This window comes from Ischnura elegans, chromosome 6, assembly GCF_921293095.1.
Source record: "Ischnura elegans chromosome 6, ioIscEleg1.1, whole genome shotgun sequence".
NCBI classification, from domain to species: domain Eukaryota; kingdom Metazoa; phylum Arthropoda; class Insecta; order Odonata; family Coenagrionidae; genus Ischnura; species Ischnura elegans.
The window spans coordinates 122,731,400-123,822,165 of NC_060251.1; the positions used below are offsets into that span (position 1 = coordinate 122,731,400).

Here is a 1,090,766-nt window from a genome sequence, read left to right on the forward strand (position 1 = left end):
TGGTATTTTTAACAAGCGTCATATAATCCCAAAATAACTCGGTGCCAAGGTGTCAGAGTGGTATGGCATTTTGTATTTGTTTTGTGTTCTTATTTATTACATCTGCATGCACATTGCTGCTCGATGCTTGCCTTTATGGCATGTGCTCTCGCAAGAAAAGGTTTTTGTTTTTAATTTGGAAGTTGATCAGTATAAGTAATGCAAAAAATTAACATTTTTATGCACACCAACCCTTGCTAGTGTAGTCGTCATTTCTCCGTGTCCGAAATGACACACCTTCAATACCTAAAGGCCGTTATAGTGATAAAAATTTTTTCTCATGCCTATGCTTTCTGCAACTAAAATTAGTGAAATGCTTGTCGCCGCATGATCAAAACGAAGACCACAAAATATACTGCCGTGACGAAGCCTCAAACCCTAGCCCCCTGGGTGGGATGCAAAGGCGCTCACCACTACACCAACCGATCCATCTCTTGGGCGCCTTGTTATTTTGGGATTATATAACGCTTGGTAAAAATACCACTTGAAAATTAATTAATTACAGCCAAATTAAGGCCCATTAAATGGAACCACTATCAGTTCAGAGATGTGTTCGCCATTCCAAATACATACCATTGAAAATACGGCATTGTAAAAGGTGGAGTAAGGTGCGTGGTCTCCCCTTGTAAGTGTAAGTCTTTTAATTAGGAACATAAAGTAATTCATAAATTTAATATCATTTAAAAGTATTGAAGTAATTTTCGGTGTTTGGAAATTCCTTTATATTGCAGTAAGATTATCCCAAAGGGAATTTTGCATGAATTTTTCTGCTTTGATTGGCGTGGGGCGAAAGCTTCATGAAGGAGCACCAAGGACTCACTAACGGCAATGTTTTATTTTCACTAAATTGTGCGTTTTTCTTTTATTTCTTATGTTTATTCATCATTTATTGGACCATTGAAATACCATTTTTTCCTTGCAAGTTTTACATCCTCTGTGATACCTATAAACTAGGACGGCTGCTGCAAAGAAGCAGGCTGCGGGTGGGTCTCTGTGAGTCCATTCCTCCAGTAGTAGTGTCACACGGCCCACTGCTATTATGACTTTCGAGCTTTGTTTATGCCGTTTTGAGCTTAACCTTTGGCCAGAGTGTGAGGTGTAATGATGCATAAGTGAGGATTTTGATGTGTACTCTTGAGAGATGGATTCTGTTTGACATTCATCTGAGACAGCAGGTTTGCTATTATATTGATACGTACAGTAGACTCCCGATTATCCGGCTGCGGTTTATCCGGGTTGCGGATTATCCGTGCATGATTTTCACTCTCGCTCAATTTTTTCCGCGATCTTTGTTTTTAAAAATCCTACGCAAAATCACCAGAATTACTGCATCAATGCTAGGACATACGGGGCTTATCATTTCCGTTAGAATCCCCTTCGTAAAACGGAAGCGATCGCGCTCTAGTTGCATTCACGGGAGCACCGTGTTCCTGTTTTCCAAGCCTCGCAGTGCGCGACCGCGCTCCTTGATCACGGATATAAGTCCCGCAGCAGTTTCAACCCGGGCAACTTGTGCGAGACGCGAGTACGTGGCGTAGTGCCTGACAGTGTAGTTTGCGACGTGAAGCAGTGGTTTTGAAGCATTCGTGCAAACCTTTTTCCTGTATCCGTTATCACACAGCCACGGATGCGTGGTTTTCGAAACCAGGCCATACGCAAAGCATTAATAATACGAGTACATCCACGCTATCGTCGCTAAAAAAAGATCGCGAACTGGCGAAGAAAGCTCTCAAGGAGTCCTGGAAGCACTCTAAAGCAACACAATAACTGCATAAATAATAATATATTGTTTGTTTTAAGTAAATTATGAACATTAAAAGACATTTAACTGAAAGTTTGGATTATCCGTGTTTTCCGATTATTCGTGCCATCTCTCTCTCCCCATCATTACCCCGGATAATCGGGAATGTACTGTATTATAAAAACCGTGCCTTTTTACGCGTTCTGTCGTTGCTCATTAGAGTTTTCATGATTTTTGTTAGGATATAAATATAACTTTGCATTAGAATCACCCATATTTTGATCTAAAAACCTTATCAAAATTCATTGCTTCATTATGAGCTACTGCTGAAGTTAATGGACTTCTCTCAAATGATTATTTTGCACCGTACATAAAATAGCTAAAAATAAATCACACAACAACATTTCCAGCAATTTGATTTTCACACAATATGTTTCATTACTACAACAATTTCAAGTGCAGCATTTTTAGTTTCCATTTGTGGTAACATCAAAACCTGTTGTGTAAAAATGAATTCAGTTCCAATTTTGCAATTTCTTATTTAAATGATACTAGCTGACCTGGCGAATGTTGTACCACCTAATTATCAATGAACAAAGATAAGTGAAAAAACTTTGTATGTCCACAGTTTTTATTAGCCTGGGACGCCTTTCAGGGAATCAGCAGGAGGGAGAGATTAATAGACTTGTGAACATTCCTCTTTCACAGGAGTCCTTTGTTAACCCTTAGGTGCTCGCTAACCAGGGATTTTGCCACATTTTCCAAATATTCAAAATAGCACGCTTATTGCATATGGATCACTTGTGGCACACTCCGGTTTTCCATTTCTGAACTTTGTGTCTTACAAAGAACAAATGTTTGAGTCAGTGTGACGAGCAGCTAGTGCGTTACAGTCTTGCAAAGTGAGAACAGTGTCCTTGCAGGTGATTTGCCGATAGCGTGCATTAACGCTCCACCATAGAACTTCTGATAATCTGTTGCTTTTGTGGAACCATGTAAGTATAATTCCTTTTTCATTTGTATTTTATGTAAAGCTGCTCTTTATTATTTTCTTTTGTTAGTATTTGCACTTTTATTTCGTTAGATAGTACTACTTGATTACTACTATTATCATTATTGTGATTATTTTGTTATTATTATTATTATTATTCTTTTTGGATAGTGTATCTCACTTTCAACGACATTTTTTTCACCTCATCATTACAAATTGATTCGTTCTTACCTTTACAGTTTATTTTTAAATGATTTCATTTCAAAGTAAGGATATATTGGTGGAAATATCCCATATAGGGTGTAATCGATGTCTCAAACTATGGCAGTAGTTGCACACTTTCCCTTAGTATGTCCTAATATCTAGGTATTATATTTTGAACTTAGTAAGACTGTTTCGTCCCTAGTATTTTATTTTTGTATAAAATGATTGTGATAATGAGAACCTTAAACTCTTCTATCTTCATACTCAAAGATGCATTACATTGTTATAAAAATCAGTAACTTAGACTTGAGTGGTGGCCGTAAAAAATATGCATGTTAATTACAAAGTATTACACATTTGAGTTTGAAGGCAAAGAGTCATCACTTGATGTATCTACTTGCGGGAGTAGAATGTTAGGTGCAGGTAAGCAGTGGAATAAAATGGGTGAGAGATTGCGTAATCAGCTAAATATATTTTGGGACTTCACCTCATTACATCACGCAACAATCACACAACGTCAACTGACAACAACAATTGTAGTGCGGGAAAAAGCGTTAGAAGAAACGTCAACAAAAAAACAACTGCCAACACAACACTTATGACATATGTAAACCCTTTCATTGCGTAGCATTTTCTCAGAGTTGTTTCACATTGGCGGAGAATTTTTTTTCACTGCATTCACTTTTTTTTCGAAAATATGAAAACAATTTCAATAAAAAAAGGATTTTTATATTAATTTGACTATTTATGAAACAATTTGTTAATGGCATCACAGTGATGCCATCCGCACCCATGTGATATATGCTCCGGATATTTATGCAACCCGTTACACAAACATAAGGAACGACGGACAGCATATTTTTACGTAGCAACTAAGAAGCTTGAAATAATTTCTGAAATGATGGTGGAATTGAATTCTAAAAAAAGATAAACATTTTTTCAGATGTCATCCACTAACCCTGCATTATTTTTTGGGTAAATAAAAGTTTTCGAATTTTATTTTTTACATTTCTAAATTTTTAAACTTACTTGTAACTTAGATTTGCATGCAAACATATGAAAGTTATTTTATCTTTTTGACATTTTCTTTCGCGTTAATGCTGCAAAAATTGACTAATAATTCTAAAAGGGTTCAAAAACAGCCCTGAAACTTCTACACATCGTACACCATCAGAGGTATACTGGTTCGCCACTTTTTAGTCGTTCTTAGGACGTGAGGAGGATTATATCTTCTGTTTTTCCTTAGATTTTCAGTGGTGTGCTTTTTTGAGTAACTCAATAGATATTTGAACAGATTATTATAATTTCCATGCATAAACTCAGTAGGGTAGTCACGGGAGGGGGGTTATGGGTTACAACCCCCGTTGAGGCGCCAAAAACGGGTAATTGGCCCCCGCACCCTCCGGAAGGGCACCAAAATCGTGGCTACATGACTGTATAAACTGTGCCCACAGAGAAGAAATCTATCGATTAATTTTCGCACAACTTTGTTTGCATGTCCCCTGCCTCCAACATCAGGATCCTTCGCCCCACTGTAAATTATAGAATCTTGCACGAGGCCATTAGGCTCAGAAAGCATATACAGTGCAACCTCGATATAACGACACCCCACGGTGTACTAATAAACACTCGCTATAGCGAATTGTCGCTTTACCGGAGGTGGAGCCAATAATAGCCTATATACCTGTTGCGAACAGATATACAGGAACGGAAGTGGTGCGGCGACAGATAAACATCTATCCGATAAACGTAAGCATAAATCCAGACGAAAGGCGATGTTTTTTTGCATCACTAAATTTCCTTACTTAAACAATGACTAACTATTCAAACAATTTATAAGCGCCGCATTGAATAAAAATCATGGAAAGCATTGTTTCGTTAATCATTATGCCAATGCACAACCGACGTAGCCATTTTTCTATGCACTTAATTAGTTCATTTACGTGATCATTCTATTATTTTGGTATTTTCCACTGAAAATTCAAAAATTAATTGATAAAACAGTATCGCGGTTATTTAATGCCTCAAATGTTTCCATTGGTGTATGTTTATTGTTTCTGTACGTTATGCGGCAGTGAAGTGAAATAACGCATTGCATTTGTTTCTACAGGCGAAAACGGTGGAAGGTTGTATAACGTTCCCGCCTTGGAAGACTTTTTCTATCAAATAATGTAATACCTACATAATCTACGGTAAAAAGTTTGCTAAGCCTGAAAAATGATGTGATTAAAATTGCCGTTGTTGAAAAAAAGTTTCTTTTTGAGTGTTACGCTCGCGACGTATTTGAAGTAATACACCGAGTTTACCACGGCACTGCAAACGAGAGTTAGTTGTTCTGCGAGTTCTTCCAGCGGCCACCAGGGGATGCTCGGCTACCCACGTGACAAAAGAGAGCGCCAGTACGACTCCGACCACTGACGCGAATAGTTCACCCTTGTAAATCCGCAACGGAGAATAAATACGTCCATCCGGGCAATTCACGCTGAGTATCATTGCTTCGTACATCCTACATCATCGCTAAGGCGCACTACCTACCTTTAGGGGCATCATTGCAAGAAATACCTCATACTGCAAGGGTTTTGTCGAGGAGTTGTATGTAAAAAAGTTCCGTTTCGTCTATGTTATATGACGCGGGGAATACTTCTAAAGATACTTGCGATCGGAGTCCTTTCTTCCACGACTTCGGGTTTACACCGCAGGCATCACCAGCAATTATGAGGGGAGATAACGCTTTGGTGCTTCGCATTAGTATAATCAACCTTCCGCACTCTTGAAATTCTCGATTCGCAATTTATCCCTGAAATAATCCGCTTTAGGCTTAGGCGTAGCCCCTTTCTCAGAAGTTCCCGCAGATTTGAGTGGGCAAAACTATCCGAACAAAGCTCCTTATAACTCTTCATCGTCTGCATTCCTTGGGCGCTTTTGTTTTTTTAATTTTGGAGAGCAAATAGGAAGAAAAATTAATTTCGACACTCTCATATTACTCCTTTATTTTTATTTTCTCACTTAGACGTGTTTGGTGTTTTTTTGGCCATGGTGACTGCCATCAAATGCTTTCTATTCACGCAACTCACGGACGTGCGGGTATGCTGCCGACTGCTTTCTGCCGCCCGAGGAACATAAGAAGATTAAGCATTCGCGAATGCTAATGCCACAATATTTTCACCAAAATTAACTACTTATTTATCGAACGACAGTTTACCACATAAATTTGAGTCTGAGCACTCCATTAACTTCATATCTAACAGATCGCTAGAAAATACAGAGATTAAGGAGTCTTGATGAAAGTCTTCCGGCGGTGAAACCCTCGCTATGGCGAGAGGCAGCACCAAAAGGGTGTCATAAAAACGAATTTTTTAACACGCTTATTATAGGGTCAATTGACGGTGCATCGGCTATCTCTCGTTATAGCGAGAGTGTCGCTATAGCCCGTACTCGCTTTAACGAGGTTCCACTGTATAATGTTATACAGTGTTTGTGACGCCAAAGCAACATGGACTCATGAAGCAGAGTTTGTTACCCGGATAGTTAATTTCTTTCATTCTTTGAGTGAAGAAATTCAAAAGGTGTCGAATTTTATGCAAGGGGTCTCTTGTATCGGATCATCTACTCCAGGGTTCCAGCCAAAATGCATGCAACGGAAAATTAGTTGAAATCGGTCTCTGGGAAAATTGCTGTGAAGGCAAGAAAAATCGAAAATATTTTCCTACCTTTTCCAATAATCTGGAATGGATGACCATCTTACAATACTTCATACAATCATACATTAGGTATATCTGACCAAAAATGTCTCCCATTCCCCACGAGTAAGATTCCTATGCTCGGTTATCCTTGAAGAATTGCATGTTGAGACGCATAGGCAATATGGACCAAAGCCTTTCAGACGACAATATTTCCTCCAGCTCCCGCATACTTGCATCCTCAACGTAAACCTCAGTTAACAACTATAACATATACATACTTCAATAAAATACATTACACCTACAAAATACACAAGACTGATGAGGTTGCTCTTTTGCAGTCAGAAAGAGATGTGAGCATCAACATTTACAACCGACGTACAAGGAATTTGTATCTGTCTAAACGTGTATGCTCCAGATAAAACAGCAACGTATAATAATCCAAAAATAATTGTTTCTTTGCGCATAGAAATTTTGCTGACTTTCTTTTCTGATTATAATAGCTCTTATTTGGTCGAAGTAAAATATTTAAATTGCTTCAAAGTTAAAAAAAACGTTCGCGGAGAAGACCCAATGCAGTGTTCCAGGTATACACTTGAGTAAATTGTGCCAGAGGTAGTTTTATTGCGAGGAGATATTCTGAGCCTAGTTCACCAAAGGCTGATACATAAACGGTCCTTGGGGTTTGAAAATAGGAATAAAATTAAAAATAAAGGTTTCTTCCATATTCCACTAAGTGGCTAAATGTATGTAAAATACTGAAATTTCTAATAGAAAAAGGCCGTACGGTAATATCAGAAAAAATAATATCTCTATAGAGGAGTGAAAATGTACGCAATCGAAAGATGTCCGAAAGAGAGACTGTACTAATGGCGAGAGTCGCAAAAACTGAGAAGGAAGAGCTGGCCTTCTCTACGACATGCACATAACAGAATAGTTGCATGCATTTCTAATAAGAATGGAAAAAACACTTCTAAAAATAGAGATAACAGGCGACACAGAGCGACTTGTAGTCCATTCTGCGGTGACGTAAAACGACTCTTTTATTTGAGCCCCGAAATTCGATAATTTTTTCCCCGAGGATTTCCCCAATTCTAATTTCTCGTTCAAAATGAAAAAAATATAAAAGTTTTCCTAGAACCCTCATTATTTCCCGTGAATAACGAATTGGTGGTCGTAATAATTCCCACCTAGTAACTTTAACAAACTCATACAAAATAAATGAGAAAAAGTCGAAAAAATCTATTTCTTTTTCCGTAACCAATGTAAAGAAACCCCTATTGAAAGGATCGTTCAGAAAATGAGTTGCAAATATGTTATGGAAGAATGTTATGAGTTATAACGGCATTATATAAATATTAAGTTTAAACATTAATAGAAACAGCTACAGATTATTCAACTGTATTTAGCGTGTGTAAAGTGACCGTATTTTGAAATACAAAAATATTTTTCGTCGATGAGATGGAAGGAAGATTATGTCTAAATATTGTTTACAAAAATTTTAATAGGACTAAAACGAGAATAATAGCCTTCAAATGTGGCTACATTAAGTACAAATATTCAGAAGTGTAAAGAAAATATCACATTTAAATTTTTTTGTAATGGCGGAAAATCTTAGAAATTAAAAATTAATCCATAAATGTTTTAAAAATTACTCAACAAATATGAACTTTTTTCAAAAACGGAAGGCATACCCAGGTGGCCTAATGCATTGCGTGTGTGGGAAACCATTATGAGAGTAGACAGAACAGAGCGGAGGAGCATAGGGAGCGATTGAAGGACATGGGCCGGCGTGGCATCAATGTGATCCCACCCGCCCGTTGGCAGGACCAAAGCTGGGCATCAATGCTATGCCATCTGCACTCAAAGGGTTAATCATGTTAACATAAAATACAATATTTCAAAGATATTACCAAAATCATGAATCGTAATCTCCTAGTGGACGTAAATTTTATGATGATTTTAATGCATTTATTTTACATTTTCCTAATAACTCATTATGTTGCATTACATTGTTATAAAAATCAGTGACTTAGACTTGAGTGGTGACCGGAAAAAAATGCACGTTAATTAATACAACGTATTACACATTTGATGTTTGAAGGCAAAGAGTCATCACTTGATGTATCTACCTGCGGGAATAGAACACAATGTTTCAAAGATATTACCAAAATCATGAATCGTAATCTCCTAGTGGACATAAGTTGTATGATGATTTTAACGCATTTATTTATTTTACGTTTTGCCAATAACCCAAGGGAAAACAGAAAAAAAAATTATTACAAAAACACTTAACAAAAGATGTACCAAAAAACATAAAAAGAAGTTATAAACACACTCTTATATTAAATTATTACAATAATCTTCAAATAAAATATTAAATAAAAGTCAAGAATGAATACTTTGCAGGTTACAATGGCACATTATTCTTAATTATGATAGTTTTCTGAGATATAAATGCATTTTTATCCCATGATAAATCTAACTGTTTACACACAGTGTTGTAATCCCTACACATTCTTATTAGGGGAGAGTTGCCACAATGTTTTGATTTTGCAAATGGAATGAGGAAGGTTTGCTTGTATCTTTGGTTATATTGCGGAACATAAAAATTTAATTTAGATAGAAATAGTAAAAAAAAAGAAAAGATGGAGAATAGCTCCGTCTTTTCATAGTAATAATAATAATAATAAGTTTATTAGTCCAGCGATCAAGTACATGATAAACGACAGGTCAGACATGTTACAGGTTAATTAACAAAATTACAAGAATGAGAAGAAAAAACACTAAAACAATATTATAATCAGTCATTAATGAGATCATCAACTGTGTAGTACATTTTATGTAGTAAAGTTTCCTTGATTCTGGTCTTAAATATAGAAGAACTGTTGATGCATTTCAATTCATTGGGCAATGCATTGTACAGTTTAAGACCCATTAAGTTAGGGCCATATGATGCAGTTGCAGTGCGTACATATGGTACATGTAGGTCATTGGAGCTTCTGGTAAAATGATTGTGTACAGCACTGTTTTTATTAAATTGGTTCAAATTATTATGAGTGTACAATAACACATGTAAAATATATACACAAGGAAAAGGTAGAAGGCCCAGATTTCTAAAAATTGGTTTGCTAGGGGCAAGATAATGAGAATATGCTATTAGTCTAACAGCTCTTTTTTGCATTTTAAAGATTTTGGATGCATGGGGTGAGGAACCCCAGAATAAAATGCCATATGTTAAACGGGAGTGAATCTATCCATAGTACAAGGCCATCAGCACGTCTTGGGAGACAGTGGATTTTATGGATCGTATTAGAAAACATTTGGAACTTAACTTCTTGGTCAGTATATTAATATGAGATTCCCAAGTAAGTGAAGCATCAAGCTGTAGCCCAAGAAATTTCACACATTCCACCTGGGGAATTGGTTATTGATTAACCCATTATTCCCCAGACTGCACATAGGGCTTTTAACTCCGGTTATTTCGTATTTTACGGTTTATTATGGCCTAATTAAGATTAATTTTCGGACAAAATTATTATATTCAGCATAATATATGATTTGCATAATGTTGCGTTTACGCAACGCTGGGAAAACTCCGGTAAATAAAAGCAAAAAAAAAATTTTGAAAACTTAGGTTGCATATTTTATTTTTCATCGTCTTTTCTGATGTAATGTTCAATAATATGCTGCTCGGAATTAAACGTAGCGCTTTGAACAACATAATTATCCTTGATTTGCAAATTTGACATCTTTGCCGGGAATTATATGTAGCCTGCGGAAGAAATGCCGTATTCTCCCTTGACGGGCATGCTGCGGTTAACCCCACATACATGTTATTTTTCCTAAGGTGTCCCGCATGTGGACACCGATTTTAATGCCAAATGTCATCAGCCATTGTATTGGAAACGATTTCTAGTCTCAGTAAAGTTTTACGATCTCGGACCGAAATTCTAACTGAGGAATTGCTTTGCCCGTGACTTTGGCGTAAAATCACCACGGATTCACCACTGCACTGTCAACCCCTTTTTGGAATAGAGGCCACCTCCATTTTTTGCTCATAAAGTGGATACGGTAACATACAATATAATTATCGAGAAAATCTACCCCTCCCATTCCCTGATTGTAATCGTTGATGATATTTCGATTTTCTACGGGAATCTCCGGGAATATCTTTTCGTCCTTACTATGGGTGCCATATTCCCATAATTTAAAGCAACAGTGATGACAGAGTTATCGTGCCATCGCACTAAGAGAATATTTTTTGACCTGTCAAACGAATAGTAGAAATCCCCGTTAGGTTTTTTTGTCAAATCTCTCGAAGACATGAGTGCGCAGTTTTCCCTTCGATTTCCTCTTGCTTTCCCGTTGAAAAATAACAATTAGCTCTTAAGAGTTACTAATAGATTGTAACTGATGAAGAAATTATCAAAATACTTGGCAAGAATTTTCGGAGACTAACAAATAAAAATTAAGTAAATTTATTACAACCATTTCTTCTAGTGAACTTACAAATCCTAGGCATATCACTTTCAAGTTCCACCTCTCCATATGGCAAAAATTCATATAGATAGCCTGTAGATGAGGCCAGACACCACAATGTATAAACTACTCTAAATTGTTCCCCACGAATGAACACTTTAGCTGTGTGCCACCTGAAATATGGGACCATTTGTTAGGAAAATTCCTAACTGAATGGAATTTTGGTTAAGTCTATTGAGAAAAAGTCCAACTTTCAAAAATGTATCACTTTGTGTAGTTGAGAATTATCGGAGAGGTGTCGATATTTATTTAATTCTTCAAACCAAATCCTCGTCATAAATTGCCTCACAATTGCGACAGACATCTCCTCTTGGCTCGTCCAGTACAACTTGGTGCGTGGTAATATATAATACCCCGACAACATTACCATTCCAATTATTTTTTTATATCTGCCTTACTCTGAGTAAATGAATGGTTATTTATCTTCTCAGCGTAATTATTGAGTAGCTCAAAATTAATTCAATTAATTTTCCACTGAGAAATAAGTGACGGAGCTCAATTGGTGAGTGGCCTCCATACTGAGTAATAAGTGTTTCTATTCCGTTTTTCACACAGAAACTCGGGACTCCTACGGAGGTAGATTCTATTTTTTCACATTTAGATGAACCGCTGTTTGTTCTCTGCATCTTTTACCTGGGCGTGCGCGTTTACTGGACTTCTTTCGATACTGCTTGAGTAAAATATGATTTACCTTGCAGCACCTCCTGCAATATTCGAAATACTGAGAAGATGTAATCCCCATTGTAGTTTCAAAGTTAAGAAAATATTATAAATCGCCTCTCCTGTCAATTTATATTCTTCAGTCACCTTCTTGACGATTCTTATAAAGTATACGTCTCAGGCGTAGAAATAACGAATAAAATTTTCTTCAATTTTAAATCTGAAGGAAACCCCTGAATAAATTATTTAGCAAAAAGCCGAGCAAAAACTACCGCGGTATGATTGATATAATTACTAGATGAGAATTAAAGATGCATTTCAGTGGACAATTTTACTGATACGAACCCAACTGAAGCTAGATAGAAGCCTTACATCACCAAAGCGATAGAAGAAAAAATAGGTAACTCAGGATTGCACGGAGAAAATTCCAATGAGTGACTAGACGAACGCTCCACCTTCCATCACAATCCTGCTTCAACTAATACGTTTCTCACCCTCTCATTCTCACCTCTAAAGCTGAATTTAACGTCTACTAAGTAATCCTTCCACTCAACGACATGGGAATGACATTGCCCTGTATCGGTTCCACGAGTGCGCGCAACAGTTTGACTCCACGAAGTACCAGAGTGTTCCATGTAAAATTCGTACCGATGGCCATGTTGGAATTCAAGATACCATTCACCCTTTACTATGAAAACTCACAACCTGTGAGTGCCAAAAATGCATCTAAAATGCCTCCAAAAGACTATGTTGTCGATTAAAAGCCATATGGACGATTTTCGTTATGCTTTGAGACAAGCCCTCTGGTCTACCAGAGAATTCCCATCGTTGCGTAAACGCAACATTATTTACAACAACCATATTTATACCAGTAGCGATGAAAGTTCGTGACAAAAATAAACATGATGAATAAGGAAGCTTAGAACTAAGAGAAAACATTACCTCTAGCAAGATCGCCCAATAAATCTTTGTAAAAAAATATTTACAGTTTGTAGTACTTCAGCGCTTCGAAATAGGCAAATTTCGAAGTAAAATAAAAATTATTATTTTAATGAATATTTTTCCAAAAATAACTGAAAAAGAGCGAATGGTATTTCAGGAATTCAGAAACCCTGAGAAAAAATTATCCTAAAGCAAAGGTTTTCTATAATAATTTAAATTCAATAATGTTGCGTTTACGCAACGCTGGGGATTAATGGGTTAATGTGAACACTAATAGAACAGTTTTTTTTTTCTTATTTTTAAAATAGACAATTTGGGACTTATCAACATTAAGATCAAGGAGGTTGTTTGAGCACCAGTTCCTTAGATTATCAGATACTAATTTACATTAATCGGACACAGTGTCTAAGTCAGATGATGAAACAAGAACATTATAGTATCATCCGCATACAGAATAGGATGAGCACCCAGAATGTTTGAGAGAGTGTAGGATAAATCATTAACATAGGTTAGAAACAAAATAGGCCCCAAAATGGAACCCTGTGGGACGCCCTGAGTAACCTGTTTTTTATGTGAGGTGTAACAACCACCATTCACTTTGATAACAACTTGCTGGGATCTATTGCTCAGATAGGATTCAATCCAATTATTAGCAATACCACGAATACCAAGACCATAAAGTTTTCTTAAGAGTAGTGGGTGATTCACACTATCAAAAGCCTTGCTGAGGTCAAAGAACATAGCAGCAATTTCTAACTTACTGTCCAATGCGAACAGAATATGATTAATAACATCACAGACAGCAGAGATTGTGGATTTACCTCGGCGGAAACCATGCTGTTCAGAAGACAAAAGCCTATTGCACTCCAAGAATGATATGAGTCTATTAAAATATACCTTCTCAAATATTTTAGAAAATACAGATTGGATTGAAATTGGTCGGTAAGAATTTAATCGGAGGTATTACCTTTTGACTTATAGAGAGGAATTACTCTTGATGTTTTTAAACGTTCAGGAAATGAACCTAGTCTTAATGACTCATTAATGAGGAATAGAAGTACCGTATATCTCAGAATATAGTCCCCCCTTTTTTTCCAAAAATGGCCGCGGAAAAGTAAGGGGGGGGGGGACTATAATCGAGTGTAATCCAATTTAGCATACTAAAGGTGACCATAAAGTAATAAATAACGGCATAATGGCTAATGTTCTCGTAGTCTTTCTATTTGAGTATATTTATGAGGATTATAATCGGAGATATTAGTAAATACTGCCACGTTTTACCGGAAATTAAGACAATTTTTACCACAAATGTTGTACAGATACGATTATTCCGATTCAAATAGCATATCGAATATGCGTTTTCACGGAATCCATCGGGTAGCCGCTAATTTTTCTTGGAAAAGTATTGTTAGAATAATTCAATCGACACTGATCACTTAATGACGCAAAACAGTAAATAATTAAAATGAAAACTAAACACACACTATCATTACATTAATCGAACACTAGAATTGAATCAATAGTATATGTACCCGTCGCTCATTTAATAACTACACGATTTAAATAATTGCGAAAAATAAACAGATAAAGTGAACCTTTCGTGACGATTTAGCATTTCATTGCGTCCGTAGCTACTATACGTCCGTGCGGTTCGTGTTTACAACCACTGCTTTTACCGCCTTCACAGAACAAGAATGCGCAATAGGTGATGCATTTGTTTCTGAAAAGGCGCAATAATCGACGACTTTAAACCAGAAGCGCCGGCATTACTGCATTTGATCGAAATACAGCGACTCAGCATCGAAAGTGTAATCAATTTATTGAGGAATATCTTCAATTCGTCAGGGTAAATAGGATCGATAAATTACGTCGCATAACGTTTCGCAATTATTTCCGCGATATTTTCTTTATTAAAAATAATTTTACGTTCAACAGTGAGGTGATGGATCAAGTAGAAAGATGAGGATCAATCCTGCCGCAGATTAGAGGCCTTCAAAGACGGAGTTTCGATGCCAATTTAAAAATAGCCGTTGCAGAATACGCCGTAAATCATAGTATTTACAGCGCTAGCAAAGCGCTAATACATCGCGGAAGTCATTTCGGGGGTCTCGATGCGGCAGATTCAAAGAATTAGAGGAAAATATCGTCGAATTTGTGCGCAAATGCAGAGCAGAAGCTCTTTGTGTAACTTATGCAATGATTCGCGACGAGGCATTGAAAATTGATATAATTTTTTTTCAGTTTTAATGTTTGTTGGAAAAAGTTTATTTCTTAATTTTATTACTTTGATATTTGTAAGTCCTGTAGTTTAATTGTTTTGCTTAGCAGGCATTTGATAGCAATATTTTTATAATATTCATAATTTATTTAACACAATTTTATTTAGATTTCCTAAATTCTTCAGGTCACTTGGATTTGTGATGACTTGATGGGTGTGTTACACTGGATCTAAGGAAGTTTCAGGGCCAAATGCAATACTGTTTATGGGCTTTAAGTTAAAGCTTACATATTGACATTGTCTGTAGTCATTTGGAAATCAAAAATATTAATAATTTGTGAAGGTTTAAAAAATACAATAGCCTTGGATACTTAAAAAAATTTCTCATTTCTTCATTACATCTGGTTAAGGAACTATAAATTACTGATACATGCAATGGATCACAACATGTTTTAGGTATAGTTATTTTGTTGTGATGGAAAATATGTGAACAGATTTGTTCTTAATCTTCACAGAAAATAATAGTTTTTATCGAATCTAGAATCTTAACTTGCTAACCACAGAAAAATTGCCTTCCTTTACATTTTAAAATTTTTCCCAAAACTGAGGTCTCAAAATTGGGGGGGGGACTATATTCGGGGGGGGACTATATTCGGAGATATACGGTATATCTTTAATTACATTGAAACAGTACGTAACCAAGAAATTAGGAATATCATCAATTCCTGAACTCATCTTAGAGCCTAGTTGATTTACAATGGACATAAGTTCTTTTTCTGTACATGGGGAGAGAAAAAGGGAATTACGTGAAGAAACAAAGGGGTAAGAAGTACTGGTGGAAGTATTTTTACCGCTTAGATCATTGGCAAAGTGATCATTGAATTTAGATGCTAACGTGGCCATGTCTGTAATTACTTTACCAGACCCTTCCACAGATGTAAAAGATGAGTTGAAATAGGTATTACTTTTGTAGCTATTAATAATCTTCCAAATTTCACGTGACTTATTGTTGCTATTAAGAACTCTAGAGTCATTGTAGGTGCGTTTAGCTGAATTGATAGTCTTACGATAATAAGCCTTCAAAGCATTGTATCTGAGCTTCAGTTCAGGATTTTGATTGTACTTGCAAGACACAGCTAAGTCTCTAAGTCTAATTGAAAGTTCACGAATTTCATTAGTAATCCAAGTACATATTGCCTATCTTCTTAGGAGACAGTTTCTTAGACATTACGGGAAAAGAAATATCAAAATAATACACAAATTTATCATGAAAAATATTGAATTTTTCATTAAAATCAGATGCACAAAGAACATCCGTCCACAACTCAACTCTGAGAGAACTGAGAAAATTAGCTTTATTGGATTCAGTAAAATAACGATTGGTGCAAACCTTAACAGAGGTATTCTGAATTATAGAAAATTTTGACAGGACTGGATAGTGATCAGATATATCAGAGGAGATAACTGAAGTGGTAATTAAGTTTGTATCCACATTAGAAATAATATCATCTAAAAGGGTATTGGTGTGATTAGTGCACCGTGTTGGTGAGGATACATTATTAGAAAGATTAAAAGATCTCAAAAGGTTAACAAAGTCCTTTCTATTGCGGGAATAGATAGCATATCACAATTGAAGTCACCTGTAAGAATAATCTGTGAAGATTCACAAGAGCCAACAAGTATGTCCAACATACTACCCAATTTGTTTAGGAACAGCTGAAAATTACCTATGGGAGAACGATAAACAGTAACAAGAAAGAGAGAGACATCACCAATAATAACCTTAGCAACTGCTGACTCAAATTCACACTCGGTGTTGACATGGTCAAGAGACACATGAGAGCTGTGATCAGCCAGTATGTAAGCAACTTCATCTCGAGCCAAAATTAATACACCACCATTCTTATGCACAGAGCGACAAAAAGAACTAACTACATGAAAACCTGGTATACTGAGAGAAGAAATTTCTTCCTTTGACATCCAATGTTCACAAAGACAAACAACGTCTGGGTTATGACTATTTAAAAACACTTCTAGTTCCAGAACTTTGTTACGTAAACATTGAATGTTTAGGTGCAACACAACCAAATCAGGAAGAACATTATACCCAATTGATGAGCCGGATGTTGGCTGCCGTATACACTTAGCACTATCTTTCATAACATTATCAATATCTACATTGGGGACGACAACACTCAATTTGTCAGGTTTCACCATTAAATCACCGGCCAGCACACTGTTTGCTAGTTTCCCTGTTTCATCACTTTGGTTAGCATATCACCATGTAAAAAAGAGCCTTCACGATTAAGATGAAGACCATCCCTACCAAGGCACTTATCATTCAGAGCATCGTTTGCGTTACAGTAAGAAACACCCAGAGTTTCACATGCCCATTTAATATTTTCGTTTATATCACGAATGTAGTTGAAATGCACATCTCTTCTATGTAACACTGAATTGAAAAGAAGACGAGATTTTGGAATAAGTTTTTTAAATTCACGCATCAGGCAGTAGATTTCACCCATCACTTCTTCAGGACACTTTGATTTCTTTACATTATTCGTGCTGACGTGGACAGCAATCACATCAGGTTGGATAGGACATTTCTTCTTTATCTCATCAAGTTTCCATTTTAGTTGATCCGCCCTTATTCCTGGAAAAACTGTCTTAGAGGCGAATATTTACGTGTTTAATTATAGAATCCCCAATCAGCAACACTTTTCCATCACAATTTTCCCTTTTACTATTCATATAAAAACTTAAGTCCTATACTCTTCCTTCTTGCATCAAGTGACATAAGTCCATAAAAATTTAGCAAATTTTTATATGATATACTATGATTTTTGTATGTTAGGTTTTCATACTTATTACTCCCTGAAGAAAATATCTCTAAAATCTCTTTTGTATCCGTTCCATCAAGTCCATGTATTTCTTTACAAAAGGTGCCCACACAATAACCTCATATTGTGTTCCTCAAGTTGTGATCTTATTAGGGTAATATATAATATTAACATTGCTTTACTATTCTGAAAACCAATTGCACTTCTTATGATAAAGCCCAATGTCCTATATATAGATTTCAATAAGTTTTCAACTTGCGGCATGAAAGTGAATTTTCATCAAAAGTTACTCCTAAGTCTTTATACTTTCTTTCTTTAACATAGTTCCACCCATAGTGTAGCAATAATCGTAATGTATTTTCTTCCTTGTACACATCATCTTATAGCACTTATCCACATTAAATGTTAAGCCATTCATTTTGCTCCATGGATTCAAATTATCAATGTCTTTCTGTAGGAGAGTACAGTCCTGTATTTGGTTTATCTTCATGAATATCTTTACATCATCAGCGTACATTAAATAGTTGGCATGGATTATATATTCAGGTAAATCATTTATAAAAAATAGGAACAACAATGGTCCTAGATTTGATCCTTGTGGTACACCTTAAGTGGCCTCATAGATTTTAGATCTACTCCCTTTAAAGACAACATAATGTTTTCTATTTTGTAGGTATGAATGCATAAATATCATCATGTCACTCGAAAAGCCAATAGAGTAAAACCTCTCTGTAGTGAACGTCTTTACATCATAAACCTCCATACTTCATACCACCCCTACGGTCCCATCAAATTTACATGTATATTTATTGGCAAACCTCTTTATAGTGAACCTATTTATATCGTAAAACCTCCACTTATCATACCAAGGAGACACCCCCAAGACTGCCTAACTACCTCTGCAAATTGTACCAAGACAACCAGAGACCATTAATGCAGCCGCGATTACGTACACGGAATGACATTTTCAGCGATAAATGTTTCACGCTTATTTTTTTTTTCTTTTACACCTTTCATATTCTGTAATTTTCACGTTAACCATTAGTTATGGCCATTTTGTTCCGTATGAGAGTATACCTAACGGTAAATAAAAAAAGATATCCAACTATCCTAATCATTTAAAGTGACTGTTGAATAAAGACATAACATCATTTTCTCTTGAATCATGGTAAAAATCACACGATAGCGCTCACTTAATTTGTGTTGTCATTAAATAATAAATATATGTTCACTAATGCATAAATGTTTATTTAAATGCATAAATATAATGGTTTAAAAGACAGTAGTGCCTTTCATTTCCAAAGGATATGAAAAATTGGTGCATATCACTAAAACCTCTCTATAGTGAACCTCCATACATCAAATTGCCCAAATTTTGGTCCCTCCATTACGATGTAAAGAGGTTTTACTGTATTATCTAATTTTTTCAGTAGAATGCTATGGTTAACCTTATCAAAAGCCTCTTGGGAAGGGGAAATTTAATTGTCCGTTCGTTGGCTAAACGGTGGAAATGGTACATAGTGGCATCGAGACGCGCTCATCCTGCAGCGTATGCAAATTTCAAATACATTGGCGGCTCGCGGGCTGCATACTACGAGTGGATGCTTATCTTTCGGACATTAGAGAAAATTAAAATTGAGTGAAAATCTACCCGCATGAGTTACGAAGGCTGCCGATTACGTCAAAATTGAAAAAGAATAGCAAATGAAATAAGGGCGACTTAAGGGTTTTCTTTCTTTGGAGATGGTCAGATATCCTCATCAAAGAAGAGATTGGTGCAGATACATAGTTAAAAATGTAACTGGAGATTTAGGACATTTGATGGCATGCTAGTTGAACGCCGTAAAAATTTAATTTATATTATTTAATGGACCAGGGGCTTTCTTCTCTCACTCGAAACTCCCGTTCTGGTAGCTTCGAACTAGCTACCAGAATTGGCTACCAACCGTATTCCCTAACTGGAAGTAGCTACCTCAGACCAAGAATTTCTGGTTGCTTTCTCAGACCGGATATGGGGTATGAGAAATCTTTCATGCGAATTCAATTTTTACTTTTAGAATAAATGAAATCGTTCGTTTCATAGTGTTACCTGTAGGAAAATCATAATGAAGTCGTTCTCGGCTGACCTTTTCTTCTAGTTCACCATCTTCAAATTCTCTTGCCTACTGCAGGCATGAAGCGATCTAACGTTCCATGTTCCTATTCTTAACATTCTATCTCATTTGACCGATGTACCCTCTCGAGTAGTCCCCGCCCAGAGATCCGATTTTACCTCCAGAATATTTTACTCGAGAGAATTCCATCGTGTCATTATATAAATTGAGTGGAGTAGCTGCCACTCCTCGGGATGATAATGTGGTGTTTGCCTTCCTTATCGCGGTATTACAGCCTTTAAAGTAAATGTTACCATACCCATAGTGAAATGTGTGTCGCTGTACTGACCAATATGGTCTCCACCTTTGCACATATGAAGAAGAGCTGCTGTCTTTTCCCCGGGGTGATGGGAGCCATAATTGTTGGCGGCCCCCAGTCGGCATCTTCATTGGTTTTGGTGCCATTCAAATGGCCTCCTTTACCCAAGGATAGACCATCACCCCCTCGGAATATCGTCGCTTTTTGTCCGCGACTGCTTCATCGGCAAGAGAAGTCGCTTGGAATTAGAATTTTAGAATAGGTACAAAATGTATATAATACCTACGAATACAATGTTTTAAGACATTACCTGATGGAACTCCTTCATGACTGTCAGGAAAGAATAAAAATGTTACAACAATTTATCATGTGAATACTTCTGCCATGTATTATTTGTATGTCAAATTTGTAAATCAGTCTAAGCCGTTGAGAGAAATAAAATTTTAAAAATAAAAAGCTTTTCTCTACTAACTTTTTTGTACGTTAATGACTGAATTGGCTGAATAGAAGTTCATTTTTAATTAGCTTCGGGTGTTGGAAATGCTCTTAGATGTTTCCAGCGAAGTAAATATTCAAAATATGATATTTTTACGTTATTTTATAACTGCATGCATCTCAGAATTTGCCCATTTGACACAGGGATCTTAAACAAAGTGTAATAACATAAAAAAATAGGATTCAAGCTAAAAACAACACTTTGCTGGCGGGTGTATGCTTCTTTTTCAGTTTTATGAATTTGAAAGTCACTAGATCAGCAGGGTCCGTCGAGGGGTCATCAGAGAACAATAGGGTAGTTTCCTTCATCAAAGAAAACGAAAGGCATTGATTGCGATTCATTACCCACTGAAGGGGTTAGGGATATGTAGGTGATTAACCTCACTTCAATAAATTAAACGGAAGTAAATCCGACCACGTTTATTTGGATGGTTAGCGATACAGTTCGTCTATGTCTCAAGTCCTTCTCCCTTGCCGTTCCGTGAGCGTCTCTATCTCGCTGCGCCTTGCTGGCGCTATGTCCCGCGTACCCTGGCGGCAGCGACAGGGACCTCAGGGTCCCAGGGCAACGATCTCAGCCAGGTGGCTGACCTTGGTGACGGCGCTCGAAACGAAGGGCTCCGCCACATCAACCCCCTGGCAGTGAGATACCCTAGAGTGGAGAAGAATTAAAAAAAAAGAGAAAAGAAAGAAAAAAGGCATAAAATTGGCAAATGTTTGGAGGGGGAAAAGAAATGGAGTAGGTTAGAGATGATAGTCCAGCAGATGCTGTGGGAAACGGACATGCCTCTTATGGCGGCCACTGGGCAGCGTATATTCTGCCCCTGGGAACTTTATGGTTGTCCCTCGTTGAAAAGATTAACTACAAATGAGGGATGTTTAATTGAAATACATATGGATGGAAATCAGCAATGTGCTAGAAAGAATTGTTTTAAGCTGGCTGATTGGTGTGAAAAAAAAGTATGTTACATTTAATAGTAAATTGTATTATCCTGTTTCTTTATATGGTCATGTTTTCTTTAATCATTTACAATGCTGTGCAAATGAGAAGGTACGATTGTATTATGGGATATTTACTAGAGTATGATTACTTAAACGAGAGTGCTGGAGGATTGTCAGCGCTCAGACATGCTGTTCAACTATTTCAAGAACAATATAACATTAGTGGAGGTGGAGATATGAACTATGAAACTGTGAATATGGTGAATAATTTAACCAACTCATCCGTGTGTGGATGATTATGTAAAATTTATTGTAATAAATATCTATTTATTTTTACCTTGGTCTTTTATTTATTTTTTTTTTTTTTGAAGGCTAAATCATAACAACAATTTCAATAGTAAGTTTTTTTTTATTTAATAAATATCCACATCTTCCTCAAGTTTAAGTACAAACTTGATAACACGCAGACGGGTACCTATGATAGCGTTCGTGGTACCGTATCTCACTTTTGATCGCCTATGGTCCGTGTAACATACAGGTTTTGCACCATCAACACAATCACTTTTAATTCCTCCTCCTCCCTTTGCCATTGAGTATAATTGAGGCTGGGAGCACTCGTACACATCCAATCAGATGATGGGTTGCTGCTTGTCCGCCAGACGTCGTTTCTCCGGATCGGTAATGTCATCCTGGTTAGTTATGTTAAATCTCTCCACCGTCCCTTCTTCATTCTTGAAGCCGGAGAACGTCGCATTCTGACCGACCACTCCAAATTCCTTTTTCTGGTATCGGAATACGAAGTAGTAAACCGTGTTAAAAAATACTGAGAGCACAAAATCTGTGCCCCGATGAGGGATGTAGATGATGTAAGTATCCGAATCTGACTGCTTCTCCACCCGGAGATTGGTGTCCTCCAGGGAGGCTTTGGGTTTTCCTTGCAGAGCGGCTGTTGTGGTGTTCATGGTGACGTTGAATGAGCTTGCATCCTCCTGTACCCGCTTATATATGGTAGGTTCCCCACACCACTTGAACCTTGACTGGTTCGTCGACATTTTTTTAGGGGAGACGTCTAGACTTACAAGGCTATGGGGGAGGGATTGTCAACGCCTCCAGACAGCCTTGGAACTAATTTGGTCCGCAAGGAACGTCGTTTAAGCTGGTGAGTACTTAGTAAAAAATAAATTGGCCCAGATGTCCCAAATGTACTCTACTGGTACAAACTCCCCGCCGAGATACAGCGTAAGACTCCCCGTGTCTATTCCCTCCAAGAGGCTTCCTCCCGTGTCGCGTCCGTCTCGCGACCCTCTCGGCGTCTTCCTTTTGGCCGGAAAAGGCCGCATGATAATGCATTTCATACGCCTTCCCACGCCAAGATACTGCAACGTGTTACTGCATAAAGTGTTGGAGAAATACGCGGAGACCAATTCCCACGAGAGAGCAAGTTGCAAGTTGTTAATCGGAGTAGGGTGTCAGAGTCATGCACGAGGATGGATCCCACGCGAGAGGTTGCAACGTGTTATGAGTTTCAGATACTGGACCCATCACTCGAACGTGACTCTGCGATTCTTCCATTACCCCGAGAGCGAAACCAACCGAGCTGACGCGAGACGGCGAGCGACACCCTTACAATATGTTTGAGAGGGTCAGAAAGAAAAAACGTTTTCTGGAGGTGTTTTTTAATACCTTTCGGCTGGCGTGTTGAAAAAATAACCTTTAGGTGGTGGAACACCGCGAAAAAATGCGATTAAAAATATGCGATTTTGGCCATTTGGCTCTATGCTCCGGCCCTCCATAACACCCCTTCTTATTTATTATAGTATTCTACCGATTAAGGCGCCCACCGCAGGAACAGAATTGTATTACATCCAAATAATTACAGCGAGAAAGAGTACATACCTCACAGTTTTTCGTAGGGGTGAAATGTTTTCTTCTTATCGCCCAAATGCACTTCCTCTTCAACTCAGGATCTTTTGGAAAGCTAAAAACTTGAACCATGTCCCGGAGTTTCCATTACATCCCGGCAATACACACACGAAAGGCATTTTTAACAAAAATATCTCACAAACACGTTTCTGAACCCCAGTGAATGAAATTAAAGAATAAGGGAAACTTCACCATTACCAGACACTCTATTTTTCACAAACTTAACCACAAAAATCCCTGAAATGTGGTGAGACGTGACGTAAACGATGCCATCTCCAACGGCTTGTGAAGGCATGTGATCTTTCTAGGAGGATATGGCACGATGGCACCACCCGCGAAAGAAAATAGTCCCAGACCGAATACAGTTTTATCGATGAGATACTATTTTATCGATGCATATGAATTTGCCAGTCCTCTTGCATCTTTTTTCGTCATTAAAGGAAATAAAGAAACAAAACCTTTTTAGTAACTTCCTAAGCGCGATTTTTGTATCTTGATGGTCCACCCTCGTATTCAGGTACGAAAACTTCCTGTGCCGTCTGGGAGACTTAATTAGGCCCCTGAAATATATGCAAGTTCCCTGTTCTTGAAAACAATTGAAAATCTGCTCCATTAAATAAGGTTTAAAATGCCGCATAAACCGCATTTAAAAACATGCCTTCTTGACCGAGATTAAAAAAGAGTGAAAATCGTATTTTCGATCTAGCCGGCCCTGGTGGGCCTCTAGCGGGCTGAAAATGTGGGGAGGTTTGTCCAATTTGATCCCAAATCGCATACCCCAAGTACAGGAAAAATCCCGGCTCTTTATCCGGCTATGCCATTTTCTCTCTCTACTTCAAATGATGCATCAATGACATATATGTGAATATCCCCATTAAGTATCGATACTCGGGGTAAGATATTCACATCTGTTGAGGCATCATTTGGAGGCGCCATGGATCCATTCACGAATTTTTGTAGTAAAAAAATTCAAGAAGTCTGTGATGCTGTGTTAAGAAAATTTCATAACAATGCTACATCCTCGAGAAAATATTGTTTTTCTGCAGATAATATGACAATTAAGGAATTGTTTTACTTTATTAATTATTGCCCTTCATGATGAAATCCATATCGTTATAGCTGTAGACATTCAAATGCGTAGTCGAAAAACGAAACAAAAACAGCTAGTTTCAAAATAACAGAAACAGGAAAATATTTAACGTTATATGGAGGCATGTGGAAAGAGCTACTACATTATTAAATCATGGAATGAAAACGTTAAAAATCCAATGCAACGAATGGAACTAGCAGTAGGCTGGTCACACGAAATGACAATCAAGTCTTTGCTTTCCGGACCATTTCCGCCGAAATAAACAGCTATCGCCGCTAAAACCGCTATCATTTCAAGTATCTTTAAGGTAGATTCTAGCATATAAACTCATGAATAACCTAAGAACTTAATCATTAACTCGTATTAAATATTGTTGTCTTCGAGGGACAATATTACATTAAAGTAGGCGGAGAATTATAGACCTAGTTATTTTTAATATGTGAGTCGTAATCACCATGCAGACCACGGTCTTGAAGAGACCGCGAACAGCGAATCGGGAAATTAACAAGTTGGCATCCCTGACCATGGTTTAACTTGCAACGCTTGCAGGCCATGCAGCGATGCAGCTCAGGGCTCAGGCACGATCGGCACTACGCTGTAGATATCTTATAGGAATCTACCACCACACGTGGTTCGCTTGTATCTTGTCAAACGTATTGATTCATGAAATGCGTGTGGCATCATTGTCAGATTCTACTCGATGAAAAACGAACGAGGAGTGTCACAGTTATACCTTAAATAGAATAGCATGGGAAACGCATGAAAATCAGTCAGGAGTAATGGCTGAAGGTATATTAGTACACGCCCATTCCGGATTGACATCCGAAATTAGTTGTAATTTCATGTGCTAATAATGACTTGTGTCTTCTAGAGGAAATAACAGAGAAAATAGATTTATCCGGAAAGGGACTGAAAAAGTTGGACAAGGCCGTTGGCAGCCAGACCCAAGCTACTGTTTTGATCTTAGATGACAATGAATTACAAAGATTGGATAACGTTGGAACTTATTCTAGCTTACAGAAGGTAGGATACTTCTTAATCGGACTACATTTTTTTTTCAATGAAAAATTTGTACAGCTTGTATTAGTTAATAGAGGCTATTGGTTATTATTATTTATATCAAAGCTTGGTTGCGAGTTAATCCTTTGTTCCCACCACACCATAGTTGTCTGCTGTTCGTAACCAGCTGATTCGAATGTATGGTGTTTCGAAACTTCTGAACTTAACATCTTTGAATCTAGCTCACAATAACTTAGTGGGTATCGAAGGACTTAAGGAGTTACTGAATCTACGTTGGCTTTGTCTCGCCGGGAATAACGTGAAGGTATTTTTAAATTTCAGTGCACTATGTTGGTTATTTTAATTATAGTGTTTAATTAATGGGTAGTAAATCATGATTTTGGGCCGTCGTAAGTGTCTCATTTCTATTACAAACATTTCAGGCTATCGACCACCTGAATACAAATATTAATTTAGAGCATTTAGATCTGTCAGAGAACAACATTGGCTCTATATCCGATCTCTCACATCTACAAAACCTGAAGGTATAGTCATCATGTCTCGGTATTTATGAATATGTAATCAGAAATTTTGCACTAAATTCATCTTCTATTTTTAAGCTGCTTTCCATTTCTTAAAAAATTATTTTTCGTTCTTAACATCAGGAGCTGTTGCTACACGGCAATCGAATATCTGGCTTGCAGTTCTGCCAACGCTATTTGCCTTTGTCTTTGGAATCTCTTAGCTTGGCGGACAACCGTATCGCGGATCTAAATGAAGTGTGTCATGTTTCCCACTTGCCTGTACTCCGTGAGTTCACGATCGCCGGCAACCCTTGCGTCGCAGCCGCCGCGGCCGTCGCGTCCCATCCTCACACTCCAGGGCAGTGTGTGTATCCTTATACTTAGAGCACACCATTTACATACTTAAGTAAGAAATTATGACAGAAAATACCGTCCTAAAAATGTACTCTAATTTGAGTGGGAAGTTTTTTACTGTAATCTATTACACCCTCATGTATGTTACTGCATTCTACTGTCATGAGTGCAATAGCTTAACTGACTTCTACTGGTTTCAGTACACTAACTGCCCATTTAGCATAGGCCGTTGGGCCATTGTTGGGGAATGGTTATGTGCAAGAGATGGTCAACCTTTATTCATGTTCGTTTTGCCCATCATTATCCAGATGTAATGGCCCAACTATTGGCCCCACCTTCCTCCTACTGCTGCGCAACTATCCCTCTAATTAATACATGCAGTGTTACTAGGCATAGCAGCAGTTGGTGTACACCAGTGCTAAACCTATTACCTCTCCTGTTTTCTACCCACCTGCTTTGTGATCTATGTATAGAAAGTCCAGGATTTATAATCCACTGAAGTTGGAGTATTAGGTAAAATCTCATTAGGTCCATGAAAAACAAAAAAATGGGGGAACAGCAATACAAAACGTGGGATATGGTGAGATAGACAGTGTTAAATTAAACAATCTCATGCATAAGGAACTCCTTTTATAGAAAGGTTGACATCTTTATATTTGAATACACAGTAGTTATGGGTCGTTCGTGATCAATTTGTTCAAAATGATTGAATCACCTAGTAATTCTAATGACTCATGATTCATTGCGCAAAATAAAATCAATCAGCCCGGAGGCTTCATGGTCTATCATCAATCAGTCCGACTTCCGGTTTGTTCGGTGTTTGGATGATTAATCATCAATCAGCCAGACTTCCTGTTTAATCAGTGATTGATTCTAAGTTCTTACTTTTGGCGTGAAAATGTCCGGCGTTGTGCTTTTGTGAAACCAATTAAACTCCACGCTTAATTAATGATCTAAATGAACTATATTGTCATTCTGCTAAGGAGACGAGATACATTACTTCGGTAGGCTGACTATCTGGACCCAATGACAAGTAATGCTTTGGGCCATTGCACGGCAATAGATTTCGATTAATACATTCAAGACCACCGCTATGTTATGGTATTAATATTAAAGATTAGGATAAGATATTTTAAAGATACGGATATAGTTGAGTATAGGTTTATGGAGCCATGGGGGCGGTGGCTCGAAAAAGTTTGGTAAACACTGCATTAATGCATCAGAGGCAGTTTCGAATAAAATATTTGAGAAGGATTATCAGCAAAGTAAAATCAAAGATTTTTTCATACATAACGAGTGATTGCAAAAAAAAGAAATTGTTTGTGTATATCTCCATAATTCAGAGCTTTACAAAATTGTTTGACTAAGTGTCCTAATAATAAAGGGCAATTTTTATCCTGAGAACTATACTCCACCTCAACACGAACCCTTGATTTTACTCACTTTGAATTCACACAGTGCCCATATTTTGGACCCTCCAACTGAGTAAATCAAAGTTTTACTGTATTCTCATACATGCAGGCTGATTAATGATGTGCACCACGGGAATCAATGATTGCAGATGAGGAGGTAGGTAATGCAATAAGGCGACTGATGTCAAATTACAATAACAAATGTGAGTTTTCAAGTATGGAAGATTTTCAATTAAGAAGTACATATTGAGATTTTCATGTCTAACTTTCAAAATACAGTCGGATCCAGATTTAACGTCTTCGCATTTAATTTTTTTCCGCATTTAGCGTTTATTTTTTGGGGTCCCAATTCATTCCCCATTAGGACAATGCAAAAATTATCCGTATTTAGTGTTTCCGCATTTTGCGTTTTTCCGCATTTATGGTCGTAAAAATTTTTCCCGCACAAGATTTTTTTGCCCAATTTAACGTTTTTTTCATGATGGCTCAAGCAAATGATTATCCAAATGTTCGAATTTCTGCTCATCAACAGGAAGAGTCTCATGAAAGTACCAAGAGTCGATAGAATCTACCGGGGAACGCTTCTTCAACTGCTTTCTTACGCGAATGCAGCGCTGGGACCTTCAACTCGCAAGCTGGGTGATTTGTCTTCTTGTAATGTTTTGCTCCCTTTCTGATCCAAACACCAGACAACCTTTTGTATCATATCCGATCTAATGGAGCTAAGTCATCCCTTGATAACCTCTAACTACTTTATCCTTCACTTTTTGAACTTCGATGATATGTGACAACTGATGACACGAGTTATCCTCCGAGGGCTGCTACAATGATGGTTTCCTCGTAATGTTTTCAATTGACGGCTTATGCCCCTTTCAACTCTACTCTCTACGGGCAGTCCATTGTTAGCCCAATATTTTTCCATTGGGTTACTTTCTCTTTTCAAAAGAGGCCCAATATCATTTGCGCAGTTCATTAGAAGATTCTTTTTATAATCCATTCCAAGGTCAGTTTCCACGGAGGAACAGCAAAACAACTGAGGAAGTGTTTCCCCTGTCATGATCGTGAGTGAAAGCATTCTTTCCTAGCTCGTACAACATCATTTTACATCGTAATTTAGATATCCTGGAGCCCATATACCGACATGCGGCTGGTTGATATCGCTGTTGATTCAAAGATATTTATCTGGTGCTACTTTATGTCAAAAGAGAATGACAATCTGTGAGTTTGGACGAACTATCATGGTCCGTGACTCTAAATAAATCGCTCATTCTGGGAAAACAAAATCACCGCATAATCATGGTAAAATAGATGAGCGCGGAAAAATACGAAAATTCCAGCAGGAATCCCTTGGTGGTTGACTGCGACATCATAACTCAGACGAAATTGCCAAACTCCAGAGGCACTGACAATTTTTCAGATGAAATCCAGTTCTGTTGAAGATTAAACCTTTTCACTTAACAGAGTTTAGCTAATCGTTATTCAAGGTACAACCAAATTTTATTAAAAGCTGCCGAGAAACATGGTGAGTCGGAGTCAAGGTGATCAGCACGCCGTGTAAGCAACTTCTCCGGGCTCCATTCGACATGCATGAGGCCGCGGATATATGACAACGAATCTGGTGTTATCATCGAGTTGAATCACCATCAACTTGTATGCATACTAGAAAAAAGATTCTCCTTTTTTGGATGACCTCGAAATCCAAAATGTGCACACAGGAGGCTCGTAAATCGCCGAGGCAACAGAAAACGTTAAATTGGCAAAATTCTATAGAGCGTTCCACATTTAGTTGACATTACGGGCCTTATGGATAACAGTGTTGCCAAGCTTCCGCTCCGCCGGCAGGCATCCTAACAGCGTATGCAACCACACATAATATGGCGCCAAAACGGTTTAGTTCAAAAAGGAGTTAGGGATCGCACGAAAGACTGCGTAAATTAAGGAATGTTTTAGCGTATATTACAATACCTTTGCGGCAGTATAAAAGGAAAAGTCTTTTGTTTTTTTATGTATGTACTTATTCAATGCACAAGCTAAATAATGAATAATCTGTAATGTAAAAAATAACAATAAATTGAAGGATAATAAAAATTAGCGCCACTCCAGAATGAGACAAAATTTCTATTCCTTCCATATTATGCAATATTTTTTTGCTCTGGCTAGTATTACATGAAACGCCATATTGTATAAGACATCAGTCTTCCATTTTTCAAAATTTTCCCGTACTTGATTTATTGTAAATTAAAGATCTCTTTTAAAGCTGACATCTTCAAAGCTAATTTCCTTAATGTTCTTTTTTCCTCCACCTTGTAGTAGGCAAGGATTCCAATTTCCTTGAGTATTAAGAGGCATTATCAACCACTATAATTGTTCCTTCGGGTAAGTTTGCAAGAAGTGAGTGCTCAAACTATCTCTCGTAACACTTGCCACCCACTTCTTCATGCTCATCCATTGAGTTCTTTTTATACAGAAACACCTACGATGCTCCTTTTATGAACCCATTTTCCGTTTCTGTGTGTATAATTGCAAATCGACATCCTCGGGAAGTGGGGGCCAAGCCCAGTATTTAGTCCAGCAAGGAAAGCTTGACGCGGATTTTCTAATTGTTTGTTTCGCAAACTAATGTTCACTATTTGTCCAACATTAATCCAACTTTCGCCTGTGAATACACTCGTCCTGTGTTCGATACCTTTTTTTAGCTGTCTTAAATAATTAATTGTGCCACCAACGAATAATATCATCCCTTTCGGTAAGGATGATTCTTTTCCCCCTGTGTTAGTACACGAAGACTATGTCCAAAATAAGATGATATAGTGTTGTCATTCTGTAATCTGGGAGAATACTATCCATATTTACCGAGTTTAAGATGGATTTTAAAGTCTGAGGAATATTTTTCACGAAGGATTCATGTACCTTCCTTCTAATTCCCGATCTCACAAAATTGTCGAAAATCACTGCTCACGAATTTTTGTAAGGCTGTCTAATTTCTTTAGTTTTTGAAGGTGTTAACAATGGACGACGGGATCTTTCCTTTCTCACTCTGTAAACATTGACAATCCAAGCACCTAGTGGCCTTCAAAGTTTCTCGGCAGGCCTCACTAATGCTGGGAGATTTCCTGAAGTACGAGAAGACTTTTAGCACCAACTGTCTTTCGTGGCTTCTCTGCTTCTGAGCTTCTCACCTTATCTCCTCTTCTTTGCATCAGACATAGTGATTGGGCGCATCACAGCAGAGATAAGTGTAAAACACAGTTCACGATTCTCAAATTCAGCAGACCACACAACACTTGTTCACTCCAAAAAATGCAACGACAAACTGAACGCCTTCGTAAATTCTTCCCACGGCCCATTCGGCTAGGGTCGATTCTGGTGCAGGTTTTATGGTACCCTATGAAAGGAATTCAGAAAAAACCCAAGCCCCCTTTTGTAAAAGGCATGCGCTGGATGGGGTAGTGTTTCGCACAGATTATGAGATATATTCTGTTTCTTGGTTTCCGCGATGGGACCGAAACATCCAAGGCGAAAGCGTCTCATTTCCAAGCCGCTTGCGTACTTTCGTGTATCAATGTATTCAGATAAAAACACTGCTGTTCATAGGCGGATCCAGGGGGGGGGCACGGGGGCACGTGCCCCCCCCGGACCCTCAAAAATATGCAAGGTTTTTAATACGGTCCCATTATGATTGCGTTCGTTTTGTATTACGAGGTATCGTTGTGCCCCACCCAGAACAAATTCCTGGATACGGCCTTGCTTGTGCCCCTCCCAGAAAAAAATCCTGGATCCGCCCCTGCTGCTGTTACGACGTATGAGTATTCTCTGTTTAGGATATCAAACGAATAGATAAATATATTTCATAGTATGCATTGACAAAAAATACCTTTTCCGCCCAAGAATTTTCCCTCTGCGCGCAAGAAAAAGCAAGGAGCCCGGCCCAGCGGCGCCGTAATATTTTTTTTTAAGATCAAAATATTGTAACTCGCTTCAGAATTGATGTAAGTTAATACTTCTTTCACCAAAAATAACTTTTTAGTTTTCTTCACATTTGATACGCAGCATATAGGGACCTATGACGTAAGAAACGTAAGTTAGTAAGCGACTACTTTTTACCTAGCAAAAATCAAAATTTTCTTGTCCTAGAGGGTGTTACGTCGGCATAACAGCATTTTAACTCAATATTTGTACAATTGGTGAAGACCTTCAAAGAGAAAATAGTGTGAAGAATGTTGTGCAGAAGAATCAATTCAATACAGACAACGGTCAGGTAGAAACTGCGAGAAGAAGATAAAGTAAAAAAATACACGTTTCTGACGGAAATTTAAGGAAATGTTTTTTATAGCTTTTGTTATAATTTTTATCGAAAAACTATTGGCACCAATGAATGCAGCATCTATTTCTACATTAGAATGCAATTTTTAATCAGTGCTTAGCGCAACATTAATTTTCGTGTTGTTATTGACAACACCGCGCTCCTGGCCTTATGGAGATTAACATGGGAAACGATTCTCCATAAGAGCCCATACTGTCAACTAAATGTGGAACGCTCTATAGAAAACCTCCCTTTTACTAGATATTCAGGATTAGCGATCTTCTGCTAACCCTTTATTTCACTCATCTTTATTGACGCAATGACGATTTTTTGAGTACCTACTTAACACCGTTTTTATTATATTAGAAATGCAATAGTCACCTACATGTCACTTTTACAGAAAAAATTATAAAATTTCATCGAGACCACTGAAATATGCATAAAAATGGAATCACTAATGTCCATAATAATAATCTGTGTGGGAATGCTTTTAAGTTGATGTTTATTAGAATTTTCTTAAAATATTTCATTAAAACAATTGTCATCCTCTCATAACTTATTTTTACTACCAATTTTTTTAGCTGATTCCTGAAAAGTATTACCCAACCTTCATTGGGCAGAGAACACTTAATAAAGGAATTTTTGCTGCATGCAGCACCTTTTAGTTCCTTAAAATAATTTTTTTATTCATAAAAAGCTATCTCAATCATTACAGACCCTAAAACCTGAAAAAAATGGCAGGTCCTCATTTAATGTTTTTCTGCATTTAGTGTTTTAAATTTTGTCCCCGCTGAAAAACCTTAAATCAGGATTCTACTGTACCTCCACAGATGAAGGGGTTGGTATTTCCTACTGGCAATTTTTTTCTCTTGCAGCATGTGATGCATATCTACTTATGCGCTTACAATGGTTAAAAGTTGGAAGATAGGCATCCAGAGTTCTCTTCTTACTCTTTCTACCTGCCCATCTTAACGCACTGCACCACTGCAATGAAAATGAACTGCTCTAATAGAATCTCATTGCATATCTTGTACATGATAAAACACCCAGTCAGCTGTTGCTCTAAGCAAGGGACTTGCATTCTGCAGCCAATATTACTGTGGTGCAGATGTTCTTTATAATCAAAAGGGAGATAAAAGGGTCCACTTCAAAACTTGACAATCTATATGAGAGACTGTTGAGGAGAGGTAGCAAATTTTCTACTCAACCTTAGTTTATAATGTATTGTTTCTTATCATGGTTTTTTTAAAGGGATAAAGATGATATGAGTATATTTTATTTTCAGTTTATTAGATGTAGATTTTTTTATATTATCAATGAAGTCTGAAAACTAATCAAAATGGTTTGTACTGTCCGACTCTAAATCGAATATCATGTATTATCCCTTTAAAAATGCTCTTCATTTTTTTTTGGAAATGTACCCGTTTCCATCTCCTTGACAGCGAGAATGTGTGTAATTTTTAGGTGTCCTCTAGTGTAAACATCAAATGCCACTTGCTGAAGTCAGAAAAGAAAACATTCAGAAAATAGAATTTAGTCCTCTAGAATCCTGTTTTGCGTCAATGTGGTGTAACCAAGGCGACAGGTGTGCGTAGTGGATGAGCATGGATTGGTGGATTTGTTGTGGCCAACCCTGCATCAAATTTCAACCTCTCTCCGGCTGTGGTGCCATGCACACCTTTTGGACTGCTTGTGGCATCATATGCTCAGCAGTCCAGCAACACCTTGCCCGATTGTGTCCACAAATATCCACAGGGAAGATTGACGCCTCGGTGGCTTAACTGGCTAAAGCACTTGACTGGAAATCGGGGGATCCGGGTTCGAATCCCGGTCAAGGCGAATGATTTTTTTCTCTGTGGATTTTTCGCACAAGCAAGGTAGTAAGCATGTGGGTGAGCACATCGTGGAGAGCACCGATTTATTTGTAATCTTAACTCTAACAGGCCTCAAAATTATTGCAGATTTAGAGGCTCCCACCTTAATTTCTGATATGGGGTACTTGGTGTGAAGAGGTAGATATATATCTGTTAAAAGTCTGTAAAATATTTTCAATCATTCTCACATGAGTTGTGAAATTATACTACATACTTAATATTCTAATTACCAGGCAAACTCCCATGATTTCTTGTTAAAATTTTAACATTCATATGTGGGCGACAATGACTATGAAACAATGTGTGGTATAAGTATTTCAATCAAAGAGATGTCTTATGAGACATGCACTATTATGTTGGCCATGTAATTTTGTACTAGCAATTATTATTGCTTCTAGGGATTGATTTAACCTGTTGTGTTGTTGGGTGTGGTGATGCCCAAAGGCAATGGTTGAGTGAAGTTTTGCCGTTGAGGAAATAGAGTTTCTGCTTGTGGCTCTCGTAGTGTTGGATTGCATTTCTATCCATTGCTTTTCAGGTTAGCTGTGTCCAAGTAGTCATCAGAACTGAACTTAGATGCAGCTAACCAGAAAAGCAATGGAGAGAGGAGATAGGGTTCTTCTAGCTCTTCTCCTTATAGCCAAATGATTTCTAGCGGCATACAGTTTTCTTCCTGGGATGCAGGATTTCTGACCTGAAGCTGCATTTTTGGTGCTCTCTAGGAATTTTTTTTTTACGATTTTCGACCATTTGTCACCATTTTTCAGTTTCATTTGTATTCTTTGATTTGTGTGGTAAAACTTCTTTGACTCTTACTTCGTTTCATCATGCCTGTATTGTTACCTGGAGTTTTGAAATGTTACTTTTTATGGAAGAAGAAATGCAGCTCTGCATACTTATGTATTGGAAATAGTTTCAAAATTCAAATTCTTTTAGTTTCCCTACTGTCCAAGGCAGTGGTGGGGGGGGGGGGGGAGATTTTGGGGGATAGAAGCTCCCCAGAGCATAGATAAATTTTTAAGTTTTATCCATTTTACTTAGTTGTAATAATATTGCTTATAGAATAATGTAAGGATGAATAAAATATCCCTCAGAAAGCGTTAAAACTCACCATTTTGAACCATTTGGCCGCTGCACCTCCCGCTTACCCTAGCTGGTATTCTATACCCCCAAACCCCCCCCTAGTAGTATTAATTGAACATAAAACCCCCCCTAGCCTCAATTCTTAGCTGCACCCCTGGTGCAAGGTGTGTGGCATTTGGGTGGAGAAATACATGCTATACTCTGCAATTGATTCCTTATGGTATCAATTTCATCTTCATTCGATGACAGAGTGTTTCAGGGGGGGGCTGTCATGGTGATATGATCTCTTCATTGCCATGGAGAGCTTGGATCATTCTATCATATTTTATATCCGAATTGTATCTTGAAGTTAATGGCCTTTAATTGTTGTGTATTGCACCTGCTTTGAAATGCAGAACAGATCAGAAAAACAGAGATCACCTGGATATGATATCTGATTGAGCCCAAACTTCTGTGCTCTAATTAGAAACAGATTTGAACCAATGTCACATAAAGACCAATAAATTTTCAAAGGTGTGGTTTTTAAATCATCTTAATTTGGAGGAGGATGAAACAGGAGAAGAAGTGGTCATTCTCTGGGGAAGATAAAGTAGACTTAGACTCTGAGCAGCCTGTCCCTGCTGCAGCATTTGCGCACAATGTTGACATCCAGGTCCTGTTGACCACCCGAATGTGTTCTTGCCTGCCTAAGGATGTGAGCACAGGGAGCAAGCCCATTGATTGATTCAATCTAGAATTCAAACATCCGTGGGAGAACATGCCATAGTTTCCTTAGGTGCTCACAATACATGTCCTTAGTTGTGCTTTTTGTGTGAATTAGGTGACTGACTCGCTTAGATGTAGCCCGATTCGTAATGACTGCTCATTATTAAAGTTCTCTAGGTACCTTCGTTTCTTTCCCCTACTTTCATATGCTTTCTAATGTGTACTTGTGATAACATTTTGATTCACCCCTTAACATTCATTCTCCTAGTGGGTTTGATTACCGCCCATTTGTCATTAACTGGTGCATGAACCTTAGAGTGCTGGACGGCTATCTTGTGGATGCCAAGGAAAGGTAAGAAGTTAGTTGTTGTGCACGTCCTTCTATCTAGAGAAGCCCTCTCATATCCTTCAAAAGGATTTCACGACAAGGAAACATCTCAAGATTGATTATTCCATTGTTGGAAAAAAACTGCATTCACAGATACATAGTACCCGGGTGGCAAACAAGTAAGGTTCTAGGGAAGTCAGGTTTGTGCATAAATCAGATTCTAATCAACATCATGCAGAAATAATGGTCATATTAGTAATATTTTATCAAAAATCTCTTTCGTTTGATGTAAACAATTAACATAATATATACTTGATGTAATTGGGTTATAAATGAAGTTGCGTGATGATGTGTCCACTGTGAGGGAAATTTTTTTATGCCTGGGAAGCAGATTTTGTGAACGAGTAGGAGGTGATTGGCATCTCAAGGGAAAACCACTAATGGCTTCATTAATCTTTAAAAAGTACAATCTTGTGAAATGAAAATATTTTTAAATCTCATTGAGGAGCTCTTTCCTTTAGCATGGAAGGTCATAAAGGCAATCCATTACTCAGAGATTGCTGTACTTCACACCTCATCGGTATTTGTGAGTCCTTCGCTGTGAATGGCTGAGCTTACACATTTGGTAAAAGCTCAACAGGAACAACTGGTGATATGCGAGGGACACTTGCTCGTTGAAAATAACTTTTACTATTTAGCAGAATCATTGTAGTATTCCCCATCTGCCTCATTTATGCACAGCAAATACATTGTGTCCGGCAAATTTTATAGTTGTAAAGCTATTTTTTGTGGCACATTATCGGTTTCAGTTCCCAGCCTTAAAAGTGACTTCGTATACAAAAGAGCTACGTACAAATTTTTATATGGATGACCTTAGGACTTATTTTTTGAATGAATGGGCTGTATTCATTGTTGTGACTTTCCTGAATCATTGCTATCTGTTAAGTGGTGCACATGCTAAGAACTTGTCAGAAATAACTGTTGACAACATTGTGATTAAAATTCACATTGTGAGTGAAAGCAATGAGGTGGTAATGGCCATCTAAAGTTGGCCACTTCTTTCATGCTCTATGCATCACAAAGGATTTTTATGGAGAAAAATGTTTCTAGTCAATTCATGTGAGTGGGAGGAATAATGAACCTTTTCTTCATTCTGTCTGGGTTTTCTTGAAAAATAATTGTTCTGTGAGAATCTTTGCTATCAACTTGTTGATATTTCCTTGTCCGTGGAGTCAATCATGAACTAAATGTTTTGTTTGTACAGTCTGTGGAGAGTTCACTCAACTGCTCATTGACTTCTTCTTTCTGAGTTTGCATGGTGCTTCCTCTGTGCTTAGTTTAGACACCAGCTCAGTGTAGACACTGACTTGTGGCTCTAGCATGCATGCTTTACCAACACAATGGTATTTAAGTCTTCAAGGAAGGAAGGTTTTTAAAAATGTGTGAAAAAACAGTAATATTGTTTTTGAATTGCTAATTTCTTACTATTTTCATCTATGTCTTGATTAATGCTCTTAATCCATGCTAGAAAATTCAAATTATTATTAAATCAGCACTATTTGCAGTGTTTAACTGTGTAAGAAATAATTTGTTTACTAATTCAGTTGAATCATTTGAAGCTGAGTGAGTACTGTGGAGTGCCAATGTTAAAAGTGACAAAATAATCTGTGGGTGCGATATCAGTGCATATAGCCTCTCTCTCAGTTGTACACACTATCTTTTCTCCTCCACAGTTCTCCTAGTACGTATCCCTATTGTATGTGTATTGCATCTCTCTCTTGCATCCCAAACTTCGCCTAACTCAGCAAAATACACTCACAAGGGCAATGACCAAGTCCAAATCTTGGTTTTCAATCAAATTTTGCATGTTAGTAGTTCTCTGGATGCCAATTGCAAATTGTACATGGGGTTATCTAACCATTAGGCTAGTCAAAGAGAGGCTTTCATTTAGAGTAGAGCTGTGTCATTCATGAATGAATCGTTCAAAATGAACAATTCAATGGCATGATCTACATTACACAACATTTTCCTCTTGAATCGTTCAAAATGAATAATTTGTATGGAAGATTCAAATCCGCCAAATTCAAATTGTTCAATGGGAATGATTTGAATGTGAATTGTCTGCGTTGTTGCACACCAGGGATTGTGAACAGCCGTGTTAAGAGGAGGTAGTTCACCTCTCCAGTTTTTCCTTAGTCAACGTAGTTTACTAATATTTTTCACAGAGGGCAGCACGAAAAAGTGTAGGTAGTAAGCACTAGCAATGAGTGGCAGAAATGGACATTTGAATATGTCATCGTGTATGCAGTAATGATATTACTCGCATATCCTGAAATACAAAACTTGGCGTTTATTTTAAATAAAAACTAACAGTTACTAACTTTTAAGTAATTTTTATTGATTGAAAATAGTTATACACTTACCAGGGTTCCCACTCAACCGTGAAAACCTTAAAACCGTGAATAAGCCGTGAATTTCGTCTACCGTGAAAAAACCTGGAAATAGCCGTGAATTTTGCCATGAAACCTTAGAAATCTCTCAAACCTATTTGTAGAGCTACGATTGGCGGATTAAAAGAAAAATCTATCTTTCGACCATGTTTCAAAGCGGAGTCACGTGCAGATACAGTCCACACACATTTTTCTGCACACTAGTATTCGAAGCACAATTATTAATTGGTCCGTGTGCCATGACAGCACATTTAAGCCTGCGATTGGAAGACATTAACCCTGGCAACAAAATCAGGCACTTCTTCTTCACTTCCCTGCTCCCTCCATTTTCCCACTCACACCCTTTAGCCGGACCTGAATTGTGCTAACGATAGGTGACATCATAAGAGATAGCACTTTCATTGCTGCATTCAAGGCATCAGTTGCGTTTGTTACATTTTTAGTTAGCGGGTGGCCGATGATTGTTACGCGATCAATATTTCTGCCTAAAATGCCTGATCTACTAACCGTGAATTTGATGACATTTAGACCGTGAAAACCTGGAAAAAACCGTGAATTTTGTGATGTAATTGGAGTGGGAACCCTGCTTACATAACAAGGCAACATTAACATTTTAAAAAGTATGAAAAAGAGCACTGACAAGCAATAGATCACTACTTCAATGTCTAATGTTAGGTGCAATTGTAGTAAAATTTGCAATCAATGCAGGCAATTAAACCAATGGACATAGAAATATTGCTTAATCGAACACATTGAGCAAAAGACAGATGTGAATGCAACGCATTATTAGGTGCGAGAGCACTAGGGCTATGACTTTTTGTTAAAAATTTGATTTCCTGTTCCGCAAAACTTTCGCCCAAGAATGATGTCAGAAGTCTTAGTTTTGTTCTAATTTAAAAAAAGTCACCCCAACAAGAAATAGCTAATTAGAATTTCAGGCATATACAGGGGTACATCCCTGTTCTTTCAATAGCCTTGTCAAACGTTTTTCAAAGATCTCAATCTGTTTGATGGAACTCTATAGAGTAGTCTGGATGTTTGTAAGACTCTCTGAAGTCTTCCATGACAGTATTGAAGTTTATATTACTTAAAATAGAAGTGTTCAGAGAGTTCTAGAACATTCTCCAATTTTTAAATATGTACTGTATAAGTTTGTGCTCTTCTTATTAATTCTTATTCTTAATTTCTTATTAATTTGTTCTAAGACTCCAACTGCAATTTGAAATTATGTCGTCTCATAAGATAAGTGCAACTACTATTGAAAGGAAAGAGAAGATCTGGGAGAAGAATCTTCCTCAATTTCAAGATTCACATAGGAAAAGAAGAGCTGTTCCACCAGAAGAACAGTCCCTGGAAAAGAACAGCAGGGTACCACTGAAAATCCCAAGTTTTTGGCCGCTATCTAATCCTTGGAACATCTATCAAAGGAAGGAAGGAACGAGTGAAAGAGGTTACAGAAGTTACAAGTTTGTGGCAAAAGAAATGAAATTTCTTAACTTTATCAAATCAAGTAGTACAATCAAAACTAGAACCTGTGCTAAAACCTATGATGAATGTGTAAATTGAGGAAAATGCTATTCTTTGAGTGAAGTATTTGACATAGCAAAAGATAATGCGGAATGGCTGTGCAGTGAGGATAGAAAGTTATATCATCCACAGATTGAGAGTAAAGGAAAATTTGGGTATTCTACTAAAAAGGCAAGTAATGAATTTATCCATCCATCCCAAAGAAAAAAAAATGACTTTGGCATCTACTTCGTCAACAGCAACTGCAACAATAATGTCAAATTGTGTATCAGAGACTGAGAGTGAATATCCAGAGTCTGAAGAAGAAGAACCCATGCAAGAAGTACAGTAAAACCAAAACTGCAACAAAATTAGTAACATCTTTAAATTTATCAACCAGCAAAGCATCCGCAGTTTGTCAACAGCTATTTCAAGTCGGAATTAATGTGGATATGCCTTCACAATAGGGTATTTACAGATCCACTATTTAAGAAGCCATTACAATCAAAGAAGAAATGAAGAAAACACAACAATTAGAAAAAATTTTAACTAAAAAAATATTATAGTCTGAGGTTTCAGGCGAGATGGAGTGGAAACGTGACATAATGAAAATGAAAAAGCAGGAGCAATTTCCACAATTTTACATTTATTAATACGACCGGTTTCGCTTTTCAGCATCATCAGGTACAAAAATATCAAGTGCGCTGTGCTTAAATAGGAAGGTAGGAGGGGGTGGTGGGCGGTAAGGCGGGGGAAGGGGATGGAGGGAGGGTGTACAGTCACGGGGCTTGGGAAAACTGAGGATGGGGTTAGAGAGGAGTATGACAAATACACTAATTGTCCTTAATGTCTTCCTCCAAGGGGAAGGTGGGAAGGCCCCTGGTACCCTCTCCGCTGGGTTCCAACGCTCCAGTCGCTCGGTCCGGTCAGCTACCCCTGGATGCCTCATGGTGTCGGCCGTCGAGGAGGATGAGGGGGGGGGGAGGGGGAATGGCTAATGGAAGTCAATGGATAGGAGGGGTGAGCTGGTGTAATACAGAAGTTCGTTGAGGAGGGGCTTATTATTATTGATATTTTTGTACCTGATGATGCTGAAAAGCGAAACCGGTCGTATTAATAAATGTAAAATTGTGGAAATTGCTCCTGCTTTTTCATTTTCATTAAAAAAATAATGGAAATTAGAATCCAAACAAATGGAAGCGTGTAAAGATGATTTTTGCTAACACTACAAAAGTGAATACTGGAAGGAAAAATGGAGTAGTTATTCAGAGTTTGCTATAAAGAAACTGGAAAAACCACAATTCATTGCCTGTCAGCATCATGTTCTTGATCGAGTACTTCGCTTAGTAATGGATAATGAAATTGGAGAAAAAGAGACATCTCCCAACTTTGAATATCCATTTATTCCGGAACTTGTAAATAATAACGAGCAGCTAAAATGAATTTCAACAATTATTAAGAAGAGATTACTGAATCAGCAGGGTGACGTGATGATATGAAATTTCTATTTCATTTAACTTGGGTTTTCCATTTTTTAAGGAACTAGCAGATTTCCTAAAGTAAAGTTTCAGAAAATACCTAATTTAAGTAATGCCAGGTGGAATTCCCGAGCAATACTAGCTCTTTTGTCATTTATTCTTTTACCAGAAAAAAGACCTCGCTACTCAAAACTTGTAGATTGATCTCCGACAGTTGGGCAGTACCAGTGGGGTAGCCATGAATAACGTTTGTGATTTTTTAACCTCATTTTTTTTTCTTTGGGATGGATGGATAAATTCATTTAAGTTTTTTAAAAACGGTGTAGTGAGCAGAGGGTTTTAAACTCCTTGTAACACTTTTTATAATCGAAATAACTTCATTTGTCAAAGAAATCTTTTGTAAATTCATGATTTTTCAATATTTTTTTAATGCAGATAAGTAATTGTGTTCTATATTTCGGTGGTGGGGGTTGGTCCCGACCCCCGGACTTCCCACCCCCTTGCTACGCTATTTCACAGATGTGTGTCACTACATTAGTGTTATAAAATTGCATCATTATAATTTAATTTTTAATCTAAATTTAAAAAAACTGCTATAAAATGACTTTTTCACCTTATACGTTAAAATGGTAAAAGTAGTTTTTTGGGTTGGGGGTGACCTTTTTCAAAAACAAAATAGAAATAATGTCTTTTTCTTTACTTTTGAACATAAGTTCATCAATTTATAGCACAGGAACATGGGGTTACAAAAAAGTCATAACCTTAGTGAGCACTGAATAGCAATCCAACTACTAGCTCAAACACTGGCATATGAATTAAAAGGCAGTACACTACAACATAACCATGCAAGACAATTAAACCATCAGGCAGTCGGGGGCACAAAAAAACAATCAACAAAACAAGATGCATCACATGGATCACGAGAATGCCTGACTTGCCAAGAGAACAGAGTCAACATGTGGTTTTTCCGGCATGGGCAAGTTCCACAGAAATAAAAACACGGTTTGAATTCTTGGAAATATACCCTCCCGTACATCCCCCTCCCTAACTCCACCACCTCTCCTACTTAGTTTACAATGCTTTACCTAGTTGGCATGACAGTGCCCCAAGTTACGTGGAAGCCCCGTGGTAGGTGTGCTTCAGCAGGGTCTGATGCTCACCTACCACGAAAGACTGTGAATTATCTTTAGATTCTAACTAATTGTAGTACAGGTTGGTAATAAGAACAAACTTGTCACCGTCATTGCTATTGATATGACTCTTACTATGTGTGGTATGTATTTTAGTATGATGGAAGAAAATATATACACCGATTTCATTTATGATAAAATCTTTTTCACACAGTAATCAGTATTCTGACAATGTCAATGAAATGAAAATTCTTGAGGCACAGGAATTTTAAAGATGGAATTTAAATGCAGTCTTCATTCTCACTTTTAAAGTTTTTAATTATTAAGAAAGGAATAGATACATGCAATGGAACACTTAAGAAAATGTCTGCAATTTGACGGATTGAACTTGGTAAGAGTTATTTACGTTAAGTCTCTAACCTTTCACAATAAATTAATTGTACGCGACAAATTTTGCATAGCATAATATTCAGACAAATCGAATATGTTTTAAAATCAGAAAACCATTAATTAAAAATTATTTAAAATGAAAAATAATCTCTGAATTGCAATTCATCATAATATTTTGAATGCAGTAAGTTGGCAGATTCACACGGATTTGAGATTCAGATGGATTCGATATTCAAAATATCGGATTGGAATAATTCGATATTCGATATATTGGATCGGAGATTCCCTCGGTTCATTTGGTTCATTATAAACAATTTAAAGAACTGATTCAGTGCCACGAATCAAATCCCATTAACTGAATCTACAAAATGAACCGAAATTCCCACCTCTAATAATAAAATTTATCGGAAAAATACATGGAAGCTAGATTCTCTAATAGTGAGAAGGGTGATAGGGATGAAGTTTTTAAAGGTGATGATTTTGGTGCATACTATTAAATTTTGGTGTTTTTCTGGCGTATATGAAGTGTGAAGTTCTCTCAGGAACTCTATCAGATGACTTGTTTTCCCTAAAGCCACCGGTTTTTTTCGGACTCGAGACTAACATTAGAACGTCTTCTGCCGAGAACTTAAAATGAAAAGTCTTCTTATTCACAGAACTTACGTTGTCAGTCTGAGATTACCTAGAAAAAGCTCCACTTATGTTAAGACATTTAATTTTATGATTTTACGCAGCAAGAATCGGTGTTAGTTATGGCTAAAATACTGCAATTGAATAAAATTTGACTTGTAGGTTGCTGTTCCATTTATTTCAGAGAAAGAAATACATAGGTGGAGTTCGATAGCTTTGACTTTTCTTGCCTTATTTGAGTAAATAAATATGTTCTATATCAATAATGATAACACTTGTCTCGAACTCACAGTTTTGTAAAAGTACTGTTAAATGATGAGAAAACAAGAAAGAAACTAAGGAAGGAGGACACATCTTAATAATTAAGGAGCAAAATTAATTTGTCTTCTTTTGGTGGTGCAATTCATTGGTTGTAAGTAAAAAAAACGAGAAACGGATGAACATTGTTGATACATTAAAAAAGATGATGACTATTAATAATAATAATAATCTTTATTGTCCAGAGACCATATACATGCTATAGGATTCGTCAATTTACAATATAATACATTTTTACCATTATGATTATCTTTACTAAATGTTTACACAAAATGATTTACAATAAAAAAAGTCATTTCAAGTCGGATTAAAGTCATTTTGACATGTCTTGAAAATATTCCTCAGTTGAATACCGTATAAGCTTGTGTAAGAGGCGCACCCCTATTTTGAGCATCGAAGCTATGAAGAAAAAAAATTTTGTGACATTTTTTTTATCCTATCGTGCGGTGTTGCAGACATATGCCTGGAATTTCGACAGTTATCGAAATGTCCTCTTTCAGTACTATTTGAAAGAGGAAATTTTGATAACTGCGGCGGCATAAGAGGGAGTAGAAAGAGTTCCGATCCTCTCTTTGCATACGCCAACGCTCTACGTTGCTTGTCCTACTCACGAACAATTTTGTTTAAAAGCTCTCGCAGGAGTATTGCAATAGAATTGCAGCCGTGGAAAATTTTAAGGCAAAACACGACAGGCAAATGGCATGAGCTTTCCCAAGAGATTGCACAACAATTGGGGCAATCTCAGCGCCGTAGGATAATAACCATGTCGTAGATTTAAGGCCCCTTGCACACGCACCGATTTTGGACGGCCGGTAAAATATCGGCCGTCCACATTCCAATAGTGAACAATGGGAGAGCATTGGAGCTTGCACACGTACCGACCACACGCCGGCACCGGCAAAATGCCGGTTAGCTGCCGGCTATTGTCACTGTGGATCGCCGACGCCGGCTCAAAAACTTAGCAACGTATCGTTTGACCGGTAAAAATCCGGCGTGTGTGCAAGCATCGCTTCGCTGGTAAAATATCGGCCAATATTTTACCGGCCGTCCAAAATCGGTGTGTGTGCAAGGGGCCTAACAGAACTACACTCGGCTCTCCATCAGCTAATGCCTCTGCCGTTTTTTTCCTTTCTGAGACTCCACAGGAAAATATCAAGTTACAGGGGAACAATGGAAACGTGTATCATCCCTACCCCATTCCACCAACTGACGTTTTTCGGTCTACCAGGTTCAATTCCCCGAGTTTCTGGAGGTCAAATGCTACGTGAGTCACCTTCTGAGCTCGAAGATATATCGATATCTTTCAGCAATTGTATGACACGCACGAGGTTCTAAAAAGAATTAGACCTAACGCGACGTATATCTTACAGCATTTAAGTTTTTTGAGCTCTAATTGATTGACACAAAGATTTATAGCTAAAATAAGGCTACTTATATTCAACATAGTCCAAACAGCACAATTTCGGAAGAAACAAGCGTAGCATAAGCGCATTCAAACAAGACGAGACGGACTGGAAACTCAGGCAACGCAAACTGCGTATATCACATTGCTGCGCCTTCGCCCCTTCGCTTTAAAGGCAACGACGTCACATGCAAGATCGGACGTGTTCTTCCCTTGCTCCTTCGCTCGTAGCTTTAAATACGGAGGGGAGGGAGCCCTCTTCCCCTCGACCTCTCCTTCAGCGCTCTTCACTTATAAGCATTTCCGATTTCTTCTATCCACTATTAAGTCCAACAATGAGCACACTCGTTCAAAATTTTTCAACCGCAGGTTTTGACACTAATATTACTATATGCAGTATAAATGCCGCGGGATGCCCACTCGTGGCAATAAATTTAGCGCGCGCTCAGGAGCGAATCACCCCGCGCGATCTTTTCAATGTTCACCTCTGGGGTACCGACGTGACGGCGCGATGCTTGCAAGAAATTCAAACAGGAGCATTTTAAAAATGCGTCACTAAGGGAGAAACTCCCCTGCCTGCCGCTTGATTTTGACCCAGGGTTTCAGATGACTGACTCACACTGAAAACCAAGGCCACTCAGTTCCCCTTGAACTTGCAACCGGTGAAGGGGAGGGGGGAGAAGATAAGTTTGTGTAAGAGGCGCACCCCCATTTTCGGCTACAATGTCTGGGAAAAAAGGTGCGCCTCTTACACGCGCTTATACGGTATTACAATTTTTTATGCAACATGTTTTGAACTCTATGTTTGAAACAGTTAATGCTATTTATGTGTCTTGTCTCTTTGGGCAATTTATTATATATTCGCGGACCTATAGCTTTAGGCCCCTGAGTGGTTGCTTTAATGCGGGTATAGTTCAGGTGAAGTGCATCATGGTTTCTGGTGTAATGATGGTGAAAGTCAGAATTCCTCAGGAACTGCCTGCCGTAAGTTTGCTTTAATAAATAACAAAGTTACGAGTATGCATACATATGGGAGTGGGAGGATATTAAAGCTCTCAAATAAGGGGCGACATGGTGTACTTTGAGGTGCAAATGCCATAAGCCGGATCACTTTTTTCTGCAATTTGAAGACTTTTACTGCTGAAGCAGTTGATCCCCAAAAAATGATGGTATTAATAATTTGCGAATAGAATTGACAATATTATAGGGTACGCAATATCTCACTGTTGACAGTATATCTAATTGACCGCACAAGGAAGTAAGTAGAACTAAGTTTAGTGGTGAGATATTGTATATGTTCAGCCCATGATAAGTTAGCTGTTAATTGGATGCCTAGGAATTTAGTACTTTGCACCTGGGATAGTTGTTGTCCATTTAGGTTAAGCATGAGGTCATTCTGGTATCTGTGCATGTTGGAGAAGTAAATTACCAAGGATTTATCAAGGTTTAACTCCAGACTGTTATTTTTGCACCAAGAGCTTAATTTCTTTAGTATTTCCTGACTGTTAGCAACCATGTTAGGATAGGATGGTAATAATAATAATAATAATAATAATAATATTTTATTGGTCACAGAAAAGATATGAATATACATATATAGGACCCGTCAGGAAAACATAAAAATCAAATCAAAAATACAAAGTAACTCACAATATATATATATATACATATGTTACATTAGTTGCGAGGCATCCTCAAAGAATTCATCAATTGAATAGTAGCAATGATCTAAAAGATATTTTTTTAATTTTGCTTTGAAAAGGCCAGGTCTGATTTCGTCTTTGATTGATTTAGGTAATTTATTATAAATTTTAATACTCATATTGATAGGCCCTCTACTGAAGAGAGAAAGATTTTGTTGCCTCACTGCGAGCTCATTTCTACTTCTTGTATGATAATCATGAATATCGTTATTCAAGGTAAGGCACAACTTTTGTTTAAATTCTCTAATTAACATCACAGCATAATAAATATATATACAAGGAAGGGGAAGGATCTGTAACCTTTTGAAAAGATTACGGCAGCTAGCTTGTTTTTTAGCTTTGCATAATATTCTTACCGACCATTTTTGTAGTTTAAAAAGACGGACTGACTTAGGGGAGTGACCCCAGGCTAAAATACCATATTTTAATCTACTATAAATATGTGCATAGTAAATTGATTTAGCTGTTTCTGTATTTGTGAGCTGAATCACCCGTCTAATTAAGTAGCAGCCTGAAGCCACCGAGGATGAAATGCAATTTATATGGGTATCCCAGTTTAGATTTTCATTGATGGAGATGCCTAGAAATTTGGTATCAGTAACCCGCTTAACAGTACAATCCGAAAATTTAATATAAGGGCTGTAATCAATTTTTTTTTGAGTAGGATGGAAAAATATAAAGGAAGACTTGGATTTATTTATAGCCACTTTGTTAGATGAACACCATGTTTCCATTTTGATGACAGCATTTTGAGTGGGAGCAACAATATTGCCATCATGTTTCAGTAGATGATTTGTATCATCAGCATACATAAAAATATTTCCTTTTAATTGTGAGGGTAGATCATTGATATATAACAAAAAATGCAGGGGCCCAAGAATGGAGCCTTGAGGAACACCCCTCAATATCTCCTGGTGAGGTGAGGTATGTTTAACCATGTTATCGGTTATAATGGTTACTGCCTGGGTTCTTTTTTCAAGAAATGACCTGATTAGATTGTTTGCAATTCCTCTCATACCATATATATGGATTTTCTTCAAGAGAGTCTCATGGTCAACAGAATCAAAAGCCTTAGACAAATCATAAAAAATACCAACGGTATTGAGGTGATGACCTTCAAGACCTTCAAGAACAGAGTCAATAAATTTATAAATGGCAAGTTCTGCCGAAAGACCACCTATGAAACCAAACTGAGATTTGGATAAGATGTTGTTTTTTATCAGGAATGACATTATTCTTTTTGAAATGACACTTTCTAATATTTTAGAGAAAACTGAAAGTTTTGATATGGGTCGATAGTTTTCAATTGATTGAATATCACCCTTTTTGTGTAGAGGAGTTACAACTGCCATTTTTAGTTTGTCAGGGAAAATACCCGAGGAGAGAGAGGCATTGACCAAATGAGTGATAGGAGTAAGAAGATATCTTATGCAATTACCCTTTAGGAGGGAGCAGGGAACCCCATCCCACCCTGCTGAGTGTTTTGTATTAATTTTATTAATGATTGATTCTATTTCTTTCTCATTAGTAGGGTAAAGGTACATGTTATTTAGAACAGAGTTATTTTGAGGACAATTTTCTGTATTGACTTGTAACATAGATGATGTTTTCAAGGGATTGAGAAAATGCGTATTGAAATTAACTGCAATCATGTCTGGGTCTGAAACAAGAATATCATTGTGTAAGATTTCTTTGGGTGATTTATTCTTTCTCAATTTTCCAGTGGTGTTATTTATTATATTCCAAGCTGTTTTTGATTTATTATCAGAAGAATAGATGGAATTGATATTACAAGTCCTTTTAGTAGTGGTGATTAAACTTGAGTAGTACTTTTTGAAAGCAATATATTGTTCCTTAATAACATTGTCATTGGTAGCTTTGTAAGCTGACCACAGAGCTTTTAGAATTTGTGAGTTTTGTATTACTTCAGGAGTAACCCAGGTTTTATTTTGCGGTCTATTTGAACTAGCTTTTACAAGAGGAAAGCAACCATTGAAGAGCGTAAGGAAAATATCCAGGAAATTATTAAATTTATCATTCACTGATTTTGCACTATATACAGGATCCCAAGTAGTAAGTTGCAGATTATTGCAGAAATCTTCAATGTTTTCCAAGGTGAAAATTCTTTTTTTAGAGAAGAATGATTTGGTAGACGAGAGTGAGGATATTGGTACATCTATGGTTGTAACTATGGCCTTATGATCAGAAAGATGGGACTCAATGGCTTGACCTATACAGAATTGTAGATTGCAGAATATATTATCTATAATAGAGGCAGACTGAACTGTTTCTCTAGTGGGGACAAATATAGTTTGCTTAATATCATAAACTGAGAAAAGGTCCCACAAGCAAGTAGTCATATTGTTGACCTGATCAAAATTAACATTGAAATCTCCACAAATAATGATATAATTTAGTTTATGAAAGCATTTCTCCAAGAGCATACCCAAATTCTCTAAAAATAAAGAAAAATTTCCAGAAGGTGATCTATAGACTCCAACAACAAATAAATGATACTTTTCAATCACCAGGTCCAATACACAGCACTCAAAATCCATGTCACAACACAGGTCCAAAGCAATTTTAGAAATGGAGGCATTTAATCCATTTTTAATATACACCAACACACCACCACATTTCATGTTCACTCGGCAGTAAGAGGCAGCAATAAAATAGCCGTCAATGCCAGCACTTTGCACTTCGTCACACACCAACCAATGCTCTACTACACATACAATATCAGCATCTTGCTCTTTCAAAAATAACTCTAAGGTTTCATATTTGTTTCTTATACATTGAACATTCAAGGATAAGACTTTAACATGACGCACTAGTCAGGATTTTTGGACATCAGTAACAGTGACATCGTTTTCAGCACCTGTGTGCTTATTGATCGAATGATTTTTACCAAATTTAAATTCCTGAATCCCTGTATTCTCTGGCCATAAACTTAGATCATACAGTTTATTTGCAAGTTTGAGATCAACAGATATTTTGAATGATGCATACGGACCTTTAGCATTAAGAGGTTCCACTTCTACAGAAGACATAAGCTTAGCATCCAAATAATTTTTTAATGTGAGCGAGTCTGTCTCAGGAGCCAGCCGCCAAACATGAACGTAAGCTTTTCGAGGCAATGCTTTTATAGGGCAAGAAATATCACAACTGGCCGTGCCGTATAAGCCCGTTCGACGCCGTTGCTTCCGACTTATTACGTCAATGTAGCCGGCGTTTGAAGCGTCATGATCCACATGTTGACTCAGTTGGCTAGATGTACTTGTGAACTGCATACCTTGAGAACTCATACTCGGTGGATTGTTGTTGGAGGGTTGCACTGGTGCTTTCAATGTCGGCATTTCACGAGGGGCCCGCTCCGACGGTTCGCTCGAAGGTGCCGTACGAAGTTTATTAAAAGGCACCGGTTTATCCTCAGAAACACTTCTCGAGGGCACAGGAGCCTTCTTTATGGCATTTGCAAAGGTCACACATTTCGTTTGAGTCGGGATAGATTTTAAATCAGATTTCAAGGTCACCAATTCTTCCTTTAAAGACTGAATATCGGCCGCCATGCTAGAAACTTTGAAAGTCGAAGCACGGCAGGAAAAACACTTCCAAAATATTTCGCGGCACTCAAATAATGCCTTCAAAACTATGTCATTCAATCCCGTGCATTTATGGTGAAAGATATTCGGACATTGATCACAAACGATTACTTTATCCTTAAAATTTACGAAATCATTGCACGAGGCACACACTGGTCTTTTATCAACGGACGCCATAATTAAGTCGATGGACATGGACATACATCCATTCCCAAGATGGGAGAAAATCCTCCTAGGTGCAGAGATTATGATGTTAGCATCATCTGCATGGAGGATAACCTTTTCAGTTTCCGTGCAATTTAAGTAGCAAGGAAAGTCATTTATATTATTATTATTATTATTATTAAATAATTGGTTACAAGTCGACCATGTAGTCGGGTGGTAACATAAAGTTATTACACAATAATATACATAAAACCAAAATGCAAAACAAAATACTTAGTACCACAAATTTTTTAAAAAGCCCTCAACAAAACCATTTTTACACAATACATGTCCCCGTATACCTAGCACCAAATCAGCAAAAATACATTACATATCTACATTTACATTGCCCTCAAAATCCATTTTTACACAATAATATACTAAGACCAAAAAAAAAAAACAAGAAACACAAAATTTTAAAAATATACAATTACAAAGCCCTCAAAATTCAATTTTATCTACCATTTTGGTAAATATAGAGGCGTGAGTTGGAAATGGCTCAGAAAAAATTTCTTCGGGTAAGCCATTCCAATCCTCTATCCCCCCGATGTAGGAAGGAAAATTTTAGTCTATCTGTCAGCTGCCTTGGGGCCTTAATCTTATAATTATGATCCCTCCTCCCTAGATAACTTGGTCCTTTTAACCGATTCGTTAGCTCCCTCCACGCAGGATCACCACTGTAAGTTTTAAATACACACTTCAAGCGTGCTTTCTTCCTCCTTGATTCTAAAGAATTCCATCCCAGCGTTTTTAACATTTCCGTGACGCTTGCCTTCCTTCTGAAATTTCCCAAAACAAATCTAGCTGCTAATCGCTGAACTTTTGCTAATTGCTTGATCTCACGATTCAAATGAGGATCCCATACTGATGCCCCGTATTCTAGAATGGGCCTAACAAACGTTTTATACGCGAATTCCTTTGTTTTTTTACAGCTTTTTCCAAGGGTCCTCATCAAAAAATGTAACGCCCTGAAAGCTTTGGTCGCAGTTTTTTCGATATGAGTTCCCCATTGCAAATCCCAGCTTAATGTCACTCCTAGGTAATTACAACATTTGGTTTCTGACAGTAAGTCACTTATAATATGGTAATTATTTTGTACACAACTCCTACCTTTCCGAAATCTAATTAGATTAGTTTTGCTGGCATTGATGATCATTTTATTTTCTTTAGACCATTTATCCAAATTATTTAGGTCATTTTGTAAGATGATACAATCATCTACTTTGTCTATGACTCTATAAATAATGCAATCATCTGCAAACATTCTAATTGTGCTCTTTATATTCCCACTAATATCATTTACGTAGATAATAAATAGCAAAGGACCTAGCACACTTCCTTGCGGTACCCCTGAAGTGGCATTGAATTCATCGGAAAAAATATCGCCGACTCTTAACACGTTGTGACCTACCTACAGTAAATGAATTTATCCATTTTACGACCCTACCATCCAAGCCGAGTGCGTTTATTTTTTAAAATAGAATCTCATGATCTACCCTATCAAAAGCTTTTGAGAAATCAATCAGAACCCCATCGATTTGCTTCCCGTTGTCAAGCCCCTCCACCAAATCCTGATAAAGAGATGCTAATTGACTTTCACAGGAGTAACCCTTACGGAAACCATGTTGTCCTTCCCAAAACCAGTTCTTTTTTCTTAATACCTCCTTGATGTAGTCCGCGATCAGATGCTCCATTAATTTACACACGATGCAAGTTAGACTAACCGGCCGATAGGAATTAACACTATCTCGAGGCCCTTTTTTGTAGATGGGAGCTATGTATGACTGTTTCCAGTCATTAGGTAAATCACCATTGTTAATTATTTCCGTGAACAAGTGTTTCAGAAAAGGAACTATAAAATTACCCAACCTTTTAATTAGTTCCCCCGGAAGACCGTCAGGTCCACAGGACGCGTGACTTTTTATTTTTTTCAATCTATTTCTTATATCACTGCCTTTGATTTCAAAAGAGTCAAACGAATGATCTTCCCCAACTATTGGTGATAATACTTCATCTTCACTGTACACTTTGGAAAAAAAGTTCTTAAAAGCTGTGGCTTTTGAATAATTATCGTTTACAATACGGTCTTCACACTTGAGAGAAATATTTTCTAGAGCATTATACCCTTTTCGTCTCCTTCGAATATATTTGTAAAGCCCACTCCAGCCCTGGTCTTTTAGTGAGTTCTTCAAAAATGTATCCTTGGCCTTTAATTTTTCGGCGTTTAGTTTCTTATAGGCATCCTTATAATCACTTAAATATACGCCCCCTCGATGTCTTATCTTATGAAGCCTTCTCACTCGGCGCTTTAGCCTTCTGATTTTTGCGTTATAATATTCGGGATCGGAGTTTGCTTTTAATATTTTGGAGGGAACGTATCGATCTGATCCTTCGATTAGTAGACTTTTGAAATTTTCCCATACTTTATTTACACAATTCCCATTCCCTACCCATCCCAAGAATCTTTCCGCTAGAAAATCACTAAAACCAACCATATCCATCCTACTATATTGCTTGCACAGTTTTCCTTTTAAGGGTTTATTGGACTTTCTACACTTAACAGACAAGGAAACCGCCTTATGGTCGCTTATGCCATCAAGAACATCGGAAGAGATAAACATATCAATAGGCCTCACTAAAAACACATCCAAAATATTTTCCCCACGGGTAGGTCGCGTGAGCGTCACCGACCCGATCGCTACAGCGAGATATACATTTCCGTCTTAAAATTCGTCACCAAGTATCACATCCTCGGTAGTATAGTGGTCAGTATCCCCGCCTGCCATGCGGGAGACTGGGGTTCGATTCCCTGCCGGGGAGGATTTTTTCTCAATCTCATACAATTTAAAAAATTTTACAATGGATATTTCAACTACGCAGGCTGATTAGGTATGGTAAATAAACTTTGTTAATATATAGACTGTTAAAGTCTTTTTGTTTTAAAAATATTAAAATTGAAAATAAAAATCTATATAGCCCGGTCAAATTAGACATTGACCCTTGCATAAATTGCCAACAAGCTGAAAATTTGCATGAACCTCAAGGATACCACTAATGAAATCCAGAAAAGTCCCCATTGATCCCGTGTGTGCAAAAATTTTTTTTCCAGGTCAAAGGTCACAAAACTGAGGTTTTTGCATTTTTTGGCCAAATGGTTACTTTTATGATAAAAATTACTCAAACCAAAATTGTAGTAATTACTAAATTACTCAGAAAATTATCTACAAAATTGTCTTATCACTTTTTTCTCTCAGATTTACCATTTCTGAGAAATAGCCATCAGAATGTAGGCTGGAGCAATATTCTCCGTACTATTTTGTTGCGCTCTCCGAACATTATTGGACGCGTAACTCGCATATTGGTTACTAGCTCTCAACTGTCCATTCGCCAACAATCGGGACAAAAGGTTTAGTTTTAAATATTCCCTCTTAGTGAAAACATGTGGTCATTGCTAGAATTATAAGTTAAAGTTTGTGCTATATTTAGTACTTGGCAACTTTCGGTCATGGCTAAGAAGTAAACAGTACACTAATACCTTGATCAGTACACTGACTAACAGACAACAAAGTAGCACTCAAACCTGGAACATGTAAAACATTACTCATTTTATTTATGGCATTATCAGATTTCAGAGTTATATCACCAGTGCCAGCAACCTTTAATCTCCCATTATCACCAACCATCACTCCCTGATCACATACACTGTCTCAGTAGTTTTCAAGATTCTTCTTGTCAGATGACATATGACCATTACAACCTGAATGTACCACTATAACGCTATCATCTCGCAGAGCTCTTAATGCACACAGAAAAGTATTTTTATCTTTGGCCACAGTTGATTTCTTTGGTTTCTTGTCTTCACTTTTGTTGGCAGGTAATTTCTTCTGTTTCTCTTCCGAATCCTTCGGTTTCATCGGACAGTCTTTCAATATATGACCAATGTCACGACAGCGCCAGCAACAAACCTTGGACTTCTCTTGCTTGTTACTCTTCTTCGAAGATACTTTCTTCTTAGAGTACAAGGCTGAACGATCATCGGACTCCTCATTCGTGACACCTCTGTGTTGACTATCATCCAAAAGTTTGGTTATAACCGTTTCCAAGTTCATCTCAGCCTCCCTGGCACACAGAGTCATGACAATACTGTCAAACTCAGCAGGCAGCCCTTGAAATATCATGGCTGTCAGGTACTTGTCCTTCACTTCCTCTCCCAGGCTCTTCATCTCCTGCCCCAAAGAGATTATATGGGCAATGTACGATTCCATGTCGGAGAAGTCTTGATATTTGGCTTGACACATGGCACGTACCAGATAAACATACCGCCAATGTCCTTTGGTTTCAAAAGTCTTTCGCAACTTTTCCCAAACTTCTTTTGATGTCTTGCAGTCCTGCACATACTGGTAGTTTTGAGGTTCTACCATGAGTCCGCGAGAGCACGCTCCTCACGTCTCTCTTTACCTTCAGCAACATCCTTCCCATTTACTGCACTCCATAGGCCTTGACATCGTAGATAGTTCGTCATCGAGAGACTCCAGTTCTTGTAGTCATCTCTTCGTTTGAGTTTAGAAATCCCAAAATCACATGGTCCACTCGCAGAAACAAAATCAGCCATCGTGAGCAAATGACAACAGGTGTCCAGTTTTAACTTTCACAAGTCTTTCACCACAAATCCAATTCACTCACGTTTCTTCCAGCATCTGGGCATGCGTAAATTGCAGGATCACCGTGAAAGTCGAAAGAAAAACACACCACTCTGGCTCGGCTGTTTTTAATGAAAGCTGCCGGAAAAACAGATTACCAGACATAAAACAGAAATACCCCAAAAGACAAAAAAGGATCAACAAATTAGAAACGATTACTCTCAACGATGGCACCACTTACAACAAGCGTCACCGACCTGACACCGCGATCGCTACAGCAAGATGGTGTCATCATGTATGGTGTTTATTGTGTATACAATGGTATAGGTTGCGTCACCACTATACTTTTACATACTGAATACTGGCATCTGTCTGCTTCTAGTTCTATACTGTACATATGTACTTTTTCTATACAGTGCGTATTATTTTGTAGACTGTTAATAGAGATTAATATATACACTTTGTTAATATGTTGTTAATATATAGACTGTTAAAGTCTTTTTGTTTAAAAAATATTAAAATTGAAAATAAAAATCTATAGTGTATATTGTATAAGTTCATTAAATATAAAGAGCTCGTGCATGAACGTGCAGAAGAGTGTACACGCTATAAAAATACAGGTCAGTACAATTTAAGGCAGTTTCTTTTATGTGCATAGTGACAGGGTTCCCACTCTACCGTGAAAACCTTAAAACCGTGAATTAGCCGTGAATTTCGTCTACCGTGAAAAAACCTGGAAAAAGCCGTGAATTTCGCTATGAAACCTTAAAAACATCTCAATCTCGGTAATAGTACTACGATTGACCAATCAAATTCGATATGTTAATCATGTTTCATGGTCAGGCACGCGCAGACTCTTAGTCTACGCGTTTCTCTGCACACGAATATTCGAAGTGTAGTAATTGTTCCGTAATGATGTCTCCATGTTCCTGGGCTTCACCGCGTGGATTTTTCTTTATCCTTCGGTCGATGACCTGAAGACGCCGGTTGGAATACCGGAGAAACTGTCGTCATAAAGAAAAATCCACGCGGTGAAGCCCAGGAACATGGAGACATCATCTAGACAATGCCGCGGAAAACTACGCATCATTGTTCCGTAATATATGACGACACATTGACCGATATTTTCCATTTTAATGGCGGAAGTCTGCTATTTTGTCTAAGCGTTTCAATTTCAGTAATAGCTTGGGATGGACTTGTATTCGAAAAAGGACGAATGAAATGACTTGCATTTCTAATGGACCCAGAATGAACCATTTACGAAAATTATCTGATTTGTAACTCGAGGTTCGGTTCTCACACAAAATTAGGGCACATGCCATATGCTTCAAAATATGAGTTTGCCGTTAAAATTTTTCTTTAGGAAACATTTCCACGGTAAATAGGCTTTCAATTTATGGCAATAGCTCTCAATAGACTACGCTCACCTCGTTTGAATCTATGTGAATAATGAAGTAAAAGTGAAAATAACGTGTTTCAGTAGGTATTTATTTTGTCTTTAAGTATTTAAATCCAAGTGCATTATGCAGTGGAACCCCGATCTATCGTTCCCACATTCATTGTTTGCCATTCCTGGTCCCAAATAAAGTTCCGTAAAGGCAATGTAATTTATTCCCGCATCCATCGTTCTCCGAAGTATAGTTTTCCCTCATTGATTGTTTGAAGATCGCGGTCCCGTCGGATAATTTTCCCACGTCCATCGTTTGACGAAAATGAGAGGAAGTGTTTATAAAGTGTTTTTTGTGGCTTATAACGACAGACACCCCCAGGAGATTGAATTACAATAGGGAGAAGCTAAGTGCCGTGGGATAGTTACATTAGCGCATTTCCCAAGATCCGCTATCCCCCTCCACTCAGAACTTGCCTCCCCCCTCTGAAGCTTTCCTCCTCTCCGAAAAAAAAAAGGTCTCAGCTCGCGGTCCCGTCGGATAATTTTCCCACGTCCATCGTTTGACGAAAATGAGAGGAAGTGTTTATAAAGTGTTTTTTGTGGCTTATAACGACAGACACCCCCAGGAGATTGAATTACAATAGGGAGAAGCTAAGTGCCGTGGGATAGTTACATTAGCGCATTTCCCAAGATCCGCTATCCCCCTCCACTCAGAACTTGCCTCCCCCCTCTGAAGCTTTCCTCCTCTCCGAAAAAAAAAGGTCTCAGCTCGCGCAGGGATCGTATTACGAAGACCTTAGCTTTGAAAAAAATATCAAGTTACATGAGAACAAAAGAATCGTGTATCACGCCCTCCCCCCCTTTTCTCACCCACTGACCTTTTTCAGCCTAACTGCTTCAAAGTTCTCAGTTTCTGGAGGTCAACTGCTGCGTGAATCACCTTTTAGCCCAAAAGGTGTCTTACAATGAATTTCGGCAATAGGCATTATACTTTTATTAGACTGAAATATTTGTAAAGTGCACGTAATGCAAAAAAGAATGAGACCAAACTTGAGGTATTTCTAACGTTATTTAAGCATTTAAAACAAGAAAATAGTTGGAAAAATACAATGATGATTTCTGGCAAAACTATATCCTCGTAGCTGAACTTCTCGGCAGTTAATGTGGCATTTTTCTGAGAACAGGATATCTGGTTATCATCAGATATCAATTTACGAGTTATACTATAAGTTTCAGTTGTAAGAGTTACTGAGGAAGGGATATCTTCTCAAGATATTATGTTTCTCCCTACTAACAATCCGAATTCATCTACTCATCTGGCGCTACCATAATTAGAAAACAATGTGTAAGTTGCCTTCTCTTTTGAACAAAAAAATTCATGGCGCAGTCATATGTTTATGCTTCACCCTGTGCAGTATGTTCTGCGTAAGACGTACGCGATAGCATCAGTTCCGAACTTCACCTTGCACTAGTGGTTCTGTGCTTTCCAATGTGGGTTCACTTCAAACTAGCGAGTGTTTTCAGTGAGGGTTTAATAAAGTAAGGTTTCATTTTTTTAGTTTTATTTTCATCCATCTTCGGACCAATGCCCTTCTGAAAAAAAGTGAGTACTTTAAAAGATGGACTTAAAATAATTGAATATGAAGAAAAGCATCCGGGATAGAAGCGCGTGAATATTGGAGAACGCCTCGGGCTGTCCGCTAGCACATGACGGTAGGGGGTAGAGCGAGCTACCAGTGAAAACAAGAAGTGGATGAAGCCGAGGCTCAGGCGGGTGTGCCGCTGACGATTAACGCAACATTGTTCACGCTTTACACTTTGCCTAAATTACATGAAAAATATATTTATTAGACAGGAACATTACAAATAATTGACTTTTTTGGCCTCTATGATCCATCTCACAACCAATCACTGCGCCGGCGAATACGTTTACTGGAAATGGCGTTTCATGGATTGTTACATCGGAGAGAAATCCATAATAGCAAGGTAAATGCCGAGCGGTGAGCAAACATTTTTAGTGAGGTGGCGTGTTCCTTTAGGATATTTGAAAGAGATATTATTCGAATCAACAATATGGCCTAAGCGTCTCGATAGAGTAGTAGTATTCCTGTAATTGGCTAAAATCTTCTTTGAATCCTTTAACAAATATCATAGTTTCGCGCTAAAATCCTGCGTTTCCTGGTACTTAGGCAACCTACCCTAACATTCCCGCATCGATCGTTTTCCCGCATTCATCATTTTTTTCGCCCATCCCCCTGAAAAACGATAGATCGAGGTTCCACTGTAATTATATGAAATTGATTTATTACATTCTATAAACATTTTTAATAAATATTTTCCGCGATCTCAGAAAGATTGGGTAAGGGAAATTTGGTTACTGTGCGGTATTAAGAACGTGCGCAAAAAACAATCTCTCGGCGAGGAATTTAAAAAGGACTTCTGGTGTTGAGATGGAAGAAGGTCCTAAGGGCATTCGCATATTAAAGGAGGCCATGGTATTTGGCGTCCGGGCAAGAGCGCGGTTGGGTTGGGCCTTTAGTTGTCCCTGAATTTTCCAAACGTTGACGTCATAACAGTTAACACTTTTCATTGCTGCATTTACATTCACGGCGTATGTCGCGTATGTTAATTTTAAGTTAATATACTGCCGGTGATTGTCCAATTGTTGACTTATAAACGGACCATGAATTTGACATTGAGACCGTGAAAACCTGAAAAAAGCGTGAAAACTTGGAAAATAAATCTTGAAAACCTGGAAAAAACCGTGAATTTCATTATTTAGGTAGAGTGGGAACCCTGAGTGAACAATAATAGGTTTAAAGCATATTAAATAAAAGAAAGAAAAGCATATTATATTTTAATATATAAATGATGTTACTTTCTATTCATGCACATCGTATTTTTAATATATATTTAATAATAAACAGTTTGCTGAAAAAAATAGTTTCAATTTTTGTTGAAAAATGAGTATTACTGGAAAAATTAGTTCTTTAATAATATTAAATCTGTATAAAAAATAAATGGATAATACAGTAAAACTTCGATTTTACGCACTTTGATTTTGCATCAAGTCTCGTTTTTACGCAGCGACACTCAAGTCCGGCCGGAAAGCATAGGGAATTCCAATGGTGAAACTTCGATTTTACATCTTCTCTTGATTTTACGCAGTTTTTTCGATTTTGCGCAGCATAACCCCAGCCCCAAAGAGGCCGCGAATCTTGATTTTACGCAGTTGTCTTTCGACACGTTTTGAAAATCCCGACTGGAGCAATATGAAGTTAGGTTATTTATTCGTCTACATGAGTTACAAAAATGAATACAAGAACGGTTGAAATGACGTCGCGCTGTTGATCGTGAAACTAAAAACATCGCGAATCTAATTATTGCTTCCCCCTACGACCTCTCAGTAATATTTCAGGCTCCTTTACGAACGCGAATATCGCTCTTAGTTAAAATTTGCCGTAGAAGGATATCGAAACCTAAAATATATGGCAATCGCCGTGTATGCGTGATTAAGACAAATGATCGCCGGAGATATTAACATTATCACCTTTCGTTTATTATTCGACTTATTGATCGACGCTTTTTATAACATATATATTGTAATTACAGTAGATGGTCGTTAATCCGGAATTATGAACTATGGAATATCTATCCCTAACGGAAGGTTTTCTAGAATTTTGCGAACGCTATGTTTTCCTTCGCCCCAGCGAAATATGACGGCGAAATGAGTCGTTAAAAATCCTCCCGTGCCAACATTTTGGCTTCCAAGGTGATCCAAAAAAGATAGTCGTACTTCTAGTTTGGACGTAAGTCGATGGTGATTCAACACGATGGTAAAAGCATATGTTGTCTCATTCCGCAGGCTAACCCCACATCTGCGGGACGAATGGAGGCGAGGGAAAGTTGATTGCACGGCGCGCTTATTGGAGCTGATTCAACTTGTATCTCATTTTCAGTGGGTTTAAATGAAACATGGTTGGAACTTCAATAGCTATTAGCTTAACTCCGCTAGGTGGCAAGCGTTTATTTTTAACGGAACGGGAGTTAATGCCCTCGGGAATAACTCGCGTCGTCAATCGTCATGCAATCATTGAAGTCAAATCAAGACGTGAGTGATAAGGCAGTCCCTTTAAACTCAGGAATGGCTTAGTACCATTAAATCGAAATACAAAAAGTGTCCGGTGTCGTTATCAGACAAGGGGAAGCAAAATATTACGTTAAGATGAGTCACACGGCTTGTGAGCCGAAGGTCCCGGCACTGAATTCGCGAAAGAATGCCGACAGAGAAGCTATACCCGGTAGATTCTATCTACTTATGCTAAATTTTCATGGGAAAATGGTTTTTTAATACGTAACAATTATAAAGAAGGAAGATTGTTCCGGACTATTAATAATTTTTGACGGTAGTTGCGCGGTTATTTAAATAGCTCAATTTAAAAAAGTGATCTAAACACCGGAAAAATCTGATTTTCCGAATATCCCGGGTCCTATGTGCTCCGTATTATTCTTGGTATGCTATTTGGAAGGAGGATACTGATAGCTGGGGTCATTAGTGCCATGAAGTACGGGCTGGGGGGATAGGAACCCTATATTGGCATTAGCCAGGTTGTAATGATAGGCCTTAAAGGGCTTAACGTCCCATCTGCTAGACAGAGTGGTGCACTGGAAGTGTCCTCCACATTACTCTCAAGTAGGGATAGGGCCATCTCTGATAACAATTTCTCCATGTTTCCGGTGCAACCGCGTAGGTTTGTTGGTGATGACAACAGTTTCGCTGGCACTGTTGCCAGCGTCTTCAGGTCGAAGATGAAGATGCCATCTCTGGTAAGTTTCTGCTACTGCCAGGACTTGAACCCAGGCCCACAGGGTGTTAAGCCTTTGTGATGTATTAGCAAAATTTTGCTCCCTGTTAATGGGATTAATTTGGATGACTATCCTCAGATATCTCATTTCTTCAATCCCCAATCTTTGTTTGTTCGCAGGTGGTTAAACGGATTTCCTGAAAACTGCTTTTAATGAGAATATTTTCGAAAATTAGCTTCTCTGCGAGCATTTAGTATCACCATTGCAACATTTCTCCTGGGTAACAGAAGTAATCTTAGCACCAGAAATGCTAGCAATTCTACCATGTTATTCAACCATGGGAAACATTGTTCAGGAATGCAACGTTGTTTTTCTCAAGGTAACACGTCACCTGTGGTGTTGCTTGTGAGTAAATAAGATTTTTAGGCTTCATTTTCTTGCCCCCAAATGAGCAATTGAATCCAGGAAACATATATCTGATACGACTGAAAAGGATTTCATGCTCTTTTACCGTAAAGGCACACATATGAGACTTTTTCTGGATCCGGTTCTGGTTCAAATCAGAACTATACAAGTGTATGACTAAGGGTTTTAAAAATAATGAGCAAGAGTTATCCTGAAAACTATACTTCTCCTCAATACCAACTCTTGATTTTACACACTTTGATTTTACACAGTGCCCATATTTCGGTCCTTCCAACTGCGTAAAATCAAAGTTTTACTGTAATTATTTCAGTTTTCACTTCTGTTGGCCAGTCCCACGACTGCCCCTTTTTTTTAATTGTACAAGTTCAGCTTTTAAAACTTCAATGTCGGCAGCCATATTGGCAATGTTAGCCCCGAGGGCCCGGCATTTTAAACATTTCCAATATAGATCGCGGCACTTAGATAATGTTTTCAATGCAATTTCGTTCAAGTTTTTTTACATTTGTGGTCTATTTGTGTGTGTCTATGTGGTCTTTTGGACTGTTGTAAACAAGCTTAGCCTATGACATGATAGCATCACTATTTTTCAGTCTCTTCCTACTTTGATCAACTGTATCAGTGCTTATACCATCAGCTTAAATTAAAATAAACAGGTGGTATTATTTTTAGTGTGCTTAAATAGCGCATTTATTGCATAAGTCAGCATCTACTTTTTCTTGTCTTTTGTTATGATTTCTTGAGAAATATCCTTGGCATTAATTAAATAAACACTTCTTGATGAAAGCCATTGTGGATTGGTGTTTATTTCTTGGAAATGGCCAAGGAAGTTGTTAATACATAGTATATTTACAACTTCCTTGGAAATGGCCTACTTCGCTTAATACATTATTAACACATAAGATGGCAGCGCCGTTGAAGTACCTGTATTTCTAGTATCGATACTCTGGTAGTACCACTATAAGAATACTGGCCGGTACTACCTAAGTAGGAAAATAATAGTACCCGGTACTACCGAATACCAGTATTTTTTGCCCATGCCTATACTCGACTCGACATTTGTAATACTACTCTAAACACTCGAGTCGAGTACCGAAGACTCTACTCGAATTTTTGAGTACTCGCACATCCCTACTTCGAAGACAGTGACTTATGGTCTGTGTGATCTCAGAAAGGAAAAAAAAACATGAGAGGTACGAGATGATATAGGGCCAAGGGTGGTTTTCTGAAATCTGCGACGTAGTTACTTTTAATGTCGTTATTATCCTATGACACTGAGATTCCCCCGATGATTGTTCGATTTCTTGGGAAGAGTCACACTATGTGCCCATCGTACTTTGCCTTTTTTATTTTCCACGGCTAAAATTCTGGTATGTAACCCCTGCAAGAGCTGTTAAACAAAATGGTTCATGATAATGGACAAGCATCGTAGAGCGACGGTGCATTCGAAGAGAGAATAGGACCTCTTTCCACCCTTACGGGGAGTTGCATTCCCTGAAGCTATAATTTAAAATTTTGGACCCAGATCCGATGTCTTCCGCGACTTTGGATCTGATGAAAGGCAATATCCGAGGATACTATTTGGATCAGAAGTATCCAATCTGACCATCCCTATTTATAAGGGTATTTATTGTTCCAGGACTTATGTCCTCTAAGAGCAAAAAACAATGTACTTGTACCATATCATATAGTAAGTACAAACATAGAAGAAAGAAAAAACACATCATACAATGTTATTAATTTATTTCTCTTTCCATATATATATATATATATATTATACATACATAACTCTCACAAAAGATTATAATTAGTTCCAGCAAAATAACTTTGCATAGCATTACAGCCCATCAATTACCCTGTGATAAATCAAAGAGAGCATAAACATTGTGGAAGAAGGACAATTATAAGCGTTTCTGATATCTTATATCCGCCATTTTGTCCAAAAATGTACACTCATTTGAATTTTTGATACCGCAAGTTTTATTGACAATATAGTTTTCAAATGCAATAATCCTTATAATAGCACCTGAAGATGCCTTTTGAGAAATCATGCCAAGGATGCAATGGAAATTACTTGGCAAGACAGATGTTGACTATAAACCAGACATCCTTCAATTCTAAAAGTTTTCCCTAATTTAGATATGCAATTGCTATTTGCAGTTTTAAATGCCCACTAGCATGCTCACCAGAGGGTTAATAAAAAACCCAGGGTTCCTACTCGACCGTGAAAACCTTAAAACGGTGAATAAGCCGTGACCATGATAAAAACCTGGAAAAAGCCGTGAATTTCGTCTTAAAACTTTAAAAAATCTCTCAAAATTGATTTTATAACTACGATTGATGGATGGAAAGAAAAATGGATCTGTCGATCATATTTCAAGGTCACACGCATACACTGTTCACGTGTTTACCTGCACATGTATATTTGAAATGCAATTATTGGTCCGTGTGCGATGATGACACATTGACCTTAAGCCTGTATCAAAGCTGGAAGTCTGGTAACCAAAGTTCATTAACGCTTGCGAAAATTCAGACACGAATTGCATTTGTTAAATTTTTAGTTGATGTTCGGCGGCTGATTGCTACGTGATCAATATTTCTGCCTAAATTGGCTAATCAACAAAGCGTGAATTTGACGACATTTAGACCCTGAAAGCCTGGAAAAAACCGTGAATTTTATAATTTACTTTGAGTGGGAATCCTGAAACCCCACACCATGTTCACCTCCGAGTTATCGACGCGACGGCACGATGCTTACAAGTATAATTGTGAGTAAGAAAAGCAAACAGGAGCATTCTAAAAATGTGTCAATAAGAGAGAAACTCTCCTGCCTCCTGCTTGTTTTTGACCTTGGTTTGTAGGCGACTGAGCCTCGCTGAAAACCAAGGCCACTCAGTTCCCCTTGGATTTGCGACAGGGGAAGGGGGAAGATAAGAGACGCACTCCCATTTTCGGCTGCAATTTCTGGGAATAAACGTGCATCTTTCACTCATGCTTATGTGGTACATCATTGTGAAAATAGTCCGGAATATTTTGGTGAAGTCTGTTTTGAATTTCAGTTCAATAAAACTATTTTGATGGCCTACCGGATTTTGTCCAATCAGATGATAGATTTCCTTTCATGTAGCTATCCAACCACTCACTCCATGACTCCAATGAATAGAATTTGGATTGGAGGGATTTTGCTATCCCAGTGCAGGAACTTTGAATGGTTTCTTGGAAAAATTAAAAAAATCTGGAAATAGCTATTTCTTATTGTTAGATAAATATGTGTTAGGTGTGTGTATGAATCTGATTCAATGATAATACTTAAAAATTCTATCTTTAAATGTACTCATGTGAACTTATAATTTAGTCTTGCTCTGTTCTCTGAATTGTTTTTGTGATTAGTCATCCCGCCCTCGGCTCATAGTTTTAAGGCTCGCAAATGAAATCAAAGCCAATCAGATGCATTGGGGTAGGAGTTTATGACAATACTCCGGTATAAATGCTGGTATTTGTGAACCTCAGCATCAACCTGTACTTCTTGCAAAGTCCATGACATGATGCAGTTTTCACATGTGTTTTAAGATTCAAGCATGATCACCTTTTAACCTGTGCTCTCGACTTAAGTGAAGGAGAAGCTAGTAATTGATGGTTCGCTGTGCAACCCATCACTCGGCGTGTTCGTTCAGCTCATACTTGGTGCATTTTGACCCCAATACACCCTTGAACGTCGTCATGTGGAGCAGACAGTCCTTGCCTTTAAACTTGTGTGATTCGTGGTGGTAAAATTGGTTGAAAGGAGGTACATACGTAATTAATTAGGTCATCAGTGACCTTGACCCCTTTTCTCATGCTGGTTGTTCCTAAGTACACTTGTCTTTGTGGGACTTATCAGGCGGTCTTAAGATCAGAACTGTTTCATTTGGGGTTTACAATGCTAGTCAGTGCTCTATAACAATAGAAAATAAACCTTATTGGCCATCTTGATTATCATGCATACATAAGGCAGGTCAAGAAATAGAAAATTCTTAAGCACACAAACATAACATGCAAGGCATGCACTCTATTACTTACTACCTATGTAGTTAACATGATGGGCATTAGTTATATCGGTAAGTTTGCCACAATACAGTCTTAGCAGTTACAAATATGTATAACAATATAAGATGAATTATCCAATGAAAATTTTATTCCTACGTATATTTCACTCTGGTACATATATGGAGTGAATTGAGTTGTTCATAAGATGGGTTCTTAATATTGTTTTGAAAGTACTCTGTTTTGTGGTTGTTTGAAGGTGAGTAGCTTATTGAATTTATTTAGTTTGAGTAGCTTATTGCTGATTTGTGCAATGCTAAGTTAAGGACTATTGTTTGTGAGGGATAATTCTTTACTACTGAAATGGGTGTTGATGTCCATAGTGCTTGTATTCTTGGTGGTTGAGGCGGAATGCTTTAGGACTCCTTCTGACAAATACCACAGTCTCTTGGATTAAGGTGCATGGAAAAAAGATAGAACCTTTTTCTAGGCATTTCAAAAATTTCTCCTAAATCATTCAGGTGTCAGTATCAGAGTATGTGGTCACCAATGACACATGAATAATGGGACACACTACATTCCCATTATTTGTATTCTCAAATTTGCTGGCAGTTTTTGTGAAAAGCAATGTCTGGAGGTGGAATGGACAACTAGGTCGGTGTATGTCTTTCCTAAGTGTTAAAAATAAAAAGTGCTCTTTTTTTAAATATTTTGAAAGAGGGTTACTCATTTGCAAAGATTAATGAGCTGTCAATTTTTTTAAATTATATTTTTTCTCTCTCTTCCTTGTGCAATACAATTATTAAAAATTTTCCAGGTTATCGAACAGAATTTTTTCCCTTCTATCAGTTCTGTGCTCTTCCATGCCTGTTCCCAACTGTGCAATTTCAGAACAATGGAATGTTGTGTTACAGATTTGAATATTTCAGATCAGAAGTTTTTTAATTGGGTCAAGGCTGCTAATCATAATGGGATTATGGTTGCACTATTCACCAAGATTGTGGGAAAAGTAGTTATCTTCAGGACTGTTAAGATCAAGTCATAATTTGGTATTCCGAATGAACATCGGGCAATTGATAGCGTCCGGCTGGGTTCATAATTAATCGCATGATCTCAGAAGTGGGCAATGTGTATTGCAACCCATGATAACGTGTACATAGCGACAGTTGATTATTACATATGTACTTGAAAAAAGAAATAATTGCTAAAAATGAAATGAAGTCGATGTTTTAAGTATTTAGAATCGAAGCAGATGTGCTAAATGTTTTACTTGCTTGGCAATTTTTTTAAAATTTGCATTAAAGCCTAATAAGGGGAGTGCAAGAAAATTTCTTACTTGCTGGAAAATTTCTATTTTGGAAGTTTCTGACTAAAATGGCATTTAGTTTGTATTCTCATTAGGACTCAAGACGAGCAGGGAAGCCTACTTTGATATAATTCGTTTGGCTCACATTCAAAACTTATGGATATAACAGACACAACTTACGGATATAACTCAGAAAATCCATTGTCTCCTTAAAAATTACTGTATGTATCGCATTTTTTCAAGTAGAAGCTACATGAGAATGAATAAAAATACAACTTGGGAATTTTGAAAACCTTAGCCTTAAAAACATGCTATTATTCTTAGCTATTAATTACTCTGCTTTTTTTGCGAGTGACGCTCATGTTTGATCCAATTTTAATGCAACTAATTCAATTCTGTGTTTACTGTGCACGTCAAAGCTTAGCATGGTTTGGTAATGCATTGTGGGAATGGGAATGATTTGATGTGTATCCCTTTCTTGTTCTTGCACACCCCGATGCAGCCTACGAGCTGAGTGGCTATACTCTCAGGGGAAGGGCAGGTCATTCCGAGTGGGTGAGCAGGAGGCCCTGATTGTTTACCTGTCGTCTGTGTGCCCACCCCTGCCCTCTGGAGGGGGCCCCAGTGTCCTCTCGGGCCCCAGGAGTGGCAATCGTCCTCTCTCTGCCCCTGGGGGAAGTCAGGGAGGAGTGGAGGCGGCGGCGACACCCCCTGCAGTGTCTGTGGCTTCGGACAACAGCTTCCCTTCCTCGCAGCCCTCAGCCACGCTCTCCGACGAGGACAGGAAACTGCTGCTCATCCTCTCCAAGGCGCAACTTCACCAAAGGGAACTGCGGGAACAGCAGAAGGCAGATAAAGTTCGTATCAACTCCCTTGTCTCCTAAATTGTTTCAAATCAAGCATATATATTTTGTGAGCAAGAGAAAATATACTAAGCAATTCCTCTGAGATAAACCTTTTTAGTTGAGATTGGTCGCATAACAGATTTCTCGAACTCTAATATCCAATTCAAATATTAAATCATTGCTCGAATATTGGAATACTAGAATTGCACAAAGCATATTAAACGTACGTTTTTTCTTCTATTTCACTTGATGAATGTATAAATAAAAAGGTATATATCAAATACATTTTTAAAATCGACCTTTTTATTTTGAATAAATTCCCCACATTGATTGTTGTTGCTTTACATCAGCTATTTTCGGTTGCACTTTTCCTAAGGTATCTGTTTTTGTTGGGTGACTTTGTTTTGAAATTCTAGTCACCTCCAAAGCTGACTTTTTATCATCTCAACTTTATTTGAATAGAATGAGAAGTGGTAAAAAAATTTTTGAATATTTATTTAGTTGAATATTTCCTACTTACTAGTATCAAAAGGAGTTTGTAAGGCGTGTGAAAACCTTTCATCATTGGAGTTGAAGAGATCGAAATAGAGGTAATTTAGGATTCCTCTCTGCGGCAATGTAATTATACTGTCGTTGCCATGTTAGGAAAACTTTAGGAATGAAGTGCGCAATAATACGTATTAATGAAGTAATGTAAGGGTGGATTTTGCGATGGATTGCTACAACAAACAGTAGAGAGAAAAAGAAAACTGCAATTTACGAAAGTTACACAGGATTTCTCATGTTCTCGTTACGATCTATTATGTTGTGCAGTATTGCTTACCGATGTGGAATAAGTCTCGTCATGCATCCTAATTTGATAATTGTATAATGCATTTTTTTATTTACGATACACCTATGCTTTCACCGAAGTGCAGAATGAAGAAGGACCTTGGGACCCTGAAGGAAGCAAGAGGAATTCAATGCAGGAAATACCCAAAACAAAAGATACTGACCGAGGGGATGATCACCCAATGCAACATATTTTTGTTACAAAAAAACTCTTAAGGCCTCCCAAGGCCATCCGAGATCCCGACCGCCTGCGGACCGAAATCTAACACTGCAGAAGAAGGAGCTTATTGTTAGTCCTCCTCCCCTACCATACTTTTCTTCCCTCCCGATGCCCCCCTTCCACTCAAACAACTTCCCCTCGAATTCAAACTACAGCAGTCGCTTTCGGAACTAAATGCCAGCGACCGGTATCGAGGAGTTCTCCCAAAGTATTCTTTCCCCTTAATGAATACTCGCCATATCCAGTGTTTCCTGGGACATGGGCAACCAAGCCAAACATTCCCAAATTGATTGTTTTCCTGCATTCATCGTGTTTTTCATCCATCCCCCTGAAAAACGATAGATCGAGGTTCCACTGTAATAAAGGAGTACATCTTATTTAAAAAATACTTAATGAAAATTTGAGTAAATATGTAAAAATAAAAAGTGAAATTCCATAGAATCATAAGGGAAAAACATTTTGAAGACTAAAATATATGTGAACGTTTTTACTTCTTGGCATAAAGTCATGGATGGTAGTTGTATTTGTTCAATTTATAACATGTAATACTGTTTTGTCTTTTAGAACTTCAATGGCTGTGTAGGTGAAAAAAATCATTTGATATGGTGTTGTAGCTGTGAAAATCCGTTTTATTTTCTAATTAGGTTTTCTTTTTTTGCATGCGTGTTTCCATGCTGTGAATGGTGTTCTGCTCTTGTTAGATTGGCTTGGTGATGCTTTCTCTCTCTCTCTCTCCCTGCATCTAGGGTGGCAGTGTGGCCAGCAGCAGCGCACACCCTGGCTTTGGTATGTCGTCCTCTTACTCGTCTGCCCTCTCGTCAACCACCGAGTGTGCAGAGGAATCCGCTTTGGACGCAGCTGCTGCCAGTGAATCCACCAATGGGAGGAACTCGGAGAGGAGCAGGCCCTCATCGTCCTTTGCGTCGCCCTACGTGCGCAGGAGGGTCAAGGAGCCTCCCAGTCGAGGGTCGCCAAAGCGTTGCGGTGAGTAGTCATGTGTTGTGCTTGAGCTGTGGGGGTCACAAGTAGCCTTATTTGGCTTTGGCATTAGGTTGCAAGGGGTAAAATTTCTCTTGCAGTCCTAGTGGCTTTCTCTTGCTAGCCCATTGACCACATCTATCCCTCCTGTTGATGAGGACACAAACGAAATAGTTAATGAAACAATTAAGTATGAGTTGGATCTTAAATTTTTTCAGTTCTCGGTACCACTTATAAGTTCCTGTTCATAAGGAAGAAAATGCATAAAATCTTGATCGTCACATGAATTTCAATTCCGTTTACAATTACACAGAATAAGACACTACAATAACCACACTATACTTGAAAGCAAAAGGTCATGCCGCATGATCCATGCAAGAGATGCAATGACCCACCCCAATGCAGCTGACTGACAGACGGCACTCAAGCCGTGTGGCACCACTCTGCACAGCCCACCTACACCTTTGCCCTCTTGGGTGGAAAGGAAACATGCATCAAACAAATGAATGGCTACATAAAACCCAAAAATAGCATTCTGAGCACTACACAATGTTTTTGTGAGAAATTGAAATTCATTGTTGATTTGCACACATTTCATAGAAACTAGGCAGGAATAGTTCAGATTCATCATCATTACAGGTCAACAATCTTATTATTGGTTTGACGCAGCTCACTACTCAATTCTCCTATCAGCTAATCTTTTCACATTTACATATTTCTTCTCCTTCACATCCCTCTTTACCTGCTCCATAAATTTTATTCAAGGTCTTTCTTTCCCTTTCTTGCTATCTACTTGTCCCTTGTCTATTGTCTTCATTAGGCCTCCATAACTCTAGATTAAGTCGATTAGGTTGTCAAACCTTCTTATCAAGGATTTCATGTGGCATTCCTTCTCTCCTACTCTTCTTAGGACTTCCTCATTACTCTCTCTCATCCATAGTTATGGCCCAAATAGCTAAGAGAAACTTCTTGATATGGCCAATACACCAATCTGTGCAAAGATTTTCTTTGCAGGGTCTTGGTCAATTTAATTAACTCATGTCACTTATATGCTCTGGCAAAGCAGTCATTGTTTTTGGTATCAGCAATGGCTGTAAACTGTTTTCACTCACACTTGCATTTCTGATGCAAATACTTTACATAGGTGCTCGTACGTTATTTATGGGAAATGCTACCTGAATATACAACATATTCGCTGATAAAGTTTCATTTGTGTGAATGAGTACATTTCAAAACATTGATATAAGCAGCTGGTTCCTGAACTGGCTTCAGAATTGCCGAGTTTTTGGCCAGCAGCACTAGTGAAGCAGGCATTGTGCAAAAGCTTCCATTTGATCAGAGTGCCTTCGTGCATGGAAGGAAGGCACAGTCGTTATCTGCAATAAAAATTGGAGTTGTGGTTGGTGAGAAGGCGGTGGACGGAGAGAGTGGGCAAGAGCAAGTGGGAATAATGATGCATTTTGTTGACAGGTAGCAGAACCAGTTCAAGGCAAGATCAGCACCACTTGCGTCGGTACTCGAGCACTGGGGGGGAAATGGTGTTGAGCAGCAGCTCGTACAATGTGGAGCTGCCTGTGACGCTGTACGGGGACGAGTCAAACGCAATGGTGGCGAGCATGGATGAGGAACGAGTGTCGTGGGCAGGGTTGCGCCGCAAGGAGAGCCACAAGGAGAAGGAAAACTTGATGACTCGCAGCCTCGACCCCAGCCTCCTGAGCTGCGCAACAGAGGACACGGGCCTCGAGTGTGCGGATCCACAGGAGAGAGGTACGTATGATTCCCTCGTTTAATTTTCCCACACACATCTTGTTGTTCGGAATGTTTGTGCACAATACATTTGTGAGGGCATTGACATACATTTCTCCACCCACCCATCAAGCAATGCAATCCACTATTTGTAGATGCCTGTGAAATTCAGGAGACGTGATTTTGCGAAATAACATGAAATAAAAATGAAATTTCACATTTTTGCGATTTTAGGTGATTTAGCAAAAAAATCACATCTGATGAGTCATAATCTTTCAAAGCCTAAGCCTTCTTTGTTAAACGCTGCCGACGTTCGTTTGCTCTATCGTTCTTACGATTCCATGGTCAATTGGCTTGTTTAGTCTTGCCCATAATGCATCTGCATAATATCGAGCACTGTAGTGATTTCTCCACCAGAATTTGCCACTAAATTTATCACAGCCTCTCTCTTTGATTCCCATGTATCAATCCTGAAATATTTAGAATGAGACACTTTCACACCTGAAGAATTAGATATTATGAATTAAAAATGTGTGGAAAGAAATTTAACGCGGCCGCGGAAGAGTGGAAATTCCTGCCTGGCACGCATCAATGCAGAGCAGTAATTCCGGTGACTCACCACGATGCATTATTGGATGATGCATCATGGTGAGTGCTTATGGCGTGGTGAATGCATAATGCATACGATGCATTATAGACAGCATTATTGGATAACTTGTTGCAGGAAAACCTTGACTGTGGATCTAATGTAACAATTCTGTTGACAACACGGCTGCTGGCTGGGAACGGGCTGCTGTTCACGGCACGGCCCACAGCATGGCAGAGAGTCTTCTTATCTTAAAGTGGTTGTGACATTAATGGCGGCTGGCTAAAAGTCGTTTCATCAGAATGCAGCCTCAATGAAGCACTGCGTGTATTTCATGCCGTAGACGGCACACCGCCAGGCCTGATTAAAATGAGCACCATGGTGACCATGGCGGCCATCAACGGTGCCATGCCGTCAACTGTGCAATTCGATTCATTTGAAGACATTGATAGACACGTATGGTAATTTGAAAGCCTGAAACGCTAGCAGTTGAGGGAAGGGAAGGAAGAAACAGAAAGAATAGGAGGAGAGGGGGTTCTCCTTATTAATGGACTGAGCGTCGGATATTCGGTTCTCCACTGACCATCAATGCAAAAAAAAATCATTTTGACATTGGCCAAATCTAATATCTAATTCTTCAGGTGACAAAACGTCTCATTCTAGATCAGTGTTCTAGAAAATCAGTGTTTGATTATATTTTAGGGGACCTTGAAGTTTTAAATTGTCTAAAAATTATATTGGCAAAGTTTCGATTCAACATGATAAAGTTAATACCTGTCTCTGTGATGGTAAAGTATGGAAAATTTACGATTTTTACAGACATTACATTAGACATTACAGTTTTTCCACTATAAATAAAAACCGTGCTTCATTGAAACTTAAGTCTTATCTCATAAATTTTATTGCCTTTAGGTTTTGACCGATGCACATTTTTGATATATGTATGCAGAGATGGGCAGTATCGAAAATACTTGTATTTGAAATGCGTATTTTCGATACTTTTGTAGTTTGTAATTTATATCGGAAATACATTTTCTGAGAGTATTTTGTAACAAAAATACATGTAAAGAGTAGTTTGTATTTTTAAAATACATACAAAATCAAAATATATGTAATGTTTTTGTGCATAAGAAGAAAGAGCGTGCAATGAGATGGTAGAGATCCCAAATGAGTCGGTATTAGCCTGCCATCTATGGGACAATAAAGTGCCCCTTAATTTACTTCTGTAGCACCCGCAGGCGCTTGTATACTTGCAAAACGTAGTCGTGTGTGGAGTAGTTTGCGACATGTAGTTGTGCATTGCAGGGGCGCAGCTAGGAATTAAGGCTGTGGGGGGTTTAGGTGCAACTGATACTGGGGTGTGTGGGGGTATGGAATACCCACCAGGATAAGAAGTAGGTGCGAGATTAATAAATTACGGAACTTTAAGATTAATAGTTCAAAATGGTGAGTTTTACTTCTTTCTGAGGGATATTTTATTAATCCTTACACTATTCTATTAGTTATATCAATCCAATTAAGTAAACTGCATTAAACTTAAAAAATTCTCAGAGCTCTGGGGGAGGGGGGGGTTTATCCCCCAAAGCCCCCCCCCCCCCCTCGCCACTGGTGTATTGAGTAATTTTTGGAGGGGACTTGTAAAGTCTGATGCTGTTCCAAAAGGTCCCGAAAACATTTTTCTCCATTTTATTTAAGACATTTTGCCATGAATAATGGTCTAATTGCCAGTTTCCTATAAATACGTTGTAAGAATGTTTGATCCTCTCATTCTAAAAGTAGTTCATGTTTGAATTGATTTTAATTTTTTACTAGGTAAGAACTTCGGTGAAGGCATGTGCATATTTTGTATTTTAATAGAGTATTTTGAAATTACATTTGTATTTGGCATTGAAAATACAATTTTTAGAAGTTATTTGTATTTTGTATTTGAAATACAGATTTTAAAAGTAATTTGTAATTTGTATCTTAAATACATTTGACATGTATTTTGCCCATCTCTGTATGTATGTATGTATCTGGTGGATTTGGCTGTGGGTGGCTTCTTTCATGATAGGCTGTTTTGAATGTGGGGCATTGGCCCTTTAGGGTAACATAAGCACTGGGAACAAAAACATCAAAACTGAATTATTACTGCTTTCCAAAATTATTTTCCATTTAAAAGCTGCAGGGCTGCACAAGAGCTGCAGGGCTGACAATTTTGGTGGACGCGAGGGATCAAAAAAAAAATCATGTGGAGGGAATTCCAAATACCATGCCTCCGCCAAATCCTCTTTTAGGGGGGTCTCCTATCAGAAAAAATGAAAAAAAATCCCATGTACCTTGTGACTCAAATGAAATGTATGGAACAGGTAAAGAAGGATGTGAAAGAGAAAAAATACATAGGTGTGGAAATATAAGCTTATATTGAGAATTGAGAATTGAGTGGAGAGATGCGTCAAATCAATTTTAGGATTGACCAGTGATGATGGTACCTTGTAACCACCATACTCCTTATTAATTGTCCTTATTATTTAATTAATCTCTGAAGTAAGTAGTTCACGACTGTTAGGGTCTGCAGTCCATTTCAAATTAGCCAACACCAGAATTATGTATCTTCTCTAGGGTTATGCAGAATACGAGGAACATGTAATCATATGTTCTTCATTCCAATTGACTTTATTTTAGATGTCGTCTTCTAATCGTATCCTTTCATTCTGAAAGCTGTGTAATCTTTAGGGAGGTCAGAGGAAAATATCTCATTATCCTCTTGAGGTCAATTAGCATTAACCCATGGAAAATAGCTAATATGTACTAATTTCTTTTAGATTTCCTCAGCGTTTAGATGCACTAGTACAATCCATTTTCAGGTTAAGTGCTGCACTGCAATGGAGTTTTGTTTCATAATGTTGATCTCACAGTTAGGGCTACCGCATGAAAATGTTTCATTTTGACCTAGAAGTGGTAGTGTGACGTCTCCTCTCATTTTCATTGTGCCATGAAATTATATTCACTTGGGAGTTAAGTGTTTGTACTCAGGGCAAAAAAGTACTTAGTGGAACAAAGCTAATACATATTCCTCTGAAAAGAGAATGCAATAAGAACAGTAGATGGGAAAGATATTTTTTGGCCCTGCATGACAATCATCGAAACAGAAAACCAAAATCAATCACCAGCACACTTTCTACAATAGTTAATGGATTTAGGTTGAAAATAGACCGCTTGAAGAATATGGTCACAGTAGTGAAAAAAGGAAACCAATTATACCATATGTGTCTGAATATAGTCCCCCCTTTTTTTCCAAAAATGCCCAAGGGGGGGGACTATATTCAAATGCATTTTTTTTTTTTTAACTTTTCCCGAAACTGAAGCCTCAAAATTAGGGGGGGGGGACTATATTTGTAGAAATACAGTAGTTTTGTTTATCTCAGCTCATTGGGTTTACTTCTATTTGTTTTGTATCTACATTTTCCTTCTGGGAACAAAGAATTTAGTGATCACTAACCTTGAATTTGGCATTGTTTTGATTGCCATCCCTGGTGTCCTTAACTTGCTTGGTTGTTGGTGTGCACCCTGCAAGCAATTCCACCTTCAGGATTTCTAGTGGTCTTAGCTGAGCTCTGAATCTGCAACACTTGGCTGAGTGTGAGGGAGGGAGTTGTCACGTGTGTCTGTGGCTGTTTCAGGCTCGGTGGTCTCAGTGGACGTATTTGCCCTAAGCGAGCCCTCGAGCCACAAGACCTCTTCTGAAATTAAGTGTGCGTGGAGTACGACTATGGCTGCATCGTCAAGGACCCTCTCAGGTGCCCCTGCAAGCACTCTAAATCAAGCCTCCCATCCATTAATCAGTTTTTCTAGTTTGCATTTCTGCTGCCTGAAACACGCCTTGCTCATCATTCTCATGCTTCCATGGCACTAGCAAGGCTCTCTTCGCAAAGTACGCTTATTTTTTGCTAAAGCGTTAATCTCATCCCTCATTGGGTACTTGATTTTCATTCGAGTAGTTTGATTTACTTGTTGATAAAGTTAGTGCCTTTTGCACTTGAAGTGGTCTTCACAAAGACTTGCTCCTGATTAGCTGCCAAAACGCAGTCATCCTCTCTATTGATGCGTTGCAGTGTACAGGCCTTCTCCAATGCCTCTCGAATCAACCTCAGAAGGCTGTGCCGTGATTTAGGGCAAGTTGATGCAGTTGGCACCTTACCTGAGTGCATGGCACTGCTTCATTTGAGAACGATGCCAGAGGCATTGGAGCATCAGTAGAGATGATGGTCTCCCGTCTTTGAATAGTCTGTTGATGTGAACTGTATCAGTGAGCATCATGACTGGAAGAAGAAAGCTGGAACTCTTGCTAAACTTTTGTCAGTCACCTGACAATAATGGGAAGGTTCCCGAAAGCACTTCAATGGTTGTTGGTGGCATTCAAGAGGATGGTGATGGTTGAATGCATTTGTAGTGGCTTGTACAGTAATTGGTGGCCACACATCACCAAATTATTTTTGCTGCCTGCTGATATTAATTCTCCATGTTCTCTACAAATGGATGAAAACTGGTTGTTGCCTATTCGATGAGATTTCAGAGAGATGGTCTTAAAGTATCGATTAGCAACCGAGTTCTTTGGCTTTTAGTTTAGGGCAAAGAGAATCAATCCTAGTGGGATCATTTGAATCCAACTGATAGAATCATTCTCTTTCATTTATTTGTCCAGTGTATGCATCTTCATGTAGCAATTTCTTTTCATTTTTTGTAAATGGCGAGCAAAACATTTTTAATTGAATGGAAAGTTTAATATAATTACCCAATTGTTTAAAAATCACAAATGCGTGCTAACATTTTGTGGCAGTCATTTAAAGTGCTATATGAGCAAACATTAGCTCTCTATGTAGTGGTTATGAGTTTTAGTGGCAATGTAGTTATGTATACCTACAAAAACCTTTCAGGGTATTCCAGTCAATCAGCAGCGTGTGACTACGTATTCTAGTAGTCTGAGCTGTGGTTCAGAAAGCCGAATTCCGTGGTTCAATTTCTTATTCACAAGAATCTTTTCCCTAGGCAATTGTGTATTTTGTGGCCGGTCACGCACTAAGCTTGAGATATTCTAACTTGAGCTTGCATGGATGGCTTTATTGCTAGTCATTACTTGTAGTGGTCTCCTGGAAGTCCATATTCCTTTGCTTTATGGGCCTCAATGGCCTAGCACCATGTGCCTCGGTGAAACTTCCATATGGGAACTGAGGAATCCATATAGTTAGTGTAGTGGTCTGAACAATGCCCCAGTGGAAAGCCAAAGGTCTGTGGTTTGCTTCCTGGTTGAAAGGAATTTTTTCTGTGAATGTGCGATTAGTAGTCGCGAATACTCAAATACCTCGAATACTGGAAAGTATTCGATATTCGAGATCTCGAATAATTATGCTAAAGGTATAACCTCGAGTACTTAGAATTTCGCGCCGCACACTGTCGCACGCACGTCATTGGTAGTTGACTCGGAAAAATGTAGAGAACTCTATTCGTTTAGTGCATACAGTGCTGTTTTAGGCAAGTTGACGAACTACATCACATTTGTGGATTAGAGCGGTGAAAGAGTTCGACGTGGGAACCGAAAATGATTGGGTGAAAAAATCCGAAAATCCCCGGTTTCCCCCACCAGGAGAACCTCATTGCCGTGGGATAGTAACTACGTAGCACAACTCCCAATATCACCTACCCCCTCCATCCATCAGCCCTCGGCCCCTCCTCTGACACTTTACTATTCTCTGAAATCAAACAAAAGGCCCCAGCTCGCACAGGGTTCGTATTACGAAGACCATAAATGAAAAGCATCAAAATAAAATATCAAGTTACAGGAGAGTAATAAAATTGTGTTTCACCCTTCCCTCTTTCTCCCCCACTGACCTTTTTCTGCCTACCTGTAACGAAGTTCCCCATTTCTGGAGGTCAACTGCTGCATGAGTCATCTATTAGCCCAAAAGATGTCTAACAATGACTTCCGGCAATTGATATTACACCTTTATTGGATTGAAATATTAGTAATGTGCGCGTAAATTAAAAAAGAATAAGACCAAACACGACGTATTTCTGACTTTATTTAAGCATTTTATGCAAAGAAATAAATGTCAAAATACGACGGAGACTTAGAATTCTGGCAAAACTCGATATCCTCGCAGCTGAGCTTCTCGGAAGTTGATGCTGATGCGGTATTTTTTTCTGAAAACATATATCAAGTTACAATTTATTAGTTATCAAGTTACAATTATTTAGTCATATGCTATAAATCTCTATTGTCACAGTCACAGACGAAGGGATATTTTCTCAGGATATTTGGTTTCTCACTGCTAGCAATTCAAATTCATCTGCTTATCTCTTGAGAACTTCCAAAGATGGACTGAAAATAATTGAAGAAGAAGAAAATCCGTAGGAGAACTGCGTGTAATTTGCAAAACGCCTCAGATTGTCCGCTAGCACTTGACAGTAGGAGTGGGGGTAAAGCGAGCTACCTGATGAAAATAAGAAGTTGGATGAAGCCGAATATCAGATGGGCGTGCCGCTGAAATGGCGCTTGGTAGATAAGAATGTATACATCAGACAGATATCCATCAGTAGCAGTGTAAATGCTGAGGTGGCATGCAATCATTTTTGCGAGGTGTTGTGTCCCCTTAGGATACTTGAAAGAGATGTTAGTTGAATCAAGTATATGCCCAAATTGTTACCATGAAATAAAATATTCCATTTATCAGCTAAATTTCTGTTTGAATCCTTTAAAGGAAATCACAGTTACTCGCAAAAATCCTGGGTTTCCTGGTGCATGGGCAACTTAGTCAAACATTCCTGCATTCATCGTTTTTTTTCGTCCATCCCATTGAAAAACGATAGACTGAGGTTCCACTGTAAACCTTTTTATTTATACATTCATCACATGAAATAGAAGAAGAAACGTACGTATAATATGCTTTGTGCAATTCTAGTATTCGAGGTATTCGAATATTTGAGCAATGATTTAATATTCAAATTCTATAATAGAGTTCAAGAAATCTGCTGTTCGACCCATCTCTAATTTTTCCCCATCACAGTTAATCTGAATCAAGTTTTACAAGTTTATGAAATGCTCCTTGGGCATGTTTTTCTGATTTTTCTACTTTCCAAGTTGCAAATGTTATTGAGCTGTTGTTACATTGATCGTAACATGTAATGCGTGGTGCTAAATGTTCTAGGCATTCATGTAACTTTTTTATATGACTCATTGTGAACACTTGGGCCCCTTAGGGTACGATACGAGCGGCGTGAGCGGCGCCGCTCTGATATCGGTCCTCATTTAGTTGCGTGTAAATCCATTGAGGGTGGGTGCGATAAGTTTGAGCGGCGAGCGGCAGTGAGCGGCGCCGCCCAGTGCCGCTCATGGTTCCAAGTCCAGACCGATTTCTTTTCCACTGCCGCTCGCCGCTCAGTAGATTCATCCTTCAGTGTAGTTGAAAATGTGTTCGGAGAAACATCAAAGTAGTGAGAATACGGCCAAACAAAGGGAGACTGAAGTTAGAAAAGGTGAGAAACCTGAGCGGTTAGAAAATTGCCACTCGTATTGTAGCCACCGCTGCCGCTCACGTGCCGCTCAGGTTGCCGCTTGCCGCTCGCCGCCCACCGCTCGTATCGTACCCGAGGCCTTACACTTTTAATTAAATATGTACAAATAGTATCTGCGAGTAGTCGAATAATTGAATACTAGAAAGTATTTGATATGCAAGATCTTGAATAATTATGCTCAAAGTACGATCTCGAATACCTCGTATACTTGAATTTCGTGCCATACACTATCGCACGCACGTCGTTTGTAGTTAACTAGGAAACCACGTAGAGGACTATTGTCGTTTATTGCATGCAGTGCTGTGTAAGGCAAGTTGACGAACTACATCAAATTCGTGGATAAGAGAACATGGTGAATAGATATCTTTCAACGTGGGGAAAGGAAAATGATCAGGAGAAAACTGTAAAAAACCCTGATTTCCCCCTTTAAACCCATCAATAAAATGAAAAAGGAGGGTAAAAGAAATCGACTTTTGGGGTACCTTCTGTCACGCATTCAGCTAATGCTCCCAAACCATTCCACTCATCAGAAAGATCATCACGGATTTGAAGACTACACTGATATGGGCTTCCCCTGACGTCAGTTTTGTTTTTCTTGGCCAAACAACGTCTCCGCAGTGATGCGTCAAAGTTGAAAAAAATTTCGTTATAACAATAGTTAAAAAAAATAGTGGGACTCGTCAGTGATCTTAATGCCCACATATGGGGGCCCCTAGCTGAATGCATACTATCAATACACCAACATTCAAAAAATTATTTTCACCACTTATCATTCTAAGCTCATCCAGGATGAGCCCACAAGATGGAACTCCCTTTTGCAAATGATGAGGTGTATTCTGGAACAGAAGCAAGCCATAACATTGGCTGCCTCTAACATGAGTTTTAATGTAGATATAACTCAACCACAGTAGGATGCTATCAAGCAATTGATTGATGTTCTGGATGTTTTTGAAGGAGCAACTTTTCTTGCTTGTGGAAGTGCAGTTACTGTTTCTTAAGTTATCCCCCTTGTGAATAGCATTATTAATTTCCTAGAAACTAAGAAGTTTTCACATAGTCATCTTCAAGGTTTTGCCAATGATTTGCTGTTTTCCATTTAAAGTTGGTATGAATTTCTGGAAAAAGAACAATTTTTCACTTTTGCCACAATTCTTGATCCACAATTAAATCACTGTATTTCAAGATTCAAATAAAGTTGAGATGATAAAAAATTAATTGGCTTTAGAGATGTCTGTCTGAACTAAGTTACCCTTCAAAAACAGATACCTAAGGAAAAGTGCAACCGAAAATAGCTGATGTAAAGCCACAACAATCAGTGTGGGGAATTTATTCAAAATAAACAAGTTGATTTTTAACATGTATACACCTTTTTATTTATGCATTCATCAAGTGAAATAGAAGAAAAAGCACACGTTTCACATGCTTTGCGCAGTTCTAGTATTGAAGGCATTCGAAATTTGAGATATTCGAATATTAGAGAAACGATTGAATATTCAAAATTGATATTAGAGTTCAAGAAATCTGCTATCAACCCATCTCTAATTTATGCAATCATCAAGTGGAATAGAAGGATAGCATTCACTACGCTATGTTCAATTCTAGTGTTCGAGGTATTTGAAGTTTGAGATATTCGAATATTCAAGTTATGATATAATATGATATGTTCGAATTCGAGAAAACAGCTATTCGACCCAAATCTACTTTTAATGTACATTGTTTTTCTGATAGAATTATTCCTTGCTTGTAGAAACACAGATTTTTACATCTTTTTATTTTTTTTCTACATTAATTGCCATATGCATTTAAAAATTTCTTATTTATTGTGCTTATTGTTGAGACAACCTTAAGTTGAGTTAATCTCATAAAATGCATATTTCATTGCATTAAATGGTTATTGATTCTATGTATAATACAGTGGAACTTGGTTAGTACGTTTCTGAAGGGACCACGAAAAATGAACGTACTAACCAGGAAAACGTACTAACGAGGAAAGTAAATAATAGCAGTCGGGGTTATTGCAATCAGTGAAAAAGTCGTCATAATTACAATTACTATCGGTAGTTCTCATAGGATCGCCTTCCTGAACTCTTTTCACATTTAAAATCAAGAAAATGAGCGCTACCATGAAAAACAATACCATATGAATAAAAATCGCAATTTTTCATGGACATCCGGAGACGATTTCATGATTACGGCGTCTATCTCCCGTGATTTATCCTATATATATTTACAGAACGAGGACGAGTGAAGCTCAGACAAGTCATTTTTCTTTCTCACAGCGTACTCGGAGAATATAACAACAACCCGGAGTAAGTCAACTGGTTTTTTAAACATCATAAAAATTGGGCAAAATTATATTGACTTTCAAATTACGGCAACAGCCATAGACATTCGCTTCTGGAATGATACCATTTCGATTGTAAAATCGATCGATATATCGACTGAAGACACGCAAGATTATTAGATTACGACGTAATTACAAGAAAATTTTATATTAAACAGTTGAAATTTACTTTCAAAATTTGTCTAATGTCTTCTGCTTTCGTTCCGAGATCAAGTATTTTTAAGCTAAGCTTCGCGTGGAGATCCAGAGGATCGTCTGCTCCCGCAACAGTAGTCAAGTAAATACGCACGACGTCGAGTTTATGGAGCAGTACTGCTTTAGATAATGAGGGAATTGTCTAATACCGTTAAGACTCATTTCTTCATCATGATAACTCGTGCAATAGCAACAATTGCCCACTCACGAACTTTGTGCGCAGCAGTGGGCACTCCCAAGCGCTCCAAAGGCAACAGAAGGTGAGGAGCTCGGGGTGGGGAAAATTGGGGCTTCTTATTGGCTGTAGTTTTTCATAGTCAGACATTCCCGAAAAATGGCCGCATTTTATTTTTCATCACGTCACAAGAATTCAGAAATGCATTTGGATAAATTACGGTAGAAGAAAGAGATGTGGAATGAATGGAAGAATGTTAATGGCTAATACTAATAAATTAAATCATGAATTCAGACGTTTGCGACCCTTAAGAAGACACTAGAGAACGAATTGCGGGTTGCGTCACGGCAAGCAATTGAGCGTACTAACCAGGAAAGCGCAATTTTTTCAAACGTACTAACCAAATTCTTTTACCTGTATTTTGTTCGGATGGTACCGGGACCGAGGGAAATCGCCGTACTAAGGAGGAAAACGTACTAAGGAGGAACGTACTAACCAAGTTCCACTGTATTGGGATGGTGGTTGAAGTCAGCTAACATGAGGGAAATTTAGGCACCATGTGTTGCATTTGAGATCCACTCTCTTCCGAGGCCACTCTCTGTTGCTTTTCCTCTGGATACCTAAATCTCATTAGATGCATGCTGGGTTTTTGCTCAACTTTAACTTGGAAATAAAATAATAAATAAAATTCAGAGTGTCAAGCCTGAAGTTATCAGTTACAACTTTAACTTGTTCAGTAAAGTATGTGTTGTGTTTACCGGTGATTCTTTTTTAACGCTTTTAATATTATGTGATGGAATATTTTCACTATACAGTCATCCCCCGAGTTACGTAAGAGATGCGTTCCGGCAGACTCTGCGTAAGTCGAAATTTACGTAAGTCAAACCTTTGCGTTAATGCCTCAGAGATTTCCATCGGCGCGGTGAAATTCTCAGCGGAGAAATGCGCGGTAAATTCTCGGTGAAGTTTCATTCAATTCACTGCTATATTCATGAACTCTACCGAGTTTTCTTAAGTTATTAGATACAAAATCGATAAACATTAATATAGTCTGAGAGTTGCATCTCGAGCATTGCCAATCAAAATGCGTAGGATTCGGGAAAGTACGGTATCTCAGCGCTACATTACTAAACTGAAACTTAAATTGATTCATTATGCTATACTGCGATCTAAGGGCCCAAAGAATGCATTGTCTACCTACCTATAATCATTATATCTTCTACCTTTTATATATTACGTTGATCGATGAATCTGGTGGTTTCACTGTCACAGTTAATACACGTAGGAGGAGTGTCTAGGATTACGAGCAAATAACACACAAAAAAATACCAGTAAATTACTATATTCTTAGATACATTCACACACACATACACTCAATCTTTCACGCATGGAAACATACTTTCATTCTCTCATATCTCAATAAAATAATGTGAAAATATCATCATTTGAATATTTAATTCGCTGGAAACATCGAGGAGTATTTCCAAAGCACGAAGCTATTTAAAAGTGAGCTTTTATTCAGCCAACTCCGTCATTAACGTACAACAAAGTTGGTGGGGAAAAGCTTTCAATGACGCAATATTCATTTATAGTTGCAAACAATATGAGAGAACGAGAAAATTCAGCTAAATAAAATCTTCTGCCAGAAACATGTAAATAATTGTGCAATTAATATCGTGTGTCAACTTTTTCGTGGCGTTCATTGCCAACACTCAAAATTTATATATATATTTTTATATATATATTATTTATATATAAATTTATATGCCGTCACGTGGGTACTAAACAATTCTTTTCCACAGTAAAGATTTCTGCTTGAACTTCATTTTCTTTTAATTCCACAGATGGAAATGTCCAAAGTTAGGATACAATTTTTAAATAGTTGAAAGTCGAAGCTCGGGTGTGCATGCTGTATGAAAAGTTGTATCGTACAGGAATGAGCGCAACCACATCCATTGCTGGAACTGCAAATTTTCACATTGTTTGCTGACTTGGGATTTATAAGCGATTTTTCTACAGAAATTAATGAAAATTCCTTCGAGGAATGACAAATATGGGTCACTTAGTAATTTTTAGCAAGTAAAATAATTGATAACTATTCGATATATTTTCTACCATAGGTTGTACGAGCGAATATCTACTTCTTCGCGCTCGCATTCGAGTAATAACGTAATAATTTGAAATATGGTTATCACTTACGTAAGTACGGATTTACGTAAGTCGAGACATACGTAACTCGGGGGATGCCTGTATGTGTGCTTCATGCAAATGGTTCTTGGCTTTTGTACTAAATACTTCCTCGAAAATGTGTAAAAGCCAAATTCTGTGGATGTCGATTTGCTGAATTACATGTAATTTTGATGGTTATATTCCAAGGAAGGAAAATGCATATAGTCTAACTAGCATATAGTGTAGTCAAAGTGCATATATTCCCTATTTATGTGACTATGTATTATAAAATTCCCATGTGTGCCCACATTGTGCATAAATGGTAATCCAATTACTCCCTTGTAAGGACATACATTTCTCTGTGATTTGCATTGATAACTAACTTCATCCAAATTATCCCAATGCATGTGTGTAACAGTCAATTCTAAATCAGTGGGAAAGAAAATTGAAGAGAAGTCTTTAGGCATATTAGTCATTGCTCCTGCAAATGTCGCTTACCATGCAAAACTTCCACAGGGAAAATCATTTACTTCAGGTTTTCTACTTTCATCCCAGATGAGCCCACAAGATGGAACTCCCTTTTGCAAATGATGAGATGTATTCTGGAACAGAAGCAAGCCATAACATTGGCTGCCTCTAACATGAGTTTTAATGTAGACATAACTCAACCACAGTAGGATACTATCAAGCAATTGATTGATGTTCTGGATGTTTTTGAAGGAGCAACTTTTCTTGCTTGTGGAAGTGCAGTTACTGTTTCTTAAGTTATCCCCCTTGTGAATAGCATTATTAATTTCCTAGAAACTAAGAAGTTTTCACATAGTCATCTTCAAGGTTTTGTCAATGATTTGCTGTTTTCCATTTAAAGTTGGTATGAATTTCTGGAAAAAGAACAATTTTTCACTTTTGCCACAATTCTTGATCCACAATTCAAAATCACTGTAGACACACGCCCGGGGTCGACGGAAAAATATCTTCCCCACTCGTGTCCCATACACAGTGACAGCAAAATTTTGATGCACCCGCAGCTAAAGGGTTAAGTGTATTGTGCTGTCTGTGCAAAGGCTTAAACCAGAACTCAATAATGCACAAGTGTCTATTTTATGCATATGTGTAAAAATACTGCCTTTAACCCTCATATGGATTTACAAAATTAGTTACGTCGTTGTATTTACTGCGCCGCAGCGGCGCCGCGTCATTTTTTGCTATTATCTTTCAAAGTTAGTATGAATTTACATATTTTCTGATTGATAATGGTTAATACATCTATTATCTTTATTTCTTACCGTGTTTTGCTAGATTTAAACCCTTATTGTTGAAGTTATAACAAAAAATCTTGAACGCTGCATTCTTTTCCATTTCTTGCCGTAATGCTCTTTATTTCAGTTCCCTTTGTTCGTTATTTTCGAGTGAAAGTTTTAATTTCGTGTGTAATTGTTGTTTGAAATATTTTTCTGACATGTATAGCTCTAGAAACTCCGCTTTTTAATGTTTACATTGTTTAAAATTTTATGTATCTTAATACTAAAAATGATGACCGAATAATATTCGTTTATGCCCATATGACATAATTTTTCTTCACTGCGTCCACCCATATGTTATATCTTTGCTGTGTACGTAGAAGGATAAGGTATTAAACGTTAATAATGGAACAGCTGTAGGTTAAGTGAGAAGAGACGAGTGTAACTTTCGTGATTTTTACAAGATTCTGGCGATCAAGACAAAACTTAGGAATATTCTGGGAGCTTATGTCCTGCAATTAAAAGAATCAAGTCTTACGGGTTTTGAAATATAAATAATATGGGATGATAAGCGACGTGTCAAAGAACCTAACGCTTCTTTGGAGTTGGAGCTAGAAGAGTCGGTACTCTTTTCCTACCACGGAGCCCTATTCCCCCACTGGGACGTGTAGCCCAAGGGAAAGGTTTCCTTAGATATGGACGGGTAAATGTTTTGCGTCGGAGTGCATCATATTAGGTTTTACTCCTAGATTGGTGGGAAATACAAAAAAAATAAATTCTTAGAAGTATGTGTTATTAGTGGTAGGGGAGAAGAGGCAGCTGCCTTTTTTTCTTTCGTCCAGCTCTGCGTGAGAAACTGATGAAAGAATGCTCTGGGGTGACAAAAATACCCTCACTTTGGAAAGACTTCCCTTACATTTTCTTTCCGTTTCCTTTCTTAGCGTTTCACTGACCCAAACATTGAGACTGTCCATACCTTCCCACTAAGCTCCCTTATTCGTCATTCACCACCTTCTTCCCTCCTCCCACAAAACTTGATTGAACTTCTCTCCACCCTAATGACCCACCCGAGCTGGACCTTCTTGGAATGAAGGGAGGGCCACCGCGGAGCGTTTTGACAATGCTTTTGTTCCCTGTCCCTCATGCTGCGTTGGAAGGATGAAGAAAAAGCAGGCTTTTATATCTACTTGCCTCCTTGCACTCCCAACCTTTTTCGCGATAAGGATTTTCTACTCCTACCTGTCCTAACGATCTGGGTATTCCCCGATCCTTGGCAGTCCACACACTACCACCCCTTCACCTCAAAACAACCTCCTGGCATTCCTTCTTATTTCCCCTCCTCACTCACTCCTTTACGTTAGTAACACCCCAAATGCATAAAACATCTGTGCATTTCAGAACACAAAGAAACGAGAAATATGCTCACAAATGTTCACCTCATGGTAAATTGTCTTCTCACCTATTCATAATGAAACGATTTTACCATGTAAAGTCTAAACTCATCGTCAGGAAAAAGAAATTATTTTCTATCACACAATTAGTTGGGTAGTTATCTTGATTTCACCCTAATGGTAAACTGTCACGTCATCAGTAGTTATGTAAACGCCAGCAATTTTGTATAGACTATCGTGGCCGCAAAGGGATTTTTTTCGAATGAAAGGTACAAGACATATAACAATAACTGTGCGATGTGTTCTTCACGGTAGTCGGTGAAACTTCTGAATCTCCTGGCAAGTTACAGTTACTCATTCAGCGAGAAATATTCACACAACGGTGAGGAAGCATTATTCTACGAATTCGGATAATGCATTGTGCAAAATTTTTCTTAGAATTGCTGCTTGGAGTAATTCTAAACAGAGTCACCCTAGGATTATCCAAAGGTGGCTATCCCCACGGTAGGTACGTGGACGCGGATCGGAGAAGGTGCCCAAGCAAAACTAAGTCGGAAGCCACGGAAAAAACAAGTAAAGCTTGGCTAGCCATGAGTTTCTATGAATAATTCTTGCGAAAAGATGATGTTTTTTCAATGAACATTATAACGATGCAAACATAATGATTCTAAGCTAAAAGTGAGAGCACAATTGGTATTGTAATATTTTCCTTTTGTTAAACAATTTTACTTGGATTATAAGTTTTAAAAATTGAATAATAGTATTATAAATAGATTATATCATTTCACATGAAACATAATTGCTTTGACATTAGCGTTGAGAGTGCAGACCCTGACGTAGCGATGAGGAAATTCTCGGCCCAAGCAAAACTAAGCCCATGAAAAAACAACTTTGACTAGCCATGAGTTTTTATGAATAATTGTTGTAAAAAGATGAAGTTTTGTCAATGAGCATCATAACGAGGTAAATATTTTGATTCTTAGCTAAAATAGAAAGCAAAATTGGTATGGTAGTATTTTCCTTTTGTTTAACAATTTCATTTTGTTTATAATGTTTAGAAATATAAATAATATGATTATAAATATATTATAGCATTTCATACGAGCCATAAATGCTTTGACATTAACATTGAGAGTGCAGTCAACGACGTAGCGACGAGGAAATACTGAGCGCCGCAGCGGCGCCGAAAATCCAACGACGTAACTTTTTCCATTAGAGGCCAATGAAATGTAACCTATCGACACTATGCTAACAAAATTTTAAATGTAGACGAAGAAAGAAGAAAAAATAGACTACTGAAAATTTCAAAATGATTCATTGGAATGGAAAAATTTTACACCACTTAAAAAACCACAAGCGCCGCTAAGGCGCAGCAAATCCATATGAGGGTTAAACTATACTGTAAACAGTAGCAGTATAAACCTCCTTTTCTTCTAAAGACAACCAAACTGCACAGACGGAGAAGATGCCTTTGTAGTGGCTCAAGGCATAGTTCAATGCCTGGCGTTAATTTGAGAGATCTGAGTTTGTATCCCAGTCAAAGCATAAAATTTTCCTCTTTTGTGGAGCACTTAAAGAGTAGTTGCGCATTTGACACACGCCACTGACTAGCCCACGGACATTCCCTTTATGTCACTCATGAAGTGTTGATTTTCGGGCAATAACTCCATTAACTATTCCATTTCTTCTGTTGCAGCACCAATAACTGACTATAGCTGATGAAATATTCCAGCATTTTGGATTGAGTGTGATGATTGCCCTGTTGCAGTAATTCCACCAATCAGCATGCACTCCTTGATAGTTAATTTTAGTGAATTGTTATTATTGTATGAAACACATTCTTATTTTAATTGGACCAGACTGTACTCTTTCAATTACTTTTGTCACTCCTTTTATCAGTTGAAATCACAAAAGTAAATGGTTCATAATTTCCTTGCTGTAAACACACAGTATGATGGTCATGGTCACTTGAAAATTCCGAGTGCACTTATGAGAAAGGTGCATGAAAAGGTTGGAAGCCAAGATGTCCTATTGTTAAAGCTCATTACCATTGAATGTGAAAAGTCTGGATTTTGTGTACACAAGTAAGAGGTGTCAAATAGGACGGTACATAGTAAGTGCCGAAGACAATGACTGCCTGTACTCAAGGAACGTATGCATTTTGAATGCCCGAGAAACTTTCTGCTTGAGACTGTAACCAATAAATAACGTAAAAAGAAGCATCATGTAGTGTGGTGTGGTCACTATGTAGTGTTGAAGTGAAGGATCCTTCCAAGGAAGGATTGCTGATGGAATTATTACTCCTCATTTCACTTGAAGCTTACACATCTATTAAATATGAATTGTCCCTCGACACACTGTTTCTTCTCTTGTTTGTGCCTGGGCTGAGTGATGGTATGTTTTCTTGTAGGAGAAGATTTGACGTCAAATCACCGTCCAAAGAAATTATTCTCTCAAGGCCGAGTTGGCGAGGATGGGGCTGGGATGTCAGTGGAGACAACAACAGAGCTGAAGGAAGAAGCACTCCAGGAAGCACTTACTGACGGTAATCACTCCTTCTACTCTATCTCACCTTGTTCCATCATTGTTTATTAACTTCATTATTCACTTTAGCTGAATAGTTAGCTCTTTGGACAATATTGTCACCATGTATCTGTTTTTATAAGAATTAGATCATTTGGCTGTTAAAAAATTAGCCACCCGGTTAAGACTTCAGATGGCGGTTGGATAGAGTGAGTTGTGGTACTGCACAAACCCCTCACAAAACGAAAATGGCTGTTTAATTTACGTCAGATGTTCGGGTCAACATTGTTAAGTTTTCTTTGATTTATTGAGATTGCAAGAAGATTTTGTTTATATTTTGTTGATACATTCATTAAATTGCAGAGGAAATTAACTGTGCACACTTCCAGTATGTTTTCATGACTGCTTTTACATTCTGATTAACATCTATTGCAGGCATCAGACTTAGGAATGGGATATCTATTTGCTTATATGTACCATTACAAAACATGATTTTTTCTTTTTATCCACCATGGTTGTCCATGTATTGTATTTCATAGGTTTAGTGTGAACATTCATTGAACACAGATTTTCTTCTTTATATTGTTTTAAGTATTAATCCACTGACTTCCGATAGATTGGTTATCGTCATTGGAATTCTAACTGATTACAGTGGAACCTCGTTAAAGCGAGTACGGGCTATAGCGACACCCCCGCTATTACGAGAGATAGCCGATGCACCGTCAATTGACCCTATAATAAGCGTGTTAAAAAATTCATTTTTACGAGACCCTTTTGGTGTTGGCTCTCGCTATAGCGAGGGTTTCACCGCCGGAAGAATTTCATCAAGATTCCTTAACCTCTGTAATTGCTAGCGATCTGTTAGAAATGAAGCTAATGGAGTGCTCAGTCTCAAATTTATGTGGTTAACTGTCGTTCGATAAATGTAATGATTGACGAAACTGCTTTGCATGATTTTTATTCAGTGTGGCGCTTATAAATTGTTTGAATAGTTAGTCGTTATTTGAGTAAGGAAATTTTGTGATGCAAAAAAACATCGCCTTTCGTCTGGATTTACGCTTACGTTTATCGGATAGATGTTTATCTGTGCCGCACCACTCCTGTTCCTGTATATCTGTTCGCAACAGGTATATTGGCTATTATTTGCTCCACCTCCGGTAAAGCGACAATTCGCTATAGCGAGTGTTTATTCGTGCACCGTGGGGTGTCGTTATATCGAGGTTGCACTGTATTATTAAATCTTGCATTGTTCACGCGTTGCACATTGCCTCAATTTTATTAAAAATATGTTTATTTGACAGGAACATTTCAAATAATAGATTATTTTTGGCCTTTGTGATCCATCTCACGACCAATTACTGCACTGGCGAAAGCGGTTGTTTTTGGCATAAGATGCGCAGTAATAAATAAGGGTCCACAAGACTCCCTATTATCCGGCTGCGGTTTATCCATGTTGCGGCTTATCCGTGCATGAGTTTTACACTTCTTCAACGTTTTCCGCAATATTTATTTAAAAAATAAAATAGGACCAAAATGCAGCAGGAAATTTACATTTTAATGCAAGGCTACACCGGCCTTATTTCTTTCATTTGGATCTTCTTCGTAAAAGGTAATTATTTTATTCGCATTTGACAAGGAAGGTTTAAGTTTACTTGGACATCTGCTCTAACACCCTGACAAAAATAAACTCCACCATGGTGGGTACAGGAAGGGTGGCATCCTTCATGGTGGGTAGTTACCCTTGCACAACCCACGCCCTACCCACCATTAAGGGTAAGGGAAGGAGAGAAAAATCCTTCGTGTACCCTTCCTTGGAACTCCTTCCCTTACCATCCGTCAACCCTTCCTCTACCCACCATTAAGGGTAAGGGAAGGAGAGAAAAATCCTTCGTTTACCCTTCCTTGGGACTTAGCATTTATAACTGAAGAAAACATCCTGAAAGAGTCTCCGTAGCTACTTTCACCTGCTAAAGAGTATTGAGTTCCGTACAAGAATGTAAGCAGTCTTTGAAAGCAAAGATAGACGGGCTACACAACTAATCTTTAAAATTTCCTTAAGGAAAACAATAATATACATATTCAGTGGCGTATCCAGAGGTGGGGTCCGGAGGGTTCGGTCACCCTCCGCTCCCCCGAAGTATAAAAACACAATCATTTTCCTTCATAATAGAAATCAAAATATTGAAAAATAATTAATTTAAAAAATATTCCTTTGACTGTTGAAGTTTTTTCGATTATGAAAAGTATTTGAATAAGTTGAATTCCAATACTTACTATCCTGTTTTTCAAAACTTTTCCCACCTGGTTTTGGACCCCCCCCGAACGAAATTCCTGACTACGCCACTGTACACAATAGTTTCTGTAATTGTGTGAAAAAAGCTCATTTAGAAGTTCTTCCATTCGCGTTTTAGGATGTAAGGTGAGGTGGGGTAAGTGCGACTGCGGGGTAAGTGCGACCCCCCTTCAGGAAAATCGTATTTCCGTTCTCGAAGCAGGTGGCGGTCGTGCAACATATTCTACACATAGTAATGAAACCAGAGCCAACGACTTTGTAATACTTATCCCTTAATTTCTCGTTCCACATGCTTAGGAAATATAACCGTCCGTTCATCTCGTAGTCTTAGTTGGTTGTGAGGAGAGGCTATACCGCAGTTCCCTCTGAATCAACGTATCGGAGGTGTTAGGTAAGAACTATATCTTGTTTTCTCTTCTTCATGGATTGGTTTTCCTTGCTTTACTTTAAATTTAGGAACTCGGGTCGTTATATTTAGTTTAGATGGGGGGTCGCACTTTCCCCGTCGTAATCATCCATTCCTACCTTCCGGGGCAAGTGCGACCCCGTTGCCTGGGGTAAGTGCGACCCCCTGTCGGACTTACCCCAGACTACGAGGTTGAAGTATGGATTTAATTTTTAGTTTCTGACTAACAGTTCTTGCGTTAAACTTTTAGTTTCTTTCTTGCAGTTCTTGCGTTAAACTTTCTTAAATAAATGTTGCAAAACACCGAAGTTTATAAAACTAGGTCTTTTAATTAGAGTCCTCTCATCAACTTTTATTTTGAAGGTTTATCTGATAAAGATAGCTTACTTCAGTTTGTTGATTGATTATGATAGGGCATTGGATATCATGTCTTTTGACGAGGAGGATGTAGACGACATGGTATTAATGCCAGAAACAAGATAGCATGAGTCGAAAAGCTTAACAAATTCGGTGACTAACATTCAAAGTGGAGATTGGATTCTGGATAGATTCAGCAGCAAAAAGTCAGTTGCTCACTATGTAGGGAAAATTCTGGAGATTAATGAATAAGGTGATGCCGTGGTTTTCTTTTTGAGGATATTTTTTGGAACTGAATTAAGTTTCACCTGTCCACGGAATGAGGATTCCAGCGAAATACCTAGGGAAGATCTCTTCTTCTTCTTCATCCTAGCGTTTGTCACGCGCTATTGCAGGGTCCGCTGTTCTGCAAAGTCTTCTCCACTTGGCTCGATCCAGGGCGTCTACTGGCGTGGCGTTGATGGTCTTCATGTCCGCCTTAATTTTGTCGAGCCAGCGCATCTTTGGTCGTCCTCGTGGTCGGCGTCCTTCAATACTCAGCTACATTACTGTTTTGGCCACGGAGTTCTCATCACTACGCACCACATGCCCATACCACCGCAGTCGAGCCTCCCGCATCTTGTCTGTGATCGGTGAAACTCCCATTCTTTTCCGAATGTCTTCATTCCTGATGTGATCCAGGCGGGAGATGCCTAGGATCCATCGCAGCATCCTCGTTTCCATGACTTGCATGGCCTGTTCTTGATTTTCTGTGGCTGGCCAACATTCTGCTCCATATAGGGCCACTGGGCGGACAACGGTCTTGTATACTTTGGCCCTGAATCGTTATGGCATTCGACGGTCGCACAATACGCCAGTCACTTGGCGCCATTTCAGCCATGTTGCATTAATTCGAGCTTGTGTGTTGGCGGTTGTGCTTCCATCGTTGCTAATGACAGAGCCCAAATATTTCAACTTCTCGATCTTTTCAAGGTCCTCGCCGTCGATGCTTATCGTTCCATCAGATTGAGGTCCACACTCCATGTACTCAGTCTTCTTGGTGTTTAATCGCAACCCATAGTTGTAGAGTCGTACCTTCCATAGTTGAGTTCGCTGCTGTAATTCGGGTCTGGTGGTGCTGGCAAGGAAGACATCATCGGCGAACAGTAGTGACCAAGGATGTGATTCTTGGAGACAGGCCGTAAGTAAGTCCATGCACAGGATGAAAAGGAGCGGAGAGAGGGCCGATCCTTGGTGGACGCCAATAGTGATTGGGAAAGGCGGTGATATTCCTGATGGGCAACGGACCGCACTGGTGACGTTGGTGTAGAGAAGCTTCACCAATGGCACGTAGACTTCAGGGACGTCGTGAGATCCGAGGGCATGCCAGATAACGTCGTGTGGCACGCGATCGAAGGCCTTCTCCAGATCAAGGAAAGTCATATGCACTGGCTTGTTCTTCTCTCGGTGCCTCTCCAAGAGCAGCCTAGCTGCGTGTATTGCGTCTGTTGTGCCACTCCCCTTTACAAATCCACACTGGTTGGGTGTGATGTGAACAATGTGTCTGAGCCTAGCATCAATCACTCTTTCGAATATTTTCATGGCGTGGCAGAAAAGCCGGATCGGGCGGTAGTTGGAGTATTCTGCGACGTCGTCTTTACCCTTCCAGATGGGCACAGACACAGAGAAGATGTTGTAAAAATATAACCGAAGCCCTCTGTCGGCCGTCGAGGAAAGTTAACGTTTTGCCTATCTTTCTCGGGGTAAAACTTAAAATAAACAAATAAATATTCAATGTTCAATTGGTTGAAGACCATAAGTTTTTCTTCATTTTGCTTTTTTATATTAATAACGTAAATTACATTAGAGAAGAAATTCTTTGTTCATTACAATCTAGTTTGTATTCAGATTTGTTGTCATATGCAAGATTTATAATTTTTTAAATTTTTTTTATTTATTCGGCTTTTATGAACACTAGATATTTTAAATACACTTTTGAATTAATGTTTAACAGTTGAATACTGTTACTATCATTAAAAACACACCTTGAACAACAATTCCTTACTGTGCCATAATTAACCAAAAAACGCGAAAAAAAATCTACTTACTTTACCTAAGATAAAAGTTGATTTCTCAAGAATGGTTAAACATAATTTGGTACTTTAAAAAGCAATGTACAGCTAAATTTCTGGGCAAATCGCACTTACCCCATGCGCCGCGTAATGTATAAATATATTGCACAACAGCCATGGGACGCACTTGCCCCATGTACGGGGTAAGTGCGATCCCTCTACAAGAATGTAAGTAAAAATTTATAAAAATTACCACTTTACAGAGAGAGGATTTTTAATCTAGTTATCATTTTCAGTGATTCACATACCTATTAGACATTGAATCTCCTGTTTTTAGCTATCCTAGAAAATTTTCCTAAGCTAGTTAAAGTTGATGTATGCTATTTAGGGGTCGCACTTACCCCACCTTACCTTAACCTATTTGTGTGGCTGACAATGAGACATCGCTAGAGTGATGTTCAGTATTAGAATGCCGATCTTATTTTCTGAAACGAAATAGGTGTGGCAGAGAAAAGTCACAGCTTTCTTCCACATAGGCCTGGGTGCGATTCTCATCTTAAGATTTTGTAGTATAAGTTCCGTTGAGAAACCACTCCTGTTAAGTACCTCGATAGCCGAGGTTGTTAAATCTCTAGTTCATGATCCTGTAACATGTAGGTCCTGGGTTCAAGACCATGTGAAGGCTAATTTTTTTTATGCCCTATAACTAGGGACATGCAAAAGGTGGGGTTATTTTTCTACAAAAGCGATGTTATTTTGCCCTGAAATCGGTGATATTTTAACAGCAAAGTAATTATGTTGATTGAGAGCCATCCTTCCAGTGGCCCACCCATTGCCCTAAATTTAGGATATTACTGATCGAGAATAATTAAAGCAATAATGTACATGGAGTATTGACTGAATTAACCTATTTTACATATTTATCCTTCACGTATACATGTATCTAGCTTACATAGAGAGAAATTACTTTTATATGTCTGTAATTTCAAATGAAATATTGCTATTGTGATCAAGTTGTCATCTTTTACATTTGTTCTCTTATCTGTTAACACAGTGCTATAGCAGGAAAGAAATCTTTCTCAGTCCATGTTTGCAGAAGGGATCCAAATTTGCTTAAAGGCACTTAGATGCAAACGATGTCTCAGACATTTGAGCTCCTGGATTGCTTTAATTACATCCACTGAACCGTGGGAATTTTGCTTTTGTAGTAGTTTCTGTAATTCTCCCAACCCCAACATCAACTTCTCTGTCTCCATTGATTCTAGGCCATGAATTTTTTGTTTTAAAGTCAGGGTTCATGTCTGTAGACGGAACTTCTTGGGGATCAAAAACTGAGATCTTTTCAAATACCAATTTTTCTGCTTAGGTCTTCTACCATAAGAGAACTAAGTTTGGTTGACGCTTTTTCAGCCATCTGCATAGGTATTGACTTTACAGCAGCTGCTTTAGAGGTTTTCATGTTTTGCAGATGTAATAAGTGGTTTTATCTAAAAAAAAAGTACTCTTTATGAATTTTCTCGAGGCTCATTTTTAACTTCCTTAACTCTTTCTAAATGGTGGAGTACTCTCCTTAACATGAATGCGGGACTGCGCTCCATGAGACTCTTCGGTCCCCTCTGTATGGAGCATTTATGTTGGACATCTGTTAAGAAAGGTCTTGCAGATAATCAAACACTCTCAACACCAACCTTTTCTGATCCTTCCTAGTGGGCATTTTGCATTATCTTGGACTCTGAGGGTAGTTGGTCTCCCTCCTTTCGTGGTTTACAACCCTACCAGTAGCATTGGTTCGCTGTCAACTCATGCTTTGTTTATGTGGATAGCTATATGGATGATTGTTGCTTGCACGTAAATTGCAGACTTTCAATTGAATTCCTCGATTTATTCTGAGAATTTTAAAATTTTGATAGAAGCTCTACCGTCAGCATTAATGAATGTAATGCCTTACAATTTCCATGTTGATTTTATACTGAAATCGAGATATAAGTTAATATTTATGGTAGAATTTCGTTTAAAAATTTGTAAACGCTGCCAAAAGACAAAGAATTCAATTCTTCGTTTATATTTTTTGAGAAAGAACCATATATTTATTTCGTAAACTAACTGAATGAACAATTGTATGACTGCGGTCCCTTGCCACAAAGAGGGGTAATAAGAGACGAGGGTCTAGGTTCATGCTTCCGGATTTCGGAAGTTACAGATTTTGCCAGTCCATGGTGTTGGCCTGTGTTGGGTCCCGAAACTAAGACTTTGCGAACCCACGAATGTCATTAAAGGAGGAGAGCAAGGAAACGTATTTTCGGCATTAGGCCTGCGTAGGAAAATCTCAGACGAACATTTTCGCCATTTGTCTCCCGGGTCAAGAAACGTCCTGCCGCATATTTTCGTCATTAGTAGCGAAAGGGTTAACTCTTTATAGAATGTGAGTATTTGGATAGTTTGAACCCTCCATTAATTTTATTAAGTCAACCATCAGATTCCCATGGCATTTTTGCTACTTTGTAGACATCGTGAATTCGGTTTAGACATCCTCCGGACAAACAAGTCGCCTTATTTCCTCGAGGGTGTTTCTTTGTGGAAACCATGAATTTTCTCCAATTCATGGGCGATTTTCACCAACTCAGACGCGAATTTCATCGTTTTTTCCTTCTGCTCTGCATGAAATTGTTTTTCGATGCGTAAATTTAAGCCGTAATTTTTTCACGGCATTGGCCGCTCACAGACGCGGCTAATTTCCGCGGGCCGCCGTTCCCGCCACAGCGCCGTGAAATCCAGAGAGTCGTCTTGTCGGAAAGTGGCCTGAATTTTACGGCGCTGTGCAGGGAACGGCGGCCGGCGATAAGTCGTTTTGGCACAAAGCTGCCACAATGTAGCTCCGTGTGTATTTCACGGAATAGACGGCGCACAGCCACTTTTTGCCGCTTTCAGACTTTTGCTTTGCTCCGGCCGTCGTCAACGGCACGGAACTGTGCATTCAAATAACCATTGGTCTCAATGCATGTATTCAAGCGAGTCGAATCGCGCAGTTGACGGCACGGCGTTGTTGACGGTCAGCAAGGCAAGGCTCAATCCGGCCCGGCGGTGCGCCGTTTATGCCGTGAAATACACATCGTGCTACCTTGAGGCTACTTTTAAACGCGACGACTTTTCGCCGGCCGCCGTTCACGGCACGGTTCCGTGAAATTCAGGCCACTTTCAAAGGAGACATCTCACGGCGCTGTGACGTGAACGGCGGCCCGTGGAAATTCGTCGCGTCGGAAAGCGGCCAATGCAGTGAAAAAATTACGGCTTAAATGTACGTCTCGAAAAATAATTTCGTGGGAGGAGCATGAGCAGAAGAAAAAAATGGTGAAAATCGCGTCTGAGTTAGTGAAAATCGCCCATGAATTGGAGAAAATCGCAATTAACACGAAATTCGCGTATTCGCGGGAAAACCCCGGAAATCGCGTATTTCGCGGGAAAATCCCGGAATTCGCGTTGAAATTCGCGTTATCGCATTTGCGACTTTTGCATGTCCCTTCCTATAACTTTAGAAATCACTGTTGCAACTCAGTTGTTGTCACACCTCTTCCTCAACACACTGTTGAGGAAGAGGTGTGCCACGGGGAAAAAATGAGCAAAAAACATTTTATAGTACTCCTATGCACCATTAGTAGAGGTCCGTGAATTTCGCGAGATGCGATATCGCGAAATAAAACGAAATAACGCGAAATCGGTAAATAAAACCGAAATTTCGCGTTTTCTTGCTATTTTCAGTGAATTAGCGAAAATATCACATCTGTAAGGAGGCTCTGTGCTGCACGATGATTCCTCCTCAGCTGTGTCCCACCCGTCGTCGAACCCCACGGCCGGGGCGACCACGCCCACTCCCTCGCACTCCCATTTGGCCTCAGAAGTAACAGCGGCGTCTTCGGGCGGCGATGCCTGCTCCTTCCTCGGCCTGCGATCAGCTGTTCCTAAACTAGGAGTGGGGATGGGGCCAAAATAGGGTTTAACGCGATTCCTGTGTACCAATAGGTTGCGGAATGGGAGCTCCAACATTAGGTTACATGTCGACACCACTTTTAATATGCGGTATGGCCCCTTCCATGGTTTATGAAATTTCTTCACTTGCCCTACCTTCATACAGGGATCACTTAAAAACACGTAATCTCCTTCCTTGTATTGCCAACGCTTACCCTTCCCCTTTACGGCCTCTCTCCGTTTCCTTTCTGCTATGCAATCATTATTCGCACACTTTTCCCACATTTCCTTTAATCTGTCCCTTAATCCAGACACCCCGGGGTGCTCTTTCTCTAATACGCCAAATCCGATGCATTGGAAAGGCGATACTATTTGACGTCCAAATACCAATTCATGAGGGGTGAAACCTGTGCTACGATGATAACTACAGTTGTAGGCCGCGACAGCAAAGTCAATATGGCGCCCCCAATCGTTGTTTCTTAAGTAGGCTGCATTTTCCGGGTTTCACCGCGTAGTGGTTGCGTTGGTGACAACAGTTTCTCCTGCATTCCAGCAGGCATCTTCAGGTCGAAGTGATTATGCTGTGTTTTGGCCGCTGTTATATAGGCAGCCCAGTGGTGTAGGTTCGCCCTGATTGGTCGCCTTGCGGCCAATAGCGTGGGGGTATGCGGCGAAGAGTCACTTCCATGTGCTGTGGAGTGCGTAGCTATCCTCTCGATTGAAATTATGAGGATGTTTGGATATTTCAATCGCCTCTCGGATGATCCTCGGAAAATATCGGGATTCTCTGGCGATAACTTTTGTTTCTTCCCAGTTGATGTCGTGTCCAGGTTCACTGAGAGTGTGCTCGGCCACCGCCGACAGATGAAATTGTTTGTTTTTCACCGCTCTTCTATGTTCTTGAATGCGGCACCTCACAGCTCTCTTAGTCTGTCCGATGTATGACATACCGCAACTGCATTCAATTTCATAAACTCCCTCGTAGGCGTGAGAAGAGATACGGTCCTTAGGAGTCGGAAGAAGTTCTCCAGTCTTCTTAACACAGTTGAAGCGTGTTGTTACGTCGAATTTTTTGAGGAGTCTCGCGATTTTTTCACTGGTGCCAGCCACATAGGGGATTGTCGCATAACCCGCTGCCTTGGGTTTCTCCGTTTTTGGACTTGGTGTCTTATTCTTGAGTTTTCTTTCTATCTTTGCGGTCCTTTTAAGGACCATGTCACTGTGATATCCATTGCTGGCCAGGGCCGTCACCAAATGTCGTTTTTCGGCGGGAAGTGAAAGTTGGTCAGAGATGGAGATATAGCTACGAGCTATATCTCCATATCCTCTCGATATCTATAGCTACGAGCTATAGCAATCGAGAGGATAGCTACGCACTCCACAGCACATGGAAGAGACTCTTCGCCGCATACCCCCACGCTATTGGCCGCAAGGCGACCAATCAGAGCGAACCTACACCACTGGGCTGCCTATATAACAGCAGCCAAAACACGGCATAATCACTTTGACCTGAAGACGCCTGCTGGAATGCAGGAGAAACTGTTGTCACCAACGCAACCACGACGCGGTGAAACCCGGAAAATGCAGCCTACTGTACCAGCGCACCGCGGAAGCCTTCGCACCAACTTCGTTGTTTCTTAAATTGACATAATGACTGAGGATCTGCGCAATAGTTCTGTGAACTCTCTCCACTCGCCCATTGCATTCTGGGTGGAAGGGTGACGTCCTCAACTGATTTATTCGTAACAACTTACAGACCTGTCGAAAAAGTTCTGACATGAAATTAGTTCCCTGATCAGTAAGAAGTGTTTCCGGCACTCCGAACCTCAGTATCCACTGCTTCACTAGTGCCACTGAAACGGATTCAGATTTCTGATCTGTTAATGGTACCATCACTAAATATCTCGAGAAATGATCAAGTATCGACAAGATATACCTATAACCCTCCTCTGTCTTCGGAAGGGGACCCACAATGTCTATTGCAATAAACTCGAAAGGCCTATTCGCTGCTGGCAGTGCTTGTAATGGGGCCTTGCACCTACCATAAGGGCTCCTCTGACTACAGGCAATGCAGCCCTTTACATACTTCTTGACATCTCGCGAATAGGATGGCCACCAAAAGTCCCTTTTAACCCTACTTCCTGTTGCCTGTACACCTAAATGTCCTGACAGTATATGGTCGTGGCACTGACGGAGCACTTTCTCCCGGCAGCTGCGAGGCACTACTACTCTTTTTCCCATTATAGTTTCCTTCCATAGTATACCCCCATCGACCACGAATCCCTCTCTTCCTTTCCATTCAATACACTCGGAATCTTTTTCCTGCTCCTTCCGAAAATCTATAACCTCTTCCACGGATACTTGGTGAATCTTCCTGCTTAAGGCATCCGCATTTGCATGGGTCTTACCAGGTTTATGAATTACTTCGTAATCGTACTCGCTCAATTTCAAAGTCCATCTCATTAACCTGCTACTGGGGTCTTTTAATCCAAAAAGCCAAGTGAGCGCGGCGTGGTCTGTCAAAATGGTAAATTTCCGACCGTAGATGTTACACCGGAAGTGTCCCACCGCCCACGTAATGGCCAAAAGTTCCTTCTCCGTCGTCGTATAATTCACTTCCGGTTTCTTTAATTGCCTCGATGCGAATGCGACCGGGTGCTCCTCATTATTGACCACCTGTGATAGGACGGCACCTATCGCGAAATTACTTGCATCCGTCGCTATGATGAAAGGCAAGGAGAAATCTGGATATATCAACACTGGGCTGCTCGTCAACGCCCGTTTTAGCCCTTCCACTGCTTCGTCGCACTCCGGAGCCCAAACGAATGCAGTTCCCTTTTTCAGTAACATTGTAAGCGGGCGAGCGAGGATGGCATAATCTTTAATAAATCGACGGTAATAATTAGTCATTCCTAAAAACGATTGTGTCTCCTTTACCGTCTTGGGAGTGGGGAAGTCCATTACCGCCGAAATCTTACTTGGGTCCGGTTGAATACCCTTTCCGCTGATAATGTGGCCTAGATAGCTTACTTGAGAAAGGGCAAAGTGACATTTTGTCAATTTCAAGGACAACCTGGCCGACTAGAGCCTCTCAAACACTCGGCCCAACCGCGCTGCATGCTCTTCAATCGACCCGGCAAATACAATAACGTCATCGAGATACACCAAGCACTCTGTGGGGGTCATTCCCCTGAAGACTCCGTCCATCATAGGTTGGAATACACTTGGCGCGTTTCTTAGTCCCATTGGCATACGTTGGTATTCGTATAATCCGCTATTTACAATAAAGGCAGTCTTCTCGCGTGACTCAGGGGCCATGGGAATTTGGTGATAACCCGCCGTTAGATCGAGGGTCGAGAAATACCTGCACCCCCCCAAATAGTCCAAGGTTTCCGTAATGTTTGGAAGTGGGTATACATCCGGTTTAGTAATTGCATTTAAAGCACGGTAGTCTATGCAGAACCGGTACTTAGGCTTTCCGTCCTCAGATTTCTTTGGCACGATCACAACGGGTGAGGCCCAAGGGCTGTGACTAGGCGATATTATTCCCCCTTCCAACTGTTCCTTCACAAAATTTTCCACTAAAGGCTTTAAATGATGCGGAGTGCGATAGGGTCTCCGGTAAATGGGACGGGCGTCACCTGTAGGAATATGGTGCTCTACCGAGTGGGTCGCAGGGGGTGTTCCCGTTAATGAGAACAAATGCCTGTACCTTCCTATTAGGGGACGTATAACAGCTTTTTCCTCCCCATTCAGGTGCGTCAATTTCCCTTCAATGTCACTATCCGAAAGCTCGCACAGACTCGTACTCTCCACAGAGCGCACGTTCCTATCGCATGCACCCTCAATATCATCCCCGCAGAATCTTTCATTTGGAACAAAATCTACATCGCTCACTGTCGCCACCACTGTGCCCTTGCATAGATTTACTGCCGACTCCCCATAATTACTCACGCGCACCTTCGCGCTTCCTTCCCCGTCCACCCGACACAAACACCGGGCAACTAAACACTCCTCCATCTCGAGAGCCGGCTCCAGCACGCACTCTTCTCCCTCCGTCCACTCCCGCCCGGGTAAGGGGAGGGATACGAGCTTCGATGAACGGGCTGGGATTACTTCCGCCGCTGGGAGTCGAACCGGCACATCCACACGTGGCCGGCGGCTCCAAGGTCCCTCATGACCCACGAAATCAGGCCCCTCCAGCCCCTCCGACCCCTCCGCCTGTCCCACCGAAGAGTCCGTCGGCAGGATAGCCATTCCGCCCGCCCTCCGCCGCTTCCTTCCGCGCTGCCGCCTTGCTCTCCTCCTTGGTTTTCCCGCCCCAGGGCTGTCGAAATTTCTCTCGGCGACCTCTGGCTTCCCTTCCGGGCCGGCCGTCGACGCGTCCCTCGGTCGTTCCCATGACATGATTCCGGGCCCGCCCCCTCTGGCGGTGGAAGCCACGCCCCCCGTCGTAAATCCTCTCACAGATGTCACCGCACATCGCGGCCCCTCTCCAAATGCCTCCTCCGACCGCGGTGCGAATTCCCCGGATCTCGCTCTTCCTCTCTCGGTCAAGGGAATTATTGACCCCCCAATTGAGAGTTCCCCCTTTTTCACGTCAATAACGGCCCCCGTTTCACGAAGGAAGTCAATACCAATAAGGCCTTCATACCCGCCCAAGGTGTCCACTACTTGGGCCCGAAGACTATGCACCTCGCTTCCGAACCATACCGGAAGCACTACCTCTCCGTAATTCCAAATACATCTACCCGTCAGACCCTTTATCCTAAAACGAGACCTACGTAGAACTTGCCCCCCACAGCACTCCTTAGTCACTAGGCTCACCTGGGCCCCAGTGTCCACTAACATACGCTGCCTCTTATATTCACACGTGACAATCACCGCTAAGTCCTCCATTCCCCCTTCACAGTGCACACATGGAACCAAAGTCTTTACCGGGGGCCTTGGCGGGCGGCCTGCTCGGCCCCGGAAACGTTTAAAGACGGCTCAACGGGCCCCCCAACGCGCATCCGCCCCCCCACTCGGCAATTCCTCGCCCAATGTCCCTGTCCACCGCAGTTAAAACACCGCATTCCATCCCTGTTTGCACACTCTCTCGCAAAGTGTCCGGGTTGCCCACAAGCATGACAGACTCCCTCACGCATGGTGAAAACGTTTCTCTCTTCCGTCTCCGGATGAGCCCTCCTCTCTGCCTCGCGTATGCGCACGGCCACATTAACGGCTGCGTCGAAGGTTTCAGGCATCGCGAGACGCGTATGTTCCCCCACTCTGCCCGGCAGGCCGTTTAAAAACGCGTCCAAAGCTCTTTCATCCGCTTCAGATTGGCGTATCGCGGCCGCTGCCGCATCTTCCTCCTCCTTCCACGTGTGGCTGTTCAATTCACGAATGCGGTCCGAAAATTCCTCGATCCGCTCCCTGGGTGCCATGCGGACACCTGCAAGCATCTCTCTGTAGAGCCGTCGGTTTTTCACCCCTCGGTACCTTTCTAACAGAGACTTCCGAGCGTCATCGTATATTTTAACAGCCCCTGCTCTCTCCTTCGCCTGCAGGTGCTCTAGTGCCCCCCCGCGGGTGCGTAAGGTGATCACACTTAGCTTGTCGTCGTCGCTCCAACCACTAAGTTTCGCCACCTGCTCCACTTGCGAGAAGAACGTCTCCACGTTCTCCCCCGCGGCGCCAGAGAAATACTCAATGGAGGATACCATTGAGAATGACTTCCCCGTGATTTGTCCTTCCCCCTTTGTGTTATCCGCACGGGCCCGAAAACCTTCGTTCTCTTCCTTGAGAATCCGCAGTTGCGCGGATAGCTCATCCACCACCTGCTGGAGGTCCATCTCGCGGCCCGATAAGCTGATCCGACCCGTCATTCTTAATTGTTCTCCACCGTTATTTGTGACTTGATATGCAGTTGCTTCCCCTAATATTTAGCAAAGATCCCCCACTTCGGACACCAAATGTAAGTCGTCTTCGCTGACAGTAAAGGGGTTCGGGGGAAGCAAAGCAGGGAACAAGTCCAAATTCTCTCACACAAGCAACTTCCTTTATTCAGTCCCAAGCCATACACCTTGTTTCGCTGCACAACACCAACTGCCTCTCCTAGCGGCCACCAGCCCTGTCCAGCCCCACGCCCCTGGGGCCACCGAGAGAGATCATTTCTCAAGCGACTCTCTCGATGACAGCAGGAACGTGCTTAATGGCTGGGTCTCAAAGGAAGTCCGTTCGAGGCGACCCTCGTCGTTTCACAGCTTATAATAATCTAAATGAAACCAGGCTTACACATCTAATGAGTCATAAAAGCCTAAGCCTTCACTGTTTAACGCTGCCGATGTTAATTTGCTCTATCTCATTACGATTCCAAGGTCAATTGGCTCGTTTTTCTCGCGCATAACGCATCAGCGTATTATCGCTCACCATAGTGATTTCTCCACCAGAATTTGCCGTTAAATTTATCACAGTCTCTCTCTTCGATTCCCACCCATCAATCCTTAAATATTTAGAATGAGGTGCTTTCTCACCTGAAGAATTAGATATTATGAATTAAAAATGTGCGGAGAGAAATTTAACGCGGCCACGGAAGAGCGAAAATACAAGCTCACGCGCCCGGCACGCATCAATGCCGAGCAGTAATTACGGTGACTCACCGCGACGCATTAGACAGCGTTATTGGATAACTCGTAGCAGGAAAACCTTAAGTGTGGGTCTAATGTATCAATGTCGTTGACTTAAACACGGCCGCTGGCTGGGACTGGGCCGCCGTTCGCGGCATGACCCACAGCGTGGCAGAGAGTCGTCTCGTCTGAAAGTGGCCTGAATTTTACGGCGTCGTTGAACGGCGGTCGGCGAAAAGTTGTTTCGTCAGAAAGCGGCCTCAATGTAGCACTGCCTGTATTTCACGCCGTAGACAGCGCACCACCAGGCCGGATTGAAATGGGCGCCGTGGTGACCACGGCGGCCGTCAATGGCGCTGTGCGGTCAACTGCGCTGTGCGGTCAAATGCGTGATTCGATTCGTTTGAAGACTTCCATAGACCCGTGTGGTTATTTGGAAGCACGAAGCGCTAGCAGCGGGGGAAGGGAAGGAAGGAACAGAAAGGATAGGAGGAGAGGGGGTTCTCCTTATTAGCAGACGGATTGTCAGATATTAGGCTCTCCACTGAGCTAAAATGCAAAGAAAAAATCATTTCGACATTGGCCAAATCTAATTTCTAATTTTTCAGGTGAGAAAGCGCCTCATTCTAGATGTTTCAGGATCGATAAATGGGAAAGAATTTTCTAAAGGGACCCGCAAAACGACACCTATCATTTGAACACACAGTCACTCAGTCAAAGAAAGCAAATGAGGAGCTTGTTGTTGCTACTACAGAAGCATTTTTAAAGGCTTTATTTAGTGCAAAGAAACTTGACAATCCAGAAATTCTGGAATGGCTCTCAAAGTATACACATAAGAGGTAGTGGGAATTTGCCATTTGCCAATCGTATTCACCAAGACTACATATTTGAACCATTCATATACCTTGAACCAGTATAAGTTGAACCATTTCTTTCATTTAGTTTTTTCATAAATTTTGTACAATCGAAATTGTGTTATATGTTATGTAAAATGCTTAATAAAAGTATAAGTATTCATGAAATGTGTACCATAAAATAATAAAATGCCCATAAACGTGGGAAAATTGTAGCATTATAATAACACCGCCAAGATTTTCTATAACACCGAAATCACATGGTTTTAAAACGAATTTTAGCAAAAAATAAAACCACTTTCACGGACCTCTAACCATTAGTGATGGTTCAAAGAAGTTGCCTCTGTTTTTAGTGGGGAAGTACGTGAAACGGCTCCTTTACGAATGCAAATATCGCTCTTAGTCAGTAATTTTTCTTTGGGCATGAAAGACCAATGGTGTGTTGTAATCGAGGGAGGCACTCGCCTCTATGTTAGATTCAATGACTGATATTTAGGGTAAATGTTCGTCCACAGACAAAACATTGTTGATAATATTGTGGGAGTCATTGAATGAGTTGAGGCTCACTACTGTAATGTTTATGCATGGTAAACATTTTGTGTCTGCGTGCAAGTCACCACATTGCCGCTTCCTTTGGATGACCAGCCACAAAACATGCTGCCATTTTCAGCAGTCCTCCAGGAAGGGGTTTGATTTCCTTTTAAAAAAATGTTCACGATTTAAAGTATTAGTTATCTTAACATGCAAAATACCATCTGTGTGCTTTATTTTGTTCCAATAAATAGAATGATGCTGGAACTACAATTTAATTAATGCTATAGATATGTAGTTAATGGCCCTCATCTTAAGTGGCTTGAGAAATTTTGTGATGTCGTAGATAAAAGAAAAATATTAATTCTGCTCAATGTGAGTGATGGTGGCAGTCCACTGCTCATGGCTCTATGCTTTTGGTCACAATTCAGAGGGGAACGAGAATCCGCTGCAAACGGCTACTAAACTAGTTCCAGTCCCAGAGTCCATTGTGAGCCCCGAGTACCGCCCACAAGCGTCGTACATGCCGTCAGCATCTGTCCCCCCGAGGCAGACGGGGCAGAGGGAGGAGGTGGAGAGGAGGAGAGGGGGCCAGGGGCCATGGGGGTCGTCGTCGTCGAGGTGCTGTCCCACCACCAGCTACTACCACCCCTCCGCCCCCTCGGCCAACGCCAACCATGTCTCCTCAGTGGGGCCAGCCAATGCCGCCCAGTCATCTGTGTCGGTAAGTTTCATTCTTTTTTTATTTTAAGGAAGTACTCAATCCACATAGAAGTGGTAGCAGTGCCACTTTTCTTGGGTCTAATAAGGAGACATGTTCGGGATATGAATGCCGATGCTGTAAAAGTCAGTTAAATTGGTATTTTTTCTACTATCATCTTATTTTATGGACTTTACATGAACCTCCACCTTACGCATTAGGTTTGGATTTTTAAGACCCATGAATACTAAGGGCTTTTGTTTAATTCTTTCGGGTCATGATGTTACTACTATGAAGGAATACTGTAGACTCTTGTTAATACGAACAATGTTATTACGAAGTTCTCGATATTAAAAAGCAAATCTTTGGTCCCGACGAAAAGGCCTATTCAATGTATGGTAAAAGAAACGTTATTACGAAATTTTCGTCGTTACAAAATTACAAACCTCAGTCCCAGTCCTGGCAGTTACAAAATAAACCTTATTGTAAAGTTCCACGTATATAAGCAACAGCATTTAGGTGGCTTTATACTACACTAAGATTTAATAATTGCACCATGTTTAATTTCTCCTTATTCACTATGCTCACGAGCATCAACTATGGTTCTATTTTCAGTATGCACTCAACATCATATAATAAGCTTCATTCCTGTGGAATGATGGTTACCCACTCATAACTGCTCGTAAATTGGACGTACAGTTAGTCTTCTTCTTACGCACATTTGATTTAGGAACTTTCTGAGATGCGAACGTTCAAAAATTTCAAATTTCGAATTTGCGCCTTTCCATTTACCCGTTGTGATGTGGTGTGTCGTAGAGGAACTCGCTCTTCGGGTATAATCTGAACAAAATGTCATTGAATCCAGTGTGAAGTTAGGAACTGTTCAGCATTTTGCCCATTCTTCCTTACTGCAGAGAGCGATTTTTTTCGGATCCGGCTGTGTCGCTTTCATCACAATCATGAGTTGACGCAAACTTGTAATGTAGTGTTGAGTTCTGCAGGATAACAGCACTCCTCGATGACAGCACAAAAGGAGGGGCGGAGAAACCTGCACCTGCAGCCAATAGGGTGGTTTCCTATTATTTTTTTATTGCCTAAATCGAAAGATTATTACTCCTGGAGTACGTATTTCATGCTTTTAGATTTTTAAATGACTAAATCTATTTTTCGCGATTAAATGAAAAGTGAAAATTTACAAGCGCGCGGAAATGCGACGCGTAAGTATGAATGCCGGGAAATCTCTCTGTGTGACGTATTTCTGGTTCCCGCTGCGACCGTGTGAGGTGACCTTGAGGCGAAGCTTAGCGCTGATACGACACAGGCTGCTAGCGGGTAGCCGAGTACCCTGCTGGCTGGTAGTGCTTGGCTTAAATAAGGATTATTAATACCTTATCAAACGAAGAAAACTTTCCGACCTTAGCCAGTTTTAATAAGTGATTATTAAGACATGTTTCCCTGAGCTCTGCGCCTCATGCATGCATTGGTAACCTCAGACGATGTATAACTCCTATCTTCTCCTATAGAAACTAGGTCCCTGTGACGTCACGTGGAGTGGCATCGCATGGGCGCCAATCTGGCCCTTTTCAAATTAGGATAAAAATGGACCATTGTCATTCGTCTAAACCGGTATATCTAATACGAAATAATTTGTATATTATGAATACACTAATGGTGGGTTACGAATCCCAATCAATGCCTTTCGTTTTCTTTGATGAAGGAAACAACCCTATTTCGTTCCCCCAAACGCACCTCACACCCTCCACTAGTCATACAATGTTGTCAGCTGCACATGAAGCACCGAAATTAATCTGGACCACCAAAACAAGCCCTTTCTTTGAATCACCAAAACAATGGGTTCTCCGTTTGGGTCCTTTGTGGTCGTTGTCCCTCCCAGCTCCTTTATTTACACAACCCTTACCCCTATTCACAAGTAAAGTAGGCGTTTCCCTCTCTTACCCGACAACCTTGCACCCGTCCCTCAAATACACCATTCTTCCTGTCATAGGACAACTCTCGGCGGCCGGACTGTAGGTTTATCAACTTACAAACAAGGTCTCAGAATGCATCTAGTTCGTATATCGAGGACTTACAGTATTCGGAAGATAATAACCCTCAATTGCATCATGCCGCATTCTTCTATTGAGGAAATGAAACAAATTCTCTTGTTTTTATGTATTTGTGTGTAATTTAATCGCATATGTTATATACTTTTTTTTTCGAAGATTCTTAAAAGAAACGTTCATACGAACTCCGTTATTACAAACCTCCGGTTTTTCAGTGCCGTGAACTTCGTTTTCACACATCAATTATCATGAGAAAGAGAAAGTATAGGCCTTGAAAGTACACAGTGGGGGAAATAATTTAAATGGCAAATTGGAAAGTGATAAAGGATGTGAGTGCAAAAGGAGAAGAGTTAAATGGGGTTCATTTCTGAGAGCTTCCGAGCATTTGCACTCCAAAAATTAGGATATTGGTTGAATTACACCATAGAGTAAGTGTATAACGAGGGCGCGCCGCACTTTCAAAAATCGTATATATTTTTGATGTAGTTCTGGAAGAAATAAGTACAGTGGAAGCCCGGTGTAGCGAGAACGGCTTTGTACGAGAATTGTGGTTGTCGCAGGATTACTCGGGAACTGGGCCTCGGGAAATTCCAGTGAACACTGTGTCGTATAATACAAGATCGAAATCTAAGTGACTAGGAGAAGATGGAAACTTGCTCAAGATTCTTTATTTAAACATTCGATCTCTCAGAAATAAGGCTACTGATTTAGAGGTCCTTCTTCAAGAAAAGAAGAGCGATGTTTTATTGTTAACTGAACATTGGCTGTTAAGTGACGAAATACAATGCTATGCTATCAATGACATGAAACTTGCAGCTTCGTTTTGTAGACAGGATAACAGAGGGGGAGGTGTTGCAATTTATTGCAAACCTTCCTTGTCTTTTTCATGCAAGAAGACGAAACATAACATTGAAAAAGTCCATGAATGTGCATCAGTAATCTTAAGAGCATATAAACTCAATCTAGGGGTAATTGTGACGTATAGATCTCCAAGTGCCTCTTTCATCTCTTTCTTACAGGAATTCAGTGACACAATTCAATTTGTGCTAAGTTGTAATGTTAACTACCTAATAATCCTTGGTGATTTTAACATTGATTTAAAAAGTCCCTCTATCCAACGTGAAGAACTTGGTGCCCTGTTTCAATCTTTTGGCTTAGCAGTGATTAACGATGTCCCCACGAGGGTAACTTCTCAATCTTCTACTCTTATTGACTTAGTTGTAACTAACTTACCAAATAAGAGGATTTTGTGTAATACCATATTTAGTCATATGTCTGACCATTGTGTCCTTGATATTGAGGTGAAGCTTGATGATTTTAAATCTACTGCACCAATATATATTACTAAACGTTTTTATAATGATAGCAGCGTTGATGAATTTCTTAAGAGTTTGGCATGCGTAATTTGGGAGGACGAGAATTACATTTCTGATGTTGATATTAAATTTAACTCCTTCCTTAACAAATTTTTATTAAATTTTAACCATTCCTTTCCTTTAAAAACAATAAAGTCTACCTGTAAAAGGAAAAATGTCAAATTCACGTCGGAGCTGATGGACATGAGTATTAGAGTAAGAGATTTACATCGTCAATGTAAATTTTCTGATCCATCTCTTTATAATGAGTATAAAGTACTTCTGCACAATTATAAAACTCAAATCAAGGAGCTTAAGAAAAATTATTACAGCCAGTGTATCTCCTTATCTAATAATTCATGCAAAGCAGCATGGAATGTTATTAAGCAGCAGACGAATAATAAACTCACCCAACAGTCGCCACCTTTCATAAAGTTTAAGGATATTGCTGTTTCAAAGCCCGAAAACATAGCAAATTGTTTTAATAAACAGTTCTGTCAAGTTAATGATGATAGCATTCCATCCACTATCAAAGCGATGAGTACTTCTGCCTCAATATTTCTTTTTCCCTCAGATCCTGCCGAGGTTGAAGATGTCATAAAATCTCTCGCTAATAAATGGTCTGTCGGAAGTGATGGGGTACCTATGCCTATTATTAAGCTAGCTGCTAAAATTATTTCTACCCCTCTATCGGATATCTTCAATTTATCAATCTGCAATGGTCATTTTCCGACAAATTAAAAATTTTCTGTGTTATGCCCAATTCATAAAAAGGGATCTTTGAGTGACTCAACTAACTATAGACCCATAGCACTACTTTCTGTTTTCTCGAAAATCTTTGAAAAACTCTTTTACAACCGTATCATTGTCTATCTGTGTAAATTTAATTTATTGAATCTCTCCCAACATGGCTTTATTAAAGGCAAGTCAACTATGTCTGCTGTTTTTCAGCTTGTTAATGACATTATCTTAGGTCTTGCCAACCAGAAAGCAATTATTGGGATTTTTTATGATTTAACAAAGGCATTTGATACTGTCAATCATTGCATATTGTACAGTAAACTTGTCCAAATCGGAATTAATGGCAATGCTTTAGCTTGGATAAAATCCTATTTAACTAATCGTAAGCAGGTAGTGCAATTAAACACTAATTGTAATGGTGATGTTAATCAGAACTACTCAGATGTCCTTATATCAAATTGTGGAGTGCCCCAAGGATCCATTCTAGGGCCACTATTATTCATCATTTTTATTAACGACCTACCATCTCATTTGCATCAGAGTAAAGTCATTTTATATGCTGATGATGCTACTACTCTGAGTTTTGGTAATAAGACAGGGGAGGTGATTGATATGGCACGCTCATCAGTAGCACAGATGATTGACTGGTGTAAAAGTAATAACTTAAAATTGAATGGAAATAAAACATGTTTTTTAAATTTCCATCACAAAATTAGTCCTCCAGAAATGAGTCCTCTACTTAAGACTAATTCATCAACAGCCATTCAGCAGTCTAGCTCTACAAAATTTTTAGGGTTGAAATTAATTGAAAACCTTGATTGGCAATATCATATTGAGGATTTAGTTAGCAAAATGGCAACGGGAATATATATGATTCGCAAATTGGCTCCAACTACTTCATTAGAAATACTGAAATTGATATATTATGCCAAAATTCATTCTCACTTGGCTTATTGTGTAGTTTTATGGGGAAACACAAGTGCTGCTGCTAGAGCATTCTCTATGCAAAAAAGAGCATTGAAAGTTATGGCAAATGTGTCCATCAGGTCTCCTGGAAAGCCATTATTTCTAAAATATAATATAATGACACTACCAAGTATGTACATTTTTTACTGTGCACTATTTGTAAAAAAGAACCCTACCTTATTTTTACCAAACTCCTCGGTTCATGCCTATCTGACCCGTGGGAGTGAAAATATACATATCTTACAACAATTATGTGCCAAAAGAGGTCCACATCACTCTGCCTCGCTTATTTTTAACAAATTGCCTACGAGTATAAAACATATTTCAAATATTAATGTTTTTAAGACAGAATTAAAAAAATTTCTACAGCCTAAGGGTTATTATAATGTAAATGAATTTTTGTGTGATAGTTCATGACAACATGTATGTTTTGATGTTCTCCCTGACAATGTTCTATGTCACATGTTTGACCCATAGAACAATAAAGATATTATTATTATTATTATTAGAAGCAATGCAAAAGCAGTTACAAGAAATAGAAGAATTAAGTGATCAAACAAGTGAAGTAAGAAAATTTTACAAAGCTGTCAAAAGAATGACAAAAGAGGGGTACACCGCGCAATTGGGCATGTATAGGGACAAGGAGGGAAAGATACTGGGAGATGATGACAAAATAGTAGAGAGATGGACAGAACATTTCTGCGACCTGTTGAATGATAAAGGGTTTGAGGAAGAGAGCGAGGTGCATGAATATCAAGAGGGAAATGGTGAGGACGCTATCGAAGAGCCTACGATGGAGGAAGTGGAAGCGGTTGTCGGGAAATTAAAAAATAATCGGTCACCTGGTGAAGATGAAATAGCCCCAGAACTTATTAAGAAAGGCGGAAATACACTCATGAGATGCATGCATGAATTGATCAGAGACATTTGGAGACAGGAAATAATGCCTGTAAAATGGAGAACTGGCATTATATGTCCCATACACAAGAAAGGCGACAAAACGCTCTGCAACAATTACAGAGGAATTACGCTGTTGAACATTGCATATAAAGTGCTCTCAGGAATTATACAAATGAGAGTTAGCGAAAGAGCTGAAAGCATCATTACTGAATATCAGGGTGGATTTCGACGAGATAGGGGGACAACAGACCAAATATTTACTTTGCGTCAAATAATGGAGAAGCACTTCGAGCACAACCAAGATTTACACTTACTGTTTGTAGATTTTAAGCAAGCGTTTGATAGTGTGAAGAGAAGCACACTGTTTGCAGCACTAAACGAATTAGGCTTGCCTAAGAAGTTAATCAGACTGGTAAGAATGACAATGCAGGAAACCATAGCTAAGGTCAAAGTCGGCAATAAAATGGGTAGTGCTTTTCCATTTAATATGGGAGTAAAGCAAGGAGATGGTTTGTCTGCAACATTGTTCATATTGGCCTTGCACTGGGCAGTAAGGGGAGTTGACACTGGTGGAACAATATTCTATCGGAGCAGTCAAATACTAGCGTATGCAGATGATATAGTCATTGTAGCCAGATCTGCAAGGAAGTTGAAAGGAATATTTGGCTCACTAAAGGAAAGCGCAGGAAGAATTGGACTGAAAGTTAACTGTGGCAAAACAAAATACATGTGCTTGTCCACATCTGAAGCTCGCAGACGACCTCAGACATTAGATATCGACGGAGATAAATTTGAGGGTGTCTCATCCTTTAAATATCTTGGGGCATTGGTGACATCGGATAACTCAATAAGTGCTTGCATAAAAGACAGAATCACCGCTGGTAACAGAGCGTACTTCTCAAATCATAAATTGTTGAAAAGTAGACTGATAAGAAGAAATACTAAATATAAAATATATAAAACTTTAATAAGACCTGTTGTCACTTATGGATGTGAATGCTGGACGTTATCAACAGCAGAGGCGCACGCACTTAGATGTTTCGAGAGTAGGATCCTAAGGAAAATTTATGGACCCATACAAGAAAATGGAGTTTTTCGAAGACGATGGAATGAAGAACTTGACAACCTCATAGAGGGCCAAGACATTGTGAGATTTGTCAAGTCACAGAGACTCAGATGGATGGGACATTTGATAAGAATGTCAGAGGAGAGTGTGGCCAAAAGAGTTTGGGAGGGAAAATTATTCAGCGTAAAAAGAAGAGGACGTCCACGCCTAAGATGGCTAGATGGAGTGGAAGCAGACCTGGCTACTTTGGGGATAAGAGGATGGAGAAACAAGGCCATTAAGAGGGAGGAATGGAGGAAGATTATAATGAAGGCCAAAGCTGACAAAAAGCTGTAGCGCCAAGGAAGAAGAAGAAGTAGTTTGTATCAGAATTGTTTTCTGAATCTAACATTAACTTTGTTTCTAGCATGCAATGATCTGATAGACCCTTATCAATTACTGCAGATTTACATTTTGATACATCATAGTTTGTAATAATACTGTCAATTTGAGAACTTGAATTACTGGTAATACGAGTTGGACTATTAATTAAACAATGCAAACCATACGAATGTAGAGTATTCATGAGATCTGCAGCCTGATGCAGATCGGTAAAATCACAATTAAAATCACCAGTCACAACCAATGTTCTATCATGCTTGTACAGTGAATGGAGTAGTTCATCCAATTTTTCTATAAATTGATTTAAATCACTAGTTGGTGAGCGATAGATACAAATTAAGACTAGTTCAATACCATTGGATTTGAATGAGCATGCAGCACTTTCAAATATCTTTTCTTCTGCCATAGGTGTACTTATTACATGAATTTTATTATTTAAATCTTTTAAACGACTATGTGCAAAGATAGCTACCCCTCCATGCTTATGAATAGTGTGCGAGTAATTAGCAATACACTCATAATTGATTACCTTTGTTACCTCCAATTCTTCATTATTTAGCCAATGTTCAGCAATACACACAAAGTCGGGTTCTGGTTCATGCAACGCTACTTCAAGCTGGTCTATCTTATTTCTTAGACACTGAATATTGATGAAATTGACAGATAAAATGTTGTTATGTTTATTCCGTAGAGATTGCACATTCTGGCAACAAACGTTCAATTCAGAAGCAGCATCACACACTAACCTTCCGGCATTGTGAGGCGTGGTTTCCTTAGTTTGCTGGGGACCGATATTCCTATTAAGATCCTCAGTTGCTGAAATCCCCGCTTGTCAGGACCTTATTACATAGCAGGCAGCAGCTTGATTCCTTGTGACATGCCTACTACACACACTAGGAACACTGGGGCTTGCCACTGCAGAGGCATTAAGCGGCGTTTTCAAGGTTGCACTGACGTTTGGAGAGTTGAAAGGAATTTTAGGAGGGTAAAAGTTACCAATAAAACATCTTTGGGCCACACAGCACTGTGTAGTATGTACCTCATTTCGTAGGGTAACTGGAATATTTAATTTGAAAGAACTAAGAACGTCATTCGATTGCAATTGCTCACACGTGAAGTCGTTCACAGGGAATTTTACTGAAAGAAATTTCAGTATGTCATCAGGAGAAGTTCCTGGAGAAACACGTCCGATAAAAATATTCATACGACGAGGAACTCCAGCAAACGGGCAGTTCGAGCCTGCTACAGAGTTGTTGCTGACAACAACGTTCGCCCGCTTTCGCCTTTGTTTCTTGGAAGAAACTATACGAAAACCTTCGTCACTGATATTGTTTGCGTCGCTGTGCAAGGTGTTAGCGTCGTCCCCGGTGTTTTTCGTGACAACTTGGGATGATAATGCATCAAACGACACATTTACAGGCTCAGAAGATTCTCGAGCGTCTGTGGTAGGCAACACAATTACTGGCACAGAAGATTCTTGAGCGTATGCGTTAGATGCGTAGGAGGTAACAGCATTAGCAAAGGTCACCCTTTTACCAACCTTTGCCGCAGTTTTGTGCTCTTTTGATCCAAACACATCTTTCAGAGAAGCCAATTCTGACTTAAGATGTTTAATGTCTCCGGCCATGAAGGCGAGAGAAAACGTGCTTAGGCGGCAACGAAAACATTTCCAAAAGAAGTAGTTAGCTTCATATAAGGCCTTGAAGTAGATTTCACTCAACTTAGAGCACTTAAGGTGGAAAACGATACAGCAAAAACCGCAAGAAATAAAATTTTCGCTCAAATTAATTGAAGTTTGGCAGGAGCCACAGTTAGGCGAGTATGACAAGGACGCCATCTTGTCTATCATCTTATCTCATCGTATATCATAATGGTCATAGCCTCTTTACCACAGTTGGTAACCATAGCAGTAAAAGTATTTGGTAATCAATTCTTAAGTGCGTCGCTGCAAAGGAACACGAGAGGTATTCATCAGCAAGAGGATTATATTTTTGGGAATAAGGGTGGTGATAACCTTGATTTGTTTGCATTATAGCGTGATGAGTAATAGCCCATTCCGTTATAATGTCCATTGGCTTCCTCAGAATGAGCATAATGCCTTGTGATCATCATCATCACTGGTCAACAATTCTAGGATTGGTTTGACGCAGCTCTCCACTCAGTTCTCCTATCAGCTAATCTTTTCACTCCTACGTATTTCTTCTCTTTCACATCTCTCTTTACTTGTTCCATATATTTTGTTCGGAGTCTTCCTTTTCCATTCTTGCCTTCCACCTGTCCTTCGACGATTGTCTTCATCAGGCCATCATGTCTCAAGATGTGGCCTATAAGGTTGTTCCGTCTTCTTATTAAGGTTTTCATGAGGCTTCTCTTCTCTCCTACCCTTCTTAGGACTTCCTCGTTACTAACTCGGTCGATCCATTTGATTTTCATCATTCTTCTGTAGCACCACATTTCAAAGGCTTCTTTCCTTATCCTTGCTTTCTCCGCTGCGGTCATTGTCCATGCCTCACTTCCGTATAGGAGCATACTCCAGATGTAGGTTCTTATGAATTGTTTCTTTACTTTCATATTTAAGTTTCCTGCTGTAAGCAGGTCTCTCTTTTGGTGGAATGCTCTCTTCGCCTGGGCTATTCTGCTGATAATTTCTTTCTTGCTTCTCCCATCACTAGTTATCTTGCTTCCCAAATAACAGAATTCATCCACCTCTATCAGTTTTTGCCTCCCTATTTTAATGTTGGTCTTGACTTCTTCTCTTCTGCTGCATACTAAGATCTTGGTTTTCTTCGTGCTTATTTTCAGTTGATATCTACTCATTACCCTACCCATATTAACCAGAATATTTTTCAAATCCTTCTCTGTTTCTGCTATAACGGCTTTGTCATCGGCAAATCTTAGCATGCTAATTTTTTCTCCATGGATATTCACTCCCAATTCCTTTTCTTTGATTTCATTAATGGCTTTTTCAATGTAAACGTTGAAAATTACGGGTGACAATGTACAGCCTTGTCGCACTCCTTTCTTAATTCTTGCTTCTTCACAGCTGGGCCCTGATTTTATCACGGCTACTTGGTTTTTGTATAAACTGTGGATGATTCTTCTGTCATTATAAAGAACCCCAATTTCCTTTAGGATTCCAAGCATTGTGCTCCAATCCATGTTGTCAAATGCTTTCTCTAAGTCCACAAACGCAACGAATGTTGGCTTGTTCTTTTCCATTCTCTTTTCTATGAGCAGTCTTAGGGCCAATATTGCTTCCCTTGTGCCTTTGTTTTTTCTGAATCCAAATTGGTCCTCATCCAAGTACTCTTCTGCTTTTCGTTCTATTCTTCTATAGACGATCCTTGTCAGTATCTTTGATGCATGCGTAGTAAGGCTTATGGTCCTAAAATCTTCGCACTTCTCCGCTCTTTTCTTCTTAGGAATAGGGATTGTAATGTTCTTCTCGAAATCCTTTGGTATCTCATCTGTCGTATACATTTCACTAATGATTATGTATAGCTGGTTCAATGTCTTCTCTCCTGAATTTTTAATTAGCTCTGCAGGAATGTCATCAATGCCAGACGCTTTATGTATCCTGAGGTCTCTTACAGCCGCATCAAATTCCGATCTTAAAATTGGGGCTCCCATGTCATCCGCATCCACTTCCCTCGATGACATGGGAGACCAAGATCAAGTTGTTAATCAAGAATGTTAATCACTTACTGCTAGGCTAGAACATAAGAAGGTGTATACAAAAGCGACTCAGTGCACCTCTAGGAATAAGATAACATTCGTTAGTATTATATGCGATACTAACGATGCGAAAAAGTTACGCCATCACGTTATCACGGATTTTGAGTTATCCATTCATTAATGGTTACAAAATATTTGATGTTATGTGTATTAGATATTTATTGCTTCTCTAACAGAATGTAACAGTCCAAAACCAACTTTTTGTCTTGGATAACACATTATTCATTACAGTATTGCTTTTCAACAATAATACAGGATTTGTTTCAAGTATGCAACATAAAGTTTTAAGTCAAAACTTTGAACCTCAACCAACCCGTTGACGAGCCTTTCCGGAGATACTTCTTGTGATTGGCTGAAATGTCATCTATTGATGGTGTGCCTGAGTCAAAGCCCTCATTTCCCCCATTGTTGGGGACTTGGGGACATTGTCCAGACAAGTGAAACTAGTGATATGCTTTCAAAAGGTAAAAAATTTCCATGAAAGGTAAAACATTTACATTTGTACGAGTGGTCTGAAAAACTCGGTCGATTACTTTAGGAATGGCACGAGAATACCCTATTTTCGGGGTTTATCAAATACAGTATGCGGGAGAATGTTTGTGTTAATCAAATCGATTGAGATGGTGAATTTATTTCTATAATTTTTTTGCATGTTGTTGTTCACAAACATTTACATTTTATATGCTCTTCATTTCTGAAATTCCTACTACCATAAATATATGCCTTTTGTTTTCTTTGATGAAGGAAACTACCCTATTACCAAATTACAATACAAAAAAATACCAATGCAAAACCAATATTCAGGTTGAATCGCTGAGTGAATGTAATCATTATTAAGTTTTTAGTTGGTTAGTGTATTTATATGAGTCTTTTTATATATTGTATTTGACTTTATAAATGTCAACACTTGGAGAGGCTCTTGAAAAAATATAATATAAATTGGAGCTACAGTTTGCGAGTGTTAACCTGGATCCGCCCAATGTAACAAAAATGTCACACCCTGTATCGCTCCACTGTAATGGCTCTTGCATCGCTCAGGCACGGTACTTTGTTGTGTTATATACTTCATTAGAAAGAGGAAGCTATGTGCTTCAATTTAGGGTAAGAATTGTCAAGTGAGAGTGAAGACCTATCCTTTAAGTACCCCTGTACATAGGCGCCTTCCCTAGACACTAAAGATGGACGTTCGCTTTGTGTAAGTATTTAATTTTTTCGTCAATTATATGCGCTGCGGCGACAATTTTTGGTATATATCAACATAATGATGCAAAATTATTAATAATACTTTAAAATGTTTGGTATTGCTTTCCATTTCTGTAATATTCTCTGATAAATGGTACTGTGACATAAATGTCACATTGGGCGGATCCCTATACAAATCTTCAAAGTTGCAAATTATATGCTCTAGTCAGAATTTATTGCAATTTCAATGTGTTTTCCTTCACATTCTCGCCAAAAGATTTATATTTATCAATTAATCGATAAATTTGCATTTATTAACTTTTATTCTGATGATTGCGTTTGATTAAAGTTTTTATTCTAAGTGATATTGATAGCTCGGACATATTGCACTGCGTGAAGCCAAAGAGCTCCCGGAAAATGAAGACTTTCATGAAGTGTACCCAATACACCTTGAGCCGCCAGAAGCAGCAGTAGTCTCTGATGAGGACATTGCAGATGACCAGGCTGGTGGACTTCTGGAAAATTGAACGGGAAGACCACCTCTGGCAAGAGTGGAGCTTGTTTTGCGGCTTGATAATGATAATTCTTAAGAATTTCAAGAGAAGTCTGGAAGAATTTCGGTACCAGTTACACATAAGGAAAAGGATTCCAAGTCAACGAAGCCTAAATCACGTCTCCAACGGAAAAAAGTAAAAAGCAGCCAATTTGCGACGGGAAGGTCATTTTGTAAGAAATAGGTTATTCCCCTAAATAGATCTTCCTGAATAGAGGGATAAATCAAGTGTAGAAATTTTTGAAATAGTTTTTTCGGATGACATTCTTTTTTTCTAATGGAATAATCAGATAATTATGCTACGTCTATTGTTTTTTCATCTCCTAGCATCAGTAAATAGGAGATGAAAATTTTCATTGGAATTTAACTGTTATGAGGTAGTAACAGGTGTCCATCCAAGCGATGCTCTTGGGAAGATTCAGGGGATGTTCACAACTCAATGGTTACCGTAGCCTAGCGTAGGAATAGGTCCCTTGTGATAGTAGATACCTTCACTGTGCAGACAATACAATGCCTGACATGAAAGACAAATTGTGGGAAGTCAATCCGTTTTGGTGGTGGTGGTGGACTATTTTTTCTTGGCTTATGGGTGTAGCTGTTCACAAGCGGAAATCTGGGCATTGCATGTCACAATTAGAGTTCAGGCGTGTAATAGTGCAAACGTAACTCGCCATATATGTGAAGGAAAACACGTTGAAATTGCTACGCTGAAACGCAAGCTGTTATCTTTTCAGCTGAGAGCAACAGACATGTGAATCACTCCCAGCTTTTTATAAATAATTGCTTCAATGTGGTAGAAGAGTTAAAATTCCTAGGAATTCATGTGGATCAGCATCTGAAATGGGATGCACATGTCACAAAATTGTCCAAAAAGTTGAACTCAATGTTTTATCTTGTATCTGTTTTGAAGCATACTGTCAGCCTAAATGTGCCCAAAACTCTGTACTACGGTATCTTCTATTCCCAATCTCTTATGGCGTCATACTATGGGGAAATTCCTCTAGAGCAAAGAATATATTCTTAATTCAAAAAAAGTTAACTAGGTCCATGTGTAACAAGTCTTATAGGGCACATTGTAAACCTCTTTTTCAGAGACTGGGAATTCTAACTTTTCATTCTGTGTATATTTATATGGCTGTGCTGTATACTAGGAAACACCTTACTGATTTTAAAACTAATACATTTTATCATTCATATAAGACAAGAAGTTGTGATGATGTGCATGTTTTAATGTCAAACCTAAGTGCAACTTCGAAAGGGCCCCATGCAATGTGTATTAAGTTATATAACAATCTGCCACTAAATATTAAAAAGGAAGAAAGGTTTTCAGTGTTCAAACAAAAAGTTAGCTCTTATCTTCTAGATAAATGCTTTTACTCAGTAAAAGACTATCTGGCATCTACACATTGATTGTATTTATGTATATATATATATTTTTTTTTTGACATGCCCTATGTACAGTAAACTCTCGATTATAAGAAGCAGGATTTTGCCAAGTTTTTTATTATACGAAGTGATATTGCGGTCCTGGCGAAAAGCCTATGCTAAATACATGGCACTATTCGATTATACGAAGTTTCGATAATACAAAATGTTTTGAAATTACAAACCTCAGCTCGGTCCCCAGGAGCAAATGGCATTCGTTTATACGAACTACGGCGAAATATTTGTCAACAAAACTAGTTACGCCGGCGTAGTTAGCTAAAGAAAATCAGTGCTTCCGACTGTGGTCCGTCAAAAGTGTGAAATCGTAAATGATAGTGCAACTTTGGACAGAAAGGGTTCGCCTAAAACCTCATGGAGGGAATTTAAGGGAAGTAGGAGTTCAGTAAAAATATCGCGACTGCCATAATACCCCTATTTACGTGCCTATTCGCAAACATCGCATCGACAATACTTCGTAGTTTAACGTGTCAGGAAGGTCGTGCGGGGTATTTCGTACACTCCTACTTAACCCTTTGCACTGCTGTGAACGTACCTGGTACGTTCGCAAGGCAGGCTGCTGTGAACATACTTCGAAGACTACTTGACTACTTTTCGCCGAAGCACTTTGAAGGGTCCCTAATCTGGGACCCTTTCCTCGACGAGCTCACCCTTGCTGGCCCCTCGCCTCGACCCTCTGAGCGGGGGCCTCTCTCCCCAAAAGTGACCGCTCTGACTGCATTTTGAAAATCTATCAATCAATGCCATCATCAAAAAATAATTGTTTGCATCTCACTCCTGCCAATCAGGCAATCAAGTACGTCTCTGAACCGTGTTTCTGCGATGAGAAATAACGATTTTGTTAACATTGATAAAATGGCCAAGTTAATAAAATTGTTATTTTTCATCGCAGAAACACGGTTCAAAGACGTACTTGATTTCCTCCACTACATTGCAAATTGCTGGAAATCGGCCGAATTCCCTTTGATAGCGCATCATGAAAATGTTCTCGAGGTTGGTAATTGATACAACTAGCATACTAGAAATTCTACTGCTACGATATCACGGCTATGGTTGATTCGTTACGTTATACCTTCAGGAAGCTGCAGCGGATGAAAAATGAACTTTCCTCTCGCGTGCCTCCCCGTTCTCTCATGCCGAGAGATCTTTCTTTCCAAAGTCTTTGTTTACTCCCTCCCGCAGCCTTCTGCTGATCTTGCTGACACCCACCTTACGCATCCCAAACCCCTCCTTCCTCAGCATTTCCCATTCACTCCCTCCCTAAGGTGACTGAGCTTGAGTGCGTCGTAAAAAAATACGCCACCCAAACGTAGACTGAGGCAGAGCTGAAGGCCCTTTCCCCACCCTTCTTTCTCCTGCCCCTTCACCCCTCGTTATGCTGACCACACTTCTTTCCTCATTCCAACCCCCCCCCCCCACTGGGAACGTTCTCCGACTGTGGAGAAGGGCATGGTTCATATTTACCTGCAACGGGGGTAAGTTTTTAACCGGAGAGAGGCTGAAGAAGTATCTTCCACTATCGGGGAAATGGTGCCGTGCATATAATTCTCTCTCTTCTTCTCTGCTGAATTTTCAATTGAAATTATTTTCTTTGCTCTTTCCACACTATATTTATTTACGATTATGGCACGACTATTTTTAGTTCTAAAACTAAGAAAATCTTTTCTCTATGTCAATGATCCTTTGCATAACTTTCAATACGGCGGAGAAAAGAACACGAAAACTAAATGAGGTCAAGGTACAGGTTTTTGCATGTCATTTTTGGGAATTCACGCAAGTGAACCAATACTTCACACACATTGAGAAATGTTGAAACGTCTCTTGTAGGAAAACAATCAATGTTGATAATAAGGTTTCTCTCTTTACTTCTCCAATAATGGAAGATGTTTCTCCTGTTGTTTTCCGGTTGGAACCTTGCTCCTGTCGGCATAAAAGAAGAGAGACATACTATCAGGGCTATTCTGTAACAGATAGCGGCTCCGCTATCACGACGAAGATGCTATTTCTGGCGCAATATTACGCCCCCCCGATTCACTATCTCAAAATAGCGGCCCCTAAGCGGAATTTGGGGTCGCTTTATAGCATCGACAATAATGCCAGCATTTGGCTGGCGTTATTCCGATAGTGGCCCATACCAGGGGTGGAGTTTTGTACACGTCCAATCATATTTCTCGATTCTTTGCAATAAACAAATGAGACACTCCGAAAACGCAGCAGGATACTCGGCAACCCGGGAAGAAGTTAAAAATACGATGTGGCTTGTGTTTGGAGATTTTGCTCTTTTTCTATCGGATATTTTCTAGCCTAAGTAAATAAGCGTCTATATTCAAGGGTTCAACAGTCGACGACGGAAGAATATCGCCAATTTTTGAGCTTAATATATCGGAATTTACAAGTATAATTGTCTTGAAGAGGACTTCGTCCGCTACGCACTATTCGTTCACCTACACCTATAATGATTATACTCTTATGATTAGTGGTGACGAAATTATTTTTACTAGTATGTTCATCTTCAGCCACGGCTTGTTTACATCGTTTGTCTCATTGCTCACCGTAATTCTACGATGTCCACAGTTAATCCACAGTTGTCCACATGGGTAATTATTTAATTATAAAACATTTTTGTCACTTGAAATCACATTTTAGGCCATTTAAAATACATCCGTTGAGGAAAACAGCTGTTTTCTAGATTATGCGGATGTCATGGAAGGAATCATCGCGAGTGTTGTGATTGTGAACTCGTGTGACATACTTTATGGTTTCTAATACCAATTCCTCGAGCAATAATTATGGAAGTGTTATCATGTTTGCATTTTGATACCATTTCCATGTTACTACAAACAACTATTGGCGTTGATATGACTCGGACTAAATATACTAGTACAGTGTAAATTTGTGATATGCCGCAAGAGGAATGATGTTGAAATGAAATGTATGCAGTTTTATGATGAATAATTCATTAAATGTTTCCTTGTTTCGAGCAATCATTCTGTTCATTTGCCCCTTTCTTCCGTTGGAAATCACGGTACGTACTTATTTGTATATATTAGTATGCATTGTCAATTGCAGCGGTGCTGTGTGATAGAATGCTCGCAAGGGCATTTATTAAGGTAGGAGAGATATTTTCATGTTAAATCCCATTCTCTGCTGATGAGCTTGATCATAAATACTGTAAGAAATTTTCGTCGTCTGCAATGCACGGAACTGTTTTCGACCGTCATTTGTATCTTGCTCTCGGAGATCTTGGATTTGCAGGTAATATCATAAAACCTAAAATTGGCTTTCGCTGACCGCTAGATAACGATGGAATAATTAAAAAAAAGATATTTAATCATTATTATGTCTAATAATTAGATATTTATAAATAACTTCATGAGTTACTCGACTTGTATTACTTGCCCTACACTAATTTTCATACCGACTACAGATTTCACGGGGGCGATATATTACGCCCCCCAAAATCGGCGTGAAAACCTTAAAACCGTGAATTAGCCGTGAATTTCGTCTACTGTGAAAAAGCCGTGAATTTTGTCCTAAAACCTTAAAAATCTCTCAATCTTGATAATAATACCTTCCCAGAAATTTTCAACTTCGTTCGTAGCGAGTGCACTTCTATTCATTGTGGCGAGCATCGTCGCATGGGTCAGAAAAGCGTGGGAACGAATGTTGCCTGAAGAAAAAAAAAATCTTTTCCCAGCGCTGGCCTTTTCTCTCCCCCCACCTGAAATATGACTCCACTTCTCATCAGCTTGTTTACTTTCCTCCACTGGCTTGGTTTCCCCTCCCTCGGTCACTGCTTAGTCCCCCTTCCACCCAATTAGGCTTCCCACTGGCTGCAGCGACCACTTTCGAAACTAAATCTAGATGGCATTTGTGTCGAAAAATTTGAACGTATATTCAACACCCTCAAACCTGTGATTGGAAGACCGCTAACCTTGACAACCTGCTATGCGCTGACACTACGCTCCCTGCGTTTGAACCGGGCGACAGCGAGCTTTCGGCGCGACGTTACTAATTCTCGCGCGTTGCGGCCTGAAAACGAGAGAGATTTCCGCTTATGGCTACACAGCATTACACGGTTTTTGCATGCGTCGACCTGGGACTTGCCAGTTTTACGTCGCAACCGGAAAGTTTGTGTGGAAATATTTGACGAGTGATAAAGTAAAGTGAAAGTGAAAATAACATGTTTCAGCAGGTATTTATTATGTCTTTATATATGTATTTCAAACCAAGTGAATTATAATGTACCTATTTGCACCTGTCTAAGACAAGGTTTTTTTTCCTCCTAACTCCTACAGAAAAGACGGTTCCTCTTACAATCGAATGCAAAATTCTCGACGTCAATCGGGTTGTATAATTTTCGTCGGAAAAAATATGGATACCTGAGGTTGCCACCTAATATATATATAGCTATACAACGAAAAATAAACGTCAAAAATACCTGAACAGTAATTTAGCTTATTTAATTTTGTGTTTAAGTGAAAAACTATTGCCATTTTAGGCAGCAGGTAAAGCGTGCGTGCCAATCAATCGCCGGGTGCACTTCTGCCGTGTCCGCGAGATCGCCTGCTTTACCCTGGGTTCGGCTCCATTCAAGTTAGAGCTAGATCAACTAACAAAATTTTTGTGTGGTTGATTACAATTCACCTAAATTTTAACCAGAGGCGGATCCAGGATTTCTTTCTGGGGAGTGGGGAGCACAAGCAAAGCCGTATCCAGGGGGGGGGCACAAGGATACCTCATGATACAAAACGAGCGCAATGATAATGTGACCGTATTCAAAATCTTGCATATTTTTTAAGTGTCTGGGGGGTATGTGCCCCCGTGCCCCTCCCTAGATCCGCCTAGGATTGTAACGTTCAAGGCTCAATGCAGTCGCGATATAAACTGCTACAAAGTCGTTCCATTTTTCCCAGAGCAACAGTATGAAGGGAACATGATTTGCCTCTGATTAGAGGGATCGATTCAGTTTTGGTTTCAGAGTATTACGATAGCAGAGAAAAGAAGTCATTACACTGCCGCTTTCAAAAGAAAAGTTATACGATGGAACCTCGATCTATCGTTCCCGCATTTATCGTTCGCCGTTTCTGGTCCCAAATAAAGTTCCTTATAGACAATGTAATTTTTCCCCGCATGTATCGTTCCCCGAAGTATCGTTTCTCGCATTGATCGTTTGAAGATTGCGGTTCCGACGCATAATTTTCCCGCATCCATCGTTAGATGAAATAAATACAATGTGTCATTTATGGCTAATAACGAATAGCACATAGTTGGAATCTCCCCAAGAGATGGAAATACCATTGGGAGAAGCTCAGTGCCGTGGGAAATTAACACTAGCGCATTTCCCAAGATCCATTCAGCATTCGCCTCCCCTCTTCCGACGCTTTCATCCTCTACAAAATAAAAAAAAAGGTCCCAGCTCGCGCAGGGATTGTATTACGAAGACCTTAGCTTCGAAAAAAATATCGAGTTACACGAGATCAATAGAAACGTATTTCGCGCTCCCCCCTCTTCTCACATTTTTCAGCCTAACTCCTTCAATGTTCCCAGTTCCTGGAGGTCAACTGCTGCATGAGTCACCTATTAGCCCAAAAGGTATCTAACAATGATATTCAGCAATTGCTATTATGCTTTTATTAGATTGAAATGTTAGTAATTTGCGCGTAATTAAAAAAAAACTAGACCAAACACGACGTATTTTAAGCAAGGAAATAGATGGAAAAATACGATGGTGATTTTTGGCGAAATGCGATATCCTCGTAGCTGAGCTTCTCGGCAGTTAATTCGGAATTTTGTTCCGAAAATATGATATCAGGTTGTTATCAGTTATCAATTTACGAGCTATACTATAAGTCTCACTTGTCAGAGTTACTGACGAAGGGATATCTTCTCAGGATTTTTGTTTCCCCCTACTAACAATTCGAATTCATCTGCTCATCTGGCGCTATGATAGTTAGAAAAGAATGGGTATCTTAAGGGTAAAAAATTTCATGGCGCAGTCATATGGCCACGCTTCGCCCTCTTCAGTATGCTCTGCGTACCCCCGTACGCGATAGCATCAGTTCCGAACTTCACCTCGTACGAGTGGTTCCCTACTTTCCAGGGTGGCTGGACTTCAAACCACCGAGTGTTTTCCATGTGGGTTTAATAAAGTCAGGTTTCATTTTCACTAGTTTAATTTTATTCGTCTTCGGACCATGGCCCCTCCGAAGAAACTATTGAGAACTTTAAGAGATGGACTGAAAATAATTGAACATGAAGAAAAGAATCAGGGCTAGATGCGCGTGAATATTGCAGAGCGCCTGGGGTTGTCCGCTAGCACATGATGGTAGGGGTGGGGGTAGAGTGAGCTACCTGGAGAAAACAAGTAGAGATATGAAGGCGAAGATCCAGATGGGCGTGCCACTGACGATTAACGCAACATTGTTCACGCTTTACATACTACCTCAATTATATTAAAAATATATTCATTGGAAAGGAACAATTCAAGTAATTGACTATTTTTGGCGTTCGTCATCCATCTCACAACCAGTCACTGTGCCGGCGAACGCGGTTGTTTTAGGCACAACATGCACATTGCTCTCGTGAATACGTGTACTGGAAATGGTGTTTGATGGATAAGAATTTTTACATCAGACTGAAATCCATAATAGCAGTGTAAATGCCGAGTGGAGAGCAAACATTTTTTTAGTGAGGTGGCGTTTTCCTTCAGAATTTTGAAAGAGATATGGGTCAAATCAACAATATGACCTATGTTTCTTGATAAAGTACTACTATTCCTGTTATTATCTAAAATATTGTTTGAAACCTTTAATGAATATCTTAATCTGGTGCTTTACTCAAAGTGAGAAACCAAACTTTTGCAATTTTATCCATTTATCGGCCTCCTGGAGGAAATTTTAGCATTTTGTTAAATACTATAAATGATGTTCTTGTGACGTACCAGTTACATTTGGTATCTTATTATTGTTTAGTGAGAAGTCTATCGCAATACATAATTGCAATAATCTGTATTATTCATTTTAATAACAGTCCAGCTACTAGCTATGTGATCACTTTTAGGTGTACATAATTATTTCCAGGCCTAACTCGAATCAACTCATACTAGCATTACAAAGGTCCTAGCATCAAAAAATTCCAACAGCAATTTTTTCTTTTTATTTTATTCACTCGTATTTTAAAATGATAACATGTGAGGATTATAGACCAAATGAAGAAAGAGATTGCTCCATTTTCATGCTTTGATTTTAAAAGATAATCCTTAACTTAATTTATGAATATGTATACAGAGGATGGTTATGATAGAATGATAACAATAATGACACAACAAAATAAACTAATCGAGTATATTTTATTGTACTAACAAAGCTGCAGTATATATCAAGCTATAATTAATGTGTGAACAATGTAGCGTGTTAAACTTAATACTTCCCATATCTAAATTATTGTGAACCATCACATGCTACAGTTAAACAACAGTTTTATATTAACACAACTCATGAATTTGCGCCCACGATCTTACCTCACATCACATACTGACATCTATTTATCACTTCCTTATATTAGGAGCGACAAACTCATCATGCCCAAGAACTCATGTAAAATAAATTGTGACATACATCCAACAGCAGTATAAGACATTACTCAAAAACAATTTAATGTCGTTGATACATAATATACTTCATTGAAGATTATGGTTAAAAATCTCTAATTTGCATTCCAATATCTTATTAATACCACAGCTGTAAATGTAATGTATGCAATTAAATTGTCGATGCCATGATTTTACACCTTAATGTATTTATTACTATGCTGAGTATTCAATAGGTAGTTCAGAAAATTAATAGGATTCTTTCACTGGTTTATGATTGGCCATTTATCTAACTTTTACATAACATTGTGGGTTATGTGATCCCCTCACCAACATCACCTTCATGAAGTAAGATATTTTAAAGTGCATTACTATACATTAATAATCTTTAGGATACAACTAAAAAAACAATATTACCAGTTTTCTCCAAATCCTGTGCAGCAGTGTTATCTAAGTACATCACATAGATGAATACTACTAACACCTGAGCGTGTATAATGAATAATACTACATCGTTCATTACTTCTTATCTCTTGACCATTAATTAATAAAATCTACCCAGAATTTGTAGTACCACAATATAGTATAAACATACCGCAATACCATTATCTTCGGTTACCTTTAAAAATCATGAACTATTTTCATGTTTGCCACTGTTAAAATAATCAGTAAAGGTTATATTTAGTTCACTAATTAAATTTCTAATTACCGTATTTCCCGGCCTATAAGACGCTCCGGCGCATAAGACGCACCTCGATTTATCAGGTTAGAATTTACGAAAAAAACTAAAATACTTGGATAATACAAAAAAGAATTTTAATGATAAAATTTTACATAATAACGGAACTTTAATATTAAAAAATTTTAAAATTATTAATGAGCAAATATATCAGAGTTTATTCATCATAGAACCCCAGAAATTCCTCATCACTGCTGCTAAAATCATTCGCGTACATATTTTCTCGGTAGTCGTCACTTTCCTCATACAAAATGTCATCTTCACTTCCATCCAGCGCATTGCTGATTCCACACTTTTTGAAAGACTTTATGATAGTCTCAGTTTTTACTTTCTGCGAGGACTTTTTCACCCACTCACAAACGGTAGAAATTGACGGCCGTTTCATTCTTCCGGTCGGTGTGAAATCGTGAGTTGGTGCCTCAATCCACTTTATCCATTCTTCACGCATAAATCCCTTGAATGGTTTATTGATTGAAACATCCAAAGGCTGCAGTTGAGAAGTCAATCCACCAGGAATCACAGCAAGATGCGTCTTCAGTTCTGTAGCAAGGATTTTTGCGGAGTCCGTTATATGGGCCTTAAACTGATCGCACACTAACAAAGACGATTTCTTCAGAAGTCCACCTGGATGCCGGGACCGCACCCTCTGCAACCACAGTTTCATACCCTCTCCATCCATCCATCCCTTAGGATGAACATGAATATAAATTCCATGTGGAATTGTACACTTAGGCAGCGTTTTTCGTTTAAAGATCAACAAAGGAGGGAGTTTTGAACCATCAGCACAACACGCAAGGACAACAGTATAGCGTGTTTTTTCGTTGCCGGAAGTCTTTATCGTAACTGTCTTTGCACCTTTAACGTCCACAGTTCTATTTGATGGCACATCAAATGTCAAGGGAACCTCATCCATTTTTCCTATCTGTCCTATTTCAAAACACTTCATTTTTCTCAGGTTAAGTACGTATTTATGGAATTCGATAATTTTTCTTTCGTATTCGGGTGGCAGTTTTTGTGCTATTGTGGTTTTAGTACGCATGCACAGACCATTTCTCTTCATAAATCTTTCACACCACGACGTTGTCCCAGAAAAATCGGCAATAGACATATCTATCGCCAACTTTCTCGCTTCCATTAAAATCATTTTTGTTGAAACAGTGATCCCGTTCTACCTGTGATTTATTATCCAGGTCTTAACGTGCTCCTCAATAAGCTTTGGCCATTTCGGAGAACATGAACGTAAAGTTTTCTTACTCTTCTTCTTCTTCTTCTTACTTCTCGGTTGGAGGTGGGCCGAAACGCCTTGCAGCTGCCCGGTTGCCGTGTTCCGAAGCATATTTCACGACTTCAAGTTTAAACGCAATACTGTACGACAATCTTCTCTCTTTGGATCCCATTAGGTTATTCCAATTTTGACTTTTTATACAGAAATTACCAAGTTTCTGTGCTTAGAAGCACATGTGCAGACTAAATAGAAAGATGCGTATTACGCCTGAACTGACTGAACACCGAGCTCATACTTTGTTACCTAAGGTTGAGTGCCGGTGGTGCCGGTAGACTCGTGAGTTTATCGTGAGAGATACAATGTATTAGCATATAGATGACATCTCCTTCGGCTCAATGTATGTAAGTTTTGCAGCAGCACCCATTGCAAGATTAAACTAAACATGCTACATTGTATGCATTTCTGATTTATCCGGGAATTTTTTTAAGAGAGTTAGACATCGACGTATTAAAGATTTATTTGTAACAACCTGCTCAAAAGAGTTCTATTATTAAAATTTTTAATGAATTGAACTATTTTCAATGCCTGACACACTAAAAAATACTTAATGGTAATTATTTATCCTGTCAAAACGGTTGCTTACTGTAGGACGAAGTTATACCCGTGATATCCGTATACCATCGGCGCATAAGACGCAGGCAAATTTTACAGCACATTTAGGAGAAAAAAAGTGCGTCTTATCGGCCGGGAAATACGGTAACATGTGTCATCTCCAACATCACCGAAAGGCCAACATCGATCAAGCGAAGGTAAGGGACACATAATTTTGAAATTACTTTTTCAATGGTTTTGATTTGTATGGCCATTACACTTGATTTACATACATGAAACTAAAATGTAAAAGTGTACTCCTTATGTAAGCTGAGGTACCAAAATGCTTATCTTGATATCGAGGTTAACTTATGTACTGACATCGAAACTTGATGCGATATTATCATACAAACAATATAATTCTACATGCTATTTACTCTAACAGCAGCACTGATATTAATACTAGCTAATATAGTAAATTTCTTTCCTCAAGATAATATCCTTCAAACAAACAACTTGAAATTTAACGTTACAAACCTTCGCAACGACTGACCGATTGAACTACCATTTGATTCCATGCAAGTATACTTTATATTACATACTATTACCGCACACATAGCAGTTATAATAACACGTATGATGTAAATACAAAACCATCAACGAAACAAGAACAACAGTAGGAATATCTTCCAACAACATACCGGTGTCTTCATAAACAACATCAATCTCAGCGTTTCGATATTCGTTACTCTCATGTTGAAAACCCACTAAATTTAAATACCGTGTGTTCAAGCCACTCAATTTAACTGCAGGCTTTCCGTTACGTAGAATCTCGGAGCTATTAAAAGCTGTTCCACGGGTGATATGGGTGATTCCTTCTGTTTCCTCTGTCCTGTTATGAATACGCTCTAGTACGAAATCAACGGCAAGTTTGGATAATCTAAATTTCATTTTTAAACTCCTTATTCTTCGTATATATCATACGCATTTACTTCCAAGGACCCGTGGTGTGCACGTACGTTGAAATAATCTATAATTATGTCCAACTCCTCGCCAGATGATGATAATACGTCGGCCATCTTGGTTGATCATGGCTTGATCAGAGAAAATCCATGATCAACTTGATCAAGGATTTTGATCCCCGATTAGCGCTGATTGTCGTTGGTGAAACTCGATCAGTGTGATTTGAGATTATTTGTACAGTTGATCCAAGATCAAGCGTTGATCGGCGTTGGTGAAATCGGCCCTAAGTGTCACTACTTTTAAGACCAACCTACTAAAATATTTGAAATTAAGAATGTATTATTCTGTAGATGAATTCTTAAACAAAGTTTGACATATCCTGCATCATTGTATATTTGTATTTATGTATTGTATATATATTTTTTAACCTGACGTGTCGTATATCAGTGTACCCCTTGTACTTCTAGATCTCTGGACATATAAACATTATTATTATTAATTACTCGCCAAAATCCTGCGTTTCCTGGGACATAGGCAACCTAGCAAAAAATAAAGCATTGATTGTTTTTCCGCATTCATTTTATAATCGTATCGTTATTAGGAAAAAAAAATTTCCCCTAGTGGAGTTCCAAAAAAGGATGGTAGTCTTAGAATCGTGTTCGTCTTAGATTTGTGCGAAATTGTTTTGTATGTAATTGTATGAAATTGTTTTTCGATTTATTATGTTCTATAAACAATTTTCATAAAATATTTCCCGTTAAATAAGAGAAAATCAATTTATTTTATTCTGTAAACAATTTAAATAAAATATTTTCCGTTTAATAAGAAAGATTGGGGTGGGGGAAATTCGGTTACTGTGCAGTAATAACAACGTGCGCAAAAAACAGTCTCTCGGCGAGGAATTAAAAAAGGACCTCGGGTGTCCGGACAGAAGAAGGTCCAAAGGGTATTCGGCGTCCAGGCAAGAGCGCGGTTGGGCTGGTCCTTTAGTCGGCCCTGAATTTTGCAAACGATAGATCACGTCATAACAGATATCACTTTTCATTGCGGCGTTAACATTCACGGCGTTTGCCGCGTACGTTAATTTTCTGTTGATATACGGCCAGTGATTTTCTTATTGTTGGCTTATTAACGGACAGTGAATTTAGCGAAATATTGACCGTGAAAACCTGAAAAACACCGTGAAAACGTGAAAAATAACCGTGAAAACCTGGAAAAAGCCGTGAATTTCATTATTCAGGTAGAGTGGGAACCCTGGCCTCTTACACAAATTTCTTATCTTCCCCCCCTCCCCTTCCCCGGTCACAAGTCCAAGGGAAACTGAGTGACCTTGGTTTTCAGCGTGAGTCAGTCATATGAAATCCTGGGTCAAAAACAAGTGGCAGGCAGGGTAGTTTCTCCCTTGGTAACGTATTTTTAAAATGCTCCTGTTTGCTTTTCTTGTAAGCAACGTGCCGTCACGTCGGTACCCGAGAGGTGAACATGGAAAAGATCGCGCGGGGTTTTTTGCTCCGGAGGGCGCGCTAAATTTACTGCCATGAGTGGGCATCCCGCGGCATTTATACTGCATTTAGTAATCGCTTATCAAATGTAGAGAAACGCATAGTTTTGAAGGACATACCTGGTTAATAGTCAACATCTGTCTTGCCGAGCAATTTCCATTACTCTGACGACCTGATTTTTCAAAAATCATCTTCAGAAGCTAATATGAGGATTTTTGCAACTGAAAATTATATTGGTATCTAAACCTCCAGTTTAAAAAAAATGAACGAGTGTGTTCTTTGTTGGACTAAATGGTGGATAGAAGAAATCGGAATTGCTTATAAGTGAAGGGAGCTGAAGGAGTGGTCGAGGGGAAGGAGCGCACTCCCTCCATTTTTCACACAACGAGGCTGAGGGTGAAGGAGTAAGGGAAGAACACATCCGATCTTGCATGTGACGTCGTTGCCTACAAAGCGAAGGGGCGAAGGCGCAGCAATGTGATATATGCAGTTTGCGTTGCCTGAAGTTCCCAGTCTGTCTCATCATGTTTGAATGCGCTTATGCTACGCTCTTCCGAAATTATGCTGTTTGGACTTTGTTGAATATTAGTAGTCTTGTTTTAACTATAAACCTTTGTGTCATTCAATGAGAGCTTAAAAAAGCTTAAATGATGTCAGATATATGTCACGTTAGGTCTCATTCTTTTTAGAACCTCGTGCGTGTTATACAATTGCTGAAAGATATCTAGATATCTTCGAGCTCAGCAGGTTAGTCACGTAGCATTTGGCCTCCAAAAACTAGGAGAATTGAACCTGAGACCGAAAAAGGTCAGTTGGTGAGACGGGGTAGGGATGAAACACGTTTCCATTGTTCCCCTGTAACTTGATATTTTCCTATTTTCGTGTGGGGTCTCGGAAAGGGAAAAAACGGCAGAGGCATTGGCTTATAGAGGGCCGAGTGTGGCTCCGTTAAATCTACGACGTGGTTATTATCCTACGGCGCTGAGATTGCCCCGATTGTTGTCCAAGCTCTTGGGAAGGTTCATGCTATGTGCCTGTCGTGTTTTGCCTTAAAATTTTCCACGGCTGCATTCTATTGCAATACTCCTGCGAGAGCTTTTAAACAAAATTGTTCGTGAGTTGGACTAGCATCTTAGAGCAACGGCGCATGCGAAGAGAGGATCGGAACGCTTTTTACTCCCTCTTATGCCGCTATTACCGCCGCAGTTATCAAAAATTCTTCTTTCAATTAGCATTGGAAGAGGAAATTTCGATAACTGTCGAAATTCCAGGCATACGTCTGCAACACAGCACAATAAGATTAAAAAATGCCGCAAAATATTTTTCTTTATAGCTTCGATGCTCAAAATAGGGGTGCGCCTCTTACACACGCTTATACGGTATGTATTTATTCGATATATTTTCCAAAATTTGGGAAGTGCATTTTCAACTTTCTTACTTATTTGCCATGTAAAAAAAATTATTTAAATGTACCCTCAACAAATTCATTGATTGTGTCAATTCAAGATTCTGTAATTTCATAACACTCTTGACGAAAACTTTACATAAATTTATAATAATTTTTCTTCGTATGTATTTGAAAAGTTTATAATAAAAACATGATAAGGTAAGGTGGGGTAAGTGCGACCCCTAAATAGCATACATCAACTTTAACTAGCTTAGGAAAATTTTCTAGGCTAGCTAAAAATAGGAGATTCAATGTCTAATATGTATGTGAACCACTGAAAATGATAATTAGATTAAAAATCCTCTCTCTGTAAAGTGGTAATTTTTATAAATTTTTACTTACAATCTTGTAGAGGGATCGCACTTACCCCGTACATGGGGCAAGTGCGTCCCACGGCTGATGTGCAATATATTTATACATTACGCGGCACATGGGGTAAGTGCGATTTGCCCAGAAATTTAGCTGTACATTGCTTTTTAAAGTACCAAATTATGTTTAACCATTCTTGAGAAATCAACTTTTATCTTAGGTAAAGTAAGTAGATTTTTTTTCGCGTTTTTTGGTTAATTATGGCACAGTAAGGAATTGTTGTTCAAGGTGTGTTTTTAATGATAGTAACAGTATTCAACTGTTAAACATTAATTCAAAAGTGTATTTAAAATATCTAGTGTGCATAAAAGCTGAATAAATAATAAAAAATAAAAAATTATAAATCTTGCACATGACAACAAATCTGAATACAAACTAGATTGTAATGAACAAAGAATTTCTTCTCTAATGTAATTTACGTTATTAATATAAAAAAGCAAAATGAAGAAAAACTCATGGTCTTCAACCAATTGAACATTGAATATTTATTTGTTTATTTTAAGTTTTACCCCGAGAAAGATAGGCAAAACGTTAACTTTCCTCGACGGCCGACAGAGGGCTTCGGTAATATTTTTACAACATCTTCCCTGTGTCTGTGCCCATCTGGAAGGGTAAAGGCGACGTCGCAGAGTGCTCCAACTACCGCCCGATCCGGCTTTTCTGCCACGCCATGAAAATATTCGAAAGAGTGATTGATGCTAGGCTCAGACACATTGTTCACATCACACCCAACCAGTGTGGATTTGTGTAGGGGAGTGGCTCAACAGACGCAATACACGCAGCTAGGCTGATCTTGGAGAGGCACCGAGAGAAGAACAAGCCATTGCATATGTCTTTCCTTGATCTGGAGAAGGCCTTCGATCGCGTGCCACACGACCTTATCTGGCATGCCCTCAGATCTCACGACGTCCCTGAAGTCTACGTGTCATGGGTGAAGCTTCTCTACACCAACGTCACCAGCTCCGTCCGTTGCCCATCAGGAATGTCACCGCCTTTCCCAATCACTGTTGGCGTCCACCAAGGATCGGCCCTCTCTCCGCTCCTTTTCATCCTGTGCATGGACTTACTTACGGCCTGTCTCCAAGAATCACATCCTTGGTCACTACTGTTCGCCGATGATGTCTTCCTTGCCAGCACCACCAGACCCGAATTACAGCAGCGAACTCGACTATGGAAGGTACGACTCGACAACTATGGGTTGCGATTAAACACCAAGAAGACTGAGTACATGGAGTGTGGACCTCAAACCGATGGCACGATAAGCATCGACGGCGAGGACATTGAAAAGGTCGAGAAGTTTAAATATTTGGGCTCTGTCATCAGCAACGATGGAAGCACAACCGCCAACACACGAGCTCGAATTAATGCAACATGGCTGAAATGGCGCCAAGTGACTGGCGTATTGTGCGACCGTCGAATGCCATAACGATTCAGGGCCAAAGTATACAAGACCGTTGTCCGCCCAGTGGCCCTATATGGAGCAGAATGTTGGCCAGCCACAGAAAATCAAGAACAGGCCATGCAAGTCATGGAAACGAGGATGCTGCGATGGATCCTAGGCATCTCCCGCCTGGATCACATCAGGAATGAAGACATTCGGAAAAGAATGGGAGTTTCACCGATCACAGACAAGATGCGGGAGGCTCGACTGCAGTGGTATGGGCATGTGGTGCGTAGTGATGAGAACTCCGTGGCCAAAACAGTAATGTAGCTGAGTATTGAAGGACGCCGACCACGAGGACGACCAAAGATGCGCTGGCTCGACAAAATTAAGGCGGACATGAAGACCATCAACGCCACGCCAGTAGAAGCCCTGGATCGAGCCAAGTGGAGAAGACTTTGCAGAACAGCAGACCCTGCAATAGCGCGGGACAAACGCTAGGAAGAAGAATAAGAAGAGATCTTCCCTAGATATTTCGCTGGTATCCTCATTCCGGGGACAGGTGAAACTTAATTCAGTTCCAAAAAATATCCTCAAAAAGAAAACCACGGCATCACCTTATTCATTAATCTCCAGAATTTTCCCTACATAGTGAGCAACTGACTTTTTGCTGCTGAATCTAGCCAGAATCCAATCTTCACTGTGAATGTTAGTCACCGAATTTGTTAAGCTTTTTCGACTCATGCTATCTTGTTTCAGGCATTAATACCATGTCGTCTACATCCTCCTCGTCAGAAGACATGATATCCAATGCCCTATCATAATCAATCAACAAATAGAAGTAAGCTATCTTTATCAAATAAACCTTCAAAATAAAAGTTGATGAGAGGACTCTAATTAAAAGACCTAGTTTTATAAACTTCGGTGTTTTGCAACATTTATTTAAGAAAGTTTAACGCAAGAACTGCCAGACAGAAACTAAAAGTTTAACGCAAGAACTGTTAGTCAGAAACTAAAAATTCAATCCATACTTCAACCTCGTAGCCTGGGGTAAGTCCGACAGGGGGTCGCACTTACCCCAGGCAACGGGGTCGCACTTGCCCTGGAAGGTAGGAATGGATGGTTACGACGGGGAAAGTGCGACCCCCCATCTAAACTAAATATAATGACTTGAGTTCCAAAATTTAAAGTAAAGCAAGGAAAACCAATCCATGAAGAAGAGAAAACAAGATATAGTTCTTACCTAACACCTCCGATGCATTGATTCAGAGGGAACTACGGTATAGCGTCTCCTCACCACCAACTAAGACTACGAGATGAACGGACGGGTATATTTCCTAAGCATGTGGAATGAGAAATTAAGGGATAAGTATTACAAAGTCGTTGGCTCTGGTTTCATTACTATGTGTAGAATATGTTGCACGACCGCCTCCTGCTTCAAGAACGGAAATACGATTTTCCTGAAGGGGGGTCGCACTTACTCCGCAGTCGCACTTACCCCACCTCACCTTACATTTGAATATGCCGCACATTTTGAAATAAGATTGAAAAAAATCAAGAAAATTTAATCACTTTTAAAACATTACACTTCACATCGAAAAATGTATGAATTGCACACAATGAAACTGAAAATTATTGCTAAATATTCAATAATTTACTTTAAATGTAAACAAAAGCTTGACAGTAGTGCACATAAATAATAATATGTGCGAAATAAATGTTTTATTAATGTTTTTTATCATTTAAATGAACTCTGCGGCAAAAATACGAAAAATATTTGCTTTATCTGGGGAAATACATATTACCTTGCACGAAAAGACAACAGATCCGCCCAATGTGACATTTGTGTCACAGCCTGTATCTCGGAAACTACACAACCGATCAATGTAATATTTTCAGAATATAGTGAAAATGAGACCCTTGGCATTTCCCTAGAAAATCAATTATTAATCTCAAAAAAAATATTCTGGGCAAATCCAGGTTAAGGGTGTTCTATACCTCCGCGAAAAACGGGTCTGCAGACTTCAGTTTGCTTGCCATTTGCTCGCTTATTACACACTCTGGAGAGAACTTCTTTTGGATATGGTTTAAGCTAAGATTATTTTTATGGGTAAGTGAAAAAAATTATTTGAAAATCATCATTTAATTAGTTATTGGCGCTGAAAAACACAAGAAAACGCCTGTTTTCTCGTTGTAATTCTACCACGTAGAAAACGCGATTTGAATTTTTTTTTCAGGAAATGAGGAAACATTCATCCTTCTTCTTGGAAATAAGATACGTTTCATGAATGTCATCTTTGTAATAACCACGCTGTGGCTCAAATTCCCGAGCGTGTTTCCTCAACTTCAAGCGCTTACGATCTTTTCTTCCATGGCGCTGCTGTATGATCCCCCACTCTCGGCGAAAGAGCTTCTCACCCCACAGCAGTCTCTCTCACTACCTCCCCTCCATCGTCTCTTGTGTCCTCTCCATCTGTTTTTTCTCCTCTGTGCTTTCCTCAAAGAAGCCCGTCTGACCCGTGGTCGGGCCCCAGCGAGCCAACAGTTTTTTTTTTTTTTCGTTATTATCCGAAGCCCTGAGCTCTTGTGTTGTTTGCGGCAAGTTTGAAACGGAGCTAGCACGAGTTTTCAAGTTTTCTGTTCTTATGCATGGAAAGTGAAAGGAAACCAAAGAGGTAGTATATCTTTTGTGGGAAGGTGGAAAAGAAGTACTAGGAATAATGGTGAATATATAAATCCTTTTTAAGTGTCCTACATTATTAACAGTTTGTGTATCTTTAGACACGTATTTTCATCCACGTAAAATCTGTAAAAACGTGATGCAGCTAATAAATAGACTATCAAATCATTTTAACCATTTTAGTCATTCCAAACCTGCAACAAAATATGTTATTTACACTGCAGAAGGAGAAACTGCTTTAAAATAAGTATCTCTCAATAATGTATTGGCTATGACTATAATATATTAATTTTTTGTAGCCAAGCATTGAAAATAAGATGAATATAGAGAATATACTGCACATTATCAATTAGATTTTAGGTTACACCATTGCCTTTTGTTCTTGCAGACGCTAACCAAAAATAAATATTTCACCGAGTAGTTAATATAACGTGTGTATCTTCATTTCGTGTCTAAATATTTTCAAAAGTAACCGTTATGTCATCAAAACACGATATGAAAAGTATCACGTTGGTTTATTTGTCTCGCATTTCCGACATATGTTTCTCGATAACTTGCAACCGAGGGAGAAAACTTCGAAAAGTTACTTTCTTATAAAAATATTCTTATTATTAAAATTACTATTATTAATTATTACGTGATTCACACAAAAGAAAGAATTTGAACTTGAACCAGCGTATCACTAAGCAGGGGTTGATGTTTTGTCGATTTAATACAGCGATGACGTCTAGATGACCGAATTTAATCGTTAACTATCTCCTATTTGCGTAAATATGCTTGTTGTATGCAAAAAATAGATACACGAGATCCTATGAACCTGCGAACCAGATTTACAAGTATAAGACAAGAATTTTACTTTTGTAGCAGTAGTGACGAGAAAACAAACAATACACACGGATAAGACTCGAATGTGGGATATTTATTTCGCTCGAGTGTAGTTATGCAAACTAACTTCGCGTTATATCTCTCGCCAACAACCTGTCTCTCGTGCTGCTTACACTCTTCTAAGCGATTGATTCTCTCAATGAATGGTTCTCACTACAGGTCGTAATGAACCGAAACTCTGATGATGAATGCAACTTTTCTCAGAAGTGGGCGGCAACTTCCGCGATTTTTCAATTCTAATTTTTGTGAGAATGACTGAACGAGGTTGTTAGTTTTTTTACCCATCCATTGACCGAATTATTAACTAAAATTACGATTTCGTGCCAGAGTAAACGACCACATTGCGATATAAATATGCGACACTTCATGTAAAATACTAGTGCGCAGGATCAGACGTAGACTCATTATATTTAACTGTTGAAATTCTTCGGCACAATAATGCGTCTAGAAATTTATGACAAATAAATGTAATTTCATTAAAAATTCTTGCGACTAAGTTATGTCTGATTCCGAACTAATGGATTCGACTTTGCCAATATTTGGCCCGCTTTAATTTCGTAGGGGATAAATTATTTCTAATGCCTTTACTAATTTACTTCGAAAAATTGCGAGAAATATTCCTCCTTCCGTTAATTATGTAAAAGATAAGGAGCATACAATCGAATTTCAGGGAAAAAGGTTCCGCCCTAAATAAAAGGATAATTATGGTAAAGCTAGAGACTAAGCCGGTAGATACCGTAGTGGTACAAGTTAACATACCTACGACGGACTACTAGGATGAAGAAGTTTAAGGCGTCTATGAAAATAACACGGCAGTAATCAAACAGGTAAGAGGTGAAGAAAACCTTATAATTTTAGGTGATTGGAAGGAGAAGGCTTTGGGTGTCAATATTAACTTAGAAAAAACAGTATGCAATTATTCGCTGACGACATAGCAGTTATAGCCGAGACGGAGAAGAATTTTAAGAAGACTTTGACAAATATAGAAAGGAATATGGCAAGATATCACTTGAAAATCAACAAAAGGAAGACTTAGATATTAGTATGCAGCAAAAGAGAGGAGGCTAGGACAAACATTAAGCTAAGAAATCAAAAGCTAGAAGAGATCTTCTTACCTGGGAAGCCGAATTACCAACAATGGACGAAGCAAGAAATAAATAGTCAGTAGCATAGCGCTTGCGAAGAGGGCTAACTACAAATAGATGAATCTTCTTTCATCTGAGAATACAAGCATAGAAGTAAGGAAGCAATTCATCATACGCTACATATGAAGTGTGATTCTCTAAGGAAGTGAGGCTTGGACGTTGATAGCAGCAGAGAAGCCAATGATTGGAAGCATTCGAAATGTGTTGCTACCGAAGAATGATGAAGATAAAATTGATCGAATGAATAAGCAATGATTGAGTGCTAAGAAAGTGGGAGAAAAAATAAGTCTAAAAATCTTAGACAGAAGACGGGGCAACGACATTGTTAGCCACGATGGCCTGATGAAAACAATCATAGAAGGACAGGTGGAAGGGAAGAATGGCAAGGGACGGTCCCGAATGAGTTACATTGGACAGTTTATAAAGGATGATAAAGGGAAGAATTATGTCGCTATGAAGAGGCTAGCTGATAGGAGAGAAGAATGGAGAGCTTGCGCCCTCAATACCACACACGCATCAACAAAGAGAAAAATAAAAAATGTGAAGAACGATGAATAACATAAGTAATTTGGTATTTGATTTCCTTTTATACACTGAGGTAGAAGTTTTCATACAAAAACCAGCAGTAGGCCTAATGTACATACCAACATGCCCGCATTCAACTTCTCTGAAAATCTGCTCTCCTTTGGTGATATCTTCATGGAACCGTTCCCAATGTTAATTTTAAACTTCTCCAAAATATTCTATGAAAAAGTCCAGGTGTGAATGTAGGAAATGCATTTTTAGTGATATGTTACACCCCATGGCCTAATACGCTGGCAGCAATTCCTCGACATGGACGACATAATCATCACTTCTTTGTCACCCATACATTTCTAAAACTTTTCAGAATCAAGCCAAGCTCGACTTTCTTTATGATTCAGGTGTTTCGTAAACGTTGAATCTTGGAAAAGTTTCCTAATATTAGGGCCCACAAATTTTTTCCTTGGTTTTAGCCTCACTAAGGCAAGGAAATTTTTTTAAATTGAAATTCAGCTCCTGTCTTGTCGATTGCTTTCACAAAGTATTTCATTTGTCCTAGTTTGATGTGCAATGGTGGCAAGTGAATATATTCTGTCGGAACCAGGGAAACATGAGCAACATTTTTAAAACCATGGGTGAAGCTTTCTCGCAGAGGCCATTTCCGTAAGATGTAATGTTTTTACCAACACCACCAACAACATACCAACATGCCCGCATTCAACTTCTCTGAAAATCTGCTCTCCTTTGGTGATATCTTCATGGAACCGTTCCCAATGTTAATTTTAAACTTCTCCAAAATATTCTATGAAAAAGTCCAGGTGTGAATGTAGGAAATGCATTTTTAGTGATATGTTACACCCCATGGCCTAATACGCTGGCAGCAATTCCTCGACATGGACGACATAATCATCACTTCTTTGTCACCCATACATTTCTAAAACTTTTCAGAATCAAGCCACGCTCGACTTTCTTTATGATTCAGGTGTTTCGTAAACGTTGAATCTTGGAAAAGTTTCCTAATATTAGGGCCCACAAATTTTTTCCTTGGTTTTAGCCTCACTAAGGCAAGGAAATTTTTTTAAATTGAAATTCAGCTCCTGTCTTGTCGATTGCTTTCACAAAGTATTTCATTTGTCCTAGTTTGATGTGCAATGGTGGCAAGTGAATATATTCTGTCGGAACCAGGGAAACATGAGCAACATTTTTAAAACCATGGGTGAAGCTTTCTCGCAGAGGCCATTTCCGTAAGATGTAATGTTTTTCTCAGGCGCGACTGTTGTATTCACTAAGGGAGCAGCAGTATTTCGTGAAGCCTGATTGCAGTCCCGTGAGTAGAGCGACAATTTTCAGATTAGCGCAAACTTGCCAATTATAATCACGATAATTAGTATTTTCAAGCATTCGGCTGATATTTCCGGACTTATCCTTCATAAAAGCTGAGTATGCAGATAGGACAGAAGGTAACTCATTCCCATTGGCCAACAAGACCACTTCATACGTTGTCTTTGACGAATCCATAAACGGTCTCCATTTTTCTGGGTCACATGTCATCATCATTTCTATGAACAATGCATTTAATTACAGTAAAAAAAACAAGCCTTCATCTTACGTAAAAAGTAATTTCAGTGTTGGCGCTCTTGTCCTACAGGAAAAGATTTTTATGTCCTTTTGTAAGAGATTGGCATCCATATAGGCGCAACTTCGTGCCATATGTTACATTGGTTTGACCAAGTATTTGGTCAAATTACTGTAACAAGTGGTGCAGCAAACACTTGGAGCTTAATCCTAGCCCTGACCGCCAATTTGGCAGCCAGAGTAAAATTTATAAGCAGTTTAAAGAATTAAAGAAAGAGATTATCGTTGCGATGTTTAAGTCAATTCACCGCAAACATAGCAATACTTTTTTAATCCAATGAAAATATAAAAGCTCAGTTTTATATTCTTCGTGGAACTAGAAAGTATTACTTTTCTTTTTTTTAGCTGCGAAATCAAGAGAATTGCCGTCAAAGCCTGAGCGGGAGAGGCACTGCGAGGGCCAGAGTAGTAAAGTGAATCTTCCGAGCTATTGCTATATATTTTAATTATTGCTGCTATGCTAAACAGCAAAATATTTTTATTAATACTGCTGTTTCTTGCTGCTTTGTATTATTATCTTTCGGGGAGGATGATGTGAAATAGAAGCTGGAATTTTTTTTAAATACGTGAAAATTTGCAAAAAAATGACAAAATTGGTCATTTTTAATGCGTTTTTACACAATTGATGGAGACTAATTCCCCTCAAATTTACATCTTTACCATTAATATTATTTTTTCAGAATTTTGCACCCCTCAAAACCCCTAGAAAAAATTAAAATGCTAAAATAATCCTTTTAATTTCTCCAAATGACCGAAAAGTGGTAAAAATTGGAGGCTCTTCCGAAAATGGTGGGTGATGGAGAAAAACAAGTTCATATTCGGATTTAGGAGGTCATTTTACAAACGAAATAGCAGGAATGGTGTCAGGGCCGATTTTCATGCCATCCAGTGATAATTTAAGCAAAGCTGATCATTTGAATCCACACCCCCTTGATAGTATTGTAAAATGATATAATGCCAGGAAGCATTTTGTTACCACTTGAGGCAGTAATACTTGCGTCATGGATAATGGCAGAAATAAATACTACATGGATTTTATTGAAACGTAGGTATTAGAACGCGGAAATGTCGGGAGTAAGCAAAAAGGAAGGATGTAAGGCAAGGGCATACCCAGGGTCATAACTAGGGGGGGCAAGCCATAGTCTAGAAGGGGGCGCAAGCCAAGTTGTGACATTTTAGCATGGAAAAGGTGAATGAAAAAAATATTTTAAGAAAATTATAACAGCGCATTATTAGTTTATGATATCATTTCATAGGAAAAATATTTTTATTTTAGTTAAGTACATATCTTATGCCTACTAATGCATACCATTTTTCGTGGGATTAAAGGAAATTTGTTGAATACTTTCGTTTCAATTCAGTACTGATTTTGCTTAAGGACTTCTGCGATTTTTACTTCTGGAGGGGGTGCAGCTGCCCCCCCCTTCCCCTCGCCTATGATGTAAGGTTCTATTTTTTCTTGGGGGAAATTCAGGAGGAACGTCTGCTTTGTTCTTACTCATCGTCCTTACCATAGCCAATCTTTTTTGATAAAGTTCTACTGTTAAAGGCATGCTGGTACACCAACTGTCACTGGTAATATTTCTTCCTCTGCATTCAATGTGCTCTGCTAAGCGTTTGACAATTTCATGAGGTGAATTGGATTCTTTGAAAGGGCATCTGGCTGCGTGCCCATATAAATTTCAATTTTTAGGTAAAATTTCCTATCATCCACCACAGCAATGCCTTCAATACCATATTTCTTTGGCTTTTGGATAGATACTGCGTTAAAGGACATCGGCCTCGAAATGGTATAAGTTGCTCAAGGATCGTGATGTACTCTGATGGTGTATTTGCAAATTCAAATTTGTTGGATATTTTATTAATGAAGTCAGTAACTGCGGCTTACTAGTCACTTTTCTTACTTTCTAGTCTAGTGCTGAGCTCATAAAAACTAATGCACCGTAGAAAAAAAAATCCGATAGTTCAGTGTACGGAAAAAAATTTGATAGCTCCAAATCTCCCTACTATCAACATGGGAAATTTTATACGCACCTGAGAGAAAAAGGAGACTAATAAGAGCCAGTTATTCATCTTCACTCAACTGCTTGTATCACGATCTCATGCATAATTTCCAGAAACAGCATTAAAGTAGAGATTTGTAATTTTCACAATTATATCTAACAATTCTGCGCAAAAAGAGGCGAAATGCTGATGATTCATTACACACACTTTGCACATGGGTGTATTCCAGGAAGATGAGTCATCGGCAATGAGTCAATGAATTTTAATCGTCTCCACGATGGATCGGTAGCGAGAATAAATTGTAACACTCTCGGTCGCATCGGTTCAAAACGTCGGTCGCAGCAGAACTAGGGAGCACTTTGAATATTAAACGTTACTTCAGTCAGAATTACAAGAAATTTGAGACCAGAAAAACTCTAGTTCGAACGGCATCATTTTGTTAAAAAAACATCGAAGAAAAAGTCAATATGACCCGATGCGATATATTCAGGGTTATTGGCTTTATTAAAGCTGTATGTGATGTCTGATGCAATATGCAATTTATGATGTTCTTACCATATACATCAATAAATATTAAAGATGATTGAAAATCAGTTTTCATTCATTCATTATTTGTCATATTTCTCATTAGTGTTCTCCCTGTAGCACTATGATTACTGAATAAACATGTTTCGGAAAGTAACTGTATTGAATACACGTTTTCAAATGGACGTGGGTGGTTATTATTTCATTCATACTGAGGAATAACGTAAAAATGTAAAGTTGTACGTTAAAAAAAAGTTTCACGTAGTACACGCATTTTGATTTGCGTAATTGACTTTTACGATGCTTTGAAGAACACTTAACAATTTTGAGATGAGAACGTTGACCAGCTCTCCCCTTCGAGGAGAGTGCATAAGGAGAGATCAATGCAAGTAATCGCCTTTCTTCATAGAAGCAGGCCTTACTTCCCAGCCTCGTCGAGAGCGTGCGTATTTGGATTCTTCCAAGAAACGTCAACCGAGTGGCTGAGATGGGACTAATGCCACCAGAGAGCAAAAATCAACCTCCGAATCCCGACCACTCTCAATATCGCACCTCCGCAGTGAAATTTGATACAGCGCCGGGTGTTTTTTTCGGTCGGAGCGAAGCTCGACCCCTCGTCCTTTCCTTTTTTTCCTTCGGTCAGCGACTACTCCCCTCCACCCAAGGAGGCTTCCCATTCCACTGGCCGTTGCGGCCGACTTCACAACTAAAATCCGGCGACGGTTGAATTTGGATTTTTGAATTAGGATAGAACACCCTTAATATGTAACCATATATATTTTTGTACAAAAGCAAATAAAAAAATTGTTAATCTGCAGGTGGGTTTATATCAATATTGGGGAAATAAAGAAGTATTGATTAAATGCCTTTCATTTCCAGTTTATCTCATTACAACCCATTTCATAGTGGCTTGGATACAACAGGTCAAACGACATTATGTTGACCTTTTGTACTGCATTGCTATCGTGTTAGTAGTAGGCCAGGAGAGGAATATGGCAGTCGTGTGCCCATCTAGTTGGCATTTGGTTGGATGTCAACCAACGACTCTGGTTTCCATTGCAGAGTCCTGGGACGAGGCGCGCCAACGTGGGGCACCACCATTCGTCGGGAGCGTACGTCCACCACCATCACTATCACCATGCGCCCACTCCCCCTCTCACTGAGCGCTGCGCCAGCCGCCACTCCAATAGCTCTGGAGCCATGGTGCATGGCAGCAGTGCGGTAGTTCCATCGGCTGCCAGTGCACCAGCTGCAGCAGCCGGCGCCAGAGGACCCCCTCCCATTCCATCCTACTACCCGACGTCCATTCCAAACAGCAGTGGGAGTCCTTTGAGCACGAGGCATGCGTGCCACGTCAGCTCCTTCCACCACAACCCAGTGCAGGTGAGCCTCTTAATGAAATAAATGTCACAGGATAGTTTATGTGGTTAATTGTTTATATTGTGGATGTTTACATTTCTATAATTACGTGGAGATAAGTGCGATGGTGGTTGGCGTAACATGGTGAAACTCCTTCATGATGCACAAAGGTTAAGAAAAGACTTAGCTGTTTCACAAAATAAAATATATTTGCGACCGGTTTCGATACAGCGTATCATCATCTGGCAATTACAAGTATCAGTACATAGAATTTATACCCTTGTGCCCACCCCTCTAACACCTTCAAGGGTATAAATTCTATGTACTGATACTTGTAATTGCCAGATGATGATACGCTGTATCGAAATCGGTCGCAAATATATTTTATTTTGTGAAACAGCTAAGTCTTTTCTTAACCTTTGTGCATCGTGGAGATAAGTATTGTTGTTTTGTTGATCTTTCCAAGAAATTCAATAGTATTAAATGCTGATTAGGGTGGTCCTTAATTTTAAAGTTTTCGAATTTCTTTTGGGACACCGCCCCAGATTTGTTCTATTTGGTGAGAAAATAAATGATGAAAATAATTTTTGTAGTTGGATATTGGGAAAGCGTGTCGTGTCCCACTTAAAGTTTTGATATTTTGGTATTTTTGGGTGTTTTTCGAACATAACTGAAGATGATGTCACACTCAGATTACCGTATAAGGGCATGCAAGAAACGCACCTTTTTTCCCAGAATTTGCAGGCGAAAATGGGGGTGTGCCTCTTAAAGAAACTTCTTATCTTCCCCTCCTCCCTTTCCCCGGTCGCAAGCCCAAGAGGAACTGAGTGGCCTTGGTTTTCTGCAAGAGTCAGTCATCTAGGTCCAAACAAAACCAAGGTCATAAACAAGCGGCAGGCAGGGGAGTTTCTCCCTTAATGACGTATTTTTACAATGCTTCTGTTTTGTTTCTTACTCGTAAGGATGGCGCTGTCACGTCAGTACCTCAGATGTGAACATGGAAAAGATCGCGCAGGGTATTTCGCCCTGGAGGGCACGCTAAATTTACTGCGGGGTCATTCCATGTCAAATCAACCAATATTTTGACCAAATGACACCCACCGACTCGGATTTTCATGAAACTTACCATGGTCATACATTTTGGTATGATTAGAAATTGTGTTCAATTTTATCCTCCAATTGTCATTTGTTAATGCAATATGAGCAATTGAAATTTGGGCGTGACCCCTAAAGTGCCGCAACGTGCAACACATGGTGATTTTTATTTTCATCCATAACTCCATTCCTGTGAGATGAAAAGCCATGATTTTTTTTCCTAATGCTAAGTGGTCCACAATGATCCCACTATTATCATTAAATATTCACTGCATGAAGTAATTCAGCTGCAAAAAAATAAAGTTTACAAAAAAATCTCCCTTGCACTATTTTTCATTATCAGCATCCACAGGGAAAGGCCATGCGAATACAGACTCATGGTTTAGTTTAAAGTAATCACTAATGTATGAGCAAAGATCCTGATGAAAAAAAATCGTGAGTCCGGCGTTCCTTTTAGTAAAAAAAAATACTCGTTCATGTTCACGGGAAAAAAATGGCTCTTTTCCAAGGCACCTAGAAATTACACAATTTAGAGGACATATAAGCTAGTACTCATGATTAACCCTTTCGCGGCCGCAGGCGACATATGTTGCCATGCGCGCCTTGTGCTTATAGACCGCAGGCGATCTGTGTTGCCCAGCGACAAGCGTCTTTTTGATTGTTAGTTACTCGGTCATCCGTGGAGCTAGTAACCTGCGGCAAACACTACTTCGTTGAGAAAAATATGATCTACATGTTAGTGGCTTAACACGTGGCTGTCGCGACTTTCCCGGGCACTGGGAGAGGTGGGGAAAGAGTGAGGAGCATACTTAGAAGTCAGTTGCCCACCGAGCTTTTTGGAAGGAGGAACGTACGCGCTTGCCTATACTGTGCCTCTTTGTGCTTCTAGTGACTTTATTACCTAAGTGTGTTGATTTGCGTGGTTATTCTTGTTATTTTCGACGATGGCGCTCTCTCCGAGGGAGATTGAAAGACTTGTAAACGATGGTAGTTTCGTTCTGGAAGGGGATTCCGAAAGTGAATTGGAATTAGATGATGACGAATCTTCGGATAGGGATTTTGAACAGAACGAAGATGATGAAGTGGATGAAAGTGATCAAGAGGATGAAGACAACCCACAACCAATTGCAGCCGGTACGTGGAGGGGCATCCTCAATACAAATGAGGAACCGGACAAAATTCCCTTTCAACCTCAACGTGTTGGGTTTACTGCGCGTGTTGGAGCATGTAAAGAGGCGAAGGACTTTTTTGAACTTTTTTTTGATAACAGTTTATTAGTTACAATAGTGGAAGAAACAAATCGCTATGCCAACGAAATAATTCAAAAGGCAGCTCCAATCGGTAGGCATTCGCAGTGGTACGGGTGGATTGACGTAACAATCCAAGAGCTGAAAGTATTTTTTGCGGTCATTATGAACATGTCCCTGAACGAAAAACCTACCATCGATCACTACCTCAACCAGGAGGGTCTGTACAAACAGGACTTTTTCACGGCCATGTTTACCCGACGCAGGTTTTATCAGATTTATCGCTCTTTTCACTTGGCACCACCCCTTCCTCCCCGTGACCGTTCTTTGAAAACGAGAGGACATAAGGTCCAGAATATAGTGGATCATGTTGACCGGAAATTTCGGGAAATGTTCTCACCCAAAGAGGACATTTCCATAGACGAATCTACTATCGGCTTCAAGGGAAGGATTATATTCAAGATGTATAACCCTCAGAAGCCAACAAAGTGGGGGATCCGCGTCCATACTGTCGCAGATTCTGCAACGGGATACATCGTGGGGTTCGTGCCGTACTTTGGCAAACCGACAACTGATAGCCTGGTTCGACCAGAATTGCCTTTTACCTCCCGGATTGTTCTACATTTGATGCAAAAACTTCAGTCTGATTGCGGGGCGAAGGGGCGCCACGTCTTCACTGATCGCTTTTACACAAGTCCGAACCTCGCTAGCGAATTGCTGCTAATATCAACGCACACTACGGGAACTGTGATGGCTAACCGACAAAATCTTCCTCCTGAGGTAAGCTTACTTTTGCAAATTATTGTCAATTTTTATTGGACATATATAATGAAAAGAATCCTTTTCTATCAGGTGAAAGGAAAGCAAACCAAGAAACTCAAGAAGGGTGAAATCCTGGCTTTCAAGAAAAACAACACCGTTGTCATTGCCTGGAAAGACAAACGGGTGGTTCTACTTCTCAGCACGTATCACGGCGCCGCTACAGCGCAATCGATGCGCTATAAAGCAGATGGCTCGACCGAAGAAGTCACTAAGCCGGTTGCTGTGCTAAACTACACGGCAAAAATGGGGGGAGTCGATCGCGCTGATCATTACTGCGCTTCATATAATTTTTCGCGCAAGTCAAAGAAATGGTGGCATAAGGTATTCTTCTGGATCCTGGAAGTCAGTATTGTAAACGCATACCTACTCTTCAATCTCGTCCAGGAGAAAAAAATGGCGACCCCGGTAAACGATATTTTTTCAAATTATTGAAATAGTTATTTCATGTGTAAGCTATAAAGCAAATTTTACTAATAAATAAATATTTATTTCTGTGCAGATATCGCACCTCAAATTTCGAGAACAGCTGATGAAGCAGCTGATCGGTGATTGGCGGACTCCGGTCACTAAGAAACGCCCCAGGTCCTCAGAAGGGGACATTAACAGAATGGATGGGCTTTTCCATAAACTAGGAAAAGGAAAACCCCGGGATTGCGCTGTTTGCAGCGATAGAAATAAGCCAGGAGGCAGGAAGCAGTCAGGCATCTTCTGCGCGACGTGCCCGTCAAATCCAGTGCTCTGTCCTGGAGATTGTTATAATGTATATCACACACTATCAAAATACCGTAAAAATATATAAAATCAAGGTTTCGAAAAAAATTTGTTCCGTGTAGTATTTTATTTAATATAAAAGGCCATTTGTACGTTTTTAGTCCCTTAGATCAATGGACACACATGCAAAAGTAGGTGTGCCAAATTGTTTCCAAATGTGCCATTGTCATTAAAAGTCTCATTATGCCTTGTTTTGGTTTTATTGCTCTAAAATAAACCTCTTGCTACAGAACAAAATCGAGCATACCATTTGAAAGGTAATACATAGCCAAATAAAACTGTAGATACGATAGTTTATTTCCGTAAACTTTGTAGAGACAAAAATGCGCATGAATCACAAAAAAACTAAAAAGCTAAAAAATATTTTTCTTTGACCCGAAAAAAAAATATTTTAACTAATAACATACAACGATTATTATATCAGGGCAAAAGCCCTGAGTCAAAGGATTATTGTGATACATAAATCATTATTCTAAGTTTTAATTTAGCTGAGCTAGCTACGAAAAAGTGAGCGCAAGTACCTCACCACTGAGCTAACCCACATCAGCTATGCGCCACTACTGCAGAGAAAAGCGCGTCAGGCGCGGATGCGAAAGGGTTAAACAATATCAGATCATGCATTATCTCATTATAGTGTATGCTACTGGTTCTTAGAGTAGGAAACACAAAGGCAATCATGTGAATGTACTCCCCCACTTACTGCTAATTTCGTGCTATCAGAACTATTCGAGCAGAGGGAGTTAAAAAAAAAAAACTGCATGATCCATTGTACACTACTACATTCTACATATCTTTTAATCTGAGTCCAAAGACCAAATACATTTCATATCCAGATGTATTGACATCACAGGAATGTACATTATCAAATGTCAAAGTGAACCGTCATCAAATCATTTGAATTGAGAAATTTCTCAGGTACTTCATCCTAATGCTTATTTTCAATGTTTCATTTAGTCATTCTATATCATTGGAAATTTAGGCAAAAACAGTAAAATTAAATTAACGACCTTACAATTGATTTGAAAGTGAGCCTTCTTTTTTAACTGGCTGACCACATGCTAAGATGTCTCATTGTTTTTCACGAAGTTTAAATATTTTTTTTAAATATTGTTCACTTCCTCCCTCAAGAAGTAGTATGACCTCCTAGAGCTTGTGGTTGCATGAGAATTAAGCACACACAATAAGTGTCCTTGTGGCACTTAGCAAGCATAATATCTCTCTGGCCAAGGGAATGAAGGTGAGGGCCCTTTAGGTGTCATGAATTTAACTGAAATATCACCATCTTCATGGTTGAGAGCTTTCATTGCTGCAATGTACCACTTCCTGCTATAAATACACACTGCATATGAACCAACAGCCAAATTATCTGGGAAATCCACTGTTTCAGAACAAAAATCAAATATAATGCTGTACTCATCATCCAGGCCAGTGAACTTCGCAGCGACTTTTTTATCTGATAAAAGCACAAAATGATGGAAATTTCTTGTTCCTGGAATTGTTTTTGCCTTGGTGGATCTTTCAAGAAGTTTTCTACGTGACCAAGCCACATCACTAAACTTAATGTAATGGATTTTGATGTTTTTCATATTATCTCTACAGAATTCATGCATCCCGGTGCTGTTTGTTATTTGCTGTGCCATTCGTTTAATGGTACCACCTATACCATCACAAGAGGACTCTCCATGGCTTCTGGAAAAATAGACCGGGTTGCATTCATTCCATAGTCATTACAATAATGGCACAAATTTATAAAAGACTTGCAGTTTTTATATTGCCCAGCACATCCATCTGTGAAGTACTGAACCTCTTGGATCATAGGCGAATTTCTCTTTAAAAATTTTACTAGGTGACGTTGCACTTCCATAACCAAGGCCACATTATAGTTAAGGTCATCAAATATGAAACAATGAGATGAGGTAGTGAGTGCACCATCTTTCTTCTGGTAAATCAAGCAAGGGTGTATGATGCATGAGAGATTGGTCCATTGATATTTTTGAACTTCATCCTGAATTAAAAATGAAAATTTTTCTCTAAAATCCATTACGATAGCTGCCTTTTCATGACTGAGGGTTTCTTTTCTTATTTTAAAAAACTAGGATTGTTCTTAGGTGACGTAATAATGTGGTATCAGTTTATTCATTTTGAGGCATAGAATGTCCAAGAGTTCATCAATGGATGATGTAAACAACTGAAGTTCTGTTCTATCAGTGGAAACCCACTGCCTGTATTTCACTTTATCAGAAGGGTCATATTCACAAAATTTATAAATGATGATACCCTTTAGCCTGGAAGGATCTGGATAGTAAAAACATTTTCTTAGCATACAATCTGTATTGTTTTTGTCACAGATGATGATAGCGATCAACTTCTTATGTTTCCTTCAATTGCAAGGCACTAATTAGCAGTTTCACATTTTGATGTATGACACAAACACAAAGTGAATGAGTCCTAGAAGCACCATCCATCACATACCATTTTGGCTGAAGTGAACAAAATTTGGAGAACCCAATTTTTTCTTGTGGATATTGCTCTTTGAAGAGCAAATAAAGTTTCTTGAGGTTATATAAAATCAACCTCTTCTCCATATACCTACTCATTCTTACTCACATTGACTTTATCTTTGACTCCAGGAATCTGTCTAGGATTCTTGTCAAGCTGGTAAAAATTTTTCTCCAGCTCTTCTGTGGAGTTTAGACGTGGTTTCCCAGTACATGGCGATGGCATAGCAGGAATTCCCTTCTCATCAAGTAACTTTTTTGACTGTCTCACAGTGTGGTCTGATATACAAAATTCACTAATAATCCTTTTCCTAGACTAAGATAAAGGGGCCAGGGTCAGCATTTGAATTTTACCCTGCCAACTAACTGTTGGCAATTACACCCATGTCTCGTATAGCGCAAGGGATGCGTTCCTTGGGGTCTTTGCGCTATACGAATTTGCGTTATACGAGAGCGTTTTAACATTGGGAAGATAGGGATATCAATCAATCAATTAGTTCTTAAAAAAAACTTAAATTGTGTCAGATATGCGTCGCGTTAGATCTTTCTTTTTTTGAACCTCGTGTGTGTCATACAATTATTGAAAGATATCGAGATATCTTTGGGCTCAGTAGGTGACTCACCTAGCATTTGGCCCTCAGAAACTGGGAGATTGATCAAGGTCAGTTGGTGAGAGGGGAAGGGACGGAACAAGTTTCGATTGTTCCTGTGTAACGTAATATTTTCCTTTGAGGCAAGTAATTTATGGCCCGTGGGGTCTCAGAAAGGAAAAAAAAATGTCATAGGCATGGGCTGATGGAGGACCGGGGTTGATTTTGTGAAATCTACGCCATGGTTATTTTCTAACGGAGCTGGGATTTCCCCGATTGTTGTCCAATCTCTTGGGAAGATTCACGCTATGTGCCTGTTGTGTTTAGATTTAAAATGTTTCACCGCTGAAATTCTATTGCAATATTCCTACGAGAGCTTTAAAAAACATTGCACTTGAGTAGGACAAGCATTATAGCACAACGGCATATGCGAAGAGAGGATCGAAACTCTTTCTATTCCCTCTTATGGGATGTTGCATTCACGAAAGCAATGATTGAAAATTTCAGATGCAGATTCAATTTCTTCGACGAATTTGGATCCGAAGTACATTAAGGTGAAGGGCATTATTCGTGGATATTTGGATCTAAGTTATCCGATCCGACCGTCCCTAGTACGCATCATAAGGTTAAGACTACAAGAGAATCTACCTACTCATCTCCGAGCACCATACATATCGTGTAAATTTAGCTGAAAAATGCCGTGTGAATTATTAACATTGAAAGTGGAAATTGTGATGACTGTCGAAAGTCCAGGCATAAGTCTGCAACACCGCGCGATAGGATAAAAAGTTATTTTTCTTTAGCTCCGATGCGCAAAATAGGGGTGCGCATGCTCTTACACATGCTTGTACGGTATTCTGTCACTTTTTTGTCCTCTACAGTGACTCATTGGACATTTTCAGAGTATCACCTCAAATTTTTTCATTTTTGCCGTTTGGTTCTCGATATATCGCACTAAGAGTGAGCGTGCACCTCCCCAGTCTGACAATTTTGGTGGCACGCGGGTTGCATTCTCTCAGTATTTGTTGATCACTTTCTCAGCATCACTCAACAGCCGCATCTATCAATCTCGGATTTTGTTGCATCGCTGAAGGGAAATTTGAAAGACTGTGATTTCTACACTACTTGTCCTGATACCACGTGCAAAAATAAGTTTTCAATAGCTGATATATACCTCGGTGCTCAGTTTATCAGAGGCCTGAAGGACAGCTGGGTACGAGAAGCGATGCTGCGAGAGACAAACCTCAAGGATTTTGACGGAATTCTGACGAAAGCGACAGCACTAGAAGCATCTTGATTCGAATCGGGACAGTTGAGTAAATTGCCAGAGAAGACACCGGATCAAGCCGCAGATATGTACAAATAAGATTTATCGTTGTCAAGAAGGAAAACGTCGCCGTCACCTGAGTTCCAAGTCTCAAGATGATCACCGTGAGTCCAGGTCTGATCCACGTCATTTTTCCCATTCCCACAATTCTAGGGGGCATGTGGACTATTGGTCATTAGGTCTCGATGGTATTTGCCTCAAGTGTGGTCGCTCAAACCATAAATCTCATAATTGCAGAACAATTTGCGAATCTCTAAAGTGCATTTCTGTGGGAAAATCGGTCACATTTCTAAAGCCTGCATCTCCACCCTGCTCCGTAAATCGAAGACCAACACTCCACGTCTCAACGCTCTCAAGAACAGGAAGAAGATTGCTACTCAAATAACAAATATGGTATCACTCGCATCGAAGGCACCAAGGATTTGTACGAAGTTGTACGAGGCACCAATAAATACATCGTAACCGTCACTCTCAACAACAAGCCGCAGTCTTAGGAAGTGGATTCAGGTGCACGTTACTCTTTGCTCTCAGAAACCGCTTTCAACAAACTTGGACTCAATGTACCTCTTCAACTGACATCAGTCTCTTTCCGCTCTTACTGAGACCACATCATTAAGCCCAAAGGCAAAGTCACTGTCTCAGTTGCCTACAAAAGGGATTCAATGGATGCTGATGTATTTATAGTGCCAGCAGGGCATGACACTTTGCTCAGACACATGTATATTCGTGGACTTGGCTTTAGCGTAATCAAAATAGATAGCCATGAAAAATCATTTCTTAGCACAGTCAACGTGAAAGTAGTCACATCACTTGAAGACATCGACAAGAAATATGAGCACATTTTGGAAAAAAGAATCGGATGTGTTCCGAACATCAAAGTACATCATCAACTTAGAGAAGGTATAAAACCCATTTTTACCCGTGAACAAGATGTTCTTTTTTCATTGAGAGAGAGCGAGAGAGAGTTGAAAAAGAGAGGGATCCACATAGGAAACATAAGGAGTCATCTCTCTCTCATTTGAGTATCAAGTGACTAGGGATCGCCACTCGTCTTAATACCTAAGCACTACGGAGAAGTGAGGCTATGTGTAGATTATAAATGTGGGGTGAATTCTAGACTCGTTGCCTCATATTATCCCATCCGCAGAATAGACTACGTTCTCCACAGTCTCAGACGTTCCAAGTGCTTTTGCAAATTGGACTCATACGAGGCTTACCTGCATTTAAGTGTCAATTAAGAAGGGAGCAAGATTCAAACAATTTTAATTCATAAAGGCACATTCGGAATGAACTGCCTCAGCTTCAGGATTAACCCATTTATGCTGAAGGTTTGAAAAATGCGAATTTTACCCTGGTTTTTACATATTATAGATAAAAATACGTATGAAAACAATATCTGATAGAAAAATCAATGTATCTCTTGCCAATTATTAATTACGAGGTGTTCCAAAAATGGAACACTAGGCAAATCCACTACTATGACGTACTTAATGATAACATGCAAATCATTTGATTCAGTCATTTATTAACTCACGATTAAGAGTGATTCTCAGGTGAACACCTAACATGAAAGGATGCATTGCATTTTTTACATTGTTAAGTGATATTTTTGTGACAGTGGACACAACAAGTTTGCTTTTCTTGCTTTACAATCGTATGATTCATGCCTTCTTGACGTGAGTCAAGGTTATATGGATGGTCTTCATGAATGGTCTCCTTTTCCTACCAGGCTCTGCAGTATTAACATATGTCTACATAGTGAATATGTAGCAACACGGCGATGAAATTAAAGTAGATAAATTGGCTTCCCATCGCTTATTTTATGCAATTGCCAAGCATTTTGTAAAGCCAGCTCAAAGCAGAATAACAGAGGGCACTAGTACCATTTCTTTCCACAGATACTTGTCAATATTTTCATCAGCTCTGTCCACTCCTCCCATACACTGATTATAGACCTTGATTAAATTTGACTGAGTAACTTTTATCTTTTTTTCTGATTTTGAGAATAACGACTGACCCGTTGCAAAGGATTGATACCGTCACCAGAAGATGCATTAGTCACATAACTGTTATCATTCCATCTGCAAACAATATTGCCTTTACTATCGATTCGGTAATCAAATGTGCCCTCATCTTTTTTTTCCTTTAGGGTAGCATTCGGTATTAAAGGAGGTTTGTCAATGTGATCTTTTCTTGCTGTACTTGTTTCTTGATGGCCCATTGAATGAAGTTTAGCAAGGAGTGAAATTTTTGTGAAAAAGTTGTCAAACAAAAAATGGTATTTACCAGGATGCTGCGTTGTGAGTGCCTCAGTAAATTTCAAAACAATTGAAGCACCTACACCATATTCTTGGTATTGAGTGTCCGGGTTTTTTCCTTGATAAGGCTGAAACCAGCAAATATTCAGTTGCTCTATGAGAGGTCACAGCTTGGAAAACTTGTCCATATGGTTCAAGTTAGAATTGTCAGCAACATGCAAATTTAAAAATATGGTTTGAAATCGGTAACGTCTCATTGCATCAGTAGCTAGAGAATTATGCGAATCTGGTCTTTGCTTCAAAAACATACGCCGTCTTGGAGCAGAGACGTAGCCACTCAGGAAAATCATTCCCGAAAATCACTGACAGTCAGTTCAAGGTTTACGCCCTTACTTGCAGCATATAAATTGGAATATTTGATAATCATATCAATCACTTCAGTTCCCTAAAGGAGTCCTAAATATTCTGTAGGGGTTTTCATTTTTGTGATTTGTTCTTCTGAAACTCTACCTCCTACTGACTGGGCAGTCATATCGCTTTTCTTCCATTTGCGCACAACTAAAAGGCTAAAATTCCCATTGCTAAGACGGCTATACATGGTGAATGAACATGCTAATGATCGTATTGAGTGATCAAGAGATCTATGATATAGGATGATGCGAGTAAAATAGAACATGTTCTAGTATTCACTGAATGATCATGCGCATGGCGGTTCATTCGCGAATTTTTCCGCTATACACGGCGAATGATTTCATTCCCGTGTGTAACGGAGAAGTCATCATCATTCAGCATGATCATTCACTGTGTATAGTCATCATCATCATCAGCCTTCAGACACGGAGAGGGAAAGGAATATAAGCATTACTCTAATGGCCGATACGGCAGAAGGGGGGGGGGGGGGGGGGGGGGGCAGGACAAGTGCGTATCCCAAACACTTACGATAAACTTTCTGCTAAAAAGAAAAGGAGATGCATATTGGGTGCAAGCAGCCGCGCTTCGCTCACTGATTAATGCTCACGATGCCAATATGACCCAGGGGGCTTGGTCCCGAATGGAAGAGTGCACAGGGTGACTCATATGTTTTCATCTCTCTGTTCATAATTGATCAGATATCGATGTATTTTTTCTTTCACTGAAATGGAATTTGATTATAGCCAAGACATATCATAGTTTCCCTCTGTCGCATAAAATCTAATTGCTGACTTTTTTTTAAATTAAAGTGAATATTTCAGTGCGCCTGAATGCACACATGATAGTAGTGGATTTGCCTAGTGTTCCAAAAATGGAACACTGTTAAATAAAAGCTTATAACTAAAACAAAATACATTGTTTCAAAATTTTCTTCCTATAACACTATAGGTTATCTATTACTGAACATGCAGGGAACAATTTACAAAATTTGGACATAATGGCAAATAGTTATTAATATAACATTTGAGATGGTCTCAGAGAAACTGCCTTGAAAAAAAAAGACCAATATTTATCAACACAATGACCGCGATGGGTTGGCAAAACTGACTAATTCTTTGCGCCCCGTAATAAAATGTATCTTTATAAAGAGGGTCAGAAAGAAAAACCGTGGCATATTGCTGTATAATGAGTCGTAGTAATTAAATTAGAAAGTCGCGTCAGGTGTTCCAAAAATGGAACACTAGGCATAAATGGGTTAAGACCGCTCTAGTGGAGTTCAATCGCATCCTAGGTCAATTGTTGAATGGCTTATCAATGGTTGAGGCACACTTCGACGACATTCTCTGTCATGGCTCAGATATTGAAGAATGTACCAGAAATCTAATTGCATGTTTGGAACGCCTCAAAGAAAATGATCTTCACCTCAACGGTGCCAAATGTTCATTCTTCAAGGAAAGCATCAGTTATCTTGATCAATGTAGTGCTGCACAATCAGATTCAAAAGTGCCCAGCTAAAATTCAAGCAGTTTCTCAAAAGCCACGACCAAAGGATGTGGGTGATTTGAGGAGCTTAGTCACATATTATTTCAGATTTCTCTTCAAAGTCCTATCCGCTACGCTGCTTGCTAAGAATGGGTGAACGCTTTGTTTAGTCTATTGCTGAAGAAGCTGCCTTTGTAAATCTCAAATCAGAGTTGTGCTCGGATAGGCTACTCATTCCGTTTGATCCATTAAAGCAAGTCATACTCACAACTGATGCCTTGCCAACTGGATAGCTACATTGCTCAGCCACGAAATTGATGGTCATGAGCACCCAATCGCTCATGCCTCACGAGCTCTGACGCAGGCGGAGTCTAATTATAGTCAGCTAGATAGAGAGGCATTGCCCATCGTATATGCAACAACTCACTTCTTCAACTACGTTTTTGGAAAGCATTTCATTCTCATCACAGATAATCAGCCACTTTCGAGGATTTTTCACCCACATCGTCCACTACCACAGATGAACTCTTTGCGTTTTTACTGAGGTATGCATCTTTTCTCAGTGGTCTTCATTACACAGTTGGATTCAAGAAGGGGAGAGAGAATGAGAATGTAGACTGTTTATATCCCACCCCAGCCTCTTCATCTAGTCATTCTCTAGAGATCTCAGTCGATCAAGAAATCAACGCTCTGCATGCTGAAACCCTGCTCCAAAACTCCAGCTCATCAATCACTGCAGATATTGTTGCTGAGGAAACCTCAAAGGATCCAGAGTTGCAAGCGCTTCTACAGGAGCTCAAGACAAGCCGCAAGGTTAGCCCATGCACTATCTCTGGCTACATGCTCTTCCGCTCTGATCGTGCAGTAATTCCATAGTCTCTTCAATTCTCACAAATTCTTAAAGAGCTTCATATGTCACATTTGGGAGTCACGCAGATGAAGCAGCTTGCCAGTAGATATGTGTATTGGGAAGGCTTCGACAAAGACATAGAGCGTCTTGTGAAGGGTTGTGAGCCCTGTGCAGAGGTCCACCACAGTCCTCAGAAAGTGCAGATTCATCCCTGGGATCAGACTGATGAGAATCAGGAGAGGGTGCATATCAACTTTGCAGGGCCATTTGTGAGCCATTTTTTCCAGGTGTGGGTCCATTTTTTCCAGGCAAGGTCGAGGTGGGCAGAAGTCCGCATGATTTGTGACGCTTCATCCTCTGCTGCCACAATTGTTACACTGGAAGGAATCTTTTCGGTACATGGCTACCCTTCCGTAATGGTTACGGACAATGCTAGCATCTTCAGGAGTGAAGAGTTCTTAAAATATTGCCATGACCGTGGGATATTTCACAAGTTCAGTGCACCTAATCACCCAGAACCACAAATGGAATGCAGATGCTGAAGAGGAGACTCAAGGCTGCCACTGATGATCCCACTCCACCCACCACCAAGTACGGGGCATTATGTTCCGCTATAGGGCATCACCTCTGGCCTCTGGGGGTCTATTCTGGTTCTTTCTGGCTATAGCAACCGTGATTTGTCGAAAAAATTGGAGAACTGTGACTGAATTCGTATTCTCGTTTTCATTCGTTAGCTATTTTGCCAGATACGCTTCGCTTCGTTCCTCTGGCGACGAAAAAGTTATTCTCGTTCTGTCTGGCGAGCAATTATCGAATGTAAACATTTGCCAAGAGCGAATTTTGCTAGCGACGACAGTGAAGTCGCTCTAGCGACTTGGCGAAAGAATTGGTGAGAGAACGACTCGTGTTTTAATTACAGCCATACACCATTATTATGTAATATTTTTGATCCCAATTAGTTTAATTGTTATTCAAATGCTCAGCATACAACCTGTGTGTTGTTTAACCCGTCTTGTCGTTCTACGTAATTCAATAGATGGGATCTTAAGTGGGTTATACCGTATCGGTGGCTACGGTTATACGCTACTAGATCCTTACAAGCCTCTCAACTTTGATAATAATCACCATCCAATAAATGATTGTCTATTTGGTGGACTGCAGTCGGAGATCGTGTGCTCAACCCCTGAAAATGTTGAAGTTTTGCAATATTTGTGCCGAAGGAGGCGTTTGTTATGATTTGTGCCAGCCGAGAGGAAAGATAGGAGGTGAAACAGGAGTGTAGGTTTAGAAATCCATTATTAGTTGGTTTTGCTGACTTCATCAACGAATTCAAAATGTGACTGTGTTTACGAAGACATCTTGAATTAGAAGAACAGCCAAGTTTCGAATTGGCAATCGAAAGTGAGAAAAAGATCGTACCTACTATTTGCATTCTGATTTACTAGCATGAGATGTAACTATAGAATTCATAATTAATTGTGAGGATATATGTTATGAAGTGAAAGGGGGTAAGCTGTAAAAATGTTTTCGTAATGCCTTTTCCCAAGGATATGTTTGTCAAAGTGCTAAAATATAAATTGCAGGTAAATCCAATAACTATATGTGGCATACGGCTTGGTATTTATTGGTGATAAATATATGGGAATGAGTGGGGCTAGTGAAAGATTGCTTGAAAAAGAAAGGAATTAGCACATTTCGTACGTAGTTTATAGTAGATGCTGTTTGAGTTTCCCTTGGAAGTTGAGAAATGCAAATTGATGCAGTCAATACAGCTCGTGTGGGTAAAAAAAGTAAGAATGACTGATTTCCTCATAAGATGGTTGGACATATTAATTATAAATGAACTCGTTTGGCAAATGAGCATTTAGAGTGTTGAAGTTTACTAATTATTGTACCTTTTGTGACTAAAGTAATGACCTCTCATCCTTTTGATGGAAAAAGACTTAGAAAGGCACTTTAAGCAAGAGAAGTCTTCCCTTCTGTGAAAATTTTCTGTTATAATATATTGCCTTCAACGGAAAAAATAGTAACTTCATAACCTTAGTGTTGTTCGTAGCCAAACACAGGTTATGTACTACTGTTAAAACCTCCTAGAAAATTTTCTTCCATCAAAAGTAGCTTCAGAGTCATAGAATCAGTGGTGCCTATCTAGATACCTCAGATTAATATATAAGAATGCCAGTTTGGTTACCAATACTTAGTTATCTTATTTCAGGTTTGAATATTTTAATATAGTGAAAGTAAACAAATTGATACTTTATCCTGAAAAGGTTTGATTTTATTCCACACAGTTGAGCCTTAATTCAAGGAGAGAATTTGGACCCTTACACCTGAAGAATCATAGAACATCAAAGCCAGATTAATCAAAGAAATATTATATTAAGGTTCTCAATCCTTGTCTGCTAATGGAATGTTCGAAACAATCAGGGTCAGTTGTATTTCTTATAATATTGAGCCAGCTGGGCTACTCTGGCAATTGGGGGAAGCTGTTGTCCGTGTACCTATGTATTTGCTAATGAGGCTGAATTTACAGGAAATGACTGCATTCACCACCCATTATTTTCCATGCTCATCAGTGACCACTGAAAATTTTTCATCAATAAGCTCTTTCAAAGTATGTCGTATGATGTTGGGCAAGATATGGTGGAAGTTCTTCATATTAGTAAAATTAGACTTTGCAATATTTCTACTGAGTTTTATCGTAATAAACTCAGTGGAAATATTGGAATATCTAATTTTACTAATAACTCTTTCAAAGTCTTGAATGGAATTCTTGGCGTGGTTTCTTCCTAAAATATTAACCTTTACTACTACTTGTCGACATTTAACTAACTAATATGTTTAATAAGTTTCAAAAGGATAAGTGAAGACATATTCCTATAACAGTCATTTTACATCACGTATCTGGTACACATGTTAGTTTCTTGGGATTTCAATCCCATACATAGCTTTTATTAATTTTTTCATTTTCCATCCATTGGACTATCACTAATGAGTGCAAAAGTTCAAAAATCCATTAGCTATAATATCTTCAACACTTATAACAATGTATGACTAGATATCTCATTCCATTACATACTGTTAAAGTGATCTACTCATTAAGGTTGACATAGTTCTTTGTAACATACATAGTTCTTCCATTAATTCCAGAACCATTGTCTCCCTGCCCTTGCTTGTTACTCAAAATCCTTACCTTAATCACTGTTGTCAGCATTTCAAGCTTGATGCACACTTCATCTTCATCATTTATATCTAATTTATCTCCTGCAATAATTCCCTTGCCTCATTATCAGGTCTAGCACTCCCTACTTTCTTTTCCTATGTCAATCTTATCTATACATTCCTCTTTACCTCTATTCTTATCCTTCTTCTGGGTCAAAAATACCAGTTTCATACTAAACCTTACTCCATATCTCTTAATCAGACTTCTATTTGCACTTTGGTGCTGTGATTTTCCCTGTGATTCTCCTCTTTTTATTTATTCCCTATCTGTCTCGCTCTGATCTGCATTGCTAGAGATATATTTTAACATGCATAGCTGCAATGCATGTAATGAGAATCAGTCTATGATCATTGTCACTAAAGGCAAATTTTCTTAATAGATTTATGAAAGTGGAGTGGATGTGAGGGAAATTGCTTCTATAATCACTTCATAAATAGAACATGGTGCGATAAAATTGTTTGAGGAATTCATATTATCGCATTTATGATAATAATAATAATAATAATCTTTATTGGTCAATAGTATTCATTAGATACACAGACCTCGTCACAGATGAAATTCAATTGCACATACATATAGAATGTACAAGAAAAGATAGTCGCAGTTCATAGGCAGTGTACAATTAATAAAAATAATAAAAATAAATGAAATATAATAGAAAGTATATGAATATATTAGAATACAATATCACATGTGTTAAGAGTAAAATATTCACTGACAGAATACAATGGCTGTGAGGCTAGCCATGAGTGAATCACACTCTTGAATTTGGTCAAGCTAGCCATTCTGGCTGAGATAGGGAGATGGTAAATAGCTTGATACCTAAATTATGTATGGAGAATTGGGTTTTGGTTAATCTGCACTGATTTAGTGATAAGGAATTCTTATTTCTTAGGCTATGGTTATGAGTTGTACTTCTTATAGGGAAAATATCAAGGTTTTCTTTCATATATAGTAAAACTCTGTACACGTACATACTGTAAATAGTTAAAATGTTCAATCTAATAAATAGTGGGCGACAGTGTTCACGAGATGGAGAATTAGTTAGTATTCTAACTGCCTTTTTTTGCAAAAGAAACACTGATTTTATATCAGGGGCACTACCCCATATATTTCTAGGCCGTAATCTATGTGGCTGTTAAAAAAAGCATAATATGATGATAGGTAGATTGCATATAATCAGAAGGGACTATCGGACTTAGCTTTCTTAAAATAAAGAGAGCTTTGGAAAGCTTTTTATTAACCTCAGTGGTGTGATAGCTCCAACTGAGTTTAGAGTCCAGATAAAACCCAAGTAACTTTGTTGGCTTGACTTTGTTGGCAGGCTTCAGGTTACAGATAAGCTTTTGAGTTTTTTCTATGTTAAGTATAAAGCCATTGAATCTAAACCAATCATTGGCCAATACTAGATGATTGTCTGCACTTTGAGCAGCATAGGTAGTAGTTTTGCAGACATCTATTAAGGTCGTATCATCAGCATAAAGAATGGATTTTGAAGGTATACTGCATGGTAGATCATTGATCATTACTAAGAATAAAATGGGTCCCAGGACAGACCCCTGGGGAACACCGTATTGGGTAGGGAGGGAGGAGGACTGCACTCCCTCCATTTCAACAAATTGTTGACGATTAACTAGATATGATCGGAAAAGAGACAACTCAACTCCTGAGATACCATAGTATTTTAATTTTTCAAGTAATATGGAGTGAGAGACACAATCAAAAGCCTTGGTGAGATCACATAGGGTTAAAGCCACTGATGATTGATCTTCAAAAGAGTTGTGGATAATATTGGTGATAAATTGTAGAGCTTTTGTGGTGGTTTTACCTTTACGGAAACCATACTGAGATGAACTGAAGAAACCATTACTTTCTAAATAGTCATATAGCTGAGATTTAATAATTACCTCAAAGACTTTACCAATGATTGGTATGACAGAAATAGGGCGATATGAGTTAGGATCTTCTTTAGGGCCTTTTTTGTATACAGGAGTTACTTTGGAGTATTTAAGATGATGCGGAAAGACACCAGATTGAAGACAAGTATTGATTATTATACTGAGAGGCTCAATGAGAGATTCATTTAAGGTCTTTAAGAGGTTATTTGAGAGGCCATAAATGTCTTTGCTGCTTGAGTTTTTAAGAGATTTTATTACAGTGGAAGCCCCTTATAACGACAGCTGTTGGGAACAGAGAAATCTGTCGCTATAGTGAGTTGTCGTTGTTACCGAATGCAATTACATCGTCACAAAAAAATCACTCATCAGGCGTCACCACAGCTGTTTCTGCCGAGAGGCGAAAATTGCAGCATGATAGCCGTTTTAAATCATTATTTTGAACATTTAATTCACTAATGATCATATTCACTTGCAATCTATGATCAAATCATATGTAATTATGCAGGATGCTATATGCCGAGGCATTAAGAAGTCGATTTTAAAAGTGCCAGCTTCAGACTCACTCGTTACTGAACTGTGCATTATGAGCTGTTATTATCCTTATTACTTGGATGCTCCAAATATACATGACATAACTACCAGTTATGGCGGTGCATCAGACTATTAAATGCTAAAACTTCGGAATCTGTTCAAAAATTCATACCTTCTATCTTTCCGAGTAGTAATGAAAATGATGGGTGGCTGCTGCCCTCTGGACACCTATCAAGGTAAAGACCTTTCTGAAAAGTACGTGTAAATATTAACCTAAGTGGTATAACACTTTGGCCGTATAATCTTGCATTTTTTTATTTCGAGCATTTAAAATAGCTGTCACTTGCCATGCAAGAAGAACGTAATTCGCACCACTGCCATCTTGAATGACGTCAGCTCATGCAATAGTGTTGTTCGCGTTCGTGCGCATTACTGTAGAGGAGGTAAATAATTAGTGATATTGTGGATATTACGCCGTTTTTGTTGTCGTACGTATTTCGTCGATTTGTCGAAGCGCAGCTATAAGTACTGCATTGTGCCTATGTGCAGTAATACTAGTGGAAATGCCTCAAATAAGTATTTTCACACGGTCCCCCAAGACGGTGAACGACGAACTGTTCGGATGTAAAAGTGCCGACGAATTTCAGTTTCTTGATTTATTGGTACTTACTAAGAAAACTCTAATATCATTAACTGAAGTAATTCTCTCTTGAAACTAGGGAAAGACTGGAGTTAACAATGTCAGAGTAACTCGAATATATGATTTCAAAACCAAATTAATAAGTGCCGTAGAACCCTATAGCTCTTTGATAGGTAACAAATGTAATAATAATAAGCGGATAGTTTTATCTCCTATATTTTTGCTGCAGGTAAAGAATGTAAGGAACAGCAACAGAAAAAGGGATATTGTTTATCCGATTATGAAATTTTGAGCAAGTGGGCTACTTCGAAGAAGTTCCATATTTTATTTTCCACACTTCAGGAAATACTAATTGCTAGGTCTATTAAATCGGAGATTTCACCGCTTAAAAATTTCATCAGGTTGTTCTACACAAATAAATAACGGGAAAATTTGTTTACCTTAAAATGCCAAATAAAAAAGATACAATACCACTTAAGAGTAAAGTCTTCCGTACCCAAACTGGCTATGCAATCCTTACACGAAAGAGTCACAACTTCGCTTTCGCCGCTCTCCTCCAAAAGACGGGCTTCAACAACATAGGCCTTCAATCGAACCTACGAATACGAGCACGGACGTTGCATTAATTTTTATCACGCTTAACTTGCACATAACCTATAGCATCATCGCCGTATTCTTCTCGTCCGACTCTATGTGAAAAAAGGATTTAGAAACGTTAACATCAACTAATACCCTAAGAAAATCAATTTCCAATCGTGGCGATATACTCACCTAGCCATCTTCACTCCCCGGGTCTCAGAATTTATGTAGTTACTATTTCTACTTATGAATGTAAACATTGAGGCAATTGAAATTTTAGGCAAGTTTCTCGCGTCTCCCTTATCGAAACCAGGATCCATGATGCCCACAGAAGCAAAATAATATCCCTAGTAACTTTTTCACTCTTCGGAAAAGCACGTCACGGCGATAATATGTACACTTCGCAAAGAGAAACGCTAACGAAGTGCCGATCCGTGCTGAAGACCTTGCAAATACGCCGAACCCCCATGAATTTCATGGGACCGCCGCATGGTTGCATGAGCTGACGTCATATTTCCGTCAGCCAATGGAAATACGTATTGAGGTGGGAGTGTCTGCTGATGAAAAAAGCTTCCTTTTCTTGCGATTAAAAAACATTCCATGGAAAATTATTACATATAATAAACGTTTTACGTATATATTTATCCTTATTGATTTTTTAGAACATATTTGAAGGCAAATTAAAATTTTGTCCAGAGGTCTATTGGGTGACGAAAGGAGCGTGATAAAATTTTAGGGTTCCACACGAGCATTGCAATTCTATCTTTTTCAGGTTAACGGCGGAATGAAGGTGGAAGTAATCTTCTTATGCTTCAAGTCTGCCTGTATGAATGGTTTACTATCGTGTTTCAAAACAGCCGACTCAAATGCTATCGGAATCATGAAACCGAACAGCAATACGGCATCTAAAAGCATATTAGTCATATCAATTATCTTCGGTGGAAAGGGTGAAAAACTGTTTCAAATAAATAGAAGGACAAATTATAAATGAAGTCCACTCTTTGTCTGTCTGTTAGCAATATTTATGTTTCGTAGAGATTCACGCAATCAGACGCAATATCAGCGGACGTAGAGACCTCTAGCGGCAGTAGCGCACACGTTTTGATAGGAATGCTGACTGGAACTGAAGAACGCTCGTAGTGTTAGGCGGCAATAACACAATTTTAACGTTTCTTAGTTCTATTGGTGGGTGGGCTGGGCAATTGTCAATGAATAATAGTACTTTTTTATTCCTTCCACCAATCCTGGCATCAAACGCTCGTAACCACTGCGTGAAGACAGCAGCCGTCATCCAAACATTTTAATTTGCTTCGTAAGTGCAAGGGAGAGTATTAACTCCCTTAAAACATCGGGGATGGGCGGATTTCCCCACCACGAACGGTTTTAACTTATCTGAACCATCCATATTGGCGCATAAAAGAACAGTTACGCGGTCTTTACTTTTCTTCCCTCCTTTGCAGGGGTCCGTTCGAGTGGCGAGAGTTTTGTACGGGAGAAGGTTAAAATATATGCCCGTCTCATCCGCGTTGTAAATATCGCAGGGGCTTTAATTGTCCAAATAGTCTTTAAGGACCGGAGCCCAGCCTTCCACAGCATTAACGTCAACACTTGATGATTCACCGGATTGTTTGTGAAGGGATATCCCCTTCCTATTTTTAAATCGTGCAAACCATCCATCCGAGCACTTAAAATTGTCTTCACCAAGCCTCTCACACAAATACTCAGCTTTAGCCTTCATCATTGGGCCGGTGATAGGAATCCCTGCGGCTCTTTGCTGGCAAAACCACGTGAAAAGAGCAGTTTCTAGCTGCGGATGCTCTCCGGGCCGCAGGTGTTTTTGAGTGCTTGGACGCACTTCTTTAAGCACTCTCGAACGAATTTGTTCTTTTTTCATTAAAATAGTGAACAATGTCGATGTATTAATTCCAAATCGCCTCGCTATTTCACTCTTTGAACACTCTCCACTTTCACGATCTGCAATAATTCTCATTTTGGTTTTTAAATCCAAGGACTTGCGTTTACCAGCCATGGTGCCAGCAGACGGGCGGAATAATTTTTAACCTCACTGCGGAGGCGCGGGAGGGAGATGACAAAAGAGCAATGAAATGTGTACTCGAGAAATTTATTAAGGAAAGAAGAATAGGAGAATACGGAACATGTAGACGTCGACGTTGGCGGAAAAAATGCCGTTTTAAAAGCATTGAATTCCAGAGATGAGGCACGTGGTCAAAAAGTCAACCTGTCGTAATTACGAATGGCGCAAGAGAGGAATCGAGCCATTATCGCTAATACGAATTTATTTTACATTTAAATTATAGGGTTTAAAATGGTTCCTTGGGTAGCTGTCGCTAATTCGAGCTTGTCGCTATATCCCGTACTCGTTATAAGGGGCTTCCACTGTACTTTAAAGATCTCATATGGTGTTACCCATTTCCACTTAAAGTACCTTTTATCAATTGTGTGTTTGCTTAACAGAGACATAGCTTTAATGTTATCAGAGGGTGTGGTTGAAGTAATGTTCTCAACTGTTTCAATAAAGAATTTGTTGAGGTCATCTGGAGAGATTGAGAGATGAGGAGAAGTTTTTGTTATACCAGCCTCTTTTTTAATGACCGTCCATGCTGCCTTAAGTTTATTGCCAGAATTGGAAATGTATTCAAGGTTTGCTGCTCTTTTGGCTTGGGTTACAAGCATATTATATTCATTCTGTGCTTTGGTAAGGAGTTCTTTATTAAGTTTGTTACGATTCAAACTATATGACTTATGGACCAAGACAAGTTTCTCCTTCATTTGGAGGATGGCAGGAGTGAAACAGGCCCTCTTAGGTGTTCTTGCACAAGTATTAATAAACTTCTTTGGGAAACACAGCTTGAAAAGACCCATAAATTCAGAGAAGAAGAGTTTAAAATTTTCCTCCCCATTATGTTTTAGAAGAGAGAACCAGCTGACATTAGATAGAAGACTTTTAAGATTTAGAACACCAGCAGGTGTGATGGGTCTGACTAAAGTACAGTGAGAGCCTTTTATAGAGGTGCTGTCAGATGAGGAAACGTGCAACTCAAATGCCAGAGCTAAATGGTCTGAGAAAATTGGATCAATTGTCTTTAAATCATATTTCCCAACATCCAGATCAGTCATAATGTTGTCTAGGCATGCAGCAAGTCTGGTAGGTTTATTGTTAGAGCAGTGAAGGTTGAATGAGCTAAGAAGATTAGACAATGTACCGGCACTATTGGAGGCTAGAGACATGTCAACATTGAGATCACCACATAAAATTATGTTAACATTCTTCCCTTTACACAGAAATAATTCTAGAGCTTGATACAGTTTATCACAAAAAACTTGGAAGTCTCCATTGGGAGAGCGGTACAATGAAGCTACAATTACTCTATATTTTTTAACGTAGATTGCAACCATCTCAAAGTCAAGCTCCATACAGTAGCTAGATACATCGATTACAGAGAAACAAAGGCTGCTTTTCACATATATTGCCACACCACCATTCTTGTTAACTTCCCTGCAGAATACACTTGCTATTTGGTAGCCAGAAATAGTGTATACGTTGACTTCAGGAGATTTAAGCCAATGCTCATTAAGACAAAGGATGTCATATTTATTATTTAAGCAAAGAGAGTCAAGTAAATGTACTTTGTTTCGTAAGCACTGCACATTATGGCTGTATACAGTTAGTGAATTAACACTCGATCCTCTGGGATGACTACCATGTAGTCATTTTTGTTTCCCTTTCATTATACCGTTTCTAGCCCTCGTTAGTATAGGGGATGCACATACATTAATTATAAGTGAGTGATGTCAATGTGGTGCATTCAGAGATTACTTGGTGCAGTATTTGGAAGAATGACTCCAGAAGTGGGTAGTAAAAAAAAAATTATTTACTGTAACACCAGGTAACAACATAATTCCTTTGAAAACCCACATCCCAAAAAGACAGGTGCAATGAAGGAGTCATCATGATGGAATCCTTATGCTTTACATTTGATACAAATAAATTCTTCAAATGCTATATAAATAAGTGTATCTTTGTACAGAGGCGGATCTATGGGGGGAGGGGGGCTATCCAATTTACTCCACTTGGGTATCCAATTTGCACTAGAGGGAATGGTGATTTTTTTCTGACCCCCGCTACAGCTGGATTTTAACCTCACCTAGACCCTCCACCTGTTGTCCCTATCCTGGATCCACTACTGTCTTTGTATAATTTAGTACTCAGCTAAATATTTCAAACATGCTCAATGAAAGCTTCATATATATGGGCTGAGAATAAAAGAAAATATGGATCACATGTATAGTATAGTATCCATAAACACCACTGAGAGTTGAAATTTCATGCTTTCATTCTGATTAGATATGTTTTTCAACAGATTTTTTAATAAATTGAACCCAGCAACTTTAATATCTTATAGAATAAATTAAATAACTTTGTTTTATTCCACACTTTATTTTAAATAGCATGACCCGGGTTCCAGCATCTCATGCTATCATAAGGTGAAAGCAGGTGCTTTCACCTGATGATAACGTTAGATGCTGGAACCGGGGTCATGCTATTTAAAATTAAGTGTGGAATAAAACAAAGTTATTTAATTTATTCTGCAATGAAGCAATTCCACAAAATAACGCCAGAGACCGTGTCTTATATTTAATATCTTTGCACCCCATCTCTTTTCCTTAAATCTTTAATAGAATACAAGCCTGTTGATAAGATATGAAGTCTAGTTACGATAGCACTTAAAACATATTCTAACACAAGGTTTGCAAAAATAGTCTTTACATAAACAATAGATCCCCCATCCCAAGCTATGAGCCAAAAAGAGTAGCAATATTTTGTTACAGAAGCATATTGTTGTGACAACATGCAGCCTACTTGTAATGTATGAAAGGTTTGCTGCAAAATTTTCATTTATTTAATAATTGGATGGCAAGTTTACTAGGCCATGAGCCCTTGAAGTAACTGCTGTAGGTTTATGCATAAGTATTCAAACTTTACTCAATCTTCTCTAATTTTAATTTTAGACTGTGAAGTTACCCAGACGGCACAGAACCCTCCGTATCTAATTCGTATGTACCCATTGACTAAGGGGATACTATGCCGCTCCGTCGCTTTTCGTCAATGGATACATTCCATTCGCGGCCTGTCGACGAAGCGCGTACGCAGCATGTGAATGTCCGCTACTAAGCACGTACGATTGGATACAAAGCGCGCAGGAACACGGCACTCAGGCTAATCTCAATCGATTAGGTCGAAATTAGTTATATCGTAACTCGCACGATCGAAAAATGTATCGAACGCAACACAATCGATAACTACCGACCGTAGCGAGAACCTTGATACGAATCATTATGAATTGTAAGTTCTCAATAGGTAAATAACACCATATCATGAATTCTAATTACCATGAAAGACTCACGACCGACAAAGTTTTTGTCGGTTGTGAGTTTTTCATGGTAATTAGAATTCATGATATAGTATTATTTACCCATTGAGAACTTACAAAACTTACTCGGCCACTTAAATAACTCTGCGAAAAATGAGATTCTCACGGCTAATTCACGCATCCCCAGCATCCAGAATTCTTAAGTGGCTCGTACTTACATGGAAACCTTGAGATGTTAATGAGAGTAAATTCTTATTAATTTTGACACTAAATAAGACATCACATAACCCACGAGCATTAAAAAGCTTACCCTAAAGCCTGACGAAATAAAAGTTTTAAATAAAAATTGCCGATGAAACAGGATTGCTGACACATCTGCTATTAGTATGATCGAATTCATCAAAATGCAAGCAAAAATTAATGTAAAGTTCAGTCTCAGCTACTAAAACTTACCCATATCAGGCGCTAAAGTATTTGAAAAATTATTTGGGATGAGTAAAAGTCTCTAGGTCACTGCAGTAAATGTATCAACCTATTAAAAATATGAAAGTCCTGCCAAATCACCAGCATAAACACTTGTAAAATAAAACATGTTATCTCTTAGATCACACCTCCGATTTTATACTTACTTTGCATGAAGTCACCACCGCAAGAAATTTTAAAGAGGCAGGAAAGAAAAAACCCACAGAAATACAATACATATATTATGTATTTTCTATTGTCAACCACAATAATATTTCCAATTTTCTCTTCTATCCCACATCTAATTTAGCGAAACAATTACTCTTATTCTCTTTCGAATAGAAAATTATTTAAAAGAGGACTGGTCGATACATACAAACTATCGTCAATACTTTCTCCGATAAACATCCACTATCACTGCACCAACTTGCACAAATCAAATCCACATCCACAAATATGTCACTTCTGCCACAATGTCTGTCTTCTTGGCGACAGGTAACAGTGAAGCAATGGCACCTTCCTCCAATCTGGGTAACTTCAATTCAGCAAGAATTTTCTCCTCGTCTTCTCGTCCAAGGCCACAGATTATTTTCTGATATCACAAGGTGCGATGTGAATCTCACACACCTAAAATTAATAAATAATAAAATACCATGTAACTTATTAGGTCAAATCATTTCCAATTTTTGGTATTTCTGCATGAGAAATCAAATTACTATAGGCTCGTAAATATTTGTATGCCTGATATTTTTATTGTTTTAAACTATTGCATAAGATAATTTGAAATGATGAAAGCCGACGTGTAATACACCATAGGGCAAGCTAAGAAGCAATATTCGATCCTATAAACTTGGCAGCTTATTCCTAGTTTCTCCTTTAACCACACGTTTACCGAATGAATTAATACAAAAAAGACAACTAAAATGCAAGAATTTTCAAAAGAATTGCTGCTACAATATTTTGAATCACCATTTTTAGTACTGAATAGTACTATAGTACTTCAGTACTGAATAGTTCGGGATGTTGATGCATCAACATCCCGAAGCCACTTCTAACTTAAAATTACATCCAAATAATTACAGTGAGAAAGAGTACATACCTCACAGTTTTTCGTGGGGGTGAAATGTTTTCTTCTTATCGCCCAAATGCACTTCTTCTTCAACTCAGGATCTTTTGGAAAGCTAAAAACTTGAGCCATGTCCCGGAGTTTCCATTACATCCCGACATTACACACACGGAAGGCATTTTTAACAAAAATATCTCACAAACACGTTTCTGAAGCCCAGAGAATGAAATTAAAGAATAAGGGAAACTTCACCATTACCAGACACTATTTTTCACAAACTTAACCACAAAAATCCCTGAAATGTGGTGAGACGTGACGTTAACCATGTCATCTCCAACGGCTTGTGAAGGCATGTGATCTTTCTTGGAGGATATGGCACGATGGCACCAGATGGCACCACCCGCGAAAGAAAATAGTCCCAGACCGAATACAGTTTTATCGATGAGATACAATTTTATCGATGCATATGAATTTGCCAGTCCTCTTGCATCTTTTTTCGTCATTAAAGGAAATAAAGAAACAAAACCTTCTAAGTAACTTCCTAAGCGCGATTTTTGTATCTTGATTGTCCACCCTCGTATTTAGGTACGAAAACTTCCTGTGCCGTCTGGGTATGTTCATAATAAGTGATTTCTGAACATCAATTCAATTTTATGATGGAAATGAATACATTCTCAATGGCATTACCTTTAAGACTCACAGTCCTCCCTATTACAATATCAACTACACTATTGACAGCCAGTATCAAAATATGTTTCACCTTATATTTCGATGGTAAGGGCTAATTGGTGTCATGCAAGAGGTTTTTGTATCTCTAATGAATAAATTCAAACTTAGTTCTGTCCCTTATTGAAATTTTATTTGCCAGAGATTATGGATTTCATGAAACATATTGCTTCTCAACAGTATATCAATAGTCATAAATAAGATGAGATAATTTAAAGTTATGAAATATCTGCTGCTAGCTGACAATTATATGGCTCAATTCTTTTTGTGTCTGTTACATGAGTGGCATATGGCTGAAGATACCTCCTTATTGTGAATATTTTAATAAAAATGGAAATACTTCTATAAAAACACAAAAATCATCAAAGGAATTACCATGAATTATTTATGAATTAATTGATCAATAACAATGACATCTTCAGTGTGACAGAAGTCATTCTGCACGTTATCGTTTATAATGAACACAGATTAATTTTTCTATTAGACGGTGGTTGGTTATAAATTCTGTTATTGAAATAATGGCCATGGTGAGTACTTTGAAAACAGGAAAGGCTTTGACTATTCACAACTTGCAAGGTGTTCTTAATTCCGTAAGGAACGCAGAGATGATGATATGATAGCGTAGGGGCCAAACTAACGCTAAGAAGATATATCTTACTGCAAAAGTATGATTAAAATTTATCGTCATTATGATTACATTGTAGCCTCAAAATGTTCCTAAAATCGCTCTGGTGGTCTACTAAATAGAAAGCCATTTCAATTGGTTTCACAATACAAATGAGAATCTTCGTTCCCGTGTAATAAGCACAAACAGGGTTCATTTACCACTATTTATTGCAAAGGGACTCCACTTTGATTCAATCCATTCACAAATGGTCAATCATTATCTCTGTGTAATTTATGGTTTACTCGTATCGCAGCACTCATTCAATTAACACTTGTACTTGCCAAATATTCACAAATCGACGCGAGTACTTTTATTTTAACGACACACAGATGATTGACCATATTAATCGTCAACGATTAAAACCAAAAGTATTGGCTTCATCTACGCTTTCAAGGCTAACCATCACTTCAAAACTAACGTAAACAAACCTTTAACCATACTCCACACTCGATTTTCCAATTTCGACTTTTGTTTGTTTCACTTTTCGCGTTCAATTGTTGGTATGAGAATTATTGACTTACGGGTGTTCTTTATTACCTACGTCACAGTATTTCGCTAAGAGAACGAAGTCACCCAAACTGAAGCGATAGGCGGAGCGAAAAGAACGAGAATAATCGCGGAAAAATTTTTCGCTTCGCTTCGAGTTGCCATAGCGAAGCGAGGACCCGAGCGAAAGAAGAACGAGAATCACCGCCCAGGTCAGACTCCTGCAGAGCTGTACTTGAAGAGGAGAATCCGCACTCGTCTCAACACTCTGCTTCCCAACTGACAAGCTCTTGCCCCAACAAAGCCTACTGACTCGCATATTCGAAGTCTCCAAGTGAAGGAGAGAGTGCAGGCAAAGATGTATGCAGGAAATCATCTCAGTTGGCAGTTTGGTTCCATCTTGAAGAAGCTTGGCAATTGCCATTACATCGTTGAGATGGATAACAATTGCATCATAAAATGCCACATCAATCAGCTGATTGCCACATTGGTTTGGAAGAAACAAGTCACATTCTCTCCTCCGTTTCCACAGCACATAATGGGTGTGCCATCCTCAGCAGGAGCTGCAGGGTTGCCTCCTGATTGTCAATTGCTGCCAACCCACCAATCGCTACTGGCGCCTTCTCCTTTGCAAGTGGTTCGACCCACACCCTGCTGGGAACCAGCAGAAGCCGGCCTATCTTGAAGACTATGTTGTCTTCAAATAATGTGATTAAATGTTTATGTTATGGATGTTTACATTTCTATATGTATTTACATGGAGATAAGTACTGTTGTGGTGTTGAATTTTCTAAGAAATTCAATAGTATTAAATTGTGATCAATGCAAGTGCAATATCTTCTTATTTACTGGCCATTAGTCGCAACAATAGTAGATTTTGGACAAGTCAAAGGAAATTTTTGGGCATGGGATTTCTGGAGACAGACAAAGAGTGCTTGAATCAGTCCTTGCTTGAATTGCACTATACGTACTTGGGCTGATATTCCTGGTTTGTTTGGATTTGCTAGTATGCTACCATGGTAAGCTTTGTTTTTTGGAGGACAGCGAGGAAATACTTAAACTGTAAGGAATGTAACATAATATAATGGGAATAGAAACAAGATTAATAAAAAATAAAATTAAAACACTCTAAGTTCCAAAAATCTTTATGCTATTGTATGTACCCTGACAGATGTACACAATTGACGTCACCATGCAAATGTAACAAAGAGCAAACTCGATTGGACGAGGGCTCCCAGGTCTTGTTGGAAATAAAATGCAATAATGATGAATACTAGCATGCCCTGTTAGTCACCATCATGCCAGCTATGTTGCAGCATTTCTAGTCTACCAGCTTTGAATAACCCATTGATTGAGCTTTCATAAGTCTATGACTACTCGCAAGTATATTTGTACTTGTCCAGTAATTTAGTGTGTGAATGAAATTAGATGTAGTTGGTGAAGCGTTCTGATGCATGCATTTCTCTTGGCGTGCAGCAGCAGTCTGTGGGCACAGGGCAGGGGTCTCTGAGCAGGAGTGGTAGTGGGCGCAGGGGCAGCGCACGCAGTGACGCACCCCACTCCCCTGCCATGAGCCGTGTGTCCAGAGCCCCGAGCCGAGGAGCCAAGATTCGCAAGGCGCCCACCCCAGCTGAGGCGGTGGGGGGAGGGGGGAAGGGCGGGAGGGCAACGAGGGGCGGAGGGGCGAGGGCAAAGGTGGCAGGGGCGGCGGACGAGGACGACAGCAGCGGGGATAACTCGGACAGTGAGATGTCCATCTCAAAGCTGGAGGCAATTAAATGCGTGGCAGTGGGACGTCGGCAGAAGGAGGAGGAGGGGGGGGGTGCGGAGGAGAAAGAGGGGGGGGGTGGTGGAGGAACAGCAGATGAGGAGGAGGAGAGGAAGAAGGCCAAGGCGCAGGAGAGGGCCGTCCTCAAGATTCAGAGCCTGTGGCGTGGATACCGGTGTCGCAGCCTTGAGCCCAAGACGTCCAAGAAGGGAGGTGGAGAGGACACGTTTGATGCCAAGGAGTTGAAGGAAGACATCCGAGCAATGAGGATGGAAGATCACATCCGGTATGTTGTCTTTGTAGGTGGTGCACTTATCGTTTTGCCAATATTTATGCCTCAGCACAAATGTTAATTCAGTGGAAGTGCGGCTCTTCACGAGAATCGCGTTTTTGGAAGTGATAGTCTATGTGCTGCCAATTGGCCTATGTTTTGCATGTAAAATAAATCGGATAAAGCGAGGTCAAAAAATTCCTTCCACTGTGTACGGTATTATGACAGATATTTCACGAGGGCGATGCACCACTCAGCAAGCATTAACTATTTTGTTTTGTATTACCTTTTTATTAATTTAAAAATACAAGATCAGTGTCCAATCTACAACACTTGCAGCCAGTTATGTCTAAGCATTTATGGGATTTACGGCCTTGAGTACACTCTGGGCACTCTCATTGTTTGATCTTATTTTGTTAGGCCCAGTTATTAGGGGAAGGGGAATGGAAGGAAGATTACAGTGGGAGAGGGAGTTAGTTCCCACCCCATCCTCTTTGGCTGGCTTCGTCGCTTTATTAATACGTTAGGCTCCGTATTAAGCGCAGGAACTTACATTGTAGTGAAAATCCCTCCCCAATCTTTTCCCGTTTTAGGCATTGAAGTTGAAAGTGCAACATAGTCGTAGTTAGATCCGTGCCCTTACATTGACTTTTGACTTATGGAAAGTTAGAGCAATGTTACCTGTTGCTGCATGCTATCCAGTGATGTATATTTCGATATTTCATTTATGCTTAGGATTGTAGTTCGATCAAGACATCGTCACCTATTGCCATGTAGGAAAATCGCAGTTATTACCAAGATGGTACAATAACAATCAACCTTAGGTTTGAAAGCAGGGATGCAGCACCACCAAGTAAACAACTAAAAAAAATTTGTGAAAGCTGATAGCAGAAATCATCTGTTAAGCGACCAATTGTAGTGAATATTCATTATTTCTTCCTTATACTCTCCAAAATTCTGTATGATTCAAAGTTTCACATGATATAACATGCAAAACTGTGACGTACTTCTGCACAATCCCTTAAATTTGTTTAAATGAATGGCCAACTTTGAAGGGGGTTATCATCAAGGGCTATGTACTATGCGAGCAGGATTAAGAAATGCTGATTTCTACACCAGGACCTTTCAATCTCTTGATGGCAATGATTGAAAGTTCCTATACACAGATTCCTATGTCAAAAGTTATAATCAGGTTCGAATTTTGCGATGCATCATATGCATCCTCGCTAATCTGTTCCCTAGCAGTGCTTTTACTATAGGTATGTAAATCACTCAGGGTTATTTTTTTTTCAGAGGAACAGATTTTGTATGTCAAGTAAAATATTTATATCATCGCAATCGCTCCCCAAAATACTCTCAGACGATAGAGGGGTGAACTAAATGCACAACGTGAATTACGCCAGCCAAATGCTGGTGTTATTGTCAATGCTATAAAGCAACCCCAAATTCCACTTGGGGCAGCTATTTTGAGATAGAGAATCATAGGGGCGTAACATTGCGCCACAAATAGCATCTTCATCATAATAGCTCAGCCGCTATCTTTTACAGGAACGGGCCACCTCGCTAAGAAATGCTTGCTCTCCACTCCGCATTTACACTGCTATTATGGATTTCTCTCAGATGTAAAAATCCTTATCCATCAAACGCCATTTCCAATACACATATTCACAAGAGCGATGTGCTTGTTATGCCAAATACAACCGCTTTCGCCGGTGTAGTGATTGGTAGTGAGATGGATCACAAAGGCCAAAAATAGTCAATTATTTGTAATGTTCCTGTCTAATAAATATATTTTTCATGTAATTTGGGCAATGTGTAAATCGTGAACCGAATAGGGTTAATCATCAGCAGCACGCCCACCTGATCCTTGTCTTCATCTCTTTACTTGTTTTCATGCGGTATCTCGCTCTACCCCCACCCCTGCTGTCATGAGCTAGCGGACAACCCAAGGCGTTCTCCAGTATTCATGTGCTTCTATCCCGGATTGTTTTCTTCATCTTCAATTATTTTCAGTCCATCTTTTAAAGTTCTCGCATGTTTCTTCGGAATGGCCTTGGTCCGAAGACGGATAAAAATAAAACTAATAAAAACGAAACCTGATTTTATTAAACTCACACGGAAAACACTCGCTAGTTTGAAGTCAACCCACCCTGGAAAGTACAGAACCACTCGTACGAGGTGAAGTTCGGAAGTGATGCTATCATGTATGGCGTACTCAGAGCATACTGCAGAGGGTGAAGCATTACCAAATGACTGCGCCATGAAATTTTTACTCTAAACATACCCGTTCTTTTCTAATTAGCGTAGCGCCAGATGAGGAGTTGAATTCGGATTGTTAGTAGGGAGAAACTAAATATCCTGAGAAAATATCCCTTCCTCAGTAACTCTGACAAGTGAGACTTATAGTATAACTTGTAAATTGATAACTGATAATAACCTGATATCCTGTTTTCGGAGAAAATGCCACATAAACTGCCAAGAAGCTCTGCTACGAGGATGTGGAGTTGCAGTTGTGCATGGCATCTACTGCCCACTTTCCCACATTTGCTAATATAATTCTTGCATGTTTCAGATGTGGGACATTTCGCATTTACCACATATTCAGAACTAATCAGGCGATGCCACAAATTCAGGGAGTTCAGCCTTCAATAAAAGTCCTGTATTTTCAAAACTAACACCCAACTCTCGTCTTAATGTCTTAATTACATCACCTTCTAGGTCTTTCCCCCTCTTCATTGGCCCTGTGATTTCAAAGGGTCGAGCACCCAACAACTGCTCTGCCAGAGCACCACCACCATCCATCTTACAGTTGGCCACTGCATAAATCATTGAGGCACCCACTCGTGCATACCTCAACTTATGCCACAGGTGACATGATGCCTGCCCAACAGTCAATGATGATGCTTGTAAACAAAGGGGCAGGGTCAATTTTGACTTAGAAAATTGAATCAAGTCCTCATAGAGCTCCTTGTGTAGGCTTTTGCGGTGTTGTGAGGATTCAGCAGACAGGTTTTCGGAGTTACTACCGCATAGATTCATCTCTGCAGACGACAGTTTCGCCGGCATTGCAGCATGCTTCTTGCACCGGCCTCCGACGGGGTGTTTAAGAGACGGGCGATACCACGGATCTCCACTTCATTGACCTGAAGAAGCCTGCTGTAATGCCGGTGAAACTGTCGTCTGCTGAGATGAATCTGCGTGGCAATAACTCCGAAAACCTGTCTGCTGAATCCTCATAGAGCTTATTGGTCAAATTTTGAGTTTTAAATAAAATGCCAAAATGAAATAAGTCCAACTGCTCAAGGGAGTGAGAGGGAGAGTTGTAAGCCAACACAACACATTGATCGTTATTTTCCCTGCAGTCCATCTATACCCAGTCCTTGAAATCATCAATTACAAGACTTGGGTACTCAGGCTTCAAATTTCATAGATCAGTGGCCTTCAGGAGTTGGTTTCTCATACCAGACAAAGGTGGTTTGCGCCAATAGCACTCAACTTCAGTTGGGGAAGGCTCTAAGCTCTTATTTTGGAGTCACACAAGGAAAGCCAAGGCATGCTTGCATCCCCCTTAAACATGAAGTGGTAAACATTGCATCATTAGTCATCTTCCAGAAAAATAATTTACATTTTATTTTTTACAAATTATTATTTTACATATTACCATCGATTCTACTTGCATATTTCGTCAATGAAAAACGTCGGTATACATCTAAACTTTGATGAAATTACAATAAATTTAAGAGTTACTTGAAACCATTACAAATAAACATCATAACATATAGGTACTTATAAAGCCATTAACTGTAGACTCAGCTACTAATAAAGATATGCATGAATTAGTTAATAACTAGTATTAATGAATCATTATGCCGAAGCATTATAATTACTTGACGATGCTGTGCAATCGTGACAGTCAAGGCTCAAAATCGTCTTCGATTCTTCGTCGAACACCATGGTGGCATTATAATTTTTGGCTGTAACTTTACGTTCCAGAAAAACACTTCTCCCGGCATAAATTATTAGATCTTTGTAATCGCACACGTCAAATCGCCCTCTCAATATATTCTTTTCTCATAGATCTGAAATAGAGATTCATAATGTAAACATTGCGAAAAGGTGTATTGTCACAACTTTGCTAATAATGACGACCTATTGCAACAGAATTCACATGAAAACAATTAATATATTCATTTATCTTGTAAATAACATAAAATACTTACCGCAAAGCCTTTACATTTCGTATTTCAGCAGATGTTTACTTGTCACAGCTCATTAAGTACTCCATCATTTTGGAAGAATCGACTTCGGGCAGATTTCCGGACTCCGCACGAATATATCCAGCTTCCATGCCGATAATTCTCTTAAGTGTGAAATAAAAACAGCTAGCGTACTTCTTTAAACTTGTACTACAGCGTAGGAGATTTATATCTCAAGTTAAATCCACTTTCCAGCGTCTCGAACTGATAAACACTTTGTTATGCCTGGTTACCATGCCACGGAACGGCATATATGACGTCACGCGTCATAAATGCCGTAAAACGATATCATTATTTTCTGGGAGCTATTGTTCAATTAATATGCATCACTCAGGTGAAAGAGAAGTATACATATTAAAGATTTTTTGATTTTCTATACCATGCATGAGTTAAATTGCTTGTACAAAATCCTTGCAAGTTCTCCATTTTGTCCGTGACAACTGAGGGTCTGCCTCTTCCACTTTTGTCCTCAAGTGAATGTCCTCCCACCTTAAATTCATGAACCCAGCTCCTCACCATTGACTCACTCATTACATTATCTTCATGCACAGAAACAAGCCGTTGATGAATTTCAGCCGATTTTAAACCACAGGCATGAAGAAATTGAATCACTCCGTGCACAACAACTTATGGAACAGGCACGGAGGTGGCGGGACACGACATTGAGGGCTCCCTTTTCAACGACTTGCTGTGACTATGTCTTCAAGGCTACTGAGCCCATCTCCATCTCATTCTATTCAGAAGAATATCCTCTTTTGTCCAATGTTGCCACATTTGTCAAAAAGCACCGCTAGCGACTTACTAACCAAAATGGAATTTATTTTATGGATGACCATATCACTGTCAACTCTTGCTTCCATGAGAGGCACACCTTTGATTTTGTGGCATTGCTGTTGATGGATTGTTGCCACAAGGAGAATTGAACAAGGAAGAGCAATACATGTGCACAATTGCTGGCACCCAATTTGTTGGCTCCCCCTCACATGACAGCAGAGCAAAACGATCAATGGCCAAGGAGCTCTAAGCTTTGAAGTGTGCCCAATCGTTTCAAAATACTCATTTTTGGTTTTCACAACCATATAATGCTCTTTATACTCGCACCAAGAGGTAAGATAATTTGGATAGATTATTGTGAACTGCATTTAATGGATTAGTTATCATGTTAGCCCAAGGCTAAGATCCTCCAATCTAGTTGTGAATAATCCTGTAATAGTGGCACAGTTTGATCTGAAACTTAAAGTATGATTTTGTTTCAGGAAATAGTGTGCTTTTTCAAGTTAATTGGTTGCATTCATTCCTTTTCCCACCAGATGGGGTTTTGCACCTTTGATTCTGCCTCAACATTTCGAACCTTATTGGTTGTGACCCTGGGATCCTAAGCCTTTAAATATTGCACGTTTTCTTGCCTTCTATATACTAGGTAACATCTGCATTTCTGTGGGCTGTTGTAAAACCAATGTACATGTGAGATCTGTTTGAAAAAAATGAATTCAAGAATGGCCTTTGGTGGGTCACAGAAGTTGCTTGTGAATGGTGAGCAAGGAAACGTCTGGGGAAATTCAAAGTATGAGGGGAGTATTGGCGAGTGAGTTCAATGGTCAATAGATTTGTCTGTATCCAACATACCCCAACTTCATCATTGAAAAGATAGATTTCTGCTCATATTACATTCCTACTCTTTCAATGGGTAAAAGTTACCTTGGTGAGATTTCTCATGAGTGTATTCATTTGCATTTTTGATTTGTGCTGCTGTCTGGATGTCAATCTGCTTTGGAATGATGAAATTTTTGTGAGGGAATTCCTCGTCCGCTGTGAGAGTGAGTGGCGTTGTGCTTGAGCAGTCTTCTCTCCTCTATATCACAGGGTGCTGTCCAAGGAGTTGGAGGTGACAAGGGGTGAGCTGGGAAAGGAGCGTAAGCTGCGTCTGCAGCAGATGGAGGCCATAAAGTCCCTGTGGAAGGAGGTGAGTGGGATGGAAGTAAATGCTTCATGCCACACGTTTTGTATTTAATTCCCATCTCTTTGGGTGGGCCTTTAACCTAAATGACGTTGATACATGATAATTGATTTAGCATGTTTGATTTTTAACATATTTTAATAGAATTTGAAGTGTTTTACTTACTGGAGATTTTAGGTACATTGTTTTTGTTTAGTATTTGATGAAACATGGCCCTTGGTGCAGGGGAACCTTGCAGGATCCGCAGAGATACCGTATTCCCTTCCTAAGATTATTTGCTGGACAAATTTGTTATGGATATTTCTTCTTGCCACATCCCATTGCCCCCCTCCAAGCTCTGGGTTTCAACTTAGGAGATTTTATTTATTTGCATCAGGAAAAGGTGGAGTTAGTCGAGAGTTAATAGATAGATGGGGACGGAGCAGCCTTAGGTTGGGTGGATTTCTCAGTTTTGATGCATCTTTGACCAGCAGAGGGAGAAGTAGGTGAGTAACCGAGGGGCTAATGAGGGTAGGAGTGCAGGAGGAGAAAGGAAGGATTGCCGAGGACACAGAGCACAACAGTAAATGGCACTTCAGGGGTCTGGGCGTTGACTATTCGGCCATAGGATAATGAATTCCCAGAAATGAATCCCCCCTCTTTTACAACCACATAAAGCAACTTTTACAGTGATATATATTTCCCAGTAACCATCCACCTGTGAGCATTAATATATTCCTGGAATTTGTTCAATTCAGTGCCACTTGAGAGAAAATTCCCCTGTGATCCATGTGCAAATTATACCAATGTAATTCCTGTGATGAATATGATAAACCACGGATTGTTGACAAACCAACAATAGAATTTTTCTCTTCTTAATTATGGGGCGATCTATGGAGACTGGGATGTCTTGATCCTGTCTAGAACCTTTATTCTCAAAGGGCCTTTCACAGTTCATGTAGTTTTCTGCATCCTCTTTCAGCTGTAAGGCATTTGTGAAAAATGTACTGAAGCACAAATCAATACCTAAATGATAATGATCAGAGAGAGTGAATTGATGGCTATGTTTTGAACAGCTTTTTAATTACTATTAATTTTTGAACAGCTTTTTAATTACTATTAATTTTTAACAGCTTTTTAATTACTATAATTCTTCGACGAATTCCCAATGGTTATTCATTTTCAAGAAAAACCCTTCATATGCGAGTTAATTGAGATTGAGACTGATACTTTTATGCCATAAAGAACTGCTAACAAAGTGAATTCTTCTGCAAGAACCCTGATATTTCAACTTAATCGGTCTGCATGGATTATATTTTTAATAATACTGCAAAAGCAAAGATTCTATTTGCGAACTTTCAGTGATACGAACGTTCAAAAATTTCTCACGGAACTTGCTTAAAACTCGCATTTCGGAAGCTAAATGCCAGTATTTTAGCTCAAAATTTTCGCAAGTTAGAAATCAACAGACTGCATGGCGTGAACTAAGGAATCTGGGGCTGGTACGAAAGCGTTCAAATGTACTGCCTAACCATATTTCTATGGATCAAATAAACCAATTTTTCAATTCCTTGCCCACCAGTGGAAGCACCGAGACAATATCTGCCTTAAATTCTGTCGATTTTTCTCTCCCATTCGATGATAAAATTTTCTTCTTTCAATACATCACCCCAGAATGTGCTTTGAAGCACCTGAAGCTCACCAAATCGAACTCCCTAGGGTACGACCAAATTTCAATGATGTTCGTTCACAAGGCCACACATGTTCTACTGCCATCTATTCTCGAAATTTTCAACCATTCTTTATCTTACTCTCAGTTTCCAGCTGTGTGGAAAAAGGGCCTTATTTCACATATACGCAAGGTCAGTAAACCCGTAAATCCCTCAGATTTTCGACCTATCTCAATTCTTTGCGGCCTATCAAAAACACTGGAGAGAATTGTTCATACTCAAGTTTTTGAATATCTCAAACTGCACGGTAAACTTGATTCTTATCAGTCGGGCTTCCGTAAAGGCTTTAGTACTCAGACTGCCTTGCTCAAAGTCACACTCGACATTCGTCTCGCCACCGACAAGAAACTGATCACACTTATGATATTATTTGATTTCAGCAAGGCATTCGATCGAGTGAACCATTCTCTGCTCTTACGTAAACTGAAATCCCTCAGTTTCTCTAGTTCCGCCCTGAACTGGTTCCATTCCTAATTGACAGGCAGAACTCAAGCAGTCAAGGACCAGGGTAGTGACATATCTTCTTGGCTCCCAGTCTCATGCGGTGTCCCACAAGGCTCCGTCCTCGGACCTCTCTTGTTCACTCTGTATACTCTTGACTAAGAGCATCACTCACTGTAAATATATACTCTACGCAGATGACTTACAAATATATGTTCATTCTACCGTAGAAGAGCTTTCATACAAAATCCATATGATTAACTCAGAAATTCGCTCAAAAGCAGCTGGGCTGAATTGAACTGCCTTCAGTTAAACCCAAACAAAACCCAAGCTATAATTTTTGGTAATAAAAGACTTCTAAACACAATTGCTTATGACAGCCTCCCAAATTTAAGTGTCGCTTCCACCACTGTTCCGGTTACCAAGACTGTAAGATATCTTGGACTCACGCTCACCTGCAATCTATCATGGGATCAGCATGTGCTTGAAGTATGTAATAAAGGGAATAAGGCTCTTTATTTATTGAAACTACAAAAGAAAAATCTCCCTATTTCCACGAGAATTATGCTTGTCACATGTGTTATCTTCCCCCTTGATTATTGTATACTAGTCTATAATGACTTACCTATTGTACTTGAAATGTGTTTGCAACGGTTAATTAACTCCTGTGTTAGATTTATATTTGATTTACGTAGAGATGAACATTTTTCCAAATTCTACACTGATCTGAATTGGTTACCTCTTCACAGCCGAAGGGTATATATCATGGGATCTTTTCTGTTCTCCTTATTCCAAAAACAGACTCCTGCATACCCGTACGAATTATTCATCCCCCGCAAAAAAGTTACTGGAATTTCCACCCGCCATGTTTCTGACCTTCAAATTCCCCAAGCCTGCACCAATATATATTTCAAATCTTTTCATCCAACTGCGTCTAGATTCTGGAATTCTCTTCCGCCAAATGTAAAGTCGTCACAATCACTTCAGTCGTTTAAAAGAAGCCTGTACTCGTATTTGAAGTCTGGGCTAAATTCATTCTCCTAAACTCATTAAAGTTATTATCTTTAAGTTGTAATGTTAACAAAAATTTCTACATAAATATGTATATGTATGTGTGTGTTTATTACTGTCTAAGTTAAAACATATACTTCCGTGTTATTAGTATTGAATATTTTACATCTTTAGTATAAATATCAACTACTTGTCAAAATGCCTTTTTTAAGATTTAGAACATCTCTAAAATATGTGGCATGGGGTGGTTCATTGACTCCAAATTTGTATTCTAAATGATAAATTAATGTTTTAGTGAACTGTGATATTTTAATTTTTCACCTGTGCAATATGCACACGAAAACCACTCCCCTTTACGACAACCCTTCATTTCGAATAATCTTAAATATGAACTCACATTTTTGTCAGTGTGCTGTTACCGTTACGATGTTAGGATTATGATGTATGCGTTTCTATTCTTCCATGCAGGTATATTCCATGCAAAACAAAGGTGCCCCCAACTGCATACAGTCTCCAGTCGAAGGCGTCAAGGCATCGTCTTCCGAGGTTGTGGCATCACAGTCCACACCTGCAGCTGTGGTTGACGCCAATGTTGTTGCAGAGCTGAGCAGGACATGCGCCTCCCTTCAAGGCCAGGTATGCATGCAGTGTTTGCACTGGTTCTCCTGTTGAACACCAGAGGATGTATGCTTGTATTGTTTTAGGTCACCTCCGATGAGTAAACAAGGCCTTGCCCAGTGGCCTTGACACAGCCACAGTGATGGTGGGTGAGTGGACACCCTCCCTCTGTTGCCCTTCTACAGTGAAACTTTGATTTTACGCAGTTGGAGGGACCGAAGGGACATGGGCACTGTGAAAAATGAAAGTGTGTAAAATCAAGAGTTGGTATTGAGGAGGAGTATAGTTTTCAGGATAACACTTGCTCATTATTTTTAGAAGGCTTAGTCATACACTTTTGTATAGTTCTGATTTAAGCCAGAACCGGAACCAGAAAAAGTCTCGTATGCGAGTTTTCATGGTAATAAAGTGTGAAATCCTTTTCAATCGCATCAGATATATGTTTCCCGGATTCAATTACTCATTTGGAGGCAAGAAAATGAAGCCTAATAATCTTATTTACTCACAAGCAACACCACAGATGACGTGTTACCTAAAGAGAAACAACATTGCATTCCTGAACAATGTTTCCCATGGTTGAACAACATGGTTGAATTTGCTAGCATTTCTGGCACTAAGATATATGACTTCTGTTACCCAGGAGAAATTTTGGAATGGTGATACTAAATGCTCGCAGAGAAGCTAATTTTTGAAAATATTCTCATTAAAAGCAGTTTTCAGGAACTCCGTTTAACCACCTGCAGACAAACAAAGATTGGAGATTTAAGAAATGAGATATCTGAGGATAGTCATCCAAATTAACCCCATTAACAGGGAGCAAAATTTTGCTAATATATCACAAAGGCTTCACACCCTGTGGGCCTAGGTTCAAGTTCTGGCAGTAGCAGAAACTTATCGGAGATGGCCCTATCCCTACTTGAGAGTAATGTGGAGGGCACTTCCAGTGCACCACTCTGTCCAGCAGATGGGACGTTAAGTCCTGGTCCCTTTGGAGCCTATCATTACAACCTGTCTAATAGGGTGGTGCGAAAAAACTCAAGTTCCAAATTTCGTGTCGTAATAGTGCGGAAAAGTTGCGATGCGTTAATACAAGAAGAACAAAAAAAGAATTATTAAAATCGGACGTCATCTTCCGATCCCGCAAAGCACCTGAAAAAATGACAAAAATGAAAAAAATTGTTTTTTTTTTCGTTGTAAAAAAATTAAATTAAATTAATATCATTTAACGCTGTAGCAAAAAATGATTACAAACAGCATAGGTTATTATTTATATATGCATATTTATGACTTTTAACTGTTATTACCGATCACACAAGATCATTAAAAATGTATAAATTTTGCAGTTTCGCCTATTTTTCAGAGTTTTGTAATAATTACTTGAGGATAATTTTTGAGAAGTTTTAATTAGCCATTTAGATCAAAAATGACTATAAAACTGGCCACTAGAATTGAAAGGCAAAATTGCACTTTAAAAAGTCAGCATGTTAACCCTATTGAAACCGAAAGTGAAGATGTTGAGGTTTTAAATGACGCAACGCGAAGTTCAACAATCAAGGAGAAATTTGTTGACTAGGAAGATTACATGCCTAGTACATCCAAAAATATATAAATCATAATGGCAAATGACGGTAAAATTCCAAAGTACAACTTTTCATTGTGATCAATACGATGATAAGGGTGTCTCACCGTACAGCTGCTGCCATAGCATCAAGTGCACTTGTAGACATTGGAGTTATAACTGAAGAATATACTTCTAAGTTCATTGACCGATGTAGAATTAAAAGGGAAAATAAAAATATTATAAGCGATTTACAGCAAATCCATCTTGATTTAGGTGAGCTACTCGGTTGTACTTTGACGGAAGGGTAGACAATACCATAGTCATAGAAATGATTGAATCGAAGGAGTACTGTCGGACAGTTATAGTGGAACACCATTCTCTAATAAAAGAACCGGATTTTGTGTATTTGAGTTATGTTTCTCCAAGCTCCGGGTCTGCTAAAGATATAGTGGTCTCCATACTATCTTATCTCTCTGATCAAGGAGTATCATTAGAGTTCTTAGAGTTAGTTTGCTGTGATGGCACGAGCATCAACATTAGATGGAAAGGTTGCACTATTAGAAAGCTCGTAAAACACCAATGACACCCGCTGCAGTGGGCAGTTGGGTTACTTCATTTCATTGAATTACTTTTGTCATATTTTTCAGTATTTAGATGGTGAAACAAGTGGCCAAAAATCATTTATTGGGCCAATTGGACTAATATGAATGGTTATGGAAAGCTTCCAAACTGCATTTCCAAACAATTGAATGTGAAATTCTACAAGTTGATAGATAAATTTTGAGCAAGGACCAAAGATACCTTATTGACATCAGTCAAGCAATCACAAGTGGCGACTTTCCAAATGACTTAGCAAACCGGGATACTGGACCATTTTCACATGCTAGGTGGCCCGTGTGAACAGAGCAAAGGAAACCTCTCGATACATGCCTGGATATTAAAAGAAAGTAGTTTTCCCTGTTATTGAACGGAACTCTAACTTTGATCACGAAGAGAATGTATTGATGGCGATGGTTTTTGATTACAGAAGGCACATTAGAGAGCTAGGGCTAAAAAGAGTATTTAAAGCCCGACAGACTTAACCAAAAGGCAAACCTATCGTAAACTTCATTACTCCTACCACGAACTTCTAAATAACTGACCATATAGAATTGATTGACTGGAATGTAGTCAAACTATCTACTCCACCTCTTCCTATGAGAATAATTACTAATGAAAAAATAGCTTCTTTCATTGAATCTGGCGATAAACAAGATTGGGACATTATAACTTCCCATATCAAACGCAAGTAATGGAGCCGTGTGTGAAATTGGTAACGGAGGCATCCCTTAAGCTTTGTGGCTATCGATTCTAGGGCTAGGGCTAATTCAAATCAAGGTCCATTATGCCAGACCTTACCACTAAATCGTAGTACAAAGTAGTTTTCAAAAGTTAAAATTTAAAAGAAGGACAAAAAATTTAAATATCGTAGAAGCAGTAACCCTCATTGGTTGGATGAATGGAGGGTGTGGGTAGAACTCAAAGTGCAGCCACCTCTCCGCGGTGAGTTCTGGGTTGTTTAAATATTATTAAATAATATATAAACAAAGGAAGAGCTGCATAATCAAACATCTATTTTGGACTAAAATATTACCTTAAGTTATTATGACACAACTCTGAAAAACCGGCTAAATTGCAAAATTTATACATTTTTAATCTTGTGCGATCGGTAATAACAGTTAAAAGTCATAAATATGCATATATAAATAATAACCTATGCTATTTGTAATCATTTTTTGCTACAGCGTTAAAAGATATTAATTTAATTTAATTTTTTTACAACGAAAAAAAAACAATTTTTTTCATTTTTGTTATTTTTTCAGGTGCTTTGCGGGATCGGAAGATGACGTCCGATTTTAATAATTCTTTTTTTGTTTTTCTTGTACTAACGTATCGCAACTTTTCCGCACTATTACGACACGAAATTTGGAACTTGAGTTTTTTCGCACCACCCTACTGACTAATGCCAGCATAGGGTTCCTATCCCCCCAGCCCTTACTTCATGGTGCTAATGACCCCAGCTGTTGGTTACCTCCTTCCAAATAGCATACCAAAGATAATATGGAGCACACACAGGACCCGAGATATTCAGAAATTCAGATTTTTCCGGTGTTAAGATCACTCTTTTTAAGTGAGCTATTAAATAACCGCGCAACTGCTGTCATGCCGCCAGTGATGAATAAAAAATGATTAATAGTCCGGAACAATTTTCCCTCTTTATAATTTTTACGCATTAAAAAAGCATTTCCACATGAAATTTTAGCATTAGTAGATTGAATCTACGGGGAATAGCTTCTCTGTCGGCATTCTTCCGTGAATTCAGCTCCGGGACCTTCGACTCACAAGCCGTGCGACTCGTCTTCACGTAATATTTTGCTTCCTCATATCTAATAACAACACCGGACACTTTTTGTATTTTGATTTAATGGTGCTATGCAATTCCTGAGTTTAAAGGGACTGCCTTATCATTCAGGTCTTGGATTTGACTTCAATGATTACATGGCGATTGACGACGCGAGTTATTCTCCGAGGGCATTAACTCCCGTTCCGTTAAAAATAAACGCTTAGCCCATGGCTGTGGCTTAATTAGAATCTGTAAAATAAGACGAGGGTGATAATCACTCTGTGACATTTAGTGGAAGCTTCAGTTGGTTCCAAAATTTTAAATGGTGAGCAGGTAATTTCAGTGCGGCGATATCAGCTGATCTGCAAGTGCTGATAGCGCAGCATTTTCTGATGAACTCCAAGCTGTGATTAAATTTCCTCTCAATTAGTTTTTAATGTTGTTGTTGATTGTGGGCAGGGGTTCAAGTCCTGGTAGTGGCAGAACTTTTCAGAGATGGCCCTATCCCTGCATGAGTGTCGCGCGAAGGGCACTTCAAGTGCGATGCTCAGTCCAGCAGAAGGGACGCTGAGACGTGGTCCCCTTGGTGCCTTTCGTTACGAGCTGGCTAATGCCTACGCAGGGTTTCTATCAACCATTCCCACCCTATCCTTACCTCATGGTGCAAATGACTTTAACAGTCAGTTACCTCCTCAAAATACCATACCATAGATAATTCAGAACTCACCGGACCCTGGATATCACGAAATTAAGATTTTTTGGTGTTTACATCACTTTTCCTTCGTGAGAAATTTAATAAATCATATAACCTCCGTTACTGCTGCGAGTGATGAATTTTCAAAAATATCTTAAGAGCCCAGAAAAATCTCCCCACTTTGAATGTCTGCTCATTAGCCGGGTAGTGCCTCTCTTTCGGCATCCTTCCACGAATACAGCGCCGGGACCCTCGACTCACAAGCTGCACCATCTTTCTTCACGTAATATTTTTCTTTCCCATTCCTCATAACAACACCAGAAAATTTTTTTATTAAAACCCTAGATAGAATAGTAATAAAAAAATTACCATTCTAACTTCTATTTAGGGTAAATTGGATTCCCAAAGGGTGGGGAGGGGGCTATAGCCCCTTAGGACTCCCCCCATAGATCCGCCACTGTCTCCGTGTAACGTGTGCACAGCACGCCTGCTTATGTGACTAAAACCGGGTGCCTGTGATGCGATCGTCTGGTATAACAGTTCTCTGAAAAGTCGAACAAGTGAGGTATTTCACTCAATAGGACTGGAAAAGTAGGTTTCATAACCGACATTGTCGTATAAATGAAAAGTTTCATGACTGAGGTTGGAAATACCTGGGTTCATATGCGGTTATTCATGGGACCAAAAAAATCAGTGTATAAGTGAGGTCATCATATAAGTGAGGGTTGTATATCCGAGGTTCTACTGTATCACTGAAATACTCCGCTTTAGGCATAAGAGTATCCCCTTTCTCAGTTTAGTTCCAGCAGACTTAAGTTGGCAAAACCACCTGGAATAATTGCTATGCTAAGCTTCTCGCTTAACTGTTCATTTTCTGCATTCCTTGGGTGCTTTTGCTGTGATAGTTTGCCCTCCCACACCAAGGTAGACCTAACCTTCTCTTTGTTGGTTGCATTGTTAAGAGCGAATTGGTAGGTATTAATTACACCACTCTTGTATTTCCCTATTATTTTTATTTCCTCACTTAGGAATGTTTTGCATATTTTGGCCGTGGTGCCTACCTTCAAATGCTCTCTTTTCATGTAACTCACGGGTAAGCTGTCGACTGCTTTCTGCTGCCCAAGGAACAAAAGAAGATCGAGCACTCGTGAATGTTAATGCTGCAATATTTTCACAAAAATGAACTACTTGCTTATCGAATAACAGTTTACCACATGAATTTGAAATTAGGCACTCTTGGTGAAGGTTTTTCCAGAGATGGAAACTCTCGCTATGGTGAGTGCCACAAGTGCCTTGTAAAAACAAATTTTTTTACATGCTAAGCAAATAACGGTGCCGCGGCTATCTCTCGTAATGGTGGGGGTCTCGTAGTAGCCTGTACTCGGTTTAATACGGTTCCACTGGTTTATGCTTCCCCCTCAAATCTCTTTGACTATATAACACAATTTAACCCTCTTAGTGCTATCCTTCTTCCTGGGTTACTGGCGAGAAATGCGGAGGGTATTTTCATAAAATGTAGCAACTTGGAAAAAAAAACAATACAAAGCTATTTTATTATATATCCATAAGCAGTTTTTTTTAATTATTGAGGTTAAACTGGTTAATCAAAAAAAATATTTTTCCGTTTACTGAAAAAAAATATATCAATGTTATAAGATATAGCAAATTAATTAATGTACTATGTAAGAGCCGATATATCGGCCCGCCGCACTTTTCGCCCAACCAGCAAAAGCCGATATATCGGCCCGCCGCACTAAAAGGGTTAAACTTAACCTACCCTAAACTTCTTTTTAACTCAAATAACTGAATCATTACCCAAGTCATCAGTCTTCGCACAAATTACGTACATTTGAACTTTATTATTGATGTAGAATATCTGGGTGGGTCATGACATGTAATTTTAAAATTCCCTGAAAATTCACCGAAAGTTCACTTATTAATGGAATATTTTATTACTCTGTAATAAAATTTTCATACGACTCAGAAAATGTTGAAGGCTGAAACCGGTGAATTAAAAAGTACAGGAACATCCAAATGAAAACAAATGGTAAACAGAAGAGTATCAAATCACAAATACATACTATACATTTTTACCCTCAGCTATGTTGTGTTGGGCAGCAAAGTATTTATAGTGACAATACATATATGTATCATAAAAATATAAAAAATTGTGAATAGAAGTAGCTTTTTAATCGCCCAAAAATAAATGACAAGACTTCTATAAATAACTGGATAAATAACCTGTGAATTGTCACGTGCTAAAAAAATGGAAAGACCTGAAAGACAAAGAAGTTAAACACCAATTCTCAGTCCTTAGGAAGAAGCCCTCTTTCCCTCGTCCTCTCCCCTCCCACCACTGCCTCATAAATAGAATAGAATAATTTATTAGTCCAAAAGACACTGTACAAAATAAAAGTATAGAGTAAGTGTATAGGACACGTCAAAAAAAAGAGTGAGGAAATCACAAAAGATATTCTTCACACTGTAAAAACACCTCGTGACAAGGAAGTTAAATAACTTTCTCGTAAACACATTGTATCTGTCCTCTTGTTTTATATCGGCTGGTAATTTGTATTGTGCACATGTTTCTCGGACTCCTTAGATGTTTAGTGGAGCAGGATGACATCACATGCATATCATATTTTAGCCTAGTGTCGTAGGAATGGATTTCATTATTCTTTACAAAATCTGATGTGTGCTTTTTATCGTAAATTACAGAGTGATAAACATAAATAGAAGGTACTGTTATTAGATTTAATCTCAGAAACAGTGGTCTGCAGCGAGCTCTATAGTGTACTTTACATAGCCATTTAACGGTTCACAAAATTGTAACATTCGCTTAAACACAAGGCTTTCCTATAGCAGGTTCTTAAATCACGCATATTACAGTGAAGCATTGTGGTGATTCTCCAGAACAATTACATGGAAGGGGCGAGGAAGCTTTTAATTCTTCCACAGTTAGGTATCAAATTTCTTATTCCAAGGAAGAGGTGTTGGGCTAGTGCTTGATATAGTGAAGCATTGACGAAAAGGGATTGAACTACAAGTTGATTAACAAGTCTTAAAGCGTACATAAGGAAAAGGTCAAAAATAGAAAAGTAATGCAATTTCACTCATCTGTAAGTATGTATTTTATTGTTACGGCTCACGGAGTGGTCATCTGGTTCAAGACATCACGTGTGATGTTTTTGGTGTGACGATATTTGCAGGTTCAGCACCTGCAGGACTTCCTGAAGCAGGTGATGCAGTACATGTCGAGTGGGGTGGCAGGGGGCCAGGGAGCGAGTCGTGGGGAGGTGGCCATCCAGACGTACATCTCGGCTGTGATGACTCCGCAGGGCCTGCCCCCCGGGGGCGCCTTCCCCTTTGTGGTGCCGCCCAAGGGAGGGGGGGACGGGGATGCCAGACCCTCATACCTGCCCATATTTGGTGGGGAGGCGGCCACCATGCCGGCGGCGGAGTCGTCTCCCCCTCCCCCCAAGGATGACGAGGATGAAGAGGACGTGTCGCGTGAGATGCAGCACTATGTGGACGGACTGGTGGACGGCGTGCTCAAGGCAGTCGTCCCCGAGGAGGAGGGGCCTGAGGGAAGTGTGTGATCCAACCGCACGGAGCGGTCCAGCATTGAGGCTCTCTTCTTCTGTTGGTAGGGTGCATTTCTGGGCCACCATTAACATTCTCTCATTCTGAAAATGGGAAGACTTAGCTACCGAGGAATTAGCCCCAGTGGATGATGTTTAGAATGAAGTTTTGAGAAACCGCAAAATCCATCAAAAGCCTGGATCCTATCCTGAGATTATTTTGATGTGTATTTTATTCAGATGTAATGTTGCTGTTGGCTAAGTATTTTGGACACACTCTTGTCCAATTGTTGTCCTTGTCAAATTTTGGATTTAATGGATTGTGTGGTGGCATGTGTGGTATTTTTTGTGACTTTTGCCTGAGAGGGAAGCTGTATCCCCCTGTTTGGAAGTTTACCTGTGTAATTGACTTCATTGTTAGAGATTGGCATTGTCTATAGTATTTCCTTTGTTAAGTTATATGAGTCCATTTCAGTAGCAAATGTCATTTTACAAACACCAGACTGAATTCCAATGTCAGGTGAGTTATTTCTTCTAGTGAAATAATGAAATATGAATGGTATATTACCTAGAAGAGAACAAAAGATCTGGCTTTATTTATAGCTCTATTTTCCTAGAGGTATATTTGTATTTTTATGATTTTGCCCTCTTTGAGTACTGTATTGATGTCAGTGCACACTCATGCATTTTTTTCTAGTCATCAACTCTTTACCTCAATCGTATGCCGGATGTTACTTTTTGTGGGCACAAATTTTTATGCACTTGTGTAACTTTTAACTATTTATTTACAATACATTGCTTTTCCATAGTTTTGAGTTATTTATTTATCAATGACTGCTAATATGATGTAACAACTATTAACTCTGCGGAACTTGTGCTAGGCTCACATTGTTAATATTTTCATTATAGTATTCCGACCAATTCTCAACGATGCACTCAGATTTTCTCTACCTTTTCCTTACTCTTTTAGTAACATTTTAGATGCGCGGTTTGTCCTGATCAATCTATCATAAGGCTGAAGTAGGATACTTTTGCTTCATATGCACACATTCTGAGTTCGTCAGACTCTTCAGGAGCACTCATGTTACATTTTTGATTCTCACTCTTAGGCCCGTATCATAAAAGTCCCCTCGAAGTTTGAGCTGAGGAGGGCCTCGTTTGAAGCCGGCCTAGCTCGACGAGGAGATCCCTCGATCGCATCATATCATAAAACCCTCCTCCAGCTCGGTTCATAGGAGGAGGGGTTTGAGCCAGCGGAAATGACGCATTGTTGTCGACGATGTTTCGGGTTTCAGAGTTGACAGTCTTCCAGTATTGTTCCACGTTAAATTTTTCGAATCGTAATTTCGCAGACATGCGCAGTAGCGATACACCGAATGCGACCGGGGATATACCCGCCAATATCAACAATATAAACAGAAATGGCTAAGTCGGAGCGGATGGCCAGGCAGGAGCAGGAAACTTTGTGCAATTTGGTGGTCAAGTACAAGGACGTAATTGAGTGCAAGCGCACGGATGCGGAGTCCGTTTTGAGCAAGGCAAGATGTTGGCAGAAATTAACTGAAGAATTTAATAATCACGGATGTGTAAGACAGGTAAGTCGACATCATATAGAATGATCTAATAATCAAATAGTTTTTGATATATAACGCTTTCGAGATCGGTTCTGGAATATATATGTAAATCAGTTCAACTGTGCTTATCTTATGATGTATTTCGGTTTTATTTTATTCGTGTAACTTATAATTTGTTATTACTTAGCCGTTATATCTTTCACGAAATGTTTCTTTGTTTTCCATTTATTTAGCGAAACTGTAGACAATTGAGGAAGGCGTGGGATAATATAAAAATGAGGAGGAAAAGGGTGCTAGCAGAGGAAGCACGACGTCGGATGGGTACAGGCGGAGGACCTTGCCCATCCACGTCGAAAGACAGCACCATCCCAGAGTTGGAAGTGGCAATTCCATCGATCGATCACCATCTGTTGTCAGTTGGGGATAGTGATCGATTGATGGAAGCACCCAGCGGCCCTGAAGACTTTGTTATCATTGATGGAGACCTCGGAGGAGAAGGTAAGTTCAACGGGTCATTGAAATGTATTCATTAATAATGTTGATTACTTATTTAATATTCATGGTTAAATAAAAAACACAGTACTATTCCACAACCTTATATTTTTGTAGTCTACTAGTTAACTGTGTTTTTTATTTAACCATGAATATTTCATCGTTCCACCAAGTAACGCCTAAATCTGTTGATTATATTATTTAATATTTTTGTCGAACAAAATTCTGTCAACTGTACACCTCAAAGTTTATCAAGACATAATTAGATTGCACTAATGAGTGGAATGTTCAAGGATACCTAAATACCCATGCACTATTTTTCTTATCCCTGGCAAAAATATACAGTGACTTTTCAGTGATGTACACAGTGAATTCAGTGACTACTCAGTGAGACCGTGATTTGCCCAGTGACATTGGGCCAGTGGGCTTGACAGTGATCAATATGTAATTGATATTTTAAGTTAAAACATAGATATATTAAGTCAAAAATTGAACAAATCAGTCAATTTAAGAATAGTTTATCTCGCCATATTTCAACATGACCAGTGATTTGTTTTAAAATCAAGAATCACTGGCTAAGTCACAGGCTGCCACTGCCTAGGTCAATGGATATTTTTGCCGGGGATCTTGGGTGTTGTGCTGTGCAATGGCCTTTAAAATAATCAGTTATTGATTTTCAAAGATTTTCCATGATACTATGAAACTTGTAACATAACTTTCATAAGTAATAATTCCATGTAGTCATATCTGAAAGTATCCATTTTATGACAATTATTTCTCATGTTTGCAACCAGGTTAAAGCTTTTATGCAAGCCAACGTTTCGGAAGACTATTTGTCTCCCATCCTCAAGGCTGTGTTATTTAATGGAAGTCCAATTTCAAGATTTAACCTGGTTGCAAGCCCAAGAAATATTCATCAGAAGTATTCACCACGAAAAATTAAATTCGTTTATCCATTTTATTTTTCAAAATGAAGATGCCGCTGGGTCATGGAGTGAACCCCACCAGTTGGAGGAGACACCCATAGTGGAAGCTGTGGGATCCACAGCTGTTGTCTCTGGCTCTGCTTCGGAGCCAAGGCAGGCTGTGGATACCCTACAGTCCCCTATGGGACCTGGTCCCTCTCCACAGCAGCCAACAGACTGTGTGGGGGGAACCAGAAACACCACAGCACCAAGGGCTCTCACAAGAGCTGAAGCTCATCGAAGGGAGTTGGATGCAAGGTTAGCCAGAATCCAGACTGCCTCGGATGATGAAGCGAAGATGAGGCAGGCTGCCGCAGAGGATGAAGCTCTTCTGCGGCAGATAAGGATTCAGGCAGCACTCGAGGAATTGGAGCATCAAAGAACATTGCTTGCAATGGAAGTAGAACATAAGCGGGTATGGTATCTCTGTTTGTAGATCCTTATATAACTTAGTCACTTTAGGAACTCTTATGTTAATGTATGCTTATTGTTTTTATATCTTACTTGCATCATTTAAATAATAGTATGTTTTTTATCTCTCCTGTCTTCCATGTGGATTTGACTGATTCCTGAGTAACTTATAATTCATAAAATGGCATTCATGTACCTACACAAATTCATGATAATACTTGAATAATATAAATAACAGGAGCTGCATTTTTAGTTACATTTAATAATGACAATTTGTACTTGCAGGGGCATAGTGGAAGAGTGCCTTGGAATTTTAGATGATTAATTGTTAATTTTCTTTTCTTTCTAGCAACAATATAGTAAGTGAAAGGTGCTGCTTATATTCTACTTGCAATTCCTCGAGTGCTACAACCTTGCATCCATCTCTCCTGAGTGCCCTTGGTGCTGTTGGTTTACCTCCACTGCTGTGATTCACTCCATGTGCCTATAGCTCTGGGTGGTGCTTGTCGCTTGCTTTCGCTCCAAGCACCCTTTTCCTCACTCCAACGCCTTCCTCAATTGCTGCATGTCCATGATTATTTCTGCCAACATCTTGCATTGCTTATGACGGACTGCATACACTCAATTATGTCCTTGTACTACCAAATTGCACAAAATAATCTGCTTCTGCCTGCATGGCCTGAAATATATTTATCTGATATGGCATGAAATTGTTTTCTTTACAATGCCTGTTTATCCCTTAATATGCATGCTGGTCAATTGGTGTTGCTTCTTTTAACTGTATTTATTTAAGAAAGTTATTAATTTCGGGGGTATGGAATTTGCAGAATTTTCCTCTGGGTCATTCAATCAATTGATTTGTCATTAGTTGGTAAAAACCACAATAAACATTGTCAAGTAGTGACCTTGGAAAAAATATACATTTTCATGCAAAGCTAAATAGGAAATTTTGAATCATTATCTAACTAAATCATTGCTTGCATCACTATCTGCACTCTTTGATTTTTACAATATAGTTAGTAATAAAATTATTTTTTGGTTAGAATTTAAATTTATCTGGAAAGTAATCACCTAAGATTTTATTCAATAATATATTAGAAAAAAAAAGGCATCAGTTGCTTGATATTTTTTTAATAATTGCAAGAGCAGGGATAAAATACATAAATTTTGGCAGAAACCTCAGTAATCATATACTTTAGCAGGTATAACAAGTTAACAATAACATATTATCTGGAAAAGAAAATAATGTAATATGATGTAATACACAGTTACAGGTAGTAGGAAAGCATATGATTTTAGAGAATTTTCATTTGTTAAAATAATTACATAATCTAATCAGTTAATATCCAGTGATAATTATTATGAGCCAAGGAGCAGACGGTGCAGCATGTCCACTAATGTCAAAGGCAGCATCACCTAGTTATAATAAGAAAAGCTGTAATTAGTCACAACATTTATTTAAACAAACACTGTACTTGGGAGTATTTTAAGTAAAAACCAATTTCCAATCCAAGGGTGGGTGGTGATATTGGTGGGTGGTGGAGGTGTTTGACAGCTGAAACATAATCACTGATACACTATTTCATGTTCCACAAAACCTTTTAATAATCTGACCTAGGTTTCGACTTGGTACAATACGTCATTCTCAAAAGTTAAAATACATGTTTGGTGATCTTATACTGTTTTCTTATACCTTATACTGTTTGATCTTATACCTTCAAATGACTTGTCTTTACCCCCCTTCACCTTTCCAAAACAGTATAAGAACATAAAACATGTATTTTATCTTTTGAGAATGACATATTGTACCAAGTCGAAACCTAGGTCAGACTATTATAAGGTTTTGTGGAACATGATATAGTATATCAGGGATTATGCTACCAAAAGCCAATTTAATTTGAAACTGGATCTCAAAAGTTTACATGCACCACAATATAGACATGCTAATATTGTTTAACCCCTCAAAAATATCATTTACCACTATCAGCAGCCAACCATTATTTGTCATAATTTAAAACCTGATTTATCTCTGTTTTCATGTATGTATGTAACAAAATGATCATGGCGTGACATTGTGCACTCTATGCTATGCTTTTGCGGTCTCTTGATGTCTTGCATACATTGCATTGCTTCATTACCCTCCTGACAATTTCATTTCCTATTCAGAGCCCATTCATCCCATTCTCCTATTTTCAATCATGTTGTGAGAAGTTTCCCCACCTCCCTCTTTCACCTTACAGCATGCAGTTATCCTTGGATGAAGGTAAAGTAGCGATTAGTGAAAGCCCTTCTTTCAACTATGGCACTGAGATTTCTATTTTGCACGGCAGGTATTGGAACATCAGCATGGGGATCTTGCAATTGTATGTGCTCTGGAACTGGCTCCCTCTGGCTGATGGCCACATTGTGGAGCACAGCTCAAGCCAGTATTATTTTAGCTGATGTTTGAGTGGCTGTTCTCATTTTCATTGAGAGGCAGGGAAATCGCCTCTTCCATATCCCAAATGCCCTCTCCACTGCAGATCTGGTTGCAATGTGTGATGCATTGTACCTGAAAAAAATAAATAATATGTATACAACCGCTATCATTTCCATGAAATCATTTTGTCACTGCACATCACCCTTTTCAATAAAAGTTAGACAATTTATTTTTTCCTCTAACCAACCTATGCTCAGCTGGTGTGGCTGGGTTGCGCACTGGTGTGTAAAGGTATCTTAGCTATGCTATCTCCCAGCAATAAGCCATTGACTTCATCTCTGTCGAAGCGGAGACACAGTCAGCTGTTGTGGAAGATCCCAGCATCGTGTGTAGACCCAGGCCATTGACAAACAATATCCAAAATCTCCAGCCTGGGACCAGCAACCACCTGTTACATGCGGAGCAAAGCAAATATCACTTGTATTTGTTCTAATACTAAGGTAAATAATCATATCAAATCAACCCCAGGAAAGTGTGCCACTCGATACAAAAGTCTTCTTGCAGTGGCTAATTCCTCGTGTGATTGAAGAATCTTCACTACCTTTGGCAGCTTCCCTGTAATTTCTGTACTAATAACCTGCAATTTAATTGGGTCAAATCATCAAACCAATGTATTGTATATTTTTAAAGAAGTATTAATCATTACATTTACGACGTAGTAACACAAGTTAAATTTAATTAGGTTTCCAACTCTATTGTTCTCTTTGACCAAGGCAAAAGATAAATGTAGAGAGATGATTCAGATTTGTGCACAAGGGCGTACCCAGGATAATGACTAGGGGGGCAAGCCATGGTCTAAATGGGGGGGAACCAAGATGTAATATTAGTGTATGAGATTATTTCCATGAAAAAATAGTTTTACTTTAGTTACATGTATTGTGCGTATAATTTTTCACCGGTTTAAATAAAATTTGTTGAATGCTTTCGTTTAAATTCAGAATAGATTTTGTTTAAAGACTTGCGATTTTTTCTTCTGGGGGGGGGAGGGAAGCTGCCCCCCGCTGGGTACGCCCATGATTGAGCTTAAATAAACAAAACCGCATGCCTTAATTAACTTCGACATTGTCGACTGAGCCAGTTCGTGGAAATCGCCAGAGACTATCTACAACAATGACAGAAACACATGATAATTATCTATGGCGTTTCGAAGAATATAAATGATATACTATGTAAACATTTATCTGAAATTCGTAGAGAGTTGCACGTATGTAACACCTTTAGCTTATAATAAGTTAATATATAAATGCTTTCGTCAACTAATATAATTTGCGCCTGGTACGTGTTTCATGATTATTAGTTATACAGTGACCGCGAGAAGAATAAAAGCAATGATGTACGTAACAAAAAATATCAATGCACAACTACACCACTACAAATATGTTAGGAAAAGTATTTAAATCACTCACCTGAAAACTGTCCGTGGAATAAAACCTTAGGAAAGCAAGCAATTATAATAACCTTGGGTCAGGAACGCCTCTCAAGTCGGCGTTATCCCGGCCGTAGCATCGGAAGTAACACGTCGGTTATATTTACTTTTTGAAACCTGTACCTGACGAAGAATTCCTCGTTCGTGTACCAATCTAGTGGATTGTCTCCATCCGCTAGACGGATTCTGGGTGCATATACGAAGGCATCTTCCTCAATATGACCCAAAAACTCTTCCAGATCGTATTAATCCTTCACATTCGGGAAAGCATCCATCTTCTCACAATGGCGGAAGACACCTCAAACGCTTTGAGCCGACAACAATCTAACCTCAAAGTTTGAGTCGAGGCTGGCTTCAAAATTCGACGTTTTTGAGGTTGAGGTCGGTTTTATGATATCGCATCTCCTCCTTCTGACGACAATGAGGTGGAGGCCGGCTTCGAGGGGACTTTTATGATACGGGCCTTAGTCTTTTAGTAGGAGTATGTTTGAGAAGTCATTGTTACTCTTCCTGCTATAATTTCAACGGTGCTTGAGTTGACACATTATAAGCTAAGCTACATGTTATGGTTTGACACAATGTTAGCAGTGATGTCTTGTATAAATAGACCTCTTCTTGAAAAGTGTATTCACTTCGCAACTCACCAGCAAGAAATCGCTTCGTAACCTGGAGGCTCTAAGGAGTAAGGACGCGGTCATTCCGACTAGTGTGTGTGCAGGAATTTGAGGTGCTTTCCTGGCTGAAGTTGCAACTGTGCCAGAGTTTCCACCACAAAACCATGAGTATCCTTTCATCTAAAAATTGATTGATGAATCATAATTGAAATTAGAAAATTTTTATGGCAAAAACTTACCATGTCATACTTTTTCAATGCCATTTATTTACATGTACAATAATAATTCTTTACTTTCAAGGCACAACTATATTCACTTTGGTATTTTTTTTCATATTTCAGTAATGGGAAAGGAAATGAAGTACGATCATAATAAGCCATCAGACATACAAGAAATCATGCGGTTGCTTACTCAGTGTCTTGACTCATCTGCACCAGAGTCGTCGTAGGAGAGTCGGAAGAGGACAACATGAAGGTAAGGGAAGGTGCTCACAAACTGAACGGGAAATGGACAGCAGTGAGGAGAACTAGAGTGACAGTGGCTCTGAGAATAGTGCTTCAGCTCAACTACTCGGTAAAGACAGTAAGATATTGGGTTACAGATTCACCACCTAAAAACGTTTGAACAAGAGCGCATAACATATTTTTGCAACTTCCTGGGGTAAAAGGTCAGGCTAAAAATGGTGATTCTGTTTTAGCTTGCTGGTAGTGTTTTTATGATAATGAAATGCTTGAAACAATTACAGAAAATACAAATATCCAAATTCAATCGGTTGGAGTTCATTATACCTGAGATTGAGGCACTAAGGAGACAGATGCTAATGAAATTAGGGCATCATTTGGCCTTCTTTATTTGTCTGGTGTCTGCAAAATGAATCGCCTAAACTCTGCTATACACAACTATTGATGGGAAACTTGAGGGTTTTCGCGTTTGTTGCGCATTATGGCAACATCTCAAGAGAGCGTAGAAATACGGGATAAAAATTTTAGCTTTGGTAGATGCTCGAGTTTTTTATACTTACAACTCAGAAGTTTATGCTGAAAAAAAAACTGATACATAGTATTCAGTCAGCAACAGTCCTGATAATGTGAAGAGGTTATGCTCCCCTAACAGCAGTACTGGTAGAAATATTTCAATTGACTATTGGTTCACCAGACTTGGTTTGTCAAATGATGCCTTAAATGCCAACTTACCATGGTTGGAACTATTTGCAAAAATAAGAGGGAAGTGACTCCTAGTTTCGTTAAAACAAAAAAATCCAGTTTATTTGCTTTCCATAAGGATTGCTCTTGGTGTCAAACATTCCAAGAAAGAATAAGAATATGATTTCTTCCATGCATGATGACAATAAAATTGACGATTGTACTAGCAGCAAAAGAAAGCAAGAAATGATAACTTTTTATAACATGGCAAAATCAGGTGTTAGTTACACCAGATTAGTTATTCAAGGCATAAAATGTGTCTAGACAAGTTGGCCTGACAGTTCTTTACACAATGTTAAATATTGCTGGGGTAAATTCCTATATTGTTTACCTCGAAAACAAAAACTTGGAAGTAAAATCTCGGAGAGGGTATCGACGGCCATTGTCTGTTGAACTCTAGATGGACATGTGAAAAGTAGGGGGACTATTAAAAAAAATTCCCTACAGAGTTAGGGGAAAATATTGGATGAGCCTATCAAGACTAACAGAATAGACGAACAATAGAAAAACTATAAAAATATAGAGAACCCAAAGTGCACTGGAATTAGAAAAAGGTGTGCGGACTGTGGGTACAGGAAAAATAGATTAACCAGATACATACATCTGCGAAAATTGTGGAAAGTGTATTGTCTCGAGCATGCACATTTGTCATGTAGTGTGTGCTTGCATTATAATGTTCATTGCTAATTTTTCTTATAATGTTCTTTCTACTCTAATGTTCACACTGTGTACTAGTTTTCGAGTCAATAAATCAATATCAAGTATTGGCAATGTATTTTGTATCCCAACTGAAATGAAGTAATAATCAAATATTTCATCGGACGCAAAATGGCTTGGTTTTAATGAAATGGAGCATTTAAGTATTACATATTAATTTTACAATTACATATTTAAGTTGGTGAGGACTTTTATTAGAATTTACTGGCTTTCATTTAATTGCTATAATTTTTATCAGTTGTGGTGTTACGTATTTAAATCTTCCAGATTCTGAACGAAGCCCCAGATATAGGGAACTCTGATCATCTGTCACTAGCTGGATGAGGGAAAGACTCCACAAACAAGAATAATTAGCACTCAAAGAAACAATTTTCACATAATGACGAGCCATTTTTAATCAATATCTACTACAAGTAGAAAAATTCAAAATCAAAATTAATTACGGAAAACAACAATGTTACCTTATAATCTCATAAGAAACATTACAAAAAACTGAGTATAAGCTGTATTTGCCTGCCAGCACCAAAAATGATTGTTAAGAAATCACTCATCACTCTCTCAGTCGACCAAAGTGCTCAAACCCAAAACTGCCAATGAGCAAGAGAGCTGGCCGAGCCCCTAACAGTGGCAGAGTGGAGGGGGGGAATTTTGCAAAGGAGTGGGGGGAATACAGCCATGTCCAAGTTAGCTGCGTCGGTGTAAAACTCCCGGTAGGCACCCGCGTTGACTGGAACCTCTGGAAAACGTCTTGTCATCCAATGTGGGGTTGGGGGAGAACAGTGTACCGCCGGGTTTCCTCTCCTCTATCTCCTGGGTTGGAGACATAGCCAAGTAGTGTGATAGCTAGTAGAGGCAAGCCATTGGAAGTCAAGGAGGGGAATGACATGGTAGGGTGAGGTGTTGGAAGGAGAGAGAGTTGTGATAGACATGTGGAGTACTTCTCACTCCAAACTGCATTCTCATTCCTCTGCCGTGCTACATATATAAGTCTTGATCTCCAGGTGGACTTGCTTGGAGGGCTGGCATCGAAGGGCTGCGTCAGAGGGCATTGTTTGAAGGACAGAGTTCAGAGACCTGGAGTTCTGAGTCTCCAAGTCGAAGGGCCTTTGGAAAAAATTCTTTGCGGGAAAAGTTCTGCGAAAGGAATTTCTGGGGAGGTACCAGAAATTTTTGGGGGGTACACAAAAAAATGCCACACAGTCTACAGGATAAGACCATGTACATATATTTATTTGAGTGTAGTGTGGGAACAGAGCATAGGTTGCAAACTGGAAAGTGTGTGCATGCCGGAGTCCCAGGTGTGGAAACTCATTGGCGCAAAGTGTGTGAGCAAGCGAGCGATCGCATGTTATCCTCTTGTTTTTTGTTAATTTTGTAGAAATATGTATTTACATCACAGAATTAACTTGTGATGGGATTCAAGCGATTTCAACTATAAATGTCACACCCAAGTTATTCTGCACATTCTTTTTTGTACAGCATTAAGCTTTTTAGGGGGCATTTTGATCCCTCATTATTTTTACAACTTATTTCGCAGGTTGTTTTCATTATTCTTTTGAAAAATTGTTACATTTTGGTCTTACTTTACTTTTATTTTTTTTTAACCTGGCCACAATGGCTCTTAGTGGCTACAGTTGCTTTATTTAAATACACATTGTAGGTCATCAAAATTGGCAATATTTACTGAGGAGTACTGTCCCTTGTATGACCTTTATTCTCTGCTTTCGTGAATTGAAGAGGACAGTGCTGAAAGGAAAGGGAGGCTCCCAGGTTAAAAATACTACAGTAGTGAATAGCCAACCCTGTGAACCTCAACGAGTTTTAATCACAAGTCCTTCAGATGAAAAAGCTGACCGTTAGCACCTTGAATCACCAGTTTGAATATGGATACAGTGATTTGAAAGGCTCAAAGCACATAATCCTTTGTTTTCGGATTTGTCTGATGAATGTGAGATGGCTTTATATTCATTCTAATAACTCTGGGCAATACGTTAACAGGGTTCCCACTCTAACTACATCACAAAATTCACGGTTTTTTCCAGGTTTTCACGGTCTAAATGTCATCAAATTCACGGTTAGTAGATCAGGCATTTTAGGCAGAAATATTGATCGCGTAACAATCATCGGCCACCCGCTAACTAAAAATGTAACAAACGCAACTGATGCCTTGAATGCAGCAATGAAAGTGCTATCTCTTATGATGTCACCTATCGTTAGCACAATTCAGGTCCGGCTAAAGGGTGTGAGTGGGAAAATGGAGGGAGCAGGGAAGTGAAGAAGAAGTGCCTGATTTTGTTGCCAGGGTTAATGTCTTCCAATCGCAGGCTTAAATGTGCTGTCATGGCACACGGACCAATTAATAATTGTGCTTCGAATACTAGTGTGCAGAAAAATGTGTGTGGACTGTATCTGCACGTGACTCCGCTTTGAAACATGGTCGAAAGATAGATTTTTCTTTTAATCCGCCAATCGTAGCTCTACAAATAGGTTTGAGAGATTTCTAAGGTTTCATGGCAAAATTCACGGCTTTTTCCAGGTTTTTTCACGGTAGACGAAATTCACGGCTTATTCACGGTTTTAAGGTTTTCACGGTTGAGTGGGAACCCTGGTTAACCTCTGTGGTCAAGAGGCTTTTCTGCTGAATTGAATTTAGTAAATAGGTAATAAATGAAATGAAAGGATTTGAGGAAAGCACAATTGCCACGTTATTAAATTATCAATAATATTTCGCCCCACGGTCTAAGTTCTGTAGTACATGATGGATTCTTAACATTTCAGCACATTTTTTTTAACTGCCAGTCACATATAGAACCACCTACTTTCAGTGTTACAGAGTTAAGAAGATGAGTGCCTGAAATATGTGCCTCAAGAAATCAACCTAACTTTGTTGACTCACTGTCCATTTATCACCCTGCACGTAGGGTTATACAACCAGAGTATGATGGATTATATGTTAACATGAAAATGTCATCCCACATATCTACTATGGTAAAATAAAATCTTCCAGCTGAATTAAAAAATAAGCTACGCATTCCAACTTTTATTTTCCATTTCTATAATAACCACTGTCATACAATGAATTAACAATGGAAATTCCTTTACAGAAGTTAAGGATAGATCAATTTCGTATTTGTGCATATGAATTTAATAATGATAATGGCACTAATTACTATGAAATTCATAATGAAGATCCATTGCACACATACTCCAATGACAAGAAAACAACTTCCTAACCATTAAGCATGAAGTACCAAAGACATAGTTGAAACATTGAAGCAAATGAATGAGAAATAAGGGAATAAACCGAATTCTAAAGCTGGTATTCAAATAGTAAATATGGAAAGGCAGGGTGATTTCAGTACAAAACAATTGGCCAGGAGTTAATGGATGGATTAGAGTAGAGCTTTGCACAAGTAATTTCACTGCACGGCGACTGAAGCAGTGAAAATTCACACACAAAAGGGAGGTTTTCCAACACATCACGCACTTCTTGCACTTGTAGCCTCTGAATGTCCTGATGAACTAATGCAGTACAATAAATATGAGAATGAGTACACTCGAATTTCACAAATAAATTTTATTCGATATCCAATTTATTGTACTATTTAATTTCTTAAGTCCATTTAAAACCAGAACCGAAATGAGAATAAAAAAAACGATCTTCACAAAATAATTCAAAGTTCTTAGCTGTCCTGTTTCACAATTCTCGTTGGAAAATATCCACCGGAAAATTCAAGTGGAAAAAACCAAGTAACAATCAAGACAACGTAACTGAATACTCTACAGCTTAACTCCCAAGCTAGGAGCTAAATGGATCATCAGATCTGAAAAAGGGAGAGAATTGATGAGAAAATTAGTCGTCCTTGACGTATACGGCTTTCATCGACAGGGAAACAAAGTCTCAAAGGCTAACAAATTTGTGAGAGCGAGATGCAAGACTAAAGAGGGTCATTCAGAAAGGAAAATTCTGATGCCAAAAACATATATAAAATCTAATACTTGTGTCGTGGCCATTGATTAATGAGTGCGACATATAATCATTATTACGGTCGAAAATGACACACTGACCACATTTTAAATCCCCAGTAGGTCAAGTAGATCCCAAGTAGCGTGACCACGAATACTTACATTTTCAACAATATCCGATTCTTCCCCGTCGTTGACATCATCGCCGAACTCGATATCCTCATCGAAACCATCCTCAACGAAAGTAACGGTGTCGTTTATCCTCACTGGAATGCAAAATTATTTATTAAGAAACGATCGCAGGGCAAAAAATAACATGACAAGTACACCAACGAGCTAACAACACACCTGTTTCTGGGAATTCACCATATGTCTTCAGGTTTCTGGCCTCATCCGCGGTATACTTGAGGATAACATCGGCTTTAGCGTCCTGATAATCTCGCAAACCGATTAGAATTATATCACCCTGGTTTATCCATACCTAATGAGGAAGGATTTAAAAATCTCGTAAAAACAAATATTCCCAGCAATTACAAGAGGCTATACTGAAAAGCAACGTCGACATACCTTTTTTCTTAATTTCCCTCTAATGTGACACAATCGTTTCACACCATCGAAACACATAGCTTCCAGTCTCCCATTGCCCAGCATTTTCGTGACTTGGGCATACTCTGAAAAATAAATTTACAGCGTAAACTCCCGCTAAAATGGGACCAAACAACTGATGTGTAATACTTTAAATTAAATACCTTGACCATCTTCTTTAAATACCAACTCTCGCTTCTCTGTTTCATTCTCGTTCTTTCCTCTCCTCCTGTTCTTACCTCCCTTTCCTGAAATTACAATAGGTAAACAGCCACTTCAGAACTTATGTTCCACATAGCATGCATAACTTTTACGGACGGCCATGAAATCATATCCTCAATACTCAAGGAAAGGCGGAATTTAGGTAAAACAACTACAATCTGTCATGGGGAGACATGGCCGTCTGGTATGCCTACCTGCAGCAAACACAAAGGAATGACGAAGAAAAGACAGGAAAGTTTTTTGAGTGGAAAACACCTACCCTTATTCTTCGGCATAACTTCTCAGATGATGATTACAATGGGAGTATAAATTATCTGCAAATATTCACTTTCTCTAAAAGTTGATGACATAAACTTCGATGCATGCCAGACGTCGAAACCACCATCGATGAAGGATTATGGGTACCAAATCGATTGGTGTTCTTTGCGACGTTTGCGACTCTCGATTATTTACACGGTATTGTTGTAATTCACGTCTTCCAGAAACTTGATTTCCTTTTATTATACACTCGTAAATGATAAAAAATTAACTTTATAGTTTTAAACATTTATGTATGATAATATCGATTTCATTACGTCACATAATTACGATGTTGTGTTGTTTGTGAAATATTTCGTTGCTCAACTTTTACAGAAGACGCATTTGAACCAAGGAGCTTGGAAGAATTCCTATAGCTTATTCTTCTAAGCTTAGAAGAAGCTTATTCTTCTAAGATCCTTGATTTGAACATAGAGCTTCTAGCTCTATGCATTTGAATGTTGCTCAGGTTGTTGACCAGCATCGATTTGTGCTTTCAGGAGCATTTAGAATTTTATCTGTTGGTGGCTAGTTAAAATGGATCGGTCTTTCTTTAACCCGGTGGATGAGGACGATCTTTATTCTGGCTTCAATGAGTATCCTTCAGTTTTCAGTACGAACGATTTGCAAGAGGATGAGGAATTTCTTCATGCTCTCCGCACTAGTTATGAAAAGCGTCCAACGGTATTACTTTTATCATTATATATTTTATGCCTGAATTTAATATCGGCGTTGAAATATGATTATCGCATACTACATAACCTCTTGCATTAAGTTTTGAATTTAATTTACTGTTACCTCATTTACAGTTATTGGCGAGACCTGGAATTGCTACAAGACTTGGCACTCCGTCAGGGGTACTTAATTTTATTTCATTCATATACGCTTTGAGGATAGTTTTTTCAAAAGCATTTTGGTAATTATGCATTTTCCGGGCTCCCGACTTTTTGTGTTTTTTTTTCGTCCAATACATTCATAACAGTGTCCTGATTACGAAAATGATAATTTTTTGTGGCGGAAAAGCCGGGAAATTACCTAAAAAGCGAAAAAATCGGAGAGAAAAAATTCCAAATAAAGTGGTCATTTGAGTACTCAAAATGTTTGTAATATTATAGCAAACACATTCGTGCAAATATTTTTAAAATCGAATGTAAAATAAGCTCATTATTACGAATTACAAGCTGGAACTACTTTCTGGTACTGCACCGCGCGCAGCGATTCCTCGCGTACACCGCGAAATGCGAATAAGCCGAGGTGGGTTTGGGTTGGATCAGGGCAAGGTTTTCACGTAGAAATCACCGTATTTCGGACTTGTATCACTTTCCGGGCACATTAACGGGCTGGTCAACTAGAAAAAAAATCCCTCGAGCTGGTCCAATACATAACAAAGTGGGAGGTAGAAGTGGGTAAATCACTTTCCGGGCACATTTACGGGCTGGTCAACTAGAAAAAAATATCCCTCGAGCTGGTCCAATACATAACAAAGCGGGAGGTAGAAGTGGGTAAATCACTTTCCGGGCACATGTACGGGCTGGTCAACTAGAAAAAAATATCCCTCGAGCTGGTCCAATACATAACAAAGTGGGAGGTAGAAGTGGGTAAATCACTTTCCGGGCACATGTACGGGCTGGTCAACTAGAAAAAAATATCCCTCGAGCTGGTCCAATACATAACAAAGTGGGAGGTAGAAGTGGGTAAATCACTTTCCGGGCACATGTACGGGCTGGTCAACTAGAAAAAAATATCCCTCGAGCTGGTCCAATACATAACAAAGTGGGTGGTAGAAGTGGGTAAATCACTTTCCGGGCACATGTACGGGCTGGTCAACTAGAAAAAAATATCCCTCGAGCTGGTCCAATACATAACAAAGCGGGAGGTAGAAGTGGGTAAATCACTTTCCGGGCACATGTACGGGCTGGTCAACTAGAAAAAAATATCCCTCGAGCTGGTCCAATACATAACAAAGTGGGAGGTAGAAGTGGGTAAATCACTTTCCGGGCACATGTACGGGCTGGTCAACTAGAAAAAAATATCCCTCGAGCTGGTCCAATACATAACAAAGTGGGAGGTAGAAGTGGGTATCGTATTTCGCGGTGTAATAGAGGAATCGCTGCGCGCGGTACGTTACCAAAAAATAGTTCCGGCTTGTAAAACGTGGTAATGAGCTTATTTTACATTCGATTTTAAAAATATTTGCACGAATGTGTTTGCTATAATATTACAAACATTTTGAGTACTCAAATGACCACTTTATTTGGAATTTTTCTCTCCAATTTTTTCGCTTTTTAGGTAATTTCCCGGCTTTTCCGCCACAAAAAATTATCATTTTCGTAATCTGGACACTGTTATGAATGTATTGGACGAAAAAAAATTGCAAAAAGTCGGGAGCCCGGAAAATGCATAAATACCAGCATTTTAAACGTTTTATAATCTCAGTGGTCTTTAGTAGTGAAGTATTCAATTGTTATTTTACTGAATTAAAGTAATATCACCACCATGGCCCTTATATACGCCCTTATATAGCTCGTATATAAGGGCCATGATCACCACTATTTATTGATTGAATTCAAGCAGGCCTCAGTGAAGTTTTCGAAGTTCGTTTGGCTCTTTAAGCCTAGAAAAGGTGGTTATAATTTTCTCTTTGGTGCTGTACCATATGCTTTTTATTAGTTGGATGCTGTTCATCCAACGTTCATTTATATTCAATAATGGGCGATTTGTTGGGGAAATAGCTGATTGTAATTTCAATAAAAATTCTACCAGTATCGTCAAGGAACCAGCTTGGTTTCATCCAGAGGACACACCAGACATTCTCGTGGTGGTGATGGAGGCACTCGTCCGATGACTGCAGTGCACGGAGCTGGATATACTTCAAGTGCATCAATGTTTGACCCTTCGAGTCATGCTACCAAAGGTGCTTCATCGGTTGATTCAAAACTTGAAGACTCGTAAGTTTCATTAATGTTAACCTTCCAATATTTTTTCCATTCAGTATAATGGAGGACATTTTACGTTTCTATGTTTTTCTTAATGTTTCTTTTCTCTCAGTACTTCATTCTCAGAGTAACATGTAGTGCAGACCTAAAGCGAACCCAGATGGCACAGAAACCTCCTTATCTAATTCGTATGTGCATAGTACCCATTGACTACGGTGTTACTATGCCGCTCCGTCGCTTTTCGTCATGGATAATTTCCGTTCACGGCCTGTCGACGAAGCGCGTACGGAGCATGTGAATGTCCGCTACGAAGTGCTTTCGAAAGGATACGAAGTAGCGATAAGCGATATATCGCTAACTGTGATTGAATCACCGTTACTGAAAAGTAGCAGTCACTGTCGGTGATTCAATATTCGAAATCACTGTGATCGGTGATTGTATCACTGGATTCGGTGAAGATAGCTCTGGCTGCTACCAAGTGATATGCGATATATCGCAACCTGTGATTGAAGAGAAGTAGCCGATCACTGCCGGTGACTAAATCACCAAATACTCTAAATCACTGCGACTGTGAATACGGTGAAGTTAGCTTCGGCAGCTTCCATGATGCTACCAATAGTAAAATAAGGATGTCTTATTCATCTTGTATGATAAATAAGACATTCTGTGCGAAATATACAGCTAAAGCTTTGAATTGTGATGGTTTGATTATAAATATGTATAAAAAAATGATTGCCCCTTATCAATTCTTTTACCACTTCAAACTTCCTTAATTATTGTAATATAAACTCGGAATTAGAACTATTCCCTCAAAAAAAATATTTTGCCTAATTTTACAATTTTCTATAAGTTTATTTTTTCCTATTGAGGAGAGCTCATTCCTTGGAATTGGACAAAGTAGCAGGAATAGCAGCGCCACAAATCACCGATGACTTTAAAGAGTGATTCACCTCGGTGATCGCAATCACAGTTAAGAATCACCGTTACTGATGAGTAGCAGTCACAGGTAACGAAGTGATCCGAAAATCACAGTTCCGCTCATCACTAATACGAAGCACGCAGGAACACAGCGCTTAGGCTAATCTCAATCGTTCAAGTCGAAAATTAGATATATCGTAACTGGCACGATCGAAAAATGTATCGAACGTAGCACAATCGATAACTACCTACCATGGCCCTTATCACGATAGCCCTTATATACCCTTGGCCCTTTTACGAGGCAGGAAAGAAAGAAAACACAGAAATACATTACAGATATTATTTATTTTCTTTAGTCAATCACAATAATATTTCCAATTTTCTCTTCTAACCCACATCTAATTTGATGAAACAATTACCTACTCTTATTCTCTTCGAAATGAAAATTATTTAAAAGAGGACCGGCCGATACATAATAACTATCTTCAGTGCTTCCTCTGATGAACGTTCAGTATCACAGCATCCATTTGCACAAAACAAACCCACATCCACTTTAGATCTACATGTCACTACTGCCACGACGTCTTTCTTCTTGACGACAGGTTACAGCGAAGCAATGGCACCTTCCTCCAATCTGGGCGCCTTCAATTCAACAAGAATTTTCTCCCCGTCTTCTTGTCCAAGACCACAGATTATTTTCTGATATCACAAGGTGTGATGTGAAGCTCGCACACCTGAAACTAATAAATAATAAAATACAATGTAATTTACTAGGTCACATCTGTCGTATTATTGATAATTGTCACAGTTATTGTATAAAGGTAGGGCAATAATCACAACACACTTATAGAGAGCAACTCACTAGTGTACTTCCTTTATTTGAAAACACGCACTGATAAACATTGTAAAACAAAACACACACTAAAATAGTGCTACCAACCCTACTTATACAAAATTATCCACTGAGGTTATTGCCAACCTAAAATACATTCCAAAAACATCATTTCCAATTTTTGGTATTTCTGCATGAGAAATCAAATTACTAGGCTCGTAAATATAGTAAATAGTTGTATACCTGAATATTTTTTAAACTATAGCATAAGATAATTTGAAATGATGAAAGCCGACGTATAACAAACCATTGGTCTAAGAAACAATTTTCGATTCTATAAACTCGGCTGCTAATTCCTTTTTTCTCCTTTAGCCACACGTTCACCGAATGAATTAATGCAAAAAAGACAACTAAAATGCAAGAATTTTCAAATGAATTGCTGCTATAAAATTTTGAATCACCATTTTAAATACTGAAGTTATGCATCAACATCCCGAAGCCACTAACTTAAAATTACATCCAAATAATTACAGCGAGAAAGAGTACATACGTTACTGTTTTTCTTAGGGGTGAAATGTTTTCTTCTTATTGCCCGAATACACTTCTTCAATTCAGAATCTTTTGGAAAGCTAAAACTTGAACCATGTCCCGGAGTTGATCCTTTACACCCCGACAATACCACAGCCACCTAGAGAAACTGTCACGCACGAAAGGCATTTTAAACAAAAATACCGCACAAACACGTTTCTGAAGCCCAGTGAATGAAATTAAAAAATAAGGGAACTTCACCATTACCAGACACACTATTATTCACCAACTTAACCGCAAAAATCCCTGAAATGTGGTGAGACGTAACGTAAACCATGCGATCTCCAAAGCCTTGTGCTGGCTTGTGATCGGGCCTTCTTTAGGGGAATATGGCACCACCCACGAAAGAAAATAGTCCCAGGCCGAATACAGTTTTATTGATGAGATACACTTTTATAGGCGCAAATGAATTTGCCAGTCCTCTTGTATCTTTTTTCTTCATTAAAGGAAATAAGAAAGAAAACTTTTTTAGTAACTTCCTAATCGCGATTTCTTGTATCCACTTATATCTTGATGGCCCACCTTCGTATTCAGATACGTAAAATTCCTGTGCCGTCTGGGAAATATCTCTGGCTATATCCCAGACGGCACAGAACCCTCCGTATCTAATTCGTATGTAGATAGTATCCATTGACTACGGGGATACTATGCAGCTCAGTCGCTTTTTGTCAATGGATAATATCCATTCACGGCCTGTCGACTTAGCACATACGAAGCATGTCAATGTCCGCTACGAAGCGCGTACGCAAGGATACGAAGCACGCAGGAACATACAGCACTCAGGCTAATCTCAATCGATTGGGTCAAAAGTTAGATATATCGTAACTGGCACGATCGAAATATGTATCGAACGCAACACAATCAATAGCTACCGACTGTAGCGAGAACGTTATGAATTGTAAGTTCTCAAAAGGTAAATAATACTATATCATGAATTCAAATTACCATGAAAAACTCACGACCAACAAAGTTTTTGTCGCTCGTGAGTTTTTCATGGCAATTAGAATTCATGATATAGTATTATTTACCTATTGAGAACTTACAAAACTTACTCGGCCACTTAAATAACTCAGCGAAAAATGAGATTCTTACGGCTAATTCACGCATCCCCAGGATGCAGCATTCATAAGTGGCTTGTACTTACTTGGAAACTTTGAGATGTTAATGAGAGTAAATTCTTAATAATTTTGACACTAAATGAGACATCATATAGCCCATGAGCATTGAAAAGCTTACCCTATAGCCTGACGAAATAAGATTTTTTTCAATAAAAATTGCAGATGAAACAGGATTGCTGACACATCTGCTATTGTTATGATCGAATTCATCAATATGCAAGCAAAAATTAACGAATAGTTCAGTCTCAGCTACTAAAACATACCTGTACCAGGCGCTTAAGTATTTGAAAAATAATTTGGGATGAGTAAAAGTCTCTATGTCACTGCGGTAAATGTATCAACCTATTAAAAATATGAAAATCCTGCCAAATCACCAGCATAAACATTTGTAAAGTAAAACATGATATCTCTAAGAATACACCTCCGATTATATAGTTACTTTGCATGAAGTTATCACCACAAGAAATTTTAAGAGGCAGGAAAGAAAAAAACCACAGAAATACAATACAGATATTATGTATTTTCTTTAGTCAATCACAATAATATTTCCAATTTTCTCTTCTAACCCACATCTACTTTGGCGAAGCAATTACTTTTATTCTCTTTCGAATAGAAAATTATTTAAAAGAGGACTGGCCGATACATACTAACTACCTTCATTACTTTCTCAGATGAATGTCCACTATCACAGCATCCACTTGCTCAAAACAAATCCACATCCACTATAGATCTGTATGTCACTTCTGCCATAATGATCTGTATGTCTTCTTGACCACAGGTAACAGTGTGATGTGAACCTCACACACCTAAAATTAATACATAATAAAATACCATGTCACTTACTAGGTCACATCATTTCCAATTTTTGGTATTTCTGCATGAGAAATTAAATTACTGGGCTCGTAAATATAGTAAATAATTGTATACCTGAAATTTTTTTATTTTAAATTATAGCCTAAGATAATTTGAAATGATGAAAGACGACATATAACACACCATAGGGCAAGCTAAGAAACAATATTCGATTCTATAAACTTGGCTGCTTATTCCTAGTTTCTCCTTTAACCACACGAATTTACCAAATGAATTAATACAAAAAAGACAACTAAAATGCAAGAATTTTCAAATTAATTGCTGCTACAATATTTTGAATCACCATTTCAGTACTGAAGTGATGCATCAATATCCCAAAGCCACTTAAAATTACATCCAAATAATTACAGCGAGAAAGAGTACATACCTTACTGTTTTTCGTAGGGGTGAAATGTTTTCTTCTTATCGCCCAAATGCACTTCTTCTTCAACTCAGGATCTTTTGGAAAGGTAAAAACTTGAACCATATCCCGGAGTTCCCTTTACAGCCCGACAATACACACACGAAAGGCATTTTTTACAAAAATAACTCACAAACACGTTTCTGAAGCCCAGTGAATGAAATTAAAGAATAAGGGAAACTTCACCATTACCAGACACTCTATTTCTCACCAACTTAACCACAAAAATCCCTGAAATGTGGTGAGATGAAATGTAAACAACGTGATCTCCAAAGTTTTGCGCATGCTTGTGATCGGGCCTTCTTTAGGAGGATATGGCACCACTCGCAAAAGAAAATAGTCCTAGACCGAATACAGTTTTATCGATGCATATGAATTTGCCAGTCCTCTTGTATCTTTTTTCTTCATTAAAGGAAATAAGGAACAAAACTTTTTTAGTAACTTCCTAAGCACGATTTATTGTATCCACTTATATCTTGATGGTCTACCCTCGTATTCAGATACGTAAAATTCCTGTGCTGCCTGGGATGTTTTATTAATTTTACCCTTTAAGGGGGTGCCCTAGCACTGTCGCGGAAGGCTATGCAGACCCTCTCTATTAACCAGTTTGTGCTTCGCTCGTTATAGGTACATAGCGGTTTCTTGACTCAGAATATTTATAAAGCTTAAATCTGTGCCTTGAGTCAAAGACGGGTCTTTTACCAGGTTTCCTACAGGAGATCCTTGATACTAAATTTCACGAATTTCGATTTTTTCAATGACTATCACCACGGCGCAAAATCACGTAAAGAAAATCCAATCAGCCAAAGCATAATATAATCCTTCAACTACAAGCAAAGGCTGCACGTATGCCACATGTCGTAAATCAAAGCTACAATTTGGGAAATTGTGAGACCTTGCAGCCGGTTTTTCGATAACGTGCAGTCGTTTCGAGTCATCCTAAAGACCTTTCCTCCTTCCGTGAGTCATCCTTCACTTCTTTGCCTCCCCTCCTGGCCCTCCCCTCAAAGGCTCACCGCTCTCTGGCCGGGCCGGCCTGTCGCACGCTTACTTCGCTGGATCACGACCCGCTTGATTTAGAGGTCTCGTCGTCGTTCTTTCTTTCTGCGTTTTTTTACTGGTGCGATGAAAGAGTCTAGCAAGCCCTACAGGAAATGGCGCTATCGAAAAGGATACAAGCCCAAGAAAAGGAAGACGTATAACAAAAAGAACTTACTGCAATGGAAAAAATCCGAAGAAGGTCAGAACATATTTAGTGATATATGTATGAATACTTTTACAAACTTGATTGCTTTTTACGCTGGCTAGCGATTAATGAAATTAAAATTGAAAATAATATTAGACACTCTTAGTTTCAGGTGTTTTCGAATCGGAAACTGAAAGGGTCGCCACAACCTTGCATGCTGAAGAGTGGAAAAGTGAAAAACAAAGGTAAGAATAGGTGCGATTCATTTATATAGGGAATGGGATTAGTAACCTCTCTTCATTTTCCTCAATTATTTGGTTCTGCTTTGCTAATTACATCCCTTAGTGTTTTCCTATCTAATTAGGTGCTTTTTTGTACTACAGAGTGGATTCCTCTGAGTTCTAAGGAATTGGCCCGATAAATCATCTGAGGTCGACGCAAAGTCCCAAATCAGGCACCAAGTCCCTGGTGACGATATGGGAAAGCCTGAAGAGTGTGCGGGTCGTCCTTTTTCCTACGAAAGCCACAAAAGCGTATCTCCAGAGCCAGGATGTAGCTACCGGCCTACGGAAACACCAAATGAGTGCATGGAATCATATGTGGTCCATCACGTCGCACATGAAGTGTGCAGAAGAGATGATTCTACTAACAATGAGTGAGTATAATAGACACTGCCTTGTAACTTGTACATTATTATCATGAAATCAATTGCAAAGATAAATATAGGATTAAGGTCTTTTAACAATTGTACAAACTAAATATAATATGAGTAATCATTTATAATTCACGTGTCTGCTTCTGAAATAGATTATGATCAGGTGTAGAATGACACAAAATTTGAAAGTCAAAGTTGGAAAACTTTCATTTCCCCTGTCAAATCGGAGATTTCTAAAGATTTTACAACCTCTTCACCTCAAAGCTTTCTCCCTTCCCGAAAATAATATTTCCGTTTAGAGATTAGATATGGCACGCTGACGATTTCACCGAGTAAATAGTGACTACTCTTTTGCGAGAATGAACCAGCCAAGAGTGGCTGAAGGAGAGAGGTGATCAGGTACGTGTCACTACTAAAAATCCCTGCGAAGTCAGTCATAGCAGTTTTCCTCTCCCACATCATACCCCTCATTAGAAGATACTACAAAGTTGTATCAATATGCATAGCCTGCGATTTAAAACCCCTGAGTGGCAACGTATGAGTGGCAACTGGCTGGAATGAGATACATTCCAGCCAGTAGCGGATACAGAAAAAAAACTCAAGGGCTCAATATCTTGAGCCACCTTTACTTTGTTAGTAATGACAAATAATTAATTCACATGCAAAGTTTAAGGCAGTTTTACTTAAACTGATGATACGCATGTACAAGACAATGCCATCTTATGGTATAAAACAGTTACAATTATGGTTCTGCAATGTTCGGTAATGCGGGCGGCCCCGCAAGGGGGGTGCGTGCCCCATGCGCCCGCCGCAATATGTATCCGCCACTGATTCCAGCTGTTTCTTTTACACAGAAAATCCACCTGATTCAGTGATATGCCATTCGGTTTTTCAAACCCTACTCCACTGAATAAGAGGACCTCCAATTGCTTGGTTTACATGATAGCTGCAAAATTATGATAGTAATAAAATACAAAAACATCATGACGACCAAAAAAGTGACCGACGTAGTGCAGGATGAGCGATGCTGCTAAAAGCAGCAGCGCCTCGCCGCGTCGATCATTATGACTGAAAGCTATTCACTAATAATTTTTAGATCAGCAGACTTCTTCTCATTCATTCTTTTTAAAAGGATCCAAGTATTAAAAAAAGGATAAACACTTGGGCGCAGTGGGTGAATTCGTCTAAAATCAATGGTAGGGAACGTGCTATTTTCATTTCATCTCTACCTACCATGCTATTTTACCTTTATTTGTTTTATTTTGCCTTTTATTATTATGATTTACCATTACCCTTGATTTTCTTGCTGTAGAAGCTTAACAAAACCACTTAACTATTTTATAACTACAAAAAAATTAATACGTATCCCCTAAAATATATCAATGCTCTGTTTGCCTTACCCTTCTAGGTCATACGAAATTGGTTTTGACTTTCATTTATATGTTTATTTTCTATACAGTCTAACGAATATAATAAATATGACAGCAGCCGAGATCCCTAAAACTGTTGAAAATATAGTTATCCACAAAATGTTTGATTCGATTGTTTGCGTTTTTGGCGGGGTCGATAACTTATATATACGAGAAGTATAGGGCCAAGGACATATGTCATACATCGGATGACAGGCGTCAGTCAGTACAGGACTTACCTCAAAAATCAACTCAACTTATTATCTGGTGAACTTACTTTCCGTCTTTCAAGTAATGAGGAAATCGTGTAAGAGGCTTACGATTTCACTTGATTTCACGCGATAAAACATTCTATAACCGTTTTGCCCTTTCACATCCCTTCCATCTCTGCTAAATTTCTCTAAATTTAATTCTACGATCGTGTTCCATAACTTTATATTTGATGCATGGCAATGTAACAAGCATATTGAAATTATCCTTGGAAGACGAACCGAATCAATTTTTAATGTAAAATATAAAATGACACGGAGAGATTATTCATCCCCCAATAGTGGTCAGCACTCAAAACAATGAAGTATTCATTCATAATTATCCTGAAAATTCTCTCCTGCTCCATGTAGTGATAATTATGATTTCTGTTTCAGAGCTTCTTCAACTCACTCTCCAGCGTTTGTCACTGACAATGAGATCAAATCGCCGAGAGGCAGAAGATATTTTGATGTGGAATACCTCTTCCGCTCACTCAAGGAATTAGGAAGCCATAGACCTTTTGGGTGTGGTATCTCTGACATGGATGTGGTAAAGGAAAATTGAAAAGGATTTTTCAGCACTTTTATCTTAAAATGTAGTGCATGTGGAATAATATCGAAGTTGCACACAGAGTGTCCCTCCAAAGAAGACATGGACATAAATACCGCAATGGTAAGTGGACGACAAAGAAGATGATATCACCATTCTTCGCTGGAAACAAAACCTGCCTTATTTTACTACTTTATATTAAATTTATTTGCCGGGAAATACATTCAGTTTTTTACTCTGTTTTCGGCCACGGTCATACCTTCGTTACCATCTTTTGTTTTAAAAATAATTTGGTCATCACTTCATCGTTCTCAGATGTAATTGCTTTCCGATCTCAATTACAGGTCTCCAGCATGATATGTACTGGACAAGGTTACGCTCAACTGGCGGAAATGAGTGCTATTTTAAACATACCGCCTATGGCCAACCAAACATTTTTAAACACGCAAGCCAACCTCGCTTCTGCCATACACGATGTTGCATGGGAAGAGATGAAAAAAGCGGCTATGGAAGAAAGTGAGCTTGCGATAAAAGCAAATGAAGTGGATAAAGACGGTATACCTCTTATAACAGTAGTGTGTGATGGATCATGGGCAAAAAGATCGTACTGCACAAATTATAACTCTTTATCAGGAGTGGTAGGTTCTTTTTCATAGAGGCAAAATTGGCCACTATCATGGCACTAAAAAACTTCACATGAAATTTTCCGCAGAATGTCTCTAACTATCAGAACCTCATTTTCAGGCTTGTATTGTTGGATTTAGATCCAAAAAAGTTATATTTATTGGAGTGCGAAATAAATACTGCTGTATATGTTCACAAGCTATTTCAAAAGACCCCACAACTGAAGCGAGGCCTCATATCTGTTTTAAGAACTGGAATTCTTCTTCGACGGCTATGGAAGCAGATATCATTGCCGAAGGATTCAAAAACAGCGTTACAATGTATAATTTAAAGTACAACAGACTCTTAGGTAAGGATAAATCTACTGTGTGTCATTTTCTCAAGTGAGAGAGCATTCGCAATTGTTCGCCATTGGATTTCATTCTTCACTTGGAATTCCCAACTCTCCAGCCGTTAGATAATTTGTGGCATGAAGTTAGAAAATAGAATTTGGTACTCTCCGTACTAATCGCATAGTTATTCCTCATTTCCCCTAAGTTTTGCTACTCATGCCTAACGCAACAGATTTCTTCTACATACCCATTCAGAAACTTTGGCTCTAAATATCCCAAAAATTCTATTCCCTTAAAATATTCAAATCCACGGTCGGTAATCAACCTCCCTTGACCTGTTGTCTGCACCTAGTCTGGCTTTTAAATCCTCTTTCGTAAATAATGCATACTAATACCCTCTTTACCCACTGTAAATACCTAATTCAAAGCGAATCCGTTATTTCTATTATTTTTTTAAATGTTTTCACGCTTCGTTATTTCCTATAACTTATTTGTATGTTGGTCTAACCAAAGTAATAAGCCGTTGTGCCATAATGAGAACTATTAAGATAAAGTATTCCAAATAAGTAATACATTTTTACCAATAGTCCCGCTAAATTTCATGATTATTTCAGGTGATGGAGACAGCAGCATCATGCAAAGGCTCGGGAGAGTAATACCATATGGAATCGACCTTCCTGTTCAAAAGGTTGAATGCTCGAACCATTTGCTGCGGAATTATTGTAACCGCATTAGAGAAGTTGTGAAGAAGCCGAATAACTGGAAAGGCCATGTACCTGCAACTATTAGGAAGAATGTTGGAGATAATTTACCCCCATTGAGAAATGTGGTATCTTCGGCCATAAAATTCCAAAAAAATGCCCCAACTCCTGACTCCGCAAGTCTGCAGTATTAATGGTCCATGGCATGTTTTCGGAGACCATTCTAAATGTGCTGAGTACTTTTGTCATGGGCCAAAGGCTGGTGAGGAGAACCGAGTCCCTTTGTTGATTAATTTTGGTATATGGGATGATATAATGGCTGCGAATAAATTGTTGGCCATTCACTCGTCCAGCTTGATCTTGAATGTTACCAACAATCAAGCAGAGTCGTTTAATTCTCACGTGGCAAAGTACGTGGGAGGCAAAAGGGTAAATAACGCATCGAGAGGGTCATACCAAGCAAGATGTGAAGTGGCCGCTTCTGCCTTCAATGCCGGACCAGATGTACATGCCCTCATACATAAGAGCATCACCAACAAGAGCCCAGGATTCTATACAAAAAAGTTTAAACTGGCTTCGACAAAAAAGAAAACTATGCGAGCCAAGCGGCGACTTGCATACAAAGGTCCCACAAAATGCAAGCGAAGATGTGTCTCTGGTCCTGACCAGCATTATGGACAGCGTGAAGCTGAAAATTCCGAAAAGAGGATAGAAATTGACCCCACCGTGCGAGAGGCTTTCTTTATTTCGTTGAGTTTAGATGAAGTACAGAGGCGTAAGTTGGAAAATGCACTAGGGTACAACGCCTCTGTCAAACGTGGCACGTTGAGCGACGAAAAAGGCTCACTGCCCTTTGTTCGCACGCATTTGTAAACTAAGAGCCGGAACTTCTCGGTAGAAGGTAGTTCAGTCTTTGCTCTACCCATCATTCCGTGGAAACAAAGCCACGGAATATGGGATAGCGAGTGAAGCATTGGCCATAACTGAGTATGAGAGAGTCAGCGGAAACAAAGTAAACCCGTCAGGGCTTTTTGTTGGCAGGAGGATTCCCTACCTCGCAGCATCACCAGATGGTGTCTTGTCAGATGGTGATGGTATAGTGGAAGTGAAGTGTCCATACACATGCAGGGAAATGCACCCAAAGGATGCTGTATCTCAGAAGAGAGTAGAGTCATGTGAGATAAAGGAGGATCATGTGGCTCTTAATTTAAAGGGCAATTACTATTATCAAATACAGGGGCAGCTGCACATCACAGAAATGAAATACTGTGATTTTATTTTATGGAGTCCGTTGGGCATAGAAACTGTGCGAATTGTCAAAGATGACGAGTTTTGGGAACAATGCATGGAGGATAAATTAACAAATTTTTATATGGAGTCACTTTTGCCAGAAATTTTGCTACACATTTGAAAGCTTCCTCGTGAATGGTAGAAAATGACGTGAGAAAGATTAGGCGGTCACCTAATTAGCGCTAAATAATGATTTTTTACGCACATTTACATTTTGGCAGCCGCACCTCTGAGTGAGAAGGGTTCTAAGTTCTCTTTAAGTGTTTCTATTTTTTCCATAACTTTGTTTATTTATTTATTATTTTTTGGAAACGCAAGTCTCAGTTCTCCCACAGTATTTTTTCATCGCGTTCTGTTACTGTGCTTCTTTTGATGGAGGTAAATAAAAAAATATTTCTGACTGAAATTTGAAAACCATTGTTTTTCTCATCCAAATGCGATTTTCAAGCATTCTATGTAACATTTATTGTAACATTTTATTGATGATTTATTATGTTATTTGAATATATTTCGCACGTATATATCTTATGATAAACTTGTTCATTTTTTGTACGCCACCAGTTTCTCCTCCCGTTTCGAAAACTGCGAGCGGTGGTATCTTCATTGCGTAAGCAGACCCTACATGACGTTAAAATAATGTCATCAACCACAATTCAATACTGAAGTTGTTTTTGATGTTGTGATTTCTACGTAGTGCCTGCTTACGTAATGAAGATACCATCGCTGGATCTTTTTCAGAAAAGGTGCTTGCTCAAACGGACTCTCGAATTCAGAGGCTTATTTTTTCAGAGCATGGCAGTGAAACTAGACCCCAATTAGTTTTTACTATCTCGCCACCTGCTAGGTATCACGTATCAACTCCCTCTGCGACCTCTGTATCAAATTTCTCCTCGGAGTTGTCGCGGGCGAAGTTGGGAGAGGAGGTGTTTTTTTTCTCCCCCTCCCCCTTTATCTCTCTCGCGGTGCTTCGACTTCGGTCTGAATGTCCCGGCGCTGCGGCTAGAGGGTTTCGTGAGCCGTTAAATTGGGAAATTCAAATGCTAGGGCACCCCCTTAACTGTAATTACTATTAATATTGTTTATTTTCCGTTACATTTATATTCATCCATATATATTAGTATCATTCTTGTTAGTTGCTTAGATGTCAGGTTGTTTGGTATCCTTTCTGTTGATGACATGATATAGTGGATATTTCCATTATATTTTCATGAATCCTTAGTTATTTAATTGTTTTTATCAGAGGTATGCAAGCACTCATGGCAAGAAGAATTTTTGTATGCATCTCAACTGAATTAATGAGTTTAATTTTTGATGAAGATAAGTGATATGCAAAAATTTTTTAATATTTTGTGGGTTTTAATATTATAGGGATGTAATCATACCCTTCGCATTATGACAAGGCTCAAAAGATCCAGCTACGAATTCTTCGCCATATTCTCACCCATTTTGCATAGCCGTTTGGGCAGTTGACTGTGGAGTGAATTTTGACTACCATTTCCGCGTCGTCCAGCACCGCTTCAAGGCCCCTAACCATTAGCTGCATGTGCGATGTGTCACGGCCTACGCTTCATCTCCCCTTCAAGGGAAAACTCCTATAGAGTTCCTCAAAGCAGAATGTGAGCTACTTTTTTGAGCCACCTCCGAGAAATCAGTTGTTTGTTTTTGGTTCAGTATTGCAATGCTTTGCTCAATATTCTACGCCCAATAATAGTTTCCCGAGGATTTTATTGGAACAACTTGTAACATACTGCAATTGAAAAGAAATGCAAAGCCGATTTAGGTAACGGAATATGCTATGGCCATTTTAAGGTTCAATAATTTCTTCCATGTAGTTATCCGAAGAAATTGATTAATATGGTCAGTAAACTATTTCTTTCATACTGAAATGAGATAAGTAAATAGAGGTTTTTGAACTTCATAATATCTTTAAAACTTGATTTTTAATCACAAAGATGATCCATATGAACGCATATTTGATTAACAACATCAATTAAAAATTTGATCTTTACTAAAACAGATGTATCTAAACTAAGCATTAAATTTTTTTTCAATTTTATAAACTGACATAAATTGAGAATCAGAACAGTATTATAATTTTCACTTATTGAAAAGTTATTTAGGAAACTGGAAAGATTACGGAAATTTGAATGGATCGAATTATTATGGATATTTCCTTGCTACAAGTTGATAAATTTCACGGACTGATATATTTTTCCTTGTGCATTTCTTGTTCAGGCATAATCAATCAATTGATTCTCGAATTTATTTCTTCTAATTCTAGTGAATATTTCTTTTCTTCAAATCCGATCATTGATGCTAGCTTTCTTTATCAATTCCTGCATAATTCTCCTCTTCTCTGAAACACACATGCTGTACCTTGCAGTCATTTACCTGTCTACTCCGTTTTTGTGTCCGAATCGTTTTCCGCAAAATATTTAATGTCCACAATTAATGATGCACAAAGGTTAAGAAAAGACTTCGCTGTTTCACAAAATAAAATATATTTGCGAACGGTTTCGATACAGCGTATCATCATCTGCCAGATGATGATACGCTATATCGAAACCGGTCGCAAATATATATTATTTTGTGAAACAGCGAAGTCTTTTCTTAACCTTTGTGCATCATGAAGGAGTTTCACCATGTTATGCCAACCACCATCGCAACGTCCACAATTAAACTCATTTACTTTTCTTTTGCTACATAGACTCCTTCAGAAGTCCATCTTTGTACATTTCAATTATGCAACAGTCATGGGAGTAAATCCTTCGTAAGAAAGTGAAAAGAAAATGTCTGCTGCATATGAGGTAAATTTTTTGTAAGCATTACATGGCTTACTGGAAATATATTTTTTGCTAAGACAATGGGAAAATTCGACCACACACTATAATTCACGGGATGGTCAAAAAAACTCCATCGCTCCTCTTCGATGAATAGAGAATACTGGAAATTCGGCCAAAAAATGAAGATGTCGCAATGAATGATAATTCATGTAATTACAAGAATAAAATTTCTTCATTGATTTGTAAAGGTAATGAGAAATCATTCATATTTTTTAAAAAATTAGTTTGTAAATTAACATAAATGTCTTACAACTGCATTTCTGACGCAAAATTACCTCGAATAATTGATTGTGAGATTTATTCTATTCCTTAACCCTTTCAATGCGGCAACGTGAGATGATAATTTTGCCGGTAGCGGAAAGTTTTTTTTTTGTACAATACGATTATTTCTGCATTATTTTGGCTTAATATGTTACTTTTATTCTTATTGTACACTTTTTTGCTGAAAAATAAATATTTTTTATTTTGACATTTATGGATGTCACCCGCGTCGTAGGATGACTTCTGTGGTATGCAACCCGCATTGCCAAACCCGCTTTTCTATCTCTTGATGGAATTTTTTGTGTAAACTCTAGTTGTTCGACACATTCATCTGCATTATTTATTCGGAATCAAAAGATATTAAGTCCATTTATTTTAAGAGCTTTAAAGCCAAGTAATTTTGTTGGTTTTTATCCACAAATCAATTAGAGTGCTTTTATAAGGGTTTCTCTACGTACTACATACGTTTATGAATATTTTTTCGTATTTAATACGCAATAATACAAAAGGAATTGAAAACTTAGTATTAGTCATCGTAACAGAAAAATTTGCTCCCTTACTGTAATCTTTTGGCGCTTTGGGTATAAACAATGGTTTGGTTAAAAAATTTTGAAATCTAAGAAATTCTGTGGTAAAAAGTATTTTATTTTTACAAAAATATCATTAGCAAAAATTTGGCATTTGAAATTTTGAAATCAATTGAAAAAAGTCATAATTATATGCACAGTGAAAATGAAAAACAATAAAAATCTCGAAATATATATTTCTAATTAGTAATCATTAACCCATTAATGCCCAATGAAAATTTTTTTTTACAATTTTCACTAAATTTTAGTATTTGTCTCTCCATAGGTACCTTGTTTAGGGAAAAATAATTAAAAAAATCATATGCTTGTGGAACACTGTTTTTTATGCTGGCAACTGAAGTTGCCACTGGGCAGTGGCCGTGTATTTCCGTTTACCCTGAGACATCATGCTATAATACATAAATAATGGAAAATTATAGGTGAAAAGTTTTAAAATAGGGTGATTAATGAATATTTAATGAAAATTAGACAGTACCTACTGAGTTTCATACAAAGTATTTTATTTTTACTTCAAGTCACAGGAATTATTACATTGTTTTTATTGGCCAATCTCATCAATGAAATGCCTCGAAACACTCCGGATGGAGGGCACTCTGGCATTTTTTACACATATATATTGTACGGTTACCACACACCTTGCACCTTCTATACTTTGTTTCACCTCGAACAATGATGTGGTCAGTTTTGTCACTGCGAAGGTCTTCCATTGGACCACGTGAATGCGACTGTCTTTCCTTGCCGCCATAATGCCCCAATATGTATGTAACTATTTCCCTTCGAAACTGTAGAAGGGGTATATTGTGCCCCAGTTTTCTGTATAGCAGCCATCCCTGAGTGCACGATGCATCAAGTCCCCAAGCAAAAAATGCCCACCACCACTTTTTGGTCCTTATATTTGTGCGATACTTCGCAACAAATTGATCGTGCAAGTCCACGCCACCCATATTCTCATTATACTCGGAGATAATGGTTGGCATTGGAAGAGATATTCTCTTCTTTTCAATGGAAGAATATCTTTTCACCTGCTTTGTGCCTATTTCAGAAATGCAGTTAGTCATTGCAGTGACCACAGCATTGTCATTCCACCTTGCTATTAGCAATGTACCATTCGATGTACATTCAAAATCACCCCTCTTCTTTTTACTGAAAAGATTTTTTTCAGTCAGTTGATATATTTTTTTCACCCTATTTTCTCGAAGAGTTCCTGTTCCTCCTAAGCCTTTTTCTGATAAGCATGTAAGGAGCTTTTCGGAAGTGAAAAAATTATCAAAATACAGTTTTGTGCCCTGCCGTAAAGCAATTTTTTCGCACAAGCCCAGGACAACATCCGCTCCCTGACCTAGGTTCGTTTTCGGAAGGCGTGTATGAGATCCAGCATAAGGCTCTGCATGAAAAACATATCCAGAGGGATCAGCTATAGTCCATAATTTGAATCCGAACCGAATAGGTTTTCCACGGATGAACTGTTTGGATCCGTGCCTGCCGTAATAAGGTATCATAGTCTCATCAACAGAGCATCTGTCTCCTGGAAGTATTGCTTTGAAGTTTTTGTTTAGAAGTTCAAAATAAGGCCGAATTTTGAACAGACGGTCGGACCCATCTATCATGCTATTGTCAGCTAGGTGTAGGAACTTGAGAATCATTTCAAATCTATTTCTGGCCATGGCATTTTGAACAATTTCTACCCCACAATCACTGTCTTTACTCCAATATAGTCTTTTATTGGGTAACGTATGATAACCCGACAAAAGCAAAATACCCACTACGCAGTACATCTCCTCTCGACTGACATCATAATTATGCAAACCCTTCGAACCTGCATAAATACAAGATTGTTGTAACAACAGGTCGAAAATATCAGGGCTAAAGAACACGGAAAAGCAATCAAAAGCACTCTTCACTGACTGACCGAAGAAGTCTTCTGAAGTGGGCCCCAGCATTGGGAGAAGAGGAGGGAAATGAAAGTGTACCTTCTTTGGATTGTACTTCCAAGGGCTCTCTTCAAAGACTGTGCGATCAGTTTTCCTACGTCGTTTAGGGCACTTGGGCGTATCGAATGAAGTAGATGGGTCATTGTCTTTTTCGTCTAGATCATTTGAATCTTCCGTGACCGCCGCATTAGCCAAAATCACCCGTGGAAGATGCGTTGGATCGCCTGTCACCTCCCCATCTGACACATCGGAATCTTCATCGGTGACGACATCAGGTCCTTCCATAGGTGGCATAAATAAAATTGTCTTTTGCCCCAAATCTTTGTCCGAGGATTCCAGCAAGTCAATGAGCTCATTCACCGAATACGTCTGAGAAGACCTGGTGTGGTAATTAGAAAAAAATTAAAAATGACCGTATAAAGTAATATTATCCCATTAATAGTCATCATGATACATTGTGGTACTTACATTTCAATATTTGTCGACAGAAAAAAATCTCACCGGCGAAATCACGCTACCCACCAAGAGACACGACGAATGCCCAGTGGCAACTTCAGTTGCCAGCAAAGTTCCACAGTGTATAAATCACAAGCGCAATACCCAAACACCGATATTTTTTCACAGTGGCATCACACATATATTACGCATGCGCAAACCATACAGCGTTGAGAAATATGCACAATGTATCACGAGAAGCACGTGTGAACACTACAATGTCAACCTCCGAAATGACCACTTGTGTACCCTTCGCAGTCTCTCCCTCATAGATACCGTAAGCTTTTATGGCAGGGTAAAAGTTTGACCTTGCTCAACAAAAAAGAGGGTAGAGAGCATAGAGAAGAAAGAATTGGGAACGTGCGACGAATATTGCTGGAGAAAATAATTTTCAAAAACGAGCAAAAATTTTGGCAACTCAGGTTGCCAATGGGCACTAATGGGTTAAAAACGTTTATACCCTTTCATGAAATTCTTGGAAGCAAGGGTACAAGCAAAGTCCAGGCTCACCTTCACAGTCAGGACAGATGTAAATTACTGCTTTTCGCACTCCCTTTGCATAGCACACTCTACATCTTTTTTGAGGTTTTTTACCCTTCGTCCCGTCACCAGCTATCGCCGAAAAGTGGGAGAGACCCTTTTTTGGTTGAGGGGATGGGGGCAAGGCACTTATTTTTGAGGACAATAGGGACTCTATTACCTCCATTCTATACTCATATAAGCTCTTTTTGTTGCCACTGAATTTATTGTAGACTATGTAGCTATTTACCTACATTATTTGGAATAAATGAATGGCAAGTTTTTTGTACCACTTGAGGGACTAGTGCTGGCAGGTGTAGTACGACAGCAACTGGTCGCAGTGATCGACACCACCCATAAACTTATTATACTCCACCACTGCTTCGGGTTTACCTCTCCCCGACCTTTCAGTGGGTACGAGGTTACACCCAAACTCAGAGGATATCAGAGACACATCCCTTTTATCCCTCCAGCGGAAGACGCAAATCCCCTCCTCACTCCAACAAGCAACAATCTGGTTTTTTGCCAGTTTGTGCCCAAAAACCTCTCTCGGGTTCTCTTTTCTTGCCGCACGGAGGGTCCCTGTGCAGTAAGTTTTGCATTTAATTAGATTCCTAGATAGTGGAACGTTATTATAATAATTATTTAAAAATACACTATGCCCCTTATTTTTAAAGTCTTCCAAAAGTTTGTGCACCACTTTGTCCCCATGTCCACGTCCACCCACATCGCTATCCCCAGAGCCCGCATAAACGATCATACGATGCACCAACCCCGCTGGCTCACAGAGCATGTACATTTTTATGCCATGTTTGTGCCTTTTCCCCTGCATATACTGCCGGAAATTCAATCGCCCTCGCCAAAGCAGCATTGATTCGTCTATGCATAGTTCTCTTCCAGGGGAAACACAGGAAGCCATTGTTCTATGAAAGCAATTCATTAGTGGCCTAACTTTATGTAGCCGATCAGATGGAACAGGTTCATTTTCATCTGCATTTTTTGCAAAATGAAGGGCTTGCAATATTCCAAGAAAGCGATCCCTTGCCATGGATTGGCGAAATAACCGAAAGCTGAAAAATATCGACTTTTTCCAATAGTCCGATATTCTATTTGTGCGGACCGTCCCCATGTGAAAAAGCAGGCCCAACCAAACCTCGAACTCCTCTCTGGTCAGTGGCCGCCAGTCTGTTATCCTTGCACGGGGCGATGGATTTCCCAGAAATATGCACTCTGCATTCCTTTCTGTTTCCCTTATGACTAGGTCAAAAAACTCGTCGGTAAACACGAGGGAAAAGTAGTCTTTGGCGGTCGAGCCACTTGGAAGTTTCTTTAGACCAGGGGATCCAACAAAGGAAAGGGTATTCCTATTCACTGGGGGATTAGCAGCCCAAACAGCTTCAGATGTAACGGTACCCCTAGCCGTTTCGGTACCCCTTGCCGCCTCGGTCGTACAAGATTCACCACCACTTTCTGAGTCACTTTCTCCTGAGTTAGAACCGTCAGAGTCGATAACAAATGAAGACCCGCTAGAAAAATTGTCATCCGAAGAGTCCATGGCGAGAGCACGAATTTCATCCTCCCTTAGCGTTTTCCTCGGTTGTTTTTTCTTCGAGGCTATTAAATAAAAAGAAAAACATTTTAATCATTTTTTTATCCTGCGAATAACTCACTCTATATTAATTTGCAAGTGTATATAAATGCAGCCACTTACCAGAAAGACCAGAGGGACCGGGTGTTTCATCGTCAACTGGGTTCATCGTAGGGTTATTTTCTCTTCGGCTCGTACCCTGCGAGACTCTTCTCTTCATCTTCAGTGAGGAGGTAAATACACTGAAGAAAAATTTAATAAAAGCCTCAGTTCCGAATACAAGTAAGATGGAACGGGAAGAAATGAAAGCAAAAAACTAATAATATTAGGCAGTGTATAACTAAGTATTATGGATATTTGAAATTTTAATTTCAGAAGAAAATGACCTTTCGAGGTCAATCATTTTATAACCAATAAGAAAACTAAATTTGATACCTCATAAAATCATTGCAACACAAAAATAAAATGTATGAATATTTTTTTCTAACGATGGAAAAACGTGCTAATAAAAGATACTTTCGCTTACCTCTTGAGATACAAAGGTGAATCCGTTGAGAAAAAGTTGTCTTCGGAAGTTCAGGTGACAGCAATATAAGCACTATAAAAATATCCGGAAATGTCACAGAAAAATTTTGGCGAGCACAAACACTATATAATAATATTTTTAAATATAATCCGATATTTCAGGGGTCCAAATAGCACAAAAACAACTGTCTAACAACGACCCAAGGTGATTATCACTTGGAAAATCTTGAAAAAAAAACACCGATTTTCCAAAACTCGCAAAAAAATCAGTTTTCGACGGAAACGGAAACGGAGCGCACTACACGACGGCTAGAAACCAACTGCAGAGCGGAGAAAAGGAAGCAAGTCAGAAGAGAGGCGCGTAGTCCCGTTACGCCCATTCATCTGAGACCCAAGGCCGTGACAGCCCTCGGCTGTCATCCGCGCCAGTGGCTGGGAGCGGATGACAGCCCTGGGCTGTCATCCGCACTGAATGGGTTAACCTATCTTGAGAGCTAAAAGTAATCCAAAGTTCGACATAGGGATTAAATAAATTGCAGAAAACGTGAACAGTCCAATATTTCTATGACTTCGAAATAACATAAGTTCCATAATAATGATGAAATATTTTTAAAATGTATGCATAATGCTCATTTTGTTCGAAAATTTAAGTGTAAGTCTAACCACTGTAAACTTAACCATTTGCTCTGATGAAATACATAAGCAGACGCCCAAATTTACCCGATTGAGAACTACTGAGTTTGGGCGGCCTGATGTTCTGCCTTCGCTCAGCTCTGCAGAACTACTGAGGAATTTTCCCTTGAAATGAGGGAGGAGAAGTAGGCCGTGACACATCGCACATACAGCTAATGTTAGGGGCCTTGAAGCTGGGTTGGACGACGCGGAAATGGTAGTCAAAATTCACTCCTCAGTCAACTGCCCAAATGGCTATGCAAAATGGTGGTTGAATTTCAACAAATAAATAAGCGCGTAAGAATTCAATAGCCATGCAACATCCTATGGACCTATTGATAGCTACTGCAAAGTTTTAAGATCAGAAAATATTTACAGTGTATGTGTGTGTGCAGCATCAAGTCATCCGTCACTGGGACTTGATCCGTGGAACCTCTGATTCGTAGCATGATACTTTACCCACTACACCACCGGAACGATTGGGTTCTAAGTCAGTCTCAATGCCCAATATGTCGGCTGTGTCCACTGACGTCCCGACGAGAGTAGATTCCATTCTAGGTGAATCGAGGGCGAAGCATGCTTCGGAGAATATGGCGAAGAATTCGTAGCTGGATCTTTTGAGCCTTGTCATAATGCGACGGGTATGATTACTTCCCCGGTATAAGGGATATATTGCTTTTAAAACTCCCGGTTGTATGAGAGCATTACGAGGGCAAAATTTTGGAAGACAAGTAGTTCCTGAACTGGCCGCTCTCAGACGCCAACGAGCTTTGCGTTAATTTTTTCCGCCACTGTACAATCAAACTTTCTTGCCTGGCAACCTTACCCCCTACCCCAAACTAGGCCCTTCTGGCTGTCTACCGACTATTCTTGGCGGCCAGACTATATAGAGGGGTGAACTCAATGCATGCAATCCTTTGAGCACGATTCAAGGCAGAGGTACTTGATACTTGTACTTAATAATGACCTAACGGTTAAAACGCGTTGTACTCTCAATATACCTGTGGAAAAGTGGCATCCCTGTATTCTTTTAATACTTATTTCATTTGCATGGGAATGTAGTTTGATCAAGGCATTGTCAGCTATTGCCATGTAGGAAAATCACAGTTGTTACCAAGTTGGTAAAATAAAAATCAATCTTAGGTTAGCGAGTGAGGACTCAGCACCGCTGAGTGAACAACTGTAAAAAAGATGATCTCTGCATTCTCTTCCGGTTTTCACTGCGTCTGTCGGGTTTTGGCGACAACAGTTTGGCTGACATTGCAGTCAGCGTCTTCAGGTCGAAGATCAAGTAACTCGGAAAATTTCCGCCTTATATAGGCCTCTTCATCCCGCTGCTGCTCTCTCATTGGTCGGTGGTTGTCCACCTCTCATTGCTGGTCTCCCATTGGTTGGTGGTTGAAGAATCCTTTTACATGCGTTATGCAGGTGGTAGCCTTGATCCCTGTTAAAATTCGCCGGCATTTTTGCTATTTCAATAGCTTCTTTGATAAGGTGAGGGAAGTATTTATTTTCTTTTGCTATTATTTTGGTGTCTTCAAAGAGTATGTTGTGTCCAGGTACATTCCAAGCACGCTCAGATATTGCTGAGAGTTGCTGTTTGTTTTTAGTAGCCCTTCGATGTTCCTGCAATCGGATTTTCATCAATCCGCAAGTCTCGCTGATGTATTATTTTCCACTTGAGCAAAGCACTCGATATATTCACTTGTAAAGGTCCATTGGGATTTTGTCCTTTGCTCCGGGTAGTTTGTCTGATATTTTTGTCACTCAATTGAAACGTGTTTTGACGTTGTGCTTTCTGAGCACTCTGGCAATCTTTTCTGATGTACCCGCCACGAAGGGAATTGTGGCGTACGCTTCTGACTCCGGCCGGTTCTCTTCCTCACAGGTCCTTTACCTCTTTACGGATTGCAGCCAATCACTGCCCCCAGAATGCACCTCACACCCTCACCTAGTCCTACAACAGTTGTCGCATACATATGAAGCAAAGAAACAAGCCTGAAAACCCAAAACAAGCCCTTCCTTGGAATCACCAAAACAAGGTCATCGTCCCTTCCACCTCTTTTCTTCACGGAAGCATTTTGTTTACAAGCAACATGGGCATTTCCCTTTCTTACCTGGCAACATTACCCCTCACTCAGACTAGGCCCTTCTGGCTGTCTTCTGACTATTTTTGGCGGACGGACTATTTAAAGGGGTGAACTCAATGCACCCAATCCTTTGAGCACGATCCAACGCAGAGGGCTGATGGGGCCTCAGCATTCAGCAGAAGAGAGCAAATGAAAAACTTCTGCCATCCCGTCGACTGGATGCACCCTTTCACACGACAAAGAAGAAGTAACACCTTTGGATGCAATGAGAGCTTGGTTTTGCGAGTGATTTCTGAGGGATTATTATCACTTGTAAAACCAGGCTTCTTCTGTAGTTTTAGCCCCACTTGACAATAGTTAAGAATTTGGTGTTTGCACTTATCTGTACAAATCCATCAGCTCCTGTTCAAGCCCTTGAGCAATTCCCATTATTATGGTTCCTAGAAAATCTTTTGATGGAATTCCCTTGTACTGTTTCTGCACAGATTTTAGAGTACTCAATGCAGTTACGATATTCTAGATATCCACCAATATCCAAACACAGAGGAGATATTGGATTATTTTCTTTCTTTAGAGCAGTATCTTTTGTTTCTCCATCACTCAACTGAATGTTGAATCTTATACATATGTATCCTCTGTTGTGTTGAGAAGGGAATCTTGGATTTCGAAACATGTATGCTTTTCCCGTCCAGGTGTCCTGGAGTTTAGCCCACAGAGTAAGTGTTGGTTGAGTGTGGGCGAGTGATTGTGTGTGTGATTACTAGAGATCCGTGAAATTCACAAGATGTGATATCGCAACAAAACATGAAATGACGTGAAATCATTAAATGAAAACAAAATCTCACCTATTTTTGTAATTTTAGGTGAATTAGCAAAAAATCACTTCTACTGATTCATAATCTATGTAAGCCTAAGCCTCTATTGTTTAACCCTGCTGACGTTCATGCGATCTATCTCATTACGATTCCAAGGTCAGTTGGCTTGTTTTGCCTCGTGCATATTGAATTCGCGTTCTATTGCGCACTGTAGTGATGTCTCCATCTGAATTTGCCATTAAATTAATAACAGCCTCTCTCTTCGCTTCACATTAATCAATCGTGAAATTATTCGGAATTGTCTAAAATGAAGCGCTTTCTCTCAAATGAAGAATTAGACACAGCACACTCTCTCCCGATTATCCGGACCAATGATTGGGAGAGGCACTACGAATAATCGGAAAACACAAATAATCCAAACTTTCACTTGAACATCATTTAATTTTCATAATTCATATAAATTAAATGAATAAATACTATCAATGCACATTGCCTATTATTTTATATTGCTTTCCGGAATCATAATGAGTTTTATTTTCCCGACCGCAATCTTTTTAGCAGCGAAAATGTTATTCCACTCGCATTCCTACTGCTTCGTGTCACGCCTGGTTTCCGATAACCTGGCATCCATGGCTGCAAGATCACGGATTCAGGAAAGTGGTTTCCATGAATGCATCAAAACCACTGTGTGACGTCGGAAACTACACTGTCAGACATGACGCCATGTAGTTGCGTCTCACACAAGTTGTCTGTGATGTAACTGCTGCAGGATGTGGATCCATAATCTACCACATGTGAGGCAACGGCAATAATTTCAAATTTGCAAAGTGAAATATGCAATTAGAGATCGTTAATAACAGTTTTCCTACTTTATGGTTGATTAAGCATTGAAGAATCTTTAAAAATTAATCAAGAATTTTTTTTCCCACCGCTGATCATCGTCAGCACTGCTAGGGCAGACGTCCAAGTAGACTTGAAACATTCCTACTCAGCAAGTAAATAAAATAATTCCATTTTACAAAGGGTATTGTAATAAAAATAATGAGTCTGGTGTAGCCCAGCATTAAAATGCAAATGTCTTGGTGCTTTTGCGTCATTTTTATTTTTTTAAAGTTCCCGGAAACATCGAAAAAGTTTAAAACTCATGCACGGATAAACCGCAGCCAGATAATCGGGAGTCTGCTGTATCCCGAATCAATAAGAACCTGAAATTCTGAAATGAACCTGAACCTGAGAACTAGAAAGAAATGCAACACGGCCGGGACATGGAACATAAATATAAGCTCACACACCCGGCATGCGTCAATGTGTAATTCCGGTGACTCAGCATGACACAGTGAACAGCGTTATTTGATAACTTGTTGCAGGAAAAACTTAAGTGTCTCAAAGCGACCTGAATTTCACGCCGTCGTGCCGTGAACGGCGGCTGGCTAAAAGCAGTTTTGTCAGAAAGCGGCCTCAACAGCGCCTTGCCGTCAACGGCGCGATTCGTCTCATTTGAAGACATCCATAAAGACCTATTGTTATTTGAAAGCAAGAAGCGTTAGCAGTTGGGAAAGGGAAGGAAGGAACAGAAAGGATAGGAGGAGAGGGGGTGCTAATTATTAGCGGACGAATCTTCGGTGCTCCACTGAGCTTCAATGCAAAAAATAAAAACCATTTCAACACACCTTCGGCTCAAGTTTATTTGTATCTGATTGTGTCTTCCTCACAAAGACAATTAATCAAGTGAAGTATTCATGGTGCACCTTTTCTTGCTCACTCTATAATATTAATGCTTGAACCATTGATATACATATGTACCTTGAACCATTTCCATCATTTGGTTTTATCAGAAATTTTGTATTGTTGAAATTGTATTTAATGTTAATTAAAATGCTTAAAAAAGTGTAAGTACAGTCGGGTCCAGATTTAACGTCTTCGCATTTAACGTTTTTCCGCATTTAGCGTTTATTTTTTTGGGTCCCGATTCATTCCCTATTAGGGCAATGTAAAAATTATCCGTATATAGTGTTTCCGCATTTTGCGTTTTTCCGCATTTATGGTCGTAAAAATTTGTCCCGCTCAAGATTTTTTTGCCCGATTTAACGTTTTTTCATGACGGTTCATCCAAATCTTCGAATTTATGGTCATCAACAAGAACAGTCTCATGAAAGTTTACCAAGAGTCGATAGAATCTACCGGGCAACGCTTCTTCAACTGCTTTCTTCCGCGAGCGCAGCGCTGCGACCTTCGACTTGCAAGCTGGATGATTTGTCTTCTCGTAATGTTTCGCTCCCCTTCTGATCCAAACACCAGGCACTTTTTGTATCAGATCCGATCTAATGGAGCAAAGTCATCCCTTAATAACCTCGAACTACCTTATCCTTCACTTCTTGAACTTGACTTCGATGATACGTGACGACTGATGACACGAGTTATCCTCCAAGGGCCGCTACAATAATGGTTTTTTCGTTATGTTTTCAATTGATGGCTTATGCCCCTTTCAACTCTACTACCTACGGGCAGTCGATTATTAGCCCAACATTTTTTCAGTCAGCTACTTTCTCTTTTCAAAAGAGGAGGCCCAATATCAATTGTGCAGTTAACTAGAAGATTCTTTCTATAATCCATTCCAAGGTCAGTTTCCACGGAGGAACAGCGAAAGAACAGAGGAAGTGTTTCCCCTGTCATGAGCGTGAGTGAGAGCATTCTTTCCCTACGGAACAACATTATTTTACATCGTAATTTAGATATCCCGGAGCCAATTTATCGACATGCGGCTGGTTGATATAGCTGTCGATTCAAAAATATTTATCTGGTGCTAATTAATGTCAAAAGAGAATGACAATCGGAGTTTTGACGAACTATCACGGCCCATGACTCTAAATAAATCGCTCATGCTGGAAAAATAATCACCGCATACTCACGGTAGAATAGATGAGCGCGGAAAAATACGAAAATCCGGAAGGTATCCCTTGGTGGTTGACTTCGACATCATAACCCTGACGAAATTGCCAAACTCCAGAAGCACTGACAATTTTTCGGATGAAATCCAGTTCTGTTGAAGATTAAACCTTTTCACTTAACAGAGTTTAGCTAATCGTTATTCAAGGTCCAACCAAAATTTATTAAAAGCTGCCGAGAAACAAGGCGAGTCGGAGTCAAGGTGATCAGCGCGCCGCGTAAGCAACTTCTCCCGGCTCCATTCGACCTGCATAAGGCCGCGGATATATGACAACGAATCTGGTGTTACCATCGAGTTGAATCACCATCGACTTGTACGCATACTAGAAATAAGATTCTACTTTTTTGGATGACCTCGAAATCCAAAATGTGCGCATAGGAGGCTTTTTAAAGGCTCATAAATCCCTTGTTTCGCCGAGGCAACAGAAAACGTTAAGTTGGCAAAATTCCAGAAAACCTCCCTTATACTAGATATTCGGTAGTTGAGAATTCGGGATTAGCGATCTTCTGCTGTTCCTTTATTTCACTCATTCCTCATGATTTTTTGAGTACCTACTTTTCTTATTATATTAGAAATGCTATAGTCACCTACATGTCACTTTTACAGAATAAATTCTAAATTTCATCGAGACCACTGAAATATGCATAAAAATGGAATCACTAATGTCCATGATAATAATCCGTGTGGGAATGCTTTTAAGTTGATGTTTATCAGAATTTTCTTAAAATATTTCATTAAAACAATTGTCATCCACTCATTACTTATTTTTACTACCCATTTTTTTAGCTGATTCCTGAAAAGTATTATCCAACATTCATAGGGCAGAGAACATTTCATTAAAGAATTTTTTGCTGCATTCAGCACCTTTTAGTTACTTAAAATAATATTTTTTATTCATGAAAAGCCATTCCAATCATTACAGACCCTAAAACCTGAAAAAAATGGCAGGTCCTCATTTAGTGTTTTTCCGCATTTAGTGTTTTAAATTTTGTCCCCCCTGAAAAACCTTAAATCAGGATTCTACTGTAGTTGTAAAGTGTGCACCAAAAAATAATAAAACACCTAGAAATGTACAAAAATTTTAACATTATATTAACACTGCCAGGATTTTCTATAACACTGAAATCACATAGTTTTAAAATGAATTTTAGCAAAAAATAAAACCACTTTCACGGATCTCTAGTGATTACTCAACGGAAGCAGCCTTAGTGAGGCCTCCAAACCCTCGCAAAGGTTCCCCTTAGAGTTGAGCGAGTGATTGTGAAGGGTTTCCGGTGGAGAGGCTGGGATTGGTCACTGCTTAGAATCTTCCCATTCCAGCAAACCAACACAATGTTTTGTTTGTACCTGCGACGAGGTCCCCATATTTGGCCATTGGAGTTGTTTCCTCTTCCAGTTCAATGATAGCTTTCTCAGTGTGACAGTACACTTTCAAGTTGGATGTGACCTGAATTCCTACTGTTTTGAGCTGTCAGGCGAGCACACAAGTGATAATTTGGCTGCTGAAATTACATATAAGAATGGCTGCAGAGTGGGAAGTAGTTGAGAAAATACCTGTGGTAGTGAGTGACAATGCGGCAAATGTAAAGGCTGCCATTAAAAAGTGTCACTGGAAGCTCATGCCTTTCTTTGCTCTCACCAATAATTTAATTGTTTAACCAGGGGTGCAGGAAATTTCTGCACTACAAATTAAGGTGAAGCAGATATGTAGTTGAATTTTTTAAGCGTCGGCCAGATGCTTCTGCTAAGTTTAGATCTCTCCAGAAGCAATCTGGGTGATTGAATAAAAATTAAAACAGGAGGTCCCTACAAGGTGGAACTCAACATATGATATGTTCCTGAGATTAATTGCACTGATGGGACCTGTGCTATCCACATTTGGCCTTGTTCACTACAGACACATAACCAGTGAGTGAGGAAGAGTGGGTTGTACTCACTGTATCCTGTGGGCTGTTAAGGCTGTTCTATGAAGTGACAGTGGAATTGGGTAGTGAGACTAAAGTGACAATATTAAAAGTGATGCTAGTGAGTAAAGCTCTGCAAAAGCATGTAGAGAGTGTAAATAGTGAGACAAACTTGCCTGAAGGCATAAAAAAATGTCAACAAAAATAACTGATCAAATGAAAATAAGATTTGCAGAAATAGAGGCAAACCCAAAATACACACTTTTTTCAATATGTAGCAAATTTTACTCTCCTACCTTCAATTTCAAAGATAATTCACATGCAACAAACTTTGAGATTATCGCTTTGATTACACCCACATAACAATAAGTTATACAAGTTGATTTTGAGATTTTAAGCAGGACGCAAATGGAAACTGAATCAAAACACCAATGTAGTTCTGCAAAAACCAAATGGAAACTGAATCAAAACACCAATATAGTTCTACAAAAACTTTAAATAATACCTTTATGGTATTTGTGTGCATGAGCATATTTCCAAATCAAATTGATTTATTTTTGACAAAGTGGCTGCCACTACAGCTTACAACTACGCTGGGAAGTGGGTGAAAAAAGCAATCATCTGCAATTATGTATTTGGATGGACACAACCAATTTCATAAACGCACAACAGCATACCTATTCACACAATAAGTAAATACTCAGAATGGATCACTGAATAAACCAGGACTAATTAATGATCAACTTTATTTTGCACAATAAATCATGAGTCATTTGAGTCAGTTGGTGATTCAATCATTTTGAACAAATCAATCACGAACGATCCATCACTAGTGCCTAAGCATATGAATACATATAAAATGATCTCCCAGTGTCTGTCCTTCATCCCCATGTCCATCCAAAAATGTTGAAATTTATATGTATCCTTTTCAGATCCTACATTTTCTTTTATATCAGAATAGTTGTCCAAATCCGGTTGAGTGCTTTAGCCAGTTAAGTTACCGAGGCGTCATTTTCGATGGGGGAGATGCACAATGCTGGTTTTAACACCAATATTATTTTCAATTGCAGTAATCCTCATAATAGTGTCTGAAGATGATTTTTGAAAAATCAGGCCCTTAGCGTAATGAAAATTACTATTTTTTCATGTGTAATTTTTTTTCTCCTTCACAGTTATGATTGTAAATTGAATGTATGTATCGTGTATTATATGAATTTTGCTGTTATCTTAGCAGCTGAGTAGATTTTATAATTTTACAAAATGGAATATGAATCCATGAATTGTTTCCATGTTGAAAGAACACAAGTAGTAATTTCCACACTTTTTAATTCCAAAACTCAACAACCGACCGAATACATTGAGACAGCTATGAGTCAATCTCTGAGCTACAGTAATGCGTATGTATGTATTATGTATGAGATGCGTGGATAAGTGTGTGCCTTTGACCAGTGCACTTGTTTGTTGATAACTTTCTAGATTGCAGTTTACACTGGTGTGGACACTAGGTTAGGAAGCGTTTTTATGAAGGGCACTGGTTATTAATTGGTCCAATTTGGATATCTTAAATCAAACCAACTCAGGAGTGTAAGTAGATTTTAAGTTTAAGCTTAAATTGTCATTGATTACCTTGACATTTTGTAATCTATGCATTTTTAAAGAGACAATATATTGACATTTTTTCAATAACAATTCTTTTAATGAATTGTGCATAGCTCTACAACATTTTCATATTTGTACAAATTGTTCTTGAAGGTATAGCAATAAATGTGCAGCCCCTAGACACCCCTTTGAGTTAAATTAAAATTTCAGTAATGTCTAACAACTACAGCTGCTATGGGTCACAATGCCAACCAATATTCTCATTCATGAAAAATGTATGATATTTCTTTACCTTGTCATGTAAATAAATATTTTAGTTTGCTGCCATCCACTTTTCTAGTATCGTCACATGTAATGGTTGATTTTATCCGCAGGTCATACTTATACACACCAGAAGTGATAGGAAAAAACAGTGAGAAAGGTGTCTTAATGGTGTAGTATACAATTTACCTGGCATACAGAGGAGATATTGAGATGCAGATTTGCAATATCTGCCTCAAGAAAATTGTTAAGCTTTTCAAGGAGCAAGAATGTGTTGTTCGAATGGAGTGAAATGGAGAGATGATCAAATTTTGCAATGGCAAGGGCAAAACGTAATTGGCCAAATAAAAGGCCAGGGCAGGAACAGAGTTAATTGACTATTTCATACTTTAAAATCTATTACAGTGGAAAAATTCATCTAAAACATGAGTTTATCCATATTTTATGCCCAGAAATAGGAATTTTGTTGAAGAAAAAAGTTGATAATGTTAATTCTAAGGGCCGCATTAATTTTCTCTTCTTTCTGTCTTTGGGGCTCACACGTCTTGAGATTTTATCTAGTACCCAAAAGTTATGGAACCAAGCAAATAAAGAAATCTGCGGAATATTGGAGCTAGCCATATCCAAAAAAAATTTATACTAGTACATACTCTCAGCAACAGAAAGCATGCATCCAAACACTCATGTCATCATAGTAGGCAAAATGAAAACCCTCCCACCCACTTCGTGCCTGATCAGCCCCTGGGGAATATGAAGATAATCAAGTATCGACATGGCACTCACCTCTGTCTTAAGGACAACAATCAACTAGAGTATTTAAACATCAGCAGAATGGATACTGTGGCCCAGTATACCCACTGTGGGTACGCACTCTGGGTATACACTGTGATACGATGAACCCAAGAACCTGCGGACACAAATCCACGAAAACCTTCGTTGGAATCCATTCATGATTGATTTGATATGAGCTACAGATATATGTAATGTTTCAGGTGTATTAATATCTAAAGCAGTGATTTCATATTAATTATACATTTTAACGTTCATTATTTTTACCGTTATCCTTGAGGCTGCTCTGTAACCGCACCTTGACCGACGAAATGGATGCACTTAGTTTCCAGGACCAAGGACTAAAAATCAATTTACCAACAGTCCCACCTCCAATGGTGAGGAAATGGTGTAATCTTCAATTTTGTATGCTAGATTAAATTAGAAATACACGGGGGTCCATGTCAGATGACTTGATACTTACTTCCATCCTAAAATTCAAAGGCCGAAAGGTCCAGGTGAGAGAAAATTTAAGCTGCACTTAGAAATAGCAATATTGAGTTTTTACTTCAATCAAAAATCCATTTTCACTCAATGGTATTAGGCTCATCTATGTGGAAGTTAATATTCGAAAATGAAAAGGAGACTTCGTTGATTTCCACTGATTTATTTCGTCCATATTTCGAACCATAGAGGTCATTATCAAGTACTTGATAATGTCATAGTTGATAATACTATACTCTTCAAGTACTTGATGATGACCTCTATGGTTTGAAATATGGACGAAATAAATCAGTGGAAGTCAATGAAGTCTCCTTCTTTTCATATTCGAATTCATTTTCTAGTCATTTTCTCGTGTATGTAAGTACCTACTGCATTTACTCACATGGGAGCCACTGAATCTGAATCATCTGAATTCGAATCATCTGAATCCTCCCCTCCCCACAATTATAGGGCTGTCTTCATTGGGGAACTGTGCCGTGAGTTTGTCAGGTGTCTGTAGGGAGAAGGTTAGCACATCATAGAACCAAGGTCCAGTTCTTTAAATTTCATATGGTTCCATATATTGTGACTCTAGCATTGGAACATGGAGCACTGCACAATTCTATATGCAGTCATGCATGGATCATGTGCATCCCCTCTCCTTCCCATGTTTTCTTTATCACTTCTGGAAGTTTCTGTGGCCACTGAGGATTTATTTGGTCTGTAGGATGTGGTGAGTTTTAAAATTTTCCCTTATTTCCATAGTGGTGAGTGAGAGAGGAAAGTGTGCCATCCTTTTTCTGTAATCCATTATTCCTGGCTCCATTTTCCCTTTGATTCCTTTCATAAATTCGTCCACTCCCAAATCTGTGGGTATGATTTGGGAGTCAAATTTGATGTCTAAGCACGCCTACTCCTTGTAGGATTTCCATTTGTTTAATGTCATAAATCTGGTGTAATACAGTTATTTGTATTCTCCTAGCTGAATCAATTTGTATGTATATAATCAACAGAAAATGGCTTGGCCGTCCACAGAAATGCATATGATATGATAGTTGGAGCTTTATACGGGCTCTGGCATCATTTATTTCAATTGTGAGAAGTGTGAAACTTAACACTGAGCCTTAAGGTACTCTCTTTTCTTGCGTATTAGTAAAATGTTTGTCCTTCCTAACGCTAAAAACTCAATCTCATAAAAAATGTCAATGGGCTAATTGCCTTCCAGTCCCCACTTCTGCTCTCATGAAAATGTTTTGTCACCATACCTAGTCATGTGCCTTCTCCAATTGAAAGCAAAATACTGCAGCTAAATATTGGCAGAGAAGGAAAGCATTATGGATGTAGTTGTTTTCTGTGACCTAGTGATTAAGAGCATTGGCCTCATTCTGTGAGAAGAAGGGTGATTCCATAGCACACACTGTCAAGGGGTGGTTGGAGGTGAAGCTCCATCAGTGCAGCCTTTGGATTATTCCAGAGGAAAAGTTTTTTACCTCATTCTTTCCATAAGACGTGTCTGCGATGGCAGACTCATGTTCTGCCTTTGGGTACCGTAATCTGTTTCTACCTGAAATACAGAAAAATTGGAGGATGAGTTGAAGTGCCTTTTTTATTGACAGAAATTTTGCATCATAATTTTCATCTCCACCAAATGTATCTCTTTAGAGAGGTCATCTTACATATAGCAGCAGGTAGAGATAATAGAATTATGTATTAGATATTAGTACAAAAGCTCAACATACTGTTTTATGGAAGTGAAATCACTTTCTGAAATTCCTCAGAAAATTATTTTACTGACGTGGCATTAGTGATTGTTGCTCTGCAGCTAATGCTAAATAAATATTTCATGGCTTTCTGTACCACCTTAACAACTACGAGGGCTTAAGCATACAGACAGTATAGTATTCATCAAATATTCTCAAAGCCTTCTGGCGTTGTTAGATTACCTTTGAGCATTTTTTCGTTCCACTGTATAACTGTTGGTCCTTATATGATATCCATTGACCTTGGCACACTGCAATTGGTCTTTGATTCAATGTGCAAGCATTTCAGTGTTTTGCATGCAGTCACAATTTATAGAGAATGCATGTTGAAATTTGTGCTTAAAAAGGGGCCAATAGGGTCGTTTCCTATTTTTTTTATTGCCTAAATCGAAAGATTATTACTCCTGGAGTACGTATCTCACGCTTTTAGATTTTTAAATGACGATATCTATTTTTCCTAATTAAATGAAAAGTGAAAATTTTTAAGCTCGTGAAAACGTGACGGGTAAGTATTAATGCCAGGTAATCTCCGTGTGATGTCATTCTGGTTCCCACTGCTGCAAGTGAGGTGACCTTGGGGTGAGGCTCTGAGCACTGATATGACACAGGATGCTAGCAGGTAGCTGAGTACCATGCTAGCAGGTAGCTGAGTACCATGCTAGCTGGTAGCACTTGGCTTGAATAAGGATTATTAATAACTTATCAAACGAAGAAAACTTTCCAACCTTAGCCAGTTTTAATAGGTGATTATTAAGATGTTTCCCTGTGCTCCGTGCCTCATGCATGCATTGGTAACCTCGGACGATGTATAACTCCTATCTACTTGTATAGAAACTAGGTCCCTGTGATGTCACGTGGAGTGGCATCGCATGGGCGCCAATCTGGCCTTTTTCAAATGAGGATAAAATTGACCCTTGCCATTTGTCTAAACGGGTATTTCTAAAACCAAATAATTTGTATATTATGAATACACTAATGGTGGATAAAGAATCGCAATCAATACCTTTCGTTTTCTTTGATGAAGGAAACTACCCTATTGGCTACACAGATTGTCCATTTACCTGGAGAGATACATTTGAGGTTTAAAGACTCACTTTTCTTTGAGTACCATGGCTTCCATGCTCATCTGCTGACATAACTGTGATTCAATCTTTAAATTGAGCAAATGCATGTCCTTTCGTCATCTGTGTAAATCTTTCTAATCTTGCCAATCTAGGCCTCAGTTAAGAGTCAAGCAATTGGAGAAACAGATTCGTATGCTCTTGGATGAGTCGTATGTGGCTAAGAGCATTGGTAATCTGAAGATAGCATTGGAGAAAGCCAAGGATGCTTGCCACAAGGAAAGGAGTATGGTCCGCTTTCAGGAGCAAGCTGGACTTGTCAGTGCACGCAATGAGGACCTTTGTTTCTCTGTAACTATTTTTATAACTAATCTAATAATCTTAATGCCTGAAAGTTGTGGTATGCAAACAGTCACAGTAGTAATTTTTAACCTGGTCTCCAGTCATCAGGAGGAGCCGCTCACCTTGCACAATAATTTGTTAACCTTATGATTTTGATTAATAGCTGCCCTGATGCTGACACTTTTAAGGCACTTCTCATGTTCATTGGAAGGATACTGATACTTCCATGGCCTTAGGTTATTTGAGATTATTTAAACCATAGGTATTGAAAACTTCTCGCTGGAAACTAGAGTAATAATCGCATTCACATCTTTCTTTCATGTTACAAATTGCTTCGGGGTAGTCAGATGAAAGCTGTGAGGAAATATGAATGTAATACATATGTATTACATAAGTAGTGTGTGCAACATTCATTAATAGTTAATAAAGCATCTTCTCTCTGCATTCACCTTTGCCCTCTGCAGTCTGAAGTAGTTGTTCTAAGTCTCAAATGCATCAGTTGTTAGCTGTCGTTGATCTCCTCTGTAGACCTAAAGTATATGTTGCCTGAATGTTCACTAACCCAAGATTGAAACCTTAAATTTTTTCTTTGAATTATTTCCTCTTGAATTTTCAGATTCAAATAATTTATGTGAATTATTGGTTTGAAATGGAGAATTTCAATACAGTGGAACCTCAATCTATCGTTTTTCAAGGGCATGGACGAAAAAAAAAATGATGAATGTGGGAAAACAATAAATCCAGGAATATTTTACTGGGTTGCCTATGTATCAGGAATCGCAGGATTTTTGCGAGTAATAGTGATATTCTTAAAAAGATTCTTACATCAATTAGTTGTTTACAGGAATATTTGAATTTAATGGAAACCCTTTAGGCATATTGTTGATTTGAAAAACACCTTCAAATTCCCTAGGGGTATACGATGCCTCGCAAAAAATACAGGCAGTCTTGGCATTTTCAATGCTATGATGGATTTCTGTATGATGTAAAAATTCTTATCTATCAAATGCCATTTCAAGTAGATATATTTGTGAGAGCAATATGGATGTTATGTCCAAAATAACTGTTTTCGCCGGCACGGTGATTGGTTTTGAGATGGATCATATGGGCCAAAATTAGTCTGCTATCTGAAATGTTGCCTTCTAATAGGTATTTATTTAATATATGTAATTGAGGCTATCCTGTAGAGCATGATCAATTTGCGTTAATTGGCAGCGGCATGCCCACCTGATCCTCGGCTTTAACCAACGTCTTGTTTTCACCAGGTAGCTTGCTCTACCTCTACCTCCACCTCTAACATGATGTGCTGGCGGCATTTTGTTGTACTCAGGCGCTTCTCCCCCAGATTCATTTGTCTTCTTCAATTATTTATTGTTTTAAAGTTCCAGCTTCTTCAGTAGGGCTATGAGTCAAAATCAAAAATAGAACTAATATAAATGAAACCTGACTTTATTAAACCAACACTAAAACACTGCTGGTTTGAAGTCAACTCAAGAGTATGGAATGTTTCTATCTTGTAGATTTCCGAGGCTTCTCCAATGTGCGTTGGACAGAAGCAGCTCTCCTTTACCAAATTTTTGCCCTTTCAAAATCAATTGTATGATCTGCCTTTGTGCTCTGCATTGGTAAATAAAGCTCCAGAAAAAGAACTTCGAACAAGGTAGACTGAAAAAGTTCAGTGGGCGAGAAAGGGGAAGATGAGACATGTTTCTATAATTCTCTAGTAACTTGATATTTTCTTTCAAAGCCAATGATTTGTGGTCTTTGTAACGTGAACCCTGCGTGAGCCATGATCTTGGGGGTCTTTTGGTTGGTTTTGGAGAGAAGGAAAGCATCAGAGGGGGGCGGAAGGCTGATGGGAGAGGGGGGATGGTGGATTTTGGGAAATTCGCAATGTAGTAATGGTGTGGGAAATTATCGCAGTATTGAAGAAAAGAGAGTGGAAGAGGGAAAGTGATGTGTCAACTCCACACCTGTGGCACTTTTTTTCACTGAGAATGACGTGAAATCCTAAGCTTTCCTCTAATTTACTCATCCTTCAACTACATCAACAAATTATTGCAATTATTAAATTATTACAAATATCAATGACTTATTCTAGTGAATCTACTGATTCTGTTGATTTTTCTTGCCACTTATGTCTTTCCAATTATCGACTTCTTGTATCTTTAATATTTCATCACTTCTCTAAAAGTTGGTAACATCGATTTGTTTAATGCAGACGAGGCACCAAATAAAGGACAAGTCGTCTCACTACGCATCCTTTTTTACCTTCTACCATCTTCCGATTTATATTATCAAATATGAACTCTCTCCTAGCAGAACAAGCGGGATGAATTTTGCTGTATTCGAGGCGTGTGAGGGGGAGAAGCAAGAGGGGAGGGGATCGGCCTGCCGCTCTTATATCCGTGACGCTGTGTGGGCGTTAGAATATTTTCTTCGCGGACACAGACTCAAATAAGTCATTTTGTGGCTAAACAACGGCAGATACGTCAAAATGCACGAAATCTTTGAATGGAAAGGAGAGTAACTCGGCAAAATTTATAGGGAATGACCATAAAATATTACATTTTTAGAATTTCGATCATCCTCCCCTAAATTGCATTTGAGCGAGGGTCAGGGGTTCACGTAGAGGTCTCAAATTTTTCAGGCCTTACTTTTGTTCGGTCCCACAAATTTTTTTCACTGGGCCAGATGGAATTGAAAAAAATCGATTTTTCTAATCTGCCCTACTATACAAGGCATCGAAAAGTGTGGCTATCCTGCAGAATGCAACACTGCGTAACCATTTGCGTTAGCTCATGGCCGCTCTGTTTATCATGCTGGCATGTTGGGCAGATTATTGTTGAGGCTATAAGAACTGTGACAGTGAAGCATGCCAATAAGTTGTCAATAAAAATAAAAATATAAGTTACCTACATCTAAGAATGCAGAATATATTTTGGAATGACTCACAAATTACAACACATTAACAGATAATGACGCCAGATGTTGGAGGGTTTCACTATTGATCCTGATACTATACTAACCACCTATGCAGTATGTAAACTGTGCTCCAAGCATATTTCGCGCGGCTCTTCAAAATCAACATCCACCTCTACTGGTATTAGTGAACACCCGTTCAGTAATGCAGGCAATATTTCTGCCAAAAAAAGAATAGATAGCGTAAAAATGTTAAATTTTTGAAATCAAAATGTGGAGAAAGAATGTGGCTGCCTGATGTAATGTGACATATTGGTCACTGATGCATTCTTTGACAGCATTTTATGTAAACTTTTTTACTTGCCAAATAAAATTATGGAGACGATCTTAAGATTTTTTTACAGAGCTTTCCTGCTAATTTATATCTTTAGTGAAATTATTTTCATTAAATTCTTGTGGTTGTTCATTTAAATTTGCTATTAATTCAGATACAAGTAAGAGTTCATCTTTAGAACCGAGTATTGAGAACCGAGAACCGATGGGGGAGAACCAGACAAGTCTGAGAACTGAAAAAATTTAAGAATGGACTTATCCTTAATTAGAATGCTTAATCGTGTGCAGCAGACTCCCGATTATCCGGCTGCATTATATACGTGCATTGCGGATTATCCGTGCATCATTTTCACTCTCACTGAATATTTTCTGCAATCGTTATAAAAAAGTAAAATCGGGTGCAAAATCATTGGAATTAGTGGTACATACATGTGTAGGTGAAGGTGTGGACGTGCATTTATGAAAAGTACCAGCAAGTAAATGAGATTTCCTTCTTGGACTCTTATGCACACTGACTGTTGCAAGCTTAGTTTGTTCTGTTTAAAGCCTGATGAATTTGTCCTTGAGCATTGATTTTCCTTTGCTGAGGTGGATTCTTTTTCCTTGAGATAAAGTCACGAGATGTGCAAGTGTGAGGGTATTATATTTGTATGTGTGGGCGTTTCATCCTTATTTGGCTCAAGAACTGAAAGTGGCTCCCTGTGTCTGCATGTAAAGTACTCTTATAGTATTGCATAGCACTGCACACCCATTGAAGATCAACTTGTCTTTTTGGCACGGCTGTGTTGTCATGAAACACCCTTACAACTTAGCCTGTCTCTTTGTGATGTCCTTGTGATTGTGCCATGCATTTCAGATATTCAATGTGCTGAAGTGGTTGTTGTAGGCTCAACTGGTGATCCATCTTGGCAAATTGAGTGTTACCTACGTTAGTTTAGAAAACAATTTTATTGTTTTTGGGACAAGGTCCCTTTGGACACCACATTAAAAATACATGCCGTAGTAGGAATAAATAGAAATGTGCTACAGTATGTAACAACTTGGAAAAAATGGAAAAGAATAGATAAAAACTATTCCAAAAATATCAGGCAAACAGTCAAATATAATCATGTTAGTTAAAGCAATAAGTGAAGGTGGTAAAAAAATCCCTTAATAATACAATACATGTAAATGTATGGTCTACATACCGTATTTATCCGAAAATAGTCCCCCTCTGAATTAAGTCCCTCCCCCCCTAATTTTGAGACTTCAGTTTCGTGAAAAGTTAAAAAAATGCATTTGAACATAGTCCCCCCCTTCACTTTTACCGTAGGCATTTTTGGAAAAAAAAGGGGGACTATATTCAGACATATGTGGTATTTATCTCGTGGATCTGCATTACATATTATAAATTGATAATAAAATGGCCACATTAAAATGCTGGTATTTAAAGTATCTTTTGCTCTGCAAGAAAATGCTGTTTGAGATATCTTCGTGTACTGTTCTCTGTTCATACCCTGAAATTTGAGTGATAGATATCCCTTTCAATTTTCTTTTTACCACAAAATATATTGAAGGAGTTGATTGTGCAGGGCCAATGCAGTTGGTGTATACTTCATAGAAATGAAAAATCAGTTTATTGAATCTTAGCTAAAGCAAATTCAAACCAATATGACAACCTTGCTGGGAAAAGTATTTCTTTTATTGAAGAGCTGGAGACTGATGGTAATTGCTTAAAAAAATGTAGTCAAAGTCCCTGGTGATGTAGTGACAGCTTGCAGGAAAACGTGTGGTGATCCATTGGTGGGTCATTGCATAGGGAACAAACATCTGATGGAGGCAGAAGTACTAAGGCAGACCAGTAGTGGAAGGAAGGTTAGAGTTTCATCGTGAAATGCTTGAATAAGTCATATCCTGCAGCCATCATTGGCCAAAGGAACTTCTTATTGTCAGTTGTGGAATGACTGTTCTACGAGCTTTGGAAAGATTTGCCTGTGTATGAAAAAGTCATCTTGACAGGAGCCCAGTCAAAGAAATGGTGATTAAAAGTGTAAAAAATTATTTTAATGCTTATTGCATCAGATGTGATAATACATATTGAAGTTAGGAAAAATGTGTACAGCTCTTTCGAAATTTGTTTGGGAAACTGCGACTTCATCTAATTAGTAATCCTTTGTTATAGTGGTAATGGAAGATTTTCTATATCCAGGCAATTTATATATTTTTGCCTGTGAATTCGTATGCACATAAAGTATATTTCCCTGGTGAGATGCAAGATGGCAAAAATGGCCCTAAATGCGAGAGAGGCTATCGATCGACCTGTGTCCCTTCCCTCCTGTGAGTTGTGTTGTCTCCTCCAGGTTCTGGAAACTCCCTTTGGCTGGGTGCTGGCCCTGGCTGTGACCTGGAGTGAGCTCCTGTCCTCCATAGCCCTTATGGGACTAGGGTTTATCCCATTCCAGATCTGGCCACTAAGGTGGCCGGGTGCTTGAGAGGAATTGAAAGAGTCATTGAATTGAATCCCTCCTTGTTAACACTGGGAGATGTATTGCCATCACAGTCCAAAGCATATGAACTTCTCATCTTCATTTCTGTACATTGTCACCTTCTGCCTCACTATCACACCGTGAAATGTGTCTCTATGTACTCTGTTAATTAATAATGCACATCATCTTGATCATCTTAGAACATTTTTCAGAGCTTCCACTGACAAGCTTTTCTCACTCTCATGTCACATGCATTTAATAACTGGGTGACTTTTTTTTATGCTTTTAAAACATGATCACTTTTCTTGATATTTTGATGGCATGCCACTGCAGCCCATAGTTTGTTTTATCTAGAGATGGTGCTATGCCTATGTAAACCTGAGGTGCTGGTGCACCCACTACAGTTTTCCTTATTTGTCAGTGTTTCTTTATGCGTTTTATGTCACATTGTACGGTTTAGTTTAAACAACCTCTGAATGTTTCTGCGTACAGGACCACGCTCTACGTGACAAAGAGGAAATGGAATGATTAACCAAGGGAAGGAAAAAGAATTGGGAATGAGATAATGCTCACCTTATATTGCCACACCTCCAGCAAACTATCATCGGAGAACACACACTTCTCAAATGCCCACACTCTCACACAATGTCAATGCTGTCCCAGGGCGATCAAGTCTCTCTCTGCCCTCAGGTACATACGTAATGCCCTCCTGGTTGCTAATGCCTGGTTCAGACTATTATCAGACAAGCAATCGTACGAATTTGCGTGCATTCACACTACGACGGCGAAAACTGTGGAAATCTAAAGTGAGCTAGAGACTGACGGTTAGCAAAGCTGTTGAGGTAAGTAGGGTTAAGATATTACTGTGTTCAACATGCATTTCATGTATACTTCTTCTTCTGCCCAGATTCTTCCTTACTTGGAAAACTCCATGATTCAAAATGCAAGCTTCACAAACTTTTCGTCTTTCTCTTGTCGCTCCCTCTTCCAGTTGCACAGCACCTAGCCATTGTAAAGTGGCAATGTTCGGAACTATGTGCTCTACTGTCTGGACTTGCATTCACACACAAGTTCCACCAACTATTGTTCGGACGGTCACTGGCATGATAGTAGTCTGAATGAGGCATAATCTTCTTGATCGCCCTCTTAAGTACAGCAGTAGAGGGACAAAGTAAGGAGAACAAGGGAAAGATGATGTTGGGAAGTTTAACGCTAATGCAGGCAAGATTTTTATGACTTAATTGGGTAAGGTGAGTCTATTGGGCTCTGTTAACTGTTTTCTTTTCATTTCAACAAATTAGCAGTGAAAAATGTTGGTTTTCACATCACCTAATATTTATTGTACATTAAAGAATCGTTTGCATAAAAATTATTAATTTCACTCAAAAAAAGTTTTACATTGCATATTAATTTCCTGTATTGTTGAAAATCGAGTCCAGACTGTTTTAACTTACATTCTTTTTGTTTACACAACATAAAAATATAAAATGTTTGTCTTCATACGTTCTTTGTGTTTGTTTTTTAATGACAATATAATCCAAATATTTGTTAGTTGCACAAACTTTACTTTTACATTTACAGCATACAAGAAACAAGTACATCTCTTCCTTTTCTTTAGTATTCTGTGTTTGAATTGTTTTCTGCAACAGCATGAAAAATTGCAATTGCTGCGTGTGTCCATTGCCAGAAACCTTGTAACGTGCAAGAATTAATTGTGCTTTTTATGTGCCTTCCTACAAGGCAAAGGGTTAATACATATTTGCCTCCTATTGAGCTAATTTTTATCCCAATCCGGATTGAGCACCCACAAGGTTGCATTTGCCATAACTCCACAAATATCTATTCATTAGTCATGCGATTGGTCAGCTATTTGTTTTTCTTTTGCATGTATATTCGCGAACAAATTGGTCTAAGGAATCTACTCCTCCCTTTGTTTCATTGTAGTAAGAGATTATTTCTGGTTTCCCATCCTGACTAATTTCACCAGAATACTGCATTGTGGAAAGAAGTATTAAAATATTTTTTTTTTTTCAGAACAAAAGAAACTAATGTGGCGTTCTCCCTAAAACCAAAGAGTGCTTAACCTTCTAGTTTAGACCTATTTGAAATAAACGCAGATGGAAGAAATGTCTTATTCATTCAAAATGTTCCAACTAAAGTAAATCTATTTGAAAAGAGTGTCTGTGCCAGTTCAAGGTCTGGCAAATAGTTGTCACAAGTAACATTATGATTACTCCTGATGTAATTTCCTGTGAGTGGTAGTACTACAGACGAGGCTAAATTATGATCATCAGTGCCTGTACCTTCCTGACAGGTGGTTTGTGTTCTGATGCCTCACTTTCATGGTCACTTTTAGAGTCTGAAGAGGCAATGAACGTACAAGGGGCACTTCTGCATCTGAAGAATTTTCTAAAATCTTTCTTGTTTCTTGTTAGCTAATGTGCAACATCCTATTAAAAAAACACGCAAATATTTTATGAATGGTCATGTCTCCGGTTTTATAAACTACAAATGGAGTATCTTCCTCATGAGAAGAAAAAGAAGTATCTTCCCCAAAGAAAATGCCTTCTCATCCAGCCACGTTTGTTTGAAATGCCGTAAGCTAAAGCTCAAGCAGTTGCTGAATGAGCGGAAACTACTGCAGCAATCTTCTTACTTTATAACTGAAAGCACAAGAAGAAATAAAGCGAATTAATAAGCACTCAAAATTTAAGTATAAAACCATAATGGTAAAATGCAGTAGAAATCGCAACTTTCCGCATCAAATGCAGTCTTTAATTCTTGGCAGGAGTGATTTCTTCACGTCTTGATCACATTCCAGGAGACATGCAAAGAGCACAATACCAAAATGGATAAACTATGTAACATGGAGGACTATATTGTAGATGTTTGAAGAATGGACGAAGGAATGACAGGCGAAAGATAAAAATTAACTCACTGTGGTAACAAAATTACATTATTCATAGAGACAATGTTAGCAGTCTGCTCACAGGAAATGTAAATGAGAAGAAATATAAAAAATTACACATGCTCCCGTGAAATCAGGCTGTTTAGCACCCCCTTCCAACTCGCTCAAGCATACGTAATGATGACAATCCTCGATAATCCCCATGTGATCCCAAATACTTTCGCCATGATATGAAGTATTTGCCAGTTATTGAGCTAAAAATTGCAAAATATAAACTTTTTACGCCAGTGTTTTATTCTCTCTTGGAGTTGCAAAATTTGCATTGCACGTCAAATTTACAAAAGAATAAACACAACGCAAATCAGACATCACCTAAACAAATTATTGTTTGCTGTGGGCTTGTAAAAATAACGATCAAGTATAATTTGTGTAAAATATTTGCCATGATTTGGGTACATTGTAGTAAAACAATGATTCCTCAAATGTAGTCGCGGAGAAAAGGCAAAGGAAATATAAGTGCTGAAGAAAGTAAGAGGCATCATGAGTCGCATTGCCGGAATTTGATGCAATCAAGAAAAAAAGTTTCTAAGCTACTTTTGTCTGATTTGACTTCTAAGTTACTCTGTATTTTATAGGAAATTTATAATAAGAGGAAGTCAGAACTTTGCACCACACTGACATTTCAATTACAAAATAAAATGGAAAAATTTCATGCGATGAGTTTGAGAGACTCACCTGCCTGTACATATTAGGGTTAAAAGGAACAAGAATAGGGACTCACCAACACCAACAACCTCATTCTTATCTATATGAATGGAATGTTCACCTTGAGAGTTTCCTTCATTTGTTGCTTATATTTTTTTTGTGTAGGATCTGAAATATTTCTTATGTCCAATTATTTGTTCATTTCCGCTTTGAAAACAGGTTTCAACCTAAAGTGTGTGAATGCGTGTGATGATAGTCATTGCCTCAAGTCGGGGGGTGTATTTGTATACGTCCTCTCTCTTTGCGCACATTCACTCCTTTTGGTCATACTCCTCAGTCACTCAGCTGTTGCAAAAAGTGTGCATCTTAGTTAGTCAGTATGGAGTGCTTGATGAGGAAATTCTTCTTCCTCACCTCATCTCTCTCAATGCTCTCTCTATTCTAGACTCTGTTCAATCTCGCCAACCAGTATGAAGTGAATGAGATGTATAGCGAGGCCCTGAATACTTACCAGTCGATTACTCGCAACAAGCTGCTTCCAAATGTCAAAAGACTGCTGGTCAACATGGCCAACATCTACTTGAAGATGGGACAGTACATGAAGACTTTGAAGTTTTACCAAATGGCTCTGGATCACGTGCCTGAAATATACAAGAATCTTCGGTTTGTATCCTATATACCTTGGTGAAATTTTTTTGTTTTCTTTTTTGTCCATAATGAGTGTGAAGCTATAGAAATAAGATTTTGAGTAATTTTAAATCAAGATTTTTAATATAATAGAGTCAACCATGGGAAATCTTATAAGGGGAGACCACGCATCTTGCTCAACCTTTTTCAATGCTGTATATTTTATAGCATTCGGAATGGCGAACACATCTCTGAACTGATAGTGGTTCCATTGAATGGGCCTTAGTTTGGCTATAATTAATTAATTTCCAAGCAGTATTTTTAACAAGTTTTATATAATCCGAAAATAGCGCCATCCCTCCAACAGCATCAGTTTGTCTGGCTCTCACCCGAGGGGCTCAGGTTCGATGCTTTGTCACGGCAGTATATTTTGTAGTTTTCATTTGGATCATACAGTTTTTCACTAATGTTAATTGCAGCAAGCATAGGCATGAGAAAAAATTTTTATCGTCACTACGGCGTTTAGGTATTTAAAGTATAGTGTCATAAAGGAGCAAGGTACGTGGTCTCCCCTTGTTAGTTATTATTGTTTTACTGAGTATTGTTCTCTTTGATTCATCTATGTACATCTTGACGAACAATGCTTATTTGCTGCTATGGTAACTTGATGAATACATCCTTTTCTAACCAACTTCATGATTGAACTTCCTCATGGTCTGTGTACCATTGATCAGTAATTCTATGAAAGTAGACTAAACCTGTTTCAGTGCCCACCAGAGGGGAAAAATTGGGATTTGTTGAATATCAAAGGTTTTTGCTTTACAGGAATGAGGTAAATGTAATAAGATAAGGCATCAATATACACCCATGTCTCGTATAGCGCAATTTCGATATAGCGCAAATTCGTTCCTCGGGGAAACATTGCAACGCAGTGTAGCCTAATCAAAAATCTTAAACGCTCTCGTGATAAAACGTGAACTTGCGCTAAGTACACACGAAATTTCTATCATTTTACGCATATTAATATTATTGCTTGCCTCAAATTTTCTTTTTTGTTTATATATATTAATCGAAATCCATTGCTGTGCAATGGCCAAAAGTATTACTCGTCATTGGGTCCAGATAGCCGGCCTACCGAAGTAATTTATCTCGTCTCCTTAACAGAATGAGTTAATTTAGATCATTAATTAAGCGTGGGGCTAGTGGAAATGAGTTTTTTTTAAGCAATACTGGTTGAGACGTATTTTTTGCCGTCGTAGGTTATCGGGTGATTGACTTCCAGGTAGAGGGTCTACGCTAAAGCCTTCAAGGTCATCGGTATTCACGGGGGAGAAATGGAGCAGTGCCCGAGTTGCGCATGAATAGCATCAACATATAAGAGGGTCCGCTATAGAGTCTCAAACACAATAGCTTCCTTTCCTCCCCGCAGTCGTAGGCCCTCTGCGTCTCAAGAATACAGTTCAGCAGTAGAAGGTGATTCGATAGAGCCATGCAGAGTAAAAACCAAGAGAAAATGGCAAAAAATAGGAGTGCGGGTAGAAAAATCAAGAATTTATCAAGAAAAACCATTAACCTAGAAGAGAAATTGATAAAGGTCAATTGCTTTGAAAATGGAGAACGTCAAAGCGATATTGCGCGGAAGTTTAAACTCACGATGCCTTATTCTGAATAAAGACGAAGTTTAAACATCAGTGACCTCAGCCGCACCAACTTCAACCAAGCGGTCTACACATACGGAAAGTTCATAGTGAATCAGTACAAAAAGACGAGTGGTAATCGCTCCGAGACATTTAGTGAAAGCTCCGGTTGGTTCCAGAATTTAAACGGCAAGCTGGTATTTTCAATGCGGCGATATCAGGTGAATCTGCAAGTGTTGATAGCGCGGTCACCACAACATTTTCTTATGAACTCCAAGCTGTGATTGAAAGTGGCTCCTTTCCCCCTCAACTAGTTTTTAGTGTTGACGAGACGATATTCTTTTGGAAAAGAATGCATTCTCGTTCATTCATTTTCAGGGAAGGAAAACCTGGGTCAGGTTTCAAGGCATTTAAAGACTGTTTCACGTAGCTGCTAAAGACTCGGAGGACTTCAAATTAAAATGATTTATCATTCATAAACTCCGCTAGCTATGAAATGGCATTCAAAGTAGCATTTGCCTGTCATTTCAATGAGCGACAAAAGGGCCTGGGTGACACAATAGTTGTTTTTCGACTGGTTTGAAAAATCGTCAACTGCCGGCAATGCATTACAAACCCCTGAGATAGCAGATGTTAGCCCACCCGCACGACAGGACGGAATTTTAAAAGCACGTAAGAATTTTTTTTAACGTGAATAAAAGTCTTCAAATGCGTGCATACTATCTTTAAAGATGTTTTAAACTATAAAAATTTACATAAACAATGTTTTCTAAGGCTATTTATGGGAATATATATGTTATAGAGGAAATTCAATACCGAAGACCTATGCTACCAGGAACGCATCCCTATCTTCCCAATGTTAAAACGCTCTCGTATAACGCTAATTCGTATAGCGCAAAGACCCCAAGGAATGTATCCCTTGCGCTATACGAGACATGGGTGTACATATTTTCATTGCCATTAGAATTGTTCAGTTGAAAGGAGGGGATGAGGGCAGGTGAACTCCAAGGTTGGAAAAAATAAACGATTATTGCTGGAGGTTGCCTCTATTCACTGGCCTTAATGTTCTTTGAATATTATGTGGATAAACTAAAAAAGTTTTTTTAGTAAAAAATGTGGTAAAATGTTTTATTTGAAAGATCCGTTTGATTATTTAAAAAACAGTTTATAAAGTAGAACAGAATGAAATCAACTGATTTTGGCATGACTTGATGAAACGAGGAGATATTCATGGTGGAACAAAAAACACAGAACAGTTCCACAAACTTTATGTTGCCGTGGCAGCCATAGCATCTTCTCAAGGCCAACAGAAAGATCGAGCCTTATATGTCCAACAAGAGGAGGAGGGGGAAGACGGGATGAGGGAAGGGAGGTAGGGGGAGGGTCAAAGCATAAAAGTGCAACAGCGTAGAGGGAAGAGCGGAGAGAAGGTGTCAGGTGGTGATGAGGTTAATGGGTGGGGGGAGGGGAGGATTGGCAAGGAAGAAGCCCAATTTTAAAACAGTTGAAAAGAATGGGAAACATTTACATTCAGTCATGTCATTTATAATTGTGATAGTAGGTGCAAGAGAGCAGTTACATACTTAGTTATTTCAAGAATTTCTAAAACATCCAGTTTAACATTTTTTTCTAATATGTACATGTAAAAATTCAATGTTAAAATCACACTTATGCCAGGATTCAATGAGGTGTTTGGAAAAATATGACTTAGTCTTTCAATCTTGCACTCGTTTTATATTCATCCACTTGAGTTTTTTGAGTAGAGATGGTTTGACTCTGCGGGGATAAGTAATTCCGTTTAGGTAGTTTTTCAGTAAATTGTGAAGCCATCTCTACCTTCTTTAAGGGAAATTGTTTGGTCTTGGAAGTGGATCGAATCACCTTCGAGTGCCAAAGTAAAATTGATTGGTGGAGAGCATTGAGTAGCTCAAGAAAAGAGGTCAGTTGTCTCTTGCTACCAGTCCACAAAATGATGTCGTTAATACATCTAAAGTAATAGCTTACACTTTTTGGAAGGGGCTGACAGGAGTTTAAAAGTTCTTGCTCCAAATGATCCATGAAGACCTCAGTTGGGATAGGCGAGAGAGGAAGTGACTTCAAAAAACTATTATGTGTGTATGGAACAGAATTACTTTCAATTTAATCACCAGTTCTACGAACAAAATCATGGCCTTTCCATGGGCTCCCCACAGTGAACAAATAAATGATAACTAGACCATGTAAAAAAAATCCATTTGTGCTGTTTCAACCATTGAGGTTGAGAAAGTCAAACATGTTCGGCCAAACATGTGGAAGCACACATTTGTTATTTTTGTAGCAATAATTTGTTTTTAATAAAGCATTGTCATTAGTCAACAATCCAAAGATTGGTTTGACACAGCTCTCCATTCCTCTCTCCTATCCGATTGCCTTTTCATAGTGACATACACATTTCTTCTCTTTTATATCCTTTACAAGAGGTGACCCAAAAATAACCGGATGGAAATCACTGCACACGCAACTTTGATATTTTGGGCTTCTCCCACTAGACGGGTGTTATTTCATCATTTCTGAGTCAGTAAGTGAAACTGCATGGCTTTAGACGGTTTAAGGGAGCCCCTATGACCATTTACTTTCGAATACATAGTTTTTTTTTTTTTATCTCTTTGATATTGAAATGGTTGATATTCGAGAACAGCGTGCAGCGTTGAAAATTTGTTCTCTGCTTGGTAAAATTTAGTTGGGCACGGTTAATCTTTTGTCTAGAGCTTATAAAGAACACGCCTCCCGGTGAAATTGTTCGCCGGAAGAACTGAAGTGCACAATTAATATTCAGAATTCAAATGCGGCAACTTGTCGATCGAAGACATTAAACTCCTGGGCCACCTTTCCAGGTCCAGAATTGATGAAAATGTGGAAAAAGTATCATGCCCTTGTGCACGAGGATAAGAGGCATACGAACTTCACACGAATCATTGATTTGGGGCACCAAATTTTTGCGAAACGCAAAATATAACACGAAATTTCCAAGGTTGCGCGAAATTCACTTGGTTCCACGAAATTTCGCGTTTAAGCACTTTTTCTGCGAATTTGGTGCGATATTTTCCACCGTTGTCGGTAAAAAATACCCCGTTACATTATGTTTTCTTAAAAAACCGGTATCAAGAACCGATCACATAAAGTCAGTGCATTGGAACCGGCTCGGTACTGTTGCGAGGATTTGAATTTGGCGCCCAAATCCGAAATGGTTCGCTGCGTATTCAAGGCCAAAAAGTGAAAAAAAAAGATTAGAAAACATATGTATTACTTTCCGATTGCATGGCGTCAATGTTTTTTTTCTTTTGAGAGTTGCTCCCTAGCACGCGCATTTAAGGGGTCATCAATTTGTCGCTCTAGCCAACATCGTAACATTCTGTAGCCGCTGCCACATAGGCCGCTTTCAAACAAGCTGACTTTTCCCAAGGTGCGTATAATAGGAGGTGGTCTCAGCTGAAAGTGGGGGAGGAAGTGCGTGACGTCACAAGGTTCCACATTTCCTTTCCGTGCGTTAGTGTTCCTAGCAACTGGCAAAGTATCAGCGTGGCATTTGAAGAAATTCACCCCAAAGATTCTATAATTGTGCTAAAATGCCTGGAAAAAGGTGTTCCGTTGCTGTGTGCACGAACAGCTTCTACAAAAACTCGGGATCTTAGTGGGGAGAAGCACGTAGGATATTTTAGTTTCCCGAAAGATCCTCGACTAAGAATACAGTGGGTGGAAGCCTGCAAGATGAAGGATATATGGAATCCTGAAAACGGCCACGTGTGCTCCGTGCATTTCAAAGATGGGGATTTCGAGCGAAATCTCATGGCTGAGATGAATTTTTCGAGGCAAAAGAAGATTTTGAAACCTGGGAACGTGCCTTCGCTGTATTTGTTGCCTCCAAAAGCGTGTAGCGCGAAATCGCCGAGCACTCGAGAATTTCGCCACAGAAGGAAAGAGAACAAGGCTATCATCGAGGAAGTACTAATGCTTGAAGAAGCAAGTGGAATTACTCGGGAGCATCTTACTGAACCTTCTCGAGGACCATACAAAGTTACTCGAGGAATTCAAGGTATTTCATATAATGATTAGTTTTAGGAGATGTTTATTACCTTTTTGATGGCTTGTGTGTTACACTTATATTATTGAGAATTAATCGAATTATGCTATCTACTATCACGGCAGGCCTTGAAGCTGGAACACAAAGCCTGCATTGAAGCTCATCAGAGGGAGGTTGATGAGAGAGAGGCATTGGTGGAGTCCAGAGTGATGGAAGTCCTTTCGAAAATTTTCACTGAAGGTCTTACTCTCTCCCTCTTACTCTCTCCCTCTTACTCTCGGACAAGAAGCAAGTGAAATGCTGGACCTCGGAAGAGATTGGAAGGGCATTTTCAATTCGATATTTGAGTAAGAGATGCTACATTCACTTAAGGAACCAGATGAAGTTTCCTCTTCCAGGTTAGTGTAGGATAATTTTTTATGTTATGGTACTGGAAATATCGGTGCTACACAATGTGAGTTTTTTTGGGTCATTCCATGTTAGTTCATTCAGGCATGGCACCCACCGAACGGATTTGGATACAACTTCATGATTTTCATCCTTCCATTTAGGGATGTAACTATGTAAAATATTTTTAAGATAAGTGAGTATTGTTTTGATATAGGAATATTCACTGCCCTTATGAAGGTCCATTTTAATGGTTCCTTTCTTTTCCAGTTTTAACTGCATCCTGTTTTGTATTGCACTCAGTTGACTGTAGTGCATAAGGAATGTGTACAACACATTCCAAACTTGTGCTGAATGAGACGAAAAGGTGGTTATCATCGTGGAGATGAGTGTCTGCAATGTAACGCTACCATATACTTTGACGGAAATCTGAAAATGTAACATTTGAATGGTGTGGACATTATATAAGCTGAAAAATGTGAATTGTTTTCCTTTTTTAATACCTATCTCAGTGATTTCATTTGATGCAGCTGTTATCCATGCTGCAACTTTCATGATAAGCACATGCAGTGCATGTTAGGTTGTGGTGTCTGTTATTGTTCTTGTCTTTTTCTGGGAATGATAACATATCTGATTAGTCAGCCCTTAAAATTGACCAGTTTCGTCCTCTATTCTGTTCATTGTACTGCCTTAACCCTAGAGTGGTGACGCCCGGTCTCACAGACCGAAGATTAATTCTCATCGGTGTCTCAAGCGAAGTATATAATGTTACAGTTAATGCTTTTCAGTAGCTTCCTATTTCACGCTGCTCTTCCGATACATGACCGAAAAAATCACTTCGTCAGAGTAATTTGATACTTATTGATACTTTCGGTCTGCGAGACCGCACGTCACCACTCATGCTCTGAAATTTTACTTTGTTGCCGGAGTGGTGACGCCCGGTCTCACAGACCGAAAGTGTAACATTGATGTATCATGAGAATAGATTACAATGATGACGCTTTCACCATCACTTGGATTCAAATTTCAAGTCTTGGAAGTTACATGTACCCTATATAAGGCCAAGGAATCCTTTTTCCACGAGTCAGTCACTGTGTGCGCGCAGTTGTTAGACCTGCTTGTGGAACGACGCCGCTGTCCAGGAAAAACATCCAAGCACAACGACACTAACAGGTACGTTATATATTTTGAAGTGCATTCATTGGAAATTGCTTATTATCTCCACGCAAATAATTTATTTATTTTGGTTAGTACTTTTCTCTGGTTCATAATAAATGAACGAGATGAATGGCATTATATGTAATAACTTATAATTTTATCATTATCTCGACAGGGTAAAATCTGCCCATCTACTCTTTTCTGTGAATCTCCTTTTGCAACTCTTGCGACAGCTCAGACTGCACTTATCTAACTTGGTGAGTACGCTACGCAGCTATTTTACCTTTGAATTTTTATACCTCATGCTGTATATTACTCTTCCATATGTTGCATCCAATTTTCCTCTAAATATGTTTTTATTACTGAAATTAGTTGGAGTGATGAGTTATGAAGAGGAACAACAGCGGGTGTCACGGTTGCTGTCCGAAGTAGAGAGAGAACCACAAGAGTCCCTGCATTTTGATGACGACGACGACGATGACGAAGAAGATCTTTTGGAGGTGCGAGAAGAGAGCAGTGACTCGGAGCAAGACTGGGACATGGACGACGGAGAAGCAATGAAAGAGGATGATATCTTCACCGGGAAAGATGGGACCACCATATGGAGAAAGAAGGCACCAAAACAAAGCGTAAGAACGCGTTCAAAAAATATAATTACACAATTACCTGGGCCTAGAGGGAAAACGAAAGGAATAACAAGTGCTATAGAATCATGGCGATGTTTCTTTGATAGTTCAATAATAAATATGATTACCGATTGTACTAACAAAGTCATTGATAAGGTCTCTCCTAATTACGGGCGTAGCACGTACGCAAGACCTACTAATGTTCATGAAATTGAAGCACTAATGGGATTGCTGCTGCTTTGTGGTATCAATAAAAGTAATCACCAAAACGCCGAAGACCTCTTCAGTACCAAAGGCAATTCAATGGAAATATTTCGTCTTGTCATGTCACTTCAGCATTTCCGATTTCTTTTGCGTCATCTAACTTTTGATGACAAAGAAACTAGAAATGAAAGACGTAAAGTTGATAAGCTTGCCCCCGTGCGAGAGATATTTGATTTGTTTGTTGAAAACTGCAAAAATAATTTCAGCTTATCTGCCCAGGTTACCATAGACGAGAAGTTGGAGGCATTTAGAGGTGGCTGTGGGTTTCGTCAGTATATACCAAATAAACCCGCCAAATATGGAATAAAAATATTTGCTCTCTGCGATGCAAAAATGCATTACACGTCCAACTTAGAGGTTTACGATGGAAAACAACCCGAAGGACCGTATTCAATGGACAATAGAGCATTTGCCGTGGTTGAACGCTTGTGTAAGCCAATTTATTACACTAACCGTAATGTTACCATGGACAACTGGTTCACTAGCATTGAGCTTCTTGAGAGACTGCTGAATGTCTATCAGCTGACTTCAGTGGGCACAATCAGAAAAAATAAACGCGGCTTACCACCAGAATTCGTTCAAGAAAAGGGACGTAAAGTGAAATCATGTCTGTTTGGTTTTAGGAAAAATTGTACATTAGTTTCGTATGTCCCCAGAAAAGGAAAAAATGTTCTTTTGATTTCAAGCATGCACGACTATGACCAAGTGGATGCAATAACTAAAAAACCTGATATCATTTTGACCTATGACAGCACAAAAGGTGGAGTAGATGTAGTGGATAGGTTATGTGCTAACTACAATTGCGCTAGACCAACAAGGCGTTGGCAAATGGTCGTGTTTTATTCATTATTAAATATATCAACAATAAACTCTCAAGTAATATACACTATAAACAATAAGAAAGAAAGCCTTGTATGGCGTAAATTTATTGAAGGAATTGCATTTTCCCTGATTGAAAAACATCTTAGGAATCGTGCATCTATGGAAAACATACCACGAATCACTCGTTTACGGGTAAATGAACTACTAACCATTAAGCCATCAGAATTACCTCCTAATCCTACTGAAGGGCAGATTGGGCGCTGCAAATATTGTGACAGTAAGAGGAATCGTAAAACACGATACTCTTGTAAAATTTGCAACTCATTTCTCTGCCTTGAACACGTAACCTTGCTATGTGAAAGGTGTTATGCCAAAAATTCAGATTCCTGATTATGTATGATTGAATATGTTTTTGATGTATGGCATGTAATTAAAATTAACCCTATTGTTTATTAATGCTGTGTGTCAGTTTTTTTGTGCACTTCTGAAAAGATGCCGATGTATAAATATTTCTTCCTGTTCTTCAACATAAAAATGAATAAAAGTTGAAAAAAATTGTGTATGTAATGAAAATGTTAAATAAATATTTAAAATTAGCAATACAATATCGTGTTATGAAGCCAATTCAAGGTAATTTAACTCAATTAATCTTCCAAACAGCATAAGAGACCACATCGGTCCAGGAGACCGACGTCACCACTCGTGAACCAAAAATTCACGTCACCACTCTAGGGTTAATGGAAATTTTTGGAATCCCTTCGATCTTGTTTCACAGCCTATATTTTACTCTTCTAAAGATCAAATTATTCCATAGTAACTATTGATTCTTTGTGGGCACGGGGTTCATTTTAGAACTTTTAAATTTCAGATATGATTTTCTATGTAACTATGTAAGTTACATACCCCGAAAAACGTTCTGTAAAAACGTCAAAACTTGACTGAAGCACGCTTATTGTTTTCCCTTCATTCCTTTTTTTTGGCGAAATAACTACTGCTGGTGCTCATTCATCTCAGATTACGGTCATCAATTAACAGAGGATATTTATTTTTAGCCAAAATAATAGTCGTGATACATTAGATGAAAATCTTTTTTCTCGATTGCAATAGAATTCCGTTTGCAATTTTGAATTGGCCATGAATCTGCAGTTGCCGTTTTAAGTTAAAATTTTAAAGCTGGAAATACTTAAATAAAATAGACGTGTTTACCCATTTTTTGCGGTTGCTAATTCCTCTCATGAATTTCGAATTTCAAATATGATGATGCACAACGATATTTTACGAATGAAACTATAGGATGTAGGAAACGATAATTCTGCTTACTTTGCTAGTCTTACGATGCGATTGAAAAGGAAACAGGGTCATTCCGGAAGAGTATACAACGTAATCTGATGGCTAATAACGATATTTTTGTTGTAACTCATAAGAATTTGATGCGGAAAGGAGATATCACGACCTGGTTCCTGCTTGTTATTCCCTGGCATACGTCTACGTTGGGAACTTCGTGACGTCACGCCCGCACGGAGTTTCAGCTGAGACCACCTCCTATTATATGCACCTTGGACTTTTCGCCTGCCGCCGGCCACGGCGCGGTGACGCTCTTTCAACTTACTATAGGTCTATGGATGTCTTAAAACGAGTCAAATCACACCGTTGCGTTGACGGCAAGGCGCCCATTTCAATCCGGCCCGGCGATGCTCCGTCTACGGCATGAAATATAGGCTATGCTACATTGAGGCTGCTTTCAGACGAAACGGCTTTTCACCGGCCGCAATTCACGTGAAATTCGGGCGGCTTTCTGACGAAACGACTTTCTGCAACACCGTGTGCTGTGCCGTGAACGGCACCAGCGGAAAATCGTTTCGTCTGAGAGTGGTGTTAAGTTTGATTCATGTGAATATACAGCAATTCTGCGATATACGAGCAAGATGCGTTTCGAGAGCCTATTCGTAAATTGATAAACCTAAGCAAGGCGTCGAGAAATGTGGTTATCCTGCAGAATGCAACACCGCATTACAATTTTGTGTTTATTCATGGCCGCTCTCTGTACCGGCGTGTTGAGCAGTTTATTGTTGAGGTTATAAGAACTGTGACAGTGAAGTATGCAAATCAGTTGTCAATTAAAGTAACAATTTAAGCTAGTTACATCACAGAACGTATTTTAATCTGACTTAGAAGTTACAAAAAAAACCTGGAGAAAGAACCAATGGCTGCCTGATGTAATGAGACATATTGGTCGATCATGCATTCTTAACAATGTGTTATTTAACTTTTTTACTTGGCAATATTTGCAAAATCTTTAAAGTTGGGGCCTTGACTGCAATGATTAATAATAACCATTTTTGAAAAATTTTGGATCTGATCCCTGTTGTAAGTTTACAACTTTCTCGAGTATGGCATATTTGATCACAAAAAAGGCAATTTTTCGACCCACCCTAGGCTATAAGGGCACAACCTTCATTTCTTCTAAAAGTCCAGCCACAAATAAGTATGGCTGTCCACTCCACCCAAACTACTCTTTTCAAAAGTTATTTATTTAACTATGCTTTTTTTTCTATAGGATAAAAATCACCCATAACATTGGTCTTCTGTTTGTGCGCATGGGGCAGTATGAAGATGCTTGCACTAGTTTTGAGTACATCATGCAAGAGAAACCCAATTTCAAGACGGGACTTCATCTTGTGTTGTGCCATTATGCTCTCGGTGATCCTGAGAGCATGAGGAAGGCATTTATGCTCATGCTGGACATTGCATTGGATCTTGATGAGGAGGAAAAGTACTCAACCAACTCTGTAAGCTATTAGACCTTGATTCTTTCCCTCACTTCTCTCACTGTTCTAACGAAATGGTCATTTCTCTGACAAATATTCAAATATGTGAGAATTATCTATTCTCTCCTTGTGAAAATGGGTCATATTTGTGTTTTGAGGCAGGATTGATTGGCACACCATGAGTGGCTGACCTATTTCACTGGGTCTCTGCTTTCTCTGGTCTCTCCTTTTACATTTGATCTCCTTATGTCCAATGTGCTATGTTACTCATTCTTTTATATTGTGCATTCTTCATTTCTATTATACTGGTCCGGGTTTTTAGCTATTTATTGGCGATTTCTATAATTTGGAACTTTTCTTTCCATTGCGTAGTTCTTTACATTTTAATTTTTTACCTCCGTTGCAACTTCTTTAAAAACCAGTTCCAGCTTAAAATATTGAAAAAAATGGAGTAATGTAAGTGCACCCGTTGACTTGGCACCTTTTGCCGTCTCCTTTCCCATTCTTTGCCTGTCCCACACTGCTTTATCAGCTCTTCCCCACTCTCCTGCCATCCACCAAGTCCTACCAGTGCATGATCGGCTGAGGAGCTCAGGTCGCCTATGCATGAGGAGATGGCGAATAGGCGACCGCCAACGGGGAGGTCACGTGGTGACACCGAAACTGTTTTAAAAACAGTTTTTGGGACTTTAGATGCTGGTGATTTGGAGACAATCACTAAAAGAATTGAAAACGTAGAATCAGCTGTTGATAAGGGACGAGCGGAGGCTCAAAACGGAGGTATCATCATGGAGGAGTTGGAGAGTATGATGGTGAATAATACGAAATTCATTCGGGGAATGTTAAACGAGCTGGTGAATCTTAGCGGTGATGTTAATATGAAAGTTAAGAATTTCTTGGAATTGAGCGATGCTTTGATGGATTTTAACTGGGGGAAGGGCATTTGAGGCAAATAGGCCATGCATTAGTTAGCGCTAGAATAGATTTGGTGAATTTCAGGTCAGCGATCGAAAACAGAGTGCACAGTAAGCTCAGCAGTGTGCCGGTGCCTCCGGCTATGTTAGAGACCGAGTTGAAAAGAGTACGTAGCCGTTTTAGATTGCCTCTTTACTTCCTAATTCCTCATTAAATTAAAAAGGAGAACTTTGTGCTTTTACATTAATATTTATTCACGACCATGGCTTCAACGTTAGACGTCTTCATCAGGTGAACTCTACAGAGGTCCATCACATCCTTTTATACCAGGCTAGGAGGGGTAGGGAGGAAGGTAATTAGGTTGAACGGATTGGTCAACAGAGAAGAGGGAGGGGGAAGGAACTTGGTCATATGGTATGAAAGAAGTTAGGGGGAGGAGGCTCCCTTAGGGGGGGCATGGCAAGTGGAGGGGGGATGGTTCAGGTGAGAGAGAGGCCGAAGAGTTCGTCATGTCATTAGCCCAGGAATTTAGGAGTGGGAGGCTTAAAAGAGGGGAGTGGGAGTCATACAAAAATTTTTTTCTATGATGTCATTGGAACGTACGTGCTGCAAAATTTCCATCTGTTCCGAAGCGTCTAATCTAGGTCCTTTAGGTTCATAATGAAGCACTTCAAAAACAAACTCACTTTGATGATTGTTATCTAACAAATGTATAGCAAATTGTGAAGTTGTCTTTTTCTTTCTCAGACAGGCTTGGTGTTCTTTCACCCATTCTTGAAATTGTCGTCCCATTTGCCCAACATACACCGCGTTGCATTCGCATAAAATACAATAAATAAAAAGACTACTTCACTTCGTATGTTTTAGTTATGAGAAAAATGGATGATAACGTTGCTGCTCATACAAATAGTACATCTAAAATTCATCTACATCTACATAATAGACCGCAAGCCGCCAAAAAGGCATGTGGCATGGGGTGTTAGGACACCAAAAATTGATGCCACGACCCCCATAGAATTTGTTATGACAAATCATTGCTATATGTCAGTGGCAAATCGAGATGTAAAAGAAACTTGAAATCCTGGAGGATAACGATCGTCAGCTTACGAGCTGTGCTGTTGAATTTGTTAGCCGAGAAGGTAGTCCTATCCGTCCTACAGTACGAATTCACAGCAAAACAGTCTGCACCCAATCCACATGTGAGATTGCGAATCGGTTCCGCTGCCAACACACACACACAAGCTACAAACTCTTTCAACTATATAGGTAAATACTAGTGATGGGTCGGTTGGATTCTTCGATTCCTCGATTCTCGACCAAGAACCGGAATCAAAAACGAGTACTTGCCTAGGTGAAAAATCGATTCCGATTCCAATAGCACTTCAAACATTAAAATATACGACCGCGTTTCCAACAGTCAATTGAATTTTCGCACCACGTAATCATAATGACAAAACACATATCTCCTAGGGATGTGCGAGTACTTGAAAGTTCGAGTCGAGTCGACTCGAAACGCTCGAATCGAGTGGTACTCGATTCGAGCGTTTCGAGTAGCATTACGAATGTCGAGTCGAGTAGTTAAGGTTACAGAGCTTTCGAGGCTAGTAGGTCCAGCAATCTGCCGACAGGAAGCACTATCACGAAACTCATGTAATAATGCAGTTTTTAAAGCCGATAAGTCATTCTAATGCCTTGGCCAGGTAGTTTCTGCTTGCCGAATACACTATAGTTGTCGACGTGGGCGCCGAATACCTTTACGCCAGCCGCGGCGGCCGATTGTCTCTCTACCCGGCACACACTGGTCCGAAATCGGAAAAAGCTGGAATTAAGTCAAAAATGACCTTTTTGGGGATAGAGACTTGAAACTTAGCGTGAATAATCATAGATCATTGCCAGATATAGATTTATATGCCATTTTACATATATACAAACCTTTAGTGAGATACAGAGGCCCAAACATGACCAATTTTTCAATGCCACGCGAGATATCGTTTTTCCTCAAAAAATCTTTGAATTTATCCAAGTGGTTTTGCGTTGGTATGAGTTTTATGGAATAAAAAACGCAATATTCCTTGATCTGGTATTTGCCTATACTTTCAATGACTTTTGAAGATTTTGGCTCTCATTTCTCTGGTTTTACGACGCAAAATGGCCGACCCGTTTTTCACGTGAAATTTGACATATCACAGCCAGCACATTATAAGTCATTGAGATAAGGTGAAAGGAAGTAATAAGGTAGTCGCTTCTCAAGTAAGCTTGTTATGGGTTTCTTAGGGTCAGGGCGACAAACATCCAGAGTAATGGCAAAATAGATGCCAAACTTTCAGCACTTCCGTAGATGCTGTTATTTATCCCAGCATTTCAGTGTTTATTAAGGTCTTTATGTATTAAAATAATGTTTTTATTATTGGCGCTTCTATATTATGAGGAGAAATAACATCATACCGCCATAATTTGAAAATCATTCACATATATGAACTGACAGCGAAACGAAGGTCGTAAGAAAAACACACAATTTCACAAGAATAGCAACATAGAATAATATAAAAATGCCGGAAGGAACATCTATTATACGTATAGTACGGTATAAGCTTGTGTAAGAGGCGCACCCCTATTTTGAGCATCGAAGCTATGAAGAAAAAAATTTTTGCGACTTTTTTTGTTCTATCATGCGGTGTTGCAGACGTATGCCTGGAATTTCGACAGTTATCGAAATGTCCTCTTTCAGTACTATTTGAAAAAGGAAATTTTGATAACTGCGGCGGCATAAGAGGGAGTAGAAAGAGTTCCGATCCTCTCTTTGCATACGCCAACGCTCTACGTTGCTTGTCCTACTCACGAACAATTTTGTTTAAAAGCTCTCGCAGGAGTATTGCAATAGAATTGCAGCCATGGAAAATTTTAAGGCAAAACACGACAGGCAAATGGCATGAGCTTTCCCAAGAGATTGAACAACAATCGGGGCAATCTCAGCGCTGTAGGATAATAACCACGTCGTAGATTTAAGGCCCCTTGCACACGCACCGATTTTGGACGGCCGGTAAAATATCGGCCGTCCACATTCCAATGGGAGAGCATTGGAGCTTGCACACGTACCGACCACACGCCGGCACCGGCAAAATGCCGGTTAGCTGCCGGCTATTGTGACTGTGGATCGCCGACGCCGGCTCAAAAACTTAGCAACGTATCATTTGACCGGTAAAAATCCGGCGTGTGTGCAAGCATCGCTTCGCCGGTAAAATATCGGCCAATATTTTTGGCCAAAATTGGTGTGTGTGCAAGGGGCCTAACGGAACTACACTCGGCTCTCCATCAGCTAATGCCTCTGCCGTTTTTTTCCTTTCCGAGACTCCACAGGAAAATATCAAGTTACAGGGGAACAATGGAAACGTGTTTCATCCCTACCCCATTCCACCAACTGACCTTTTTCGGTCTACCAGGTTCAATTCCCCGAGTTTCTGGAGGTCAAATGCTACGTGAGTCACCTTCTGAGCTCGAAGATATCTCGATATCTTTCAGCAATTGTATGACACGCACGAGGTTCTAAAAAGAATTAGACCTAACGCGACGTATATCTTACAGCATTTAAGTTTTCTGAGCTCTAATTGATTGACACAAAGATTTATAGCTAAAATAAGGCTACTAATATTCAACATAGTCCAAACAGCACAATTTCGGAAGAAACAAGCGTAGCATAAGCGCATTCAAACAAGACGAGACGGACTGGAAACTCAGGCAACGCAAACTGCGTATATCACATTGCTGGGCCTTCGCCCCTTCGCTTTAAAGGCAACGACGTCACATGCAAGATCGGACGTGTTCTTCCCTTGCTCCTTCGCTCGTAGCTTTAAATACGGAGGGGAGGGAGCCCTCTTCCCCTCGACCTCTCCTTCAGCGCTCTTCACTTATAAGCATTTCCGATTTCTTCTATCCACTATTAAGTCCAACAATGAGCACACTCGTTCGAATTTTTTCAACCGCAGGTTTTGACACCAATATTACTATATGCAGTATAAATGCCGCGGGATTCCCACTTTGAAAATATCAGGTGCTCAGCGTAATAGAAATTGCTCAGCAAGACAGATGTTGACTATTAACCAGGTATGTCCTTCAAAACTACGCGTTTATCTACGTGTGATAAGCGATTACTCTATGCAGTATAAATGCGGCAGGATGCCCACTCGTGGCATTAAATTTAGCACGCTCCGGAGCGAATCACCCCGCGCGATCTTTTCAATGTTCACCTCTGGGGTACCAAGGTGATGGCGCGATGCTTGCAAGAAATTCAAACAGGAGCATTTTAAAAATACATCACTAAGGGAGAAACTCCCCTGCCTGCCGCTTGATTTTGACCCAGGGTTTCAGATGACTGACTCACGCTGAAAACCAAGGCCACTCAGTTCCCCTTAGACTTGTAACCGGTGAAGGGGAGGGGGGAAGATAAGAAGTTTGTGTAAGAGGCGAACCCCCATTTTCGGCTGCAATATCTGGGAAAAAAGTTGCGCCTCTTACACGCGCTTATACGGTAGTCATCGGGTTATCAAGCCATAATTTAAAATTCATGAATGTTAAAATGTATGGACCTTGAATAATTTCAGTTTTTCATGCGCATGCCAAACAAGTTTTTTTACATAATTGGTATTTAATTGGTAACTACGCCTCTCATTTTTAACATCTGCCATGGTGTAGTGGTTAGTGTGCAGGATTTCGGTCACGTAGATTGAACGTTCGGTTCACCTCAATGTTTTTTTTTTCTTTCCGCCGCATGGATAGTGTACTAGTTTTATGCTTTATATTTTCACTAGCCGGTCTCTTGCAGCTATTAATTTTTTTCTATTTACGGGAAAATCTGTTATCAGTTGTTAAGTCCTTATAAAAACTCGCTTAATTTCACCGATAGCCTTAAAATTCATGTTGAGATGAGCCACGTAGCATGTGTAGTATGCTGTTCAGCCGCCTTTGGCGCTCCAACAAAAGTGACTTGCGTTGTCTGAGGATATTTGACAGCATTCCTTATCTAATCTTCCCTAACATCTTACCCTTGCCTTATATAAGTCCCTTAGCTTAGGACAAGCTGCTTATCAATTTTTTCCGTAAGAAAACCATAAGAAACGGTTAACTCTCTTACTTTGTGCTATCTGGGATAGTAGACATTATCTTTCGTTTATGAAAAATATAACTCGGAAAATTTGAACCACAATATAAAGTAGAGATTTCTGAAGAGTACTAATTAGAAATCTTGGAAAAAAAGTCTGCGAAGAGGGAAATAAGAGCAATTTTTCAATCGCACGTCAAGGCTCAGCTACACCACGCTGTACTCTAAGGCTCGGTAACTGAGGCCAATTTTTCGAGTTTTTAAAAACATTAGTCTTGAAAATCGTCATGTAAAGCATGGATAATCATCTTAATTGACTTAAAACAATAAACTGAGGACGTTAAAAAGGATTATGTATAGATCGAGTAGAACATTTAGCGCATTACTCGAGTGAAAATTATAAGGATTGGATATTTTTCGGAACTATCCCACGCATAAGAGATATGCCTCGGGTATTGAAGTAAAGTGAAGAGATTAAGTCAGCATGCTTAAGAGAGAGAAAAATGAACTGTATCCGTGAAAGGCAACAACCGATACCCTCTTTCCCTTGCCACCTTCGCCGAGGTGAGTCGCGCGGAAGGGGGAGTTTTCACACCACAAGCCTCTTTTAGCCTTCTTTATTACTGCGTCCGTCCGATATGATATTCATTTGTAGCGTTTAGTTTCTTTCTTGAACTTAAAAAAAGCAAGAGATTTTAAGGTTGATTAAATGACGTGAGAAGTATAGAATTTTTTTGGCTCTACAGAACTGAAGTTTAGTTCTATAGTTCATTCGCTTCGTCCACTTGAATTCCATGAAGATTCAAGATCCAAAAAAATCGTTGATATAATTATTAATAAAAATTCCAAAGTCTCCATAATCTTGCAATTTTGGTAGGAAAGTACTTGCCCAATCACACAAGTGTGTAGCAAAAGGCAATTTTCTACAGGCAGTAATACTGCAACATGGAGACGTCAAAACCTGCTGGCTGAGCATGTAGAATAATTGGTTTTTCTGCTTGAGAATTTGAAAGGGCCAAATATTACATGATTCATATATTTAGTATGTAATCTTTATTATAGCTATGAAAATTTCTGTACTCAGGGCTCTCCCTTGTAGTTTGGATACATACATATGGTCGACATATTATGAGTGCCAGTATTCTAAAGTAATACCTATCATGTAACACCACTTTTCAGTTATTTGCTTTTTTGAAATATAGCTATTGTATTTTAATTACATAGTGATGATATGAAAGATGCTTTTGTCAACTGACTCTTTTACAGAGTAATATTTTTTAAAGTGGTTTTCTTGTTGCCTGGCATTAAGTCATATTTTTCTTGGAGCCTATGGCATCAGAATCGATGGAATCGGTATCGTTAGAATCGAAATATCGGAATCGGGATCGGAATCGATAAAATTTTGGAATCGACCCATCACTAGTAAATACTTACACATACTAGCATATATCATAAAAATATAGTGGGAAATAGGTAAATGCAATTATCAAAAACTGGAAGTCACTACCATTCTTATATTCATCACGTACAACTTACAATAACAGAGCTCAGTATGATGAAAACAACAATTTATTTATTCACTGATATAAAGCCTTAAATTAGCCCAGGCAAGTGACACAAGTGACTTTTCTCACTACTATTCGTGGAAATAATAGAATAACAAACTTCACACACAGTTTTGATTTTAATAGCTTGATCGTGAAACGTTATATCTACGGTGCATAGCGGAGGTTAACACGCCATGTTTTTACTAGAGATGTGCGAATAGTATCCGCAAATACTCAAATACCTCAAATACTAGGAAGTATTCGATATTCGAGGTCTCGAATAGTTATGCAACAAGTACCGCCTCAAATACTTTGAATTTCGCGTCGTACACTGTCGCACGCACGTCGTTGGTAGTTGACTCGGAAAAATGTTGAGAACTCTAGTCTTGCAGCGCTGTTTTAGGCAAGTTGACGAACTACATCAAATGCGTGGGTTAGAGCAGTGAAAAGAGTTCGACGTGTGGAACCTAAATTGATCCGGGTGAAAAAATCCGAAAATCCCCGGTTTCCTCCACCAGGAAAACCTCGGTGCCTTGGGATAGTAACTACGTAGTACAATTCCCAAAATCCGCTTCCCCCTCCATCCATCAGCCCTCGGCCCCTCCTCCGACGCTTACCTCCTCTTCAAAATCAAACAAAAGACCCCAGCTCGCGCAGGTTTCGTATAAATGAGACGAAGTGTTTATCATGTGTCATTTATGGCTAATAAGCACAGGCACTTAGTTTGAATCTTTTCCAGGAGATGATACTACCTCAGGGAGAAACTCAGTGCCGTGGGATAGTAACATTGGCGCATTTCCCACGATCTGCTCTCCCCCTCCATTCAGCACTCGCCTCACCCACTCTGACGCTTTCCTCTTCTCCGAAATCAAACAAAAAGGTCCTCGCTCGCGCAAGGATCGTATTACGAAGGCCTTAGCTTCGAAAAAAATATCGAGTTACGAGAACAATGAAAACGTGTTTCACGCCCTCCCCCCTTTTCTCACCCACGGACCTTTTTCTGGCTACCTGCTTCGAAGTTCCCCATTTCTGGAGGTCAACTGCCGCATGAGTACCGAGGGATACTTACATTAGCGCATTTCCCAAGATCCGGTAACCCCACCCATTCAGCACTAGCTCTGAGGCTTTCCTCTTCTTCGAAATAAAAAAAAGGTCACAGCTCACGCAGGGATCATATTACGAAGACCTTAGCTTCGAAAAAATACCAAGTTACACGAGAACAATAGAAACGTGTTTCAGGCTCTCCCTTTTCTCCCCCACTGACCTTTTATTTCCTACCAGCTTCGAAGTTCCCCATTTCTTTGGAGGTCAACCACTGCATGAGTCATCTATTAGCACAAAAGGTGTCCAACAATGACTTTCGTCAGTTGATATTATACCTTTGTTGGATTGAAATATTAGTAATGTGCGCGTAATTTAAAAAAGAACAAGACCAAACGCGACGCATTTCTGACTTTATTTAAGCATTTTACGCGAGGAAATAAATGTCAAAATTGGACGGAGACTTGGCATTCTGTCAAGACTCGATATGAGCAGCAGAGCTTCTCAGAAGTTGATGCATTATTTTTTTTCCGAAAACATATATCAAGTTACAATTTATGAGTGGTGCTATAAATCTTTATTGTTACAGTCCCAGATGAAGGGATATTTTCTCAGGATATTTGGTTTCTCCCTGATAGCAATTCCAATTCATCTTCTTATCTCGTGAGAACTCCCAAAGATGGACTGAAAATAATTGAAGAAAATCCGGTGGAGAAGAGCTTGTATTTTGCAAAATGCCTCAGATTGTCAGCTAGCACTTGGCAGCAGTAGTGGGGGTAAAGCGATGTTAGTTGAATTAATTATATGCCCAATTGTTTCCATAAAATTAAAATATTCCATTAATCAGCTAAATTCCTGTTCGAATCCCTTAAAGGAAATCAAAATTACTCCCCAAAATCTTGTGTTGCCTTCTGCATATGCAACCGAGTCAAACATTCCAGCTTCCATCGTTTAGTATTGGAGGTATTCGAAATTCGAGGTATTCGAATATTTGAGCAATGATTTAATATTCGAATTCGATATTCGAATTCGAGAAATCTGCTATTCGACCCATCTCTAGTTTTTACACTACTGTTAGACATTTATCAAAAGCGTAATAGCACTTTTTACAATTCAATCACGATGGAACACTAATAACTCTTGGCCGATATTTTTCAACCTTGTCAAACTTTCTGCATTACAACCACTGGCACTGTGATTATAAGCGGTAGCTTAGCAGGAGATGTCACGTTGAAAATAACACTATTTTGGCACAAAAAAAATGTTCCTAGATGGCTCCAATCAGCGAGCAAAAGTTGCATTGACTGGAATTCACCTCTTAAAACAAGCACAGGCAGTCCTAAATGACGAATTCTCCAGTACCTACGAATAAATGGATGAAGCTATTGTATATAAAAGCATAGCGGACATTGGTAAGCATAAAAATTGTTCTAATTACATACTTCAATGAATGCTATGCCGTCGATAACATCAACTTACAATTAACGTATCCCCCTTTCAACGGCCGTGGCTCAGATCCTACAACGATGTTATTTAGGTATTATAAAATTTTTGGTTTACCTGCTCCAGTTTTATATTTTATGCCCTTACTCAAATAGGTATTAATATTATATATAATACAAAATATGAGGGGTTCCGAGCCTCTATAGTCGGATATTTATCTTTAAATAGAAAATAATCCACACGTCTCACAAACGAAGCTCTCACAACTGCTGGCAACTATTACAAACAATCACAACAATTGCTTCGTGTGATGTTTAGGCACCTTTGATGTCATCGAGGCTTAGTGGGCAGTGGTTTGGATGGGTGAGGGATTTATTGGTGCGCTTTAAAATTCGTTACATTAATCATTGAATATCTCGCGAAGGAGAACTCAGATCTACATGCAGTTTTCTTTGTTGTATTCAGAAAATAATTTTCTGTCTGCCTGTCAAATAAAAAAAATCATTCAAGGACCCCATTTTGAGTGTCATGTCATAGTATAAGCAAAATTGGACATTGCAATATTTCCACTGAGTTTCATTTTGACACTACACATTTCGTTGCTACAAACAGCATTATCAAGTGTAACATAAATCTTTTTTCTTTTTTCCTTATACTGGTCTTGGTGCTTGAAGGGGAGGGGTGAGGTGGAGGGATGGGGTGTGGGTGTCGAGAAGTGGGGATATTGAGGGATGTGGGAGAAAGGGTCGTTTTTTTAGGATTTCAGAAGAGGAGCAGGGTGGGGGAGGGGGGAAGGGAAAGGTTCCAGGGTGGGTGAGGGTTCCACGCATGCCTTCTCTGTCTTCTTTTGTGTTGTGGTCGTCCAGATGATCTTCTTCCCCTGGGGGGTGGTTGACCCTGTGTCCTCCTCCTATTGCTCTTCTATGGTGTGCAGGGGGAGTAGTGAAACAGCATTTTGGTGAGCTTGTGTTTAAAGGGTTGGTACAAGTATATAAGAAAGAACTCTTAAGACTTATGTTACACTTGAAAATGTTGTTTGTTGCAACAAAATGTATATATTGTCAAAATAAAACTCAGTGGAAATATTACAATGTCCAATTTTAAGAACTTCCACCACATCGTGCCTAACATCATACAAGATGCCTGAGGGCAAATCTTTCCTAAGTAGGCTCTTTCTCTCTCTCTCGCAGGAGGCGGCGCCCAGTTGGGTCCTTCTCATGGAAGCCATTCGCACAGATGCACTGAGTGCATTGGAGGCAAGGCTGAAGCAGGAGGCGGGGGTTTGCATCCTCACTGCTGCACGCATAATTGCGCCCGCCATTGCGGACACGCCTAGTGAGGGCTATGACTGGTGCATTCAAGTGCTGCGCACAGTTGCACCGCAGCATACCGGCTGGAGTAACTCGGGGAGTGGGTCGTCGGTTGTGCGCAGTGGCTTCCACTCGATGCTGGCTGACGAGCTAGAGGTGCACAAGGTGGTGGTGTGTCTGAAGGGGGAGGGTGGCTCCCTACAGGTGCCTGTCGCCACCCTCCAGGCGTTTGTCAAGAGGGGAGAAGCAGGTCGCATCACCAGCATTGCCTGCACCAACCTGGCCTTCATCCACTTCCTGGTTTGTACTGGTCTCTGTCGCATCCCTTCTGCCAATGCAACACAGTATATACAGCTTTGGTTCTCATGCCTGGCACTTGCCTTTGAATGATGCTAGTCTGGCCACACAGTTTGGTGTACATCTTAGGGACAATTTTTAACTCTCTCTTTAAATTTATCATTTCCTATGTCTAGAATGTCCAAGCCTAATTTTAAAAATTCAAATTTGAGCTTTTAGGGGGAATAATAATAATATTTTTTATTTGTCCAGAGATCTGTAGGCTGTGCACAAAATACAAATTTAGGACACGTCAATTTAGATACATAATCAATAAAATTAAATTGGAGAATATAAATATGTGTTAGAAATGCAGAAGATCATTAACCAAGTAACATAATTTTTATTCTGAAACTTCAGTAATTTCTTCTGAAAGACCAAAGTCCTCGTCTCATTTTTCACCTCTAGAGGCAACCCATTAAAAATCTTCAGTCCCATAGGTATAGGACCTAGGGCAGTATTTTGAGTCCTGATAAAGTTTTGTTGCAGGTCTTTACAAGTTCTAGTGTTGTGGCCGTGGTATAGGTCATTTGATGTATACTGAAGAATGTTATTTTTTGCATGCATACTAATGACATAAATATTGTGACGGAATGACGTGCACAAGTAACTTTTTGTTTTTGTTATTCTATCTTTCGCTCCACACGTTCCCTGTCTCGAGCTTTTGCTAGCTCATAATATGCGGGCACAGCATTAGCCAAGCGGCCTTACTCTCAACTACACCAGGGTTTCACATGTCATTTGTCTATTGTGTCACGTGAACGACAGAATAAAATGGTCCCGGCGCAAGGCGTCGAGGTGATAGGCACCCAAAAGCCCGTGGGTTGATGACGTGCCCAGTGGTGGTTTCGACGAGGAGCCAGATCTCGACACATAAGTACTCTTCAAATCCCCTTCTCCCTGGATAGTGAATTATCCACTCTCCCTGCTGCAACCAGCATTTCTTCTGCGACACCTCGTGTGGAGGTGATCGCTTGTAATAGTGACTCAAGAACAATTTCACTTAACGTCAAAAAGCTTGTCACAAAGCAAAAATCTGTATAATTATTCTCCCGTCCTTGCGATTTATGCTTTAAATTCCAATAATGCTGGACACTTTAGTACAAGTGGACTTGGAGCATGTAAAATTCAAGGTGGGCAATCAAACCGTCATTCATAATTGTAGTAGAGATTCCTACAGAGGCCATTATGAATTTTGTTATGCATTAGTATTATTTTTTTTTTTGTGGGTATTGAATTTTTGTGTTCTCTTTCCATCAGTGTGTCATCCAAACAGATAATCATTACATCCCTCATTAGAGTTAAGAAGGAAGTTGCTTTTGCTTATTTAATTTTTTTTGCCAATAAATGTCTAAAACCATTCACAATCTGAACAAGGTCATTTCGTTTTTGCTGTGCTTTGCATTGAGGTTCAAAATTCCCATATTTTCCTTTTCTTTCACTATCGAAAGCCATAGAACCCATGTGGTTTTCCTTTTAAATAAGATCCGTCCACCATCAGTGGACTCTGTGAAGGTATGCACTATCGCCGCTGGTTTCCAGCCAGTGTGGCCGGGGATCGAAATCGTCCAACATTGGCGAGCTGGCGAATTCGTCTGATAGTACGCATCGTCACAATATATGTGCACGAAAGTGGCAGGATGCACAGTTTTTTAAGAAGTGGAAGACAAGGTGCATCATAGGGGGCATTGCACATCAGCCTGATAATGCACTTCTGAATTTTGAAGATTTCAGGAGCATGGGCAGAGGAACCCCAAAACAGGATACTGAAAATAATGTGAGAATAAAATTCACTGTAGTAAATAGACAATAAGACATCATCATTTACGGTGTTCCTGATGCTTCTTATGAGAAAGCATGTTGAACTAAGCTTGTTGCGCAATTTACTGATGTGCTCGACCCATGTTATATTTTTGTTCAAGGTAACTCCTAGGAACTCTGGACTGGAAATTTGTGGGAGTTGTTTTCCCTCTACAACAATTCGTATTACTTCAGGTGCTTTATTTTTGTTACAAAAATAAATAAGGCCAGACCTGTCAAGGTTCAGTTTAACCCATTTATGCCGAAGGTTTGAAAAATGCGAATTTTACCCTGATTTTTACATATTGTCGATAAAAATATGTATGAAAACAATATCTGAAAGAAAAAACAATGTATCTCTTGCCAATTATTAATTACGAGGTGTTCCAAAAATGGAACACTAGGCAAATCCACTACTAAGACGTACTCATTGATAGCATGCAAAAAATTTGATTCAGACTTTTATTAACTCACTATTAAGAATGATATCCAGGTTAACACTTAACATGGAAGGATACATTGCAGTTTTTACATTGAAAAGTGGTATTTTTTAGGCTTTGGACACAGCGAGTTTGCTTTCCCTGTGTTACATTCTCATGATTCATGAGGTCATGACGTGAGTCAAGTTTACGAATCATAGATTTCATGATTTCAAGGTCTCCCTCTCCCACCAGGCTCAATAGAATTACCGTATGTCTCTATAGGTATATTGACAGGTCAAACGGTGACGAAATTCAAGAAGATGCATTGGCTTCACATCGTTTATTTTATGCAATTGCCAAGCATTTTGTAAAGCCAGCTCAAAGCAGAATAACCGGAGGGCTCGAGTACCATTTCTTTCCATGGTTTGATGCTTGAAACTTGTCAATATTTTCATCAGCTCGGCCCACTCCTACCATTTACTGATTATAGACCTTGATTGAATTTGGATGAGTAACTTGTATCTTTCTTCTTCTTTCTGCTTTTGAGAATAACGACTGACTGTTACAAAGGATTGACACCGGCTCCAGAAGATGCAGCAGTTACAACACTTTTATCATTTCATCTACAAACAATATTGTCTTTCCCATCAATTTGGTAATCGAATGTGCCCCAATATTTTTTATTTAGGGTAGCATCAGATAGTAAAGGAGGTTTGTCTATGCGATCTTTTCTCGCTATGCCAGTTGCTTGGTGGACCATTGAATGAAGTTTATCAAGGAGTGCAATGTTTGTAAACAAGTTGTCGAACACAAAATGGTATTTATCGGGATGCTGCGTTGTGAGTACCTCAGTGAATTGCAAAACAATTGAAGCACTTACACCATATTATTGGTATTGAGTGTTCGGTTTTTTCCTTGATAAGGCTGAAACCAGCAAATGTAGCCTAGACGCACCAGAATTTATACCCAAACCGAATAGGCTTACCCGGAATGAACTGTTTGCACCCATCACGACCGAAATAGGGAATCATGGCCTCATCAAATCTGATGAAGTATATTTCATTTGGCACAAATTTCATACATCTGTCATTCAGACGCTCAGTTAGAGGCCGCAACTTGGAAAACTTGTCCGTGTGGTTCAAGTTAGAGTTGTCAGCAAAATGAAAATTTGAAAATATTGTTTCAAATCGGTCACGTCTCATTGCACCACTAACTAGAGAATTACGCGAGTCTGGTCTTTGCTCCCAAAGCATACTTCTTCTCGGAACAGAGACATAACCACTCAGGAAAATTATTCCCAAAAAACACTGACAGCCAGTTCAAGGTTCCCTTCAATGTCCAGAAAGAGTTCTAAATATTCTGTAGGGGTTTTCATTTTCGTGATTTGTTCTTCTGAAACTCTACCTTCTAGTGGCTGGGCAGCCAGATAGGCTTTCTTTCATTTGCGCACAACTTTGGTTACGTTTTTTCTTTGAGTAATAAGAGGTTGAGGCAAAGCTGAAGCCGATGCACCGCAATTTGCAATAGTATTACCATACGACAGTGGCGGCGCGTGCGTATACGCATGTTAGCAAGTGCACACCCAAAGATGAATAAATTATAAAAGTAAACTATTACTTTGCAACGAGAAGGATAAAATATACTGTCTGCAAATGCAAGAAACATGAGCCTCCGAACGCTACAGCTATCTCCCTTTCGAATTCACCGCTCTACAAGTGTGCGATCCTGTGGCATCATGCCGGGCACATTTTCGGTCTGTGCGATCGCTTGAGGGTGCTCTGGCGGGACGAGGTAAGCGGGGGGGTATGTGCTGTTCAAATGGGTGATGGGAGCCGACTCAAAACGATGCGCACGCGCATATTTTTGGTGACTGACTAGCAGGTAGTGTAGTGGTGTAGCCGCCACCTACACTACCTGTGCCCAGGATCCTAGTCCGTCTACAGAGCCATCTGTACGGCCGTTTTCTACACTACTTCCTCATAGGGTGTAAGGAAAACAGAATGAATTTCAACTACCGTCACTTGTAAAGGTGTGTTGAGAATAATTATTTTCATGCATGCTAATATTATTTTTGTTCGTGCAATTTTAAGGGTAGAATGTACCAGTGATATGTTTTGCTTGCTATGTATTCTATTACGACGAAATATGATGCTCATGGATTAGGATTAACATAATATAATTGTTACGAAATGAATCCCAGAAACACCTTTTCACCCATTTAATATTCAGACTTCCTTTTTACATCCGTACACCAGCTCACTCTTTCTCTCACTGCCCTTCCCCTCTTCCCGCCCCCCGTCACCGTCATTCCCCTCGTGTCCACAGTCACTCCCCTCCTTCCCCTCCATCACAATCCTTCCCCCTCCAGTCCACTGGTCACTCCCCTCCATCACAGTCTTTCCCCTACAGTCCATTTGTCACTCCCTTCTCTCTCTCCATCACCTTATGGACCATTCCACGGGTCACGCGGCGGCCAACATTTCCGCATAACATAATTAAATCATCCTATATATCTGCTCTAATGCACACCCTAGATAAATTACCACCAGCCGCAACTGCCATCCGGTATCAGAAAATGGTAAAACTTCTCATCAGAAGATCCATGAATGTGATGATCAGAAGCGCGCTGCAATGTACTGGGAAGATAATTAATTGTTACACGCCTAATTACTTACTTGATTTAAAATTAAAGTGAATTTTTCAGTGCGCATGAATGCACGCATAATAGTAGTGGATTTGCCTAGTGTTCCAAAAATGGAACACCGTTAAATAAAAGTTAATAACTAAAACAAAATACGCTGATTCAAACATTTCTTCATTAAGCACTGTAGGTTAACTATTACTGAACATGCAGGGAAAAATGTACAACATTTGCACATAATGGCAAATATTTATTAATATAACATTAGAGATGGTCACAGAAAAACTGCCTTGAAAAAAAAGGCCGATATTTCTCAACACACTGGCTGCGATGGGTTGGAAAACTGACGAAATCTTTCCGCCCCATAATACAATAAATCTTTATAAAGAGGTACAGAAAGAAAAACCGTGGCATATTTGTATATAGTGAGTCGTAGTCATTAAGTTAGAAAGTCACAGCAGGTGTTCCAAAAATGGATCACTAGGCATAAATGGGTTAAGGAAATTATTTAGACACCATTCATGTAGGAGTTTAGTGGCAGTGACTGCTGTAAGGGACAAGCTATTCAATGATGGGGCTGGTACAATAACATTAGTATCATCAGCATAGAGTATAGGTTTGACACCTGTGACCGATTTGAGAGTACCTGGTAGATCATTTATGTACAGCAAAAATAGAACAGGGCCCAAGACAGAGCCCTGTGGCATACCAAGTAGGACTTCTTTACCAGGATATATAAACTAAGTGCCATTTTTGCATAATACAACATGTTGGTGACGTCCACTCAGATATGATTCAATCCACTTATAAGGAGTACCTCGTATACCATAATAACCCAGTTTCAGCAGGAGTAGTTGGTGATCAACAAGATCAAAGGCTTCAGAAAAGTCAAAGAAAAGACCCAGAGTCTCTGTTGTATTGTCCAAATTTTAGAGTATATGGGTCACCACTTCATAGGTGGCTGTGGATGTGGATATGCTGAACCCATTCTGAGAAGGGAACAAGAGACTGAATGACTCAAGGTATGATACCAGACCGTTGTAAAAGACCTTTTCAAAAATTTTACCGAGCTGGTTCAACGGGGAAATTGGACAGTATGAATTTATGTCCTGTTTGCTTCCTTTGCCTTTGTAGAAAGGAACAATTTTGGCAATCTTAAGAGAGTCCGGGAAAACTTCCAGCCTTAGAGATTCAGTAATGAGGAATAGAACGTGATCCTTGATACATTAGTAGTAAATTTAGTGCTTCCTCCAGAGCGAAAAACCCGGCACGATCTTTTCTATGTTCTCCCCTGAGGTACCGACGTGATGGCACGATGCTTACAAGTAAGGAAAGCAAACAGGATTATTTTAAAAATACATCACTAAAAGAGAAACTCCCCTGCCGGCCACTTGATTTTGACCTTGGGATTCAGATGACTGACTCGCGCTGAAAACCAAGGCCACTCAGTTCCTCTTGGACTTGCGGCCAGGGAAGGGGAGTGGGTACTATAAGAAGTTTGTGTAAGAGACGCACCCTCATTTTCGGCTGTAAGTTCTGGGAAAAAAGGTGCGCCTCTTACACGCGCTTATTCATTATTTCATTATGCATTGTACCGTATTAGCGCGTGTAAGAGGCGCACCTTTTTTCCCTGACATTGCGGCCGAAAATGAGGGTCCGCCTCTTACACAAACTTCTTATCTTCCCCCCTCCCCTTCACCGGTCGCAAGTCTAAGGGGAATTGAGTGGCCTTGGTTTTCAGTGTGAGTCAGTCATCTGAAACCCTGAGTCAAAAACAAGCGGCAGGCAGGAGAGTTTCTTCCTTAGTGACGTATTTTTAAAATGCTCCTGTTTGCTTTTCTTGTTAGCATCGCGCCGTCACGTCGGTACCCCAGAGGTGAACATGGAAAACATCGCTCGGGGGTTTTTCGCTCCGGAGGGCACGCTAAATTTACTGCCACGAGTGGGCATCCCGCGGAATTTATACTGCATATAGTAATCGGTTGTCAAACGTAGAGAAACACGTATTTTTAAATGACATACCTTGTCAATTGTCAATATCTGTCTTGCCGAGTAATTTCCATTACGCTGAGTACCTGATTTTCCAAAAATCATCTTCAGACGCTAATATCTGGATTATTGCAACTAAAAATTATATTGGTGTCAAAACCTGCACTTAAAAAAATTCGAACAAGTGTGTTCATTGTTGGACTAAATTGTGGATGGAAGAAATCAGAAATGCTTATAAGTGAAGAGCGCGGAAGGAGAGGTCGAGGGGAAGGAGCGTGATCCCTCCGTCTTCGAAGCAAGCAACGAAATACGGAGGGGAAGGAGTGCGCTCTCTCCCCTCCTTATTTCAAGCTACGAGGCTATGAGCGAAGGAGCACAAGAAGAACACGTCCGATCTTGCATGTGACGTCGTTGCCTTCAAAGCGAAGGGGCGAAGGCGCAGCAAATGTGATATACGCAGTTTGCGTTGCCTTAAGTTTCCAGTCCGTCTCGTCTTGTTTGAATGCGCTTATGCTACGCTTGTTTCTTCCGAAATTGTCCTGTTTGGACTATTTTGAATATTAGTAGCCTTGTTGTAACTATAAATCTTTGTTTCAAACAATTATAGCTTAGAAAACTTAAATTCTGTCAGATATGCGTCGCGTTAGATCTCTTTCTTTTTTTGAGCCTCGTGCGTGTCATACATTTATTGAAAGCTATCGAGATATCTTCGGGTCGAGTAGATGACTCACCTAGCATTTAGCCTCCATAAACTGGGAGATCGATCAAGGTCAGTTGGTGAGACGGGGTAGGGATGAAACACGTTTCCATTGTTCCCCTGTAACTTGAGGTTTTCCTATTTTCCTGTGGGGTCTTGGAAAGGAAAAATAAACGGCAGAGGCATTGGCTGATGGAGGGCCGAGTGTGGTTCCGTTAAATCTACGACGTGGTTATTATCCTACGGCGCTGAGATTGCCCCGATTGTTGCCCAAGGTCTTGGGAAGGTTCATGCTATATGCCTGTCGTGTTTTGCCTTAAAATTTTCCACGGCTGCATTTCTATTGCAATACTCCTGCGAGAACATTTAAACAAAATTGTTCGTGAATAGGACAAGCATCGTTGAGCAACGGCGTATGTGAAGAGAGGATCGGAACTCTTTCTACTCCCTCTTATGCCGCTATTACCGCCGCAGTTATCAAAATTTCCTCTTTCAATTAATATTGAAAGAGGGAAGTTCGATAACTGTCGAAATTCCAGGCGTATGTCTGCAACACCGCGCGATAGTATTAAGAAAAGGCCGCAAAATTTTTTTCTTCATAGCTCCGATGCTCAAAATAGGGGTGCGCCTCTTACACGCGCTTATACGGTAATGAGGAACTTGCATGGGTCGTAGATTGCTCTAAAAACTATTTTGAATAAGTCAAATGGATACATTAGCTTGCAAAAGTACCTTCAGTTTCTCCATTCAACATCTAAAGAAATAAAAAAATTGCATTTAAAATCGAGAAAAATTTCTCTTGAGCCGACCACTGTGCGAAGACACCCGAGCGTTGCCGAGGCCAGGCGTGACGTCATAGGTGCCTAAGCAACCGTAGGGAGTTGGGAAATACGCTGAGCGCATGGTGTAAAATTTGTTTTGAGGGAGTATTTAGCCGCTCATCATCACTTTATTTTGTTCTGTTATTCTTGGGCAAGTTTTCCTATTGCTATTGTGCCATGATTATTACTTGGGATATTAGTAATGCGGCATCGGGATGATGAAGTACAAGCGTTTCACTTCGTATGTTTTAGTTATCAGAAAAATGGATGATAACGTTGCCACTCGTTCGAATAGTACACCTGAAATTCATCTACATCTACATAATACCCCGCAAGCTGCATAAAGGCGTGTGGGTGTTAGGACACCAGCCTTTTCTTAGGACACCAAAAATTGATGCCACGACCCTCATGGAATTTGTTAAGACATATCATTGCTATACGTCGGCGGCAAATGGAGATGTAAAAGAAACTTGTAATACTGGAGGATAACGATTGTAAGCTGTGCCGTTGACATTAGAGTAAGCTGTGCTGTTGAATTTGGCAACGCCGAATTAGCGGAGAAGGTAGTCCTATCCGTCCTACGGTACGAATTCACAGCAAAACAGTCTGCTCACAATCCACATATGAGATCGCGAATCGGTTCCGCTGCCAACACACACACAAGCTACAACCTATTTCAATAATATAGGTAAATCCATAAACAATATACTAGCGTATACCATAAAATATAGTGGGAAATAGGCAAATACTGTTATCAAAAACTGGAAGTCACTGTCACATTCTTATATTCATGACGTACAACTTACAATAACAGAACTCGTTATGATGAAAACAACTATCTATTCACTGATTTAAACCCTTAAATTAGCCAACACAAGTGACACAGGTGACTTTTCTCACTACTATTCGTGGAAATAATGGAACAACAAACTTCACTCACAGTTTTTATTTCAATAGCGTGATCGTGAAATGTCATATCTACGGTGAACAACGGAGATTAGCACGCCACTGACAATTTTTACACTACCGTTAGACATTTATCGATAGCGTAATAGCACTTTTTACAATTCAATCACGATGGAACATTGATAACTCTTCGCCGATATTTTTCAACCTTGTCAACATTTGTGCATTACAACCACTTGCACTGTGATTATTAGCAGCAGCTTAACGGGAGATGTCACGTTGAAAATAATACTATTTTGGCACAAAAATGTTCCTAGATGTCTCCAATCAGCGAGCAAAAGTTGCATTGACTGGAATTCACCCCATAATACAAGCACAGACAGTCCTAAACGACGAATTCTCCGGCACCTACGAATAAACGGATGAAGTTATTGTATATAAAAGCTAAGCGGACATTAGTAAACATCAAAATCGTTCTAATTACATACTTGAATGAATGATATGCCGTCGATAACATCAATTTACAATTAACGTATCCCCCTTCCAATGGCCGTGGCTCAGACTCCTACAACGATGTTATTTAGGTATTATAAAATTTTTGGTTTAACTGCTCCAGTGTAATATTTTATCCCCTGACTCAGATATTAATATTATAAATAATGCAAAATATGAGGGCTTCCAAGCCTCTATCGTTGGATATTTATTTTTAAATATAAAATAATCAACACGTCTAACAAACGAAGCTCTCACAACTGCTGGCAACTATTACAAACAATCACAACAATAGCTTCGCGTGATGTTTAGGCACCTTTGATGTCATCGAGGCTTCGTCGGCAGTGGCTTGGGGGGGTGAGGGAGTTTTTCCCGCGCTTTAAAATTCGTTATATTTATCATTAAATATCTCGCGAAGGAAAACTCAGATATACATGCGGTTTTCTTTGTTGTATTCAGAAAATAATTTTCTGTCCGCCTGTGAAATAAAAAAAATTCATGCAAGTTCCCCATTATTTATATAATGTAAAAAGTTATTGTTGTCTTGGGTGAGTTATTCTTTCAATGGATGCTGAATTCGCATTGTGCTGTCATCCACAAAACCCCTAAAAAAAAAATGGCGGGAAATCGACTTTTGGGGTACCTTCCGCTGCGCATTCTGCTACCGCTCCCGAACCGTTCCACTCATCACCATGACGAATTTGAAGACTGCAAGGAAGGAAGCAGGCTTCCCCTGACGTCAGTTTTGTTTCTTTATGCCCAACGACGGCTCCGCACTGTCACATTAATGTTGAAAAAGGATCAAAATTTTCATCAAAATAATAGTAAAAAATGGCATATGCATGGGCTGAATGCATCAATACGCCAGCATTCAAAAAATTATTTTCACTACATATCATTCTAAGCTCATCCAGGATGAACCCACAAGATGGAACTCCCTTTTGCAAATGATGAGGTGTATTCTGGAACAGAAGCAAGCCATAACATTGGCTGCCTCTAACCTGAGTTTTAATGTTGGCATAACTCCACCACAGTAGGATGCTATCAAGCAATTGATTGATGTTCTGGATGATTTAGAAAGAGCAACATTTCTTGCTAGTGGAAGTGCAATCACAGTTCCTTAATTTATCCCCCTTGTGAATAGCATTACTAATTTCCTAGAAGCTAAGAAGTTTTCGCATAGTCATACAAGATTTTGTTGATGATTTGCAGTTTTCATTAAAAATTGGTATGAATTTATGGAAAAAGAAGAATTTTTCCCTTTTCCCATTATTATTGATCCACAATTCAAAAGCAGTATATTTCCAGATTCAAACAATGTTGAGATGATGAAAAATCAATCTGCTTTGGAGATAATAAGGATAGTCTGCCTAAACAGTCACCCAGCAAAAGCTGATACCTTTGAAAAAGTGCAACCGAAAATAGCTCATGTAAAGCAACAACAATCAATGTGGGGATTTTACTCAAAATAAAAAAGTTGATTTTTAAAATGTATTTGATATATACTTTTTTATTTGTACATTCATCAAGTGAAATAGAAGAATAAAGTTAAAAATGCTTGGTGCAATTCTAGTATTCGAGGTATTCGAAATTGGAGATATTCGAATATTCAAGCTATGATTTAATATTCAAATTCGATATTCAAGTTCAAGAAATCTGGTATTCGACCCATCTATAATTTTTAAGTAAATTGCCTGCGTCAACTTTTTAAGTATTTTTTCAAACTATTTCACATATTTTATCTATGGAGTTGATTTATAAGGTTACAGGTTATACATTTAAGATTTTTTTTTTAGTTTTTAGTGTGGCGTTTTTTAATTTTTTCATGCTTCTATTATGCTTTTTTTCATAATATTTTATACATATGATGATTAATTTTACCAAACTCTGGTGAGATAAAGCAGCTTTAATTTCTCGCTACTTCCTATCCAAAAATATGCGATGTGTCTTAGCAGTGTTTATAAATAAATTATATACATACTTTTGTTCCACTGGAATGGAACTCACTGTGCTCATATCAAGTTAGCAATGTCTCGGATGAGCTGTTTTTCACTTGTGGTGCCACTGATCATGCTATTCATGTGCAAATGGAAAAATTTAGTTAGTTATGAACAACTGCCCCATTTGTACCAACTCCGTGCCTTACAAAGAGAGGACCTAATCCACAAGTGTCTCGAGGCGCACTTGAGAACTTGGCTGCATATGTAAGCCATTCTTTCAAAATTTCAATTCAAAAATCCTTTACTTTCCAAGCGTAAAAAGTCATGGATTACTGATGAAATTAGACGTCTGTCAAGTGAGATGAAGGAGGCTGACGTTCACTACAAACATAAAACTGAAGTGTCAGATCGATTAGAGTACTTGGCGCTTAAGAAAAGATACCGTAAAATTCTTCAAACAGCAAAAAAATCCTTCAACAATCAAAGAATAGTAAATGCTGACAATAAATCAAAAGAAATTTGGAAAATCATCAAAGAATCCAAAGCTCACCACAATCAACATTGCATCCTTCAATTACGAGACTCTAAAGGGGAACTGATCTCTGATTATACTACCATGTCATCCAATCTCAATGATTTTTTCCTGTCTCAGTCAGATCCCACAATCCCATGCAATTCCCCTAACTACTCTGTAACCCAATCGCCAAGCAACTCGTTGTACCTGCTTCCTTCTACTGAATCTGAACTGACCAATATTGTTAACAAATTGCCAAATAAAAATAGTCATGGATTAGATGGTATCCCCGGGAGAGTTGTAAAAAGATCTATCCTTGTCATTAAGGATCAAGTCCTATTCCTCATTAATGAATCTTTAAGGCTGGGAGTTTTCCCTGACTCTCTGAAGACTGCCGAAGTTGTTCCTCTCTACAAAGGCAAAGGAAGCAAACAGGATATGAATTCATACCGTCCGATTTCCTTGTTAAACCAGCTCAGTAAAATTTTTGAGAAGGTCTTTTACAACCGTCTGGTATCATACCTTGAGTCATTTAGTATCTTGTCCCCTTCTCAGAATGGGTTCAGAAAATCTAAATCCACATCCACAGCCATCTATGAAGTGGTGACCCACATACTTTCAAATCTGGACAAAAGAACGGAGACTCTGGGTCTTTTCTTTGACTTTTCTAAAGCCTTTGATCTTGTCAATCACCAACTACTCCTACTAAAACTGGGTTTTTATGGTATACGAGGTACTCCTTATAAGTGGATTGAATCGTATCTGAGTGGACGTCACCAACATGTTGTATTATACAAAAATGGCACTCAGTTTATCTCTCCTGGTAAAGAAGTCCTACTAGGTGTGCCACAGGGCTCTGTCTTGGGTCCTGTTCTGTTTTTGCTGTATATAAATGATCTACCAGGTACTCTCAAATCGGTCACAGGTGTCAAACCTATACTCTATGCTGACGATACTAATGTTATTGTATCTGCCCCATCATTGAATAGCTTGTCCCTTACAGCAGTCACTGCCACTAAACTCTTATATGAATGGTGTCAAAATAATTTTCTTAAACTGAACCTTGAAAAGTCTGGCCTTATTCATTTTTGTAACAAAAATAAAGCATCCGAAGCAATACCAATTGTTGTAGAGGGGAAACAACTCCCACAAATTTCCAGTTCACAGTTCCTCGGAGTTATCCTGAACAAAAATATGACATGGGTAGAGCACATCAGCAAATTGCGCAGCAAGCTCAGTTCAACATGCTTTCTCATAAGAAGCATCAGGAACACTGTAAATTATGATGTCTTATTGTCCATTTACTATAGTGAATTTTACTCGCACATTATTTTCAGTATCCTGTTTTTGGGTTCCTCTCCCCATTCTACTGAAGTCTTTAAAATTCAGAAGCGAATTATAAGGCTGATTTGCAATGCCCCCTATGATTCACCTTGTCGTCCCTTGTTCAAGAAACTGGACATATTACCACTACCATGTGTGTATATTTTTCATTTACTTGCTTACACAAAAAGAAATCTATTTCATTACATTAAGAACCGTGATGTCCACCATCATTCTACCAGGCAAATTGACCAGCTGCATGTTTCGTATGTGCGCACCAAGAATACCAGTGCTGGTACAAATCGTATGGGCCTTCAATTCTACAATAAATTGCCACCTGAACTTAAGGCACCATTAAGTGTCACTACTTTTAAGACCAACCTACTAAAATATTTGAAATTAAGAATGTATTATTCTGTAGATGAATTCTTAAACAAAGTTTGACGTATCCTGCATCATTGTATATTTGTATTTATTGTATATATATTTTTTAACCTGGCGTGTCCTATATCAGTGTACCCCTTGTACTTCTAGATCTCTGGACATATAAACATTATTATTATTATTGAAAACAGCTCTCTTTCTTGTGGAAAAAGGTTGTTGAACTATTGTCAAAAGACTCTGACCCAAGGACAATGTCACGGACTCCTTTGGGGCTTGGAGGGAGTGAACATATTGTTTGCAAAGGAAGTGCAAGGCCATCAAAACCCAACACCCCTTCTTTCCAGCAAGGGGCATTTCCTCCTCCATTCAGGATTGCATTCAGGCATGGCTGACAAAGTGTACCCCAGTAAACAAAAATGTTGAAATACATTTAAATAATTTATAAAACAATTTCTGAAATAGAACAGGAATGCTGTCACTGCTTCAAGACGTAGTTTCTCAATGCTATTGCACATATTCTGGAAAAGTAAATTACTGGGTGCTAGTGTAGCAAGGGAAAAAATTCAGCCAAACATTTTACAGAATATTCAATATGTATTTACTTATATTGTAACACTAGTATGTATAATAGATATTTTCAATATGTATTTTACATAATTTACCACATGATGACTTATAAATTTAATTACAATTATAATTTACCATATGAATGTATCAAATTATTAACTAAATGAAATTAAAATATGAAACGATATACAATATTTATCAAGATTGGATTCTTAAATATTTTCCATTTTTTATTTAAATGTTTAACATTTAAAATAATTTAAATGTTAACAATTGAAATTACAAATTAATAAAAATATAAATGCAACTTTTTTTACAATACATATTGTATAATTTTACGATGACAGTGGATCACCAGTGATGATCTTGGGAGCCAAGGGATCCAAGCTGAGGCCAGAATGTTGAGAACAATCGGGGCAGAATTAGGTGATTACAGGGGTTTTTTTATTCCCAATAGTATTTGAGCAGTCTTTGCGTTGTTTTTGGACTTCCTCTTACTCCTCTTTTCGAAATTCTTCGGAATTGATTATAAGAAAGGTCCCTGTGATAAAGGCTAATTTCTTATGCAATGGGCAATACAGTCGATGCCCTTCATGAATCTATTACATGATGAGAGGGGTTTGTTGCCGTCTTGTAAAATAAGCACTAAGCAAAAAATGTCACTCCTGGCGATACTGTTCCGATTTAATATGCTCTACATAATTAAATATTTGTCTGCTGTCAGTTCAATCAAAAAGTATTTCCGAGACATGATGAGGATGCCTTCCCTTCATCTGCTGCTGAAAGATTGCCACGATGGTTGGAACGCTTCATTCTAAAATTAAACTATCCTGAACTTTAATTGCTTGATATAAAGTTAGTTTTATTTTTAATTAATCAAAATAAGAAAAAATATTAGAGTAAAAAATTTGAGACTAAATGTAATAGAACTACTTACTTGTATTCCATTCCAAGTTTGAAGACCTCAAAAAAAAAATCTGTAAATTTATGCCTATTGAAGTAGAGGATGATTAGAAATGAATTTGAGAAGAAATAGTGAAAATAGAGACTAGAGAAATTATTTACAACACTAACAAAACAATTCAGTGAATATTACCTCCAAAAAAAGTACACGAACTTTCCGAGAGTGCTGGTGACAGAGGAAAGCTCAAAACCAGAACCGACGCAAACTGTAGATGCCTGAGAACCAACTTCCGACGATAGTGAAGATCTGAGACCGCTAAGCAAAGGGAAAGCATAGAATGGAGCTTTTAAGGTTGAGGCTGCCTAACACCGTCTGCCGTGATCTATAGATGACAATCGGATCTGGGCAGAGTCTGACGGGTCATCTATAGATGATGCTCGGTCTCAAAGTGTTGACCCATTTTTACCCAGCAATTAAAAAAATTTTTTTTCAAATGTGATTGGAAAAGTTAAGATATGATGGTTTAATCAAGTTTGAGTGAAATGTCACACTCCATTACCTTGTGCGTGACTATGTCCCCAGGAAAGGGTTTTCAAGTACAAAATATTATTTCAATTAGTTTTTGATACTCCTATTCAGTATTTAGAATACAAATCTTTATACATAACTACATTTCAGCACTACTGTGACAAAATATATGAACATTGCTTGAAGAATACAGCGTAGTACAATAACCTATTTCCCTTTTGAATTGGTGCCAACAATAAATATGATAATTCCAATAAAACTTTTACTGTGAAGCAATTTTTTACTAATAAATAGCAGGTAGAGTAGAAATAAAAGCATTCACAAATGTTCAAAATAATGTACCTCCACAAAAGAAACAATCAACATCTTGGAACAAATTCAAACTCCCTGTTTTATTATATGAATCACAAGCTATGGTACCATGCAAGACAAAAGGGTAGTTTCCTTCATCAAAGAAAACGAAAGGCATTGATTGTGTCTCATTACCCTCCATTAGTGTATTCATGATACAGTAGACTGGATGTGACGAAGTTCACCGGACTGAAAAACCAGAGGTTCGTAATAATGAAGTTCATATGAACGTTTCTTTTAGGAATCATCGAAAGAAAAAAACATTCTTTGTCAAAATTTCTAGTCTCTTCAATCTCCCGCACTTATAATCTACAGAGTCAAGTAGAAAATATACTTGATTAAATTTTTCCCAAGTCCTCGATACGCGAAGGAGATGCATTCCCAGATTTTGCTCGTTAGTTGATAAACCTACACAAGGCATCGAGGGGAGTGGTTATCCTGCAGAATGCAACAATGCATCACAACCTTGCGTTAACTCACGATTGTGAAGAACTGATCTAGCTTGTATCCTAGCCGGGGCCAAAAAAATCGCTGTGTGCAGGAAGAAAGAATTGACAAAATGCTGAACAGTTCCTGACTTCACACCGGATGAAATTACTTTGTTCATATTCTGGCCAAAATGCAAGTTCCTCCACACCATGTCATGTCGCATCGGTAAACTCTGAAGGCGCCAAACTTGAAATTTCCGGCACCCTTGAATTTTTTTAATGTTCGTGCCTTTGAAAAATCGTAAATCCAATGTGCATAGGAAGAGGACTAACTGTACGTCGAATTTACGAGCGTTAATGAGTGGGTCACCATAATTCCACAGGAATGAAGCTTATCACATGATGTTGCGTGCGTATTGAATTATCTCCTACTGGAGAAAGAACCAAAATTGACGCTCTTGGACACAGTACAAGAAGAGAACTTAAACGTAGATCAATGATGATAACATAGCATAATGTATATCCACCTAAATGCCATTGCTTTTTTACGGAACTTTGTAATAAGGTTCATTTTGTTACTACTCGGACTGAGGTTTGTAATTTTGTGATAACCAAAATTTCGTAATAACATTTCTTTTACCATAGATTGAATAGGCCTTTTCGTTGGGACCAACGAATTGCTTTGTAATAACGAGAACTTTGTAATAATGTTGTTTGTATTAATGAGAGTCTACTGTATACAAATTATTTTGTTTTAGAAATCCCAGTTTAGACGAATGTTAATGGTCAATTTTAACCTCATTTGAAAAAGACCAGATTGGTTCCCATGCGATGCCACTCCAGGTGGCATCACAGAGACCTAGATTCTATATGAGTAGTCAGGAGTTTTACGTTGTCTGAGATTACCATGAGGCACAGAGCTCAGGGAAACGTATCTTAATAATCACTTATTTAAATTGCCTATGGTAGGAAAGTTTCCTTCATTTGATTGGGCATTAATAATCCTTATTTAAGCCAAGCGCTACCTGATAGCAGGGTACTCTGCTACCTGCTAGCAGCCTGCGTCGTATCAGCGCTCAAAGCCTCACCCCGAGGTCATCTCGCTCGGCAGCAGCTGGAACCAGAATGACGTCACATGGAGTTTTCCCAGCATTCATACTTAGCTGTTGCATTTTGGTGCATTTCATTTAATCGCAAAAAATAGATATCGTCATTTAAAAATCTAAAAGCTTGAAATACATACTCCAGGAGTTAGAAATCTTTCGATTTAGGCAATAAAAAATAATAGGAAACCACCCTATTGTCATGAAGAGGAACTTTACACCTTTCACGAGACTTAATTGTTTTATTCCAACAAATACAATACCGAAACTTCAATTGTATCGTAATGAGGATGTGACTGCCATAATCTTTTCTTAGATGTTCCACTACAGTATCAAGATAGTGACCAGCTTAGGTGCAGTGCCGTACTACAATAATGTTGCCCTCGCCACTTCACGGGTAAAGTGTGGTGAAGACATATTATCCTGACTTTGAGATTGGTACACGATCCAAGCATTGTTTTGTTGGCTTCAGAGAACGAAGATGCTGCCAGGCATACTTACAATGTCATTAAGGCAGCATGTTTAGTACCTCTGTCCCAAGGCTAAAAACTTACAATGCTTAGGTGTTCACGACAGGCAGATTATTCAAGGAATAACCTCAGACTATTCAGTGCTAAGATGTACATTTATGCTATTGCACTTGGATTGCAAAAATTCCACTTACAGGAAAAATGATTCGCCTTGAATGGGATTTGATCTCCTAGATTTGTGCCACCTTGTGTCCTCTTTAAACCAAATAAGCAGAGGGAGAGGAAGTGTTGGCAATTGTTGAAGTGCGTGCGTTGCAAATTTCAGGAGATCCAAGTTTGAATCCCAGGCATGGCAGATGAATGGAGGCCTCAAGTTTTATTTTCTCTTGTTACAGCAGGGAGATATTGAACAGGCGGAGAAGTATGCGGAGATGGCAAGGCAGGCTGACAGTTACAATGCATCAGCTCTTGTGAACCTGGGCAACTGTGCATTTGCAAGAGGGGATCTTGAGCAAGCGCATACTCTTTACATTTGTGCGATGGAGAGTGATGCATCTTGTGTGGAGGGCCTATATAATCTTGGTAAGTTTAGCTCATCTCTTAGAAGCTGTGGAAATGGAAGGAATGGCTATGCATAATTAGTGTCTGCAAGATGTTTGGAAATGCTTTCACTGCACTACTACTCATTACTAATTCATTCAATAACCAGGTGACTTCTCTCCCTATGTACACATTTTGTAAAAATGCTCCCTTGTCTGGCAAATCCTTCAGCGAAATACCATCTTCTCTGTGGCACTGAGTCACTTTAGTGTTTACCATAGGCACGGCTAACCGATGTTGCACAAGCCTGAAACTTTTCTATAATTTTTTTCTCACCATTTCGCACATTTTGAGACCATGAATTTTAAAACTGGACCATTTTGAAAAAAAAGCGCTGGCCTAATGATACATACTCTTGGCTCTGTACCATTTACCACTCCTATGCCCCTTGCAAATGGATCAGAGCAATTCACTCTCATTTCTGTATCCTCTAACCTAGTCTGAAGTACTGTCACATTATTACTTCTACTCGTGAATTATCTTTCATAATATACTGTATTTTTTCTTCTATTTGTTGAGGATTGTGAGATTGACCCATTATCATTTCTCATCTTTATCATCTCGTCAGCCTTACATCTTGTTCCTCTTTTAAAAGCATTTTTCCCCTGCAGGATCTTTTTTTCTGCTCGTAACTCATTGATGTCAGGGGTCTGGCAGCTGAGCCAAGACTAATATTTGTTTTATGAACTCATATTATTTTCAGGTTGCCTGTTTCTTTGCTGACATCACTTATTTTTTTGCACTTGCAACTCAAGATTCTGCTTCAACATTTTCTGACGGAGATTGATCAATTTCCATTGAACATAAGGAGATGCCATTCTTTTTCTTTGTATTTCATTTCCCTCATGTCTTCAGTTGATACCATTTCTTACTTCCCTATTATTTCTCCTGCTTGTGTTAAATTGGCTTTAGTACATACTTTGATTCTATTCATTTGTATTTGAAAATCCTGAATGAATCAATGTCTTTGAGCAGGACTCGTCAATAAGCATCTGGGGAATCATGAGGAAGCGTTGGACTGTTTCCTGAAGCTGAATTCCATTGTGAAGCATCATCCGGAGATTTTGTACATGCTAGCCCTCCTTCATGAGCTCTTAGGAGACAAGGAGCAAGCCAACGAATGGTATGAATGCTTGCACTAAATTCACCCCTACTGATATGTATTGTGATCGTGTGCATGAAAGTTGTGGGCTTTGGCGATCATCCCAATGCTATTTACCCTCTAGATAGCCACTGTTTGAATTCTTGATATGGCAGTAGTTGTAGGAATACCAGCCACTAACCTGTAGTATAAGTACTTCTAAAGTATTAAAGTTTGCATTGGAGCATTGATTTGACGACAGCCCTGCATTTACTGAAATCCTTTCTTGTTCGGGGAAAAAGAATTCCTAAACCTATCCATTCAACAAAGTCTGTAATTCTCTATTTTATTATTTATGGTGGACCGGGATATATAGTATAGATCTAAGATGATGTTCTCCATGTAATTCTGTTAGATATATCATCTAAGTAGCTCAAGAATTCTAAGCATAGCATGTAGCCTCGGAGTCTCCAGTACCTCACAGTCTAATCCATGCAAAATATGTCAAACTCTCTCTTCACTTAAAGCAGTTTTTGACAGATTTGATAGACACACTTTATAATGGGGAATTTTCACATTTTTTTAAAAACTATGTCAGAATGAAGTAAACCTTTGGGAAAGAATATCTACCAGGGGAAATTTCAATACTAGCGGTAGTTTTCGAGATATTAAAGGTCAAAGTGGAGGAGTGGGGGGTGCGAGCAAAAGTAGTGTGTCCAAGAGGTGTGACGTCATTTCTCCCCAAACAGAGTTGCTAACGTCCGAGGTGTGGAGTTAGGAGATTGTGGCGGTATATGTACGCCAGGAAGACGGTATGTTTACCTACGTAAAGTGCTGTTTATAATGTCAAATAATAAATATTGCGTGGTGCCTATGTGTTCAAATATATCACCAAATTCTAATAAAACATTCGTACTTATGTTGAATAATAAAGCAAGAAGAAAGAAGTGGGTTTAGGCGATGAAGAGGAAGAACGATCTATCGACGAAAACGACTGGGTTTGTTCGTGAAGATCACTTTACCTTAAGTAAATACAACAATTATGCTGAGAAATGACTTGAGCGTGTGGTGCGGAGGACGTGCAGTAGGGTGTTGCTTATTTTTTATTTCATCTTGGATTTTTGAGTCGCTCAAAGAGCATAAATGCAATAACATTCAATTTTCCCAATTTGAGAAAAAAGCATCAAGTTTAGAGGTAACGTACAATTTTAGAACCCTTTAGGACTGAAATTTGCTCCATTTATAAAACCCAAAGTCACCGTAGCAAACATTGTTGAAGCTGAAGTAGAAGCTTATTTATCAGAGATAAATGCACCACCAAATTCCTTCCCTGGGAAATACTGGAGGACTTGCATCTCCTACCCAAGGCTGAAAGTATTAGCAAAAAAGTTTCTTGCCATACCGCCATCCACTGTGTTCAATGAAAGACTTTTTAGTTTGGCAGGAAAAATATGTGATGTAAAACGCAACAGGCTTGATCCTGACAGAGTGATCAATATTCGAGATCTCGAATAATTATGCTAAAAGTACGATCTTGAATACCTCGAATACTTTGAATTTCGTGCCATACACTAACGCATGCACGTAGTTGGTAGTTGACTCGGAAGTAACGTAGAGGACTCTAGCTGATAAGTGCATGCGTTACCGTTTTAGGAAACTTGATGTATACGTATAACATGAATGTATACCATCAATACGCCAGCATTCAAAATATTATTTTCACCACTTATCATTCTAAGCTCATCCAGGATGAACCCACAAGATGGAACTCCCTTTTGCAAAGGATGAGGCGTATTCTGGAGCAGAAGCAAGCAATAACATTGGCTGCCTCTAACCTGAGTTTTAATATGCTTTGTGCAATTCTAGTATTCGAAATATTCGAAATTTGAGATATTTGAATGTTCGAGCCATGATTTAATATTCAAATAGGATATTTGAGTTTGAGTAATCTGCTATTCGATCCATCTCTATTATGACTGTATGAAGCTAAAAATGTTTTCAATTTGGCTATGCTGTCCTTTGCATTTACTGTGCGGTTAAATGTGCAGAATGTTGAGGTTTATTGGCGAATTTATAAAAGCACATTATACAAGCGTGTGCATGAGAGTGAGTGAGGGATGTTTGGGCTGATGGTTTATGTGAATTATGTACTTACAGTCAGTGTGTGTTGTGGCTTTGGGAAAACCCCACAAAGGATCTTGTTGTGTATGTTTGTGTGAGTGATTGTGTGAGTGTGTGTGTGTTTTTTGGGCTTTCCGGTTGAGAGGCTGGTGTTTGGTCCCTGCGGGGAATTTCTCCCCCTTCCCGCACACCAACGCAGTAAAATTTTTTCGACTTGCAAGGTGGACGAGCAGGTAGAATTATACAGCCAATTGAGAAATTCCTTTTCTTCTTTAACTTTTTCATTACACTTAAAAATACATACAGGCATCCCCCGAGTTACGTAAGAGATGCGTTCCGGCAGACTATGCGTAAGTCGAAATTTACGTAAGTCGAACCTTTGCGTTGGCGCTTCAGAGATTGCTGTATAACAAGTTGTATCGTAAAGAAATGAGCGCAACCACATACGCCACCACATCCATCGCTAGAACTGCAAATTTTCACGTTGATTGCTGACCTGGGATTTATAAGCGATTTTTCTTCAGAAATTAATGAAATTTCCTTCGAGGAATGACAAAAATGGGTCACTTCGTTATTTTTAGCACGTAAAAAACTCTATAACTATTCGATATTTTTTCTACCATAGGTTGTACGAGCGAATATCTACTTCTTCGCGCTCGCATTCGAAAATTAACGGAATCATTTGAAATACGGTTATCGCTTACGTAAGTACGGATTTACATAAGTCGAGACATACGTAACTCCGGGGATGCCTGTATTCATTATTTCTCTGGCATCTTCCCATGATATTCAATGAAGCAGGGACGAAGACATAATCCGGGCTCATCCGGACAATCTGGGCAGAAAGTGGTGACGGTCTTCCTGACTCCTTTGGTGTGACAAACGCGGCATCGCTTTTGTTTCCGTCTATTCCCCCCGTTGGCAGGAAAGAAAGCGGGAAAATGAGATTCGGGGGGCTTGGGTGTGGATGGACGTGAGGTAGGGCCTGTTTGTGCTCCTACCAGGGATCGTATTAGCTCTATGCAGAACTCGTACAGTGTTTTTTTGTCCACTGTATTTTTGATACAATAAGTAACTATTTATAATGATCAACTGAAAGATGTGTATTCCTAATTTCTTATACCACTTGACCGATTTATGCTCACAGGGGTAATATGCTAGCATTTGGTCGCCGTGATCAATGCCTCTCATAAATTTGTTATACATAACTATCGCCTCCGGTTTTAATTTCACTATTCCTTTTCTGTTCGGGACCTCAAGCAACTGGCTCCCATACTCGGAGGTGATGACCAAAACGTCCCGTTTGTCCCTCCATTTCAAGACGCAGATGCCATCATGACTCCACTGCTTTACTATTTCACCCTTCTTAATTTTTTGGGACACAATTTCCTTGGGATTCCCTGCTCTGTTTACCCGCAATGTGCCTGTGCAATATATTTCCTTTCCCAGAAGTTCTCTAGACAACTGCACACTGCTGAAGTAATTATCTAAATAAACAGAATGGCCAAAACCCTCTCTGCCCTGAAGTAGTTTATGTACTACATTTCTTACATGCCCCTGCCCTCCTACTTCCTTATCTGCTGACCCAGTGTATACCAGCATTCGAATTACTATTCTGGATGATTCCGTTAACAAATAAATTTTAATGCCATATTTATGACGTTTTCCTTTCATGTACTGTCGAAAAATCAGACGGCCTCTCCATAAAACCATTGATTCATCCAACGATAAATCTTTAGCGGGTGAATAAATGAAATGCATTCTACATTGAAAATGATTAATCAATGGCCTGATTTTGAACAATTTGTCTTCTGGTAGAGGCTCATTTTCCGTAGGATTTGCAGCGAAATGAAGCGTTTGCAAAATGCCAAGAAACCTATCGCGAGGCATGTACTGTGAAAAGCACGTTAAATTGAATAAATCTTCCTTTTTCCAATAATCCTGGATTCTATTAAGCCTAATTGTTCCCATGTGGAACAATAAACCAAGGAACTTTTGAAATTCGTCTCTCGACATATGTTTCCTATCGGCTATTCTGGCATGTGGCGAAACATTTGGCGATTGAAGGGTCTCAGCCTGCATGTTGGTTTCTGAAACTAAGAGGTCGTAAAATGCCTCATTGGCTATGAGGTCAAAATATTCGCGTGGGTGATTGCCAGCAGGGGATTCCTTCTGCCCGGGACAACCAGCAAATGGCATCCGTGTGATAGCAGGCTGCTCATTTTTCCACATTTCACAAAATCTATCGGTACCCGAGGGGTTTGGTGCCATGGTTTCAATGATGGAATCAGTTGCAGAAATATTGGTCCTGTCACGCTCAGAATCTCCAAGGTCCTCGTCCTCGCTCTCATCTTTGCTGCCGCTGATTTCAGAATGGAAGTCTTCTGAGCTTTCCTCCCATAAATCCTCATCTTCTCCCGAAGAATCTGTCTCAGATAGTAGTCTCCTCAAGTCGTCTTCGGTCAATCTCTGTGTTAGGGCTCGCGAAGGATCATTATTTGAACATCCTAGTTATTGATTACAAAAATTATTTAATTATTGCAAAAAATAAAAAGATGTTTAAAATTGAATAAATTTTCCAAACTGCACTCGCAGATACTGAAACTCACCGGAGACAGATGGTCCTGTTTCTGCTTCAGTTTTCTTGCCATTTTCATCTTCTTCCAACTTTCTCTTTCTCCTATTTCCTGCTCCTTATTATACGAATATAAATACATTATTAAGATATTTATCCTACTGAACATGAAAGAATGAGTGTTGAACACTTACCAGAATTGAGCACGGTTGTGGTGGTATCTTCTGAATGGGAGATATATTTCTTCCTATGCATTTTGAACGCCTACAGTCGAAAACACAATATGTCACGGCAGCACGTATGTAAGCTGAACTCTTGAGCTGAGGTGCAGAATCAGAATGCCGTGTGGTAGGACAGAGCACCATTCGCGACTAACATTTGAAGGAAGCATGTGTGGAATGAGGGTAGTAATGAAACAATGTTTCAACCTCCGGGAGTAAGCCCCGTAACAGAGAATTTTCCAGACAATTTGTAAAATGGACTCTTCATTCGAATGGACGGAAGGGGTAAGGTGAGCGAGGTATAAGAAACAGTGTAAGACCTCCTGCGAAGGAAGCTCAAATTATCATGTGCTGCTAACGTTTTATAAACACTGGATCGGTAATTGTGTGCTGCATCGGAGCGGAGGAGCGAGGATATGTAGCAATTTTGGAGCGAGGAAAAAAACTCACCATGAAACTCATATTGACCAGGTGAAACACCTATGAGTTCCTCCCTGCCCGTCGTTACATCAATACACTAATATCACGCAATGATAACAAAGAAATAAGAAAAAAATACATGAGGTGACGAAAAGCATGACCCAAAATATTGAAAAAATTGCGAAAAAAAAAAAACAAAGATAAGAGGATATAAAAGAATTCAGGAACGGATAATACCGTTGTACGAAACGATGTACTACTGATGACATCTTATGATGTCACCCGCCACCAATGGAAGACATTCGTGACATCTTATGATGCCACCCGCCACCAATGGAAGACATTCGTGACATCTTATGATGCCACCCGCCACCAATGGAAGACATTCGTGACATCTTATGATGCCACCCGCCACCAATGGAAGACATTCGTGACATCTTATGATGCCACCCGCCACCAATGGAAGACATTCGTGACATCTTATGATGCCACCCGCCACCAATGGAAGACATTCGTGACATCTTATGATGTCACCCGCCACCAATGGAAGACATTCGTGACATCTTATGATGCCACCCGCCACCAATGGAAGACATTCGTGACATCTTATGATGCCACCCGCCACCAATGGAAGACATTCGTGACATCTTATGATGCCACCCGCCACCAATGGAAGACATTCGTGACATCTTATGATGCCACCCGCCACCAATGGAAGACATTCGTGACATCTTATGATGCCACCCGCCACCAATGGAAGACATTCGTGACATCTTATGATGCCACCCGCCACCAATGGAAGACATTCGTGACATCTTATGATGTCACCCGCCACCAATGGAAGACATTCGTGACATCTTATGATGTCACCCGCCACCAATGGAAGACATTCGTGACATCTTATGATGCCACCCGCCACCAATGGAAGACATTCGTGACATCTTATGATGCCACCCGCCACCAATGGAAGACATTCGTGACATCTTATGATGCCACCCGCCACCAATGGAAGACATTCGTGACATCTTATGATGCCACCCGCCACCAATGGAAGACATTCGTGACATCTTATGATGCCACCCGCCACCAATGGAAGACATTCGTGACATCTTATGATGCCACCCGCCACCAATGGAAGACATTCGTGACATCTTATGATGCCACCCGCCACCAATGGAAGACATTCGTGACATCTTATGATGCCACCCGCCACCAATGGAAGACATTCGTGACATCTTATGATGCCACCCGCCACCAATGGAAGACATTCGTGACATCTTATGATGTCACCCGCCACCAATGGAAGACATTCGTGACATCTTATGATGTCACCCGCCACCAATGGAAGACATTCGTGACATCTTATGATGCCACCCGCCACCAATGGAAGACATTCGTGACATCTTATGATGTCACCCGCCACCAATGGAAGACATTCGTGACATCTTATGATGCCACCCGCCACCAATGGAAGACATTCGTGACATCTTATGATGCCACCCGCCACCAATGGAAGACATTCGTGACATCTTATGATGTCACCCGCCACCAATGGAAGACATTCGTGACATCTTATGATGTCACCCGCCACCAATGGAAGACATTCGTGACATCTTATGATGCCACCCGCCACCAATGGAAGACATTCGTGACATCTTATGATGCCACCCGCCACCAATGGAAGACATTCGTGACATCTTATGATGTCACCCGCCACCAATGGAAGACATTCGTGACATCTTATGATGCCACCCGCCACCAATGGAAGACATTCGTGACATCTTATGATGTCACCCGCCACCAATGGAAGACATTCGTGACATCTTATGATGTCACCCGCCACCAATGGAAGACATTCGTGACATCTTATGATGCCACCCGCCACCAATGGAAGACATTCGTGACATCTTATGATGCCACCCGCCACCAATGGAAGACATTCGTGACATCTTATGATGTCACCCGCCACCAATGGAAGACATTCGTGACATCTTATGATGTCACCCGCCACCAATGGAAGACATTCGTGACATCTTATGATGTCACCCGCCACCAATGGAAGACATTCGTGACATCTTATGATGTCACCCGCCACCAATGGAAGACATTCGTGACATCTTATGATGTCACCCGCCACCAATGGAAGACATTCGTGACATCTTATGATGCCACCCGCCACCAATGGAAGACATTCGTGACATCTTATGATGCCACCCGCCACCAATGGAAGACATTCGTGACATCTTATGATGCCACCCGCCACCAATGGAAGACATTCGTGACATCTTATGATGCCACCCGCCACCAATGGAAGACATTCGTGACATCTTATGATGCCACCCGCCACCAATGGAAGACATTCGTGACATCTTATGATGCCACCCGCCACCAATGGAAGACATTCGTGACATCTTATGATGCCACCCGCCACCAATGGAAGACATTCGTGACATCTTATGATGCCACCCGCCACCAATGGAAGACATTCGTGACATCTTATGATGCCACCCGCCACCAATGGAAGACATTCGTGACATCTTATGATGCCACCCGCCACCAATGGAAGACATTCGTGACATCTTATGATGCCACCCGCCACCAATGGAAGACATTCGTGACATCTTATGATGTCACCCGCCACCAATGGAAGACATTCGTGACATCTTATGATGTCACCCGCCACCAATGGAAGACATTCGTGACATCTTATGATGCCACCCGCCACCAATGGAAGACATTCGTGACATCTTATGATGCCACCCGCCACCAATGGAAGACATTCGTGACATCTTATGATGCCACCCGCCACCAATGGAAGACATTCGTGACATCTTATGATGCCACCCGCCACCAATGGAAGACATTCGTGACATCTTATGATGCCACCCGCCACCAATGGAAGACATTCGTGACATCTTATGATGTCACCCGCCACCAATGGAAGACATTCGTGACATCTTATGATGTCACCCGCCACCAATGGAAGACATTCGTGACATCTTATGATGTCACCCGCCACCAATGGAAGACATTCGTGACATCTTATGATGCCACCCGCCACCAATGGAAGACATTCGTGACATCTTATGATGCCACCCGCCACCAATGGAAGACATTCGTGACATCTTATGATGCCACCCGCCACCAATGGAAGACATTCGTGACATCTTATGATGCCACCCGCCACCAATGGAAGACATTCGTGACATCTTATGATGCCACCCGCCACCAATGGAAGACATTCGTGACATCTTATGATGTCACCCGCCACCAATGGAAGACATTCGTGACATCTTATGATGTCACCCGCCACCAATGGAAGACATTCGTGACATCTTATGATGCCACCCGCCACCAATGGAAGACATTCGTGACATCTTATGATGCCACCCGCCACCAATGGAAGACATTCGTGACATCTTATGATGCCACCCGCCACCAATGGAAGACATTCGTGACATCTTATGATGCCACCCGCCACCAATGGAAGACATTCGTGACATCTTATGATGCCACCCGCCACCAATGGAAGACATTCGTGACATCTTATGATGCCACCCGCCACCAATGGAAGACATTCGTGACATCTTATGATGCCACCCGCCACCAATGGAAGACATTCGTGACATCTTATGATGCCACCCGCCACCAATGGAAGACATTCGTGACATCTTATGATGCCACCCGCCACCAATGGAAGACATTCGTGACATCTTATGATGCCACCCGCCACCAATGGAAGACATTCGTGACATCTTATGATGCCACCCGCCACCAATGGAAGACATTCGTGACATCTTATGATGCCACCCGCCACCAATGGAAGACATTCGTGACATCTTATGATGCCACCCGCCACCAATGGAAGACATTCGTGACATCTTATGATGCCACCCGCCACCAATGGAAGACATTCGTGACATCTTATGATGTCACCCGCCACCAATGGAAGACATTCGTGACATCTTATGATGTCACCCGCCACCAATGGAAGACATTCGTGACATCTTATGATGCCACCCGCCACCAATGGAAGACATTCGTGACATCTTATGATGCCACCCGCCACCAATGGAAGACATTCGTGACATCTTATGATGCCACCCGCCACCAATGGAAGACATTCGTGACATCTTATGATGCCACCCGCCACCAATGGAAGACATTCGTGACATCTTATGATGCCACCCGCCACCAATGGAAGACATTCGTGACATCTTATGATGCCACCCGCCACCAATGGAAGACATTCGTGACATCTTATGATGTCACCCGCCACCAATGGAAGACATTCGTGACATCTTATGATGTCACCCGCCACCAATGGAAGACATTCGTGACATCTTATGATGCCACCCGCCACCAATGGAAGACATTCGTGACATCTTATGATGCCACCCGCCACCAATGGAAGACATTCGTGACATCTTATGATGCCACCCGCCACCAATGGAAGACATTCGTGACATCTTATGATGCCACCCGCCACCAATGGAAGACATTCGTGACATCTTATGATGCCACCCGCCACCAATGGAAGACATTCGTGACATCTTATGATGCCACCCGCCACCAATGGAAGACATTCGTGACATCTTATGATGCCACCCGCCACCAATGGAAGACATTCGTGACATCTTATGATGCCACCCGCCACCAATGGAAGACATTCGTGACATCTTATGATGCCACCCGCCACCAATGGAAGACATTCGTGACATCTTATGATGCCACCCGCCACCAATGGAAGACATTCGTGACATCTTATGATGCCACCCGCCACCAATGGAAGACATTCGTGACATCTTATGATGCCACCCGCCACCAATGGAAGACATTCGTGACATCTTATGATGCCACCCGCCACCAATGGAAGACATTCGTGACATCTTATGATGCCACCCGCCACCAATGGAAGACATTCGTGACATCTTATGATGCCACCCGCCACCAATGGAAGACATTCGTGACATCTTATGATGCCACCCGCCACCAATGGAAGACATTCGTGACATCTTATGATGCCACCCGCCACCAATGGAAGACATTCGTGACATCTTATGATGCCACCCGCCACCAATGGAAGACATTCGTGACATCTTATGATGCCACCCGCCACCAATGGAAGACATTCGTGACATCTTATGATGCCACCCGCATGGAACGTGTTAATGCACTTAAGTGAAGTTTTAAAATGAACATGATTTCTTTTGCTATATTGACTCTTTCCTGGTAGCTTATTTTGATAGGTTTAACCCATTTATGCCTAGTGTTCCATTTTTGGAACACCTGACGCGACTTTCTAATTTAATGACTAGGACTCATTATAAAACAATATACCAAGGTTTTCTTTTTGTACCACTTTATAAAGATATGATGTATTATGGGGCGCAAAGATTTAGTCAGTTTTGCCAACCCATCGCAGCCAGTGTGTTGAGAAATATCGGCCTTTTTTTTCAAGGCAGTTTTTCTGAGACCATCTCTAATGTTATATTAATAACTATTTGCCATTTTACCCAAATTTTATAAATTTTTCCCTGCATGTTCAGTAATAGTTAACCTATAGTGCAAAATTAATAATATTAAGAAAAAATGAATTTTGTTTTAGTTAGAAGCTTTTATTTAACAGTGTTCCATTTTTGGAACACTAGGCAAATCCACTTCTATTATGCGTGCATTCAGGTGCACTGAAATATTCACTTAAATTTTAAATCATGTAAGCCATTAGATGTGGAAAAATTAATAATCTTCCTGGTTCATTTGTTGCGCGCTTCTGCTCATCTAATTCATGGTTCTTCTGACGAGAACTTTGACCATGCTGACCTTTTCCTGATACTGGATGATGATACTAGGTACTGAAAATGACGTATCGGCTTCAGCTTTGCATCGACCTCTTCTTGCTCAAAGAAAAAAGGTAACCAAAGTTTTGCGCAAATGGAAGAAAGCCGATCTGACTGCCAAACCAGTAGGAGGTATAGTTTCAGACGAAAAAATCATGGAAAGGAAAAGTCCTACAGAATATTTAGAACTCTTTCTAGATATTGAAGTGATCCTTGAACTGACTTCCGGTGTTTTTTGGGAATGATTTTCTTGAGTGGTTAATTCTTGGTTCCGGAACGACGTATGTTTTGGGAGCAAAGACCATATTCGAATAATTTTCTAGTTAGTGGTGCAATGAGACGTGACTGATTTGAAACAATATTTTAAAATTTGCATTTTGCTAACAATTCTAACTTAAACCACATGGACAAGTTTTCCTAGCTGCGACCTCTAATTGAGTGTCTTAATGACAGATGTATAAAATGTGTACCAAATGAAATATACTTCAGCTTAGGTGAGGCCTTGATTCCCTATTTTGGCCTTCACGGGTGCAAACAGTTCATTCGGGTAAGCCTATTCGGTTTGGGTATAAACTCTGGTGTGGTCAAACACATCTAGGCTAAATTTGCTGGTTTCAGCCTTATCAAGGAAAAAACCGGACAATCAATACCAATATTATGGTGTAGGTGCTTCAGTTGTTTTGCATTTTACTGAGGCACTCACAATGCAGCACCCTGGTAAATACCATTTTGTGTTCGACAACTTTTTCACAATCATTGCACTCCTTGATAAACTTGATTCAATGGGCCACCAAGCAACAGGCACAGCGAGAAAAGATCACGTAGACAAACCTCCTTTACCATCTGATGCACCCTAAATAAAAAAGCTAGGGGCATATTTGATTACCGAATTGATGGAAAAGGCAATGTTGTTTGTAGATGGAATGATAACAGTGTTGTGACTGTTGCATCTTCTGATGTCGGTGTCAATCCTTTGCAACACTCAGTCGTTATTCTCAATAGCAGAAAAAAAGATACAAGTTACTCTGCCAAATTTAATCAAGGTCTATAATCAGTACATGGGAGGAGTGGACCGAGCTGATGAAAATATTGACAAGTATCAAGCATCAATCTGTGGAAAGAAATGGTAATCGAGCCCCCTGGTTATACTGCTTTGAGCTGGCTTTACAAAATGCTTGGCAATTGCATAAAATAAACGATGTGAAGCCAATGCATCTTCTTGCATTTCGCCACCGTTTTGCCTGTCACTATATAGAGACTTATGGTAATACAGTAAAACCTCTCTATAGTGAACCTCTTTATATCGTAAAACCTCTATATATCATAGCAACGAGAGACCCCGGAGACGGCCTAACTACCTCTGCATTTCCTACCGAGACAACTAGAGACCATTAATGCACCCGCGATAACGAACATGGATTGACATTTTCAGCGATAAATGTTTCACGCTTATTCTTTTCTTTTACACCTTTACTATAATGTAATTTTCATGTTAACCATTAGTTAGGGCCATTTTGTCCCATTCGAGAGCATACCTAACAGTAAATAAGAAAAAGGCAACGAACTATCCTAATCATTTTAAGTGACAGTAAATGAAGACAGAACGCATCGTTTTCTCTCGAATCATGGTAAAAATTGCGCGATAGCACTCGCTTTCTATTACTTATGGCTTTATTTTCTTGTAATTGCTTTCATACTATGTTCAGTTAATAAAAGAGGCGACCAGCGCAGCCTATAATCCCTTGCGGGCGGAAATATTTCAACTAACTTCACTCCCATTTATGGAGACAGAATTACTCAACCGCATTGCTGCTTCCGTTTCTAAAATGAAAATATTTCATGAATTTACTGCGACTCGAAATAAATCAAATACAATTTTGCAATTATTTTATTCCCATATTTTCCAGTGTAGCACTTTCTCACTGCCGCCTTGGTAATTTTTCGATGCTTTCGTGAACGATCGTAGTTTACAATTTATTGCGCTTAGCGACAGTCATCTGTCTTGCGTGCGTATTTATGCCGCGAAATCTGACTCTTCCATCGGGAGTCCGGGACGTCAATTTCTAGCAATACTGAACGAACATCACTCCATGCGCGACAATGTTAGGTGAAGAGACAGCTAATTAGCTGATACGCCGTAGAGCAATGAAATTTTTTACTGTCGCTGCCGCATTCTGAAGTAGTTCGCCCAGCATTCACACTGGGAAATCACGTCATTTCGCAGACCTAGCGTTTCTTTGTGCCCTCGACAGAGTTTTTCTACGGAACTCTACGAGCATTGTATTCTAGAGAAAGGCAATTCGACGAAATTTTCAAAATTACGCTCAATTTCTTGTTTATTTTTTGCAATAGTCACGTGTTTATTTATTTTTTATAATCTTCAACATGTCATACGTTATAAGAATGATAAATCAATTTTCTAAAATATATTATAAGGAGTATTTTCAATTATTTGCCATAAAATATGAAAACATACGAAAATTACTTAATTAATTATAAGTTGATGATGGATTCGACAAATAAAACAAGCCGGCTGCTTGACATTACAACATTCCGAGGATTTTTCCAAGCCATCGACGAGGGCAGGTAGAAGAAAGATGTAGCAGTGACCTTTGGAATACCATCTATTTTAAACAACCGAGGAAAAACAGAAGAAACTCTATATCTAGGCTGCACAAATAAAAAACGCGGGCAGTGAAATAAGAGGATGAAAGAATTATGTTTAGAAATATAAAAGTTGTGTACTTCCCTCCAAACACTACTAGTAAATTACGACCCTTAGACCAGGGAATTATTTCTTTGGTCAAAAGGCATTATCGAAAACAGCTAGTGATTTATTTTTTATGGAGAGTGAATAGTGAAAACGACATTAAAGGTGCTCATGGAACATCCTTCAGACCATGCACAGGCTGTGCCTTTCCTCAATTTTTGAGAAATGCTTCATCAAGGCTGGGATTACGGGTGGTAGCAAACAGGAGGAAAATGAGATGCTTGATAATGAACCTACAGTTCGATAAAATCAACAAAATAGTTAACACAAATTCAACATTTGAAGACTTTGTAAATGTTGATAATGATTTATTCATTTGTTCCCCACATGAGTTGGAAGATAGTGGTGAAGGAGATGTATATATCTTGCAGGATACAGTAAGAGATGAATTTAGAGGAAGATGTTGGTAATGAGGAATCAGTTACAGTTCCCACCAAAACAGAGGTTGAGGATTTATTGAACATAATTAAATGGTTTTTATTAAGCATGGAGGAATGCGATCATAATATGATTGTATTCAATAGAATTAAAAACATTACATCGAAAGAGTTTTAAAAAGGTTAAAGCAAACCCAATAACTAATTTCTTTCTTAAAAAGCCCTCTTGAACAAGTTACTTTTACCTTTGTGTAATCATTAAATTGTAAATATATGTTCACTAATGCATGCATGTATGTTTAAATATATTAATATTCTGGTTTATCAATAAAATGGTACCTATCACTAAAACCTCTCTATAGTGAACCTCCATACATCAAAATGCCCAAATTTTGGTCCCCTCCATTACGATGTAAAGAGGTTTTACTGTACTACTGAGCCTGGTGGGAAAGGGAAACCACCTATGAATCGTAAACTTGAATCATGTCATGACGACATGAATCATTAGAATATAAAGCAGAGAAAGCGAACTCGCTGTGTCCAATGTCACAAAAATATCACTTTTCAATGTAAAATTTGCATTGCATCTTTGCATATTACGTGTTCACCTGGATATCATTCTTAAAAGTGAGTTAATAAAAGTCTGAATCAAATTTTTTGTATGTTAATAATGCGTACGTCATAGTAGTGGATTTGCCTAGTGTTCCATTTTTGGAACACCTCGTAATTAATTATTGGCAAGAGATATATTGTTTTTTCTTTCGGATATTGTTTTGATACGTATTTTTATCGACAATATGTAAAAATCAGGGTAAAATTCGCATTTTTTAAACCTTCGGTATAAATGGGTTAAATTGGAAATCTGAAATAAATGAAAAAAAAATCCACTCTGCCAACATTCTAATGTGAGGTGGCCGTCAAGTGCTCATCTATTGTCAGGAGGGCATCAAAGGCCATTTTTTTTAATAGAATCAATTAGAATTATGGCATGCATGCATAACAATGCAGTTCCTTTCAGGTTCTTGCTGCTGCTGGGCATTGTGCCCTCTGACCCTGGTGTCCTACAAAAAGTGGGCATGCTGTATGATGCGGATGGTGAGAGACAGCTTGCTCATCAGTACCTTACAGACGTGAGTTGACCTAACTTTTAGTAACTGTGAAAATTACACAGTAAAACACATGTAGAGCCATATTCCATATATTCCCCATGCTTTCAAATTACCAAAGGTCTCTATGGATGTCCTCAAATGAGTCGAATTGTGCCATTGACAGCACAGCGCTCATTTCAATCTGGCCCGGGGATGCACCATCTGCATCGTGAAATACACAATGATACGATAACCTTTCTAACAAAATGGATGTTTGCCAGCCACCATTCACGTGAAATTCAGGCAGCGCTCAGATGAGACAACTCTGCAATGTCGTTTGTCATGCCGTGGATGGTGGCCAGTGGAAAATCATTGAGTCTGAAAGTGGTCTTTCATGTGTGAACAGCAGCACCCAGCATATCTACCATCTAGGCTAAGCCATGGACGTGTGACTCTGTACCGGCATGTTGAGCAGTTTAGTGTTGACGTCATAAGAACTGTGGCAGTGAGGCATGCACATAAGTTGTCAATTAATGTAAGAATTTAAGTTACATGGCAGAATACATTATACATACATGTATTTTGAACTGACTTAAAAGTTACAACATATTAACGGATGATGTCATCGGGAGTTTCTCTATTGATCCTGATGCTATGCTAACAATCTACTACGCAGTTTATAAACTGTGCTCTAAGCATATTTCACTTCAAATCTACATCGACCACTGCTGTTTTTAGTGAACACCTGTTCAGTACTGCAGGCAATATTTATGTCAAAAAAGAATAGATTAGACCCAGATAGGGTGAAAATGTTTAATTTTTAAAATCAAAACATTGAGAAAGAACCAGTGGCTGCCCAATGTCATGTGACACATTGGTCAATCATGCATTCTTTAACAACATGTTATTTAAACTTTTTTACTAAATAAAATTATGGAGATGGTCTTAAGTTTTTTACAGTGCTTTCCTGCTTATTTAAATCTTTAGTTTTATTATTTTCATTCACTTCTTGTGGTTCTTCATTTAAATTTGCCATTGATTTAGAAAAGAGAGTTCGTCCTTCAAAGCGAGTGTCGAGAACGGAAAACCAATGGGGGAGAACCATACCAGTGCAGAGAACCAAAAAAATCTATGAACCAACTCATCCTTAATATATAGACACAATAATGTCAAAAAATGATGCGTGTAGCGCATTATAATGGTGCAGGAGCGAGTCACCATCACTGAAACAGAAACACACAAAAAGTAACACCCACACGGGAAATAATTTTTTGGAGCTTTTTGAAGCCAATGGCTTTTTTTCTCAACATCTAACAAGAAACAAATGAATGGGGAGCAGGAAAAGGGAGGAGTGAGGGGGATGGGGGAGAGAGGTGAGAGATGGGGGAGTGGGCTAGGAGGAAGCTTTCAACCCAGGGGAGCAACTCGCTTGTAGGTGTCAAATGCAAATGCTAATTGGAGGGTGTGGGGATTGAGGGTGGATTGGGGGGAAGAGATGCAAGAATTGACACTTTGAAACATTCATCGAAGAGAGAGTAATGGGTCAAAGAATGGTGGGATGCATGGAGTGGGGGATGACGGACTGCAGGAGGCATGGCGATTACTTATTATTTATAGGTGATCTGTGGAGTAGAAGGGAAAATCTGGGAGGTGGAATTGTGGTTAGAAAGAATGGGGTACAAGTCCTTGAGGAGGATATCGTGTGGGGCATGAGCGCAAGGAAGGAAATTAGGTAGTGAGCAGGGAGGGGGAGGAATTTTTATCCTTGCGGAGTTTATTTGGAATGCACAGTTTTTTCTTATTTTATTGTTTTAAAAGTTTTTCAGGGTACCCGTGGTGAAGAAGAGAGGTGTTTAGTTTAGAGAGGAACTTCTGAAGATTGTCAGGGTTATTGCAAATCCTATGCTCTCAGATAGAGAGAGGATAAGGGATGGAACGTTTGGCGTGTGGTGGACGGCAGCTTTTGCATTGGAGGTATTGCTTCTGGTTAGTGGCTTTGATTTGAACCAGTGTCTTAAATTTGTTATTGCAAGAAAGGTGTATGCCCACATCCAAGTAAGTGCTGGAGGTAGAAAGAAACTGAGGCGTAAGAGTTGAGTGAAGAGACAAAGGTGTTGAGATTTGATGTCATGGGACCAGAGAAGAAAAATGTCTTCTGTATGAATCTAAGGTAAAGAAGAGGTTTTAGAGGGTAATTTTTTAGGAATTTTTCCCCGAACAGGCCGAAGAAAAGAATGGCATAACAAGGGCTAAACCTACTTTTCATTGCACAGCCGTACATTTGCAGATAGTAGTTATTGTTAAAAGAGAAGGCATTGTGGGTGAGAATAAAATGAGAAAGATCAAGAAGAAAGCCAGTGCTGGGGTTTTGAGGTGCGGGTGGTAGTGAAAGATAGTGGCGGAGAGCAGCGAGTCCCTCAGAATGAGGGATTGAAGTGTACAGTGAGGTTACATCAATGGTGGCCATGATAATGGGCTGATTGGGGGGGGGGAGGGAAATAGAATTGAGTTTTCGAAAGGAAGTCATGGGAATCTTTGATGGCTGATGGATGGGGCTGAATGAAGGGTTGGAGATAGAAATCAACGAATGCAAAGATGCGCTTCGTAAGAGAATTTTGGGCGGAAACTGTGGGGGAGGCTGGGTTACCGTATAAGCGCGTGTAAGAGGCGCACCTTTTTTCCCGGAAATTGCAGCCGAAAATGAGGGTGCGCCTCTTACACAGACTTCTTATCTTCCCCCCCTCCCCTTCACCGGTCGCAAGTCTAAGGGGAATTGAGTGGCCTTGGTTTTCAGTGTGAGTCAGTCAACTCTAATCCTAGGTTAAAAACAAGCGGCAGGCAGGAGAGTTTCTTCCTTAGTGACGTATTTTTAAAATGCTCCTGTTTGCTTTTCATGTAAGCATCGCGCCATCACGTCGGTACCCCAGAGGTGAACATGGAAAACATCGCTCGGGGGTTTTTCGCTCCGGAGGGCGCGCTAAATTTACTGCCACGAGTGGGCATCCCGCGGAATTTATACTGCTTATAGTAATCGGTTGTCAAACGTAGAGAAACACGTATTTTTAAATGACATACCTTGTCAATAGTCAATATCTGTCTTGCCGAGTAATTTCCATTACGCTGAGTACCTGATTTTCCAAAAATCATCTTCAGACGCTAATATCTGGATTATTGCAACTAAAAATTATATTGGTGTCAAAACCTGCGGTTTAAAAAATTCGAACGAGTGTGTTCATTGTTGGACTAGCCCTGAAGGAGAGGTCGAGGGGAAGGAGCGTGATCCCTCCGTCTTCGAAGCAAGCAACGAAATACGGAGGGGAAGGAGTGCGCTCTCTCCCCTCCGTATTTCAAGCTACGAGGCTATGAGCGAAGGAGCACAAGAAGAACACGTCCGATCTTGCATGTGACGTCGTTGCCTTCAAAGCGAAGGGGCGAAGGCGCAGCAAATGTGATATACGCAGTTTGCGTTGCCTTAAGTTTCTAGTCCGTCTCTTCTTGTTTGAATGCGCTTATGCTACGCTTGTTTCCTCCGAAATTGTCCTGTTTGGACTATTTTGAATATTAGTAGCCTTGTTGTAACTATAAATCTTTGTGTCAAACAATTATAGCTTAAAAAACTTAAATTCTGTCAGATATGCATTGCGCTAGATCTCTTTCTTTTTTTGAGCCTCGTGCGTGTCATACAATTATTGAAAGCTATCGAGATATCTTCGGGTCGAGTAGATGACTCACCTAGCATTTAGCCTCCATAAACTGGGAGATCGATCAAGGTCAGTTGGTGAGACGGGGTAGGGATGAAACACGTTTCCATTGTTCCCCTGTAACTTGAGGTTTTCCTATTTTCCTGTGGGGTCTCGGAAAGGAAAAAAAAACGGCAGAGGCATTGGCTGATGGAGGGCCGAGTGTGGTTCCGTTAAATCTACGACGTGGTTATTATCCTACGGCGCTGAGATTGCCCCGATTGTTGTCCAAGCTTTTGGGAAGGTTCATGCTATGTGCCTGTCGTGTTTTGACTTAAAATTTTCCACGGCTGCAATTCTATTGCAATACTTCTGCGAGAACATTTAAACAAAATTGTTCGTGAATAGGACAAGCATCGTTGAGCAACGGCGTATGTGAAGAGAGGATCGGAACTCTTTCTACTCCCTCTTATGCCGCTTTTACCGCCGCAGTTATCAAAATTTCCTCTTTCAATTAATATTGAAAGAGGGAAGTTCGGTAACTGTCGAAATTCCAGGCGTATGTCTGCAACACCGCGCGATAGTATTAAGAAAATGCCGCAAAATGTTTTTCTTCATAGCTCCGATGCTCAAAATAGGGGTGCGCCTCTTACACGTGTGCACCTCTTACACACGCTTATACGGTATTTGCTTCATGAATTTTTGGAAGGATATGGAAAGATGGTGAAGTGGAGTGATGTGGTAAAATGTCCGACTGGCTTAGACAGTCGGAGGGACCGTTTGTTTTTAGTAGGGCGTTCAATTCCCAGTGGAAATCAGAGTCAGGGTCTGTCGAAGGAGGGGAGTAGGAGGAGGAGGAGTCTCCTATTAGTCTGTTGCACTCCACGGCGTAGTCACAGATGTCGATTACAATGACCATGGAACCTTTATAGGCCATGGTAATCACTATATTTGGGTCTTTTTGGAGTTTCCTGATGGCAGCGGACTCGGAGGGGGTGAGGTGAGGTGGTGCGTTAAGAGAGTGTTGGAAAGAATGGCTCAAGACCCTGGAAAGGGGACAGTTGATAGAAGTTTGAAGCAGGTGGTGGGGTGGAAATGGTTTAGGCTGGTGGGGTGGAAATGGTTTAGGCTGGTGGGGTGGAAAGGGTTTAGGCTGGTGGGGTGGAAAGGGTTTAGGCTGGTGGGAGGAAGGGGTATGGAAGTTGAGGAGAGCATTGTGAATACTATCAGGTGTCTGATGTCTTGTGTGGGAAGTTTAAAAAACCATCCATAGCAGGTCTTGGAAAAAATGCAAAACGTCCATGAGGAGAGTGGTAGGGTTAATCCTAGAGGTTGGAGAAAGGAAAGCCTGTGGTTGAGGACAGAAACTTTGGTGGGGCTGAGCTCAGGGGATGAAAGGTTTACCACTTGCTGATTGGTAGGTTCCCCTGGGTCCTGGTCATTAGGGCCAATTGGCGTAGGAGCACAGGCCGGGTTGAGCACTCGGGGGCTACTCTGGGCCACGGCAGGGTTGGAGGGGGGAGTTTGAAATTGACTCACATGGGCATCATAAAAAATTAAAAGATGTAACTAATGGGGAATAATTAGTTGAATTTTCAGTGGGATGCAGGTGATCTTTCTCAGGAGAGAAGAGGAGAGACTAGGGGAGGGAAGGAAGGGTGTAAAGATGGAGGGAGGAAAAACGGTTGATGGGCCTTGGTGGTGCTTAAGTGGGCAGTTGATTCCTGGTGCAGAAAATGCACGCCTGCTCCAGGGCCTTCAGCTCTTGGGGGGTGGTAGTTGGGGGGAGGGAGGCCAATATTTCAACTTTAAAACTGTTGAAATTATTGACTTCTAGATAGTGGTAACGTTATTTTAATATCAAACACAAATACAATGAGAACTTCTTCTTCACACGAAACAGAATTGACTTCAACTGAGCACATGGTGTGAATCGCACAGCATGCTACAACCAACCATCGATATATCGATAGTGTCTAAGCAAACTATCGAATGTAGTTAATTTGCTTTTCAATACTTCCTCTCAAACTAACTACACACAAGTTAAATTTATTGCATCAACTAGACCCAGCATTTCACACAAAGTCTTAAATCGTGGCCCTGCCAATGGCTTAGTGAGGATGTCAGCCACTTGTTTCAAACCCTCGACATGTCCAATGTTCAATGTTCCATCACTGCACTTTTCCCGTACAAAATGGTATTTAACATCTATATGTTTTGATCTCTTATGAAACTCTGGGTTATTTGCAAGTTTTACAGCGCTCATATTATCAACTAGTAACTTTGGTGAGTCTTTTAAACATGTCACTTCAGAAAATAATCTTTTCATGTTTTTCCAGTCTTTGTTTGAGGGGCTCTCAAGGGATTGGGAGACAATACTCACGGCATAGGCTATATCAGGGCGTGTAGCCACCATTAGGAACATAAGGCTCCCTACAGCCTCACGATATGGTATACTGGCATCCAAGGGTTGATCCTCAGTGCCATCGTCACCACCAGAGGCACCAGGTTCGGCGGGTGTCGAGACAGCATTTGCATCAGCAAACCGAAACCGCTCCAGAACCTTCTTCGTGTATGAACCTTGGCTCACAAAAATTGAACCATTGCTTAGCTGCTGAATTCCCATCCCAAGGAAAGAACTAAGAGGGCCCATAGTGATTTTAAACTCCATCTTTAGATGCTCTAAAAACTCACTCATTTCCCCTTCATCTGTTCCAGCAATCAGCCCATCATCCACATAGATTACAATTAACAGTTTTTTGTCCATCCTATTCCTCACAAATAGGCAATGGTCAGCAGAGCTCCTCTTCATCCCCTGTTTTGCTAAAAATGCAACCAGTCTGTTATTCCAGCAGCGAGGCGCCTGTTTCAGTCCATATATGCTTCGATTTAAGCGACAAACTCGGTTTGTACCATCCTCATACCCCTGTGGTTGCTGTATGTACACTTCTTCTTTAAGTTTTCCATAAAGAAAAGCTGTTTTCACATCAAATTGTTGAAGCTTCAATCTTTCCTCAGCAGCCACACTAAGAACCGATCTTACAGTCTCGAATCTTGCCACTGGACTAAAAGTTTCTTCGTAGTCAATACCTAGGCGTTGAGTACAACCTTTCGCTACCAAACGTGCTTTGTAGCACTGGACTGCCCCATTGGCTGGATGGGTTTTCACACGAAAAACCCACCGATTATTTATGACCTTTTTTCCATTTGGTAAATCAACTAGAGTCCACACTTCATTCTCTTTCAAGGAGTTCATCTCATCTTCCATGGCACTCTTCCACAAGTCTCCATCTTCTGAATTTATCGCTTCACTAAAAGATGATGGAGATGTTGACTCTGCTGCCATGACATAGTCCTTCAGATATGCAGGCTGCTTTACTTGCCTTTTGGGACGCAGCTGGGGCATCTCTTCATCTTCAGATGGTTCTTCCTCTACTTCTGAGTCGTCCACGGATTCAAGATCTCCTACTTCCTGATTATTGTGTGGTTCAGTATTATTCTCATCCACATTTCTCTTCTCAGGATGATTACTGATTCTAAACTCTGACTTATTGGGCAAAACTTCTAGTGGTTTAAACAAAACATCTCGGCTCATTATTACTCTTTTTGAGTTTGGCAGCCAGCACCTATATCCATCCCTTTCATCGCAGTATCCTACAAATCTGGCATATGTTGATTTCTTGTCCCACTTCCTCCGGCGTTGCTTAGGAACATGTACATAGCATTCTGCACCAAACACTTTCAAGTGCTCTACATTAACAGGACCTTTTTTCAGCCATACTTCCAGAGGGGATTTTCCATATACCTTTGACGGACCGGTACGATTCAAGACAAAGCATGCTGTATTCACAGCTTCCGCCCATAGTCCTTTAGGAAGATTTTGTGCATGCAACATAGATCTTGCACTCTCCACTAAAGTTCTATTTTCACGTTCTGCCACTCCATTCTGTTCTGGAGTGTAGGGCATGGACATCCGTATCTTAATACCTTTCTTCGTTCAGGGCAAAATGTCTGTTCCTCTTTTTACCTTGTTCAGGGCACTTGTTTGCTAGATGACCACGCTGATGGCATTTAAAACGTTTTCTAGTCTCTTCTTTACCTTTCTTCGATTCGGCTTTCACAGCAAAAGCAGATGAGTCTATTTCCTTTTCCGGAAGCCTCATCTCAATTAATCGAAGTCTCTCAATCAGAAGATTGATAGAACGATCAGGAATGGGTATACTCTCCCACACACTTTGAATTCAAAGTATTCCCTGGGCAAAGTCGACATAATTCTGCTCATCAAGAGCAATTCAGGGAGCACAGCATCCGTCAATCGCTTCAGCTCGTCATTCAGGTCCGTGAAGTCCTTCTGGAGACGAGCAACGTACGCTGCGATGTCTTCGGATTCCTTTTTCTCCGACGAGAAAAATTTCTCCATCAACCGATCCACTCTTTGGCCCGAACTTTGCTCATATACTGACAGCAGCTTCTTCCAAATTTCTTCAGCAGTGGCACATGTCGCAGTCAATTCAACATCAGCATCATCCATGCTACTCACGAGTATAATTTGTGCCAGAGAGTCGGCTTTTTCATACTCTCGCACAGCAAGTCTATGCGCAGTAATTTCACCTTCAGAAGCAGCCGTGGCAAGCATACTGGGATGTCTTCGTCCGTGAACTACATCGGCCACTTCGTGATGCTTCAAGAATAATTCTATTTGCCGTTTCCATCTACTCCAATTTTCCCCCCCGTTCAGTTTTTCAATATTGGCTCGGAAATCCATTTTATAGTCCGTTTGGAACATAGAACCGAAGAACAAATCGCCAAAACTAAAGTTGCGATTGGAGTTCACAAAAATAACGTTCTCTCACTAAAACTGACCGCACATTTCCGGTGATCAAGCAGACTGGGCCCATAACCTGTTGAAATTATTGACTTCTAGATAGTGGTAACGTTATTTTAATATCAAACACAAATACAATGAGAACTTCTTCTTCACACGAAACAGAATTGACTTCAACTGAGCACATGGTGTGAATCGCACAGCATGCTACAACCAACCATCGATATATCGATAGTGTCTAAGCAAACTATCGAATGTAGTTAATTTGCTTTTCAATAAAAACACTTGTCAAATGGAGCATTGTGGGAAGAGGCATGTATGGCTTCCGGAAGAGAAGCAGAAAGAGAGGAATGAAATTTTTAATGACGCCTTGGTCCCGTAAGCGTGGCTTTCATTAAGTTTATTAAAAGCTGCTAGATGATGGAGAGCCACCTCGAAACGGACTTCATCGGAAACGCAGCCATGAGTACGTTGTCATCGGAAGAGATGCTTGGGAAATGATCTCTCTTGGTGACTCCACGGACGTGGGCTGATGGCAGGTAGGGGAGGTAGTCATAGTTGGGTCGCGGAATAGGAGTGTACTGTTTGGTTGGAATAAAGTTGAGTTGTTTTGTGTGAGCATTTGGACTTGTTCCCTGCTTTTCCTCTTCCATTTATTCATTGGGATTTCGCAACTACTTTGTCACTATCTCTATAGCCATCCATGCCTTTTTATTTGATTTCCACATAATCTTTACTCCCTCCTTTAAGCACCTTGATTTTCGACTTTATCTATCACCAACGATCTCAGAAAATCACCTTCCATGTTTCCCCCTACTAAGATCATCAGTCTATCTGGAGACCCCTTCCCTTCCGAGCATTTTTATGATTTAAGGGCCATGATGTTGTTAGGCAAGGCCCTGAAAAACAATCCTGTTTCATCTGCATTGTAGATGTCCCTGTTGTAGTATTTGAAGTTTTCTATTGAGCGTTCCACATTTAGTTGACAGTACGGGCTCTTATGGAGAATCGTTTTCCATGTTAATCTCCATAAGGCCGGGAGCGCGGTGTTGTCAATAACAGCACGAAAATTAATGTTGCGCTAAACACTGATTGAAAATTGCATTCCTATGTAGAAAGAAATGCTGCATTCATTGGTGCCAATAGTTTTTCGATAAAAATTATAACAAAGGCTATAAAAAACATTTCCTTAAATTTCCATCATAAAAGTGTATTTTTTTACTTTATCTTCTTCTCGTAATTGCTGCCTGACCGTTGTCCGTATTGAAATGAATCTCCTGCACAAAATTCTTCACACTATTTTCTCTTTGAAGGTCTTCACCAATTGTACAATGATTGAGGTAAAATGTTGTTATGCCGAAGTAACACCCTTTAGGACAAGAAAATTTTGATATTTGCAAGGTAAAAAGTAGTCGCTTACTAACTTACGTTTATTAAGTCATAGGTCCCTATATGCTGCGTATCAAATAGGGAGAAAACTTCAAAGTTATTTTTGGTGAAAAAATCACTAGCTTACATCAATTTTGAAGGGAGTTACAAGGTTTTGATCTTAAGAAAAAATATGACGGCGCCGCTGGGCCAGGCTTCTTACTTTCTCTTGCGCGCAGAGGGAAAATTCTCAGGCGGAAAAGGAGTATTTGTCAATGCATACTATGAAATTTATGCATCTATTAGTTTGATATCCTAAACAGAGAATACTTATACGTCGTAACAGCAGTGTTTTCTATCTCAATACATTGATACACGAAAGTAAGCAAGCGGCTTGGAAATGAGACGCTTTCACCTTGGGTGTTTCGGTCCCAACTGCGGAAACCAAGAAAGAGAATATCTCATAATCTGTGCGAAACACTACCCCATCCAGTGCAAGCCATTTATAAAAGGGGGCTTGGGTTTTTCCTGAAGTTCCTTTCGTAGGGTATCATAAAAAAACTGCACCAGAAGCGACCCTAGCCCAAGAGGCCGTGGGAAGAATTTACGAAGGCGTTCAGTTTGTCGTTGCATTTTTTGGAGTGAACAAGTGTTGTGTGGTCTGCTGAATTTGAAAATCGTGAACTGTGTTTTACACTTATCTCTGCTGTGATGCGCCCAATTACTATGTCTGATGCAAAGAAGAGGAGATAAGGTGAGAAGCTCAGAAGCAGAGAAGCCGCGAAAGACAGTTGGTGCTAAAAGTCTTCTCGTACTTCAGGAAATCTCCCAGCATTAGTGAGGCCTGCCGAGAAACTTCGAAGGCCACTGGGTGCTTGGATTGTCAATGTTTACAGAGTGAGAAAGGAAAGATCCCGTCGTCCATTGTTAACACCTTCAAAAACTAAAGAAATTAGACAGCCTTACAAAAATTCGTGAGCAGTGATTTTCGACAATTTTGTGAGATCGGGAATTAGAAGTAAGGTACATGAATCCTTCGTGAAAAATATTCCTCCGACTTTAAAGTCCATCTCAAACTCGGTAAATATGGATAGTATTATCCCAGATTACAAAACGACAACACTATATCGTCTTCTTTTGGACATAGGCTTCGTGTATGAACGCAGGGGGAAAAGAAGCATCCTTATTGAAAGGGATGATATTATTCGTTGGCGGCACAATTAATTATTTAAGGCAGCTAAAAAAATATCGTCGCAAACACAGGACGAGTGTATTCACAGACGAAAGTTGGATTAATGTTGGACAAATAGTGAACATGACTTTGCGAAACAAACAAATAAAAAATCCGCGTCAAGCTTTCCTCGCTGGACTAAGTACTGGGCTTGGCCCCCACTTCCTGAGGAGGACGAGTTGCAATTATGCATGCAGAAACGGAAAAAGTGTTCATTAAAGGATCATCGCATTTGTTTCTGTACAAAAAGAACTCAATGGATGAGCATGAAGAAGTGGATGGCGAGTGTTACGAGAGATGGTTTGAGCACTCACTTCTTGCAAACTTACCCGAAGGATCAATAGGGAAATTGCATACTTTTTATAAACAGTATGCTGATATACTACAGTAAACACTTAGTACCGCAATATACTTTTTTCCGCTTAAAATTCAGTTTATACCCTAGAAAATGACTCCCAAAAGTCGCCCGAGTTTCGCGGGCTAAAAAATACCGCCCCCACTAATCTTTGGCTGTGACGTCATAGTTCAGTACGAGTCCAAGATCCAAGCCCAGTAACTGCACGTTTGGAAGAGCCGCGTTGCGTTTAAAGGAGAACATGGGTGAAATAAGGAAAAATTACAAGTGGTGCATTGTTCCTCTGTGCAATAACACCCCAGAAAAAATTTTCGTCTGCATTCCCACGGAGGAAATTAGAAGAAAAGCCGTCTGTCGGGATGAGCGTTACGGAAAAATAAGAGTATAATAAACGGAATGATAAACCCGTGTGCTATGTGAGCTAAGATAACTTTAATATAAATAATATTTCCATATTTCATTGACTGAATAACTTGAAACTGAGATTTTTCGATAATTCGGCCGCCGTAGAATAAAAACTCAACTTCCGAACAAAAATCGAGATAGGTGTTTCTCGATGGTTACGATCGTTACGATGGACTCAAATTATTAAGGCACTTGTTCAATTTTAGTTACGGAAGGACATAGAAAATTCCATGATGTTTAAAATCAAGGGAGGAAATATGAAAATCCAGCAAAATGAGCAACGTTGATCCTCATGCATTCGAGTGCCAGCCAAGAAGACAGCGTTTTCTTCTACTCTCGGCGTCAAAATGATGTGCCGCTGTACTTTGCAAATTTATATCCTGGCTTCACTGCATGGTATAATAATGAACTATTCGTCATTCTAAAGGAAATTTTATCCTAAATTCTGATTTATTTTATTACAAAAAATTTCAAAAATGTAGACACGGCCAGTGCAATAAATGACTCCGCGCACCGAAAAATTAGCCGTTTTGTCAACTTCATGAACTTTGCAACCCAACGTAGGGAAAACTACTACGTCTACAGCATTCATCTTCCACATTAATTTACACTCATCAGTGCGGATTAATAAAATGACTTTTGGGTATTTTTAGAACTTATATTTTGTAATAAATTAATGAAAATATTTAAACATTATCTTGTCCCATATAGTTTATCCCGAAAGATTGGAAGTTGTAGATGGAAAAAGAATGGAATCCAGAGGTGGTCACAAAAAATGAATCGCAGCATTCTTTGATTTTATTCTACGCCGTTGCTTGCTTTTCAGAAAAAGTTGAGTCACAATAGGAATGTTCCGCGGCCCTTGATTTGGAAACTGTGGAGATAGAGGAAGACGTGTGGATCAGAAATTTCCATTTAGTTGGTTGTCAGGATAAACCAAGGATCCATTTAAAGGTTGTCAGGCCATCGTAAAAAGATAGGACTGATGCACCACAGGGGAAATGGGGTGTTTGAGGGAAAGTCAAACCCAAAGTTGCCCAAAGAATGCGCAGTTCTGTGTTGCTCTTTCCCCAGTTAAAACCAAATAAAAATTGGATTGGGATGATATTTTCACCACGGGTTCCAGTGATAGTGAGAGTGCAGGTGATCATGATCATCGTCGAAGATCATCCCTCTAGGATTTCCGATTCGGAATTTTTAAGTGACAACCGATTGCAATGACAATGAGCTCGCCTTTAGAGTTTCAGATATATCGTGAGAAAAGCTCCCAAAATGTATTAGACTCTGTTTGGAAAACATTCACATTTTAATGCTAAATTAGGAAGTATTTACATTTTACAAAAGTAACTTAATTATTAACACCTAAAGACGTTGTGTTTATTATATTGATCGAAGAGCGATTGACCGATTCTTTCTGCAGAATAGGAAGTGGCTTCGGGGTTTTGAGTCACAAGATGGTAGATTGTGTTGGAAGTTCGTCTATATTATCGCTACTAAATTGAAACATTAATAGTATGGCTTTTTCAGAGCTTCCTGTCGCCCTCCAGGCAAGGTATTTTTAAGTTGAAAGTATCATCGACAGCTTCGAGGTGCAAATATGTTCACCATAAGACTACCGGACTGCCAAAAGAATACACATTTCACATGAGTATACGCTTTCGCCAATATTATACGCAAGTCTCACTTTGTTATGAACTATAAAACATTTCAGATGCACATCAGCTACCTTTTCATTTCTTGGCATCGACTTTCCGCGCCGACGAAGACTACAGTTTCACTAAAATACCCTGTTATCATGATGGAATCAGTAACAGGAAGCTTGCTAGGATCAGCCTAAGAATAACCATATTCCTTCATCTTTACGCAATCTATCGCTTTCAATGAAGAAAAAATAGATCAAATAATATCCCTGAAGTCACAATGAACAACTGCGATACGTCTGCACTTCAATAAATGAATCATAACCACGCCGTCGCATGTATAAGTATGCAACCTCTACTATGCCCGTGCCGCCGTCTCTCCTCGTACTGAACTATGACGTCACTTTTCTATCAGCCAATCATCGGGCGTTTTCGCTTCTCACTTGCTTTTGAAAATTCTCGTGAACTTTGATGCATTAAATATCGTAAATCACGTCATAAAATAATAAAAAAACTTTCACCGAGGTATGCAAACATACCCAAGTAGCAAAAGAATATTGAAAAATGATTTTAAAATTATTTCAAATGATTTTAAAATCAAAATATCATAAAATGGCTAAATTCATGACTTTTTCAAGATTTTAAAATAATGTATTAGGCGTTGCTCTTTTTAAGTCTTGTACCATTTGATCTCACTTTGTTGATAGAATATTCTTGGATATGCAGGAAGTAATGGCTTATTTTTGCCAAAAATGTTCCTTTTTTAATTTCACAGAAAAATAATTATGTGAACATTATTTTAAAACAATTTCAAAATAATTTTACACACATTTTAAAATAATTTTGAAATAATTTGATAATTATTTTCTAATCATTTTAACATAATGGTAAAATCATTTTAACATAATTTTGAAATAATTAGGTCATTATTTTGAAATCATTTTAAAACGCTCATATAAATTTTCATTGGTACATATAATCTTAGTCATACCAGTGTGATAAAGTAAACCAGTATAAAAATTCTAATTCCTTGGAGGTGATTGTGGATAACTGACAAGTAGCTTTACATAAAACAAGTAATACATGGAGACTTTCTACCAAAAATGAATCCCTTTTTTCAAAAGTGAGTTTGAATTTCGCCATCTTGAAATCCACAAAACTGTATTTTTTGGCAGTTTTCCATAATATTTCTAGAAATTTAAAATAATGAATTTCCGGGAAAATTATCCCAATATGAAGGCATATCATCAAAAAATGGACATTGAACGATCCGAGAATGCAATCAAGGAACACCTGAATACACTCTCAATATGTGCTTTATTGCATACTGAAAAGGCATAAGACCTGAGTATATGGACACTTAACATTAATTAGTTTATAATCCAGTCACTGACATATGACTTCCAAGTTGTTAAAGTGTTCATGGTAATGTTGGGATTTCAGTGAAAGCATGTGGATAAGGATAATCTGTGATTCTCACGATTCATGTACCACTTCCTTCAAAACATTAATGTCTGTTGACACTAGGATAATTGTTAGGTGGGAAATTTTATTTTTAACTGTTCCTGGCACAGTTCGAAATTTCAAATGTTTACCTATATCATATTAACATAGCAATTAATCATTTTAAAAAGAGGCTGAATTAGTTACAACATATTTTAAAACTATTTTAAAATCTATATTTCATAGCTCATACAAGAATAGGACATATTTTAAACTTATGTTAAAATCATTTTGAAATGGTGAAAAAAAGATTTGTAACGTCGAAACAGAGAAAGCTAATATGCAGTGGCGGCTTGCCCATAAGGACTCTCGGACGCCGCCCCTCCCAAATATTTTAAAAAGTAAAAAAAATTGATATCCATTAATTTATAATTATACATCTACCTAATCAGAGTGTTTTTTCAGTCGCATACATCGAAAGTGTAGGAAAAACACGAAAAGAAATAGCGCGAGAAGTTCGTATTTGTAGCCGTGGGGCGCTGGCCAGAACGTCCCAATCCATCCCCATGCAGTTATATGGAGAGTTGTAGTGGTGGGGGCCGCTGGTGCTATGACGCGTCTAACGTTGTGCCTTATGGAAGGCTTGGGACGTCGTCCGAGAATGCGCAGAGCGACGAGTGAGTTGACATCGCTGCGCAGGCCGGCGGGCGTATAATCTGGCGTCTACTTGGTGTTGCCACAGATAAGGGACGTACGGGATCAGAATGGTCACTGTACTGGGTGTAGCTATACGATTTTAATTTTTAATTACTGGTAGGTATTGCCACAGAAAATAAATTATCTCATTATGCTTGCATTTTTGGGTGTTTGAATTCCGGAACACATAAAATCCAACCAGTTAAAGGCCGTATTGACGTGGGAAAACTATTCTCGAGTATTTGCCACAGTTCTGTTATGATTACGAATTTCAAGAACCTTGGGGACCAATGTATTCATATCTTCCCGATGATTAGAAATGCGAAACCTATTTTTCAGATGAATTTATCAAAAGGCCTGCAGTATTGGGAAAAATCAGTTAACATTCCCCACTGATTTATAATTTAAGAAATAGGTGCGTGCGTGATAGGGTGAAGGATTGAACATGATTTAACCCGTAAAACGTGACTTTAAATAGAGTCATTCAATGAATGCCAAGAAGTGCCGCGTACAATGCACCTTTTGTGTGTAGATTCATCATTTTTCTAGCCCCTTGTTCAATTAGTTCATGTTCACCTAATTCCTCAGCGGCAGAGCGGTAGCTGTCTGACGGAAAATGTCCACTTGGGTCTGATTTAAGTGGCTTCGAAGAGTTCATATCATGGTGCGGAGGTCCTTACAGCTCCCATCTGTGGCTCAGAGTCGTCTTCTTTTACGATCTAGAATTTATTTTCTATTATATCATGGCAATTATTTCGAAGACATGGTTATTCCAAGTGCGACCCGTTGGCGTTTCGTGTGTTTACCACATATGAATCTTAGACTCAAGGAGATGGTCCGTGACGTCTTCTGTTTGCTTGAATGCCTTTGCTGACCTTAAATTCGTCCCTCAGCTGAATCAGCATTAGTGGACCACGACTTCTATCTCCCTTGAGTCGTCCTTATAGTAACGGCAAGACTCTCGGAAAGAACGGAGTGAAACGAATTCAGACATCATTTTCGAGGAGTTAACTGTGAGTAATTGCCGATTAAGAAGTTTCTTAGTGCTGTGTGTACATTCAAGAAGACAATTTTAATTAATCAAGTGCTCGTTTTTGATTTAGGGAAATATCGGGAAAAATTGTCCCAATTCTGTGTCCAGCCACCTTGTTCTTTTTGATCGTATTTTTCGTCGGCCTATTTTGTGTCGTCCCTTGTTTATTATAGACTAGTGCCCTTGCCATGTGTTCAATCGGAAAGAAATTGTTGTCCAGCGCTGGTTTCAACGAACGTGTAATTGATCACTTTGCTGGACAAAAGGAAAGAAGGATGGACTTCTGCAATACAACTAAAGGAATGTGAGTATTTCAGATTTTGTTAAAATTGTGTGTTTAATTATTGATTTTAAATCATACTATATTCAAGAAGCAACGCGAACACCTCAATCAAAGTTTACATCTGCCATAGCAAAGCGCATGCATTCTAGTAGTGTTTGTTGCCTAGTGGAAGTCAGAGACACTCCCCTCCCTCCTCAGGTGTTACAAGTGTCATTGCTACATAAATCATTGCAAATATTGTATAGATTTGACAAATAACGCATTGTGATTGCAAAACGAACAACAGAAGTGTATTGCGGGCATATTCGCCCAAAGAATGTAGGCGCTAAAACCGAAAGTTACGTATTTTCGTTTGTATTTGCAAAATATCGCAGCAAATATATTTTTATCCTTCAAGATCATTGATCAGTATAATCGAGAGTCCGGACTAAGCCGATCCGTATGACGGAGATTCTTCTGCATTAAGTATTTATTAATCAAGCTTTATTAGGAAAACTAGGTATTTTTGTTGAAAAAAACGGAACATATGGCATCACAAAATTTAATTCCTAGATTGCCGTAAAAACTTAATAAAATACACGAAATATTAAAAAATTATGACCCCCCGCTGGAGTGCGCCCCCCCTAGAATTTGACTCACGCGCCGCCACTGCTAATATGTTTTCAAAATTATGTTAAAATCATTTTAAAATGTTCTCGCAATATATTTTAAAATAATTTTTACACAAGATTTTGCTACTTGGGTATATTTTTATATAATTTTGGGGCTATTGATTATATCTGAAATATATGCAAGTTCCCTATTATAGTGGTAGATAATGCCTCTTATCACTCAAGGAAATTGGAATCCTTGTCTATTACAAGCTGGAGGAAAGAGAACATTAAGGAATGGTTGGGTGGTAAAGAAATTAGCTTTGATGATGTCAGCTTGAAAAGAGATATTTTATTTACAATAAACCAAGTGCGGAAAATTTTTTAAAAATTAAAGATTGACAAATCAGCAAAGGAATACGGCTGTACAGTTCTAAGATTACCACCATATCATTGCGAATAAAATCCAATAGAGATGGTTTGGGCCCAAGTGAAACATTACGTCGGCACGAAGAATTCTCAACATTCAAGAAGACTGAAGTGGAAAACTGAGAGAAGAAAGATTTGATACTATTACTTCGGAGAACTGGAAAAACTATGTTGAGCACGTAAAGAAAGTGGAAGAAGACATGTGGCATGCAGAAAATTTGCAGGATGATTTAGAGGAGTTGATTGTTGGTATGACATCGTCTTCAACCGAGGAGCCAGGACCACAGCCGAGCACATCCCGCTACATGAGGGAGTGGAAAGTCTGTCGGACTCCTAAACGAGATGGTATGGAGGGACTATTACCATTTCTTACCTTTTTTGTTTTTTCTGCCGATTACGACGCCCGTGTACTATTAATCCTCAGGAAAGGAGTATTTATTGAGATTTGAAAGATTATTGCTATTCATAATTTATCTGCGTCACAAATTGCATCATAACGCTGGCCAAAAGTTAGTCAATAAATTGAAGAAGAGCCCTAAGCTTAAAAAACATGAGCACTAGCCCTAATAGGTGCGTATGCGGGCAATGCGCTAAAATACTTGAATTCAATGTTGTCAGCAATGTTCCTTACCTATCTCGTCCTAAAATTTTGCTGGGTGAAAATAATTCTGGTGGTAGTGAATTATTTTACTAACATAATTACGCATACATTCATTGTTTCATTTTCATCGAGGTTATTGCGTTTTATCTACTTGTATGAGTCGATAATGTTTGGATCCACACTGATATGAGAGAAAATTTCCAATAGATTATGGAAGGTTTTTCAAGTTGGACGTTCAGTGGTTGATCTTTGGAGTAAAGGAGAAGAGTAGTAATAAGAATCGGCTAAAACTTATTCCTGACGGTCTATTCGATTTATCCTGGAGTTTTTGTTGATGCTCTCTGCAAAATGAAGGCACGTATGTATGCTTAGAAGCAAGGTATCAATAAGGTCATCTTTCTTACGGTAAACGTCTTACAGCTTACGTTAGTGGAAATAGACGTTTCCCTTACATGATAACATTAAAAACCCAATTATCTGTCTGATATAACCATCGTTGTGTTATACAACATCCCATTTCATGTAATACTAGCCAGAGCCAAAAAATATTGCATAATGTGGAAGGAATAGAAATTTTATCTCATTCAGGGGTGGCGATAAATTTATATCCTTCAATTTCTTGTTATTTTTTACATTACAGATTATTAATTATTCAGCTTGTGCATTGAATAAGTACATACATAAAATAACAAAAGACTTTTTCTTTTATATTGCAGCAAAGGTATTGTAATTTACGCTTGAAAAAATCATTAATTTACGCCGTCTATCGTGCGATCCCTAACTCCTTTTTTGAACTAAACCATTTTGGTGCTCTAATATGTGTGGTTGCATACGCTGTCAGGATGCCTGCCGGCAGAGCGGAAGCTTGGCAACACTGTTCTCCATAAGGCCCGTACTGTCAACTAAATGTGGAACGCTCTATAGCAGCACTAGCATTTGAGGCCTTAAAGTCTTTTGTATCCAGTGCCACTACAACATCAAGCACTTTTTCTGGGAAAAGTATTCCAGTGACTGAATAATTGTATATTTGCCCTCACTTTCTTCATGACCCACTCAAAGAGAACATTGTGTCCAATTTTTTGGTATGGGATCACTTTTTTATGTTTTCATTATGATTTTCTGTCCAAAACTCGATGATGGTCTCCTTTTTCTTCAGTATGTCAGCGGATTGAGTTTTACTCACACCAAAATGAATTGCTAATTTGCGGACACCACTCTTTTCTTTATTCACATGTTCCAACATCTGTACTTTCTCTCGTAAGGAAAGAAGTTTATCGTTTGGCATCGCATAATACAAACCAGGTGGCACCTAGCACCGAAAACAGTATTAACTGTCACAATACACAAGTGATGGGAAGATGGCACAGCTTTGAGAGGTTAGAAAGGTACTGAAAGAGGATCTGTGTACATGAGAAGAGTTCTAAATCCAGCAGAAGATGATGGCTGCCAATTAGATTTATATCAGTCATAGGCAGCCAATTGATCGGGAACAGTGGCCACCCTACACACACCTTATATTGCTGTACGTACGTGCATTGTTGTATTGTCACTGATTTGATCATTTTCAGACTCCTCTCTTCCCCACAGCTATCCATAAACACTATTTGTCGAGGATTTCTATTTTTGAGAGGTCGGTCAGAAAGCCTTTGGCGATGGTGTCCGTTAAGGAATCAAATAGTGCCTAAAAAGTGCCTGAAAGTGGGACTTTCCATATATGTACTAGAGGTTCTATCCAATTACAAATGCTTATCCTATGGACAGGGAATACTGTCCAAGTTACAAGTGTTTATAAGTCAGAGGATTCACTGTATGTGAAGTGTCCCCTTTCTTGGGCAAGAAGAGGTTTCCTGTTCCTCTCATCTTGTGAGACAGATGGGCTGCGTCCCATCGAAAATTGGACCAAACTATTCTCCATCGATGTATTATTTTTTCTATTTAACCATTTAACACGGAGACATCCCGAGAGTGATGTTTGGTATTTGAACGACGATGTTATTTTCTGAAGCTAAACAAGAAATGTAGAAAGAGCGTCATGGCCTTCTTCCCTGTATGCCCGGGTTCGAGAGTTAATCGCAAGTAAAGATTTTGTGTGGCATCACTTCCCCTCTATAAAGTGTTCGTCTTCAGCAACTGCCAAGTGGATTGAGGTGAGCTATCTGTTACCCTAGCCGTGAGTCACCTGGATTACAGTCTCTGTGGAGGTAATTTTTTTTATCATGAAAATTAAGTGATCACTGTCACAATAGTACCCCATTCATTTAAGCCAGTGAATGTAGTATTTTTTCTTTTTTCTAATTTAATGGATTTTCAATGTACCCTCGAATGAGAACCTACGAAGTGATTTTGAGGATAATACTTTCCCATTACTGGCTCAGATGCCACCCTATGCATTAGTTTGGATTTCAAACGTCCATGAATACTAGTATAAATACCAAGGGCTTCCATCATTCACTGGAAATAGTCAGTTGTGTTTATTTAGTGACAAGAAAGAGTTGAAATCTTAAAGATATGAGGGCATTGTGGGAGCAATTTTTGGCGCATATATGTACCTATGAAAGTATTACCAGTGATTTCACGTGCAGTTATAAGAGAATCTCTAAAATACTCTTCAAGTCACCATTCTTTGGGTAATTGAAAATGAATAACATATGCTGAAAATAAAGATACTAATGTAACTGATATGAGTGGGCTGAAAGCCAAGGGGTACAAGTGATTTCTTTTTTCTATACAGAGTTTAGTACAGAAATTAGGAATAGAAAAAAAGAATGACATCAACTAGATATTTAGTAGTGCATTTGATTTTCCACTCGATGTCAGCACAGAACTGAGACTCACTTGTAACCCTTGGCTACCAATTTTTGTGTATTTCTTCTAATAATTAACTTCACCTAACTCTGTTAAGAAAAAATAAGTCACGTGTTCCCCGTGGCTTCTCACATATTAAATGTATGGGATGATGGGCTATGAAACAAAGAGTCCCTCGAAGAAGTAATTTACCTTACCTCAAACATTTTATCAATGCATATGTATGTATATGTAATCAAATGATACATAATTACTTGCCACAAGTGAAAATTTAAAATCATTAAAATTTATCGGGCAGTTCCGAGGAATTTACGAGGGCAACCATCACAGTGTAGTAAACATTCAGTTCATTCTTAACTTTCTTGAGTTACTAGCCATAACCAAAATGAAAAATCCATAAATGCATACCTTAAATTACACCAAAATAATAAAAATTAGCTCAAAATACCTTACCTGATAATGTATTTTAACAGCTGGGATTTCATCAGCAACCATTTAAATGTCGGAAAGGACTCATTGAATTCCACTGAAAAGTCATTATTTATTTTGGACTCACTGTGAGTCTCACGCTGACTTGCATTCCCACCATACTTACCTGTAGAGCAAGCAGATACCTAATGCCTTCCTCCCACCTCTCCCTGCATCCGGTGAGAAGAGCGGTGGGAACTGCAAGCTGGCTGACGGCGTCGGTGGGAAGGAGACACGACGTGTGGAGTTGGTTTGTAGACGCCTTGTGGAATGGTTGTATCTTAACTCGAATAAAGAGGAGTTATGGAAAGGACCGGGAATTGGTTATTAATTCCTTAATTCCCTTCCTCGCGTTCCCTCTGCGACCTCCGGCGGACCCGAGAGACTTTACAGTGGTGTCAGAAGCGCGATCAAACCGGAGATCGTAGATATCGCGAGGAAGCAGCAAGAATGGCGAGTCGCGTGAGTTTTGGGGGGCATGAAATGCCGCTGCAGAGTGTCATTGATGACTTCGGGGAGAAGATCAGCATTCTGGCTAAGGAAAACGAGGAGCTAAAGGAACGACTCTGCAGCGCGACTCAGAGCTCTGCTCCGTCGCGGGGAAACAAATTCTCGCTCATCAGCGGCATCGATGTATTCACTGGCCGCCCCGGGGAGAGTGTTGTAGCTTTCATCGAGCGAGTGGAAAGCGTGGCAGAATTGAGTGGCTGGACCAGCGAAGAGACCCTGAAGGCAGCGAGAGTGCGTTTGGGCGGTGACGCAGCAGAGTTCTGTCGTATCAAGGAGGAGTGCTACCAGGCGGCTGATTTTTCAGTTTTTAAGAAGTACCTCCTTGATCGATATCGCCCGAAATTAACGGCTCGATTCTATCGCGAGCAGTTAGGATCGGTGAGACTAGGGCAGGGAGAGGACTTAGAGTCCTTCGCGGACCGGGTGAGATCGATTAACTCTCACACGTATGAACTTCCGACCCACGCTGACATGGCTGCCGCGATCAAGCATGAAGCCGACCAAAGGGCCCTGGACGCATTCCTTCGTGGTCTTCCCGGTGAGCTCGGTCGTCTGTGCCGCTTGGCCGTGCCGGCGTCGTTCGACGCGGCCCTTGAGACGGCTATTCGGATCCGCGAAGCTGATCGCAGTCCGCGAGCCCCCTCGCCGGTCCGCCGTGTTTTCCGTTCCCCAGCGGAGGCGGGGCGGAGGTGCTATGAGTGCGACTCTCCAGACCATCTCGCGCGAAGGTGCCCCCGCCGGAGGTGTTATGCTTGCGGAGCTTCCGGCCATATCGCTTATCAGTGCCAGCGGAAACCCTCAGAGAAGCCTTTAAATGGCGGCGGGTCCGGAGGCGCCACCCAGGCCGGACCCCTGTAACCCTGTTCCTTCCACGGTTAGAGGCCGCTAAGCGGACAGAGGATTTAGTGGTGGCAGTTAGCGTCGTGGGAAAAGACTGCAGATTTTTGGTGGATACCGGTGCCCAAGTTTCCTTGGTAGCGCGTGGTGTGAACGGGGGTGAACGAATTAGAAGATCCCCATATCGTATAAAGGGCATTTCGGGGGAGACTGTGTATAACCATGGTGTAGAAACGGTGAAATTAGTGCTGGGAAAGTGTTCTTATAGTATAGATATGATAGTGGTAGATTCGGTGGGAGAATATCAGGGGCTTTTAGGGTTAGATTTCTTGGAAAAATACGGTGGACTAATTGATGTGAGTAAAAAGACGATGAAATTGGGTGACGTTTACGTTTCGTTGAGAGGCAAGTGCAGCGCGCCTGAAGGATGCGAGGAGAGGAAAAAAAAGAGTGCAAGGGTCGTTGGAGTGGACGTTGAAGTTCCTATTAAATTAACTGATGAGACAGTGATTCCGCCCAGGAGCGAAAAATTAGTGTGTTGCAGACTGTCAGATGACGCCCCTCTTGAAGGAGAATACATTACAGAGCCAGAGGTGATAACGGACGCACACAGTTGTGCTGTAGCGCGGGGTGTGTGTAAGTTTGAGAGAGGACGGGAGGTTATGGTAAAAGTAGGGAATTTCGGACTGGATGAGGTTGTTTTGAGACGGGGAACAAAAGTGGCAACTCTCCATGAAGTGGAGAAAATTTTTAAAGGTAACTTCACAGGCATAAGGCACGTCCGAGCAACGACTACCGAAGAGCGAAAGATAGATTTCCGGGAGAAGTTAGCGGATCTGGATGAACCGGAAAGGAAGGCGTTGCTACCCCTGTTGAAGGAGTACCAGAGTTTATTCACTGAAGGAAAAATACCTCCGGCCACAACAATTACCTCTCACAGAATCCCCACGGGCAACTCTCCACCCATTTATCGCCGCCCCTATAGAGTGCCATATCACCAGAAGGAAGTGATTCAAACCCTTGTGGACGAGCAGTTACGGGCCGGGATAATTGTCCCTAGCAGTAGCCCCTGGGCTTCACCAGTCGTCATTGTGCCAAAAAAATCAGCTGACGGCACCCCATCTTATAGATTTTGTGTTGACTTCCGTGGCCTTAATGCAGTGACTACCCCAGACGTGTATCCCCTGCCAAATATAACAGAAACGTTAGACTATTTAGGGAGGAGCCGTTACTTTTCCACGTTAGATCTAACGAGTGGTTATTATCAGATCCCTATGCATCCTGACTCCAGAGAGAAGACTGCCTTTAATGTAGAGGGCGGACATTTTGAATACAACCGCATGCCTTTCGGATTACGCAACGCCCCTAGCACGTTTCAACGCATGATGGACGGCGTTTTGAGAGGACTAAAGCCCACACAGTGTCTCGTCTATTTGGATGACGTCATTGTATTTAGTTCCTCCATGGATGAGCATGTTGAAAGGCTGAGAAGCGTGTTCGATCGGCTGCAAGAGTCAGGTTTGTCGTTAAAAATTGAAAAGTGTCACTTTGCTAGAGAAAGGGTAAGGTATTTGGGACATGTGATCGACCGGGAGGGTGTTCGTCCGGACCCTGAGAAAATAAACGCGGTTATGAATTTTCCTTCACCAAGTAATACCAAGGAAGTGCAATCGTTTTTGGGACTCGCCAATTATTATAGGCGCTTCATAAATAATTACGCTGTGGTCGCAAGACCGCTAACGCGGCTCCTCAAGAAGGGAACTAAATTCATATGGACACCTGACTGTGACGCGGCGATGGAATCCTTGAAGGCGGCCTTGGTAAGCACTCCGGTGCTCGCCTATCCTGACTTCGCAAGGCCATTCGTTATCTCCACTGACGCCAGCAACTTTGCGGTGGGCGCGGTGTTGTCGCAAGAGATAGACGGCGAGGAGCATCCCATCGCGTATGCATCGCGGCAACTTCAAGCAGCGGAAATAAACTACACGACCACGGAGAAGGAGCTGTGCGCGGTCGTATTCGCGGTTCAGTATTTTCGCCCTTATGTGTGGGGTCGCCCATTCAAAATAATCACGGATCACGCCGCCCTCCGATGGCTTTTTAGTCTTCGCGATCCCAGTAGTAGATTAACCAGATGGGCGCTGAAATTAGCCGAATATGAGTATGAGGTTATTCACAAGCCAGGAAAACTCCACCTTAACGCCGACGGGTTAAGCCGAAAGATACGAGTGATGGAGGTAATGGATGATGAAGATTGGAAGAAGTACCAAGCCGAGGATATGGAATGCCAGGAGTGGAAGTCGTGCGAGAGTTTTGAAGAGAAAAATGGACTGCTGTTCCGATCGACAAGTGAGGGATTAAAGGTGGTGGTTCCTGTGAGCCGACGGGAAACTGTGTTCCGCCAACATCACGACCATGCTCTGTCAGGACACCTAGGAGTAAAGCCGACTATTAGACGAATACGACAGATGTACTGGTGGCCCTCCCTTGATAAAGATGTGAGAGAGATGATTGCTAGCTGTGTTCCTTGTAATCAACGTAGCCCTTACGGCAAGACGAGGGCACCCTTGAAGAAACTTCCAGTAAGTACCTCCCCATTTTCCTTCATCAGCATAGATATTGTTGGGCCCCTGCCGCGCACCTCGAACGGCAACCGGTTTATACTTACCATTCTCGATCATTTTTCACGATATTTAGAGATGGTGGCCATTCCCTCACAGACAGCGGAAGTGGTGGCCGACGCTCTACTTAGGCGGTGGATTTTGAAATTCGGTGTTCCTGATTATATACTGTCGGATCAGGGCCCTAACTTTGAGTCGGCTTTGTTCCAGAATTTGTGTAAATTTCTAGGGGTATCTAAATTACGTACATCACCCTTTCACCCCAGCTGTAACGGAAGGTGTGAGAGAGTGCATCGAACCATCTCGCAAATGCTAAGCCACTATGTTAATGGAAGAGACAATAGCTGGGATATGTTGTTAGCGTTTTCGGTGGCCGGATATAATTCATCCTATCATAGTAGCACGCGAGTGACTCCGTTCAAGGTGATTTTCGGTCGCGAAATGAAGACGCCCTTCCATTGCTTAGAGACCGTAGAGACTAGTACGAGAGATTCATATGTGGACGAACTGAGTGATCAACTCAAGCAGATTTGGAAAGAATGTTTGGGGAACAGTGAGAGGGCCCTTGAGTCGCAGGCAAGGCAATACAACAAGAGGAGCAGGGATGTGAACTACCAGCCGGGTCAATACGTTTACCTAAACGACCCCTGTATAAAGCCCGGCAGAATCCGCAAGTTCCACAAACCGTTTTCGGGGCCTTATAAAATCCTTGAGGTGCTCAATGACTCTAATCTACGTTTGCAGCTACGTTTTAGGACTATCGTGGTGCATAAAGACCGCGTTAAAGCCCATAGGGGTGTGAGAAATAAGGAACATGAATTCGCAGACGCAATCAGGGGCGAGAAAAGGCGTGGGCGTCCGAGATTACTGATGGCGAGTGGGAAAGGAGTTGAGGAAGCATCAACGTCTCCGGAAATCGTTTCCACCTCCCCTTCTTCCACTCCAAATGCAACAACGAGGAAGAAAGAAATAGTAACAGTTTCCCTCCCTGTCCCTTCTTCGAAAATTGATGCCGTTTCCGATTTGGAGAGCGAGGCATCTTGGTCGGCGGTTTCCGATCATTCGGAGGACGAGCGCGCAGACGAATGGAAAGCCGACCGACCACGCCCACTCCGAGCAGAGCAGCCGTTACCTCAGCGTTCGCCGTACCCGCTGCGAAGTAGGCGGCGAGTTGCTGATAAAGACAAGGAAGACCCCGTGGAGATTGTTGACACGTCGGCGGCGACCTTGCCCGTTATGACCTTGCCTTCCTCCCTGTCCCCACCCCATTTTGAAGATAGCGCGGACCGCGCGAAGATAACGCAGACAGCAGCGGAGACTCCTTCGACCACCATGCCCCCTGAAGCTCTCCCATCCCTCAGTGCAAATTCCCCCCAAGTGTGTCCCGGTGCATATGATGAGCAAAGCAGCGAGAGTAATTGTGAAAGTACGACGCTAGCCGTTTGCCCATATAATTTGAGGCCACGGCCATGTTAAAAAGTGAGTGATGAGGCCATTATGGTGTTGGCCGAGTGTTTGCCCGAGGGGCGTTGAGTGTTTTTGAGTGTAAGTAAGTCTACGAATGTAGCATCTATGTAAGTGCGACGGGACAGAGTGTTTTCCATTTGGATGATGGAGTACTGGTTGAGAAAAATATTTAAAATTGGTGATTCCGTTATGTCTTTTCATGATTCGAACAGTGATTTTGTATGTTCTGGAATTTTGAGTTGGTAATGGTATCATCTTTGCCCAGTTGATTGTATGATAAGTACAGTGTTTGTGTTGATTCAAGGGGGGTTATTGGGTTTACTACGAAGCACGCAAATTGTTCAAATCTCTTTCTAAATGACTTGTGCTGACTTTGAAGGGGTTACCATAATCAATATAGTGTGGGATTGTGATTTTCTTCATAGCGTTATATTGGGTTTTGGGTTCATTGTGGTGTTGTATTCCTGTCTTGTTTTTTCGACATTTTATCCTATTCTCCTATCGGTGGTGACCAATGTCTTATTTTTTATTTTGACTTTTCAGTATAATCGATTGTTTGCAATTTTTATGGAGCTGTTAATGTTAAGTGGTATAAATCTCTATGTGGTGTGGGAATGCAAGTGGTCGGCTGACAGTTAGAAAAATTTCACTATGTTCAATTTTTCTTTTGGAGGGGGGAATGGTGTGAGTCTCACGCTGACTTGCATTCCCACCATACTTACCTGTAGAGCAAGCAGATACCTAATGCCTTCCTCCCACCTCTCCCTGCATCCGGTGAGAAGAGCGGTGGGAACTGCAAGCTGGCTGACGGCGTCGGTGGGAAGGAGACACGACGTGTGGAGTTGGTTTGTAGACGCCTTGTGGAATGGTTGTATCTTAACTCGAATAAAGAGGAGTTATGGAAAGGACCGGGAATTGGTTATTAATTCCTTAATTCCCTTCCTCGCGTTCCCTCTGCGACCTCCGGCGGACCCGAGAGACTTTACATCACTGTGTTTCAAGATGGCTTTGGTCACCAAATAGAAAATTAAGCGTCATTATTTCTTCCAGTGGATTTTACTCAAGTGGAAAGGACTCCTTGGATTTGTTTGCACTGAGAATAATCAATGTTATTGAAAATGAATTAACGCCACTCTTTCTCCCTCCCTCACCACCATTGTCAATGTATGCATGTGGATATAGTTGTGGGTTCCGTGTGAAAAATAACTTAGAATTGTCCAAGGGACAGCTGCAACAAATGTCATGTTTTCCTCATAATATGCAATGATTTGCTCTGTTTTGGCTTGTGCCATCAGGGCTGGCTATTGGTTAAACTGCTTTTCACACATTAAATAGTGTATAATAAATTTGAATTCATCTATTGACGTTTAAGTTTGATATTTAGATTTTTTTCTTTTCGAGGGTTGGTCAATTAAAATGAACATGTAGGACTTCCTCACCAAGGTTTCAGTAATAATTTATGTTCAAACACCAAATATTTGGTTTTTATTCCCAAGAAATTCTGAAATCAATTCCTAGCCCTGAGGATAGTAATAGTAATTTTGAAGGGAGGAATTGGTGTACACTTGTATTGATTCACCCTTGATGAAATTAAAAGAATGGCTCTTACATGATGATTTTAGAAAAAGCAAACGTTTCAGTGTAATGTGTTTCGATGCTTGTTGATCGATGGCAAATCCTCGAAACTGTGAAAAATACCTAAATATTTTACAAGGGGAAACCACATACCTTGCTCCGTCTTTTTCAATGCCGTATTTTTTATGGCCTTCGGAATGGTGAACACATCTCTGAACTAGTAGTGGTTCCGTTGAATGGGCCTTAGTTTGGCTGTAATTAATTAATTTTCATGCGGTATTTTTCACAAGCCGTACATATTTAGTTTCAAAATTTCGCACCTTTCGGTACACTGGTCAGGTGGGGTAGTGGTACCGTACGTGACTCCCACCCAGGGGGCTAGGGTTCGGGGTTTCATCATGGCAGTTTATTTTGTTTGGCAGGGGGGCTATAACAGTGCCTTTTTTTTTTTTTTTCGAAGAAATGATATTTGTTGGTGGGCCTCCTGTTATTATATTGGAAGGGCTGCGGAATTATTGGGAAGCGGCGAGCACAAGACACATTTGGCATGATTGTTGCTTTTAACCCTCTAGCATGCGCGAATGTTATTTTTACACGACCAGGGGAATGGCATACTTTGCCCATGATATGTGCATATATGATAACACTCGATTTAAAAAAAAATGTATCTGTATTTGTAGAAATTAGTTCAATCTTGTACATTTATAGGTGATACAGATATAAAGGTACTGGTGGTACACGGCCGCTCGCACGGCGTAATTTATACACCACGGGTGACGGGTTCCTCTTGCTGATCTAAAAAAATTAGCCACAATACGTCGAATCTTGAGAACTCGCAATATAGATAGTCAGAGTACATTGTAGAGATACACGAGAGCATTCTAGCCCAGAATGTATGTACAGTGATGAAATCCTTGGTTTTCGAAGATTGACGTATTTTATGCGCCAGCGCGCCCGGTCCAGGGTTATCAAATTTTATTTCATTCTATTTGTTAATTGAAATCGTATTTCGGAATAGTTCTTGTAGCACATAGGTACTGTGTAAGTAAACTCCCTTTGGAGTCAAGTGAATTACAAGTGTTCGAGAAATATGGCATTTTATAATCGTTTCGTGTTCTTATTTATTATATCTGTACGCATGTTGTTGATCGCCACAAGCATTGAATGGCATGTGCTCTCGCAAGAGTGGTTTCCAGTTTTAATGTGGAAGTTGATCGGCATAAGAAAAGAAAAAGTTCATATTTTAGCGCACACCAACCCTTGCTAGTGTAGTCGTATCTCCGCATTTGAAATGACCCTGCTTAAATACCTAAATGCCATTATGGTGATAAAAAATTGTCTCATGTGTATGCTTTCTGACAACAATGAAGACAACAAAATAAACGGCCATGACGAAGCCCTGAACCCTAGCCCCCTGGGTGGGAGTCACGTACGGTGCCACTACCCCACCTGACCCGTCTACTGAAAAGTGCAAAATTTTGGAATTAAATACAGCTTGTGAAAAATACCGCTTGAAAATTAATTAATTATAGCCAAACTAAGGCCCATGCAATGGAACCACTATCAGTTCAGAGATGTGTTCACCATTCCGAAGGCCATAAAATATACGGCATTGAAAAAGACGGAGCAACTTTCGTGGTCTCCCCTTGTTAGTGTAAATCTCCTTGTATTGTTTGGCATTGACACGTTAATACCTCTTTGTGACTATATATCCTATCACCAATTGTGTTTACTTTTCCCTGTATAACTTTCAATGGATTAAGCAAAATAATTCATTGTATGCATTCATGATTTTTTTCTTTTACTTTTGTTTCTGAACTTTACCTCATGTCTTGCAGTTGCTAATTTCACATTTTTCCTTCCCTCTGCTACAGTCTTACCGATATTACCCTTCCAATCTGGATGTCATCAATTGGCTGGGCTCATATTACATCAAACTGCAGCTGCCCGAGAAGGCAATCGGCTTCTATGAGAGGGCAGCTATGTTGTGCCCAGACAATGTCCGCTGGCACCTGTCCGTTGCCTCCTGCCACCGCCTGAGCGGTAGCTACCACCAAGCCCTCCAACTCTACCGCAACATCCACCAGAATTTCCCAGAAGACGCAGAGTGTTGGTTGAATTTTTATTTACTTTGTATTCTGAGTAATTCCGTGCCCCTCAAAATGATTCTACAGGTGACTCTGAAATGAATTTTAATGCATGGGAATTAGGAGCACATAAAAATAATGGACTCGTGGTAATGTTGAGTAATTGGAAAATGGGCTTAAAAGGACAATTTAAGTTTTGTCTTCATAATTCTGATCATAAAATATTATTAAATGAAAATCTCAGAGACATGAGATAATAACAGAGTTTTCCAGTGTCAATCATAGTCCTATGTCCTTCAGTAGCACCCTCTGCCCCGATGCTACAATCATTGCTGCTGACCTCTTCCACTCTCAGGTCTGTAACTTATTGCCCACTCACCTAGTCAATCATCTACTTCCAATTTCACATTCTAAACAGTGCATCTTTGTTTTCCTTGTGACCTTCATCTCTCTGAAGATATTGACTGGGCATGTGTTGATGCTGTGACGAAGAGAATTTCATCTGGTATTTTTTTATTAGAAAATTGTCCGAAATAATCATAGAGGCACTTGAGAAGCTTCTCTCCATGCCAAAATACATCCACTGCTTACCTGTGGCATAATCTTCTGTGCTAATGCCACCTGGTGCTCCAAAGCCATCTCAGTGGAGCTGCAAAAGCCATTGCTGATGTACCTGAAAGGTCTCCTGTTATACTATTCTTAAAGGAACGTAAAATCCTACCCCTTTCCTTCTCTGTACATATTTAGCTGTTCAATCTTCATCTAAATAATCCTGAGTATGTACTTCACTAAATACATCAATGTAAGTAGTCACCAAAGCAGAGCGAGTAAAGACATACATTTAAGAGATTTTTGCTGAGTATTTTGTCAATGGGGTGCTTTTTAATCAGCAAGTAAGATATATCACAAACTACCAGCTAACATCAAGTCTCTATTCCCTAATAATTTCAAATGTGCATTGAAAGAGTATTTGCTCTAACGGAACTTTTATTACCTAAATGATTTTCTTGCTTAATTGTTTATATGTACTCTTGTTGTATAAACTGCTTACTTTTTTTACCCATAGTATTTTAAAGATTTTACATATATAAACTGCATTTTTGTAGCATTTGACGTTTTTATATGTCCATTCCATTGGCAACCTCTTGGAACAAAAAAAACATTATTATTATTACATATGGATGGTCGGATCAGATACCTGAAGTCTAAATATCCTTGGATAATGTCCTTACTGGATACTACAGACTGAAATTTGCTGAACGTATCGATCTGAAACTGAAATTTTAAATCAATGCTTTTGTGAATGCAACATCCCTTAAGAGGAAGTAGAAAGAGTTCTAATTCTCTCTTTGCATGTGCCGTTGCACTATGATGCTTGTCCTACTCACGAACAATTTTGTTAAAAGCTCTCGTGGGAGTATTGCTACGGAATTTCAGCCGTGGAAAATTTGAAGGCAAAATGTGACTGGCACATAATACGACTCTTCCCAAGAGATTGAACAACTGGCAGTAGAATCTCAATGCCATAGGATAATAACCACATCAAAAGTGACAACATCGCAGATTTAAAAAAATAGAACCACACTCGGCCCTCCATCAGTCCATGCCTCTGATATTTTTTTCCTCTCCAAGACCACACAGTTCGTAAGTCATTATCTTCGAAGGAAAGTATCAAGTTAAAAGAGAACAATGGAAACATGTTTCGTCCCTTCCCCATCTCACCAACTGACTTTTTTTGTCCTACCTGCTTTAATGCCCAAATGCTTCAAGTTTCTGGTGGCCTAATGCTAGGTGAGCGACTTACTGGTCCTGAAGATGTCTTGATAGCTTTCGGCAATTAGATGACATGCACAAGATTCAAAACAGAATGAGACCAAACACATCACTTTTCTATCCTTATTTCTGTTTTTTTTAAGCTCTAATTGATTGAAACAAAGTTTTTTTAGTTACAACAACATAATACCAATATGTATTCCACATTATCCAAACAGCGTGATTTGCAAGGAAACAAGTGTGGCATCAGCACGGTCAAACAAGAAACTCGAAACAAGGCCTGCAAACGCCTACGGCGTATCACGTAGCTCGCCCGGCATCACTTTAAAGGCAACAAGGTCACAGAATAGCAAGATCTGACATGTTCGTTCTTGACTCCCTCATTGAAAGACAGAGGGAGCGCTCCCCCTCCGAGTCCGTTCCCTTCCACTTCTCCTTAACCTGCTTCTGCTGCCCACCCCTTCCTCTTGCTGAGTGGTCGTCTCGTTCTGTTCCTACAACTCGTTGCATGCAGGGGCGCAGCTAGGAATTAAGGCTGGGGGGGGGGGTTTAGGTGCAACTAATACCGGGGTGTGTGTAGGTATGGAATACCCACCAGGGTAAGTGGTAGGTGCGAGATTAATAAATTGCGGGATTTTAAGATAAACGGTTCAAAATGGTGAGTTTTACGGCTTTGTGAGGGATATATAATTAATCCTTACGCTATTCTATTAGTAATATCAATCCAATTATGTAAAATGGATTAAACTTAAAAATTTCTCTGAGCTCTTGAGGGGGGGGGGGAAGGGTTTAACCCCCAAAATCCCCCATCGCTGCGCCACTGGTTGCATGTAATGCTATTGTAGTTCTAAACATTGTTGTGTGATGCAGATACACAGTTGGGTCGTTCCGTGTCAGTTCACCCAGCCACTGACTTGGATTTCATGAAATTTTTGTCACTATCTACTACTCTAAGTCAGTATGTTAGCTTACCTTCCTTTCCGGAGAGGATCAACTGTAGAAGATACTCGGACAAACAGACAGCAAATTGCGTGGTAGGTGCGTGGTAGATCGACCCTCCAATGTGTAGGAACAGGTATAGCATAGTCCTAAAGCAAAGGCCTTCCCCCCTTTTCCTCCTCTCGGTTTGTTAACTCCATCGTGCGTCCACTAGAACCTTTCTCTCTCTCTTTCTGTGTCACTCTCTGCTTGTGTGTTAGTATCTGCTTCGTCTCCTTTTTCTCCCTTTTTATTCATCACTCACTACCCAACATTCCCCGCATTAACGTCGTCTGCATTGGGCATGAATAGCAACAACGTAGTGGGAACTAGGCGAACTAATTTCCATCACTTTCACTGTTCATTTGTTCACTTATACCCTCATTCAGCAAGATAAAAGAAAAAAAAATGCACGCAATAATAAGTAAAACAACAAAATTAACTAACGCATCGAAATAAGTCTTTTGGCTGTTATTTACAGAGTGCCGTCACAGTATGGAGCATGGATAAGATCTCACAGTTCATCTCCCACAGACATTAATATGTTAAGAAAGTTTGGTGCCAGACTAATAATCATATTTAAAATGTTTCTTGTGCACACGAATACTCATCGTGGGTGTAATTATTTTGTTCTTGTAGGTTTGAGGATATTGGTTCGCCTCTGCAGTGAATTAGGTTTGAAGGAAGCTGTGGAGTATGCCCTGGAGTTGAAGAAAATGGAAAGGGCAAAAGAAGTTCGAGAGAGAATTGGGAGCAGCAGTCGACCAGGTAATTATTGCTCTCCACACAAGCTCTCAAGATCCTTGCATTATTCATTATTGTGACTCCTTCTGCTAGCACTGGCAGAAATTTCAATTGATATGAGGAAAAAATGATGTGTAATACACAGAGATGGGCTGAATGGCAGATTTCTCGAACTCGAATATCGAATTCGAATATTAAATCATAGCTCGAATATTCGAATACCTCGAATTTCGAATAACTCGAATACTAGAATTGGGCAAAGCATATTAAACGTTAGTTTCTTCTGCTATTTCCCTCGATGAATGCTTAAATAAAAAGGTATGCAGTGGAACCTCGATCTATTGTTTTTCAAGGGGATGGACGAAAAAAACGATGAATGCGGGAATGTTTGTCTAGGCTGCCTATGCAGGAGGAAACCCAAAATTATGGCGAGTAATTGTGATTTCCTTTAAAGGATTCAAACAGGAATTTAGCTGATTAATGGAATATTTTAATTTTATGGTAACAATTTGGGCATATAGTTTATTCAACTAACATCTCTTTCAAATATCCTACGGGGACATACCACCTCACAAAAAAATGATTGCATTCTGTCTCGGCATTTACACTGCTACGATGGACTTCTGTCTGATGTATACATTCTTATCTACCAAACGCCATTTCAGCGGCACGCCCATCTGATACTCGGCTTCATCCAACTTCTTATTTTCAACAGGTAGCTCACTTTACCCCCACTCCTACTGTCAAGTGCTAGCGGACAATCCATGGCGTAGACGTGCTTCTCCACCGTATTTTCTTCTTCTTCAATTATTTTCAGTCCATCTTTGGAAGTTCTCAAGAGATAAGCAGATGAATTCGAATTGCAAGCAGGGAGAAATCAAATATCCTGATAAAATATCCCTTTGTCTGTGACTGTGTCAAAAGAGATTTGTAGCATGACTCATAAATTGTAACTTGATATATGTTTTTGGAAAAAAATACCACATCAACTTCCAAGAAGCTCAGCTGGGAGGATATCGAGTTTTGCCAGAATGCTAAGACTCTATCCTATTTTGACCTTTATTTCCTTGCGTAAAATGCTTAAATAAAGTCAGAAATATGCCGTGTTTGGTCTTATTCTTTTTTAAATTATGCGCAAATTACTAATATTTCAATCCAATAAAGGTGTAATATCAATTGCCGAAAGTAACTGTTAGACACCTTTTGGGCTAGTAGATGACTCATGCAGCAGGAAACATAATGAAGATACACTTTTGTATGTTCCACAGGAGTTTTAATAACCGACCCAGGTTTCAACAGTACACTATGTCATTATCAAGGTGTAGTAGGACATAGTGCAATGGTTATAATGTAGCCTAGTGTATATTCACCTAAACTCTGTTCCTTATTCGTGGAACTTCTTAATAAAGTTCTTTTTGTTGCCGGCTGGACCAGGACTGACGTTTGTAATTTCGTAATAACGAAAATTTTGTAATAACATTTCTTGTACTATACATTGGATAGGCCTTTTTCGTCGGGACCAATGATTTGCTTTATAATAACTAGAACTTCGTAATAAGGTTGGTCGTAATAATGAGTCTACTGTACACGAGTATTCCCCAGAAAGAAAAGCACAACTCTTCCTACGACGCATTGTGGTCTAAAAGCCTGCCATTTTACTCAATTCCCATAAATATCTCGCTACTTCTTTCAGAGAAAAATTATTGTTTTAATCTTTTATTGTGGTGTAACACTTATTGCAATACAAAAACTAACTTCAATACACAGTGATCCACACATATATATACTAGTGGCCAACCTTCTAAGTTTCCACACCAAGTTACATGGTGGCCAACCGTGAAGATTCACACAGATTAAAGATCTACAACACCTCCCCTTTTAGGAGTAAAAAGAACATACAAATTGAAAGTTTACAAATCAAGACGCCTTGGAGGTTTAACCATGCGGCCACTCCTTGTAATAGTTATAGGTAGGCCAGCAGGATGTACAATAGGGTTGGGTACACCTGGTTGATTCACATGACCACTCCCAGCGGTAGACATAGGTGGATGAACAGGATATATATCAGATCTTAGTACAACATTTTGATTCTCTGACCCTACAGCATTATGGATTGGTGCATTCACATCTGGTAGTAATGTTGCATAAGATGAGGGACATGCTACCATTCTTTTTTTTAAATGTGTGACATTACGCCTCACTACATTTCCCACTGAATTTCTCACCAAATACGAACGAGGACTTGTATGTCTATTTACAATGACACCAGGCTCCCAATTATCACACTCCTTGTTTTAATGAGTACCTTTTCACCCATCTGAAAAGTAACTTCCTTCCGTCTGGAGGTTTTATCATAGTTGGATTTCATTTGATTCGACTTCGATTGTAATGCTTTTACCACAATCTGTGGTCGGATGACTTTGGGTTTAAGCGTGTTGTACGTCACCGGCATCTTTGTGCATAGTAAACGATTAACCAGCAACTGCGATGGGGACCAGTCTAGTCCAGGCAGAGGAGTGTTTTGATATTCCCGCAAAAGATTTCTGAAATCGGATTTTTCTTCCCGACTCTTTTTTAGAATCATTTTACTAAGCTTCACCCCTATTTCCGCAAGTCCATTAGAGCGTGGATAGTGAGGACTACTTGTTCTCAGCTCTATTTCATTACTTTTATAGTACTGCCTACATTCCCAGGACCCAAATGGCATATTGTCTGCCAGGAGAACTCGAGGAAACCCATGAGTACTGAACACAGTCTGCATAGCATCTATGACAGCTGGTGCTGTTTTGGACTTAAGTTTGCAAAAGTCAACCCACTTAGAATACTTGTCTATGAGGACAAGATAACATTTACCAGAATAGTCAAATATATCTGCACCCACTTTTTCATGTGGCAGATTTGCCATAGAGTGGGGTTGCAATGGTTGCTTAAAATTGGCTGGGCGAAACTTCTCACAATTCCACACGATTTTATGTAATCTATAATGCTAGATGACATGCCTGGCCAATAAAATAACCCTCTACCTCTAGCCTTAGTTTTAGTTTCTCCACAGTGACCCTCATGTAGCAACTTAAGGACCTACGATCTCAAAGCACCTGGAACTACTACTTTTTCCCCTAGAAAAATTAAACCCTCTTCAAAACAAAGATCATTTTTTAGCTTATAATATGGTTTACACTCATCAGATAACTTTTTATAAACTGGCCAGGCTGACTTACAAAATTGACTTATTTTACTCAAGGCCATATCTTTGCTAGTTTCCAATTGAAACTGAGACAGACGCTCTTTTGACATAGGCAGATGCTTGCTAATGGAATGGACTACCTCTAGCATTTGTGGGTCATCAGTGACATGGTCTGTAACATAAGAGCGTGACAAATGGTCGGCAAAATGCATAAGTTTACCCGGTAAATAAGTAACATTTAAATGATACTTCAATAATTTCAACCTTAGTCGCTGCAAACGAACAGCACCAATTTGATGCACTGGTTTAGTCATAACATTGATTAGGGGTTTATGATCACTCTGAACCAGGACTGGTTTGCCATAAATATAGTAATGTAGTTTGGAAGCTGCAAAATAGACTGCTAAAAGCTCTTTTTCTATTTGTGAATAATTGCACTCACTACTGGTGAGTGATCTTGAGGCTATGTGCACTGGTTTAAGACCTTTAGGACCTTCCTGAAACAACGTACACCCTAGCCCACTTTGTGAAGCATCACATTGTGTAACCAATTTAGCACTGGGATCAAAGTTAGCCAGTGCAGGGGCATTGGATACTAGATTTTTAAGCTGAGTAAATGCCACTTCATGGCTCGGAAGCCATTGCCATGCTACATCAGTTTTAAGTAAATCATGGAGAGGAGCACAAATGTTGGACATATTTGGTATGTATGTCCGAACATAATTAAACATTCCTAAGACTCTCTGTAGTTCTTTGCGATCACCTGGTGCGGGCAAGTTTACCAAGGCATGAATACGATCCCAGTCTGGTTTCTTACCTTCTTTAGAAAATATTTGCCCAACATACTTCACCTGAGATACTTTGTACTGGAGTTTGTCTCTATTGAACTTGGCCCCAACTACTTTTGCCCTCTCCATCAGTTGTTTTACATACTCATCATGCTCAGCTTGGGAGCTTCCGGTACATAGAATATCATCAAAAAACAAAACTACACCTGTAATATCTCCAAAATTTTGCTCAATTACTTTTTGAAACATCTCTGGGGCATTGGGCAACCCATATGGCATGCGTAAATATTTATAGCACCCAAATGGGGTAGAGAAACAACACTTGGACGACGAATCATTGTCAAGCCGTAGCTGATGAAACCCTTCTTTTAGATCAAACACTGAATATATGTGCTTATTACTTAATTTTTCAGACAACTGCTCAATTGAGGGAATTTCATGATAATCCCTGAGAATCACTTTGTTTAATTCAGTGGGGTCCAGACACAATCTTAGTTTACCTGAAGGTTTTTCGACAATAACCAAGTTACTAACCCAAGAATTGGCATCAAGGGTATCTACCTTTTTTATAATACCCTTCTTTTCCAGCCTATCCAGCTCTGATTTCAACTGAGGCTTAATGGAACTAGGAACTCTCCTTGGGGGTTTACAAACAGGGCTTGCATTACTTCTAATGACAATTTTACATTTTTGTGGTAAACAGCCTATCCCACTGAAATTTTCCTTATAATGTAACACAAAAGCATCTCTATTACTGCTGGAAATATCGTGAACATGTTTTACCAGATTGAAATCAACACATGATTGTAATCCCAACAGTGGAGTACTCTTAGAATCTATAAGAATCTATATAGAAAAGAAGAGTGATGTTTTATTGGTAACTGAACATTGGCTGTTAAGTGACAAAATACAATGCTATGCTATCAATGACATGAAACTTGCAGCTTCGTTTTGTAGACAGGATAACAGAGGGGGAGGTGTTGCAATTTATTGCAAACCTTCCTTGTCTTTTTCATGCAAGAAGACGAAACATAACATTGAAAAAGTCCATGAATGTGCATCAGTAATCTTAAGAGCATATAAACTCAGTCTAGGGGTAATTGTGACGTATAGATCTCCAAGTGCCTCTTTCATCTCTTTCTTACAGAATTCAGTGACACAATTCAATTTGTGCTAAGTTGTAATGTTAACTACCTAATAATCCTTGGTGATTTTAACATTGATTTAAAAAGTCCCTTTATCCAACGTGAAGAACTTGGTGCCCTGTTTCAATCTTTTGGCTTAGCAGTAATTAACGATGTCCCCACAAGGGTAACTTCTCAATCTTCTACTCTTATCGACTTAGTTGTAACTAACTTACCAAATAAGAGGATTTTGTGTAATACCATATTTAGTCATATGTCTGACCATTGTGTCCTTGATATTGAGGTGAAGCTTGATGATTTTAAATCTACTGCACCAATATATATTACTAAACGTTTTTATAATGATAGCAGCGTTGATGAATTTCTTAAGAGTTTGGCATGCGTAATTTGGGAGGACGAGAATTACATTTCTGATGTTGATATTAAATTTAACTCCTTCCTTAACAAATTTTTATTAAATTTTAACCATTCCTTTCCTTTAAAAACAATAAAGTCTACCTGTAAAAGGAAAAATGTCAAATTCACGTCGGAGCTGATGGACATGAGTATTAGAGTAAGAGATTTACATCGTCAATGTAAATTTTCTGATCCATCTCTTTATAATGAGTATAAAGTACTTCTGCACAATTATAAAACTCAAATCTAGGAGTTTAAGAAAAATTATTACAGCCAGTGTATCTCCTTATCTAATAATTCATGCAAAGCAGCATGGAATGTTATTAAGCAGCAGACGAATAATAAACCCACCCAACAGTCGCCACCTTTCATAAAGTTTAAGGATATTGCTGTTTCAAAGCCCGAAAACATAGCAAATTGTTTTAATAAACAGTTCTGTCAAGTTAATGATGATAGCATTCCATCCACTATCAAAGCGATGAGTACTTCTGCCTCAATATTTCTTTTTCCCTCAGATCCTGCCGAGGTTGAAGATGTCATAAAATCTCTCGCTAATAAATGGTCTGTCGGAAGTGATGGGGTACCTATGCCTATTATTAAGCTAGCTGCTAAAATTATTTCTACCCCTCTATCGGATATCTTCAATTTATCAATCTGCAATGGTCATTTTCCGACAAATTAAAAATTTTCTGTGTTATGCCCAATTCATAAAAAGGGATCTTTGAGTGACTCAACTAACTATAGACCCATAGCACTACTTTCTGTTTTCTCGAAAATCTTTGAAAAACTCTTTTACAACCGTATCATTGTCTATCTGTGTAAATTTAATTTATTGAATCTCTCCCAACATGGCTTTATTAAAGGCAAGTCAACTATGTCTGCTGTTTTTCAGCTTGTTAATGACATTATCTTAGGTCTTGCCAACCAGAAAGCAATAGGGTAGTTTCCTTCATCAAAGAAAACGATAGGCATTGATTGCGATTCGTTACCCACCATTAGTGTATTCATAATACACAAATTATTTTGTTTTAGAAATACCGGTTTAGACGAATGGCAAGGGTCAAATTTTATCCTCATTTGAAAAAGGCCAGATTGGCGCCCATGCGATTCCACTCCGCGTGACGTCACAGGGACCTAGTTTCTACACGAGAGGATAGGAGTTATACATCGTCTGAGGTTACCAATGCATGCATGAGGCACAGAGCTCAGGGAAACATGTCTTAATAATCACCTATTAAAACTGGCTAAGGTCGGAAAGTTTTCTTCGTTTGATAAGGTATTAATAAACCTTTTTTAAGCCAAGCGCTACCATTCAGCAAGGTACTCAGCTATCCGCTAGCATCCTGCGTCCTATCAGCGCTCAGAGCCTCGATCAAGGTCACTACACAAGGAGAGAGGGGGAACCAGAAATGCGTCGCACGGACTTTCATACTTACGCGTCGCGTTTTTGCGCGCTTGAAAATTTTCACTTTTCATTTTATCGCGAAAAATAGATATCGTCATTTAAAAATCTAAAAGCGCGAAATACGTACTCCAGGAGTAATAATCTTTCGATTTAGGCAATAAAAAAATAATAGGAAACCACCCTATTATTGGGATTTTTTATGATTTAACAAAGGCATTTGATACTGTCAATCATTGCATATTGTACAGTAAACTTGTCCAAATCGGAATTAATGGCAATGCTTTAGCTTGGATTAAATCCTATTTAACTAATCGTAAGCAGGTAGTGCAATTAAACACTAATTGTAATGGTGATGTTAATCAGAACTACTCAGATGTCCTTATTTCAAATTGTGGAGTGCCCCAAGGATCTATTCTAGGGCCACTATTATTCATCATTTTTATTAACGACCTACCATCTCATTTGCATCAGAGTAAAGTCATTTTATATGCTGATGATGCTACTACTCTGAGTTTTGGTAATAAGACAGGGGAGGTGATTGATATGGCACACTCATCAGTAGCACAGATGATTGACTGGTGTAAAAGTAATAACTTAAAATTGAATGGAAATAAAACATGTTTTTTAAATTTCCATCACAAAATTAGTCCTCTACTTAAGACTAATTCATCAACAGCCATTCAGCAGTCGTGCTCTACAAAATTTTTAGGGTTGAAATTAACTGAAAACCTTGATTGGCCATATCATATTGAGGATTTAGTTAGCAAAATGGCAACGGGAATATATATGATTCGCAAATTGGCTCCAACTACTTCATTAGAAATACTGAAATTGATATATTATGCCAAAATTCATTCTCACTTGGCTTATTGTGTAGTTTTATGGGGAAACACAAGTGCTGCTGCTAGAGCATTCTCTATGCAAAAAAGAGCCTTGAAAGTTATGGCAAATGTGTCCATCAGGTCTCCTGGAAAGCCATTATTTCTAAAATATAATATAATGACACTACCAAGTATGTACATTTTTTACTGTGCACTATTTGTAAAAAAGAACCCTACCTTATTTTTACCAAACTCCTCGGTTCATGCCTATCTGACCCGTGGGAGTGAAAATATACATATCTTACAACAATTATGTGCCAAAAGAGGTCCACATCACTCTGCCTCGCTTATTTTTAACAAATTGCCTACGAGTATAAAACATATTTCAAATATTAATGTTTTTAAGACAGAATTTAAAAAATTTCTACAGCCTAAGGGTTATTATAATGTAAATGAATTTTTGTGTGATAGTTTATGACAACATGTATGTTTTGATGTTCTCCCTGACAATGTTCTATGTCACATGTTTGACCCATAGAACAATAAAGATATTATTATTATAATAACAAACTGAACATTTTTACATTCATTTCTAACTGCACAACTAAGATTTACAACTCCCACTGCAGGTATAACAGTACCTCCCCAGACTTCAATTTTAATGTTAGTGGGCTCAACTTTACTTAGGTGATTCACTTTTTTAAACAGTTGTAACGGAATTATATTTATCTCCGAGCCTGGATCCAGTTTAATACTTACATGAAGGTTTTCGATTAAAATTAACTGTCTCCATTCTTTTTCTGGTGGATTGAGATTTACTGAGTGAACTTTAACAGAGTCACAAATTATAGATTCATCCGATGATGCCTCAGATTGAAATGTTTTCACCTCTCTGACTTTGCGTACCCTGCACGAAACAGCGAAATGGCCGGAAATTCCGCATTTTTAACAGTTTTTTCCATAGGCAGGGCACGCTCTAGGTTTGTGCGAAGTTTGACACCTACGGCAATTAAATTCTTCATTTCCGGAACTTGCACTCGCCTCATTACGTGAAATACCACCATTACCTGAAAACTTAGGCTTGCTTTTCCTTTTGACATGATCCACACCGGCACTGCTTAGTTCTTGGATTCTAGGTTGGGTAGATTCATTGGCTCCGTTAATTTGTTGAACCTGATGGCGGCTAATCTCAACTGACCGACAGTAGGCCGCTACTTTGGCGAGGGTTCTGTACTCCATTCGCAGCAAAGACTCTTGAACGCCCTTGTCCCGGATGCCTTGAATCACGCGGAAGATCATCATATATTCTTCCTGAGGGGCTGGACTATCATAACCACAATTCTTTATAAGTCGCCGACAATCTGTCAGAAAGTGGTCAAATGTCTCTCCTTCCTGTTGGAACCGTTGATGAAACACGAACTGTTCGTAAATTGGGTCTTGCTTTGGATTTACAAACTTTTCGTAAGCTTCCTTAACTTTGACGTAAGCTAGCTTATCTTCATTAGATAAATCAAAAGTTTCAAATAGAGCTCGACCCTGCGATCCCAACATATTTTTTAGGAGAGCTATTTTCACTTTGTCCGCCGATTCATCTTGTCCCGTGGCGATAAGATAATTTTCAAAATCCCCCACAAATATAAGCCAATCTTTATAGGCGGTAGGGCTCTCTAAATCGACACTATCGGGCAGTTTAACAAGGTGAATACCTGCCATCTCTGCAGTTTCGGCAGTTCGGCAACCACTTGAAGTACACGAAACTGTTACTATTAGTTCCACACGTCAGAAGAGTCGTAGGTCACAGTTAATCAATTCCACAAGACTGCGCCATGTTTTAATCTTTTATTGTGGTGTAACACTTATTGCAATACAAAAACTAACTTCAATACACAGTGATCCACACATATATATACTAGTGGCCAACCTTCTAAGTTTCCACACCAAGTTACAACCCTGAAGATTCACACAGATTAAAGATCTACAACAATTATATTTTATCTTAAAGGCGACTTAAGGCAATGCGATTGCTCATCTTTATTTATTTACATATTTCAAAAGTCTGCATGCAGCAATATTGCCAATCTATAGTGGCCCAATAACAAGAAAACAAAATACATCTAATGTAGTGGGAATCAGATACATAAAATATGCCGAGAATCAAATCCTTGAAATTAAAGAATACAAGTACACTAAAGATAGTGGGAGCAGTGGTAAGAAATGGGAAATGTTGCTATTGATGTTCAGAGAGGTGAGATAGAACGAAGTTGGAAAAGATGTTCGGGGATAGTGAAAAGGGATCAATAGTTGGAGGAAGGGAATTAAGAAGTGAGGGGAGGCAGAAAATAGTGAGTGTTGAATAAGTGATAATCTGGGAACTAGTAGGTGGAGCAGTGATAGTGGGTGCTCACAGGGTGGGAGGGTACTCGGAAATTAAGAAAAGAAAGGAGTTCTGGACAGTCATCTGTGATTGAGTTGAGGATATTGTTAATAAATTTATGGTCACTTTTTATGCATAGAAAAGGAAGGTTGAGAATGGAGAGAGAAGTTGGAATGGTTTTAGTGGGTGTATTTGGCTGTGAGTGAGGGACTCTATATTTTACTATGCATACTTGGGAAGAAGTTAGTAGGATATTTGAAGGCAGAGAGATTTGACAGAGCTGACATTGCCCATATAGAAGAACAATGGGTTATCACAGGAAGGACAGTTGTTGAAAAATAACAACAAAGAACTTGTGGGTCTTTAATTTCTGAGTATTTATATAGTAGGCTTAAAAGGGACATGGCTTTAGATTTGACTGTTTGTATGTGCTTGGAGAAATTTAGTTTAGTATCAGTGAGGCCAGATCCTTTACTGACGACTTGTGATTCACGGGTATTGAGTTTAAAGAGTAATTGAAGCTAAGAGGGACTTTTTTAGGCTGACAGACATGGTATTGCACTTAAGCTCACTGAGCTTTAGTTCCCAGGTAAGACACCATTGTGAAATGGTATTTAAAACATTTTGCAGTTCGTGGCAATCAGAGGGAGAGTGGATGGTTTTGAGAACTTAGCTCCTCCCCCACCCATCTATTTACTATCAACTAACCCCACCTTTTCCTGATGCAAAGAAATAAAATCTCATAAGTTGAAACCCAGAGCTTGTCCAATGGCAAAGAAACACATGCAACAAGAAGCGCATTCACATACCATTGAGGGGGTTAGCTCTCAGAAATGATTCACTGAATTAGACAGAAGCACTTAGTTATAAGATTTAGGTGTGGAGAATAAACCACTGCTACTAAGCCCGTTGTGGCAATAAACAGTGATAAATATAGTATTCAAGGTTATATTGATGCGGTTTAAAGGTTTTCTAAAGAATTTTATGCTTTTACGATGTGTGAGAATGATCAACAAATATTAAGAGTATGCAGCCCACGTGCCACCTAAAGTGTCTGACTGGGGTGGCGCACGCTGACTCTCGGTGCGATATCTCGAGAACCAAAGGGCAGAAGTGAAAGAAATTTGAGGAGATACTCTGCAAAGGTCTAGCAAGTTGTTATAAAAGGCAAAAAAGTTATAGAATAATCCGAGAGTGACATACCGTATATCTCCGAATATAGTCCCCCCTTTTTTTCCAAAAATGGCCACGGAAAAGTAAAGGGGGGGGACTATAATCGAGTGTAATCCAGTTAGTTTAGCATACTAAAGGTGACCATCAAGTTATAAATAACGGCATAATGGCTTATGTTCTCGTAGTCTTTTTATTTGAGTATATGTATGAGGATTATAATCGGAGATATGAGTAACTACTGCCACATTTTACCGGAAATTAAGACAATTTTACCACAAGTGTTGTAAAGATACGATTCTTCCGATTCAAATAGCATATCGAATATGCGTTTTCACGGAATCCATCGGGTAGCCGTTAATTTTTCTTGGAAAAGTATTGTTAGAATAATTCAGTCGACACTGATCACTTAATGACGCAAAACAATAAATAATTAAAATCAAAACTAAACACACACTATCATTACATTAATGGAACACTAGAATTGAATCAATAGTATTTGTACCCGTCGCTCATTTAATAGTTAAATGATTTAAATCATTGCGAAAAATAAACAGATTAAGTGAACCTTTCGTGACGATTTAGCATTTCATTGCGTCCGTAACTACTATACGTCCATGTGCCCGTGCGGTTCGTGTTTACAACCACTGTCTTTACCGCCTTCACAGAACAAGAATGCGCAATCGTTGATGCATTTGTTTCTGAAAAGGCGCAATAATCGACGGCTTTAAACCAGAAGCACCGGCGTTACTGCATTTGATCGAAATCCAGCGACTCAGCATCGAAAGTGCGATCAATTTATGGAGGAATATCTTAAATTCGCCAGGGTAATTAGGATCGATGAATTACGTCACAAAATGTTTCGCAATTATTTCCGCGATATTTTCTTTATTAAAAATAATTTTACGTTCAACAGTGAGGTGATGGATCAAGTAGAAAGATGAGGATCAATCTTGCGGCAGAAGCCATCAAAGACGGAGTTTCGATGCCAATTTAAAAATAGCCGTTGCAGAATACGCCGTAAATCATAGAATTCATATGGCGGCTGAAAAATTTGGCGTGGAAAGAAAGTTGGTGCGACTTTGGAAAGAGTAGTTACCTCGCTTGCAAAGCGCTAATACATCGCGGAAGTCATTTCGGGGGTCTCGATGCGGCAGATTCAAAGAATTAGATGAATATATCGTCGAATTTGTGCGCAAATGCAGAGCAGAAGCTCTTTGTGTAACTTATGCAATGATTCGCGACGAGGCATTGAAAATTGTTATATTTTTTCAGTTTTAATGTTTGTTGGAAAAAGTTTATTTCTTAATTTTATTAATTTGATATTTGTAAGTCCTGTAGTTTAATTATTTTGCTTAGCAGGCATTTGATGGCAATATTTTTATAATATTTATAATTTCTAATCGCTTGGATTTGTGATGACTTGATGGGTGTGTTACACTGGATCTAAGAAAGTTTCAGGGCCAAATGCAATACTGTTTATGGGCTTTAAGTTACAGCTTATATATTGACATTGTCTGTAGTCATTTGGAGATCAAAAATATTAATAATTTGTGAATGTTTAAAAAAAATACAATAGCCTTGGATATTTAAAAATTTTTCTCATTTCTTCATTACATCTGGTTAAGGAACTATAAATTACTGATATATGCAATGGATCACAACATGTTTTAGGTATAGTTATTTTGTTGTGATGGAAAATATGTGAACAGATTTGTTCTTATTCTTCACAGAAAAAAGTAGTTTTTATCGACTCTAGAATTTTAACTTGCTAACCACTGAAAAATTGCCTTCCTTTGCATTTTAAAATTTTTCCCAAAACTGAGGTCTCGAAATTAGGGGGGGGGACTATATTCAGAGGGGGACTATATTCGGAGATATATGGTAATCTTCAGTTATGTTCAGAAAACACCCAAAAATACCAAAATTTCAAAATTTAAGTGCGATGCGGCACGCTTTCCCAGTATCCGATTGCAAAAATAATTTTCATGATTTATTTTCTCACCAAATTGAACAAAACTGGGGGGCATCCCACAAGAAATTCAAAAACTTTAAAAATGAGGACCTCCCTAGGCTACATATGTGATGTACACAGACATGCATATGGTCAGCTTTCATGTGATACATATGTGTATTCAGGCTCTGGGGTTGTGACTGTTATCATCTAAACATGGGATGTCTTCCCTTACATGAACATCTACCTTGAGTGGTCAGTTACTTGTCCTGATAAGGGTGAGAGTATGTGGGGATCAAGGAGACAGTATAAGCAAATAATGCCCTTGGCAGTCTGTAGGGTTCAAAGCTTGAGAATAGATAGCTTGTGGAAGAATAGATAGCTTGTTCACTCGCAGTCCAGCCTTCGAGCAGTGCGGATCGCTGTCTGTCTCTCTTGTTCGTGAAAGCTCTTGCGAAATGCCTAACTGTAGTGCTTGCGTGAAACCCATTAAGCGAGACCAAAAATCGCTCACTTGCGGCGAATGTGGTGACTTCTATCATCCGGTATGTCTCTCAATATACGATGATGACTTCAAGTTACTTAGTGAGAAGTGCCGACAATGGTTCTGTGACGCGTGTCGTACCAAAACGCCGGGTCATCCTATGGTAGCTGCACCGAGACCTGAGTCTTCTGAGGGCACCTCTTCCGATAGTCAACTTGTGCGCACGATGCTGCAAGAAGTCCTCGATCGTATGAACGCTCTGCAGGGCAAGCAAGAGGAATTAATTAATCTGGTGAGTGCTAACAGTGCCTCCTTAAGTGACCAGTCGAAGCGCTTAGAGTCGCTTCAGAAGGAACTATCAGTGATGTGTAATAAACTAGAAACAGTGGAAGCCAAGAATAGACTTCTTCAAAAAAAAATATGTGACCTTGAAGTTAAAATTAACAAAAACGAACAAGACTAAAAGAAACGTTCTTGAAATTCGTGGCGTCCCGGTTAACACCGGTGACAGTTTAACCGGTACAATCCTAAAGCTAGGGTCGGTATTAGGTGTCCAAATGAAACCTGAAGATATCGACCAAATTTTTTTCCGTGCCCCTCTCACAATCCGGAAGGTCTCACCAGAATCCCACCTATTGTTGTTCGTTTCACAAGACAACTTGTTAGAGATGAGTTAATAAACAAGCGACGAACACGCAGGGATCTCAATACCCGAGACCTTGGCATGGACTCCTCCAGCCCAATATACGTAGATGAGTCACTCACAATGGTCAACAAAAAGCTGTTTGCGTTGACGAGAGATTTGAAGAAAGCTGGAAAAATCAAGTTTGCCTGGGTTAGGGGTGGGAATATTCTGGCAAGGAAAGAGAAGGGATCCCCCGCAAAAGTTATTTGAAAAGAGGAAGATGTTGATCATTTTTTTATAGATACTCAAATAAGGGTACCAGTGCAATTACCAGTAACATCCACCTTGCATGAGGAAATGAGAATTTCTCATGTCAAAACCCAGTCATTGATGGCTCACATCAATGATTTCAGACATTACTATTGTACAAACACTTTTCATGTAATCGGTGTGAGTGAAACGTGGTTAAACGAATCAATTGACTCTGTAATGGTTTCCTTACCTGGGTTTGTACTGTACCGAAATGATCGTGAAGGAAAACTAGGAGGAGGGGTCGGTATATATGTACACTCATCATTAAAAGTCAAAGATTTGGGTCGATCTGCTAATATAATTGATAATCAACTGGAGTATATCTCTCTTCAAATTAGCAGTCCATATTCAAAATTATTAGCGACTATTGTATACAGACCACCAAAGACAAACGGGTTGCCCGAACTCGAAAGTTTTCTTGTTAATACTGTTCCTAGTTATGTAAATCGAGTAGTCATGGGTGACTTCAACATCAATCTTTTAAAAGAAACAGCTGATAAAGATGCCCTCCTTAACCTTTTAAAAGTGTGTGGTTTGAATATTGTACCAACTATGCCAACCTGTGATACGAAGAGCTGCAGCTCTCTCCTAGATATTATCTGTGTTGATGACCTTAATAAAATTACGTCCTCTGGTCAAACACTGGATCCGCCACTCTCATGCCACGACCAAGTCTTTGTTACTTACAAAATGTTAATTCCATCATTTACGCCAAAAATTGTTACCTTCAGAGACTTCAAAAATTTTGACGAGGAAAAGTTCATCACCGATCTATGCCAGATTAACTGGTCTTCTATCAGCAGACTGATTTCTGTGAACGACAAAGTTAACGAGTTAAACTCCCTCCTACTCAACACACTGGACTCGCATGCTCCAATCCGAAGTGTAAGTGTCACCCATCCCCCGACACCATGGCTCACACCGGAAATTAAACTGAAGATAAAAGAAAGAAATATTACTCGAGCAATGTTTCGGCGATATAAAGTTCCGGCTACTCTCACTAGATACAAAACCCTACGTAACCAAGTGAAGAGTATGATACGCAATGCAAAAAAAAAATTATTTCGAACGCACTCTAGGAAAAAAGGGCGATCCTAAATCTATGTGGAAATCCATTCGTAATCTTGGAATCTTACCTCCTAAAACCAAAGCAATATCTTAAATATCCATCCAGATGTCCTCAATAATCAGTTTGTCGAAAGTGAACCGCAAATCTCCCTCGAACCTCATATCCCACCTCCAGCGAATCATAATCAGTTCTTCTTCTCACATGTCTCATCGTCCTCAGTTTTTAGCGCGTGCAAAAAAATCACCTTCAATGCCAAAGGACATGATAATATTCCCATTTCTTGCATTAAGAAGGCTCTACCTGTCATTTTGCCCTCGCTCCTAAATATAATAGATGCCTCACTTCAAACGGCACACTATCCTGCGACCTGGAAGCACTCCCTTATACACCCAATTGCTAAATGCCCCCAGCCCTCTACACCTGATGACTTCAGACCGATAGGAATTTTATGTGCTTTTGCCAAGATATTTGAGTGGATTGTAAGTCAGCAATTAAGCTCATATACATTCACTGCTAACTTACTAAACCCCTTGCAGTCTGGCTTCCGTGGTCGACATAGCACTCAAACTGCACTCTTAAAAATTACCGAGGACATTCGTGAGGTAATGGACAAACGCCAGGTGACGATCTTAGTATTATGCGATTTCACCAAGGCTTTCGACTCCGTTTGCCATGAATTGCTCCTCCGCAAGCTGAATACCCTAAATTTCTCAAAGAGTGCTGTCGACTGGTTTAGATCTTACCTCAGCGGTCGCACTCAAGCAGTGGTGGTCAGTAGTAACCTACAGTCAAACTGAATTCCTAATCCCGTGGGGATGGTACAAGGCTCAGCTCTTAGCCCACTTCTTTTTTCTCTCTTTATAAACGACCTCCCTGATATCCTCATGCATTTTGACTACCACCTTTACGCTGACGATTTTCAAATTTATCGTCATTCATCGCCGTCCAATATTACCGTATAAGCTTGTGTAAGAGGCGCACACATGTAAGAGGCGCACCCCTATTTTGAGGATCGAAGCTATAAAGAAAAAAAATTTTGCGACATTTTTTTTATCCTATCGTGCGGTGTTGCAGACGTATGCCTGGAATTTCGACAGTTATCGAAATGTCCTCTTTCAGTACTATTTGAAAGAGGAAATTTTGATAACTGCGGCGGCATAAGAGGGAGTAGAAAGAGTTCCGATCCTCTCTTTGCATACGCCATCGCTCTACGTTGCTTGTCCTACTCACGAACAATTTTGTTTAAAAGCTCTCGCAGGAGTATTGCAATAGAATTGCAGCCGTGGAAAATTTTAAGGCAAAACACGACAGGCAAATGGCATGAGCTTTCCCAAGAGATTGAACAACAATCGGGGCAATCTCAGCGCCGTAGGATAATAACCACGTCGTAGATTTAAGGCCCCTTGCACACGCACCGATTTTGGACGGCCGGTAAAATATCGGCCGTCCACATTCCAATGGGAGAGCATTGGAGCTTGCACACGTACCGACCACACGCCGGCACCGGCAAAATGCCGGTTAGCTGCCGGCTATTGTCACTATGGATCGCCAACGCCGGCTCAAAAACTTAGCAACGTATCATTTGACCGGTAAAAATCCGGCGTGTGTGCAAGCATCGCTTCGCTGGTAAAATATCGGCCAATATTTTACTGGCCGTCCAAAATCGGTGTGTGTGCAAGGGGCCTAATGGAACTACACTCGGCTCTCCATCAGCTAATGCCTCTGCCGTTTTTTTCCTTTCCGAGACTCCACAGGAAAATATCAAGTTACAGGGGAACAATGGAAACGTGTTTCATCCCTACCCCATTCCACCAACTGACCTTTTTCGGTCTACCAGGTTCAATTCCCCGAGTTTCTGGAGGTCAAATGCTACGTGAGTCACCTTCTGAGCTCGAAGATATCTCGATATCTTTCAGCAATTGTATGACACGCACGAGGTTCCAAAAAAGAATTAGACCTAACGCGACGTATATCTTACAGCATTTAAGTTTTTTGAGCTCTAATTGATTGACACAAAGATTTATAGCTAAAATAAGGCTACTAATATTCAACATAGTCCAAACAGCACAATTTCGGAAGAAACAAGCGTAGCATAAGCGCATTCAAACAAGACGAGACGGACTGGAAACTCAGGCAACGCAAACTGCGTATATCACATTGCTGGGCCTTCGCCCCTTCGCTTTAAAGGCAACGACGTCACATGCAAGATCGGACGTGTTCTTCCCTTGCTCCTTCGCTCGTAGCTTTAAATACGGAGGGGAGGGAGCCCTCTTCCCCTCGACCTCTCCTTCAGCGCTCTTCACTTATAAGCATTTCCGATTTCTTCTATCCACCATTAAGTCCAACAATGAGCATACTCGTTCGAATTTTTTCAACCGCAGGTTTTGACACCAATATTACTATATGCAGTATAAATGCCGCGGGATGCCCACTCGTGGCAATAAATTTAGCGCGCGCTCCGGAGCGAATCACCCCGCGCGATCTTTTCAATGTTCACCTCTGGGGTACCGACGTGACGGCGTGATGCTTGCAAGAAATTCAAACAGGAGCATTTTAAAAATACGTCACTAAGGGAGAAACTCCCCTGCCTACCGCTTGATTTTGACCCAGGGTTTCAGATGACTGACTCACGCTGAAAACCAAGGCCACTCAGTTCCCCTTGAACTTGCAACCGGTGAAGGGGAGGGGGGGAAGATAAGAAGTTTGTGTTAGAGGCGCACCCCCATTTTCGGCTGCAATATCTGGGAAAAAAGGTGCGCCTCTTACACGCGCTTATACGGTATTAATTCAATCGCACTTATCAATGAGGACATCGAGAGAATTAACAGTTGGGCGCAGGCCAATCATTTGGTTCTCAATGACAAGAAAACAACAGCAATAATTATAGGGAGCAATTATTTCTTTTCCCAATTAGACCATGAAAATCTACCAAAAATAAGACTCGGTAGCCACAATATACCTTATGAGGAAACGGTAAAAAACCTTGGAGTCATATTCGATCGAACCCTTAGCTGGAAGCCTCAAACAAATTATGCGAGGCGTAAAATTTTGGGATCACAGCATCAACTTGTCAGAGCCAGAGAAATACTTACATCCGACATACGAATTTCATTAGTTAAAACACTAGTCTTCCCTCACTTGGATTATTGTACAGCCTTATTCACTAACCAAGACGACGCAAACAATAATAGACTCCAATTGGCCATGAATTCAGCTGTAAGGTTTATTTACGATTTAAAAAAATGGGACCATATTAGTAACTATTACAACCGCCTTAACTGGCTTAAGTATAAAGAGCGTCGCACCCTTCACATAATAACTCTAGCCTTTAGTGTCTTAATGACCAGTTACCCGCCATACTTGTACGAGAAATTCGTTAGAAAATCTGAGGTTCATAATATACCTACCCGTAATCATAACATTGACCTCCATATTCCAAAACATCACACGCCTCATATGAACAAATTATTCATAGTAACCGCCTCACGAATATGGAACTCTCTCCCAGCCCAAATAAGAAGCAGTACAAATATCAACAGGTTTAAACACAGCACATATGGGTTTCTGAAGGATGCCTCCTTATCCCCAAGTTAAATTTCTTTTGTTTATATTCACTTTCCTATGTTCATATTTCTTGTTTATATTCACTTTCTTATGTTCATATTTATTTGTTTATATTCACTTTCTTATGTTCATATTTATTTGTTTATATTCACTTTCTTATGTTCATATTTCTTGTTTATATTCACTTTCTTATGTTCATATCTCTTGTTCATATTTCTTTTTTTTTGTCACCTTAAATTTTGTAATTACTGTGTTATATCTAAGTGCGATTATTTATTTTTTTTGTTGAAAATATTGTATTGTTTTTTTTTTTCATGCACTAGGCAATATGCACTGTTCACATTTGACTCTATATGTATATATATTTATTTACTTTTTTCTTTTATTTATCTATCTCAATGTGAAATGTAGAAATGTACTTATATTTTCTCATGGGCCCCAGTGCCTACGAAATAAACGACATTATTATTATTATTATTATATTCACGTATTAATTTTTTATCAGTCAGATTTAGTATATGCACATATAGATATGGTATATTTAATTATTCACTCTTGAGAAAAAATCATTTCAGCTGCATGGGTAATAATTAGGGATGGGTCGAATAGTAGATTTCTCGAATTCGAATATTGAATTCGAATATCTAATCTTTGCTCGAATATTCGAATACCTCGAATTTCGAATACCTCGAATTTCGAATACCTCGAATTTCGAATACCTCGAATACTAAATGATGAATGTGAGAATGTTTGACTAGGTCGCCTATGCAGCAGGAAACCCAAGATTTTGGCGAGTAATTGTGATTGCCTTTAAAGGATTCAAACAGGAATTTAGCTGATTAATGGAATATTTTAATTTTATGTAAACAATAGAGTAGTTTCCATCATTAAAGAAAAAGAAAGGCATTAATTATGATTCTTTACCTATCATTGGTGTATTCATAATATACAAATTATTTGGTTCAAGAAATACCGGTTTAGACCAATGGCAATGGTCAATTATATCCTCATTTGAAAAAGGTCAGATTGGCGCCCATGCGATGCCACTCCACGTGACGTCACAGGAACCTATAGTTTCTACACGAGAGGATAGGAGTTTTACATCGTCTGAGGTTACCAATGCATGCATGAGGCACAGAGCTCAGGGAAACATGTCTTAATAATCACTTATTAAAACTGGCTAAGGTCGGAAAGTTGTCTTCGTTTGATAAGGTATTAATAATCCTTATTTAAGCCAAGCGCTACCAGCTAACATGGGCCAGTAGCGCCGACTCCATGGGGCCTGAGGGGGCCCAAGCCCCCCCAAAAATTCGTTACAGATGTGAGGAAAAAATGTGTCAGGCTTGTCGATTTTCCCCGAAGTGTCAAAATATCGAGATTCGAGTGAACAGGGTTCTAATGTTGATCATATGACTCTTCAAAAATGCTTAAAAAAAACTTTAAACTCACTACTTATAAAATTTACCGAGGCAGGGTCCCCGGTTCGGCCCCCCCCAATATTTTTCTAAAGTCGGCACCCCTATACTCGGCTACCTGCTAGCATCCTGCGTCGTATTAGCGCTCAGAGCCTCGCCCCAAAGTCACCTCACTCACGGCAGCGAGAAGCAGAACGAAGTCACGCGGAGTTTTTCCCGGCATTCATACTTAACTGTCGCGTTTTCGCGCGTTTGAAAATTTTCACTTTTAATTTAATCGCGAAAAATAGATATCATCTTATAAAAATCTAAAAGCGTTAAATACGTACTCCAGGAGTATTAATATTTCGATTCTGGCAATAAATAAATAATAGGGAAGCACCCTATTTGAGCATTACGCCAAAATACTAAGCCTCCGTCGTATTTCTTCGTCTTTCCGGCATATTTTCCTGCGTAAAATGCTTAAAAAAAGTCATAAATATGTCGTGTTTGGTCTTATTCTTTCTTAAATTACGCGCATATTACTAATATTTCAATCCAATAAAAGTGTAATATCAATAGCCGAAAGTCATTGTTAGACAACTTTTGGGCTAGTAGATGACTCATGCAGCAGTTGACCTCCAGAAATGGGGAACTTCGAAGCAGGTAAGCAGAAAAAGGCCAGTGGGTGAGTAGAGGGGGGGGCGTGAGACACGTTTTTATTGTTCTCATGTAACTTGATATTTTTTTCGAAGCTAAGGTCTTCGTAATACGATCCCTGTGCGAGCTGGGATCAATTGTTTGATTTCGGAGAAGAGGAAATCGTCAGAGTGGTTGAGGCGAATGCTGAATGGAGGGGTAGATAGCAGATCATGGGAAATGCGTCAATGTCACTATCCCATGGCACTGAGTTCCTCCCTATGGTAGTTTCATCTCCTGGGGAAGATTCAAAATAAGTGCCTGTCGTTTTATTTTTATCAAATGGTGGAGGCGGGAAAATGGTCTGTGGGGGAGAAAGAGTGGAGGGTGGAACGCGATTTTATTATTTTCCGGTAACTTGATATTTTTTCGAAGCTAAAGTTTTCGTAACACAATCCCTGCATGAGCTGGGACTTTTTTTTTGATTTGGGAGAAGAGGAAATCGTCAGATGGGGTGGGTTGAATGCTGAATGGAGGGGATAGCGGATCATGGGAAATGCGCCAATGTTGCTATCCCACGGCACTGAGGTACTTCTGATGGGGGACACCTGGGATTTTCGGAATTTTTCACCCGATCAATTTCGGTTCCCCACGTCGAACTTTTTTCACCGCTCTAACCCGCGAATTTGATGTAGTTCGTCAGCTTGCCTAAAACGGCGCTGCATGCACTTAACGACTAGAGTTCTCATTTTTCCGAGTCAACTACCAATGACGTGCGAGCGACAGTGTATGACGCGAAATAATAATAATAATAATAATTTATTTTGTCTAGAGACCTTACAGCAAAAGATATAAGACACGTCATGAAAGGAAAAAAATGCATATATATATTATATATATATAATAGATTATAAATAATTGTATGTTCAAAGAATATTAATGCTTAATTGGAGGAATCAAATAGGTATTCGTTAACAGAATAATAATTCTTCTCATGAAGGAAAGATTTTAACTTCCTTTTGAATGACTCCATTGACTGAATTGATTTCAAATGCGCAGGAAGTTTATTATAAATTCTGAGGCCCAGCTCGCGTGGGCCCAGCTTTGATCTGTTAGTCCTAATGGAATGATAATGAAGGTTATTACAATTCCTAGTTTCATATTTGTGAACATCACAATTGAGCATAAACAAATCAAGATTATAACGTACAAAAATTAAAATTGATAATAAATATACACACGGGAGTGGAAGAATGTTAAGTGCTTTAAAAATAGGCTTGGAGGGAGCATCAAAAGGTTTTTTTGCAATGATTCTAATTGCACGTTTTTGTAATGTGAACACCTTGGAGGCATGAGGGGATGAGCCCCAAAAAATTATATTGTATGACATTCGAGAATAAAAGATACCGTAATACAATGTAAGAAGAATATTTAAATCAACAGAGTTCCTAAGGTGTCTTAATAGATAGCAGATTGAACTTAGTTTGTTGGCTAAGAAGTCAATATTCATCTCATAGGACATATTACTACATAAGTATGCACCAAGGAATTTTGTGTGGGACACATTCTCAATAGACTTTTTATCCAATCTAATTAGGATGCTCTCGAGAACATTGCTATTGCCACAAAATTGAACAGTGTGTGTCTTTTGTGTGTTTAAAATCAATTTGTTAGCTGTACACCAGCTTAAAATACTATCATTTGCATTTTTAGAGCTCATAATAATGTCATTTTGAGTTGGAGAAGAAAGTAAAATATTCGTATCATCAGCATATAATATGACTTTAGAACCTGGAATATTACTGAGGGAATGAGCTAAATCATTTATGTAGATTAAAAATAAGATTGGGCCTAAGATTGAACCCTGAGGAACTCCTACGGTGGTAGAAGTACTTTTGGAAGAGTATATACTGCCATTTACAGACAGTGAGACAGCCTGTGTCCGATTGCTGAGGTATGACTGAAGCCATTTATTGGCAATGCCTCTCACTCCAAAATAATTACCTAAGTTTACGAAGTAGGCGAGAGTGATCCACAAAATCGAATGCCTTGGAGAAGTCATAAAAGATTCCTACAGTTTTTTGATTGTTGTCAAGTGAGGACAAAATAAAGTCAGTGGCATGGAATAGAGCAGATGTAGTAGAGCGATTTTTACGGAAGCCGTGTTGATTTGAGGAGATTAAGGCATATTTATCCAGGAAAGACATTAATTGGTTGTAGAATACTTTTTCAAATACTTTAGATAAGACATTTTGTTTAGCAATTGGCCTATAGTTATCCAAATTATTGGGGCAGCCTTTATTTTTATATAAAGGGTTAATAATGGAATGCTTGAGAGAAGCTGGGAAAATCCCTTGAGTAAGGGATTCATTAATCAGAAATAGAAGAGGTTCCTTTATGCATCTATAAGAGAGATATAATATTCTCCCTGGGATGTGATCAGGGCCCGAAAAGTTTTTGTTAGCTAGGGTTGAAATTATAGCTTGTAAATCCGATTCCGTACAAGGATGAATAAAAATTGAAAAAGCACTAGACTCTGGACTATGGAGCAAGTTTGCAGAAGAGGTAAGAGAGGTGGGTAACTGTGGTGTAATTGTAAAAAGGTTACTGAATTCATTTGCTAAATTTGTGATATCAATGTGTGCATTATCACTGGATTGAGCTATTCTAGGGTGAATGTGCTGATGCAACTTTCCCGTTGACTCTCGAATAATATCCCAAGATGTTTTGGACTTATTACTTGATGAAATTACCCTCTCATTGTTATAGGATTTTTTGGAAAGTTCCAATAGTCTCCGATAATTCTTTTTTTTGGCCCTATATTCATCATGAAGGAGAGGACAATTTGAGCATTTAACTCTGGCAGAAAGATTTTTGAGCATGACAGAAAAGTGGCGAATTTGGTCAGTAACCCAAGGTTTTTTATGCGATAAAGCAGCTCTTCTCATAGGACGGAGGGGGAAGGCAACATCGAATGAGTGTTGAAGACAGTCATGAAAGTATTGAAAACTTGCTTCAAATGAATGACTATTATATATAACAGACCAGTCAGAGGATTCCAATAGGGATATAAATGTGTCAATGTTTTCTTGCGAATAAACTCTGGTGAGATGTGAATGTTGACAATGTGTACGTGGGTCTACGTTTAAATAAGATAATACGGGAAAGTGATCAGATATGGTGGAGTTGAGAACTTTAGTATTTACATTATTTAAGTGTATATTAGAAACAATATTATCCAACAGTGATTGTGAATTTGGTGTAATTCTGGTGGGTGTAGCTGTAATCGTAGGCATTAAATTATAGGATTTAAGCAATCTCAAGAAATCTTTAGATGAATTATCATCAACTAGTAAATTGCAATTAAAATCACCGGTTAGAATGATGTGGACATTGTTACCAACATTATAAAGTTCATCTAATAAATAGCCAAGTTTATCTAGAAACACTGTGAAGTTACCAAGTGGAGATCTGTACACACTTAATGTATACAGATTCTTATGATTATTTAAAGCTAAACAAGTAACACAGCACTCAAAGTTCGCTCTTCATTTAGTTGCAGACTAGAAAATTGGTTTGACACAATTGTTAGATTAGTTTTGACGAATATGATGACGCCGCCGTTTTTTATGATGAGTACGGGCATACGCATCTGCATATACGCATCTGCATGATATACCCATGAAGTGAGATAGTAGGAAGTTCTTGTAAGGTCAGCCAATGTTCACAAAGACACAGCACATCAGGATGAAAGATATCTAATAAGGCTTCAAGTTCGAGAAGTTTATTTCGTAGGCACTGTATATTTAAATGCAGCACGGAAAGTGATCGTTCTGTCACGAGAGGTAGCGATGTTCCTAGTCAAGAGGTTGTCTCAGCTGCAGATGCAGAAGATTCATCGGTGGAGTTGAGCTCACGGAAGAAATTTCGTTTGAAACGAAATTTGTTGACCACGGCATCAACAGGCCAACATTGCAAATCAAGAATTTTTTCAAGATCAGTGGAATCTACTCCTATTTTAAAAGAGCCAAAAGAGCTTTTTCCCGACACTGTATCAACATAATCACAATCGATACCAATATTTTTGATGACGCGCTGTTTAACCTCATCAATTGTCGTATCCTTACACATTCGACCCACGTAAACGGCAACTGTCCTTTTGGCCGGGCGAAGAGAAAACGATCTCACGGGGACTTTCTGTTCTCCTTCTTTCTTCGTCAACACCGTCCTTTTATTTACAGAAACGTTAGAATTCAGGGATTTGGGCTCAGAAGATGAAGGGGTGGCTGAGTTGTTATTAGGTTTTGCACTTAGGTCGTAAGCTGAATGCTGATTTCGACGATTAACTGTGGCCTTGTGCGAAGATTCAACGGAATTCACCCTTTTGTCACCACTCAGATGGTTTTTTGAAGGCACTGCAGGAGATATGAGTTTAGCGGAGCTAAAGTCACTTTTCAATTTCTGAACCTCTTCTTTGAGAAATTTGATGTCAGCAGTCATTTGCGGTAGATGGATAGCATTCGCTCGGCAAATAACACATTTCCAGAACATACAGTTCGAATCGTTCAAAGCTTTCAAACAATATTCATTCAAACCAGAGCACTTTTTGTGATATACACCAGGACAGGGACCACAAAAAACAGGTTTTTCTTTTGATTCGACAAAATTATCGCAGAGAACACAAATAAGGTTTTTTATCTGAGACGCCATCTTGTCATTTTCACTTTACTGAAATTCAAACTTTCACTTACTTGAAATTCAAAGTATTCGAGGTATTCGAGACGGTACCTTTGGCATAACTATTCGAGATCTCGAATATCGAATGCTTTCTATTATTCGAGGTATTCGAGTATTCGCGGATACTATTCGCACATCTCTAGTAATAATCCCTTCTGTATTAAATTCTGGATCAATTTTTATCTGCCTTTTTCAAGCATAATTTTTGGGAAAAGTAAGCAGCATATGTGACATAATGATGACGAGCGGCTTCACGAATACTGAGTTGAACTTTTGCTTGGGCTTTGCTATTCGATGCCCCTATATTTCAGGTTCTTGGCGGAGCAGTGGTCGATCATCGCGAGTTGGCACGGCTTTGGGCGATGGGGACGTCTCGCATCCAATGAGTAACCTCCACCAAACATCGGCTCGTCATGACCAACCCTCCTCATCCCCCTCCAGCGGTGAGCAGTTACATAATGACTCTGACATTCCAACGCGTTGGTTTCATATTTATGGTCTTATTTCCCCCATCCCCTGCTGAGTGCACTACATTCTGAATGTTTAACGAGGGGAGTATTGGAATCTATTAGAGCTGCAGAAAAGAATGAGTGCTTAAATTTAAAATGCCCGTATAATTCCACTGGAGCTCCATGAAGTCATGTAACATGTTGATTGATTCCGCGTGGTTATGATTAAATAATGCAATGCAGTGTTCCAGTGTAATTTCTTTGGTAAAAGAGGGAGGAAAAAAAATGTGAGAAGAAAGAAAGATGGAGAAACAGTGAAAAGGTTTCCATCTTACCATGACCAAAATCCTTGTTTGCTTTGTCTTGGATTGGAAAAACTGATTTATTTTTTTGAAAAACCTGGCCTGTTGATCCTAAGTAAAAGAGGCCAACTCAGAATAAGGCCCAAAAACTTTGAGATCTCTTGGTCAACCCTAAGGGATTGAAAATGTGAACATTTATGACTTTATGAAGTCATTCCCAATAGATTTTGATTAGTTATAGTTGTTGAGGTTGAAAAATTGTGTTCCTTTTGTGTTGTGTTAGTGACTGTTGAGCCACAAATTGACTCCATTAGGGTGTGGCAGGGTGGGGCGAGTTGGTGATTGCGTGCAGCGTGGCATCATGGTGTGGGGGGAGATGGAAGGTTGTTGGCCGCTCCCACTTCAAATGGGGAAAAATACAATTTTCATGTGTCTTTTTTTTAATTTTACCAATACCCGGTAAATAAATCATTTCAGTATTGAAATTTAAGAATTAAAAGAAGTGGTGAATAAGGGCAAAAGAATATGTAGTGGTGTAAGAATAATATTTAACTCATACAGCACTTTTCCTTAGATGATCCTCCATGGCTACTAAATCAAAGACTGTTTCTGCTTTGTGAAGTCTACAGTTCCCTTTTTAGTTTTTTTTCCTCCATTGTTGTGTTTCTGTAGAACTCAATCCAGCAGCCATTATCTTTTGTTTTGACTGCTTGTCTCTCAAAAATGCTACTTTATTAGGTGGAATTTGATGCTCCTTCTTGCTCCAACATGCACTAATATCGCATTGTGTCAAATGTTCCTTTAAAAATGTAAAAATTTTGTTTGTCAGTGTGGCATGTTTTGTTTTGCAACGACGGAACAACCTTATAGGCCACATCTTGAGACATGATGGCCTCATGAAGATGATGGTCGAGGGACGAGTGGATGGAAAAGGAAGAATGGAAAATGCATTTATGGAACAAGCAAAGAAGGATATGAAAGAGAAGAAATATGTAGGTGTGATAAGATTAGCTGGTGGGAGAATTGAGTGGAGAGCTGTGTCAAACCAATCGTAGGATTGTTAATCAGAGATGATGATGATGATGTAGTATATTCACATTTTTCCATAAGTTATAGTATGTACTTCCTATGGTATCACAAAATCCATTTAATCACCACTCTCTCAGACGTAATTGGAAGATTAGCATGAATCCAAAGTTCGCACACCTTTCTAGCCACTTGAGTGGCCACTTCATAGACCTTAGGCTCCTTGCCTGTGTTCGTGGATCTGGAAATATTGTGAACAATCAAAAACTATTTCATCCCTTCCCTAAAAGTTGGTAAAGCTGACGAGATGCCAAAAATGGGACAAGTCGCCTCACCAGGCATTCTTTTTTACCTTTACCTGTAGCCCGTTTCATGTAATCAAAGGTGAGTGCCCCTATAGGTGCACATGCTGGGTGAACTTGGGTGCAGTAGGGGAGGTGAGTGCGGATAGGATGCTAGTAGCGGCCAGCCGTTCTTCTATCCTGCGCTGTGTGGGCGTTGGAATAATTTTCTTTGCTGGCGCTCACTCACAGTTTGCATTTGCGGCTTAACAGTGGTGGATACGTCCAAATGCACAAATTCTTTGCCTGAAGGGCAGTAACTTGGCAAATCTATGGGGATACTTCAAAAAATGTAGTTTACCTTATTCAATGCAAGCACTGTCCCTCCTTTTATATAGGCAAATCCTCAAATCCCCTTAACCTTAGAATCAATAACCACAGAGCATCTTGCACTTCCTCTGACTTTGCGTCCTTCCCGGTGGCGAAACATGCGGCCACTCATCAGCGTCAATTCAATGATTGCTACAATGTTTCAGTTTTAGCCTCCCTTCCCCCCACAGACCACCCACTCAAACTTAATTCTATTGAATTAAGTTACATTTGGCTATTCAAAGCATTTCTTCCTCCCGGCTTAAACATCCACCACTAATCCCTTAATTGCCTCAACCCACTTCTTTCCCCCCCTCTTTGGACCCTACCTCCCCTCTATTTCCCCTTCCCTCAGCTATCCTTTACCCTCTACCTACAGTCTTTTACCTAACTCCGAGGAAGGTGGTAATGCCACCGAAAATTCAGCTAGTAATGTGAGTTTTTAATCTTTATCTTGTGTGTTCTGTGATACTAGGGTTTTTTATATTAAATTTTTTGATATGTGACTCTCTCCCCCATAAATGGCAAATGAGTGAGGGTCAGGGTCTTGAGGTCTCAAATTTTTTAGGCCTTAAATTTGATCTTTTCCGCATCTTTTTTTCGTTGGACCAGATGGATTTGAAACAAATCCATTATTTCGATCCGCCTCGGTGTGCATTGTGGTGAGTGTTCAGACATGACGGCAGAGAGCACTGGCTGCCTGAATTCCCTAAATACCTATCGTACAGGGCAAATGGAGCTTGTCCCCCAGTTGCTCCAAGGGCACGGCTGGTTTCCCAGGAGAAATATCGCTTGTTTGTGCTCCAACCCCCTGCATTGTGGCCATGCGTCTCTAGTGCCTTCTCTTGATTTAAACATCATAAGCTACCATTGAAGCACTCATGGTCGTCTCTATCTTGACTGACCATTGAGAGCTGCCTTGTGGAGTAGTCCCAGCTGTAGAATGCACTCCCTAACTGCCAAGTGTCTGCTTGTTCACTCGGGTGGCATTTTATGCTGCGGCCACTCAAACCTTCTGCTTTAAGTCGTTGCAATTGCCTCACAATATGGTATGGAAAGTGCAGCTTTTGTGTCTCGCTAGTACATGTTACATAATAAGAGTAGAGCATATTTTGGAAATTCTGTGAAAGTGACATGTCCTTAGTTTCTGAGTAGGGCCTTTTAACTGTGTAATTTGAAAAGTGTTAAATTTCAAGCATCATTTAGTTGTTACATGGCCAAATCATGTTTATCTTGTTGTATCCTTAGTGATGGGTGGGGGGCTCTGCAGTTGATATATTATTTCTGATGTGTGTGTCTCCATCTTCAGATGTATCTGTTGTCCGGCCGCAGTCGAGGGCAGAGCAAGCAAGGGCACTGGCCGGAGTGAGGACACTGCCCACTGATGACGATGAGTTTGGTGACGAAGAGCTCGGTGATGATCTCTTGCCCGAATGAAAACACTTTGAAAGGAAGAATGCACATGTTTGGGCGTTGTGTGTAAGCAACCTCATTGTGATCCTAACAAAAGAAAGAAATTTATCTGTCATGGATATACTTCCAATGTTATATCTACACACTAACCCAATCCTCTGTGTGCTTGTTTCCTCTTTGGGATTCTCTGTGCAGACTCTCAATTTGGCAACACTGGAAGAGTGAGTTGTTTGCTGGAGCTTAAAAACTAGTGTCAATCTTTGTAAGTGGAAGGAATTCATCAGTGGTGAATCTAATTGTTGATGGCGTGTTCAGCATTGTGTCCGTCCAACCAAAACTTCTTTTAGATTTTGAATAGAAAGCCTGAAGTGAATAATAAATAACCTTTCAGGATTAAGATTTTTGAAATTGATTGTGAGACACTAGAAATTTATCATTCCTTGACTGTGCCTTGGAAAATCATTTGTGAGAACGGCTGTGCTGGGTATTTCAGGTACCTACTCCATTTTTACTTTTCAAAAAATTTGAAAAAACTGTGTTAAGGTAATTGTGTGGGCGATATTTTTTAGATAGATTTTTTTTACAAAATTTGGTTACAAACTTGAAGTTTGGATTGGAGATGCATTTGATGGCATCATTTACACAATGGAAGCATTGCCTTGAAATCTCCTTCAAATATCTCAATGAAACAACACGCAACAGAATTTCTTCTCAAAATATCCCATGTAATAACAAAGAAAGTGTTCTACTGAATGTAACAAGACAATCAACTAGTAGATTCGATGTGTATGCATTTGAATACTGTTCAGTTTTGAAGACACATTAGCCCTACTACAAAGACTGACAAGGTCATTGCTCTCTCTATCACTTTTTTAAGATGCTGTTGACTCCAGGCAGGCTTGCTGAGAGGCCATTAACCACTGCCTCGACTCAATACCCTAAGGTGTGGTTTCCTCGTTGTCCCCCGAAGAAGCAGTGGGCCTTCTCTATGCTTTCCTTGATAGCATCACAAAAGAATTTGTCCCAATTTCCAAACTCAAGAGCAAAAAATTGTCTTTCTGGTTGAATTATGAAACAATCCACATCTTAGAAAACAAGAATCGTGCCTTGTATCTTTTCAAGTCATTTCCCAATGCACACACTCCTTTTCTGCCCTACACTGTTACTCCAAAACATTAATCCAGAAAGGTTATGAAGAGCATGCACAAAACCACACCTCATGCATTACAGCCAATCCCAAGAAATTCTGGTCCTTAGTCAATCGTCATCATTATCAGCCTTGCATTCCGGATACCATTTCTTATTTAATGATCCTAGTGCTGTAGATCCAAGCCTAATCTATTTCTTAGATACCTTTCTGAATGCCTTAATCCTCCATCCCTCTCATTAGGGATGGATGGATCCAGGCTCCGGATCTGATCTTTGATTTCAGGTGCCAAATCTTTGGATATTTTCATATCCATGTGCTTTTTTAATTGCCTGCTATAATTAGTTTAAAATGAAGTAATTATTCAAGTTTCTTCAGAGTACTTGCAATGAAAGGGTATTTTGAATAGATTACACAAATTAACATTTTCCTCATACATGTTTCCCCTGAATTTTGACTCTACCTCACTCCCCGAATTTCATCGCTTGTGCTTCCCTGCAATAGTTGCATTCCAGAGTGCACACACATGACATTCATTGAGTTCTCCCTATCCAAATAGATATGTTTCACACTTTGGAAGACCTTTGTGTAAGTATAGGTTATCATTAACTTAAAATGCAACTGCACAATCTGCACCACAATTAAGGGCGATGTAGACATTATCTGTGACGAACTTCAACAGAATGAGATGACTGCTCAGCAAGGGGTTGGGCAGCAGACGCACATAAAGGAGAAGTGGATGGGACGGAACGCACACGCTCAATCTTTGCACACGCAACGAGTGTAAGAACGAGGGAGCCAGGGGACCAACACGTCCAATCAAACAACTTGGTGACATCGTTGGCTTCAAGGTGAAGCTGAGCGAGCTATGTTATGTGCCTATGCAGTTTGAGTTTCCAATCTGTCTTGACTTGTGTGAGTGTGCTCATGCTACGCTTATTTCTCGTGTAGGCTGAAAAAGGTCAGTCGGTGAGATGGGGGAGGGAAGTAAAGTTTCCATTATTCTCATGTAACTTGATATTTTCCTTTAAAGCTAATGATAGCCTGTTCAGCTTCGGATAGGAAAAAATAATGTCAAAGGTATGGGCTGAGGACTGATGGAGGAGGTTAAAGGTTTTGTGATATCTGCGACATAGTTACTTTTGACGTGACGTGAATCATCCTACGGTGCCAAGCCTGCCACTATGGTAGTTCAATCTCTTGACAAGCAAGATTCACTCCACGTGCCTGTTGTATTTTGCTCTAAAATTTTCTATGGCTGAAATTCTGTTACGTAAACCCTGCAAGAGCTTTTGAAACAAAAACGTTCATGATTAGGAGAAGCATTGCAGTGAAGTGGTGCATGTGAAGAGAGCATCGGAACTCTTTCCACTCTTATGGGGCATTGCATTCACGGAAGCTTTAATTTAAAAATTTGGATCCAGATCCTATGCTTTCCACAACTTTGGACCTGATGTATCCAGTGAAGGGCAATATGTATCTGCAGATACTTGGATCCAATGCATCCGATCCGACCATCCCTGCCTCTTACCCATGATCATTACAAACACCAATCATGGCCCATCCCAAATGCAAAGCGATCACAGGGTTCCCACTCTAACTAAATCATAAAACTCACGGTTTTTTTCAAAGTTTTCACAGTCTAAATGTTGTCAAATTCTCGGTCCGTGGATGAGGCATTTAAGGCAGAAATATTGGGTCTTTGGGGTTTCCAAGGAAAAATTTAAGTTTGCTGTTTGAGACATAGCTGGGTTTAACATTGTGTTCGTGGAAAATACATTCAAATTGACTTGAAGTTTTCTCTGTCTCCATTGGTTTTGCATCACTCTATCTGTCATACTCAACGATGCTGTCCATCAAGCAACATTTTCAAATGCGTGTGCCCGCAGGATAAAATCTATGTACAGTAAACTCTCGATTATACGAAGTCAGTGGGACTGGAAAAAAGGCGGCACTTCATAATACAGTAGACTCTCGTTAATACGAACAACGTTATTACAAAGAAAATCATTGGTCTTGACGAAAAGGCCAATCCAAAGAAACGTTATAACGAAATTTTAATTTTCACGAAATTATGAACCTCAGTTTCGGTCTTGGTGGTTAAAAAATGAACTTCATTACAAAGTTCCACGCACAAGCAATGGCATTTAGGTGGATATTCACTCCACTAAGTTTCAATAATCATGCCACGTTTAAGTTCTTTTTGTGTACTGTGCCCGAGAGTGTCAATTATGGTTCTTTATTCAGTTTACACGCAATGTCATACAATAAGCTTCATTCCTGTGGAATTTTGGTGACCCACTCATTAACACTCGTAAATTGGACATACAGTTAGTCCTCTTCCTACGCACATTCGATTTACGAATTTTCAGAGATACGAGCATTCAAAAATTTCAAATTTGGCACCTTTCGATTTGGCCGATGCGACGCGGTGTGGCGTAGAGGAACTCTCACTTTGTGCATAATCTGAACAGATGTCATTGAACCCAGTGTGAAGTGTGACACCCTCTATCGCTTAGTGACAATAAAGAAAAACAAGGGTCATAGCCTGTTTACAAAATAACCTTCGTAGTTTAATACTTGCAGTTCCTTTCGTATTGTCAGGTATAGCAGGCGCATTGCATTGGGTGTATGATCTTTTTAATTAGATATTTTTCCTTATCCCAAGTAGATCAATGCGTAGCTAATTTTGTTCAAGAAAAGATGATACAAAGATTACGGCGCATTGCATTGGGTGTAGTAGATTGGGAGTAGTAGCAGTTTACAGCTCTCACAGGTGAGAAAAATAACTTGTATGGTAGCCAAATGCCGGGATAAAAGTTGAATGCAATAGAATAGAATAGAAATTTTATTCACCTGCTAGGTCTTACATGATGTAGACATAGGCTTTGTCATATTATATCTACTCCTTAAAATACAGAGATTCAATGTTCATATTCCGTAGGATTTGAACTTTTCACGTTGGCAAATACAAACATGCAAAATTGCAAAATTACAACAGTATACAATTTATAAGTAGGTTTTGTGAATGATAATATTTGCAAGTTTTTACTAATTTACAATTTTACAAATTACAATTCCTTTTGGGTTTTTAGAAAAAAAGAGAATTCATCAACAGTATAAAAAACTTCACTGAGTAATAAGGTTTTTACTTTCCTTTTATATTGCCCAAGGGATGTGATATTCCTGATACTCTGGGGTAGAATGTTGTACAATTTTTTTCCATTATGGTACGGACCATCACTGCATAGTTTTGTATTTCTAGTTAAGACATGTAGTTTATCACTAGATCTAGTTTTATAGCTACGGTACTCGTTGTTTTTAACAAAAAAATTTATGTTTCTTTTTATAAATACCAGTACATATATTAAGGATGTATAAAGAGGATAAAGTCAATATTTTTTGATTTTTAAAGTGAATTCTGCATGATTCTCTGTAAGGTAATCGTAACATGGTTCGCAAAATTTTTTTCTGAATCGTAAAGATCTCAGAGCAGTGGTTACTATTCCCCCAGAAAATAATTCCGTAGGAAATAAGAGACTGAAAATTAGCAAAATACAAGCATTTTAGAATATTTAAAGAGGTACTGGCTCTCAGGTATCTAATTTGGAATACAACACGGGATAACTTTAATTTTAGCCCTTCAATATGTGGACTCCATTTCATGGATTTGTCAACAACTACACCAAGAAAACTTACATTATTTACAAAAGAAAGATCCGAGTTCATTATTTTTACATTTGGTTGAAAATGACAATTAAAATTAATACAAACTGACTTCTTTAGGTTAACAGAGAGCATATTCTCTTGAAGCCATTCTTGAAGACCATCAGTCGTTCTAGTTATTTTTTCTTGTAAAGAAAGGTAGTTTTGGGCCTGTATTAATAAACTGGTGTCATCAGCATACAAAGTAGTTTTTACATAAGGAAGATTATCCGGCAAGTCATTTACATACAGATTAAATAGTAAAGGCCCAAGGATTGAGCCTTGAGGGACACCATGTTTCACAATTTTTGAGCTTGAAGAAAACATTTTAATAAAGTTGGAACGGGCATCATAGTAAGAAATTTAAGTCATTTGCTTTCTGTCAGTTAGATATGATTTTATCCCATTGTGTGCAAGTCCAGTTATGCCATATTTTGTTAATCGTTCAAGCAGCAAATCATGTTTTACTGTATCAAAAGCTTTTGTCAGATCTATGTAGAGTCCCAAAGTTTGATTTTTGTCATCAATACTGTTTAAAGTATCATTAAGAAACTCATACAATGCATCAGTGGTTGACTTATTTTGTCTAAAGCCAAACTGAGAAGAAGTGATGGTTGCATTTTTGTCTAGGAAATTGATGAGACGTCTGTGCATAATTTTTTCAAAAATCTTTGATAAGTCTGAGAGAAGAGTAATAGGTCTGTAATTGTCAGGATCATTTTTTCCCTTTTTTAAAAAGTGGATATACTATACTCGTTCTAAGCTGTTGGGGAAAATTACCCTCTGATATAGATAGGTTTCCTAGGTAGGTAAGTACAGAAGTTATAAAAGGAATAGAAAACTTAATTATCTTGTCTGGAATGTCATCAAAGCCAGAGGATAATTTATTTTGGAAAGACATTCCAATTTGCAGGATTTCCTGAGGGGTGACAGGATGGAGAAAATGAGAATTACACTGTTTGAAATTGGTAGATTTGTTAAGATAGGTTGTAGTTTTGTGAGTATTGTTAAAAGACTGTAGGATTTTTTCAGGTATTTCAATGAAGTGGTTGTTCAAAATATTGGATACATTACAAGGGTTAGTTTCCAAGCCACTAGAGTCAATAGGAGGCAACACTCAAAATTAGAAATTGAATTTCGTTATTTTAAACCAAAAAGATATGAATGAAAAACACACACGCCATATTTCAGAGCTCAAATTCGATTTTTAACCGAGATAAGTAGCTTTAAAAGTCCGCTAGGAGCTTTGGCCACGCCCACGACGCGAAACGTATTTCTATTGGCTGACGCCGTGTGACGTGTGAACCTCATGAATGCCGCGGGAGTAACGCTTGAAGAAGCCGTAAAAACATTGGGTTCGTGGAAATAGTGGCCTGAAGTGTATCATCATGGTGAAAAAAACGTTAATTTTGTTCTGGCTGATTATCGAAATGTACTGACATTATCAACTGAGGCTCGATGAACAATTTTTTTGTCTTAAAACGAATCATTTCATTGAAATGAAACTTCTTAAGATGAAATGTTTAAAGTTTTGATAGAGACAGCAATCACGGCAATTATAGTGGATGCTTTAATTTGTGGACATACCATCGTAAATTCCTTTACTTATTAATGGTTTTTAATTTCCGGATGTAAATTATGAAATAAATTAAAAAATGTGCTATAGTTATAGCTGTTTTCTTGCTCTCTGAAGTGAGGGAGTTCGGGGTTCTCTCCGTTTCTTTTAGGATTAGCATTCAAATTTCGTTGGAACAGCATTTTCAAAGCAGAGGCCTCGCTTTGGTCAACTGTGCTCCTGATAATTCTTCAAGTCAGTTTCGTTCTATAAAAATAGTAAGCAGTTGTCATCAAAATAATAGAGTAACTCAGAGATGGGAATTTTTACGCGAAAATATTCGTTAGTTCCCTTATATTTACATCTGAGCAACACGTACAGTCACTTTCAAAAGTTTTAGGACAAAGTTTGTGGCACCACTTCTGCTTCTCAAGAAAATTTAGTATCCTGTACTACTTTCGTAGTTTTCTGCTGTGCTCCACTAACATTCCGCTTGTGAGTGAATATATATTTGCACTCAAAGGGATAAATTATTTTATACTGCAAATTTATCATTCCGCTTCTATTTATGCAGGATGTAATGATTATTTCGTATGCATTTACTGTATACTTGAACCGGTTTTCACCCTTACTTTTTATAATACGTACTTTTTGAGTAATTTTATGTTACCGAGGCGGCCAAGTGTCCATCGATTTGAACTGTGCTAGTAAAGGTTGAGGTATCGGGACTGTCTTTCATAATTTTTTCAGCTTTTTCTCTCGTTTTCTTTCTTATTTTCAGGTTTTATGTATTCGTAATTTCGCTGTCATTGCTAATACGCTTTCATTGAAGCTAATGCAAATTTTATAAATTAGGAAAAAAATTGTGGATAGAATAATGACGTCGGCATTAACGTACAGTTTGAAGTCTAGCGAGAGGAGTCACACATTACATTGTATAATTTGACTATTATTCTTTTTCGATTGATGATAGTTCAAACTATTTGCTAGTATTCATTCAGTGCGCATTTGCCTTTGGTTTCTCGGTTTTGCTGTAAGATTAGAAAAGTTAAAAAAGAAAGAAAAGTTATTATTTACTATTTGTGCTTCTATTTATAAACCAGGCGGCACCGTGACTCAAATGTGCTTATTTCTGCTTGTTGTGAGTAATACGATATCGTAGTATTTCCTGGAGTACAAATTTGTGATTATGATGTATTACTTTGTACTATTTGACACATCACCAGGTGAGCGTCGAAGACACTTTCCGTTACAATAGTTGGCTTTTAATGCGTAAGATAGAAACAAAGAGTGAAAACCAGGGCAAATATGTAGTAGATGCACACGAAATAATCATTAAATCCAACATAAATTTAAACACAAAATTTAAAAACAACATAATGATATATTTGCATTTAAAAAGTAAAATTTCCCGTTGAGCGCGTATGTATTTAAGCACATACGAACTTTTGCGATGTGTGGCCAAAGACAACAAAAGGAGTAATGGAAACTAAATCCCATTGAGAAGCAGAAAAGACTTACATTAAAATGGCCCTCACAAATTCTATAACAGCCCATCTCTGAAGGAATATGCTGTCTCCGTGCAGCGTCGTACCACCGCCTTCCTCGGTCTGGGTTGTTTGGCACAGCAAAAAAATACTTTTCTTGTGTTTAACGAGAGGTAGATTCACATTAGGCACACAACAGTACACGTCAGGTTTCCTCCCACTCATTCAAAATTCTCCGTTTCATCTGCCATTTATTTATACTCGAAATAACGCCTGCGATGATGCACTCCTATGCAAGCAATGCAGACATCATGAGGTTCACACGTCATCAACATGGCGTCGCCTGAGAAATACGTTTTTGGCGCGGAATTCAAGTTGAAACTTCAAACTCTTCTAGGGGCGAAATTATTCAGCGCTCAACGGTAAAATTTGGTGAGAGGCTTTCTTACACCCATTGCTTTATAAATCAAGCATAATATTCAGTAGTGTAATCCCTTCTATTAAAGAGATATTGCTATGTTGGAATGCTGACTTTTTATTGCTTTCCCTGTTTATAATTGACCAATTTTGTTTTCATTTTGTTGGTAGAATTTTCCAGTATCTTATTATTGTATGATAATTTGGAGAACTGAACCCTTTTCCTGACGTATTTGGCAAAGAGTAAGTATTGTGTTCTATTTTCACAATTATTGCACCACTTGTATTTAGAGTATAACTCTCTTTTATCTCTGCTCAGGTGAATTATTTCAGATGTTAGCCAACTATCCTTTTTTGACCTACAATTATTTATTCGACATAATTTCTTCAGGAAAATAGTCTCAAACATATACTGATATTTACTTAGGAAAGCCTCAATTTTGTTTCGAACGAATCTGCATGGTAGATCTCCTCCCAGTTTTCATTTTGCAGCAAAAAACCAAACAGATGCAATTTTTCATCGTTATACCACCGCTTGCATCCAAAAGGCCTGTGGGTGGTTTATTAGATCACAGTTTATTTCTACGTTAATGGCTTTATGATCTGAGAAACCAGGGTCAAAGATGTTAACTGACAAATTACTTATTTCAATGTTGGTTATAATTTGATCCAAGACAGATTCTTTGTATTTTGATATCCTGGTGGGGGACGTGATGCAGTGCGATAAGTTAAAACTGTTCAAAAGGTTTACTACTTTTCTAACCTTGTGACATCCTTCGTTTGAGAAATCGATGTTAAAATCACCACATATAGCCAAGGATTCTTGTTTTTTCAGAAGTGATTCAAGTAGTATCGTCAAATTGTGTACGAAAAGGTTAATATCCCCAGTTGGCGAACGATATATACAAACAAAAACGACATTGAATGACGTCAACTTTACGATCGAGAATTCGAGATGTTTGTCCATAGGAGTCACATTTTTAGTATTAATTGCTTGGGAAGGAATACCATTTCTAATTAATATACACGTTCCACCATTTTTCATATCAGTTCTGCAGGAGTAATTCCCAAAATAAAAACCAGAAACACAAGCAAAGCTAATCTCATCTGGCTTCAACCAATGTTCCGTTAAACATAAAACATTGAAATTGGCGAAATCAGATTCCAACTGGACACAAAGATCATGAAGTTTATTCCGTAGAGATTGCACATTTTGGTAATAAACGTTCAATTTAGAAGCAGCATCATAGTATACACTAGCCTTCCGGCGTTGTGAGGCGTGGTTTCCGAAAAGAATAATTATCAACAACAACATTCTCCAGCCAGAAAGAAGGCTCTATCAGAGTTTCACGAAGTTCACAATTCACAGAAACATGGAAGGATGCATATTTGCCACGAGTAACCTTGAGTTTTTCAATTTCTATGTCCAAGGATGCATTTACGTCCGAAATTTCAGATATCACATACTCCTTGACAGATTCCGCCGAGGTATCTGGTTGGAAGTTCCACACGTGCAAATGAGAAGGTCGCGGAACTCCCTCGAGGGCACATTTTTTATCAGATGTGCCTATGGCTAATGGATTATGACGTTTACGTTTGTTTGAGACACGGATGTACCCGTCTTCAGACACGGTTGAAATCATAGCACCACCATCGGAAACCGGGACAGAAGTAGCATCAGAGCTTACACAATTTCTGTTAACGCTGGAGTCTGAGACCGGTACCGAAAACACTTTATCACAAGGCACTATTCCCGTGGGTTTACCTGGCGTTTGCTCCCCTGTACCATCTTTGGAATGCGTTAGCATTTTAATTAGGTAGCAATAAATTTTATAATGCTCTGAACTCAAAAGTGCCAATATTCTCTATATTGTCACCTTCTGTATTTGTTGTATCACAGTATGTAAATAATAGTACAATTACAATAGCAAAATATGAGAAAATCCTGTTACATATTTCACACAATATCAATGTAAAAACCTAAAAGTAACCCACAGTGTTTAAATAAATTTAACAAAACGAGCTATTATATTACTGACAAATGAGCCATGATGATGAATTAATTAAAAAATTAACTTGATGGGCTGAAATGTAGCTAGAGTTATTCTAAGACATTTTGTTTTTAAATATCAGGTTAAAATCAAAGATAATTTTCCATCACAAAATTCAAAAACTTATGCATTATTTTGTGCTGTAGAGGTATCAATTTTTCGTATCCTAGGACAAGTATATATTTATTACGTCATGAGTCCGTAGAAAGTCCATTTGGCCCCACCCTATACAAGCTGGTAGAGGACAACAGAAAAGTTCGGTGAGAAAACTGGACATAAAGAAATACATGCTGAATTAATACCATTTATTAAAAATTAATGAATGGGATAAAACATACATTATTAATGGCATTAATTGCCACTAAAAATAGCAGATCATTAAAAAAGAGTTAGAGGAAGAAGATGGGATGCAAAATAAGGGCTTCCTCTGCAGAATTCTTTAAAAAATACTGAAGCAGCAAAAACGCCTGCACTTTCATAATAAATACATTAAATATCACTCTTTATTCAGTCCATAGGTAGTCACACAAAAATATGCAGGGAAAATATTCTTGTTGCTATAAGGAAGTTTCTGTTGGCAAAAACCAACAAATGGTGGAGGCACGTACGGTGAAGATGCACACGAGAGAAACTATAGAGAAACACGGAGGTTGTAGTGGGAGAGACAGAACGAGATGAGGAGCCAGAGGGCGGTTGCCCACACGTTCATCGACAGCAGCTCTGCGTGGGAGTTGACCACTGGCTCCCAGAACCACGGGAACATGCCCTTGGTGAGGCAATGGCCGACGTAAAGCAGAAGTGGGTTCAATCCTGAAGCAAAGAACACAGAGTCAGTTTGCTTGACACTTTTCAACCAGTGATTGCTCAGAAATTCTGAGATTCTAGGGCATAGAGCTCAGAGAAAAACTTTGCAGTTTGTAGACATCCCATTCTGAGCATATCTTTGCTTTGCTTTTAACGTTTTTAGGGACTATTGGGACCACAACAACAAAGTGGGTTGAAATCGAAAAAAAAAACCTGGCCAAAAATTGCTACTGTCTACGTAATGCTAAACTAATGAAAATGTTTACAATGAGCGTATTGCAAAGATGCAATGAACCTTATTTAGGGCGATGCAGTCCACGATATTGCTTAGCAGGCCAATATCAATTAAAAATAGTTAAAAGTGATGCGGGAAGCATAGTTTCCAGAGGCAGGTCAGAATATTTTGATATAGGAACAGCAGTGGAAAGATGAAATTTCTTCTAATTATTATGTTTACAGCGTTAAAGGTTTAAAATAGCTCCAAATGCGGTAAATGATTAATAAAAATTGTTATTAGGTATTTAAACTTGAAACTTCGGTCATCGAAGTGTAATAATTAAAAAAACCATTGACAAATATTTTAATTGTCAATTGCTCAAAAACTGAGGCATGCCACTTTAATGCCTATTCTGAGTCAGAAGATAAAGACTCCTCATATTTCATAACATTTCCGTCTTACATCAGAAGATTTTTCACTTCCTCCAGTATTTTTTTTATTTTTTAAGCTGAACCCCCCCCCTGGAACAAGAAATAAATAGATCTGATGTGAGCAGAACCTTGTTGAAAAGGTCATGGGTTGTGGCAATTATAAACACTTGTCTGATATGTTTTTCTAGGAAGGAGACTTTTGGAGTGGAAGCTACAGAATGATACACACGGGATCGCTAAATGGTAATGCTGGAGTAGGCATAATGCTTAGAAAGAGCACCGGGATGCGTGTTAAAAGCTACCTGCAGTTTAATGAAAGGATAGTAATGGTGAAGATAGATACTAAACCCGTAGCTACTGTAGTGGTAAAAGTTTTCATGCCTACATCAGATTATGAAGACGAAGAAGTAGAAGATGTCTACCAAGATATAGCGGAAGTTATCAAGCAGGTAAGAGGGGAAGAAAATCTTATTATTTTAGGTGACTGGAACGCCGTCGTCAGCGAAGGTCAAGACGGAATAATAACTGGGAAATATGGGTTGGGTGACCGAAATGAAAGAGGAGAAAGGCTACTTGAATTCTGCATGGAGCACAGGCTAGTGGTTGCCAACACTTTATTCAAAAATCCCCTGTGAAGAAGATACACGTGGAAGATGCAAGGAGACCGTAGAAGATTCCAAATCGACTACATTCTAGTGAAACAAAGATTCAGGAACCAGGTGAAGGACAGCAAAAGTTATCCAGGGGCAGATATCGATAGTGACCATAACTTAGTTATGATGAAATGCCACCTTAAATTTAAAAAGTTGAAGAAAGCCGTGAAAAACATATGGCAGGTTGAAAAATTGAGGGAGGTTCAGCATCAACTGGCTTTTAAATAGGCTGTAGAAAATAAAATAGGGGAGGATACGACCAATAAATCAGTGAAAGAGAGTTGGAAAACCATTAGAAGTGGTCTGCAGGTAGCAGCGGAGGAAGTTCTTGGTAAAAGAAGAGTCGTTATGAAAAAACCATGGATCACGCAGGAAGTCTTAGATCTCATTGAAGAAAGAAGAAAATACAAGGCTGCGATAACAGAGGAAGGACAGAATCGTTACAAGAGAATAAGGAACGAAATATGTCGTAAAGCGCGGAAGGCTAGAGAAACGTGGATGAAAAGCATTTGCGAAGACGTGCAAAACAATCTTAAACATGGAAAAGTAGAGGCCGCTAATAGGATAGTGAGGAACCACTTTAAGGAAAGATGTAATACCCTTAGGGACAAAAACGGAGAACTATTGATTGAAAACGAAGAAAAAGGGAAGAGATGGAAGGAATATCTGGAAGATTTCTACAAAGGAAGCAGCCTCAGAACGAATGCTATCGAAAACGAGAGGGAAGTGGATGCCAATGACATGGGAGCCCCAATTTTAAGATCGGAATTTGATGCGGCTGTAAGAGACCTCAGTATAAATAAGCGTCTGGCATTGATGACATTCCTGCAGCACTAATGAAAAATTCAGGAGAGAAGACGTTGAACCAGCAATACAAAATCATTAGTGAAATGTATACGACAGGTGAGATACCAAAGGATTTCGAGGGGAACATTATAATTCCTATTCCTAAGAAGAAAAGAGCGGAGAAGTGCGAAGATTTTAGGACCATAAGCCTTACTACACATGCGTCAAAGATACTGACAAGGATCGTTTATAGAAGAATAGAACGAAAAGCAGAAGAGTACTTGGATGAGGACCAATTTGGATTCAGAAAAAACAAAGGCACAAGGGAAGCAATATTGGCCCTAAGACTGCTCATAGAGAAGAGAATGGAAAAGAACAAGCCAACATTTGTTGCGTTTGTGGATTTAGAGAAAGCATTTGACAACGTGGATTGGAGCACAATGCTCGGAATCCTAAAGGATATTGGGGTTCTTTATAATGACAGAAGAATCATCCACAGTTTATACAAAAACCAAGTAGCTGTGATAAAATCAGTTTATGGCAGTAATAAGAGAAAACCATACCATTTACTAAAAGCCCAGTGGATACAGCAAAATTGCTGAGAAGCGGGTAATTACGTCTTCCAGAATTCCTTGAAAAGGATTTTACACTCTAATAGGATTGCCGATTAATAATTGTTAGCCAACTCGAAGATATTTGGGAGATATTTTTACACAGCGGCAGGAAATGTTATTGGCCGTTTTAATCGTAAATAATCGAAAATACGTATTAATGAAAAAACACTTTTCGAACGACTGCTAATTTTCGGGTTCTCCAGCCGCGTCTGTCGTTTATGGTTGACAACAGTTTCGAAAGCCATCCTGCTTTCGTCTTCAGGTCGAAGGTTGAACGAGAACCCGAAAATTAGCAGTCATCGTGAACAACGCAGCGGAAACCTACGCACGAATTACACTTTTCGAATGAAGGATGCAAGCAAAGTTCATAATTTCTTGCTTTCTTTCAAAAACTGTTGTTTTTTGTAAAAACTCTAATGCGAATGATTTCATCTGTTTTTATTTGGCTAGACCTTGTGTAGACCATATCGATGGCTAAGTTCTAACAACACGTATCTCAAAAATAGTAACTTTTCAGGCGAGCAAAAGAAACTATTTATATTTTAATATTACACTGAAATTAAAACCGAAAATTCATAAAACTGAAAAAGAAGCATACATTTGCAAATCAAGAGTTGTTTTTTGCTTGAATTTTATTTTTTTAATGTCATTACTTATTGGGAGGATCGGGAGAAATTTTTTCTTTTATCTTCAGATAAGCCGATTTCCATTCATTTTCCCCCCTGTATTTTATGCTATTATTTTCATTTCTTTCTATTAAAGCGTGAGTATGACAAATTTTATTTGAGTTTTATTTTACAAATCATAAGTATTTACTATCTGGAACTTAATTATGTGTTTTATTAATTTTTTATTCTGTTTTAATAATGTTTATCGAGAATATAGATATTTTCTTCCATCCTTCCTTTTTTTCTTTTTGCGAGCCTAGTATTTTTCGAACCTTTATTGTCTGATGTTAATGAGTTTTATTCAATTGATACATGAAGTACTGTGATTAGTTAAACTTTAATGTAAATTTGAAAATGCCATTACATTTTATTTATGCATCGTAACATATCTCTAACTTTTGCACCCTTCCTTTGTTTGTCAGTGCAACTCCTAAGCAGGGAGGGGATGCAAGCACTCATGGGCGTAGGAAAGAGACCGCAGATATCTAAATTAGCCGCTAGGTCTCCTCTACTCTGTCCCGAGATTTTTTCTTTCTTTCATAAGAAGGCATAAATAGTATTAAATATTTTTGTATCATATACTGCAATAGTATTATAGGTTAAATATATTGTTATAAAATTTGTGAGAGAGGTATTTCCTACATTGGTAAAACATACATGACTGTACGTAGTTGTATGTAATATATAATTTGAAAATGGTCATCATTTCGATTGTATTAAATTTGTTTTGGGTAAATATAATATTTTTTACATGTCATGTGATTCCTTTTTTCAATAGACTAGGGCTCTTACATAAATAAGAAGTAACTAGAGATTTCCAAGCACGATGGAATTAGTCTTTCCCTCGTGTAATTAGAAAGAAAATGCCATTGTTGCTTTCGGTAATTGGGTAAGTAATAAGGGGCAGAGACGCTGCAAATCTATTCCTAATACGTATTATTGAATGGTTTACTCGAATTGACCATTATGCACTAAATGAAAAAATATTATTGCGGTAAAAATTTACATCATTTTCAGATTTTCGCAGAATATTCGTAGTAAGAACCGCGATACGTGGCCTAAATGAAGATTACTTGTAAGATATTTGCTTGCAAATACTATTAGTTCCAGTTTTTATGCATTGATTTCTAACTCTGTAACATCATATTGCAAAAATATATTTTTGGCTTGAGTTCAGAAGATAGTAATGAGGAAGTTATGGGTTGATTATTTCTGTTTCCACATCCATTTTTATTTCGGCAACGGAGTCTATACCCCAACGTCCCAAAAAGGACACATATCAGCAAAATTTTTCCTCATACCTTCCCCATCTTTTTGATGTGCGGATGGAACTTTCAAAAAAGTTATTCCTAGTTCTTACAAGTGGACCGACTAAATCTTACTTTCACCCCTCGCATCATCTCCGTACCCCCTACAACCTTAGTGCAGCCGACAGGAGTGGTGCACGTCAAGAGACACCCTAATACACTGTCGGAAAATAATCTCGAAAGCGGAATGCCACCCATCTCAAGCACCTGCAGTGAAGGGAATACATAATGGTATGTGAAAACCATTTTTGTTAAATATCTAATACTTAAGGGTAGTCGTATGGGAAGAAAGGAATTGGAGCTGAAAACATGAAACGAGTAAAGGAATTTGTGACGAGAATAGTGGCTTCAGAAGAAAATGTAAAAATTATTCAATATTAAAGAACTCTACCCCGATACTTAGGATTACTTGTACAAGGAATAAGCCGAAATATCTTGCCCAGAATTACCATCACAATCAAACAGCTGTTCACGGCGACTCCTTGTACTTATAACTTGCATTACATCCATCTAAGCCAAAAATTTCCCTATGCCAGGGGCAAAATACCAATGGCGATACCAGTTGAACATTACAAATTCATTTTTTTCATATTTTTTTTGGATACATAGCGCAGAAAAAAAAGTTGAAAGAAAACGGTGGTGCGGGGAAAAAGCCGACAGTATGCAACCCGCATCACGTTTCTATCCTGCTGTGCGCGTGACTTGATATCACGTCATAAATAAGAAAATTCATTGCTAACAAATAAGGGCCAAGAAAATTTTTTCATTATTTTTCCCAGCTCTTTTGGCACCCATGCATGCGTTTTGCATTAAAAAACGACAGCCGCACCGGGGGTCAATTTTGAGTTTTACATGGTCAGCATTGAAAGTGTTAAATACCTGTCTCAAACCGGTCAATTTTGAGATACTTGTTGTTAGAACTTAGCCATCGATATGTACACCTTGGCGAGTCACTTTCGTTGTATCCACAACTGGGCAACTGCACTGTGCATGTCCTTCGGCACAAACTTCGACAAGGAATAGACTCAAGGGAGAGTGATGCTGAACATTCGGCTGGAAATGAGCGAGCCAGCAGCTTAGACGGCACATTTTGGGAAAATCCAATTTGTGGAATGGGAACATTTTCACATGTTCAAAGTAAAAGAACAAATCTGGGTCCATTGAGGGGTAGCCGCCGAGGACAAAGATCTTGGGAGGGGGGGCCGTACTGTTAGATTTATTTCCGTCTGAACCTGGCTTCTGCGCGAAGACCCGATGGAAAAACCATCAGAAAAGGGTACATGGCGTACGGGCAAAGCATATTATAAGTAAATATGAGTTAATTTCACTCAAGATTTAGGGAAAATCCAGTCTCTTAAACGGACTGCTTCACATATGTATCACGCTAAGTTCCTGAGAACCTCCCCCGTGTACTGCGGGTCACGGGGAGCGAAACCTCCCGCCTCCAATTTGATTTACCATGAAAAAATAGGAGGGGTACAAGTTGGAGCCAGCATTAGGTAAAAAATTGGCAAAAAACAGTGATACTTTTAACAAAATCATAAATTAATAAAAAAAGATTGATTACAACAAAGTTTGCTCATAATTAACTTGACAGATGACTCCTGCTCAAAAGAAATGATTTAAAAATAATATTATTTCAATAATGTGTTCACACATTATTCAGTAATAATGAAATATAATCCTTTTTTTCCAAAATTAATAGTGAACAAAAATCATTTTATGTCAGCTTTTTTTGATTTCAGCCCATTGTGCAGCTTCGGTTTGTAACTTCGTTATACCAAAAAAATTGCGACATCATTCATTATGTCTTACGTTACCATACCCCTTTGGCCTGGCTTCACAATAATAAAAATTTAGTAATAATGATTGTACAGTAAGGATTCCACTCCCAAGATCTCTGGAAAATCACTAGTTATAGCCAACATGCTTATATAAAAAAAACTTTCTTTTCCCGTTAATGCAGCAGGAAAAGTAAATTATTTGGCTTATTTACACATTTATTTATTTATACAGAAGAAAATGCATCAATATTTTAATATTCACAATTTAAACTAGTGATGGGTCGGTTCGATTCTTCGATTCCTCGATTCTCAGCCAAGAACCGGAATCGAAAATGAGTGCTTGCCAGGGTGAAAAATCGATTCCGATTCCAGTAGTACTTCAAACAACAAATTTATATACGACCGCGTTTCCAACAGTCATTTGAATTTTTGCGCCGCGTAATCGTAATAACAAAACACATTATCTTCCAGGGATGTGCGAGTACTTGAAAGTTCGAGTCGAGTCGGTGGTACTCGACTCCAGCATTTCGAGTAGCTTTACGAATGTCAAGTAAGTTACGGTTACAGAGCTTTCAAGACTAGTAGGTCTAGCAATCTGCCGACAGGAAGCGCTATCATGAAACTCCTGTAGTTATACAGTTTTTAAAGCCGATAAGTCATTCTAATGCCTTAGCCTGGTAGTTTCAGCTTGCTGTATACTCTATAGTTGTCGAAGTGGGCGCCAAATACCTATACGCCAGCCGCGGCGGCCGATCGTTTTCCGACCCGGCGTACACCGGTCCGAAATCGGAGAAAGCTGGAATTCCAGCTTAGTTAATAATTAATTAGTCCAAAATCACCTTTTGGGGATTGAGACTTGAAACTTAGTGTAAATACTCATAAATCATTACCAGATATAGATTTATATGCCATTTTACATAAATACGACCCTTTAGTGATGATACAGTGGCCCAAACATGACCAACTTTTCAAAACCATGTGCGATCTCGTTAATCCTCGAAATTTTTTAAATTTATCCACGTGGTGTTGCGTTGGTATGATTTTTATGGAATAAAAAACGCAGTATTCCTTTCACGTGGTGCTTTGCCAATACTTCTATCGACTTTTGAAGATTTTGGCTTTCATCTCTCTGGTTTTACAACGCAAAATGGTCGACCCGTTTTTCACTAGAAATTTGACATAAAGTAGACATTATCTTTCGTTTACGAAAAATATAACTTGGAAAATTTGAACCACAATATAAAGTAGAGATTTCTAAAGAGTACTAAGTAGAAATCTTGGAAAAAAAACGTTTGTGACGAAGGAAATAAGAGCGATTTTTCAATCGCGCGTCAAGGCTGAGCTACTCACCGCGGAACTCTGGGGCTCGGTAACTGAGGCGATTTTTCTAGTTTTTTTAAAACTTTAGTCTTGAAAATCGTCATTTAAAGCACGGATAATCGTCTTCATTGACTTAAAACTTTAAAATGAGGGTGTTAAAAAGGGTTATGTATAGATCGACTTGACCGACATTACTCGAGTGAAAATACAAAGGATTGGATCCCCTATGAAAAAATTGTATAAAACCTGTATAAAATTTCTATACAGTTTATACAGGTTGTATACAATTTGTATACATTGTATACAAATTGTATAAACTATTAATTCACATGCTGTATACAGCATATACAATTTGTATACAATGTATACAATTTGTATACAATGTATACAATTTGTACACAATGTATACAATTTGTATAACAGCAATTCAAAGTAGGCCTCAAAAACCGAAGTCCAAAAATCAACTTAGTAGGGGACCAAAATAATGTTCCACATTCGAGAGTTCAATTGCTTCTAAAGATCATGAATCGCGTTTTAAACAAGATTCTCGGAGATGCATCAACGCTAGTCATTCAATGCCACTTGGAAATTTTTCAACCCAGGCGCCAAAAACCTAAGTCTGAAAATCAACTGAGTAGGGGACCAAAATAATGTTCCACATTCGAGAGTTCAATTGCTTCTAAAGATCATGAATCGCGTTTTAAACAAGATTCTTGGAGATGCATCAATGTTAGCCATTCAATGCCACTTGGAAGATTCAATGTCACCAGCGGGCGTCCATATCTCCATAGTGTCCCCGTGTCCCGTTTGTACGAAGCGGTACTAAGGTTTTAAACAGTACACTGACAAATTCATATGAAGCGATAAAATTGTATCACATACGCCCAAATTTCCTAAAAACTCGTGATTTAATATATGACACAGTAGTCATTTCGTTTCTGGATACTCTGGATAAAAAAATTCAAATCCGGTGTGGGACTATTTTCTTTTGCCGATGGGGCCATAGCCACCGAGAAAGAGAGCCCGCGGAAGGATCGCCCAGGATCGCCGTTAGAGATTACGTGGTTTATGATGTTTCACCGTATTCCTTGGATTTTTGTGGTTAAGTTGGTGAAAATTAGAGTTTTTGTGAATAGTGAAGTTTCCGTTATTCTTTAATTTCATTCGGTGGGCTTCAGAAACTTGTTTGTGAAGCATTTTTGTTAAATATGCCTTTCTCGTGTGTGATGCCGGTATGTGAAGGAAACTCCTGCAGGACTAGACCCAAAGTTCAAGTTTTTACCTTTCCTATAGATCTTCATGGATTGAAGAAGAGGTGTATTTTGGCGATAAGAAGAGACAATTTCACCCCTACGGAAAACATTAAGGTATGTACCCTTTCTCCCTGAAATTCTTATGACCTGAGATGAAATGAGGAAGAAAATGGGTAGTATTACTCCACCTATTTTGGATGAGGTATTCCTAGGTCTTCTTTCATACAGTTTGTATACAATTCTTATTCAGCCCGTATACAGCCCATGTACAATTCTTATGCTGCCCATGTTTAATTCTTATACAGCCCATGTACAATTCTAATACAGCGTGTATGTAATTTGTGTAAAAATGCATATTTTTATACAAATTGTATATGTACACTCATTTTTGTATATAACTTGTATACAGACTGTATAACATCTGTATAGAGATTTTATACAATCTGTATTGAGACTGTATACAACTTGTATAACATTCTATACAGAATGTATACAAAAATCTTATACAATTTTATACAGGTTTTATACAATTTTTTCATAGGGTAGGTCTTCTTTCATACAATCCGTATGCAATTCTTATTCAGCCCATATACAATTTTATACAGCCCATATACAACTCTTATACAGCCTGTACATAATTTGTATAAAATGTATATTTTTATACAAATTGTATACACTCATTTTTGTATATAACGTATACAGACTGTATAAAATCTGTATAGAGATTTTATACAATCTGTATAGAGACTGTATACAACTTGTATATAATTCTATACAGAATGTATACAAAAATTTTATACAATTTTATACAGGTTTTATACAATTTTTTCATAGGGGATATTTTTCAGAACCATCCCACGCATAAGAAATATGGCTCGGGTATTGAAGTAAAGTGAAGAGATTAAGTCAGCATGCTTAAGAGAGAGAAAAATGAACTGTTTCCGAGAAAGGCAACAACCGATACCCTTTTTCCCTTTCCACCTTCGCCGAGGTGAGTCGCGCGGAAAGGGGGTTTTCACATCACAAGGCATCTTTTAGTCTTTTGTATTACTGCGTCCGTCCGATGTGATATTCATTTGTAGCGTTTAGTTTCTTTCTTGAACTTAAAAGAAAACAAGAGTTTTTAAGGTTGATTAAATGACGCGAGAAGTATAGATTTTTTTGGCTCTACAAAACTAAAGCTAATTGTTCTTTAGTCCATTCGCTTAGTCACTTAGAGTTCCATGAGGACTCAAGATCCATAAAGATCGGTGATATAGTTTTTTATAAAAATTCCAGTTTCCGAAATCTTGCAATTTTGGTAGGAAAGTACTTGCCCAGTCACACAAGTGTGTATCAAAAGGCAATTTTCTGCAGGCAGTAATACTGTAACATGGAGACATCAAAACCTGCTGGCTGAGCATGAGCATGTTGGTTTTTCTGCTTGAGAATTTGAAAAGGCCAAATATTACATGATTCATAAACATAGTATTTAATCTTTATTATAACTGTGAATTCGACTATACTTAGGCCTTTCCCTTGTAGTAATAAGTGATATTTTTCTTGGAGCCAATGGAATGAGAATCGATGGAATCGGTATCGGTAGAATCGGAATCGAAATGTCAGAATCGGGATCGGAATCGATAAAATTTTGGAATCGACCCATCACTAATTTAAACTTTAAACAATTGATACATATTTTAAACACATTAAAATGATGATCAATATGTCTGTGGCTACTGAGAAGAGGTCTTGGAGTAGCAGGTTTTAAATATAGACATTGGCAAATTCCATAATGAAGAAGGCATTGAGAGTGTTAACAAAGCGAATGCAAGCTATTGTGGCGTAACGTCGTTAAATCTCGAAGATTGTGCACGTAAGACCCAGACATAGGGAACTCCAATCGTCGGTCACAAGCTGGTTCAGGGAAAGACTCCACAAACAAGAAATCAGCAAACAAGAAACAATTGTAAAAAAAAATTTACCAGTTATTTTCAATCAATATCTATTTGAAGTAGAAGTATTCAAAATCAGAATTATTACAGAAAACAACGATGATAACTAATGATCCCATAGGAAACATTACCAAACTAAGTACAAGCTGTATAATTTTGCTAAAATCACCCATGTCTGTTGTGACGTTACGTCGTAAAATCTGGTTGATTTTTCACGTAAGTCCAGACAAGGGAAATACTCCAACCGTCGGTCACAATCTGGATCAGGGAAAGACTCCACAAACAAGAAAAACAGCTCACAAGAAAAAGGTAGCAAAAAATAATTTACTAGTTATTACCGTTCGATATCTATTCAAAATAGAGTATTCAAAAATCAGAAGTATTACAGAAAACAATGATAGTAATTCATGATGCCAAAAGAAACATTACCAGCTAAAAACCAGCAGAATAATTGCACAAAATTTGCCATGTCTCACTAGACATGTGACAACGACGACTCCCCGAGCACAAGAGAGCTTGGCTATGCAGGACAAGACAGCATGTGAGGGGAGGGATTCCTCCAGGGAGTGGAGGGGTAGCCAGGCGAATTCAACTACTGCGCCACTGATGCGTCACTGCTCCTGCAGTAACGGCCGCTCCGCAAAACACCATTCCCTGGTTTTGAGACAACAGCATACAGCCAGAATTTTCCCCTCAGCTTCTGGGTTGGAGACATCAGTTGAATCAGAGGGATATTCATTGGAACACATGGAGGGGAAGGAGATACTGGGGTGAGGTGTTGGAGGGAGAGAGAGTTGTGATAGGACAATGGTAAAACTTCTCACTCCAAGTGCAATACTAATGCCTTAGCACCGATTTCCCCTTGCTTGCTAAGGAGTAAGTATTTCTCCGCAGTAGTCCTATATAAGTCTTGCATTGCAGGTAGGTTGGTTCGGGGTTGTTTCGGGGCTGTTTCAGAGGCTGATTCCAGAGGCTGAGTTTCCAGAGGCAGGGTTTTCAGAGACAGGATTTTCCAGAGACAGGATTTTGCAGAGACAGGATTTTGCTACAGGCCTTTTGCGCGAAAAATCCTTTGCGCGAAAAAAACCTTAGCGCGAAAAGTTCTTGGCGGGAGAAGTTCTGCGGATAAGTTCGGAGGAAGTTCGAGGAATTTCTGGGGGGGGAGGGGTACCAGAAATTTTTGGGGAGGGGGGAACACTAAAAAATGCCACACTGTCACACCATCCGTCCACCACGAGCGCCCGAGCAAAAAGAGGCCTTGCGTACTCCGAGACGTATCAGGGTGGAGGGGAGGGATTTTGCCAAGGAGTGGAGGGGTAAAAAGGGCGATGTTCAATCAGCTGCGAATCTGCCCCCTAAAAAATCACCCCTGTTGACTCGCAGCTCCGCCAAGCATCAGTCATCCCAGCCGAGGTAGGAGGGGGGAACAGCGTGCAGGCTGGAATTTTCCCCTCAATCTTCTGGGTTGGAGACATCACTCGGAAATTCATTGGAATTCATGGAGGGGAGAGACATAGTGGGGTGAGGTGTTGGAGGGAGAGAGAGTTGTGATAGGACTATGGTAATACTTCTCACTCCAAACTGCATACTTGTGCCTCAGCACCCATTTCCCCTTGATTGCCAAGGAGTACGTATTCCTCCGCCGTACTACCTATATAAGACTTGCTCTCGACGGAGGCTGATTTTGGAGGCTGAGTTTCGAAGACAAGAGTTTCCGGAACTTAGAGTCTCCGAATCTTTGAGTCGAAGGGCCTTTGCACGAAAATCCTTTGTGCGAAAAATCTTAGCGGGGTACACTAAAAAATGCCACACTATGAACCCAAAAGAGTGGTTTATTTATTTAGTCAGGTGAGATCCAAGATTTCTGTTCTTCTTCCGCCAAACGAAGTATCTACCCTCACTTTTGTGATTTTCACATTCTGATAAACCTACAGCTACCGTTGTTCAAGTTAGTGTGCACACAAAAAATGAGTGAGGATCATACAAACCTGCGTAAGAGAATGGGCGTCCCAGCCACCATTTGCGCACATCCACTGCGTAGAAGAGCAGCATCAGGAGGAGGAAAGCGGTGCTTGCGCTGCAGAGCACATAGGACAGGGACCACAGATTCTTGTTGACGGGAATGAGTCCACCTTCTTTGGAGAAGCTACACAGGAAACCAGCAGCCAGGCCCTGCAAACCAGAGCAATGGGCCACATGTTGCACGAGGGAAACGTTTTTTAAAAAATCTCACTCATGCGAGGGTTTCCAATTCCAAGCAATTACCGCCCTCACTAGAGTACAATTAAAAATGTTGGCAGCAAACATTATACCCACCCATCCCGTGTTAAGCCTGATAAGAGTTCATGTCTGAAATTACAATCATAAATCCACTTTCATTGACTTTCCCACTGTTTTCAGAAAATCAAAAAATAAAACATACAAAGCCACCGAAGTGCGCCATAGACGACCGAGCCCTTCCCCTTCTTTCTCTGCTATTCTCCTCCGTCCACGAAAAATAACAGGATAGCCGCTGAACATTTCGAACCGGTTTTCAAAATATTTGGTTTGTTTTAGCCGTTCTTGTTCCAAGTGCATTCTTTTGAGAAGGCCATTCTTTTCTCGGAGGGCGTTCTTTTTTTGGAGGCCGTTCGTTTCCTCTGGCTGCTCATTTCGGATCTCACATTCATTTTGATTTTGTGTTCATTTAAACATTCGATGTTCGATGAATAGGATGCGATTGTGCAGGTTCGCGTTCAATTTAGGGATCGGTTATCTGTTCGTAATTTGTGTTTTGGTTCAAAGTTAATTTAAACATTAGGTTAAAACTTTATTTTGATTAGTTATGTTAATGCAAAAATCTATTTCAGCAAACAGAAGAGTTAAAAATAAATTGTTTAACTATCTTATATCCACTTAATATTTTACTATCAAATTATTCGTAATGGAATTAAATTTCACTGGGTTAATCTGTATTTCACCGTGTTGCTTTAAGGGGTCTGAACTGATGATTTCGGGAAACAAAAATTTTGCTTCAACTGTCCTCAAATTGCATGTTTGTAGTGTAGTTAGACATCGAAGGGGAAGGACTTGCTGCTCTTCCTGAGTAAGTCTATGGAGGCGTATATCCATCATTTTCGAAGGAATAAAAGCAATACGTTACCTAAGGCGATTTTATTTGATGACATTAGGATTTTCACGTCGCGGCATTTTATGTATTTTATTTTGGCCACTTAGCTTAATTGCACACAAATACAACTCAAAGTGGTAACTCTTTCTTTGCTTTCCATGTTTAATATTTAAATATGTTACAGAATTCCATGAGTGTAACATATTCTGCAATTTTTTACATTCTACCTAAAGTACTAATTTAGCAATGAAACATTATTTCTCACTGTCTTATGCATACCATTGTTGACAGTTAATCGTATCATTAGAGTGGATAGATACCAGACACAGGCTGTAACAGGGAGGAAAAAATCGATATTTTACTAAGGAGTCTAAGAGAGAGATTCACAAATTACGTTTATACTACAAATACTTATAAAGAACAGTTAGCTGTATATGAAAGTCTAATTGCTCATAACAGCAGCACTTAAAAAACTTTTATGGTGCTTAATATGTGAATAACACCAGACGATGGATAAGTTCAACAGATTCAGGCTTCAACTGGTGGAAGTTAGACATACTTAAATAAATAAAATATTGTAGCACTTTTCCACAAAATTTTTACTGCGTACAATGCGTTTTGGCTCACTGACAAGGAACATTCACGAAGTGTCCTCCGCCGATTTCGTTCAAATTTGGTAGGATGGTAGTGTTCCATAATTAATGGGAATTTGCAAAATTTTCCGTGCCCTTAAGCACTGTGAGCCGAGATATCTGCATCCAAAGTTGCGCGCCGGCCAACCTTTTTGAGGCGAGGGACCCTCACTGACGGGCCGGCAGCGCGGCCCGTGAGTGAGGGGCCTGGATTTTACACTCTAGGTGGATTGAAATCCGTTTTCGTGACTGTGACAATGCCGAACAGTGGAAGACCATCGACACTCATTAGCTTGGGTCCGACCAGTAGCGACTGACCCAACGCCGCAGGGCTCTCCCTTCAGTCTTTTTTGCTGTTTGGGACGGGAAACATAAAAATACACAATGAGAAGGCGCCCGTTTCCTTTCAAATGTTTCCCTCACATTCACAGTTTACCGAACCCTCAAGAACTCCCACAAATAATGTCTTGACCTTCGAATATCCCCAGGCCTATAGATAATATTCCTTTTAGCTTGAGGAAAAACCCAATTGTTTACCCTCACCCCGTGAAGGAATAGACAAAAAACCCTACGTTTAGCACGGGCCACTCTTTTTTTCTCTTTCTGGAAGAATTTACCAACATTCCGTTATTTTAACGGTGCCATTAACCAAATGAAGTGAAGATACTCGAATATCCTATGAGTAATTTGATTCAAAGACTTCCGATCACTTTCAAATAATGTATTCCGCCCCCCTCCGTCTTCATCTCTAACTGTTTATCGAGTCCTGAACTATGAACCTCGTGGAAGTCTCTCCCTTGGGCAACTCTTAAATGAACCCCAGCCATCAAAAATCCCTAAGTTTTTCGCTCTAATTTTAAATGCATACTATGCAAGGCAAAAATTCACCCAAAAACTCTCCGCAATAAAAATAATTTAAACAATGGAATCCCATTCAGAAGTAGAAGGCACAAATTTTTCTGATTTTTTTCAGCGAAAAATGGTAAAAACATTGATACTCAAAATAATTATGAATCAATCATCTATTCCATAGATAAAATAATAACAAAAATGGCGCTCTATAGTATTTTATTATTCACAGTTGTGATGTTCATTGAAAAAATGGTGAAAACAGCATTTGTTTGCACAGATAGCGCATCTGATGAATGTCAAATAGTTGCACCCTTATTCTTCAACTATAATTTCACATCTATCCTTAATAATATTACTATCGAAACAATAAGCAACATGTGTAATATGCACTTCTGGTCTTTCATTCGTGTATCCCGCTCGAAACCAGGAATAGCGAATGAAATTTTTGAACAAAGGAGCGGAGAATTGTGAGTGAGTCAGAGATTGAAGTTTCAAAATATTATTTCTTTGAAATAAATTTAAGTCTATTTGGTCCAGCAACACACGGTCGGAGAATTTTCTCACAAAATTCTTCCACATACGGAAAAAATACACATCCAACGGCTGTATGATGCCTGTAGTTTTGGGCGGTATTTGTTGTATTTCAAATTGAAATGATCCTGTCTTCATGAAAAGAATTCCTTCTTTATCATTAAACGCACTCCATGAGTCCACCAAGAGAATTGTGTCCTTTTTTAAATTTGGAAACAGCACTTTACCAAAATACTCCGTTTTCTGTGGTTCTTCCCACGTCTCATTATTTTACAGTTATGACTAGAGTCCCCAGCACTTTACCAAAATACTCTTCAAGCAAAATGGTTTTCGTCAACAAACCGGAATTAGAAGCCACGACGTGAAGATTTGGAGCTTCAAACACAGAAACATTTTTTGGAAAAATTCCACCTTTCTCCTGCAGGCAAATAAATAAAGGAGACAGAAGTTCACCATCCATCGAGATCGTCGGCTGTATCGTATACGAATGGGTCGTCGCTCCGAGGGACTGTACCGTTGACTCCACCGTTTTCACTCCTTGGAAATGCAGGGTTCGTCCCGAGTGTAATTCTTTTTTGAACCCACTCTGGTCAGTATTTAAGAGAAAATAATTTGGCTTTTGGGCCAATAATAGCCGGACATCGTTTACAAAAGAATGTGCCTTTTCGGATGTATTTTGATAGCCAAAGTTCTGTTTCTGAGAAACAACTTTGGTAGCTTTCCTAGACACTATATTATGAGATTTTTTTAAACTTCCACAACCATCCTGTTGAAGCAGAAAAATTTTCTAAGGGATTTGTCATTTTGCCATTATCTTCATACGCCCACCTTCGTAAGTCACTATCGTGCACTATCAGGAAATCTTCTTTCACTCTTCTAAATCTCTCTATTAAACATGAAGAAATTGCGTTCAATTTCTCCCTCCGAGAGCCAGCCTCATTAATCTGCTCCTCAAACCGGACAAGCTGTGTTCTTGAGGTCACGAACCTAAAACGGTGCCTGACAATATCTATCTTCAGTGGCCCAGTTTTTCCGGACCGCCAGTATTCCACTGCTATCTTCTTCTGTGACATACTAATATCACCCTCTTTCTTCCTTTTCAATGGAGACGGCTCGTACGATGTTGAAGAAGAAGGAGAAACATCGTCTCCATTTCCATCTGCACTGTCGCATTCATCTTCGCTTACTACTTCGTCCTCTTCCGTCCTCCCGTCGAAATCAAAAATTAGATCCTCCTCTACCACACAGGATGATTCTTCGCTTTCCACACAGGACTTCAAGGAATCTGATGGGATGCGATTCACTTCACCGTAGTTACAAAAAAATTAATGAAACTTACCAGCTAAAATTTCCGCCAACTCGATTTCGTAATCAGTTGGTTCTTCTGAGGAAATCCATGCAGTAAACCTGCTGTCCAATATTTTTATTACATTCCTAGGATTGATCACCATTTTGATGAAAATAAAAGGAACGGCTTTGCAGCTCACTCATCTACAAAATCTCTTGCTTGTTCGTCCTCGTTCGGAGTTCACTTCGCAAATGGTGTAGAAAAAGCATTTTTGCTGATTTAAACAGAGGTACCGAAGACCCTAGCGTCATTCGCCAGATGGAGAAGCCCTTTTGGTTTTCCCATTCAGCTAACAATAGTTGAGGGTGGAAGGAGTGGGTTTTATGACTCCTCTCAAACCTTTCTGAAAATCTTGACTAGAAGCAGGAGCCGGCAAGGGTATGTGTACAAATTTAAGCTATTCAAAAATTCCTCGAAAACATTGGCCATCGTTTAGTCCTCGGATCACCCACCGCTTCTTTTGTCTGTGGGAAGATAGCAGACCGCTGACGCCCGGACCGCCCGCAGGCCTTCCCCCTAGTGCTTGCCGGCAGGGACGCCTCGCTGCCGGCCCGTGAGTGAGGGGCCCCTTGCTTCAAAAAGGGGTTGGGGAGGATTTCACGTCTTTGAAGAATGGGTGAGAACAGGCGTACAGAGTAGAGACAGTGGGAAAAGATACAACTACGGGATGTAGGGAACTTACGTTGGAAGGAGGACTCTAGTCATAACTGTAAAATAATGAGACGTGGGAAGAACCACAGAAAACGGAGGGGGTTGAGAAGAGTAAAAAAAAGGGGGGTTAGGGTAAAAAGAGAGGCCGCGTGTCTTTAGAAAGGGAGAGGAGTAAGTGACGATGCAGGAAAAGAGTGAGGAGTTCCTTTGGGTGAGCTGAGAAGGAGTGAGAATAAGCGGGGGGAGGGGGGGGGGAGGAAATTGCCAGCAATAGAAAATGGTCAACACAATACGGAGAGAGGGTGGGCGGATGGAAAAATCCTGTGGATGTTGGGGTCGGTTAAGGTGTGGGTGAAGAAAGAATTTGACTATTTATTTTTGGGAAGGGGATCTTAAGGAGAGGAGAGTGGGTGACAAACACTTGTTCATTCATGAGCATATTCATACCACTCCGCACAATTTCAAATTGCTCTAAAACATCAAGTCTTGTGCCCTTACTTTCGAAGTGTAGAATTTCAGGTTGAAAATGACAACAGTGAAAAGTCTGCAGTAAGTGTTTGGTGAGAAGTGACGTTTCATCCCCATTTTTCCAGTACCTTCTATGATCTTACATTCCGGTAATGAAACTTCTGCCTGTTTGACTGATGCTATGCCGAGCACGTCAGTTGACGTGCTCCGCACTGAATTTCTTAAATTACACAACCTATACAAATAAATTGCATGGTACCAATGCAAAATCAAGTACTCAAAGTAGGAATTCATTGTGAATCTGGGCTAGCCATAGATATCTATTAGTAAAATCAAAAACTATGTCAAATGAAGGGGTGGAAAAGTTTTACATAGAATACTCTGACCTTTGAAACTTACAGTGATAACAGACCACAAGAACCACCTTAACATGCGTGAAAGTGAGTTTCCATATGTCATCAGGATCCTGCCTGCTTGGACACCCAAGAAAACAATGAGGACTGTGTTCATAGTTCCCAATATGCCTGCAAGGAATAATAATCCTTTATTGAGAGGCATGGAATTCTCCACCTATGTTAGATGCAAAAAAAGTCATACAAGTTGATAAGCAGAAAAATAAATTATAAAGCACAACGGTGCCGTGAAATAAGAGACAGAACAGAAGCACAACATTGATCATATTACATAAAAACTTCATTGAATCATTTCTTACAAGAGTTCAAAACAAGAAAGTGCTTTGGCAGTATTCAACGCTTGATTTATTTAGGTATGTACAGTCAACTCCAAAAGTAAATGTGGGAAGCTCAGCCGCGCCACTCCTAGGACCCAGCTCGAACCACGTCAAATTCGCATGGCAAACTTTCGGATGTTGGCACTGCATTTGAAAAAAGACGCGGTAAGAGGAGTTGGGGGTGGTTGGGGTGGAAGAGAAGTGGGATGAGGAAGCTACGAACTGCGAGAAGTCCTTTGGTTTGCGCCGTATAGGCGAGTTGAATGGACACTACCTTTCGAGCTATTTTATCGGCGACAAAAATTCTTTCGTGGACTAAAAACATACGAGCGAGATCCCAGGCAGTACGATCGCAGCTGGCACGTGTGACGAAGCAAGGAGCAAGGTAGAGAGCCTTACGACCATGCCTAGGGGCGATCGCAGCGAAACCTCGGCCTCCGTAAGGGGGCAAATGGTTGGAATGATAAACGCTGGATGCTCAACTGCAGAAGTGGCAGCAAATTTTGGAGTCCACCCGAATACAGTCCTCGAGTGGGTTCGACGAGCACGAGAAGATGAGAACCTCCAAGTAGAGAGAGAAGCGGCCGTCCTCGCTGCATCAACATTGAAGATGATGAGAGAATGCACCAGGCTATTCTCAACGAGCCGCTGAGGGCAGGAGGAGCTGCCGCCGATAAGCGAGAGCTAATGTTGGGTTGCAGCAATGAAACAACAAGACGGCGGCTACGAGAAAGGGGAATTTTCCATAGGCAGCCAGTTAGAAAGCCGTTCCTTACGCTGGAGCACAAAGCTCGTAGGGTGCGTTTCTCTGAAACATATGTGGACGTTCCTCAAACGTATTGGGACCTCTGCATATTCTCCGACGAAAAAACATTCTCTTCCGATGCAGATGGAATGGTGAAACTTTGGCGTCCAACCCTCACACGGTGAGTTGCTGCAATATCAATTTTACTTAAGAGTGATAGTGATAAGATATCTCAATTCTGGTATTTGCGAATAGATAAGATTCTGGAAATGTTTATCCTGGCTTATTTAAAAAAAAATGAACATATTGAATTGGAAATAAGCAATTCTATAATATTAAGAGTGTATTTGTATCTTGCAGGTATGAGCCGAAACATATGATTCGAGGACGGAGGTCAGGCAGAATATCTGTCAGTTTTTGGGGGGCTATAACGGCTGCAGGTCCGGGGCCACTAGTGAGGACGGCGACAAGGATGTCCGCGGCACAGTATGGAAATATGCTGGAGGATCACCTACTACCTTATTTGAAAGAGATTGTGCCTGAGGGTGAAACAGTTTCCTTCGTGCACGATAATTCTCCTGTTCACACAGGAGCTTTAGCCCAGCAATTCTTCTATCGGAATGAGAACATTGATGTTCTAGACTGGCCAGCTAGATCCCCAGATATAAATCCAATTGAAACTATATGGGGATTGCTGGCAATGGAACGAGCGTCCGATGATATCAGGACAACAGAAGAGCTGGTGGCACACGTCGTGGAGATGTGGAATTCTTTGGGCCGACGGCCACAGTTATTTGAAAATGTAATTGGCTCGATGAAGACCCGACTCCAAGGCGTTCTAAACACCCAAGGAGACGCTATTAAATATTAAATAAAATGATAAATTAAATTATGAAAATTTTCTCTCATCTTTCAAATTCTCATTTATCTCAATTTTTCCCCTCCGAAGCTTTTGAGCTTTTGTACTCATGTTCTTTGACCTAAACATCGAAGAGGTTCTGCGATCTCATATAATTTTGCGTCCTTTATTAGTAATGTGGATAATTGAAGACGTGATCGGTGACTGAGGCCTTTTGCTTCACTCAGGACAGGTGGGCAGGCAGGAAAGGAGAAAGTTATCAGGAGAAAAGTGTATCCACCGACATGAACCTGGTGTCGGCACCATTGCATTTTTTCCGTAGAGGCGTGTGGGACTCGGAAATAATCTTGCATAAAATTGTATTCACAACAAATTTCTCAATAGCTGTTGGTTAATCAAGAGTATCTTTTAATAAATAACTGCAAATTGTGCATTTCTACCGGCAGATATGTTTGTGACAGCACATAATATCAGTCAAACTACTCCATAGTAAAGTAAAACCGACAACTGATTTCTCAGGGTCGAGATATTAAAACTGAACTGCCGATAGTATTTTTATTAATTAATATCTTTTAAAAAAATAATCAAGCTTTCAATGCATAGCTTGCTTGGAAAGCAATGATAATATTCCCAACACGATCCGCCATTATTATGAATAATTCCAATTTCAAGAAACGTTTAGCAATTAAATACTTTTTTAGGATCCAAGTTCCCTAACCTGACCAAACACTGACAGGATGTTATGATCATAATGTAGCGCCGCGGTGCTAGATTGTCGGTTCGCGGAAGAAGGGTTGGCAAGTGAAATAAAACGCCTTCCAAGCCCAAGCGCCTTTACTCTCTTTCATCATAGGGTTTTTCTCGGACTATGTCCCTATATGACTTATGGAGGATCCCACATCTGTAAACGCGTAAGGTGTCAAGTTAATTCTCCCAGAGGATTATGCCATAAGGATCTCCCCAATCACTCCAATATACTTGGTGTCTGGTCACTAAGATACTAGCACACTTACCGGTGCTGACTTGGCACATAACATCTTGGCCAGTAAAAACTCGCTCCCAATTCCCATCCCACTGACAGAGTGATAGAGCATCGATTCCGATTAAATATTTTTATGGCGCACATCAAGCTGAATAAAATTCCTGAGCGTCTTTTTATTATCATTCTTTTTATTCGAAACCATTGCGCTTCTTACACGTCAAGCACTGTAGTAATCATTTGCATGAAAACGTGAATAATTATAGTTCGCCAAAATAGAAAATAAATGGTTATTAGAAATTGTGAGTTGAGAGTTTTCCGTTTGTTTTGTCGAAATATTTAACCGATGATTTCCACCACAATACTTATCTATCAACGTAAAAACACCTGTCATTATTTAATGCAAAAACAAATTTAAATGTCCAGAAGCGAATTTGTGGCCTAAAACTACTATTTGTTGCTGCATGCAACCTAACAGCTAGATATCGCATCCGAATAGGTATGAGTAATGCACTTAAAAGTTTGAGTCTCCCACCTAAAGGACGGTGAAATGCTGTGCTGGCTGTAAAATTCCTTGCGTTCAATTATCACATCCAAAGAATTAGTTAAGACCTATCACTCTTGATTGCGAATCCAAACCACCACAGCCAAAAGATTTTTTGTTTCACGCCCCCGGCCATCGAATTATTTCTTCTTAGAGTCAGGAACTTTTAGTTGCAGCAAAAAATCCTCAAAATTCTCTCACCATTTCCATGACAATCAAAGCCTACTCAAAACATTTCATATTGAAAACGAAATTCAAAAGTGAATTTTTGCTATGTGCATAACTATGAAAACTAGACAATTGTTTGTGTAAGATTGGAGGGGTGAGATCCCTAATTAGAATTTCACGTTGTCTCTCATAGGGGAGGCGAGAGGTCATGAGGCGTCAAAAATCGTTTTTGCAGTATTTTAATAGCACTCTATCAGAAATATTTTGAGAAATTATCTGGAGCTCGATGCAGGGATAAGTGACGCCTTTCTAAAAATTTTTGAGCTTAAATAGAATTAGTGGACTGAAATTCGAGTGTTGCGATGTTGCCCCGTAACACAACGCATCGGAAAATCGAGGGCCTCTCTAAGGCCTTTCTTCGTCACTCATGCCGGCTAAGATTGTACTGCCTGGGATCTCGCTCGTATGTTTTTAGTCCACGAAAGAATTTTCGTCGCCGATAAAATAGCTCGAAAGGTAGTGTCCATTCAACTCACACTATACGGCGTAAACCAAAGGACTTCTTGCAGTTCGTAGCTTCCTCATCCCACTTCTCTTCCACCCCAACCACCCCCAACTCCTCTTACCGCGTCTTTTTTCAAATGCAGTGCCAACATCCGAAAGTTTGTCATGCGAATTTGACGTGGTTCGAGCTGGGTCCTAGGAGTGGCGCGGCTGAGCTTCCCACATTTAGGTACTTTTGGAGTTGACTGTACGTATGTCAGGCATATGTAGTAAGATTTTTGCCAGTCTGATTTGAGATGCACCACTCTATGTATCGACAAACAAAGTGCATGAGTTATTTTGGATTCTGGTTTGAAGTAAATTACACATAAGACCATCACTTAATTGAAGATTTCATCCTATTGATTTCAATACTTTTCTTACACTAAGAAGATCAGTACATTACAAATGAAAGTGATCAGTAGATGGCAGTAACATAAAAGCAATAGTCGAAGTAAAGTACCTGTGGCTTAAGATAACTTTGAACCTCACGTGGGGGACACACATAAGGAATATTTGTGGCAGAGCCCTGAAAAAGTTAGGATTCGTCAAGCGTATTGTGGGAAGATTTTTGAATGATAAGTAAAAGAAAGTTGCTATTTTGCACTTGTCCAACCGCACCATGAGTAGGTAGTGAGCACATAGGATCCAGCGCAGAAAGATTTAATCCACAAACTGAATAAAATACTAAGGAAGGCTGTGTGTTTCGTCACAAACTGCAAACTGGCAGCATTACCCAAATGTTAAGCAAATTAGGCTGGCAGCTAGAGACTCGGAGGCTGGGTGCCAGGCTTAGATTGCTTGAAGAAATGAGATATGTTACCTTTAAGAGTTACACAGAGAACATCATCTTCAAGCCCCACTACATAATATGGAAATTTGTTTATCCCCTGAACCATAACGGACTTAAATAAGTGCTGGTCATAGTTTTGTTTGAAAATTTGCTTTTCATATGTAAACAGCTAGTGTCCCAAGACGCCGGTGCACACGCTGGTGGCTTGTGGGTTAGTATGTGGATGTGGATAACTATTTCCAAAGATTATTAGAGTCAGATTTTACCACATATAATGAGTGTAAATTTTCTTTGACTGAAAATTTGTCACTGAATCACGAGATTGAATCAGAAGAAGATTCCAATCAGTGCAGAAACCAGAAATCATTAAAAACTCCCCGGTAAGAATAATTTTCCAGATTAGTTCTGCTGATTAGTGATGCTTGTATAGATGCCATCATCACCTACCTATCCTTTCACTTGAACCATCCATTACAAGATGGTCCAAGGCCTGAGGAATCTGACCGCTTCCACCATTATACATATCTAATTTATAGAATACGCAACATAGCAGCAAATCTTATTTTTCGCCATTATCCTTATCAAATGGTGATTACTCTGGTTTTATGATACTGTGATTTCTATACTTAATTCTCACCTATTTTGACAGCCATACGAAACCATGGCAAGGGAAGCACGGAAATAAGACAAGAGGGAAAACATTTTGCCCTCACACTTGCATCCACTCACTGTCCCTCACTGAAGGGTCGGATGGAAATGCCGTATCACGTGTTGAGATGGAGGGTGCAGAGTTGTCACACCCTCTGAGGAACCCTCTTGGGGATGAGTCCTGCCTTTCTCCCCTCAAAAGTGGCTCATTTTTTGTCTGAGACTATACTTTTATTCATTCACTTTCATACTGTCACTCCAAAAGTAGGGGTCAGCATTAAAATATAAAACCATTGACTTAAGCACAATCATAATGGTTTTTAGGTTAAAATCATTCATGCCATGCCTGCTTTTACTAGACTTCATTGCTCTTTGTCTGCAAATGATTGTTACACCATCTATCAGCAGGGGTTGTGGACTGTCATCAGCATCATATATGGAATTCCCATTATCCTCCAGGAGAGTGTACTGTATTTTGAGGGACTCTAAACAGAATTAATTTGAAATTAAATGGTGACTTATATTTTATCTATTGATAGACTTTTGATAGAGACATGATAATTGGAAACTCCCCTATTCTGAGAACAGAGTTGTACCTTGGGGACCACACTTTCTGAAAGAACACAAGCATTGGCTGAAAAAATTAGATAGAAACAAACAAAATAGATGACAACTGTGAATGCCTTGAGAGTCCAAACTGTTTCTCATCATCTGCAGTTTGAGTTTATAAGTATTCTGAGGGAATGCGTGGCAACAGCACACTCCTCTGTTCTCTGTGCATTTGCATCAGGTAAATACAACAAAGGTAGCGTCTCACTTGTAGCTTCCATTTTTGAGCCTTTGATTAGTGAGAAGCGTTTCAATATTCATTAACCTCCTCAGACCCTGATTTTCAACATTTCAAGGAAGCAACATCACAATCCACAATGGCTCTAGCAGTCAGTGCACGTCAATTTCGACTTATCATCAGAAACATCATGAACCAAGCTTAGACATTTGGTAAACAAACTGCTTCACAACAATGGTGATTTTTCGTTGCCGTCAATTCCTTATTGTTGCATGAAAATGTCCGAATTATTGCCCAGTAACCTTCATTTGCGGGAAGAGTTGATTTTCTTCTTTAATTCTAATAAAATGGCAGTCAAAGCGCATCGAGGGCTCCAAAAAGTTTTTGGAGATGCTGCTATAAGTTAAACGACATATGTACTGTGATTGGTTCTTCCGCTCCAAAGACTGTCATTTCAACGTTGACAACCGTCTGCGTGAAGGAAGACCAAAAACCTTCGAAGACACTGAAATGGAGGCATTGCTCTGTGAAGATCCATGCCAAACTCAAGAAGAGCCTGCTTCAGCATTAGGAGTTACTCACCCAGCCATTGCCAAGCAGTTGCATGCGACATGAATGATTCAAAAGTAAGGAACTTGGGTTTCTTATGTTTTGAAGCCAAGGGACGTTGAGCAACGTTTTGTCACGTATGAAAAACAGCTCAACCATCAAAAAAAGAAAGGTTTTCTTCATCGCATCATGACTATTTATGGAAAATGGATTGATTACGGAAACTTAAAGAGAAGAAAGTCTTCGGGACTGTGTGGTCATAGCTCTATGTCATCGGCTAGGCCGCTATTCATGCTGCAAAGGTTATGCTGTGTGTTTAGTGGGACCAGGTCGCTATCCTTTACTATGAACTGTCGAAACCAAACAAAACCATTACTGGGGAATGGTATGGACTCCAATTGTTGCGATTGAGCTGAGTACAGAGTGAAAAACGGCCACAATACGAGCAGAGGCAGGACAAAGTGATTCCACAGCATGACAACACCCGACCTCATGTTGCCAATCCAGTCAACACCTACGTGGAAACCCTCAAATGGGAAGTCCTAACCCACCCTAAGCTATATTCATCAGATTCTCTGCACCATCCGATTATCGCTTGTTTGGTTTGATGGCACATGGACACGCTGATCAGCAGTTTCACTGACATGAAGACCTCAAAAAATGGCTCGATTAGTGGATAGCCTCATAATATGAACACCTTTTCCCGTAATGTTATTCAAGCTCTGCCAGAAAGATGGGAAAAAGTTGTAGCTAGTGATAGAAAATACTTTGAATGATTTATTTGCAACAATTTTTTTACAATAAAGTTGTGATTTCATTAACAAAACAGTGAGAACTTAGTTGCAAACCTAATAATAATAATTTTATCGGACATTAAACAAATTGGTATTTGCCAAAGTCTTCGTCATACACATAGGATATACAAGGCTGAGTGAGTTTAATATTTTACACATTGCTGAAATAAAGCAAGTAAATGATCAAATACACAAAATACGTACGACAAATCATAGGATTATAAATCTACAAAGGACAGCACAATTTAACCTTTTCCCTACTGTACACGTATATATACGTGTGGACGTTTCCTGACCCGGGAGACGACGGGCGTATATATACGTGTGAGATTTTCCCGGCCAAGAGATCGAAAGCCGTATATATACGTTTTCTAGCTCCCCTCCTTTTAGGATGGTAGTGGGTTTACGACGTCTTTGTCTTCGGGGTTTAGGATTAACCCTCGGAATCCGGGAGCAGGTACCCGGACCCTTCGTCTTTTAGAACCCCTCTCAGCGGTTCGGGCCAGCGGTCATTCAATTGTTTATACAGTCAATTTTTGAAATAAATATTTGTTCATTTCTCAAGAAATATACACTAAGAATTGAATTATTTGTCTTTTGAGTAGCGTTTACAATTTTTAAACGAAATTCTACGACAAACATTAACTTTAATCTCGAGTTATGTATAAACATCAACATGGAAATTGTTGCTGCGTTAAATGCTTTGATAATGGCCTTAGAACTTCGTTTAAAATTTGACAATGCTCAGATAAAAATGAGGAATTCAATTCAAAGTCTACAATTTACGTGCAAGCAACAATTATCCATGTGCTAAATACATATGAACAATACATAAGTTGACCGCGAACCAATGCCGCAGGTATGGTTGTAAACCCGGAAAGGAGGGAGCACAACTACTCTCGGAGTCCGAGATAATGCGAAGTCCTTGCGTGGAGGGGTCAAAAAAGGTTCAGCGAGACCCTTCTTAACGAAATGCCCTCCAAAAATGCTCCGTACCACAAGAAAGAAGAGTCTCTTGGGGCTCAGTACAGCAGTCATGCTAAGACGAAAACTCCGCCGTCTCAAAAGGGTTAACAGTTGAAAAACTCATTTACAGAGTAAAAGGCTTTTTTTGTTAGCCAGCTGTGGATAACTTTTTTTAAAATTTGGCACACTCACATATCTTTAGCCTCTGGGGGCAATTGTTAAAAAAATGAATTTTCAACATGTTAAATGAGCTGCTGTTTTTACTTAATCTGCAATAAGGGATATCTAGGATGTCACTGTTCCTCATACCGTGTGCACAACACATGTAACTAAAATCCACAACTGCTGGCCACAATTCTGTTCTATGTGTGTACACTCACCTTCGGGATCGTAGGGGACTTTGGTGTGATATGTCTTGTGGCAAGTGGGATTCTGGTACAAGTGCCTCTGCCCCAACACCACTCGGTCAATGTACCCAGCTGCTCCTCCTGTGCAATTCTCATTCCTTCCAAGATCACTCAAGCCTCCAGGCCCCAAATATCCCCTGTAAAATAAAAAGAATAGCATCAAAATTAAAGAAAGCATGACTACATGTATTCCATGGGAAAAACCAAGCTATTCTCTTACACACAATGATTGCACTGTATTTAAACATTTTCACTAACTCAGCGATTGGACGAATAGGTTGGTTTGGATTGCGGGGGGGTCTCACCCTATACAGACACGCATGCAGGTGGAGGGGCTCCTCTATTCTGCACCACCTCGCAAATCCAGGATTTTAGTTTGCGGGTGTCCAAAGGCTTTACTCAGCTTTTGAGACCATTTGGTCGGAAGTCCAATGCACACACACTAAGCACCCCAGGAGGAATTTAAGGGTTTACATCAGTCCAAAAACTAATTGTCACCAGGAAAACTTTGACTAACTCAAGGAATTAGCCATTAAATACTGAAAGCAACCTCCAATATCAAAGACAGTGCTGTCAACAATGGCTATGTGGAAAAATTAGTTGACACTATTTCCCGGCGGAAAAGGACTCTGATGGCATGGCAACTAATATATAAAACGCAGACTTCCCCAGCGGGATCCCCTAAATGTTGCTGAATCCCTTTCCGTGGGAACTTATCATCAAAAGTACAGAGACTAGTCCCTAAGGAAATTATCAGGCCAGCCTTTTATAACCACTGTATACTACGGAGCATACTCGGATCACCGAAAGACAAGGAAATTCCTGAGGAACGGAGCGGAGTATATCGCCTTAATTGCACCCACAGTGACGCGATTTACATCGGCCAAACAGGGAGGAGTTTTTCCATCAAAGCGGCCGAGCACCAGAAGTGTCATAGATAATTCATATTTGGCAAAACATCTTATAGACATGGGGCACAATAGTGACTTCACCCCAACTTTGCTTCACTTTGAGGAGAAAGGATGGAGATTAGATGCCTTGGAAGAGCTGGAAATATTAAGATACAGGGACTACTACTACCTCGTCAATGACCACCTTTACCCTTCCTCCTCCCTCCACTTACTCATCCGCCCACCCCACCCACGGCGACGCCTTATCCAGCACCTCCACCGCCCCCGAACCAACAACACCCGCAAAATGCACCCCCCCCTTTTTTTGCTATATATACTGGTAAACTTACCTGTAACTCCTCACTTTGATGAAGATACGCCATAGCGAAACCATGGTCGGTCATAATAAAATACCTGCATGTGGAAATAGCCACACTTTAATTTCTTCTATTCCGACGATAAAGGATTTCCACAAAGTGATGCCCGCTACTATTAATTAACCTCCATTTATTTCAATCTTTTGATATTCTATTTTTTTCCAGATGTTGAATTTTTCCTGAGTTCCATTTTTTTAAGTATAACTAGTTTTTCAATGCCACAATTGGTACAGTAGAATTGGCCTCAATGGCAACGGGGTAAAATCCTCGCCTGCCAAACCAAAGGTCGCAGGTTCGAGTCCCTCCTGGGTAAGATGCCCTTCTCCAGGGCATGGACTTTTGTGTGCATTTGATTGTTATATATAATCTAAAAACCCCAATGTAAAGGCCTAATAGTGCTCTATTTGTTGGTGTGGATATATATAAAATTTTAATCTGCTATACATATGCATATAGTATAAGCTAATTACTATGTTCCTAGTTGTTAAATCAATCATCCTTCTGATCAGGTAAAAGTTTCGTTCCTGGTCGAAACTAAGCTTCTTGGTGGTTTTAATTTCATTTGGGAATGATACTAAACCTAGGCCTCGTATTTTTGTTTCTCTCCGGGTCGAAACAAAACATTTTCGTTTTGTTTTAATTGTCATCCCTGGTTTAAATCAGTGAGGGGACTTGGAGAGCATTTGTTAAATGCTCAATGAAATATTTATCATGGGATTATCGTCCACTCAATAATGGGAATTGAGTGGATGGCCATTAAAAGGAGATTCCTTTTGAGTGAATTGAGCAATTGAAGTCACCAACAAGAATCACAGGATTATGGCTTGGACCACTCATTCAAGACAATTTTCCAAACACATTATGTCACTTGCAGGTAAAAACACCCAATGAGTGTTTTAGAGGCCTTCACACGTGGCTTTCACACGAGGTGGGGATATTTCACTCGGCAAATTTCCTGGGATGTGCACCAGTTTATCGGCTGATGACAAGGCATGCATTGGGAGGGCAGTGTTACTCACGTGGGGCAGTGCTACTCACGTGGGGCAGTGCTACTCACGTGGGGCAGTGCTACTCACGTGGGGCAGTGCTACTCACGTGGGGCAGTGTGGCACGTGGAGCAGGAAGGTGAGGCACACGTGACCCACTGCCACGCCAACAATGATCGCCCACTGCTGCCAGCACTCGAGCACGTCCTCAACGCACATCCAAATGCCATTGATTGCCTGAGGGACAATGAGAGGGCACATGTTCCTCAGCACACAACATTGCGAGAGTGATGTTGAAGTGACAATGGGTGGTATGTCATCATTAAGTTTGCAGATACATATGTACTTATTAATGGGCCCCATTAGCACTTGGATTATTTTGACTATGGCACTGGTGGGAGATTAATTTAGGAGAAGTATTTAGCATATGTAGAGACACACAAAGGATTACTATAGGTAATAAGTGCGAGGCTTTCTTAGATTAAGAGGGGAGGGAGGTGCAATATTTACCAATCTCTGGGGCTTCATCAAGGCAGCCTCAATGGATGCGACAGCCAGGTAGGAGAGGCAAAGACGCTGTAATACTCCAGGGATCCTGATGTCATAGACTCCATTGCGGTAACCCCCTATGGTGTTTAAAGCCACACCCAAGAGTAGAAGCAACACAGAGCGCCGTAAAATGCGGACAAACAACCTTTTGCGGCTGGTGGTGTTACGGAGCTGAGATCGTAGAGAGAGTGATGCGCTCACTCCCATTATCCAAGCAAACCTGTCGAAAGGGTAAGAAAAATACGCAATGACTGAGTGATCTTCTGTGTTGTCAGATGCTTCACTATCAATGCCAATGAATGTCAAGAGGTATCAAACCATGGGAATACGAGATCCGCCACTGTCAGGCCGTTCCAGGCAGAGTGCTCGAAAATGCCATAGCCACCTCCTCCATAATTGACAAATATCATCAGTGCAATGGAAATTCTGGAATGTAATCAGGGATATGATAAACTAATCAGGTTGATATTACTTTTTGCCATAATAACAGGCTTTACAAAAAATGGAAGCCATGGATGAAAATAATCAAATTAAAAAGTAGAAGCTGAGAGTACGGGGTGACTGAATCCGAGAAAAAAAGCAACAAGAAGGTGTTCTCATGATGAGTGCTCATACCCTCTGAAAGTGTCCAGTGCGCGCACCCTCTCTCTTTGTCTTGGTCGAGAACTTAGGGGCCCTGTGCCTTCAGTGGGGGATGTGACATTGCCCAAGTCCTGAAAAGCAACAAAGCAAGACTGAAAATGGTAATCTAACAGTGACATGCCACACATTTATCATCTAATCATTGGTTATACTGACATTCTCCAAGTCAGTTCTTGTGGTGTTCCTTTGGTGGCAGGAGCTCATCATGTTAGAATTCCAAGCTTTTTTAAGTAACTTCCAAATAATCAGACTCAAAGCAATGGCAAGTGTAACAAAAATTATGGCTGTAAATGAATGAAAATACATAAACATTAGTGAAAACATTTTCTAGTAGTCAACTATCATCATTAATTTTTGTATTTCACTACCCACGAATGTATTGGCTTTTAGGCTGTATAATAGTCCAAACATTACTGCAAGCATCGTTGGTCACATTCAAACCATAAATTCCTTTTTCTTCAAAGGGAAATGTCAGTCTATGGAAAAAAATATGAGACAGTTAGATCAGCTCATTCAATTGACCAATAAGGTGAACAATTAATAACATTTAAAACTTACACACAAGTATAGTTAACTAAAGAATAGATGTACTCCGCTTGGTTAGAGGTATTCAGAACAAATGAGGAATTGCCTTCAGGAAAAACATCCCAGTCCATCAATGTGCACTGAAAATAAATGTGAAAACAAATCTTGTAATTTAAAGTTGGCTTCAAGGTTGCCATGAAAGAGGCAGACACCATTTGGGGAGAACTGATCTAGAAAATCAACTCAATAATAAATTAACATGTAAGAACTCCCTGTAATGGGTTAATGAGAAAATACTTCCTTGTACGTTTGGTACTTAAAATTATGTCTCAACTGAGAGTACAAGGACTGTACTTTTTGCATTCACCCTTTCACATTGTGGATGGAAATTCTTCCACATTAAGAGTTCCTTGAAAATTTTCTGTACTTCTCAGTGCAAAGCTGTCTCACATCGAAGGAAGGCAGAAGTTCGCACCCGTCCCAAGGTAGGGGCTCAACTCAGCGGGACGCCAATCCTTTTCCTCAGCCACTGTCTGAGACCATAGATGGATTAACCCTTTCCCTACGAAGGCCGTGTTGCCACAGCTTGAATTTTCTGATGCTAAAGGCCAAAGGCCGTGTTTTCACGGCTTTGCAGTCAAGCATGCCAAGTGGGTCCCAAGCGCCATTAGGGTCCCTCAGCGCGAGAGGTCCCACCCTTTCCTATTGTCTGTGTGGGGTTTATCTCGGCCCATTCCGGCAATTAATGTCTCACTCAAGGAAGGTGCTCATGGTCACTTATTAGTTTATAAGTTAGAATAACTAAAAATGTACATGTTGCATTTATTGAAAATCAATGCCAAGAATTACATTCTGGATGTTCTGCTGATCGGTTCCAAATTTTACACGGAACTCAAGCATTCATATGAACGGAGTTCATCATCACCTAGAAAAAATTTTGGAGACACTATGGTTAGATGTTTAATTGCTATTTTTAAATCTTACTAGCAAATTTATAGGAGTCATATTGTTATGATTTACATCTAAAGATATACATTACTCTGTTAGCCATTATTCTAGTAACAGTGTTTTGTATTTTTTCTTATTTCGCGCTTAATAAGAATTTATATTTATCTAAGTGAAATTGCTTTATAAATATGATTTAGCCATTTCAAACAACAAATTTGTAATATTTAAGTAGTTTTATGAGAATTTTTTGGGAAAATATTCTTGAAAAAAATTCTAAATGTTTCATTCTCATGTTTTTAGAATGCTCGCGGAGAGCAGACACGAATGAGGAGTGTGGATTTGGGCATCATGGATCGAAAATATGTTAATATCGTAAATTCCTAGAAGTATGCTAGGTTTATTGAAAGATTTAGTAATTGTTAATTTTAATAATGAAGACAGTAAAGATTCAGATTTGTTGGTCTATGATGTAATGCCCTTTGGCTGAAAACCCTAAAAATAACCGTAGAACTTCATTTAAAAGTTCTAAAGGCATAGCAAAATGAAAGGTATACATTGATGAACTGGCATTTGCTGCAATGATAACAATTGAAAAAAATTAAAATCGCACTAGTAACAATAAACTGACTGCAAAAGTACGCCGTGATGGGCTGCCTTCGGGAAAAGGGTTGAGGATTGCATTTGCCCAATTACCGAGGAAAGGGTCCGGCATCCCACTAGGCAAGGTGAGGAAGTGACTACCTGCACAATTCCTTGCCAAGAAACAACTCCGTACAGGGCAAAAAAGAAATGCTCAAAGCCTTCGTACAGCCAAAAGTAACTTTCCTTGAAGGAGCCCGGTGCGAAAGGGTTAAAAGACTCCTTCACATTGCGAGTCCATGGTCACGTGAGTAAAATAGCCGTCATTTTTATAAACAAATATTTGTTTCTTGATTGAAGCAAATATTTGTTGTTCCCATTGATTTTTTAATTTGTGAAATGAATTCCCTGAGTTTTTCTGAGCATGTAGACATTTTAACGGAAGTTCTAATGTTCATATTAATGGATTTAATATTCATATTTCCACTCCACATCAATTAATTAGGAACTGAACTGAACTCTGTTGATATTAATGCCAGAACTCCATTTTAAATTTCCATGTGATATGCAAAAAAAGAAGAATTCATATCTAACATTACATTTCTGAAGTAAGAAACAAATATGTATTATAAAAAAAAACACTGCAAATAGCTAAAATTGACTGCATGGAGAGGATGAGAAAGGGCACATCTAAGTGGCTGAGGAAGGGCCAGGGCTTGCGATAAGCTGGGCCTTGAGTGGAGACCCTGCACCTGAGTATTGTTTCTACCGTGGTAACTTTATCACACCCTGCACCACACATATGCGGCTGTTGTTTGTTTTAGTCGGAATATTGATGCCGCCTTGGAGCATCTTTCGCTCTTTTGCGAAGAAAATCCTCACCTCAAAAGTGCAGCATTTGGCCTAAAAGGGTTTAAGATAAGCGGAAACACTGCTGAGTACTCTGCGGATGATATAACCTATGGAATAAAGCAGTCTCATTTGTATGTTCATTGATTGCCACTTAAAAACAGACATTCATGTTGAGCATGTGAATGAAAGAGAAGAATTTCATCAGTCTGCATAAATCAACAGGTCGTTTCAGATTGTAACATCAAAACTATTTAAGAAGCAAAATCACTTGATTAGTCCTATCTGCACCTTTAAGTCCAGTTGGCCACGTTGTCAGTAAGTCATCATCTATGAACCTTAACAATCTTCTGTCTCCGTGGAGGATCTCATGGCATCTCCCTTGGGAGAGGAGAACATTGGTTTGTCCCAGGAAGCTTTGACATTAAGCACTATCTTATGTCGCTGACAGAAACTCTTCTTGCAATTTTTCTATCCTTTCAATGCATTTGTACATCTAGCTTACCTGCATCACAATCACTATGGTTTCATCTGTAACACCAATTTCTGACATTCTAAATTTTTCCTTTATGCAAGGGCGTACCCAGGATCAAAACTAGAGGGAGGAAGCCATGGTTGTTCAAGTTGAAGGTAAGGTTTAAGCATGGAAAAGGTGAATGAAATCAACATTTTAAGGAAACTGTAACAGCTCTATATTGGCTTTTAAAATTATTTACTTGAAAAAATATTGTTTTCCTTAAAGACATTTGCAATTTTTGCTTCTGGGGGGGGGGGGGGGAAGGGGGAACAGCTGCCTCCTCCTGCCCCTTGCTGGCTACGCCTATGCCTTTATGTTGCTCAATAGGTTACTACTGTTGCACCTCTTCAAGACTTCTGACATTCCTAACCTTCATGAGCAAAGTATTTGACTTAAGGCAAAATCAGTTCAAGAGGCAGCAATAGTTACAGATATCGCTAATAGTGCCTAGTAACTGAATTAGTGCCTTTAGAATAAATCTTTGCTAGATGACTCTCCAATAACATCTGATATCTTTCAATCCCAACATCTTTTCCCTACAAGGAGGCAAAATATGCTCATATAATCAGAATACTCGCTGGGGGTACAGCAATTTACGTACAGCCCAAGCAAAGAGAGCATTCCACCAAAAGAGAGACCTGCTTACAGCGGAAAACTTAAATATAAGGAAGCAATTTATAAAAGCCTACATTTGGAGTATGCTCCTTTACGGAAGTGAGGCATGGACAATGACCACAGTGGAGAAAGCAAGGATAGAGGTCTCCTAATTGAGGTGCTATAGAAGATTGATGAGGATCAAATGGATCGACCAAGTTAGTAATAAGGAAGTCCTAAGAAGAGTAGGAGAGAAGAGAAGCCTCATGAAAACCTTAACAAGAAGACGGAATAACCTTATAGGCCACATCTTGAGACATGATGGCCTGATGAAGATGATGGTCGAGGGACAAGTGTATTGCAAGAACGGTAAAGGAAGACTTAGAATTAAATAAGGAACAAGGAAAGAAAATAATATTATACGGGGATTCGGCAATATGGCCGCCGGTAGCCAGACGCATGCATCTCTCGCTCGTCTGTCTTTCAGTGTTTTTGTTGTTGCAAGACTACTATGGTTGAATATTTCTGTGCGAGTTTGCGCTCTTTCGTGTTGTGATCACTCCCTGGTTGTTTTTCCTCAAGATCCTCAAGAGATATTCAGTTATCGGAGATATCTTTTTTCCGCCTTCTCATCATGTGGTTTCTCCCGACGTGGCCTTCCTAGCCCGAGAGGCCCTCGGTCCGGGTCCCGGCGCGTGCCTGAGCCCTCCCGGGTAAAACTCTCGTGCTACCCTCACTCTGGAATGGTCATACTCCTCATTGTGCTACTCTCAGGGGATGTCAGTCTTAACCCTGGCCCTTCTCGTGTCCCTCAAGTGCACCTTTATTATCAAAATGTGAGAAGCATCAAGGCCAAACTTGGCGACTGTGACACACACGCCCATGAGCTCTCCCAATTTGATATCATTGCCCTTTCTGAAACCTGGCTAAACCCCTCAGTCCCTGACGCTGAATTATCCTTTGTGAACTCCCACAATATCTATCGCCGAGATCGACCGTCAAGAGGAGGAGGAGTGCTCCTTGCTGTCAACAATCTCTATCCATCAAAACGCCGCCTGGACCTGGAAACAGACTGTGAGATTATATGGAGTGAGGTGTCACTAGTCTCAGGTGAACACTCTAAGGCATGTAAAATCTATGTTGGTTGCTTTTACCGTCCTCCTAACAGTGACATTACTATTCTGGAACATTGTCTAGACTCTGTGTTCAGAGCTATAAACCTAGGTCCTGTAATTCTTGTTGGTGATTTTAATCTTTCAATTCGATGGAACAATCCAACAAGCGTCTGTCCAATCAACGCCCATGACGACTTCTTTCTTCAAAATTTTGTAAATGCTCTTGGCCTTCCTCAATACTGCCTACACGGAACTCGAAATGCGGCAATGCTGGACTTACTTCTTGCGACCATTGCCCCTGAGGCAGTCACCCCCGGGCGAAATATTTTCGACTCCAACCACGACTCCCTCGATGCAGTGTTCCTCGTCCAACGTTCCAAGAAGCACCGCGGGGTTCCTACCCCGCCCCCTAAGCCATTCCCTGCTTGGTTGAAGGCATGTTGGGACGACATAAATCGCTGTCTCGACCTCATACCCTGGGGTATTCTTGCTTCTATGTCTCCGGAAGAGGGTGTGGACTTTCTTTACTCAATCCTTGAGAGTGCGGTCAAAGATTTTGTGCCCATTGTGAAACCTAAGTCAAAAAAATTCCCCTCTTGGTTCAAAGCAGATACCATTCGCTCACTTGGAAACAAGAATCGTGCTTGGTATCTATATAAATCTTTCCCGAACGAGGAAACTCGAACTACATACACTAACCTTCGTCGCTGTTCCAAAACGCTGATTCGCCGTGATCACTAGGAGTATGTTCAGGGCATGTGTTCATCCATTTCCTCCAACCCAAGAAAATTTTGGTCCCTTGTGAATAGTCGCCGAAAGTCTCCACGTATCCCCCTTAACGTGACCTATAACAATCTCGAGGCTGTGGGTCCAGATAGTCCAAACTTATTCAATAAATTCTTTACAGATTGCTTAGCTCCTTCATCTACTCTCTCTAATAAAATTGATAACTTCCCCACGCCAATTCGTGACCATTGTATATCTAACGTTATCACAGATCCCAGAGAAGTATTTGAGTATCTCTCCAAAATCCCTCTCCATCGTGCCCCTGGTCCCGATGGTTTGAGCCCCAAACTAATTAGACATTGCGCCTCCTCCCTCTCTCTTCCATTGAGCCTCCTACTGAACCGTTGCTTTTCCCTCGGCACCTTCCCCTCCCAATGGAAAATTGCCAACATCATTCCCATACATAAAAATGGCCCTAAAGATGAAGTCTCAAACTACCGCCCAATATCGATACTTCCGATACTATCTTCAGTTTGTGAAAGGATTATTCTAAACAGGCTCTACTACTTCACTTCTCCTTTCTTATCAAATAATCAGCATGGTTTCCTTCCGGGACGCTCCTGCCTGACCAACTTAGCTCTTTTTCAGCATCATGCAATCGTTTCCATCTCCAATAAAGCTCAACTAGACGCAATATTCTTAGATTTCTCGAAAGCCTTCGACTCTCTTGACCACTCTCTTCTCCTTCACAAACTCTCTCATCGCTTTAACCTGCATGGAAATTTTCTAAACCTAGTGGACTCTTTCCTCAACAATAGATGGCAGCGTGTAATACTTCCTGGCTGCTCATCCCAATGGTCACCCACAACATCCGGAGTACCACAGGGAAGTGTTCTCGGACCATATTCATTTAATCTTTTCATTGACGATCTGGCCTCCCTTGTACATCCCTCTCAAGCCCATACCCTTTTTTACGCAGATGACTGCAAAATTTTTAAGCAAATTAACAATATCGCAGACTGCCATAACCTACAGGATGCATTGAACAAGGTTTCAGAGTGGTGCAACACCTGGAATCTCCGCCTAAACGCTAATAAATGCAACATAATTTCCATTTCGCTAAAAAAGTCCCCTTATGATTTCAGGTACAGTTTAAACTCCCTTCCCCTCAGATGAGTCTCCACCATCAAAGATTTAGGTGTCTCAATGGATCAAAAATTAAATTACTGTGAGCATATTACAAAAATTAAAAACAAAGCTATGTCTCTCCTTGGCCTCCTCTACCGCTTCTCAGAAATTGCAGACCCGATAGCATTACGCACATATTTTTCAACTATTGTCATTTCCGTTATAATGTATTGCTCCCCCATTTGGACAATCTCAGCCCCATCCAATATTTTGGCTCTTAAAAGTGTGACAAATTTTTTCACTAATATAGTTAAGTGCAGAGCCTCTCATCTTCGTAATATGTCCGCTGATACTGTTTTGCACACTCTCTCTATATCTAATATTCCAAATTTAATCCTAAAATCTGATTTAAAACTAATACATAGCATTCTAAACTCTTCCATAGACTGTCCCGATCTAGTCTCCAATCTAACCTTTAAAGTTCCATGCAGACCCACTCGAACGCATTCGCTCCTCCATGTGCCCATTCCCAGATTGTCACTAACCAAACGTTCCATCCTCTTCCGCCTCTCTTCCCTCATAAATTCCCTTCCAGATCACATTGACCCGTTCTCCTTTCCAAACCACTCCTTTACAAACCGCGCTTTTTCCTACCTTAATAGAAACTCTTAAGGTCAAAGAGCTTACTTCAATGTATTGTTATTTATTTAAATTAATTATGTTTGATTGTGTTTGTGCTTTTTATGTTTGTTATACTGTGCCACTATAAAATGGCAAACTATGCTATATGTGGACAATTTGATAAATAAATAAAGATGTGAAAGAGAAGAAATACATACTTAGGTGTGATATAAGATTAGCTGGTAGGAGAACTGAGTGGAGAGCTGCATCAAACCAATCGAAGGATTGATGACCAGTTATGATGATGATGAAATCGGGCACAAGCGATCACAATGCCGAAGCCAGAAATGGCTAGACGGACTTATTTGTACGCCTATCCACATAGTAATGAATGTCTCAGAGATGTAATCGTGAGACGTTCAGAAAATTATTCATCATATATTAAATTTTGTCATCAATACCTTCCATATCTATTTTTTCGTAGCAATTCTGAAGTTGTGATCATTAAAATTGTGACATTTGACAGGGAAAAGTAAATTTGTTATTTAATTGATAATTGTACATATTACATTTTTTGTAATGATATGTGGGGCTCTTTCCTTTTTAAAAAAACATAAGCAGCTTGGTAGTGAAGAGGGTGGAAGGTTACAAAATTTACAGTAGAACTAAACATTTTTAGGGCTGCTTTAGAAATAGAATTCATTATTATGTTCTGCTGGCTGATTTCACTTACCATATCATAATGTGCCTTATAAGGGTGGCTAAGACACTTGCCTGAGAGAAAGTAAAGAGAGTTTTATTCATACAGGTGAAGGCTAATTAAAATAATTAATTATTATTCATCCAATGTTTTTTATTTGCCAACGTTCTTTTGGCCCACTAGTATGCCATCATCCACCAATTGAGACCAGAGGAGCAACGACGGAAGACCTATAACATACTTTTTATATATCCTGTAGTATATATTTTATTGTTTAAATATATATCTTGAAAATGCAAAATTATTATAATCAGGCCATGAATGAAGACCTCTCAGACAATCCTTGGTCATGACACATCTCAGAGATAATATTATGGGCATATTGACATCTCGGAGAAGTCTCAATGCCCGGTTACATGATACATTAACATGTATGGATTAATGTCTAAATGTATGAATGCCAAAATGCACCGTGTAACCACCCAACTTGTGCGAATGCATGCACAGAAAAAAAGAATCTGTTCTAATTTGGTTCCTGTGTTTGTACATGTTCCGGTCCACAAACAGACATTAACTTGTACATAGGTGTTAATGTACCGTGTAACCAAGCCTTAAGAGATGTCTCAAGAATATCTCCGAGACACCACGTGTGATATTCAAGATGTCTCAGAGATCCATCTCTGCAATGCACATGGGTACAACGTCCATGAAGACGGTGATGGAATTTCGTTTGGGGCTGTGCTCAACGAAGGATATGAAAGGAGAAGTTACCTGATTTCTGTGTTCTGACACAACAGAGCATCTGGTTGTGAATGTGCAGAACTAGAAGAGGAAAACTAATCACAATGATCAAGATTATCACCGTTTATGGAGAACCAATGGTGGCTCATCATAGAGGAAAGATGAGTTTCAACAGTATTGATGGCTGGAGGCTGAGTATATTACATCCATTTTCCTCCTGAACTTAAGTTCAATCTTATGCCTGTTTATAAATTGCAAATTGCTGGACTTAGAAATGAATTCATGAAGGTCTGTGCTACTAGTTTAAAAGGATGCTTAAATAGCACAGCGAAAGGAAAACATGTATGAACTGATGGTATAAGTAGCCAACGAAGAAGACAGCCATATTGGTGCGACAGCCACATTGTGGAATGATATCTAATGAAATATCTCCATGGAATTCATATCTCTAAAAATGCGGAGCACACAGGAATGTGAGATTTAAGCAAAAGGGAAGCAGGCAAAAAAACTACCGCACAAAAAGCACAGACCTAATAACACACGCCCTCTGCAGCTGGTTGTCAATGACATTCTTGGACCAATCGGACCTGAGTCTGATGAAGGAAAGTTTAATATTTTAACATCCATTATTGGCTACATTCATTTTACAACAGTGTATCTCTTATCATCAAAGTCAGAAGTTTTCTCAGCTTTTAAGAAAAATAATGTACTATTAACAGCTCACTTCCACCTGATAATTAATCTTATAATAATAATGAATATTATTATTAGTCAATTTTGGTTTGAAAAAGGTAGGGAATGCATTAACAATGACACAAAGGCTTTTTCTGTGACAGGAATTCAAATGGAATACGCAGTACCATACCCTCCTCAGCAAAACATAGATTCAGAAAGAATGAATACCATTATCTTAGAAGAGGAAAGATGCTTATTACTTAGAGCAAATATGGACCACAGTCTTTGGTTGGAAGGTGTAAGTACTGCAGTAGATTTAATTAACAGAAGTCTAACATCAGTCCTCAAGAGAAAACTACCAGCTGAATCATGGTATGGCAACAGTCAATTTCAAATATATTCTGAAGAGTATTTGTAAGTCTTGCAAGGTTCAACCACAATGTCTCAAAGGAAAAGCTGATAATTCAAGATACGTAAATAAAAATGCTACATAGATGGGTGGCTATGGTTTCGACCAGGCTTTGGGAAAAATGAAGTCGCGGTTGGATGAAATATGGTATAGGATGAAGAAAAGTTTTATCAAAGTAAATTACAGCAAGTTTTCATTAACGTAGGTGGAAGTATGCCAAAATCTTTGGAAAAAGATTATATAGAAACAGCGGAAAGTGCAGTAGCAACTGATTGTAATGGAAATTAAATAGGAAGAGAATTTCAAGAATTCACAAGAAGTCCTGAAAACATGGAGTACAATCAAATGAGCCATGGAAACTCATTGAAGTCTGCCTCCAAAGGGCGGGAGTCTTTCATGGTATCAAGGTCTGCAAGGTCCTCAGGGTCGTTAACATGCAAAATCCTTGCAGAGACTTATCATCATCAACCACACCAATGAAGGAAGAAGAAAAGAAGACCAAGAATATGGAATAGAAGAAGGCAGCAATAAATGTATGTGAGAACAATGAGGGCAGGGAAAAATAAAAAAATATAAAAAGGAAAATGGAGAAAGGGATGACAGATATCTTAAGATTATGCAAATTAAGGTGGAATGATGGCGGAGATGATTGGAGTAATGGTTGTAGGGTTATATATACATATTGGTGGAGAGGAAAGTCAACGAGGGATAGCTTTAGTATTAAACAGGAAGATGGGTAAGCATGTGGTAGGTATAGACCAGGTAAGCAATAGGATTCTGGTGGTATAAACTGAGGTGCAACCCACCAACCTTGAGGTGGTTCAAGTTTACATACCCAACAGCAATAGGGAGGAAGAAGTAGATGATGTATGAACAGCTGGAGGAAATAATTAGACAAACTCCGGGTAAGAAAAATCTGGTAGTGATGGGGGACTGGAACGCTTCAGTGGGGGATGGGAGGGATGGACACGAAATAGGAGATTTTGGACTAGGAATACGGAACGACAGGGGAGAGAAAGCAGCAGAATTTTGCAAGAGAAGCAAATTATTCATCACAAACACGTGATTCAATCATCATAAAGGGCAAAGGTACACATTGAAAGGTCCAGGGGATATTGGGAGATATCAGATAGACAACATAATGGTTAGACAGAGGTTCAGGAATAGTGTGAAAAACTTGCGCAGTTTCTCAGCAGTGAATGCGGATTCAGGCCACAACCTAGTGCTCATGAAATGCAACACGTAAGATTCAAAAGACTAATGAAAGTTGGGAAGGCAAGGAAATGGAATGTAGAAATGCTGAAGGGGACTATGAAGAGAGAATATCAGGAACAAAAGGAAAATAATAACAGGTAGATTGAAAATACACAGACTGTAGAGAAAAGGATAGTCTTAAAACTGGAATAGTCAAAGAGGTTGAGAAGTTGATTGGCTACATTGACAGTAGAAGGATAATGAAGCTGTGGAAAACAGAGGTAATCATAAGAGAAATGGAAGAGGAAGAATGTGGACACAGAGCAGGGTAAAAGGGTGTATAGGGAAATAAATCGATTACAGCATGAAACTAAGAGAGCAAGTGAGGCTTGGTGGAAAAGACGGTATGAGGAAATGGAAAAGTTTCAGAAGGAAGGAGAGATAGGTGCATTGTACACCAAAGTTAAGTCGCTATTGGGTGGTAAAAGAAGACAAAACATGTCAAAAATTTAAACTAAAGAAGGAAGGATGCTAACTGAGCATTAAGAGGTACCTAGAGTAGATGGAAGGAGTAGATCAAGGATCTGTATGATGGAAGGAACAGCCGGCAGAGATTGAAATTAGAGGATGAAAGTTCAGTGGAGGACGATAATCTCAGGCAGGGAATCCTAGACATGGAAAGCAAGAGAGCCCTCAGGGATATAAAGGCTAGGACAGTAGTACGTGCGGACAATATCCTGTGGAGCAATCTAGGGAGGGATGGTAAGAGTAAGTGTCTAGAAATAGAATGCAGGATCTATGAGGAGGGATGTTGGCTGGAGGATTTTGTGAAGACTGTTCTAATTCCCCTACCAAAAAAGAAGAAAGCTGTGGAATGCAGGAATTACAGGACCATTAGCCTTATATTGCACGTGGCAAAAGTGGTACTGAGGATATTGAACAGACGAATGGATGCGAGGGCAAACACGTATTTGGGAGAAGATCAGTTCAGTTCTAGAAAAGCAAAGTCAACTTGTGATGCAACAGCGATGAGGTCCCTGGTGGAGAGGAACCTGGAATACCACCAGGACATGTACGTCTGCTTCATGGATTTTGAAAACGCATTTGATAGAGTAGACGGATGGTAGCGGATGGAGAATCTGAGTGGGCAAGCACTGGGTGGGGAGTGAGCCAAAGTTGTCCTCTATCACTGCTGCATTTTAACATATACGCTGAGGAGATGGTAAGTGAAGCATGGGATGAGTTCGAAGCTAGAATAAAAGTGGGAGGAATGATGTTTAAATCAGTTAGGTTCATGGATGATAAGGCATTGATTAGTCATTCAGCAAGGGGACTACATGCTCTAGTGGATGCGTTAAAGAAGCGTTGCGAGGAGTATGGGATGAGGATCAATCGTAAAAAGACCAAGGTCATGCAGTTTTGAAAAGCATTGCGAGCGAGGAATGTAAGACTGAACATAAAAGTTAGTGGTGAAAAACTTAAGCAAGTAGAGCAATTCAACTACCGTATTTCTCCTAATATAGCCCCCCCCCCCTAATTTTGAGGCTTCAGTTTTGGGAAAAGTTAAAAAAAATGCGTTTGAATAAGGTCCCCCCCTTTACTTTTACCACAGGCATTTTTGGAAAAAAGGGGAGACTATATTCAGACATATAAGTACAGTATTTTGACAGCTCATTTTAGAAAAATGGATATAGTAGTAAGGACATCAGGAAAATTATTGCATTAGCAAAGGAGGCATTCATGAACACGAAGGAGCTTCTGAGAGGATTGCTATGTAAGAGTTGGAAGAAAAGGTTAGTGAAGAGTCTCATCTGGAGTGTAGCTCTTCATGGTGCAGAACCGTGGACACTCAAGGAAGGAGGACGAGAGAAGATTGGAGGCATTCGAGATGTGGGTATGGAGAAGAATGGAGAGGGTGAAATGGACGGAGAGGAAAAGGAACGACCAAGTACTGGACATGGTGGGTGAGGAGAGGCAACTTCTAAATGAGATAGAAAGGAGACATAAAATATGGATGGAGAACTTAGTGGGGAAGGGATGTTAAAAAGTGTTAAGAGGGTGGAATGTTGGGTAAACGAGGGAGAGAGAGGAAGGCATTCGAGATGTGGGTATGGAGAAGAATGGAGAGGGTGAAATGGACGGAGAGGAAAAGGAACGACCAAGTACTGGACATGGTGGGTGAGGAGAGGCAACTTCTAAATGAGATAGAAAGGAGACATAAAATATGGATGGAGAACTTAGTGGGGAAGGGATGTTAAAAAGTGTTAAGAGGGTGGAATGTTGGGTAAACGAGGGAGAGAGAGGAAGGCATTCGAGATGTGGGTATGGAGAAGAATGGAGAGGGTGAAATGGACGGAGAGGAAAAGGAACGACCAAGTACTGGACATGGTGGGTGAGGAGAGGCAACTTCTAAATGAGATAGAAAGGAGACATAAAATATGGATGGAGAACTTAGTGGGGAAGGGATGTTAAAAAGTGTTAAGAGGGTGGAATGTTGGGTAAACGAGGGAGAGAGAGGAAGGCATTCGAGATGTGGGTATGGAGAAGAATGGAGAGGGTGAAATGGACGGAGAGGAAAAGGAACGACCAAGTACTGGACATGGTGGGTGAGGAGAGGCAACTTCTAAATGAGATAGAAAGGAGACATAAAATATGGATGGAGAACTTAGTGGGGAAGGGATGTTAAAAAGTGTTAAGAGGGTGGAATGTTGGGTAAACGAGGGGGAGAGAGAGGAAGAGGAGAGGAAAGTTTCGATGGAATGGAAGGGAGTGAAATATACTTGCAAAATATCTCTATAATGGATGCAACATTATATGTCACTCACTTATTGAATGATAATAATAGTCTTTTAGCAAAGCTACCAAAATACATATTCCATGCCACACATAGAACACACAACGAATGATTATTATTTTGATGAAAGACCGCACTCTAAAATGACATTTATGAATTTTCTACCATGTTAAAAATATTTCCAGACCGACTTTATAGAAAGACTCACATGAAACATTTGGTCACCGGGGTGTAGAAAATAGTCACTTAATTTAGAAATAACATGATGGATTTTTACTGTCTAATTGTAGTCGCTCTTGGAGAAACTTTATGGCAATAAGCGAAAATGGCAACCACCTTGGGCACATCCTAGTACTCACGGACATGCTATACCGACGCAAATTCTACATAAAATTATGCTTTAACGTGAATTCGGATAATCTGTATGTACCATAAAAACAGAGCCACATAATAAAATTTTCAATTTCAAATAAGACGCTTTATAACCGTTTTATTTATTACTCATGGGGCATAGAAAATACGTACTTTAAGACATTCATTAAGCTTGATCCGTACAGGGATTACTGATGTCGCCGTAGAGAACACCTTAAGGCATGCTTCATCATACGACAACGATTCCCGTGATCCACATGTCTCCATCGAATCACTGAATAATTGCGAAATACTAGTTTTTCTCATCTTTCGCAAGAGTTCATGTAAGCGTAACGGATTAAGGAAAATGCACACGTTACAAAGATTTAGAAGTAAATGAATCTCACGAATAATGTATCACCACTATCCAAAGCACCATTTCTTTCGTTGACATAACCGCAATATTAAATCGACCATTAAAACACTAACAATGTTTACCGCCCCTTGTTAGTAATCCGAGCATGAATACGAGCAATACCATAATGGAGTACGAATTACGATCGTCATTTTGAATTGGGTCATATTTGTTTATATGTACAGAAATAAATTTCGATTGAATGAGGATTTTCATTCTTTATAAAAAATATTGCTCTCATGATAATATTTTGCGAATGTATTATCATGATTTTATAAATCATTTGTCAGTTTGCAAATACCAGCAGACGACGTGTTGTTATGCTTGACGTGGGGTGAAAGGAAGTGGTGTGGTCGTTGGTCGCTGTAGCAGATGTAGCAGAATCGCTTATTGTCTCAGCCGCGTCACGTATAGTGAGTGGTCAGTCCTAAGGAAGACGACAGTCTGCAAGTTCTGTGCTGATTCGTGAACGACACACTACTAGAATGTGCGGTATGTGAAATTTTTTTTGTCTATCACTCGCTGTTACACTTGGCAATTGTTATGGATGAGTGTCATCATTATGTTTTATCATTAATGGTTATCGGCGTCGAACAGTTTTACTTCGATATGCATGTAAATAAGAATATCTGACAAGTCCTGTCATCTAAGCGGCCGAATCTGTACGTAATTGAAGTATTTGATTGCTAAATTCATGGCGATTTAATAATGTTTAGCATTAATTTTGATTTATTAGAAATGGTAACAACCTTCTATTTGGAATATGGAGAGCCGATAGTTCGAAATTGTTTACATTTATATGTCAACGAAGTTGTCCTTTGTAGTACTAAGGGGTGTAAAACATTCTCGAGCTAAGCACCTCAGCCTTAGCTATGATTGAGATTGTTGTCTTTTAAAAGTCAAAGCGGACCACGCTGCTCGGAAAAGTTTTCGATTTTTATTATTACCTTGCAATTAGTGTTTATATCCCAGACATAGTTTTCTATTACCTGGTGCTCCTACAATTGGGAGACGTGAAGCGGTGTTAATCGAAACGATGCCTCCCCGTGTGTATTGGGGTCCACTGTTTACCAGTTCCGGAGCAATCTTGTTTCGCCAAGACCTCATTGTGCTTATTGTTCGCAGAAACTTATTGGTGTTTATCGCTGTCATCCATCTCTCGTCTTGCTGTCGTGTGCTCGCTCATTTTTAAGTAATCACTTTAGGAACCTGTTATTAGGTCGAATCTTTCTGGTGCTCACGGTTGGCATAATCCATATTGCTGCGGCGAACAGCGTGAGAGATTAGGGGGCTGTGATGTGCGCTGAATGTTTGTGGGGCCAAAAACGTCGTGCGGACTCGACGTTGGCCCTGCTCCGGAGGGAAGATTTCTCCTCCAGTAGTGCGTGCCACCGGGGCAGGAACTAGGTCTTCTTCGGAAATATTTGGGGGGTTGAAGTCGCTGACATTGAAGGCCGTACGAGATGCGATGCTGTGCGCAGAGATCTACATTCGCATTCCGAGATTTGAATTCTGATCCTGCCGATCCGTAGCTGCGACGGAGGTGCTGATCATTTAGGAAACATTTTCGGCTGTCGACAAATTTTCGTTTCTGTAATCTAGGGAAAATACTCAATACTGATTTTCGGGACAACTATAAATTGTGTATATGCTATTCAGGCTGATGGTCACCTGCGTAGATCATAAATCAGAACGGACCAGTAATCATGACATATGTCTCGTCTGGTAGTAGGAAAGGGATTATTTTGGATATTAACTATTATTGTTAGTGCTTCAATCCGAAGTTCGTGTTGGCTGTGCCCTCCCCAGACTAAGCCACAAGTGATTCATACCCTCAGGATAAAGAAGCCGGTTACTTTCCTCCACTTGGATGATTTTTGTTCAGGGTTGTTCTAAGGCTTTATCCAGGATTAGAACGTCTAAGGACCGCCGCAGTCAAGCGCCAGCCATTGTCCCTGATGAACGCAATTACCCAGCCGGCACAACGTTTTAAATAGAACCAAAATATATGTATAATTTCCGTATAAAACGGAGAAATCATATACGTTAAGAGAAATCATATACGTATATCTTGGAGAAAAGTTAGAGAAAAACTAGAGAAATCCAAGAGAAAGATTTCCTAAATACAAGAGAAATCATTTCTCTAACGGCGAGTAGGGCGCCGCGTAGAGGCCATGCAACGAACTAACGGCGACTAATACTCGATGCTCACTTATTACTACCTTTATTGCTAACTCTAAGCGGGATGAGGTTTCCACACATTTTTACACACAAAAAATCATAAGTCTCTAAAAAAATACCTTTATTTGGGCACATCTACACCTTAATTTAGAAATAATTTTTAGACATCTGCCCGTTCATTCGGTAAATTTAGCACTGCAATAACATCATCCTTTCCCACATTAAGCTCCATTTAGGGCCCACAGTTCCCCGGTTTTCAGCATATCTGCAAAGAAGTATGGTATAGCTGTTAAACGTGATGACGAGAAAAGAATGAAACTCACCTCCAATGTCGAAGAATAGGTAAAAAAATACTCATATCGAAATGATGATTTTCGTCATATCCTCACAACACTTGGGATATACTACTTATTTCACAATCAAAACAAACCTAGGTGACAACAATTAAAATATGACTTATACGGTACTTATCTTGACGTTAGATGGGTAAATTTAGCACTGCAATAACATCATAGACGACATAGGACGATGGAAATGCCGGACTATTAGGATGCAACAACACCAACGAGTTCCACTCACGTTATTCCGCTAAAAAATAATTTGAAATTGCAAAATTCATACATTAATAACGAACATGGAAAGAAATACTGTTATATAATACGTTATTCCAGCAACATTGCATTAGTAAATGCTAGTCAGCATGGAGAACATAAGAGAAATTAATGATACTCACTTCAAACAACATCTTCCATGCTTCAAATACAGATCCTATTGTTTACATACTCGTCTGCGTAAATTCAAGGGCGTGAGACAGTGCAGAGACTACTGCGTTACTCCATTGGTAAAAGATACTTCATTTTCAACCGCTTTCACTCATACAGCACAAGGAATAATAGAGACAACTTTCAAAACATTCGTGATTGCAACCGTTTCAAACCGTAGTTGTTGTTACTCGAGCAGCATGGCAGCATTTCGATTTCAATCATATCGATTGTATGAATCGATAGTCTTCTTTTATGCCTTTCGGTTAGCAGACGAGAAACATCTCAAAGTTGGGTATTAAGGACATCTCGTCCCCTAAAACGTACCTATTACATGCAGATGAATTATTATAAAGTTGTACCAATGTCAACATGAAATGAAATTTATCGTTAGGGCTAAGGGAATTAAGTTATTCTTAAAATCGAAGCATTTGTACTCATCACAATAACAACCTTTCGCGCACAATGGTCCACTTCGAGAATTTAAAATGCTAAATAGTATGTTATAATTGTTTTTTTAATGGTGGAACAAAAATATTAATTAGCTCTCCATCTGCGTCAGCCCTTTGAATCTGATTTACAAGTAATTTCACTGCATTATTAGCGCTAGCGCCGTAAATAATCTTGTGGGCTCTCTGCGAACAGAAAAGATAGGGAAATTCCTACCCTGTGATTTCTCTACAGATATATTTTCTCCATTTTTTCTCTTCCATTTATGTAAAGAATTTCTGCTGTGCCGGCTGGGTAAGAGCATCTAGCGTGCGTGCGTTGCAGATGCCCCACCGAGATACATCTCCGAAAGGGGGCAATACTTATGATGATCCGGCACCACTTGTTTCGCCGGTGGTACGACCGTGTGGTTTCGCCTTGTCGTTGTGTGGAAATTGATTGCTATTATTAGGTGTCGACGCTCAGCACACTGTCTTGTGTATCTGGAATCCGAATGCTTAAGGACTTAACTTTTTCTTTGTTAGCACCTCAAGAGAAAGTATGCTTATATTCTGTGCTTTCAAGAACACTTCAATGCAGTATTTCGAAAAGGAAGGGTTGACGGTTCATTGTCAGTGTATCATTGACGCACCGCCGTAGAGTTATTATATTATCACCATGGCGAGTACGATGTGCCCGGCAGCTGAACTATCGAGGTTCCACTCATTTCGCCACTCGCTTCCGCTAGTAAACCCTTCCCCTTCACCGTTTGTCTGTTCTCTGAGAAAAGATCCCTTTTTCAGTGGCCGCAGAATCGTGCAAATTATTACATATTATTAGTGCTTCAGTTTCACTTCTGAGATTGGCTCATGTTAGGTAGGTGTGTGCTCATTGGTCGACTTGGAACGACTTATCCGATTGAAGACGTTAATGTCATCTGCGCTGTAGTGATCAGAAGTTGTGCGTTTTCGGAATCCTATACTGTAAGCCCTCGTGAGGAACCAGGGTGATCGAAACATTTAATAGAAGATACAGTGGCGCCGACTCCATGGGGCCTGAGGGGGCCCGAGCCCCCTCAAAGATTCGTTTGGGGGGGCGAAGCCCCCTCAATAATTCAAGAAAATAATTAAGTTATATTATGCTTTGTGAAATCACAAAAATATATTGGTAGTTTTTATTTTCCATGTTAGACGATAGTTACCTTTTAAAATTAATTCAACAATGTGTGTTGAAACAAATAATTGTAAGGTTAAGCAGGTTAACTGAATCAAGTGGTGTGAATCATGGTAGTGTTTCGGTGCTGCTACACACTTTGAATTTAACCTCTTCCCGGGTCAAGACCTCCGATATGGGCCCCCCCAATATTTTTTATAAGTCGGCGCCCCTGGATACTCATGTGTCTGATTTAATCGTCAAGTATTTTATGATGGGGATGAAGTGATGGAGAGGATTTTAAATTACTAAATTTCATCAATTATTTACAGAAAAACTCGTCAACGACGTTATTCCACCGCATCCTTCCGTCTTTTCCTCCTCCTACCTCAACACTATATGTATTATGCATTGTCACTCTACTGAGGTATCTATCCATATGCTGCTATATGCCCGTCCGCACTTCACTGGAGCGTTCACAGTGTATGGACACTTTTATCTTTTGGAGATTCATTTCCTCTGTCCATTAGCCGCCGCCGCCCGATAGAATCTTTCAATGCTAAGGGAAACGATGCGTAACTGCACGGAGCATTCTTTACTTAAAGTTTATAATGCAATTAAAAACATATGTTTTTACTCTCCGCTGCGAACGCGGATTTTTATTTATTTTGCCGTCTTCATACGATATTTCTGGCTTCTGTTTCCATAAGTTAATGTCGAAAAATATTGACGCGAAAATTTCTTTCGCTATCTCCGTTTGGAACTACTCAATATTTTATTTAGACGAGTGAAAATGTCGATATATGTAACCGAGTGAATTTTGAACGGCAAATTTGGAATATACGTATTGTAAAACGTAGTAGAATGTTAACTATCCTATTTTTACCATTTAGTACTGTGCTGTATATTTGTGTGTAACTATGATTCAATTTATTTTTAGAATCCATGAATCTATCTCAGTGGCGAATGGAGCCACGAATGATTATCACGCTAAGAAATACGACGGCATCACAGCTCTACGTTTTTCCTTCCGTTCAATGAACCAAGTGGTAGCATGCAGGAGCGTGGCATCAGAAAATCTCACACTATCTATCATTCGTAAAACCCTTAGACGGCCGCTACGAGAGGTCGACCTCTCCGAATGAGATAATTGCAATTATGGAACATTTCTGTTTGGCAGGTGCGCCCTCACATCAACGCAGATCATTATTCGATGTAAGTGCGCTACCTAATTATGTGAAAAGTATTGCCGATTGACCAATTATTTTCATTCACGTCCGGGCGTTTTCATTTTCCGCTCCGCTAACTTGCATTCCAGTCATAATTGAAGCACTGAAGTATTTCCACACGTTGTGCTCCTGTTTTTCGATTGATAATGAACTTGGAACAATACGAGTGGGAAATCAAATCGGGTCATTCGTCTGTAGTATGCACTTAGGATATCGCAAAATAACGTTAACTTCGTCTCCAAATATTTCACCGGACACATATATAAAAGATTAATTATTAAAGACTTAATTAACATGTCAATGGATATTGCCCATGTCTCTAGCTAAGATATGTGGCTTCTTAATGGATAACTGCTGCTGCGCTACATTCTGCATTGTGATTTACTCGATCTTAATTTGGCCGCCGCCGTCATTTCTGGAAAATGTGAAGGGATAGCAGGAACTGTTCATCTCAAATTATGCAAATTCATGCCATGTGACCATCACCTATTTCTCCTAAACTTTTGTACACGAAATAAGTATCTTTGTGATGAGATTTATGATGATGAGTGTATTTAAGATGGGAACCGAAGCCATTGAAAAATATGAACCTTTGGCGTTTAGTTCATCAAGCTTCCGAGCAAATGTGAAAAATTACATGAATGCTAATAACTATGAAACTAAAGCACCAGACCAGCGATTCTTGATTTATTTAGAAGAAAATAGATTTATGCGAAATTTGATGAAATTTCATAGTAGTTTGACGCGTTAATAAACAAATAAGATTTATTTAAACAATGAGAATTGCCACGCATTTACTTTTAATGTGTTAAGAAGGCCACGTTTTATATTATTTTATTTTTTTTGCAAAAGCTAGTCCAAACATGCCGTCGACAAAAAGTAGAAAGATAAGTTTATGTTTAATGCCTTGTCCAAGTTGGGCGTGACCATATGTGTTGAGGCACTCCGTCCCACTCGCTAAAGTCGCATAACTTGAAGGAGGGGAGCTATAGCTATATCGAGTGACGGAATACAAGTTCAATGATGAGTGCTTATCGAATGCATGCAAACGCCCAGAATTCGTCTCTAGCAGTTCTCTGTCTGCTCCTCCCTTTTGTGTCATTGCTCTCTCAAATGTTCAAAGAGACATTTAGTGCAACGTTACTTAATCTCGAAGGTGGTTCTCCAAGGATAATGCAATGTTACACGAGCCTAACATTGCTTAAGCAATGTTTGAAAATAATTGATGACTATAAATATGAGCGTGCACTTGTCTGCGCGTATTGTCGTCAAGAGGCACTGCATGGTATGATGCAGTGACAGTGCATGCAAAGTGAAGCTGAGGCCATGGATTTGTGTGTGTATTCACGGTTCGCTATTCATGGAAAGGCCGAAGTCGAGTGAAATCAAGGCGCAATAATTTATTGGTTACATTTTCGTCGCATTTACCTGCGCTAACGTGACTCTCGCACCGTTAGGTGAAAACCAGGAATGCAACATCTCCTGAATGGAAAGTTAGGCAATGGTCACGTGTTTCCCGGCATGCCGTGTCGTATCTATTCCATAATTTCTAGATAAAATTCAAGTGACTTCAATTCCCGAAGCAGTGCTTCATCTGACTGCCGGCTATTGTTGCATACAACCAAGGCGCTGCGGAACAAGTGGTGAACCCCGGATTTAATGGACATTTTTGTTTATTTCTGTCCACGAGTCGCTTGTTATTTTCAGATTGATTCCGAAGTCTTATAATTGAACGCGAGATGGACACAGCAGCACGGAACGTCGCAGTTCCTTGCTGTGTCTGCGGAACACCAATTGCTTTATTACAGCGTATCTGGAAGATAAAATTTCACTCTTCACACGTCACTTGATTTCAGCGTAATCTACTTAGATAAAGGTGGCGATGTAGCGAAGCCTAGAACGAATACTGTCCGGAGACTGATTCTCATTAGGAAGAAAAGCGCCACTTAAGTGATCGAATGTAGCTCCTCTTTCGCAGTGTTTTGAGTTGCTGACGTCACGTAGCAACGAGACCTTCGGTGGCGATCGGTGGTTTCAATCCCCATTCAATTAGTATTAAGCCTGACTCACACGATCATTTTTTTTCGTCGCGAAAGTGATCACTATCGAGATCACTTTTCCCGTCGCGAAAAGCAATCGCTCTTGTTATCATTTTTCTGAATCACACGGTCACTCCCGCCGTCGCTTTTCGCATCATTTCCAAAATCACAGCTGGTTGTCATAGGACCCACATCACGAAATTATATAGCGTGTTTGTTTATTTATGTCGTTCCCACAATTGTCAAACGTTGCGCTGCAATCGCTCCACACGGGAATGCGTTCCGATTGGCTGATATGGGGTTTTAGTGACGGTTTTAGCGACGGAAAAAGCGACCGGACGAGTGATGAAAAATAGCGATGGGAATCCTCATCGCGATCGCGAAAAACAATTGCCGCCGACGATCATTTTGCGAAGTTATCGCGATAGTGATCACTTTCGCGACGAAAAAAAAATGATCGTGTGATTCACGCTTTAGACTACTTGCGTGCGTGAATTACGTTCAGAAGTGCAATGCATATTCATCCCCTCTCCTCCCCACGTGAGAACATTCTCTGGCCACGTCCTTGCTTATTCTCCCCTTCATTATATTTATACAGAAGAAATGTGTATTTAATTTTTATTACCAAGTAAAATCATTGTTAGCCATAGTTTGAACTTTTTATATTCCTGGGGATTTTGTACCCTTAATTTGTCGACGATATTCACCGCAATAGGGAAGTACACTAGTGTTTCAAATGCACCAAACACATTATTTAAATTAGAATTCAGAATAACATAATGTCGTAAAACCACAGTTTAAATCCTAATAGTGAATACTTGATTCGAGATGACCGACCGAAATATGGAAAAATTCAAAGGCCGCTAAAACGGGTGTCCATGTTGAATATTGGCCGTGACGTCACAAGGCAGTAGCAGAAGGTGGCTTTTACGCCGTTTAGTTCTGCCACTATTATTGCATAGAAAAAATACAGAATTTGAGGGTATCCGTTTTTTGCTGTCATAAAATATCTTCTGAATATATATGTGGCTGCTTCTCTTTTGAGTACATGACTTCATCATTGCGTAATATATTAATATTCATTTACGTGTCAACTTCAAGTTTGGAAAGAGTAGTGCGAATAGCACATTGAATCTTTAATAAATAGATGATGGTATTTATTTTTCGCTGGGTATATTTTGGCACAATGCCGTTTATCATGCCAAAACTTTTTTTTAGAAATGAGTCAAACTAATAAACCTATTTCAGACGTTTGGTGCAAGACTTTCCACTGCCGCTCGCCGCTCAGTAGATTCACCCTTCAGTGTAGTTGAAAATGTAAGCAGAGAAACATCAAAGTAGTGAGAATACGGCCAAACAAAGGGAGACAGAAGTTAGAAGAGGTGAGAAACCTGAGCGGTTAGAAAATTGCCGCTCTTATTGTAGCCACCGTTGCCGCTCACGTGCCGCTCGCCGCTCGTATCGTACCCGAGGCCTTTGTTGCGTATGTATTCACGCCGGCCGGAACGTTCGCCCTTCGCTACTAGAATCATGGGATGTTAGCCTTATTTCCGTGCTGGCTGGTTGTTGCAATGGTTCGCTGTCCAGGATGGGTTCAAGAAAAGATAATCTTGGTTGGGAGAAGGAAAATTCCAACGATTTATAAATGGTATACCAAACTTGATGTATTGATGTTTTTGATGTATTTATGGTCACTGAATTTTTGAAAAAGGAGGACAGGTTCAAAGATCCATAGAAATGCGAGACGTTAAGGCTAACAAGGGGAGACCACGTACCTTGCTGCATCTTTTTCAATTAGGGCGTTAGTTAGGCTGTAATTAATTAATTTTCATGCGTTACTATATATACATCCAAAATATGTACAATCTCATAATGGGTCGCTTGGGGTAGTGGTAGATTGCACGATTTAAGGTTAGACCTTAACCAAAGGACCATGGTTCAAGACTTCGTCATGGCATTATTTTTTGTTGTCTTCATTGTGATCATACGGCGTCAAGTTTATCATTAATTATAATTGCAGCAATCATTGACATGAGACAATTTTTTTATCATCATAATGGCGTTAAGGTATTTTAACAGTGTCATTACAAACGCAGATATACGATGACTACAAGGGTTGGTGTGCGCTAAAATGTTAATTTTTTTCTTTTCTTATACTGACCAACTTTCACATTAAAAATGAAAACCACTCTTGCAAGAGCACATACCATTAAAGGCTCCCGGAAGCAACAATATGCGTACAGGCGTAATTAATGAGAACACAAAGCGAATATAAAATGCCATATATCTCTAACACTTGTAATTCACATTACTCCAAAGGGAGTTTACTTACTCAGTACCTACCTCAGTACCTTGTACTCAGTACCTACCAGTTTACCTCAGTAGCAGTGCTAAAAGAACCATTCCGAAATATAATTTCAATTAACAAATATGATGAAATAAAAGTTGATAACCCTGGACCGGGCGCGCTGGCGTATAAAATACGTCAATCTTTGAAAACCAAGGATTTCAACATTGTACGTACATTCTGGGCTAGAATGGTCTCGTGTATTCCTGCAATGTACTTTGACTGCCTATATTGCGAGTTTTCAAAGTTCGAGGTATTGTAGCTAATTTTTTAGATCAGCAAGATGAACCCTTCACCAGTGGAGTACAAATTACGCCGCGCGACCTGCCATGTACCTTTATATCTGTATCACCTATAAATGTACTAATTTCAACAAATAAAGATTAAATTTAACAAAAATCGTTTGTTATCATATATGCACATATCATGGGCAAAGTACGCTTTTTGCCCGGTCGTGTAAAATAACAGTCGCGCCATAATTATTTAACCAAACTACTTTCAGTTTATAAATTACGTAGGTCTACGCGGAAGATGCTATATTTTGACTCAACACACTTTCTGATGTGATTGAGGTACCTATTAAGTAAATTATTATAATATAAATATCAATTTGATCTTACAATACCTTCAAATGATCTTCAAAACAGAATATCATCGATAGGTAAGAGTCAGGAGCAGCCTTGAACCATTTATTCCGTATAGCTTGTGCTTAAGGCACGGGAATGAATATCTTCTCCAGGCTTTTGTTTCGACGTCGAGATAAAATTTGGAACAAAAAATCATTTATAATTCTATTTTGAATTCATGTTTTCGGTACTAGACGACATTTTTAGGAAGCAAACTCCACCGATTCCCGGAAACTCTCGCCGCGCTAAAGAAGGCGACGGAATACAGCGATACTCCACTGGTGACTACTGCCTCGTGACGTCACATCTCAATCAAGATGGAGGCACTGTGTTTCAGCGCAACATGAAATTTTCCGACTTTCAAAACGTTTTAAAGTGCATACCCCAGATGCAGGAAATAGAAGTGACTATACTAATGTTTCTTTTTTAGGCTAAACTTTCAAATTCAGCAATAAAAAAAATTAGTGCACTTCCCTATTGAAGATACTCTTTTATGCTTGCATCCCTTATATTATTTGAAATTGTTCTGCCGGTTGGATTCGTCGTCGTTTTAGATTCCTAAGTTTTTGGTGTCCACACTTCAAAGGAAGAATGATGTGGTGGTTTCCCGGCGAATGAACTGGATGAAGCGGTCCAGCGTGTCGGGCGAAAGTCCATCATCAGAGAGTGCCTCGGTCTCGGGGCGATCTCAATGGACTGTCGCAGCCGCTTGGAGACCCGAAATCCAGTTCTTCATTGGATTTATGGAATATTGGCGTTAGTCTTTTGCTCTCGTCATTTGAAAATTATCATCTAACTTAACGGCCGGTCCACTTGCGAGCTTTTATGATTTGATGGCCGATTTCTCTTAGCAATTATTCTTTTACCCTGATATCGACCAGTATTGGCTCTAAGGGCCCCCGCGCACTGGCAACTTTTACAAAGCAATCATTTTGTTGCTTTGAGGAAGTCCCAATGAAAAACACACGGCATTGACTGTGGCCTCGCGCAAAGGCGACTTTTTAGTTGCGGCAACTAAATAATTGCGTCCGGGCCTATTCCGAGGGTGATTAAACTGTTGCCGGCAGGAATAGACCACGTGCGTTTTTAGCTACTAAAAAGGTCTTTGAAAAAGTTACCAGTGCGCGGGGGCCCTAAGTGTGTGATGTCACCAGCAATCAGAAATTTTAATCTATTTATTTTAATTTTATTATTTATACTCATTTTATTTATCAAGTTAGTTAACGTGTTAAAATATTGCATGTTTAATATTATTTTTATATCTCCGTATGTTTCCTCTGGTACTTTTGTGTCGAATAGTAGTTATTAGTATTCTTTTAATCATCTATTCTCTAAATGGCTGAAAGTTTCACTACTTTTCATTGTTGTAATTTTTCTTCCCTTTCGTACTTCGCCCTCGCTGCCAATCGAATGGTTGAAGGGAATCCACGACCTCATGAGAAAAATGAGCTCCTAGAAGAGTCATTGTAACTACGCGGGGGGTCACTGTTCACCCGGTCATCCTTGTTAGGCTGTCGCTCTCGCTGCATTTATTCTTCATGCACCCTAATGTTAATGGGTGAAACACAACCCAATGTTGGTTTCCCTCATCCTGGACTTGTGCTGTGGATTATTTCAGCCGACTCCAAACATTCTCTTCACTCAAAATGATTCTCTCTCTTGCCCACTTTCACTCGCGCAGGCCTACCAACCGTTCGCCCCCAATCCAGTCCCTTGTCACTTCTGGGCCCGTGGCCCACTTTTTAGAGGTTGGTCCGATTAACGAAGTGCGTGTGTGGCATTTTCAAGACATTTTGAAATGTATGTGCCCTCGCTCGAATATCTGCGAAGTTTTTGAAAACATCCTTCTTGTTGTTTTCGTAACACCGTTAAAATCACGATGACAGTATAACTGGAGCTCTTGTCTTTGTGTCATCAGCTGTTGAATGCTGTAATTGAAGTCTACTTGCGTTATCCAAGTGAAAATGTTCACATCAGCTCCAACGCGTCCCAGAAATTAAAATAATTCCTCGTCTTGCCTGTGACTATTTTCCCAAAATATTTGCTTGTGCTGCTGGCACTCCGCAGAGGCCGTGAAAATCTTTCGCTCCTTATTGGAAATCGCAGGATTTCGTTTGATGAAAGGTCGTTGAGCGCTATCTTCTCCGGCTATTCGTCCATTCCCCTGGCTTCCATCGGATCTCCTGGCATTGCAGCCACACGGTTGTTGACGGTCAGAATGCATTAATCGTTTTTATAGATTGGGTGAATGTATCCATGATGTTTCCCTGTTGACAAATATTGCCATTTATATTAGATGAAAGCGTGGGTTTGACAATTGCAGTATAGAAAACGGGTCTGCCTCACTTTCACTCAATATCCGTCGACCTATTCATGAAACGGGCGGAGAATCCTCTCTTGTCGTCGCCTCTCTTTCCGCCGCCTCTGAACGATTCTCCGAGTGAGCACTTTCGCCTTCTATGATTATCATCATCACGGCACGTGCACGATCGAGAGGCTGGCTGCTGATCTTCGTGCCTGCGTACTTTCACTCATCCGATGCGAGCGAGCGAATCGGTGCTGCCGTGATTGGGTCCGTGCGAAGGGCGTCGTGGCTGATCTTTAAGTGATCGCATTTCCTCTCGAAATACACCCGTTCCTCACTTCACAAAGCTCCTTGCTGTGCAGTGTATGAAAATTTAAAAACGTCAAGCGTATTTATTGAGGTTGCTATTCCCCCGTGGTATTCGGAACATACTTCATACAAAACGCGATACTTCATTTGTCATAACTGTCATGGTTCCTCTTATTTATGTGAAAAACGTTTGAAAATTTACCCTTAATTTTCCTCGAAGTTAATTACATTGAAAATGTTCAAGGAAGTCTCCTGATATGCTGAGGGGCTAGATTTTTGATCAGTGAATCACGCATTTGCTAGAGTGTTTTTCTTTCTCTTCGGTTATTGAGCGTTAGCATATGGGTAGGTGGGTACGTCCCTTTATACACCGTGCCTTTGAGACAGGTTGCCACAGCGTCAAGCCGAACCAGTGTCTGTCAGTGCCTTAGTGGTCCACCCACGACATTTTTGGGTGCAAGTCGACTCACGGGCCGCCAGTAGCTCCCCAAGTAGGGGGTTTCCAGCGAGACTGCATGTTGTATTGCATTCGTGCCACCGCTGGGTGTGCATTCAGCCTTTGTGCCTTTTATGACAGAAAATGCCGTCATCATCTACGAGTGGCGCTCCTCACTTGTTCCCTCCCCCCTCTCCGTCTACTCCGCCATCGGAAGTGAGCGGAGATTTGCTTCCCTCAGCCGGTTAGCGATCTGCGCCCTGACGTCACTTGGCTCGCTCGTTTTGATTATGATGTCCACAGAGACACTCGCGTGATCGTAGCGGCGGAATGCTGACGACAGCATTCGAAAAGAGTGCCCGCCACAGTGAAGTACAGGCCAAATCTGACCAAATATGCATGGGGAATATTTTGGCGTGAGGTTGCAGTGCTCTTAAGTCCTCTAGCACTCGCACCGATTTTGGACGGCCGGATATTTTACCGTTGAAGCGATCCTTGCACAAACGCCGGAATGTTACAGGCCAAACGGTCACTTGATTGCTGTGCCGGTGCTGGATCCACGGCGGCAATGGCCGGCAGCTAAAGACTCTGAATGACACAAATAGTCGGCGTGACACTAGGCTATCATAATGCTAAACAAATGAAGCTTTTGAATTTGCGAGGAACCTCGCGAGAGAGCAGTGTCGTAGTTTCACACGCATTTATTCCGTGTTTTGTTTACTTATACAGTTACACGTAAGCGAAGACACCTTCGGAATGAGCAATAAGCAAATGGGATTATAGAAATAATGGAAAACGGAGAAAGGAAAGCGAAGCCTTCACTCAATTCTACCGTAGTGCAGCGTATGTTCGGCAGTTTGCCCTTATTAATTCACCCATAGGTTCTCGACGTTTGATTGAAATATCTCTGAATCAATGTGTCGTAAAATTGTTATTGTTAACTGGCTAGTTGGGATGAGCCAAGGCACAGCGCGATGTTCGCGCCTTCGGCGCGGTTATCCTGTGAAAGTGTGAGTGTCGAGGCTTCAAAGGAAATACCACGAATCCGCTCGCAAAAAAGCTTTTTATGGGATTTTTTATTTCCTTCACAATTTTTCCCAAACGCGCGTGCCGATTAAGAAAATACTAAAATATTATCAAACTGTCTTAAAACACGTTATACTACTCATATTAGATTCTTTCAGACTTTTGTTATCAATAGAAATGATTTAATGCCGTTTTCTGTAATTACTACCTTTAAATGCTAAGGAAATTGCTAATCGACTTTTCTCCGAGTACCCAATCCTAGAATCGGCCCAACTTTTTTAAAGTAATGTACCCTACTTAGGGATGTGCCAGTAGCACCTTTTGATCTCGAGTCGAGTTGAAAACTTTTCGCGAGTATAATCGAGTCGAATCGATTATGGTAATTTCGGGACTAGGCAATACAGCAATGCATGCTCAAACATGTTGTCCTTTTTTCAATCCGCCTGTGAATTTTCTATTCTGAATTCTTAGTTTGATGTAAAAAGGAAAAGATAATGAGGAAAGTTGATGTTAATCGTCTCACAATTAGGATTTGAATGAAAATTAATGCGCCCTAAACAGCCCCTTATCCAAGTCAAAATGAATTAATCCCTAATAATATGTCGTCGTTTTAATTAATATATGTATCTTAACTGCTTGGAAGAGCCCTGAGTAAAAGCATTCTTGTTGTGTTGTTTACAGTAAGTTGAAAATTTCATCTCAGTCATACAATGGAATTTTCGTGCGATGATTTACTACGACTTCCGACGTGGATCATCTCATCAACGGTGCATCGATCAACTCACTTCGGCTTTTGGCGGTTGTGCATTATTTAAGACCACTGAATATCACTGGTTTAGTGAATTCAATATGGCCGTTGTTCTCTCAAGGACGAATTTAAAGGAGGTCGTCCAACATCGATCGTATTACCAGAAAACATCGATGCTGAGCATGAAGTGATGAAGCAAGTTCGTCATGTGACGTAATGTGAGATTGAGGAGGGCATTACTTAGTATGACAAGTATGCATAAGATTCTACGCGAACATTTAGCCACGAATTTTTTTTGCATAATTTGAAAGGAGAGTTTCGAGAGGAAACTATGGGGCGGCCTGGATAATTAGCTTTATGAATTTTAGGAAGGATGTCGAAGGAAGGCGTGGTGGTGTGAGATGGTAAGAGAAGGGAAATGTCCGAGGGGCTTAAACCTTCGGGGGGACCTTTTGTTTTTAGAAGTTCGTTCAATTCTGTGAGTGAGTATTGGGACAGAAAAGACTGTTCTAGGCGGCCAAGAAAAAGGTTGGCATAGGACGGACTGAACCGGCTCCCCATAGCACAGCCCCTAGACTGTGTGTAGTGATCGTTATTGAAAGAGAACGAATTGTGTTTCAAGATTATCTCGGAGAAGTCGACGAGAAACTTTGTGCTCGGAATCTGTGGAGTGGAGCGCTGCTCAAGGAAGTGTTCGAGAGCGGAGAGACCTTCTGTGTGCGGTATGGAGGTGTAAAGAGATGTGACGTCGATGGTCGCCATTATGACGTCTTTGTCTCCACGGAGGGTGGTTGAGTGAAGGCGTTGGAGGAAGTGATATGTGTCTTTAATGTATGAAGGAAGAGAGTGCACTATGGGTTGGAGGTAATGGTCAACAAAAGCAGAAATTCGTTCTGTGGGAGATTGAATAGAAGAAACTATCGGACGGCCGGGATTGTTGGCTTTGTGTATTTTCGGTAGTATGTAAAAATGAGGGCTACGGGGGTTGGAAGGTGATAGTAATACGATATCTTGGGCCGTTAATCCTTCCTGTGGTCCGTTTTCCTCGAGGAAAGTAAGAATCTTTTCTCGGTATTGGGGATTAGGATCAGCAGGAATGGGTCGGTACGCCGAAGCGTCCGACAACTGCCTCAGCGCCTCGTTGTTGTAATCAGCAGCATGCATTACGACCACCGTAGAACCTTTGTCTGACGGAGAGATGACGATGTCCGGGTTACGGATGAGTGACCTTAATGCCATCTTTTCTGTTTGCGAAAGGTTGTCTCTAGGTTTTATTGATTTTATGAAAGATCCGTCCGAAAATTTCGAGAGGAGGAGATTACTGAAGATTTCGATAGGATGGTTGGAGGCAAGAGGTTTGGGTTCGTGCGGAGGAGGCTTAAATCTCATCAGTGCACTATGGACGGTAGAAGAATGTTGGGTGGGGTTAGGATGGGTCTCCCAAGACCTTTTCCCCATCCTCTCAGACAACACGACCACTTCCAGATTTTTCCCGCGATGCTCTTCACTCGTTTTTAAAAGACCACCAAATCTGGCCAGCATCTTAAAAACAACCGAACCACTGCCCAAACAAAGTACCTATATTAAACCACAGCCCTCGCCCTGCAACCGTGCAAAATGCAAAACTTGTCACATCCTCATCACCGAACCCCTTCCCGATCAGTTCCTTGCCTTCCCTCTCCCCTCAGTGTCGGACATTTCCTGCACAACAAAAAACATTGTGTATATACTGTTGTGTCAGAAATGCCCCGCTTTTTATATCGGCTTATCCACCACTCCCCTTTGCATCCGAATGAACGGGCATCGCTCTTCGTGCAATAGCGTTTCTTCTGTTTCTGCTTCCCTTCCAGTCGCCGTTCATGCTTCCTCCCACAAAGCTCTGTTTGACCAGTGCTATAAAGTGGGAATATTGGCCTCCCTCCCCCCGTCTACCACCCCCCTAGAGCTGAAGGACTTGGAGCAGGCATGCATATGGGCTTTCCGTGCGTTTTCTGGACCAGGAATCAACCGCGCCCATTAGAAAGAACACAACCAATCCCCGTCCAGCGTTTTTCCTCCCTCCATCTTTGCCCTCTCCTTTGCACCCTTCCCTATTCCTTTTCCTCACTTTCCCTCCTCTTCTCACTTGAGAAAGATGGGCTACGTCCCATCGAAAATTTGAAACAACCTTTCCCCGTAAGTTCCCTACTTTTGTTTTTTATTTTTTCGTTTATCTCCACCACTAAATTTTCCTATGTGCCCACCCTGGGGCAAGAAGAAGTTCACTTATGTTATTTATAATGCTCGTGTGAGTTTATTTCAAACGTTTTTCAAAGATTCTCCAATGATACATATATATATGTATAATTGGAGAATCATCTTCTATGTGGCGAAGCGTCAATAGGGTCGGCCGCTTCTGTCTCTCCTCAGTCGTCTATGCTGGCGGAGTATCTGCGCGCGCCTCTTTTCCGCACTGTGTCTTATCTCGAGAGCAATTACGCCTCTTCAGCGCTCACCCATTCATTATCTCCATCTCGAGTGCAAATTGATGCTGCTTTTATCCCTTTATCCATGTAATGCGAAGCGCCGTGACGCGCTTTCGTGGTTTGACATGCCACTCTTGTCTGAAGAGGCCGGGTCGACTCCCATGTCCTCGCTAAAGGTCAACCGGGCCGTGGGAAAGAGCCAATTGGCCGACTGAGATTGCTGTTGGAAAACTCCGTCGCCGCGGAAGGGCTGGACTCGAAGGCGTCGACATCCATCCCATTGGCATCGGAATCGTCACCTCCTGCGCCCTTGTTGCTTTGATTTCGGCTGGTCCCTCATAGCCAGGGATGTGACGCCCTTTCTAAACGTATTGTTCCGCGACTGGAAAATTAAAAAATAACCCGCTATGGTAAAGTTCCGCTACGAGTTCCGAAATAGATATTTTCAAGTTTCTGACCGAGGCAGGTAAATGTAATGCGTAAAACGTGTCATTCGCTGATATGCTTCATATGCGCTTCGCAATACGGTAGTGATGAGATAAAAATGATTAACGGTATTATTCCTTTTTAGGGTTTTACGATGTATGTAAACAATCTTCAGTTTAACAAGCAATGCTGAAACATGTTAATCAGAGCACATATGACGATATTAAAAACTAAACAATGGATTGACTCCAATCTCCTTTCCTTCCTATATTTAAAATTGCGATTGAAGGAATGGGAGTAAGTAAATATTTTCACTATGAAAATGTTTTTAATTGTGGCAACAGGGAATTGTTTTTGAAAGCGTTTATTTTACAGTGCATAACAGAAGTACATGACAACATCGATATCGTGTAAACGATCAACGGCAGGTGCTTTCGATTTCGTGAATTAGCCCTCGGTCAATCGAGTACCAAATTAGCGGCTTCTCCCACTTAAGTATGGTGGGCTACTTAGAGTGTCACTCACGCCATCTAAGATCGCTTGCGGTATGAGGAGAGGAAAAAGAGAGGAGAGACTGTTATCGTCAGCCTGCTCTAGAAAGGTACCAAGGGGGCCACAGCGTTACGTCCAATCCGACGGGCGGAGTGTTGTCTTTTGGGTGTCCTCCACATGGCAGTCACTTTGGGATCTGTGAAACGGAAATGATTCACAAATTCCAAGTAAATTTCGTTAGACTTTTTAAATTCTGCTTTTGAGGGTAGGTTACAAAATTATTATTGATATACTCGGGGTTTCCCACCGAATTACTGGCTCCGATGACTCGGGAAGCGATTTAAAAGCGTATAATGCGAAAGGGAGCCCCAATAAACTTTCCTTCGACAAAAGAAGGCCGCTAAGAATAGGTCATTTGGGGAAATTTATTTGAGGCATGTTCTTTAAGTTTGATTTTTCGCCGGATTAGATCATGTGACGGTCTACATTTACAAGAATATTATGTGCCTCAATACCTTGTGTACATTATGTTAGTTTTTTTAATGACAGTGCTTGGACGATATTAGAAGTTCTTAGAAGTCACGCTCGAGCTCTCCAATTGAAGGAATGCATTTCAACGTGAACACCCGCTGTTTTCAAATCTATTTATCCTCAATAAATAAAAATATCACACATGCATGGAAGAAATACAGCCTTAGTCGTCCCCTTTCTTCGTTTCTTTTAAGTATTCAGAAGTTCTCTAAATTGAGCTTGATCACGCACATTATGCCTTACTTTCGTTGACGGTATAACTTTTACTATTCATTGTTTTTTACTTGTCACATACGTCGTTATGAAGATTTACTAATGAAACACATAGTTAGCGTAAGGTTAAAATCCTAGTATTATCCTTCTATGCCACTGCATTCCTACCCGAAGCCGTATTTGGTTTGCTTCCGCGTTATACATATTATGCTTTGTTGGGTCGACTGGTATTTTGCATGCACTGATCCTTATCGCCCCATGGAATTTTACTCCTGTTGCCATTTTGAAACTTTTTGGTACTCCGACTGATGTGCAAAACCTTGAAAAATATCGAATTTTTGGTTACTTCTTATGTACAGGGTCAAGTTGCGCCTCAGGGGGGTCGCGTCGCTTGTCTAGGGTCAAGCGTTGTTGGAGGGATGAATGTGTGTATCCTGGAGAAACGCAACCCTGGAGGCTGGGGTGCTGGGCGGAAGTGGCGTCCCAGGCGCCAATCCCTCGGCCAATGGCCAATCGAATCCAAAGTACCTATGTATGTACTACATACCTTAACCGACGTCCGCATGGCAACCCACTTATCGTTAGTGGCTGTTTCTCGCCCGTGGCGGTTTTGAAATGTTTGTTTGGGACGTAAGAATGCGATAGTGATGAGCGTGAGTTGAGTGGACCAGTTTGACTTACTCATGAAAGAGTGCTCTCTTTCTCGCCTTCCTTCCCTCCGCACTTCTCAATTGACCAGGTGGGATGTCCCTAAACATGCAGAATTGCTGACTATCATCTTTACTCCTCCTCCTTTCCTGACTTATTCTTTCACTCGTTGCGTAAACAGCTCTCACCGAAAGCAAAGAGCACCCACCCTCTTTTCAAATCCCTCGAGCGACTAGTTCCTGCTGCTCCTATGGAGTGTATATCTCTATGTCAAATATGCATCAATTAGGCTTCAGGGAACACCGCGCCACAAAATGAGATTTCATTAAAGATGATCAATGCCAATCTGTAGATGAAAAAAGGTGCAATTTGATCTTACGTAGGCTTTCCATGATCATGAAATACTGCTCGGACGTGTGAGCGAATCCATATATTCCCGCATGTCAAAGCGCTGGCAAGTTGCTGAATATGGTTGTGGATGGCTGTTTCAAATGTCTAAACAGCCACAATTGCTCTGCTCACGCCCCCACCCACATTCAGTTGCATTGGCGATCATTTGCGATTAGCTGTCCAGTAATCGATTACGAATCTTATTCCAACTGAACGAAATCAAGAAATAATGTTAGGAGGCTCTCCTGTTTCGCGTATGATTTGTTCGTCTCCAACATTACCCTTTAAAATGTTGAAATAGAGTACTCGAACTCAGCCGAAAGTTTTTTTTTGTGAGATGCCTTGGTTTAACACGAAAAAGTTGTTGCCTTTTCAAATCAAGTTCATCAAACTCTCTACATATTTCCACACCAAATGTTATGAGCTATATTATTTCATTTGACGTAACAAATAAGAAGAAGCAAATTGACATTACTAGGTGATATTTTATACTGAAATCTGCTGTCCTCCTATCCCCCAATTCACTTGCTTCACTAAAAACATGGGGCTTCACTCACAAGTAATGGTGAATTCTTCTTACGTACTCTCTGAAAAAGTTGTTGTCACTTTGCTGTCGGTATGCGGTGAACAAATACTCCGTTAAAATTACGTTATAATTTAAATGGAATATACCCCTACGCGAGGAAAAATACAATGTATTGCCGTACATTAAATAAAGTGATAATGACAATTGTATACACATTCTGACGGCGGGCGGCAATTGTTTCTTTTTTCATGTCAATGTCATTTCCACCTTTGGACGAAAAAAATCGAGCAAATTACGTCGGAAATTTGATAATCCACCATCTTATAGAGTTTTATCTTTACTGGAGTTAATATTTATATTCGAATTAAAAAAAACAAGTGAACAATTGCATCCGAGTGAATTCTTCCGCATCGGGATGAGGGGTAAGCCATGTGTCATCATTGACACCACCCCTCCCTACCGTTCTGGGTTCCTCGCGATGTTTCCCTTTGCTCGATGAGCCCTGGTCAATGTGTGTGTTTCATTCGATCGGAATGTTTATCGTAGGCTTTTCATTTTTGTAGTATTTTTAGGTGCGTCACCGTTGCAATATCTGTGCCGTTATCTTATTAACCATGCCAAAGTCCGCTGACGTTTTTCTATCTGATAATGTAGCTGTTTTTCACTGAATGAACGCAAAAGTCAATTCGAGGCTGTTCGCGTTTATTGTTTACCGGTGGCGTCATGGCGTTGTCACCGGTGAGTGATTGATGGAGATCCCGAATACCCGTGGTGCCCTTCCACGGCGCCCAGAAGTGATTTCAATCGTAGCGTAGTTACTTGATGCTGGGAAATGTAAACGTTGTGCGCGTGCATCAGTGGGATCACTTTTAATTGGTACATCCATTTGTGAGTGGGTGGATGTCCCGACTAATGAGTGCGGGCTTTTTTTCTTCGCACGAATTCGTGGTAATGGGAGATCAATCCTCATATCGACGATTTGGGAGATTAGATACGCGGCTGAATCATTTCGATTATTAGGCAATTACGCTGAATAATGTTATCTTTTTCATTGCCACATATTTTGAAATGTGACAGGTTCAATCATATTCAGTCGCCTTGGAATAGTCAGAAATGGATTTCGAAATGCTCGGCCAATCGACACAAAGCCGCCAAAAGTCACCCAAACTTTTTTTTTGGTTATGCAGTGAAGAGCTCCTCGGGTGGTTCGCCGGGTCGTAGTTTTCTTTGTGGCCTCCGCCCTTTTGCCGTGTTCACGCTGTGCTCGCTCGAGGTCTTTTCGTGCGGAGTCGAGTTGGGGAAAGTCTAAAAATGTATTTTAGTGCACTTGCAGGGAAAATCAGGAAGGAGGTGAGGAGGGTGATTTGATGTGGAAATAAATAATGGCGGCAGAGTGGCGAGAACATGAAATGTCACTGGCGAACATTCAATGGTTGGGGTCATTTCTATTCTCGGCATTGCATTAATTTCACCGGCCCTCTGCTTCGCTACTCCGCCTGGCATCCTATTCCTGCTCCTCGCAGCAGCAAGAGGCTCCAAGGACGGCGTTGATACTTTGAGGGAGATGCAGTGCCTCGTCCGTCCGTCGGATGGGAAGCTAAGCCGTGGTCTCCTTCCTCCATGGGGAGCGAATTCCACATTGCCATGCCACGTTCTCTCCTCGTGTGTGCGATAGCCTCTTCCTCTCGACTCAATGGGGATGCTCGTGGCGTGTGGGTGGCCGTTGCTCTGCTCAACATGAGTACCACAATTTGCCTCCTTTCAGAATATGCGTAATCTGCGCCGATGCGATCGAAACGAAGCGACAATGTCGAGCGAACGTTCGAAGGATGAATGTCGACGTTTAAAAAGCATTCGGAGTTATGCTATTTGTAGTTTTGACTTGACGAAGCAAGAGCAACGCGCCGAGGGCATCAGCAATGCAGCCTACTTGATTGTTTAACTTCTGAGTAAAGCGTCTTTGGTTGCGCGTGGAAACCGAATCATTCCGAGGTTTGAGCTAAACGTCCTTTGTATTTACTCTCGCCAGTTTAGCCTCGACCGGCTGTTTAGTATTGGCGCCTATTTATATGCGCGCCTTCTTTACTTGAGGAATTCTTCTCGGGCTATCCATTGGCCAGTTGTCACATGGTCGTCGTTTCGATGCTCGCCATCCCCATCTGTGCTGTTTACTCATCCGGTGGGGAACCCGAGAAAGCCTAAGACCTTGAGAACTCGCTTTCCCTTAGTCGTTTCATTTCGAGAACGGAACTTCTGCCCTTTCCATCGCCATAACTGTTCTTCTGTCCTCGACTGGATGGAAAGGCGCGCGCGGTTCTCACTTGTTTTTTTTGCATACTTTTCGGTATTTTTGTCGTCCGCTTTCTCTCTCGTCAAGGACGTCGTCAGAAGCAATCTGCCAACAGCGAGCGCTCTTCCGTACTACCCAGCAGCGGGGGCAGTCTGTGTCCCACAGAGTTCATGTTAATATGTGTGAGGCTCCACTAGGGAGCAGTTGCCGTGAAACCGGTCTCCGCGCATTAATTCGCACAGTTCCAACTTTAGTCACCAGTGGCGCAAGGATCGGCAGCCCCCAGTGTTTTTCTCTTTGAATTCCCTTCATAACTCCGCAAGCATTAATAATGTCATGGGCCAGTGGCTAAGGTGTTCGACTCCCACACTGAGGTTCTAAGATCGAGTGTCGTCAGCGATACTTTTTTCAATATTACTCTCAACTTTTTCTTTTACATAAGCCTGCTTTTCGCAATTATTTTCATGTTTTCCACAGAAATTTTCACTTTAATTATGCTAGGATATTTTTGTGTTCATGCGGCATGTGATGTTTCCCCAATTTTTCTCAAATCAATTATTCTCATCAACGTCAAATTCGTGAATTTCTTCGGCTTTTTAATTTTATTTTAATAATTAATTATTAAAACTATTTATTAATTCTCAAATTATGAAATTTTCGCCTGAAGATGATGATAATTCATTGAATCCCGGGTCGCGCTCTGATAAAAAATAAGTGGTATAAGTAATTGTGTGATATGCAGGAAAATTTATAATGGAATACCCCGAAGTTAATCAAGAGTTAGTGAATTTTGTTATTTGAATTATTTAATTACCTTGTCGCAACACGACGCATTTTTAACATACTCATGTACTTGGATTCCTTTCATATTAAATTACGGGTTTATGGACTCTTACAATACGAGGTTAGTTTTCGAATCGTTGGAAAAGAACCGTTGAAAACTAGATAGAGCCAGCCGGGAAGGGAATGGGTTCTTCCTCCAGAGCTGGGGACGGTCAGTCAGACGGACGGGATCTTTTCACTCAGCGAGCTGTCACTCATGTAACAAGAGGCTCCAGAGAAGCGTCTGGTTGGTAAATTTTGCTTTTTCCATCAAGAGAAATATCAATTTTAATCATCAAATAATATAGCTTTTTCGGTTATGTTTTTTCCTACTCGGCAGGCTGTTAAAAGTTCTAATGGCAACGAAATCCGATTCGAAAACTAGGCATAAATGGTGAGAATGAGTTGACAATTTTATTTCTCAACATAAAAGGAAACCAAATAAATACATGTGTATCTTAGTGATGCGTCGTGGTGCGACACGAAGATGCAACTTTTCAAAAGAAGCTTCCGTGTGAAAAAATGGGAAAACATCAGACGTCGCAAGTGTACAAAAACATTTCCACGCGCAGAATTAAAATTATCATTGAACATCATGAATATAATTGTGAATTGCAGCTTTCTGAAAAAGAAAATGGTAAAAGGAAATTATGAAAAGAATGGGGAATTTTCACATTTTTTAAAAACTCTGTCAAAATGTCGTAAACCTCTAGGAAATAATATATACCGGGGGAAATTTCATTACTAGCGGTAGTTTTCGAGATATTAAAGGTCAAAATGGAGGAGTGGGGGGTGCGAGCGAAAGTAGTGTGTCCAAGAGGTGTGACGTCATTTCTCCCCAAACAGAGTTGCTAACGTCCGAGGCGTGGAGTTCGGATATTGTTGCGGTAGACCTATGCCCGGGAGAAGTTGTTTTTACCTACGTGAAGTGCTTTTATGTCGAATTGTAAATATTACGTGGTGCCTATTTGTTCTAATACATCACGAAAATCACTTCATTAGATATATTCGTCGTTGTATTAGATTATATTCGTCGTCATGAATAATGAAGCGAGAAGAATGTAGTGGGTTGAAGCGATAAAGAGGAAGAACGATCTGTCAACGAAAACGACGGAATTTGTTTTTAAAGATCTTTATAAGTAATTACAACAGAATTATGTTGAAAAATGTCTTGAGCGTGTGGTGCGGAGGGCGTGCAGCTGCCCTGTTCGCGCAGTACCCGCCGGTCGCTTGCATGGTGTTTTTGCTGAGCTATCAAAGGTTGAAAAAAACGGCCGTCGTAGTATCCGATGGCTGAAAATTATTGTATTTTTTGAATTTATCAATGATTAATCATGATAAGAATACGTAAAGGGTTCATACAGTAGGCCAAGGGCCCAGCTAGGAATTAAGGCCAGGGGGGGGGGGGGGGTTACAGGCGCAATTGTTACTGGGAAGCCTGGGGGTATGGCTTACCCGCCAGGGTGGGAGCGGGAGATGCGGGGGCCCTCCGCCAGAAAATATTTCAGATAAATGGTTTAAAATGGTGAGTTTTTACGGCCTTCTGAGGGATATTTTATTAATCCTTACACTATTCTACAAGTAATATTAATCCAATTATGCAAAATAGATTAAACTTAAAAATATCTATGAGCTCTGGGGGGGCCTTATCCCCAAACCCCCCTCGCTGTGCCACTGCAGTAGGCTACCTTGCCCCTCTCCGAAATCAATTGATTAACATGCGTAGTATTCCTATCTGAACTCCATAAAAACCATATCGGCTACCTAGGAGCGTAAAATGTGTAAGAAACTCACTGATATATAACCACTAATTCCTCCAATCAACTGACTATGTGCCACAGGAGGAAATACAACCTGAGGAAGTGGTGGAAAGTCGAGGTCAGGAAAAGTACTGCCAATTGAAGCCAAAAACAAAAGCTGTTGGTATTTAAAAAAAAACCTGTTTCTGCCAATGCTGCTAATTCTCCTATGAGGTTCTTCCGCCTGTAAAAGCTAGATGGTATTGCAGCTAGTGAAATTAGCCATTCAACCACAGAAGAAGAGTGTGATAAGTGATTTCTAATTTGGCGGCAGCAGCAGCAGCTCTGACATGGAATCAGACAGGGAGATATGTAACCAAAGGGCCAAGTATACTTTGTTTTTGATGGAAAATAGCCAGTGTTGTATTCAAGATTAGCCAGTGAAAATTATTTTATTGTCAATTTGCTATCACGAAAGACTGGATTACTTCTCATGGTTATGTCAAAGAAAATTAGACTCAACGAATCCTTCAATATTTTAGCCCAGTAGATCTCAATGTATCGCCCTCGACAGAGGCACAATCTTTCTCTGCTTCCATTATTCCAGTGGTTAGTTTTTTGAAAAATCTAGTTTTTTGGTTTGACAAAAAAGATGTTGCTTAATATGCCAATTCCCTTTCCCGCTCGCTATTCGCATGTAGTGTCAATTATTGATTGTTTAGAAATAGAAAAGCCAGGTAACCTAAATTGGCAAAGTTTAACCTGAATAGGAGTATAAAAAATAGATCAGTCCTCACTGCAGTGAGTGACATATAACGCATTTTCTGTTTTATAGATGAGTATATTTTTACTACGATAAGTATATCAAACTGCGCTTAGTTTATTACGCTGCGAAAGGTATAATGCTAAAATTAACCGAAAAAAGTGAATTGCTAAGGTAACTCTAAATCGTTTTATTTACAGCAATCAGTTCATTATACTGCTGATAGTACAGAAAAATAGAAATAATGTTTTTCAAAGGCAATTATTTCAAAGGAATCAGCTTTTAACATGACTGTAAAATTAATGGAATGTTTACAGCTCAAATATTTCTATCTAAACTCAATCAAAAAAATCATATGATTCTTCTTTAGAAAATTTCATTTCGAGGAGTTATGGTGGCCGGGCAATAGATAGTTTTCTCTTCGACTGAATTTCTTGAGCAAATTCCAAAAGGCTGTGGGGTAATGGCAGATCGCGGCTTCAAACAAACTGCTTACTCATTTAGTGGTAAAAATTGAGAGTTAATTAGACCATCAAGTGTTTCCAAGAATGTAAAGATCTCTAAAGATGAAGTTAAGCTAACTAAGCAAATAGAAAGCCTGAGGATACATGTAGAGAGACTAATAAGAAAGGTCAGAGAATATTGTGAGAATAGCTTGTCCTTCATTCCTGCATTGATAACCATTTGGTGAAAAACAGGATTACAGGATACGAGCTTAAGCTCGTAGCTTAAAAAGACAAACAATTCTACCGTAACGATATTCGGATTCTGCCACAATGCTGGGAAAAATTTGAAGGTAACGTCGGAAAACACTTTGAACGATTCATTTAAAACCATTTTTCAAAAAAAAAGTTGTATTTTTCATTTCAAAAATAGCGATATTACCTTAAATATGTGCACAGAAAGCATTTGACAACATACTGAATCAAAAAGCAGATATACTGAAAGCAAAGAATCATAACTCATATCATATAAACTACATTAGCAGTAACTAGATGCAGCAATATTTCATGCAGAAATTTTGAACAGAGGCCAAGTAGTTACTTCTGTATTCGTATAAGCTGGCCCATTAATGGTAAAAAAAAACTAGAAAAACTTACCGCGAAGCCTTCACTTCTCTAAATTATGCAGCCAAAAAGTCCTGGTTATTTTTAAAATATAAAGCCATCATTATGAAATCCACCTTTGGGAGATTATCGCAACAGCTTACACGAAACCGTCTTCCATTTCGCAAATATTCCTTTTCTACGAATATAGAAAATAGATAAAAACTATTTTACGTCACTAAATAACATCATAACATGTCTCAGAGAAAACGCGAATTAAAAAAATACCGAGATATTCACTTACTCAACGAGTGCTTCATTGTAGCTTCTGCGGCCGTGCATGCGAAACGATAACGACGTAGGGAGAAATGACGTCACCAACAATTAGAGCTAACTTCGCGTTTGCAGACGGATTTCACTGTTTTAAATGCATTTTAATGATAAAATCAATGGTTTACGAGAAGTTTGATTGGTGAAAATGTATTCCTGGTGAAAATTGCTATAAGAATCCTGTATTATTTCGATGAAAAAATTTTCATGCAACTTCCCCATTACCGCTGGAGAGAATCGAACAAGAACCTTGAGAATGGTATTCCAGTGCCTTAACCACTGGACCATATTTACAAGTACGTTATGCGGGTTAATACACATGTTTTGAAGGAACTACATAGCACTCATAAATGTTTACCTGCTTCTTTTTAATTATTAGATATGAAATTAAGCTTAATATTAATTAAATGAGCTTGACTTTGAGCAATAAACGGTTACATTCAACGCGTAGTGCATCTCTTGCGGGCTAATACGTATGTTTACCTGGGTCCTACCGACTGGAATGCCTCTATTTATTGCGACTGGAGGGAATCAATGGAAACGTGAGAGTGGAGAATCCTGTGTAGAGTATTTATGCTGTGTCCCATGCAAGAGCGTGGAAGGCATTCATAGCCGCAAGCACGCAAATTCTTTGAAGGCGCGTGAAGGCACTCATGATGGCTGGCAACACGCATGCTACAATGATTCTCCAATCTGCTCTGCCCTAGGGCCCGCCCGCTTTCATGATGTTTTGTTGATGTACCTCTCGTCTAATAACGTGGGCCTCGCGTAACAGTGGGGAGGTTGAGTTTTATGTGAGTTAGCAAATGTTTCCGCAGCCGCAAAGTGGGATCGAGAGGAAATCGCATTTCGGACGCCCTCTGCTTAGTTCAAGTGAGTTCGCAAATGTCACGTCGATGACGGGAGAAAGCGATCCGAATTTCATGAACTACAGTTAGGGCTATGTACTGAAATTAAAATTCGTGAATTTCTTCGGCTTTTTTCTTTTACTTTAATAGGCACCACACATTATTTGCCAGTGCGCGCATTAACATATTTCTAAAACTAATGTAGCCAGTGAGCGTAATTTTGAGCGCCTTGCTATTCTGAAATCAATTTTCATGGATTGAAATGTGTGTGCACGTGTTGTAAGTGGGCCTTTCAAGCTGACAAATAAACACCTAGCATTTTTAGTTTCCACGAGAATCAGGAATCTTTCCTCGGAGAAACCTTGAAAATAATTTCGGACATATCTCTTAGATGTTCAAAGAAAATTAAAAAATTTCAAGGAAAGTAAAAAAATGTCATCAATAATTCTAGGAAATTTCAAAAAACAATTCCTAGAAATATTGATGACTGATTTTCTGGCCCAAGTAGGGACTTAAAGCCTGTTTAGGGCACTTATACACGAATACTGAGTTAACGAAATGGACATAGGAAGGTCAACGAGTTCTGCGAGGGATTTGCATGTAAAACGTGAAGCGTGGCCATGATAGTGCCCTAGTTTTCGACTTAAGGAGATCTCCCGGGAAGGCCGACAAGATTTCTACATCTACGAGGCTCCGTGCACGCCACCACCAGGGTGTCTGACCGCACACCATAGGCATTCAGCACTCACTCATCCTAGCCTGCACCAATCAGACACGCGTTGGCTTGCCGGACGCAGACCAAGCACATATAGGAGAGCCATCAGATAAAACGTCATTGTCATCACATCACCACAGTCATGAAAATAAAACCGTTATTTAGTTTCAGAAAACGCAAAGTTAGTGAAATAACTGATTCATTCACGAGTTATAACGTGCTAATAAATGCATTCAGACAGCTAGTATTGACAATTACGATAAGTTAATAACGATACATGCAGAGCCTGTGTTACCTACTGAGTCAAGCTATCAGAGAGCTAAACTTTCGCAAGTCTTATGCTCCATTATTGCCCACGGAAAAAAAGATATCTTAAATCTTACGGTTCTGCAGTGTATTTCCCTAATCTTATCCCTGTGATCGTTTCTACCATGATTATTAGACTATCGTAGAATAACTTGAAGATCAGGCATAAAGTATTCTACTAGAAATTTCCGCAAAAGATTTTATCCAAAAATTTCCCTTCGACTTCCCGTTAGACTATACCATTCCTAATTAGTTCAGTTACACTACTATTCTAGCAATATTTAACAAATCTTAATGCTCGCCTTTGTATTTTATTTGCATCCGAAATCATTCCTTTTTCATAGCGGCGTACTCCAAATGGGGTAATACAAGACAGTATAATGACATAGTTCTTTTACTTTTCCATTGCATTTTTTGCGAGTAAATCTTTTAATAAATCCTAATTTACAATTTTCCTGCCCTCAAATTTCCTGAATGTGCTTTCCTCAGCGAATAAGTCCGGGGTTATAGTTACTCCTAAATACTTAACTGACTCTACATTTAAAAACTTTGCTTTATTATAATTGAATACGTTACGTTTGGGAATTTATCTTCTCCAAAAATTCGTTTCTAGTCGTTTGTTAAGATTTAACTCTAATTACCCAGTACCACACCTGAAAGCTTTGTGATCTCTCTGAAGAGAGTAGCGCAAATGTGTTGGACTTCTTCTTCATATTCCTGAACAGTACCGCATCGTCAGCGAAAGGTCGTATTTAAATAGATAACAACGCTAGTGATATCATTAATTCACAAAAGGAATCATGAGGGACCGATAACACTTCCCTGGAGGACACCGGATGTAACATTCGCAGTTTTTCTGAGCTATCGTCATCTACGTAGATCTACCCTGAGTTCGAGGTTGTTTAAGAAATCTTAAATCCGACATATGATAACGGAATGTATTCTATGGGTTTCTGGCATAACTAATAATTTCACGTGCGGTACTTAATCGAAAGCTTATTTGAAATCAAACAATATCTGGTCTACTTGAATGTGCCTCTCTCCAGAAGGAAGAATGGCATGTAGAAAGAGGGCCAACTGAGCCTCGCAAGACCTGCCTTTCTGCAATCCATGCTGATTTTGACTTAACAAGTTTTCGCTGTCTAAATACCTCAGTACTGAACTAACGACATTGTGTCGTACCATTTTGCAGAGTTCCTAGCCTTATAGTCAGCCTTTACGATGCAGTGGCCGAATCTCTCAATAAAGGCCTGTTTATAAACAAATATTGAAACTTCATCTACAGCTACATAATACCCCGCGAGCCGCCTAAAAGGCGTGTGGCATGGGGTGTCAGGACACCAGCCGTTTACAACTAAAAAAAAATGAAGTGCTCTAACGAGGTTGGGACTAGCGTTTATTAAAGTCCTTTATGGCTCGGGGAAAAACGAATTCCCATATCTATCCGTTCGACAAAACATCTCTCTTAATTTATCGCTTCTATCGGACCTGGAAATATAGTGTGGCTCTAATATTATGTTCTCCGTGTCGCTCTTAAAGATATCCATTCTCAATTGTTCAAGCAATCCAAGCCTAGCGCGCAGCCTCCTAGTCTCCGGCGGCTCCCAGCCTAATTCGCTTAACATCTGGGTAACACTGTCTGTACGCCCGTAGCAGTTTTTGTAAAAACGCGCCGCCTTCCTTTTTATTTATTCAGTTCGCGGATTATGTCTTTCTGTACCGGATCCCATATGCTCGCTGCATATTCAAGGTGCGGTCGGACGAGAGCGAAATAGGACCTTTCTTTTACTTTCTCATCCCAAAATATTCACACAATACGTTTGACGAATCCTAATTTCTTCAGGATTCGAACGAATCAGGCGATAATCGAACAAATGAGGAGCGACTCGCGCGTTCAAATCACTTCTCCCCAGAGTTAACACTGCACCACACATAGATGCTCACATTCTTTACGTATAGTTGTTGTTTCTAAAAATAAATATCTGAATCTAATACTCGACTCTGCAACTGATTCTATCTCTTTTGAAGGCTTCCGATTAAATAGTGACTGTTACAAAAAGTTATACTTTTTTTACGAAAATTTATGTAATTCGCCTTACGGTAATTTCTGCCAATTATACATGACGAAATGTGGAAGATATAGTAATATTTATAATATTCGTCATGAGTGTACTTTTCTCTATCCTTGAAGCAGTACATATAGACTTTGATGTTCACGGTGATGATCTCTAATCTCGTAATAAAAGAGCGTTGAGTGGGGCGGAGCATTAACCGAGGAGCCCTACGTTCAGTTATACTATAAGGGGGAAATGGAAGAAGCGAGCGCGTTAAATTCTCGTGAATAGATTTAATAAAAGTGCTAGAGTTCTTTGATCATTCGATGTAGGTAATTGATATAATTCTTTAAAGCGAAATAAACTGCGTGTAAACATGCAGTATTGTTAGAACAGAATAGTTACAAGAAAATAAGAAACGAGATATGTCGTAAAGCGAGGAAGGCCAGAGAAGCGTGCGTGAAAAATATCTGTGAATACCTACAGAACAATCTCGTGCATAGAAATGTAGATGCCGCGGCATTATCCTTCAGGTGGCCGACCGCCTGTAGGATAGTGAAAAACCACTTCAAAGAAATGGGCGTAGGATGCATTACTATTAGAAACAAAAATGGAGAACTAATGGTTGAAAACGAAGACAAAGGGAAGAGATGGAAGAAATATCTGGAAGAGTTATACAAAGGAAACAGTCTAAGAGCGAATACCATTGTAAACGAGAGGGAAGTGTATAAATATAATATGGGAGCCCCTATTTTAAGACCAGAATTTGATGGGGCAGTACTAGACCTGCGGATCAATAAGCATCTGGAATTGAGGATATCCCATCGGAGCTAATTATAACGAACCAGCCGCATAAAATTATGAGTGAATTGTAGTCAACATGTGAGATGCCAACGGACATTGTGTGGTTTTCTCCCGATTTTCAAGAGGAAAAAAATTCGGTTCTGTGAAAGTTTTGGGAACATAAACCCGACGACGCACATGGCACTGAAAATTATCATTCACTAGAACTACCGATGGAGTCATTTTGACTCCTCGCGATTTTTATTTCTCCGCCCTGACTAAAATTTTCTGAATTCTGATCTGAAATTCCGTGACTTTTGATCATTTTTGACACAAAATAAGGCTTAGCGATTAAAATAGTTCTAGAAAATAAAATAGTACACGCTTTTCAAACAAATCGCGAGAGTCAAAATGACTCCATTGGTAGTTCTTGTGACAAGGACCGATTCCGAAAAAGTCTAAAAAACCATAGGCCACATCTTGAGACATGATGAAGACAATCGTCGAGGGACAAGCGGAAGGCAAGAACGGAAAAGGAAGACCTCGAACAAAATATATGGAACAAGTAAAGAAGGATCTGAAAGAGAAGAAATACGTAGGTGTGAAAATATTAGCTGATAGGAGAACTGAGTGGAGAGCCATGTGAAACCAATTCTAGGATTGTTGACCAGTGATCATGAGAATCTTGAAATAAATTTGAGTCCGTTGAAGGCTTTTAGGGGATTTAGAGACTGTTCTGGTAAATATGAGTAGGTTAATGGGTAGATATCAGCTGAAAATGAGCACAGAGAAAACTAATATATTAGAACTATTTAGAAGAGAAGATGTGGAGACGAACATCAAATTAAGGAAAAATAAACTGGAAGAGGTGGGAAGAATAGGGTGGTTTCCTTCATCAAAGAAAACGAAAGGCATTGATTGCGATTCGTTACCCACCATTAGTGTATTCATAATATACAAATTATTTTGTTTTAGAAATACCGGGTTAGACGAATGGCAATGGTCCATTTTTATCCTCATTATAAAAGGGCCAGATTGGCGCCCATGCGATGCCACTCCACGTGACGTCACAGGGACCTAGTTTCTATACGAGAAGATAGGAGTTATACGTCGTCTGAGGTTACCATTGCATGCATGAGGCGCAGAGCTCAGGGAAACATGACTTGATAATCACTTATTAAAACTGGCTAAGGTCGGAAAGTTTTCCTCGTTTGATAAGTTATTAATAATCCTTATTTAAGCCAAGCGCTACCAGCCAGCAGGGTACTAGGCTAGCTGCTAGCAGCCTGCGTCGTATCAGAGCTAAGCCTCGCCTCAAGGTCACCTCGCAAGGCGGGAGGGGGAACCAGAAATACGTCACGCGGAGAGACTTCCCGACATTCATACTTAAGCGTCGCGTTTTCGCGCGCTTGAAAATTTTCACTTTTCATTCAATCGCGAAAAATAGATATCGTCATTTAAAAATCTAAAAGCGTGAAATACGTACTCCAGGAGTAATAATCTTTCGATTTAGGCAATAAAAAAATAATAGGAAACCACCCTATTCTGTTATTTGGGAAAAAGAATAACTAGCGAAGGAAGAAAGAAACAATTAGCAGTATATCTCAGTCGAAGAGAAGATTCCGTCAAAAGAAAGATCTGCTTACCGAGGAGAATTAGAAGCAAAGAAAAAGTTAAAGAACTTGTATTTTGAGTATGCTTCTTTACTGCGGAAGTGAGTCATAGAAGACAGCAGCAGAGAAATTAAAAGCCCAGGCTTTCGGAATGTGGTGGTACAGAGAAGGAATAGGATCAAATGGGTCGACCGAGTAAGTAATGATGAAGTCTTAAGAGGAGTATAAGAGAGGAGAAGCCTCGTGCAAGCCTTGATAAGAAGACGAATAAGCCTCATCGACAATATTTGGAGAGATGATGACGAGAGTCGTGGGGGACAAGTGGATGGCAAGAACGGGAAAGGAAGACCTCGAATGAAAAGTATGGAACAGGCGAAGAAGGAGGATGAAAAAGAGAAATACGAGGGTGTGGAAAGATGAGAGAATTGAGTGGAGAACCAATCTTAGGATTGCAATGGACGAGTGATGGGTCTCACTCTCTCGCTGTCGTATTTCGCGTGGTAGAGAGAGGCGGAAGGAGCAAGGCGTGGTTGCTAAGATCACGGTCGTCAAGGACCGTTAGGAGAGACAGCCACGCCCATCGCTCTCTCGGAAGTCCTTGGCGGGCAGCCCACTCCACTTTCCCTCTCGCCGCTCCTCACCTTGACTCGCCCCCCCTTGAAGGCCGCATCCGATGAATTAACCGTTAGCAACTCGGTGCGCCAGCCCAAGGCGATGACTATCAGCGGCGTGAAGTGACGAGCCTACGGTTGGTTTGATGCATTTTCAACTAGATCGATATTTCTAGTGATCGCTGTAGCGCATTTATCCCATTTTTATATTTTGACGCAAGCTGTGCCGCCTCATGCCATATGGGTATTAGGTAGTCGAGGCGGCCAGTCCTCCCGCACCTAAGTGCTTCTTCATTTATTTTTCGCCTTTCAATAATCTCCGCACCGCGGCGATGAGTGCTGATCGATTAATTGAAAAGATTGGAACTCATTCTATCTTGCGGTGGGTGACAACACATCTTTATGTTCGGTGCAAGCCACCACCAGGGTGTGTAGCACGGGGTGATTCCACACCAATTGGCATGCAGCACTCATCGCAGCCACCAATCAGAAACGCTCTCGTTCGCCGGACACTGGCCAAGAACTCAGGAGAACAACACGCGGTCTCACCAGTAATTAGGGGAGTGCTAAGCACACGAAAATACTGCCTTGCAAATGGAACTACTGGTTAGTAATAAATTCAAAAAAATGAAAAACGAAAAGTTAGCCTGTCTGAAAATCCTCCCTTTCCATATTCGTGGAAGAAGACGCCATGGAATGAAATATAGCGTTCGGATATAATAATAATTTATTACTCGTACATTTTGTTTTTACATATTAATAAAAAAAAACAAGAGAAGAAGCTTTAGGTGGTCTCCAAGGTCATAGGACCAGAATTGAGCCACCATCAAATAACAGAAATATATGCCAATAAAAACGTAATAATGCAGTGAATGATACCTGAGTGTTTTAGATAAATAAAATCAAAATAAATTTTCAACTATTTCTTGCGAGAAGAGCCAGTCTTTATCTGGTCTTAGCATTACATTTGAGGTTTTATTTTTTTTTATTTCTAGCGAGCAGTTAATTAAATAACTTCGGCCCCATGTATAGAAAACAGCGTTTATATAAAGTTAACTTGAGTCTGTGTGCTACTATAAATGACTCAGTCCTTAAATCATATTTATAATTGTCACATCCACTCGGCATATTTCCACTTTGGAAAAAAAAATTTAAGCACTTTTAATAAATACAAATGCCTTAGTGGCAACAATTTTAGGGCCACAAACAACGGAAAGAGAAAAATAGTCTCAACATGCTCAGAGGAAACGCCTCGACTCCGTGTGAATACAGTGTGTGTGTGTGCAATTCATAGAAAAGGAAGGGTTCACGGTGCCGGATGATCGCCCCTGAACCCTGAAGCTAATTGTTCCTTTGGTAGTTTAGTTTTTCCTGGCTTTTCCCTCGTCATGGCTATTCCCCTGCAAAGAGCTGAAGGAGGCTCATTTAGAGGAAGCGTTTCCTCGTCGTTTATGGTGAGTGGCAATGCGCTCCGTCCCCTCCCAATAACCTCTAAGATGAAGCGTAGGGGTTGGAACTCAAATCGGCCTCGCGTGACAAACTGAAGGTCGCGGGTTCGTGTCCCGCCCGAGTAAGTCACGTCTATCCCAGGCTGCGTTGGATGTTTGTGGTAGTGCAGTGTTAATTTTTGTAGTCCCCCATGTAAAGGGCCAACAGTACTATTTTCGGGGTGATGAATAAAAATAAATTAACAGAATGGATAAAGCGGAATTGGAGTGATGGCCAAAAATACGAACTTGGAAAAAAGTGGAAAAATTAATAGTATTGAATAATTTGACCTCGCAGTATTGGAAGACGGAAGTGCTGTCGTAATTACGTTCCTTGAATAGGTGCTATCGCAACTGATAAAGGTCCATTCCATGGAAAAATTACTCCATAAATCTTTCAGCCGTCCACTCTGTTTCCTTGCGTCATCGGATTTTGTGATGCAACCCAAGCATTGAAAGAACATTGAAAATGATTTTTCAAGTAAGTATTTCAAATCATTTTAAAATGAAAATATCCAAAGATGGATAAATTCATGACCTTTTAAATATTTTAATAAATATATCAGGTATGTTGCTCTTATAAAGATCAGTATCATGTCGTCTAATTATAGTGATACCATATATACGGATGTGTAGGTTGAATTTTTTTTGCATGAAAAGCTTTTTCTTTAGTTTTATAGAAAAACTGGCTGACCCGGCGAACTTTGTACCGCCTATTAATCATTGAACAGTTTAATTACACCATATATATATCACTGGCTGGTATATGGTGGCTGTACTGATTTTAATGATTTTTGACTTATTGTAATAAATTAAGAAAAAATTCAATTAACCTACAAAAATAAGTATTACGATGGTTTGTTAGAGAGACATTTTTTCTTTATTCGATCTACATAGGATCGACCGGTACATGTATACGCGTGTTTTTTCAACGAATTTTCTTACTTTACTGCTTTAACTTAGGAAATTTTGGACTTTGTGGTCTTATAAAGCAGTTAATAAAGTCAAAATTTTATCCATTCAGTTTTTCGACTTTTTGTTATTAACCGTAAAAAAATCGTTTTAGCCGTTGCGTAAACTTGCCCCGTTATAGGTAGATAATATGCGAATATTACTCTAAAACAACTTCAAAATCATTTTTAATAATTGGAATATTATTTCGAAATAATTTTAAAACTGTCATCAAAGTGTTGAAATAAACCAGTTGAGTTCTAAAGCCGGTGTCCCGCGGTCAAATTTGCATCAAATTTTTGCATCAAAATTTGTGGACCAAAATTTTTTTGTAAAAATGTATGTGCAACTGAATGGGGGTCTCCCACGATCCATCTCGTTTCGACCAAAAGATGGAAAACAAACAAAAGACGATATTTATGTAAACAAATGTGGATGGTTGTTAAGTGGAGAGTTCTGTCTTTTTTAACAGTCGAAATTGTCTGAGCAGGCCTCTTGAAGAGTCGAAAAAAAGAAAACGGAGGGACTTTGTGTTGGACTTTGCCTTGGCCGGAAAGGGGATATGAAAGCATTGGAATAGGTGTGCTAACCATGTCGGAGCATTAGCGGATACAGAAAAAACTCGAGGGGGTCGCAAAAGATATCTTGAGTTGCCTTTACTTTTATCCTAATAAAAAATAATCAAATCACATACTGAGTTTAAGAAAATTTTAATTAAATTTATCACACACTCATACAAGACAAGGCCACCTTATGATGTAAAAAAGTTATAATTTTGGTTCTGCAATGAATGGCAATACGGGCGGGCCCGCAAGGGGGGGGGGGGGCGCGCCCCCTGTGTCCCCCATCTTTATCCGCCACTGAGTTGGATTTGGTAGCCGAAGTTCCAGTAAATTATCGACATTAATCGACGATGAGTGAGGATATTTTCATGACCCCTATCAGCAAGGTTGAGGGCAGAATAAAACGCCAGGATACAAACGTGAGGCAGTTTATTCCCGCAGGGAAAATGTTATTAATAAATGATGGACATTTTTTGTTGAAATGATGTTCTGAATAGTGCTGTAAACATGCATTGAAATAATATTTTTCCTCTCATAATCGAGCAGTTGCTAAAATAAGGTGTTTATCATATAATAATTGTGATCGAAACGGGCAGCTGTAGTGTTTCACTGGTAGTCATTTCTCCTGCTGCTGGCTCCCTCGGAATCGCATGCCCACCACAAAGGTAACTTGCAGAATTCGGCCTCGATACCTTAAGTAAATCATTTATTCTTTCCAAAACAGTATTGTGAGTCCTTGTATTGCGAGTCCAAAAGAACGCTTCCATTTTATTAATCATGAACTCAATGTGACGAATTTCCTAGTATCTAATATTTATATACAAATAAATTCATTGGTAAGGAAAGAAAGGGATAGGAACATGTTATGGAAAAAGGACGAGGACAACGGTGCTGTGGTAGATGGAAAAATGCCAGAAATCAGAGGGTAAAAATGCGGCCTGACTGGGACTCGAACCCAGAACCTCCTGGTTGTCGGCCAGGTGAGCTACCGGGACGCTTAGATTTACCATGATTTTGGCATGAGTTTATACACAGAAAACTATATCTTTATAAATTTGTCTTTTTTTCGTACACGTATGCGGATGCTGTTTGAAATTGAAAGGTGCTACCTAATTAGTAATGATTACTGTTGCAATTTGTTTATCGAAACATGCATAAATGATTTTAACATAATGATTTATTATTTTAAAGGGAGAATGAAGTATTTGCAGCGTATATTAAAATAATAATTTATAGCTTCTTCAAGATCGTCGGACATATTGAAAACTAGAGATGTGCGTGTAGTATCCGCTAATATTCGAATACGGCGAATACTAGGAGGTATTCGATATTCGAGATCTCGAATAATTGTGATTAAAGTACGATCTCGAATATCTATAATACGTTGAATTTCGCGCCATACACTGACGTTGTTGGTAGTTGACCGGAAGCGACGTAGAGGACTCTAGTTGTATAGTGCTTGCAGCGCCGGTTTAGGAAAGTTGACAGACTACATCAATTTTGAGGATAAGAGCGGTGAAAAGATATCGTTCGATGTGGGGGACCGCAAATGATCGTGGGAAAATATCCTAAAACCCCCGGTTTCTCCCTCGACACCCCTAAAAAAATTGAAAATGGGACTTTCCGTCACGTATTTAGCGGCTCCACAATGACGCGTTAAAGTTGAAGAATTATCGAAATTTTCATTTAATTGTAGCGTCTCATCGGTGACTTCAACGACCGCATGTGCAGGCCCGTGACAGAATGCATACCATCAATACACCAGCATTCGAAAAATTATTTTCTTCACTTATCATTCTAAGCTCATCCAGAATGAATCCGCAAGATGGAACTCCCTTTTGCGAATGATGAGGCGTGTTCTGGCGCAGAAGCAAGCAATAACATTAATAATAATAATAATGTTTTATTTGTCCAGAGATCTAGTAGTACAAGGGTTACACTGATATAGGACACGTCAGGTTAAAGAATATATGTACAATAAATACAAATATACAATGATGCAAGATATGTCAAACTTTGTTTAGAAATTCATCTATAGAATAATACATTTTTAGTTTCAGATATTTTAGGAGGCTGGCCTTAAAAGCAGTTACACTTAATGGTGCCTTAAGTTCAGATGGCAATTTATTATAGAATCGAAGGCCCATACAGTTTGGACTAGCACCAGTATTCTTGGTGCGCACATATGAAACATGCAGCTGATCAATTTGTCTGGTAGAATGATGGTGAACATCACGGTTCTTAACATAGTGGGATATATTTCTTTTTGTATACACAAGTAAATGATAAATATATACACATGGCAGTGGTAATATGTCCAGTTTCTTGAACAGGGGACGGCAGGGGGCATTATGTTTGGAAAAAGTCATAAGCCGAATGGCTCTTTTCTGGATTCTGAAAATGGGCAAGGCCCTAGAGGATGAACCCCAAAAAATTATGCTGTAAGCAACGTGTGAATAAAATTCTCCATAATTTAGTCCCTGAAGGACTTCAACGGAAACTGTTGATCTTATGGATCTGATTAAGTAGCAGGCTGAGCTTAACTTACAAGCTCGAGAATTGATGTGCTCATCCCAACAAATTAGAGAATTGAAAATAAAGCCCAGAAATTTGGTATTTTGTACCTGTTGGATCATTGGCTGCCTCTAACCTGAGTTTTAATGTTGGCATAACTCCATCACGGTGGGATGCTATCAAGCAATTGATTGATGTTCTGTATGATTTAGAAAGAGTAACATTTCCTCCTAGTGGAAGTGCAACCACTGTATCCTTAAATTATCCCCCTTGTGAATAGCATTACTAATATCCTAGAAGCTAAGAAGTTTTCACATAATCATCAACAATAATTGTTTCGTCAATGAATTGACGTTTCCCATTAAAAGTAGGTATGAATGCCTGGAAAAAGAAGAATTTTAGAAAGAAGGAAAAAAAAGAAGGTACCATTATTCTTGATCCACAATTCAAAAGCAGTGTATTTCAAGATTCAAATAATGTTGAGATGATAAAAAATCGATTTGCTTTGGAGATAACAAGTCTGTCTAAGCAGTATCACCCAACAAAAACAGACACCTTAGGAATAGTGCTTTTGAAAATTACTGTTTCAACTTGTAGGCCTTTTTATTTATACATTCAAGAATTGAGTGAAACAGAAGAATAACGTTTAATATGCTATGTGCAATTCTAGTATTCGAGCTATGATTGAATATTCGAATTCAATATTCGAGTTTGAGTAATTTGCTATTCGACCCATTTCTATTGGAAACTTATGCAGATATAATTTTGAAATTATGAAAAAAATTAAAGCATAGAATGAGAAAGCTAATATATTTTCAAAATTATTTTTACTTTATTATTAAATTATTAGTAATTTCTACTTTATACATATACCTATTTAAACATTTTTTGTGAGATTTTGCCTCTTTGGAAGCCTATATACGCGATTCTAATTTACACGCGGTGAGTTAATCCACTTGCCAATTAGTAAGCTCTCTCCAAATGGTCAGAATTCTTTATCATGCACAAATAGAATGAGGGATGCAGCACTGAGTGGCAACTACGTATGTCAGAGGGCGTGCATTCCAAAATTTACTGCCAGCACTCACTGTGCTGGTGGAATGGAATGCACTACATACGTATGTACTATTACGGCAGATGCTGAATTTCGGATTGGTTGACAGCGGTCACTCTGGGGATTAATCAGCGGGAATATTGTACCAATGACAAAAATAACCGTAAGATCAGCTCTTTTTAAGTCTGGCGAATGTTTCGGACACAACAGTTTGGGACAAATTACAGAATTGATGTAATTAAGGGTTAAAGTGCGCTTTAATCCAACAAAAGTTAATAAAAGACAAATATCACGAAGATAGTGTGTGACATGCCTTCATCTTGCAAGGGCACGGGGAGAAATCACCAAAAATACTTTTGAGTAAGAGTTTAATGGATTATAAACTAATGAAGAAAAACACGATTTTAGCGGAATTAATTGCTGATGATTTAAACATATTATTATTATTGCCTATTGGAATGAAAAGTTGTAGTTTTCATTCAGTAAAATGTGAATGGTTTTACCAACATTTATAAATGGAAATTCTTATGTGCACCCAGATCTTCTCTAGTCACGTTAAATCAAATATCCTCCCCCAACACGTGAATGGCCACCATGTATGCCATTGCCAGCATACCCAATCGAAGATAAATCACCACGGAATCCCTAATGTTAATAAAATTTCAGTCATTACTTCTGCTCTGGGGCTGCAGCAGTAGAAAATGTCATCCATTGAGCCCCGCCATCGGTAGTTGTTAGATACTGCCATCATCATTACGGAACACTTTGGCAGTGAATTATGCCAGCAGTCACGGCTATGGAGCAAATACTTGTATATCCTCGTCTCCATTTGTCTGTTTAAAATCCTCAGTACCACTTGTGCCAAATGCAATATATAAAGCTATTATTCTTCTCATTGTACAGCTTCCTTCTTGTTTTGGAAACCAAATGAGAGCTATCTTCATGAAATCCTCCTTATACATACATAGATTCTGTGTACTACATAGTTTGAAAAATCTTCTCATACCACCTGCCACTTCACCAGCCTTAATTTCACAAAGGACTCTCTCATTTTCCGCGTCTAAGATCCTCAGCCCAAGATTATCGCCCTCCACTTCATTCCTCCTCTATGTTCTCTCTCTCTCATGCCTTTTCCCGCTGTCGCACAGATCTCCCACATATTCCTTCTACCTAATTTGTACCTCATTTCACTCTGTTGGCATCCTTTCAATCTTAACCTTAACATTTGACGTTGCTTGCTCTCTTTTATGCCTGATAAGGGCTTTACCTTTCTCATGAAAAAATAGTAATTTGGATCTACTCCACATTTTCCAGAAACAATCGAGTTTACTCCACTTATGTTTATTTTATGACCTATGCTTTGGCAATTTAGCTTGTCATTATCAAGATATAGTCCCAAACAGAAAAAAACACTCTGGAGTCTGAACTTGAGATGTTGAATTGGCAATTTCGCTGAACCTCGCGCCCCTGCTGCTAAGAATAGCAAACACTGCCTTTTTTTAGCAGATGAGAGGGAGGCCCTTTTATTTCTTGCCGGTTTAAAAGGGTTAAGAAGCTTATGGAATATGATATTTTGTACCGCAATTTAAATGGTAGCCCAGGATGACGTGGTGACACTGTAATATCAATATATATAACTATTACTTCTGGTAGTGCCAAACTTGATTTGTTTGTGGCCTTAGACACTCTCCTTCCACTTGACATCCAGCGTGTTTGTTGTTCTTTGCAGTAAGGGCATGAGTCAGGAGTATGCCAATTTGGCGTCAATTTGGGACCTTCAAAGAAAATTTTTTCCTCCCGGGCAGTAAAATTTTTATGTCCAGTATTGTGATATTGTTCCCAAAAGTCTGTGAGCACCTATGCTTCACTCACCTGTTGAATTGAAGGGGGCAAATTTTGGAAAAATAACCGTGGAGGGTTGGCACGCAATGCACAAGAACTTTGGCCCTCTCTGGCAGAGTCTTACTTCACTGAGAGCTGATGAGGATGGCTCTAGACAGAGCTGGAATACGTGGAGTCAAGCAGCAAGTCCTTTGGTCCCAGCGCAAGGAATTAAGGAATATAATGAGGAACTTGGTGTCCATGATCACAGTGAAGAAGGAGCAGGTCTTCTGGGGTTCTCTCCTTTTTGGCCAATCTTCTTTTTGATGGCAGTATTTCCAGCTGGAAGTGGACTGAAACCCCAGAAAACCAAATTATCATGATGTAATCTATGTGATACCGCCCAGTTTTTTCACCCCAGAGGAACCCTAGTGGTCATAGGATAGGGTCCCAAAAATTACGCATTTGCCTTTATTCATTATAGTGGATTGTGAAAAAATTATATCAAAAGTTAATCCCATTTTCTGCGTGGAGTTATTTTGAAAAGAATTTCTATGGAATTGCTGTAATTTGTGTGGTAACTACTCAGGAGGATTTGTAGGTTGTAGCTTGTTTTAATGCCTTGTACCAAGAGAAAGCTTTGTGTTATGTCTTAAATGCCTTAACTTAATGCCATCCTTTTTTTACTTCCTTATTATTCAATATTTTCTCAGCCTTTTTTTTAATGCCGCCAATCTCTTCAGTGGGAAGAAGTGTGGTTCTCAAGCGTGTGATGAAACTGTATGTATCTTAGGAATGAGGTCTTATTTTAAGGGGAGAGTGAAGTTCCATAAAGTTTAAATGCTATCAGTGGTGATGGTAAGATTTTAATTTGAGGGGTGGAAAGTATTAGCATATAAGGAGACAGTATCAGGAATCCCCAATCAAAACTATAAAACCTCCAAAAAACCAGATAATATTTAAAACTGTAAGTCGTCTTCGCCGACGGTAAAGGGGTTCGGGGGAAACAAAGCAGGGAACAAGTCCAAATTCTCTCACACAAGCAACTTCCTTTATTCAGTCCCAAGCCATACACCTTGTTTCGCTGCACAACACCAACTGCCGACCCTAGCGGCCACAAGCCCACGCCCTGGAGTCATCGAAAGGACTCAAGTTTGTCAAGCGACTCTTCCGATGACAGCAGGAACGTGCTTAATGGCTGGGTCTCAGAGGAAGTCCGTTCGAGGCGACCCTCGTCGTCTCGCACCTTATAATAATCTAAATGAAACTGCGCTTACATCCACACCCCCCCCCCCCCCCCAAGTGAGTTGCTGACACTCCCGAAGCAACTCACTGAATTTAAAGCATCATAGAACAAAAATAAATAAAAAAAGGCAAGTCCAATATTCAAATGACCCCTTAATACGCCACCGTGACCAGTAATGGGGAAACGACAATACAAGAATTAAAAATAGTGATTACAGATATGTAATTTTTTAACAACATGATGTCCATTATAATTCCGTTATTGTCTTAAGTCTGTTGCACATTCTAATGGAGTCCCATGAGTCGCAAAACCTCAAGGACCGGTTCACGTCACTATTCAGCGCCACTCACAACTCCTGCACCGCGCCCACTGATTTGTGTCAAACCACACGATCCCCTCCAGTGTACTTAATTATACCCAATCACTCTTCATCCGCGCGAGCCTATTGACTCGCCCCTACCTCTAAATCAACATTCACAAAGAGAACTATTAGTATTCAGTGCTCAAAACAAATTAATACAATAAAATACGCATTACCATATCAACCATTGAGATTCCCTAGAAGCAATTAAACCAAAGAAATCAATCCATCCAGGATATAATAAGTACATATCCCAAACCCAAAATAATCCAAATTAAAAGAAATTACAAAAATTAAAACAAATGAGAGACATAAACCAGACACAGCGATAGCTCTCGGATTCTACGTTTCCTCCAGCCACCACCCTCTTCCATCATCACTGCCCAAATTACACCCCCTCCACTGACGGTCGAGGAGGGTCAACACTTGGCTCCGACGATCTGAGGTAGTAGGGAGAACGTTCGGCCGGCAATGGATGCACTTGGGGGGGAGGGATGTAGGGAGGCTCAGTGCTGCACGATGATTCCTCCTCAGCTGTGTCCCACTCGTCGTCGGACCCCACGGCCGGGGCGACCACGCCCACTCCCTCGCTCTCCCATTCGGCCTCAGAAGTAACAACGGCGTCTTCGGGCGGCTGGGAGGGCGGCGATGCCCGCTCCTTCCTCGGCCTGCCTGGCCTGCGATCAGCTGTTCCTAAACTAGGAGGGGGGATGGGGCCAAAATAGGGTTTAACGCGATTCCTGTGTACCAATAGGTTGCGGAATGGGAGCTCCAACATTAGGTTACATGTCGACACCACTTTTAATATGCGGTATGGCCCCTTCCATGGTTTATGAAATTTCTTCACTTGCCCTACCTTCATACAGGGATCACTTTAAAACACGTAATCTCCTTCCTTGTATTGCCAACGCTTACCCTTCCCCTTTACGGCCTCTCTCCGTTTCCTTTCTGCTATGCGATCATTATTCGCACACTTTTCCCACATTTCCTTTAATCTGTCCCTTAATCCAGACACCCCGGGGTGCTCTTTCTCTAACACGCCATCTTCGACGCATTGGAAAGGCGATACCATTTGACGTCCAAATACCAATTCATGAGGGGTGAAACCTGTGCTACGATGATAACTACAGTTGTAGCTCGCGACGGCAAAGTCAATATGGCGCCCCCAATCGTTGTTTCTTACATTGACATAATGACTGAGGATCTGCGCAATAGTTCTATGAACTCTCTCCACTCGCCCGTTGCATTCTGGGTGGAAGGGTGACGTCCTCAACTGATTTATTCGTAACAACTTACAGACCTGTCGAAAAAGTTCTGACATGAAATTAGTTCCCTGATCAGTAAGAAGTGTTTCCGGCACTCCGAACCTCAGTATCCATTGCTTCACTAGTGCCACTGAAACGGATTCAGATTTCTGATCTGTTAATAGTACCATCACTAAATACCTCGAGAAATGATCAAGTATCGACAAGATATACCTATAACCCTCCTCTGTCTTCGGAAGGGGACCCACAATGTCTATTGCAATAAACTCGAAAGGCCTATTCGCTGCTGGTAGTGCTTGTAATGGGGCCTTGCACCTACCATAAGGGCTCCTCTGACTACATGCAATGCAGCCCTTTACATGCTTCTTGACATCTCGCGAATAGGATGGCCACCAAAAGTCCCTTTTAACCCTACTTCCTGTTGCCTGTACACCTAAATGTCCTGACAGTATATGGTCGTGGCACTGACGGAGCACTTTCTCCCGGCAGCTGCGAGGCACTACTACTCTTTTTCCCATTATAGTTTCCTTCCATAGTATACCCCCATCGACCATGAATCCCTCTCTTCCTCTCCATTCTATACTCTCGGGATCTTTTTCCTGCTCCTTCCGAAAATTTAGAACCTCTTCCACGGATACTTGGCGAATCTTCCTGCTTAAGACATCCGCATTTGCATGGGTCTTACCAGGTTTATGAATTACTTCGTAATCGTACTCGCTCAATTTCAAAGTCCATCTCATTAACCTGCTACTGGGGTCTTTTAATCCAAAAAGCCAAGTGAGCGCGGCGTGGTCTGTCAAAATGGTAAATTTCCGACCGTAGATGTTACACCGGAAGTGTCCCACCGCCCACGTAATGGCCAAAAGTTCCTTCACCGTCGTCGTATAATTCACTTCCGGTTTCTTTAATTGCCTCGATGCGAATGCGACCGGGTGCTCCTCATTATTGACCACCTGTGATAGGACGGCACCTATCGCGAAATTACTTGCATCCGTCGCTATGATGAAAGGCAAGGAGAAATCTGGATATATCAACACTGGGCTGCTCGTCAACGCCCGTTTTAGCCCTTCCACTGCTTCGTCGCACTCCGGAGCCCAAACGAATGCAGTTCCCTTTTTCAGTAACATTGTAAGCGGGCGAGCGAGGATGGCATAATCTTTAATAAATCGACGGTAATAATTAGTCATTCCTAAAAACGATTGTGTCTCCTTTACCGTCTTGGGAGTGGGGAAGTCCATTACCGCCGAAATCTTACTTGGGTCCGGTTGAATACCCTTTCCGCTGATAATGTGGCCTAGATAGCTTACTTGAGAAAGGGCAAAGTGACATTTTGTCAATTTCAAGGACAACCTGGCCGACTCGAGCCTCTCAAACACTCGGCCCAACCGCGCTGCATGCTCTTCAATCGACCCGGCAAATACAATAACGTCATCGAGATACACCAAGCACTCTGTGGGGGTCATTCCCCTGAAGACTCCGTCCATCATAGGTTGGAATACACTTGGCGCGTTTCTTAGTCCCATTGGCATACGTTGGTATTCGTATAATCCGCTATTTACAATAAAGGCAGTCTTCTCGCGTGACTCAGGGGCCATGGGAATTTGGTGATAACCCGCCGTTAGATCGAGGGTCGAGAAATACCTGCACCCCCCCAAATAGTCCAAGGTTTCCGTAATGTTTGGAAGTGGGTATACATCCGGTTTAGTAATTGCATTTAAAGCACGGTAGTCTATGCAGAACCGGTACTTAGGCTTTCCGTCCTCAGATTTCTTTGGCACGATCACAACGGGTGAGGCCCAAGGGCTGTGACTAGGCGATATTATTCCCCCTTCCAACTGTTCCTTCACAAAATCCTCCACTAAAGGCTTTAAATGATGCGGAGTGCGATAGGGTCTCCGGTAAATGGGACGGGCGTCACCTGTAGGAATATGGTGCTCTACCAAGTGGGTCGCAGGGGGTGTTCCCGTTAATGAAAACAAATGCCTGTACCTTCCTATTAGGGGACGTATAACAGCTTTTTCCTCCCCATTCAGGTGCGTCAATTTCCCTTCAATGTCACTATCCGAAAGCTCGCACAGACTCGTACTCTCCACAGAGCGCACGTTCCTATCGCATGCACCCTCAATATCATCCCCGCAGAATCTTTCATTTGGAACAAAATCTACATCGCTCACTGTCGCCACCACTGTGCCCTTGCATAGATTTACTGCCGACTCCCCATAATTACTCACGCGCACCTTCGCGCTTCCTTCCCCGTCCACCCGACACAAACACCGGGCAACTAAACACTCCTCCATCTCGAGAGCCGGCTCCAGCACGCACTCTTCTCCCTCCGTCCACTCCCGCCCGGGTAAGGGGAGGGATACGAGCTTCGATGAACGGGCTGGGATTACTTCCGCCGCTGGGAGTCGAACCGGCACATCCACACGTGGCCGGCGGCTCCAAGGTCCCTCTTGACCCACGAAATCAGGCCCCTCCAGCCCCTCCGACCCCTCCGCCTGTCCCACCGAAGAGTCCGTCGGCAGGATAGCCATTCCGCCCGCCCTCCGCCGCTTCCTTCCGCGCTGCCGCCTTGCTCTCCTCCTTGGTTTTCCCGCCCCAGGGCTGTCGAAATTTCTCTCGGCGACCTCTGGCTTCCCTTCCGGGCCGGCCGTCGACGCGTCCCTCGGTCGTTCCCATGACATGATTCCGGGCCCGCCCCCTCTGGCGGTGGAAGCCACGCCCCCCGTCGTAAATCCTCTCACAGATGTCACCGCACATCGCGGCCCCTCTCCAAATGCCTCCTCCGACCGCGGTGCGAATTCCCCGGATCTCGCTCTTCCTCTCTCGGTCAAGGGAATTATTGACCCCCCAATTGAGAGTTCCCCCTTTTTCACGTCAATAACGGCCCCCGTTTCACGAAGGAAGTCAATACCAATAAGGCCTTCATACCCGCCCAAAGTGTCCACTACTTGGGCCCGAAGATTATGCACATCGCTTCCGAACCATACCGGAAGCACTACCTCTCCGTAATTCCAAATACATCTACCCGTCAGACCCTTTATCCTAAAACGAGACTTACGTAGAACTTGCCCCCCACAGCACTCCTTAGGGTGCGATTCATAGACGACACTGAAATTGCTCACTTTACGAAGTCTCTCTTTACGGTAAAGTGAGACTTTAGCTAAAGTTCGTTTCAGAGTCGTCCCAAGGATCTCACTTTATAAAGTGGAACTTTGGCTCCTAAAGTCTCGATCATGCATTGAAATTTTTGAGTGTTGGCAATGAACGCTGCGAAAAAGTGAAGAAAAAGATGATACACGATATTAAATGCGTACTTGTTTACATGTTTCTGGCGACTGGGTTTTCGTGTTTTATTTTGCTAAGATGTATTATGCTGTATTTTCTCGTTTTCTCATATTATGTGCAAATGTAAATGAATACTGCGTCATTGAAAGCTTTTCCCCACTAGCTTTTTTGTACGTTAATGACTGAGTTGGCTGAATAAAAGCTCACTTTTAATTAGCTTCGTGCATGGTAATGCCCTTCGATGTTCCCAGCGAAGTAAATATTCAAATGCTGATATTTTCACGTCATTTTATGATCATTTTCTATGATTAACTGCATACGGTTGTTTGGACTACATGTTAGTCGAAGTTTGATGGTGTACGTGCATTGAAGGTGGGTGAAATTCTCTCGCGTTAACTTGAAACTACCAATTAATTTGAAGATTTACCGATCAGTGGTTGTCTCAGTTGGACGCATATTTTGAATGAGGTATGGGTGTTTGTTGAATTCTTTTGTGCTTACCAATATTTTAATTCTTGGAATGTTGACCTAAGGGGTTATATATTCTAGAGAAATGGACGAGAATGTACAGTCAAGAATATCTATATCATCAAAACCAATGAATGAATGGCCACGCAATGAAACATGTTGAATGTGAGAATGGACTTATATCAATAAATATCTCTTTGTCTACTTTAAAAGATGCCTCGACATATGTGAATACCTAACCCGAGTATCCATTCACGAATTTTGCAGTAAAAATGTCAGTGAAGTCTGTGATGCTGTGTAAATAACATTTCATAACAATCCTACATCCTCGAGAAAACATTGCTTTGCTGCTGATAATATGGCTATGAAGGAAAGTACGTTTTACTTTTTATTGCTGCCTTTCATGACGAGATCTTATATCATCATTGTAAACATGCAAATGCATAGTCGAAAAACGAAACAGAAACTCGACTCTAGTTTCACAATCACAGAAACATGTTAAGCGTGATATGGAGGCATACGGAAAGAGTACATTAAGCAAATATTGAATGAAAACGCTTAAAATGCAATGCAAGGTGTAGAAACTAGTATTTGGCTGGCCAAACGATATGAAAATCAAGTCTTTGTTTACGAAGGCTATTGACGCCAATGTAAACAGAATTTTGCTATCATATTCAAGTGTCTTTAAGGAAAATTCTAGAATATGAACGTATAAATAACCTAAGAACTTAACAATTAACTTGTATATAAAATCAACATAAATTATGCCAACCTGTTCAACCACTTACTGTGTTGTAATTATCACACGACCGATAGAGTTAAACTTCAAAATATAAGAATTGGGTCATCTCCATCAATACCGACTCGATATATATTCAGGGAAAAGACATATATTACTTGTCTGGTTATTTCTTGAAACGCGCCAGTTTGCTGCTGTGTTCTCACCAAAAAATTAGTTCATATTCATTTCCGTAACCCAAATATCTTCATATTTCAACTTCAATAACAGCCGGTGCAGCCATATTTATTCATCCGTAAAGGACACTTTAGCCCTAATGTGAGCTCCGGTTGGGCACTTTACGGTAAAGTGACGATTCGGCCATTTTTCCTCTAAAGTGGCGTTTATGAAACGGAAAAAGCAGACTTTAGCCCGGCTAAAGTATACTTTAGCCTAAAGTGCCGTCTATGAATCGCACCCTTAGTCACTAGGCTCGCCTGGGCCCCAGTGTCCACTAACATACGCCGCCTCTTATATTCACACGTGACAATCACCGCTAAGTCTTCCATTCCCCCTTCACGGTGCACACATGGAACCAAAGTCTTTACCGAGGGCCTTGGCGGGCGGCCTGCTCGGCCCCGGAAACGTTTAAAGACGGCTCAACGCGCCCCCCGACGCGCATCCGCCCCCCCACTCGGCAATTCCTCGCCCAATGTCCCTGTCCACCGCAGTTAAAACACCGCATTCCACCCCTGTTTGCACACTCTCTCGCAAAGTGTCCGGGTTGCCCACAAGCATGACAGACTCCCTCACGCATCGTGAAAACGTTTCTCTCTTCCGTCTCCGGATGAGCCCTCCTCTCTGCCTCGCGTATACGCACGGCCACATTAACGGCTGCGTCGAAGGTTTCCGGCATCGCGAGACGCGTATGTTCCCCCACTCTGCCCGGCAGGCCGTTTAAAAACGCGTCCAAAGCTCTTTCATCCCACTTCTGACACCAAATGTAAGTCGTCTTCGCCGACGGTAAAGGGGTTCGGGGGAAACAAAGCAGGGAACAAGTCCAAATTCTCTCACACAAGCAACTTCCTTTATTCAGTCCCAAGCCATACACCTTGTTTCGCTGCACAACACCAACTGCCGACCCTAGCGGCCACAAGCCCACGCCCTGGAGTCATCGAAAGGACTCAAGTTTGTCAAGCGACTCTTCCGATGACAGCAGGAACGTGCTTAATGGCTGGGTCTCAGAGGAAGTCCGTTCGAGGCGACCCTCGTCGTCTCGCACCTTATAATAATCTAAATGAAACTGCTCTTACAAAACGCTATTTAGTGACTGAATTGTCTTCATAATGTGGTGAAAATTACATAATTTGTGAACAATAGTACTTATAAGAACACAGGTTGTTGTATTTTATAATAAAACTTGTTACAGTAATACACCATATTTATTGTGTTCATGCAGTTCTTTTTCAAATCTTAACTTCATTACAAAATCATTCTTCCTTGTTTTCCTTTAGAAGTCATCGATTGCCTTCTTAACATTAATTTTTCAATGTTTTGACAGCTTCAAAAGCACATTTTATTGTGCCCGTAGCAAATCCATGCATGGCTCTCTTGGCTTTGGTTGTATTGCTTTGTAGGTACTAGTTTTTCTTTTTGAAATCGCTTCATTTGAAAGTCGGTACATATGTATTATGCTCCTCTTGCTGAATTGTACTTCATACATACATATGTATATCAAAAAACTGTAGTGCTTTAAAGGTTTACATTGGAACTAATAATACTTGTGAATATTGTTAGCCATTGGAGGTTATTGATCTCCCCGATTACCATTTACACCACTGCTACTTTTACACCTTGTGAGCTTGAAATAGCCAGGTGGACTAGATACCCTCAACCCTGTCAGTACAGAGAGCAAGCAACTTCATGCATACAAGTACATAATTCCAAAATGGAAAAGACATCTTCTATACATTTAATCAATCCATGCCTGTCACATATTACAATTGGAGGAGATCATTAGTTCAATTTTTGTTTTTTATAAATAGGCCATGCAGTTGCATCCCTGCTTCTTTTATGAAGATATCCCCTGCAGTATTTTTGAAAATAGCTTTCATCTACATACTGACACTTTTTCGTCACATTATTTTATATTAACTATGAAATATTTTAAGGTTACTTGGTAGGGATGGGTCGAATAGCAGATTTCTCGAACTCGAATATCGAATTCGAATATCAAATCATTGCTCGAATATTCGAATACCTCGAATTTCGTATACCTCGAATACTAAACGATGAATGTGGGAATGTTTGACTAGGTCGCCTATGCAGCAGGAAACCCAAGATTTTGGTGAGTAATTGTGATTTCCTTTAAAGGATTCAAACAGGAACTTAGCTGATTAATGGAATATTTTAATGTTATGTAAACAATAGAGTAGTTTCCTTCATTAAAGAAAACGAAAGGCATTGATTGTGATTCGTTACCCACCATAAGTGTATTCATAATATATAAATTATGTGGTTTTAGAAATACCGGTTTATGCGAATGGCAATGGTCAATTTTATCCTCATTTGAAAAAGGCCAGGTTGACGCCCATGCGATGCCACTTCACGTGACATCACAGGCACCTAGTTTCTACACGAGAGGATAGGAGTTTTACATCATCTGAGGTTACCATTGCATGCACGAGGCGCAGAGCTCAGGGAAACATGTCTTCATAATCACTAATTGAAACTGGCTAAGGTCAGAAAGTTTTCTTCGTTTGAAAAGGTATTAATAATCCTTATTCAAGCCAAGCGCTACCAGCGAGCATGATACTCAGCTACCTGCCAGCACCCTGCGTCATATCAGCGCTCAGAGCCTCGCCCCAAGGTCACCTCACTCGCGGCAGCGGTAAGCAGAACGACGTCACGCGGAGTTTTTCCCGGCATTCATACTAACCCGTCGCGTTTTCGCGCGCTTGAAAATTTTCGCTTCTAATTTAATCGCGAAAAATATATATCGTCTTATAAAATTCTAAAAGCGCTAAATATGTACTCCAGGAGTATTAATAATTCTATTTAGGCAATAAAATAATAATAGGATGGCACCCTATTTGAGCATTACGCCAAAATGCTAAGCCTCCGTCGTATTTCTTCGTCTTTCCGGCATTTATTTTCCTGCGTAAAATGCTCAAGTAAAGTCAGAAATACGTCGTGTTTTGTCTCATTCTTTTTTAAATTACACGCACATTACTAATATTTCAATCCTATAAAAGTGTAATATCAATTGCCGAAAGTCATTGTTAGACAACTTTTGGGATAGTAGATGACTCATGCAGCAGTTGACCTCCAGAAATGGAGTAGAGGGGGGGGGGGGGGGCGTGAGACAAGTTTTTATTGTTCTCGTGTAACTTGATATTTTTTTCGAAGCTAAGTTTTTCGTAATACGATCCCTGCGCGAGTTGGGGATCTTTTGTTTGATTTCGTAGAAGAGGAATCGTCGGTGGGGGTGGGCCGAACGCTGAATGGAGGGGGATAGCAGATCGTGGGAAATGCGCCAATGTCACTATCCCAAGGCTCTGAGTTTCTCCCTATGGTAGTTTCATCTCTTAGGGTGAAACGCGATTCTATTATTTTCCGGTAACTTGATATTTTTTTCGAAGCTAAGGTCTTCGTAATACGATCCCTGCACGAGCTGGGACCTTTTGTTGGATTTCGGAGAAGAGGAAATCGTCAGATTGGGTGGGGTGAATGCTGAATGGAGGGGGATAACGGATCGTGGGAAATGCGCAAATGTTGCTATCCCACGGCACTGAAGTTCTCCTGATGGGGGACACCTGGGATTTTCGGATTTTTTTCACCGGATCAATTTCGGTTCCCCACGCCCAACTCTTTTCACTGCTCAAACCCGCGAATTTGATGTAGTTAGTCAGCTTGCCTAAAACGGCGCTGCATGCACTAAACGACTAGAGTTCTCTTCATTTTTCCGAGTCAACTACCAACGACGTGTGTGCGACAGTGTATGACGCGAAATCAAAGTATTCGAGGTATTCGAGACGGTACCTTTGGCATAACTATTCGAGATCTCGAATATCGAATAGTTTCTACTATGAGTTTTACGGCCCTGTGAGGGATATTTTATTAATATTTACACTATTCTGTATGTAATATTAATCTAATTAAGTAAAATGGATTAAACTCCAAAATTTCTCTGAAGGCTGGGTGGGGTTTTTTCCCCCAAATAAACCCCTTGTTGGGCCGCTGTTAAACGTTGCCTATGCCTCTCAAACTCAATTGGCAGGGGTCTTTGCTCTGCTGTGGAGGGAGGTTGGTTGTACATGTTGTGCTGACTGTGCTACAAAAATGAAATATGAACTCTTTTAAAATTTTGTGATTATGTTACTGATTACCAAAGTAGGCTATCATTGAGTGAATTCATGAGTTGCTAATAATCAGAAGTTGGCTCCTTTTGGATTGAATTACCATGCTTGCAATAACCCATTTGGTTAAGGTGATAGCCCAGCAGCAGACTGATTACAGTAATTATTATTGTAATAATACTGATGTGGGCCTTGTTTCTGATCTTAGCCTCCTACCGCATGTCAAATGAGGAGGCTTTTCCAGTAGTGCACAGATATATATATTTAGTTGACAGTGGATTTTTAAGATTAGTTTTCATTATTTTGATCCTATTGTTTCTGCTCATCTTTCCAGGAATTTTTGCTTACCTCAATTACTTGACTCCAAAAACACGGCGGGAGGTTCTTGAGCTGCTAATTAATGGCTTGAAAAGGTTGGAATACCGTGGTTATGACTCTGCAGGTATGTAATTCAGTATTTGCTTAATGGTTCCTTGTTTGATTAGGGAATACATATGTATGAATGTACATGTTAAAAATGACGTGTGGTCTTTATGAGGAATGTTTTGAATTGCCATATTTCATTTGTTTGAATTTTTGGTTATGATTATAATAATTATATCAGCTTCAATAATTGATGAAAGTGAATGATTTCAATGTTTGATGAGAATATTTTTCCAGCCACCTAATTTGTACTTCAGAAACTAACTTCGTGGAGGGTGAATAATTTTCCCAATTGTATTTTTTCCTGAATTTCCTAATTATTTTTCGATTGAGATACACCCATGCAAGTGCATTGGCAGAGTGTAATGAACTCTATGAAGTATCAGTGACATATCATTTTGTAGATATTGGGGGATCTCCTCAGGGTGTTGTGTTTTTGCCCCAATATTATTTCCATCACATTATCCACCTTAAATCTGCTCATACCTGCTCATTTGATCACTACTTTGTGAGCTGCTCATTATATGGGTCCCATCACTCCTGCTTAAGCAGTCTTTCTTTGTGAGATATTGCTTGCTCAACACTAAAGCTATCACCTCGAAATTTTCTCGGCATTTTGAGAGATATCTCACAGCATGCAACTGTAACTTAAATGTACTTGTACCCAACTTGTAGCCGAACATTCTCCGAGAGATAACATTTTTATAATTATGATTTGAGTAAATGTTGGCAATGCCGTGAACATATCAAGATAGCATAAGTTTGAGTGGTCTAGAGGAAAAAGACAGAAAACGAAAGTGGTTGAGCAGGAGTGATAACCATTAATTTTGGTACGGCAGGAGTTTGAAGGCATGAAGGCCCTGGTTACTGGGCCCATTGTGTGAGTTTCCTTTCACCGTGTGTGAGAGTGCTCTTTTCTCAATGGGTGCTCAATGGTGAAAGTGTGCATCTGTGATTGTTGCTCTGTATTTGTTGCCGTCAGGTGTGGCACTGGACTCAGCTGATGGGAAGGACATTGCAGTGGTAAAGAAGAGTGGAAAGGTGCAGGCTCTTCAAGATGAAATCAACTCATGTGAGTATATGTGCTCATTGGAAGGGGGATTTCAACCTCCACTTGGAGATGCCCACTCACACACGTACGTACTTAGCTTATAACAAGTGGCAGCGTGGACTTTCTTTGCTTTCTTTGACCACCCTTCCTTCCTTTGCTCCCACTCTGGTCTCTCCCAAAATCTCCTTTTGCCTTTGAGAGTGGAACTTCTTTTCCCTCCCTCGTGCATTTTCCATCTGTGACCTCTGGTAGTCTAAAGTGGATGAATAAACTTAAATGGTTGAACGTTAATGTTCATATTTCCTTTATTCTTGGAATTGATTCATTGAGAAAATAATGGTAAACTCTAGGGATGGTCGTATCGGAAACCTCGGATCCAAATATCCGCGGATATTGCCTTTCATTGGATACATCGGATCCAAAGTCGCGGAAGACATTGGATCTGGATCCAAAATTTGAAATAATAGCTTCAGTGAATGCCACGTGCAATAAGGGTGGAAAGAGTTCCGATTCTATCTTGGAATGCGCCGTCGCATGCGATTCTTGTCTTACTCATGAACCGTTTTGTTAGAAAGCTCTCACAGAGGTTACGTAGGAGAATTTCAGCCATGGAAAATAAAAAAGGTAAAATACGACCGGCACAGGGTGTGACTCTTCCCAAGAGATTGAACAATCATCGGAGGAATCTCAGCATCGTTGGATACTAGCCACGTTAAAAGTAACTGCGTCGCTGATTTCAGAAAACCACCCTCGGCCGTCCATCAGCCCGTGCCTCTGTTGTTTTTTTTCCAAAGTCACACAGACCGAAAATCATTGTTTTCTAAGGAAAATATCAAATTACACGAGAACAATTGAAGCATGTTTCATCCGGACCCTGTCTCACCAACTGACCTTTTTTGGCCTATCTGCTTCAATTCTCTGTTTCTAGACGACAAATGCTAGGTGAGTACTTTCTGGGCCTGAAGATGTCTCGATAGCTTCGACAATTAGATGACATGCACGAGATTTAAAAAAGGATTAGACAAAACACAATGCATTCCTGACGATATTTCTGTTTATTTTTCAGTTCTAATTGATTGCCACTAAGTTTTCTATTTACAATTAGACTATACTAATGTGCAACATTGCCCAAATAGCACAATTTTTCAAGAAACAAGCGCAGCATTAACCCTTCAAACAAGTAGAGACGAACTGGAAAAGCCAACTGTGTATATCTTGTATGTACTTGTGCATCCGGCTTCGCTTTGAAGCCAACAACGTCACTGAAGCCAGATCTGACTTGTTCGTCCTTGACTCCTTCATTTGTAGCCTCGTTGATTGAAATATGGAGGGAGCGTGCTCCTTCCCCTCCACCTCTCCTTTACGCGCTTCTGCTGTCCACCCCTTCCTCATGCTTAGCAGTCGGGCACCTTGTCGCACGTCACGTTAATGCTGTTTGAAATACTGTTAATTGTGTTGCTGATTGCGCAGGTGCAATTTAATTTAATGATGTACTGATAAAATTGTCTTTCATTGTGTGGAAACATTTCTATTGAGATAAGGAGAACCAATGTATGCCATGTGCATGCACTATGGCGTGGAATTATCGCGAGGAAGTGCTAAATCCACCTCACCATACTGAAGCATTTTCAGGTGAAATGCAAGTTGGTATGCAATGAGAAAGTGACAAAATTTGGGGGAAACGTGCGTGAGGAAAATTTGAATTCAGTCAATGGCATTGGGGTTGCTAGGAATTTCGTTAGGGGGTCCAAATCCAGGGGGGCGGAGGAATTTTCAAACAACAGGGTACAAAGTAGAGGGTTTCAAACTAATTTTAACACCCTTCATAATCAAAAGAAACTTCGTTTTTCAAAGAAATCTGTTGTAAATCATGATTTTTCAATATTTTGTTTCCTTTCATGAAGGAAAGTAATTTTTTATATTTTGGGAGGTCCGGACCCCCGCACTTCCCTCTCTCGCTATGCCATTGGTCAGTGGTTCATCCGAACATTTTTCCTATTTTCATTTCCAAACCCAAGCGAAACAGTTAGGTCCTGAGCATGTAAAGAAGTTTTTAAAAAACAACTCGGCAGCCTATGAAAATGATTTTTAATTTATAGAAATATAAAAATGTGTATGGAATTCTAAAAAGCATTCCTTTGAATGTATGTACCCAGAATAAACTTGAATAATTACATTGTTTTATAGCAGGAATTTGAAAATGCATTTGGATCCGAAAATATCTGATCCAAAAGATCCGGCTCTGAAAATCAAGGAAGGATCCCATCCAAATCCGTATCAGAAAAAAATTGTGGATCCGTCCACCTCCAATAGTGAACTCACAAGCATAGGAATGATTGCCCAGGTATTATCAGAGAGAGTAAGGGTTTGCACATATATGTATCAGTATGATCAGGGGTTTTATAGCTGTTCTTTCATCCCTATGGGTTAGCTATAATCAGCGGCCTTTCCACTGAATATGTGTCTTTCACCTAAAGAAAAAGATATAATCTGAGAATATTCTTAACAGTGATGCTAATGTATGCAATCTCTACTCTGTAACTGAGAATCAACTCATTTTTATCACTTTTTATCACCAAGTAGCAAAAAAGACCTTAAATTCAGGGTAAACAATGAACAAGGGATTGAAATTGAGACTTACATTAAAAATTCTAACTGCATCATAAAGGCCTCTTGAAAAGGCATCAAAGAGAATGCAAAATCTTCCAATGGAACCCTGACCCCCTCTCCGATCTTCTTCAGTGGCACTCCTTGTTTTGATCCATCAATCACTGCAGACAGCTTCAATAAACAATTCTGTTACTCACCCTCAACCCTGAAGTCCATAATTGACATCAAAGTAGTCAACCCCAAACAGAGAGCATTTTTCTCTTCCCAAGCACACAACCTGAAATTATTCACATTGTTTAATCCTTCAAAAATAGTTGGTCAGCAGGTTGTGATGGTATACCTGTAGGAACGGATCAGGATTGGAAATAAATAAGACGGATATTAATTTCACACGTCTATTCGCGATCACGGATGAACAACGACAACCGGGAAATACAAGCAAAACAAAAAACATACAAAGAGGAAGATAGTTCACCTTCATAACACTTGGTGTCTCTGCGTAGATATTACAATTATAAGATTACGAATAACACACCCCTATAATCTAATAATTGTACCAGCTTAATTGTACTACAACCAAGAGTATGTTCAATTTGTCCAAGCACAACAATATTGATTAATTCAAACCAAGACCTTCAACACAAAAAATGTGTTTTGGACTGTGAAGTCCCTTTGTCATAACATCAGCTATCATCTCATTCGTGGGAAGATACAGTAAATTTATCACTTCACTTGATACCACCTCCCTCACTAAATGATGCCTCACATCTATATGCTTTGTTCTATTGTGGAACACAGGACTTGAGGCAATCTTTTGGGCACTTTGGTTGTCATTATATACATTTATGGCCCCACAGTTCCCTAGCAGTTCTCCAACCAATCCCTTTAAGTACACTGCTTCTTTTGCAGCATCTGATATGGCCATATACTCAGCCTCAGTGCTCGAGAGAGCAACAGTCCGCTGCTTCCTACACTCCCACGACACAGCAGCACCAGCGTACATAAACACATACCCGGTATAAGATTTTCTGTCACTCACATCACCTGCCCAGTCTGCATCAACATACCCACTTATGTCACTTCTGTTTAGTCTGTATGTACACAAGTCCAAAATCAATAGTCCCTTTTAAGTAGCGCAACACTCTCTTGGCATACTCCCAGTGTTCTTTACCATGCGAAACATTGAATCTGCTCAAGTAATTCACAGCAAACATTATGTCGGGCCTTGAGCACACAGATATATACAAGAGTGAACCAACAAGGTTCTGATAAGGGAAATTAGTCATGTCAGTGATAACCTTGTGGGGGGATCTGTTCTTTAAATAAACAGCCATGTTAGCAGCTTCTGCCCACATTCTCTTGTCACACTTCGACTCAAAAATCATGCACCTCACCTTTTCCATCACTGTCTTATTGACCCTTTCAGCCAACCCATTTTGTTGCGGATTGTAGGGAATAGTCAGCTGATGCTTGATACCGCTCATTCGAAGGAAGTTTTGAAAATCACCATTTACATACTCCCCCCCATTGTCAGAACGGACACACTTAATTCTCAGGCCAGTCTCATTCTCCACTTGCAATTTGAACTCCTCAAAGGTTTTTCTGACCAAACCTTTAGAATGCAAGAAAAAAGCAAAAATTTTTTGGGTGTAATCATCTACAAATGTGAGCATGTATTTTGCTCCATTCCGTGATGGTACATCCATTGGCCCACATAGATCTGAGTGCAACAATTCCAGTTTTTCCCTGGCCCTCTTATGCTTTGATGGCCTGAAGGGCTTTTTGCACATTTTACCTTGAACACATGGAATACATTGAGCTTTTACATCGTCAACAAAGGAGATACCAGTAGCCATTCCATTTTGCAACAAATCCATACTAATCCTATTTAAGTGACCCAGTCTTTTATGCCACAAGGATTGAGATTCACTTTTAACAGTGACATTAGCCCTTTCCTCTACTACATTGAGGCGATGTATCCCACCAAATTGTGATGCCGTTACAACAACATTACCATGAATTTTACAATCATCATCTAATATTTTGCAACCTTCACGATCAAAAATCACAATGTACCCTTTAGAAACTAATTTGCTTACAGACAACAAATTAATACTCAAATCAGGGACGTAAATAACATCGGAAATTGTTGTAAAATGATCATTACCATGTAGTTTCACTTCCACATCACCAATACCATTGGCAGATACTTTATCGTCATTAGCTACAGTCACTTGCGCATTAACATCCCCTTTAAAATTACACAGCCAATCTTTTCGTGCAGTCATGTGCGCGGTGGCACCAGAATCAACATACCATTCATCCGACTTTGTACTGACCCCAAGAGCAAAGAACAGTGCTTTGTCCTTAGTTTTCCAGCCAGATTTCGATGACCCGGGCGTTGATTTTTCACTGGCGTTAACCCTCTTTGGACACGCCGGCTTGACATGCCCAACTTCACCACAGCCCCAGCACTTCACTATTTTGGGCTTCGATTTTTTGCCAGCCCTGGAAACTAGAGCAGATTGACCACTTAGCTTTTCACTGCCCCACTTGTCGTCTTGTAGCAGCTTCGACTTCACGAAGTCACTCGATATTTCGGCCCCAGAGCTTTCCAGAGCCATCACCATCAGCTCATACTCTTCCGGGAGCCCCTGCAACATAATTGCACCAAGGAACTCGTCGTCCACAGCCTTGTCCACCGCTGCAAGCTTCTGGGATAGGGACATCACCTCGTTCACGTAGTCCTCCATGGAGGAGAAGTTCGTCAACTTCACCGAGCACAAGGACCGCAATAATCGCAAGCGTAGATTAAGGCCCTTGTCTTCAAAGGCTGCTGACAAGCTCTCCCAAGCTTCTAAGGCTGTTTTCGTTGACCTTACATGAGAGAAGGCACACGGCTTGACCATTAAGCAAATTTTAGCGTGGGCCTTCTGATCTCGCCGTGCTCTCATTTGTGGGCTGGTTTTGTCTTCCGCATCGTATCCCTCAATACAAGACCAAAGGTCCTCATGTATAAGATACATTTTCATCGCGAATTTCCAATCACAAAAATTCTCACGCTTTTCAAGCTTTTCAATAGCCGGCAAGCCACCGCTCGCGCCATGTGACTCGGCCATCGCGTACTTTTCACGTAAGAAGAATGATAAACACACAACTGAGGTAGACCGTGCTACAAATACTTAAGCTGTTATTTCGGAATTAATCGTTCTGGGCTCATAACCTGTAGGAACGGATCAGGATTGGAAATAAATAAGACGGATATTAATTTCACACGTCTATTCGCGATCACGGATGAACAACAACAACCGGAAAATACAAGCAAAACAAAAAACATACAAAGAGGAAGATAGTTCACCTTCATAACACTTGGTGTCTCTGCGTAGATATTACAATTATAAGATTACAAATAACAATACCCATGTCTATTATTGAGCATGCCACCAAAGTCTTTGCCTTTGGCCCCCTTTCTGATAAATTTAATGCGTACCTCCATATGCTCTGGAGTCTTCCTGAAGCTTTTCAAATATGCTTCCATTGTGATTGTAACATGTATTCAAGTGAGAAGAAGAGTGGTGGTGGCGTTCTGATAGAGGTGAAATCCAAGTTTGTGTGCAATGTATTAGAATGTGATCCCACTATTGAGTCTGTGTTTGTTTCAATCTGTTCTACTCGATCTAAAGTCCTGATAGCCAACTCTTACTTTCCTCCAAATTCGTTATGTGATAGCTATCAAACATACTGTGAAACGTTAGAAAATATCGCTGATTCTGATAAATATTCTGAAATATTGTTACTGGGTGATTTTAATATATAAAATGATGTTTCCTGGAGTTTAGGTCAATAAATTAAAAGTTAGCAGCCAACGTTTCGTTTTATTTTAAAAACATCTTCAGGGCTATGTTAGAAAAAAATTATGAAACAATATAAAATGCAGAGAATTAGGCAATATACAATATATATACATAAAAAAGGAGCAATCGTGCCTTTTTTTATATAAACAATATAATTAATAGAAATATATATAAACATATATATATGAACAGAATGGATTATACAAAAAATTTTGACATACCTCTAAACTTTGAATACATTTATTGATATTTGGTTTCTACGGTATTGAAACAACCTAGGTTACCATTAATTTTGATGTAAAAATAAGGTCAAGAAAAAGGAGAAAATATAATAATAATTAATCAACCAGGGTGATTTTAATTTACCGCAGATTGTGTCCTGGGATTTTCTGGAATCTAATGATTTAATAACTACAACAATACTAACTCCATCTGTCAGAACCCTATCAAATACCTTACACTATCTACATCTTAAGCAGGTGAATGCCATGCACAACACATATGGTAAACTACTTGATTTAATTTTTACCAACATATGTTCAGTGACAACTTCCCAGGAATACTGCTCTCTTCTTAGTTGTGACCTCTACCATCCTGCACTTAATATTTCCTGTACTCTTAAGAGTCACATGAAGAATATGGACTTTGTTGTGTCTAAGTATAACTTCAAGAAATGTGATTTTGTCTCATTGAACAATTATTTACTGAATGTTAATTGGTGCAGTGAACTTGAAAAGCTCTCTACTAATGAGGCTTTTGATCATTTTTACTCAATTATATATCAAGGTCTACAACAGTTTACCCCAATTACAACTATTAAGTCCGGCAAATATCGCCATTGGTTTAGCTATGAATTAAGAAAAAGGATCTGTTTAAAAAAGTCACTTCATAAACTTTATAAACAAACTGGTTTACATTGTGATTATGTACGATTTTCAGAAATTAGGTCTGAATGTGCGAAATTGATTAAAATCTGTCACAACAGTTATATGTCTCAATTGGAGGCATCAATTCCTGGTAACGATAAGCGCTTTTGGTATCATGTAAATGCAATAAGACGTACTGATAGATTACCAAATGTAATGTGTTTACAAGACCAAATTGCTGATTCGAATGAAGGGATAGCCAATTCATTTGCTAAATATTTTTCATCTGTGTATAGAAAACATGATAATGCTCCTATTCCAGACTACTCATTACATTCTTCTTTTACTATAGCTTCGTTAATGATTTCAGTTAATGAAATTGAACATAAACTTGGTAATCTTGATCTAAACAAAGGATCTGGACCTGATGAGCTTCCTCCCCTATTTTTGAAGATGTGTCAATCCCCATTATTATATCCACTATTCATACTTTTTAACAAACCCCTCAGTAGTGGCATCTTCCCAGACTCCCTAAAGTCAACTTACATAATACCTGTGCATAAAGAGGGTAAAAGAAATGTTATTTCTAATTATCGCCCTATTGCCAAACTATCAGTATTAGCGAAAGTTTTTGAATCTGCATTATCATTCCAGAGCAACATGGTTTCATTAAAGGTCGCTCTACTTTGACTAATCTTCTAACTTTTCAAAACCATTTATTGAAAGCTATGGAAAATGGTACTCAAATAGATGTCATCTATACTGATTTCTCGAAAGCATTTGACTCAGTCAATCATGAAGTTCTCCTTGTGAAATAAAAGTCACTTGGCTTTACAGGCACACTAAATACCTGGCTCGAAAGCTATTTATCTAATAGATCACTTGTGGTTAATATTAACTCCTCAAAATCAAGAATTTTTTATCCTACCTCTGGAGTTCCTCAAGGCTCTCATTTGGGTCTGATGCTTTTCAATGTGTTTATAAATGATATCAAAGATGTTCTTGACCCAGTTTCTTTTCTACTTTATGCAGATGACCTAAAGATTTTCCAAACCATATTTTCTGAAATAGACTTTGTTTCTTTACAAAACAGCCTACAAAGGCTTGAAAAATGGTGTAAAATTAACTATGTACTTGGATTTGAACATTAAAAAGTGCAATACTATCTCCTTCCACAGGAAAAAAAAAGCCATTACAATTTCAATACAAATTAAATGGAATTACTCTGCCACAACTATCCCATGTAAAAGACTTAGGAGTAGAGATGTGCGAATAGTATCCGCGAATACTCGAATACCTCGAATATTAGAAAGTATTCGATATTCGAGGTTTCGAATAGTTATGCGAAAAGTACCGCCTCGAATACCTCGAATACTTTGAATTTCGCGTCATACACTGTCGCACGCACGTCGTTGGTAGTTGACTCGGAAAAATGTAGAGAACTGTAGTTATTTAGCGCCGTTTTACGCAAGTTGACGAATTACATCAAATTCGTGGATTTTAGCGGTGAAAAGAGTTCGACGAGGGGAACCGAAAATGGTTGGGTGAAAAATGCGAAAATCCCCGATTCCCCCCACCAGGAGAACCTCAGTACGGTGGGATAGCAACCTCAGGGCATTTCCCACGATCCGCTATCCCCCTCCATTCAGCACTCGCCTCGCCCACTCTGACGCTTTCCTTTTCTCCGAAATCAAACAAAAGGTCCCAGCTCGCGCAGGGATCGCATTACGGAGACCCCTGCTTCGAAAAAAATATCGAGTTACGAGAACAATAAAAACGTGTTTCACGCCCTCCCCCCTTTTCTCGCCCACTGACCTTTTTCTGGCTACCTGCTTCGAAGTTCCCCATTTCTGGAGGTCAACTGCTGTGTGAGTACCGTGGGATACTTACATTAGCGCATTTCCCAAGATCCGGTATCCCTCTCCATTCAGCACTAGCCCCCCCTCTGAGGCTTTCCTCTTCTTCGAAATAAAAAAAGGTCACAGCTCGCGCAGGGATCATATTACGAAGACCTTAGCTTCGAAAAAATACCAAGTTACACGAGAACAATAGAAACGTGTTTCCGGCCCTCCCTTTTCTTCCCCACTGACCTTTTTTTCCTACCAGCTTCGAAGTTCCCCATTTCTGTGGGAGTCAACCGCTGCATGAGTCATCTATTAGCACAAAAGGTGTCTAAGAATGACTTTCGTCAATTGATGTTACACCTCTATTGAATTGAAATATTAGTAATGTGCGCGTAATTTAAAAAAGAATGAGACCAAACACGACGTATTTCTGAGTTTATTTAAGCATTTTACGCAAAGAAATAAATGTCAAAATACGACGGAGACTTAGCATTCTGGCGAAACTCGATATGAGCAGCAGAGCTTCTCGGAAGTTGATGCGGTATTTTTTTCCGAACGCATATATCAAGTTACAATTAATGAGTGGTGCGATAAATCTTTATTGTTACAGTCCCAGACAAAGGGATATTTTCTCAGAATATTTGGTTTCTCCCTGATAGCAATTCAAATTCATCTTCTTATCTCGTGAGAACTCCCAAAGATGGACTGAAAATAATTGAAGAAAATCCGGTGGAAAAGAGCTTGTATTTTGCAAAATGCCTCAGATTGTCAGCCAGCACTTGGCAGCAGAAGTGGGGGTAAAGCGATGTTAGTTGAATTAATTATATGCCCAATTGTTTCCATAAAATTAAAATATTCATTAATCAGCTAAATTCCTGTTCGAATCATTTAAAGGAAATCAAAATTACTCCCCAAAATCTTGTGTTGCCTGCTGCATAGGCAACCGAGTCAAACATTCCAGCATTCATCATTTAGTATTCGAGGTATTCGAAATTCGAGGTATTCGAATATTCGAGCAATGATTTAATATTCGAATTCGATATTCGAATTCGAGAAATCTGCTATTCGACCCATCTCTACTTAGGAGTAATATTTGATTTCAACCTCAACTTTACACAACATCTCAATTATATACAGGCAAAATCGTTTAGAGGTCTTGGCCTTATTTCAAGATTTGGAAAAAACTTTAATAGTATTGAAATTTATAAAGTGCTTTACACATCTTTAGTTAGATCTAACTGTGATTACTGTTCTGTCGTATGGTCTCCTTACTATGTATCTCACATTAATACTATTGAGTCTATCCAAAGGAAGTTTGTTCGTATGGTTTCGATAAAGTTAAGACTATTTGATAAGGACTATAGCTATTCTGCTATCTTGCCTCTATTTAATCTTCCTTCCATGTTTAAGCGGAGACAGTGCTCTAATATTATTTTCTTGTATAAGCTATTAAATAACCTCGTTGATTCCCCTGTCCTACTAAGAGAAATATTCTTGAAAGTTCCTTCTTATTCCACTAGAGGTGACAACCTTTTTGACAATAGCCATCACTCACGCAACTATACCCATTTTTCCCCATTGCAGCAAATAATGCGTGACGGCAATTTATGTCTCAAAGTGGACCTATTTTTTGATTCCTTACCTTCTGTAATGAGGTACCTGAAAGGATTACCAGATAAGATGTTTACTTAATACTTAATTACCTATTTAATATGTATACTATTGTCATTGTTGTGAAATCTTATAGCATTTTATAAAGAATTTTAAGCTTTGTAATTGGGCTTCAGCCCATTAATTAATAAATTATGAAATTACACCAATCCATAAGAAGGGCTCTCTGAATGACTCAGCGTACTACTGACCTATTCTATTTGTACTGTCTGCTAAGATATTTGAAAAACTCTTTTACCATTGTAATGTGTAATGAGTTACCTCTTAAGTTTCTATGAATGCAGATCTATGAGTACAGCCATGTTTCAGTTATTACACCAGCAATGTGCAGCTTTTCAGGAGCACAAATTAGCCTCTGGTGTTTTATTTGATCTAAGCAAAGGCTTTCATTGAATTAATCATTCAATTCTACTCTCCATACTGAAGTCAGTGGGCATTTTGGAAGAAAAATCTTTCCTGTTTGTCGTCATACCTAACAGAGATTCCAAGGGCTGCTCCAATGTCCCTCACCAGACTGCAGGGGTCCTCCAGTTTGAGAGGAATACCCCGAATTTCGATTGAGTTTCTTAACAGCTTCTGCTCGAGTTGGTTGCAAGAGACCTCAAGGTCACTTACTTTGCATTTATTTACTCCATATTTTCTTCCTTAATGTTTTCAAAGTATAAATTTAACTTATTTATCTCGGCTCCTGCCACTCATTGTTGCACATTGCTCAGACAAAATATCAATGTTACTTTGAAGTGCTGCCATCGGCTCCTTCCCTGAGAGATTGCAACATCTCCTCTTACATATTCTTCAATCCTTGCTGCTTCTCTCCTTAAGGGTTCTTACTAGAGATGGGTCGAATAGCAGATTTCTCGAATTCGAATATTAAATCATTGCTCGAATATTCGAATACCTCGAATACTAAACGATGAATGCTGGAATGTTTGACTCGGTTGCATGTGCAGAAGGCAACACAAGATTTTGGGGAGTAATTTTGATTTCCTTTAAAGGATTCGAACAGGAATTGAGCTGATTAATGGAATATTTTAATTTTATGGAAACAATTGGGCATATAATTAATTCAAATAACATCGCTTTACCCCCACTACTGCTGCCAAGTGCTAGCTGACAATCTGAGGCATTTTGCAAAATACAAGCTCTTCTCCACCGGATTTTCTTCAATTATTTTCAGTCCATTTTCGGAAGTTCTCACGAGATAAGAAGATGAATTGGAATTGCTATCAGGAAGAAACCAAATATCCTGAGAAAATATCCCTTCGTCTGGGACTGTAACAATAAAGATTTATAGCACCACTCATAAATTGTAACTTGATATATGTTTTCGGGAAAAAATACTTTTCTATTGTTCTCGTGTATCTTGGTATTTTTTCGAAGCTAAGGTCTTCGTAATATGATCCCTGCGCGAGCTGTGACCTTTTTTTATTTCGAAGAAGAGGAAAGCCTCAGAGCTAGTGCTGAATGGGTGGGGTTACCGGATCTTGGGAAATGCGCTAATGTAAGTATCCCACGGTACTCATGCTGCAGTTGACCTCCAGAAATGGGGAACTTCGAAGCAGGTAGCCAGAAAAAGGTCCGTGGGTGAGAATAGGGGGGAGGGCGTGAAACACGTTTTCATTGTTCTCGTAACTCGATATTTTTTTCGAAGCTAAGGTCTTCGTAATACGATCCTTGCGCGAGCGAAGACCTTTTTGTTTGATTTCTGAGAAGAGGAAAGCATCAGAGTGGGTGAGGCGACTGCTGAATGGAGGGGGATAGCAGATCGTGGGAAATGCACCAATGTTACTATCCCACGGCACTGAGTTTCTCCCTATGGTAGTTTCATCTCCTGGAAAAGATTCAAACTAAGTGCCTGTCCTTATTAGCCATAAATGACACATGGTAGACACGCGAGCTGGGGCCTTTTGTTTGATTTCGAAGAGGAGGAAAGCGTCGGCGGAGGGGCCGAGGGCTGATGGATGGAGGGGGAAGCGGATTTTGGGAATTGTGCTACGTAGTTACTATCCCACGGCACTGAGGTTTTCCTGGTGGGGGAAACCGGGGATTTTCGGATTTTTTCACCCGGATCAATTTAGGTTCCCCAAGTCGAACTCTTTTCACAGCTCTAACCCGCGCATTTGATGTAGTTCGTCAACTTGCCTAAAACGGCGCTGCATGCACTTAAAGACTAGAGTTCTCAACATTTTTCCGAATCAACTACCAACGACGTGCGTGCGACAGTGTACGACGCGAAATTCAAAGTATTCGAGGTATTCGAGGCGGTACTTTTCGCATAACTATTTGAGACCTCGAATATCGAATACTTCCTATACTATAGTATTCGAGGTATTCGAGTATTCGCGGATACTATTCGCACATCTCTAGTTCATATTACATTCGCACATGTATACATGATGGGCTTACCGGGCGATCTACGAGAGTAGACCATTTCTTGCATTCACAATCCTTATGGGCCCATTTCATTCTGTTCTTTTCCTGGCATTCTAATTCTGCAATGCAATATTTGTTTCTGCTGCCCTTTTTTGACATTACATCTCGTAAAATTACTTTGCTTCCCATATATCCAGTGCTAAAAATTATGTGTATTGAATGTATCTGACACAGGAGTCAAAGTGTACACCAAAGGGTAGCACTCGTGAACCCATTGATCCTGCTCCAATGGTTTTACGTCCTTGTGCTACGGGCTGGATTCTTCGGTCAATGACTTTGATATTCAGACTAGCGAGAGATGCATTTGAAAAACAAGTGAGCTTTGTCAGATACAATTCTGAAGCATTCTAATTCTGCAAAGAACACAATTCACATAAGGCTTCTGACTTTCTTACTTTCAGAGGAATTTTAACATCAGACACAATGAGGATTTTTTGTGGTTAAATTGTTGTTTGTTATGCTTTACAGTGGAGAAGGTGTTGGATGTGGATCAAGAAGTGTTGTGCCATGTGGGCATATCTCACACACGTTGGGCCACTCATGGTGTCCCAAGTGCTGTCAACGCCCATCCACAGCGCTCTGACGCCAAGCACGGCTTTGTTGTTGTGCACAATGGTGAGCTAATACTTTCAATCCAATCCCGCGTCCAGGTGTTGCTGCCTAAGGAGGGAGTGAATGGCCATAGCAATCAATTGTTGGAAGTCGCATCACTAGGGGACAGCAATGTAGGGTCTCCCCTTTGCAGGCTAATCACATACCAGTAAGAGCACGAATACAAGGATCAAGAACTTTGCTATTTCCACATAATATTTTATTAGCACCGACCATGGTTTCGTTACAGAGTAACATTATCAAGGTGAAGATTTAGGTAAATTGACAGTATATATATAGCAGGAGTCGTCATGTCATGAGGTGCATAAGCTAATACAAATGAACCCGAAAGCACCAAAGTTTTACGGACTTACAAAAATTCACAAAGAAGACTGCCCGATAAGACCCATCGTGTCAAGTGTTTGTGCGCCTAACCATTTAATATCCCACAAGATAAACACCCTCTTTAGAAGCTATTCTAAATTTTCCCCTAATTATAGTGTGAAAAATTCATATGAACTGGCAAACCAGCTCTCACAACAAGTGCTACAACATAAGTGTTTATTAGTGTCGTTCGATGCAGTTAATCTATTCCCGAGCATCCCCAGGAAGGAAGCTTTGGAATTAGCAGAACTAACCCTCATCAAGGCAGGAACACCGTACCCAGTGACTAGTGAATTGTGTGACCTTCTGAATTTGTGCACTAATCAAAACAGTTTTTTCTTCAACGGCAAGCACTATAAACAATTAGATGGCCTCGCCATGGGGTCACCTTTGTCCCCCATTCTAGCAGAAATTTATATGGACAATTTCGAGGGAGCCCTGTTCTGTAGTGAAAATCCCCTACTCAAAAACATAGTAAAATGGTACCAATATGTAGATGATGTGTTTTGTGTGTGGCAAGGTACGTTAACACATTCAATGCGGATGATATTTTCACCGAAACCTCCAGTGACGGATGGGTGATTTTCCTTCATAACGGTGGTCTTGGAAGTAATACTACAGAATTTGCAATTTTTTTTGTTTCTATTTCACGCAATTTGTAAAAAACCCTAATGACATACATATATGCCACCCGTCACCAGTAATTGACAATTCATGCAACCCGCATTACACACATGCAATTTTCCTTGTATGAAGGAGTGAACTTTTCATATTTCCGTTTATAATACTTCTTCTACCATTGATTCCTTAGGTTAATGGCGGAAATATCTTGGAATTAGTCTTTACGTGTATTTTTTTTGTTTCAACGGCCGTAGATTTAATTTTTTCAAGTCACAGAAGTAGAACACAATGAACGGCAAGAAAAATATAAATTTATGGGATAAACATTTTTTTAATCTATGTTACCTCAGAGTTATTGCAAAATTGAAACATTTCAATAAAAATTCTCACAAATTTTTATGATATATTTGAAAGCAAGGCCTTAGACAGAGCCCTGGTTGACCTTCACATTCTGGGCAAATTGCAGTCACTGTCCTAATCATTCCTAAAAACCTATCACGGCACATTTTCTCCCGAATATCGGTACTCACACTAATTCTGACCTCCAATCGTTAGAAATCGTGTTAACCCTAATTGCGCCCATGTGGAGAAGAAGGCCCAGCCAAGTTTCCAGTTCTCCCTGTCCAACAGCTTCCAATCCATTATGCCCTTAGTGAAGGCCCTTGGTGAAGGATTTGGGAGGAAAATGCTTTCTGCATTTTTCTCTGTCTATGAGAGGATTATTTCAAAGAAAATATCATTGGCAAGTTGAAATAATCTCTGGGAGTGCCGCTGGTAGGGAGGGACTCCAACCTTGAGCCTTAAAAATTATCCAGCAAAATAGTACAATTTGTGTAATGGAGTGTTGCATATGTGATTAATACCTTAGTTTTTATGAAAATTAAGACTGTATCTGTACCTAACACTAGAATGTATTAATGACCTACAAAATGAAAACACCATAATGATCAGAGGACAAGTAATTGATGCGGAGCAATGACTGAGAAAATATGCCGTAAAATTAGGAAAAAAACCCAAATTATGTAAAAAAACGTAATTTGAAATAATTATTTTAAAATTATTAATAAAGTATAAAATACGACCTTTTGGACCGCATGGAAACATTTTGGAATAAAATAGTAAGTTTTGAGACGGGAATACACGTTATTAATAAAAACTAAGTCTGATAATAATTTTTGTGGTTGAACATAAGATATGAATAAATTAAAAAATAAGATAAAAACACTATTTCAAGGGAATAAATAATGGTTAAATGCTGTAATGCTTAAAATACCTCTGAGTTTATCTATTCTTTTCCGCAATTTTGTTTACAAAGCTAAGGAAACAAATAAACGAGTAAAAAAATACAGACCAATACTGTAGATAATGTAATGCAGTGTTGCATACGCCATTAATATGTTATTTTTTTATGAAAAGGAAGAAAATCTGCAACTAACCCAACACGTATGAATGACTAAGATAATGAAATAAAATCGAAATGAATAGAGAATTGGTAATTGACCTAGGGAAACGAATGGGAAAATATGCCGTAAAAGTAGGAATTAGACCCAAAAAAATCACCCAGGATAAATGTAATTTGCATTAATAAAAAATTTTCCTAGCAAAAGAAATTCAAATATAACATCATTAACTGAAGAACCGCACTAAGATCATTTTTTTATAATGTAGTGCGTACGAAACGGGGATAAATATCTTTAATAAAAAAGTTAGTCTAATCATAATTTTTGTGATAGCACATAAAATATGAATAAATTAAAAATGAAGGTAAAAAAACAAATTAAAAAAAATAATCCATATGTAAGACATGATTATGATATTTACGATAAGAATGATGAAAAAGAGACGAAGGAAATGAAAAGAAAAATCTCAACCTGATAAATTGTTCCAAAAACAGCAGTAAAGTAAACAAAAAAACACTAAAAATGAAGGAACACGTAGAACTAGAAACGGACACTTCCGCAATGGTGTAAGGTCAATCCCGAACTGCGGGAGGGTGAAAAAGTAACGCTACGCGCGCTCGGAGCACCCAAGGGACCAGCGAAAAAATGTACTCCCGAAGACATACATTTATGTCATCCGCCTGAGTGGAAAAGCCCTCATGACATATATATATGTCATCCGCACTGAATGTGTTAAGACAGTTATCACAATTTCTGACAGTGCTCAATTCTCAGGATAAACACATCAAATTCACCATGGAAACTGAGAAGGAAGGCGTATTGAATTACTTGGATCTCTCCATAAGAATCATAAACCATAAGTTCGACCTTTCCATCTACAGGAAAGAATGCTTTTCCGACACTATCATCCTAATCCGTCCTCGAGACAACCTCGTCAAAAAACCCTTCGTACGCTAGGATAGCGTCCAGACAGCATGTGACTCTGCTGTGCTGAGTAGCCGAAACATCTGGCGTCCAGATTCACCCACGTGTTTGCCGTGCGTGGAGACCCGTACAAGGGGGAGAAGGGGATCCTGGTGGGTGAGTTCTCCGGCACCCAGCTGGGCGTCGGAAACCCGGTATGGGCCGGAGTCCAACACCCCACTTCGGCCCTGGATTCCCCGAAAAACGGGCGGCCGAGAAGAGCCCAGCTCGGTCAATCGGCTCCTGGCGGCTGGGGAGCTTGGCGGCTCCTTCCGAGCGAACGCCAGGACGGGTTAGTGCTGGAGATATGGGGGTCTCCGTAGGGCGGCCGAAGGCGTGTGGGTTCGGAGGGCCCCCGCGCTGGAGGTTCTAACCCGAAAGAGACCTCCTATCGAAGGTTCCTATATCCCTTGGGTAGCCCTGGCGACCACACCGGATCTCGGTGTGGCGTCCCGAATGTGTGGCTCCGTGGTGGGTGGGGAGCCCAGGGGATGAATAAAGGGTTAGTCTATGGATCACAATTTATCTCCACCTCCAAAAAGATCCCGTCCGGTAACGGGCGGGGGAGAAATGAAAAACAACAAGTTCTTGGTAATGAAAAGCCAGAAGGAAGGGGAAACGCTGAAAAAAGTGTCCCCCTTCTTAATCCGTAAAGTGTTATCTGCAGCAGTACCGGGAGACATAAAATCTGCAAAGAAGTTACGCGACGGGACCCTATTAATTGAAACATCGAACAAGGCGCAAAGCGAGAAGATCCTTAAAATGAAGCTGTTAAATGATATCCCAGTGACAGTGGAGGTCCACCGAACCCTAAACACTCGTCGGGGCGTAATTAGTCACTACGATCTTTTGTATGTGGAAGTCGACGAAATAAAGCATGAGATGGCATCTCAGGGAGTGAGCGATGTTCGTCGACTAACCACAAAACGGAACGGAGAAGTAACAAATACCACATCCGTAGTGCTTACGTTTTCGTGCGATCGGCTCCCCGACAAGGTGTTCATAGGGTATGAATCAGTTCCCGTGCGGCCATTCATACCAGCCCCGATGCGCTGCTTCCAGTGCCAGCGCTTCGGTCACATCGCAACGCGATGCGAAGGCAAGGCCACCTGCCCACGCTGCGGCCAGGATTCACACGGTGACTCCAGCTGCCCCAAGGGTCCGCAATGTGTGAACTGCGAGGGCACACACCCCGCTTATTCCCGCAAATGCCCAAAAATGTTAGAAGAGCGTAAAATAATGGAGATTAAAACAAAAGAGAAAATTACATATTTCGACGCAAGGAAGAAGTATAGATCAATAATTGCCCCGACCTTCTCGAAATCCTTTGCTAAGGTTGTCGAATCAACGGTCACTAAGGCCTCAATTGGCACACAAACCGACTCTATCCCCAAGAATGATAATAGCACTGTAGAACCTGCCAAACCGGATAAGGCATCTAAACCGGCTGCTAAAAATAATTCCACCGCTGTGGGTTCCCCCAAAAGGAACCCAACCAATCAACCCAGTGGCGTAACGCAAAAGAAGCGTGAGGTTACGCCACCCCCAACTACCTCCGGCGTCACAAAAGGTAAACTGAACCAACCAGAGTCAATGGAGGAAGACGAAAGTCTCTCGGAGACAGAGATCCTCCAAGCCAAGAAAAAGACAAAGAAGAATAGACTTAAGCGCTGAACATACCTCACGCAGTTCAAGTTTTTTTATTTATCTCTAATCATGGCTTTTATTTTACAATGGAATTGTAATGGTTTTTATCGGCACAAGGAGGAGCTGGCCATTTTACTGCGTGATTTCAATCCAATGTGCATTTGCCTGCAAGAAACACATTTTAAAGCAACGGACAAGGGTATTTTAAGTGGTTTTAACGTTTTTAGATATGACGACATAAGTGGCCAACGGGCACACGGTGGTGTTATGATCGCCACTAGGGAGACCCTTCATGTCTCCCGGGTGGCGCTTAACACGCCTTTTCAGGCGGTAGCGGTAACGCTGCACGGCCCCCAGTCGGTGACTCTATGTAACGTATACCTTCCAGAGGGGGCACCGGTGACCCTTTTTTATTTAGACTCCCTTATCTGCCAACTGTCAAAACCCTTTATTATAGTAGGTGATTTTAATGCCCATGATACACTATGGGGTAGCTCCAGGGCACAGTGCAATCAGAGAGGACGCATTTTATCGCAGTTTTTAACAGTCTCTAACCTGGTTTTATTAAACGACGGAAAGAAAACTAGGTTCAATAGTTTTAACGGCAATTATTCGACTATTGACCTTTGTTTTACTTCGAGCACATTAATGGACAAATTTCAAATGAATGTTCACGACGATCTATGTGGGAGTGATCACTTCCCCATTACTATTAATAGAGAGGAATATTTTAACCCCAATATTTTACGTCCTAGCAATTGGAGTATCCGGAGAGCCGACTGGGCTCTTTTTAAAGAATCATTCAATTTTACATTTAACGAAGGCCGCTGTGGTATCCAGAATATTGAATTTTTGACAAACAGTATCGGCGAATGTGCAAATAGTAGTGTGCCAAGGTCAGGACACGCCCGTATGAAGCCTTCCGTTCCATGGTGGAACGACGATTGCGCCAAGGCTATTCAGGCACGCAAGAGAGCGCTAAGAATTTTTAATAAATACCCAACAGCCATAAATTTGGCTTCCTTTCGCCGTCTCCGAGCCAAAGCCCGAAAGGTGGTCAAAGAGGCGAAGAAAGACTCCTGGATGTCATTTGTATCCGGGATAAACTGCCGGACACCAGTGTCGCAGGTGTGGAAAAAGGTGAGGAGTATCTGTGGTGACCCTCGTCAGCATGGAGTCACATACATTAAAAACAATGACAACATCGTAACCTCATCGGCCGCCATCAGCGAGATATTCGGACGGCTGTTAGCTAACATAAGCGGCAACTCCAATTATGAGGACTCCTTCCTATCCTTGAAGAGACGCTGCGAATTGCACACACTTTCTTTCGCTGATAGGGGGACACTGGCGGACTACAATGTCCCATTTTCCCTTTGGGAACTAAAATCAGCAATCGCAGCTTCCCGCGACACGTCCCTGGGGATGGATGAGATCCATAATGCCTTTCTCCGGAATCTTCCAGAGAGAGCTTTATTGGAAGTTCTTTTATGTTTCAATCAACTTTGGGCAGAGAGAAGCTTCCCACCGTCCTGGCGCGAATCTATAGTTATTCCAATTTTAAAACAGGGCAAGGATAAATCTGATCCGAACAACTATCGTCCAATATCCCTCACCAGCTGTCTGTGTAAGGTAATGGAAAGAATGGTGAACCGACGACTTGTTTGGTGGCTGGAGCGTCGAAACCTTCTTTCCACTGTCCAATGTGGCTTCCGACGCGGCCGATCGACAGTTGACCACCTTGTCAGGACAGAGAACTACATCCAGGAGGCCTTTGTCCTTCGTCAGCACGTTGTTGGTATTTTCTTTGATCTAGAGAAGGCTTACGACCGGGTCTGGCGCCGGAAAATACTCTTGACGCTCCACAAATGGGGATTTAGAGGCCATCTGCCAATATTCATTGAAAATTTTTTAAAGAACCGCACTTTTAAGGTCAGAATAGGCCGAGACTTATCGCAATCTTATCCCCTGGAAAATGGGGTACCACAGGGCTCCGTATTGAGCGTGACACTTTTCGCGATAGCCGTAAATGACGTGGCGGATTGTGTCAAAGCCCCAACGATGAGCTCGCTGTTCGTGGATGACCTGGCAATCTTTTGCCGGTCGTCCAAACTTGTATCGGTAGCCAGACAACTACAGTTAGCTTTAAATAACCTAGGCAACTGGTCACGGAAAAATGGTTTTAAATTTTCAGCGGAAAAGACCAAATGCGTGCATTTTCACCGGAAGAGAGGTTACTTTGCCCCTCCAGTTTTAAAACTGGATGGCAGACCCCTTCCGTACGTGGAGTCGGCTCGATTCCTAGGTATGACCCTAGACCACCGATTAAATTGGCGGGAACATATTCAGTTTTTAAGAAATAATTGTCTTAGGACCCTAAATATTTTAAAGTTTTTAACCCACTCCTCATGGGGCGCCGACCGCAGCATGATGCTTTTACTATATCGCGCACTTGTTCGATCCAAGCTGGACTATGGGAGTTTTATTTACTCGTCTGGCCGCGAGTCAATTTTAAGAACCTTGACGACGCTGCACAACACAGGGTTGCGGCTCTCAACTGGTGCCTTCCGCACCAGCCCGGTGCTCAGCATTCATGCAGACGCTGGAGAGCCGCCTTTGCAGAGCCGAAGGAACATCCTGATGTTAAACTACGCGGCGAAAATCCTAGCCTCAAGAGGTCACCCGTGTTTTAACATTGTTTTTAATCCAAAGTTTTTAAGAATTTTTATTATAAGAACGAGAGCCACTAAGCCACTATGTGTACGATTGAAAGAGTTCATCGAAGCATCCGGAATTCAACTCCCGGATGTAGCTCCAATCGTTTACCCCGATATCCCGCCATGGATAATTCCACATCCCAAAATTTATGATGCTTTTAAAGGACTCCAGAAAGAATACTCCACTGCCTCAGAGTATCAGTGTCATTTTAATGAATTCGTCAGTCGCCATAAGGGCAGTCGACTCATGTATACAGACGGATCCAAGTCGGAAGCCGCCTGTGCCTGCGCAGTGTCCTCGGCATACCACGGCATCAAGCAGACGAGACTCAGCCCGTTGTGTAGCATATACACAGCGGAGCTTATCGCCATTAAGATGGCGTTGGGGATGGTCGCCGACGATTGCAACCCTTCCACCATAGTATGCACCGACTCAAAGAGCTCGCTGCAATCTATTGCCGCTATTTTCCCGACGCACCCTATTGTGCAAGATATCCAAATCGCTCTATATTATATCTGTAAACGTGGACGCCAAGTGTCGTTCCTATGGGTTCCCGGGCACATGGGAATAACAGGAAACGAAAAAGCAGATGCAGCTGCAAAGGCGGCGCTCACGCTGCCGGGACAGGCTTCGACTTCTGTAACCTATCAAGACCTGCAGATGGCCATGCGCGGAATAGTTCTACGGCAGTGGAGTGAGGTATGGACGAACGTAACGAATAACAAACTGAGAATTATCAAACCGGTTACGTCAATGTGGCCCTCTTCTGTTGGGAGGAATCGTAGGGAGGAGGTCATTATTACTAGACTGAGAATCGGTCATTGCGCCCTGACACATTCCTATCTCTTCACCCAAGACAAGATCCCACCTCGATGTGGCTATTGTGACTGTCCCCTGACTGTGAGACACCTCTTGACGGAGTGTGATGAGCATCATATTACGCGAAGCCGGACAGGCGTCAGGGGCAACCTAGAATTTATTCTGGGCGATGACCCTGGCCGCCTATGCCGCGTCATAGAATTCGTTAAGAAAACTGGTCTTGTGAATTCGATTTGATAGGCTCGAAGTTTACATCAATATTGTCAACAGTGCCGCACCAAACTGAAATTATAGTATATGCTTATGTCGCAATTTGTTTGCGCGTGGTGCTAATGACCTTAGCTGTCGACGCACCCTTAACCCCAAACCTACTACTACACTATCATCCACGAGAGCTCCAGACACCATATTCAACAGAAGACTGCAGCCCTCAAGTCGCTGATACATAGGTTACTCCACATTCCTATGTCGGAAAGTAACATAGCGAATGAATTCCGTACCATAAAGGACATTGCTGTCAACAATGGCTACAAAGAAAAATTAGTGGATACCATCTTACGACGAAAAAGAACTCAGATGGCAAGACGACTATTATATAAAACGCATAATCCCCCGGAGGGATCTCCTAAATGGTGCCGGATTCCCTTCCTTGGGAATTTGTCATTGAGAGTGCAAAGATTACTTCCCAAAGAAAAAATAAGGCCAGCCTTTTACAACCACAGGACATTAGGGAGCATGCTGGGGTCACCAAAGGATAGGGATATCCCGGAGGAACGGAGCGGAGTATATCGCCTAAATTGCGCCGACTGTGACGCGATTTACATCGGCCAAACAGGGAGGAGTTTTTCCATCCGGGCAGCCGAGCATCAGATGTGTCATAGACAGGGGAAGGATCACTCCCAATTTGCAAAACACCTTAATGACATGGGGCACATTAGTGACTTCATCCCTACCATTCTGCATTTTGAGAAGAAAGGATGGAGATTAGACGCTTTCGAAGAATTGGAAATTTTAAGCCACAGGGACTCATACCTTGTTAACGACCACCTTTACCCTTCTCGCTCCCCCCTCCTCCACTTTCCCCCTTACTCATCCACCCCTCCACCCACCCCACCTACAGTGACGCCAAACCCAGCTCCAACCCCAACCCTTACCTCCCCCTAACCAACGACTCCTGCTATATATATACTGTCAATTTACCTAAATCTTCACCTTGATAATGTTTCTCTGTAACGAAACCATGGTCGGTGCTAATAAAATATTATGTGGAAATAGCAAAGTTCTTGATCCTTGTATTCGTGCTATTATGGATTTCCACCAAGTTACGCCCTCTACGATTAATTATACCAGTAAGACTATTTTGAGGGGAAAAACTGGATGGTGAACTCTCAAATATAAGTGAAAATTGAAGACCTCTCATCAGGTGTCAATTGCAAAATGCAGAAATGCCACAGCATGTAGCAGATGCATTTGTCACCGGGCAACCTTGGTGTTGCAGTGTGGGGGGGGGGGGGGGCAAGAGGTCAACTTTGGTCCTGCACTGCAGAGGACAAAGGAGTGTGCCAAGCAGGGAAACAATTAAGTCTTTGCATGAAAATATTTAAAACTAAGGAAAAGGGTAGCCGTGTTTCAAATATTTCTATTTTGAACTTCATGCGTTTGCTCACTTATTAAGTTTTGTGCAAAAACATCGGCTCAAGGAATGAATCTGTTGCTTTGAGTGAGGTTTCTCATCATCCATCTGGTGAGTATTTTCTGGAAATGCATTACCTATTTGAAACTGTAATCGTGATTGCATGCACTCTACAAGTAGTGGACATCAAAGCAAGTACATACATAGGCCGAGAAGCTTTCATCCATGCTATTCACCTGCGAAAGCTCATATTCTTCAAGTGCATGCATACGTACATACATCCGTCCATATTGCAGCATGGAGGCAGATGTCTGTGTGTGTGCAGGATTTCGTATCCTCGGAGTGCATCCTGCCACAGCAACACTTTGTGCTCTTGTTTGCTCTCTGCGGTGCAAAATCACAGACAGATAATGACAGATGTATCCACTCTCTGGATAGGAGATGCCTGCTGTTGCATTTCACAATTTTGCCATTGATGCTTCAATTGATGAGAACTCTTCAATTTTCACTACTGTTAACAATCTAATTTTTCAACCTTAAATCAATTCAATATCATTCAAGAATTGTGCTTGCCTCCAATGCCATTAGTTTTGTCTTATTGGATCCAATTGTGGCATGTACCTTCTGTAAAAAAAAGCAAGATACTCGAGTTTGAGGAGCTCTAGCGTCTAAATGAAGCAATTGATTTCAATGCAATAAAAAGCATACGAAAGAGAATTTAGTTGCTGAGCTGCTCTGCTGAGTCGGTGGCAACCACGCGCCTCTTTTCGCCTCCACCTCCCAGGACGGAGCTGCCGGTACGCGTATAGAAACATCTAGATAAATAATAAGTGATATTGACGTTATTATTGATATTTAATATACATTTCGTATGTGCTTGCATTACTAACATTCTACGGAAGACAACAGTACCAATCAATTTTCAATTGACTCACTGGTTTCGAAGTTAGCAGAGGTTTGCGTTGTTTACAACAACTCCGTAAATTTTTGTGGCATAAACAATTTGTTTTCGGCAAACTGCTAGTAATAGATGTGGCTTCTTTATATCAAAATTGCAAGTTATAGGAACGAAAACTACGGGAATGCCAAGGGCTCAAAGTTGGGCTCCTTGATTTTACGCGCAAAAAACGGGTACTTTTTTGAGAAAAAATTAAGTACAGGAAATACTATTGAGCCGAAGAATTTTTAAAGTACATGATATAACGTAGAACTAAATTCTCTTTCGTATGCTTTTTATTGCATTGAAATCGATTGCTTCATTTAGACGCTAGAGCTCCTCAAACTCGAGTATCTTGCTTTTTTTTACAGACAGTAGGCAGATTTATAAGCTGGGCAGGAGGCATTTATAAGCTGATGTAACTTAACAAGATTTTATTTTACTATGGCTTGAGTAATCCTTAGATTAAGTTGACCCGTATCCTGTTTCTTCAGGATTTCTCAAACATTATGAAACTTCCCATTTTTCCACAGTATGTCTTTCATTAACCCCTCAAGTGTCACTTTTAATGGCCGTGGTCCTTCTCTCAGGGTGTGCGATGCAGTGTTTGCATCCTCCGAATGCCATGCCTCAAGCTTGTGCAACACACAATAGGTTTCTGAATGTCCTTAGGTATTCCTATCTCTTAAGCTTCCATTTATGTACTTTTAGTGAGTACATATATATGTGAGACACGTCTTCCTGCTTTCTTTCTGTGCCCCTGTGTGGTCTGTGTTTTCGTTCTCGTATTTTTTATTATATTTTTTTCCAGCTGATGTCAGGAAAGTAATGCTTCCTTTAGGGTCAGCCTCTGGTGGATGCTAATGAAAGATGATATCCTTCCACTCAAGCTCTGGTTAATGTGCTTTGTTGGCGATTGTGTGTGACTTGTGGGGATGCTGAATGCTTTCGTCTCTGGTTCATTATCATCTGCTTTTCTGCCTCATCGTTTCCTTTCTCTTTCATCGAGGCAATGATAGGGAAGGCATGGACCATCCAGGCATTGCCACTCAATGCCTCTCCCAGAACCTTGAAGACAGGCCAGCATCCCCACATCTTGGTATCTTTTTTACGATGTTTGAAACTTAGGGTTGGAGTGTTCTCACCCGTACGTTTGCTTTGGTGAATTTTTTCTGCCTTGAGTCCACTCCATATCTGTACCTCTCTTTAGTTGATCATGGCTTCTAGCTCACGTGAGTTGGGCGATGAGCAAGTGCTTGATGCTTTGGAAAAAGAGAGTGCAGAATGCTCAGTAATGCTCATGATACTACTTCGGAAATTCAATTGGATACTCTCTGGATTCCAGTTCTGAAAATAGTGAAGAACCTTCTCATTTTTCTGTGAAATTTCAAGAAAATAATTGGCAAGAGATCGACAGTGCTGACCCTCCTCTACAATTTGCATGTGAATTAGTTGGGAAACAAACAATGCCTGTTTTGTGTATAGATGATCCCTATATATTTTGAGTTACCGTATAAGCACGTGTAAGAGGCGCACACCTATTTTGAGCATCGGAGCTAAAGAAAAAAAACTTTTTATCCTATCGCGCAGTGTTGCAGACTTAAGTCTGGACTTTCGACAGTCATCAAATTTTCCACTTTCAATGCTAATAATTCACACGGCATTTTTCAGCTAAATTTACATGATATGTATGGCAATAGGAGATAAGTACATAGGTATTCACTTGGTGTCTTAACGTTATGATGCTTGTTAGGGACACTCCGATGGGATACCTCAGATGCAAATATCCACGAATAATGCCCTTCACCTTAATGGACTTCGGATCCAAATTTGTCGAAGAAATTGAATCTGAATCCGAAATTTTCAATCAATGCTTTCATGAATGCAACATCCCATAAGAGGGAGTAGAAAGAGTTCCAATCCTCCCTTCTCATACGCCGTTGCACTACGATGCTTGTCCTATTCACGAACAATTTTTTTAAAAAGCTCTCGCAGTAGTATTGCAATTGCGTATCTCCTTCAGCCTCGTTGCGTGTAAGATGGAGGGAGTGCGCTCCCTCCCCTCGACCTCTCCTTCAGCGCTCTTCACTTATAAGCAATTCCGATTTCTTCTATCCATCATTTAGTCCAACAATGCACTCACTTGTTTGAATTTTTTAAACAGCAGATTTTGACACCAACTTAATTTTCAATCGCAATAACCCTTATAATAGCGTCTGAAAAATCAGGCCCTTAGCATAGTGTAATTTACTCGGCAAGACAGATGTTGACTATTGACCAGGTATTGTCCTTCAAAACTGCGCTTTTTTCTACGTTTGATAAGCGATTATAAATGCAGTATAAATGCCGCGGTATGCCTACTTGCAGCGTGCCCTCCAAGGCGAAATACCCTGCGCGATCTTTTCCATGTTCACATCTGAGGTACTGACGTGACGGCGCCATCCTTACAAGTAAGAAACAAAAACAGAAGCATTGTAAAAATACGTCATTAAAGGAGAAACTCCCCTGCCTCCCACTTGTTTTTGACCTTGGTTTTTAGATGATTGACTCGCGCAGAAAACCAAGGCCACTCAGTTCCTCTTGGGCTAGCGACTGGGGAAAGGGAGGAGGGGAAGATAAGAGGTTTCTGTAAGAGGTGCACCCCCATTTTCGGCTGCAATTTCTGGGAAAAAAGGTGCGCTTCTTACACACGTTTATACAGTATTTTTTGATGGTGAAATAATTTCAATTATAGTGACTGAGACAAACCGCTACACAGCTTAGTTTCATTTTGAGTTATTTTTTGATGATGAAATAATTTCAGTTATTGTGACTGAGACAAACTGATACGCAGCACAATTTCTTGTTCGTGAGAAAGAGAAAATTACGTAGAAAAAATAATCGCTCTTCCAAAAGTGGGTTCCCACAATGCTGGTGGAAATAAGGGTTATCTAGTTTTACTGATATTGATGGGAATAATTCAGAAACCAAGCATAAAAACATTCACTAAAGCAAGTATAAACTCAAACAACCCAGGATAGCTGACAATATCTTTCTCTACACACTTGTTGTTCAGGGCTGCAACCATATCCTGTGAATAATTCCCCCTTTTTCCTGTGTGTCCACGGACATTGCTTTTTTCAGTAGGACAAAAGTTTTTTTTATTTTGTAATAAAAATTATGGAATAAAAGCAACCCAAAAAGACTATTTTGGAATGTTTATATTGTTGTAACTTGTTTAATAATAGATTTTACAATAAATTATTTGGTAAAGGTTGTTATACAACAAACACCTCTTCGAAAACCTACGTGAGATTGTCCACAGGCATGACGAATTATAGTCTGTGGACATTAAATTTGGGGAATATTATTTTTTCCTTTTCTAATTTGTCACTAAAATTTGTCACTAAAAAGGGTACATAAAATAATATGCCACTTTATTTTTGATTGAACAGTTTTGGTTTTTTTTATGGCAGTCCATTGACATAATTTTGTAGGATTGTGGGAGAAAGACCCTAGTGTACCAATTGAAGTTGAAAAGATAATTCTCATATTTAGCCTCAAGTTACTGGTGGTACTTAGGAACATTTGCTGTGCATTTGCAGTTGGATTTATTGAGTTTCATATCCTCTAGGAATCATCACCAATTACAAGGACATCAAAGTGTTTCTGCAGGGAAAGGGATACTGCTTTGAGTCGGAAACGGACACAGAAGTCATTGCCAAGTTTGTGGATCACTTGCACAACCAGCACCCTACGTATTCATTCCGAGAGTTAGTGGAGCAAGTCATTGAGCAGCTGGTAAGTGAGCTGCATCTGCAAATGCACTTCCTGCCCCCAAACAATCTATCAACGGGTTTTGCAAGCATGCTCAAAAGCCATCGCACCCATTCTTGTCTCTGTCCACCTTTCTCTGGAGAAGCTGTAGCCGCCATCCATGCCCATCCACCCAGTAAAAAGCTTAAGTATGTATTTGTCTCTCACCTCAAGCAAGGCTTACAAATAGGTTTATCTTAAACCTTGGACATGCTATGCAGCCATTAACAGTTTCTATGCATCTCGCTTCATCCATGTCAATTGCATCAACTTTGTGGATTGGATTTGTGTTCTCAGAGGAACACCTCCAGGTGTGTAGGTGATATGAATTGCAGCTTGATTATTAAGGGTTTCGTACTTGATAGTGATGCTCTGCAATGCGCAAAAAAGTGAGGAACATAAATTAGGCTGTGCACTATTGTGCCCAAAACATTAAACAGAGGCTATTGCACATGATTTGAGTCAAATGTGTTTGTATGTATTTTATTCTGTGAATTCATAATTGAAGAAGTGCATACACAAATATTCATAGACATAAACAATGAGATATGTATTGCATTTCCTTTCCCACTCATTGTGCCTTTTTCTTTCATTGAGGCAGTTAGTTCCCTTAACTTAATGCTGTCATCAAGGCCTTCTCCCCTCCATGTTTACCAGATCTTGTTGGCCTCAACTGTTGCTTCTTTGCCCTTTCTAATGATAATCTGAGTGCTTAGTTTTCTGTGCCCACTGGCATGCACTCTTTGCAGCTATGTATTGCTGTCACGTGTGCCTATTGGTGCTGCAAATCATCTCTCTCTTACTAGGAAGGGGCGTTTGCATTGTGCTTCAAGAGCAAGTACTTCCCAGGACAGTGCGTTGCGGCACGCAGGGGCAGCCCTCTCCTGGTTGGCATCAAGGCCAAGACCAAGTTGGCCACGGACCACATCCCCATCCTCTACAGCAAAGGTATGGCAAGCGCAGTAGCGTGAGTGAGCGCCTCCTTGTAACTGTTCAAGTGGCTCTTCAACGAGGGAGGGGTGGTTACACTCTAGGCCTCCCGTTTGCCTTTAAATTTTTTTACATCAATTATTGTTATGAATTTTTTTCCGTGCTATTGAATTAGCCCAATTCAAAAATGCCTCATTTTGCATTCAATCCTAGATTACCCTTTTTATCAACTTGCTGTTGAATCATTATCTTGGTGATATGTAATGCTTACTAGTTGTAGAGTCACTTTTTTGGGGCGTGTTATTATCCCAGGAGCTTTCATTAACTGATGGTTATTGGTTGCATCTGTCAATTGTTTGATTGACAAATGTCAGTAGCAAATCATGCCCCATGTCCCAGTCCATGGAAATATGCATGGATATTGATTTCTCAAGAAGAGAGGCAAACATCAAAGTCATCCTAACGTTTCCCCCAACCAAATATGTACAACACACATAATTTTCAGCACCTTGCAAAGGTAGTACTCCAATATTTTTTCCTCCATATTGTCTTGTGAAAAATGCAGTAATATAAATGCTGGTGTAAATATATATTGTTTTTCTTGACCTTACCAAACCCATTCATGCTTGCATTTACCAATTTTGATGACAAAGGCTTTTCAACCATTTTTCAATGTCATCAAGGGAGATGTCAGTTGCTCCCTCAGTTTATGTTATTTTCTGAATGTCAGTAATGCTTTTACTTAGGTAATCATCACATATTACCATCCTGGAAATAGAAAATGATATAATGCCGCAGAGGAAGAATTTTGATTTTTAGCCAAGCAAAAACTTCTGGCAGTAAGGAGATGATGTTGTGAGAGAATTTAGAGGAGATAATTGTGATGTACTAGTTTATAGATGAACAGTGATTAAGTAGTACTTTAAAGATGAATATTGTGGACTTCACTGAAAGAAGTTCCACAATATTATTATTATTATTTTATTTGCCCAGCAATCTTGTACATTAAATAATGTCCCAGGTATAAGGCATGTCAAGTTATACAAAATATACATATAGATACCAACATAACAAACAGTATATTACCCTATACACATATTTACATTAAAGTGTTAAAGAGCATCATCTAGCATTTCCTCAACTGAATAATACATTTTCTTAGTAAAAGTTTTTTGGACTTATTTTTAAACAAAGTACCATCATTCACATTTCTAAGATCAGCAGGCAAATTATTAAAAAGTTTTATGCCCATTTCTCTGGCCCCCTTTTAGCAACATTAGTTCGTACAAAATTATGGTGTATATCACTATGAATAATAATGTACATAGTCATTATATAAAATCTCAAAGTATAATAATGAGCAGTAAAGGAAACAACTGGTTTTTAGGCCACATTAAATGTCTTAGTTTCCATCTGTTAATTTTAATTGAATATTCTATAGATATTTTATCAAAACCTGAAAGGTTTGGGCACAAATTAAATGAAGATTTTGAAAGAGGCCTTTCAGGATGGACATTGTTTTTCCCAGCTTGGTGAACTGTGTCAGCTGGCAGTTTTCTGTGCATTTTTTGCTGCTGACATAAAATGCTCAAAAACCGCAGTGCAGATAAAGCACAGTAGCAGTGCAGCCACAGCACAGTTTTTACTATACATAATACTCTTTCCTTGAATCAATGATTGACAGCGTAGATGTGGCTATTGCATTCCCTGTAGGTCTTATTGAAAGCATGGAGCAGAATTAAATCAAGATTGGCCAATTAGCAAAGAAATATAGTTCCCTTTTTAGGCGTTTGTGAAGATTGGTTAACTGATCCAACCTGAAAACAGCATAATCGAGATATTACGGTGACCAAAATGCCTACACTCATTCAAATTTTGACTAGTCAAAGTAAATATAGACTGTTTTTCTAACGGACACTTACTGAATTTGTTGTGTCCCATTTCCTTAATATAAACAAAGTTGATGGTACTCAAAACATTGGTATCAAAGCACTTAGATCCTATGAGAAAAATATACAAATCCTTTTCTGCACATCAACTGACACTTTACATAAAAACCATCTAAATTTACTTTAGTGCTATTGTCACTGTCAAGTTGCCACACAAATGCACACCTCGATAGTTTTTGTTAATGAAGATTAAGTTCTAACTCAGTGGAGCACAATAAATGACAATAAGATATGAAAACTATAGAAATTTATCAAAGACAAATATACTCATGATTATAAACATAAAAATAGAAAGTCTTGCTAAGGTATGGCTGCTCTATTCATTTGCTGTTTGGGTGCCTCATGTTAGTTATATCATTTATAACTCGAGAATGGTTGTACCGAGTTTAATGGTACATATTAGGTTTTTTGGATTCATGTCAGCCTCAAATTTGCGGGAAAAATAAATCACTTGAAATATAAATAGCTGAGCAAAATATAAGAGTCATTTAAAAGGTTTGTTGGAGGTCTCTATTGTTGTGGGTGTGGGATGGAGGGAGAGGGTGTGTTTTCATCAGGAATCTTGGGCATGGATCGCATGAGTAGACAAAAAAAACTGAATTACAAGTAAAATAAGACCATTTATTGAGATTAAAAATTGCAAAAATCATGAATATGTTCTTATTGATAGGTTTTTTGGCTTCAATAAACAGCTCACTTTGAAGATTGAGTATTTAGAAAAACCAGAAGAATAAACAATGAATATTTTCAACAAAAAATGAGTAACTTTGGGGAGATAGCACTGAAAGAATGAGAAAAAAAACTTCCTCTACTAAATGAAAATAAAGATTGTCTTTGTCCCTTCTTGGTAGGAGACAATTACAAGTATGACCCTTCAGAAACTTACAAACAAACAAATGAAATCCACTTCATGAGCATCCATGCACACAACAAAACCAACAGAAAAATAAAATGGGCTATTCTTATGTCCCCTTCCAAAGTTCCTTTTAATACACTGTGCTAATGGGACTTGCAGAATATGTAAATAACACTTCATGAATGCTTGTGGATTGAGTTAGTGATAATGATATGATGAGGACTGATGTATATTAATATTTGATGGCATGTACTTCAGTATTTCTAACAGAGGATGCAGATAGCGTAAGTCTTTGATAACAATAAAAATTCTGTTTGTAGTGTGGGTTGAACATGCTGAAACACCAATGAAATGTTTCACGAAATCCTCAAGGGGTAACAAATTCAAAAGTGGTAGAAAATAGGTCATTGATTTACAGTCGAGCCATTTCCTAGAGAGAGAAGTGAATCCCCTCCCCTGTGTCGCTCTCAGGCTACAAAGGACATTAGCAGCTTGAGCTTTGAAGCAGTGTGAGTGATGAGGGCAGTAGCAATGCACCACATCTTGCGCCAACCGTGAGGCAAGCCTCGTTTTTTCGAAAAACCACTATCCCAGACTAGATCCGAGGCAAAGTATGTAACATATGTTTCTACAAACACCTTTAAAGTTCGTTGTAATCTATTTCCCCTCTGCATGGGAGATGGCATTAATATGCTGAGCATCTGTCTTTCAATTGAATGTCAAGGAGGCAAGTTTTATTCAATTTGTATTTGGTTTTCACATTTGTAAGAGTTTTGAATTCATTTTGTGCATCTTACCTAATATTGTAGGCATTTCTATTACTCTGCAATTAAAAAATATCCAAGTTATAGCCACAATGGTTGGTTTCTATGTAGCACTAATTTTCCTTTCTGTAATTATTAGCTCAAATTCTGCATGATATTTGTCAGTGGCATTTTGGTATTGGCAATGGATTATCTGCTCCTTCTCTTGAACCTCTTGTTGTGCTATTTTTATTATGTACAAAGTTTTCTAAAAGACAAACATGTGGGCCTATTCTTGTTTATAAATCAGTAACATGTATCATGTCAGCAATATAACTGAAGTTTAATCTTGTCCAATTCAAATTAAATTATTTATGAAAGGTTAACATCAGAGATGTGCGAATAGTCCGCGAATGCTCGAATACCTCGAATACTAGAAAGTATTCGATATTCGAGATCTCGAATAATTATGCTACAGGTACAATCTCGAATACCTCAAATACTTTGAATTTCAAGCCATACACTCACACGCACGTCGTTGGTAGTTGGCTCAGAAAAATGTAGAAAACTCTCGTCATTTAGTGCATGCAGAGCCGTTTTAGGCAAGTTGACGAACTACATCAAATTCGCGGATTAGAGCGGTGAAAAGAGTTCGACGTGGGGAACCGAAAATGATCGGGTGAAAAAATCCGAAAATCCTCAGATTCCCCCACCAGGAGAACCTCAGTGCCGTGGGATAGTAGCTATGTCGCACAATTCTCAAAATCCGCTAACCCCTCCATCCGTCAGCCCTCGGCACCTCCTCCGACGCTTTCTTCCTCTCCGAAAGCAAGCAAAAGGCCCCAGCTCGCGCAGGGTTCGTATTACAAAGTCCATAAATTAAAAGCTTCAAAAGAAAATATCAAGTTAGAGGAGAATAATAGAATCGTGTTTCACCCTTCCTTCTTTCTCCCCCACCGACCTTTTTCTGCCTACCTGCTTCGAAGTTCTCCATTTCTAGAGGTCAACAGCTGCATGAGTCATCTATTAGCCCAAAAGATGTCTAACAATGACTTTCAGCAATTGATATTACAACGTTATTAGATTGAAATATTAGTAATGTGCGCATAATTTAAAAAAGAATAAGACCAAACACGACGTATTTCCGACTTTATTTAAGCATTTTACACAGGAAATAAATGTCAAAATACAACGGGGACTTTGCATTCTGGCAAAAATAGATATCCCCACAGCTGAGCTTCTTGGAAGTTGATGTGGTATTTTTTCCCGAAAACATGTATCAAGTTACTATTATTAGTTATGATATAAATCTCTATGGTCACAGTCACGGACGAAGGGATATTTTTGCAGGATATTTGGTTTCTCACTGCTAGCAATTCGAATTCATCTGCTTATCTTATCTCTTATAACTTCCAAAGATGGACTGAAAATAATTGAAGAAGAAAAAAATCCGTAGGAGAACCGCGTGTATTTTGCAAAATGCCTCAGATAGTCCGCTAGCACTTGACAGTAGGAGTGGGGGTAAAGTGAGCTACCTGTTGAAAATAAGAAGTTGGATGAAGCCGAGTATCAGATGGGCGTGCCGCTGAAATGGCGTTTGGTAGATAAGAATGTATACATCAGACAGAAGTCCATCGTAGCAGTGTAAATGCCGAGACAGAATGCAATCATTTTTTTGTGAGGTGGTATGTCCCCGTAGGATATTTGAAAGAGATGTTAGTTGAATAAACTATATGCCCAAATTGTTACCATAAAATTAAAATATTCCATTAATCAGCTAAATTCCTGTTTGAATCCTTTAAAGGAAATCACAATTACTCGCCAAAATCTTGGGTTTCTTGCTGCATAGGCAACCTAGTCAAACATTCCCGCATTCATTGTTTTTTTCATCCATCTCCTTGAAAAATGATAGATTGAGGTTCCATTGTAAACCTTTTTATTTATACATTCATCAAGTGAAATAGAAGAAGAAGCGTACGTTTAATATGCTTAGTGCAATTCTAGTATTCGAGGTATTTGAATATTTGAGCAATAATTTAATATTCGAGTTTGAGAAATCTGCTATTTGACCCATATCTAGTAAACATTAAAATTAAATGAAAAACCTTTCTTAGACATAATAATAATTTATTTGTACAATGGTCTCTTTAAATTTGGGATATAAGATATGTCATATGGACACAACATATTTTGCCAGTACTCAGCATTGCAAAGTGTATACTAACTGAAATATGCATTGATTTTAATTACTTGAATTCAAATTTTTTAAAGAATTGATGCTTTTTGAAATGACAAAACTTTGATGCATTTTTTCTGAGTTAGTACTTCAAGCTTAATTTCAGATTGAAGCTCAGGTGGTCACAATATAGTGATTTAAGGCCATGCACAGTAATCAAGGTCCCCTGGTTAAAATTTTAATGGAGGTCTTCTGGCGTACAAGTTGCAGAATGAGGATAGATTCCCTTGAGATCTCTTGTTCTGCTCATCTCTGGTGAATGCGTGGCCAGGTGAATCTGATGAACATATGGCAAAGCTAAAGGAATCAAGTACATACACCAAAGGATGAAGTTCACCCTGAAAAAGTATTTGCCAGGATTCGAACCCATATCTCCCAATTACCTATCAGCCAGTTACGCCATTTTCTCCGAGTGAACTTTGGTGAACTTTGGAATCATGCAGGGCTATCCATGCACCCATTCTAGCCCACCAATCCATTCTGTATGTATTAACAATGATGGGCTATAATTACTCTGTAATCAGTGATACATTTTCATCAGTGTTGACTAAGCTGCCTCTCTTCATTTATTCGTCTGTGGATCATTCTGTCAAGCCAAGCTGGGAGGGAGAGGGAAGGGAACGAGGGAGACATGCCTCTTCAGTATGCTCCCGCCAAATTAACCCCTTACATACATCCGCAACTCCTCTCCATAAATTCAGCAAATTTCTTTCTTGCCCTCCATTGAGTCTCAGAAGCACCCATTGAAACTAGTCTCTTATCACACACAATAATCTTGTTTTGAGTTGGGCATGAGCACGGATGGGCATGCATAATTTAGAAAGTCGTGTCGGAGTCGTATAAGACTCCCAAGTCGTATAAAACTCCTTAAGAACACTTCAATGCGGCGCAGACATTTAGGTAAAAATTCATTTTCCTCTGCATTCTCAGAAGCTTCAAATTACGCTTGTTATGCAATAAATGTTTTCTTGAAGTCGGTGTGTGTGTTTTCTCAGTCTTTTAGATGAGTCGTTAGCTTTGCCACCAGTATGTTCTTCATAGCCTGTGCCTCCAATGACTATGCTAATGATTGCATAACCAAATGAACATGGCCTCTACTTTTTCTATGTGGCACATGTATGTCTCATTGAAGATACGAGGTTAAAAATAGCTAGCATCTTAGGAGTGCATATTGTATGTGTGCATAGAAATCTACATAATGCCAACATTTTTGTTCTTGCTATGTTTTGAAATGAGCACTGTTAAGGCCTGTTTACATGATACATAAACACATACGAGTTAATATCTGTTTGCATGATTGATTTTTGTGGACTAGAATGGAACATGTGTGAATGCATGAACCAAATTAGAACAGGTTCTATTTTCTATTCATGTATTTGTACAAGTTGGTTGGTTACACGGTGCATTTTCGTGTTCATTCACGTATTCATGCATTTAGATATTATCTTGTACAGATTAATGCACCGTGTAAACAGGCCTTTAGAATTTGCAAGTGGAGCTATCATTTTTAGGCATGCTGAATCATGTAATGATAATAATGCTTTGTAAATTATTGCAGTTGGATTATTTGTGCATTGTTGTCCTGTAGCATGATTGCTGCTCCTGATTGTTTTTTTTATGTCCTCATGGAGATATGTACCACATATGTAGCATGCTCTTAACCACTCAATGAAGCCCTTTATAAAAATGTAGCTACACAGCTCTGGGACATTTCTAACAAGCATTAATAAGTGCAGAACCATATCTGTGTCTCTCCTGAAGGAGCTAAATGTAAACTGCCGCACAAACACTGAGTAATGAAATCCCCTTAGCTATCTTGATCCCACATGCGGAGCTTATTTTTTTAAATCCATGGTATTTTGTGTCTTGAGTCCGCTTTCTCAGGACATTTCACTCTCATTCAAAACCTGTCAAACCTGGATACTTATTTTTTGTTAAGTGATCTCTATGGTTAATTTATCACTAATTTTATCTGTAACCTGGCCAATAATCCTCATTGGACTCCTTAACTGGACAGAAGCATGCAGTTTTAGCATTTAAATTGTGATTGTTTTTCTTTATTTTGTACCTTTTATTTAATGAAATTTTCTTCTGACATTATTACTGCCTAAATATTCAAAAGAATTTCTTTTCTCTTCCTCACCCTGCATGGTTGATTCCACTGGTGTCCCACAGAAGCCGGTAATGAAGGTACACACACACATTCTTTCTTAATTATAATTTTAAGCAGGACTTGAAAAATAAACCTACATCCCATGTTTGCTTGGAACTTTCGTTAACATTTTGCTAACACTATTAGTGTACTCTATGTCTCTGGTCATGTGATTGAGTACTTTATTTTTCAAGGCCTGTTTTCTTTAATTATGTATGTGCATTTCATTAGAAGCTTTGGCTTTTGCCAATTTTAGTTTCCCTTACTCTTTTTTGTTTTCCTTGGTCACTCACAAAAATATTTCGTTTGCACGTGAGGATAAATTGGCTCAGAGGGAGATGTTAGTTGCAAATTGATCATTCTGTTTCGATTTATGTCAGATTTCATGATTATTTCATGTGCATTTACTGTATACTTGCCCCGGTTTCTTTTGGTACATTATAAAACCTCTCATGAAATTAGTTGCAGTGGCATAGTGGAGTACACATGCGATTTTGATGTTGGAGATTATAAGATCAAGTCCTCAGCATGGAAAATATTGTTCTTTTTCAGGTTGTTCTCTCATTTTGTTTTTCAAATCATTTTAAATTCGTAACAACAGCTTAATACACATTTTTAACGAGAGTAAATCCTATAAAAGTTATGAATTGGGTAGGGCTAGATGTAAAAGTTCTATGAATGGCTAATACATTTGGAAGGTCAGGGATTGCAAAAGGGTAACTCTAACCTACCGGTGAAGGGCACATAAAAACCCAGCGTCTATATTAACATAATTGTTTAAGACTGGCCAGAAATGGTCATTCATATCAGTTGATTATGTATTGCAAATTTATCAATTGGTTTCGATTGCTGTGGTTCTTTTAGACATTCTGTAATGAACACCATGCTGATCACCCGCCTTAGTGAGGCGAGTGTTGGAGCACTGAGGGCTAACCCTTGTGGTGAAGATTGGATAATAACCTGGGCTCGGAGTTAATGTGCTCGTGAAAGACCGGCGGGAAAGAGTCACTCTTTCCTTTCATTGTTACCACTCTGTTCTAGGTAACTAAAAAATAATGATAAAGCCTGCATTTATTTTTGTATTTAGCTGTGTCTTGTGAATCAAGTACAATGAGTAACAAAAAAAACAAAACAACAATAATTTAACAGAAAATATAATAACCTAATTTGATAATCTAAAATTCTAAAATCTTCCTTATAATATGCTGCAAAACATTTTTTCATCAGCAAAAATGGTTAAGTTCCAAAAAGCGTATTCACTAACTCAATTGTCCCTGAATAATAACTGCCTCAAATGTTTTTGTCAGTCTGTTAGGAATGGCATGAGGACGGGTTTGTGGAGTTGAGTACTAAGCTCCATGATCAGCCTTCTAACTGTTGCGTAGCTGCATCCTAATTGGGCCTCCCTATTGGATAAGGCAACTACTCTATGGACACAAATGATTATCCTCGTTCAAAAGATGAATCCTGATGTACTCTTAATCGTGGGTGGCTCGAGGTCTGCCGCTCCATCGCCTGTGTATCAGCGACTCGTTGCCTTCCTTGAAACTTCTTTCCCAGTAATGAACAGTATTCTGGGACAAATTCAGCAGCCCAGATATATATGTAGGTAGCTGTTTTGCCACCCTCCACCATTGCCTATTCATGGTTCTTGTTTCCCAGGTCCTTTTTCCAACGGTGATAACTGCTTCAAAACTATACAAATCTTCAATTTTCACACGTTGGTAATTCGTGATATGGGAAAGTGGTAAGAGCGTTAGTTTGCTGTGATGAAGTCTTAGGTTGTTTTGCTAGCTTTTTTGCTCTTGAAAATCCATGATTTCTATGCATTGATTGTCATAATTATTATTCAGTACTTATGCATAGTTTATAAAGAGTTTTAATGTCTTTTTACACCAATGTGTGGATACAAGTTAAAGGAAGACTGGTGAAAATGAATATTTTAATATGCCTTTTCATATATTTTCCTTTGGGCTGTTTTGCCATAGTTTACAGTTCCACAATTCATGTTTCATGGTTATCACTTGAAAATCATTGTCTAATCATGCATTAGCCTTCAGTTGAATTAACGAGGTTACATGATACTCGCATTGATTTGTTACCCGGACATGGGTTCTAATCCCAGGGAACACAATTTTTTTCAAGGAACATTTTCTCAAGCGAGGAAAATTTTGGATTACTGAGGAGAATAATAATGATTGTGCTTATTAATCTGCATATTGAAAAGAAGAATTAAGGTTTTTTTACTAAATTTATGCTGGCAACTATGACTGGAAGCATAATAGGACCTCTATGGGATTTAAATACTTAAAAATGCACTCGACCTAACGCAGTGACAAAATAAAGGTGTGTCACTACAATATGTGGTGGGACCTTGAGGCCGTCTAAATTTTGGATTCGCAATAGGATATAACATCAACAAGTTTTCTTTTTCAGCCCACTGATTCATTGGACGAATCCATCTTGAGAAATTAGTCGGATTATTGCATTAATTGAGATCCAGAGAACACATTCCACACAAAACCCTTGTGAAGTGGTATGTGATGATTATGAAAGCTATTTACAGCTTATTGTGAATGATCATTATGAAGGCTATTTTATGTAACTCAACTAAGACATCATATAATGAAGCACAAAAATGTAAACTAACAAATATCGATGATCACAAAATTCGCACACTCTTTAAAGGATCAAAATTGAAAACCGAGGATAGTGCAAAGTAAATGAATTCTAGCAAATAATTAAGATTGATATTGATTGAAAGAGATTATTAAGTTTCTAGTAAAAAGACAAATTGTGTGACTCCTTGCCCCAGTCTTTGAACTGTTCAATAATGCTTACGCCAGGTTTTTATCTGCCCTTAATCACTGGCTTACACTTTTCCAAATCCCTTGCCTGTTATATGTAGCCACTCTTCAATGGCTTTTATGTGGCTCATTACAGTTTTTAAAAATGATGCTGATGCAGCGAATTTATAGTGACTTTAAAACTATAAAGAAATGCAGAACAAGTGAATAAGTGAAAGAAATTGTAAGCAAAATTTCCACGTTGGGGATTCAAACCAGTAACAAAGACATTCACAATCGCAAGTTCACTCCACTAGACCACCACAACTGCTTACAATTAAAGTTTTATAATAAACAACAAGGAAAACTGGGGAAAGTAGGGAATAAATGCACACAAAATAATCATTAAATCGGACATAAATCAAAAAAGAATTATCAATTTGCAAGTAACATCTTCCTCCGTGTGAATATATCGTCACCCACAAAAGTAATATTTTCGGTGAGTACCCAAGGAAAATTAAAAAGAGTGAGGGAAACTAAAATTTCTCGGGAGGCAGAAGTGGCGCCACAAAATTTGTCCAAAAACTTTTGAAAGTGACGATATGTTTGAGCGAAAGCAGGATCATGAAACGTAGTGCACATACATGCATGTATTCTTCTTTCTCTGTAGTAGGTCCATAATGGGGTACAGTAAAACTTCTCCAACTGCTGGTAGTGGCAATAAAGGCTGCAGATTCTCGTGATGGGATTCAAGTTTGGAGGTGGACATTCATGCCATGTGGCAATGCCACTGGGTCAATTGGTAGTTTTATGGAAAGTCAGTCATCTCTTTTCATTGGCTCATCCAGGTGACGAGATGAGCACCTTAGTTTCCTCTCTCTCTCTCTCTCTCTGGGGCATTTTCTTTCTCTTATTGGGGTGGTGGGCCAGACCACAACAACTTTGCTATGGTCTTGAAGAAAGAAGAGTTGAGTCAACATGTGTGTATCGTACAAATTTGGGAGGCATTTGACTCAGGGGAGGGAGCAAAATCACGTGACGAGGAGTGCCTTTTGGAGGCGTTTTACTGTACTCATTGTGTGTTTTACCTATTTAGTGGGGAATGTTCATGGTAAACTCCTTACTCAGCTGTATGGACTTGTTAGTTGTAATTTGTGTCTGCCAAGTGGCTGCATAGTGGTACGTAATTGGTAAACCCTTTAATCCTCGAATATTCGCGGCAGCCCCTGGTGCGGAGGGAGCGCCAATGAGACCACGTCCCTTGTAAAAATGGCTGCCTGCCATTAAACATGGACAGATTGAAAGAAGGTCTCCCCAAGGATGTTTGGGAAAAAGTGGAAATCATAGATGTGGTTTTTTAAAATCCATGTGCAACAAGAAAGGTAGGGAATGTCCTCAAGATGACAGTATGAATTGATCTGGCTGCTACAAACAGTTTAGAACTCTTTTGTTCCCCTTGGAATCAGGATAGCTGCAATTGTATTGATCCTTGCTGTTGCTGCAAGTACGGATTGTTGGAGAACCAAAACACTTGAAAATTTTCCTTTCTCCTCTCAAGGATGTCAATTGCTCACAGTTTTCAATCTCAATCACTTTCCAGCCATGGGCATTGAAATCAATATCAATCAAAGAGGTACCTAGCAGAAAGATACAAAGGACATCATAATAGAAACCTTACACTTAGTTTTAAGGTTCGATAGAAAAAAATATATAATAATAGAACTGAACAGATAGAGATAGTAATTCTTCTTTCTCTCAAACAGTAGATGATTTTGATAAATGCTAGGCCATAGTCAAATGACAATATGTTGCTGTGGCATATAGTGTGCAGTGATTTAGAACATTAAACAATAGAGACCAGTTTCTCCTCAAGTTGACCTCATGCACGTGTGTACTTGTATTGCACTGACGTGATCACATAAACCTGCCTCTTAAGCTTGCTCTGTCTGACGAATCTTTTGCATGACTATGTGGAATATGTGAGCCGAGGCTTTCGTGATTTGGCAGAGAGAGAGAGCTCTGCTGATTGGTCGCCAAATCTGGTTTCATTTCTTTTTAAGCATTTTGAGACATTTAATCAGTGTTTGAACACTAATATCGGATTTCCACAGTGATAATGTGATTGCAAACTTCGTGAAGATGAGGATGGAGAGTGTTTGTTGCGTGGCATGCTCTTATTGCTCAGCTAATCACATTGGTGTGTTTCTTTCCTTTGCGTCGCCTGCCACCAGATGCCGAGGCAAGCACACTTCAAGGTACTTATCATTTTGTTTTCTTTTCCCTCTTTTCAATAACAATCCATGTTGGATACTCGTCATTTCTTGTGCCTATTGCATAATGCATGCTGTCTCCTATCTGTGTGCTTCTTTCTCTGCCCTCAATAGCTACACATGTGCTGTGCGTATGTCTCTGTTTCATTTTGCTATATCCACTTTCATTAATTCTTTTTTCAAATTTTAATTCTTGCCAGTACCAGTAATTTTTATTAGCAACATAGCATAAATTCTTTGTGGTTGAGTAGCTTCCATTCAGTCCATTATATGTGTCATCTATTGTAATGGTAGGAAATGTTTCACTTTTGACTCCAGGTGCTCATTCGTGACGTTGCAACGTATTGGAGAGGAGTTCTTCGCTGTCTTTTCATTTGGTGGAGGTGCTTCTTGAAAAGATTAATGGCTTATCTTGGATTATGGGGAATAGGTATTTTCTTTTTGTGATGCACCAGCAAAATCTTACTGCTGCAAAATGCCATAAAAATAGTATCTGGGGCAGCATATTACATACCATGGTAGCGTCTCCATGGTGTCAACTATGTAGTTGCTTCCCAAATACCCTTGCAACATGGTATTATGATCATGTATTGTTGATGAGAGGATGCTTTTCTAAAACACGTGAGCAATCAAACGTTGGATGAAGGAATGTCATGATTAGCCTCAGGAAAAATTGATTTCAATTTGCAAGCTCTGTTTACCTTCTCTGTATAGACTCCTCTTCAGCAGAGCTTAGATTCAATACTGATTCAATTCAATGCAGTAAAACTTTGCTGTGCTGTGAGATATGCTCCAGATGTGTAACTACTTTATGCCATTAATGTGCCCACCATTCACAACAGATCACAGGCCTCAAGGTCGGGACCCTCTGCCCACAATGCATCGCTCTGCATCAACTGCCGAGTTCCAACCCATTGAAGACAAGGAAGTGGAGTATTTCTTTGCATCTGATGCCAGCGCAGTCATTGAGCACACCAATAGAGTTATATTTCTGGAGGTAAATAGAGTTCATAGCGTACACGTTTTCAATTCTTCTCCTCTTGAGGGTGCTCTGTTGAGCAAATGGCTCTTGGACATTGTGCCTCGCTCTGCTCCTCCATTGTCAGTGCACACCATGCATTTGGAAAACTGTGTTGCTTGAGCCTTTAGCTCAGCTGTCAACCCATAATTTCAGTCTAGTCTCACTATTAATTTTTGTGAGCTGCTAATTATGCACATTCGTATTATTCAGCGTAAGCTACGCAGTGGCTTCAATTACACCGGGGAACAATTTTTAACTCATTTTCTTTTGACTTCAATTCTGAGCTTCTCTACAGTAAAGTAGACATGCTGATTTCAAACCTGTAGTTAGTTTTGTTGTACTACGTCAGGTTTTTTCACTGCACCTTGCACTGTGATTGTGGCCACTCTCGGGTAGATTGAGCATCGAACACAGGAGGCATCATTGCTCTCCAATTGGCTGACTTTAACCATAGCTGACCTGCACTGAGAGACTGACATCGTTGGAGACTAGTGACACAGGCAGAGTTGTCTAGTTATGCAGGAGATTCTGTATTGAGACGTATGCATGTTGCCCGAAATTTGCTCCTTTGGGGAGCTTTGGTGTTTTGCAGGTTACATATATTTTGTTGTCAAACCACATGCATTGAAAAACTGTGCCTTTCAATAGAACACCTATCAATTTTGTTTAAATAATGCTGAAAGTTTAATTCATCTATGGTTATCGGCAGACGTTATGTAATGTAGCTACAGACAGTTCAGGACTTCAAATCTGGAAAGCTTGGGACCAAAGGGTTTCTGGGGTTTCTGGATTTCTGGTTTTCCTGTTTTTTCTGGTCGTAAGCCAGCACCAAACATGCATCACTCAACGAATGTTGATCACCAATCAACCATTGATTGACACTGCTAAAATAACTAAACGCCATTATGATGATAAAAAATTTCTCTCATGCCTATGCTTGCTGCAATTAAAATTAATGAAAAACTTGATGCCATATGATCAAAATGAAGACTAGAAAATAAAATAGTCGTGACGAAGCCCCGAATCTTGGCCCCCCGGGTTAGAGTCAAGCATTGCACCACCTGACCCAACTGTATGGAATGATGATATTTTATAATTATATAAGGCTTGTTAAAAATACCGCTCGGAAATTAATTTATTACTGCCAAACTAAGGCCCATTCAATGGAACCACTACCGGTTCAGAGATGTGTTCGTCATTCGGAATGCCATAAAAAATACAGCATTGAAAAAGGTGGAGCAAGGTACGTAGTCTCCCCTTGTCAGTGGAGTGCAGAAGATCTGACGATCCATTCGCTAATGATCAGCACCCCCTCTCCTCCAATCCTTTCGGTTCCTTCCATCCCTTCCCCAACTTCCCCCAATGCTTCGTGCTTTCAAATAACGATGGGTTTTTATGGATGTCTTCAAAAGAGACGAATCGCACCGTTGACAGTACGGTGCCATTGTCGGTACGGCACCGTCGATGGTAGCCATGCGGTCCATTTCAATCTGGCGCGACAGTATGCCGTCTACAGCATGAAATGCAGGCAACTGGCAACATTGAGGCCGCTTTCAGACGAAAAGACTTTCTGCCGGCCATCTAGCACGTCGGTGTGAAATTCAGGCCGCTTTCAGAATAGATGACTAGCTCTGCTACGCTGTGCGCGGTGCCATGAACAGTGACCGGCGGTAAGCCGTTTCGTCTGAAAGCAGGCTTCTGTCCCCAGCCAGCACCCGTGTTTAAATCTACAAAATTGTTAAGTTAGACCCACACTGAAGGTTTTCCTGCAACAAGTTATCCAGTAACGCGATCTACTGTGTCGGGGTGAGTCACCGGAATTACTGCTCGACTTTGATGTGTGCTGGGCACGTGAGCTTATATCTCCGCTCTTTCGTGGCCACGTTAAATTTCTTTCAGGGGGGGGGGGGCGCACAAGCAAGGCCGTATCCAGGATTTTGTTCTGTGGGGGCACAAGTATATCTCGTAATACAAAACGAACTCAATGATAATGGTGATGATAATGACCATATTACAATCTTGCACATTTTTGAGGGTCTGGGGGGGAGCAGGGGCCCCCCCCCCCCCTCTGGATCCGCCTATGGTTTTCACTTATTACATTGATAACAAATGTCTTTAAGGTCTAACACAAAAAAATTATATCAACACTTGCAAATGTGTATTTATCTACTAATGGGTTGCTTCTATCTATAAAAGTTTTTTGGAATATGCCACCTGAAATTATGCACACTCTGGAATTTAAAATTGGCTGAATCCTTCTTTTACTGGAATTGAGATCCATTGGTCAAACTTGACTTTAATTCTGAATTTTTTGGAAGTTCAGTGGTTCTTTTATTTATATTTCCATACATGGAAAAACCACTTTCTGCATCTACATTTGCTACAGGTATCCACAGGGTTTTCACACAATTTTCTACAAAATGGGGAAAATCATTTTAAAGGGCAAGAATTAGTGGAAGTACTGAAAATTCTTTTCCTTCTTCCTGAACTGATCTAACAGAATCCTTCAAAGTAGAATAGCCAAGAAGTTCATGAGTTTCTGTTAATGATAATATGGGGACATTAGCAACGAGTGTGCGTAAGTCCATCACATCAGCTGTCGATATACACCTTGTGTTGAATAATCTTCCCATGGCTGTAATAATGTTCCTCCCTGGGTCACTGTATACAAGGAATGACAACTTCATATTAGTCTTTAAACCTATTTGCTTCAGGACCTCACACATGAAAAGTTGCACAGATTATGTTGAGGCTATTAAGAGAAGATTCATTTTCTTTTCCAAACTGTGCATTGCTGACTAGGGTAAAGGAATTCAATTCTCGATAGATACAGGTCTGCTTCTCCCCCACTGATTCTCGATACTTAGTTCTAATTATCTGAATTAATGGCAAATTTAAATGAACAACCTCAAGAAGTGAATGAAAATAATGTCACGAAAGATGTTAATCAGCAGGAAAGCTCTGTAAAAAAATGCCTCCATAATTTTATTTGCCAAGTAAAATAACACGTTGTTAAGAATGCATGATCGACCAATGTGTCTCATTACATCAGGCAGCCACTGGTTCTTTCACCAGGTTTTTTGTTGTAACTTGTAAGTCAGATCAAAATACATTCTGTGATGTGGCTAGCTTAAATTGTTACTTTAATTGACAACTTATTTGCATGCTTCACTGTCACAGTTCTTATAACCTAAACAATAAACTGCTCAACACGCCGGTACAGCGACACTGGATAAACTGAGCGGCCATGAATTAACGCAAAATTGTAATGCGGTGTTGCATTATGCAGGATAACCACCCTTTTCGACGCCTTGCATAGGTTTATCAAATTACGAGTTGGCACTCGAAACGCATTTTGCTCGTATGTTGAAGAATTACTGTATATATACATGAATCAATCTTAAGACCACTCTCAGACGAAACGATTTTCCGCGGGCGCCGTCCATGGCATGGCACACGGCGTTGCAGAGAGTCGTCTCGTCAGAAAGCCGCCTGAATTTCACGTGAACGGCGGCCGGCGAAAGGTCGTTTCGTCTGAAAGCGGCCTCAATGTAGCATAGTGTATATTTCACCTCGTATACGGCGCATCACCGGGCCGGATTGAAATGGGCGCCGTGCCGTCGACGGCGCGATTCGACTCGTTTGGAGACATCCATAGAGGCCTATAGTCAATTGAGAGAACGTCACCGTGCTGAGGACGGCGGCAGGCGATAAGTCAGATTGTTTAAAAGCGGCCTACGTGGCCGCGGCTACAGAATGTTACAATGTTGGCGAGAGCGACAAACTGACGAACCTTTAAATGCGCGAGTTAGCAAGCAACTCGCAAAAGAAAAAAAACATGGACGCCATAAAATCGGAAAGTAATATATGTATGCGTTTTTAAGACTTTTTTTCACTTTTTGGCCATGAATACGCTGCAGACCATTTCGGATTTGGGCGCCAAATTCAAATCCTCGCTACGTTCCGAGCCGGTTGCAAAGCACCTACTTTATACGATCGGTTCTTTGTAACGGTTTATAAATAGACCTTGAAGTGACGGGGTATTTTTTATCGGCAATGGTACAAAATATCGCGCCAAGTTCGCAGAAAAAGTGCTTAAACGCGAGATTTCGTGGAACCAAGTGAATTTCGCGCAGCCTTGGAAATTTCGCGTTATAATTCGCGTTTCGCGGTTCGCGAAAATTCGGTGCCCCTACTCATTAGATGTGATTTTATTGCTTATTCACTTGAAATTCACGAAAAACGCAAAATTTTATTTTTATTTACCAATTTCGCATTATTTCGTGGTATGGCGTCTCGCAAATTTCACGGACATCTATATATCAGTAACTCGCCGCGCTGCGCGCGCTCGTTAGGGGGCTACGCCCCCTAAAACCCCCCCGCATCCGGCTTCGCCGGCTGCCCCCACCGGACGGCTTCGCCGTCCCACCCGCGGCGTCTCGGAACGGCTTCGCCGTTCCTCGTCTGAGCGGTCGGCTTCGCCGCCCAGATATCGAGGTAGCCCTGTGACGGAGACCCGCTTGTTCCTCGGAACGGCTTCGCCGCTCATCGTGGGAGGGCGGCTTCGCCGCCCAAGGGTTACCCGAGTCCCCCCGAGGCGTCGAGTCCTGGTAACGACATCGCCCTTCCTCGTGATGGGGCGGCTTCGCCGCTCAAGGTTTACCTGGGTCCCCCCGGGCCATCGGCTTCTCGGAACGGCTTCGCCGTTCCTCGTCCGTGGTCGGCTTCGCCGCCCAAGGTTTACCTGTGTCCCCCCGAGCCGTCACCTCCTCGGAACGGCTTCGCCGTTCCTCGCCTGTGGGCGGCTTCGCCGCCCGAGGGTTATCGGCGACCCGCATCCGGCTTCGCCGGCTGCCCCCACCGGACGGCTTCGCCGTCCCACCCCCGACGTCTCGGAACGGCTTCGCCGTTCCTCGTCAGGGGTCGGCTTCGCCGCCCAGATATCGAGGTAGCCCTGTGACGGAGACCCGCTAGTTCCTCGGAACGGCTTCGCCGTTCATCGTGGGAGGGCGGCTTCGCCGCACAAGTGTTACCCGAGTCCCCCCGAGGCGTCGGCTCCTGGGAACGGCATCGCCCTTCCTCGTGATGGGGCGGCTTCGCCGCCCAAGGTTTACCTGGGTCCCCCCGCGCCATCGACTTCTCGAAACGGCTTCGCCGTTCCTCGCCCGTGGTCGGCTTCGCCGCCCAAGGTTTACCTGTGTACCCCCGGGCCATCGACACCTCGGAACGGCTTCGCCGTTCCTCGCCCGTGGGCGGCTTCGCCGCCCAGGGGGTATCGTCGCCCTCCCCCCTCGTAAGACACACGTTCGGGTGCTCCGCGTGTCGGGGCGGATTCGCCGCCCGAGGGTTCTCGGAGTTTTTCCTCGCCTCCGACTCCTCGGAGTGCGTCCGACGTTCCTGGAGCTGGGGGAGCTTCGCCGCCCGGGTTTTCACTCCTTACTAAGCAGTGAGCACTACCGGCTATCCCCTATCGTTTACGAAGGCTGCCGGGGGATAATATTGGAGGATGTAGACGCATGCTAGCCGTGATTGTGGCATCTTTTTAATTTATAACGATGTTTTTAAGGCGGTCCTGGGAGTTTCCAGGGTTTTTTGTGAGTGTACTGACTACGGTCACAATCATCCTAAGAAATTACTTAGCGATGAGTCATAGGAGAAGGGAATTACTGCTAAAAATATGCGAAAACACCAAAGAACATGCTATTTACAGAAAAAAAATAATTTTTTCCCTGGTCTTCTAGGAAGCCACGTGAAATTTAGAGGGGTTTTCTTGCATAAAAGTCTTTGTCTACCTACAATAAAAATTCCAGCGATCTAGCTGCAGGGGAACAATGAATTTTCCCGTATTACTCACGTTAAGATTACCAATTCTGTGTTCTCCACATAGCGGTGCATAGGCGCTGTAATAAGGCATAACTAATGTGAATTTCGTAGCCGTACCTTATGGGGAAGTGGTTTTAAAAAATCGGTTTTAGGTGTCCTTGTCCTGGAAGCCATTTTATACCTCTACTATTTTGTTAAGAAATGTACATTTAAAAATTTGAAGTTTTATTGTGGGTGTGTAATTGGGGCAGGATAATTGAACATGATGGGTAAATATAGCCGACACAATTCCCATTCGGAATCAATAAAAACGATACAACTGGGATGAATGGTACACGAAATATACGACTTATTAAGTAATTTTTATTTTTTTGGGGGGTTCACAGGGGGTTTTCGGGGGAACTAAAGTGCTTGTTCTGTATAACGCGGCATCGTTTACCTTGGATAAAAATTTCGGCTCTGTAGCTGTAGTGTAAGCATGCTTTTTCGACGGTGTCACCCGTTAAAATTAAATATTCTGCGTTCTCCTGGTAGCGGCGCATAGGGGCACGAGAAAGACGTCAATCACCTGAATTTGGTGTCCGTACCACGTCGGGAAGTGGTAAAAAAAAATTCGGAAAAATTTAAAATCGTGTGTTGAGGGAATGCAAACTTCACGGCGGATGTGTTGTAAGTTACCAAACGTTGTAGGAGTCGCAATTTCAATGGAAATACATAATCGTTAATTACTCGAAGTTCGATTAACATATGGATATGAAAGGATAGCCAAAAAATTAAAAAAAAAATCTAGTATCTTGCATTTAAGTGAATTTGTCGTACGATTATTGCAAATTGGTGAAAAAAATTCCGAAATTCGGCCCATAAGAAAAGCATTGAAAATTTGAAAAAGTTTAAAAAAATACTTTAAATCAAAATATTGCAAATACGACCACACCAAAAAATCAACCGAAAAATCTAGTATTTCATACGTTAAGGACTTATTCCTACAACGATTTAAAGTTGGTTTAAAAAAAATCCAAAGATAGGCCCATAAGAAAAGCATTGGAAATTTTAAAAAATTATAAAAAGTACTTAAAATCAAAATATGGCAAAATGTTTCACATAAAAAAATCGGCCAAAAAATCTAGTTTCCGTCAGCGAAATTTCACGTTCCAGTGACGTGTAAAAGTAGGCGATGAAAGGAAAAAGTTTTAGTCCCATAAGGCTCCAATGTTAATTCGGATCGATATATCTCGAAAACCGATCGACTTTTTCGAGTTTTCGGACTTTTCCCCCCGATGAATATTTTTTCTCCACGACCTGTAAAAATTTCGTCTTCCCAGCACGTCCGGAAGTGGTCGGGAATTTGTATACGTGAATCAGTGAGTGAATCAGTCAGTGAGCTATCCGTCACACATCGGGCTGTATATATTATAGACTACTCCTGCAGAATTTGGCGTGGTGATTGCCCTTGGGGTAACTGATTTCAACCAATTTTGGCAAATTGTCTTCATTTAATTAATAAGGAAAACCCCAAGATGATGCTGAATATAATGATTTGGCATATTTTGCAATGGTTGATATGCACTAAACAGCATACATACTTTGTATTATCCAGAATCGATAGCATACATAATTTGTATTATCCAGAATCGATAGCATACATACTTTGTATTATCCAGAATCGATCTGATATGGTCAATTAGGTATGTGCCGGTTATCCTTCTCCTCTCTTCTTTTAACTCATGTACGTATCTACTTTCTCAATTAGTAGCTTTGGGTGTTTATTATTGCATGAATTTATCCAATGTCGAACACCATATAAATTTATATGTATGCTGATGACAAGGTTTTGAACTTTGAAGTCTCATTGTATAATAGCTTTGAATGAGATCATATTTATCTTTGGCATACCCTCTAGTAATTGCGCTTTCACGACAGACTGAGAAATATTGACATTAGGTGGCAGCCAAAAATGCTCCCAAATTTATTTGCAACTGATTGAAGGATGGGCTGCTGGAGCAATGATCGGAGGACAACAATACTCACAAGTCTGCTGCACTAAAGAATCACTGCGTTAAGAATGTCACCTCCCCTCCATGGCAACCTACGATGCTTCCTTGCCTAGTACGCTTATTTCCGCTACTTTTCCTCCCTCGCAAACCAAGTGATGAAGCCCTTTGCTTACCAAGGGGACTCAACAGTTGATGGACGTGCTGGTCTCCAATGGGAGCATTACACTACCAGTGTCTGCTTAGCAATATGATCATTGTGCTTCATAAACTCAATGTTGATTAACAAATATTCCAAATGGCGTGATATTTGTTATCCTCATGCATTCCATCAAGGTATAGGCATTAATTCACGTGATTAGTTGCTGCTGTGTGTGTGTGTTGGTTTTTAATTTCCCTCAATGAAGATTGGTTTGGATAGGGCTCACCCCTAACTAAGCCCTAAACAAACGTGTGAATGTGTGGGCCACCTCGCAATTTGAGGATTTTGGTTTGGAGCTGACCTGAAGGGTTTGAGCCCAGCATTGTTGGTCAAACACATTACACTCTCACGCTCCTTTCCTCATTCATTACCATCCCATCATTATTTATTTCGCCTATGATTTCATTTGTACATGTTTAAATGCCAGCCCATGATCCATACCCTAGTAGCAATTGATATCTATACAATATCCATACAATATCTATAATATCCAACTATAATATCCAAAGGATATCCAATTTTCATCCAACAATATTGCTTAGATATCCACATAATATCCGAAGTTGCCGCCAAATGCCATCTATATAATATCCAACTTGGATATTACCTAATATCTAATTTTCATTCAATAATATTGTATGAATATTGGGGGGCCCATACTGGGGGTCTTGCCCCCCTGATGAACTCCTCCATGATCATCTATCACTGAACAGAAAGCTTGAGGTTAGGGACTCAAAGGAACAAAGATGAGGCAAGAGGAACATGACAGTTACAATGGAGAAATAATGGGTATCATGTGAATGTAAAAAGATGAAAGTAATGCTATATTTATTTCATGAGTTTGTAATAAATAGAACACTCTATGGCTATGGCTGACTGCATTGCAAAAAAATCTCGGAATGCCAATTGAATGCGTGAAAAAATAATATGTGATAGTAAAATATAAAATGCCTATTGATTTAGCAATCATTAGCATGAAAGAGTGCATGTTAACCAGCCAAAGGTTATACTAAGAGCAGGAGCACACTATCAATTGAGAAAACTACTTTCGGAGATTTTAATTTTTTCCATCTTCAACTATCATTCAGATCTTTGTCTCAGGGTATTCTCACTTTGGTAAGTAAACACACCAAGAATACTGAGAGTAGGACCTCACTAAAGATATTTTGTAGCCCAGCTGCATTGGAGCATGGGTCCTGGTGAGAATGATGTACTGATCCCTAGAGTTGCCTAATTCTTTCTATTCTACCGTTACCACCAAAACTTGGTCAGTAAGCTTCAGCTCATACAACTCTGCTCACTAATATTAGGAAGTTTGAATGCTAGGAAGGGAAAACATGAAATTTATTGCTCTCCAGGCTTCATTTTAGCACAGTGCATCTGCGCCTTATTATCATCAATCATTACTATCTTTTTGAGGCTTTGTGTTTTAATGTATCATAGCCCACTGAATTATTTCTCTTTCCTGTGAATGAAGACTGTGCTCTGAGAGATTGACTCTGCTATTGCAGGATGATGACGTGGCAGCCGTGAAAGAAGGTACACTGAGTATCCACCGCCTCAAGCGCTCACTTGACGACCCACACCTTCGAGAAATCACTACACTCAAGATGGAAATACAGCAGATAATGAAAGGTTTGTCCACCTATGGGAAAGTTGTTTCTAGAGTGTAGGATTCTTTGAAGTAGAAACAGTCAGAAGTGAATTATTGTCTGCGGTGAAGTATTCCATTCCTTGCAAAGTCTTCACTTTTGTCCTTGGTAATACCGTATTAGCGCGTGTAAGAGGCGCACCTTTTTTCGCTGAAATTGCGGCCGAAAATGAGGGTCCGCCTCTTACACAAACTTCTTATCTTCCCCCCTCCCCTTCACCGGTCGCAAGTCCAAGGGGAACTGAGTGGCCTTGGTTTTCAGTGTGAGTCAGTCATCTGAAACCCTGAGTCAAAAACAAGCGGCAGGCAGGAGAGTTTCTTCCTTAGTGACGTATTTTTAAAATGCTCCTGTTTGCTTTTCTTGTTAGCATCGCGCCGTCACGTCGGTACCCCAGAGGTGAACATGGAAAACATCGCGCGGGGGTTTTTCGCTCCGGAGGGCGCGCTAAATTTACTGCCACGTGTGGGCATCCCGCGGAATTTATACTGCATATAGCAATCGGTTGTCAAATGTAGAGAAACGCGTATTTTTAAATGACATACCTTGTCAATAGTCAATATCTGTCTTGCCGAGTAATTTCCATTACGCTGAGTACCTGATTTTCCAAAAATCATCGTCAGACGCTAATATCAGGATTATTGCAACTGAAAATTATATTGGTGTCAAAACCTGCGCTTTTAAAAATTCGAACAAGTGTGTTCATAGTTGGACTAAATTGTGGATGGAAGAAATCAGAAATGCTTATAAGTGAAGGGCGCGGAAGGAGAGGTCCAGGGAGTGCGCTCCCTCCCCTCCGTATTTCAAGCTACGAGGCTATGAGCGAAGGAGCACGGGAAGAACACGTCCGATCTTGCATGTGACGTCGTTGCCTTCAAAGCGAAGGGGCGAAGGTGCAGCAAATGTGATATACGCAGTTTGCGTTGCCTTAAGTTTCCAGTCCGTCTCGTCTTGTTTTAATGCGCTTATGCTACGCTTGTTTCCTCCGAAATTGTCCTGTTTGGACTATTTTGAATATTAGTAGCCTTGTTGTAACTATAAATCGTCGTGTCAAACAATTAGAGCTTTAAAAACTTAAACTCGCACGCTCCGCGCGCTCGTTAAGGGGCTCCGCCCCTTAAAAACCCCGGTTCCGGCTTCGCCGTTTACATTTGTGGTCGTTTGAAGAATTTTAGTTTGAATAACCTCACCAGAAAAAGCTAGGGGCCGGCTTCGCCGGCCAGGGGGTAGGAAAGCGGCCCACCCATTCCTCGGAACGGCTTCGCCGTTCCTCGTTGAGAGGCGGCTTCGCCACCCAGGGGTTAAGTGTGCCCCGCCGGGGCTACCCCGCTTAATTCTCAGAACGTCTTCGCCGTTCCTCGGCTGGGGTCGGCATAGCCGCCCAGAGGGCAAGGGCATTTCGGAACTGTTTCACCGTTATTTGTTTAAGGGGCGGCTTTGCCGCCCAGGGGTGGAGGGAGCCCACAGCGGCTGCGCCGCTTGAACGTCGGGGCGGCTTCGCCGCCCGAGGGTTACTTAAGCTCGTTGTGGGGCGGCTTCGCCGCCTTGGGGATGAGGAGCCCCCCGCGGCTGCTCCGCTTAGTCGTAATACATGGTCTTCTCCACCGAGAGGGGTGCCCAGGGGGATTGGGGGGTATTAATGTGTTATACATGCGGTCACTGATCGTCCACAGTGATCATGTAGCGATGATTGTAAAGGGTAGTGTAATGCGGCGTAATAGTGGCGACAAGTACCCATAAAAGAACACTTAATGTCAAGTTTTTCATTTTTTTTGCGGGGGGTTCCAACGGAATACCGGGGGATTTATACTTGTGTTGAACGAAACAAATCGTCCTTATAAATTCCGTGCCGATAAGTCCTAGGGGTCCGCAACAGTGGCGGAGTTCTGACGATTCCTTTACCCGGAGAGGCTACTTATTAGAGAATTGTTTAGGGATGTTTCACGGGGTTATCGGGGGTTTTAATAAGTAGAAGGGGCACCGGCTAAATTGTAACAAAGTACTCGGAAAGGCGACATTAAAAATTTTTTTTTCGGCGAGGTTCCAAGAGGTGATCGGGGGTTTTCTGATATTTTTTCCCGTATGGTTTACGGTGGCTCGCCCTCACCAAATATTCCGGATCTAGAGCTCAGAGGGGACGGGTAGTGCGGCGTAATGTTTGCGAGAAGTTCCCAAATAGGAGACTTAATGGCACATTTAACATTTGGGGGGATTTCACGGGGATACCGGGGGTTTATGTGTGTACTCCCTGCGGTCACCATCCGTTCACAGAAATTACGTAGGGATGAGTCGTTGGGGTAAGAACCAGCGGTGGAGTAGTCACTAAATGTACCCAAAAAGTAGACTTATGTGCAAAATTTAATTTTTTTGGGGTGTAGGAGGGTTTACTGGGGGTTTATAGGTTTGTACTGCCAATGGTCATCAATCGCCCATATCAATTCCGTAGCGATGAGTGGTAAGGGTTGGAAAAGCGGCGGAATTGTGGCGAAAAGTACCCGAAAAGGCTACTTATATGCAAATTTTAATTTTGTAGGGGGTTTCAGGGGGTTTAAGATGATGATGTTATATGATCACATCCATTTACTATCATATGTAAGAGAAGTTGTCCCTATGGCATCCATATTTCGAGAGTAATACAATAAATAATAAATCTCTCCCCGGAAAAAATTAGTAGTTCCCGCCATTTTCATTTTTTTGCCGTTATATCGATTAAATAATTTATTAAATGTTTATTTTTTCTGAAAGTCAATGCATACGTGTATGCAAATACTAAGTTTGAAAGAAATCGATCAGGTTAAAATTTACATAATCCTGTGTTAATCTTTTGGAAATCGTAATTTTCGGTAATTTTCGGTATATTTTAATTTTTTTCTGAGTAACCAAGGACGACGAAAGAAAATTGTTGCCTACATTTCGTAGACGATGTTATGAGCATATATAATAATCATTTTCGTTATCCTACACTCGAAATTAAGTCGAGGGGAGCGGAAGGAATGAAATTATTTTCGAAAAACCAAAATTTAGACGCCATTTTGGCAGTCATTTTATTAAAAAGAAACTAATACTATTACATAAGCACGTGACCACGTTTATCAGCTTTCAAAACATGCATTAACGATTCATGTAACACGCATGGTTCGCGCGCAGTAAAATAAAAACAGAAAGAATGTCCCCGGAAAAGGCGCGATTTCGGCCATTTTGTCGTCCTAGCGACGACACGTGGCGGAAACTTCCGGTTTTCGGATTTTTCCTCCGGATCATTTCGGGTTCTCCGCACGCGTGCCAAATTTCAGCTCTCCAGCACTTCTGGAAGTGGTCGGGAATTTGTATCCATGAGTCAGTCACCACAAGGGCTGTATATAGATGGGATTCTGTAAGATATGCATCGCGTTAGATCTCTTTCTTTTTTTGAACCTCGTGCGTGTCATACATTTATTGAAAGCTATCGAGATATCTTCGGGCTCAGTAGATGACTCACCTAGCATTTGGCCTCCATAAACTGGGAGATCGATCAAGGTCAGTTGGTGAGACGGGGTAGGGATGAAACACGTTTCCATTGTTCCCCTGTAACTTGAGGTTTTCCTATTTTCCTGTGGGGTCTCGGAAAGGAAAAAAAAACGGCAGAGGCATTGGCTGATGGAGGGCCGAGTGTGGTTCCGTTAAATCTACGACGTGGTTATTATCCTACGGCGCTGAGATTGCCCCGATTGTTGTCCTATCTCTTGGGAAGGTTCATGCTATGTGCCTGTCGTGTTTTGCCTTAAAATTTTCCATGGCTGCAATTCTATTGCAATACTCTTGCGAGAGCATTTAAACAAAATTCTTCGTGAATAGGACAAGCATCGTAGAGCAACGGCGTATGCGAAGAGAGGATTGGAACTCTTTCTACTCCCTCTTATGCCGCTATTACAGCCGCAGTTAACAAAATTTCCTCTTTCAATTCATATTAAAAAAAAAAGTTCGATAACTGTCTAAATTCCAGGCGTACGTCTGCAACACCGCGCGATAGTATGAAAAAAAATGCCGCAAAATTTTTTTCTTCATAGCTCCGATGCTCAAAATAGGGGTGCGCCTCTTACACACGCTTATACGGCATATTTCCAGAGACATCCCAAAAGTAGTGGATGCATGCATACTGTTTTGCTGTTGATGCTAGTTAAGGCTACAAGTTCTACCCTGATGGGCTAGGAGTATTCTCCTCATCCTCATCTCCAAAAATTATGTCAAATGAAATGGAGTGAAAAATAATGCATGTACTTCCCTTGTTCTTGCATTGTGGATTGTTTGCTTTGAGGAGCTGTCTCTCAAAAATTAATTTTTGTTTGCCATGTACACATGAATGCAGCTATGTAATTGTATTGGAAAGTCTCAAGTCTTATGAGCCCATTCCCCATCTTTGACCTATGAGGCCATGCTCCTACTTTGCTCTCAACAACTTTGTCGATCCATTAATGCATGCGCATCAGAGTGAGTGCTGTCTGTGTGTTTCCGGATAAATGTAATTGTAAAAATAATAATAATAGTAATGATGATGATTTTATTTCTATTGGCTAGCAAGTGCATAACACACTTAGAGAGTGAGTGGTTCTTCTTAGGCTGCTCACCACTTGCCAAGTTATCAGGTTTTGAAGAAGTGGCTTGATTTACAATACCATAAAATGTTGGCCTAACATGCATACGGCTTCGTTGTATCCCATCCTATTGTATGAGGGGAGATGATTGAGATTGAGTTGAAAGAGTTCATAGTTTTGTTTTGTGTGTGATGCCATCATTACCCCCAAGGACTGCCAAATTCCCCAGTGGGCTTGATTAGTGAAAACTTTTGGGAAGGCCGAGATTTTGTAGGGATCCTTGAAAAAGAGCCCCCTCATTAAAAGTCAAGATGTTATGTGATGCTCCCTCTCAAAAGTTTTCATGCATCTGGGAAGTGTATGTGACTTGTGGAGACTGAAGTGATTAAAAAAGTTCTGGTGCTAGTGTGTTTTACGTACTGCTTGTGTGAGCATGTTTGCTGTTGCTTTGATCATCTATATCCTAGTGGATTTCACTTTCAAATGCTCTCCTGCACAATGACAATAAGGAGAAGGTTGGTGCAGCAATTCTTGTTAAATTGGTGTGTCATAGAGCAACACAAAAGTCATTGAAAGAAAAATTGATTTTTTATGGTTGGCTGGTTGTCTTAATATAAATAAATAGTTCATATTCTCTACACGGTGATTAATGGTTGCGTTTGTGTGATCGTGCCTTGGTGTATCTTCACAGGTGTTTGCTTGTGGATTATTCTCAGGCTCTACTGCAATGTTTAGACAGATAATATTTAATTTAACGTCGGTCAAATATAACACCAGCTTAGTTTTTCTCATAAAGGGGGCATTTTTATGTGAAATTCAATAGATCATATTTCATCCAAAACAAAATATTTTCATGTGTCGTAAAGACTTTTTTTTAAGTAAATATTAATTACATTTTTTTAAAGAAACTGTTACCATTTTGAATTGAATTTAAATAAGCAATTATTTGATTTAAATTAGAGATGTGCGAATAGTATCCGCGAATACTCGAATACCTCGAATACTAGGAAGTATTCGATATTCGAGGTCTCGAATAGTTATGCGAAAAGTACCGCCTCGAATACTTTGAATTTCGCGTCGTACACCGTCGCACGCACGCCGTTGGTAGTAGACTCGGAAAAATGTAGAGAACTCTAGTCTTTTAGTGCATGCAGCGCCGTTTTAGGCAAGTTGACGAACTACATCAAATGCGTGGGTTAGAGCGGTGAAAAGAGTTCGACTTGGGGAACCTAAATTGATCCGGGTGAAAAAATCCGAAAATCCCCGGTTTCCCCCACCAGGAAAACCTCAGTGCCGTGGGATAGTAACTACGTAGCACAATTCCCAAAATCCGCTTCCCCCTCCATCCATCAGCCCTCGGCCCCTCCGCCGACGCTTTCCTCCTCTTCGAAATCAAACAAAAGGCCCCAGCTCGCGTGTCTACCATGTGTCATTTATGGCTAATAAGGACAGGCACTTAGTTTGAATCTTTTCCAGGAGATGAAACTACCATAGGGAGAAACTCAGTGCCGTGGGATAGTAACATTGGTGCATTTCCCACGATCTGCTATCCCCCTCCATTCAGCAGTCGCCTCACCCACTCTGATGCTTTCCTCTTCTCAGAAATCAAATAAAAGGTCCTCGCTCGCGCAGGGATCATATTACGAAGACCTTAGCTTCGAAAAAAATATCAAGTTACAAGAGAACAATTGAAACGTGTTTCACATCCTCCCCCCTTTTCTCACCAACTGACCTTTTCCTGGCTACCTGCTTCGAAGTTCCCCATTTCTGGAGGTCAACTGCTGCATGAGTACCGTGGGATACTTACATTAGCGCATTTCCCAAGATCCGGTAACCCCACCCATTCAGCACTAGCTCTGAGGCTTTCCTCTTCTCCGAAATAAAAAAAGGTCAAGGTCCCAGCAAGCGCAGGGATCATATTACGAAGACCTTAGCTTTGAAAAAAATATCAAGTTACAGGAGAGCAAAACAAATGGGTTCCCCCCCCCCCCCCTTTTCTCAGCCACTGACCTTTTTCAGCCTGCCTGCTTCTAAGTTTCGAGTTTCTGGAGGTCAACTGCTGCATGAATCACCTATTAGCCCAAAAGGTGCCTAACAATGACTTTTGGCAATTGATATTACACCTTTGTTGGATTGAAATATTAGTAATGTGCGCGTAATTTAAAAAAGAACAAGACCAAACGCGACGCATTTCTGACTTTATTTAAGCATTTTACGCGAAGAAATAAATTTCAAAATAGGACAGAGACTTGGCATTCTGGCGAGACTCGATATGAGCAGCAGAGCCTCACGGAAGTTGATGCGGTATTTTTTTTCCGTAAACATTATCAAGTTACAATTTATGAGTGGTGCTACAAATCTTTATTGTTACAGTCCCAGATGAAGGGATATTTTTTCAGGATACATATTTGGTTTCTCCCTGATAGCAATTCCAATTCATCTTCTTATCTCGTGAAAACTTCCGAAAATGGACTGAAAATAATTGAAGAAAATCCGGTGGAGAAGAGCTTGTTATTTGCAAAATGCCTCAGATTGTCAGCTAGCACTTGGCAGCAGTAGTGGGGGTAAAGCGATGTTAGTTGAATTAATTGTATGCCCAATTGTTTCCATAAAATTAAAATATTCCATTAATCAGCTAAATTCCTGTTCGAATCCTTTAAAGGAAATCAAAATTACTCCCCAAAATCTTGTGTTGCCTTCTGCACATGCAACCGAGTCAAACATTCCAGCATTCATCGTTTAGTATTCGAGGTATTCGAAATTCGAGGTATTCGAATATTCGAGCAATGATTAAATATTCGAATTCGATATTCAAGTTCGAGAAATCTGCTATTTGACCCATCTCTAATTTAAATGTAATCTGTTGGAAATTGTTAATTTTTGTGTTACTTGCTAAATATACTGGTCTTAATATGCCAAAAAAAATACTTATGTCTTAGTCTCTACTTAGAATTCACTAAACTGTTAGATATCTTTAAACATAATTACAGTCTGAGAATACCTGCTGTCTTATGTTTCCTGGCTCTTGATTTCTTTTGAAGTTTTCCGTCATTTTGCCAACATTTTGCATATATTTTCAGTCAAATTTCATTGATATTATGATGTCCTACTGTGGTGTTTTTCATGGTTACCTACTCCAAACAAATGTTCAAGTAGTAGGGAAAAGTAGTTAAAATTGAAGAGATAAGGGAAATATAAAATCTTGGAAAGTAAACATGGTATTTAAATTTATGTGTAACTTGTTACCTAAATTAATTTTTTATTTAATTTTTTGTTTCACACCTCCTCAAATTAATTAATTTTTAGCAAATGCGTTGGTTTCTTTTCTCCTGTCATTTGAACTATTCCATTATGCAGGCAACTTCAGCTCTTTCATGCAGAAGGAAATCTTTGAGCAACCCGAGTCTGTGGTGAACACAATGAGGGGCCGGTTGAATTTCCAGAGCAAGACTGTCACGCTAGGAGGAATAAAGGTGAAAATTCAATCAATGTAATATATATATATATATACACATATAAATTCAGTGGTACCACTGAATTTATATGTATGTTTGCACCTCTCCCCTTACCCCTCTTTTCCCTTTTCCAACCCTCTCCTTTCCTCACCATTCATACTTCAGCTGAGGAAGAAGCCAGAAGTGCTTCGATAGCTTCGAGTTTATTTATTCAATGTGAGTGTTTCTTTTTTTTTGTGTCTCTGTGTTTATTTGCCTTAGTATTGTCTTAGCAATAATTGGGTACATATGTCAAAATCACAAAAAAATGTGTAGCATGGAAATCTAGATATCCCCTCACGGAAAATTTGGGGCAATTTTTTTGTTCTAAATTGGTTAACCTTGGTTGAGAATAAAAATTATGGAATAAATTGAGGTGGAGATTAAAACTTAAAGATAGAGAAAGAATGATAAAATGTGGAAGTATGCTACAAGTGTTGCTAAAATTGATGAAAGGATGAGACTAACGTGAAGTATTTACATCTTACTGCCAATATAACATTCATAATTATTGGATGCCTGAGGGACTTTACAGTGAGTCCTCGTTCTACGTCACCCCGTTCAACGTCATTTCGCGATAACGTCACGAAAACTTTGAGATCGTCATTTGTTTATCGCGCCTTCGCTTCGTGATAACGTCAAGTATTTTAAATTTCGCGCGAGGAAAAACGCGAAGCGGCGGGCATTGCAGATTGTTCGTTTTTTGGGCGGTAATGCAGTCAGCCTAAATGAAGTGTAAAATGGTGTGTTTATTGTTAATTGCGATTACGGTTTTAGCAAATTTTCTGCAAAATGAATCCTTGGGTAGGTGCGCAAGGTTTTACTTGACATAATGGTTTTCAGGAACCTAAAAAGTGATTTCAAGGAATTTTTCCGTGCAGAACTCGTAGTTTTTGTCGTCACTTTTTTCACCGTGTTCACAATAATTTTGGTTCCTGTAACTGCGACGATGTTTCAGCGATGATGATGCCCAGGCGACGCTCGCCCGGGCGACCACCATAGTGAAGCCGAAAAGCAAATGCTGGAAGATACAAAAATGGTGAAGGATTTACGTCACTGCTGCTATTGTCATCGATGAAGACAGGAACTCGTATTTATGCCATAGTTTGGCATTCCCATCATAAAAAAATGCCCCAGATATGATACGCTAAAATTTTTCACGTAGGAATAGTGAGGTCTAGGAGCCGATATTCACTTTAAACATTGTTTCTTATGGGATATTATGTTTCGATTAACGTCATTTCGTTTATCGTCACATTTTTCAGGAACGGTAAGTGATGTTAAATGAGGACTCACTGTATTTCTTTCATTTATGGCTGAAATTGCAGTATTGTAGGGTCAAAATTTAGATGGTTGAAGCAATTCAAGCAAACAGCCTCAGCCTCTGAAATTGAGCGTAGTAACTCAAGGAATGGGCCAGAGAGATATCTGCCGGTAAAGTTTTTCAAGTACTAGTAAAAATAATAAAAATTTTATTCGTCCAGTTATTTGTTTGTTACAAATATAGGACATGCCAAGGTGTGAGTAAGGTATAAAAATGTAACATATGAAAAAATTTGTCACAGAATAAAATAAGAGCTCGATTAGAAAGTCACAAAGTTTGCATTTGAAGAGGGACATGGTCTTTACTCTTTGAACATCCAGTGGAAGCTTATTAAATTACAATAGGCCCATGTGCCATCGTGCATAACTCAAAGAGCAAAGTTTTTAGTTCAAGTTGCAAAATTTTTGTTCTTATAAATGTTAGGTTGAGGCTTGTAGCACTTCTATTTTAATAACGATGATAATTGTCATTAGTGGCATTATTAGAAATATTCTTTTTGCAAAATATGATTTTATGCTTTCGTGGCGAATGATGTGGGTAAACCCTTCTCGGGATTCCCACCAGGTTAATTTTTCCACAATGGCCAACATTTCAAGCTCTGACTTGGGGCTTGAAATATTGGCCATTATGGAAAAATCAACCCAGTGGGAATCCCGAGAAGAGTTTACCCACATCCTTTTTACAGCTTTCTAAATAATTGCAGCATACATGTACACGCAGGGGAGTGGTAAAAATTCTCGATTTCCAAAATAGAGGCTGATATAAGAGAGTAAGCAGGCATCTTTACCTAAAAGTGGCAGTATCCTCTTTTGAATTTTTATTAGTATTTATGAATTAGGTCTTGGACTCAAGAAGAGAATACTAAACATCACATGCAATTGGAATTCACCATAATAAATTGACAATGATTCATCAATATCTACAGTTTTTTCTGATAAACAGATTCAAAAAAACGAGCTACTAAGTATTAATGATTTTTTAACCCCATATGCTTTTCTCCCAGGCTATTGGAAGTTGACTAATATCTGCATGCAAGCAAGAATCCAAGACTAGGCATTTTGAATAATGAGCTTGTATTTTATTATGGAAAAAATTGTTGCTGATTGAAAATTTAGCAACAGTAATATGTATTCACAAATTTATAATGATATCATATGACTGCAAAACTCCTTCAACAGTAATAACAAGAAAAAACTATTTATTTTGCTGCAGTGTTCATTATGGGTAGTGGAGTCCTGTGGTCCAGATTTGAGGACTGCCAATTTTTTTTAAACTGAGGTTTATACAAATATTTTTTTCTTATATACAAATATTTTCTGCATCCATTACTGTTGCCAAGTGACATTCATGGACTCAAAAGTTCTTTGTGACAACAATGGCTTAATCTTAGAATGATTTAGGCATGTATTCTTAGTTGACCCTGTAGGGCCAACCGTCCCTGGATACGTCATCAGCCCCTACATAAACCGATCTTACCCTACACACGCCACATCAAGCCCTACACTTGGCCGTTTTTGGAACTAAACGGGCCCCACTTGATGTAGGGTACCCGAACCAGCCCTAATATCGCCTGCTGATCTCTTTGATTAAAGAATCAACGTTGTAATGCATATTAAGGGAGACGAGCTCACACAAATCATTTTAAAATGTACAGTAACACAGTGGAAAGGTAATAATACTACCACTTTATAGCCACCAAGTTAAATAAAAAATTGACTGAACTAATAAGAACAATATAGTGGTATACATGCACCTTGTTTCTACAAATATATAATAATATTTTTCACATTTGGCACTTGGTATACTTTTGGGAAACCAATACTTCGTTTACCTATAACCATGGAAAACGTATTTTCATGCGACTGTTTGCCACATGATAAACTTAACTACGGAAGGTGAAAGCGAATGACGAACCTTGATGATGCAACGTAAGTTCACACATCAATGATCATATACGCTCCGTACTTATTACTATCTTGTACATACCGCTTTTGAAGTAATTTAAAGAAAATAAGGTTCTAATTTTGGCTTGATATGAGAGTATTTGTAGCAATAATTAAGGTACCGATAGGACCTGGCGGACAACACCGATTGTTTATTTACCTTCAGCCGTTGCCCTAACTGTACACCCGAAAATTATCAAGAGAACTTGACGACGGAATCACCCCCCACCACTTATGTTGGGTCGACTGAGAATACAGCCCTTATACTCTATGCTCATCTAGTGGCTGTATTCTTCACCCAACTACAGAACTACCCATGTTAGTTACATAATTTTGGGTATTCTTCTATATTGGATCACACTCATGTTCTTCATCATATAATTTGCTCCTCCAGGACTACATTCCAGAAATCAAGAGATGTCGGCGTTTGATGCTAATTGGCTGTGGCACCAGCTACCACAGCGCTGTAGCCACGCGACAGCTGCTGGAGGAACTCACGGAATTGCCTGTCATGGTGGAGCTGGCGTCTGACTTCCTTGACCGAAACACGCCCATCTTCCGTGACGATGTCTGCTTTTTCATCTCACAGTCTGGTCAGTGAGCATGCATGTCCAGGCAGTCGTAAGGCCTACATTAGAACACTGCGACTTGATTACCATTTACATGCTGGAAGTGGGAGTGGCTAGTGGAAATTCAGGAAGTTACCAGACCTCCTGTTTGAGACAAAGAGCTGCTGCAAATTTTTTTTCCTTGGTGAATGCCATAAATAATAACATACAATTGCGTAATTACAGGGTAATGTGCCATTATGAAACTTGTTTTCTATTGTACACTGGAGTGCATACCATAACAGTTCAGTCATTGGGCACTTGCAGGAAGCACAATTGTAATCACTGTAGTATGAATGCATGCAGGATTTGTACGGCTGAGGTGGTGTTAGTTATTCCAATCTCTCTCCATTGTGTTTGTCCGCCTGTGCATCAAGTGCAGATGTGAACAGAGTAGGGGCAACACTACTATCAACTGAAATATGTTCCTGACCTTGTGGGGTTGCCCTGTTGCTCAGTAGTGTCCTTATTATCCTAATAAAACACAGGAAAGTCTCGAAATCCTGGCTCATTCTTAAATTTTCAGGCCCAGGAAATTGCCCAGAATTTTTGGTTTGAGTTAGGAACTTTATTTCTATGTTACTTAACCCCTCAAGCATGCTGGCCATTTAATTAAATCCCATCCCAGCAGACAGATGAGATTTAAAATGACTTTGCCGTTTTGGCATGCTATCATTCAATAATTTATAACTTTCATAGTATTCGATCAGTATCACTGAAATTTTTTTTAAACTTGCATAATATAATGAGCTACTACATGATAATTTTTTAAGCAATTTGAATAAATATTTATTGTTTTACGTATCTCGTTCTCCAAACTAATGAATAAATTTTCAGTTTTCAAAGATTTGAGTTTTGTTTCGATTAAGCTGCAAGATCTCTAACATTCCATGCATTTTTTTAATATAATTACATGATATAGTTTAGTGATAAAGGGTTAAAAATTTCGTAACCAATTGTATATTATCGATAGGATTACCCGTTTTGGCTACATGATAATTCGTGACTTGACCCAGTTGACTTTGTTTCCATTATTGCCGAATCATTTCATATAGGTACTTACGTTCTGTTGTTTCAAACATCCATTTTGAAATGTTCAAATGACTTTACCATTGTAATTTTGCTTTGTGTGACATGGTTCGAAGCAATGCAAGCATAAGCCCACTGCACTTTGTTCACAACAGTTCACACTGTTTCTTCATTTCCCATGCTTGGCACAAACTGCCCACATCCTTGGGGCTTTGATTTCTTCCCAGCTGCAGGAATTCTCCTTAGGAAATGTCTTTCAGTGAGTCTTGGTACTAAATTGTCTAAGGAGTTATGGCCATGTCCAAAGGGTCCATATGGAGTTGCATACTTCAAAAATATTACCTCGACCTGCTGCACGCGAAATGATTTGAGGTCCAATTTTTATAGGTACAGTAAGCTCTCGATTACACAAAGGAGGATAATAGGAAGTTGTAGCCCCAGTAAAAAGCCTATGGTAAATACATGGCGCTATTCGATAATAAGAAGTTTTGATTATACGAAATGTTTTGAAATAACTTTGGTAAGCAATAAGCAATCTTGTGACACACGTTTACAAATCAACATTTTAAAATATGAATATGAGGAAGGATGAGAATTAAGTAGTGATGGGTCGGTTCGATTCCTCGATTCTTCGATTCCTCGATTCTCGACCAAGAACCGGAATCGAAAACGAGTACTTGCCACGGTGAAAAATCGATTCCGATTCCAGCAGTACTTCAAACAACAAAATATACGACCGCGTTTCCAACAGGCATTTGAATTTTCGCGCCACGTAATCGTAATGACAAAATACATATCTTCTAGGGATGTGCGAGTACTCGAAAATTCAAGTCGATCGAGTAGTTGGTACTCGACCCGAGCGTTTCGAGTAGCATTACGAATGTCGAGTCGAGTAATTAAGGTTACAGAGCTTTCGAGGCTAGTCGGTCCAGCAATCTGCCGAAAGGAAGCGCTATCATGAAACTCATGTAATAATGCAGTTTTTAAAGCCGATAAGTCATTCCAATGCCTTGACCTGGTAGTTTCAGCTTGCCGAATACACTATAGTTGTCGACGTGGGCGCCGAATACCTTTACGCCAGCCGCGGCGGCCGTTCGTCTTCCTACCCGGCGCACACTGGTCCGAAATCGGAAAAAGCTGGAATAAAGTCCAAAATAACCTTTTTGGGGATAGAGGCTTGAAACGTAGCGTAAATAATCATAAATCATTACCAGATATAGATTTATATGCCATTTTACATAATTACGAACCTTTAGTGAGATACAACGGCCCAAACATGACCAATTTTTCAATGCCACGCGAGATATCGTTTTTCCTCAAAAAATCTTTGAATTTATCCATGTGGTTTTGCGTTGGTATGAGTTTTATGGAATAAAAAACGAAACATTCATTTGATCTGGTGCTTTGCCTATACTTTCAATTACTTTTGAAGATTTTGACTCTCATCTGTCTGGTTTTACGACGCAAAATGGCCGACCCGTTTTTCGCATGAAATTTGACATAAAGTAGACATTATCTTTCGTTTACGAAAAATATAACTCGGAAAATTTGACCACAATATAAAGTAGAGATTTCTAAAGAGTACTAATTAAAAATCTTGGAAAAAAAGTCTGCGACGAAGGAAACAAGAGCGATTTTTCAATCGCGCGTCAAAGCTCAGCTACACGCCGCGGAACTCTAAGGCTCGGTAACTGAGGCCGATTTCTCAAGTTTAAAAAAACATTAGCCTTGAAAATCGTAGTTTAAAGCATGGATAATCGTCTTCATTGACTTAAAACACTAAACTGAGGATGTTAAAAAGGATTATGTATAGATTGACTTGAACAATTAGCGCATTACTCAAGTGAAAATACTACCCAGACGGCACAGAATCCTCCGTATCTAATTCTTATGCAGATAGTATCCATTGACTACCGCTCCGTCGCTTTTTGTCAATGGATATTATCTGCATACGAATTAAATACGGAGGATTCTGTGCCGTCCGGGTAAAGATTGGATATTTTTCGGAACTATCCCACGCATAAGAAATATGCCCTGGGTATTGAAGTAAAGTGAAGAGATTATTTCAGCATGCTTAAGAAAGAGAAAAATGAACTGTTTCCGTGAAAGGCAACAACCGATACCCTTTTTCCCTTTCCACCTTCGCCGAGGTGAGTCGCGCAGAAGGGGGAGTTTTCACACCAGAAGGCTCTTTTATCCTTTTTTATTACTGCGTCCGTCCGATGTGATATTAATTTGTAGCGTTTAGTTTTTTTGTTGAACTTAAAAAAAGCAAGAGATTTTAAGGTTGATTAAATGACGTGAGAAGTATAGAATTTTTTTAGATCTACAAAACTAAAGTTTAGTTGTGACTACGTAGGTTTCCGCGGTTTTCAGGTTCCAATTTCTCCATGTCTCCGGTGCAACCGCGTAGGTTTGTTGGTGATGACAACAGTTTCTAACTAAAGTTTAGTTCTTTAGTTCGTTCGCTTCGTCCACTTGAATTCCAAGAAGATTCAAGATCCAAAAAAATCGTTGATATAATTTTTAGTAAAAATTCCAAAGTCTCCATAATATTGCAATTTTGGCAGGAAAGTACTTGCTCAATCACACAAGTGAGTAGCAAAAGGCAATTTTCTGTAGGCAGTAATACTGAAACGTGGAGATGTCAAAACCTGCTGGCTGAGTATGTAGAATAATTGGTTTTTCTGCTTGAGAATTTGAAAGGGCCAAATATTACATGATTCATATATGTAGTATGTAATCTTTATTACAGCTATGAAAATTTCTGTACTCAGGGCTCTCCCTTGTAGTTTGGATACATATATATATGGTCGACATATTATGAGTGCCAATATTCTAAAGTAATACCTATCATGTAACACCACTTTTCAGGTATTTTCTGTTTTGAAATTTAGCTATTATATTTTAATTACATAGTGATGATATGGAAGATGCTTTTGTCTACTGACTCTTTTATAGAGTGATATTTTTTAAAGTGGTTTTCTTGTTGCCTGGAATTTAGTCATATTTTTCTTGGAGCCTATGGCATCAGAATCGATGGAATCGGTATCGGTAGAATCGGAATCGAAATGTCAGAATCGGAATCAGGATCGGAATCGATAAAATTTTGGAATCGACCCATCACTAGAATTAAGTCACTCAAAGAAAGAGGAAATATTGTTCATTTTTAAGTTTCATTTTAGAGACAATTTTAAATTTCAGAGGGGGGAAAGGTCGGGGAAAATACTGCGGTTGTCAGCGACTGGGTGGGAAGACGTAAACATGATATCACAGATGGTATCATACTTAACACATGAGCCCATTTGAGGGCAAAATGGCTCCTCTATTGCCAATTTGAATGGCGATTTGGCGATTCTGTGCATTAAGTTATTGTGTAATTACCTTGTTATCTATCCACAAGGGAGGCTGGCTGGCTGTCTTTCGTCATGGAAGCACTGAATCGTAAGGTATGGGCTTGAACTAAATTCAAGACGGAATGTGAGAAGGGCTCCAGTCGATGCCTAGCGAGTGTCTACGCAGCAAACAGTGGAGTATAAGCAGCGGACATACATGACAGTAGTGAAGGCAAAGGTGAAAGTGAGGAGGAGTGCCTTAAATATTGGGCTCTAATTACGTCCAATTTATTTTGCAGGCTACTCGTAATGATGAGGCACATCCAACTCTAACCATGAACTTTCTTGTAGCACTCCTATCCATTTCCGAGACATCTTTCTTTCCAAAACCTTTGTTTACTCTCTGGCAACTGGAGAGAGGCTGGAGAAGTATTTTTTATTATTGGGGAAGAAACCCGACAAGAATTACAACATACTGCCTCAAAGAACACCATACAGAATGAATGGTTCTAGTGGACTGAAACGGGTGGTTTTAAAACTCCATCAGAAGACTATAAAATATCTTGAAGGAGCCCTAGTACATGCTGACTGTTTAGAGGGACTCTTATCTTTGTTGATTACTGTCCACGAAAGAAGAAAAAATAAATGCAGAGAGAAGAGCATGGCCCCTTCTCTTAGGACTAACGAAGTGGAACAGATGCACTCGGGGCTCGAGGTGATGACACACAAGGAGAAGATGGAGAGAAAGTGAGCTAATAAGGAAGATATCATATCTCATGCTAAAGGAGCTGACCCTTCTTGCCATCTCACAAGCAGAATAGGCAGCAGTTTTCAAGATGGTGCAGTTGAAGAAAGGCATTGATTTTCAAGACCAAATTCGTCAACTTACTGGTTTCAATTGGAATTTCATCGAAACTTAAAAAAAAAAATCTGAAGGCATAAAATCACTATGAATATTTTATTGGAAAAAAAACCATTTTTTTTAAATGTAGAGTAATTAGTTTTAATTTAAAATACAATATGTGACGGAGAAAAAATGTTAGATACAGAAGTTCAAGAAGCATATACTGGGTACGCATGATGGCAGCATATGAAATTTAAAGTGTGCGTACTGGGTATGCATGACGGCATTGAGGGGTTAAAAACTGAATATAAATAATTTATTTGCCCAAAGGATGCATGGTGCAATCATAATGAAAGTATGAATATAGGACATAAAAAAGAAAACAATTTCATTAAAAAAATGATACAATTCACAGTACAGATACTCTTTTACTCTATAAAAACACTTCTCTAATAAATACTCTTAGACTTTATTTTTAAAACGATTTAAACTTTTTATTTATGTAATGGATGAAGGTAAGTTAATGTACAATAGTGTGCACTTCAACTCAGACCCTCTAGATGCCTTGATAGGTTTGATAATTTAACATGAGTGTCATTACATCTCCTGGTTTCTTGTGAGTGAAGGCCACAGTCTTAGAAAAAGGTAAGGTGTGGAAAGTTTTTGCCCGAGCTTGGTCAATTAATGAAGTCGTTTCCAATGGAGGTCGGTAGAGGCGCCACCTAACCTGGAGGGCAAGTTCCCTGTGTATTTGTATACGTAACTTCAGTATGTGTGAACTATTATACGGCAAAAATGATCGTAATCACAGCAAAAGTGGTTACTAGTTAACAAGTTCATGTGCACCTAAAATTTTATAGCATTGCATGTAGCTTGATGACGTTCTCAATCATGAGTATTAATCAAATTAGGTGTTGCATTTCAGCGTCGTCTGCTTGCATACGTTGGTATTATAATCAGTTACAGCTATAGTGGAAGAGTGCCAGTAGTTAAAATCTTTTGTGGTGGGGAAGGGTATTTTAAATGCTTAATTATAGTTACCCTGTGGTAATGTAGAGGTAAGCATCAGCATTGTATAGGTTGTTGCAGAAGCGATGTGGGTACCACTATCACTGTGCTCAGAGGAATGTTTCCATGGTCTTTCACGAATATTTATGTTATTTCTTGCTCTCAAACTCCATTTACAAAAATAATATCAAAAATGCAGACCATTAATTACCTAGGCCTAATTTTCTAAGGAAACGATTCTTATGAAATGACGCATGTTAATGTTGTCACACTCCTGGTTCTTGATCAGGTACATGGTGTTAACTGTGCAAGACACATCAAATGATGGATTTAACGTGCATGGTGTGGTATTGCAGGTGAGACGGCGGACACGCTGATGGCTCTGAGGTACTGCAAGCAGCGAGGTGCTCTCATCGTGGGCATCACAAACACGGTGGGCAGCTCCATCTGCCGAGAGTCGCACTGTGGAGTGCATATAAACGCTGGCCCTGAGATTGGTGTGGCATCAACAAAGGCGTACACATCGCAGTTCATTTCCATGGTGATGTTTGCCCTGGTCATGAGTGAAGACAGGATCTCCCTCAAGAGTCGCCGACATGAGGTGACTTTTCTGAATTTCTCCTTCTGTTTGTATGGCACAGATGTGTACAATCTGATCAGGGAAATGTTTTCTTCAAAGATTTTCCAGTCTCAATTTGAGGCAAAGGTGTTTTGGCATGCATTGCTGTTGTTGATGCTTTGCTTGCTTGGATTGCTTGTCACTTTCTTTCATAAAATTAATTTGTGAAAATTTTGTCTTTTGTTGCAATTTTGTTTTTGCTGACTTCAAGTATCAATTAGTAATTCACTTTTCTTTTCACATTTGAATTGGTGGTGGGAAAGAAAGTTTATTTTAATAATAGTGACATGGTGCTCAGAGATGGGCTAAATGCATTTTAACTGTATTTTATTATCTCTATTCAAATAAAGAGTGCTATCAACTCAATTCAAATAAAGAGTGCTGAGAGATTATGAGGCCATGTGACTTAGAGTATTGTTTTCATGACCAGTGCAAAATTTTGGTGGCAGTTGCTTTATTTAAGACAAAATGGGCATGCTTATTTGTTGTTAACATTGCTCACAGTAAGGTTAGCAACCATTCTGGGAATGAGGGTATAATCATTAAAAATCATGCGGAAGAGAGTGAGAAAATAGAAATGACAAATAAAATCTTTGCTCATTTGCTGTTTGCTCATGTTATAGTCAAAATCCAGAGATTGTTTTTTTCCTAATCTTGATGAGCCAAAGAATAGTATGTGGCAGACAAAATTTGATAGGTCACATGTGGTACTGAGGGCTCACTATTTTTATGATTTTAGATTTTTTCCCAACGCATGGGCTAAATTTTGCTTCCATCTGAAAATCCGAGACCTCCTAGACATTTTCAAGTCGATCATCTTTTTTGAGTACTTTGTAGTTGTTTTCCTATTAATACTAAAATTGCATTTTAAATGCAAAAGACAAATTTCTCATTTTTGCAAAAATGCAATTGCAGTTTAACAATACTTTCTAAAAATACTATGCACATACCCTACCTCTGTCTTTTTTAATACTACTTATTAAAATAAATAAACTCCAATTATCCAAACTCCAGCCATTTTAATCGCCGATTATCTGAATCACTAACTGAAAAATGTGTAAAACCTATAAACCAAAAATGTATAAACCTGATAACTAGTAAGATTTACAAAATAACGGTCTTGCCTTTGAGTGCTACTCTTTTTCCCTCTGCAAAGCTAGGATAGGCGATAGGTGGATGATGTGGGGTGAGTCTGAGTGCTGCTCTGTTATTGGCTGCCGTCCGTCTTCCTTCCTTCCCTCACCTTCCGTGTGTGCAGTGGTGGGTCCAGGATAGGGACAAGGGGGATTGAGGGGGGGGGTATAGCCCCCCTTGGCCCCTTCCCCCCCCCCCCCCTATAGATCCACCACTGCCTGTATGCACTGATTGAGTCAGTCAGTATGTCTTTGACCTACTACTGTGACACTCTTTTAAGTGTTGTTGCGTTAGTGAGTGCATTTTATCATTCACCATGGCCTCTAAAAGAAAACATGTTTGTTATCGTTCACGTATAAATTAAAAATTGCAGAGCAATCCGATAAAGGAGTTGGCGGTAAGCAGTTGGCTGAGATGTACTGTGTTGGACAGGCAACGATTTCAGACATTAATTTTAATCAACTTTTATGAAGCACTTGTCTGCACAGTATCCAAGATGGCTTCGGAACAGTCAACAGTAAATGTGAATGACATCATAAATTCCAAAAGTAGTAGTATTAAGTGTCCTATCTGTGTAAAAAAAAGTGGTGAAGGTTGTCATGCTTGCTATTATTTCATAAAAGCTGAGCCAAGTTTTTTATAAAGGCCTCAAAAGACGTAAAAACCTGGCTGTGCCCGGCGTGCAAGTGTTCTCCGTACAACTAAAAAGCTCTGAACTACAACGTGATCCATCCTCTAAAGATAAGATTATTGCGCAGTTAATGATTGATCTGAGTTTGTTACGCAAAAAAATAGAGACCCGGAGCTGCAATTGAAATCAGCAGAAAAGTCCTAAAGGATAAAAAGTAATTAAATAGTTGACAAAGGATTCGAATTTGTTGTGTGATGTGATCAGTGATTCTGGCCCACAAAAGTTGTTAACGAATAATTTAGCCGACGCTTGCTGTTCCTGCTCGGCCGCTGTTTCTGTTTCAACCTCTAACAATGTGTGGTCACTAAAAGGTACCCTACAAGGAAGCAGATGATGGAATGAGGTCCCCACGCTCGCTACCTTTGAAAAACAGGTGTGAATTGCTCTGAGTGATTTTTCTGAAGACTCGCAGTCTCACCGTCTTGCCTCTCAAACTGGATTGTGAATCCAGTGATGACGGCAAAATCCGAAATTTTTACATCTGAGAGAAATCCATAATAGCGTAAATGCCGAGTGTATACCAAACATTTTTTAGCGAGGTGGCGTTTTCCATCAGGATATTTGAAAGCAATATTAGTCGAATCAACAAAATGACCTATGTGTCTTGGTAAAGTACTAGTATTCTTGTGATCAGCTAAAATCTTGTTTGAATCCTTAAACGAATATCATATAATTACACGCCAAAATTATGTGTGTCCTGGGACATAGGCAACCCAGCCCAACATTCTCGCATTCATCGTTTTTTTTTTTTTTTTTTTTTTATCCATCCCCCTGAAAAATGATAGATCAAGGTTCCACTGTATAGATTCTAAGTGGCACACCACTTCCGGAGGAGCAAATGCAGACTAGGGAGCCTGTGACAGGTATATGGTCAAGATACACTGATGCACTTGGAAAAATACCCAAAGTCACCGTAGCAAACACTGTTGAAGCCTAAGTGGAAGCTTATTTATCATAGATGAATGCACCACCAAATTCCTTCCCTGGGAAATACTGGAAGACTTGCATCTCCTACACAGAGCTGAAAGTATTTGGGAAAAAGTTTCTTCCCATACCGCCATCCACTGTGTTCAATGAAAGACTTTTTAGTTTGGCAGGAAAAATATGTGATGTTAAACGCAACAGGTTTGATCCAGACTGAGTGAAAATGCTTTGCTTTCTGAGCTAAAATTTAAAATCCGTAAAACGAGATTAAATTTGGGAGACATTATTAATGATGATAAGATATTTACAATAAAAGATAGATATTAAAGGAAATACTTTTATTTTAAAATTAAACACGAGTGCTAATATTCTAAAGTAATACCTATGAGGTAACACCACTTTTCAGGTATGTTCTGTTTTGAAATTTGGGTATTATATTTTAATTACATAGTGATGATATGAAAGATGCTTTTGTCAACTGATTCCTTCACGGAGTAATAATTTTTTAAGTGGTTGTCTTATTGCCTGGAATTAAGTGATATTTTTCTTGGAGCCTATGGCATCAGAATCAATGGTATCGGTAGAATCGGAATTGATATGTATGAATCGGGATCGGAATCATTAAAATTTTGGAATCGACCCATCACTAATTGAAATTATTATTGTTAAGGCAACTCAAAAATTATATTTAAAGCAATATTGTTGGCCAAAATAATAAATATTTCTGAAAAAGCAAACTAATCAGGAATTCATCCCACTAGCTCTACCTAAAGCCCTTGTGCATTTCCCTTTAAATGTACCACATGCACTGAAAGCAAAGGTGAAAAAGGACATTTGCGTGCATGCACATCTGAAGTTTGGTGGAGACTAGAGAAGCAACAACACTTGTAAAACTAAAACTCATTCAAATTTTGATTTGGCACCATTTTGGAATTACAAAAATCTTTTTTAATGTAGAATAGTTAAACAATAAAAAATACTTTTAGAAATAGTGTTTCTGATGCAAAGTACATGCTGCAAATGTATCATAAATTCAAATACGTGCATTTTGGATGTTGCCCAGCAGTGATTTGTGTAATGTGTGTGTGTGTTTAATCACATGGCCCTAGGATTGGAATTTTCTCAAAAGGTGACTTAAGAGATTATTAAGAGTGTACTTACTGTATGTAATTTGTGTTTCATCTTTGATGTACATATTTCAGATCATTGAGGGTTTGTGCCAATTGGGCGATCAGATCAAGGAGGTGCTGAAATTGGATGAAGCTGTCAAGGAGCTGGCCGAAGATTTGTTCCAGAATAAATCCCTGCTCATCATGGGCCGAGGCTATAATTTTGCCACTTGCATGGAAGGTGCCTTGGTGAGTAGTCCCATTCAACTTTTCCACTTCTGCTCTCTCCGTCAAATGTCCAGGGACTTTCTCTCACCACGTAGTTTCAAAAAGCTCACTTCTCTGAAAGATATAGTCTAAGCCTCTCTACTTCTAAATAATATCCATCCTGTCCCCAGAATTCTGTCACTTTGAGGTTGGTTTATAATAATAATAATTTATTCTCCGCAGACCATACAAATGTAGGTATCAGATTCGTCAGTATATAAAGTACAACATAATTATTTAAATACAAAGTACAAAAGCATCACAGTATACATGGGTCATAAAGAAAATGATTCAATTTAACATTTTTTGTGATCATCACTAAAGAATTCATTTACAGTATAATAACATTTCATTATCAGATATTCTTTTAAGAGTTTTTAAAATACTTTTGTCGATTTTGTACACTTCACACTGTCAGGTAGTAAGTTATAGATTTTAGTACCCATAACCATAGGATTATTTGAAGATATCTTCTTTTTGTGAAAAGTTACATGAATATTGTATGCATTTCTTGTGCCATAGGGGTGAATTACTTCATTAGTATTGAATTTATGAATATTTTCTTTCACCAAAATTGCTACACAATATATATACATAGATGCAATAGTTAACAGTCTTAGTTCTCTCATTAGTGGTTAACACGAAGTCCTTTGTGAAACACCCATTATACATCTAATAACTTTTTTTTAACTAAAAAAATTTTTTGGAGGAGGCTAGAGGAGGATCCCCAATGGACTATTCCATAAGAAGCTCTAGTGTAAAAATTTGAAAAATAAACAGTTTTCAAAACATCTTGAGACACAGTGTTATAAAGAAACCTAATTTGATAGAGAACAGAATTTAGAGTAGAGCACAACTCTGAAACATGTATTCTCCAGCTTCCATTATTTTGCACATACAAGCCTAGAAATTTCACTTCCCTGGCAAGTGAGATAATGTTATCTTTAAGAGTTAATTCTGGCATATTATTTATACCAATATGGTTGAACAGCAGAACTTGTGTTTTACTGGCATTAAGTTTTAGTTTATTGTTTTGACACCATTTGCAAATCCTCTCTAGCAGCTGCTGAGTCTCTTTAAATAGCCACTCAATAGATTTACCAGTGACTACAAAGCTAGTGTCATCTGCAAATAGCACTGTTTTCACATTTTATGAATTTGTTATTTTGGGCAAATCATTTACATAGAGTAAGAAGAGGATGGGCCCTAAAATAGATCTCTCCAGAAGAAAGCTGTTAAAGCTATCTATAGAGTCCCCATTCGCACACCAGGCAGACCACTTTTTGTAAATTCCAGCATCTTAACTCTCCCCTCAATCTATATCCTTACCTGTGCCATGTTTGTTCGAAATAATCCTCATCTTTTCCCTGTTAACGCCAACCTACACAATCACAACACACGCTCCAAAAGCAACATACACACCCTCCAATACTCCTACAGAGTCTGTTTAAAAGGTCCATACCACTCCATTGCCACTGTGTACAATAAGATTCCTATCACCATCCGTTCCATTTCCTCATCAATCCAATTCAAAGCCAAACTGAAAAATATGCTAATTGAAAAGAGCTACTACAATCTAAATGAGTTTTTAACTGGTGTTGTGTAATAACCTATGACCTCAATCCCACTGATAGCTGTGTGTTTGTATAGCTCGTCTGTATCATATTTCATTATATGTTAGCATTTTATGCTGTTTTAACTTGACGAAACTCATGGATGTATTATCCCAATGAAGTTAATAAATATTATTAAATTATTATTATTAGATCCCTGAGGAACACCTGCAGTAATTTCATAAGGATCAGACAAGCATTTCCCAGTTTTTGCTGTTATTTCAACTTTTTGTACTCTATCAGATAAGTATGAGGATAGCCATTTCAATGCTACTCCTCTGATACCTCATTTTTTTGACACTTACTTTAGAGTATTGCATGGTCTACCATATCAAATGCCTTGGAGAAGTCTAGGAATAAAGTTAACACTTTTTTATTATTGTCCAGAGAGCTAGACACAAAGTTCATGGTGTTGAGGAGTGCTTTCTCTGTTGATCTGTCTTTTCTATATCCCCATTGACAGTCAGATAGTATATTAAATTTATCCAAGAAGGCAATTAGTCTATTGTAATAAATAAGCTCAAATAATTTGGAAAATACAGACAACAACGATATGGGTCTGTAGTTAGTTACATCATCACTTGTGCCTTTTTTTTGTAAATAGGTATTACTTTACTTTGTTTCAACTCACTAGGGAAAACTCCAGTATCAAGAGACTTGTTAATTAAAAGTACTAATGGCTGAATGATTAAGTCTTTGCTCTGTAGGACCAAATTTGGCTGAATGTTATCAATTCCTGGAGATTGTTTTTTATTTAACTTTTGGAGGCAGGAAAATACTTCTTTTTCATGAGTGGGGTATAGATATAAGGAATTAGTGGGGTAAGAGTCATTAGCATTTCCATCATTGATGTCAGTTGTACCATAGTTACTTGGGCTAATTTTCGGGAGATCAAGCAGAAATTCATTAATTTTATTTGAAATTGTTTTTGGGTCAGTTATGGAAATGCCTTGCTTATCACAAAATATTGGTATGCATCTCTTTTGAGTTTTTCCAAGCATATCATTAATTATTTTCCAGGATTCCTTTGTTTAATTCATAGCTGAGGATAACCTTGAGTCGTTAAAAGATTTTTTTGCTTGTTTGATAGCTGAAGCATAACTTTTCTTAGTTTTTACAAAATCAGAATAAATTTAGGGGACTTGTCCAATTTTACATTAATTGCTTTCATTTTTATTATTCTTGAAAGTTCTATAATTTGAGGGGTTAATCAAGGTTTCTTTATTACTTTGTTACTGCATTTGGTCACTCTGGTTGTTGGTATAGCATATTCAGTTATTTGGCAATATTGTGAATAGAAATTACTGAAATCTGTATCTAGAGAATCTCCGCCATTATTCAAAATGTCCTCCCATTTTACCAATGAAAGTAGATTTTTAAATAGGTTAATACAGTAAAACCTCTATGTAGTGAACCTCTTTACATCGTAAACCTCCATACTTCGTACCAACCCTCTGATCCCGTCAGATTTACATGTAAATTTATAGGAAAACCTCTATATAGTGAACCTCTTTATCTCGAAAAACCTCCATACATCGTACCAACAAGACAGCCCTGAGGCGGCCTAACTACCTCCGCAAATCGTACCGAGACAACTAGAGACCATTATTGCAGCCGCGATTACCTACATGGAATGACATTTTCAGCGATAAATGTTTCACGCTTATTTTTTTCTTATACACCTTAAATAATTTTCATGTTAACCATTAGTTAGGGCATCCAACTATCCTAATAATATAAAGTGACGGTAAATGAAGACAGAACACATCGTTTTCTCTCGAATCACAGTCAAAATCGCGCGATAACACTCGCTTTCTTTTACTGATGGCTTTATTTTCTTGTAAGTGCCTACATACTATGTTCAGTTAATAAAAGAGGCGACCAGTGCAGCCTATAATCACTAGCTGACGGAAATATTTCAACTTACTTCACTCCCATCCATGGAGACTGAATTACTCAACCGCATTGCTACTTCCGCTTCTAAAATTAAAATATTTCGAGAATTTTCCGCGACTTGAAATAAATCAAATACAGTTTCGCAATTATTTTATTCCCATATTTCCCGGTGTAGCACTTTCTTACTACCGCCTTGGTAATTTTTTCGATGCTTTCGTGAACGATCGTAGTTTAAAATTTATTGCGCTTAGCGACAGTCATATGTCTTGCCTGCGTATTTATGCCGCGAAATCTGACTATTCCACCGGGAGTCCGGGACGTCAATTTCTAGCAATACTGAATGAACATCAATCCATGCGTGGCAGTTTTAGGTGAAGGAGGCAACTAATTAGCTGATACGCGGTAGGGCAATGAAATTTTTACCGTCGCGCCGCATTCTGCGCGTCACTATAGGTCGCACGCCTTTATAGCCACACAAGAGGCCTTCTCATAGACCGTAGGCTCCTTTCCTGCGTTCTCGGATCTATAAATATTTCATCACTTCTCTGAAAGTTGGTAACATCGATTTGTTTAACGCCAACGAGGCGCCAAATAAGAAACAAGTCGTCTCACTACTCATCATATTTTACCTTCCTCCATCTTCCGATTTATATTATCAAGGATGAACTCCCTCCTAACAGCACACGCAGGATGAATTTTGCTGTACTCGAGGCGTGGGAGGGGGAGAAGCGAGCGGGGAGTGGACGGGATTGGCCTGCCGCTCTTGTATCCGCGACGCTGCGTGGGCGTTGGAATATTTTCTTCACGGACGCGGACTCAATAAGGCATTTTGTGGCTAAACGGTGGCAGATACGTCAAAATGCACGAAATTTTCGTTCTATAGGGCAGTAACTCGTCTAAATCTATAGGAAATGACCATAAAATATTACATTTTTCGAAATTGGACCCTCCCCCCCTAAATCTCATTTGAGCGAGGGTCAGTGGTTCACCTAGAGGTCTCAAATTTTTCAGGCCTTATTTTTGATCGGTCCCACAACTTTTTTTCAATGGGCCAGATGGATTTGAAAAAAATCGATTTTTCCGATCCGCCCTACCCTCCATGCTTATGAATAGTGCGCGAGTAATTAGCAATAGACTCATAATTGATTACCTTTGTTACCTCCAATTCTTCATTATTTAGCCAATGTTCAGCAATACACACAAAGTCGGGTTCTGGTTCATGCAATGCTACTTCAAGCTGGTCTATCTTATTTCTTAGACACTGAATATTGATGAAATTGACAGATAAAATGTTGTAATGTTTATTCCGTAGAGATTGCACATTTTGGTAATAAACGTTCAATTTAGAAGCAGCATCATACACTAACCTTCCGGCGTTGTGAGGCGTGGTTTCCGAAAAGAATAATTATCAACAACAACATTCTCCGGCCAGAAAGAAGGCTCTATCAGAGTTTCACGAAGTTCACAATTCACAGAAACATGGAAGGATGCATATTTGCCTCGAGTAACCTTGAGTTTTTCAATTTCTATGTCCAAGGATGCATTTACATCCGAAATTACAGATATCACATACTCCTTGACAGATTCCGCCGAGGTATCTGGTTGGAAGTTCCACACGTGCAAATGAGAAGGTCGCGGAACTCCCTCGAGGGCACATTTTTTATCAGATGTGCCTATGGCTAATGGATTATGACGTTTACGTTTGTTTGAGACACGAATGTACCCGTCTTCAGACACGGTTGAAATCATAGCACCACCATTGGAAACTGGGACAGAAGTAGCATCAGAGCTTACACAATTTCTGGTAACGCTGGAGTCTGAAACCGGTACCGAAAACACTTTATCACAAGGCACTATTCCCGTAGGTTTACCTGGCGTTTGCTCCCCTGTACCATCCTTGGAATGCGTTAGCAAGTGCGATGTTTAAGTAGCGTGCCTCTTGGACAAAGTGGCATTGAAAGGACAGTGGCACTTAGTGAATAGGAGCCCTTGACAGACATGTCAGAGCATTTGTTGTATTGCTACATATGCGCTGCGTAGCCAGGGGAGGACCTAATGCTGCCAACAAAAGATGTGCTTCCTCAAGAAGCAATGCTAGGTTTGAAATGCAGATGTACACTATGTTGACTTGAATCATTTTTAACCATTGCTTTTTACATTAGATCTTGTAATGTACAGTACATTATGTACCTCATTCTTTTCTATTTTGTACTGTTGGCCTCAGTGGGTTAGCCAGGAATTTTGTTCGGGGAGGGTCCAAAACCAGGGGGAACATTTTTTAATTACAGCGTACTAGGTAGAGTTATAAACTAATTTTAACACTTATCATAATAAAAAAAACTCTTTTTCAAAGAAATATTTTGTAAATTCTTGATTTTCAGTGTTTCGTTTTCTTTTATGAAGCAAAGTTGTTGAGTTTTTATATTTGGGGGGGGGGGGGGGGTCTGGACCCCCTGTACATTCCCCCTCTCTACGCCATTGTGTGGCCTCTGTTCTACTTTTCATATTTGTTTATATTATTGATGATTTCATTCAGTTCACTCGTATTCTTTGGTAACTTTTTAGAACCAAAAATTGTTCACCACTACTTTTTGGCTTTTCTTTGCCAGGTAGTGAGAGCTCCCTATGTATGTAATTGCTTTGTCGTGGCCCCGTCTGCATTGACTCAATTGCCTTTGTCTCTCCATCACAGAAAGTCAAAGAGTTGACGTACATGCACAGTGAGGGGATCATGGCAGGGGAGTTGAAGCACGGCCCATTGGCGCTTGTCGACAAAGCCATGCCCATCATCATGATTGTCACGAGGGACCCGGTTTACGTGGTATGTGCACCGATTCGCCTTTTGCTGAACCATCTCATATGCTTCATTTATCGATGGCTCATTACATATTTGGTTACCCTGATCATTGTTTTGTGCTCAGAATGATGTCTATGGCCAGTTAATTAATAAAAATTAACATAACTTAAAACTGCATACTTAAGAAAAAATTAGCTTCATAGCTCTGGGGCATTCGTAAAGAAAATCTGTGTGTACTCGACACCAAACATACATGTATTCCTCTTCTGAGAAGTATGTAACAGCTAACTGCCATGCAGACACACTAAATGCATTGAAAGTGAGCCAAAGCTACCATATACCATAGCTATCATAATGCCTTTATAGGAGCTTTTTTTCTTTTATTCTAATATCAATGATCATTCCTTCTACCTTTATTCTAAATGAGTGAGGAATGTGCCCAAGAAATTGACCACAAGACTCAAATCTGGCAATATTTCACTTTCATTCAAAATCTGTCAAACATTACACTAATTTTTCCATTACTTCTCTGAGGTTTGGCTCTAATTTTTTTCTGTGAGCCTAACGTTGACCTCAGGATACTATAATTTCATTCTAAGTTTCCTCTACGTTTAATTCATTGCTAACTTCTTCCATATGCCAGCCTCAGGTTAATTTGTAAAAATTAAGGTACTCTAGCATGTTTGGATTGTGGCCAGTGTTGATCTTGAAATGGAATTGTTTTTTTTGCTCAGAAATGCATGAATGCTCTCCAGCAAGTGACTGCCAGGGAGGGCCGACCAATAGTCATCTGTGAGAAAGGAGATGAGGAGACAAAGCAGTTTGCATCTCGGGTACTCGAAGTTCCACATACTGTTGACTGCCTTCAGGTAACACTCCTTTCCTTGGTTTGGTGATAATAGCAGAAAATTTGGCCTTTTCCATCATTCATATTTGGTTATTGATTGAATGCCATGGAATCTTGGCTCTAAAGAGCCCTTATTTAAATTCGCTCAACACAACAAAAATAAATACACAACAAAAACTGGATTATGGGAAATTAATCATGATGCAAATTTCAATAAGAAACCACACAATCTCTGAATGTTATTCAGTTTATGTGAATTAAAAAAAATAACTATGCAGTTTTCTTATCCGTGTGTCAAAAGACCCACTTTTATTATACTGCCTGGAAATGCAGTAGATAGCTTCCCTTCATTCATCAGTAGGAGAACCACATAAATTAAAGAAATGAATCTTAGGTTTCATATTTTATGTTAATCACTTGATGACTCAGTGAGGACATAATTAATACGGAAAATTGTGACTGAGTGCATGTTTGAACGCAGCGTGAGTGTAGCAGCGAATGGCAGTGGAGGCTCATTTGAGTGAATGCCATTGAGAGTGAGCAGCTGACCATGGGGAGGAACTGGATGCGGAAATACGCTGACAATTTAGTGAAGGCCTTCTCAAAATTGGGTGGTGATTCTTCTTTCGATTCAAAATAAAAAGTAAAAAGCCAAATGGCTAATAATATTCATTGTAATTTATATAGCCATGCTCTGCAATGGATGAAATTTAGAAGGAATATCAATTTTAAATACATTTTATACTGAGGTTGTAAACTCATTCTTAAGTTTATAACTTGGGAAAAAGGGTCTTCATGCTTGATTTTTACTGGTTAAATTGAAAAACATTAATTGAGCTCCCAAAACGAGGGACAGGGGTGATATACATAGTCTGGAGTGCACATAAGGGTAAAAATTGTGTTTAACATATGATTGATTCTAGTGATGGGTCGATTCCAAAATTTTATCGATTCCGATCCCGATTCCGAATATGACATTTCGATTCTGATTATACTGATACCGATTCCATCGATTCTAATGCCATAGGCTCCATGAAAAATATGACTCAATTCCAGGCAACAAGAAAACCACTTTAAAAAATATTACTCTGTAAAAGAGTCAGTTGTCAAAAGCATCTTTTACATCATCACTATGTAATTCAAATATAATAGCTAAATTTCAAAACAGAAAATACCTGAAAAGTGGTGTTACATGATAGGTATTACTTTAGAATATTGGCACTCATAATTTGTCGACCATATATATGTGTCCAAACTACAAGGAAGAGCCCTGAGTACAGAAATTTTCATAGCTGTAATAAAGATTACATACTACATATATGAATCATGTAATATTTGGCCCTGTCAAATTCTCAAGCAGAAAATCCAATTATTCAACATGCTCAGCCAGCAGGTTTTGACATCTCCATGTTACAGTATTACTGCCTGCAGAAAATTAGCTTTCGCTGCACACTTGTGTGACTGGGCAAGTACTTTCCTACCAAAATTGCAAGATTTTGGAGACTTTGGAATTTTTATTAAAAATTATATCAACGATTTATTTGGACCTTGAATCTTCATGGAATTCAAGTGGACGAAGTGAACGAACTATAGAACTAAACTTTAGTTTTGTAGAGCCAAAAAAATTCTATACTTCTCACGTCATTTAATCAGCGTTAAAATCTCTTGCTTTTTTTTAAGTTCAAGAAAGAAACTAAACGCTACAAATGAATATCACATCGGACGGACGCAGTAATAAAAAAGGCTAAAAGAGCCTTCTGGTGTGAAAACTCCCCCTTCTGCGCGACTCACCTCGGCGAAGGTGGAAAGGGAAAAAGGGTATCGGTTGTTGCCTTTCACGGAAACAGTTCATTTTTCTCTCTCTTAAGCATGCTGACTTAATCTCTTCACTTTACTTCAATACCCGAGGCATATCTCTTATGCGTGGGATAGTTCCGAAAAATATCCAATCCTTAGTATTTTCACTCGAGTAATGCGCTAAATGTTCTAGTCGATCTATACATAATCCTTTTTAACATCCTCAGTTTAGTGTTTTAAGTCAATGGAGACGGTTATCCATGCTTTAAATGACGATTTTCAAGACTAATGTTTTAAAAAACTTGAAAAATCAGCCTCAGTTACCGAGCCTTAGAGTTCCACGGCGTGTAGCTGAGCCTTGACACGCGATTGAAAAATCGCTCTTATTTCCTTCGTGGCAGACTTTTTTTTCCAAGATTTCTACTTAGTACTCTTTAGAAATCTCTACTTTATATTGTGGTTCAAATTTTCAGTTATATTTTTCGTAAACGAAAGATAATGTCTACTTTATGTCAAATTTCAAGTGAAAAACGGGTCGACCATTTTGCGTTGTAAAACCAGAGAGACGAAAGCCAAAATCTTCAAAAGTCATTAGAAGTATTGGCAAAGCACCACGTGAAAGGAATATAGCGTTTTTTATTCCATAACAATCATACCAATGCAACACCACGTGGATAAATTTAAAAAATTTCGAGGATTAACGAGATCGCGCGTGGTTTTGAAAAGTTGGTCATGTTTGGGCCACTGTATCATCACTAAAAGGTCGTATTTATGTAAAATGGCATATAAATCTATATCTGGTAATGATTTATGAGTATTTACACTAAGTTTCAAGTCTCTATCCCCAAAAGGTGATTTTGGACTAATTCCAGCTTTCTCCGATTTCGGACCGGTGTACGCCGGGTCGGAAGACGATTGGCCGCCGCGGCTGGCGTATAGGTATTCGGCGCCCACTTCGACAACTATAGAGCATACAGCAAGCTGAAACTACCAGGCTAAGGCATTAGAATGACTTATCGGCTTTAAAAATTGCATTATTACATGAGTTTCATGATAGCGCTTCCTGTCGGCAGATTGCTGGACCTACTAGCCTCGAAAGCTCTGTAACCTTAACTACTCGACTCAACATTCGTAATGCTACTCAAAACGCTCAAGTCGAGTACCAACTACTTGATCGACTTGAATTTTCGAGTACTCGCACATCCCTAGAAGATATGTGTTTTGTCATTACGATTACGTGGTGCGAAAATTCAAATGACTGTTGGAAACGCGGTCGTATATTTTGTTGTTTGAAGTACTACTGGAATTGGAATCAATTTTTTACTTTGGCAAGTACTCGTTTTCGATTCGGGTTCTTGGTCGAGAATCGAGGAATCGAACTGACCCATCACTAATTGATTCACTTTCTACTATTTACGTAGTTATATTAGTAAGGTAAGGTGATTATTACTTTTTATGAAGCATAGTCAACAATAGTAATAATATTGTCAATATCATTAATCACTTCATCCTTACTTTACAATACCCATGTCTCCATAAGTACCAGGTCAACAATTTTATGCTGGTACACCCATGCCTCGCATAGTGCAATTTCGATTAGCGCAATTTCGATATATTGCAAATGCAAATTCGTTCCTTGGGGAAACATCGTAACACAGTGTAGCCTAATCAAAATACTTTAATGCTCTCATGATAAAAGGTGAAATTGCTATCATTTTACGCATGTTAATAGTATTTCTTGCTTCAAATCTTCTAATTTGTTTATGTATTAATCGAAATCCATTGCTACGCAATGACCAAAAGTATTTCTCGTCATTGGGTCTAAATAGCCGGCCTACCGAAGTAATTTACCTCGTCTCCTTAACAGAATGAAAATAGTTCATTTAGATCATTAATTAAGCGTGGAGCTAGTGAAAATGAGTTTTTTTTTAAGTAATATGCTTAGAGACGTAATTTTTGCCATCATAGGTTATCGGGCGATTGACTTCCACGTAGAGGGTCTACACTAAAGCCTTAAAGGTCATCGGTATTCACGGGGGAGAAATGGAGCGGTGGCCGAGTTGCGTGCGAATAGCATCAACACATATAAGGGTCCGCTATAGAGTCTCAAACATAATGACTTCATTACCTCCCAGCAGTCGTATGGCCTCTGCATCTCAGGAATACAGTGCAGCAGTAGAAGGTGATTTTGATAGAGCCATATGGAGTAAAAACCAAGAGAAAATGGCAAAAAATAGGAATGCGGGTAGAAAAATCAAGAAGTCATCAAGAAAAACCATAAACCTAGAAGAGAAATTGAAAGAAGTCAATTGATTTGAAAATGGAGAGGGTCAAAGTGATATTGAGCTGAAGTTTAAACTCACGATGCCTCATTCTGAATAGAGTCGAAGTTAAAACATCAGTGACCTCAGCCACACCAAATTTAACCAAGTGTTGCATCACGTGGCCGTTGTGTCCCGCCCGAAATGCAATTCATGCAGGGCCAAATGCAATTCATGCAGGGCCAAAACTTAGCCTTACATTTACGACGAAAATAAGAGAAAAAAGAAATGAGGGACTGGAAACCAAAAATTAAATAAAGTGAACGGAAGAAACAACGGGGGTGGAAAAGAAAATAAGTAAGGGAATCCCGCCTTACCTTGGCTTCCGCCTAACACTGCACCCCATGCGTCCGTCCAACACTTGATCCTCACCCGAGCTTCGGCAAGATAAAAACGCGTCTTCGCCTTGACATCAGGCGAACGAAAGCTGTCCTCTTCGCCAGGACACAAGCGAAGGAAATGCCAGTGCCAGGCCTGCACTGTTCTTCCTGGAATAAGAATTAGAAGGAATAAGAATGTTAAAAATAAAACTAATGCGCAACTAGCGAAAAAAAAGAAAATCTTTCATCCGATCTATCACAAATATAAACAAAAATCTATTCTGCTGTTGGTAAAGGCACCAACTTAACCACTGGCCTCTTTAAAATTCCTGATGCACACTGTAATTCCACGACCCTAATTACGCCTGTGAAATCAGCAAATGTTTTAATTATACGCCCCATTATCCACTGAGAAGGGGGAAGGTTCGGTTCACGTATTAAAACCAATTGATCGATTTTCATATTTGGTAACATTTGCGTCCATTTCGATCTCTGCTGTAACGTATGCAGATATTCCCACGACCACCGATGCCAGAAGTGACGATAAATTTGTTCAACCAGTCGCCACCTAACGGGAAGAGGAAAACATTCTTCTGTAATATGAGCAGGCAGTCCTATTAGTCCCAGTGGACGCCCTATCAAAAAATGACCAGGCGTGAGGCAGTCAATCTCCGAAGGATCGGATGATATTGGAGTCAACGGTCGTGAATTTAAAATGGCTTCGATTTTACTAAATAACGTCGCGTATTCCTCGAAGTTTAGAGCGTGGCCATGAAGAAATCTGCGCATATGGTATTTTACTGATTTAATACCAGCCTCCCATAGTCCCCCAAAATGGGGAGCAGAAGGGGGATTAAATTTCCAAACGATACCTGAGTCTGGCAAAAATGACGTTAAGGCCTTCTTGTGGTCCTGTGAACGGATCATTTGATACAGATCCTTTAGATATCTATCTGCCCCAACAAAATTAGTGCCACAATCTGAATGTATCACTTTAGGGATACCGCGTCGGGATATGAATCTCTGAAATCCCGCTATAAAAGCTATGGTTGACAGAGATGTCTCTAACTCTAAATGAACCGCCTTAGTGGTGAAGCAGATAAATAGACACAAATAACATTTATCATGTGCTGCATTTCTCCAATTACTTAACTTGTAAGTGAAAGGACCCCCATAATCTACTCCAATTAAAGAAAATGGTGGGTTAGGGACAACCTGTGCCCATGGTAACGGTGACATAATGGGCTGAAGGTGAGCTCCTCGATAACGTGCACACACAATGCACTTAATTATTTCCGATCTCACAAGTGCTCTACCATATATATTCCAAAATTTTCTGACGATTAATGCCTCTACCATTCGAGGTCCCCCGTGCAGAGATGCAAAATGATAATGTCGCACAATCAATCTAGAGAGATGACTCTCTTTAGGCAACAAAACAGGTTGTTTTTGTGATTGAGGCAATGCGGAATTAATAGGCCTGCCGCCCACCCTGAGGATCCCTTGATCATCAATAATAGGAGATAGACGAGCAAAAGTAGAATGAAGACACTTGTTTCTAGAAATAGAATGGAGGACATCCTTGAAATGACATTTCTGAACCAGTTTTATGATGAGGTAAGGAGATTCGGTCCATTCAGATTCCAAAATAAGAAGATTGGATGGTCGCTGCACTCCCTTACAACCAGAGATAAATCTACGCACAAATACAACTGTTCGTATTAATTTCAAGTAGCAGGAGTACGCCTTCATCCAATGACATGAACATCCCTTTTCATCTTGGATGGCCCCTGCCCATTGCGCTTGAATCTTAACCTCCAGTAGATCATTAGCATATTTACTTTCCGAAGGTATAGATGGCCACTTTGATTCATCCTCCCTTAGAAATGCCGGACCTGACCAATATAAGTCGCATAGCAGTAACTGATTTGGCATCATTCCCCTCGAAACACAATCGGCTGGATTGTTGGATGATTCAATATGTCTCCACGAAGAACTGGGAATTGAAGCCGTAATGTTGGTGATTCTGTTAGCAACAAAGGTCTTTAATGAATGAGGTGACATTCGCAACCACGCCAACACAATCTGAGAATCGGTTCAAGCATATATTTTGAGGATCTGAAATCTTTTGTCCAAAAAAGATGACAAACGGGATAGAAGATTAGATAATAAGTACGCTCCCAATAACTCAAGCCTTGGAATAGATAAAGTTTTCAAGGGAGCAACTTTACTTTTAGCCGCAACTAGATGAACATTAATTTCTGATTCTGCGATCGTTCTTATATACACCACCGTAGCCGCGCTCCGATGCATCACAGAATCCGATCAGTTGCGCCTCTGAAGACCGTGGAAATATATATCGAGGAAACTTTATCTGCTGCAACAACTGACTTTGCGAGACAAAATTATCCCATTGATTCTTAATGACTTCTGGAAGGGAATCATCCCAAGATAATTTTTCATTCCACAGGGATTGCATCAAAACTTTAGCCCATAAAGTTACGGGAGACAAAGCCCCAATCGGGTCAAAAATTCTGGCAATGTTCGAAAGCAGCTTTCTTTTTGAATTGACCACCGTATCAAAATTGACATGGTAGGAAAAAGTATCGGATTTTGGTGACCAGTACATTCCCAAAACTTTTAAAAGGCAAACATCGCTCGAATCAAAATTTAAAATTGATACCCGTTTCTCCTCGGGAATATGACTTAATAATTCCAGAGCATTGCTTGCCCATTTTCCAAGAGAAAAGCCTCCTGATAAAAGCAAGGAAATTAATTGCTTTTGCAAATTTAGTGCCTCTGAAATCGAGCTCGCTCCCGTGACGATATCATCAACATATGTGTCATGAAGAAGCACCTTTGAGGCTAACAGGAAATTTTGTCCTTCATCACTGGCGAGCTAATGTAGAGTTCTGATCGCTAGAAAAGGTGAAGAAACAACTCCGTAGGTCACCGTATTCAATTCATAATCCACTAATGAGGACGATAGATCCTCTCGGAAGACAATGTGTTGATGGTCGGGATGTAACGATATTTGTCGATACATTTTCGCAATGTCGGTAATAAACGCGACCTTTTGCGTCCTAAATCCAATTAAAAGGTCAAAAACGTCCCTTTGAAGTTTGGAACCAGTTTCTAAGACGTCATTTAGTGAATTACCGAGTGATGTCTTCGCCGAGGCATCGAAAACAACACGTATTTGACCGCACTGAGAAGCATCCTTAAACACGGCATGATGGGGCAGATAATACGATCCGGGACTCGTAGACCTGGACATATGTCCCAGCGACTCATACTCGCTCATGAATTTATGGTACTTGCCTTTTAAACGCGAGTTCCTTGACAATCTGCGCTCCGTGTTCATCCAGCGCGTGATAGCATATCCATGAGAATCTCCCAGAGTGGGAGGATATGCCTTAAATGGCAACATAACTTGATATCTACCATCAGGCATACGACGATGCGTATTTTGAAACCCCACTTCGCATTGCACGTCTTCAGGTCTCGGTAGAATTTCGACCTCCACTTTTTCCACCTCCCAAAACCTTTTCAGTTGATTGAGAAGAAGTGTCTCCCTCTTACAAATAGCCAGCGAAATTACCTGAGAAGGATTCTGGGGGGAAATGGTTGGATAACTTCCCATTATAACCCAACCGAACACAGAATTCATAGCTATCACATTTGCGTAAGACAATGATTTCCGCCCACCAAGAAGAATCCTAGGAAATAAATCCATGCCCAATAACATTTCTACGGGGGCCGGTCTATCGAACTCGGGATCTGCGAGACGCAAATGTGCAAATTTTTTGAAAAGATAGAGTGGGATAGGAGTTGATGGAAGTTCATTTAAGACCTCCGATACTACAACCGACCTCGTGGTCAATACGGGGGATGACGTATGTCTTGGAGATAAAGAGCATAAAACCTGACCGTTGGGTTGCTGCAGGGGAACATGCGCTAAGCCAAATAGCTCGCCCTCGTAAGCGGAGATGGGCAAAGATAATCGCCTTACCGCCGAGGACGAAATAATGGATAACTGCGAGCCCGGATCTATTAGAACTCTGATACGCTCCCACGCCCCATTACTAGCCTGAATCAAGGCAACCGCTGTGCCTAGAATAGTCGAATGCTGCTGATCACTCCGAGTGCATGACGATATGATAGTAGGGGGTATGGATGAGGTGGTAGATGTTTTTGACAAGGAAATACCCTCTTGACTATCGTCACGCAATCCGGTGGAAACCTTTCCTGCGTCCTTCGCGCCGACTGAGTTCCCGTCTTCAGCAGAATTATGTAAAGACGTGTGGTGATAGCGTTTACATCTTTGGCAGCGCATACCTCTTGCTTGACACTTGGGAGCCCAATGACCCGGCCTTAGGCAATTGAGACATAGCCCTTTTGAACGCACAAAGGCTGAACGTTGATGACAACTCATTTCAATGTAACGTGGACATTTAAATAAAGGATTCAAAGAAGAACACAATGGACAATTATCACGTTTCTCTGAATAATTAGACATCCTTGAAGAGGCTTCGTTGGCTGAAACTGGCAGAGAAAATTTAAATCTACCTCGAGAATTCGTGGAGGTAAATTTAGAAACCGTTCCACTTGATGTTTGCAGAATTTTAATTCTTTTCTTTACAAAATCAATTAGATTTGTTACAGAAGGGAACATGTTTCCACTCAGCGATCCTTCAAACTGGGATAATATCTCAGAATTCAAAACTCGAGCGGCTAAGCGGAATAAAATAAATTCTCCCAAATCTGGAATATTCAGGGTCCCTAAGGCCGCATACATTTCTGCAAATGTTGTCACGAATTGTTGTAACTCTGCTTGATTATTAGAAATTTCTGGAAACGACAACATTTTGTCCAAAAATGAAAATCCAAGAATGCGAGGATTATCATAAAAATCGTTTAATTCTCTCCAGGCGGATGGATAATGAGCTTCGCCAAAAGGTACAGAGGCAATTATTGCCAATGCCTTACCTTGGAGAGAAGATTTAAGATAAGAAAATTTTTCAATGGCGGATATATCATTCCGGTAATGCACCACCGATTTAAATATATCACGAAAAGCGGGCCATTCAGAAAACAACCCCGAAAACTTCGGAACATCAATGGCTGGGAGTTTACATTTTTGAGATGGCACAGGGGCTTCCCCGTCCACATCGCTCGTGGACGCCCTCAATCCATCAGAAACAGACAAAATAAAATAATACTTCTCCTCGAACTCCTTTGCCTAAACGGAATCTATCTTATACACGTCCGTGCGATTGCAATTATTGCAGTGCTCAAAAATTGCCAAATTTTCATCTAAAAAACCACGATAAACTTCCTTTAGACTAGAACACCTGGCAGAAAATACGCCAAAATTAGGATGCTCCCTGGCTCGCCCCTGGTATTCTCTCAACTGACGTGCCAAATCATACGCGACCGAAAGAGTGGCCTTGAACTGGTCCAGTTTGAATCGCAGAAGGGATAAACGCGATTCGAAATTCTGTCTCGTGGTTATTTCACTTTCTGGCATGATTGCACTAAACGCTCTAAATAAATTAACATAAAATAAAGGCTAATGATTTCCAAATCTGTCCCGGGTTTCGGCACCAAAAAATGTCGCGTCAAGGGGCCGTTGTGTCCCGCCCGAAATGCAATTCATGCAGGGCCAAAACTTAGCCTTACATTTACGACGAAAATAAGAGAAAAAAGAAATGAGGGACTGGAAACCAAAAATTAAATAAAGTGAACGGAAGAAACGACGGGGGTGGAAAAGAAAATAAGTAAGGGAATCCCGCCTTACCTTGGCTTCCGCCTAACACTGCACCCCATGCGTCCGTACAACACTTGATCCTCGCCCGAGCTTCGGCGAGATAAAAATGCGTCTTCGCCTTGACATCAGGCGAACGAATGCTGTCCTCTTCGCCTGGACACAAGCGAAGGAAATGCCGGTGCCAGGCCTGCACTGTTCTTCCTGGGCTTCTCAAGCCCTCTTTAGGTGAAAAAGTACGACCTTAAAACAAAAAAACAAAGGCAGGCGGGAAAAAAGAAGAAAGGAGGAAAATTCAAATGAAAAGAAAAGAAAAACATAAGGCTGTTCCGGCCCGAACAAAGTGGTCAAGACATGCGGAAAGTTCATTGTGAATCTGTACTAAAAGACAAAGGTGGTAATCGCTCTGAGACATTTAGTGAAAGCTCCTGTTGGTTCCAGAATTTTAAACGGCAAGCAGGTATTTTCAATGCAGCGATATCAGGTGAATCTGCAAGTGTTGATAGCGCAGTCACTGCAACATTTTCTGATGAACTCCAAGCTGTGATTGAAAGTGGTTCCTCCTCCTAAACTAGTTTTTAGTGTTAACGAGACGATATTGTGTTGGAGAAGAATGCATTCTCGTTCATTGATTTTCAGGGAAGGGAAACCTGGGTCAGGTTTCAAGGCATTTAAAGACTGCTTCACTTAGCTGCTAATACCTCGGAGGACTTCAAATTAAAATGATTTATCATTCATAAACCCCGCTAGCTATGAATTGGCATTCAAAGTAGCACTAGCCTGTTATTTGGGAGAGTGAAAAAGGGGACTGGGTGATACAATAATTTTTTTTAGACTGTTTTGAAAAGTCGTCAACTGCCGGCAATGCTTTACAAACCCTTAAGGTAGCAGATGGTAGCCCACCCGCAATACAGGAGGGAATTTCATAACCCGGTACGAATTTTTTTAAACGCGAATAAAAGTCTTTAAATGCATGCCTACTATGTTTAAAGATATATTTTAAACTGTAAACATTTATATAAATAAGGTATTCTAAGGCTATTTATTGGAATATGTATATATATGGTTTAGAGGAAATTGCCCAGATAACACGGAATTTGTATTACATCAATAATACACACAAAAAACGTGACCAAATACATATGTATAAGATGGAATACGATCATATTACATCGGTATATTTCACGTAGAAGTGGTTCAAAAGTCCCTATGGATGTATGTATTCGTGCGTATTACAAATTGGAAATCTGAATACCCATACATGAATTATACATATGTATACAATGGAATACAATCGTATTACGTCTGTATATTTCACGTAAAAGTGGCTCAAAAGTCCCTCAGGATGTATGTATACATGCGTATTACAAATTGGAAATCTGAATATCCTTACATGTAATATACATATGTATCTGCAGGCCCTCGTACACGAATTATACATATTGATTTTCTGACCCACATCCACTTAATATCAATATGGATCAAACGGATGAATAAATATAAGGAAACCAGAACGTACAGATAATAAAACATTTATTCAAAGAGAAAAATAAAATAATACACACAAATAACAAGTGTGGCCATGAATATTGCTAACAAGCATTAAGGGCCAGCAAACAGTAGGTGAAACTTAGTTTTAAAAAAATGGCACAAAGATAAATCAAGTACAAACAATGGTTTGAGTTGGAAAATAGAAAAAAATGTTAGCACGGAACAAGCGTTGTAACCCATTGCACAAGAAGAAACCTGAATTCAGGAAACCAACTCTGCACAATTAGCCACTTTCTGAAAGGAGAAAAGAAGAACTCAAGTTTAAAAGTCATGCAAAAATATATCTTTTTGTAAGATCTGAATAGGAGCTCAAGGCCTTTCAATTTTATTTTTATCAATTCATATAGGCAGTCAGTATTCTGTGAAGTCTGTAATTTTAGTACTAATTCTGTATTCTGAATGCAAATGAAAGTTTGGCTTCTCTGATAGATTCCAGACATAAGTTTTAAATTTTTTCATTTACCAATTATGTCGAGGTCCCAACTAGCACAGATTTGACCTTGTCCTTTGAGAAATCATATATTTTGGGGATATGCTTTCATTTTACAAAATTAATAGCCTTTCTCTTAAGAAGAATGAGAAATATGAGAAAAGATCATATGACTACTTTTAAATATAAATTAACTAGGAAAACGTGAATCCATTGGTATGCTTATTTATTACATGATACTAATATATTACTACCATGATTTAGTAGCGGATGATTCACACAGAAAAAATATAAACTTGTGATATCAAATTTTCAAACAAATAAATTTCATACATAACCGATAATTTCAGGCTTAACTTTAAGAAACCTCTCCATTATGGTAACAAAAAAAATTTCCCTCAAAGCTTACCTCGGTATTAACAATTCCACCTGGTCTTCTGGCTTTGCTTCGTCGTCTTTTCCGTAATCCATTCTCCTCTTGTCCAGGCCAAGCTATTTACCTCGTCGCCTGCTGGGTATGCGCGAAAGAGCATGAAAAGAAAATTATAATTAATTAATTTGGTCCGTACGCACCTTTTTCTTACATATAATGACAAAATTTCGCATGAAAATTACGTATTTATCTTGTGTTAATAATAATGACGAAATGCACCTTGATTGACAGCATTTCAAGATGAAAGAAATATTACATTTTGCTTCAAGGGAACCGATATAACACGACCAATACTTCTTGTTCGTTAAATAATTAGAAGTAGAGGGCAAAACCGCTCGGAACCTCGAGGAATCTATTAGTGACAAGGCTACGCTGATAAGTCTACGGTCAAAGATGTTATGACTAAAGCATAGGATAACTAGGAATGCAAGAACTACAATACAGTAGGTTGTGGTAATAAACAGCGATAAAACAACTTACACGTGAACGAAAACATTCCTTTAAACATTTTTTTCTGCTCTTAATTAAGAGCAGAAAAATAATGTATCTTCAGCCGCGAAGCACGGAATTACTATACGACGCATAATCTATTAATTTATACGTACAAGATTGACATTACTATGTTTTACCATATAACTTCAATGGACACCAGTCTCTTCGATACATAACTCAACAAAAAAGGAAAACAATAGCCAAACATAAACAATATAATTACCTCTATTGGCGCAATGTGGTCAACACATTGCGCCAATAGTTGTATCCAAATATACTCAAATAACATAATTAATGTAGTCTATGTAGGCGTACAATACAATAAAAGATAAATCATACCTTACCTTAATAATCCAGTGTCAGGAAACTGCTGGAGCTGGCTTGCACGAATCGCAATAACGTGTGGGATTGAAGCACATTTCCAGCAAAACATAGCTTCGGGTTGAGCACACCATCCACACGCACCGGTTATCGAGGATTAAAACACTATGTCAATTCTTCCAATAAGTATAATAATACAAACAAATATAAAATTAACTATACATCAGTAGCTAGTTAATAACGGATTTCCTTTTGTTTATTAGCGTAGATGCCGGAGTTCCTCCTACAGCACGTTCTCGTAGTCTCGAACGAAATGCCGAGGCCGAGGTTTACTGTCAACGAGATTATAACTGTATCACTCCCACTCACTTCCCTAGCGACAGTGAGCCGCGGAATTGAGAATTTAATTTTTTGTCTAATACATTAAAATATTGTTTAAAAAATCAAACTTCGCTTTTACTTTTGATCTGTGCAAGTACTATGTTTTGTATTTTTCATGTATTGTGAACCATTTATCCATGTGTATATTTCGCGGATAGAAACTGAATTTTACATATGTAATACGTCTGTATTTCGCGTGCATTTACAAATTAACATAAATAGCCGCCATATTTACTACCCTTGCTCACATCGACCAGTATATGATTTATTTTTAAGCTTTCTGGGTATAAATTCGAATGGATGAATGATCATTAAAATAGGGAAATCTGGCGTTTGCTGTGAACATATTATTTCTGGAAAAAATGTTTATGAACGTTTCGCAAGACGCCACGAAAATCTACCTCCCAAGTATTACAGGAAATATACATAATGTATATTTTGTGTATTTTTGACCACATTTACATATGTATTTCCTCTGTATTCATACATATGTAAAAGTGGTACGTGTTACACGATAAATACATTTGTATTTTTGTGTATTTTTGACCACATTTACATAAGTATCCAAATTTCAAAATACACAAAAAATACAAATGTATTTATCGTGTAACAAGTGCCACTTTTACATATGTATGAATACAAAGGAAATACATTCAATAATACATATGTACTACAGATGTAATACATAACAAAAATATATATGTATGTGACCCATGAAAATACAATATATATACATATGTATATCCAAATGTGTGTTGTTGGGGTGGATACCCAACACCTATGCTACCAGGAATGCATCCCTATCATCCCAATGTTAAAACGCTCTCGTATAACGCAAATTCATATAGCGCAAAGACTTCAAGGAACACATCCCTTGCACTATACGAGGCATGGGTGTTTATGATCTAACCATGTTATTTTGGAAACATTAGTAAGCTTTGAAGAAAAATTTCTCGGGATTCCCACCGGGTGTGGTACTGTGTTAATTCTCCCAACGTTTCAATGGCTAAGTCTGCCATCTTCAGGGGTTCACTTGTAATGGTTCTTCTTACGGTACTTATTTATTTATTTATTGATATCCCTGGTTGCCGTTATTGTTGAGTGCGGATGTAGCTTAACTTTTCAAAACCTCGGGAGTGTACAGTAATGATGGGCTAAGTCGATCATTTTAGTGATTCAATCATTTTGACTGGAGTCACATAAATGATTCAATCAATTGATTCAATCATTATGATCAAAAAGACTCAAAGGAATCATGATCGAAAAGACTCAAGGGAATCATGATTGAAGGATTCAATCAATGGATGTAATAAATTTGGAATAATCGAATAAATACTGCCCCATCTGCGAAGAGCATTGGTAACGCTGATTGCCATCCATATTATCATTTCATATACTATTTTGATTGTGAATTCCTATATGAGTAAATGAGATGTCAAAAATGAAGGAAGTAGTGTCATGAAAATATTTGGGTAGGCAAAACTGCCACAGTTTCTTAACACTAATAGAATAATTTCAAACTATAACACAAAATACACCACAAACTTTGCGTGAATCTGATCTGCAGGATAATTTTATGAACGGCACAATAAAATGTTAACAGCTGCAACTTCTACTTCTTAACATTCTCCTACAAGAGTAATCTTAATATTTTCCTTTTACGTGTAGTGGTGTAATTAATACTAATAACTGCTGGAAAACATAAAAGCAAAAGATTACACAGGTATTCAGTTCTTTATAACATAGTATTTAATCTTCTCACAACTGTTTCTGCCCTGACGAAAAGAGATCAAGTATCGATCATTCCAAATTTTGAAACAAACCGGAAACCGGGATGATTTATATGAAACCGGAAGTCAGAGTGATTGATGATCGACTTGTTTTACGAAATGAATCATGAGTCATTTGATTCACCTAGTGATTCAATCTTTTTGATCGAATCGTCCATGATCGACCCATCACTAGTGTACAGCATCCCGTGTGAGTGCGGTCACGTTTACATTGGGGAAACTGGCCGCTTTATCGAAAAACGTCTGACGGAGTATGAAAGATGCATACACCTGTTTTATCCGCTAAAGTCAGTGATAGCGGAGCATTGCTTGGATATCGGTCATAGGATGGACTTTAAAAATGCGAAGGTTTTGTGCCGCACTTCTAACTATTGGAATAGAATTGTGAAGGAGGCAATTGCTATTAGCCTTGAGGAGGAGAGCTTGAATAGGGATAAGGGCTTCCAATTAAGCAGTGCCTGGAATACCATAATTAATCGCTACATCCGCACTCAACATTAATGGCAACCAGGGATATCAATATATAAATTAATAAGTACCGTAAGAAGAACCATTACAAGTGAACCCCTGAAGACGATGGCAGACTTAGCCATTGAAATGTTGGGAGAATTAATCCAGTACCACACCCGGTGGGAATCCCGAGAAATTTTTCTTCAATCTATACACCGGGAAAACCTAAAATTTTAAATAAGTAAGCTTTGTTACAATTTATACTAATTATGTAGAAGTTGTATTTTTGTATTTGGTGACAATCAGGAAGTCACTCTGGGAATAATTTAGACCACTGAATGCAATTCGCGCTGAACAGATGATATACGAAGAACTCAATCAATCTAACTGACACTTAACTTGAAAGTCACGAGTTGAAGGGCATGTTGACTCGCTTTGGTACGTGCACTGTAATGTTGTGTGCGAGTGAGGACCGCAAGGAGACTCACTCACATTTTCTCTTTCAGGGAATCCTCACTGTGATCCCAATGCAGCTTCTCTCCTACCACATAGCTGTGTTGCGTGGCTGCAATGTTGATTGCCCAAGAAATTTGGCTAAGTCTGTCACGGTTGAGTGAAGCAAGCTGTCTTGAAATACTCTGAAACGATTGCAAATTTCGGAAAGTGGTGAATGTGCTGTGGTGGGGAGGTGGTGGGGTGATTTGAAATCTCTAAGCTTAATGTGCAGCAATGCTCTTTCCCATTGCATTGTGTCTAGCCTGTCCGTTGGATCCACATGGTGTCTCGACTTTGCATCTGAGAATCACCAGGCATAATATATGTCTGGAGGGTGCAGCTTTGAACATTTGGCACATTTATCTTCAGGTAAAGATCAGACATGTTGAAATTTAAATGAATTCTGGGCAGGTGGGGTGAAGCATTTTACAATTGGAAAGCACAACCTTCAGTAATTGAATTTTAAATATTAATGACTGAAAGAAAATAAAATTATAACAAGATATGCTTATGAAATTTTAAATATGTTCTTATTTATTGTTATATGATGAACAGAGCATTTTATAAAAAATATTTTGAATTGTTATACAGTTATCATTCCATGGTGTAAATTTGTAATAAAGAAACAAATATTTGTAAAATTCTTTGTTAGTCCATATAATTTGTGGTTAATTCTTTTTATTATTTTTAGTTTTGTAATGTTTATTGCATCATTGTATAAATCTTTGGTGGTGTGGGAAAGTAGTAGATAGTACAGCAAGATGTGTCGTTATTGAAACTCCATCTTAATAGCCTTTGGTCCTCCATGGCGCTGTCAGCCATCATCAGAAGGTAAATAATAATGGGAGTAATAATATATATTTCACAGGAGTAAACCAAATTTACAAATATTAGTTGCAAGGTAATTACAAGAAAAGTTATACATTCAAAAAGTGACGAGGTAGCATTTCAAGTACAAATTACATTGATTGTAGGTACATGCATAAAAGGATTTCTTTTAATCATATCAATAAGATGACTATCTTTATTTAGCAAAATGATCATTTATGTTTTTATACGAGGGTCATCCAGAAAATAAGTTCCGTTTTTCTTTTTTAAATCGAGTTTTTATTGAAAAAAATTCAAACTTGCAGGAAATGTTTTTGACAATATGTATTATTTTTCCACATAATCTCCAGAGACCTCAATACACTTCGTATACCGAGAAATTAGCTTTGAAATCCCCGCCTCATAGAAGCTTCCCGCCACCACCTTGGTCCAGTTGGTGATTGCTTCTTTCACTTCCTCGTCACTTGTGAAACGTTCTCCAGCTAATCCCTCCTTCATTTTGGTGAGCAGATGAAAGTCTGAAGGGTCCAAGTCAGGACTGTAAGGTGGATGGGTCAGAACATCCCAACCGAACTGATCCAAAAGTTCCGTAGTGGATCGAGCGACGTGAGGCCTTGCGTTGTCGTGGAGAAGGCACACACCAGAAGTCAGCATTCCTCTTTTCTTGTTTTGGATTGCCCGACGAAGCTTCTTCAGAGTCTCGCAATACCGGTAGGCATTAATTGTTTCTCCTTGAGGCAAGAAATCAATCAGTAGGATCCCTTTTTGGTCCCAGAAAACAGAGGCCATGATCTTCGTGGTGGACTTGACAACTTTGAATTTTTTCGCACTTGGGGAGGTGGTGTGTTTCCACTGCATGGATTGTCTTTTGTTCTCTGGGGTATAGTGCGACACCCAGGTTTCATCTCCAGTGACTATGGACTTGAGGAAAGGATCCCCTTCCATTCTGTAGCGGCCCAAAAATTCACGAGCTGCAGCCACTCGTTGTGACTTGTGTTCGGGCGTCAGCTCTCTCGGAACCCATCGGGCTCAAACTTTTCGAAAATCGAGTTTTTCCGAGACAATCCCATGAATGATGGATCGTGAGATCTCAGGGAAACACTCATGGAGTTCGTCCACGGTGGAACGGTGATCTTCGCGTACAGCACTGTCGACTTTTGCCACAAGTTCGTCCGTGACAACTGAGGGTCTGCCTCTTCCACTTTCAGCCTCAAGTGAATGTCTTCCCGCCTTAAATTCACGAACCCATCTCCTCACCATTAATTCACTCATTACACCCTCTCCATACACAGAAACAAGCTGTTGATGAATTTCAACCGATTTGAAACCACGGGCATGAAGAAATTGAATCACTCCGCACACAACAACTCGAGACGGAACAGGCACCGAGGTGGCGGGACGCGACGTCGAGGACTCCATTTCAACGAGTGGCTGTGACTCTGTTTTCAAGGCTACTGAGCCTATCTCCCTCTCATTCTATTCAGAAGATTCCCCTTTTTTGGTACAATGTAGCCACATTTGTCAAAAAGTGCCTCTAGCGATCTACACACCACAACGGAACTTATTTTCTGGATGACCCTCGTATTTCTGTCAAAGTGCACATGAAAATGGTTAGGTATCATATCGATAGTAAAATGCCAGCAAACATGTTAAAATATTTTGTTGAAATGAATCGAAAGAATCGTAAAATATATCAGCATCAATTTCATGTGTTGCACTGTTGAATAACCTCATTGCCCTGGTGACAAGATTATTGGAAACAACATTGTTTTTACAAAATTTCACAAAAAGTGTTTCAATTTTTGGAAGTAATAAACAATTAAAACTAATATCATTTAGACAAGTGCAACATATCATATTATGGCAAATGTAGTTTATATAAAAACAACAAATCATTAAGTTTCATTCTGACCAGTAAAGGTTCAATATCCAATATTTAAAGAGTTTCTTTATATGGGGTATATTGAGTATGAAATCCTGTGTAGAAATTTACCATTCTTAAAAATCTATTTTGAACTCTCTCTAATTTATTTATTTGTACTTGGTATTAAGGACACCAGATAATACTGTTATATTCAACAATAGGGCATACCAGTGCTGAGTACAATCGTATAAATGTTTTTTGTATCACTGAGCAGCCTACTTATAAAGCCTGGCATATGTAAAGACTCTGAAACAATATCCTCAATATGAGAATTGAAGGACAGAGCTTGGTCAAAATAAACACCCAGGTCTTTCACAGTTGAGACTTGGAATGGCATCATTATTAACCTGGATCCGCCCAATGTAACAAAAATGTCACACCCTGTATCGCTCCACTGTAGTGGCTCTTGCATCGCTCGGGCACGGTATATTGTTGTTTTTTGTACTTAATTAAAAAGAGGAAGCTAGGCGCTTCAATTTAGGGTAAGAATTGTCAAGTGAGAGTGAAGACCTATCCTTTGAGCACCCCTGATACTTAGCCGCCTTCCCTAGACACTAAAAATGAACGTTCGCTTTGTGTAAGTATTTAATTTTTTCATTAACTGTATGCGCTACAGCAACAATTTTTTGTATATATGAACATAATGGTGAAAAATAATTAATAATACATTAACATGTTTGGTATCGCTTTCCGTTTCTGTAATATTCTCTGATAATGGTACTGTGACATAAATGTTACATTGGGCGGATCCCTATGCAAATCTTCAGAGTTGCAAATTATATATTATGGTCAGAATTTATTGCAATTTCAACGTTTTTTCCTCCATATTCTCACCAAAAGATGTATTATTTATCAATTAATCGATAAATTTGCATTTATTAACTTTTATTCTGATGATTGCGTTTGATTAAATTTTTTAATGGTACTGTGACATAAATGTTACATTGGGCGGATCCATATGCAAATCTTCAGAGTTGCAAATTATATGTTATGGTCAGAATTTATTGCAATTTCAATGTGTTTTCCTTCACATTCTCGCCAAAAGATTTATATTTATCAATTAATCGATAAATTTGCATTTATTAACTTTTATTCTGATGATTGCGTTTGATTAAAGTTTTTATTCTAAGTGATATTGATAGCTCGGACATATTGCACTGCGTGAAGCCAAAGAGCCCCCGGAAAATGAAGACTTTCATGAAGTGTACCCAATACACCTTGAGCCGCCAGAAGCAGCAGTAGTCTCTGATGAGGACATTGCAGATGACCAGGCTGGTGGACTTCTGGAAAATTGAACGGGAAGACCACCTCTGGCAAGAGTGGAGCTTGTTTTGCGGCTTGATAATGATAATTCTTAAGAATTTCAAGAGAAGTCTGGAAGAATTTCGGTACCAGTTACACATGAGGAAAAGGATTCGAAGTCAACGAAGCCTAAATCACGTCTCCAACGGAAAAAAGTAAAAAGCAGCCAATTTGCGACGGGAAGGTCATTTTGTAAGAAATAGGTTATTCCCCGAAATAAATCTTCCTGAATAGAGGGATAAAACAAGTGTAGAAATTTTTTAAATAGTTTTTTCCGATGAAATTTTTTTATTCTCATGGCAGAATCAGATAATTATGCTACATCTATTGTTTTTTCATCTCCCAGAATCAGTAAAGAGGAGATAAAAATTTTCATTGGAATTTTACTGTTATGAGATTGTTACAGGTTTCCATGCAAGCGATGCTCCTGGGAAGATTCTGGGGATGTTCACAACATTGTTACCGTAGCCTAGCGAAGGAATAGGTTCCTTGTGATAAGTAGATACCTTCTCTGGGCAGACAATACGATGCCCGACATAAAAGACAAATTGTGGGAAGTCAATCAGTTTTGGTGGTGGTGGTGGAGTATTTTTTCTTGGCTTTTGGTTGTAGCTGTTCACGAGCGGAAATCTGGTCCTTGCACATCACTATTAGAGTTCAGGCGTATCATAGTGCAAACATAACTGGCCATATATCGGTGTGAAGCCAAGAAGCCACACTACTTCATTTTCACCAGAGGCAGGAAATGAAGTATGTTAGGATGCTAATGATCATTTAGTCCCTGTTACACTAAATAAAATAGCGTGCCGTGCTGAATAATATTGCGCTTCAGTCAACCGCACTGCATGCGATACATGTAACATGCTCAAATATTGCTTATCTGCTTACCACTCAAAATAGTACGTATACACCGGCATTCAACTCTAAATCAATCTTGAGTATATTTGAAACAAATTGATTCCTATTTCATTCAATTTTTTGATATATTACACTCTTATTTGATGTGAGAATATTTTTCAAATATGTATTTTTTCTATATTTTCCAAAACTGGGGAAATGCATTTTCAACTGTATTATTTATTCGCCATGTAAAAAAATTATTTAAATGTACCTTCAACAAATCCATTGATTGTGTCAATTCAAGATTCTGTAATTTCATAACACTCTTGACGAAAAGTTTACATGCATTTAAAATAATTTTTCTTGGTGTGTATTTGACAAGTTTATAATATAAACGTTATAAATTTAAATATACCCCACATTTGTGAAATAACATAGAAAAAATCCAGAAAATTCAAACACTTTTAAAACGTAACACTTTACATCGAAAAATTTATGAATTGTGGACAATGAAACACTGAAAAGTATTGCCAAATATTCAATAATTTACTTTAAATGTAAACAAAAGCTTGACAGTAGTGTACATAAATAATAATATGTGCAAAATAAATGTTTTGTTAATGTTTTTTATCATTTAAATGAACTCTGCAGCAAAAATACGAAAAATATTTGCTTTATCTGGGGAAATACATATTACCTTGCACCAAAAGACAACAGATCCGCCCAATGTGACACATACGTCACAGCCTGTATCTCGGAAACTACACAACCGATCAATGTAATATTTTCAGAATATAGTAAAAATGAGGCCCTTGGCATTTCCCTAGAATATCAATTATTAATCTCAAAAAAAATTCTGGGCGGATCCAGGTTAATAACATATATAAATTATGACAGAGTTTCCTCCGAGTGAAGGAAATAACACTGCACTTATTTACATTTAGAGTCATAAGATTAGATTTGCATCATTCTTTAATCCTAGTAATGCAACTGTTCAGCATTAAACCGTCCTCATTGTTGCAGATGGTATAATAGGTCTTGATATCATCTGCATGCATCAAATGGGGTGTATAATAGTACTTATATCATTTATAAATATTAGGAAAAGAAAGGGACCTAGAAGTGACCCTTGAGGGACACCCGAGGTTACATAGAATTCTTGGGAGGTAGCATCCTTGACTTTAACTATTTGTTTTTGAAACAACAGGCAACTCTTTATCCAATGCAATATAGGACCATGTATGCCAATGAGGCTCAACATATGAAGCAGCAAGTCAAAATTCAAACTATCAAAGCCTTTGGCAAAATCTGTATAAATTACATCAACTTGTTTATTTTCATCTGAGGAGTTATTTATAAAATAATTACCCTTTTGCGCTGGACGTTGGGTGGAGCTGATGGGAATTTTCAAGCCCATAACACCTGACGTTGGGTATAGCTGTTGTGGATTTTTCAACGCAAACGAGCGGGCGTCAGCTCAGTCCTACGTGAGGGAAGGGAAGTGACTGTTGAGGTAGCAATTGCCTGCGATGCATTCTGGCCCGACCTGTGACCCAGCTTAGCGAGATACCTTAGGGCCATTCAATAGCGAGACTCCTTAGGGCCACTCAATAGCGAGATACCTTAGGGCCACTCTATGGTGAGACTCCTTAGGGCCACTCAATAGCGAGACTCCTTAGGGCCACTCAATAGCTAGACTCCTTAGGGCCACTCAATAGCTAGACTCCTTAGGGCCACTCAATAGCTAGACTCCTTAGGGCCACTCAATAGCGAGACTCCTTAGAGCCACTCAATAGCGAGATTCCTTAGGGCCACTCAATAGCGAGATACCTAAGGGCCACTCAATAGCGATATTCCTTAGGGCCACTCAATAGCAATATTCCTTAGGGCCACTCAATAGCAAGGTACCTTAGGGCCACTCAATAGCGATATTCCTTAGGGCCATTCTATAGCGAGATACCTTAGGGCCACTCAATAGCGATATTCCTTAGGGCCACTCTATAGCGAGATACCTTAGGGCCATTCTATAGCGAGATACCTTAGGGCCACTCAATAGCGATATTCCTTAGGGCCACTCTATAGCGAGATACCTTAGGGCCACTCAATAGCGATATTCCTTAGGGCCACTCTATAGCGAGATACCTTGGGGCCACTCAATAGCGATATTCCTTAGGGCCACTCTATAGCGAGATTCCTTAGGGCCACTCAATAGCGATATTCCTTAGGGCCACTCAATAGCGAGATACCTTAGGGCCACTCCTCATGCAATAAAGCCCAACCCTCCCATTCATTTATGATCATCCTCACCGCAGGAGTCCGTTGCTAGGAGGTTTTATACTGTCAATAGTTTTTTCGATGATATATTTTGTTGCATACTATAATTTTTTATGCTTTGAATTGAATTCTTCGTTTTGTTCCGTGCGTACTCAATTTTTAAACGAAATTTTAGTGTTAAAAATAATTGAGTTCCGGACTCATAGCCTTATTACCTTTTATTTACTAACTTTGTTGATATTAATGCTAGAAATATGTTTAAAATTCTACAATGCTTAAAAAATGTTAGCGATTCTTTTAGAAGAGTAAATTATTGAAAATCAAATACAATTTTTGGTTGAAAAATACACTGGTAACCCAATAAGTTGACTGTTTCTTCGTGCTATAATATAGTTTGAGTGTGAAGTCCAGTGGCTGGAGTAAGGGACGGGCACCCCTTATATAGTTGAGCTGGGCCCCAAATCCGAGGGACGAAAATACCCAGGCAACTCACCCCCAAAAAAGAGCTCCGTACAGAGAGGTTTAAAATATTCTCACACTATTCTTAGCCAGGAACTATGCTTAGCCAACTAGTATTCTTAGCCAGGAAAACATTTTCCAAATGTAGGCGCCGACAGGAAAGGGCTAAAAACAGCTAGGTTAGTGGTGGTAGACATTCCGTTTCTGAAACCGTGTTCTGCAGTAACCAGTATGTGCTTCAACATAGGACAAGATTTAAGAACCAACTTCTCCATGATTTTAGCAAATACTGATTGGATGGTAATGGGTCCATATAGTTAGTTACATCACATTTATCCCCTGATATAAATATGGGTATCACAAAACTGAGTTTTCAAATATCTGGATAAACACCATGGGGAAAGATTTGTTAATTAATATAAACAGGGGGTATGCTAACACAGACGCACAATTTTTACATATTATAGCAAGAACATTATCAGGACCACATATTACATATGCGCATAGGCTTTTCAATACATTTTCAATATCCCTATAAGACACTGATTAGGAGCTAAAATTTATAAGGGTGGACAAAGTATGATCATAAAGCTTTTTAGGACTAGAAATAGAGTACAGATGAAAAATGTGTTGCAAATAAATTAGCTATACTGTAGGAATCCTCACCATTTAAGTCGTGCAAGAACATGGTTTTTGGTAGAGCATGCTCATTGCAAAGTCTTCATATGTTTCCTAAAAAAAATTCCCATTACCATTCCCATTACATTGGAAGACCATGAACTATATCATTGATGTAATCAGCATAACACTCTTTAGCTAATCTTTTACATTTTGCTCTACATTGAGAAATTTTTTTGAGCACCAGGTCAGGTCTTTCATATCTCCTTCCGACGTATCAATGAACAACTTGCTCATCGTCATAAGGGATCCAGGAATTCAATGCCATTTCCTCCAAGTCTCTGGATGTATATACAAAAATCCATGGATGAGAGCAGTATCAGCATCTCCTGAGTGGCTGCCAGTCCCTTCGGATGTTTAAGAGGTGGTCCCGTAAATGGCTAAAGCTGTAGCCACAGTCTCTGTTGATCGTGTTGATATTTTTTCAAGTATGAATGGATTCCTTCATGATCCCAGTGTCCATGGGATGCACACAGGAGCTTCCCTTCTTCCCAGCGAATCATATGATTTTCAAGAATGCTGTGCTCAGCTATTGCCGATTTTTCTGGTTGTCCTAATCGTAGGTGTCTGACGTGATCTTTTACTCTGGTCTCTGTTGTGCGGCCCCTCTCTCCAATGTAGGTTTTCCTGCATTCACATGGTATTGCATACACTCCAACAGTTTTTAAGGACCCACATACATATACATATGCACACACGTTTGAAATAAACTCACACGAGCATTGTAAATAATATAAATGAACTTCTTCTTGCCCTAGGGTGGGCACATAGACAAACTTAGCGATAAAGAGAAAAAAAACAAAAAATAAAATTAGGGAACTTACGGGAAAAAGTTGTTTCAAATTTTCAATGGGATACAGCCCATCTTTCTCAAGTGAGAAGAGGAGGAAAAGTGAGGGTAGAAGGAAGGGTGCAAAGCAGAGGGTAAAGATGGAGGGAGGAAAAATGGTTGACAGGGATTGGCTGTGCTCTAGTGGGCGCGGTTGATTCCTGGTTCAGAAAATGCACGGAAAGCCCAATTGCACGCCTGCTCCAGGTCTTTCAGCTCTAGGGGGATGGTAGACGATATATATATAACTATTTGGGCTTTCCGTGCGTTTTCTGGACCAGGAATCAAACTCCGAGGAAGGTGGTAATGCCACCGAAAATTTAGTTATTTAGTGAGTGTGAGTTTCTATTCTTTATTGTGTGTTCTGTTACTGCCCATCCTAGGGTTTTTTATGATATTTACCTCGCCGAGGAACATTTCGAAGTGTGTATATATATATACTTCGAAATGTTCCTTGACGGGGTAAATAACATAAAAATATCCCAGGTTGGTTAGAAGCACAGGACACAAAAAGATAAAAAAACTGAACTGAGAGTCTCCTACCTAACTCTGAGGAAGTTGGATGTATACCACCGAAAATTAGTACTGTGTTTTTTAAATGTTTTTGTGACCTGTGCTTCTGCCCAACCTGGGATATTTTCATGTTATATATATACTTATTTGTCTACTGTACACATATGCACCAAGACAAGACCGTAAACGCTCGTTATTACGAAGTTATCCGGACCGAAAAATCGGAGGTTCGTAATAACGAAATATATATGAACGTTTCTTTTAGGAATCATCATAAAAAAACACTTTGTCAAAATATCTTGCCTCTCCTATACTTCAGAGTCATATGCATAATATACGCGATTAGATTACGCGCAATAATATAAAAACAAGCACATTCGTTTGAATTCATCAATAGAAGAATGCGGCATGTCGCAATCGAGGGTTGATATATTCCCGAATATAGTAAGTTTTCGATATACAAACAAAATGCTCTCCAAGACCTTACTAGTAAGGTGGTAAACCAATTCAAGGCATCGAGATGTGCCGTTATTCTGCAGAATGCAGCACTCATTAGATTCGAGGATAAAGTGACGATTACGACGGACTGATCTAGCTGGGCGTGCGACGCAGCCGGCCGGCCGCCAAGCATCACTGTCCGCGGGAATTAAGAACGGGCGAAACGCTGAACAGTTATTGACTTCACAACGGATGAAATGATATTTTGTTCAGATTATACCTCAAGTGCGAGAGCGATCAAAGAGAAGACACCGCGCTTCATCGGCCAACTCGAAAGGCGCCAAATTTGAAATTTAGGGGAAATTTCGAAAATCTAAAACTTCGTAAATCGAATGTTAGTGAGAAGAGGACATACTATACGTCAAGTTTACCAGCGGTAATGAGTGGGAAACCATGTTTCCACAGTAATAATGCTTATTATATTATGTTGCGTGCATATTGAAGTATCTCCCATTAAAGAAAGAACCATAATTGACGCTCTTGAGCACATTTCATGAGAAGAACATAAAACGTAGCGCAATGATTATAACGTAGTGTTGTGTGTATATTCACCTAAGCACCATTGCTTACACGTGGAACTCCATATTTAAGTTGTTTTTGTGGACTGTGGTTCGTAATAGTTTCTTTTACTACAGATTGGGTTGCTCTCTTCGCCGGGACCGACGATTTGCCTCGTAATGACGTTGTTCGTATTAACGAGGATCTACTGAAACATATGTGAATATTCCTGTATCACTTCATCTACCGAATTCAAACTATTTCTTTTTAATTGTTGATTTACTTAACATTTTAATACATTCAACACATTGATTTAGTTATATTTATTTCAGCAGGTAACTATTTGTACACTACGAGGCCTATATCTTTTGGTCCCAGTGCAATACATCTTCCTCTGACACAAGGTTGGTGCAGATACTTACCACTCTTGGCTTTAATACTATAATTTCTGATTTAGTTGCAGATGGTGGATAAAAAGGCAGGATACAGTGTTTTAAAGACAGGACGACAGAAGAAATTAAATGGTACATCAGTTGCCTTCATACGTCGCTCCTGCATTGCTCTGCTTATTACAAGATGTTCTCTCTGTGGATGCACTTGCCTTCCCTTCCTTCACGGTTGGCATCCCTGACATTCCACACATCTTGCCAGGATATAACTGATTTTTGCAACAGATCAGCGAGATTGCCTCTAAAGGCTGCTTCACACGGTACACAGAATTGCGCAGGTTAGAACTGCATTAATTCCTAAAATGGCGTGGAATTGTGTGAATGCATGAACAAAATTAGAACGGGCTATTTTGTCATCTCACATCCTCGCATGTGTTGTAGCAATTCACCGCTTTATATGATGCAATTTTGACTGCGCCTTCGTACACACGTGAGATTGTGCAGGTACGTGACACGTGTAAAACGGCCTTAAGAAAATTTGCACCGACTCCTGCTGTCAATCTTGACACACTGATCATCTGGGAACAAAGATCACCATTTTCCATACTTTAGTGCTGAGACTTGGAGAATTGTTCAGCTAGGCATTGGTATTTAAAAGAAAGTTTGATGTCTCACTGAAAGGCCCTAACTCACTCAATTATCACATCAAGACTCGCATCCAAATTTGCTCTCCAGTCCATTGGAATTGAAGGCTCAAACAATTGTAGATATTTCTCTTTTGAAGCATTTTAGAGCAGAAAAAATTGACATGACAATTTGGGGCCTGATTGGTCATGATGAGGGAAGTCCCCAAAGTATTATTCCAGATCATTCTCTTCCCTTGAGTTCCCCCTTATGCTCCCCTTTCCTGTATCTTGTCATCCTCAGATGGTCTATTCTGCATACTCGAGGAGAAGTCAACTCTCTTTTCAGTGATGCTAAGAGTTCTCTCATCCAGCAGAATTCCGATCAGACATTGCCATCCTGGGCTAGTCTCAAACAATACCTGTGTTCATAGAATTACAATCACAAGGTTGGAATATATGTAGCAATCCTTCATTTCTCCCATGCCAAAAAAAGGGGGACAATGTTCCCACTTCTTCTGCTTCTGTGGTATCGATCCAGGCAGGAGGGAGCTGCCATTGTTGATTTATTTGGCATTTACTATGGTGCTCATGATACATCTATTCTACCAGAAAAAAAATGCCCACTAGGAAGTGGCTGGACAAATGATGTTACCATCTGAATGGGAGAAAAACTTTTAGACCTAAGGAGGTAGGAAGCCTGAATGAGTGTTGCAAATTGAAAAGTTGTTGAGAGTGTTGAGCTAGTTACTCATTATCCATAAGCAGGTCAAAAAACATTTTATTTATGCTTGCTAGCAGTAAATTAATGTATTAAGTATATGTTTCAGGGCCGACTCCTTTTTACCTGTTGCTGCACTTGTTTAGCCATAGGTCAGGGGCAATGTCAAAGGCTCTCACATTCACTCAGTGGCTAATGCAGCCATGAACTTTGTTAGGGTGTAGAACTGGCTCTTCCATCAGCTGTAAATACGATTACGTCTTTTCGGTTTAAGGCTCTTCTAATCTTTTGCCCCCGTTGCTGCCCTTCAGACAGCATTTCCTGTGATTAACGCAGGTGTAGTACCTGCTGAGGCATTCTTTAATCCCTTGCACAAGTAGATTTTCATTCTACTACTATGAATAATCCAGGCTGTACCAGTAAGTGGTGCAATTGCCCGATGACTCAAGTTAAATGTAAAATAAATAAAAAACTATAACACAAAAATAAAAAAATTTGGGGTCCTCAAATTTCTTTCCTTGGGTACATAGAATGACTGCACTGAATGGGTCTGCAGGTTCCTTGATTTCAAATCGATAACTCTAGTCCAGGTGACTGTGAGGGTATGTGCAAAACCATTTCTTCACACTTTTTAGAGTCTATTGATAACAGGAACTACTTAAGTATTCATAATTAAGTCTTGAAGGAAAGTGATGTTTCACATTAGACATGGCTAAGGTGGTTACTTTTCTTTGAGGGCAATGCTGAGAGTTATTGACGGCAGAAGGGAATTTACTACTACTTCACTTGAGTATCATCTTACTTCGTTTACAAGAGTTGGGATGGCATGATAGTCTTTGCTTCCGATTTTGAGAGTTCTGTAGGGAACTTAGCAGGGAAATACTTCAGAAGAAAATGAAGCCTGATTATCAGTGGCTGGAAGGGAAATCAGTCCACCATCACCTCTGTCACAGCACACGTCTCCACCATAAGCGACATAATTAGGGTGGTATTGCTATGGCTGAAGTACATGCAGTGTGCCTAGCCAATACCAACTCCCTTCAAAGTGTTCCATCCAATTCAAATCTAAAAGTGTTCAATGGTGGCGCAAGAACTTATACCAGTCATAAAAGAGTCACCAGGGACTGTCGCCTATGCTAAAGGTCAGTTCTCCTCTGAAATGACTGCCCTTTGCAGTCTAGACACGCTTCCGAATAAATCAGTTCATAAAGCATACAGAGCCGACCAGTCGACTCTATCCACCTATCAGTGGGCGAAGTGAGTCTTATTCATGCCGAATCATGACACAAACCTTGCCTGAGAAAAGTATATTTCCTGCAAATGGAAACGATGAACTTCAAAACGGTTGCATATGCATCGAAGATGAGCAGATATCAAGTTTCAGTTTGAAAATGAGTGAAATTGAGTTTATAAGATGTCTCCAACTCGGGATTTACATTTTTTCTGGGTGTAAATACACACATTATCCAGGATTTTTATGAGGGGAAGGTCTGAAAGCCAAACGGGCTTCAAATACTAGGTATTAAGAACAACATACAACGATTACTGTATGAATTACACACTACTCCATACTCCGTAACACAAAACAAGACGAAACGTCTGTGGGAGGATGGGACATGCCCTTCCCCACTACCCTCAAAATCCGCCTATGCACTTTAATGCTAAAAATAAGTAGTTTAGAACCTTAAATCCAGTTCATGCATATTTACAACCAACAGTTAGAATTTGAAACATCTGTGAAAAATACATACGGTCTATACCACAAACAGCTAAACACTTGTGACCCTCAGCAATGGACGCTTATACAAACCGAAAGATGTAAGAAAGAAAAGGAACAACATTAGACACGAGGAGCCCATGGCACTGTACCTTAAAAGCATAGTTATTATTTAATGCAGCTCAAAAGAAGGCTCAATATCCGATGAAAAACATTAAATACAATCACTCTGCTTACGCATCCGAAATCTTTTAAAACTCGTCGGAAGGCACCTACAAACAAGGGAGCGAAGATTTAATTTAAGGGATATTTAAAAATTACGGAATCTCTTCATTTACACCTCGGAACTGCGTCTAGAACGAATGCACATCTTCAAGGAATTCATTTCTGCCACCTTCCAAAAAATTTAATATCCAGCACAATTTCACGCAGCTTAATTTTGAGTTCCAACGAAGAAAGCCAGAATATATCGATCACTACGAATGACATTTAGTGCTATCATTATCGATTACTTAAAAGCAATAATGGCAACTGTGAGAATTTTTCTCTTCACATCTACCACCCCTTCAATTAGTCTTACAACACAATCATCACCTGCATAAACCCTATCTCATATAATGCACACATAAACAAACCAACACCCCAATACGGACTAGTTTGCTTATACCCCGTTCGCATTACGCACGTACCGACCTCGATTGAAACCATTTCCTATCAAAAGAAGAACGACTAGCGGATGAAATATTAAGTCAAGTTGATATTTTCAATAAACAGTTATTGGCTATAATTGGCAAATATTTAGTAAATTAAAATATGTAATAGAATATTTAAGTGGGATTTATTTCATTCATATCTTCATATTATGCCTAAATAATATTAACTATTCCTTTATTGATTACACCAGATCTTTCACTCGTGCAGGGTGGTGGACTGTTACTCAGTAGTGGAGTAAATATTGTAGTTTTCGGTATGGCTGCTCCAGCAGCTTGTACAAGATTTAGTGATAACTACGATCTCAAGGAGGAACTCGGAAAGTGAGTAATACTTTTCTTTTATCGTCTTCAGTTAGGGTTAAATTCTGTGTCCGTGAAATAGGTCCCTGTATAGCACTGAGCGCCGCCAGTAGTGAGCAGACGACAAAGCACCAGGTCGATCTTATTTCTAGGGATTTTGCCCTTTTGAAGTACATTCTTCAAGCCTTGTGGTAGCATAAATGCCAATGAGCTTATCTTTTATTGCGTCGATCTTCTGATGGCTTTGTTTAATTTTTGGCAATATCTTTTAGGGAGCAGTCCGTTTTCTTGGATCTTACTGCTTTGCGTCGTATCTGTCAAAATTTTTATGGTGAGATGAACTAGTTTCCTTATTTGACGTGCGGCTATCGTTACAATCTGAAATTATGTTAATTGAAGTTGAGGGAACGTCCATATATGTGAAATATTCAATGTATGGTTGTAGAAGGGTGAAATTGAAGTGTCAATCTTCCTAATCAATAATCGTAAGGAAACGTTGGGACGCCGACGTGTTGTCAGCATGAGGGAACCTATGCCTTGGACCGCGATTTTCAAACGTGAAATTGCCTGCGACTTTATTTATCAGCTATTTGCTTGTTTGGGTGAAAATGTTCAATAATGATGGAATAAATGGCCACCAAGCCTAATTTTTTTGTGGTCGTTTTTCGTTAAATAATTTTTATATTAAATGCCGTGTAGAATACGATATTTTGCGTAATTAGCAGATGTCTTTGAAAGATAAATTTTTGTCTAAAATTTGATGCTAAATAATGCATGCTTTGTATTTTATCCGTTAGGCGTTGCATTTCATTATAAAAAGGCGATTTAATGAAAATAAATCCATAAAAGACTTACATCGTTTTGCTTTTTACGTTATCCTTAAACGCCGTGCGAAATATTAACTTCGTGACTTCACCCTTCTTATCGCCTTTAGATAGTAGACTATGTTTTACCACTTATCAACATATTTAATTATAACTGAAACTTGTGGCTCTATTTTACCATTTGTGGTTCTTTTTTCATCAGCAAAGGTTGGATTAAGACAGTTACCAAGCACTATTACCTGTTAATTCGACATTACTTCGAGCGATAATCGTAGCGGGCTAGTAGCATTTCGTCACATGCAATTTTCATGTCATCGGGTTTGAGGATTCGTTTTGTCAATTATTTTTACGCTAGTCTTCAGCTTGCGGGTGTTGACCTTTAAGAATTATTAGGGGCGGCGAGTGCGAGGTATGCAGGTGTTTTAGTGTATCGATCAGGAGGATGTAGGAATTGCTCGGAGAATTTCTCTCTGTAGATTGTAACTTCCTGGTCAACTGACGGTCGACATCGCCCTCAAGTCTTCATCCAATCATATCACGTATTTTATAACCTAATATCACGAGTACTTTATTGTGAGAGACTTTTTTTTGGGTCGTACAATCGATCACAAGAATGTGATGTTTTTCTAAGCATCATTATTTTGGCCAATTATTTTCTGTTGTTCCCACAATATTCCTGAACCTGCCAAAACATTTCTGTTGCTGTGTTAACCCTTGTTCTCTTAATTTAATGTAACCTTCGAGTGGTCTCCTAGCTCAAAGGCATTGGCGTCCAGTGTTCTGCTTTGTACCAGTCGAATCAATTATCCTTCCATCTTCGTGGATTTCGGTATTGCCAGGATATTTTTGTTCGTAATCGGCCGTCGCGAAAAGCCGTGTTTCGATGGAAGGGATACTCGGCCAAAGGCCCTATCGGGTCTTAGGAGTTGCATGCCTCCCTCCGACGTCGCCTTTCCTTAAAATAAAATTGGAAGGCTATCAACATGCGCCTGCCCGCGGCACGAATGGCTGCTGAGGGCCGTCAGAGGGAGACACGTCTGGCATTTGAGCCACGTGCCTTATTCATCGGCCCTGCTTCGATTCTGACGCGTCCAATTTTCATTCGCCGTGGAAATTTTGCAAATGGCCGTGTGGACATATTTCGTGGAGCATAAGGAAAGGTCTCTCCTCTCAGTGAGTGAGTGCTGCGTTCGAGTCGCGCGAGGACTCCCGCATTCCGAGTGGCGCCTCCGTCTGTCCATCTGTCCCGGGGATACGACGCCACCAACGACGGGCGCCCCCCCCCCCCCATCGCTCGCTGCGGATTATTTTGGTGTGAGTGGGTGGGGGAGGGAGGAGATGCGCGCGCATCCTCGCTGTGCGCAGCGGAGGCCGCTCATCTCGGGTCGAGCGAATGGTCCAGGTAGCTTCCTTCCTTCCTTCCTTCGTCTCTGTCTTCCTTCGACTTGACCCCTGCGACCGAGAAAGCGGCCAAGGTCATGCGCCCACAAATTTATGTCATCTCGATATCTAACGTAGTATCCGGACAAATTACTCATTCGTTAAGGTGCAAGTGATTTAGGTCACTGCTCTGCGGTGGTGCGATGTGGTTTGTGTAGTGTGAGGTAGGATAGCGCAGCGAGAATTGGTCGCTATGTCAACTCACCATTAGAATCCCCCCCACCCCTAACCACCTCCCCGATGGGTACACCTTTACAGAAAATTTGTTGCGGGTTATGACTTGAGTTTGGTGATGTTGTGGCGCCGCCGTTTCTTGGAATAAATGATGACCGCCATACGAGATGGTTGATCGGTCGCCCAAGAGGTGTTGATCGGGAACCGGTCTTGAGCTGGACCAGTCTGGGGCGCTGGCGTCGCTCCACCTCCTGTTCATCTACAGGGGAGTGTGCTTGGGACATCGCAGATGCTCGTGGTAGCGGCGTTTTTACTTTCGTCAGGGGCGATCATCTCCTATCGCCTCTCCCTCCAATACTTCACTCGATGCACATTGCAATTCGAGCATTGCAATTGCTTTTCGCTCGCGGACTCCGTTAACATCTTTCGAGGTCGACTCTTCTTTGCATTTGCGTGCTTCGCAGGTTTGATAATTTTGCCCCAATATTTTCTCGGAGGTAGTTTATCATGGGGCTCGGGACTCGTATGAATGTGAGCAATGTTATAATTTCAAGGTGATAGAGTGAGGTTTCAACGAGCAGCACGCCACGCGAAAATAAAAATACGAGTGGTCGACCTTCATCAGCTTTGAATGTGTGTTTGGTGAGTGTCGTCATTTCGCTACATCAATGTCAGGTCAAGTCAATTGAAACTTAGTGGCAATTGGCTATGTGATGGAATTGCACCGGATAACGCCTCAATTCAGCCAACTCCTTCTAACTAATTGTAAGTGTATGAATGTCTCAGGGTCCTCGTGAGCAGATAGCGCCCTCTGAAGGGCGGATCGCAAAATCGATTTTTTTTTCAAATCCATCTGGCCCAATGAAAAAAAGTTGTGGGACCGATCAAAAATAAGGCCTGAAAAATTTGAGACCTGTACGTGAACCCCTGACCCTCGCTCAAATGCAATTTAGGGGGGCAGAGTCAAAATTCGAAAAACATAATATTTTATGGTCATTCCCAATAGATTTTGCCGAGTTAATGATCTTTCAGGGCGAAAATTTCGTGCATTTTGACGTATTTGCCACCGTTTAGCCACAAAATGCCTAATTTGAGTCCCCGCCCACGAAGAAAATATTCCAACGCCCACGCAGCGTCGCGGATACAAGAGCAGCAAGCCGATCCCGTCCCCTCCCCGCTCGCTTCTCCCCCTCACACGCCTCGAATGCAGCAAAATTCATCCCGCGTGTGCTGCTAGGAGGGCGTTCATCTTTGATAATATAAATCGGAAGATGGTAGAAGGTAAAAAACGATGCGTAGTGAGACGACTTGTCCCTTATTTATCGATGTTACCAACTTTTAGAGAAGTGATGAAATATTTTTAGATCTGCGAACGCAGGAAAGGAGCCTGCGGTCTATGAAGACACCTCTCGAGTGGCTATGAAGGTGTGGGAACTTAGGATATGCACTTCTATTCCGGTATTGCCCGACAGCTGTGACTAAATGGATTTTGGGTGAAGGCCACGAACTATGGTGACGCGCTTCTCTTCCATTATGAATGTGACTAAATGGTTTTAGCGGTACCACAGGAAGTACTATAACTTACGGAAAATTAGAATAGGCCAAAAGTAGGGTTTTATTGAAGTATAAAACTCAAACACTTTTAAAAGAACATTTGAAATTATGCAATATTTTTGTGTGTGTGTGTGGGTGAAAGAAGGAGCATAAGGTTCCCCCCAATGAAGAAGCATTTTGAGAGACAAGCGGACGAAACGAAAGATGATGGCTGCTGGATTGAATTCTAAAGAAACTCGACAACTGAGGAAAAAAGGGAATCATAGGAGAGCATTAAGTTAACATCGTCAATTCTTGTATGGAAAAATAATATCAAAAATTTTCTTCATCAATTCATCCGAAGAAAATTAAACTGACGAGAAATCAGCCTATTTGTATCTCTGCTTTCATCATAAAATAAATATTATGGGCTATAAAGTCACATTGGAACTCTTTCGGGGAAAATGCGTCTGCGAACTGTGATAGAGGTATATGCAAGAACCAAGCAACAGCAATTATTGTTCCCGAACTTTAGCTGACGCAAAATTCATAACTACGTAAGATATATCAAAGCTAGTGTACCAGAATCACTTACGCAGACAGAAAAAGATGCTACTTACTGTGGATAAGAAAAGATAGGTTTCATCAAAGGGCTCCATTTTATTGGAATGAAAGACTGTACTCTTGGTTGATGAAAAAAGGCAAGATTTTAATCAATACAAGTTTAGAGAGGAATGTGTGGTGTTAGTTGGAGAAACAGGGTCCCACTTTTGGAGGTTTGCCTCCCCCGTCGGAGGATTAGCAAAAGTTATAAAAACTGCGATTATCGATTCCTTTCGGAGTGAAAAGTAGATACACAAAATTAAAAAGGATTTGATTATGATGGTACCAAGCGAATACCGCCCAAAAAGGAGGCATCATCGCTTTGCTATAAGCATAATTCCAACATCCCTTGCAGTGTGGGTAAACTCTTCTCGGGATTCCCACCGGGTTAATTTTTCCATAATGGCCAACATTTCAATCTCCGACTCGGGGCTCATCCTGAGGGATAAATTTTGTTGAACCCCGAAAAGAGTTTACCCGCATCATTCGCCGGGAAAGCATCAAATCGTATTTCATCCCTTACAGTGGTCTATTTGCTAATTGCACTATGTTGACTTGGATTTGCGACAAAAATGTTGGGAGGGTAATCTAGGGACCCAATTTGCGTTGCTGCAAGGATGCGTTTCGCGACCAATCCGATATTTTTTTAATTGCTGGATTTTAATATCGACGTAAAGGACTACCCGCTGATGATATATCGGAGAGTTCCTTCGGCTATATCTCAGATTAGCGCTGTGGAAATTAAAAATCTATTGATGAACGTTCAAATTTGAAGGTAAATATTCTTTTTATTATACATGCGGGCGAGATATTCGTGAAAGAATTCACCAAAACTTTGTTGACAGCAGCGAAAGACGAGGAATGACACTGACATAAGAAATACAGACTGGAAAGCAGATAATTCAGTAATTCTTTCGTGATTGTTCCTCACCCGACGATGCTGAAACATCAAATATTGGTAAGAATAACGAAGAAACACGCACTTGGCGTGAATTTTGGAGCATTTGGGGCGTGGAAGAGGCGAGCAGGGATGGGACGCGAGCGGCCTTCACCCAAAATCCATTTAGTCACAGCTGTCGGGCAATACCGGAATAGAAGTGCATATCCTAAGTTCCCACACCTTCATAGCCACTCGAGAGGCGTCTTCATAGACCGCAGGCTCCTTTCCTGCGTTCGCAGATCTAAAAATATTTCATCACTTCTCTAAAAGTTGGTAACATCGATAAATAAGGGACAAGTCGTCTCACTACGCATCGTTTTTTACCTTCTACCATCTTCCGATTTATATTATCAAAGATGAACGCCCTCCTAGCAGCACACGCGGGATGAATTTTGCTGCATTCGAGGCGTGTGAGGGGGAGAAGCGAGCGGGGAGGGGACGGGATCGGCTTGCTGCTCTTGTATCCGCGACGCTGCGTGGGCGTTGGAATATTTTCTTCGCGGGCGCGGACTCAAATTAGGCATTTTGTGGCTAAACGGTGGCAAATACGTCAAAATGCACGAAAATTTCGCCCTGAAAGATCATTAACTCGGCAAAATCTATTGGGAATGACCATAAAATATTATGTTTTTCGAATTTTGACTCTGCCCCCCTAAATTGCATTTGAGCGAGGGTCAGGGGTTCACGTACATGTCTCAAATTTTTCAGGCCTTATTTTTGATCGATCCCACAACTTTTTTCATTGGGCCAGATGGATTTGAAAAAAATCGATTTTTCCGATCCGCCCTACTGGGTACTCGTCTCCGAGGCTGAACGGAGCATCAGAAACATATTTCTTTTATTTTCGCGACTAGTGCTCGAGTTTGTGGTTCAGATGTGCGTCAAAGCTCAGGGGACAAAGTGAGGAGGGAGTGAGAGAAGCCATAGGAATGGTCTCACTAGAACATCCCGTGTAGTGATATGTCCTGCAGAAGAGAAGAAATTACTTGTACGTCCAAGGGGAAACTCCCCATTTACTCCTAAGAACTTAATGGCATTATACCATTAGGCAATCTTTGTGTTGTCATCATGAGATCAATTTGTCAATGCAGACATTTAGTGCACGTTTGAAGTTGAATAAATCGCCAGTGGGAAGACCATAAGTCGCGTCGGCAAGTAGTCCAACGAGGGCATGTCCAACTTTGGAATAATCCGGGAGTGGGATGACGTCATACAACCCATGGTTAGGATCGCGGATTAGTCGCTTGCTTCCCAAATCAGACTTTGTTTTCTTTTTGTAGAATACCTAGAATCTGGCGACTTTGGTTAATATTATTCAGTTTCGAAGTTAATGCGCGGCAGCCGCGTGCGGACAGTAATGAATCTAACGGTACGCCCCCCCTCCCAAGATATTTGTCCTCGGCGGCTACCCCTCAATGGACCCAGATTTGTTCTTTTACTTTGAACATGTGAAAATGTTCCCATTCCACAAATTGGATTTTCCCAAAATGTGCCGTCTAAGCTACTGGCTCGCTCATTTCCAGCCGAATGCTTAGCATCACTCTCCCTTGAGTCTATTCCTTGTCGAAGTTTGTGCCGAAGGACATGCACAGTGCAGTTGCCCAGTTGTGGATACAACGAAAGTGACTCGCCAAGGTGTACATATCGATGGCTAAGTTCTAACAACACGTATCTCAAAATTTGACCGGTTTGAGACAGGTATTTAACACTTTCAATGCTGACCATGTAAAACTCAAAATTGACCCCCGGTGCGGCTGTCGTTTTTTAATGCAAAACGCATGCATGGGTGCCAAAAGAGCTGGGTAAAATAATGAAAAAATTTTCTTGGCCCTAATTTGTTAGCAATGAATTTTCTTATTTATGACGTGATATCAAGTCACGCGCACAGCAGGATAGAAACGTGATGCGGGTTGCATACTGTCGGCTTTTTCCCCGCACCACCGTTTTCTTTCAACTTTTTTTTCTGCGCTATGTATCCAAAAAAAATATGAAAAAAATGAATTTGTAATGTTCAACTGGTATCGCCATTGGTATTTTGCCCCTGGCATAGGGAAATTTTTGGCTTAGATGGATGTAATGCAAGTTATAAGTACAAGGAGTCGCCGTGAACAGCTGTTTGATTGTGATGGTAATTCTGGGCAAGATATTTCGGCTTATTCCTTGTACAAGTAATCCTAAGTATCGGGGTAGAGTTCTTTAATATTGAATAATTTTTACATTTTCTTCTGAAGCCACTATTCTCGTCACAAATTCCTTTACTCGTTTCATGTTTTCAGCTCCAATTCCTTTCTTCCCATACGACTACCCTTAAGTATTAGATATTTAACAAAAATGGTTTTCACATACCATTATGTATTCCCTTCACTGCAGGTGCTTGAGATGGGTGGCATTCCGCTTTCGAGATTATTTTCCGACAGTGTATTAGGGTGTCTCTTGACGTGCACCACTCCTGTCGGCTGCACTAAGGTTGTAGGGGGTACGGAGATGATGCGAGGGGTGAAAGTAAGATTTAGTCGGTCCACTTGTAAGAACTAGGAATAACTTTTTTGAAAGTTCCATCCGCACATCAAAAAGATGGGGAAGGTATGAGGAAAAATTTTGCTGATATGTGTCCTTTTTGGGACGTTGGGGTATAGACTCCGTTGCCGAAATAAAAATGGATGTGGAAACAGAAATAATCAACCCATAACTTCCTCATTACTATCTTCTGAACTCAAGCCAAAAATATATTTTTGCAATATGATGTTACAGAGTTAGAAATCAATGCATAAAAACTGGAACTAATAGTATTTGCAAGCAAATATCTTACAAGTAATCTTCATTTAGGCCACGTATCGCGGTTCTTACTACGAATATTCTGCGAAAATCTGAAAATGATGTAAATTTTTACCGCAATAATATTTTTTCATTTAGTGCATAATGGTCAATTCGAGTAAACCATTCAATAATACGTATTAGGAATAGATTTGCAGCGTCTCTGCCCCTTATTACTTACCCAATTACCGAAAGCAACAATGGCATTTTCTTTCTAATTACACGAGGGAAAGACTAATTCCATCGTGCTTGGAAATCTCTAGTTACTTCTTATTTATGTAAGAGCCCTAGTCTATTGAAAAAAGGAATCACATGACATGTAAAAAATATTATATTTACCCAAAACAAATTTAATACAATCGAAATGATGACCATTTTCAAATTATATATTACATACAACTACGTACAGTCATGTATGTTTTACCAATGTAGGAAATACCTCTCTCACAAATTTTATAACAATATATTTAACCTATAATACTATTGCAGTATATGATACAAAAATATTTAATACTATTTATGCCTTCTTATGAAAGAAAGAAAAAATCTCGGGACAGAGTAGAGGAGACCTAGCAGCTAATTTAGATATCTGCGGTCTCTTTCCTACGCCCATGAGTGCTTGCATCCCCTCCCTGCTTAGGAGTTGCACTGACAAACAAAGGAAGGGTGCAAAAGTTAGAGATATGTTACGTTGCATAAATAAAATGTAATGGCATTTTCAAATTTACATTAAAGTTTAACTAATCACAGTACTTCATGTATTAATTGAATAAAACTCATTAACATCAGACAATAAAGGTTCGAAAAATACTAGGCTCGCAAAAAGGAAAAAAAGGAAGGATGGAAGAAAATATCTATATTCTCGATAAACATTATTAAAACAGAATAAAAAATTAATGAAACACATAATTAAGTTCCAGATAGTAAATACTTATGATTTGTAAAATAAAACTCAAATAAAATTTGTCATACTCACGCATTAATAGAAAGAAATAAAAATAATAGCATAAAATACAGGGGGGAAAATGAATGGAAATCGGCTTACCTGAAGATAAAAGAAAAAATTTCTCCCGATCCTCCCAGCAAGGTTGCTTGAAACGGCATTCACAAATGCGCTGCTAGACCCCTGCTGAGCAACTTAGGGGGGCAAAATGTCATAATAGAACTGAACCGAGCTCTTACGGAGGGCCGGAACCCTGGGGGTACGCATGACGTGATATCACGTCATCAGCACCAGGGGATAGCGCACCATGACGTGATATCACGTCATACCGCACTCAAGGTGTTAAACAATAAGTAATGACATTAAAAAAATAAAATTCAAGCAAAAAACAACTCTTTATTTGCAAATGTATGCTTCTTTTTCAGTTTTATGAATTTTCGGTTTTAATTTCAGTGTAATATTAAAATATAAATAGTTTCTTTTGCTCGCCTGAAAAGTTACTATTTTTGAGATACGTGTTGTTAGAACTTAGCCATCGATATGGTCTACACAAGGTCTAGCCAAATAAAAACAGATGAAATCATTCGCATTAGAGTTTTTACAAAAAACAACAGTTTTTGAAAGAAAGCAAGAAATTATGAACTTTGCTTGTGTAAGTCGTCTTCCAAATTCTGTCACACAAGCAACTTCCTTTATTCAGTCCCAAGCCATACACCTTGTTTCGCTGCACAACACCAACTGCCGACCCTAGCAGCCACAAGCCCACGCCCTGGAGTCACCGAAGGAATCGTTTGTCAGGCGACTCTTCCGATGACAGCAGGAACGTGCTTAATGGCTGGGTCTCAGAGGAAGTCCGTTCGAGGCGACCCTCGTCGTCTCGCACCTTATAATAATCTAAATGAAACTGCTCTTACATCCACATCCCCCCCAAAGTGAGTTGCTAACACTCCCGAAGCAATTAAACCAAAGAAATCAACCCATCCAGAATATAATAAGTACATGTCCCAAACCCAAAATAATCCAAATTAAAAGAAATTACAAAAATTAAAACAAATGAGAGACATAAACCAGACACAGCGATAGCTCTTGGGTTCTACGTTTCCTCCAGCCACCACCCTCTTCCATCATCACTGCCCAAATTACACCCCCTCCACCGACGGTCGAGCTGCCCGTGGACGAAGGAAATAAGGGGAGCGTCCCAACGGCGAAGGCTGTGGGGGCGGAGGGGACACTGAGGGTGAGGGGTCTCCCGCCGACTCAGGAAGGGGGGAGGGAGGAGGGTCAACACTTGGCTCCGACGATCTGAGGTAGTAGGGAGAACGTTCGGCCGGCAATGGATGCACTTGGGGGGGAGGGATGTAGGGAGGCTCCGTGCTGCACGATGATTCCTCCTCAGCTGTGTCCCACCCATCGTCGGACCCGACGGCCGGGGCGACCACGCCCACTCCCTCGCACTCCCATTCGGCCTCAGAAGTAACAGCGGCGTCTTCGGACGGCTGGGAGGGCGGCGATGCCCGCTCCTTCCTCGGCCTGCCTGGCCTGCGATCAGCTGTTCCTAAACTAGGAGGGGGAATGGGGCCAAAATAGGGTTTAATGCGATTCCTGTGTACCAATACGCTGCGGAATGGGAGCTCCAGCACTAGGTTGCATGTCGACAACACTTTTGATATGCGGTATGGGCCCTTCCATGGTTTGTGAAATTTCTTCACTTGCCCTACCTTCATACAGGGATCACTTAGAAATACGTAATCTCCTTCCTTGTATTGCCAACGCTTACCCTTCCCCTTCACGGCCTCTCTCCGTTTCCTTTCTGCTATGCGATCATTGTTCGCACACTTTAACCACATTTCCTTTAATCTATCCCTTAACCCAGACACCCCAGGGTGCTCTTTTTCTAACACGCCATCTTCGACGCATTGGAAAGGCGATACCATTTGACGTCCAAATACCAATTCATGAGGGGTGAAACCTGTGCTACGATGATAACTACAGTTGTAGCTCGCGACGGCAAAGTCAATATGGCGCCCCCAATCGTTGTTTCTTACATTGACATAATGACTGAGGATCTGCGCAATAGTTCTATGAACTCTCTCCACTCGCCCGTTGCATTCTGGGTGGAAGGGTGACGTCCTCAACTGATTTATTCGTAACAACTTACAGACCTGTCTAAAAAGTTCTGACATGAAATTAGTTCCCTGATCAGTAAGAAGTGTTTCCGGCACTCCGAACCTCAGTATCCACTGCTTCACTAGTGCCACTGAAACGGATTCAGATTTCTGATCTGTTAATGGTACCATCACTAAATATCTCGAGAAATGATCAAGTATCGACAAGATATACCTATAACCCTCCTCTGTCTTCGGAAGGGGACCCACAATGTCTATTGCAATAAACTCGAAAGGCCTATTCGCTGCTGGTAGTGCTTGTAATGGGGCCTTGCACCTACCATAAGGGCTCCTCTGACTACAGGCAATGCAGCCCTTTACATACTTCTTGACATCTCGCGAATAGGATGGCCACCAAAAGTCCCTTTTAACCCTACTTCCTGTTGCCTGTACACCTAAATGTCCTGACAGTATATGGTCGTGGCACTGACGGAGCACTTTCTCCCGGCAGCTGCGAGGCACTACTACTCTTTTTCCCATTATAGTTTCCTTCCATAGTATACCCCCATCGACCACGAATCCCTCTCTTCCTTTCCATTCAATACACTCGGAATCTTTTTCCTGCTCCTTCCGAAAATCTATAACCTCTTCCACGGATACTTGGTGAATCTTCCTGCTTAAGGCATCCGCATTTGCATGGGTCTTACCAGGTTTATGAATTACTTCGTAATCGTACTCGCTCAATTTCAAAGTCCATCTCATTAACCTGCTACTGGGGTCCTTTAATCCAAAAAGCCAAGTGAGCGCGGCGTGGTCTGTCAAAATGGTAAATTTCCGGCCGTAGATGTAACACCGGAAGTGTCCCACCGCCCACGTAATGGCCAAAAGTTCCTTCACCGTCGTCGTATAATTCACTTCCGGTTTCTTTAATTGCCTCGATGCGAATGCGACCGGGTGCTCCTCATTATTGACCACCTGTGATAGGACGGCACCTATCGCGAAATTACTTGCATCCGTCGCTATGATGAAAGGCAAGGAGAAATCTGGATATACCAACACTGGGCTGCTCGTCAACGCCCGTTTTAGCCCTTCCACTGCTTCGTCGCACTCCGGAGCCCAAACGAATGCAGTTCCCTTTTTCAGTAACATTGTAAGCGGGCGAGCGAGAATGGCATAATCTTTAATAAATCGACGGTAATAATTAGTCATTCCTAAAAACGGATTGTGTCTCCTTTACCGTCTTGGGAGTGGGGAAGTCCATTACCGCCGAAATCTTACTTGGGTCCGGTTGAATTCCCTTTCCGCTGATAATGTGGCCTAGATAGCTTACTTGAGAAAGGGCAAAGTGACATTTTGTCAATTTCAAGGACAACCTGGCCGACTCGAGCCTCTCAAACACTCGGCCCAGCCGCGCTGCATGCTCTTCAATCGACCCGCCAAATACAATAACGTCATCGAGATACACCAAGCACTCTGTGGGGGTCATTCCCCTGAAGACTCCGTCCATCATACGTTGGAATACACTTGGCGCGTTTCTTAGTCCCATTGGCATACGTTGGTATTCGTATAATCCGCTATTTACAATAAAGGCAGTCTTCTCGCGTGACTCAGGGGCCATGGGAATTTGGTGATAACCTGCCGTTAGATCGAGGGTCGAGAAATACCTACACCCCCCCAAATAGTCCAAGGTTTCCGTAATGTTTGGAAGTGGGTATACATCCGGTTTAGTAATTGCATTTAAAGCACGGTAGTCTATGCAGAACCGGTACTTAGGCTTTCCGTCCTCAGATTTCTTTGGAACGATCACAACGGGTGAGGCCCAAGGGCTGTGACTAGGCGATATTATTCCCCCTTCCAACTGTTCCTTCACAAAATTTTCCACTAAAGGCTTTAAATGATGCGGAGTGCGATAGGGTCTCCGATAAATGGGACGGGCGTCACCTGTAGGAATATGATGCTCTACCAAGTGGGTCGCAGGGGGTGTAACCGTTAATGAGAACAAATGCCTGTACCTTCCTATTAGGGGATGCATAACAGCTTTTTCCCCCACATTCAGGTGCGTCAATTTCCCTTCAATGTCACTATCCGAAAGCTCGCACAGACTCGTACTCTCCACAGAGCGCACATTCCTATCGCATGCACCCTCAACATCATCCCCGCAGAATCTTTCATTTGAAACAAAATCTACATCGCTCACTGTCGCCACCACTGTGCCCTTGCATAGATTTACTGCCGACTCCCCATAATTACTCACGCGCACCTTCGCGCTTCCTCCCCCGTCCACTCGACACAAACACCGGGCAACTAAACACTCCTCCATCTCGAGAGCCGGCTCCAACACGCACTCTTCTCCCTCCGTCCACTCCCGCCCGGGTAAGGGGAGGGATACGAGCTTCGATGAACGGGCTGGGATTACTTCCGCCGCTGGGAGTCGAACCGGCACATCCACACGTGGCCGGCGGCTCCAAGGTCCCTCATGACCCACGAAATCAGGCCCCTCCAGCCCCTCCAACCCCTCCGCCTGTCCCACCGAAGAGTCCGTCGGTAGGATAGCCATTCCGCCCGCCCTCCGCCGCTTCCTTCCGCGCTGCCGCCTAGCTCTCCTCCTTGGTTTTCCCGCCCCAGGGCTGTCAAAATTTCTCTCGGCGACCTCTGGCTTCCCTTCCGGGCCGGCTGTCGACACGTCCCTCGGTCGTTCCCATGACATAATTCCGGGTCCGCCCCCTCTGGCGTTGGAAGCCACGCCCCCCGTCGTAAATCCTCTCATGGTCGTCACCGCACATCCCGGCCCCTCTCCAAATGCCTCCTCCGACCGCGGTGCGAATTCCCCGGATCTCGCTCTTCCTCTCTCGGTCAAGGGAATTATTGACCCCCCAATTGAGAGTTCCCCCTTTTTCACGTCAATAACGGCCCCCGTTTCACGAAGGAAGTCAATACCAATAAGGCCTTCATACCCGCCCAAGGTGTCCACTACTTGGGCCCGAAGATTATGCACCTCGCTTCCGAACCATACCGGAAGCACTACCTCTCCGTAATTCCAAATACATCTACCCGTCAGACCCTTTATCCTAAAACGAGACCTACGTGGAACTAGTCCCCCACAGCACTCCTTAGTCACTAGGCTCACCTGGGCCCCAGTGTCCACTAACATACGCCGCCTCTTATATTCACACGTGACAATCACCGCTAAGTCCTCCATTCCCCCTTCACGGTGCACACATGGAATCAAAGTCTTTACCGGGGGCCTTGGCGGGCGGCCTGCTCGGCCCCGGAACCGTTTAAAGACGGCTCAACGCGCCCCCCGACGCGCATCCACCCCCCCACTCGGCAATTCCTCGCCCAATGTCCTTGTCCACCGCAATTAAAGCACCGCATTCCACCCCTGTTTGCACACTCTCTCGCAAAGTGTCCGGGTTGCCCACAAGCATGACAGACTCCCTCACGCATCGTGAAAACGTTTCTCTCTTCCGTCTCCGGATGAGCCCTCCTCTCTGCCTCGCGTATACGCACGGCCACATTAACGGCTGCGTCGAAGGTTTCCGGCATCGCGAGACGCGTATGTTCCCCCACTCTGCCCGGCAGGCCGTTTAAAAACGCGTCCAAAGCCCTTTCATCCGCTTCGGATTGGCGTATCGCGGCCGCTGCGGCATCTTCCTCCTCCTTCCACGTGTGGCTGTTCAATTCACGAATGCGGTCCGCAAATTCCTCGATCCGCTCCCTGGGTGCCATGCGGACGCAAGCAAGCATCTCTCTGTAGAACCGTCGGTTTTTAACCCCCCGGTACCTTTCTAACAGAGACTTCCGAGCGTCATCATATGTTTTAACAGCCCCTGCTCTCTCCTTCGCCCGCAGGTGCTCTAGTGCCCCCCCGCGGGTGCGTAAGGTGATCACACTTAGCTTGTCGTCGTCGCATCAACCACTAAGTTTCGCCACCTGCTCCACTTGCGAGAAGAACGTCTCCACGTTCTCCCCCGCGGCGCCAGAGAAATACTCAATGGAGGATACCATTGAGAATGACTTCCCCGTGATTTGTCCTTCCCCCTTTGTGTTATCCGCACGGGCCCGAAAACCTTCGTTTTCTTCCTTGAGAATCCGCAGTTGCGCGGATAGCTCATCCACCGCCTGCTGGAGGTTCATCTTGCGGCCCGATAAGCTGATCCGACCCGTCATTCTTGATTGTTCTCCACCTTTGTTTGTGACTTGATATGCAGTTGCTTCCCCTAGCATTTAGCAAAGATCCCCCACTTCGGACACCAGATGTAAGTCGTCTTCGCCGACGATAAAGGGGTTCGGGGGAAACAAAGCAGTGAACAAGTCCAAATTCTGTCACACAAGCAACTTCCTTTATTCAGTCCCAAGCCATACACCTTGTTTCGCTGCACAACACCAACTGCCGACCCTAGCAGCCACAAGCCCACGCCCTGGAGTCACCGAAGGAATCGTTTGTCAGGCGACTCTTCCGATGACAGCAGGAACGTGCTTAATGGCTGGGTCTCAGAGGAAGTCCGTTCGAGGCGACCCTCGTCGTCTCGCACCTTATAATAATCTAAATGAAACTGCTCTTACACTTGCATCCTTCATTCGAAAAGTGTAATTCGTGCGTAGGTTTCCGCTGCGTTGTTCACGATGACTGCTAATTTTCGGGTTCTCGTTCAACCTTCGACCTGAAGACGAAAGCAGGATGGCTTTCGAAACTGTTGTCAACCATAAACGACAGACGCGGCTGGAGAACCCGAAAATTAGCAGTCGTTCGAAAAGTGTTTTTTCATTAATACGTATTTTCGAAAGTGGGATGAGTGCTCCTGAGTGAATAGTAGATTTCAGAAGTTGAATTAAATTTGATTAAAACGGCCAATAACATTTCCTGCCGCTGTGTAAAAATATCTCCCAAATATCTTCGAGTTGGCTAACAATTATTAATCGGCAATCCTATTAGAGTGTAAAATCCTTTTCAAGGAATTCTGGAAGACGTAATTACCCGCTTCTCAGCAATTTTGCTGTATCCACTGGGCTTTTAGTAAATGGTATGGTTTTCTCTTCTTACTGCCATAAAACAACTAAACTGTATGTATAACTCTATCCATGGTTTCATATGCCACCGAATATTCACAAAGTTTTAATACACGGATCGGGAATTGTGAAACATGCCATTCTTCCTGTATGGCAGCTTTCCGGAGAGGCATCGAAAGCCTGGTCTTAGGATAACAGAAGATATTTAAAAAAAATACCGGAGAAAGTGAAAATCTTCTGATGTAAGAAGAAAATGCTTTGGAATATGATGAGTCTTCATCTTCTTACTCAGAATAGGAATTAAAGTGGCATGCCTAAGTTTTTGAGCTATTTGCAAAGAAGAATTTTGTTTATGGTATTTTATGTATTCTTACGCTTCGATGACGAGAATTCAAAGTTTAAAGACGTGATAACAATGTAATTATATTTTTTATAATTTAGTTAATGCACATCATATATTAACTTGAACATAGTTAACAATGGAATAAAGAAGTAGAAATAAAGTTTCATCGCATCTTTCCAATGAACAAATCGCAATCGTTTTCATTAATTTAGCAGTACTTAAGACTGCACCGATTTTTGGCCAGCTTTCTTCGATTTCAGCCCACTGTGGGTCGGCAGTTTCCTTTACGGAATAAAGGGATGAGATAGAATTCTAAATATTTATCGATTAGAAATATTTAATTTCCAAGTTTCTAGAAAAAGAGTCCCTTCACTACAATAATTCTATTCTAAAGGTACGACAAAGTTTGTGGGTCATGAGTCAACAGTTACTTGGCCGAATTGTATTTCAAAAAGGTAGACCGAAGGATCTACATCTACATCTACATAATACCCCGCAAGCCGCCTAAAAGGCGTGTGGCAGGGGGTGTTATGACGCCAGCCGTTTACAGCTAAAAAAAATTAAGTGCTCAAACGAAGTTGGGACTAGCGTTTATTAAAGTCCTTTATGGTTCGGGGGAAACACGAATTCGCATATCTATCCGTTCTGTAAAACATCTCTCTTAGTTTATCACTTCTATCGGACCTAGAAATATAGTGTGGCTCTAATATTATGTTCTCTGTGTCGCTCTTAAAGATATCCATTCTCATGCACTGAATTGTTGAGGCCTTTACTTTGTAGAATTCCATATTTAATGTTTGGAAGGAAATTTCTTAGCTTTTCTACAAAAACACACACTTTATTGCCGACTAGTTTCGGTTACACTGTACCATTTTCAAGACTAGTCTTGAAAATGGTACAGTACTAGCGTTTATTAAAGTCCTTTATGGTATTACACTGTACCATTTTCAAGACTAGTCTTGAAAATGGTACAGTGTAACCGAAACTAGTCGGCAACAAAGTGTGTGTTTTTGTAGAAAAGCTAAGAAATTTCCTTCCGAACATTATATATCCATTCTCAATTGTTCAAGCAATCTAAGCCCAGCGCGCAGCCTCCGAGTCTCCAACGGCTCCCAGCCTAACTCGCTTAACATCTGGGTAACACTGTCTGTACGCCCGTAGCAGTTTTTGACGAAACGCGGAGCCTTCCTTTGAATTTTATTCAGTTCGCGGATTAAGTCTTTCTGTACCGGATCCCATCTCAGGGAAAAATTTCTGCTGTGTAAGTCATTTGGAACTGTCATTTATCTGCTTTGTATCACTGATTTGTATGTGCTTTTGAACTACTGTGGAATTGAAACACGGTACACAGCAGTTCATGACGTCATAGCATCCTACCATGTCATCAACTCATTTGAAACATATTTTGAACTGCCTTGGATTTCCATTGGAAACTGCTATGGGACTCATTTGGATTTAAATTTGGAACTCGTTTGTACCACTCGTTCATCCGTTTTGAAACTGATTTGTACCAGTTGGAACACCCATTTGGAACTCATTTGTACACCATGCCACCTGCTTTGGAGCAGTTCAAGATGGCGTACTCAATTTTCTTGAAGTTTATTTTAGTCTGTTTCGGATATTTAGGCAAGATGAATATTACGAATTGAAGTGCGGCAGTGCCGCCATTTCGCAATTGCTCCATTGCTTTCCAAAGCGTTAGTCATAAACGAAAGACCTTCAAGCTCGTCAAGCTTAACACAAGTTTCATGTTTTCATATTGCGGAGTGAGGGGTAAGTCACTTTGGTGGCCAAGAAAGTCCTTATCGAGAGCTTAATTCCGATCTTACGTAGTTGATGTGGATCATTCAGTGTCCATTTTTGAGTGAAATGCCTTCGTTTCTAGAAATTTTTTCTTAAAAACCGTCATGTTAAATATCTGAAAATGCAATGGGAAATGCGAAAAAAGGCCTTTTCGGGTAATCGAACTTGTCAACCTCGACATTGAAATATATTTTCGAAGGAGGGATTCATGGCGAAAAAATTCAGCCCTTAAATACGGATCCAAATATGGACATTAACCATTTCCTAGGGATCGCGAAGACAATACATCGGTATGTTTTATCATAGAGTAAATATATTATATATGGTTTTATGTATATTAATCTATACAAAATACTACTTTTCCGGTAATATCAAAGAACGAAAGCAATGAAAGAAAAGGTTGCAAATATGCCGTAAAATTCGCAATGTTTATAATTGCGAATAAGTATACTTTGTAAGTATAGACATTGAATTTTTACGATAATAATATACTTGGAAACGCAAAAAAACGCGAGCGCTATGAATTTGTTATTGAATACCTTTATTACACGCAACCAAGATTCTCGGTACGTAGTGAAGATAATCTTGTCGCATTTCAAATCGGACCCAAAAATACGATTTAAGCCACAAGGAAAATAGAATAATTTTTAAACTAATTCGAGTGATTATTTGGGAGTTCCGTTTCTATTAACTGACTTGCGATTATTTTTTATTAAACCACTAATGCATTTTTATTGCATATATTAAAGAATTTTCGTTTTCTCGACCAAACGTATCAGACTGAACCTGGCCATGGTATGTTGGCGCGTAGAAGACAGTTCCAAAACAAATGATGACGTATATAAATCGCATGGATTTGTTCACAAAGAATTACAAACGTATGGAAAGCCGTTATACATGAATCTTCTCAGTACACAACAGTTACAATACGAATGATGACGCCCGGAAATCCTGTCATCTCGTTCAAAGGGAGTTCCAAATGAATTTTCTCCGTACACAGCAGTTACAATACGAATGATGACGTCTGAAATCCTGCCGAATCGTTCAAAAGTAGTTCCAAACGAACACACTCTGTACAAAGGAGTTCCAAAGGGGATCACAAATGAGTTACAAACGTCTTCATATTTCAAATTTTTGGTACAAATGAGTTAAAATGAGGTTCACAGCAGTTCCAATGCAGATTTTGGTGTTCCAAAGCAGTTTCAAAAGGGTTCCAAAGCAGTTGCAAAGCAAAAATCTTTCCCTGAGATATGCTCGCTGCATATTCAAGGTGCGGTCGGACGAGAGCGAAATAGCACCTTTCCTTTACTTTCTCATCCGAAAATCTTCCCACAATACGCTTGACGAATCCTAATTTCTTCAGGGCTGTGCCGCAAATATTCTTTATATGTGATCCCCTCGTGAGGTTCGAGGTTATCGTAACTCCCAGGTACTTCACTTCGTCTGTTGCCTTTACATTAATGCCATCCACTGCATAAACATGGTTAGAGTTGGACGAATTCCGCAAGAAATGTACCGCCATGCATTTGCTCAGATTAAGTTTGAGTCCCCACTCTTGGCTCCACAAATGAACGTTGTTTAAGTCAGATGATAGAATTTCATAGTCAGAGTGATCACTAATTTCGCGATAGATGACAGCGTCGTCAGCAAATAAACGTATTTTACTGCTAATGCGGGAGCAGAGATCATTAATGTATATAATGAACAACAGGGGGCCGATTACGCTTCCTTGTGGAACACCTGATGTAACGTTTACAACATCGGAGCTAATTCCGTCAAGAACAACTTTTTGTTTACGATCTCTGAGAAAGTCGCGTATCCAGTTTAAAACTGTCTCGTTTAATCCGCATGACTGTAATTTGTATAAAAGTTTGTTGTGAGGTACAGCGTCGAAAGCTGTCTTAAAATCTAGAAATAGTGCGTCAACTTGTCTTTTCGATTCACCAGTTTTTATAACGTCGTGAAGAAAGAGCGCGAGCTGTGTTTCGCATGATCTACCTTTTCGGAATTCGTGCTGACAGTCATGGAGGAAGTTACGTCTGTCCAAGAAAGTCATGATATTGCTAACGACGATATGCTCAAGTATCTTGCCTATAATCGATGTTAATGAAATCGGACGGTAGTTGCCTGGGTCATGTCTGTTTCCCTTTTTGAATATGGGTGTAACGCTTGCAATTTTCCAGTCTGGCGGTAACTTCCCTTCGGAGAGTGACTTCTTGAATATGATCTCTAAATAAGGTGCGATCTGTGGAGCTAACTCCCTGAGGACACGCTCGGGTATTCCCTCCGGACCCGGAGATTTACTATTCTTAATCGATTGTAGTTGTTTAGTTATCCCATCACGTTGTATAGATATTTCTTCCATCGATTGCTCAGTATATGGGATGTCTAAATTGAACTGAGTATCGTCAGTAGTGTATACACTTTCGAAGTGGGAACTTAAAGTGTAAGCTTTGTCAATATTTTCGGTGACAAGTTTACCATCTTTATCAAATAAAGAATCTACGGTTGAATGTTTTCCCTGAAGCTCTCTCGCGTACGACCAAAAGGATTTCGGATTTTCTTCGAGTAATTCACCGAGTACTTTTTTCTTAAACTTTCGCATTGCCGTTCGCATTGATTTCTTGGTCATTGAGCGTTGTGCAGCGTAACTTTCTTTAGCTTCAAGTTCCTTCGATTTATTACGTGACGTGATGGATTTTCTGTACAAGTTGTATAGTTTTCTCTGTTTCCTAAGTTCCCTTCTGACATCGTTATTGTACCAGCGAGGTTCTTTATTATCACATTTCAGTTTTTGCGGAATATGTTCGTTGATTCCTTGGCGCAGAATTTCTAGGAAGTGTTTCCATGTCGCATCTGTGCTTTGGTCCTTTGATGTAACTACGAATGTTTTGTAGTAGTCATTAAGCATCTCGCCAAATTTAGTGAAGTTGCATTTATCAAATACGTAAATTTTGCGTTTAGGTTTTACGGCTGACACTACATCAATTTTTAACGTTGCAAAGATTACTCGGTGATCGCTTATACCGTCAATAATATCGAGTTGTTTTATCAACTTAGGATGGCTTACTGCTAAAAGGTCTAATATCTTATTTCCTCTCGTAGGTTTGTCAACTAATTGGGCTAGAGAGTGATTTGCAAGTATGTTGAATAATACCTCGCTGATTTCTCTATTCCTTGAATTCGTTTTTACGGTGTAAGTATCCCAGTTTATGGATGGAAGATTAAAATCACCCCCGATTACTATTACACCTTTACTGTCTCTCTGAGTAAATGCGGATATTTGATTTTCTACAAGGTACATAATATCGACTTCAGAGTTCGGCGGTCTATAAAAAGTGCAAACATGAATACTCCTTTTGTTTCGTTGTTTAATTGTACACCATACGCTTTCAATTTCGTTGTCAATTATTTCGTGGGCGGCGCTTTGTAAATGGGATTTAAATGCAATAAAAACTCCGCCACCTGTTCTATTGCGTCGATCGCATCTGTAAATTTTTATTCTAGAGGAAAAACTTCGCTGTCGCTTATATCTTCCGTAAGCCAGCTCTCTGTCCCCATGACCACGTCTGCGTCCTGAAAAATATGCTCGATTTCGGCGCGCTTGTTTTTTACGCTACGGCAATTAACTACAACAAGGTTAATGTCATATTTTGTAGTTAGAGTCTCGGTTGGTTCTTTTCTAGGCTTTTGTATACTCAGCGGGAGAATTTTATTGGCAGTACTAATAATATTTGATATTTTTTCTTTCTCTGAAGCACGCGTTTTGGGAATAATGACGCTATTGTCCGGCGTTAACGATTCTAAGCTTACTTTCTTACATATTTCGCGTTGTGGATTTCCTCGGAGGCTACCTTCAATTAAATCTTTGATAACCCCGCTAGATTACCTACCCTCTAGTCTAAAAAATGCCTACAGTGCTCAAAAATCCTACGAGCCACCCGTTCCGACGCCTCTTTGGAATAATGCACCCCAGATGAATTGAGGGGAGCCTGGCACGATCTAAGCACCGGCCGAAGATCCACGAACTCTGCCCCAATGCTCACACAGAGTTCCCACAGCCTCTTGTTGATCCAGGAAATCCTGTCCCAAACTCGAGGGCCGCAGTCCGTCCGTGGAACAATGCTGCAGATGGACGGTCGCATATCGACACCAGTGCCCCTCCGAACGCGTTCCACTTCCGAGCTTAGATCCCTGAAGGAATTTAAAATCTCATCAGCTCTGCGTTCAGAGGCATCATTAGTGCCAACATGGGCCACCACCCGCAGTCTAGAACAGCCCGTGTCCTTCACCGCTGATTTTACCGCCGCCGTAGTATGGGGTACAAGGCACCAGGAAGAGACCCGTTGGTCCGCTCCGTCTCTCCTTGCCCTCTTCTCCAACTGGGGGAAAATCCGCCGGACGTTGGAACTCCCTAACATAACAATCCCCGCCCTCCCTCCCCGGCTGCCTCTCGAAGCTGCATCCCTCGCAACAGGGGGTTGCTTCACGACCTCGCCAATTAGCTCCCCGGAATTGTCCTCCGACAAGACCGCGAAGCTGTTGTGAACGGGGATGGGGTTAGCCTCCGCTTCCCCCACTCCCCGACTTGGCCGTGCCACCGCCCCCCGCCCTTGGGGTACAACCACCCACTCGGGCCTCAGGTTATGAGTAATCCCCCGACCCGAAGACTGCACCGTCCCCTCCAAGGTTTCCGTGCAGGCTACCGCCCCCGAGCTTGCTCGAGACACCACCTTGGTATTGCACAGAGCCGTAGAGGAAACGCTACGATCCCCGGATCGTGGGATTTCCCCAAAACCCGTTACCCGGGCGCGTATTTCTGCCACCAATTTCTCGTGTTCGGTGACGCGTGCCTCAAGGAGGTCGCTCTTCGCCTTGCTCTTGGCCTTGGTGACAGAAGATCGGCCAGCCATACTACTCTAGGGGCTTTATCGACTTTATAAAAAACGCTTAGAAGTTACACAAACCGATAATAATGATAAAAATATTGCGTAAGATGAAGCTAGTTTTTTTTTATTTAACGAGTAGCTAAGAAGTTAATAATTATGAAGAAGAAAGGGTCAGTGATAGAGCTCGCACACAATAGAAAGATCAAGTAATTTTTAGGAATTAACACTAATACCGTAAATCTATCAATAAATTCTAGGTACTATGCTACTACTTAACAACTTAACGGGACAAATAGTATTATAACTAGGTAATCACTAAAAACAATTGAGGCAACTTGAAATAAGGAAGAGAGAAGAGAAATTAAAAGCAAGTAAGTTGGTCAACGACTACTTATCCGTTTCCCAGTCGCGTGGCAGGCACAGCAGCAGCTACAGGACCAGGAAGCTTCACAACAAAACTTCACTACTACACTTTACTACTCTAGCTACTTCGCAAAATATGATTAGTAGAAATACACACTAAAATCACTACACTAGGAAGGACGGTAGCAACGGGGTGAAAGCCCAAGGCAATCGCTGGCGGTCAGTGAAGAACCGATTTCAGGAGCGCACGGCACACACAACCTCACTCTTCGAGAGCTGGTCAGAGAATGAATGAAGGATGCTGAAGAATTTTGTGAAAGGGCCTCAGCATTATTGCATGTGTGAAGAAAAAAAGTGCTAGGAATACGGGATGATGAGTTGTCGTAAAAAGAGGAGTATCATGCGCTTTTGCCCAACTTTTCCTGCTAGACTTTGAGACTCAAGATAAGTATTTAAGATAGATAATTAATAATGTCTCCCGTGTCTCCTTCCGCATCCGCGCCAAGTATTCATCTATTTACATTCATTCATGCATAGAACGACTCTAATACGTGACACCTGATCGCTGCGTGACGTGACCAAGCTGTAGTGCCGAAGGGAGGGACCGTATATCTTACACGGCGAGTTTCAAAATCGCTCCACTGGACACTTGCAAGCAGTGGCGGAAACGAACTCTCTCTGCGGGTGGTGGGTGCGAGCAACCCGAATGTACTATTTGATGAAAGATGAAGCCGACTCTGAGGCCGAATGCGCGCGCACGCACGCTCATCAACCCATGGGCGGAGTAGCATTGTGTCGAGGGAAAACCCCTTCGCAGGCCCGCTTCCTTCTCGAGAACAACCTCCGCTTAAAAAGAACTTAATCCGCGAACTGAATAAAATACAAAGGAAGGCTGCGCGGTTCGTCAAAAACTGCTACAGGCGTACAGACAGATTTACCCAGATGTCAAACGAATTAGGCTGGGCAGTGGCGCGGCGAGGGGGGGTTTTGGGGGATAACCTCCCTCCCCTTAGAGCTCAGACAATTTTTTAAGTTTAATTTATTTAGATTAATATTACTTATAGAATAGTTGAAGTATTAATAAAATATCCCTCAGAAGGCCGTAAAACTCACCATTTATCTTAATTTTTTTCCGGCGGAGGGCCCTCGCACCTCCCGCTTACCCTGGCAGGTATGCCATACCCCCAGACACCCCAGTATTAGTTGCACCTGAAACCCCCCCAGCCTTAATTCCCAGCTGCGCCCCTGAGGCTGGGAGCCGCTGGAGACCAGGAGGCTGCGCGCTAGGCTTAGATTGCTTGAGCAGTTGAGAATGAATATCTTTAAGAGCGACACGGAAATCATAATATTAGAGCCCCAATATATTTCCAGGTCCGATAGAAGCGATAAATTAAGAGAGATGTTTTGCCGAACGGATAGATATGGGAATTCATTTTTCCCCCGAACCATAAAGGACTTTAATAAAAGCCAGTCCCAAATTCGTTACAGCACTTCATTTTTATGTACAACAGGCTGGTGTCCTAACACCCCCTGCCACACGCCTGGTCGCCAACAAATGATGCTGGGGGAATATAAAGCACGATATTCGTGACTTCTTGAAAAAGAGATATTAGATATATACTCCTAAATTCCTTTTTCCAAGTTATTTTTTGTGGTTACGAGTAAGGCCCAGATTAATCAGGAGCAGGGTTAGAGGTTGCCGACGTCTTTTTTTTAAAGCTTTGGTAAATAGCATCAATTAGTTGATTTTGCAAAGATAAATATTGCTGAAACAGTACGGCACTTCTTCACAGCTAAATAAATTTCACTTTCGGTGCTATACGTTCTCATTTTATCGTAAAAATAATTAATGTGCCGAAATTACTCGTTACTTAACATTGAAATTTAAAAAAAATCTTATTTAATCTTTTTCCATTTTCAGAACTCGGTTAGGATAATTTGCAGTGATGATATGGCCTTCTGTATCGGAGGCTTATTCAGCCGCGCACTCTTAATGCACGGGCAGTCTCGATCACTTTCAGACTGGCCTATGCGGAAGATTTTTTTCCCACACACCTGTTACTATTACGAATAAAGTGTAGCAGAGATATTCCCAAAACCCTTCGGCCGTAATTGTTCGGAAAGAATTTTCACTTTTTGGTCTATGCCTGATTTTCGAGGTCTTTGGACCACTGTGCTTCGGCGTGAACCGGAAAATGCTCGCGACGACGGAACCTACAAGATAAGATACCAAGTGGCGCAGACTTTGTTGCCCTGGAGAACATTTGAGTGGGGGGTCCGCTCACCTTGGGAACCAGGAGCACGGAAGTGCCGTGACGGCAACCTTAGCGCGGTTCTCGGGAACCAGGCCCTTTGTCGGATTTTTTTCTATCCGTATGCTGTCACTGTGAGAATCTCTCCGCCTGTTGAGGGGTGCTTCCTAGGGGAACGTGGCGATGGAAGTCTAAGGGACCAGTGTCAGTGAAGAAGAAGAATTAGAAGAGAGGCTGCATTGCTTTCGCTGACGATGCGAACGCGACGAGATGTTGCACTCACTCGCAGTCAGTGTTTTCGTCCCGTCTGTCGTCGTATTCCCCACCAATCGTAATCGTTGTCTCTCCCCTCCCTCCCTCGCACTATTCTCGGACCCGCCTCCACTCGCGACGCCTGCACTACTCTACGCTACACTAGTGTCATGTAGGCCCATGTTATTGTTATGTGTCATTTAGATTTGAGCTGAAGTTCACGAATCCCTCCATACTTTGAGGCATCGTTTCTGTCAGCGGCAAACATTTGAATATTTGAAAAGGGGCGCGTAGTGCATCCTTAGCGATCGAATACTGTTGACGATCCTCCTCTCTCACCCAAACGAAATCTCTCGCTCGCCTTCTCCGACTTCAGCTGTTCCTGCGGCGCCTGCGCCTGTTGTCTGTCCGACTTCAGTTCTTCACTCGACTGCTCTCGCGACACTCGTCGACCTCCGCCACTGCGCTGTGCCCTTTCTCTCCTGCACCAGCGCGCCAAAGGCTCTCTCGGACTGTTCCGGAGAGTCCTCTCTCCCCTCAACCAGTCAGATTACAATTTATAAGAAAACGACTGGGCGCATATGTTCTTTTGACGTATGTAGTGTTATTTGCGTAGAAATGAAGCTTAAAAACTAATTGAATTTCAAAGTGATGGTGGCATAAACATTCGTAGATTATAATTTTTTTAATTTTTACTTTTTCCTTTTTAAAGTTTGTACGTTTTTTCTTTTATTAATGAACACTGTTTGATTATAACTTTTTTATTTTGACAATTGATTCGCATCAGCAAATATAATGATTATTATTTTTTTTACTTGTTGCGATTTGACATTAAGGGAATAGCAATATTGAAATTCCAGTGACTTGAAGGAAATTAAGACATAGAAATAAACTGTGTAAACTATTTGTGCTCCACGTGGGAGGCTCAGCTCTGAAAGACATGGGCAGCGTTCGCGTAGGAGCGAGTTGTTCATGAATGTAGGGAAGAGGTGAACGGAGGATCGTCTTGCATGGGTTGATGAGTAATTCGAGTGAATGTCGAGTTGACTGATGTCTCATGGCGCGAGTGGCGTTTTTTTAGTTTAACTTGTACCATGAGGAGACTTACCAATTATCTCCTCACTTCCCCTTCTCAAGTGGGTTGGGTAACAAGCCAATTCCATACTTTGGTGATAATCTCTCTCCATAACTGATGACGTTTTTGAGGAGTACTGGTCCATAGTTGGTCAGTCTGTTAATTGTTGATCTTGAGTAAGGTGTGCTCTAGTCTAGTAATCTTTAGGTCAGTAGGACTATTCCCGATCATGCATCCTGGTCTGGATGCCCGTGAAGTTGTTTTCTCTGTACCCGTAACAAATGAAACCCAAACATTTCGCTCTGAGAACGGTTTCATCGAAACCTTTGCATTTATGGAGGAGAGACATCGATCGGTCGACAGAATCAATCGCCACTGTTTACCTGGAAATCATTCATCAACGCCCAAGCGCTCACTGGTTTCCAGGCGGAGCACAGTGGGCTGCTGTAGGATGTACGACTCACAGTGGGCTGATATCGAAAAAACCTGACCAAAAATGATTTTTTTCACTTTTGATTTGGGAAAAAAACTTATATTTTCTAATCATGGAATAATCTGTAAACACATCGATGAAACAATTTATTTTCTTAGTCATTGTTTTGGAGAAGGAGACGGCTGAAAAGTTTGTAATTTAATTTTTTCCCTATTTTTTGAGAAAATTGACTGAAGTATTTTGCTGCAGTTGCGTTTTGGTTTCAAATGCCTAAATTAAAATCATGCCATGATAAAAATGAACTCCATATCTTCGGGTTGGTAAATAATTATTAATCAACAATCCTAATTGAGTTTAAAATCATTTTCACAAAGTTTTAATGCATGGGGCGGGAATTGTGAAACATGCCATTCTTCCTATAGGGCAGCTTTCCTCTTAGGCGTTTGTACGACGGCACAAGGATGAAAGAAGATAACGTGAAAAACATGCCAGAAAAGTGTTCATAATTGCCACAAATCATAAACTTTCCCATAAGCCTTTACTTACATCAGATCCTTTTATTTCTTGCTCTGCGGGAATTATTCTTAGAGTAAAAAAACCAGAGAAGGCGAAAAATCTTCTAATATACGAATAATATGTTTTAGAGTATGAGAAGTCTTCAACTTCTGACTGGGTATACTAGAACTATACTAGAACTATACTGGGTATACTAGTAGAACTTTTGGAAGTGGCACGCAGTGGCGGCGCGTGAGTCAAATTCTAGGGGGGGCGCACTCCAGCGGGGGGTCATAATTTTTTAATATTTCGTGTATTTTATTAAGTTTTTACGGCAATCTAGGAATTAAATTTTGTGATGCCATATGTTCCGTTTTTTTCAACAAAAATACCTAGTTTTCCTAATAAAGCTTGATTAATAAATACTTAATGCAGAAGAATCTCCGTCATACGGATCGGCTTAGTCCGGACTCTCGATTATACTGATCAATGATCTTGAAGGATAAAAATATATTTGCTGCGATATTTTGCAAATACAAACGAAAATACGTAACTTTCGGTTTTAGCGCCTACATTCTTTGGGCGAATATGCCCGCAATACACTCCTGTTGTTCGTTTTGCAATCACAATGCGTTATTTGTCAAATCTATACAATATTTGCAATGATTTATGTAGCAATGACACTTGTAACACCTGAGGAGGGAGGGGAGTGTCTCTGACTTCCACTAGGCAACAAACACTACTAGAATGCATGCGCTTTGCTATGGCAGATGTAAACTTTGATTGAGGTGTTCGCGTTGCTTCTTGAATATAGTATGATTTAAAATCAATAATTAAACACACAATTTTAACAAAATCTGAAATACTCACATTCCTTTAGTTGTATTGCAGAAGTCCATCCTTCTTTCCTTTTGTCCAGCAAAGTGATCAATTACACGTTCGTTGAAACCAGCGCTGGACAACAATTTCTTTCCGATTGAACACATGGCAAGGGCACTAGTCTATAATAAACAAGGGACGACACAAAATAGGCCGACGAAAAATACGATCAAAAAGAACAAGGTGGCTGGACACAGAATTGGGACAATTTTTCCCGATATTTCCCTAAATCAAAAACGAGCACTTGATTAATTAAAATTGTCTTCTTGAATGTACACACAGCACTAAGAAACTTCTTAATCGGCAATTACTCACAGTTAACTCCTCGAAAATGATGTCTGAATTCGTTTCACTCCGTTCTTTCCGAGAGTCTTGCCGTTACTATAAGGACGACTCAAGGGAGATAGAAGTCGTGGTCCACTAATGCTGATTCAGCTGAGGGACGAATTTAAGGTCAGCAAAGGCATTCAAGCAAACAGAAGACGTCACGGACCATCTCCTTGAGTCTAAGATTCATATGTGGTAAACACACGAAACGCCAACGGGTCGCACTTGGAATAACCATGTCTTCGAAATAATTGCCATGATATAATAGAAAATAAATTCTAGATCGTAAAAGAAGACGACTCTGAGCCACAGATGGGAGCTGTAAGGACCTCCGCACCATGATATGAACTCTTCGAAGCCACTTAAATCAGACCCAAGTGGACATTTTCCGTCAGACAGCTACCGCTCTGCCGCTGAGGAATTAGGTGAACATGAACTAATTGAACAAGGGGCTAGAAAAATGATGAATCTACACACAAAAGGTGCATTGTACGCGGCACTTCTTGGCATTCATTGAATGACTCTATTTAAAGTCACGTTTTACGGGTTAAATCATGTTCAATCCTTCACCCTATCACGCACGCACCTATTTCTTAAATTATAAATCAGTGGGGAATGTTAACTGATTTTTCCCAATACTGCAGGCCTTTTGATAAATTCATCTGAAAAATAGGTTTCGCATTTCTAATCATCGGGAATATATGAATACATTGGTCCCCAAGGTTCTTGAAATTCGTAATCATAACAGAACTGTGGCAAATACTCGAGAATAGTTTTCCTACGTCAATACGGCCTTTAACTGGTTGGATTTTATGTGTTCCGGAATTCAAACACCCAAAAATGCAAGCATAATGAGATAATTTATTTTCTGTGGCAATACCTACCAGTAATTAAAAATTAAAATCGTATAGCTACACCCAGTACAGTGACCATTCTGATTCCGTAGGTTCCTTTTCTGTGGCAGCACCAAGTAGGCGCCAGATTATACGCCCGCCGGCCGGCGCAGCGATGTCAACTCACTCGTCGCTCTGCGCATTCTCGGACGACGTCCCAAGCCTTCCATAAGGCACAACGTTAGACGCGTCATAGCACCAGCGGCCCCCACCACTACAACTCTCCATATAACTGCATGGGGATGGATTGGGACGTTCTGGCCAGCGCCCCACGGCTACAAATACGAACTTCTCGCGCTATTTCTTTTCGTGTTTTTCCTACACTTTCGATGTATGCGACTGAAAAAACACTCTGATTAGGTAGATGTATAATTATAAATTAATGGATATCAATTTTTTTTACTTTTTAAAATATTTGGGAGGGGCGGCGTCCGAGAGTCCTTATGGGCAAGCCGCCACTGGTGGCACGACTCAGTTTTTGAGCAGTCAGCATTAAAAAAGTTGTGAAGGGTATTTTTTCAATATTATTGCGCTTCAATGAGCAGAGTTCAAAGTTGAAAGACCTATTAGCAATATTTAATCATCATTTACCTTATGTGCAGCTCTTTGATAGCTTTAAATTGTTAATTTCAGAAGAAATTGTCTTCCCCTGATGTACCGTAGCAAACTTTCGACTTGTCCCTGGCAACTGTGCCTCCCGCATCACTTTTTTGCTTATTTTAAATCGTTGTTGGCCTTCTGAGCAATATCGTGGACTGCATCATCCTAAATATGTTTCATTGCATATTTACAATGCACAAATCGAGGAAATTTTCATTAATTTAGCAATGCTGAAGCGATTTTTGGCCACTTTTTTTCGATTTCATCCCACTGTCTGCTTGCTTGCATGCATGTTTTCGTACCCATATCTTTATGGCTGATACTTTGAAATGTAAAAGTGGAGTTGTAGGTGTGAGTGCCACTCTCCAACAACCACCTCCTCTCGCTCTTGCCCTCCGCCGCATACTGTAGATACAGTACAGACACCATTAAAATCTTATTTAATTTCTCTCCCATTATTGAAAGCTGCCATATTTTTAGAGCAACTTTCCAGCTTATTTTCAGTTTTAATTTTCGGAAAAAGTATTTATTTTAGTTTTATGCAGCTGCCTCTAATTTGTTTGGAAGAACGTGTATTTAGAAAAATGATACGCGATAAAAATAATTATGAAAACACGAGGTTCTCTTTGGGCAACCTCTTAACTTTAGGGAATCATTTTCCAGTACGGTTCCTACCCATAATTGTGAGGTTTCACCGTATGGATTTATGTCACAGTCAGATGTTACCTGATTGGTTGTTTTTTCTCTTTCTTCTATCGTCGATTTTCTTGAGATATGCGATCTTCAAATGGAATTTCGCACCTGTGTCATTTATTGTTTTTTTTTTTTAATATCTTCACCGTCAAGAAAAGGAAATGGAAGGGTGTCATGTAATGGCAGGGAAAATACAAACTTATTATGGAGACATAAAGTTTTCCGTATACTGACTCATTTGCTGATGTGTGTCCTCCCATTCGCTCTTTTTTGTCCTATTCACTTTTGGTGTCATTCAAATGGTGCCCCATTGATCTTAAAATTGATTTTTCATAAATCGTAGTTTTAAGTTTTTTGATTTAACGTTGCTGCTTAATTTCACTCTTTTTCTCGATTGTGAAACTACACGTTATCAAGCTGGCTGGAAAATTGTGGACGGGGGGAGGGGAAGAAGGAGATATAATTCCCTTGGGGCGTTCCACAAAAAGAAGGATCTACTTTCGGATGAGAATACAAGCGCAGAAATAAGGATTCATCGGATGTTTCTGCGTGAGATCGAGGCTGGGACGTTAGCAGCTGAGAGCAGAGAAGTCGAGAGTGGAGAGAAGCATTCGTAATGTGAAGGATGCTCCTGAAGAATCATGAAGATGAAATGAATCATGGATCGAATGAGTAAGTGCTAAGGAGATTGGGAGATAAGACTCTTGAAGAAGAACACGGCACGAATTAGTCGGCCACGTAATGAGAAGACAATCGCCGATCGGACGGGAGGGACGATGGGAAAGCGAAGAAATGCGTCAATTTGGAAAGGTTATCAGACAGGAGGGCTGCGTTTAATCAATCGTAGGATTACTGACGAGGATGAAATGAAGACACAGGTGGTTTCTCTGGCCTGGATGACTATCTCGTGTGTTCGTCCTCTCCTTCTGATCGCTCATCAGAGAAGCCGCTCCCAAGTCGTGCCGCAGTGTGAAATTTCGCTGGTATTCTCTTGAAATCCAGTACCGTATTACCGGCTTTTCACTGGCGCAAATACTAGCATATTATATTATAAATAGCTCCTAAGCCGCTAGTTGTCCATGTTGAAAGATCAACACAACTTAATATTTGTTATTAAATATTGTCTTGTGAAGGGTACTGCCTTGATTGTCGTTAATTGAATATGGAAACTTAAGACGTTTTATTTTTTATCACCCAAAGTAATTTTTTCACGACTCCGGTTCTTATATTACATTCGAGTTTAAGACCTCTGAAGTTACATCAAAAACCGTAGCCACGGAGGGTGAGGGTTTCTTACCTTTAACAGAGGCAAAAGGAGGACCTCGGGGCCCTCCTTCGCCCTGGGGATGATTTCTACCTCCTTATACGTGGTCCGTTACGTTATTTGACACCATACTTCGTGCTACGGCCTTGACTTTCGGACCTCATCAAGACGATTCCGACTGTTTACCCAATAATATTGGAGTCATTGAGACAATGACACAAAGACATGGCATTTTATGATATGGAGTGTGTTGGATACGTAATAATAATGCCGCGGCGCAATGGCCACCTGCTTAGCGACGGTTTCATTGGTCATCTCTGGTTGTATTACGCTTAATGTGGCTTGCAATTTTAAGCAATTGCTTAATGCCGCATTTACAAACATAAAATTTGTCACATCATTCCAGTGTATAAAATACTCTTTCAAAGTTTCTTTAAAAGAGCTCATCTCAGTGGGCATCGCTCACCCTGGAGTGAATATCCAGATGTCTCAAAATAACTCCCAAATTCCCGTGATGGAGAGAGTTCCATTTGGTATACTATTGTTTACGACGAAGATAATGGCAACTGTCCCAGACATATAATCAGCTGACCCACCTCAATCATCCTCCATTTACGTAGCATTGCTTCATTCTATCTCTCGGTTTGAGCGGAATTCGCGACGAAAAAATGTAAAACTGATGAAAAGATGGCTATTTTACTAGAAAGAGAAATTACTTTAGGCATTTATGATTAATTTACTTAATAGTGTGATTTATTGAACGTCACAAAGCTTCCTAAAGCGCGATTGATAATGCTTCAGTCGCACTTCATCCGAATACGGTTCGCGGAGTCATATAATGCACTGGCATGTCTACGTTTTTGAATTTTTCATAAAAAATAAATCAGAATTTAGAATAAAATTTGATTTAAAATTATGTATTATTCATTATTTTAGCTTGCACACAAGCCCAAATATAAATTTGCAGAGTACTGCGGGACATCATTTTCACGGTGGCAGCAGTTCAGTTTCGTTCGCGCACGGAATCAAAGTCACCAAGGAGTTAAGTTTCGACGCGGGACGAAACTTTACTCTCCGGAACGGAACTAAATTAATCGAAACTCCACTGCTCATAGTTAAGTTTCGATCCGAGAAGTTGAGTGGAGGGGGAAAAGAGGGAATAGTTTGGACCCGTTTCATGGCAGAATCTAGAGAGTTTAAAGCATTGACCTTATATGAGGCGCGTTTTCGTCGTATTGCGAATGAATACTGCGGTGCGGTATTTACCATTTTGTATCGACAGGAGCATATCAACGGCTCCGTACCCGTGGAGTGTTGTTTATTAGCACAAGGAAATAAGCGTTAAGTTATAATTTCCTCGAATAAGTTTCACCGCTGATGGAATTAACGAAAAAGTTTTAGTCATTTTACGTTATTTTATATTCAGAAATTAGTGAAACCTACTTTGAATTCAACCTTAGGTTGTGTGCGCAGGAAATAATGATATTTTTATTGTTAGCATTTAGTGACATAATTTGCTTAGCATTAAGCATGTCTTAACTTCAGCTCGACTCGGGATAAGAATAATGTTGAAATGAAATTTACCGTGAGTTGCCTCTTATTGCTACTCATATCAGAAATCCGGATATTGGAACGTTAATTACATTTTCCTGAAAAACGACGAATTTGCAGCGAATATGAAAATCGTCGTGATGTTATTTGCTAACCTTTTCATGATGAGGTTCGTGGTCGCACATATTAGGAGTGGCTTCATTTGTTTAAAAATTAACTTTTTATACTTAAATTATTTATATTGTATTTAATTAGCAAAAGTGAGATAGCTTCTCTTGATATAAATTTGCAATTTAAGCTATACAAGACCATTCCTGGTACTTATGTAAACTAGATTTATTTAATTTTATCTTTATACCTAATTGAATTTAATGTAATTATCATCATTATTTTAACTAAGCCATTTAGCATTTTCTCTTTGATTTTGTGTCCTGGGGCGGAATTCTGTGCGCGTTACCGACGATTGTCGGTGTATGTAGCTGGTCTTACCGGCAATTCTCGGTAGGAGCGATTCCGGGAACACTTTCTACCGACGATAGTCGGTAATCCCGCCTTTCTACCGACAGTTGTCGGTAGCTACCGACGATTTCCAAACGCTCGGTAGGGCCTACCGACACTTTTTAAGCAACACAGCGGACTTTCGTCTACACATTTCGGCCCAAGCAGACGATTTTAAATCATAATCTCCGACGCTAGCGACTTGGAAGCGCTCTACTTGTATGTTTTTTTATAACATAAATGATTTAGTAAACACTTGAAAGATAAAATTTAAGTAGTGGGAGCAGTATTTAACTTTGCCGATGTTACACATTACACAATGCATTCGAAGAGTGTTAAGTACTGTACCTTATCATTATTCCTTCGTTTTACGAAAGTAACGTATTACGTTGGTTTTAAATTAGGTAATCATTATTAGAGGCGGCGGGTATTTATGGTTGACTAATTAATTTTGGTTCCGAAATTATGCTACGATAGCATTATAATAATTATAACAAAAGCCAACGGGATGCTGTGTGAGATCGATGCACTGTTATGGCGTATTTCCATGCACATTTTGTGCACTTTGTACGTAAATTTTGAAAGCAGGAGAGAAAGGGCTTTGCATTAAAAATACCTTTCTCTTTCCTACCTTCGTTCTGCAAATTTATACCCTTGCGAGCATTAGTTCATGGGTACCACCCCAATTGAAAATGCACCTATTCCCTGCACCCTTAGTAATTTCAAACGCTGTAACAGATGTGTTCGTCACAGATTATTATTCATTATATTAAAATGTCAAACAATCCTTCTGTAATTCCTATCGCCGGCGTAGAGAAACAAATCAGCGGAAAAACCACGTGAAAAATCGAATCGCATGAACTCTTCTACCCCTCCAAGGATTTGAGAACGGCTAGTGTTAATGTTTGCATTTTGATGCCATTTGCGTGTTACTTCAACCAGATTTGCGGTGATATTATTCGGACTGAATAGGGATAAGCGTAAATTTGTGATATACGCTAAAGGTATGAAGATTGTCTCGTGTTGAAATAAAATTTATATTGTTTTATTATGCATAATTCATTAAATTTTTCCTTGTTTTGAGTAGTCATTCTGATTATTTTCCCCATCCTTCGGTCGGAATACGCGGTACGCACTTGATGGTTTTATATTAAAGAGTCCTATTTTTAGGTTTCAGAAGGTGTTTGGTTATTATGATGAAATAAATTCAACATTGCATGAAGCGATATTCATGAGCACCGGTATCGCCGTCAACGTGTGCGAGGATCTATGTAATGCCATTTGGGCTCTTTTGAAATCTGGTGGCAAGAAGTATTTTCAATTGGGGCTGTGCTCTCCTTGCCCATGAACTAATGCTCGCAAGGGTATTTATTTGCAGAACGAAGGTAGGAAAGGGAGAGGTATTTTGATTTTAAAGCCAATGGGGAACTTGCATGAATTTTTTTCTTTCACAGGCGGACATAAAATTATATTCTGAATTCAACAAAAAACCGCTTGTAAACCTGATTTTTCCTTCGCGAGGTATTCAATGATAAATATAAGGAATTTTAAAGCGCGCCAAAAACTACCTCCCCCCCCCCCCCAAGCCACTCCCGACGAAGCTTAGATGACGTCATATTTGCCTAAACATCACACGAAGCTATTGTTGTGATTGTTTGTAACAGCAGTTGTAAGAGCTTCGTTTGTGAGACGTGTTGATTGTTTTCTATTTAAAGATAAATATTCGACGATAGAGGCTCGGAAGCCCTCATATTTTGTATTATTTATAATATTAATATCTGAGTAAGGGCATAAATAGCCCGGTCAAATTAGCCCAAAAAATATGGGTACCCTTGCATAAATTGCCAACAAGCTGAAAATTTGCATGAACCTCAAGGATACCACTCTAATGAAATCCTGAAAAGTCCCCATCGATCTCGTGAGTGCAAAAAATTTTATTCAAGGTCAAAGGTCACAAAAATTATTTTTTTTACTTTTTTTGGCCAAACGGTTAGTTTTATGATAAAAATTGCTCCGACCAAATTTGTAGATCAGAAAATTATCTACAAAATTGTTAAATCACTTTTTTCTCTAAGATTTACCGTTTCTGAGAAAAAGCCATTCGAATGTATGCGGGTTACGCGTCCAATAATGCTCGGAGAGCGCAACAATATAGTCATGCATATTACGAAGAATAGAGCTCCAGCCTACATTCGAATGACTTTTTCTCAGAAACGGTAAATCTTAGAGAAAAAAGTGATGTAACAATTTTATAGATAATTTTCTGATCTACAAATTTGGTCGGAGCAATTTTTATCATAAAACTAACCGTTTGGCCAAAAAAAGTAAAAAAATCATTTTTGTGACCTTTGACCTTGAATAAAATTTTTTGCACTCACGAGATCGATGGGGACTTTTCAGGATTTCATTAGAGTGGTATCCTTGAGGTTCATGCAAATTTTCAGCTTGTTGGCAATTTATGCAAGGGTCAATGTCTATTTTGACCGGGCTAAAAAATATAAGCTCTCATAAAAATTTTTTTTTTTTAAACCAGCCTTTATATTTAGATTACAGGGGATGAACAACGTTTATATATGACACAAAGCAAAAAAACTCAGTGACCCCGAAAAACCAAAAGTGACGTATTAAAAAAGTCACTATATTTATTAAATTTTCAGTGAATGGTAAGCCCCCTATGTTTCAAAATGCCACCCCTATGCTTTTAAATGCCTACCCCTATGTTAAAAATGCCACCCCCCTATGTTAAAAATGCCACCCCGTACGTTTTATGTAACGGTAAAACAATATTCAAACATTTACAAAACCTTACAATTGTTAATAAATATATGAAGATCATAATTAGCTGTTGTACAGTTTTCACAAATTAAATGTATACACGAAAATCGACCATTTGGAACTTCTTAGATCAAAAACATGTTTTGGGGGGCTATAGGTTGACTGGGGGGTGGTTAAAGGGGGGTTGGAGAGAAAAAGTTATATTTTCATGTATTGTCATCGGAAATGAAGAAGTGTGCAAAATTTCAGCGTTTTTGCTTCACAGGAAGTGAGTCAAATTTGAGTTACAAGATTTGTACCAGACAAACAGACAAACAAACAGACAGGTTGGTGAGTTGATATAAAGGCTGGAATAAAACTGGAGCAGTTAAATCAAAAATTTTATAATACTTAAATAACATCGTTGTAGGAGTCTGAGCCGCGGCCGTTGGAAGGGGGATACGTTAATTGTAAGTTGATGTTATCGATGGCATAGCATTCATTTAAGTATCTAATTAGAACAATTTTTATGTTTACCAATGTCCGCTATGCTTTTATATACAATAACTTCATCCATTTATTCGTAGGTACCGGAGAATTCGTCGTTTAGGACTGTCTGTGCTTGTATTATGGGGTGAATTCCAGTCAATGCAACATTTGCTCGCTGATTGGAGACATCTAGGAACATTTTTGTGCCAAAATAGTGTTATTTTCAACGTGACATCTCCCGTTAAGCTACTGCTAATAATCACAGTGCCAGTGGTTGTAATGCACAAAGTTTGACAAGGTTGAAAAATATCGTCCAGGAGTTATTAGTGTTCCATCGTGGTTGAGTTGTAAAAAGAGATAATACGCTATCGATAAATGTTTAATAGTAATGTAAAAATTGTCAGTCGCCTGTTTACCTCCGTTGTTCACCGTGGATATGACATTTCACGATCAAGCTATCAAGATCAAAACTGTGCGTGAAGTTTGTTATTCTATTATTTCAACGAATAGTAGTGAGAAAAGTCACCTGTATCACTTGCGTGGGCTAATTTAAAGCTTTAAATCAGTGAATAAATAGTTATTTTCATCATAACGAGCTCTGTTATTTTTGTAAGTTGTACTTACGTGATGAATATAAGAATGGAAGTGACTTCCAGTTTATGATGCATTTGCCTATTTCCCACTATATTTTTTATAGTATCTATTAGTACATTTTTTATGGATTTACCTATATTATTGAAATAGGTTGAAGCATGTGTGTGTGTTGGCAGCCGAACCGATTCGCGATCTCACATGTGGATTGGGTGTAGACTGTTTTGCTGTGAATTCGTACCTTAGGACGGATAGGACTACCTTCTCCGGTAATACGGCGTTGCCATATTCAACAGCATCGCTCGTACGCTTACGATCGTTATCCTACAGTATTTCAAGTTTCTTTTACATCTCGATTTGCCGCCTATGTACAGCAATAGTTTGTCATAACAAATTCTATGGGCGTCGTGGCATCAATTTTTGGTGTCCTAACACCCCATGCCACATGCCTTTTTGGCGGCTTGCGGGGTATTATGAAGATGTAGATGAATTTCATGTGTACTATTCGAACGAGCGGCAACGTTATCATCCATTTTTCTGATAACTAAAGCATACGAAGTGAAACGCTTGTACTTCATCATCCCGATGTCGCATTATTAATATCTCAAGTAATAATCGAGGTACAATAGCAATAGGAAAAAAAGATACAGTGTCCGGCGTGATGCGGTGGAAATCTTTGATATTCAGCTTATTTAAACAACTTGTCTGTTTCCACACTAATTTATTTTTACCGACCATGGTTTCGACAGCTTGTGCCATTGTCTTGCACCTTGCCAATGGCACAAGCTGCCGAAACCATGGTCGGTAAAAATAAATTAGTGTGGAAACAGACAAGTTGTTTAAATAAGCTGAATAGCAATAGGAAAACTTGCCCAAGAAATACAGAACAAAATAAAGTGACGATGAGCGGCTAAATACTCAAATCAAAACAAATTTTACAGCATGTGCTCAGCGTATTTCTCAACTCCCTACGGTTGTTTAGGCACCTATGACGTCACGCCTGGCCTCGGCGACGATCGGGTGTTTTCGCGCAATGGTCGGCTCAGAGAATTTTTTCTTGATTTTAAAGTCAATTTTTTTATTTATTTTGATGAAGAATGTAGAAACTTTAGGTATTTTTGCGAGCTAATGTATCAATTTTACTTATTCAAAATATTTTTTTTTGCAATCAATGACCCATGCAAGTTCCTCATTCTCTCCTGCATTCTAAAGGTATGGAATTTACGTACAAAGTGCACAAAATGTGCCCTTACAAGTTAATAAATCAGAACTCAAATGACGTAACCAACTCGTTATAATTGGACGACAAACTTTTGCATTTTTGTATCGTAAATTGACTGAATGGGGAAGATTATTTCGCAATGTTGCCCTTTCATTTTTATAATAATGCGGGTCCCGTTGGTGATGAGCGTCCACAGTCAGCGTGACCTCTCGTCAGCTAATGTAGTCACTCAGTTGATTTTCATTCATCATTACGGGACCACTTGCCTAGCATTACCTACTAATGGGTCAACAGATTTTCTTTCTTTTCTTAGTTTGTGATTCATATAGGTCTGGGTGTTAACACTGCGGATTTTTAAAGTCATATTCCTTGAGGAATAGCCAGGATAACGTGTTTCTCAAATTGACAATCGAATGAGTACATAGTCAAGCTTTGCCGTTTAGATCTCTTGTCTCTCTCTCTCCCTCTCTCTCTCAGGGGCGTGCTTATCGCGCCATCTGCCGAACCCGCTTGTCATCGACACTTTTCTTTTTTCTTTTGTTAGCCCAGCAGTAGTCGAGCTTCCGCACCACGGTCGATTTTAGCCGTTTAGGACGGAAGTATGAATTTAAGAAGGCAGTTTACTTTTGGTCGACTTCCTTATGGCGGCTGATTTTCTGAAAAACAGTGATTGCTTCGTCACTAGCGCGATGCGTGCAGTAAAAGAAGGCAGGTAAATAATTATGCGATTAATAAAAATTATCTTACGAACGTTTTTAAATATTTATTTTTTAGTCCATCAAGATTTAATATATCCATTGCTAAATTAAAATCTATCTTATGTATTTACTTAGTTACCTACCATGCGTAACTTAGAAAGTTTTCCCTATTCGGCCGGAGTTGAGGTCCATATAATCGTTACATCTACATCTACATAATACCCTGCGAGCCACCTCTAGGGTGTTTGGCAGGGGGTAATCAATCACCAGCATGCAGCATGCGTTTGGACTCCCACATGCACACCACACCGTCCAAAAAACGTCCCTAATACTAACAAACTATACTATAGATGTGCCGCTTTGAAAAGAACCTGCGCGAAAATTTCCGCGCACCCCCTCTCTGTCCTCGGCTACCCCCACTCAAGGCTCCTTCCTTCCCCTGCCGAGCCTCCCCTACCCGTGTCACTTCATTATTGTTGCCAGCTCTATTCGTTACGGTTCTCTCTCGGTTTTGCGCGCCTGACTACTTCTACTATATGCTGTTAGAAATATCTAATAATTGAATTAAGAAACATGCATTAATTTTTACATATGTTAGTAGGCTAAACTACAAGTCATGCAATCTATTTACGAGTTCTATTGCTGCCGTTATAATCTCTTATTGATCGTGGAAAAAATGACATTCGGAATCTGTCTGTTCTACAATCTATCTCTCTTATTTTATTTATATGATCTGATCTTCCGTAGTATGTTGGCGTCCGCAAAATATGGTTAACTTCGTCAGAAAAGACACTGCTCTTGAATTTATCTAAAAGGTTTAGTCTATTTTTCAATCTACGGTCCGACAGAGATTCCCATCCGAGTTTATCTAAGAGGTCTGTTACACTAACAAGACTATCGTAACGACCTTTCACATACCTGGCAGCTCTTCTTTGCACGCGTTCTAACTCTGTTATTAAGCCTTTTTCGTGAGGGTCCCAAACACTGGCAGCGTATTCCAAATGTGGTCTAACGAGGGAAAAGTAGCTAATTTCTCTCACTTTGTCGTCGCTTTTCCCCAATATTCTTTTAAAAAAAACCCATTTTACGATTAGCTTGACCGGTTATTTCTCGAATATGTTTATTCCACGATAGATCATTATTGAGTCTAACTCCTTGATATTTCACGGATTCAACAGTCTCTAATTGGGTACCCCGAATTATATAGCTACGTTATAGGGAGTTGTTCTTCCAGAAATTCATTACGACGCATTTTCTCAAATTTAATTTTAACTGCCAAGCATCGCACCAAGCTTGGATAACAGCAAGGTCATTCGTTAGTTCATCTACATCTTTGCTGGAACGGATTTCTCTGCAAACTACAGCGTCGTCCGCAAATAATCGTACTTTACTGCGTACTACTTCGCCAATGTCGTTTATATAAAGAAGGAATAGGAGTGGGCCTATGACACTACCCTGAGGAACGCCAGAAGTGACTCTAACCTCATTGGAGACTGCACCGTCTAATACTACTCTTTGGACGCGGTCGCTCAAAAATTCTCTTATCCAGGAAATGACATCTTCGTCTAGACCGTAAGATTTCAGTTTTATTATTAACTTTCCGTGGGGTACTTTATCAAATGCCTTTTTGAAATCAAGAAAAATGGCGTCTACTGGAATATTGTCTTCCCCGGAGACTAAAATATCGTGGGTGAAAAGCGCTAACTGAGTTTCGCTCGATCTGCTTTTCCTGAATCCATGTTGAGTTGCCATTAATAAGTTTTGCGCGTCTAGGTGTTTCATTAGCGAGCTGACTACGATGTGTTCAAGGACCTTGCATGCGATGGACGTTAAAGATATCGGCCTGTAATTAGATGGCTGTTCCTTGTCTCCACTTTTAAATATTGGTGTTACATTAGCGATTTTCCAGTCATTAGGTACTTCGTGTTGCTTGATGGATTTACTCAATATTAACTCAAGTAGGGGCAATTTCTGAGGCTAGTTCTCTATATACGCGAGAAGGTATTTCGTCTGGACCAGGTGATTTATTTGGACTGAGCGATTTCAATATATTTTCTATTCCGAGCGTACTAATGTCAATAGCTGGCATCTTATGCATACAGGGATTGTCCTCGGTCTCGGGTGAGTTCTCGGAAGGCTCGGTGAACACGCTCTTGAAGTAGGAATTTAATAAATTGGCTTTATCGTAACTACTTGTCAACACATCTCCATTGTCGTTTCTCAGCGAACATACGGTAGATCGTTTACCTTGAACTTCCCTAACATATGACCAAAATGCTTTTGGGTTATCCTGTAACTGCTCTGCTAGTGTCTTTCTTTTAAAATTCGTGAATGCATTCCTGAACGCTTCCTTCGTGGCGGCTTTAGTCATCCTATATTTTTTTATTATTAGCTCGCGTTCATTAGCGGATAAATCCGTGCTGACTTTTTTCATTTTAGCATGACACGCTCTCTGTCGCCTCAATGATTTTCTCACTTCCGCGTCGTACCATCTCGGTTCGCTGCCTTCTTTTACTGTTTTACTAGGGATGTAGCTATTTATTCCCGAAGTTACGAGTGAAAGAAAGGCTTTCCAAGTATTCTCTACATTTAACTTTAATACTGATTCTTGAAACTCGGGGAAAGCATTTCTCAGATGACTCTTAAACCCATCAAAATCAGCTCTTTTAAAAATGAAAACTTTACGCTCTTTATTAAATTTTACAGCGGTATTTAGAGAAAACTTTGCAGTTACTACCCTATGGTCACTTATTCCTTCGACAGTCCCAATGTTTATTACCTGATGTGGTATATTTGTCGCTAATAAATCAAGAATAATTTCTCCTCTGTTTGGTGCGGATGCTATTTGAAACAATGAATTAGATGTAAAAGTGTGTAATAAAGCCTCGCAGATCACTTTATCCCTCCCACCAGGAATGTAGCTATAAGTCTCCCAATCTATAGAAGGTACGTTGAAATCTCCACCTACAATCAAGTTTTTTTCAGGATACTGGGATGCTACGCTGTTTATTTGATTTTGAAAATCCAACATTGACGTTATATCTGAGTTAGGTGGTCTGTAATACGAACATGGTAAAATAGTTTTGAATTTTGGACATTTAACTAAACACCACACAGATTCAACGCTGGTCTCAGTTACGGTTATCGCTTGGCTGACGATTGAATTCTTTACAGCTATAAAAACTCCGCCCCCAACTCGATTAATTCTATCTTTCCGATAAACAGTGAACGATTTTGGGAAGATCTCATTGTCTGAATCATCATCTGTTAGCCAACTTTCTGTTCCAAAAATGACGTTACACTTCGTACTATGAATTAAATGGTGGAATTCGGGAATCTTATTTCTTAAACTACGGCAATTAACCACAGCCACGATTAAAACTTCGGAAGTAGTATTATTGCGATTCGGGAATAATTCTGATTTGCTTTTGTCGAATAGACTATTCACAGGCTCTATACCGCTGATAAATGGAAATGCATGTCTTATTGTCTCACTATTAAAATGACTTGAGCCTTGACTGCCTTTGAAATTATTGCTCGACTGACGCTTCTCGTGCTTAAAATTAATACCTGTATTATTGTAAATCGGTAATGCTGATTCTGAAACGCTGATTTTTCTTTCTACTACTCTATTCTCATTTCTGGAAAAAGTTTTGTCTGTGAAAAGTTTTGAACTTACCCCTTTATTTTTCAACCCACTAATATATCTACACTCTGCCCTACTCTCTACTCTAAAAAAGACCTACAGTGCTCAAATATGCTACTCGCTACACGACTAGCCGACTCGGCAGTGTAATGGACTCCCTAAAAAAAGGTAAAAAAAAGTATTTGATAGGCACAGAAATAAGTTTCAATTACTATTTACGCTGTATTTACTCAAGCTCCGGTTTTTGAACCGAAACCCACTGCAGAAACGAGTCGAAATTTTAGATTTTGCTTTGACATGCAGCGAACTTTATGGGCATCACAGCAGAAAATATTTAGTTAACCTTGCCAAAAGCCACAATTTCTCGTATACTCCTTATTTTTCCTCGTGGCTTAATCGTAATCAGTATGTATTCTAATGAAAAGCCACCTTCCTTTATAAATATAATCTATAATCGGTGGATTATTAGGTACATTTCTAGGGTTTTTTACAAAGTGAAATGAGTGATACATCCTTAATTTGGTGGCCAGCCGAGAAATTCTGGCAATTCGATAAAACCCTTCGGTAACCCTGATTCAAGAATGTACTTTCGTTGAGAAATATCCTGTTGAAAATGTTAATAAAGTATTTAACACCATTTGCTTCTAACTACGGGAATATGAAACCCATAGTTCTTAAGGACGAAAAGGTACAACCGGAGGCTGAAGAAAAGCGATCTGATTCCGCATTCAAATGTCATCAATGATTCCAATAAGGGAATAGGAAGGGTAGATTTACACGATAAGTCTATTACATGTGACCGCATCCAGATTCGGAGCAAAAAAATGGTGTTGGCCTCTATCCCTAAATGGGCTCTAAAGTGCAACGGTGAATACGTGGCGATTTTACGCCAAAGTAACGGACGAAGCAATTCCTCAGTTATTCGTACGGTCTGAGATCCTAAGCATTTTACTGACAATGAGTCAAGAAGAAATTTCCAATGTAAAGGCTGATGACATGCATTGAAATCGGTGCGCACATGCGGGACGCCCGAGGAAAAATGACATACCCTAGAATATCCGTCAAGACAGAATAGGAAATTTATCTAAAGGAATACTGATGACTCCCAGCGAAGATATCGAGTGTGCAAATCAATTTTTTGACAATTAATCTTAGTAAGGCAAAAATAAACCGGAAAATACGAAAAAGACGAAGTTGAATACCTTACATAGAGTCGAGGAAATAATGGGTCAAGGTAAATCTACATCCACCGTTTGACAAGAGTGGGCATGTTCTTTGGAGTATAAACATTGGCCTGGGCTGGTTTTAATCGTCGCCTTTCTGTGCGTTGGTCCAAATATGTACTACGAGAGTAATGAACCACGCTCACTTTCCCCCCCCCCCCCCTGCGTCGTCACCGATTTCTGTGGCGATAGTTGAGCAGCAGCGGTCTACGAGTAACCGGCAATTTAATTCATGTTTCAATTAATGCTCTTAAATTTACCCTTCATGTCTGATAATTAACCGATAAACGTAGCCTTTTGACACGATATTCTCTGGTCGTTGCATTTGAAAATCCTTATTTTTTTTTACATACTATCAAGGAGAAACTTGAATATGATTGCAAAAACGACCGCTTGATGCTGGATTACGTTTTTTTCCACAAAAAAAGACATTCGACTGTTCGATATACCTTAAGAACAGTCATAATTGGCATTGTGAATGGACTACGTTTTGAACGATTAGCAAATGCATTCTGCAATTTAATGAAGTTGGCCCTACGGTTGGCCAAACCCCCCCCCCCCCCATCGGATAAGGCCCTCTATTGACAATTGGCTCTGCAAATTATTACAATCTTTCTGTGCCGTTTGTTGCTTAAGGATCGTTTTTTCAATTTTCTAGATTAGAAATAAGCAATGGCTCCACTGACATTGCTAAAACCAGCGTAGGGTATTTAGATAACAGTTTAAAAATAATGTGTTATATAAAAACTAAGAAACTAAAAAAATATTTTCAAAAATTCGATGAGCCTGACAGTCTAAATTATCGGCTTCAATTAAACGGCAAACGTTTGGCGAATGTTTCACTATAGCATCAATTTATACTTGACATAATAATGAAACAACGAAATACAATGAAATATCCTTAGATATCATAACACATACAATGATCCAATATACGAGGTGTGTTCAAAAAGTATCGCGAATTTTGAATTTTTCGCGGGTTACGTATAATCGAATTTCGATTTTTTTGTGGCGTTATGTTGGTACTCATGTCTGTCACTTATGCCGACAAGCTCGGCCATTTTGAATGTTTACTTAATTGTTGACAGCTGCTTTGCTTGCACGTGTTTTGGATCGTCTTCGATTTTTACCATGGATCAAAGAACCTGTATCAAATTTTGTGTGAAAAACGAAATTAAGTGCGCGGATGCATTCCGAATGTTGACTGTGGCATACGGAGAAGCTACCTTGGACCGAAGCAACGTTTATCGGTGGTACAAAATGTTCTCAGAAGGCCGAGAAGATGTGAACGACGAAGAGCGTGCCGGACGCCCGAGCACTTCAACAACAGACGAAAAAATTAATGAAGTGGAGAAAATGGTATTGGCCAATCGTCGAATCACCGTTAGAGAAGTTGCTGAGGACCTAAACATATCGATTGGCTCGTGCCATTCGATTTTTATCAATGATTTGGGCATGAGACGGGTCGGGTTGGGTTTGGGTCCGCGACGACCCAAATTTGCTGCAGAGGGTCATAACTGGTGACGAATCGTGGGTTTATGGTTATGACGTGGAAACCAAAGCTCAATCATCTCAATGGAAGCTGCCGCACGAACCAAGACCGAAAAAAGCGCGCCAAGTTCGGTCGAATGTGAAAGTTTTGCTGACAGTTTTCTTCGATTGCAGGGGCGTGGTGCATCATGAGTTCTTGCCACAGGGTAGAACGGTCAATAAGGAATATTACCTGCAAGTTATGCGCAATTTGCGCGAAGCAATCCGCCAGAAACGCCCGGATTTGTGGAAGAACAAAAATTGGCTTTTGAACCACGATAACGCCCCTGCTCACACATCGTTGCTTGTGCGCGACTTTTTGGCCGAAAACAACACACTAATGATGCCGCAGCCACCGTATTCCCCAGATCTGGCCCCCTGTGACTTTTTCTTGTTCCCTAAACTGAAGAGACCCATGAAAGGACGACGTTACGCTACGATTGACGAGATAAAGACGGCATCGAAGGAGGAGCTGAACAAGATAAAAAAAAATGATTTTTTGAAGTGCTTCGAAGATTGGAAAAACCGTTGGCACAAGTGTATAATATCTCATGGGGATTACTTTGAAGGGGACAAAATAGATATTCATGAATAAATAAATAATTTTTGAAAAAACACAGAAGTCGCGATATTTTTTGAACACACCTCGTACATTAATGGTTCAAAAGCGAGTCACTATCACTAAAACACAAACACACAGAAAGAAAAGCTCATATGGGAAATATATGTATATGCCAAGAGAGGCCACAAAACTAAACTAAAGCCTGAATCACACGATCATTTTTTTTCGTCGCGAAAGTGATCACTATCGCGATTACTGCGCAAAATGATCGTCAGCGGCAATTGTTTTTCGCGATCGCGATGAGGATTCCCATCGCTATTTTTCATCACTCGTCCGGTCGCTTTTTCCGTCGCTAAAACCGTCACTAAAACCCCATATCAGCCAATCGGAACGCATTCCCGTGTGGAGTGATTGCAGCGCAACGTTTGACAATTGTGGGAACGACATAAATAAAGAAACACGCTATATAATTTCGTGATGTGGGTCCTATGACAACCAGCTGTGATTTTGGAAATGATGCGAAAAGCGACGGCGGGAGTGACCGTGTGATTCAGAAAAATGATCACAAGAGCGATTGCTTTTCGCGACGGGAAAAGTGATCTCGATAGTGATCACTTTCGCGACGAAAAAAAATGATCGTGTGAGTCAGGCTTAAGACTCAAATAAAATGAACACTCACACGTTAAGTTTCGAATTAGGAACATATTATGGTAGAAGGAGGACGGGGACAACGGTGATGTGGTAGATGGAAAAAGACAGATACACTTGTGGGACAAAGAAAAGGGAGTGAGCGGTGAGCGTCCCCAGTGCCATCTATTGGGTACTCCTGTGGGCCAAAGCTAAGGGAGTTTTCTGTGCACCAACCCCCCTAGTGATATTATTATTAAAGTATTCTACCGATTAAGGTAGGTTTCCTTGGAATGCTTAAGAAGGATCCCGTTAGCCTCCCCTTCCATCATGCACTTCCCTCTTCAATAGGGTGGCTTCCTATTATTTTTTATTGCCTAAATCGAAAGATTATTACTCCTGGAGTACGCATTTCACGCTTTTAGATTTTTAAATGACGATATCTATTTTACGAGATTAAATGAAAAGTGAAAAATTTCAAGCGCGCGAAAACGCGACGGCTAAGTATGAATGCTGGGAAAACCCCGTGTGACGACATCTTGGTTCCCGCTGCCGCCTTGTGAGGTGACCTTGGGGGGAGGATATTGTGCGCCGCTGCGATGCTGGCTGCTAGCAGGTAGCAGAGTACCCTGATAGCAGATGGCGCTTGCCTTAAATAAGGATTATTAATATTTACCTTATCAAACAAATGAAACTTTCCGACCTTAGGCAGTTTTAATGGGTGATTGTTAAGAGATGTCTCCCTGAAGTTTGTGCCTCATGCATGCATTGGTAATCTCAGACGATGTAAAACTCCTATCTACTCATATGGAAACTGGGTCCCTGTGACGTCACGTGGAATGACATCACATGGGCGCCAATCTGGCCTTTTTCAAATGCAGTTAAAATTGACCATGGCCATTCGTCTAAACCGGTATTTCTAAAACCAAATAATTTCTATATTATGAATACAGTAATGGTGGGTAACGAATCGCAATCAATGCCTTTCGTTTTCTTTGATGAAGGACACTACTCTATTCACAATAAGACCTACTACCTTTCATTCTATCTAAAAATCCTATTCTTTTCCTTCCTCTCCTTCGTTTACCTAACATTCTTCCCTCTAACACCGTTTTCAACATCCCCTCCCCGCTAAGTACTCGCACCATCCATACTTTCTGTCTCCCCTGTATATCATTTAAAAGCTGCCTCTACTCACCCACCATGTCCAGCACTTCGTCATTCCTCCTCCCCTCTTCACCTTCTCCATTCTTCTCCATACCCACATCTCGAATGCCTCCAATATTTTCTCGTCCTCCTTCCTCAGTGTCCACGTTTCCGCACCGTAGAGAGCTACACTCCAGATCAAACTCTTCAATAACCTTTTCTTTAAATTCTTACACTGCGAACCTCTAAGAAGCTCCTTCCTCTTCATAAACGCCTCCTTTGTAATTGCAATTCTCTTCCTAATGTCCTTAATACTGTATCGGTTTTCCTCTAACGTACTGCCTAAATGGTTCAACTGCTCAACGTGCTCTAGTGTTTCAGCACCCACCTTTATCTTAAGTTTCACATTCCTCGCTCGTGATGCTTTACAAGACCGCAAAACCTTGGTCGTCTTGTGATTAATCCTCATCCCACATTTCTCGCAACGCACGTATAACGCATCCACTAAAGCCTGAAGCCCCCTCGATGAATGGCTAATGAACACCTGATCATCCGCGAATCTCACTGATTTGAACATCATTCCCCCCACCTTTACTCCAGCTTCGAATTCATCCCACGCTTCCCTTACCATCTCTTCGGCGTACACGTTAAAGAGCAGCGGCGATAGAGGACAGCCTTACCTCACTCCTCGGCCCATGCTTGCCCACCCAGATTCTCCGTCCGCTACCCTCACTTATGCAGTCTGGGCCATGTACAGATTACGGATCAATTGCCTATCCCTCCAATCTACACCTTTTTTCTTGAGCATATCCATTAACTTTACCCAGTTAACTCAATCAAATGCTTTTTCAAAATCCACGAAACACGAATATACGTCCTGGTCATATTCTAGGTTCCTCTCCACCAGGTTCCTCATTATCGCTATTGCATCACGAGTTGACTTCCCTTTTCTAAAATCAAACTGATCATTGCCCAAATACTTGATGCGATATATGCCAAAAGTCCTGTAATCTCCGCAATCAACAGCTTTCTTCTTTTTCGGTAGCGAAATTAGAACCGTCTTCACAAAATCACCCGGCCAACATCCCTCATAGATCCTGCGTACTAGATTGGTAAGCCTTTTCCTACTATCCTCCCCTAGATCTTCAGGATCTCGCACGGGATACACCCACTACATTCCTAGCCTTCGTATCACGAAGTGCTCTCTCGACATCCGAATCTAAGATCACCGGCCCAAGGTCGTCCTCCTCCAATGCCCTCTTTCCTCCTTTAAAGTCAATCTCTCCGGCCTGTTTCTTCCATCGCACAGATATTCCACGTATTCCTTCCATCTACATTGTATCTCTTCTCGGTCAGTTAGCTTCCTCCCATCTTTAACCTTAATTTTAGGCATGGCTTGCCCTCCTTTGCCGCCCGATAGCGACTTTAATTTGGCATATAGCGCGCCTACCTCCCCTTCAATCTGAAACTTTTCCATTTCCTCATACTGTCTTTTCCACCATACCTCCCTTGCTCTCTTACAATTAGTTACACGCCGTAATCTATTATTAATTTGTCTATACATTCTTTTGCCTTGTTCTGTGTCTACGTTCTTTCACTTCCTCCTCTCCACCATTTCCCTTATCATGTTCTCAGTTATCCACGGCTTCTTTATCCTTCTACTGTCAACGTAACCAATTGACTTCTCAGCCGCTTTGACCATTCCAGTTTTAATATTATCCCTTCTTTCCCTAACAGTCTTTGTACTTTAAATCTCCCGGGTGCTTTTTGAACAAGTTCCTGATATTCTATCATACTCCCCTTCAGAGCTTCTACATTCCATTTCTTCTCCTTCCTAACTTTCATAAGTCTTTTGAATCTTACGTAGCATTTCATAAGTAATAGGTTGTGGTCTGAATCCGCAGCTGGAGGGACGCTGCGCGAGTTTTTTTTACACTATTCCTAAACCTATGTCTTACCATGATGTAGTCTATCTGATATCTCCCAATATCCCGTGTACTTTTCCATGTGTACCTACGCCTTATGATGACTGAACCAAGTGTTTGTGATGACTAATTTGTTTCTCCTGCAAAATTCTGGTGCATTCTTTCCCCTGTCGTTCCATATTCCTAGTCCAAAATTTCCTATTTCATGTCTATCCTTCCCTTCCCCGACTGAGGCGTTCCAGTCCACCATCACTACCAGAGTTTTCTTACCCGGAGTTTCTCTAATTATTTCTTCGATCTTTTCATACATCTCTTCTACTTCTTCTCTGTGATTGGTAGTGGGCATGTAAACTTGAACCACCACAAGGTTGGTGGGTGTTGCTTCAATTTCTATCACAAAAATTCTATCGCTTACTTGATCTATACCTACCACACGCTCACCCATCTTCCCGTTTAATACCAAAGCTACCACTCGTTGACTTTCCTCCCCAACATTATATATAACCCTGTACCCGTCACTTCAGTAGTCCCCACAGTCATTCCACTTAACTTCGGATACACCCAATATATCTATTCTCCCTTTCTTCATTTCCCTTTTGATATTTTCTAGTTTACCCGCCCTCGTCATTGTCCTCACATTCCACGTCCCTACATTCATCGATGCCTTCATTCTTCCGCTCCATCCTCTTGGTCTTTTTGTCCTCCTCCTTGGAGGCGGACGCTGATGCCGAAAAAGATGATTATGGTATGTCTTTGCAAGGGTTTCGCATGATTAGGACCCCAAGTACCTTACCGGCCTCGCTACCCCCTACGACACCCGCCTTTAAGGGCTGGTCATAGAAATATAAAAAAATGCCATGAGAGGCCACAGAAAAACTTAAACACAAATAAAAGAACACCCACACGTAAGGTTTCGAATATTCGACCGTTTCAGTCGAGAAGATGGGAAAGATTAGTGGGCCCTGTTAAGACCAGGCGGGTTGAAAGCTTGGTTCAGCCATATGCATGATTGTTCCAAAGTTTTCAATTCTAGCAGTGAGGCGGAGGGTGGGAGGGAGGCGAGTATTCCTTTGTGGAAACAATCGTCAAAACTAAACTATGGGAAAAGGCGTGTGTAGGGACAGGAAGCGAAGCAGATTGGGGGGTGGGATTGCAAGAAGCTCGATGGTTAGTAACCCAGAGGTTGAGTGAAATGGTGGTTAGACCAATGTAGAAGGCGGGGCAAGAATTGCATAAAAGTATTTATAAATTACATTACTAGTTGTTCAGGTGGGGGACGGAGTGGAAGGAAGAGGAAAAGTTAGAAATTTGTTAGGAAGTGACTGGGTAATGAGGATAGCACACGTTTTGCACCGGGATCTTTGGCAAGAGATAGTTGAAGTGCCGGTTCGGGTACTGAACCTTGAGAGTGGTTTAGTCGTTTTGAGAAAGCAAGACAGATTTGGTAGCCGACGGAAGGCTAAGGATGGACAGCTAGAGAAGAATTTTCCAGTAGTGACATTGTTAGAAAGAACCGGAAAGAGGCTTTTGATGATTCTGTTGAAAACCTGCACGCCAGGGAGGTATGTGGTGGAAAGGGAGAGATATGCGGGTTGTTTATCAGCATGAATTTTGGGTTTATAGGTATTGTGCAGGATTTTCTTACGCAGAAGAATCTCAGGATATACTATGTATACAAATATATCACCTGGGACTCGTCTCCTTAGGAAGACAGAGAAACGGACGAAAATTTAAATCTACACGAGTGACTGTTAAAGAGTAAGGCGACAGAGGACCCTGTGTTTGTAAGAGCTGTGTTTTATTTGGGGCGTGAATTGCACAATTCAGGACCGCATTTGTTATCAATCTGGCGTGCGACTGCGCGGATGCATGGATGAAAATTGAACGGGATATTTCGCCATCTCGCGTGCATGCATTATCGCATGAGTTCTGGAAATTCACTCCTCCCTACGGCGCAAGTTGAAATGCGCTCTCGCGAACATATTCGATACCTCCACTGCAAAAACGCTCAACAATCGCCCACCGAATCAAATCCGCTCATCTAGAAGCGCAACAATACGAATCCGCTCAGCTGGCAGTGTCCGGAGCATAAACGCTCACCTTGGAGAATAGGAGATGAGCGGTTATGCTCCGGACACTGCCAGCTGAGCGGATTCGTATCGTTGCGCTTCTAGATGAGCGGATTTGATTCGGTGGGCGATTGTTGAGCGTTTTTGCAGTGGAGGTATCGAATGTGTTCCGAGTGAAAAATCGAGTGAGTTTGAGGCGTTTGATCCCATCGGTCGCATGATTAAAAAATTATGATGGCGGATGATGAGCTTCTCCTTGGCTCCAGACATTTCTTCCGACGGCCGTGTGCGCATGCGCGTTGTCGTGTGCTTTCTCTCTCTCTCTCTCTCTCTCCCACCCACGGGTGGAGCGGCGAACTAAAGGGAATGTAGGTCGAAGGAGGGGGAGTGAAAGTGAGGAGTAGGGCTGCCACACACACCGAGTTGCTCTCCGGCAAGCGGGGCGGAGTCTCCGCCTGGTCGCTTAGTAGGAAAACAAACCGGGTGTGCCTAGGTGAAATCCACCCGTTGAAACTCGAGCCTGAAATCTGGCCTCGTCTTCATTCACTCGGATTTTTTAAGTTTCACCGCGCTGATTTCTCTGATGCAATATTTCTACGTTTGATCTGCAAGCGATGGGCCCACTGCAAATGGCCAGTGCATTGAAAGATGGGAGCGTTAAGTTTTCAACCAGTAGTGCCTGCGTAGGAGATGCGTATCGGAAGCTGACGTTCCCTTTGGCCCGCACGTGGCTTCAAGGGCCGCCCACACCAATTCTGGTTGCGTGTGCATGCTCTCGGCCACCTACGCGCCAACATCACCCCATCGTGTTCCTCGTTCCTCCTTCTACTTATAATGGCTTATGGTCACCTGTGTGAATGTGAACTTGATGTATAGATGAGATGATAAGATGAGCAATCTTTTAACACCTTGTGCATAATCAATTCAACCTCCGTCCGTGGTCTTCCCTTCCACCTGCTTTCGACGATGTGATGTGGACGGTTCAATCCTCTCGTCTTCTGCCCTGGCTTCTCAAAAGACTTCTCCTCTCTCCTGTCCTTCTTAGAACTTCCGCATTAATCACACCATCTCTCCATTTGATTTTTATTATTCTTCTATTTCACCACATTTCGTAAGCTTCACGCCGTGATTTCTCCGCTGTTGTCAATGTCAATGCCTCATTATCATAAAGACGCATGCTCCAAATGTGAGCCCTGATAAATTGCTTCCTAGCTTCAACGCTTATAATTTCAGCTATTAGAAGATTCCTTTTTTTTTGGTACTACCTTCTTCGCTTGGGCTACTCTACTCGCTATTTCCTTCTCGCTTCGTCCATCGTTGATGACACGTCAACACAAGTAGCGTAACTCCGTCACCACCTAAAGTTTACGGTCTCCTATGGTTTTAGGTTGGTTTTCGCCTCTGCTGCAGACCAGTAATGTTGTGTTCTTGGCGTTTATTTTCAGCTTATAATTTCAACGCTTATAATGTCATTGTGTTTTCTATAGTCAGGATTTTCCTCAGGCATTTATCACTTTTTGGCATTGTCATCTGCAAATCACAGCATCTTTCACCTTTGTTTTTCTCTCCTTGCTCTTTCCCTTCAATTTCCTTGCTAGCTTTCTCAATGAACATATTGAAAATTACTGGGGACGGAGCATACCTTTTCCTATCCTTGTTCCTTGTTCTTCGCAGCTGCATTCAGATTTAATCACAGCTACATGGTGTTCATGTAAATGTGGATAATGATCCGTTCATCATAAAACACCCCAATTTCGTTGCAGGATTGAGAGCATTGAGTTCCTGTCTACGTTATCAAAAGCCTTTTCTAAATCCACGATGTGTGTTAGCTTGGTCTTCTGCAATATCTTCTCTGCGAACAGCCAAAGGGTTATTGTAGCTACCCTGGTGCATTTCTTTATCCTTCTTGGTGCATTTCTCTATTGTAGCATTCCTGGTGCATTATAAATCAGTCTTCATCCAGGAACTCCTCTGCTTTCCATTCTATTCACCTGTAGACGATTCTTTTTAATATCTTCGATGCATGAGCCGTTATGCAAATGGCCCTAAAATATTCTCATTTCTCGATTCTCTTATTTTTTGGGAATAGGAATGATGATGTTCTTCTCGAAGACCCTTGGCATGTCGTCGCAGATTGTGTGGTAGGGCCAAGTTAATGTCTGTTCCCCTACTTTTTTTCTTCGAAGCTCTGCATGAATATTTTCAATCCGAGATCCTTTATTCGTTCATATGTCCGTTATTGCGGCCTCAAATTCGGATCATAAGTGTCATAATCTCTAATATCATCTCTTTTGACTTCACTCTCCTCTTCAATCACTTGCGATGCTAGATTTTTCCGTTGTTCCGGTGTGTGTGTTCCGTTGTGTGTCTTCCAGTTATTCCTTCCATCTCTTCAATTCGTCTCCATTTTCAACCAGACATTATTCCTCTTAATGGTATTGCATCTTGCACCTTGAGGTGTTTCATTAATATCCTATGGTCAGCTTTTACTTTTCCATGTCTAAAGTTATCCTGCACGTCTTCGCGAACATTCTTCATCCAAATTTCTCTGGCTTTCATCGCTTTGTGACTTACTCCGTCCCGTATTTTCTTGTATTGTTAAGGTGCTCTTGTTCGGTTTTTGCATTCTTGTACTTCCTTCCTTCTTTCTTCAATAAGTTAATCGTGATCCTTGACTTCAAATCAAAGACTTGATCCATGCTCCAGCGAATTTTTTACAGTTTTTCCTTCCAAGAACTTCTTTTGATACCTCCACTTTTAAATTAAATTTCTGCCATCATCGACTGATTTCTCGGTAACATCGTCTCTTATTTCACTCTCTCCTACTTTTTGAAATGCCGACCGCCTCCGTCAGTTTTTCTACCTGACTTAAGTTCTTTACCGTTATTTTCTGTTTCTTGATTGTTAGGTGGAATTTCATTATCACTCAATTACAGTCGTTTTGAATGTTTGCCTCCGGAGATTTTCTAGTGTTGAACCTGGTTTCCAAATCTGCGCTTCACTTAGATCAATTTTATTTTAATTCTTCTTACGTCTACTGGTATTTTTATGTGGATCTTCATTGGCTATGATTTTGCAAAGAAAGTGTTGGCTACTAATGGATAGTATTGCGTGCATAATTCGAGTTTTATTTCTACTCTTTAATTCCTCATCATTGCGTGTGTAATTGCCTCCGCTATGTCCTCGAATGCGTATTTAACTCTTCAGTTCCATAGCCCGTCATCGGGCATCCTCTTATACTCCGTTATCCTCTGGTGTATCCTTCGGTACTACGTTATATAATTTTAAATTGACCCTTATTCGACCTATTTGTGAGGTGAAAGTGGTGCCATGTGGTACAACTAACGTGATTTGATTTCGATTACAACGTTCATTTAAACTAACCGTTCAAAAATTATACCGGTGAAGTTGTAGTTTTATTTCATGATTTTAAGGTATTAGGAACATTACATCAGCCTTTGTCATAACGAAACACGCAGTAATCAATATCTTTCGTATGCGTTGACAAATACTTCCACGAGAACATATTTACGTATTTTAATATGAATTTTCTGATCATGCAACAAGAAGAGCATAGGTTTTTGGTGGCCGTGAGTCGATATGCATTTAGTGGAGGACATTTTTATATGTTCCTGAAAACGACTTAAGGTACACCAGGGTAAGTGGACCCCATATTTATGTAGTTGACATTTCGTTAGGTTCTGTACATTGAATTGACATTCATTTTTATTAATATTCCATATTCTATTTAAGAGATATGTGCTCCAACGTCAAATGAAATAAAATGCTCACATATTTCAGTGGTAACCTTTCTAAAGCAAAGAACATGAATTGTAGTTAGCATTTACACTTGCCCGGATGATAGGGGCAAGTGTAACCCAGGGCCTGTTTATGTAATATAAAGCATAGGAATCTCATTGCGGTAAGTAGAAATAATTCAACGACATACAACACCAATAGAAATATAATTTCTCGTTACTTTTCATACGTTGAACTCATTTTATTGGAATCAAATGAGATGCCGAATTTGAATGTGCCTCGCTTCTCAAATGCTGGACGCAGTAGATAATGAAAAATTTATTCAGGTTGAATTATTCTGTTGTCTTCTATGTTGGTACAATGAAATTTTGATGTTGAATGAATTCTTCGACCAAATTTCACTGGCAGACATTCGTCGTTTTCCGTCAGCTGTCCAACAAAAATTTTATTTTCTTATTATGACAACATTTCGCAAGAATTCTGTCACTCACCTGCACTGTTAATAAATCTCTCTGCATTGCATTTGTGAGATTATCTTCTTCATCCATTTCTTTGATCTCGTCTTCGCAACCATACAAGTAATTTAAGCATTCCTCAACATCATCTTCATCACTACTTTTTTCCTGATACACTACTGTCTTCTTATTTTTTTCACCTTAATTTGAGATTTTCTACTTTCATTTTCTTTCAGTTTAGAAATGCCTCTGACGTGATAACTTCTGCCCCTCCTTTCTTTTTCTTCCACGCATAACCATTGCTGCTTGTTGTACTTGCTCCAGAAGTAACTCCTCAAACGAGATACTACCCGTGCTCTATGTTACGACAGCAAGGTCGTTTGAATCAGCGATTTCGTTGAAATTGGATGTTGACGGCATACGTGGATCATGTAGTTCTTCATGCGACACTGCTAATGGCTGAGCTTGAGGAGTTTCTGATGGTGGAGATGGAATAGCTCGTACGAGTGTCACTGTTGACGAGTGGTGAATGATTTCGTTTTGGCTTTGTTTCAAATTTAACCATGTCCTTCATACCTGTGGTTCGTAATTTTCCATAGGAATTTTCCTACTGCAAAAAGGAAAGATTTCGACCTTTTCTGAAACAAATTATTTGACTATTTAAATTTGATGGGGGAAGAGGAAAATAACACTGGGTTACACTTGTCCCAGTGCCAATATAATTTGTGGCAAGAGGAACTTCTACCTATTTCGCTCATAGTAACATAATTTTATGTACCACACTATAAAATCATGTGGAGATATCCTTCAACTCATACTTACCGATTTAATCTCAATGTAATCCCTAAATATCTTGGTATGGTAATCATAAAACGATGTGCCGCACTTTTCTTCACTGTATGAGCAGATATGATGCGCTTCCAACGAATAGTGAATTTCAGCATCTCTAACGAGAGTTTTGGTTTGGCAGCGATTCCCGCGTATTATCAAAAGTAGAGTCTTGCTAGGTACGCCACTTTAAATGTATTATTTGTGCGACGATAGCCATAGGTTCCACCTCCCCCAATATTACACTTACCCCGGTGTACCTTACCTCATTGGAGGAGCCTCTTTAATAATGCCGAATGGGAAATCTGTGACGCACGTGGAATTTTATTGGCTCAGCTCCGACTGATTTGTAATTAGGAATGTAAAATACATATTTGAGTTCTACGAGTATTAATTCTTGAAGCGCTTCCAAAAGTACTACTCTTCCGTTCGAATGTTTCCCCACTTTTCCAATAGACTTGTCATCCTCAGGCTGATCCACCTTCCTTGCGTCATTCGCGTGCTAGTGCGCCATTCCTGCCTTCCTTCGCGTCCACTGCTGTCTATCGTGTCCCTTCTTGTCCTACAGCCCCGGGATCAATCCCCGCATCCCTTGAAAACTTCGAAAACAGTATGCCGCACTGCGCCAATTCGCACTTCTTCTGTTTCTGGCATCTGCCGCCACGCGCTACCTCCGTTCGTGCGTGAAACAGCTGCCGCCCAGAATACGGGTGGCTTCGACAGTCATAATCGCTGAACACTGAACTAACCATGCCTCGAAATTTATTCTCCAGTTCATTGAGTTGGAATTGGGATGGTGAAATTCATGTGCCATTAAAGAAATTTGATGAACTTGAAGGAACACCATCCTCACTTTCAAATTTACGCATTTCCCCAATCAATGTGCCTTGTCGTTTGCCATAATGGTCGGTGTGCGTCATCCAAGCAAGCGATATACCCACGGATATTATGATCCTTAAGGATAATGCGTTTAGGTTTTGATACATATGTGCCGTCTACTCGAGAGCCCAGTGCTGCCTCGAAGTTTGAATGCTGATCTCGGCGCGTGTTTCAAGTTGTTCTTACGTGTCACGTAAGTTTGACTTAATAATGCTACTGCAATGGCGAGAAACTTAAGTATTGCATGTAGGAAAATCTTGATGGCGAATTTCCTCAGGTTATTAAAAAAGTAATCATTATACGGGATTACTGTACGTTAGTCAACTGGCGATCTGGTAGTTGGGAAGAATAATGATCTTGGAAATTGATTTCAGTGAACATGGGTATTTATTGATGTAATAACTGGAAACCGAAATACAGCAATAACTATTGAAAAATGGCGTACTGGAAATGAAATCCTTGGAAGTTAACTATTCCACGAGCACATGAGATACTCAAGCATCAAATATCATTGCAATAGTTCGTTGGAACGGTAGATAGATAGCAGGTAGAATGCAAGCATCCCAGAAAGTTATGAAGAGAGCAGGGTTCACGCTATCCAGGTTCTATAATTGCCATGGGAATTATAGAACCTGGATAGCGTAGTGGTCTGCGCATTAGCCCGGAGGGCCAAAGGTCCGTGGTTCGATTCCCGGTCCAGGGGAATTTTTTTCTTATGGCAATTCTTGTATATGAAGAGAGCAGTTTTAGCACAAATGAGCTCCATTTGCATGATGGGAGACCGATTCTATTACTAAAGTAAAAAAGCCAAACAGGGATACCCGATTTTCCTTAAGGTATCTCACAACACAAACAATTACTAGAAATGAGTATGGAAGTTTGGGTATCATTTCATGGAAGAAAAAAACTGGAAGATATTTAATAATTAAATAGTTCTAATCTGTCTTTGCAACAGTTACATTTTCATCAAATAAGCATAATTCATTATGTGTTTCCACAATATTTATATTCCGTAAATTTTTCTCTTTTATAATGCAGTAATATCTTAATTTCAGCAAAAATGGCGTTAACAATTCATTGCTTTTCTTTATGTATTGTTTTGGACTGAAATACTTTCTGTTGCATAAGTTATGGATATTAACTTCTACGAAGCTTCCATTTTAAGACACTACTTCCCACCCATGTTGTGTTAATGGGTACTCATCGCGAACTACTTCCTCATAAATGATATTCTTATCCTTAAATTATTAAATATCTTCCAGTTTTTTCTTCCATAAAAATGATACCCAGACTTTTGGGAAGGAATCTGAAGAGGAAGAACAGTAAACAAGACTTTTTGAGACGTATAAAATTGCAAAATCGAAGACAGTCGTGCATAGATAGAAGTCCATTTTCCCCATTGAATCGGTCACAAAACACACACGATGCCTTAAGCGGGATGCATAATGGCAGCCCTCAGCGAGAGCCCGCCTGACCATATGAAGCTATAAATAAAATTTTATAGGAACATATTTAGTTCTTATTTGTTTTATATCGAAATTTAAATGTTTCAAAATTGCTGGATGACAGAATTGATGTAATTAGCATATTAATACGATATTCATTACCGCCCTGGCTACAGCAGCGCCTCTTTGTTGGATTCGCTGTGATGGAATCTCAAAAACTTAACAAAAGATTAGCGCAAACGTTTCACATACGATTTATCGCAGTTTTGTCGCTGGCTAGGTCAACCGATTCCGTGTTCGTCGTTGGCGTTCAGTGAGGCTGCTGCAGCGTGCCAGTTCATGACCGCTGCTGCCGCCGATCGCCTTCTCGGTAATGTCGCGCCAGATACATTGTCACGCATCCATCGGTGGAGTAACCACGTGGAAGACGTTGGTCTTTCCTTTATAGGTGACGATGTGTCTGCTCACTTGTGTTTGTGTGTGTGTGTGTGCTGCATCCGTTTCCCTTGTAATGTGCGCCGGACAATGAGCTAGGCGACGCCCTCTCCCCACTGATATGGTTTCCGGAATTGGGGAATTGCGAGTGGTTGAAGCCCTATCCAAGGCACTCCCCCCCTCCGTCTGTGCTTCCACACCTCCAAGTTGACCGCTTCTGCTGCCGAATATTTACCTCATGCTCTCCTGGATCGATCTTGATTTTATATGTTAGCGAATTTGAAGCAGTCTAACTTTGAACGGAGGAGGAATCAAGGAGCTCCGAATGAATATGGACATCTCTCAATTGGCCCTCACTACGTAGGCAAATGATTTGGCCAAATTTTTCTATTTTTCACTTACAAGGGGGCCTCGAGCTGGGGCATTCGTAAGACAAAATTTAAGTACCTATATTTTCTCAAGTACGTAATGAGAAGAAAACATTCCGTAATATGCGTTATTTCAATGAAGAAGCGTGATATTTGGAGAAAGGGATTAAAAGGAAGAGACAGTTTTGAATCGATGGCGGAGAAGCTAAACCGTAGAGTGGAAATGAAACTTCCTCATTACATTCTTCAAATACATTTGAGGTGGAAGTTACGTTTTCACTGGACGAATGCTCGTGATGGTTGGGAAACAAGACAAAATGTTTTAAATAGAAAGTCGCCTTTAAGTACTGCCAAATGTTCCTTGATTCCCACAATTTCCAGTTTAGTTCGACCTAGTGTTTGATATAATCAGGGTTTTTAGTGCTTTAAATGCAAAGTAATCCTCTTGAGGTCGAATTCGTATTTCATAAGATGTCCGTGGATAAAAGCGTCGAAAAATTCGGTTAAAAGGCTGTGAATGTGAAGTGGGAAACATGCAAATAAACGGAAGTGTTGTGTTTTTTTTCCCTGGATTCGGTGCCCTCATGTTCTTGTAGCACCTTCGATGACCACACGCAACAGCTCACGACGAGAGGAAATTCGAGGAAAAACACGCGCTGGCAATGCATAGAGAGTGAACCGAGGATTTCGCGCAGCCGAGCTTTCAAATAATGTACTCCGGCGTCGCAAACGGATTTTTATTGAGATATTTCTATAAAAACATAATTTGAAAAAAATCCATTCAATAAATATCTCGATTTTCATATTTTTAACGCTATAGTTTCGTTGAATGATATGTGAAAATTCGTGTGATGCTAAGAGCCGTAATTCCCGCAAGGCACCCAAACTCTCAATCATTTCAAAAGATGTGCACCTTTAGTGACAACAAGTCATACAATATCACGTGATACATACACGTGAGTGCATGATGGCATTTTGGCCGTGCTGCTGGTCAATGCTGTCGGCTGAAGCCTTCGCACACCCCTCTCTCGCAGTGGCCAGGGTAAAGGAACGTCTACCTTGAATGTGGGATTTTCACTCATACAAAGCTGTGGCTTAATTCGAGGTGATCTCTACCCTCACCTATCCGAATAAATTTTCGGATTGAATCGCTGACCATTTTTTATCCTGAGACAAATTTCAAAAGCTTCTTAGCTACTTAATCTGTAGGATTTACCAAGAAAACTAGTAACTTCCCTAACCTATGGAATTTTTGTCTTGTCTGCAACTTAGTGTAAATTTGTCTTCTTTTTCCCATACTTTACTCTTGAGGTTTGCAATGCTGTATCTAGACGACGCACAGTGGGCGGAAATCGGAAAAAGCCGGACAAAATTACAAAATGGCTTTTTTTGAGTTATAAACTTGAAACTTCGCAGGTATACTCAAAAATGATTGAAATTTATTGATATGTACTTCATTTGACATAGATCCTACCCGTTATTGAGATACAGAGGCTCAAACGTGAGCAAATTTCCATAAAAACGCCCGTCTTCAATTTTCTCTGAAAATCTTCCAAAGTAAGTGAATGGTGAAGTTATGGGTGGATTCTTGCCGAATAAAAAACCACATAATCTGTTAGCATGGTGTTTTTTCTTTACTTTTCCAAAATCTTAAAGAATACAGCCCATAAATTCTTACCGTGCAGTAACAAAATGGCGGATACTGTTTTTCGACAAAGTTTTACATTTAGGTAGAGTTTCAAATAGGTTTTTGGCTAGGTCGCGCAGAGTAACTTATATAAGAGCATTGTTTGAAGATTTCTTGAGGTCTTTATGCAGTTTTCTTTGAAATAAGTTTGCGTCGCCGGAAATTACATTGATTTTTCGATCGCGCGGCAGGGTTCTTCTCCGCGCGTCGGGAGTTGGATTAGCCGCGCCGCGGTAAGGTTATTGAAGCTGTATGGGTTTTAACGCTCAACATTCACCGTTTTTATGTTTTGCTTCAAGACACCGATTCTCAAATGGTCTATGGTGAAGACAGTGGAGGTTTTTCATGCGATGTACTTGCACGTTTCATCGAAGTTCATTTCGTTATCTTTGGATACGATCGAAGACCATGCTTCTATTAAAAGCGTTCAAACCTCGACAAAGTGAGTTGTTTTCCTGGGACTCATACAAAAAGACCTACCAGAAAGATACCTGCTGAGACCCTTATACCTTCTTCAATCACCGATCCCTGACCCTCAGGATTCTTATTTCGAAAACGGTCGTTTTATGACACCCTGGAGCGGAGCCCTTGGCCGTCTTAACGGAGGTATTTCCATGGGAACTTCTAGCTTTTTTAAAATGTGCATCATACCCTCAGTTCTACTTTGACATACAGATTACCATGTCTTTACACGTTTACCATACGTTTTTCCCCGTGTACGCATTAGGGCATTGGATAACCATAGGTTCGACAAATTTATTATTTCTAAATTTTACATAGGCTCCATCCGCCATTCCATAGAAAATGCCACCTCACATTATTACATGACTTGATGTCTACAAAATAATATTGGAATTGGTAAAAAAATCATTCACTCGGTAAAAAGTATTTGCTCCATTATTTATCGCGGATGCTGAATTTAAGACAAGGCCCTGATGCTCTGAAATTTCTCAATGACTTCCACATTGACAAAACACATCCTATGGCCATACCTTAAGAAATGGGTAGAGAGTTCTCGAAATAATGAATCATTTTTGTGTTGATACAAAAGTTGGCTCGCTGACTCTATAACATTTCCAGAATTTGTTATGCATCACTTTCCCGATACTTCAACGACAGCCGGTTGAGTATTGTGTTTTTGTAAAAATCTATTCCTCTCAAATTGATTGACTAAATAAAATTCCCCCTGTAGCTTAATGCTTAAAAATTCATATTATATTTGCCAGGCATTCTAGGGCGGCCAAAAAAATGTCGCACCTAATGTGTTAGATCACGCAGAAGAAAATTCAAACTTTAAAAACTACTGCTACTACTGCTGAGCTTGCTCTCGCGGCATCTGTGAGTTTGAGAGAGAGGGGAGACACTGCAGCACCTCACCTAATTGCAGAAATAACAACTACGACCCCTACTCGGGCTAAGAGAGTTCTTTCAAAGTGGAGGACGAGTGAAAAGGTCCACCCTGAGATGACAGTGGAAGAGGCACTGCCATTGATGATTGCCTCTGATTTGACCAAGCGTCAACATCGGCCTTTTCGTAGGACAGCTCTGAGCCATGAACACGAATTGCATCCCAGTTATGATAGAATAGCGATAGCAAAAAAAGGCAGCTTATAACGAAGGAATTAACATAACTGAGACCATGTGCGAAGTAAACCTTCAAGCACGACTGAACCACACCATATTGGGAACAATAGCCTGCTTAGCCACCACTTCCACCTCTCAGGAATTAAAATGTGTGGTGAACTACAGATTAATCTCTAAGTACGGTTTTGATGGAAGTTCGGGCCACTCTCAATATAAGCAAATGTGGCAACAAGTGGATGCTTCAGATAAATTCCTAGTCATGAGTTCCCTTTTATCTCTTAGATTGATTAAAAAGCAGCAGGTAACATAGGCGCTACAGGTAACGACTGAAGTTTCCACTTTCTCTTGGTTAATTACATTTATCTCTAAACTTTTGATAAAGAATTTAAATTGCATCGGAGGCACTTCTCACATATAGGCTCTACAATTTTAGATGACGCTATCTGGGAAAATCCACTGCCGACGTCGACACGGTTTTGTCATCCCATCCGCTTTAGGTGAAAAAAGAGACAAAAGAAGTTACAAAATCAGAAAGACATTACCTATATCGAAAGGCAGGTGGATGGCCTTAATGATTTCAACTCTGGATTTTACACGATCAAGTTCTGTTTACTACTGTCCATGATCAACGGAAAAGTAATGCTTACATTGCTTACCTTATTTTCCTAATTTTTTCTTAATCTTAAAACCCATATAATTTATTATCCTACAGGGAAGTATAGTCATTTCGAAATTATGAAAAACGATAGTTTTTAGTTTGCAACACACTAAAAGACAGCTGAATCATGGGGTTCTAAAGCTGCGGTGCAATATCGTCGGGTATGAATAACTTAGGAGATGTAAAATATTGTTCACCTGATATCGATAAATATTCTGTTGGTTTGTGTACGCTGCACTGCCACATATGATTTTCTGAATGCATATTGGATATGTCGTATCGATTGGAATTTAAACAGTGGCATTTGATAATTTAAATTTTAATTTATTTTAGTTGTGAAAGGAATGCTAAGAATATTTTCAGCTAAAATTGATAATATAAATTAAAATAACTATTTTGAAAAAGATGTTCGGGGATTTATTCAAAAACGTACTTACAGGCAAGTGGAAGTTTGAAATTTCTACGCTCCACAAGCAAATTAAAATCACTTTCACAAATTCTGCGCACTCAAGAGAACTTAACTTCCCTTCACCACAGTCAAAGTAGAACTGAGGGTATGATACACGTTTTAAAAAATCTAGATGTTCCCGTGGAATAGTCTACCTTAACTACCCTGTCTTCATCGTATCTGCTTCAACAACTTTCTAGTGCTTACTGTATAGGAGCAGAACATGAGATTGTCACGCGATCCATAATTTTCGTCCATAAAATTTTGATTATTTAGTTGCCATCAGTAATCTATGTTCATGATTAGTAATGTTAAGTCACTGAACACTGCATTATTAGCCATCTTCTTGAACATTATTCTCTTCATCTCAAGAGTGAAACATTAGATTTAATGACGCTTTTTGAAGTTCGTTGTTTGTTCAATTTGCCGACTTGGGTGGCGGCTGGGTTAAATGCTCGCCTATCAAAGAAGTGTCGGGTTCGAGTCCCGCACGGGTAAGTTTCCTTTATCAAGCGCAACGTTGTCGCAGAATAATTTATTCACGCCATTTATGTCAATATTGATGTCAATGTCGGTACGTATGAATAAAGTATGAATTTTGTAACGTAAAGCTAAATGTGGAATAGTATTTATTCAATAAATTTGAAAGAAATAGATTTTTACAAAAATACCAACTCCCGTACAAGTATTGAGAAAGTAATGCAAAGCATATTCCGGAAATGTTATGGATTCAGCGAGCCAATTTTTGAAGCGACACAAAAATCGTTCATTTTTTCGTTCCCTTGAACTTCGATGAAACGTGCAAGTACATCGCACGAAAAACCTCCACTGTCTTCACCATAGACCATTTGAGAATCGGTGTCTTGAAGCAAAACATAAAAACGGTGAATGTTGAGCGTTAAAACCCATACAGCTTCAATAACCTTACCGCGGCGCGGCTAATCCAACTCCCGACGCGCGGAGAAGAACCCTGCCGCGCGATCGAAAAATCAATGTAATTTCCGGCGACGCAAACTTATTTCAAAGAAAACTGCATAAAGACCTCAAGAAATCTTCAAACAATGCTCTTATATAAGTTACTCTGCGCGACCTAGCCAAAAACCTATTTGAAACTCTACCTAAATGTAAAACTTTGTCGAAAAACAGTATCCGCCATTTTGTTACTGCACGGTAAGAATTTATGGGCTGTATTCTTTAAGATTTTGGAAAAGTAAAGAAAAAACACCATGCTAACAGATTATGTGGTTTTTTATTCGGCAAGAATCCACCCATAACTTCACCATTCACTTACTTTGGAAGATTTTCAGAGAAAATTGAAGACGGGCGTTTTTATGGAAATTTGCTCACGTTTGAGCCTCTGTATCTCAATAACGGGTAGGATCTATGTCAAATGAAGTACATATCAATAAATGTCAATCATTTTTGAGTATACCTGCGAAGTTTCAAGTTTATAACTCAAAAAAAGCCATTTTGTAATTTTGTCCGGCTTTTTCCGATTTCCGCCCACTGTGCGACGGCGAGAATACAGACAATCGATATCGCATTGATGCTGAGCTTTTTTCATGGTGTTGAAAAATTTCCTGCTCCGAAAAACTAAATTTCATAATTTTTTCCACATTTTCTAGATTTCAGAGATAAGTGCGTCCTCACGTTTGGGGTTGAAAAATGTAATTCATCCTTCGATGTCATATAATATTTCCTAATGGATTTAGCCGCCACCCAACAGTGGATAGTGTGTTTCAATTCTTTATATCCACGAAGCATATGCAACACGTGCATACGCTTATGTACGTCGCGTCGTATATGTTACAGGAGTCGGCGTCCTAGTTCTCGATCCTCCTTCGCGATTCGCGCACTTGTCTTTGAGCTGCGTACTCGTAAACAGAAATATTTGCAGAGTAATAATGAACTGCCTTATGATTATAGACTTCTACAATAGTTTTCTATAGTTCATTCTTTATACCATCATTGTCTGTGTCTTTGTTTTATCTGGTTGTCCATAAAATGTTCCAGTTTAAATTTGCATAGTAATTAGGAAGTATCAATGTGAAAACAGTATTTTTTTTCTTCCCCGAGAAAATTGAAATCGGAAATCATACGAAAAATTGTATCGTAAATTGATATAAGAATTTTTATTCACATCGCGCTATTTATTATTAATTAATGGCGATATATTTCACCAATGGGAGGCAATGGGTTCCTTTTTTTAATCTTATTAGAATAAAAGAACGAACCAAGTTAACCAATAATTAAGGAACTGAGATCCACAAAAGAATTATTGAAATAACGATTCACATAAAAATGTTATGATTACTCTCTCCTTCATAACCTAGCTCTATAATTAACCTGATTTAATTGTATTTTCCATAAGAATTTTTCCCAGGGGTAAAATCACTGACTGCAACACATATTTTTGAGCTGCTCATAACTATTTTAAGGACACGGAGAGAGGAGAGGAAAAAGCCTTATCTGGACCGCATTCACTGAACTTGAAGTCTCAAAGGCAAAATGTGGACTTTGTTCCAAGGTTATGTCATTCTTTGGTGGTGCAACCAGTAATCTAGACCAAGCATCCTGGTGTACAATTTGCTCGTAAATCCGTAATGGAGGGGAGGGATGAGGAAACCATCGGTGCGCCAATGTCATCAGAACAGCCTGGCACTTCAGTTACATCTGCCACACTAGTCCCATTTCATTAAGCACTGAGGAGGGACCCTCGACTTCATTTTGGCCCTCACAGAGTCAAAGAAAAATTACAAGTTTTATTAGCAAGCTATTATCTGTGGAAAAAAAACAAGCAGCTTGACTCCCAGCTGGTAAAGATGATCGAGAAAGAGCACCACCCTTTGTCGTAAGTGGGAGATGAGGAAATGGAATTTTATCCACATGTTGAATCCCTGTAATTAAATCCCTGCCGGAAGACAGGGATTTAATTACAGGGATTTAAGACAGGGTCGACCTCCTTAATTCCCCAAATCTACCCAAGTACCCGGTTAAAGTTGAAGAAAGTCTTAAAAGTAAAAAAATAAAACAATTTCAATCTCAACTGATGCATGGACATCAATTAACAATGATAGTTTCCTTGTAGTTACTGCTCGTGTCATCCAGGAGAGTGAACTCAAGTCATATTTGCTGGATTGTTTCGAGTTCTGTGGGAAGCATACTAGTGATACATTGGCAGCAGAAATTTTAGGAGTTGTTGCTGAATGGGAACTGAGAGACAAAGTAGTTGCAGCTGTGAGCGATAATACTATTAATATTAAGTCTGCTCTAAGGAAATGCTAGAGGAGGCATATTCCTTGTTTTGCCTAATTTTACATTGTACAGCGCGCAGATGTCTCATTCCTTCCGAAACTTTTCCATTTCCTCACACTGTCTTTTCCAACTTTGCTCTCTTTTGCTTCATTATCCGTCTACTGTCAACGTACGCAATTGACTTCTCTGCCTTCACCCACGGAGAGCCTTTGGTGTAAGCTTACTGTTCTTTTTATTTGAAGCTTTAGGTGTGGACGCTTCTGCGTCAACCCGGGAAATATTTCATCTCCAAAGAGTAAGATATTTTCAAGCGAGAGAATACGTACACTTCTTCCCCGAATTATGTTTTCACTCTCTAAGTTACTGAATCGAATCGAAAACTGGTATATGTATTACCTTTCCGATTTGTTCTTAATGTAATGTTCGTCTTCACCTTTTCTCTTCTACTGCGTACTAATATCTTAGTTCTCTTTGTACTTATTTTCAGCTAATATCCCTCCTTATGTGTATTAGAACCTTCTTCAAATCCTTCTAAAATCTTAAAAGAACTCCAATTTCTTTCAGGATTATAAGCATTGAATTTCAATGCACGGTGTCAAACGCTTCTGTGCGCCCACGAACGCAACGACCGTTCCTTTTCATTTTCTTCTCTAAGAGCAGCCTAAATGCCCAATGCTTCCCTTGCGCTTGTGCTTTTTCGTAATCCGAATTTGTCCACCTTCAGACATTCTTCTGCTCTTCGTTCTGTTCTTTCCTTTTCATTATCTTCGACATATATTTCGTTAGGCTTGTCGTAGATCCTTAGGTCTTGAAGTCTTCACACTTTTCTGCTCTCTTCTTTTAGGGATAGGTGTGATGACGTTCTTCCCTAAGTCTCTTGGAGTATCTCCTGTCGACTACACTTCGCAGATGGTTTTAAAAGGCCGGATTAAAGTTTTCCTCTCCTGCATTTTTGATTTGCTCTACTGGGGTATCATATATTCCTGGTACCATTTCCCTTCGCTAGTCTCTAACAGCTGCATCTCATTTCGATCTTTAGATGCTGGCTCCTATTCCAGCCTTTTCTGCCTCACTCTCCTATTCGATTATATTTGCGCTGTGAAAGCTGTCCATTAAGATACTCTGACAGTCCCCTCTGCTGGTCTGTACAAAGCTTTGAGATAGCTGCTAGCATTGGTGGTGTGATTCGATAGTTGCTAAAACTTCGCATCCATGTGCAGGGTAGCCCACCACGAGCGACCTCTGACGCGACAGGGGGGGGGGGGGTGCGTGCAAGTGCTGCAATTGCGTGGGATGGGTTTGTTCTCTCTCTCTCTCAGAGCATTCATTCATCGTGCCTCGGCAATATTTAGACCCTAGAATGGAAGGAAGACAGAGACAGACAATCGACCATTTTGTCGTAATGGGAAAATTATTCAATGATGTTGATTTAAAAATCATCTTAAACAGCTCAGCGTAAGGTGTGTTTTTAAATCTCAGTTTTGAAGTACTCTGATGTGGTCTTCAATTGATGGGGTCAGGAATAATTCATGAACTCTAAAGAGCTTGACGTGGGCATTACATAAAGGATCCCTTCGACTTTGACGTCGACCGCCGCGTCCTCTCTTGCCCTCCAGCGTCAACTCGTTCGTTACGAGGGGCCACCCTCCCAGATGTGAGGAGGGACTCCCAGTTAGAACCGGTTCCACCGCTGCAACAAACACCACCCGTCCGATACACTCATTAATGCTATGCATTATATACTTCCCGAATTCGGTCAATATGAAACATCGTTGTAGTAAGCGGGTTGTTTCAGTGAAGTTGTCCGGTTTTCCAACGCGTCACAAACTCTCCCATTTAGCATAACGCTCTCTCAAAACTTGAGGAAACCATGGTGACGTAGGGAAATAAATTTTGTGTTTAAAGTAATTCGAAGGAGCGAGGTAATGATAATTAAAAAATGAAGTAGCTTTAGGTAGTTTCAGTGGTTAGCATCAAGGGGGAAGCTCTCATCCTTAAATTTAAATGCAATACTAGTCACAGGAAATATAATTTTCTTATTCATTATAAATATGTCATGAAATATGAAGCGTGGCAAAAAAAAAACAAATCATGTGAAGAAAATGGAAGTACAACAAGGGAAACATAAGGACGTTAAAGATAATACGAAAAGTATAACTTATTAGGCCCAATTTATTATGACTTTTTTTCCACAATGATCGCGCTGGGACTTGAGCTCATTGCGTGGTCGTTGGGTTCCCATTCATTCAAGCCCTTCTGCTTCCACTGGATCACAGTCTTTTTCCCCTTTCGTCGCCTCTACTTGCACAAAAAATGAACTTCTTGCATGCCTGCTGCTGTAGGCTAGTTTTTTTGTAAAGCATTCATTCCGAATATCCATTATCTATCTGTTATTTAAAAATGTCTTAAATTTCCGTATCCCTGGACGTAGAGAATTCGCATTATTTTCGTTTTGCTATCCACGACTTCGCAATGATATTTCCCATTACTATGGCCAGCCGTGCAACCTAATCGGACCACCAGTTTTCATAATTCCAGCTAGATTTGCTCTTTAGTCACGCATTTTCCGTCACCCTTAGGCCACGATGGCCTTCTCTCCCTTGATTTGAAACATACTACGGCCTATGATGTGGCTGTTAGTCTGTTGATATATCATTTTTGCGATCAATATCTGGATTGATTCTTTCCCAATCACAGGATCCAATCGATGACCATGTGCCAAAGAGTCAAAATCTTCTAAGCCAATACTAGTATCTATAAAGCGAGGTTGGAATCACACTGATTCTATTGTACCGTCGAAAGGAGGAAATCATGTCTCTATCTAACTGCCTTAAATGATTATTGAAGGGGTGGTTATGATTTGTACGTCAGGTTACGGGGTGCAGCGTGTCCTCGCGCGCGTGTCGAGAGCAGCGGATGAGCCGCAGTGGGAGACGCGTGTCCTTTGTTTCCCCGGCCGTCCGCGCGTCGCTGCGATAGCCCCCCATCGATCCATCGATCGATTGGGGGCACCAAGCGCATAGCCGCCGCTCCTTCGCTCCTTCCTTCCTCGTCTCGTCTCGCTCTTCTCATGGGCGCAGTTGTAAATAGGAGGAGCGGCTGTCTGCTCCTCGCAGCGTCCGAGATCTCGTGATGTCAGATCCGAGGGATTGGTCGCGGATTGTCTGATTCCGTATTCGACTGCGTTTTCTTGTATGTTGCTTATTTCCATTGGAATTTTTATTTCCATTAAATATAATACATAGTTAAAACGGCTTCGTTACCTCCCGCGACATTGGTGCAATACGTGAGCATCGGGGGTGCTCGAGCAATCGGCCTCGTCTCTCTCTCGCCGCTCCCCTGCTTCTCTTGAAGCATTGCTGGCTTTAATTCATTGTCGCAAATTCACTGGCACATTCGCTTCAACCTCGCGGCTGAGCTTAAAGCCACCGAGTGCGTCCACCGGGTTGCGGATGGTCTGTCGACCTTTAGATATAGAGATAAGCGAGTTCTCTCGTCGAATAAGCAATCGTGGACAAAAATCGGCGGTATTCTGAGGGGGTATTGGGCTACCCTTGGGTAAGGTAGACCATTTAAAAGATACCAAAACCTGTGAAGACACCGTGACTTGGCGACTGGGGGCCGCCAACAATTATGCCTCTCATCACCTGGGGGAGAGGGCAGCAGCTCTTCTTCACATGTACGAAGGTGGAGACCATACTGGTCGGTACAGCGACACACATTCCACTACGGGCGTGGTAACATTTACTTTAACGGCTGTAGTACTGCGATGTGGAAGGCAAGGGGAAACCACCACATTATCATCCCGAGGAGTCACAGCTACTCCACTCAATTTATATAATGACATGATGGAATATTCTCGGGTAAAATATTCCGGAGGTAAACTAGTCCCCCATTTGGATCTCCGGGCGGGGACTACTCGAGAGGGTACATCGGTCAAACGAGATAGAATGTTACGGATAGGAACATGGAACGTCAGATCACTTCGTACCTGCGGTAAGCTAGAGAACTTGAAGGTGGAGATGCGAAGAATGAACCTCGATGTATTAGGCATCAGCGAAATGAAGTGGTCCCAGGAAGGAGACTTATGGAGTGGAAGCTACAGAATGATACACACGGGATCGCTAAATGGTAATGCTGGAGTAGGCATAATGCTTAGAAAGAGCGCCGGGATGCGTGTTAAAAGCTACCTGCAGTTTAATGAAAGGATAGTAATGGTGAAGATAGATACTAAACCCGTAGCTACTGTAGTGGTACAGGTTTTCATGCCTACGTCAGATTATGAAGACGAAGAAGTAGAAGATGTCTACCAAGATATAGCGGAAGTTATCAAGCAGGTAAGAGGCGAAGAAAATCTTATTATTTTAGGGGACTGGAACGCTGTCGTCGGCGAAGGTCAAGACGGAATAATAACTGGGAAATATGGGTTGGGTAACCGAAATAAGAATAGGAGAAAGGCTACTTGAATTCTGCACGGAGCACAGGCTAGTGGTTGCCAACACTTTATTCAAAAATCCCCTGCGAAGAAGATACACGTGGAAGATGCCAGGAGACCGCAGAAGATTCCAAATCGACTACATTTTAGTGAAACAAAGATTCAGGAACCAGGTGAAGGACTGCAAAAGCTATCCAGGGGCAGATATCGATAGTGACCATAACCTAGTTATGATGAAATGCCACCTTAAATTTAAAAAGTTGAAGAAAGCCGTGAAAAACATATGGCAGGTTGAAAAATTGAGGGAGGTTCAGCATCAACTGGCTTTTAAAGAGGCTGTAGAAAATAAAATAGGGGAGGATACGACCAACAAACCAATGGAAGAGAGTTGGAAAACCATTAGAAGTGGTCTGCAGGCGGCAGCTGAGGAAGTTCTTGGTAAAAGAAGAGTCGTTATGAAAAAACCATGGATCACGCAGGAAGTATTAGATCTCATTGAAGAAAGAGGAAAATACAAGGCTGCGAAAACAGAGCAAGGACAGAATCGTTACAAGAGGATAAGGAACGAAATATGTCGTAAAGCGCGGAAGGCTAGAGAAACGTGGATGAAAAGCATTTGCGAAGACGTGCAAAACAATCTTAAACATGGAAAAGTAGAGGCCGCTTATAGGATAGTGAGGAACCACTTTAAGGAAAGGGCGCAAGATGTAATACCCTTAGGGACAAAAACGGAGAACTATTGATTGAAAACGAAGAAAAAGGGAAGAGATGGAAGGAATATCTGGAAGATTTATGCAAAGGAAGTCGCCTCAGAACGAATGCTATCGAAAACGAGAGCGAAGTGGATGCCAATGACATGGGAGCCCCAATTTGATGCGGCTGTAAGAGACCTCAGGATAAATAAAGCGTCTGGCATTGATGACATTCCTGCAGAACTAATTAAAAATTCAGGAGAGAAGACGTTGAACCAGCTATACAAAATCATTAGTGAAATGTATACGACAGGTGAGATACCAAAGGATTTCGAGAGGAACATTATAATCCCTATTCCTAAGAAGAAAAGAGCGGAGAAGTGCGAAGATTTTAGGACCATAAGCCTTACTACACATGCATCAAAGATACTGACAAGGATCATCTATAGAAGAATAGAACGAAAAGCAGAAGAGTACTTGGATGAGGACCAATTTGGATTCAGAAAAAACAAAGGCACAAGGGAAGCAATATTGGCCCTAAGACTGCTCATAGAAAAGAGAATGGAAAAGAACAAGCCAACATTCGTTGCGTTTGTGGACTTAGAGAAAGCATTTGACAACGTGGATTGGAGCACAATGCTTGGAATCCTAAAGGAAATTGGGGTTCTTTATAATGACAGAAGAATCATCCACAGTTTATACAAAAACCAAGTAGCCGTGATAAAATCAGGGCCCAGCTGTGAAGAAGCAAGAATTAAGAAAGGAGTGCGACAAGGCTGTACATTGTCACCCGTAATTTTTAACGTTTACATTGAAAAAGCCATTAATGAAATCAAAGAAAAGGAATTGGGAGTGAATATCAATGGAGAAAAAATTTGCATGCTAAGATTTGCCGATGACAAAGCTGTTATAGCAGAAACAGAGAAGGATTTGAAAAATATTCTGGTTAATATGGGTAGGGTAATGAGTAGATGTCAACTGAAAATAAGCACGAAGAAAACCAAGATCTTAGTATGCAGCAGAAGAGAAGAAGTCTAGACCAACATTAAAATAGGGAGGCAAAAACTGATAGAGGTGGATGAATTCTGTTATTTGGGAAGCAAGATAACTAGTGACGGGAGAAGCAAGAAAGAAATTATCAGCAGAATAGCCCAGGCGAAGAGAGCATTCCACCAAAAGAGAGACCTGCTTACAGCGGGAAACTTAAATATAGAAGTAAAGAAACAATTTGTAAGAACCTACATCTGGACTATGCTCCTATACGGAAGTGAGGCATGGACAATGACCGCAGCGGAGAAAGCTAGGATAGAGGCCTTTGAAATGTGGTGCTACAGAAGAATGATGAAAATCAAATGGATCGACCGAGTTAGTAACGAGAAAGTCCTAAGAAGGGTAGGAGAGAAGAGAAGCCTCATGAAAACCTTAATAAGGAGACGGAACAACCTTATAGGCCACATCTTGAGACATGATGACCTGATGAAGACAATCGTCGAAGGACAGGTGGAAGGCAAGAATGGAAAAGGAAGACCTCGAACAAAATATATGGAACAAGTAAAGAGAGATGTGAAAGAGAAGAAATACGTAGGAGTGAAAAGATTAGCTGATAGGAGAACTGAGTGGAGAGCTGCGTCAAACCAATCCTAGGATTGTTGACCAATGATGATGATGATGATGATTCGCTTCAACGAGCGATTCTTTTGATGATGCATTGGAGGCACTTTCGGGATAAAATGGACCATTGGACCAAAATGGTAAACCAAAATTGTGGAATGGCGCCATGGGGGCCTTTTTCCCGTCAGCAGCTCGCGACGACTCGGCCACCGACACTTGGGCCCCTCAAGAATTCACTGTGCGGAAATTATCGCATGAAAATTGATGTTTTTTTGCGGACCTTGTCATTTTTTTCATTTATGATTTGACCCTCTCGTGTATTCTTAGGGAAGGAAAGTGCGTTCCTCCCTCCGATGTTACTGATGGAGGTGGTGGTGGCCATTCATTTTCGCGTGCAGGGTGGAAGGCCGCGTGTGTAGTGCCTTGGATATCCATTCGCCGCTGTAACTTGAGGAGTACATTGATATGAAGTGAGGAGACACGTCTGTCGTCTCCAGCAACTATGCATGGGATTATCCTTAGACTATCTTTTTTGTAATAATGAGGCGCGTTTCGATGTTTGGTAAATGAGGATGGACCTTTCAGGATGACCTCCTCTAAATCACTTGTTGCATCACATGTTCGCAACACATGGCTCTGAGACTTTTAGCTTTTATAATTATGTTTTCACCTTTGTCCCTTTTTCAATTGTGATTAGCAATCGGATACTGTGGTAAAATCCTGCCTGTAATCTCTTTAGCATTGGCTCCCTCAGCATTGGCTTAAAATTACCAGCCCCTACCCTAATTACCCTAGGTGAGAACCGACGAACTCAGTAGCACAGTGCTCGTATTTTCTTTGGTTTGACATAAGTTTCCCGTATGCAGGTGATTACATAAGTGCATCCACACATCTTTACATTAATGGATCGCTGTGGGTTTTGGTTCGTTCTAAGCGTGTTGGTTATGAATTTATTCTCCAGAGCCTCCAACTTCGTTAAACCATAGTGAAAATTTCCTTGTTTCCTTATGATCCCTTGGTAACTGTATCCAAATTTTCTTTTTAAAATACTATGAAGATCTAGTCCTTTATTAAAATATTTGCTTGAGAAATATTTACTGAGATGAAAGCTTTTCTACGCAATTTTTTTCCGATGAAAAGCCTTTCTTCGCGTTAATATTTCTTTTCGTCAGTCGGTGTGTGAATGCCCTTGAACGATGAGAGAATGAGGAGGAGAGTGGCGTGACGAATTTGAGGAAAGTTGGAGCCAAATTTGTGTTTCCCAAAATCATCAGTTCAGACCTCTTAAAGCGACGCAGGGTAAAATATAGATTAGCCCAGTCAAAAGTTATTATCATCACGAATAATTTAATGACAAAATAAATAGTAGATATAACATTATTTAGATTAACATTATAACAATTTCTGTTTGACTTTTCCGTTTGCTGGAACAGTTTTTTGTTGCATTAATATAAATAGTCAAAATAAAGTTTCAAGCTAATGTTTCAGTTACTTTTTAACCATAGCAAAAAGTACAAACAAATAGCCGACCCGTAAATCGACCGCGAACCTGAACCGTCGCATCCTGTTCATCGAACGCGTATGTTCAAATGAAAACGAAATTAAAATGAACGCGAAATCCCAAATGAAGGGCCAGAGGAAAGGAACCGATAAACGAACGGCTAAAATGAACCTAATATTTTGGACACCCGTTAGAAACATGAGGGCGTTCGAACCATTCAGTTGCTAAACTGTTGGTATTCGTGGGCGGAGGGGAATGAGAGAAAAGGAAGGGTCGGTCGTCTAACACGCACTTTGGTGGCCTGGGATGGTCTGCCTCGTAATCGCCGTCTATTGTAACCATAACGCACTTGCTGGACTAAGGCCCAGTTTCACCAACACGGATTATATTCTCTATTATCTCAGTTTTCAAAAACTCGGTTAAAATTATTATCTCAGAAATGTGAGGATCGTGTTTCACCAACGACGTTTCATCTTAGTTTTCAAAAACCAAGATAATCAGAATAAATGGTTTGGCTCATACGTTTTTCATAACTCTGACGTGGGAAAAATAAATGACGGTAAGCAACCGTATGACATGGAATCAGGTTTAATAAGCCGGTAAGTGTACAATCAAGTACATATTGAGGAAATGTACAGCAACAGTGTTAATATTGACAATGAAAGTTAGAAAAGCTCAAATATTACGTTTTCAAGGAAGGATTTATTAATTTGCCTTACCGAATACCACGCACGGGTAATAAAAACTAAATAAAAAACAAATAGGGGAACCGCGTTTGGCAAGAGTAAGGAATGCGAGAATATTGCGGTAAAAAACTTGTAAGCACCTTTGTTTAATGCATCGTTATTTAAAAATGAAAATTTTCAATCTACCGAGACTCCCAATTTTAAATAAACACAGTTCTTGGTTATTTTGTGCTACAATAATTAATTACGTCTCACATTGGTAAAATTGCGATTTCGAAGATAGCGAGTTACATAGGTATTAATTCAGGAAGAGGACTGATATTAAAGGTTTTTGTATTAATATGTAAGAAAATTCAAAGAGAGACTTGTAACATCTATGAATACTAACATATTTTGGTAAGAGATGTCGGAATCATTGGCTCAAGAGGAGCATAGGCATGGAAAAGCTTAAGTTTAAAAGAAAGAAACGTGAAATTGCTTTGAAAAGGGGAGGTCACGTACCCCATTATGATGATAAAAATTTTTCCTCATGTCTATGCTTGCTTCAATTAAAATTATTCATATACTTGTCGCCGTATGATCAAAATGAAGACGACAATAAAAGCAATGCCAAAGTTGCTCTGGCGAAGGTTCGAACCGCGGCCCCCTGGGTGTGAGACACTTCTCGAGAGTGAGGTTCGGGGTTTGAACGACGATGTCATTTTCTGAAACTATACGGGAATGCAGGAAAGGTGCCGAGGCTTTTCAAGCCTCAACGCACTCGGCCACGGAGGTTGTTGCAGATGACGCTTCCTCTAGGGAAGTGGTGCCGCGCGAAATCTTTACTATCAATTATCTCTCGAACCCGGGGAAGAAAGTCGTTGCATTTTTTTTCTACATTACCCTTATAGCTTCAGAAAATAACATCTTCGTTCAAATCCCGAACATCACTCTAGCCATCAGTCACTTTTTAAATGGATGGTGCATAACGCTCATCGTATCTGTATTACATTGAATGATTACCTTATGATAAAAATAATTGTTTTAACATCATCTTATTTGGACATATCTTAGAGTTGTCGCATTTTATTACGATGAATCACACTAGCTCGCAGATAATATTTCTTTTAGGGGGTGGAGGACTGGAGGGGGTTTCGTTGGGAGCATTTGCGCGGAGGAGTTTTTATTATTGAGAATATAAATTGAGCATTATGGAATAAGAAGAAAGGCAAAGAAAGCGTCTTTTTAAAATATTTCCCGCATCATAACCGAGAAGTTGGGAAGACTTCACGTATATTTTAGCTGTGATCATAACTTTTTGCCCTTCAAAAAGGCGTCGCCCAAAGAGTCGGTAGAAATGTTACGATCATCACACTCAATCAATTGGGGATATATATGCCTTCGACCGACCGCGGGAAATGTGAGGAGACCAAATTGTCAGAGTTAAGGTCATGATGGGTTCCCGTGAACTTCATGCATAAGAGTCGAAACCGTTCTGCCATGGAGCGATGATTTGCGTAAAAAGTGGCCGCGTAGGAATGCGTGCATTCATCCCGCAGAGCAGATGACGTGCTCTCCCGAAGTTGGATGGCACAAGCGAGCATGCGTCTACTAACAGCGGAGCGCAGTACACTCCCTAGTGAGTGTACCTATTATGGTTGCGCACATTTGTCCAACACGAGATTCAATTGTTCTGTTCGGTCGCTATTCATTCGGTTGTCAGTGGGGGTCGATACAATTCGTTTTCATTATTTTGCAGTTGCGAGGAATAGCACTGAGAAATTCTGAATTCCATAGATCATGTCGTCATGAATATAAATGCTGGCTAGCAGATCATAGCTAATTTATTCATGAAATTTGGATCACTTTGCTCTTGTGTAATCCCGTTTAAAAGCAGCGCGGTGGGTGGCAGCACATCCTGCGGGGAAGTTGACTCTTTTCTCGGGTGCGGTCCGTTGAACGCTTCCAATGCTTCGGAGCGCCACCAAGCGGTCCGTAATTCGCTACGGAGCGCTACAGGTTAGGCTGTGACGTCACGGAAAACGTCATACACCCGTTTCCCGCCTCGCTCCAGACCAGCTCCAGACGCTCCCCTGAAAACTTGGGTCAGCGAAGGAGCGAGTCAATTTTTGGCGGAAATTCGAAGGGAATGCACTGAGGCAATGGAGAGTTTACTCACGTTGCAGATGTTGGACGCTGAATGTGGACACTTTTCTCTTATAAAAGTGACTACGAAGTAACGGAGTAGACGCACTTAGTAAATAGATGTAAATTTAATCGTGATTTAAATAAATATATTGCAAGAACTATCTATCCGCAAATATTCTCGTATCTCCCCCAAAGTGAACTCTAATGTCTCTGGAAGCAGCCTTAGCATACAAAAGGCAACAAAAAATTATTAAAAGGGGCATGTAATATAAGATAGGATTATAAGAACACATAACGACAAATCAACTCATGGCATAAATTAAAATCTGAAGAAAAATAGGATTTACATGAAATGGATTAATGTTTTTAATAGTCTTTACCAATAATAAATTGACATGTTTCAACTGAGAAAACAGTAGAGTACCTACTTTTTCCTTTTCTTGGGTAATGAGTTTCATTTAGAAGGGGTAGGCGAGGGTAGGTGTGAGAAATACGGTCCAAAGTTTCTTGCTTTACTTAGTGGAACCTCGATATTGGAAAATATAATTCATTTAAATGATATTCGAATATAATTATTACTATTCAATCACCATAATCACCTCAATTCGCATTTAAAACCATATATTCGATTTCATAATCCCAGTTTGCTCGCCCTCGTTCTTTTCCGCCATCTTGACTTCGCTCCTGACCGGTCCGAAAAGAAATTCTCGTAGCGAACGTAGCGCCTATGGACCGGAGCTCCGGAGCACTTCCGTCTGTAGCGTCTGGTAGCGAAAGTAGCATTCATTGGACCGCACCCCTCGTGTTTGTGGTGGAGTCAACGGGGAGTGGTGTGGACACGTGTAAATAAATGGTCTTTCCTGAGTGCCCATTGGCCATTGTGCTCCCACTCAACAGGTGGCTCCCTAAACAAGCGAAAGACGAACATGTGCACGTGATTGTCGTCTCACTGGTGACGTACGACTCCCGTCCGCTTCACTAGGGTGCCTCGGAGCTGCGTCGAGCCCCAGCTGCTGCCCCGCCAGCAAATTTGGCCCTTCACAGGTCTGCGTTGCGAAAACAAATGAAAGGCGAAAAGCGTCGGCTCCTTGAAATCGGCCCGAGAGAAAGTATTATGAAGTTTTATTACCTAACTAGGAATATACGAAAAATAACAAATTACATTAGCCCAGTGAACATGAGTATCGTGAAAAGTTATCAGGAACATTTATTTATGATAACTGTTGTTCTAACAGATTGTCGCAGCCATGTTATCTAAATATCTTCAACTGAGAAGATTAGGAGGGCATAATTATAAAATATAAATTGGCATTTAAACGACTGTAGTCACCAGCAAGAAAATCACACGCTGTATTTAGCTTGTGATACCATTGACGGGTGTATGTTATGCTAATCTATGCTCCTCAGTGATTGTAATCTAGTCTAGGGTTAACAGGTGTCTTATGTTTAGGAAAGATACGAAATATCTATGCTTAAATTTCAAAATAATTTTAAATAACAAAATGAATAGCATTCATCACTACCATTGGAGCCACTCCTGCATATTTGTATTCCTAAGTTTCCCTTAAACAAGCACTAATTCGAAATCGCCGGCGAATTGCCGCCTTCACGCAGAGAAAATCCACGATCAGATTTTTCTGCGACGACGCAGCGAGCTGGCGACAAACGTCATCAATTCTCAAAGACGGGCTCTGACTGTTTAGCGGGCCGCGGCGTCAACGCAACGCCGAACTGTGAAGGCACCCTTACTCGCTGTCGTGGTGCGTTGAACAATGGGAGCGCATCAATCACCATGTGCGCGAAGATCACGGAAGGCCTACTAATGGCCTGACATTTCCCTATGTGATTAAAGTTCGAGAATTCATACAATTTCATCGCATTATTTGAAGCTAATGCCATGATGCGTCGCGGTTCTCATGAAAGTAAACTAGAACTGTGTTTTCGTGTAACACCACAAGTTAAAAGATCAATGATGATATCAGTATATCTGTAAGTGAAGACCCAAAAGTTGTGGAGCCTCCTAGCATAGGATTATAGCAATCCAAAGTATATGGAGTATTATTATTTTTATCCGCTTCTTCAGGTATTTTGAGAGCCTTGAGAGACGAAATTAAGACGAGCACCATTCGCATCTCATTGTGGTCTCGAGAGGTACTTCTGTATTACGGGTGTGGCGCTAGTGTGCGGAGAACAGATTCTTCTTTCCGAGACGAGTCTTAAATCGGTTGAGCAAGCTGGTTCGCTCTTCGAATGATTGGCTCACGGGAACGAAAGAATTTTGAACATTGTTGTCGTAAAGATGAGTTTCGCACGAAGTGGAGCAAACGTAGAAACAAATTTTCCTTCCATTTTAGTTAAGTTAATGTAGTAGTTACCGAGATCAAACACTTCAAACTCGGATGTGTGGTTTTTTTTTCAAGGGCGGTGTTGTCGTTCAATTGAAGAGGTCGAGTGGCTGTGTAAGTGTATGTATGGCGGTGTACAACAGCGAGATGCACTGGCCAGAAAATCCGAATGTCCATCGTCGTCTGTTTGGATTTAGGAGGCCTGTTTTGGTGTTCAATCTGGAGACATTATGAACATTTTCTTATGTAGGTATCTTTGGGTTGCTAATATTTGGTTAGTGCCGGAAATAGTATTTTATATATTATCTGTATAATAATTGTAATAGTTATCAAGTAATTGCTTCTTTTGGCCCATGAAACGATTTTTGTTGTTTTACCAAATATATTAGATCGTAGTTCAAAGAAACACGTCGATTGGAATATTTTCATTTACCATTAGTCTGCTTATTTTTTCCCCGAGATATAATTATGCATTCATCATTTAAACGAAACAGAATTTACCAATGAAATAAGCCGTGTGGTTATATTGAACTGTTTAAGTTTTTCGAACTGTTGAAATAAACGATACTTTTTCTGTTATCTGGTAATGATTGCGCGAAATTCCGTCTTCAATAATACTGATGCCTTCACTGCTGTCGGCGTCAAAATGATGTGCCGCCGCTGTACTTTGCATTTTTATATCTGGACTTCAGTGCATAACATAATAATTAATAATACGTCATTTTAAAGGAAATTTCATTCTCAAGTCTAATTTATTTTATGTTTTCCGAAAGATTCAAAAATCAAGACACGCGAGTGCAGTCCGCGCACCGTAAAATTGGCCGTTTTGTCAACTTCATGAACTTTGTAACTCAACCTAGGGAAAACTACTATGTCTACAACATTCATCTTCCACAATAAGTTGTAAACATTTATGTAGATCAAGAAAATGGAATTTGCGTACTTTTGAACGCATATTTTGTCATTAATTAACGAAAATGTTTAAACATTATCTAGTATTACAGTTTACCCCGAAAGAAAAAATAAAATTACTAGAAAAACTTATTAATTTATTTGAAAATTTTCTATGATCCATAATCTATAACAATATTTATAATTGTGAATTACAATAACTTCTATTAATGTCATGTTGCCAAATGGGGCCGCGCCGGGCCAGTACTGGTTACCTGGAAGCAAAGTAACGCGCGCAAGACGTGGCAACGCAGCATTCGTTCGCTCCGGCGTATTTTTTAATACCCATGTATAATCTATACTACATAAAAATCATGTATTTTCGGATCACAGATCCAGGAAAGTGGTTTGCAAGGATGCGTCAAATGCAGTGCGCGACGTCGCAAACAACAACACTGTCAGGCACCACGCCACGCAGTCACGTCGCGTACGCGTTGGACTGCGGAAAGCGCGATCGCAATCCACGCAGTCACGGGTGCCTGGTAAACAGGGCTTAACGTGGATAGTGGTGAAAAGGAGTAAGGGAAACTGAATCCCTCGGAGAAGCAGAAGTGGCTTACATGAGAATGACCCTCACAAATTCTATAACAGCCAATTTCTGAAGGAATATGCTGTCTCCGTGCAGCGTCGTACCACCGCCTTCTTCGGTCTGGGTCGTTTGGCAAAACAAAGAAATACTTTTCTGGTGTTTAACGAGAGGTAAATTAGCATCTCGGCACACAAGAGTTCACATAAGGTTTCCTCGCATTCATTTAAATTTATCTGTTTTATCTACTATTCATTTATACTTTTAATAACGTAGATTGCAATGCGCTTCTTATGCAAGCTATGCAGATATCATGAGGACCACACGTCATCAATATGGCGTCGCCCGAGAAATGCGTTTTTGGCGCGGAATACAAGTTGAAACTTCAAAATGCTCTAGGGGCGAAATTATTCAGCGCTCAATGGTAAAATTTGCTGAGAGCCTTTCCTACACCCATTGCATTATCGCTGGCTATTATTATTGTTTTTTGGAGTTTTTCCGTCACGTGATCAGTGACAGATGATAGGAGCTCTCTGTGTCTGGGCTCATATTATGAATAGCTAAGATTTGACAACGTACCACCACAAATATCACCACATTGTAAGCAATGGCCCTAATGGAATCGTCAATTTTTGGGCAAAGCAGGCGTGGCTAATCCTACCCAAGCACCCCCATTCCTGCCACACTTTGCTCCACGCTCGGAACCAGCGGTGCCCCCCCCCCCCCCCCCAGTGTATTTACAACCTCCTTGGTGTTACTCGATGAACCCGAAGAAATGTTCAAGATCCATCACCGCCTCATGAGGTAGATGACACCGATTGACCTATACAATTGCTCCCTCCATTGAATAAAATCAACTCTCGGTCCGCACCATCGTTCGTACATAACAAAACGGTTCGTTCGTATGCAAGAAATAGATGACGGCAAATGAGCGTCCGCCACATGGGAGGAGAGTGCTCAACAGGTGGCACCTCTCCGAAACACAACATGGCCGAAGGGCGCAGGCGGTAAATGGCGAATGTGAAGTCACCCAAAACGAAAGGAGCTGGGCTTTTATAGCGCGACGATGAAAATTGACGAAAATATGATGGTTGAGCCTCGTCGATTTACTTCTATAGTAAGTGATACATCAGCAGCTCCCCTTATTTGATACGAAGATGCTGAAGAATAACGAACTGAATCGACGCTGATTTTGTGAAAGTACAGCAATATCTATTGTCCACTGTGACATCGAGATCAGCACAAAAAGTAGTTATGTCTGCAGGTGACACAATTTTGGGGCTTATGCCTCCGGGCAGCGCTTGATGTTCGTCCATTCTAGTGAACGGGGCGTCACGGTAGCTGCTCTCATCGTCCATACCATTAATATTGTAATATAAACTCATACGTGAAGGCCAAACTTCATGCACGACACGCGCAGTGAGCGGCGATTGTCGCTCAGACGTGGTCGACGTCGGAGAGAACGCCATAAACTCTACGGAGGAAACATTCAAGTCCATCGAGAGATCGATCCATCCACAATTCGATTCGAGCGTTGTGAAACACCGAACCTCACTCCCTTCATCTAACTTCGCACCAATTTTTAAACAATGCACGCTTACAGCAAGTATTCCTTAGGGCTTTAGTCTCATTCGAAGGATGCATGATTTAACACTTCCCCATCGAACAGAATGAATAAACCTTTCTCGGGTTTCCGCGCAGGTGAGACAATTTAAGAGCGCCGACGTTTCGGGTCCCGTCGGCGGGTGACGCGTCAGCTCTCTTAGATTTTCTTACGGAAATCCGAGAAAGGTTTATCCACTCATTCGAATAATCTCACCTGAAAATTCAAACCTTTTCAATGGGCTCTCTAACACTGCAGAGATTAGTTGGTTCCCTCCCCCTGCAGACAATTGTCAATGGCTGTGAAGAGTGCCAGGAAGTTAATGTACACGTTGGCTTCAGCTGCGATTTGCCGAGAGCTGGAAGGGCCGCCATGCGCAGAGAAGGGAATGAATGAGCACCGTCTCATCGGCGGCAGTTAGTGCGGTTTAAGTCAATGGAAAGAAATTTATACCGAAAATCGCAATTGCGACCCCAAGATGCCATGAAAAACCGAAGATTATCCTTGAAATACTTCAACTTAATCACATCATATAATTCGGATTTTAGTTATTTAAGAGAAGTAAAAGGACAAGCCCCATCAAAGGTAACTCGAGAGCTAAGCATGTTGCACTACCGCACTATCCGCAACTTACGATATGAAATATGATTTGATGATTTCCCGGCGAATATTATGTGGGTACTGTAATCACGAAAGAATTAACCCGATGGGAATCCCGAGAACAGTTTATCCACGACTTACGATATGTTTGCATAATTTGCAAATATCCAACAAACTTAATAACTTACTCGCCCATCCAAAGGGTGAGACTCCTCCTTTACAGCAGTCAGGAATCACCCATGTCAAATGTACCTACTGCAAGTGGAATGTACTCTTACAACACAGAGGAATGACTAGAGCGCTCACTGGCATATAAATCGTGGTAGCAGGTTTCATGTTTTCTCCATTGCGCCCATTGAGATAGTGTTTGAATGGCAAGCGACTTTCTCGTCTCTCTCACTTCTGCTCTCTGTGCTTACCCGTCCGTCCATCGGGGCCGAGGCTCTGCTCCGTTCGCCCTAGTAGTATGAAGGCATACGGTTCATGCGTGTGCACATCGTCATTCGGCTTTATTTCCCAGGGAATATAGTGGAGGAAATGGAAGGTGGTTTAGGAATGACTCGCGATTATGATTCATCCGAGCACTACACCGTTAACTGCTAACATTTACGCAGAGTGGAGAACATTAGGAAGCCACCTACGGGCCGAAAAATGGAAAAGCTTGTCTATGTATTTTTTTTTAGCTCTGCCACTATCGGCAAATTGAAATTAGTGAATTAGTCCTTCGTGAGACTTGTCGAGGGGTGCGCGACACAGACGCATCTATCTCTATCTTTTACAGGTGTCGCAGATGTATGCATACTACAGGACGGACAACTGCCCCTGAAACTGTTATTCAGAGGGCCACCGCGAAGCGCGGGAAAAGCTCTCATACCACTGGTACTCCGATGGCACATGCCAATAGAGGTTAAATTTATATTTTGTCCCACACCTCAATTATGTGCAAATTCTATTTCCAGCCGCGGATGCATGCTTCTCGGAGACCAGGGCTTTGGTGAGCATGCCCAGAGGAAAGCGCTGACTGACATTCCTCACTAATGACAGCCATTAACGATTGCAGGTGTGTTTGTAGTGGATGGAGGATTGCAGGTGTGTTTGTACTCGATGTCTCTCCAGAAATGATAAAGCGGTGGTGAGGGTCGCGTTATCTTATTACACGGGAAAGCATTCATTCTCTTCAATTTGCGGTTGATATCTCGTCCATTTGAACGAAACGGCATTTTCCCGCTCCAGTCGTGCGATAACGATTCAAATGGAAATATCACGTGATCCTCACCCGCTGGTTGGCTGATCCCGGCTAATGTGCCTGTTTACATGTCGATGGATGTATTTAAATTTAGTCGGCATGAAGAAGATGTTATATTATATTGGGAGTCTTTGTTTTTCGCATAACGGAATGAAATCGTCGACGGTCGTCTAAATCGTTACTGAGAGCAAAGTTGATTGGTCGACCCTGCCTTATGGGTACGAAACAGAGCTGTGATCAATCACTTGATGGAGAGCGCGCGACCGAATTTATATTTTTTTGAATTGTTTAATGCTTTGTCATTTTTTCCCTTTGGCATGGCTCACATATTAATGAATTTATTTCAACAGCATTGACTTATCCAATAGTTGTATGAACAAGTTTTGACTTTAATTAAATGTTACTGATGTTGTAATTATTATGAACGTACTGGGTGCAACGCGGAAACTATGATAGCAAGGAGAAGATGATGAAGGAGGGAATGATGATAGCAAGCATAAGCAGCTGAGAAGTTGGGCGAGATTATCGTGCTATGACTGTCACGCATTCCCCGAGATGGTTGTTGTTTGCTATCCCGTCGTTATCGAGTCTCCACATTCTCATCGCAGTGAGCCTCGACGTGCTCGATGTGTGTCCAGCGAGGTTATTTGGTCCAGGGAGTGAATGTTTATACGCGATGCTGCATCGAAGGCAGGGCATACTCCATTCACAACAGTATTAAAACACACATGGACATGTATCGCACGGGACAGACAAGGATAGCTCCGTACTTATTGACAGATTGGCACTGTAGTTCATGCCAGTGGGTAGTATTGATTAAAAAAATTACCAAGTAACTAAATTGTCCAACGAAAGATAAGTTTTCAACTTCCGTTGACGTTTTTGTGTTCTTATTCCCTTTTCGCTAGCTATGCATTTTCGAACTTCTAGGTCCTGTTATTTATTTTACTGATTTTGTGATCATCTTGTAAACTAGCAGGTACGTGTTATCGTAGAGTTCGAAGTGCCCCTCAAAATGGACTTTGCCTCGGCTGTGTGAATATTTCACCCTAAAAATTCAGAAAAATCTGAATTATTACTGTCCGCACCAAAAGTGTAGAGACTCGAGTTTGAACGCTTATAAAATCCATACTTCTTCAGCTTTTTACATAATATTTGTACCATTACTTTTATTGTTGTATTGCGCGTTGGTTATCATGGATGAAAAATTTTACCCTGCCAGTTAAATATTAGTGCGTAGTCGAATAAAGTAACGGTTTTTTCAGCTATTGTAAGTAAAACACAAATTTAAACATTGGCCGATACTAAAAGGTCATAAATAACTTTAACAAATTTATACTTTCACGGATTAAGGCTTTTTTGGCAAAAATCTTAATTTTCATCCGTATCCCACAGTTAGAGCAATTTTTATTGTATTTTCACGTGGTGAATTTTGTCACTGTTGTCATTGGAAAGTCTTCCGTATCTTTGTAAATATCAACTGTTCACATATATACGTTTATTGTATAAGGATTTTCAACCCACGACAAGGACATTTCATGTTCATCCCGTACGCGGAGGGAAATGCATTGCGGGCAACATTGTTTCATTGTTTCAATCGGTTGTTTTTACCGATTGTCGCTCATCACCTCGAATAGAACATAAATTATTCTAAAGCAGTTCCCGAGGTTTGGATAGGAGCAATTTTTCATTTCTTTTTGAGGAATAGTTTTAGTTTTACAACCAGGAGAAAATGAAGCCTCTGTCTATGGCTAGAAATTCGGCGGTAAGTTGATAACTGGTGGTGTTTTTAGTCTTAACTGCTACATTATGTACGCTTTATTTTCTATTTGTCGTATTTGTTAGAAATATCTTTTACTTTTGCCAGCGTTTTGGTTACATAAATATGGTTATAAATATAAAAATGTTAATGTCATCAAAAATAAATGAGTTCATTTTTTTATTCCGGCCTGCCTGTGAAGAATTAAAAATTTTAGTTAAATAAATTGCAATATTTCCGCTAAATTTATTTTTGCACTAATCTGTTGTTGCTGCGAAAACTTTTTCTACTAATTAATATTATATTAATTTCCATTATAGGACTTAATATAATATTAATTAGTTATATAAGTATAATATTAATTATATTTTATTTTTTTACTATTTTTTGGCATTATGAGATCATGGAAAAATTACAAATAACTTGAAAAGTTTTTTATCAGTTTTAATTCTTATTTCGGGGTAAACTGTAATACTAGATAATGTTTAAACATTTTCGTTAATTAATGACAAAATATGCGTTCAAAAGTACGCAAAATCCATTTTCTTGATCTACATAAATATTTACAACTTATTGTGGAAGATGAATGTTGTAGACGTAATAGTTTTCCCTAGGTTGAGTTACAAAGTTCATGAAGTTGACAAAACGACTAATTTTATGGTGTGTGGAGTCACTTATTGAACTGGTGTGCACATTTTTAATTTTTTCATAAAACAAAAATTAAATTGGAATTAAAAATAAAATTTTCTGTAAAATGACGTATTATTCAATATTATAGCACGCGCACAAGCCCAGGTATAAATTTGCAAATTAAAGCGGCTTATAATTATGGCGCCGACAGTAGTGCATTGTTGTGACGACGATACGCGTCGTGGGAAAATAAATCGAGTGGAAATACTGCAGTTGAACAAATACTTCACCACGTGTCGCAATGGCCTTAGAGCGGAGGCTGAGTGTGCTTATCTAATGAGTGTGTGTGATTATTTTGCAGGGGCGCATTTTCTGTGGTGAGGAGATGCGTGCAGAAGTCGTCGGGCCTCGAGTATGCTGCCAAAATCATCAACACTAAGAAACTGTCAGCGAGAGGTGAGTGACCATTACGGCGCACGATAGTGCCAAGCAAATGCGCCAAATGTACAAGCGAGGGTTTGCTTTTTTTCAAAACAACTTCTCTAATTTTTATGGTATTCACTATTTGTTTTCTGTTCTACGTTAGGAGTAGATGTAGCTTCCTTATGTCGTAACTGCAAATTATGGGAACTATTGTCAAAAATTATATAAACATTTCAAACAAGGATAGAGTTAAAACGCTATCGAAAACGTGTTTCTGAGCATTATCCTAACCCAGCATTACCATTTAGAGTTCCTGTGTATATAATCCTAAAGCTTCCACTCCAATCTAACTATCGGCCAATCTCGATATAATGAAAAATCATTATGACATCATCTTGATGTCATTTTCAAGTCATGGCTTGGTAGTCACGGTGACCTCAAAATGGTCCCGTGAAATGACATCTTTCTTGACTCATGATGATGTTAATATGACCTTAAATGACTACCTATCATTTTGACCTCATTTTGAACTCACTTTGACTAATTGTGACCAAACTTATTTGTTCTTCTAATAACAATTCATACTATAATTTCTGTATTTAGATTGTCATTTAGGGATAAATAAAACACTTCAGATATGAAAATCAACCTTTATTAGGATTTATTGCAACAAAAAACAGATTTTACAAGAAATTCCTCAGGATTTGTTTTTAATTTTCCTTTTAATTTTCCTTTTCTTCCTCTTCAAAAACAAATCGAGAAAAATCATCTACATTGGCCGTTACGGTTGATTCTGTAGCATTTCCTTACCCTTCAGTTGCCTCTATAGTTGCTTGAGCAATTTTGTTGAATCGTCGCTGAATCTTAGCCTTTGTCATAATTACTTTACCCTGAGGGAAATTCCTCTATTGTGGGACTACAAACAAAGGAAAAAATAACATCAAGAAGCTGAAAGTTTCTAACTTTAATGATACATTAAATAGAAAAATTTATACTAACTGCAAATAGCCTTATTGATGTAGGGTTTGTTGAACATAATTTTTCCAAGCTCTCCATCCCAATTGATGCAGCGAGCAAATTCATTTGTACACATATTTCTGGTCACATGGGCTGAAAACTCCATCAGTATGATCAACTGCAATTTGTCTAAGATGTTAAACCTGTGAGAAAGGAAACCAAATTAAATTTTAACTTTAACATATGGCACAAGAAGGGAAAATAGAAAGGGTTAATTTGATGGATGATGTAGATCAGATAACTGCCAATTTACTCACAAATGAATAGAAGAGAGATAAGGTTTTTAGGAGCTCTTGTAAGTTGTTTAAATCCTTCTCGACATCCAGAGAAGTTTTGGCATATTAGCTGCTTCAAACATCTCATCTTCTGGAGCAATATAAAGCAAATTTTCATTTCCTTTTCCTCTCCTGTATGGCTGCAATCTCTTGTCTAGTTTGTAAAAACAAGCGTAAATAATCCGAGAAATGGCAGATTATAGTGAAACAAACGCTCTATTGTTGATTTGAAATGAAGACCGATATTTATTATTGGCTATTATTCCCGTAGTGACGCACGTACGAGCTCTCACCGAAAATATTATTGAAAACGAGGAGATGCTTAATTATTTCTTACGCAAATGCAGCAATCAGCGACGATGAGTTACTTAAAAAAACCGCGGCGCATTCTGTTTAGTAATGGCGCGTCGCGGATTTCCTTCGAAATATTTTGGCGAAATAGGTTCGTTCCCGGGGACTTTCTCGCGGTCAAAGCGAATGATAGACCATTTTTAAGGAACAATTATCATATAACGTCATTAAATCTCGGATGAAAATCGATAAAAATATCGAGACCAAAAAATCGCTATCCAATAAAATATCACGATATATACCATCCGATACAAATATCGGGGCCCATAAAAATCGCCTACCGATAAAATACCACGATGTATCATTTCATAAAAAAATCTCCAGCCCGATAAAAATTTGCCTTCAGATAAAATATATCACGTTATATAATTCGATGAAAAAATACCTCCTTTTTAATACCGCGATGTACCACACATTAGTAAGTTTTTAACGCACCGATTTATGGTCTAGCATAAACGAAGGCCAACCTTATACATAGCTGTATTTTCCCAAACTAATTTCCCGATGCCAAAACATGATAATTTATCGCGAGCGACGACGCGATCGGGTGATAAATCACGATGTTTTATCGCGGCTGCGGCTTTCATGAGACAATAAATCGTGATATTTTATTCAAGCAGCAATTTTTATTGGATGATATTTCGTGATATTCTAGCAGTGGAGAGTTTTTATCGGATTATCATCGTAGTATTTTATCAAATGGCGATTTTTATCAGGCCCAATATTTGTTATCGGATGATATATCTTTATAGTTTATCGAAATGATATTTCTACCTTATAATAGTATAGTTCGGTAGTATTTTATCGGAAGATTATTTTTTACGATTCCGATATTTTTAATGGCTCTACAGTTAATTTATCGCACCCGATGTTTTTATTGGACGATAAATCGTGATATTTTATCGGTTCCGATATTCTATCGGTCCCGATACTTTTATTGGGCCCTATTTATCGGACAATCATTTATCGTTAATCTACAAAACTCAAATTAGCATTCCCGATATAATTAATTATCGCGATATTTCACGATATATATCGCCCCAGGGCAAGTGGTGTAGTCTTGGGGTACTAATAGGGGATGGGAAGGAGGGGAGAACTTTAAGGGGCGCTGCCTTTTAAATTTAGACCTAAAACCTGGCTGAGTGGCCTATTGGATGTAGCCACTGGCTATTGGCAGATGGGTCCAGGAGTTCAAACCTGGGGTGAAGCTTTGGGCTCCCCAAAATTAATAATTATCTGTAGAACTAGCCCAGGGAAAGGAACTGGCCCCACTCCTTAAGGTGTGATATTCGCATGCCCAGTTGTGTGAAGTGTCAGGGGTGAGCTCTACCCTCACCTTTCCAAACCAACCTTCATGTTGGAATGCGGGGATAGTGAGTATTGTAGACAATATTTGACAATTTTTTATAGGTGCTCACTTTTAGTGAAAACTTGTACAAATGAGTTCAAAGTCAAAATGACGTCACTTTGACATCAGAATGACCCGCAAAAAGTCACCTTTACAGTCATGACTGAATAGTGACTTTTCGTGGGTCATTTTGAGGTCAAAGTGATGTCATTTTGACTTTTCTTCCTCCTTGGCTTCCCGTTCTTTCCTCGGTCTGTTAAAGGATCATCCTGAACCGACTTCACTACTTTACTTTCTCCTTTTCTCTCCCCTGATCAGCACGGCTTTCTTCCGGGTCGCTCTTGTCTTACAAACCTATCAATTTTTCAGGAACATGCCGTACAACCGATGGCCGAAAAGTCTCAACTTGACGCCATTTTTCTTGATTTTTCTAAAGCCTTTGACACCCTTAACCATAAACTTCTGCTGCAAAAACTTGCCTCCCGCTTTAATATCCATGGCACCTTCCTCAGTCTCTTGTCCAGTTTCCTCCGTGACAGATCCCAAAAAGTAATACTCGCTGGTATCTCATCTTCCTGGTCTAACGTTACCTCTGGAGTGCCTCAAGGTAGCGTTCTTGGACCTTACCTCTTCAACCTATTTATTAATGACCGTGCCCCCATTGTCCGTTCTTCCCAAGTCAATACATTACTCTATGCTGATGACTGCAAACTATTTAAAAAGATGAATAATCTCGCAGACTGTAATATGCTATAGGATGCCACAGAGTGTGAGAGAGAGTGCACCACTCTGTGCTGCAATTAACTTTAAAGGAGGCTGGAATTGAACTTTAAAAGTGCACCACAATGACAATATCTGCGAAGAAAACTCCTATCCATTTTGATTATGCAATTAACTCCTTGCCTCTTAATCTTGTGTCATCCATGACAGATCTTGGAATTATTGTGGACCAAAAACTTCTGTTCTCTGAACACATTCATGCGATCAAATCTAAAGCCATGTCACTCTTAGGACTACTCTACTGGTTCACGGATATCTCCAGTACTAAGGCACTCCAATCCTACTTCTCAACCATAGTTCTTCCGGTGATCAACTATTGCTCCCCAATTTGGTCAATGTCTGCTCCCACTAATCTTGCCACCCTTAACAAAGTTACAACTTTTTTTGCAAAAATTGTAAAATTTAGAAACCCAAATCTCCGCGAGATACCTACTAGTGCAGTTTTATCCTCTTTATCTGTCCCTAATCTCTCCCTTCTCCGACTTCAATCAGACATCAAATTCATTTATAATACCCTTAACACACACTTCGACAGTCCTGACATTGTTTCCTTCCTCAACATTAGAGTACCTTCCCGCCACACCCGATCTACCTCTTCACTCCACATTCCTACACCCAGGCTATCTGTAATTTAGCGCTCACTTCTCCATAGACTTTCCTTTTTAATAAATTCTCTACCCAGTGATATTGATCCGTTTGGTCTGACACTTAAAAATTTTACTCATCGGGCATTAACATATTTATCGCATAAATGACTAGATAGCCGGATAAATTTTAGTTGTTTTCTTTTTTATTCTATTTAAATTTGTAATAAATAATTATTATTTAATTATTTGGTATTTGTTGTTATAAGTGCACTTTAAATTGGCAGTCTTGCTGTATGTGTACCTCTTTATTAAAATAAAATAAAAAATAAAAAGTCTCCCTCCTCAGGCCGCATGATTTTGCTGATTCCTAGTACGTCGATATTCAATCTTTCCATTTCTACCTTAAGAGTTTTTAGATTACTGCAAGTCCCAAGTTATCTCTCGTTCCATGTACCTATCCTCATAACTTTATAACAATTGACCTATGTACCTTCTCTGGTAGTCCTGCGCGGAGATTCGAATGGGGGACTAGTTTACCTCCGGAATATTTTACCTGAGGGAATTCCGTCATGTGTTTGATAATATAAAGTTGGAGTAGCTGCGACTCCTTAGGATAATAATGTGGTGGTTTCCCCTTTCCTTCCACATCGCAGTACTGCAGCTGTTGAAGTAAATGTTACCACGCCCGAAGTGAAATATGTGTAGCTGTACCGGCCAATACAGTCTCCACCTTCGCACATGGTAAGAAGAGCTGCTGCCCTCTCCATTGCCAAGTCACGGCATCTTCACCGGTTTAATATATCATTCAGATGGCCTATCTTACCCTGGGATAGACCCATACCAATTCGGAATGCCGCCGCTTTTTGTCCACGACTGCTAATTCGACAAGTAAGCTCGCTTATATCGCAGCTAACCTCTAGTATCTAGAGGTTGACCCACCATCCGCAACCCGGTGGACGCTCTCGGTGGCTTAAAGCTCAGCCGCGAGAGGTTTAGTGTATTTTTCAATAAATGGTCTGACAGAGATTCCCATCCGAGTTTTTCTAAGAGGTCAGTAACAGTAACAAGACTATCGTAACGACCTTTCACGTACCTGGCAGCTCTTCTTTGCACGTGTTCTAACTCTGTTATTAAGCCTATTTCATGGGGTCCCGAACGCTGGTAGCGTATTCTAAACGGGGTCTAACGAGGGAAAAGTAGCTAATTTCTCTCACTTTGTCTTCGCTTTTTCCTAATATTCTTAAATGCTTATTAATTCTTATATTCTTTCGCCAGATGATACGCTGTATCGAAACCGGTCGCAATATATTTTATTTTGTGAAACAGCTAAGTGTTTTCTTAACCTTTGTGCAACCTAATATTCTTAATAACAAAACCCATTTTAGGATTAGTATAGTATGTACACCTACCAGGGGTAACAATATACTTGACAGTCTTGATCTGAGACAACAACAGACTTGATCTGAGCATTGAATATACCAGATTGCGTAGTCAGAACTGAGACTGGTATTAGTGATCACAAGGACATAGTTCATGGTTCCACAGTCTCCGATAGATGACCTGCGTCGAGAAGAAGGGTCTATTTATTCCAAAAGGCGTATTTTTTAATGGTTAAAGCAGTACTTTTCGGTCTAATTCAATGAATTCCAAGACGCAATTCTCAAACTTGGGGCTAACGACGCATGGAACAAGTATGTTTACATTTTGCAAGCTCTAAAGCGTTGAAGGGTAGTCCACGCCTAAATGAAAAAGGCACCTGTGGATCTTTCTTGTGCCAAAATAAAATAAATGCGGGACAATTATAAAATCTTATGGAGAGACGAAGAAAACTCTTATGGAGGCATTGAATGAATTCAAACAAAAAATATTGGGCGAATATTTGGACGACAACACTAAGGCTTTCGGATTATTTTTAAGGGAGTTACAGTGAAATAGCGCTGCAGTCTCTTCGCTTGTAAACAAACGAAGGGATTGAGTGACTAACAACTAAGCTAATTTTAAGACGGTCATATCAACACCTGTACCTTGACTCTACTAAGAACAAAAGCCGCCTATATGTATTTCAAACAGTTGTTAACCCATTATGGCCAAGTAAAGATATAGAAGAAAGTATATTATTTTTTTATTCTAATTCACCCAAAAACATGCTAAATAAGGTAAATTGAAAATATTGACCCTCAAAAAAATGTGTTTATGGAAAAAAATTAATGTTGCGTTTTCGCTAATTTGGCTGAATTAGGTCTATCGGCAGTTATGCAATCCGCATTGCCATATATCGCCATCTTGTAGGATTGTGCCGTTTTTACTGTCAGATTTAATCCTACGCCTTTTTTTAACCACGTATTTATCGGATATCGTCATATTTGATAGTAAAAAATCTTAATATTATGTGTCCAAAGAGATGTAGTATTGTTAAACCTAAATCCATTATAAAATAGACATTCATTACGGTTTTGATATAAATGAGTCAAATCTAATATTTTCTCAGATGAGCATGTATTTAACGGTTTTTAGTTGAAATTTGTATCACTAAAGATAGAAGTACAACAAATAATGACTATTTATGAAACACATGAAAGCATTCAGGGTGCAATGGAACACAAAAATTTGTTAATTCATATGTAGTTTGGCTTTTACAGTTTGGTCGGCACCTTCTTCTGGTTTCACTTTTTTGAACTCTATTCAATTCCGAATTCATCCTTCCTTACTTCACGAATCAGCGATAAATTATATGGCCTACCTTTTTGTGTGTTTGCATTGGGGTACGTCATCTACTGAATTATTCACTTAACTTTTTAGATGCTTCTCTTCTAGATACGATTTGGAGTCAACCAGTGACATTTACTTCTGTTGTTAACCTGTACAATTTCCAGGCATTAGTGCAAACGCTGTCCAGTAAGTTGATAAACTAGGGCCACCACCTTTTTTCCTCGAATTCTAGTGCGGCTATTTGTATTTGCATTATCGTGTAGGTCCCATGTATTTACTATACTCCCCAATATCTCGAGGCTATGGAATATTATTTTCTTTCTTCTCTTTTCTACTATAACGTTTTCCTGTCCACTATGGAAGCGCAGAACTTGTATTGCTGTCTACAGTGACAACCGAGTTATCATCCCATCGAACAATACTAAGACCCACAGCACTTCTCCATTCTATTTTCACGGATGGTTCCCGTTGCAAAAATCCTTTTTATTTCAAAACAATAAATAATATGCATGATGAAAAGAAGTTATTGAATAGCATGCGATCTTTACAGGGTTCAGGGATAACCTTCAACAATTCCACAATAACACTTGCCCCAAACCTAACTTTCGATCGAAGTCATTTCCCTTCGCCCAGCATATGGTTGAACCCTAAAGCCGTCTGAATAACATGAGCCCCAAAGTTTAAGGCCAAATCTTAAGGACTTGTTTTTAAAGAACATTTTTGCACCGTGGCAACCAAAGTAAGATACCATTTGTTCATTTATTGACAAGTTATGGGCAAAAATTCCTAATTGTAAACATTTTTACCTCCAGTCGTAATATAGAGGTCAAAATTTACAAATCTGTCATTTTTGTCCAGACAGGCATTGTCTGAAAATTGTAAATTTTCTATTATTGATCTAAATATCCTTCGGCTAAATGATTTCCGAACCAATTCCATGCCTTTATCGTCGTCATTCGGCCAATATCTTGTTGTGGAAGTAAGTGAAAACCAGATAGAATAAAAACCCATAGCGTTATTCGAGTATACCGGGACTAGCCACGGTGATAAAACTTTTACGGAGTCACCCGCAATGCACAAATTGTGCGAAAAATCCACAGAGGTCCCGGTCAAGGCGAATGATTTTTCCTCTGTGGATTTTTTGCACAACCCATAGCGTTTCTGATATCTATCATTGACACGTGAAAACTATGCCTGTTGTGGTCAACTAAATATTTATTTGAGAAACACATAATTTTTCTAACACAAAATCACTAAAAAACGTTTGAAATATTTAAATTTGAGAGTATGTCCTCTTAGTTGAGAACTCTGCTTTAAGAAAAAGAGTTTTATGAAAAGTACTTCTACATTTTCATGGCCGTTTCGGGGGAGGCTGCCATTATTCACTAACCCTGATGTCTCGTCCTGTATTTAAAAGTGTCCGTCCGATTGGCAATGCGAGTATTACTCACAGCTCAAAACATGAAACTATAAACTTATATTATTCAATGATGGATTTTAAATAAAGTTGAAGCAAAATTAAAGTATTTTTCGGCCAAAAGGGTAAGATTGAACGGAAAGTTAATTCTTTCTGAGTAATTCTAAATTAAACATTAAAACAGTTCAAAACATGAAACTTTAAATATAATCAGTTCATGATGGATAATTTCTGCTTTGATTCGGCCATAGAGGCAAAATGAACTAAAATTAAAATTTACTGACAATGAGTACTTCAAAGTAAAATACAGTTCGACATGGAATTTAATCAAGTTTAAGTAGTTATTTCATTTTTCGGCCAGAATGTCAGAATGAATAGGGTATCACTATTTTATTCGATGAATTCAGTAATTAAATTAAGTTTAAGTAAACGCAATGAAAGACGCGGCAGCGGGGAGGGGATGTTGAAAATGGTGTTAGAGGGAAGAGTGTTGAGTAATCGAGGGAGGAGAGGGAAGGGAATAGGATTTTTAGATAGTTTGAAGTAGGGAGTAGGCTTTATTATGAGTTGAAGAAGGCAGTGCTGGAAGGAAAGGGAGGCTCCCAGATCACTTCTTTAGCACTCCATGGAAACCTACCTTAATCGGTAAAATACTATAATAATAATAATACTAAGAATAATAATAATAATAATAATTGACAGAAACGCCTCTCTGAAATGGCTCCAAGATGGCTATTTATACCCGGAGACTGAAGGGTTTGTGATGGCAATTCAAGACAGAGTTATACGAACTCACAACTATGAAAAAAATATATTAAAACTTGAAATTGCAGATAAATGTAGAAAATGTGGGAAAACGGGTGAATCCATTGAACACATAACTTCGGGGTGCTCAGCTCTTGCTGGTAATGACTATCTCAATAGGCACAACCAGTTGGCCAAAATTATCCACCAAAACCTAGCAACTACCTATGGACTTTTAAAAAATACTCCACCATATTACAAATACCATCCTCCCGCCGTACTAGAGACAGATACACACATCCTATACTGGGATAGACCGATACTTACAGATAAAACCATAGATTACAATAGGCCTGATATTTTATTGATCCACAAATTACAGCAAAGAGCAAACATAGTCGATGTAGCAGTGCCACTAAATCACAATGTTGAGTCTACGGAAAGAGAGAAAATACAAAAATATCAGAATTTAGCCGGTGAAATAAAAAATATTTGGAAGTTGAAAGACGTCAGCATACACCCACTGATAATCTCTGCGGAGGGAGTCTTGTCTAAAAGATTCAAAAAAGAAGTTGAAGACCTGGGAATTAAAAAACAACTGATTAACCTCGGGCAAAAAGCTGTTTTACTACAGACCTGCCAGATCGTGAGAAGATTCCTGGGTCGGGCATGATCGGACAGTGTAGGATAGGGTGAATTCTCTTCCTTAGCATCCGAGCCTAATCCTAAATTGACCTTGGGATAGGTGAATATTTCCAGCTGGTTTTAATCAGCTGAGAAAGTGCATTAAAAAAAAAAAAAATAATAATAATTCGCCTATCCGCCACCTGGGCGCGTCCCCAGGTGGCGGATAGGGGAATGCTCGGCAGATATACAGGGTAGGTGGGGAATAAAATACCACCCGCGGACCAAAACGGAAACCGAAATCCAGGCGTGTCTGTTCCCACATTGGGCGGCGTCCTGGTCAGCGTCTGTCCCCATGTCTGGGGCGGCTGTTCTAAAGACCTGGCAGTAGGTATAAAATGCAAATCCCCCATCAAAGATGGAGACTCGGAGTATGAGATGCCTCGGAGAAAGGTCGCTGCCTGGGGTTCGCCAGGGCACGTCTGGAGCTGACGCTGGACGTGACAGCATGCAAGCCGTCAGTGATGGGAGGTTGAACAGGCGGACACCCATCGGGGAACCCGAAAGAAACACAGCCGATGATAATAGAATGAATACCACCAAACACCTGCAAACACCTGCTTTAGATGCTTCCCAATCTACATCTGTAGAAAATCAAGGGACCACTAAAGCAGGAAAAAATCGTGTACGTATGAAATGGACTCCCGAAATGAATAAATGTGTCATGCATGCGTATTACACCATAACCCGGCTTGAAATAGATAAAACTAGTTATAGAAAATACATTTTTGAGAAATTTAAAGAGCATTACCCAGAATGTGTAGTCACCGAACAAAGAGTAGCCGACCAGAGACGTGCAATTGTATTAAAAAACCTTTTACCAGTTCCAATACTTGAAGAAATAAAACATCAAGTAAGCAAAGAATTGTCCAGAAGTAGCCTTATAGACCCACCAATAAATGAGGATGAAATCAGTTTAAATGTTGGACCTACATCTAGCGAAGCTGAACCGTCAACAACCCCACGTCCCGCAGAGGAATCTAGGAACAAAATTTTTAAAACAGGAAACTCAGGAATCATCAATAGCCAATGCCAAGAAGAACATATTGACACCAATCAGTCCAAAACGACAAATCTTGAAGAGACTGAAATATCAGAATTGCTAACCAAAACGGTAATAGAATATTACGGTTCAGATCCCAGCCAGCGACCGAAAATTCCAAAAATAAATACATCAACGAAGTTTATGCAAACCGTCGCTATGGTCAATAATATCCTACCACAGCTAACCCAGTATTTAAGCAATATTTCCGACATCCATACATTGATTTATGCTGCTTCTATCACCATTAGTAAACACTTAGGCTTTAAAATCAAACCGAACTCCCGATCTGAAACAGTGCCAGTAAGAAAAAAAACAATTCCACCATGGAGAAAACGCTTAGAGAGCGATATAAAGCATCTAAGGCAGCAAATTGGTAAATTGACCCAATATCAAAATGGAAATAGATCAAGAAAGTTATTATCATCACTTAAATGTGTTTTTAAAAATTTCAACACAGATGTAGCTAATGAAAACCACAGCAGGTATGTCAAAGAGTTGCTCGAACTTAATAAACAAAAACTAGCAGTTAAAGTTGGGTGCCTTAAAAGATACAATAAGTCTCTAAATAGAAAGGAACAAAACCGGGAATTTTAAACTTCCGAAAAATCATTTTACAAGAAGCTGAGATCATCTGCTACAACTGACATCGAAGGTAAATTGCCAGATCAGGATGGAGTATACAACTTCTGGTCCTCAATATGGTCGACCCCAACAGAAAGCAATTCGAGTGCAAGCTGGATTGGAAACGAAGAAAACTTACACCTTAATTTAGTTGAAATGCAGTTTACTAAAATCTCAACCGAGGACATCAAAATAGTTTTAAGAAAGGCACATAATTGGAAATCACCAGGTCCTGATGGAATTCAAAACTTCTGGTATAAACAGTTTACGTATCTACATGGAGCCATAGCCAAATGTTTTAATGATATTATTAATAACCCAACAAACCTCCCTGATTTCTTCACAACAGGGATAACATACATGAAGCCCAAAACAATGAATACGGAAGATACAACACAATATCGACCCATAACATGTCTACCTACTATATACAAAATACTCACGTCTTGTATTACAAATAAAATATATAGCCATATTGACCAGAATAATATACTTGCAGAAGAGCAAAAAGGATGCCGAAAGTTGATGTGAAAGTTGATGGGGGAGGTGCAGAATGAACCAATAATAATCTATGAAGACAACAAGGGATGCATAAAAATAGCTTTAAATGAAAAATTTAGTGCCAGAACGAAGCACATCGATGTCCGGCACCATTTTATAAGAGATTTAATGAAAAATAATGTTATTCAGCTTGTTTACTGCAGGACTGAGGACATGACTGCTGATGCACTGACGTAGCCACTTCCAAAAATAAAATTTGAAGAATTAAGGAATGGAATGGGCCTGACGACATAAGCTGTTAAGTGGGGGTGTTGGATATATAGTAACAGTTGATGTTTGTAAACAGTTTGTTATCACCATTGTTGTTCTAGTTTATGTGCCTTTCTAAAGTAAAGAAAAATAAAAGGCTGAGCTACCGGAAGGAATAAGCTGCATTCTTTCTGCGCAAAATCCAACTAAACTTAATCGGCAACTGTTGAAAGTATCGACAGCAGTCTAAATGACCGCTGTGGCGATTCTAGTGTTAACCAACGCAAAGAGTTGTTTGTAAACACCATTTATAGTTGCTAGGTGATAAGGAACGTTCTATTCCCGGCACAAGGCTACCCTCGTACATTTCAGTTTCAATAAATTTTCTTTTGCGATATTTTTTAGTTAAACATAGCCTTCGTACCGTAAAATATATGATTTTATCGTTTATTTTCGACAGTAGAGAATCTCCTTAGCACCCAGGCAAAGAATTTCCATGACTGGCGCAATGTCACTTGTGAATGAAGCCTGATTACAGCATCCTCGGATTATGAAGAAACTATTGGGGGTATAAGCCGAAAAAGGTGATGCGTAGATGACTCATGTCAAAAACTACCTCCCTTTCTAATTTCATCAAAAGCCCTTGATTGTCTTCTGTTATGCTGCCTTGCGTTTTGTTCGGTGTCCGCATCCAACGCTGTGAAGTTTTTCACTGAACCCCTAAACTTTAGTCTTCGCATGCCCCTCCCTCTTTCCCCTGGATTCATCTTATGCCCCTACATGCTGATTGTGTGTGAGATGAATCCTCGCTTTCCCCCTCGCAATCCCACAGTGCCCACTCGTATTTCCTATCATTCACTCCATCATTACCATCCTCGTCTATTTCCTCCTCCTTCCCTATTCCTGGTTGTTAAGGGAGTCCGCGGAGAGTGCCTCAACGTTAACCTACAGAACCCTAGTATCCAACGAAGATATCGTATTGCCCACAATTTTATTAACAGAGTACTACACATGTTTCACTATAAAATAATTATCAGGTACTAACAGAAACTGTTAATTTCTGTTAGTGCCTGATGATGATGACAATATCTTCGTTGATCATTTGTTGTGTTGATCCACGACACCTCTCCACAAAAAGTTGACTTTTTACAGAACCCTGTTACTTACCTACCACTCTTACCCACTTTCCCGTTTAATTCCAACGCTACGTACCTCTGTTAGATCATCCTCCCCTTCACCATTTATGCATCCATCACTAAGATAGTCCCCACTATCCTTCCGTCTCACCTCACATCGCCCCAAGATATCTATCCTCCCTTTCTCCATTTCCCTTTTGATATTTTCTAGCTTGTCCGCCCTCATCATTGTCCTCACATTCCACGTTCCTACATTCATTGCTACTTTCTCCTTCTCCATCTTCTTGGTCTTCAATTCTTCTTTCTTGGATGCTGTTGCTGATGATGATAATTCTCTGTAAGGGCTTCGCATATTTTCGACCTCGATGACCTTGCCGACCTCCTTTCTTTTAGCTTCACCTTTCCTTAAGGATTCCCGATCCCCGGCGTGTTTCTGAGACTCATTTGTTTGCGCTCCGTTTCGTGTTTTCAGGGAAGAGATAGGTGTTAGGGTTTTACCACTTCAATTCCATCAATTTTTTTTTACGTGACATTATCACGTAGACTACCTTTCACCTTACACATTCGACCTATCTGGCACGGATGGCTCTACCGGGAATAATTGCAAAATACTCCCGCCAATGTAGTTCTAGGGTTCATAGGGCAGCCAAGTCTTTCCATCACGACAAGATTGTAGTTCAGCGGAAAGGCCGAGTAATAAGGACTGAGAAAAAAGTGCCAATTTCATGATTAAAGGCTGAATATGCACTTGAATCGTTTTCACTTGGGGATTGGATGTCGTCTTTCCATCGTAGGGGAGTGAGGGGCAAGAGTCCGCACGGGGCAAGATTCCTTTTCCGAAATATTTCTCTAAATACGTGGATGATGCCACTTGTAGTCAATCAGTTTCATTAACGTGACCAAATGTAACACAGGGGTGCGTTTAGTGGAAGACAACGAACGACAGAACGGGAGTTTTTCTTAGTTTTCAGTGTTAGGCAACGATTATTTAATTGTTGTAGGGCCGCGTAATTTTTTATGTGCTTTGGGTATTTATTTAATTGCTACGTTTCTCTAGCATTCCTTTATATGTATCCTTTGCCTCAAAAATTCATGCAGTCAGCAGGTTCGCAGCCCACAATGTGGTTGTGTTTTGGTGTATTGGGTGTAGCAAGTGCTGTTGGGGCAAGTGTCCGCATGCAGACTCTTGCCCCACGGGCACTGATTCCTGTCCCACTTTGAAGGATTGCTTTTACTATGACTTCACAGTTTCTGCCATAAATATTATATTTCCTTTTTTAATAATTGTGTTGAAAGAAAATGCGGAAACTGTAAGAGAAAAACATATTGGGAAGCATTAGAATAACAAATTTTGGAGATTGTCTCTGCGTGCACGTCTTAGTACGGTATGTGAAATAGAACACATAGCATGCAATGATTGGGAATTCGAAAAATATTATCTATTTGCAGAATTTTAGATGCGTTTTATTCGTAGATATGCAACATACTGCCTGTTTTTGTCCGACCTACCCTTGAACAGGCATGAGTTTTCGGTATTCATTAATTTAGACATTTTTAAAATGACTGGCTGAAACATTTTAAGGGAGATCGAAAACTCGCTGCTGATGATCTAGCTTTGTCATGGAAGGCGGAGAAGCTTTTTTAACCCTAAAATATTCCTTCCTTATACTCCCTTACCAAATTCATGTCTATACAACCTTCTACCTTGAGTACTTTACTCTGCTTACTACTTAATGCTTACAACGTACGAAAATACTTTGCCTAGCAGACATTGGGAGGCACATACATGTCTCTCTTGATAGCATTAGAGAATATCCAAAAGCATTGCAAATGTAAAATCGGCGTGAAAAATTCAAAGTGGTCTGAAATTCTTACGAGTTCCCCCTACACCCAGAAACTAAACGTGAAGATATCTAAAAAGAAAGTCAAGGGTTGCAGCGTCATACTAAGCGGCAGTTTCTGAGTGGCAAACAGGGCATTCACCTCATAGGAAAAACTGGTTATGACTATGTAGGTTGTGGAAAATTGTACTCGGATTCACCAATTGTTAATTGGATAATCCGTTATGAATGTAAAACATGGAGGAAAGAACCTTGCACCTCATTTTATGGTAAGAGAAGGTTGACATGTGAAAACTGTGATTAGGACTCTTGCCCCACATGAGGGGCAAGTTTCCTATGTGTTTTTCTCTTACATTTTGCTAAATAACTCCAGTTATTAATTTATTCTGCAGCAAAGGAAGATGATTATTGTAGTACATGAAACAGGGAACAAATTGTGAAAAAATAAAAATAATAGCTTGAACCTGATTGTATAATTTTTATAATTGTTTGTTAGATGCGTACTCTTGCCCCTCATCCCCGTATTAATGTCATTTATCTTTTTCCAAGGAAGATTCGATGAATTATCCATGACCATTTAAGCTTTTTGTGCTAATTGTGCTATTATCTGTCGTTGCAGATTTCCAGAAGCTGGAACGTGAGGCCCGGATATGTCGGAAATTGCAGCATCCAAATATCGGTGAGTGTGTGGTATAAATTTAAGAATTTTCCCTTAAAAAGGTGTTTTTTCCATTTCGTGTACACCTACAAGATAAGCCACCACCAAAGCCACACCAGGCATTCAACACTCACTCATCCTAGCCTGCACCAATCAGACATGCGCTGGCTTGTCGGACGCAGACCAAGCACATGTATGAGAGCCATCAGATAAAACATCATTGTCATCACCACTGTCATGAAAATAAAACTGTTATTTAGTTGTAGAAAACGCAAAGTTAGTGAAATAACTGATTCATGCACGAGTTATAACGTGCTAATAAATGCATTCAGACAGCTATTATTAACAATTACAATAAGTTAATAACGATACATGCAGAGCCTGTGTTACCTACTAAGTCAAGCTATCAGAGAGCTAAACTTTCGCAATTATTATGCTCCCTTATTGGCCACGGAAAAAAACATATCTTAATCTATAATATAATAATATGATATAACTAGCTGACCCGGCGAACTTCGTACCGCCTAACAATCAATGAACTTACAGTTTACTTACACCAGTTATAAATCAAGAGCGGCTGTATCGTTTTTAATCAAGTTTAATTTATTATAATAAAATAAGGATACAAATTCAATAAAACTACGTAAATGAGTACCAAAATTGCTTGTCAGAAAGATATTTTCTTTTTTTAATCTACACAGGGTGGATCGAAGCACGTTTACGCGGATTTTTTTCAATAAATTTTCTTACGTTTTAGCTTAAGAAATTTTGGGCATTGTGGTTTAATGAAGCAGTTCATGAAATAAAAATTATACGCATATAGTTGTTGGCTTTTAGCGTTATTAGCTGTAAAAAATGTTTTTAGGTCCAAGTCTGTTGCATACACTTGGCCCATTCAGGGGGCAGGTTGACAAACCCCAGACCGACGCGTAACTGATGCTCAAAATCGTGAAAGAAAAGCCCCTATGAAGCAGCATTCGCATTAAATGACTTAAGGCGCGCCAGTTTTAGTATCTGTGTTTGGAAAAAATGCAATGCGTAAACGTACTGCATGCGTAAACGCACCACGGTGAGCCCTACACATTCGGGTTTAATGTCTTGCGTCAAGCACCTTCTGATAAACAACACTTTTGGCTTTGTTATCAGGCGCAAGATGAAGCGGATGAAGCTAAATAAATATAGCGAAGCAAAGCAGTGACGCAGCGAGGGGAGGTTTTGGGGGATAAACCCCCCCCCAAGAGCTTAAGAGAGTTTTTTTATGAAAGATTTTGTTATTAATATTAGGGGGACGGATGACTAACAAACAAAACATATTTAACTATTCACACAGCCGCAAAACCCACTATTTTGAACCATTTATCTTAAAAAATGTCTGGGGGAAGTGCCCCCACACTTCCCGCTTACCTTAGCGAGTTTTCTATACCCTACAGACCCGTAGTATTAGCTGCGCCCAAAACCCCCTATCCTAGCTACGCACTTGAAGCGAAGGAAGAAATACAGAGGATGGTTTATCGACTCGTGAACATAGCACGTTAAATTGACCATGAGAAAATCATGGGTTTTCATTAGCACATGAGCACAAACAACACAAAAACTGAAAGACTGACCATGCGATTTTTAATCGTTATCACGAATGCAACACGAATTGGAAATTGAATACGTTTAAGCTCATAAGGGCATATGAATTGAGATCATGGAATCTTCGGAATGACGACTTCCTCACCTTTGAATTTCCTTTGAGTAAAGTTACGTGAATCACATTCATTACCAATTTTTTTAATCACCAAACACGTTCCGTTGGATAGCTATGGTTTGTTTATGCTTCAAAAGATCATGAACACAGAAACTACATTTTTTCTGTAAATTGTGCCTTGGTAAGCCAGGTACGTCCAAGGACTTAAAATATTCAGATAGATAGTTGGTGATTTCGTCTTCGTTTGTAACACATTTAAAAGATTCGAACCCATGCAGAGTACGAACTATTTGAATTTACCTCGTTTTAGTCATCCACATCTTCGTTCTTGCTCGCTAAATAAACCATCTTTGATTCTTTTGGTGATCAATCATATTCTAGAACTCTTTGTTGATGAGCTCACTTTCCGCTGAAAATAATTTGCAATAATTCCAAGGAAATGAGTTAAAACTACTCGATTGGTCGACAGGAACACGGACATTACCGTTTGTCAACAATTGCTTGGAGATTTGTTTACAAACACGGTAGTGAAGCGTCAACTCGAGCTGGGCCACGGCTGGGCTTACAATTAGCTCGAATTAATTTTTTTAAATTTAATTTCAATTTAATTAATATTTTGAATATATGTAGTAATTAAAATGTTATTTTGTTACGAAATTCAGTTATTAAAGTGGTAAAAACAAAACAAATTATTTTATTTGTAGTTTTCACCGACTTATCAATTGTTGTGTTACTATAACTCCTAAAAGCATGTCCATATGAAAGAGATGAATTATTTTGTGAAATTATCCTTTTTTTAATGGCCTATATGTTAACCCCGCCTGAGAGGAATTCAAAGAACCAAATCTCAATGACATCGGTGCAGCCGTTCTCGAGTTATAAGTGTTCTAACTAACACGATTTTCGACTTTCTTTTATTTTAGATTAGAAAACGTTTGTATGTGAAAAAGAAAAGGGCTGTTTTTAGGGTTTTCCCGGCAATTATTCGATTTTTTCTCGCCGTAAGAACCATCCTTGGACTTCAACGAACATTTAAAAAAAAAGAATTGGCCAAATTGGTCCAGGTGTTGTTGAGTTATGCGCTTACCAACACATTTTGCGATTCATTTTTATATATAAGATAATCTATCGGTTCTGTGTATTTCCCTAATCTTATCCCTGTGATCGTTTCTACCATGATTATTAGACTATCGTAGAATAACTTGAACATCAGGCGTAAAGCATTTTACTAGTAATTTCCGCAAAAGATTTTATCCAAAAATTTCCCTTCGACTTCCCGTTAGACTATACCATTCTAAATTTCTAATTAGTTCAGTTACACTACTATTTTAGCAATATTTAACAAATCTTAATGCTCGCCTTTGTATTTTATTTGCATCCGAAATCATTCCTTTTTCATAGCGGCGTACTCCATATGGGGTAATACAAGACAGTATAATGACATAGTTCTTTTACTTTTCCATTGCATTTTTTGCGAGTAAATCTTTTAATTAATCCTAATTTACAATTTTCCTGCCCTCAAATTTCCTGAATGTGCTTTCCTCAGCGAATAAGTCCGGGGTTAGAGTTACTCCTAAACACTTAACTGACTCTACATTTAAAAACTATGCTTTATTATATGTAATTGAATACCGTCTGTTGGGTATTTATCTTCTCCAAAAATTCGTTTCTAGTAATTTGTTAAGATTTAACTCTAATTGCCCAGTACCACACCAATCGTTTAAAGCTTTGTCATCTCTCTTGAGCGCAAATCTGTCGGACTCTTTGTTTATATTCCTGTGCAGCACTGCGTCGTCCGTGAAAAGTCGAATTTTATTAGAAGCAACGGTATATATATCAATAATATAGGAAAGGGAACGGGAAAACTTCCCTGGAGTACACGGGGTCACGATATCTAAACTGACTTCTTCTAAGACTCTCCGTACAAGTGGTTGATGAATCGTCTTATCGTTGCATCGAAATCAAATTTGGTCTCAGAGTGAATTTTGGTCCCCTCCCGCTCCACTCCTCCTCATGCACCCACCAGCCGTTTCTTTCACCTCACAACGCTTTCAAAACACACCAACTCTTTTTAAGTTCTTCTATGTCTCCACTTGTCCAGTCAAGGTATAATTTTCATCGAAAATTTTTGGAGTAGTTCCCATTTTTGTCCTACTAGTAATTTGTACTGCCATGTTCAAATCTGAACTTTATGATCAAAATGTTGTATCCCAACGTTGCAAATGGCAAAAGGCCGAAATTTTTTATTTTTTATCGCTTTTTTGTTTATGATTCGAAAATTCAAGGGTACGGATAAGGGATGAAGCTTTTTTATTAGCGTATATTTCAATGTCCCCTCAGTATGTTGGAGAAGAGGCATAGCCACTGGTCATGCACAGAGAGAAAAATGTAGTTGAAAGGAGGTATGATAGCTCTGTTTACGTTAAGAGACTTAAAGCATTTAATTAATGCACTCAACAGAGGAGACAATATTCTTGAATTACTGGCGACAAAATTCTTGATTTAATGACTACAATTTCACCAGATACATGGGTAAATGTTGAAACTATATGCGGTATAAGCGACCATTTAGTAGTTACATCTCAATTTGGACTAGACTACTATGAGAAATAAAATTGTTATTGAGTATTCTATCGAATGAGGTAGATTTCCATTGAGTACATAAGAAGCATTTTGGTAGCATCCCTTTCCTCAAAGGGTTTTCCTCTTCAGTTCACTATAAGACCTATCCTTCTTCATTCGATCTAAAAATCAGACCGTTTTCAACATCCCCTCCCCGCTTAGTACTCATTCCATCCAAACCCTATGTCTCCTCGGTATCTCATCTAAAAGCTGTCTCTTCTCTCCCACCATGTCCAGTACTTTGTCGTTCCTCCTCCACTCTGTCCATTTCACCTACTCCATTCTTCTCCATACTCACATCTCGAATGCCTCCAATCGTCTCTCGTCCGCCTTTCTCAGTGTCCACGTTTCCGCAACGTAGAGAGCTACACTAGGGTGGATCGGAAAAATCGATTTTTTTCAAATCCATCTGGCACAATGAAAAAAGTTGTGGGACCCATCAAAAATAAGGCCTGAAAAATTTGAGACCTCTAGGTGAACCCCTGACCCTCGCTCAAATGCAATTTAGGTGGGGATGATCGAAATTCGAAAAATATAGTATTTTATGGTCATTTCCTATAAATTTTGTTGAGTTACTATCCTTCAGACCAAAATTTCGTGCATTTTGACGTATCTGCCACCGTTTAGCCACAAAATGCCTAATTTGAGTCCGCGAAGAAAATATTCCAGCGCCCACGCAGCGTCGCGGATACAAGAGTCGCAGGCCGATCCCCTCCCCTCCCCGATTTATATGAATAATTTACTCTCTCGGTGCTGCACGAGACTCGTATCTATTGTTTAACACTCACTGATTAAGAAATTAAGCATCAGAAAAAGCCTCTTATACTGGCATCAACATTGATGAAGTGTTATCGCTTCATCATAAACTGGTCCCCAAATATTCAGTCATATTGTCGCACTCCTAGTAAATTGGCTCAAATGCTGGCGATAACTTCAAGGGTAATTAAAGTCAGGAGAGATGAAAGAAAAACATTTATGACAGTCATTGTATTTCACGAAGCTGGAAGACGAACTTAAAGCCTAGCAGTATGGTTATAACCAATAATTACGACTAATCTAAATGTGATAGGAATTGTGTATGCTAATCTGTAGCCTTAATCAATAATATTACAAACTGATCAACAATCGCTGCTCTCAACAATCAATTCAAATATCCTCCTGGAATACATACATAGATGCAAATGGTGCAAAGCAGTTATTCGTGTTTTTAACAGTGTTCCACCAATTTTAAAAATCTGAAAAAAATTAAGAATATACTTTAATGTAGGTGTAACAACATATATTTTTTTCGGTGAGTCCATTGTTTCCTGATTTTTTAAATTTAATTTTGAATAAATCAAACATATGTAAAAGTTTAGTTTTGGGTCTAAAATTTTTGAAAAAAATCAGGGTGGTAGAACGTAATGGCATTTACATTTTAAAATCAAGATAACGATTTTACAAAAATAAAAACTGGAGATATAGTCAAAAAACTAAAAATCGTGTCTCAATTTTTTTGGGGGTTATTATCCATTGTTAAGGCCTAAAACTTTGGGGAAACTCATCATTTTCGATGCACTTCAAGTGTATATTTTTTATTTTTCAAAACATCGGGGGGCACTTTTCATCATCTTAACCGGCCAGACCCTTTATCCCAAATATCATACTCCGACAGAGATTTTCTATTTCCTCCTGGGTGATGAAAAGTAAATCTATTCGGGTTAGAGTGTGAGACTATCGAAAGGCATTATAAAACCAGGACGACCTAGCATCGCAAACACGATTCTCACACCAAGACAGCAGCACCATGACTGTACGAGGCATTGGAGGAAAAGGCTTGGGGAAAGGAAGCGCCAAGCATCATTGCAAGGTTCTTTGGGCACAGGGACCTAGTTTCTATACGAGTAGATAGGAGTTTTACATCGTCTGAGATTACCAATGCATGCATGAGGCATAGAGCTCAGGGAAACTTGTCTTAATAATCACCTATTAAAACTGGCTAAGGTCGGAAAGTTTTCTTCGTTTGATAAGGTATTAATAATCCTTATTTAAGCCAAGTGCTACCAGCTAGCTGGGTACTCGGCTACCTGCTAGCATCCTGCGTCGTATCAGCGCTCAAAGCCTCGCCCCAAGGTCACCTCACTTGCGGCAGCGGGAACCAGAACGACGTCACACGGAGATTTCCCGGCATTCATACTTAGCCGTCGCGTTTTCGCGTGCTAAAAATTTTGAAAAAAATCAGGGTGGTAGAACGTAATTATATTTACATTTTAAAATCAAGATAACAATTTTACAAAAATAAAAACTGGAGATATAATCAAAAAACTAAAAATCGTGTTTCAATTTTTTTGGGGGTTATTATCCATTGTTTTGGCCTGAAACTTTGGGGAAACTCATAATTTTGGATGCACTTCAAGTGTATATTTTTTATTTTTCAAAACATCGGGGGGCACTTTACACCATCTTAACCGGCTAGACCCTTTCGTAAAATCATTTACCAGCCTCTTTTTGTTGAACTTGAAGCAGCATTTAAAGGACGTAAGTCAGCAGTTTTTGTAATTGCTCCTCATAATTACAACATACTCCTCATAATAATCAACAATAGGGACCAAGGATATGAATAAATAAATAAATTATACAGTAACGAGTTTACTCCTGAAGACTATGGCAGACTCAGCGTTTGAAACTTTGGGAGAAATTACCCAATACCACATCCAGTGGGAAATGTGATCAATTTTCCATCAAACTCTACAGTGGGAAAAACTAAAATTCTATAATGAAATATACTCTAAGATTGTAATCTTATTGAATATTAGTTGTGCTATTTACTCTTTTTAACCACATAATATCATGTTTGCGTCAAAATCCATCAAATAAGAATGTCTTTATATTTGGCAGCTGTGTATCTGCATAATATGTACACAATTCCTTTTGAGCCAGTCACTACTTTCTAGCATTAGGAAACTTTCATGTTTTTCTGTGGTCTTTACTTTGTGTGTAGGGATTGTATTGCCTATAATGGTGTGTGGTAAATGGTGCTATCAAGCGGTCCATTTTACTGGCCCAATTGGCAGCAAAAACCTAAAACTTCAATGTTATGGTATAGGATTCAGAAACAGCTAAATTATGGGATGGCAAATTCCCAGTGCCACAATTAATGACTGGTATTAGAGCTAGTATTGGTTCATCCCTAAATTCATATAAATTTGAATGACATACCTTCATCTACATCAATGAGTGAAAATATGAAGGGAAAATCTTTCACTAAGCTTACAGTGTTCAATATTTGTTATAGTAAAAGGGGTGCAAAAGAATTAATTAGTGATGGGTCGATTCCAAAATTTTAACGATTCCAATGCTGACATTTCGATTCCAATTCTACCGATACCGATTCCATCGATTCTGACACTACGGACTCCAAGAAAAATAACACTTAATTCCAGGCAACAAGACAACCACTTTAAAAAATTATTACTTTGCGAAAGAATCAGTTGGCAAAAGCATCTTTCATATCATCACTATGTAATTAAAATATAATAGCTAAATTTCAAAACAGAACATTTCTGAAAAGTGGTGTTACCTCATAGGTATTACTTTAGAATATTAGCACTCATGTTTAATTTTAAAATAAAAGTATTTCCTTTAATATCTATCTTTTATTGTAAATATCTTATCATTATTAATAATGTCTCCCAAATTTAATCTCGTTCTACGGATTTTAAATTTTTGCTCAGAAAGCAAAGCATCTTCACTCAGTCTGAATCAATCCTGTTGCGTTTTACATCACATATTTTTCCTGCCAAACTAAAAAGTCTTTCATTGAACACAGTGGATGGGAAAAAACTTGGGAAGAAACTTTTTCGCTAATACTTTCAGCTCTGTGTAGGAGATGCAAGTCTTCCAGTATTTCCCAGGGAAGGAATTTGGTGGTGCATTCATCTATGATAAATAAGCTTCCACTTAGGCTTCAACAGTGTTTGCTATGGTGACTTTGGGTATTTTCCAAGTGCATCAGTGTATCTTGACCATATACTTGTCACATGCTCCCTAGTCTGGATTTGCTCCTCCGGAAGTGGTGTGCCACTTAGAATCTATATGCGATGTGTTTTGTTATTACGATTACGTGGTGCAAAAATTCCAATTACTATTGGAGTCGCGGTTGTGTATGAATTTGTGGTTTGAAGTATGTACTACTGGAATCAGAATCAATTTTTCAACTTGGCAAGTACTCATTTTCGATTCCGGTTCTCAGCGAAGAATCGAGGAATGGATCTGACCCATCACCAAAATTTATATATATTTTGCATTGAAGTTGTGTATGATAATAAACAATTTCCTTTTTAGGGAAAAAATCAGAAGTAGGTAATGATTTTTACATAAAAGTCAAGATTTTTATCTACCCTGTGCCTACCTGTTCAAAAAAAAACAATACAATAAAATTCTATGTGGTACTCTATGCTTCCATGTTTGAAATCTGAAATTGCCACTAATATCTAGCCAACGGATACTGAAGCTGCCTCAAAGGCAAATTTTTTGCAATTTGATGGGTGTGCGCCAGCAAGTGTCCATCGCTAGTGTCTTGGGATGGAAGTTACACTGGAGTGGATAGGAGATTAAAATCCGAATTTGAAACACCATATGCCCTTTTAATAAAAAAGAAAATGTTATTGTTTAAAAAATGTTTTATTGGCCCTTCTTTATGGTTGTGAAACATGGACATGTTAGTGTTAAATAGGTTAAATAGATGATCGAAGGGAGGGAGTGAGAGAAGAGGGAGGTATTGAATTGAGTGGACTGACAATGAAAACAAGTGAGCAGCACAAGATTCATGCGAGGGTTGTTCCAAAAGTAAGGTTCCCATATTTTTTACAAATAGAAAACTTTGTTAAATGTGATCAATTTTCACATCGTGGAATTGATTACACTTATGCCTATTTTTCAACGTAGTCTCCATTTTTTTCAACACACTTTTGAAGACGGTGCTCCAGCTTTTGTATCCCTAAGTTCCTAAGAGAAGAAGTCTCCCAGCAACCCGTTGAGGGAGCGTGTGACATCTGCTTGGTGTTCATTGTTGCTCTTGAAGCGTTTGCCACACGAGTGTTTTGTTCCAGGGGTGTAATGGGACGCCCTTGTTTCATCTCCCGTGAGGATAGACTCCAACTCCTTGTTGCCTCCCCCCTCACATTGTTGAAGAAATTTGCGAACACAATCAAGGCGTTGCTCTTTGTGTCTGTCAGTCAGCATCTGGGGGACCCAGCGAGCACGCATATTGCGATAACCCAACGTTTCTGTTAAAGTTCTTTCAATTGTGCTGTGGGAAGCTTCGGGAATGCATTCAATAAGTTCACAGATAGTGACCCTCCAATCTTAGAGCAGCTCACCATCGATCTTCTGGACAATCACATTCGAAACCGGTGGTCTTCCACTCCGTTCTTTATCGTGAACTTCCATGCCACTCTCAGCAAAAGCCCTGCACCAATTGTCCCAAACCCCTGCCCTTTGGAACGGACATGCACTCTTCACCATAAACTTGAGTCAGTTGCCGATGAATCTCTATTAAAAGGCAACTTCCTTGCTTGGAGAAATCGGACAACTCCTCGATCGTCACACTTGGTGGGAGCGGGGATCAACACTTCCATTGTTGACGGTTTTGAAGCCAATAATGAGTGTCATAGTGAATCGCAGACAGGCGGACTCGAGAGTAGGGGAACCATTGCACACGGCACAGTAGTGGGATTTAGCCCAGCCCCTTCCCTCAACATTATACCTCATCGGGGACCTTACTTACCATCGTATGGTAGGGAGAGATTGTTTGGTGAATTAAGAGGGAAAGTTGAAAGGAGATAGCATGAAAAGGGAGAAAGTGGCGGATGGAAGGGAGGGAGGGGGGGAGCATCATATGTGGAGGAGAGGCTGAGAAGAGGTGCTCTTGGAGATGAGAGGCATCTATGCAGCAGTTGCACTTTCAGCATACGTATTCGTTGGGTTAATTTAAAAAAGTATTTAGACCAGAAGTACTACCATTGACACGTTGGAACTGAAACCTTTTCAACCTCATAAGGTTGCACTTTAGAAGCTAGGACTCAAGCCCTCCAGACTTTTTCACCTTGCGTGGGGCTTGAATTTGGCTAGGAGGAGGATGGGCTCAGGAAAGGGGAATCGGTCGTTGGGATGGCACCACTCATAAAACCTCGTATTGATTGTTTTGAGCAAAATAGAACTTGCTTCCCGAAAATGAGCTTGGATTTTTCTCTCTTGGACATGTGTCGGAGACACCCTCCCATTGCTATGTGGGGAGCCATGTGATCTATACGTACGATGGGAGGCACAGATATTAAATCATTTAGGATGGCATGCGTTTGCTCCATTTTCTTGGTTCTTTGTTTCAACCATATGAACAGGAGACACGTTGCTACGGCAAAATATCGGCCCCCGCATCAATAATTATTCATAGGGTGCTTAGTCTGTGAACCACTATCATCCAAGGAGTCATGGAGTGCATGCATTAGGATGAAGGACTAGCTGAAAGCATGCTATGAGTGAGCTCCTCCGTTGAATGTGTAAACAGTATGACCTGAGTGGTGTGGGGAGGTAATGGTAAGGTATTGAAAAGGTCATGATATGAAATTGTTAATTCAACTTTTTTTTGCCTATCCATTCTTGAGGCAAGCGTCGTCTAAGGGGGGGAAGGGGCAAATCCTTTTGCATTTACTGGTGCTCATTATTGTGTAGGCTCCGCACTGCACTTGTCTAAGTGCTAAGTGCCCATGCTGTGGGTTCTCCCACAATGGCAGGGGAATGTTCACTGTCCAAAATATTTAGCTGGGAACCTTGGTGTTATTCATGTTTGGCACCATTATAGGATAGGTGAATTCCTCAATTTAACTGTGGCTCTTTTTGTTTTCAGTGCGACTGCATGACAGCATACAAGAAGAAAATTTCCATTATTTGGTGTTTGACCTGTAAGTATCTTTTGCTTCTTATTTCTGGTTTCGTTTAAAATGCCTTTTAAAAATGTACTATTCTTGCTTTCATATTAGTGAAATAAGTTTTTATATCACAAAGTTGATTGTCAAATTTTGATGAGAGTGGAGCATTCATACCTGTGCCAATTGAATGCAAAGTTGTGAAAAAATGCCAGATTTACATACTGAAGCACGCTTGGGCCCACCAGTTGAGATTGTCTGTGCCGAGGAGTTTATCCAACTACCTCCCTGTAGTATCTTGTTTTGTGTGTATAAATTGGTAGCTACTCCATGTAGTTAGGATGAAATTATCACCAGGAATGTACCTTTATTTGAGAAAGAAGTATTAAAGGATGGAAAATTAGGAAAAATACTACTCAGTAACAATAATAATAATAATATTTATTTATCACCGTTGGCAAAATACAATGCATGGCTACGTCAGGATTTGCATACAAAAAAAAGATGCTATATAAAAGTACAAAAGACATTACGAGATGCGTATACCATATGTATATATTAGGGATGGGTCGAATAGTAGATTTCTCGAATTCGAATATCAAATCATTGCTCGAATATCGAATACCTCGAATGCTAAACGATGAATGTGAAAATGTTTGACTAGGTCGCCTATGCAGCAGGAAACCCAAGATTTTGGCGAGTAATTGTGATTGCCTTTAAAGGATTCAAACAGGAATTTAGCTGATTAATGGAATATTTTAATTTTATGTAAACAATAGGGTAGTTTCCTTCATTAAAGAAAACGAAAGGCATTGATTGTGATTCGTTACCCACCATTACTGTATTCATAATATACAAATTATTTCGTTCTAGAAATACCGGTTTAGACCAATGGCAATGGTCAATTTTACCTCATTTGAAAAAGGCCAGATTCGCGCCCATGCGATGCCACTCCACGTGACGTCACAGGGACCTAGTTTCTATACGAGTAGATAGGAGTTTTACATCGCCTGAGATTACCAATGCATGCATGAGTCACAGAGCTCAGGGAAACATCTCATAATAATCACACAGTCTGTTTGATAAGGTATCAATAATCCTTATTTAAGCCAAGCGCTACCAGCTAACATGGTACTCTGCTACCTGCTAGCATCCTGCATCGTAATAGCGCTCAGAGCCTCGCCCCAAGGTCACCTCACTTGCGGCAGCGGGAACCAGAACGACGTCATGCGGAGTTTTTCCCGGCATTCATACTTACCCGTCGCGTTTTCGCGCGCTTGAAAATTTTCACTTTTAATTTAATCGCGAAAAATAGATATCGTCTTATAAAACTCTAAAAGCGTTAAATACTTACTTCAGGAGTATTAATATTTCGATTTAGGCAATAAAAAATAATAGGAAACCACCCTATTTGAGCATTACGCCAAAATGCTAAGCCTCCGTCGTATTTCTTCTTCTTCCCGGTATCTCTTCAGAGTGCAGTGGCCATATCACGGTCAGAGTGCAGTCGCCTCAGCACAGTCAGAGTGCTGTCACCACAGTACAGTCTAAGTGATTTCTTTGGGTCTTCTTCCGTTTTATCCATGGCTCTATGAAAAATCACCAACATTCCAGCTGGCTTCATCAGATCCACTGAAGTAGCGATGCAGATTTGGCCAGACTGATATTTATGTCCAACCGAATCCTCTTTGACACTTCAATGAACACAAAGAAGCTGACTGGAAGTTTGACTAAATTTCATCCAAAGCCATGGATAAACTCTGAAGAAGACCCAAAAAACTAGCTGGAAAAGGGAATGATCTAAACCCTGTTTTAATATTGGATACAAATGACAGGAAAGCCAATTCAGATATAAAATCATTTAATATAAAATGTAATATCTTACAATGAAATTCAATAATACATGGTGAATTTTACATGGTGTTTCATTTTACATAAATTCATGGTGTTACATTTCGCGGAGGTTTTCCGTAAAGTGGCCGAGTGGGACTTTAACGTATCATCCTCTGTTGGCCTAAGGGCCTGCAGTGTCTCTCACCTGCCTACACCGTCTTTAGCTCACCGGTGCACTGTCGTGCGTGTAGGGAGGTAGTGTCCTTCAATCTGGTACGCTATGGTGAGCAAAAACAAGTCACCAGCAACGGGGTCGGACGGGAGTCGATTCGCGGGTTCTGAGTAGTGAGGACGGAGGTCCACAGCAGCAAGTTTAACTAAAAAAATCACTAAAATTTGAAAAATGATTTGTCGGCCTCCTAATAAACACAGAACGTTCGGATTAACACCACCTTAGGACCTTGACAATCCGATCCGGAACACAATATTTGGGTTCTAAAGGGAGGTTATGAGGAGACACCAGTCGACAAAAACAAAGGACGATCGCCTTCACTACGAAAAACATCAAAAAATAACCCCAGATTTTCACTTTTCGAGATAAAAGGCACACAGAATAGTATAATTAGATAATATTGATATTCTACACTGGATATAAACACTTGGAAATGCACTTAAGAAATAATAACGTATTATTGGAACACGATCGACAACTCGTCACATGTTCAAGCGTGAAACACAAAACTTCAAAAATAACCAAAAATAAGGCATAGAATGTCACTGAAGGGGTGAAATATAAAGGAAAAGTAACTCCGAAACACTGATTAACCTCAATCAGGACGGATTTTCAATGACACAGGGAATTATAACACAAAAACCAACTCGGTATAACTGAAAACTTAAGACACTTGTAATTGAAAGAAAAATGCACGTAGGGAAACGAAACTTTCACAGGACCAGTAGAATAAATGGCACTAGAAGCACATAAAATCACAAGGTGGGCAAAGCCACCCCCTAAGATTGGTGGGACTTTGAAATTTCTCGGCAGCGGCTAGATTGAGGCAAACACTAAAAACGCCACAAAAAAGCCAAAATTGGTTGGATCTTGAATATTTTCACAGTAAGCGGCAGCGGGAACATTCACGGACGTTACTGACATAATCAGCGTCAGTTAATCAATGATTTAGCCACTAAAACTGACGTTATACGGGAGCGGCACATAGACACGTGTCCTGCTGTGGACCCCCGTCCTCCATAGTTAATATAGGAAATACTTTCTCCCGTCAATGACTATAGTTTAAGTCCAGCCCTGTCAGAGTGCAGTTTGAGCCATAGTACAGTTCCAGTCCAGTTACCCAGCCCAGTAACAGTCCACTTTTAGCCACAGTACACTTCCAGTCATGTTTTCTAGCCCTGTCACAGTCCAGTTTGAGCTATAGTACAGTTCCAGTCCAGTTACCCAGCCCAGTCACAGTCCACTTTTTGCCACAGTACACTTCCAGTCATGTTTTCTAGCCCTGTCACAGTCCAGTTTGAGCTATAGTACAGTTTCAGTCATGTTACCCAGCCCAGTCACAGTGCAGTCTGACCTCTAGCACAGTTCAAGCACAGTGAACCAGCACTGTTACAGTACAGTTCTTCTCAAATTCTAGCTGCCATAGTACAGAAGAGTGTACTGTGACTGTGCTAAACGCAAAGTTTAGTCCAGTTACAGTGCAGATTTAGTGCAGTCACAGCACAGATATTTTGCCTGAGCGGCGCTGCATGCACTAAACGACTAGAGTTCTCATTTTTCCGAGCACCAACGACGTGCGAGCGACAGTGTATGACGCGAAATTCAAAGTATTCGAGGTATTCGAGACGGTTACTTTGGCATAACTATTCGAGATCGCGAGTTCGATCGATCGAGTATTCGCGGATACTATTCGCACATCTCTAGTATATATATACTACTTCATTCATTCACACGGCGCCTTAAGCGCAAACATACATATAAATTCAAAGGTAAGGAAAGAAAGGGATAGGAACATGGAATAAAGGACGAGGACAACGGTGCTGTGGTAGGTGGAAAAAAGCCAGAAATCAGAGGGTAAAAATGCGGCCTGACTGGGACTCGAACCCAGAACCTCCTGGTTGCCGGCCAGGTGCTCTACCAGTTGCGCTACCAGGACGCTTAGATTTACCATGATTTCGGCGGGGGTTTATACACAGAAAACTCCCTTTGCTGTGGCCCACGAGAGTAACCAATAGATGGCACTGGGGCAGCTCACCACTCACCAGGGGAAGGAATGGACGAGGACACAAGGATGAAAGGAAAGGTACACACTCACACGATAGTGGGAAAGAGACAGGAACACGCGTTTCGGGGCACGCAGAGCCCAAGTGAAATAAGCCAATATGGCCGATACACTACTTCATTCATTCACGGCGCCTTAAGCGCAAACATACATATAAATTCAAAGGTAAGGAAAGAAAGGGATAGGAACATGGAATAGAAAAAGGACTTTCAACCAGCTTTCAACCCGCTTTCAACCAAGCTTTCAACCCGCCTGGTCTTAACAGGGCCCACTGATCTCCATAGCCTTCTCCTCTTTCCCATCCCCCATTCCCCACCCTCTCCCTTCCCCTATCTTATCCTAATCCCCTCAGCCTTTGGGCATCCTCTGTCCTCCTCCTCAGTATCTCCTTGTCTCCTTCCCGACGAAGACCCTAAGAGGTCGAAAATTTGAAACCCGTTTTTTTCAACCTACGATTGCTCAGCAAAAACAGCATGCAAGCGACAGGCAGGTACTGCGCGAACAGGGCAACTGCACATCCTCTGCACCACACGCTCAAGTCGTTTCTCAGCATAATTCTATTGTAATTGCTTAAGGTAAAGTGATCTTCACGAACAAATCCCGTCGTTTTCGTCAACAGATCGTTCTTTCTCTTCATCGACTTAATCTACTTCTTTCTTCTCGCTTTATCATTCAACATAAGTACGAATATTTTATTGGAATTTGGTGATATATTTGAACACATAGGCACCACGCAATATTTATTATTTGACATTATAAACAGCACTTCACGTAGGTAAACATACCGCCTTCCTGGCGTACATATACAGCAACAATCTCCTAATTCCACACCTTGGACGTTAGCAACTCTGTTTGGGGAGAAATGACGTCACACCTCTTGGACTCACTACTTTTGCTCGCACCCCCCACTCCTCCACTTTGACCTTTAATATCTCGAAAACTACCGCTAGTATTGAAATTTCTGGTAGATATTCTTTCCTAGAGGTTTACCACATTTTGATAGTTTTAAAAAAGTGTGAAAACTCCCCATTGTATTGTGATATCCTAAATAGTTGTAGAATTTTATTATAAACTAACAGAAAACATAAAGTTTTGATGTTAATTTAAACAGTGGATCTAACTCATGAGACTTTACTCGTAACATCTGATTAATCATTTTCATCAATGAAGGTGTGTTCCAGCTCTATGTTGTTTTTGTGGTCGTCCATTTTGCCGTTAGTGGTTGTGATCTTGAATTGAAGTTTACTTCCTTCCTCGTGTGCTTTACAGGGTGACGGGTGGGGAGCTGTTTGAGGATATTGTTGCTCGAGAGTTCTACAGTGAAGCTGATGCATCACATTGTATTCAACAAATTCTAGAGAGCGTGAACCATTGTCACCAGAATGGTGTTGTACACAGGGATCTTAAGGCAAGTATCTTGGTTGCCTGCATCTGGTTTTGGGGGCAAGCTGAACCAGTTTTTAAAGTCATTTAATATTTTTATTCATTATGATTTACATAGGTTTTTATGCATTCCTAATATGGTATTGTTTCCTAGCATATATTGTTTGAAAAGTACCTAAGAACATTTACAAATTTATTGTTAGGCATAAATGCTTCTGTACTGAACCGTCTGCATTGATGATCATGTTAATGATTTTATATGTATGTATTCAAATTCTCATTCACACATGTCGCCACAGGTGAGTATACAAACGTAATTACAGATGTAAAGGCCTTTTCATCTCAAAACGGGCAGATGGTGCAAAATCATGTCAGGTGACCATCACCGATTTCTCTGAAAGTTATATATGTGAATATGTGAAAGCAATATCCTTATGATGAATAATGAGCACTTTATATCAGCTCAGAACTGAACTGAACAGAACTGTTTCCTTTGAACATTGCTGAGTCAGGCCTCAGAGTAAAAAATGAAAAATCACATAAATACTGATTACTAAGGAACTATGGCCCGTAAGGCAGTGATTAACTGTTTCGTTTTGAAGAAAATGCATTTATGCACATTCTGGCATAACTTTTATGTAATTTGAAGTAATAATAAACAAATAGGGCTTGTTTAAACAATAAAAGTGAGTAATTATTTAACAGTTTATTGCTGTAAGTTGCCATGCCTGTCTCATCCTCATCGTCCGAAGGAGTATAGGGAAAGTTGCTCAGACAAAGGAAGAACTCACAAGTCTAAACAATCACACATTTATTGTTACTTGATTCGCGTGCCCACGCCAAGGAGCCTCTATCCTTCTCTCTTCAGCATTTCCGTTATTGGATGGGGTGCATGGCAAGGTCCCATTCACAGTCTTGCCTTACATGGTTGGGTTGGGTTGGGTGGTTGGGAGCAAGGGAGGAGGAAATGCTGAGAGAGCATTAGAGAGGAAAGAGGAAGTTAGGCAAGGAATACGTCAGGTGCCTCTTACATCCACTCCCCCCGAAAAAATTCAAAATTTACAGACATGGAAATTTAATACACAATGAGGTCAAAATAGTGAGTTCTTCAAACATAAACAAAGAAAATAAAATCAAAACCAAGGATAAAAAAATGAAACCAACGCAAATATTTGGTCCCCTTTTGTCATCACTGTCACATCGCACCCCTTGACACGTATCGAAAAAACATGGATCATGTCTTATCACACCATTTTCAGTCCTAGCCAATATTTAAACTATTACACACTTTCAAAATCACACACATAATCAAAGAACTCAAACACAATTAGAACAAACAACCACATTATTTTCTGCCGTTATCGATGGTTACCCTAGATCGACCTTAGTGAATTTGATTGATTAGTAATACTACCCATACAAATGTAACATAGAAAACAGTTATTCACTGCTATATAATGAATGGGTCTCCTACCTCAGAGCACCCATTCTTAGCCTTATTAGTATTAATATCCTTACCTTCGTTTGCCCCATAATCTTTCGCCTGTTTAATCACTACGCATACATTCCAAGCATTGACGGTCCTAGTACGAGTGGACTTTTTGCCCAACCCATGGCACTTTACCTTAATCCAAGTAATTTTCCAATATATCAACCCCAAAACTACTATTGATAGTGCCCCTAGGCCAACATACATTGATGTATGATACGTTTTCCCAGGGATGAATTTCCTACCATCCACTCAATTAAATCACCCAGCCAACCGTCATTGGCCCCTTTGCAACTTCCACATCAATTTCCCTTTTCAGCAAACTTATTCTGTTCCAAGAACTATAATAAGCGATCTTCCAGCATCAACCCATCTTCATCAAAAATTTTTTTCTCACTGAATCCACCAAGGTTTCTGATTCCTCTTTTACCCTAGAATACTCCACCCTAATCATATTGAGATCAACTTTGAAAACCCTTCCTATTGTTAACCCGTGAGCCTATTCGGCTTTTTTTTCTCAATTCCGAAAACTTAATTACAATTTCAACAATTCATTCAACAACATTCAAAGTCCACAATTACATAACATTTACAACTAATACATTTAACATTCTCCTTTTGAACTTCCCCAAGTCAAAATTGATGACTAACGCCCACGTTTTATAAATATCTTATATTCTCTCAAACACCACTCCACTCCACACCATTGGCACCGCAACCGGATCACCCTCCGAATCCACCAATAAACACAAAACACACATCGCCAAAAAATTGCACACTACTGCTGTTCTTCTCCACATGTTGGAGGTGATGGTTTTCTTTCATGTGGGGGATTGGGAGAGGGCGGTAGTCCAGGCGGGGAGGGCAGCTTCGATGAATTCTTTTGAATTGTTCACGTAGGTTCTCGTCTGTCCGATGAAGGGTTGGAGGTGGTTGGCGAGATGGCGTGCCAAAGCGTAGGTTGGCGACAGCTGACGATGGGACGGAAGGGAACTCCTTGTTTGTGAATGTTCGGCAGCTCGTTGAGGCGAGGAGGTCTGGAAGGCAAATTGCTCTCCGATAGGGATGGAAAAGCACTTAATGAGGTCCCTTCCTTCCCGTTTAATTTGGCTGTCAGGTCCCTTGCTTTGAATGTTTAACGGATGCTTATGACTGTATAGCTGATGACGAAATCCATTTCTCTTTCCTGCTAGATGGACTATTTATCAACTTTTCACCCCTTGAATTTCTTCAGTGCAAGCCTTTCCAGAGCATTTTATTCACAAAAAAGCCTAATTTTTACAACACTCGTGAGTGAATTAAATCAAACTCAATCAAATGAGAATTCCAAATTTCCGACCTTGCAATTTATTATGAGCAGTGAAATGGGTAACTTTCATTATCAATTATTGTGTAAAAGTGATATTTTTTTGGACTTTCCCTAACGTGCGTGAAGAATTGGTTGAGATGGTGACCTGCACTCACGTGAGAGGGTCTCCCCCATCTTGAGACCTGAATTGAGCCACCAGAAAATTACAATTAGTGTGTGTCCTTAAAACAAAAGTAGTAACTGCTAATTAATGTCTTTCCATTGAAAGTACAATTGTCATAAATTTGCTACTCTTTCGTGAGACAAAAAAAGTCTTTAACGACTTGAACAACTATTTTAAGAATGACATCTATTTAATTTCAGTGGATAACATATTAGCACTCTTGGTGCAACAGCTCTTAACCAGCACTTAAATATACCATTATAAAAATCAATTTCAATGGGCACCAATGGATCCAAGAGAAAGGAATTTGATTCCCTTTTTATTAGCCCATGGGTAGGACTCCTAGGAGTGGTGAATAAAAACTTCACACAGAGCAATATAAAAAAGTGCCAAAATCGGTGTTAAGATCCAATTTGCAATAAAGGTGGTATTTATAATCGTTAAACAAAATCTTTTCTGTGAACAAAATGAAAATTTTAATGATCGAAATGCACTTCGAGTGGCATGTCAGCAGATAACTCTTTAGAAGTAAGATGTGTCTTGATTGGCAGTGTGGAATGGAATGACTCTGGGTGTTGTTCTATTGCAGGAAAACACAAGAGTCGATTACAGTGAGTCCTCGTTTAATGTCACTTACCGTTCCTGAAAAATGTGACGATAAACAAAATGACGTTAATCGAAACACAATATCCCATAAGAAACAATGTAAAAAGTGAATATCGGCTCCTAGACCTCACAATTCCTACGCGAAAAAATTTTAGGGTATCATATCTGGGACATTTTTTACGATGGGAATGCCAAACTATGGCATAAATACGAGTTCCTGTCTTCATCGACGACAATAGCAGCAGTGACGTAAATCCTTCTCCATTTTTGTATCTTCCTGCATTTGCTTTTCGGCTTCACTATGGTGGTCGCCTGGTCGAGCGTTGCATGGGCATCATTATCGCTGAAACATCGCTGCAGTTAGAGGAACCAAAATTAAAGTGAACACGGCGAAAAAAGTGACAACAAAAACTCCAAGTTCTACACGGAAAAATTCCTTGAAATCACTTTTTAGGTTCCTGAAAACCATTATGTCAAGAAAAACCTTGTGCACCTACCTAAGAATTCATTTAGCAGAAAATTTGCTAAAACCATAATCGAAATTAACAATAAACACACTGTTTTACACTTCGTTTAGACTGACTGCATTACCGCCCACAAAACGAACAACCTGCAACGCCCTCCCCTTCGCATTTTTTCTCGTGCAAAATTTAAAAGACTTGACGTTATCGCGAAGCAAAGGTGTTATAAACGAATGAGGATCTCAAAATTTTTGTGACGTTATCGCGAAATGATGATAAACGGGGTGATGTAGAACGAGGACTCACTGTACAAAATAAAACTTTAATTCTGGGCAATGCATGATACAAGGCATGGCGTAGTCCCGCCAACAACTGCTGGGCTTGCCCCGTCCTTACATGTCTTATTCTTGGGAGAGGGCTACCACCCTGGATGCAACAACTCCCCTCCTCTAAGGATAACCCTTTACAAAGGCATATACATGAAAACATAAAATACATTACTCAAGAAAATCATTCAAATATTTTGGTGGCTGCCTTTTTTGTGATGGGCGACTCAAGGGAGTAGAACAACGCTTAGCCAATACAGGGCTTTTAGGCAAGGGTTCATGAGTATTCTCAAGGGTAACAGCAGGTCGTGGACTGTTTGACTCGGAGATATCATTTTGGGGCAGTGGGAGTCCAGCAACCTCCTCAGTGACATTGACATTAGCATACGTTGGGGTTAACTCATTACTCTTAACTTCACAATACTTCACACTATTTGTCGAGAACAGATTTCTTTAGAGCCTGTTTTACATGCTGCACCCTTTTCTCTGCCTGACCATTTGCTCTTGGTAAGTATGGGGGGGGGGGGGGGGGAAACAGATGTTTGGCACCCATACTAGTAAGAAACTCACTAAATTCTTGAGACTGAAAAGGTGGGCCATTATCGGAGACAAACACTTTAAACAACCCATATGCAGCTGTCATAGACTCAAGTTTTTCAATTACTGCAGAAGCACTTGTTTCCTTTATAATTGCAGAAATCGGCCACTTAGAGTAAGCATCTACCACAATAAGCAATGTCTTATTTTCTACATAACAAAAGTTGGCATGAACTCTCTCCCACTTAGATTTTGGCCATGTCCAAGGAGAAAATGGTATTTGAGGAAGTGAGTTTTGAACCTGTTGACATGGCTCACAAGAAGCTTCCGTAGTTTCAGTGTCCTGGTCAAGAGTGGGCCAATAGACATAACCACGAGCACGTGCTTTCATTTGACTCATTCCTGGGTGTTGATCATGCAACAAATTTAAAACATCATGTTGTAGAGCTTTTGGGATACAAACTTTCGAACCATAGGTGACACACTGGTTATTAACAGAGAGTTCTAACTGTCTCTTAAAGTAAGGTTGTAACCGCAGATCATCATATTTAGAGGGCCAGCCATGATGGATGTACATCCGTACTTTTGATAAATCAGGATCTTTTTCTGTGACTAGCTAAATCGACTGGGCATTCAAGGGTACACCTAATGTCTTAACTAAACATATTAAGGCCGTTTTATACAGTACATGGAATTGTGCAATCTGACGTGCATGTGAAGGCGCAATCAAAATTGTGTCGTGTAAAGCGGTGAATTGCTAGAACACATGCGAGAATGCGTGGATGCGAGACGGCAAAATAGCTACTGTTCTAATTTCGTTTATGCATTCGTGCAATTCCACGCCATTTTAGAAATTAATGCAGCTCTAACCTGCTCAATTCCATGCCCCGTGTATAGCAGCCTTTACATTTTCAGGAGACTACACTGGTGTATCATCTGCCAATGGAAGTCTGCTGAGAACTTCAGCATGAGGCATAATTATCCCTTTTTTATTCACAATCTTAAATCTGTAGCCATGCAGTAGTACTGCCCAACGCTGAAGACGTGCAGCAGCGAGGGGCTTGACACCAGTCTTTGACCCAAAAATTATTGTGAGAGAACTGTGGTCAGTAACCAGTTCAAATTCTCTCCCCCAAAGAAATTTGTTAAAGTGGGTGACACCAAAAATTACTGCAGCAGCCTCTCTCTCCACTTGATTATAATTGCGTTCGGTGGAGGTAAAAGTGTTTGAGGCGAAGCCCACTGGGCGCTCTTCTCCTGAAGGGAGAATGTGAGACAGAACTGCCCCAGCCCTAACTTGAGAGGCATCACAAGTTAGTCTAATAGGTAACTTAAGGGAATAAGGAATGAGCATCTGGCTACCACTAAGGGCTGTATTACATTTTGCAAAGGCTTCCTTTTATTCCTTACCCCAAGACCAAGAGAAATCTTTCTTCAATAGTTTATTTAAGGGTTCCATAAAAGTAGATGCATCTGGGAGAAATTTATAATAGAATTTGACAGCTCCTGGGAAACTACTCAACTCAGACACATTTGAAGGCGCACCAATATTCACAATAGCCTTAACCTTAGATTCCTCAATATGTAAAGCATGAGAATCTAGCTCATGACCTAAAAATATGACTACGTTAACAAAAAAATTAACACTTAGGTGTGCTAATGACAATGTTATGTAGGGCCAATCGCCTTAATACCTATTTTAAAACAGAGAAACATTCACACCAATTTTCAGCATAAATAAGAATATCATCAATGTAGTTGATGCATAGTTTTTACCCATTGTGAGTCAAATAGACGCACCTACATATCATCTTGCCAGATATCTCGCTAGGCATCTACAGCCACACATGGGGAAGACGTCATCGCACGTGAAGAATTCAGCGCATTTCGTCGAAATACTTCAAGGAGTGACGATGGAGGACAAAGACATCATGGTCAGCTTCGACGTTGAATCTCTCTTTACAAACGTGCCCATAAGCGATTCATTGGAAATAATACGAGGACTACAAACGAAAGGGTTCCCGGAAGACTACGCCAACTTAGTCGAGTTCTGCCTAAGGAAAACTTACTTCACCTGGAACGGACAAATATACGAACAAGCGGAGGGGGCGAGCATGGGTTCTCCACTATCACCAATGGTGGCTAATTTATTTATGGAGAAATTTGAAACGGAAGCCATGGACAGCTACAGTAAGAAACCTAAACTGTGGCTAAGATATGTGGATGACACCTTCGTCATTCGGCCGCATGGAGAGAAATGCCTACAAGACTACCTCCGACATCTAAACACCCAACATCCTGCTATCAAGTTTACGATGGAAGTAGAGGACAACAACCAGCTCCCATTTTTGGACGTCCTAGTCAAAAAGAAGAAAAACGGAAAACTGGGACACGCTGTCTTTAGGAAGAAGACGAACACTCATCGCTATCTTCACGCAGCCTCCCATCATCATCCAGCTCAGAAACACTCAGTGATTTCCTCACTAATGCGACGAGCCTACGATATCTCCGACGCCGAGTCCATATCATCGGAGAAAAATCTACTCGTAAAAACACTGAGACGGAATGGCTACAGTGGACAACTGGTCCTGAAAAGGGCCGCTGAAGCGGAACATCGAAGAAAGAAGGAGTTAAACGAAGACGTTTTAACATCTAATCAAAACACCAATGAGAAGGAGGATCAGACGGAAGCAAGGGCACACGCAGTAATTCCGTTTGTATCTGGCTCCTCAGAGAAGATTGCTAGGATGCTACGACAGCACAACGTCATAACAAGATTCACTTGTGTCACCAAGACTGGCGATGTGCTGCTGGGTCCAAAAGATGTTTTGCCGCACGACATTCAAGAAGGTGTCTATAAGGTGCCATGTTCATACGGCAAAGACTACATAGGAGAGACTTGTAGATCAATGAAAGTGCGCATCCAGGAACACAGAAGAGCCACAAGAAATAAGCAATTTCAGCTCTCCGCCATTGCGGAGCATGCATGGAGCGAACCCGGACACCAGATACTGTTTGATGAAGCAACAGTTGTTGCAAAAGAAAATAGATATTATCCTAGGCTAATAAAGGAGGCTATCGAAATATTCAAGACACCGGAAAACATGAATAGAGAAGACAGCTATCCCCTCCATAGCTCGTGGAAGAGGGTCATACGAGAGAAAAGAAGGTGGACCAATCAGCATCCAGCATGAAAAATTGGCACCAAAAATGAACTTTATAAGTCACCAAAAATAGAATCCCGACATCGACCTGAAGACGCCGGTTGGAATACCGGAGAAACTGTCGTCATAAAGAAAAATCCACGCGGTGAAGCCTAGAAACATGGAGACATCATCATCAAGATACACAAATAAGTTAGGAATACCCTGTAAGATTTTTTCAACAGTTTGCTGGAAAATAGCGGGTGCAGAAGCTAACCCACAGGGCATTCTCTTTACTCTAAAACAACCTACATGGGTGCTCAAAGTTAATATAGATTGTGATTCTTTACCTACGGCTGATTGCAGATATGCCTAAGAAAGATCAATTTTACAGAAACACTCACCTTTTAGTAAGGACAAATCGTCTATCAGTGGTAGTGGATAATGATCCATACTCAGACAACGGTTTACTTAGCAACTGTAATCCCCACATATGTATTCTCACCCTGCCATTGGCTTTAGGGACCACTACAATTGGAGTACCCCACTGTGTGTTGGTCATGGGCTCCAAAATCTCTTGTTCAACCATTTTCTCCAAATCTTTTCTTACTTGTCTCTCAATGGAATAGGCACTTGTCTATGAGATACAAAAACAGGTACAGAATCTGGTTTCAATATAATCTGGGGGACATAACCCTTTGCTGATCAGCCCAGGCTTTCCAGAGAATACAGAAGGAAAATCTTTCTTAAGATCCCCTAACGCATTTTCACAGTTGGCAACCACATTTACAGCTTTCTTTGGGAACAGACTGTACAAATTTATAGGGAGCACTTCCAGCCAAGGAATATCCATCAAGGAATGAAAATTTCCTTTGTGCACAACCAGAGGTAACACATACTCTATACCTTCAAACAAAACATTAGCCTGACATTCGCAGAGTAATGATAAGGGGGCACTGGAACAAGTGTATAGCATAGAGGTGGGTGTCAACTTCAAGTGGCTTAAATGTTTCTTATAAATATCTTCTCCTACACAGGATACATCTGCGGCCGAATCTATTTGCATAGTTACAGGTGCACCATTAATCTGAACAGTCAACATGTGCCGATTCCGTTGGGTTCCCTGCACTTGATGCAACTGCAACAACCCCACATAGCTGTGGCAGTCTTCGTCTCTAGATTCCTCTGGTGTTTGTTCTAGCACGGATTTCTCCATCTTTTTCTTTTTGAGCTTATCTTTATTCTTTTGACGGCAGAATTTCACTGAATGCCCGTCCTTTCCACAATGGGTACACTTCAAAGGCTTGTCACATGAGTTAGCATAGTGTGGCCCTCCACAATTAAAACATTTGTTCTTTGGTGATAACGACTTACAGTGAGGTTGAGATGTCTTATTAATTACCTAAACTGAGGCAGGACTATCTCCAGTGCTTTTGGCGTATTCCGCAGATCCTTCTATATAGCACGCTTTGGCCACGAATCTCTTAAAAGGAACATTTTCGCCAGCTAGTTTCTTGAAACTCACGTTAAAGCCTCAACCATACGACACATAACCCACGGCGGTATTGGACTCCAGCAATCCCATCCTCGTCGCCAAATTGTTCTATTGCAGGAAAACACAAGAGTCCATTACAAAATAAAACTTTAATTTTGGGCTATGCACAATATAAGGCATAGCGTAGTCCCACCAACAACTGCCGGGCGTACCCTGTCCACACATGTCTTATTCTCGGGACAGGGCTACCACCCTGGATACAACAGGTGTTAGATCTGGTTGTGGTAAACCATATTTAACAAACATAAAAACAGGTCAAAGCAATCAAAAACTTGGTCTTTAATGTCTCTTATTTCTTGTTTTTCATAGGCATGGCATAGGCATTTCAGTCCCTAAAATCTCAATTCTGGGTCTTTATTACTTGGGGCCATCTGGGTTCCACAGCCAAATTGTAGTCTATGAATATTGACTTTGCTGTGGTCATATGGAGATCAGGAAAACATCACTCACTCAGTGATTACCTGAAGGTTAGTTTGGATTGGTAAGGCCAGAGCTCTCTCAGACTGAGCCGCAGCAAGTGAATATCACACATTCAGGGTTTGGGGGTCATTTCCTTTCCCTTGGAAACTTTGTGTCCTTTGAGGATTTCGATTTGAGGGGTGCCCAATGGCTTCACTTGGGATTTGAACCTGGCTCCCCTCCATCAGCTAACGCACGCTCCACATAACAACTTTGCTGCCTCTTTCCCCTTTTCATTCATAACTTTCCCAAATCTTACAGATAATGACTGACCTCATATGGATCATGGATATTCGAGAAAGCCTCTTTATGCGTGGTTTTATATTTTTTCATGTGGTATATTGGCCTCGATAAATATCTCTTTTACGTAGTAGTTTAACTGCTCTCTTAACAGTTTGATTTTTGTAAAGAGTGCAGCAAAATCTGTTGTGTGGATGGTCCAGCTCCTTGGGAATCTTTCTTTCTTGTATTTACAGCTTTGGACTGATGTTTCTGTCAGAAAAAGACCATTTTGAATCCAGATTACCGTATAAGTGTGTGTAAGAGGCGCACCTTTTTTCCCAGAAATTGCAGCCGAAAATGGGGGTGCGCCTCGTACACAAACTCTTTATCTTCCCCCCTCCCCTTCACCGGTCGCAAGTCCAAGGGGAACTCAGTGGCCTTGGTTTTCAGCGTGAGTCAGTCATCTGAAACCCTGAGTCAAAAACAAGCGGCAGGCAGGAGAGTTTCTTCCTTAGAGACGTATTTTTAAAATGCTCCTGTTTGCTTTTCATGTAAGTATCGTGCCGTCACGTCGGTACTCCAGAGGTGAAGATGGAAAAGATCGCACAGGGTTTTTCGCTCCTGAGGGCGCGCTAAATTTACTACCACGAGTGGGCATTCCGCGGCATTTATACTGCCTATAGTAATCGCTTATCAAATGTAGAGAAACGCGTAGTTGAAGGACATACCTGGTTAATAGTCAACATCTGTCTTGCCGAGCAATTTCCATTACACTGAGGACCTGGGTTTTCAAAAATTATCTTCAGACATTAATAAGAGGATTTTTGCAACTGAAAATTATATTGGTGTCAAAACCTGCGGTTTAAAAAATTTGAACGTGTGTGTTCATTGTTGGACTAAATGGTGGATAGAAGAAATCGGAAATGATTATAAGTGAAGAGCACTGAAGGAGTGGTCGAGGGGAAGGAGTGTGCTCCCTCCCCTCCGTATTTGAAGCTATGAGCGAAGCAGCAAGAGAAGAATGCGTCTGATCTTGCTTGTGATGTCGTTGCCTTCAAAGCGAAGGGGCGAAGGCTCAGCAATGATATGCGCAGTTTGCGTTGCCTGAAGTTTCCAGTTCGTCTCGTCTTGTTTGGATGCGCTTATGCTATGCTTGTTTCTTCCGAAATTGTGCTGTTTGGACTATGTTGAATATTAGTAGCCTTGTTTAACTATAAAATTTTGTGTCACTCATTTAGAGCTTAAAAAACTGAAATGCTGTCAGATATACGTGGCGTTAGGTCTCATTCTTTTTAGAACCTCGTGCGTGTCATACAATTGCTGAAAGATATCGAGATAGGAGGCGTGTTTTTAAAGTAAGTACCATTTTGACATAAAAAACAACAAGTAAATTTTTTCCAAAAATAATTTATTCACTTGAAAGGCCATACTTTACTCCACTTTTCTACATAATTCCCATTACTATTGAGGCATTTATCGTATCTTGGGACCAGCTTTTGTATGCCATCGTCAAAGAAGCTTGCCGCCTGATTAGACAACCACTGCTTCACGGTCGTTTTCACTTCGTCATTTTTGGCACCCAGCGTGAACACAATTTCCGATAATTTAAACGTTCGGACACAATTTCGTAAAGTACACTTCTTGAGACAGCAGGAAACTTTTCAGCGAAGGACGAAATGGTGAATCGTCTGTTCCCTTTCACTTTACAGTTCACTTTTTGAATCAGTTCATCGGTAATGACTGAAGGTCTCCCACTTCGTTCCTCGTCATGAATGTTTGTGCGGCCATATTTAAAGGTCCTAATCCATTTCCGCACCATCCCATCACTCATAATGTTTTCACCATACACTTCTCTGATTTGGTGATGAATGTGAAGCAGTGGTTGTCTGATCAGGCGGAGATTCCAGGCATACGCCTGCAACACCGCACAATAGGACAGAAAAATGCCGAAAATGTTTTTTTCTTTATAGCTTCGATGCTCAAAATAGGGGTGTGCCTCTTACACGTGTGCGCCTCTTACACACGCTTATACGGTATGTATCTCAGAAATTACTTTCTATCAAATACATAAAACGTATCGCTAGCATACTTGTCAATGCGAGTAAAAATGATAACAATTTGCATAAATATATGCTTTGTGATATGACTTTTGCTTGAATCCAGTAATCCATGGTTTCAATTTCACGCCATTCAGCTTCTAAACTAGTTTTAACATTAGAAGGACGGCAGGGGCTTTTGACTCATTTTCAGAGTTCATATTTATTTTTCTCTTATTAAAATATTTTTTTAAATTTTGAAACTTTTCACTGTATTCATTTTGGTCTATACATATTTTGATAAATTAGTGAAAATTCAACTATAATGTTTTGTTTGAAATTTTTATGACATGTTATACCTAGAAAGACGGCTAGGGGTCATTTGACCCACAAGTTGTTTTCGCGCTAATTTCTACTTTTTTCTTGCCCGTGGGCTCTTTTGCGCTATGTGTATCATATTATCAGCAAGAGAAGAGCAAGTGTTGTAGATGATTTGCTTGATTTTGAGCCTACAAGTACCCGGATCAATGCCAGTTTTGTCCTGTGGGCTCCAACTTGTATTTCAAAACCTAGGCATAGTGACTTGTTGTGCTCAATCTTTCGATATTTTACGGGCATCAAAGGGAAATAAAACTTTCTCGTGCATGCGTGAAATTCATGTAATTATGATATTTTAATTTTCTATTTCTTTTATTGTTCAATGATTATTGTATTACCCACACCGGAAAATCATCACATATCACATGACTGTTTTCCGTTGGCCAAGATTCAGAGCTCTCAGAGACATTATTTTTCATCATCGCCTAATCAGGTTTACGAATAACTGTTTCATTTTTCTGGCCTGATGGCACTGTCACTTGGCCTTGTCCCTTTGCCGTGTGTCCAGCCTTAGTGCCACCTGACCCCATCGGGGTTTGGGGCGGGTGGACTGCACGCTGCGCCCTGGGGAAAAATCCTGTCTCCTTTTGAGAGAGCGGAGGAATTGGGTGGACTGTAAAATTCTACTGTAAATCCTACCCTTGGAATCCACACTAAGGACGGAGAAGAAGCATTGCTGCAAGTTCTTGGAAGGTACGAATCAGGATACGGTTGGCGGTTGAGTCCCTGCCTTTCAAACGGCAATTAGCATTACTTCTGAAATTTTTATCCTTCTGTATGCATTTCGAATGCTCTCCAGCTCTTTATACCTCCAATGCAACTGGAGGAGATTCTACCATATTGCACTTTCGTTTGTAGATTTTTTCGCATGCATATCAGTAGCGAGTTGAGGAAGAAAGTAAGAAGTCGAGAAATATATCAAGAGAAGAGAATTGTTGCGATTTAAAGAGCTGTAGTGAATATAGAAGATCAGTCTGGAAGTGAATCGGAAACATCAGTTCAAGGACTTTCTGACCAATCCATCATCATCTGCGCGTGATGGAAGCGACAAAGTCCAAGATAGTGAATCCGATGGCGACTGCGGCGTAACAGCAAATGTACAACTCTATCCAACGACATGCAGCAGCCCTTTTTTGTGGTATATTCCAAATAAACCAGACAAATTTGGAATCAAGAACTGGGTTTTGACATATGTGAAACAAAAATACAGCCTAAATGAATTTCCAAATTGTGGCAAAGATGAAGACTGGCCATGAAATCAAGCTTTGGGGTAATAAATAGTTACTAAAGTGACCGTAACATACAAGAATTCAGGAATAAATGTAATTTGTAACTATAATTTTCCATCCATCCAACTAGCAGAAAATTAGAAAACAATTTAAAACTTCTCTTGCGGGGACGATCTGAAAAAACGTACGAATATCCATAACCCATAAAATATACATGTAATCCATTCAACGGGAGTGCTCAAAAATACCTTAGGCTGTACTCTTATGTAGAATGGGGCAAACTAGAAGAATATTGTACTTTTAATCAGCAACATGGTCTCAGACGACACTATTTCCGAAACAAATAAAAGGATACCAGAGACCATCCTATTTCATAATAAAACAAAGCGGGAGTAGATTTGATGGATAGCATTTATCCATTTACGTCTACGAATCCAACAGCCTTATCGCCATGGGCACAAAAAAGAAAAAGGTGCCAAATATCACCGAATTGTACCAATTTCCTTTCCATTTTCCAAATTACTTTTCATGTGCAAATGTCTGGTGTCCTAACACCCCCTGCCACATGCCTTGTTGGTGGCTTGTGGGGTAGTATGTAGATTTAGATATAGATGAATAAATCGTCCAATGTACGCATTGAGTGCAAAAAAAAATTGTGGAAATAGCGATGAAAAAATACTGTCTGATATTTACAACAACGTAATAATTTTTAAAAATTTTAATGCACATTTTGCAAACCCAGTGCGCCTATTTTTTAAATATAAAACACACATTTTGTATTGAGTGCATGTATTTTAATGATAGATTTGCTATCGACTACTAAATATGGTTTAATTCATGATTTTTTAAAATAATTGTTATTAACTTTCATCAATGGAAATAATATTTAATAATGTTAAATAGTGTTTTTAATGATATGATTCAACAATTAATATGATTAAACTGAATATTGGATGAAAATGAGATGTTTTATTCCAAATTACATTTTAGGGATTAAATGACCCCTAGCCGTCCTTCTAGGTAGTGCGGAACTCCCGTCCTCGTAGTGTTATGATATTCCAACAGGAGCAAAAATGCATTAGAGACATCATTTTCATTAAAACAGCATTCCAATTAATGCTTGTCACTTCTGCCTGAAAAATGTCATGGCTGACTCTCACAGTGCATACTGAGTTTGGATAATTATTTTCAAAAATACTTTTTCATTCATTAGCTGAGATTGTGAGCGATATTAATGAATGATCAGTTATTCTTAAATGAATATCTAAATTGAAAATCTAATAAGTAGCTGCTCTCTACATGTAGCAAAAAATTTTGTAGTCCTAGTTGGCTGATTAATCAGACAGTTAACCTAATGGAGTTCACAAATTTCAATACCTGTGGGTATCATTATTTGCGACAATAGTGGTCCTATAATTTATGCTCCATTTCCTAGCTCACTGTTTTTAGCAGCATTTAAGTGTCTTGTGATGACTCTCCAGTCCTCAGGGAAAAAATTGCAAGGTGGTTGCGTATGACCATTGTACTACTGAGTTGAGATGTCTTGAATTAAATGTAGCCACCTAGAAATTGGGAAATTATCTTAAAATATTAACACAAGGAGCGCTAGTGATATAAAGTAAGGATGAGCAGTGCTTGGCCTTTTTGCACTTAGTAATATAGTCCCAAGAAATACTCTGGTAAAGAATGAAAGGTGCCTCCGCAGGTGCTGGTTAGGCATGGAGTGGAGCGTGTGAAACTAGCTTGCAAACTAAATTTTTGGGTGGAATGCTAAAAGAAAGTCAGTGTGATGTGCTAATGGAGAAGTACATATACTTTTAAAAAGGAAGGAACGAAAATGAGACTCAGTGTTTGGTTTGCCATTGTGGAGCATGCATACATACATACGTATATCAACAGCTCGATAGTAGCTAATGATAATAGTAATGGTCAGCCATTTATATATTTCATCCATGTGTCCGATGGTTGTGTGTTCATGCAAATGGTTGGACAAAATGGTATGGAATTATAGGCTAAGTGAAGTTGCTATCAATGGATCTGCCTCCCCCTTATTCCACTCTGAACTAGCCCCTCAACCAACAATACTGGTAATACTTATTCTCTTACGTACGTGTTGTTTTTCTTTCCAGCCTGAAAATTTACTCTTAGCCAGCAAGGCCAAAGGAGCAGCTGTGAAATTAGCCGATTTTGGTTTAGCAATTGAAGTGGCTGGGGAGCAGCAAGCGTGGTTTGGTGAGTACCCTCTTGAGATATATATATATATCCCTAGTAGAAAAAAAGTGTGTTCATTCAGTGTTCTTTTTATGTTCATTTAATGTTCAAATTGTGTTCCTTCTATGCTCACCGAATGTTCACTTTATGTTCTTTTTATGTGTTTTGTGACAGAAAGAACATAAAAAGAACACAAAATGAACACTCGTCTGTGAACATAAAAAGAACATAATTTGAACACAAAATGAACACTTTTTTGAACATCAAAAGAACACAAAATGAACATAAAAAGAACATTTTGTTGAACAACAAAGAAAAAGCTTTCACGGAAGCCCCATCGTTACCATGAACACTTTCACATCTTTGTGAATCAGATGAAAGTGTTTGGATAAGTTTCAAATCACTTTATTTCCAGCTTTTTTTATTAGAAACGAACTTATTCATAGAAGCCAAATGCTCAGGCCTTATCCCTGTTTAGTATGCAATAAAGTACATATTGAGAGTGTTTTCAGGTGTTCCTTGATTGCATTCTCGGATTGTTCAATGTCCATTTTTTGATGATATGCCTTCATTTTGGGATATTTTTCCCGGAAATTCATTATTTTAAATTTCTAGAAATATTATGGAAAACTGCTAAAAAATACAGTTTTGTGGATTTCAAGATGGCGAAATTCAAACTCATTTTTGGTAGACAAAGTCTCCAAAATCATCTGTATTACTTGTTTTATGTAAAGCTACTTGTCATGACACATGAACTGCAGTTATCCACAATCACCTCCACGGAATGAGAATTTTTATACTGGTTTATTTTAAAGAACAACAAAGAAAAATGTTCATTTTGTGTTCAACATAGTGAACATAAAATGAACATATAAAAAAATGTTCAATTTGTGTTCACCATGGTGAACATAAAATGAACACAAAGTGAACATAAAATGAACGCATAGAAAAATGTTCATATTGTGTTCACCATGGTGAACATAAAATGAACTCAAAGGGAACACAAAATGAACATAAAGAAAAATGTTCATTTTGTGTTCAACATAGTGAACATAAAATGAACATATAAAAAAATGTTCAATTTGTGTTCACCATGGTGAACATAAAATGAACACAAAGTGAACATAAAATGAACGCATAAAAAAATGTTCATATTGTGTTCACCATGGTGAACATAAAATGAACTCAAAGGGAACACAAAATGAACATAAAGAAAAATGTTCATTTTGTGTTCACTGAGATGAACATAAAAAGAACATAAATTGAACATCAAAAGAACACACCAAGAAATTGGTGAACATAAAAGAACACCAAAAGAACATCAAAAGAACACTTGAACACTGAATGAACATATAAAGAACACCAAAAGAACACAATTTTTTCTACTAGGGATGTGCTGCACAGAGTGTATGAGTGTAAGAATATGTATCCATATGTAATAATGGGTGTCTCCCAGAAAAAAGTGGAAAAACATTCCACACTAAGCTTTTTATGATAATGATACATCCTTGTCTTTGACGAAAGCAAATTTCTCAACTGTAGAGTATTACATGGAGGTTTTATGAAACATCCATTAGGGTGGTGCGAAAAAACTCAAGTTCCAAATTACGTGTCGTAATAGTGCGGAAAAGTTGCGATACGTTAGTACAAGAAAAACAAAAAAAGAATTATTAAAATCGGACGTCATCTTCCGATCCCGCAAAGCACCTGAAAAAATGACAAAAATGAAAAAAATTGTTTCTTTTTTCGCTGTAAAAAAATTAAATTAAATTAATATCTTTTAACGCTGTAGCAAAAAATGATTACAAATAGCATACCATTTATATATGCATATTTATGGCTTTTAACTGTTATTACCGATCGCACAAGATCATTAAAAATGTATAAATTTTGCAGTTTAGCCGGTTTTTCAGAGTTTTGTCATAATAACTTAAGGTAATATTTTAGTCTAAAATACATGTTTGATTATGCAGCTCTTCCTTTGTTTATATATTATTTAATAATAATTAAGCAACCCAGAACTCACCGCGGATAGGTGGCTGCACTTTGAGTTCTACCCACACCCTCCATCCATCCAATCAATGAGGGTTACTGCTTCTACAATATTTAAATTTTTTGTCCTTCTTTTAAATTTTAACTTTTGAAAACTACATTGTACTGCGATTTAGTGGTAAGGTCTGGCATAATGGACCTTGATTTGAATTAGCCCTGATAAATCCATCTCTGGATCAATAGCCACAAAGCTTAAGGGATGCCTCCGTTACCAATTTCACACATGGCTCCATTGCTTGCGTGTGATATGGGAAGTTATAATATCCCAATCTTGTTTATCGCCAGATTCAATGAAGGAAGCTATTTCTTCATTCGTAATTATTCTCATAAGAAGAGGTGGAGTAGATAGTTTGACTACATTCCAGTCAATTAATTCTATATGGTCATCTCTATCGTAACAGGCTCAACTTTGTGGAGGTTCATTCTAATAAATAAAAGCGAACAAACTATGTATAAATCCAGCAATTTATTTTTGTGGTACTACTAGTTTCGACACACCGGCGTGATGACGCCGCTGCGTCGAAACTAGTAGTACCACAAAAATAAATTGGTGGATTTATACATAGTTTGTTCGCTTTTATTTATATCTGTATGGTCAGTTATTTCGAAGTTCATGGTAGGAGTAATGAAGTTTACGATAGGTTCGCCTTTTGGTTAAGTCTGTCTGACTTTAAATACTCTTTTTAGCCCTAGCTCTCTAATGTGCCTTCTGTAATCAAAAACCATCGCCATCAATACATTCTCTTCGTGATCAAAGTTAGAGTTCCGTTCAATAACAGGGAAAACTACTTTCTTTTAATATCCAGGTATGTATCGAGAGGTTTCCTTTGCTCTGTTCACACGAGCCATCTAACATGTGAAAATGGTCCAGTATCTCGGTTTGCTAAGTCATTTGGAAAGTCACCACTTGTGATTGCTTGACTAATGTCAATAAGGTATCTTTGGTCCTTGCTCAAAATTTATCTATCAACTTGTAGAATTTCACATTCAATTGTTTGGAAATGCAGTTTGGAAGCTTTCCATAACCATTCATATTAGTCCAATTGGCCCACTAAATGATTTTTGGCCACTTGTCTCACCATCTAAATACTGAAAAATATGACAAAAGTAATTCAATGAAATGAAGTAACCCAACTGCCCACTGCAGCGGGTGTCATTGGTGTTTTACGAGCTTTCTAATAGTGCAACCTTTCCATCTCATGTTGATGATCGTGCCATCTCAGCAAACTAACTCTAAGAACTCTAATGATACTCCTTGATCAGAGAGATAAGATAGTATGGAGACAACTACATATATCTTTAGCAGACCCGGAGCTTGGAGAAACATAACTCAAATACACAAAAGCTGGTTCTTTTATTAGAGAATGGTGTTCCGCTATAACTGTCCGACAGTACTCCTTCGACTCAATCATTTCTATTACTATGGTATTGTCTACCCTTCCGTCAAAGTATAACCGTGTAGCTCACCTAAATCAAGATGGATTTGCTGTAAATCGCTTATAATATTTTTCTTTTCCCTTTTAATTCTACATCGGTCAATGAACTTAGAAGTATATTCTTCACTTATAACACCAATGTCTACAAGTACACATGATGCTATAGCAGCTGCTGTACGGTGAGACACACACGGTGATCACAATGAAAAGCTGTACTTTGGAATTTTACCCTCATTTGCCATGGTGATTTATATTTTTTTGGATGTACTAGGCATGTAATCTTCCTAGTCAACAAATTTCTCCTTGATTGTTGAACTTTGCGTTACGTCATTTAAAACCTCAACATCTTCACTTTCGGTTTCAATAGTTAACATGCTGCCTTTTCAAAGTGCAATTTTGCCTTTCAATTCTAGTGGTCAGTTTTATTGTCATTTTTGATCTAACGAGCTAATTAAAACTTCTCAAAAATTATCCTCAAGTAATTATTACAAAACTCTGAAAAATAGGCGAAATTGCAAAATTTATACATTTTTAATGATCTTATGCGATCGGTAATAACAGTTAAAAGCCATAAATATGCATACATAAATAATAACCCATGCTATTTGTAATAATTTTGTGCTACAGCATTAAAAGTTATTAATTTAATTTAATTTTTTTTACAACGAAAAAAAAAACAATTTTTTTCATTTTTGTCCTTATTTTAGGTGCTTTGCGGGATCGGAAGATGACGTCCGATTTTAATAATTCTTTTTTTGTTTTTCTTGTACTAACGTATCGCAACTTTTCCGCACTATTACAACACGAAATTTGGAACTTGAGTTTTTCCGCACCACCCTAACATCCATGCCTATGCAGATGATACATATGTTTAAAACCTAGAGTGGAAAAGAAAATATCATAATTTTAAGTAAGTACTTATATGACTTAGAATCTCATGGGTGTCAATATCATGGCACATCATTTGAACTGCAGTGAATGATAGTCCATGCGGACATCTTTCACTGCCGAAGTGTTGTGTGATCTTTAGAAATGTCATTTTGCCATATAAAATAAATTTTGGATTCTCAATATTGAAGTTAATGTTTTGTGTGTCTAGTTAATCGAAAGTGAATGTTTTTCAGAAATGTGTTGTTGAAGAAAGAGCACAAAATTTTCACTGAACGAAAATGATATGTATGTAGATTAAGATACTGCATTTGATTTAAAAAATAATGGTATTTTTTTATTGAATCAGCAACCCATAAGCTGTGGGTTGTCAATGCAGTAAAAAATATATCAAAAATCTTTTCTCAGGCAGTCATAGAATTGCCAACAACATAGTGTGGCTGAACTTCAATAATTTTTATTGGCTCTGTCATTTCTAAAAAAAAGATAACTATGCCTATATGTACATATCAGTCATTGTTACATGTTCCTGCTTTAAAGATTAACATAAATTAATTTACACAATTAGAGATGGTGGTATAGATAGTTTGAGAGTTATAGATGAGTTAGGTTCCTGAGAATATCAATACATCAGATTTGTATGTAACTCAGGTTCTAATGGATGAATACCAAGTACATACTTTGACTTTAATACCCTGTCGATTTCTGTAAAAATAAAGTCTGTTCATTGTCTGTCAGTTGGCTGTTCGTTCCCTGTTTCCTGACCAAGAGAGAACAGGCAGGCGACTGTTCGTAGAATGTAAATTGGAACGCCTTGTCTGTTCCTTGTCTGTGAGAAAAGGGTTACTTGTCTGTTCCCTCCCTGTTAAGAAAGCGGCATTCTCTGTTCCTTACCTGTTGGACCACAGACAATAAACAGGCAGGGGACTGTGCGCTGTCAGTTCATTGCCTGTTTTCTTCGGCTGTTAGTTCCCTGTACCTTGACCAAGAGAGAACAGGCAGGCGACTGTTCGTAGAATGTAAATTGGAACGCCTTGTCTGTTCCTTGTCTGTGAGAAGACGGTTATTTGTCTGTTCTCTCCCTATGCGCATACTTTGTTCCTTAACTGTTCGCTGTTGCTAAGTTGGGCATAATAGACAAGAGATAATTTATGTTAAAATAGAATTAAAAGTTGAAATTCATTTGAATGATTGTAAGAAAAACTTTTATTGTGCTTTTCCACATATTCCATTATAGTTATAAAAATCTTGAATAGTTGTAGAAAAGCAAGCTTTGTCATCATTAACAGAACAACCACTACACCAACAAAATATTTCACATGCCTTCATCAAAGAAATATGTACTTCCTTAAATTAATACAACTCGGATTCTGCACTATGTCAACATAATACGTGTGATTTTAAAAGAGAAACACGCCTTTAAAGAATATTTATGAACACGATGATTTCACTTCTCACAAACATACCTACAAGAAAGACAGTCCTCTGACAATGTTTGTCGGTTCTTATTGGCGACGTAACGCACATACGCATAATACAAATACAATACAAATCTCAGTACTTGCTCAAAAACTTAAGAGACACAATAAATTATTAAATAAACACACTCAAGAACAAATATCACTTCACGACTTTCACTATCACTGAATGGATGCACGAATTACTTAATTCGTCACTGCGGGCATTTAGCACAGGTTAAATAATACTCCAATAAATAACTGTTTACTCCGCAACCAACAACTTCACCACAACACAGTCGACCATGTGCTCGTAAACTGTCCGGATAACGGTATCGGTTATTGGCGTCATTGTTTGCGTTTGCTATCTTCTATAGGTAGGTAGCAGCACCACGCTATCTTTCCGTCCTTGTTGAGAACCTGTTCACTAGCTGTTCACTGTTTTCTGTTCGTACCCTGTACCGTGAAAAGGACTAAGAACCGGCCCCTGCCTGTTGAGTGTCCGTTCACTGTTGTCTGTTCGTTCCCAGTCCGCTGAAACCACAGAGTACATACTCTTTGGCTGAAACATACGGCCCCTGCCTGTAATTGGCGAAGTAAAGTATTTAACGTGCGTAAGCCGAGCAGATAGCTAATATAATTTGCGTGCTCACTTCAATAACCGTCATCCGTGGTTGATGGTAATCGTGATAATGAATTCAACCGTATATAATTACTGTTTAAGTAGATGATATTTTCTTTGGATTCAATCAAACTTCCTTGTACTCAATTAAATTTGGATTAATCCAAATTGTTGTCCAAATTCCGAAACTTAAAACAATTGTTCGTACGTTGTTCATAATCTGTTCTCAAAATCTCCAAAAGGTTCCAAACTGACAGCGAACAGGCATTATTTTTACGTAAATCGATAGGGTGTTTAGTGTTTGTTCACTGTTGTCTGTTCATTCCCTGTTCGGTGAAACATACTACCAACGGGCCCCTGCCTGTTAAAAGCTTGTTCACTATTGTTCCCGAAATGCTTGTTTCCTGCCTGTTAAGGAACAAGCTGCAAACAGAGTACAAACTGTTGGTAGGCTGTTCGTAAGTTGTTCCTACTTGTGAGTGACCCGAGATTGTTCATTGGCTGTTAATACCCTGTTCACTAATCTCGAACAGGCTATCAACAGACTTCAAACGGACAGCGAACAGGCATTGTTGTTTCAGAAATCGACAGGGTAAGTACGTAAGTACGTATAAAAATGGTTACTGTTGCATAGGTACCTAGCAGTTTTTGCCATTAACTACATCCAGTAAACTCTCAATTATTCTTAGTCAGCGGGACTAGAAAATAGGTACTTATAGTAATATCAAGCATTTTTAATAAGTCGTGTTCCCACCACCCTTTTTCTGCCTTTATTGGCATTGTTTAATGTTTCTGGTGGCTATTTAAGATGGAATTAAAAAAAATACTCTTCCTTATTGATTTTATGCTGTGAAAGATCATTAAAAAATCATATTACAGAGCTATAAACTGCAAAACGGACTTTGGCACCCTTTAAAACCCATGGTTCCACATGTTGGTTGTCACTGTGGCCTGAAGTTTACCTCTATGACCTTTGACCTCCGTGTTAACCTTGGAGGTCAATTATTGGATAATACGGGTACATACAGGTGGGGTGAGTGGTGTCAGTGGATATAGGGTTGATAACTGGGGAGAAATGTGTAGGAGGCTCCTGTGGGTTGAGTAATGACGAGTCTTTTGCACATAGCCCAATCTCTCTCAGTTCTAATACAGCCATTTTCATGCTTTGGGAAACAGATGTATTACCTCGGGTTAAAAGCCTCTGCTGTGGCCTTCATCCAGAATGTGTTTTGCAAAGCTTGAAGTGATGTCTCCTCTGTGAAGGTAGTGTTTTTGTTCTTTACACCTGGTGAAGGAAGAAACTTCATTGTGCCTGGCCAATATAAAAATAATGGCAATCGTTGCACTTGAGTTTGAACATGCCACTATTCTTTAGAGTAGGGATGTGCAAGTACTCGAAAGTTCAAGTCGAGTGGAGTAGTTGGTATTCCACTCGAGTGCTTGGAGTAGTGTAGCAAATGTTGAGTTGAGTAGCTTCAGTTACAGAGCTGTCGAAGCCATTATGTTCACAAATCTGCCGACCAGAGGCACTATCATGAAACTCATTTATTAATATCTTTCTGAAAGTCAATTAGTCGCTCTAAAGCCTTGCCACCAGGAGATTCAGCTTTTTTTATACTTAGCAGTCAACCACTGTGGAAGTTGACATGGGCGCTGAATGCCTTTTCGTCAGCTGCAGCAGCCGACTGTCTTCCGACGCAGCTGCTTAGTCGGAGTGGATCTCTGTATTGCTCACACATTCCTTTGCAATACTTTTATACCCTAACATACTTTCTTTACTTAAATACCAAGAGTATACGTAAAAATTGTTAACATTTCCATGGAAGAAATGCAAGTTTAAGGTTTTGGCAGATAATGCGGGTTTTTCCCAGTGTTTGAAGTCACAAGTGGGTGCAATCTTTTAGCATTTTTGAGTAATGCGTGCGTCTGATATTAATTTTTGTTTATTCCTTTATTGAGTATGGTATCCTTCTTGAACTTACAAAAAAAGAAAGTTGTTATGTTTGATTAACCCTTCATTTGTGCTACATATCCTTCTTTCTTCATGGGGTACTGGCGAGACATGCAGAGGGTTTATGTTTCCATAAAAGGTAGCAACTTGGGAAAAAAATACCAAAGTATTTTATTACATATCCATATGCGGTTTTTTTTAATTGATGAGGTTAAAGTGGTTAATACAGTAAAACCTCTATGTACTGAACCTCTTTATATCATAAACCTCCACACTTCATATGTACCACCCCTACGGTCCCGTCAGATTTACATGTAAATTTATAGGCAAACCTCTTTGTAGTGAACCTCTTTATCTCATAAAACCTCCACTTATCATACCAAGGAGACAGTGGCGCCGACTCCATGGGGCCTGAGGGGGCCCGAGCCCCCTCAAAAATTTGTTATGGGTGTGAGGAAAAAATGTTTCAGGCTTGTCGATTTTCCCCGGGGTGTCCAGATATCGAGATTGGAGTTTTCAGGGTTCTAATTTTGATCGTATGACTCTTCTAAAATGTCTAAAAACTTAAAACTCACTACTTATAAAATTTCCTGGGGCAAGATCCCCGGTTTGGGCCCCCCCAATATTTTTTGTATGTCGGCGTCCCTGCAAGGAGATACCCTTGAGACAGCCTAATTACCTTTGCAAATAGGATAGTTTCCTTCATCAAAGAAAACGAAAGGCATTGATTGTGATTCGTTACCCACCATTAGTTTATTCATAATATACAAATTATTTGGCTTTATAAATCCCAGTTCAGACGAATGGCATGTTGAATTCTTAGTTACATACAGTGCAACCTCGATATAACGACACCCCACAGTGCACTAATAAACACTCGCTATAGCGAATTGTCGCTTTACCGGAGGTGGAGCAAATAATAGCCAATATACCTGTTGCGAACAGATATACAGGAACAGGAGTGGTGCGGCGACAGATAAACATCTATCCGATAAACGTAAGCATAAATCCAGACGAAAGGCGATGTTTTTTTTGCATCACTTAATTTCCTTACTCAAATAACGACTAACTATTCCAATAATTTTTAAGCGCCGCACTGAATAAAAATCATGCAAAGCATTGTTTCGTCAATCATTATATTTATCGAACGACAGTTTACCACATAAATTTGAGACTGAGCACTCCATTAACTTCATTTCTAACAGATCGCTAGCAGTTACAGAGGTTAAGGAGTCTTGATGAAAGTCTTCCGGCGGTGAAACCCTCGCTATGGCGAGAGCCAACACCGAAAGAGTCTCGTAAAAACCAATTTTTTAACACGCTTATTAAAGGGTCAATCGACGGTGCATCGGCTATCTCTCGTAATAACGGGGGTGTTGCTATAGCCCGTACTCGCTTTAACGAGGTTCCACTGTATTTATGTTTTTATTATTCTTATTATTCGAGAGAAAATAAAGACACTTTATTTAATGTGTTAAACGGAACAACAATCAACCTTATATTTTTATTTACTGAAACCTAAATATGTCTCCATGTAGACATTCACATGCCAACCACAATAACATATTATGAAACCTGTCTAAGTTTAATAACTTCTTCCAACATGGCAATGGTCAATTTTAACCACATTTGAAAAAGACCAGATTGGCACCCATGTGATGCCACTCTATGTGATGTCACTGGGACCTAGTTTCTATATGAGTAGATAGGAGTTTTACATCGTTTGAGATTACCAATGCATGCATGAGGCATAGAGCTCAGGGAAATGTCTTAATAATCACCTATTAAAACTGCCTGAGGTCGGAAAGTTTCCTTCGTTTGATAGGGTATTAATAATCCTTATTTAAGCCAAGCGCTACCAGCTAGCAGGGTACTCTGCTACCTACTAGCAGGGTACTCTGCTACGTGCTAGCAGACTGCATCATATCAGCACTCAAAGCCTCGCCTCAAGGTCACCTCATGCGGCGACAACGGGAACCAGAATGACGTCACATGGGGTTTCCTCTGCATTCATACTTAGCCATTGCGTTTTCATGTGCTTGAAAATTTTCACTTTTCATTTAATCACGCAAAATAGATATTGTCATAAAAAAATCTACAAGCGTGAAATACGTACTCCAGGAGTAACGAGACAACTAGAGACCATTAATGCAGCCGCGATTACATATGTATATGGAATGACATTTACAGCAATAAATGTTTCACCCATATTTTTTTTCTTATACACCTTTCTTATGTTGTAATTTTCACGTTAATCATTAGTTGTGGCCATTTTGATCCATATGAGGGCATACCGAAGAGTAAATAAGAAAAAAAGGTATCCAACTATCCTAATCATTTTAGGTGACTGTTGAATTAAGAGAGAACACATCGTTTTGGCAAAAGTCATGCGATAGCGCTCGCTTTCCATAGTTATTAAATAGTAAATACATGTTTACTATGTTGAAATATATAAATTTAGGTAACAGCCAATATTTTAACTGCTATAGTTGTTGTGGCATCAGTCATAAGTTTATGTTTAGTATCTATGTATGGTATCTATGTACATTATTGTTGTGTGAGTTGTTGGTTGTTCACTGCTGATATGTAACAGGATAAAAAATATAGAGTTCAGGAGTTTAGAAATAAACCTAGTAATTATTTCTAAAGGTTATTGGGCCCAGGGAACGCGGAGAGAAGAATTAAATAATTACTAGGGAAGTGAAGTTTGGTTGCTGGAGAAGAAGATTAGATGGCAGAAGGAAGAGAGTATGTAAATGGGATTGAGCGGTTGAATGGAGATAATTATTATGCATGGTCTATAGTGGCAAAAGCAGAGTTGATAGAGAGAAAGTGCTGGAATGCAATCAACCCTGGATTTGATGCTGATGGAGTGGGCGATATGAATATTGATGAGGCGCGACTCAACAGGAAGGCGCTTGGATTCTTGCTCAAACACGTTGCAAGAGAGTATGTTGAAGATATTGGTGATTGCAGTTTCGCCAAGGACGCTTGGGAGATTCTACAAGGTATTCACACAACCTATTCACTCACTAAGGCTCTGAAAGTGAAGAAGAGAATGATGAACCTAATTAAAACTCCTGAAGTTACAATGCATAAATATATGACAGAGATTCGAAGCTTAAATAGAGTGATTAAAAGTGCTGGGTATGGTTTGGAGCTAAGTGATTGTCAGCTGGCTGGACAGTTTCTAGCAGGGCTTCCTGAGGAAAGATTTAAAGTGACAATAGCTATTTTAGGGGGGAATAAAAACCTCACATCACAGAAAGTGAAGGCAGCCTTGTTGCAGGAAGATGACGCGCTTGGTCAGGATTGTGACAAGCCGGTGCAAGGAGCGCTTGCATCCAATTACAATAGGAGTAGCCGAGGTAGAGGGGCTATAAATCAGTTTCAGCCGTTCCAGTCAACGAGACAGAACTTCCAGAAAGGTGAAGCAGCTGCCCGAGGTGCAGGTATTGAGGGACAAAGGTGTTACAGATATAATAAGGTTGAACATTTGGCTAAAGCGTGCCCGAATAAATTAGAAGTGAGATGTTTCAAGTGTAACGGCAAGTGTAATGGCTCGTGAATGTAGTAGCCCTTCAGTAAACAGTGTCAGTGATGATTATATTACAGAAATGAGCCAGCAAGGAAAGGGTAGCAAAAGTAAATCAAGGGTGATTTTGTGCATTAGCGTGGTGAACCTTGCTGCATTGCAAATAAATGATAATCAGTGGTTATTGGACAGTGCCTCCACTGATCACATCTGTAAAAGTGAGGCTATGTTTTCATCTAATAGCCCTGCGAGTGGATTTATAAGCATGGGAAAGGGCAAAGTTCCAGTGAAAGGCGTTGGAGTGGTCCCCGTTGAACTAACAAATGAATGCAGTGAATAATAAATAATAAATTTTTTATTTGTCCAAGGATCTTATGAATACAACATAGATATAAGACACGTCAAAGTAATCAACATAACACTTAAAAATGTAAAAATGGTCAGAGTTCATTTGTCATTTAAAAATTCATTTACACTGTAGTAGCACTTATTAATTAAAAATTTCTTTAAAGAAGATTTAAATTCCCTATTAGAATTAATCAAATTAATACTTTTGGGAAGGAAATTAAATATTTTTGATCCCATTGCAATGGGACTTTTTGCTGTTATACGTTTTTTATGGAGGGTAACATGGATGTGGCGATGAGACCTAGTTAGGTGCTCATGTACATCATTATTAATTGGTAAATCATTAATATTCTCTTTTATCAGTAAACATAGTTGGTATATATATATACAAGGCACTGTTAACAAATTCAGTTCTTTGAATAAGGGTTTACAAGAATAAGTATAAGGCTTACTCATTATACATCTTATAATCTTTTTTTGCATCTTGAAAATTGTATCTAATAGCGTTACAGTTGATCCCCAGAATACAATACCATAAGTCACTCTACTTATAAAGTTGCAATGGTAAACTGACATATGCGATGGTGGTTGGCGTAACATGGTGAAACTCCTTCATGATGCACAAAGGTTAAGAAAACACTTAGCTGTTTCACAAAATATAATATATTGCGACCGGTTTCGATACAGCGTATCATCATCTGGCCAGATGATGATACGCGGTATCGAAACCGGTCGCAATATATTATATTTTGTGAAACAGCTAAGTGTTTTCTTAACCTTTGTGCATCGTAAACTGACATCATCGCCTTGTGAGGTAAGGATGCTTTTAGGAACCTCACACTATACAGTACTCGGGACAATTTCGAACACAAGTCTTTTACATGGAAGGACCAGTTCCCAGTATTTTCAATTTGTAGCCCTAAGAATTTACAAGTTTTAGTTAGACTCAGTGTATGGTTGTTCAGTGTCAATGTTCCAAAATCTTTGGAATGATTCGGGTTAAACAGCATAGACTGAGTTTTTGCACTGTTTAATTTTAATTTGTTGGAAAGACACCAATTCCAGACTAAATCTAATATATGCTGACCATAGTGATGCACTTCATTGATGTCATTAGCTGAAATTAGGAAGTTTGTGTCATCTGCAAAGAGGACTGGTTTGACTTGGATGCTATTAACAATCAAGGGCAAGTCGTTAATGAATATCAGGAAGAGTAGAGGACCCAAGATGCTACCTTGAGGGACACCTGACGTTATCTTGTTTTGGTTTGATTTACTTAGTGTGTCACTAAGTCTCATTTCAACACATTGCATTCTATTGCTAAGGTATGATTTTAGCCACTCCAGTGCGACTCCTCTGATTCCATTGTGGTGACACTTGTTTATGAGTATGGAGTTATTAACCATATCAAAGGCACAAGAGAAATCAAAAAATAATGCCAAGACCTGTTTGCCATTATCCAAAGAATTTGAAATAAAATTCCAGGCAGTGATGAGGGCATCCTCTGTAGAACGTCCTTTCCGGTATCCCCACTGAGAGTTAGAAAGAATTTTGTATTTTTCCACAAAAGAAAGTAATCTGTTGTAATATATACGTTCAAAAACTTTAGAAAGCTGTGTTAAAAGTGAGATAGGCCTATAGTTGGTTATATCATCCTTATTACCTTTGTTTTTGTACACGGGTATTACTTTGCTCAGTTTTAGGGGTTCTGGAAAGATCCCTAGCCTCAGCGATTCATTGACTAAAAATAGTAATGGTTGCACAATAAGTTTTTTTAAATCCGCTACTAGTCGACCAGGTATATTATCAACTCCAGGAACTGAAGAGTTAGATAATTTATCTAAGCACATTAACATTTCTTTTTCATCACATGGATAAAGGTAAAGGGAATGCACTTCACTGGTGTAATCTACTAAACAATGGTTGTTATTATTGTTTATGAGCTGGGATTTAGTTAAATTACAAAAGGCTTCATTGATTCGATTGCATACTATATTTGGATCAGTTATTAGAGAACCATCGTCATTGAAAAATTTTGGTACGCATGGGTTTCGTTTTTTACCGAGCTGTGCATTGATAATTTTCCATGTTTCCTTTGTCTTATTTTGTGCTTCAGTTATGCGTTTGTTATTAAAAGATTTTTTTGAATATTTTAGTAAAGCAGTATACTTCTGCTTTGTCTTTTGAAAATCTAAAAACAATTCATTATTCTGGGAATTTTTGTATCTATGTGCTTTTTCTTTTACAATGCGTGACAAATTAATTATTTCCTCAGTGAGCCATGGTTTTTTACATTTGTTTTTCCTATTTTTAATGTTGATGGTGACGGTTGGAATGCAACACTCTATATGATGGAGCAATTTGTCGTAAAAGATCTCAAAACTATTCTCAAATGAGTGAGATATATAAACATTTTCCCAAGTTTCCAACATTAGAACGCTTTTTAGAAAATTTATGTTCTCCTTTGAGAACACCTTGGTGGTAATTTTACTAGGTCTGACACTCTGAAGTTTCAAATCAAACGTCGACATGATCATGTGATGGTCGGATAAACCAAGGTCAACAACAGTGGATACACTCTTATTATGATTATAGTTTGTTATCATATAGTCAATTAATGACTTAGAAGTCTTTGTCACGTGAGTTGGTTCCTCAATTAAACATAATAAGCCATATGATTTCACAATGTTCAGTAATTCCGTCCGCTGTGGTGAATCCACTAAATAGTCACAATTTAAATCACCAGTTATCACTAGAATTCTTTGGTTAACATAAAGTAGTTCCAAAAGTTTGTCAAGGTTGTTTATAAAAACATGGAAATCACCCACAGGTGAACGATATAGTGATATAACTACCAAAGTCCCTATGGCTGTTGTGAGAAAACACACTGCACACTCAAAGTTTTTTTCTTCCACGAATTTGGAGACATTATATGTACTTTAGAACTCAGGGGAGTGTTATTCATACCTGAATTTGGTTACAACTTGATCTCTTGTGCTAAGCTAGCAAAGAAAGCGATTTCTTGCAAGTTTACGGAGAATTTCTGCATTGGACAACTTAACGGTGATGAGATCTTCAAGGGGCATCAAAGAGAGGGGCTGTACATCTTGGAAACAGCGACCAGCACAGTGATGTCTAGCGTAACAACACAGCTAGAAGGTGAAGGTGGACCGGAGCAGAATGCTGTTGCCCTGCTGAACGTGATTCGAGAGGAGGCAAATGCTAGCAAGAGGGAGGCCAGAAGAGCAGCGGCTGCTGATCGTCGAAGGACAGAAGCTGCCGAGAAGGTGGTGGCTGAGCTTCAACGGCAGCTGGCCAAGGCTCAGTCAGGTGTCAAGGAACGAGAGGCAGCAGCTAGAGCACAAGTGTCTGCAACGGCAGCGAAGGAAGCCGAGGCAAGGGAGCAGGCAGCTGCTCGGGCGCTGGAGGAAGAAAGGCTAAGGGCAGAGGCTGCTGAGAAGGTTGTAGCTGAACTCCAGTGCCAGCTAGCCAAGGCACAAAGCGCAGTCCGGGAAGCCAAGGAGACTGCAATGAGAGAGGGCCAGGAATCGCTGTCAAGGCAACAGCAACAAGCAGTTGCTCACGCAAGGGAGCAGGTGGCTGAGGAAGTTCAGAAGGTCCGGGAAGAGATGCCGATATGATCAAGAAGGAAGCAGAAGAGGCCAGGAAGCAAGCGGCCAAAGCACAAGAGGAGCTGAAGGGTGCTGGTGTGGAAAGAGAGAGGTTCCAGGTACAGCTTGAGATGCTCGTGAGGGAGCTGGAGAAGAACCAGCTTGACCTTCATGAAGCAAATCAAAAATTGGCCAGCAGGTCAGCTAGATCGAACCAAGAGACTGACATGGCAAGGAAGCGGTTGGAAGATCAGCGGTGGCAGCTTGAAGATCAGAGGCGGCAATTCGATGAATAAGGGTGTCAGTTTGATGAGCAGAGGCGACAGATGGAGGAGACAGTGTTCGTTGGGCGGCCTGAGGGTTTCATTGAGGATGGTGGAGAGAAGGTGTGGAGGTTGAACAAGAGTTTGTGTGGGTAGAAGCGGGGTGCGAGAGAGTGGCATAGGGTGATAGATGGAATACTGATAGATTTTGGATTGGTCGGATTGAGCAGGGACCGGTGTGCTTGTGTTGACAAGTGTGGTGAATTGGTGGTTGCACTGTATGTGGATGACTTAGGCATGTGGGGAAAGACCGAGAAAGTAGAAGTAGAGGCATTTGAACTGGGATTGTGCAATAAATTGGAGGTGAGGGACCTGGGAAGAGTGTCAAGTTTATTAGGAATGAATGTGACTCAGGGAGATAGAGAGCTATGTATTGCTCAAACACAAAATGCCCAAGAAAACAAATGGGTCTCAAGGTGTGACTATAAAAAAAAAATTCATTTGGACCACAAGGGTGTAACTTTATTTTCATGAGAGTTGCTTGTTAATGTGAACTTTCTTTGTTGAAATGAATTTTTTTGTTTGTTTGTTTCATGAGTTATTGATTTCATTCAAATTCAAGTTTTGTTTATGTCAAAAAACGAAAAAAAGTCTTTCCGTCTCTCCTCACAATGGTCAAGCCCTTCTCTTCTAATTTCCCTTCCGAAATCAAATTGTCTTGGAGGCAAGGAATATATAACACATTAGTTAACTTTATTTTCCATCCACCACATTCATTCGACATCTGGATGGTCACTGATCCTTGACCTTCTATTTTTAGTGATGTACCATCACCCACAGTTACTTCTCCAGAGAGGGGTTTGAAATCAACAAACAAATCTTTCCTAGGGCTCATGTGATCCGATGCTGCTGAATCCAGTATCCATATGCCGTTGTTTGCATGATTTGGATTTCTTTGCATGCAGAGTACTTTATAGCCTCTTGATACTACTGATGCTGATGACTTCTTCTCTTCTTCATCTTGCTTCTGTATGGCAGGACAAAATCTTGCAGTATGCCCCTCCTTTCCACATGTGAAACAAATGTATCTCCTCCCAATAGGTTTCTTTGGAGCATTTTGTGATTTATTTTCACTGCTTACTTTAGGTCTGTTTGGCTTCTTCTTTACCTTGAGAACCTTGTGTTCTTCTGTCTTCGCGTAATCCTCATTTTTCATTCTCTTCTCTTCTAGCAGGAGTTGGGACTTAACATATTTGGATGTTATGTATCCTTCATTTGTTCTGTAAATACTTCGTATAAACCCAGCATATTTTTCTCGAGGCAGACCCATGAGGTAGAACGCAGCCAGTGCTCTATCCGGGAGATTAATGCCACACTTAGTAATTTTACGGTTGTAATTCTGGATCTTGCTCATGTACTCCATCATGGAAAGGTCTTCCGTTTTTTCGGTATTTACCATTTCCTTTAGGAACATTATCTCCTGGAACACGTCGTAAGTGGTGCACATGTCTCTTAATGCCTCCCACATATCCTTCGCTAGGTCCAGTCCCACGATATCATCCAAAAATGAATCATCTACGTATTGTATGATAATGGCTCTGGCCTGTTGATTTTGTCGCTGACGGCGCCTAACCTCTTGTGGTGGGAGTTGGCTTTCGTCTTCCATTTCTATCTCGTTTCCATCACTGCCGAATGCTATGTATGGATGGAAACCTTTTACCGCTTCCCAACACTCTTTCTTCATTAAAAAAGCTTCAATTCTTACAGCCCATACATCGTAATTATCACTGTCGAGTATTGGGATACACGTCTTCTTTTCTTCTGCCATTTTTGATGATTCCGAACTTACAAAGAACAATTATGGGGTTCACTTCTTCTAACCTCAAACGTATTCGCTGTTCACACCATCAAAAGAAAACTTCGCTTCGCATCAACACTTAGTGTTTAAGTCTCATAATCTGTCAAAAACGAAAAAAAGTCTTCTTTACGTCTTCGTTACAAAAAACTATTTTATTCGTCTTCTATATCCCAAGGCCGCACAACAATCACTTTTCATATTGGCAACGTAAATAAAAAAACAAAACAAACATTCATCATCACCTTGAACGTAAAAATGCAAAACCCTACAAAATATTAATTTTCACATTACAACACCTCCCCTCGTTCGAGGATGATGGAAAGGAACACAAAAACATCATACATAACTTTGTAAATTTAGTTGTGAGTTTCTTACTCCAACTTAATTATGCCCATTTCTTTGGCAAACAATAATGTCTTAGGTCCAGACAAACTCTTTGTCAAACAGTCTGCAATGTTACTATCAGATTTCACATATTTCAATGAAATCTCTCCCTCCTTCACAGCCTCTCGGACATAGTTGTATTTACCACGAAATGTTTACTCCTCTCATTTACTATGTCATTATTGGCAATGTATATGGCACCTTGGTTTTCACAAAAAATGGTGCAGGTCTTTGGAATGAGGCTGCTTTGCTTCAATTCACCAAAAAACAGCCTCATCCACTGGATTTCACACACACATTCATAAATAGCAATATACTTAGCATGCGTGCTTGAGGTGGCTATGCTTCTCTGCTTCCTACTTTTCCAAATTATTGCTCCACCTCCCAGCGTGATAACATACCCAGTGACAGACTTTGGATCATCTCTATCACCTGCACCATGAAGGGATGATGAAGATAGAACCATTGCGGAACTTAATGAGTAAGAAGACAGAAGAAGAATGTGAAGCATGTATACAGGGAAAGTTTAAGAGACTGAAATTTTCCTACAATGGAGAAAAAGACAGTAAGACTACACATGTCCTCCAAAGGGTCCACTCTGATGTCGTGGGGCCTATGCCCTGTGCCTCTTTGAGTGGCTGCAGATTTTTTGTCATTTTTATTGATGAATTTTCTCATTTCACTGTTGTAGTTCCCTTGAAGGCCAAAAGTGAAGTCACTGAGCAGTTCATAAAATATCAGAAAATGGTGGAAGTCACACATGGAACTAAAATACAGGAGTTCCAGAGTGATAACGGTGGGGAATACTCATCAAATGAATTCAAGAAACACCTTGAGAAGAGTGGAGTCCTACATCGTCTCTCTGTACCATATGTCCCTCAGCAGAATGGTCTGGCCGAGCGGTACAACCAGACAATTTTGAATACCATCCGTGCTATGCTGCAACAATCTGGTATGCCAAAACATTTTTGGGCTGAGGCCCTAAAAACCGCATGTCATTTAAGAAATCATTGTCCATCAACAGCAATAGATTCTGAAATTCCACTAAAGAGGTGGCTTGGAAGAGAACTTGAAGAGAAGGATTTTCAGTACCTAAGGGTGTTTGGTTGTCAGGCTTGGTATCGAGTAGTCCATGGTGACAAGCTAGATGCCAGAGCAAAGGAAGCAGTGATGCTGGGGTACCCAGAGGGCAGCAAAGGCTACAGATTGTGGGACCTCAATACAAGGAAAGTCATTATTAGTCGAGATGTCATATTCAATGAGACTGTGTTCCCATTCCATAGAAAGGTAAAGAGTGAGAAAGGCGACCAAACAGAAGACACATCGAGTGAAGAAGAAGAAGTTGATGCAGCCCTCCCGACACATATGCCACAAGCCATAGCCCAGAGGCCAGGAGAGGAAAATGCAGAAATAGAGGCCCAGGTCCAGAATGAGGAACAAGAGCAGGAAAATCCTCAAGTCCTGAGGAGGTCAAATTGGCAGCGGGTGCCCAAAGGACCGTGTGAATGCTGCAACGTCACCCGTTCTGTCCTTGGAAAAGATGATGTCCCAACCAGTTACCGCCAAGCCATAGAAGGATCTCAAGCCGACAACTGGAGGTTAGCCATTGAAGAAGAATTACGGAACATCGAAGGCCAAGAGACCTGGGACATCGTGAGAAGACGACCGGATATGAAAGTAGTGGGCTGTAAATGGGTTTTTGCTCTTAAAAAGAATAACGAAGGTAACATTGTAAGATTTAAGGCAAGACTTGTGGCTCAGGGTTTTACTCAAACATACGGTGTGAATTATCATGACACTTCCAGTCCAGGTGTTGAAAGGAAATCAGTTCGTCTGTTAGCCTATATTGCTGTGGAAAATAATTGGGAAATAGATCACCTAGACGTGGTGGGGGCTTATTTAAACAGCAAGCTGGATGAGACCATATATATGTCTGTTCCTGAAGGGGTGGATGTAAACAGAGATTATTTTGTTTGTAGGTTGAAGAAGAGCCTTTATGGTTTAAAACAGTCAGGGAGAAATTGGTATGAGTTTCTCAGTAAGATTTTGGTGGAGTTAGGGTTTGTGAAATGTATCAGTGACCCTTGTGTGTACTTAAGGAGCAATGTAATTGTTGGAACATATGTTGATGATTTCTTGATTATAGGTGAGAAGGAAGAAGTAGGTGTGTTCAAAAATGAAATTGCATCCTTAATTCAGGTGAAGGACTTGGGTATGGTGAACACATTTTTGTCCATCCAATTCACCAGACCAAACAGGGGAACTGTCATTTTGAGTCAGAAGAAGTATGTTATATCTTTTCTCAGAGATTTTTATATGTTAGAAGGTAAAGGTGTTTCTTGTCCACTACAAGCAGGTGCAAATTTTGAGAGTAAAGGAGAAGGAGAAATTTTTTGCAAGGAGAAATACCAGAGTGCAATAGGCAGCTTGTAATACTTGAGTACCAATACTCGTCCAGATATTGCAAACGCAGTGTGCAAACTTAGTCAATGCTGTAGCAACCCCACTGTAACAAATTGGAATGGAGTTCAACATGTAATGAGATATTTAAAGAGTACATGTGATTATCAACTTGTTTTCAGGAAAGGTGAAGGTTTTGCATGCTATTGTGATTCAGATTGGGCAGGGGATTGTTGTGCGGCCTTGGGATATAGAAGACGAATAAAATAGTTTTTTGTAACGAAGACGTAAAGAAGACTTTTTTTCGTTTTTGACAGTTTATTGTAATTCCAATTCAGTTTTTTGTTTAGGAATTGGGGAGTGTTGAATTATATAAATTTAGGTAACAGCCAATATTTTAACTGCTATATGTAGTTGTTGTGGCGACAGTCATAAGTTTATGTTTAACAAGTCGATGGGCGCTTGAATTCATCAAGCGGGTAATTAGGGGGGTGGGAACATATTTTTGTCACCTGTGTTCAAGTATTGGGTGCATAAGTTGCTAAAAAAAAAGCGAAAAAAAACACTCAAAATGTCATTGAAATGGGCCGAATGGGCGAACAACTCGCTTATTCGCCCTCAACAATACTTGAGGTCGTCCTAGTTACCACGATGATGTGAACGTTAGGAGAACGTTTTGAACTTAATATTTACGATATGGAGAGAAATTTAAATTTAATGACGGATGTACTTGTGAAATATAGCCAATTTTCGTATTTTAGCCCTTACCCTAGGATTGTAGCACCTCCATTTTTTGTTATGAGCGTTTGAACGCACCAAACTGAATCAAATTAAAAACATCATTTTTAGAAAATAAATGCACAGAGACTAATTCGGAAATGACAATCCAAATTAATATGCCTCGAATAATGAAGTAATGTTCGGATGTCACTGACGACGTATGTCTATTAATGCTGTCACCTTTTTATATCTGAGGAAGGTTTAAACAACGAAACGAATTGATCACAATAAATATATGAATACGGTTAAGAAACTTGAATTGGAGAAAGAACCAAAGAATGCTCAACTATCCCCGTAGATGTTAAATTCTATTGACAATTAAAGCAGTTCGACATATTTTACGAAAACGCAGATTCGAAATGTGTCAAATGGGAGCGTAGTAAGCAAATATATTTCAATAGTGCAGCATGAACGATGCAATGATGAACATATTTATCAAATATCTTCGGATTTACATCAATAGTTATAAAGGTATGCCAATTTGCATATTTGCTACCATAATCGTATTGAATTATCGAGTATACTGACACGTGTATTGAAAATTCGCAATTCTATTGATTTAACTTCCAGACTTTGATCATCAACCCTAAAATTCCTGGTCAACTATGCCCTTGGATGTAAAATCCTATATGTTAAAGCAATTCGATATATTTGAAGAAAAAGCATATTCGATATATATCGAAGGTGAGACTACATACAAAACATAATTCCATTGAGCATTATGAGGAATACCAAGATGTACACATTCGCCAAATTTCATTGGTCCAACGGATATACTATTCAAGTTATGCCAATGTTAATTTGCTATAATAATCGAATCGATCTTTCGATTATACTGACATCTGTACTGTAAAATACGCATTGCTATTGGTTTAACTTCCAGTCTATGGGTATCTACTATATAATTCCTGGTCAATTATGTCCTTGGATGAAAAATCCTTTGTGTTTATAGCATATTCGGTATATTTTAAGAAAAAGTAGAATCGATATATATTGAACGTGAGACTACATACAAAACATATTTCCATTGAGCATTGTGAGGAATACCAAGATGTACCCATTCACCAAATTTCTTTTGTCCAACATATATACTAATCAAGTTATTCCAATTCGCGTATTTGCTATAATAATCGAATCGATCTTTCGATTAAACTGCCACCTGTGCTGTAAAATCCGCAATGCTGTAGATATTAATTCAAGTTAATGGTCATCTACTTTATAATTGGGAAAAGTAAGCTGAATCGTTAGGGTGCGAAGCACCCTAAACGGTTTTTCTAGGAGATACCAAATTTTCATATGGCACATGTCTCAACGCCGAAATCCGAGTTTGAAAATTCGCACTTCACGACAATGTAAAATCGAAATCGTTTATTCCTCGGATTTGTTTCGACATATGAAAATTCCAAGATAGCCAAAAAATCAACCAAAAAATCCTTCACCTTATATTTCAAGGAATTTGTCCTACGATTATTGCAAGTTGGTCAAAAAAATTCCTAAACTTTTTCCATAAGAAAAGCATAGAAAACGTTCAAAAAGTAATAAAAAATACCAAATATCAATTTGTCGCAATGACAACCACATCAAAAAATTGACCAAAAAATCTAGTTTACGTCCAATGAATATCATGTTCCTCAGACGTTTAAAAGTAAAAAATAAAATCGAAAAAGTTATAGTCCCATAAGGCTCCCATGTTAATTCAAGTCGATATATCTCGAAAACTAATCGACTTTTTCAAGTTTTAAAATTTTTCCTCCCGATGAATTTTTTTTAACTTTTACGTCCAATAAGCCAAATATCCACGCTTATCACAGTTTGGGCTGTGAATTTGTATCAATCAGTCAGTGGGTAGTCGAATTGCCGGTTTATGGTGCTTTAATATTTATTATTATTGATTTTTTTTCCTCTTCTAATCTTGACCTTGTTTAATTAATATTTATTATTATTGATTTTTTTTCCTCTTCTAATCTTGACCTTGGTCGCGGTCCGTTTCACGCTTCAAGCGATTTGAAGCGACACCGCTCTAAAGGCCGGTCCGTTTCATTTCTTCGCTTTGAAGCGCTTCAAGCAAGACGGTGAAACGGACCGGCATTTCAGAACGGCGGGCATTTCGACTTGGGTTGCTAGGGAGTTGTTGAATGAAAGAGTTTGTTTATAAACATGTTATCAATCAGACATCTCGATCTTACCTTCAATCGCACGGAAATGGAATGTTTTTTTCCAATTGCTAACAAATATTCTTAATGGCGAATCGGATACGAGTGATGACGCTAGTACAAGTGAGAGTGAGGAGGAATTGGGAAACGTCGATGAGGTGGATTTATTAGTACATAATTTATGCCATTAAAATGATGGAGGCGAGGGGAAACCTGGCATTGAAGTCACGGATTCTATCTTACATAGAAAATGTGGTGGGGAATTACAGTGCACTAACGTTCTCAAGTAATTTCAAGTATTGTCATTGATAAGCCTGATCTTATTTAAAATAATAAATCAATTGTGTGGCGGGCAATGCAGCTACCGTTAATGACGAGCGGGTGTTAAAAAAATCACGGCTCTCTTACATTTGAGCCATCAAGAGGAATCCCTTCCCAATGATACCCACATCATTGCAGACTCTGCTAATGGAATAAATGAGCATTTGATGGTACTATTCAGAGATTCAGTGATTTTACGGGTCTTGATGCGAAACGAAAAGATGAACTACACTGCGGGATGACTTTGCATCAGAAACTCTTCAATGCTAAGTTTTCGAAGGCTCGAAAAGTAATTAATGATAAAAAAGTAAGAGACAAATTGAAATTAATTATATGTGGAACAGATAACGGTATTCATCTTGGCTTGTTGTGCGCTCCATAATAATTGTGAAGAAAGTGGAGGCGAAGCGCCCGATGTAGCTCCAATTGACGTGGAAAGAGTACCGATTAAATTAAATGAAAACATAATTAGGATGAGAGGGGTGAATAAAAGGCGGAATCATGATTATGAATTACCTCAGGACGAATTACATTTATATATCTAAGAAATTAAATACATTATAATTATAAAACAATAACAAATTACAAGAACTTATTATAAAAATGCATTGAAACTCTTCTTACTTATTTCATATCAATTACGTTAAAAATATTATGAAAACCCAATCAAAAAATGTCACTGATTTAAAAAAATTAGTTTCTTCATCAAATCTATCACTGTTCTTTACAATTCCATTTTCTCCTCGGGCCTTTGACGCTTCTCTTCATCTAATTTTTTCCCTCTCCTCCGTCGCCTTTTTTCTTTCTTCCCTCTCTATTTCGCGCTCCCGCTTGTTATTTTCCTTTTCCTGGTTGATATTTTTAATGAACTCCTCAATTATTACATCGACTCGCCTCTTCTTTGGCATTGCTTGGGAAAAATGAAGTGATAGAGATTACCACAAGAAATAATGTTACTTTAGGGACTTCTAAGCTAATTAATCCAATAAACTAAAGTATCGTCACAGTAAACACACTATTAAATAGAAACATCATGAATAACTATAACGCTAAAGTCATTAGCATCTCTTGATATAATTCATCGTTTGTATTCACTTACTTTCTGCAGATTTTGATGGCCCTTCACGGCATGGCGGCTTCCTTTAACCGATCGGGCATGCACATTTAATATTATTTTTCTCTCCATTACTTTCAATTATTAACCAAAACCTTTCTCAGCTACGATGGTAATGTCTTCTATTCCGCAGCTTTATTTATTTATCTCACTAGTGCATAGTAACCGTGATAATATCATGGGAAATTGGCGCAATTTCTCGAATGATTGCAAACGATATATCGCATTCGCTCCAAACACTTCACGTAAATGCTGGGGCGTTTGGAGCTATAAAAGTTGATAATTTATGCTCGCTCCCAGGCCCCACCTCCTGTGCTTCAGAGCCCTCCAAAGCGTGAAACGGACCGACCTGAGGCGCTTGAAGCGTGAAACGGACCGCAACCCTTGTTTAATACATTTTATAATATTTATGTTTAGTATCTATGTATGGTATCCATGTACATTATTGTTGTGTGAGTTGTTGGTTGTTCACTGCTGATATGTAACAGGATAAAAGATATAGAGTTCAGGAGTTTATAAATAAACCTAGTAATTATATCTAAACACTAATGCATGCCTGTTTGTTTAAACACATAAATATAATGATTTAAAAGACATTACTGCCTTCATTTTTGAAGGATATGAAAAATGGTGCCTATCACTGAAACCTCTCTATAGTGAACCTCCATGCATCAAATTGCCCAAATTTTGGTCCTCTCCATTGCGTTGTAAAGAGGTTTTACTGTATTGTCAAAATATTTTTACGCTTACTGAAATAAGTTATGGCAATGTAATAAGTTAAAGCAAATTAAAGAATGTAAGAGCTGATACATCAGCCCACTGCACTTTTTGCTCGAATGGCAAAAGCTGAAATATTGGCACTAAGAGGGTTAAACAAAGTAAGAAAGAAAGGGCTGAGGGCTCTTCTGAGCTGTTTGGATACCAATTAGTTAAATTGATGAGATGTTAGTACAGGTTAATTCATTTCAATTGTGCTTGTGGAACTGCTTAACACATTCCCTGCCGTAGACCTTTAGATGAATTTGCCCATTGCACTGACGTGTTATCCTTTTTTCTTTCATTTTAATGATTGTATCCTTTCCATTTGAGTTTTCGCTGTGCACGCCGCGTCGGTCACATCAAATACGCTGTAGCTCTATACGAAGTAGCTGTGATTGACGATGGCGTGCTATGAGCGGCCCAAAGAAAGGCTCTTTCATTCTAGGGTCATGATGACTGAAGCGGCGTGGAGACGAAGTACATGTTTCGGTCATTATGACCGACGTGGCGCTGAACACGTTAAGACTCATTGATTTTCACTCATGTCCTGATTCTGACACTATTTGCATCAATGTTACTCATTATTTTTTTCCTTTTTACATTAACAACCCAAGCATTCAGAATAGAAAATTCACTTGGGGACGGGATTGTTGGTGATTGCATTGCCTGGTTCACAATTGCCCTACTCGACTCAACTCGATATTCACGAGTAGTTTTCAACTCAACTCGAAATCAAAAAGTATCTCCCTCATCCCTACTTTAGAGGATTAATGATATCATTTGAACTGCTTAACCATGTTGGTGTTGGGATTGTAGAAATGGATACCATGTGTGCTCTTAGGGATTGCTCGTGAGATGGAGTACGCAAGGTCACCCATGTATAGACTTTTGCACCATTTATATGTTTGCCAAGTCTCAGCAGTCAGCAAAGATGTTGCTGGTCTAAGAGATAGGTAGTTGCTTAATCCCCTTGATTGCAATGTCGTTAACCATGGAGACTTTATAACTGTTGTTTGCAGCTATTTGCAGTAAAATTTTGAGGTCATGGTTGAAACTGAAATTGGACGAGGGTATGTTAATGAGGTGGTTCACCATGGGATGAAAAAATCAGTCTCACCACATCCATTGCACACTCAGCCATTCCACCCACTCCTGAGTTGAGTCCCTCCCTCAAACTGCACCTCTTCCCACTTGCTTTCAATATAAGACCTGATGACAGTTTAACTACCGAAACTAGTCATAGAATTTCACAGTAAGCCTGTGGAACAGTGGTGTTCTTGTTTCAATTAGAAGTATGCAAGGGTTAGTGGTTGAGAGTGGGCTGGGCTGCTGGCTGGTAGTGCCTGGGTTCAAATCCCCAGTGAAGCCTCCAAATGAAATGTACAAAGTGGAAAGTGGCCTGGGGAAAAAAACCCAATGGACCCTTTACTCAATGTTCCTTAGTCTGGAGTGAGCTTTACCCTCCCCTAACCAAGTTAACCATTTGGGCTGATTCACTGAGTGAGTGAAAAGCTGTATTAAAACGCTGCATTTCCTGCTGTGCATCAAGCTAAAAAGTTAAATTTTGTTTCTAAGTTCTATTTGAACAGCTTGTCTTGTGGCTCAGCTTGTGTTGGGTCTGTGGAATTAATTGGAGTATTTCTTGTTTTCAGGATTTGCTGGTACACCTGGTTACCTTTCTCCAGAAGTTTTAAAGAAAGAGCCTTATGGGAAGCCAGTGGACATTTGGGCTTGTGGTAATATATGACCTCTTTAGCATGCATCCATGTTCCATGTTTCAATCATATATTTGGCTTTCAGGAAAATGATGGAAGAAACTTAACTCTTTTCCAAAAGTTTTTCAAAAATCTTAGTGGCTGAGTTTCAATCTTGTAATCAGTAGATAGTACATTGCAAAACATATGCCTCACAATCAAAACATTTTCATGAGAGGTGTTTGTCTTTGGTGTTGCGCACCTCATGTCTTGTCAACTTGATTTGGTCTTTAGAACTTGTAAACAGTGTGATGTCCATGGTCTGTGTTAATGACTACCTCAATGGTTTAGTGAGCATAAAATAATAATAATAATAAAAATTTTTATTATTCCTAGAGATCACATGTTCCGGTGACATTGGAAGTCGTCAAAATAAAGTAAATAATTAAAGTAATAGTTACAAATAAATGAAGTGATATAACATTTACAATTTTTACAGATAAAAGAAAAAAAGTTACAATTTTAGTGGTTGATGGGCAAAGATTACTCCGAGCCCAACATAAAATCCTTCAGGCTATAATAGTTATTTTCTATTAAATATTTCTTCAAAGCATTCTTGAATGGTGTAGGTGGAAGACATTTAATATCATACGGTAGCCTGTTGTATATTTTTGATAGGGAGAAAAGGGGTCCTTTTTGGCAGAAAGTGCTATGGTAGTCTTTGAGGTGAATGTCATTGGTGGTTCTGGTAGCGTGATTATGGAGAGAACTATTTTTTGGAAAGTATTCAGGGTTATTCTTAACAAAAGAGGCACAGTTGAGTATGTACAGTGATGGGAATGGGACATGTAATGGGATGGGAATAACATGGGACTCTAGCTAATGAAGAATTTTCGGAATACTCTTCTCTGACATTTTCACTAATTTCTCTGAAGTTACTAGAACCAAGACGTTTGGCTTAAGTTTGCCCTTTAAGTGCACTCCAGAGTGGACTCAGCAAAAGAGATCGTGAAGAGGGCTGATGCTTCTCTGGTGCCAGATGTTATTCACAACAAGAGAAGAGACTTGGATGAAGTTGTGAGGAAGTTGAATCCGTTTCACCTATGCCCTTTCCCTTGAACTGGGATTATTAAGTATTACATCAATATCACTACCTCTTTCATCAAATGTCACCAAGGTACTTAGAGGCTGACTAAGTAATTTCTTCAGCTTTTGTCCAGAAATGGGGCTGCTCTCAAAGCAGATAATAAATGCATTGGGATCAATCTCAAAGATGATGTTCTTGATGAAACTATGTTATCAGTTTCATTCAATTTGATGCTTTCCCAGTGAATAATGTCGGTAAACTCTTCTCGGGATTCCTACGGGGTTAATCTATTCATGTGAGCCAATGTTTCAAGCTCCGACTCGGGGCTCATCCTCATGGAGCTTGAAAAGTTGGCTAATGTGGATAAATTAACCCCGTGGGATTCCCAAGAAGAGTTTTCGCATGTTCTCTCAAAAGGGCTTACTTTGTCCTTTCAAGAGGAATGTAAACCCGAGATGTATTCTATGCATGGAGTTAGAGGTAGGGAAAGAGACAGCCATTTGTAAGAACTTCCCCCTGGCACTGTGGAAAAGATAATAAGAGGAATATCAATAGTGCAGAAAACAGCTGCTCTGCCAACTGCAAATTTGAGCAGAGAGGAGAGAATGGCCTTGGCTAGACCGCAGACAAATTGCCATCCTTTCAGCCGACTAGGGTAACACTACAGTGGTCATGAAGATCAATGATTACGAAGAAGAGCATGAAAATACCCTTCAAGACTTCAAACTAGTCTTTCATCAAAACAATGACCCCACTGACGGCAAAGTCAGGGAGACTGTTGACCTCATTGAGAAACCATTCTTCCTGGAAGAAATCAGAAGGAACCTTGTGCCATGAGCTCTATAGTGTGTTACACATTTAGTTGACAGTATGGGCCTTATGGAGAACAGTGTTGACAAACTTTCGCTCTGCCGGCAGGCATCCTGCCAAATGGTGTAGTTCAAAAAGGAATTTGGGTTAACACAAAAGACGACTTAAATGAAGAATTTTTTCAGCATAAATGAAAATACCTTTGATGCAATAATTGAGAAAAAGTCTTTTTTTATTGTATTGATGTTCTTATTCAATATAAACTAGCTGAATAATGAAAAATCTGTAATGAAAGAAATAACAATTACATGAAGGATAGTAAAATTTATTGCCACTTCTGACTGTGACAAAGTTCTATTCCGTCCATATGATACTATGCTTTGTGGCTCTGGCTTCTATTTCATGAAAGGTCGTGCTGGTTAAGGCAACGACTGTAATATAAGATTGGCTTTTCAATGTTATCATGAAGATTTGCTCAAAGCGGAAAGTCTATATCCCCTTTCTTTACATAGTAATTAATATTAATTAGTGGTTTAAATTTATTTTTTGCTTCAAGTTAAGTTTGCAGTGGGCACAGTTAACTTTGCATTTCATATGAGGTAGATCAGATTCATCAATTTCAAATGTCCTAGTTCCATATATTCATGTATAAAGTAAACTCTCGTTATTACTAAGTCCACGGGATTAAAAAACCTGAGGTTTGTAATAATGAACTTTGTGAGAGTGTTTCTTTTAGGAATCATTGCAAAAAGACGTACCTTGCTAAAATTCCCTGTCTCTTCAATCTCCTTGCATATAGTCTTGCTGCGGAATAGCCTCAGAGTCATGTGTATGAAATACCCGATTAAATTACTAACAAATACAGTAAATCCTCGATGTATGAACAAGATAAGTACCGAAACATTGTTCGTAAGTTAATAAACCTATGCAAAAATAAAAAAAGGGTGGTATCCTGCAGAATGCAACCCTGCATGACAATGTGTTAACTCACTATTGTTACTAACTGTTCTAGCTGCGTGAGTGACGTGGCTGGAGCTGAAATAAATCCGCTGTCCACAGAAAGGAAGAATGGGTGAAATGCTGAACAGTTCTTGACTTCAAAACGGATTAAATGATACTTTTTTCAGTCTGTACTTAGAGTGCGAGTTTCTTTGCGCCACCCTGCGTCGCATTGGCCCACTCCAAAGGCGCCAAATTTGAAATTTTGGGTACCCCTTAATATTTTAAAAATTCTTATCTGTAATAGTTCATAAATCAAATTTTTGCAAGAAAATGATTTACTGTACAGCCTATTTATGAATGGGGATGAGTGGGTCACCATGATTCCTCAGAATTGAAGCTTTATTACTGTATATGTCTGAATATAGTCCCCCCTTTTTTTCCAAAAATACCTGTGGTAAAAGTTAAGGGGGGGGGGACTATATTCAAACGCATTTTTTTAAATTTTCCCGAAACCATAGCCTCAAAATTATGGGGGGGGGGACTATATTCAGAGAAATACAGTATATGTTGCTGCGTGGATACTGAAGTACATATATCCTACCATAGAAAGAACCATAATTGCTTGTCTTGGGCACAGTGCACGATGAGAATTTGATGCAATCTATAGATATAGAAATCTAGTGCAGTGCTTATGAAATTCCGTAGTGTATGACCACTACGGATTATTGCTTACCCGTCGAACTTTGTAACAAAGTTCATTTTATAACCGCCTGGACGGGGATAGAAGTTCATAATTATGTATTAGCGAAAATTTTGCGATAACGCTTCTTTTGCTATAGATTAGAATACAGTGAGTCCTCGTTCTACGTCACCCCGTTTAACGTCATTTCGCGATAACGTCACGAAAATTTTGAGACCGCAATTCGTTTATCGCACCTTTGCTTCGCGATAACGTCAGGTCTGGTCAGGTCTTTTAAATTTCGCGCGAGAAAAAATGCGAAGCGGCGGGCGTTGCAGGTTGTTCGTTTTGTGGGCGGTAATACAGTCAGTCTAAACGAAGTGTAAAACGGTGTGTTTATTGTCAATTTCAATTACGTTTATAGCAGATTTTCTGCTAAATGAATTCTTAGGTAGGTGCGCAAATGTTAAGTGCGTAAATGTCAAGTAAAGTTTTAGCAAATTTTACTTGACATAACGGTTTTCTGGAACCTGAAAAGTGATTTCTAGGAATTTTTCCGGGTAGAACTCGGAGTATTTGTCGTCACTTTTTCGCCGTGTTCTCAATAATCTTGGTTCCTGTAACTGCGACGATGTTTCAGCGATGATGATGCCCAGGCGATGATGCCCAGGTGACCACCATAGCGAAGCCGAAAAAACAAACGCGGGAAGATACAAAAATGGAGAAGGATGTACGTCGCTGCTGGTATTGCCGTCAATGAAGACAGGGACTCGTGTTTATGCCATAGTTTGGCATTCCCATCGTAAGAAATGGCCCAAATATGATACGCTAAAATTTTTTCGCGTAGGAATTGTGAGGTCTAGGAGCCGATATTCACTTTTTACATTGTTTCTTATGGGACATTGTGCTTCGATTAACGTCATTTCGTTTAACGTCACATTTTTCAGGAACGGTAAGTGACGTTAAACGAGGACTCACTGTAGTTGTTTCATCGGAACCAATGATTTACTTCATAAAAACGAGAACTTTGTTATAACATTGTTCGTATTAATGAGGGTCTACTGTAGTTATATGTCATATGTATTATTCATATGAAAATTCAAATTTTGGATTTCTCTGGTAACTGCCAACATTGTTAACTGCCAACATACATTTCTCTGGTAACTGCCAACATACACTTTTGTTCAAATATGTAGCAACACATCCAAAACATTCCAGATGTATTGTGAGTCAGTAGCCCCATTTGATCCACATCTCATCTAGAAGCCCAAAAAATCTCATATCGCCATGTTGTTATTTGCGTTTAAGTTCAGTGGAACCCCGATCTATCGTTCCAGCATTGATCGTTTTCCCGCATCATCGTTCGCCGTTCCTGGTCCCAAATAAAGTTCTATAAAGACAATGTAATTTTTTCCCGTATCCATTGTTCCTCAAAGTATCGTTTCCGGCATCGATTGTTTGAAGATCCCGTCGTATAATTTTCCCGCATCCATCTTTGACAAAAATGAGAGGAAGCATTCATTTATGGCTAATAATGACAGGCACTTTAGTTTGAATCTTCCCCAGGAGATGAAACTGCCATAGTGAGAAACTCAGTATCGTGGTATAGTAACATAAGCGCATTTCCCAAGATCCGCTATCCCCCTTCATTCATCACTCGCCTCCCCCACTCTGACACTTTTTTCTTCTCTGATATCAAACAAAAGGTCCCAGCTCGTTCAGAGATCGTGTTACAAAGACCTAAGCTTCGAAAAATATATCAAGTTACACAAGAACAATAGAAACGTGTTTCACCCCCCCCCTTTTCTCACCCGCTGACCTTTTTCAGCCCACTTGCTTAAAAGTTCCCAATTTCTGGAGGTTAACTGCTGCATGAATCACCTATATGCCCAAAAGGTGTCTAACAATGAATTTCAGCAATTGGTACTATACATCTATCAGATTGAAATATTTGTAATGTGCACGTTATTCAAAAAAGAATGATACCAAACACGACATATTTCTAACGTTATTTAAGCATTTAAAACAAGGAAGTGGTTGGAAAAATACGATGGTGATTTCTGGCGAAATTCGTAGCTGAGCATCTCGGCAGTTAATGTGGTATTTTTCCGAAAACAGGATATCACACAGCTGGGCCCTGATGTTATCACTGCTACTTGGTTTTTGTATAAACTGTGGATGATTCTTCTGTCATTATAAAGAACCCCAATTTCCTTTAGGATTCCAAGCATTGTGCTCCAATCCACGTTGTCAAATGCTTTCTCTAAGTCCACAAACGCAACAAATGTTGGCTTGTTCTTTTCCATTCTCTTTTCTATGAGCAGTCTTAGGGCCAATATTGCTTCCCTTGTGCCTTTGTTTTTTCTGAATCCAAATTGGTCCTCATCCAAGTACTCTTCTGCTTTTCGTTCTATTCTTCAATAGATGATCCTTGTCAGTATCTTTGATTCGTGTGTAGTAAGGCTTATTGTCCTAAAATCTTCGCACTTCTCCGCTCTTTTCTTCTTAGGAATAGGGATTATAATGTTCCCCTCGAAATCCTTTGGTATCTCACCTGTCGTATACATTTCACTAATGATTTTGTATAGCTGGTTCAACGTCTTCTCTCCTGAATTTTTAATTAGTTCTGCAGGAATGCCATCAATGCCAGACGCTTTATTTATCCTGAGGTCTCTTACAGCCGCATCAAATTCCGATCTTAAAATTTGGGCTCCCATGTCATCGGCATCCACTTCCCTCTCGTTTTCGATAGCATTCGTTCTGAGGCGACTTCCTTTGTACAAATCTTCCAGATATTCCTTCCATCTCTTCCCTTTTTCTTCGTTTTCAATCAATAGTTCTCCGTTTTCCTTAATGTGGTTCCTCACTATCCTATAAGCGGCCTCTACTTTTCCATGTTTAAGATTGTTTTGCACGTCTTCGCAAATGCTTTCCATCCACGTTTCTCTAGCCTTCCGCGCTTTACGACATATTTCGTTCCTTATTCTCTTGTAACGATTCTGTCCTTCCTCTGTTTTTGCAGCCTTGTATTTTCTCCTTTCTTCAATGAGACCTAAGACTTCCTGCGTGATCCATGGTTTTTTCATAACGACTCTTCTTTTACCAAGAACTTCCTCCGCTGCTACCTGCAGACCACTTCTAATGGTTTTCCAACTCTCTTTCACTGATTTATTGGTCGTATCCTCCCCTATTTTATTTTCTACAGCCTATTTAAAAGCCAGTTGATGCTGAACCTCCCTCAATTTTTCAACCTGCCATATGTTTTTCACGGCTTTCTTCAACTTTTTAAATTTAAGGTGGCATTTCATCATAACTAAGTTATGGTCACTATCGATATCTGCTCCTGGATAACTTTTGCAGTCCTTCACCTGGTTCCTGAATCTTTGTTTCACTAGATTGTAGTCGATTTTGAATCTTCTAAGGTCTCCCGGCATCTTCCACGTGTATCTTCTTCGCAGGGGGTTTTTGAATAAAGTGTTGACAACCACTAGCCTGTGCTCAGTGCAGAATTCAAGTAGCCTTTCTCCTCTTTCATTTCGGTTACCTAACCCATATTTCCCAGTTATTATTCTGTCTTGATCTTCGCCGACGATGGCATTCCAGTCACCTAAAATAATAAGATTTTCCTCCCCTCTTACCTGCTTGTTAACTTCCGCTATATCTTGGTAAACATCTTCTACTTCTTCGTCTTCATAATCTGACGTAGGCATGAAAACCTGTACCACTACAGTAGCTACGGGTTTAGTATCTATCTACAGTAAACTCTTGATTTTACGAAGTCAGTGGGACCGGAAAATTGGCACTTCGTAAAATCGAGTTTCGTAAATTCAAATCTTTTTCATAAGTCACGAAAAAAATGTTCGCTTTTGTTTCTTCCGCCGTTTTTTGTCTTTAGTGGTCTTATTTAAATGTTTTCGGTGGTTATTCTTGGTATAATTCATAGAAAAGGCTTTTTGCTATCGATTAATGATGTGAAAAATCGTTAAATAATTATACCACCATAAAATTCCCATTTCTTGTTCATACTTCAACATCAACGATCGCTAAAGAAATTCCCGACCAGTTTAGAAAACGTAATCAAATAATGAATTGCAATGTTTATTATAAGAATTTACAGTAGTAAATTTGTGGTTAGGAGCCAATAGCTACTATTAAGTTTGCAAAAGATAGATATTTGTTTCTGACACCCACGGAATTTTAGCGGCAGCCGGCCTAACCGCCATTTATGTCGCCCTCTATCGCTCAGTGACGAGAAAAAAAGAAAAACAAGGGTCTTAGCCCGTTTCCAAAATAACCTTCGTAAGTTAATATTTCGAGTTACTTCGTATTTTCAGCAGAATGTGCTCTATTTTCACTGAGATTCAATTACGATCATAAGTAACGTAGGATGTGATTATCTTCTGGCGAATATTTGAAGTAAATTCTGTTTGAGTTCTCCGTCCGACTACTGTGTTCCATCATCTTCGCAGACGTTGCCATAAAAGACTTAATTCTTCATCAGGACTGTATTCTTCATACCGGATGTGAGGTGATCTGTTCATATAGTATGTTTCTCTCCTTTTATGCCGACAGGAGCAAGGTTCCAACCGGAAAACGACAGGAGAAACATCTTACAGTATCGGAGAAATATAGATAGAAACGTTATTATCCACATTGATTGTTTTCCTACAAGAGACGTTTTATCATTTCTCAACGTGGTTAAGTATTGGTTCACTAGCGTGAATTCCCAAAAAATGACACGCAAAAACCTGTACCGTCACCTCATTTAGTTTTCGTGTTCCTTTCTCCGCCGTATTGAAAGTTATGCAAAGGATCATTGACATAGAGAAAAGATTTTCTTAGTTTTAGCACTAAAAAATAGTCGCGCCATAATCTTAAATAAATATAGTGTGGAAAGAGCAAAGAAATTAATTTCAATTGAAAAGTCAGCTGAGAAGAAGAGAGACAATTATAAGCGCGGCACCATTTTCCCGATAGTGGAAGATACTTCTTCCGCCTCTCTCCGGTGAATAACTTCCCCCCGTTGCAGGTAAAGATGAACCATGCCCTTCTCCACAATCGGGGAACGTTCCCAGTGGGTGGGGTGAATAAGAGTGGGATGGGAATTGCCTGAGGGAAGAAGTGTGGTCATCACAAGGACTGGTGAAGGGGGCAGGACAAAGAAGGGTGGGGAAATGGCCTTCAGCTCTGCCTCAGTCTACTTTTGGGGGCCGTATTTTTTTGCGACGCACACAAGCTCAGTCACCTTAGGGAGGGAGTGAATGGGAAATGCTGGGGAAGGAGGGGTTTGGGATGCGTAAGGTGGATGTTAGCAAGATCAGCCAAAGGCGGCAGGAGGGAAGGGACAAAGGCTTTTGAAAGACAGAACCCCAGCATGGGAGAACGGGGAAGCGCTTGAGAAGAAAGTTCATGGTTAGACTAGGAAGTGCGTCTTCATTACGAGAAGCCCGAAATATAAATTGGCGGTAAATAGAGCCCAATACTTAAGATATTTAAGTTGTTCATTCACAAAGGCCAATATATACACGGAAAGATATTATGGCGCGGATTGTATGTATCAACGTCCATTTCGGGATGTTATTAATTTCTGTTCCCATTTATAAAAGTAGCAAATAGATTTGAAAGAATGATAATCATGAATAAAAATATCTAAATCGATATCCAAACGCACATGAGCAAAATAGATGAATGTATACATACCGATCCATCGCAAGTAATACCGCTCAAGCTTCTTCCGGTACAGGACTTTAAAATCTTGGATAATGCCTTGGTCCAAGGGCTGGGACTTGCTAGTCGAGTTCGGGGGTAAAAAGAGGACTCAAACATTAGGCAATTTTAGATCTTCCACGTATTTATGAACGGTGGCATTATCCATTATTAAAACAATTTTGCTGTTCTCTCCAGCAATTTTTCTCTGTAGACGTATAACCGTTTGCTGGAAAATTTCTCGGGTCATTCAGCTGTTTTTATTTGCATGGTAAAAAACGGGGAGGGCTTCCAATTTTACATGTTTTAAGCACCGTGGCCTTTCAAATTTCCCAATGACAACGGGCTTATTTTGTCCGTGCCCGTTTGGTTGACGCACAGCCTCACAGTAACACGCACTTTACTCTTTTCCCCCCATGGCACCTTTGCCCTTTGAAACCCAGGGTTCCGTCGGGTAATGCATTAAAAAATAGCCCAGTTTCAGGGGCCAGCGAGGGTGAGCTCGTCGAGGAAAGGGTCCCGGATTAGGGACCCTTCGAAGTGCTTCGGCGAAAAGTAGTCAAGTAGTCTTCGAAGTACGTTCACAGCAGTGCAAAGGGTTAATTAGGGGTGTACGAAATACTCCGCGCGACCTTCCTGGCATGTTAAACTACGAATTATTGTCGATGCTATGTTTACGAACAGGCACGTAAATAGGGGCATAATGTCAGCCGCGATATTTTAACTGAACTCCTACTCCCCCTAAATTCCCACAGTGAGGTTTTTGGCGACCCATTTCTCTCCAAAGTTGCATTATCATTTACGATTTCGCACTTTTGATGGACCACAGTTGGAAGCGCTGATTTTTTAGCTACTTACGCCGGCGTAACTAGTTTTGTTGACAAATTTTTCGCCGTAGTTCGTATAAACGAATGCCATTTGTTCCTAGGGACCGAGCCGAGGTTCGTAAATTCAAAAAATTTCGTATAATCGAAACTTCGTATAATCGAATAGCGCCATGTATTTAGCATAGGCTTTTCACCGGGACCGCAATATCACTTCGTATAATCGAAAACTTCGTAAAATCCTGCTTCGTAAAATCAAGAGTTTACTGTACACCATTACTATCCTTTCATTAAACTGCAGGTAGCTTTTAACACGCATTCCGGCACTTTTTCTATGCATTATGCCTACTCCAGCATTACCATTTAGCGATCCTGTGGGTATCATTCTGTAGCTTCCACTCCAAAAGTCTCCTTCTTGGGGCCACTTCATTTCGCTGATGCCTAATACGTCGAGGTTCATTCTTTGCATCTCCACCTTCAAGTTCTCTAGCCTACCGCAGGTGCGAAGTGATCTTACTTTCCATGTGCCTATCCTTAATATTCTATCACCTTTGAATGATGTATCCTCTCGAGTAGTCCCCGCCCGGAGATGGGAATGGGGGACTAGTTTACCTTCGGAATATTTTACTTGAGAGAATTCCATCATGTCATTATATAAATTGAGTGGAGTAGCTGCGACTCCTTGGGAGGATAATGTGGTGGTTTCCCCTTGCCTTCCACATCGCAGTACTACAGCTGTTAAAGTAAATGTTCCCCCGGGTGATGAGAGGCATAATTGTTGGCGGCCCCCAGTCGCCAAGTCACGGTATCTTCATAGGTTTTGGTATCATTTAAATGGTCTACCTTACCCAAGGGTAGCCCAATACCCCCTCAGAACACCGCCGCTTTTTGTCCACGACTGCTTATTCAATGAGAGAACTCGCTTATCTCGCAGCTAACCTCTATATCTAAAGGTCGACCCACCATCCGCAACCCGGTGGACGCACTCGGTGGCTTTAAGGTCAGCCGCGAGTTCTCCCTACTAACAATCCAAATTCATATACTCATCTGGTGCTACGCTAATTAGAAAAGAATGTGTAAGTCGCCTACTCTTCAGGACAAAAAATCTCCAAGCAATTGTTGACAAACGTTAATGTCCATGTTCTCGTCGAGGAATCGAGAAAAAAGAGCGCTTCCTTGGAATGTTTGAAAATTAGTTTCATCGGAAGGTGAGCTCATCAACAAAGTGTTCCAGAATGTGATTGATCACCACAAAAATCAAAAATGGTTGATTGAGCGAACAATTTTGACGGCTCAGAACGAAAATGTGGATCACTCAAACTAGGTAAATCAGGATGATATAGTTGGTACTCTGCATGAATTCAAATCTTTTAACTGTGTAGCAAACGAAGACGAAATCACCAACTTTCTATCTGAATATTTTAAGTCCTTGGACGTACCTGGCTTACCAAGGCACGATTTACAGCTAAATGTAGAATATGTTCATGATCTTTCGAAACCTAAACCAACCATAACTATTCAACTTATTCAAATTCAAAGATGAGGAAGTTCTCATTCCGAAGATTCCATGATCCCAACTTATATGCCCTTTTGAGCTTAAACGTATTCAATTTCCAATTCGTGTTGCATTCGTGATAACGATTAACAAATCACATGGTCAGTCTTTCAGTTTTTGTGATGTTTGTGCTCATGTGCTAATGAAAACCCACGATTTTCTCATGGTCAATTAAACGTGGTATGTTAACGAGTCGGCAAACCATCCGTTGTATTTCTTCCTTCACATCAAGAGCACAGCTAGGATAGGGGGGTTTTAGGCGCAGCTAATACTACTGGTGATTAAAAAAACTAATTCAGGTCTGTCTGGTCAGGTCTGTAGGATATAGAAAACTCGCTAAGGTAAGTGAGAGGTGTGGGGGCCATCCCCCAGATATTTTTTAAGATAAATGGTTCAAAATAGTGGGTTTTGCGGCTGTGTGAATAGTTAAATATGTATTGTTTGTTACTAATCCGTCCCCCTAATATTAGTAACAAAAGTTTTTATAAAAAAGTTCTCTGAGCTCTTGGGGGGTTTTAACCCCCAAAACCCCCCTCGCTACGTCACTGCTTCGCTTCGTTATATTTATTTAGCTTATCCGCTTTATCTTGCACCTGATAACAAAACAAAAACAGCTGTTTATCAGAAGATGCTTGACGCAAGACATTTAACCCGAATGTGTAGGGCACACCGTGGTGTGTTGAAGCATGCAGCACGTTTACACAGTGCATTTTTTCCAAACAGAGATACTATAACTGGTGCGCCTTAAGTCATTTGATACGAATGTTGCTTCATAGGGGCTTTTCTTACACGATTTGGAGCATCAGTCAGGCGTCGGTCTGGTCTGGCCCCGTAAACGGGCCAAGTTTACGCAACAGACTTGGACCTAAAAACATTTTTTTTATGGTTAATAACACAAATAGCCAACAACTGAATCCTTATAATCTTTATTTCATTAGCTGCTTTATAAAACCAAAATGCCCAACATTTCTTAAGCTAAAACGTAAGAAAATTCATTGAAAAAAATCCGCGTAAACGTGATCCGATCCACCCTATGTAGATTCAATAAATAAAATGTCTTTCTGACAAGTAATTTTGATACTCATTTACGTAGTTTTATTGAATTTGTATCCTTATTTTATTATAATAAATTAAACATGATTAAAAACGATACAGCTGCTCTTGATTTATAAATGGTGTAACTAAGCTAAGTTCATTGATTGTTAGGCGGTACGAAGTTTGCCGGGTCAGCTAGTATGGATATAAAATGAGGTTTGGGAACAGTGTCTTCCATGTACAATATTGCTAGTGATCACGAAGAGCAAGAATTCTTCCTATTTTGTCCTAGAACTGAATACCACAAAGTAGATACCTGCAAACCGCAAGTATGCTATGAAGTTTATTATTGCACCAGAAAATGCCACAAACTAGCGAGAAAAAATTTCCAACCCCTCTAGGAGAAGACAAAGTCAGTATTTATATATTTCCAGAAACCCCGAAAACAGCTTGCAATGGCCTTTACATCAATGATTAATAACTGTAAAAGCCCATGGACACCCCTGCCCTGTATAGAGGTCACTTACCCTGGCCGGACTCATACCCATGACCTTCAAATTAGCAGGCGAGGATTTTACCCCACTGCATGCATGTGGGTGGGGGAATATGTAGCATAGGATCTGATGTTTGTCAAGTGTTTGTTGCCTACAAAATAAGTATTTTTCCCATTCATTTATTTAAGCCAGCCTTGTAATGCATAAAGAATTTTTCAACATTAATCAGCCTCACTATGGACTACGGAGATCCATAGCACTAGATTGGCGTAAACAAACTAACATGTGACGCATGTTAAAATATTTGATTCAGATCAACAGGAAGGAAAGTCAAAATGACAGTGAGAAAACTCCCCTCATTGTTTGCCAAACTTTCATTTGAAGAAAATCCTAGGATTCAATTTGAACAAGAAATCGTAGGTGCGAGGAAGCATGAAAGTGGGAAGTGGACGCTGCTTCTGGAATTGTGAAGACCTTTGGATGCTGCCATTGGCTTACCCATCCCCTTGCTATTGGCAACCCCCACGTGCACCGTGTAATTTTCACCTCGGAATGTCGCACAGAAAAGAAACTGGTTGTGCATTAATGTCATATTCTGTCAGATGCCTGTTTGTTAATGTGTTAATGTTTGCCTGCTGCAGCAGCAGCATGGCATGGGTTCCATTGCATTCATTCAAACTTTTCAAAAACATTCACACTTTCTCGAAAACAAAATATTAATTTAACGGCCCAATTGTGCAGCTATAATAATTAATGTAAATGGCTATAAACCCATGAAGGTATTGGAGTAAGTCATGCCTTTAACTTGCTTCATGATTTTCTAGAGTTTTATGAAATTTCATTTTTCCTTTCCAATTTCTTTTATATTTGTGTTAGCATGGTGATATGTGGTGAGGACATAATTTAGTTTACATCCTGGTGCTTTTATATCATGATTTTGGGTGCCTACTTATCTAGTGAATTGATTGTCATGTTGGCCTCTGTCTTTTCAGGAGTTATATTATATATATTGCTTGTTGGCTACCCGCCATTTTGGGACGAGGATCAGCATCGGTTGTATTCACAAATTAAGGCTGGAGCGTATGACGTGAGTTATACTAGCTGAATTACTACTCATAGATACTAGTGCATTTTAGTTTTCCATCCTGCTCTTTTTTCATCTGTTAGTACTTGAGTAATTCCATATTTTTTCATCATGGCTTCCCTTCTCTATCACCATAGCCATCTAACCATTAACTTTTGTCTGGTGTCACGTATTTCATAAGGGCTTAGCATTTTATGCAATGTTTGACATGTTAAGAGTCATGTCAGATGAAACACTTTCTTGAATCAGGTTTTCATTTTGTTATATCTGCTGCTCTTGGTGAAATTTTCAATAAGTCTTTCATAAATTACATCAATTTTGTGAAAATGAGTTTAATAACCATAGTGTAATTCAAAGAATTTAATCATCGCCCTTCCCAAGCATTACTGCATTGGAAACTCCTTTTGTAAAGAACCCAGCTGTATTGTTGAAACTTCTCTGGCACTGTAAAGGACTGGCCCCAGTTAGGAATAACATAACCTCTTTTTAACAAAGTTTCCATGTGGACATTATGATTTTACAATGTACATATTAATACATACATAGTTTCACTTCAAAATTTTTTTTCATTCTTTGATTTCACGTGTATTTGATAAGGTGTTGCCATACGGTGTGCAGCTTCTCAGAAGCAAGAATGCCAGTGTTGCATACAATACTTTCCAAATTTGCCAACTCTCAGGTTGTATTAGGTATCAAATTTGGCACGGAGCTTTAGAATTTGAGTTGTAAGGGTGTGTAATCAGACGATTCTGACATGGTCAGTGAAGAAATTTTGTTGCATTAAGACACCCTTGTGTAAAGGAATGCATGGGAGCCTTTTCATATGAATGGCACGAAAATCTTGCAGCCCTTCAGGCCTTACCTTGAGTGCCTAAAATTGATATCTTCAACTGCAAAACTTTGCGTTCCACTCACATTAGGTCATTATGATTGGGGCTAGCTATCACTTTTTGCTCAGAAATATTTTCATCTTTTCACTCTTGATCATCAGGTGTTTGACAATTATGTGTAAACCATCGCCTAATGATTTCATTGTAATGCAGCCATAATAATATTTCCCATATCATATGATGTCGTAGCAATTTTTACTTATTAATATAACAAAAATTCTGGATGATTTCAAATTTTTGATATAGGTAAATATTTCCAACTGGTCTTGTACCACTGTTCTGCAAAAAAAGTCCAAAAAATTATTGGCTACAATTTAGGGTGTTGTGATGTAATATGACTGGTATGTTGGATTTTTTTCTCTAGAAATTGGCCATTACGTAAAGCAGTTCATAGCTGTGTTCTTAGTTGTGTGCACTCAATCTAGCTAATGTGACAACTCAGCTGAAGCTAGGTCATAACTAAAGTAATGATACTAGCAGCTGTAGTAATTTTCCACACTGTTGTATTCGCTCAACCAGTTTCAACGTTTACACGTCATTATCAAGAGCTGTCTGAATAAAGGGTAGCTACACTGGGCCATATATATATATATATATATATTGCTGGGAGCTGTAGCTGGGGTAAAATTAATAAGTATAATTTGAAATTCAAATATACATTATGGAACTAAGAACTATATGTATCGTTAAGAACTATCTGCAAGTTGTTCGGGAAGAATCCTAAATTTGCTGCATATTCTGTGGTGGTATTTTGTTTGACATTGTATATGGAAGGACATTAGCTGCTGGGTACTGTACTTATTACGAAGTTCACGGGACTGAAAAACCGGAGGTTTGGAGGTTTGTAATAACGAAGTTCGTATGAATGTTTCTTTTAGGAATCATCGAAAAAAAACAGTGCATAATACACGTGATTAAATTATATGCAAATACATAAAAACAAGAGAATTTGTTTCAGTTTCTCAATAGAAGAATGCAGCGTGATGCAATCGAGGGTTAATATCTTCCGAATACTGTAAGTCCTCGATGTACGAACTAGATGCATTCCGAGACCTTGTTTGTAAGTTGATAAACCTACAGTCCGGCCGCCGAGAGTTGTCCTATAACAGGCAGAATGGTGTATTTGAGGGACGGGTGCAAGGTTGTTGGGTAAGAGAGGGAAACGCCTACTTAACTTGTGAATAGGGGTAAGGGTTGTGTAAATAAAGGAGCTGGGAGGGACAACGAGCATAAAGGACCCAAACGGAGACCCATTGTTTTGGTGATTCAAAGAAAGGGCTTGTTTCGGTGGTCCAGATTAATTTCGGTGCTTCATGTGCAGCTGACAACATTGTATGACTAGGGGAGGGTGTGAGGTGCATTTGGGGGAACGCAATTGGCTGCAAACCGTGCTGGCGCAGGGTTTTCCGCCCCTCCTTTGCAAATTCAAGCCTGCGAGCGCCCCCCATTGGAGGTCTAGAAATCACTGCTCCACACCATTTGGTGATTTCTCCATTGCAACTAAGACTTAATCATGGAAAGGGACATGCTGATAAGAAAAAAAAATTGTGATTCCTCATGAATGTTTTAAAGTATGATGTAGGTTTTGACTTGGCACCTGGACATACATCAGGATTGATGTTCACACGAACTGTCAGAAGCTCAAAATGTGGTTAAATACTGAGGATTGGACGTTTTTGAAAGGCTAATTTTAGAATGTCGTGATCTACATCTACCTACTACTCAGCAAGGTGCCTAAGAGGTGTATGGCATGGGGTGTTAGGACACCAGCCGTTATTATTTTTATTATGATTTATAATTACAATTAATGATAATCGGTGTAATTAGTTATGAAAATTGAAATTTGCTGTAATCAGTTGAAAATTAAAAACAGAATGGAAATATTTAAGCTTCTAATATTTAACTAATGTAGATTCATCTTTGATAATTTATGAATTTTATCTACCTGTACCAAGGGAAGCCTGAAGTCCAAGGATGTAACCATGTATATGGAATTTCATCTGGGGAACTGTGTAAGACAATGTAAAATTCAACGGCATGTTTTCATGATTCCTACTGCTGACGATGGATCAAATCAAATTCCTTTTTGAAATTGTTTTAGTACTTAAAATTTTTGAGAAAGGCTGATACTGGTAACATAAGTGAACGAACAAATGATATCTGACCGTGCCGATGATGAGTTTTGGAGTGACTGGATGGAGTTGTAAGAGTCTGGAGCAGTGGGGAATGTCTCCATGGTGCTCATGTCCAGGAAATCCCAAACTAATCCACGGCAACATAACGAATGACCCGTGGGTGCACAGTTTGAATGCTAGAAAACCTATACCATTGTCATAGAAATATGTGATTTGTTTCCACGGTGATTATTTCTCCTCCTTTTGAAAAATGTGCCTGCAGGAGTCCACTGCAGCGGCTACATGTGCATTTACAATTTAAGAAAACTCTTTTTCTCATCTTGCGACAATGCAGCTCTCAAATCACACCTATGCAACAAACACCCCTGAAATGAAGTCACTGTTTTCGTGGTCCCATCGCATATTTTATGTGGTGGTTTTACTCTACCTATGCAGAAATAATTATGTGCTCTTCACTAATTCGAGATAATGCAAATTATGCACAGATCTGACTCTGGAACATTCTCAGGAACTTAATTTGCCTGTAACCTGGGGACTACCAAACGGAAACCTCAGTCTCAGACTACTGCCTTCATTGTCAGCTGCGTGGATGGTCAAATTGTGGTCGTGTAGTCAATTTATTGCCTTAAAGAGCAAGCAGCTGGCTGCCATCAGAAGAGGAGTGGAAACAAGGGGTGCATTTCTTTCTCTCGGTCTCTCTTGGTGCGTGGGTGTGGGAAGGAGGGTGTGGGTGTGGCTTGTACAGCAGTGAAAAAACCCTAACCTGGTGCACCACCCTCAGCACTCTCCTATCTCTCTACTCTCACTGGAGCAGCCCTTAAAACTCAGGAAGAAAGGCACTCTTTTGTTGGAAGGGCAGTACATATCACAATTGCTGCAACCACTGTGCAGCAGCAGTTCTTTTGTTTTGGCTCCTGCTTGCAGTCTTTGCTGATTGCCAGGGGCTCAAATGTTAGTTCAAGGTGGCCACATATGTTGCATTGATGATTCAAAAGAGCCCCCCCCATATATGTATGTATGTACTCAACTTCTTTTCCATTGAGGGAGGCTGAGGATGTAGCCGTTCTGTCTGCTCCTGTCGAGACTGGTGAGCCTCCCTCCCCTCCCTTCCCTTTGCACACTCTGTGCACACATTTCCTATTTTGTGCATCTGCCATTGCATTACCTACATACCATTTATTTTTAATTCCACCAGGTGGTGTAAGGCCATCATTTTTGTTCAGTTGCCATTAGAAAGCAATTAATCCAAGAGTCTAACATGGGTGATGATATGTACGTAGCTGTGTTTCCTCCATGAGGATATCCGAGTGCAAGTTGGTACCTACGAGAGCATATGTAGTCTCTGTCATATTTGTCATTGTCGCGAGGCTGCAGTCCTCCAATCCTACTGTCTAGACATGGGATGGGTCTCCAAACACCACTAGAAGAGCCTTAGAAAGAAAATATTGTTTTACAAAAGTGATGAGCAGCAAATTTGGTGAGGGGAAGTCTGAAATTACTACTTGTAATGATCCACCATGACCCTTTGGGTCTTTGATGTCTTAAAGTGTGGCCAATGACAGTTTTCTCTGTGAAATACTTTTGAGGTGATGTAGACGTTTCCTTTAGAGAATGCTTGTCCCATTAGTGCCATGGTATCAGTGTGAACTATCATGTGAATGAAATGTGTGATTGGACCTACACTATTCTTCTATGTTTGACATGCAATTAAAGCCTTTTTAAATTTTGTATTCTCTTCTCAGTGAAAATTTCTGCTTTAGCAGCAATTTATTTGAATGATGAAAGCATAAGTTTGTTGTGCAAGTTATGCCTTTAGGATGAGGCATCATTAACTTTCATATTTTGTAGGAATGGTGAAAAATGATCAGATTTAATTTTGCAAAAGTATTGTTTGATGAACTTCCCTGTTCTTGAAATCTCACAGTGCCTATGTATGCATTCCAATCAGTGGACTATGAGAGGATAAATTTTGCAATGACAATGACTGATTATTTTTTCCTAATAAAATTTCAAAATTGCAAGAAGTGGCTGCAAGGGGAGGTAAAACTTTGTTGTGCGGGTGGGAAAGGGTTTTCCCATCTATTTATTACAACCCCGTCGCTCTTGTTTTGGTCAACTCTGGTATTAGAACTTTGAGCGATGAGTTACACGGCTGGGACAAAAATGGGTTGGGAGGTAAAGGCCACACCAGTTCACTCACTCATTCATGCCAAGTCATCCACACACACAATCCTCATGCCACAGAAAATAAATAGACAAGACTCTCCTTGGCTGACATGAGTCATGCCTAACCCCGGCACTTTAACGTTAAACCTTCCAAACAGGAGCAGTTACAGTAGTTATGTATAGACACTCTGAGGGTTATATACTGTAGAAATACGAGATTTTCAGTGGTATAGATGAAGCTGAAGGGTTTTGTGAAGACAGTTCTTCACTTCCGGGAAAGAAGAAATTTGTGGTGGCAGTGGAACTGTAACATGGCATAGAGGGATGGGCACTTGGCTGATGGTCACTTAGGTTTCAGGGAAGTCAACCTGTGAGATTGAGAGATTGAGAGGCCTTGTGCGGAGGAACATGGCCGTGATGTTAATGCTTGCTTTGTGGATTTTGCAAAAGGCTGTGGAGGCCCTCACACTGGAGTGGGTGGAACAGTTCAATGTTTGGGCTGCACATTGCACAAGTGCACTCAGCGGTTAGGACATCGGGGACAGAATAGCTTTGGCAAACGAGAAAGAGGTGAAGAGAGAATTTTTGTTTGAGATGAAATAGTGATTGAAGTAAATATTATGTAGAACTCAAGGGGCTTGATGTGAGGCAGATGGTGCAGAAAGGTGGGCACTTGTGGGAAGGAGGACGAGGGTGGAGTGGAGGCAATTGAGAGATGGGTGTGGAGGAGAAGGTGGAGAGGACTGAGGAGTGGGACGTTGGAGGTGCAGTAGGGGAGAATGTGTTGGGGGTGGAATGTGGGCAAGACTGCAATATATGTACTCCTGATTATCCGAATGGGATAACGATGGGGAGAGGCGGCTCAAATAATGCAAACTTCCACTTTAATTTCTTGTAATTTTCATCTTATGCATAAATCAATCAATCAGTTCTTATTTTGTGCACATTTTATGTTATTTTAGACTGCTTTCCGGAATCATTAGTAGCTTTATTTTCCCGGTGCAATCTTTTTTGCGGCGATAACGTGATTGCACTCTTTTACACACATTCTTACTGCTCAGTGTAATACTTATTGTTAGTTTCTGAAAACCGCGCATCCGTGGCTGCAAGATCACAGATTCAGAAATGTGGTTTGCACGAATGCTTCAAAAGCACTGCACGATGTCAGAAACTACATCGTCAGGAACCACGCCACATCTCACACAAGTTGCACGGGATGCAGATCCGTGATCACTGAACGTGATCGCACACTGCAATGCTTGGAAAACATGGAACTCCCATGACTGGGGCGCCATCACTCCATCGCCCAGATTTGGTTAAATGGAAACCAGGGCTCATGGCAAACTGTCTCAAATGGCAAGCAAGTCCCTGGCTATGACTCATGCTTTCTCTACGTCCATTTCCCTCGCTGCCTTCACTTCTACTTTTGCCTTTCTCTCCAGATTGACCTTGATTAGGTAGTTACAGGGTAGACATGCCTGAGTGCGACGAAGTCTCCGGTTCCCTAGTGCCGTAGTCAACTGTATGAGAGTCCAGGGCAATAATTGCACATTTCTGTTTTGTTTCCATTCATTAGTATGTAGTGATATTAAATACTTGCTTATGTGCTAATGCCTGTGAAGTACCTAATTGTTGAACATGTTGAAGGGTGTGTGATATCGAGATGGCGGGCCTGGCCAGTGTCAGCAGGTGGATATGAATACATACTGGTTTTGCAAGCTATTGAAATGCAATTGCAATGACTTCAAGTCCCAGTCATATGGTATCTTTCATTACTATGACTGTAAAAATATTATGTGTGAAGCAGTAAAATCAGATTCAATGAAAACTTCGTAGCCAGTGCACATTTGAGAAAGAGGTCAAAGTGTAAGCTGAGATGGGCACAGGTGGAGTTGGAGCAATAATGCACATATCTGCTGCTCACTAGATTCTGAGTTATTTATGTAGAAACAGTCCTGGTCAAATGAGTGAACAACGTAGAGCAAAATAAATCCGTAGTTGATGCTGATGTGAGATTGCTGGGCAATAAAGGCTTGCTGCTGCCGGGCAGAGGCTATTGTGCGCTGCTGGGTGCAAGAGTAGGATTCAGGAAAGGCAAGAGGGTTTTGAGCAGCAAAAAAACATCATTTGCAAGACAAGGAGCTTGCATTGGTTGAGTATGGACGCAAAAATGAGATTGAAAATTTCCTTTGGCCATGGGCATACTCAGTTGAGATGCTGGGAAAATGAAATATTTAATACAGGAGGCAATTTAAGAAGCTGTCTTAAGTTATGACAGTGCTTTTTTGCTTCTCATTGTTGAATTCCCCACCATATGTGATGATCATCATGATTTTAGGAGCTCTGCCAAAAATTTAAGTTAGTTTAATTTAGTCTACTCTGGCTAGGTTAGCCTCTATTCTTGCATTGGAAATGAATATTGTTTCGCATTGACTCTCCAAACTTACAAAGTCACAATATCATAATGGTTTTTGAAATCCTGCAATGATTTCTTCAATAATATAGTTGATGACCTCAAATCCAGAAAACCACAAATCCGGAACATTTGAAAATTCCTCTGCGTAGTGCTTCGAATTGCCATCTCGAAGTACCACTCTCCGAGCATTGTTCTGGGACGAGGAGGAAGTTAGCGCACCCTATGAACACACGCTTACAACTTAGGCAGGGACACGTACGAATCTCAAATATCAAGCACAAGATCCAGAACGTCATTATAAATTGTGCGAAAAATCCACAGAGGATAAAATCATTCACCTTGACCGGGATTCGAACCCGGATCCCTCGATTTGCAGCCAAGTGCTTTAGCCAGTTAAGCTACTGTGGTATGAAATTAATTAATTAACAAAATATGGAAGCATTTGCTCATATTTACTGTCGGACTAAGGAAGGTGTTGATAGATGTCGCAACGTCTGCTAGCTAATGCTGTCAACGAAAGCTATTGAACATGAAGAAAAAGATGCATTTATATCTTGTTCTCTTCCAGTATTTAGCATGTATAGTTTATGCTGCGCAAGCTACGGTCTTGATTTGACGACTTATTTGGCAAGTTTTTTGCCCCCTTCATTGTGTTGTTCTTGAATCCATCTAAGGTGATGAATGTTGTTCTAGGGGTTGTTCGACAGACCATCCACATATTCACGTGTAGCTAGACCTCTGCTCCTTTTACACTGCTGGAAGGATTGAGAGTGTATATTTGCTATCCATCGGTACCGTACTTTAGTTTCGAGGTGTACAGTGAATATTTCACAATTTATGACTGATGTATGGCAGCATCCACATGTCTGAATGACAAGATGAGCATTGCTATACCAATCAGTGGTTGATTGGTGATCACCATTCGTTGGATGACGCACGTTTGGTGCTGGCTTACGAGTGTTGGTTAATTGAAGCATCGGCGGCATTGTCTTGCACAACGACAGTACATTCTGGCATCAATCAGTGAATCGATACATAAGTAAAAAGAATGCAGAGTGCGTGTACTCACTTTGCTACATGAGCATCTATGTAGATGTGTCATGAGTGACCACACGCACACCTTTTGCTCAGGAAAAATACGAATCATGAAACAAATCATCAGCTTCACTCTTTGATTATTGTATGTCTTAGGGATGTGTAGAATTCACCTGTCCTACTTAAAATCAAAGAGGCATCAATAAAAATTGAAAATACCTTTGGGAAGGCCCTGAAGACCAGAAACCCTTTGGTACTAATCTTTCCAGATTTGTGGTCCTCAGCAGTAGTATGAATTTCTTTAGTGTATTTAAAGTAAAGATTCCAAGTAGTCTGAATTTCTGGGTTACATGGGGATTACATTTTTTTTTTAGCGGAACTGCACATATGAATAAATGTGGACATAATCAGGAAGTTTCCATAGCCTAAGGATAGCCCATGGAATGCATTGACCTGCTGCTTTCCATGTGGGAAATCCCATGCATCACATGTTATTTGATCAGTCTCCCTTTGAGTGAAATGGCACTAGTCTTTGTGTGGATGTTCTTTCAGAATGAGGAGCAAATTGGTGGATCTGCTAGCCTTCCTCTCCTTCCTCTCTTTATATGGGTGTGCTGCTGTGCAAATGGGTTGCATGAGTGGCTCCTCTACTAGTTGGCTGCTAGTCTTGTAGCTGTGAAAGTATGAATGTGAATAAATACTGCTGTGAAACCTCTCTTATTTGTTCTTGAAAATGAATTTTTCATGTGTACCTATCGTCTCTGGTTGGCAAGGGTGTATTTTCGATCAAAAATGTTGATATGTGCTTGTATTGTGTATCGTAATTTTTCTGGTGATTATTTTCTTGTAGAATTGCTTATTTTCATTTTGAAAATTGCCACGAAAGTCTGAACTCTTATCATAATTTTGTGTTGTTCGGACTAAAATTTCCAGTGCTTCGAACTAGAAAAATGTTTGAACTAGATTTGGTTTTATTTTTGAATAAGCTTAAAACCATTCAAAATATACTCATGGTAGCACTGGTCATAATGTTACCTGAAAAATCTTCCATTGGGTTTTAAAGAGACTATTTAGAATTACAGATCAAGTCTTCATTGCATTTAAACTGTAACAGGTTTACTCACCTTGACTCTCGTTGAAAAATTCAGTTTTTTCACTCTTATTATGCATATTTAAAGAGGAATTTTGTTTTCATTAGCCTCTGAGAGGACATTATTGAACTGGTAGATGCATTTGCAGCTTATGATGATTGTAATTCATGCTGATAATTTTGGATTGACTGTGCTCTGCAATACAATACCTAGGAAAGAATTCCACATTACGGACAATTCAGCCAGTTTGAAGTTACCTGAGGTGTTTCATGTTCCCAATGAGGTCGTTCATCTCAGTAAGGCTGTTTCTAGCCACGTGTCAACAGTAATTTAATAAAAAGGTTTGTGTCCATTTATATTGTGGAAATTGTTAGTGCGTAAAATCTTGAGAAAAGCGCACTCGCGATAATGTGTATAACCGATCGAAAGGAACGGACAAAATTGACTATGAAAAACACAGAAATGCATACAAAAGAGACACTCACAATAACTGACAGACATTACAGTGGGATGTGGGAACAGTCCCGCTATCTTCGGTGCTGAAGGTGAATTGCAGGGAAATTCCTCCAGTAGTTGGTTAAGTAGTTGGGGTGGAAGAAATTATATTTCTTCCGAATTCCTTCGTGGCGGGACCTACGCCCAGATCCATCTCTTTGCAGACTTATTGGGCTATATCTTTGGGGAATTGGTTGCATAAACCTCCCCCTCCCTCAAAAACACTGGAGATAAGATTAGTCTGGATAACTTAGTGGTCTGAGCATCTGCCTGGAAAGCAGAAGGTCCATGGTTTGATTCCTGGTCGAGGTGAACTTTTTTCCACGGGAATCGAACCACGGACCTTCTGCTTTCCGGGCAGATTCTCAGACCACCAAGCTATCCAGGCTAATCTAATCTCCAGTGTTTTCGGTGGGGGGTTTATGCAACCAATTCCCTCCCAGATGTAGCCCAATGTGTTGGCCAAGAGATGGCTCTGGGCATAGGTCCCACCATGAAGGAAGAATTCAACGCACACAGAAGAAGAAATGGAATTAAAGATGGTCACAATCACACAAACAGTACATAGCGCATACCTGCATGCATACATACATAAATACCTGTGGAACCTGAGTTTAGCGGAAACCTCTGTTATCCGGAAAACGTTGTTAGTCCTGGCGGTCACAATAGGGTTTTGCGTGTATTGGTGCCCTCTGTTAAACGGGCACTGTGAAACGCAGAAACAGAATTGGCGCGCATGCACGTGTATCTGGGTTAAGCGGAATTACAGAAAACAATTTCTTTAATTTTTACCATAAGGCAGTGAAATCCTAAAATTTTCAGTAAAGCCCTCTTCCTGGGAAACAATCCTTAAAACGGAAACAGCCAAAGGTATCTTTCGCTCTCTATGGTGTATGTCATTGTTGACTGACATCACTTCGCGCGAGGGAATATGGCATCAATCTTGACCAAAACACTTCCATGTCTGCCTAAACGTAGCGTTAACCCTCCTCTAGTGCCTAATGTCCCACTGTGAGTTTCGTTTGGCGTATATTTTGTCAAATGCTCAACAGCACTCCCCCCTCTTCCCTCTTCCCCTTCTTTCGTCACCTTCTTTCTCTTTCTGAACAATTTCTCCAGCCCATGCTTGCATGCTTACCTTCCCTCCAACTCGTAGAACCCTCTCCTCTCTCTACATACGCAAACAGTTTGTGCAGTCTTGCTTGCAACCAAATTAGAAGGCATCATTCTCCTACTTGCTGTTGACGGGGTAAGACTACAACACAGAACGCTAGGAATAAGAGGAACTGCTGATTGATTTCTGCCATGCCACGTAACATATTAACGCTGAAAAATGAACTGGACTTAATCGAGTGATTTGAACGAGAAAAGCTTTCCATGAGGCATATAGGTACGTGAGAAGAAGTGTGGAAAGACGCAAGTTTACGAAGCAATTAAGAAGAGGGATGAAATTATGAAAGACTTTGAAAGGGTCCTTAGAAATATATTGCTTCATATCCCATACCACAATAGTTTGCAAAAAAAACACCATGAAATAATTATTGTTTCTGTGAATCATTTTAGGCCTGAGTTTACATTCAAAGAGGAAAACAACTCTCTGATAATAGGAAAAATTAAACGAATTAATTTGGGATTGGTTTGTGCGAGCAAGATCAAGGAATATACCATTGTCAGGTCCAATGGCATAATAAAAGGCAAAGGAATTTGCAGTTTATTTAGGAACACTAGATTTTAAAGCATCTAATGGATAGCTAGAGAGCTTTAGAGCAAGATGCAATATTTTTTGGAGCATTGTTGTTGGCGAGTCAAACGATGAATGTATGGAAACTGTAGAAAAGTTGAAATGCACGGTTCAAGTATAAATTAAAGACTATCGACCATGTGATATCCTATATAATCTATTATATAACCTATAATTGGGATGAAACCGGAATGTTTTTTAGGCCTCTGCCGTCTAAAACATTGAGCTTAAAAGAAGAAAACTGCAAGGGTTTGTATGCATTTGCGAGTTCTATTTCTTGAAATTAAATAACATAAATGGAAACAATTGTTGTATTTACACTTATTCTGTTAGAGGGAAGCACTGTTAAAAAGCATTTGACCATTGTCATTGGTGGAAATATGATGGGCTCCTAAAGCCTCTTGTCATCGGGAAATCACCTTGACCACATTGCTTCAAACACGTTGAAATATATTTATTTCCAACTTTAGGAGCCACTGATCAAATGGAGAAATAATAAAAAAGCATGGAGAAAGGCTTCAATCATGGAAGAGTGGCTTTAAAGTTTCAATGCAAAAATGAAGAGGAAAGGGAGGGAGGTCAAACTTTTCCTTCACTCCAATGCAGCCTGTCACTCTAAAATTTGCCTTGTGCATGTGGAGCTAGCTTGGTTTCTGATAAACACAACTATAAACTCAACTATATTTTAGCATCACTCAGCCAATGGATCAGGGAGTCATTAGATTGCTTAAGGCACAATGTAGGAAGTACATGATACGATCACTGTTAGCTGCTGCAGATACTGCGAGTACAGTGTCAGTGGTGATCAAAAAAATATCAGGGCTGGATGCCATTAATTGGATTAATTTGGCAGTACATAAAAGTATTAAAACATCAACTTTTAAACAATGTTTCATTTCCCTGACAGACACTATAAAAGAAGACAAAACCTCTGAATCCGACGAAGAAGTAAATATAGCTGTAATACGTATGTAAAGAAAATCAAAAATTCTACATAGAAATATTGGTTTCATTGAAAGAACTAGCAGAATGTGGTCTCAACAAAGGTATCTTACATGGAGCTATTGGCAACGTAGAGATTTGTGTTATACAGGAAAAAAGGAAAAACAGAAAAAATGACGGGTTATATTTGTACTGTACCGATTGCTTTTTATGTGAATTTTTTTCAATAAACAAGTTTAACCACAATGTGATGCTGGTCTTTTATTATTTTATAACAATTTTGGCTACATGTAGAATTTGAGTCGAGCCAACCTTTCAGGCGACGCTTGTAATAGACGTGACTTGACTTTCATCGTACATACAGTCGCCAAAGGCAAATATACAAACATTATAACAGATAGAAATTGAAGCAAAGAGACAGAAACGTAAATACAGGACGATAACACAGTGTGGCGTGGAGATGGAATGAAGGATGAAAACACCTGCTACCTAATCTTATCTATTCTTAGACTAATCTAGACTAACCTTATCTCCAGTGTTTTCGGCGGGGGTCCGTGGTTTGATTCCTGGTTCAGGTGAAATTTTCCATGTGTTTTCGGCCTTCATTCCATCTCCACACCACACAGTGTTATCGTCCTGTACTTGCATTTCTGTCTCTTTGTTTCAATTTCTATCTCTTATTATGTTTGTATATTTGCCTGTGGTGACTTGTGTGAATGTGAATTTGAAATATATATATAAAAACTTAAACACAAATAAAAGAACACCCACACGTAAGGTTTTGAATATTCGACCGTTTCAGTCTTCATCTGGAAGGAGACAAGTAGGGAGTGAGGAGGAGGACAGAGGATGACCAGAGGCTGAGGAGATTAGGATTGGAAGGTGGTAGGGAGAGGGTGGGGAATGGTGGATGGGGGGAAAGAGAAGAGGGCTATAAAGATTAGTGGGCCCTGTTAAGACTGGGCGGGTTGAAAGCTTGGTGTAGCCATATGCATGATTGTTCCAAAGTTTTCAATTCTAGCAGTGAGGCGGAGGGTGGGAGGGAGGCGAGTATTCCTTTGTGGAAACAATCATCAAAATCTAAACTATGGGAAAAGGCGTGTGTAGGGACAGAAGGCGAAGCAGATTGGGGGGTGGGATTGCAAGAAGCTCGATGGTTATTAACCTGGAGGTTGAGTGGAGTGGTGGTTAGACCATTGTAGAAGGCAAATAAATTCATAGGTAAGGAAAGAAAGGGATTGGAACATGAGGACAACAGTGCTGTGGCAGATGGAAAAAGCCAGAAATCAGAGGGTAAAAATGCGGCCTGACTGGGACTTGAACCCAGAACCTCCCGGTTGTCGGTGTGTGTGTATATGTACGTACATTTACATAGCTGTCTCTTTCCAGCTATCGTGTGAGTGTATATCTTTCCTTTCATCCTTGTGTCCTCGTCCATTTCTACTGTTGGTAAGTGGTGAGCTGACCCAGTGCCATCTATTGGTTCCTCTTGTGGCCCAAAGCAAAGGGAGTTTTCTGTGCATAAACCCCTGCCAAAATCATCACGGTTACCCTCCATGGCATTTTTACCCTCTGATTTTCTGGATTTTTCAGTCTCCCATAGCACTATTAAAATGGAGAGAGGAGGAGAGGGGAAAATTCGAACTTGAGTGCATTTGAGAACTGACACCATGCACAGTCTTTTATAATCTGATGAAGGGCACTGATGGGAAGGAAGCATTGATTGATGTGCTCTGCATTTATTTGCTGACCGTTAAAACAAATGTTTTGTGTCATCACCTCAGGAAATTAGGTATTGGAAAGTGTACGAAAGGTGTTTTGTAACTATGGCTTGGTAAATGGTTGCCAAAGCCTGGGTGGCTAGGATTTCATGCCACTGCATTGACTTCATTGCTCCCGAGGAAGATTTTACCTCAATGGAACGCACACTCTGCAAGTACACATGTAATAGATATTGAGTATAGCATTGTGGCAACTGGCGCCATCTGGATGCAGAGCTTCTCATCACCTGAGGATATTGACTATCAAAACTCTAATCCCACAGAGGCGTAGGAGGAGATCCTTAAACACTTTGGATGTGTCAGTCCTACGAGACAGATTCGGCAATTCTTCACCGTAGGTTTACTTTCTTTTACATTTATTTATCATGGTCATGATCTCTTTACTCCTCAAATTGAAAGTTTCATTCAGCAATGGTACCGCATGCCCTTTGCATGTCCTAGTGCATGTCTTCTTCAAGTGTTCGACTCTCACATTTTTTGACTTAAGCGAGATGTCATCTACAAATGAGACTGCTGTTACATTCATTTAAGATGCTCCACCATCAGTTTCCGATTACATCCATTCTACTGCATTCTGCTTCAACCCTAGTGGCACAATGTCTCATTCTATTCTGTCCACCAAATGGGAATGACTCCTCTCCATCCTTTTCATACATATTTAGGAGTAATCAGAGATTTATAGGACAAATGACATGCATGCAACAGAAATCCCTTCTCTTTGGTGATCCAATTCCACCATGTGAATTTCAATGGAATTAATGGCATTCTCATTGCCATGATCAACATACCAATTAGCCATTATGAATAAATATAAATATCAAAGACTGAGCTATCAAAGAGAGACCTTGGTAAAAAAGCACCTCTTTGAATTTTTAAAAAATTTGCCTGAGGCTTATGTCAGCTTTGAGATTTGATCATGCAATAGATTCGATTGTGCTCTGCCATATTTCTTCTGCGTTGCCAGAGTTGAGTGCCTCACCCAGTGAGCCATCAAAACTTGAGTTTGAACTGATATAAATCATTGTTCTTTATGTTATTTACGAGATTGATCTTGTTGACTGTATGGTTGTTACGAGAGCATACTTTATAATTGACCACAGTTGTCAACATTTGTATGTGTTGGAGTTGATGTAATGTTTTTTTAACTGATCATAATTAGCTTTATCTGGATAATGTGCATTGCTTGAATTGGGTGAAAGTGTACACTAATCATTCTTCACCCATTGATAGATTTTGCAAATCAATGATTGACTTTTCCCTTACATTGTAATCTATATTACTTCATATGGAGTCAATGTTAACTTATCCCTTTTAATTTTTTCATTTTAAATTATTGAGATCATGAAATACTCTGTCACTGAGTTGCGTCATCAAAAGCATAATACATTAAATGCATTGCTGTAAGTTTTTATTTAATTGGTTGCTTTTCAAACTGCTATCACAAAATTGTAAATTAGCTCGAAGTGCTGTGAATTTGTGGCACGCAGTTGATTCAGCTGTGCCTATTAACATCCAAAGTGCATGAAATAGAAATGCTAGGGAAGATTTTTCCTTATACATGCATAATTGCCTTCAGCCACCCTTATAGAAATACCCCTTTTGCGTCCCTCCAAATCTTTCAGGAATACATATGCACTGTGCTGCCAAGAAAACAGCCAGGGGTAACTGATGGTCAGCTAGTCTTGAGTATGGCGGATACCAGTTTAAATAATTATTGATAAATTGTCCTAATTCAAATGCTAGAGGAAGCGTTCTCCTCTTTCGCCCTGTTCTTATTCCTACTTATCCCTGTTACTGTAAACATGGGTTACTTCTGCGCAATGTTTAAAATCTGTCATACAAGCTTGAAATATGGGAATTACACTTGGATTTCAGCAATATTGCCAATTTAACAAACGCAAAGGGAACATGTTAATATATGTTCCCTTTGCATTAACCCACACCACAATTGTCGCCAACAGTTTTCTCTACTCTGAGAAAGACCTCCTCTGGGCCATGGCATAGTACATATGTCTCTTCATTGCGCATTAATTGTGTGTACCATTGGGAGGGAGGGAGGGAGGTTAGGGGAAGGTGTTGCCCTTTTTCGAGGTTTACAATTTCTCTCTAAATGACTGGAAGAAATATTCATTTCTGTGAACATGTTTCCTTATTTCGTGGAATGTCAGTTGATTATCTAAGTAAATACATGGGCTCTAATAGTGGAGTAGTCATGTTGCCAATTATTCTTTCATAAAAAGAACAACTGTTATAGACAGAGTAGATCCCATTGATAAATAGTTCAACTGAAAACAATTTGCGGCACTTTTCCAGCCTCGCTTCAAATTTGGATCTGTGGCGTACGCAGGGCTGGGCAAAATACAGGCCGAAGAGTACCTATTTGAAATACAATACTGCTCCAAATGTATTTGAAGTACAAAATACCTTTGACATTGTTATTTGAAAAAAAAACTACAATATAATATTTTAAATACCTTTTAAAATACAATATACATTTGTATGGGAACTAAGAAATCTTAAAAAAATATAACCTGCCTTGGGATGTTTTAGATAGTTGAAAGCATGAAGAAAACAAAATATAACGAAAGCGACGTAGTCTCTGAAGCATAATGTTACAGAAGGATTAATAGAACGACTTTAAAAGAATTTCACGAATGAATTTCTTATTTTAGAATGGGAAAATACCGAATATCTGTATTTAAAATACATACTACAAGATGCATTCAGGTCGTGTATTTGAAATACCAAGTACTATTAACTAATTTTAAAATACTTGTATTTGATATATGCCCAGCCCTGGCCATATCCCTCTCCAAGTTTTGCTCATCTGCTCATCGGTGCTCTCCACCATTTCCACTCCAGTCAGATGCCATCCTCCTTGGTCCACATCACAGGATTCTATCATAACTGACGATCTTAACTGGCTAGAATATGCATTCAATAGAGTTATTTGTGATTGTTCGATGGAAGATTTCTCATGATATGCAAGGTAACGTTATCATCAGTGCTGGAGAGTATATTTTCAACGTGTGTGTTGGCTGATAGCAAGCCTACAGTTCTGGTGGTCCCTTATATCTTTAGTGGAAGTGACTCAAGTCAGCCATGTTTGAAATCACCCCAAAGAACAGTTGAACTTAGTTGAAATGTATCAAAGGCTTGCCTGCATGAGGCCTTGTTATTTCCTCCTCTCTGGAAATCTTTTTAAATCTCAAATTGTTTACTTACCCTGTGCCTAGTATCCATCTCCAGAATGGGACACTGTGACTCCAGATGCCAAAAATCTTATCAATCAAATGCTCACTGTCAATCCAGCAAAGAGAATAACCGCATCGGAAGCACTCAAGCACCCATGGATCTGCGTAAGTATGGCTGCAACGAGCGACTGAAAAAGACCTTGATAAAGTTTTTGGCAGTGTGGAGCATGTAAACCCTCTTTGAGCCCTCTCCCCGTCAATGCAATGCAATGCAATGCTGAGAGAACTTTGATTGATACGTCTTAGCTTCATTAGAGCACATTTCATAAGAGGTGCATTGCAGCCCATTCATTCATATGCACTGGTCATACATATGTATTTATTTATACAGTCTTATTCAAGGATGATAGTATTAAATTTCTCCTTAGCCTAACATTTTATTATGTATTTCATCTCCTTTTTGTTTGTACAGTGCAAGTTTTTCAGTTCACACTGATAGAAGTGTTTCTTAGGTAAAACGTCTGAGCACGCATTTTTGTTCATGAGGAAATGGGCTGAATGCACTGTTGCTTTTTGGTGGAATGGTAATTGCACTAAAATCATCACAAATTTGATTAGATTAATCTGTTAAGTAAGTGCATATGCAATATGATTGGTTTGTGAAATAATGTTTACCCAATGATCTCTCCTTAGCAACGGGAGCGCGTCGCATCAGTGGTGCACAGGCAGGAGACTGTGGACTGTTTAAAGAAGTTCAACGCCAGGCGCAAACTCAAGGTATCCTCAATTTATAATTGATAGTATTTATGTTCTCCCACTGGTAAGAGCATGCATTGCTTCATCAAGAGTTGAATATAGTTGTCCAACATAACAGTATGAGTTACGCACACCATATGTACATATTGTGAGAATACAGGAATAGGAAATGAATACGATAATATCACTTTGTCTTATGTTTATTAGAGAACTTTCTAAGTATCCCTTGACACTATTGTAGCACCTTTTGTGTAAAAGATTTTTTAACCTCATATTGATCAAAGTAAGTGAAAACATTTCATTGGTGTCGGAAGTGGGGGTGGGGTGGGGTGGAGGGGGTGGGCAGAGTGGTAGGGGGAAAGCACACGCATTGTGCTGCATGCGTGTGTGGAGTAATTCTGGTGGTGTCCAGTGTATGAAGCTAGAAGAGGTCAAAAGGTGTTGCGGAGGCATTGCAAGGAGTTTTAAAAAACAATGGGTAAACATCTCTCATATCTGAAAATGTTCAATGAAAAGTGTGAAGTTTGTGATGACCTTACGTTAATCTATGCTACAAATGCTGTAAGGGGATCCTTTCTTCATGAGTGATCATAATCATTGAAGATTATGACTTTCAGGCTGTTTGTATTTCAGTCCTGAATAAGCTGCCAGACTCTTAAATCTATTTCATTCTTAAATGTGCCTTAATTGATTAAATGGTATGCATTGCCTTTGGTGGCTCCTGGTTTCACACGTCATATCTCGGTGTAATGAAAATTTCATTTCTTTCCTTTAAAAATGAATTAATTACACTGGCAGTATGCTTCCATTTTCATCGTGGAGATCTGGATAGCTTCTTAGTGTCAACAGCATGTTGCGCTCATGCTGCTGCAATAGTTCTGCACGTCTTCTGACCACCATCCTCTGGTTGAGTGTTGTGTTGAGGTTGTCATCGCTTTAATTGAATAGGAAGTGTTTGGCTCCTACATATTTTCTGTATTTTTCAACAATGGAAAAACCTCTAGTCACTGATTTTCTCCTTAAGTATGCAGTGCACCCAGTTGACTGCATCAAGTCACTTACATCAATGTATGACTTGACCCTTTCCCAGCAAATGGTGTCCATGAAATTCTCTCTGGCTTGCAACCTGATGAGAAAATGGAAGTGTGCCGATGTTTTGGTGAATTTCAATAGTGCTTACATCTAGTTAAAAAAAATAAGTCTATAAAACATTTTTAGCGGAGGATAACCTATCTCCATCATCAAACAAACAAGCATCATTAAGAATGAATAACTTTGTTTCTTTAATAATTTTTTCTTAACTTGCTTCGTCTGTTTCATCAAATAAATCTTGTAAATGACTTTTAACCCTTTTCCCCTTTATGAGATTGTCTTGAGATTTTGCACACTAGTCTGCTTCTGATGACAATACGATATTCAACATTCAGATATTTGAAATACATATGTTCTATTTTACTCTAATTACTTAACCTTAAAGGATGGCTTTAAGTCAAAGGGCAAGTGTAACCTGTTTTCTGATCTTATCGAGTGTCATTCCAGGACCCTAAAAATATATTTACACCATCTCAGTGATGAAACTCATTATAAGCTGATTTTAAACAATCTGTCTCTCTGTGGTCCCTAAAAGGAGTGCAAGGCTGCATAAACGAAAACATTATTTACTAGGTGGTCCCTTTCGGGACTGCAAGGACGATAAAGATTAACTAAGTTTCCATATGGGAAAATAGTTTTAAAATTTCTTCATGCATAGATAATGTTATGAATAATCTTTTTGGCTGAATTTTTTTATATAGCTCTGGTTTAATAAATTACATAATACACCTCTAAAAAGTAGGAAATAAAATGAAGAAAGATTTGAAAATGCTATTTTTCCCAGAAACACTATAAAATGCACAAAAATATCAAAAATAAACTTTTTATCATTCAGATAATAGAGAGTGGGTACCTATTGATTAGGTAAATTGATATCAATATTGCGTGCGAATCCTTACTCCACCTCATCTTCCTCTACTAAACATAGTCAGCACCCATGTGCTACTATTCTCTGAGTAATTTGAAAAGCTAATATAGTGTATTTTATACTGATATCAGAAAAAGTGGGTTTTTTAATCTTTTTTATTTTTTCAAATATTTACTTGTAAACTATGGTGAAGATATGTATACAGCTACGGTAGCATTAAAGCATCAAAGTTACAGTCCCTACCTCTGAAAAATGATTACAGCCAGCAATGTCCCTACTTCCCAGCACGACTGATGAGTGTTGCATACAAAATTTAAAAAATATCATAATATCTAAGCTTAAAAAATATTGGCCTTTTTGTTTGCATGGACTTCAGTTGACTGCTGTTGTTTTATTTTAGCCAGTCTGGGTTAATGTGTATTTGACATGCTGCTTCCGTTGTTAGTGCAAAATTTTCATTTTTTCATGCTTCAAAGTCGTACCTGTCTTATAGAGTACAAATCACATTGGAGGCAAACACAATGCCACTAAAATATGTACATATATATGTACTGCACATTTAGCTAATTTGTATGCTCACAGCACTTTTCTGGGCTATAGATCAAATCTTCCAGGTTGGAACAATGTTGTTATTTTTAAACGATTGAAATTTATATTACACTAGCTGACCTCGTGAACATTGTATGTAGTGCGTGCGTACCTAATTACTATCAATGAACAGTTTGGTCACACCATTTACAAATCAAGAGTGGCTGCTGTACTGATTTTAATAAGGTTTAACATATTATAATAAATTAAGGAAAAGAATCAAGAAACTACAAAAAATAACCATTGCAATGACTTGTTAGATGGACATTTTCTTTATTCAATTGAAATAGGGTAGTCTGGGGAAAGTATACGCAGAGAGAATTTCCAATTTAGGCATTGTAGTTTTATAAAACTGTTTATAAAGTAAAAATTTTATTCATTCCATTTTTTGGTCTATTTGTGTTTTAAACCGTAAAAAAAATATTTTGAGGCCAAAGTCTGTTGAGTAAACTTGTCCCCCCCCCTTTAGGCGCAATGCTAGGCCAATGCTTGACTGATGCTCAAAAGCTCGTGAGATTAGCCCCTAGGGAGCAGCATTAATATGTCATGACTTGTGGCACAATATTTATTACTCGGTTAGGAAAAGTGCACTGCATAAACATGCCCCAGTAGGCTGTCCCAAAAAACATTTTTTTGGAAATTCCAAAATCGTCACTCGGATTTCGATGACCCTCGGGTATACAAGGATAGGCAAAAAAAGATTTTCGAAAAAGTTTGAATAATTAGTTAGCGAGGGGCGCCTAAATACCAACACCCTTAATTTATCATACGAATTCCAAAAAAAATTTGAAGTACTGGTTCAATAATATTCCGCAAGCGGATGAAATTCTAAGCAATAATTTGACGGTTGCGGGAACAGTGCGCAAAAAATAAAAGAGATTTAGCACTGAAAGTCGTATATGTAAAAGAAAGAAGAAAATAGTAGCTTATTTTGGTTTAGGAAGAAAGAAGCTCTAGTTTCCTGCGTCGTAAAATGGTCAAAGAATGTAATTATTTCGCCAACAATTCACACAGCTATTTCTATCAATGAATCCAAGACGAACAGATAATAAAAGAAAACCGGAAATATTGACCTTTTATAACTGCACTGAAGGAGGTCTAGCCACATTAGACAAAATAGGCAGCATCTATCATACAAACAGAAAAATCAGTAGATGGTCCATGGCCATTTTCTTTCATTTGCCAAACACTGCTGACATCAGTGCATTTGTTATACCTAGGTATTCCAATTCACTATAACTTTGCAAAGAAGTTTTCTTCATGAGATGACTCGATCGTTAACTTTTCCATACAGTAAAATTAGATCGATATTGACCACGATCTCTAGAGACTTGAAAAATAGAGGAATATGCGTATATGAATATGCAAATATGAGCCTGAGAAAAGGATGAGGAGAAAAAAGAAAAAAAGTTGAAAGATGTTTTTTTCCAAGATATATAAAAACAAAAATATACTGTGAACTGTGTTAGAAACTAATGCGTGGTACACATTTACTGAAAAGTTTGCGAAGTGATTAGAAGCAAGTAAATACTTTACATGATTTATTTTCTACATTCGTTTGATTCAATAAAACTTTCCAAAAGCGCGAAATTGAACTTCTGTTGAGGACAACATATTTGTAAGTTTACCTTTCCAATACTGTATCTAATTTGTAACAGGAGTATTTCAATAGTTATAAGTGACCGTAATATCATCGTAAATTTTTCCTCAAGAACACATTTTGGGAAATCAATTCAATATCGATAAGTAAATTAATTTTGTACATTTATTAGTATTTACGTAAGGCAAATAGAGGTCGACGCTGAAAATATGATGAGATACAGTGATTGATGTTTATAAAAGTATATGCCATGTATTTATATCTCAACATTTCAACTGTGTTCTTTGGCTGAAACAAAAAAAAAGTTGGCAATTTTTCCGGAGGAACTGGGACTGCCTACTGGAAAATAGGGTATTCAAAAAATTTTCTAAAAAAAAAAATAAAAGTTGAATTTATGGTTTGGAATATATCGTATAGCCATTCCTAAATAAACAAAGGATAGGTCGAGATGTGAAATTTTTAAATAATATATACAATTTGAAAGAAATTGAAGAAAATCTTTTGGGGTGTCAGAGACACCCCACGCGACCGTTTATGTTCGGAAAATGGGCGCGACTACCGCCGGGTTACCAACATGTGAACATGCCACATATATTTGACCCTGAGAAAAACATAGGTTTTCTATATTATGACCACAAACACTCACCTTGTCATTTGTTAATCGTCATCGCGAATGCAACACGGATTGGAAATTGAATTTGTTTGAACTCCAAGGGCATATTGGTTGGGATCATGGACATCCTCGGAATGAGAACTTCCTTTGAATTTTCCGTTGAGTGTAGTTGGGTGAATCACATTGATTATCAGTTTTATTGAATCACCAAGTGTGTTCCATTCCATAGTTTTGGTTGGTTTAGATGCTGAAAAGCCTAGATCATGACCGCCGTGCCATCCTTAAGCTGTAAATTGTGTGGTCGTCCAGCAGCCAGGCACATCCAAGAGGTTTAAAAATTCACAGGGGTAATTGGTGACTTGGTCTTCCTTTGTTACACTGCCAGTTGATTTGAGTGAATGCTGAGCACCAACGATTTGATTCTGAATTAGGTACGAAGTAAGTCACCCGCATCTTCGTTCTTGGCCACCACAATTGTCACTCACAATCACTCGAGCATTTTTATCTCACTCATATCAAGATTTGATTCTGAATTATGAAATAAGTCATCCACATCTTCGTTCTTAGCCACCAAAATCGCTCGCTTACTCAAGCATTTTTTATTTTTGTGGTTATTAATCATATTCGGGTACACTTCTTTGATGAGCTCATCTTGCAATGAAACAAAATTGCAGAAGTTTGGAGGAAATGAAATCAATCTGGTCAATTTGTTGACAGGAACACAGCGATTACTGATAGTCAACAATTGCTTGGAAATGTGTATTCACACATGGTAGTAATGTTTGTTGACGACTCAACTTGACCTGAGCTTAGCTTGACTTGAATGATTTTAATATTATTTTAATATTTTAGGTATGTGTTAAATATTAAATTGTTTATAAAATTGTTATGAAGCTTATTCATTGAAATGGCAAAAATAAAACAAATAAATTACTTTGGACTGACTTGACAGCTTTTGCAGTATAACCAATTACTAAAAAAATACCCCTAAGATCAAGATAATTTTTATAAGAACTGTCACTATTTTTTAATGTTTATTCTGTTATCCGGGGCTGAGACGAATCCAAATAACCAAGTATCATTAAAATGTGCACAGCTGTTCTCTAGTTATAAATGGTGTGACTCACTCAATCTTCGACTTTGTTTTATATGCATATATAAATAGATTGACTATTTGACTTAAAAGTTTTATTTTATTATATAACTGGCGACTAGAATTAGAAGTCATTTTGAATGAAGAAATTTTCAACCTTCTAGCCTTATTATTTATTGCCATATATGTATTAGTGAATCTAAAAGAGGTTTGGTCAATGAAAGGTTGAGTTTATTTCTTGTCATCATTTTGACAAATTTAGTTTCCATCCTCAGGGCTCCATTCAGAAACAAATGAATTTAGTAGTTCAATTCAACCTACCAATTCCCAGGAGAAGAGAAACCATTTAGTAATTCATAAATTATTTATTGTAGTATGTGGATTACCATATTGTTGTTTTCTTTTTATCCATTTAACAAGTGTTCGGATCCAACTCCGAAGCCCTGAGGTTGACAAATAAATTGGCGTAGAACTGAATGCAGACTTCATGTGACCAAACTTCAAGATTAACAAAACCAATTATGCTGTTAACTTAGTTATCAAGAAAGATATTCATGAAATTGCTCATCACTGCCCCAATTTTAGGCATTTGAAGGAGAACTGTTTTCTCCTAGCTAGCCAGAATGGCCTATTTTTTAACGTCTGTAACTTAGTGAAAAATTTTCTTAGAAAGTGGAAAGAGGCCAATTTGTAAACCTTCATTATATGTGTCTACAAGATACTATATATTTTTTAGAAGTGTCCCAAATGGCGGCCTTCTGCATGGATTTAAATGGAATGGCCCTGTGACTTCTTCCATTTTTATAATGTTTGGAGGGAATCAAAATTGTCCTACACCACATGGGTGTGTGAACTTAGTGTGAAGCGAATGTCATGGAGAGCACGAGGACATTGTGATGGCTACTCTTGCCGATGGGAAATCAGCTACTTAAGATGTCGAAGATTCTTTTCCCTGTTGGTCAATGCATTCATTATCTATGATTGGTGTTTACTTTGCCCATTGTTTATTTTCTAAGCTAAAATTTTGGGTGGAGCATATTTCATTTGTAAGGAATGTATTTATCCAATAGGTATTTATGTTTCTTTGATCTTGTGTTTCAGGGAGCCATCCTAACCACTATGTTAGCTACACGAAACTTCTCCAGTAAGTATGATGCCCACGGTAAGTACCTCCAGCCCCTCTCTGCTGTGCCAGGCACGTTTGATGTGAGTGGAGTCAGCCCCCCCACCCCCCACCGCCCCCTCCCTCTCACGAGGTGCATGTCCTATCGGCTGTGAAAATCTTCTCTTGTCTTTCCTTCCTTGGGATGCACTGACTATTTGCATTGGCCAGGACTTCATTTTAGAGGAGAGAAGCAACACTTGGTCTCTATTGTCACTCATTGTGCACTCTCTCATCTCTGCATAAACCAATTATGATTCATTAGGAACTTGATTACCAGGTCAAAGCATTTATGTATAAACAAGCCAAGCCTTTCATTGATACCTCACCTGCACTGTTATGGAGTATTAACACTCATGGAGGTTTTGTCTTGCTGAAATGGCCAATGGGGAATTGATGTTATCTTCTGGCTGTGGATAGTTTCATCGTGTGAGCAAACTTGTGTTTGTCAAGTTGTTTCCGATGTACAATTGTGCATGGGGTGATTGTGACAGCATCTTGGTCTTTGGGGTTACTTACATAATGTTAACCACGCTCTCTCTTGAATTTTGTATGACTTGAAGTTGTATGGAGAAAATCAGTTCTTTAGCTGGATCTGCAGCCCATAAATTTTTGTATTTCAGCCAGATTAATTTCGTGTATTAAATAATGAAGTTGAATCTCTTTATTATGGAGAAAATGTGGTGAAAACAGTTTTTTTCCTCCTCTCTTGGTTCACAAAATGTGTGCTTTGATTTCATTTGCCTCTTATTGCATTCCTTTTCTTAATTCATTTGGAATATGTACTTGTAGGTTGTAAATCTCACAAGTTACAGGATTGAACAACAGTCTACTACGGGTATTCCATGAGGAACTACTAATAAAAAATATCTGTAAATGTACACACTTAGCAATTCTATTCATCATTGTCTTCTATCAGTTAGATGATTGAAGGAGCTTTGGTTCAATTTTTATCGTGGTAGGCTGAGCTATAAACTTCACGAACAGTTCCTACTTCAGTGGTTGAATTCATCATTCATGTACGAGTGCAATGTGTTTTACTGCACCACCATGGTAGGTACTTCTCAATCACCAATTACTCTGATAAATACAAAATTATTCCTATTATAAAACACAATCGAGTTTTTTCTCTTGATCTAAATTTTTAATGTTAATTAGTGTCTTGGAGTGTATGTCTTTAAATAGTGAATGCCAAATTTTTGGCCAACTTATCGGTAGATTTTTATACCTTCATTAGGGCTATGAATGAATATGATTTCATTAATTTGATACATAAAGGCATGAAAGTTTATTAAAATGTTTTTTACAATAATAAGATAAAAAGATAGAGAATTTGATTGTAAATTAATTGAAAGGAAGAGGCAAGAATTTTGACATAACTTTCTTGCAATGATTATGATTTGTTTAGAGATAGTAACTAAGCTAATACTGGTCATAGTTACCTACCAATTTTTATTTGTTAAATGAAAATAAATTTTTCTTATATTCTCGATGTCCTTTCCCTTGGGCTACAACCGTGTTACGGTGGAAAGGCTTGCCCGTTCCTATGGGCCCTAGAGCTGCACTGGTGGGATTAATTGTTAATTATTCCCTGTAGGGCCACCCATGCCAGATAGGTCGAAGGGTAGGAGCCAGACGAAAGGTAGTCAACGTGATGGTGTCACATAAAAAACACTGCTGGAATATAAGTGGGAAACCCTACCAACTATCTCTTCCCTGCAAACATGGGGTACAGCCAAATGAGCATCGGAATCTCATCGCTCGGGACCCGTCCGCAATGGTTGGGTGTCGGGCATGGCAGCGAGGGAGGCAAGGTCCTCGGGGTCGTAAACATGCGAAATCCTTGCAGAGACTTATCATCATCATCATCAGCAGCAGCAGCAATGAAGAAGGAAGAAAAGAAGACCAAGAAGAAGAAGTCGGCTATAAATGTAGGGGCGTGGAATGTGAGGACAATGATGAGGGCGGGGAAGTTAGAAAATATCAAAAAGGAAATGGATAAAGGGAGGATAGATATCTTTGGATTATGCGAGGTGAGGTGGAGGGATGGGGGGGACTATTGGAGTGATAGTTATAGGGTTATATATAGTGGTGGGGAGGAAAGCCAGCGAGGGATAGCGTTAGTATTAAATGGGAAGATGGGTAAGCGTTTGGTAGGTATAGACTAGGTAAGCGATAGGATTCTAGTGGTAGAAATGGAGGCGCGGCCCACCAATCTTGTGGTGGTTCAAGTGCCCACTAGCAATCATAGGGAGGAAGAAGTAGATGAGGTTTATGAACAGCTCGAGGAAATAATTAGACACACTCCGGGTAAGAAAAATCTGGTAATGATGGTGGACCGGAACGCTTTAGTCGGGGAAGGGAGGGATGGACACCAAATAGGAGAATTTGGACTAGGAATATGGAACGATAGGGGAGAGAAAGCAGCAGAATTTTGCAGGAGAAACAAATTATTCATCACAAACACGTGGTTCAATCATCATATAGTGCAAAGGTACTCACGGAAAACACCAGGGGATGTAGGGAGATATCAGGTATGTTACGGTAAGGCAGAGGTTTAGGAATAGTGTGAAAAACTCGTGCAGCTTCCTTGCAGCGGATGTGGATTCAGACGCAACCTAGTGCTCATGAAATGCAGCGTAAGTTTCAAAAGATTTATGAAAGTTAGGAAGGAAAGGAAATGGAATGTAGAAGCACCGAAGGGGACTATGAGGTTAGAATATCAGGAACTAGTGGACATTAGAATGCGGGAGACTGGAAGTATGCAGACTGTAGAGGAAGGGTGGCAAAATATTAAAACGGGAATTTTCAAAGCAGCGGATAAGTCAATAGTGTACGTTGACAGCAGAAGGATAAAGAAGCTTTGGGTTACGGAGGCAATGGTAAAAGAAATGGAGGAGAGAAGGAAAGTGGTAGAACGTGGACACAGAGAAGGGCAAAAGAATGTATAGACAAATTAATAATGGATTACGGCATGAAACTAAGAGAGCAAGGGAGGCTTGTTGGAAAAGGCAGTGTGAGGAAATGGAAAAGTTCCAGAAGTATGAAGAAGCAGGCAAGTTGTATGCCAAAGTTAAGTCGCTATTAGGCGGCAAAAGAGGACAAGCCATGTCTAAAATTAAGGCTAAAAATGGGAGGATGCTAAGTGAGCGAGAAGAGGTACAGAGTGGATGGAAGGAATACGTAATGGTAATGCGGTTTTGTCAAGCATCGAGAGCAAGGAATGTGAGGCTCAAGATAAAAGTAGGTGGGGATAAACTTGAGCAGGTAGAGCAATCAACTATTAAGGCAGCACATTAGAGGAAAACGGACAAAGTAGCAAGGACATCAGGAAGCTAATTGCACTAGCAAAGGAGGCGTTCATGAACAGGAACGAGCTTCTGAGAGGATCATTATGCAAGAGTTTAAAGAAATGGTTAGTGAAGAGTCTGATCTGGGGTGTAGCTGTATATGGTGTGGAAACATGGACACTGAGGAAAGAAGACGAGGAAAGATTGGAGGATTAAGGTCATGTCCGAGTTGAAAAAAGAGGGTGCCACTTCTAACACCACCTTAATCAAAGCATAACAGCACTTTGGCAAGCATATTTGTGTTCTGCGGCATATAAGAGTCTCTAAGGGCTTAGAATCTCTCAATATGTGGATTTAAAATCTCTCTGGAGATAGAGAATCTTCTATTTTGTGAGTACTTACTATGTACTTGCACCTGTTTACATTGGTTTGTATTTTACTTATTAGGAATTTAAATGGAAACTTAAAATTAAATCTCATGATCATCCATGTGAGCCGTGACAAAGTTTGAGCAAAGGCTATGTTTGAGGAGAGTCTGAGGGGAAACCAAGTTTTTCATTTTGTTAATGGGTTAATATATTTTGGTCTCATCTCAACATAGAAACTTAGCTAGACTGTGGTATAGCTACTCCCCTGTACGACTTTGGGCACAAGTACTCTCCACAAGATGTATGCAGCAGTGCGTCACAGTGGAGTCTGAGGACATGAATATTACGATGCTTTCCATGACCAGAAGAAAATTTTGAGATTTTCATTTTGGGGAGGAGACATACATATTGGTGGGGAGGGAGGGGTCATTTGGAGGTGGTGCTCTGAACAAATATTTCAGGGGGTTTCATCTCCCCTGCTCACTGTAGCCCTGACATTATGTGGTGATAGGTACTTGTTTTAGCCTAAGCCCAAAGTTTAGGGGATTGAAGTCTTAGTGCATGGCAAATAATTGTGCCCAAAGTGATCTGCTCTTAGCAAAGCACACACTGTGAACCTATGAGTTAAGTGTTTTCTCTCTCCCTCTCTCCAAGGCCCCTTGCACACACACTGATTTTGGACGGGCGGTAAAATATCGGCCATCCGCATTCCAATTGTGAACAATGGGAGGGTATGGGAGCTTGCACGCTCATTGACCATTGCAACTGTGGTTCACTGGTGTGGGCTCAACAACGTAGCAACTTATTGTTTGACTGTTAAAAATCCTGCGTGTGTGCAAGCAGTGCTTCACTAGTGAAATATCAGCGAGTATTTTAGTGGCCGTCTAAAAGCAATGCGATTGCAAGAAGCCTGAGACTCTGACTTCAATATTCAATGTTGGAAAATTTGAAATGAAACTTTGTTTTTTTCTGAATGAAATTTTATTGAAACCTTGAGTGGGGTATCTCACAGTGGCATTCTTAAGGTTAATTATCAGCAAAAAGACAAAAAGCCATGTACCCATAGATAGTTTATGTGGTGGTGGAGTTTGTGCACGTTCTACTTGCTTGTAATTTACCTTGAAAGTGTTACATTGTGGCAAAACGATGGTGCAGTTTATACTTATCTTTAAGTGGAAAGAGCAAATTCAAAAGGATGTGTAAGATTTCATAGAACTCATGACCACCAAGAGTGTAAGTTCATATCACAAAGCCACGTGTTCAACGACCTTATCTGTTGTTGGCAATTGCTCACCAGTGAGGAGGAGATGTTGTTTTTGCTCTTGTCCCTTGGCCTCTTTACTAGACAGATGATTTTGGAATGGAAACTTCTTGAGGTTCATCTCTTCTAGTAATGCTACAAGCAGCTGTGATGGCAGGAATTGAACGTGGTGTGTGGGTGGTTGGAAATATTCTCTTCACTCCCATTAATCCATGAAGTCATGCTCATTCATGAATTTCAATGAAACTTAAATAATTATTCAATGAGCACATAATTTTTTACTGTTTATCAACTACAGCAGTCTCCCGATTACCCGGTTGCGGCTTTATATCAGTGCATGAGTTCACACTCCTTCCAAGTGATCTGCGATTTTTATTGAAAAAAGATCGGATTCAAATGCACCAGGATATTATTTGCATTTTAATGCAAGGCTACGCCGGGATTATTATTTCCATTTGAGCTTCCTTCGTAAATTGAAATTATTTTTATAGTACTTGCTCTCAAGGAATAATAATAATAATAATTTATTTATTTGCCAGACGACAAGTATTGTACATACATTGTATATGGCACGTCATGAATACAAAATCAAGCTATATACAAAATGGCAGTTTAAATTCAAAGGCAGTTATAAAGATAAATATTCATCAACGGAGTAGAAACATTTGGATAATAAAAAGTTTTTACTCTTAGTTTTGAAAGTCGACAAACTCATAGGAGCTTTTAGGTTCTTCGGAAGCTTGTTATAAAGCCTTAGAGTCATTGTTCTAAAGCCACAGATAGCTTTCTTAGTACGTACAAATGGGACATGCAAGTCTCCCTGCTGCCTAGTACCCTGGTTATGAATATCCGAGTTTAGCGCAAAGTCCTTAAAGTTTGACTTGGCATATAGGTAATAAAACAGAAAGTACATATGTAGACACAGGGAATAGGTAGCACGCGAAGACATTTAAACAAAGGGCGACATGGGGTTCTACATGGTTTGTTTGCAATCAAACGTATAGCTCTTTTTTTGGATTTTAAAAATGGTCACTGCATGGGGTGAAGAGCCCCAGTGTAGAATGGTGTATAGTAAATGGGGTAGAATTCCCCATAGTAAATAATTAGAAGAACATCAATGTATACAGTGGACATAATTGATCTGATTAGGAAACACTTAGAGCTGAGATGACCAGCTAGATTAGAGACAAGTTTTTCCCAGGAAAGATGCGCATCAATATTCATTCCCAGAAACATGGTGTCGTCAACCTGTGGAATACATGTTCCATTTAGTCAACATTAAGCAAACTAGGGGTTTTATTGAGATTAGAGAAGTAAATAAGTTGGGATTTTGTGACTTTGAGATTAAGACAATTAAATTTACACCAAGTAAGAACCTGATCGGAGACAAAGTTGGCCTAACCCTTTTGATTATTCAGCAAGATACGGTGGTTGACACTGTCGAAAGCCTTGGAGAAGTCATAAAATATGCCAAGTACTTCCGTTTTGCGGTCTAGTGCTGTTAAAATTTTGTCGACTACCTGGGCAATAGCAAGACTGGTAGATCTGTACTTGCGGAAGCCATATTGAAAAGGTGATAGGAAGTTGTTTGACTCTAAATAAGAGGTCAGTCTTCTATAAAAAGTTAATTCAAAAACCTTGCCAAACTGATTAATGAGTGAAATGGGTCGATAGGAGCTGAAATCGTGGATAGAGCCCTTCTTCTTATAGAGTGGAGTGTATACTTTAGACTCCTCTAGAGAATCAGGAAAGGCTCCTTGTTGTAATGAGGCATTAACAAGGATAAGAAGAGGGGATTTAATATAATCATAAAACAGGCGTATTAAGTGATATGGAATTTCGTCAGTACCTGCACAAAATTTAGAGCAAGACTTGCGGATAATAGAGGTTAACTCAGTTTCAGAGCAGGGGTAAAGGAATAATGAAGCTGTTGAACAGTTGGGTTGGTGAGATGGACGTCCAGGGGTGGGAGTTGAACCATTGGGTTGAGAGAAATGATCGTTAAATGCTGAAGCTAATTTAGATGGATCATTAATTAAATTACCAGATTCATCTTTTAACTGAAGGTGGGTGGGTTTCTGCTGTTTTTGAAGTGTATTTGGACGTCTGCTCTAGCATTGCTGACAACGATCAGCGGCAGGAAAAAAACTCTTGATTAATTTTAGAAGATTCTTCAATGGTTAAGGAGTTGTAAATTAAGAGAAATATTACCTACGATCTTTATTATTGCTGTGGCCTTGCATGCGGTTGAATACGGCCCAAGAGAACCAGTTATTTTTCGAACTCGGGTATGTTTACGCCGTCACTAGTCGAGGTCAAACTAGAGAGGAAGGAAATAGTAGTTAAAGTTAAGCCGTAATAGAGATTGAGGCATGAGTCGTAGCCAGGCACTCGCCTGGGTTGCCCTCAAGTCCTGGTAAGTTTCCTCTAACGGCTGCTGTGCGATGGCACAACCGCGTCCCCGTTGCTTTCACGGGTGTTCCTGTTTTCCTAGCATTGCGGTGCACGATCGTGCTCAGTGAACACGGATCCTCTTCCCACAGCAGTTTCATCCCGAACTACTTGAGCGAGACGTGACTACGCGGCGTGGTGCCTGACAGTGTAGTTTCCGATGTTTCGTATCGGTTTTGAAGCATTTGTGCAAACCACTTTTCTGAATCCGTGATCTTGCAGCCATGGGTGCATGGTTTGCGGAAACCATGTACTACATTGATCCATAGGAATACGATTATAATCACGTTATTGCCGCTAAAAAGATCGTGGTCAGGAATAGAAAGCTCTTAATGATTCCTGTTATCAATATAAAATGACAGATAATGTGCTTAAATAATAATACATTGTTTGATTTGCGAATATGAAAATTAGAAGAAATTAAAGTGTAAGTTTGGATTAGTCATGTTTTCTGATTTTACGTATCCTGACCTCTCCCAAATTCTGATTCGCCCTAATAATCGGGAGTATGCTGTTTACAGATTCTCCAGGAAATGATATACACTTGGTATACTTATGGTATACATACACGGTTACGAGTGTGCTGTCTGGGTTGTTACATCATGATTTAAATGTTTAATAAGCTGTGCTACTTCAGTTTATAATCATTCTTGCAAGTGCTCTTGTAAGTGAAAATGAGGATATTATGATGTAGGAGCTGACATAATTGTTGGGAAATTCAATTTTTAATGTCATTTCAATGAAAAAAGGTGCTTAATTTGGTGATTCGGATTCAGTTTTTGTTTAGAAATTGCATTCACTAAAATTCCCAATTGAGTGTGGAACTTCCCTGCATTGCTCTTTTCAAGGATCCGAAAGGGCTTTTGTGTGTTGGAATCACTGGAATAAAAAGTGTGTGATTTCTGTCTCAAATGGAGATCAGCTCAGAGTAATTATCAGTGGAGCTTCAAGTGTAATCTGAGGAGTTATTTTTATGACATGCATTACTCTATTCCACCCCTCAACCCATATTCTCCTCTCTCTCTCTCTCTCCATCTCAATAATAAGCAGTGTTGTTTTTGCCCTGTACAATTTTCAACTATGGATTAATTTTGTTTCCTTCACTTTCTGACTCCACGGTTCAACTGCCTGGAATACCAGTACACTTCTACATGTATGCACTTAAATATGTGTCTGCTGACTTAAATCTTCACTGTCTTCTTGTCCATAACAAGTACTTGATCATTATCTGATTAAATGTTCTACAAAGTTGCTTACAACTTGAAAATTATATCCATGGATTTGCTGTCATTGTAATTTTGTTATTGAATGAGCATCCATAGGTACCAACAATACTTAAAATGATGTGGGTAGACCTAAGAACACTAGAGTAATTGCTAATTTCCTTTATGTAGTTATATATGTAGAGATTTGAGTGTGTTTGTTAATGCTAACAAGCCTTGTGCAGCTGTGTTGGAATGCACTGCATACCTACCTTCTTACCTATAGACTACCTAGTTAGCCAAATTAATCACATGTTGATGAAATAGTCGTGTGTACATATAAAGAAGATATTTATATGTACATGTGTGTGAGTTACTATGTTATCTATTTTATTTTTGAGTCCTCTTCTTCATTGATTTTAAATATGATTTAGTTTCAAAAATACCTATGTAGTTGTACCTATATCCATAAGCTGTACATCATTTTCCATTAGTCAATTTCTAAGTATTTGACTGAGAATACGAGTTATTTTATTAGCCAGCATGTGTAAATCATATTTAAAAGTTGTTCCATTCTCTTGATTAACTTATGAATGGTTAAAACATGGAAATGTGTTAATAAGATGGATTCACTAGCATTTAATGAGAATGCCTGAGGCAATAAATGCATTAGTAAGTTACTCTTAATCATCATAATTTCCTACACAATGATAATATTCTGAATAAAAAAGGTGTCGTGCATAATACTTTCCTAACTGAAATTCATAAAAATAACCTAAAATATCATCACATGCATATTTTAGGTAATTAATATGGTTATCTTTTTAATACCTATTATTTGCCAAATTTCGTGAGGGTTGATTGGAAGCATAATTTGTTATACAGTTTTCTGCAGTTTAAGATAACAAAATATAGCTCTTCAAACAGCCTTTTCTAAGGTTTCATCTCCTTTGTTTTTACTTTTTGTTAAGTCTGCTTTTCTTTTCGCTGTGGGTAGGTACCCTCAAGTTTGAAAATTCTTCCTTTTGTTTTCTCCCATCTCAATAGGGTAGTCAATCAATTCATCAAAGAAAACGAAAGGCATTGATTGCGATTCGTTACCCACCATTAGTGTATTCATAATATACAAATTATTTGGTTTTAGAAATATGGGTTTTAGACGAATGGCAATGGTCAATTTTATTCTCATTTGAAAAAGGCCAGATTGGCGCCCATGCGATGCCACTCCACGTGAAGTCACAGGGACCTAGTTTCTATATGAGTAGATAGGAGTTTTACATCGTCTGAGATTACCAATGCATGCATGAGGCACAGGGCTCAGGGAAACATGTCTTAATAATCACCTATTAAAACTGGCTAAGGCCGGAAAGTTTTCTTCGTTTGATAAGGTTATTAATAATCCTTATTTAAGCCAAGCGCTACCAGCTAGCATGGTACTCTACTACCTGCTAGCATCCTGCGTCATATCAGCGCTCAAAGCCTCGCCCCAAGGTCACCTCACTTGTGGCAGCGGTAACCAGAACGACGTCACACGGAGTTTTCCCAGCATTCATACTTAGCCGTCGTGTTTTCGCACGCTTGAAATTTTTTACTTTTCATTTAATTAGGAAAAATAGATATTGTCATTTAAAAATTTAAAAGCGTGAAATACGTACTCCAGGAGTAATAATCTTTCGATTTCGGCAATAAAAAAATAATAGGAAACCACCCTATTGAGATTGGTGTAGGTATGTGACTTCAAAATGAACACCATAAAGCTAGAGTTGTTGCTAGTTTTCCAGCAGGTGGCAAGACACTCTTTTGTTAGTTTTGGTGGCGCTGATGACTCCTGGACCTGTTCCCACCAACAGGGGAAGGACTCGGCCATTTGCGTTCTGCCTATTACATCCTTTGTATGTGCGTGGATGGGCCTCACTTGATGGAACTCCTTGATTAATGGAAAATATAACAATTGCGCATGTTGAAAGATGTAATAAACATGAGGGGCTTTGCTGCAGTTGATTTAATTTTTACTCCATGTTAAGAGAGATTTTGTAGATGAGAAATTGAGTGAGTTGGGTGGGTATACCGTATAAGCGCGTGTAAGAGGCGCACCTTTTTTCCCAGAAATTGCAGCCGAAAATGAGGGTGCGCCTCTTACACAAACTTGTTATCTTCCCCCCCTCCCCTTCACTGGTCGCAATTCTAAGGGGAACTGAGTGGCCTTGGTTTTCAGTGTGAGTCATCTGTAATCCTGGGTCAAAAACAAGCGGCAGGCAGGGAAGTTTCTCCCCTAGTGACGTATTTTTAAAATGCTCCTGTTTGCTTTTCTTGTAAACATCGCGCCGTCACGTCGGTACCCCAGAGGTGAACACGGAAGGGATCGCGCAGGGTTTTTCGCTCCGGAGGGCGTGCTAAACTTACTGCCACAAGTGGGCATCCCGCGGCATTTATACTGCATATAGTAATCGGTTATCAAACGTAGATAAACGCATATTTTTGAAGGACATACCTGGCTAATAGTCAATAGCTGTCTTGCCGAGTAATTTCCATTACGCTGAGGACCTGATTTTCCAAAAATCATCTTCAGACGCTAATATGAGGATGAATGCAACTGAAAATTATATTGGGGTCAAAACCTGCGCTTTAAAAAATTCGAACGAGTGTGTTCATTGTTGGACTAAATTGTGGATGGAAGAAATCAGAAATGCTTAGAAGTGAAGAGCATGGAAGGAGAGGTCCAGGGGGAGGAGCGCGATCGCGTCTTCGAAGCAAGCAACGAAATACGGAGGGGAAGGAGCGTGCTCCTTCCCCTCCGTATTTCAAGCTATGAGCGAAGGAGCACGGGAAGAACACGTCCGACCTTGCACGTGACGTCGTTGCCTTCAAAGCGAAGGGGCGAAGGCGCAGCAATGTGATATACGCAGTTTGCGTTGCCTAAAGTTTCCAGTCCGTCTCGTCTTGTTTGAATGCGCTTATACTACACTTGTTTCTTCCGAAATTGTCCTGTTTGGACTATTTTGAATATTAGTAGCCTTGTTGTAACTATAAATCTTTGTTTCAAACAATTAGAGCTTAAAAAACTTAAATTCTGTCAGATATGCGTCCCGTTAGATCTCTTTCTTTTTTTGAACCTCGTGCGTGTCATACAATTATTGAAAGCTATCGAGATATCTTCGGGCTCAGTAGATGACTCACCTAGCATTTGGCCTCCATAAACTGGGAGATCGATCAAGGTCAGTTGATGAGACGGGGTAGGGATGATACACGTTTCCATTGTTCCCCTGTAACTTGATGTTTTCCTATTTTCCTGCGGGGTCTCGGAAAGGAAAAAAAAATGGCAGAGGCATTGGCTGATGGAGGGCCGAGTGTGGTTCCGTTAAATCCACGACGTGGTTATTATCTTACGGCGCTGAGATTGCCCCGATTGTTGTCCAAGGTCTTGGGAAGGTTCATGCTATGTGCCTGTTGTGTTTTGCCTTAAAATTTTCCACAGCTGCAATTCTATTTCAATACTCCTGCGAGAACATTTGAACAAAATTGTTCGAGAATAGGACAAGCTATATCCCAAGCAAGGAGATATTAATTGAAAGAGGAAATTTTGATAACTGTCGAAATTCCAGGCGTACGTCTGCAACACTGCGCGATAGTATAAAAAAAATGCAGCAAAATTTTTTTCTTCATAGCTCCGATGCTCAAAATAAGGGTGCGCCTCTTACACGTGTGCGCCTCTTACACACGCTTATACGGTATTTCAGGAAAGACATCTGCTTTATAGGAATGCAAAATGGGCTCTGATTGGAGTGGAATTCTTTCTTTGACCTCAAAGTCAGTACAAACTGGGTGTAAAGTTTGTGGCAGGATCCTTGTCGGTTTTCCATTTACATATATGCAAATGCTTCCTCTGTACTTATCAGTCTACCTTTGGTAGTTTTTTGTTATGTGAATTCATAAGTGAATCGAGAATTAATTTTTTTGTGGTGTGAAAGTTCATACCCAAGTAGCAATCAAGTATGTACACATATTCATTAGTATTTCCTTTATATAATGATAGTCGTTGGTCCTTATAACATTCCGTATATATCTTAAACTCTCACCTTCAGTGGGACATAAGGTATTCAAAATAGGTTAATACAAACACATTTTGGATTTTTACTAGTCTTCTGAAAGTAAAATTGTGCAAATTACAGTAAATTAAAGAATTCATAAAGGCATTTAACAATTATTAGGGAAAATTTTTTAGGCCGGCTGTACCACCTACTGCCCTTGCAAAAAGTCACATAATCCGAGATTTAGATGTTATAACTCAATAATAATTTCATTGATATCAATGAAATACACTGGGAATTAAAGAAAAGTTATTTTTACGTTTCCTAAATATCATTAGAATTTTATGGTTGCAGTAAATGTTTTTGCTATCTTGACTTGTATGAAAAAAGTTCAGGTTTTTTTTTTTAAAGAACCTCTCCATTGCTGATTTGTGAATAAAAACTTTGCTGTTTCTACAATTGTAGAAACAGCAAAGTTTTTATTCACAAATGTAAGTAAGTAAGTCAGTTCAGTAAGATGGATTTCTACAACGTGAAGGCCTCTACTATTCAGTGCATCAACCTCTCCATTCATCGATTCCATGTGAGAGTCCATGTATATTTTTAGAAGGACAGACTCATATACATATAGATATCCCTAAGAAGAACATAGTAAGAAATGTCTCAGCCACCACAGGCTTTCAGCTTCAGCAAAAATCCTTGAATACATAGTATCTTGCATTTCTAGGATACACTCATGCATGGTCGATGTCACTATGAAGTCAGAAGGATCAATCTGGATAAATGTGGGCGTAGCAACATAGAACATACTGTACGTTTAAGAGGGTGGACGTCAGTGGGCACCTAGTTCCACTATCAAGACATTGGCACCTGTTAGGTATTTAAGAAAGTGTGATCTGGAGGGTGGGAAGGAAGGATTAAGGCCGTGGCTGAGTCACTGGGCTCATTTTCATCCTTCCCTTCTACTCTGTCACGAAGCATGCTTGTTTTGCTGAGGCAATAGTCGTCATGAAGAGTGATTACCATGCAATGCAATGTGTGCCTATTGAGAGCAATGAATGCTGAGCATTGATGTGGGACCCAGACACCGACTGCTCAATTCTCGAATGTCGAATTAGGCGATTAAGGGAATTGTGAAAAGCAGCTTGCGCTGTGATGGATCAAGCGGCATGCACCGTGGGTGTCGTTTCCAGCTTATCCTAGCCATGTGGGTCACACCCTATGCAAAACTTCCCCTTGCTTTCCCCTCCACATATTCTTTTGTTTCCTTGCCCTTCAAGCCATGGATCTAATTTGAAATTATTGATGGCATACATATTGCGTCTGCATTCCCTTTGTAGCTACAAGGGCTGTCCAGAAATTAAGATGTAAAAAATAAACAAAGTGAAAATAACAATTTTTATCATATACACATTGAAGTTTAACTCTTGGCCTTCTTTAATTCATAATTGCCATTTAAATTAAGGCATTTATTTATCATGAGGTGGTGCAAGCTTTTCAATACCCTTTCTGTGGAATCTGCCGCTTGCGAGCTCAACCACTGGCTTAAGTACACCGGCATGCAGTTCATCGTCAGTGTCAAATCGTTGTGTAGCGAGCCGTATCTTCATTGACGGGAACAGGTGGTAACGCTCAGCACTAAATCCGGGCTGTATGGCGGCGGGTTATTGAAAACTTCCCACCTCAAGCCATCCAAAAGCTCATGAGTTTGAATTGCCATGCGCGGACGAACATTGCTGTGGTGCATTCCATTTTTATAAGAAGCTGACTGTTGTCCACGGCGAACTGTGAGATAAACTTAGTGACAGCTCTCCCTACATGAAGGAAATCTTTTTTTCATAAGTGCAGTGGGTGATAGCTTATGAGTAAGGACCCTGAAATTTTGCGATGAGGTTCTTTCAAGTATTTTCTCATTAGAGCATTGAAGTTGTTATTTCGATGTTTTAAGCGGTAGTAAGTTTTTATTTGTCGTTTGAAGCTTCATCAAAATTTGATAAAATTTTGTGAAAAATTTATTACTGAAAAAATGTAATTTATCTTAGAGCTATGTAATTTATGCACATTATGGCATAACTTTCAAGTCATTTGAAGCAATAATAAACAAATAGGACTTGTTTAAACAATAAAAATTAGTCATTATTTAACAATTTATTACTAAAAAAAGGCCACCTTTTATTTTCTTTAAAATTTATCAGGGGGTAGTTTAAATGTTCTGCTTACAATTAAAAAAATAAAAAAAGGTAGTATTTTTATACTTTTTCTTTTAAGGCATGTCAAAGTTATGCATGTTTTCAACTCTTTTACACCAAGATTGCATACCTTCAAGGGGATAAAAATGTAGTTTCATTCTTCTTAGCATTCATAACAGTGAAAAGTTCATATCTGAATGATTGGTTACATCTATTGAGTGAAAGCAAGTTCAATCTTGTTTACTTCCATGGCATCCAATGTGTGCAAACAACCACTGCTACTGGCTGGAAACTGTGAATGAGTCGCAACTTGCACAGAGTATTTTTCAATGGCACTTTACATAAGTCTTCTACTATGGGCCATGTGGAACAATTCGATGGACCTTGCGGATGTATAAACGAGACACTAATGTCATTCTCTTCTAAACACACTGCAGTGATTTTAGAAATCCACCAGGTTTTTCGGAAGCACACGATGAAGTCATTCATCGTGTGCTTCCGAAAAACCTTTCACCCAATCATTTTTTTGTCTACATAGGGTGGTTTCCTATTATTTTTTATTGCCTAAATCGAAAGATTATTACTCCTGGAGTGCATATTACACACTTTTAGATTTTTAAATGATGATATCTGTTTTTTGCGATTAAATGAAAAGTGAAAATTTTCAAGTGTACAAGAACGCGATGCCTAAGTGTGAATGCTGCAAAAAAGCCCGTGTTACCTCTGGCTGCTTGCTGCCGAGCATGGCGATGGCGTAGAGTTCCCTTCTAGCAGGTATTGCTTGGTTTAAATTAGGATTATTAATGCCCTATCAAACAAAGGAAACTCTCTGACTAAAAGCAACTTTAATAGGTGATTGTTAAGGGATGTTTCCCGGAGCTCTGGGCCTCATGTATACATAGGTAATCTCAGATGACATAAAACTCCTACATACTCGTATAGTATGTAGGTACCTATGACGTCACGTGGAGTGGCATCGCATCGGCGCCAATCTGGCCTTTTTCAAATAAGGTTAAAATTGACCATTGACATTCATCTAAACAGGGATTTCTAAAAATCAAATAAATTGTAAACATATTATGAATGCACTAAAGGTGGGTAACGAATCGCAATCAATACCTTTCGTTTTCTTTGATGAAGGAAATTACCCTATTTGGCTAGTTTAACATGTGTTTAATGCAAAAGTTTGATATTATGCAAGGATATACTCACGTGTTCTACAAAGGTCTACTTTGAATTTACTTGCCACAATTGAAATAACTCGGGTTTTAGTTTGTGGCATAATTTTGACCAATTCTTACAACTCCATCAGATGGCCCATATCCACGTCCAGTTGCACTGAACAACCATCTATGACTTTCTTCCTGTTTAAGACCGTTCTCCAAGTCAAATATCTGAAATCTATTTTTTTTAAATTAGCAGCTGACTTTTATAAAATATATATGATTTATTTCTCCATATGATATCTTTTTACACTATTGTTCTTCTATACGATTCATCTTAAGAAAAGCATGTGCAGTGTCATGTGAGAAATCATCTGAAGTGCCTGCATACCTTAGTTATTATATTCCATACAGGTTAATATTGATATCTGTACTTTTTTCCACCGATAGGGTTGTAATTAATCTGGAGGGATCACACTCCAATTCTCGGAAAAGTCAAAATGAAGCATCAATGCCACACCAATTAGTGTTACCAAATTCTCTTTTTGAATAGCTTCCCTCTCTATTTTACGGATATAGTGGGGATACACTCCTTTCTTTGTTCAATCTTAAACTTCAGCAATGAATTTGTCTGAATGATTCTCAATGGCAGTGAACACATCTTGCTGATTAGGAGTTACACAAGAACAATCTTTATCATCATCCAAGTAAAATGAGAGCACAATGTTGATTGAGCACTATGAGGAAGAGGATGCCAAAAGTATACATCAGAATTGGCCCATATTCCTAGTCGTTTTTTAGCTCTGCAAGATATGTCAATTGTATGTTTGGTTGAAACTGGAAAAGCAGCCATTGTTTAGATTAACTTGTGGAAAAGAATGATAAAATTTGAACATGGTCACTCATAGACATTTCACTCCTGCTTCTTCAAAAGCTGCTGAGACATTATTCCCCCATGAAGTACATGTTTGATATTTATCACTTTCTTTAAGTAAATTCTTGCCTACTATGAAACTTGCATTTTACACAAGCTAATTATCTCAATTTAAACAAAAAAAAATGATTGGGTGAAAGGAGCACCTGTACATGGCATCAACAGTGTCATGTCTTGGTAGCTAACAGACACGGGACAACTATAGCTCTCTCTGTAATCCACACAATCAAACAGGCTGTGACACTAACAAAATTAGAAATAAAGACATACAGTATTCAAAATCTCAACATGAATGACTTCATCGTGTGCTTCCGAAAAACCTGGTGGATTTCTAAAATCACTGCAGTGTGTTTAGAAGAGAATGACATTAGTGTCTCGTTTATACATCCGCAAGGTCCATCGAATTGTTCCACATGGCCCATAGTAGAAGACTTATGTAAAGTGCCATTGAAAAATACTCTGTGCAAGTTGCGACTCATTCACAGTTTCCAGCCAGTAGCAGTGGTTGTTTGCACACATTGGATGCCATGGAAGTAAACAAGATTGAACTTGCTTTCACTCAATAGATGTAACCAATCATTCAGATATGAACTTTTCACTGTTATGAATGCTAAGAAGAATGAAACTACATTTTTATCCCCTTGAAGGTATGCAATCTTGGTGTAAAAGAGTTGAAAACATGCATAACTTTGACATGCCTTAAAAGAAAAAGTATAAAAATACTACCTTTTTTTATTTTTTTAATTGTAAGCAGAACATTTAAACTACCCCCTGATAAATTTTAAAGAAAATAAAAGGTGGCCTTTTTTTAGTAATAAATTGTTAAATAATGACTAATTTTTATTGTTTAAACAAGTCCTATTTGTTTATTATTGCTTCAAATGACTTGAAAGTTATGCCATAATGTGCATAAATGAATTCTCTGCAAAGTGAAACAATAACCACTGCATTACAGGCCATGGTTCCTTAGTAATCAGCATTTATGTGATTTTTCATTTTTTACTCTGAGGCCTTACACTGCAGTGTTCAAAGGACGGTAACTTTATGACGGTTCAGTTCTGAGCTGAGATAAAGGCATCATTAATCATCATAAGGATACAGCTTTCACATATATAAATTTCAGAGAAATCGGTGATGGTCACATGACATGATTTTGAACTATCTGCCTGATTTGAGATGAAATGGCCCAGCTGTCATTGCAATATTTTACATGAAATTTCACATTTTTTTAACGATACAATTTGTGGAAAAAATGTGACACTATTTTAGTTCTACTAAACATTGCACATTTCACCTTGGATAAGCATTACCAAGGGATTTACCATTGGCTACATCACTTTACTTACTGTTTGGTTGGCCAAATATTTTCGACTTTTCAGGGTCTCTCCTCATGATGATTGGAATACTTAGTACTAATACAATTTTCCATAGGCAACCCGTACATAACCTTATTGACTCACTTTTGTAACGGCCTCCATTTTGGATATATTTCTGGGTATTTTGTTAACTATCAGTGAAATTAAAATTGAATAAGTTATGCATAGAAATAATTTCATGTCCCTTGTACAATTCTTTACTACTTACCGTATAAGCACGTGCAAGACTGCACATTTGTAATAGATGCACCCTTTATTTTGAACATCGAAGCTAAAGAAAAAAATTTTGCCGTATTTTTTTATTCTATCGTGCGGTGTTGCAGACATATGCCTGGTCTTTCAACAGTAATCAAAATTTCCTCTTTCAATGCTAAAATTTTATGTGGCATTTTTTCAGCTAAATTTACACTCTTTGTATGGCGTTTGGAGGTATGTAGGTATCCACTTGTAGTCTCAACCTTATGATGCTTACTAGGGATGGTGGGATAGGACACCTCAGATCCAAATATCCACAGTTAATGCCCTTCACCTTATACTCTGGATCCAAATTCGCCGAAGAAATTGAATCTGAATGCAAAATTTTAAATTAATGCTTTAGTGAATGCAACGCTCTATACGAAGGAGTAGAAAGAGTCCTCTCTTCGTATACGCCGTTGCTCTATGATGCTTTTCCTACTCAAAAACAATTTTGTTTAAAAGCTCTCGTCGGAGTACATATTGCAATAAAACTGCAGCCATGGAAAATTTTAAGGCAAAACACGACGGGCACATACCATGAACCTTCCCAAGAGATTGAACAACAATTGGGGGAATCTCAGCACCATAGGATAATAACCACATTGTAGATTTCATAGAACCACACTCAGCCCTCCATCAGCCAATGCCTCTGCCGTTTTTTTCCTTTTCCGAGACCCTACAAACTATAAATCACTTGCCTCTAAGGAAAATATCAAGTTACACGGGAACAATCGAATTGTGTTTCATCCCTACCCCATCTCACCAACTGACCTTTTTCGGTCAACCAGGTTCAATTCTCTGTTTCTGGAGGCCAAATGCTAGGTGAGTCACCTAATGAGCTCAAAGATATCATGATAGCTTTCAGCAATTGTATGATTGTATGACACGCATGAGGTTCAAAAAAGAATGAGACCTAACGCGACTCGTATCTGACAGCATTTAAGCTCTAATTTAATGACCCAAAGATTTATAGTCACAACAAGGCTACTAATATTAAACGTAGTCCAAACAGGACCATTTCGGAAGAAACAAGCGTAACATGAGCGCATTCAAACAAGACGAGACGAAACTCTGAATTGTGCCTTACCATGCAAATTAGAGGACGTATATTATTACTTACACGTGAATTTCCATGAAATGTGCTCATCATGTGCACCAATGCACACCTCTGCCTCGCATCAGTTAACCGATTGTACATCCATGCATGAACGGTTCCCCAGTTTTTGACACGTGTGCCCCCACTTTCAATGTCTATTTTCCATTTCTGAAGCACCGGTATTTTCTGTCTTCAACGTTTTTTATTCAAAATATCATTTCCACTAGGCTTTCCCTCCATTAGATTTTCTCCACAGCCCACCCACTGTCTTCCCAGCAAATCTTGATTCTTACAACAGAATATACTTCCACTCACCATGCCTCCCTTATGACCTGCCTTCTAGTGCCTTTCAAAGAGTTCCGTCGCAACAACTCTCCCTCCACAGCAGTTCATCAATAATCCCTGAATGAGGTGCCTAGGCCCAATTGTGTGAAAACGGTTGTGAAAGCTAAACAAAGAAGACCTCGAAAATGACTTGAGCAGGCTGCTGGAAAGCAGGGTCATTGTACTGGAAGGGTAGGAGGGGAAACTGGCTAGGGTCAGTAACTGAATGTGAGGATAGACAATAGTGTTTATTTGTTGAGAAGAAAGACTTAAGATGATGAATATACGAAGAGGCTGTGGGAGCAATTCCTAGGGCGAAGATGAGCAATTTCCCTGGAAATTTGTGTGTTAGTCATTATATACGTCCTCTGATTAGCGTAGTAAGGCACAATTCGGAGTTTCATTTACAATCCATAAATTGATATGAAAATATAAAAATTGTGAAGTAGCTAATTTAAACGAATGGGGATGAGTTGTAACAGTGATTTCAAAAATTAGAAGAGAGAAAAAATATTGCTGACACTGGGATTGGTACGTGGGACACCCACTGTAATATAAGTGTTAGAGGAGAGAGGACCAGTGCCTTAGACCACGCCGCCACGGCCATTATTGAGGGATTACTCAAGGGAAGTCATGCTGCGCAAAATCTTTACATGCGAATATCTCTGGAACCCAGGCCTATGTGGAAGAAAGCCATGACGCTTTTTCTACCCTACCTATATAGTTTCAGAAAATAACATCTGCATCCATATCCCGAACATCACTCTCGCGATGTCTCCTTGTGAGCACTTTTTGGGTACAGTCAAATGTAGGAACTCATGATTCATTGATAAATCAATAAATTAAAGTCATGTTACCAGGATTAACATACTTAAATTATGTGTGTCAGATATGCCTAATGTTTGGACTCATTCTTTATCATATTTGCAGCACATTCCTGATCTTAAAATCCTACAGAGGTAATATAGTAACTGTGGGAAGTTATCTGTTGTCACCCAAGGACACGGTAGGTGACTCATACTAGCATTCTGGTTCAAAAATTGGGGACCAGGAAGGCAGGCTGCGTGGGAAGAGTTCTAGTGGTGAGAGTCTCTTCAAAAGAAGCCACATCCCATTGTGCTCAGGTAACTCGAAAGTTTTGCTTGGCGCCAGTGAATTTTTCTCAAGCAAAGCAGCTCAGTTCTCTATCCCCTCCAACTCCCCATTCCTCTTCCATTTTTAATTTCTCACAACTACTTCCTTGCTTAACATGCTTAGACAACATCAGAAATACATTGGGTATGGTCTCATTTTCTTTTGAATTAGTATGTGCATAATATGAATATTTAAAATACAAATAAGATACCATATCATTGGCCGCAAGTCATTGTTAGACACCTTCGGGCCCAATAGGTGACTCATGTAGCAGTTGGCTTCCAGAAACAGGGTGATTAAGATACCTTAACGTTAGCCGAAAATCACTGTTAAATAAGATGAGGCCCAGTAGGTGACTCATGCAGCAGTTGGCCTCCACTCCAGGGGAGTGTTGAAGTAGTTTGGTTGAAAAAGGTCATTTTGCGAGAGAACGGTAGGGATGAAACATCTGTTGTGTAACTTGATACATATTTTCTTTCGAGGCCAATGATTTGTGGTCTTTGTGACAGAGGCCTGTTTGATCTGTGATTTGAGGTGGCCTATGGTTTGGCCTTTGGCTCTCAGTGGAGGAGAGCGTGGCCTGAGTGCCGTCACATGGATGAGGACAGCAGATTTTAGGAAATGCATTGCGTAGTTACTATCCTAAGGTGCTGAGCTCCCAACGGTAATCCATCTTTTGGGAAAGATTCACTCTACGTACCTGTTTAGCTTTCATACTACGCAATCTACAAAAATATTACCTATCACAAGAAATATTTGGTATGTATTGCAGAAGTAAAGAGAGTAAATGAATTAAAAATTATCATCAAACAAGTTGAATTTTATAAATTGAAATCATCATCATTAGTCAACAATTCTAAGAGTGGTTTGACGCAGCTCTCCATTCCTCTCTCCTATCTGCTAACGTTTTCATAGTGACATATTTTTCTTCTCTTTTACATCCTTTATAACCCTTTGTCCTATGTAACTCATTCGGGGCAGTCCCTTGCTCTTCTTCCATTTCACTTGTCCTACGATTGTCTTCATAAATTAAAATAATCATTTTAAATAAACAGTCAGGGAATGGCATGGATTTATTCCAACAATGTACACACTCGTTCGAATTTTTTAAATCGCAGGTTTTGAAACCAATATAATTTTCACTTGCAATAATCCTCATAAAAGCATCTGAAGATGATTTTTGATGCATTTGAACTACCAGGGAAACGAAGAAAGTGACATAGTTGTGCAAGTGCTACACCAAAGTGTATCTGATGAAGGCCATTCTGTATGAAGGTGACTTTCATTATCAAGTGGAGTGGTGTAAAAAAGTCATATTTTTTCCGAGAATGACTCGTCACTGCTCATGCTAGAGAGAAACGTTCCTTGTTAAGGAGTGGGCAAGTACTGAATGTGCGCAATGAGCACGGATTGGCCTCAGTGGTCTACCGTCACACCTGCAAAAGTGAGTGTGACACAGAAAGAAAAGTTGTTTGCTTTTGGGATTTGACCAATGGAATGCACAGCAAGTGCAGTCTCGGCCACTCAAGCAGATGTTGCCGAGGAAGGTAATGTAATGTGTTTGGCACACACTTGGCTGAATCAGGTCCCAGTCGAGGCTAATGATTTTTCCTCTGTAGATTTTTCACACCTTAACACACGTAATCACCAACAGTCATGTACATACTACATGAACTCGGTCATTGTAACATTGGTTGGCATGAATACTTGATGAGCATATTAGTCTATGAGGGCTTGAACAAGATATGATGTATGCTATAATTAATGAAGGCCCCAGTTGCTAACTAATATTTAGTTTAGAACATTGTGCTTGGAATTGTTTCAATTCTATTTTTATCCTCATTCTCATTTTAAGCCATGAATGGGATTTTAGTTTTTAGGACATGTATTTATTTGATTGAATATTTTTAACCTTCTGCTAAAGTAAATATTATAAATTCACAGGTTATACATTTAATAATAAAAAAAACTCGAATTTTAATTATTACAGACAGATAGATTTGAAGTGGACATTTTGAAAATCTAAGTTCTACCAGTAGAGACTATGTACTGTAAAGAAATGTTTTCCGATAGTCAAGTGAATGGGAGAACCGTTGATGTACCCTCTCCATGAATTACAGTTAGCAGCCAAACTAAAATTAAGAATACATTTGTTCATTAGGTTGAGCTCTATTGAATAGTTGGTGCTGCCTGTTGTAGCATTTTGGGGCTTGGTGATTATGGTAGAGCTGACATTGTGCTCTGATGCTTTCTCAAGGCTGAAAATATGATTTCGTTGTTGTAATACTGCACAAACATAACTTTAATACAAGATTAACAAGTGATTACTGCTTACCTATCCCATGCATGGACCTTTTTAACATTTGTTTTACCTACATTTGCTTATTTTGAATTGTCTTTCTGTCTTACTGATTCTTAATTTTAGACAAATTCTCAAGAAATTTTGATAATAGGCCAGGCCATATCTCCCTTTTAAAAGAGAAAAATTGTGTGGTGTAATAGTTGAAGCATTGAGAAGATCTTAATGTTTCTCATAGTCACACTAATAAATGCTGTGTATGCTGCATTGTCACATTGTGTATGCTGCATTGGTGTCTATATTCATAGTGACCATTTCACATTCACTAGCTTATCTTTTTTGCTTTTGTTGAGTTGTGGCCATTAGGTAATTGGGCACATATTATGTACTTGCTGGGCAATACATTAGTTCCATCAATTTTCAACTCAGTGTGTGGAGACTCAAATTCTTTTATTTACTCAGTCATCAGTCCACTGTTGCCTCTGCATGAAGTCTGAATAATTTCTTCCCATGAAAGGATTTCTTTCAAGTAGGGATGGCTACCAAATTGGTGTGAAAGTCAAAAACCATTTAATGTTCAACTGTTGCGTTCACCGAAGCAAATTTAGTCTAAGCAAAATAGTTCTAAACCTAAGGAGGTAAACACAGTGTGGAAACCAAAAGTGGTTGGAACAGAAGGAAAGTCCCGATGTGACACCAAACACTTACTTATTTGGTTTCGTAGGTGCTGAGTTTGTAGGTGCCATGTGCTTCACCCTCCAGCGGTCTAGTTTCAAGACAATTGACATATGCTCTAGTGGTTGTGCTGAAGGGGGATTTTTTTCCTCCCTTGCTCCTACTTCTGGGTCAAATGCATTGTGCATATTTCTGCATCTTTTCTTTTTCTAATTCTAATTGATAGGTTTAAAATCAACAGTGAGCATAGCAGTTTTGGATAATCTAGTTTTTTTCCTAGGAGTATCATAGTATCCTGAGTTGAAAATAAACCCCCATGTGAATGTAAGTTCATGCTCGGTAAATGAACACCTCTTATTTTTTATTTTTCCCTGCTTTAGAACTAAGAATTTTTGTTATCATTGCCTAGGGACAGAATTTCCTTGACTCAGGAATTGAATCACAGACAGGCCTTAAGCTTTGAAGATGACTTTCCAGGTTCCTCGATTCCTTTAATTGGTTGCTCTGAATCAAATTGCTGCGGGAAGGAAGCGTGTTAGTCAAGTGGTCTTCACAGAGGCCATGAAAGTCAGAGGTGGTTTGTGGGACAATGCAGCAATTAATTTGGGAATTTTACTGCCACACTCAGGCTGGTTTGTAATATATCTCTAATAATTTTTGTTTTGATTTCATTGCCATCCAAGTTAAAGAGGCATGCATGCAGTGGTGTGATCTCCCCAGCTGAATTTGATAGAATCAATCTGCAGTGAATGGAGATTCTGCTTATTGAGTCTCCTTATAGCCTTAAATGGTTCAGAGGATGATAGGGGAATGGCTCAAATCACTCACTATTGCCATGAATGAAAGCAAAAGTCAGTATTCCCATAACGTTTGTTTGATTTCACATCATATACTAGTTGGAATCAAGGAACTATTAGAGACGGAGGTGTGGGGTGCAAAAGTATTGCAGCCAGTACTTCTTGCGTTACACAATCTTCATTTCTCAGAAAGGGGTAGATCCCAGCAAAATTCATATTTTCAACATTATTTAAATCGCTATGTTTGTTGAAAGAATTTGTGACAATGTTTGATATTGTGTTAAGCATTTATTGGTTGTGCAGTGCACGCGTGAGGTGAGATGGTGGTAATGTATCGTAATTTTAAATGAATTCATCACCCAAGAAGGCTACTGCATGATCAGCTCAGTGTATTTAAATCCCTCATGTAATTCAGTATTCTTAGTATAAAATTCACTGGACTCTTTATTTCAACTCATTCACCAGTTGCCTGGGACCAACAATCAGAAGAACCATTCCTCTTTGGCCCATACTATTAGGTCCCAGTCCTGCATGCCATATTCTGGTACAAATTTAGCTTCATAGTACTCCTGGCATTATGGCTATATGTACACAACTACATACACATATCACTTTTGTTTTTCCCTGGAGAGATTGAGCTTAACCCTCGTGATTGACTGCATTGACAAATGCGCTGAAAATTCATGAGCAAAAAGTGTGACTTGGAAAGTTGAAAAGTAAATTACAAATGATTGAAAAAAGTCTTTTTTCAACATGACCCCCCCATTTAAGCCTGTAACTATGGTGGGTGTTGAATGCTGAGGAGTTCAAAATTGTTTTAATACAAATCAGTTGAGAAATCTTATTTAAACCATATAATGAGATGAAACACATTTAGGTTCAATTTTTATAATTATTTTTCTAGTGTGCTCAAAAACAACTACTTAGGATAATAGGGTAGGACATTGCATTTCTAATCTTCATTTTTTGCTGTAATAGGTCTGGTGTCAGAAATTGGAAAAGAAGTGTAAAAATTGGTCCTGTGGTGCATTTTTCCTTGATTCTGTATTGCCTGAGTGGGAAGCAGTTATTTATGCAAAGAATAAAATATGCTGATGAAAAAAGAATGACAGACAGGTGTGTGCTGCGTGTTGTAGTGGAGATTGCCCCTGTCTATTGGAGAGGCAACCTCCACTACAACACGCGGTATGTTACTCTTTTTTAATCACCAGGGAAAGCTTCAATCAAGAAATAAAATATCCTGATAAATGACTTCACAAAAATTGTATGGCGTTATTTTCGTCACAAAATGCATTTCCTTCGTTTGGTCTGTTACAATGAAATTTGTAGCATTGTCTTCCCAGTATTTAATTTTACTTTATTAAATACCCAGAAAATTTTCAAAAAGCACCATAATTACTTAAAAACTCTTAGTTTTTCCCTCAAACAACCAAATGAAAGAGTACACTCTCATTATTACCAAGTTCACATGACTGTAAATTCAGAGGCTTGTCTTTTCGTATTGATGGACTTTGTGTGAATGTTTCTTTTCTGAGATATCAAACAGATATTGAATTTTTTATGCCATAGTTGTCAAATACTTCATATGTTTAGGTTATGTTAATATTATGGTGTCATTAATTTTATAGTAATTATAAATTTAAAATAATTTTAGACTCATTGAGATGATAGGCAATCAGGTATTATGCAAGCGCTCACCATAGAAAGCATGTCAGGGGCTGCATCATTCGTAGTTCAAATGGTAATAATTGACGAATTTGTTCCCGAAGGATATTTGCTCCATTATCCTGACAGTAGAAGTGCTCGCTTAGTTAGCAGTACATCGTAGAAAATACTCTGCTGACTGTGAAAAGTCCTCACCAAAACAACTATGACAAGTGGACTCAGACTTAGGAATAAGCAGGGACAAAGAATAACGGTGCTCCGTCTAATTTTGGTCTCTTTTTTGGCGATTCAGTATAGCTAATACTTGGATTTGTTACAGTTCATTGTAAACATGAGCAATGACAGGCACACTTATAAGGTAAACACATACTATAAAAGCCATAGCACAGTTTTCATCAGCATAGAATTTATCAACAAAGTGAAGCGAATGGAAAAAATTAGCCCAAAACATGGAATTGCCCCTCTTTTTCGCATTCTGATTCTTGTTACCCAAATATGTTTTCAAATATTGCACCACATTTTGCTCCGGGCCACAATACAAGCACCAGGGCATATGATTCTGCCGGCTTCTTTGTTGTTAACGCATGACTCACTTTAATCTTGCTCACATGTCAAAACCAGAAACTTAATGGGTTTGCATCTCTCTGATGGTCCTCGCTCATTCCAAGGGGAGCATTCTCTTTCTTCCCGCTTGTATTTGGCCTATTTGTTGCATACCATCCCACGATATCTTCAGAGGGCAGCTATTCAGTGCTCTCAGTGACTTGAAATGTCTGGAAGAGAATCCCCTGATTCTACTTAAACCTCTGCTGGAGAAGGAGCCGTGCAATTGTTTAACCAGCCCCCTTTCACCTGAGGCTGGCCAATACATATTTGTGAGTTTGCAGTTCCCTTGGAGATAGATGCATTCTCTCCTCCACCCCTTTAGGAGGGGCAGAGCAGTGTTCCTCCTGACATTCTTCCCAGCCCTGATAGAGCCTATTCTTCCCCTTTAGAATGGCATTGTAAGACAAATTTTTGCAGCACTACTATGTATTGCTGCTTTTGATTTTGAATGCAGAAAATTGTTTCATGCAATTATAATACAAAAATTGGCACGTACTTTGTGGAGAATGACCTGCCAGTTCATCCTTTCCCAGTTTGGAAAAATATGTTACCTGGCCTGTTTTAACTAATCAAAATTTCTTGAATACATTTTTATAAGAATATTATGTTTTATATGATTTTTGACTATTTATTTTTTGTAAAATTTAAGGAGAAGAAAATTTTTATTATTAGTACATAATTTATGCAGTGCAATTTAATACATTAGACTGAGTATTTATTTTGGTATCTTAGGTATCCAAGAGTTAATGCTAGAATAGGTACTTCATGCATCACACAAAGTAGGCTGACCAAGGAAAAATTGCTGACCATTACAAAATGCTCTCTTAGATGTACATATATCATTGATAATATTAAATCATTAAGTGTTTGGATAATATTTACTTCTGCTGAAGTTATTTAAGCTAGAACATTCTTACATGGACAGATGGTTGGTGGATTTCTATGGAATGGTTTCTTTCTCCCTGTGGCTCAAGACTGACATATGAAGGTTATGGTCACAGACAGTGTGCATATTGTTGAGTGTATGGGGGTTGGAGGTATCTTATTTTAGTCAGCTAGTTTAGTGAAAGTGTATAATTATCCTCCTACATTTATATTTTACTTAATATCTAAACCTCTGCTGTAAATTTTTGCACTTTCATAATGCTAGCTGGCTCCTACTTTCATGCATGGATGAAAAACTTTTAAGTAGTATTTAATTAAAGATGAATAAAATAGAATGGTAAAGGCATCTCTTTGGTAATTCATAATTTCTTTTCATAGAGAGCTTCTTTAAAGCAGTAAACTTAAATGCACCTTGATTAACTCTACTGTAGTAAATGATGTTAAATGAGGTGTCAATTTCATTATCAGCATATTCTATTTCATTAATTAATATGTTGGAAATTAGTTACAAATGAAATGTTTGTGTGATTGTAGAGTGACATAAATAGAGGAACATAAATTATTTGCATAGATGCACCCAGATCTTCCCATTACCACAATGAATGCATTGTGCCTATAGTTATTGTCACACATTTACTATAGATGCCTGCCACTTGAGTGCAGTGGGTAGATAACGTGCTTTTGAATGGTAGACGTAGACTTAATGTTGCTCCTGTTTATCTCTTTGTTGACATGGTAACTGATGTAACTACCAACTACCTCCAGAAAGTGGTAAGATCATATTCTGTGACATCTAGTGTGATCTTAATCTTTCCTCGTCTTGTGATGACTGTGCCCGCTCTCTCCCTCCGTTGTTTTCCTCCCTGTTGTCTGCATGGCCCTCACCCCACCCCACCCCTCTCTTGCTGTGCCCTCTGTCGCTTTTTCAATGTCACCACCACCCGCTCACCCATCTATGTATCTCTATCGATGTACCTACTTCTACTCTAGTCCCCCAAATGTGCACCATATTAATGTTTTCATTCTACTTAAACTACATGCTTAAGTTAACAAGTGTATTCCCTAGTTTGACAATTAATTTTCAGGCTAACATTTCTTTCCTTTCACATGGATCACCAATGTTCATTTGTTTTATGCATGTTATTTCAAAGTAAATGGTATTTTTAGCTTGTAATAAATGTAAATGTATATGATTCCTTTGAATGTATTTATTAGTACTGTGCATGAAAACTTGTTGATTTGCATGCATATCTTTTATTATTTTATTTGGAAACATGGTGTTTGTGTAAATTTTGTGTAATTTTTACCATAGATTATATATTTACTACTGTTTAATGTATACTTTTAACAGTATGCTGTAATGATATCTTTTAAACTCTGTATTTGATCACCATCATTTTATAATATGTTGATAACTTTTAAAAATATATCTAAATGATTTTAAATGTAATAGCAATTAATATTATCTGTCTAAATATAATATTTTTTAAATAATCAATGTACTTAGTATGGTAAATGGTGTTCAATTAATTAAAACAGTTTGACATATTTTTGTAACTATACAGTTCATCCTACAATGGCCTAAAATGAAAGATTTGGATCTATTTTTAGGTCGAAGTATCATTACAAAGAAGGGTGATGGCTCGCAGGTGAAGGAGTCAACCGACAGCAGTACAACAATTGAGGATGACGATGTCAAAGGTATTTAATTTGTAATTGACATTAGCGTAATTCATTGAGTGTTGATTAAATGGCACCCTTTCATGTTGCAGTTTAAGCATATGCAAAAGAGTACCTAATGAATATACAGTTTCTATGATGAAAATATTGATATTTCTTGAAAAATTAAAACTCTTGTGTTAATGATTTCAAACTTGAATGTTAATATCAGTTGCTTTTTGGAAGAAATTTATTTGATGCCAATATGTAAAGTGTCAACTTCCCTAGATTTCATTTGATACTAATAGAATTGAAGTTTATTTGATTTCTAGTTAGTATATATGCGAGGTTTGTCCATAAAATGGGGTTCCCAAAGATTTTTCACAATGAAAAGCAAGTTTTTTGGTACTGGAAAACATATTTTTTGAAAGACTTTATATCCATAGACTTTTTCCTATTTTGTAGTGCAATTGCAATCTTTAAGATCATTAGTGATTATTGCATGTGGTGTACCATGTTCTTGTATGAGCCGAGTAATTGAACTCTCCCACCATGCCTCAAAAGTAGCTTAAAACCTCTTCTTTCAGCTCCTCTCAGTTGTGTAATGTGTCCCACCCGAAATGGTGCCTCTGGCAAGAGACGATAATCACTTGGGGGTTTGTCTGGGCTGATGGGGGAGGGGCTATTTGTGGATGAGATTGGTTGTTGCATGGTCAAAGTCGGAAGGGTGCTGTCCTGTGGTTTTCCATCAGCATTGAACACACTTTGCACAAACCTTGGGGTACTTAAAATGGTCTGTCAAAATCTTGTCAAAAATTGGCTGATCTTGCCGACATCAGGAATCATTTTGCAGAGCTCTTGAACTCTTTGACATGTCGACATTTTTTCTTCCACTCTCACCATTGTTTCATCCAAATACTGATTATTATGGATGTTACATCCATATTTCAATTCTGTGCACTGTTTGAGCAAGTTTTGTATGCCCATTCACTACACTCGATAGACTTTGCACAATTGGGTATGAATTCCTACTGGCACATTGTTTTTTTTGCATAGAAAATCAAATGACAGGGCACAGTTTACCGTTGGCATGAGAAGCAAATGGTAGCTCTAAGTTTAATAACAGATAGCAAGCCAACACTGACTGTTGTAGACAGCTTGTTTGGACAGGGGATCGGGAGGAAGGGACAGGGCGCTGTCGCCAGATGCAACGTTCCTTGTGACTGCAACTCTTTGGGAACTCTTTGTTGTACGGGCAAGCCTCGTATGTGTGTGCTATATCCAATCCTAAGTTGATTCTTCCTTGAGAGAACAATTGACACTGTTACAAATGAGCTATTATATTTTGAATTGATTGGTTTTCCATGCAATCCATAGTGAGTGCTATAGTTGAACTAGTGCATGAAAGTGTTCACCTTATGATTGGAATTTATGGAGAGTGGCATGGAAGTCAGCAAAGAAATATCTGTCCTATTAATACTCTCTTTCTCATAATCATTTTTTTGTAAGGCCAAAAATCCATAACACAAGGGACCATTTATGTGCTTTATATCTATCTGTATGAACTGTACTTTGTGTAGGCGTTTTTGCAGTGAAATAATGAGGGGTGTATTATGCATTCCCTTGATGATTGTTGTCATTGCATGATAATATGTGATGACAAGAAATGGTCTTAATGAATGTAAAAAAAGTACTCACCTCCTTTTGCCTAGTTATCACCACCACCACTGCCAATAGTATTTTATCTCTCTCTCGCCAATATGTCACCTCCAGCCATTTTTACCTTTGAAATTATATGATTATATTCTCTGCTTCTTTTAAGTAAAAGAAACTCACCTTATATTTATGAATAACTTAGCGGAGGTAGGGTTGTACAAGTGATTTCTATGCCTGGAAATAGTTTGTCCTTCATTATTATTTGTTTTATAAAAGGTAGATCACATCCTCTTCAAAATATCCACATGCTACAAGGTCAGTGCTTTAAGAACATGTCCGTGTACATAGTTACCATCAGTGTGATAGTGAGTGATCAGTGAGTAGAATGACATTGCAATTTTATTTTTATATATTTTGTAGTTTGGAAATATTCTATGCCTCTGTACCTATGTATTTGGAAACACTAACAATATGTGTGTGAGAGCACAGCCCCTCGAGTATTCTCGACCCTCCATGCACTGTCGCATTTTTCATGATTGAGGCCACCCATCCCTATTTCCCCTCTCCCAACAGCCCTGTGTCACGTCGGGGAGTTTAATCGCATTTAATTCACTTGCCAATTGGCTTTGACGTCGCATTCTTAAACCAATTCCAACATCGCTTTTATACCTTCACTCTTGGCAACATGCAATTTTTGGTGTTGAACATGTTCTCGGCAGAGTGAGACTGTGTGGGTGTCCACCAGGTGGACTTGTTCGCATGGAAGCTGCACGGTGGCTGGGGTAGCTTGGATGTGGGTTTTGGGAATGTTGCATTGGTGGGGGGTTTGCGTTAGTCGAGAGTTGTGTTTGTAAAGGCCTCCTTGAAAGGGAATGATTGGCTAAGGCACGTGTTGCAATATGTTCATTAAAATTATGGCTACGGAATGCAATTGTAACCTCTGGATACAGTGGAAGCTTGGTTTAATGAGCGCTCATAATCCCGGGGAAATGGTTCGCTACATTGGATGCTGGTTACATCCAAAGGTGAAGGCTGATGCCCCTCAACTCCCATATTCACCATATTCATATCGGTGCTATTTAACAGAGGAATTAGATCTGCATTGGCCAAATTTTTGCATAAGTATATGATTTTGAAAATGAAGTTTTGCAAAACAATGAATGGCGCTCGTCCCCAAGAAGAACGCATCCGTGACTGCATGTTGTGCAATGTTTAGCAATTAGATCATAGATCTGGTATCGTCCATGGTTGGTATGATACATCAAATTACTGTGCAGCAGTGGAAATCATACTCCATATACCACAACAATCAGTGGTATCACACATAGTGGCAATTGGCCGTCAGCATGCAGTGTAATCACACCATTGGTGTCACTTAGAAACAGTAAACATTGGGGATGGTTGAATCGGATACTTTGGATCCAAATATCTGGGAATATTGCCTTTCATCGGATACATTGGATCCAAAGTCGCCAAAGACATCGGATCTGGATCCGAAATTTTAAATAATAGCTTCAGTGAATGCAATGCCTCATAAGGGTGGAAAGAGTTCTGATTCTCTCTTCGAATGCGCCGTCGCATGAGATTCTTGTCCTACTCATGAACCGTTTTGCTTGAAAGCTCTCGCAGAGGTTATATAGCAGAATTTCAGTTGTGGAAAATACAAATGGCAAAATATGAATGGCACACAGAGTGACTTCCCAAGAGATTGAACAATCATCGGGGGAATCTCAGCATCGTAGGATAATAACCACATCAAAAGTAACTGCGTCGCAGATTTCAGAAAACCACCCTCGGCTGTCCATCAGCCCGTGCCTCTGTTGTTTTTTTTCCGAAGTCACACAGACCATAAATCATTGTCTTCCAAGGAAAATATCAAATTACACGAGAACAATTGAAGCGTGTTTCATCCCTACCCTGTCTCACCAACTTTCTTAGCCTAGCTGCTTTAATTCTCCATTTCTAGATGACAAATGCTAGGTGAGTACTTTCTGGGCCTGAAGATGTCTTGATAGCTTCGACAATTAGATGACATGCGCGAGATTTAAAAAAGGATTAGACCAAACATGACGCATTCCTGACAATATTTATGTTTATTTTTCAGCTCTAATTGATTGCCACTAAGTTTTATATTTATAGTTAGACTATACTAATATGCAAAATTGTCCAAATAGCACAATTTTTCAATAGCACAATCACAAAAAGCACACAGAGACGGATTGGAAATGCCAACTGCATATATCATGTAGTGCGCCCGGCTTCGCATTGAAGGCAACGACGTCACTGAAGCAAGATCTGACTTGTTCGTCCTTGACCTCGTTGACCATTTGTAACCTCGTTGCTTGAAATACGGAGGGAGTGCGCACCTTCCCCTCCACCTCTCTATGCACTTCTGCTGTCCTCTCCTTCCTCATGCTGAGCTGTTGAGCACCTCGTTGCAGGTGACGTTAATACTGTTTTAAATACTGTTAATTGTGTTGCTGATTGCACAGTTGCAATTTAATTTTATTATATTCGATAAGAATGTCTTTCATTGTGTAGCAACATTTCTATTGAGATAAGGAAAACCAATGTATGCCATGTGCGTGCACTTAGGCGTGGAATTATCGCGAGGAAGTGCTAAATCCACCTCACCATACTGAAGCATTTTCGGGTGAAACACAAGTCGGTATGCGATAAGGAAGTGACAAAATTTTTGGGGAAACGTGCGTGAGGAAAATTTGAATTCAGTCAATGGCAGTGGGGTAGCCAGGAATTTTGGTAGGGTGGGTCAAAACCAGGGGGGGAAATTTTTAAACAAAAGGGTACAAAGTAGAGGGTTTCAAACTAATTTTAACACCCTTTTGAAAAAAATCTTCATTTTTCAAAGAAATCTATTGCAGATTCATGATTTTTCAATATATTTATTTCCTTTTATGAAGGAAAGTAATTGCATTTCTATATTTTGGCGGGTCCAGACCCCCAAGACCTCCCCCTCTCGCTATGCCACTGGTCAGTGGTTTATGCAAAGATTTTTTCTATTTTCATTTCCTAACCCGAGCGTAACAATTTAGGTCCTGAGCATGTAAATATGTTTTTAAAAAACAACTTGAAACCCTATAGAAATTATTTTTAATTTATAAAAATATTAAAATGTGGATGAAAATCTAAAAAGCATTCCTTTGATAGTATAAACTTGAATAATTACTTCATTTAATAGCAGAATTATAAATGCAATTGGATCCGAAAATATCCGATCTGAAAGATCCAGCTTCAAAAAAAATCCTGGATCTGTCCATCCCTAGTAAACGTAAAGCTCTTGTGTGCGCAATTAACGTACGATCGTGCATCATGCAGCTATCGATGCACAGTTGTTGGACACAAGTGGTTAAAGAAACGACGTTTTCTTCAGAGGAGAGAGCTTACCCATGCTCATTGTGATCTGTCAGCACTGCTCAACCTTTCCTTTGCACTTCAAGATTGAGGAAGACATTGAAAACCTGGCATGTAAACACGCTCTGAAATCAGTGTATGCATTACATACGCATTCGTCTTATTATTTTGATTTATAAGGGTAGGATGATTTCCACTTTCATTACTGACCTAACCGTAATTCACATGAGGGTGGAATGGACAGAAGGCAAAATTAAAAAAAATCATTTAACATCGTAGAACATTGGTTTAGGGAAGGTGCAGACTGATGTCAACTAAATTGTAATTGCCTGAAAATACTGCTCAAAGCATATCTGTGTAAGGGTGCGGGTTCTTGCCCTTGGTGTCGGGAAGCGAATAATCACACACAAGTATTTAAAGTTTTTGACCCAATGTTTATTTCCATTTGAAAGCCCAATTTCCCAAATCAATTCAAGCAAAAGGCATGAAGTAATAGTGAATTTGTGCGTCTAGAATAGCCAAAATTTAGAACATTACCAAAAGTCTCGGGAAGGAGAGGAGCTGCTGGTGATGGCACGGGTGGATAGCGAGGCGCTTAGGTCGCACGGGCCATACGGCCCGTGCTTCGACTCCAACTGTGAGTTACTGAGTGAGTTCCTGAGTGCGTCCGTGTTGAGTACCAATTGCATCTACACCGTGCCATTATATAGGTAAGAGGAACCAGGATGTTTTCGTCCAAGAGGAAGGGGAAAGGAAGGGGAAGAGGAAGGTTAGGCGTTCTTGAAAGTGAAAAGGTGCAAATCCCAAGGCATAGTTTGTCACAGCTGGCTATTCTGAGACGTCACACGACAACATATTTATGCATATTTTGGAAATGGAAATCTTCCATTTCCGGCTCACTACAATACTCCCTTCTTTATTAAAATTGATTGATCTCTCACGAGATCGATCACATTTATACAAATGAATAAGCAATCATAAAAACAATTAACCATTAAAATTCCCCTATACACCAAAATAATTCACTGCTTATTACATAAATTTAAAACATGTTAAATTGCAATATTCAACAAAAAATAAAAGTATTTATACACAAGGAAACAAAGAAATACCATTATATCGTCCATATTCCTAATTCTGTTTCACTTCTATATTTTCAATCCTTTTTTTTTATTATCACTAAAAACGAAACAACACAAAAAGAAATAATTCAGAGTGGCCATAAACCGAGCAGCTTGCAATCTGAGGCTGGCCGCAAAAGAACAGGAGCTGGGTGGTCATTCAGTTGAGTTGTGCCGAGTGATTTAATCAGTGCAATTTGTAATGCCTGGACATTTAGTAGCTGGTGAAATACGCATCATACACTTGCTTTCAGATTCGCATTTCTGTTGTCACCAGTAAAATGGGTGACTGCCATTTACTTTCAAGTTAACTTTTTACCTACTATTCTGAAGAGATACACCTCATGATACCAGGTGTACTTCACGGCTGAGAATTCTTGGTCGTGCTATATCCGTATATTTTTCAATATTAACCTTAGGCTTTTTGGCAGTGTACTGCCCATCACTCATTATAATGCTATTCTTGCTATACGCCTTGCTCAATAAAACTGGCTTCCACTGTATGTACTGCCTAAAGTTTCTGTCTGATAAAGTGAAGGCATCACTTTCCATCCCACTACAGGAACTTAAAAAAAGTCACAAATAATAGCCAAAATACGCTATAAGTGTGATTTTTTAAAATGCAGTCCTTTGTTAACATAATGAAATCTATGAGTGGCTACATAAGTCTGTTTAGTATACAAATTGTTGAAAAATCCCCGTCGTGACGTATTTGAAATCAGTGTAAGTTGAGTGTGGGACCAAACGTTGACTATTTTGCGAAAGATGGCACACACAATTTTGCTCTTGCCCATTAATGAGGCATTTCCTATTGGTTCCCCGCTCTTGAAAATATATCGGTGTTTAAGTTGACTGAAGTGGATCCATTGTCAAGTGTTATGGATTTCTGACCAGAGGCCTCGAGAGGTGTCGTCCGAGTCATCCGAACACCTCTTTCCCCCCATTCACTCTATCTATCTATATCTCCTTTTACTCCAGTATTCCATTTGTGTGTGTGCATTGATATTACTAACAGGTTTTTATCTTGATTACTAAGATTACATGATAAATTTTCATGTTTTCTCTCTCTCTCTCTGTTCCCTCCTTCATGTAAAATGGATATTGAATGGGCCCCTATTACCTTTGGATCTTCTCTTAGCTTTTATTACTCTCCCTCTTCTGTGTCTCATTGTAGTGTGTTGTTGCGTGTGAGTGTTTGTGTGTGTCTCTCCGCTTGTAGTCTGCAGTGCTTACTTACATTTTGGAATTTTATCAGCACCACAATCTCCTTATCATTATCTTTTTTGATCCTAATAAAGTACCGTATAAGCATGTGTAAGAGGCGCACACGTGTAAGAGGCGCACCCCTATTTTGAGGAAGGAAACTATAAAGAAAAAAATGTTGCGGCATTTTTTTTATCCTATCGTGCGGTGTTGCAGGCGTATGCCTGGAATTTCGACAGTTATCGAAATTTCCTCTTTCAGTACTATTTGAAAGAGGAAATTTTGATTACTGCAGCGGTAATAGCGGCATAAGAGGGAGCAGAAAGAGTTCCGATCCTCTCATAGCATACGCCATCGCTCTACGTTGCTTGTCCTACTCACGAACAATTTTGTTTAAAAGCTCTCGCAGGAGTATTGCAATAGAATTGCAGCCATGGAAATTTTTAAGGCAAAACACGACAGGCACATAGCATGAACCTTCCCAAGAGATTGGACAACAATCGGGGCAATCTCAGCGCCGTACGATAATAACCACGTCGTAGATTTAAGGCCCCTTGCACACACAGCGATTTTGGACGGCCGGTAAAATATCGGCCGTCCACATTCCAATAGTGAACAATGGGAGAGCATTGGAGCTTGCACACGTACCGAACACGCGCCGGCACCGGCAAAATGCCGGTTAGCTGCCGGCCATTGTCACCGTGGATCGCCGGCGCCGGCTCAAAAAACATAGCAACTTATCGTTTGACCAGTAAAAATCCGGCGTGTGTGCAAGCATCGCTTCGCCGGTAAAATATCGGCCGATATTTTACCGGCCGTCCAAAATCGGTGTGTGTGCAAGGGGCCTAACGGAACTACACTCGGCCCTCCATCAGCCAATGCCTCGTCTGTTTTTTTCCTTTCCGAGACTCCACAGGAAAATAGGAAATTATCAAGTTACAGGGGACCAATGGAAACGTGTTTCATCCCTACCCCATCTCACCAACTGACCTTTTTCGGTCTACCAGGTTCAATTCTCCGAGTTTCTGGAGGTCAAATGCTAGGTGAGTCACCTTCTGAGCTCGAAGATATCTCGATATCTTTCAGCAATTGTATGACACGCACGAGGTTCTAAAAAGAATTAGACCTAACGCGACGTATATCTGACAGCATTTAAGTTTTTTGAGCTCTAATTGATTGACACAAAGATTTATATTTTATAGCTAAAACAAGGCTACTAATATTCAACATAGTCCTAACAGCACAATTTTGGAAGAAACAAGGGTAGCATAAGCGCATTCAAACAAGACGAGACGGACTGGAAACTTCAGGCAACGCAATCTGCGTACAGTGGAACCTCGTTAAAACGAGTACGGGCTATTGCGAGACCCCGCCATTACGAGAGATAGCTGATGCACCGTCAATTGACCCCATAATAAACATGTAAAAAATTCGTTTTTACGTGGCCCTTTTGGTGTAGGCACTCGCCATAGCGATAGTTTCGCCGGAGAGATCGCCGGAAAACCTTCATCAAGAGTCCCTTATCTCTCTAATTTCTTGCGATCTGTTAGAATGAAGAAAACATGGAGTGCTCAGTCTCAAATCCATGTAATAAACTGTCGTTCGATATAAATAAGTAGTTCATTTTGGTGAAAATATTGTGGCATTAATATTAGCGAATGCTTGATCTTATGTTCCTCGGGCGGCAGAAAGCAGACGGCAGCGTACCCGTACGTCCGTGAGCTGCGCGAATAGAAAGCATTTGATGGCAGACACCATGGCCAAAAAACAATGCTTTGCATGATTTTTATTCAGTGCGGCGCTTATAAATTGTTTGAATAGTTAGTCGTTGTTTGAGTATGGAAATTTAGTGATGCAAAAAAACATCGCCTTTCGTCTGAATTTATGCTTACGTTTATCGGATATACATTTCTCTGTCGCCGCACCTCTCCTATTCCTGTATAACTGTTCGCAACAGGTATATTGGCTATTATTTGACCCACCTCCGGTAAAGCGACAATTCGCTATAGTGAGTGTTTATTTGAGCGCCGTGGGGTCTCGTTTTATCGAGGTTGCACTGTATATCACATTGCTGCGCCTTCGCCCCTTCGCTTTAAAGGCAACGACGTCACATGCAAGATCAGACGTGTTCTTCCCTTGCTTCTTCGCTCATAGCCTCGTAGCTTGAAATACGGAGGGGAGGGAGCGCGCTCCTTCCCCTAGACCTCTCCTTCAGTGCTCTTCACTTATTAGCATTTCCGATTTCTTCTATCCGCCATTTAGTCCAACAATGAACACACTCGTTCGAATTTTTTAAACCGCAGGTTTTGACACTAATATTACTATATGCAGTATAAATGCCGCGGGATGCCCACTCGTGGCATATCAGTGACTGAGGATGATTTTTGAAAAATCAGGTGCTCAGCGTAATAGAAATTGCTCGGCAAGACAGATGTTGACTATTAACCAGGTATGTCCTTCAAAACTACGCGTTTATCTACGTGTGATAAGCGATTACTCTATGCAGTATAAATGCGGCAGGATGCCCACTCGTGGCATTAAATTTAGCGCGCTCCGGAGCGAATCACCCCGCACGATCTTTTCCATGTTCACCTCTGGGGTACCGACGTGACGGCGCGATGCTTACGAGTAAGAAAAGCAAACACGAGCATTTTAAAAATACGTCACTCCCCCGAAACTCCCCTGCCTGCCGCTTGATTTTGACCCAGGGTTTCAGATGACTGACTCACGCTGAAAACCAAGGCCACTCAGTTCCCCTTGGACTTGCGACCGGTGAAGGGTAGGGGGGAAGATAAGAAGTTTATGTAAGAGGCGCACTTCCATTTTCGGCTGCAATGTCTGGGAAAAAAGGTGCGCCTCTTACATGCGCTTATACGGTATTTTATGTGGCTAATTTTGTGTGCCATATTTTATATGCTGCATTAATTTCATACTTTTATATGTCTTTTTTACTCAAGATCTTAGGAGTATGACTAATTTTTATGAAAATTTGTTGGTTGTTGATTTATTCTCTCATTCCATTTCTCTACAAGTCTACTCTTGTGTGTGTAAGATGTGCTGTGTGGTGGTTGTTGTGATGGGCGGTAAATCTATGAAACAATGTCAGTTGCAAGTGCTCTGTGCATGTCAAGTGGTTTATTTTTCCTCATCCGATAACCGTTTGTCTGTGAGAAATAACTCATGTGCGTGTTTTGGAAAAGAGGGATTTTTGGGGATCAAGAGTTTGAAAATGTCACTCTACTCATTCATCCGTTCTCTCTCTCTCTTTATCTCTCTCTCTCTTTATCTCTCTCTCTCTCTTTATATATCCTTCCCTCCCTCCCTCCCCCCTAACCCCAATCCCTCCTCTACTACTACTACTTCAACAACAGAAGACAAACTAAACAAGACAGGTGTAGACAGGAGCTCAACTGTTATAGCTAAAGAGCCAGAAGGTACAGTCACCACTCTATAATGGAACACTCTATGCTCTCTTTTAATGGTTATTATTATCATTATTATTGTTATGCTTGATTGTAGATTCCCTGTTTCATGCACTTGGGAAATAGATCATCACAAAGCATTTGATGGAACTCATTTCCCTCATATTACTAATCATTTCTTTGAAGTACATATTCATGATACTTTTTGAGCAACTTGAGTTGTGCACCGCCAGTTCAATAAACTCTTGCTCAGTAAAATCTGAAAATAAAATTTCAATTGCATGTATGTTGTTGTGAAAGAGTTGTAGTGTTTTGAGTACTGGCATTTTTACCATTTCACTCATTTCAAACTTTAACTCTCCTCCCTCTGAGGAGAAACTTTCTCCAAGGATTCTTAAATGACAGAGAAATGAAAATTTCTTTTAATGATAAAGGTGCTTTAAAACCCAATCAGTCATTTTGATGTAATTATTTTTGATCATTTTCAAGTGTCTCCAAGGATGCCGATCAAATTATATTTCAATTTGCTGTCACTGACGGCAGCAAATACTTTGTGCGATATTTTCATGACTGTATCATTATCCTCTTTCGTTTCTGTTCATTTGTTTCCCCTCAATATTCATACCCATCATTGCCATCACCATCATCCTTATATTTTATAGTAATTCAGAATGAATGCATTTATTTTGTCTATACACCAGCTCTTATGATAACATTTCACTGGAAAGCCCCAAGTAGGTATGGTAATTGTTTCAAGACAAAGGATTTTAAAAATCATTCTGGGCTATGGAAGCGTTGAAAAAATTCTTGGGCAGTGCCGTGGTGCTTTTTGCTTATTGTTGAGTGTGAGGGTGTGGAATGGCATAGCTTATATGCATATCAGTGTGGCATTAGAGGCCTAGCTGTTCGTATATGTATATCAGTATGGCATTAGAGGCCTAGCTGTTGCATAAAGGGGAAATGTATGGCACAGAGAACTGCCAAGCCATAAAAGTGGTCTTGTGTCATGCATACTCCTTGCATGGGCTCAGTCCATGTCTGTCCCTCAAAAATCATATCTTTCCACAGATAATGGTGGATCACAATTGATGTGATCAAAAAATGAGTTTTATCATAATTGAGTTTTCACTAGGATTCAGGTTTACTCATTTTTTCCTAAGCATATTTAGTGGAAATACGCAATAATAAATAATTTTGCTGTAGTTTTTAGTGTAAAATTGCAATTAAATTTTATTTTTAATGAATATTAATAATTTTTTTATGATTGATTTTTGATATTATATTTGGCCTTCATAAAAAAATTTCTTATGTTTTTGAGCAAGTTGTTTTCGCATCATAATTTTGAGATATAAGACTGATGAGGTTGAACGCATTTCAGGAAATTTAGGATGAAAATAAAGAAGTGTGAAATTCCCGTCCTTCCCTCTCTGAGTGATTTTGTCAAGAATTGAGAATCACGTATCACGCACATCAATTCACATGATGGATAGTAAATGATTTAATAGGTCTTTTAGCTGAAATATCTTCTTTTATTTATTATGATTTTTGATTTGTAGAGGAGCTTTGATTCCAGTGAAATGGGGTGCAAGGCCTTCTTAAGCTTGTGAGCTGTGCTGTTGAATTTAGCGGAGCTGTTAGTCAGTCCACTACAGCTATCCGTCCGTCCTACGGTGGTCCGATTCTCTTCCTGCTGAAAATGCTAAAAATCCATCACGAATACTTAGCAGCTGGAGAGCCTTAATCACAGACAAAAGCACTGAACTCCTATGAAATAACAAATAATCTGTTGTTCTGCATTCTTTTTGAGTAAGGGGAGGGTTTTGGAAAGGTAATGCCAATTCAGAGAGCACAAGAAAATCACTTTCTTTAATTATGAAAAATAGCTTTTAGGGAGTTATCTATGAAAAGCAATGGACAGTTAAAGAAACATGAGAAATGCATTTATTTTTAAAAGAAACTTTTATTTCATAATAATGTGTCAGAGTTTCACCATTTCATTGGTTTCACGAATACAAATTCACAGCAAAACAGTCTGCGCACTAATCACATGTGAAATCGTGAATCGGTTCCGCTGCCAACCCCCACACAAGCTACAACCTATTTCAATAATATAGTTAAATCCATGAACAATATACTAGCCCATACCATAATAATATAGTGGAAAATAGGCAAATACAATTATAAAAAACTGGAAGTCACTACCATTCACGTAAGTACAACTTACAAAAATAACAGAGCTCGTTATGATGAAAACAACAATTTATTCACTGATTTAAAGCCTAAATTAGGCCACGCAAGGGATGTAGGTGACTTTTCCCACTACTATTCGTTGATATAATAGAAAAACAAACTCCACACACAGTCTTGATCTTGATAGCTTGATCATGTAATGTCATATCTACCGCAAACAATGGAGGTGAACACAGCACTGACAATTTTTACATTACTGTCAGACATTTATCAAATGTGTTATAGCACTGTTTACAATTCAATCATGATGGAATACAGATAATTACAACTCTTGGCTGATATTTTTCAAGTTTGTCCAACCTTGTGCATTTGGAGTTGTCACGTTGAAAATAACACTATTTTGGGACAAAAGATGTTAGTAGAAATCTCCAAGCAGAGAGCTGAAGTTGTATTCACTGGTATTCACCTGCTATTGACCACTTGTTGACAAAGTTGACATTTCTCTGGACATGAATTTTTCTCCCCAAAAAAACTTCATTTTCAGGTTATTTGCTCCAAAATATTAAAAGTAAAATACTCAGCGTTATTGGTTAGAAAATAACGAAATGGTGCACGATAGAAAAAGGTAAACAGTCAATTGTCCGCCCCTGGTCATTCTAGGGTTAAAATCTGTAGAATGGTTTATTATAATTTGAAATTCATCTTCAAGCTTGGTATATTATTCCATTATAAACCACTTATTATCATTAAAAAAATTGGTGTGATGTGGCTATAAATAATTTATATATTTTACGTCAATTTTCAACTTGAAAGAGACATGAAGTTGGTGAAACTTTTTTTTCTATCATCCACACTTTTGTGAGGCTAAAGTTTGGTGATTAGTATGCATTTTGTCGTATGTACATACATAGTACCATCATTAGGTCATTTCAAAAGTAAGTACCGTTGCAACTGAGTATGCTGTTACATTGCAAGTACCAATCCCACTGAAAGAGGGGCTGGGAGGACAATATGGGGGCCGGTGTTGAGTAAGCAATACATATGTATTGGGAAATGACTGAGGTTACAATAGGGACACGTTGAGGAAAGGGAAGAATATGTGGTGGATGGAGAATATTCAAATTTATGCAAGCCCCTATGAAAAGAGTAGGTCACCATTGTCGATATTAATAAAAATATATGCACTTGAAATATTTCAGACGATATACAGACAGATATCTTTTTAATTTGTACAGACCTTTATGATTGATATGAAAATAGGCCACTTTTAATTTTCTTAGGTAATTTTTCATGTTACAGCTGTTTGAAAGAAAGCACGAAAAATGATTATTTTGGCAAGCTGGAGGAAAACAGTCAATTTTCAAGTATCCATAATTTTTACAATAATTTGGATAGAATCATGAAAAAATTTTATATTTTAATGTGATATCTTTAGTTTTTAGAGTAATTGGTAGTAATTAAAATACAGCTCCCAATTATGTATTCTAATTATGGGAAGAGGCGGCATGAATAATCGGAAAACACGAAAAATCCAAACTTTCACTGTAATTTTCATAATTTAGGCATATCAAACTGTCAATTATTAAATGTGCGCATTGTCTGTTATTTTTTATCACTTTCGGGAATCATTTAAAGCTTTCTTTATCCGACCGCGATCTTTTTAACGGCAAAAACGTGATTGTATGTACTCATATTCCTACTGCTCCTTGTAATACGTAGCTGGTTTCCAAAAACAACGCACCCATTTCTGCGAGTTTACGGATTCAGAAAATTCAGCAAATGCTTAAAAACCGCGGCGCGACGTCAAAAATTACACTGTCAGAATTTGTTTTTGTTAGAATTAATTTTCAGATTTTGAGTCTTTAGCTCTGATTTAATGCTGACAGTGTTCAATGTAGTCAGAAATTTACTTCAGTTAGTAAATAATTATTGGTAACTACATATCATTTCCGATCTTCATTGATTGCGTTAATTTATTGATGGCACTAGGCTTTCCTATAGTAATTATGGTTAAATGATAGCATTTTTGTTAACTTTATGATACAATTGTTAAAATTATTGTATCCTGAAGAATTACTGGGTGACTTAAATGTGCAAACATCCTCACACACATAGTGGTGACACCTATGCTGTGGAATTACCCAAGTGATTTGAGGACAACAATGTTCCAGCCATTGAGATTTACATATTGAATTGCTATGTTGATTTGAAATCTTCTCATCTAATTATAATATGACTATACTTTCTTTTGTCTTTTTTATTTAATTTGTAATGTTGATCAAGTGTTTGCCTTGTGCTCTTTCTGGTTCCATGTTTTTGTGTCAAGTAAAATTACTGCACTGCCCATACGTCCATTTATTAATTATGATTATTCTCTTTTGAAGCCTTGCTTTTGGAATTTGCAGAATTTGCATTGTCCAAACAGTTCAAGGCACTCAAGAATCGTGCTCCAATTCATGCTTTGGCTACGGACTGGATGCTTATGTTAGGCTTTTATATTAAGAGACGGGCAATATTTAAAAAACAAAAAAGGAAATGGTCTCAGATGCGGGCGTGTAGAATGTTAGCTCATGCAATTTGGACATGGCTTGTGTTCTTTTGGAAAATTTATCACTATTTGTAGAATTCAATTTCCCCCATCAGCAACAGTTGAAATGTCACCCCCTAATTTGGCATTTGGGACTGATTGGGTTGAGTTGCTTTTGTTTGGTTCTGCGAGTCCTTTTTATTCTCTCCTCCATCATTCTCACGTTCACCAAATTTAGCTCAGACATACGGGGTTGACTAACTTAGAGAGGGTGACCATATTTTCAGTTAATTATAATGAAACTGGGCCCATTCTTACTGTGAATTAATATTCACAACCAGTTAAAAGATTGGAAAGATTAACGAGGACAGGTGCTCTCCAGATATTTTTAATTTTAAGAATTGAAATGTAATGATGTATGAATATTCTTCTTGATATTCCTTGATGAGCTATTTACCACAAATTTAACCCACATTGGGTAAGACAGTATAAAAGACACAATAAATAGAGACTCATGTGAATTTATTATTTTGATGGCACTACCACCTTTTTCAGAGTTAGGAACAAGAGCCATTGTCCGGCAATATAAATATATATAATTAGATGATATACAAATATATACATCATATATGTATGTATATTATACATTATTTTATCTCTCCTTTAATATATTTTTCCATTTGCATTCATTGCGTGAAAAGCAATGGATTTTACCAGCTTAAAATGTTGGAGTAAGCCTCTATTATTTCCTATTATTTGATGTCTGTCTGACTTGTACATATTTATTTGGTCATTGTATACAGACATGTATCATTTTTAGTGAGTACTTCTCTTAAAAGTCTTTCATTTCTCATTCTTAAAAAGTCTTTTGTCTCTCTCTCTTTTTCTCCTTCTCTCTTTCTCTTCTTTTTATTATCTGCTTCAGATGTAGCAAAAATTGAACCTCCCAAAAGCCATGTACAAAGTATAAGGCAGATAAGTGAGACGAACGATCCCAACAGGTCTGGTAAGTGATGTCATCCCCCCCCCCTCTCTCTCTGGTTGATGATACATATTGCCTGCATCCCCGTTCACGCAGTGCGCATCGCCTGTGGTGCTCCTGCTGAATTTCGCTGCCCACATTTTAGAAGATTGCGTCCTTGCTTTGCACACGTATGTGCCCTTAACATTTGATTCCTCTTAATCTGTTAACTGCCTTTAACATGAAAGGTGAGATCATGTTCAAGATGGTGTTTACTCGATATTCATTTTTTTATTCTCTTTTTACATATTTTATTAAAACCCTCCCCCCCTCTCTCCCGAATCACCTTCATCAGCATTTTTTACTCCTCTTTTTTTATTCATGCACCAAGTATCAATATTGTCTTCATCATTGTGTTTCCATGAAATATTTTTCACTTGCGTAATTGTGATTACTTGTGTTAACAAGTGTTTTCCGGTGATTTTATTGCGCTGAGAGTGTCTCTACCCCTCTCAGAGCAGTTGGCGATTTCAATCCATTCGATTAAGTTTTCTTTCACGTCACACCTATTCACTCTGTTGATTGCCTGCATTCAATGTGCAAGAGTGCATGCACAAAAGTGGATGCATACCTCTTCTTTCACCTTGTTTGTTGCCTGCGTGGTTCTCTAGTGCTGGATGATGGTAGCCCCTTCTTATCTTATCTCTTGGCCTTTGTTTGCAGTGGTTCACTTTCTGGCTGTGGGTGCATGTGGGCTTACTATATTTCTCGCTGTGATGGGGAGAGCGAATCAATTCCTCCCAATTGCATGCACTCAAAAAAAAAGTGTGCAAAATCATAAAGGCACATTTTTGTTATTTTTGTATTTATTTGCACATATGGTGTTGCTCTAATGGGGCTTTCTCATGAAAAATTTCATTTTTGTGAATAAATATCCTATGTTGATGTTACATTTAAGTTAAACATTTTACTTAAGATATTTTGAAAGATGTTTGTTTGCAAAAAAAATCTCGTTGCCCGAGATATCATTTGAACCATTGCTGCTCCGGATTCAGATTTACCTACTACCTTATTTATATTTACCTACCTACACAAATATAGTGGTAAATAAATTCCACAAGGTCCATTCAGAGATAATTGAGTAGCCATTGATAATGAAACCGCTGCACAATTGTTGCATGTATGTACCTATTTAATAATCAGAGGCATAGCTACGAAGAGATAGATCACCTCAAACAAAAAACCTCAGACAAATAAAAAAAGTATTTATAAACCTCATCTATTTTTGATGCGTAATAACTGCATCTGCTTAAAGTTAAATTTTCAGTGCCAAAATGATGTAAGCTGTGTTTCCAGGCATGTCATTTCTCATAAATTTTCCTGGAACCCCCATTGCGTAGGGGGAGGGTCCCCCTCCCATGCCCCTCCATCCCCCCCCCAAAGCCTACTCCTGGTTACTTAACTATTAATAATCACATAGGAATGAACAACCCAGCTAGCATAATGTAAGGCAGTGAGGTGAGCTAGATTTATAAAATAAGGAAGCTGCTGTGAAGTAAGCAGATTAGCCTTCATATGAATTTTTTATGTCCCAGCAAATAATAATAATAATATTTTAAATGCATGTCATGCAAGTGATGGGGAACTGTGGCAAACATTTCATCACCCCCATGTATATGTAGGTGTTATTGTATCATGCCAAAGAAGTTATTAATGCTTAATGTCAATCCATTCTTAATGCTTTACCTGTTGAGGAAAAATTGCATTATCAGACCATAGTTTGAAAATAATTTGAATACATACACTGGCGCCAAGAAGTCATGATCATGGGCAAGTTACATTTTTTTTTAGGTAGAACACAAAAGTTACAACAATATCAATTTAACGTCATGATTGGGTTACAGGCTGTAGATTAGATTAGATTTTTGATGGTGATGGGGCATGATGCCAGAAGCACCTAGACTTAATTGTGCTAATCACCAATGAATGATTACCCATAGAGCACAACATCCTTGCTAAAAGATATCAGGTCTACCACAGGTGATGAACCTCCGTGGACTCCAAAAATGGCTGGTGAGCCAAGGTGTATGTCACAGGCTGTTAGTCAGAATAGCAGTGGGGACATCCTCCATTTGTCAGTTTGACGTCATCATGATCAGCAAATGACCCTGTAAACAATGCTGCGAGCATGGTCCTTTGCATGTCATCATCTTGAGTCTCCCATTGTTGTTGACGATAAGATTTGTTGAAAAAGTTTTGTAATAGATGCAGAACAGCACAATTGGATCAGAAAAAAATGGGGCACTTTAGGGAACAACAGTGCTTGGAGAATTAATGAGAATATCATTGAAAAATAGAGTAGAAAGAAGGCAGTTTGACTCCACCGTCCTGCAGCTAGTTATACTCCCTGCCATCTTGAGGTGAGACAAAAAATAGCAGAAAAACTTCACAAACAGTCATGATCACAATCTGTCCCAACAGATCTTCCGCTTCACTCAGTTCCTCCACCCTCTTGCCTGTTGAAGATTGTTAGGCCATAAAATGATATATGGTGAAAAGTACCCACATAATATGTTATTGATTTTTAATATTGAAACACTGTGGACAGACCTGAATATCTCCACACATAGTACACTTTTTAAAGTAAATAGATTGATATCTCTATATGTATTCATTCATTCTTTGAACATAGAATAGGAAACTATGAAATTCTGAATGAGAAATGTAAAAATTACATATGTACTGGCTGATAATTGAGGGCAGTGGTGAGATGGGCACACTTTCAAATCCTTTGAATTCAAATTTCACTGCCTGAAGTTCATGTGATTTCCAGTGCCTCCAATCAAGGGATCTAATCAGGAAAGCAATAATCCATGAAAAGTAGGCCATGCCATTTCCTGAGGGTTTGAAGAATCTCTACATAGGACTAAATTTTTCCTGACGTCGTGTTCACATTATTTGCTGCGAGAGTGATTTATCACACAAAGGTCCTATGACCTGAAGTGCATCAGTATGATGTCAAAATGATGGCATATGACAGTCATTGTGACCTTTGAATCCTACCTAGGTTCATATGAACAGCAATGCATGCTATGGGTATGCCAGGACTATATTCTGTAATTTAGTCATCAAGTTACTGTGGCAAAAATGCATTGTTATATGTCAGATAATGTAGAAATTGAGTAATGTATGTTTATTTCATGCATGCAACACTCATGTCTTGGTATGATCATAATGAAAACACGTGGTGTCGACACGTTCATCAGATTCCCTTGAGAAAGCGACCAGCATCGGTCGGAAAACGTTGGGGCCACCCAAAAATTGACGTGGCAACACAGCCCAAAAGTTTTTATTGAAGGTGTTTTCTAAGTGCACGCATTTCAAAGGTTCCTCCACATGAGGCCCTAAGTCATGAGAATCCCCCGTCATTGCTATGTTTGCTAAAGCTGTGCTAGATATCTTATTGTGCATCCCTTGTCTTGTTTGCTTTGAAGTATTGCCTCGTGATTGTTTTAATGGTAGTGATAACATTTCATTAAGATTTTCTGGATTGTTTATAAATGATTAACATGCCAGTTTTTGAGATTTAATATGCAGAATGTCTTTCATTCATTAATTTTATCTATAAATACATAATAGGACAATGATTTTGATTATGAGGTTTATTATTATTGCCTCCTTTGATCATTGTTTTTTTTATATCTATATAGGTACATAATTCTTAGAGAGTTTAAGTAGGAGGCTTTTTATATGTGATACTTCCTAAATGATGACTTGTGTTTATGGTGTGATATTTTTGCACACTTTTTTGCCATTTGTTTGAACTACCAAGAGTAAACAATTGAAAGATAGAATATTATGTTTAATTTAAATGCATGGTGGAAGAATGGATATAAAATTTGATCATTACCTCTATACATTTTTATAAGTATCTTAGTTGTTTATTTCTTTTTGTTAATTCTGATGATGCGCACATTGTGTTGTTTGCATGGAATCCTCCTCTTGACTTCCCTTTTTATTTCCACTCACTGTGTTTGCTGTCTCTCTGTCGCTTGTGGCCCACAACAGTGGACTCTGAGGTGCGCTACCACCCTCTGGGCTACGATTCTGATGACCACGATGGTGAGTCCATCCTCCCTCCCCTTTACTCATCTATAATCACTTTGTCTGTAATGAACATGTCAATGACGTGGTGGTATTTGGTAAACGTTGAACCTAATCACTCACCAAGTGGGGTTTTTCTCGGAAGTTGTCATCTCACTCGTCTGAGAATCATGTGATCAATCGTTAATGCCACAGAAGATCTGGGTGAGAGTGCTTTGATCGGAAATCAGATCAGGTGAAATCCTCTTGGTGGTTTGTACACAATACATATGATTGCATCTTGTTTGTGTGTTTACATCATCAATGTGACTTCTGCAAAAATGTAGATTGGGGGATAGATAAGGAGAAGTGAGATTGTATGGTTGACAGTTAAAGAAAAATTCTACATACTGATTTGTGAATGAAAAACTTTGCTGTTTCTACAATTTGGAACTTTATTTTCCTGACTAGTTTCGATACACTGTATCATATTCATAGGATAGGACTATGAATATGATACAGTGTACCGAAACTAGTCAGGAAAATAAAGTTCCAAATTGTAGTAACAGCAAAGTTTTTCATTCACAAATCAGTAAGATGGATTTCTACAACGTGAAGGCCTCTGCTATTCAGTGCATCAAATTCTACATAGTTTCCCTCTATATCCAAAGCAAAGGAACTACATAATGACATTCTGCATTTCCCACTCACACTAACTTTTGCAGTTGCAACACTTACTCACTCCACTAACCTCCCCAGGGCTTTCTTCCTTTCTCATGACCTCCTAGTGAGATGGCAAATATTATTTACGGGTGTAAAGACTTGCAAAACTATTTGGTGGCATGGAAGATACGTAGTGATACTTTTTCATAGATATAAAAAATGACTTTGAGGTGCAGCTTTCCATAGGCAACCCGTACATCACCTTATTGACTCACTTTTGTGATGGCCTCCATTTTGGATATATCTCTGAGTATTTTATTTACTATCAGTGAAAGTTATATTGAACAAGTTATGCATATAAATAATTTCATGTCTCTTATACCATTCTTTGCTACATATTTATAATTTTGAAATACCTAAATGCATTTTTCACTGCCCACAAAGTGCAGCAAAATTTGCTATTTTTGCCATGGAGGGGTGCACCAAACAACACGCAAAACTTGCGATTGCAGTCAATTTAGTGAATCAGGAAGAACAAGATCATAAATAGGCTGGGCTGTGTTGAATGTTCTACCACTGGTGAACATGCTGCTCAAGGACATCAGTTTGATGGTGGCAATGTGTAAATGTTAGTATGGGGAAAAAACGTGAGGAGCCGCATGTCGTGAGGGAAATGTGGAAATAGGCGAGAGGTGGAGGGATGGATGATTTGAATGGAGCAAAATCTAATGAGGTGGATCCATTTCAAGATGAGACAATCATTATGACTGTCACATATGTATCGCATTATCCATTTATGATTGGGAGAAAATGCCTTTGCTTGGTATACGAGGAACCCAAGCAGCAAAATCTTATGAAAAAAGTATTTTTACATGTATTGTAAGAACATTTTAAGATTATTGTGAAAACATTAGCTCTCTCTCTCTCTTGAGACTTAATTTTTTTGTTATTTCAAAATGATATAAACATGTTTTTCAAATATGTTTAAATGACTCTTAAAGAAGCTATGAGACATCATTTTAAAGTTGTTTTAAAAACTATTTCAGCCTCCTTTTAAAATGATGAATCATTATGTAAACATGATTTACTCACGTTTCAACTTGCAAACTGTAGCAGTAAATATTATGAAATGGGAGTCAACTTGATAATCAACATTAATATTATAAAAGAAAGATTGAAAACATTCTGAGAATGAAGAGTGTCTGCATAACTGTTAGCGTCCATTGAATGTTTTGAGTGCCATAGAAGGGTGGTCTCCACTATAGACATATCGTTGCCTATGGTATTCTGACAGTTCTCTATCTGGCTGTCTCAACATACATATACTCGCTGAGGGCTTTTTTGTGGAGTATACTTTCATTGTTGTTTCAGCATTAGGCATTTTTGGTATGGGACAATGTACACTTCAGGAGTGTATCCAGGTGTTGCGTGGTTGCATTCTTCGATCATTCAGTGTCCATTTTCCAGTGATATGCCTTTGGTTCCGATATTTTTGCCATAAATCCAGTATGTTAAATTCCCAAAAAGCTGATGGAAAACTGCCAGGAAAGGTCTTTTTGTGGATTCCAAGAAATCTCATAAGCCACTAAATTCAGACACACTTTTGAAAAAGAGATTCATTTTTGGTGAAAAAAGTTTCCAAAATCCTTGCGATGGAGGTCTGAGCAAAATTACCATTCTATCTATGTAGTCTAAATTGGATAGCAAAGGGAATTGGGGGCTACACGTATGTAGCACCCCTCTGGCCCTCTCCGGATCTGCCAATGGATTGTGAAGTACCAAAAGCGTGTCAAAGAGGCCCTAAGTGTTGAGCTAATTTGTGGTAAATATACTGGAAAATAAAAGTAAATACTTTTGTACAAAGTGGCAACTCCGAAAAATTTCAATTTTATCGAGTGTGTGTTTTAACCAATGGGGGGAGGGGGAGGTTAATTATTCAAAAGTTATTCAAACCGATAGTTACTTCTATCAAATCTCTATCCACTGCTACTATGCAAGAGGGAATTTTTAGACATTCAGACTGAATGTGAGGGAAATTGAAAGTAAGGAAAGCGATCGCAGCTGCACTTCCACTCTGGTATGTTTATTTTAAAACCCGGCGACTTTTCTCATGACATACTTTATAAAAATACTCTCTCATTTGGAAAATCATGCACCCAAATGTTTATCTTATTTGTTGGAAAGAGTCACACTAGTGCTCGTTTAGTGGCTCTCCAGAAGACATGCTTCACTGGTCCTCTGCTTGCGGAGGGCAATGCGTATGGTCTTGCGTATGGTGGGCAAGGAGGGGCAGGTGCACGTCAGAGTGTGTGTTGCATGCTCGCTGGCCATTGCGGTCATTTGCTCTGACAAGAGATGCCTATGTTTGATGATCCAAAGTGAGTGCAGTGTGTAGGCTTACATTATTGCAGTTTGCTTTTCGATTTTTATGTCTCTCATAACATACAGTACATTTTGTACTTCTTTCTTTTCTCTTTTGTATTGCTCACTGTAGCGTGGGGATGATTATGGACGTGGTTCATGAATGCCATCACCAATTAAGCATAATAGGGTTTATTTCGCTTCGCTTGCGTAGCACAGACAAGCTCCACTGTATCGACATCAAAACCCTTCTCATCCAGACTGTCATGGCGTCCTCCTTACCCAACGCTCTCTTGTGGCCGTTGGTGGAAAAACAATTGCAACGCCTTCTGCTTGTCTGCCACAACACCCCCCTTGGCAGTAGCGGAGTGTGTCTTGAGGCCTTGACATACATATTAACCTTAAATAAAGAAATGAAGAACAAACATAACAGCAAATATGCATAAGTGAGCTGTGTTCATGACCATCAAAATCAGCTGCGTTGATACTACACAAAAATAGACACTAACTAAAGAATGTGCTTTACACTATATAATCAGTTAAATGCTGTGGAAATCGCGCTCGTCTCCCAGAACGTCGGAGAGGAACTTATGGCACTATTGTGTCATTCACAGATTCACTAGGGGAGGGACTGCTGAAAGGGGGAACACTTGGAGGTACACTAAATTGCAAAGATATGTGGGTGTCACTAGAGGGTGTATCTGCAACTGTGTCATTTTCTACAAATGCAGGTTTCAGGCGATCCACAGAAACTACCACTTCACGCCCATGCACACTGATTGTAAAAGTCTTTTTACCCCGATTGATTACACGAAATGGGCCGTCGTAAGGTGAAGTCAAAGATGCATGCACCCTGTCATTTCTCAAGAAAACATGGGAGGATGTCTGCAAATCTTTAAAAACAAAAACATTGTGTGTGCCGTGGCGACTGGCTTGCTGAGGACGGAACTTGCTTAGATACCCACGTAGGGAAGTAACATAGTCTGCATCAGCGATTACCTCATTACGTGATTGAGAAAGGAATTCTCCAGGCAGTCTTAAGGGCTGACCATACAGCACCTCAGCAGGTGTGCCATTCAGATCCTCTTTCCAGGTTGCTCGCAGGCCCAGAAGTACAGCAGGTAGAGCCTCATACCATTGCTGATCAGAGTGGCAGCGTAGGGCGGCCTTCAGCTGACGATGGAACCGTTTCACCATCCCATTAGCGGCAGGATGATAAGCCGTAGTCCTCAGGTGGTTTGTGCCAGTGAGTTTCATCAACCCATGGAACAGGCTGCTCTGAAATTGCCTCCCCTGGTCGGTTGTGATGAGGAGAGGCGTACCAAACCGAGATATCCACTCCTGAAAGAGAACTCTGGCCGTTGTGTCAGCATTGGCATCCACTAGAGGATAGGCTTCAGGCCAACGGCTGAAACGATCCATACAAGTCAACAAATAACGAAACCCTCGGCTGCTAGGGAGAGGACCAACAATATCAATATGAACATGCTGAAACTTTGCACTTGTCGGAGGGAAATCACCCAAAGGGGAAAGGACATGTCTCGTCACCTTGTTTCTCTGACACTGCAGGCACGAACGGACCCAATTACGACAATCTTTTCTCATGGAGGGCCACACAAAACGTTCTGCAACCATCTGCGTTGTTTGTCGAACTCCAGGATGAGAAAGGCTGTGGAAGGATGCAAAAACTTGCCTCTGGAAAGGTGATGTGACAAATGGGCGAGGGTTTTTAGTGGAAAAGTCACATATAAGGGGCTTCTCTGATCCTGGAAGTAGAATTTCCTTTAATATAAGCGGGGAGTGTAGGAAAGAATCGGACAGCTCTTTGTCATGCAACTGTGAATCAGCCAACGATGCAAAGTTAATGGGACCAGATATTTCCTCCACTCGAGACATCGCATCAGCAACGACATTGTCCTTCCCAGGAACATAGACAATATCAGCGGTGAATTGCCCGATGAAATCCAGATGCCGGAATTGTCTAGGGGAGCACTTGTCTCGCTTCTGCCGGAAAGCAAAAGTGAGTGGCTTATGATCCGTAAAAATGGTGAAGGCTCGTCCTTCTACCATGTGTCTGAACTGCAATACCGTTTTATATGCCGCCAAAAGCTCACGATCATAGGCGCTGTACTGCTGCTCGGCATCGTTGAGCTTCTTGCTCCAGAAAGCGAGGGGCTGCCAACCGGCAGGAGTCAGCTGCTGGAGTGCCGCGCCGATAGTTTTATCCGAGGCATCTGTGAAAAGACCAAGCTGAAAAGACGGATTCGGGTGGGCCAGAAGGGTCCAACGGTAAAGCGCTGCCTTGCAGGCGTTGAAACAGCTATCCAACTCGGGAGTCCAGTCAATGATGTCACCGCTTTCACGTTACCTGCGAGCAGCTCGCTGAGGGGAGCCTGGAGTTTTGCGGCTTCTTTGATGAACCGACGGTAGTAGTTAACCATCCCAAAAAATTGTCGCAACCCCCGAATGGTAGTTGGACTAGGGAAATTTTCAATGGCCTCCACCTTGTCTGTTAGGGGTTTCGTCCCATCCTTGGACACGGAACACCCAAGAAACTGCACCTCGGCAACACCAAATACGCATTTAGCACAGTTAATCACAACACCGAAGTCACGCAAACGGCCAAACAACACACGTAAATGGCGCTCATGCTCTAGTTCGTCAACGGAGGCAACTAATATATCGTCAATGTAAGCATTCTAGTGAAACAAAGATTCAGGAACCAGGTGAAGGACTGCAAAAGTTATCCAGGGGCAGATATCGATAGTGACCATAATTTAGTTATGATGAAATGCCACCTTAAATTTAAAAAGTTGAAGAAAGCCGTGAAAAACATATGGCAGGTTGAAAAATTGAGGGAGGTTCAGCATCAACTGGCTTTTAAAGAGGCTGTAGAAAATAAAATAGGGGAGGATACGACCAACAAACCAATGGAAGAGAGTTGGAAAACCATTAGAAGTGGTCTGCAGGCGGCAGCTGAGGAAGTTCTTGGTAAAAGAAGAGTCGTTATGAAAAAACCATGGATCACGCAGGAAGTATTAGATTTCATTGAAGAAAGAAGAAAATACAAGGCTGCGAAAACAGAGGAAGGACAGAATCGTTACAAGAGAATAAGGAACGAAATATGTCGTAAAGCGCGGAAGGCTAGAGAAACGTGGATGAAAAGCATTTGCGAAGACGTGCAAAACAATCTTAAACATGGAAAAGTAGAGGCCGCTTATAGGATAGTGAGGAACCACTTTAAGGAAAGGGGCGTAAGATGTAATACCCTAAGGGACAAAAACGGAGAACTATTGATTGAAAACGAAGAAAAAGGGAAGAGATGGAAGGAATATCTGGAAGATTTGTACAAAGGAAGTCGCCTCAGAACGAATGCTATTGAAAACGAGAGGGAAGTGGATACCGATGACATGGGAGCCCCAATTTTAAGATCGGAATTTGATGCAGCTGTAAGAGACCTCAGGATAAATAAAGCGAAATTCTGGCATTGATGACATTCCTGCAGAGCTAATTAAAAATTCAGGAGAGAAGACGTTGAACCAGCTATACAAAATCATTAGTGAAATGTATACGACAGGTGAGATACCAAAGGATTTCGAGGGGAACATTATAATCCCTATTCCTAAGAAGAAAAGAGCGGAGAAGTGCGAAGATTTTAGGACCATAAGCCTTACTACACATGCGTCAAAGATACTGACAAGGATCATCTATAGAAGAGTAGAACGAAAAGCAGAAGAGTACTTGGATGAGGACCAATTTGGATTCAGAAAAAACAAAGGCACAAGGGAAGCAATATTGGCCCTAAGACTGCTCATAGAGAAGAGAATGGAAAAGAACAAGCCAACATTCGTTGCGTTGGTGGACTTAGAGAAAGCATTTGACAACGTGGATTGGAGCACAATGCTTGGAATCCTAAAGGAAATTGGGGTTCTTTGTAATGACAGAAGAATCATCCACAGTTTACACAAAAACCAAGTAGCCGTGATAAAATCAGGGCCTAGCTGTGAAGAAGCAAGAATTAAGAAAGGAGTGCGACAAGGCTGTACATTGTCACCCGTAATTTTCAACGTTTACATTGAGAAAGCCATTAATGAAATCAAAGAAAAGGAATTGGGAGTGAATAGCCATGGAGAAAAAATTAGCATGCTAAGATTTGCCGATGACATAGCCGTTATAGCAGAAACAGAGAAGGATTTGAAAAATATTCTGGCTAATATGGGTAGGGTAATGAGTAGATATCAACTGAAAATAAGCACGAAGAAAACCAAGATCTTAGTATGCAGCAGAAGAGAAGAAGTCAAGACCAACATTAAAATAGGGAGGCAAAAACTGATATAGGTGGATGAATTCTGTTATTTGGGAAGCAAGATAACTAGTGACGGGAGAAGCAAGAAAGAAATTATCAGCAGAATAGCCCAGGCGAAGAGAGCATTCCACCAAAAGAGAGACCTGCTTACAGCGGGAAACTTAAATATAGAAGTAAAGAAACAATTCATAAGAACCTACATTTGGAGTATGCTCCTATACGGAAGTGAGGTATGGACAATGACCGCAGCGGAGAAATCAAGGATAGAGGCCTTTAAAATTTGGTGCTACAGAAGAATGATGAAAATCAAATGGATTGACCGAGTTCGTAACGAGGAAGTCCTAAGAAGGGTAGGAGAGAAGAGAAACCTCATGAAAACCTTAATAAGATGACGGAACAACCTTATAGGCCACATCTTGAGACATGATGGCCTGATGAAGACAATCGTCGAAGGGCAAGTGGAAGGCAAGAATGGAAAAGGAAGACCTCGGACAAAATATATGGAACAAGTAAAGAGAGATGTGAAAGAGAAGAAATACGTAGGTGTGAAAAGATTAGCTGATAGGAGAACTGGGTCCGTATTCTGTAACTCCAAACCGATCGGTGCGGCACCGATTCGTCGGGTGCGACGTCACACCGACTCCCGGTAAGAAGTCGTGCGATTCTGTACGAACCCGATCGGTGCGGCACCGACGTGAGGGCGAGAGATCGTCGGTAGCCGTACCGACAGCAAAAACGTGTCGGTACGGCCACCGACTAGTGGGTTTCATCAACTCCCCGGTGCGCATTGTACGTTTTATTTTGTTTTTATCTCATCACCGAGTAAATAATGAGGTTTGCTGCAATGTTATCTTTTTCTGCCCCTTCGAATAGGCCTCTATAATTCACTGTGTCAACATCTATATTGATTACCTTGACATAAATATAAGATATTGGTTAATAAACATTAGGTTTGCCACTATATAATGACTTTCTCTCATTTATGTTACCACTTTCACTCGCTTGTAATAGGATTTCTTTCACTCTATCATCATTTATTTGCTCCTTTGACATAAAAAAGATATTTTTGATTAAATATGAGTTTTGCCGCAATGTTATCACTTTATCTCACTCTGAATAGGCAACTATTATTTCACTCAATCATCATTTGGCGTTTCTCTCGGCATAGAAATAAGATCTTTTTATTTAAGTATGAAGTTTGCCACAACGGTATCAGTTTCTTTCATCTGTAACAGGCAACTATATTTCATTTTATCGTCAGCCATTGATTCCCTTGACGATGAAAGAAGATATTTGTTAATAAGTATGAGGTTTACCGCAATATTATCATTTTCTCTCACTTGGAATGCGCAACTTAAACAAATGTATTTCACCCAATCACAATTTCTTTACTTCCTCGTCATTACACTTCTTTTAATTACACCCAGTTCCATATTTTTATAACAATTTCCTAACTTGTTCCTCTAATATGACATTTACATTTGCTTTTGAATCCTACGTTCACGTTCCATGGTATGTTATTTTCGTCTGCTACGGTGCCAATGGCATAACCTTCCGTTGATAACATTTAGACGGAACTTACTTAATGACAACTATATTACCAAATCATGAATAAATAGCAATATACGGAACCAATATTTAAAAAAAGAAACTACGATCTCAAGGATAGTTTCAATAATTCATTCCAGCAACAACAATCTCCATCACTTACAAACTTTATTGTGATGTTGTAATATTGTTTCCTTCGATTCTGTATGTACAGCATTACTACCACACATTATATAAGCATTGTTAACAACTTATTCAATATCGTTTATCTTAATCTAGCAATAAGTCGTAATTTCCGCAAATAAAAAGATTGAGAATGACGACAACAAACTGTGCCAATGAGTCTTCACTTGTTTTTACCCTTCTTTCATTGGTGGAGACACGTGAAACTTCGGATATATTCGGATTTTCCCTGTTTGGGAAGGAAGGGGAACTGTACCGACTGGTTTGATACCGACGACCATACTGAATCGCTGAATTAGCCATCGTCGGTGTGGAAACCGTCGTCGGTACGGAATGATGTGCTGTCGGTGGGCTGGGAAGGGAAACCGACCGGTGCGGTACTGACGAAATACAGAATACGGCCCCTGAGTGGAGAGCTGCGTCAAACCAATCCTAGGATTGTTGACCAGTGATGATGATGATGATGATGAAGCATAGCAGAAATCCAGTCCTTTCAACACTTCATCAATAAATCTTTAGAAGGTCTGTGCTGCATTTCTTAGTCCAAAAGTCATGACAGGAAATTCGAACAAACCAAACGGAGTTATGATTGCTGTTTTCGGGACATCGTCACTGTTCACGGGAATTTGATTAAACGCCCGCACTAAATCAATTTTGGAAAACACAGCTTTGCCACACAAACCGTGCGCGAAATCCTCTATGTGCGGCACGGGATAGCGGTCATGTATGATCCTGGCGTTCAACGCCCGGTAATCCCCACATAAACACCACTCGTCACCAGTCTTAGGGACCAAATGAAGAGCGGAAGACCAGCAGCTGTCGGATCTACGTGCAGTTCCTAATTTCACCATTTGCTCCATTTCGCGCTTGGCAACCACTAGCCTGTCTGGCGCGAGTCTGCGGGGTTTAGTGAAAACAGGGGGACCTTCCGTGGTATGGATAAAATGTTCAGTAGAATGTTTGATTGCTTTAGGGGCACCCGATGGAGAGGTTATTTCAGGGAATTCCGCTAAAAGGCGATGGTATGCGGAGGAACCACTGAAAGCAGTTACACGATTTCCCGAGTACATGATTCCAGCGACACTCAGTGTTGTAACGCCATCCACCAATCGCCCACAACGTATGTCCACAAGAAGGCCAAAATGACGAAGGAAGTCAGCTCCAATGATCGGGTGAGACACATCAGCCACCACAAACGTCCACTCGAAAGCTCGGTGGAGGCCCAAAGAGAGACATAGTGTTATGAAACCGTATGTCTTAATGAGGGAATCGTTCGTGGCGAAGAGCTGGAAATCCACTTCTGGACGCCGCTCCTTCAGGTTTGCCATCGGGAAAACGCAATTATCAGCCCCCGTGTCAACGAGGAACCTAACACGGGAGGTTTTATCCATGACGAAAAGGCGGTTACTCCCAGATATGCAGCCACTTGCCGCCACTAGTAACTGCTCGGTTCGTTTCCTGTCTCATAACTGCATGGCCGCGTACATCTAGTGGCGTTGTCACCAAAGCGGCGGTGATACCAACAAATATCACTCCGATGCTGAGACTGATGCGGCGACTGGCTCCGCAGGCGATATTTGTTGGAACGGCTGCGGGATCGCGGCTGGGAATTACGCTCCACTGTCAACGCCGCTACCTGCCGCGATAGACTCTCAATTTTTTCCATCAGAGTGCCGATGATTGGATCACTCGCAACAGAAAAAACACCTTTTTATTTTTTTATTTTTTTTTTATTTTATTCTCAAACCACCGGATACAGCTCTTACTGGCCATTTTACACCGGGGTGTTCAACAAATGTAACAAGTAAACGCACACAAACGACCATTCCCTGGACCGGGGAAACCTACCCAGGCGGGACTCGAACCCGCGACCTCTTGTTTGGCAGGCGAGAACGTTACCCCACCGCCACCGAGGCCGGCAAATGCGGAATTGGAGTAACCTCCGTTATTTTGTCCGATAGTGATGCTAGGTCGGCCAAATTCATGTCCGCCTGAGTGACTAGGATGGCATGAACATTCTGTGGCAGACGGCTCAACCAAATGTTCCGCAACAGGTCATCCGGAACGGAGCTTCTGGCCAAGGAGCGGAGATGCCGAAGAAACTGCGTTGGCCTTCTATCCCCGATTTCCTCGTGCTCCAGCAGTTGCTTTATCCGTTGGTTTTCCGATACCGAAAGCCTTCGAATTAAATCCTGTTTCAGGTGCATGTACTTATCATTTTCCTGGGGATTTGTTATAATATCCTCGACCTCGTTGGCAAAACGAGTGTCAAGGCTGGTTACCACTAGCCAGAACTTTGTAGCATCGTCTTTAATTTGGGCGTAGGTGAACTGGCCCTCGAGCTGCGCAAACCACAACTGTGGTTTTTCGGGGCAAAACGGCGGAGCCTGCACGGGCAAAGACGCCGCTTTATTCGCGTCACTCATGATGCACCGTCACACTCGAGCATTAATCACTTTTTAAAAAAATAATAATAAAAATTCGGTATCGAGGGCTAGTTATACATGCCAACACTACTTGCAACACTAGGCTTGGGGGAAATTTACGCCAACGGGACGAAGATAAAATGGCGCACACTTGGGGAGGAAAATACACATACTACGCAGTCATTATCCGTAAACGAAGCGTAAAAACACTGGTACTTATACAAAATCACTTTAAAAAATACGACATTTTCCGCAACAAGCCTGATGGTGAAAGATTTTGAACACAGCACTGGATCACCACATTGATTCCTCACTGGCTACGGCGTGCATACGATACCACTTATCTTGCGTGGGGGAGATCACGTCGGGGTCACCAATTTGTAGCATGGGGATGATTATGGACGTGGTTCATGAATGCCATCACCAATTATGCATAATAGGGTTTTTTTTCGCTTCGTTTGCGTAGCACAGACAAGCTCTACAGTATCGACATCAAAACCCTTCTCGTCCAGACTGTCATGGCGTCGCTCTTCTCCCATCATGGCTTCCTCCTTACCCAACGCTCTCTTGTGGCCGTTGGTGGAAAAACAATTGCAACGCCTTCTGCTTGTCCGCCACACTCACCCTCTGTTGAGATTTCTTAGGTTTTTGTTTTTTTGATGATTTATAGAACCTGAGATATGTACTAATAATAATAATAATAATTTATTTTGTCTAGAGACCTTACAGCAAAAGATATAAGACACGTCATGAAAGGAAAAAATGCATATATATATTATATATATATAATAGATTATAAATAATTGTATGTTCAAAGAATATTAATGCTTAATTGGAGGAATCAAATAGGTATTCGTTAACAGAATAATAATTCTTCTCATGAAGAAAAGATTTTAACTTCCTTTTGAATGACTTGAATTTCCATTGACTGAATTGATTTCAAATGTGCAGGAAGTTTATTATAAATTCTGAGGCCCAGCTCGCGTGGGCCCAGCTTTGATCTGTTAGTCCTAATGGAATGATAATGAAGGTTATTATAATTCCTAGTTTCATATTTGTGAACATCACAATTGAGCATAAACAAATCAAGATTATAACGTACAAAAATTAAAATTGATAATAAATATACACACGGGAGTGGAAGAATGTTAAGTGCTTTAAAAATAGGCTTGGAGGGAGCATCAAAAGGTTTTTATGCAATGATTCTAATTGCACGTTTTTGTAATGTGAACACCTTGGAGGCATGAGGGGATGAGCCCCAAAAAATTATATTGTATGACATTCGAGAATAAAAGATACCGTAATACAATGTAAGAAGAATATTTAAATCAACAGAGTTCCTAAGGTGTCTTAATAGATAGCAGATTGAACTTAGTTTGTTGGCTAAGAAGTCAATATTCATCTCATAGGACATATTACTACATAAGTATGCACCAAGGAATTTTGTGTGGGACACATTCTCAATAGACTTTTTATCCAATCTAATTAGGATGCTCTCGAGAACATTGCTATTGCCACAAAATTGAACAGTGTGTGTCTTTTGTGTGTTTAAAATCAATTTGTTAGCTGTACACCAGCTTAAAATACTATCATTTGCATTTTTAGAGCTCATAATAATGTCATTTTGAGTTGGAGAAGAAAGTAAAATATTCGTATCATCAGCATATAATATGACTTTAGAACCTGGAATATTACTGAGGGAATGAGCTAAATCATTTATGTAGATTAAAAATAAGATTGGGCCTAAGATTGAACCCTGAGGAACTCCTACGGTGGTAGAAGTACTTTTGGAAGAGTATATACTGCCATTTACAGACAGTGAGACAGCCTGTGTCCGATTGCTGAGGTATGACTGAAGCCATTTATTGGCAATGCCTCTCACTCCAAAATAATTACCTAAGTTTACGAAGTAGGTGAGAGTGATCCACAAAATCAAATGCCTTGGAGAAGTCATAAAAGATTCCTACAGTTTTTTGATTGTTGTCAAGTGAGGACAAAATAAAGTCAGTGGCATGGAATAGAGCAGATGTAGTAGAGCGATTTTTACGGAAGCTGTGTTGATTTGAGGAGATTAAGGCATATTTATCCAGGAAAGACATTAATTGGTTGTAGAATACTTTTTCAAATACTTTAGATAAGACATTTTGTTTAGCAATTGGTCTATAGTTATCCAAATTATTGGGGCAGCCTTTATTTTTATATAAAGGGTTAATAATGGAATGCTTGAGAGAAGATGGGAAAATCCCTTGAGTAAGGGATTCATTAATCAGAAATAGAAGAGGTTCCTTTATGCATCTATAAGAGATATATAATATTCTCCCTGGGATGTGATCAGGGCCCGAAAAGTTTTTGTTAGCTAGGGTTGAAATTATAGCTTGTAAATCCGATTCCGTACAAGGATGAATAAAAATTGAAAAAGCACTAGACTCTGGACTATGGAGCAAGTTTGCAGAAGAGGTAAGAGAGGTGGGTAACTGTGGTGTAATTGTAAAAAGGTTACTGAATTCATTTGCTAAATTTGTGATATCAATGTGTGCATTATCACTGGATTGAGCTATCCTAGGGAGAATGTGCTGATGCAACTTTCCCGTTGACTCTCGAATAATATCCCAAGATGTTTTGGACTTATTACTAGATGAAATTACCCTCTCATTGTTATAGGATTTTTTGGAAAGTTCCAATAGTCTCCGATAATTCTTTTTTTTGGCCCTATATTCATCATGAAGGAGAGGACAATTTGGGCATTTAACTCTGGCAGAAAGATTTTTGAGCATGACAGAAAAGTGGCGAATTTGGTCAGTAACCCAAGGTTTTTTATGCGATAAAGCAGCTCTTCTCATAGGACGGAGGGGGAAGGCAACATCGAATGAGTGTTGAAGACAGTCATGAAAGTATTGAAAACTTGCTTCAAATGAATGACTATTATATATAACAGACCAGTCAGAGGATTCCAATAGGGATATAAATGTGTCAATGTTTTCTTGCGAATAAACTCTGGTGAGATGTGAATGTTGACAATGTGTACGTGGGTCTACGTTTAAATAAGATAATACGGGAAAGTGATCAGATATGGTGGAGTTGAGAACTTTAGTATTTAAATTATTTAAGCGTATATTAGAAACAATATTATCCAACAGTGATTGTGAATTTGGTGTAATTCTGGTGGGTGTAGCTGTAATCGTAGGCATTAAATTATAGGATTTAAGCAATCTCAAGAAATCTTTAGATGAATTATCATCAACTAGTAAATTGCAATTAAAATCACCGGTTAGAATGATGTGGACATTGTTACCAACATTATAAAGTTCATCTAATAAATAGCCAAGTTTATCTAGAAACACTGTGAAGTTACCAAGTGGAGATCTGTACACACTTAATGTATACAGATTCTTATGATTATTTAAAGCTAAGCAAGTAACACAGCACTCAAAAGTTCGCTCTTCATTTAGTTGCAGACTAGAAAATTGGTTTGACACAATTGTTAGATTAGTTTTGACGAATATGATGACGCCGCCGTTTTTTATGATGAGTACGGGCATACGCATCTGCATATACGCATCTGCATGATATACCCATGAAGTGAGATAGTAGGAAGTTCTTGTAAGGTCAGCCAATGTTCACAAAGACACAGCACATCAGGATGAAAGGTATCTAATAAGGCTTCAAGTTCGAGAAGTTTATTTCGTAGGCACTGTATATTTAAATGCAGCACGGAAAGTGATCGTTCTGTCACGAGAGGTAGCGATGTTCCTAGTCAAGAGGTTTTTTCAGCATTGGATGTAGACGGCATCAACAGGCCAATATTGCAAATCAAGAATTTTTTCAAGATCAGTGGAATCTACTCCTATTTAAAAAGAGCCAAAAGAGCTTTTTCCCGACACTGTATCAACATAATCACAATCGATACCAATATTTTTGATGACATGATGTTTAACCTCGTCAATTGTCGTATCCTTACAGATTCGACCCACATAAACGGCAACTGTCCTTTTGGCCGGGCGAAGAGAAAACGATCTCACGGGGACTTTCTGTTCTCCTTCTTTCTTCGTCAACACTGTCCTTTTATTTACAGAAACGTTAGAATTCAGGGATTTGGGCTTAGAAGATGAAGGGGTGACTTATTTCCATTTTCCAGTTCTCTTTGTTGTAATTTTTATCCCCAGTTGCATTCTAGTGTAAAATGTGTCAATTTGTGAGATGTCCCTACGGGTGAATTATATTCTCTTGCTTTTTGCCCATTCTTCCCTTTTGCTCTGTCGGTACGGGTCGTAGCTTCTCAACAGAGGGTGCTCAGACTGAAAGCAGCCTAAAGTAGGCCAAGAAAATAACATCAACTTTCAGTATTACTTTGAATGGAGAGGTGTGGTATCCTCTCCACCAATCATGGATGAGAGAGCACTCAGAGAAGCTGCAAATCAGCAAACAGTTGGACAAGAAAGTGGGCCATAAAAAGCGCTGCCTGGAACAAGTAGTACATTACTAGAGTAATGACAAAATGGATGCCAAACTTTCAGCACTTCCGTGGATGCTGTTATTATCCCATCGTTTCAGAGTGTTAAGGCATTTGTATATTAGAATAATGTTTTTATTGTAGTGCTTCTTTATTATGAGGAGAAATAACATCATATGGCCACAATTTGAAAATGATTCACATTTATGAAATGATGGCAAAACAACGGTCGCAAGAAAAACGCATAATTTCACAAGAATTGCGATGTAGAATAATATAAAAATGCTGGAAGGAATCTTTAAATTACGTATTGTATGGGGTTATCAGACTATAAATTAAAATTAGATTGTTAGATTGTGTGGACCTTGAATAATTTTAGTTTTTTCATTCACGCACCAGCTAAGTTTTTCTATATCATCGGATTGGAAAATGGTAACTATGCCTTGTGCATTCATCGGTTGTCATGGTGTAATAGATAGCGTGTAAAGCTGAGAATGCGAAGGTCATACGTTCGCTTCTCCTTGGTGTTATTTTTTTTTCTCTCTACCACAAGGATATAGTACTTGTATTATGCTTTGTATCTTCACCTGCCAGCCTCTTGCTGTTGTTAATTTTTTTCTATTTACGGGAAAATCTGTTATCAGTTGTTAAGCTCTTTTAAAGACTCACTGAATTTCACTGGTAGGCTCTAACTTCATGTAGGGGTGAGCAGCGTAGTGAGTTTAGTACGCTGTTCAGCCGCCTTTGGTGCTCCAACAGAAGCGACTTACGCTGTCTGAGGATATTTGATGGCATTCCTTACCTATTCTTCCCTAAAATCTTACCCTTGCCTTATATAAGCCCCTTAGTGTATGATAAGCTGCTTATCAATTTTTTCCGCAAGAAATCCATAAGAAACATAATTCTCTTACTTTGTGCTATCTGGGGGTAGCATGGCTGACTTGCAATCGGGATATTTTGGTTTGAATCCTGATAAGCCAAGCCAAGTGATCTTTGCATGGTAAGTTTCAACCTTGGTGCGCATAAGTATTTAAAGACAGAGAAAATACTGAGCAGCATATTTGACCGGAAGGCACTTAGAGGATGACTGGCAAAACTAACTGTTACTGTCAATCGCAATGACCCAAAACCCAAGAAACTGAGAGTCTTACTAATGAACAGATTTGAACAAAACCCTTATAATTCTCCTTCTTTGTTAAGTGTTAGATTAAATGGAAATATTGGCAATTTTCAATTGAAACAAAGAAATGTAAGTGAACCGTACTGTCAGAATCAAACCCATCAGGTTATACAGTACTTGCCATTTCAATCTTAGTTGCATGTGCAAAAACCTCTCTTTTTGAAATTGACTTACGGGAGCTGTTTGTGTAGACTCAGAACAAAGGCTAACAGGAGGAGAAGGCTTTTTATCACTTAAAAGCAAGTTGAGCTCCTAAAATATCAGTTTTGATGCCATTATAGCCATGCGTAGGTACCCTGGAAGGATGAGGCAAACATGGAAGTGGATGATTACAGTGAGCGCGAGGAGCTCTGCTCGGGTGGCTCTCTCTGCTGGTTGGCAGGATGGCAGTGGAGCAAGAGGGGAGAGGGGGGGGCAGAGGTGAAAGGGTAACGCTGAAGGATGGCTTTCACTTGACTTCCCCTCGACTGGCAATCAGACCATGGTGCAGCACCTTTGGCTTTCCTGTTTGATTTGAGGCTCTCAACCAGTTGTGGCTTCATGGAAGTCTTTTCTCCCACACGTTGGATCGACCTATGCCAGGGCCTAACATGAGCCTCGAGTGCATGGGAAATTAGGAATAGGGGTCTGCCCATTGGCCTGGAAAGCCAAAGGTCTGTGCTTCGATTTGCAGTCCTAGGGAATTTTTTCTCATTGCGATTCATGTGAATTTCACAGCCATTCACATGGTAGGATCGAATATTACAGAAAGTATTTCATCAAAACATTTATTTACATGGACTTTCTTGCTTCAGGGTTTACATTCATTTCCATTGTCTTCTATGAACTATGATGGCCTACCTTAAAGTGGGTAAATATTTATTATCTCATTTCCGTGACGTTTGCTTGTGAATTAAATATGCAATGGAAAAAAAAACTTGCTGCATAGTACTCGGTGTATGGACGTAAAGGTAACCTCAATTTATTTACTTGCTATTGAACTGATGCTACATTTAAAAAAATTATTTTATGCTACTACAGAAAACCATTTTGTTTGCATTAAGCTCTGAATTATGTTTTTTGCCAGCTAATACATGGCAATCCACAGCAATTAAATCTTTAGACAGAGCTCAACTGAGAGACTAAGTAAATACTGAATCTTAATGAGGGACATTTAAGCCAATGAAGAGTGAAGGCGGCTTGCGTGGTGCCACCTTAGGGGAAGGAGGCAATCATGCAGAGAGGGCAGCACTTGTTTTGACGAGATTGTGCTTTGCACCGATCCAATTCCAATGCCATGTTGAATGTTGAGTCCAATGCCATACTGGGGCAAGAGCTCACCCACCACTAACTCATTGAGTTCTGTAGCAGAGTGTTATTGCGCTCTGTGCTCAGGATTTATCTCAGTTTGCTCAGTGCTCTTGAGATGAAAGTCCACTTGTTGTCAATCACAAGCTATTGGTATTTGAATATGTTAATAAATACTCATTGCAACGAATTCTTAAGAGATAATTAAATATCAGTCGTAAAAACTATTGTAAAAAATGAAATGCTGATTATGTAAAATATGTATATCTGAGAACACAAGAAAATACTTTATTTCTGCAACCACTAACCCAGTTTTTCTGCCATATTGAAACGCGATGAATCGTTGGTAGCATTAAAAAAAACAACTCGTGGAAATGTCGTATTAGCACCAGTTTAATGAACTGACAAAATACACAGCCTAACAGAATTGGGTGTTAGAGACCAATGGGGGCTCGAGGAAAGGAATGGAATGAGTGGTGTGATGGCGCTGCACTCTCCCGGTAGCAGCTTCATTCCCTCTCCAACCGACTCCAGGTCGTCCTTGCACCAGGAGCACGTCTCCAAAAAATTCCCGGATTGGGGTTTCACGCTCCTTTCACCTTGCTAGGTTCAAAGAGGTGGCTGTGGGCCTCGCATATTCACCTCCATTTGACCGGCAAGGCACATATATTGAGAGAGTTAGTGGTGGGCTTACTAATGAACACTCACTCCCATCTCCCTTTGATGGGAGAGAGAGGCCCCACGAAGTCGTGGACAGCTCACTGTGGATGTGAGGGTTGTGCTCTCAAAGACTTCGGCAAAGTGAAAATTAATGCTTTGTAAGTTTCATCGGCATCATATTTGATAATTATGCAAGTGTATGCAAATGGATATCTTCTGCCTAAATCACTAAGGGCATATAAGAAATTAAGGCAGGAAATATGGATGCAAATGTGAGTAGATGGGCACTTAACTAGCGCTTAGTGCTCTCGTGTAGAGGACATAGGTTACTCACTGCACATTCTCATGCAGCCTACATACTTATCTTGTGTGCCACCTTGTTCATTGACTGCAGAATAAGTGAAATGTGGGTTGGTTGCTAAAATTTGTGAAACATCAAATTTTTAATTTCATCATTTTCTTGGAGTTACACTAATTTTTATGTCCATCCATCAATTTTATGAGATTTTTGTTTCATTACAATGGATGTATAAGTGAAGGCACGAAGAATGTTTAACACATTCCATGCGGCCGACAAAATCTTGGGTGTTCCCGGTGACGGAATTTTTTTATTTTAATTTCCAATAGATTTCGGTTTATAATGATTACCTTGATATTTAAAGTTGCCGATAACATACGGTAAATATTTATTTTTAAACTTTTTTTTCGTGACATCTTAAGATGTCGTCCGCCATGGCGAAACAATGTACCTATGCAACCGGCAATACACCAATACCCGCAAATTCTATTTTTCAAATTGCAACAAACCCCTTCTTATTCTAAAGTTCATTTCAATTTTAGCTGCTAACATTAAATAATAATAAGTACTGGATATAATTTTGACAGTTAAACTGCAATATTTTGTAAAGTATTTTTAGCTTCCTGCATATCGAAAACAAAACAAATGATTAGAAACACTGCAATGGTCCGGGCAAATGGTCTATTGGGCTCTCTACAGCAAACTTACATTTTTTCCCGCACATTTGGCAATTCACAGTAGAGAACCTGATTGGCTAGGTCCTTCCAAAGTAATAATCCGAGGAAGCCTTCGCTAGGAAGCAATATAAGTCGATGAAGAAGAATACACACTTTTCTTCAATTTTTTTGATTCCAACAATTTGCTGTAAGCTTTCTCTGCATGACCAATGCAATGCTTTTTTGAAAGTAAACCATTACTATTATACATTTTTAATGTTTTATTATAGTTTAAAGTAAAATACATTGTTGTAAAAATAAATATAGCACTTATCAAAAAATTGCATACAAAATAAAGAGTAACTTTTTCACTACGCTTAAAAATACATATTCATTATTTCTCTGGCATCTTCCCATGATAATCAATTTAGCAGGGACGAAGACATAATCCGGGCTCATCCGGACAATCTGGGCAGAAAGTGGTGACGGTCTTCCTGACTCCTTTGGTGTGACAAACGCGGCATCGCTTTTGTTTCCGTCTATTCCCCCCGTTGGCAGGAAAGAAAGCGGGAAAATGAGCTTCGGGGGGCTTGGGTGTGGATGGACGTGAGGTAGGGCCTGTTTGTGCTCCTACCAGGGATCGTATTAGCTCTATGCAGAACTCGTACAGTGTTTTTTTGTCCACTGTATTTTTGATACAATAAGTAACTATTTATAATGATCAACTGAAAGATGTGTATTCCTAATTTCTTATACCACTTGACCGATTTATGCTCACAGGGGTAATATGCTAGCATTTGGTCGCCGTGATCAATGCCTCTCATAAATTTGTTATACATAACTATCGCCTCCGGTTTTAATTTCACCATTCCTTTTCTGTTCGGGACCTCAAGCAACTGGCTCCCATACTCGGAGGTGATGACCAAAACGTCCCGTTTGTCCCTCCATTTCAAGACGCAGATGCCATCATGACTCCACTGCTTTACTATTTCACCCTTCTTAATTTTTTGGGACACAATTTCCTTGGGATTCCCTGCTCTGTTTACCCGCAATGTGCCTGTGCAATATATTTCCTTTCCCAGAAGTTCTCTAGACAACTGCACACTGCTGAAGTAATTATCTAAATAAACAGAATGGCCAAAACCCTCCCTGCCCTGAAGTAGTTTATGTACTACATTTCTTACGTGCCCCTGCCCTCCTACTTCCTTATCTGCTGACCCAGTGTATACCAGCATTCGAATTACTATTCCGGATGATTCTGTTAACAAATACATTTTAATGCCATATTTATGACGTTTTCCTTTCATGTACTGTCGAAAAATCAGACGGCCTCTCCATAAAACCATTGATTCATCCAACGATAAATCTTTAGCGGGTGAATAAATGGCATGCATTCTACATTGAAAATGATTAATCAATGGCCTGATTTTGAACAATTTGTCTTCTGGTAGAGGCTCATTTTCCGTAGGATTTGCAGCGAAATGAAGCGTTTGCAAAATGCCAAGACACCTATCCCGAGGCATGTACCGTGAAAAGCACGTTAAATTGAATAAATCTTCCTTTTTCCAATAATCCTGGATTCTATTAAGCCTAATTGTTCCCATGTGGAACAATAACCCAAGGAACTTTTGAAATTCGTCTCTCGACATATGTTTCCTATCGGCTATTCTGGCATGTGGCGATACATTTGCCGATTGAAGGGTCTCAGCCTGCATGTTGGTTTCTGAAACTAAGAGGTCGTAAAATGCCTCATTGGCTATGAGGTCAAAATAATTGCGTGGGTGATTGCCAGCAGGGGATTCCTTCTGCCCGGGACAACCAGCAAATGGCATCCGTGTGATAGCAGGCTGCTCATTTTTCCACATTTCACAAAATCTATCGGTACCTGAGGGGTTTGGTGCCATGGTTTCAATGATGGAATCAGTTGCAGAAATATTGGTCCTGTCACGCTCAGAATCTCCAAGGTCCTCGTCCTCGCTCTCATCTTCGCTGTCGCTGATTTCAGGGTGGAAGTCTTCCGCGCTTTCCTCCCATAAATCCTCATCTTCTCCCGAAGAATCTGTCTCAGATAGTAGCCTCCTCAAGTCGTCTTCGGTCAATCTCTGTGTTAGGGCTCGCGAAGGATCATTATTTGAACATCCTAGTTATTGATTACAAAAATTATTTAATTATTGCAAAAAATAAAAAGATGTTTAAAATTGAATAAATTTTCCAAACTGCACTCGCAGATACTGAAACTCACCGGAGACAGATGGTCCTGTTTCTGCTTCAGTTTTCTTGCCATTTTCATCTTCTTCCAACTTTCTCTTTCTCCTATTTCCTGCTCCTTATTATACGAATATAAATACATTATTAAGATATTTATCCTGCTGAACATGAAAGAATGAGTGTTGAACACTTACCAGAATTGAGCACGGTTGTGGTGGTATCTTCTGAATGGGAGATATATTTCTTCCTATGCATTTTGAACGCCTACAGTCGAAAACACAATATGTCACGGCAGCACGTATGTAAGCTGAACTCTTGAGCTGAGGTGCAGAATCAGAATGCCGTGTGGTAGGACAGAGCACCATTCGCGACTAACATTTGAAGGAAGCATGTGTGGAGTGAGGGTAGTAATGAAACAATGTTTCAACCTCCGGGAGTAAGCCCCGTAACAGAGAATTTTCCAGACAATTTGTAAAATGGACTCTTCATTCGAATGGACGGAAGGGGACAGGTGAGCGAGGTATAAGAAACAGTGTAAGACCTCCTGCGAAGGAAGCTCAAATTATCATGTGCTGCTAACGTTTTATAAACACTGGATCGGTAATTGTGTGCTGCATCGGAGCGGAGGAGCGAGGATATGTAGCAATTTTGGAGCGAGGAAAAAAACTCACCATGAAACTTATATTGACCAGGTGAAACACCTATGAGTTCCTCCCTGCCCGTCGTTACATCAATACACTAATATCACGCAATGATAACAAAGAAATAAGAAAAAAATACATGAGGTGACGAAGAGCATGACCCAAATTATTGAAAAAAATTGCAAAAAAATCAAAGATAAGTAGGTAGAGGATATAAAAGAATTCAGGAACGGATAATACCATTGAAAAGAAGCAATCTTAATTTACTAAATTGCGTCGAAAAAAGACATTCTGGATCAAAACCGGGCGCGAAAAAAAATAATGAAACGATGTACTACTGATGACATCTTATGATGTCACCCGCCACCCATGGAAGACATTCGTGACATCTTATGATGCCACCCGCATGGAACGTGTTAAACAATACATTTATTTCTTAATTTCATTTTTTTGTTTTTTGAGCCTTTGCTGCTCCATGATTAAAAAAAAACTTAAAATGTTTTGATAACTGTAATCTCATTAGGTTAGTTGTGTCTTGGTGGGAAAGAGAGTTATTAATGATGAAGAGTGAGATGTCCACTGCGTGAGTGGCTGGATGTGATGTGATGATGGCGGGGAGGCCAAAGGATTGCTTTCCTTGATTGGAGTGCTAACGAGGGGTGTAGACGTAAAGTTTTTGTCCAAATCGGGAACAGCAAAAATGCATTTTTACCATGCAGAGGCTAAGTTGAAGAATTCTTAGCTGGCATCCTAGCTCATTGGCCCGTTCAAAGTAAACTGTACACCTGATGAGGTTGCGTGTTTATTAGTAACCATATAATTACAATGATATTATATGATATCTCTTCAATTAGTTTGCCATCAGTAATGCTATATCATAACTCTGGAATCGACTCGGCCCCTTCGTTTCCCCCTCTCTTCAATTGCCCAGATTCAAGAAATTCTGCATCTCAGAATCTGCCTAAGAATTGCATATGAACGTGTGATGATGGCAGATGGCCATTTGCCATCCAGTCATTTAGGAGTCATGGCCACAATTCACTTGAGCTATGTAACTGAGTGGAGGCCAAATTTTGCCTTGCCTTATTTTCTCAGTTACAGGACTTGTGTGCATCTGATAAATGTGCTGCCAAAGTCAGTTGGGGTGTTCTCAGGGAGGCTGGAGATTGGAGATTTGTGTTGGTGGAGCATTTTGTGAGAGAGGTGTCATGAAGTGGGATGATTGCCTGTGTGGGCTGCTTGCTTTCCCTTTGCTTTGGCCCAGCCCTCTTTTTTATGTGCGTGCATCTGTGTCTTGTTGTACTTTAGAGAATGTTATGAATGTCTCCTCGAGTTGAATGCTTTCACTGCCTTTCTTTGGAGTCAATAAGGAGTTTATTTAATTGATCTTCCCTGTAGATTGCAACTCCTTAGTAGTTGAATGTGATGCGATGGAAAACTTAATACTGGTATTAGGTTGCTTCGTGCAGCTAATAGAAAGATGGTCAGTGAATTTCTCATTGGCATTGCCATAGACAATGGCATTGTGCCACAATGATCGGCATCCTTCCTGAAATACAAAATCTGCCCTTGGACTGAACGAGAGCATTGTTGCTAACCTTCCTTTTTGCTATCTCTTAGAAGTGCATCAGGAGTGGGGTATGTAAGCATGTGAAATGTAATGTGCAGTCTCTTCTATCTCTCTTCAAGTTTTCCCCAAACATACATACATATATTATATACCTCAATATATATATATATATTCCACATCTTCTAATCCATGGTCTCCACTTATAGAGATAAGGATTGTGTGCCCAAACAAGACGTGCTCGCAGCTTTCCAACAATTCCCATTGTTCAGGTAAGGTGGATATATACTACACACGTAAAAACAACTGTTGGCTGACCATGTCGGTAATCGACATGCAAGCATGCAAATCAGTCAATATCTATTATTTCTTGAGGGCAGAAATCTCTATGCAAGCCAAGCATTGATTTTCAGCACTCTATGAAGTTTTGGTGAGTTTTCAGATCATTAATAAGTGGCCTTCATGAAGCAGGGTAAATTTGAAATTGCTTCTCACTAACATGTCTGGCTTAACATTGAAAATGAAGCTATGAGGGATGGATTGCAGCATGCCATAACACATGCTCTGTTATATTGCAGATGTGTATAGAGGTGTTGAGAGTAGAAAAAAGTAATGTGATCCTTTAAAAGAGAAAGTATATAATGCTCCTTGTTAGTGTTTGACTTTTGTGTGTCTTTGTGTGGGAGGTGAACAGATTTGCTGATCGAGTCTTATTATTTGGGTGCTTCTAATGCTTATATTTTTTATGTGATTCAAGTGTGAAAATACAGTTTGAGGTAACTTGTTTGTGACTGTGATTTTGCATTAAATGTATGGTTAATATTTTTGTTGGTTGTGTTCTGCAGCAACATATATTTTAGGCAGAAACTCAGTTGAAGGAATCACTGGTTTGGGCAATTATGTCATGGAATACGAGGATTCCTGTGCAAATTTCAATGGAGTTGCATCTCACGGAGCATTTTAGTTTGTTACTTTCTGGAAAGTGCCTTACATCCTATTGGGTTGCACCGTTAAATTTGAATGAAGGCCATCAGTTTTGGGAAGGATATTTAAAATTAATTTAAATTGTTTTTGCATTGTTCAACTTCCCTGGGCGAGGGAGGAGTGTTCCATTTTTCCGTCCGCAGTCCCTTCAGTCATTGGAGTGCTCTTTTTCAAAGGAAGTTTCTTGAGCTGGTGTGTGGTTGTGGTGGTGCGCTCACTCTCTGTGTTGACATTTTGGCCGTTGTTTGAATTTGTATGTTAGGTCTTGAATATTTGCAAAAGAATGTTGATCCTCTGGTGCTCTCCTGTATTTGAAATGATGGGAACCATTGAAACAATTGATTATGATCCCCAAGCTGAGTTCAACATCTGCACTTGTCTTTAGTATGCGTAACACGTCCCTACGAATGCCTATTTCACCTAAAGTTATGTTGCCATTTGATATCAAGCTATTTTTCTCCTTCACTGATTCCTTGGTTTTCAGCGCGCAAGCAAGAGATCATCAAAATCACGGAGCAGTTGATTGAGGCGATTAATGCCGGGGACTTTGAAGCGTACACGTAAGTGCTCTCTCTCCTCAGCTTCCGTCTCTATCTATCAGAGTAATAATGGGTCAAGTCATGCATGCCTTGTTATTCCTTTCCTTACCACTTGATGATAAAAACATTATTCTGAAATGTTGAATGGAAATGCTCGTGGTTGACGTTTATACAAATTGTTTTTATCTTATTCAAATTTAAGACTATCGTCAAGAATGTTATTTATCACCAAAAGTGGGTTTTTTAACTGATAACCACACTTTGCTAGGAACAAAAAAAATGCCGAGGATCACTCATGTGTGAAGCAGTCAATTTTTGATAACATGCTACTGAAATTTTCAAAAGCGATTCAAATACTCATATATGATGATCAAGCTGATTTTTTTTCTGAGGTATGTTTTCTAATGAAACTAAACCAAAAATTCAGCCACATTTTCAAGTACCAAAAAAGGCTTCTTTGTTGGACCCCCCCCCCCCTTTGCTGTCTGGGGTTTGCACTTGCTGTCTGTGTACTCATGTCGTTGTTGTATTTCCAGCAAAATTTGTGACCCCCATCTAACTGCATTTGAGCCTGAGGCCCTTGGAAATTTAGTAGAAGGAATGGACTTTCACAAATTTTACTTTGAGAATGGTAAGTTCTGTCATAAGTTTTTTCATTTTGGTCTCTACCTTTTGTCGTTATTTTTAGCTGAATTAATACCCTCCTAACAGCCCTTCACTGGCTATTCACTATGGGATAAATAAGTACGAACTGGCACACTTCATTAAGTGGGAACAGCTGCACTGCTTCACTTTTATTCTACTGGTACCCCGTTTACACTACTCACGTATCTACCTCGATCCATACCCACGTAGCCTCAAAACGTCGTGTAAACGCGCAGAGTTACCATGGTAGGCCTTGGTACCTAACCCTGCCGAACTTATCATGGTTAGCGCTAGTGCGCCTAGAAAAAAGAGTTAGGAAATGAAAATCGAAGCATGTACAATTATTTCGCACCGTTGCAATCTTGATACGATAATTGATATTTCATAAATAACTCTAGTGCATTAAAAATATATGGCAAGGATTGAAGACATTATTGAGCAGGTAATGGAAGGACGTAAGGGGAAAGTTTTTTCTGATGTTCTATTTAGTAAATGGTAGCGGATATTCTACCCCAAACCAGTTTTATGTATTTATTTATTTACAGGATAACCCATAACCATATATCCTTACACTATACTTCATAGATAATGGAAAATAACAAACATACATATAGCATAAACCGATAAAAATCGTTATATACAGGATTTCACGATAAAATTCACCCCAAATAACGATAATATTTAGATGGAGATATGGAGAAATCAATTATTGTGCCGAGTTAAGGAAATCAAAGCCTTTCTAGTTAAATAATAAGAGCAATATGTACTGTCTTTAATGCGTGAATATTCTGAAATTTTTTGACATATTCTCTCGATGAATCCTAGATTCTTAAAGGCTTCACGGACAGTTATGACTAGTTTTAGTTATACCTCATCATTCTGGATAGCTGGGAGTTGAAGGCATAATTTCGTCTCTGGTAATTAAAAACAAGCAGGTGAGGATTTGTATAGTTATGACGGGATCCATTAAAATTTACTAATAAAGGATATATGAACAATCTAATTAGGAATTGATAATTTTGTAGTGAAATAGGGCATTGTTGGAGGAATGAATGTCGTGCAAGTGTTGAAATAAAGTGAAATCTCTTATTCAGCTGAACTTCTTTAATGGTGGGTACAGAGTGCAGGCCAACTTCACAGGTTACGGTTCGGCGTAAGAGTGAGTGAGTATGCCGGGCGAGACGATACTCCTGCTCGGCCCAGCGCATGCGCACTAGACCTCTCCCTCCCCCTCCATCGCCACCTGGAGGGAATTCAAAAAGCCTAAACATACCGCCCGCCTCGGCAATGTCGAAATAATTACCTTAACATTTATAGCCGCCCGCCGTGACAAAAATATCGGGGCAGCCAACTTACAGAATCAAAGAAAACATACAAAAATGAATATGACTTACCACCGAAACAAGTAATTTAACAATAAATATTTAGTTAGGCAATTTACATATCATATTGACAGGGCGCAGAATAAAACCCTTTGAAGTTTTTTTTTTATTTTAAATGAAATTTAGTAGATTTTATCGCTGCCTCCCATAAGCCTCCGAAGTGCGGCGCGTACGGTGGGATAAAGGTCCACTGCGTCCCCGTGTTGCTCAGCTGACAGCCGACTTCTTTATAGAAGGATGAGGATTGCTGGAACATTGTCTTCAATTCTTGCGCAACTCCTCGGAAGGTTGAGGCGTTGTCGCTGTAGAGAAAATAACAAGCACCTCTTCGCGAAACAAATCTGCGAAAAGCAAGGAGAAAAGTGTTAGTGGTAAGATCAGATACACATTCAAGGTGAACGGCCTTCGTTACCATACAGATAAAAAGGCAAATATATCCTTTATATGCTTTGTGACCCCGACCCTTAGTAGCCCTCAGGAGGAATGGACCAGCATAGTCCAGTCCAGTAGATAAGAATGGTGTTTGGGGTTTAACCCTTTCTTCTGGAAGATCACCCATGCGTTGCACCAGAGTCTCTCCACGAAACCGGGCGCAGGTCACACAGGTCCGGATTTCTCGCTTTACCACCACGCGGCTGCGGATGATCCAGTACCGTTGCGCTAGGTACGCTGCTGTAGCTTGCAGTCCGCCATGAAGAGTGACTGCGTGTGCGTGGCGCACCAGCAGCACGGTGAAATGGTGATCCTTTGGAATGATGATGGGATGTTTCTCGTCATAGTCCAGCACTGCATTTCTTAGCCGACCACCCACGCGAAGTAGTCCATCCGCATCGCAAAACGGTCGAAGAGGTAGCAGGGGTGAGGACCTTTTCAGGGATTTCCCAGACGTCAAGGCTGCAAGTTCGTCTCGGAATGCTGTGGACTGCATGCTCCTGATTACCGCAGTCAGAGCTTGGGCACGCTCCTCGGGGGAGACAAACCCCGAGCGTTTGTGGCTTTTATCCCTGAAATTGTGTAACCATCTTAGGCACAGAGACATGACGTTTAGCAGGCGCAGGTATGATGAAAATCTTTGTAATACATCACCTGAGTTATGAAGGGAAGTTGCAGAGTGGTTTACGGCCATCCGCATCTCCGAATCCTCAGCACCTGATGATTCGGGTTTCCCACAGCTCCACCCCTCTTCCCGGCCGGCAAGCCATGGTGGTCCACTCCACCAGAGAGAGGAGTCCATCAGTTCATCAGGGCTGATCCCACGGGTTGCGGCATCAGCTGGGTTGAGCTTGGTGTTGACGTAGCTCCACTGGGTCCCCGGAAGCGACGTCTGGATCTCCGCGACGCGATGAGCCACGAAGGTCTTCCACCTTGAGGGGTGGCCACGGATCCAGGCCAAAGAAACTGCTGAATCTGTCCAGCAGAATACTGGCACAGACACGAACTGAAGGCCCTCCACTATTTTCACCAGGAAGCGAGTTAAAAGTACAGCTGCACACAATTCAAGGCGAGGCACACTAACAAGTTTTAACGGGGCGATTTTCGTTTTAGCGGCCAACAGGCTAACATAGCCATCCTCCCCCTCCCCAGCAACACGCAAATACACTGCTGCTGCGTATGCCCTCTCAGAGGCATAAACTCTGCCAACGTTCAGTAAGTTCCAAAGATAGAACTTCATCCCATCCTACCTTGGACAGCCACAAGTCTTGCAATATAATTTTGGCCACAATTAGTACAGGTGCCATCCAACCTAATGGATCAAATAATCGGGCTATCTCCGAAAGCACAGTTCTCTTAGTCACTACTGCCTCTCGGCCGGTCGGATGAGCAACCCTCGCACTAAATGTATCTAACACTGGTGACCATCTTACTCCCAAGGTAGCAACCACGTCTGAGTCAGAAAATACTTTCTTCGGATTTTCATCATCCGAACAAAGACTGGGTTCGTTAGATGCCCACTTACTTAATGGAAATCCGCCCCTCGCTAGTAATTCAATTAACTGTCTCTTAACGTCCATAGCATCAATTAAATTAGCTGCACCACAAAGAATGTCATCCACGTAAGAATGCCGTGCCACTGCTTTAGCTCCCAAAGGGAATGAATGACCCTCGTCAAGTACCAATTGCCGGAGTACTCTGATAGCTAGTAAGGGGGCTGGAGCCGTACCGTAAGTAACCGTAGTCAGCTTATAATCTGAGATTATTTCGGAAGGATCCTTACGCCAAATAACACGTTGAAAGTCTGAGTCGTCCTCATGCAATCGAATTTGGCGGAACATTTTCACTATGTCCGAAGTAAAAGCCACTCGAAAAAAATGCCAACGCGTTAGAATCAACCACAAATCCGGTTGCTGACGAGGTCCACTCAACAATAAATCATTTAAAGAATTACCAGAGGCACTCTTAAAAGATGCATTAAATACAATTCGAACCTTACGCGTTTCGTCATTTTCTTTCGAAACAGCATGGTGTGGCAAGTAATATAATTGATCGCTCGCACTAGTAAGTTCCATGTGACTTAGATTTAAGTATTCCGTCATAAATGCGGCATACTTCTCCCTCAAAACAGGTTGACTTCTGAGTCGATTCTCGTTTTTCAAAAATAATTTCATAGCTGACTCCTGAGAAGGATACAATTTCAGCGAATTGTTTGGCCTGAATGGCAAACGTACTACATATCTCCCATCAGAGTCCCTGCGGTGAGTCGTTTTAAAATGATTTTCACAATAAGAATCCTCTTCTGACGGCGGTGTTACCGTGGAAACTTCCTCAAGGGACCAAAATTTCTGAATCTCATCCATCACCCTTTCATATGCTTGCACATGCAAAGCGGTAGCACAGTCATTTTGAAATTGCATATCCTTCGCACGCGAAACAGGTCCCATTAACACCCATCCAAAAGGAGTTAAACGAGCAGTAGGACTTCCTACAGGCCCTTCGCGAACTGCACTTAAAAGTATTTCCCCGCAGACATCGGCGCCCAAGATGAGGTCAACTGATGAAGGAATGGCATGAGTTGGATCCGCAAAGGTCAACCCCTCCAGATGAGACCATGGGTGCAATTTTGCATAGTGGGAGGGCGTAAGAGCGGTTAGCCTTTTAAGCACCAAGGCTTGAAGATCTAGTTTAAAGTTTCTGTCGAAGGAGGATGTAACTGTCACGTTTACCATGCTCAAAGCAGTACCCACTTCATGACCTTGTATGCCCATGATCGGAACGCTGACCTTAGATCCGCGAAGTCCCAGAGTTTGCGCCAACCATTCCGTAACAAAAGACGTATCAGACCCAGTGTCTATGAGTCCTCTCACTGTGATACATTTTCCCATAAGTGATTCAACCTGGGCATAAAAAGTCGCTAAGAGAAACACTCGACTTGAAGAGCTTGCGCGACATAACACTGCACCGGGGGGAGTCGAAGGGGAAATCGTGGGCGACTTTAATGGTATGGCATCAGCCGATTGAGGATTATCCGCGAGTCTCGGAAATGCTTCATGCAGTAGCGTATGGTGCTTGCTGCCACACGCTAGACACCGACCTGATGATCGACACCGACTCGCTTCGTGATTACGAGAAAGGCAATTTAGGCAAAGAGAAAGCTTGATGACTTCTTCTCTTCGTTCCTCAGGTTTAAGAGCCTTAAAACCTAAGCAATAGCTCAAAAAATGACCCCTTGAACAGAGCGGACAAGCGGCATTATTTCTTCTCGAAGACTTTGATGACACTGCATTCAACATTTTACTCGACTGACTCGGTGATTTCACTGAGTTATTTCGACCCCTCTTTGACTCTGAATTTGAAGCCGAATTGGAAGAAGCTACTTCTCTTGAAGCATCCAAGGCACGAATTCGGTTTTCAAGGAAATCAGACAAACTCACAAAGGACGGCACCACACTCATTTCTGAGTGAGATAATTCCCACTGGAACCGTGTAGAAGAATCGAGTTGACTGACTAAAAGGAATACGAACCATTCGTCCCATGCTTGAACTGGCTTTTGAAGGCTTTCAAATACCCTAATAGTTTGGCGAAATTGATCTAGGACTCGCTTCAGTTCAAAGGAAGTCGCCTTTTGCATGTTTGAGAGTTCAAACAAACTCTTCATATGAAAATTTGAAAGAACTCTAGCGCTACCATACCGCTTCTCTAAGTCATTCCACGCCCCTTGGTAATTCGCCCCAGAGATAGGCAAATTTTGTATTACTTCAGCGGCAGGCCCACGTTGGTGGGTTTTAAGATATAAAAGTTTGTGCACATTTGATAAGTCTGGCGCCTCGTCCACTAGCTTTTGGAATTGCTCTTTAAAACTTTCCCATTCTAACAGGTCGCCAGAAAAAACAGGTAATTCTCTTTTCGGAAGATTAGAATTAACTGAGGCGCTACGTGATACTTCATTTTCACATGAATTCGATCGTTTTAATTGAGACACGTAGTCAGATATGTTAGACAAAGCGTCGATATAAAGCTCCTCCACCCGCGAGAAGTGATCATTTTTCACGTACTCTGTCTTAGCGGCTTCGGCTTGCTCCAAAACTACGAAGTGGCCCGAAAGAAATGCATTCCAATACGAATCAAGCAAGTCCTTACGTTTCTCGAGTAAGTTAGCGGTTAGTCTGTCCTTGCCCAATTTCATCGTATTTGACCAAAAACGAGAAATAAGTTCACTTTTACTCATTTGAGTTTGCACAAGGCTTTCTAGATCCTTCGACATACTTCAAAGGGAATGATTGAACACGAAATAAGACGATCGAAGGAATAAAAGTTTCAGCAGTGAAGTCAATCTCACCAAGAACCAGATGAAGTTGAGGCAGGCCGTGTAGAGCAGAAACTTCTTCAAAGTCCTAGGGAAGCACACACCCTGGCAGATGGAGTCGTAGAAAAACCATCACTATTGAAGAAAAATTGTCGAACCACGTGGCTTCTAGAAATTTCCACCTAAAATAAAAGTCCATTAAGTGCCGAAAAAAGGAGAAAAATTTCACAATACTGCACGTATTAAACGCTGGAATCGTAGTAAAACCGGAATAGATCCGGCCCGAAGGACCAAATTTTATGTTGAAATAAAGTGAAATCTGTTATTCAGCTGAACTTCTTTAATGGTGGGTACAGAGTGCAGGCCAACTTCACAGGTTACGGTTCGGCGTAAGAGTGAGTGAGTATGCCAGGCGAGACGATACTCCTGCTCGGCCCAGCGCATGCGCACTAGACCACTCTCTCCCCCTCCATCGCCACCTGGAGGGAATTCAAAAAGCCTAAACAGCAAGGGTTTTCAAATTGACAAGGGATTGAAGGTATGAAGTGTTGTTATCAGACAGTGAGATTCGTAAATCTTAATTATTTAATTTGAGAAATTTATTTTGGACACCTTCAAGCCGGATTGAGTCGATATTATAATTAGGTGACCTGTTAACAACTGAGTATATTCTAATTTGGAATGTAGCAAAGCAATATATCTACTGTCCTTACCACTTGAATATTGTTCAATTTTGGACAGATTCTCATAGTGAATCCTACTTTCTTTAAAGTTTTACCGAAGTTCGGTCCAGCTTTAGTTTTAGCACATGAAAACATTAATATAATTTTGCTTCTTAATTTCCTGGATTTCAATTTTCTCCCGCAGTCACATCATCAGTTGTTATCTGACACAATTCAACAACAAGGCAGCACTGAGTTAAGATGGTAACTTTTAGACCAGTAAACGTGCCCTGATTCCAATTGAGGTCGGTACACACGTAGTGTAAATGGGGTAAAGGTGGCAGCACAAATACAATTTTCTCCCGCAGTCACATCATCAGTTGTTATCTGACACAATTCCACAACAAGGCAGCACTGAGTTAAGATGGTAACTTTTAGACCAGTAAACGTGCCCTGATTCCAATTGAGGTCGGTACGCGCGTAGTGTAAATGGGGTAAAGGTGGCAGCACAAATACAATTTTCTCCCGCAGTCACATCATCAGTTGTTATCTGACACAATTCCACAACAAGGCAGCACTGAGTTAAGATGGTAACTTTTAGACCAGTAAACGTGCCCTGATTCCAATTGAGGTCGGTACACACGTAGTGTAAATGGGGTAAAGGTGGCAGCACAAATACAAAAACAAATGACAAACTGTGTGTGCAACAAAAAATACAAATTGTTTGCGATGACATGCATACAATTTTATGCATCCAACACTTCGTTTAATGTAATGGTTATTTTTTGCTGTGATAATAAGACCCATGTATGTTTGCGAGTGAGGGATAGGTAATAAAAGAAGAAAGGAAGAGCAAAGGAATTGACTCATGATCGCATACACTAATGATGTGCTTTTGTGTGGTGGCACCCAATTGGAAATATTCAAGTGAATATTTTTCAATTGACAAAATTTACAATTTCAATTGGAAAAATTTACAAATATACAAATTCATCCAATATATATAACTTATTATTAGGTAGGATATATATGTACTTAAAATCTAAATTTCACAAATTCTGAATAAGTGAAATATACAGTACACTAATCCCGATTATCCTAAAAAAGGGCTAATGATGATGGGGAGAGATGGCACAAATAGTAATTGGAAAACACGGATAACCCAAACTATCACCTAAATGTCTTGCAATGTTCGTAGTTTACCTAAAACAGACAATATATTCTTATTTAAGCAGGTACAGTCGGATCCGGATTTAAGGTTTTCGCATTCAATGTTTTTCTGCATTTAGTGTTTATTTTTTGGGGCCGCGATTCATTCCCTAAGCGAGCAATGTAAAAATTATCCTCATTTAGCATTTCCTCATTCTGCATTGTTCCGCATTTAAGGTCGTAAAAAATTGTCCCGCACAAGATATTTTTGCCCGATTTAATGTTTTTTCATTATGGTTTATTCAAATGATTATCAAAATCTTTGACTTTCTGCTCAACAACAAGAAAATTCTCATGAAATTTTAGCAAGAGTCGATTGAGTCTACTCGGGAATGCTTTTTCATCAGCATTCTCTCACAAACTTGCAAGCCGGGTGATGTTTCACTCCCCTTCTTATCCAAACACTTTTTGTTTCAAATTCAATCTAATGGAGTTAAGTTATCCCTTGATAACCTGTAACGACCTTATCTTTCACTTCTTGAACTTGACTTTGATGATTACGTGACGACTAATGACACGAGTTATTTTCCGAGGGCGCTACTATGATGGTTTTCTGGGAATGTTTTTTTCATTGATGTCTTACGCACCTTTCAACTTTCATATCTGATCTCTACAGGAAGTGCATTGTTGGATCAATATTTATTCAGTCCGCTATTTTCCCTTCGAAAGAGGAGGCCCAATATTATTAGTGCAGTTTAACCGAAGATTCTTTCTATAATCCATTCCAAGGCTAGTTTCTCTGGATCAACCGTAAAAGAACGGAGGAAGTGTTTTCCCTGACATGATGGTGGGTAACCTCCATTTGACCTGCATGAGGCTGTGGAAATATGACAACAAATCTGGTGTTACTATCGATTTTAATCACCTTTTACTTGTGCGCATACTCAAATGAAGATACTCCTATTATGGATGATCTCAGAATTCGATATGTGCAAAATGTGAGGATTTTTTGGCTCATTTGGCCCTCATTCACTGAGGCAACACAATACAATACAACAGTTGGCAAAATTCCAGATAACCTTCCATTAAATAGATATTCTGTAGTGGATATAGAATTACAGATTAAGGACCTTTGACTTTGATTTTAACAAAATGTTGAAAGTTCATTTACAGGGTGTTTCTGAATGAAAATTGGGGTTTTAAAGCTTTATAATACTTTTTAAATTATACTTTTAGTTATAAATTATATGTCAAATGAAAGAGCAACTCAAACTGTTTTGTTTTTTTTTAGCAGCAATGCACATGTGCGTGAATTGTTTCCGCCGCGATCCGCTAGATAGCGGTAGTAGCAAAGATGGCGACTAGTGAACAGAAAGTGTTTTGTGTTTTACAGTTTTCAAAGACTGAATCTGTAGTTACTGTGCAACGCATGTTGCACAGTAACCTCAGATCTGCACATTATGAGTGTTTACATGTCTACTGAGGTGAAAAGTCGTTTCATCACTGAAGACAACATGATCAAGAAAATCATCATCGTCGTGAAACAACATTTCCACTGTGAAGTTGGCCGGTAATCTGTGGTCTGTAGGCTTTAGAGCCAGTAATAACTGTAAATGGTAAGGATGCAGTTGCAAGCGTTTCCTTAAAACTTTCCAAGCAGTCGACATAGGAATTTCTAATTCACAACTAGCCTTCCAGATTGATTTCTTTGTGCTACGTGTGAACGACTCTCTCACTCGCTCAACAGTCTCTTCGCTAACTCTTGGTCATCCCGTGCTCTTCCCTTTACAAAGGCAGCCTGTGTCTTCAAACTGATGATACCATCTACGGATTTTATTGTCACTTAGAGGATCACAACCGAATTTAATGCGGAACGAACGTTGCACAGATTCAGTCTTTGCAAACTGTAAAACACAAAACGCTTTCTGTTCACTAGTCGCCATCTTTGCTACTACCACTATCTAGCGGATCGCGGCAGAAACATTTCACACACATGTGCACTGTTGCTAAAAAAACAAAACTGTTTGAGTTGCTCTTTCATTTGACTTATAATTTATAACTATAAGTATAATTTAAAAAGTATTATAAAGCTTTAAAACCCCATTATTCATTTATAAGCACCTTGTATTTGCAAAAGATTTCTTTGAAAAATGAAGTTGCTTCCATTATAAAAAGTGTTAAAATTAGTGTAAAACCCTCTTATTTTCTAACTTTTTTTTTAATTTTCCCCCACATCCTAGTTTTGGATCCCCCAAACGACATTCCTGGCTACTCCTCTGTGTGGCACCTTTTAGTGACTTAAAAATATATTATTTATTATTTTAAAGCGACTCCAATCATTACAGACCCTTAAAGCTGAAAAAATGGCTGGTCCTTATTTAGTGTTTTACATTTTGTCCCCCCTGAAAAATGTTTAATCAGGATTTGACTGTATTCTGTTATTTAAGAGTGCTTCCCGAACTCAATGAGAGCTTTCTGTTATAGGGAGTTATGGCAGTGGTAATAAGATTCACACAGCGTTAGTTCAACAAAGTATATTCGGATATAAACGGATACAACTCAATGGTACATTAGGCGCGAACACACAGAGAGAGACCACTAGCGTGCACCGGAAGTGCGCGAGCACACAATCGACAATCATCCAATACAATCGATAGTATCGAACAATTGATACAGGATCATAGCAGACAGACATAAAGAAACTATTGAGCACACCCTTCAACACTCCCCTTTGCTCATTGTTGTAGCCCCAATTCTTAAGTGAACTTCTGAGTCATGATACGGTTTAATCCCTTGGTTAAAACATCAGCTACATTTTCAGAGCTTGGGATGTGCACATAAACTATTAAACCCTTGGATACACAGTCTTTGACATAAAAGTAACGCACTTGGACATGCTTTGAACTTTCGGCAACAACCTTGTCTTTGGACCATGAAATGGCTCCCAAGTTATCACATAAAATCTTACATGGTCGAGGACAGTAAAAGGATTGCCCTAATTCGTTCAACAAGGATGATACCCACACAACCTCTCTAGCTGCTTCCTGCATTGCAACAAATTCTGCCTCACATGTTGATTGAGACACAATCTTTTGCTTCCTTGACAACCAAGACACAGCGCTGCCAGCCAGTATAAAAACATACCCACTCCTGGATTTTCTGTCCACTGTGCAACCTGCGAAGTCTGAATCACAAAACACCCTTAAAGTTTTCCCAGTCTTTCGATAAACAAGTTTCAACTCTTTCGTTTTGAGCAAATACTTAAACACACGCTTCACAGCTCTCCAATCAGACAAAGTAGGATTTACACACTTTTGACTTAGTTTACCTATGGCACATGCAACATCTGGACGGCTTACTGTGGCAACATACATTATATGACTAATAGCTTGCTCATACAATTTTTATCAAAAGATTCATCACAATCAATGTCAAAACCAGCTTCACACTCCTTAGCTAAAGGTGTTGACACCCCAGTCTCGTTCATAATATCAAATAACTCTAACATTTGACTCACTTGGGCAGATTGGTCGAACACAACCGTCTCACTGTCAGGCATAGTTAGATGAACAGAAAGAAATTGGGTGTCAGAGTCCAACATTTTGACATCCAACTTTTCTTTAATCTCGCCCTTAAAACCTTCAATCATAGACTTTTTCCCAACAATCAAAAAATCGTCAACATACACAGCCCAGGGTTCCCACTCAACCGTGAAAACCTTAAAACCGTGAATTAGCCGTGAATTTCGTCTACTGTGAAAAAACCTGGAAAAAGCCGTGAATTTCGTCCTTAAACCTTAAAAATCTCTCAATCTTGATAATAATACCTTCCCAGAAATTTTCAACTTCGTTCGTAGCCAGCGCACTTCTATTCATTGTGGCGAGCATCGTCGCATGGGTCAGAAAAGCGTGGGAACGAATGTTGCCTGAAGAAAAAAAAAACATCTTTCCCCAGGGCAGGCCTTTTCTCTCCCCCCCACCTGAAATAATACACCACTTCTCATCAGCTTGTTTACTTTCCTCGACTGGCTTGGTTTCCCCTCCCTCGGTCACTGGTTAGTCCCCCTTCCATCCAATTAGGCTTCCTAGAAACTAAATCTAGATGGCATTTGTGTCGAAAAATTTCAACGTTTATTCAACACCCTCAATCCTGTGATTGGAAGACCGCTAACCTTGACAACCTGCTATGTGCTGTGGACACTACGCTCCCTGAGTTTGAACCGGGCGACAGCGAGCTTTCGGCGCGACGTTACTAATTCTCGCGCGTTGCGGCCTGAAAACGAGAGAAGATTTCCGCTTATGGCAACACAGCATTACATGATTTTCGCATGCGTCGACCTGGGACTTGCCAGTTTTACGTCGCAACCGGAAAGTTTGTGTGGAAATATTTGACGAGTGATGAAATAAAGTGAAAGTGAAAATAACATGTTTCAGCAGGTATTTATTATGTATTTATATATTTCAAACCAAGTGAATTATAATTTACCTATTTGCACCTATCTAAGACGAGGTTTTTTTTCCTCCTAACTCCTGCAGAAAAGAGAACTTACAGTCGAATGCAAAATTCTCGACGTCAATCGGGTTGCATAATTTTCGCCAAAAAAATTATGGATACCAGAGTTTGTCACCTAATATATATAGCTATACAACGAAAAATCAACGTCAAAAATACCTGAACAGTAATTTAGCTTATTTAATTTTGTGTTTAAGTGAAAAACTATTGCTATTTTAGGCAGCAGGTAAAGCGTGCGTGCCAATCAATCGCCGGGTGCACTTCTGCCGTGTCCACGAGATCGCCTGCTTTACCCTGGGTTCGGCTCCATTCAAGTTAGAGCTTGATCAACGTACAATTGTTTGTGTGATTGATTACAATTTACCTAAATTTTAACCAGAGGCGGATCCAGGATTTCTTTCTGGGGAGTGGAGGAGCACAAGCAAAGCCGTATCCAGGATTTTGTTCTGGGGGGAGGGGGGGACACAAGGATACAAAACAAGCGCAATGATAATGTGACCGTATTCAAAATAATGCATATTTTTTAAGTGTCTGGGGGGTATGTGCCCCCGTGCCCCTCCCTAGATCCGCCTAGGATTGTAACGTTAAAGCCTCAATGCCGTCGCGATATAAACTGCTACAAAAGTATTTCCATTTTTTCCAGAGCAAAAGTATGAAGGGAACATGATTTGCCTCTGATTACCCTGGCGAAAAAGAATGGTAACATTTGTGTAACCTAATGGTAACTTTTGAGTGTACCATTAGTGTAGGAAAATGGTAAACTCTGTGAAGGCTGTGTGTAACCATAGTGTACATAGTTATAACTCCAGTGTACAATCTGTGTAACTTTGTGGTAAAGTGGCCCAATCTGTGTAGGTTTTGTGTGTAACTTGTGTAACAACTGGCGCTGAATTGTGTACAGTGAGTACAGAACCTGCAGTGGTACATGATGTACACTATAGTACCATTTAGTACACAGGTGTACAATAATGGTAACAAGGGTACCATGCAATTAGGATTAAAATTAAAAACATAAATGCAGGAATGTTTAAAAATCAATCTTTATTGCTGTTTGAAGAAGAACTATAAACCATCAATTGTTGCCTCCTCTACTCCCTCTTGATGATCTTGATAGTTCCTGTTAAATGAAAAAGTAAAATTAAGAACATTTGTCAAGCAAAATTTTATAACTTGATAAAATGGACAAAAATTTGGTTTAATGCATAACATTACACTTTCTGTCAAAACAATCTTTCTTTTTTTTAATGAAATGAAACAGTGGTTGAGAGAACCTTATTTTTCACAACATTTTCATAAATAACAACCCCTTAAGTTACTGCTCATATTTATTATACCTCATACCATGTTGATTCCAGCCAACTTATATTAAGCCAATAGGTAAAATAAAATTTGAAGTAACTTACGAAGCCAGGCTCCTGAGATTTTCTTCTTCCCCAAGCCAGTGTTATGTCTTCCATTTAAATCGCTGGCCAGCTTTGACAACATGGTCATCACCTCTGCGGACTTTTGTGCAACCATTAATCAAACTCATTTGGTTATTAACAGAAAAATAAATTCTAGTAATTTTATGCATTTATGTTATCACAACTCTATTTATTTTCTAACAGAATTTTAAAAGAAGCCACACTAATAAACAGCTTCAGAATACTTCCACAAAGATATCAAATTTAGGAAATTTAATATTTTTATTCAATGTAACTTATAAGTTAAAACACCAATTGACATAATATGGGAAAATCAATTACACACTAATGCTGCAAAGAAGTGAGAACTGCACTACTGATTAGGATGATCAATATGATGGCCTTTCTTCTAGGCAGGGGCGGATCCAGGATTTTTTTCTGGGAGGGGCACAAGGAAGGCCGTATCCAGGATTTTGTTCTGGGTGGGGCACAAGGATACCTCGTGTTACAAAACGAACGCAATGATAATGGGGCCGTATTAAAAATCTTGCATAATTTTGAGGGTCTGGGGGGGGCACGTGCCCCCATGCCCCCCCCCTGGATCCGCCTATGCTTCTAGGCATCCCTAAATTTGTCATGTCTAAGCCAATGCTTTGTAATTTTCTAATTCCTTAGATAAAGCACTTAGGTGATAAAGTCGAACTGCATCTGTAAAAGAAGGGGTATTCTCTATGACAATGATATCAACAACATGTAGTCCAATTAATCATCATAGGTAATTCATAAAATTTTTGAAGGATCAATTTATATGGAAAATAAGGAAGAGATATGTTAGACAATAACTTATGTAGTGGGGATGAAGAGCTTAATAAGAAATAAGTCTTACTGAAGAAAGGGATAGATGTTTTTGGGGTGTTTTCACAAAGAAATATCCTTTTGATTTAGAATTGCCTCAGATAGTATCTCTCCTCTACTGATGAAAAAATGTAATATAAAACTTACCTAAAATTATTGTTTTCAGGCCAAGCTCAGAAAATACTCTTTTATTTTTGTAGCCTATCCAGCTATAGTTGGCTTCCAAGATGTCTTTCATGACATACCAGATAGTTCGTTAAAATCATTTATTTAGAAGTGTTGCCTCCAATTAGGGCCAACTTGGAAATCTGCAATGAAATTAACAAAGTATATACATTGTAATCTTCATTTTCAAAGGTAGATGCGTTATGTCTTTCACAGAATTGTAAATATTCATGATGATAATATGTTATAGGAATCTGTCGCATGAGACATTTTGTACAACGATAGTTTCACCAGCATTATTGCCAGCATCTTCAGGTCTTACTGACAATTCAGTTATGTCCTGTTATGTACACTGCATTCACAAACTGACATCCAATATATATAAAAACCAGTTGAAATATTATTTTCCGAAGATATTATTTCTGCCCCAATTCCAACTTCTACTGAAATTGCCAGCAAATTGTGAAAATTGATAACATTATAACTCTTTAAGACTTTCATTGCAATTTAGGCATTCGTAAAAAATGTACTGAAGCACAAATCAATACCTAAATGATAATGATCGGAGAGAGCTAAATTGATGGCTATGTTTTGAACAGCTTATTAATTATTATAATTCTTCGACGTATTTCCAATGGTTATACATTTTCAAGAAAAAACTCTTCGTATACGATTTAATTGAGATTGAGACTGATACTTTAATGCCATAACTAACTGCTAACAAAGTGGATTCTTCTGCGAGAACCCTGATATTTCCACTTAATCGGTCTGAATGGATTGTATTTTTACTATGGCCGCGAAAGCAAAGATCATGCTAAATTGTAATTAAACTGTGAACGTAGTAATTAATAATCTTAAATACTTATTGGACAGAAATTAGCGGTTCATTAATCGTATTAGTACATACGAAAGATTACATGCACAACCTCGGTGATTTACTAACGAATAGAAAAAATGTTCCATTTACTTACATTTACAAGGTCAGCTCAGCAGATATGTGTTGATGCTGACAAGGATATATTCTTATATCTCTCTTCGTGCCGCTAGGATCCACTTTACCCGGTAATTCAGTACACAGAAACAGACAGGAACTTAATCCGGCGTCGATTTAAAAAGTCCCTGAAATGGTATTCTACCAATTCCTTTTTGCCAGTCTTCATTGCGAAACACGGATTATTTACTTCTTCCATTGCGTACTTCAACGTAAATTTGCTTGTAAAATATAAGATTCTACAGCATAGCTTAATTCGCAAAGTCACAAAATGCAGTAGCTGCGAATGTTTCAGCGCCACGGCTGTTGGGCTGTTGGGACATGGTATGCAAGATGGCCGCCGGTTGCTTTAGCCTTTGGCGCAAGTTTCAAAATACGATATTTAATCCTTTATATTAAAAAATAATAATTACATAATATAATGGTATCGCGACACAGTGGTAAAATTGTGATGACATTTGTGTCCCCAAAAATAGTGATTGATGTGTATATATTGAGTACACTTCTGGTGCATGAATAGACTGGTAACTTAGTGGTACAATCTGTGTAACATCTGATGCATCACATTGAGTACGGCTGTGGTATCAATGATGTACAGGATGTACAGACTGTACGATTTGTGTAACTTTGTGAGTAGAAAAGTGTAGTAAATGTGTAATTTTACATAATTTACCATATTTTTACACATATTTGTTACACAGATTTTTCGCCAGGGTAGAGAAATCGATTCAGTTTTGGTTTCAGAGCATTACGATAGCAGAGAAAAGAAGTCATTACACTGCCGCTTTCAAAAGAAAAGTTATATGGTGGAACCTCGATCTATCGTTCCCGCATTGATTGTTCGCCGTTTCTGGTCCCAAATAAAGTTCCTTATAGACAATGTAATTTTTTCCCGCATCTATCGTTCCCCGAAGTATCGTTTCTCGCATTGATCGTTTGAAGATTGCGGTTCCGACGCATAATTTTCCCGCATCCATCGTTTGACGAAAATGAGACGAAATAAATACAATGTGTCATTTATGGCTAATGACGACAAGCACATACCGTATATCTCCGAATATAGTCCCCCCTTTTTTTCCAAAAATGGCCGCGGAAAAGTAAGGGGGGGGGACTATAATCGAGTGTAATCCAGTTTAGCATACTAAACGTGACCATAAAGTAATAAATAACGGCACAATGGCTAATGTTCTCGTAGTCTTTCTATTTGAGTATATTTATGAGGATTATAATCGGAGATATTAGTAAATACTGCCACGTTTTACCGGAAATTAAGACAATTTTTACCACAAATGTTGTACAGATACGATTATTCCGATTCAAATAGCATATCGAATATGCGTTTTCACGGAATCCATCGGGTAGCCGCTAATTTTTCTTGGAAAAGTATTGTTAGAATAATTCAATCGACACTGATCACTTAATGACGCAAAACAGTAAATAATTAAAATGAAAACTAAACACACTATCATTACATTAATCGAACACTAGAATTGAATCAATAGTATATGTACCCGTCGCTCATTTAATAACTACACGATTTAAATAATTGCGAAAAATAAACAGATAAAGTGAACCTTTCGTGACGATTTAGCATTTCATTGCGTCCGTAGCTACTATACGTCCATGTGCCCGTGCGGTTCGTGTTTACAACCACTGCCTTTACCGCTTTCGCAGGACAAGAATGCGCAATAGGTGATGCATTTGTTTCTGAAAAGGCGCAATAATCGACGACTTTAAACCAGAAGCGCCGGCATTACTGCATTTGATCGAAATACAGCGACTCAGCATCGAAAGTGTAATCAATTTATTGAGGAATATCTTCAATTCGTCAGGGTAAATAGGATCGATAAATTACGTCGCATAACGTTTCGCAATTATTTCCGCGATATTTTCTTTATTAAAAATAATTTTACGTTCAACAGTGAGGTGATGGATCAAGTAGAAAGATGAGGATCAATCCTGCCGCAGATTAGAGGCCTTCAAAGACGGAGTTTCGATGCCAATTTAAAAATAGCCGTTGCAGAATACGCCGTAAATCATAGTATTTACAGCGCTTGCAAAGCGCTAATACATCGCGGAAGTCATTTCGGGGGTCTCGATGCGGCAGATTCAAAGAATTAGAGGAAAATATCGTCGAATTTGTGCGCAAATGCAGAGCAGAAGCTCTTTGTGTAACTTATGCAATGATTCGCGACGAGGCATTGAAAATTGATATAATTTTTTTTCAGTTTTAATGTTTGTTGGAAAAAGTTTATTTCTTAATTTTATTACTTTGATATTTGTAAGTCCTGTAGTTTAATTGTTTTGCTTAGCAGGCATTTGATAGCAATATTTTTATAATATTTATAATTTATTTAACACAATTTTATTTAGATTTCCTAAATTCTTCAGGTCACTTGGATTTGTGATGACTTGATGGTTGTGTTACTCTGGATCTAAGGAAGTTTCAGGGCCAAATGCAATACTGCTTATGGGCTTTAAGTTAAAGCTTATATATTGACATTGTCTGTAGTCATTTGGAAATCAAAAATATTAATAATTTGTGAAGGTTTAAAAAATACAATAGCCTTGGATACTTAAAAAAATTTCTCATTTCTTCATTACATCTGGTTAAGGAACTATGAATTACTGATACATGCAATGGATCACAACATGTTTTAGGTATAGTTATTTTGTTGTGATGGAAAATATGTGAACAGATTTGTTCTTAATCTTCACAGAAAATAATAGTTTTTATCGAATCTAGAATCTTAACTTGCTAACCACAGAAAAATTGCCTTCCTTTACATTTTAAAATTTTTCCCAAAACTGAGGTCTCAAAATTGGGGGGGGGACTATATTCGGGGGGGGACTATATTCGGAGATATACGGTAGTTGGAATCTTCCCAAGGGATGGAACTATCATTGGGAGAAGCTCAGTGCCGTGGGAATAGTGTGAATCAACAATATGACCTATGTGTCTTGATAAAGTACTACTATTCCTGTTATTATCTAAAATATTGTTTGAAACCTTTAATGAATATCTTAATTACTCGCCAAAATCCTGCGTTTCCTGGGACATAGGCAACCTAGCAAAAAATAAAGCATTGATCGTTTTTCCGCATTCATTTTATTATCGTATTGTTATTAGGAAAAAAAAATTTTCTCCTAGTGGAGTTCCAAAAAAGGAGGGTAGTCTTAGAATCGTGTTCGTCTTAGATTTGAGCTAATACGGTGTATGAAATTGTTTTTCGATTTATTATGTTCTATAAACAATTTTCATAAAATATTTTTCGTTAAATAAGAAAGAATCAATTTATTATATTCTATAAACAATTTAAATAAAATATTTTCCGTTAAATAAGAAAGATTGGGGTGGGGGAAATTCGGTTACTGTGCAGTAATAACAATGTGTGCAAAAAACAATCTCTCGGCGAGGAATTGAAAAAGGACCTCGGGTGTCCGGACGGAAGAAGGTCCGAAGGGTATTCGGCGTCCAGGCAAGAGCGCGGTTGGGCTGGTCCTTTAGTCGGCCCTGAATTTTGCAAACGATAGATCACGTCATAACAGATATCACTTTTCATTACGGCGTTAACATTCACGGCGTTTGTCGCGTACGTTAATTTTCTGTTGATATACGGCCAGTGATTTTCTTATTGTTGGCTTATTACCGGACCGTGAATTTAGCGAAATTGAGACCGTGAAAACCAGAAAAAAACCATGAAAACCTGAAAAATAACCGTGAAAACCTGGAAAAAGCCGTGAATTTCATTATTCAGGTAGAGTGGGAACCCTGACAGCCACAATGAGATCCTTAGTTTCATTTACATAAATGGACACACACAGATCTTGAGCCCTACAAATCATTGCAATGTTCCCACAACAAGAATGAGTCTTTTCTTTTCGAAGTCTGGAAGACCTCCTAGGGGCGAGTACATTTTCAACTCCCAATTTAACCCCATCGTCAAGTACCCCCTCATGATTTTCATCTCCATTCATCAAGTTCTCCAAGAAAAAATCACCATCTCCTTCCTCATACTCACCATCACTCTGGACTTCAGGCTCATCCGGGTCAAAGGTCCCTTCATCATCCACATGCCATATCCAATCATTACATCTCCTTGGAATGTGAGTGATTTCACACACCTCTTTACACGGGAACACTCTCTCCTCAAAACGTACATGACATGAAATAATGACACTCCTACTTTTTGGCAAATAGATTCTGTAACCCTTCACTTCTCTATCATATCCCACAAAAATACCTTCATCTGCCCTACTGTCAAACTTATTTCCAGTTGGACTCACCAGATACCAGACCTTACAACCAAACACCCGCAATCTAGAAAGCTGCCCTTGGATGTCAGCCTTCTCTCCTTTCCATAATTCCAAGGGAATTTTGTTCTCAGTCGCAGACGATGGACACAAATTTCTGATATGACATGCTGAACTTATTGCTTCAGCCCACAAGAAAACAGGAAGCCCTGCTTGAATAAGCAAACACCTTGCCATTTCCACTAGTGTTCTATTGGCACGTTCAGACACACCATTTTGCTCGGGGTTTCTAGGCACACTTTTCCGATGCAGAATACCCTCAGCCTTCAAATAATTCTCAAACTCAGCACTTGTATATTCGCCACCATTGTCTGATTGAAAAGCACTTATTTTCACCTGATGCTGAGCCTCAACCTCTCTCTGGTATTCTCTAAAGCATTTAAATACTTCACTTTTTTTCTTGATTATCCTGACATTTATGAATCGAGAGAAATCATCAATGAGGGTCACAAAATAATGACCTCCCCCCAACGATTGACACTGTGCCCTGCCACTTACGTCACTGTGGACAATTTCTAAAGGGCGTTCACAATTGTGATGAGCAACTTTCGGAAACGGCAACTTAGTCATTTTACCCTTCACACAGACTTCACATAACTCATCGTCCCTTTTGGAATCCTCTTTCTTGAGATCAAGACCTGGGATTCTGTTCATAGCACCTTCATGGAGATGTCCTAATCTCTCGTGCCACAACGTACTCTTGAAGGCTTTGGCCTGAAATACTTCAATTTCTGTACCACCATTACACTCGTCATTGGCAGAAACATTTGCGACGTAGTTCTCATCTGGCTCAGTCTCTAAATAATACACATCATTTTCCACTAAGGCATTGAACAAAACATCACCGTCATCATGCTCTCCAATCGCGTCATTCAATCTGAACACGGTCTGAACACCTTTCTTCGCCTTCTCACGTCCAACTCAGGTACCCACAGTGCATTTGATAGTGACAAGGTCCAGCCCCCACAAGAGTTTGTTAACTTGATGACAATAGTTCCCTTCCCCTTCACGGTCAGACGTCCCTTTCCAATCTTTACTTCTCCGGTGGCAGGTTGGAAATCAATGAAGCGGTGATGGTCTGGCGTCATGTGGTTCGAAGCACATGAATCTAGGTAGCTAACACACTTTCTTTGGGAGCAAGCCAAAGCAAACGCAGATGTGAGTCCTTTGAACTTCGGCTTGTCCCTTCCTTTCTCGTGTCTCTCCCGTGACTCCTCGTCTTTTCCTTTTCTTTCCTCCGACTTCTTGTCTCCCCTCGGCGCACCACACTGGTAGGAAATGTGGCCCCACTTACCACACTTATAACATTTCTGATCAGCAGTGCTCCTCTGCTTTCCGTTGTTGGCTGCTCTCGTTCTGCTGAACTTCCACGCTGCCAACGCACTGCCATGTTCAGAGGACTCCGCGGCATTAATCCTTCTCTCCTCAAGCAGAAGGTCTGACTTCACCGCCCTCGACGTCAGTCTCTCATTGATCTTTGTTATTCTCTCATACGTAGAATACTGTGGATCTTTCACGAGTCCCGTCAATATAAAAGAGGCCACAACGTGGTCTTGGAATAAGATGCCGTTTTTGGTTAAGTTATCGCAGAGCTCCTGTATCCTCCCAGTGTACGCTGAGATGTCCATCGCCTCTGTCTTCTCAATGCTACCCAGCTCTCGGAGACACATAGCTATATCCATGGATGTAGCCCTCCCATGAATCTCTTCTAAGGTGTCCCAACACTCCTTGGCTGACCTCAAATGGCTGATGTCTGTGAGGTACTCCGGGCGCACATGCCGGAAAATGTATGCGCGGGCCTTGTTGTCCTTGCGCATATTTTCTGGTTTCTTCAACTCTTCTGCACTCAGCCCCGGGTTGATTGCGTCCCAGCAGTTCAGAAAAATCATCGACGCCTCCGACATGGTCCTCCAATATTCGTAATTATCCTTGCTCAGGATTGGATTCATTTGCCTATCCGAATCCAGCCACTCATCCTGATCCGCCATGGTCTCACCTTTTCTATTATGTCCAATTTACCGAATCACTAACGTCAATCACCACACAGCACGATCCCTGGACCCATAACCTGTTATAGGGAGTTATGGCAGTGGTAATAAGATTCACACAGCGTTAGTTCAACAAAGTATATTCGGATATAAACGGATACAACTCAATGGTACATTAGGCACGAACACACAGAGAGAGACCACTAGCGTGCACCGGAAGTGCGAGCGCACACAATCGACAATCATCCAATACAATCGATAGTATCGAACAATCGATAAAGGATCATAGCAGACAGACATAAAGAAACTATTGAGCACACCCTTCAACACTTTCTTTGCCAGTTTGCAATCTTTTTAGCAGTGATAACATGGTTGTACTCGTATTATTAATGCCCCATGAAAGGCCTGGTTTCGAAATCAACACATCGGTGGCTATGTGATCACAAATACAGAAAAGTGGTTTGCATGAATGCTTCAGAACCACTGCTCGACTTCGGAATCTATGCTGTTAGGCACCATGCCACAGAGTAGATATGTACAGGTGGCTGTACCACAGGTTTCTCTGTAATGAAAAATCGCACTGCGGCCATATTGAAAATAAGTAAAATTATGCGGTAAATTCAAACCAAATAGTGCTAACGACTTACCATCCACCGAAAAAAGAGAGTTTAAATTCAAAGTAGCCTAATTATTTCTTTACTAATAAAGGTAGAGCAAGGAACGCCAAATCGCATGCACAAATCTGGCAGTTATTATGTAAATAACTGGCAGTCTTGTTTTCTAAATCCGACCGACGACATCGAATCACCCATTCCTCGGACCTGCGCCAACACCACAAGTTCTTATTAAACTTTTTCGACAATTTAATTTCGCATGCAAAATAATACTCGAATATAAGTTTAGTTTCTTCGATCAGCAATGTAACTCAGAAAAAATATGAAATTACTTACCTAACAGGGTCTTTAGGGAAACTGAAGAAACTCAACTTTGCTTCCGTCATGCCCGCATTTTTTTTGCAGTTAATGGCTGAACACCAAGCAAAACCTTTTCTTCTCGTCTTATTTTCCGCTTCCTTCATTTTCCACGTTTCTTTAAAACACTAGCACACTACGTGAAAGCATTGAAGAGTGGAGGAATTAAAAAAAATTTGTGCGACAACACTCCACGCCAAGCGCAAATGATAGGAACGATAGCAACCAAATAGCAACTCTAGCCACGTTTCCTCATTTAGAACATGGTGAAATGCACAATGAGCTGATTACCGCCTTCAGCCGTTTTGTCGTCTCTCGTTGTATATCCCTACTCTGTGCCACCATGCCACGTAGTCCTGTCTCTCACAACTGCAACTGCTGCGGGACGTCTATCTATAACTTCTCTTCTAACAGAAATAATAAGCCCGGTGTATCCTTGCGTTAACGCTGTAATTCTGTTGATTTTGTGTCCAATTTCATTTTTATATAAAGATCACAGAAAAAATTGAGCGAGAGTGACAAATCATGCACAATGGATAACAATCCGCATGCACGGATATATGGGGAGCCGAATAATCAGGAGTCTGCTGTATATACAGAAATTAAAGTTGAATTATTTTTTGAAGCAGTGTAAAAAAAACTGTAATTGGGCTTTTCCACATATTCCATCACTTCTAACAACCGTGAACAGTTATCGATAAGCTGTACTGTTTTGCCATGATTATCAGAACAACAACCGTACCGTGAGAGCCACATCTTTTATCTGTTCTAACAATCTTAAATAGTCATATTAATGTCATGATTGACAGAACCACAACTTTCACCGGTTGAATTTCAACTTTACCAACAATGTTGAATAGTTATCGAAAAGCAAAAGTTCTGCCGTGATTAGTGATAACAACTTCACCAACAAATATCTCACACCTCTTTATCTAAGAAAGACTTCTTTAAAATACTAATGAACATGCCGTATAAGCGCGTGTTAGAAACGCACCTGTTTTCCCTAGGAGTTGCAGCCGAAAATGGGGGTGCGCCTCTTACACAAACTTCTTAACTTCCCCTCCTCCCTTTCCCCGGTCGCAAGCCCAAGAGGAACTGAGTGGCCTTAGTTTTCTGTGTGAGTCAGTCATCTAAAAACCAAGGTCAAGAACAAGCGGGAGGAAGGGGAGTTTCTCCCTTAATGACGTATTTTTACAATGCTTCTGTTTGCATTTCTTACTCGTAAGGATGGCGCTGTCACGTCAGTACCTCAGATGTGAACATGGAAAAGATCGCGCAGGGTATTTCGCCCTGGAGGACACGCTAACTTTACTGCTACGAGTGGGCATACCGCGGCATTTATACTGCATGTATAATCACTTATCAAACATAGAGAAACACGCAGTTTTGAAGGACAATACCGATAATAATAACTGACAGTCAGGGGTACTTCAACACAATCCACAAAAGACAGTTGTGAATGCAATGCATCAATAGGCACTGAATTGTAATCAGACAACTTGCTTAAACACTTGCATATGAAGCAAAAGGCAGTAGGTACATCCCAGCATAGCCATGCAAGACAATTAAACCAACTGATAGTCAGGGGCACTTCAACACAATCAACATAAAGGACAGTTGTGAATGCAATGCATTAATAGGCGCATGAGCAATGAATAGCAATCAGACAGTTAGCTCAAACACTAGCATATGAAGCAAATGGCAGTACACCACAGCATAACCATGCTAGAAAATTGAACCAATAGTCGCAGGCACTTCAACATAATCAACAAAGGGCAGTTGCAAAAGCAATGCATTAATATGGGCACGTGAGCACTGAATAGCAATCAGACAACTACCTTTAACACTAACATACGAAGCAAAAGGCAGTGCACCATAGCATAACCATGCAAGACAATTAAACCAACAGTCGGAGGCACTTCAACACGATCAGCAAAGGACAGTTTTGAATGCAATGCATTAACAGGCGCGTGAGCACTGAACAGAAATCAGGCAACTGGCTTTAACGCTGACATACGAAGCAAAAGGCAGTACAACGCCTCCCATCCGAAATATGGGCACCACACTTCAAAACACTACGGTAGTGCTTAATTTTCACTTAATAAAAATAAAGACTTGTCACACGGATCACGAGAGCTCCTGACTTGCGAAGAGAACAGATTCAAAATGTGGTTATAATGGCTGTGGGACCACGTGAGCTCCACAGAAACCCTCACCTACTTCCCCCTCCCTAACGCCGTCACCTCCCCTACACCTTTCAATACTTCTCCCAGATGGCGTGAGTGCAAGTTACCCGGAAGCCCCGTACGACATTGCACGGGCTGATCCCAAGGCACTGAAGTTCTCCTGGTGGGGGGAATCGGGGATTTTCGGATTTTTTCCCCCGATCATTTTCGGTTCCCCACGTCGAACTCTTTTCACAGCTCTAATCCACGAATTTGATGTAATTCGTCAACTTGCCTAAAACGGCTCTGCATGCACTAAACGACTAGAGTACTCTACATTTTTCTGAGTCAACTACCAACAACATGCGTGTACAGTGTAAGGCACGCAGTTCAAAGTATTCGAGATGGTACCTTTAGCATAATTATTTGAGATCTCGAATATCGAATAATTTCTAGTATTCAAGGTATTCGAGTATTCACAGGTAATATTCACTCAAATCTAGTATTGAACCCAAAAATACATTGATATAGATAGAAATTACATGAAAAATCTTAATTACCCATTGTTTCCCAAAATCTGAAAATTGTGGCATTGTTCTGTCCCTGTTCTGCCCCAGGTGGAATTGGGTGGTATGAAAATGATTTACAAAAACAAATAACATATATGACACAAAAGAAAAACTCAACTTAAATGCTCTTGTCTTTTAATTTGTATGAATTTTTAGGTGCAGTGCACTTAAAGTTAGCCTTTTTTGAAGCCTAATCACAACATTCACTCTCAAGTAAAGAATCATCTGCTTCGCTGTCCACACCTGCACACGAGTTGTGAGCCCATTTCTTACAAATGGAACAAGCCTTCCCCAGTCAGCATAAAAGATAATTTAGACGGAAAATTTTCTGGTAATTTGGGGCAAATTTACCCCAGGAAGCATTACCCCTTCTTTACCTCGTTATTACTCGCGTGCAAAATTGCCAACAGCGAAGTGTAAAATATATAAAGTGAGTAAATTATAGCGTTGTATGAGGTTGAGAAAAGTTTAAAGAAGAAAAGTAAAGTTCAATATAACCACAGCGACGCTACAGTGATATTTTTCAAACTATTTCCGATTTATTTTCGCAAATAGTTTCACTTTACATACCTACACGCTATCGATGAAAGGCTATGGTCATTAACAAAAATTCAATTAGTTAAAAATTACCTGATTATTTTCGTAAATAAATAGAGGAGAGTACTAATTTTCATCGGATAATTATCTTCGTTTAAATTTTATGAAAGGTCGAGTTCAAATCTTGACAGTTGGCTATCTTGGATCCTCAACTGCGATTTGCGACTAGTGGACTGTAACGTACGAGTGAACAAGTAAACAATGAAGAAGGACCATGAACGCGACTACAAGTGCCGAAGTAACGTGCCTGGTAATTATAATTTCTATCTATTACTGGAACATGAAGTAAACTAAGTTGCCTGATACAATGCTGAAAATAGTTTAATATAATTCAGTTGAAAATTTTACCAGAGAGTTGCATCACTTTTTGTTGTGACGCCATGGTGAGGCAATATACTTTTTAATAACCAATATAACTGAAATTTGGTTCCCTCAACCTCTGCTAAAGTATAGAGCTCTTTATTTACAGTGATTTCATGGAAAATTTCAGGTGAAAAACATTGGAAAAGCAGTTTTTAGTATTCTCGCTTGGGTGAATTCTTTCCTCGTAAGCATGCCATTAGGAGTTCGGTGTGGAAGCTGTTGTCTCCAAGTGCCTAACGGAAGGAAATTAGTTCCAAGTTTAAAATTGTTTCTATTTTAAAAGAAATCAAATTGGCTATTCCTCTTATAACATAACTGTTATTTATTTCAGTCATCTCTCTTTCTTCGAGTACGTATGTCCTCACGAATGTGGGTTTTATTTTTGTTATTATTTCTCTTTCACCAAGTGGTTATTTCCTAATGTATGTCATGTTTGTATATTTAGTTACTTTTTGTCATTCAATAAACAGTTATTTTTCAATATCAATGTCTATTTCGTTCATTTATCGTGCATATGAATGCCTATAGCGCATTGAAATTGGGTACTGTTAGTTCACAATAGCACCGATAGAGGGGGTGTCGTCATGTTTACTTTGAAGCTCCACAGATGGCTCTGATGTCGCATCGGGAAGTTTTACCCGGAAAAAGTATGAATTTTACCCGTGTTTTACCATGAAATTACCCGAATTTTACCACTTAAATTTACAGATATTTTACCCGTTACCATGCAGGTTACCCATCTTTTACCACAATTTTACCCGTGTAATATTTGGGTAATAATGGCGTAAAATATCTTTTGTGCTGACTGGGTTCAACTGATTTTTAATGAAAATTGCCGCAGTATAATCAGTTGTCTCTTCATCCCATCATTCTTTTTTCCATTTTTTCTTACTTTCCTGTTCCACCCCATGCATGCTGCCCCAAGAATGCGTTTACACTTACCTAGGAACTGACGCCCAAAAATAACATTAGTTCAGATGTTCAATTATACGAAACTTATGATAATAAGGCATACTTCAAACGCATACCAAGAATTACTGTTTTTTAAATGCTTGAATATGACTTACCATCAATACAAACTCTTCCGAAGTTAGAAGAGAACTGCTAAAATTCACACTACTCACAGTTCACATGTTAACACTCAATTAACTAAACCAATATGGCTGCATAAGATGATCAATAACAGGTTAATCTATTTCAAATACTCTCTGATAGTTGACAGCACCTCCTAATCGCAAAGAAACCCCATGATCACCTTCGAACGTGATTATAAATGTGGACTGTATATTGTTAAAATCAAAGTCGAGCCGTGCCGGCGCATACCACTCACCGCTGCTGTTCCCGTCGGGGGCGCGACATGGCTCCGTCTCCTTGGGTTGCTCTCCAACCATGCGCTTGTGAAGTTCACTGGACGACTGCACAATTCACTCACGTTCTCGGAGTGACAAAAAAAACAAAAACGAAACGAAAACCCGAATACGTGTGGTATCGCCAACAGGTGGCGAGGCTCGACTTTGTCTGGGAAATTTACAACCAAACACCCCAAATCCAATTTTCCCTGGCCCCCTTTCTACCCTGTGATCCCTTATTTATGTATGTATGCTCCTTGTATCATGCTGCTTGCATTTACATTGTTATATCTCTTTTTTGTGTTACAGTATTAGGGAAGAATAGTAAAACTGCAAACACAACCATTATAAACCCTCATGTTCACCTGCTTGGAGAGGAAGCTGCCTGTATAGCATATGTGAGGCTCACCCAGTTCATTGACAAGTAAGGCTTGGTTGCTTCTTTCATTTCAGTTGTTTGATGTTGCAATGGCATAACTATGAATATGCTTTGGGGAGGGAGGCGTAGGGGGGTGGGTGGGGGGGGTGGACTTCCCCCTTCCCCAGGCAATTGGGAAAAATTTTTAAAGATGACTTCCCTGGAAATATGTGCATTTTACATGATTTTGGCACTTTAAATTTGGGTTCACTCCAGATGCAGTTATTATATTTCAAAACTAGACAATAGTATGTAATGAATAATTGTTGACTGTAATGAGTGGCGGCCCCCATTGTTGCTTTCGAGTGATTGGCCGTGTTGGAGGGAGCCTCTCCTTCCTCCATGACGCTGGTGCTTGTGCTGATGGTGCAGTGTGCCTCCGATGGCATTTCTGTTTCACAGTTTCTTGTTGGAATGGTAGTGTTGCCTGTTCTTTCTTGCGTGCCTTGAGAGCTACTTTGAGCATTGTCGTGCAGTAATAATCACAAATACCAATCCTCATAGCTGTCACAAAGTTGAGAACTGGGGAAAAGCATTTTTACCCTCGTAAGTATCCTATTTCAAGAATCTTCTTTTTTCTCTTCTCCTGCAGCACGCATGGAACTTAGTTAATACCATTGTTTGTCGAATATCCATCTATTGTTTCAAAATTTCCCTCTCTATTTTAGAAATCATTATCTATGAAATGGAGAAAATGCATTGCTCTGAGTATTGTTGATAATTCTGGGAAACCTTTAACTTTAAATGTAAGTTTTTAGTTTGCCACCAAAACCCACAAAGTCTTGGAGCAATTTAATGTTGGTCACCTTAAACCATACCAGAAGACATTAAGGCCTCAACAATTAGCCTATTCTTAAAAAAATCTTGCAATTTTAATTTTATGAAAAGATGCTGGGCAACTCATTAATTTTTTTCAGTGTATGGTTTTGTCTGATTTTGAAGTGTAGTACTCTTTACCAAAAATTCATTCAGTGTTTGTTTATCCATATAGATCTAATTTTATGGCACTTAATGAGTAAGTTTCAGTAATTTCTGCCTTCTTTGTTTCATTAAATGTTGTCCAAGACCTCAAATCCAGTTTACTCAGAGTAATTCTCTCATTATTATGGACTCATTCGAGAGTCAAGTATTTCTTTACCCCTGGCAAACGTGAGAGATTACTGGGTGCTGCTTCTGACTGATGGACAACTGCTTCTTCAGAGATTTTGTTGAGCTAGATTAGTGCTGTTACTGTCAAGGGAAAGCTTCTTCATAACTCAGCCCAACATAAATAGACCATTGGGGTACATATTCTCTTTAATGAAATTCTCAGGCTAACCAGCATTACTTAACAATGCCAATGATTCGTGGAGTGGGCAAGGAGAAGCAAAATTAATTTTAGTCACAAGAGATGACTGGATGAAGTACTCATTGAAGAAGTGAAGTAGGTGTCTTAATGGAGTGAGCGCCATGGCTATCATCCTTTCCATATGTACAGTGTGTCCTCGTTTAACGTCGTCCCGTTTAACGTTGTTTCGCGATAACGTTGTCCAAAAATTGAAACCCTTGATCATTTAACGTCGTTATTGCTTCGCGATAACGTTGTTCAAATTATGCGCGGCGAAAAAAAAAATGAATGGCGAATAGAACGCAAGCGCATCTGATGTATAGTAAATATTACCATATTAATGCGATTGGTAATTTTCGTTCGACTGAAAAGGTTGGCGTGGGTAGCGTATGTTAACTATGCATCTGAGCGAATAATTATCGCCTCATTTACCCATTATCCGTATATTTTTCTGATGCCAACCGAAAAAAATGTCCACGAAGAAGAGTGGCTATCCTGGTGGTTCTTCAGACGTGAAGAAAAAACGGCGATATTAGAATAAAAACTTGGTATTATTAAAAGAATTGAAGAAGGTGCAACTGCTGGAGAGATCGGTCGAGTTTTTACAGTTAAAATTTCTTCTGTTACTGAAAATATCGATGTTTCGCCATTAAAAATACTTTCTTTTTAGTTTTTATATTTCATTTAATAATGCCTTCTTCCCAACCTTTTCGTTATGAAAATTCGTTTCGAATGAATCGTTATCATGCTGAAGTGAATAATCGGTAATGAATGTTTCTCGCGATTTCCGCCGGGTTAAAGAATTCATATCATCACGAAAATTGACTCGCCCTTCGTCCTCGTGCTTCCGAGTGTCAGATTCAGATTTTTTTCATTTTGGCCTGATTCAGGTGTCTCCCGATTGGTCAAGAAGTCTGCTTAAAGTTACGGCTCCGATAAATGGCCTCCTTGGATTCTCGCCCGGGAAATTCTGGATTCTTCACGAAGAAATGGATTGTTAGGAACATGGCTAGGAACCAATTTAAATTTTTTACATTGTTTCTTATGGGAAATACTGCATCGCTTAACGTTGTTTCGCTTAACGTCGACTTTTTCAGGAACGAATCAACAACGTTAAACGAGGACTCACTGTATTTGACTACCCGGTGACTTTTCCTCTCAACCTACATGTGTTCCTATGTTGAAAGAGAAATGCTCACTGTACTGGCAAATGCTAGTCTATCATACTGCATCCATAAAATCCCCTCTTCCAATAGGATTCAGTCACTTTGAGGCTGGTTTGTACATATTGGGCCTCATAAACTGGACAGCATTTTGGCTTCTTGCGTGTGGCATAGATGGAGGGGAATCCATAGCAGGTGTACCTTAGAGTATGTGTTTTGCTGTACTTGTTAGTGTGGTTGTTTGCTTCCTCAAGAGACACCTACATTTGACCAAAAAGCAGTGTGTAGGCTGACATTATCATAGTTTGCTTTTTGAATTTCATGTCTCTCATAATATATGCAGTACATTTTGTACTTCTTTCTATTTTGTATTGATCACCCTCTGTTGAGATTTCTTTGGTTTTTCTTTTATGATTTGTAGAACCTGAGATATGCACATGCTTCCATTGTGCAGTTCTTTGAAGAGTGGGATATTATTTCGTGGTTGTTAGTGCTTTAAAAAACCAGTTTGGGCTGACGCAGTGTGTGTGTCTTTGTTGCAGGCAAGGTCAGGCGCACACCCAGCAGACGGAAGAGTCGAGGGTGTGGCACAAGCGCGATGGCAAGTGGCAGAACGTCCACTTCCACCGCTCGGGCAGCGCCCTCTCTCCTGCTTACGCCTTTGCCCACAAGTAGAGACGGTGTTTGTTTGTTTTGTAGACGACGACCACCACCTTCCATTGCTGCTCCCACTGTCCTCTTGTTGAAGAAGCCCGTCATCATCACACGTGTATTCTGCGTCTCCTCCACCCTCGTTTGCATTGGAGGAAAGGAGTGAGAGGGATGCGTTGCGTATTCATTGTAGCCTGTTGCACTGTTGCGCATTTGTTGCAATAGGGCATCTCTCCTGCCTGACCTCAGATGCCCTGCTTTCTTGTTGTGTGGCATGATGTGTGCATTCGGCAACAGTGAGCTTAAACAGACTGTCGACAATCTCTTTCTTCTTGTCTTTCCAGCCTCGTCATCCTCCTAAACAGAAGATTGCCATTTTTGTTGCCTTTCAGTTGCACCATTTATATATATATATATCATTACGTATGTCCCTCCTATTATCTCATTTTGGTGCAGAAATTTATATTGAAGGAGCCGGTTTCCTAAGCACAAGAATACACAATAGGCATATTTTACCAGGAATTTTTTACTTACCGTTTCTAAGTTTCTATCATATGGTTGTTGTAATGAGAATTAGGTGTAGGTATTGGTATTTTTTTCATAATTTTGTTTGTTGCTAGACTAGATTTTTAATGTACCAATTTGCCCCTGTAAACTTCTTTATTGTTCATCCGAGCGTGAGACATTTTTTTATCTATCAAAGGGGTGCGAATTGGAGGATTTGTTGTTGTCTATGCTTAGTTGCGGAGGTGTTGGTGGTGGAATATTTAATATGTAAGAGATGTACATGTCTCACTGTTGCCAGTATTCCAGTCAAAATAAGTTTGTAACGAAAAAGAAATGAGCAAAAAAATATTTTGGGGCAGTTTTAAACTCCTTCTCTCTTGTTATGGATCAGCTTCTGAATGTGACATTAAAAGTGCATTGCATTTAGACTTACTTAGACTTTCTCAAATAATACCTAAATATGTTGTTGAAGTCAGTTCCATGAACTGTTTCCCTTATTTGGCCTAATTGTCATCATACATACATACTTGTAATGAACTGGTCGAGTCAGTCATGTCCGTAATGCAAAAATAGACTCAGAGGAGGGGTGTAAGTACATAAACATTTGTGCTAACTGTAGGATTTGTTGAAAGATTACAAATAGTTTTCTTGTAATTAAATGTTTGTACACAAAAAGGCTCTAATGATGTAAAAAAATCAAAATTTTCTCATTCATAGATATTTCTTGTAAAGGCTTCCTGTAACTCTAATACAGAATGAATTTGCCAACTAGCTGTCTTCTTGTAATATAACCGACATTGAATTGTAAAATTTAAATTTCAGGCAAATGTATGTAAGCCATGGTTGCTTAAATTGCATTTTATCTCTAAAATAAAATGGGTACGTGGTCCTTTCATGTGTGGCTGTTGTCATAGAAAATGCATGAAATGGACCAGAATGTGTGAAAGTGTGTGCATTTATGGATTTTGTGTTTTTTCGAGAGGAATTTTATGAACAAGAATGAAGAGTTGGTTTGGGAAGACAACATTTGCCCCTTCAACGGTGTTGCTTAGACCTCTGGTTAGTCTAACGTTTTAAAAAAAAAATGTAATTAATTGTATTTCCTACCAAACTGTTGATGTGACTTCCTTCACCCATTCTTGCTGTAAAAATCAATTCAAACTGAGATTTTGTATAATATTTTACCTGCAATTTTAGCATAATTTGCAACGTTAAAGAATAAAATTGTATTTCTTTAAGAATTATAATATAATATATGAAGTACCTATAGTTTATCAACGTTTATCTTAGACTTTTCCTATAGAGCAAGTAGGCATGCGTGGAAGCGTGAGCAGCCCCTTTCGGGCTTTGTCTGTGCTGGGGACGGGCAGCTCTGACTACTAAGATGCGAGAATTTTAATGAACAAGATATTATGAGCCTTGATATTCATTGTTATTCATTCAAATTGTTGAGATATGCCCTCATTGGTTTAAGACGGTCATCTCTTTGTGAAAGAATGGGAGCATAAAAATGTATTTGTCTGTGTAAGTGTTTGCGCCTCCTGTGGGCAATGTGTGTGCATGAATGAGTATGTGTATGTGTGTGGCTGCTGCTGGGAAAGGTGCAATGTTGCGCAAGTCAATCCATGTGCGAATATGCATGCTTGTGCGTGTAATTATGTTTACATGCGTAGAAGCCTCTAATGGTCTTGCGCAGCCTGTGTTACATGCATCCGAAACACTGCCACTTTCTCTTGCTCTCTCTGTCACACACAGCACTTAAACACATGGTTGCATGAACTTATTATACTCACACACATATATGTATATGTGTGTGTGTGTAATGTGTACGAGGTGTGTCATGTATGCTATTTCAAAGAGTTCATTGTGGTGTGATGAATTGCTGCATGAGAGTGAGTATTCTTATTATTATTAATGAAAAAGAAATTGTGATAATTGTTTAATTTGAAGTGTTTTAACGTTTGTGTATGTGTCGTACGTGTGCGTGCACTGGTAATGACTTGAAAGTGTATTTCATGCAAGTCATTGTTATACATATTGACTCATAAGTTATTGTTATCATTTCATTTTTTACAGATACTATTAAAAAAATAAAATGTTTTATCATGAATTTGAGTGTGTATTATCGTTACATTTGTGAGTAGACATGTTTGTTGTTTTGTTCAGCACTGCGCTGTTACAAGTACTGGTTTGCTATTCATTAATGTCTCCACTTGGATGGTTTTATGTTTTGAGTGACTGTGAACCTATAACGGTTTATCATATCATAAGAAACCTCACCTGTTTACTATCTGTTAATTATTGGTGCTCATTAATAATTTATTCTTGGCAAACTTAATTGAATGGCAGTTATAGTAAATATATATCGTAATGAATTTTTATGATGCCTATATTTGTAGCGTACATGACTATGATTCCTTGAGTTGCACTCGCGTTGTTGTTTTAGTGGATGGAGTCAGCTGTGAATTCATAATGCGAATGTATAATGATCATATAATAATTTTGAAATATCATTATTTACTTTTTATACAAATTGCTTGATTTTAAAATAATTTTTTGTGCTGGGTCAGCTATTTAGGAATAAAATGTTGATTAGCATTTACTTAATTGTACTTTTGAATTAATACTTGTTTATCAATATGAAACTAACTTCATACTGATGACTTTAAATTTAGCTTCACAGAGAAGCATGCACTCTGATCTCATTCATATATGATAATTATAATAATAATAATGTATGAACTACCTACCTACTTTTAAATCTTGGCATTGTTGAAGAATTCATTAATTGTGTAATCCGTATGATTACTTAAGAAGTTTTTTCTCTGCATCTTGACTGCTTTTATACAATTATAACACAAATCATGTAAAATGTTCAACTTATTAAAACTGTCAACAATTTTCCTCGTGCTGAATGTACAAATGTGATTGTTACTACCTATTTCCCTCTCTCTAAACACTTCTTCCTCGGTTAAAAAATTAACCTGATGCCTAGTTAAGGAGGGAGTGCAGAGCCAAAGTTGTCTCGAGCAAAGAGGAAGAGCAGCTTTCATTTCAACCGTGAGGTCGTTGGGTTTTCATTTTCAAACTCTTGAATCCTATTGTGACCAGATGTTAATGTTTTTGCTTGCTGGAGTAGTATCAACATCATCTTTACCTGTCATTTGTGCATCAGCCTTTATATTTTGCTAAATTTGTAACTCTGTCTTGTAAAAGTGTGCATTGTAATTTCACATTTATATTCAGTGTGTATGTAAACACCCTTTATTGCTCACCAACTCTAATTCATCTCTGTCAAATGTGCCACAATTTGTATGTGGCAACATTCAGCATGTATTTGATATCATCTTCTCTTTGAATTTCATATTATACTATTCATTAACATTTATTTAGTTGAGACGTTAAAAATTATGAAATGTTTACCCTTGACAGGGCGTCCATTCACCCTTGATTGATAAAAACCTTGAAATCTGTGGGTCATGTGCAAATTTCTGCTCAAAGTCAAGAGCCAGACAAATATCATCACTTGGGCCACCTACATATTCCTCCTTTATGGGACAATGGCTGTAATATTCTAAGCAGAATGTAATGAGAGTGATTCTTACTAATGTAGTCTTCTTGGAACTCCAAATAACTGCAACAGAAATTATATATATACACATATATTTAATACTTTTTGTTTCCTCACTTCTATTTTTAGAATTGTTTAGTTACTGCAATTTATGAAATGCTAGACTCCTAGCTACGGAACACTGAAATTAAAAGTGACTTGAATGACATCTTGTTGGCTCGTTTAAAAACAGCAACAATGTAACAGCTGGAAATTTGCAGGATTGAAGCCTTGCATTATCTGCAATGTGATTTAATTACAATATTTTTTGTGGACGCCTTGTCTCCTGGGAATACTGACGAGCAAGCATTTTTGCAACAAATTTAAATTGTCATCATAGCACATGGTCTGCTTCCAAGGTAGTGTTTTATCAAAGAAATATACATAATAATGCTGATTGTCATTGAGTGCATTTGATTAAGTGCCAGGCTCCTTGCAAACACCCATCTGACGAGGTGCGTGTCTTTGCAAGGACTTGTTGTGTGGACATAGAGTGAGGGGGGGCATGGCATGGATGGCTCTTCTCTCATTATTATTGACCACAACAATGCATGTCCTCCCTTCTTGAGCCATTCTCTCTTCAGTTTTCCATCATTTGAGAAATCCTTCAGGAGAATAAAATGTCATGTCTTACTCAAGGTTTTTATTTACTATCATTTCATTGTTAATCTACAGATGCCTTCAGTGGTATAAATGAAATTAAAAGAATTACCTTCCAATCAAAGTTGTATGATTACCAGAAGAGGTGTGCATATGCAATGGAAATCATGATAGAAGTGTGCACTAGATACATGGTATAGCAGAGACGTAATTACTGTCTCACCCACCACTAAACATTACCTATTAATTATTGCTCTTGCCTATAGGTGACTCTGGGACTGCATAACATGGTACCAACAATAACTCTGCATTGACCAATGGCAGCAGCTCATGGGTTGCTGGGCTGTTAAACTATACTCTGAGTGCGTTAAATGTTCTTGGGATCGCCATTGCGTGAGGAACTGCATAACTGCCGATGTTTTGATATCTGACTCAGCCATTGTTGGACATCGATACAGTTATGCAGTTCCTGACCCAATGGCGATCCAAGAACATTTTATGAAGTCTATTCCCCAGGAAAGCTCTAAATCTTTCTTAAACTCTGAGTTTGTTAAACCACCTCAGCTGTAATATTCCCACATCCCCTCAGGTCAATCAAAGACCAGCTAGTAGTTGCTGACATACATAATTGGTATTTGAAGTCTGTTAACAGATTGTGACAATCCATGGCATTTTGGTAGTACAAAACTTGCGTACAATACCTCATAGGCACAATCTTACGTGCAAGTGAAACAAATTCTGCGCTCCCTTCAGAAAGATCCCTTTGACAGGTTTGATAAATGGTCCATATCCTGGAAATTAAGGAAAGCAGTCTTCCTTGTTTGGCTGGTTTTGATGCCGCAGCCCCCACCATTGCATTTCAGCACCTCCAATACCTAGTGGATTAATTTTTCACTTCTGCGATGACTCATGTTTTTTTGACAGTTTCGACATGTCCAGAGATTGCATATTCTGTTATTCAGAGGTTGTCCAAATGCAATGGTGTGCTGGGGTTCATCTAGTCTGGTTTTGACTGAAAGACCCGTTTCACCAAGTTATTTCTTGCGCAGGCTTGGCAAGTTATCTTGAGCTCAGGGCTGGGCTAAATGCATGCTAAGGAGAATTTGAAATACAAACTTCTGCTCCAAAGGCATTTGCAATACAAAATAATGTGTTAAAACTTTTCAAAATACATTTGTATGGAAACAAAGAGATCTTAAAAAAAATATATACCGTTTTGGCACGTTTAGGATAGTTACAAACAGTTATACAACAGTAGCAAACAGCCAAAAAATTATCAAAGAAGAAACTGAAGGATTTAATGGGAGCCAGTATCTTAAGATCAGAATTTGAAACTGAAATGACAGCCCAGCAAAAGAGTAAATAGATAATATTCCATCAAAGCTTTTCAAAAATGGAGGAGAGAAGACTCGAAATGTAAACCACAAAACCATCTTTGATTTGTACACTACAGGAAGAGATATACGTAGGGACTTAGGGAAGAACATCATCATTGCCATACCAAAAAAAAAGGAGCGGAGAAGTGCAAAGATTCTGGGACCATAAACCTGACGAGTCATGCGTTGAAAATAATGACTGGAATCATTTACGGGAAGGTAGAGCGAAGAGCATAGAGAAGATGAGGATAAATTCGGATTTAGGAAAAGCAAGGGCACAAGAGAAGCAATTTTGGCTTTTTGGCTGCTCATAGAGAAGAGAATGGAGAAATACAAATTGATTTGCATAACATTCGTTGATTTAGAGAAGGCCTTTGATAATGTGGAATAGAAATCAATGCATAGATTTCTGAAAGAAGTTGGAGTCCTCTTACAGTGACTGTAGAATTGTTCATAGTTTGTTTTTAAAAACCAAGGTGCTATGATGAAATGTGGACCCAACTGTGAAGATGCATGAATAGGAAAAGGGGTGAGACAATTGGGTGTGCAATTTCTCCCTTCGGTAATAATAATAATAATATTTTATTAACTCCGTGGGCATACAATTATCCATGGGTTTCGTCAAGATACAGAGAGACATAAAAGAATCACAAAATACAGATTACAAAATATCATTAAAAAAAAATTCTTGAACACTAATGACATTTATAAAATATCATTAAAAAATTCTTGGACACTATAATAACCTTTGTTACATAGCAAGTTTCTCAATCTATTCTTAAAAACCTTTGTTGAGGTAAGGGATTTCATATCAGAGGGTAGCCTATTGTAGATTGCAGCAATAGAGTGATATGGTCCCTTCTGACATTGTCTAAATGAATACAGATAACTGTGAATGTCACTTTTTGATCTAGTGTTGTGACTGTGATAGTCAGAGTTAACACAGAAGTAATACAGATAGCACTTCACAAACATGGCACATGAGAGAATGTAAACACATGGAAGTGTGAGGATCCTGAGGGACACAAACAGTGGCCGACCACTTGTTCGTATTGGAACTTTACAGATGGCCTTAATGGCTTGTTTCTGTAAAGAGAAGGCTTTATAGCTGCAGTACCCTGACAAAAATAAACTCCACCATGGTGGGTACAGGAAGGGTGGCATCCTTCATGGTGGGTAGTTACCCTTGCAGAACCCACGCCCTACCCACCATTAAGGGTAAGGGAAGGAGAGAAAAATCCTTCGTGTACCCTTCCTTGGAACTCCTTCCCTTACCATCCGTGTACCCTTGCTCTACCCACCATTAAGGGTAAGGGAAGGAGAGAAAAATCCTTCGTGTACCCTTCCTTGGAACTCCTTCCCTTACCATCCGTGTACCCTTCCTCTACCCACCATTAAGGGTAAGGGAAGGAGAGAAAAATCCTTCGTGTACCCTTCCTTGGAACTCCTTCCCTAACCATCCGTGCACCCTTCCTCTACCCACCATTAATGGTAAGGGAAGGAGAGAAAAATCCTTCGTGTACCCTTCCTTGGAACTCCTTCCCTTACCATCCGTGTACCCTTCCTCTACCCACCATTAAGGGTAAGGGAAGGAGAGAAAAATCTTTCGTGTACCCTTCCTTGGGACTTAGCATTTATAACTGAAGAAAACATATCCTGAAAGACTCTCCTTAGTTACTTTCACCTGCTAAAGAGTATTGAGTTCCGTACAAGAACGTAAGAAGTCTTTGAAAGCAAATATAGACGGGCTACACAACTAATCTTTAAAATTTCCTTAAGGAAAACAATAATATACATATTCAGTGGCGTATCCAGGGGTGGGGTCCGGAGGGTTCGGACCCTCCGCCCCCCCGAAGTATAAAAACACAATCATTTTCCTTCATAATAGAAATCAAAATATTAAAAAATAATGAATTTAAAAAATATTTCTTTGACTATTGAAGTTTTTCCGATTATGAAAAGTGTTTGAATAAATTGAATTCCAATACTTACTATCCTGTTTTTCAAAACTTTTCCCACCTGGTTTTGGACCCCCCCCAAACGAAATTCCTGACTACGCCACTGTACACAATAGTTTCTGTAATTGTGTGAAAAAAGCTCATTTAGAAGTTCTTCCATTCACGTTTTAGGATGTAACCTATTTGTGTGGCTGACAATGAGACATCGCTAGAGTGATGTTCAGTATTAGAATGCCGATCTTATTTTCTGAAACGAAATAGGTGTGGTAGAAAAAAGTCACAGCTTTCTTCCACATAGGCCCGGGTGCGATTCTCATCTTAAGATTTTGTAGTATAAGTTCCGTTGAGAAACTACTCTTATCAAGTACCTCGATAGCCGAGGTTAAATCTCTAGTTCGTGATTCTGTAATATGAAGTTCCTGGGTTCAAGACCACGTGAAGGCTAATTTTTTTTATGCCCTATAACTTTAGAAATCACTGTTGCAACTCATCCCCATTCGTTTAATTTAGTTTATTAGCGATTTTTTAAATTTTTATGTTAATTTATGGATTTTTAGTTTTTATTTTATCCTACCCTTCCTGTACCCTTCATTGAGGCTGGCCAAACCCTTCCCGTACCCTCCAGGAAGGAGAGGGCGTACCCACCAATGTTCTAAAATACCATTCGTGTACCCTTGCTGAAGGGTACAGGAAGGGTACATTTATCCTTCCTGTACCCTTCATCGAGGCTGGCCTAACCCTTCCCGTACCCTCCAGGAAGGAGAGGGCGTACCCACCAATGTTCTAAAATACCCTTCGTGTACCCTTGCTGAAGGGTACAGGAAGGGTACACCTATCCTTCCTGTACCCTTGCTGAAGGGTACAGGAAGGGTACACTTATCCTTCCTGTACCCTTCATCGAGGCTGGCCAAACCCTTCCCGTACCCTCCAGGAAGGAGAGAGCGTACCCACCAATGTTCTAAAATACCCTTCGTGTACCCTTGCTGAAGGGTACAGGAAGGGTACACCTATCCTTCCTGTACCCTCAATGGAGGGTAAACCTCTCCTTAATGGAGGAGTTTATTTTTATCAGGGTAGGGGAGTTACCCCAAAACATGATACCATATGACAATAGTGAGTGTACTTTGGCAAAGTACACAGCTTTTAGAACATATATAGAAACAAGAGGAGAGAGTTTCCTTATCATATAAATACCTACTGAAAGTTTCTTATTAATTTCAAAAACATGAGTTGACCAGTCAAGAGTGTCATCAAGCTGTAGACCTAATAATTTCACGGTGGAAGAGGTGGAGAAATCCGAATGAGGAGGCAGAGTAGGAATCTCATGAGAGAACTTGTTGCGAAAGAGAATACAAGTGGTTTTAGCCTCATTCAGAACATTCTGTTAAGGTGGCACCACTGTAATATCTCATCTTTTGTAGTCGAGGCCAAATGATCCAAGAGAGGTAGAGTATTAGCGGATAAGAGATTAGAAGTATCGTCAGCATACATAACAGTGGAGCAATATGAGAAGTGTTTAGGAAGATCATTAATGAAGAGGAGAAACAGTAGAGGACCAAGGATAGAACCTTGAGGTACCGTAAGTTGGGGCGAGTTCGGACATGCGGGGCGAGTTCGGACGATCGCGCCGGCCCATACTTACATTGTGTTTTCTTCCGAAAGTCACATTGTTATACAGTGAAATTATGTCTCCCAGACGGAAAATGATACAATGTAGCGTATTGCGTATAAATGCAGCGGATCTGATGCTCCTCGCCGTAGTCAAACCGATTAGTTTGCGGCGCACCAGTTCGGTGGAACTTCTTATCGCCGAAAAGAAACTACTTTGCTGTTTGGTAAGTGCTTCCGATTTTCATGAGATTAATTACCTTTTGAAGCTGCATAGCTTCACATAACATACAACAAATTTCATTTAAATATCATGAATACTGTATTTACTAGAACGCATTATTCGATTTCATGCAGCTCGCGGGTGAAATGGTGCGAAACGAAATGGTGAGGGTGATTGGAGGCCGGCGCTTCCGCGTGCATGATGAGCGGCAACTTGAAAAGGCAATTGAGGCCGTAAAATGTGGACGCATGACGCTACGCACTGCGTGCAAAGAATTTGGAGTCCCAAAGTCAACAGTCCACGATAGACTCAAAGGAAATCACCCGAAAAAGTCTGGGGGACAAACGGTGCTATCAAGCGAAGAAGAGGACCAGCTGACCCAAGGGATTCTGAAATGCGCAGAGTGGGGGATTCCTTTACGTCCAATTGACCTCCAGTTAGTGGTAAAGGATTATTTAAATAGGGTGGGACGGAAAGAAAAAAAGTTTAAAGATTATTGTCCGGGAATGGAATGGGTGCGGGGTTTCATGGCGAGACGGAGAGAACTTACAGTGCGACTCGGTGAAAACATTAAAAGGGTCCGTGCATCAGTGACTAGAGAAGTGCTTCTAAATTATTTTAAAAATTTGGAAGTGGTTTTGGATAGTGTTCCTCCAGAAAACATCGTTAATTACGACGAAACGAATTTTAGTGACGATCCTGGAAAATCTCGCGTGATTGTTAGGAGGGGAGAGAAACACCCATCAGTCATCAAGGACACTAGCAAAACAAGTGTTTCTGTGATGATCGCAGCATCAGCAAGCGGAGAATTGCTTCCACCGTACACAGTGTACAAAGCTGTACACTTATATCCAACTTGGGTAGAAGGTGGAATAGAAGGATCAAGGTTTAACCGAAATAGCAGTGGATGGTTTGACATTGCATCCTTCGAAGACTGGTTCACTACAACGTGCGTGCCATTTTTCAAAAATAGGCTGGGGCCAAAAGTTTTGATAGGAGACAATCTTTCCAGTCACCTCTCCTTAGAGGTAATTAGGCTGTGCGAAGTGATGGGAATAAATTTTGTAATGCTCCCTCCTAATGCGACCCATTTATGCCAGCCTCTCGACCTTGCTTTTTTTAGGCCACTTAAAATCGCATGGCGCAAATGTCTTGATGTGTGGAAGCGTAAAAATCATGGAGTTCTTCCTAAAAGTGAGTTTCCGAGATTATTGAAATCTGCCTTCGACTCAATTGGACCTTCCCTGTCTGGCAACGTTCGTGCTGGATTTAGAGCTGCAGGAATTTTCCCATTCGACAAAAGTCGAGTAATAAACAAAGTTCCTTCTTTGAATCCGGAGGAAAATTCGGTCAATTCCGCCGGAGGCATCGCATGGTCAGATGCATTTTTGCAATGGCTTGCATCATCTCGTGTAGAATTAAATGTAGAAAAAAAATCAAGGGGGAAAAGGCTTCATGTTCAGCCGGGGAAAAGTGTTAGCGCTGAGTGCATGAAAGGTTCATTAGTTGAAGAAATGGAAGAAGTTTCACCGGGGGGGAATTCATCTGCAGGTGCTTCTTTTTCTTTGGCCTCGGAAAATAATAATATATCTAAGGAAAGCCATTTTGAAATTCCCGGCTCTATTCCTAAAAATTCATTCCTCTTGGTTAAGTTTGAGACGGATAAGCGTGACAGGTTTTTTGTGGGAAAAGTTTTAGAAGTCTGTTCCAATGAACGAATCAGAGTGCAGTTCCTTCGGAAAAAAACCACAGTGAAGGAGACATATTTCTGTTTCCCCGACGTTGAGGATGAGTCTATAGTTTGCAGAGCGCAAATTGTTCGTCAGCTGGCTGCGCCGAGGGACTTGCGAAGGGGCCGCTTCGTTTTTAGTGGGTTAACTGACATTGATGCTGTTGAATAATTCTTGTACTCATAAATGGTATTATAAAGATGTTCTATGTTTTATTTTTACATTTGAACTAGTGTCGAAGTTCCAAAAGTGTCCACTTCCTAAAGTGTCAAAGTTGCGTCATTGCTAAAAGATCGAGCTCTTTAGTTAGACTTGTGATAATAAATGAAGAGATTATTTTATTGTTTGTTTTTAAATTGCATCAATAAAAATGTGACGTCAAGCTGATTTATTTTGTAATATATCATTTTGAAGCATTCCCGTTTTCATCAACATCTCTTTCCAAACCTGCGAAATCTTACGCCCCTGCCGGCCTAATTTATAGACGTTAAATTAGTAATAATTTTACCACTAAGCAAATTTTTTGGATGCATTTATAAATTATGTATTCCATTTTACCATTTTATGACTAGAATTAAAATCTAAAAATAGGAGTAACTAGGTAACAACCACCTATGCAGCGCTTGTAACATTTTTAGATCTCTATATTTTTCCGATGGAAACAAGAAACTAAAAGTTATATGTTTTAAGTCTGGTAACAAAAGGAAAATATTTATTCATTGTTATTATTGATATAAGAACACGTTTTAATGAATAAATGATCTCCTATTGTCACAAAAAAATATTACTATGATTACACGTCATTATCTTGCGCGTGTCCGAACTCGCCCCACTCCGTGAGGCGTGTTTGAATAAAGTTATTGAATATTTTTCGTAGGTAAAAATAAAGCTACATCAATTTATTTTTAACATGAAGTTTTCAAAGGTTAATATATTATTAATTTCGATTTTCACGACTTTCGGTAAATATTTCGATGCAGGAATAATGATTATTTATAAAAAAGTGTCCGAACTCGCCCCAACTACGGTACTCCAACCGGTACTTTCAAGGGACTGGATTTGATTTCCACCACTCCTGCAATAATTGATGAGTGTAACTCACAAACTGCGATCTGTCACTAAGGAATGATGATATCCAATTATATGAGTTATTAGTGATTCCCAGGCACTGAAGTTTGGACTTGAGAGCTTCATGATCCACACTGTTAAAAGCGTTTTTGAAGTCAAAAGAGATGCCTAAAATGTGATGTTTATTGTTCAGTCCAAGAATAACATTATTTAGGAACTCGAAAATAGCAGAATTAGTGAACCGGCCAGCTCTAAAACCATGCTGAGAGTCAGAAATTAAATTAAATCTCAGGAGGTACTTAATTAATCTATGATGGAAGAGTTTTTCAAAGATCTTTGAAAATGTTGAAAGAATGGAAATAGGTCTGTAATTAATGGACTCTGAAGGGCAGCCTTTCTTGGGAATTGGAATGACCCTGGCCAGCTTTAGGGCAGAGGGAAAGAAACCAGTGCTGAATGAGAGATTGATGATATCAGTCAATGGAGGAGCAATTAAGTTTGACGAAGCAGTTATAATATTAGGAGGAATGCCATCAGGCCCAGGTGAGGAATTACCCAGGGAGATGACAGTTCTTTGAACCTCATGAGGGTCAGTGGGATGTAGGAAAAAAGAGTGAGGAGAAGTCCTCCACTGCAAAATAGGTCGAGTAGGCCAATTGGAAAGAGGAGAATAACAAAATTGCTGGTTAAATTTATCAGCAATGTTTTCAGGGTTATCTTCCAATATACCTCCAAAATCAATGCTAGTGCTGCCACTCAAGTAAAAATTTCTCCCTTGCAACTTGACTGAAACTGGGCTGAAACTACCTTGAAACTCACTGCCTTGCTTCTATGCTGAAACTGCATTGAAATTGAAACAAACCAGTGGAGTTTGGGAGAGGGATGGCAGTGCAGTAGCAGTGCAATTAAGAACTCCAGCTACTCCAATGAAACTCCCTTGGCTGACTAAACTGAAACTCCCTTGGCTAGCTACACTGAAACTCCCTTGGCCACTAACTAGACTGGAACTCCCTTGGCTACCATGCTAGACTGAAACTCCCTTGGCCAGCTAGACTGAAACTCCATTGGATAGTGATGTGAGGGAACTATTTTGAAGGCCCGCCATGATCCACCAATATCGATTATATCGAACCGGGTGGATCGGCGACCTTGAGGGGATGGGGGTACCCGGGGAGTGAGAGTCGAGCACATGGTGAAGATGGACGGAAACGGGACTGTGCTGGAAAGTGTTTTAAATCCGTGAAGGCCGTGTACACACCTAGCCATCAATAAACGTCTCTGTCCCGTTTTTACTTGTTTTATTGTGCCGCAAAGTTACTACAAATCTGGCGACGAGGAAAACATTGGCAGACAAGTATAAGTGTTTTCGTGAATTCGCGCGCCACCGAAATGATCGGCCACGTTACCGAATTCAACCCCGTGAAGGAAGAGTTTGGGGCCTATGTTGAAAGACTAGAGCAGTTTTTCATTGTGAACGATATCGGGGAGGAAAAAAAGTGCCACTATTTATTACGCTGATCGGGTCAGACACGTACGCGGTGTTGAAAAGCTTACTCGACCCGGTCAAACCTGTGAGTAAATCCCTCTCGGTACTAATATCTACGCTCTCAGAACACTTTAGCCCAAAAAGACTGGTGATTGCTGAGCGCGTAAGGTTCTACAAGAGGAATCAATTGCCAAACGAGCCCCTCTCATCGTACATCGTGGAGCTGAGGAGGTTGGCATCAACGTGTGAGTTTAAAACTTTTCTGGATGAGGCGCTTAGAGATAGGCTCATATGTGGATTGTCGTCCGAGCTAGTGCAACGAAGGCTCATTATGGAACCACAGCTGACTTTCGAGAGAGCTTGCTCCCTAGGACAAGAGTTGGTGCAGGCGGAAAGCCAGGCAGCGTTGTTGCGCCCTGCAATCACGGGCGCCTCTGCGCTTAATGAGGGCATTTGTAAGCTAGACCATGGTCCAAATTCGGGAAGGAGCCGACCACCAAGATCAGGCGGACCACGGACCATACCCCGCTGCTGGCGCTGCGGCCGAGCACACAGCCCTGATACATGTGCGGTGCGGACTTGGGAATGTCGCCGTTGCGGGAAGAGGGGCCACATCGCCAAACAGTGCAGACCAGAGGACACGCACAAATTCATGAGGTCGAGGGCGTCGTCAACCTGCATGAAGAAGCAGCAGCAGCCGCCAGCGTGCACCCCGAGTATGAACGGTGCCATGGTATACATTCGGCTGGTGAAGTGGGTGAGTTTTTGGGCCCAGAGGTTTGTAAATGCACTCTTGACGTGGAGGGAACTGAAATAACTTTCGAAATCGATAGCGGAGCATCTGTAACAGTCATGGGCGTAAAGCAATTTGAACGGCTCCTCCGGGGATTAACGCTAAGGAGGTGTGCATTAAGACTGAAGTCAGCTTCGGGATCTGCACTGGGTATCAAGGGTCAGACGATTGTTTCCGTCAAACGTATCTCTGATAATAAGGGGACTGAAAACCGGGTCCAGTTAACGTTAATAGTTATTGATTCAGACCTAAGATTCCCACTTTTAGGCAGGGCATGGCTAGATGTATTAAAGCCAAATTGGAGAAACCTCTTGTCAATCAATCAATTGGATGCGTCGGCTTCCAAACTGGCAGTCTGCTACCCAGATGTATTTGATGGCAACAGGCAGGCAAAGATTAACTATTTTCAGGCACACATAGTTTTGAAGCCCAATGCGACCCCAATTTTTCGAAAAGCGTATGATGTGCCTTTTAAAATTAGGGATCGGGTAAAGCAGGAATTAGATAAGCTGGTAGAATGTGGAATCTTTGAGCCTGTAAGACATTCTGAATGGGCAAGCCCCCTAGTTGTTGTCCCAAAGAAAAATGGGGAACTCCGACTGTGCTTCGATTACAAGAGTACCGTTAACACTGTGATCGAAAGGGATCAGTACCCACTCCCACGATTGGATGACATACTAAGTGGGCTCTCAGGGGGGAGAGTGTTTGTAACTCTTGACCTCAGCAGGGCATTTATGCAGCTCCCACTATCGGAAGAGTGTAAGGGGGCATTGGTGGTGAACACTATATTTGGTCTGTATAGGGTTCATAGATTACCATATGGGGTTTCAAGTGCTCCAGGCATATTCCAGTCAGTCATGGACTCAGTGTTACAGGGCCTGGAAGGAGTACAGTGCTATATCGATGATGTGGTGATAGCGGGAAAAAATTGGCAGGACTGTTATGATAAGACTGAGGCAGTGTTGTCTCGCCTGTCTAAGTACGGGATCCGGGTAAATGGAGAGAAATGTAACTTTTTCAAGTCCAGTATAGACTACCTGGGGCACACTATTGATGAGTCGGGTATCAGGCCAACAGAGGGGAAGCTGAAGGCAATAATGAGTTGTCCTACCCCTGAAAATGTTCACCAGCTGAAATCATACTTGGGGATGTTTAACTTCTATGGGAAATTTATCCCCATGGCATCCACCGTTTTGAGGCCTTTACACCGGTTGACCGAAAAGGGGGTTCCATTTACTTGGACGGCTCTTGAAGAAGCAGCCTTCTGTAAAAGCAAGGAGTTGTTTGGGCAGAATAACATCCTCACCCATTATCAGTCAGATGTCCCCTTAATTCTGGTTACGGATGCCTCACCCTATGGGGTGGGCGCAGTGTTATGCCATGAGATAAACGGGTCAGAGAGACCAATTATGTGTGCCTCTGCCACCTTAAGCCAGGCAGAAAGAAACTATGCCCAAGTCGAGATGTGTTCGGGGTCCGAAAATTCCACAAATATTTGTATGGGCAAAAATTTTCAATAATAACAGACGCACAGGTTCTAAAAAGAATTCTGGGACCAAAGGTTGGGATCCCAACTTTGGCGGCCTCAAGGCTGCAAAGATGGGCCATCATTCTTGCTGCCTATGACTACGATGTCCTGTATAGGAAGACTGTCAGTAATGCAGATATGTTATCTAGATTACCCCTCCCTACGGAGACCACAGGAGATATCGAATGCGTATTCCAGATCGAATCACCCTTGAGCTGTCTAGGCATTCAAGAATCTTACAAACAGGATGCAGTATTGCAAAAAGTGATGAGGTTTACTCACTCAGGGTGGCCACAGCAATGTGAAGATAGTCTAAGGCCATATTTTGTGCGTCGTTCAGAACTGAGTATTACAGAGGGATGCGTGTGTTGGGGGAACAGAGTGGTAATTCCATTAGCATTGAGAGGGCAAGTCCTCAGGCTACTCCATGATCAGCACATTGGGATTGCTAGGATGAAACTACAGGCAAGGTCACAAGTATGGTGGCCAGGCATTGACAAGGATGTCGAGGAGATAGCAACAAATTGTGAGACTTGTCAAGCAACACAGGCAAATATCTCCAAAGGGAAATATTTAGTGTCGTGGCCAAAGACAAACTCCCCTTGGGAACGCACCCATTTGGATTTTTGTCACTTTCAAGGGCATGAAATTTTAGTTCTAGTCGACAGCTTTTCCCGATGGATTGAAACTTGGCTTATGAGTCGCACTAATGCCCAGAATACTATATTGAAACTAAGAGGGTTCATGGCAGTGTTTGGTATTCCCCAGGAGATAGTTACCGATAATGGTCCTCCTTTCCAGTCAAGGGAATTCCTAGAATTCTGTGGAAAAAATGGCATAAAGGTAACCAAAAGCCCCCCGTACCACCCTGCCTCGAATGGGCTGGCAGAACGTAGCGTGCGAACACTGAAGGAAAGTTTGGGGAAACAAGTCGTAGAGACCCTAATGAGCCATATTTCCACTGTCCCGCAAGCCTTAACACCGACTGATATAGAGGGTATGCTTCTGAACTTCATAGGCACTTATCGAAATACCCCAAATTCTGTTTCCGGGTTTACACCAGCCTCCCTGGTACTCAAGCATCACCCAAGGTCGTTTTTGTCCATGTTGAACCCCAAATTTGAGGGAAACCCACCAACTGTGTCAAAAGGTGGACGTCCCTCATCAAGGGAAATGCCATGCATTCCGCAATACTCCATGTTTGAAGAAGTGTGGATACAAAATCCAAAACCTGGTCCAATGCGCTACGTGAAAGGTCGAATAATAGGGTGCTTGAGTGCTTCTACATACCGGACCCAACTCCCCAGTGGGGAAAGGACTGTGCATTAGGGCGGATCGCAAAAAACGATTTTTTTCAAATCCATCTGGCCCAATGAAAAAAAGTTGTGGGACCGATCAAAAATAAGGCCTGAAAAATTTGAGACCTGTACGTGAACCCCTGACTCTCGCTCAAATGCAATTTAGGGGGGGAGGGTCAAAATTCGAAAAATATAATATTTTATGGTCATTCCCTATAGATTTTGCCGAGTTACTGCCCTTCTAGGGCAAAAATTTCGTGCATTTTGACGTATCTGCCACCGTTTAGCCACAAAATGCCTAATTTGAGTCCGCGTCCGCGAAGAAAATATTCCAACGCCCACGCAGCGTCGCGGATACCAGAGCCGCAGGCCGATCCCTTCCCCTCCACGCTCGCTTCTCCCCCTCCCACGCCTCTAACACAGCAAAATTCATCCCGCGCATGCTGCTAGGAGGTCGTTTATCTTTCATAATATAAATCAGAAGATGGTAGACGGTAAAAAACGATGCGTAGTGAGACGACTTGTCCCTTCTTTGGCGCCTCGTCGGCGTTAAACATATCGATGTTACCAACTTTTAGAGAAGTGATGAAATAATTTTAGACCTGCGCGCACAGGAAAGGAGACTACGGTCTTGAAGACGCCTCTCGAGTGGCTATGAAGGTTTGGGAACTTAGGTTATGCACTTCTATTCCGGTATTGTCCGACAGCAGTGACTAAATGGATGAATAAGGGTGAAGGCCGCCGGCGTACCCTCCCCGCTCCCCTCTCGAACGACCCAGATGCAGCAAAATTCACACCAAGTGCGTCTTTCTTCGTTAGTCTTACTAATATTTGATTAAAAGCATCGTCCAGTAAGGAACAATAACGAAGGAATTATTCAATTACCTGCTTTCCAGGCTGTATTTCTTATGTTATTGTCATTCCTTGTCTTTTGCTGCTGTCAACAAAGTTTTGGTAAATTCTTTCGCGAATCTCTCGTCCGTATGTATAATAAAAGGAATATTGAAATTTAAATTTGAACTTTCATCAATAGATTTTCAAATTCCACAGCGCTAAGCTCGGATATAGCCGAAGGAACCGGAGTCTCTCTCCAATATATCATCAGCGGGTAGTACTTTACGTCGATATTAAAATCCAGCAATTAAAAAATATCTCGGATTGGTCGCCAAACGCATCCTTGCGGAAACGCATATTGGGTCCCTAGATTACCCTCCCAACGTTTATGTCGCAAATCCAAGTCAACATAGTGCAATTAGCAAATAGACCACTGTAAGAGATGAAATACGATTTGATGCTTTCCCGGCGAATGATGTGGGTAAACTCTTTTTGGGGTTCAACAAAATTTATCTCTTAGGATGAGCCCCCAGTCGGAGCTTGAAATGTTGGCCATTATGGAAAAATTAACCCGGTGGGAATCCCGAGAAGAGTCTACCCACACTGCAAGGGATGTTGGAATTATGGTTATAGCAAAGGGATGATGCCTCCTTTTTGGGCGGTATTCGCTTGGTACCATCATAATCAAATCCTTTTTAATTCTGAGTATCTAATTTTCACTCGGAAAGGAATCGATAATCGCAGATTTTATAACTTTTGCTAATCCTCCGACGGAGGAGGCAAACCTCCAAAAGTGGGACCCTGTTTCTTCAACTAACACCACACATTCCCCTATAAACTTGTATTGATCCTAAGTCCTCTTCCCTTTTTTCATCAGACAAGAGTATAGTCTTTCATTCCAATAAAATGAGACCCTTTGATGACACCTCTCTTTTCTTATACACAGTAATTAGCACCTTTTTTTGTCTACGTAAGTAATTCCGGTACACTAGCTTTGATATATCTTACGAAGTTATGACTTTTGCGTCAGCTAAAGTTGCGGAAACGATCATTTCTGTTGCTTGGTTCTTGCATATACCTCTATCACAGTTGGCAGACGCATTTTCCCCGAAGAAGTTCCAATTTGAGGTTATAGTCCTTAATGTTTATTTCATGAGGAAAGTAGAGATACAAATCGGCTAATATCTCGCCATTTTAATTTTCTTCGGATGAATTGATGAAGAAAACTTTTGATACTATTTTCCCGTGCAAGAATTGACGATGACGACTCAACGCTCGCCTACGATTCCCTTTTTTCCTAAGTTGTCGAGTTTCTTTAGGGTTCAATCCAGCAGCCATCATCTTTCTCTTCGTCAGATTGTCTCTCAAAATACTTCTCATTAGGGGAACCTTATGCTCTTCCATGCACTTACACGAAAAAATATCGCATAATTTAAAATGTTCCTTTAAAATTGTTTGAGTCTTATACTTCAATAAAACCCTACTTTTGGCCTATTAGTAGTATTAGAGTTTCCGTAAGTTTTAGTACTTCCTGTGGTACCGCTAAATCTATTTAGTCGCATTCATAATGGAAGAGAAGCGCGTCACCATAGTTCGCACACCTTCATAGCCACTCGAGAGGCGTCTTCATAGACCGTAGTCTCCTTTCCTGCGTGCGCAGGTCTAAAATTATTTCATCACTTCTCTAAAAGTTGTTAACATCGATTTGTTTAACGCCGACGAGGCGCCAAATAAGGGACAAGTCATCTCACTACGCATCGTTTTTTACCGTCTACCATCTTCTGATTTATATTATGAAAGATAAACGACCTCCTAGCAGCATGCGCGGGATGAATTTTGCTGTGTTAGAGGCGTGGGAGGGGGAGAAGCGAGCGTGGAGGGGAAGGGATCGGCCTGCGGCTCTGGTATCCGCGACGCTGCGTGGGCGTTGGAATATTTTCTTCGCGGACGCGGACTCAAATTAGGCATTTTGTGGCTAAACGGTGGCAGATACGTCAAAATGCACGAAATTTTTGCCCTAGAAGGGCAGTAACTCGGCAAAATCTATAGGGAATGACCATAAAATATTATATTTTTCGAATTTTGACCCTCCCCCCCTAAATTGCATTTGAGCGAGGGTCAGGGGTTCACGTACAGGTCTCAAATTTTTCAGGCCTTATTTTTGATCGGTCCCACAACTTTTTTTCATTGGGCCAGATGGATTTGAAAAAAAAAAAATTTTTTGCGATCCGCCCTACTGTGCATGTTGACCAGATGAGGAAGTGCACAGGGCAAAAGAAAACAAACCACACCGCACAAGGTCCTTCACCAGCAGTGAAGGACCCCGCGCCCTTTTGGTGCCCAACCCCCTGTCCTGAACCAGATCCCACACCCACTCCAAATTTGAGCAGGTCAGGAGCACTACCAGACGAACAACCGAACCGGGCAAATGAGACTTCCCTATTGCAAGCCCAGCAGCCAACCCTGGTGTACAGGAGGAGTGGGAGACAACGAAAGCCACTGGAGCGACTGAATTTGTGAAGTTCAATAGTGCTCCAGAGAGAACAAAAAAAAAAAAAAAAAAAAAGTGAAATGTGCTTCCTCCTATTCTTCCCCTCCTGTCTCCTGCCAGTTCTCACTTTTTTCCCTTTCATTTGTTTTTTTTCTGTCCTTTTAATCTATGCTGACATTTCTAATCCTACTATTTCAGTGACATATTGGACTATTAAGCAGTTTTTTTATTATTTGTGGGAAAAAATGTGTACTTATGGGTTCTCCATTCTGCTCTCTCATGTCACTAATAGGACCCATGGGCTACTTTGGAGACATTTGATCCCATGGACTTCAAGGGAGGATGACCAGCCAAATCCGGGAAAAAAAGTTTTTTTTGTGTGTGTTGGGGAGGAGTGATGTGAGGGAACTATTTTGAAGGCCCGCCATGATCCACCAATATCGATTATATCGAACCGGGTGGATCGGCGACCTTGAGGGGATGGGGGTACCCGGGGAGTGAGAGTCGAGCACATGGTGAAGATGGACGGAAACGGGACTGTGCTGGAAAGTGTTTTAAATCCGTGAAGGCCGTGAACACACCTAGCCATCAATAAACGTCTCTGTCCCGTTTGTACTTGTTTTATTGTGCCGCAAAGTTACTACAGATAGCTAGGCTGAAACTCCCTTGTATGCCAGGCTGAAACTCCCTTGTTTGGCTGAATACATTTCCCCCACCCAATCCATTAAAATTCCCTTGTCAAATCATATGAAACAGTCGATTAACAACTTGCGCAACCCAGCCAACAGTGGATGATCACATAACAGATTTCTCCCACAATTTTGCATGCATGATAAGAGATAAAGGGTGGATAGGTCAAATCTACAACTCTCTCAGAAACAGCGTGCAACGCGCAATCGAGAACCACCGCAGCGAGAACTGGTCAAAGAAAATAGAATCCTTGCGCAGCGCCGACGCACAGTGGGCTAGAATCGAAAAAAGCTGGCCAAAACCTCAAAATCGATTTTTTTGAGCTAGGAAATTGAAACTTCGCATACACATTCTCAAATAAATTGTGCATATCTTCCCAGATTATTTTGGTCCTGTGTTTTCTCTTTAACAATATATGTGAGGTCAAAGTTGAGCAAATTTAGCGAAAAACGACCACCCTCGATTTTTTCTGAAAATTGCCGACTTTATCCTCGTGCAGTGGTTTTATAAACAGATTTATCGACAAAACTGTTACACCATCTTAATTGACACTTCTTATTCTTTCATTTGAAGGGTTTTTAAAGATTTTGTTTCATCAATAATCATAGATACATAAAAAAATGGCGGAGCCTGTTTTCAACCCATTTTTTCACATAAACGTAGAAAAAAAGGAGACATTGTCACCGGCTTACACTAAGTAACTTATATCATGTCGTTCTTTGAAGCTTCTATGTTGTGAATCTAAAGTCAAACCTTGCACCAATTTGCAACCCCGAATTTTAAATAGTTTTTTCGAACGCACGGACGACACCGGTTCTGGCCGGCGGCGGCGGAGAGTACGGCGACGCGGCAAGCGGGTGGATGCAATATGGTCTGTAACCCGCCCTGCTACGAAGTAGTTGTTGTTCGGCAAATGTTCTCCAACTGTAATCTAACATTCCTTTTTACGAGGCAATAAATAGCCTTATGTACATCGTAAATGAAGTCAATTATTTACGACTGAAATCCCAACATATTGCTACGAATGACTCTCATTATGCAATCGCTGGGCACTGCAAGAGGTGCACTGAAAGGTTTCCTTCTTTGAGTGCATTCCATGGGGAATGGACTTAAATGGCGTGCTTTACTAACTAATAAACTTTTTAACAATAACAGATAATATATTCCTTAAACGTGATGGAAAATGGCTCAATACAGTACTTGATTTTGCCGAAATTTGCCAAATCAAGTACTGTCTTGGTGCTTGAAGAGTTCATTATTCTTATCCAGTAAGGTTATTTAATTTATATTCTTGATTTAAAGCAATTAATAACTATTCCTTATGCAGCACAATTTACATGTTGCTCTAGTTTAGCCAGTGCAGATGGACGTCAATTCATGTTTTTAGGGTTGTATGAAGAGAACGACTATGAGGAAAACGAATGCAAAAGGAAGATACAGTGACCATCCTCGGAGGCAAGAACTCTTGCCAAGTGGATAAAATGCAACCCCGAGTATTATGTTATGTCAGATTAAGAGGCCCTCTCACTAAGTAATTGTGTCCACGCAGCTCACAAAATTTCGGTGCAAGGGTCTTCAAAAATCTGAAATGCCAGGGATATAATATTAACCCTAGCGATGAGAGAGTGACGCGAGTATATGATTTCATTTACCCGAGTGAAATTATTGTAGCAGAGGTTATATAAGAAGTTTCCAAAAATGGTTCTGCATCTTACTGCGACTCGAATCTTAACGTACATTTCCACAGTTCCAAGTTTCGCGTCGCATATAAAGTGCACTTAAATTTGCAAACACGGCTTTGACAGCAGTTACGACATGCGCAATATAATCACACGTGGGAACGAGGGCCTATGTCTCATGAATTATTGCTCGTGAGCACCTTTGTGCCTTCTTGTTTAGGTAAAAAATGCTGTTCCTTAGGCCAAGCATGAAACAGGCACAAGTATTCAAAAGTCATCACAATTATTCTAGATTTCCTCTCCAAATAATTTAATTTTCTCTCTCTCACACTGACGCTTTAAATACAATTATGGTATGCCACCAACCGTACATAAGGTCTTCATTCAAGGAGCTGACATTGCAAAAGAGTCCATTCTTAATTGCGACAACTGACAGGGGAAGCGATATAGGCACGGTATAAGGACGTGAGAAAGTTCCGTGAACGGTTGACTAGAAAAATGGCACGAGTGGCCACAAATAGGGATTTATTCCGAAGACAACTACTAATATCATAACTGATAATGACAAAAATTACGCCAATTAAACTGGAGGAAACACACAGCTTGCCGAAAAATGTAATGGATCTGTTTTTGAAAAAGGAAAACAATGCTTTAGCTCAGACAGTGAAAGTGATAAAAACTCGTCAGATAGTGAATGAAAAACAGTAACCTTTTATTGCTGACAGTGATAATTGCAGTATGTTAGTTGGGAAAAGTGTAAATTTTGCTGCTTTTGTTTATGTTATGTTTGTATGGTAAAATATTTCTGAAAAATAACCATTTTGTCAGCAGCGCAGTTTAATAAGAATAATGACGTTGATATATAGGTAAGAGATTTAAATCAATACTTTAAATTGAGCATAAGGCATACATTAAAATAAACTGTATTTCTTAGGAAGAATACATTATTTGATGTGAGTAATATGCCTTCCGAAACTTTTAAAGCTAGCAGGAGTTCAAACTTCAAACCAAAAACAAGTTCGAAGGGCTCGGCACTACAACAATACTGTAAAACGACCGTGGTCAGAAGGCCCTTAAATATGTATGGAGGGTTAGGAAGTGGAGGCTATGGGTCATCGAAGGCTCTTGCCTAGAAATAGAGCTTGTTTGTTAATAAAAGAGTCCGTTTCCCCACTTTAAGCACGCGATTTAAGTCCATTCCCCATGGAATGCACTCAAAGAAGGAAACCTTTCAGTGCACCTCTTGCAGTGCCCAGTGATTGCATAATGAGAGTCATTCGTAGCAATATTTATAAATTTTACTTTCTGGTGATTATTTTCTGTCACTAATATATCTGTTATCCACACATAAAAGTGAATGAGACCATATTGCATCCACCCGCTTGCCGCGTCGCCGTACTCTCCGCCGCCGCCGGCCAGAACCGGTGTCGTCCGTGCGTTCGAAAAAACTATTTAAAATTCGGGGTTGCAAATTGGTGCAAGGTTTGACTTTAGATTCACAACATAGAAGCTTCAAAGAACGACATGATATAAGTTACTTAGTGTAAGCCGGTGACAATGTCTCCTTTTTTTCTACGTTTATGTGAAAAAATGGGTTGAAAACAGGCTCCGCCATTTTGTTATGTATCTATGATTATTGATGAAACAAAATCTTTAAAAACCCTTCAAATGAAAGAATAAGAAGTGTCAATTAAGATGGTGTAACAGTTTTGTCGATAAATCTGTTTATAAAACCACTGCACGAGGATAAAGTCGACAATTTTCAGAAAAAATCGAGGGTGGTCGTTTTTCGCTAAATTTGCTCAACTTTGACCTCACATATATTGTTAAAGAGAAAACACAGGACCAAAATAATCTGGGAAGATATGCACAATTTATTTGAGAATGTGTATGCGAAGTTTCAATTTCCTAGCTCAAAAAAATCGATTTTGAGGTTTTGGCCAGCTTTTTTCGATTCTAGCCCACTGTGCGACGGCACCATTTGGCCGATTGCCAGAGCGTTGAAAAAACCTCGCCGCCCAATTCCCGCACTCTCTTCCGCCGACGCGACGGTCGGATTGTCACAGACGCCGAGAAAGCCAACCTCTTCGCTGTAATGCTCGAAGAACGTTTCTGCAATGATTTACCATCTCCATTAGAAGAAGAATGCACTGTTACTTGGCTGAGTCTTCTGCACTCTCCGATCTCGGCGCCGAATTACACCACTGCGGCCGAAATACCCGCCGTCATAAGGACCTTAAGAAAAAATCAGCGCCCGGCCCTGACGGCATTAACAATCGCCTACTCCGAAACCTCCCTACGCAAATGTTCGCAATTCTAAGTATTTTTTTCAATTCTTTATTAACCATTTCATATTTTCCTACTGCGTGGAAACTTGCAAAAGTCATCATGCTACTTAAACCGAATAAAATACCGTCTGACCCTAAATCATACCGACCAATCAGCTTACTTAATACGCTTTCGAAACTATTCGAATCAATTATTCACTTCCGGCTCCGTGCGTTCCTCGATGCCAACGAAGTCATCCGCCCAGAACAGACCGGTTTCCGTCAAAGCACCGCCACCACTCATCAGATCCTGCGATTGGTTGAGACAATAGGGAAATTGCATACTTTTTATAAACAGTATGCTGATATACTACAGTAAACACTTAGTACCGCAATATACTTTTTTCCGCTTAAAATTCAGTTTTTACCCTAGAAAATGACTCCCAAAAGTCTCCCGAGTTTCGCGGGCTAAAAAATACCGCCCCCACTAATCTTTGGCCGTGACGTCATAGTTCAGTACGAGTCCAAGATCCAAGCCCAGTAACTGCAGGTTTGGAAGAGCCACGTTGCGTTTAAAGGAGAACATGGCTGAAAAAAGGAAAAATTACAAGTTGTGCATTGTTCCTCTGTGCAATAGCACCCCAGAAAAAATTTTCGTCTGCATTCCCACGGAGGAAATTAGAAGAAAAGCCTCGATGCATCCCTGACAAAAATAAACTCCACCATGGTGGGTACAGGAAGGGTACAGGAAGGGTGGCATCCTTCATGGTGGGTAGTTACCCTTGCACAACCCACGCCCTACCCACCATTAAGGGTAAGGGAAGGAGAGAAAAATCCTTCGTGTACCCTTCCTTGGAACTCCTTCCCTTACCATCCGTCAACCCTTCCTCTACCCACCATTAAGGGTAATGGAAGGAGAGAAAAATCCTTCGTTTACCCTTCCTTGGGACTTAGCATTTATAACTGAAGAAAAAATATCCTGAAATAGTATCCTTAGCTACTTTCACCTGCTAAAGAGTATTGAGTTCCGTACAAGAACGTAAGCAGTCTTTGAAAGCAAAGATAGACGGGCTACACAACTAATCTTTAAAATTTCCTTAAGGAAAACAATAATATACATATTCAGTGGCGTATCCAGGGGTGGGGTCCGGAGGGTTCGGACCCTCCGCCCCCCCGAAGTATAAAAACACAATCATTTTCCTTCATAATAGAAATCAAAATATTGAAAAATAATGAATTTAAAAAATATTTCTTTGACTATTGAAGTTTTTCCGATTATGAAAAGTGTTTGAATAAATTGAATTCCAATACTTACTATCCTGTTTTTCAAAACTTTTCCCACCTGGTTTTGGACCCCCCCCAAACGAAATTCCTGACTATGCCACTGTACACAATAGTTTCTGTAATTGTGTGAAAAAAGCTCATTTAGAAGTTCTTCCATTCGCGTTTTAGGATGTAACCTATTTGTGTGGCTGACAATGAGACATCGCTAGAGTGATGTTCAGTATTAGAATGCAGATCTTATTTTCTGAAACGAAATAGGTGTGGTAGAAAAAAGTCACAGCTTTCTTCCACATAGGCCCGGGTGCGATTCTCATCTTAAGATTTTGTAGTATAAGTTCCGTTGAGAAACTACTCTTATCAAGTACCTCGATAGCCGAGGTTAAATCTCTAGTTCGTGATTCTGTAATATGAAGTTCCTGGGTTCAAGACCACGTGAAGGCTAATTTTTTTTATGCCCTATAACTTTAGAAATCACTGTTGCAACTCATCCCCATTCGTTTAATTTAGTTTATTAGCGATTTTTTAAATTTTTATGTTAATTTATGGATTTTTAGTTTTTATTTTATCCTACCCTTCATTGAGGCTGGCCAAACCCTTCCCGTACCCTCCAGGAAGGAGAGGGCGTACCCACCAATGTTCTAAAATACCCTTCGTGTACTCTTGCTGAAGGGTACAGGAAGGGTACTCCTATCCTTCCTGTACCCTCAATGGAGGGTAAACCTCTCCTTAATGGAGGAGTTTATTTTTATCAGGGATGCCGTCTGTCGGGATGAGCGTTACGGAAAAATAAGAGTATAATAAACGGAATGATAAACCCGTGTGCTATGTGAGCGAAGATAACTTTAATATTAATAATATATCCATATGTCATTGACTGAATGACTTGAAACTGAGATTTTTCGATAATTCGGCCGCCGTAGAATAAAAACTCAACTTCACAACAAAAATCGAGATTGGTGTTTCTCGATGGTTATGATGGACTCAAATTATTTATGGCACTTGTTCAATTTCAGCTACGGAAGACATAGAAAATTCCATGATGTTTAAAATCAAGAGAGGAAATATGAAAATACAGAGCAACGTTGATCCTCATGCATTCGAGTGCCAGCCAAGAAGACAGCGTTTTCTTCTACTGTCGGCGTCAAAATGATGTGCCGCAGTACTTTGCAAATTTATACCGTGGCTTCACTGCATGCTATAATAATGAACTATATGTCATTTTAAAGGAAATTTTATCCTAAATTCTGATTTATTTTATTACAAAAAAATTGAAAAATGTATAGACACGGCCAGTGCAATATAAATGACTCCGCGCACCGAAAAATTAGCCGTTTTGTCAACTTCATGAACTTTTCAACTCAACCTAAGGAAAACTACTACGTCTACAGCATTCATCTTCCACATTAATTTACACTCGTCAGTGCGGATTAATAAAATGGCTTTTGGGTATATTTAGAACTCATATTTTGTTATAAATTAATGAAAATATTTAAACATCGTCTTGTCCCAAAGATAAATGAAGTTGTAGATAGAAAAAGAATGGAATCCAGAGGTGGTCACAAAAAATGAATCGCAGCATTCTTTGATTTTATTCTACACCGGCTTGCTTTTCAGAAAAAGTTGAGTCACAATGAGGAATGTTCCGCGGCCCTTGATTTGGAAACTGTGGAGATAGAGGAAGACGTGTGGATCAGCAATTTCCATTTAGTTGGTTGTCAGGATAAACCAAGGATCCATTTAAAGGTTGTTAGGCTATCGTATAAAGATAGGACTGATGTGCACCACAGGGGAAATGGGATGTTTGAGGGAAAGTCAAACCCAAAGTTTTCCAAAGAATGTGCAGTTCTATGTTGCTCTTTCCCAGTTAAAACCAAATAGAAATTGGATTGGGATGATATTTTCACCACGGGTTCCAGTGATAGTGAGAGTGCAGGTGATCATGGTCATCGTCGAAGGTCATCCCTCTAGGATTTCCGATACGGAATTTTTAAGTGACAACCGATCGCAATGACGATGAGCTCGCCTTTAGAGTAGGTTTCAGATATATCGTGAGAAAAGCTCCCAAAATGTATTAAAGACTCTGTTTGGAAAATATTAAAATTTTAATGTTACTTTAGGAAGGCCTTCTAATTACAAAAGTAATTACTTTTGTAATTAGAAGCTAACTTATTAACACCTGAAGACGTTGTATTTATTATATTAATCGAAATGCGATTGACCGATTCTTTCTGCAGAATAGGAAGTGGTTTCGGGGTTTTGAGTTACAAGATGGTAGATTGTGTTGGAAGTTCGTCTATATTATCGCTACTAAATTGAAACATTAATAGTCTGGCTTCTTCAGAGCTTCCTGTCGCCCTCCAGGCAAGGTATTTTTAAGTTGAAAGTATCATCGACAGCTTCGAGGTGGAAATAAGTTCACCGTAAGACTCTCTACCGGACTGCCAAAAGAATACACATTTCACATGAGTATACGCTTTCGCCAATGTTATACGCAAGTCTCACTTTGTTATGAACTATAAAACATTTCAGATGCACATCGGTTGGATCCTTTAATTGCGACGATGTTGCCCGGGCGACCACCATATCGAATTCCCATCGTAAAAAATGCCCCAGATATGATACGCTAAATTTTTTCGCGTATATAGAAGCCGATATTCACTTTTAACATTGTTTCTTATGGGATATATGTTTCGATTAACGTCATTTCGTTTATCGTCACATTTTTCAGGAACGTTAAACGAGGACTCACTGTACTGGAACTAAGAAATGCCTCACAACCAAGCCGTCGCTTGTGTCCAAATGCGTATGCTGCTTCCTTCGCTTCCTCGTACTGAACTATGACGTCAATTTGCCGCTAGCCAATCATCGGGCGTTTTCGAGTCCCACTTGTATTTGAAAATTCTCTTGAACTTTAATGAATAAAATATCGCTAACGACATCAAAAAGTAATAAAACCTTTTCACTGTGAAACGCAAACATGTATTTCTACATGATTTTGGAGCTCACAACTGTTTCTGAAATGTATGCAAGTTCCCTATTACATCTGGCTTCAACAGCAAACTCATTTCCCACGCCGTCTTCTTGGACCTGGAAGCTGCTTTTGACCGGGTCTGGACCTTGGGCCTCATCCATAAGCTGTCTTCCCTTGCAATTCCCTTATACCTCACCAAATTAATTCAATCCTTCTCCTCTGACAGAACCTTTTACGTACAAATTAATTCTTCTGCCTCTCACTTCCATTCCATTTCCTCCGGCGTTCCGCAAGGAGCAATCCTTTCCCCTACCTTATTCAACCTTTTTGTTAACGATGCCCCAACCCATCCTCAATCACATCTCTTCCAATATGCCGATGATACCACCCTTTTGGCTCAAGGTTCAGACCCGCACCGAACCGCCGACATCATGCAAGATCATCTCGATGCCTACGAAGACTGGGCGGATGACTGGAAACTGAGTCTCAACGCCAACAAATGCAACCGCATCGTCTTTTCAAGACGCCCCAAAGCTGGTGAAGGTAACCAACTCTACTACGGAAACGAACGGATACCGAAAACTCCAACGGCCAAGTATTTAGGCGTCCTTTTGGACAATCGGCTGCAGTGGACTAGCCACATCAAGGCGCAAATAGATAAATCAACTGGCATTCACGCCGCGTTATTTCCGCTGCTAAAATCAAATTCCCCTTTACCACTGAAAACTAAAATAATGCTCTACAACTCGACCATTAAACCGCTGCTCACATATGCCTCACCTGTGTGGCTCCATGCAAGTGCAACAAATCTAAAAAAGATTCAGACTTGTGAAAACAAAATAGTTCGCAAGATTATAGGCGCGCCATGGTTCGTAGGAAACAAACAAATTCGTAATGACCTTAAATTAGAACCAATCTTAATGCACTTAAAATCCACTGATAACAAATTTCAACGTACTTTTGCAAAAACTAATAATAAATTATTGTGTAATCTTTGGGACTATGCTATTCCTGACTCCTCTACCTACAGAACTCCTAAATGTGCCCTCATCCCTTCCCATATTCCCTTACCCTAATAACCCCTGCAATAGGGTGGTTTCCTATTATTTTTTATTGCCTAAATCGAAAGATTATTACTCCTGGAGTACGTATTTCACGCTTTTAGATTTTTAAATGACGATATCTATTTTTCGCGATTAAATGAAAAGTGAAAATTTTCAAGCGCGCGAAAACGCGACGCTTAAGTATGAATGTCGGGAAGTCTCTCCGCGTGACGTATTTCTGGTTCCCCCTCCCGCCCTGCGAGGTGACCTTGAGGCGAGGCTTAGCGCTGATACGACGCAGGCTGCTAGCGGCTAGCCTAGTACCCTGCTGACTGGTAGCGCTTGGCTTAAATAAGGATTATTAATAACTTATCAAACGAGGAAAACTTTCCGACCTTAGCCAGTTTTAATAAGTGATTGTTAAGACATGTTTCCCTGAGCTCTGCGCCTCATGCATGCAATGGTAACCTCAGACTACGTATAACTCCTATCTTCTCGTATAGAAACTAGGTCCCTGTGACGTCACGTGGAGTGGCATCGCATGGGCGCCAATCTGGCCCTTTTCAAATGAGGATAAAAATGGACCATTGCCATTCGTCTAACCCGGTATTTCTAAAACAAAATAATTTGTATATTATGAATACACTAATGGTGGGTAACGAATCGCAATCAATGCCTTTCGTTTTCTTTGATGAAGGAAACCACCCTATTGCCCGGACTGAAACTTCAAAGAAAATTCACCAGTAAAGTATAGAAACCACCACCGCCGCAGAAACCCGGAGAAGACAGCTCATTGGCTGGGAGCTTCGATCAAGAGTATATAAGAAAATTACGCGTTGCGTTGCGGTGGATAGGTGATTGCGATCAACAATAGTTATTATAACTGCAATGACCACAACATTTTTCAAGACACAATTTATTAGAACATGAAAATACATCAATAAATTAATAACTGTTAAAAGCACATACAAAAATATTCTAAATGAAAGAAGTCATGGAAGTTAGATGCTCCTGAAAAAGAGAAGAAACATGACTGATGAGAGTCACAAACGACTTAACTCAAAATCAAAATTAGCAAAATTTCACATGACCCCCTCGCTGGTATCTCTATCTTGTCGTGATGAGGGGGCTTGCGTGCCTAAGTGAACCTGAGAGCAATGCCGGCGGGAGCAAAAGCTCCTGGTAGGGCCACCCAAGACGGACAGGTCAAAGGGGATAGGCCCGACAAAAAGAGATACCCTGGTCCTCCAGGTTGGGGGTTGGGAGTGGGGCTAACAATCCCACACCGTTAAAAAATGTTCTGTTACGAAACCCATAAAGAAGCCTCGGAATACGGACGGATTTAAGGATAATGACACTGGCAAACGATCAGGAACTCGAAAACGGAATACAACATTGACCTTAGCTACATGGAATGTAAGGACCATGTTGAAGGCTGGAAAAATGGCAGAGATCGCTGAAGAAGTATTGAAATATGGGATAGATGTAGTGGCGTTACAAGAAATAAGATGGAATGGAAATGGAAGAGTGGATAAAAAGGACTACTCAATGTTCTATAGTGGGCCTAAACTGAGAACTGGACAATGTGGAACAGGGTTTATCCTTAATAACAAAATGAAGCAAAGCTGCTTAGGGTATGAACCTCTGGGGGATAGAATGTGCAAGATAAGGCTCAAAGGACGTTTTAGAAACTTATCTATCATCTCAGCTTATGCACCCACAGAAGATGCTAATGATGATGAAAAGAATGCTTTCTATGATCAACTGGATAGAGAATGCAGCAAGATACCTAATTATGATATATTGATTCTCCTAGGAGATTTCAATGCAAAAATAGGAAGAGAGGACTTCTTGCAGCATGTAGCTGGAAAACACTCTTTACATACTGAAACAAATGGAAACGGAATGATGCTAAGCCAGCTGGCAGAAGCTAAAGGGCTAATAATCAAAAGTACCTGTTTTGCTCACAAAGGTATTCATAAGGGAACATGGAAAATGGCAGGTACAGGAGTGGTCAACCAAATTGATCACGTTCTGGTTTCCAGAAGACATGCATCTTCAGTCATTGACATAAGGTCTGCAAGAGGCTCAAACTGTGATTCAGACCATTATTTGGTAAAGGCCAAGCCCAGGGAAAGAATTGCGAATGTGGGACGTATTAAAGGACCCAAGAGGATACAGTGGAGAGTGGAAAAGTTCAGACAACCAGCAGCTGTAGCCCAATATCAGGAAATCCTGGGTAAGAAACTAGAAGAAGGAGCAGAGAACCTGAGTGTAAATGACTCGGTAGAGAGAAAATGGCTTAATATAAAGAAGGCTATGGAAGAGGCTGCAAAGGAGACCATAGGAGAAAGAAAGAGAACAAGGAATGAAGAATGGTTTGATAATGAGTGCAGAAAAGCTATAGAAAGGAAGAATATAGATCGAAAGAACACCATCCAGAAAGAGACAAGACAAAATGTTGAAAGATATAAAGAAAGCAGAAGACAAGCAAATAAAATACTACGAAAAAAGAAGAAACAGTACTTAAAAGGGTTTGTGGAGAAGATTGAGGAACTGAACACACAAAATGAAAGTAGAAAGTTATACCAGGCAATCAAACGGATGACGAATAAATTTCAACCAAGAACAAACGCATGTAAGGATAAGAATGGGAGGTTGGTTGGAACAGAGGAAGAAGTAATGGGAAGATGGGCCGAGTACTTTAAGGAATTGCTGAATGTCAATGAGATAGATGAGGAAGATGAGGAGGATGGAGAAATGTTGGACATGAGGGTGGACACCAATATTAGTAGGCCATCAATTGAGGAGGTGGACGAGTCGTTAAAACGGCTGCGGAATGGGAGAGCTCCAGGGGAAGATCAAATTGTACCGGAGTTAATCAAGTATGGAGGAAAAAATTTAACAAAGAACCTACATATACTGATATGTGAAATATGGGAGAAAGAAGAGATGTCTGAGAAATGGAAGATTGGTTTAATTTGCCCTATATTCAAGAAGGGAGATAAATTGCAATGCAGCAACTATAGGGGAATCACATTACTAAATGTCACTTATAAGATACTTTCTTGTTTACTGCAGAGGAGACTTAACACGTATGCTGAAGTAATCCTTGGTGAATACCAATGTGGCTTCAGGCCGGGAAGAGGAACAACCGACCAAATCTTTGTAATGAGACAATGCATGGAGAAATGTTATGAGTACAACATTGACCTACATATGCTTTTCATTGATTTCCAGCAAGCTTTTGATAGTGTCAATAGAAGAAAAATGTTGAAGGCATTGGAGGGATTTGGAATACCAAAAAAACTAATTAAGTTGGTAAATATGACAATGGAAGGATCTCAAGCTAAGGCCTATATCGGGGGCAAGACTAGTGAAGCCTTTAAGATAACAACTGGAGTAAGACAAGGAGATTCTCTATCAGCAGTACTATTTAATCTGTGTCTACATGAAGCCATGAAAGAACTGGGGTTAGAGGGGACAATTGTGCATAAATCTACTCAGGCATGTGCCTATGCCGACGATATAGTTCTAATGGCACGGAATATGGATTCTCTGAAAGAAATATTCAAAATCTTAGAACAGAAGAGTAAGAATATAGGGCTCAGAATCAATGAGAGAAAAACGAAATACATGAGAATGTCGACCACGGAAGACAGAAGATGGACTCAAAACGTTACATTTGGGCAGTACAACCTTGAAAATGTAAAATATTTCAGCTACCTCGGTACTAATTTAAACTGTAAGAACTCAATGACGGAGGAGATACAAGAGGATAATGGCTGGAAATAGGGCTTACTTTGCTAATATTAAGCTCCTGAAGTCAACTCTTCTATCTAAGGAGATGAAATTCAAGATCTATAAGACACTTATCAGACCGGTCGTGACATATGGAGCAGAAACGTGGACCATCTCCGATGGAAACGAGCAAGCTCTGCGGATATTTGAACGGAAGGTTTTGCGAAAGATATATGGTCCCGTGACAGATGGGGTAACTTGGAGGATAAGAACAAACAAGGAAATAGAAAATATTATCCGAGGCGAAGACATAGTGAGGTTTGTGAAGACCCAACGGCTAGCTTGGCTAGGTCATGTAAAAAGAATGAGTGAAGAAAGGATGCCTAAGAAGATTCTACATGGAAATATGGATGGAAAGAGAAAAAGAGGAAGACCGAGGAAAAGATGGATGCAGGATGCGGAAGAAGACATGAAGGCTATGAGGATTGTCAGATGGTGGGAGAAAGTGCAGAACAGCAGAGAATGGACAGGCGTCTTGAGGGAGGCCAAAGCCCATACCGGGCTGTAGTGCCAAGGAAGAAGAAGAAGAAGAAAATTGCACATGAAAAACTCTCCTTTACTTGGCTTATTAGTTATATGGTGCATTAATGTGAACCATTCAAATTATAGAAAGCAAAACTTAAATTATCACTGAGGAAGCATGCGCTTTGCATCATAGTTAAATGAAAAACGAAGCGATGACTCGTTACTTGGGCTATGTGTGAACTCCAAACGAAAACCACGTAAGATTCCAAAACATTCAGCAGTAACTAATAAGTATGAGCAGTAAATATACATTGCACTATAGCGAAACATACCCGCATTCCTTATTTCTTCGAAAGCCCGCTCGAGCTCACTGAGTCCGGTCCTCCGCAGGATGACGAACGGACGGCGCGGCATCCGCGGCATTAATGACCGGTCGGTGTATTATCCTCCTCGTCCGGGGTATCCATGAGGCAGGAAAAGTGGACGGCAGTCGCCAACGCGTTGAAAGAAGAATTCGTTATTGGCTTATTGGCTGCATGACCCCCGAAAAAGAAGCTTGAAATCCTTAAACGTGCCTGGATTAAAACACGATTTCAATGTCAACGTTCCCATGGCTAAACATGGAAGGAATAAACATGCCATCAGAGAAGTTAAAACGCTTACCTCCAATTATGACTGCAGTCACCACCACCGACCTCGTTCTCCCCTTCACCTTAATTTCGATTAATTCTTGCCGTTAACAAACGTCGAAGTACCGGGAAAATATTTATGCCATCAATCTTTTCATACTAAAACCCACGCTCACCTCGCTCCTAGCAACTTGAGAGAAATAACGGCAACCGACAGCTTGACACGCGGGAAAAGGTATACGTGTTGCTAAAAGCTAAATTAAAAAAATACATTGCCGCTGGAAACAGGGGTCGCGTATATGTCCGGTAGAAGGGTTCCGTATGTTGGCAAATCTTACGATGGGTAGCACACGCGCAGCAAGGGAGAAGCAGTTCAAATTCATGAGGGAGAGGGGATACCAAAATGCTGCAGCAGCTCTGTGGCAGGGCAGTTAAGACATTCGGCAAGAGAGATTCAGTGGAGTTATTAAGTTGGCCTGGCCTTTGAGCCTACTGTCCAGCTCAGTGCCAGTAGAGCTCATGTACAGCAAGGGAGAACAGTTCAAATCCATGAGGGAGAGGGGATACCCAAATGCTGCAGCAGCTCTGTGGCAGGGCAGTTAAGACATTCGACAAGAGAGATGCAGTGGAGCCATAAATTCGACCTGGCCTGAGGCTATTGTCCAGTTCAGTATCAGTGGAGCACACATACAGCAAGGGAGAAGCAATTCAAATTCAATGGACTTGCAAGGGAGAATGGCATCAGAGTTTCAGTTGAGTGCTCTTTTTCTTGTTGAGGACAAGACAGTGCAGTGCAGAGACAAGGTTGTTTCAAGGCAGTTTGAGCGCATTCAGTGGAGTTTCAGACCAGAATTAGCTCTGTTTCAAGGGAGAAATTTTCACTTGAGCAGGGCAGTTAGAGGAGTTAGTATTCTCCTTAATTACTTTCCAAGTATCTCTAATAATGTTAGTTGATTAACTTAGAAAGTTATCGATGGCAGCCTTTTTCTCACCAATAACACGGGATTTGAGTTGCTTTAGAGTATCAAAATATGCACTGCGAAATGCCTTGTCAACAAATTTACTCCTGTAATGAAGTTCACGCACATGAGCAGATAGGGCTTTCAGCTCAGGGGAATTGAGCTTGAATCCACCGTGAGGGTGTTTTTTTCTAACTTTTCTAATGGGAAAACAAGTTTCAAAATATGACATGAATATATTTAAAAAGGCCTTAAATTTAGCATCAACATCAGAAGTCTGTAATACATCCTCCCAAGACTCACTTGATAACTCACAAACAAACTCCTGGATGGCATCAGCAGAGAAAAATCGTCTGGGGAAGAATTGAGCAGGCTTATTACAGGTTGAGGTATACCTCAGCAAAACATTAATACCAAGGTGATCCGAGAAACCTGGACATATGGTATCACAGGAGATACAAGTAGTGGCATTCGTAATAAAATAGTCAATCAAAGTACTTGATTGGGTAGTTACTCTGGTTGGCTGTGAATCTATCTACTATAAAGACCACTTACGACCACTCATTCATTCACGTATACAAATGTTTGGGGTGAACGAGACGAGATACGGCAAAAAGTCTTATGAAGACCCCCTCTAAAATTGTCTGAAACCCCAGGAAAAATTATGAAAACTCTAAATTTCCAATTATTTATCTGTGTATTCATATAAAATTGAGTGTATGGGGATTAGTTCAAAAAATGGCCACAAAATTCCAATGGCGGCGCGGCAGTCATACAAACGAACAATCATAGCAACATATTTGTTTATGCAAACAAGAGGAGCTAAATTGGGAAAGAAGATAAAGGAAATGAAACGAAAAACTGATAAATATAAGGTAGGAAATGAAGAAAGTAATAATTGAAGTGTCTATTTCTTTGCGTCTTCTTTCCGCAAGAACAAACATCTGTTTAAATCAAAGCGCATTCAAATCAAAAGCGGAGAAATGTAAGGTAAGAAATTAGTTGTTGTTTTTGGTATATTACATCGAGAGTGTGGTGGTTATTAATTTCAAAGTTAACAAGTGCTCTAAATGCCATATTAGAAATATGATTCGTGCTGTTGACTATAGTTCGTGTCTTGTTGGCGATACACGATTGTAGTAGAAAGACTTTTAAACAAGTCTTACATAATATAGTTTGGTAAAAATGATTTTATTATCGTGTTTTGTGATGGTGATAACTTTTTATTTTTGTTCACGTTCTTTTTTCCGTTAATTTCCTTTTTAATGTACAATGTTATCCGTGAGCTGCAGGAGTGAATAGGCAGTGAATAATACAATATGGAAGATAAGTGCAAATAAAGGTATTTCTTATTCAATTATTTGTCTTGCGAAAATCACGTTTCCTTGAGTGACTAAGTTATTCAACTGTGAAAATTATCGAAATCTTGACATTCACAATGTCTTGTACACCAAAGGCTGTGATCCGTTACTCACCAGATTTATTGCGCATTGCGTTGGATATTAAAGCTGAGATATTTGTGTATCCCGATTCATTAAAACTTTAAATAGAGGTATTTCTGAAGTGAAATCATTCGCGATCAGGATCAATAATATTTCGATAAAATTCGTCATACTAGCCCCAATTCATGCTAAGGCGCATTTGTTTCTAGATATTGATATTCAGTCCCTACGTAATTCGCTTACGAAGCGGGGAACAGCTGTTACATCTTATTCGTATATGATATAAGAATTTGGTTGAGTTTTGTGGAAAATAATTAATAAACGTGTTTTTCATTGTAATACGTAAAGTCGTTATGTTATGATATTACGTATGCATTGGGTGTTACAGTGGAACGTGGTCTCAACGTTTTTTGTATTTGAATTGAATAAGTTAGAGAAACTCGTAGAAATTTATTTTACTTTTTTAGCCCCTCAGAAAAACGTTTTTCTTTATAAATATTTACATTCATATTGTAGCCTACGTACCATGCGCTCGTTTTACGTGAAAGTGGAAATATTGCTTATACCTAATGCCCCGTTCACACTACGTCCTTTTTACGCCGGTTAGCCCCGACCATGGTTACAAAACGAGGTGTGAACGCAAGTTCCCGTTAACCGTGGTTGGGATTCTGACCACCGTTTTCCGACCATGGTTGGCGGTAGTTCATGCGGGTGTGAACGCAAGTTGGTTAAAAGCTGGTTAGAAAAAGAAGAAGGCGAAGCAGCAACGAAGTGGGATAGGAGGAAAGAAAACGGGAAATAAAGTTTCGAAGAGGAGACGGCCGTTATTGTTGAATTATATTCGTCAGAATTAATTCAAAGGAAAGTGCTATTGATTCATTCCGTAATGTGTTGTATAGAATGAGATTTTAAACCTGATTTAAGTTACGCGATATACTTGATAGTTCGTAGTGAATTAGCTATTAGCTCGTATTTTATTGTTACGGACAGATTGAATAATCTATATTAATATTTTGCTAGAATTAAGTAAAATGTGCGAAACTACCATACTAGAAATCCGAAGGTCACAATGATTTTAATGTTTTGGTAAGAGTTCTTTGTCCCAGTTTGAAAAAGATCACTTATGTTCATCCTTGAACAAAAGTTCTTCCCATATCAATATAAAGTATCAGGCTAACGGCTAGTCAGATGTAACGATAGAAAATAAATTTAGAAACGTCGGGTGATACCACATATCGCAAAAATTACCACGTTCTCTCTCTTATTTCATAAGTTAAATTTCAACAATCGTCACATTTCTGCAAGTTATTCGTCCACATTTGAAGAAGAGGTAAAAGAGTTTTAATTTACGGTATTGCATCAGAGTGGATCATGTCCTTTGTCAAAGTCAGAAAACAATAATAGCTAAGAATGTAATGCAGCGAAAAGTGTATCTCCATCCCAAATCACAAGTGTCTCAAATTGAGGCTCAAGTCTCAAGATTAGGTCCTCGATTTTCTTCACCTACATCAATGATTTGTCGACACATCCGAATCAAGGGCAAGTAGTAGTATATGTTGTTGATATCAACCTAATTATCAGTAATATTCGCTTTCATTCGTATTAAATAGAGCAGTAGAAGAATGCATGCCACACTATGGATGAAATGATTAGTTGGACGAACACATTTGAATTACCTTCTACGTAGCAAGGAACAATGATTGTCGACGCTGGAATGCAATTTTTAATTCATAAGCAGCTCATAATATGCACATATGTTTAAATTCATCATCAATATCATTGCAATTAACACAAGAACCTTTCCCTGCACATTCTATATTTCCTTCCAACAAGTTATTCGCTCTTGTCAATTCATTTTTCACTTGGAATTACTCTACCACTCATCAGATGTCGCCAGGGTCTAACCATGGTTGAGTGTGAACGCGCGTTGGTTCTGACGTCATCTTACGCTGGTTAAGAAAGATGGTAATGTGAACGGGGCATCAGATAGCCAGCTTTAAAGTAAACGATCCTTAAGTAACAAGTAGCAAACAAAAAGTGTAAGACCTCCCACAGTGAGCATAACAGGCCGGAGGCCTTTTTCGGGGGGGCCTAGGGGGGGGCAGAGCCCCCCCAGCGAGCTAAGCGAGTTAGATACATATAAACCAAAAGAGGATAACAAATTCACAAAATCAGTTTTGATGGAGGATTCTACCAAAAAATCACCGATATACCGATACTTATTAATGTTTACATGGAGAAAGCCATCAATCATTGAAATCAAGGAGAAGGCTTTAGATGTCAATATCCATGGGGGAAAATTTATATGCTGCAGTTTGCTGACAAAATAGCAGTCATAGCTGAGACAGAGAATGATTTGAAGAAGACTGGCAAATATGGAAAGAATAATGGCCAGATATCAGCTGAAAATCAACAAAAAGTAGACTAAGATATCAATCAGTATGCAGCCAAAGAGAGGAGGTGAGGACAAACACTAGGAAAATTAAAGCTTGAAGAGGTTACTAGAGTCTTGTTACCTAGGAAGCCAAATAGCCAACAATGGACGAAGCTAGAAAGGAATAGTCAGCAGAATATAGAGCAGAGGGCTTTATCTATGAAAGAAGAATCTGCTTACAGCTGAAAGTACAAGCATAGAAGTGACGAAACAATTCATCGAATGCTGCATATGGAGCATGTTTCTCTGTGAGAGAGAAAGGCTTGGGCGTTGAGAGGAACAGATAAGTCAATGGATTTGAAATGTGGTTGTAGGTACCTAAGAATGATGAAGAGAAATGGATCGACTGATTGAGTACCTATACCTATAGTGAGGAAGTACTAAGAAGAGTGGGAGGAAATAGAAGTCTGCTAAGAACCATAAGAAGTAGATGGGGAAGCAGTTGGCCACATTATGAGGCATGTTGGTCTGATGAAAAGAATGGATAAAACCAGCAAGTGAAAACAGCCTTTCCACTAGTGAAAATGAGCCCAGGCAATTGTTTTCAATCTGACATGCATTTTTATAACCCTTTCAAGATGCTACTAGTAGCATATGCTTATATAAGACTATTTTAAACCTTTCTATACGGAGGTCTTTTTTGGAGGGGGAGTTGCCCCGTTATTCTCGTCCCTCCGATTTAAGACCAAACATCAGGGCACCCGGCCATTATCCCAGACTCCAGCCTTTCTTAGCGGGGGTCCGTGGTCAACTTATTGTGTTACCAAAGTTTTTTTTTATAAATAATTATGGATTATGATTTCCGGGAATTAACACTAGTGCTAGCTAGCATAAAAAACCTTACATTTATTTAAGCATCATGGGATTTTAAATGGATTTCTAGCATTCATTCATTTATTCATGAACGGGCAGTTACCCTTTGACAAGAATTATACATTACAAATATAAAATCAGTTGTAATAAGTTCAATAACATAAAAATATCATACCTATATTCAGTTTATGCAGGTAGCCAAACCAAGGTACTTAAACTACACTGTACCAAGGTACATACACTAAAATGTGAATTTTAATGAGGATGAATTGATAAGTATGTTTCCTGGTTGGAGTTAGCCAAGCGCATCATTCTGAATATTGGGTAGTTATACATATAGTTAGTTCTGGCAAAAGGAACATTGAACAGCAGGGGATGACGTTGATTAAAAGTTTGAGTATTAAAGGAAACTATATTAAACAAATCTTCTGAAAAAATATTACGATTTACCAATTTCTTTAAACATTTGAGGTGATATAATTGTCGTCTTTTACTTAAGTATGGAAGGTTGAAAGCAGTTCTAATTTCCTCATATGGTGTATCCAGGTATGAATAACCCAACTTGTACCCTATCATTCTGATTACCTTTTTTTGTACTTTTTCAAGTCTATTGATATGACTATCATAGAATGGGGACCAGATAACAACACAGTATACTAATATTGAATGAACTAAAGATTTAAATAAGATAGCCATAATTTTAGGGTCCGTAAAATCTTTGGTAACTCTATGTATAAAGCCTAAGATAAGCATTGATAATAACTCACAACTTTTTTATTTTTACAGAAGGTTAGACGTCACAATTTTTTCTTTGAATAAACCTAAATATGATACTTCCCATCCTTATTTTTCATTTGGGCTTTGGACTGACACTGGCAAAGTTAAAAAAAGTGCAAGTGACATTAGTACATATCTGTGCACAGATGTCGTGTCATCATGACATGTCGTTTGCCATTGGAATAAATGTGGTAGAAAATATATCCTCCCACATTATTGAAGTGAGGTCAATTACGCGGAACAATCCCAAATCCCTTCAGAGCTCAACACCTAAACTGTTGGAATGCACATCCAACGTCACTGTGCACAGCATTCCACTTCCACTGGGATCCCATGGGATCCCAGTGGAAGTGGAATTAAGTTTTGGTTTTTCCACGTGGGTTACCAGAGACATCGTGAGGCAGAAGAGCTAATGTTCCACCCAGAATGAGTTGCTAACAAATAGGGGATGCAGCATATAGGTACGGAATTGGCTATACAAGATACATTACCTTAGAATACGGGCGTATCAGTAATTATCTTTGGGGAAAAATGAATAAATCAGAAAATAGAGAGTATGTAATATAGGAAGGTATTCAGATTGTAACAAACATGGACGATAATGACAATTAAACGACAACAGTTCCCCATTACATATATATCATCCCATATGGAAGAACCTTGAAGAAAGAAGAAAATTAAAAAATAATAGTACAGTCGAAGCACAAATACAGTACAGGGCTCTCAGAAACGAAATAAACAGAGAAACCATAAAAGCAAAAGAGGCCTTCTGGGAAGGAAAATGCCAAGAAGTCGAAGAACATATGAAACGTAATGAAATGGATTTGGCTTATGGAATAGTGAAGAAATTCTTTGGAAATCATAAAACTAGAAGCAATGGACTACGGAACGAAAATGGCAAAATAATTTATGAACAAGATGAATTGGGAAAAATGTGGAAACAATACATCGAGGAGTTATATGATGGATATATGACAATTAGTACAAGCACAGTGATTGAGAACGAAGGTGAAATCAATCAAGAAGAAGAAGGAGACAGCATACTGAGGGGAGAGTTTGACAAAGCACTATCAAAACTCAAGAATAATAAAGCACCTGGCATAGATGACATACCAGCAGAATTATTGAAGATGACTGGAGAAGAAATACATAATGCACTATATCAACTAGTGTGTGAGATTTACGAAACAGGAGACATTCCCTCAGACTACCAAAAGTGTATAATGATACCAATCCCAAAGAAAACATCAGCCAACAGATGTGAACAACACCGCACATTGAGCCTTGTCACACATGCCTCTAAAATACTGTCTATCATTGTACTAAGCCGGATTGAAGATAAGGTTGAAACTCTCCACAGCGAAGACCAATTTGGATTTAGAAAAGGACGAGGAACCAGAGATGCAGTACTTGCCATTAGAATCATACTAGAAAAAAGATTGAGTAAAGAAAAGAACACCTACATAGCTTTTGTTGATCTGGAAAAAGCTTTTGATAGTGTTGATTGGAAGCAGCTCTTTACCATAATGAAAGAAGCAAAGATAAATTACAAAGATAGAAGAATTATCTGGGGTCTATATAGAGAAGAAATTGCAGTGCTGAGATTTGGACAATACGAACAGCAGGCCAAAATTAGAAAAGGAGTGAGACAGGGATGTTCATTGTCACCTGCGCTATTTAACTTATACCTACAAAGAGCACTGGACGAGGCAGAGAGCAACTTACCGGAAGCAGGAATTAAGGTCCATGGGCAGAGGATATATAAGCTATGTTTTGCGGACGACTTAGCAGTCTTGGCAGAAAGTTAAGACCAACTACAAGAAGTGCTTAGGGAGATGGAAGTCACGCTGGCTAGATACAATCTAAAGTTAAGCAGGACCAAAACCAAGACACTCGTTGTAAGCAAAACGGGAATACCAGCACATATAACTTTGGGTAAAACACAGCTGAACAATGTAGAAGAATTCACGTATTTAGGAAGCAAGATCACCACGGATGCCAGAAGCAAAAGGGAAATAAGCTGTAGAATACAACAGGCAAAAATAGCTTTCAACAAGAAGAGAAAGATATACGTTTCAAAAAACATGAGTATCAAGATTAGGATGAATCTACTCAAAACTTTTGCATGGAGCATAATGCTTTATGGTAGTGAAACTTGGACGATAGGAGCAGCAGAGAAAAAAAGAATTGATGATTTTGAACTATGGTGCTACCGTAGAATGTTAAAAGTTTCATGGGTAGACCGGGTAACGAATGAGGAGATACTGGAAAGACTGGGAGTGAAAGCAGACCTGTGGAGTATTCTAACTGCAAGGAGAAGTAAATGGGTTGGACATTTACTGAGACAAAATAATGGATTGGTAAAAACAGTTTTAGAGGGCACTGTGGAGGGGAAGAGGGGCAGAGGAAGGCCGAGGTTGAGCTATATCACCCAAGTAATGAAGGACATGGGCTGCAAAAGCTACCTAGAGCTGAAGAGGCTGGCGGAGGACAGACAGAGATGGAGAGACTGCTGCAAACCAACCCAAGGGTTGATTACTTAGAAGAAAAATGGAAGAACCAAGGCATTTCTGCATTCACATAGGAAGTTAGTTAAAAGTAACACGAAAACTTCTTTTAAAATTTACATACGCGAATCCATTTCAATGAATAAAAAAATTGAGTATGCGACAAATTATTCTTTGCCAAAATCATTGCCGTTTCAACCATTTCACCACGAATACCGCTGTGGGTAGGATCATAAATGAGTGGGAGGGTCGGGCTTAATTGCCTAAGGCAGGTGTCTCCAAAATACGGCCCGCGGGCCGGATCCGGCCCGCGCACTCATTTCAAGTATGGCGTGATTCTCGCTCGTTTAACTCTGTGAAACGCCGCTAGGAGCATTGTAGCGCTGTACTGCACGTCAAAGTCGCCTTCAACTGTTCGTAAATAAGAAGTACACGAGTACACCACCGGATTATTCAGTAGACGTTGGTATCGATTACTTCAGTCATCGGCAAATTTGCTATCCGGCCCGCGGGGCGATTCGGAATGTGGAATGTGATCCTCTTGGCCTAGTAAATTGGAGACCCCTGTGTTAGAGGGTAGAATGGTAGGTAAACGAGAGAGGGGAAGGAAAAGAACTAGATTGTTTTATATAAAATGAAAGGAAGCCGTGGCGGATCCAGAGAGGGAATGGGGGGAGGGGCCTATAGCTCCTTCCTTTGGACGTGATCCCTCACACCAGAGTCCTCTGGATGGCAGTACTCTACACTACTCCCTCATAGGGTCACTTTGTAGTGTATTATCAACAATCCAGAGGACTCTGCCTCACACCACGAGACAGCGCCAACCGGCGACAACATTGCCAACCGACGACAACATCGCCGACCGACGGCAACAACTCAGCCGTCGAGGACGCCAACCAGCGTTGTCCGGCTACCCTCATCATCCGTCGCTATCAGCGGCAACTCATCCTAACCGCTTCTTCTGCTGCGTCAAGGAGCTGTCACCGCAGATAGGGACCACCCGTCGCCAAAAGGGCACCCGGGGGGCCGCACCTGACTGGGTTCGTACCTGCCGCTCGAACCCGGTCACTGTGGTTCTCACCTTCGGGTGGTGCCTTTGCCCAAGTGACAATTCCCAGGTTGTCTCGGCCGCTACCCCAGGCACTGGAGGTAAAACTCATTGCACACCTGGGGGACACAACCGGGTCCCCTCGTCAGGGAAATAGGCCCCCCTGTCCTCCATGTCCCCCCCTTAGCCGACAAAATGGCTTCTAAGACGTCAATTGGCCCTCTTCAGGACCCTACCCTCGAAGAAATGCAGCCACAGACGCTCTACTCAGCCCGAATGGCAGTACGCACTGCCAACACTGCCCTAAACAAAATCGACACGCTACCGGTCACTCCTAACGGCCCTCTTCAGGTCCATAACACTGGTTTACAAAAAAACAAAAATTTTCTGGCGCAAGAGGTTTATTAGCCGATCTTTATAGGTTTTTTTGCGCTGATTTCAAATATGTAATTAGTTTTTCTCCATCACCCTCAGTTTTCGTGTGATTCACCGAAACGTCCCGAAAATCCCGAAAAATCTGGTTTCATGCACCAAGATACACTTAAAATTACATAACTTCCACCCTAGTTATCGTAGAGCAATGAAACAAAAACCAGCGCACTTGTCATGCTATACGCGTGAATTGAGACTACATTTCGTTCCATTATACATCGCCAGGGTTGGTACCCGGGGACCACAATATAAAAAAATGCAATTTTGGTAATCACGATTTTTGGCGCAAGAGGTTCATTTGCTGATCCTAATAGGGTTCTCCGCGCTGATTCAAATATGTAATTAGTTTCTCTCCATCACCCTCAGTTTTAGAAAAGCCTGCATATTTATAGAAATATGCAAGCATGTAAGAAAGTATCATCTTACCCTAAAATGTTGTGGAGATGGATTTCCTTCTGTATTTCGCGTCTTTCACATCTCTCTTCAGTGTCCAACAGTAATCAGCCACCATTCTTGCATTCCACTGTCCCTGATACCTCTTCTTCATAACACTTATATCTTGGTGGAACCGCTCACCATGCTCGGCACTGACGGCACCAAGGTTGTCAGGAAAAAAGTCCAGATGCGAGTCCAAAAAATGAATTTTCAGCGACATATTGCACCCCATGTCTTTGTACGATTGCAAAATTTCTTCCACAATGTATCGGAAGTTCTCTGCTTTATTATTCCCCAGAAAACTCTGTATCACACTTTTCGGTGCCCCCCAAGCTGTTCTTTCCACTGGGTGTAACCCATCCTTGAACATTTTGTCACCCATCAAAATTCTTATCTGGGGCCCACGAAAATTCCCTCTTCGATTTTGGCGTCATTTACCCGAGGAAATAGTGTCTTCATATGGCGAAATGCATCTGAATTTCTGTCTATTCCATTAGTCTCATCAGATGCAATTATTCTTCCTCCTCTGCACATAAAGTTCGGGCTGGTCAAGAACTTTGTGAGGGCTATGCATAGGAGACTAATGGAGGATGCGCAATATTTTTCTGTCCAGGAATTGGTGATTGCCGCTGTGGCCATTCCTTTCTGAGGTAATGTTGTGTCTTGTCTCTGCTATCCCATTCACATAAGAAGCAGCAAAATTTGGTGTAGCCTCCCTGGAGACCAGTTAACAAGGTAACAACCTTGAAATCGCAAAACAACCATCCATTTGTATCTATCATATTGAATTGTGTCCAGAAGAAATTTCATGTCTTTGTAAGTTTCTTTCACGTGAGTAGCATAAGCTACAGACACAGAGGGAAATTTGTTCCCGTTGTGCAACAGCACAGCCTTCAAACTCGTTTTTGACGAGTAGATGAATAGTCTCCATTCACTCGTTTTATGTTCATGGCCAAGTTCATCCATCACATACTCAATGTTGTTTCAGTAAACCAGACCATTTTCTTCAGAATAGAAATTTTGGAACTCTCTTTGACGATTGCGATAGAAACACACCTTTGTTTCATGATGCAGTAAGTTCCAGCCACTCAGTCTTGAACCTAACGGTTCGGACTGTTGTTTCGACAAGGACAAATCACGAATAAGATCGTTTAAATCACCTTGAGTTAGGGGATGAGGTTCACTGGAAGATGTACTTACCGTAAACGTAGGATCATGCAGCTGTACCTCTTCAACATGGGTGTCTTCCTCATGTTCAAAGTGCACTGGTGGTTGTGGCGGATGAGCTGGCACGGGTAAGTCCTTGCTGTGAGCAATTGGCCTCATTGCAGACGGCAAATCTGGGTACTTCACTGTATGCTTGGATTTTGCAGTAATTCCACTTATCTTGGTTACACAGAAGTAACAGTCTGATGACTGGTTTCGTGGTTCACGCCAAACTATGGGTACAGCAAAGTTCATGTGACGCTGCGATCCCTTTGCCCACTCTGCGAGACGTTTCGCGCATGTCGAACAACATATATGTGGTGCCCAGTCCTTGTCTTGCTCCTCCACTTTACAACCGAAGTATAATTCATAGCAATGTTTCAGCAAAGGGGTCAAAGAACGACGTTGCGACTGGAATGTCAACTCCCCACAACACAACACAAATATAACAGAAGTTGTCGGGGTGGGTAACGCACTTCCTGGGCATCATCAATAAATCTTGAGTGGGCCTGAGGGAGTGTGGCCAACAATGACTGACAACCCTACCACAGTGGGAATGTGTGCGATTATAAAGCACGCGCTCCAATCCACTACTCACGACGCAACCCTACTTAATACAATACGAGCGATAAAATTGACAGTACTAAAAAAAATATATATATATCACTGGGCGTCCAGAAAGTTCGCTTCTTCAGGAACAAAATTGCATTTTTTGACATCGTGGTCCCCGGGTACCAACCCTGGCGATGTATAATGGAACGAAATGTAGTCTCATTTCACGCGTATAGCATGACAAGTGCGCTGGTTTTTGTTTCATTGCTCTACGATAACTAGGGTGGAAGTTATGTCATTTTAAGTGTATCTTGGTGCATGAAACCAGATTTTTCGGGATTTTCCGGGACGTTTCGGTGAATCACACGAAAACTGAGGGTGATGGAGAAAAACTAATTACATATTTGAAATCAGCGCGAAAAACCCTATAAAGATCGGTTAATAAACCTCTTGCGCCAAAAATCGTGTTTACCAGTGTAATCAAACTGAAACTCACCCAGAGCCATGCATTTCATCCGATATGACTGCTACAGATACTGTCATTGCCCCTAACACTCAACCAACCCCAGACACTTCAAAAATGCAATACAATCACCCCAAACATCACGTCCCAATCGCCTGCGATCCCCGCTTCCAGGCACTCATGAAAGAGGGAGGCGACGAACTTACGGCATTCGTTATTGAGTATAGCCTTACTAGCCCCGCCGCAGATAAACCTGCACCTGAACCGCAATGGACCAATGTTCCTGCCAAACGACGTGCTGTTCGCCCGCCAAGCCCTCCGCAACCCGCGACGCCAGTAGTTCGCAGCAGGTTTGCTGCGATCTCCCCAACGGAGACAGATGACACGTCAGAAATGCAAGCTGACGAGACCGAAGATAACTAACCGGAACCCAAAACGCGCATCCCGCCCATCTTCCTTACGGAAACATCAAACTGGCCACAGAAGCAACGCGCAATCAAAGCCGTGTGCGATTTTCCCCCAATTTGCACGCTCGTTAAGAAGGGCATTCGCATAAAATGTCAAAGAATTGCTGACTTCCGGGCTGTCACACGACTATTAAAAGAGAAGTCATGGGCCCACTATACCTATCAAGTGAAAACTGACAAGCAGATACACTATGTCATACGTGGAATCCCCTATGACACTTCAATTGCTGAAATAGCTGAAGCTCTGGAAGACGTTGGCTTTAGCACCGAATACATCACGCAACTACGCACCATCAGGCTGAACGAATAAGAAAAATCAATTCGACAGTTAGCCAAGGAATGCGATCCACCAATTGAACTCCCAGCGGTCGCACCAAAACCACTCCCCATCTATCAAGTATAATTGCAGAACCCTGGATTAGGTGACGAGTTTCTCAAGTTAAATAGCCTCTTTGATCTTGGTGTTAAAGTTAAGAAATACAGACCATCGCCTGGACCACCGCAGTGCACCACCTGCCAAAATTTCGGGCATACCTTTAGAACATGTGGGCTTAAACCTGGATGTCACAAATGCGCCGGAGACCACCACTATTCAAAATGCCCCAAGCCAAAAGATACGCCAGCAAAGTGCGTCAACTGTTCCGGCAACCATCCGGCTAACTACAGAGGATGTCTTGCCTACAAAGAATTACAACAAGCAATGAACGAAAAAAGACAGCGCCTTCTTAATCCAACAGCAGCCCCACCAGAAGTTCCCAACCAATCTCAATTCCCCCAACTACGAAACCCATGGAACCGTAACCAAACTCCCGCAACTACTCCTAAAGCTCAACCAACTGCCAATCCACACCAACCTCCTATAAATTTGTTAAATCAACAAACTCCCTCAACTTCCAACTCCCACTAGCCTCTTTCAATTCCGCTCAAATAACAAATTCCTCCCAATTCCACCAGCAACGTACCAAACCCCCCACAACCTTCCTCAGCCCCCTTTGACTGGAAATCCGCCATCAAACCCTGGTTCCTGGGCCTAATTAAAAAAGTCCTAGCCCCCCCAGAGGGAAAGTCCAAACTGGACATACTCCTGGAGGAGCTTATATCATCCTCAATGGCCTCTAAAGCCAGACATCAAATAAACGTCCTGCAATGGAACGCCGATTCCATCAGCAATAAAAAGATCGAACTACAACAACTAATTGACGCACATCACCCCGAAATAGTGCTAATACAGGAAACCTGGCTGAAACCTAACAAGACAATTTACATACCTAACTACCGCTGCATTCGCCGCTACCGAGAGACTCTGGGCGGCGGAGTCCTTATGCTAATAAAAAAATCTATAAAATTTGAACTGCTGAAAGATCCCTCCTCACCGATCATTGAGCTGGTGGGAGCTGCAAAACATACTTTATTGGCCCCCCTCGAAGTGTGGTCGGCGTATAGCAAGCCAAACTGCTAGTGGGAAGCCGCTCACACCCAGACAATTCTCCAACTAGCCCAAAAGCCCTGCATTATCGGCGGGGACCTGAACAGCAAGCACACGGACTGGGGCTGCCGTTCCACCAACCTACATGGAAAACACATCAAGAAAATAGCATCCTCCCACGCAATTCAAGTTTTTGCTTCTGATTCTCCAACCCACTTCCCACCATTCCCAATGCTTCCAGACATTCTAGATCTAGTCCTCTCCGCCAACCTCCCTACCAACATCACGCCGAGCACCATCGACAACACAGCATAACACCATTGCCCACTGAAGTTCACCATACCACTAACCCATCAGTCTCTGCCTCCGCCGCCAAATCTACGGATCAACTGGACCAAGTGTACCGAGCTTACGAGCCAACATCTCACTCCCGGATCCTCGCAATATGAAAACCGCAGCGCAACTGGATCAGTTGGCGGAAGACTTTTCCTGCTTTCTTCAGAACTCCCTCAAATCAGCCTCCATACCACCAAAATTGGATACTCTAGCAGGTGAATGCCTTCCGGGACGAATGCAAGACATCATCCGGAGACGAAACGCTGCCCAGAAGACTTTGGCAACGCACATACCTTCCGGCAGATCATAACCTGTACAGAGTGCTCAAAAACCGCGCCACTTCCTCGCTCCGTGAATATAATTCCAAAAAATGGGATTCCATGATAGGGACTTTGTCCCACAAGGACCACTCCGTATGGCAACTAGCATGGAATCTGAGAGGAAAGCGCTCGCAATCAAAACCACTCACTCACCAAGGAATCACCGCTGTGTCAGATGCCTCCCAAGCGAACCTTTTCGCAGAACATTTAGCCACAACTTTCCAAAACCATCTACCATCAAATCTGGAAAACGAAGCTACTGCAACGATCACATCTCTACAAAAAACTCCAACACCACCTGTCGCGTCACGTGGCCGTTGTGTCCCGCCCGAAATGCAATTCATGAAGGGCCGAAACTTAGCCTTACATTTACGACGAAAAATAATAAGAGAAAAAAGAAATGAGGGACTGGAAACCAAAAATTAAATAAAGTGAACGGAAGAAACGACGGGGGTGGAAAAGAAAATAAGTAAGGGAATCCCGCCTTACCTTGGCTTCCGCCTAACACTGCACCCCATGCGTCCGTCCAACACTTGATCCTCGCCCGAGCTTCGGCGAGATAAAAACGCGTCTTCGCCTTGACATCAGGCGAACGAAAGCTGTCCTCTTCGCCTGTACACAAGCGAAGGAATGCCGGTGCCACGCCTGCACTGTTCTTCCTGGGCTTCTCAAGCCCTCTTTAGGCGAAAAAGTACGACATAAAACAAAAAAACCAAGGCAGGTGGGAAAAAAGAAGAAAGGAGGGAAATTCAAATGAAAATAAAAGAAAAACATAAGGCTGTTCCGGCCCGAACACCACCATTCCCTGTTATAACCTCAGCTGAAATCCAAGGAATAATCTCCAAACTAAAAATACATTCTATTGCGGGACCAGATTCAATCTCAAACCGGTCCATCAAGAATCTTCATAGCAATGCAACAAAATATCTACGCCACCTAATGAATGCCTGCTTCCTGCTATAACACTTCCCCATGCCTTGGCGCAGTGCAAAAATTATCCTACTTCCAAAACCCGGCAAACCTCTTCATGACCCCAAAAACTACCGCCCAATAAGTCTTCTCAACTACCTTGGAAAAATTCTGGAACGTTGTATCCTGAACCGGCTTTCCGCGGAGACTGACAAAGGAAACCTGCTTCGACCAGAGCAAGCAGGCTTCAGAGCCCAACATGCTACAACCCACCAAATGACAAGAATTGCAGAGTTCATCACTTTCGGCTTCAACATAAATAAGCAATCCCACTGGGTGTTCTTGGACCTACTTAAAGCTTTCGACAGAGTCTGGCATGCCAATTCTCAAAATCTCCAGCCGTCCCATTTCAACGTACATACAAAAACTATTAAATTCCTTCCTTTCAAACCGATCCTTCTTCGTTTCCGTCAACTCTGCTTCCTCACCTTCCAAACCGATTACCTCCGGAGTACCCCAAGGCTCCGTTATCTCACCAATCCTATTTAATCTATTCTACAATGACCTGCCCTGTAACCCCAAAACCGAAACCTTCCTCTATGCTGATGATACGGCAATAACATCCCGCTCCTTCAACCCTAACATAGCTACTAGAAATGTCCAAGAACACATCAATCCCGTCAAAACGTGGATGGATACATGGAAACTTTCCTTAAATGCCAGTAATGGCAATGACATCACATTTACCAGATCTAAATACAAAAACACCACCCCATCCCACTATGGCCAGGAGATCATTCCGGATGCCAATGAAGTGAAAATCTTTGGAGTCATGCTCGACAACAAATTGTCCTGGAACGCCCACATCAAATACGCTGCCAACAAGACACAAGCTGCAATATCGGCACTCAACCCGCTGATCCACAGAAGAAGCAAGTTACACATCAGCACCAAAAGAACGCTGTACGTCTCAATGATACGGCCTCTAATAACGTACGGTAACCCCGCCTGGGCAAACACTAATTACACAAATCTAAAGAAGCTCTGCTCCTCACAAAGCAAACTAATACGACGCATGGTCAATGCTCCATGGTTCGTAAGAAACGAAATAATCCAAAAGGACCTAAACATCCCTCCACTAGACCAACACCTTACAAACATTAAAGACAAATTTGAAAAATCACTCACAAACATCAACAATACACTACTACACGACATTTGGAACTACGAAACCAACCCACACTTCAAATATCGTAGACCAAAACACCCGATTCGCCTGGCCCCACTAACACTCAACGAAGAACACAGAACCTAAACAAAGAAGAACACTTTAACGCCCAGACACTGAACGCATAGCTAAACAAACCATAAAACAATAATATGTCCTATTTAAAGTCCCGCTAAGAAGAAACATCCAAGACCAACGTGCGTTTAGCAGCCACGGCTGAACAGCGCAACATATGCGCACCAGCGCAGTTCAAACGTCCTACGTCCACGTCCTTGGAAAGCATCGTGGAGAGGGAAGCCTTAGGGAACGAAGCAGAGTGACAACATCGTCGGTCATTCTTCCCTATGGGTTTAGAAGCTTCGTCCCCTACTTCGGCCAGATGCCGCGGACCACGCCGCAGCCGGAAGCCACCCGCGGAACCAGACTATCGGAGCGGAGACGGAGCACGTGGCCGGTGACCACTGACGCCGCCATCCCACCTACGGCTCGTGGACCCGCCGCCGACGCCGGAACCCCCCCACCCACCGCCACAGCTGTCGTGGATCCCCGGAGATCCCCAGTGAGGCCATTCCGGATGGATCCAGCCCTAGCCCCGCGGAAGGAGTAACCGCGTCGCGGACCTCGCCACCCACCTTTGCACTCAATCTTGTAGGGGGAAGAAACCAATAAGCGCACCCCCGGGTGCTTTAAACTTTACCTCGACGAGTTATCCTTCCACAATGATTACCCGATCCCGTGTACCGGAGTGGGTCTCCCTCCCACCTATGGATGTCGCAGGATCCGCGACAAGTAAAAACTGAATTCGCATGAAAGATTTCTCATACCCCATATCCGATCTGAGAAAGCTACCTGAAATTCTCGGTCTAAGATAGCTACTCCCAGTTAGGGAATACGGTTGGTATCCAATTCAGGTAGCTAGTTCGAAGCTACCAGAACGGAAGCTTCGAGTTAGAGAATAGACACCCAGGACATCCCAGTGTCTTAAGATCGCCCCGTTATTAGGAAGAGAAAAAATCTCGAGGTCCAGAAGGGGAATGAAGAGCCCGCGGAATTGCAAATGGACCATGCTATCCCCGGAAACGGTAAAGAGGAGCTGATGAAGATACATATTTCGAATCCAATTATGCAAGAGGATCGCATTCTTTCCAACACAAATTAGGCTTCCATTACTACAGAACATGTGTTGAAATAAAGTGAAATCTGTTATTCAGCTGAACTTCTTTAATGGTGGGTACAGAGTGCAGGCCACCTTCACAAGGCACGGTTCGGCGTAAGAGTGCGCGAGAATGCCGGGCGAGACGAAACTCCTGGTCGGCCCAGCGCATGCGCACTAGACCTCTCCCTCCCCCTCCATCGCCACCTGGAGGGAATTCAAAAAGCCTAAACATACCGCCCGCCTCGGCAATGTCGAAATAATTACCTTAACATTTATAGCCGCCCGCCGTGACAAAAATATCGGGGCAGCCAACTTACAGAATCAAAGAAAACATACAAAAATGAATATGACTTACCACCGAAACAAGTAATTTAACAATAAATATTTAGTTAGGCAATTTACATATCATATTGACAGGGCGCAGAATAAAACCCTTTGAAGTTTTTTTTTATATTTTAAATGAAATTTAGTAGATTTTATCGCTGCCTCCCATAAGCCTCCGAAGTGCGGCGCGTACGGTGGGATAAAGGTCCACTGCGTCCCCGTGTTGCTCAGCTGACAGCCGACTTCTTTATAGAAGGATGAGGATTGCTGGAACATTGTCTTCAATTCTTGCGCAGCTCCTCGGAAGGTTGAGGCGTTGTCGCTGTAGAGAAAATAACAAGCACCTCTTCGCGAAACAAATCTGCGAAAAGCAAGGAGAAAAGTGTTAGTGGTAAGATCAGATACACATTCAAGGTGAACGGCCTTCGTTACCATACAGATAAAAAGGCAAATATATCCTTTATATGCTTTGTGACCCCGACCCTTAGTAGCCCTCAGGAGGAATGGACCAGCATAGTCCAGTCCAGTAGATAAGAATGGTGTTTGGGGTTTAACCCTTTCTTCTGGAAGATCACCCATGCGTTGCACCAGAGTCTCTCCACGAAACCGGGCGCAGGTCACACAAGTCCGGATTTCTCGCTTTACCACCACGCGGCTGCGGATGATCCAGTACCGTTGCGCTAGGTACGCTGCTGTAGCTTGCAGTCCGCCATGAAGAGTGACTGCGTGTGCGTGGCGCACCAGCAGCACGGTGAAATGGTGATCCTTTGGAATGATGATGGGATGTTTCTCGTCATAGTCCAGCACTGCATTTCTTAGCCGACCACCCACGCGAAGTAGTCCATCCGCATCGCAAAACGGTCGAAGAGGTAGCAGGGGTGAGGACCTTTTCAGGGATTTCCCAGACGTCAAGGCTGCAAGTTCGTCTCGGAATGCTGTGGACTGCATGCTCCTGATTACCGCAGTCAGAGCTTGGGCACGCTCCTCGGGGGAGACAAACCCCGAGCGTTTGTGGCTTTTATCCCTGAAATTGTGTAACCATCTTAGGCACAGAGACATGACGTTTAGCAGGCGCAGGTATGATGAAAATCTTTGTAATACATCACCTGAGTTATGAAGGGAAGTTGCAGAGTGGTTTACGGCCATCCGCATCTCCGAATCCTCAGCACCTGATGATTCGGGTTTCCCACAGCTCCACCCCTCTTCCCGGCCGGCAAGCCATGGTGGTCCACTCCACCAGAGAGAGGAGTCCATCAGTTCATCAGGGCTGATCCCACGGGTTGCGGCATCAGCTGGGTTGAGCTTGGTGTTGACGTAGCTCCACTGGGTCCCCGGAAGCGACGTCTGGATCTCCGCGACGCGATGAGCCACGAAGGTCTTCCACCTTGAGGGGTGGCCACGGATCCAGGCCAAAGAAACTGCTGAATCTGTCCAGCAGAATACTGGCACAGACACGAACTGAAGGCCCTCCACTATTTTCACCAGGAAGCGAGTTAAAAGTACAGCTGCACACAATTCAAGGCGAGGCACACTAACAAGTTTTAACGGGGCGATTTTCGTTTTAGCGGCCAACAGGCTAACATAGCCATCCTCCCCCTCCCCAGCAACACGCAAATACACTGCTGCTGCGTATGCCCTCTCAGAGGCATAAACTCTGCCAACGTTCAGTAAGTTCCAAAGATAGAACTTCATCCCATCCTACCTTGGACAGCCACAAGTCTTGCAATATAATTTTGGCCACAATTAGTACAGGTGCCATCCAACCTAATGGATCAAATAATCGGGCTATCTCCGAAAGCACAGTTCTCTTAGTCACTACTGCCTCTCGGCCGGTCGGATGAGCAACCCTCGCACTAAATGTATCTAACACTGGTGACCATCTTACTCCCAAGGTAGCAACCACTTCTGAGTCAGAAAATACTTTCTTCGGATTTTCATCATCCGAACAAAGACTGGGTTCGTTAGATGCCCACTTACTTAATGGAAATCCGCCCCTCGCTAGTAATTCAATTAACTGTCTCTTAACGTCCATAGCATCAATTAAATTAGCTGCACCACAAAGAATGTCATCCACGTAAGAATGCCGTGCCACTGCTTTAGCTCCCAAAGGGAATGAATGACCCTCGTCAAGTACCAATTGCCGGAGTACTCTGATAGCTAGTAAGGGGGCTGGAGCCGTACCGTAAGTAACCGTAGTCAGCTTATAATCTGAGATTATTTCGGAAGGATCCTTACGCCAAATAACACGTTGAAAGTCTGAGTCGTCCTCATGCAATCGAATTTGGCGGAACATTTTCACTATGTCCGAAGTAAAAGCCACTCGAAAAAAATGCCAACGCGTTAGAATCAACCACAAATCCGGTTGCTGACGAGGTCCACTCAACAATAAATCATTTAAAGAATTACCAGAGGCACTCTTAAAAGATGCATTAAATACAATTCGAACCTTACGCGTTTCGTCATTTTCTTTCGAAACAGCATGGTGTGGCAAGTAATATAATTGATCGCTCGCACTAGTAAGTTCCATGTGACTTAGATTTAAGTATTCCGTCATAAATGCGGCATACTTCTCCCTCAAAACAGGTTGACTTCTGAGTCGATTCTCGTTTTTCAAAAATAATTTCATAGCTGACTCCTGAGAAGGATACAATTTCAGCGAATTGTTTGGCCTGAATGGCAAACGTACTACATATCTCCCATCAGAGTCCCTGCGGTGAGTCGTTTTAAAATGATTTTCACAATAAGAATCCTCTTCTGACGGCGGTGTTACCGTGGAAACTTCCTCAAGGGACCAAAATTTCTGAATCTCATCCATCACCCTTTCATATGCTTGCACATGCAAAGCGGTAGCACAGTCATTTTGAAATTGCATATCCTTCGCACGCGAAACAGGTCCCATTAACACCCATCCAAAAGGAGTTAAACGAGCAGTAGGACTTCCTACAGGCCCTTCGCGAACTGCACTTAAAAGTATTTCCCCGCAGACATCGGCGCCCAAGATGAGGTCAACTGATGAAGGAATGGCATGAGTTGGATCCGCAAAGGTCAACCCCTCCAGATGAGACCATGGGTGCAATTTTGCATAGTGGGAGGGCGTAAGAGCGGTTAGCCTTTTAAGCACCAAGGCTTGAAGATCTAGTTTAAAGTTTCTGTCGAAGGAGGATGTAACTGTCACGTTTACCATGCTCAAAGCAGTACCCACTTCATGACCTTGTATGCCCATGATCGGAACGCTGACCTTAGATCCGCGAAGTCCCAGAGTTTGCGCCAACCATTCCGTAACAAAAGACGTATCAGACCCAGTGTCTATGAGTCCTCTCACTGTGATACATTTTCCCGTAAGTGATTCAACCTGGGCATAAAAAGTCGCTAAGAGAAACACTCGACTTGAAGAGCTTGCGCGACATAACACTGCGCCGGGGGGAGTCGAAGGGGAAATCGTGGGCGACTTTAATGGTATGGCATCAGCCGATTGAGGATTATCCGCGAGTCTCGGAAATGCTTCATGCAGTAGCGTATGGTGCTTGCTGCCACACGCTAGACACCGACCTGATGATCGACACCGACTCGCTTCGTGATTACGAGAAAGGCAATTTAGGCAATGAGAAAGCTTGATGACTTCTTCTCTTCGTTCCTCAGGTTTAAGAGCCTTAAAACCTAAGCAATAGCTCAAAAAATGACCCCTTGAACAGAGCGGACAAGCGGCATTATTTCTTCTCGAAGACTTTGACGACACTGCATTCAACATTTTACTCGACTGACTCGGTGATTTCACTGAGTTATTTCGACCCCTCTTTGACTCTGAATTTGAAGCCGAATTGGAAGAAGCTACTTCTCTTGAAGCGTCCAAGGCACGAATTCGGTTTTCAAGGAAATCAGACAAACTCACAAAGGACGGCACCGCACTCATTTCTGAGTGAGATAATTCCCACTGGAACCGTGTAGAAGAATCGAGTTTACTTACTAAAAGGAATACGAACCATTCGTCCCATGCTTGAACTGGCTTTTGAAGGCTTTCAAATACCCTGATAGTTTGGCGAAATTGATCTAGGACTCGCTTCAGTTCAAAGGAAGTCGCCCTTTGCATATTTGGAAGTTCAAACAAACTCTTCATATGAAAATTTGAAAGAACTCTAGCGCTACCATACCGCTTCTCTAAGTCATTCCACGCCCCTTGGTAATTCGCCCCAGAGATAGGCAAATTCTGTATTACTTTAGCGGCAGGCCCACGTAGGTGAGTTTTAAGATACAAAAGTTTTTGCACATTTGATAGGTCTGGCGCCTCGTCCACTAACTTTTGGAATTGCTCTTTGAAACTTTCCCATTCTAACAGGTCGCCAGAAAAAACAGGTAATTCTCTTTTCGGAAGATTAGAATTAACTGAGGCGCTACGTGATACTTCATTTTCACATGAATTCGATCGTTTTAATTGAGACACGTAGTCAGATATGTTAGACAAAGCGTCGATATAAAGCTCCTCCACCCGCGAGAAGTGATCATTTTTCACGTACTCTGTCTTAGCGGCTTCGGCTTGCTCCAAAACTACGAAGTGGCCCGAAAGAAATGCATTCCAATACGAATCAAGCAAGTCCTTACGTTTCTCGAGTAAGTTAGCGGTTAGTCTGTCCTTGCCCAATTTCATCGTATTTGACCAAAAACGAGAAATAAGTTCACTTTTACTCATTTGAGTTTGCACAAGGCTTTCTAGATCCTTCGACATACTTCAAAGGGAATGATTGAACACGAAATAAGACGATCGAAGGAATAAAAGTTTCAGCAGTCAAGTCAATCTCACCAAGAACCAGATGAAGTTGAGGCAGGCCGTGTAGAGCAGAAACTTCTTCAAAGTCCTAGGGAAGCACACACCCTGGCAGATGGAGTCGTAGAAAAACCATCACTATTGAAGAAAAATTGTCGAACCACGTGGCTTCTAGAAATTTCCACCTAGAATAAAAGTCCTTTAAGTGCCAAAAAAGGAGAAAAATTTCACAATCCTGCACTATTAAACGCTGGAATCGTAGTAAAACCGGAAAAGATCCGCCCGAAGGACCAACTTTTATGTTGAAATAAAGTGAAATCTGTTATTCAGCTGAACTTCTTTAATGGTGGGTACAGAGTGCAGGCCACCTTCACAAGGCACGGTTCGGCGTAAGAGTGCGCGAGAATGCCGGGCGAGACGAAAGTCCTGGTCGGCCCAGCGCATGCGCACTAGACCTCTCCCTCCCCCTCCATCGCCACCTGGAGGGAATTCAAAAAGCCTAAACAACAGGAGGTAAAAACTCAAATGAAGTATAGGAGCAAACATGAGCAAAGAGATGGCTGTTGTCGAGCAATTGCAACTTCTCCAATCAATTACCTTAAGGTTGAAAAAAGCCTGTTGCTTTTACCGACCCTGACTGTTTGTGATAGTGCCTCCTGTGAAAACTTGGATTCGTCATTTTGAGAGAGTGCCTCGAGTTGTTTCTCAGACTATCAAGGGTAATGGTATACTTCTAGTGAAAAACACAGTACCTGGATGTAAAGTGCAGTCCATGCAGATATTGTTCAAGTGTAATTCTTCGTTAAAACTTTCGCGTGTGATCGTCATTATGATTAAAAACTTTTGGGCTATGTCGCCGCGTCAATTCTTGGGTGGCAATAACGTTTCCCGACCGATGCTGGTCGATTTTTCACGAGATTAGGAAGAGATGGGAATTAAAGATCTTTTATATAGGTATATGCGTCTGGTGGTGGGGGGAGGGGAGCGGGAGGTTGGAGGAGTGGATTGCTAATTGTTTTTTCTTATTATGGGTTGCCAAGTACGGCTAATTTTATTGCCGGTGTCTCTGTTTAAATTATTCTTACCTCTTTGGATATTAAATGGCTTCTCTGACGAGTCTCTGTTTAAAACCCTTAACTTTGGCGAGGATTTTGACTTCCTTGAGGTCGATAATGTGGCCAAGCGCTGCGTGTTCGGCTACCGCGGACTTTGTTGATTGCCCCAGTCGAATCGCTCTCGCGTGCTCTTCTAGGCGTGTTTTGATCGACCTGTCTGTTTCGCCGATGTAGTTCTTCCCGCAGGTCTGAAAAGGAATTTGGTAAACCCCTTCCACTTGTAGTGGAGTTCTATTCTTGACGGTATTTAGGAGATGCTTTATCTGTATGTATGATCGCCGGAGCATGAAATTAGCGATTTTTGCACCGCTGAGGCTATGATTTTTACACCGCTTTCCCTCGAGTTTATTTACCACTTTTCTGGGTCCCTATAGATACCCCTTAGTCAAAAACTCAGATAAGTGAGATGTGTAAATATACCCAAACATTGTAATCTGATATTTTTTATCGATGAATATATTGTGTTATAGACTCCCAGAAACATCTGCGGGGAATATATGGTTTCGCTACGGAACCGGAGACTTTGTGAAGAGTGGACGAGGAATGTCACTAATCAACACTGGGCTAATAAATCCTAAAGGATCAAATATGGATGCTATGGCTACTAGAACCTTTCTCTTTGTTAAGGTTTCGTTGATCGCAATCAAATCTCTTGGTTTTGTTCCACTGGCTATTTGGAACTGATCTAATGCACGGTGCCACAGAAGCCCAAGAGTTTTAATGTGATCATCATTGCGCTCAATGGCAATTTAGCTTCTCTCAGATCCTAGGGGTTACTTTCAAGCAAAGCATTGTGGTTAGAGCACCACTTACGCACCTCAAATCCTCCTTTGCTAAGCAACTCAATGAGCTCACCTTGCATTAATAGTGCCTCTTCCACGCTGTTTGCCCCGGACATACAATCATCCACGTAGAAGTCGTGCAATAAGGTTTCTGCAGCTCTTGGGTAGTTCTGAGCTTCTTCGACAGCTAACTGATCGATGAATTTAGTTGCTAGGTATGGTCCACCAGCAATGCCATAGATGACCGTGTTCAGCTGGAACTATGTATTAATTGGAGATGTAGGATTTTTCCTCCAGAGGATTCTCAGCAGGTTGCGATCTTCAGGGTGCATAGCTATTTGCCGATACATTTTGGCATTTTATCAGCAGTAAAACAAAAGTGAAGGGTACGAAAACGAATTGTTGTACTGAATAGGTCTGGCTGAATTGTGGGCCCAACCATCAGTAAGTCATTAGAGATGTACCATTACTTGTTTCTGCCGAGCCATCAAAAACCACTCTCAATTTGGTCGCCTTACTTTCCTCCTTCATGGTGAGGAATGTAATAACTCACAATATCATTATTTACTATGGCGCTGACTGACAGCACATGATCTAAGGCCTCATATTCGTCCATGAATTGCACATAATCACTTCGTGGTTGAGGTTGTCTGTTAAGCTTTCTTTGGAGTGGATGTAACCGCCTTGTCGCCATCTGGAAGGACTATATCCAAGTTGCATGCGAGGCTGACGTAATGGCAGTCGTACAATAAATCGCCCTGTCTCACCTCTTGTGGTATGTTGCTGGATGTGCTGTTCACATTCTTTCTCCTCCGAGGTTCGTGGCGTTTGGTTGATTTCTTCCATCTCTCAGAATCGTTCAAGTTGAGCATGTAGATCTTCATCATTCCTGAGTACTGATAAAGATGAGTATCTATGCGTTGGACTCACAGATGATTCTGGTGAGTTGTTTCTTCCTCTCACTATCCATCCAAGAGTGGTTTCTTGAAGAACAGGATGATCCATGTCCCTCACCATTTTTCCAGGATGCAGAAAGTGAAAGAAAACTTCCAATCCTAGCAGCAGGTCAATTTTACCTGGTTCATCAAACATTGGATCTGGTAATTGGATTTCTCCAAGTCTGGTAATTAATAAAAGTAGAAGGCTAATTTCCAGTGATTTGAAACTTGTAGTCTAGTACATTTGAGTGTACTTTTGCGAGTGGAGTGTACTTTCTTTCATGCATCTGTTGGCCAATACCTTGAACTGAGGTTGTTTTCCGGTTTTTATTTAGTTTCAATCGTTGAGCACAAGCTTCAGTGATGAAGTTTGACTGTGAGCATGAGTCCAACAGAGCTCTGCGAGACTGAAGTTTACCAGGGGAATCCCTAATTTTGACCATGGGAGTGGATAGCAAAACATGCCTATCTGGTCTTATGTTCAGGGAACAATACGCACTGCTGCCGTCTTGGTGTTGATTCCGATTGTTATCGTTAGCGCTGCTGCTACAGTAGTCTCAGTAGGAGAGCCGTTGCTGCTGTGGTGATGGGTACCTATCGTCATGAGTATATAAGTGTAGCAAACTATGGTGCTTCTTGTTTCATGTACGGCAATTACGAGGACGGTAGTCTCTACCCATACAGCACCGAGAAGTTATTTACCTGTGATTTTTTGGTGTAAATGCGGTGTAAAAATAAAACTCGGATATTATCATCATAAAACCCGTGTATAGAAGAATTCTGCATTTAAACGCACATTTTGCCATACTTTCGGTATGAAATCCATTCCTGCCATAATTTTTATGTTTTTTAAATTGCTTGCGTACTTCCAGATAGGCAAATGTATAATTTTATAAACATATTTATTTAAATACGTCCGTGACTTGATCAAATGACTGGATCATGATTAATACATTACACAGGTTAGTTGTCTTGCTACCCGTTGTAATCCGAAAGCGCTGTGGTCCGACTCCCGCGTCTATTAGTTCCCCACTTTTGTCACTTGTCGCGACAAAAATATTCTCTGGGTTGCTTAGTCATTACATTCCAACGCAAGGCAACGGACGCTTGTGTGCAGAGCTCCGGAATTCATCAATTTGTGAGATTTTCTTTGGAAAATATTTGCAATAGGTCTCTGAACACCTATGTAGGTAAAGACGTTTCTGAAAATTAGGTGTAATTATTAAGCTAAAAGTTATAACAATATGGCTGTAAAGTCATCTATTTTTTTATTATGAGCATTTAAAATACGTCTTACAAGCCATCAAGGAAAAACGTAATTCGCACCGCCGCCATCTTAAATGACGTCTGCTCATGCAATAGTGTTGTTCTTAACCACCTTGACCGGGCATATTATTGAAGTTTACAGTGGAGATATTGTGGTTATTATGCCGTATTTTTCGTGTCGTAGTTATTCCTCCATATGTCGCAGCGTATAGATTCAAGTACTGCATTGTGCCTAGGTGCAGAAATACGACTAGAAATGCTCCAAATAAATATTTTCATACGGTCACCCAAGACGTAGAATGAAGATTGGTTCAGATGAGAAAGTGCCGACGAATGTGAATGAATGAAAAAATGAATTCTAATATTAACGCATTGTTTATCAGATTTGACACAATCCTATACCTACTCATCTTCACCAGTGGAAAGTTTTTTCACTTGCTGGCTTTATCCATTTCGAGGGGATCTCTGTCCGACACTTTTTAAAAAATTTGTATTCCTTAAGGAGACTAATGCAACCATATAGAGCAACATTTGAGAAGTTTTACTTTAATAAATAAAATATATATTTTTAAAACATACCTATCTCGTGTACTATTTGTAACTATCCTTACGAGCAAAAACAGGTTAAATATTTTTTAAGATTCTTTCCATAAGGTGAGGTGGGGTAAGTGCGACCCCCCTTCAGGTAAATCATATTTCCGTTCTCGAAGCAGGTGGCGGTCGTGCAACATATTCCACACATTGTTATGAAACCAGAGCGAACGACTTTTTAATACTTTTCCCTTAATTTTTCGTTCCCCATGCTTAGGAAATATACCCGTCCGTTCATCTCGTAGACTTAGTTGGTTGTGCGGAGAGGCTACACCGCAGTTCCCTCTGAATCAACGCATCGGAGGTGTTAGGTAAGAACTATATCTTGTTTTCTCTTCTTCATGCATTGGTTTTCCTTGCTTTACTTTAAATTTAGGAAATCGGGTCATTATATTTAGTTTAGATGGGGGGTCGCATTTTCCCCGTCGTAACTATTCATTCCTACCTTGCAAGGGCTTTACTTTACCCGGGCAAGTGCGACCCCGTTGTCTGGGGTAAGTGCGACCCCCTGCCGCACTTACCCCAGGATACGAGGTTGAAGTAGGTATGGATTGAATTTTTAGCTTCTGTCTAACAGTTCTTGCGTTAAACTTTTAGTTTCTGTCTGGCAGTTCTTGCGTTAAAATTTCTTAAATAAATGTTGCAAAACACCGAAGTTTATAAAACTAGGTCTTTTAATTAGAGTCCTCTCATTAACTCTTATTTTGAAGGTTTATCTGATAAAGATAGCTTACTTCAGTTTGTTGATCGATTATGATAGGGCATTGGATATCATGTCTTCTGACGAGGAGGATGTAGACGACATGGTATTAATGCCTGAAACAAGATAGCATGAATCGAAAAAGCTTAGCAAATTCGGTGACTAACATTCAAAGTGGAAATTGGATTCTGGCTAGATTCAGCAGCAAAAAGTCAGTTGCTCACTATGTAGGGAAATTTCTGGAGATTAATGAATAAGGTGATGCCGTGGTTTGCTTTTTGAGGACATTTTTTGGAACGGAAATAAGTTTCACCTGTCCATGGAATGAGGATTCCAGCGAAATACCTAGGGAAGGTGTTGTAAAAATATTACCGAAGCCCCATGTCGGCCGTCGACCGGCCGGCTTACAAATGTTTTTTTTTCAAAAAGTATTTCAAATACTGTTTTAGATTTCAAACTCCAAAGTCACAGGTATTGTGCACTTCAATTTTGCCCAGCCCTACTTACATAATACTTGAACTGCTCTCAGAACTAGCTATGCAATCGTTGCAAGAAAGGCTGTTAACCTCCACCTCACCGTCCTCCTCAAAAACTCGTGCCTCCACATAATAGGTTGTGCTCGGGGCACACACGTGCTCGAACGATACATTCGTTTTGATTGTGCGTAATTTGCACGCAACCAATGGCAGTCTAAACATATGTTTAGACACTGTGGTTTAGACTGCCAATGGCGTCGTCAGCGTAATCTTCTCGTCCGACCCTAATAAATGTAATTTCATTGTTAAATTTCATAAACACATTTAATATGTATTTTAAAAGAGTCGGTGATATTATATTTCCATGGCTATGCATCTTCACTCCCCGGCTTTCAGCATGCATGTAGCAATTTCTGTTGCTTATGTAAGTAAACATTGCTGCCGTTGTAATTTTCGGCAAGTTTCCGGTGTCAGCCTTGGTGAAACCAGGTTCCGTGGCGTTTGCTTTTTACGATAAAACTTCCGAAAGATATATAAGAAATAAAACCTCACTTAAAGTCGTTAAATAAACCGAGAAATTTGGTGACAATGCGCAACGCCACTGGATTTCCCACACGATTGCATGAGCTGACGTCACTTTCCGGTTGGCCAATGGAATTACGTTTTGAAGTGGGTGTGTTTTTGGAACTGTTTCGGTCATTTCTTTTGTATATTCTTAAGAAAATATGTGAAATAAGTGCGTTAAAGTGGCCTTTATGACAATTTTACTATATTTTACGATTTTTAGTTAGTATTTGAAGGGATATTAAAATTTTGTCCAGAGACCTATTCTCGAACTTGTTATGTGTGGGGATGCACGACCGCTTACAAGAAGACGCAAAAAGTGAACACTTCGGTGGATATCTGGAAGAAAGCAGGTCCAAGGCTATGGCATGGTGTGGCTACGGTGAGTACCATTTTAGTTGGTAAGAGGGATTGATCAACTTTGGCCGATTTTTTTAAATTGTCTGTTATTAGACGTTAACCCAGATAACACAGCATTAGTATTACATCTGTATTGCATCAATATTACACAAAATATACGTGACCAAATACATATGTATAAGATGGAATACGATCGTATTACATCAGTATATTTCACGTAAAAGTGGTTCAAAAGTCCCTATGGATGTATGTATACATGCGTATTACAAATTGGAAATCTGAATACCCATACATGAAATATACATATGTATAAGTTGGAATACAATCGTATTACGTCTGTATATTTCACGTAAAAGTGGCTCAAAAGTCCCTCAGGATGTATGTATACATGCGTATTACAAATAAGTTCAACAGATTCAGGCTTCAATTGGTGGAAGTTAGACATATTTAAGTAAATGAAAGGTCGTAGCACTTTTCCACAAGAAATTTTAATGCGTACAACGCGTTTCGGCTCACTGAGCCATCATCTGGTACAAGACGCTTGAACAATTGTGAAGATCCCTTTTATACCCTTGAGAGAGGAGAGTATTGGAGAAGGAGAGGATTTGACATATTTGAGGATGGGGGGGGGGTGGGAACGGGTGTACAGAGTATAGACAATGGGGAAAGATACAACTACGGGATGTGGAGAACCCACGTTGGAGGGAGGGTTCTGGTCATAACTGTAAAATGACGACACGTGCGGAAGACCATAGCAAAACAGGAGGAGGGGGTGTTGAGAAGAGTGAAAAAAAAGGGGGGGCTTAGGGTAAAAAGAGGCCGCGTGTCTTTTGAAAGTGAGAGGAGTAAGTAGCGACGCAGGAAAAAAAGGCGGGGTGAGGAGTCCCTTTGGGTTAGCTGAGAAGGAGTGAAAGTCAGCGGGGGTACAAGGGAGGAGATTGCCAGCAATAGAAAATGGTCAAATGCGTAGAGAGGATGGGCGGACGGGAAACACCCCGTGGATGTAGGGGTCACTTAAGGCGTGGGTGAGGAAAGAATTTCACCATTTGTTTTGGTGAAGGGTATCTTTAGGAGAGGGGAGTGGGTGAAAAACACTTGCTCATTCATAAGCGTATTCAAATCACTTTGTACAATTTCGAATTGCTCAAAAACATCCAGTCTTGTACCCTTACTTTCTAAATGTAGAATTTCAGGTTTAAAATTACAATAATGTAAGGTCTGAAGAAGGTGTTTAGCGAGAAGTGACGTTTCATCTCCATTTTTCCAGCACCTTCTATGTTCTTTCATTCTGGTAATGAAACTTCTGCCTGTTTGGCCGATGTAACACATGTTGCATGACTCACAATTAACCTTGTAAATGCCAGATTGATTGATTGAATCTATTTTGTCTTTGTTGCGGCACAAAACTTTACCAAGAGTGTGGGGGTTATAAAAAGAGACATTGAATTTATTTTTGGGGAATTTGCGAGCAAGCCTATTTGAAAGATCCCCTACAAACAATAGCCGGCACCATTTTTTGGATTTCTCAGTGATGAGAGGAAGGGAGCAAAGCTGTGAAATAGCTCGCGTTTTTAACTTTCTTTGAAGCATTTTGGTAATGATGTTTACACTATAGCCGTTTGAAACTGCAATTGACTTGATATTAGAAAGTTCACTATTGAAATTCACAACATCCCAACATTACGTTCACAGTGGAAATAGAATCCGATAAACAAATAAACTTTCTTGATCTCTCCATATCCATAGTTGGTGACAAACATGAATTTGGTGTGTATAGAAAACCCTGCTATAGTGATACAATCATTCCAAGTGACTCATGCCACCCAACCTCCCAGAAATTATCCTCATTTCATTCCATGTTGCATAGATTGGTGAATTTACCGTTAAGTGCTGTGAATTTCAATAGTGAACTTTCTAATATTAAGTCAATTGCAGTTTCAAACGGCTATAGTGTAAACATCATTACCAAAATGCTTCAAAGAAAGTTAAAAACGCGAGCTATTTCACAGCTTTGCTCCCTTCCCCTCATCACTGAGAAATCCAAAAAATGGTGCCGGCTATTGTTTGTAGGGGATCTTTCAAATAGGCTTGCTCGCAAATTCCCCAAAAATAAATTCAATGTCTCTTTTTATAACCCCCACACTCTTGGTAAAGTTTTGTGCCGCAACAAAGACAAAATAGATTCAATCAATCAATCTGGCATTTACAAGGTTAATTGTGAGTCATGCAACATGTGTTACATCGGCCAAACAGGCAGAAGTTTCATTACCAGAATGAAAGAACATAGAAGGTGCTGGAAAAATGGAGATGAAACGTCACTTCTCGCTAAACACCTTCTTCAGACCTTACATTATTGTAATTTTAAACCTGAAATTCTACATTTAGAAAGTAAGGGTACAAGACTGGATGTTTTTGAGCAATTCGAAATTGTACAAAGTGATTTGAATACGCTTATGAATGAGCAAGTGTTTTTCACCCACTCCCCTCTCCTAAAGATACCCTTCACCAAAACAAATGGTGAAATTCTTTCCTCACCCACGCCTTAAGTGACCCCTACATCCACGGGGTGTTTCCCGTCCGCCCATCCTCTCTACGCATTTGACCATTTTCTATTGCTGGCAATCTCCTCCCTTGTACCCCCGCTAACTTTCACTCCTTCTCAGCTAACCCAAAGGGACTCCTCACCCCGCCTTTTTTTCCTGCGTCGCTACTTACTCCTCTCACTTTCAAAAGACACGCGGCCTCTTTTTACCCTAAGCCCCCCCTTTTTTTTCACTCTTCTCAACACCCCCTCCTCCTGTTTTGCTATGGTCTTCCGCACGTGTCGTCATTTTACAGTTATGACCAGAACCCTCCCTCCAACGTGGGTTCTCCACATCCCGTAGTTGTATCTTTCCCCATTGTCTATACTCTGTACACCCGTTCCCACCCCCCCCATCCTCAAATATGTCAAATCCTCTCCTTCTCCAATACTCTCCTCTCTCAAGGGTATAAAAGGGATCTTCACATGTGTTCAAGCGTCTTGTACCAGATGATGGCTCAGTGAGCCGAAACGTGTTGTACGCATTAAAAATTCTTGTGGAAAAGTGCTACGACCTTTCATTTACTTAAATATGCGTATTACAAATTGGAAATCTGAATACCCTTACATGTAATATACATATGTATCTGCAGGCCCTCGTACATGAATTATACATATTGATTTTCTGACCCACATCCACTTAATATCAATATGGATCAAATGGATGAATAAATATAAGGAAACCAGAACATACAGATAATAAAACATTTATTCAAAGATAAAAATAAAATAATACACACAAAGAACAAGTGTGGCCATGAATATTGCTAACAAGCATTAAGGGCCAGCAAACAGTACGTGAAACTTAGTTTAAAAAAATGGCACAAAGATAAATCAAATACAAACAATGGTTTGAGTTGGAAAGTAGAAAAAAATATTAGCACGGAACAAGCGTTGTAACCCATTGCACAAGAAGAAACCTGAATTCAGGAAACCAACTCTGCACTATCAGCCACTTCCTGAAAGGAGAAAAGAAGAAGTCAAGTTTAAAAGTCATGCAAAAATATATCTTTTTGTAAGATCTGAATAGGAGCTCAAGGCCTTTCAATTTTTTTTTTCAATTCATATAGGCAGTCAGTATTCTGTGAAGTCTGTAATTTTAGTACTAATTCTGTATTCTGAATGCAAATGTAAGTTTGGCTTCTCTGCTAGATTCCTGACATGAGTTTTAAAATTTTTCATTTACCAATTATGTCAAGGTCCCAGCTAGCACAGATTTGACCTTGTCCTTTGAAAAATCAGATGTTTTGGGGATATGCTTTCATTTTACAAAATTAATAGCCTTTCTCTTAAGAAGAATGAGAAAAATGAGAAAAGATCATATGACTACTTTTAAATAAATTAACAAGGAAAAAGTGCATCCATTGGTAAGCTTATTTAGTACATGATACTACTATATTAGTACCATGATTTAGTAGCGGATCGTTCACACAGAAAAAAGATAAACTTGTGATATCAAATTTTAAAAACAATAAATTTCATATAACCGATAATTTCAGGCTTAACTTTAAAGAACCTCTCCATTATGGATAAAAATAATTTTTCCCTAAAACCTTTTCCTCAGTATTAAACAATTCCACCTGGTCTTCTGGCTTTGCGTCGTCGTTTTTTTTCGTAATCCATATTCTCCTCTTGTCCAGGCCAAGCTATTTACATCGTCGCCTGCTGGGTATGCGCGAAAGAGCATGAAAAGAAAATTATAATTAATTAATTTGGCCCCAACGCACCTTTTTCTTACATATAATGACAAACGTTAGCATGAAAGTTACGTATTTATCTTGTGCTAATAATAATGACGACATGCACCTTGATTGACTGCATTTCAAGATGAAAGAAATATTACATTTTTCTTTCAGGGAACCGATATTACAAGACCAATACTTCTTGTTCGTTAAATAATTAGAAGTAGTGGGCAAAACGGTTCGGAACTTCGGGGAATCTATTAGTGACAAGGCTACGCTGATAAGTCTATACGGTCAAAGATGTTATGACTAAAGCATAGGATAACTAGGAATGCAAGAACTACAATACTGTGGGTTGTGGTAATAAACAGCGATAAAACAACTCACGCGTGAACGAAAACATTACTTTAAACAATTTTTTCTGCTCTTAATTAAGAGCAGAAAAAAATGTAACCCATTGCGCCCATGGTCAACACATTGCGCCAATAGTTGTATCCAAATATACTCAAATAACATAATTAATGTAGTCTATGTAGGCATAAAATATAATTGCGACGTAATTTTGCCAAATTACAAATAAATAGAAGGTTTCAATCGTGTATAGTAGCACATCTTTAGTCAAAATATTGAAGAATACGCGTACGAAAATACTCTCGTGAAACACTGGAGAACTACTTGCATGGTTTACAGTGATATCAATCATTTCACCCACAATAAAAGATAAATCAAACCTTACCTTAATTATCCAGTGACAGGAAACTGTTGGAGTTGGCTTGCACGAATCGCAATAACGTGCGGGATTGAAGCAGATTTCCAGCAAAACATAGCTTCGGGTTGAGCACACAAACCACACGCACCGGTTATCGAGGATTAAAACACTATGTCAATTCTTCCAATACGTATAATAATACAAACAAATATGAAATTAACTATCCATCAGTAGCCGGAGTCCCTCCTACAGCACGTTCTCGTAGTCTCGAACGAAATGCCGAGCTTAACTGTTCACGAGATTATCACTGTATCACTCCCACTCATTTTCCTATAGCTATAGCTTATTGCGACAGTGGAGGCGCAGAATTGAGAATTTAATTTTTTGTTTAAACAGTTATATTAAAATATTGTTTAAAAAATTAAACTTCGCTTTTACTTTTGCTCTGTGCAAGAACTATTTTTTGTATTTTTCATGTATTGTGAACCATTTTTCCATGTGTATATTTCGCGGATGGAAACTGAATTTTACATATGTAATACGTCTGTATTTCGCGTGCATTTACAAATGAACATAAATATGGCCGCCATACTATCCCTGCTCACATCGACCAGTATATGATTTATTTTTAAGCTTTCTGGGTATGAATTCGATTGGATGAATGATCATTAAAATGAGGAAATCTGGCGTTTCCAGTGAACATATTATTTCTGGAAAAAATGTTTATGAACATTTCACAAGACGCCACGAAAATCCACCTCTCAAAAATTACAGGAAATATACATAATGTATATTCTGTGTAGTTTTGACCACATTTACATATGTATTTACTCTGTATTCATACATATGTAAAAGTGGTACGTGTTACATGATATTTACATTTGTATTTTTGACCAAGTTTACATAAGTATTCAAATTTCAAAAATACACAAAAATACAAATGTATTTATCGTGTAACACGTACCACTTTTACATATGCATGAATACAAAGGAAATACATTCAATAACACATATGTATTACAGATTTAATACATAACAAAAATACATATGTATGTGACCCATGAATATACAATATAAATACATATGTATATCCAAATGTGTGCTGTTGGGGAATTATTGTTCACAATCACATCAAACAGAAATTTATTGCCAAAATTGTAACTTACATAGAAATGTAGTTTCAAATGTAAAACAGAAATCTCTTTAGTCCAATATCAAATTATAGCTATTCACTGTGTGAGTCACACACCACGTAAAATAACTTTCCTTTTATAAACAGTGTAAACTTAAGATGATTAAGCACAGCAAATAAATAATGAAACAACACTGAGAACTTATTGCGGAGTGAGGGGTAAGTGAGTTTGGTGGTCAAGAAAGTCCTTATCGAGAGCTTAATTCCGATCTTACGTGGTTGATGTGGATCATTCAGTGTCCATTTTTGAGTGAAATGCCTTCGTTTCTGGAAATTTTTTCTTAAAAACCGTCATGTTAAATATCTGAAAATGCAATGGGAAATGCGAAAAAAGGCCTTTCCGGGTAATCGAACTTGTCAACCTCGACGTAGAAATATATTTTCGAAGGAGGGATTTATGGCGAGAAAATTCAGCCCTAAAATACGGACATAAACCATTTCCTAGGGATCGCGAAGACAATACATCGGTATGTTTTATCATAGAGTAAGTATATTATATACTTACTCTATGGTTTTATGTATATTAATCTATGCAAAATACTACTTTTCCGGTAATGTCAAAGAACGAAAGCAATGAAAGAAAAGGTTGCAAAAATGCCGTAAAATTCGCAATATTTATAATTGCGAAGTATGCTTTGAAAGTATAGGCATTGAATTTTTACGATAATAATATACTTGGAAACGCAAAAAAACGCGAGCGCTATGAATTTTTTATTGAATACCTTGATTATACGCAACCAAAATTCTCGGTACGTAGTGAAGATAATCTTGTCGCATTTCAAATCGGACCCAAAAATACGATTTAAGCCACAAGGAAAATAGAATAATTTTTAAACTAATTCGAGTGATTATTTGGGAGTTCCGTTTCTATTAACTGACTTGCGATTATTTCTTAAACCACTTATGCATTTTTATAGCATAAATTAAAGAATTTTCGTTTTCTCGACCAAACGTATCAGACTGAACCTGGCCATGGTATGTTGGCGCGTAGAAGACAGTTCCAAAACAAATGATGACGTATATAAATCGCATGGATTTGTTCACAAAGAATTACAAACGTATGGAAAGCCGTTATACATGAATCTTCTCAGTACACAACAGTTACAATACGAATGATGACGCCCGGAAATCCTGTCATCTCGTTCAAAGGGAGTTCCAAATGAATTTTCTCCGTACACAGCAGTTACAATACGAATGATGACGTCTGGAAATCCTGCCGAATCGTTCAAAAGTAGTTCCAAATGAGTAGAAAGCAGTTCCAAACGAACACACTCTGTACAAAGGATTTCCAAAGGGGATCACAAATGAGTTACAAACGTCTTCATATTTCTAATTGTTGGTACAAATGAGTGGAAATGAGTTTCACAGCTGTTCCAATAGCAGATTTTGGTGTTCCAAAGCAGTTTCAAAAGGGTTCCAAAGCAGTTGCAAAGCAAAAATTTTTCCCTGAGTAGTCTCATCCACATGAGAATAGGATTGGAGGCAAGACTGAGGCTGGTATAATGAAAAAGTATTTTCTGAGGCATGCTCACTCAAGAGCCAGCAAAGGTCACGGCATACTCTAGAGTCTTCTGCTCTGTTAAAGATAGAAAGTTCACGACAAGAGGATTGTTTCCTGATGATTAGGACATATTTCAGTTCATATATATTTAAGAGTTGGTTAGATTTCAATATTATATGTAGGGAGAGACATCAGCCTTGCTGCAAATGACTGTACTTTTTTAATTGGTGTGGTACTAGACGTGCTCCTCATATTTTTAATAAAAAACTATACTGAGATACTAAAATACCATTTCTTATATATATCACTGTCTCGTTTTCTCTTGTGAATATTGATCTAAGTGATGGCATGACATGGTGCATGGTGTAAATAAATAATTTTGAGACCATATAATCATTAAAATGTTTTAATGTGTCCTTTGCATTTATAAATCTAGGAAGCTCCATAGGAAACATTGGTTATGGTCGTTTGATGGAGGAGGATAAACATTCAAAGCTGGCTGATATAAGCTGGCCGTAGGAAGGAGTCTGGTGGAATGGGTATAGACCATACTCTGTGGCGTGATGTGGAGTACAGGTAGCAAATACTTATTCAAAAGTTATATCTCAGGAAGCGAAAAAATGTTGGCACTTAGTTTCACATGATGCCTAAATATGTTAATATAAAATTGTTTGTTAGACCAATTTGCACCAGGTTCCATATTTTATAACTTTTTGTTGCGTTCATCATGGCATCTTTGTTGGAACGCTTACTAGTTGTAGGCTTTGCAATGTCATTCGTCATTGTATGTGAAAAAGATTGTTCATATGCTATAAGTATTGCTTCTGCATTAAAAGGTATTAGCACATAGATGAAGTGATTGATAGCTTTGCTACTGCAACAATAATAATGATTTTGATTTTTTTCAGGGATGATTCGGCATTGATGAGGGCTAGTATGAAGATAAAAACATGTTAGCATGGTATGGTAGACCAGAACAATTTTGACTCCTTAAGACATATTTAAATTTATGATTTTTTACATATTTAGTTACATTTTTCATTGAAGTACTTGCAAATTAATTACAATTTTGTTTACCTGCATGTATTCCTCTATACTCACTTTGATACCAATTTCATAGGAGTAGAAGTCCTAATTATTGAGTTTTGCTTTCTGTCCCTTCTTAGATTTTATTTTCAGTCACTGTGTGGTTTTTGCGGAGGATATGTCAATTCTAGGGTTTCTTTGAAATGAGATGGGCTTGAGTAGGTTCCGGGAATGACTTGGGTGTTGAATTAGATCGTGAAGTACCACCAACAGGATTTTCGTACAGCTCTGATAAATTTAAGCAGGCTGTTTTCTTGGATTCAATTTTTTTAGCAATATCTTTTGGGTTATACCCATAAAGATGTGAAGTTTCAACACATGTTATATTAAGGTTTGCTGGCTGCTCATTGACAGCATCATAGTCTTCGTGATCAGTTTCGCCATTCATTGATTCGTCAACATTCTCTGGGTCAATGATGATTTGTGTTTGAATAGTTATTTCAAAGATGAAGTCCACGTCATTGAACTCTTCCGGTATAAAGGGAAAGATTTCTGCTACACTGAATCCTGAAACACCATTTTTCATTGTTGGGATCTAAATATACGCTTCATGAATGTCGCAACAAGGATGAAAGCTTTTTCAGGGTCAAAGTTATGTCGTTTACTGAAATCTTCTGGAGGTCATTAATCCATAAGGGCCTGTCCCACTGTAAATTAAACACTTTTTTGAGAGAATCATAAAAAAATCCAATGGCTGTGATTATGCGGGGGTATAAAGACAACATGAACATGATTACCTCTATGGAATTCATACCTAGCTAGCACACGGGAGACTGTCTCCCCCGAATCCTTAGAGACTCTCTACAGAAACCAAAGAGACCGTCTCCCGGAAGCGGTAAGCGTCTACGGAGACAACAAGGAGACGGCCGGACGATACGATGACGAACCCATAACGAAATGTCCGCACTACTCAAGAGACGGTCTCCGATTGATGCGCCATCAAGCGATAACCACGCGAACTACGCCGGACACATGAACCAAGGTCGGTAAAAGGCTTTTACAGACATTGACATGAACCAAGGTCGGTAAAAGCCAGGTCGTGACACGATCCCATCTTGGTTCCCGCCTGTCTGTTGTTTACATGGTGTTAGCATAGGGCATGTGAATTAATTTCAAAAAATTGTGTGTTGCAGTGCTCCGCATTGCTCCAATTCCACGAAAAACGGAGTAAGAATATTTCGTTTTCCTTCTGATCGTAAAAGAATGGCTCTGTGATCGATAGATTGCAGAAGAAACAAATGGAAATGTACAATAACATCGCGCTTTTTGCTTCAGTTATTTACATCCATGATTGTCTTGTCATTGTTAATTGTCTGAGTCTAATTGCTCAATTTGGAATGCATTTCCTTCGTGCAGCATTTGCTGCCTCAAAATCAGTGATTGAGTTTGGAATCCATCCTATTCTAATTAATGCTCTGATGTGTATTCATTTATTGCAGTTATTTGTAAAATCTTAAATGTACCTAAAGGCTCACCTGAGTGCACACTGACATTACTGTGTCACATTATTTGCCATGATTCTTGGAATATTTGCATGCGGATTATTCTAGTATTACATTTATTATTGGGATTGGCAATATTTACAATTTCTAACTAATCAACATAGGCCTCAACTTAAGACAATTAATAAGCATTCAATGAGAGTATATTATTATCATATGGAGAAATCATATCATTTTGAGTTTAAAAAATGTACAGGGACCTTGTATTACGAACTAAGAAATCATATTACAGTAGAGTTATCAGTCTGGCGAAAAACCTGACCAAAATATCATGGTAAGTAATAAAAATCGATCCCATGCAAATGGCAGTGTTTGCCAATCAGTACCTCGCCAATGTGCCCCTATGCATGCAGAATTCAATAATATGTTGGGACAGCTTTAATACTGACCCCTGTCAACATATAAGGTCCTCAATGGCCCTCTTTCCGGTAACAGAAAATGAGGTATTGAAGCACATACATAGCCTAACGTTGCCTTCTACGTATATATCCTATCTATATACAGCCCTTGTGGTGACTGACTGACTGATGGATACAAATTCCCGACCACTTGTAGAAGTGCTGGAGAGCTGAAATTTGGCACGCGTGCGGGGAACCCGAAATGATACGGAGGAAAAATCCGAAAACCGGAAGTTTCCGCCACGTGTCGTCGCTAGGACGACAAAATGGCCGAAATCGGGCTTTTTTCGGGGACAGTCTTTCGGTTTTTATTTTACTGCGCGCGAATGGTGTGTGCCATACGGATCGCGACTGCATTTCCTGAAAGCTGATGAACGTGGGCACGTAATTACATAATGTTGTTAATTTCTTTTTAAGAAAATTGCAGCCAAAATGGCGTACAAAAATTGGGTTTTCGAAAAATATTTCATAACTTCCGCTCCCCTAGTCGTAATTACAGGTGTAGGATATTGAAAATGATTATTGTATATGCTCATAACATAGTCTACGAAATGTAGGTAACGTTTTTCTTTCATCGTCCTTGGTTACTGAGAATAAAATTAAAATATTCCGAAAATCACCGAAAATTACGATTTTCAAAAGATTAACACAAGGTTTTGTCAATTTTAACTCGACCGATTTCTTTCAAACTTTGTAGTTACATACAGCTATGCATTGTCTTTCAGAAAACATAAACATTTTAATATAAGTGTAATGGATTAAACCGCGAAAAAATAAAAATGGCGGGCACTGCTAACATTTTTCAGGGACTGGTTTGCTTTTTATTGTATTACTTTCGAAATATGGATGTCATAGGGCACAATTCTTTTAGACATGACAGTAAATGAATGTGACCATATAGTACCGTCATCTTTTAACCCCCCAAAACCCCCTAAAAAATTAAAATTAGCATATAAGTAGCCTTGTCGGGTACCTTTCGTCACAATTCCGCCGCTTTTCCAATCCTTACCATTCATCGCTACGGAATTGATGTGGACGATTGATGACCGCTGGCAGTAAAAACCTATAAACCCCCGGTAAACCCACATACACCCCCCCCAAAAAAAATATTTTCAAATAAGTCTACTTTTTCGGTACTTTTCGTGACTATTCCACCGCCCCCAACGACTCATCCCCCCGAAATTTATGTGAATGGATGGTGACCGCCAGGAGTACACACATTTAAACCCCCGGTATCCCCGTGAAATCCCCCCCAAATGTAAAATGTGTCATTTAGTCTCCTATTTGGGAACTTCTCGCAAAGATTACGCCGCACTACCCGTCCCCTCTGAGTGAGCTCTAGATCCGGAATATTTGGTGAGGGCGAGCCACCATAAACCATACGGGAAAAATACCAGAAAACCCCCGATCACCTCCTGGAACATCGCCGAAAAAAAAATAAAAAATTTAAAACGCCTTTCCGAAAAGTTTTCGTCACACTTTAACCGGTACCCCTACCACTCATTAAAAACCCCGATAACCCCGTGAAACCTCCCAAAAAATTCTAATAAATCGCCTCTCCAGGTAAAAGAATGGTCAGACCACTGTTCCGGACCCCTAGGACTTATCGTCACGGAATTTATGAGAACGATTTGTGATCACTGGTTTAACACAAGTACAAAACCCCCGGTATTCCGTTGGAACCCCCCGCAAAGAAATGAAAAACTTGCCATTACGTCTTCTTTTATGGGTACTTGTCGCCACTATTACTCCGCATTGCACTACCCTTTACAATCATCGCTACGTGATCACTGTGGACGATTGGTGACCGCATGCATAACACATTAAAACCCCCAAATCCCCCTGAGCACCCCTCTTGGTGGAGAAGAGCATTAATGAGGACTAGGTGGAGCAGCCGCGGGGGGCTCCTCGGCGAAGCCGTTCCGAGGAGTAACTGGCGTAGGCGAGGGGGAGCTTCACTAACCCTCGGGCGGTGAAGCCGCCCCGAAGTTCAAGCGGCGCAGCCGATGTAGACTCCCCCATCTCAACTCACACTCAACCCCTGGGCGGCGAAGCCGCCCTTCAGCGAAGAACGGCGAAGCCTTTACGAGGAATGAGTGGAGCGCCTCCCTACCCCCTGGCCGGCGAAGCCGGCCCCTAGCTGAGGTGAGATTATTCAAACTTAGGAGTGTTCGAGCGACCACAAATGTAGACGGCGAAGCCAGAACCGGGGTTTTTAAGGGGCGGAGCCCCTTAACGAGCGCGCGGAGCGTGCGAGTCCTATCTATATACAGCCCTTGTGGTGACTGACTGACTGATGGATACAAATTCCCGACCACTTCCAGACATGGTGGAGAGCTGAAATTTGGCACGCGTGCGGGGAACCGGAAATGATCCGGAGGAAAAATCCGAAAACCGGAAGTTTCCGCCACGTGTCGTCGCTAGGACGACAAAATGGCCGAAATCGCGCTTTTTCCGGTGACCGTCTTTCGGTTTTTATTTTACTGCGCGCGAACCGTGCGTGCCACACGAGTCGTTAATGCATTTTTTGAAAGCTGATGAACGTAGGCACGTAATTAGGTAAATTTATTAGTTTCCATTTGAGAAAGTTACAGCTACAATGGCGTCCAAAAATTGATTTTTCGAAAATAATTTCAAACTTTCCCCTCCCCTCGACTTAATTTAAGGTGTTGGATAACGAAAATGATTATTATATATGCTCATCACTTCTTCTACGAAATGTAGGTAACAATTTTCTTTCATCGTGCTTGGTTACTCAGAAAAAAATTAAAGTATTCCAAAAATCACCGAAAATTACGATTTCCAAAAGATTAACACAAGGTTTTGTCAATTTTTACCCGACTAATTTCTTTCAAACTTTGTAGTTACATACAACTATGCATTGTCTTTCAGAAAACATAAACATCTAGTAAATGATTTAATGGATTTAAACGCGAAAAAATAAAAATGGCGGGCACTACTCACTTTTTCGGGGACTGGTTTCCTTTTTTTTGTATTACTCCTGAAATATGGAGTTCATAGGGCACACTACTGTTAGATATGACAGCAAATGAATGTGACCACATGGTATCGTCATATTTAAACCCCCCGAAACCCTCTAAAAATTAAAATTTGCATATAAGTAGCCTCTTCGGGTATTTTTCGTCACGATTCCGCCACTATCCCAAGCCTTGCCACTCATCACTACGGTATTGATGTCGACGACTGATGACCCCTGGTAGGACAAACCTATAAACCCCCGGTAAACCCACATACACCCCCCTAAAAATAAAATTTTGCATATTACTCTACTTATTGGGTACTTTTCGTGAGTATACCACCGCCCCCAACGATTCATCCCCACGGAAATTATTTGAACGGATGGTGACCACCTGGAATACACACATAAACCCCCGGAATCCCCCTGAAATACCCCCCAAATGTAAAATGTGCCATTAAGTCTCCCATTTGGGAACTTCTCTCAAACATTACGCCGCACTTCCCATCCCCTCTGAGCTCTAGGACCGGAATATTTGGTGAGGGCGAGCCACCGTAAACCATACGGGAAAAATACCAGAAAACCCCCGATCACCTCCTGGAACATCACCAAAAAAATCCTCAACCCCAAGGCGGCGAAGCCGCCCCAGAACGAGGAACGGCGAAGCCGTTCCGAGAAGTAACTGGCGTAGGCGAGGAGGAGCTTCAGTAACCCTCGGGCGGCAAAGCCGCCCCGATGTTCAAGCGGCGCAGAAGCTGTGGACTCCCCCCATCTGGGCGGCGAAGCCGCCCCTCAAACGAAAAACGGTGAAACAGCTCCGAAATGCCTTCGCCCTCTGGGCGGCTATGGCGACCTTAGACGAGGAACGGCGAAGCCGTTCCGAGTATTAAGCGGGGAAGCCCCGGGAGGACACACTGAACCCCTGGGCGGCGAAGCCGCCCTTCAGCGAGGAACGGCGAAGCCGTTCCGAGGAATGAGTGGGGCGCCTCCCTACCACCTGGCCGGCGAAGCCGGCCCCTAGCTGAGGTGAGATTATTCGAACTTAAAAAGTCTTCGAGCGAACACAAATGTAGACGGCGAAGCCGGAACTGGGGTTTTTAAGGGGCGGAGCCCCTTAACGAGCGCGCGGAGCGTGCGAGTCCTATCTATATACAGCCGGTGTGGTGACTGACTGACTCATGGATACAAATTCCCGGCCACTTCTAGAAGTGCTGGAGAGCTGAAATTTGGCAGGCGTGCGGGGAACCCGAAATGATCCGGAGGAAAAATCCGAAAACCGGAAGTTTCCGCCACGTGTCGACGCTAGGACGACAAAATGGCCGAAATCGGGCTTTTTCCGGGTACCGTCTTTCGGTTTTTATTTTACTACGCGCGAACCGTGCGTGCCACACGGATCGTTAATGCTTTTTTTGAAAGCTAATAAACGTGGGCACGTAAATATGTAATGTCGTTAGTTTCAATTCAAGAAAATTGCAGCCAAAATGGCGCCCAAAAATTGGTTTTTCGAAACTAAATTCATTCCTTCTGCTCCCCTCGTCTTAATTTCAGGTGTATGATGACGAAAATGGTTATTATATATGCTCACTTGATTTTACATTTAACCTAGGTAACGATTTCTTTTTGCCACCATTGGTTGCTGAGAAAAAAATTTAAATATGCCGAAAATCGCCAAAAAGTACAATTTCCAAAAGATTAACACGACATTTCGTCCAGTTTTACACGACCGATATCGTTTAGACTTAGTATATGCATAAAAATATTCATTTTGTATTAGAAAATTTAAATGTTTTTACAATTTTGCCATCGATAAACCAGCAAAAAATTAAAAATGGCGGACACTTCCCATTTTTTCCCGGGAGTCCGTTAACTATTTATAGTTATACAGGCGATACATTTCTGTCACACGAACCGTTGTGCATATTATGAAAGCCAATAAATGTTGCCTCCTACTTATGTAATTTTTTAAGTTAATTTCCAAGCTAAACGTTTTCAAAATGGCGTCAAAAAATTGATTTCTCGGAAAATATTTCATACTTTCCACTGCCGTCGGCCTTATTTTGTGATTTGGGCAACGAAAATGATTATTATATATGTTCATTACATCCTCTACGAAATATAGGTAACAATTTTCTTTCGTCGTTCTTGGTTACTCGGAAAAAAATTAAAATATTCCGAAAATCACCAAAAATTACGATTTCCAAAAGATGAACACAGGATTTGTCAACTTTTACCTCTCCGATTTCTTTGAAATTTAATAGTTAGATACACCTATGCATTATCTTTTAGAAAGCATTAATATTTAATAAATGATTTAATTAATATAACCGCGAAAAGATAGAAATGGCGGGCACTACTAATTTTTTCCGGGGAGAGATTTACTTTTTATTGTATTACTCTCGAAATATGGATGTCATAGGGGCAACTTCTCTTAGATATGATAGTAAATGAATGTGACCATATAATGTTGTCATTTTTAAACCCCCTGAAAACCCCTAAAAAATTAAAATTTGCATGTATGTAGCCTTTTCGGGTACTTTTCGTCAGAATTCCGCCGCATTTCCAAGCCTTACCACTCATCGCTACGGAATTGATGTAGACGATTGATGACCCCTGGCTGTACAAACCTATAAACCCCCGGTAAACCCACATACACCCCCAAAAAATAACATTTTTCATATAAGTCTACTTTTTGTGTACTTTCCGTGACTATTCCACCGCTGGTTCTTACCCCAACGACTAATACCTACGGAATTTATGTGAACGGATTGTGACCGCCAGGAGTACACTCATATAAACCCCCGGTATCCCCCTAAAATCCCCCCAAATGTAAAATGTGTCATTAAGTCTCCAATTTGGGAACTTTTCGCAAACATTACGCCGCACTACCCGTCCCGAAATATTTGATGAGGGCGAGCCACCGTAAACCATACGGGAAAAAATACCAGAAAAACCCCCGATCGCCTCCTGGAACATCGCCGAAATTAAGATAAAATACTTTAAAGTCGCTTTTTCGAATAGTTTTCGTCACAATTTAACCGGTGCCCCTACCACTTATTAAAACCCCTGATAGCCCCGTGAAACCTCATCGCTACGGAATTGAAGTAGACGATTGATGACTCCTGGCAGTACTAACCCATAAACCCCCGGTAAACCCTCAAACCCCCCCCCAAAAAAATAAAGTTTTGCATATAGGTCTACTTTTTGGGTACTTTTCGTGACTATTCCACCGCCCCCAACGACTATCCCCGCGGAATTTATTTCAACGGATGGTGACCGCCAGGAGTACACACATTTAAACCCCCGGTATCCCCCTGAAATCCCCCCAAATGTAAAATGTGTAATTTAGTCTCCTATTTGGGAACTTTTCGCAAACATTACGCCGCACTACCCGTCCCGAAATATTTGATGAGGGCGAGCCACCGTAAACCATACGGGAAAAAATACCAGAAAACCGCCGATCACCTCCTGGAACATCGCCGAAAATAAGATAAAATATTTTAAAGTCGCCTTTTCGAATAGTTTTCGTCACAATTTAACCGGTGCCCTTACCACTTATTAAAACCCCCGATAACCCCGTGAAACCTCCCAAAAACATTTCTAATAAATCGCCTCTCCAGGTAAAAGTATCGTGAGACCACTGTTCCGGACCCCTAGGACTTATCGGCACGGAATTCATGAGAACGATTTGTGACCACTGGTTTAACATAAGTATAAAACCCCTGGTATTCCGATGGAAACCCACGCAAAAAAATGAAAAACTTGCCATTAAGACTTCTTTTATGGGTACTTGTCGCCACTTTCACTCCGCATTGCACTACCCTTTACAATCATCGCTACGTGATCACCGTGGATGATTGGTGACCGCATGCATAATATATTAAAACCCCCGAACGACCCTGGGCACTCTTCTCGGTGGAGAAGAGCATTAATGAGGACTAAGCGGAGCAGCCGCGGGGGGGCTCCTCAACCCCCAGGCGGCGAAGCCGCCCCACAACGAGGAACGGCGAAGCCGTTCCGAGGAGTAACTGGGGTAGGCGAGGGGGAGCTTCAGTAACCCCCGGGCGGCGAAGCCGCCCCGATATTCAAGCTGTGGGCTCCCCCCATCTCTGGGCGGCGAAGCCGCCCTGAAAACGAATAACGGTGAAAAAGTTCCGAAATGCCCTCGCCCTCTGGGCGGCTATGGCGACCATAGACAGGGAACGGCGAAGCCGTTCCAAGTATTTAGCGGGGTATTCCCGGGGGGGCACAAACAACCCCTGGGCGGCGAAGCCGCCCTTGAGCGAGGAACGGCGAAGCCGTTCCGAAGAATGAGTGGGGCGCCTCCCTCATCCCTGGCCGGCGAAGCCGGCCAATAGCTGAGGTGAGATTATTCGACTTCAAAAGCCTTCGAACGACCACCAATGTAGACGGCGAAGCCGGAACCGGGGTTTTTAAGGGGCGGAGCCCCTTAACGAGCGCGCGCAGCGCAGCGAGTATTCATATACCTACCAAGGTCTGTAATGCCCTGCCTTCATGCTTAAAAAATGCTCCTACTAGGGCAAATTTCAACTACAATCTGAAACTCTTCCTTGTTAACAAAAGCTATTTTAGCACAAATAAGCTTCAAATGTGTATGTATTTTTTGTATTGACTTGTACTATATTTAACAATGTAAAGTCATGGGACCAATAAGAATAATAGGGTGGTTTCCTATTATTTTTTTATTGCCTTAATCGAAAGATTATTACTCCTGGAGTACGTATTTCACGCTTTTAGATTTTTAAATGACAATATCTATTTTTCGCGATTAAATGAAAAGTGAAAATTTTCAAGCGCGCGAAAACGCGACGCTCAAGTATGAATGCCGGGAAATATCTCCGTACGTCGTATTTCTGGTTCCCCCTCCCGCCCGGTGAGGTGACCTTGAGGCGAGGCTTAGCGCTGATACGTCGCAGGCTGCTAGCGGGTAGCTGAGTGCCTTGCTGAATGGTAGCGCTTGGCTTAAAAAAGGTTTATTAATACCTTATCAAACGAAGAAAACTTTCCGACCTTAGCCAGTTTTAGTAGGTGATTATTAAGACATGTTTCCCTGAGCTCTGTGCCTCATGCATGCATTGGTAACCTCAGACGATGTATAACTCCTATCTTCTCGTATAGAAACTAGGTCCCTGTGACGTCACGTGGAGTGGAATCGCATGGGCACCAATCTGGCCTTTTTCAAATGAGGATAAAATTTGACCCTTGCCATTCGTCTAAACCGGTATTTCAAAAACCAAATAATTTGTGTATTATGAATACACTAATGGTGGGTAACGAATCGCAATCAATGCCTTTCGTTTTCTTTGATGAAGGAAACTACCCTATTATTATTATATCTATGCTGAAACCCTAATATATTAGTAATCAATCCGGAAAAAGAAAGTAATTAGTGAATCCTAGAACCTATGCGGTAGAGCAAAGTGTATAATTGCCTATGGCCATGGAAAATTCCATGCACCTTACTTTCAAAATAAAGTAGAAAAATCTAGATACATTAGAAACTATTCACACAGAGCACTGTGATGGGAATGTTTTGTCGCGTGAGTTGGACATTTTTTCAGGGTTGAAACAAGGCCCTGAGACTAAACAACCGCCCAGATTAGGAAGTATACTATAATTCCCTATGGCCGTGTAAAATGTCATGAACCTGAGTTCCTAAATATGGAAATGAGACATGGTTCCTTATACCTATGCACCCGGTGCGCTGTAGGGAGAAATTTTTTTTTCGCGTGGGTTGGGGATTTTTTCAGAGTCGAACCGAGGTCCTCAGGGTCAAAAACCGCCCGTATTATGAAGTATACTATAATTCCCTACGACCGTGTAAAATGTCATGTACCTGACTTCCTAATTAAGGAAGTTAGACATGGTTCCTTGTACCTATACACACGGAGCGCTGTAGAACGAATTTTTTTTCGCTTGATTTGGGCATTTTAAAAAAATCAAATCAAGGTCCTCAGACTAAAAATCTGCTCGTATTATCAAGTATACTATAATTTACTATCACTTTGGAATATTTCATGAATCTAACTTCATAAATAAGCGAATAAAACATGGTTCCTTGTACCTATTCACCCGGAGCGCTGAAGTAAGAAAATGTTTGTCGCGTGGGTTGACAATTTTTCCAGAGTCGAACCGAGGTCTTCAGTGTCACAAACTGCCCGTGTTCGCAAGTATATTATAATTTTCTATAACCATAGAAAATTTCATGTACCAGACTTCCTAAATAAGGAAGAAAGACATGGTGCCTTACAACCCATGCATCCAGAGCGCTGCAGTGCGAAATTTATTTTTCCCGTGAGTTGACAATTTTTCCAGAGTCGAACCGTGGACCATAGACTCAAAATACAGACGTATCATAAATTTTCATTTTATTAACTATCTATAACAAAACTTTCACTTCCCTGCATTGATTACGTTGTGAGAAAACCGTGTTTCCTTTTACCTATGTCTCCCGTTTAAATGCACGTAAAATTTGAATTCCCGCCGCGCTAGAGACTCAAGATGGCGGATTACATTGGTCAAGTGCGTGACACGACCTGGCTTTTACAGACCTTGACATGAACTATGCGACGGTGGCGCCATCTGTTGTCATTTATCAGCATTACGAGCAGCGAGCTACAGCCGACCGCTACTTTACTATACCAAATCAGTATACATTAACCGGCCACTTATAAATCCGTGGCGTATGCGAATTGACATTAAAGCATATTACTTACGAACATGGTGTTAATGGACTGCTAGCAACAGCGATGACAACACACAAACAGAAATCTCGGTGACAGAAACGTAGGAAATGTCAAAGAAAGTCAGGCATTTTCAAATATTGGTTTATTTACAAAAAGTATAAGAACAAGCCACAGTGAATGTCAGAGAAACTTCAAAGATGAACTCCTATTACATAGAAACAGCTTTTCACAAGGCCACTGGGCATCAAGGGACTGAAGCAACACCTGAAAAGAAAAAGCAGAATACTCACATTAAGAAAATGCTATGACTACACAAAAACAATAATAATGCTTTGAGAACTTTAACACGTATTCTCTCAGGTCAGCTAAAATACTATGCAATGCCCACATAATAGAGCCAATACATAATGAAAATAACATACTTGATACACAAGAACAAGATGAGATTTTAAAGATAAAATGAACAAAAAAGGAAATCTGTGAAGAATCCTCACTGAATTAAAAACTGCAGAATCGCAATAACAAAGCTATGCATTTTAGAAAATAGCATCTTCATCCTCACAGCAATATCCCAAGAATATGTCACCATGCCATATGTTAAACCCACACTTAAGAATAAACAATACATGAGGGATTTCCATTGTTCCATATCTTAAATGAAACATCAAAAGAAAAACACCAGGCATCTCTGCCAAGAATAATGTGCACATCCTAATTCTTCTAATGTCTGCTTCACTACATTGTGGAGATTCATCATGGCTGTGAACCTTGCTCACCACCAGAAGATATTAACATGTTCATCATAAGGTAATAAGAACAAATTGCCTGAAAATGAAGAAATTAAAAAAATTGTAATCACTCAAAATATTGACGAAGAATTTACTAGCAGAGAACTTGACAAGTTTCACATAATCACCCAACAACAGATAAGTATGGGAACAACTGCCAAAGAATCCATCGATAATAGTTCCTCTATTAGATTAATATGCCCAAAACGGTACGGCTACTGCATGAGGAATGCAGATATGTGGTCAAACGGGTGTGGAAATGAACCATTTATGTGTCACCTACTAAAAAAAATTAAGAAATTGCTATTACTCCATTAAACTGCATCAAATATAAAAATGACAATAAAAAAGGAATGAGATAATCAATCAAGTACATTAACCAAAACAAATTAAATATCAACCAAATATGAGAGGATAATGAGTAAAATACAACCAAAGATTACGTATAAAGCTGTGGCTCCTAAGATTCTTCACCCAAAATGGTATAATTGGCAGATTGTCCCTGCAGAATAATCCTTATTGTGAATGTCTCCCACCAGCAAAAGAAACCAAACAGGATACATCACTCAGGCACCGATAACTCCTGTGAGTCTCACGCTGACTTGCATTCCCACCATTCCAGTGAGAAATGGGTGGTGGAATCCACGTTGAGTGGTGGATATTTGGTGGTGGTGGATATTGAGTGGTTGGACCCACGTGGAATCCACGTTGATTTCAAGTGGATTTGTGGTGATTATCATAAAATGTTAAACAGAATTTCTAATTTGTGGAACTTAACTCTCTGGTGACATTGCGTCATTTATCATCCTGAAACCACGCTAGTTATGTGAAAATGTATCGCACATTCTATTTTTATATAATTCGTGGAAAGGCAGCCATGAGAGCACATGAAAAATCGTAGACACATATATAGAAGGTTTAGATATTGAGTGGTTGAGGTTTTAATGGCTTTAGGACAGCACCTACTGCTGTTTTAATTTTTCCACCAAATTTCCACGTGGGTTCCACGTTGATTCCACGACCAAAAATACGTGGTATCCACGTTAATTCTCCACGTGGATTCCACCACCCATTTCTCACTGGGATACTTACCTGTAGAGCAAGCAGATACCTAATGCCTTCCTCCCACCCCTCCCTGCATCCGGTGAGAAGAGCGGTGGGAACTGCAAGCTGGCTGATGCGTCGGGGGGAAGGAGACACGACGTGTGGAGTTGGTTTGTAGACGTCTTGTGGAATGGTTGTATCTTAACTCGAATGAAGAGGAGTTATGGAAAGGACCGGGAATTGGTTATTAATTCCTTAATTACCTTCCTCGCGTTCCCTCTGCGACCTCCGGCGGACCCGAGAGACTTTACAGTGGTGTCAGAAGCGCGATCAAACCGGAGATCGTAGATATCGCGAGGAAGCAGCAAGAATGGCGAGTCGCGTGAGTTTTGGGGGGCATGAAGTGCCGCTGCAGAGTGTCATAGATGACTTCGGGGAGAAGATCAGCATCCTGGCTAAGGAAAACGAGGAGCTAAAGGAACGACTCTGCAGCGCGACTCAGAGCTCTGCTCCGTCGCGGGGAAACAAATTCTCGCTCATCAGAGGCATCGATGTATTCACTGGCCGCCCCGGGGAGAGTGTTGTAGCTTTCATCGAGCGAGTGGAAAGCGTGGCAGAATTGAGTGGCTGGACCAGCGAAGAGACCCTGAAGGCAGCGAGAGTGCGTTTGGGCGGTGACGCAGCAGAGTTCTGTCGTATCAAGGAGGAGTGCTACCAGGCGGCTGATTTTTCAGTTTCTAAGAAGTACCTCCTTGATCGATATCGCCCGAAATTAACGGCTCGATTCCATCGCGAGCAGTTAGGATCGGTGAGACTAGGGCAGGGAGAGGACTTAGAGTCCTTCGCGGACCGGGTGAGATCGATTAACTCTCACACGTATGAACTTCCGACCCACGCTGACATGGCTGCCGCGATCAAGCACGAAGCCGACCAAAGGGCCCTGGACGCATTCCTTCGTGGTCTTCCCGGTGAGGTCGGTCGTCTGTGCCGCTTGGCCGTGCCGGCGTCGTTCGACGCGGCCCTTGAGACGGCTTTTCGGATCCGCGAAGCTGATCGCAGTCCGCGAGCCCCCTCGCCGGTCCGCCGTGTTTTCCGTTCCCCAGCGGAGGCGGGGCGGAGGTGCTATGAGTGCGACTCTCCAGACCATCTCGCGCGAAGGTGCCCCCGCCGGAGGTGTTATGCTTGCGGAGCTTCCGGCCATATCGCTTATCAGTGCCAGCGGAAACCCTCAGAGAAGCCTTTAAATGGCGGCGGGTCCGGAGGCGCCACCCAGGCCGGACCCCTGTAACCCTGTTCCTTCCACGGTTAGAGGCCGCTAAGCGGACAGAGGATTTAGTGGTGGCAGTTAGCGTCGTGGGAAAAGACTGCAGATTTTTGGTGGATACCGGTGCCCAAGTTTCCTTGGTAGCGCGTGGTGTGAACGGGGGCGAACGAATTAGAAGATCCCCATATCGTATAAAAGGCATTTCGGAGGAGACTGTGTGGAACCATGGTGTAGAGACGGTGAAATTAGTGCTGGGAAAGTGTTCCTATAGTATAGATATGATAGTGGTAGATTCGTTAGGAGAATATCAGGGGCTTTTAGGGTTAGATTTCTTGGAAAAATACGGTGGACTAATTGATGTGAGTAAAAAGACGATGAAATTAGGTGACGTTTACGTTTCGTTGAGAGGCAAGTGCAGCGCGCATGAAGGATGCGAGGAGAGGAAAAAAAAGAGTGCAAGGGTCGTTGGAGTGGACGTTGAAGTTCCTATTAAATTAACTGATGAGACAGTGATTCCGCCCAGGAGCGAAAAATTAGTGTGTTGCAGACTGTCAGATGACGCCCCTCTTGAAGGAGAATACATTACAGAGCCAGAGGTGATAACGGACGCACACAGTTGTGCTGTAGCGCGGGGTGTGTGTAAGTTTGAGAGAGGACGGGAGGTTACGGTAAAAGTAGGGAATTTCGGGCTGGATGAGGTTGTTTTGAGACGGGGAACAAAAGTGGCAACTCTCCATGAAGTGGAGAAAATTTTTAAAGGTAACTTTACAGGCATAAGGCACGTCCGAGCAACGACTACCGAGCGAAAGATAGATTTCCGGGAGAAGTTAGCGGATCTGGATGAACCGGAAAGGAAGGCGTTGCTACCCCTGTTGAAGGAGTACCAGAGTTTATTCACTGAAGGAAAAATACCTCCGGCCACAACAATTACCTCTCACAGAATCCCCACGGGCAACTCTCCACCCAATTATCGCCGACCCTATAGAGTGCCATATCACCAGAAGGAAGTGATTCAAACCCTTGTGGACGAGCAGTTACGGGCCGGGATAATTGTCCCTAGCAGTAGCCCCTGGGCTTCACCAGTCGTCATTGTGCCAAAAAAATCAGCTAACGGCACCCCATCTTATAGATTTTGTGTTGACTTCCGTGGCCTTAATGCAGTGACTACCCCAGACGTGTATCCCCTGCCCAATATAACAGAAACGTTAGACTATTTAGGGAGGAGCCGTTACTTTTCCACGTTAGATCTAACGAGTGGTTATTATCAGATCCCTATGCATCCTGACTCCAGAGAGAAGACTGCCTTTAATGTAGAGGGCGGACATTTTGAATACAACCGCATGCCTTTCGGATTACGCAACGCCCCTAGCACGTTTCAACGCATGATGGACGGCGTTTTGAGAGGACTAAAGCCCACACAGTGTCTCGTCTATTTGGATGACGTCATTGTATTTAGTTCCTCCATGGATGAGCATGTTGAAAGGCTGAGAAGCGTGTTCGATCGGCTGCAAGAGTCAGGTTTGTCGTTAAAAATTGAAAAGTGTCACTTTGCTAGAGAAAGGGTAAGGTATTTGGGACATGTGATCGACCGGGAGGGTGTTCGTCCGGACCCTGAGAAAATAAACGCGGTTATGAATTTTCCTTCACCTAGTAATACCAAGGAAGTGCAATCGTTCTTGGGACTCGCCAATTATTATAGGCGCTTCATAAATAATTACGCTGTGGTCGCAAGACCGCTAACGCGGCTCCTCAAGAAGGGAACTAAATTCATATGGACACCTGACTGTAACGCGGCGATGGAATCCCTGAAGGCGGCCTTGGTAAGCACTCCGGTGCTCGCCTATCCTGACTTCGCAAGGCCATTCGTTATCTCCACTGACGCCAGCAACTATGCGGTGGGCGCGGTGTTGTCGCAAGAGATAGACGGCGAGGAGCATCCCATCGCGTATGCATCGCGGCAACTTCAAGCAGCGGAAATAAACTACACGACCACGGAGAAGGAGCTGTGCGCGGTCGTATTCGCGGTTCAGTATTTTCGCCCTTATGTGTGGGGTCGCCCATTCAAAATAATCACGGATCACGCCGCCCTCCGATGGCTTTTTAGTCTTCGTGATCCCAGTAGTAGATTAACCAGATGGGCGCTGAAATTAGCCGAATATGAGTATGAGGTTATGCACAAGCCAGGAAAACTCCACCTTAACGCCGACGGGTTAAGCCGAAAGATACGAGTGGTGGAGGTAATGGATGATGAAGATTGGAAGAAGTACCAAGCCGAGGATATGGAATGCCAGGAGTAGAAGTCGTGCGAGAGTTTTGAAGAGAAAAATGGACTGCTGTTCCGATCGACAAGTGAGGGATTAAAGGTGGTGGTTCCTGTGAGCCGACGGGAAACTGTGTTCCGCCAACATCACGACCACGCTCTGTCAGGACACCTAGGAGTAAAGCCGACTATTAGACGAATACGACAGATGTACTTGTGGCCCTCCCTTGATAAAGATGTGAGAGAGATGATTGCTAGCTGTGTTCCTTGTAATCAACGTAGCCCTTACGGCAAGACGAGGGCACCCTTGAAGAAACTTCCAGTAAGTACCTCCCCATTTTCCTTCATCAGCATAGATATTGTAGGGCCCCTACCGCGCACCTCGAACGGCAACCGGTTTATACTTACCATTCTCGATCATTTTTCACGGTATTTAGAGATGGTGGCCATTCCCTCACAGACAGCGGAAGTAGTGGCCGACGCTCTGCTTAGGCGGTGGATTTTGAAATTCGGTGTTGCTGATTATATACTGTCGGATCAGGGCCCTAACTTTGAGTCGGCTTTGTTCCAGAATTTGTGTAAATTTCTAGGGGTATCTAAATTACGTACATCACCCTTTCACCCCAGCTGTAACGGAAGGTGTGAGAGAGTGCATCGAACCATCTCGCAAATGCTAAGCCACTATGTTAATGGAAGAGACAATAGCTGGGATATGTGGTTAGCGTTTTCGGTGGCCGGATATAATTCATCCTATCATAGTAGCACGCGAGTGACTCCGTTCAAGGTGATTTTCGGTCGCGAAATGAAGACGCCCTTCCATTGCTTAGAGACCGTAGAGACTAGTACGAGAGATTCATATGTGGACGAACTAAGTGATCAACTCAAGCAGATTTGGAAAGAATGTTTGGGGAACAGTGAGAGGGCCCTTGAGTCGCAGGCAAGGCAATACAACAAGAGGAGCAGGGATGTGAACTACCAGCCGGGTCAATACGTTTACCTAAACGACCCCTGTATAAAGCCCGGCAGAATCCGCAAGTTCCACAAACCGTTTTCGGGGCCTTATAAAATCCTTGAGGTGCTCAATGACTCTAATATACGTTTGCAGCTACGTTTTAGGACTATCGTGGTGCATAAAGACCGCGTTAAAGCACATAGGGGTGTGAGAAATAAGGAACATGAATTCGCAGACCCAATCAGGGGCGAGAAAAGGCGTGGGCGTCCGAGATTACTGATGGCGAGTGGGAAAGGAGTTGAGGAAGCATCAACGTCTCCGGAAATCGTTTCCACCTCCCCTTCTTCCACTCCAAATGCAACAACGAGGAAGAAAGAAATAGTGACAGTTTCCCTCCCTGTCCCTTCTTCAAAAATTGATGCCGTTTCCGATTTGGAGAGCGAGGCATCTTGGTCGGCGGTTTCCGATCATTCGGAGGACGAGCGCGCAGACGAATGGAGAGCCGACCGACCACGCCCACTCCGGGCAGAGCAGCCGTTACCTCAGCGTTCGCCGTACCCGCTGCGAAGTAGGCGGCGAGTTGCTGATAAAGACAAGGAAGACCCCGTGGAGATATTTGACACGTCGGCGGCGACCTTGCCCGTTACAACCTTGCCTCCCTCCCTGTCCCCACCCCATTTTGAAGATAGCGCGGACCGCGCGAAGATAACGCAGACAGCAGCGGAGACTCCTTTGACCACCATGCCCCCTGAAGCTCTCCCATCCCTCAGTGCAAATTTCACTATGTTCAATTTTTCTTTTGGAGGGGGGAATGGTGTGAGTCTCACGCTGACTTGCATTCCCACCATACTTACCTGTAGAGCAAGCAGATACCTAATGCCTTCCTCCCACCCCTCCCTGCATCCGGTGAGAAGAGCGGTGGGAACTGCAAGCTGGCTGATGCGTCGGGGGGAAGGAGACACGACGTGTGGAGTTGGTTTGTAGACGTCTTGTGGAATGGTTGTATCTTAACTCGAATAAAGAGGAGTTATGGAAAGGACCGGGAATTGGTTATTAATTCCTTAATTACCTTCCTCGCGTTCCCTCTGCGACCTCCGGCGGACCCGAGAGACTTTACACTCCGCCTATTAATAAATAAAAATATCTGTTACTACAGAATTAAGCTACACAATAACCAAGCAAGATAACGACAACGAAGAACCTACGGAGTTCTAAACCATCATCTCATGTAAACACACAAAAAACAGCAACATTGAAAAATAAGTAAGCTGTATCAATACCACTTTCCACTCCCTATGTTTAAGTCATCCAATTCTCAGCTACGATACCAGAAGAAAAACATTCTCACAGAGAATTTTGGCCACCAGAATCAGGAGAACGATGATCCAATCGTGAGGTCCTTACTTCACCACCTATTAATGAAGATGTAAAAAATTTATGTTAGTCCATACATATAAACTATAAGGGTGGATATTGATAAATCACAAGAAGCACTCACCAAGATTAAAAACCACCACTATTAACAGGAACATCCACTGAGATGCCAATAAACCAGTTCCACTTTCCATATTTATTTATGATACCAAGTCAGAAGAGAATCACCCTGGCAGTAATTGTTGCCCGCCAGAATCAGAAGAACGATGATCCAATCATGAGGTCCTTACTTCACCACCTATTAATGAAGATGTAAAAAATTTCTGTTAGTCCATACATATAAACTATAAGGGTGGATATTGATAAATCACAAGAAGCACTCACCAAGCATAAAAACCACCACTATTAACAGGAACATCCACTGAGATGCCAATCAACCAGTTCCACTTTCCATATTTATTTATGATACCAAGTCAGAAGAGAATCACCCTGGCAGTAATTGTTGCCCGCCAGAATCAGAGGAACGATGATCCAATCGTGAGGTCCTTACTTCACCACCTATTAATGAAGATGTAAAAAATTTCTGTTAGTCCATACATATAAACTATAAGGGTGGATATTGATAAATCACAAGAAGCACTCACCAAGCATAAAAACCACCACTATTAACAGGAACATCCACTGAGATGCCAAATCAACCAGTTCCACTTTCCATAGATTTCCATAGATAACTACAAAGAATTATAGTAGCCAGTGGCGGCGCGTGCGTATACGCATGTTAGCAAGTGCACACCCAAAGATGAATAAATTATAAAAGAAAACTATTCCTTTGCAACGCGAAGGATAAAAGTACTGTATGCATATGCAAGAAACATCTACATCTACATAATACCCCGCAAGCCGCCTAAAAGGCGTGTGGCAGGGGGTGTTAGGACACCAGCCGTTTACAGCAATAAAAAAAAAGAGGTTGGGACGAGCGTTTATTAAAGTCCTTTATTGTTCGGAGGAAAAACGAATTCGCATATCTATCCGTTCGGCAAAAAATCTCTCTTAATTTATCGCTTCTGTCGGACCTGGAAATATAGTGTGGCTCTAAGATTATGTTCTCTGTGTCGCTCTTAAAGATATCCATTCTACATTGTTCAAGCAATCTAAGCCTAGCGCGCAGCCTCCGAGTCTCCAACGGCTCCCAGCCTAATTCGCTTAACATCTGGGTAACACTGTCTGTACGCCCGTAGCGGTTTTTGACGAAGCGCGCAGCCTTCCTTTGTATCTTATTCAGTTCGCGGATTAAGTCTTTCTGCACTGGATCCCATACGCTCGCTGCATATTCAAGGTGCGGTCGGACGAGAGCGAAATAGCACCTTTCTTTTACTTTCTCATCCGAAAATCTTCCCACAATACGCTTGACGAATCCTAATTTCTTCAGGGCTATGCCGCAAATATTCTTTATATGTGTTCCCCATGTGAGGTTCGAGGTTATCGTAACTCCCAGGTACTTCACTTCGTCTGTTGCCTTTATGTTAATACCATCCACTGCATAAACATGGTTAGTGTTGGACGAATTCCGCAAGAAATGTACCGCCATGCATTTGCTCAGATTAAGTTCGAGTCCCCACTCTTGACTCCACAAATGAACGTTGTTTAAGTCCGATGATATATTTCCATAGTCAGAGTGATCACTAATTTCGCGATAGATGACAGCGTCGTCAGCAAATAAACGTATTTTACTGTTAATGCGGGAGCAGAGATCGTTAATGTATATAATGCACAACAGGGGGCCGATTACGCTTCCTTGTGGAACACCTGATGTAACTTTTACAACATCACAGCTAATTCCGTCAAGAACTACTTTTTGTTTACGATCTCTGAGAAAGTCGCGTATCCAGTTTACAACTGTTTCGTTTAATATGCATGACTGTAATTTGTATAAAAGTTTGTTGTGAGGTACAGTGTCGAAAGCTTTCTTAAAATCTAGAAATAGTGCGTCAACTTGTCTTTTCGATTGAACAGATTTTATAATGTCGTGAAGAAAGAGCGCGAGCTGTGTTTCGCAGGACCTATTTTTTCGAAATCCGTGCTGAAAGTCATGGAGGAAGTTACGTCTGTCCAAGAAAGTCATGATATTACTAACAACGATATGTTCAAGTATCTTGCCTATAATTGATGTTAGTGAAATTGGACGGTAGTTGCCTGGGTCATATCTGTTTCCCTTTTTGAAAATGGGTGTAACGCTTGCAATTTTCCAGTCGGGCGGTAACTTCCCTTCGGAGAGTGACTTCTTGAATATAATCTCTAAGTAAGGCGCAATCTGTGGAGCTAACTCTTTGAGAACACGCGCGGGTATTCCCTCCGGACCCGGAGATTTACTATTCTTAATCGATAGTAGTTGTTTAGTTATCCCATCACGTTTTATAGATATTTCTTCCATCAAATCCTCAGTATATGGGATGTCTAAATTGAATTGAGTATCGTTAGTAGTGTATACACTTTCGAAGTGGGCATTTAAAGTGTTAGCTTTGTCAATATTTTCGGTGACAAGTTTAACATCTTTATCAAATAACGAATCTACAGTTGAATGTTTTCCCACAAGCTCTCTCGCGTACGACCAAAAGGATTTCGGATTTTCTTCGAGTAATTCACCAAGTACTTTTTTCTTAAACTTTCGCATTGCAGTTCGCATTGATTTCTTGGTTATTGAGCGTTGAGCAGCGTAGCTCTCTTTAGCTTTAAGTTCCTTCGATTTATTACGAGACGTGATGGACTTTCTGTACAAGTTGTATAGTTTTCTCTGTTTCCTAAGTTCCCTTCTGACATCGTGGTTGTACCAGCGAGGTTCCTTAGTATCACATTTCAGTTTTTTCGGAATATATTCTCTGATTCCTTGGCGCAGAATTTCAAGAAGTGAGTCCATGTCACATCTGTGTTTAGGTCCTTTGATATAACTACGAAATTTTTGTAGGAGTCATTAAGCATCCTGCCAAATTTAGTGAAGTTGCATTTATTAAATAAGTAAATATTGCGTTTTGGTTTAACGGCTGACACTACATCAACTTTTAACGTTGCAGAGATTACTCTGTGGTCGCTTATACCGTCAATAATATCGACTTGTTTTATCAACTTAGGATGGCTTACTGCTAAAAGGTCTAATAGCTTGTTTCCTCTCGTAGGTTTGTCAACTACTTGGGCGAGGGAGTGATTTGCAAGTATGTTGAGTAATACCTCGCTGATTTCTTTATTCCTTGAATTCGGTTTTACAGTGTAAGTATCCCAGTTTATGGATGGAAGATTAAAATCTCCGCCGATTACTATTACACCTTTACTGTCTCTCTGAGTAAATGCGGATATTTGATTTTCTACAAGGTACATAATATCGACTTCAGAGTTCGGCGGTCTATAAAAAGAGCAAACATGAATACTCCTTTTGTTTCGTTGTTTAATTGTACACCATACGCTTTCAATTTCGTTGTCAATTATTTCGTGGGCGGCGCTTTGTAAATGGGATTTAAATGCAATAAAAACTCCGCCACCTGTTCTATTGCGTCGATCGCATCTGTAAATTTTATATTCTAGAGGAAAAACTTCGCTGTCGCTTATATCTTCCGAAAGCCAGCTCTCTGTCCCCATGACCACGTCTGCGTCCTGAAAAATATGCTCGATTTCGGCGCGCTTGTTTTTTACGCTACGGCAATAAACTACAACAAGGTTAATGTCATATTTTGTAGTTAGAGTCTCGGTTGGTTCTTTTCTAGGCTTTTGTATACTCAGCGGGAGAATTTTATTGGCAGTACTAATAATATTTGATATTTTTTCTTTCTCTGAAGCACGCGTTTTGGGAATAATGACGCTATTGTCCGGCGTTAACGATTCTAAGCTTACTTTCTTACATATTTCGCGTTGTGGATTTCCTCGGAGGCTACCTTCAATTAAATCTTTGATAACCCCGCTAGATTACCTACCCTCTAGTCTAAGAAATACCTACAGTGCTCAAAAATCCTACGAGCCACCCGTTCCGACGCCTCTTTGGAATAATGCACCCCAGATGAATTGAGGGGAGGCTGGCACGATCTAAGCACCGGCCGAAGATCCACGAACTCTGCCCCAATGCTCACACAGAGTTCCCACAGCCTCTTGTTGATCCAGGAAATCCTGTCCCATACTCGAGGGCCGCAGTCCGTCCGTGGAACAATGCTGCAGATGGACAGTCGCATATCAACACCAGTGCCCCCCCGAACGCGTTCCACTTCCGAGCTTAAATCCCTGAAGGAATTTAAGATCTCATCGGCTCTTCGTTCGGAGGCATCATTAGTGCCGACATGGGCCACCACCCGCAGTCTAGAGCAGCCCGTGTCCTTCACCGCTGCTTTTACCGCCGCCGTAGTGTGGGATACAAGACCTCCTGGTATACACCAGGAAGAGACCCGTTGGTCCGCTCCGTCTCTCCTTGCCCTCTTCTCCAACTGGGGGAAAATCCGCCGGACGTTGGAACTCCCTAACATAACAATCCCCGCCCTCCCTCCCCGGCTGCCTCTCGAAGCTGCATCCCTCGCGACAGGGGGTTCCTTCACGACCTCGCCAATTAGCTCCCCGGAATTGTCCTCCGACAAGACCGCGAAGCTGTTGTGAACGGGGATGGGGTTAGCCTTCGCTTCCCCCACTCCCCGACTTGGCCGTGCCACCGCCCCCCGCCCTTGGGGTACAGCCACCCACTCGGGCCTCAGGTTATGAGTAATCCCCCGACCCGAAGACTGCATCGTCCTCTCCAAGGTCTCCGCGCAGGCTACTGCCCCCGAGCTTGCTCGAGACTCCACCTTGGAATTGCGCGGACCCGTAGAGGGGACGCTACGATCCCCGGACCGTGGGGTTTCCACAAAACCCGTTACCCGGGCGTGTATTTCTGCCACCAATTTCTCGAGTTCGGTGACGCGTGCCTCAAGAAGGTCGCTTTTCGCCTTACTCTTGATCTTGGTGACGGAAGATCGGCCAGCCATACTACTCTAGGGGCTTTATCGGTTTTAATAAAAACGCTATGAAATTACAGAAATCGATAATAATGATACAAATATTGCGTAAGAGGAAGCTAGTTTTCTAAACGAGTTAGTTAAGACAGGTTATGATGATGAAGAACAAGGGTGAATGATAGAGCTCGCACACAAATGAAGGATCAAGTAACTTTTAGGAATTAACACTAATACCTTAAGTCTATCAATAAGTTCTAATAGTATTATAACTAGGCAATCTTTACAAACAATTAAGGCAACTTGAAATAAGGAAGAGAGTAGAGAAATTAAAAGCAAGTAAGTTGGTCAGCGACTACTTATCTGTTTCCCCGTCGCGTGGCAGGCACAGCAGCAGCTACAGGACCAGGCGGCTTCACAACACCACTTCACTATTACACTTTTACTACTCTTACTACTCTTACTACTTCGCAAAATATGATCAGCAGAAGTACACACTAAAATCACTACACTAAGAAAAACGGAAGCGTGAAAGCCCAAGGTTATCGCTGTCGGTCAGTGAAGAACCGGTTTCAGGAGCGCACGGCAAACACAACCTCACTCTACGAGAGCTGGTCAAAGAAAAAAAGAGACTCATGAGAGAAACATGAGCCTCCGAACGCTACAGCTATCTCCTTTTCGAATTCACCGCTGTACAAGTGTGCGATCCCGTGGCATCATCCCGGGCGCATTTTGGGTCTGTGCGATCGCTTGTGGGAGCTCTGGCGGGACGAGGTAAGCGGGGGGGTATGTGCTGTTCAAAGGGGCGATGGGAGCAGACTCAAAACCATGCGAATGCGCACGCGCATGTTTTTGGTGATTGACTAGCAGGTAGTGTAGTGGTGTAGCCGCCACCTACACTACCTGCGCCCAGGATCCTAGTCCGTCTACAGAGCCATCTGTATAGCCGTTTTCTACACTACTTCCTCATAGGGTGTAAGGAAAAGAGAATGAATTTCAACTACCGTTACTTGTAAAGGTGTGTTGAGAATAATTATTTTCATACATGCTAATATTATTTCTGTTCATGCAATTTTAAGGGTAGAGTGTACCAGTGATATGTTTTGCTTGCTATGTATTCTATTACGACGAAATATGACGCTCATGGATTAGGATTAACATAATATAATTATATCATCCTATATCTGCTCTAATGCACACCCTAGATAAATTACCACCAGCCGCCACTGATAGTAGCTCATTATGTACTAGTGCTAAGGTGACAATTCAATGAGGGTTTGAAATGTATTGAGTGCAAACAATAGGTAAATAGGCAGTGACAGCTTGGAAAAACAGATACGAAATTAAGGAGGCACTCCTGAATTTTGAATCAACGATATGTCAAGGCACTATACCTAAGGAGCACTCTGGCAAGAGTTGCCTAATCAAATCTTTTCACTGTGAAAGCAAGGTAGGAAAGTCAGGGGTGCAGAAAATATGGGGTAATTGGAACAGAATAGCATATATTTATTCATAAAGAAAATGACCTAATAATCACGCGGGACCTGTTAAATGCTTATGCACCAAAAATAACAAAACAAATGCATATACTCTTAAAGATTTCCTTCAGAGAGTGCATATTTTTCCCTCAAGAGTACAACAAAACCCTCTAATTGACACCTCATATTAGAAATAAGCGCTAAAAAATAATTTTATCCTATCAGGACTCCATTTCATGTTTGAAAGTCCTGTGATAAACATTAATTTAACTTTATAATGTTACTGTACTGTCTACATATAGTATAATGTTACCATTAAGCCCATGGGTCCAGGAGTGCTCAATGACATGATTATTAATACTCAAGGATTATAGGTACATAGTAATTTCATCCATAGTGACGATTAGGTATGTACTAGGAAACATCTACTTCTTCCTTGTTACACCTCATTTAGGATATGCTGCTAGTACATGAGATCCCTACGAAATCGGCAAAAATAAAAAACGGGTACAGCAAAGATCAGCAAGATTCGTACAGGGACAGCACAATAATTAAATTAACGTAACCAGCCTAAAGGCCTGTTTACACGATACATTAACACGTACGAGTTAATGTACGTTTGCGTCAATGATTTTTGTGGACCGGAACGGAACATGTACGAATGCATGAACCAAATTAGAACAGGTTCTTTTTTCTGTGCATGCATTCGCACAATTTGGGTGGTTACATGGTGCATTTTGGCGTTAATTCTATTAGAAATTCACTCCAAATTTAAGATATCGGTTGCGAGGAAAAATAAATAAACCACGCCATTCTCCAATCGCTTCCGGTTGCATATCCAAGAAACAAAAAACGAAACTTTATTCGTCACAAAAGGAAACAAAACATAATCATAACTCGTACACAATAATGACACACTGCATTAGCATGAATCCAAAAGCAATTGAGATCGCATATCCAACAAATTCTCGCATTCATACCTTTAGACATTAACCCGTACGTGTTAATGTACCGTGTAAACAGGCCTTAAGAAATGATTCATGATGAGCTTTTAAAAAAAAAACAAGAAAGCAGTTGATAGTTGAAGAGTTTCAATGATGATGTTAAAATTATTTTTCGAACCCCAACTTACTATTGTAGACTGGGTCACATTAAGAAAGTTAGACACATTGATTGTGGAAATGGCAGAATCAATATATCCTTTCACCCTCATACAGTTAACGCTATGAATATCGCATAACACACTTTTTTATTCTTGTCCACTCTTTCAACCATGTTTATGTAATGATTGTGTTACAAATACTTTTGTCTACAAATAAGTAACCATATAATATTTATGTCAGTACCATTGGCCTATCACTATTCAATGCGATTAAAAAATAAAACTTCCTCGTAAATGTAGTGAATACAATATCTTCACCTACATTAAATACAACAGTTACTATAGAGGTCAGCAATTTAATGCTTTCTGATTAACTATTTTCTCAGTCTTTACGGTGTTTAAATTTACAAATATGACTAAGTCATTAGAAAACAACTTTCATATTTTTTTAATGCTAGCCATTAAGGATTTAGAATCATTTCCCATTCCAGAAAGTAATTGGATCTGGTGGTGGCACCGAATGCGAAAAAATTATTTTTCCACCAGCAAAATGTAATCTAGTCCATTCACCACAGTATCATAACGCCTTGCAATATTAACAAATGATTAGTATTTCCCCAACTGCACTGATTTATCGGTACAATAATTTACAACCCAATCATAGTTGAATGCTACTCATTGCAGGATCACATGAGTACTGCATCTTAACCGATTGATCTGATTTGCACATTTGATTGAATTGAACGACGTAAGTTTGGTCGCCATCTCCTTAGCATTATGAATGATCAAAGTATTAAAATTTCTCGCGCACTTACATGTAAATATTGGCTGTTCGGGCCGGAACAGCCTTATGTCTTCTTTTCTTCCATTTGAATTTCCCTCTTTTCTTCTTTTTCCCGCCTGCCTTGGTTTTTTTGTTTTGTGCCGTACTTTTTTGCCTAAAGAGGGCTTGAGTAGCCCAGGAAGAATCGGGCAGGTCTGGCACCGGTATTCATTCCTTCGCTTGTGTCCAGGCGAAGAGGACAGCTTTCGTTCGCCTGACGTCAAGGCGAAGATGCGGTTTTATCTCGCCGAAGCTCGGGCGAGAATCAAGTGGTGGAAGGACGCATGGGGTGTAGAGTTCGGGCGGAAGCCAAGGTAAGGCGGGATTCTCTTACTTATTTTCTTCCACCCCCGTCATTTCTTCCGTTCACTTTATTTAATTCTTTGATTTCCAGTCCCTCATTTCTCTTTCTAATTATTTTAGTCGTAAACGTAAAGGCCAAGTTCCGACCCTGCATGACTTGCATTTCGGGTGGGACGCAACGGCCCCGTGACGCGACATTGGCGCTACGTCAAACTACAAAATCAACTGACTACGTTGGGTGCTTTCCATTCGTCGACGCAAGTTGACTTGCGTCGACACAAGTCGTGTTTTTTGCTTTCCATTCGTTGGGGTTGCCGACACAGGCGGACTCACACCGACTCTGACGAAAAGCTGAGTTTGAGACAGCGGACAGACGAATTGCGCATGCATAGTTGTTTTGGCGCCTTTCACCTGCATTGGAACTGGAGTTGAAACATTTTTTAAATTGGTTATTGGCAAGTGTGCGATATGTTCAAGGCATGACGTTTTAAATAAATAGGTTATATATAAATATAATAATGCATTTTTGTTAAATTTGCAGTAGTTATTATACAATTCTGAGATGATTCTTATTGTTATTTTAAAATTTTGTGATTTTGAGTGATATTATTTTTAAATATACCTGCCATGCCTATAACTAAGTCGAATTATTTGCGTACAGTGCATCATTATTTTCACCGTAAAACGGTCTCGAGAACAATCCAAATGACCAATGACCATAATCCAACATTGGTCAATAATATAAACAAAAAACATTCCAGATCTTCACTCTGAATCACTTACATCGTTCTCTTTGTATAAATTTCCCGGTTTTCTAAACTCGTGTTCTACGCGCATCAACCACTGCGCATACGGTGCTTTCCATTCGTGGCTGGCTAGGAGTTGACTAGAGTTAACACAAGGTGACACGAGAGTCGCCTGAATGGAAAGCACCCGTTAACATCAACAATGAACTGATAGTAACGAAATTAACGTAAAGTATGTAAAAATCATTTCGCGCACCCTATTTGTGAATTAACAGTGATAAATGAGCTGCCCTCATGATTCAGCCCTGAAGATGAGTGCCGAGACGGTACTTGAAACGTTGGCCGATATAAAAACATTAACCCGGAGGGAATCCCGAGAAAAGTTTACCCACAATGATAAATGAGGTTTGTAATGAGGTAAATCAACAATCAAGGGGATAGTGAGCCTATGTCACTAAATTTTCAGCATTTTTTCGAATACTTTCCCCAAATTCACGGTAAATAACGCAGAATACGAAATTCGAGTGCAAGAATGGGAATTTATTTTTCTTTCCAATGTTATACGCTCCAACTATGTGCCAACTCCATTATCACTAATTTAAATATGCAAAAGAAAAGGTTGCAGTCATTCATAACGAACTTTACCTGTGTTTCTTACGGAAAATATTCAGGACCCATTCCAAGGCCACATGGGCCCTACCTCATAATATTCTCACCTTTTAAGCCTTCCCTGAACATTCACTCACCAACATTTTAAAATCAAAATGAGCCAAATCGGTTCTCGAGTATTAGCGAGACTAAAGGACATCAATTCATTATTATAATCTATTTCAGTAAATGTGACAATGCACCTCGTACCTCGGAAAGAAGCGGAAGTGGGTGGGGGTGAACACTCGAAAATTGACGAACCAAGGGAGAAGGGGGAGAGGGCGGCCATCTCCTCGGGGTCTCTTACCTGTCGTCAAGAGACAGTCTCCCGTGTGCTTGTAGGGTAGCTATCAAGAGAGATTTGACTTCTATAGGTTGTCCATAATCAATTACACATGAACTTTCATAGTTGATTTTTGTTATCTATGAAATTTTTGAGCCAATCTGCGGAGAGTTCTTCATTTGCCTATCTGTTATCAGAGCATTAGTAGATTTAGTCTCTCTGTAGGGGCTTTCTCTAACTCGATAGCAAGTCTTATCGACGTTGCTACGTCGTTAGCTTATCAAAAATCTTAAATAACGACAATTGGTTTTCTCTACGCTTGCTTAACGATATTTTCTCGGTAGCACTAACGAAAAATGTCGATAGCTTATCCGGGCGCTTGAGGGCACGTCTTAAGCTTATCGACGCCCGCGATAATGTTTTTCGGTATCGGTTTTCAAGTTTTATTTCTGCTGCAACAAAGCGATAAAGGTATATTTACTTGAAGAATTGTAGGAACACTTATGCGAAGGAGGTGGAAACCATTAAAACGTTTTGCAGTAATCAATGAGTATAAAAAGTGGCAACAGAGACAGTAGTTTATACGGGGGAGTACACATGCTGTTTGAAGTAGATTTAAGAAAGTTATTTACCTTGTGAAAATTGGTGTGAAAATAATATTTACACACTCCAATTATGGTGCTTCGATTATTTTTAGTCGGTAATTTATTTCGGCTCGATTGATATGGGACTTCATTTTTTAGGTAGGGAGCTAATCACTCTTGAGGAAAGAGCAAATGTAATCAAGCATCTAGTGCAGAGAAGACTTAGGAATACTCAGAATCCTAATTTTCGAAGGATTTTAAATCGGAACAACCTTTTGAATAACCCCCGATATGGCCCCAACACTGACGGATCTTTGACGCCTTTTTTTGGCTGGCTAAAGCCACCGTTCACGAAAAAAATAACGGTTTCCTCTTTCACTCAGAACTCATTAGTCGTCACTTTTAACTTTTGCAATGCTGTTAAACTAAGTTCCAACGAAAAATATGCCTGTGTTTTGATGGGTACATGCATAGACTTATTTTAGTATCATTTACAGTTGCCGATTGCAGTGATTTTCTATGCCTAATTGTGGCTACCAACGATTTACTTTTGCTACGTTTTGCTTTTGTGAGTTCAATCAGTAATTCGATGCCTCAACATGGTGGGTGACTATGAAAATATTTATATTACTTCCTTAAATTCAGATTTTTTCTATGTTTACTTTATTGTGCTTATCTTCGCTTTGCGTGGAATATAATTATAAGTAACAACAACTCCAACAACATTAACACTTCCGTAATCTTTACTCAAGAAATTGACACTAAAAAGCGTTAAGTATGTGACACGAGTTCACAATCACAACACTCGCGATGATTCCTTCCATGACATCCGCGTAATCTCGGTATTTTTTATCAACGAATTGATTTCAAACATCCCAAAATATGATGAATGCGTCAATAAGTTTTTCTAATTGAATAAATACCACTGCGGGAGTTGTGGACTTATGGCGGAAATAAAGCAAACGATGTAAACAAGCCGTGGCTGAAGATGCACTCCGAAATTCACATTATTACAATACTTATAAAAATAATTTTGTCACTACTATAATCACGAGAGTAAAATTATTATAGGCGCAGGTAAACGAGTAAGTAGCAGACAAAGTCCTCTTCAAGATAATTATACTTGAAAATTACGATACATAATGCACCAAAAGTAGCCGATATTCTTCCATCGACGACTGTTGAATCCTTGAATATACACGCTTATTTACACTAATTTCACCCTTATTTTATTTCGTTCATAATGAAAATATATTACGACACATCATAAAAACAGTATATGAATCCACTACTAAAATAATACTCATCAGTTTTCTCCATCATTTATTATACTTTTCCAAATCGACCGGTGAGTTCTTTAGCAGCTTCTTGTTTATTTATGGTGACTATTTATGGTTTATTAGTTACCGTAGATAGGCACTGCTTCTTCATGCTACCGAACGAATAAATCTAGGCATTGTGATTGGTTGAAAATTCTAGCCTCACTCGCAGGCGCCGACGGTGTATTGTTTGACAGAGTCCTCTAGATTGCTCTCTCAACACTACTCTCTCATCATGTCGAGTCGTCGCATAGGCTTCCACTATGGCAACCACGACGTCCGCCATTTTCAGTATAAATACTCCGTTTTCCCATAAGGAGATGTGGTAAAATTTCTTCAGTTTTCTGATAAGCGAAGAATGTTGGAAATTTTCGGATTGGTGATATTGATTCTCGAAACCTTCAGTAACATAAGTACAAATTTTCTAGGCATGACAACAATCGAAACGGCGAAAATAAAGGTAAAACCAGGGCAAAGGCTAAACGTATTACGACCTGATCGAACCCTTGTTTTAATGGGTTGACACCCAATTGCGCTAAATAATCACTGAAAATACTATTAACGGAAACTCTTACCCTCAATAAAAAGGCTCTTTGCAAAATATGTACTGACACAAGCAATTCCGCCGCGAGTTTAATGACTGAAATCAGATAGTAGGACAGCGGGTAGATGGGCGTACCCAGCTGGAGACGGCCTTTCAGCGGCGTAGTGCGGTGGGATAGGACCCCCTTGTCCCCCGGACAATATGAAAACACAGTTACTTTGATTAATTAAAAAAACAAAATATTGAGAAATGACGAGTTTACAAAAGATTTCTTTGACAAATAAAGTTTTTTCGATCATTAACGCGAACGAAATTCCTGGCTACGCCCCCCCCCTTAGAAGCGAAAAGAAATTAAGCTCGTAACGAAATTTTTAAAGAAATTATTTTTAAAATTATATTCGCATAAGACATGGAACAAATTTAAGTCATTCCCTTCATTGTATAGACCAATGAAAAGCTGTCATAATTTACTTACAATTTTGGTTTCTTCTTTCTTTGCAAAAATGTTACTACTTGAAAGACCACGACATTCCCTCCTTGTTTTGATCCTGGGTACCAGTGGAGCAGCGAGGGGGGTTATGGGGGATAAATTCCTCCCCCAGAGCTCAGAGAAATTTTAAAGTTTAATCCATTTTACTTTATTGGATTAATATTACTAATAGAATAGTCTAAGGACTAATAAAATATCCCTCAGAAAGCCATAAAACTCACCATTTATCTTAAAATTCGCCAATTTACTAATCTCGCACCTACCGCTTATCCTGGAGGGTATTCCGTTCCCCCACACACCACGATATTAGCTGCACCTAAACCCACCCCCCCCCCCCCCCGCCTTAAGTACTACCTGGGCCCCTGCAGGGTACTCACATGGATGGATGTGCTCAATACCAAACGCCAATGATAGAAACAGACAGAGGGCATATCTGTTCCAATGATGGTAGTATCCAGCGGTCTGGGGTGATTGGGGTCCTGATGGGGGGAATTCGGAGGTCTTCCTTGGAAAATTTAAGGGAACTGCATGCCCGAAAATGGATTTGACAATATTCTCGCTCTTAAATAGTAGTTAAAATTAATAAAAAATACTATGAAAATTGAAAAAATTAATAATTTATTATGGAGCTGATATCTCTTTCATGAATTTGTCCCAGAAACAGCACTAAAATCTAAAAAAAAAGAAACTAAATACAATCTTTCCAAATAACCCTTCCAAATAAGCACTTGCAGTTTCTTCTTTACCTTCTGGACACCTAAATCACTTCATTTTATTAACAATGAGTATGCAGTAAAGAAAGCAACAGTGGCGGCTTGCCCATAAGGACTCTCGGACGTCGCCCCTCCCAAATATTTGAAAAATTAAAAAAAATAAATATCCATTAATTTATAATTATACATCCAATTAATCGAAGTGTTTTTTCAGTCGCATACATCGAAAGTGTTGGAAAAACACGAAAATATATAGCGCGAGAAGTTCGTATTTGTAGCCGTGGGGCGCTGGCCAGAACGTCCCAATCCATCCCCATGCAGTTATATGGAGAGTGGTAGTGGTGGGGGCCGCTGGTGCTATGACGCGTCTATCGTTGTGTCTTATGGAAGTCTTGGGACGTCATCCGAGAATGCGCAGAGCGACGTGTGAGTTGACATCGCTGCGCAGGCCGGCGGGCGTATAATCTGGCGTCTACTTGGTGTTGCCACAGATAAGGGACGTACGGGATCAGAATGGTCACTGTACTGGGTGTAGTTATACGATTTTAATTTTTAATTACTGGTAGGTATTGCTACAGAAAATAAATTATCCCATTATTCTTGCGTTTTTTGGCGTTTGAATTCCGGAACACATAAAATCCAACCAGTTAAAGGCCGTATTGACGTAGGAAAACTATTCTCGAGTATTTGCCACAGTTCTGTTATGATTACGAATTTCAAGAACCTTGGGGAAACTAATATTATAATATTTAGGCCTTAACAATGTATTCATATCTTCCCGATGATTAGAAATGCGGTACCTATTTTTCAGATAAATATATCAAAAGACCTGCAGTATTAGGAAAAATCAGTTAACATTCCCCACTGATTTATAATTTAAGAAATAGGTGCGTGCGTGATAGTGTGAAGGATTAAACATGATTTAACCCGTAAACGTGACTTTAAATAGAGTCATTCAATGAATGTCAAGAAGTTCCGCGTACAATGCACCTTTTGTGTGTAGGTTCATCATTTTTCTAGCCGTCCTTGTTGTATTAGTTCATGTTCACCTAATTCCTCATCGGCAGAGCGGTAGCTGTCTGACGGAAAATGTCACTTGGGTCTGATTTAAGTGGCTCCGAAGAGTTCATATCAGTGCGGAGATCCTTACAGCTCCTTTCTGTGGTTCAGAGTCGTCTTCTTTTACGATCTAGAATTTATATTCTATTATATCATGGCAATGATTTCGAAGACATGGTTATTCCAAGTGCGACCCGTTGGCGTTTCGTGTGTTTACCACATATGAATCTTAGACTCAAGGCGATGGTCCGTGACGTTTTTGTTTGCTTGAATGCCTTTGCTGACCTTAAATTCGTCCCTCAGCTGAATCAGCATTTGTGGACCAAGACTTCTATCTCCGTTGAGTCGTCCTTAATGTAACGGCAAGACCAGGCAAGACTCTCGGAAAGAACGGAGTGAAATGAGTTCAGACATGATTTTCGAGGAGTTAACTGTGCGTAATTGCCTATTAAGAAGTTTCTTAGTGCTGTGTGTACATTCAAGAAGACAATTTTGAATTAATCAACAGTGCTCGTTTTTGATTTAGGGAAATATCGGGAAAAATTGTCCCCAATTCTGTGTCCAGGCACCTTGTTCTTTTTGGTCGTATTTTTCGTCGGCCCATTTTGTGTCGTCCCTTGTTTATTTATAGACTAGTGCCCTTGCCATGTGTTCAATCGGAAATAAATTGTTGTCCGGCGCTGATTTCAACGAAAGTGTAATTGATCACTTTACTGGACAAAAGGAAAGAAGGATGGACTTCTGCAATATAACTAAAGGCATGTGAGTATTTCAGATTTTGTTAAAAATGTGTGAGAAATGTTTAATTATTGATTTTAAATAATTTTGACTGTATTCAAGAAGCAACGCGAACACCGCAATCAAAGTTTACATCTGCAATAGCAAAGCGCGCGCATTCTAGTAGTGTTTGTTGCCCAGTGGAAGTCAGTGACACTCCCCTCCCCCCTCAGGTGTTACAAGTGTCATTGCTACCTGAATCATTACAAATGTTGTATAGATTTGACAAATAACGCATTATGATTGCAAAACGAACAACATAAGTGTATTGCGGGCATATCCGCACGAAGAATGTAGGCGCTAAAACCTAAAGTTACGTATTTTCGTTTGTATTTGCAAAATATCGCAACAAATATATTTCTATTCTTCAAGATCATTGATCAGTATAATCGAGAGTCCGGACTAAGCCGATCCGTATGACCGAGAGTCTACTGCATTTAGTATTTATTAATCAAGCTTTCTTAGGAAAACTACGTATTTTTGTTGAAAAAAACGGAACATATGGCATCACAAAATTGTATTCCTAGATTGTCGTAAAAACTTAATAAAATACGCGAAATATTAAAAAATTATGACCCCCCAGTGGAGTGCGCCCCCCCAGTGGAGTGCGCCGCCCCCCAGTGGAGTGCGCCCCCCCCCCCCCCCAGTGGAGTGCGCCCCCTCCCAGCATTTGACTCACGAGCCGCCACTGGAAAGCAACCAATGAACACAAAACATTTTATAATTACAAAAAATGTTGGTGCAAGTAACCTAAGTAATGAATATATTTTTTTTAATTACACCTTTAATATCCCCTCAAGATGGAGCAGGGCCCCCCTAAGCTTGAGATTGCCAACCTGGCCAGTCCGCCCTTGTACCCAAATAGCAATGCAAGCCGGAATCAGGCTTGCAGCAACCTAGAAAAAACAAACCTGAATCACGGTTTAACAACTTGCTTATTATCATCCCTATGCAAGCCCTTCCACTGTTTACTGCATTACTAATTGAAATAAAATTTAATAACTACAAGCCTAGGTGAACCACTGGGGTCTTTTCCTGGGAAATAAGTCCTTGGAATAGAGAACACATAGCAAAAGAAAACAATTCTAAAATGAACATCCATACAATTCCTTGAAAAGTGAAAGTAGAACAAAATCTAACAGGGGATCATGTCAGACCATTCTCAAAAAACCTAGTACGTACACTAAGACGCACTCTAGCAATTAAATCAACATAAAAAATTTGTGGGATACAATGAATGAACACCTAATAGCACAACATAGCCCCGTGAACAGTTAATTGTGATTAATAACAGCAGTAGGTAATACTTAACTAGACATATAAAATTAACTTCTACAATCTGAGTTGACACAAGGGTACTAACTTTCAAATTCCAAGCAGACGCATTTGGTAAAAAATTTATTTATGACTGAAAAAGAGATCATTTCTCCGTTAATATCCCAATCCCAGATAATATATTCGTAATTATAAGCAATTCCCATATCTGCTTAAGTGAAATGAAGTGAAACATAAGATAAATAAAGAAGAACCAAAGTGCTCATATTAAGGCCAAAATGCCTAATATATACCGGGGCACTAATGTAGGAATAAAATTCAATCTATATATGACATGAACTATTTTGCTATTAATCCAAAAAAGATTACTGAAGTCTTATATGACCAGGACACAACTCCTGTAATGGCATGCCCATGCATTTTGTAACAAAACACTCAAAAGTATATGATAAGATATGGAAATAAGTCTTCCTTCTTAGTTAGCTTCAAGTCAGCTAGATTGATATGACTTTTGTCAACAGCAGGCTCCTCATTTAGTCCACTCTTGTCTCAATTCAATTCCGTGAAAGATTTACAACAGGACATCACTGTTAGCCTAACTGAAATATGCCATGGAATAAATTTACAATTTCCACACACTTAGGTATCAATATCCTTAAATTGGTGATTAATGTGAATGACATCCATATATCAGTAGTCATTTTTTACATCCTCATCATATGCTTAGGATAATTAACATAATTATAGAATGATTTCCATACGTCTGCACAGTGGCGGCTCGTGAGTCAAATGCTAGGGGGGGCGCACTCCACCGGGGGGTCATAATTTTTTAATATTTCGGGTATTTTATTAATTTTTTACGGCAATCTAGGAATTAAATTTTGTGATGCCTAATGTTCCGTTTTTTTTTTTTAATACCTAGTTTTCCTAATAAAACTTGATTAATAAATACTGAATGCAGAAGACTCTCGGTCATACGGATCGGCTTAGTCCGGACTCTCGATTATACTAATCAATGATCTTGAAGGATAAAAATATATTTGCTGCGATATTTTGCAAATACAAACGAAAATACGTAACTTTCGGTTTTAGCGCCTACATTCTTTGTGCGAATATGCCCGAAATACACTTCTGTTGTTCGTTTTGCAATCATAATGCGTTATTTGTCAAATCTATACAATATTTGCAATGATTTATGTAGCAATGACACTTGTAACACTTGAGGAGGGAGGGGAGTGTCACTGACTTCCACTAGGCAACAAACACTACTAGAATGCACGCGCTTTGCTATGGCAGATGTAAACTTTGATTGAGGTGTTCGCGTTGCTTCTTGAATACAATATGATTTAAAATCAATAATTAAACACACAATTTTAACAAAATCTGAAATACTCACATTCCTTTAGTTATATTGCAGAAGTCCATCCTTCTTTCCTTTTGTCCAGCAAAGTGATCAATTACACGTTCGTTGAAACCAGCGCCGGACAACAATTTCTTTCCGATTGAACACATGGCAAAGGTACTAGTCTATATAAAACAAGGGACTTAATAAACAAGAGACGACACAAAATAGGCCGACGAAAAATACGATCAAAAAGAACAAGGTGGCTGGACACAGAATTGGGACAATTTTTCCCTATATTTCCCTAAATCAAAAACGAGCACTGTTGATTAATTAAAATTGTCTTCTTGAATGTACGCACAGCACTAAGAAACTTCTTAATCGGCAATTACACACAGTTAACTCCTCGACAATGATGTCTGAACTCATTTCACTCCGTTCTTTGCGAGAGTCTTGCCGTTACTATCATACTATAAGGACGACTCAAGGGAGATAGAAGTCGTGGTCCACAATTGCTGATTCAGCTGAGGGACGAATTTAAGGTCAGCAAAGGCATTCAAGCAAACAGAAGACGTCACGGACCATCTCCTTGAGTCTAAGATTCATATGTGGTAAACACACGAAACGCCAACGGGTCGCACTTGGAATTACCATGTCTTCGAAATAATTGCCATGATATAATAGAAAATATTTTCTAGATCGTTAAAGAAGACGACTCTGAGCCACAAGTGGGAACTGTAAGGATCTCCGCACCATGATATTAACTCTTCGAAGCCACTTAAATCAGACCCAAGTGGACATTTTCCGTCAGACAGCTACCGCTCTGCCGCTGAGGAATTAGGTGAACATGAACTAATAGAACAAGGACGGATAGAATAATGATGAATCTACACACAAAAGGTGCATTGTACGCGGCACTTCTTGGCATTCATTGAATGACTCTATTTAAAGTCACGTTTTACGGGTTAAATCATGTTCAATCCTTCACCCTATCACGCACGCACCTATTTCTTAAATTATAAATCAATGGGGAATGTTAACTGATTTTTCCCAATACTGCAGGCCTTTTGATAAATTCATCTGAAAAATAGGTTCCGCATTTCTAATCATCGGGAAGATATGAATACATTGTTAAGGCCTAAATATTATAATATTAGTTTCCCCAAGGTTCTTGAAATTCGTAATCATAACAGAACTGTGGCAAATACTCGAGAATAGTTTTCCTACGTCAATACGGCCTTTAACTGGTTGGATTTTATGTGTTTCGGAATTCAAACACCCAAAAACGCAAGCATAATGAGATAATTTATTTTCTGTAGCAATACCTACCAGTAATTAAAAATTAAAATCGTATAGCTACACCCAGTACAGTGACCATTCTGATTCCGTAGGTCCCTTTTCTGTGGCAGCACCAAGTAGACGCCAGATTATACGCCCGCCGGCCTGCGCAGCGATGTCAACTCACACGTCGCTCTGCGCATTCTCGGACGACGTCCCAAGACTTCCATAAGACACAACGATAGACGCGTCATAGCACCAGCGGCCCCCACCACTACCACTCTCCATATAACTGCATGGGGATGGATTGGGACGTTCTGGCCAGCGCCCCACGGCTACAAATACGAACTTCTCGCGCTATTTCTTTTCGTGTTTTTCCTACAATTTCGATGTATGCGACTGAAAAAACACTCCGATTAATTAGATGTATAATTATAAATTAATGGATATTAATTTTTTTTTTTTACTTTTTAAAATATTTGGGAGGGGCGGCGTCCGAGAGTCCTTATGGGCAAGCCGCCACTGCGTCTGCATAATAGTTACAAAAATTTAACATGCATGAATCACCTAAGTTTAATCATGAGTCCTTTGATGTGATCTCATGTGTTCTCTCTAAACAAGTGGACTAGTAGTAGTACTGTATGTTAATAAATGTGAAAAATGGATCTTGACAATATGTTAAGCAAAGATAAATAAAATTTTTAAAGACCGAACTCGGGGAAAAATTTTTGCTTTGCAACTGCTTTGGAACCCTTTTGAAACTGCTTTGGAACACCAAAATCTGCTATTGGAACAGCTGTGAAACTCATTTCCACTCATTTGTACCAACAATTAGAAATATGAAGACGTTTGTAACTCATTTGTGATCCCCTTTGGAAATCCTTTGTACAGAGTGTGTTCGTTTGGAACTGCTTTCTACTCATTTGGAACTACTTTTGAACGATTCGGCAGGATTTCCAGACGTCATCATTCGTATTGTAACTGCTGTGTACGGAGAAAATTCATTTGGAACTCCCTTTGAACGAGATGACAGGATTTCCGGGCGTCATCATTCGTATTGTAACTGTTGTGTACTGAGAAGATTCATGTATAACGGCTTTCCATACGTTTGTAATTCTTTGTGAACAAATCCATGCGATTTATATACGTCATCATTTGTTTTGGAACTGTCTTCTACGCGCCAACATACCATGGCCAGGTTCAGTCTGATACGTTTGGTCGAGTAAACGAAAATTCTTTAATACCTACATGCAATAAAAATGCATAAGTGGTATAGCCGGCCTCGGTGGCGGTGGGGTAAAGTCCTCGTCTGCCACACCGAAGGTCGTGGGTTCGAATCCCGCCTGAGTAGGTGATCCCTATCCAGGGCATGGATGTTTGTGTTGTACTTTGTTAATATTGGAAACCCTCGTTGTAAAAGGCCGTTATGTGCTGTTTACGGGGGATGTGATAAATAAATAAATAAAAATAAATAATCGCAAGTCAGTTAATAGAAACGGAACTCCCAAATAATCACTCGAATTAGTTTAAAAATTATTCTATTTTCCTTATGGCTTAAATCGTATTTTTGGGTCCGATTTGAAATGCGACAAGATTATCTTCACTACGTATCGAGAATTTTGGTTGCGTATAATAAAGGTATTCAATAACAAATTCATAGCGCTCGCGTTTTTTTTGCGTTTCCAAGTATTTTATTATCGTAAAAATTCAATGTCTATACTTTCAAAGTATACTTCGCAATTATAAATATTGCGAATTTTACGGCATTTTTGCAACCTTTTCTTCCATTGCTTTCGTTCTTTGATATTACAGGAATAGTAGTATTTTGCATAGATTAATATACGTAAAACCATAGAGTAAGTATGTCATATACTTACTCTATGATAAAACATACCGATGTATTGCCTTCGCGATCCCTAGGAAATGGTTTATGTCCATATTTGGATCCGTATTTTAGGGCTGAATTTTTTCGCCATGAATCCCTCCTTCGAAAATATATTTCAATGTCGAGGTTGGCAAGTTCGATTACCCGGAAAGGCCTTTTTTCGCATTTCCCATTGCATTTTCAGATATTTAACATGACGGTTTTCAAGAAAAAATTTCCAGAAACGAAGGCATTTCACTCAAAAATGGACACTGAATGATCCACATCAACCACGTAAGATCGGAATTAAGGTCTCGATAAGGACTTTCTTGACCACCAAAGTGAGTTACCCCTCACTCCGCAATATGAAAACATGAAACTTGTGTTAAGCTTGACGAGCTTGAAGGTCTTTCGTTAATGACTAATGCTTTGCAAAGTAATGGAGCTATTGCGAAATGGCGGCACTGCCGCACTCTAATTCATAATTTTCATCTTGCCTAAATATCCGAAACCGATCCGAAACAGACTAAAATAAACTTCAAGAAAATTGAGTACGCCATCTTGAACTGCTACAAAGCAGGTGGCATGGTGTACAAATGAGTTCCAAATGGGTGTCCAACTGGTAGAAATCAGTTTCAAAACGGATGAACGAGTGGTACAAACGAGTTCCAAATTTAAATCCAAATGAGTCCCATAGCAGTTTCCAATGGAAATCCAAGGCAGTTCAAAATATGTTACAAATGAGTTGATGACATGGTAGGATGCTATGACGTCATGAACTGCTGTGTATCGTGTTTCAATTCCACAGTAGTTCAAAAGCACATACAAATCAGTGGTACAAAGCAGATAGATGACAGTTCCAAATGACTTACACAGCAGAAATTTTTCCCTGAGAACCATGCACCTTTTAGAAGTGATGTAAGAATCTTTTTCTTACTTGAAAATTCATTAAAATCTTAGGTAAGGAGTGTTCTTGGAAATCATTCCTGCAAATTAAAGACTTCTAAGGATATTTAAACCAGAAAGCTCTGATACTACGAGGTAAATTACAATAAACTTTACTCTTTCTATGCCAAAATAATGAAATATCTGATATAACAGTTGATTTTATATCTCTATATAAGACAACTTAATGCAAACATGTTTCACTAGAATGTGTAAAGCCGTCAACAATCCACATTAACCACGACTCAACTGGTAGATAACTAAGTATTCATGGTATAAACATTACACATATTGGTAATGATAAAATGTGTATATGCCAAAGAGGGATATATGCAATAAGAACTGATCAGTCATCGTATCAACACACAACAAACAAAGAGGGAAAAACCACTTAACCAGGCCAAATATACCTATGTCAGAGCATTAGAATAAAGGTGATTCCATGCTATTGAATAGATTGAGAATTCCATATCAGCAACTCATCTTCAAATTTGATGTAAAGAACTCAAAAATGTAATCACTTATGTGAATTACCAGAGTCAAGCAATGGAATAGGTAGTTAAGAGGTAATCATATCCAAAATTACTCTTGTATAAAATACATCAAGGCCAGGTAAACACTGACATAGGTGACTCCCTAATAACTAGCTATGTGGAGCAACATCAAACACTTGCTCATAAATAAATAATACAGATGACACCCTATGGAATCAGTTTTAACATAATACGAGTTCAATATGATTTAGTCTGAGCTTTGAACTTGAATATAGAAAAAACAGACAACAAGTTAGAAAATTTATGAAAAAATACATTTTGCTACTCCAAATATATTCTCTCATTAAGCAAAATACATGGTGACACCACAATGCCAATGCAGAAGATGATTGTTGTGAATATAACACTGCACATGCTTCTTCTGCTTAGGTCATTTGGACATGAAATGCAGTAATTGTATCTTATCGTTGTAGAAGTCGTTCCATTATATAGCCATCAATTCATAAAGAACATGATACAACAGGCAGCGTTGAATCTGGAACAAAGGAATAATCTTGGTGACATTAACTGAGTGAACTTGAGTAACATATAAGAATAAAACAAATCACCACTGGTATTCACATAACATGCATTTCAATTTAATGCACAATATATGTTGTGGAATTTAAATATGTTGCTAAACATGTGACCTTCTTTTGTCCACTTCCCATTATCCCCTTCACTACTTGGTTTTAATGTGTTTTTTGTTTTTACACACTACTACTTCCGGTTACCATTTTTATGTGTGTCTATGTATTTTGTCGTGCTGCAATAAACTGTAGCAGTCCTATGGCATCCTGCGTCTTATTACACTCCCAACAATATATGCACTGCAGAACACCTTGGTAAGAGGACTATCCACTTAGAAAATAAAAAAAAGCTAGTCCATACAATATTACGGGCCAAATTCAGTACCAAAATATTCTTAAGCACTCCATTTAGGAGGATCTGAATTCAAGATATTGCCCACCCTGTTCCTCTAAATGATGCAATAAGATGATGAGCCCAGATATGAAGAAACATTCATGCACATTATTGAATAAGACTCTCAAGTTTAATGCAATAGAAGCATAATTATAATGGCATCCAAAGTATATTAATCAAGAAACGATACTGAATTTCAAAGTGTCAGAATGACTTTAGCAAACCCGACGGTAGTTCTCAAATCAGACACAGTCATGGGCCACCAAAACAGCTTAACATAAGAGCAACCAGTGACTCCATTTAATTACTCCAGAAGTATTTTGAAAACACTTTTTCAATATAAAGAAGCAATTTGGATGCTATGGAAGTAATAAAAAATGGTATAACTGGAAAATTGTCAGAATATAAACAAAGGCAATGTGAAATAAAAGAACTTGCAATAGATTTAATCTTACATTCAAGAAAACTTGTCAAGTTGAGAAGCTACCTTATTTGATGGATGCTAATGCCTTGTTTCCACTACGCCCTTCTTACGCGGGTTGGCGCTGACCCGGGTTACATATCGTTGTGGAAACGGCAGTTAGCGCCAACCCCGGTCAGAATTGTAACCCGGGTTGGCTGACGCGGGTTAGCAGGTAACGCGGGTTAGAAATCGTAGTGGGAACGCTAGTTTCCTGATCTAGTGAGCAATTGACGAACGCATTTCGTCTAACAACTTCGAGATCAGGCAATTATTGAAGGCAGGAAAAACGTTGCGAGTAGTTATTTTTTTAAAATAAGAGCGTGGATGGCCAATCCTGAGAGAAAGAATTTTTTAGACGACGAGACGGAGATCTTGCTCTCGATTTATGAAGAGGAAAATATCCAACGGAAGTTTCGGGGTACATATAAAGGCCACAAACAAGTGTGGGCAGACTTAGCTGCTCGGGTATAAAAGCGGCCTATGTTGACATCGCAGAATACCTCCACCACTGCAAGATCTGACCCAAACTTGAGGTAGTACAGTGCAATCGCTATCCTTTAGGGACGACAATAGCTTCTCGCGTGCGCGTACTTATTTTAACGATGCTAGTCCTTATTCCATTGCACAGCATTTGAAATGTATCCCGCTGGATACGATATGTTTTTTGAAAAGCATCGGGTCATTTGGGAACATCTCAATCCCAAAACCCCTGACTGCTAACAAACCGCCAACTTCTTCTTATATCATGCCGGGGTTTTCTTCGTAACCTATTTATAATATAGGCCCTCAGGTTCCTCCTCCGTCGCATTTCTTCTTCCATTTGTTCCGGAGGCGGATCCAATTTCGCCACAGCATGAAATAAATGTTGATCAAAGGAAACAATCTAGCTACTTGAACCTCCATTTTCAGCACAAGCTTTTTCGTAACTCAACTATTTACCTCCCCCAAACTTCTGTTCCCGGCAGGACAAACTTCCCGTTGGAACGCTGGTCAGGTTACCCATCATCCCCTAAACGCTGTAGACTAGGGCGGATCGCAAAAATCGATTTTTTTCAAATCCATCTGCCCCAATGAAAAAAAGTTGTGGGACCGATCAAAAATAAGGCCTGAAAAATTTGAGACCTGTACGTGGACCCCTGACCCTCGCTCAAATGCAATTTGGGGGGGAGGGTCAAAAATCGAAAAATATAATATTTAATGGTCATTTCCTATAGATTTTGCCGAGTTACGTTCCTTCTAGGTCAACAATTTCATGCATTTTGACGTATCTGCCACCGTTTAGCCACAAAATGCCTAATTTGAGTCCGCGTCCGCGAAGAAAATATTCCAACGCCCACGCAGCGTCGCGGATACCAGAGCCGCAGGCCGATCCCTTCCCCTCCACGCTCGCTTCTCCCCCTCCCACGCCTCTAATGCAGCCAAATTCATCCCGCGCATGCTGCTAGGAGGTAGTTTATCTTTGATAATATAAATCAGAAGATGGTAGAAGATAAAAAACGATGCGTAGTGAGACGACTTGTCCCTTATTTGGCGCCTCGTCGGCGTTAAACAAATCGATGTTACCAACTTTTAGAGAATTGATCAAATATTTTTAGATCTGCGCACGCAGGAAAGGAGACTACGGTCTATGAAGACGCCTCTCGAGTGGCTATGAAGGTTTGGGAACTTAGGTTATGCACTTATATTCCGGTATTGTCCGACAGCTGTGACTAAATGGATTAATAAGGGTGAAGGCCACCGTCGTACCCTCCCCGCTACCCTCTCGAACGCCCCAGATGCACCAAAATTCACACCAAGTGCGTCTTTCTTCGTTAGTCTTACTAATATTTGATGTATCAACATCGTCCAGTGAGGAACAATCACACATTCCCCTCTAAACTTGTATTGATAAGTCCTCTTCCCTTTTTTCATCAGACAAGAGTATAGTCTTTCATTCCAATAAAATAAGGCCCTTTGATGACACCTCTCTTTTCTTATTCACAGTAATTAGCATCTTTTTCTGTCTACGTAAGTAATTCTGACTTACGTAGTTACTTTGTACGTAGATCTTACGAAGTTATGACTTTAGCTGACGCAAAAGTCATAACTTCGTGATATGATCAATCTATTGCATAAAACAAAGGTTTTTTTAAAAAATAACCCAAATATAATAGGGTGGTTTCCTATTATTTTTTTATTGCCTAAATCGAAAGATTATTACTCCTGGAGTACGTATTTCGCGCTTTTAGATTTTTAAATGACGATATCTATTTTTCGCGATTAAATTAAAAGTGAAAAATTTCAAGCGCGCAAAAACGCGACGCGTAAGTAGGAAAGTCCGTGCGCCGCATTTCTGGTTCCCCCTCTCTCCTTGTGAAGTGACCTTGATCGAGGCTCTGAGCGCTGATAGGACGCAGGATGCTAGCGGATAGCTGAGTACCTTCCTGTCTGGTAGCGCATGGCTTAAAAAAGGTTTATTAATACCTTATCAAGCGAAGAAAACTTTCCGACCTTAGCCAGTTTTAATAGGTGATTATTAAGACATGTTTCCCTGAGCTCTGTGCCTCATGCATGCATTGGTAACCTCAGACGATGTATAACTCCTATCCTCTCGTGTAGAAACTAGGTCCCTATGACGTCACGCGGAGCGGAATCGCATGGGCGCCAATCTGGCCTTTTTCAAATGAGGATAAAATTTGACCCTTGCCATTCGTCTAAACCGGTATTTCAAAAACCAAATAATTTGTGTATTATGAATACACTAATGGTGGGCAATGAATCGCAATCAATGCCTATCGTTTTCTTTGATGAAGGAAACTACCCTATTGTACTTAAAACTGACAAAACTAATAACACAGCAATAATGTATAGAGAAGAATATGATAAAAAAATTAATGATTTACTCGATGATAATGACATATATACGGAGATTCCAAAAAATAAAAACTTTACTACTTCACTTCAAACTAAAGTAAATACACTGGTTAAAAAACTTTTTAAAGAAAAGAAAATAGATTTTAAGACAAAATGTAAATTAACAAAAAACAACGGTACTCCTCCAAAATTGTATGGTTTAGTAAAAAACCATAAACCTAACATACCTACCCCTAAGACCGGTGGTGAGTTTCATAAATAGTCCAACTTATGAATGTGCCAAATTCCTTGCTTGCATTCTTAAGAATCTATCCTCAGATAAATATAACTTAAAGATTCATTTCATTTTTATAATAAAATTAAACAACAAACAATTCCCTTAAATCATAAACTGTGCTCTCTAGATGTTAAATCTCTTTTTACAAACATCCCACTAGACCTATTAAACAATATTATTATAGAAAATTGGCTTTTAATATCTGATCATACAATATTAAACAAGGAAGAATTCTTTGAATTGTATGATATTACTGTCAATCAAGGATATTTACAATATAAGGACCGTCAATATCAAATAAAAAATGGAGTTCCCATGGGTACCCCAGTAGCGACCATTTTAGCTGATTTGACGATGAACCATCTCTTAGACAATGTAATCACTAGCTTGCCTTTCAAAATTCCTTTCATTTACAAGTTTGTTGATGACTTATATTTAGCACTTCCTAATGACATCAAGGAAGACACCATTTTAAATTATTTTAATCGTTTCCACCCTAAATTGCAATTTACAATAGAATATGAAAAAAATAATACTCTACCATTTCTTGATATGCTAACAATTAGAAATCACGATGGATCCATTCAAGTAGACTGGTGGAAGAAACCACACAAATCGGACAGATTTCTAAATTTCCAATCACATAACCCTCTTAAACATAAAGTAAATGTAGCGCTTGCACTAAAATTTAGAGCTCTGAATTTGAGCGATAATATATTTCACGAAAAAAACATTAAAATAATTGAGGATATTTTAAAGAAAAACCATTTTCCAAAAAAGCTTGTTCATTCTATACTTCACAAAAACAACACTAGATTTTCACGTACTCAAAATTCACTAAACAAAAATGATTCAGCAAATACAACATCCCCATACCGTGGAATCATCTATATTGGTAAATTATCTGAACAAATTACGAACGTATTCAAAAAAATAAATTATAAAATTGCACACAAGAATCATAACACTCTAAACAAGCTCCTATACACAAAAATAAAATCTGAAACCCCTAAAAATCTAAACAGTGATATAATATATAAAATTTCTTGCCTCGATTGTGACACTTGTTATATAGGACCAACATTGCAATATTTAAAAAATAGAATTTCACAACACAAATCAACAATAAAAGGTGGTATAACTCTATGTGCTCTTGCTAGCCATAGCATAAACAATGGCCATATTTTTGATTTTGAGAACGCCGAAATTTTGGATCATGAAATTATATTGAAAAAAAGACTTTTTAAAGAAATGGTTTATATTTCAAAAAAAAAAATTGTTGTAATAAAAAAACAGACATCGATAACCTCAACAAAATTTATTTTTATTTAATACATCAAAATTAATGGTAACCTAGGTTGTGGCAATACCGTAGAAACCAAATATCAATAAATGTATTCAAAGTTTAGAGGTATGTCAAAATTTTTTGTATAATCCATTCTGTTCATATATATATGTTTATATATATATTTCTATAAATTATATTGTTTATAAAAAACTCGAATGCTCCTTTTTTATGTATATATATATTGTATATTGCCTAATTCTCTGCATTTTATATTGTTTCACAATTTTTTTTCTAACATAGCCCTGAAGATGTTTTTAAAATAAAACGAAACGTTGGCTGCTAACTTTAAATTTATTGACCTAAACTCCAGGAAACATCATTTTATATAGTATATTGTTTATGGATTTGGCGCGACCGGAGTTGGAGCCCCTTATTCGCAAATTGGCGGATTGGCGGCGGTTTCTAGAACTATTTTTCAATACGGACTCACACACTTCTCTACAAAAACTATACCAATCAGTCACTGTTTTATCCTTCACTTTTAAAACTGCCATATTGTACTTTTGCATAAAATGCCCTAACCATTGACTAGTCAATTTTGAAATTTGATATATACTTGGATGACTATTTAAAAACCAAGAACCCTTTCTTACAGATTGTGAACATTCATGCGTATTATTTTGAGTTTGATTTTTACATACCCATTCATACCCATCAGTCTTCTTTGGTCTCTAAGTTAATTTCATTTGCCTATAACACTTAGGACATTCATAACTTGACGCAATCAAACCTTCATTCATACACCGATTTAACACACACTTTTGTCCGTGAACAGGCAATAAAGCGAAATATCCGCTAAAATATTTAACCTCTCTTGAAAAACATTCATCCAAATTCTTTTCGTAATCCACTTCCATCAAAGTCATGTTCGAACGTTTTAAGAATTGGTAACTTCGATAATAAATCCGATTTGCTGATAAAAATTTAGGGCCGTATTAATAGTCGTTCCCCTTAGGGTCCCCTAGGGGCACCCTTCCCAAGGGACTCCAAGGGGAATCTTCAACATCGGTATTAATAGTCGTCCCCTTGGATTCCCCTAGTAAGGGGACTCCGAACGTGGTAACTATGGGCCGTAACGACAACAGAGGTGTTTATTTACTTTATTTTTATAGGTGTTTTTGTACAAAGAACTTGAGATGGCGGCGCGAAGTACTTCGTTTTCAGCTACGGAGAAGAAAATATGTGCGATTTCATTGAAAAATACAAATGTTCTATTGAAAACAAACCTCGCATTGAACGGACAGCGTTCAATGCGAGGTGAAGAAGAAGGCGTGGCTATCTGAACGCAGTGCGTTCAACTGTCACCGCGATGTTGTTAGAAGAGATGTAAAATAACTGAAAAGGTGAATAAAAAGGCTATGCAAGTAAAGGTAAGTTTAGGATGTCTCTTTCAGGTATTTATCTGCAGGTTAACTGATTTTACGTAGTTGGTAATACAATTTTGAAGAAAAAATCCTCGCCTTGCCGGATTCAGCATTTTCTGTTGATTTCATAAGATTTCATAAGATTTCATGAGATTGCAGCGTACCTATTTAGCAACAGAATATTTGAAGTAAAGAAAGTAAAATGTGCATTCATTCTGAGAGGATCCAGTAATGTGGGTTGGAGTAATATTTGGAGTGTATTACGGTATGAGTTTTTACGTGCTGACGGGCGCATATTTATTTGCCTATTGAGCCTGAAAAACGGTGTTTCTGAAATGCGGGTGCTTTTTTTGCTCTTGAATTATTTGCTAATTGCTGTATTAATTTCTTTGGTGTGATTAGATGTGAAGTTGATAATTTTAATGAAAATGAATAACAGTCCTTAATATGCCTTGAAAATTACCTGGGGTAAATAGTGCTAGTGTTTTGATAGCTAGTAATATTGCATTATTAAATTAAATGATATTAGCCGTTGGACTCGATGCAAATTCTATCGAAAATTATTTAAATAGAAGCTTTGGTGGCTGTGGGATAAAATTTATAACCATCTAAACGATATTTTAATATAAAAGTTTTCGAAAAAAATATGTCGTTTAAGTAACAATGCTACATTTTCTGTGATTAAAAAAAATTGAAAAATGATCATGCTTTCAGCTCTGTTTATTTATTTTTTCCTACAAAATGATGTATGATGTATTGTTGTTAATTTATAATTTCTTCCTGGATGCTTTCAGCCAATACTTCCATGGGCATTGCTGAGAGGGAGTTAAGGGCCAGGTTGGAAATGATGGAAGAGGAGAGGAACCATTTACGAAGATAGTATGAAATGAAGATAGAAAGATCCCTGGAGAAGGATAAAATAACAAAAGATAGACTGAGGCAAGCTGTGGCTGCTAGAAAACTAGCGGAAGCACAACTGAAATAGTTTTGTGGGAAACGTGACCCCTAATTTGTAAATTTTATTTTTATAAAATATATTTAAAATTTTAATATTTGCATATAAATTTATTCCTTCAACTCGTTAATTCCTATCATGAAAACATGAGATAATGGCTGAACATAAGGAAATCGGTGCCTGTTATTAAGGGAATTGGATTTGGAACAAGTTTTGGTATCTAGCAACAGCCAAAAAACATAATAGACTACAAAGTTGAATAGTGGTAGGTCAAGGTACCTAATTCGCACTGGTGACCAAAAGCTCCAAGATACAAATTTTTTGTGGCGCAAACACTGATAACTGAGACTGAGGAGGTAATGTAGTGGAATAAAAACCAGATAATGTGGCCGTTGTGTTTTAAAGGTTTAAGTAATTGCATTCCCAAGATCGAATAATACACCTAGTACGCCGTTGGATAGATTTCCTGTTTCCGTCCGCGCTGTCATTTTGATGGTGACGTTTCACCAACTGTGCTGTAGGTGTCCTCAGGCCAGGCTGAGTTGCCCGATGTTTATACGGTGGCGCCAGACTGAGGGAGCGCTTGCCCGTCGCTGATTGGTCCCTATACGGGGCAGGGGGGTCCTTCTGGGGTCCAGAAACAAGCGTATTCCTGATTCATATGGTATTCATTTTATGGTATTTTGGTAATTTACACCGATTCTCTGATTAATCTACTACGATATATTGCATTTCTTTGGCCAAGAATTTTGCTTTATCAAAATTGATTTCATGACCTGGCTCTGACAAGACATGTTGAACAATTTCTGATTTCTCTTCTTGTCTTGCATCAACTTCTTCAGTGTTCGAGCATTTTCTTTTATTCAGCATTGTATGGCCCTTTTAGTTTGTCCTACGCATGATTTCACACAGATGTATTGAACCTCGTATACACTCTCTAACCTGAGATTCACTAAGGAGCGACGAAATGAGGCCGCACCATCTCAAGCAGAGGCCCTCTCACGGCTTCCTTAGGAAACCGGTACCGCTGCAGGAACTCAGTATCTCTAAAAAAATCGAATGGATTTTGCGCATCACGGGCGTAAAACTTCTTCAATCTCAGATGTTGGTTCGCCAATCTATCGAGACGACGAACAAAGGCCTCCAGGCTGTCCATCCTCGTCAAAGATAACCCAAATCACGGATAATAGGGAAAATATGAACGTGTATTCAGCGAGGTGATACACAAGAAAAGGTTGAGATGAAAGGGACATGGTGAAATTGATGAAAATGGGTGAAAACGAAACGATTTTTGAATGGGCAAATGAGCAATATGACAGAATGAATAAGTTGTATGCTATGAATTAATATGGAAGTGAATAAAGGCATAAATGAGTAACTTTTCAACGAGAGCACAACAGCAACGAACGTATTGGAACAAGCAGCAACACGAAGTCAATAAAATACGAAAGCAACTAAAGATTTCTGCTTACAATTCCAGTAGTACCTGTTTTCTCCGCTTCATGCATATGTCGCAAGGTAAGGCTCACTCCGCTCCCATTGTAGGGGACTGCAAGGGGGCCCCTACAGCCTAGGGGACGACTATTAATACCAGATTTGTGCGTAGGGGACTGTAAGGGGATACCTAGAGCTAGGGGACCCCTGGGGGTCGACTATTAATACGGCCCTTAGTAACCATAAGGGCCCCCGCGCACTGGCAACTTTAATCACCGGCAACTAAACAATTTACTCACCCAAGAGTTGCTCGCTACCGCGCACTGGCGATTAAATAGTTGCCCCTCAGCTCAGTTTACAATGGATCTCGTGAAAGCAAGTTGTGTTGTTGCGCTCATTTTGAGACAGCGAAAAAATAAGCAAAGGAACAAAATGTTTTGGGTACAGTATTTGTCCTTGTGGACTATCCTCTTTTTAGAGGAATTTACATAAACTATACTATGTGTAAAATTGGTAGAAGAAGTTCATAGAACTTTCGTTTAATCTAAAATGTTGTTGCCTTTAATTCCAATTCATTATCAAGATACTTAAAAATGATCACAAATTCAATCACCTAAATATAAAAGATATCTTAAGCAAATTTAATAAATCTGGTTTATATATGTACCAGAAATGATCTTCAATAGTTTTATCCGCAAATTGGGCACTAGAGAAGCTGTGAAAATGGTGGAGTGGCTATTTAATATGGGACCAGATATCAGGGAAGAGATACATCCATCTAGTTATACATGGAAAGGAGACTAGACTATTGAAAAGAAACTATGTTGGATCGTGAAACACACGAGGAGGAAACTCAAGAAAATAAAATATGACGCGAGCTAGGAAAGATTGGGATGCAGTCAGTGTCAGTAGCGTAAATATGGGGGTGAGGGGATAGATCCCCCAAACCATCAGAGGAAAAAAAAGATATTTAAAAAATTACCTTGTGTTGAAATATAATAACTTTATCTGCTTAAATTTAATTTTTAGCGCCAAAATGATGTGAAATGTATATCGAGGCATGTCATTTGTCAAAAATTTTCCCACCCCATGCAATCTCATCCCTCCCGCCCCCAAAGCATATTCCTAGTTACGTCACTGGCTGCAGTACAGCATTATTTGGATTGCAATCACGAATCCAATACTGTGGAATCTTTGGGTATACATATTGTTTTAATGTTTTTGGTAATCCTCTGTTCAGAATCACTTACTTATCTTTGACATGTAAGTACGATTCCTCTATCATATACATGATAAATTTGCATGAATTTTACATGATTTTCGCCTTATATTAATTGTAATTCGCTTCGTTCAAACAACTTTCATTTTATAATACTCACTAGTGTAAAAAAATGTGAAATTTATAAGAACCTGAAAAGAGCCTGAACCAGAAAATAAAGAAGAACGTTAGGATTATATTTCAGCATTAAATTTTAAACGAAAAATGAGTGGTTCTATGGATTAACCCACACCTGTGCAGATTAGCTCCAAATTCGCTGCTGGAACGATTGGCGCCGCCTCAGTCGAACTTAAGACTCGATTTTTAACATGGATTGCCGAATCTTTCCGTAAGGGTATATGACCGTTGGTTGTGAATTTATGGCTTCCAAATACAATCCAGGGCTTTTTCAATAAATTAAAGCACTGCAAATAATCCCAAAAGGTAATGAGGCCGGAGCAGCATTTGCAGTAAAATTGAGAAATAGGAAGAAAGAACGGAAGGAAAAAATTAAAGAAATGGTGGAGTCGAGGGAAGGTGTAACGCATATACCGTAGCGGAAGGACAAATCAACCTACCCAATGTGGTGTTTTTAAATAGAAATCCTATTTCGAACAACAGAAATGATTGAAACAATTGAAGGTGTCGACTTGAATGAAGAAAAAGAAATGAATCAAGATCAGAAACGTAGGTGGAATGCGAGAAATTCCAAGGCCAGCATTATATAGTCTCTACAATAAAGATCCGTGGTCCACCATGTATAATGTGCTGTGAAACAATAGTAGTTGGACAAGTAGAAAGGAGAAGAATAGGAAAGTGAAGAAAAGAATTTCGAAGAATCTCAAGAGTATAAAGAAAATGAAGATGGAGAAAATTTAATGAAAGGTGTTAAATGAAGGGAAGGTGTAACTATGTGAGTAAAATTATTCTGAGGTTGTTGTGTATTTACATAATGGAAGTAAGTGAAGTTGTAAATATATGGCCTCCAAATACAATCCAGAGCATGTTCAGTAATTAAAATTACCGTAAATAATCCCAAAAGTTAAAAACTAATAGACCTTTGCAAAACGCGTCCTGCAAAACACTTCCTAAGATGCGCTCCGAACAAGTGCCGTCAAGCAACTGAAAAGTTGACAGTGCGCGGGATTAGGTAAACACCCACGCGATCTATTCCTGCCGGCAACAATTTAATCACCCTCAGAATAGGTCCGGACGCAATTATTTAGTTGCGGCAACTAAAAAGCCGCCGGTGCGCGGGGCCACAGTCAATGCCGTGTGTTTCATTTGAACTTCCATAGAGCAACTAAATAGTTGCTTTGAAAAAGTTGCCAGAGCGCGGGGGCCCTAACGCGCAGGGAAAATCCGCGCAGTCCTAGAAACCGCCGCACAATGGTTCCTAGACCATGCATTGTTGGACAAAAGTCTAGAAATGATTGAAATTACATGTTTGATTGTTTATAGAGGGTTTATTATCGTAAGAAATTCAAGTTTATCAGTTTCGAATCCTTCAGCAGTTGATTTTAAGCATTTTTTTTAAATTATGCATGTTCTAATTCAGAATAAATTATGGAAAAGTGTTACACATGGGAAAGCATCCTTCGTAGCCCAGATCGTTTGCTCGCCTGTCTGCAATATCTACTTGGAGGTAAATTTGTGAAACGGGGTTTGTGGCATTAATATTTTATAAAAGAGTTCCATTGGATTTCATGATTTTTATATTTGAAATGCTCAATTTTTATCAAAGATAATAAATATTTTAGCTCAATTTATATCATCATAAATTGATTTAACAGTTTATACTGGGCAAACATTTTAATTTTGAAAGCATTAAAATCTTTTGGTAATTATTAAAAGTATAAATTTACAAATAAGTAATTCATGTGTACAAATTAATGTTATAAATATTTTTTATTATTAGGTTAACCTTAATTATTTCTTTGTCATAATCTTATTATTTATTTCATTTAGTATTTCAAATACCTCCGAATCATCTTCAGGGGGCTGTAGTATCATTACCACCTCCTTAGGTATGCTCCCAGTTTTTCTTCTAGGCGTTTCATGTCAGCTGGATACTAACGGATCGGATGATAAAGGAAGCATATGCAATAAGTCATTGCATTCTTTTCGGAATATTTTTCGTGTGTTCCATTCTCTATATCGTCTACAGTCTTTGTCTCGAGCCTCCTCAAGTAGTTCTCCAGAAAATTGTCCGATCGGGAGGGGTTCGACTTTGATAATGCGCGATCCGTGAATGAGCATTTTTTTAAGGGACGCAGGTTTTGTTATACCATATATATGGGGAGCAAAAACTATCGGGCACTGCCAATGTATAATTTCCGAGCGATTTTACGTTTATTTCATAGGGACTAAAGAGAGCCCTCAAAATATCGGGCAGACGAAAAATCAGATCCGCATCGATTTCAGGTATGCTGGATGCTATGGATTTTCAAAAAATATGACGGGCACAGTTCCTATCATTAGACGTACCACTACCTTGTCTTAGTTGATTCACTAGCAAACCCTTTATAAAATCAAAAAGTTGGTTTTTTCTTTTCATCACAGCTTGACCAGTTCTAGTACAACTTCAGAAATAGCTCCCTGCGTTTCAGGCTCCTACTTATCACAAAACGACAAGGACTTACAAAGGCCTTAAGAAGACCAGCTTGTCGACGTTATCTTGGAGTAAGTGTATTAATATATAGAGATATTACTCTGTGGCGTCAAGCAGTGTGCTTTCAGTTTTCCAAGCACTAATAATGAAAACTAAACACAAACGGATGCGCGCGGCACACTGGTGTACGCGAAATGTGATGGCTCTTTTTTCAAATTATGGTACCGAATAATGATTATCTTGTTTAAACACGTCGTATTGTAGTTCAAACTTGTGAAAAGAGCGATTTTTGGTTTCATTATAGCAAACTTCCCCTACAATGCCCCTGAACCAGATGAACTTGGACGGTGGACGTTGTCATAAATAATCTGGTCGCTAATAAACAGTTATAAACAACAATGGTGGTATTTTATAAGTCTCATTCACTTCATTGTTTTATATTTTAGCTTCTTGGTACAATTTAATAAGTCTACTATCATATTCCTCCACGTAAAATCGAAAGGTAGTTGAAATGAGAGTTTGCAATTTAGCCCAGTTCCAAGAACAGCCATTTTATTTTATCTCTGAACACTAAGGGGCGCAGGTAGGCGCAGCTAAACTTTTTACCATTTGCAAAAGTAAGTAATGACTAGCATTTTCCATTTGATCCGAGCAACATGTTCTGCACAGGATTTTTTATAGCTCTACTTTTAGCTACTACTACTAAATAATTTTCCTCATTGTAAATGACAGTGACTTAAAATGACGTATCTAGGGTAACAATTGTTACGAAATAATTACCAAAACAACTCCTAGAAACGGATTAGACTTCTAGTGGCACAAAGACACCCATTTATTAGACGACTGTCTATGTTTAGTCATAAAAAAATCATCCTGTTATGAGTCTCACAAAATGCAAAATTTCGTCCATTTATATTTTCCGCACTTTCAGCTGTCAGAACATTGTTATAAACAGATATTTAAAAATAAATACATCAGTTAATAGTACTTTGATATATTGGCTATGCATTAGTATTAAGGTCACTGGTTTAATTTATAAACGAAAAATTCCACTTTTGTCCATGAAAAGAGGGTCTAGGAACCAGGGGCGGATACAGAAAAAACTCAAGGGGGGGGCGCAACATATCTTGAGTTGTCTTTACTTTTATCGTAATAAAAGATCACAGTCAAGTCACAGCCAAAGTATAAGAAAATTTTATTTAAAATGATTGTAAACATGTAAAAGATAATGCCACCTTATGATATGAAAAAGTTGCAATTGTGGTTTTGCAATGCTCGGCAATACGGGCGGACCCGCAAGGGGGGGGCGCGCGCCCCCTGCGCCCCCCATCTGTATCCGCCACTGCTAGGAACCACAGTGCGCCGCCAATCCGCCAATTGGCGAATAAGGGTGCCTTCATAGCTCGGCGTTGCGTACTTGGGGGCGGAGCTAACTCATCGCAGCAAGTTGGAGCCCTTCACAGATCTGCGTAGCGAAAACAAATGAAAGGCAAAAAGCGTCGGCTCCTAAAAATCGGCCTGTGAACATATCATCTTATGATTTCGAACCAAACGCACAATACATATGTTCTTTTCTGCATGGCTACCCAATTTCATTTCTTAAAATGTTCTTCTTAACTATAAATAGCATTTGAAATTAATATGGCGACCATAAAGTCGATAATAATGCATGTAGTGATGGCCCTTGCCTATGCATTATTATGACCTTTAAATTTTATTTCCTAACTCGGAATATTCGAAAAATAGCTAATTACATACACTCAATGAACATGAGTAACGTGGAATGTTATCAGGAATATTTATTAATGATAACTGTTGCTCAAACAGATTGTCCTAGTCATGTTATCTAAATAGCTCTAACTGAGTAGATCATGAGGGAACAATTATTGGATATAAAATAGAATTTAAACGACCTTAGTCACCAACAAGTACCTCGCACGCTGTATTTAGCTTATACCATTTACCATACCATAGATACCATTTACGGGTATGTGTTACGCTAATCTATGCTCATCAGTGATTGTTGTCTAATTTAAGGTTAACATTTGTCTTATGTTTAGGAAAGATACGAAATATCTAAGCTGAACACTTCAAAATAATAGTAAATAATGAAATAAATAGCATTTGCTACTCCCATTAGAGCTAATCTTGCATATTTGTATACCCAGAAACAAACACCCATTCGAAATCGTCGGCGTACTGCCGCCTTGACGCAGAGAAAATCCGACAGGTTCAGTTTTTCTGCGACGACGCAGCGAGCTGGAGACGTGACGTCATCAATTCTCAAAGACGGGCTCTGATTGGCTCGCTAGCTTACCCATGGATTTACCTATATTATTGAAATAGGTTGTGTGTTGGCAGCCGAACCAATCCGGGATCTCACATGTGGACTGTGTGTGGAATGTTTTGCTGTGAATTCGTACCGTAAGACGGGTAGGACTACCTTCTCCGCTAATACGGCGTTGCCATATTCAACAACACAGCTTGTAAGCATATGATCGTTATTATCCAGTATAATAAGTTTCTTTTACATCTCGATTTGCCACTGGTGTATAGCAATGATTTATCATAACAAATTCCAAGAGGGTCGTGGCATCATTTCCCACAGGAATGACCACGCCGAAGGCGCGAACTTGACAGCTGTACCGGTGAGCGTTTGCTCACCCTAACCAGCCAGTTAACAAATAAAGACTATAAATGGCGTGCGTGTATCGTTGTCAGTGTAGTGATTTGTTCCCGAGAAAGAGAAACTCAAAATTAAACTGAACTTAAAAAATTACACTATAAACTAAACATTAGACATGGCACTAAAATTTGAAGAATTGATGAATACATAGAAATGTTTGTGGCTTTGTGCTTGCCCAAAACAGAGACAGCATAAACTCAATACAAAATCAATTTATCATAACATAGATAAATAGAGCATATTATATGGGAATAATATTTTTTTCCCTTGCAGTGGTTTAATTCTTTTTTATATATTTTTTTTCAATTTTTTTAGTACAATGTTGAACTATGTTTTGTCTTTTTTATGTTCGGTTATAATTTTTTATGCATTATTTGTTGTTTTTTAATAATATATTTTGATATATTTTTTAAAAGGATTTTTTTACCACTGCGTTATATATATATATATTGTGACGGTACGACTTGCACCGTCGTTTTTCCCATGTTTTCATCGCGGTCGGTTCCAGGTTTGAGCCATCGCTCATTTAAATTTAGCGGGCACAGCACTGTTAGAGCGGCGTCCCCATCAAGTACAAGGGTTTTTCGAGTGTCATTTTTTTTATATGTCACGTGAACGCCGCTATATAACGGGTGTTCACGAGGAGACGGGAGGACATTTGTGTTTGGAAGTGCGCGGAAGCAGAGAAACCTTCCGAGCCGAGATAAGGCCAGCGCACAAGGAGCGAGAGTCAACGGGAGATAAGGAGTCAGTCGGAGTACACGACTCACCGTGGGATTCGCCCGCTGTTCTTCGAAGCCGCAGGCGGAGAGAAGCCTGTTGGGCTCAACCGGCCGAGACGGTGATTCGACAGAGAACCACACCATTGACGCGGTAAAATACTCAAACCCATCTCCCCGGATAGTGCATTATCCACTCTCCCTGCTCGATCCAACATAATTCCTCAAGAAGAGACCCCGAGTGCTGTTCACTCGAAATCAGTGATTTGTGGAACGATATCACGCAACCCTTTGCCAAGTTTTTTCAACATTCAAAGAGAAAAGTTGTATCACTAATCTCCCGTCCACGAGGTTTGCATATTCAAAGCGATAGTGCTGGACATTTCGCAGAACTGGACGAGGAGCCTGTACATTCTTTGGCATTTGTAAATTCATCATTCATCCATTCATCCTATTATTTTTTTGTATTAGAATTAAGTAATTTTGGTGGGGTAGTGTTCTTCGTCTCTTTTGATTCATTTTTTTTTCATTTATGTATCATCATAAAAGTCAAATCATTCATCCCTCATAGGAACTAGGAAAGGGTATTTCTCTGATTTTTTGTTTTTGTACGGTCAATTTTTGCAAATAAATGTGTAAACCCGATCATTTTGTAAGAGGTCGTTTCTATCTTGTGCTGTGCTCTGCACTGAGGTCAATCCATCCCCAGTATTTAGATACATTTATCGCGAACGCGCGCCGCAGAACTTCCACGATATTATTGTATAGACCCGTGATCTATCACAATATATATATATATATATATATATATATATATATATATATATAAGTAAAAACAAAATCACGGCTGCTCTTCTTCCATCCTGCCCCTCCATTGCCTACAGAAGAGCACCTAACGTAGGTAATATTTTTAAATCCACCCGCCCCCTCCTACGGCACGCACTGCCCCCGCTTTCCTCCCTGACTCCATGCAACCGCCCCCGTTGCAAGTGCTGCCCCCTGCTACGCCCCACCACTTCACCTGTCATCAATAGATCCTCCTCCACACCGTCTTGCACTTCCTTCAACGTTGTATACAGGCTATTTTGTAATTTTTGCCCCTCGTACTACATAGGAGAATGTACCACACCCATATCCATCCGAATGAATAACCACAGGCACTCCTGCAAAACTCCCCCCTTTCATGAACCCATCCCCATTCACACTTCCTCACACAACAGTACCTTCGACCAATGTTTTTCCCTAACCTTCATTGAAGTTTTGCCAGAGAGGGCAACTATCATCGAGGTGAGGACTAGGGAGATGGCCCACATCTGGGTTGAAAGGGCGTTTGAAACGCCCGGGCTAAACATCGCCCATTAAAAGCCAAAACAAACCCTACCCTCCCTTTCCCCCCCTCTCCCCTTCTTCCACCTCCACTACCTCACCAAGGAGGGCGACTGGAGGAACTTACCCTGCCTGCACCAGTTCACCTTCAACTGGCACGTCCGTCCGAGTTCCTCGGCGTCCCGCCGAGGGGCAGCACCTCCCGGACCGTCTCGTACAGCCGTAGGATGACAGTCGGCCTTTCCTGATTACAGGGCCGTCCTCGGCCCGATCTTGCGGTTGGCTGACCTCTTCTTCTACAGCATCGGATTCCTCTTGAATCTGCTCGTTGGCTCCCTGGTCTCCGAGGCTGCATGGGAGTGGGTTGTCATCTTCTTCTACAGCATCGGGGTCCTCTTGGATCTGCTCGTGGGCTCCCTGGTCTCCGAGGCTGCATGGGGGTGGGTTGTCATCTTCTTCTACAGCATCGAGGTCGTAGTCTTGTGGGGGTTGGCACCATGGTTTCATTCGATCTGCACAAAAGACCGAATGAAACCTCCTCTGTGTTCTGGCTGCTCCCGGGATGTCTGTCAGCAAATATCTATCCCTGGGGAATACCTTCTACACCCTGTATGGTCCCTTAAATTTGGGTGCTAGCTTTCGAGACGTTCCCGTCGCCTGGGCTTCTCGCTCGACTAACACTAACTCTCCCCGCACGTATTTTCTTGGCTCCTTGTGAGCTTCGTCAAACCTTTTCTTCTGCCTCTCCTGACATGTTACCATCCTGCCTAAAGCTTCCTTCCTAACCTCCTCTATCACTTCTTTGCTCACTTCATGTTCATCTTCCTGCAATGTCACTACAACTCGGTTCCTTAACGCATTCCGCGGGCGGTACGCGAACAACAGTTCATGTGGACTGGCTCCCACCGTCTTGTTCTTCATCGAGTTCATGGCAAATTGAATGTCTTTCAAGCGCCCATCCCAATCACTTCCATCCTCCTCTGAATTCATCGTAGTGATAGCTCGAGTAATTATGGCGTTTGATCTCTCTACTTGTTCATTTGCCCTAGGCGTTGCAGTGGCGTTCTTGATGTGTTTTATCTGATGCCCCTCGCAAAATTCCTCAAATTCTCTTGACGTATATGTCGTTCCTCTATCCGTAATGATACGGTCCGGACAACCAAACAAGCTAACTATCTCACTCAAGGCCTTACAGGCTGGTTTTGACCTCGTGTTTTTCACAGCTCGTAGTACTATGCACTTCGTAAAATTGTCTTGGTACGCGAGGACGTATTCACTGCCTCTTTTGCTACGAGGGAACGGTCCTAGGTGATCTATATTAACGGTATGAAAAGGCGTACCCTCGCGCTTAGTTGGGTACAGTATTCCTTCCCTTTTTCCGCCTGGTCTCTTGTGGTACGCGCATTCGATACAGGCTGCGATATATCTCTTTATCCTTTGTCTCATCCTCGGGAACCAGAAATATCTTCTCAGGTGTTCCAGAGTCTTTTCTTCTCCGTAATGTCCCATGTCATCATGGCTCCCCTTTATGATTCTCCAAATCGCATCTCTTGGGACCACCCAACGATTTCCCCCCTCCACTCTTCGACATATTCGATGGTCTCTTACTGCATAATCAGTGTGCACTTGCTTATCCTCGTTTGTCTGTGCTGGCTTTTTCAATGTCGCATGTATTTTCTGGAGACTCGGATCTTGCAGCTGCATGGTCAACAGCCAATCCTCCTGCTGAATTCTGGTGGTGAATATTTTTGAGTCAACCATCTCAGGTTCTACCGCCTTCCCCACCGGGTTTCTGCTGAGGGCGTCTACGTGACTCATGCTCCTGCCTGGTCGGTATTCGATTTCGAAGTCGTACTCCTGTAGTCTCAACCACCACCTGGCGATTCTTGGCAACAGATCCCTCTTAGTCATCGCCGTCTTTAATGCATTACAATCCGTTACTACCTTGAACATTCGATCCAACAAGTACATCCTGAATTTGTCAACTGACTCTACTTCCGCTAAGGCTTCGAGTTCGTAGCTGTGATAGGATTTCTCTGCATCCGTTGTTTGTCGGCTGTAGTACGCCACAGGTCTCAATGGTCCCTCATTTTGCGATTGCATAAGAATGCCAGCTAATCCATGTTTGCTGGCGTCTGTGTGAACCTCATGCTTTGCACTCACATCAAAAAGCGTCAGCATAGGTCTTTCGACCAGTCTTGCCTTGAGTTCTTGGAATGCCACCTCTTGTTCCTCATTCCACTTGAACTCCACTCCATTCTTCGTCAATTTTGTCAACGGTTGGCTAATCGCAGCAAATCTTGGCACAAACCTTCTAAAGAACCCGGCCAATCCAATGAATTGCCTTCTTTCGTGGACATTTTCCGGTCGCTTGAACTCTCTCACGGCTCGAAACTTTCGTTCGCCTGGTTTTATTCCATCTGCGTTTATCTCGAACCCCAAATAGTCTACGCGCTCCTTGAAAAATTCGCATTTCGCCAACTTCAATGTTAGTCCTGTCTCTTTGAGTGCTTCTGGAAATCTTTCAAGCTTCTCAAGTCCTTCCTTCACGGTTCTGCTCGGTATCAGAACATCATCCATATATATCAACACATCCCCTGGTTTTGTGTTCCTGATAACTTGTCTCATCGCCCGATTAAACACGGCTGGTGCGTTTACCAGACCAAAGGGCATACTATTGAACTCGAACAACCCTCCCGGCGTCAAAAAACGCTGTAAGATGCCTTGACTGAGGCGCCACTGGTATCTGATGGTAACCCGACGCGAAGTCTTAAGTGGAAAAATAACGGTTTCCCGCGAGGCTGTCCAACTGCTTATCAATCGCCGGCATGGGAAACTTCTCCTTCCGGGTCTTCTGGTTCAGCCCTCTGTAGTCGATGCAAAATCTGTCCTCTCCATTTGCCTTTTTCACCTACAGAGCCGGGCTAGCATATTCTGATGTAGAAGCTTGGACTATTCCAATCCTCATCAGCTCCTCCACCGCTTTTTGCATGCTCTCTCTTTTTGCGTAAGGCAGACGATACGGACGTGACGTCACGGGTTTGTCGTCATTCAAGTCAATGCTGAAGCTGGTGAAGTTCGCCTTGCCTAACTCGCTTAAGTTTTTAGCAAAACATCCCCTGAATTTATTTACGAGGTCGCATAGTGCCCCTTCGTCTTGCGTCGTCAGGTTCTCGTTCATGTCTATCTCGTCTTTCTGGATCCGTGACTCCTCTTCCACCTTCCGCACTTGAGAATTCTTTCTTTTACTAAGGTCAGCGTTTTATCTGGAAATGGTGAGTCTCCCAAACTCCTTTTCGACCCGAATTCCTGGTTGGTCTAAGGCACTCCGCCCTAAAATGATAGCATCCTCCTGAGAATTTTCTGGGACAATTAAAACCTCTACTTCCACATTCACATCGTCTACTTTCAAGATCATTCGTTTCGTGCCAATAGCTTCACAACCCCCTGATCCAAACCCAACTAAACGCTTTTGGCTCGCCTCATATTCGACTCCTAGTTCTTGTGCAACGTCTCTTCTCAGGGTGACAACATCGCTTCCTAAATCAACGAAGCCAACCACCCTGTCGTCGTTTATCTCTATCCACTTGTGGTACTCGTCCTTTATGATGCAATTGGGTCGTGTGATTTTCCTAACGTTCCACTTTTTCTCATTCTGGGTCGTTCTCGGTGTTGCCTGCAAACAATCTTTCTGCATATGTCCCGTCTGCTTGCACCGGTAACAAATTCTCTCACGGGCAGCTACTCGGCACTCCCTAGCGAGGTGCCCCTCTTTTCCACAATTGAAACAAACGCCCTGGGTATGCGTCCTTTCGCCCCTCACTTCCTTGACTTCAGCCCTCTTGTCAATGGTCACAGGAGGTCGATTGTGAAAGTTTGCCCTATCTCCCAATTTGGCCCTATCAGTGACACTCTCGTATCGTCTTATCTTGCGTAATAGTCCTTCTACATCTTCAAAGTCACACATAGTCAGCAGCTTCACTAGTTCCTTAACCCACATGCCATTTAGAATGTACTTGATAAGGGAGGCTTCATTTACTTCACCACGCCTAGCGATAGTCTTCATCGCGTAAACATATGACTCATGCGTCTCGCCACGCTGCATTCTTCTCTTTGTAAGACTCAAGTGCACGTCGGCTTGGTCCTCCACTGATGGGAAACAATATAATAGTCCTTTTTTGAACGCCTCCCAAGAGTGTACTTCCTCGGCTACGCTATTCAGCCATAGTTTCGCCGCTCCGCGTAACTTACTAACGGATTGGGCTAACAACATCGACTCGTCCCATCCGTAGGCTGATGCAATGCACTCTACTCGCCTGACCCACTGTACCGCCGTGAACCCCAGGGTTAGCGAAGGTTCAAACTCCGGCAATAATTGCTCTGTTATTTCTCGATAACCCACCATACTTTTCTCAAGAACTAACGATTGCCCATTTAAAAGCTCTCGTTCACGTTCTAGAAGTTTCCTTTCTCTCTCTAACAATTCTCTCTCGTGTTGCAAGAGCGCTTGTTCCCCCTCCGCTGCGCTTCTAAGGACGCCACTCACTCCGACAGGATTCCGCCAATTTCCCAACAACGGTTCTCTGCCCTTCGTAGGCCACGCGACAGTAGCCTCGCGCGGTTGCTCACCGGGTCCTCTTGCCTGTATATCCTCCTTAGCCTTGTTTCTCGCGGCATACGGCGTCGACGCAGGCAGAACCCACTTAGCGGTAGCCTCTCGGTGCATCTCACTACGCTCCCAGGCCACGCCGGCCTCGCTCTCCTGCTCTCGACATGTTCCCGCCAATTCGGTCGCGTCCCTTCCTTCCGCAGAATGGACCCCGTTGAAGCTACCTACGCGACACTCGCCGTCCCACGACGCATTCGTCGGACTGGTCATTGCTACAACTAGAACCACACTCTCTCACCTTACTCGGTCCGCACTGGGGTTTTTGATGTTCTATCTATTGATGGCTGGATGTGCTCGAACAACTCCACCGCAGCTCGCTGGTCAATCCCACTTCTGAACTGTGAGGTCGAGGGGTTATTAGGAGAGGTAGAGTGGATTTTCAAAGCACACACGGAAACACTTTCACTTAGATGCAACTAGAATTTTAATATCGGCTAGATACAGCAACTCGTGTGGTTCTTCCCTAGTTAAACCTTGCACCGTCGCTCTACACTCCCGTCACCCACACACATTCTGCGCGACTGGCTGCGCGTTACTATCCCAACTGGCACGTCCGTCCGAGTTCCTCGGCGTCCCGCCGAGGGGCAGCACCTCCCGGACCATCTCGTACAGCCGTAGGATGACATATATAAAATCTTGATGAGAGCGCACTAAGCGATAATATAAGTATATGGCCGATCGAGGCGAACGAACAAAAATTGTACTAATAAAACATAGACACACGTAAAAAAGGGGACACTCACAAAAAAACGTTCAGACGTTTCAGCGGATTGATCCGCTATCCTCAGTGCTGAAGGTGAACTGCTGCATGCAGGGTAAGTTCCTCCAGTCGCCCTCCTTGGTGAGGTAGTGGGGGTGGAAGAAGGGGAAGGAGAGAGGGGGGGGAAAGGGAGGGTAGGGTTTGTTTTGGCTTTTAATGGGCGATGTTTAGCCCGGGCGTTTCAAACGCCCTTTCAACCCAGATGTGGGCCATCTCCCTAGTCCTCACCTCGATGATAGTTGCCCTCTCTGGCAAAACTTCAATGAAGGTTAGGGAAAAACATTGGTCGAAGGTACTGTTGTGTGAGGAAGTGTGAATGGGGATGGGTTCATGAAAGGGGGGAGTTTTGCAGGAGTGCCTGTGGTTATTCATTCGGATGGATATGGGTGTGGTACATTCTCCTATGTAGTACGAGGGGCAAAAATTACAAAATAGCCTGTATACAACGTTGAAGGAAGTGCAAGACGGTGTGGAGGAGGATCTATTGATGACAGGTGAAGTGGTGGGGCGTAGCAGGGGGCAGCACTTGCAACGGGGGCGGTTGCATGGAGTCAGGGAGGAAAGTGGGGGCAGTGCGTGCCGTAGGAGGGGGCGGGTGGATTTAAAAATTTTACCTTTAAGTTAGGTGCTCTTCTGTAGGCAATGGAGGGGCAGGATGGAAGAAGAGGAGCCGTGATTTTGTTTTTGCTGATAATAGGGTACAGATCTTTTAATATTTTTTTAATTTTTTGAGTGCCCGGGAAGAATGTGGTGGTGAGATTAAGTTTCCTGGTTTGTTCTTTTTTGGTGCGTGGGGTGTACTGTTCGGAGGGAGAGAGTATTTTCTTTTTAAGCAGGGGTTCTGGATACTCTCGTTTGAGGAGAGCATGATGGAGGTTCTGTGTGGCTCTTTGAAGAGATGGTGAATTGTTGCAGATGCGATGGGCACGGACTGATAAGGAGTAGGGGATTGCGTGTTTGGTGTGAGGTGGATGGCAACTGGTGCAGTGCAGGTATTGTTCATGGTTGGTGGGTTTTTTGTGGATGGAGGTGCTGAAGGTATTGTTTTCAAGGCGGGTGATTATGTCAAGGAAGGTAAGGGAGGAAGCAGAAATTGATGAAGTGAAAGAAACTGATGAGGTGGAGTTGAGGGATGCAATGAATGTGTCTAGCGAATCACGCCCATGGGCCCATAGTAAAAAAATGTCGTCGATGAAGCGGACCCACAGGAGAGGTTTAAGGGTTTGGGAATTTAAATAAGAGTTTTCCAGGTGACCCATGTAGAGGTTTGCGTAGGCTGGGGCCATTCTGGTTCCCATCGGGACTCCTCGCTTCTGTAGGTAGATGGTGTCGTTGAAGTTGAAGGCGTTTTTGTTTAGAATCAGTTCAGCTAATTGGGTGATGAAGTTGGTGGAGGGAGAGTGAGGCTGAGGGCGTTGGGCAAGAAAGTAGTTGAGGGCATTGAGGCCTTCGTGGTGGGGAATGGAAGTATAAAGTGAAACGACGTCAATTGTCGCCATTAGGAGATTGGTACCGGTAGGGATAGGGGTTGAGTTAAGTATGCTTAGGAAATGATAGGAGTCTTTTATGAAAGATGGGAGGGTGGTGACAAGAGGTTGCAAGTAGTGATCTAGAAGGGCTGATATCCTTTCGGTTGGGGAATTGCGGCTAGACACAATGGGACGGCCAGGGCTATTGGGTTTGTATATTTTGGGGAGAAGATAGAATTGTGGAGTGTTGAAATCGGCAGGTGATAGAAGATTAATATCGGAGGGGTTAATCCTTCTGCGGGGCCAAAATTTTTAAGAAAGGAGAAGATTTCTTTTCAACACTCCACAATTCTATTGGAAAGCAGGGAGATTGAGAAGAAGTGCAAGGTCAGGTTTATAGAGGTGTAGAGGTGGACTGGCAGATGGGGGATTTGCAGTCATTAGTGGTAAAGATAGTCCGTTTTGAAAAAAGGAATGGCAGAGGGAAGACAGTTTCTTCAGGGCTTTTTGACGCCTCATAGTGAGGGAATCATGAGCAGAAGTAAGAATTTTGTGGATAATTGAGAGTGACTGTGGGCTGCAGAGATTGATTATATTAATTAGAGATTCAATGTAAGATGTGTATTGAGAAACCAGGGTTTTGTATTGGAAAAGGACACAGTAGCACATGTTGAATGATAGTTGGAATTAAAGAGAATGGAAGAAGGAGTGAAGACTAGGAGGTAGCCCTGAAAGGGGTAGCCTAATGCTGAGTCCATTGGGCACAATGCCTAAGGAAAGACAGGAGGATAAAAATTCCACGTGACAAGTATATTGAGCAAGCTTAAGCGAGTACTTTCTAATGTTACGGATCCAAATGGCTACATGATCAAGGGCAGGCATGTCGGGAAAGTTGGGTCAGAACAGGGCAAAAGGTGAGAAAAAGGAAATTTTAGAATGGAGAAACAGTGGTGAAAGGAGGGATAGGACGACGAACAGTTGCTAGCAGCTGAAGACTCAGGAACTCGATGGTAATCACTGCAGTCGTATAGCCGCTCGAGGACAGAAGTTCACACAGATTGATTGCATATAGCAACGTATATATGTTACTTTTGAAGGACACCACAGGTGATATAAATATAAATAAATGCCATGATAGGCCACAAAAACATAGACACAAATAAAAGAGAACTCACACGTTAGTTTCAAATTTTCGACCCCTTAGGGTCTTCGTCGGGAAGGAGACAAGGAGACACTGCCCCAACAGCACACATTTGGATATACATAATGTATTTATATTGTATTTTCATGGGTCACATACATATGTATTTTTGTTATGTATAACATGTGTAATACATATGTATTATTGGATGTATTTCCTTCGTATTCATACATATGTAAAAGTGGTACGTGTTTACACGATAAATACATTTGTATTTTTGAAATTTGAATACTTATGTAAATGTGGTCAAAAATACAAATGTAAATATCGTGTAACACTTGTTACTTTTACATATGTATGAATACAGAGGAAATACATATGTAAATGTGGTCAAAACTACACAGAATATACATTATGTATATTTCCTGTAATTTTTGAGAGGTGGATTTTCGTGGCGTCTAGTGAAATGTTCAGAAACATTTTTGCAGAAATTCACTGCAAACGCCAGATTTCCTCATTTCAATGATCATTCATCCATTCGAATTTATACCCAGGAAGCTTAAAAATAAATCATATACTGATCGATGTGAGCAAGGGTAGTATGGCGACCATATTTATGTTAATTTGTAAATGCACGCGAAATACAGACGTATTACATATGTAAAATTCAGTTTCCATCCGCGAAATATACACATGGAAAATGGTTCACAATACATGAAAAATACAAAAAATAGTTCTTGCACAGCGCAAAAGTAAAAGCGAAGTTTAATTTTTTAAACGATATTTAAAATTAACTGTTTAAACAAAAAAATTAAATTCTCAATTCTGTCGCAACAAGCTAGGGAAGTGAGTGGGAGTGATAATCTCGTTAACAGTTAGCTCGGCATTTCGTTCGAGACTACGAGAACGTCAAGAACGTGCTGTAGAAGGAACTCCGGCTACTGATGTATAGTTAATTTTATATTTGTTTGTATTATTATACGTATTGGAAGAATTGACATAGTGTTTTAATCCTCGATAACCGGTGCGTGTGGATGGTGTGCTCAAACCGAAGCTATGTTTTGCTGGAAATGTGCTTCAATCCCGCACGTTATTGCTATTCGTGCAAGCCAGCTCCAACAGTTTCCTGTCACTGGATAATTAAGGTAAGGTATGATTTATCTTTTATTATATTGTACGCATACATAGACTACATTAATTATGTTATTTGAGTATATTTGGATACAACTATTGGCGCAATGTGTTGACCACATTGCGCCAATAGAGGTAATTATTTTGTTTATGTTTGGCTATTGTTTTCCTTTTTTGTTGAGTTATGTATCGAGGAGACTGGTGTCCATTGAAGTTATATGGTAAAACATAGTAATATCAATCTTGTACGTATAAATTAATAGATTATGCGTCGTATAGTAATTCCGTGCTTCGCGGCTGAAGTTACATTTTTTCTTCTCTTAATTAAGAGCAGAAAAAATTGTTTAAAGGAATGTTTTCGTTCACGTGTAAGTTGTTTTATCGCTGTTTATTACCACAACCTACTGTATTGTAGTTCTTGCATTCCTAGTTATCCTATGCTTTAGTCATAACATCTTTGACCTTAGACTTATCAGCGTAGCCTTGTCACTAATAGATTCCTCGAGGTTCCGAGCGGTTTTGCCCTCTACTTCTAATTATTTAACGAACAAGAAGTATTGGTCGTGTTATATCGGTTCCCTTAAAGCAAAATGTAATATTTTTTTCATCTTGAAATGCAGTCAATCAAGGTGCATTTCGTCATTATTATTAACACAAGATAAATACGTAATTTTCATGCGAAAGTTTGTCATTATATGTAAGAAAAAGGTGCGTACGGGCCAAATTAATTAGGTAATTGTAATTTTCTTTTCATGCTCTTTCGCGCATACCCAGCAGGCGACGATGTAAATAGCTTGGCCTGGACAAGAGGAGAATGGATTACGGAAAAGACGACGAAGCAAAGCCAGAAGACCAGGTGGAATTGTTAATACCGAGGTAAGGTATGAGGGAATTTTTTTAACCATAATCGAGAGGTTTCTTAAAGTTAAGCCTGAAATTATCTATTATGTATGAAATTTATTTGTTTGAAAATTTGATATCACAAGTTTATATTTTTTCTGTGTGAGTCATCCGCTACTAAAGCATGGTACTAATATATTAGTATCATGTAATAAATAAGCATACCAATGGATTCACGTTTTCATAGTTAATTTATATTTAAAAGTAGTCATATGATCTTTTCTCATATTTCTCATTCTTCTTGAGAGAAAGGCTATTAATTTTGTAAAATGAAAGCATATCCCCAAAATATATGATTTCTAAAAGGACAAGGTCAAATCTATGCTAGCTGGGACCTCGACATAATTGGTAAATGAAAAAATTTAAAACTTATGTCTGGAATCTAGCAGAGAAGCCAAACTTTCATTTGCATTCAGAATACAGAATTAGTACTAAAATTACAGACTTCACAGAATACTGACTGCCTATATGAATTGAAAAAAAAATTGAAAGGCCTTGAGCTCCTATTCAGATCTTACAAAAAGATATATTTTTGCATGACTTTTAAACTTGACTTCTTCTTTTCTCCTTTCAGAAATTGGTTAATTGTGCAGAGTTGGTTTCCTGAATTCAGGTTTCTTCTTGTGCAATGGGTTACAACGCTTGTTCCGTGCTAACATTTTTTTCTATTTTCCAATTCAAACCATTGTTTGTACTTGATTTATCTTTGTGCCATTTTTTAAAACTAAGTTTCACCTACTGTTTGCTGGCCCTTAATGCTTGTTAGCAATATTCATGGCCACACTTGTTATTTGTGTGTATTATTTTATTTTTCTCTTTGAATAAATGTTTTATTATCTGTATGTTCTGGTTTCCTTATATTTATTCATCCGTTTGATCCATATTGATATTAAGTGGATGTGGGTCAGAAAATCAATATGTATAATTCGTGTACGAGGGCCTGCAGATACATATGTATATTACATGTAAGGATATTCAGATTTCCAATTTGTAATACGCATGTATACATACATCCTGAGGGACTTTTGAGCCACTTTTACGTGAAATATACAGACGTAATACGATTGTATTCCTTTGTATACATATGTATAATTCATGTATGGGTATTCAGATTTCCAATTTGTAATACGCACGAATACATACATCCATAGGGACTTTTGAACCACTTCTACGTGAAATATACCGATGTAATACGATCGTATTCCATCTTATACATATGTATTTGGGCACGTATTTTTTGTGTATTATTGATGTAATACAAATGCCGTGTTATCTGGGTGAGGAGGAGGACAGAGGATGCCCAAAGGCTGAGGGGATTAGGATAAGATAGGGGAAGGGAGAGGGTGGGGAATGGGGGATGGGAAAGAGGAGAAGGCTATAGAGATCAGTGGGCCCTGTTAAGACCAGGCGGGTTGAAAGCTTGGTATAGCCAAATGGAAGACTGCTCAAGAGTTTTCAATTCTAGCGGTGAGGCGGAGGGTGGGAGAGAGGCAAGTATTCCTATGTGAAAGCAATCATCAAATTCTAAATTGTGGGACATCATTTACCTACCACCAACATTATTTACCTTCTTCATTGTAATATCTGCCCTGCTTTCTATATTGGCCAATGCACTACCCCTCTCAATCTCAGAATTAACAATCATCGCGCCTCCTGTTGTCCATCGTCCCCCCACTCCTCTCTACCAGTTTCTACACATTGTCTTTCACATGATTCCATTTTCAATCAATGCTACAAGGTATCCATTATTGCCTCCCTCCCTCCCACCGACTCCGCCCTCAACCTCCACACCCTTGAATTGGCTTGCATTTGGCACTTTCAAGCCAATAGCTTTCCGGGTCTGAACGTCGCATCCTAACTTCTATTCCTAACTCCCCCTCCCCATACACTTCTCCCCTTACCCCTCTTTTCCCTTTTCCAACTCTCTCCTTTCCTCACCATTCATACTTCAGCTGAGGAAGAAGCCTGAAGTGCTTCGATAGCTTCGAGTTTATTTATTCAATGTGAGTGTTTCTTTTGTGTGTCTCTGTGTTTATCGATATCGACTTGAACCATTTATATGTATATATATACTCTTCACTAACCTTTTCTTTAAACTCTTACATAACGATCCTCTTAGAAGCTACTTCCTGTTCATGAACGCCTCCTTCGCTAATGCAATTCTCCTCCTGATGTCCTTACTACTGTATCCGTTTACCTCTAACGTACTGCCTAAACAGTTGAATTGCTCAACCTGCTCAAGTTTTTCACCACCCACCTTTATCTTGAGTCTCAAATTCCTCGCTCGTGATGCTTTACAAAACCGCATAACCTTAGTTTTCTTGTGCTTAATCCTCATCCCATACTCCTCGCAAAGCTCGTATAACGCATCCACTAGAGCCTGAAGCCCCCTCGCTGACTGGCTAATCAACGCCTGATCATCCGCGAATCTCACTGATTTGAACATCATTCCTCCCACTTTTATTCCAGCTTCTAACTCATCCCAAGCTTCCCTTACCATCTCTTCAGCGTACACGTTAAAGAGCAGCGGCGATAGAGGACAGCCTTGCCTCACGGCTCGGCCAATGCTTGCCCACCCAGATTTTCCGTCCGCTACCCTCACTTGCGCCGTCTGGGCCATATAAAGATTACGAATCAGTCGTCTATCCCTCCAATCTACACCTATTCTCTTCAGAATATCCTTTAGCTTTACCCAGTTAACCCTATCAATCGCTTTCTCAAAATATCAGACATATGCATATTTCAGACATATGCATACTAGAAATTTATGACAGAGAGCCAGTTGAGATTAATTGGCAGACGAACAAACAGATTTAATTGCAGTTAATGAATTAATTCGTAATAATTAAAGTACATAAAAAATATTGATATACATAGGTCTTAAGGTAGAAGAATTGGAAGAAGATAGGAAAGACTCATAGAAGAGTGATTTGATGAGGTAGTGTATATTTTGTCAGGATACTTGGATCGTAATCCCATATGTCTGTAAGTAGTGTGTTATTCGTGCTCTTCAGCCAGGACTTAAAATTTTTTACAAGGGCGGAAACTAAGTCATTCATAGTGGGAATGTTGTGAGCGGAGAGATCGTCGGACATACGGATGAGTTTGCTGATACGGAGAAGGTGGCGGAATCAATGGTGTCCTAAAGACCGTATCACACTAGCGACTGCGTCCGCCGCTGCGACCGCGACTGCGGCTGCGACTGGCCCGGCGAGGCAGTCGACGCTGTCGCGGCCAATCAGAGAGCTATTTTTCATTCTCGCGCGCTTGCGGCAGACGTGTTTGTTTTGGTTACCGTAGCGAGGAAAGTTCAAGAAGGTTGTGAGATAACGCTGAGATAATTTCGGATATTTTAAGTGAAGATGGAAGCCCAGCATATTAGATATTGGGCCCGAGTACACAGGTGACTAAAAATGAAGTACGTTTTAACATATTTAGGAACAATTTCAACAATTGTTACTCTCTATCCATTCTTTGGGCTTTCGTAAACAAACAAGCCACACGCAGAAACATTCATACGTGCGCATGCGCGACCGTGGCGTCGGCCGCAATGTGTGATCGGGTGCAGTCGCAGCCGCAGCCGAAATCGCGGTCGCAGCGGCGGTCGCAGTCGCTAGTGTGATACGGCCCTAACAACCCCTGCCACACGCCTTTTAGGCGGCTTGCGGGGTAAAATGTAGATGTAGATGAATTTCATGTGTACTATTCGAACGAGCGGCAACGTTATCATCCATTTTTCTGATAACTAAAGCATACGAAGTGAAACGCTTGTACTTCATCATCCCGATGTCGCATTATTAATATCTCAAGTAATAATCGAGGCACAATAGCAATAGGAAAAAAAGATAGTGTCCGGCGTGATGCGGTGGAAATCTTTGATATTCAGCTTATTTAAACAACTTGTCTGTTTCCACACTAATTTATTTTTACCGACCATGGTTTCGGCAGCTTGTGCCATTGTCTTGCACCTTGCCAATGGCACAAGCTGCCGAAATCATGGTCGGTAAAAATAAATTAGTGTGGAAACAGACAAGTTAAATAAGCTGAATAGCAATAGGAAAACTTGCCCAAGAAATACAGAACAAAATAAAGTGACGATGAGCGGCTAAATACTCCATCAAAACAAATTTTACAGCATGTGCTCAGCGTATTTCCCAACTCCCTACGGTTGTTTAGGCACCTATGACGTCACGCCTGGCCTCGGCGACGATCGGGTGTTTTCGCGCAATGGTCGGCTCAGAGAATTTTTTCTTGATTTTAAAGTCAATTTTTTTATTTATTTCGATGATGAATGGTGAAAATTTAGGTATTTTTGCGAGTTAATGTATCCATTTTACTTAATCAAAATACTTTTTAGTATACATATATATTTTTTTTTAATCACGAGATGTGGGTCATTGTAAATATTATTTAATTTTTTCCAAACTTTGCCAACGTTTCAAAAAAACGTTTCAACGTTTCTCCGTCTGATGTTGTTTTTTTATAATAAAAACAACATCAGACTTAAAGCCCTGAGGATGGACAAATAAAATGTCCGAAACGTTGGCAAAGTTTGGAAAAAATTAAATAATATTTACAATGACCCACATCTCGTGATTAAAAAAAAAAAATATATATATATATAATAAGGGGTCGTGAAGCATATAGTTTGAATACTTTTTAGAGCAATCGACGACCCACGCAAGTTCCCCATTGGACCCCCACATGCACACCACACGGTCTAAAAACATACGTTACGCATACTAACCAATTACACAACCACATGCTGTTATAAATAATAGTGTAATTCATAAATATGCATTAAGTTATACATAAGTTAGTAGGCTACACTAAAGGCCATCTAATCTATTTGTGAGTTCTATCGCTGCCGTTATAATCTGTTATTCATCGTGGAAAAAAAGATATTCTGACTCTGTCTGTTCTACAATCTGTCTCTCTTATTTTATTTATATTATCTGATCTTCCGTAGTATTTTGGCGTCCGTAAGATATGGTTAACTTCGTTAGAAAACACACTGCTCCTGAATTTATCTAAAAGGTTTAGTCTACTTTTTAATCTGCGGTCCGGCAGAGATTCCCATCCGAGTTTATCTAAGAATTCAGTTACACTAACAAGACTACCGTAACGATCTTTCACATACCTGGCAGCTCTTCTTTGCACGCGTTCGAACTCTGTTATGAAGCCTTTTTCACAAGGGTCCCAAACACTGGCAGCGTATTCTAAATGTGGTCTAACGAGGGAAAAGTAGCTAATTTCTCTGACATTGTCGTCGCACTTTCCTAATATTCTTTAAACAAAACCCATTTTACGATTAGCTTGACGGGTTATTTCTCGAATATGTTTATTCCACGATAGATCATTATTGAGTCTAACTCCTAGGTATTTCACGGATTCAACTGCCTTATTGAGTTCCCCGAATTATATAGCTACGTTGTAGGGAGTTATTCTTCTTCCAGAAATTCATTACGACGCATTTTTTCAAATTTAATTTTAACTGCCATGCATCGCACCACGCATGGATAGGAGCAAGGTCGTTCGTTAGTTCATCCTTATCCTTTTCCTGGAACGGTTTTCCCTGAAATCTACAGCGTCGGAGGGTGTGGAGATTGAGGGGCGAGTCAGTGGGTGACAGGGAGGCAATGATAGAAACTTTGAAACATAGATTAAAGATGGAATCATGCGAAAAACAATGTGTGGGGACCGGGAGAGATGCGTGTGGAGACGACGGACAACAGGAGGCGCGGTGATTATTTATTCTGAGGTTGAGGGGGGTGGAGCATTGGCCTATATAAAAAGCGGGGCAGAAGTTGCATTGAAGGAGGTATATGATGTTAGTGGAGGTACAGGTGGTGGAAAAGAAAAATAGCGGTATTTGCTCTAATTCAGTCAGTGATTTTACTGATTTTACGACAGCCTTCCACATCGAGCGCGTTTTACTACATAGGAATGTCAAATGCCAGGCTGTAGCCTCTTCACCAGGGCACCAAGGACAGGCTGATGTCCGAATTATTCCAATCCGGTTGAGGAACACACCATCCGCCCACGCACCATGGCAGAGTCTCCACGACACATCAGCGTCTAAACCAAGAGTTGGCCACCCTCTGATTCCTAACCATTGCACATTTTCATCAGTTTCCTTCGATTTCAGAGGCCATGTTTCAGAGCTTTTGATATATAATGTTTCTTTGTACGCTTTTCGCTTGACTAAAGGCAATTTCATAAATAATTTGTGTATCTTGCTGTGAAACACGAAGGTTGGCATTAAATCAGGGGGAGGCCACCCAGTCAAGCGAGGTCGATCAGATCCTCTATCATTACTTGGCATCAGGGGCTGTACATCAAAAGATTTCCAAGACTCTAAAAGGGAATAGTAATAATTGTCACTCGTTTGATTAAGGTAGATTGTTTTCACTCCAGAGAGGAGAGCGTAAGCATTTCCAGTGCCCGAGGTTGCTTCCATTCTTTGCAACGCAAGAGCTCTCCAAGGGCTGATATCCTTTTCTAATAATAGACGTTGTGCTGTAAGGAATCTAAATGCCATTATTTTTTGTGGCCAAGTCTACGAGCCCAAGGCCACCTTCGTTTATGGGTGCAGTCACTACATTTGCACGAAGCCAGTGCTTCCTGCCATTCCACGCGAAGTCAACCAGTAAGGATTGTAGTCTCCTCACCATGGCTGATCCCGGGGTAGAAACCTGAAGTACATGCCATATTCTTGGAGCAATAAACTGGTTACAAGCCAGTACTCTCCCTCTTAAGGACATTGAACTGGTTCTCAATTTCCATCTGTTCATTGTTTCTTTTAACTTCGTAGCTATTTCCTCCTCAACTTTAGCATCTCCGCGTATGGGGTCAGTATCAATCCAGACACCAAGGCATTTCAAACCTCTAGTCGACCATGCAACGCCTAGAGGACAGTCTACCCGGGTTTTCCATCGACCAACCCAGAGACCGTTACATTTATTGAGATTTAGCTTAGCACCCGAAATTTTTGAAAAGGCCTTAAATATGCTTAAAACCTTATTGTAATCGCATTTCCTAGTGATGAGAATATTAATGTCATCAGCATAGACGCTACATACAATTCTGGATTTTATAATATTCCCTACTTCAATTAGTTGCAAGTGAGTTTTGAGCTTTCTGATGAAAGGCTCAAAAGCTAGAGCATAGAGCTGACCTGACAAGGGGCAGCCCTGTCGAATCCCTACTTTGAATGGAAAAGGAGCAGTTATGCAATTAGCCACCCTGGCCATGCATTCGGCACCATTATACAAGGTCTGTATCATATTAGTAAAAGAAAAACCAAAACCAATCTTGGTAAATACCCGAAAAAGATGTTGATGATTGACTTTATCAAAGACCTTTTCCTGGTCTAAGGATAGCACAGCCAGAGGTTCACCACTTTCGCTATAGCATCGAATAATGTCACGTGTTGTCGAAATTGCATCGAATATCGTTCTGCCAGGCACACAATAGGATTGCTCGGCGGATATATTTGTGGAAATTAACTGAGACAACCTATTGGATAGACATTTCGCAATGATTTTGTAATCACAATTTGTGATTGACAAAGGCCTTAGGTCATTTAGTGTTTCAACATTTTTTATCTTGGGTATCATTACAAGTAAGGCTGTAGATGTAGATCGAGGCAATTTTCCACGTGCGAAGCTCGCATTCAACATTGAGAGAAAGGGTTTTTCTAATTCCCTCCAGAATTTTAAATAAAACTCCAAGCCATCTATTAAGCCATCTAGCCCATTAGCCCTAGTTAAGCCATCTATTCCAGGGGATTTGTTTTTCTTGAGACCCCTGAGAGCGTTAAATAGCTCATTGGGTTCTAGTGTAGCTTCCAAGTGAAAAGAGTTATCTTCCTCGATCACATCAAGAGTAGAGTAAATATTATTTTGACTTGAGACGTCTTCAGAGATATTCAACTCTGAGCCAAAAACATTTTTTAAATGTGTATGCAGGGTAGCCGCCAAAATCTCTGGGTCTTCAACCCACTGGCCATCAATCTTTAGTTTCTGGATTGGCTTTGGTTGTGTTCCAGAAGCCCATTTGGCTAGGTGTGTCGCTGAGGGCGTGTCATTCGTAATGATGTTTTCCCAACCGGCTCTTGCCACAATGGCTTTAGCCTCACGAGAATCCTCTTTTGTAAGTAACAGCATGCTCTTTTATCTCCTGTTTGAGAAGCTCCCAAGCTACGCATGGATTTTTATGGACCTGTGTGTCTGCTATTGATTTGATCAAAAGCTTTTCATAGGAGCAGTATTTATCATTTTCAAGCAAAGCATTATCAAATCGCCAGTAAGGAATATGTTTCTTCCTATCTGAAATGATGAGGCGCATTGACACAGCTCTGTGGTCCGAAAAGCTAGATTCAATGCATATTTTATGCACTGACTGCACTCTGGTGTCCGTCATATAAAATCTATCCAACCTTGATGCAGTATGTACACCTCGGTGATAAAAATGGGTGAAGCCAGGCTTATTAGGTTTAAGTCTTCGCCAAACATCCACGAGTCGATGTTGATTAATCATCTGCCTCAATTTTGAGACATACCTAGCATGTGTCTCTATTCCAAATGATCTATCTATAGGAGCCATGGTGCAGTTAAAATCTCCTCCTACCACAACCCAAATGTTATGGTTTCTTGATTGTGAATAGGCCGTCTCCTTCCCTTCCTCGCCGTGCCTTTCATTTCCCTTCTCTTACCATCTCACACCACCACGCCTTCCTTCTACATCCTTCCTAAAATTCATAACTCTAATCATCCAGGCCGCCCCATAGTTTCCTCTCGAAACTCTCCTACTGAGCGCATCTCTGCTTTCGTTGATTTCTATCTCTAACCCTTCGTTCAGTCCCTTCCATCATACATCAAAGATGACATGACTTCCTATCTAAGGTCAATTCTATTTCTCTTCCCCCCAATCAGCCCATTATCATGGCCACTATTGATGTAACCTCACTGTACACCTCGATCCCGCACTCTGAGGGACTCGCTGCTCTCCGTCATTACCTTTCACTACGACCCACACCCCAAAACCCCAGCACTGACTTTCTTCTTGATCTTTCCCACTTTATTCTCACCCACAATGCCTTCGCTTTTCATAACAACCACTATCTGCAAATCTCCGGCTGCGCTATGGGAAGTAGGTTTAGCCCTTCCTATGCAAATCTCTTCCTCGGCCTGTTCGAAGAAAATTTCCTATCAAATTACCCTCTAAAACCTCTCCTTTGGCTCAGATACATTGAAATTTTTATTCTCTGGTCGCATGACATCAATTCCCTTAACACCTTTGTCTCTTCACTTAACTCTTCCGCCTCAGTTTCTTTCACTTCTTCCATCTCTAACACCAACATCACTTTCCTAGATGTGGACATTCTTCTTTCCGAAAATAACAAATTCAAGACATCTGTCCACATCAAAGCCACCAACAGACAGCAATACCTCCACTATGACAGTTGCCACCCACCACATACCAAACGTTCAATCCCTTTTTCTCTCTCCGTCCGTGGTCACAAAATCTGCAACAACCCCGAAGACCTTGAGAAGTTCCTTTCCAATCTACACACTTCTCTTCTCCTCCGCGGGTACCCCGATAAACTGTTAATCAACAAAATTAGAAAAAAACCTTACAGGTCCAATAAACCCCGTGCCGAAAAGAATTGCTCTCCATCTCTTCTCACCACTTACTTCCCCGGTGCTCATGCCTTACAGGACATCCTGAAGGACTTGTACCCCATTCTCTCCAACCACAAATCCACCTCACAAATTTTCCCCTCTCTTCCACGGATCACGTATAAGAGACCACCTAACCTCAGCACCATCTTCAAAGCCACCCGCCCCCTTCAAAAATTGAATTCAGTCCCCACTACCCCACCCTCGCCGTTCACCAGCCCAAACCTCTTCCTCCCCACCACCCGCTTGAAATTTTTATCAACTGTCTCCTCTCTAGGGCTTCGAGTGAATCTTTCCTACGCTCTTTCCACCCGCCGCCAAACCTCTCCCCCTCGGAGTCCGCCGCCATCAGGAAACTCCAAAAAACCCTAACATAGTGATTACCTCGGCCGACAAAGGTTCCACGGTCGTTGTACTTGACACCAGCGACTACATATCAGAGTGCAACCGACTACTAGGAGACCCTTCATCCTACTCCCCTCTCTCATCAGATCCTACCTCTGATTTTCACACAGAATTGAATGCCCTACTAAAAACAAAAGCTCCCTCCGAGGGCCTAAGCCAGTCAGACATTTCCCTTCTCTTACCAGCTCACCCCACTTCGCCATCTTTCTACATCCTTCCAAAAATTCATAAAGCTAATAACTCAGGCCGCCCCATGGTTTCCTCTCGAAACTCTCCTACGGAGCGCATCTCGGCCTTCGTTGATTTCTATCTCCAACCCTTCGTTCAGTCCCTTCCATCATACATCAAAGATTCTCATGACTTCCTTTCTAAACTCAATTCCATTTCCCTCCCCCCCAATCAGCCCATTATCATGGCCACTATTGATGTAACCTCACTGTACACCTCGATCCCGCACTCTGAGGGACTCGCTGCTCTCCGTCATTACCTTTCACTACGACCCACACCCCAAAACCCCAGCACTGACTTTCTTCTTGATCTTTCCCACTTTATTCTCACCCACAATGCCTTCGCTTTTCATAACAACCACTATCTGCAAATCTCCGGCTGCGCTATGGGAAGTAGGTTTAGCCCTTCCTATGCAAATCTCTTCCTCGGCCTGTTCGAAGAAAATTTCCTATCAAATTACCCTCTAAAACCTCTCCTTTGGCTCAGATACATTGAAATTTTTATTCTCTGGTCGCATGACATCAATTCCCTTAACACCTTTGTCTCTTCACTTAACTCTTCCGCCTCAGTTTCTTTCACTTCTTCCATCTCTAACACCAACATCACTTTCCTAGATGTGGACATTCTTCTTTCCGAAAATAACAAATTCAAGACATCTGTCCACATCAAAGCCACCAACAGACAGCAATACCTCCACTATGACAGTTGCCACCCACCACATACCAAACGTTCAATCCCTTTTTCTCTCTCTCCGTCCGTGGTCACAAAATCTGCAACAACCCCGAAGACCTTGAGAAGTTCCTTTCCAATCTACACACTTCTCTTCTCCTCCGCGGGTACCCCGATAAACTGTTAATCAACAAAATTAGAAAAAAAACCTTACAGGTCCAATAAACCCCGTGCCGAAAAGAATTGCTCTCCATCTCTTCTCACCACTTACTTCCCCGGTGCTCATGCCTTACAGGACATCCTGAAGGACTTGTACCCCATTCTCTCCAACCACAAATCCACCTCACAAATTTTCCCCTCTCTTCCACGGATCACGTATAAGAGACCACCTAACCTCAGCACCATCTTCAAAGCCACCCGCCCCCTTCAAAAATTGAATTCAGTCCCCACTACCCCACCCTCGCCGTTCACCAGCCCAAACCTCTTCCTCCCCACCACCCGCTTGAAATTTTTATCAACTGTCTCCTCTCTAGGGCTTCGAGTGAATCTTTCCTACGCTCTTTCCACCCGCCGCCAAACCTCTCCCCCTCGGAGTCCGCCGCCATCAGGAAACTCCAAAAAACCCTAACATAGTGATTACCTCGGCCGACAAAGGTTCCACGGTCGTTGTACTTGACACCAGCGACTACATATCAGAGTGCAACCGACTACTAGGAGACCCTTCATCCTACTCCCCTCTCTCATCAGATCCTACCTCTGATTTTCACACAGAATTGAATGCCCTACTAAAAACAAAAGCTCCCTCCGAGGGCCTAAGCCAGTCAGACATTTCCCTTCTCTTACCAGCTCACCCCACTTCGCCATCTTTCTACATCCTTCCAAAAATTCATAAAGCTAATAACTCAGGCCGCCCCATGGTTTCCTCTCGAAACTCTCCTACGGAGCGCATCTCGGCCTTCGTTGATTTCTATCTCCAACCCTTCGTTCAGTCCCTTCCATCATACATCAAAGATTCTCATGACTTCCTTTCTAAACTCAATTCCATTTCCCTCCCCCCCAATCAGCCCATTATCATGGCCACTATTGATGTAACCTCACTGTACACCTCGATCCCGCACTCTGAGGGACTCGCTGCTCTCCGTCATTACCTTTCACTACGACCCACACCCCAAAACCCCAGCACTGACTTTCTTCTTGATCTTTCCCACTTTATTCTCACCCACAATGCCTTCGCTTTTCATAACAACCACTATCTGCAAATCTCCGGCTGCGCTATGGGAAGTAGGTTTAGCCCTTCCTATGCAAATCTCTTCCTCGGCCTGTTCGAAGAAAATTTCCTATCAAATTACCCTCTAAAACCTCTCCTTTGGCTCAGATACATTGAAATTTTTATTCTCTGGTCGCATGACATCAATTCCCTTAACACCTTTGTCTCTTCACTTAACTCTTCCGCCTCAGTTTCTTTCACTTCTTCCATCTCTAACACCAACATCACTTTCCTAGATGTGGACATTCTTCTTTCCGAAAATAACAAATTCAAGACATCTGTCCACATCAAAGCCACCAACAGACAGCAATACCTCCACTATGACAGTTGCCACCCACCACATACCAAACGTTCAATCCCTTTTTCTCTCTCCGTCCGTGGTCACAAAATCTGCAACAACCCCGAAGACCTTGAGAAGTTCCTTTCCAATCTACACACTTCTCTTCTCCTCCGCGGGTACCCCGATAAACTGTTAATCAACAAAATTAGAAAAAAACCTTACAGGTCCAATAAACCCCGTGCCGAAAAGAATTGCTCTCCATCTCTTCTCACCACTTACTTCCCCGGTGCTCATGCCTTACAGGACATCCTGAAGGACTTGTACCCCATTCTCTCCAACCACAAATCCACCTCACAAATTTTCCCCTCTCTTCCACGGATCACGTATAAGAGACCACCTAACCTCAGCACCATCTTCAAAGCCACCCGCCCCCTTCAAAAATTGAATTCAGTCCCCACTACCCCACCCTCGCCGTTCACCAGCCCAAACCTCTTCCTCCCCACCACCCGCTTGAAATTTTTATCAACTGTCTCCTCTCTAGGGCTTCGAGTGAATCTTTCCTACGCTCTTTCCACCCGCCGCCAAACCTCTCCCCCTCGGAGTCCGCCGCCATCAGGAAACTCCAAAAAACCCTAACATAGTGATTACCTCGGCCGACAAAGGTTCCACGGTCGTTGTACTTGACACCAGCGACTACATATCAGAGTGCAACCGACTACTAGGAGACCCTTCATCCTACTCCCCTCTCTCATCAGATCCTACCTCTGATTTTCACACAGAATTGAATGCCCTACTAAAAACAAAAGCTCCCTCCGAGGGCCTAAGCCAGTCAGACATTTCCCTTCTCTTACCAGCTCACCCCACTTCGCCATCTTTCTACATCCTTCCAAAAATTCATAAAGCTAATAACTCAGGCCGCCCCATGGTTTCCTCTCGAAACTCTCCTACGGAGCGCATCTCGGCCTTCGTTGATTTCTATCTCCAACCCTTCGTTCAGTCCCTTCCATCATACATCAAAGATTCTCATGACTTCCTTTCTAAACTCAATTCCATTTCCCTCCCCCCCAATCAGCCCATTATCATGGCCACTATTGATGTAACCTCATTTTACACTTCAATCCCTCATTCTGAGGGACTCGCTGCTCTCCGCCACTACCTTTCATTACGACCCACTCCTCAAAACCCTAGCACTGACTTTCTTCTTGATCTTTCCCATTTCATTCTCACCCACAATGCCTTCTCTTTTAACAATAACTACTATCTGCTAATATCCGGCTGCGCCATGGGAAGTAGGTTTAGCCCTTCTTATGCAAATCTTTTCCTTGGCCTGTTTGAAGAAAATTTCCTCACTGATTACCCTCTAAAACCTCTTCTTTGGCCCAGATACATTGATGACATTTTCATTCTCTGGCCTCATGACATCGACTCTCTCAATACCTTTGTTTCTTCACTTAACGCTTCTGCCTCAGTCTCTTTCACCTCTTCCATCTCCAAAACCAATATCAACTTCTTAGATGTGGACATACACCTTTCAGATAATAACAAATTCAAAACATCGGTTCACATCAAAGCTACTAACAAACAACAATACCTTCACTACAGCAGTTGCCATCCACCACACACCAAACGTTCCATCCCTTATTCCCTCTCTGTCCGGGGACACAGAATCTGTAATAACCCCGAAGACCTTCAAAAAACCTCTCCAAACTCCACACCTCTCTTCTTCACCGCGGCTACCCCGAAAAACTCTTGATGAACAAAATAAGAAAAAAAACCGGCTATTCACAATAAACCCCGCGCAGACAAACATTGCTCTCCTCTGCTCACAACCTACTTTCCTGGTGCTCATTTGCTACAAAACATATTGAAGGACCTGTACCCCATCCTTTCCAAGCACAAGTCCACCTCTCAGATGTTCCCTTCCACTCCTCGGATAACATTTAAGAGACCACCGAATTTAAACACCATATTTAAAGCCACCCGCCCTCTCCAAAAGTCGCAGTCAGTCACTATCTTCACACCCTCACCTTGCAATCGTCCCAGGGGTAAAACCTGCAAGATATTCTCTCCACCCCCTGCCTCTTTTCTCCCCAAGCTCAAATGCCTACCGATTTTCCCCTCCACTACTTGTACTTCCACCAACATCATTTACCTTCTTCACTGTAATTTCTGCCCTGCTTTCTATATTGGCCAATGCACTACCCCTCTCAATCTCAGAATTAACAATCATCGCGCCTCCTGTTGTCCATCTTCCCCCCACTCCTCTCTTATATAAATAAATGCCATGATAGGCCACAAAAACACAGACACAAATAAATATATATATATATATATATATATATATATATATATATATATATATACACACAATGTTTTGGAAAATATGATATGCACGTGGCACGTAATATAAATAGTTCAAGTTAATATCGATAAACACAGAGACACAAAAAAGAAACACTCACATTGAATAAATAAACTCGTCGAAGCTATCGAAGCACTTCAGGCTTCTTCGTCAGCTGAAGTATGAATGGTAAGGAAAGGAGAGGGTTAGGGGTTAGGATCCTAACCCCTATTCCTAACTCCCCCTCCCCATACACCTCTCCCCTTACCCCTCTTCTCCCTCTTCCAACCCTCTCCTTTCCTCACCATTCATACTTCAGCTGACGAAGAAGCCTGAAGTGCTTCGATAGCTTCGACGAGTTTATTTATTCAATGTGAGTGTTTCTTTTTTGTGTCTCTGTGTTTATCGATATTAACTTGAACTATTTATATATATATATATATATATATATATATATATATATATATATATATATATATATATATATATATATATATAAT

The 1,090,766-nt window shown here is 39.9% G+C and overlaps 9 protein-coding genes, 3 long non-coding RNA genes and 1 other non-coding gene across 36 annotated transcripts; 7 read left to right on the forward strand and 6 right to left on the reverse strand.

Annotated features, from left to right (window-relative positions):
• Nucleotides 1–25,264: 25,264 nt before the first annotated feature.
• LOC124161476 lies at nucleotides 25,265–199,291 on the forward strand. The gene is made up of 16 exons (XM_046537798.1): nucleotides 25,265–25,508; nucleotides 25,591–25,742; nucleotides 25,885–26,043; nucleotides 26,162–26,263; nucleotides 26,384–26,610; nucleotides 36,242–36,325; nucleotides 68,205–68,559; nucleotides 70,345–70,582; nucleotides 72,047–72,343; nucleotides 90,385–90,519; nucleotides 107,995–108,287; nucleotides 148,915–149,235; nucleotides 179,710–180,287; nucleotides 186,392–186,491; nucleotides 190,115–190,282; nucleotides 198,112–199,291. Exons 1-16 carry the CDS (start codon nucleotides 25,499–25,501, stop codon nucleotides 198,499–198,501), a joined length of 3,609 nt encoding a protein of 1,202 aa, XP_046393754.1. The 5' UTR covers nucleotides 25,265–25,498; the 3' UTR covers nucleotides 198,502–199,291.
• Trnag-gcc lies at nucleotides 53,863–53,934 on the forward strand. Its single transcript has one exon. It is a non-coding gene; the product is annotated as a tRNA-Gly (tRNA).
• Nucleotides 150,821–153,491, forward strand: LOC124160094 (piggyBac transposable element-derived protein 4-like). Its single transcript, XM_046535814.1, has 2 exons — nucleotides 150,821–152,780; nucleotides 152,875–153,491. The coding sequence occupies exons 1-2, from the start codon at nucleotides 151,251–151,253 to the stop codon at nucleotides 153,172–153,174; spliced, it is 1,830 nt and encodes a 609-aa protein (XP_046391770.1). The 5' UTR covers nucleotides 150,821–151,250; the 3' UTR covers nucleotides 153,175–153,491.
• Nucleotides 199,292–211,388: 12,097 nt separating the features above from the next.
• Nucleotides 211,389–213,561, reverse strand: LOC124160097 (eukaryotic translation initiation factor 1A, X-chromosomal). Its single transcript, XM_046535821.1, has 6 exons — nucleotides 213,396–213,561; nucleotides 213,079–213,162; nucleotides 212,897–213,000; nucleotides 212,678–212,810; nucleotides 212,492–212,595; nucleotides 211,389–212,187 (listed from the first exon to the last, which is right to left on the reverse strand). The coding sequence occupies exons 1-6, from the start codon at nucleotides 213,409–213,411 to the stop codon at nucleotides 212,182–212,184; spliced, it is 447 nt and encodes a 148-aa protein (XP_046391777.1). The 5' UTR covers nucleotides 213,412–213,561; the 3' UTR covers nucleotides 211,389–212,181.
• A 192-nt stretch (nucleotides 213,562–213,753) lies between these two features.
• LOC124160095 (intraflagellar transport protein 88 homolog) lies at nucleotides 213,754–385,028 on the forward strand. Of its 3 annotated transcripts, XM_046535816.1 has the most exons (14): nucleotides 213,754–214,117; nucleotides 214,243–214,290; nucleotides 216,197–216,381; nucleotides 251,358–251,553; nucleotides 261,323–261,540; nucleotides 273,016–273,247; nucleotides 284,458–284,877; nucleotides 303,589–303,775; nucleotides 304,769–304,916; nucleotides 320,217–320,328; nucleotides 351,023–351,257; nucleotides 354,626–354,754; nucleotides 381,103–381,234; nucleotides 384,528–385,028. In XM_046535816.1, the coding sequence occupies exons 1-14, from the start codon at nucleotides 213,971–213,973 to the stop codon at nucleotides 384,653–384,655; spliced, it is 2,517 nt and encodes an 838-aa protein (XP_046391772.1). In that variant the 5' UTR covers nucleotides 213,754–213,970; the 3' UTR covers nucleotides 384,656–385,028. The 3 variants fall into 3 exon arrangements, with proteins under 3 accessions (XP_046391772.1, XP_046391774.1, XP_046391773.1); XM_046535817.1 differs by lacking the exons at nucleotides 213,754–214,117; nucleotides 214,243–214,290 and adding an exon at nucleotides 215,857–216,056; XM_046535818.1 differs by lacking the exons at nucleotides 251,358–251,553; nucleotides 261,323–261,540 and having other exon boundaries at nucleotides 213,755–214,117.
• On the forward strand, nucleotides 222,031–227,373 carry LOC124160096. 2 transcript variants are annotated; one of them, XM_046535820.1, is made up of 7 exons: nucleotides 222,031–222,338; nucleotides 222,451–222,529; nucleotides 222,668–222,939; nucleotides 224,993–225,269; nucleotides 225,491–225,784; nucleotides 225,891–226,119; nucleotides 226,717–227,373. In XM_046535820.1, the coding sequence occupies exons 4-7, from the start codon at nucleotides 225,249–225,251 to the stop codon at nucleotides 226,995–226,997; spliced, it is 825 nt and encodes a 274-aa protein (XP_046391776.1). In that variant the 5' UTR covers nucleotides 222,031–222,338; nucleotides 222,451–222,529; nucleotides 222,668–222,939; nucleotides 224,993–225,248; the 3' UTR covers nucleotides 226,998–227,373. The 2 variants fall into 2 exon arrangements, with proteins under 2 accessions (XP_046391776.1, XP_046391775.1); XM_046535819.1 differs by having other exon boundaries at nucleotides 222,031–222,529.
• A 10,253-nt stretch (nucleotides 385,029–395,281) lies between the features above and the next one.
• On the reverse strand, nucleotides 395,282–442,608 carry LOC124160099 (heparan-alpha-glucosaminide N-acetyltransferase-like). The gene is made up of 12 exons (XM_046535827.1): nucleotides 442,494–442,608; nucleotides 427,870–427,976; nucleotides 427,684–427,787; nucleotides 427,468–427,595; nucleotides 427,285–427,382; nucleotides 426,988–427,095; nucleotides 426,631–426,889; nucleotides 426,230–426,357; nucleotides 423,841–424,004; nucleotides 414,755–414,879; nucleotides 408,753–408,936; nucleotides 395,282–395,803 (listed from the first exon to the last, which is right to left on the reverse strand). The coding sequence occupies exons 2-12, from the start codon at nucleotides 427,965–427,967 to the stop codon at nucleotides 395,625–395,627; spliced, it is 1,575 nt and encodes a 524-aa protein (XP_046391783.1). The 5' UTR covers nucleotides 427,968–427,976; nucleotides 442,494–442,608; the 3' UTR covers nucleotides 395,282–395,624.
• On the forward strand, nucleotides 442,595–599,595 carry LOC124160098 (glutamine--fructose-6-phosphate aminotransferase [isomerizing] 2). Of its 5 annotated transcripts, XM_046535822.1 has the most exons (17): nucleotides 442,595–442,684; nucleotides 497,820–497,927; nucleotides 498,891–498,980; nucleotides 512,706–512,852; nucleotides 527,564–527,730; nucleotides 528,552–528,693; nucleotides 536,635–536,649; nucleotides 541,629–541,652; nucleotides 542,510–542,664; nucleotides 552,216–552,339; nucleotides 560,282–560,397; nucleotides 564,080–564,278; nucleotides 570,866–571,110; nucleotides 575,080–575,235; nucleotides 581,455–581,583; nucleotides 582,294–582,428; nucleotides 598,966–599,595. In XM_046535822.1, exons 1-17 carry the CDS (start codon nucleotides 442,678–442,680, stop codon nucleotides 599,074–599,076), a joined length of 2,070 nt encoding a protein of 689 aa, XP_046391778.1. In that variant the 5' UTR covers nucleotides 442,595–442,677; the 3' UTR covers nucleotides 599,077–599,595. The 5 variants fall into 5 exon arrangements, with proteins under 5 accessions (XP_046391778.1, XP_046391780.1, XP_046391779.1 ...); XM_046535824.1 differs by lacking the exon at nucleotides 541,629–541,652; XM_046535823.1 differs by lacking the exon at nucleotides 536,635–536,649.
• LOC124160100 lies at nucleotides 444,478–445,882 on the reverse strand. The gene is made up of 2 exons (XR_006865075.1): nucleotides 445,107–445,882; nucleotides 444,478–444,961 (listed from the first exon to the last, which is right to left on the reverse strand). It is a non-coding gene; the product is annotated as an uncharacterized LOC124160100 (long non-coding RNA).
• Nucleotides 599,596–613,950: 14,355 nt separating the features above from the next.
• Nucleotides 613,951–934,053, forward strand: LOC124160101 (calcium/calmodulin-dependent protein kinase type II alpha chain). 17 transcript variants are annotated; one of them, XM_046535830.1, is made up of 21 exons: nucleotides 613,951–614,081; nucleotides 704,413–704,507; nucleotides 720,399–720,458; nucleotides 731,639–731,693; nucleotides 737,054–737,192; nucleotides 753,210–753,312; nucleotides 780,876–780,959; nucleotides 795,042–795,136; nucleotides 813,062–813,184; nucleotides 813,713–813,796; nucleotides 820,731–820,773; nucleotides 849,537–849,542; nucleotides 850,383–850,472; nucleotides 861,154–861,216; nucleotides 866,847–866,927; nucleotides 870,951–871,004; nucleotides 895,609–895,671; nucleotides 896,868–896,943; nucleotides 897,459–897,553; nucleotides 926,054–926,168; nucleotides 929,195–934,053. In XM_046535830.1, the coding sequence occupies exons 1-21, from the start codon at nucleotides 614,017–614,019 to the stop codon at nucleotides 929,325–929,327; spliced, it is 1,722 nt and encodes a 573-aa protein (XP_046391786.1). In that variant the 5' UTR covers nucleotides 613,951–614,016; the 3' UTR covers nucleotides 929,328–934,053. The 17 variants fall into 17 exon arrangements, with proteins under 17 accessions (XP_046391786.1, XP_046391785.1, XP_046391787.1 ...); XM_046535829.1 differs by lacking the exon at nucleotides 849,537–849,542 and having other exon boundaries at nucleotides 820,731–820,791; XM_046535831.1 differs by lacking the exon at nucleotides 849,537–849,542.
• Nucleotides 705,177–706,077, reverse strand: LOC124160104. The gene is made up of 3 exons (XR_006865077.1): nucleotides 705,749–706,077; nucleotides 705,474–705,634; nucleotides 705,177–705,390 (listed from the first exon to the last, which is right to left on the reverse strand). It is a non-coding gene; the product is annotated as an uncharacterized LOC124160104 (long non-coding RNA).
• LOC124160103 lies at nucleotides 778,199–778,582 on the reverse strand. Its single transcript, XR_006865076.1, has 2 exons — nucleotides 778,450–778,582; nucleotides 778,199–778,260 (listed from the first exon to the last, which is right to left on the reverse strand). It is a non-coding gene; the product is annotated as an uncharacterized LOC124160103 (long non-coding RNA).
• A 50,704-nt stretch (nucleotides 934,054–984,757) lies between the features above and the next one.
• LOC124161478 lies at nucleotides 984,758–992,019 on the reverse strand. The gene is made up of 4 exons (XM_046537799.1): nucleotides 991,900–992,019; nucleotides 991,206–991,392; nucleotides 984,953–985,981; nucleotides 984,758–984,837 (listed from the first exon to the last, which is right to left on the reverse strand). Exons 1-4 carry the CDS (start codon nucleotides 992,017–992,019, stop codon nucleotides 984,758–984,760), a joined length of 1,416 nt encoding a protein of 471 aa, XP_046393755.1.
• Nucleotides 992,020–1,090,766: the final 98,747 nt, after the last annotated feature.

Excerpts from the sequence above, each read along its gene's own strand:
- LOC124161476 (XM_046537798.1), top strand. Across the intron at positions 68,560-70,344 it reads AACAGCAGAAGGCAGATAAA|GGTGGCAGTGTGGCCAGCAG; the intron begins GTTCGTATCAAC and ends CCCTGCATCTAG. Across the intron at positions 72,344-90,384 it reads TGCGGATCCACAGGAGAGAG|GAGAAGATTTGACGTCAAAT; the intron begins GTACGTATGATT and ends GTTTTCTTGTAG.
- LOC124160094 (XM_046535814.1), top strand. The coding sequence starts at position 151,251 with ATGGCGCTCTCTCCGAGGGAGATTGAAAGACTTGTAAACGATGGTAGT. Across the intron at positions 152,781-152,874 it reads AGAAAAAAATGGCGACCCCG|ATATCGCACCTCAAATTTCG; the intron begins GTAAACGATATT and ends ATTTCTGTGCAG.
- LOC124160097 (XM_046535821.1), bottom strand. Across the intron at positions 213,001-213,078 it reads ATTTAAAGAAGATGGTCAAG|AGTATGCCCAAGTCACGAAA; the intron begins GTATTTAATTTA and ends TTTATTTTTCAG. Across the intron at positions 212,596-212,677 it reads TGGTGAATTCCCAGAAACAG|TGAGGATAAACGACACCGTT; the intron begins GTGTGTTGTTAG and ends TTTGCATTCCAG.
- LOC124160095 (XM_046535816.1), top strand. The coding sequence starts at position 213,971 with ATGGATCGGTCTTTCTTTAACCCGGTGGATGAGGACGATCTTTATTCT. Across the intron at positions 303,776-304,768 it reads GGAGGGCCTATATAATCTTG|GACTCGTCAATAAGCATCTG; the intron begins GTAAGTTTAGCT and ends GTCTTTGAGCAG. Across the intron at positions 320,329-351,022 it reads CTCATCAGTACCTTACAGAC|TCTTACCGATATTACCCTTC; the intron begins GTGAGTTGACCT and ends CCTCTGCTACAG.
- LOC124160096 (XM_046535819.1), top strand. The coding sequence starts at position 225,249 with ATGGACATAAATACCGCAATG. Across the intron at positions 225,270-225,490 it reads TGGACATAAATACCGCAATG|GTCTCCAGCATGATATGTAC; the intron begins GTAAGTGGACGA and ends TCTCAATTACAG. Across the intron at positions 226,120-226,716 it reads AAAGTACAACAGACTCTTAG|GTGATGGAGACAGCAGCATC; the intron begins GTAAGGATAAAT and ends TGATTATTTCAG.
- LOC124160099 (XM_046535827.1), bottom strand. The coding sequence starts at position 427,967 with ATGGACTGGGATGTTTTTCCTGAAGGCAATTCCTCATTTGTTCTGAAT. Across the intron at positions 426,358-426,630 it reads TGATGAAGCCCCAGAGATTG|GCAATCAATGGCATTTGGAT; the intron begins GTAAATATTGCA and ends ATTGTCCCTCAG. Across the intron at positions 408,937-414,754 it reads TCTTGTGGTCTGTTATCACT|GGCCTGGCTGCTGGTTTCCT; the intron begins GTAAGTTTCAAA and ends TCTGGTTTGCAG.
- LOC124160098 (XM_046535822.1), top strand. Across the intron at positions 497,928-498,890 it reads CCGTGGTTATGACTCTGCAG|GTGTGGCACTGGACTCAGCT; the intron begins GTATGTAATTCA and ends TGTTGCCGTCAG. Across the intron at positions 575,236-581,454 it reads CTTGCATGGAAGGTGCCTTG|AAAGTCAAAGAGTTGACGTA; the intron begins GTGAGTAGTCCC and ends TCTCCATCACAG.
- LOC124160101 (XM_046535829.1), top strand. The coding sequence starts at position 614,017 with ATGGCTGCTCCAGCAGCTTGTACAAGATTTAGTGATAACTACGATCTC. Across the intron at positions 704,508-720,398 it reads TAAGAAACTGTCAGCGAGAG|ATTTCCAGAAGCTGGAACGT; the intron begins GTGAGTGACCAT and ends CTGTCGTTGCAG. Across the intron at positions 926,169-929,194 it reads CTCACCCAGTTCATTGACAA|GCAAGGTCAGGCGCACACCC; the intron begins GTAAGGCTTGGT and ends TCTTTGTTGCAG.
- LOC124161478 (XM_046537799.1), bottom strand. The coding sequence starts at position 992,019 with ATGATGAAGATCTACATGCTCAACTTGAACGATTCTGAGAGATGGAAG. Across the intron at positions 991,393-991,899 it reads CCAGCAACATACCACAAGAG|TTCCAGCTGAACACGGTCAT; the intron begins GTGAGACAGGGC and ends ATTAATACATAG. Across the intron at positions 985,982-991,205 it reads AGAGGCACTATTAATGCAAG|CTGTACTTTTAACTCGCTTC; the intron begins GTGAGCTCATTG and ends AATTGTGTGCAG.